Here is a 1,153,433-nt window from a genome sequence, read left to right as displayed (position 1 = left end):
TCTAAGTTACAATTTATGCATGTATTTTTATGTCTAATTTTTGTGTTTTACTTTTGAAGGGCAATAGATAATACAAATAATAGGATGGTGTAAATCATTTGGAAGGTCAAATTCCAACTCTAAGGTCCCTTCCAACTCTGTTATTCTGTTATTCAGTTGCAGAAATAAAGTTGATAGGTTAATGTTAAACAAACTCTTGTTAAATGCTAATTATTTTTAACTTAGAGCAATGTTCAGTATTGTACAAAGAGTCTGATTGTAAGGTCAATAAATCTCATGTTCCTAAAAATGATGCGGTGAAAATCAAATCAAATCAAGCTACTTCATTTGTGTGACCTCATAAGTTATCTTTTGAGAATATACATCAATGCCATTAATACAGTACATTGATAGTATATGGCTTACTTTCAAAATTAGACGTATTTGATGAAACAAGAACAAGCACAAATGTATCACAATTACAGCTTTGAGAACACAGATCTTTTGAGCATTTGCAATATTCAGATTCATATTGTATTATGAGATGGTGCCACTCATAATACAGGTTTTCTCAAACTATTTGATGAACATAAAAGCAAATGTGAATCTATTCACAAAGACAATTTACTATATTATTTCCTAATAATAATGACATTATATCCTTTGCAATTTGCCAAGATGCAAATTCCCAGATACAATTAGTAAAATGATATGTTAGTAAAATGGAATTTCTGAAATAACATTACACATAAGGCAGCAAGTTGTCAATGACACTTAAAAAATGGTTAACAAGATCTTTTAGTTCTTCTTCACACAAATAAGGTCCCAGACTTATTTCTTGGTACTCTCAAGTTGAAAAAAAGATAGGACCTGATATGAAAACCTTTTGCTGTGATACTCTAGAGCTGCTGCCAGCCAGAGGAAACAGTATTGACTAGATATATTAGAAGAGAAGATCAACCTACGCATATTTATTTATTTGTATTTGGATATTTGTTTCTACTGTATATAGAGACGAAATGCTGGGTATACTTCTTACTATGCACCCCTCTCCAAGGAACACAATATCTCATGCTCCTGTTAAATGGATTAATCTTTTGACAGGTATACAGTAGCTTGCTGGCTTATTTCCTACATGGAATCTACTTGTGTTTTAGAGTTTTACAATTCAGTTTTACTAAATGCATGCTTTTCAAAATGACAGGAGACTTTCAATGTGTATAACATATATGTGTGACTTATCTTCACAAGCCTCTGTATACCCCACATGTTGTTCTTTTGCTTCTATACTTTGCTTCTGTTGTCTTATTTTTCTGGGGAATTAAAACTGAACAGGCTGAATAGAAACAGAATGAGAGTAGAAAACAGAGCTTTGTCTTCCTTCTTTAATGCCATGTATTACATGGGAAGCTGACTTCCCATCTAATACATGGGATTTAATTTACTGACTCAGATGAATTTACAGTTGGGTCGATATTTGGAACAGAAGAACAACATTATTTCTTTCTAGCAGCTTATCGCTATATAAATACACTCTTAAGACTTTAATTTGCAAGCTGCTAGGGCTTGCTTACCTGGTGGAGTTGCAGGATCCTGTAGTCTTCTCAATTCAGCCCCAATCCTGCACAATCATAACTCTAGACAAGTGTTTCTTACTCTTGCCCCCTTAAAGTTGACTTCAACTTGCTGGATAATTTGATTCAACAGGAAGTTCTCCAGTTGGACAGACATGGGGTGTGTGGGCTCTTAAGAGTCTCACATGAACCCTGTCTGACAAACCATCCCCGAATATCCTTTTGGATCAGAGCCCTCACTGGAGGCAGGGGTGAAGAAGGGCAGCATCTTACCAGACCCTGAGGGAAGCAACAGATCCCTCATAGGTCAGAGATTTGCCTATGAATCGGCGTCGGAGTGAAAGCCTTCAACATGGTTCACAGGATGTTGGCTTTTTGTCAAAGCAAATGGAACAGGAGTGGAGTGGAAGAGATGAAAGTAAGGCTAAGAAAATTTATCTAACCCAGAGCTTTAAATTAAATCTGGAAAATGGAAAGAAATCTTCAGAACATAAATAATATTGATGGTCAGATTGGGACTTGCTTTCTCCAAAAGAAAAGGAAGAAAGGAAGGTGGAGGGTTGTAACACCAGCCACCCCAGAAGCTCTGTTTGAAACACTTTTGGATGCTTTCTGACAGAAGGATAGAAAGCAGAGAAGTGACAAACCCACGCAATTATAAACTCTAAGTTTGGCTTCTTACTGATAATGGATAACCTTGACTGTGCGGGAAGTTTTAATTAATAAACTGCCATAATCAGAATCTGGAAACAAGCTTGCTACAAGTGATTTATTTTGAGCAGTTATTAAAGGAAAGAATAAACATTGGTCTCAAGACCTGGGAAATATGAAGATTTTCTTTTCTTCTCCTTTCTCTTCTTTTGCCCTCTCTTCTGCAAAAGATTAAGATGGCGTCAGCTTCTCTTCTGGTTTCAAAGTAGTTGGATTAACTAAATTTAAGATGGACCAGAATTTTGAAATAAGATTTGTATAACTAACTGCAATCTTGGAACCGGATATTAAGGAAGAACAAAAGACTAAGATGGCTCCCATTGCTTTTCCCCATAGCAGTTGAAGTAGATAAACTTAAGGTGGATTAGAACTCTGAAACAAGAATTGTATAATTAACTATAACTCTGGAACTGGACATCATGGAAAACTGGGAATTAGAAGAACTACGTGAAATTATAAAAAATATGCATAAATCATGAAGATAAAGTCTAAATAGAATTCTGAACTCAGGGAAGCAGAGATCTAAAGAATAATTTAAAGAAAAAGAAGGGGGCAAGACATCAAGGGGGAGAAACAGAGAGAAATAAAAAGCAGACAAAAAACTTCATCAGTTTTAGTAGTGGTATAGAGAAAACTGTAAAAAGAGGATGTATCTCAACAAAAGGGAATAAAAAGCAGATAAAAGTGGCTTTGGGAGTTGATAGTGGCATAAGGAAAATTGAACTAGGAGACTATGCCCCAACAAAGAGAAATATAAAAAAGTCTTGTGAGAAAAATTGATGGGAGTGGAGGTGTTAAAATAAAGAAAAGGGAGAAAACAGGAACAGAGAAGTGGGACAAAAGACTTACTATGAAAAAAAATCAGATATCTAGATATGGGAAAATATAAAGCAAGATAAGGGTTTTATTCCTAAATATGACAATAAAATTGAGTTGCTAACTGGTTGAACATAATAATGGAAAGATAACTAACAAAGGCCAAAATATATGGGATATGGATAATTATGAAACTGATATGGGAAGGTTGTAAAGCAGAGGTTTGTGTTTCACTTTTATACATGATAATTAAACTGAGTGGCGAATTGACTGAAAATGATAACAGAAGTAAAACTAAACATGGGTTAAAATATATGAAACATGGATATATATAGAATTTTTAAGATAATGAATAAAGTGAAATGTTTACTGCTTGTCATTTTACACAATAGATTAATGTAATGTAATGTAATGTAATGAATATTGAACAGTGAAGTTTGTCATTTATAGACAATTTAAGGGTAATCTAATCTAAGATATGGAAAAATGGAAAGGGAACATAGAATATATCTACAATGGGAAATTACTGAGATTTAAAGACAGAATCACAAACTGGGGGTGTGTAAGGATGTATAATTATATAAAGATAATGATGAGAATAGCTGGGAATTGTAACCAGGTCTACATCTCAACCAAAATTAGGCGGGTTTTTTTAAAAGTACAATGACTATATATGTATACTTTTTTGTTCTGTTTTTTTAAGAAAGGAGGAGAATAAATGTTAAAATTAAATATGTATAGAAAAGGATCTATAAATACCATCAACTTGGAGCTTGCTCAGAAGCTGAAATACACCAAGAAAATGAAATGAAGAGTGGGAAGAAAAGGAGAGAGGTAAGGGATGAAGAGAAGAATAGGAGAGATGGCAAGGAGGAGGGAAGAGGAGAAGAGAAATGAGGAGTGGAAAGGGAGGAGAGGAGAAGGAGAAAGGAAGGGGAAGTAGAGTAGGGAAGGATGACAGAGGGAAGAAAGGAGGTAGGGCGGAGGAGAAGAGAGGGAGAAGAAGTGATGGATCAGGACAAATATGGTGTATGGAGAGCAGAAGAGCTAATAATTGTGTTTTGGGAGTTGATGGTAAGATGAATTGATGCAAAAATTTAATAATACAAATGATGCTGACTATGTAATAGTATACATGTGATTATATGTTATGAAAATGAAAAAATTAAAATTTTTACTAAAAAAATCCCTTGCCGGACAATTCTAGGAATTGAAATCCACACATCCTAAAGCTTTCAAGATAAGCAAGGGGTAAAATGCAACCGGTTTGGACCGGTTCGCCTGAACCAGTAGTAAAAATGCTACCAGTTCACCCAAACCGGTAGTTTAAAAAATGCTACAGGTTTGGGCAAACTGGTATTTTCAATAATCAGCTATGATGCATGATTTATATTAGCTAGAATCATCAGACTTCCTGCTTGGTAGCTAATCTAAATAGCTGGCACAGCAGATTCCATCCCCCCACTGTTCTACTTACCTTTGCAGGCTTGCTTGGTAGCAAGCTCCGCCCACCCACACAGACATCATCACATCTCTGTGCATGCACCCGTGCTCACATTTGCAAACCGGTATCGAAGGTAAGTTGATTTCACCCCTGCTTTCAAGATTGAGAAACACTGCTCTAGATGCTTATCTAATTATGTCTTCAATAAATGCAGATTTATCCCTTTTATTTGATTGCTTTAAAAGAAAATTAGTTCTGCTTGCTTAGAAGAAGAGTAAAGAACAAGAAGATTATTTTTCCTTAAATTCTTTTACTTGTTAGTCCTTAACTCAGTTATTCAGAAAGAGGTTATTGCAATAAGAGACAAGCTTTCTTCTTACTCCTGAAGCTGAAAATTTAAATGGTGATCATCCTGACAGGTGTGCAAAGATTGGTGGTCCCTTCTGACCTCCAATGATAGAGAAGAAAGCTAAGGTACTATGGTTGCCATGTGCAACTACATCATTCTGTCTGTATTTTGCTGAGGTCAGCAGTACTTTAATGCCTTTTGTTATTGTTTTCTCCCATAGAAATCCTTGAATTGTGAACCCTGGGCAGATACAATGGCTACACACAGCCTTGAGGCTGAAAATGCACGAAAGCAGCTGTGACTTTCAATTGCTTACTATATGTTGAAAGATTAAATTATAAGCATTTCACTATTACCTATTGGCCAGTACTGGGTCCAAAGTCATCTCCTGACAATCTTTGTTCTGCTCCCAAATCTTTTTTCTATTCCCTTTCTTGATATGACAATTTATTTTCTTGCCACCACGTGAAATTTAAGCCTAACTGGCAATGTAGGTGTTTAGCTGGGAGGATGAAGTTAGGGGGCCTCTCCTGCTCTCATTGGCTCTATGCTTCGAGATTTACACCAGCCACTCGCTGTTTTGAAACCTGCCTTCCCCTCTGCTACATTATGAACATAGCAACAGAGCATAGAATTCATTGACCTAACACTCTCAAACATAGTTACAGGTGGAGTTATTTGAACCATCTGTCAGTGAAATGATACAACCAGGATAGACTGGAGCTTTGGTGTGATTCCTGGTGTAGTCTTAAGCCTGCCTCCTTAGGTATGGTAAGATGATTCCTGTTTAAATACCTGTCAATTTTCTGGAAATGGCAAGTGAGACACTTGTTGCCATGGTGACCATTAAGAGTTCTGAATCAGATGTGAGGTTGCCATGGAAACTGCAACCCAGCTCCTAGGAGGTGGTGTGGACTTCTTTCTCTGTTTTCCCTGTATATGCAGAGAAAGGCCCTAAAGCCCCATCCTGTTTTATGCTAGCCACTGATTGCTACTGCAGTGACTAAGCTTTCAGGTTCTTTCATTATTAAGAGACTGTGGAAGTTTTTGTTACCCTAAAGGAACATTTTTTTACTTAATAGTATATACATTGTGTCTTAAATTTAAGCATCTCCTAATCACGTTTTACTAACATTTCTTTTTAATTGATAATGAAAAATAAATAGAATAACACTTCATTTTTTGCACAAAATAATGTTTGTTCCTTTTTATTCCGTGTGTGAACATTCCTGTATTTCAAAGACTTATTTAATCCAATCTTCTGCTCAGTAAAGGACCAGCTAACATCTTGCACACAGATGGCCATTTGACTTCTGGTTAGGCACTATCTGTGAAGCAGTGGTGGGATTCAGCCAGTTCGCACCTATTCGGGAGAACCGGTTTGTAACTTTCTAAGTAGTTCAGACAACCGATTGTTGGAAGAAATCTCTTTTTGTTTTTCCCCACTTTACAGGGCTAATCCTGTAAGAAAGGCAGGAAGGAAACATTCTGGTGTTGTTTCTAGCCTAATCCTTATTGCCCTGCTTACAGAAACTGCCTTTCCAGTTAACCCTTATTACATTGTAACAGCTAAGGCGAAACGCCCATCGACCTGAGTGACCTTGAGTTGGCCAAGCCCACCCAGTCACAGGACAAGCCTACCTATCCAGATAGTCATTAGGGCAGAGAACCGGTTGTTAAATTATTTGAATCCCACCACTTCTGTGAAGGAACATCTACCACTTCACAAGACAAACTATTGCACTGAATGACAGTGTTACTGTCAGGAAATTCTTTCTGATATCTATCCCAAATATACCTCCCTAAAGTTTCAATCCATTGGTTCTACTCTCTGGGGTGACAGAACAAGTTATCTTCCTCCTATATAGAGGGGTGGGCTTCAAAAATTTTAGCAACAGGTTCTCTGCCTGGTTGCTGGGTAGGTGTGGCTATGGTGGCCACGCCTAGTCGGCCTTCTGCACCATGACGGGGTGGGACAGTTTCCCCCTGCCTGAGCCTCCTCACGGGCCCTGTATTTACCTGGCATCTCAAGTCCCTGCATGGGGACTGTGTGGGTGGGGCTAGACAGGAGTGGGATTTGTAGGTTCTCCGAACTGGGCAAATTCTTAGCTAGAGATTGTCCTAAAACCATACAAACCTACAGCAGCCCACCCCTGCCTACATATGACAATCCTGAAGAGTTGGTAACATGCTTGCTCTCAGTCTTCTCTTCTGCAGGTTAAACATATTCAACCCCTTCACTGTTCCTCCCTGGGCCTGGTTGCCTATTTCTTCACCATCTTACTCCACTGTGGCACAGTCATATTTATCTCTTGTTCTAGACATAATACTATACATGGACTTTGGCTGGTCATACCCTGTTTCTCTGAAAATAAGACCTCTCTGGACCTCTCTGGATAATAAGCCCAATTGGGTGTTTGAGCACATGCGCATGTGCGAGAATCGGAATGGCGGCCAGGGCTCCTTCGTCGCAGAAGACCTGACGGAAAAAGCTTTGGGAGCCCGTGGAACCAGCCTCTTACTGCCTCTGCCAGGGTCCTCCGGGATGACAGGAATTCGGAGGACTTGTACGGGCCACGAGCTGAGGGAAACCGACGCCTTCTGCTGATCTGGGGCTTCAGACTCCCCGACGCGGCTGGGCGTCCTTGCCGGCGGGCGCAGCGGCCGCAGCGGCCGCATGGTCATGGTGGAAGCGGAGGCGACGGAGGGCATTTCGCGGCGGCTCCGGCGGCTTCGGCAGCGGCTGGGCACCCTTGGCGGCGAGTGCAGCGGTCTTATGGTGGCACTGGGAGCGGAGACGAGTGAGGGCGTTTCGCGGCGGCTTCAGCAACGGTGGGGTTTTTTGGCCCCTTCTTTACAAGCTCTGAAGCCTGGCGAACAGCTTGGCGGACAGCTCGGAGAGCTTGGGGAATTTATGGTGACTCTGACTGGGTTGATTATTTATCACCGTTGTTTGGAGTTGGGAAATTCAAACGGGGGCTTTGTCCGGCCTAGGCGAAGCGGGCGGCTGACTGGGTGTGCCGTGGCTGGAGCCTCTTCCGGATGCCTCCCCCCCCTCCATATTTAACTCAGCTTCACAGCGACACCATTGCCTTCAACAACATTGCTCCCCTTACCAATGCTGTCCCTTTTACCAACGCTGCTACTGGTACTATTACTACTCTTTCCAGCAACATAGCCCCCTGTTCCAGCATTGTTTCCTTTACCAACGCTGCCTTATTCTTCAACGCTGCTCTTTCTATCAACGCTGCCTTTTTTACCAACATTGGTTCCCTGCCGCCTCGGACTTTGCTTACCAGATTTCCCTCACCCATAGACCTAGGCCCTATGATCCTGTTTGTCTTAGCCCTGACTATTACCATCATTACTACTGGTTTCTATCCCCAGAAGGAAACTTTGGTCTGGGCTGTGGATGGACAGCTGATGGCAACAAACTGAACTCGCACTTTAAAATTTTTAATCAATTGCGCAACTATTTTAGCTCTCATTCCTTCTTTTCTTTCATCTTTTTCTTCTTTCTTTGTACGGGCTATGCATGAGGTACGTATGAGATGAATGAATGTCCCACTTTTATGATTATATTGTTGTAAATTTTGTGTTTTTTAACTATTACGTGGGGACTGTTTGGGGGAGTGTATGAGTATGTGTGATTCGGAGGACCTGCCGGGAGTTGCGGGGGCTACGGGGGTGGTTGAGGGGACCAGAGACACGGGAGAGGGTCGGGGTATTGCGGTCGTAACAGGGAGGGGCAGATACGGCGGGGACTTCAGGGCAGGCCATTACCGGGGAAGGAGGGTTCGCTACATTACAGAGATCCCTCCTTCCGGCCCTGGGAGTCCCACTCCAAGACCAGATGGCATAAGTAGTCAGGACCCTGGTCTCAGGCTGTTGTCGCTAAATGCCAGGTCTGTTGTTCATAAAGCTCCTCTCGTCCGGGACTTAATTTCAGACGAGAGGGCAGACCTGGCATGTATTACTGAAACCTGGCTGGGCCCAGAGGGAGGAGTCCCCCTTGTAGAGCTGTGCCCAGAAGGATTTCAGGTGCTGCATCAGCCGAGAGCCCAGGGAAGGGGTGGGGGTGTGGCCGCCGTTATCCGGGAGTCGTTAGTTCCTCGTAGGGTCCCTGCTCCGGAGATTGTCGGGTGTGAGTCTTTGCTGTTAAAGTTGGACCTCAAGGGTCAAGTGGGTTTGCTGCTAACGTACCTGCCTCCCAACAGCGTTGCAGCAGCCCTCCCCTCGCTCCTCGAGTCGGTAGCCGAGCTGGCAGTTGAGTTCCCTAGGTTGATGGTCCTGGGGGACTTTAATTTGCCGTCGCTCGGTGAAAACTCTGATGGGGCGCAGGAGTTCATGGCTTCCATGACAGCCATGGGCTTGACCCAAGTAATTTGAGGCCCAACCCACTCAGCGGGACACATGCTTGACCTTGTATTTCTCTCGGAGCAGTGGATTTATGATCTTGGTCTGAGGGGGAGCGACATCATACCCCTGTCGTGGTCAGACCATTGCCTACTGAGGCTCGACTTCCGGAGGCCAAACCCCCACTGTAGGGAGGAGGAACCGACCAGGTGGTTCCGCCCCAGGCGTCTTATGGAGCCGTCAAGGTTCCAGACAGAGCTTGGGGTTATTCCTGACACTTTCGCCCACAGTCCGGTGGAGACTCTGGCTGCTGCGTGGCACTCGGCAGCGTCGGAGGCCCTCGACCGGATTGCGCCACTGCGGCTCCTCCGAGGCAGCGGATCCCGGAGACCTCCTTGGTTCACCGAGGAGCTCCGGGAGATGAAGCGCCGGAGGAGATGCCTAGAGCACCGTTGGAGGTCCGATAAGTCCGAATCGAACCGAGCAATGGTAACCACCTGCACCAGGGAATATACTAGAGCACTTAGGGCAGCAAAAAGATCGCACATAGCCACCCTGGTTGCATCCGCTGAGTCCCGTCCAGCCGCCCTGTTCAGGATAACCCGCTCCCTATTGAACAAAAGGGAGGCGGGGGAACCCCTGCAGGGCAGAGCTGAAGAATATGCCCAATTCTTAGCGGACAAAATTGCTCGGTTTCAGTCGGACTTGGACTCCACACCTGCAGTTCCAGCCGAGGCACAGGGGGACCAAGTAGAACAGCTCTGGGTTGAGTTTCAGGACGTTACCCCCGGGGATGTGGACAAGGCCATGAGAGCTGTAAGTTCCTCCACCTGTGTTCTGGATCCGTGTCCCTCATGGCTGGTTACTAACTGCAGTGAGGTGACACGAGGCTGGATCCAGGCGGTTGTAACCGCCTCCCTTCGGGAGGGGAACTTCCCCGCCGCACTGAAAGCGGCGGTGGTGAGACCCCTCCTGAAGAAACCATCCTTGGATCCAGCTGTTCTTAACAGCTATCGCCCGGTCTCCAACCTTCCCTTCTTGGGGAAGGTTGTTGAGAAGGTGGTGGCCTTCCAGCTCCAACGGTCCTTGGAGGAAGCAAACTATCTAGACCCCTTCCAGTCAGGCTTCAGACCCGGTTACAGCACAGAAACCGCTTTGGTCGCATTGATGGATGATCTTTGGAGAGCCAGAGATGAAGGACATTCCTCCATCCTGGTCCTCCTTGACCTCTCAGCGGCTTTCGATACCATCGACCATGGTATCCTTCTGCGACGACTGCGGGAGGTGGGAGTGGGAGGCACCGTGCTACGGTGGTTCTCCTCCTACCTCTCGGACAGGTCGCAGTCGGTGTTAGTGGGAGGGCAGAGATCGTCCCCTAGGCCCCTAAATTATGGGGTGCCGCAGGGCTCGGTCTTATCCCCCCTACTATTTAACATCTACATGAAACCGCTGGGAGAGATCATCCGCAGGCACGGGATTAGATACCATCAATATGCGGACGATACTCAATTGTATCTGTCCGCCCCGTGCCAAATCAATGAAGCGGTTGACGTGATGAGCCGGGGCCTTGAGGCCGTCACGGACTGGATGAGGGTTAACAAGCTTGTGCTCAACCCAGAAAAGACCGAGTGGCTGTTGTGTTTTCCTCCCAAAGATTTGGCCAATATTCCAACACTCAGGCTGGGGGGTCAAATTTTACACCCCTCAGAGAGGGTCCGCAACTTGGGAGTCCTCCTGGATCCACAGCTGTCATTCGACCACCACTTAACGGCTGTGACCAGGGGGGCATTCGCCCAGGTACGCCTGGTGCGCCAGTTGCGACCCTACCTGAATCGGGAGGCTCTCACAACAGTCACTCGGGCCCTTGTGACCTCTAGGCTGGAATACTGCAATGTGCTCTACATGGGGCTGCCCTTGAGGAGCATCCGGCGACTTCAGCTAGTGCAGAACGCAGCCGCGCGAGTGATTGCGGGTGCACCTCGATTCACCCGCATAACACCTATCCTCCGCGAGCTGCGCTGGCTACCTGTCGATCTCCGGATGCGCTTCAAGGTGCTATTAATCACCCATAAAGCCCTACATGGCAGTGGATCTGGATACTTGAGAGACCGCCTTCTGCCAATTACCTCCCTGCGACCTATAAGATCCCATAGACTAGGCCTCCTCCGCATTCCATCGGCCAGCCAGTGTCGGCTGGCAACTACAAGGAGGAGGGCCTTCTCAGCAGTAGCCCCGACCCTTTGGAACGAGCTCCCCGTGGAGATTCGTACCCTCTCCACCGTCCAAGCCTTCCGCATAGCCTTGAAGAACTGGCTCGCCCGTCAGGCCTGGGGATAAGGATCGTTACCCCGCCCGAATGATGAATGTATGTTGTTTATTATTTTATTATATGTTGTTATCGTAATGTTGTATTCCCCCCTTCCTGGTTTTCTGTGAGCCGCCCTGAGTCCCCTCAGGGAAAAGGGCGGCCTACAAATGCTAATAAACCTAAACCTAAACCTAAAACCTAAATAAACCCTCCGCTGAAAATAAGCCCTCCTTGAAAATATTGCAACACAGCAGCAGCCATGAGGTGATGACCCTCACTGCCTCCTGCACCTCAAAAATTAACAAGACCTCCCCGAAAATAAGGCCAAGTGCCTATTTCGAGGGTCAAACATGGTAGTCATATTTAAGTACGATCAAGTCTATGATTTCCTAGAATATATACACTGGATGAATAAAGCAACCAAACAAATGTGCTATTTTGTACTTTTAACAGACAATAAATTAATTATGTTTAAATTTGTATAACCCATTGTTTTACAGTTTCACAAAGAATGCATTGCTTTCACTGGATAAACAATAGAGCTTTATGGAGTTTTTAAAAGATAGTTGCATGAAAGCAGCTATGATTGAATCAGATCAGTCATCTTCAAATAATTTTGGAAAGGTTCAAAGATGATTTAGAGCCTCAGTTGACTTTCTCATTTTGCAGTCTTGAACATTTTTACAGTCCCTCCCCCCCATTATATGGTCAAACCTTGAGTGATATGATAAATTCTTTAAGTTGTTGACCAATTAAATGTATAAGGATGGATGAGGAGGCAGTATTTTATTATTATTATTATTATTATTATTATTATTATTATTATTATTATTATTATTATTATTGTTGTTGTTATACAATTGTATCACAGCGGCCAGTTGTTTCGCCGGATTTGGCATTGGTTACTAGTCGGGCCCCACCTAGGGGCCTAGGACGTCGTAACGTATTTTCGTAATATACGTGCAGATCCAAGCAGTGCGGCTTTTTGCATTTGACTGATGGTGATTTTGTCAATTTTTAACTGTTTTAAATGTAATTCCAGTAATTTTGGAATAGCACCCAGTGTGCCAATTACCACTGGAATTACCACTGCTGGTTTGTGCCATAGTCGTTGAATTTCGATTTTTAAGTCCTGGTATCTTGCGATTTTTTCATGTTCCTTCTCGGCAACCCTGCTATCACCTGGTATTGCGATGTCTATGATTGTGACCTTATTTTTCTCAACCAGTGTGATGTCTGGTGTATTATGCGCCAGTATTTTGTCGGTTTGTATATGGAAATCCCACAAGACCTTGACCATCTGATTTTCAGTGACTTTCTCAGGCTGATGTTCCCACCAGTTTTTTGCTGTTTTGATATTATAATTTTTGCACAAATTCCAATGGATCATTTGTGCTACTGAATTGTGCCGCAATTTATAATCAGTCTGCGTGATTTTTTTACAGCAGCTGAGTATGTGATCAACAGTTTCATCAGCTTCTTTGCAAAGTCTGCATTTGGCATCATCAGAGGATTTTTCTATTTTGGCCTTAATGGCATTTGTACGGATAGCTTGTTCTTGCGCAGCCAGGATTAGTGACTCTGTTTCTTTCTTTAATGTTCCTGTTGTTAACCATAACCAAGTTTGTTCACTGTCCACTTTATCTTTTATTTTTTCCAGAAATTGGCCATGCAGTGCTTTGTTCTGCCAACTCTCCATTCTTGATTTTATCACATCTTTTCTGTATTCTTGTTTCTTCTGTTGGGCCTTCAGTAGATTTTTGTTCTTTACTTCGATTAATAGATGTTCTTGATTTTCTTTTAAATAATCAGCCAGTCCATGTTTTTCTTCTTCAACTGTTTGCTTCACTTGTAATAATCCTCTGCCACCTGATTTTCGGGGCAGATATAGTCTATCAGTATCACCACGTGGATGTAAACTGTAGTGCATTGTCATTAGTTTCCTGGTTTTTCGGTCCAAAAGGTCCAAATCAGCTTGTGTCCAGTTAACTATACCAGCTGTGTATCTTATAACTGGTATTGCCCAGGTATTTATGGCCTTGATTGTATTTCCACCATTCAATTTAGATTTTAAAATTTTCCTAACTCTGTTGGTGTACTCTCGTCTGACAATAGTTTTTACTTCTCCATGCTTGATGTTATCCAACTGCAGAATGCCTAAGTATTTGTAGGCTTCATTTTCTTTGCATTTAATTAATTGGCCATTGGGCATTTCAATTCCCAATGCCCAATTGCCCCTTTTTATGGATACAGTGGCGCATTTTTCCATGCCAAACTGCATTGAAATATCGGTGCTGAATACTCGGACTGTGTTTGTCAATGATTGGATTTCTATTTCTTACTTTCCATAGAGTTTCAAATCATCCATATATAGTAAATGCGAAATTTTTTCAGCTTCTTTGGCTGTTTGGTAGTCTAATTTCATTTTTTTAAAGATTACTGATAGTGGGATCATTGCGATGATGAAGAGAAGAGGTGAAAGTGAATCATCCTGGAAAATTCCTCGCTTGATATTAACCATTCCATAGATCTCATTCCCTACCGCCAACTCAGTTCTCCATTGTTTCATCGCCTTTTCAGTAAAGGATGTAATATTTTTGCTAATGCCAGTTGTTTCTAAGCATTTTATGATCCAACTATGTGGCAGTGAGTCAAATGCCTTTTTGTAATCAATCCAGACCATATTCAAGTTCGTTTTTCTGTTCTTACAATTTTCTAATATCATTTTATCAATTAGAATTGATAAAATGATCTTTTGTGCCCCTGCTCCTTCTTTTGTTGTCCTTCTTTAAACTGATCTTTTGTGCCCCTGCTCCTTCTTTTGTTGCCTTTTTGCTCTACTGGCAAGATGTTGTTTGTTTCCAAATAATCCATCATGTTATCTGCAATAATGCCTGTGAGTAATTTGAAGGTTGTTGGCAAGCATGTTATTGGTCTGTAGTTTTCAGGTGTTGTTCCTTTAGTTGCATCTTTCTGAATCAAGTATGTTTTTCCAGTTGTCAACCATTCATCAATTTGGCCCTTTTGTAAAATTTCATTCAGTTGCCTGGCCAATATTGCATGTAAACTGGTCAGATATTTGAGCCAGAAACCATGTAATTGGTCCTTTCCAGGTGATGTCCAATTCTTTACCTTTTTAACTCAATTTTTGACCATCTCAGTTGTTATTTCTAATACTTGCATTTGTTTGTTGCCAATGCTTTTCTCAAAGTCATGTATCCACTTTGCTTCCTTGTTGTAGTCCTTTGCATTTTCCCACAATTCTTTCCAGAATTCAACTGTGGCCTGTTTTGCTGGTTTTTCACTTTTGGTGTCAACATTCACATTAAGACTTTGATAAAAACGCCGTTGGTCTGATTGAAATTGCTGATTTTGTTTATATTGGATGATTCGTGCCTCATATCTTTCAATTTTTCTAGCTGTTGCTGTTATCTGCTGTTTTACAATCTCTACAGCTTCATTGATGTTTCTTGTATCCAATTATTATTATTATTATTATTATTATTATTATTATTATTATTCTCTTGATGTAATATGTTTAGGCTGGGTCATTTCTAGATAATTGTGATTTTTCTGTTGCTGATATTTTATCTGGTGATCTTTCTCTTGTATGATCTTCTAGCTATCTTATATCCATACCTTTTTTCATTACTCTTAACTCTCATTCTATTTGTCTGACCTTTAATATAATCCTGTAAGTCTCTGATGCCTGATGAGTGTGGAGTAGAAATGACTGGAAACCTATCAGCAGTTCTTCACTGCTTTCAATTCAACTCCTTCCTTCTCCCATTAAAATAAAGTAAAATAAAATAAGGCAAAATCCTTTGGGTTTTTTTTTTAATACTACATGTCTGCTTCAGTATTGACTTCTGAGTGATTTTCCCCCAAGTAGATTTGAGTTTGGATACATGCCATTAGACTGCAGATATATAATTAATTTCTTTATATTATAGTGTATTATATCTGTACTTATATAGTTTTTAGATTTTTAAGAAGTAATTTTAGATGTTTTAGTAGCATCTAATTTACAGGAGTAACCTTGTCAGTGAGTTATACCAACAAGTTTGCCAGTCTCCAATCAGTCAATCAATGATGGCTTTTCAATCCTTAGTACTGTAAGAGCTTATTTTAAAAACTGTGTTATAAAGTTTTAATTGAATTGGAGTAAGTCACCTTTTGTATTTTATACACAAAACTTTTGTATAAGCTATGACAGACAGTTTAGAGTAGGGGTGTCAAACTCACATCATCATGGCGGCATCACATGATATATCAGGACTTTTTTTCCCTTTGCAAAACTGGGTGTGGGTGTGGCCAGTGCGTGATATATCCGGCCCATAGGCCGGAGTTTTGACAGCCCTAGTTTAGAGCTACAACTTGGCTTTCCTAATTTCTGCTAATGCCTTACAAAATCACAGAAGAAATAATGAAAGAAATTATTGTGGTAAAACTTCTGCTGCTATGTGCACCTTGACAGTATACAATCTATTATCAGATTTTGGAGAAGGAGGAGGAAGAGGCAAAGAGGGAGGAGGAGGAAAAAGCATTTTGATGCTTCCCCATTTTAGCTTATGGTTTGATATTTAAATCAAATTCCAAATTGATTTGAATTGCATCTTGTCACGTTTGAAACTCAGATTTCATAGCTGAATTTAATTTTGTGTCTTTGGTCTCAAAGCCAAATTGAATTTGGCAGATTCTCATGATCCTAATGCACAATATAAGTACAATATTGTTTTTGGTATTATTTTTGGCAAAAGTAGAACTATTCATTACGTTTGAATTGTGTATATTTGCTCATAAGCTAGAGTTTCAAAAACTTCAAATATTCTGAAAGTATGTGATCTCTTTATATGAGGGGAAAAGTGCAGGCATGTGTATTAGCTTTATTCTTTTTGTTAGTGAAAGGCTTTTGGCAACTTAATGATGAAGTGATAATAATTTAGAAAAATGAATGCACATACTGGTGATCTTCAAGTAAATTTGCAATCTCTCTCTCTCTCTCTCTCTCTCTCTCTCTCTCTCTCTCTCTCTCTCTCTCTCTCTCTCTCTCTCTCTCTTTCTCTCTCTTTCTCTCTCTCTCCCTCTCTCCTCCCCTCCACTTGCCTTCTCCCAATTGATTTAATGATTATTTTTTAAAGAAATTCCTGGGTAACTTGTCAAAGTTGGGGCTGTTCTAGGATTTCAAATATTTGGTAATGAAGTGATGTCATCTAAAAAGGCAGGGACAAAATCTTTTAGCACATAAGCTGTTTTGGGGGGAGGGTAGTTGGGGGGCATTGAAATTATGATGATGGGAAAAACTCATCCTTCTCTGTCCAATTTCTATTCTTTATTTTTGGGGAAAGAGGAACATCCTGCTGCCAAAATTTGCCCACCATGTTGCTAAAAGTTGGCAGTACAGCCTTTCCATATCTTTTTAAAAATATGCTTGTCCTATCCAACAAAGGAAGTTTATAGCAATAGCAGTAACACTTAGACTTATATACCACTTCACAGTGCTTTACAGCCCTCACTAAGCGGTTTACAGAGTCATCATATTGCCCCCATTTTACCCACCTCAGAAGGATGGAAGGCTGAGTCAACTTTGAGCCTGGTGGGATTTGAACTGCCAAATTGCAGTCAGCCAGCACTCAGCAGAAGTAGCCTGCAGTACTACACTCTAACCACTGCACCACTGAAGCTCTATAGCAGGTTTTTTTTACAAGTAAACTTTTCATACACTGGAGATTCCATTATTGATGCTAGAATAAAATTTTCCATTATACTTTCCGTGACAGCAATTAAAATATTGTGCTATTCTTCAGTGTATATGATCTTAGGAAATTGTTAGAAATTCTTTAGAGAACATAGAGATCAGTGTGTTCTATTTTTTCTTGAATATTTAGATAGGTGGTTTTATCTTTGAAGATTTACTTAGAAATTAATTTATTAAGGTTTATTTCAATAACTGAGAAAAGATGCCCATAACTTTAAACTTTTTTTTGCTGTTATGCTGGGATGTTGCTACAGAAAGTCATTTAGCTTTATGATCCATTCCAGCAGCCTGGAAAACACAGTCCCCACTGTGAGAGAGGAGGCAGTTTAACATCACTCTCAATGAACATTTCACCTCTGTTGCCATCCACTTGCCATAATACTGGTTCTGCCAATATTCAGTATTATCCATATTTAGGAGCAAAAACTGACCAGACTAAAAATTTTTTTTAGTATAACTTAAAGCATTTAAAAACCACCAGCAGATGGCCTGCCTAATTTGCTATGATATTCAGAACCTAAATTTAAAGGAATAATTGTGGCTCTAATGACTAAAATATAGAACAAATTATTCATCTGAACAGTTGGATATTTTTATTATGAAATGTCTTCATGATTCCAAATAATGTGTCATATCAGTTGAAGGTGGTGTGTTCTCCAACATTAATATGGACATACTGAATGAAACTAACACAATCTGTAAATATTTGTGTACCTGTACAATTCAAATGAAAATATATAATAAAATTACCAATACAATTCCTGTATTTTTTTTCTCTCGTGGCATAAGATATTATAGTTTTGATGTCACTGAATATTTTGGGTTTATTTTTTTTTACTGCTGTCTTTCTTATTCATATACCAACTTTAGCTAGAGTTCAAGACACATGTTTCTTTTTGCTTTTTGTTGGTGTTGTTTGTGTGTCAAGATTGACATGTCTACAACATTAGTGTTTATCTTGATTTAATATCTCATCAAATCCCTGACTTTCCTGTAGTCATCCTATTGTGCTATTAAATGAAACATGTCTTGCACCTGATGTAAGATTTAAACTTCTGCCTTCTGAAGCCTTGGGCTGAAACAAATGAGGAAAATAGGCAGTGGCTCATGAAATATGTACAATAAATTAAACAATAGTCTTTCTTTTGAAATAGTTAGAGGGTACCACAAAATTAATTGCATGCCAAAGAAATGAGATTCAGGTCTCTTAAATTGCAGCTTTATTTCTGTTTTCATAGATTCTTTCTATCTGCTTACATAACTGGATATGGGGAAATTTATTAGAATAGAATGCCACATCTTAATAGAAAAAATAAATGATTTCTCTTCTTAATTGATTTGAAATTCTTTTCTTCAAATAAATTGGGGAAAACTGTTTCTGAAAGGCTGTGAAGGGGCAGCTATTTCAGTGTTAGTTGCCTATTGACTTTTTTTTAGCTAAATCTAGTAGAATTCCTTAGCAATTATATTGCAGAAGAAAAACGCAAATAAAAACCAAAAACTCTTTTCAGTATAAATACACAAAGTAAGTGTCATTTCTTGGAATGCTGGTTAACTGATAGATACTCCCTGTTTTTAGATTTATAGATTTTTATCATTGTTTGGGATACAAAAGTTGAAATCAGACTAAAAAATAATCAAGCAGAAATTACATACATTCTTCATTTGATTGCCTTTAGACATTATCTAGTTCTATGCATTTAAATTGAACATATTTTTCCCCAAAAGTGATTATATTTCTTATTCAAGTTAACATTTAAGATGGTTGAAGGCTTCAATGAATTTTACAGGATGAACTTTATATCACTAAAAAGTTCCTGACTAATGGAACTATGAAAAAGTTTGCATCCCTGGCATGTACGTTTAAAGTTTATTAGTGGCTTGCTTTTATATGTATATGTATCAGTGGGTTCTGATCAGTTCTGGAGAACCGGTAGCGGAAATTTTGAATAGTTTGTAGAACCGGTAAATGCCATTTCTGACTGGTCCTGCCCACATCTATTTTATGCCTCCTGAGTCTCAGCTGATCAGGAGGAAATGGGGATTTTGCTGTATCCTTCCCTTGGAGTGGGGTGGGAATGGAGATTTTACAGTATCCTTCCCTTGCCATGCTCACCAAGCCATGCCTATCAAGCCATGCCATGCCCACCAAATCACATCCACAGAACCAGTAACAATTTTTGAATCCCACCACTAATATATATGTTCCCCCCCCTCTCTGTGTGTGTATGTTTGTGTGTGTGCGTGTCTCAGCCCTAGAAAAGAGGAAATGGTAAACCAGTTCTAAAATCTTGCCAACAAAACATTGGCTGTTGCCATGAGGTAAAAGTAGCTTAAACTTTTAGGCAACCCTAAATAAAAAACCCACCACATCTACTATGTACCCTAAATGGTGTGATGACACATCTTGGAAACTTGGACATTTGGTCTTGTACCAGGGGTGAAATTCAGCAGGTTCTTACAGGTTCTGGTGAACTGGGAGTGGAAATTTTGAGTAGTTTGGAGAACCGACAAATACCACCTCTGACTGGCCCCAGAGTGGGTAGGGAATGGAGATTTTACAGTATCCTTCTCTTGACATGCCCACCAAGCCACACCCACAGAACCGGTAGTAAAAAAAATTGCATTTCACCATGCGTTTTACTAAAGCATATTTTTATTGAGAATGTTTCTAGGGTGCATTCAGGACTCCCCTTCCTCAACAGGGGTTAGATGAGTGAGGGCATGCTGTTATATTTATACTAATTGTTACAAGTAGCCAGACAGATAAAGACACCACTCTCAATGGTGAGAGTGATTTTCAATATAGGAATCCACAAAGATTGCGAAGTAACTTTTTGTAAATGTCTATGGAGATTCTCAGTCATCCAGGTCATGACTGTCCCAAAGATGCTTTTTCAAGAGGCAACTGGACTTCTGGTTTTTCTTTGAGACATTTTACTTCTCATCCAAGAAGCTACTTCAGCTGATGAAGAAGGATGGATGAAAAGCAAAACATCTTCAAAGAAAAATCAGAAAGTCTAGTTGCCCCTTGAAAAAGCACTTCTGGGATAATATTTTTTTAAGTGCATCACATTTAGAATTATAAGGCTTACTGAGTTGCACATTATCTCAATGTAGTAACCCTTTTTATAGAACAGGGATGTCAAACTGGTGGCCCACAGGCCAGCTGCATCACATGCAGGCCACACAGACACTCCTGCTTCACAAATGGGAGAAACATCACGGAACATCACGTGATGGCAACACGACGCAGCGAGTTTGACACCCATGCTATGGAAGTATATCTTAAATATGTAAAGGGGGAAAAGACCGCATAACACTCTGTCATTATTGTGCAGGATCTCTACTGTATATATTTTGCTACTTGACTTTAGGTGTGTTTTAAGGCATTTCTTGTTATTCAATCTATCAATCACCTCTGGCTGTTCCTGACAAAAGGATATCAGTTTACTAGGATTGGTTGTGATACCTCCAGCACTGAGGTTTTATAAACTCATGTTTCTGTTATAAGGGTTAGCATGCAGCTGCCTTTCTTCAGTCAGCTTCTTTTCAATTGCCTTCAGGGTTTCCAAGCAATAGGAGCTTCTCCAAAGACACTTTCTTTTGCATTATGTGTCCAAAATATTTAAACTTTAGCTTCATTGTCTTGCTTTTGAATAAACAGGCTGATTTTTCTTTATTTTGTACTTAAGGATTTGCCCTTCTTGGAGTTCAAGAGACACTAAACAATTTTATTCAGCTTTTTAAAATAGCATTTTGTATGTGGTAGCTTTCACAGTCATATATTACAATTGGGAAAACCATGACTTTGACAATACACACTTCTGATACCTCTGCAATATAATATTTTGTCAGAATCTTCCTTCCAAGGAGCAGGGGTTGTTGTTTTTTTGGTTAAAGTAACTAACCTTGTGAATTTCCAAGTCCAGGAAGTTAAATCTGATACTACTATAACTTCTCCACTTATTTGGAATTGGAGTCTTTTGCTTTTTAAAAACATAAAATGCTTTTATTAGTGTACTACTACTACTACTACTACTACTACTACTACTACTACTACTACTACTACTACTTCTTCTTCTTCTTCTTCTTCTTCTACTACTACTACTACTACTACTACTACTATTACTACTACTACTACTACTACTACTACTACTATAATACCTCAATGATGGTAGCATAAAAGTATACATATATTCTAGTGAAAAAAAACCTGAAATATAAGGGGAAAAAAGGAAATAGGATATTTAAAATATATAATATATAATATTAATATTAAAGTAACTCATCTCCTAAAGTTATTATTAAACATATATTTAATCATTATTAAATGATTCAACAAACATATTGCATTGTCTTCTAATAGGCTATAAAGACATTTTGATAAATGATAAACATATTTTGAATCCATTTGGTAACAGCACAAGTGTAAATTTCTTTCTAGGTAAAATAAATGTCTTTAGGTTTGTAAATAGATTTTTTTAAATTGAAAAACGTAACAGAATAAGAACTAAAACAAACTGAAATAGACAAGAGAAAATGAAAAAGGCTGAAATCACAAAAAAAGCTAAAAGTGCAATAAGAGAAAAAAGTAGAAGAAAGTAGAAGAAAAAGATGTAGAGAAAGATATAAAAGTATAATGCTTATCTATTATTTCTTCATTGAGACCGTAATGGATAATTGGTGGAATATATTACAGTCCATAATCATCTAACTAATGTTACTGTTATATTTGGTCTGTAACTTGCACATTTAATAGGATTTTTCTCTGGCCTTAATAATATCATAGTGTGGGTCTCATAAAATGAAGGAGAATATCTAAGATAAAATGATGCATGATTAGCTTCTGATAATAAAGATGCCAATGAATCTAGAAAAATTCTATGCCATTAATTTGGAAAATTGGGGGACCAGATTCCCCCCAGTGTCATAGATTTAATTATTTCTTTAGTGACAATAATTGTGCTAATTTAATTTTATGTTCTTTAGAAATGTCTTTCAATTCAGTGTCTCCCAGGAAATGTCCACTTGTAGCAAAATATTGTGTGTGGGTATCTTAATTTCTTGATTTTGTTGTTTTAACCAATGAGCTAATAAACTTCCAGTTTCCATTATTTCTGACTGATATATTTCAAAGATTATTCAGATTATGTTCAGAATGTAATTGCTCCTATTTAACCTGAGTTGCCATAAATGCTTTATGAGATTCATTGGGTTTCTGGAATAGAACAAAAGTAATTTTTAAACAAACATTTCATTTTTGTTACAAAAAGTAACTTTGTAGGGCTTATATCTAGATATATTTTTACAGAGATGAAAGTTATTGTGCACTCAGGAATACATGCCCTTAATGTGCTTCATAGCAGTACAATATCTTTGTTTTGAATTTAATAAATGGCAAATATTCATCAATTTATTTGTGGGGCAATATTTGTATTTGAGAATGTGAAATGGCATTGAAATGCCAAAATATAATTATATATTGATAATTAAAAGAATATAATTTGGAGGAAATAGGAGTATTATTTGTGGGGATAGCAATAGCAATAGCAATATAGCAGTAGACTTATATACCGCTTCATAGGCCTTTCAGGCCTCTCTAAGCGGTTTACAGAGAGTCAGCATATTGCCTCCAACAATCTGGGTCCTCATTTTACCCACCTCGGAAGGATGGAAGGCTGAGTCAACCCTGAGCCGGTGAGATTTGAACCGCTGACCTGCTGATCTAGCAGTAGCCTGCAGTGCTGCATTTAACCACTGCGCCACCTTGGCTCTTGGGGATGCATGGTAATCAAAGCAATATTAAAATTAAGTACTTTCATAATCAAAATAATCACATTTTTGGAAATGGATGGCCTAGAATGAATGAATGACACACACAGATACACACACATATACATTCACATGTACACACACACACACATACAGCTTATATAATATAGCATTTATGTTCCACGTTAATTTTAGAGTTGCTATTGAACAAAATGGACCACATATTTATGCTGGTATATGATTATAATACAGTTTTGATTTGATTTGTAGCACATATTTTGGGGATGACATCTGGTTTAATTTCTCCATCTTGTTACAAATTTGTAACCAAATGGTCATAACACTTTTCAAGATAATTAATTTATCATTCCTCCTTTCCTTCCACACTCTTAAGTCTTCGCTGATTCTAAATCCTTCTGAATCTGAGTTTTAACATCTAAGCTTTTCATGAATCACTCGCATTTTGTAAGCCCATCAATCCATTCTCATTGATTGAATTTGACTATTATCTCAAAGACTGTCATTTCTTCTTGCTCAGATACTGAAACCAATAAATTTGGATTTTATATTAGTCTATCTAGTCTAGCAGGGAATGCAATAATAGATCCTCACATTTATCAAGATTTCAGTAGATTCCAAAGAATTAACTGTTATTTCTGGGTTAACAGTTTCCCTTTCATTGAGAGTCCAGCTCTAAACAAAAGGTGGAGAACTGCCAGAAATGAAGCATGACACCTAGAGCACTTGTGGGGGAAGATGAAAAGTGATTTTGACCAAACATGGATATGTGATAAGGGAGGTGAAGCATTCTTATTTTTCCTTGTCAATCAATAGCCTTGTATAGGCTACAAACTTCCTTCTAGAGGCAGGTCAATATTATGACCTTCTTCCTGGCAACTTTAATCAATTTCTACAGCATTTTTCTGAGAAAGTGGCTCTGATTTGCTAAAATTTTGATTCATCTCATATTGAGATTTGAATAGTGACTAGGGAACCATTTTGTTATGTTACCTGAAACTAATTTTAGTTCATGAACTCTGAAGAACTGGATAGGGTATTCTTTAGACAATCCAATTTCACCCATAGCTAGGATTCTTGGTTCTTGGTTCACATCTGGATCCAGAAAATTATCAGTGCTTTTATATGGGAAAGAAACTTCCCATAGTCAGTCAGTCAATCATCAACATCTATCTATCTATCTATCTATCTATCTATCTATCTATCTATCTATCTATCTATCTATCTATCTATCTATCTATCTATCTATCTATCATCTATCTATATCTAATATCTATCTGTCTGTCTGTCTGTCTGTCTGTCTATCTATCTATCTATCTATCTATCTATCTATCTATCTATCTATCTATCTATCTATCTATCTATCTATCCTCTATCTATCTATCCTCTATCATCTATCTATCTATCTATCTATCTATCTATCTATCTATCTATCTATCTATCTATCTATCTATCTATCTATCTATCTATCTATCTATCTATCTATCTATCATCTATCTATCCTCTATCTATTTATCCTCTATCTATCCTCTATCTATCTATCTATCTATCTATCTATCTATCTATCTATCTATCTATCTATCTATCTATCTATCATCTATCTAGTAATTAAAACTGTAAAAAAATATAAAAAGAAAGACAGGAAGTGTAAAGAAGTAGAAAGCTGTTCTGACCTAGGCTCCCTGAGAAAGCATAAATCACAATCTTAGTCTCAAAAACCTTCTTTTATTTAAACAGCGGTGAATTATGGTCATTCACAACCCATAATGATTCACAAACAGTCTGTAAAGAGTCCTACAGATGTCTGATCGAGTTGCCGCAGTCTTTCAGGATAATGTTTATAAGCACCCGCCTTTATCTCCCTCAAAATGCTGCCAGAGACCTAATTGCCAATTACTTTTGCAAGGCCAAATGTAGCACAGAGTAAAATAGGACTTCTTAGAGCTTAAACTGACTAGATGAACTAATTGCTTCCTGCAAAGACTCACATCCATTTGCTCCTCTTTTATGTCTTATGGGAGGGGCCAATCATCTCCAAGCCTCACTCCCAAGTCACCATTTTTGTCTTAACTGTTCTTGCCTTTTGGCAGCTCTCCCCCTGTGCACACTGGGAACAGGCTCACATTGTTCTTCCGCCTCGCTGATGTCAAACTTCGAAGGCTCCGGGCGCAGCACATAACTACCAGATGGCACTGGCCCCCTCTCTGCTTCCAATGCAGAGCCCTTGTCTGAGCCTTGTCCCAGACTTCAAGACTGGCACATGTTTCTCCCCAACCTTCTCACTGTCTGACTCTGCTGCCAGCTCCACAGGCCACCAGCGGACCACAACAAAAGTAAGACTGTAAATTAGAAAAAATAATAATTAAAGAAACTAGAATCAGAAAAAACACGTGACTTTTATTTTAGATATTTATAAATATTCTAATTATTCTTCCTCTCTTGTGGTATTAGAAAGATCCCTTCAGGCCCTTATTTAAACTTTTTACAATCACAACATCCATAAATTATCACATCACTTTTCCCCATTTCAGGAAAAAAGAAGAAGTCCATAAAATGTTTCCAGTCTTTCATAAAAATGTGTACTGTTTTGTTGTTGACCAACCAGGTCACTTTTGCCGTTTCCATCAGTTCTGACAACTTCACAACCCATTCCGCCATTGTGAAAATGTCAGTATTCTTCCATCACTACAGTAATAGATATTATAATATTGCTAAAGTTACCTTATACTGTATAAAATCCTTCTTCCATAAGTGGAACTGTACATTATCTTTTAGGAAGTTGTAGTTTGTCCCCTTCCAGAAACTATACCAGGATTCAGTACACTAAGTTGAATATTTGCTGGTCTCCTATCTTTCATTTTTTGGAGAAGGTTATTGAAACAGCGATAGCAGATCTATAGTAACTAGCACTAAAGAAGAAATGCTGTATTGACTCTGTTTAGTCATGATTACAGCCTAGCACGGTCTTGAGATATGATTTATGTCCAAAGTTTGATAGTTATATGTTTGACTCTCTGTGTAATAAAGTACAAGGCATCTTTTCTCTTGTGACTATCTATCGTCACACTTATTATTGCTAAACTTGCAATAAAATAAATCGTAAAATTGTGTAACAGTTAATCAATTCAGCAAATATCAAAAAGTATTTTGTATTCTGGAAGAAAGACAAACAATCTATACCATATAAAAATCAAATTGTACATTAAACATATTGTGTTAGGGTAATAGCAGTAGACTTAGCAGTAGACTTATATACCGCTTCATAGGGCTTTCAGCCCACTCTAAGCGGTTTACAGAGAGTCAGCATATTGCCCCCAACAATCTGGGTCCTCATTTTACCCACCTCGGAAGGATGGAAGGCTGAGTCAACCCTGAGCCGGTGAGATTTGAACCGCTGAACTGCTGATCTAGCAGTAGCCTGCAGTGCTGCATTTAACCACTGCGCCACCTCGGGTAATCTGGTTCATGAAAATTTGCCACATTATATCTTGACTAGAAACTTAAAGACCCTGAATCTGATCTCTGTTTTAAATCAAACTTCCTATCTCTCTGTACAGTTTTAATCAGGTTCAGAGGTGCTTCCAGTATGCTCTATTTGTTAGGGATATATCACACTAGAAGAATTCGACTTTCACTGATAAAAGTATAAAAAGAAGCAACTGACATCCCTGGAGAATTAATGTGATTGATGTGACTTGTGCTGAACAGGAGAAGATTGTTGGTGTGGTAGTATTTCATTCTACTAGATTTTACAAAAGAAAAGAGCCGTCACCCTTGAAATATGGAACAGTAATTTATGTTACCTAATTTGCTTTAGAATAGATGTTACATTTTCAGGATGTCAGTAACTGACTGATACACCTTATGAAATTAATATTTCTGAATTTTACATTTTGGTCCAAAGCACAGCAGATCTAACCTGTTTATGAACAACTCTCATATGTACTCTCAGACTTTATTGCTTAGCCCTGCAGAAGAGTATGAATGTTTTCATAATATACATTGCTTGTCACCGAAGAGTTTTTCTGGGAAAAGCTTTCTTTCCCTTAGAGTTACAAAGACTGCAGTCCTTAGAGTCAGCTATTGCAATAAATTGCAATATATTTTTTCTTAAAAGTTACACTGAGATTGGATTCAACACAAAGTGCCAAGCTTTAGTTAATTTGGCATTATTGTCATGTATACAGGTAGATCAGTATCATAATGTTATTGGAAATTCTGATATGTAAAATTTCTGATCCCACTTCAGAAATAGCGCATAAGAAAGCCTGTTCACAATTGGGAATCTCTGTAATGCATAATATGTAGCTCAATACAATGTAGGAAAACATCTATGGGAAAACATCTATGCCTCATTCCATACGGAACTAAGTATTATAATGGATGTGACTATTGTCTTTCCATTCTCCCTATAAATCATAATTTATTAAGTCCAACCTTTAAACTTCATACCATTGCTTCTCACAAATAGATCATATTAATGAGGAACTTTTTCACTAGATATTAAATATTGACAACTAAGCTTTAAAACTGATGATAGCTATGAAATTGCTATAAGTCCTTTTCTGAGCCCATTTATGCCTTGTCTTGGGGAGGGGGAGAGCACATATTGCTTCCCTCAATATTGGTGGCAAATTTCAGAGACTGAAAAGAAAGTCAGGGCTTTAAAACAGCAAATGAAATGTGACTTTTGATGTTCTCTTCTTTAAAAAAAAAGATGGTGAGGGATATTTTGTGACCTAGCCTGATTGCATACCAGTTTTCTTTAATAGCTCACTGTCACAACTTTTGAACCTTTTGTAAACAAGTCAGAAAAAAAACTAATTATTTATGTTTTATGACAGTGAGGTCATTATTACTGCTCAGGCTGAACTTCTGACATTCCTTCCAGATTCACCACCCTATTTTTTAAAAAATAACAGATTAACAGAATTGGAAGTGACCTTGTAGTTCATCTATTCCAACCCTCTGCCCAAGCAGGAGACCTTGCACCATTTCTCACAATGGCAGTCCAGACTTTTCTTGAAGGCCTCCAGTGATTAAGGTCCCACAACTTTTGAATGCAAACTGTTCCATTGGTTGATTGCTCTCACTGTCAGAAAATTTCTCTTTATTGCCAGATTGAATCCCTCTTTGTTCAATTTCCATCCATTACTCCTTGTCTGGCCTTCAGGTGCTTTGGAAAATAGCTTGAGCCCTTCCTCTCTGTGGCAATCCCTCAAATATTTGAACAATATCTCCCCTGGTCCTTCTTTTCACTGGACTAGCCATGCCCAGTTCCTGCAACTATTCATCGTATGTTTTAGCCTCCAGTCCCCTAATCATCTTGGTTGCTCTTTTCTGAACTCTTTCTAGAGTTTCAACATCTTTTTATAATGTTGTGACCAAAATTGGAAGCAGTATTCTAGTGTGGTCTTACTAATACTTTATAGAGTGGTCTTAGTACGTCACTTGATCTTGATTGTATCCCTCTTTTAATGCAACATAGGAATTTTTCAAAGATATGTGGTGCTTATGGTGAGGCTTCAAAAACTTGTTTCTAAACAAATATTTATATACTGTAACTGTTTGCAAACTGTACATCTATCAATTAACTTGATTTCCTCAGTATTTTTTTTTACTATTCTGAAATCTCTTACTGCAAATTGGGAATTTTAAATTCTCTATTTCTACCTCCAGTCCCAGAAAACTTTTAGTTCAGTACTTGTTCTATTGTTTAGCCAGCAATTTCATTTCAAGACAGGAGAAGATATATATTCTGTTCTGATAATATATGAAAAATAAAATGAACGATAAAATATCTCTATGCAAAGGCTGCTATAATCTGGTATCTTGCCATCTGCTAGAGGTACTATCTGGAAATTCTGGAAACTGTAGCCCGGAGCATATTCACTTAGGGAAGCAAGCTTAGTCAATCAATTAGCAGGAACCTGGAATTGCAAGACTTCAATAGCTCCAAAACAATTAAACAAATGAAAATTTTGTTAGAATCCCTCAGCATTAACACAAAATTAGTTATACCACTCATACCAGTTTACAGAAGCTTGTGCACTCATTTACTGATGTCTTTGAAAGAAGCATAATTATGAATCTGCACCTAACCAATTTCGTTGATGTACAATGACAATAAAGGCTATACTATACTATACTATACTATACTATACTATACTATACTATACTATACTATACTATACTATACTATACTATACTATACTATACTAATACTAATACTAATACTAATACTAATACGAATACGAATACGAATACGAATACGAATACGAATACGAATACGAATACGAATACGAATACTATCCCCATGCAGGAACGTTAGGGATTTTCTGTGTACTTGTTTCATCCTAGCTACCTTTCCAGACTCACCTTTTGAGCAGATTCTGCTGTTCAGATTGTAGCAGCAGTGATAAATAGCTAGTGCACTCATGGTTTTTCAATAGGTTTCACAATTTAAGTCAGCTTCAATATAATTGTAGACAGACCAAATCATTAATCACAAAGATCTAACAGCTATAATTGCTCAGCAAATTAGTTTCAGTTTCATCTTTATTTTTGGACAAAGGCTAGTAAAAAAAAAAGATATCATTATAAAAATATCAGAAACATCACAATTTTAAAAAAATCAATGTATTTTGATTTACAGCTTTTCTATGAGTGTATACTATTATGATATTTTTTATGCAAATCATTAGCCCAAAGTCATCCAGCTGGCTTTGTGTCTAAGTTTGGATTAAAATTTACAATGTAGTCTGATGCCTTTAATTATTATATCAAACTGGCTTTTAGTATTATTAAAAAGCTAAACAAATCATAAATTAAGTCTAGTCTTCTGTCTGAGTCACAGAGAAGCAAGCAGTAGCTATATTCTTCTTTTAGCCAAGAGTCAAAGTTCTGGCAAAAAAAATATATCTAACAAATCTAACAAGGCATTCAACTATCACTGTGGTAAGTATCAGTGGATAGTCAGAAATTCAAAAAGCCGGTGATGTACTGTGTTCATGTAAGAAGTGAATGTTAGTGAAGTTGTTCCAGAATGGAAGTGCACACTGAGAGGGATTTCTTTCTTTCCATCTTTCTCCCTCTCTATGAGATAGCAAAGAAAAAGACATTTCTTAGAAGAAGTTCCTGCATAGGGGAATCTTTTGTAAAAAGGAACTGAGGAATTTGGTTTCCCCTGTCTTTAAAAGACATTCAAGATTAATGGGCTCCAGCTACTGTTAGCAAGTCTAACTCCAGTACAGGTAGTCCTTGACTTACGGATGCAATTGAGCCCAAAATGTATGTTGCTTAAGTGATAAATTTGTTCAGTGAGTTTTGCCCCATTGTACGATTTTTCTTGCCACATTTGTTAAGTGAATCACTGCAGCTGTTAAATTAGTAACACTGTTGTTAAGCGAATTTGGCTTTCCCATTGACTTTGCTTGCCAGACATTTGCAAAAGGGTATCACATGACCCAGGGACACTGGGGACTTCATCAATATGAACCAGTTGTCAAGCATCTGGAGGTAAATCACATGAAAATAGGGATGCTGCAACAGTGAAAAATGGTCCTAAGTCACTTTTTAAAGTGCCATTGCAACTTCAAAGGTCATTAAATGAACTGTTGTTTAAGTGGAGGACTACATTTACTGTTATATCAGCTTAAACACCTGATTTTCCTGAACCAATTGTTTTCACTGTTAGAAATCTTGGGGTTGTTTGGGACCAGTCTCACGGAAATGTGAGTGTGCATAAAATTACTAGGAGAAGGCAATGCCCAGAATGGATATGGGGAACAAGTGAAATGGATTTGGCTGTGAAAAAATGTTCACTCTTTTCATTCATATGACTTTTCAAGCAAATTCCATTCATTATTTACAGAAGTTTGAATAGCTGTTTGCTTTTCCAGTGTTGGGAGGATTTTCTACAAAATATTAGTACAACACAGAATTAAAAGGAAAACAAGTCGAGATAATAGTAGCTCAAATACTAGGAGAAGATTAAGCCAGTAATTAAATTGAAACATTTTAAGTCGAAAGAAACAATTGAGACAACACTATACTTGCATTTTGCAAAATGATAAATGAGGCAAGTGCCAAAGGGGTAGGTCTTGTTACTACTATGTAAAATAAATGGAAACTACTGAGAAGAAAGCTATGATTTACTGAGTTAGAATAAGAGAAAAGTGTTTTCTTGGTTGCTAGCATCTTCTTGTCAGAGAATGTCAAAACCTTTAGCAATGATTACAATGACTATAATGGAGATATTTTAATATTCACTTTTTGTAATGCTTACAGAATTATTTATCTTCATAAATCTTGGAATATGTCACAGTCTCTCCCAATCTGCCTATCATCCAGAGATGTGGACTGAAATTTCTAGATTCGAGTTAGCATTAGCTATTCCTAAAACCTTTAAAGACCACACACTGAAATATACCCAATTTTAGAAGGTGTTCTTGAAACCATCAGTTTAAAAATAGATAACTTACCAGAGACACAGGAAACCATTTTTTATTTACAGCTAGAAATATATGAACCTGGTTATAAGTACCTGAAGTTATCTAAAAGTATCCACAAAATTGTAATGTTAGCAGTACAGAAAAAATAAATGTTAAGTAGAGGGGATTATTTGTGCTAACTCTATTTAATTTTATTTTCAAATGGATTGAATCACTTGTAGTTTCTGTGCTGGCAACTCTCTTTTTGAGGATTGGTTCTTAAATTACTTATATATAAATCATTGATGAAGAGTTTTATACATTTCCGGTTAGCTGGAATGTTTACAGCTGTCTTATTATAAATGTGGTTATGTTTATACAAGGAAATATTAAGCCACTAAGAAATTAAGCATTTTGACTGATGGAATCAGGTAAGAATTTGGTAGCAGAAATCTGTATCAAAGCATTATGTCATTTATCTGATATTATAATTAAGAATACCATGCACAAATCAATTATTTTTACCATACATCCTCAATTTGCTGTCCTCCAATTCCCCAAAATTCCCAGTGAGCAAAACCAGATGGAATTATGGAACTGATGTCCAATTCATCTGGAAGGTACTGAATTGGAGAAAACTTTTTATATCATGTTTTCTTTATTTCTGTCACTAGCTTTACTGCAAACCTTTTTTTTAAAAAGAGGACATTAATTCTGCCAGTAATTTTCTATATTAAATGATAATTTATTTCCAGCACAGGCAGATTACAAAGCAGCTATTATATGTTTATTAGGTGCAAACAAAGAAAAATCTCTAGGTTGAATAGATAATTTTACAAAAAAAAAAAAAAAAAAAAAAAAAAAAAAACAGAACTAAAAGAAGGTAGAAACATCTTTGAATGGCATCCATTTTATGACACACAAAAAGCTATTTAATTTCTTTCCTATGGTGCCCCTGGGGGAAACCAGTATTAGACTGCTTCATAAACACCTAATTTCATCTGTCCAGACAGGTTGTGAATGATATTGTTCTTCTACGGCAATGATGAATGAAAATCATTAATAAAAGTAAGTCCCTGGGAAGGAAGATTTTTTCAAATCTAAACTTAAGCACTTATACAGAGTGTGACACCAAGGAAATTCTTTAACACTAGTCATTTAAAAATAGCTTGATGAATTTGAAGTCATGTTTCACCTTGCACAAAGAGTAGTATTTATACAATGCCATGAAAGGCAGACAAAAAAAGGGGGAAAAGGTACCAAAAAGTTAATTTGCATATATCACTTTCTTAAATCAAACAAACAAGCTAATAAGCAAACAATGACTGAACCTCCACCCCCATCACGTCATAGTCAAATTATATGATAAGCTAGGATCCCAAAATAAAATGAGAAAGATTCAAAATAATATTTATATTCTTAGTCATTCAAATAATGAAGCTGGGCACCCAAGGTAAATCATTTAGGATGTGAGTCAATTCATCTTCTTATCTTATGCTCTTTTTTTTTGAATATTTATATTTGACGGGTTTTTTCCCCATTTATTTTTGTCAGGTGTGTTGCATGTTGAAAAAGTAAATAAATGATTAAATAATGATGAGCCTCTTTTCTTCAACTGCTGTTTTTAAACGTCCAGCATAATATGTCCATGTACTTTCTTTACTTTAGACATGTTGAGATTTCAGTCCTAGAATTCCGGCCTTACTCATTTTTATTTTATTTTATTCATTTTGTTTATATATAACTCAAGATAGCAAGCATGCCTAGTACTCCTTCCTCTTCCTATTTTCTCCACAACACCAATCCAGTGAGGTGGGCAAGTCTAAGAGGCAGAGTCTAGCCCAGGGGTGTCAAACTCACAGCCTGTGGGTCGGATGCGTCACGCACTGGCCACACCCATTCATGTTTTACCGAAGGGGAAAAAGTCATAATACATCACATTATGACAACATGACACCATGAGTTTAACACCCCTGGTGTAGCCCAAAGTCACCCAGCTGGTTTTCATACCTAAGACAGGACTAGAAATCACAGTCTCCTTGTTTCTAATCTGATATATAGTTGGTTAAATATGTATTAGCTGTACTAAAATATTTCTAATACAAGAACAGATATAGTTGCATTATGTCTTATCAATTTTTTTGTATCTAATGTTATAATCCTTATACCATCCCCACCATTTTCTACTTGCTACTTTAATTGAAAACGGTATGGTCTGAACCTTAGTCCTCCTATATACAAGCTTATAACCTACCACCAAACTTTGAGATCTTTTTGGTTATAGTGCAAGGTTCTTTATGGGGCAATTATATCCATACAGCTAAGAAACAAAAATAATGTCCATTTAATGAGAAACATAGGTCATAAATAAACATAAGACAATAGTTTGTGCAGGTTTATTCAAAGGTAACACCTTCTCCATTGAGACTAATTCCCAGGTAAATGAATATAGGATAGCAACTATAGAAGCAGAATGCAGTACTGTTATCATTACTTATAATTACAGATATATGTGTTTGATTAAATATGATTTGTATTTAATGTTAAATAGCTATCAAATAGATATTGGGAATAAATTAGTGGGGCTTAACATGTATTTAAGTGCACTGGGTAGTAACTGAAGCTTGGGGGTGGGTTTCGGGTCATTGTTTCTGCCAGCACACACATACACACAAAGTATCATGCAGTCAGCTTTCACAAAATTGATCCTAGACTGATTTAATATCAAGGCTCATGGGGCCAGTTTCATAAATTAAATACTAAATGAACTTAAACATTTTTCTACAACCTAATTGCTACCTTGCCCTACATTTGCTGCTTTGTACATCATAAAATTAGATTTGAGAGTCCTACTGTTTTGCTGATTGGGGCCATTTCAAAGATAAATGGAAATGCACTTTCATATGTGATGCTGAAGCAACATTGCCATGGAAACTAAGTTTCCTAGGAATCCCTGGCCAATTAAAACCTATATACATTTTGTGTATGGATATAATAGCAGCCTTATACATTTGGGCTTTAAGTCTTCCATCAATCTGGTCTCATGTCCAAGTCTCTTTGATTTTACTGTCCTTGCTTCTAATTCTAACTATAATTGCTTCTTCTCATAACACTAGCAGGTTGTATTGATTATTAACCTTTGCACAACTTATTGATCATAGCGAAAAGTATTAGAATAGATGTCTCAGCCTACTTCCAAATCTTATACTGTATTGTCAAGGCCTGGCATAAGCAGGAGGATAAAGGCCTGCAAGGGGGAAAAAAGCTTAGCTTAACTTTTAGGTACTTAGTACATTTATTAAAAATGGTAATTCAACAAAACCCCAACCTCTAACCAGAGCCCCTAACAAATAAGCAATACCACCCTGAAAAATTTATAATCTAATGATATATTCTTAATTTACATATTTCTCAAATATCTCAAGGATTAAGATCTAAATTATGTCAAGGATTGAAATCTAAAGTATTTTGATCCAATATTGGAACATTGTTCAGTTGTCTACAATAATTGTCAAAATATTATTGAAATCTGAAAAGTGAAGAAAAAGGCAAACTTTCACCACTAGAGGGTACAACATAAATGATAATTTCCCTAGGAAATCGTTTAAGCTATCTAATTGTAACATGTTGCTTCAAACAGTTTCAAACATAACATAAAAACTAAAATTACTCAGTGTTAGGTTCCCATATACTTCCTAAAAGATGTGAATAAATATTCATAGACTAGGTGTACTGCATGTCATGTAGTTAGGTGATTTACCAGTTTTAATATTGTTGATGTAAGTGGAATTATAAAGCCAATAGAAGTGTATGTATATGTGTTGAAGTACCTGCTAAAAGATTAATAAAGTAAAATGGCAGAATTGTCTTGTGATATCCTAATTAAATAAAGAACAATTCTTTTGGAATGTTACAAGTCACAGAATTAAAATTACTTTGATTAAGTATTAAGAAATGATGAGAACCAAACTATTGAAGTTACCACCAACAAGAAATAGCAGTAGCAATAACACTTATATATATTGCTTCATACTGCTTTACAGCACTTTCTCTGCAGTTTACAGAGTCATCATATTGCCCTCAACAATCTGGGTCCTCATTTTATCAGGATGAAGCCTGAGTCAATTTGAGCCGGTCAGGATCAAACTGCTAGCAGTTGACAGACTTAGCCTGCAATACTGTATTATAACCACTGTGCCACCCAGGGGTGGGTTGCTGCCAGTTTTACTACCAATTTGCAACCTGCATGCAACATGCACATGCTCCAGATGTGCACTGTGCGCACATGCAATGTTCAATTTAAATTGCATGTGCAGAACAATTTGTAGAACAATTTACAGTGAACCGCACACATGCAGTCACTACAAACCAAAATGGCGGTGGCCCAGCGGTGGTGACGGAACCCGTTTAGGGATGTGACAGGCCTGGGTCACTGCCAATTCTGCGACCCAGACCTGAATTCCACTACCAATTCAGCCAAACTGGGCTGAACTGGAACAACCACCTCTGGTGCCACCATAGCTCAAGAAAAGAAAGAAATTAACTAGTATGGTGGAAGATTTTTCTGAATGTCTCAAAGAGAAAAGAAACTCTTTCTCAATTTCTACTGCGAAAAATGTCATGTACATAAAACTGTTTCATTACTGCAGAGAAAGTGTCATGAAATGAGTTGTCATCTGATATTTTCCTCTGGAATCAAACTGAAACATGGGCATCTAGAAAATCAGCAGGCCACTGAGAAGATGCCTGTAGGTTGAAACCAGAACCCCTTGGACTGCTCATAATTAAATATGTGCAGGGTTATTATATTCCACCCTTGAGGATGTGACCAACATTTTTCTTATGAAATAAATTTCCAAATCAAATTATTTTTCATTAAATTAAATAGTAACTGGTAGGAAAAACGAATATATCCACCTAATATTTGCTTCTCCTAACTAGAACGAATCCTGAAAAAATACAGTTATTAAAATATTTAAATAATGCACATGCATTAAACATAAAAATTTAGATTACATTTTGCATTTTAACCTTAAGAGTTTTCGTGGCTTATATTATGATTCCCTTATTTTACTTCCTCTATAGCAAACAAGTTGGCCCAATGTTACTCATTCTGTGTGGAGACTTACACCTGGATTTTTCAATGCCCTGGCTGAACACTAATGTAGATATCTTTATAACTCAATATATTGTTTCCAAGCTCATGGAGACTTGAAAAAGAAACAAAAAAACAGAAATTTCCCATTGGTCAACTGTCACTATCAAGAAACACAATCATTCAATACAGTTGTCTTCCAGGGTACTCCTGCACACTTGTATATAACGACTGAGTGCCAGCATTCAAAAGCATACTTGAACTTTTGTGATCCTAGAACATCAAACGTATTGAAGAGGTTAGCTATTTTGATTCTTGTTCAACTGTCATTTTTAAAACTAATCCATCCACCCACCTTCGCTGCTGCTTTGGAGGGTTAGAATAGAAGTTAAAATAGAATAGAGCTGGAAGGGACCTTGGGGACTTCTTAGTTCAACCCCCTACTCAAGCAGGAGACTCTATACTATTTCATACAAGTGGTGCCCGGTCTCTTTTAAAAACCTACAGTGATGAAACAACAAACAGATGTTTGTGAACATTGTCCACTAGCAGTAATCTGTGGAAATGCTCAGTCTGTGTGTCATGCTCCATGAACAGAAAAAAAATGTGCTTTTCATTGTAGAAACTCTCAGGTTGTAATCCTACAGCAGAGATTGATTTTTTTCCTTTTAGATAGTATTTTGGAAAAGTCTGTTCTGGCAAATATATGAAATTGAGATAAGAAAAAATAAAATAACTAATTCGGCTTATATGTTCAATCTTGGATAATGCAAAATACAAAAGTTTAATTAGTTTACATTCACAAATAATATGATTTATTTATGTGATCAAATATAATTAGTGGGTTTCAGACTAATACCTGGATATACCTGGTGAACATATTATACTTTTGTACTACGCCAGGCACAGTGTTTAGAAAATGAAATTGGAATAGGTAAATGTCATTATGTTTTTGAAATCACCACAGTTTCATCTTACTATAGTACAGAAATCAGAATGTTTTCTCACACATACTGTCTATCAAAGAGAGAAGATAGCTTACAGCAAGTTGCTCATGTACGCATGTGTTATTTTGTCCAATCCTTGGCTGAATTCCAGCAGTAGTAATTCTCTTGGTGATTATCATCAATAATTTTCTAGCAGTTCAAATTTCATTCAGTAACATCTGTTAGCTGCCGTTTGGTATCCTCAGGTGACACAAATGGACCGGCAAATTGTATACTGAGCCAGTTTTTTATTTTAACCAAGCAAAATGTTATTCTACTCCAACTGCAGTATTTCAATGGCAGCTTGAGCTATGATTTGGTCCTGGTATAGTTTTCATTAAGGTGCCTGGTATTTGGAGAACTGGGAAATTCAGGGAATTGTGGCAGTCTCACTCTAAGATAGGTGACCTAAGAATCCTGGCAATGTTAATGAGTGCTCAAGAGGACTGCAGTCCATTGAAAAATTAAGTGCAATCAAGCAATTCTGAACTATGATACCAACTCATAAATCTTTGTTATAAGAGTCCTGTTCAATAGATATTCTTCAACTTCTTGCTCTTTCTTCAGTGCTTCATGATTTTTTGAACTCAACTGCTCCTATGGACTTTAAAATCTATAATAAATGTCTTCCTTTACCTATTTTGATTGGACATGATGTCTCAGTGGTTAAAGATGTTGAGCTTGTCAGCTGGAAAACTGACAGCTCTTGTTCAAGACCTGAGCTCTGGGTGACAGGGTGAGCTCCTGTTATTTGCCCAGCTCCTGCTCACCTAGCAGTTTGAAAGCATGCAAATGTGAGTAGATAAATACATACCACATGACAATGGAAGTGTCTTTGGACAATGCTGGCTTTCTCAGGTAGGAAATGAAAGAAGCACTGTCCCATAGAGTCAGACATGACTGGAAAGGGAAAACCTTTATCATTTTTTTCAAAGCTTTGGATCACATTGCAGTGACTGAAAATATGCATAATAACTAATTTATTTTCAAAGGTATGTAATTCATGTAGGAACATTATTATTACTGTAAGCATGCAATAATTCACACCCAGAAATCCAGACATTTGACAGAAAGTCTGTATTAAGATTGCATGTTTATACAGAGGCTTTCTGGGGATATTCCCTGTAGACAACAAAAATATAAATCTTCCATTCCTCCAGTCAGAGCTGAAGAAGCTTCTTGTATGAGAAGCGAAACGTCTTCAGAGAAAAACAAAGTCCACTTGAAAAAACACCTTTGGGAGTGTTTAGAAAATAGTAATAGTAATAGAAATAGAAATAATCAAGGGATGCGGTGGCTCAGTGGCTAAGATGCTGAGCTTGTCGATCAGAAAGGTCAGCAGTTCAGCGGTTCGAATCCCTAGCGCCGTGTAATGGAGTGAGTTCCAGCTACTTGTCCCAGCTTCTGCCAACCTAGCAGTTTGAAAGCATGTAAAAGTGCAAGTAGAAAAATAAGAACCACCTTTGGTGGGAAGGTAACAGTGTTCTGTGCACCTTTAGCATTTAGTCATGCCAGCCACATGACCATGGAGACGTCTTCGGACAGCACTGGCTCTTCAGCCTTGAAACGTATATGAGCACTGCCCCCTAGAGTCAGGAACGACTAGCACATATGTGTGAGAGGAACCTTTACCTTTACCTTACTAGCAATAGAGTACAGGATAAGATAATAGCAATAGAAACCACTCACGAATGTATGTTTGGATGTTTCACTTTAGTGCTTGTTTTTTCCCCAAAATATAGCATTGTATAGGAAGATAGGATTATGAATGTTTGCTTAGAGTCAGTTCAAAATTATGAAAAATCCACCAGAAGGCACTTATGAAGTGGCTCTGAAGTTCTGATAGTTGCCCTCCATGGTCACATGATCACATTTTTCGTACTTGGACACCAGCCCACATTTTTGGCCATTTGCAGTGTCCTGTGGTCATATGATCACTATCTATGATCCTTTTCTGGAAAGGGTATTTATTCCCATTTCTGAAAAAAGCCTATAGTGAACAATGTATTTGCTTAACAATTGTGGCATTAGCTTAATGATTGCAGCATTTGCTTTATGACTGTGGTGTTGGCTTAATGGGTGTTGAAAAAATTGATGTAAAATTGGGTACAGTTATGTGATGACTTGTTTTATGACCATCAAGGCTTATGATTGTAGTTGCAAGACTCAATTATCTGTGGCATATCATACATGGGCAAGCAATATATTAACATTTCACCTAGATTATCTGTACAAAACTATCTGTATAAAAAACTGTCTATTCAGTGACTATTATTTTGTGGATAGAGTTTAAAAAGATGCCATGACAATTAGTAATGAAGTCTTTAATGACATGACAGTTTTAGTTCCAATTTTAACACTTGCTGGAAGAGACTGTGACTAGATAAAGCACAAAACCAGCATCTATAGAGGTTGTAAGATATTTATCCAAATAATAGCACTTGTGTTCTTGAAACCAAACACTACTGAATCTGGATGCTGCCTAAGAATACTACAAGGAAGATGGGAAATGATAAATGGAAAATATAATGCTACAAAATATTGTTCTTTTATAACTGAAAAGAATGATCCAATTTATTTCATTCTTTGCTAACCAAATATTGTCCATAATAAAATAGAGAAATTCACTGAATGAAGTGAATTATTTCCCCTATTTATCTCTACTACAGGCTCTTTTCTAAGACACTTTTAGATGCATGCGTGCTATTAGCCATCATGTTTCATCATAACCTCTTGCAGGCATATATTGTGAAGAATAGGGAGGAGGGATGAAACTGGAGCCAACTACATTCGTGTATATCCTAAAGTGCCAGTGGCCATCTCTTTTTCAGAAGATGGATGTTTCTGCTTTTGAGTAGCTCTCCAGAGAGCTAATGGCTGACATGGCATTATTACCAGCTTGCAATGAGCTCCATTTTTTTTAATGGTAATTTGTTACACTGGTTTGCCACACACCCGCTGCTTCCTTGTTAATCCAATAATCTATATGAGAAAAGCAATTTGACATTCCTTCTTCCCATCTGCCACCCATCACCTAATCTATATCTTAACTAACAGTGATTTATTAATGGCATCTGCATTAAGTACATCTTTGTTTGGCTGGCATCCCTTCTTTTTCTTTTAGACACGCTTCTTTGGCTACGTTTAAAAAGCAGAATCAGCAAGGAGATTAAAAACAACAACCAAGGATGAGATCAGATGCACTGCTGTGATTCATTCAGATAATTTTCAGGCAGGCATTCACGCACACAGGCAAGCAGGGGAATATACATCTTTCTCCAGCATGGAAGCCATTCCCCCAAAGCAATGTGTCTTTCTAGCTCACTGCCTAGCTCATTACTTCTAGCCTAGATAGTTTAATTAATGTTATGGCCATACTTATCAAATTTTAAAGATGGCTTTTATCCAAGTGTCTGTGAGCAAGACCTCACCGTAATAGTTTGGTGATGTCTGGTAATGTAAACAATGTAGCGCAATTTCAACACCTACCGAGTGATAACAACCAAGTGGAAGCGTAATCATACACATACTCTGATGCCCTCCATCTATGTTTTGGATTACAATTCCAATAACTCTTTGACACCATGCCCAGTGAAGCTGGAAGGGCACTGGAGTCAAGAGAGATTAATTTGTGTTTATTTGGAGTGGGTTATGAGCTGCTCCTCAGGCTTCAATGTTCTACTTTTAGCCTTAACTTCAAACTTCTATTTCCTGCATTACATATTAAAAATGTTTGCACCAATGTAACAACCTTTCTCAATCATAAAATGCTCTAACATATAACATTGTGCTTCCTGTGTACATTCATTTCAAAAGATTCAGAAATTTAAACCAGTTAATCCTGTGGGTTTAATAATTTTTTCTTTGTTTTCTTAAAGGGGTAGTGGGAAACACTTTCTCCAAACCAGAAATCTTGTAAATTGTGATTGTATTGTTGCTAGCCCAAACCTGATATTTAGAAACATATTAATTCGGAAGACTAGAAATTTTTATGCCACCATGTTTACTAGCCATTGACAGTATAATTCTTTATGCATTTGTTTAAACCCTCTCTTGTTTAAACCAGCACTGAACTCTAAGCTTAAATGTAATGTAAGCATCCTTGTCTTTGTGCTAAATTTACTTACAATTATTTTACTTGAGTGATTTCTCATTAGAGTGTAAAAAGAGGAAAAAAAGTTATTCCATTGGTTCAAAAAAAATTACTTGATCAAAAGCAGTATTTGTTTTTTTCCTGGGGTTTTTTTCCTTAGCTTTTTAAGAGATGAATGAAATTCTAGTAAGCACTATCTTAATATCACCTATATAGATTTTACATGGGTTTTCCTTTTTTCATTTATCACATCCACTAAGTTGGTAAATGTAATGTATAGCAAAATGAAAATATTTTTGGTTAAATATTTGGTTTTTTGGTTAAATATCTAGTGTACAAGCAGTGCATATCCTATTCTTGTTCTAGCCTAATTTCAAATATCTTCAATATGACATTCTGCAAACAGAATCAATCCACCTATGGACCAAGAGAGTGTGATGTTTGTTTTCCAGAAATATTATGTACCTTACAGAACAGTTTCCATCCAAAAATTGGTATTAACATTACTGTTCTTCTGAAACATTTGAAAACATAATTGTTCAGGAAAGTATATAATGATGAATAGATGTTCTTTATGCTAAGGTTACTATGCATTATGAGAGGATTATTTGTGTTAATAATATATCAGGGAATATTTATTCCATTAGTTTTTACTGTTTGACTGCAGATGTTTTACAGTATGACTGCACTTTGTGGAGATTATTAACTATGAAAAATAATCTTTTAAAAATGTATTGAATATATAGGGAAGAATTTTTCCTACCAAAAATTCCACTTGAAATATAATCTCAGAAACAGCATTTCAAGGGGCAACAATTTGGTTCCTCGTTGTAGGGGGTAAAAGTTGGTGATGAATGGCTTGACTAATGGGGAGAACTATTGCTCAAAGATTTGGCATATTTCTCATACTTTTGACATATTTTGAAAAAGGCAGATTTTCTTTAAGGGTTATGAAGGAATTTGAAATTTAACAGACAGAGTAACTTGTGAACAAAATTGCCAAAGAATAAGTAGAATGATGTTACCATTTGTTCTTTTCTTATATATTGTTGAGTCTCTCCAAGAAGCTTTATAGTAGCGATGATGTTGAGGGAAAGATGGTCAGTTGTCAAGGCCTGCTGCTCAATTGCCATATGGTTAGTTGTAGCCACTGGGGGTCTGGGTGTTAAATCCCTGGTGGAAGACAATTTCCAACTGCGGAATACACCACAGCGGAGAGATTGATGGGATCATGAGGTTGGCGAACAAGGGGTGATGCAGCCAGTGGGGAACCAGCAGTAACAGTTCCGCCTCCTGTTCCAACATCTTGCAGACCACCCATTGGATGAGTGGGAGGGGCGAGAATGTGTATAAGAGGCCCCTGGGTCACTGGCATCTGAGGGCATCTATCCCTTCTGTGTTTGGAACTGTGAACCTAGAATAGTACCTGGGGATTTGATGGTTGGCTGATGTTGCAAACAGGTCAAGGACTGGCAGTCCAAATCAGCGGATGAGTAGATGGAAGAGGTCTGGATGGACACTCCACTCCGCCTGGTCTATTATGGAGTGGCTGAACCAGTCTGCTTGGACATTGGAGACGCCCAATATATGTTTCGCCCTGAATTTCGCGTCTGTATTTTCTTATATATCTATTTACCAGTCTTGCACAGTAGTTCAGATAGAAAACACACAAATGTAATTTTCACCTGTCCCCCTTTCTAGCCAAGGAAGTTCTCTTCTGAAATATCTGCCACACCCACTTTACTGCTGTGGACTAAGCTGTCTTTTATCTGACAATTCCCCTGCCTGTGACTTTCATGTTCTTTCCCAAAGTCATTTCTGAATATACACCAGTGTTTGTGTACACATTAGTTCACTTCCAGTCAGTAATTTAAAGTATGCCTAAATTTCTTTTTAATAATAAAAGAAAAAAAAACCACCAAACAAAAAAAAACTATCAGTGCATTAAAAATATGAAAAGGGTTCTCAAAGGTTTTATTGATCCTACCTTTATTAAAAACAGGTTTGATAAAATATATTTACAGCAAGTTTCTGTTATTGTTTGAAAATGAATGTAAATATTTACACATTTTAATTATTATTTTTTTCACTTCCTATCAAAGGTACAAAATGAAACTACAAATTACATGTTATTTTCTCAGCTTTCATGAAAAAAGGCTAAGGAGAAAATATCCCATAAAAGTCCAATGAGAAGTGAAAGTTCTCAACAGCTACATTTTATACATTGATACCAGTGGTGGAATTCACTTACCTTTCCTACCGGTTAGCAAATGAAAGTGTGCGCCCATACTCGCTTCATTTGCACACACTGTGTCTACGCATGCACATCACCTTCTGCGCATGCACAGTGTTCACACATTACATTGGGGCAGGTAAGTGGACCCTCTTGCTACCGGTTCGCCCAAACCAGAGAGAACCAGCTGCATATCACCTCTGACTTGATACTTGAAAAGGAAAGGAAATTATAACCAAGACAAGAAAGGAAAAACAGGAAGACAGAAATAGAGGAGAATACTGTGCTTTTATGAAATACTTTTTCATTAGAAGTCTTAGTTTACTGCGTAATGCATAAAAATTAATACTGAGACTAATATTGCATAGGTCTATTACAAAGCATCAAAATTGCTCCTCTATTAGATAAAAAAAGAAATTAATAAATAAGAAAGGAAAGAATAAAAAGAAAGTAAAATTACTCCTCTCTCTGGACCCACGTTAAGTAATGTGACACTAAAATCTTAATATGGAATTCCGTATCTTCAATTCAGCCTGAGGTCCTTCCCATACTTCCCCCATTTTGCCATTAATGCTGAAAGGTTTTTTTAAATATAATCTGCAAACATCTGACTGTTCAGATGGGAACAAGGAGAGAGAAAAAAACAAATGTCTTATCCCAAGCTGACACTGGTCTTATATAAACCAAAAAGCTTCACTGCCATTTTGCACTTAATGATTTCTTCCAATGCATAGCCTTACACCAAATTGTGCTTACTTGTTTAATTGCCTGAACAAAGCAAAACAACAGAAAACATCAGCATTTTCTATGTTGCAGGAAAGCTAAAATACCATGCAGCTACTTTCCTTGAATAGGACCAAGGAGACAAATTGGAAAAACAAAAATTATTGTAAAGAAAGAAAATAGCTTACTGGTAAGTTCTAGAAAGCAGCAGCTTCTTATCAGAGTCTATGGATCTATCCCCCCTGTGTTAATATCGTATATGTAAATATTAGAATTTGTGGCAAATTCAGTCTTAACCCACGCAATTAATTTTTCTCTCATAGTTCTTGTATTCACAAGACATACCAACTAGACAGGGATTTGCTCACTGATTGGTATTTAGGCAATAATTAGACACATATAAATGTCAATATTATTATTAAAGTGGTTCTGGTATTATTACAGATGCTGAGACTTTGGGCCTTCAGTCCCTCTCTCTGTAATTGTTGGATTTTGACTGATTTAATTTATGAGCCAAGGTGGCGCAGTGGTTAAATGCAGCACTGCAGGCTACTGCTAGATCAGCAGTTCAGTGGTTCAAATCTCACCAGCTCAAGGTTGACTCAGCCTTCCATCCTTCCGAGGTGGGTAAAATGAGGACCCAGATTGTTGGGGGCAATATGCTGACTCTCTGTAAACCGCTTAGAGAGGGCTGAAAGCCCTATGAAGCGGTATATAAGTCTACTGCTATTGCTGCTATTGGTTGGTTCTATTGTATTTCATGAAGAACAAAGATAAAAATATTTTAAACAATACAATTATGTGTATACACCCATACATGTAAGGGTTTCTCATGCATATATAAATATATCTGAAACTTTTATGATAAGATAACTATATTTGATTGTTATTGTCCAGCATAATATATGTTTATATATTTTACATACATATTTTAAAGAAGCATTATTCTGCTTGCATATCTAATAACATGATAATTTAATCAGTTTTTTTCTATATAACTGAGAAGGGGATCAATTAGTCCAAATTATTATTTTTGCTATATATATTTTAATCTAAAATACATCGACTTTTGGTACTGAGGTTAAGGCATTTCCCTTGTTTAGACAAAATGGGTGTTTCCAACTGTTTATTCCATTCAGTCTTTCAAATTTGCCAATTAAATTGATTTATTGATAAATATTTATAAAGACTGATTGTGGACTATTTAGCCTCATAGGATTTAATGATCCTCTGTAATAAGTGAGGTGTCTTTGAGGCTGAAAATGCTGCTCCAAATTGAAATGTCAATAAATGTTGTAATTGTAAATACCGCCAGGAGGTGGCAACTGACAAATGGTATTTCTGTTTTAATACACAAAATGATAAAAACTCATTATTATCCACTGGTCGATCTAATATAAACACCCACATTGTTTTTGTATTGATTTGATAATATATTTTGATTTTTGAACATTCCAGGTACGAGTAACTGAAGGTGTTTAACAATAATTTAGGTATGGAAGGCATCCAACATTTGGTACTGATCAAAGGGTATGCATAATGATCCATCTTCAATTGAAAATTATTTTCAAAGGTATAAACAGAACTGAGAAACTACATAGAAATGGACAAAACAATGTATTGTGTTTAGAAAATGGGTATATTCATTTTTATTTTATTTTATATCACTTAAAACTGGATGGGTAAACCACATAAAAATGTTGGAAAATAAATAAACTAGTAACCAAGCAATTACTATTAATTGATGTTGTTACATAGAAGCATATGTAATTAATCAACTCCTAATATTTGAAAATATTTTAAAAGTGCAGGTTTACAACAATCTCCCTCCACTAAAAACACCATCAGATTGCAGAAAGTACATTTTCAAATCTAAAAAGAAAATAACTAATGTCTTTAACCCCTTGAAATTACTTCCATTAGACAGGTAAGCTAGTATATTCTAGAACAGGGACAACAAACTCATGGCCCCTGGGCTGGATGCATCACGCACTGGCCACGCCCACCCCAGCCTAGCAAAGAATAAAAAAAGTCACAATACATCACATGACGGCAAGGTGATGGCGTGAGTTTCACATTCCTGCTTTAGATGTTTTAGATTACAACGTCCACATTGTATGGCTTTTGGAACTGAAGACATCTTAAAAGGCATTTGTTGTATGGGCTAGGGATACATCGAGTACCCTAGGTACTTTTCCAGTAATTGTACTATATAAGAATTGTGACAGATGGTCTCATCTGCAGGTCATGAGGTTGACAAAGTCTGGATTAAGAACATAAAAACAGTTCACAGTACAATTATTATTGACATAGCTGCAGTAGTACTCTGGGATCATAGCTGCTCTGTGCAATACTGCTGCTGGGTGTAACCACATTATGAAAGATTGATGACAACTATTAGGATAGAGCCATGTTAAAACCCATTTTGCAATTACGTGAATTGTAAAATAAGCATATCTTATATCTGTCTTTTGCTTATTAATTAATCAGAATTTATACCCCTAATCTAACTTTAGGTTTTCACTAAAGACATTGAACCAGACCTGATGATGATTTCATATCATGCTTGAGTAACATTATTTTAAAAATATGTTTAGATTGTACTGACTTTTTATCACATTTTCATTTTAGTTCAAATACAAAGTCTATCTAGTTCTGATGATGTGCAGAAAGTGAGCTAAATAAAGGAACAGATGATGAATGCAAAATTCCAATTAATATTGAATAGAAAGTTGAATCAATAAAGAAGAATGAATAAGTAAATATAGTTATGCATACAAACCAATTAGAGCAAATAAGAGCAAATCTTTCCCCTAAGGGCTTCATAAAAGCCTAATTTATTAACAGCCTAATAATTTATTATCATTTTTATTAAACGTATATGCCACCCATCTTGCTATTCAAGGCGACTCTGAGCAGTATTATTATTATTTAAAGACATCCTTACTATAGAGGAAAGTCCATGGAAGTACCAGTTCTGGCTTGTATCTTTCTTTATGGGCATATTAGAATACACCAAGCTTTTTAGTACATTTGGAATTTGATAATTCTATGAACATCTATCGATTGCCTCAACATGACGATTACCCTTCAAAAGACAGTATATTTCAGTTTTGTCTATAAATGAACTTTCTACTGGCATAATGAAAACTGATCAATACTAGTACATTTGGTCAAAGTTTAATGATAAGTTAACAAAATTGGGTTGCATTTCTGTTGTGCTTTCTTTTTTCTTCTTTCTTTTTCTTTTTTCATTTTCTTCTTTTAAAAATTCCTTTTCTCCGCTCTCCCTAACTCTCTGAAATTCTGTCACCACAATGAGGACAGCTAAAAAGTATTTTTCCTATTTTGTTAATTCTTCCACCTATTTGACTTTCTCAGATGCGTCAAAATTATTTACTAAAAGGAACCCTTTTCATTAAAGAACTGCCAGCTTGAAAGAGCTATGATAAAGGTCTTACACAACAAAGTGTAGGAATTCAGAATAAAAAGTCAAAGAATCTAGGGCAGAACAGCACTCAAGAAACCAATTTCTCTACTGTGGTATATTTTTAAAATTATAATAATACCAGTAAATTTCCATTAAGTGATAAAGGTTTTTCCCATGATTTATGATTTGTATATAGTCTCAAGGCCAAGCATGGTACATTCAGAAATAGAACTTTGAGCCAATATATGATTTCAAAGTCAACTATTAATGCAATTACATACATCTCTGAAAGAGACATGCTATTTAACTATATATATTTAAATGATAATGGCTAAGACAGTATATAAAACTGCAACAATACTAAAATATTTCAAACTGAATATTAATGTATGTAATACTATGGTATACTAGAGAACTTTAGTTGGGGCATGGAAACAGATGACAGAAGATCTAAAAACTTAATGGACATTGTCTTAATTATCCAGATGGCTCCAATACCTGTACATTGTGGTGAATAGGTATAATATATTGTATACAATAACATAAATTAAATTAAATTACCACTGAACTATGTTAATAATGGTTAGGTGTCACCCACATCATGGTGTGATTTTATCTGATATATTTCAGCCTTGGATTTGTTTGCTTATTAAATCCAAGGGACACATTTGGATCTCCTACTTGCTATTCAAAAATTAATAATCAACTGCTGAATGGCACTGTGATTGGCTCTTGAGAAAATACATTGACCTGGATGCAAGGGTTATAGATCACCATGGCATGGGTAATATTATTTTCTGTCTCTTGGGAAGGCATTTATATTGTTTTCATATAACACCTGAATCTGTTTGCTGTTGAGATTGTAAGGCTATATTATCTGTCATTGTGGTTTTGGCTGCTTTGTCCCATGTTGTCTTACCTTTGTTCTCCCTTTCTTTTACATTTTCCATTGTTTCATGGATTGACCCCACCTTTTCAGAGCTTTTAAGATTAGAAGGGGGTGAAATTATAGATGAAACTTTTCTCTTAGTCCTCAGAAGAATACAGTTTGTTGAGGTATTTATTAGATGTATTACTATCAATTGTAATAAATCAGATTACCACTTCATGGAAAAGTTGTTAAAAACCTCTGTTGTCCCCTCAATACTTCTCTATTTTTTTGAAAACAAGAATCCTGTGAACTCCTCAAATAATTTGCCTCATTTGTTAATAAGGATGTGGTTGGAAGAGATTGACTTTGCCTTGGTAAGGAGCTTTGTTGCTACAGGCTGAATTCTTATTGTACATGATTGTACTGCAAGTATGTTATTGTCTGGGTATGTTTTCATAATCTCAGAGTTTAGCTATTTCTCAGCAATAGCTATTTTTTCCTTCAGCAATATTTTGAATACAGGAAATTCTTGTAATCTGTGATGTTGGTAATATGTCTCTAAGAGCAAAAAGGGCCAAAAGACCATGTACAACCAGGCCTGTCAAACTGGCAGCCCGTGGACTGGATGCATCACGCACAGGCCACACCCATCCCAGATCCACAAAGGCCAAAAATGTCATGATACATCACAGAATGTCACGTGACGTGATCGAGTTTGATACCGGTGATCTACACAATAGGCTGTTCTTCTTTCCATTTTTTTAATGTCACTGATTTGGTCACCAGAGTTTATTGGGGTTGTAGAAAAAATAATTCTTGACTGGTTTTCAGATTCCATGAACAAGCGCTCACTTCCAGTTACTGGGTGTGGCCCTTTGTGTTTGTCGCCATTACTAGTAATGAACAATTTTTAGTACCTTGGCCTTTCCCTCATCATCACCAGTGTGTAAACAACTTTCAGTAAATGCTCACTTCTGTGAGCTCTATAATGAGGGAGCTATTACTTTAAAAGCATAGTTTGAAATTGAAAATTCTCTTTATAATATTTTATAATATTAGGAACACTGTCTAGTTTAAATATCAAATTTCACACCCTTTCAGTTTCTTTATGTTCAATTGTAATCTTCAAACAGATTGTTCAAACCAACACATTTTGGAAGAGCCTTCAGGTATGCCAATAAACTACCGTAACTAGGTTTATTTCCAGGGCTTTCAGATAATTTACAAGGCTTTCTGTTTCTTTTACTCTATCCTCCCTCAGAGCAATGGAAGACAATGTTTCAGAAGAAATCGCTTTAGAGATTATGCTCAAAAAGAGAATAAATAAATTAAAACTTAAGACTTAAAAGCTCACTTAAACTCTGGCTGTCTCATCCTCCACATTCCCTGGAAGACTTGGCCTTCCTGGTTTTTATTAAACACATGCCACAGGGACAATATTCTGCTTCAAAAGGAATTTGCCTATATTTCCCTTCGAGAACAACTCCAGGGAGGGGAATGCTTGAGCAAGTGCCATTAACTTCAAAGGTGTTTTTTTAAAAAGACGTTTTTGTTGATTACTGAAAAAAGCACTTTGAAATTGCTTGAAGTAGCTCATGACTATTTAAGTGTTTCTGACTAAGTGCCTATAAACAAGACCATTGCTATATCATTCATAGGATTAATGATGAGAAAAAGTAATGATGATAAAATTAGCAATATTTAGTTAAAATCCAACACATTTGTTAAATAGTGAGCTGGATTTCCATGCTTTTTTCGGTAAATGCAAGATGATGTTCGTCTTAAATTTTGCACTAATATTATAATGCAAATATAAAGAAGATTTAGAGACAAAAGCATTTTTACGTTTGGCTAATCTATAGCAGCATTTTGAAATTGGATTATATTATAGGAATTCAGATTTGGATAAGTGTGAAGAACATTTGAACTATTTAAGATAGTCTTTGTGTGTAATAAACAAATCCATAAATAAAATTTAAAAATGACAAAGGCTGAATCCCATAAGTTGTTGATCTTGTGCCCATTCTTCAAAATATATTTATTTCTATTATTGAACACAGTTCAATGGTGAAAAGCATGAAATGTTTAGTTATCTGTATCTCACCATAACTGGAACTCCAGCGGTGCAGCCTACTTGATATTAAGAACTGTAAACCTTCAACATTGGATGTGAAGGGGGCCAATATCTTTCAGAGGGTTAATTCCTTCCTTGATGCAGCAGGGAAATACTTTTTTGCATTGATGCTCTGATCACCCTTTTAATAACTTACATCTGCCATAGTGCCTTTCAAGCAGAGGTTTTCTGGCATTTAATGCTTTTTTTTTGTCTGGGAAAGATTTTCTATGCCCTTAATGGTTTCCCTTCTGTGATGTGATTATATAAATGACAGCTAGCTTCCTCTGGTTTCTTATTCTGACTGGCTACACTTGTTTAGATGTCTGGAGGGACATTCCAGTGAAAATTAGCAATGTTCTTTGTTTCACCAAACTATAAATGAATGATATAATTTTGGAGCTGTTGTTCAGTAAAAGTTCAATGGTTCTTTCTCAAGTGGGATGTTTTCATACAGAGTGAATATACAGCAGTAGAATAATAGGGATAACTGTTTTTGGCAGTTGCTGGGCGAACTCTCCAAGTGAATTTGCAAGTATTGGGACAACTGCTCCAGGCACTGATTTGTTTCTTACATTATATGTTTTAAAATAAAATGCATGACCTCCTGTCACTGTGAGGTATAACTGATATTTTATGTGGTTCATCTGTGTCTCATTCTATTTAATACTCCTTTCCTGGTTTGTATCCTGATAGTATAGTTGGAACAGCCTGACCGGAATATTACTGCTCTGTGATGTTGCCTGTGTTGCTAAGGTTACTTCGTCAATGTAAGTGAACTTTCTTTTGTTTGGATGGATTGGTTGATCTTTCATTTAGATGTTGAAAAGAGCCGGCATATATTCTTGTGATAAGCTGTTCCTTTTACACCACCATCTGCATTTACTTAAAAGCTCAGTATAGAAATGATAATTTGCAGAGTGTGTCTGATAATTTGTATTATATGGAAATCCTGCTTAAGTTTATATACCTACCTGTTCAGACCCCCGCTTCTCCGTCCAGAAATGAATGCCGAAACCAACGTAAATGAGAATGTTTTTTCATCAGTCCAGACTCTCGTTGGCTGCAAGCCACATAAACAAAGAGATAAGCACTCTGGCAGCAAGTCCTACAAAACTTGGCAGCAATCCAGCCTGCCAAGTTTGTTTCTTGTTAGTCCTTAACGTTGACTTCTGCAGAAGGGTGTGTCACAAGCAGTCTCTTTTATAATCAGGAGAGGATCTTAATGAGCATCAGCTGAACGTAATCACCTCCTGTAATTACGCAGTTGCTCTTGACGCCGAGTAGCCCTTCGATGGCGTGCATCCCGGAACAACTCACAGGTGTTTTCTGGATCACTCACTTTTGTCTCCTCCCCACTGATCCAAGGCTAAGGCGCCACCTGGTGGTCAACCAGTCTCTCCGCACCCTGCTTGGAGTCAGAACCCTGTCCTGGGTCCTCCATCTCCTCCAAGGCCGAGTTTAGTTTAGTTTAGTTTTAATTTTATTGACATTTATAGGCCGCCCTTTTCCCTGAGGGGACTCAGGGCGGCTTACAATCAATGGGAAGGGAGTGTAAGACAAAACACAAGAAAGAAAAAAATGTGAATAAAAAAAATAAACCGATAAAACACAACATTCATTCAGCATTCGGGTGGGGCGAGGTTTGGATCTTATCCCCAGGCCTGACGGGATAGCCAGATCTTGAGGGCTGTGTGGAAGGTCTGGACGGTGGTGAGGGTATGAATCTCCATGGGGAGATTGTTCCAAAGCATCGGAGCTGCAACTGAGAAGGCTCTCCTCCGCGTAGTCGCCAGTCGGCACTGACTGGCGGATGGAATTCGGAGGAGGCCTACTCTATGCGATCTGATGGGACGGAGGGAGGCAATTGGCAGAAGGCGGTCTCTCAGATAGTCAGATCCACTACCATGGAGGGCTTTGTGAATGGTGAGTAGCACCTTGAAGCGCACCCGGAGATCAACAGGTAGCCAGCGCAGCTCACGGAGGATCGGTGTTATGTGGGCGAACCGTGGTGCGCCCACGATCACTCGTGCGGCCGCATTCTGGACTAGCTGAAGTCACCGGATGCTCTTCAAGGGCAGCCCTATGTAGAGCACATTGCAGTATTCCAGCCTAGAGATCACAAGGGCTCGAGTGACTGTTGTGAGGGCCTCCCAATTCAGGTAGGGCCGCAACTGGCGTACCAGGCGAACCTGGGCAAATGCCCCCCTGGTCACAGCTGACAAATGGTGGTCAAAAGTCAGCTGTGGGTCCAGGAGGACTCCCAAGTTGTGGACCCTGTCTGAGGGGTATAAATTTTGACCCCCCAGCCTGAGTGATGGAATATTGGCCAAATTGTTGGGAGGGAAGCACAACAGCCACTCGGTCTTGTCCGGGTTGAGTACCAGTTTGTTAGCTCTCATCCAGTCCTTAACGGCCTCAAGACCCCGGTTCATCACGTCCACCGCTTCATTGAGTTGGCACGGGGCGGACAGATACAACTGTGTATCATCCGCATATTGATGGTATTTTATCCCGTGCCTCCGAATGATCTCACCCAGCGGTTTCATGTATATGTTGAATAGTAGGGGGATAAGACCGAACCCTGCGGCACCCCATAAGTTAGGGGCCTCGGGGACGATCTCTGCCCCCCACCAACACCGACTGTCCGAGAGGTAGGAGGAGAACCACTGCAAGACAGTGCCTCCCACTCCCACCTCCCGCAGTCGTCGCAGAAGGATACCATGGTCGATGGTATCGAAAGCCGCTGAGAGGTCGAGGAGAACTAGGATGGACGCATGGCCTCCATCTCTGGCTCTCCAGAGATCATCGGTCAATGCGACCAAAGCGGTTTCTGTGCTGTAACCGAGCCTGAAGCCGGACTGGAAGGGGTCAAGATAGCTAGCTTCCTCCAAGGTACGCTGAAGCTGGAAGGCCATAAAACCCCACGCTGTCGTAGTAGGCGGCAGCTCCAACGGCTCCTGCCGGGCCACAACACCTACCATTGCAACATGTAATGGTGAACTCTGTCAAATGAGGCCAAGAAGTTGATAGACACTCTTGCCTATATTTTCATGAGCCTCAGTGCTTCTTTAAATGTATTGAATAAGATTCAGAATTTGGCCTTTTATCAGTTGATTAAAGAGTTCCAGAAACCATTTCTTGATGCCTGTTCCAAAATGATTTATCTGCTCTGTTAGAATGTTACTGAGGCCAACGGCATTGAAAGCATTAGATCAGACTGGGGAATTCCGGAAGGTGAAGTCCAAACAAAGCCTCTGAGATTGAGGAACACTACTACAGCTTTTAGATGTTGTTTCCCATATGAAAATCAGATGGACATAAATGTTGCTTAAAATTGTTGGATTTCTGTTCTTTCTTCGGTTTTGGCCAGAGTGATGGATTTCATTTAGCACATCATGATTTGCCGGTTTCTTTTTCTTTCCTACCAATGCATCAATTGCTTTCTATTCTGTGAAAGAATGAAAGAAATAATAGTCCATAACACATTTACAATTCCTCCATCATTTGGGCAGTATGGCTATAGAAGGCAGAAAGTCGAGATGGCAGAATATACACTGACAATTCGAATGAAATTTAATGGATGCAATTAAAAAAAAACCAGAATGAATTCCTTGCTGTTATTGCTGGAGAGAAAAACAATATTTTTGATATGAAAGTTTAGTTAGATTTTGCAGGTTAGGGACAAGCTATAATTTGTATTTGTATTTGTATTTGAAGTTTATTTATATGCCGCCCTTTTCCCTGGGGGGACTTAGGGCGGCTTACAACTCAAGAGAGAGGGGGGAAACAGACTTTTAACATATAAAACAATACATCATTAAAACACAACATTCATACCATTCGGGCGGGTTACAGTCTTTAGCCCCAGGCCTGACGGGATAGCCAGATTTTGAGGGCTGTGCGGAATAAATGACTTTACCCTTTCCCATCCTTCAAAAAGGTAGATAGCCCAATAATTTTGCTGAATTTCATTTGTGTCATAGCATCCCCTTGCTTCACTGCTAATTACTAACAACAATATTTACCAACACTACCACTATTATAATTTCATTTCAGCCAGATGTGTAGACTGGATTAGGCATTTTTGTACACCTACTGAGTCCTCTAGGGCCAGAAATAGCCAGCTAGTGTTTGATGGTGTTAAAGGTATGATGTAAACTGTTCCAACAAAAGCTGCCTTTGCAATTGATTGATAATGATTTTGTCATGGTGATTGTGATGCTCCAGATGTTTTAGAATTGTACCTAAAGCACCTGTCACTTTGCTTTATACTATCTTTGCTTTCTTTTGCCATAGTGGTTTTTACTTCTATTTGTTTTTGTATTTGTGATTTTTTCTCCAATTCTTTCTGTTATCTCCAGGTGGTGTCATGTCCATTATCCAGAGTTTTTTGTATTGACAAATCTTAAGCCTGGTGTGTTATGCAGCAGGCTCCTGTCCATTTAAATTCTAAAGTCCAAAGCACTTTAGCTTTTTTATTTTCTATTATTTTGTCAATTTTGCGATCCAACCAATTATTGCAAATGCAGATATTTCAGTGCACTATTATTGCTACTTTGGTATGCTATTGTTTGTAGTCAGTCAATGTGATCTATTCACTCTTTCTTCAAGTTATTATTGTTTACTTGTGTTATTCTCTTGATGTTCCTACTGATTCATTTTATTTTTCTATAATTTGGAGGTTTGCCATTTAGGGTTAGAGTTTTTGATAGACCACAGTTGATTTTTATCCTGCCATACTATTGGGTCTTCCTCGGGTCACTATTTAACTTTATAATCATGTCCCAATATTTCTTACTGTTGTGGCTCATGTCAGTTCTTTCCTGGCAAGTCCTGCCATATCTCATATTGCTCCTTAACTAGTATTGCAAAAAGCTTTTCCTTTAGAAATGGTATTTTCAGACTAGCTGCCATTGTATATTTCAACATGTTTATAACATAAAGTGGATTAAAAAGTTCAAGATGGATATAACTTGTTCCACAGTTTCTTTGCATATGTATTCTGATAGTATATAGTAGGAAGTTCACAAAATTGTTGTAGTTTTCTTGATTAATTTTATATCATTTCTGTGTCAAGATGTGCTGTGAAACCCTGTCAATTAGCTATGTTGAAACTGAGCAGACATACTTCCTTTTGCTGTAATTATCAGGTGAGCTTGAACACCATTAGGGCAATGCTGGGAGTGTAAGATTGAATCTAATACCATGTTGCTGCTTGCAATGCAATATTATTAACAACTCTAATTAAGGCCACAGTAGAAGGTTAAGAATGAATTTATTCTTAAATTTATAACCTCTATAATCTTGAAAATTCCTATTAGATTAAGTTGATGAAATTAATGAAATTGTTTTAGCAGGACTAATAGTAAATAGTACTAGACTCCTGATTCACAGGAGGCCCCATGAGGTGTTGTCATATGACATCTTGTGAAATTTCATATGAGAATTCACTGTATATTGGAAAATAAATCTGCCAACATCTTGTTTGAAAGGTTTGATAATCTCACAAGATTTCGGTTTCTTTATATATATTTTAAAAGACCTTACACTAAGAATCCTGAAGTCTTTGTTCAATCCACATTCCTTCTTACTTTATTAATATAGATTTTAGTTTGTATTAATATTTATTTTTGTTTTTAAATCTTTTTATAAAATTAGACAATATTCCTATGTAAGAATGAAGTTGCGAGATTGCAGTGACAACTTTGTTAAGATTTCCCAGTATTTTCAGTCAAATGTAGCTTTTGATTGTTTGTCAATCTCCACTCATTGTTCTTCCATACAACTAATAGGTTGCCTGTTAAGCATTTTGTTTTTGCAATGAAATGATTTGACTAAGAATTACGATTTGTCTAATCTATGTGTTTCAATGGACAATTTTGACCGTGAGCTTTTCCCTCTTCTTGCTTTAATTGAAAACCTATATGGACGTAGTTGATCATAGAAGAACGTATGATTATGCTCTTACAGCCTATTATATATGTTGCCCACCCATTTTTGAACCCTGTCTGTGTGAGTATTGTACGTGGGAAAAGACCCAAAATACAACAAGACCAGCATACCTACATACATACACACACACACACACACACACACACACTGTACATATATACCATGAGATAAAAACCCAATTATCAAATCCTCACAACACAGAGAAAAGTCTGGTTCACAATTCAAAAAAGTTTATTTACAGAAAAATAAAAAGTCTTTGCAAAGGTGGCCTCCAGGTCTCCTCTCAAGTGGATTGAGTACAAGGAGAGCAAAGAATAGCATTCAAACAATACCTTTTATACATTCTACTCCTCAGAAACTCCCACCTCCTGGCCATTCATTTACATTGTTTCTTTCATCATTCCATATTCTAAAGGATCAACTTGACATTTACTTGAGAGGCCCCTATCGCTAATTTGGTTTTTCTGGTGCCTTTCGTCTGAGCAGATGGCTTCCTATCTAACTTGTATGTAGCTTCCTGTAAACACTTTGGAATAACAAAGGTTTGTTTTGTTCTGTTTACTGAACACATTTTGTAGTTAGCAAAAACATTATAATGTATTACACATTTTAGGCAAAAATATAATGGCTTATATATTTAACATTGTAAAAGAATACAAAAGCAACCTTTTAACATTTTATAAAAACCCTAACCCTAACCCTTCAATACGCTGTTTCCCTGAAAATAAGACCTCCCGGGATAATAAGCCCAACTGGGCTTTTGAGCGCATGTGCTAAAATAAGCCCTGCCCCCCAAAATAAGTCCTCCCTGAAAATATTGCAACATAGCAGCAGCCATATATATATGTTATATTTGTGCTGATAAATAAATAAAGGGAGACTAGTATAGATCTATTTCAAGCTATTTAGCTCTCATCAGCTAGCCATACCCTTACTGGGAATCGAGCCTGTGCTGTATTGCCTCTTAGGCAGATGTGTTAACCACTGAGCTACAGAGCTCGTCTCTAAAGTCAAATAAAGACTTTAAATATATACCTTTCACTCTGGCTTGGCTGATAAGGAGTCGAGTGGTTAACACATCTGCCTAAGAGGCAATACAGCACAGGCTCGATTCCCAGTAAGGGTATGGCTAGCTGATGAGAGCTAAATAGCTTGAAATAGATCTATACTAGTCTCCCTTTATTTATTTATCAGCACAAATATAACAAATGTAACAAAAAGGCAACAGTAAAAAATATTGGGTTTCTGTCTGGATGGTCTCTTGTGATGAGCCATAAGACAGAGAATGGAAGTAGTGATCTTCCTCCCATATTTGGGCATACCAGGGGTTGTGACTTTATACATACATATATACATATATACATATATACATATATACATATATACATATATACATATATACATATATACATATATACATATATACATATATACATATATACATATATACATATATACATATATACATATATACATATATACATATATACATATATACATATATACATATATACATATATACATATATACATATATACATATATACATATATACATATATACATATATACATACATATATATACACACACACACACACACTCACACACACACACACACACACAAATTACATTGTTAACTATGCAAGAAAAGCTTGCCTGCCATTTTTTCCTCTTCATATATATTTTATTATCATAAAGTATTAATCTTTCCACATTTCATGCTGAATCTATACTTGTGGGTTTCTCTTGCATTTTGTAGAGATGCAGAACCTTTTTATTGTTTTTTTTAAGCATTGTATCATATATTTGCCATACTCAGTTTGTGCTATACATCTCCTCATTAATATCTTAAACAGAAGAGACTCTGTGTATGAAGAACATTGACTTTGATTTTAAAAGTCTTCTATATTCCTCATTATACTTGTCACTCAAAATTCATATCATTAGGGGTTTATTTTCTCCAGACTTAATATAGATTATGCAATAGTAATATGGGAAGCGCTGCTGAAGTAAGCTACAAGTTTACATTGATAATTGGTATCAGAAACTCCATCACTAAGCATTACACTCATAAAGGCATAATGTCAATTGACCCCACCAACCTATGATGGCAGTGCCCACAGTTCCAGTTGCCATCTTAGGCCAATCCCATGGATCATTAGATACAACTTCATGTGATCACCATTTGCAATCTCCTGTTGGCTTCCTGTTGACTTATCTGGTCAGACTCAAGAAGTGAAATTTGCAAACAGTAATCACATTTTCAATGTCATACTTTCAAGCGGGTTGCCAAGCAGCCAAATTATGATCATGTGATCACAGGACTGCTGTGACAGTTGCAACTAAGAAGACTGGTAATATGTCTTACCATTTAGTGCTATTGTAATTTCAAATGTCCACTGAATGAGTGGCTGTTGAACAAGAACCACTTATACAGAAAGAGTTGCCATATATCCATATATGTAGAAAACATGCCAGGTATCCATACGGTATCATTAAGTCAGTGAATGTCCTATTTATTATGTGAGTACTGAAGTTAACAACAGCTTGCTGGATTTAAATTTCTACACCAGGACAAACAGTAGGCAAAGTTTTTAAGTGAAACTCCTATCAATCCCATCATTTTGGATCAGAATGGTAATCCATGGAGTAATCTGTCCAAGCCATATGCATTAAGTAGGCAGAAACAAAATCCAAAGTGGGTGTGACCATCACTATTCTCATTTACACTTTCTCATTCTTCACCACTGTCCGTTTGACACACACACACACACACACACACACACACACTCTTCATCTATCACCTTGATTATCTTGGGTAAGGCTCTGAACTATTCTTGCAAGTACTAAGTCACATTAAATTAGGCAGAAATTTTGGCAAGGGCTATATGTGTTCCAAGGATCATTTGTTATCCACCTTCTAGGTAGTCCAGACTAAGAAACCAAAACCAAGACCACTAATGTTATTTTTATTGCAAGGTTACAATAACGTTGCAAGTCTGAAAGAACTTTCTCACTCTGCTGATTTTACATTCCAGCGAATTAGAGAATCAGCTCTGAGAAGCTTTCTACATCCTTATTGTTGCTTGGAACTCAGATTTCTCTTGTCATATTGTTGTGGCCGTATCTCATGTCTCTTATAATTATAATCATGATCTCACAGCCCACCAATTACATATGTTGCCCACCCATTTTTTGAACTGCATATATATTTGAATTATATTATTAAAAACGCACATACTTGTATAGACAAACATTTACAAATGATGATTTGGGTTTCCTCGAAACTTCATACAAGGATGTGTGACTAGATATATAACACATATTGGGCATAGAAAGTCTTGCCATGCCTGCATGCATAAATTAGTATACATTTGAAGACAAATAAAAAGAGGAAGTATGCTCATGCTAAACAATGTATCTATCTGCAACTATAAGGAATCTACCCAGGAACGAACAATTTTTCTTAACAGCGCAACAAGTGTTCAAAAGCAGAAGCCATCTAGAGAAGTGTTTCATAAAACTGTAGAACATTACTCTTTCCAAATATTTTGAAAGTGTAAATATCCTCAAAGGTATTGATGCCCATTCCACCTTTTCTTTCAAAAAGCTTTAATCTTTATGGAAAATGGATTTAGTACTCATTACAACTAAGACCAAATATCAAAATAGATTGAATACTATGCTGGCTTTTAAAGAGATTTTCAGTCCAGATATTAATGAACTATGCCATCAAGTGCAAGCTGCTATACTCCATTAAGAATGATAATAAATGAATTAAAATAAAAGAAACAACAATATAATATTATGTATTCCTTTTATTGCATTTAAAAAAAAATAATCATTAGCTGTGAATCATTAAAAATAAGTTCTATGATCTTTACAAATTTAAGAAACACGAATTGTGCACCTAATTAGAGTTCTGCAAAGATGTATCCTAGCAACCAGGTGGAGCCAAGGAACCCTCCTGGGCTACTAATGTGAAATGTGTTCTTCATCTAATGCTTTACAATGTGTTTTTCTGTCCTGATCTACACTTTCAAAGGACGTCTTAAAATCATTTCTGTTTTGAACATCAATTGAGCTTCTTTACCTCAAACTCAAGTGCAGTTTATAGAGTTAATGTCTGGTTTTAAAATTCCAGTTCAAAGAAACAGTCAATGTTGCCCTGCTCCTGTCAGACCTGGAAGCCATCTTTTTACCTTTTGGATTTCAGGCCTGCCACATTTTTTACTGTGAGAAAATGGGAGGGGGATTATACAGAGTATAGGTGATATGTAGTTATAATAACATTCTTTCTCAGAAAGTCAAGGTCAACTGGCCCTGCAGCTGTGATGGGATGACTGGCTTGGAAGATACCTGATTGGATCATGTGATAGACATGTGGGTGCTGGGTGGGGTCTTGAACTTTCACTTGGGTGGGGAATACCTGGAAACTTTCAGATTCGGGTTTTTCCAGATGTGTCAATATGACATCCTTAATAAAATGGAACTTTGAGGAAACAAGCCTTGGAGTCTTCTTTCATTGGCGGTGTTACTTGGAACCCTGACAGATCATACATTCACTTGAATGAATGAAGAGTTCAAAATGTGGACAAAATAGGAGGAAGGGTAGAAAATAATGCTACTACTAATGAGATCCCCATTGTATTCAAGTTCTAAGCATTGAAAGTTGCATCTAATTCTAGCCAATGCAAGGACATCTGGCTTTCAAGTCCCCCAGCTGAATGCAGAAAGCCTACATGGCAGATCTGTGTGCCTAGCCCTATTCTTTTCTCACTTCACTGATTTATTCATCAGGATCACTATGTCCCTTCATTGCTGCAAACTCTGAGTGGTGTATAATCATTGCAAAAACAATTAAAAACACCATGGAATTATAAACCTATAAGAAAAAAACCCCAACAAAACCCCAATATAGCAATAGCACTTACACATACAGCTTCATAGAGCTTTACATCCTTCTCTAAGCAGTTTACAGAGTCAGCATATTTTCCCCAACAATCTGGGTTCTTATTTTACCCACCTTGGAAGGATGGAAGGCTGAATCAGCCTGGTGAAATCTGAACTGTTGAACTGCAGCTAGCAGTCAGCTGAAGTAGCCTGCAGTACTGCACTCTAATCACTGCGCCACTTTGGCTCTCACCTCAGGGCAAGGCAGGTCTTAGCAATCTCAAATGGTCTGTCAAAAAGCCCTTAGGATTATTGTGCAGAGACAGAAGAAGGGAACTTACTAAATTTGAGGGGGGAAATGAAAAAAAAGGCACAGCTAAGGGAGCCAGATTCAAATTTCTTGTGTCATTTCTCATCTCAGAGCTTCTGAATATTCTGCTCTATATTATTCTTTGTTTATTGGGCTGAAATTTTCATGATAGTTTTTAATAAACATATTTTAATTTAACATTTTGGCTGCTTTTCATGATATAGCTGATCAGTCCTATAGTGTCTGAAGAAAGTGCATGGTTTGCACACTTGTAGGTTGACCATCATGGTGGTGTTAAATACCTAAACAATGTACAGAAGAGGATGTATAAACAATTGTGGATAGAATGCAACATTTAAAACATGGTGATTGATAAGCACTAGTCAAATAGAAATATATAATTCTGCTTCATGACCATGTGAATTCCCACTCTCAGGGGTCAACTGTCCTTCCAACAGTTCTTTAATTTCTATCCCTCTGGCCATTTGCAGAATGACCTCTGTCTCATCTCATTCCTTTGTCTGTAGCCTTGAAAGGAAAATTAAGTCAACTGAAAATACTAATAACAAAGGTACTGACGTGTACATAGGAAGTCTGTCAAAGAAGTAGCTGCAAGGTGTTTGAACCTGTTAAGACTGTCCCTGGAGTATGTCAGAATGGGGCAATTTTGAGCTTTGGCGCCACAGTGTCAATTGGGAGTTGCATGGTTTAATTAGGAGACACCTTTAACATCTCACTGGAGACTTGTTGGGATGGGGAGTACTGAGTTCTTCTTAAGGCGAATATTGAAATAAATGCAATAATTTTAGACTGCTTGTTTAGAACTTATAATGAGATGCATTCTATGGATACATAACTATATTAAAACAAAGATTTAATGAAGGGTAAGAAGAAAATATTTATCTGAGAAGGAACTGAAGGAGAATATAAACTGCCCTTATTGTAATCCCAGCTATTGAGTATAATGCAACACCAATGCCAGATCTCAGAATAAAATCATTCAGAAATGATTAATATATTCAGTGCAAGATTAGGATTCAAACTGCCAAAAATTGTAATTGCTTTTAGACTTTTTCAACTCTTCTCTTTTTTTAGAGCCAAAAAGGAAAACCTGTTTAACAGCTGCCTTGTTAAGTGGCCATCCATATGACAGCGCTGGAAATTATGACTGGTTCTTGCCTTTACAATTGTTACAGCAACCTGCAGTTATCTAATTGCTATTTGTGCATTGTGCACATTTATTCAATCTGGCTTCAACAAGCAGAGTCAATTGAGAAAGCAGCAGTAAAGTCACAAGTCACATTCATGTGATGTCTCACTTAATAACTGTGGGTGATTTGCTTAACAACCATGGCAGAAGTGAAGTCTGTCATGTGATGCCTTAATGACAACACTGGAAGTGAGTTTATAAGTCCATTGTGGTCTTACGATGTCTCGCTTAATGATAGTGTCTGGTCCCAATTATGATTGCTAAGTGAGAACTACCTGTATTTCTCTACTGGGTGTTATCAGAAAGGATGTATATCAAGCTGCTACCTTTCCTACTATTATTATATTATGCAGAAATGATATTTTTTACATTTTTATACAGTAGTATATGACAATACACTACTATTATATCCAGTAATTCATGGCTTATTGTGCTATTTATTTACAGCAGAAATGGACTATCTTTAAATGGATTTTACTTTATAAATTAAGTTAAACCTATTTTAGGATTTATAAAAAATGACAAAAAACCATATTATGAATTTCTGACTACTATAGTTTTCTCAGTGACTTCTCTATATTTTAAATGTTTGAATGGAAAGTGTTGCTCATCTGACTGTTTTAAGTAGTAAACCATATTATGGTTTCTTTTTTATGTTTGTGGCTCAGGACAATTCTCTTTATCATCTCCTCTTAAAATATATAGAAATATGGAATTTATTCTCTAGTTAAGTGCTTTAACAGTTCCTAGACTGTAATTCAGCTATTTAATGAGCAGAATGTTTCCCTTAATTCTACATTATTGTTTTGAACACGCATATAGGATTCCAGGACTGTAAATGAATATTGGAAGTTAGTCCATAAAATTAAGCTGGCTTCATTCTGCACTATATGCTGGGCTTGCTTGTATAAATTGATGAGGAAATCTTTGCACAAGGAGCTCTGTAATATGTCTGCTCTTTTTCTAACTGAGTATAAGAGGAAAGATTACCAAACTTTTTATTATATGTGGTGGTGCTGTAAAATATTCAAAAGTCCTGGAAACAAATACACATAATTATTCAGATTCTTAAATAAAACTTTATATATGTTATTGAATATCTACAAAAGATATAAGAAAATAAAAATAAAAGGGAAGAAGTAAGGCAAGAAAAGTGCAAGGAATAAAGAAAAGAAAACAAAATAGAAAAAGAGTATCTCCCAATTAGAGTATCTAAATACATTTGCTCTAAAATTCAATAGTACATAGCATTTCTATAATTACAAACAGTTCTAATTGTCAAATTCCAAAATTAAATTTTCATTGCTTTTAGTTTTAAGCAAAAACTCCAAAAGTGGTTTCCATATAGAAACAAAGTTAGTTGATGTCTTATCTTTGATCAAAATAATTAGTTTTGCCATTCAGTCAATTCATTAACTTTACCATCCATTCATTCAATTTTGGGAATTGGTAATCTTTCCATATCTTGCAGAAAAAAAATCAAGCTGCTATTATAGTATATAAAAACAAAGTTCAGAATTAGCCCCCCTCTTCTTTTCCTTTCTCATAAGAGCATGTGCATTTATTTTAGATGATTTAATTAGTAGTGATATTATCAGTATCATCAGTATCAGTGAGTAATACTAATGTTTATAACTTTACAAAGATTAACAATATTTCCCAAGATGATATATAATAATTTCAGCTTTATATATTAAATAAAATATTTACAATAATCAATGAAATAATGAATTTTTAATGTTATGACAATTGTAAATATTGTTTATTTACTCATATTTGATTTCTAGTCAATTATGTCCTTTATTATTATCTTCATTTCTGAATAGTGGATACTCCATCACTGGAACCTTAACTCTCTCCTCCCCTCTCCTCTCCCCTCCCATCCAGTCCTTCCCCTCCCCTCTCCTTTCCTTTCCTTTTCATAAGCCTCCTGGCAACTTACAAATAACTCCTAAAGTAAAGACCACATCAATATTGCAGGAGTTTCCAATACTAAAAGCTGATAAAGTTTATTGCACTTACAAAATAAATAGAAGGAAATGCTTTGGGTTTCCTATTTATAGACCTCCAGAGAGGTCTCAGATATGATTTATGGCTTCAATTTTTACAGTTTCATTCTCACAGTCATACACGCTTGTGGACATACAAACAAACTCTTCTGTATCTTGCCATTCCTTTCTCCTTATTCACAGTGCTGATGGGATTTATTATACAAACATCATTTAAATACATTTCCTGGATTTATTCCCATCATCCTCCAAAATATGAAATGACTTCAACACTCAGTGAAGTCATCAGATATGCAGACCGCTCAAGCAGAAGGTTGCAAATCCTCAGTAATTTTTAATACAAAGACAAAGATTTGTTAACATTTTCCTCATCAGTCAACTCTGAATTTCATTGCTGTTGAATCTCTTGATTGAATGAATATTAGTCATTTGGATCTGAAATAATGCAAAGATTCTGTAACATATTTTCACTTTGTTACTCATTCTTATCGGAATGTATCACAACCATACATATGTAAAGGAATATTTTTGTTTTCAGTAGGAGAATTAGTAGAGTAAAATAATAGATAAATAGTATTGCATAAACAAACAACTACATAATATTCTTGGTTTCCTACTTTAGAAAGCAAGGAGCATCTGCCTGACAGGACTTCAGTTTTTCTTGTCAGGAGCTATGATCTTAGGTTAGTTTTATGACTTTCTAGTGGGAAGAAACACAGAATTGCAGTTAAATATTTGAAGTCCAAGATAAATGCTATCACACAAAATGAGAACAAATTCAGAGGTTGTGGTTAAGTGGGAAGTGGCCCTTCCCTTCCCCTCATTAACAAGGAAGTAACACTAGTCAATATAAACAATACAGGAAAGACAATGCTATTACTCCAAGAATTATATGGGAAGAGTAATATTTAAAAAATGGTTAAAATGTTTATCATTGTTTTTAGAGCTCCTCAGTCTTCTATATTACCCACCTATGTTCTGTGAAAAGACATTAAGACTCTAAAAAGAGTGTAGAGAAGGACAGCAAAGATAGTTAGGGGACTGAAGGTTAAAACACGCAAGAATAGTTGCATGAATTGATATGTCTATTTTAACGAAAAGAAGGACTGGGATGACATGATAACAGTGTTCCAATATTTAAGGAGCTCCCACAATGAAAAAGAGGGCAACCTAATCTCCAACGCACCTGAAGACAGGACAATGAATGGAAGCAATGAATGGAAACTAATAAATAAATGGATGGAAACTAATCAAGGAAACAAGCAACCTAGAACTAAAGAGACATCTCCTGACAGAACAATTGATAAGTGGAATGACTTGCCTCCAGAAGTTGTAGGTGCTCTAACACTGGAGATTTTTAGAAGAGATTGGACAACCATTTGTCTGAAATGGTATAGGGTTTCCTGCTTCAGCAGGGGTTGGAATAGATGGCCTCCAAGGTCCCTTCCAACTCTATCATTTTGTTATTCTGAAAAGTTGTCTATAGTTACTTCAAGGGAAGTTATTGAACTTTTCATTCAAATGACTGGTTGTGATTCTTTTCCATTTTAAAACTCACCCTTCCCCACATGAAATAACATTTCATACAAATTGTTTCTGTTTAAGAATGGAATTCTTTGTTGGCTGAATCAATAAACTTGCTATGATCTTAGCTGTAATAATGTTTGTTTATAATAAACAGACCTCAACTGATTGAAACCTAATTCACTAGTAAATTTGTCTATGTACTAAGACATACTTGAATGAAAATATTTTGGCTTGTTAGCAGAAAGATAATAGGGAAGGAGTTAATGAACTTCCTTAAGCAAAACTTGGAAGTAGCCCAGAGAAAAACCCTCTTAATTTCCCACCCAAAATGTATTTCTGATGCTGTAAGAACAAAGACAAAGATTTTTTTGCAAAACTTTAAACCCCAGGATTCTATCTCACAGCACTGGGAATAAGGTTTATGGTAAAAATGTGTGTGCATGTGTGTGTGAGAGAGAGATAGAGGTCATCTTGAGCTCCTTGGAGGAAAAATATAATAAAACAAATGCTAACATGTCTGAGATAAACAGTATGTGCTTGTACTGATAATTTAGGAGTACATGCCAGTGTAATTTTCATTATTGCTTATAATTATGTTTCTGCATAATGTTGCTTACCCAGAAAGAGAAAAACATAATGGGTATGCATGCCGGTATGATGTAATGTCTATACTATCCCATTTATCATGAAAAAAGGAACCAATTGCTCAAAAGTAATCTCAGCATTACCACAAGCAAGAAAATTAAAGATGATTAGAGAACAAAGATGTTATAGTAGAAAAGGCCTTGAACTATGGGTATCTCCCTTTCTCAGTCTTGGAAGCGTTGTCAAGCTGTGTGGATACAGAGCTGATAATGATGTGCTTGAGGGACTGAATGCAGAGAACCACAAAGATGACCTTGGAGAAGATTGTGATAGCTGTCAGCAAACATGGGTTCAGCCCAGGAAAACAAGATAGCCATCCTCCGGCTTCCTTTGGAATAAGACAGAAGGAAGAGATTACAGTAAGGCTTTCAATATTCTGTTATTGTAGCCTAGAACAGGGGTGTCAAACTCGATTTCATTGAGGGCCACATCAGGGTTGTGTTTGACCTTGGGGACTGGGGTGTTCATGGCCAGCTCAACGTCACTCATGTCAGGGGCGCCGATGGTGGCCTGAGTGCTCTGCCAGAAGAAACGGGCTCCCAAGCTCCGTTTCAGCTGTGATGGCCTCCTGCAACCCTCTGCTGGTGAGAACAGAGCTCTGTTTTCATTGGCAGAGTCACTGCAGGCTGGTCCTTCGCTGTTTCCAGGGCAGCCCCATTGGGCCAGATCTTGCCTGAAGGAAGTTAGCATCCACCTCTCTACTAAAAAATGAAATATCCTAGGAAATATTAAAAAGAGAATATTATATTTCCCGGGATGAGAAAAGGAGAAACATGTTTTAAAGACAAAGCAGCTTTCTGCAACTCCCTGTGTCCCCCCTCTTCAGCTCCAGGGTGATGGGATTAAGGCAAGGCCCTCAGGACATGACAGGATTAGCACTCTACCCATCTAGCAACAGAACTCACCACATTGTAGCTGGGGAGATTGCCTCACCCAGCAAGGTTCAGCTAAGCCTGGGACACAGACAGCCTACAAAGTTAGCTAAAATCCCTGCCCCTTGGGAGTCTGAAAGCCAATGGGATATATTTCTTGTACAGGAATAGGAAACTCTAAGGTGGGGCCCAAGAGAGGATGTAAAACCCAGGGACTCTTAGCATCTCTCCCTTTTCTTTCCTCAAGATCTTCAAGGCATGTGATCCCTCTTTTTCCCCCAGGACCTCAAAACATGTGGTCCAGTCCATCATCAATTAACCTTCTTTCCAAGCAACTTTGATGAATCCAGTGCCTTTTCCCCCACTTGGAATTGAACCCAGAAGGATATTTCTTCCAACAACCCAGATCTGTCCCCCTGGGTTTTGAGTTTGACATCCCTGACCTAGAATAGTAGAATTGTAGAACTGGAAGGGAACTTGGAGGTCTTCTAGTTTAACTCCCTGCCCAAAGCAGGATTCCTTATTCACGCTGGACAAACAGTTGTCCAATTTTTTTCTTGAAAATCTCCAGCGATAAGAGGCTGGACTATTTTTTTCTATGCATTAAGGCAGATTCAAAGAAGGAATTAAGCAGCTAAGCAGAAGCCCATCAACTTCTTGCCATCTTCACCCATTAATGGACCAATCATTTCCTTGACTTTTTCTGTGCCTTATGTATTGAAAGAATATCATTTTGTTATTTTTTCCATTTATTGCAAGTCTTAGTTCATTCTGAGCTTTAGCTTTTCTGATTCTGTCCTTGCAGATTTCGACTGTTTGCCGATATTCTTTTCTGGTGATGTCCCTATATTAGTAAAGCAGAATTCTTGTATTTTGAGTAGAAGCCAATTCCTGACCTGGCCTGTCTCAAAGGGTCGACAGTAAATGGGTGTGTCTCAAAGGGTCGATAACTGTTCCCCAACTGTCTAAAACATTCTTACTTCCCTTCCTAAATCTCACATATATTCACACTAGGGATGAGTTCCGGCTGGCTTTGAAGAGCCGAGGTGGCGCAGTGGTTAAATGCAGCACTGCAGGTTACTTCAGCTGATTGCAGTTCGGCTGTTCAAATCTCACCGGCTCAGGGTTGACTCAGCTTTCCATCCTTCCGAGGTGGGTAAAATGAGGACCGGATTGTTGGGGGCAATATGCTGACTCTGTAAACCACTTAGAGAGGGCTGAAAGCCCTATGAAGCGGTATATAAGTCTAACTGCTATTGCTATTGCTATTTACTACCAGTTCTTTGTGCATGTGCTTTGCACATGCATGCTGGATGTGCAGTTCAATTAAAATTGTTCTGCGCATGCACAGAACTTAAAAACTAAAAACAAGATGATGGCACTGATGGCACTGACCGGGTAATTGGTTTGGGGGCGTGGCAGGCCTGGGTCGCTGCCGGTTCCAGTGATCCAGGCCGCCATATTCACTACCCATTCCGCTGAACCGGGCCAAACTGGTAGGAACCCACCTCTGATTTACACCAACATGACAAGTCAAAGTGCAGTTTCATATTATTTCAACATTGGTTTATTATTATAGTGACAAGTACTAAAAAGACCAATTTATACTTTTATTGATCTATCCAAAATTCCAAGACAGTTGTGTGGGACACAAGGTTTTCACTGAAAGAATGGATAAGTAAACATATAGCACGACTCCAAAGCATTACAGAAATATGCAAAGCAGAACCAAAAGAACCCCTTCACTAAGGAACTGAAGCAACAAGGGTAATTACAAAAAGAAAAAAAATCAAGATGCTTTGCATTAAGGGTAAGCCCTTTGCCCCTTAAACATAGAGCAAAAAAATTAAAATTAACTATGTGACTAATGGTTCTCTCTGTATAAAGAGAAGGAAAATTGCTATAGGAACAGGAATTGCAGTGGCCAAGATCATTTAAAATAGTGAATACAGTGTTTAGCATCCTTCATATATCTATAATTTAATAAGGTTTCAATTAGCATATGACCTCAGTAACTAATTTTAAATCTACATTGCAGCTTTCTTGAACCCACTGCCCTGTAAATATACTGTACTTTTGGAGCTGAAATATGATGAGAATAATTTCACTTGATGCTACAAAACATTACAGAGGCCAGCTTCAGTTTTCCACTCTACATGTTTGGAATGTTTATTCAACTTGTATGCCGCCCTATTCCCGAGGGACTCAGGGCGGCTAATAATCCTATCAGACCCCAACTATTTCTACATCTTAACATAGTGCCCCATTTTGCTTATTTCTTGCTGAATTAACAAAGGCAGACTTAGTCCAAGGAAATGGACTAGGAAAATACTGTACTTCTTAATCTTGGCAACGCGCATGAAGCGCACAGTGCATATGTGACGCTCCGCTGAGCAGCTGCAATGTCACAGAGACTCACAGAGGCATCACAAGAGGTAAGGATGCATGCGTGCACTGCACAGATTCATGTGGTGGACGCTGGGCCCCATTGCAACCGGAACCCACCACTGGTTCAAGTGCTTGTAAATAGTCTTTATTTATTTAAGGAATTTATGAACTGCCCTCAAATGCAGACAGATACTCTTCTCCAATGGTCACTTGTAAACATTATTCAAGGGTGGTCCCATTTAGAGAAGATTACAATAGTCTAATCTGAAGGACACAAGGGCATGAGTGATTATGAGCAGACCTCCCCAGTCCAGGAATGGGTACAACTGATATAAATTTTTTTTAAAAAGTGTGCCAAGGCTCTCATACTCATGGCTGCCATTGGCTCTCTATTTTGCAGCAGCTGCAAATCCATGAGGACCCCCAGACTGGGCACTGGGCCACCAGGCCAAATTGCACAGTGCAACCCTATCCTGAACCAAAGACAGAATGTCCTCCGATCCAGGAGGACCACTCGGTCTTGCTTGGCTTGAGCTGAAGCCTGTTGCACGCCTCCACAGTCTCCATGCACTGAGATAGAACCTCCGTAGCATCACTCAGGCAACCTGCAGTGAAAATATAATGCTGAGTATCATCAGCATACTGATGATCCACACTGCAAATCATCAGATGACCTCACCCAATGGCTTCATTTAGATGTTATACATATTTTCAAAACCATTAAAGCTACTTCACAGCACACTGCCTATAAATTCTGAAATTTTGAAGAACTGTTATGAATACAAAAGATAATTTGCAATTCTGAGGATGAAGAGCACATATTACTGGAACAGCAATGATTGTGTTCTAGTTTACAAATGAAGAGGAACAGAGAATCCTTTTACAAGCATTTTGAAAAATGAGGTAGGAAATTCTAGGCATATGTCTTGGGACCATATAGGAAAAAAACGTATTAATTTGATTGTGTGATGAAAGAATTTTTATTGTTAATATGTATTGTGCATTTTAAAGGTGCCAAAGAGCTCAAATACAGGTAAGGAGCTTGAGCGGGCGGGTGGGCCCTTGGGAACAGTACCCGGTGCTCCGGGCAGGCACCGGTACACCCGTACCGGGGCGTACCACCTGAAACTCACGACTGACATGAACAATAGAAAAATTGGGTCTACAAAGTTTGCATTAGTCAGTAGCATTGTTCTCCAAGATACAACAACTTCGCAAATTATCATAATCATATCCAGAAATCATAAATATACAAATCATTATTGGGTCAAGGAGCTGATAGGAAAAAAATAATCATCTTTTTCTTGATTAGCAAATTTGAGAGGTTTCCCAACAGATACTTAATAGCAATTTTAATTACAGTGAACATGCCTTCTCTTAAGAAATTCTTTACTTTTATTTGAGAGGTTTCCCAACAGATTAATAGCAATTTTAATTACAGTGAACATGCCTTCTCTTAAGACATTCCTTACTTTTATTTAAAATACAATATAAACTACTTCTCTGCTAAAGATGATATCAGGATGATGTATATAAAAAGTATACATGCATTTAAATATGACTTTATAATAGAACCAGAAATTATAATGATAGCAAAGGTAAAATGGTATAAATTCAATTGTTAAATGTCTGAATTCTCCTCAAAATAGTCAAACATAAACTTTGCAATTTTTTCACTTATAATAATGAAGATGGAAAAAGTTTCAAAATCAGGATATTAACACAAAGGAGACCCACTTTCATAGAGGCAAGGTGCACCTCCCAACCCCTTAGCTGAGTGGGATGACAATGATAATATTTTACAAAATTTGGATGCTTCTTACATCTCAATGATTTTAGATGGCTCACAAATAGGGGTGGGCTACTACGGGTTCGGAGAACCTATAGCTAATGTTATGGCTGGTTCAGAGTACCTCCAAATCCCTCCCTTGGCTGGACCTATCCACCATGCCCCTTCTACCACCTGGCCCCTTCCAGAAGTCTCCATGTGGTCCATTTTGGATGCGAGGTAAGTGCAGGGCCCACATGGGAAGGGGGAAAAATGGGTCTCTGGAAAGTTCCAGAAGGCTGGAAAATGGGCCCATTTCTGGCATTCTAAAACGTTTGGGACGTCCTCTGGAGGCTGGGGGAGGCAATTTTCGTCCTCCCAGAGGCTCAAGGAAAGCTTTCAGATCTTGGGGAAGGTAAAATTTTCCCCCACTGTGGTGCAGGAGACCCACCATGGCCATGCCCACCCAGCAACTGGGCCATGCCCACCCAGCAACCAGGCAGAACCTTGCTGACAACAATCAATTTAAAAACCAAATTATAATAAAATAAATAAATAATAAAGATAAAAAATGGTAAGTGCATTGAAGTGGGGGTTCTTATTCTTCCTCACTAGAGGCCCTTTTAAACAATGGGAGAGGTGCAGATCGAGATACTGGGATAAACTAATTTCAAAGGGCAGAAACTATTGTTATTGAAAAATGATCTTCTTGAGTCACTTCCATTTTGGTTGTCGTCTTGGCATCCTATTTCTTTCTGAGGCCCTTAACTCTCTCAAAGACTTGGTTCTGAGATTTTGGAAATGTTTCCTTTTTCAAATATGAACCTGCCAGTCTACCTTATACGCAGCCATTTCCTTCCCAAACTTCTGGTAGGCCCTTTTTCCGCCCTTCCCAAGCCTCCGTGCTTGCCCTGCACTTATCCAAAATAGGCTGTGTGGGGACTCCTGGGAGGGGTGGGGTGGGTGGAGCCAGCCAGAACTGGGATTTGGGGTTTCTCTGAACTGCACAGAATCTTAGCTAGAGGTTTTCCTGAACCTCTACGAACCCCCAGCACGAACCCGATTGGAACTCAGAAAAGCTTTAGGAACTATTAAAATTATGCATGCCTTTAGACTGTTTTGCTGTTTTATTCCATGATTTTTCTACATAACATATAACTTATGAATGCAAAAAGATGCCCATTTTAGACCTTGATTTCAACGAGAGAAAACTACTTACTCAATGACCAGGAGCAGAGATGATGGACGTGGAAATTGAACCCCATATGTTCTGTCAGTTTTAGATCTGGTGATGTCCCACACAGAACTAACATGGACAGTTTGCCCAAGAGGTGGCTCACTCTTTAGGTCTGAAAAAAGATTGGCTGTTATTCATTTAACCCAAGTTTCTAGAGAGCCGAGGTGGCGCAGTGGTTAAATGCAGCACTGCAGGCTACTTCAGCTGACTGCAGTTCTGCAGTTCGGCTGTTCAAATCTCACCGGCTCAGGGTTGACTCAGCCTTCCATCCTTCCGAGGTGGGTAAAATGAGGACCCGGATTGTTGTTGGGGGCAATATGCTGACTCTGTAAACCGCTTAGAGAGGGCTGAAAGCCCTATGAAGCGGTATATAAGTCTAAACTGCTATTGCTATTGCTATTGCTTGCTAAATGCAGCAGTGTTTTGGAAAGCATAGAGAAAACTCCACATCAGGAAGAACTCATGTTTTTTCTGCTGGTTGTATACAATGATTTTTTCCTGAAAGGATTTTGGCATTCGCTGTGAAGCAGCCAGCTGCTTGTTTTATGGTTTCCATAGTGATTAGAACATGATATAAAGGTAATAGGGGCAGTGGTTTAAGGAAAGGGAGTGAAAGGCAGTATGGATTCTCCATAAGCAAATAAATGAAGCTGGGTGAGAAAAGAAGGAGGGAAAGTGGCTGACAGTCATAGTCTCACATTATTTAAGTCCCATAAATCCAAATATAACATCTAAAAAAGATGTCACTGTTGAATGTCTTTCTTCTTTAATTGCACAAAATACAGCTTTTTATGTGCTTTCAAACCGGTGATATTATTCCTAAAGGATCCATTTTGTCCTGCCTTCCTATTTAATAAATATCTCTGTAGTCTGGCTGAAAGTTAGTTAATCAACTTAGTTAGTTATTCAACCTACTTCATACATGAATAGAAAGATTTGATTTAATGGCATTTTACAGATCCTCCTCAATTTATCACCATAATTTCTGTCACTAAGCAAGGCAGTTATTAAGACAGTTGTGCCTGTTTTTATGACCTCTTTTGCCATGGTTGTTAAGTGAATCAGGGCTTCTCCCATTAACTTTGCATATTACATATTCTGACTGGGAGATGGTCATTACATTAACTCAGTATACTGCAGTTATTGTAAATATAGGCTGCTTGCCAAGCACCTGAATTTTCCCACATGCTGAGAGACCACATCCTAACCACTGCAACCCTCTCAACTTACAGTGATTCAATTTGTGTGAGAGAAGAATTCACAAGCCATACAGCTGCTTTTTTATGGAGTGCCAGGCCAGCTCCATCCAGAATACAAGCTGTAAAATGCAAAGGGCAAAGGCGGGGAATCACATCAGAACATGCATTTTTTAAAATTCAAATTGAAGTTTAATCACTATGACTATAATCTTAATTATGAGGAGTAGATGATGACATTTGTTTCTTTTTGGAGACAAACCAGAAGAGGATATCAAGAGACTAAGCCTCTTTTCAGACAGCTATTCAATGTATGGTAAAGATCCTGACCTTTGTGCATTTCGCTGATTACCTGGACATAAACTGTGTGTACAAGGCCTGGATGTGCATATTATCTTGCAAGCAATCTGGAATACTGTGCAGACTGCATGAAAAAAAATGTAAATCCATAGTCACTGAATAAGAGTTAAGCTGGAGCAGAATTATGTTCTTAAGCATCTCCCTTTTTAGCTTCCCTTCTCTTTCAGTTTTAATTGTTTTTGCTTGTTTACCTCTGCCCAGTTTATTGATTGGAAAAATAGCAAGATTCTTCTTGTGACTTTTGCAAAAGGTTTGAGTATTAAAAAAAAGATTTCTATTAGTAATATAATATCATTAATTAGTATAATGCTTAGCTCTGCTTTCATGAACTAAACCTATATAAGTTTTCCCCACATGGATTGTTGTATGCATCTGAAGTCATATTGGAACTAATAACACTTGCACTAAAGAACTGAACACATTTGATATTTGGTATTATGACTTCTGCTTTCACATTCTAATGTATCTTATTCCAAATAAACACACACTGACTTCCTTGTGAGTGCATTGAGTTTATTTGATTGTCTAGTTGTCATGAATAGAATAATTACTGTTATTAATTTAATCATAATTATAATAACAATGCCCAGAGCCCCTTTTTGAGGGAGACGGATAAAGATGAAATATAAATAAATAATTGAATGCGCGCATGCGCACGCGCGCACACACACACACGCACTCACACAGAAAAGAAATGCCTTGTTATGCTTACTCTTACAAACTTTTTCACTATTCACATTCAACACCAACATATGTTTCACAAAAAGCTTTTCATATCTGTGGCAGCTTAAAATGCTTCATTGATAAAATGCAATTATAAACTTGCCTACAGACTGAAAGCATGAAAGAGTATCAAAATGAAGAAAGAGTATTCTCTTATAAAGGAACAAAGGCAGGGAATTTGCTCTACATGCAAAATCGGATAGTTAACCATCCCCCAAATCAACAAAATAAAGGAAGACATCATTCCACCATAACAGTTTGGAGGAAGTAAAAAAAAAGAGATGAAAAAACAAAACAAAAGCAAAAATGCAGCATATTATAGGATTCTCCACAATGCCAGACAAATAAGAATGAAGCATACAAAACCTGTCTGATTTATGTGAGGAGGAAAAAAAACAAGTCCAAACCCAGATATGGAAACTTATGGGGTAAGAAACTGGAGTACCCTGGAAAAGGGTAGAAATAGTTAACTGGGGAAACATAATATTGGAACACCTTATTTCTATACCAAATTTGGAATGCCTTGGTTTTCTGATAGAAGATGGAAGAATTCCATAAAAAGGCTCAGCTGTAAAATAAATCACTTCTCTTCTCACATAAATAAACTACATTAAAAAAATATTTGATTTATATCCTGCCTTTCAAACAGGATTTCAAAGAAACATATAAAGTAGTGCTTCCTCCAATATCTTTTCCCATAACAACTGTGGGGAAAGCCTCATATACCTCCTATGATATATACAGTATATATGGCTAAGATAGTGAGCAGCTCAAGTCACCCAGTGAATTTCTATCAGAATTTACATGTGGATTAATCTTCTTAATCGCTACATTACATATACTTCTATTCTTCCATATAGTTCTTGGAAGCCTAAGAGCAGAATTCAAAGATGATAAATTGATCACATAATAGCACTGTAGTAGTTATGTGTATTCTGAACATGAAACATTAAGATTAATTTTGAAATGAATAAGAGCATATTAAGAATTAAGAATTCTGCAGAATTAACAGAGTAAATCTTGAATCATATTTTGACTATTGAGAAATCAGTGACTGACTTATCAAAAATAAAACAAATGGTTACATTATTATACAAATGAAGGCAAATATGTCCCAGGATAATGCTGTAGGCTGTAATTCCACTGGGACAAGAGGTTTAGTCTTCTGAGTTTTTGGACTCATGCTGGAATCCATACTTACAGAACTTCACACTCTCTACAATGTGTGCACCAGTATGCATAGTATTTATGTGGTGCCTGGTATTATTATTATATTTATATTATTAAATCTATATGATAATAGTGATCCATGCACCATCTCTCCCAGTTATGTCTTTTCTCTGATCTTTCTTCTGATCAGGATTTAAATTAGGCTTTTGCCTGGCAAATCCTACCTTAAGCAATAAAGGAAAGAAACAACCTAGAACTAAGGAGAAATTTCCTGACAGTTAGAACAATTAATCACTACCTCCAGAAATGTGAATGATTGGACAACAATTTGTCCAAAATGGTATAAGGTAGTGACGGTGAACCTTTTCGTCACTGAGTGCTGAAAAGGGAGCACTTTGTGGGCATATTCATGCTTTGCAATTCACACGTGCTCATCTGGGCTGCAACCAGGAAGCACAGCTGGCCAGGGGGCATGCACGCGCTGGGAAATTTACTTCCGGTGTCCAACATGTACATGCACACCAACTGGGAAATCTTCTGGTTAGTGCTGCACATGCGCACATGCCGATCAGCTCGCCGGCACTCATGTTTATGCCAGCCAGAAAATGGAAGACCAGCTGTTCCAGTTTCCGGCATTGTCACACTCACGAAGGCCAGCTGATCGTTATATGTGCATGTGCACCTGAAACACAGAAGAGGAACAGGCAATGCCACACGTGCCAGATGACATGGCTCTGTGTGCCACTTCGGGCACGCATGCCATAGGTTCATCATCATGGGTATAGGCTTTCTGTCTCAACATGGGGTTGGACTAGAAGAACTCCAAGATCCCTGCCAACACTGTTATCCTGTTTTCCACTGAAATATTACATTGGAATTCAGGGTTGTATTAAACCAAGTTATTTACAGTATATTTTTTTAAAAAATAATCATTTTAGTAGTAGGATAGATTAAAATGCATATCTATTGTGGTATTTGGCAGGAAAGTCTACCTAGAAGATGCCTATAAAATCTTGACATTTTAGTTATGATTTTTCTGGAATGTTGCTTTATTTCTAGGCATTATCCTACAATACTCAAACAATCCAGTCCCATTAAGTTCTTAATTTTCTGTGTTTTGTATGAATGATAAAGTATGTGCTGAAGAATTTCAATGCAGATTATGTCCAGGAAAAGGACAGAGCACTGTGGATTTAAGTTCTCCATAGTCAAATACTATGACTTTATTATCTCTTTTCAACTTGGAAAGTAGAATTTGTCTCAACCTTGGAGAAATTTATCAGGATGAGAAAAATCAAATGAAGGTTACTTGAAAAGGAAGAGGATGTGATAGATTTTGATAGGGCTTTAGCTGACTTTTAGACCATTAGGAATAATTTTTAGTCAGCATTATTCACCCCAAGAGAAGGGCTTTTTAAAAAGATAGATATTTTTTCTATGTTATCTTCTTCGATTTTGCACATTGGGTCAGACCTCCATACCAGAACTAACCACCCTTATTTCTGATATCCTTCTTTACTCGTATTTTCAGAGTGTGGCAATTGAGAGGCTGATTCACCTTTCACATTTTGTCATGTAATCCTTGTGGGTTTACAATTCCTTTCACATCTGTTTTCTTTGTTTCTTTATTTTCTTTAAAAAAAAACCTATTTCTAGGATAACAAGATACCATTACTTGATTTATAAGCTCAGAAGCTGAAGCTGAAATCTTCAACTGATTCTCCTAATATTCAAACCATGGATTCTAACATTGAATTTTACCTGAACTCACTTCTAAACTGAAAATCAATGAGCAATTAAATATCCCATAAATTTACCTTTAAATTCAAACTGCTTGGATTTCTTTGGTTAAACATTGAGAAAGAAAGAATTATAGAGGTCTGAATAAAGTGGAACTTGAACCTTGGAGAGCTACAACTGACAGAAGCACCAGATGGTGCACAGCCTTTGCTGCTGGGATATTTCAAGAAAACACGGTCTGCTTCTTTCAAGTTGTTTCAAAGAATGCCAGATATTTTCTGTTGACTGCATATTTGCATAAAAGATGCTTGCTTTCCAAAACTGGCCAAGAAAATACAGCTTTTTCATTCTCTGCTCATACAGAAAAAAATATTCATTTGCTTAGCTGTATATGACACTTGCTTTAAACATAGACATTTTCCATACATAAATTTTTGCATGTGTTAAAATAAGGAGACAGAAAAAAGTCTTAATTTTTACAAACTATAAAACGGGAATGCAGGAGCATTATTTACCATTTTTCCATTTAGAATAAATAAAACATTTTTTTATTACCTGTATTACCTGTATTAGTATGAGCTAGACATGAGTCACACTTTTATACTTTTTTATTATTAAGGTATATTTATGTACCATTTGCTCTTCTATAAGATACTAGGTCAGTACAATAAGCGTTTCAGGCAGGCGAGTCTTGACAAAGCAATCTCCTTAAAAGCTGTGAGACCAGAACAATTCATCCTATTTATACTTTTGAACTGGAGAAGGCTGTGGTGCCAAGATTAGAAAAATCTGCCAATGGAAGCAGGTATTTGGGCTGGGAAAGGTTATGCGCTACCCTTCCTGTCAAACCTTGCCATTTGATTTTCACAGTAATACAGTTACTGAAAATGACTGATGTGTCTGCAAGTGTGGGGGTGGGGTGAAAAATCTTGTGGGTTCTGAGCAGATAGTTAGATCACCAACAGCAATAGTAAGTGACAGCACATGCCTTCAATCATAGCTGCCATCTATGCACCACTTTCACTTGGCACCCAGCCTGCCTTTAATGGAATGTGACCCACATCTGGGAATGAGATCATCTGTAATCCATTTAGCGGAACTGTATGAGCAAGACTCTGAGGCCAGCGCGATGTTCCCACAATTACCTTTCCCAATATTATGATTAGGAGAACAAAACCTGCTGCATCTCTTTCTACATTTGTAAAGTTATTTTGCAACAAAACACAGCATTTCTGAATAATTTCTATATCAGAAATTATATTTTCCCAGAAGCAAAACAAACACACCAAGAAGCTATTTTATATTTTGGCCCATCCTTTTTCAGATTGGGGTTTCCAAAGATTTAGCCACTGAAAAATAATAGACAAAGGGAAGGAGCTTGTTTGCATAACAATCTAAATAAGAATTAATAAGTATATGCTAAAGTCTCATAATACTACTCTATAATTAAGATTTTAAGATTACTATTTTTTTCAAACTGTAAGTGACTACTATCCTGGATATTTAAGTCTGATACTATATACCAATAACAATAACACTTAGACTTCCAGTATATACTGTTTCACAGTGCTTTAGAGCTCTCTCTAATCGATTTCCAGAGTCAGCATATTGCCCTCAACAATCATTTTACCCACCTCAGAAGGCTGGAAGGCTGAGTCAACGTTGAATCTGGTGAGATTCGATCTGCCAAACTGCTGGCAGTCAGTGATCAACAGAAGTAGCTTGCAGTACTGCACTCTAACCACTGCACCACCGTGGCTCTTATATAGCTGAGTTGTTGAAAGTTGGAAGATCCAGTTTGAAGGGACTCGAGATAGTACCTGATTGAGGATTGAAAAAAATCCAAGTTATGATAGTTATTTTGGAATCAACTCCAATTAAATAGTGTGTCAGTCCTTCAAGGACACCTGACTAGGAAACCAAAATCATGTATTAATAGTACTTTTATTAGGTTACAGTGACAACAACTTGGAAATCTTTCTTTCATCTTTGTGAGAACTAGGGAGGGTCTTGTAACCCCACATTCCAATTTCTTTTATCTGACTGTTGACTTGGTTGTGCCATCCTGTTCCTCTAGGTGATTCCTTTTTTCTATTGCATTGTGTCATAAAATGAAATAAAAATGGCCCCACTTATGTACTTGCTGACTGAGGTTTTTTGCACAGCATGTTTTGTTGACATAAAATTTTGGATTTGTTTACGAGCTCTAGTAAAAGAGAGTTCACTACTTCATATGGCAGCCTGTCCCACTGGCTGACATCTTACACAGTCAGGAAGTTCCCCTTGATGTCTAGCATACTTCTTTGTAGCTGTAATCCACTGGGTATAGTTTTCTGCCTTGAGCAATACAGAATACACACTACTCTCTCTTTTTAATGTGATAATATTTCAATATTTTAAGATTATTATGTTATCTCTCTGGTGTTATCCATACTCAGGTTCTTTAACTGTTCCTCTTGTGACTTCCTTAACATACTTTAAATTATTAGTACTTAGTAAAGGTAAAGGTTCCCCTCACACATATGCGCTAGTCGAAGCTGGGACAAGTAACGGGACCTCACTCCATTACGCTGCGCTAGGGATTCAAACTACTGAACTGCCAACCTTTCTGATCAACAAGCTCAGTGTCTTAATCACTGAGCCACCATGTCCTTCCATACTTGGTAGTTTTCCTCTAAATATGGCACAATTTATCCCTGTTCTTTTTAAACTGACCGAATGCAGTATTTCATGACATATCTGACCAGAGCATAGTAAAATAATTGCTTCACATGATCTGGAATCTTTTTAATTGATTTGTGATTATGCCTTCATTATCTTGTTTTATAAGGCTTACCTCCTTCACCATTCCCTCTCAGGATTTCAAAACATAGGAATAGACTACACTTCCCTCAAAGTCTACTCATTTGAAATCCAACATGTAAATCTGACTTTTTTCAGGTCTTCTCCTCAGGATACTACTAATTCAAGGATATTAAAAGGTGAAAGATTTATACGATCTGAAGAGAAACCAGAGTAGGATATTGTATTCAATGTCTTTTTTTCAAGGTGACAGTTCATTCTGCAACCTGTTCCTTCCTATTGATGAAAATTAGGTCCATGTTTCTTGTTCTTTCTTCCACCTTCTAGAACAGGGATGTCAAACTGGTGTCCTGTGGGCCAGATTAATCACATGCAGGCCACACCCATCTCCGTGAAGGGGGAAAACACTGCAAAACGTCATGTGATGGCAATGTGATGCTGTAAGTTTTTATACCTGTGTTCTAGAAAATGAAAAGCACACAATAATACATGTCCAATAAAGGATGCCTGAAATTTGGCAGTTAGATTTCAATCTGTATAATAGAAATCTTACATTTTCACTACATTGTGCCTCTTTAAAATACTGGTTATCTGATATAAAAGAATCATCTTAATCTTCTGCCTTTCTAGGTTGTCTATAAAAAACTCCCCCTATAGTAACGTTTGTGTTTCTTTCCCTTTTTAATTTTACCCAAAACTTTGCAAAGGATTTCCACATTCTGGTAGAATTTATGTGCAAGTATGTATGTATGTATGTATGTATGTATGTATGTATGTATGTATGTATGTATGTATGTATATGTGTGTGTGTGTGTGTGTGTGTATTCTTCATATGCAGTATCATACCTTCATTCTTTTTTTTGTTTACTCTGTTCATTCTGAAGAAATTGTAGTTTGCAGTTGTTGTGTATCCTCAAGAATCACACAGTGCTTATCACATTTTCCAGAGTTGTGATCTTTAATTCTCCATATCTGCTTTCCATACTCTTTGCATTGATGTAAAATCACCTCAGGTTTTGAGTAGCATCACATACAAGCTTGTCTATTGCATTTCTTGCAAAATTATAAGTCTCTAAGGTGCCTGTCTCTCCCTTTATGGTCTTCTTTCTTGAGTCTATTCACATATTCACTTTTAGCCTTTTACCACTTGTGTTCTCATTTAATAACCTTCTGATAAAGCAGGTGAAGCCAAACATGTGTTTTCAGTTTTCAGTTTTTTCGATGGATGTTGTTGCTCTTCTAGAAAATAAGTAACGAAATCTGGGAGTGAGAATCTCTTTTCTAGTGCAAATTAATTTTATATAATTGATTTCCTCTAAACATGAATTAAATGGTTAGTAGCTAGTATCAGTTTATTGTGGAAACCTTGGCTTGGACTGTGCCAGCTGCATGGATTTTGTTACTCCAGATGGAATAATAACAATTAATATTTGGAACAGTCCACTCTTTGTGACGTATAAGCATTGGGCACATTAAATTTACACTGGCAGCATCTTAGGCTTTGCAATATTTGCACATCTATCTTGAAAAATAGAACAAATTAGTGAATTATGAGTGCTTCCATATGGATGATTCCTGATGCTAATAATCATTGTGCTTTGATTATGGTTTTTTTTTTTTTAAAGAGAGTTTGTGAGAAGAAAAAAAGACAAAGGCAGCAGTGGGAGTACACATGAAATTTGCAAATGAAAAAAGATGTCCAGGTTTTCCTTTATATTTGTTAATAGGGAATGATGATTGCATGATAAAAGCTTTTTATGAAAGTGCCTCAGGTTTCAGAAAACATGAAGAAATAGCTCTAGTCTTTATAAACTTGTCTGTCTCTGTCATTAATGGGTCCATTTAAGTTATCTAGGGATGTAGAAAATATAATTACAGTAGTAAGCAGTTCTCTTGAATCATAACTTGTACCTCCTGACAAGATTACCAGAAAAAAAGAATTTTTCCTGTAGAAGAAAACCGACAAGGATCAAGCCAGAAATGAGCTGCTAGAAACGATTATGGACATTATAATGATCATTATTGGCTGAAATCTGCTTACTTCAGTCTAAGATGTTTAAGATGTTCAAAACACATACATATATACACTCAGCATTTTGGAAAAATTTCCCCAAACTCTGAATTGCAGGACAATTATTTCACGGTACTTAATATTTCTTTCTACAGACCTTCCATTGACTAACTAAATCTTAAAGGCAAGTAAGACATGTGATACATCTACATATATTTAGCCAATTGTTTTTCAAATCTAAGAAAAAAATGTTGAGGCACCTTCTGAAGTAAAACAAGTCAGAAAGTTAAAATTGACAAAATATCTGTACTCCATTTTCTAAATTATATTTAAATTTTGGAATGCCATTTTCCCATGAGGGATTTGTTTTCAATTCTGTCTCTGAACCTAAAACAGGAGGTCATAAATCAAGATCAAGAAGGTTCAGAAAGACAGAAAGACCCTGAGGATGTTTGCTGAACACAGAATTCCAGCTCCAAAACAGAAATGGTACTGTAGATGAAAACAAATGATTGTAGCCATGGCATTTTACTGATTGAATTATTGAAATTTTTATAATCTTGACTGCACGGCTCAGCCTAGGGGCAGCTGTATAAATCTGATAAGTAATGGTTTTAATATTTATCTATAAAGTTACCTAATTGTAATTGCTAGACACATGCCTACAGAAGTGTCTTTGGACTTGATTAATCATGAGAAATGTTTACCTTTCTATTTGAAGTTTTTTTTTTACATATTACTTGACTGTTATTAGTATGTGTATGTATTTTGTAGATGACCTCCACTGGATGGGTTCTGACCATCATGGTTATAATTTATAGATCAGGCCAGTCACAGAACTTCTTTGATTTTATAACCTTGTGTCAGTCACTAAACCAACATTATTTTTTCTGAAAATAAAAATGCCATTTTTAAGCAAAACCTTCATAAAATACATGATTGTGGGATGCTGCAAATCATATGATTGTGGAAAGCTGCAAATAGTTGCAATTCATGACCAGTTGTGTAGCACCCGAAGTACAGTCATGTTCATTCATCTTAAAAGGATTTCTATATTTTTATTGGAAAATAAAAAAAAAACCTGATTCAATTAATAAGGTTTTCTCATTGTGAAACTGTTATGCAAAAAACACCGGAGGCCAATCTCCTTAGTGATACCAATGGAAGAGGTGCAGGAATACAAACTAAATTCCTACTGCAAAAGTCTTACAATGAATCAGGTGTAACTTTATGAAAATATGATCAAGTTTGACAAATTATGGCAATCTAGACAGTTAAGAATAATGATGGAGCAGATGTATATTAAATCCTTCTGCTTGGAACTGTTCAGAGGCAGGCAATGAATGCAATCAGATGAACAGCTAAGGTTAAATACTTATTTTTCATGATTGCTGCCAGTGACCACATTACAGATTCTCATGGCTCATTCTTATTTATTCCTTCATTTGCTAATTGCTATCAGCCTCCCTTTTGTGTCCTCCTTCTGATACTGGATATGATTCTCAACAGAACCAATCACTGTGATGGAAAATAACAGTATTTATGTTTGATGTCGTCTAATTGCATACTTGGAGAGAATAGAAACAAATAAGGTTCAATGATTAGGAGGAGAAGAGAAATAGAAGAGGATGGCTAGATATATGCATGGATGAAAAGACAGACGGTGTAGTCAGGTTCTAAGGAAGACTCTCTTGTATTGGTATTATTTTGAATAACTTAGGGGAGAAAATCTAATAACAAGTGACATTAAGATATAAATATTCTTGAACTTTAGAATTCAGACCTTAGAGCTCAACATCTTTAAACTCTTTCACTTTTCAAAATTTCAATCTGTTCAAGTCAATACTGCAGATATTTTGGGGAATTAAATAAGTAGATTTATATTACATTCTTGGATTTTTTTGGGAGGAGGGGTTGTTTTGCACAGAGGTAATTACACAAAGCAAAAGGGTTACAGGATTGACCTTTGTTCATAAGCAGGCTCACAATAGTAGTTATAGCCATGTTTTATAAATAGCAAATGTTCTCATATTAAAAATATACCCCTGCCTTAGGTATTCCAATGAATTTTGAAAGAATATCATACAGATAGTCGAGGTGGCACAATGGTTAGAATGCAGTACTGGAGGCTACTTCAGCTGACTGCTAGCTGCAGTTTAGCAGTTCAAATCTCACTGGTTGAAGGTTGACCTAGCCTTCCATCTTTCCAAGGTGGGTAAAATGAGAGCCAAGATTGTTGGGGGCAATATGCTGACTCTGTAAACCATTTAGAGAGGGCTGTTAAAGCACTATGAAGTGGTATATAAGTCTAAGTGCTATTGCTATTGCTATATTATATTATTTGTAGGCTCTTTAGGCTTGGAATTAGCCTACTCATGCACTATGTAGCCAACAAGTTAAATAACAGAGGGGTGAATAGAAAGAGATTTATTCTTTTTTTGTAATAAATTCTACTACTTTTTCATAGTAGAATAATTCCACAGCCACAAATATCTGACCAAATTAGAACTGGCTAAGCTGCTAATGATGTCATACACTTTAGCTGACTTGCTCATTCTGCTGTTCCTAATGCTGAAACAGTATATCAATTGCTAATTGTACTTTTCTAGAACAGCAATAGCACTTAGTCTTATATACCACTTCACAGTGCTTTACAACCCTCTCTAAGTGGTTTACAGCATCAGCATATTAACCCCCTCCCCAACAATCAAGTTCTTCATTTTACCAACCTTGGAAGGATGGGAGGCTGAGTCAACCTTGAGCCAGTGAGAATCGAACTGCTGAACTGTTGGCGGTTGGGAGTCAGCAGAATTAGCCTGCAATACTGCATTCTAACCACTATGCCACCACGGCTCAGTTTCTGATTCTATTCCCTCCAATTTATGCCCCGTGAATAGTTAACAAAAAGATACATATTCATTTGCATTGAATGCCAAAATTAAAATTATCTTTACCTCAGCAATATCAAATTAGCCAAAAATTTGAATTTAAAATTATAGTCATTTACACATCTTTCATTCAGGAATTTGAATCTGTTCTTTGCCATTTTTTATGGGGGAAGAACATTAAAACACATTCAAGAACTCAGTTACAACTTATGGTTTGTTAAAGTATCTTGTGAGTTCCCTTACACAATTGGAAGAGAACTTGGAGGTATGCTATTTTTCATTTTTTATTTATTGTAATTTGTCAAACAAAAACAAAAACAGAAATAATTATAAAAATATAATCACAGGGATGATAGACACATTAGTGCACTTATGTACTCTACGGACTTCTTAAGTATGAAGTGAAGTCCACCGAAGTGAATTTGTGACTAAACTGTGAAAATTTATAGCTGAGACAACTTTATCAGGCAGATCATTTCAGACTTTGATAACGCTATTACAAAAATAGTTTTTTTACAGTGAAGTTTAGAATGATTCTACTCCAATCCCCGGTTCAAGCAGGAGAGTCTATACCACTGGTGATGAACCTTTTTTGGCTCGTGTGCCATAAGGGGGGAGAGCGCAGGGGGGTCGTGTAAGGGCATGCCACATCCATAATGCAACGCACAACACCCCCCCCCCAGTGCACATGCACGCATGAGAAGTGCTTCTCCCATTTTAGCATACTTTTTTCACCCTCCCCGGGCTTTATAATCACTTCCAGTTGCTCTTAGGGTCGGTTTAAGCCCTCCGGAGGTTTCAGGAAAGCCTCCTGAGGTCCCTGAAGCCCCCGGAGGACTAAAAAGGACCCTACGAGCAAACCGATAGGGTCCTTTTTAGTCTTCCGGAGGCTTCAAGCAAGCCTCCTGGAGGTCCCTGAAGCCTCCATAGGGCTTAAAATGACCCTACGAGCAAGCCGGAAGTCCATTCCTGAACTTCCGGTTTGCCCATAGGGTCTTTTTTTAGCATTTCAGAAGCTTCAGGGAAGGTCCTATAGAGACTGGGGAGGGCGAAAAATGGCTTTAAAAAAGGCTGAATTCGGTCAGCGCGCACGTGTGTGCTGGCCAGCTGACAGGCAACACCTTGCGTGCCCTGACAAATGGCTCCACATGCCACCTGTGGCATGAGTGCCATAGGTTCGCCATCCCAGGTCTATACCATTCTGGACAAATGGCTGTCCAATCTCCTCTTAAAACCACCTGCAACTTCTAAAGGCAAGCTGTTCTACTGATTAATTGTTCTTACTGACAGGAAATTTATTCTTAGTTATAGGAGTGATGGACTTTCCCTTCTATGGATTAATGTTAATCACTTGAAAGCCAGAAGTAGTAAGGAAAATTGTGATCTTGTCATGTATAGTTCTTATTCAATAACATTAGACATAAATAATTTAAGGTCAGGCAGAATTTCTTCACTTCAAACACATTTATATCCAAGAGTCATATAGAAGTGTACAAGATTACAACTTGTCATTATATATTATTGTATCTGTTCTATAAACTTGATTTCCTCCACTTAAAAATATCTAAAAATTATACCTTGTCATTCCTTTGTCTACTCCCCTTTTCTAAAGCTTTTAGTGAGTCGTTTTTTCATTTGACAAAATGCAGAGTAAGGGAAATAGTTACAAAGAGTTAATGTCAACATACTTTTTTATCACTAAGAATGTTCATGGATAAGAATTAAATTGTTTTGTTCAAGTTATGAGGAAACTTCACCAATAAACCAGAATCAAGACAGGTTCAAAATCTAAAGTCTGAGATTCAAGTATGTTAAGGACTTGTTCAATATGATAAACTTTCTAGTATCATCAGAGTTCTTATATGATAAAGTTTATTTTGCTATCTAAGCTTTAGCAAAAAAAAAAAAAAGGTGGGTCTTTTGGCTTGTAGAATTCTATTTTATGAATTGTCTTTTCAGATGGAATTCATCAAGCTGCCAAACTATACTTTTAGCTATTTGACCAAAGCTGAAACATTCTTTTGGAAGGTTTTGAAAAAGAAATGTGATTATGGGTGGCTTCTTATAATTGTTTTCCTGCACCTTGTGAGTTTTTGTGTTAATTTTGGAAAGCTTTAATTTTTAAAAATAATTTAAATTATTAATTTATTTAATTGAAACTTTTAAATTAATGTTTTCTCATAGCCCTTACAGAAATTCTAGATTGGAAAATTGGAATAAGAATGGAATGGAATTCTTTATTGGCCAAGTGTGATTGGGCACACAAGGAATTTGTCGTTAGTGCATATGCTCTCAGAAAAAAATTTCATCAAGCATCATAAGATACACTTACTGATAGTCATAGGTTATTAAATAAGCAATCAAATCATACTAAGACACAAGTAAAACAATATAAATCACAGAGATACAAGCAACAAGGTTATAGTCATAAGTGGGAAGAGATAAGTAATAGGAAGGATGAGAAGAATAATAGTAATACACTGTTAGTAAATAGTTTGACATTGTTGTGGGAATTAGTTGTTTAGCAGAGTGATGGTATTTGGGGAAAAACTGTCCTTGTGTCTAGTTGTTCTGGTGTGCGGTGCTCTTTAGTTAAGTAATATCTGGAGTTTCCATGTGAATGCCTATCCAAACATAGATTATACCTGCCTAAGTTTATCATGAGCTGAAAGAGGTTATTTAAGTTACAGAAAACTATTTTCTTCCCAGTGCATATCTATTGATGATTGTTAAATTAGAATGTGAATTAATATTATGGATATAATATTATATTATATCAGCAGAAACTTATCTTAGATAAATGAAAGGCTATTATAATATGAACATTAGATTGGCGGAGCATCACGCAGGTGCCGTACGCTCCATGCGCATGCGCAAATGCTCCAATCGGCTCAAATAGCGGTAAGGAGAATGGGCAGGCGGGTGGGCCCTCCAGAACGGTACCTGGTGCTCCCAGCAGGCACAGGTATGTCGTATCCCACGACTGTTTCATATCCTTTATTGGACATAAATAAAATGGAATAGTTCTATTAGGTAGTTCAACAAAACTAATAAGCTTTTGTATTTATAATTGTTTTTCTGGGAGAACATTGCCTTAAAAGAATTAGTCACATTCAGTACTTCCCTTTTGCTCTTTTCAGCTTTAGACAGTGATTACTATAGCTTGAGGAAAATAGCAGGTTAGCTGCATGTTATGATTTCCCAACATCCTGATGTGTCAGTAAAGAATCTGACAATAGTAATAATTCAACCATTATTTATTTTAAAAGTGGATCATTTAAAAAAAGAAATATGGGATATTGAAACTTTGTTTGAAGAACTTTATTCTTTATTGTATACCTTACCAGAATTATTTAATTTATTTATTTATTTATGGAAATTTATATTGCCGCCTATTCGCTTCTGCTGACTCAAGGTGGCTTACGAGAATATAAGAATCTCATATATAAAACAATAAAACTAATAAAATAGAATAAACATATAATAAATTAATAAAATAATATTATTACGTTCTCAGCTGAAGGAGATTCACTGAGGCGATTTGTGCAGGAACAGAACATGTTTATTGTTAACAGCACCTACTGACAGAACAGAACAAGCAACTCCGATTTGACAGCTATTTATAGTGTAGCTGTCAAACTGGCAACCAATTAGAATGATGCTAGGTCTTGCTGGCAACGCCTGCGCATCTTAGCCAATCCTGGCAACCGCTGGTGTTGATTTACACCCCACAGTTGCCATGGTCCGGACACAACAAATATAATAAAATAATCCCCATCCAGTGACAACACATCAACGAACCATTTAATGGGCTCCATCCCACTGTGCGTTCCCCAGGCCCGCTGGCAGAACTAGGTCTTCAGTGCCCTCTGGAAAAATGTTAGAATGGAGGCATTTCTAATCTCTGAGGGAATGATGTTTCAGAGAGAGGGAACCATCACAGAGAAGGTCCTTCTTCTGGGTCCCATCATCTCCTTGAGAATGGGACCCACAACATTCCTTGCCCCTCTGCTCTGGTGGGTCAGGTAGATGTGACCAGCAAGAAACAGTTCCTCAGCACTGTAAAAATATTCAGAATGAGATAAGTGATTACATAAAGGTATATTGTTATTAAACAGATAATCAAGAATGCAAGGGAATTAGGTTTGTTGAAAAAAAAATTAATCGTAATTGAATATATGCTGTACAATGAAAATGAGGTATCAAGTTATATTAGACGGAAAATCTGTGATTGTATATGTAATTGAAAATATGGATGCAAAAACGCTTGTAACCAAAAAACATGCTGTATGTAATGGATGATAATTTTTAATGTTGTTTTTATGTTTAAAAATAAAAAAACAATTGCAAAAAAACCAGTCTCTCAGATAACTTGGTTCCAAGCCATGAATTCTTTCTTCTTTCAAGCTAGAATTTGATTTCTGGTGAGATGGATGTCTCCTTCAGGATAAATGTGGTGCTTTTGATTGGACATTTGGTCTGAGAGTATGCATTGAGATAGATTATGTTTAGCTTGCTTTATTTGGAGGCTTTTGATAGAGATAGTTTGATTTGTTTAATTCCATTGCTTCTTTTGATGTTAGTTTACAATGGGTATGAGATTGTTGGGCACAATTTGCTGACATTGTAAACCACTGGGTGAGTGCACATACAATGAGCAAGCAAGGATACTTCATCATAAAGTTTAGAAGATATTAAAAAATGAATTAATATATGCCAGGTATAAAATGAAAGGTCAAACTAAATCTCTCTTTAGTGAGGTTTCCAAGGTATAAGAATGATAGTCTTATATTTATCTTGCATATGTTTTGGATTTTGAGCAACATCTGATTAATGAGCATGAATTCTCATTAATAAATGTTAATCACTCTTCCAATTTAATGTTCATTTATTTGTTTAATAAATATGATATCCTAAGCTAAAATAATGCTTATAATTCAGCCTATTTCTGGATGTGTTATTCTATATCTTTACCACTCAATTTTTTTTCTTGTGCAGGTCTGGGGATCAAGGCAATAAGAAGAACATGATTTTTAACCTAAGGAAAAACTGTTCTGGAAGACAACAATTTAAATATTTTTCTCCATTTTTGTACAGGCAAAGGTAATTCTCCCTTGTGTTAAGTTTGACTCATTGTGATTTCATGATGAAACCCACATAATTTACTTTATTGCTATGGAAATCATATGAGATCTTCCCACCCCACCCCCCATTTTCATACCTAACTTCTATTCCTAATATTTTCTGATGAACTCATATCCACGTATGAAAGTTTGTTTGTTACATCTGCCAAATTGATTAGTATATTATTTTTCTGTTTGACCATGTTTAGTCTTACTTATATCTTCATTTGTTTTTCTTTTATTACTACAGAGTCATGTAGAGTCACTAAGGAGTTAGGTGGCCTCTAAATTTGCATTAAAAAGAAGTAATGCTGTTTATCTTTCATAAATCATTGACAAACTTGCTGCCACTTCTGTGTTTCTGCAATGATACGGTCTCAATTTTTTTCTACATTTCTTGATATTATTCATGAAGACCTCCTTCAGAATATTAAAATATAGTTTCTTTGAGTTGGTAACTTCATAGACACTTCCATGTTTTTTCTCCCTTTGGTCATCATTCATTAATGCTTTCTTTTTAAATTCCCAGTGCAGCCTAATAGTCATCCATCAAAGTAATAACCTAATCCTGCATAGCTTTATGAGATAAACTTTTTTTTTACTAAATAGTTTCATCTAACTGGTCCCTGGAGGATTATATACCTAGAATGCAATGTCATGAAAAAGTCCAAAGAAATTTGAGACATACTCTAAGAAAGAAAGAAAAGAGAGAAGGAAAGAAGAAAAAATGAAAGAAATAAAAAAGAGAAAGAAATGAGCACAAATAATTATTAGCCACTTCTCAAGAAAGCAAAACATATTGGCCCTGAATGGTTCAAATACAGGTAAGGAGGGCAGGTGGGCCTTCTGGAGCGCCATACTAGAATGGTACCTGGTGCTTCCAGCAGCCACTGGTACACCTGTACTGGGGCATACTGGTCGTATTCCACCTCTGGTTCTAACTGTCAGAAAGTTTCTCCTTATTTCTAGGTTGAAACTCTCTTTGGTCAGTTTCCATCCATTATTCCTTGCCTGGCCTTCAGGTGTTTTGGAAAATAGCTTGATCCCCTCCTCTATATTTCAGCCCCTCAAATATTAGAAAACTGCTATCATGTCTCCCCTGGTCCTTCTCTTCACTAGATTAGCCATGCCCAGTTCCTGTAACCGTTCTTCATATGTTTTAGTCTCCAGTCACCTAATCATCTGGTTGCTCTTCTCTGCACTTTTTCTAGAGTCTCAACATCTTTTTTATAATGTGGTGACCAAAATTGGATGCGGTATTTAAAATATATTGTATTTTATACAATATTTTAACATTTATTAGACAACATGTTTTCATTTCTAGAGAGATGGTTCACATCAAGTTAGGTTCTACCCCAAACTCAGTCTTTTACACTCAGCTTTGACATTGGATGGAAATACTAATTGGAATTTATATGGATATCTCAGTGTTCATTCTGTAGGAGTATCCCAGTGGTGGGTTCCGGACCCCTTTGCAACTGGTATGGTGCAATGGAGCTGGGCATCCACCACATACACGCACGCAACACGTGCTCAGCATGCACACAGTGCGCACATGCGTAATTACCACCCATGACGCTCCACAATGCTCCAGCTGCTCGGTGGAGCATCGCACAGGCAGCGTACGCTCCGTGTACATGTGCAGAAGTCCCGATTGGCTCAAATACTAGTAAGGAGAACGGGCAGACAGGTGGGCCCTGCAGAGCACCATTCCAGAATGGTATCTGGTGCTTCCAGCAGTACGCCTGTACTGGGGCATACCAGTCGTATCCCACCACTTGAGTATTCCTACACTTTAGCAAAAATTGATGTTTGTCTTCAGCAATAGCTTATTGACCTTTTGCTACATGATGCTTTCTAGCTGAGACTTGATAAAGCACATCCTAATTACAAGGTGACTATTGTCAGCTTCTTGAAGTAGGTCAGATCAGGAAACAAGAGTTGTTAGGAATCTTGTAATGTAATTTAATGCAGTTAGCATACTGTAACAGAAGCTGGAAAACTGTCAAAGCTTCTCTGTAATTTAGAGATGGAGTCATTTTGAGTTTCTTTCTCACACTTCGTTACTTTCCCAAGCCTCAAATATCTTTTCTATAATAGCTCAGCATTCCTCTGTGAGTCAAACCCACATTCTTTCACACCTATCATCCCTCCTCCCCAAAATAATTGATGGTGGCAAGGGGAAAAGGGTTTTTGTATTAGAAAGTAGAAGATGAAAAGGTAGAGAAAATTAAAAAATTCTTTCCTTGGGTTTTGCCAGGTTTATTGTATGTGTGTGAAATGAAATAAAAACAGGAGAGATAGATCCACTTCCAAAACTGGAGTGAAAAAGTTTCAAAACTTATAAAGGCAAGTCCTCTCGACTAAACCCCAACATTTGCAATTGTAAAACTCCACCAGGAGAGAATTACATGAGGGTTCCAATGCTTATTATCTGTTCTATGTCTAATAGGAAAATGTTGTTATACATCTAAAACAACTCTGTCAGACTGATAATTTTCATATAATGAGTTATAAGATTTGAATTATTTTTATTTACTGATATGGTATCATCCAAAACAAATCAATGTCCACATAACTTCTCTTTTCCTATCAATAAACATGATAACTGTGGAATGGTTGTGGGATAGTGTAATATCCACAATGAATATCCTTCAGAAAACTCCTTGGCTTTGCTCACACCTGCCATAAGGTAAAAGATTCAGGACTAAAATTTAGAAAGTTGGAAATTCACAGCAGCAATCATCATAGGTTATTGTAACCAAAGAGAAACATAATATTTCTGGATAATAGCTATTCATTAATTGAATTAACTTCAACTGGGGGATGAAAGGTTATCCTCAACTGGCAAAGATATATAGACACGCAGATGGGGTATGTAAACAATGGAGCCAGAAGGCCTTGAACTTCAGAATTGCAGCTCATGATATTTTTGAGTAGAATACAAATGCATTTCTGTAAGAACAATGCAAAATCTGTCATTTTGCTGACTTGTATTACTTGACTTTTGAACCCATAAGATAAGGGTCCTTGAGAAAATCCATTATGACTTTAGTTCTATCTTACTATCAGTTTTGAAGACTGGTTACTAAGCGAGGCCATTAAGGTCCAATAAGCTTCTAAATGTCAATTCAGAAGGAAAGGCCAGTTGCCTCCTGTTTTGCATGAGGAATCTGAAAAACAATTGTCAAAGTAAAGGCATAAGAACAGATGGAGATTTAGTTATAATGAGTGGGTGTATCTCCTTCTCTCCTGAGACCAAAAGTTTCAAGGCTGCCTGGTGAAGACATTTAAAGCAGTTCTACCTTCTCCTTAATTGGGGAGTGTTTCTCATAAAATGAACAAGAAACACAAGAAACCTAGTTGCATGTGGGTGTGTGGTGACAAATGAATTGAGTTAGGAAGACTCAGTGCAGGGAAACTGTGAAAACCTCCAATTGAAAGACAGGCATCTGAGCTGGAATACCAAGATGACATAAGGAACAGCAAGCCTTGAAACAGGCAACAACAAGCAAGCCCACTCAGCCAAATTCAAAAGGCAGGAAGTATTGCTGAGCTGGCATCTTCTGACAAGCAACCAAAGCAAATCTACTGCAGGAAACATTCCAAGGTAGAATCCCATAAACCAGGAAGAGAGGACAGCAAGTGCTTGGAAATGCGGGGGGGGGGGGGGGGGGATATAATATGAACAGGTCTATACCCATATCAAGACTGAAAAAGAATGAAGAAGGTGTTAAATGGGCTGTGTTTGGCTACAAGACCTAAACATTAAAAATAAGAAAGATTAGGAAATTTTCCAGAAAAGAAAATGTACAGATAAGAATATTGAGATAGGAGAGTTCATAATTAAATAAGATGCAATAATTGTACAAAATTTATAGGAATAGGAAGAGCCTAGATTGAGATAAATAATAAGTAGTAAGTAACTATAAACATGGAGTTAGTTTTAAGATCAAAAGGATGGTAGCAAACATTTTATTTTGTATAATAATGCTAATCCAAGTAGAGCAAAAATTAAGTGGGTTTTGGGTAGATTTCCAAATCTCTATGTCTGTATTTGTACCAGCTTGAGAAAATCTTACCATCCCTGAAAATTCTTAATGTTTATTTATTTAATTATTTAAAAGAGACACATTATCTTTGGATCCCATCCCACAAACCAGAAAAGCACATCAGAATGATTAAATGTTTTTTTTCAATTGATCATAAAATAAATAATATTTCTATCTCTAAAGTAGTATGTCCCAGACAATTAAAAACCTTCTTAAAAAAACAGCTGTTTTCCCAAGCTGTTGGAAATGGATTATCTTTTAGAAAAGTAGTTGCCTGGATGGATTACATTTTAATGTTTAAATATGCTGGGATTCTTTCTTCAAAGCATAGCCCTTTTAAACCACAGTGTACTAATCACTATGACAAACATATTTATCTAATAAGTTTAAACCTTATCTCCCATATAGCATACTTTCTTCCCTCCTCTGTCCAATTAATGTAAAGAAAATGGATATAATTCTGTTTTCAGGAGCTTTCACATATAAAATAAAGAATATTGTTAAATACTAATGTCATAGATCACAGCATTTTGGACTGTGTGTAAATGACCTCATTATTTTGAATACTCCTGTACATTAATATTTTCCTGCACAGCAACCAAAGTGACAAACCAAACCTCTTTCTTCTAATACATTAGTTTTCATTTCCCTTTTCTTTAAACCAAAGTTCTACTTATAGGTCATAGAAAATCACTCCAAGTTTGGGGGGGGGGAATCAACCTTTTGACATTTTATGAGCGCAGATCTATTCTTACTGGAAATAACATATGCCACCATTATAATAATTCCATCCTTATAACAAGTTAGTTATAGACCCAATACTTGGTGGCCTTCCTTCCTTCCTTCCTTCCTTCCTTCCTTCCTTCCTTCCTTCCTTCCTTCCTTCCTCCCTTCCTCCCTTCCCCTCCCCTCCCCTCCCTTCCCTTCCCTTCCCTTCCACAAGTACTTATCTTTTTGCTAGAATTTGATCCTTATTTGTATGAACCATTTCAAAGGTTTTTAGTCAAACAGTTTTTTTTGTGGTCAAATGTATGCACATACACTCTGTAGAAAATGCACACACAAACATAAACAGTCCCAAAATGGCTTTTCTTATGAGAAGGGAACCTCAATGTTTGCTTCTGATCATGGTGATGATGATGATGTTAAGACTCTCTAATCTATACAATAGCTGAAATCTTAAAAATATCAACTAAATAAAACAGTAAAACAGTAAATAAAACAAAAGAAGGCAAGGAAAACATAAATCCCACTGTTCAATGTATTCTCATCTTTTTCCAAAGTACAATCCAATTTATATCATCCCAACACTGTAGACAGAAATGGTGGGCACTATCCTACCATTTCTGGAGACTCTTAGTTGGAAATATCTCTCTGTGTCTCCATGCTAATGTATATTTATTCCTGCACAAATGCATATTTCTCCATTTTCATTTCCTCCCCTTTTGAGCGCATGAAACTTTTGTTTTCACAGTGTTTGCTTTCGTGCTTCAGCAGAGAACTGTAGGAAGAGAGTGACGTGAGCAGACAGAATAACCCAGGAATAAAACAGTGGTTGTTGAGAATCTGTAATTTCCGCTCCCTTCCTAGGCAGTTTTTAAAGCCCTTTTCAAAGGTTTCTTGAATGCTTCAAAATAGAATGTCATTGAGATTTTGCATCTCTTGTTTCCTTGGCAACAGGTTGGTGATGCTTCACCTAGAAATATGCTGTGTTTCCGTGGAGATGATGGCGTGGGTATGCTCTGATAATCACAATGAGCATATAGCTTTGCCAATCCCCTCGTCTCTCTGCATGTATTAAAAGGGAGAGAAGAATGATATATTTTTATTTTTATCCAGATAAGTGTTAATTTGATTTATTTTCATCATACTTACCCACAAAGACACTACCAAAAAATAATGCTAAGACTTAGCATATCTGTAGCACTAGTACCAAAATGTCAGTTTATCTCACATAGTCAGGAAGCCTTACAACAAAGCTGTAAGTAGAGAAATATCACTTTTCGCCTATCAGAAATGGACGCTGTGAGCCCAAAGAAAGCCACAAATCAATTCCTCCCAAAGATGAGACTTGAGTTCAGATTTCCAGTTTTTGACCACTTACTAAATGCCCTGAATTTTCAAGAGAATGATATTCACTCAAAAAAACTACTTTTTCTTTGCAATCAAAGCTTTTCTCTATCTTCACAGAGATTTCTGGTACATTGACTTCTTGGTTGTTCCCCTGCAATTTTTTTTTTAAATGTGGTCCTGTTACTAGCTCAACTGTTAAACAATCAGTGTCTGACATTGCATGAACACAAGTACTGAAACATTTGAAACCGTGGTGGGATTCACTTACTTTCCCTACTGGTTCGCAAATATGAGCACGTGTGCCACGTCTGTACATGTGCACCGCCGGGGTGGGTGGGCGGAGCCTCCTGCAGCTGCTGCTACCGGTTCGCCTCAAACTGGAGAGAACCAGCTGAATACCACCTCTGATTTGAGAACTGGAGTCACAGATTTGGGTAAAAAGAATATATACTGCCTTTTAAAACCGCATGTGTTAAGTACATTCATCCTGGGTAATGAATTCCATAATTCAACTGTGGTTGTGTGAAGAAGTATTTCCTTTGTCTGTTTGATCACTTGCTTTGATCACCATCATTTAGCTTTATTGGATATAATCCTGGGGGATTTGTATGATAAAATGAGAAAAAAAACTTTTCTCTGTACAGTCTCTTTATAGCAGGTATAATGGATATAAAATGTTCATATTACAAATATTTAATGCTATTACAGAGCATGACTGAGTTGCTGTTTATTACAGGAAAAAAAGAATCCTGGATTCAAATGATGCCCTTTTTATACATCATATTAGATCATGATTTTTAAACTATGTCATTGAATAAGCCACAATTTATTTCACAACAGTCAAAAGTCCAACAATGTTGTATATAGATTAAACTGAGGAGGGTATTAGGACGGTTTATTGCTTAAGGTGTTAGGCTAGGATCGAAGGGATCAATTGAATTCCATCAGCTATGAATGTTTACTTTGTGCCTTTTGACTACTTTCTCTCAACCCCAAATACTTAATAAAATTGATGCTGAGAGAACAATTGCTGAACAGGCCATTATGTACACTGCTTTGAAATAGGAAAAAAGGGGAAAATAAAACCAGTAGAGTAGTCTGAAAGAGTTCTACTTTTTAAGTTTTTTATTCCACACCATAAGCCTTTTTAAAATTTGAAAGCCCCAATAACGGAATATTATCTATTAACTTCTCTACACATGTTATTCTCACTCCATGTCAAATCTTTTATAATGTCTCTGTGATCAAATCAATTGCAAGACACTCTTTGAAGGACATAATAATAAGCAACCAAACAATGTAACAGATTCCTACATTGATCAATCGTTGTATTGTACAATCGTGCAACAGACTACTCCTTGTAGTCTGTGTTTTTTGAATTGTCTATGAATTACGTTCTTCCAACAGTTTTATATCCATTGGAATAATAATCCCTTAATTTAGAGTCTGTATGAAACCAAAAATACTGAATAAATTCTTGGGCTTCAATTTTAATTAATCAATTTTACCAACCTGAAAAGTAGTAATTAATAATTTCAGATACTGAACCATGTTTTTTGATGGTCAGCCCTGGAGTTTTTGTTTGTTTTCTTTGCAAGCCACGTCCTTAGCAGATTGAACGGTTCATCTTGAAAACTCTGCTACCATAAAAGTGTCTCTTCTCTAACACATATCACTTAAGGTTTTTAGAAACATAATTTATGTGGCTGAAATGCAGTGAATCTTTCTTCCTAAGAAAACAAGGTACCAGATTTACGAAAGGTCTCTATAAATGAAGACTGAAGAACAATTCACTAATCTGAATTTCTTCAAAATATTTGCAACATTTGTAAAGAACTATAATAGGTAGAACAAACCTTCTCATAATCACTATAGGATTTACTTCTTCCAATGTTCTTTCTTCTGACATTGTCTCATACCAGAAAATTCAGTAGAGCCCTCTAGAAAGCTTTTAAAGATATTTTTTAAATATAAATTTGCATTTGCCTAATAAGCACAAAGCTGAAGCTGATATCCAGCATTAAATTCTGTTCCATACAAATGGCTAATTAAAGGATTAACAGGAGGAGAAACCTGCAGCAGGTTTGGTTTACTTAAAAATATTAATAACTTTACCAGGTACTGCTCTAGGGATTAGCTTTCTCAAGCATATGCAACATTTGATTCACACTAAAAAAAATTCAAAACTAAAAGCACAGATGAAAAAAAAACTTTAAAACATGAAAATACTTATGCAAAATAGTCACATTTTACTTCCAAACTCCACTGTAATTCACACTATCACATCTGTAACTTTTCACAGATTCTCAGTGCTTTCCTTAGAAGAGAGGTAAATGTTTAAAGACTTTCAGTGAGAGAATGCACAATTTTAGGCATATGTTCTTTTAGTATCTGATTGCAGATAAAAACTGGAAGTAAGAAAGCTAACTGAATTCAGATTAAGATGGGAAGGAAACAATGGCAGTTGTTGTCAAATAGAACTTTGTTCAGCCCAGCACTTTTTGGCTGACCTAAAATGGTTCACCTCATAAGCTATATATGAGACAACTAAGAAATGCTAAGATTTAAGCAATATTGGGAAGTTGAAAACACACTGCAAGAAAACAATGACAAACCATTTTGAGGTGATCTAAATGATGATGCCAGCAGGCTCAAATGCAACTCCAAGCAGACTTTGTCTTTCAATCTTGTTTAACAAGATACAATTTAGAAGACACCTAAACTGTGTCTATATATTGCATTTGGAAGTTAAAAAAAATGTAAACAACTGCTCCTGGAAGCTGGTAATAACTGAAGTTGTGGCAAGTTGAACTGTTATCTCTTTTTTCACCTTGTTTTGTGATTCTGAAGAAAATCTCAAGTGGAATCCATATCTTTAGAGGGAGAGGAATGGTTGTGAACTGAGAAGGACAGTAAGAGAGAAGGAAGATTTAATGTGCCCTGGAGACCTGGTGAAGCAGGCCTATCAAACTGGTGGCCCACAGGCTGGATATGTCATGTGCAGGCCATGCCCATCCTAGCTCTGCAAAAAACATTGCGATATGGTACAATCCGGCCCGTGTCCTGATCGAGTTTGAAACCCATGTGGTGAAGAGTGATAATTGTCAGTGACAGTCAGTGATGTCATTGGCAATGTAGGAGATGAGGAGGCTGAGCCCTAAGAAGGGGTCAATACATCCATTAGGCTTGGGTCTCTACATACCCACAAGAGATCTAAATCCAGCCCATTTTGATTTCCTTTGACTCTTATCTACGCCAATTTGCTTTGACTATTGGTAGTTCAGACTGTTAGTATGCAAGAAACCTGTATTCATTTCAAATGTTTTGACTCCTGATTTCCTGCCCTTGATAGGAATTATGCTACAGGGCGTATAACTATCTTTAATCCATCTGAATTCTAGGGAGAAAACCAGACACTAAGCTCTGAGGTAAAGTTTGTACTGGTATCAATAGAAATAGTACTTATTATAAATAGTACCTTCAGAAGACTGATCCCTCCCCCACCCCACCCCGGACTGCTACAGATGCAAAGGGTTAAATTTACCTTTCATTTAAAATCTGTGCAGGCTGAATTCAAATATACATTTAAGATCACAGTAAATTCAATCCTTATGCTTACTTTTTTAGGATGCTCTGGTCTATGATGATAGTTTGAAGGGCTTTTCAACATTTCCTAAACTACTCCTTCTGTTATACATTAAGTGGACCTGGTAAAAGTATGACATAGATTTTGCTGTAAAATGAATGCTGAAGTAAATTCAGATAAAACATCTAAGGAAGTCTAATAAAGCTAAGACAGTGTAAATAGCATTTCAATTGAATCTTTTTCTTACAATAACAGGCATAAAAATGACAAACGTTTAAAATGTGAATAAAAAAACACACAGACTGGTTAACTTTATACAAACATATATCCAATAATCATATGGTTCATATGAGCCAGGATAAAATTTAGGCCATTATGCACTGTTTATGAGCTTTTATAGCAAGAAGACAGATCCTTAGTTACGCTTCTGTAATATTTTTTTTATTTGCCAAAAGCAGTATTAGATAGGATCTGCCAGTGTATTTTGCTGTTATAGAGACTATAAATCTTATAAGCACATCTCTGTGAAAGTCATTTCAAAAATATATGGCTGAGTGATTTTCCTTTACATTGTTCATATAAACAGGTATTTGTTTACATACCTACAAATGGCCCTCCATGAATGCACATAGCAGTGTGTTACATTTGATGATCATAACAGTTTCCTATATTATGGATTAATCTTATAGTTCAAGTTGTTCATGCATCCTTCAACTAAATTAGAAGACCCAGTGAAACCACAGAATGCAGCTTGGTTGCTGTGGTTAAAAATGATTTGTTTGCTGGTGTCACTTATCCATATTTCAAGAAGCTATTCAGCTCTAAAATGCCTTTGATGAAATAGGGATGTTGCCAATAGGCAAACAGACTTCAGGCTACTGTTTAGAAAATGTAGTCATGTTCTTATGAATACATTGTAAAAAGCCACTTCTACCATGGTGTGAGAGATAGTCATGATAGACTTTTCTATTTCTAAGTGAATAGTAGTGCACTAGGCAGACATGGGGCAGTCCTAAATGCATATGGAAAAGCTACCTTTTACTACTGTCCTGGACTGAGATTGAGTTCTAGATCTATCCATAATAAGCAACTTCTGCCTGAAACATTTGTAAAGGTAAAGGATCCACTTGCACTTATGTGCTAGACGTTCCCGACTCTAGGGGGCGGTGCACATCTCAGTTTCAAAGCTGTCTGAAGACATCTCCGTGGTCATGTGGCTGGCATGTCTAAACGCCAAAGGCGTACAGAACAATGTTACCTTCCCACCAAAAGTGGTCCCTATTTTTCTACTTGCATTTTACATGCTTTCGAACTGTTAGGTTGGCAGAAGCTGAGACAAATTACAGGGGCTCACTCTGTTACGTGATGCTCGGGATTTGAACTGCTGAACTGCTGACCTTTCGATCAACAAGCTCCGCGTCTTAGCTACTGAGCCACCGCGTCCCTGTAACACTTGTACTACTGACAATAAATCTGGCAACATTTCTGAGAGAAAATTTAGTTCAATTTAAAGGCACCTATCTGAGATTATTTCATATGAAGTTGTTTACATAATTATCGATTTAGCAGTTGCATTGTTCAAAGGTGATTTTCCTAAGGTTGACAATATAAAACTATAGGGATATTTGAAGCATTGAACATGATCTGGACTTGTCCATACAAACCATGCGCTGAATTTAACTGAAACTTTTCCTCTTTTGTATTTAGTTGTTAAAAATCTATACCTTGTTACATTAGTGCCGCCAAGTTCTTTAGATGGCCAGTACACAAATAAGAAAGTTCATTAATATTAACAACCTAAATAAATCTGTTGTATAGTGAATGCAGTGGTGAGATTCAAATAATTTAACAACCGGTTTTCTGCCCTAATGACCAGCTGGGTAGGCGGGGCTCAGTGGTCATATGACTGGGGGAGTGTGGTCAAATCAATATCATTCACATTGATGGCACTTCACCTTAGCTGTTACAATGTAAAAGGGGTTAATTGGAGAGGCAGTTTCTGTAAGCAGGGCAATAAATATTAGGTTAGAAACAACACTAGAATGCTTCCTTCCTGCCTTCCTTACAGGATTAGCCTTGTAAAGTGGAAAAAAACAAAACAAAAAGAGATTTCTTCCAACAACCAGTTCTCCGAACTGCTTAGAAAGTTTACAACCGGTTCTCCTGAATAGATGCGAACTGGCTAAATCCCACCACTGAGTGAATGCCTTTTCAATGAAGGTGAATGATCACAATTTACACACTGGTCCAGTACACATTGACAGGTAGGACTTTTCTGACTTCCTAGTGTAGAGATGAAAAAGAAAAACTGGCTCAAAGTCACCTAGTCAGCTTTCATGTCTTAAAGAAAGAAGATTAGAACCTGGGCCTTCACACTTTTAGCCAAGAATTGGATGTTACATTAACATTGCTAAAAATAACAGTAGTACCAAAACAAAGTGAGTTATCAAAGCAACACGGATATACATATGTGTGTGTATGCACGCATATGCACACGATTAAAATTCTAGAAAACTTCCCATAACACTTTTATTAACCCTTTATAAAAGTCTCATAACTGTGTAACTTAATTCGTGTGAAGGCTCCCCAGAATCTACTTACAATTCACTATCTGAGTAAAGAATTGATAATAAAAATCTCATAATACTGAGTGGGAATTATAATTTTTCAGTTGGGTCTTTTTGGTCAGAATCAATCAAAACATCAAAATCTATGTGTTTTATTCTTTCTGAGGCATTGTTTTCCCCTTAACCTTTCTTCTTAAGCCAATGTCTTGAAACAGTTTCATCCTTTCTCTGGGATTTGTTGCCTGCCTCCAAAACTGTTAGGTTGCAGAGAAGGGAGGGAGATTCTAAGTTAAATAAACAATTAAATCTTGTTTAGAGGAGTTGTTGATTTGTACTTATTTTTGACATATTGTCATATTATTGTCTTGAGGGACAATTGTTTGAAATATTGATCAGTGTTTCATTATAATTTAAATATATTTTTCTGCATTGGAAATTATCCTCATCCTCTTCATTTATTTGATAATAAAACCATTAAACAAATAATTTGTCAAATAAATAATCTAGAGCCACAAAACTGTTTTCAATCAAGGCAAAGTTATTAAAAAATATCTCAGATGAATGTATCTTAAATTAAGCCTGAGCTTTGATCTATAATGCATGAATAAAACACAGGTATCCAGCATATGTTTAAGGGTTACAAACATTCATTCCATCACCAACCAAGCCAATTCCCGAAAGATATATTTTAAATCTAATATTTATTAACTATGCCTTGCGTTAGAGAATTCCAGTGATTCGGTAACTATCATTTCAAATAAAGGTTGTGCATATAATACCCAAAATATGTTTTTAAATTATTCTGCTGGTTCTCTTACAATTTCTTCTATCCCTTGTTTCTCATTAAAAAAATAACAACCTGTGCAAAAAGGCCTCATTGATATTTCTGAACATGAAGTAAGGCAGAGTAGAGAGGCTAAGCAAAAGGACAGAAAAACAAGTTTCTACTAAATCGAAGACTGTAAAGAGATTAGGGAAATTTAGCTTAGGACTTCCTGAAGAAGCAATGCCTATAGGACAGGGGTGTCAAACTGGATTTCTTCGAGGACCAGATCAACATTGTAGTTCTCCTCCATGGGTCAGATGGGGGGGGAGAGATAGGACAGACGCTTCCTGCAGCACCCTGCCAGTCAGAATGGGTCATGAGGGACCACATGTGGCCCCTGTGTCCTATTTTCAGCCTGGACAGCCTCTGATGCTTCCTGCAGCACTTTGTCAGCCAGAATGGGGTGCAGGGGAAGGGGTGTGTGCAGCCCCCATGTCCCATTTTGGCTTCCAGAAGCACCATGGATCAGTTCTGTTCTATTTCCAGGCTAGCCCTGTGGGCCAGATTTAAGCACCACACAGGCCAGATCCGGCCCACAGGCCTTGGCTTGACACCCCTGTTATAGGAAAAAATAAAGGATTGATTTACTTTTGCTATATCCTTTACCTAGGCTGAGTCTCCTAAAAATATTGTGTCAAATTAAATCAAATGTACTGAAATACAAGAAAATCCCTGTTGATTATGTTAACATATGGTTAGATTCATAGTAAGCAAGTAGGGCATAACACATAGATGATAGATAGATAGATAGGTCTGTCTGTCTGTCTGTGATGCCCTTCTTGCTTAGTATGGATGGAGATGTCTCTGTCTCTATCTCTATCTCTATCTCTATCTCTATCTCTATCTCTATCTCTATCTCTATCTCTATCTATTTATCTATCTATCTATCTATCTATCTATCTATCTATCTATCTATCTATCTATCTATCTATCTATCTCTATCTCTATCTCTATCTCTATCTATCTCTCTCTCTCTCTCTCTCTCTCTCTCTCTCTCTCTCTCTCTCTCTCTCATCTATCTATCTATCTATCTATCTATCTATATCTATATCTATATCTATATCTATATCTATATCTATATCTATATCTATATCTATATCTATATCTATATCTATATCTATATCTATATCTATATCTATATCTATATCTATATCTATATCTATATCTATATCTATCTATCTATCTATCTATCTATCTATCTATCTATCTATCTATCTATCTATCTATCTATATATATATATATATATATACACATACATACATATCCAAAGTTGCTTATAGATATAAATGATAGAGATGACAGAGATAGATAGAGATATATGATAGCTCAGTGGTAAAAATGCTGAGCTTGCTGATTGGAAGGTTGGCAGCCCAGGTTTGAGATCCAAGTGCCACACAATTAGGTGAGCTCCGATTACCTGCCCCAGCTCCTGCCTATCTAGCAGTTTGAAAATATGAAAATGTGAATAGATAAATAGATTTCACTTCAGTGTGAAGGGATATTTATTTATATCTATTTCTACCATCTACTGTATGTCTATATAAAATAAAATAAAACCTATATTTTGGGCTGAGAGCTGTCTTTGATCTTTGGATAGAATACTGGGGCCTGCAAAAATCAAGCAGAGCCAAAGCTAAGTTTAATGTTATTTGATTTAAATTTTTATTAAAATTGCATTAGATTAAAAAGTGATATATATTTCACACTTGCATCTATTGTAATTCCTTGCATTACAATAGAAATTCAAAGGTTGGAGCCAAGGTTTTCAGGGACTTGGATCATATAGTATGTTGTCATGTTTCAATCATATTCAGTTCAATCATTTTGTGATCTGATAGACATCATGTATTCATAAAGTTTGTTGGTATAAAACCATATTTGTATTGTTATATGCTCATGCTTTTGTCACCACTGATAGTATGCTGCTATCTTTTCTGTTAGGCTCTTTTTATTGTCTTTAATATTTCCAAGCATTGATTTTTTCCTGTCAATAATCTTGTTTTTGCATCCATGCATTCCAAGTATTTAAGTTGTAGTCTTAATACTGCTTTAAGTAAGCAGTCTGGCTTTAGTTTATCTAATATTTATTTTTTCTTCTTATGGTCTAAATTATTCTCAACAATTTTCCCCAGTGCAACAATGCAAGGGCATCAATTTTATTTAGCTATTTCTGATTGTCCAACATTTCATAGGCACTGAATGGGATAAATAAATAGTTTTGCTGTTAGTTGACTTCTTTACAATATAATATTTATCTGAGTTTATCATAATTTAGCTGTACTAAATCTTGGAAGGTTTAGAAATCAGAAACAGCTAAATTGAGCTAATATAAAGCTGAGTAAAGAAGTAAAATGCAGAAAGACCTACATTTTAAACAGTCAATTGGTGACCTTGTGCTTTTTGAAACAATCAAATTCTCCTACATTTTGAAATTCTATGTATCTTGGAGATATATTATTCATTTAACAGCTATGCAGAAAAAAACATACTTCAAAATGAGGAAAGGAACCTGTTGCCCTCAGAAATTGTAGATTATAGCTTCAACAATGCTTTGTCATCAGCCATGTTGGCTTGGGTTAATGAGAATTGATCCAAATATCTGGACAGCACCACATATCTCATATGACATATTCTTTGAATAACACAGTACAGAAATATCAAACTAGATACTACAAAATGAGATTTTCCCACTTTATCCTCCTCTTATGCTCTAACTCATTTGCATGAGTTTTTCCAGAAATCCAAGAACTTTTGAATGGGATAAAGTTGAAGAGTATTTTTCTATTACACTGACTGTTATTTACTTTGTTACAGTACATAAAGTTAAATCTAGTTTAAGGGAGAAATTATGTAGTTTCAAAGCAATAATATTTGTCACCTATAAACTGATTCTCATTTCTTGGTAAGATACTCATCATTGATAAAGACAAAACTTTGAATGATTCTCCATGAACAGAAATTAAAGACCAGGTTTACTTCACCTAATAGTGTATATTTTTAAACTGCATGGTAATTTAAATTATTTTATTTCCATCAACTATATAACTGTTAGAGTCATAGTAACAATTAGACATCAAAAAATTGTTATTCCATCACATGTCTTACATTCTACTCTTGAGACAAACAAAAGCAATATTTACAATCAGCTTCGCAATACATGTGAAAAATCAGTTAACCCTGAGGGGAATGGGACTAAAATTTATTTGATTATTATTAATAATAGGGGGAAACACTCCTATGTGTGATGAACACTGGGAGAAAAAACTCTAGCTTCTTGTATTTATGCTGATGTGGGTCTGAAGTTTCTGTAACCAACCAGAAAAAAGATATTTAGATTATAGTAGATAAATGAATATAAATATCGACTCCATTAACCAGATATATACAACCGGAGGTATTGTGGGATCTTTAGCTTTGAAGAATATTTTTATACTATCTCTATGGGAGAGTAGATCTGTCTTTGTAACTCAGGACACAATTAAGACCCTGATTCATATTCATTGTTTCTTTTATTGAGATATTTATGACCTCATATCTCAGGGCCTGAATTCCTTTGGAAGATTTGATGTTTTATATTTCCTTTTTATTAGCATATGTAGACTCAGTTGTTAGAGGAGCTAATTTTTGTTTTGCTTGTCAAGGCTGCCAAATAAGATTTTGCAGTTTGGGTTAGTGATGAATTATCTTAATTTAGGCCCTGGGATTTTTCTGGGTTTTCCAACTTAATTTTTCTCCTTTTTGTACCCAATGTTTTGTTTGCTTTGTTCTTTTGGATTTGTTATGAAGGTTTTGGGCTTTGATTCCATAAGAAGGAAGAAGACAGAACAGTGACTACCAAGATTTCTGTGTCATATAGTGAACATGCAATTTTTGGAAATTAATGATGTTCACATGTAAATGTTAATGATTCTATCTTTGAATGTTGAAACATCCCAGAGCTATTTTAGTGAATGTTTAAAGGTGGTAACTGAAATATAGCATAGTTCTTCTGAATGTTCATTACAATGTTTAGTTTAGTTTTAGTTTTATTAAACTTTATGCCGCCCTATTCCCCGAGGGGACTCAGGACGGCTAACAAACCAAATATGGAAAGGGGGGAGTACAATGTCTGGATTTGGCAACATTCATATGTAAATGTTAACACGTTACATGCTGGTATATGACTAAGGGCTATAGCTATTGCTATATTTCATTAACCAATGAGCATCTTAGCATCCTGAGCTCTACTAAAGATTCTTGTTGCTTAATCAGTTCATCTTATAATTAGAACTAGATCTGTATCAGAATTCGAGTTTGTGATTAAGCACACACATTACTGAAATGCTGTAATAAACATTGTTTATTACATTTGTAATAAACACTTTATTCTTTACCAACTTTCATTTTAACATTAAGAAAAATAACTAAATAAATATTTTTTTTAAAAATATGGAAAGCTTGTTTTCTATGGCTTATAATACTATAAGCAGTCATTTTGCATTGAATATTTTCAATCTTCTTTCGTTTTTTTCATCTGCAAAATCCCTAAATAACTTAACCTGACAGATATTAGAGAAGGGAATTGGTTCTGCCCATTGTGAACATTCACTTCACCCACTGCATTTCAGCGCCATCCCAGGGTAAAATGTTACCAGTTCAGACCGGTTTGAGTGAACTGGTAGTAAAAATGCTACCGGTTCAGGCAAACCAGTTTTTCCGATGATCAGCTGTGGGGCACAATTTGTATCAGCTTGAATTGTTGGCTTTCCTGCTTTATAGCTAATCTAAATCACATGGCACAGCGGATTCTTCCTCCTCGCTGTTCTACTTGCAGGTGCACTCAATATCAGGGTCATCCTGTCCTGAGAATGCATGGAAGGGGCACGTGCGAGCGCTCACATTGCTACCGAACGGGTAGCAAAGGTAAGTTGATTTCACCCTGTGCCATCCATTAATGGGCCTTAAAACACATTGAGTCCCAAAATTAATTCTGTAGAAATGATTGTCTCTGCAAAATAAATTTTTTACCCTGTTCCAATCAGAATCATTAAAATGAGCAACCAAATTGCTACTGTTTGAAAAATAATACAATCAAAATCTTAGTAATACTTATTGGAATTAACTTATTGGAAGAGTACCAATAGATAGAAATACTATACAAAAGAGAAAGCAACATCCCAAATAACTTAAAAGATACTGTGTTTCTCAACAATTTCTAATACTGGAAGAAATTAAATCAGCACTTGGCATTACCAAGTTTGAAGGCTGCAGAATTGATGGAATACCTTGAGAAATATAGTAAGAAATAGAAGAAGAATCAGTGACAGTTCTTATTAAGCTATGTGTAGAGATGACAAGGCTGAGCCCGAGGGAGGTGTCCAATGCATAATCAGTCATGAGTCCCTGTGTGCCCACAAAGATCTAAGTCCAGCCCACCCTGAATGCCTTTCTTAATTCCCATTAATTTCACTTGGCTGTTAGTAGCTCAGGTTCTTGTAGACAGATTAAGCGTGCAATAGATCATTATACTAATTTGAACTGCCTGAATCTTCTGATGTCCCCATGACTTCACACAATTCCAGCAAATCTAGAGAAAAACCAGCCAACAGACTAGAAGAAGCCAATCTACATTCTAGTACAAAAAACATGGGGACTTAACAATGTGTGTAAACTATCATCCTTATTTCACATACTAGCAAAATAATATTTAGGATCATGCAATGCAGATTTGTAGAAGTAGTGCTGTACATAGAAAAACATATGCCAGGTGTTCAACCTAGATTTAGAAAAAGGATGAAACATGATGTAATGTTTTCTGATTTATGCTGGATAATTGAGAAAGTCAAAGTATACCAAAAATAAATCAATATGTACTTTATTGGTTATATGCCTTTGATTGTATATATTAAGTTGTGGAAACTACTTAGAAAAATGGAAATCCAAAATATTTCTTTGTTCTTATAAAAAAGAATATTTCTTTGTCCTGGTAAATCAGGAAGCTATTTGCCATATTCTGTAGGGACAGAATATGGCAAACAGACTCTCTCTTGTTGCCAAAAAAGTGCAACAAGGCTGAAAACGCTTTCCTAATTTATTCAACCTATATGCTGAATATACTAAATTTTAAGGCTATGTTTCTGTTTCTGTTTCTGTTTATTAGGATTTATAGGCCGCCCTTTTCCCTGAGGGGACTCAGGGCGGCTTACAATCATTAGGAAGGGGGTGCAATTCAAAAATAAACAGTATGTGAACAAAGTAAAATAATAAAAACACAACTTGCATTCAACACTCAACACTCGGGTGGGGCAAATTAGAAGCTTATCCCCAGGCCTGTTGGGATAGCCAGGTCTTGAGGGCTGTGCGGAAGGCCTGGACGGTGGTGAGGGTGCGTATCTCGACGGGGAGGTCGTTCCACAGGGTCGGAGCTGCAACAGAAAAGGCTCTCCTCCGTGTAGTCGCCAGTCGGCATTGACTGGCGGATGGGATTCGGAGGAGGCCCAGTCTGTGCGATCTTATCGGTTGGAGGGAGGTAATCTGCAGAAGGCGGTCTCTCAAGTACTCAGATCCACTACCATGACGGGCTTTAAAGGTGGTCAACAACACCCTAAAGCGCACCCGGAGATCAACAGGTAGCCAGTGCAGCTCGCGGAGGATGGGTGTTATGTGGGCGAACCGCGGTGCGCCCACTATCACTCGCGCGGCTGCATTCTGAACTAACTGCAGTCGCCGGATGCACCTCAAGAGCAGCCCCATGTAGAGCACATTGCAGTATTCCAGCCTAGAGATCACAAGGGCTCGAGTGACTGTTGCGAGAGCCTCCCGGTTCAGGTAGGGTCGTAACTGGCGGACCAGGCGAACCTGGGCAAATGCCCCCCTGGTCACAGCCGACAAATGATGGTCGAGAGTCAGCTGTGGGTCCAGGAGGACTCCTAAGTTACGAACCCTATCTGAGGGGTATAAAATTTGACCCCCCAGCCTGATAGATGGAACATTGGCCAAATTGTTGGGAGGGAAACACAACAGCCACTCGGTCTTGTCCGGGTTGAGTACCAGTTTGTTAGCACTCATCCATTTCTTAACGGCCTCAAGACCCCGGTTCATCACGTCCACCGCTTCATTGAGTTGGCACGGGGCGGACAGATACAGTTGCGTATGGTAAGATTAAGGGATGCGGTGGCTAGCTAGATGGTAAGATTAAGGGATGCGGTGGCTCAGTGGCTAAGATGCTGAGCATGTCGATCAGAAAGGTTGGCAGTTCAGAGGTTTGAATCCCTAGCACTGTGCAACGGAGTGAAATCCCATTACTTATCCCAGCTTTTGCTAATCTCACAGTTTGAAAGCATGTAAAACTTCAGGTAGAAAAATAGGAACCACCTTGGTGGGAAGGTAACAGCCTTCTGTGCGCCTTTGGCATTTAGTCATGCCGGCCACATGACCACAGAGATGTCTTCGGACAGCGCTCGCTCTTTGGCTTTGAAATGGAGATGAGCACTGCTCCCCAGAGTACATATGTGCGAGTGGGACCCTTTACCTTTATCTTTAGATGGTAAGAAGATGGGCTTCAAAACCTGAGAAAGAAACATCAACAACATGTACTATAATAATGACACTGTTCCAATTGCCAAAAATGTAAAGGATCTGCAAATTCTACTAATAAATCTCAAGTAGCATACTGAAAAACGTGAGACTAAAATTAAATATAAAAAGTACCAAAGTAATAATAACATATACAACAATCAATCTCAGAATTGCTCATGAAGATATTTAAGTGGTGTGTGTGTGTGTGTGTGTGTGTGTGTGTGTGTGTGTGTGTGTGTATGTATGTATAGGAACCAGCACAGGTTCGAATCCCATTAAAGGGATGGCTAGCTGATGAGAGCTAAATAGCTTGAAATAGATCTATACTAGTCTCCCTTTATTTATTTATCAGCACAAATACAACACAAATGTAACAAAGGCAACAGTAAAAATATTGGGTTTCTGTCGTGATGGTCTCTTGTGACGAGCCGATGGACAGAGAATGGAAGCAGTTAGCTTCCTCCCATAATTGGGGCATACCAGGGGTTGTGACACTAAATATATACCTACCTCACTGGCTCAAGCTGATAAGGAGGAGGACCTGTGGCTTAGTGATTAACATATGTATGTCTGTCTGTCTGTCTGTCTGTCTGTCTGTCTGTCTGTCTGTCTTTGATTCTACAAACCCCCAACCAATCAGAACACACCTCCACCCAATCAGAACACACCTCTACCCAATCAGAACACAGCCAAGCTCCCACCCAATCAGCTCAAACCCCCACTGGCAGTTAAAAGGAAGAAACAGCCGATATCTCACATTGCTCCTGGAAGCACGAAGCCTGAAGATGACAAATGAGACTTCGTCGAAACTTCGCCAAGACACCTCCAATTTTACGCGGGAGAAAACCCGAATAACCAAAGACCTACATACTAACACCCACGAAAACCTCAGAAAACACACACACACACACACACACACACACACACACACACATGTTTGTTATATTTGTGCTGATAAATAAATAAAGGGAGACTAGTATAGATCTATTTCAAGCTATTTATCTCTCATCAGCTAGCCATACCCTTATTGAGAATCGAGCCTGTGCTGTATTGCCTCTCAGGCAGATGTGTTAACCACTGAGCTACAGAGCTCGACTACTGATCAGCGAGGCCAGGGTGAAAGGTATATATTTAAAGTCACAACCCCTGGTATGCCCAAATATTTATTTATCAGCACAAATATAACAAATGTAACAAAAAGTCAACAGTAAAAAAATATTGGGTTTCTGTCTGGATGGTCTCTTGTGACGAGCCGAATGACAGAGAATGGAAGTAGTGACCTTCCTCCCATATTTGGGCATACCAGGGGTTGTGACTTTAAATATAAATATAAATATAAATATAAATATAAATATAAATAAATAATATAAATATAAATATAAATATAAATATAAATATAAATATAAATATAAATATAAATATAAATATAAATATAAATATAAATATAAATATAAATATAAATATAAATATAAATATAAATATAAATATAAATATAAATATAAATATAAATATAAATATAAATATAAATATAAATATAAATATAAATATAAATATAAATAATATAAATATAAATATAAATATAAATATAAATATAAATATAAATATAAATATAAATAATATAAATAATATAAATAATATAAATAATATAAATAATATAAATATAAATATAAATATAAATAATATAAATATAAATATAAATATAAATATAAATATAAATATAAATATATATGTGTGTGTGTGTGTGTGTGTGTGTGTACACACACACATACATACATATACATACACACACATATACACACACACACACACACACACACACACACACACACACACACACACACATCTTACATACATTAAACTTTGAGGAGATTGTCCAGAGTTCAAAATTACAGTGCCATGAGGATACTGATATGAGTGATGTATTCATTCTATTTCAAGTTCAATCCAAGGAAAAATATTTTACTTCTAAATAAGTGTTTGATATTGATAATGAAATAGATGAGAACAATTAATGCACTTGATTAGTCAGAATGTTCTTACAGTTAAAAGTTCACAATTTGTGTATGTTCCTGGATTCATTTCAGAACTTGGATGATGATTATATGGCAACGTCAAAAGCATTTACAGAGCTAAGATGGTGACTATTCCTGAAAATGTCAGATCTGGACACTATGATTCATGACTTACTTAATCTCCTTCAGAATGCTATGGCACACTGTATGCGAACAGTATTTCTACTGTAACAATTATAGGAAGAATATGAATCTCTGAGCAAGGTGATACACTTCTTTCTGGATCTTTTCTGCATAAAAAATAAAATGCTGATTCAGATTCATAGATTGCTAGAGTATTTTCTGGATAGATTTGACAATCTTTGAAACAACTACTACGATCTTACTACTATTATGTTATATTTTATATTATATAGTCTGATAGGGACTAATGGCTAATCAATAGATTATCATCATTATTACTGGGGTTTGTCACCTAATCAGTCAGATGTTTAGACTGGGCTTGGCAGTTTTATCCAGCTATCCAGTCCTTCCCAAGGACATGGGATAAGCAGATGGTTGCACCATAGTTGCTACTTTTCTACTTTGCCAGTTATTTGTAGTCTGTCTGTACAACCTTCTTGCAGCAGATAATAAGGTGTTCCACCATTTCTTCAGCTTCTTTGCAGAAGCAGCACTTACTGTGCCTTGCTGCCTTCTGAATGACTTCTATTATTTCTAAGCATTCAATTATCCAATCATATGGTAGGAAATCAAGTAAACTTTAAATGCTTTTTGGTTCAACTCTTGTAAAGCTAAAGATGTATAGAACGTTGAACAAAATTCACTTCCAATTCAGTGAAAAAATTCACACATAAAGCAATAAAAGATAGGACATGTCTCCTAGCATGAAGTAAGCCAAGATTTCTGGTAAGAATGTTGATCTGATACTAAAAAGGAAGGTAAATCAAGGCCAACTTCATTTCCACAGAAAGAACTTTCCTCAACTCGAATTCCATGACATTTTTCAAGACGGAAACCAACAATTTCGTAAAAAGGATGCACAATTAAAACAGTGAATTGTTTAGAACTAAGAATAGACTGAATGGCACTAGAGCATTTCTTCTTTGTTACATAATGCCATGGGACAAAGCTATTATAGGATGGAAGAGATATATGCTTATTATCAAAATTAAGGGAGAAAATTTTGCCAACATACAAAATAATGCTTTGGATGAAAAGAAATTATGAAGCTGAAGAGATCTTTTAATTAATAGTCATAAATGTTAAAGCATGTTACATTCAATAATTTATTTAGTTAGTTTTTAATTATTTTTGCTGGATTTATATGTCATCCAATTACTTGGAGAAAATAGGATAAAATAGTTCATATCCTCCCATGAAATGCAGCAGTGGTCAATTTTTGTGGTGGCCAAGATCTGAACTACTTTTTTTAAAAAAATGAAGACAATAGGTGGAATGGCTAAAGACAAAGTAGATGTCATCTTATTATCTATTTGTAGAGCTGGTTTTATTGTGTTCTTTGACTTTTTCTTTCCTTTTCTGTGATTTATTTTTGATAGCTTATGTTCACCCACTTCATGGGTTTATTACTTCAAAACAGGGGTATCAGTGACTTTCCACCCATTGCTAAACTGGGTATGGGCCAATGGTGGGATTCAAAATATTTTATTACTGGTTCTGTGGGTGTGACGTGGTGGGCATGGCATGGCTTGGTGGGTATGGCTTGATGGGCATGGCAGGGGAAGGATACTGTAAAATGTTCATTCCCACCCCACTCCAAGATAAGGTTACTGCAAAATGCTCATTTCCATCCATTGTTTCTAATCCTGCTCTCTGGTGCTTCAGAAAATAAATTGACCCCTCCTCTTTGTTGCAGCCTCTCAATTACTGGAATATTGCTATCATGGGTGGTCCAGTGGTGGGATTCATTTTTTTTACTAATGGTTCTGTGGGCATGGTTTGGTGGGTGTGGCATGGCTTGATGGGTGTAGCAGGGAAGGATACTGTAAAATCTCCATTCACTCCCCACTCCAGGGGAAGGTTACTGCAAAATTCTCATTTCTACCCAGTCAGCTGGGACTCAGGAGGCAGAGAATAGATGGGGGTGGGGCCAGTCAGATGTGGAATTCACCGGTTCTCTGAACTACCCAAAATTTCCGCTACCAGTTCTTCAGAAGTGGTCAGGAGCAGCTGAATACATCTAATGCATCTAGTCCCGGGGCCATGAGTTTGAGAGCCCTGCTTCAAAAGGTAAGGAAATGAAACTGTCAGACGTGCCACCAAGAAAGAAAACTCCCAACTCCATTGTTTATAGAATTAAAATAGTTTTACTGGTTATGCAACGAAAGTAAAGCAAGATCTGAAACAGAAAGGCACGAACAAGTACCAAATGATAACCCAGTCCCCTCCCTCCAATGACCCCACCCCAGTGTCCAATCTGCAACTCACTTAGTTGTCATGTGCATTGCATCTCCAAAAGGCATCATCATGTTGGTATGCAGGACAGTTGACCTTGTCCAGGTCCAAATACTGGCCACCAGCATGCGCAGAAGATGGTGAGAAGAAAACTCCCCTTTCCATATCACCTCCTGTACCATTTATTCCCATCCCAAATACCATGCCCCCACCCTCCCCATTTCTATGGCAGCCGATAACAAGTAAGAGAAGCAGAGGCTGACAGAAACCTTCAGAGATGGAAGAATTTCCAGGGCTTTCAAGAGGAAACTTGGGAAGCACATGAAGCCATCATATTTCCACTACTGATCAAGCCCAATTTCTGAAGGAGCCATATGACACTATGATGGCTGGCCATTTTCCAAAATAAATTACATATCTGGGTCTGGGATTGAAAATAGTAAGGTAACCAGAATAGAGCTAAACATGTTTTCTAATTAATTTAATTTTAATTGAATTCAATAGACTACATGTTTTTAGCAGAGGTGGGTTGCTCCCTGTTTGGCTCTGATCAGGTGAACCAGTAGTGGTGGTGGCAGGAGGCTCCGCTCACCCAGACGCTTCTGTGCATGTGCAAAAGCATCGCGCACATGCGAACTGGTAGTAAAAAAAATGGAAACCCACCACTGGTTTTTAGGCTTCAACTGTGTCATAAACTTGCAAGTGTGTTGATTATTTTGTACAGTGTTCTTCAACAGGAATCCTACATTATGGAACTTTAACTCTTATTCCCAGCCAGGATAATGAGGGTAGAAATACAGCTCTAGAATTCATTTGGCTAAGAAAGACTGCTTTCATCTGAATGATCTTTGTTTTGGCTGATGTATTATTGGCAAGGGAGAATTGCAGTGGGGACAGGGGAGCAATTGATTTTATTTAAACTTTCATTTCACTAACTTCAAAATGGCTCTGATCCACAGATTTCCTGGCTTACATAAATTTTCACATTTCTAGAATTAGTCATCATGCATCAGTTTCTCAGAAAACCCATGAAACTGAATATTCTAATTATGTTTGTAAAAGTAAGAGAAAACACAGGCATGGAAAGCATTTATTTTGGTAGCAAATCCTTATATCAAAATCTTAACAAATACATTTGATTTTTTAAAAAAATAATAATTTTGATAGCTAATAAATAACATTTTGAGAATAAGTTATACTGTTTGCAGATACAAGATAGAGATGGTATTGCCTAGCTTGACCATAGAAGATATGAAAAGGACTTCAGGATCTTATACAATCACAGGTTGAACTGAGAGACAGTTGCAAAAAATAATCTATAATATCACTTACAGTTTTGGACATATCATTGAATGGGCTAATTGAACATATACCATCATAGAATAGAATAACAGAGTTGGAAGGGACCTTGGAGACCTTCTAGTCCAATCTCCTGCCTAGGTATGAAACCCTACACCACTTCAGGCAAATGATTATCTAACGTCTTCTTAAAAATGTCCAGTGTTGGAGCAATCACAACTTCTGGAGGCAAGTTGTTCCACTGATTAATTGTTCTAACTGTCAGAAAATTGCTGCTCAGTTCGAAGTTGCTTCTCTCCTTGATTAGTTTTCACCCATTGTTTCTTGTTCTTGTTCTTGGAACACTGCTATCTTGTCTCCCCTAGTCCTTCTTTTCATTAAACTAGACATACCCAGTTCCTGTAACTGTTCTTCATACGTTTTAACCTCCAGCCCCTAATCATCTTTGTTGCTCTTCTCTGTAGTCTTTCTCGAGTCTCCACATCTTTTTTATACCATATCAGAGTAAATTCTTGATAACCACATACTGGTAGATAAACATGATTTGTCGTCATGTGTCCTTCAGGTCTTCCAATGGCTAAACCATTGCTTACCTATATTTGGGTCTACCCACCTCACTGCTGGTCATCTTTTTCTTTCTTTCTACCTTTCTCAGCATTATAGACTTCTCAAGAAATCTGGGTCTTTACAGAATGTATCTGAAATATGATAAATTGACCTTGGTCATTTGAACCTTGAGGGAGAATTGTAGAATTATTTATTCCATCATCCATTTGTTAATTTTCTTAGCATGGTGCTCCCAGGAGTTTTCTCCACCAGTGCATTTTAGGGGTGTCTATAGAGTATTATAAAAGAAATAATATGGTATACATAAAAATGATGAAAGTTCCATCTGTTATTTAAGTGTATCTTGTGTAAATTGGAAGAACTTTGAATCATCTTGAATTCTGGTAAAGTCCAAGAGCATCAATAATATTTCTATCCTGCTTTTCAAGATCCAAATTTGGCTTCCATAGAGTGTCACAGGGAAAACTATTCTCTGCACAATTCTGCCTTATAGATATCCAGATATCTTTACCAACACCTTCATTGCTACCTTATGAGTGTTATCTGAAATATATTTTTTACCATTGGGTCCTTTATGATTGACAGTTGATTCTAAAAGGCCAATAATTATCACTTCATTAGCTTTATTTTCAAAATAGGGTAATGAAATTTTGGCCACGAAAATCACATATGCAATGACAAGTTGACAATAGAAAACTCTAGTGGATATGATAGTACTCTCTAAAAAATGGTCATAAATCACTTTTTCAGTGCTGTTGTAACTTTTAATGGTCACTAAATGAACTGTTGTAAGTCAAGAACTACTTGTAATTTAGAAAGACCATTTTGAATTAACTTTTTAAAAAATTATATTACCAAGTGTATACATTAAGGAAAAGTTAATGATATTAATTCTATAATTGTACGTTTTCATAATAGGAAGTTTTACCCTTTTACATTAGGAAAAATTGAATAAAATATATATTCTTTCCCCATTATTTTTAATTTTTAGCAGGAAACAAATAGCAATACCAATAGCAATAGCAATAGCAGTTAGACTTATATACCGCTTCATAGGGCTTTCAGCCCTCTCTGAGCGGTTTACAGAGTCAGCATATTGCCCCCAACAACAATCCGGGTCCTCATTTTACCCACCTCGGAAGGATGGAAGGCTGAGTCAACCCTGAGCCGGTGAGATTTGAACCGCCGAACTGCAGAACTGCAGTCAGCTGAAGTAGCCTGCAGTGCTGCATTTAACCACTGCGCCACCTTGGCTCTTATGATAGATGGCTAATGACTGAATACATTTATTAGTGCTACAGATGAGATATGAGTTAATCCATACTTCTTAATAACCCCAAAGCAAGGACGAATGAATATAGGTAGTCCTCAACTTAGAAGAATTCATTTAGTGACCTTACAAAGTTACACGTTTTGCAACATTTTGATCAGCAAAATCAATAGGTAAGCCAGATTTACATAGCAATCACGTTACTAATTTATCAACTGCAGTGATTCACTTAACAACTGTGTCAAGAAAGGTCGTAAAATGGAGCAAAACTCACTTAACAACAGAAACATTGCACTCAATTGTTGTCTTAAGTCAAGGACTACCTGTAGAGACTTATTCTCTTTAAGGTAGATTTTAGTACAACATTCAGAGATTACATAACATAATGGTAAAAGCAATACACACAGTAAATGGGACTACTTCCTTGGACAGAAGTTGAACTGGAGAACTCGATACAGAATTGAGATATCTTAAGCATGTCTGCTTGGAGTACTGTGATTCTTAATTTCTTTAATAGACCATGTGGCTGGACTGGATAAACCAAATCCTGCTCCATATTTGTCTGATTTTATGCATCTGATACCATGCACTTGTCACTCTGTCAAGTGGGGATTGTTCTCAGTGTACGAAGGATTATGTACAACTTCATAGTTTGTATACAAGTTGAATTTTTTAAAAATCTTATTGAAAGACTTCCTAGTGTGTGCCTATAGATTTGTGTACTTAAAGAATGACATCACATGGATTCCCCCCCCCCCTAATGCTGCATAATGGATGAGCTTAGAAAATGTACCTAGAGAAGTAGCAAATGAGGAGCACATATGCTTGAGGGCTATTGGGACATTTCTGGTTTTGTCAACTATATTCTGTCCATGCACAGCCAACATGCATATGCTTGTAACATGTAATGCAAATACTTCTTTGAGAGGGACATTTATAAACACACACACACCCCACACAAATCTCTGCTGGTGTCTAGAGCCCTGGTTTGTTCTTCTTCTACGTGTGTGATGTGTTAATAGTTATTTATTGTTCTCTTTAAAGAAGCACAAAGAAATGCAGCTGCCTTCCGACCACCATACCTTGCCACACCCCTCCGAGCAATCTGCAATGGACTTCCCTCCCTCTCCCCCTTTTCCTCGCAATCTCTGAAGAGTGGGAAAGTCGCTGGGTAATTGGGTCCAGATTGGATATGTTTAAACATTCATGAGGCTGGCAAAGGACTGAAAGGGGTGGTTGCCTTGATAGTGGGGGTGGGAGGTGGGGGGTGGGGAGAAGTCTAGTCACCGAGAGCTGCCAGCGAACAATTCTGGGAAAGGGAAAGGGAGAGAGCGAGCGAGCAGGCACGGGCAAACAGCATGTGTGATGAGCAATAGCGGTGAACCTTACAGATACTGCTAACTGCCCTGGTGTCTGCCTGCGTGCGTGTGTGTTTGAGAGTGTGTGTGTGTGTCTGTGTTTGTGCGTCCGTGAGTGTGTATGTGTGTGTGTGTGTAAGAAGGAAGGAGGGGGGAGAGAGAAAGAGAGAGGGGAGGGAGTGGAGAGGGGTGGGGGAGAGATAAGAGAGAGTGAAAGAGAGAGGAGGAAAAAGGAGAGAGGAGGAAGGAACCACAAGGAAGAAGGGGACAATACAATCATGCTGTGCTGTATGAGAAGAACAAAACAGGTAGAGCTGAAGATTTTTTAAAATATATATATCTATATATCTTTTGGGGGAATTCCTAGGCTGTTGGCTAAAATGTTTCTGTATGTGTTGAATGTGTGTCTGTGTGTATACACAGACAGACACACAGACAGACATTTGGAGGGAGAGGCAACTGTTTCTAAGAGGCTTTTTCCTTTGCAATTCTTTAAGCATCTTTGCACCGAAGGCTGAGATCACACACCCCTTCCATGAAAGCAATGGTGTGTGTGTGTGTGTATGCGTGTATGTTTTGCCTGTGGAGTCAGAAGGTGGATGGTGGGAAGGCTGTGTAATGATCAGAATTGGGGAGAAGCAAGGGGGAAACCCCCTCCCCCTAAAAGCAGCACCTGAGAGAGGGGGAAGTGGGGGAAGAAGATGGAATTTCTTAGAATGGTCTGTTTCGGATTTGGAAGATCTGGATTGCAAGGAGGAGAGAGTTGATTTTGGCTTGAACTGAAGGAAGGAGGCTAGCAATTCCAATTCTGTCCATTCTTTTTGAAGATATGATATAAATATTTCCAAAAACATATAAGAAAGGTTTTGTATGTTAGTGTTAGCTGTGGTAGATCCTAAAGGGCGTGCTGTATAGAGATTTTGAATCATGGGTGTTTCCCCATCTTCCATTGTAAGATAATGTAAATGAGAAGAGAGTTACCATTTGTTATCTTTTATTTTCTTTTTCTCCTAAATATGATAACATTTTACTAAGCTGAAAGTAAACTGCTAGGAGAAATTTGATGTGGGTAAGGAGAAATGGCTAAGAAGAATTCGCTCTTCTTCACAAATTTTCATACCAGAAGCACTTGAACAACTGTGCACAATCTGGTAAAGAGATAGAGGACCACGCCTCTGTTAGGTCTTAGCTCTGATGGGATAGGAAAGATGGAATGGAATTAACTTGGTGGAAACCTAATTTTGATGATATTGGTCCCGTGTAATTTATTTTAATAGCAGGAGAGGTGGATTGTGAAGAAATTGGGAAGGCATCTTGCACCTGACCATTAAACAAGGATGAGCCAGAATTAAAAAAGGCATAAATACCCTCAGTCCTTCTGTTCTTCTGTCAGAATACTTATTATGCCAAACTCTCTCTCCTTAGAATCATCAATGTACTCAGAATCCTGCTTTATGAGGAATAGTATGGATTTATGCCATTCCCCATGGATTTATTGAAATCATAAGGGATTTTTGGCCTTTTGATATCTGTATCTGTAAAAAGGTTTTAGAACATGCTTCTTATAGACAAAATGCACTTTTTCAGTGAAAGAAAATTTACTCATTCAGAAACTGATATTGCCTAATGCAGTATTATAACAATAAAGAAAAATGATACAATTCTATAATTTTTTTTGTTGAAATAATTACTGTAGATATATATTTAATTAAAAAAAATGTAAAAGCAGAATATTGTTGGAAAGGCAGTCTGGTAAACCACAAGGGTGGGGCTGGTGAAAGGAACTTCCCTTTGCAATAGTGTTGTTATTCTCCATACATGTTTGGGACTTCTGTTCATATTGCACTTAGTAAAACCTGAAATAATATGGAAATGAGACATGGATTAGCAGAAGATTATGGGGCGAAAAAAAGGGAGGAGGAGGTAGAAGGCAGACAGAAAGACAAATTAAACACAGTGAATGGTGAAGCTTAGTAACTGTTCGAATAAGGTAGAATCCCTTCAAGGTTTGGAAATGTTAGGCTGTAAAGCTATGTCAATTATCTTCTCAAAAGGGAGCTACAAAAGATATGGGAAAAATCTATTTCTTGCCTTAGAAATCCTATTTTTTTCCCATGATTTTTTTCTAATGAATATATGAATCTGTGGCAAAGAAGCTGCTAAATCATAAAAATACAAGCACAATCAAAAGGCAAACTTCCTCATACATTCTTTATGTGACACATTTTCATAAATGTAGGAACACAGTCGGAAATTATATAGATCTAAACATACTTATCAATGTATAAATCAATGTATTTTTGGCAGACACAAAGAGACACACCCAGGCATGTATATTCTGGTTCACATATTTATAACTGCACATAGAAGTGCAACTTCAACTTTGACACACCCACATACACATGTATCCCCAGTCCTACCCTTTGAGCCATACTGCATTTTGCATACGCATAAGCCAATTACATTTATAAAAAAAAAACTGGAAAAAGTTTTAAATCATTGCATAAAATTCCCATCTGAAAAAGAGCAGATCCTTATCCCTATTTGACCCTTGTCTCCCTTTTCTCTAAAGCCATTCAGAAAAGGAAAGCTAAATAACAGTGATGCCATCAAATTGCTATGATGGGAAGTGGGTGTTTCTAAATCATAGGGAGGTCTCCTTGCTACCTAGGGAATCCCTCCTGGATTTGGATGCAAAATACGAGTAACAGAAATTGTATGTTAATTGTATTAACATGTCTACATTGGTCCATACCCATGTGTTTGTAAGATACATTGAATCCTATAAAGGTAAATTTAAGATATAAATAAATTTAATTCTATAATATTATTGGGTTTTAGTATACATCTCATTTGTCCCAACCAATGTCTGTTAGTTGTAGTGAAATGACAAAATCTGCTGACCTTACAGTGGCACTAGCCTGATTTTTAACATATCCCTAATGGTTTTCAAAACACATTCTTGCAATGTTGACAGGTACTGCAGATGGCAAATAGGATTGTGGAGTTGGACAATTGTAATCATGCATCCCTGAAGCTGATATGACTTTCTGGGTCTGGAGATAGGAATTGACTAGACATGCTTCTCCATGAAACAGTATCTCCTGTATGCATGTATGTATAGAGGAGATAAGTAGGTGGGATGCTCAATAGTGAACAAAATGAGGGATTAAAATGGAATATCAGTTGTATTTTCACTTGTAGTTGAAATTATTCTTATCTTAATATATTCCTGGTTTCAATACATTAATGCTTAAGAGAAAGAGAGGTCTGAACTATGCCACACCCATGAAACTGAAAGAAGGGGAGGGGGTAGAAGAAAGAAGTAGGAGAAAGCCTGCATTTCTTTCCTTTTCCACATGAGCAGCAAGGATAAGCAGGACTCATTTGTCTGTCTGTCTGATTGTATCTATCTATCTATCTATCTATCTATCTATCTATCTATCTATCTATCTATCATCTATCTATCTATCTATCTATCTATCTATCTATCTATCTATCTATCTATCATCTATCTATCATCACAATCCTCATCCTCATCATCTGCATCATCATGTAATGTAACTGGAAAGGAAACTAGAGGATATTATCACAGCTAGTGCTCTGCCTATTTACACTAGAAATGCCAGAAATAATAATAATAATAATAATAATAATAATAATAATAATAATAATAATAATAATAATAAGAAAATGGGAAGAAAAAAGCAGAGTCAACTCTGAGAGGAGGTTATATTATACTAGCCTATTGCTCCCATTTGAAAACAACTGAATTCTGCCTCAATGCTACAAAGATTGCAAACTCATGGGAGGTGTTGCTTTTATACCATTCAATGCTGAAGCGAGAGGAGGGAATGAAGAGGTGAAACAGTTTTCTCCTTAGGGATAGAGTGTGTTGAAAAGAGGAAGCAGACACCTGATTATTATAACAAGTGTGTTATAATAATAAGCCAGTAGAACCCAGCCAATTTCATTCATCATAAATTGAAATCAAACTCAGCTAGTGATGCTAGGTAATTTTTCACAACTTCTTAATTTCAGCATGCAAGTTTTTCATGGTTTTTATGATTTGGCAGATTATGTGTTCCTTCCCCCCCCCTGATGTCTTTAAAGACTTCTAATAAATCAAATGGAAACACTAACTCTTGATTCTCCCTTTTCTCTCTCTCTCCCTATGAAATTTTCTGAACTCCTTAGTTATTATAGAAATTGATTTTTCATAAATCACTTACTGTAAGCCATCTCTCACTGCATGTATGAAGATCCCAGGAGGCTTTATTGAATGTAGTTCTTCCATAATGTAAAAAGCAACAAAGATGATTAGTGGAATATGCCATTATTTTCTTGCAAGCACAACTTTTCTATCAGTATTCATTCTATAATAGCACTCATCATAGGTTTAGGGTTTCTGATAAAATATTGGAAATAATCTATAGTCATAGGTGTGGGGAGAGAGCATGCATGCAATATATCATGCTCGAAACTGAACAAATATTTGTGCATGCAGAAGAAAGTAATTCTTCAGATCGAGATACATATATTCGTTATTGTTGGTCATTGGGAAAATTCCCCAAGTCATTTATTTATAATAAAATAAAAGCATGTATCAAGCCCATAGAGAAAATATTGCTTAGCCAACAGCTGTCCTCTCTGCAAGGATGACATGATGTGATTTTCCTAAAGGCAGAATTCTCAGATTATGAGTTGAGTATACATTACTTTGGCTGCAGATACACTATATCCTTTTCAAAACAGTTCTGTAGTATGAGAGTACATATCATCTTGTTTTGCTGTGATTAGTGTATGAAACATTCCTTGCTGCAGGGAACAGGAGTAGGCTGTTCATAAACTGACAGACAGGTTTTGTGTCTCATACAGATGCTCTGCCTGCATGTTGATGTAGTGGATGGCTGCAAGGCTCTGCATCTCCTGTTCATGAAATTCTATGCATATAGAAATAATTGCTTGCATAAATATAAGCTGCAGGTTCCACACTGCAAGCCTGGCAAATCTCTTCCTGCTGTTAAAATAAGCTGCAGGTTCCACACTGCAAGCCTGGCAAATCTCTAAAACCAAATACGTTTTGGTCAATAATTTGCAGGCATGCAGTATTGCAAGGCTTTAAAAAAAAAACCCACTAACAAACCCACATTAATTAGCAATTTTTTCAGTTGCATGTTTTTCCTCTTTCTAAGGAGTCATCTGAGAGTTTGGAGCATCCTATTTTGAACGGGTTAAAGGAAAATCAATAGGATGTTCAGTTTTTCAAAGAAGGATATTGCATTGGCCATCAGCTGCCTTCTGTTTCATTCTTGGAAGTGGCTGTTTTCAGGAATGCAAAATAAATTTTCTTCATCATTAGCAATGAGAGAGAATAAATATAGTGGGGCCATTGATCAGCATTTTAAAATGAAAAAAAAATACACCAGTCCTTTGGAGCTTATGAAATTATGTATGTCATGTGATTTCAGTGTTATGGGTGGGACAGAGAATTACCAAGGACTGCTATCATACTGGGTTTGGCAGTGTATAGGAAAGCATCATATCATTCAGTTTATGTGAGCAGCATTTTTATTTCTTAAGTATGTAGCCAAAGGTTCAAATCCTGCATTCAGAGTGTTTAATAACCAAAGCCAACCATTTTGGCTTACAAATAGAAAATCTCATGACTACTTCTAATCCCTACTTCTGGCAGAACAAATGTTTATTAATACATATCAATGCATATTGATAACTAAATACCTAATCAAAATTGATGCTTAAGGCAACTATTTTACTCACCTATTGGGGGATAATCTTGATGGGACATATGGCACTAGTGTGGCAAGTGCCATATATGCAATCTACTATATGCAATCTGCAAGGCAGCCCATAAAAAGTAACTGTTGCATATCTTAACTATTTTATAGTACTGTATATAATACAAGTATGTTGAAAAAGTATAGAGTTTTTAAAAATATTTTAAATGTACTTTTTAAAACCATCATGTTTCTGTACAAATTTAAGTGGTTTTCTTGTTTAAAAAATGAAAAAAAAACCTACACGTGTTCTTTGAATATATGTGCCACCATGGCTTTTAATGCAAAACAATCATATGCCTGAGCTGTTAGCCTTGCTTATGCGATTAAGGGGCTTCCACACCAGTTAGCCATATGCATTATAAGCAGTATAAGAGAAAATGCTTCTATGCAGCTGTCCATACAGTATTCTTGTGCATGAAAAGGGAGTGAAGAAAATAAAAATAAAAGCTAAAAAGGCTCTCCAACACCAGGCACATTTGAATGGTCTGGATACATCAACATCATGGAGAAAAACAATCCAAGCTATGGAGGTCAGTACATGGGAGCCATAAGAAGTATAGATTCATATGCAAGTCAAAATTTGAACTGGTCATAAGATATAAAATGGACATGTTTTTGCTCAGCTGAGTTCAAAAAAGAGTTCTTTGAAAACAATTTGTCACCCCCCCTTCTCTTTCCCTCCCTCCCTTCTTCCCCCTCCCTCTCCTTCTCTCATTGCAAATGGAAAATAAGATTCCTTTGGATCTTTTTCTTCTTACTCTTTCCTCAGAAAAAATATTTCTCTCATTAATTTTGGACTAAGGTGCCCAAACCTGGCAACTTTAAGACTTGGGGATTTCAACTTGAAGTTGAAGTCCCCAAGTCTTAAAGTTGCCAAGTTTGCAGACCTCTGGACTAAAGAAAAAACAATCCCTAAAGTAGTGAAATTGTAATGTAAAGAAATGAATCGATTACTACTTTACTAAAGTATCTTCCCTGGGTTTTCCCTCCTATATTGTGCATATTATTGAAATGTGTGGGATCTTTCCTGAAGTGTATTCTCAAGGGTGATGATCTTCATATGAATGATGCAACTGGGGATAATTTGGGTAGATCCTCCCTTCTGCTTTAGTACTTGGTAGATGGGAGGGGTCCATGTGCTTGCATCATTCACAGATAATTCTCAGCCAAACAGAAGTGCATCCCCTTTTAATTACTGGGATGACTTCAAAATGTCTAACTGACTTTCAGAATTCCTTGCTAGTTAGAGATGCAGCTATGGATTTTGTGAAGATATTCAGTACATGCTTGTTGTTCCTGAATGACATCTGAATACATTAATGGACTCCCCATTTGTATACTCTATTTTAATGCTGGTAAAGAGAGATTTCTGATCTACAGCCAGCATGTGAAAATAGCAAAATGCTTATTCCTGCACTACATTCACCTGTTGGATTTCCACTGAGTTTATTTTTTTTGTTCATGTAATTCTTTCTTTATGTGATTCTGAAATGGATGGAAATCTGAGTTATAAATGTACTTAACATTGCATAACTATTCACAGTTCTCAAATGCTGGGTCACATAGTCTTTATGAAAGAAAAAAAGCCCACAAAATGTTTTTCTTCAATATGTACAAAACATTAGTTACCAGCTGTAACTCAAGTCAATCAAGAGGCATTCTTGCTTGATGCAGTGAAAATGAAGGAGCAAAAGCTAATGAGTGTGTGTATGTGTTGTGTGGGTGTTTGGTGTGTGTGGGTGAGAGGTGGGTGGGGAAAATGTTATAAAAAAGGAAAAAGCAGAGGCGAGCTTGTGAAAAAGAGCTGGGCCTTCCAGTTTTTACATGTCTGAGTCATTCAGGACAGAGAATAAATAAAACATACTTAGCAAAGTTTATTTTTCTTAGAAAATAATGGTTCTTTATATTAAACTGTGTTAATTTATTGCATCAGCAGCAAAGACAACAAAGATTCCCCTGGCATAAAATATTAACAGACATACTGTGGCATCATCTTGTCTTTAATATTTTTATATGGTTGATTAATTGATTGGTTCCATGAATCTTCTGTCATCTTGGATAAAGATTATGAGATGAATTCAAACTTAAAAGATAGTGTTGTGATTTGAAGATTATTGTCTATGAGAACTGAGAATCAGCTGTATTCTGATTTGGTTTTGCAATTATATGGACTCTTATGCCAAGTCACATCCCACTTTCAACATCCCATTGATCCATCCATATGGATGTGAAGATGGATGTCTAGGACGTAGTGAAGGCAAGGGTTTGCATTATTATAGGCAGTATCTATTTTATCTTGTGGAAATTATGGATGATAAAGAGTTCTTAGTTTATAGGACAATTTTTACATTATTAGGTCTTTTTTTTTAGATTTCTATTACACAGACAACTCATCCACATCCACAATAATGCATCTTTCCATGATGAAACCATACTGATTTGCTTATGTGGAAAAAATTCATTAGGGAAAATATGGATGTATTGCAGTTAGTGCAATAAATGTGCTATTCTTTTTCAGAAAATTAGTAGTATTGTGTCCTCCTACTCTTCATTTGGTTTTGACTTTTGGATTTTTGTCTATTCAGCTTCCTCTTTAAAATGTGAGCTTAGTTTTAAGTTACTAGTGTCATCTTCAAATTTTTCAAATCCTTCTCAGTGTTCCTATGTTCATACTAGTTTCTTCCTTCCTTTGGTCCATTTTCAGACTGCTGAAACAACTAATTTGTATTCATTGCACTAAACCAATGCAAAAGATGCATTTGCATATATTTCTGTCTACAGATTTAGAGGTACATCATCCCATCTGCTGAGGTCAGAAAGCATGTTCCAAACAGGTGTAATCTGTAGTCTCTAAGAGGTGAAGTTGGGTGTGAATTGAATTTACTACTGAATTCAATATTGATTCAATATAACATAATGTTATCAACCATCACCCGCTGTTAATCCTCAACATTTGACAGAAAGTTGCAGTCTCAGAAAATGGTAGCGTAATTTGAATACTGTGGCTATCCCTTGACCTAGTCCCCATAAAGTTATTTTATTTGTTGATGGGAAAAATGTCCTGTGAAAATGAGTTTTGCAGTTAATTATATGTGTGAAGAAATCATTCTTTTCGTCTTTCTTGCATGTAATAAGACTGATCTGTAATTTTTAAAGGTTATTCTGTTTTATTTACTCTTATTACACTGATCATGTTTTCTACAAAAAGAAGAAAAAAACTGGTTAGGTTTTCCTTAGTCATCCTTTTTTTCACTAAGCCTGTTCTGTCTTGTGTTTCCCCAAAAAGATTTTCTTTTTAAAAATACCATTGTCAGGGCATTTTTTTTCTAGATAAGATAACCATAATTGCACTGCTGCTCTAAATTAGGAATTTAAAGTTGTTTTCCTAATAATTTCCTTTATGTTTTTCCTTCTGCTATCTAATTAGTAGCACTGTAGCTGAACTAATCACATCAGAACATCCAGATTCAGGGAAGGCTTTTAAGCCTTTCTTGTAATGTCTAGGCATGACCCATGATTGAATCAATACTTTCTCTTCATAGGGATTTATGGAAGCAGCAGTAACTGGCTTGGAGGGGCACCGACATAGCTAAAGCCATTATCCTTACAGTGCAGCCAAGAAAGAGAGTTTATTATTGCAAGGACATTGTAGGTTTGGTCCTCATAATAATAAATGCCATCCTCTGGTACTGCTGTTTGAAAAAGCTAGCTAAGAAATGCAACTTAATGCTAAACATGAACACAAAAAAGAGTGTTTGTTTTGAGGAAAACAGAAATATACTTTTAACCCAGTGGAACTCCCCCATCCCCACCCCAAACCTGGGAGAGAGGTTGAGAGAGGTTTTTCATTGGACTGGAAGGGGCGTGGTTTTGCATGCTGCCTGCAGATGGGGCGTCACTTGTTTGCGGGGCCCTGTTTCTGGCATGCTGCAGACTGGAGCTGGTCCATGGACCGGAGGTTGGGGACCCCTATTTTAACCTTTTTCTGTTTCATTATCGAGCTCGAGAGGGGCAAAGTGAGGCCACTGGCAAGGGAATGCATTTAAGAATGTGATGAAATGCAGCATTTGCAACTTCATAAAATTTTATAGTTGACTTTAAGAAATAACAATTTATATTAGTAGTTCTTAATCTGGTGAAATTGTAGTTGATGTCCATGTCAGGATACTGCCCATTGCACAGATAGGGGTTTGCATGAGCTATACTTTTGGTGTTTCAACTATTGTGCAACTGACCTATGTCTGCTTTCCTTAAAAAAAGTGTGTGTGTGTGTGTGTGTGTGTGTGTGTGTGTGTGTAGAATAATCAATAGCCTGCAACTCATCCATTCTGCACATATTTAGAAATAAATATTTAAATGACTATGAACAGCAGTTGATTATGGATGGTTCGAAAAGCTGTTCAGCATTTCTCCTTCATGACTTCATAACTCCCCTAAGGCTAAGTGGGATCTAATTATGTACAAATATGGTAGCCAAGCAAGTTTTCAATTTTCAGTGCCCTGTTTAGTTGCCTTATACTAGTGTTGGCGAATCTCTTCGGCACCAAGTGCTGAAATGGAAGCACTCATGTGTGGGGGAACTCGAGTGCCATAGGTTTTCCATCACTGCCTTATACTGTAGTGCTGTGATATTTGAGCAAGAAGAAACAGGAAAAAAGCATGCCTGAAATTTTCTGTGTATGAGCAACCTCATTACATATGTACAGATTGAATCTGTAGCAGAGGTCTATCTGGTACCTAGTCTTCATTTCTGTCTCCACAGTGGCCAATTACTAGGAAATATGATACTTGAGGCTATAGATTAAGGAAGATTGTTTTATATTACCTGACTTCCTAAGTTAATCTTTAGCCAGTTTCATTGAATATAATATAAAATATCTTGAAAGCTAGGTTATATGTTATACGCAGAGCACAACTGTTGATGAATGGCAATTAGATGGCTAAATGTATACGAAAAAATAGCAATCTATTTCTTCAGATGTTGGGTAGGAAATGGGAAACATATAAAATAAATCATATATAGTTTAGAACAAAATACGAAATGTTTTAATACAAATGCAGTTCACATATATAGCACATTGTGAATAATGTTCAAAGAAACCATTATGTTAAACTAAAGATCAACAGATCAACAGCCAATATTTTTAGTGTCTGTTCAATTGTATAAATTACTGGATTTATGCATGTGTGTTGGCGTCTGCTGTGAGATTGAAGTCCTGTTGATTTTTTTTTATGTGAGTCTCTCTTTTCCTAGAGTTCCATCTTGCCTAACTAGGAGAGTTGGTTTCCAGAATTTCACTTCTAAGACAAGTTCTGAAGAAAACTGGCTCCACTTGAATTCCTCTGCTTCAGCTGCACACAAAGATGATTACAGTTGGACCAAAGTAGGGGTGAAATCCAGCAGGTTCTGATAGGTTCTGGAAAACTGGTAGTGGAAATTTTGAGTAGTTCGGAGAACCGGCAAATGCCACCTCCAGTTGGCCCCAGAGTGGGGTGGGAATGGAGATTTTGCAGTATCCTTCCCCTGCAATGCCCACCAAGCCACGGCCACCAAGCCACACCATGCCCACAGAACCAGTAGTAAAAAAAATTTGAATTTCACCACTGGACCAAACCCTATCTCAGATAGGGTCTCTTTCATGAAGTCTATTTGGGTTTCCCCTAGTTATTTCTTATTTATTACTATTTATATGTGGCTCTAATCCAAATAAGGGTCTAAGTCAGTGATGGCTAACCTTTTTATCATCGCCTACTGAAAGCAATGATGCAATGCATGTGTGACCCCCACTACATGCCCTGCTCCTCTTGCATGCATACCCGACCCCCCAGCCCTCCATTTTGGGCTTAGTAGACCTTCCTGCAGTCTCCTGGAAGCAAAAATGGGCTGCGTGTGTGTGTGTGTCCGTCCCCTGCAGGGTGTGTGCACCCTGCAACAAAAATGAGCTCCACACATGTGCCCATCACCCATGCATGCACGGCAGAAAATCAGTTGTCTGGTGGGAGGTGAGTGCGCATGCACGATGCAGCTGAGCTGGGGCAATGGCTTGCATGCCCGCAGAGAAAATTCTGCGTGCCACAGTTTCGCCATCCTGGGTCTAAGTGATTTACAAAACAAGAAGAACATGGGAATCAAAATAGTGGTAAATCAGAAATCAAAATAAAACAATACTCCTGTGGAAAACTAATGGTTAGTATCGTGATAATAATAATGTGTACAGTAAAAGGAATTTTCTTTAGATTCAAAGAAAGACAGCTCCTTCTACTAGATAATGGAATAGCAGTAAGTAGTAGCAGGAAACCATTTTTATTGTATATTTATTCATTTGAAGCAATCAAAGACTGAGTGTAAATTCCACCTGTCCTCAGAACTTCAGAACCAGTTGAGATGCCTTCTGCTAGTGAACAGATGGTCCAATCATACTTCAGCCAAGAAAAGGCCTTGTGTTAGCAAGATGTAAGCATCTGCAAAAGGTTTATTTTAGAGGCTTAATAATAGCATTAGGAATACAATACTATATTTGAGTGGGCGTGGTATTAAGCTGCTCAAAATACAAGAAATGTAAATGTATGGATAAACTATAAAAACAATATGTAATAAAATATTTCATTTAATTTTGAAACTATTGAGAAATAGTCTATTTATTGGATGAATTTAGGAAATCATTTTAAATAAATATGAGTATGTAACCAACAATTCATTGAGAGTCAGGTGGCATGTAAGTTTTAAAAAATTATCTTACTTGAAAAATATTCACGGCTGATCATTTTTTTTCAACTGAAGAGAACCTAATATTCTCCTATGAACATTATGATGATTATTAACATTTCCAATTATCATTTTTTTCAATTAGCATTCTCTAATAGTATTATGAGCAGATTAATACTGCCTATAAGCAGTAATATTCAGAGACATCTCTTATTCAGAGACATGGATTTCTTCATATTGCTTCTTCATAAATCTTTTTACTGTGTTGTTTTCCTTTGAAGAAATATTCTGATCAGTTCACTCCAAACTAAGCAGATTTACATGATGCAAACCAGATTATATTTGTTTCCCTTCCCTGCAGTTTGTTACTCTGTGTTATGCTTATTGGTCTCCTTTACTGGATTGTGTCTAGGATTTCTGAGTACTCTTTCCTGTTTCATTCTTTCTCCATTACCATATGCAAGTACATATACTTATATTGTACATATACAATACCTAGCAGTCTGTGATGTTGTCTCCTTTTTCTTTATTATTTCATTTGAAATTCTTTGGATAAGATTTATAAGTCTTGTTCCATTTATTCATGCCTTTCTGACATACAGATCTTTCTTGCCTAGGAGGGGTTTTTTTTTGTTTTATGTTGGTATATCATGGTTTAGAAATCCATTTTCTTCTCCAGGATACCATTGCCAAATGTTCACTTACAAACTTGCTTTACTTTTTGTCCATAAGTAGATAAGTAGTGGATAAGTTGGAAAGGGGGGTAATATTTTTACCCCGTCCTGAAATTTGAAATTTTGGTGCGGATAGCAAGCTTTGACTAAGATTCTCAACTCCAGGAAGGTCAACAAAAATTCTACCAAGGAATAAAAAAGGAACCCAGCACCTGGAACTTAGCACACTTGTCACAATAACGTATTTGACTTGCACATAACTGCTTTTGTCTCCCACTATCACCACATTTTTATTCCTTGGTAGAGTTTTTGTTGACCCTGCTGGAGTTGAGAACCTTATATTGGAGGGTTAGGATGATACAACTATTTTAGGTGGTTGAAGCTTGCTTTCCACACTAAAATTTCAAATCTCACCATTCCAATGGCGATGGACTTCCCAGTTTATCCTCTCTTGCCTGATTACACGTTTCCAAAAACTCATTATTGCTGCTGGAATGTCATCTTCCTGTTTGTCTCCCGTGTTTCTGGCAACTCTCTTTTCCATGTCTTCCTTGGATGTCTAATTCTGCTGAATTTCGAATGGTATCTGTATGATATCTACATGGTACTTCACCAAGTGTTCAAGAAAAAAGGTCTCCAATCTTTTGCCTTTTCCTGCAAGGGAATAGTAAGATAGGATTAGTTTGCCCTTCTGGTGAGAATGCAATTATAGCACAGGATCATGTAGCTAAGACTATAGACAAGGAAAAACAACTGGGCAATACAAATGTTTAATAACAACAGCAGCAACTGGGGAAGGAGCAAGAGAATGGAAGAAATGTAGGTATAGTATGATCATGTATGACAGGCTACTTCATCTTCATTCAGCCTCAGAGAGTCTAGACTCATGTTTCAATTCTTGATGAGGTTAGAGCAGTTGAAGATGCTAGAATAATTCCATAAAAAATTAGTAATGACAGATGCAACATCATTACAGAAGGTTTAAAGACACATAGAGGGAATTTCTTCTGAAAATGGTGGCTACTCCATTCGTTGTTCTCTTGTGCAAGTGTGCCCCAGGTGGCATGTGGAGCCCTCACTGCAAGCATGTGAGCTGCCACTTCAGTTCAGCTCCACTGCACATGTGCACACACCTCCTGCCGGCCAGCTGATTTTTGTGTCTCTGACACACAAGCGGGGGGGCATGATGCATGTGGGAGATGTGCATGCATGCTTGGGGGGCAGGGGATATGTGGGAGATGTGCATGCATGTCTGTGGGGGGGTTGCACGTGCAGGGTGTGGGGAGAAGCGTGGGCGGGCAGCATCCCCCTGCCATTTTTGGTCCCAGGAAGCTGCAGGGAAGCTAGGTCCAAAACAGGATGGAGGAGCGGGAGGGGGTCCTGCATGCATGCACAGGGGGATGGGACACACCGGGGGATTGTGTATACATTGCATTATGGGATGAGCATGCACACTTTCGGCACGTGTTGACAAAAAGATATCGGTGGTATAGACCTCAAAAACCTTAACTCTGTGCCCAGAGCCATGGAAAAGGACAGCTTTAGTTTAGGAGTGAAGGTTATCTTAGAAATTCAGTGGCTAAATGAAAAACAAGAGTTTAGCTTTCCACAAAGAAATTTAGAGGAAATCTCCAGAGATGAAGAGCAGAAATGGATTTAAATGAGGTACTTGTCACTGTGCTATATTGTGCATATATATTTTAAATATATGGAACAATTTTCTTAGTTTTATTGTTGCTAAATCAATTTGCAGCCGGGAATTATCTCTTTCTTCTGTCCACTGTGGATCTAATCTGTATGGATTTCTCATACTTTTAAGCAAAATAAAAGCAAAGAGATTTGCAGACCAATCATACAATATTGTATGCATTTTGATTCTCAGATACTAAAGAAGCTATCACATTATTGGATGTTAATGTGTTTCCCTATAATGAAAAAAACTGTGTTTACTATAATACATACATTTATACATAATATATTTACTATAATAAATACAAATTATGGACAGGGATAGTGCTATCCCATTTCTTCATATTATATAATATTATATTAACATGTTTAATACCCAATTGGGCTAGTTTTTATTAGAATGTGAAAGTTGTTATGGATTCATTCAGCTTTTAGAATTTCCTGTTCTATTTCTATTCATGTGGTAATTTCTTTTTGATCTGATTTTCATTGCTTTCTGCTCACTTTTTGTAGTTTGCTCTCTACACACATGTTTATTCTGACCAAGTTAGCAACATGCCTAATTATCCTCATTATAAGCATCCTGTGTTTCATTAGCTCCTTCTGCTACAGTGACTGTTCATTCATTTCTGGGGGAAAATGTGGCTTCAGTGATCAAAGTCAGACTTCTAATGACAGATGAAAAGGAGGAGGTATAATCAAAGCAGAAAGGATATACATTCGATGAGCAAAATATGATTTAACATGAGGATATGTGGCTTCATCAGAATCCCTGTGCAGTAAAGGCCATTCCACCTGAAACGCAGAGAGCTTGCAATATAAACATTTCCAGAAGGCAAAAAATTGGGGAGGTAGTGTATGATTAGAAAACAAAAAAGCATCCAGCAATTCACTAGGACAGAACATAACAAAAGCTCACCAGGATTAAATTAAACAAAGATCATTCTAGTGAAGGAAATGCTCAATATATTGATACATGACACAAAATTAGATTACTGATCTCCTAGGAGGTGGGCTAGAGAAGTGTGCTGAAAGAAACAGAATGGAAGTGTAAAGAGTTTTGTTTCATCAGGGAGATTAAAAAAAAGAAGTAGAATAGCAATAGTACTTAGACTTATATAATTCTTCATGGTAATTTACAGCACACTCTGGTTTACAATGTCAGCATATTGCCCCCAACAATCTGGGTCCTCATTTTACTGACTTCAAAAGAATGGAAGGCTGAGCCAACCTTGAACCCTGTCAGGATTGAACTCTAGGATGTGAGCACCAGTAGCCTGCAATACTGTATTCTAACCACACCAGGCACTGTGCCACCAGGCCTTCTAAATATAAATATAGGTTATAAGGATACCTACTTTAGTAAGTAAGGATGCAGTGGCTCAGTGACTAAGACACTGAGCTTGTCGATCAGAAAGGTCGCCAGTTCGCTGTTCGAATCCTTAGCGCTGCGTAACAGAGTGAGCTCCCGTTACTTGTCCCAGCTTCTGCCAACCTAGCAATTTGAAAGCATGTAAAAAATGCAAGTAGAAAAATAGGGACCACCTTTGGTGGGAAGGTAACAGCCTTCGGCATTTAGTCATGCCAGCCACATGATCACGGAGATGTCTTCAGACAGCGCTGGCTCTTCAATTTTGAAACGGACATGAGCACCACCCCCTAAAGTTAGGAACAATTAGCACATATGTGGGAGGGGAAGCTTTACCTTTACCTTACTTTGGTAATATACTTGTGAAAAAGATCTTAGCATATTAGCTAAGTCAGCAATGTAATGTGGCTGAAAAAAAGTGAATATAGTGTAAGGCCTACATCAACTGAAAATATTGCAAATCATAGAAAGTAATACTTTATATTTAATAAATTTATAAAGGCTTAGAAATTAAGGCAGCATGTAATTAAATGTAATGCAATACTTAAAAACAAGACCAAATAATATCACAAAGTGCTAAATATAACAGAGAAAGCAAACAATAACCAAGATAGATGATTCTCTGAATGGTTAAAATGCCAATAGCTCCCTGAGCTTGGAGAAGAAATTGAGTGTTTAAAGATCATTTAAAGATTTGTAGAGACAGAACATGGAAGTCATTACAAAGGAAAGAAAATACAGACAACATACTTCTAAGTCCTATCAAATAACTTTCATTAGGAGAAAAGATACAAAGCATGTTTGGTCTTTCAAATCTTATGGGACAAATAGAAATGGTAGGCTAGGGGAGGCTCCAGATAGCGAGACTATATGCCATCAAGGCTTTTAGAAATGATAACTAGGACGTTGAATTGCTTACTGGAAGCTTACTGGTAACCAATGCAGCAGATGAAGTTGACTGTTATATGAGCATACTGAAATGCAACCTGTAACTGTATGTAGCTTATGACTAATCTTTAAGAGCAGCTCCATGTAATGCTCATTGCAACCAGATGGTTTGGTTGAACACAATCCCAAGAACTTTTCTGTTCACCCTAGTCTAGGAAGGATTCACAGAAAAGCAATGAAGATTGTCAGAGGACCAGAAACTAAACCTTATAAAGAGAATTTGATGGAACTTGGTATGTTTATTCTTAAGAGAATGCTGGGGGAGAAAGCACTCTGCAAACACTCTGCAAAGATGTGTTCTGCTTTTTCCAGAGAGCAGGACAATTAAATCTAAAATAATGGCATTTATTTACACAGAAGTACACTCCAGTTGAATGTTAGGAACACTTTCTAACAACAAAAGCACTTAATCACAGGAGTCAATTGTCCAGAAGATTTCCACTTCAAGTGGAGACTAAATAGTATCAATTTGGAGCTCTATAATTTGGATTCCTATACTAGAAAGATTATAGAAAAGATTATTCCACATTTATACATCTACTGCAGAGGTATCAAACTATATTTCATTGAGAACCACATCAAGGTTATGTTTGACCTTGGCGGCCAGGGTGGGCATGGCCAGATTGACGTCACTCGCGTCAGGGCCACCTGAGCTCTGTTTTTGGCCATGATGTCCTATTTCAATCCTCTGCCAGTGAAATCAGAGCTAGGGAGGGCTGCATGTGGGTCAGCCCTTGCTGTTACCAGGTCCGCCCCACAGACCAGATCTAAGCACCCTGTGGGCTGGATCCAGACACTGGACACTGAAAAAGTATGAAGCAGGCAAAATGTACTTCACTATTTCATTTCCAGCAATTGGTTAACTTCCTCTCAATTAAGGATTCTACAGAACAGAGAGAATCTAGAACTGCATACAGTTCCTTACTCCGATCCTAAAGTTTTGGTTCCATTCCTAGACCCTTCAAATTTCCAAAGAAGTTTGATTTTTTAAATGTAACAGAATGGAAAAATTATTTACCGCATTTGATGTAATGTTATTTTATTAATATGAAATAAACCCTTTTGTTCAGGACTTTGTCCTATCGAATGATCTTTTGAAAAGCAGTCCTAAAAGGCAAAAAAATTCTGTTCTAGGTTGATATGGATGACAATTATTCATTTATATACCATTCATGAATTTATCTACTCCTCTCTTAAAACCATCCCTACATTCTTCTTAGGTCTTTAATCAAAAGACACAAGGACTCGGTAGGACACAGGTGTCAAACTCATGGCATCATATTGCCGTAACGTGACATTTTCATGACATTTTTTCCTTTGCAGAACTGGGGTGGGCGGGGCCTAAGTGTGACGCATGTAGCCTCCAGCCGCCAGTTTGACACCTCTGTAGGACATAGAACAAACAAAGTCTAAAATTGTGTTAATTGATACAGCCAATTAAGCTTGCGGGAATTGGTTTCAGCCCCAAGCAGTCTGGGTTTGTTTGGGGTAACTTATTTCCTCCAGGTAATCTGTTTCCCCTGTGTCATATTAACTGCTTTCTTTGCAAGGCCCTTGATTAAAAAAAAAAACCTCACCTCGCTAGCTGTTCTATCTTGAAGACTGTTTCCATTTCAGCCCTATATCAGGCAAGAATTAAAGGAGAAAACAAGGTATTGTTTTAACAATAATTTATTAAATATGTATGCCACCTGATTCTTGGCAACCCTAAATGATTTTCTTCTTTACTTTAGATGGATTCAGGTGTGTTTATGTACTGAACTGTGTATACTTGCTAGCTGTAAGCACTATGATTCAAACATTTGAATGTTGAACTTTAACAGAATTTCTGATAGAATAAAAATCTTTTTGTTTCTTTTAATGTGTATTATGTAACATATTCACTAATTCCCTTGCAAAATGGGGAATTTTATTACATTTTGCAAGGCTCTCAAAGAGAAGGACCTGACCGCCAGTGCTACTTCGGGAACTCGGCATGTGGAGTCCAGCAGTCTGAGGAGAAGGAGACTCGGGCGTGGCCCTTTTCCCTCCATGAGGGGCTACCCCCCATCCGCACACAAACAAACACACATACAGACATACCATTAAAAAAAAATAGCAATAGCACTTAGATTTATATACTGCTTCGTAATGCTTTACAGCCCTCTCTAAGCGGTTTACAGAGTCAGCATATTGCCCCCAACAATCTGGGTCCTCATTTTACCCACCTTGGATGGATGTAAGGCTGAGTCAACCTGAGCCTGGTGAGATTCGATCTGCCAAACTGCTGGCAACCAGTGATCAGCAGAAGTAGCCTGCAGGACTGCACTCTAACCACCGTGTCACCATGGTTCTTAATCGTTAATCATGTCTAATATATCTTATTTCACTACCATTGCCAAGCCATAAATTGAGTTTGTTTCACCAAAACACAATCACAATTTATTTCCAGTTTAGCTGATATCACTTCAAGTCCTTTTAGTATACCTATGTTATTAGCTTTATCTTTTCTTCCTCCAATGTGCATTGCTTCACACTAAGTGTCAAATTGGATCTGATAATAGTTAAGCAAAATAAGTCTCATCTATGCACAGAGATCACTTACTGTATGCTGGGGTTGCCAGTGAACCAAAGTGGTAACTGAAGAAGTTTTGAAGCAGTAGAGATTTCTAGAAGGCATAAGCCAGATTAGCAGGTCAAGGACAGGCACTTCTATCATATCACTACCGTTGCCAAATTTATACAATCTTTGTAAATGCCCGTTTTGAGGAACCTGAGCAGCCTCATGGTGTTAAGTATTTTTTTAAATAGACTGAAAGTTTAAAATAACAGCTTCAGTAAGACATTTAAAGGAACACATCTACTGGCATCTTTGTCAGTATTACTTACAAGGCAAAGTAATTATATAAAAGCAGATTTTGCCAAAATCCTGATGAGGGGGAAAAAAGATATACATTAATTTCATTCAGTGTGATCTAGTGACATCTTGAGGATTCACTCAAAATATATATATCTACATCTCTATATCTACTGTATATCTATATCTGTCGTCCATCCATCCACCCACCCACCCACCCATCTATCTATTTATATCTATCTAGTTATCTAGCTAAATAGATATCTATCTATCTATCATCTATCTGGATGGATGGTAGATAGATGGACGGACGGACGGACAGACAGAAAGATAGACTAAAACTTTTTCCTGTCTATTAGTTTCTAGCTGGGATTTTAACTCCACGACTTAATTCCAGATGTGATATTCTAAGTTTGTTTTGGTGAGGCAAGATAGCCTTGGAGCTTTGGTAAAAGAAAAAGCAGATGTGAACAAAATTGGTTCATCCTTTAGATTAGTCACAGGTTCCAAGACTGTGTCTTTGGCCTGTCTTATATGATCATATACTATAGTTTGCCCACTGTCCCCCCAATTTATCTTTTTAACAATAGCTTAAATCTCATAAAAAAAATAAAATTCTGCAAGCTCTCATATGAGAGCTCATAAGATTTAGTGAATTTATAGGATGTTGGCTTTTATATAAAAAAATACTCATTTTATTGATTTTATTAAGAGAGTTGTCTAAGCTATTTTAATGTAGAATTGATGCCATAGCTTCTTTGAGTGCTGAGTTATAATATGATACATGAATCATATGTGATGTGCAAATATAGTCATGATTATTCCTGGTGGCTTAAGAAACTCATGATGCAGCTTTTAGAATACAGTATTGTAGGAAAACTGTGCCCATAGCCTAAAGTTCGATTCTAACAGAAAACACAGTTGGAAGGGACCTTGGAAGTCTTCAACCCCTCACTTAAGCAGAAAACCCTATACCATTTCAGACAAATGGTTGTCCAAGCTCTTCTTAAAAATCTCCAGTGTTGGAGCATCCACAACTTCTGAAGGCAAGTCCACTGATTAATTGTAACTTTCAGGAAATTTCTTCTTAGTTCTAGGTTGTGTGTGTGTGTGTGTGTCAAGGATTAAGGGTCAAGGGTTGAATCCCAATGGACTCAAGGTTGACTCAGACTTCCATCCTTCCAAAGTCAGTAAAATGAGGAGCCAGATTGGGCAATATGCTGACATTATAAACCGCTCAGAGAGTCCTGTAAAACATTATGAAGTAGTATATAAGTCTAAGTGCTATTGCTATTCTTTGTCTACTACTGTCTATGCCCCCCCTTTTTTTCTTTCTGCATCCATTTCCTGCAGTTCAGCTTGGTATGCATATAGTTTCAAGTTTAATCCACACACCAATCTTGTGAAATGGACAAGGTAGGCCAGAATCAAAACCATTTAACAAAAATTATGAATAATTATAATCTTACATTAGGAAGTTCTGTTCCCTGGGAACTGTAGTGGTCACAGGGAGTACTAGGAAGGGCATGTCATGGCAAAATCACCTACAAGAGGCTGCCTTTATTGAACAAGTTTCTATCTCCCATCAACCACTGAGTCCTACACCCTCCCTGACTGTTTAGTAATAGGTTGGTATTATCCTGGTTGGAGAAAGAAACATTGCCCGAAGCAGCCATGCATTAATACATCAACTTACAAATCAATATTCTCTCTGACAAGGCTAATTCCATGGAGGCACGCTACCACCAGCTGTGCTTGGAGGGGAAACATGGCTAGCCAAGGGAGATTTTAATGAAGAAGTGTCTGGAACCCATAGCAATCCCTGGGACCAATGTGGCTGATATCTGGGAACCACTGTAAAAGCACACAATGAATCATGCTAACAAAAGCAGCAACCATTTTGTTTTTCTGGTTTGGGCAAATTTGTATTCAGTTTCCTATTTGAACTCTTTTAGCATTACAATTGTTGTATAGCTAAAGAAAGAGCCCGGTCTACTTGCGTTACTTGTTACAAAGTTAATAGTGAATTAAAGTGGTTACAGTGTTACCGTTCTGAAGTTACAATAACAATCTTCTCTCTTCTTCACACAGTCTATTTCACTGTTCATTTTTCTTCTTCCTTTTGCCCATTTTCTTTCCCTTTCTGCTATGAGACTCACCCAACTTTTCTGCTCTTTATCATTATTGATCTTTCATCATTCTTATTCTCTTTCACATTAAAAAACTTCTTGTTGACCGCCTACTTCTGAGCAAATAAGCAGACAACCAGGTCTCTGATCCCCCCCCCCACAACCAACTTTCTGAGTTTAAGAATAACAGTAATGAAATCTCACTTCAGTGTGAATAATTTTTTGAAATTACATGCATAACCAACATATTTTCCTTAAACAAAGAAAAATAATCATCTAACGTCCTTTTCTTTAACTGCTTGAGATATTTGTCTGATTTTAAGAAACCTGTAGAAAAATTTGGAAAGTTAATCGTTCTTATTTCCAGTGACATGAAATATTAAAAATACAAATAAAAAAGGGCTGGGGAAGATTCTTTGCTGAACTCAGCATATTCTATTTATTAGGCCTAGTGAAAACATCAGCACTATCAGTGTATACTGAGATTCAAGGTTAAATCATATGGATAGAGGCTAGTGTGACAGCATCATTTTCATATACCTGCGAGCTGCAAGTTTGTATTATTTGGTTTTTCTTTGGCTTCCTTTTGTTTGGGGCTATTTGATTTGAAACATAGATGTGCATATTCCATTCAACTGGACATCAGAATCTTTCATTATTAAGTTAGTTATCTTTGTGTCTTGCTGTAAAGCTGCTGTCATATTTTGTTTGTTCAGACTTACACATGGAGGCCAGAAGGCATCCAAAGCCTGTTCAGTATTCGAAACAATCAGATGGAGCAATATCTTCCCTTCATGGCAGATGAACCAATTAGCTGCAATGTAATCCCAAGAGTTATTTCAGCCTTTTGGGTTTTCTTACATACTTCAATAAACAATGGCAATCCTGTTGTTACTACAAATTTAATCAACATAAGGTCCATTCAATTACTGCCTTCTCATGGTTTGATTGAGGTTGAGATAACTGAATCAAATCCAATTCTTCAACCAGCATGAAACAGTGGGCAGCTTTGCATGAAATAGTAACTAGAGAGAAGCATCTATACTATCCACTTGTTTTATTTTCACTTTTTCCATATCATCTGAACTTAACATTGTCAACTTTATTCCACTAACCAGGATTTGAAAGCAATATTTGAAGTTGAGCACTTAATATCTGCCCAGTCTTGCTTAGGTAAGTTTAGTAAGTTTGTAAGTTTAATTTTATTTATAGGCCGCCCAATCCCGAAGGACTCCGGGCGGCTTACAGAAGGGAAAAGAAAGAAAATAAGAGAAAGCGAAAATAAAATAAGACAAGTTAAAATGACACAGATACACTCATTTCAGTCGGGGCTGGACCTCAACAATGAGGTCAACAGCCCTGGGCCTGCCGGAAAAGCCAGGTCTTGACAGCTTTTCTGAAGGTCATGAGAGTGGGTGAGGTCCGGATTTCTGGGGGTAGTTCGTTCCAAAGGGTCGGGGCAGCCACAGAGAAGGCTCTCCTCTGGGGAGCCACCAGCCGACATTGTCTGGCTGACGGCATCTGAAGGAGGCCAACCCTGAGAGATCTTACCGGCCGCTGGGAGGAGTGTGGCAGTAGGCGGTCCTAAGCCACGTAGGGCTTTAAAGGTAATAACCAACACCTTGAATTGCATCCGGAGACCAATGGGTAGCCAGTGCAGCTCGCGGAGGATAGGTGTAACATGGGTGTACCTAGGTACACCCAATATCACTCGCGCGGCTGCATTCTAGCAATAGCAATAGCAGTTAGACTTATATACCGCTTCATAGGGCTTTCAGCCCTCTCTAAGCGGTTTAAAGAGTCAGCATATTGCCCCCACAGTCTGGGTCCTCATTTTACCCACCTCGGAAGGATGGAAGGCTGAGTCAACCTTGAGCCGGTGAGATTTGAACCGCTGAACTGCAGCTAACAGTCAGCTGAAGTGGCTGCAGTACTGCACTCTAACCACTGTGCCACCTCGGCTCTTTAACTAGTTCAAGGACTAGGTTCTGGACTAGTTGCAGTCTCCGAACACTTTTCAAGGGTAGCCCCATGTAGAGCGTGTTGCAGTAATCCAGCCTTGAGGTGACTAGGGCATGAGTGACAGTTTGGAGTGCCTCCCAATCCAAGTAGGGCTGCAATTGGTGCACCAGGCGAACCTGGGCAAAGGCTCCCCTGGTCACAGCCGACAGATGATGTTCCAGTGTCAGCTGTGAATCCAGGAGGACCCCCAAATTGTGTGTCCTCTCTGAGGGGTGTAAGTTTTCACCCCCCAGGGTCAAGGATGGACTATGTGGGCTGTCCTTCGGGGGGAACATCCATAGCCAATCAGTCTTGTCGGGATTGAGCATGAGTTTGTTTACCCCCATCTAGATCCTAACAGCCTCCAGGCACCGGCACATCACGTCTGCTGCTACACTGAGCTGGCATGGGGCAGAGAGATATAATTGTGTATCATCAGCATACTGATGATACTTAACCCCGTACTGTCGAATGATCTCACCCAGCAGCTTCATGTAGATGTTAAATAGGAGGGGGGACAAGACCGAACCCTGTGGCACCCCACATTTAAGGGGCCTAGGGGTCGACCTCTGTCACCCGACCAACACCGACTGCGACCTGTCAGAGAGGTAAGAGGAGAACCACCGTAAAATGGTGCCTCCCACCCCCACCTCCTCTAACCATCGCAGAAGGATACCATGGTTGATGGTATAGAAAGCCGCTGAGAGGTCAAGAAGCACCAAGATAGAGGAATGTCCTCTATCCCTGGCCTGCCAGAGATCATCGGTCAGTGCGACCAAAGAGGTTTCTGTTCTGTATCCCGGCCTGAAGCCAGACTGAAAGGAGTCTAGATAAGGTGAAACATATGTGTAGAAATTTGAGAAACAAGTAAATATCAAATTATTGGGGGTGGGAAGAGAATTCTTCACTGTTCACTTGACATGGTAGATTTACCATATTTTCCCCAAAATAAGACAGTGTCTTATTTTCTTTTGACCCATGAAATAAGCGCTTGGCCTTATTTTCAGGGAAATCTTATTATTTTTGAGGTGCAGGAGGCAGCGAACATGGTCACCTCCTGGCTGCTGCTGTGATGCAATATTTTTGGGGACGGCTTATTTTCAAGGAGGGCTTATTTTAGTATTCGCTTAAAAGCCTGATTGAGCTTATTATCCAGGGGCGTCTTATTTTTGGCGAAACAGGGTAGTTGTGGTTTTTTTTCATGCATAGCAACCTTAACATTGTGCTAGTGCAGAACGCAGCCGCGCGAGTGATCGCGGGTGCACCCCGATTCACCCGCATTACACCTATCCTCCGCGAGCTGCGCTGGCTACCTGTCGATCTCCGGATGCGCTTCAAGGTGCTATTGATCACCCATAAAGCCCTACATGGCAGTGGATCTGGATACTTGAGAGACCGCCTTCTGCCAATTACCTCCCTACGACCTATAAGATCTCATAGATTAGGCCTCCTCTGCACTCCATCGGCCAGCCAGTGTCGGCTGGCAACCACAAGGAGGAGGGCCTTCTCAGCAGTGGCCCCGACCCTTTGGAACGAGCTCCCCGTAGAGATTCGTACCCTCTCCACCGTCCAGGCCTTCCGCACAGCCTTGAAGAACTGGCTCACCCGTCAGGCCTGGGGATAAGGACCATTACCCCGCCCGAATGTTGTATGCATGTTGCTTATTATTTTATTATGTGTTGTCGTCTTAGTGCTGTATTCCCCCCTCCCTGGTTTTCTGTGAGCCGCCCTGAGTCCCCTCAGGGAAAAGGGCGGCCTACAAATAAAATCAATTACAATTACAATTACAACATATGTGAACTTCAATTCCCAGAATTGAATTCAGTATTGGAATTTGAAGTCCACAAATACCAAAGTTACCAAATTTGAAAACACTGATTTAAATGATATAGAAAAAGTAGAAAAGAGAACTCTCTTTGTTTTATATACTTGTACATTAAATCAACCAATAATATAATTCTGAGTTTAGGACTAACGATAACGAAATCTCATTTCAGTGTGAATGATTTTTTGAAATTATATGCATAACAAACATATTTTCTTTAAATACAGAAAAATAATGACACGATGTAATGTGACAGTGTAGGTTAGTTTGATTCAAATAATAATTCTGCTCTTTGCTCCCTCTCGCCCACCCAGTCTTAAAATAGTCTTATTTGTTGTCTATACACAAAAATGAAAAAATAAATATTGGGGAAGTTCTACAGGTTATATAGACCTTGGATAATCTTGGGTTTTATTAAACACCTGTTCTCTTCTACATATATCCTTGCACTTTTAGAATTGATTTATTATGCTATTACAAAAGCTGTTTTATTTCCATAAATTTTTATTTGTGTTTTACAAATCATTTGATCCATTTACCTTTTTATACTACCATTTTTGTGTGGTTAGTGAAAAACAGAATATAAAATTCAAATAAAATAAATTATTTTCTCCTTAAGATATCAGATTGAAAAACTGATGTGTTAATGGCTCAGAGGCGACAAAATTTTATCTGAATTTATGTTTGTCTAACAAGCCTTATCATCACATTCTTATATGACCCTGGGCTGGGAATAGTTAATACAGAGAACATGTTTGTCTGAGCTCTTGATTATTAAGATTTATTAAGAATAAAGGTAAAATAAAAACACAAGGATTCTAGTCAATAGTTTACTTTCAAATGAGAAACCTATGTTTAGGCAACAAGATTGTTTTGCTTGTGTGGTGTTTCAGTGTAATAGAAATAAAATTGTCTCTTGTTTGTAAAGATGGGACAGTGTATCTCTTGATTGTTTTGACATGGTTTATAAATCTGAGAAGTAGTTTTCCACAGACATATTGAATCAGAATCATTATATAGGTGGCGGGATCCACAGAAATAAATTCAAATAATATATCTTATATGAATCAAATAGCACCGTGATGGTGAAACTATGGCATGTGTGCCAGAGGCGGCACACAGAGCCCTCTCTGTGGGCACGTGCACCATCGCCAGCTGCTCTTCCGGGTTCCATCATGCGCATGCACACAGCACAGCCGATTGAAGCCCATGCGTTCACCGGAACCTGGAAGAGAGCAGCTGGCAAGTGCGCATGCGTGCCAGACCAGCTGTTCTCTTCTGGGTTGTAGTGGTCCAGCAAGCAGGTGTACTCCAGGTTTGGCACTTGATGCTGAAAAGCTTAGACATCATTCATATCAATCATAATGCAGTTGAACAGAAAATGAGAGTTTATATTATATGTTAATATTAGCTGAAAGATCAGATGAGACACTTGAGGTCCAAAGCATTTGGAAGAAAAGGGTTTGCTTTAAATATCAAGAACATGGAAGGCCCACTTTCCATACTTCACATTTTTTCCCCAGTTAGTTATTGTACTTTAGGATCAGTAAAATTCGTGGTTCTTTTTTATTTTTCAAGTAGAAACATCATCTTGGCATGTAAAATTCTGTTAGCATACTGTGACATGGTGGAGATGGAAGCTGCTGTCATTTTCTACCCTCGTGCCTCACACTGTTTAGCTAGGTTAAGTGAAAGTGTTCTTGGTGCTAAATTACTTCAACACCTCAAAAGGTGTGATTTTTTTCCTGCCTCATGTGTCCATATTCTTATACAATTGGCAGAATATTTTTCTCTTGGATTTCTCAGTTTTTCATTTGCAGTTATCTGCAAACATATACGTAGTTTCATCTATTCCCTGCTTTCTCATTCCAGGGCAGTTTCTTTGATTGCATATACTATATAGGTAGGTAGGTAGGTAGGTAGGTAGGTAGGTAGGTAGGTAGGTATGAATAGTGATATTGGTTCTATACTGGAGGATGTTTCTTTTTCAGTATATCAGTAATAATCTATTCTGCTAAGTTTAAGTGTAGCAATCAATATAAGGACCATTTCGTTTTCACCTTATTTTCCCAATGATTACATATGAAACAACGTTTTATGAAGTTTGACTGTTTTTCAATATCCTGACAAATAGGGCTATGTTGCCCCCCCCCCAGAAAAGCTATATCAAGCTTCAGTAAAGAAATAAAGAGAGGAGATAGATTTAAAAAGAGCACATGCAAGTTATTTGTATTTATTATTTTCTAATACCTTTCTTATTTTTTCCAAGAGTGAAAACAAGCTATTCTCTTTCAACAGGGTTATGAAAAACGGTTTTCAACTGGGGCACCGATGCTGACATATGCAGTTATAATGTATGACTTTATTTTATTCCTATTTTAGGAGATGATAGTGCTGATAACCTTTCTTTTCCTTCAGTGATACCTCTTTTGTTGTGATATTGCTGCCTTCCTAACTGAACCTGAAGGAGTGCTGCTGTTCTCCAGTAATTTATATGCTCTTTGATGAATGAAAACATTGGAAGTAGACTCATAATTGCTGTTCATTTCCATATATAGATCCAGACAATAACACATAGTAAATTATGTAAATTATGATACTATTGACATATTAGTAAATATGTCAATAGAGTCCCTGAGGTCTTTCCTGAACTGGGAAATTATAATCATAAATATACTTCATGAGCCAGAACAAGAAAAACTTAGCAGAAACTTAGAAAAGGAAAGGAAAGAAAAATCATATTAATTGGAGAATGGAATTAACAATGGGCAAGTAGAATAACTGATATTGGCAGAGGTGATAAATAGGGAAGTTAACAAAAACTGCCTTTTCTTCCCAATATGGGAGTATAAAGTACTTTAGACCATATACGTGATGTGGTTTTGTCTGAAAGAAATTATCAACAGCAACTTTCTTGCTTAGGGCTGCCAATAAAGCAAAGCCTCAAAATGAACAAAGACTTGCAATAAATGTCAAAGATAATAATAATAAAAAAGTTTCTTTCAACATATAAATAATAAGAAAAAAATCAAGGAAACAGTCCACTAAAAAGCTGAAATTGCACAAGATCTGCTGCTTATTAGGGGGTTGGACCAGAAGACCTCCAAGGTCCCTTCAAGCTCTATTCTGATTGATTGAAATAACAGATAATAGAGAGAAAGAGAGCTGCTTAACTCATTCTTTGCATCAATCTTCACACAAAATGAAACTATAGCCCAACCTACCAAAATCATAACTGTAAAAGACAGACTAGAAATAAAAATTAAAATAAGAAAAAAATGATAAGAGAACACCTGTCTAACCTTGATGAATATCAATCACCAGGTCCTGATGGATTACACCCCAGAGTTCTGAAGGAGCTAGCAGATGTTATCTCAGAACCATTGTACCATATCTTTAAAAAAAAAATCTTAGAGCACCAGGGAAAAGAGCTGATGTTTTTCCCATATTCAAAAAAGCGGAAAAAAAGACCCAGGGAACTACAGATCAATTAGCCTAACATGGGAAAATATTAGAAAAAATAATTAAAAAAAATAAATCCGTGATCATGTAGAAATAAAGTTAGAACTAGTAACCAGCAGGGGTTTGTTAAAAACAGATCATGCCAAACTGATTTATTTCATTATTTGACAAAGTGACTAAATTAGTACACCAGCAAAATGCTGTGAACATAGTATAGTTAGACTTCAGTTAAACATTCAACAAAGTAGACCACACAACCTACTTTTTGGTAAACTAGAAAAATGTGGGATAGACAGCTTCACCACCAGATAGATTTGTAATTGGCTGAAAAACTATACTCAACGTGTAGTCCTTAATTAGTACTATGCCTACATGGAAGAAAGTAAGCAGTGGGTACCACAAGGTACCATCTTAGGCCCAGTAGTTTTCACTATCTTCATAAATGACTTAGATGAGGGAACAGAAGGGGAATTCCTCAAATTTGCAGATAACACTAAGCTGGCAGGAATAGCCAATAACCCAGAAGACAAGGCAACTGTGTACAAGTACAGATAAGGCAAAATCTGCCTCAAAAACAGTGAGAGGGACCTTGGAGTCTTAGTGAACGATCGCTTAAACATGAGGTTGAAGTGTTTGGCAGCAGCCAAAAAAGCTAATGCAATCTTTGGTTGCATGAACAGAGGCATAGAATCAAAATCATGTGAAGTATTAGTACCATTTTATAAAGCCATAGTAAGACCACACCTGGAATACTGTATCCAGTTTTGGTCATCATATTACAGAAAAGTTGTTGAGACTTTGGAAAAAGTGAAAAGAAGAACAACTAAGGTGATTAAGGACCCGGACAAAAACATGTCAAGAACGCTTGCAGGAATTGGGTATGGCCAGTCTAGAGAAAAAAAGGACTAAGGATGACATGATAGCAGTATTCTAGTATTAGAGAGGCTGCCACAAAAAGGAGGGGGTGTGTTTCAACTTATTTTACAAAGCACCAGAAGACAAGAAACAATGGATGGAAACTAATCAAGCAACCTGGAATTAACAATGTTGGCAATTAACCAATGGAATAGCTTGCCTCAGAATTTGTAGGTATTTTATCACTGGAGGTTTTTAAGAAAAGACTGGACAGCCATATACTTTAAAGGGTCTCCTGCTTGAGTGGGAGATTGGACTAGAATATTACCACGTGTTTCCCCCCCCCCCCAAGGTCCTTGAATATATCAAAATCTCAAACGGTCATGAAAGAAGATATTGTTTTTTTAAATCCAAATGAATAATTCTTTAATGGAAACATACGATATTTCTGTATTGTTTATGATATTTGTATGGAATATACAGATCATTAATACAAGGGATGAAACACCTGTCAGATGTTGCAACTGTCACAATACAGCAACCATAGCTAATAAAGGATGCTGAGAAGTGTATTTCAGAACTATCTAGAGAGTCACTTTTCTCACCCTACACTTATATTACATATTTTGTTTATCATTTCAGGGTAGAGAATTGATCCACAACTTTGTTCACAACTGCGCTGAATTCTTTACTTGCTTGTATATCCTGAGTTTAGTGGCAGAAATTATGAAGAACAAGGTAGCAAAGACAGCGTTTCTAGTGAAACCCTTTTGAGTGAAAAAGTCAGTCATGAATAAATAAAAACATTTTTTGTATTGAAACATTGTTGTCTGTAATCATCATTCACCAGGCCACTGCTTCCATTACGCTTTGTAGGCAAGGAAGTAGAAATAATTTTATTTTACTAGTTTGAAGCTAGAAAGGAATCATGATGAAGGGAGCAGTGGCTCATCTCATTCATTCAAACTTCTGAGGGAGGGATTAGAAAGGAATATGATCAGTTTCTAAAAGCAGATTAATTTCGTTTTACCTCATGGCAGTTGAACCACATGTTTTGATGTTTTTGATATTGTACATCATCTATGGGGAGGTTCTGGGTAAGGTAAGGTTGTCTTAGCACTTGAAGTACAGGTTTTGCAGTATGAAAATTGCATCTTTTGTCCATTCTTCGCCATGGAATCCATGGGGTGGTGTAGCCAAGTTGCCTTCTCTTATACAAGTTTACCTTTATAGGGTTGAGTTTATGGAGGAAAATTAGAGAGATTGTGGATAGGATCCACAGGATAGGATCCTATGGTTAAACAACTATATATAGATATAAATAACAAAATCAGCTAATTGCTTTTAGTGACTTTGGTTTTCGTGCATTCAAATCAGATTCCTGGTGACTTCCTGGACAAGAGTCTGCAATTTTCTTGCCAAGATTTTGTTAGTGGATTGCCATTGTCTGCATCTTAGGGCTCAGAGAGAGTGACTGGTCCAAGTCATCCAATTTTTGGTTTTGTGGCTGGCAGAAGAGAACAGAACAGTCCAGTCTCCTGGTTTTTAGTCTGATACCTTAACTACTGTACAGATCTGAATCTTTTATTAGATTTAAATCCAGTGAAGGGCTATGAAAATAAACATAAACCTTGTGAAAAAGGAGATTTGGTATAGTAGAACTTTCTGGGCAGACAGATGACTCCAGTGTCTTAGACAACCTATAATCAGTTTGGGTAGGATTGGCAAACATTATCATAATGTATTACATGTGGGATTACACTTGAAAATGAATAAAAGGTTTTAAGTAATATACAGTCCAGCTGCTCCAGTAGATTTACATAGAGAGGACAATGTTATACACGTCCTTAAATAGTGTATGAGTTGCTGAAATATTTACCGTCATATTCCATTCATGAAACTACAGCAGGGTTTTGTACTTTGATACATTAAAAATATTAGAATAGCATTTAAGTTCTGCTGTGCACTTGTACACTTGTCTTCTTTTGCCATTATCCCTATAGTAGCATTTTAATAGTAGGCATGAAGAACATGTGTTGAATTATGATAAGTAGGAGTTCCAGATCTTTTTCTAGCATCCTTTTTTTACTTATGTATACCTCAACAAAAGGCATCCAAAAGAACTTCTAGGAGTCAGAACACAGCTTAACTCACATTTAAATTCTGTTCAAGAAATGCCTAAATGAAACGAATGCTTGAAGATGACTGCTATTTCTGAGCTTAATTTGTTGTTTTTATGAGAAAAAAATGAGGATAATTTGGACAATACTTTGCCTTGGGCTTCTGGAAGAAAAACAGAATTCAAAATCTAAGCAATAAATCATGTCATCATTATAGGTTGTCAATTTTGTTCATACTTCAAAGAAACAATCTGTTAATGTAGGAATATTAAACAAATACATTTCAGGGTAATAACAGATGACAGGAAGGAATACATTGTGTTCTTCACCTTTAGTCTTGGATTATCCTACAAAGAAGCAATAACATCAAATTAAAAGTTTGACAGAACAATAGAAGATAAAATACAGAATAAAATCTCATCTGATATTTTGAAAGCCTGTACAAATAAAAAAGCTCTTAAAACTGTTGCAGAAAAAGAATCATTGTGGTCAAGACCAGTTCTTTGGAAAGGAAATTAAAAAGACATAGTGCTACCACCAAAGAGCTTCTGTCTTTTGTCATCATCACCTCATCTAAGAAAGACTGAGAATGATCAGCAAGTACAAAATGTTTACCCAAATAACTCGGTACTAAGCAGCTTAGACCTTTAAGTCAGAGCTGGCAGTTTGAATCATATCTAGAAATGAACCAGAAGTCTACATAGTTTCTGAGAAAAAGTTATAATTAATAATTTGATAAATATGGCCAGGCTACTCTATAAAGGAAAATATGCAATTAAGAGATCATCTTAACTACTGTAAATATATTTGCTAAGTTGAACATAACAACACAAAACATCAACATCTTGGGAAAGACTTGATAGGCGGATAAAAATACCAAATACCAAATTCAGTCTGAACATCTGGCTGACTGTGAATAATAATAATCCACCTCCAAACTTCAATTTAAAATGAAAAAATAACAAGTATGTGAAAGATAACCAAATGGTGATGGCAAGTGGTAGACTACCTTCATGACTTCAAGAGCGCCAATCATTTGGTTTTAATAATAGGGGAAGAAAGGCCTTAAGTGCAACATTCATATATGTAAGTAACAGGTATATTTTTTATTAACATTGTTTCTGTTCTGGTCTATTAGTTTTATATGTTTCAATAAGTTTGGTATTTGACCATTATTAGCTGAAAGGTGCTAGAACCAATGATGAATTTCGGAGGGTTGGTTGCTCATTTTAATTATGAAAAAATCTACAAGTTTTTTTAATGAACTGCTTAGAGATTTTTAGAATGGAAGAGTTTTAATAAATTATAAATAAATGTAAATAAACCTTGATCCTATATACTTCAAAGTGCATTTTAATAATATATTCTATTTTTGTGACTTTTTCCACCAAATCATTCCATGCATTTAAACTGTGTGCCAATTTTAATTCTTGCAAATATGTAATGGAGAGAAAACGTATTGGCTTAGATCTAATTTCACAAACTAATATATTCAAATCCACTTCAAACAACTGTTGGTTAAAATCATGGCTATATTCTTTCTAATCTAACTGACTTAGTTTTATTTGCTTCACTCTTTTCTTCTAGATCTGATCCTTTGTTCACAGCATTCTGTAAGATGAATCTAATTCAGATCTAATACGACTTGTCATGATTACATTATTTTTTCCCACAGACAAAAAATATGACCAAGTTAATATGTAGCACTTGCATGAAGCTGGTTAATTTCATGGGATGTTTAGATTTTCCATCTGGAAGTTGGACTCCTCACTCAATGGGATTATCTCAGCAAAAAAGCTAGGAAAAATATTCTGCTTGGGAGATTAATAATAATCATGGGCTTTTATCATTTTTATTAAGGTTACATATTTCACTCTGACGTTTATACATTTATACATTACACGTTTGCTGTGTTCTAACATTGGGGCAATAGCTATTTGAAGAAAATCATATCTAAAATTTACAAGCTTTGCATTAATGGTTAAGCATTTCCTGGTTTTCCCTCTAAGGTCACAGGAACTAACAACATTTTTCTTGCAAGCTATGTATACATTGAGTTATATAGGTATATTTATGTGAGCAGTTGCTCTCTATTTTGAATAAAATTAAGTTTTCCACTAAAGATATACTCTTCCTGTTCTGTTTTATTTGTTTATTTTGGCAAATAGTTGTTCCAGCTAAGTATGTAAGAAAATGTAATTCAAATAGTGTGTTTTGTATATTTGCAACTATTAAAGAGGGATCCGGTAGGTCAGTGGCTGTGACCCTAATCAGAAAGGTCAGCAGTTCGAATCCCTAGTGCCGCATAACGGAGTGAGCTCCCATTACTTGTCCCAGCTTCTTCCAACCTAGCAGTTTGAAAGCATGTAAAATGCAATTAGAAAAATAGAAACCACCTTTGGTGGGAAGGTAACAATCTTCCGTGTGCCGTTTAGTCATGCCGGCCACATGACCACGGAGACGTCTTTGGATAGTGCTGGCTCTTCTGCTTTGAAAGGGAGATAAGCACTGCCCTCTATAGTCATGAACGACTAGCACAAATATCGAGAGGAACCTTTACCTTTTAAATATTAAAGGAATTGGAGGATTATGGAATCACTTCCTTTTTCTCTGTTTTAAAGATTTTGTAATTAATAAAAAAGATTGGATAGTTCATTTTTTTAGTTCATTTATTAAGATTTATAGGCCGCCCTTTTCCCTGAGGGGACTCAGGGCGGCTTACAATCACAAGGGAAGGGGGTGCAGTATCAAAAGACAAAACAAAATGTGAACAAAGAAAAGAAATAAAACACAACTTTCGTTCAGCAATCAACACTCGGGCGGGTAACTTGAAAACCTATCCCCAGGCCTGCTGGGAGAGCCAGATCTTGAGGGCTGCGCGGAAGGTCTGGATGGTGGTGAGGGTACGAATCTCAACGGGGAGATCGTTCCATAGGGTCGGAGCTGCAACAGAAAAGGCTCTCCTCCGTGTAGGATACACTTTTAAAACAATGTTGAAAACTATATTGGCTACAATAGACCCCTTCTATCCTTGAAACCTATTCCAGAATTTTTCCTTAAGAAAATATTTAAATTGGAAAAAAAAGTGAAGTAGTAGCTTAATGGTTTTTGGTTGAAGATTCCTAGCACTACTAAAAGAGGCAGTGACCAAGACACTTCCTCATTGTTTCCAACAAAACTATAGAGAAATAGCACATGAAATTACATGTTAGGTTTGACTTGAAGAAATCTTTACCATTTTTTAAACATTCAAATTGATGTTAGATTCTTGTATGTTTGAATGGGTTTAAAATTTATGAAAATGTTTTCTTGTATCTTGAGATACTGTTCCAAAGAGACTCCCATTGCTGTTCAGGTTGATCAGAGTTGTTCTACATTGCTAATATGCAAAAAGAAAAGAAAAAAATCTTATGGGATATGTTTATGTAAGGTATGATGCACAAGACTGCATCTCAAGTGTGGACATTGCACATATAAATAAGTTCCTCTATCATCATTTCTATTAGTTTGTGCTAGACATGGAATAAAAAAAAAGAACCACAAGCCTGTAGCTGCTTAATAAGGTGAAAAAGTTACTGTAATATTGTACATCATACCTTCACAATTGGGTTCCCTGTACAATACTTTTATAGAATGCTGAAACAGAAATACTACTTAAATTGGTTGTTGTGAGACTGTTAGTAATTTGAATTCTACAGCATAATAGCAATCCAGATTAAATGGTAATATGTATCAATATTGTTTCCTTATAAAACATGGGGCGGATGAGATATTTATACTTCAATTATTTGGGCATTAGCAATTTAACATTTGTACATTTGTGAACTTTGTATTTTTCAAGAAAAAAGAATACTAGCTCATTCTTTTATGCTACTGTGTCCTTTGCAATATGTTATGTAAATATAACAACTATCATTTTATTATTATTCCACTATTGCTTGGTGGAGACATTTTGAATTAATTGTTAATTAATTATTTTCCCTTTCTTTCATTTCCCCTTCATTTCAAAGGTTGAAAAAAATGATGACATTGACCAAAAGATTGAACAAGATGGCATCAAACCAGAAGATAAAGCTCATAAGGCAGCCATCAAAATTCAGGCTAGCTTCCGTGGACACATAACAAGGAAAAAGCTCAAGGGAGAGAAGAAGGGAGATGCCCCGACTACTGATGTTGAAGGTGGAGAGAAGAAGGAAGTCCTTGCCAATGGTCTGGCAGATGGCAAACCTACTATTACAGAAATTGCTCCAACTGAGAATGCCCTACCTGGAGATGAAAGCAAAGGGGAAAACACCCCAGCAGATGAAAAGCAGGCAGATGGCATTGCTAACAGTGGCTCAGAGCAACCTGTTCCAAAGGCCACTACTCCTGCTACCCCATTGGAGGAAAAGCCTGATCCTGCTGCCACTGAAAGTGCCACTAAAGCTTCCACTGATAATTCACCATCCTTGAAGGCTGATGAAGCCCAAGTCAAGGAGGAACCCAAACAAGCCGATGTGCCTGCTACTGCCACCACTGCCGTCTCCCCTAGTGCTGCAGAAGATGCTACTGCCAAGGCAACAGCGCAACCCCAAACAGACACGGCAGTGAGTAGCCAAAATGAAGCGAAAACAGGTATGCTATAACAGCATGTGAGTAAGCTATTTTACAATACAGATGAGTAGTGAGCAAATGAAGAATTAACCCATAATTTGACTGCTGATGAGATTAATGTGGAATAAAATAGACAGTCATATATCAAAGTGGAATCTGAATGGTAAACTCCACGGTAAGGGTATAAAATAAAAAATCCTTGTGTTAACATCAAGGTTAAGGGTAGGTGTGTATTAATCAGTAAAAATACCTGAACAGCCTGATTTGAAATAGCTGTTAATCTGGGGTAGAAATAACATTTATACAAAAGAGTTAAATTAATATTTCAAGTATCCAGAGATAACTGTGGAGTAGACTCTTGCCTTTTTAGTAGGAAATATAATGCCAAGATAGATTTATAGTACATGCACTGTCTCTATGACTGATACATTTGATCTGTGTAAATAATACTAGCTATTGAATTTAGGGGAACACACATTCTAAAGGTTGATAACCATTGAAAGTCTAAAGTAGGATAAGTAGCCAAACTGGATGATTTTTTTGGCTTAATTCCAAATGATTTCAGTGGAGATGGGCCAAATATGATTTTGAATCACTTTCTTTCAAATTGGTCTTTACATCTCATGAGAAATCAGTGTCTCCTCTGGCTGACTATACAAGGGCATAGTGTTTGAATGAATAATAAACTTTGCAGTTCTAGTTGCCAAAAGCAATTTACTATGAGCAGAAATTGGAATAAAAGGATGGCAGGAAAGTTGCATAAGGAATTTGGAATCAGTAAATTTGCAAACCTGTTTTCTTGGAATACATATCATTTAGTTCAGTGACAGTGTGACAGAATAAATGGACGCTGGATTACAGCCCATTAGGAAACATGCTGCAGAATGTTTCCACAACCCTGTATTTGTGATTTTATTGTTCTGTCCTGTAGCTTGACTTGGCAACTTGGTGGTTTTAGGCTTCTGGATGACTATTGCCTGGCTTCAACAACAGAACCCACACAAAATAGAACAAAGTTTATAGGAAAATTAAATTATTATGCATGGGATGATACACATTATAAACACTATTGAGATAAATGCAGAGATTTTGAAGGTTAATTTCTTAATGATTTCTTGTTTAGATTATTTCCACAAGTTTGTCAAAACTTTAAGCCATTATTCAGGAATAATTTATTAAGTTTCATATGATACATTCTGTTTCTTTATTATACTGTTTAATATAGAACACATGGATTGTTAGGATCAAAATGTAGTAATAGGACAGATGTACTGTATATCTGTATTATTTGCAATTTTGTATAGTAGGGGGACTAAATATTAAATAAATGAGGCAACTGAAGAGAATCAAGTGATACTGGGTTCACAGGAAAGAAATGAGAAGAATTAATAATTTGGTTGCCAGAAATAATGCATCAATGCAAGTGTAATGAATCAATCATTACATTCTTTAAAAAAAATCAGATGATAATGAGCTATAATTAGAATGAAAAGAAATATACTGTATGCCAGCGAAACATGGACACTGACCTCACAATCAGTACAAAAGCTAGGAGTGGCACAAAGACCTATGAAAACATACATGCTTGAAGGCATCACAAGACAAGCTAGAAATACCTGCATGTGGATTAGAGAACAAACAAAAATATCGATGTCATCAAAAGAGTGAAAAAAATGGAAATGGGCTGGTCACACAGTAAAAAGAACTGATGGCAAGTATTCTAAGGCAGTCTTATAAAATGGATCTCACTTGATTAAAAACAATCCAAAAAAGAGGCCTAAAACAAGATAGAGCGAGTATTGTGGGCCCAACTGGGAAAGGAAAGTTCAAGACTGTATTGGTTGGAAACATGCAGAAGAGACCTTCATCCTGTAGTGGATAAACAATGGCTAAATGATGATGCTGTTTTATAGTGAAAACAAATATATACATATCTTTCTACCCATGAGCTGATTACCTGTTGTAATCTCTATGGATACATGAACTATTGCCCTCTCCTCCCATTTCCACTCCTTTCTAAGGCATTTTTCCTAACAACAGCAAAAAAAAATTTTTTTAAGACATTATTTTCCTTAATTTCCACTAAGTGGCAGCATGTAGTCTCAGATTACAGATTAGAGGCAAAACTATACACCAGATTTTAAAACAGTGACAAACCTCCTGTCAATTTTGTCAACATTTCTTCATTCAACAGCAGGTTCAAACTTCGTATGAATGTTACTAGTTTCTTTTCTGTTTCTTACATATTATTTTTTATCCTTTACAGCCTTTGAAGTCCAATCACTTAGTAATTTGTTTAGTAATTTGATTTCAGATGTAAACAGAAAGGCAGAGTTCATTTGTTGCAGTTTTAAAACTGCAAAGCAAAAAGTTTATTTAAATAATTTATATGGTCACCTATTTCACAACAACGACTCTGAGTGACATGCAGGGCTTAAAACAACAACTATACTTGGGTATATATCACATAAATTCTAAGACTTAAAAAAACCTCAGTTAGAAAACATCAGCATTTCAACATCAGTTCACCCAATCACATTGGACAATGCTAGGGGAAACAGGCTGTTCCGACCCCCTCCTCTGTCCAGTAACAGAAGCCGAGACATGCTTAATGAGAATGTCCTTTAATAACAAGACCAGACTCTCAGTGGCTGAAAGCCAAGTAAACAAACAGATAAGGACCTTGGCAGCAAGCCCAACAAACCTTGGCAGCAATCCAGCATGCCAAGTTAGTTTCTCTTTAGTCAAAGCGTTGACTTCTGCAAGAAGGGCGTGGCACAAGCAGTCTTTTTTATAGTCTGGAGAGGAGCCTAATGATCATCAGCTGAGTGTAATTACCTCCTGTAATTATGTAATTGTTCTTGACGCCGAGTAGCTCTTCGAGGGCGTGCATCCCGGAACAACTCACTATTGGTTTCTGGATCACTCTCCCTTGTCTCCTCCCCACTGATCCAAGGCTCAGGCACCACCTGGTGGCCAACCAGTCTCTCTGCGACCTGCTCGGAGTCACAACCCTGTCCAGGGTCCTCCACATCCTCCAGGGCTGACTTATAGGGCCCTTCGCTGTCGGAGTCTGGTGGCAGCTCCAACGGCTCCTGCTGGGCCACAACACAGGCAGTTCATCAGTGCCATGAAAAAGGCTGAGAACTGGAGCCATCCAGATTTCAAAATGGGTGCTATTTCATGGGAGAGATGGTGCCACAGAGAAGACTTGACCTTTGGATCCAACAAAATGGTACTGTTTGACAGAAGGGACTCAGGGTATGTACTTCTTACTACATCTGGAGGCTAAGCAGAAACAGTGGAGGAGAGGTGGTCCTGCAAGTATTTCCCACTGGTTCTTGAAGGTTAGCTTTATTGAGACAGCCACTGGAACTCTGCTTGCTGTGGTCCCCAACAGAGTATCCGTGTCCCATTGTTCCATAGATAGTCAGGCTCTTTTTTCCATACTTCTGAATTTTGTAGAACTCTATAGAACTCATCTTTTTTTGCACTGTTGGCTCATTATTAATTTTTTGTTTGATGGACATTATTTCTTCCCTTGCAGGGGGATAAAATTTTACAATAGCTAGTAGACAATACATAAACAGTATAGGATTCATACCAAAATGCTATATCTACGCTTCCAGTGGGTGAATACACAGTTCCCACAATCTCAAAATTATTTCCACCAAGGACAAAGCTAGAACTTTTCTCTAAATGGGAATTGACATGTAATGGTTTCCCATCAGAGAAATTGTGCTTTTAGTTGATATTTCTGATTTGGTATCAAAGAATGTTGCTTCCCTTTCATCTCCCACATATTTCTGGTGCATTAAAGGATTGGTGCAGGAGCAAGGAAGGGAGAATTAGAGGCATCATAACTAGGAATGGCATCTTGTTAATCTTGAAAATGCATCTGAATATTCAAAGAGAAACACTTAAGAGAACTTGTTTTTGAAATGCTGATGACATATTTTGAAAGAGAAATTTCAGTTTTACTTGGTCTCTTCACAATTCCTTGTTTATTTATTTTCTACAATGTGAGTTCTTCTCCTTTATCTCAATGGTTTGAGGGCATGTTATAAAATTTATCCTACATTGCTGTAAAAGAAATAAAAGTGCAAACATTTGAAGTGGAAAAAATGGAGCAAGAGTTTTTGTGGAAATTCATGGATATTCCTCAAAAGGTTCTGACTCTTACTGTAAAAATGGTATACAATATTGTCTCAAGTCACTGAGCAAAAAAAGCTGTCAGTGTAATTGGTAGTGGAAAGCTGCCAATAAATAAATGAATTCAATGGCTACAAGCCAGTAACATTGGCTAGCCACTGAGACTTGGCTATTACTAATACAAAAAGTAAATGCAGCTCAACCTTTTTTTTCTTACAGTATTTCTGCAGTTACCTCAGTTTTCTAATCCAAGACTATGATCTCATCAGTGACATTGACAACATATGAGCTCCCTCCTTTTCTTTGTCCTTTGTCTGAGAAACATATTTCATGAAAGGGGATAGATTGAAGGACATGTCAATTCAATCAGATGTCAGCAAAATGGCAAAATTACTTAGTTTGGTTTCTCCCCCTTCTCTTATTATCTATGTCCCATCTTTTAAGGATTATTTCTTCCGGGATTCTTAAATATTTTTACATTAATCAGTCTAATGGTTTTTTCAGACAGTGGCCACAGAATATGAATATTCAGGTTTTGTTGGAAAAAACGTTATAAGAAAAATGTGTATCTTAGAATGAAAAGTCATTAGGAAAGACTTGAAGCAAGATGGAATTGTGGTACATATTCTCAGAACAAAACCCTCTGGGATACTTCCTTGAGTATGTTTAGCATAGTTGAAGAAAATACTGCATAGGATCTATTGAAAGAAAATAATATATTACATTCTATTAGGGTTGGGCAATGAGTAGCCTTTGGCTTGATTAGATTATTTTCATAAATTTTCTAGAAACAAGTTTTCCTTCACCTTTTCTAGGAAAAAAGGTCATATAGAGAAAGAGGTGTATAGAAAGAGAAGGGAACATCAACAGAAGGGGGAAAATGAACCCAAGAAAGAAAAAGCTAGAAGGATGGCCCCTGCCCACTTTTAGCTCAGCCCTAAACTGTACAAGGCCCTTAGTTCCAGCAGATATTCTCAAAGAAGCATAGCTTTTGAAGGGAAGGGGTGACTTGCAATTACTTATTATAACTTTTGTTTCATAAAAAGCTTTGATATTTTTTAAAGTAAGAGGACAGGTACTTATCTTTTAAAAAAACGTAAAGCATTTAACTTGAGTGGGAAACTTCCTACACATTCATAATAAAATAATCCAATGAACATATATTTTATTCTGCATTCCAGTAATCCATGAATCACATTGATTTTCATACCAGTTTCACAGAGAAACCAATTTTCACAAATTCTTTCCAAACACATATTGGAAAATAAGGGACAAAAACATTTAAGTATTTCTTGCACATATAGAATGGTTTCCAGGCAGTATTTTTGCTGTGTAAAAATGTACACAAAAATCTACACCCTACAAATTTAGATAACATGACCTTTATATCTATGACAAACCTTCATTTTAGAGCTGCTATCACACTGGACAAATTTAGTACTCTTTTCCATTTCACTCCGTTTAATCCAGAAATCTTTATAGAGATTACTCTTAAGTGAGCAAACACCACTTTCCTTGTGGCAGTACTACAAGGATTAAAAATAATATGCAATCTGTCTGTGATAATTTTCTTTTTCACAAGGTGTGGGTTGCACGTGGATCTATAATAAAATCCCTGCATGAATTTTTTGTATGTTAATTTTTATTCAGTTTGTTTTGCGTGACTCTACTTGTATTATTCTTCTCTTGTCCCTATTAAGAAATACATGCTAGTTTTAGTATTGTGAATGTTTTAACTAGCAGTATCTGTCTCTTACGAATGCGGTGGCTCAGTGGCTAAGATGCTGAGCTTGCGATCAGAAAGGTTGGCAGTTCAGCGGTTCAAATCCCTAGTTCCATGTAATGGGGTGGGTTCCCGTTACTTGTCCCAGCTTCTGCCAACCTAGCAGTTTGAAAGCATGTAAAAATGCAAGTAGAAAAATAGGAACCACCTTTGGTGGAAAAATAACAGCATTTGGTGTGCCTTCTGCATTTAGTCATGCCAGCCACATGACCATGAAGACGTCTTCAGACAGCGCTGGCTCTTCGGCATTGAAACGGAGATGAGCACCGCTCCCTAAATTCAGGAACATCTAGCACATATGTACAAGGGGAACTTTACCTTTACCTTTTTATCTGTCTCTTAAAATGGTATTACTATATTTAATATCAAATGTTATAAAGATTCAGTACACATTACAGGATAATGTGGTAGTTAAGATGTTGGACTAGGATCAGAGAAATGCAGAGATTAAACCCTCTTCAGCCTTGTATGACAGTATATCAATCACTAATTCTCAGTCCAGTCTACTTTGCAGGAGAAATATTGGAGGAGGACATACTATGCCTTGTTCTCTGGAACAAAACTATGATATTTACAAATAAACGAATGCATATTTATAATGCTTAATATATAGGTTTCATTAGTGCATAATTCCACCTCTCCATTATGATTTTCTCCTATACAATCCATTGTACTGCTTGTTAAGGAGAAACAGTAGTTATGCAAATGAAATAAATGAAAACTCTTTTCTGCCTCAAATGAGGATGAAGGGATCAGTCAATGGAACCAACTTCTTAGTTTTCATGAGATCCATATCCTGCCCCTTTTAGATGTATGTTGAGGCTTGGTTTGTGACGCTATGTCCACCATCTTCAGATTTGGCCTCTTGCTGACATCCATGGATGTTTACTTCCATCAGTTGACACCAATAAAATGTGATGTTTATTATGGAATTGCTGCCTAATGCCCATTATGTTCTCTTTTAAGCATAAGGGTTGAGTTATCTTTTTTGTCAACATTTTAATGGACATTAAATACTGGAGGAATCCTCTATTCAGACACTGGATTCGAAGTTTCCTTAGTGTTTTATTTTATATTTATTTGCTGTTATTTAGTTTTAATTATGTAGTTTTTTGAATAGTATTTTATTAGAGATAATATTTTATATTGAGCTTTACATGAGAGTCTGAATGAATAATATTACTATGAATAGAGTACTATCTGTGGCAGGTTATCAGTGGGATTCTAATAATCTCATATGAGATTAATGAGACACCTTAATAAGTGTACTTATGGATGTTAATTAAATGAAAGAAATTCATTTAATTCATCTTATTAAAATGGCTTGATCACAATTTGCACAAAAGTTCTATTATCAAGGGACTTCTTCATAGCTACTTAAAAGCCAGCTCACGCCTGCTGCAAGTGACCAAACAAGATGGAGCACAAAGATGAATTAAATTAAACAAAACAAAACACAGTGAATAATTCTTGCTTCCACATTGCTTTCTGAGAACTAGACAGATAGTGATTGTTTTTTTTTAAATTTCATCCTGGGAGGTGGGTGTCATCATTTAAATTGCAACCCAATGAAGATCCACTTTTAAACATGCTTATCTCTTGAGCAAAAGAGCTATAGAATTAAGGAACTCTTTTCAACATCCTAAACATCGGCTAGAGTCAGTAAAATGAGATACGGTAACTTCAAAAAAAGCAAAGGATCTCTTGTCACTATTCAGGACCTTTGATCTAAAGGAATCTGTGTTGTTTCAGGTGTAGAAACTGCATGTATGATATGCAAGCCTTTTTCATATAGCTTCCAAATCTATGGACTCTGGAATGTGGCCAACAAAGCAGAGTAGAAGTTGTTGTTGTGATCACAAATTGTGATCACAAATTGTGCTCTACATGGGGCTGCCCTTGAAGAGCACCCGGAGACTTCAGCTAGTACAGAACGCGGCCGCGCGAGTGATAGTGGGCGCACCTCGGTTTGCCCACATAACACGTATCCTCCGCGAGCTGCGCTGGCTGCCTGTAGATCTCCGGGTGCAATTCAAGGTCTTACTTACCACCCATAAAGCGCTCCATGGTAGTGGATCTGACTATCTGAGAGACCGCCTCCTGCCAATAACCTCCCTGCGTCCCATCAGATCGCATAGAGCGGGCCTCCTCTGTATTCCATCCGCCAGTCAGTGCCGACTGGCGACCACCCGGAGGAGAGCCTTCTCTGTTGCTGCTCCGACGCTATGGAACAATCTCCCCGTGGAGATCCGTACCCTGACCACAGTCCAGGCCTTCCGCACAGCCCTCAAGATCTGGCTAGCCCGTCAGGCCTGGGGATAAATTTTCTTGCCCCTCCCGAATGCTGAGTGAATGTTGTGTTTTAGTACTTTTTGTTATCTCACATTTTTTTTCCTGTATTTTGTCTTTCACTCCCCTTCCCTTACTATTGTAAGCCGCCCTGAGTCCCCTCAGGGAAAAGGGCGGCCTATAAATGTTAAATAAAATCAAAAAAATCAAAAAAAAATTAAAAAAATCACTGAGTATTCTTGCATTTTCACAAAATGTGAGGAAATGTTTTATAGTTTTAATGATTAAAATTGCAAATCAGAAAAAACAATGTTCATTATGACAATTTCTTGGATTTCACACCATTTAAAAAATAATCATCATCCATATAATTCCTATGAACAATTGTTAAATACCACAGGCAATATAATATTTTTGTAGAGTTTATTTTGGGACCAACAAATGGAGCAGTTGCCCTATGGTCCTCCATCCAAACTATAATTTAGTTTTCTAATGTTGAAAGTCGACCCTTTGCTTCTTCTCTAAGGCGTGGCAGTCATGTAAATCTTTGTACATGTAAGATCTTATGCAAGAGGTTATGACTTATGTAACTCCCATATTGTTCAGATTTGAGAGTTTAGGAAAATGAATACACACTGAAATGGATCCAGCCAAATCCCTCATAAATTGGCCCTTTGTTGTCACATTCCTCTCTTTTTAAAATCTCATGAAAATATGGAAACTATTCAACAATGGGATAAATCACTAAATACATGTAGTAGTTAGTAGTGCTATTGCATACATCTTAGCAACACAAATTGTAGATGCTGGCAGGGGCTGATAGCCAATTAGATTTTCTCTTTTGAAAGTCAGCTATTCACAGAATTGAACAATGCAAATCATTATCCCTTCCTACTCCAACTGCGAAATCAATAATTCCAATTACTTAGCAACAAAAATAATGGCTATCCATTCTTCTACATTTCACCTCAGACTTTTGCTGTGAAAAGTTTATTTTTTTTAAAAAAGGAGCCTAAGAATTCTGAGAGGTTATAATACTGCAATCAGCTTCATCTCCATTTTCTTCTGACACAATCAGTTTTAATGTAATGGCCTTTAATTTATGAAAACTCCTGCTATAGAAAGCCTATCAATTCCTTGGGTAGAACAGATTGTTTCCTTTTTTTATTTAACAAGTGCAATATGTCTGGAAGATTTTTTTTTGCCATTTGATTGGTCAGCAACAGAAAACCTTGAGAGAAAATCAAGCTGCTACAGCACAACACACAATATTGATACTGGTTTTCATTATTTGTTTCTGACGCCTTGTGTTTCTCTAGTTGTCATTTTAGGTTAGGTTAATTCCTAATTAAAATAATCTATAGTTTACAAACAGCCATCATCTTGAGAAAGAGGTAAAGAAATAAAGAAAGAGAATGGCATGTGAAAATGTAATACTTTAATTTGCCATCCAAGAAGAAAAAAAAGGTATAATGTTTTAAACTTAAAACACAAAATTTGACCAACACATTTACTGACTCCTACTAAGGAGCAATATGGAAGTTTTTCAGTTCTATAAAACTTTTTCTCAGACAATAAATTAAAAGGAAAGTAGAAGTGGATAACAGAACATAGATTCAGCATGAAACAAATTCTGTTTGTTTCAGACATAATGGTAAACTGATAAATAATCTGATGCCACTATGTTTAGAGGCTCTGTTTATATTAGTTTCTTAAATGAAAAACGATAACCATTTGCACAGACCTATTTTGTAATCAATTGCATATCTATTTTTCAATTTACAGTTTAAAATGAGATGTAGGGCTCATTCTCATTTCTCCAACCATGGCATAAGCCTATTTAGGTAGCATTAATTTTATGACCCATACTTATAATTTTTTAAAATATAATTTGACATAATTCTTGTCATGGACCAATTTAGCATGATTCATCAATGATGTGGTTGCAAATGTTGACCAAGGTGGGATCTGCCAACTCCTATTGCTACATTAGGAAGCTGCAGGCATGCCCTCTCTGTTCTAATTGTTAAGAATTACTCTCCAGGGCCATTTTGGTGTGTGTTACAGAAGAACCTACATCTGTCTTCTGCAGAGGCATCTGCCCATGTTATGCTTGACTGGTGCTTTTTGGAATGCTTGTTAGGTCTTACATGGGCTCCTTATAAGCAGGGGTTTAGCACTCTTTAAGACCTATATTTTAAACATGAATTGAACACTATTTTGTGGAAAGATAGAAAAGGAAAGAAGGAAGGAAAAGAAGGAAAGAATGGAAAGAATAAAAAGAAAGAGAAGAAAGAAAGAAGGCTCTACCAGATTACAGCTGTCTTTGCTATGAACTTCAAACAAGGCTTGGTTACCCAAGCTTTGTGTTTTTTTTAAATTTATTTATTTTATTTGGTTTGTCAAGCATGTATGAGAAAACAAGTATAAGTATGAATATAACATAAACATATAAATCTAAGCAAGTATACACATAAACATAAGAAATGAGTACAGTAGGACAGGGACGGTAGACAGGCAGGTGTGCTTATGCACGTCCCCTTTGCATTACTGATTCTGGTCCTGGTTTTTTTTATTGGGGTGGGGGTGGGGAGGTGGCATTGCTGTTGAGGTTTATGGAAAGAGGTTTGTATCACTGTATTTTATACTATTTTTATTACTTTAACAGGGCAATGTGATTGGTTTTTTTTTGCCTACTCCATTCTAGTTCCATGGCTATCTATGTGTTACGTCTTAGTGTTTCCAGCCAAAGGGATAGAGCTGGATTCCCTGCTATTCCAATGCAGCACTAGTAGAAGATGAAACTTGCTCATGATCATTTCCTACCTACCCATTCACCTGTGCCTCTTCTGCCCTTTTGACCTGTCAGCCAAACTATTTGGGATCAAATAGTACTTTTCACCTGGTGAAAAATTAGACTGGTGAAATAGTTCCACTGACAAATCATGGAATTACGAACAGGAAATTTTCCCGTGAATGTGATCCGAACTGAACAATTTGACAGATTAAATATGTTAAATATGCCATTCCAAACAACTGACTGCATTTATCCAATTCTACTTCTTTCCATGCTCCAGATACTGGTTAGTAAAAAGGCTACACTTAGTGGAAAAGTAATGAAGCCGGGACAATTAAAGAGGTTTTGTTCTGCATTAAAATAGTGAGGGCAGCATTGATCACCAGCTTTGTTACTATGGCAACTGGTCACTAAAGTTTATATTGGTAAACTTTTCTTTTAGGTACTGATAATAAACCCATGGAATAGACCTGGAATAGGTAGTGAATTCTAAAAAAAATTCACCTGCTGAGAATCTTCTTGTCTTGTGAGAAACTCTACAAAACAAAATTTGACAAGTATGTTAATAAATAAAAAATAATCATCTATTTCAAAATGCAATAATTTATTTCTCTATTGTTAAATTTCCTGTTGCTCCTCCTATCTCCCTGGTTCAGAACTAATTAAATGTGCCTGTTAGCATGACTCAAAAGTAATTACTATGATATTTTCACACCTGGGCTTCAATGACTCAGCACAAGAGCTCAATATTCCCCTTCTGGGCTTTTGGGGGATAGTAATTATTAGATTTGGCAGAATGGGTGTCTATGCAATCATTAAAGGTTTTGCCTTTGTGTCTGGGCAAATGACAAAACAAAGGAAAGGACGTCAAAGGAAGAGTGAGACCTTGGGATGAATTGCTGCCCTGCTACATCATCCTACATAGAGTTTAATTAATATCTTAGTTGAGTCTTGGATATTTTCTTTTAATGTTAGTGCACTCTGTGCACCAGCAACAATAAAACAGTCCCTCCAAATACATGAAAATATTTCTCATTTGTAACTATCCAGTCCCTTACTAAGATTTTCTTAATTCTGTAGGATGAGTAATAGGATTATACCATGGGAAATACTTTTAGAACATTTGTAAGATCTATTGTTAAATTAATCTAACCTTTTGTCATTACTTTTAAAATTCATTACTCAATGGCAATTGCAGCAGCCACAGATTTTCTAATCCTTTAATTCTCATGCCTGACACCATCATTGCTGATTAAATCCATGTTACAGTAATGGGATTCATGGGGAGAATTGGGATTGTCAACTAGTCATCTTAAATATGTATGTATCAGAAGCTGTCCTTTGTCCATTTGTTGGAAACTCAATGTTACAACGTAGAAATATAGAAATATTTATGATTTATCTCCAAAAGCTTGGATGATAGCTTCAATTTATTTATTTATCATATTTAAGAACCACCTATCTCTCTCAGAGAGGGACTCTGGGCAGTGTACAATGAAATATTCAAAGCATAAAAACATATATGAAATTTAAAGGAGGCAAAGAACGTTAAAATTATTTTAAAAATATGGAGAGGCTTTCAGAATGCGAACCAGCCCCAGGGCTACCTGTTCCTCTATGCACCCTGGAAGGCCAGAAAAGTGGGGCCCTATCTCACTTCTGAGGGGGGGAGTGTTTCACAGGATGGGGGGCAATGGCAGAGAAGGCTCTCTATATGAATCTCACCACTTGGAATTTTTGGGAGGTCTGTAACATACCTTTCTTACCTGATCAGGTGGGATGGGATGATGTAACAGGATAAGGATGGCTCCGTAGGTAGCCTGGTCCCATGCTATTTAGATCTTTCTAAGTCATAATTAAAACCTGACTTCGTCCTTAAAGTAAACTGGCACTCAATACAGCTTGCGAAGCAGAGATATTACATGGGTGTTTCTTTGGGCACCCAATATAGCTCACATGGCCACATTCTGCACCAGCTGATGCTTCTAGATACTTTTCAAGAGTGGCCTCATGTAGAACATATTGCAAAGTCCAAATGGGAGGTACATTCACACAGTCATGAGTAACTGAGTGGAAAATTTCCCAATTTAGGAAAGGGTGCAACTTTACACAATAGGAAGTTGAGTGAATCCCACTAGCCACAATTGCTATCTGCACTACCAACAGCCTCTCTGCCTTATCAGGATTCAGTTGAAGTGTGTTGTTCCCACAGCCTCCAGGGTGGAACTAGGTATCATCAGCAAACTGGTGATACTCATTCCATGGTGATGGATAATCTCACCCAATGTTTTCATGAAGATGTTAAAAGGGACTGCAATGAGCCCTGCAGCATGCCACAAACAATGGTTGTGAGCTGGACCTTTTCCTCCCTATCAATTGGAACTGGATTTGGAGGAAGGAATGTGAACTATGAACTATGCCACCCATCTCAAACACCCTAAATCAGCCCCAAAAATGCAATGTTGATGCTATCAAAAGCTAATGAGAGATCAAGAAGAGTAAAGATGGATGCACTACCTCTATCCCTGTTTCATCAGAGATCATGAGTGTGACCGATATCTCATATTTGTTTCCGTCCCATATCTGAATCTGAAACCTGACTGAAACAGGTCCAGATAATCCATTTCCTTAAGGATTCTCTGAAGTTGAATCTTCTGTATCCTTAGATAGTTCCTATTGGCCTCCATTTTTTTTTTAAAAAGTCATTTATTTAGAAGTTTTAAAAACAGACTGGTCTCAATTAGTATGGATAATTAATCCAATGAAATGGTCACATTATTTGAACTATTCAAAGTGATACTTCTATGGAAAACAGGGAAATTGATTCCAGCTCTATGAAAATACACATTTATGAAAACAGAAATTTTTAAATGTTTATTAATGAAATATAACACTAGAGGGTATAAGGAATATATAGTAAGTTGAAAACATTTATTCTTTTAAAATATTTTAACGGTGTAGAGTGAACTGTTTTTTCTTTAAATCTTCATATATATGCTGGTAGATTCAGGTGCTTTATCTCCTAATTGCAGAATTTGCATGCTGTTATCAAGATTATGATCAGCATCCATATTTTTTTTTGTCTCACAACTTTTACATCGCAAAAGACATCTTCAAAATCCTTCAGAGAAAACGCCTTCAATGAGCACATTGCTATTTTCCATTGATGGAATCTTCTCCATTGTGTGACATAAAAATTATAGTGTCATCAAAACCCAAATGACAACTGTACGTACATGAGTCTTAATTGTACCTGTTCTACATTTGCATTTGCTGAATTTTGGTATATATTAAATATGACCTGGTATCAATTTATAATTCACATGAAATTGAATATTGCATTATTCAAACTTGCATTAATCATGAACTAGCTGTAATAAGAATCTCAAGTTGAATGTTGCAGGGTTCTGCTTTTACATGAGAATTAGTTATTTTTATATTTTAAATAAAGTCAGAATACAATAATAGAATCAGAAAGGACTTTGGAGGTCTTCCAGTCTGTTCCTGTTCGATTAGGTGATCCTATAACACTTAGACAGATGCCTGTCCAGTCTTTTCCTAAAAGACTCCAGTGATGAAGCACCGACAACTTGTAAATGCAAGCAGTTCCACTGGTTAATTGTTCTCACTGTCTGGAAATTTCTCCAAAGTTCTAGGTTGTTTCTCTTCTTGATTAGTTTCCATCCATTGTTTTTTGTCCTGCCTTCAGGGGCTTTGGAAAATAGGTTCAACTTCTCTTCTTTGTGGAAGTCTATTAGAATATGCTATTATGTCACTCCTAGTCCTTCTTTTCATTAGACCAGACATACCCAATTCCCGCAAACAATCCTAACATGTTTTAGTCTCCAGCTTCCTAATCATCTTTGTTGTTCTTCTCTGCACACTTTCCAGAGTCTCAACCAGGAGTGGGTTCCTGCCAGTTCTAACCTCTTCTATAGAAGAGGTTCCACAAATCTACAGTGCCGTTTAGAACTGGTTCCAGCTCCCTCCTCCCGCCTGTCCGCACATCATCAAGATGAAGAGCAAGAGGAGGAATTCTGGGAGTTGAAGTCCACAAGTCTTAAAGCTGTCAAGTTTGAACACCCCTGGTGTTTTTTTTCTAAAGGGTTAGGGGTGCAAGGTCTTGTAACTTGACAGCTTAAGACTTGCATGCTTCAAATGCCAGAGTTTCTGAGCCAACATTTTGATTGCTAAGCAAGAGCATTGTTAAGTGAGTTTCACCACATTTTACAAGTTGGCCACGCCTACCTGGTCACATGGCAGGCAAGCCACTCCCACAAAGCAGGCCACACCTACAGAAGAGATTCTAAAAAATGTTGAAACCCACCACTGCTCTCAACATCTTTTTTCAATTGTGATCAAAACTGGGTCTAGTATTCCAACTGTGGTCTTATCAATGTATTATAAAGTTGTACTAACACTTCAGGTAATCTGCATTCTAACCCTGTGCTAATGTAGTCTAGGATTACAGTGGTGCTTTTTATTTGCGTCTGCAGCATACTGCTTGTTCATATTTAAGTGATTCTCTACTAGAACTCCAGGATCCTTCTTACAGTTGCTACTATTGAGGCATGTTTCACCTAAGCTCTACCTGTACATTTGGGTTTTTTTTTTGCCTAAGTGTAAAACCTTACTTTGAATTTAATTTAATTTTGTTAGATAGGGCCCAGTGTCCTCATGTCTGTCAAGATCCATCTCGATCTGGAGCCTATCTTTGGGGCAGTGATGGCAAACCTTTTTGGCACCGAGTGCCCAAACAGGAATGTGTGTCCATGCTTGCAACCCAGAAACTGCGCCACCTAGTCTTTGGGTTTCCAGCACATGCATGCGCACCAGCAATCTGGTCTTCAGGTTTCCAGGGCACCAGCATGCATGAAGCTCAGCATGGGTGCTGGAAAGCAGTAGAGCAGTTGGCGATGGTGCACATGTGCCCACAGAGAGGGCTCTGAGTGCTATCTCTGGCATGTGTGCTATAGGTTTGTCATCACGGCTCTGGGGTGTTGACTATTGCTGCCAGCTTTGTATCCTTTGTTGGTGCTTGTAAGGCTATGTGAACCTTACATTGGTTCAAAACTTACTATGGCTTCTGAGAATAGCCATTGGCATTTATCAGATTTTTACCTTGCCTGCTTGCTATTTAATATATAAACTGTTGGGAGATTCACAATTCTAATACTCCCATTTCACTGAAATTTAAGGATGGTTTTCAAGTTATAAATCATTATATTGATAATGAACGGATAGTATTGATAATGTATCACCTGCTTTGAAGAATTAAAAGAATTAAATATATATATATATATATATTCTCAAGAGGCTATTTCTGACAGTAGATAAATATAGTACAGTGAACAACCTTCCTCTTTTAAGAAAAGTTATTGAGAAGACAATAGGTTCAGCGTGCCTTGAATAAAGCAGACTATCAGGACCTTTTCAGTCAGGTTTCAGCTTGGAATGGACATGATGGCTTTGTCACAGGTCTCCTGGATTTCTCAGCAACTTTGGTACTAACCTTCTGGATTGTGTCTAGGGTTGGGTAATGGAGAGAGGAACTGTTTTGTGGTCATTGTCCTCATTTCTCTGTGACCAACTCCATGGGATGAATGGGCTCAGATTGAACTCTAGGTCTCTGCAACATGGGATGTTTTAGGTGTTGGATCTCTTGCCCCTCCTCTTTGATATCCACATGAGTGCTGGCAGATGTACTGCACTGAATGCAGTATCATCAGTATATCTAAGTTTTCACCCTGAATTAGCAGTGATGCTGTCCTGGAATTAGTCCATTGCCCATAAACAGGTTTGTAAGGGTTTGGATGGAGAAGAACTGGCTTTGACTCATACCTAGCAAGATGGAGTGAGTTTTTGGCCCTCCGAGGTCTGCTGGTGTGTCATCAACAGAACTGGTGTGCAACAACTCCTGGACTCATGGTTCCTTCTTGGGCAGATGGCAAATGCAGCTTGGAGAGCCTTTGCACAGATTCATCTTGTGCACCATTGTGCCCATTTAGGGACCACAGGTGCTTTCTCACAGTCAATCATGCCCTAGTTACGATCAGGTTATAATGGATTCATGTTATTATGAATAAATGTATTAGATTACATAGGGTAAAAGCAACTTAAAAGCAATTTTAAAAGATTTAAATTGTTGGATTCGACTGGAAGCCAAAGTAACAGCATGATCAGCATAAAACTATCTGAATTCCTACAGAGCCACAGAGGTATTGGTGCAATTACTGGTTTTTTTTAAAGATATCCTAAAATGACAATATTAATTGAAACAACAATAATAGGCTAAAAAGCAATAGGAGTGAAGTTTTCCCTGGATTTATCTCTAAATTTACGTGCCAAATTTTGATAGTAACCAACAAAAATGGCTTTCAAAGGATGTCTGTTGTATTTATTTATATGTAAACATCCTGATTCTACCAGAATTATATTTTATGATATTTGTTTTCCTAATAAATACTGAACACAAAAGCTTTGTGAGAAAATATATATACAGTAATTGGTGAAACTATAATGTGGTATCTTGGTTTTTTTTCACTATGTTTATTAAATATACAGGGTGCAGCAATTGCCAGTTGTGTAGGACATTACAACATTTTGGAAAAAAAATGCTCTAGAAATGTTCACATTATTATCGCTTTTTAAAGACAACTTGTGGAATGTATGTATACATTGCATTCTTCATTTGAAATACTATTTTTAAAATATATATATATATATTTAATATATCAAAGTTTCTCCTGCTGAATACAGACTCCCCAAATGTATTGTACAATATTTTGCAGACTGCATATCATTGTTGGCTCTAAAAGTTGTATCCTAAATCATCATCTTGTACTGTCTGAATGGCCAGATATCAGTGATGGGAAATAAATGATGCAACTGTGACATCACTGCACAGCGAGCTGTTCTGCCTTTGCTTTTCCTCATTGGCTTTGATGATTGCTGGGGTCGGACAACTTGCAGTGCAGTGATGTCATGCCACACGTTTCACCTTAATTAAGTCTCAAGCCGGAGAGCGAAGGAAGAAACACAGATTGTTGCTTTTGGTGAGAACAACGTACATCTACCTATGACTTCCATTTTGTCATGCTAAAAGCAACAAGAAACAATGTAAGTTCTTTCAGTCTGAAATCCTTATGCCTTTTTCTTCTTTATTTGTATTTCGTTTAAATGACATCTTACTTTATTTTGTGCATTACTGTGTTTAAGATTATCATGGTGAGAAACAGCATTAAGCTGCATCTTTATCTGTCTTTTTCATAGTTCTTACTGCAGTATTTCACAGTAGAGGTAGCATTTCTCAGGTATGTGGTTTGAAGCAGATTTATGTATTTATCACTTGGTGTATTCTTTTCATAAGAGTAATGATAGATCTACAAATATACTGGAAAAAAGATCTCAAGAAATCTGATTAAAACTGTAATCTTATTTCCCTTTACAGAAAGCCAGCTGTATTGAATTTTGTAAATTACCGTCTAAGTAGACTCATAGAAACTTGTTCTGTAACAATTCTTCTTCAAGCAGTGACCACTCATGCACTCCTTTAGCTAGTAATATTTACAGGAATGGGTGGCATTTATTTGGTTTAAGCTGATGGAAGAAATCTTCTAATAATTAAATAAGGATATGGGAGAAACAAATCTGCTATTATTATCTCTCTCTCTCTCACACACACACATTACATATCCTGAGATATCGGGTTCGTGAAATCTGAGATGGAATTATTATTATTTTTAGATCAGAAGCAAAAGTCTATATACAAGTATACTTATGCTTTTGATCTAAAACAATATTTCTCTGCTGGGTTTCCCCAACCTGGGATCCCACAGTTATAATGGAAGCCTGAGAATTCCAAATCAATTGGGTCAAACCAAAAAGCTCAGCACATCTGGAAAGTGTTATCGTCAATTTGTAGGAGGAGTTTGACAAATACAATTTTCTCCATTCAATTACTCTAGTAACCAAAAGTGCATTTCTACTCTATATTGTTGTATCATTTACCAACAAAGGAAACTTTTAACAGAGAAGTTAAATGACTATTTATTGTTATGTAAAAGTTATTTATAGAGTGAATGTTTTGTTGTTGAAATTGTAACTTTCACTGTGGTAGTTCAATTTTTTTTTTTTAAAAAAAATGAATTCGGTGACTTCAACAATCACCAAATTAAAATCAGGTGACATTTACATTTTAAAATACATGAAATCAGCAAGAAGTTTAAAAATTACTTTAGTTAGGCAATTATTTGTCTAGGACTATGTAATTGCTCTGAGACTCCACAATCCTATTTGTTGAAAATTCATGGTACTTTTCTGTCGCTCTGAAACAAAAACATTTAAAATAGACTTAGAGCACTTAAAAAAGATATTCCCAAAATATGAATGTTACATAATTGTCTCATCTCTTGAAAATTTCTAGACTTCCATAATATAAATGTGGCTGACTCTAGTCTACTAATACATTACCCCTACAATCTTGAAGGTTAAACCTCATATGTATTGTGTCTTATTAGATTTGATCTTGTTTTGCACGTCTAGCCAATTAGATTTTCCAAATAATCATGATAAATATCATAAATATACCACAGCGCAGTGCATAATGTGAACTTAATCAATATTTTTCATCTACTTTTGATGAGAATATGTTCTACTACTGCTACATAGGTGAGCTATCAGACTTAAAAGAACACTTTGAATTACTACCAAGTGCTAGTTTAGTTGCTCCTAAAATTATTTAAGGAAATGTAGAGCTTTAATGTCAGGATCACTGTGAGATGACATCTGCTGTCAGATGAACAACATATTTCTCTTTTGAAGAGTGACATTTGCTGTTAAGTTACTCCCACACAGGATTAACTGGTGAAAGAAAGCATATTACTGCTTTCATTTTAACCCGTGTTTACAGCAAAAAGCAAATGATTTGGAAATGAACTGGGTTTTTTTCATGAACATGAAAGTATATGTTTTTGTTTAGAAAACTTGTTGAAGGCAGAACTCATTGTAAAAATGAATATATATATATATATATATATGCTTGATCAGCGTATAATAAATCTGCCCTTATCCACGATGTGGATGAAGGTGCCAGCCTGGCATGCTGAGACCTAGGTGGCCCAATGGGGATGGCATATCTCAGAAATATGCCCACCTGTTTCACATTTGGCACCAGGGACCTCAGGGAAGGGAGTTAAATTGTCATTCATGAATAATCAAGAGCGCTTGGAGATTCTGCTCCACAGACAATTGGATGTGAGTCTCTTGCTTAAATTAGACCTTCAGAAACAGTTGGGCTATTGCTGGCTTACCATCCTTCCTGGTAACTAGCATCCTCCCTGCTTGAGCTGCAGTATTCCTTTGCCATTTTGGTAGTTGAGGGTAATGATCCTGGAAGACTTTAACCTACTAGTGATGTTAAAGGCAGGACAACTCAGGAGGTCGAGGCTTCTATCAATCTGTCCCAAATGATAGATGGCTGAGACATTCCAGAAGTTTCACAATTAATCTTTTTGTCTTGAGACAGTTGCAGTGGGCTCTAATGTTGGAGGACATCACCATCAGTCTATGGACATAGATGGATCACTTTTGGGTTGTTCTCTGAGTCATTGGGACCACCTACTTTCACAAGGAGAGAGGCCTTTTTTGAGTGGCCCAGGCCATGTATGGACCATGTTGGCTTCCAGAAAAAGAAGACACTCTGGCAAAGGCTTTAGCTGCAGCCTTTAACATGCATGTGATAGAGACCCTGGACTGGATTGCTTCCATGAGCATCTCTCTGCACTAATCTTGGGTGCTTCTTGGTTAATTGAGGTCCAGAAAGTGAAATGTCATAAGTGACACCTAGACCATCTAAGAGGAATCCAACTGAAATTCATTAGACCAGTGTTTACCATGGTACTGTTCAAGAAATTAAGTGGTATGTCCCAGTGTATATAATAGGGTGGTATTTCCTGATATAGTAACTGCCGGACATACAATTTGTGCAAAATGCTACTGCCAATTTGTTGGCAGGGACTGATCCAGTGTCTCCAACTTTTGATTCATCTGTATTGGCTACCTGTTTATTTATTTTCACTTTAGAGTACTACCTATTTTTTAAAATCTCTATCTGGAAATCTTCTGTTCATGTTTTTACTGTATGAGTAATTCAGTATACCATGAAATTCTGTTTATTGTGTTGAGCCACCACTATGAGCAAGTCCTTTTCAAGAATAATTGCAGCTTATATTATATCCTTCTTGGAGACTCTCTAGTCTGAACACCCAAAGTTTTCAGACATTAAACAGAAACCTGATTTATAAAAAGTCTAAGAACTAATGATTTTAAAAATAGTTATTGCTACTTTGATGCTACAACGTACACCTTTCCCTTCTTTTTAATTGCTGTTTTTAATTTAATGTTTATTTCATAAATGTATTTTATCCCTACTTACCTGTGTTGAATAGAATCAGCAGTTAGGCATACATTGATTTACAAGCTTAAAAAAGGTTTACTTTGAAATCAATTCCATTAGGTTTATGTAGTTTTCCCCCATATAGTTTGGGTGTAAATGTTGCTGTGATCATTGACACATTTGATACTATGCTCTTAACACAGTCAAAATTGTTTCCAAGTAGGCCATTTGTCAGCAAGGCTGCTAGGAAGCTCAGAAATAATCCATTGATTATATCTTTAGGTTTGAGCATCAGAAGGTTGTTATAACAATTGCACTGAAATCCTAAGCTGGCATCATTACCTTTGTCCTCTTTACTACAGACAGTAGCAACATGCTATCTTGAGATCATTAAAGAACTCATACTCAGTCTGGTAAAAATATTAAGAAATATAGAAGGGAAAATATTTTTATCACCTATCCCAGCATGTTATCTTTCCTTGATAGAGATCAATATAATTTTGGACTTGTGATGAAATCTATTTCTTCCAGTTTCTAGCAATAGCTTGTAGTTGGACTTCTAAATTCCAATAAATGGTTTGTCTACAAACACACAGATGACTATATAGCATATAATTATGGAAGACTATCATTGGAACCATTATTTGGAAGTCCCAGAAGTTTTTTTTTTTTACTGTCACGTAAATATCACATAAACGTTACCTGACAAATGTTGTTGAAATAAGCTTTTGTTAATAGTGTTAAATGTTATTTATTTATTATGCATTAATTGCCTTATATGTATGTTTGTTTGTTTTTATTTATATACCACCTGAATTCTTTTTACAAATAACTCAAGGCAGTGAACATATCCATCAAACCTTCCCCCTCCTATTTTTCCTGCAGCAATAACCTTGTGAGGGGAGTTGGGCTGAGGGAGAATTATTGGCCCAAGGGCATCCAGTTGGCCTTCATGGCTAAGGCAGAATTCACAGTTGCACACTTTTCTAGCCTGGTGCTTTAACCACTAGACCAGGGGTGTCAAGCTCATGGTGTCATGTTGTCGTCACATGACGTAGCTCAATGTTTTCTCCCTTTGTGGAGCTGGGATGGGCATAGCCTGCACATGAGGCATCCGGCCCATGGGCCGCCAGTTTGACACTCCTGCACTAGACCAAACTGGCTTAATTTACATACAGCTAATATACAACATTTCTATAAATATTTGATAAATTCAGCATTGAAAACAGCAAAAGAAATTCACTAGAAACCAATATGGTAGTGGTTCCCAAACTTGGCAACTTTAAGAATTGTGGACTTCAACTCCCAGAATTCTCCAGCCAGCAGAGCTGGCTTGAGAATTCTGGGAGTTGAAGTCCACAAGTCTTAAAGTTGCCAAGTTTGGGAACCACTGTAATATGGGATAACCAAAGTAATTATTATATTTTAAAGTAACCTTTACCTCCATTAAATTTTTAAGATGTAAACTGGCAATAGTACAAAAGGTTGAAAAGTCTGCAAGGGTCTATTGCTTTAAAAAAATGGGCAGAGGCAGAACTATTTAAAAAGGGTTTTCATTAACTTTTCATTGAAAAGCTGGGCAGGAAAACTTCCTCCAACCTAATTTTGGACATCATTCACAACTATATAGAAGTCCTATTCATTCTGTATCAAGATTTGCTAATATTGACAAATTGAAATTTGATTCAAGTGTGTGGAAAGAGGACAGTGCTATATTGGATTAAAAATAATCTCCATGTCTCCAAGTTAGCTCAAATACTTACAGTTTTCAAACACAATCTAGAATTTAAAAATAATCATGTCAAATGGCTAGAAAATAAAATAAAAAATCCGTATAAAGCAAGCACATGTGGTAGAAATAGTTTTTCAAGGTCTCGTACAAGCTGCATTATTTTGCCATCTGCCAGATGTCAGCCCACAGCTGGAAACATATCTAGACTTATATAGTCATGCTGTGAAAAATAGTTCACAGCTGTGGTTTTGATAAAATCAGAACCAGACTTGGTAGGAATCTCCCGCAGGTGCTTCTAGTAGAACAACACATCATTAGGAGTCCATAACCCATTATATCTCTATGCATCTATTTTGAATCAGAAGCCATCTTGGCATAATTTTAATCTTCTTTGGGATTTTCCTGTCTCCTCCAAGAGGACATTATACAGATCATTCTTTCAAACATTGAAGAGTGGCTGAGCTTGTCGATCAGAAAGGTTGGCAGTTCGAATCCCTAGCCCCGCGCAATAGAGTGAGCCCCCATTACTTGTCCCACCTTCTGCCAATCTAGCAGTTCGAAAGGACGTAAAAATGCAAGTAGAAAAATACGGACCACCTTTGGTGGGAAAGTAACAATGGTCTGTGCACCTTTTGTGTTTAGTCATGCCGGCCATATGACCACAGAGATGTTTTTGGACAGCGCTCTTTGGCTTTAAAATGGAGATGAGCACCACTCCCTAGAGTTGGGAACGATTAGCACATATGTGCTAGGGGAACCTTTACCTTTACCTGATGTTCTGATTAGTATCTGCATGTGTTCGAAGAGTAAAACTTGCTGTTTTGACATTTGTTCTCCTACAGAAGACATCTGATTAAAATGTGTTGGGACTTCCAGAAAACAATCTTCCTACTATTTTCAAATCTTCTGGCTCCCTCCCCCCTTTTTAAAAAACAATAATTTTGATATTTGATTAATATCCGCTAGAGTTTTGTTTTGAATATTTTTAAAAGTAAAACTTTGAAGATGAAGGAAACGTTTTGGGATACCAGTAATCCTTGACTTACCACCACAAATGAAACCAAAATTTCCATTGCTAAAAAAGGCAATGGCTAACCGAGTCATGATTTTATGACCTTTTGCCAGAGTTGTAAAGCAAATCAATGCAATCATTAAGTGAATCATGCAGTCCTTAAGTGATTCCCCATGGACCTTGCTTTCTGGAAACTGTCTGGGAAGATCACAAATGGCAGTCACATGAGCCTTTGGCACTGCAATTGTCCTAAATATGTCCTGGTTGCCGAGTGCCTGACTATTCATCACATGACTAGGGATGCCGTAAAAGTTGTAAATGGGCAGCCATTTGTAAGTCGTGTGTGTCGTTTTAACTCTAAACAGTCATTAAAGAAATGACTGTAAGGCAAAGACTAGCTATCATATATATATATATATATATATATATATATATATATATATATATATATATATATATATATATATATATATATATATATATATATATATATATATATATATATATATATATATATATATATATATATCTTTTGATATATCTAGAATATGTAACATTTCAAAGCTCTGTCTGTCTATAACCATAATCTATCTGACTATAACTAACTAATTTGGACCATTTACAAAAAATGATGTAATGTAGAATAATACCCAAAAAGTAATATTTTTTTTCAGATTGAGATTGTGACATTTTAAAATCATTCTTTCTGGTTACCTGTTTCAGTGAATATTTAAATACCTATTATTTATGCCTATCTCCTGGGGAGTTATTATTTGTACATATGTACTTGGAGTGCATGTTCAATTGCATTTTCTTCAGTGCGGTTATATAAATGTGTTATATCCATCATCCACAATTAGATTTACTGATCAATGACTCCAGTATGGGGCAAGCCCTACCACTAAGCAAAGTGTTATGACTGGCTCAGCAGCAAAGGCAATATAGGAGAATATAATTATGGTCGCTGCTGACAGTTCGGCACTTTCACACCATTGGCATCTCCACGCCCCCCACCCCCCAATGCTCACAAAGCTCAGTCTGACCTTCAATTGTCTTCACTTTTGGTGACCTTGGAATACAGATAACACTATTACCTAATCCCTTCTAACTTTCCAATTGTCCTAGAGAAAAGTACAAGAATGTCATCCAGTCAGTATCGATTCCTAGAGGTGCCCCCCTCCAGTCACAAAGTAACACCAGTGACTTTGTGTGTGCTTTGCTACCTTTCATCAAATGCATTTAACTTGCGTCCTTTCCCGACAATAAGCTGCAACACTTAAATAATAATAGCATGCCAGAAAATTTGTAAGGAGACACTTTTCGCATGTTATTGAAGCTAGGTTGTGGAGAGTGGAAATAAAGGATATGCTTCATAAAGAGGAAACTAAGCCTCTTTGTGTTTGGGAAGAAGAAGACAGAAATGGCTGTTTTAGCCTAGAAGTAAAAGTTTAAGTGAAGAAACTGGATTTCCTAACAAGTTAATTAAACCTACAGTAATCAAAATAAAAATGCCAGGTGTGCAGCAATGTCAGTAAACTAAACCAAATTAAAAAATAAACCAAATTAGCTCAAAAATAGTAGATTAAGATTAGTCAACCTGAAAGCAATCCAGAAGTGATGTAAAACACGAATGTGTTGAAAATTCTGTTTCATAGCCACTGTTGAAATAAGTTTAAGTAACTAGTGTTGTTTATTATACATGAAATTGGAGGTGTGTTCCTTTTACTCTTCATCTCAGTTAGAAAATGTTCTCAGAAGTCTTGCTCAAGAAGGAAAGATAAAGGACCATCCCACAAAGGCAGTCTCTTTTGTGTCTGGGTTGCCACAGAAAGTCAATTTTGTATTTCTTCATTAATCATCTTTCTCCATGCTGCTTAGTGAATTGATTGAAATTTCTGATCAATAGCATTAAGAAGTGGTTAGGCTGAGAAGAAGGATGGGCTGGCATACTTCATAAAGATGGTTACTTCTACAGTGTACAATTGAAGTGAAATTTGGTATAATCTGAGGCTTTGAGAGGAATGGACAAAGTCATGCAAGATAATTTTGGAGGCTATTTCCTACCTCTAACTAGATCAGAAGTGGTATTCAGCTGGTTTCGACTGGTTCTGGTGAACTGGTAGCTCCGATGATCAGTTAGCCCCACCCTCCCACCCCTGTTGTGTCCTGTCCTTTATTTCCTGCTTTCTAGCTCATCTCAGTCACACGGCACAGCTGATTTCCCTCCCCCAGCTGTTTTACTTACCATTGCTGACTTGAGAGGTAAGCAACAGCTGAGCTTCTAAATGCTCCATTTTCAGTGCTGTGCACGGATGCAAAGCGTGTGTGCATGTGAAGTGCGCGCTCACTGAACCAGTTGTTAAACTGGCAGCATCCCACCACTGAATTAGGTGCAATGTATTATAAATAGTAAATACTTTCACTGTAGTGAAAGTAATATCCATTTTCCTTTCTGTGCTTGTAAACAGTGTAACTGGTTGGCTATTGGCTACTGTGACTAAATTCTGGGCTAAATAGGCCAATAGCTTAATCTAACAAATATTCTTATTTGTTCTTTTATATCCCGATTCTTAATGTATGAGAATAACAAATTGTGTTTTGGTGTCTTACCTGAACTACTGCTCTTGTTATGCTGCTGTGCATCTCACTCCACCCCATTGCATTTGCATGCTTTCACCTACCTGCTGGGTGAACTAAAATACGAGTCTTGATGAAATTTGCTTTCAAGATGACAGCACCACAGTCGCTGAGAGAGGGGTGTTATTTTTCTTCACAATTGAGGAACAAATGGAAAGAGGGAGAGACTGGCGTTCATCAGGGAGAGACTTCCCCCTGAATAGCACTAAATGCACCTGACAGTCTGCCATTTCCACCTCCCTTGAGTGTTTCTTTCAGTACAATTAAGGTGTCTGCTGATGGAAGAAGCTTGATGGTACTGGTGAATGAGCACTCAGCGTAGGGAGGGGGCAGGAAGCATTCAGAAATGAGCAGTGAAGCATTTCCCCAATATTTTGCTCAGCTGTCAGGCTCTGTACTGCAAGTGGCTTTGGAAGCAGATGGGTGAAACTACCATTCCCACATTCCCAGAAACTGAATATTATTGTAACAGGGATGAGGCTCTGTATTTATAAATAACATCTTTCTCCCTTCCCCTGTCCCTGTCTCTGTCCCCCTCCCTCTCTCACACCCACACCCCACCCCTTTGAGTGATGTCTCTGGAGAGGCATTACTGCTTCTGCTCATCAGCCAAAGTTGGAGGATTTCCATGGCAACAAGGCAGCTGGTGTCTAGACATAGGCAAAATGCCTGGCAATGTTGCTCTCATTGTGCTTTCCCGACCCTTTACATACAGCACATGTCTGCATTGCCACCTCTTTCCTTTCTATTTACTACACATATACATGTATGGAGATTCCATTCCACAGGTTTCAAAAGAGGAAAGTGGGAAGGGAAAGAATCTGAAACAAACCAACTGTTCACATTAGGGAAGCAGGGAGATGGGTGCTTGGATGAGTTTGTAAAAGAGTGTGTAAATGGGTTAGAAAATGACAGGCATCTATTAGGATAGCGCAAAAAAGGTACACTTTCTCTCATTTGTATTCTAAGAAATGTGATAACAACTCTGTGTGCAAGATAACTGAATTCCATTTTCTGTCTTTGAAAATAATGGAATAATGCTATAGTGAAATATTTTTTAAGGTAAAGTTTCCGACTGATGGTCTTTCTTTTATCTTTAAACTTTGAAAGAAAAATGTTAACACAATGATTGGCTGATAATTTGCCTTTCATATCATTATGAAAAACCACACTGATTGGGGTGTGGATTTTGTTTTGTTTATCAAATCTTTTTGAAAAGCTTTGTTTTGCAAATATCTAGCAATTAGGGAAGACTCAATGGTCTTCATCACAAATTGAAGGTCACCATTATGTATGTTTTATACATAAGCTGTGATGTTAAAAGAATAATGTGTCAGCTTTTTACAAGTGGGAACTTTTCCCAATACCTGGAAAAGAGGAGAGGGAATATTTTTTCACTTTAATTTAGAAGGTAGGATAAGTTAGCAATTTCTACCAATGGGAGAATGGTCCCAGCATCTTCTGCAATGCTAAGTTGCAAACACCAGATAAAATGGTACAAGCTATAAATAAATAAAATTAGTTTTCCAATTATTTATGTACAGGTTTTTGAATGAACACAAAAAATATTTTCCAACAATTTTGTCAGCTCTACAAATTCACTATGGTTTCAAATTTGTGGTATAATCCATCGAATTTGTTCTACTTCCATAGTGGCATGGAAGTTTATATTCTTTGCCCAAGATTATCGTAATAGCATTAATCTAAAATTCTTCTCATGAATTCACACAATATTATCTTTTCTTATCAATATATGATCATTCTTAAAGTGCCATGACTCCATACAAATATGTGAGAATAATTTGTTGCATTGCTTTTAGAGAAGGGTTGGGCAATAAGGCCCCTTTTATCACTTGTGGACTTCAACTCCCAGAATTCCTGAACCAGCCATAAAATCATAAAGGGCCATCATTCCCCACCTCTGTCTTAGAGTTTTAAAACCTTTTCCATTATGTGGGACAAATAAAGATAGTGAGAAGACACTACAGTGTTTTTCCAGAATTTGTACATGAAAAAATGGTAAAATAATACATTTATGGAAAATATATAATTAGATTATATAAAAATAAGATTAGATAAAATAGGCATTAAAATATAATAAATAAGTTAAGAATATCTGAATGAATATCTCACCCTCATATTTTTTATCTCCCCTTCCAACTTCAGAATTTTTGCAAAAGAGGTAATATTTAAGATGGTATTGTACTTTAAAAATGAGGTGGAGGGATACAACCTTTTTCCAGGTCATTTTTAGAATGCCCTGCCTCCCTATGGAATGTGCAACCTAGGAGGCTTCATTTGTCCATAAATTAACTGTTATAATTAGTGCCAATCAGGTTGATTTTTCCCTTAGTACTTCAGTTTGATGTAAAAAGAATTTGATTTTGAAATTTCTTTCAAAGTATAATATATTTATGAAGGGTGTGTGTGTCAGAGGTGGGTTGATCCCAGTTTGGCCCAGATCGGGTGAACCAGTTGTAATGCTGGCGGGAGGCTCCACCCAACCGCCCGGACGCTTCTGCCCATGCACAGAAGCATTGTGCGCACATGGAGTGTGGCTGAGCCGGTAGTAAAAAAATAGGAAACCCACCACTCTGTGTGTGTGTGTGTGTGTGCATGCGCACGTGCGTGCGCATACACACACATACACACACATAGTAGTACCAAGAACAAAATGTTCACTTAGTTACAAGCTGACTGAAGTTGAAGAAAAGTAGATGAATATTATGTCTTTTATTGAACAATTATCAGCAGTCTATAGCCTCTGTGGCTTTCTATAATTCATATGAATCTCATGGAAAGATTATGGGGAAACTCTTCCTATTACAGGATATGTTTTCCCCAATCAGAATGTGCAGTAAGCCAGGAGGTCTTTAGATTGGTGGAAAACATCTCTAGCACAGCATCTAATTCTTCTTTCCAATCAAAAAATGAAATAAGCACAAAAACCCAAGCACTCCAAAATAACTTCTTTCTTAGGGACCCTCCCCCCTGAAAATGTGCACAGCAGGTTTTGCTATGGAATTGCTTAAACGATCTTTGCAAGAAATAATTGGGCTAAATTGGGATGTTTTGCAAGAGCATGTATTGTATCCTGTCTGAGGAAGAAATATACATTTAAATGAATAAATAATAGGTCTGCTTTCTTTTCCAATAGGAGTAATAGGCCTGTCTTTCTCGGGCAAAACTTTTGTTTAACTACTCATAGCGAAAAGCAACACATCTTTGCAAGACACTTGCATGGTAAAATGCTGAGCAACAGATTTTCTTAGAAACCAAGTGCAGATTCTAAGTGCAGATAGAGAAAGTGAGTGTAAGACAATTGTCTACTTACTTAATAATCTGAACAAAAGTCAGGAGAGAGAAATGCCAATCAAGAAGTTGATGCTGAATGTTAAAGAAATTGTTATAGTTGTTTCCGAATGAATGAGGTCAGCTGTAAATGTGAAAACAATTTACAAACAAAGCTTCCTATTATACAGAGTCCATAGAGCTACAAATGATTTTTTAATTTTTTTTTATGTACTGCCATTATGTTCAATCATTCTAAAGTCACCACAAATGTAAAGCCAAGGCCAAAAGCCATCAGCCTTCAAAAAGAAAGAATGGGAATGTAACAAAGGCAGTGTGTCGTTGTCTATTCCAATTTAATTAATCCAAGAAAGACAAAAAGAACTGGGCAGATCCCAGGAGACTGTCTTTTACCGGAAATCCATTTAACCTAATTTCAGCAGTGTAAGGCAGTAGAAGCACTTGGAGCGGAGCCTATAAACCATTAACATATAATGTGGTTGGAGTCAATTGAGAAAGCTGCCCTTTCTGGAAACAAAATTGCCCATCTTGGTTTTCAAACAACCACATTTATATTCATAGCTGTGATTCATTCAGTAATAAATGCTTATCCACAATAACCTTGCCTTTCAAAAGAACCACGTAGTGCGGAAGTAGTAGTCATTCTCAAGAAACTGTGCTAGTTTATACCTACTCAAGGTCTGTTCTATACAGCGACCCACATATGTTGAAGAGAGCATATCAGCATTTAGAACTCAATTTTAAATTTTATATATTTGAAAGCATGACAGCTGTATGGAGCTTTACTTATGGTATGCTTAATACAGTTTTGATAGTATTCTAAGTATAGAAGTCTCGGCAATTAGAAATAAATACTTCACTTAAATATAGATTGCTGAGATGTTTAGAGGAAAAACTAGTAAAACAGGTAAAGAACAGAAACAAAATTTCTTGTAATTTACGGTATTTACAGACAACTTTGTATATTAAAATCGTATATTAAACAATGCAGAACAAAATGTTTTGGGGATGTCTACGTTCGAACTGAATTTCAAATAGTTTTTATAGGCTATTATCATATTTATTATTTCCAAAGTGAAATTTAGGGAGGCTAAGTTTAGCAAAAATATAAAAATTCAAAAACTTGAGTATATGCTTCAAATGGATTTCATATAGATTTTAAGATAATTTATAGCAATAGCAATAGCAGTTAGACTTATATACTGCTTCATAGGGCTTTCAGCTCTCTCTAAGCGGTTTACACAGTCAGCATATTGCCCCCAACAATCCGGGTCCTCATTTTACCCACCTTGGAAGGATGGAAGGCTGAGTCAACGTTGAGCCGGTGAGATTTGAACAGCCGAACTGCAGAACTGCAGTCAGCTGAAGTAGCCTGCAGTGCTGCACTCTAACCACTGCGCCACCTCGGCTCTCTAGCTGAGCTGGAACAAATTAAGTCCCTTAGTTCAAAGATTTCTTCCCAATTCAAATTCATTGAACTGATAAGATTATTCTAAATCAGAATACATTTTCCAGGTTATTCTTCACCTTGTTTTTCTTATATTTTTCTCTAGAAAATTATATGCTAATTGAAGAATTTATTTGAAAAGGCTAGCCTTAAGGTTCCCTTAAATTTTAATAGCTGCAATGTAATTAATTTAGTATAAAAATCACCCTGGTTTCACGGTCTTTTGAAAAACACATAAGCATAAAAGAGAACAATTAAATTTGATTTATAAGAGACATTTCATTAATCCATCTAGCCCAACATTCCAACATTGACTGGAAGCATCTGTGCAGGAATCCAGATATCTGAGAATATTACTTTTTTAAAAATATTTTTTTTATTTTCAAACAAACACAAACACACAAAACATATAACATAAAAACCTCTTCAACTGCGTACAGTGTGTCGATTGGTTACAAGGTCTTTCTGCATCCTTTCCATAGTCATCACAAGCTTTATCAAAAATCACATATTGTCAATCAAATATCTTTGTATACATTATTATACTTCATTTGTTTGATTATCACTATTGTTTCTCCATTTTAAACAAGGTATTCTAAATATGTATCCATTTATATTATAATGATTCATTATATTATCTTCAATATATCCATTAATAAAGATTTTTTATATCCTATTCTATTCTATTATTTTAGCATTGATATCATTCTCTAATAATGTTCAATTCCATGTTTTTTCCATTATTAGTATCATCAATCTAATATACATGTATACAAATTGTTATAATTGTTAAGAATCCATTAAGCATAGCTATTATTACATCCTTTTTATATGAGGCATGTTAAATTTGAAGTAAATTTATATTATGGCATTTTATTACATCATCCTGAAATCATCCAATGATATTACATCTTTATATTCTATTCTATATAGAATTATTTATCTTTTATAAAAAGACTTTTCATCATCTCCATATCCTCACTTACAGTATTGTATAAAATTTCATATTATCAATTTAGTATATATAAATGCTTTATTATCATTATTGATCATTTATTTGACTATAGCTATTATTACTTTGTCTTATACATAGTACTCAAAATTTAACTACATTTAACAAGTTTTATTGTGACATTTCATTTCATCATCCTGTATCTTTCCAGAAATAGTGTAGTCCAATATCTCTTGCCATTTGTAAAGTCTATATTCGGTTTTCTTGGTAAGTCTTATGTGAACTTCTCTTGACAACTTATTGTTCATTGCATATCTTATAAGGATTTGAAACCCTCTATCTGCTCCTTTCATCAGCTTGACTTTTGTTATCATTGGCGCTTCTGCCGAAATTACTCTCATTGTTTCTGCCAAATTTTATCCCCTTCATCTATTTTTTGACATCTATCTCTCCTTTCTATATTTCACACTTGTCATTTCCCTCCACTCTCAATTTGCTGTCAGTGTCAACAATTTTCTTATCACTTTCGTATGTCTCTCTGGTTTTTTTTAACTCTTTCCTCAAATTTCAACATTGTTTTAAAAGTATTCTCAACTCTTCCCTCCGTACTTTCTGTATTTTGATCTATAATTTCAAGTTTCTTGTCAATTCTCTCTGTGGGTATTAAAACTTTTTGAACTTCTAACATAATTCTTTGCAATGTTAGTTCCTTTTCTTCTTCATATTGTGCCATTTTTCCAGGTTATAAACACTGCCACTAAAACATTCAAGGCTTTTGCTAGGTTTCAAATAACTTCAGTGACGTTTTTCAGGTCAAAGCTTTCTCTTTCCTTCAAAGGAACACTGTATAAACAAAATGTTTTCCACTGACCCTTTCAGTAAACAAAGCCAATAGCTTTGTAATATCAGATGCTGCCAAGTCTCTAGCCTCTAGAGGGCAGTGTTACATCTTTTCCCTCTGTTTTTGCCTCTCTCTCTAAGCTCTGAACTCTGAAAGAGGAGAAAAAATTGTTTAAAGATTATGATCCGGACAAGACTTGTGAGGAAAGAGACTTTTAATCCACGAATACAAAAAATGGGAAAAGTATAGAGGAAGAAGGAAAATAAAAGACCAGTCTAGTTTAAAAGTAAGAGGCATTTATAAAAAGTCCATCCATAGAAAACAAACAAAATTAAAGTGGAAAAGATAACATGATAAGTTTTAAACCAGGGTTAATTCACCGCTTGCTTTCTTCTGTCTTCAATTTTATTTTAACTCTATGTCTTTGGGTTTTCTCTTCTCTAATAATAAAGACTTTCTCACCATTTCGACACACTGTCTCTCCTGTTATGTTTCCATTTCAGGGGTCTGTCCCAACCTTCTGTAGCCATTTTGGCTGCTTCTCTTGTAGCTGGCAAAAAGAGCTTTCTCCTGAATCAATCAGGGACTTTGCAATGTCCCTGAGATCAGCAGGACATGCTCTTCTCTATCACCATTCCTTCAGAATGGTTTAGATCCAAAAAGGACCGTCCAGCACCAGAGATATCAACAGCAATCCTGGAGCCCCAAGATTGCATGTCGTGTTGTTGCGATGTCAAGACCCGCCTTTGGAGTTTTACTTATCCTTAATCCTTGTTCTTATCCATCATATTGATAACTGTTGGAAAGAAATGCAAGATAATTTCCCTGGAGGCAATAATTTACAGACCTGTGGCTCTTTGCATGGGAAAAAAAGAGTAGGAAGAGTGCCAATCAAGGTAAAATGGAATTTACCTACCAATGGTGAAAATTCGAGAGCTCAGGTAACTTTTCAGATTCCACATAACACAGGGTTCAACAGCTTGCATTGGTTGCAAAGTTGCATTCTTTTACAGGCGATCTCAGGACTGCATTTGAAAGTTATGTACTACAAAGATTGTTTGAAAATGATACTAAGCTTTCTGAGTGAAAGAACTGATACTGCGATTGTGACCAAGGTTTCATACTCCCACTTTGTCCTTCAAACCCTTTCTCCACTCACCCAATATACAAAAAAAAAGACCTGCAATTTGTCTTCAGCTCAGTTTAGTGATCACAAAAGCAATGCTGTTAAGACTATGTACAACCCTGGGAAATTGTTTAGTTTGTACTCTGCAAAACTATTTCCAATATTTTTAAATAACGAAACTATAAAATTCTGTCCATACACTTCCTTGACAATTTTATTTATCTATACTTCTTAGATGCTGTAGAAGAAACCAAACCATCTGAAAGTGCCCTGCAGGAAGAAGTGAAAGAAGATGAGAGCAAGGCGGACCAAGAAAATGCCTGAACATTAAGAAATGACTTCCTCTTGCCCTTCCCCCCCTCCTTTTTCCTGTATCTTCCCTCCCTTCCTGGTTTCAATCTTCTCCCTCTTTACCTGTAAATCTGTCTGTCCCCCTTGTCCCTTTCTGCCCCCTTCCACCTCTATTCTCTCTGTGTGGCAAACATTTAAAGAAAAAAAAAGCAGGAAAAATCCCAGTCAAACAGTGTGGCTTAAACATTTTGTTTCTTGGTGTTGTTATGGCGAGTTTTTTGGTAATGATGATTCAATCATTTTGGGAAAATTCTTGCACTGTATCAGAATTGTTTGATCTGCGCGTGTGTGTGTGTGTGTTTGTCTGCCCACCACGAGTGCGCTCTTTCTCTCTCTCTCTCTCTCTCTCGCCTCCCCTTTTCTCTATTCCAAGTGTGTGTGCAATGTTATGTTCCTCTGAGGAGTCCAAACCTATTGAGTGAGTTAAGAGAGGGGAAAAAAAAGAACAAACATTTTTTTCTTTTCTCCCCATTTCAATGTGATGATGGAATGAACTATAGGAGACACAACAAACAAAGCAAAAAAAAAAGAGAGAAAAGGGAAAAACACAGAATGAGAATACAAGCCCAGTTTGTTTAATAAAATAAAATAAAGCAAATGTGCCAATTAGCGTAACTTGTGACTCCCGGCTCCTTTTTCAAATTGACAAATGATAATAAAGGAGAAGAAATATAATGATGTCACTGTGATGCATTTCTGTACCACCCCTTCCTCTCCCCCCCCCCATGCATTCTAATATATTTGATGAATAAAATGCTTTACAGAGGTTTTTAATACAATAGCTGGAGCCAATTATCCTATTGTTGTTAGTTGCAAAATCATGTCCGACCCATCACAACCTTATGAACAACGTTTCTCCAGGCCTTCCTGTCCTCTACTCTGGAGTCCATTTAAACTCACACTGACTGCTTCAGTGACTCTATCCAGCCACCTCATTCTCTGTTGTCCCCTTCTTCTTTTGCCCTCTTCTTTCCCAGCATTAGCCTCTTCTCCAGTGAGTCTTTCCTTCTCATTAGGTGGCCAAAGTATTGGAGTTTCATCTTCATGTTCTGACATTTTAAAGCACAGTCAGGGTTGATCTCCTCTAGGACTCACCAATTTGATCATCTTGCAGTCCAAGGGACTCACAGGAATCTTCTCCAGCACCATAGTTCAAAGGCCTCAATTCTTTAGTGCTCAGCCTTTCTTATGGACCAACTTTCACTGGTATAGGGTAGTTTTTGTAAAAGTGGGCACATAGGAAAGGCTACAAGAGTTCTCAATTAGATACATACATATTTTTGTTTGTAGTAGGATAAGTATTGTGCATTACTGCAGGAAGAATATATTTGTGTTTTGAGATACAGAACTATTTATGTAAAATGTGTCACGACAGGAGGAAGCTATTACTTAATTTAAAAGAAGTTTATGCCAATGTTACCAATCTCTCATTTCTAGTGTTTAATTGTGTTAATTTGATTTGTTCATCAAATCTTATATGAAGACATAGATAGCATATTTCAGTGTATGTTACCATAGGATAGAGTCTTATTTCTTTCTATGCTACGTAAAAAGATTGGCAGACTAATTCCTTACTGATTCCAAGAAAACAACATAGACATGTCCATGAAGTTATTGAAGAGCTAAACTGGACTTGAAAGAGACTTTACATTTTTTAAGCTATGTATATTTAAGATCACACCGCACTTGGATGATGATTTATGTATAGCCTAAATTTTGCTCCCTATTTTCAGATAAGGATTGGGAGAAAGACTCTTTAAGAGTACAGGTGTGTAGGGCATAGCAGGATATCCCTATAGAAGAATACTTGTGGTAATTATATGTATTCCTGAACTATTACCTTTTCTGCTTGTTAACTCAAAGATACTTCATATATTTTACAATGACCTTATTTTGAATTCATAGCCCTGATACCTAGGTTACTCCTTAGTGGGTCTCCACTCTACTACGAACTTCTGCATTATAGATTGTTAGGGACTCAATTTCAATGCATTGGATAAATTACTCAAGTTGATTAGTGGGTCAAACTATGGTAGTCCTCTAGATACTATTATATTCCAGATCCCATATGTTCCACTCCTTATAGCCAATGGTCAAGGGAGATAGGAATCGTAGTTTGGTATCAGGAGGAGCCACAGATCACTTGCTCCTGTTCTGAAGGGAGGATAAGGAAACCAAGAGGCAGTTCGTGATTATATTTCTACAGGTGTATAAGCTAGCATTGATGAATGTTACCTACTTTGGGTCTGCAAGAAAACAAGGGAGCTCTGAGAGCACCAAGGATCTCTCGTTCCATAGGTATCTCCTAATTCCATTTCACTTAATTATGGTTGTTGGGCATGTATATACCTGCAGCTATTGGGGCGGCTATGTTGAAATCTTTTGTGCAATTGCAATTCAAGGCTGGCAGTTCAAGCCCTTCCTCTGGAATTAACAACTTCTGTTCACCTATTAACTGATTGCATGTATACTTCTATCTCTTCAAATCCAATTTCAAGAAGAAAACAATTAGAACTAATTCAAGTAGTTTATGAGATCTAATGAACATACAAGCCGTAATAGTCAAATGTCACTCTTTTTTGGTTTATTTTTATTATGCTACATGGGATTTAACAAAATATCCAAATGACTACTAAATGATAATACAATTAGTTAAATTTAATGCTGATTGAGTTAACGATGCTCTACAAATGGGATCACTAATTCATGTAAGGGGATTTTGTAAGTATCAAGATATAGAAGGCTTCCATCTATGACCCCCAATTTCCTGCAATCAAAAATTTGGTTGACTCCCTTATACTATTTTAGTTTCAACAAATAAAAAGAGGTATACATTTATGCATGACTATGTGTTAAAAAGAGAAATACATTATTTTTACTTGATATATTTGCAGTAGTAGAAAAGGAAGAAGAAAAACAGATAAGCTCCATGGAAAGTTTTTAAAAATTGGGGAAAAAAACATCAGCAAAAAATTCTATAGGGCAGAATGCCGCCACCAGGAATTAAACACAAATCTAAAGGTAACTTTACATATATTCCTGAAGGTATACATTGCCCTCCACTGGAAAGATGTTGGGTTACAACAATGAGAAAAGGAAAGCTTTCATCTGGAACTGAAACATGAGCTGCTTTGAAACATGCAACGATTGATTAAACACATTGACCCCTACAGTTTAAAATCTTAGTTTTGTTAGCTGTTGAAAACATTTCCAGTGAATTAAAGACATTTAACACAATGGTAGAATATCTTCTATTAAAGCTTTGCTATCTTCATTGTAAATGTAGTGTCACCAACACTAATCAAAATCAAGCTCTGGGGAAATGTTCAAAAAATAAAAAAATAAACTCCTTCTAGTAAACTGTAAACTCTCAAATTGATATCCTTATTTGCAAATAGCTGCTATCTAGCTGAGGACTATCTCTTCTGACACATTTTTGTCAGAATTCATTATTGAACATGCAGCAGGACCAGCTTTTCTTATCTGATGAAACCTAACCACCTCAGGCATGTTTTTCTATCTGGTGTCTGCCATTCTTTTTATTAGCTGGAGAGCAAACAGTTTAATTGTATTGCCAGGAAAGCATTTTTAAGGTTTCTTCTGTTAAAGGGCTCTTTAAATGATCATAAATCCTCCAGGTAGTAGCCTTTTATTGGTCTGATTAATGTGACCAGATTGTTTCCAAGCCTTTTAATAGGTCTCATTCTCAATAATGCTGGAAACAATAGCCTCCGTGATCCAAAGTAATTGCATTATACGAACACCACATTTGATATGATAGGAGATAAACTGGTAAGCTCCATAACTGAAACATCAAAGAGGAGATGGTATCAGGAGAAAAAATTGTCTGGACTTTGGAAGGAAACACACTCATAAGGCCATGTTTGACAGTGCTTTTTAAATAGGACACTGTTTTAGTTGGGACTAAATGTGATCCTTTAGGCTTCTTCTTGTGGCTGTCTAGTAATGACTACTGAAAGCTGGCCACACATTACAATTCTGTTTATGACAGTCATAGGCCAGAGACCAGAACAAATAGAAACACTCACTAAATACCCAATTAAAAATTCTTAAATAAAATAATAAACAACAAATAAAATCTATAATAAAATCCAGTCTGTCAATTACACATGGTCCAACTATACTAAAATTACAATCCATGAAATCTGTGGCTGGTAGTCAGTTTAATACTAAAAGGGAAAGAGAATAAGCAGTGCAGAGTTTTCTACATTTATTGCATAAAATAGCTATGGTGGATTAGGTGTGTTTCTGATGAATCCCCAGTGCTTCTGTGCAGAATCTAGTCACCTGCATTATAGTTATGGACTGTTCATCCTTAAACAGCCACTGGAGATAAGCAGTGTTGGAATTGCCAGGATGTCTAGCAATTATTGAAAGAATGGGTTTTTTTAATCTCTCTGTAAAAGGAGCATTGAAGGTGTGTGTGACCAACACTCTCCATCTCTTCTGAGCCACAGAAACAGAGTCTTTCAGTCAAATGTATATTTTTATACTTGTGGTACAGGATGCCCGATGGAAGTGCATGGCACAGTGTGAGCAAAAACGCCTTCCAATGGTTTTCTGACTCCAACTGGCTAAGATAGCTGGCAGGAGTAACAACATGTCTAATGACCTGTTTCTGGTCTGGAGCCAGAAACAAAGGAGCTTTCCCTAAGTCCATTTGCCTTTCAATGTCCTCTACCCTTTGTCCCAAGGCTTATTTTGCTTGGTCGTAGTCCAACTTGAGTATTGAGGCCTGGGAGAAGCCTAGTTTGGCAAAGTTGGACTCAACAGCCTTGAACCCTGATGAGAAGAATTTGTCTTGGAGGATTAATGGAGCGAGGCCTTGCGGAAAGAAGTTAAGTTTTAGCCAGAGGCTTAAAGATGCCATACAGATTCTTGCTTCGATTTTTGTCAATCCTGTCTCCAAGCGCAGATATGAATTTGCGACACAATGCAGCATTTGGAGAATTGGTCTAATAATTTTGGATTGAACTTTTTCCAGTGGTGTGAAACACAAAGCTGATGGTCCAAGCAAGGTAAAGAAGCTGTGCTAGCAACTTGGCCAGAAGAAGTTTAATTGCAGCAGGAACATACTATTGTCCTTTTTGCGGAAAAAAATAAGTATGGCACTTGAATGTCATTTGAATTTGAAAATTTATGAAATATAAATTGAAATCTCAAAAACACGCATATCACCAAAGTAGTTAGTGCAAATTATAGATGTTATGTAAATTAATTGTATTTTTAATTACTTTAAAATTATTAAAAATAAAAATGTTGCCTTCTCTTCCAAATACAGTTATTGGACAAGATAAGGGGCTCTGTTAAATTAAAAATAGAATTACGCAATCATAGAAAATATTGTAAGGGTGAAAAAGATTCTTAAAGTCCAAAGTTTTCTCCAAAGTTTGGTAATCTATTACTACACCGTCCTGACAATAGGACCATCATTTTTTAAAAGTATTCCCGGTCAAGGAGAGTCAACCACTTCTCAAGGCATTCTGTCTATTGTTCAACATTTCCTAGTGTCCAATAGAATCTACCTGCTTATAATTTAGATCCTTATTTCTTTGCCCTAACTTATGGAACACCTCTTAACATTTCTGGCTTGTCTTTTGCATGACAGTCTTTCAGACAATCTCAAAAAGAACTATTATATTTTCTCCTGATCAAGATGATCCCCAGGACCTTGTTCATGCACTATACATCCAGCAGACAAAATTAATGTGGATATGCGGCACAGATGAAGTTTCCTAAGAGTGGTAGTAAGTGTAGTACTAAGTTATCTGTTACATTCTCAATTTTGTTAAGATACTGGATGTTTCAGTTCTGACGTAATTTTGAAGGTAAGTAAAATTCAGAGAGTGTTACTGTTTTCTGTATAAAAGAAAGCAAATATATCTCTTATTGTACTGATGAACATATTTTAAGTTTTATTACATAAACCAACAAAACTGGGAAATGGAGAAATCTGAAGACATTGAATACAGTGCACATAGCTCCATACATCTTATTCATTTATATACAAATTAAGATAAAATACAAGGAACTTATAGAACTGTAGTAAAACTTGCTTCCAATTTGAAAACATTTTATTGAGCATTCTGAAAGTAATCTAGCAGAAGAGACATGGAATATAACAACAAAATTTTATTCTAGATGTTGCACTTGGACAAGGTAAATTAATTTTGTAAGCATCGGAGACTTGAAAACTTTTCTGAATAAATATATTTGCACTTTTCAAATTTTGTTTGTTTTGTTTCACATCTTTCACTTGCAAACATTTTATATTATATATACTCACGTCAGTCAATGGCAAACTTCTTCTGAAATCTGTAGGGACCATTCCAGGCAATCACCAGGAGTCAACATTGACTTGAAGGCACTAACCCCAGTCCCCACAACAAAAACCCCCAGATAGTAGGCGTTAGATGCTAGATCCAAAACTATTTACAGCTTTGCTTTGTAAATTAACATCAGCATATTAGTTGTACATTCATCTCTAAGAAATGAATGTGCAACTAATGAAATATCACTATTATATTAAAGTTATTCTGTTTGGTTTTATGGCAGCATTTTTTTTTTTGTGGTTCTGGTTCTGGATTCTCTTCAAGTGCAGAAGTATGCAAAGCACATTGTAGTGAATCAGATAAGAAATTGCCAAAGTGAAAGTCACAATAGCCTGTGAAATCCTGTTAAAGAATTATTGTAGATAAATCTATATCTACATCAATAACTCTATGTGCTTCAAGTTTGCCAAAGTAGGATAAAGAAATATTCTTGCACAGCAAACTGGCTCAAAAACCTAATCCTGAACAGTTTGTTTATTTAGTACCCAGATCCTTCTATCTTGATGGCATTTCAGTCTTTCAGTCAGCATTTCACCTAAGTTGTTACTGTTTGCATACGTTGATCCTCCATGCTTTCTCTTATCTCTGATGACATCCTAAATATAAAATTATTGCACAAGCTTTATGATGGCTTCACAGAGATGCTAAACACCATAAAGGGCACAATGAATGTTTCTCGTTATCTGTATTTTGAAAGTAATATGATTGAAATGGGTTTGGACTGGGGGATACTACACAGGCTGATGTAGTATGATGTTTAATGTGCTGGACTGATGAGAGTCAGATTCACGTCTACCATTAGCAATGGAAATTCAGTGGATGACTTTGGACCAGTCTCTCTCCTTCAGTAAATGTAACTCACAGGTAAGTGGTTGTGGTGGCAGGGAGTGAGAGAGTGCTCCTTAAGCTCCTAAAAGGAAGTGGGACATAAATCTAGCACCTATTTCAGAAGTAATAGAAATAGCAATAGCAGTTAGACTTATATACCGCTTCATAGGGCTTTCACCCCTCTCTAAGCGGTTTACAGAGTCAGCATATTGCCCCCAACAACAATCCGGGTCCTCATTTTACCCACCTCGGAAGGATGGAAGGCTGAGTCAACCCTGAGCCGGTGAGATTTGAACAGCCGAACTGCAGAACTGCAGTCAGCTGAAGTAGCCTGCAGTGCTGCATTTAACCACTGTGCCACCTCGGCAGGGGTTAACAGGGTAGTTTCATCTAGTCTGTCAATAATACTGAACTTGGTAGCATTCAAAGAATCTGTAGGATATTTTTTTTACAGAGAAAATTGTGTAAATCACATTTATTTTAAAGAGACTCAGTCCCAACAGTTTTTTAAGACTGCAACCTAAAATATATCTCTGCTTAGGTAATTTGCATTGATATTCTTGTCCAATGAATCCTTCTCAATACAAAAATTATGTCTATAGGATAGCTGGATGGCTTCTGACTTGGATTTAGATTGGAAGGGAAATTGTATAAATTGTGATTAAATTAATTACTTTAGCACTGTAGCTCAGGATAGTGTCATTAAATTGTCACAATATATAATTATGGTAATCACAGGAACAAAATGTTCATTCTTCTCCCTCAAAATGGTAATTTATTTCTGGACCTAGAAAAATAAAATAGGTAAGTGTGTGCATCTGTGTGTGTGTGTGCTGAATTTTTTCAAATATATTATTTTTTTTAAAAAAAATCTAAGGATTATGACACAATCTTTTTCATTTGTTTGTGGTGATTATGTTCTGCAAAGCACTCAGGAGTTTGGTAGTTTAATAGTAACCATGATTTTAAAAAATTCTATCAGAATGAAAGCATAATAATGAACTACATTCAATTATCTTAAATCAAGTAAACTATGTGATACAACATTATCAACCTTTTCATTATCAACAACAACACTTTTAGCAATAAAGAATTATATAAATTTAATCAATGAATTGCCTGCTAATCTGTTTGGAATGATTTTGTTTTAAGTCAATAACTAAAGTTAAAATGACATTGACTACGTAGACAGAGATATTCAGAACATGATCTCCCCTGTTGTGCTTTGTACTTTTATGAAAAGGAATCCTCTGAATCAGAGGTGATAAATTCACTATTCTAGAATCACATTAGTCCTCAGTCATCAGCTAAATTGCAGAAGTTTTTTGAAGTGACTGCCTTGATGTCATTCAGTGAGTTTCCATGGCTGAGCAGAACATGGAACTTGATAAATGTTGATTACATCTAGTATCCAGATAATTATTCAAATTCAAATAATATCAAATGTTGATACTATCCTTCGACAGACATCACAGCCTGTTTCTTGAAATAATTATTTTGTATACTCTGGCAAAAAATAAATAAAAGTTAGATTATGAAATACATCAAACACATGCAGACAAAAACATAACTAAAAACAAGGTTTTTATTATATATGTCACAAGTAAGCATATGAGCATATATGTTTGATGTATATAAAAATGAAGCTTTGGCTGCTTAGATTAGAAACTCATTGACTTATCTATCCATACACAGTCGTTAAACATGGTCCATTTGTTATGTTTGAGTCTATGGATTTTGTTAATAAGGTAAAGCTAAAGGTTCCCCTCACACATATGTGCTAGTCGTTCCCAACTCTAGGGGGCAGTGCTCATCTCCATTTCAAAGCCAAAGAGCCAGCGCTGCCTGAAGACATTCTGTCTTCATGTGGCTGACATGGCTAAATGCTGAAAGCACACAGAACTCTATTACATTCCCACCAAAGTGGTCCCTATTTTTCTATTTGCATATTTACATGCTTTCAAACTGCTAGGTTGGCAGAAGCTGGGACAAGTAATGGGGGTTTATTCCATTATGCGGCGCTAGGAATTCGAACCTCCAAACTGCCAACCTTTCTGATCGACAAGCTCAGCATCTTAGCCACTGAGCCACCCTGTCCCTTAATAGAGAGGCGATTAATAAGGTTTCCTAACCTGTCATTTCATGCTATGCATGTTTGGAAGTTGTGTCCCTTTGGTTTGGACCTATTGAAAGAAGAACTCTCTGATTCTGAAACATATGAGTCTAGCAAGTTGTCCCTGTATTCTTGTTTTGAAGCCACTAACATTCTAATTCACTGATAGAAAAGAACTGGTATAAACCTGCTGGAAGATCTTTTGTGAGTGAGTGAATCTTTTGAGAAAGTTGGAGCAGTACAAAGGGCAGAAGTTCTGTAACGTCTATGTCTTTAGAAATGAGGTTTTGGAGCTGCTTAAAATGAAAATGCAGTTGGAACCGAATTTTAATGTCTTGCCAGGAAAAAGGGTAGAGAAAATTGGTCTGTGAACTACTCACCCAACCAATTAAGCCTATGATGATTAATCAGCCTACACTAGTTTCCCCTACAAAAGGTAACTCTCCCTTATTATATGACCTACATACCTGAAAGTTAGCTACCTATCTGAAGATAGATTAATTTGATTGACCAGGTTAAAAAGGAAATACTGGGCCCTGCATTTTCAGGAAACTTGAGTAGGCCTTCCATCACTGTAGCTAAATGGGGAATAAAAAAGATTCATACAGAGGAAGTGAATTTGCTATCTAAGCTTTTCAAAATTGCTTTTATTATTTTATTTTGATTTTCTAGGTACAGACAAAAAGAAGAAAAAATATAGAAATTCAGAAAACTGAAATCTAAAATAAAGCAAAATACATCATAACATGTTAAAAATACAATAACATTATAAAGCAGTTCACTTTTTGAACAATAGGCTGACCTTTTACCATATAAATCATAATGATCACTCTTTTCATATAACATCAATGCAACTCCAGTTGAAAATTAACACATTTCGTCAATCCGAACTTTTACATCTGGGGTTGTAGATTCTTTTCCAGCTACTTGTTACCATTGGTTTTGGTAAAGTCTAAGCTTGATATACTCAAGTTCTTTATAAATTTATAAATGTTTTTAAGTGTTTGGTACTTAATTTAACTTCTCTTTATTTAAAACCTTAGTTCTCTTTTCAATTGGGTGTGTGCATGTTTGTGTGTGCATTTTGGATATGTGTGTGTGTGTGTACCAAAATGGTATAACCAAAGACACTTGGTGTGAAATTGTATATGTTCCTTCTACTTTATTACATTTTCACAATTAAAAACCTGAAGGTGAACTTTTCTGAAGCCTCAATACACACATTTTAATGTTATGATTTGGCTGAAAATAATTCAGATGGCCAAATAGAATTTGACAAACATCTAATTGTATTTGAAATTTTAAGCCAATTTGCACACTCCTGTTTACAATTAATTTACTGTCTGTTTCTTCTGTGAATCTATAGTGAAGAGTGTTCCATATAAATGTGGATAACAGAGACAGGGGTGTTTTATGTAGAAGATGATCATAGGTGTGCCTACTTGTACAAAACTTTCAGATTCAAGGCTGCAATTTTTTTGCTGTACTGTAAAGTTTAATACTGATATGTTACTTTAGACACATTTACATCCTGAGAAAGAAAGATTTGTGATCATGGAGGTACTCAAAAATCATGACCATGAAGATACATGGAGAGAGCATGAGCTTCTCTTCTTTATGTTACTGGTTGCCTTCAAATATATCCTATTGATTTTTAACCACACATGTCTCAGAGATTATTTCCTCCAATATTACATTCATGAAATTAGTAAAAACCTGTATTTTTTGAATTGTATACACCTGATTCATAATGTTAATCAGGCTTCCACTATGCGTACCTATTCAAGAAGAGGAATATGTAGGATTAATTGGTCTGCATTATTAGCATATTCATAAAATTCATCTTAATCAGCAGGTATTCACTGCCACCCACATATTCCTTCTGTGCAGACTGTATGTCAGGGATGAGTCAGCACATTTAAACCCTGTTGCTATGCTGCTCAGCTCATCCAGCATTCAAACTTTTGTTATTTTGGCTAGGGGAGCAGTCTTGTAAAAGTAAAGGAAGATTTATAATGTAGGCAGAAAGCTTTGTTGAAGTATGATCATGAACTAAAGCTTCAAGCACTCTTGAATCAAATGTTTCAATGGAGCAATTAGGAATGTTTGTTTTATCATTGGACTGCCAAATTATGAATGGTATTGTGTGGAAAATATCACTTCATGTGTAGTATTGTGTATGTGGAGGGGGTACTTCATAATGCTTTCCTGTATGCTTTCCATTTTTTAAAAAAAAAATAAAAAAAAATTTGTACTTGGGTCTAACTAGTTTTAACTGTTCGTTTTAACTGGCAATTTATTGTACACTGCCTAGAATCATGTTTAGAAATGGGTAGCTATATAAATCTGATAAAGTAAGTACATAAATATTCAAATAAAATAAAATATGTGTACTGTCACATAATAACAGTAAGTACTATTCAATGAAAAGATGACAGATTTGGCCATTGAAATTCAACTGGAAAATTGCTGATTTTCACCAGCATGCTATTTTTCTATTTTATTTATCTTTTGTTATAACAATGAAGAATACAAAGATGTAGCTTCTGCAAGGCTTAACAGGCTATTTTACCCAGTTCCATGAAAGTCTAACAAACCACAGTGGCTTATGTAGCAAGATGTGAGATGGGGCCGCAGTGGCTCATGTGGTAAGATGCTGGGCCTGGGCACCACTGAGGTTGGCAGTTTGGCGGTTTGATTCCTGGGAGCAAATAAACCACGGAAGCAGTGGTGGGTTTCAAATTTTTTTAGATCCTTTTCTGTAGGTGTGGCCTGCTTTGTGGGAGTGGTTTGCCGGCCATGTGACTGGGTGGCAGAGGCTTGCCGGTCATGTGCCTGGGTGGGAGTGGCTTGCCGGCCATGTGACCAAGTGGGAGTGGCTTGGCAGTCATGTGACTGGATGGGCGTGACCAACTTATAAAATGTGGTGAAACTCACTTAACAACGCTCTTGCTTAGCAACCAAAATGTTGGCTCAGAAACTGTAGCATTTGAAGCACATAAGTCTTAAAGCTGTCAAGTTACAAGATCCTTGCACCCCTAACCCTTTAGAAAAAAAACCCCAGGGATGTTCAAACTTGACAACTTTAAGACTTGTGGACCTCAACTCCCAGAATTCCTCCTCAAGTCATGTTGGCTCAGGAACTCTGGCATTGAAGCACGCAAGTCTTAAAGCTGTCACGTTAAAAGACCCTTGCACCCCTAACCCTTTAGAAAAAAAAACCAGGGGTGCTCAAACTTGACAGCTTTAAGAGGTTGTTTGTACTTACCAATTTATCGTCTTTTTAAAAAGTGTGCAAATGGTCCTTAACACTGCCTCTGGGTATATATGTCAGGTGTCAACATCCAGTACAAACAAACTACTTTATCGTTCTACGCCAATTTCGTTGGACTCTCCACAGACGGGCAGTTTTTGCCTGGGAAAGACTAGATAAAACTGAAGAGGTTTCTTGTATGAGAAGCAAAATGTCTTCAAAGAAAAACCAGAAAGTCCAGTTGCCTCTTGAAAAAGCACATTTGGGACAACTAGGTTGGCAGAGGGTGGGAAAGTAATGGGAGCTCACTCCATTGCGTGGCACTAGGGATTCGAACTGCTGAACTGCTGACCTGTTTGGTCGACAAGCTCAGCATCTTAGCCACTGAGCCACTATGTTCCATCAATATAACATATACAGCCATTATCTTCCAAAGTCAAAGCTTCCTTGAATGGTGTGGTCTTCAGGACTTTATGAAAAACAAAGAAATCAGGAACAAACATATTTCTGAAAAGAGAATGTCAACATGTTGGGACCTTAACCCAGGCCTTCTCTTGATTTGATGACTAGAGTCAATTTTATCAAGGTGGTTCCTGATGTATCCCTGTGCTGCCAATATATGTTTTATAGGTAATCACCAACACTATGACTTTGGCCTATACATCTAGGGCAACCAGTACAGCAAATAAAAGTTGAGTTACTCAATTTCTTGGTCATTGCATTCTGTACCAGCTGTGGTTTCCAAGTCATCTTCAAAGGCAGCCTATGTAGAATACCTTGCAGTATTCCAGCTGAGTGATGATCAAGGTGTGAAATAATGCCAGTATTTCTGGTCCAGGTGGAGCTGTAACTTCACACAAACTGGTTAAGGACCACATCCTTTGTTTATAAAATGTCTATTTTGTATTTTGATTATTTGATTACTTTAAAAAAATCAACTCTAAAGCAGGAACTTTAGTACTCTTTTGAGCTAAATCACGTCAATAAAGTTTAGTTGCAGCAGGACTAACTCTCAAAATAATGATTTATGGGCATGTTCAGTGAAAAAAAATGCTGGTCTTATGATTTCATATGGTTCTTTATTAATTCTGCAAATACAGTATATTGAAGTCCATCTTCTTGAAATTCCCTATTAAATTAGCACTTTATTTTCCTAGCATACTGTCTATGATATATGGGCAGATGGGCAGATATCTTAAAAGATGTAAGAGATTAAAATCCAACAATTAAATCTAGGGAAAATGGAAGCAAATAGGAGGGAATTTTGCTAATGGTAGGAGACCAATTCTTCTGTTATGGTTAAGAATAAAAAGTTAAAGAAAGAAAGTATAAAAAGAAGCAAAATATAAAAACTGAAATGACAAAGAAGGACATAGGGAAAGGATATGAATAAGAAGGAGAAAATGTCCCTGCAGTTATTAATGCAGGAGTTTCAATTGACTTAAAACCAGATTTTCTCTAGTCCTTAAATCTATACTTGCATCAAATATTTTTATTCCATTTGCAGATAACCTATCCTTGATTTACAAAGCCCAGGATTACGGTTGTAAATTGTTACACTTGTAAGTCAAAGCATCACATAAAGGATCCATTTTTTGACATTTTCTGTTAAGCCAACACTGCAGTCATTAAGTGAATACTGTGATCATTAAGCAAATGTTGCAGTCATTAAATAAATCCATTTCCCCCCAATGGGCAGTAAATGGAAGTAAATGGAAACTGGCAAAAATTTTTTGCTACAAATCATGGTCATGTGACTGCAGAACACTGCAAACCGCTGTAAAGGTGAGTTAGTTGCCAAGCACCCAAAATATGACCATGTGACCACAGGATAGGTACAGCCATTGTAACTTTGAAAACTGATCATAAATAGCCCTGGGAAGGTCTGTCATAACTTTGAATGGCTTTTAAGTGACTGGTCATAAGTTGAGGACCTATATTTCTCTAGGTTTTTCTAACTATTCATATCAATTTCTTTCATAAAAGAAATTCAATTATTATACTGTTATACCACTTTTATACAATCATAATACAGGAATGACACATACCTCTTGACCCTAAGACTGGATGAGCTATAGGTTTGCTTCTTGTTGCTAGTATACAGAGTATAATGGGTATTAGGGCCAAATATGATAGTTCTGCAGAATGTGCAGGTTTGGGTCACAGTGTGTCCAGTGTAGCTTATTTTATGAAGATACCAGTCACATATAAACTCATTCATTTTAAATCCTGGCATTGTTTTATACCAGTATGGCAACTTGGTTTTTCTTGTGGTACAGAAGTCATAAGATCATCTTGACACATTATGGCTGTTCCATCACTTGGGGGTGGAGGGGGGAAGGAAAGATTTCTCAACAGGCTCAGAGCCATCTTCAAATGATTGCAATAGCTGAGATAGTTGGAGCAACTGAACCAAAACAATGCTGTTGATTCACTTTTACAAGTGAGAAGAGCAGGGGTGCTTCATGAAGTGCCTGCAAGTTCCCTCAAGGCAGGCCTTCAAAGATCCTCAAAAGCTTGTTCTGTTTTGTAACTTCATAATAATTAGTAGCAGGGGGTTGTTATTTCTTCTTTCAAACAGGAGTGAATTTAGAGATGGAACTTAAAGAGATCATGGACAATAATATATAGTCTCCCTCCTTCCACAACAGTCTGTTATTACATTTTGTGATGCTATCCAGGGTTGTAAACAGCACAAGGAATAAAAACTCAGCACCTCCTTTCCATGTTTATTTCATTTCTGTTTTTGTGGGGAGTTTGTTTGTTTGTGTGTGTGTGTGTTTGTGTGTGTGTGTGTGTTTTCCTTTTCAGGCTCCAGAAGAGCAGAGTGGAGCAGATGTAAATAGATCCAAAAACAGAATTTAAATGGACCAAGAAAACAAAAGAAAAAAATCTTTATCAAACTGTTCTTTCACAGAACTAGTTTTTGAAAAATTAACAGAAAAAAATAGAATGGCTATGTGCTTATTTTATTAAAGAGGAAGTCAGATTATGTCCATGGTGCTGGGGGAAAATATATAAAGATATAGATATATTTAGTTATATGTATATAACACTGTTAAAGAGGAGAATTCTAACCACCCTTCAGCACAGGAAGAAGCACTGGATAATATTCCCAAAAACCTGGGGATGATGGGGGTTGGGGGAAGGAATGGCTGTAGTTGAAGAAAAAGGAAGGTTCTCTCTCCCTAGCTTCTTCTGCATAATTCTTCCTTGTCAGCAGAACGTCAACACAAACCACAAACCTTTTAATTCTTATACACAATTGTTTTAAAGCATGTTAGGCTGCATGTGTCATCGGAAAGATGGAAAAAGGCAATATATTTGGAGTGTGGTCAACTTTAAAAAAAACATGCAACATTCTACATGATGCAGTTTATATGCCCCTTATTTTTTGAAAATGTCTCTCAAATGGAAAAGCATATGAAAGAACTTTAAAGAAAGAAAATATTTTTTTTTATTTTAGATGCCCGTTTAATGCATGGTAGGTATGTGATTTTCCTTGAATATTGTTATATTATGTATAGGTTTGAATCTAGGCTGAACTAGTTGCCATTATATCCACTGAAACAATGAGATTGATTCTTCATTTAGTATTTAATGTATCTGTATATTCATTTTTTTCCATAGCCATAAACTCATGAATTTCAGTTTTAGTAGGAATGAAGTCTAAATTGCCTGGATTGGCTCCAACAGAATCCATTGATGCAGTAGGAATTAAAAAAAAATACTCCTATATGTAAACCAATTAATTCTCACTTAAATAGCTTTAAGTAGGGATATTGAACAAAACAGCATTTTGCATTTTTGCAACAAATTGATGATGTCTTCAAACTGAACTTCTGCATATATTTTATTAAATTACATTTTTAAAAAATCTATCTCTTTCTCCAGAATTTGGGAAAGCACATCTAGTTCCTGGTATGCAATGAGAGGGCATCATACACATTGCAATAATATGATACAGAAAATTTCATAAGAGATTTGTTTAATTGCATTTCCAGGAGCTACCATTTAAATTCAAAATTGCATTGTGACAATAGCTGTCATGCCACCCAAATTCACAAATGGAGAGAGAAACCCACATTTTTAGTTCACTTGTGAAGAATCTCTTCATAATACTTGAAGTATATTACACCAACCAGCTGATGACATTAAGAAAATATATTCTATGTTGTCAGTTACTTCATTTTAAACTCTTAGTTGATAGGTAAGGAACTTTGCTTTTAGCTGGCTTAAGTTATTCTTAGATTTAATGTGTAATGTGAGATTTATCTTCTCTTCCAGCCCTGGGTAATATTTCTCAAAACTGGAGAAAGAGCAGAAGATTTTTTTTTTGAGATTCTGTTTTATTTGTTAAGATCAACATCCACAGCAATAACTAAGCATTTCAGGACAAAGGATTACTTTAAGACTTAATAAACTTGGCTTCTTAAGAGAATACAAAAAGGTAGACTTTTTGTAGTATGTATGCAATTTTTTCATTTGCAAGAAAGAATGAAAAATACTCAAAAGGGACTACATTCTGTAAACAACATAAATGTCTTTCTCTCTTACCATTTTGATCGTGTGTGTGTGTGTGTGTGTGTGTGTGTGTATGTATGTATGTATGTATGTATGTATGTATGTATGTATGTATGTATGTATATGTGAAATTTTATTCTCTGATGTACTTTTCAGATTGAATATTTTTAGGAAAAAATCTATAAAATCTCTTACATATTTTGTCTGAATCATGAATAAATTTCTCTCTCCAAAGTGAACCTGAAAGTATCTACTGTACTGAATAATTCAGCATGGACATCTGACTGTTCTTTGTTATAACCTCAAATGTTCTGAAAGTTGTTACTCATTGAAATGTATGCAGCGGTTTGCTTTACTATAGAAGGAGTAGCTTCCTCTCCATTCACATAGGCTCTTTCTCAAAAAGGTTGAAAGGAATAATGGTCTGCAATGTATGGAAGCTTTTTTATAGAGTAAACAAAAGTAAGGAAAGGACAGCTGAGTCTATCTCTGCCCTCTTTATTAAATGTACATTAATCAGTTGGGAAAAGAAAATAGATATGATCTCAAATTTTATGTATAGAATTTTGAAGTGACCCCAAACATGATCATCACTTCTATAAATACAATTAATTTGCTTGGATAGTTAGGCAGAAAATCTTAATACTTGTCCACTGACTAAATTCCCAGTAGTTGTTCTGCAAATCAGGGTTATACCCTTGGATTTAAAAATATCATTGTTCAATTGGAACAAATATGTCTTTATCTTGCTGGGGGAAGTTTTCTGATTTAAGATCTGAGAACCAAAATTTGTTACTGGAAAACAATCACTCCCTGTCAGAATGTCAATGTGTCTCAGATCTACCATCTTAGTACTTTACAGGCATGTTTGCCACACTGTAAGACATGCAAATTGATATACTCTGATGATGGTCGTAGTTCATGTAGTTCAAGATGATAGTCTCCCTACTGTCTGGATGCTCTGAGAAGAGAGACCTGTTTCTTCTCATGCCTTGAGCCACAAAGTATATATTCTTTATTTTTTTTAGGGTGGATGGGGATTGTTAGACATTTGCTAACAAGTAACATCTTTTTTGCATCTAAGTTACTTTTTTGTGTGTATGCAGACATAATTGGACACTTCATTTCACTTTCATATATTTACAAACTTTTAGAAGAAATACATTTTTTGTATTTTGCTTATATGACACTAAATGTTAAACTTCCATCAATCAAACACAATTACACCTACAGTCTCAAGGAACTGATATCCCCTTCTGAATCACCACCCAGACATGGTGAGAAGCTGTTGCTTTTTAGAGCAGTGCAGGGAAAAAGAGACAGGGGCAGCATAAAGAGGAAGAGTGCAAACAGAGGATATAAACATCTTCACACAAATGTGTCATTGAAGTATCATTGTACATTTACTCACTCTTTTTGACTCTCTCCAAACCCTCTTGACATCAACAATAAGCAAAAGAAGCCAATAAGATCTAAGAGTGTACAGAATCTTTCAGGAAGCACAAAGACCATCTGACCCTCTAATGAATAGCCCAAAACTGAATACTTATTATTCTTTCAAATCAAATACCATCCATGGATATCTTATTAATAGATTGCTAAAAACTTTACGAAACTGTAATTTGCATGCATTTTTTTCCCTGTAAAGTGCCTCAGTGTACATCCCCATTACACAGGGGGAAGCTTGGCCATTAAATAGAAATATTGACTAAAGTCTCATCATGAGTCAGCAACAAAATATCTAGGAATTTGATTTATATTCCTCTGCTTCATTCTGAAGTTTTTCCCTACTTCTTGTTTCAGTTCACCTTATTCTGCTTAAGGAAAACCCTGTTGCTATTTTGTTATTTTACAAGTATACTTTAAAAAGCATAAGTGTTTAGTCTTTTTTTTGCTAAAAAAGAAAGAAAGAAAATACAGCCAATAGTACAATGTTTATCAGGAAAACTAAATAATAATAATATAGTAAACCAGTGCATTCAGACCAACATTTTCAAATGGATGTACCACAGTAAAGCTAAGTGACAAATATGGCATTGACAAAAAACAAGGCAAGTAACAGAGACAATACAGGGAGACGATCTTAATGCCTTTCCAAATATTTAAATGCAAGACTATGCTCACATTCTCCAGTATTTGCCAAATGATTGGAACAGGAGCAACTACTCAGAACCGGAGCATAATTTACTATAGAAGCCATTGTCAGCCCCAGATCACATATGGGAACAAGTCTTAGTGTTGTTTGCAGTCAATACATCCACACATTTCTAGAGATACTTTAGTGGTTATGATATACCATCCATCTTTGATTGAACCATAAATGATTCAGTGATTCTTGCAGTTTACCTTTGCCTCTTATGATAATTAGCCAATCTGGAAGCAACAAATTTATCACAACAGATTTCTGTTCATTCAAATCTTCCTACCTATATTTCTTTCTTTTTTCCACAAATATTTTCCTTTCTTCTGGATTTGTCAACACTTTCCTTAAATAACTAATTTATCTGCCAGGATAAGTTAGCATTGTATTATTTAGTTTATTAAGAGCAGAGAGTGGGATCCCTGTCAAGCTTCTGCACTTATTTGCAGAATATGTAATTATCCTAATGAATATTACTGGATTTCTCACTTTTAAGCAACTATTATTTACCATAAAGGAAGACAGTTCTGAATTAAAGATGATGTCCCACCTCCAAGGAAATTTGAAAGAAAATTGATATGTCTGAATTTCTCTGCTAATGTGAGTTGTGACATTACAAATTATTTGGCTGGTGGAAGTGGAAATCTATTCTCCTTTCAAGCAAATACAGTGCCAGTTATGGACATACAATCTATGATTTTAATATGATACATTTACTTCAGCTGTATTCGCATCCTAGTAAGAGTATAGGTTCATAACCGTAGGAAGCAGAGCTGAAAGCCTATGTACACACCTAAGTTTTGAGTTGGAAAAATTCAACAACTGAATTTCACCTCTAGTTTAAAATTAATAAAATGGCCTCATAGAAATATATTTCACAATACAATTACAAAGTCTCATACCCTGAAAAATACTAATATTAATTGTGGCCTTATTACATAAAGGCTTCCTCAGAAGGCCACATCTATGGCATTTGAAGGAGCAAATCCTCTACCAGGAACAAATAAACTTAAAATGTAGCCAACAGTGTTAATAGAGGCCAGGCCTCAGTGCTGAATGCACTAATTCATTCATTCTCTCTCTCTCTCTCTCTCTCTCTCTCTCTCTCTCTCTCTCTCTCTCTCTCTCTCTCTCTCTCTCTCTCTCTCTCTCTCTCTCTCTCCCTCTCCCTCTCCCTCTCCCTCTCCCTCTCCCTCTCCCTCTCCCCCCCTCTCTCTCTCTCACACACACACACACACACACACTCTTTCCCCCAGCTCTCATTGGGAAAGCTCTCTCCATTATTATCATCACAGCCAAAAAGATAAAATAAAAAAGGATATAGAATTTGTAAGAAGAATTTTATTTCATGAAATGGAACTGTGTGAAAAATTGACAGCATCAATCTTAAAAAGATTGACAGCATCAATCTTAAAAGGTTCAAAGCCCTCTTTTTCCCTTACCCTGTGGAAACTTCTCTCCTTAGAAACCCAAATGGATGAAGGAAAACTCACATAATGTAAATAGAGATATGGGCTTTTAATCTTAATTTCAATGGCTTTTCCCTCATATACCTCCCTAAAACTTCATTACAATATAAATGCAGTCACCTTGCTGCTGAAAATCATCCACTGAAAGGTGGGAAGAAGTTATCAGAAAAGGGTAGCAGCACTTCCTCATTTACCTAATAAATTTCCCAATTTTCTCTTGTTTCTGGAAACATATGTCTATTTTACTCAAAATTATGGGTTTCAGCTTAAAAAAAAGTTCTGGAAGCAGAACATATTGGCAAATTTCTGAAGTAAGCTCATGTAGAAGTACATTTAATAATCACACATGTATAACATACTTCTGATTATATGGAAAAGAAGTTTCAGGAAAGAAGCTAATTGTAGAAGACATGCAGAAGTTGCTTAGCAATTCTCTTCTCTGTCCATCTTTTTCCACTGAAAATTACACCCCCTAGTCTTTCCCACTGTGGAGTTTATATGCATATTTAATTTAACAAAGAGGCTGTTGGGAAGAAATATTTCTTACCCTACCTTCAATTTATTTTCAGACTTGAAATTCCTTTCTTCCTGTTTATTAAAAAAATGCAAATGTTGGTATGTTTTTATATAAAAGAGAATAAACTGAAATGTATACCCTTTCACAATCAATCTGTCAGAACTCCTTAAGGTCTAGATTCCCACTTGCTACAGTTAATTATGTTTCTGAAAATACTTACTCTAGTTATGCTAGCATCCTGCAGAAGGCACAAAGGAACAAACTCTTAAGAGTTTGCAAATCACAGAAAAACAAATGCTTGCTGGCTGGGTTAGGCTTAGCCCAAATTCAGTGTCCTTTCTACTCGATCACTTTTTCTACATGTACATTCCATCACTCTTTGAGACTGCTAGCTGAAGAATTAGTGGTACTGCTGAATCAGCTAAACAATCGGGTAATGTGATAACAAAAATGCTATTCAAACATTGATGCTTTCTTGAAACTCAGCATATAGGTCCCTTAGATATTCTGGGACAAATATCAGAATTCTAGATTATAGCTAAGGAGAGATGGGAATGTTACTAACTATACTTCCTGAAGAATTGGGTTAATATCCATTTGAGAAAGGCTTTTCAAAGATATTCAAAATATTTGAAAAGTTGTTGATCATCAATGACCTTATTGAACAAGAAACCAAGATTATTGTAAGTGCCAAGAAAGCATCTTATTTGCTGTTTCAAGACTCTGTCTGTAGGAGAAGGTACGGAGAGGATTCTTTTATACATTTGTGTTTTATCAAACTACAAATGTTAGGCATAGCTACTGCAATGCTAGGCAGCTTCTAAGAAGGAATGCTTTTTTGTGTTTGTATGTTGTGTTTCCTCTTTTTATCCCTTTCACTTTTGCCCATATCTTTCCCCCTTCCCTTTCCTGCTTCCTGATTTTAGAGAATAGTAATTATCCAATAGTAAATTGTAAGCTCTGAGAAATAGCCCTGGGAAATCTGTCTGCTTCCTTGACTGCAAGAGTAATCTCCCAATTGCAGAACTCATCAAAAAGAAATAGTCAAAACAGAAGGAAGAGAGTTGCTGTGTTGTTCATCAAAGAACAACTGCTCTGCAATACTGGCATGGAATCAGGAGCTCTTTATACAGGAGTAGTGTTCATTAAAAGAAAAGAAGAACCTATGTGTATAAATGCACTTTTCTTCCATATCAAGGTACTTTTCTTCCATATCAAGAATGGGAAGGTACTTTTCTTCCATATCAAGAATGGGAAGAATGTATAAAAAGGGCTTCCTTCATAGCTTCCTTTTTTCTGCAACTGAGCAATAAGATCAATAGTTGCTCCTCTCACAGAATGCAAAGTGGAGCAGTTGGGTTCCTAGAAGTCTTTTTCTTCCTATCCAACTTCACCTAGTGGCAGGAAAACTCAGCTTCTGTCCTTAATCTATGATGGTGTGGAGGTCAGAGTTTGGATTTCATTGTTTCAGAGATACTTTATTTTACATGCAAAAGGTGGCTCACATTGGAGTAGGGAGCTTCTCTTCTTACTAGAACTGAAAATGAGGGAAAATAGTTTTATATTCTTCTGGCTGCAATTTAAAAAAAAAAAGGGGGGGGGCTACAATTAAAAAAAACAGACAAATTATTCTTCACTTTTCAAGCCTTGCTATGCAAGTCTTCCGATACCCTGGAAGACAAATTCTGCAATTGTTTTTCTCCAACATGCACCAATATTATCAATGCAAATATTGCACTTATGGCAGATATGCCTTCAGTCTGAGGTTGATATGTCCCACTCTGAACTGACTCCAAAAGAAATAGGGTGCACAAGTGAAGCAGCTGTAGCTAAAAACCCATGGAGGTTCAGAGCCCGCAACCAGATAGTCACCCCCCCCCCACTTGTCAGATCAACTGGATCACAGCTGATCAGCCATCTCCTATAATTATCTGCAAAGAAGATTCTGCACTGTAATGCCACCAAAACCTTTTGGAACCTTTCATGCCAGGACCTCTTAGACTTCCTTCAACCTGCCACAGCAGCAAGCTTGGAATGAGAAGGAGACTATATTGTGAAAATACGTTCACGAGAAACATTAGGGTGTCTTCTCACTGCATGTAGCTAAGCCCTAGAAAAGAACCAACAGTTGCCCAAAGGAAAATCTAATCGTTTTTAATGAGCAAGTTGGGACTGCATAGCTAATTGCACTTGTGAAGCTAGCCAAATTGATACTTAGCATTAAGCCTGATACATTAATTCTGGATTTGATATTATAAATTATGATTATACTCATTTATCTTTAGATATTTGGTATGTAATTAATTTCCTCACAGAACTAGGTTAAGGGTTAAGGTTTAAGTTGCTGCCTCTTTGATTTCTTAAAAAAAAACTTTAAAATTTGGGGCAAGACTATTATATAACTTTAATTAATTCAGCTTGCTCTTTCTGTAACGCAGATGACAGGTAAGTGATTTGTTTAAATCCATATGTACCCAATTTTCAGTAATAAACCAATGTGAGGTAATAAGTGAGGCAAACCAGTTTAAGCCTGGCTTGAAAGACAATTCTAACTCACATCAGGAATTAACAGATTCCCCATCCTTTACAGACTTGGCTTGACAAAGAAAGTAATCCTTAAAGTTAACCACAATATAAAAAGGCTGTTCCTATAAAATAGGTAAATAGCATATAAATAGATTCTTATTCAACTAGCAATCATTTTCTTTTTTAATTAACCTTATCATAATTTAGGAGATGGCTTTTAAAATCTTTCTGGCTTCTTAAAGGATGTAAAATCAAAATGTTGGCACGTTAATTTTTTTATTGTTGTTGCAAAATTACATTTACTTTAGCATAGTTATAAGCATTCTTCGTTGTTGTGTGATGGTTATGTATGTTGGTGTAGAGTATAATTCACCATCCTGAGGTTGGGACAGGTTTTCCCACTACCTTATTAAAGGAAGAAAATAACTTTCTTATGAAAATTGACCAGGCACAGGGACCAGTGTAAGGGAGAGAAAAACATCACAACACCAATTCAAAAACTGAATTTGAATGTTCCATTCCCATCACACTTTATAGTAGGATTAAAACTAGGCTCTGCTAGCTTTTGTTTTCCTACATAAATTCTAAAAAAAAAAAAGTACACATACTTAAAGTTGCACATACACAGCAGTAGGGTGTTTAAAGAGATTACTCCAGAAACTTTGTATTTTAAAATTCTGCATTAGGGAATTTAGCTCTCAAGGAAAGAAACACAGTGATTCACATTTCTAAAAAAGGTTTCTGACTCATTACATAAATTTGGGCAATCCATATAAGGCCTCTCTATATTATGACATGTTGCAAATATGCATACAAAATTTCCTATGATTTTTTTTAATCTGTAGAAAAAAGATTGCTGGCCCAGAATATTAATTTACAAAGATGGATTTTAAGAAGGCAAGAATTTTAGAGATTCACACATCCCTAATTAGAATAATTGTAGCCACAGGTTAATCCATTAGAACAGTTGCAAGATAAACATCTTTATGACAAAAGATTATTATTTTTTCCAGTCAGAGATTTGCCTTTTTCTTTTGTGCATTCTTTGACAGGTGTTCTCAAAAACTATCCCTCAACAAGAGGGACTGCCTGATATGACCCTGTCCAAGCATAGAAAAGATGGCCTCTAATGCAAGTAAAGGATAGTAAATGACTACAGAATCAGCTTCAAGGATTTACAATAAACAACCATAATATATACAATTTATGGACTGGAAAAAATGGGACTATATATATAGTCCTATTTTGTCCAGTCTATAAATTATATATATTATGGTTGTATATTATATATACAATATATATATATATATATAATATGTCCTTGAAGTACAATTAGATATAACCTATAAGTGATAGACATACTTTGTTGCTCTTCTCCAACCAATGATTGCAATTTAATTATCTTTTCTCATTGTCCCATGACAGAACGTCTGGCCTTATATATGTTGTTCTACTATTATGTAACATATATGCTAACATGTGCTGTCTACCCTGTCCATATTTCTCTAGCTTCCTGGGAGTTCTAGATCCCATTAAATATTTATTTTGATCAATTCTTTAAGTCCGCATCTAGTTGATGCAGGGCATAACCACTTTTGCTGATCTTGCAACTCCATCTCTCTCCAGTGAATGGAATGGGGATTTAGACAATGGATTCTTATAGCTACAATTGTTCCTGTGTGATCCTCATTCAGTCAAGACTGAACAAGCTCAAGGGTAATTAAATCTGCAGACTCCTTGAGGCTCGGAATCTTTGGCCCTATCTATGGCTAGGTAGACAAAGGAAAATTGAAGAGTAATGAGGATAACATACAGATTATACTTGATTGCTATTCAGATTTAATAGGAGAAACCCAAGGATGTGCTCTAAATTTTAGATTCTAAAACTGGGATTGCAGGAAGAAATCAAATCAAATTTTTGTGAAAACCATTGTGTATCTCCTTATCACCCAGAATTCACATCCAAGCGAAACAGTCATCCTCATGTGCAATGCAAGCCATTATCTACAGGATGAGTTTATGTACACAGGGACTGTTTTCTTTGCATGCTTGAGAGAGAGAGAGAGAGAGAGAGAGAGAGAGAGAGAGAGAGAGAGAGAGAGAGAGAGAGAGAGAGAGAGAGAGAGAGAGAGAGAGAGAGAGAGAGAGAGAGAGAGAGAGAGAGATGCATACATACACACACAGCAACATGCACTCATACATACATGACAGAGAGACAGGGAGAGGGAGAGAGAGAGAGAGAAAGAGAAAAGAAGACAGGGAGACTGGCAAGAACAAGAGGGCAGATGAGTAACATTTCTAAATTTTATCATCCTCAAAGCATCAAGGGCTAAGATACCCAAAATATATTGGACAGCCTAAGGGAGAGACAGTGAGGTAAGGGCTGTGCGGAGTTTCTTCATGGGACACCAGTATGCTAGAGAACTCTGTATCATTCTTTACAGGTATCTGAAAAAGCTAAATATCAGTTTAAGAAATTACCAAGCCAATTAAAAGAGTATGGCTATTAACATCAAAGCAAAGGCCATTTCTTTCCTTGAAGGAGAGAGGGAGGGAGGGAAGGAGGGAAATAAGGAAAGAGGGAGGAGAAAATGATATGAGAGAATGGAGATAATAAAGTGAAATTTCATTGTTTTTTTTTACAGCATCTCAGCATCCTTAGCAGAATTCAGCCTTCATTGTGTGATAATCTGTCTCCCATATTCCAGGATGGTCAGTGGCTTGACAGTTGTTAGAATAAATGTGGCTGATTCTTCTTTCACTGAAATTTCTTCCCTTTGTTTCAGCACACACAAAAGTTGTGAAAGAAGTTGTCCTTTCCCTCCCCCCACTCTCTCTTGCTCTGTCTCCTGTATGACATTTTTTTTCTTTTGCTTTGTGTGTTGTTCTTGATGTTTCTGGGTTTTTATTTCAGCTGTTATTAACATTTACTGAGTAGGCAGAACACGGACACTGCCAACAGCCACAGTGGTACGGCCAAACACATAGATCCATTGCCTGCAATTCCTGTACCAGGTCCTATGAGATGAGAAAAAGGAGACAAAAAAAAGAACAAAAATTACATATGATGTAATATATATGAAATGGATTATATGGGAATAACATTCTCATTACTATCTTTCCCCTCAATCTGAGGAAATATATTGGTTTTCAGACTGATGGTCTTTGGATAGGATTCTGCGCTGGGTAGGGATATTATGTACTGGACTGTTGCATTTAATAAAAAAACAGAAATTAAGTATATATATTTGTGCATTTTTTCCCCTTACCATCACACTAAAAATTAGGCAACCTTTGAAGGAATCCATAGGCAGCAAAAGTTCCTTTCAAAGTTTTACCAAATCAAAATGCAGTTAAGCTGAAGGGTTCCTGAGCATCTCTTGTACTTTTCTTTAAAAAGAAAAGATTGAAAAATATCAACTAAAAGGCAATTCTAGTCTGAAAGATGGTTTAATTCTTTGAAAAGCAACAACCAAGCAAACAGATGAATGGGAATCCTGCATCTTGTATTATGGTCTATTAAAAGAATGGGTGTTGATTATTGTCCCTGTGCACAATTCACAATGTTGCTTTTGCTCTCAGTGGAATTCAGAAACTCAAATTAGATTCAGACCACGTAGAATTGGAAGAATCATCTATTTCCCCTAAATGGCTTATTCCTATCTTGACAATTTTAATGAGTCAGTTCTTCAAAGTAGATCAGGTCACGAAACAGACACCACAAGGATTCCAAAACTGTTACGTTGTTGTCCTAGAGTATGTTTACAGAATCTTGAAAGTCTGTCCGGGTCTTTCTTCAATCCTGTCTTGTACTAAACCAAATCAAGGTAGAATAAGGTGATCGTTTTTTCTCGTTTTTCCTGTAGTCTCTTCCATGTCCCTCCTTAAAACAGCTTACTTTTTTTCCTTTGATGTCTCTTTCATACCTTCCCAAGGTCAGCAATAAATCCCTTTACATGATGTGAGCAAGAGGTCTCTATGAATTTTCTTTTTATCTGCTGTCCCAATTTTAGCTGTCCCAATTTTCATCACGTGGTGGCCCTTGAATGCAAAGGATCATTAGAATTCTACACATTCACAACCATCTGCTTACAGCCAGACATCCCCCCTTCAGAGACCAATTCATCACATCACTCTAATCAATAAAACATGGAACCAATCAGCAAATGGCTTCAATCCCAGAGGAGACTGCGTAATTATTTATTTGGTAATCGGGAAAGGGAATGATTTTCAGTATAACATTTATGGTCTTGTAGCATGATGCCCATGGAGTGGAGCAACAGGAGTTCCAGAAAAGCTTTGATTTTCACAGGGATGCGCAATGAAAGGCATTCAATGCTGCAGCAACAAATAATACAGAATCATAACAGGATTATTAAATGCTAACATGATGCACATCCTTTCATTTAGACATGTGCACAGCGCTCCTGCCTAGAAAGATCTCTTAAATTGCATTTGACAGAGTAACACTCTATAGATCATAATGAAATTCCATGGTAAATTCTACATTTTGCATTGCATACATGATGTGAAATCAATTGTTCCATCCTGAATCAGAATTATTCTTAAAATTACATACTAAGAAAGTGAGATGGAAATATGTAGGTGTGTATATCCTATGCTCAGGAAATGGCTAATAATAAAAGAAAAATCAATTATTTGAGTGAGGGAATAGAAGACTGGAAAGTTAAGTGTTGGTGACACTTGGGAGAAGGGCGGCATATAAATCTAATAAACCAAACCAAATCAAACCAAACCAATTTGATGGGTGCTTCATTGGCTATTACTATCCTCATATATGTTGGATCAAAACCCCACTTACCCAACATCTCTGCAAATTTGTCTTAGAAACAGAAACCTTTATAAACTATCTAGATAATAGATAAAACAATATTACATGTAAGTCAACATTAATAATTCAAGTTTAAATTTTCTATGGCAAATACTTGGGACAAGATACTTGAGAAATATTTGTGGATCCTTTAAAAACATTTAATGGTACCATATATAAGGTGTAGTGATACATTAATATCAACAAAATGCCAGCCAGGTGGCAAAAACTAGTTCATCTTCACTGTTCTAAAAACGCTGAATAGGATCAGAAGTAGCTGTATGGATGATATCGGTAGATATTAGTGCTGTAGGTGAAGAAATTCCAAAAAATATCCGAAGAATATAATGGCAAGTCGCTTCAGTCCTCTTGTCAAGAAACCTGTATGGATCTGTCTATGAGCATATCAATACTGCATCCTTAACCTGTCTTGTGTTTCTGCCACCATAACTTTAAATTAGATTAAGAAAAAATCCTATCTGAAATACATTTGCAGTTTAATAAAGAATTCAATTTGGACAATAGCCCAACATAATATTGACTTGACAATTCCTTCCTGTTATTCACTCCCAAGAAAGTAGCTGTGAGCAAGTCTTAAGACAAAAACTTTTATTAAATATAATTGAAATTGAAATTATATATAAAGAAGTTAAAGCATTAATATATACAGTGATGGGATTCAGCCAATTCGCACCTATTCAGAGAACCGGTTGTTGGAAGAAATCTCATCCACTTTACAGGGCTAATCCTGTAAGAAAGGCAGGAAAGAAACATTCTGGTGTTGTTACTAGCCTATTCTTTATTAGACTTACAGAAATTACGTCTCCAGTTAACCCTTATTACATTGTAACAGCTAAGGCAAAGAGCCCATCAATATCAGTGACATTGAGTTGGCCACGGCCACCCAGTCACATGACCACTGAGCCCCACCTGCCCAGCTGATCATTAAGGCAGAGAACCGGTTGTTAAATTATTTTAATTCCACCACTGAATACACACACACACACACACATACCTCGTAACATTTAAAATGAAAACTAAACTCTTTCTTGTATTTTCTCAGGTTTTCTTTAAGGTAGTCTGCTATAGTTTCTGTTACAGGTGCTTCTCAGTGGCATAGTGGTTATAATATTTGTGTGACATGCAGAATGTTTCTAGTTCAAACCTTAACAGAGACTTTCAAACACACACACGTATATCACTTTTTCCCTTGAACTATTCTACTTTTTCACTTTTTAAAAAAATCACCAGTACACAATTTTATCTTTTTTCTAATCCCAGATGAATCATTTCATCCTTAGCTTCCAAATAGCTCAGTTGCAGTGAAGCCATTGTAACTCAAGTGCCTGGAAAATTAAAGAATGTCAGTGGGGCTTTTTAAAGCAGTTTAAGAGGAAGGAGGGAGACAAATTAAAGGTAGAATAATGATACTAACGCAAATAGTTATTGCAAGGTTTTGAACTCTGATGTTCTTCATGTTAAATAAGTGTTATAATTACTATGATCCTGAGAAAATAGAACAATCTGCAGCAGACTTTGAGAAAAAATGGGGTCAGATGGCAGCATCCTGTCTCTGTGTAAATTCAAGGATTTTTTAAAGAGTAAATTAAAACACAGTGGACAAAACAGATGGCAACACTTGAACTAACAGAAGTCAGAAAATATATTTCAGCTGGAGCATGACAAAGTGAACAGAAATTGCATATATGATGAACTGGAAATGAGTAGAAGACAATGTCCATTCCTCTGTCTCATATTCATGATGGGATGATCAAGAATCAAGTTCCCTTAAAAGGAGACTTCACCATTATAATAATAAGAGTTGTCCAAAAATGACAAGTTTTTTTTTCCTGGCTTTGTATATGTCACCATCTTTCTACCAATGCAACCCATCCCCCATCGTTAAAATTCTGTTTTGCATTCATAATCTTGAATGTAAATTTAAAAGAAGGGAACTAATAGAAATACTAGAAGCAACCATATGAAATATAGTTTCCATTTGTAATGGGCAGACCCCTTTTAGAGCAGACTGAGTAAACCTTCTCAATCCTATCAATCATCAGAACTTGGAGCTACAATACATTTGAATAAATAATTTGCTGGAATTTATTGTTCAGTCAGACTTTAGTAATAAAGAGAACTCTCAATATACAAATGTGTTAGTTCAGCTTTGGTCTACTATCTAGCATATCTCAAATATGCTTACATCCAGATTCCAAGCAAATCTGGAAAACATCAGGTTGGGATAAGGTGTGCCATATGCCAGCATGATTCAGAGAAAGAAAATTTGGATTTCAGACAAATATAAGTAGCAAGTATAAGTTATTCTATATCATAATGCATTGCTGAAAGAGAGATATTCAATTTGATATAGTGGTTAAGGCAACAGGCTGGAAATGGGGAGATGGTGAGTTTTATTGTCACCTTATTCATAAAGGCATCTAGGTGACCTTGGACAAATTACTCCAGTGGTGGAATTCAAACTTTTTTACTACCAGTTCTGTGGGCGTGGATTGGTGGATTGGTGAGCATGAGTTGGTGGGTGTGGCAGGGGAAGAATAGTGCAAAATTCTCATTCCCTCCCCACTCCTGGGAGAAGGATACTGCAAAGTCCCCATTACTTCCGCATTCCAGGGTAAGGATACTATACAATCTCCACTGTATAGGGAAAGGATACTGTAAAATCTCCATTTCCCACCGACTCTTGGGCAAGGATACTGTAAAATTCCCATTCTCTCCCCAGCCCACTAACTTGCTTTTCATCTCTGTTCTCCTGTGCAGGACAACCCAGCTGATCAGCAGGGATTCAGGAGATAGAGAATAGATGGGGGCAGAGCCAGCCAGAGGTGATATTTGCCGGTTCTCTAAACTACTCAACTACTACCTGTTGGCTAGAACTGGCTAAATACCACCTCTGAATTACTCTGTCTTAGTCCTAGGAAGTGCAAGACTGATTGGCATGCATGATTACTTGCTTATTAAGGAGAGGAAGGAAAAGTTCAAGAAAACTTGGAACAAAATAAAACTTTTATATTGAAAGAGAAATCGCATAGTTATGACTGCATTTTACCTCAGAAACACATCTTAAAGGAGGACTGGCAGTGTATCCTTCTTTAAAATTTGGAAGTGCAGGTCAACTCAAATTGTCATGATATATTAGCTAGAAAATTTACTTTTACAATTGATTAATACATTAACCAAAATGAAAGCAGGAGAAAAGTTATTAAAATAACTACTTGTTTCAGAGAATTTGCTTATTGTAATAAATGTCATCCTTTGAATTATGAGTGTGTTTAATATTGTTTCCCCTATTATTAATTGTAGACAATTTTTTTTGATATCATAAATTTCAAAATTCCTGAGACTGTTAGATTATAAAATATTTCTTTAGCTTTTCATTACAATCTTTGATTTACACCACTAAATGAATACACCTATGTGATAGTCTTTGGTGCCCTCTGCTGCAAGATAGCTCCTATTGCAGGGAGTCTAAAATGTATAGAGAAAAATAAAATCCATTGAATAACTTTATAAAATGTCTGTTAAATTGATCCTTCTTACATGCTCATTTCAGGACTGCGAAAATATTAGCTTGTGTCATGCTGGTTTGCTTAGTGTTCCTTTAAATCACACTAACCCATTCTAAACCTAAAGCAGACTTAACTTTCCTACTTCCTTCTATTTCTTTGCATGTTCTGTCATATTTTACTTCAGTCTTGCAACAACCCAATTGCAATTATGGATTGAACCAGGGGTGAAATGCTACTGGTTTGGACCAGTTCGCCTGATCTGATAGTAAAAAAAATGAAACTGGTTCGGGCAAATAGTTTTTTCTGACAATCAACTATGATGCAAGATTTATATTAACTAGAAAGCAGAATTTCCTGCTTTCTAGCTAATCTAAATCACGTGGCACAGTGGATTCTCCTTCCCCCCATTCGCTCACCTTTGCAGGCGCTCGGTAGCAAACTCCGCCCACCCACCTGGACTCACATTGCTATCGAACTGGTAGCAAAAGTAAGTGGATTTCACCCCTGGATTAAACTGTATTTTATTTAATTCTTTTCAATGGTCCATTTGCAATTTCATTTAAAGGGACAATTTGCGATGGGAGTAAAAAGAACAGGCTGGTAGAAAGGGCTGAAAGTTGCAATCGGAACTCTTCTTTTCTAGAAAACTTTAGTGGAAAATGCAGATTTTCAATAGACTAGGAAATAGCCCTTAAATTTTAGAGCTATAAAACATGTGGTCTGATACCTAGATAAATAAAAGTAATCACTGAACAAAAAACTGCTAGTTACATAGGAGAGTTAATTGCACAAATATAATACTGATGAATATACTTATTTAAATGTGACTGTGGAATCCCTAACTCAACTACAATATTAAAATGCTGTAAGGAAGTCTTTGCCTCTGTGTGTGTGTTTAAAGCAGAGATTAAGAAGAATTGCTGCATTTTTTCCAGTATTCCTTCTTTCTCCAATATGGAGCACTACTGTATTGGTGCTTTAGGTGCCCTTTAGATGAAGACTGTGTAGAAAACTTTGAAAAACACAGCTTCAAATGAAAAGTAACTCTCAAAGATGCTTTTTGATGCAGCTGCTTCTTAGATGCAGCTGCTCCTAAGACAAAAGTGAATGTCTATGATGCATCAGAACTTACACTGTTAGATCCTCTTTTTCACTAACCCATACATTTCTACTGGATGTCTTGTTGATAAGTTGTTGAAAGATGCCAGGGACATTGTCTGTTGAGAGGCTTCCAGCAAATAAAAAAGTCTGAAGACTTTTTATTGTAGGATCCTACACTCTGGATGATTTTGATGGACACTAAGAGATGGCTCAAAATGTGAGCAGAACTTCCCAGCTTACAACCTGCACCCCATGCATCTTCCAAGATGGGTGTTTTGGCAAGAGCTGTAAGAAATTTCACTTATTGGATTTGGTGGCATATGATCCCACTCCCTAGATTCAAAACTGCCATTTTTGACATACTGCACAGACTCCTGACCAACTAGATACATTTTATTATTCTGTTAATCTTTGGACTACCAGAATTTTGGATAGGCTTCAATGGCATTGCTATATTCTTTGCATTGGCTCCCTGGTTTGGGTACAGCTACTTGTTTAGATTAGGAAGGTTGTTTCATGGGGACAGCACTTGACAATGAACACCTTGCAAAGGAGAATTCTACATTTCAGCCTTTTTTTAAAAAATCTTTAGGCATTTTTTCTTGGGCAAAACAGAGCAAGTGACTGCTTACATGTTCTTTCAATATGATTAACTGAGTAGAATTATATTATCCATGTGAATACCTGGATTTGTTTAAATGTATCTTGCAGGATTCTTCATTTGCCTTTATTCGTAAATGTATCTTCCCTGAAGATAGACTGGATTAACTGAACCCTTTTTATTTCTTATTGGAAAATTATTTTTTTCTAACTTCAATAGACAAACTAAGGCAAGGAAGGATTTAGATGCGCATACTAAGTTCATTGTTATCCAGAAGAATTTTTTTTTTGTTGTTGTTGTTAATTACGAAGTCGTGTCCGACCCATCGCAACCCCATGAACAATGTTCCTTCAGGTCTTCCTGTTCTCTACCATCCTCTGGAGTCCATTTAAGCTCACACCTACTGCTTTGGTGACTCAATCCAGCCACCTCATTCTCTGTCGTCCCTTTCTTCTTTTGCCCTCAATCTTTCCCATTAGGCTCTTCCCCAGCAAGTCTTTATTTAGGAATATTTAACGTATTCACCATTTCTCCCCCAAATACTTACAGAGCAGGTATTCCAGAAATGATTAGAGAAGATTTAATTTAGCATAGATTAAATTTTCTTTTTTTACGGAATATAATGGGAATATACCCCATTCAAACTGCACATAGATAGAAACATCATACTTAAATGAGCACTGCATTTTGTTTCTGCCACCTAGTGGCACAGATACTCAAGATATTTTATGTTTGGAAAAAAGTATATTCTTTTGCCACTAGGTGGCATATTAGTACATAGAAATGTATTTAGAGCACTAATCTTTTCACAGCTTCCGCTTATTTGATCTGTATGCCTAAGAATCATCAACCCTTGCAATAATTTAAATTAAAAACATCACAAAATAAAAGGTAAATGCACAATATGTTTAAGTACTAGATATTTGTTTTTGAATGAAAGGGTTTTGTGAGCAAATACTTCATTTTTTTTAAAAAAAAATTGAGACTCAGATTTCAGTTCGATCTGATGGAATGTATGTACTGATGATTTGTAACATCGTGAATTTATCTAGGCTTCATTAATTTAACTTCATAAATTTATCTAGGCTTCAGATGTCATGAACCAGACAGAGGGAAGATTGTAACCTGTTCCTCGTGTTTTCAAAATCAGTTTTCCTTCTCTCCTGTTTATGAACAAATTCCAAAAAACTGATCTATGTTCATTAAAGAAAAAAGAATGAAAATATAATGAACTGACAACATTTTCATTTTGTCTCACCCAGCCAATTTCAATAGGAACAGCTTCTCTGCAAGAGAAAGACTATGTTATGACTATTATAGAATCTGTCAATAAAAAAATCAGTGTGTAAATACAATTCTCAAAATCCTTTGCCTATGTGGATGAATCTCTCCATTTTTCTTTCTTCTCTATTTAGTATTTTGAAATTGATTCTGTCCTATTTATGGAAAAATGCATACATATTGATTTTTTAAAGAAAAGCAAACATTCCCACTTATTCTTACTATGATGATGTCCGTCCAATGTATTCAAATAGTACCTTGACATCTGGTTGTCAAAACCTGCGCGTGAATTGGATTAAAGTGAGGAAGAGGTGTGCAGAGTCATCCTCACTCTCTCTTCCCAGATTCTATCTTGCTCCAATAGCAAGACAAAAGTCAAGACAATTGGAGATGGGTTGGGCGCAGTGTTTGACCAGGGTGTCTTTTGCATCTTGCTGTGCTCTTAGCTTACTACATCGCTTGCAGAGACTTCCTTCATGACCCTTGTCCTATTCTAGTAGGCTTCATCCACTCAATCCACTGGAATCTGTCTTCACATGCTTGGGATATACAAGTCCCTATCTCACCAAAGGTCAATGACCCAATGACTACTCTCAACCTGATTTGGCCAGCCTGTCGAAGCTGTTACCTGGAGTGCGACTTCTGTACATGCTACAGCTCCTAGGAGCCATAGGTGAGAGCTGAGTGACAGGTGGGGACCAAAGGTGGACGAGCTGACCCAAAAAGCTGCCCTAAAAGGACATGACATGCCCCTACACCAGAGGGGCTACCCTTCCCTGAATACTCCATACACTTACTATACAGGAATGGTGAAAAGGGAATAATAAAGGAAGTTACAGCACGCACAAAAGCAGTTCACTTATGACACTTTCTTTCCACGTGGTGACAGACATGACTCCATTACAGAAGAAGAAGAGATGGAAAAACTACCATGGGGAAAAAATCATACACAAGGCCTATAATCTGGAACTGATGAGACTGTATGGCTAGATGAGACACAAAACTGGAGATTCTCATTTTGGTGATAGCTTTACCAGGCACATATTCATAAGGCACAGGGATATTACCTGGTCAGTTTGATGTGCTTTCCCCAAATCCAGTTCTTCTTTTTTTTTCTAACATACATCTCATGTATTGTAAAGCCACATTAAATTGAATGGTCGTGGTAAATCATACAGTTAAAGATCCTGGAAGATTTTAGGAATGGGCAGGTGAGTGGGAAGATTTTCAAAGCCGTAGGAAAGTGCTGGTAAAATATGGATATCCCCAAAGTACTTGTTCCTCAGTTTAAATAAAACCATTGAGAAAGAATTATGGGAAATTACTCACATTTTTGTAGCTTAGATGATTTTTTCCCTGCATTTTTGGTAGCAAATTTCTTTCAACTTGGTGAAAGAAACTGAAAAGAAAATTATCTGAAAAGAAAAATGATTTTATTCTGCCAGTGTTGCCACTCGCGGTGGGAAGCTGCATGGCGCATCCCAGCACGTGGCATCCTGCCACAATCGGCGGCACTGGCATGATGTGCAAGGTGGCCTCCTGCCATGAGTCGCAATACCAGCACAATGAGGCACATGCCTCTTGCCATGAGCAGCAGCACTGGCATGACGCACCACGTGACGTCCTTCTGCAAGTGGCAGCAGAAGAAATTGGGCAGCAGGGAGACAGGTGTCGGTGATTGGGAGGCCTGGCTGGAACAGTCCTAAGGTAAGCAGCTGCAGTGCCTATGGGGCAGCAGGACAAGGAATATAGTATGATATTTAAAATGCTGGACTTGAATCTGATCCTGGCTCAGTTTGAACCAGACTCTTTTTCTGGTTCCAGACTTGTGTGAAAAATTAGAGAACACAGCGTTATATGCGCCTTCTTAAGCTCTATAGCAAAGACAAACTGTCAATTTAATATGTCTATAATTATGTCTATAACTATCCTCACTCTGAGAGGATGGTGTTAAGTTACATTTGTCCTCAAACAAATTAGATATGTCTTTTATCAATTTTCCAGAACCTTATACAGTGGGATCTCAGGTCATGACCGTAATCTGTTTTAGGACTTCGGTCGGCACCCGATTTGATCGTGACTGGAAGCAAGACTGACTGCGCATGCATGCACACACACAAAAAAAGGCACGGAAGGGGAAATCTCTCTGGCATGGAAAATCGCTGTGGCTGTGTTTGATCACTACCTGGGGATGTGTTCGTGAACAGAGTGAAACATTTAGGGGATTTTTGGGTCAGCACCTGATTTGCTCGTGGTGAGAATCGTTCATAGGTACAGAGTTCCCACTGTACGATCTTTTCCCCTTCCCTTCCTTTCCCTTTCCTTCTATTCCTTTCCTTTCCTTTCCCTTCCCTTCCCTTCCCTTCCCCTCCCTTAGGTGCTCTTTTCTTCATGAAAACTGATTTGTGTTTGTTATTACCTGCAATGACCCAGGAAAAGGAAGGAGGATGGAACTGAAAGGAGGATGGAACTGATATGAATGAATATCTTCCCAATTAGTAAGAGAAAATTTATCACTCTTGCTGCCCATTGCTGGCACGGGAAATAAAATACATGGGTGATTTGGATATAGGCACTCACACTGCACATGGCAATTGTAAATCTTGATATTTTCTGGGAACTGAGATATCTGGGGGGGGGGGTTAAATTATCCTACCTGAAAAAATACACAAATGAAAGGATGTATTTAGTTTCCTACTGTCTCACTTAGAGAAACTAGATTTTGACATAGGCAGCACCTCAACCAAAAGTAATTTTTAGTTGGTTGATTCTCTTTTTTACACTTTCCTACGATGAAATCTTTATTTTCAGGAAGGCTTAAAATGGAGGAACACTATTAAATCCATTTCCAAGGTCACACTTTGAAAGTTTTAATTTCTTTTTTTCCAAAGCTCTGTGTTCAGTTCCAAGGCTTGAGGGATTTGCAGCTGGTACTTAGGGATTTTCCCCCTATCTTTTTGCTATACGTTGGAAAGGAACCTAATTCTGTTGCTTGAGGTGGCAGATTTATATCGTGCCATTTGGACTTCGTTTTCTGGATAACAGAACAATAATTTTTCCATAAACAATAATTTTCTCAAAAACATGCCAGCTCTCTTAAACTGGACTAGCTTCTGCAGCAACAAGAAATGACAATGTTCAGGTAAGAGACATCATGCCACATTGTAAATGCTGAAAGGTGCTGCAAAATAGTTTTACACATCTACTGCAGCAAATATATAATTTTAAAGCCCTAGCAATAATCATGGGTATTCTTTTTAAAAAACTTTGATACACAGATGGGGAAGAGCAGGACACCTCAGCATAAATGTTTGCAATGAATTCTGAAGTGGTTGAATGCTAGACTGTATTATGCATTTTGGAAAGTAATCACTTTCCCCAAAATAATCACACATCCAACATATTTTAGTGTTTCACTAAGTCTTAGGAACATTCAGATGTAGAGACCGCTAGAGCAGTGTTTTTCAACCTTTTTTGTGCAAAGGCACACTTTTTTCATGAAAAAAATCACGAGGCACACCACCATTAGAAAATGTTAAAAAATTTTAACTCTGTGCCTATATTGACTATAGGCGGGTGTTTTTCCCACGGCACACCTTACACTATGTCACGGCACACTAGTGTGCCACGGCACAGTGGTTGAAAAACACTGCGCTAGAGTACCAGACTTTGGGCCAGCCATTATTATTCATTCCCAATTGTTTTCAAAATAAAAGAAACCCAATCTGTACTTGCCTATAAAAGGAAAATGATATAAATATTAAATAAAACACAAACATCCCAGCAATTAACCTCTGTTATGATGATCAGAATCAAACTAGAACCTGATCATTTTTACTTGCTGCTCCAAGAATATATGGCACTAAGTAGTAATAAGCATCTGTCTGACCATGCAATGAACCAATAATAATAGCTATAGCACTTAGACTTATATACCACTTCACGGTTCTTTACCATTCTGTCTAAGTAGTTTACAGAGTCAGCATATTGTCTCCAACAATTTGGGTCCTCATTTTACCCACCTCGGAAGGATGGAAGGCTGAGTCAATCTTGAGCAGAGAGTAGAGTTAGCCTGCAATACTGCATTCTAACCACTGTGCCATGATGGCTCTTGATAAGATAAAATAATAATAAGATAAAAATGTGGATAAATGTTATAAAATGTCAAATCCAGTTTAAATATCTGGCTGACTGTGCAATGAACCACAACAATAATAACTCCAGGAAGGCACTATCTTGATGCAGTTGTGGGTCTTGTGTGATCTAAGGAAGACAACAGCTATGCCAGAGGTTCAACTGTACTGAATAGATCGCACCAAAGGAGCCAAATGAAGAATGTCTCTCCCATAAAAATATGGTAATATCTATCTATCTATCTATCTATCTATCTATCTATCTATCTATCTATCTATCTATCTATCTATCTATCTACAGTTGCAAGAAAAAGTATGTGAACCCCTTGGGATTACATAGAGTTTTGCATGAATTGGTCATAAAATGTGCTCTGAACTTCATCTAAGTCACAACAATAGACAAACACAGTCTGCTGAAAATAATACTACACAAACATTAGATGTTGCCATGGTTTAATTGCACATAACATGTAAACATTCACAGTGCAGGGAGGAGAAAGTATGTGAGCCCCTAGCCTAATGACGTCTCCAAGAGCTAATTGGAGCCAGGAGTGAGCCAACCTTGACTCCAATCAGTGTGATGATATTGGATGTGTTGCTGACAGCTGTTCTGCCCTTTAAAAACACACACCTGTTGTGGGTTTACTGGTTTCAAGAAGCACTGTCTGATGTGAACCATGCCTCGCAGAAAAGAGCTCTCAGAAGACCTACGATCAAGAATTGTTGACTTGCATGAAGCTGGAAAGGGTTACAAAAGTATCTCCAAAGGCCTTGATGTTCATGTGTCCACGGTAAGACAGACTATCTACAAATGGAGAAAGTTTAGCACTCTTGCTACTCTCCCTGGGTGTGGTCGTCCTGTAAAAATGACTGCAAGAGCACAGTGCAGAATGCTTCATGAGATAAAGAAGAATCCTAGAGTGTCAGCTAAAGACCTATAGAAATCTCTGGCACATGCTAACATTTTTGTTGACACATCTACAATAAGGAAAACATTAAACAAGAATGGAGTACATGGGAGGACACCACGGAGGAAGCCATTGCTGTCCAAAAAAAAAAATTGCAGCATGTTTGAAGTTTGCAAAAGAGCATCTGGATGTTCCACAGCACTACTGGCAAAATATACTGTGGACAGATGAAACGAAAATTGAGTTGTTTGGGAAAAACACACAATACTATGTGTGGAGAAAAAAAGGCACAGCACACCAACATCAAAACCTCATCCCCACTGTAAAACATGGCGGAGGGAGGATCATGGTTTGGGGCTGCTTTGCTGCCTCAGGGCCTGGACGGATTGTTGTCATTGATGGGAAAATGAATTCCAGAGTTTATCAAGACATTTTGCAGGAAAACATACAACCATCTGTCTGCCAACTGAAGCTCCGCAGGGGATGGGTGATGCAACAGGACAATGACCCAAAGCATACAAGTAACATAAAAATGGCTTCAACAGCACAGAATACGCCCTCTGGAGTGGCCCAGTCAGAGTCCTGATCTCAACCCGATTGAAATGCTGTGGCATGACCTTAAGAGAACGATTTACACCAGACATCTCAAGAATATTGCTACACTGAAACAGTTTTGTGAAGAGGAGTGGTCCAAAATTACTCCAGATCATTGTGCAGGTGTGATCTGCAACTACAAGAAACATTTGGTTGAGGTTATTGCTGCCAAAGGAGGGTCAACCAGTTATTAAGACCAAGGGTTCACATACTTTTTCCTCCCTGCACTGTGAATGTTTACATGTTATGTGCAATTAAACCATGTCAACATCTAATGTTTGTGTAGTATTATTTTCAGCAGACTGTGTTTTTCTATTGTTGTGACTTAGATGAAGTTCAGAGCACAATTTATGACCAATTCATGCAAAACTCCACATAATCCCAAGGGGTTCACATACTTTTTTTTGCAACTGTATCTATCTATCTATCTATCTATCTATCTATCTATCTATCTATCTATCTATCTATCTATCTATCTATCTATCTATCTATCTATCTATCTATCTATCTATCTATCTATCTATCTATCTATCTATCTATCATCTCCAAGATATTGCAATGGAGTTTGGGTTGGACAAGAGTGCCATAGTCACCATTAAATAAGGAAAAATAGTGAAAAGTGAAGGAACCAAAATGGTCTAAATCAAAAGTCTGGATGAAGAGGATCATTACAAATACCTGGGCATCTTTTAAGCTGACACTATGAAGCACACTGAAATCAAGAAAAAAGATTAGGAATGAATATAACAAGAGAGTGAAGATCTTAAACTACATAATTGGAATAGTGAACTGGACTCAAGGAGAACTAAAGACCCTGGATAGGAAGGCCAGAAAAATAACGATAATGAATCATGCCCTTCATCCTGGCAGCGACATTGACAGGCTCTATTTACCAAGGAAAATAGGTGGGAGTGGAATGTTGCAAGTACATCAGATGGTTGAAGAAGAAAAGAAGTGCATTGGGAGAATATGTGAAGGACAGTAAAGAAGATGCACTGAAGCTAGTATATCATGAAGGCTGAGTACTATAGAGACCAAACTGGCCTACAAGAGAGATCAAATGAAGAACAGAAAAGAGACATGGCAAGGCAAATTATTACATGGCTACTACATTAAAAAAAATGCCAGGCAAAGCAGATCATAACAAAACCTGGCAATATATAACAACAGGAAACATGAAGAAAGAGACAAATTTCTAAAAAAAATATAGAAATAATTGAGAACTGAGAAGACATCAACTGGCAGCTAATGTTGCCTCTGCAAAGAAACCTAAGAAACAGTGGACCACTTAGTAAGTTATTGCAAGAAGATTGAACAGACTGACAAGCAATGTCACGACAAAGTAACAGCTATGGTGCAATTGAAGAACTGTAAGAAATATCATTTGTTCGCAAGCAAAAACTGGTGTAACCATAAAACAAAGAAAATAATAGAAAATGAAGAAGCTGAAGTGTTCTGGGATTAATTCAAACAGACAGGCAACTGCTATGTAAGCTCCCCAGACTTAACAATTGTCAATGTGAAAGACAAAAAAATCTGGAGAGTAGATATTTCAATACTCAGAGATAGCAGAATATAAGAACTCTATTCTGGAGGAATATCACAAAATATATGCAAATAGAAGTAGAATGATTATGGCAAAAAGAAGGCAAAAATAGTGCAGGCATCTTGGGTGCAATTCCAAAACATCTGAAGTACCACCTGAACAGAGCACTGAGAAAATCATAACCAGTCCATTGCAAAAGGCAATTTTACTTGGAAAACCTTACATTCTGTGACAACACCTCTGATATTATTAAACAGAACATTTGCCTAACCTGGGTACTTGGGAAGAATCAATAGGTGGATAAAAATGCCAAATCCAGCTTAAATATCTGCCCGCCTGTGCAACCAACCATAATAATAACAATTTCATGAGGAAAGAGGATAAGGATTCTGCGGGCAAAAAGCATACCAAAGATTAGGAATAATACCCAAGAAGCTCTATCGTGCTCATCCATCCATCAAGTGGATGAGTGCTGGGGAAAAGCATCTCTGAAAAACCTGAAAGTGTTCCTTAAATCCTTCAAATCAATCTATACAAATGTAACATTTTTAGGATCTAACACCCATTGTTTCACTGAAAGAAATATTTGAAGACAACAATGGGACTTTCTGAGGATTTCCAAGTGGAACTGGTAGATTCAAAACCCTTTGGATGCTCACTGATCTCAAAAAAACTAGCAGCATGTTCGATAGGGAATCATTTGGAGGGTGGTTTTTTCATGAATAGTGGCAAAACACACTTAAACCTCACTTTAGATCTATTTCTATATGTGCAATAATCTAATATGAAGCTGGGACATATAGACATGCAGCTTGAAGTATGTCTCCTAACACATAAACCTCTGACCAGGGCTTAAAAATTACATATTTTCCTAACAAGAAAGAAGAGAGCAAGGATCAGAGGTGGATTTCAAATCCCTGTGCTACTGGTTTGCTCATGCTTGCATGCATGCTTGTGATGCTTCTGTGCATGTGCAGAAGTGCCTGGGCAGTTGGGCGGAGCCTCCTGCCACCACCACTACCAGTTCGGCTAATCCGGACCGAGCAACCCACCTCTAGCAAGGATTCAGATTCATAATTTTAATTCCATACTGCAATTATTTTGTATTGGATTCTTTTTTCTTTTAAAAATACTTTATACTATTATATTTTAATCCATTTAAGAATGCATATTTTGTTGTATATAGTTATTTCACAAAGGCAGCAATTGCCACAGAATAGCTGTCTGTTTCATATATCCAATATCATAACAATATGTTCCAATATCTCAAGGGCTGCCACAAACAAGAGGGAGTCAAGCTGTTTTCCAAAGCCCCTGGGGGCAGGAGAAGAAGCAATGGGTGGAAACTAATCAAAGAGAGAAGCAACTTAGAACTAAGGAGAAATTTTCTGGCAGCTAGAACAATTAATCAGTGGAACAACTTGCCTCCAGAGGTTGTGAATGCTCCAACACTGGAAGTTTTTATGAAGAGATTAGATAACCATTTGTCTGGTGTAGGGTTTCCTACCTAAGCAGGAGGTTGGACTAGAAAATCTCTAAGGTCCCTTCCAACTCTGTTATTCTATTTCTATTTCATAGTGGAATTATTCTGATAACATATACAAGAACATTATCTACTTGTACATGGTTTCCTGCTCAGAGTAGGAGTAAGAATCAATGCCCTAAATGGCCCTCTCCAATTCTCCGATTCTTATGATAAATAACTGAAAACACCAGTGATCTATTATTCTTGGTTTCTCCAATCTGCCACCCATCTACCTAAATGCATTGATGTGCTATTTCCTTGAATTCCAGACCAGCATGTTGGCTTTGAATTCTGAGAATAGAAGATCCATCACATCTGGAAGTCACCAAGTTGGGGAAAGTTACATTGAGGTTTAGTATATCTCTCAAAGAGTACAATAGATTTCTACAGATTGATTATTTGACGATGTCTCCCTCTCCCTCATCTTTTTGAGATTACTCCTATATATACCTGTTACAATGTTTTTGCTACCTAGATGGTTGTTAGTGGCATTCTTTAAATTTATTGAGAAGAATTTTGTTCTGGGCACAGCTTTTCTCTTTTATTAAAAGCCCATTAGAACTTTAAGAAGTGTTTCTTCTATAAATGCAAATTACACTGTTGTTTTTATCCTGATAGGAAAGGCATTTATAAGTAGCGTTGAGACTACATTATAAATTTCTCCAAGGGCAAACCAGTGGCCTGTATCACTTTAGAAAATATAATGTCAAGACATAAGACAAGCTTATGTCACAATAAATGTGTTTGTCCAAAAGATGCCACAAATTCTTGGTTGCTTTTTTCCCCCTGAAGTGTCACCCTATAAAAAGGAAAGTCATATTGAACCCTTCCTCTTTATTCCAGCTCCAATCACATTTATCACTGGTATTCATCTTTAACTGTAGCTTCACTTGCTGCTATAGTTTCATAAATAACCAAAATAATCTTCATTCTTATACTTCTTATGATATGTAACTTTTGAACCAATGACAAATTTATGATTCCAATTAGGTTTATGGCACTTGTTGCCAATACTGTTGCTATAATTGAATAGCACAGTTATTCTTAGCTATACAATATCTTATCATACAATGGTGCTTAACAATTTGTGAACTCTTTTGAATGTTCAATACATTTGCATAAATATGACATAAAACACAATCTGTTCTTCACACATGTCCTAAAACTGAATATAGAAAAAAACATGTTGGGTTCGCTTCAGCCAATATGAAATCACACAATATCCTTCTCTGCTTATCATTCTTTGAATCTGCAGGTGGCATTATACATTATAAGTGACATGGGGTGCCAGAAACATAGTGTCCATGTCACATTTTTGTCCTTCTTAATAATGCATAGTACAACTTACCTTGAATGTTGTTACAACTATCCATCATTAGCTATCAGTTCTAGAAACCAAGAAATTCTAGCATGCAGGCATACAATAATAGGCTGAACCATTGATCACGTAGTGCAAAGGAGAAACCTTGTGCTGAACAATAATTCTGGCAGAAACCTTGTATTTCTTATGTAATAGATATTCAGCACTCCTCTTAGGATTAGGGATATCAGAACTGAGTTTTAAAATTCCAGATAATTGTTAGTCAAAGGATAAAAAAAAAGTATCTCAAATTCTTGTCTGCATCTGGTGGTAAGCCAGATTTTTTGCAGCCTGATCTGGCAGCTGTTCTTATGGTTTAGCTTCAAAAGTGTGGAAATGCTTTTAATAAATAGAGAAAGACGGATAACAGTTGAACGTTTCCCCCACTTTTCATTGCAATTACCTTGGATCTCATTCTCTGCTTTTGTAGAACACCAATTTGCTGAGAATGGGCAATTTTCTATTGCTGTTTTTGTTGTTGTTAGCACACTCAGGCAATGGTATTAATCATGCAAACCCAGCCCTGTGTAATGTGATTTATCATTGATAAAACAGGTGCTGAATGTCAAGTATTTCACTAGCATGCTTAGCCAGAGCCTGAGTTCTGAAGATAAATCCAGTACTCTCAAAATGGCATTAATATCTTGAATTGGTGAATGGCCTACGAGACAGCAAAATGTGGAGCCATTTTTTAAAAGGAAAATTCCTTGACTTTCTTTGATGTGTGGAAATTGCATCTAGTAAAGTTAGTATCTTTTGGCTGCTATTGTCTTGGATATATTTTGTGGAGTTTTTTTTAAAAAAAATAACAATTGGAATGAATAATTACTGTCTTTTTCTTTACACTCCCATTTTTCTGTCTTTAAATTTCAGGTTAAAATATTCGGAACTGGAATTAGAAAACAAAAACAATTGACTAAGAAATAGACTTTCAGTCTCTGTGGTCATACTGTACCAGCAAATTCATTAATTTAGGTTGCTCATTAGGGGAAAACTAATATGATACATTTATTGGTCTCCTGAGGTAGGGAGGTAACTAGTGAATCCAGAGAGTTTTGTCAGATACATTGGGTATATATCAAAGGTCACATTTTTGTATTGTATGAAATTGAATTGGGTTCCCAAAAACGTACACAATTTGTCTACAAGACTTTTTATCGCTTTTCTCCAACATATATTTGTTTTCTTTTGATATAGGAGTGAGTGCCTATGTGGTGCCACAACTTACAACTGCAATGTCTTATGACCAAAATTCTGGGTTCAGCTATGGTGAAAAGTTGAGGACTACTTGTAAACTACAGTTCTGTTCAGATTTCTGCAATTTCAGTGTTTTTTAGACTTGAGCATATCAATCCTTTATATTCTCTAAACAGCATGGGTAGTGATAACATTTTAAAAATGTATTTTTAAAAAAATATAAAGCCAATAGATGGTGTCCCTTTCAATAATAGTAAAACATGTCAGAACATGAAAAATAACCTAACCCCCCCCCCCAAAAAAAAAGAAATCTTGAGCACTAGGAATTCTAGTTGAGAATGAAAAACTACTATAAAGGAAATCAGTTGTACTTCTCTGACAATTTAGATTCAAATTGTTGACTATAGTCCATCCCACCTTCAGAATAAAAGTATTAGTATAAGCTACAACAACTATATCTAAAAAGTAACTAGCTACAACTAGCTATTGTCAATGCAGGGTCATTCTCCAATCAGTAATTGCTTCACAAAATAGTTACTGTTATTCTTCCTACCCCTACGTATTTAGATGCACTCATTTCATTTATGTATCTCATTCAAGAACATAAAAGCAGTGGGTGATTATCTTTTTTTTTCCAGTTTAATGCCACAATTCTCCTGATTCTGCCCTTAGAGAAAATAAAAGGAGCAATATTTTGGTAGATATACAAAACTGAAAGATAGTTAACTTTGAAGTTGAAGATGCAAAGCAGTATCAACGAAATACTTTGGGAAGCTTTGAATTTGTCTATAGAGTGGGTAAATTGTGGGGTGAACATGGAACGTTCAGGCAAGCCGTAAGATTTTATTCATTGTACATCTAATAAGGAAAACAGTATTTGATGCACTCTATGTTTACAGTGGAGTTATCTAATGGATATTAAAGCCACTACAGTACAGTGTTTATTGCAATGGATTTGAACCACAGAGATCTTTCTTTATATCATCCTGGAATGGGGCTATGAGTAGTGATCGGAGCACCTCAGTATGCCTACATAAAACCTGTACTTTAAGACTTGTACTGGTTGCCTATTGTCTTACAGGTGCAATTCAAAGCATTGATAACTATCTATAAAGCCTTTATAACTGCAGGCCTGGTTATTTTCAAAACAGGTTTTCTCCAATTGTCTTTTCCCATTCTATAAATCAGATGAGGCAGCATACTTGGGGACCTCTCAATGAAGAAGTGCCATTTTAGGGGTTTGGGATACTTGTTTTCTCTTTTGATGAAAGAGAAAAACCTCTAAGGCAGGGGTGAAATTCAGCAGGTTCTGGAGAACCGGTTGCAGAAAGTTTTAGTAGTTCAGAGAACCGGCAAATACCACTTCTGGGTGGCCCCAGAGTTGGGTGGGAATGGAAATTTTGCAATATCCTTCCCCCAGGAGTGGGGTGAATATGGAGATTTTGCAGTATCCTCCCCCTGCCACGTCCATCAAGCCACGCCCACAGAACCAGTAGTAAAAAATTTGACTTTCACCACTGCCTAAGGTTAAGGTAGTCCTGACTCTGCTGTCTTTGAAGGGCTGAAGGATCTGGCTCTTCCAATAGGCAGTGGCTGGGCTGATTTTTAACCCACTGGATTACACAACTTTCTCATTTCTTTTAATATAACCCAGGAAGTTTTTTTGTTGTGATATTGCGTTTTTACCCTCTTCATAAACAACTTTAACTATTATAATGGTTAGGTCATCTTAAAGATTCAATAAATATATTCCTTCAGGATTTCATTTTAAAAATTGAAGTGGGAGTTATGGAAATTCTGAAGAGAAACACCTTTTCAAAAACCTCTTATTAGATTGTAAATCAGCTTTCCATAAGCAAGGCTGGGAGCCAGAGAATTTTGCTGGTATGTTTAATAGCATTTACAGTCACTACAGACTATGATGGCTTCTAAAATAATAATTATCTTTTAGCGATAATTACATATTTTAGGAATTTAATATTTTTCCTGAGGTCACCCCCAAGGGTAAATTGCAGAGATAGGGCATACAGTGAAGCACAAATATCTATGCTAACTGCCCATGGCAGAGCAACTGCTGAGAACATTTAGAGGAAAAATAAGGCCTATGTATTGAAATTATAGATTTGTTGAATTAAGATCATAATAGTAATTCTGGATACACTGGAGACATGTTGAGATGTAGCTAATGCAATTTAAAATAAAGGGAAATTGAACATTAACTCAGATGTGGAATATTAAAAATATAATACAGAACAGCAAAAATGAAAACAAAACACTACTCTCAAAAAAAGGCTTAAACTCTTAAGCATAAGGGATGAAACATATACCCCGACTGATTCATATTCTATAGAAGGCTAGGACAAAAATCTCGATATAATTTAATATGAATAAGACATATTTATATTTATAACTAGGGCATGAGTTCTTGGGGAAAAAATCTGATCATGTCCTGTGGAGAAGTCACAGGATATAATACAATTCTGAACATATTTATTCAGAAGAAGGTTCTAACGTACCCTAAAATATTTTATTTTTATTACTATGTTTAGCACTGCAATTTAATTAGACACACTCAAGTTTTATTTAAAGAGAAGTTTAAGTATAACTCAGTTTTCTTGAAATGCCATTATTAAAATTTTAGCGTTCTCTATTTCTTAAAATCACCAGAATTGGTAATTTGCAATAATGCTCTGAATTTTAAGGCAAGTTTTAGGGATTTATCTTCTCTGACCCATTAATATAGAAAACCAATCTGGCTAATATATAATGGGCAGTGATCCCTCACTGATGCTAGTTAAATTTAGGAATGCTGCTATAGTTTAAATCACTCTGCTTCTTCTCTCTATTTTCATCTTTCAATGTGTTCTGAAAACATAATTTCAACAAGGTAACATAAAAGGTTAAATTCAATAGAAGGATCTTATTGTTTTTGTCTCTTTAGTCTCTGAATACTTTTACTGCATAATGGGTTTCAAATCTGGAACCCATTTGGATGCGTTTATACAGAAAATTAGATGTAAACAAATATCCAAGTAACAATACACATATTTTTTCTTTAAGGTATGTTGGTGTTGAATAAGACAAATAATACAATCTATAAATTTAAGTAAAAAGTTTTTTTTCATCCATAAAGCCAAAGTGTAAATAATACAGAAAAATTAAAACTAAACCAAAACAGATTTTAGTTTTAAAAACTGCTTCTGTATATTTACCCTTTTGCTTTATATGGTAATCACATTTAATTGATTTATTTTTCCAATGGTTGTTTCCCAATGGCATATACTATTTTTCTTGTTATTTGTATATAATTGCAATAGGTTTAATTTAATTGCTTCTTACTTTGCCTGTGTATATCTTTTAATTGTATTTTAGTTTCACTTTTTTTTCTTGCTCACTTTTAACCAATAGCTTTATTAACATTCTAGCCATTTGAAAGACCTCCCCTTGAAAATCAGTGGAACAATTGTGAGACAAATATTGAAAAAATAGACCCAATGTCTGATCCTGAGTGAACATGAACTACAAAAGCTTAATCTGAAAATAAAACAAAAGTCCAAAATATTGCTGGTACAATACCATGCACATTTATTTAATATTATATGGTATTCAGTATAGCTTATTTCTGGGCAATATGCCAATGTCACTTGTAAAATTCATATAAGACCATTTCATGACTGTACCTCTAAGACCCATTTCTTTCATGCTATCTAGTCTTCACTAGTAACCAGAACAGCAGAGTTAGAAAATTATGCAGAACTGTGAGAAAATAATGTCTGTTGGTCCTGAATATCATTGATAGAATCCAAATATTCAATTCAAAAATACTATGTTTAAGAACTAGTTTGTTAAAATTCTGTTTTTTACAGTAGTACTTTAAGCTAGGAATTGTTTCTCCCTATTTTTTGGGTGGTGGAAAGTAAGTTATTGTGAACTAAATGAGAATACAAAGGTTTTTTTAGGTAGAAGCTACATTTTATGCTTATTTATTTATTTATAATATAACGAAAGCCACATTTTCATATTATGTAGAGGGTAAGTTTAGCAATCTTCCTGTGGCATCACTGCTTTCCTTAATGATAAACTTTAATATGGGTTAATAATTCAAAGTTAATATTCTATCACCCATAGCGTTCTGAGCTGATATTTGTTTATCAGTTGCCATACAATAGAGAGCTGTGTGCTATACTATATGACTTGTAGAGAAAAGCTAATGAAGAAACTTGAATAAGTTGAATTATTTAAGATGATCTACATTTAAATTACTCATGGCTTTAGAACTGGTTTAGTTTTTTAGCTACAGAGTGAATAAATAGGGATTGAAACAACTGGAGATGCAGTCAGGATGAATTGTTATATTCTGAAATTTTAAGCAATATTTGACTACTTAATCTTACTTACTACTTGTTCAATTGATGGAGAATGACCCAGCTCAAAAGCTAAGTGACATAAAACATATACTGACCTGTAAAAATATTGGGGAGTGTGGGTAATATTTTCTCTAAGAGATGAGAAAACAACAAAGCAAAACAATAAGGAATATGCACTTTCCAAATGCAACAAGCAGCAGTTATAAATCTGAAGACTTTCCGGACTTAAATTGCTTTGACTCAAATGAAGATTTCTTCTACCTCAAAGAACTAAATGTGTGACACCAAACATTGGAATAAGGCTCATTTGAAGATAACACAAAACACAATACAATACAGTAAGCAAAGAGAGTTAAGATAGCATGACCTCATTAATTAAATCATTGTACAAACATCCTAATTTTGTCATTCTAGTGGAATTGATACCACTAATGTATATTGTGACATTGCTGAAAGGTAATCACTAAAGAAATCACTCAGTACATATGGGCCAGTGTTGAAGAAATTATGAAAACTTTTTCCATTGCGAAAATTGATTTTCATGATATATCTGTTTTCCTCATTATATTGTTGTTTGTCTATCATCAGAAGTCTTTCACATAAAAGATTTTTTCAGATGTATGTAATCAACAATATTTTGAATTTCATTAAAAATGTTATAGCACTATCTAACTAGCTTCTGCACATTTGACCAAGTTACCATTCTGTGAGTTTCCAAATGAGGCCTTTATTGATCAATTACTTTGTTTCAAGAATTGCTATGAATGACTTTTTTTAATTCTCCCATGTTTTACCAACATTTCTTCATCTTTCTTCTTAATAAGCACTTTTTATGAAGGACAAAAGGATGGAACTGTTGTATAATATTTTTTTTCTCGTGAAGTTATGAAACATCTGCCTGAGAGGAGCCTTTGTTTCTTTTTACATGAAGAAAGAATTTTATAAAAGCATCACTGTAGAGTTAGTTACATGAATAACTCTTGGGAAGACAGCATATTCATGCACAATTAAGTCAGCTTGATTTTTTTCTTCATAATTCTGAATCACATAGAAGCCAGGGTTTCTACTTTAAAAAAAAACCTAGAAAATTAATACTAGTATAGAGTAAAAAAACCTCACCTATAATTCAGAGCAATGACAAGGTAGTATGTATTCCAAAAGTGATTAATTATACGTGCCCGTGGACATTTTGCTGAATGTAGGCAATCTTGCTTCATTCAACATATTACTGGACCAGAATACAATTTGACTTTAACTTTGGTCTCCCTGTTTTAGCTTTTTACAATCTGTTGCTCTCCACATGCATTGGGCTACAAAATTTTAGATATGTTATTTGGTACTTCTGGAATGTTCCCTTTATGTATATATGGAGGCACCAAACAGAAGGTTGCCATGTACTTTGACATGCTTCTGTTTCATATGTAAGTTTAGTGCCAACAAATCTCCTCCAGATATTTATGGTGCCTTTTGTGCAATGCTATCAGCCTCCTGTGGACTCAAATATAGTATTACTAATGTCTTAAAGCTTGTGAAACATGGTTCTCCAAGATAGGTGGGTAGATAGTATAATGGCAGTGTCCTGGAGACCTATGACTATCCAATTCCCGGACACTTGGGCCATTGTAATGATGAGTTCTGAGTGCTATGAAGGGGTATGTATAACAAAGAGTCTTCTGGAGAGATTTTGTTCCTGCTTAAGCATCCTGCTACCCACGTTAGCTACTGATAAAACTATCAACAGGTATTGGTCTCTGGATACGCTTCAAGGTGCTAGTCATCACTTATAAAGCCCTACATGGTATTGGACCTGGGTACTTGAGAGACCGCCTTCTGCCAATCACCTCCCATAGACCCATTAGATCCCACAGATTAGGCCTCCTCCGAATTCCATCTGCCGGCCAATGCTGGCTGTCGACCACCCGGAGAAGGGCCTTCTCTGTGGCTGCTCTGGCCCTCTGGAACGATCTCCCCATGGAGATTCGGACCCTCGCCACCCTTCAGGCTTTCCGTAAAGCCATTAAGACCTGGCTGTTCCAGCAGGCCTGGGGCTGTTGAGTTCCACCCCCACTCGAATTGGTTGTGCTTGTTGTGACTTTTTAAATTGTTTTGTATTGCTGTTTGTTTCTGTTTTTACTCTTTTTGTATTTGTGCCCCTTCCCTCCTGGTTTGTCAGCCGCCCTGAGTCCCTTTGGGAATAGGGCGGCATACAAGTCGAATAAACCACTAAACCACTAAACCAACCACCACTACAATATTTGTCCTAGTGATTAAATGTATTTTCCAGGATGAGAATCAGTAACCCTCTAATTGTTAATCACTGGGAACAGCTAGGAAGAAAGACACAATCATTATGTTTTATCACAGGAGTTTCCAATATGCATACTTTGCCCCTGTAGAAAATGTAACACTGTACAAAACCTAATTATGTCCTGATCCATCATGATAGTTTTTATATTCCATTGTGAAGTACGTGTGGATTAAGAGAAAGTGTGGGGTGGGGCAGTGGAAAGGTTAAACGGATATTTGGAAAGTTATGAGATTAATTCATTTTAAGGAAAAGTTTTGACTCAGTAAATTCCTTTCTATACCTTACCAGTCATACTATATACTTGTACGAAATATGTAGGATATAACTGTAGCTAGAATTTGTAAACTCCAGGAAGGAGAATTGCTTGTAAAGTTATGCCACAACTTCCCACAGGATTTTTAAAGTGGGCAACCAGTTACTTATAAGCTTGCTCAGAACCCAATGGCAATTCAATACCCTGTATTATTACAACTGGACTTGCTGGAAAGTCCATAAACAAATCAAGAAACAAAAGGTCAAGTACATACCTGGGAATAATGACAGATTTCCCTACGCTAACTGCCTTGATGCGAGTGTTTTACCACTCAGCAGGTGCAAGAAGATATTGCCTTTTTGCCTGGAAAATACACAGCTAGATTGAAAGTTAGTGTTTATGGAGCAATGGGGGCTTATTGTTAAGGGAAAATAGTCAGCTGCAGTGATAAGATTTTCTTGTTATTTAGTGTGTTTAAATAACCTAAGTCTATTTGCTTTTTTCTCACACAGTTGGCAAGTCACTTCTTCACAAGTGGTTATTCTAAAGCATTCTGGCCTCATTACTGCTTCGCTTTGTGAAAAACTACATTTCCTTTCTGCTGCCTGCTGTGGGACACCTCTCTTATTCCACTCTAGCACTGCCCTAATGATTCTAACTTATTTTGTTACTCTGTGTGACACTTATACCTTGGAGTAAAATGCTTGAGGCAAGCATGACATGAAAAATCAGAGAAGTTACAGATTGATTTTGGTTATTAAAAGAAACTAAAATGCCTGTTTTAAGAGCATGTTTTTTTGCCTAATGTGTTATATGAAAGTGTCGGTTGAATATGTCTAGAAAAAATAAATTGAAAACAGCTCAGAAATGTGTGCAATAGCGTCAAGTGACAGTCTCGTGAATGAATGGATGCTTATTTTGTGAGGAAAGAACAGAAGAGTGAAGATGAAAAATAGAGACAACAACTATGGCGAAGAACAAAGAGATGATGAATAAACTGGCTCATGGAATCTCTCCTGACAAAGAAAGAGACTGCAAGGCAATAGTCTCCAGTTAGTTTTGAACCCTGGGTGTAATAGAATATGTGGATAACCATGGGTGATAAAAGGAAGAGATACTATCTAGGAAACAGTCAGACAAGAGAGGGAGGTTTCCCATGTGGCTTAATCGTTAGAGAAAGAAACTTAGGAAGGCCTACTCTAATTGATGATGCAGTTAAAGTGGCAGTGAGAAGTTTGTACCTTCAGACTTAATTTAGTTTTACAATAAAATAGAATTCACTCATCTAATTGTTTCCTGTATGATTTACCTGAGAGAGTTGATATTGAGGAGGATGAAGTAGCCATCATACTCAAACCATAGTTGAGGCCTTAAAAAGACACTACATTTGCATACTTTTATTTTATAATCACATTTAGAAATTGTTTATTAACTATTAGAATCTTTGGATAAAGATGTCTGAAAACACATCTACAAAAGATCTAAAAAATAAGAATGTTGAAGTGGTTTGGTCATGCATTGAGCAAAAATTCAAAAAACAAATGTAAGAAGGAAGAATGAATGGGCTGAGAGGAGGAAGAAGACGACCAAGAAAATAATGGATTGATGAAATTGACAAGTTCCTCAAAATGTGAGCTGACAACCTAAAAAGCAAAAAGATAATATATGAAGTGATAAAAGGATATGATGGAAGTATGGGTGATTTGCAAAGCCCTAAGTAGGTTATTTTACTTCACTATCTCCAATCAATTACTATTTTAAGTGAGTAGATTTCTTACAATAGATCTAAAGGGAGAGGGATGGTGAACAGAGTTAGTGTAAATTAGAATTACTTTAATGTTTCCAATTTCTTTTCCTTAAAACTTCTTATGCTTCTTCTGAACTTTGCAAAATATTGCTTACTAGAAGATTGAATAACGCTGACAGGTATGAACTGTATGTGATAGGGTACATATATATGTATGTCCTATTTCTGACTTAATACTGGAAATGTTAGATTTAGTTCTGAAAAGATGCTTTGGAACCTATGACAATCTAAACATAGCAACAAGTATAATTTTTAAATTAGTCATATCTTTTCATGGGATTGTACAGGAATTTAAGGATACCACTCCTTCATATCTTCTGAAACAATAACTCAGGCTCCTGTATAGTTAAACTTAGTAAACGGCTCCCCAATTGGTAACAGCTGCTTTGTGTAATGTATTTTCCCCTTCTGGCTGCAAAGTAAGCACCAGGATTTATTCTGAAGTCTAATGTTTCTACAAAGCTGGAGGGTGATAAATTGTGCTCCTTTTAGCACATATGTATATGCATAGGAACACAACATTTTCATTTTTTCAAAATGCTGAGACAGTAGTTAAGTCTGCTCAGTTTGCACAATTCAGATGGCCAGTTTCTTGGGATCTCTTTTTTTAATTTCTCTATTTTATTGTAAAAATAACTACAGTTCCCCTATCGTACAGGAAACTTTAGGAAGTCATACTAACGTCTTAAGGCTATATGTATGTTAAGGTGATGTTGAATGAATGAGTGTACATAGGGGTACAGGAATATATCCACTTATTCTCCTTTTTCTCTCACAATAGAATATAGTCTTGTTGCAGACATTATATTGAAAACACATAGGAATTAGGTTCTAGGACTGATCTCAATCTGGATTTATTTGTTCTTCAGATGGTTTTAAGAACAAAAATTTAAATGGAGGCAGAAACCTGAAGTATACTTTATCTTTGTTAGGATTTATCTCTGCTATTGTCTGCATAGGTAAGATGGTTTAAATTATTTTAAAATTACATAAGAATGTTCTGCTATTCATGGGCACTTTTAGACCTTCATGACACCAAATAAATGAGCTATTCCCATATTGTACATTGTCTTGTATATAATATACCAATAGACACCTGCAGAGATGTAGAATTTGAGACATTATATCAGAGCAAAATCTAGATAGCATGGGGAACTCTGAATTTGTTACTTTTGTAGTTTACTAACTTTGATTCGATATTATCAAATAGTGACACCAACCCAAGTTCGGATATTGACTGGCATTCATAGCACTTTCTCAGACATCTAGGCTGATCTATAGCCAAACCAGAGAAAGTATTCTTCAATTTTTTTCTCAATAAAAAATTAGACCAAACCCCTTTTATAACTATGAATTTAAAACATTGGCTGGAAGAATATGATAGTAATTTCTAAACAGAGAATAGGCTAGAAAATAAAGCATAACACTTTTGTTCTTGCTGGTATGTATGTTACTGATAGAAGTCTGGCCAAATGCTTCTTCCAATCTGTTACTACAACTATTTATATTCAGGAGCCTGTTGAGGCAGTGAGAATCTGCCTGCTAGAAAGCCTTCTTGGTAAAATGGAGCAATTAGAAGTCACAAAAATATATATAAATCCCATCAACAGGACTGGGCAGATTTTCAAAAAGTGTTTTATTTCTGGAAACTCATTGAAATGGGTAGGGAAAAAACTTTTATTGCTTCTCACTATGCCTTGATAAGAGCAACTGTCTGTTATATGCAGCAACTACTATTAGTGAAGTAAGTGCTTGACCCCATCCTGACACTTCGCCAAAGCAGAATGACATATAAGAGATGTCCTTGTAGGAGGAAAGCTATGTTAGTTTGTGGTAGCCAAAAATCAGAAGGAGTATGAAAGTATCTTTGCAGACTAGCAAACCTAATTAAAGGGCATAAGTCTTTCAGAACAAGATTAGTTTTTAAAAAGTACTACCAGATTCTTTAGTCTATAAAATGTGAAGTATCTGATTGAAGAAGAAAGTAGGCGATCCACAAATCTCTACGAATTCATATTATTTTTGGAAGACCACCTAAAAAGGGAATTGTTGAACAATATATAATATTTTGCTTTCATTGATTTACAGTGCGGACTCAAGCCTATTTATCTGAAAATAAGTCCTACTGAATTAATCAGGTTATCTTTTCAGAAGGCATAGGAAGAGTTTCATTAGTCCTTTAATGTCTACCAGGGCTAAGACAGGTACAATGAAAAAGCAAGATTGAAAGAAAATCAGCCTTTGCCCATAAATAGATCTTCCTGTTCTTTGTCGGCTGCACATTTCCTACTGCAAAGAATGGCTAGGTTTTATTGAAAGAAAAACAAATATCCTATAACAAGGATCTTAGAACAAGGACATTCCTTCTGCAAAACAGAAAGTCCAGTAGATCTCTCATTTTCTTTCCTTTCGACAAAAACAAATTCTTGCAAACTGATACATATTCTGTTTTCCTCTTTTACTGCTTGTTTTAGTGAGTAAAAGGATAACTTGTAAAGAAAAGGAAAGAGGATATAAGTGAAGGAATAACTTTGGAAGCTGTTGAGCATCCAGACTAAAAAAGCTAGAACCTCATTGTTTATATCTGTAGATCCATACTTTAGGTGTGGTTTTTTCCCCCTTTTGTTGATTCAACATTGCTTCAATATGTACAGGATACACATAGTCAAAGTAATGTCCCAGTATTTACAATGGCTGTTTATTTTATTGTTTTGTTTTCCTTCCATCAACTTCCTCCTGTGATACATTTGAGAAAAAGTCAAACAAATCTGCAGCAACTTTCAAGAATGATCTGAACAGCAGTTGCTTTTGGTTTATTTCTTTGACCTCATGAGTAATAATTGAAACATTTGTGGATGTAAGGAAACATGAGTGATTGGGTCTCTGCTCCTATGCACTGTGCTTCCAAATCTGCAAATTTAAGGCACATTTACCAATGAACCTCATAAGACCATCTTTGCCTTATTGTTCCATTTACCTAGCTCTTTATAAAAGTATCAACATTGCGCATCTGTTCTTAGCCATATTATTGGTTTATATTTTTCAAAAGCTACAAGTTCTGAAGTCAGAGATAAAAGGTGATGACTCATTCAAATGGTTTGTGCTAACTGGATAAAGACCTTGAAAACTGCTGAAAAAAATCCAAAGAAGTATAATCCATTACTCCAAGGTAAAACACAGAATGAAATAATATATTTTAGTCTGACTTGAAGCTTAAATTAGTTGGTCTATTACAATGGTCAAGAAAATGTTGGACCCTGTTCAACAATGAATCATTGTTTAAAGTATTGTCTGTCATCAGAATTAGATCTTTTTTAACAATGCGTCCTTGAATGTGAGGGCTAATAAGTTAATGGGTATTTTTATTGAAGTATCTCTATCCTCCCAGCTGCTAACTATCCTTCAGCTGCCTAATGATATACCGTAGTTGTCTTTCTTGATTATGTTTCCAAGAAAAGACTATTAAAAGACCTTGCTGATTTAAGAAATAACTTGATTTTTTATATTCTATTTTTATCAAAGATTAAGAAAAGATAAATTGGAACTTAGAAAATGCATTCATGCATATGTGCGTAAATAGATACATTTGCACCTGTTTCTCGGCTTGATTATTTTCTTAACAAAAAAGTTGAAAAATGTAAACCTATACCAAAAGGCAGCATTTGCTTTATTTTCATTTTTTTTGGTCACACTGTTTCAAAATGCCTACAATTAAGGCTACAGAATTACCTTCATTTGTTTTACAATGCAAACAGAAATTTGTATTAATAATTTATATTTGGGAATGATGGAAAGTTAGTCTCAGGACCATGGCAAACATTATATATATCTAGCTGTGGTTGGGATTCTCTCTCTCTCTGTCTCTGTCTCTCTCTGTCTCTCTCTCTGTCTCTCTGTCTCTGTCTCTGTCTCTCTCTCGACTATATTCATCTTTTCTCACAGCTCATGAAAACAACCTTTAAACCCAAGCAATGTTTCTTTATTAGATTTTGATCTATGACTTCAACTTCTTTTGAATTGTCTTGAAAGATAATTCTTTCTTTTCTGTCCTTATTTCAACTTGCATTTCTTTCTACATGTTGTCAAATTACATTTCATCAATAATTCAAATAATAGTTGTACCGTGTTACCTGCTTTATAATATCAATATTATATATTTTGATGATGGCTTTCAATCACACTAATTTTAGTTTAAGGCTGGGATATAATTATGAATAATATGGCTTAATAGTATTATTTCCAAATGGAACTGGATTTGTTGTCTTGGAAACTAAGTTAATTTATACTGAAAATCTAAGCAATGCTACTTGGAAGTAAGCCCCTGACTTTAAAGAAGGAGATCTTCCTATTTATTTTTCTTTGGATATGAGGATGGAGTAGAAGGATGTTTTCTCTTTCTCTTCTCTTCTCTTTTGCTTAATTCATTTTAGGACCCAAGATTGCCCTATCTACAGAGCATCTTTTTCACTACAACAGTGAAATTTACTCAGATATTTTCTTTTCACTTCCATACTTACTGTAAAGAAATAGGCTAGCATTTGTGATTCCCAGTTTGTTGGTAGCGACACAGGTATAGTTGCCATAATGTTCTTCAGTGACATTGGTCACTGTCAGGAAGGACTGGCTCCCTATGCTCCTGATCTCCAGACCATTGGCACTATTTATCCTGAGAATCAAGAAAAGTCAATGGTAAATACAGTAACACTTTGTATTCTTTGTATAGGGTAAGTATGAAGATTTAAAAGTTCAATGCAGACTGCAAACAGATATGGAATGAGATGGTTACTTTGATACAGACAGGGGATTATATGAGAATGGAAGGGAGAAAACTATGAAAGTTACAGATTTTTTTTAATCTACAAGTTCATTCTTGTTTTTTTAATCATCTTTTTCATTAATTCATAAATAATGTGGTAAGATTTGTCTTTTACATTGCTCTACTCCTCTTCTTTTTCAATTCCTCCTCCCATAATTCACTATTTTTCTAGCTGTCATAATAGCTATGCGAGTATTTTTCAACAAACACAACAAAGAATCTTGTGGCATTTAAAAAATTAACCATTTTATTGTATCAGAACGTAGACACAATCCAGATAGACCTTTCTCATCTTAAACTTCCAAAACTACACTGCAAACCTTTATTTAGAAACCTAGCACTCCCTTCAAATATGTGTGGAGCTTGTATTCAAAGCACAACTGATTATTATACAGATACCATACCTGTGTTTGTTGCTAACTTGTGGTCATACGGCTAGTGGGTGGAATGTTGAAAGAAAAAAAGAAGATGAGTGATGGAATTTTTGGAAAGTGAGCATTGAGTATAAAGAGAACATTTTTAAGCTAGACATCAGAGACAACAGAAAGAAGATAAATAGCATAATTACCTAGTGTCATCTCTGTACCATTCAAAATCAGGCGTGGGCACAGCAGAGGCTGCACACTTAAGTGAAACCGGCCGCCCTGTAGCAGATACATTGCTCTTGGATTCCGTGATAGTTGGCGGGTCTGCAGGAGAGAAAGACTGGCTCATATCACTCATGCTATCAATGTGTGCCTAGTTGGAGCCATTCAAATATGCATATCTTCAGGCTTAGTTATGAACCACTAAATGGTTCCTAGACTAGAAGCCTATATACACATTTTGTGAATGAAATCCACAAAATCTTGTGGGATGCACTGCATTTCTTTTAAAAAATATTATGGGTTGTAATAATAGTAAAGAATAAAAAGAATAAAAAGATGAGTGTACGGGAGAAAAAGCAAATCCCATAGTGATTTGTCTAATATGAAATGTTGCTTTTATAGTGGTAGCATATAGATTTTGGTTGTCAGTCATTTTATGCAATAAAGGAAAGAGTCTTTTATCATATTATCCCAGCATTGCTCTTTGTGAATGCCACTTCTAAAACCACCCACATTTGGATCCTTTTAACTAGAAATGTATAAACTGAGTCTGTGATCATAAATGTGTATGCTTATTCACTGAGCTATGGCCCTTTCTTACTGCAAACTTGAAGGACCAACTTCTCTAATGGCCTCTACATAAATTAGATCTCATAATTTGCCTCTTGCTACTACATATTTTAAAGGAAAAAACAACAACTAGAATGAATAAATCAAGGGTAAAGATATCAATCCTAAAATGAAAGAATAAAAGATTATGCACAACTGATGAAGCAAACTATGCCTTCTGTGATTGCACATATTTGAACCCAGTTTAAGCCTTCCTCTGCATACATACTATGATCCCATTCTGATTTTCACACATAGCTCCACATTAATTTTGAATTTATTCTTTCAACATTTCTGAAATTACCCCATGGCCTATACTGGTGAATAATAGGATGGACTTGGGTAGAATTGGCCAGAGTAATTTTAGGCAGTGAATGAACATTTCAATTAAATCAAAGGTAGCTCCTCAGGAAGAACTAATTTCCAACATTTTTTTCCACAGGTTATTAGTATCCACAACTTCATCATCCACATAGAAAATCACTAAGTGCTAGATTTGCAATTGAAGTGCTATGGTAACGTTGCACATTTTTATTTCTAGCTACTGTTAAATAAAATGTGCAATGACAGCTCAAATAAATAAAGGCCTTTAGTGTGAGCTTAAATGTGTGTATTTGAGTCTATTTTTAATGCAGATTTCTCTTTTTCCAGTGTTGCATAAGCTTCAGTTAAATAATAAAGACAACATTTACAACTGGGATATTTTTGGCCTCATTATCATCCCTAAAACCTGAATATAAGCAACCATGCTCTATAGAATTTATTGAAATCAGACTAGTAGGCAGTTGAACAAGGTTTATAAAACCTTGTGAAAGCAAAAGAGTCAGTACTCAGATATTAGATATGATTTGATGACTTTTATCCTTCTACTTTCAATGTATCTTTTTAAATTGAGTAATTCTTGCATTTTAGAGCAACCTAGCCCTAATTTGTATGTTCTTACTTATGTTACTCACATTGCCAATACTCTCAATCTTCTTATACTAAATAAATTAGTTTGCAGTTGTACTTCTTTCAATGCAATAAATGTTTTCGTAATTGTGATGTTCATTACAGTAGCAATAATGCTTGTACTGAAGTTTTTATTTGAGTTCTATGTATGTATGTATGTATGTATGTATGAGCTATCAGAAGACAGCAATTTCAACATTTTATATTAAATTACCGAGATACTTTCTGTACCTTGTCTTTCCTCTATAATAAATAGAAGTCATATGTTTGTTAAGAAAAAAAATCAGCTAACATAATAAACAATCCAAAAGAAGTTATTGGAGGAAGGCTACAATATTTTATACTGCAATTCCATCTAGGTATACATACGGTAGATGTTTCAGCCTTTAGTGGATTTTATTCAATTTTTTTGTGGGAATATAAATAATTTCTATTTGAAATCCAGTGCAAATGAAATCAAGGTAAACTTTTTCTTTTTATGACTGTTATGATTAGGAGTTTGTTATATGATTCAGAATACCAATCATAATAAAATAACCCCGAGAATATACTGCTTCTTTGATTTCTTTTTTGTCACCATTTATTTATTAAAACATTTTAAATAATAACAAAAAGGTGAAAAGAAAAAAAGCAAGGGATAAAAGGATATACAATAACATTAAGTAAGCAGAGAGTTTAGTGTAATAAAAATTAAATTGCAATATTGTATTAATGTATGAATGGATTGTATCAAACTGAGAACATTATGTCATTGAAAATAAAAATAAAAATATTTACAAAACCCTGAAAAATATTATCACCACTATTTATTTTTATTCTGGGAAGAAATTAACATATTCATAATCAAAAGAAGGAAAAAAGAAAACATTATTAGAAAACTACCTGCTTTCAAAGTACTAGTCTCCTTGTAGCTGACTTATAGTTACAGTCAACATGTTTATGAGTATTTAATATTGTTTCTGATAACCATCCTTGTACTCTTGTGGGTTTTAATTTTTTAATAAGTATGTTTAAAATGATAGCACTGGTATTAAAAAAGTGCAATTTCTCAGGCAGAAAATATCTATTACATGCATAATCACATACATAAATCCTAATGAATCAAAATAATGTTCAAAGTGACAATCTGACTGAAAGTAAATAAGACCAATGCTAGTCTACATCATAATATCTACAGTGCACTTTCCTTCTTCACATACTTTTCTTTCTCATGCCATAAACTCAAGTGACAATGATCATATAAAGCCCCCTCCCTCGCCTGGAAACCAGTTTGTTTTTTTAGGAGCAGAGGATGTACGGAAGGACAGAGCAACATTTTTCATCTTGTCAACAGAAGTTAACAGTTTGAATCAAATAGGAAGCAACTAAATCCAACAAATAAGAACTTTTCTTCAGAAAACTTCTGTTTCTGTAGAAATAGCTAAGATGTCTATCCAGGATTTTTATTTCAATTTTTAGTTTGTGCTAAATCCTGTATTCTTTATTTTTCTGTCCTAGTTAGGGAATTGGGCATAATTTTAGCCTTTCTTCATCTTTAAGGTTGTTTTCAAAAGCAGTAAGTTTTTCTTTAGAATCTCTTGTGATGTATAATAATACAGTGAAACCTCTCCAATATTTTGTCAGAGATTCTGGCAGGAAGACCACTGTTTGTAACAGAACAGTCCTCCCGTGGGATTTATCTGAAATTTATTTTTTCCACATCCACTATTTTCATTTTGATATTTAATGTTTAAAGGGGGCTTTACATGTTTATCTTCTTTTAATTAAGCTTTTGCTTATTTCCTCTGTGATTGGTTTGATCTCTCAAATGCACGGAAAGAAAAGGTTGAATCCTTTGTTCACTATGTTTATATTCCATACAGTCAGCAAGTAGCATTACAGATATAGTTTCTACTTTTGTACTTTGATCTTTTAATTACCCAAAGTGAACCCTATCTCACAAATACCAGGAGTGAGGGATGTCAATTAAAGGTGCTTTCTGGAAGATAACTGATGGCAACAAAAACTACAAGCTACCACTCCAAAGCAAAAGAGGACTAGAAGATGCAAAGGTTTCTGGAAAAAGAGCTTACACATCACCAGAGGACCACAACGATCTGCTACAATCTAGTATGATGCACTTCAAATGTGCATCAATTGCCATAATCCACATGAGAAAGCTTTTTACATGTTAATTGCTGGCTCTGTTATTTGAAGTTAGCTACTTCAGGAAGGCACCAGGTTGGAATAATCTGGAACAAACAACATCATGATTCCTAGTCAGATTTGATCTTTTTATGTTTAGTTCCTACAAACACATTGGTCTTGTTTGTTTTCCTAAAAAAAACTATGAATTCTGCTAAGCCTAGTAGGACTATATTGGCCAGAGCATGTCTTGAATTCTTTACAGGTAGTTCCCGACTTACAACTTGCTTAGCAACTGGAGTTACAAAAAAAAAAAAAGGAAACAAAAAGAAAAGCAACCTTACAATCCAGATTCAAAGTTCTGATGATCACCTCCAGATCATATGATCAGATTTTGGGCACCTGGCAACCGGCACACATTATGGCTGTTTGCAGTGTTCCACAGCCACGTGACTATGATTTATGACTTTTTTCTTGCCAGAAACTGGCATTTATTTCTAAAACCCCATCTATTGGGTTCACTTAACAATACAATAGTGTTTGCTTAATAACCATGATGTTTTGCATAACCACTGTAAAAAAGCTGTAAAATCAGGCAAGGTCATCTGATGATCCACTCAACAACCAGCATGAGTTACAACTGTAATTCTAGGGTCAATTATTACTGCAAGTTGAAAACTCCTGTGCCTAGTTTTAGATATCAGACTTAGAAAGATTCAAACTGGAACAAATCCAAAGAATGTCATGAGAGTGATCATGGAACTGTAAATTAAATCTTAGAAAAAGATATCACTTGGAAAAAGATTACACTGATCTGGTTTACAATAGTGTTCTTCAAATATCTGAAAGGATTCAGACTAAAGGCCTTATATCCTTGGTCATTACAGAATACTGGACACAGGATAATGGCATAAATACACATGTCAGTTGAATGTTATGAAAAACTTTCTAACAGTAAAACTATTTGACAATTGAATAAATTACTTAGGATGGCAGTGAGGTGCCCTTTACCAGCTGCCTTCAAGCACAGGCTGGTGATAGATTTTTTTTTTGCTTGGAATGCTTTAATTTGTACTTCTGCACTAAATGGAGGGTTGAATTTGGTGATTTAATACTTTTGAAGTCTCTGATTGTGTGACTTCAGCACAAATTACATATGATGAAGTTAAGGATCAAAAGTAGCTTACAGAGCTACTGATACCATGCTTTTCTAATATACAATATATACAATTAAGAGATCTAACCCTAACTGAATCTAAGAAGCAGCGTGTATGAAAATAATTTCCACAGATGCTAGTCTGTCTAATTATCTATGATCACCACCTGCTGTCTCTTCCTCATTCAGCAGGGTCCCTGATCCTGTAGATTTTTTACAAGGTGCTTTTGGTTGCTGAAGAAAGCACTGAATGGGAAGGTCATCTTCTAGCAGCCCAATCCCCTGATTCAGGCAGATCTCTGGATGTAACACAAAGTGCTTAACAATTTACATCTGCTGTAGCCTTATAAAAAGAATAATATATTCTAATCAAACAGATGCATGCATGCATATGCACATTATAGTTGACTATGACTCAGCTGTGTCACTTTTACATCTAGACTCTGAGTAGTTAGTTAGAAAAAGAGCCTTGGGTTGTTGTATTGCTCTATATCTCATTTAAGAACTATAATTAATACGTTCTTTTTATGCTTTAACCTCCACACTTAGTATTTGGCCAGTTCTACATCAGCATCTGAGAACATCTATGTTTTTACAACACTATCAAGTTTTTTCACTTCTTCTATAACTGAATGCAATTAACTTCAAGGTCAGAAACAAAACAAAGAACCTTCTGCAACATAGATACAGTTGCAAGAAAAAGTATGTTATGTGCAATTAAACCATGTCAACATCTAATGTTTGTGTAGTATTATTTTCAGCAGACTGTGTTTTTCTATTGTTGTGACTTAGATGAAGTTCAGAGCACATTTTATGACCAATTCATGCAAAACTCCACGTAATCCCAAGGGGTTCACATATTTTTTCTTGCAACTGTATATGGTTGAGGGTTTACAGTAGATGGTTTCCAGTGGTGTGAATTTCCATCTCAGTCCCCATGCCAGTTCCTCAGTTTTGCTTCCTCTCTACCAAAGTCAAGGAAGCATTGTGCAAATTGCAGCATCGCACTAAGGTTTTTGGCTAATCAGGAGTGGGTTTGTTTTGTAACAGTTCATTTTTTGATGGGATGGGATGAGGTATATTTGTCAGAACTGATATATGCACTTTTTTCTTGATTTTCTGTAGGTATGCAGATTGGACAAGAAACATTGAACAAAGGTATTTAGAAATTTCACAAGTTAGCCAGGAATTTAAGCTAAGTGTGTAATTTAGGTTTGAGTCTTCTGTTCTTTTATTATAATACGGATCAGGGTTAACATGACATGAATATGACCCACTACTCCTTTTTTCTCCCATGTCCTCAGAGTGTAGCTGAGGTTAGTTATCCTTATCTTTTTCCATGTTCAAAATAAGATTTACTTTTTATCCCCAAAATATATATTCAAGCTAATTCACCAATGAAGACTTGGCGGACATGGTCAGATTTCTAAATTTCTAAATTAGGGATTTAAAGTAATTGCTGAACATATTTATCTAAGCCACATTCAAGCAAAGAAAAAGCTGTCTATTTTGGATAGCTAAAGAGGTTACAGTATGAGTTCCATATTTATATTTTCCTAATCTAGTATTTACTAAATAGTTTATACCAGCAGTGGGTTCCTAACCGGTTTACTACCGGTTTGCTGTGCATGCGTGGCAATGGAATGAAAATTGGTCAGAAAAAAAGGAAAACAGCAGAGGAGTGGCAATTAAAACTGCTGGCTCAGATCAGCTGGGCTTCAGGAGCTTGAATAAAGGTAAGTATAACCCAGGGGTGGGCCCAAAAACAAAGAACTGGTTCATTCTTTGTTTGAAAGCAGCAATACTGGTTCGGGAGAGCCAGACCGAACCAGTAGGAACCCACCTCTGGTTTATACCTTATTTATGATAAACATTTATAAGCAGATTCCTTGAGAAATGCTATCTTTTCTCACTTTTCTCACTCTTAAATATCGTCAAGATACCATACTTTTCGGAGTAGAAGACACACTCTTTTCCCTCAAAAAAAGAGGGTGAAAATATGGGTGAGTCTTATACACTGAATACAGCATTTTTTGCCTCTAGAAATCCTGCCCCCTTCACCAAAATGGCCATGCATAGCCTTTAGGAGGCTTCCAGAGTGCTTCCTGGGGGCTGGGGAGGGCAGAAATGAGTAAAAAACAGGCTGTTTTTTGCTTGTTTTGTCCCCCCCCCATCCCCAGGAGCACTCTAAAAGCCTCCTAAAGGCTGTGCATGCCTCCTTTTTTGACAAAAAATGGGTCCATTTTCATGAAAAATGGCTCATTTTGGGGAGGTCTGCAGAGTGCAAAACCTTTTTTTAAAAAATTGCCTCTTCAAAATCTTGGTGCGTCTTATACTCCAGTGCATCTTATAGTCTGAAAAATACAGTGCATATTTTGGGGTAGATTTAACATATACAGTGATGCTCCCAGTTTGGGCTTTTCTTTAATAACTCTTTTCTCATTTTGAAAAGTTTGCTGAAGAGTTAGCACAGAATTTATAACTGTGAGTGCTCTTTATTTTATGGTTTTTGTTTGCTCTGTGTTTAATTCATCTGGTATCCATTGAGTTACAGGAGGAAATGCGAATTGCTTTCTCTTAAATTCTCTTGCTGATCTTTTTTTTTTTTTTTTTGCATTTTCCCCCCTTCATTGGCAAAACACTTTTCCTTTTAATAGAGATTTTCCATAGTTGTTTCATTAATACTCCCCATTGGACTTTGCAGTGTTGTTTCCTATGTCATAAGAGTTTTTCATTGATTGTCATCACTATAATGCACAAAGTTCAACTTTCCTTTTTCTTTAAAATACATCTGATTTGGTGGAAATAAAAATACTCACAATTCACAGTGACTCGGACTTGCTTCACATCAGCTGTGGAAACCTCATTTGCGGCTTTGCACTCGTATTTGCCTGACTGCTCTCGTGTTATTCCCAGGATCTCCAGGAACTCTTCTTCGCCTTCAAATTCTCTGCCTGTGAAAAGAGACAAAAGCTGAACTTAATAGTCTTCAGTGTATTAGGAGAGCTATAAAAGGAGATAGATGAAAGCCAATCCAAAATGCAGAAATAAATCACGCTGCTTTGTAATTGTTTATTTCTGTAGCCTTTTTGATGTCTTGAACTTAATTAATAGGTATTATAATTTAAGGAAAAAAATTCTCAGATAAAATCACTCAAACTTATCATTGGTTCTAATATCCTATTCTGTGCATTGAGATTTTCTTTCAGAGAACTTTGGCCTTTCTACATGCTTACAAATACCCACCAGATTTTAAATACTAATAAGCAACAAGATGATGATTCTGTATTACAGATAGAGAAACCAAATTATGCAGCATATCCCAATGCCAACTTGGCCCTGACCTCATAGCTAATGTAACAATGTTATTATTGCAGGATGTAATAATGTCACCAAGAGAATTAGTGGAAGATATACTTGCTTATCATCCTATATGCTTATAGCATTAGTGGTCTGCAATGCCTCTAATATTGCAGTAGAAATTGTGTTAATTTCTACTAAAGCTTGCTTGAGATTCTGACCTAAAGTTTTGGCTAAAATTGGTCTTATGGAATGATTTCTGGCCTCCTTAATTCTTGAGGGCCATTCTATATTCTCCTAGAAGTTAGTGATTGATGAAAACTTCAAATGCCATGGGCCTCTCTGCCCATTATTTAATTTCATCAGATTTTAAAAGAACCAATTTGGAACTATAACAATATATTTTTGACCTTAGGAAAAAAAATGGATAATTTTTCTCTCCTTATTATAAAGGTTGCTCAGAAGAACTTCATTCATGCTAAGTGTCTTACATATAAATTGTCCATCCTCAACATAAAAGCCATTTTTCTAGCTGGACAAAATGCTCTATATGCCATAGTGCTAGAAGAGAAATACAAGAGAGACAATATGTTCTTAAAATACAGGTGAAACTCGAAAAATTAGAATATCATGCAAAAGTTCATTTATTTCAGTAATGCAACTTAAAAGGTGAAACTAATATATGAGATAGACTCATTACATGCAAAGCAAGATAGTTCAAGCCATGATTTGTCATAATTGTGATGATTATGGCTTACAGCTCATGGAAACCCCAAATCCACAATCTCAGAAAATTAGAATATTACATGCAATCAATAAAACAAGGATTGTATATAGAACAATATCGGACCTCTGAAAAGTATAAGCATGCATATGTACTCAGAACTTGGTTTGGGCCCCTTTTACAGCAATTACTGCCTCAATGCGGCGTGACATGGAAGCTATCAGCCTGTGACACTGCTGAGGTGTTATGGAAGACCAGATGCTTCAATAGCGGCCTTCAGCTCTTCTGCATTGTTCGGTCTCATGTCTCTCATCTTTCTCTTGGCAATGCCCCATAGATTCTCTATGGGGTTCAGGTCAGGTGAGTTTTCTGGCCAATCAAGCACAGTAATCCCAGGTTTTGGTGCTTTTAGCAGTGTGGGCAGGTGCCAAGTCCTGTTGGAAAATGAAGTCAGCATTCCCATAAAGCTCGTCTGAGGAAGGAAGCGCTCCAAAATCTCCTGGTAGATGGCTGCGTTGACCCTGGACTTAATGAAGCCCAGTGGACCAACACCAGCAGATGATATGGCGCCCCAAATCAACACAGACTGTGGAAACTTCACACTGGACTTCAAGCATCTTGCAGTGTGTGCCTCTCCATTCTTCCTCCATACTCTGGGTCCTTTTCCTGACAATCCTCTCTAGGCTGCAGTCATCCCTGCTGCTTGTGCACCTTTTCCTTCCACACTTTTCCCTTCCACTTTCTATTAATGTGCTTTGATACAGCACTTTGGGAACATCCAACTTCTTTTGCAATTACCTTTTGAGGCTTTCCCTCCTTATGGAGGATGTTAATGATGGTTTTCTGCACAACTGTCAGGTCAGCAGTCTTTCCCATGATTGTGATTCCTACTGAACCAGACTGAGAGACCATTTAAAGGCTCAGTTCAGTTTATTGGTCTTTAAAGGCTCAGGAACCCTTTGCAGGTGTTATGGATTAATTAGCTGATTAGAGTGGGACACCTTGAGCCTAGAATATTGCACCTTTTCACAATATTCTAATTTTCTGAGATTGCGGATTTGGAGTTTTCATGAGCTGTAAGCCATAATCATCACAATTATGACAAATCACAGCTTGGACTATCTTGCTTTGCATGTAATGAGTCTATCTCATATATTAGTTTCACCTTTTAAGTTGTATTACTGAAATAAATGAACTTTTGCACGATATTCTAATTTTTCGAGTTTCACCTGTATAATGTCTCTCCATTTCTATAGTGGCAACTGAATTAATTTCCCATGTCCTACCTGTCAGATACAAAAGATCACACATGAAGGTCCAATTTAATTGATATATTGCTAATCATGCTTATGCACAAGAATGTTCACAAGTAGTGGTTAACACCTGTTTGGGATTAGATAAAATCAAATGGAATTTAAGGTAGATTGGATTTAGTTGTTTATGACTACATTTGGATTCTAGGCTGATCCCACTTCTAACTATGCACCTAGATTCTGCAATTTCTCCAATCTATCCAACCCTAAATCCTTGATTTATTAATGTCCCTCTTAGTTAATCATTTATGCAGTTCTGATACATAAAATACAATATTTCTACCTGAAAATTGTTAAACTGAAAAGTTAGGAAGAGCTGCTACAGTTTCATGTAATAGTTGATGTAATGGTTTTGGAATAGCTTTTTAAATAATCACCCTCATTGTTTGTTTGGAGCATTGGTCTCTGATCACACATACATTTATTAATGATGTTTGTTTTAAAAGTATGTATATTACACACTAGTGTTTGGGGCATCAACTTTACAGACACTTGAGAAATTTGATAGCTGAATTCTTATAGGAAATAATCTAAACCATTCTCTCAGAATATTAAGCAGATATGAACTTGTCTCTCCATGGAATTTTATCCTTCTCTGAATATTATGATGAGTTCTTGGTAATTTCATGTGCATTTAAATTACCTAATGAGCTCAGGAGTTCAAAAGGAGGACAAAAATAATCACTGAAGTTTGGAATAAGCTTGTGAAACAAATTCAGAGGGATATCTAGCTTAATATGTAACATGAGATAGATAGAGGACTATATATTATCTAAAACCACTTTCCTATTGTCAGTGGACAGTCATTGTAATCCCCTCTGGAAATGATACATTTGACATAAGATTGCTTTTATTTAATTATTCTGTTCTAAATAATAAAGGAATACACATGGTAAGTGGTGCAGTTATTTCAGGCTTTAGCGTATTCCTTATTTTCACATCTACTTTTGTGAAACAAAATACTCAGGTATTAGAGAAGTATTAAATATGCAGCTTATTTGATGTTATGAGAAAACTCAAATTGATCAATATAGACTACATGTTTGATATATTTGGTCATCTTTAAACAATCATGCCCCACAATCTCTGGAGGATACAATATGAGTAACATAGAATAACAGAATAACAGAATAATAGAGTTGGAAGGGACCTTGGAGGTTTTCTAGTTTAATCCTATTGGACTATTCCAACTAAGGTAAAGGTAAAGGTTCCTCTCACACATATGTGCTAGTCATTCCAACCAGTGGTGCTCATCTCTGTTTCAAAGCCGAAGAGCCAGTACTGTCCGAAGATGTTTCTGTGGTCATGTGGCCTGCATGACTAAATGCCGAAGGCGCACGGAACACTGTTACCTTGCCACCAAAGGTGGCCCCTATTTTTCTACTTGCATTTTTTACATGATTTCAAACTGCTAGATTGGCAGAAGCTGGGACAAGTAATGGGAGCTCACTCTGTTACGCGGTGCTAGGGATTCGAACCACCGAACTGCCGACCTTTCTGATCAACAAACTCAGCATCTTAGCCACTGAGCCACTGTGTCCCCTTCTATTCCAACTAGGAATGGATAAAACAAGAATACCTTCAACATCTCTATTTCATATACTTTTACAGCACTAGAAATGTTATCTTATGGGACCCTGTAAGCATGCTTTCTCTCTTTCCATTATGATTTCTGTGACAGCTTCTTCTTGAGGTCTATAACATTGCAATCCTCTTCCAGAAATTCCAGGGTTGTGGAGATTTGTGAACCCACTAGAATGCTAGGATTGTTCTAATTGTTGTATTCTCTGTACGACTATTATCTACTTCTATTTCATTTCTCTTCTAAAAGTAGTTTTTGTTAATGATTATTTATTCAGCAATTGTTCAAAGTTATGACAGTGCTGAATGAGGAATCTCATGGCTGCTCCTCAAGTTTTGGCCATTATTGCATCCCTGCAGTGAGTGCAATTTAGTTGCTTGGCAACCAGCTCACCATTACAACAGTCACAGAGTCCTGTGGTCATGTGATCACCATTTGTAACCTTCACGGCTGGCTTTCAACAAGTAAAATTAATAGGTAGCTGGCAGGAGGTCGCAAATGACAATCACATGACATAGCGCTTAAAAACCACATGGCACTTGCTTAACCACCCCCACTACTGTGTTTCCCCAAAAATAAGACATGGTTTTATTTTATTTTGACCCCCCCCCCAAAAAAGTGCTTGGCCTTATTTTTGGGGAGGTCTTATTATTTTTGAGGTGCAGGAGGCGGTGAGCATGGTCACCTTGGCACTGCTGCTGTGTTGCAATATTTTCAGTGGCGGGCTTATTTTCAGGCAAAGAGAGTTCAACTGCCAGAACTACCATTGTAAGTTAGTGTGGTCACATGACATTGGGCATTATGACCACGTGACAGTCCGAATTACCATCATTAACTGAGGTCAACCTGTAGTATGGTTTTAACTTTTCCTAGATACTGCCTTGAGCCATTTGAGCACCAGGCAGCCTTACATATTCACTTAAAAGTAAAGGTCTCCCTGCGGGTTTTACTCTACTAGTTGTGATTGATTTAGAGGGCGGGCTTATCACCATAGTCTCAGAGCCAGGTTTGTCTGGAGATGTTCTGCAATCATGTAGCCAGCATGACATCACACCCCAGCACAGACTTTACGGCAAAGCATGGAATGCTGTTGCCTTCCTGAATATTTACAAAGGTTAAAAGTCTATATCTAGGCAGCTTGAGATCCGAGTGCCATGAGACAGGTGTGCTCCTGTTATTTGTCCTAACTCCTGCCAACCTAGAAGTTTGAAAGCATGTAAATACAAATTCACAGATATTTGTAATGTAATCCCAACGATGTCTGTTATTTAATGATTTTCCATTAAATGTAATGTTTCATTCTTAGAAGTTTTCAGGTTCAATACCTGCACTCTTATAATAAGACCAAAGAAATTTAGCTCAAATCCTGGACAGCTACTGCAAGTCACTGTTGATAGCCCTAGGCAAACCCTGAATACAAGTATCCTTATCCATAGCCAAGAGTTCCAAAGCAGGATGCACATTTATTTTAAAAATCACTCTGGTGATAAAAAATAATATTATCATAATTATCATTTCCATCACAATCCTATTGAGCATTTTAGTTTGCATCTCTTTCAGAAATGCAATGCTACTTGCCAATCCAGTTCCGAAAACTGACAATGTGAATCTTGCTAGTCCAATTTAAATGTCTAAGTGTTTTAAGGCTAGCTTTGAGTAAAATGAATAGTAAGAGGAAGAGAGTCTATTGGGAAGCATTAAATTGTCAGACTCAAACAATAAAAAATGAACAACAGGAGACTGGTTAGTTGCTATCCATTTTATTACAATAAATGAATCTAGAGGACGGTGGACATTTGGGGTGATTTTAGGAAAAAATCCTCTGGATTTTTTAAATAATTAAAGGGGGATTATAACCTGTTTATAGACATTTTTTAACTGTGATACCTTGAGATAGTTCCCTCTGGGTGGGTTTCAAATGATCTTTGTAGATCAGCTTAATATATTCCAAGTGATTAGGCTTTCTATGCCACTTTTCTAAGGCAAATACATTTGACCTTTACCAAACTGACCTTTTCTCAGCGACATCATATAAATCTTGGTTATATACCACTTTCTTAATGTTCTTTACCTTGGGGAATAATATGCCCTTCAGAGAATCCTTGGTTGTTAGTTATCACAGTCTCCCTTAGGTGATACTATGCCAGGCTATAGCCCTACCACATCTCTATTCTCATTAATTTCATGAGGCATCAGATTAATTCTAAAAAGCTTTTGACTAATAATCAATTCAGGCAACCTGCCATGCAGTCCTTTACTAAATTACTCCACAGTTACTGCAGTCACTGGCAAGTTCTTCATCTTCCAACATAATGTAGGAAATATTATTTTCCCAATCATTGTAAGATCATCTAATCTTCCATGGAGTTCTGTGATGGTGATGCTGAAATTTGACTTAAGCCTGCCCTTTACAAAAACTCAGAATCTAATGTGGGCCGAATATTTTGATCCTGCTGTGTTTTGATGTTAGTGTATAACTCCTTTTTTCTTGTAATCTAGGGTGGGGGGGGGGGAATTAAAGGTTCCACTGCATAGATACAAGGACAACACGTTCAGATTTTGAATTAATTTTCATATATTATGGCTTTTTTAATCTGCACCTTCTAAAATGAATAGCAGTAGAAGCATACAGGATAAGAACGTTTTTAAACAAGCATGCAACTCAAGTCTAAAAGTCTCTATACTGAATGACATATTCAACTTTAGAGAATGATTTGCTGATTTGTATGTCTCAGTTGCATACTTTGTATACTGAGTTTTCCACAGATTTACTATCCATTCTGTCTTTTCCCCAAAATCATATGTTGGGAAATATTACTTCTGAATGTTAATTACAATGTTTAGTGAAAGAATTTAAGACTTGTCCCATTAAAATTACCATTAACATCTTTGTAAATAAAAATATTTGCTATTATACAAAGCACAGATCACTTTTTTTGCATGAACTTTTTTACATGAACACTGGGAATTATTTCCGCAACATCTGACAATATACCGTAGCTTAATATTTTGTATTAATAAATGCAGTTAGAAAATCACTGTCCAACACAGTCTAAAGATGTAAGTTGTTAATGTAGAGTGGCAGGCATTCTTTCCTTTTCAATAATGAATCACCCAATAGATGGTCTACTGGATAGGTCTTTCTATAATGTTTGGCAGAACATTTTAATACATTTTTGAAAGCATTATATTGTTTCTATTACTAATTATGACATAGTACAGAAATCAAAGATATGAAGAAACAGCTCCAGCAGGATCTGTGAAATGAACATCAGCCTCAGAATATACACAACCAAGAATCACAGAACATTGATTAGGCAACACCTCAGTAGCTAAAATAGTCAGATGATGAGGTAAGGCCTTCTAGCCTCTGTATTGGTGAGTAGAGAGGAGAACTGAGCTGAACCTTCTATGAGGCGCCTTGCCAAGTAAGGGAATAAATATCTTAATTAGAGACAGCTGGCTGCAGCACTGTTTAACAGGCAGCTCTGACCCATGACATTGATCGGAAGCAACTGTCAGATCACTGGTGCTTATATAGATTCTGTTTCTGAAATTCTGTCCTGGATCTTGGAACTCTGGAATGGATTTGGATTATTCTACTCCATGTTTCTGTTAAAGAAAAACCCATTCAGGCAAACTTCTTTCAGAGACACTCTGTTTAGACTTATATTTTTGGTTAGGTCTTATTCCTTGTCCTTGAATACACGGCTAAGTCTCACAGCAACTGTATGAGTGAGTATTTAAGTGGAACCAGAAGGAGGAGAGGGGAGAATAACTAGCAAAGACCTCTCTATACAAATGTTTTTCAACACTGCAGATTGTGTTGCTGAAACATCTGTGTGAATTGTGGTTGCAATTATGTTTACTCACATAGCTATCAACTGCGGGTTTTCATAACTATGACTCTCTGGGAGATTATTCATAGTTTTATCATCAAAAAAATCTCCTAAATCTAAATTAAAGAAAGTATTTTTGCCAGAGAAGCAATGAAGGGATACTAAGAGATCTGTAGGCAGAAGCATCCATTTTATATTCATTTCAGTTTTATTCCTTTGTGTATAAAATTATACACTGTTTCTGTTTGTCAGACTCCACTGACCTTGATCTCTCCCATATACAAACACAATATCTATTAAGAAAACTAAGTGTCAGGATTTTTCCTCTCTCATGCGAAATATTCTCAAAATATTCTATTCTATCTTTCATTTAAAAATACATCACTGAAAGATAATGCTGTCCTTCAACATTCGCTAATTTGGATTTTATTTTAATGATGAAAAACAGGAAGTTTAAAAGCAAACCAACCATAACAATCTCCTTTCGCATAGATGTTTTCACAAAATATTCTGCCTATAATTGCAAACACATTATACCTGTGTGGATTTTTTTACTCACTTTTGTTCCCCACACTTGTGGATAAATATCTACATCTACCTCACTATCTATATTATAAACTTTCTTCTTGTTGTTTTCCTGTATTCAAACTAATATAAAAATAAAAATTATTTGTGTTATGTTGATTTTCTTCAAATCCATTTTGTATGTGTTAAATAAAAAATAGAAATTGCTATACAGCTGTACTGGATAGTTTGTATTTAAAATTAGGTGTAAATATTATCAATTAGGTAAAAATATCACCAATCAAAAGATGCTACTTGAAGTTTCCTGTCTAATTTTAGTGTATTTTGGAAAGGGAATGTATACTTGAGAAATTAAAGATATAACAGCATTGGTGCTTTCATTTTATTACCCTTTGTTCAAATTTTAAATTGCTTTTTATATAACACTAAAATATAATATCTTAAATTTAGCTAGACACGAGATGGATCTTACTCATTTACATTAGTTATTTGTTCAAGGTAAAATTTCCTGTAGAAGCTTTCTAGAAGTTTCGGTCTTCCTGGTAGCTTGGCAAATTTGGATTTCATATGTCCGCATTTAAGATGTTGTTAAAATGGTGGTAGACATCCTGGACCATTTGGCAAAAATAATTGCAGAAGAATATCTTATTGGATCGAGGCCCACCACAGTGTGCAAAGAATTTGAGGGTCCCAATCTGAGCTTGAAAAGAGGTGATTTATTTCAGGAACAAGTAATCCACTCTTGAAAGGCAGCTACAAATGGGGTAAAATCATATATTTTTATAGAAAGGGTGATCTTTTGTGGAAGCATGATGTTTGAGTGTTTATATGTCATGTTTATTCTGGTGAGTGTGTAATTCTGCTGCACAACAAGTTTAATTTAATTAACTCTATTTGTGTTTATAGAGCTTCTCTGGATTAAGTCTGTGTAATTTATTTGGGGGTTTCAAGGAAGTTTGAATAAAAGACTGCTGTTTTGATTGATTACTTTAGTTTCAGCTCGGCTATCAATTGTCTAGTAGAGGCACGATTTCAGTGGTCTTCTGCAACAGTGTTTATTTATAACATTTTTTTCTAGTCTCAGTCAATTGTGGAATCTGTTAATAGTTAAGGGAAGTTGGAGACAATATAAGGAATAAAATATATTTTGAAATAAAACTTTCCACAACAGCATATTCAATGTGTGGAAAAATGGGGACATCCAAATCATTAAGTTTAGGATAATAATTCTTATACATTCTTAAATTCTATATTACAGTGGAATATAAAAATATAATGTTTCAGTTGAGCTGAACTCATCTCTCGGTGACCACCAAACATGCATGTAGGTTTCTTGGCAGTAATACAAAAATGTATTGATATCTATAAGGTGTAATTTAAAAAGATCAATATGGTAGCCACAAAGGTACTATTGAAGCTCTAACAATGACACATTTGATAATAACATACTCCATAACGTATCATCATAAGAATTGTTAGTTGTTCTTCCCTTTGTACTGTTTTTACTTGTCTGTTAACATGTATTATTTTTTCTGTTCAGTACTGTTCAATCAGAGCTATTTTCTTTCTTTATATTAAATCAAAGTAGTTAATGTAAATGTGTATGGAAAAACTCTAAGAGGAATTTGAGGCCATTAAAATAGAAGAAAAGTAATCTTAACGAAAGATGAGAGTGGTAAGAACTTTTTAAAAACCCTAAATTAAATAAGAATCCTATAACAACAAACATCAATGTTGTAGGCAAACTTAACTTTTCCTATACATACACACTTTTATTTCTGATATTAAAAAAAAATGTTTTCTATGCTTCTTCATGTAACCCATGGGATTTGGGGCTTTTTAAACAAGCAGATTATAACAGCATCAGCTGTCCTGGGAATAAATGTTTTAAATTTGCATATAAACCCCAAGAGGAAGAAAAAAAGCTTGGATGCTTATCTCAGAGCTTACTTGTATGCTTTTTCTGGCTCATTTCCTTACTTCTTAGGCCAGTTTGTCTCATCATGCTGATTCCTTGGAGGCCAGTAAAGTCAGTCTTAGTCAGCACTTAGACGTAGGCAAGGTGAGTAAACAGGAATCACTAGACATCTTGGAATGTCAATGTGGTTAGGATCTTGTAATAAAATCTGGAAAAGCCTCGCAAAGCCCCCTCTCTCTACTTAAACTTAAATGTAATGCAATTGAGGCAAAATTGAGTCCCCACCTTCATGGTTATTAATTTCACTAAACTCAGATATCTTTTCTCTAATTCTTTTCCTCTCCACTTCAGCTGAGTCAAACCCACCCCCAGCCTATGTGTATGCTTAATACCTCAAAATCCTAATCTGACAATGTCAGGATCTAGGACAGGGGTGTTAAACTCCGGAAGCAGCGAAGGACCGGCCTGCGGTGCCTCTGCCAGGGAAAATGAAGCTTGGAAGTGCTGTGTGCGGCCCTCCTGAGTTCCATTTTGGCTGACAGAGGATTGCAGGAGGCCATTTAAGCCAAAAATGGAGCTTGCAAGGGCCACGGGAGGCACTCCCAAGCTCAGTTTTTGCTGGCAGAGGTTTGCAGGAGACTATCACAGCTGAAAATGGAGCTCGGGAGCCCATTTCCGCTGACAGACTGCTCAGGCCACCACAGGTGCCCCCAACATGAGTGAAGCTGGCCATGCGCCCTGGCCATGCCCCATCCGCCCCCCCCCCAAAGATCAAACACAACTCTGATGTAGCCCTCAATAAAATCGAGTTTGACATCCCTGACCTAGTATATTTGGGCTGCATAAATAGAGATAAGGAGAGCAGCAAGGAGAGGAAGCTATGAGCAAGCAACCAGGCAGGCATGATTGAACAGAAGTGGGGTGGAATCAGCAAAGTGACATCAGAAATAAAACAATTCTTGCAATTTGCTAATAAAAACTTATAACAGAATAACAGAGTTGGAAGGGACCTTGGAGGTCTTCTACTCCAATCCCCTGCTCAGGTAGGAAACCCTATACCATTTCATACAAGTTTTAAAGAAGATATTGAACAATCATTAGGAAATTTCTCCTTATTTCTAGGCTGCTTCTTTCCTTGATCAGGAATTTTAACATTTTGAAGTTTTTCTTTCTGATAATCTGAAACATCACAGCATGGGTTGTTTTTTTTACCAGTTATTTAAATATAAAGCCTATTTCACAAAAGGCTAAATAATGTATTTGTAGTTCCAAAATGGAAATTCAAATTGTCCAATGAGTAATTGGATGATTTGGTCTCTTCCAGGTCATTTCCTGTAATGTTAAACACAGGGCTAAATTAAAGGGCAAATCTGTCTGTAACTGCTGAAAGATATAGTCCAGCAAGAGGACAGAAAACCTCTCATCAAAAGTCTGTGACATTTTCCCAACTGCCCACTATTTGACACATTACTCTTCACTGTCATCCTTCTCAAATACCTGTTAGTAATCCAATTTGCTTGTTTTGTTCATTCATTCATCCTTTCTCTTGTTTGGACTCAGCTATGGTTATCAGACAAGAAGAAAGCTTTTGGACTTGCTGTCTAAATACTAACAAGAAAACACTTAGAAAAATGATGTAACCAAGACACATACATATTATCCTGTCACAACAGTTAAGCCATCTTGAGTCTATCCACTCTATAAATGGAAAAAAGGTGGATGAATGATTACTTGTATCTTTCTTCCCCACCTAACACCCTGCAGATAAAATTGAGGCTGGGCTCAGTAAAAAAATTGGAAGTTACAGCACTAACATATCCAGAGATAGCCAAATTAAGGATGCCTTAAATATTTTGGTATTGGGTTAGAGATTTACACACACACACACACACACACACACACACACACACACACACACGCACACACACACACACGCACACATTACGTATTATTCTTAGAGACTGCTCAGACAAATTCCTGCAGGAACTTTCTTTGACAAGATTTTTCAGAAGTGGTTTGTGTTGTTTCCTTTCTAAGGCTGAGAGAGAGAGAGTGTCTGGCCAAGATTTCCCAGCTGGCGAAAAATGGTATAAGTGGATGGAGGAAAGAAACAACCTGTAGTAGTTCCAAGAGGTTTTGCATGCGTACATGTCTCTGTGTGTCTGTATATTTAACACTGTGTGTGTGAGAGAGAAGGTACAAATTTTGTCACATAAAACTTTTTTTATGCAATGATTCATAGTTAAAAATTAACATACATGAATCATTAAACCTAAAATCTCAGATTAAATTTCAGTTTATGTTCACTTGAAATAAAAGCCTGCTCAGGAAAAGAATAGGCTTTTTCTATTTTATAAAGAAATCAAAATAATAGAGTAACTGTATCTAATAACATCTACAAAAAAGAAAAAAAAACTAGGTGCACAAATACACACCTCTCCATGCCACTTCTGACTGAAAAATATATATTCTAGAATATTAGCAGAATAATGCAAATGCAGTTCTTTGTGCATTTACCATTCAATTCTACAGAATTTGAAAGTGTTCTAATTAACATTTAAGTTTTAAATTAATTCAAAGAATAGTACAATAGGAATTACAGTTATATTTTCCTCTGATTTATGGGAAAGCCTTAGTAAAGGAGAAACTAACATATGATTCAATGAAAGCTTCAAATGCTTTTACCAAAGCCAAAGCTTTGGATCTAATAAAAGGCACAGAGATTTGAGTTTGGGTCACAAGATCCATAATTACTTTTTGTAAGAAAAGGCTGGGAAGTTGAGGAGTAGTTTTCTTTTGCAAACACTAAAAAGAAGAGGAAATAATTTGGTTTGCTACTGACTGAATTCAATTGAAACATATAATGGAGTTAAGAATTGCTTGGAGGACAAGGTTATATTGCTTGTTTAGCAAGTTTTTGAAAGGCAATTAAAGCAGAACCTGGCCCCTTATTCTGCAATGATTTGGGAAACAAAATATTCACTCTTACTAAATTCACCTGCCCTATGAAAGGTAATAAGGTAGAGGGCTGAGGATGTGGAAATAATGCGTATGTTTCTTGACAATTAGATTTTTGTTTGCAGATTTGAACTAAATTATTTCACTTCAAATGCCGTAAACTAATTCAAACCAAAGTCATTTCAATTCAGACTTTTGTTCATAGATGAGTTAATTTCACATAATGAATTCATACGAGAGAAAAAAAACTGAAAGCACAAAAGAACTACAATATTTACTATTATTTGTGAATTGCCCAATAACTGCGATTTTCTGGGTAAAGTACAAAATTATTAATATAAAACAAGATATTTTAATTCTGTAACACAGTACAATATCAAAAAATTATATACAGATGAAAATTAAGAACCCATTTTAAACAGGACAGAATGCTCCAAAGGATAAGTAAGAGCCAGTTTTGTTAAATGATTAAGGCAACAGGCTAAACTCTCTAGTTCTTAGTTCCACTTTAGGCATAAATAACCAGCTGGGGACTTTGGGCTTTCAATGTTTCTCAGGACATGGTTGTCCCAAAAATGCTTTTTCAAGAGGCAACTGGGCTTTCTGGTTTTTCTTTGAAGATGTTTCATTTCTAATTCAACCTCAAGGATTTCTTGTCGGGAAAATGGGAGAAAAAAGGAGTATTAGATATGTTTGCCACCTTGAGGTAATTATAAAAGTAATAAAGGCAAGGCTAAATGTTTATAGAGATTCTCAGTCATCCAGGACATGGTTGTCCCAAAGATGTTTTTTTCAAGAGGCAACTGGGCTTTCTGGTTTTTCTTTGAAGACGTTTCACTTCTCATCCAAGAAGCTTCTTAGAGCTGAATAAGTTTCTTGGATGAGAAGCGAAACATCTTCAAAGAAAAAGCAGAAAGTCCAGTTGCCTCTTGAAAAAGCATCTTTGGGACAATATAGGCAATGGTTAAAAAAATCACATTAATGGTGAATTTGGGCATTTTTACCCAGGGGAATTCGTGTCAGGAGGAATTAGGGCTGATGATTCAGGCAGAACATCCCTACATATGTGCTTCACAAAGCAATGCAACTTCTTGCTTTTAAAACATAAAGTGATACTGCTCCATTGCTTATTTCATAGTACTTCTGGGGCTTCATTTGGCACTTCTAGTAGTTGGAAGAAGCGTCTGCACATATGGTACACATACACAGTAGCATCTTCTGGTGTTTCCAATTAGTTACTAGAAACACTGCTAATAATGTTGCTTCTGTGGGGCAAAGTGTCGAATAACATTAATGCCAGATACAAATGAAGTCTGGCTAACATTTCTGTTTTGCTAAAAGAAAGCCAAACATTTGTTGGGTATAGAGGTGGATTACTTTGCATTTGTTATATTTTTTTTTTAAAAAAATCAGGGTCTTTTTTCTTCTATTTATTTAGCATGTCAGTCTTACTCCCAGTGGTAAAGAGTTCTTTATGAAGAAAGCTCAGTATGTCTTGAAAGCCTATACAGTATTAATATCACTAGTATGCCCACAAAGGTTATGTACCAGCCTAGCCTGCTGTAAGTGGCACACTATTTTTATTGCAAAGAGAAATAAAAACAGCTCTGTTACTTTGTACACATGATGAAATAGTTGAGTACAATCCTCTTCAGATTCTTGAATGGAGCTTTTTTTTTTTTTTTTAAATCACCTCTATTAAAAACGTGATAAATTGGAAAACTGCCCTGCAAGAGCAAGCAATAAAGCAGAAGTACATTTAGTGTTTTGCACATCTCTAGACAGCACAGACCTTTACACTGTCTATACTACAGAAATAAAATAACCATACTATAAGAGAATATAAAGTAGACAAGGATGTTTCAAAATAATAAGGTTCAGTATAAACTAGCATCAAATAAGTACCTCAGATGTTATGGAGTATTCATAAGCAACAAGGTGTAGCTAACAAGATTTTGTCTCTTGTGACCACGCTTCATATTTAAGCTTGTAGGGGCATACACAAAAAGCACCTAAATAAGCATAACTGCTAAATTCTGAATATCCAAGCTGGATAAAATAGAATCCAAGCTGCATTAGAAAACATATCTTGGACAACTGCTTGTCCTGTAAAATCTGATGAGCCTAAGTAGACTTAACAGTGAGACAGAAGTACTATACTGAATGTATTTGACCTTTTTCCATTCGTACTTATAGGAGTGGGCTCAGAGACAGGTCAGAGTAGCCTGTTTCTGGTTTGAACTAAATCCCCAAAAGGACATATTTGGGGATTAACACCTTCCTGCTCTCACAATATAACTTGTACCTTTTGCAAAGAATGAGAGAGACAAAGGAAATGTATACGTTGTTGCATTACAGCATCCAGTCATTATCCTAGCTAAGAATGCAAGATGAAAGAGAAGAATGAAGGACATGAAAAAGACAGGTGAAATGCTGCAAAGGAAAATTAACATTAAAATATAAGGCTGACACCCCCCCCCCAAAAAAAGTGAACTGAAAGTTGACACAGCAAGTTGGAAGGGTGATTAGTAGAAATAAATGGAACAAAAGAGAGAAAAAGAGATAAAAAGTCACAGTGCCCCCATAAAAGTCCAAGGAGAGATAAAACAGAGAAAATAAATCAAGTTAAGTAATTCTAAAGACCCACAGAAAATATATTATGTGCTAGAGAGACTCATGTGCCTCTTGTGAGCAAATAAGCACTTTATTCTGCCATGTACTAGTTATCAGTGGCGTTGAATGTACAAAATATCAGCATTCTAAAATAACTGCTTAACTACTTTAACTTCAGCCAGTATTCTTCTAATTATAGGAGCTGGGATTTCGTAGGGGCTTTGTCAACATATATCTATGAGAATTCCAGGATTTGTTACAATATCTAGAAGAGAGGGTTTAATTAATGTCTTTTTTGCCAAGTCCTTATGAGTAAACCCTTGCAAGTCTCTATTTTTCCACTGGGAAAAGAAGATGAAAACAACGTGGCTGATATAACTCATTGCTGAGAAGAGGAAGGAAGCAAAATCCAGAATGCAATAATTGCAGTAAGTACAAAAGCCATTATTTTATTACGTTCTAAATATTTTATTCTATTCTAATCTTAGAAGCCAAGAATAAAATAAATGTTTAATTTACAAGGAAAGGATAGCATTTTTTTTCAGGGTTGAAATTAAAAATGCAAAACTTGTTGAGCTGTGGAAGAGACATTCTTTAGAAAATTGAATGGAAACTGAATGGAAGGAGACTTAGACAGAAGATTAAATAAGAACCAGTTGGATGCACCAGAGGTGGTATTCAGCCAGTTCTCACAGGTTCTGGAGAACTGGTAGCAGAAATTTTGAGTAGTTCGTAGTACCGGCAAATACCACCTCTGGATGGTCCCGCCCCCAATCTATTTGCTACCTCCTGAGTCCCAGCTGATCGACAGGGGTCTTCTTTTGTTGCTCTGCACAGGAGCATGGAGCTGGAAAGCAGGTTGGTGGGGTGGGAAGGGAATGGGGATTTTGCAGTATCCTTCCCCTGGAGTGGGTAGAAATGAAGATTTTGCAGTAACCTTCCCCCAGGAGTGGGGAGGGAATGGAGATTTTGCAGTAGCCTTCTCCTGTCATGCCCACCAAGCCATGTCCACCAAGCCATACTCAACACACTACACCCACAGAACCTGTAGTAAAAAAAAAAAAGAATCCCACCACTGGGATGTATCTTTCTTGAGAAGAACTTCAGAGAATGATTCTGAAGCCTCTAAAGCAGGAGATTCTTCTACTATGTGAATAAGAAACAAGACAAAAGAAAAGCAGATAATAATTCTACTACTACTCCAGCCTGTGGGAAGGGAGGTATTTTGTCTGTCAAATGCCAGAAGGGTGGGTACAAATGCTGCAAGTAGAGAAGGAGGCCAGTGGGCCAAAGCTTAATAGGAAATCAACAGCAATTTGTCTCCACCATTATTTATGTTTCAAGCACATGACAGGCTGTCAGTGGAAGACAAAGCTGCAAAATTTACTACCTTCTAGCTCTCAGCCACAGCCATGCATTTGACCAGTGACTTAGTTTAAAGTCTGTGGGCCTCCCCAGGCCTGCTTCTCAAAGACAAACAGCAAACATGCAGGTCAGGTAGGATGACATGGAAGGTTTTTTTCAAAATACATTTAAACAGGTACTCCTCTCAATGTGAGTTTCTGAGGGTGGTCCATTAAAAGCTGCCTGACCTTTGATTTCTTTCCATATCTTTGTTTGCAGTTGCCTGTTGGATGAACTGAACACAAACAAGAGCCATGTAGGAGTCGGAAACTCTGTTTGTAAAAACAGATTAACGTCAAGGATAAAAATAACAAAAAAAATTTTTTTTCACAGAAGAAGGAAAGAAATAGTTGTGATTTTATCCATACTTGTGAATGGGAAAAATACACAACATTTGCAAGCTGATATTTACACTTTTATACTGAACCCAGGCACTGAAAGAATAAGTTAAAAATCCCTGTAAAGTGTGTTTATTTACTTTTTCATCACATTATCCTGTATCCTTTTCATTTGCTGTAAGCAAGTAAGACTTCTAAAGGGTCAGAAGGAGAAAGATATGCCTTCAGTCTCATTACAGTTTTGAAAAGATACGTGTCCAATCTCTTTGGTAAAGATAACTATGTTTGTACAATACAAAAATCCATAGTAGCACATATAACATAAAACAAGTATTGTACAGTGTAATTGATTGTACAGAGTTTATACTTAATATATCAGGCAATTTTACAGCCTAATGTAACTTTGCCATACCCAGCTATTTAAATAAAATTATGATGTAGGTATGTACATATTCAAGTGGATGCAATGCGTGGAATGACACTTGAAAGCAAACAAAAAATACCCCAACATCAAGAAAACTAAGTACTTAGAGACAATTACCACCTCTGGAACGCTTCAAATTAATGGAGAAAGACTAAAGAAGATGGATATTTTTCGGTATCTGGTATCCCATCTCCAAGGCAATGGCGACATCAATGGTGAGATGCAAGCAAAGGTGAATGTAGCTTGGATGCATTGGTAAGAACTCACTGGTGTGTTATGTGACAGATGAATGCAACCCATTTTAAATCTAAGATTCACAAGAAGACCATCCACCCTGTTGTATGGCACTGAATGCTAGGCAGCAGTAATAGGGACCAAAAGATTTCTCCATGCCATGGAAATATGAATGCTCCATTATTGGGCATCTTCCTTCTTGACCACATCACAAATGACACCATTCAACAACATTTTGGGGTGGCACCAAGTATAGAGAAGATGAGAAGGCCAGCTCCACTGATATGGATATGTCAAGAAAGCAGCATCTTCTACCATTGCAAGACTTCCTATCAACTAGAAGTCAATGGCTGGCGACTTTGTGGGCACCCAAAACATAGATGGCCATCAACAAAGATATGCAAACTATAGGCCTGCACCCTGGAGATGTAGCTGACCATGCAAACTGGCATTCAATGATCCAAAAAGCGGACCCTGCACCTGTGGGAATACGAAGAAGAAAGACTGCTAATTGTGTCTCTCCATACAATTCTATTCTCGAAAATATTTTTCTTCTGTGTTCATATATTGCCTTTTGGTCTTCAGTTCTTTTCTCCTCTTTTTTTAAAGACAACTTCATCTAACCACAACTTTCTCATTTTTTCCATCTTCTCAACTTCCTCTCGACCCATTTATTTTTATATTTGTTTTGTGATTCAATTTTTTGAATATTTTTTTCTATAGAACCACTATAGATGATTATGATCTTTTGAGACATAGACACTTAACAGCATCTGAATGTCTTTTTCCAATGTGTCTTCTTTGTGGCTACCTACCAAGTTTTAGTCATAAGCATATTTCTTGATTGCTGATTCTTTTCCTGTCAATCCTAAAAGGTAGAAGTTATGTATCATTTCAAAATCTTCATTGCCATCTCCATGACTGTTTGCTTGATCTGATGTCATTAGCTTGTACTTTTGTATTTTTTTTCTTATTTTTTCATAGTCCTCATTGACTTTTATTATTAGAATTTGCATATAATTATCATTCCCAGTTATGACAGTAACTTCTAATACTAGAACTTAGGAAATATCTTCTAAGGTACCTGTTGCATAATTTTAGAGAGTACATCCCATCACGTCATAAATATCATTAATACTCCAAAAGATCGTCAGCTCTTCCACAGTGGCAGGTTGAATACCATATGAATTGAGGGTCCCATCACCTGATATTGGATAGTTATATTCTTTATGAGGTCTATCCACGTGCTTTTCTTGATAAAATATAGGAGCAGTTTACTATTGTTTTGTCCTAATTAGTATAAAATTATATCTTTATCATTATAATGAAAATGATCACATGCTTCTAGCACCTTCCTGTATTTCTGCTTGCCAATACATGTACTTTCTGGCTTTAATTGGGTGACCCTCTTGGATATATACTATTGCATTGAATATTTGCTCATCCTTGTTAGGAATATCCCCACTGCCATGATCAGGACTTGACAGATTGTACAACATATTATTCAGCAACAAATTTATGTTCCATAAATGTCTATTGAGATTTTCAGTCATCCAGATCATGGTTGTACCAAGGTGCTTTTTCAAGAGACAGCTGGACATTTTGGTTTTTCTTTGAAGACACTTTGCTGCTCATCCAAGAAGCTTCTTCATCTCTGACTGGATGGTGGGGAATGGAAGGATTCTCCTTGCAGAGAGCTAGCTATTTGCATTCTTTTACAGAGTCATTGAGGCCAGCTGGGAGTTTATCTATGTAATTGTGGTCACCTGAGCAGTGCAAATGGGTGTGGAGCCTTCTTGGAACTGTTGAAAGGACTGTGTTTTAGACTGGAGATATTGTATCCTTCTCCCTCTGTTGAGAGAGGGCTGTTCAATTTTGACATAGATGGCCTCTTGGACCCCTCTTTCAAACCAGCTATCCTTTCTGTCCAAAATGTGGACTTTGATGTCTTCAAAAGAGTGGTCTTTGGCTTTTAAATACATATGGACTGATGGGTTTGTTCTCTTATGTTTGCCATGCATTTATGAAGTTTTATTTCCCCAATGTACAGATCTGCATTGTAAAGCATATTCTACATTTCTTTCCCTATTTCAAGCCTATTCAAGCTGCCATACACTTCTCCAAATTAACAAATGTACAGTAAAACTATTTCTTAGATTCATTCCTCACTCTTCTTGTATTTCTCCTAAGTTATCCTAGCTAGGATACTGGGTCACATGGATAATTGTTCATGCAACCCACATTCATTGTTTTCAACAGTCAAGGGAACACATTTCCATTGGATTTTTTTGCAAATTGATGTCATTGTCAGGTCTGCCATGGTCAGTTTGGAGCCTCACTGGCATCCTCTCATCAACTGTTAGGGAGGAGGGGAAGGAGATGAACAACATGTATGGGGTATAGATGGGAAAAAGGGACGGGGAGATGACAGTTTGATGGAAATCAGTGATGCAAGAAAATCAGCCTGTACCAATCTTCAATGCCATGAAGCTCAGAATGGAATGTGGATTGATCCAAACATCTGAGTGATTCTCAAAACATCTATGCAGCTCACCATTGGTCAAAGACCAACTGGTCATGGGGAGAGGACCAGGATGATGGATAAAATTTTGTAATCTTTTGCACGGGATGGGATCTTAGTTTTAACCTCTTTTGCTGCAATCAGTAATCCTTAGTAAAATCACTGCAGCTAAATGGGGGCCAAGGGTCTTTCTTTCCTAGCTGGGGCAGGTCTGACAGTCATATACTAAACTTAACTATCTATTGCTAGGGAGGAAGGTCTCATAGGTTTCTTTGAGCTGTATTATTCTGTATGGAAGGCAGAATAATGGTTACAAAAGATTCCTCTGAGTTGACAATAAATGCTGCCATGAAGTAGCAGAAGCCAGAATTCTAAAAGTGTTCTTTGCAATTGATTTAAAAGTTCAAGATGGGTTTTGCTAAGTATTTCCCCCCATGGTCAAGTGGAACATAGTCAAGATTATTATTCACAGTTGTACCTAAAGTACAAGACTGACTAACACATCCTTCCCTCATCACTTATTTTCTTATTTCTTGACTTGCTCTTAAAACTGCTGGCCTTGTGCTTCCGAGTCCAAAATCTAAATAGGATGCTTGGGTTGATTAAAAACAACTTTCTGGCTTAAAGGTTATGCCAATATCCTGGTGGGATTTTTATACCATAAATCTCAGTAGTCCACAGTTTTCAGGAGAGGTGGGACAAGAGGCATTTATATGCATTATAAATGGTAAATTTGCCAACAGATTGTATCTTTTTTCTACTAAATAGCATTTTCTTAGGCAATTTTTAGTAAATGCAGCTTTACCCATGCTGTGAATCAAAGAACATGGGAAGAAGACAAAGAAAAATCTAAGAAAAAAAGAGAGACTTAGAAAACAAAATGAAGAATGAAATGGGATAAGATGAATTATATTAAGGAGTTTGAATGGGGTCAGGAAAGAAACAAAGAAATTAAGAAAGGGAATCTAGAAAATGGGCTGTATGTCTTTTTTCTGTTTATGTTAATACAAATAAGAACTGGGAGAACATGAAAACTTTTCTTTTGTGATACTATGCTAAACTTGTAATTTCAAAGTTTCAGATGGTTTAATCTTGGACATTTCTACATACAATATAATTCTCCAAGTGATTCATAGTTACAAAGAAATATTATCCTTGACTTTCATGGTTATTATTAATGTTAGCATTATATCAAAAGATATTCTATAAACAAAACATCAGAAGGAACTAAATCTATCCTTGAAAATAAAATACAGGAGTATTAGACTTGTACTCATAATGATGTTACATTCTATGTTGTTTTGGTTCATATTCAAAATGTATAGTTATATGGCTTTCATTAATCCATGCTTAAAACATATGTTTCTTAGAAGTACTTTTGTACCCTTTTTAACATTTGAGCTGGAATATAAGTAACCCACTATGTTCTTATGACTTCTATAGGAAATGTCATGTGCTCATCATTTGTTATTATTCTTCAGCTCATTCCAGTACAACTGGCTTGGTCCATTGGAAGTCTTTAAGAAGATGTTTGATAGCCATTTGTCTGAAATGGTGTAGGGTTTCCTGCCTAGGCAGGGGGTTAGACTAGAAGACCTCCAAGGTCCCTTCCAACTCTGCTATTGTATTGCATTATTTTTGTATGAATAATGTGGCTAACATTGTTAATTCTTTGCCACTAAGATTACAAACTACGGTAGAATGTAACCTTCTGAAACTTTGCTTCTATTGATTTTGTGTCATATTCACCTATTCCCATAGTGTTCAGGCAATTGACCAGCAAAACTCCTATCTCTTTTTTAAAACATTTGTTTAAATATTCCATGGTCAACAGCATAAATTGCGTCCCATTTTTCTTACTCTTTGTCTACATGTATCTGCAATCATGATATAATTTATGTTAAGTTTATATGTATATTGAGTTAATGCTGGACAGAAAGCTATTTGATAGCACAGTATAAAAGTCCATCAACATCCCAAAATGCCAGTTCACTTTTCATGAACATTTCTGAAGGTTTTATGGCTATTTGACAAGGTTTTTTGGTAGTTTGTCATATGCGTTTGATGTCTCCCTTACCTAACTTTGACAGTATCTCGATTCCACTACTTAAGAGTGACATCAGAGCAGACTAAGAAAGAAATATTACATTGTGGATATAAAAACTCTACATACCCCTGTTAAAATACCAGATTTTTGAAATGCAAAATAATCAGATCAAAATAAATCACTTCAGATTCTTCCCCACCTTTAATCATATAAGCTGTACAATTCAATTAAAAAATAAACTGAAATATTTTAGGGGAACCAATATGCACACTCTTTAACTAATAGTTTGTTGAAACACTTTTGACTTTATGACATTCAGTTTATTTACGGCATTCAGTCTTTTGGATAGGTTTATTAACATGGTATATCTTTATGGAAATCTTTGTCCACTCTTCCTTACAAAACTCTTCCACATCTTTCATATTGTGATGACATCTCCTGCGCAAGTTCTGAATGCAAGCCATTCCACTGGTTAATAGTCTTTACTAAGGAAATTTCTCCTCAGTTGTACGTTGTTCTGCCCTCAGGTATAGGTTTACCCCCTTCTTACTGTGGCAGCCTCTTAAATATCAATTCATTCCATGTATTCTAAGTGTGGTCTTTACTAAGGCAGTATAAAGTGGTTCTAACACTTCGTGTGATCATGATTCTATCTCTCTGTTAATGCAGTTTAGGATTGCATTGACTTTTTTGATGGCTGCAGCATCCTGCTGGATCATTTTTAAGTGACTGTCCATTGGAGTCCAAAGATCCCTTTCATGGTTACTGCTATTCTGTCAGGTTTCACCTAATCTGTACCTGTACATTTGGTTTTTCTTACCTAAGTGTAAGATCTTACTTTTCTCTCCACTGAATTTTATTTTGTTAGATAAGATCCAGTGTTCAAGTTTGTTGAGATCCATCTGGATTTTGAGCCTATATTCTGGGATATTGGCTATTCCTACATCTTAGGCTGTCTGGTAATTTGATAAATTCTCCTTCTATTCCCTCATCTAAATTGTTTATGAAGATATTGAAGACTACCAAGCCTAAAATATAGCTCAAAAACTTGTCAATTTAACAGGGATATGTGGACTTTTTATAGCCATTGGGATATAAGAGATATTAGGATTACTTTTATTGTAACAGCTATAGTAACAGAATCTTCAAAGTCTGAATGTTTTCCCCTACCTTGCTTCATGTAAACTAAAGAAGGACCTATATGAGATGTTTACTCAGATTAATTTCTTGGAATGGGCTCAACTTGCACTTGACTAATGGTTGCCTTGGTAGCAGCTCTTTTTTATATCCTTCAAGGCTATTCCTTACTTCCTCTACATCTAATTGATTTAAAGGCAGCATCTTGTTTTATCTTGCTTTACTTTGATGCCTCCAACTGTAATTTGGAAGGAGGCATTTTTTTGCTAACCACATTGCTTCAATTATCTTCTTCCCATATTTATTTCTCACAAAAGTCTATCAAAGTTCTGTTGAAGCAGCAGCCTGATTCTGAGGACATAGACAAACCTTCAAGTGGCCTCAATGATTCTCTAAAGACTGCAAATGACCATCTGTCTGCAAGGAATATAAAACCTTCCATTCCCCACCATCCAGTCAAAGCTGAAGAAGCTTATTGGATGAGAAGCAAAATGTCTTTGAAGAAAAATAATTTGCCTCTTGAAAAAGTATTTTTGGGACAACGATGACCTGGATGATTGGAAATCTCCATAGACATTCAGCATGGATTAAGTTAAATTACACTGAGTCTCTAATAGTCCCACTTCACACTTGAGCCTTGAAGAAACACTTTTATTCAGACATGAATCAATGTATCTCTTCCAGATTTCATGCAGCCTTAATTTATGTCTATGTGCATTTGTGCTATGATGGCAGAGCAGTGGTTGATCATTCATGGAAGGAAACAATTGCATTTCATTGAGAAAAGGGGATGAAGACTACATTTCAGATTTTGTGCATATTATAAATACAAGGCCAGGTTTTAGTTTTTTAGACATAATTCCCTCCCTCTCTGTAGGCCAAATTGCAGTAGTCTTTGCAATATGGCTATATCTTGTAAACCCATATACATAAATGAAACACACAAACTCACCAAGAATACTTTCAGTGACATGAGTTGTGGCAGACTTTCTTTCCCACTCCATCTACAAATGTGGCCCCATGCAAAATACCAGATTACTGTTGTTTTATTTTTCTTTGTGACTGAATAGATATGACAATCATTTTGTCGTTTTAAGACCTGCAACACCACAGGACCGGGAAGTGATTGACATTCCTAGTTCTCAGCATTTAGGTCAGCAAAACTAAAGATGATCACATACCTTTAAGCTATTTCTGAACATAAGAAAGTAAAAATCATGGTGTAGAAATGCCCACTCTATTAATTATAGTGCTTATTGCATTGATGTTACTAATATTGTTAGAGTCTGCCTTCCCTTTACTCTCTCCCTCCCCTTTTTCCTCTCTCTCTTCCGCCTCCCTACTCTGTATGTGTGGGTGTGTATGTGTATTTTGAAAGATGACTTTATTGTCCATCTATTTGTCAATTAGCTGAATAAAAAATGCAGAGAAAAGGCATTTTAGTACCTTCCACTCCTCTAACATAATATGATAAACAACATGAAGGTTAACTCTATTTAGTGGTTGTTCATGTCCAAGTATTTATTTTTGCTGCTCATATACACATTTTTAATGACTCTGCAACTGAGTCTTTGGCACTGGCTAGATTATACATATATATGTGTGTTTTACTGATTCCATTGCAATTTCTGGAATCTTGCAACAATGCCTCTTCTCACAGTTTTGCAAATTTGAGACATAAAACAGATGGGTTTCTATGTGGATGTCAAAAGTAGTTTATTTTTCCAAAATACAGGCAGTCTAACTCTTAACATGTGCAGCAGATGGGAGAGTAATTATAGAAATCCTGTGTGCAGCAGAATAATGTCTGGAATTATAAAGTCAGGTTTGGAGACTGCTGTCTATGCATTTTAATTACTAGCCTTTGGCCCCTGTAGTCTGGAGTTAGTTAACAATTCCCACTTCTACATCTTCCTATGAACTCTGGGGTCACTGGGTTATTTCTTCTCACTTACTGACTGGCCTTGCTATACTATGTGTCAATTTGACAGAGTAGGATTTATAGTTTAGCCTTCATCCACTAGAACAGATTAGTGAATGAATATGCTGAAACTGCAAGCAGTCCAGAGAGAAACAGATAGAAAGCTCTTTCGTTGATGCTATTGGTCTTGAGTCTTTTGACACTTGGCTTCATTACTTCATTTTCAACCACAACTTCTATTCAGTAGGAGACTAGAAACAGGAACTACGAAGAAGGCATGGGGATTCTGGTAGGGCTGAATAAAAATGATAGGGTGATAAGACATACATTTGTTGAAGGCTAGGAGGCTAAGTGTTATCTGGATTTTCTATAAAATAATGAAATTGCAAGCTGTTGAACAATTTAGTAAGGCATATCTTTGTTTTATACAGGAGTATTCTGGATCATCTTTCATCTCATTTTCACTTCCTTTGAAAATTAGATATTCCTTACATGGAGAACATTGACTATCTGTACTGGCAATCTTGTTTTCTGGAGGTAACGGTCAAAGATTGTTACCGAGGGGCTCAAATATTTTGACTCTGTTTGGGCTGTTCTGCTTTGTGTTTAACTGGTTTCAGAAAAATAAACAGAACAGGAGACCGAGATACTTCTAAAGCTGGACATTAAAGAGGCTTATTCCACTGGAATAATGCTCAAAGAATTACTGAGGGGGCAAAACTTACCGGTAAATATTTATATTCAGTTCCTCTACTGATTAAACAAAGAGAGTTGTTTGAATACTTCATTGATTTAAATTTAGCAGAACAGTAAATCTGTGTATGCCAATACTTACTGTGTACTAAGGTGTTTGTATTATTTATGAATTAAATTTTAATTCAATTAAGCAGCCAGGAACACTCTTAAGGTTTCTTTTAATTTTTTTTAGAATGAAATCTTTGATATATTTGTCAGTTATCATTTTGTCCTTGCCTTACCTTCTCCATAACTACCAACCTACTTACCTACCTTTCCAAATATAGAGACAGTAGCAGTAAAAATGATCTCATGTTAAAATTATAAAATCAGCTATATATGTAGGATTAGAATTCTTTTTCCCCCTGAATAACATTTATTATATTCAAGAAGTCATTATTTATTACCTGCAACAAGAATTCCGTTTTTCAAGGAGATTTTTCTATTACTAGCCTTTTTTCTTTAAGAAAACGTTTTTTAAAACTTAAATTCTTCTTTCAACTGACTCCTAGGTGTACTACATTTCTTCTCTCCAGTTGTTAATTAAAATAGTGCATTTTAAAGAATGGCTTGATTAGCACATTATTATCAACACAGTTGTCATTAAGCATTGAGTGCTCACTTTTTTGATCTGCTATTTTGTGTATATTGATGGTGAAGAAACATCAGATATATTTTGCTTTAGTTTCCCAATGATCTAATGCACCATGCATCAAGAGATGACATGGGGGGAGGGGGAGAAAGAGAGAGACACAAACAGAGAGAGCCTTACTCCAATTGGCATCACGCTGACAGCGCTACTGTTAGAAAAAACACAATTTCAGAGACTTGTCAGGGAGTGCCATCCCTCTTCACTACATTCCAGAAACAAATGGATCTGTTAAAAAAAACCCACCAAAATGTGTTCACAGAAGATAAATTATTTATCTTGGATTTATGGTTTCAGTGTCAGCCTAACTCTCAAATACATCAGCATATTTTATACACTGACAGAATGTTTCAAGTTGAAAAGCTTCTTCCTACTCCACCCCCATTTCTTTCATAAACATTTACATTAACAGGATACATGGACGTGAATGGAATAGCAATATAATTTAATCCTAAAAGTAATGAAAAGCATTCTATACATGTAGCATTTCCCCCAGCAAAAAAACTCCTTTGTTGTACAAGTGAGACCTATTTTCTTAGATCATCTTCTACTCATAAAAGCATAGCAAACAATAATACAATTATCATTTTTCTGGATCAGGCTCAAATGTCTAATATCTGATTCTCAGGGATACGCTGTTTCAGTAATTTGAAAAACCTGCTGTTTTAAAAAAATGTGGACTGGGGAGAGTGTTGGAAAATGAAGATGAAGCTATTGTAGTTACCAGCACTCAATCCAACCTGGTGGTGGACCATGCCATGGCGGCCGAGAGCAAATGGCGCTTCAGTGCAATTTCCTATCAACAAATCACTAATGATGTCTTTAGTGGTTTAAATTACAGATTAGCAATAGCACTTAGACTTATACCACTTCACAGTGCTTTTACAGCCCTCTCGAAGTGGTTTACAGACTCAGCAGAATTTTCCCCAACAATCTTGGGCCACCAACAATCTAGTTCCTTTAAATTACAGATTAAAAGCTTTTTCTTTGGCGAAAGAAGTAACTGACTATCAACATGTTTGCATACAAAGCATGTGCGCCCTATTAACAATGTACTTCCTGCTATAGTATCAGACTGATAGAAAGGCTGCATTTAGGGTAAATCTTAAACTGGGATATGCTTCTTAAAAAATCCAAAATCTTATATGAAATGAGGAAAAGAGTTTCTCACTTGAGGCACAAATGATTAGACTCAAATACTCCATCCCTGCTCTCTGGAGAAATCTCTACTGGTTTTCTATGGTGGGAGGAAAAAGAAGAGAAAAGAGAACTAGCAGTAGTCACAATTAGATGAGATGAGCGCAATAGTCACAATTAGATGAGATGGGTGACACACAAATCTAATAAATGAAAGAAATAAATACATTACAGTGGTAATGAATGCACTGTTGGAAGACCTGAAAAACCAGGTTAAGGACCAATCACGGAGAATATCTACATGATTGCTAAGAGATGGCACAGACCTGACAGCACATAATCCTAAAACTTAATTTCTTCATTATTTCATTTTTCCCCCTTAAGCTTTGGACTATTATAATTTCCCGTCCTTTATCCATTGTGCCTTTTTGGCATGACTGAAAGAACAGAAAATAATATGGTAATTAAAAACTTTGCCATTTTGATATAACCCTTCTTAACTGTTAACACTCCTGTTAACATTCCTCTGTTCTACCCATGGCTAATGCCTATTAGATTAAAAACCAATCCTTCTTATACAGCATGCCCACATGCTGTACAAGATCAATTTCTAGTGTTGCATAAGAAACATAGGTAATCTTTTGAAACATATGTTACTTTGGCTAAATGTGTTTGACATGTTCTGCTTTGTTGATTTGTAAGAAGCTGTACAGGATAATGCATGCATAGATGAAATTAATATCTAGACAAATATGAGCCTTGAATGGCCAAATAATTATTTCAGATGTTTTATTCAAGCTTATAGGTTACTTCAATTGTGAACTAATATGCAACCATTTATATTCTCAGTTACAATAAGAATTCAGAAACAAACACAATACAAAGTAGTAATAGGCTTGGCATATCATTTCATAACAACTAGTGAATAGTGCATACTGTTATCCATGCATTTATTTATTGACCATATTTTTACCCTGGCTCAATCCAGAGACCTTGAGTCTTACATAAAGTATAATGCAACACAAAAGATCAATACAGTTATAAAACAATAAACCCTACCCAAATAAAAACTACAAGCAATAAAAGAATTTTTTAAAAAATTCTCCCTTGCAGAACAATCAAGTCACCTTGTTACCATTCAGGAAGAATGGTGTTCCCAAAAAAGTGAAACAGCCTCGCTGACATCTATAAAAAGAAACCACTTTTCCAGATCTCACTGAAAGGGCAGAAGGCACTGAAAGAAGTTCTAAAGATACTAATGTCATCAACCATGTCATGTTTTAAAAAGAACAATTACACTTTTAATTGTACTAGAAGCCACTGACTTTAGTGGAGTTCTCATATCATGGTGTTACTTGACATATCTTTAACTACAAATAGTTTTGAATTTACAAATGTAATTGAGTCTGGAATTACAGTCATAATTTCTTGAAGTTGTTAAGCAGGTCATTATATAACCGGGTCATTTTTTAGTTATGCAAAGACCATGGTTGTAAAATGAACACCACGGCATTAAGCAAATCCATTTTATCCAATGGCCGGGTTTTTGACAGAAATCAGAAGTAAACTCTAGAAAGCAACAAAAAATGTTTTAAAAGTGGTCACATGGCTGCAAACAACTGTGAAGATGAGTCAATTGCCAAGCATCCAAAATGTGAGCATGTGACTCTGTGTGTGGTGTGTGTGTGTGTGTTTGTTTGTTTGTGTGTGTGTATCCATTGTAACTTTGGAATTGGGTTATAAGTAACTTTTTTGGGGGGGATGTCCTTTGTAACTTTGAATGATTGCTGATCATAAGTCAAGGACTATCTGTACAGGTGTTGCCACATTCTGTAGAACACATTACAGAAGCCCAATTGAGAGATGACCAAGGAATGAGTGACTGTAAGAAATGAGTCCTGATCCAGTTGTGATCATAACTAGTATACTAGAAGAAGCTGTACAAATGCCCTCATGCCCACAGCTACTACTTGCTGGTTGACTGTGACTCCAGGAGGACCATCAGGTTATTGTACACAAACTAATCTAGCTTTGGGAACAGGGACCACATTCTGAATCAAAAATGGAATATTATAGGCTTCTGAACTGATATTCACTCTTTTGCTAGGATCTGGATCTAATCTTCCCTATCCAGGCTCAAATAGCCTTTAGGCAGTAGGCAGCATATTGGTCCAGAATTGAGATCTACTGTTGATTATCATCAACGTATTATGACTGCAGCTCTAACTCAGTAGTTTTCAGAAACTCATCAATAACTATTTTACTCTGCACAACTAGTCAACAGAATGAGGATCAGTGTGGATGGAGTATAATACTATAGCCCTTGGCAAAGTCACTGGATTTTTTTTTTTGCTTCATGTATCTATCATCAACCTATGACTCCATTGCAAAGAGCAGCACTTTTGATTTTGAGTTTAGTCAATCTTTTCATCTTGGCAACAACATTTGTCTGTTATACGGTTGTAGCAAATGGTCAAGCACAAGGAATGTAAAAAAAGTGCATACATATCTCATTTTTACTGGTATGTGGACTTTTGTCATGTTCTAGTGATAAATGAAGGTTATTTCTGTGGGATGAGTGCAATCTGAAATATAGTTTACCTCCTACATACTGTCTGAAATCAAAAGGATTTAAAGCCTTCTTAAAAGCTGACTCTCTAGAGCAGGGATGAGGAATGATCAAACAGTTGCAATCTCAAGGCTTCTGTCCACAGGAAGAAAACCAAGAGTGCAAAGAGAAGCAAGTATGTGTTTATGTTATACACAAGGACCCAGTATATGAATGAGCTTAGTATTGTACTGTTACCATTAACCTTGACCTCAATGCACTGCTAACATCAGGAACAGGTACCTCATCCCAGTTCCGGGGATCCATCCTTTAAATCAGTCTTTCCCAAGTTGGCATTTTATAGAACTAAAATTCCCATTATTCATAACCATTATGAGTGGAATTCATTAATTGTAATTCAACATGTCTGATAAGATTCAGGCTAAAAAAGTATTTTAATATGAAAAAGAAGACCTAAAGTAAAAAATATACCCAATATAATATCAAAATGTATTGTAATATGCACAGCCTATGTTCATATATAGCTTTCACATATGCTTAGGAAGGTTGCGCAAGTTGGTGTTGGACACTTATATGTACATGCCACACGTAAGCCCAAATGTGATCAATTGCACTGTTCTATGCCCTCATATCCACCAATTACATTATTGCAATAGCGTATACATGGGAATGCTGTTTAAAATGGTGCAAAATGCATCCCAGGTATTCAGGGTATCAGTGGGCATGCACATATTACACCTGCACTGTGGGCCTTGAACTGCCTTCGGCGTGTAATTGAAATTGCTAGTTTTAACTTATAAAGCTCTTTGTGGCTTAGCTGTGGTGGTACAGTAGTTGACTGCCAGGAGTTTGATTCTCACTAGCTGAAGTTTAACTCAGCCTTCCATCATTCCAAGGTTGGTAAAATGAGAAGCCAGATTGTTGGGGGCAATATGCCGACTCTGAAGACTGACTAAAGAGTGCTGACTATGAAGTGGTATGTAAATCTAAGCGCCATTGCTGTTGCTATTAGCACCAGTTATCTGCAGGACCACTCCTTCCAACTAAAGTAAACACTTCTCCTGACTCAAGTAAAATCATGCCACCTGTGTGTCCTTCATTTCTGAGTTATGAGGAGGGCTAAAGCCAGGAAAAGTTTTTAGCAAGGGGCTCAATCCTTTGGAATGGCTTTCTGCTGATGGTTGGCTTGTCTTTAAGAATGCTTTGAAGGGGCTTTGAAGTTTTAATGTCATGTTTTGTTTTGGTTTTGTTTTAATTGCATTTATATCGTTATGGCAGTTGCTTATACTGTGAATCAAATTTATATCCCATTGCCATCAAAAAGAACTTGGTGGTAGACAGATTATAAATTTGATTAATATATAACATAAATGAAAAAAAATTGCTGCAGAAATGTTATAGTTTCTGTGAAATTCCATGGCAATAAATGTTTTCCCGACCCAGCTAATTTCTCTGCTGTAATGACCAATAACAGCAGAAATTATATACACACAAAGCCTAAGCAGAGAACATTAAATCCAGCTCTTTTCACCCATCCCACTAACTCACTGATGTTGATGGGGAAATCTGGAAGAAACAATAATAATGTTTCCTTGAATATATTATGTGTTGCTTCATATATGGTCTCATGAAATTCTTTAAGAATTATAGATTTAAAAGAAGCTTCTAGACTTCCTGTTTCATGCAGAAGCTAAAGTAAAAACGTCTGCACTAGAAGGATAAACATTCCCACAGTTCATTATATTTTCTTCCCTTTTAGTTCTACATCAGAATGGAGAAGAGACTGTCCCCAATATTAAATATTCAGTTAAGAGTGGTCTCCAGATAGAGATCAAAGGTAAATTTATGATCAGACACTACTTCAAATACTTTACACAGTTCTAGGCAGCTCAGTTTAAGAATAGTTTATTAGAGTAGGTTCAGAAAAAGATTACAAAGATAATTAGGGGACTGGAAAGAATAGTTTTTCAAGATTTAAGGGGCTGAGCATATCGATAGCTTTGTGGGAAAATGACTGATGGAGTATAATATGATAATTTTCTTCAACTGCTTTACATGATGAAGATCAAAACTTAATCTGTATTGTTCTAGAAAGAAATAATGGATTCTGAACAATGTTAGGAAAAAATATTTAATTGTAAGACTAGTTCATCAATGAAACTAATTATTGAAAGAAAATTATGGGTTTCCTCTTTTGAAAGTTTCAAGCATCTGCTTTGGATTCATGCACTAAACTGGGATTATAGTCAGTGTGTTAAATGGTTGCTGCTGTTTATACGGTAGTTGCCTATAGTGGCATCAGAACAGGGTAGATTAATGGGTCGCCAAGGGAATACAACCAATGAAACTGTGTACAGGTGCATCAATAATAGAGTAGAAAAAGGAAGTGGAAAAAATGAGCGGGAGAAGTGGTATGAGATAATTTTATCATATTTTACCTATATCTTAAATTATTGTATTCTATTCCAATTTCATTTTAGACTATTTTATTCCAATTTCATTTTAAATCGTATTTTATCCAATTCCATTTTAAATTGCTTTTTATCAAATTTTAGTAATGATTTGTTTCTGGAATTTTGCACTTTGACATAGCTCAAGGGCTAATAAATAAATAAAGATGAAGAGTTCATGAATAATCAGCAAGGACCTCTTGGAGAGACAAATATCAGATTCATTATACAAACTTCAACACTACCATTAATGTGTCTTATGCACAAATAAATGCAGCTTTCCTCACCTGAATGTTGTGTGGAAATAATAAACATAATAATAAACATGATAATAAAAATGATAATAAACATAAAGTGGAAAAAGTTATTGAAAATGAGAAGGTGAAGATCTTGTGGGACTTTTGAATACAGACAGACAACATGCCAGATATTAGGGTTGTAGAGGGCTGAAGCATACAGTTTATTGATATCACTGTACCTGGAGATGCCAAAGTCAAAGAAAATGAACTAGAAAAAAATCACAAAATATCGTGACCTGGCCATCGAAACTACACAACTATGGATGAAATGGGTAACAGCAATACACATTGTCATTGGAATACTTGGTACCATGTCCAAGAATTTTATAAGATACATCAACAAATTGCAGCTTCCTGCAATAACATCAGCAGAACTACAAAAAGCTGCACTGCTCAGAACGTAGTCTATTTTAAGAAGGTACTTGGTTGATACCTAAGATGCTGGCAGCAACTTGTATCAACTATTAGCACCAGTCACTGGTATTTGTGATGCATTTTTGAATGTTCAGTTGGCTGAGTTTCATGTTTAATGAATAAAGGATATAATAATAATAATGTAGTTGTGAATGTGACCAAAATGTTATCCGCTATTATTATTCATGCTTATTGGGATAGAAATGAGTGAGTTAGAGAACAGTAGAAGTAAGGGAATCAGGAACTTAAGTAAATTATAGATGGAACATTTTAGCTTTCTGTCCTACTGCAATTTTTTTTTTCAAAGTCTTTGATGCTAGCTGCAGAACCTGCACTCAATTTTGGTACCAAGCCTCATTTCCTTCCTAGCTGGTTTCCCAAATATTAGAGCACTGAGGTTCATCTCTCTATGTATCTCTCTCTGTGTGGGACACACACAACATTATAATAAGAAAATACAATGTTACAGACACGGTGGTGATTTGGTTGACATCTTCACCATTTATATATTTCAACCTAACAATATTTGTTTCAATGAGCTCTATACAGCATTTACAAGAGATATAAACCAGCATTATACATTACATATAAACCAGCATTTCATATTCAGTGCAAACTTGTGACCTTTATCTTTATCTTTGTTGATAGAATTCCTAAAAGGTCACTATACCTCTTGTTTGGGGATGAGATGCAGTTGTGAATGTGACCAAAATTATTAGGAAAAAGTGGGAAAGTATCATTGTATGAATTTAACTCCACCTGTAATAATCAGAAGGGTGTCCAGTAGTTAAAGCATCTTAATGGAAAATATTCTAGAATAGGTCAGCCTATTCTAGAATACTTTAATTTACTTTAAATTAAATTATAAAGATATTTTATACTGTGTTATCAGGTTTTAGCTGCTAAAATGGTTGCCAAATTGCACAGGCAATAGACATTTTATTCTGGTACACACTTTGGGGAGAAGGATTGTGCATATAAGCAAGTATTTTTTTTTCCTTCTCCGCATCTCAATACCTGAACATCCATATATCATAGGCACACAGAATTCTTTTATATGAGATGGCATTCACATATAAAGACCTATCCTTGTGCAGTCATAAAATCACATTCTAGACACAGCACCAGAATTTCTATACAGGAATCTCACTGGGCTCACTTTTCAGTGATCAATTATTGTTGGTTGGATATTCCTTTCTGAGTCACTGCAGCATCCAATCATGACTTGAAAATGAAAATGGAGTCTCACAAAGCCAACAGCACAGACTGACACTGAGCTAATATTTATCACCCACTTTAATGGGATGGATGTGGGTAGAAGGAACAAAAGAACTTTTCTGGGAAAGAATAAGATAGGGAAAACTTCATAAGGTTTTCATGGCTTGTCATTCAATACTATGGATTTTTATCTCTTGTATTTTACAGTTGAAAAAATTGTAAAAAAATCTCTTTGATATGTCCATCTCTGATATCTGCATCTTCCACTAATATGCAGCAAATTCCCATTGGCATTTTGTCTCAGATCAACAGAATAGGAAAAAAGAGTGCACCTTGTACCTGAACTCAGGGCCGCCAAGAGGATTATTAATGCTGGAACAAGTCTAGTAAGGGTTTCTTCATCTACACATGGACACATAAATCAATAATGTCCTAATTGCACATTTACAATGTACAGCATTTTTTAGTTCCAGATTTTTGAGATGACATTTCATAACCATTCATAAACTGAAATTGAAATATAAAATATATTCATAAATGAAATGAAACTAAAATTGCAAACTAAAATAAATAAGTAATGAAATTAAAATTCAATAAATTACACAAATAATTGTTCACTGAGTTTCAGATTAATAAAGGTTATGCCAAACAAGGCTGCAAGGTGGTTTTGCTGTACCCACAAAGTATGAAGTATATATCTAATATTGTTTTTCTTTTTAAAATTGTTAGAAACATTTCCCCTTCATGGGCCTCCTTTGAGCTCTATGGGCCCCGGAACAATGTACCGGCTGCATCCCCCCCACCCCCCTCAGGCTTGCCTAAACTTGTGGGAGACTTGGTTTTTCAAGATGAAGAAAACTTCACGTATGAAATGGAAAGAGGAATTAGACTTGGTGGTCCCAAAGTCTGAGCTAACAGAATAATTTGTAGTACAAAAGATTTATGCTAATGTGTTAAAAAAATTAAATGACATGCTTGCATTAATGAAGCATTCCTTTGAAATACAGGGTCACTCGTAGATCTTATTCTCATAGCTCTAGGCTTCAGCAAAATTATTTTATGACATGTTTTCTGTGCAATGAATTCTTCCCAGCATGCCTTTTGTGCGATATCCACCAATCATATTTAAATAAAAAGCAGTTTGTATTATTTATGTCATTCTCTTTGCCACTGGCTGTGACAAACATCAAAAGTTCTTCATGTTTTTGTTACTACTTTTGAGTCAAATAAAAGGAGGCAACAAAATGAAATCAGTCACACATGAGTGAAAAATTGTATTAAATTAAATAAAAATAGTATTAAAATTGTCATTATTATTTTTGTTAGGATGGTACTGACTCTGACTGTGTGCTATTCTTTTTTATTATACTTACATTTTAAATTATCTGTTTCTGCATATATCTGATATACATAGTTGGTGCATACCATATTTTTTGGTTGTAAAGTCGTAATAAAGGTTAAAATTAGACAGTGAGAAAGTAAAAAAGAAATCATACCCAGAAAGAATTAACATACCGAAGGCTCATGTAAAAAGTACCTCCTATATAAATATATCATAACTTTATATGACTCAATCTACTTTGTATTCTGAAATTATTATTCCTGAATACCAAGATAATTGTACATTAATATAGGCTCCTGTCAATTCCTTCTTTTCAGCATCTGATGGGAAAGTATTGTTGAAATACAATATTTTAACATCGAAAGAAGACTGGGAATGTTTTATTCACGTTGGAGTATTAACTTTTCTTTTTTCTAATCTACACATTTAAATCTATTTAGTGCAATATAAAAACTAAATTAGAAAACAAAAATTTACTATGATGGTCAAAATCACCCACAATGAATAAAACTGACCAGCTGAAAAATCTGCATGAGGAGGCATAGAAAATATTCCCTAGGCTTATATTTTAGCCCTCAGGTGATTTAACATCTCATTTCTGATTCTAGTCAGAAAACTCCAGGCATTATTGGGTCTAAAGCCCCTGGAAGTACTGCAGTAGACATTCACAGCCATGCCCATAAGTACACTCACCACTAAAGCTTTAGTGCTTAGCCATTTCAACTGCTTACCTGGACACCCGCTCAATATCGCCATACAGGGATTCTTTTACCAAATAATGTTAGTTTCTTTTGATGCCTCAGCAGAAAAAAAAATTGAGCTGAACTGTGAATTCCTTTTTCACCACTTCAACTAAACAAGAAAGACTTTCAATTATTTACCTTTGAAAAAAGAGGGGCTCTTTCCTAAGCATTTAGGTATTGTTCACATATAGAGCTCTCACAGTATGCCTCCTACTTTTTTATTTAATAGCTCATTTTGGATGGCCAGTCATGATGAAAATCAAGCACGTAATGGAATGGATAGATATGGAGCACCTCAGAAAAGTTATAAATAATAGATGTGCCAATTTACAGCGTCCAGGTTGGATATTAGTTATGCATATTATATAACCTTCATTTCAAAACTCCAGAGGAAAGCAACTTTAGTGCTTTACAGACTATTTACTATACTCTACTTAACCTGTCAGATAACTACGAAAATAGCTGAGAGATAACTAGTTCTCCTCACCTTTATTTAACCATCAGAAAGAAAATAATTTATCTCTTGATTGAACATGGGTGATGTCAAGCAAATTTTTAAAAAATCACTACAAAAGCAATTAGCCAGAGGACAAAAAAGAGATTATAAAATAAATAAATAAATGATCAAAATCTCTCCAGAAGATTAAATAACCCAGAGATCTATATACAAATCAGTGGTGGGATTCAAAATTTACTATCAGTTCTGTGTGCATGGCTTGATGGGGCATGGCATGACTTGGTGGGCATGACTTGGTAGGTGTGGCAGGGGAAGGATACTTCTGTAAAATCTCTATTCCAAGGGAAGGATACTGTAAAATCTCCACCCGCCCCCCAACTCCAGAGGAAGGATACTGCAAAATTCCCATTTCCTCCCGATCAGCTGGGACTCGGGAAGCAGAGAATAGATGGGGGTGGGGCTAGTCAGAGGTGGTATTTACCAGTTCTCGGAACTTAAAATTTCTGGTACTGGTTCTCCAGAACTGGTCAGGACCTGCGGAATACCACCTCTGATACAAATGCCTTGCTATTATTTTTAAAAAGCATCATAAGAATATGGTACCTGTTCTGGCCCCCACTTAGCCCATTCCAAAACTACAGCCACACGAAGCTTGCAAAAGAATGTCTTTATCAGTCCTGGCTCAAGCTGGCTGCGAGCCCAAAATAAACATAGATAAAGTCTCTGGTAAAAAGTTACGCAGCAAATGCCAAAACAAAACTCTTACAGCAAACCAGGTTTTCAGAAAGCAAATCACCTATCCAAGTGCCTCTTTGAATCATAAACACCAACTCGAACAGGAATGGAACTGAACTCACGAACAAACGAAAGACGTTGACTTCTGCAACCAGGGCATGGTACCATCAGTCCTTTTATCAGTAGGAGAAGACTCTAACAAGCAACAGCTGTGTGTTATCACCTCCTATGAGTCCTCAATTGTTCCTTACATCCGTCGGCTCTTCTCCTACGTGCATCCCGAAATAACTCACAGGAGGGTTCTTGCTCAGCCTCTCTTGTCTCCTCCCCACTGATCCAAGGCTCAGTCATTACCTGGGGACCAACTAGTCTCTCTGAACCCTGCTCGGAGTCAGACCCCTATCCAGAGCCCTCCTCCTCTTCCAAGCATGACTCATAGGGCCCCTCGCTGTCAGAGTCTGATAACAGCTCCAAAGGCTCCAGCCGAGCCACAACAAGTACCTATCTGGGTTTTTGTGAAATTTACAGATAGAAATCCAATCAAACCAATGTTTCATCAGTAAGGAAATCCTTCTAATTCCTTGATGGAAATTTACTCCAAAGTGCTTATGCATTTTACTAAATGTTCTGTTCTTCACTCAGACCAGTGGCAGTTGTTCTTACATTTTGCTTTAATAGAAAAATGAGATAGAAGCTTATCCGTATGTTTTAAGACTGCCATAGAAAATACCCTTGTTTTTGTATATTGGATGTTCTTACAAGGATTATCTATCCAATTGACTTAGAAGTATCTAGGTATCAAGGTAACTGCTACTACCTGTGATGATGTAAAAGGACAAGCACACATCACAGTGCAAATTCCATTTTTTTGTATACATACATACATACATACATACATACATACATACATACATACATACATACCAAACTGAGTATAGACAAAAATCCAACTCTTGAAATGCTTCCTGTATTCTGCCTGCAGGCTGCATAATTGTGGACCTTTCATTTCATTCAGTCCCTGTGGCCAGCCATGGAAATTTAGAAAGCCAGGGAAAGCAAAAATAAATGAGGGCTCTGAGCATAAATAATTCCTTGCCAATGGGCATCTATAGAATTTCTATAAATTATGGACATGGGTGTTTTCAGATAGCTTTAGGTATTGCTATCCTGCACCCTTTTCTTACAGCATTGATGCTGCCTCTTTTAATAGACCTATTAGCACATGTATTTTAAACTGGAGGTAGCAGCTAAGGGACCAAAAGTCTCTTTTGAAAAGAGAGTCTTACGTGTTGAAAAGAAAGACAGGTGATGTGGAGCTAAGGTGAATCAGACTTGTTCAGGCATTCTGAAGCTTAGCAGGTGGTCTTTGAAACCTATTTTCAGAAATGTAGGCCATCACCTTCCAGTTAAGCAGCCATCAGAATTCCAAGTTGGGTTGTAGTCTGTCATACAGAGGTATGCAACCTCAAACTTACACATAAAAATGATTAAAACATAATGTGTATATGAGAATGAAACTGAAAGTATGACCTCTTTGCCTTTAGCTACATTATTGCAATCAAATAAATAAATAAATAGAACACAACTTTAAAATCTTAAAGCTTCTACAAGGATCTTGTTGTATGTATCATAGAATTGAAAAGTTGTACCTTTTCAACTTGCTGGGACACAGGAATTTAGTGAAACAATTCAGCCTTCCCCATCTGGTGACTTCCAGATGTATTAGAATTGCATTTTTGAAAGCTGTATTGGGAGGACAATTAGTTGGAAAGCTAATAAAAATTTTGATCAGCATTTATGTGAATTAACTGAAATGGGCGAACATTCCCCAATGACAATTAAATCATTAAAAATGCTTTAATTTTGATCCTACTCTAGAGATACATTTGTCTTAATAGTCTTGAGCATAGGCTCAATAAAATTATGGACATAATAAGTTGTGATTCCAGAAACAAGGAGGAAAAAAAATTGGTTGCATTCCCAAACATGTTTTATCAGGAATTCCTAAAAATATAGCTACTACCTTTAAAAAAATGTTTATAAGCAATTATTGTTTTGATTGATTGGGATTGGGATCCTTGTAATTTTACTGTATAATAAAGAGTTAGTTCTTGAAATGTCCTCTAATACATTTTAGTACTGTTAAAGCATTTGACAACAAAGGAAATAAATGGAAGCTGGACATTTGTTTAGCATGTGAAGGGAAAATTTTAAATATAAGATTTTTTTTAACCTAATAGATTTTATAAGCCATTAGAACAAATGCAGTAGTATGGCAGACTTACCACCCTCAGGCTGTGAAGGTGTGTTGCTCTAGCAAGTAATTTATAGTGAAAGTTGGATTATTTCAGCCATATCACAGACAACTTAATAAGGTGAGGATATTTTTCTTTGGACATGTCCCCCTATTTGATTGCCTGTGCATCTTTACAAGGATAATTGACTGAGATACCACATGAAGAACAGTTATATTTTTATATGTGGTTATTATATAGCTGAGTGGTGTGGTGACCTAGTGTGAAGATGCTCACTTCCCACTTGGAAGGTTGAGAGTTCAATCTTAGGTAGTGTCAGATGTTCCTTTCCTAGGGTGCAAAGAAAAATATCTGCTGAGAGCTCTTCATGGTGTCAGGAAGGGCATCCGGCCAGTAAATGTTCCATCCAGTTGCCCCAATTCTATCCCAAATGAAGGGATTATAAGGTAAAAAAGGGAGTTAGTATATAGCTTTAGTAATGGTACTTTCCAGGATCCATCTCTCCATCCTTTAGATTCCTGGCTTATCACTGTAGTCTTCAGATCCATAGCAAGCATACAATATAGTCTGTTTAGATACAGTAGCAATCACAGATGACTAAACAAAGAACCAGAAAGAAGGCAGGAAAAAAGAAAAAGAAAACCCCAAAAGGTGACCTCAATATAACAATAGCATCATATGAGTTTTTGGGAAAGGAGGACTGTATAATATAGAAAGTAAATATAATGCCTAATCCACACCAGAAACATTTTCTTGTTTAGTTTCCACTTAGTTTAGCAGTTAAATACTTTCCTCACCTCCTTTCCCTTGTAAAAGCTGATGAGTGATGAAAAGGAGGTGGGACAGGAAGTGGGGAATGAAGAAACTTGGGATAGAAAGTAAACATTTCACATTGCAAATGCTCTTTGTATCAAGCCCCCTTCCCCCAGGGAGGCAACATAACAATCAGCACAATATGATGAAAGATCTGTTTTGTTTTTGTATGTAACTGGATGCTACAAGGTAGTAATGGACAATAATAATAATAAAACAGCAGAAGAATTTCATGCTAATACTGGGAGTTCTCATCAGATTGAAAGCTGACAAGTATATCTTGGCTATGAGAAGCTAGTCTGAGAAATATGAGGTGTTTCTGAATGTACTGTTAATACATTAAATTTGCTGTGCTGAGATGATTGAAGTATGCAATAATCAATGGGGTGCTGAAGAAATCAACTTTGGGCCAATATTACTCAATAGTTTTATTAATGCAATTGTTTTGCTTTGTTGGTTACCTTTCTATCATACATTAAATGACCTCTTCTGTTTCTAAAATCTCATTGATAAGTTGTAGACCATAACTATTAAACAATAAAATGTTCCTTCTCTGATAATTTGGGCATATTTTCTTAAGTTTGGAGAAAGGGATCTGGACTATAAGGAATATGATTTGGCCAGATATTAAGAGGAGAGTAAGAAAGGCCTTTCTCATAACCCTCCTTACATTAAGAACTTATGGTCCAAGTTATACATTCTATAAAGCAAGTAATTTTGTCCCTGTTTCCTCCCATCAGATTTCATTGTTAAGATTTCCAGACTTTACAAAGATTTGTTCAAAAGTTGTAGAATCAAGGGAAAGGGAAAAAAATATCCTTCAGCTATACCTTTAATGTAAGGCACGGGGACTTTGTAGCCTAATGTGATATTGCAAAAGGGTCAAAGATCATTTGCTATAACTGAGTCCAGCTCTATGGAGCTGGGGTCACTGTACTGAGTTTGTGGCTGTAATGGATGTGTGATTGCTTGGCTGCAAGTATAATTCACAGTTTGATATATCTCCTTTTTGAAATCACAAAAGAAAGCTCTTTAGTTAACTCCATGTTTTATTTTCTATATAACTACACAAGCAAGAGCGATAAATTAACTTAACTGTTCATTTTGAAAGCAATACAGGAGTTTATGAGATGGAGAATAAATAATTGATATGTCCAGATATTGTAAGTCATCATTACCATGAGTTTCACATTTCTCTGGATGCCATGCACTTCACCTTTCTTAGCTGTGGCCATATATCTCAGCAGATGAAGAGAGAAAGCCAACTGAAATGTAACAGAAATCATGTTTTCTTGAAATGTGAATGAGTCTACTGACATTCAGATTTATGTTCTCTAGAGAAGGAATTTGGGAGCTTTTTTTTCTCTTCCTAGCATTTTGCTGCAAAGGCAGGATCTGCTTTTTTTCAGATCAACTCAGTGTTGATCAATTCATTACAACAGGAATTGCCTGATCAGCTTGTCGCCTGGGCCTGACATTGTGGGCTAACAAAAATGTGACTGACCCAAAGTTACCTACCTGGCTTTCATGTCGAAAGAGGGCACCAAAACTTACAGTCTTCTGGTTTCTGCCTGGTACTATAGTCACCAGGCCAAAAATCCTCCCCAAACCCCTGAATTTGATTTAGTTAAATATGGTTACCTCAAAATGGACAGAATGAAATTGTAATCCTGGGTTGTTCAATAATGCCACAATTCAGGGATGGGTTCTGGCAGTCACTACTTGCTCGTGGACGCACCACACGATTGATGTGCAGTGCAATAAAAAATGTTCTGCGCATGTGCAGAAGCAAACAACAAGATGGTGTCGCCTATGGTGCCACCCAGAGAACTAGTTCAGGGGTGTGGCAAGCCTGGGTCACTGCCAGTTGCAGCGACCCAGACCGCCAAACCACTACCAGTTCAATTGAACAAATCTGAACCGGTAGGAACCCACCATTGTCACAATTGTTTTGTTAAATATGTGTGCATTATTTTCAAAAGCAGTTGTAGCTATCAAATCATAGGATTAGAAGAGACAAATTAGGACATAGAACACAATCCCAAGATCAATGCAGGATTCCAAGAATGTGCCCCAGATGTGTGTTCAGCCTCTGCTAGTACACAATGAAGGTAACCCCATCAATCTGGTAGGAAAATGGTTTTCCTGTTAAACTATTTTTACTGTTAAGAATGTTTTGCTAACATTCAACAGGAATCTGATTTCCTGTAACTTAATTTAATGTCCTGTACTGTTCGTTAGTTTGTTTACATGGCTTATGGCTGCCTAACTCACATTCTGTGAATCTGAGCAGTTACAAGAAAACAAAAAATAAACAAAAAATGGATAAACAGTTCAAATAAAATAAAAGCATACCTTCGAAAGGAACCAGGAACTCACAAGTATTACCACCCACCTTTAAATGGAGATTTCTATTATTCCCAGGCCAGATAAAAGCCAGTGTTTTAAAGCCTTTCTAAAGGCCAGCAAAGTCAGAGATCAAATGAATGTCACAGGAAGATTGTTCTAAGAAGCAGGCAACAAAAAAGAGACACCCCCTTGGTCCTTTGAGGGGGCACTGAAGTATCCCACTCTGAATTTGTAGCACAAACAGATTTCAGTTTGAGGGTGTTAAAAATATTGTCTCAGGATGTAAGCTGTTCCAGGTAAAAGTGCATTTTGTAATTGCTTATTATTATTATTTGTTATAGCTTCCCACTTTGGTAGCCTTATGATGGCTCATAAAAAAACAATAAAAATAAAATACAATGCAACAACACAGACAGCTCAGAATAAAACAACCACCATAATAACAAAGAATCACAACAGGGGCTCCACAACATATTAACCCTTTACTTAAGAACAAAGAACCAATGTTAGGATTTCATGGCTTCTCAACCATGAGAACTGATGCTTTCCAAATCCTTGGGGGAATACCATTCCATAAAGCATGGGCATGACAAAGGAGGTGCAAATTCAATCAATCAATCAGAATAGAGCTGGAAGAGACCTTGGAGGTCTTCTAGTCCAACCCCCTGCTCAAGCATCAGGGCTGTCAAACTCACATTGTCATGGCGGCATCGTGTGACATATCAGGATTTTTTCCCCCTTTGCTAAACTGGGCACAGGCGTGGCCAGCACGTGACACATCTGACCTGAAGGACAGGAGTTTGACAGCCCTGCCCTATACCATTTCAGACTGTCCAGTCTCTTCTTAAAAACTTTCAATGATGAAGTATTTACAACTTCTGACAGCAATAAACAGCACTTTCCTATAACTTTCAGTTATGCAGAAATATGGATCACTCTGAATCATTCTTAGCAATTTATGTTCATTCTATTATAGAATAAGAATTAGAGAACCAATATTTTCTGCATCTATTATAAATATAGAAAACAACTTTGATTTAAATTATGCAACTTAAAATGGATGGTCTACAAAGTTTGAGCCAATTTTGAGCCAATTTAAAATTTCTCCAACATAGAAGGTGCAAATCTTCATCTATTAAAGAAAACAGATTATAAAAGGATGACTGCTAATTAATCCATTGCTTTTTCATTAGCTTCTCCTGGGTTGGTAGCTGAGGGACCCAGTGGGGAGCCAATAAACAGATAGAAGAAAGCCAACAGGGCTGCATTTGACCTGCAACATGCAGTATCTCAGAACAAATCAAACATTCTCACAATCACCACCTATAGTCTGTCTCTGTGCCATGCTAGCCTGTTAGTGCCTTCACTCTTTTTCTTCTTGTTTTTTCCTTCATTCAGAATTTGCTTGACTTTATCTCTTCTTCCAACCTTTTAAAGTATCTTTCTTTCCATCTTCCAATAGTTGCCCCCTTTTATTCCATCATCCTTTAGTATTGATCAGTTTTTCTATTACTTGCATTGATCCATCCCTCATTTTTCTATTGTAATTGCTAATTATTCATATTTGCCTTTTTTTCTTGAATATTGAATTCACATGCCCATCTAGGCCATCTACTGATCCAATCCTGTCCTCCACACCAGTATTGCACTAATGAGCTAGCTGAGCACTTTGGAAATTTGTGAATAGGTGAGTTGCTTTGCATCTTCCCGGTGTGATCTCTCACTCGCTTCCTATCAATAGATATGGTGCCTTTAGACTATTATATTAACATAACTAAAAAAGCAATAATCTCACAAAAGGGGGAAAACATTAGGAACATAAGAACTCTGCACTAATGATTACTGGAAACTTACTCATAGCTGGCAGCAAAGAAACAGATTTATCATTGGCTCCCAGGAGCTTCAATGTTTTAGATGAAGATTTTTCCAATGTTCCTTGCTCCTGGACTTAACAGGAACATAAAAATCAAGCCAATATCTTACAGAAGATCTTTGGGGCTATTATATTCAGCACCTTTGTGAAATTGAAATTCTTCAGCACTCATTACAAGCTCTCATCACTCCCCACGGCTGCACTTCTCTAACTGATAGCTTTCTTTTTTCTTTTCGCAAAACCAGTTTGCTGTTTCTCAGTTTCTGAGAAAGACATGGAAACCAGAAATTCTACTGAGAAACTATGCTGGATAAGGCTGATGGTGATATGCATTTGATCTTTAATTTGCCATATTCTGCATTGGCCCTATGCCTATTGATGCTAGAAATGAAGGTAATACATCGATTCCTTATTGCTGTTTGCTGCTGCAGCTAACTAAGCACAATATATCTGGTAATAATATACCAAGAAATGTATGTTTAAGCATTTCGTAGGGAAATTATTCACTCTCTTTTATGGACTAAATCTTGCAATCTAATAAAGAAGAAACTGAAACCATTCCCGATTGCAACATTTAGGGTTTCTTCTTTGGCAGAATATATTGAACACTTCAGTTAACTGACTGGCTTGAATTTATGCTCAATTTTTATTCACACACATTTCCACATGGGTGTGAATAAAGGTTGAAAATAAATTCAAATCAATTATCCCCCCTGAGTGTCTCTGTGCATGTATGAAAGAGGCCTCTGTTTCATTCTTCTAAGTTACAGAGAGACCTTTATTTCACATCTGGGATACACATATTACAAAATTCTTGTGTCAATCTATGTAATGTTTCTTTCAAAGGTAGATTTTTTAAAATCACCAGGCATTATTCAATATTACCAACTATAATTGCTTCCCCCCCAAAAAAAAAAATTCCAATAGGAGATTATTTGCTCTGCATCTTTCTGAGAATGCATAAACCAGAAATTAACTACAACAAGCTTTTTTAACCTTGGCAACTTTTAGATTGGTGGACTTCAACTCCCAAAATTCCCAAGCCAGCATGGGAAGTAAAACCATCTCAAAGTTACCAAGACTGAGAAATACTACTCTAATGTATCCACACTAAAAAATAATTTCTGACAGTTTCCAGATTTAAAAAATGGCATTTGAATATATTTCAAAATATATATTGTGGGGGGAAAAGTACAGCTCTTTCCACTTCAGTTCATTTCACAAATTTCCATTTATCTACTTTATTCTAGATAAATGAAATCACCCTTCTTCAAAACATATTCGATTTCTGTTTTGCAGTTCCTTCCTTTCATATTAATGTTCCATCCTGATGATGACCTAAATTTCCAGTGGTGTTCAGGAGTTAATAGTTCAGCATGGCTAGACAATTTTTTTTAAAGTGCCTTTAAAAATGTTCTTGAATTCTCCTGTTAAAATATTTCTGAAATATCATGACAAGCTTTATTTATCTTATTAAGTACACTACATTAACTTTGTGAATATGCTAATACATAAAAACTGCTTTCTTGACAAATTTTCAGAGTAAGAATTTAACTGCACTCATGAACCTTTTTAAAAAAATAGAAGTACTCTAGATCTAAAGTAGTGATAACTAGAAATACTGTAAAAAGTAAGCATGTTTGCATATGACAGGAAAGATCATTTGGGAAAAGAAGGAAGGGCATCTTTATCCCAAATCTTATCCAGAAATAGTAATTACACTGCTGAACCACAGCAGATTGTACAATGGTAAACAGGCCTTGTATACAGATACAAGGGTATCATTACTAAGAAAGAGCAGATTCCAGATGTAACTTCTATGTATTTCTGGTCACAAAATTAAATTGTGTCTCACCATGTTCATACCAACCATACATGTTTAAGACTATACTTTACCTTGTGTCATAAATGTTTTCTCTTTCAATGCTAGGTAGAATGATTCCATGTTCAGATTGACTGCTTATGTTAGGTACTTCTAAAAAGACCCACTTGCATTTCCCCCTACTATTTAAATTGGATGAAAGCATTTGGCGGTTTTTAAGGAGGTGAGTGCATGTCCTTTCTATTATATATAACCCCTTGTCCAGCTTGTAACTAAATAAGTAAAATAGCACCACATTCCTCTCAAGGTAAATTATCAAAATTCTCTTCTCTTTTGAAATGATTCTTTAATGACTTTCCAAGATATTTTTGTCTGGGCATTCATATGTGAAACAGAATTTTTATCCTATATAGTAGTCAGCAGAAATCTACAGAGATTAATGGTGCTTTTTCTTCACTGAAGTTACTAAAATTCTGGCTGAATCACCATCTGTTTTCTATCTTTTAAGATCTAACTAGCACACTGAATTATTGATATGCATAGCTACAAGTGGATGCATACCTTTGTTTTCTGTATGTCACTGCAATTTTTTCAAAGGTGCCCACACATTCTGATATATAAGCATTCATTGTGGTTCACCAATCAGCAGAAGCACATCTGCAGTATCTGAAGAAGTGAAGTATCAGTGAAATCCACTGAATTTGTATCTTTATAATATTTCTAAATCCATTTAAGAATATATATGCATATGGCCTGGGCAGTAAAAGGAAAGCGAGGCAATTAGAATCAGCAGAGATTAGAAATGTGTCTTCAAGGAGTTAAAGATTTTAGGCTTCCATTTAGCAATCCAGGCCAGAGGCATTTTAAGAGAAAACTGCATAATAACATTATTAAGGACAAGGGAAAAGGAATAAGCAATATAACCTTAACAGGAAAGGGAGAAATGAGAGGAAAAGGAAGAAGGCAAATAATTTGATGAATAAATTATTAGATCATTCATTTTTTATATCAAAGTGTGGAATGCTCCAACTTGCTGTTTCCTTTTGGTTTCACATGCTAAGTTATGTGGTTCCCCTGTGAGCTCCCTACTACTTGCAGTTCTGCCAGGCCTTGATTGCATGCAGGAGTTTGCTGGCTGGACAAAGGAGAAGGCATGTGGACAACTCTCCATAACATTAGTCAAGAAAGGCCATATTCAGATGCACTTTACCAAGACTCTACTTCTCCTTTCCTCTCCACCCCCCTCTCACACACACTTTAAATAAATTTAAATAAAAAATTAAGAGTGGGGTCCTATTTGTGTTTATTTAAAAAAGGAGCCCCAATGTAATCAAAGCAAATGTGCATCAACCTGCTAGCAGAGTTACTGAGAATGGGGTGAAGGATATATTTTTACTGCAACATTCCTATAAATAGATGAATGAATCAAGAGTATTAGTAATCCTGCTACTTTGTGAGATTTGTTCTGATCCTGTGAGCTGTGCAATTTTCCAGGGCCTTAGAAACTTGGGGACTTTACTTTAAGATAAATGAAGCAAAAACAAAATAAAAATCAGAATGCCAACTTTCTGTTGGGAACTGATGAGAGACTTTCTCTATGTTCCAGGATCCTCAAAAGGAAATGGATGCATTTTTCTGCTGAAGGAATCTCTATGGAAATAACATCAAGAGTGTGGAGAAGATAACTAAAAAACATCAAGCATGCTGAAGTCAAGAAGGATAGTGAATACTTTATGAGAGTGAAGAAGTCTCTCACTAAGTCCAAACTCAGTAGTGAAAAATATCATCAGGGCAATGAACCTGGACAATTTCAGTAATTTTATTACCTGAAATAGTAGCTGGGACTTTAATTGAACTAGAAGACCTGATAGGAAGAGCAGAAAAATGACAATGAATCATGGCCTTCATCCATGCGGTGACATTGACAGACTCTAATAATATGATCCTGGAAGAGAGAGAAACAACCAAAAATACCACAAACCAACAAAAAGTAACAAAGGCTCATGTCACAAGCCTATCAAGTTTTATAATGCTGCATTCCAGCAATAGTCACCAAGTGGTCTTTAATGCCCATGTAGAGCATATTGTGGTCATCCAGTCAAGTGATGATGCCTGTGAGTGTCTGAAGGATCTCCTGCTCCATGAAAGGGCATAATTGTGAGCCTATGTAAAAGCCCTCCAGGTCACAGCTGCCACTTGCTCCTTGAGCAGAAATTTGAGTCCAAGAAAACCCCAGATTATGTACTAGTCTTAACAGGTAAAGTACAACCCCATCCAGGACCAAATATGAAAAATCTTTATACCGAGAGGCCCCAAATAACTGTCAGGATTTAACTCAAGTCTGTTCCTCACCATCCAAACCTAAACAGGTAGTGGATTAGGATTTGATACTATCATCTGGGTGGTTACTGACACAACTATAAAGTTGGAAATACTAGGATGTTTCACTGCCATTATTATTACAATATAGTCCTATACAGGGGCATGTTACTTGCTTAGGTACAATGGCTGCAGTCAGATTGCTTATGTAAAATGGATGCTGCTGGGGTCAGGATGCTTCAGAAAATTGTCTCCTCTCTCTTGCTGCCTGCCTTATGGAGTAGCTTCCCCATGGAGATACAGATAGCTCAATCTGGTCTGGAAAGCTATGATGACATATCTAGGGAGATTCTCAGTCATCCAGGTCATGGTTGTCCCAAATGTACTTTTTCAAGAGGCAACTGGACTTTCTGGTTTTTCTTTGAAGGCATTTCAGAGCTGAAGAAGCTTCCAGGATGAAAAGCTAAACTTCTTCAAAGAAAAACCAGAAAGTCCAGTTATCTCTTTAAAAAGCACCTTTGGGACTGTGATCACATGGCTTTTGCCCAAGTACTGGGGCCGGGATGTTGATACAGTGATATGTATGTAAGTAAGTAAGTAAGTATGTATGTATGTATGTATGTATGTATGTATGTATGCATGCATGTATGTATGTATATATTACATAGCCACCCATCTTCTAGCCAACTCTAAGCAGCAATGGGTAGTCGGTGGATAAATGATATTTTTATGAGGGTCTTAATGTTGTTTATTATTTTAAATTTTTTATTGTGTTGTGCCTTTATTTTGTTTGCCATCCAATTAATATTTAACAGATAGACAGCTACATGCTTGCTGAATAATAAATAAATGTCATCCCTAATATGGGTCTCACTCATGTTTATGTGGACACACTTTTTGTCTTTCTTGAATGATGCTGTAGGTATCTCTTTTCATCTTATGGGTGTTGTGAACTAAGTTACGACCAGCCAACATCAATCAAGCTGCCCGGGTTTTTTTATTGATTCATGTGCGGAGGCGTTCTGGCGGGAGAATGGCAAGTTTCCAATTGGTTAATGGGTTGACAACTACCATATAAATAGCTGTCAACCCAAGGGTTACTGTTCTGTTCTGTTAATGTTCTGACCGATTAAAGGTTGTTGATTGCAGAATCGCCTCATCCATATCTCATTATCACAGAGAATTTAATACGGGGGAACTCCTCAGAAAACTAAATTGATTAGTTGCTTGAATATAGGCTACATAGAAGCAATATAATCCAATGTAAGCTTCTGTTATAAAACCTGCTCATGTTGCACCCATCACCAGATCCTTGGGAAAGTCTCAATTTTTCTCTGAAACTCAATCTATGGGTCAACATTATATTCTTACCATCCCACAGGTAGGGGTGGCACCCACAAGCTAGAAGACAGTGAAAAAGTTATCTGTCCATGGAAAGAACATATTATCCACTACAAATTATGCTACATTATGATCCAGAGACAAAAACCAGATCAAATGTGCAATCTCAAGATGCATTGTCCCTCAATGACTTGGGACATGGTTGCCATAGAGGCTACAAACCTCTATAAGATTCAACATTTCCTGGTAGCAAATAGAAACCCCTGAGAAATAACATGCTTGGGATCTCCATTGACAGGCAAACAACAGAATATAATATCTAAAACCAAACATTGCAGCAGAAAGGACAATATATCAGCCACAATCTTAACTGAACCCTATAGCCCAACATCATCCAAATGGTCTCATGCCTGATTATCTGTCAGTATTTCTAAAAGATCTCAACAATGTACAGATGACAATGACTACTCCACACCATCTTTCCCCTGGGATCTCAGTTGTTGTAGAACTCAAAAGATATGTGAACCCAGTTCATGCCCCCCCCCCTTCCAGGCCAACCAGGCCACTGTTAATGCATGCCAGGTCAGCATCCTTATCCACAACAAGATTGTGAATGAGGCCAGATTTATTACTGATCTGGCATTCCAAAGAGCAGTCAGAACCCAAGGCTACTGAAGATATGCTGATGTGACACAAAGAAAACGCTGAGTACCCAATGTCAGGATCATACTCAAGCAGTATTCCTGGCATACCCATGTTTGGCTTGGCTTCAGATTCCAGCCATCTATCTTTGCTCTTCACAGCTTGATGTTTCTGCCAGTCTTCACTTCTCCTTCCAATTCCTTCTATCTCCATCTCCCATCTTTCAGGCCAAGGTAGTCATACCCACACCCACTCAATTCATGCATTTGTTCATTAATACATACAAACTGCCAAAGCCATTTTAGCCCTCAGAGGATTCAACCTCTACCAATTGCTTCTGTCTTAGCCTTAGAATAGGAAGAGGCATTACATGGTTCCATGTAAGCGCCACAATGCTGCACACCCTGCTCAATACATTGTTATTCTCCTGTTTATGAATTTCTTGGTGATGAAAAGAGGCACCTAATGCTACTGACTTGATATGGAACTTGACATAAGAAATGTTTTGGTGCGCCAAAGGGATGACGAGGTGTATGCTTGGCCAAGGTTCACTTAGTATATTCATAAAAGTCTAACTCCATTCCAGGACAGCAAAAAATCCATAGGACAGTGCTACTTTAAATACTTTTAGTTGTAATCCAGTCTTTAGGGCTAGCCATGGAGATGTGTGACAAGTTGAAATGCTAACAGCAATGCTGCTATGCTCAATTCAAGTGGAGGAGAAAGAGATGAGATCAATCTGGTGCAAAATAATGTGCATCATGAGTAAAACCATCATCCATTCCAAGTTGTACTATTCCAGGTTGTGGTATCTCTAGATCTGTTCCCTTAACACCAGAAGGATTACAGAAGCGGCACTCCGTGCATCAGAACTAAGGACACCATACTGTGCTATTTCACACATACTGTTTATATTTTAAGCTGTTAATAACATATTGAAGGGCAATGCTATTTTCCCAACATAACTTTAAAGCAAAAAAAAAAAATCACATTGGCATTTAGATAGTACAAGATTCAATTATTGCAGAATAAATTAACATTGCACACAATCTTTTTTTAATGCAGGGGGAATAATGAGGCTCTCAGAGTGATCTTTAAGTAAAGAATATGGATGTTTCAAGGATACTTCCCCCTGATATTGGGCAATATGACCTCTTTGAGTCAATTTAAACCATTTCAGAACTTCTGGCTCCTATTATCTGTATTTGCCATTATTTATCTTCTTACATAGTAGCTCCTTGGAAACCATTTCCCATTTTTTAAAATTCTTCGTTGATTAGATAGGTACTTGTTTTTTCCCCTTGAGGTAGTAATTGTATTCATTTTTTTCTGCTGAGGAAAACAACTCTGTAAATTCTGAATGACATCCAATATAAAGTCTATGTATGGATGTGTGGCTTCAAAGGATTGGCCAGCTGTCATTAAATGAAACCATGGCAGAAATTCTCCTTCTCCTTCTTCTCAAGCCCTTTCCTTGTCTGAATGGGAGTTTTCCTAATAATTCTCCATACTCCAGTCATGATGAGGAACTAGATTACATTTGTAAAGAGTTTGTTCCTTATTTAAGATAGCTAAAGGACTGCAGTTTTATGAGGCAATTTTCATTATGATCGATATGAAAAAGTTACCTGGGAAAACAGCAATGTACCATGTTTTCTGGCTAGTTAATTTTGTGGCAAGAATGTATTCAATTATAGTGAATTTAAAAGGAAAGCAGCACCAATTTACATAAAATATAAAGATAATATGGCTATAGATTTTACCCAAGTTTTCAAGCAGATTATTTTTCAGATTCAGATTATTATCCAAAGTCTTTAAAAAAAGAGAATATAAAACGGTACAGCCACCACATTTTTGTTAGATATAGCAAGATGTTTAACAACACCAGTGCATTATTGCAATGGTGGACAACCTAAATAATTCAGTTTAACAAGTTATCATCTTGTGGCCTTGTTATTTGCTCCTTACTTGATAGGAAAACTGAATAACTATTCAGTTTACTGAATAACTATTTCTTTAAAAAACTATTTGCAGATACACATACTTTTCCACATCCATATTTATTTATATCCATACTCACACCCCGGTCCACCCCATTTCTTAATTTGTAATGAATTTCAAAACCTCTATTTTCTTGTGCTAAATTCTTTTGGCTTTTTGGGGGACCTGCAAGTTTTGTGCTAAAATAATGTATTACATTGCAAAGACATTACATTATCTGTAAAGCCAATCTTGACTATTAATTTCACTCCCAAATGTAATCATAAAATCATTGTGTGCAAGATAAAGATTTTTTAAAATTATGCTCTTTACTCCTGGAGTGACTCAGAAATGTTCCAATTTCCATATTTAACAAAATAAGAAATAAATCAGATTTATTCCGAAAATTTGTAGACTTATTTTCTATAAAAAAATCTTTTTAGGTGCTTACACTGAATTCATTTCATTTGTCTTATTGTTAATTTCTGATTTGAAGAGAAGCTTGACAGCTACTTAATACTCTCATTCATTATCTTTAAAAAAAAACCTTAACTCTCCATCATGACCTTTTCCATCTGATCCATTAGCAATATGAGATAACAGTTTTTCTAGGTTTGTTCTTATGGAACATCAGAGTTCCAGAGATGTACAAGTTCCTGTCTATACAGGTATAAATAAATAAATAAATAAATAAATAAATAAATAAATAAATAAATAAATAAATAAATAAATAAATAAATAAATAAATAAATAAATAAATAAATAAATAAATAAATAAATAAATAACGGTTTCTCCTACTTTACTTAAGATCCCACAAGGTATTCTCCAGATTTGAGTCGAGGTGGAACAGTGGTTAGAGTGCAGTACTGCAGGCTATTTCAGCTGACTGCTAGCTGCAGTTCAGCAGTTTAAATCTCACTGGCTCAAGGTTGACTCAGCCTTCCATCCTTCCGAGGTGGGTAAAATGAGAACCCAGATTGTTGGGGGAAATATGCTGACTCTGTAAACCGCTTAGAGAGGGCTGTAAAAAGCATTATGAAGCTATATATAAGTCTAAGTGTTATTGCTACTTTGTTGCTTTGCATCTGGATTCAGGATTGGTTCAAATACGATGCACCTTTCTTGTCAAATCTTTACAAAGGTGATATCTCAGTAGCAACTTTTGTTGAAGCTTGTAAATTCAGAAATTTTAGGAGGCTGTACAATGTACTCCAATACTGCAGCTGTTTCATTTTCCTTTTGAATATGAATGCAAATATCCATGTTTATACTAACATCAACACAGTCCCAAGTAGATAACCAACGTAATGATAATTATACAGTTGTCACTAATAGTTTTTTAAATAAACTCTTCATACGCCACTGATTTAGCAAAAGCAAACTTATTTGCTATCTTTGTGGCTTTTAACATGTGAATCAACAATTAAGATTTCCCCCCAGAAAAGATATCTAGACAGTAAGTTGGGCAGTTTCTATTCAAACTTATGTTGTGTAATTCCTTTTTAATATTGCAATTGGATGACACCATGATGCCAGGAGCTACTTAGCTGCTGAAAGGGGTAATACAGAAAACGGAACTATACTATTTTACGATGATAATTAGTTTGAAATTCTTCATATATACAGCATTCATATATCAGATAATAAATATATTAGGAGAGAACAAAGGGAGACAGGCTCACTGGTGAAAATGGTTAGTAAGTGTTAACAAAAAGAGAAATTTGTTAGGTTGATTTATAAGCTTTTTTTTTAATTAGGAAAAAATATGAACAGTCTCCCAACTATTAATGTACCAGACACAGAGGAGAACAAAAGAAATAGGAAAAAATATAAATCAAGCAACGTTGCATTGGAATTTATAACTGCTGATTGTTTATCAAACTGTACAGGCAAAATATGGACAGTTCATAGCAAATTTCAAATAGAAACTAATTGAGAACTGAAATGGATAAGTGCTCTAAAGCAAATGAAGAATCCTGCCTGAATTTCATTTCTAAAAAAGTTAAACCCTTAGGAATTTACATTAAAAATAATAAAAGGCCTGTTTTAAAAAAATGTTCACAATTTGGAAAGATTTTTTTAAAAAGATGGAGAATATTAAAATGGGTTGGTTAAAACAAAATTGGAACATTGCACCAAGGTTTAATTTTCTGTTGATTCCAAAAGCTCAAGGATTAACTTTAAGAAATTTCCTGCCTGCCTACCTACTTACATTTTAGAGGCTACAGAAGATGTAACTGAAAGAAGATTCTGGAGAAATTATGGAAAAGGAAAACATGTGAAAAGAGCTGCCCAACTGTATTGCTAAAGAGCCAGGTAACTGTGTCACCTTGTTCAATGTTTTCTGAATGAGCAGCAGTACCTCTCCAAATGTGAAACGAATGGGTTTTCCATGTTCATATGACCACATATGAATCTTAACAGAAATTTGTCTGTTTGTCAAACACATTTGCTAACCTTGAGATACATAACTTCCCTTTGCTAATAGGATACTTGTAACAGGCTGACAAGGACAATTGTAATAAAGCTGTATGACAGGAACCAGGTCTTCTCTGTCTTGTGAAGACAAAAACAAAAGGGCCTCTGAGACCACTGAAATTGCAATGTACTATCAATCCACTCTGTCATCCATTCACAAATTAATAAGTATAGTCTGCAAAGATATTTCTCCAATTAACTGTATAGACAGCATATGGATATTATTATTAGAAGTAATATTCTGGGGTGTAAAAAACTGTACAGTTACCATATCATAGCAAAGAGATGCAAAGGGTTCTTACTCTTTGATATTAGCTAATGACAAATTTTGCAGACTTTTTATTATATTATAGCCCCATGTGGGTGAACCTATGGCAAGAGTGACTGAAGTGGTACACAGAGCCATGATGCTTGGCACGCGAGCTGTCGCCCCAGCTCAGCTCCACCACACATGTGCGCGCACGTCCCAGTGACCAGCGGATTTGGGGATCTCTGCCATGTATGTGTAGAAGATGCACATGCATATGTGGGGATGAGGGGGTCATGCATACGCATGCGCAGGGGGAGCATGGCATTCACTGTGTGGCCCATTTTTGGTTCCAGGAGGCTGCAGGGAGGCCTACTAGGCACAAAATGGGATGCGGGGGAGCACACAAGCATTGCATTATGGGCGCAGGCAGGCGCACATGCTTTCAGCATGCTTTAACAAAAAGGTGAGCCACCACTGTTATAGCCCCTCAGTATTTCCATGTGATGTTCCTTTTTCTCCCTATGTCTAATTTTTCTCCATAGCATTTGTTTCTTGGAAAATGATTTTTTTGTGTGGAAAGCAAAACCTAGTCTTATAATGTTAGATTCAGATCTGAGTTTTTTTAGTCAAGCTAGGGTGTGATTTCATGATACACTGAACAAGAAATGCTCTAACAGATAGAATAGAATAATAGAGTTGGAAGGGACTTTGGAGGTCTTCAAGTCCAAACCTCTGCTTAGGTAGGAAACCCTATACCATTTCAGACAAATGGTTGTCCAATCTCTTCTTCAAAACTTCCAGTGTTGGAGCATTCACAACTTCTGGAGGCAAGTTTTCCCACTGATTAATTGTTCTGTCATCCATTGATTCTTGTCCTGCCTCAGGTGCTTTGGGAGAATAGTTTGATTCCCTCTTCTTTGTGGCAACCCCTGAGTTATTGGAACACTGATATCATGTCACCCCTAATCCTTCTTTTCATTAAACTAGACATACCCAGTTCCTGCAACTGTTCTTTATATGTTTTAGTCTCCATACCCATAATCATCTTTGTTGCTCTTCTCTGCACTCTTTCTAGAGTCTCAAATATCTTTTTTTTAAGGTGGTGACCAAAACTGAATGCAGTATTCCAAGTATGGCCTTATCAAAGCATTATAAAGTTTATACAGCCTAGAACTGTGTTGGCTGTTTTGGCAGCTTCAGCACACTGCTGGCTCATATTTAAATGATTTTCCACTAAGTCTGCAAGATCCTCACATAGTTACTACTATTGAGGAAGCTACCAGATATACTGTACTTGTGCATTTTTTTTTGCCTAAATGTAGAACCTTATTCTTTTCACCATTTAATTTCATTTTTCATTAAGTATTTTCTGGAATGTTGGCTATTCCTGCCAGCTTGGTGTCATCTGTAAATTTGATGAGTTCCCCATCTATCTCCTTGTCCAAATCATTGATGAAGATGTTGAAGAGTACTGGGCCTAAAACAGAGCCCTGGATACCTCACTGCATACTTTCTCTGTGTAATTGTAGTTCAATTGAGGACTACATGCTAAATCCAGTTGGTCAGCCAGTTATGAATCCATCTGGTGGTGATGCTGTCTAACCCAGATTTATCAAGTAGTAGATTATTTAGGAAACTGTATCTTAAACTAGAATGTGTAAACTCAGTCAAACTCAGCATGCTTAGTATATAATATAGATCCGTGTATTGTATGAATCTTCTTCCCTAGAAAACTGAGTAAGCCATGATTATTTTAAAGATCAATATCCACACAGCCAGAGCCATTACAAAGATAAGAAGGAAGAAGAAAAAAATCCAGTATCAACATTTGGGAGAATTTTAAATATAACATTTTTAATCAAGTAAAATTTCCCTCCTACTGCATCCCCTGCTATATACGTAGCACAGATACACATACAGAGAGAAACATAAGATATACAAGGATCAGATGTAATATAAACTTTTGTTCTTAGAACTTAAAATTCACATTCTGGATAATCAAAGAATTGTAGAATCAAAGACCAAGTATTTGCTTCTGTTTGATTGTCTGCAATTAATCAACACTACTGTGAAAATTAGTTAATAAAATAGACTGAAAACACAGAATGGAAAGATGGAAGATATTAGGAAAAAGGTTTCACTAACAAGATTTATCTTTTCCCTCTTTCACGCTTTCTCATATGCTGTTTCCCTCTTCCAGCTGTTGCTCTTCAGAGAAAAGTAAAGTAAATTGCTTTTTACGTGTCTAACTTCTAAAGCGTCTATATCAAGTCTCAGTAAGTATGCAGGTGATTATTTGGCATTGTCCAGAACCATTCTGCTGTCGACTGTCAAAGAAAGTAGGATTTATAAAATTCATGCAGTTAGACAAAGGCAAGAAGCCTTCTATTTCAGCTTTTAATAACAATCTTATTCTGAACAACAACAAACATGGAAATCTTCATAGCAGATATAATAATTATTGCAAATCTCAGATCTACATACAAACCATTTTTAACTTTCAGCTATTCACAAAACTTAATATGATGTCTAAATAAGCTGCTTCTGCATTTAAATAAAATTCAAGCAAACTTATTTCAATGAGACACCCTTCGTTTCGGCTAGTTCCTTCTTGATTTAAATTCATATGGCACTATAGGTCACACAGACTGATCCACTTCCTACCACTGTAAAGATTTACTTTTTTAGAATGATTCAGAAGGATGGATGATGTTGGCATCCCCTAAAGTTTTGATATCGTAGACCAGTGACTTCTCAGCCTTAGCCTAAAACTGGCCTTGGACTAGTGAAGACATGTTAGAACAATTATCATAAGCATTAGGATTTAAGTTATTTAAGTCTTAAATGTAATACAAGAGTTTTCCCCACAGTGGGCATTTGTATCAGAGGTGGTATTCAGCAGGTTCTGACCAGTTCTGGAGAACTGGTAGCGGAAATTTTGAGTAGTTCGGAGAACTGGTAAATACCATCTCTGACTGGCCCGCCCTCATCTATTCTCTGCCTCCTGAGTCCCAGCTGATTGGGAGGAAATGGGGATTTTGCAGTATCCTTCTGTGGAGTGGCGAGGGAATGGAGGTTTTACAGTATCCTTCCCCTGGAATGAGGAGGAAACGGAGATTTTACAGTGTCCTTTCCCCTCAAGCCCACCAAGCCACGCCACAGAACCCATAGTAAAATTTTTTGAATCCCACCACTAATTTGTATCATATCTTTCAACAAAACTCAGCTTCTGCTCACTTGTTTAACTGACAATGAAGAAGAGATAGAATAACATTCTTCAAACACTATTAGAATGCTACATATGACATGGTCTCCATTCCCTTAGCTTTCAGATACTGGTGTTACATTATATCATGCATCCAAGAACAGGATTTCACATGACTTCCACATGGCACTCTTATTTTCTAAGAATTAGTACAGTATTTGTTTATAGCAATCAAAGATTATAAGGAATTAATTAATTATACCATATTATTATATTCTTTTTTTAAATAATCCCACATCAAATAATTAGAAACCCGGATACATTTCTGCTTATCTCTGACTCCTGATCATTTAGCAACAAGTGAAAAAATACTGGTTTGGATATAAATCTTTGATGGGAAGATCATTGCTCTTTACATACATTGCAGTGTCAGAATCGTTCATATTTTTCTGTTCTTTTCTTTCTGCTCTTTAGTTAGTAACTCTTTAACCCATAAGAAGAACTAGCCTTAACATTTAGTTGCCATGGTTGCATTAATTCTAACAGAGAATATGATATTGTGATTTTCAAGATTTTTTGCTCTGTGACTTTGGTTTTCAAGGTAAACCTCTTTTTTTCTTTCTTTTTCTTCATTTTATAAAGATTCATCTTTGGGCTATATTATATTTAACCCTGTTTCCAGACAACGAAACTATTAAATTTGAATTAAATTCAAAATAGTTGTTTCTTTGTTTAATTCCAAAATCAACCATTCTTAGGTGTAATTTAATCTGCCTAGCAACTTTAGCTTTATATGAAATTCTCAAAAGAATAACATTTTTGCACTGTGTATTTCTGGTTACATTATCAATTTCTTAGTGTCCTGAATATTTAGGTTATGGCTCGATTTCTTTGTTTTTGTTTTCATTATATTCTATTTAACATGCTGAATAACACAAGACCCATAATACATATCTTACTTCCTTAGAGTTACAGTCTCTTGATTACTATATTTAGCTGGGTATCAATATCCTTCAGGTATGCTTATTATATTAGGGTGTTCTTTAAAATAGTAAGTTTATCTAATATTAGTATGGAAAAACTGTCTGTTTAAACATTACAAACTTTCCAGTTTTTTCACCCTTCCTTCCAGATTTAATGCATAACAAAAAAACAACAACCCACTAGTGGTTTAAAACTGGCAGGTCTCTTCCTTATAGTTTGGGTTAAAACTACAGCATTCCAAACAGCATGCCCATTAGTAATATGGCAAGTGAATTTGTACAATGCTAACATGATTGACTTACCTGTTCCCTGATTATCTATCATAGCAGACATGGTCACTCACAAAATACCCATTTTGTTGATACTGCCAATCATGCTGATAAGAATGTTTGTAAATATAATTTTTTGCTTTGCAGCATGTTGTGTTTCCATATATTTATTTAAAAAGCATAACTTAAAATATTTAGTGGGAGAGAGAATGTGTCTTGGAACAAATTAGGTTAAGAAATTATTTTTGTAGTACAGAAACAAATGTTATCAGAAAATTACTTTTAACTTTTAGATATAATCTAGTTTCAATCACTTGCTTAGCATGATTAGTTAAGCTATATATATAGGACTGGAGGGGGATATATCCACAGATTTGACTGATATTGTTTACTCCTCTGTTATTGACTAAACCATCACAATTTTCATTTAATATTTCTTAACATTCGATGAAAATTGGTGGTTATTGAGCATACATTTTGCATGCAATTACGAGGGTGGTGGATATAATGATAAATGATTATTAAAATAAACTTCCACAGCAATTTGTAAGAGCTAACTGTCTGTATAGGGAAAAGCAAGGACTAGTTGCTTTAAGTGACAAAGGTAACAATAATGTTTTGTGGGGGAAAAGGTTGTGTTTGCAAGAGCAGAACATAAGTGTGGCATTTAAAATATCATGCCACGCATTAAAACTATTTACTGACTTGCCTGACCATGGAAGCAATGCCCTTTATAAAAAAAATGAAAGCCATCTCACCAATACCTGCCTGCATTAATGTCTACAAGACAAAAATTAATCACAGCGAATAGAGAACATCTATGTCTATGGATAGACTGAAAGCCTTCTGTAGAAACCTACTACCATTATTATTATGTTGTTCTTTTGGGTTAGTTTTTGACTCCTGGCAACTGCCTGGATAAATCCCTGAAGGTTTGGGATTTTTTGCAAGATTTCAGAAGTGGTTTGCCATTGCCGTCTTCCTAGGACTGAGAGAGAGTGACTAGAGAAGGTTCATCCAAGTGGCCTTGTGCCTAAGGAAAGACTAGAAGGTACTGTCTCCCAGTTTCTTGCTCAATGAGTAACCACTACACCAAAAAGGCTCTTATAGTTCTACTGCCAATTATTATTTCCCAGACTCTTTTCCTCACCCCAGTCAACAACATAAATGAAGGAAAAATTCTGTAGAAATTTGAACAATTTCTTACAAACTCTATTGTAACATTTTACAAACTTACAAAAATCAAGGCTATAATTCTATGTACTGTTGCTTAGTAGTAAATATACTTAAAGTTTACTTCTGAGTAAATATATCTAGGTTCAGGTTACATGATATACTAGATCCTATATCTTTGTATTTTTGTAAAGGTAAAGGTAAAGGTTCCCCTTGCACATATGTGCTAGTTGTTCCTGACTCTAGAAGGCGGTGCTCATCTCCGTTCCAAAGCCAAAGAGCTAGTGCTGTCTGAAGATGTCTCTATGGTCATGTGGCCTGCATGACTAAACACTGAAGGTGCACAGAGCACTGTTACCTTTCCACCAAAGGTGGTCCCTATTTTTCTACTTGTATTTTTACATGCTTTCGACTTGCTAGGTTAGCAGAAGCTGGGACAAGTAACGGAAGCTAATTCTATTACACGGTGCTAGGGATTTGAACCACCAAACTGCTTACCTTTCTGATCAACTGCATCCCTTAGCAACAGATTTATTATGATTGGAATTTAATTAATAATTTAAAATTTAAAATCTAAAAAGATTTTAGAAAAATATTTTTAAAAAAGAGAAGTATCTATAGAGAAATGTCTTGGTATTTTAAAATATTAAGCATGAAAATAAATGACATGAGTAATGCTGAGGAGGAATAGAAATAAAGGGAGTGATTCACCAAGTGAATGGATGGCTTTATTCCTTGGACATATTCTTCAGTTGAAATCCTGTAGAGATTTGACTGATGATACACAAGACAATAAAGCCCTCCCTTAAACATTTGAATCGTCAAATTATCAGCAAGGATGAATAACTTTAGTTTGGGAATTCCATGAAGCTACTGAAGGGCTGTTTTCTCACTTTGTTCCTTTCTTTTTATAACAGTACTATGACACTATTTTGCTATTTAAAGTGGTGATAAAAATAATGTAGGGCAAAACTAGTCAAAATAATTTCATTTCTATGACAGAATGTCTGTAACTGCTAAATTTCTTCATATTAGAATCTGCAAATGAAAAAAGCTAAAAAATAATGAAAACAAAGAAAAAAGAAGAAAAAAGAGAAAACATGATTGTTTCTCACGTATATTTTAAAGTGAAGTAATTAAACATAATTAAATATAAAGACTGTTTTTATTTCAGTATTGTTCTCTTGTTCTGCCTGGTGGTGACAAATCACTCAGTTATATTCTCTTCAAAAGAGAAAATTCATTAAATTCTTGAGTTAGGAGTTTCAACTAAAATATAAACCCAACTAAATCATGTCTATCAAACAATATCATGGTTTCTCTGCATATTAATTATTGAAAGACATATTCTGTCTGTTGGCAATATAGATTGTGTACTTGTTATTTTTCTAGAGATACGTTTTCCTTAAATAAAAATGACAGAGATTTTCAAGTTATATTGCAATTTATCTTGGAAGTGAATAACATTCAAAATGATTGTCGTTATTTCATCAAACTTGTAATTTTGTATACACTAGGAACTAATTCTATATAAGCCAAATATAAAAAGTACAAAAATAAACTTAAATTGGAAAAATGATGTAGGCAAGCCTTGTTGAATTTGCTTCAGAAAGGTTTTTGGGAATATTTTCCAAAGTATGCTTAGAAGTATAAATAAAAACATCAGTTCTCAGTTCTCAAGAACATTTGGAATTGTTATTAATTTGTACTAATTAAAATAAAAAGAGTGCTACAGCTACGGTTACATTTTCTGACAAACCCAGTTCCTGTAGTTATAAGATCAAGGCTGTACAATAGAGTATAGGAATGTGTAGAAAGCATGGTACTCATAGATACTAGTTTGAAACCTTGTGTCCTTAGGTGTGCTAGCTTTGATCCTTGGTATCTCAGATCTCTCTTGCTTATGGATGTTTACAAAAGATTTCTCATGTTCAATGTTATTGTAATTTCTATCCAAATGAGTAATTTGAAGGGTTCCCCATGCATAAGCAGAGCTTTATTATGATTCCACTAATTAAAAGGTGTTATTTTTCAATAGGGTAAAATATGCAGTTAGCACTTCCTTAAGAAAGGTGCACAGTAACTGCGCAATCTGAGGAAAAATGAATATTTTGCTGGAATCACGAAGCGACTACAGAAGCTTGTGAAAAGGTATCTTTTTAAGAAGATTGTGGGAGGAGGGCAGGTTCACGCCCGCGGAACTAGCTTTTCTGCTTCAATGATGCACTTCTCTGAAAATAAAACTTTGGCAGTACTTAGATGTCGCATGACACAGAAACACAGGAACACACAACCTTATAGTGCTACCTTCATGTTCCAAAGGCTTTTAACTAAAGTGATTCCATTGACTTTTCTCTTTGGAAATGGCAGGAGTGGCCCACATCTCCTTTGATTTAGTATGTTTCAGCAGGTTATTTTCAACTCCTAGCAACCACATTTGCCATTAGTTTGTTCATTTCCAGTGTAACTGAATCTAACCTCCTTGCTGCTGGTCATCCTCTTGTCTTTCCTCCAACTTTCCCAGCATTAGAACTTTCTCCAGGGAGCTAGGTTTACACACAATACATTTGAAGTAGGATAATTTGAGTGGGGTCATTTGAGCTTGCCATTACTCTGCCTTGATTTGTTTAAGGATCCATCTGTTTGTTTTCTTGCCTGTCCATGGGGTTTGCAAGAATCATATCCAACACCAACATTCAAAGGCATCAATACTTTTCCCATTCTGTTTTGCTTACATTGAATGTCACAGGGAATACCATGGCTTTCACCATTTTAATCTTGGTAAGGAGAGACATGGCATTTGAGTATCTTTTTCAAACATCTCCTGTTACTGCAAATTAATTTTAAAAAGAAAAAAAATCAGCATTATACTATGAGATCATAAAATGTTCTCAAAAATTGTTTCCTACTCTGAAAATAAAAAAACCAAAATAAAAAACCCAGAAGTTTCTTTTGAAAAATTGCAAGAGAAATTTAAGCAAAGTATTTAGTCTAAGTTTTCCCTTTCAGCTTTGCATATCTCTAATTTAAATCTGTGTATATTAATCAGCCTCCACTGAAATAAAGTTTAATGTAAATGAAAGTTAAGCAAGGTTCCCAGAATTTGTTTTAATGCTAAAGAACACTCTTTATGTACTTGCTATTGATAAGAAAATGCTTTAGAGGACATATACTGTTTCTGGAATGCCAGTAATAGACTGCAAAATTGTTCTGTGTGCTTGAAAGAACCCCTGTTTCTGACAGATGGCAAGATTTCAGATATATATAAATTTAAGCATTTATCACTTTAGTAATTAAGCATGACTAAGTATATGGGCACTTTGGTGTAAAAGCAATGTCAATTGAAAATCGAGGGTAATTGGATTCTGACTTCTAAAATTTCTGTAGCAATTACCATTGCTAAGGAAGTATGCCTGCTAAGTATAGCATTGAGCGTTGTAGGGAAGAAGTAGCCAGATGCACGATTGGCCTTAAGGCAAAGTGAATGACTAGCCAGATGCAAGAATAGCACCAATCTAGATTGGCTGATGATTGGGTTGAATTTATTAGGCTTTCTTTGAAATCTCAGAAGACTCATCTATAACCCTTGCATGTATCTCTGTTTAAGATCTGTATCTGTATCTCTGTATAACAGATATATGTCTGTATGCCTACAGATGGACTGCAAGACATATGTTTTACGGAAACATTATAGTGTGCTAAATCTGTAATAATGGCAGGATAGAAAAATCTATTATATGGTTAGAAGATTATACCCTGCTGTGAAATAAGCAGTTGCAAACAGACTGGAGCATTCTGAATAGCAGATATAAAAAAAGGTTCAGCAGTAATTTACTGTTTCCTTTAGTTGCTCTTTGTCCAAATAAGAACAATTTGACCTTTCCAGATTTATAATAATTTATATATTATGATAACTTTCTCCAGTGACTTTGAAGCCAAGTTTGTTACTTTTAATTTGGGTTCTTATATCAAGTGGCTAGGATTTCACTGCATGTTAATTATATATTGTTTGTGATCATAAGAAACCAAAACCATGAACCGAAGAAGATTCTGTTGTTAGAAACTCTTATCATTGTCACTTTTTTAAAAACTACCCCCTGAATCGTTTATATCTATAGTTATTAAAACCATTTAAGGACAATATAAAAATTAATACAATGTAATATAGGGAAAAACAATGAAATCATGGAGAAATCAAAAAGTGCAAGAGAAGAAAAAAGTTAAAGAAAAGTAGAAAGCACACACACACACACACACACACACACACACAAACAAACAAACACACATAAACCAGTAAGTTAAAATTACTTTTAATCCCTCTTTGTAAAATTACATCATAATACTTTTTTTTAGAATGGAGTAGAATAACAAAGTTGGATGGGACCTTGGAGGTCTTCTAGTTCCTGCTTAGGCAGGAAACCCTATATCATTTAAGACAAATGGTTTTCCAACATCTTCTTAAAAATGTCCAGTGTTGGAGCATTCCCAACTTCTGGAGGCAAATTGCTCCACTGATTAATTGTTCTAACTGTCAGGAATTTTTTTCTTAATTCTAAGTTCTTCTCTCCTTAATTAGTTTCCACCCATTGTTTCTTGCCCTACCTCTTTCTATAATATATCCTATATAATCATGAAAAATATTAGTCACAAGTTCATTTTTTATCCTTTTTATATAAAAAGTCCATAAGAAGTTTCTAGTCACCCATAAATGTTGATAATATCTTCTTTTTTTTGTAATCAAAGAAGTTACTTTTTCCATCTCAGATCTGACAATTTTTCCAACCAGTTTTTCATTGTGGCTCTTTCTAATTGTGTATACAATAATTTCACCACAGTAATCATGTGTTTAACTACTTTTCCATGGTTTTTTTCTGTTTATCCATTTGTGTTATAAGGAAGCATTCTGGCTTCCATTGTATAGTAATCCTTAAAATCTTCAGCATCAAAGAATGCATTCGAGGAGGAGGGGCTGAAGCCGTGATGAGACGACGTGCAATCTCAAAACTCTGAGATTGCAGTCGACACTTTTATTGCTGGGGGGTTCCAATGGACCTAAATCATCCCAAAGAGATGGTGAACAGGAAGATTACATCTTGTTGATCTCAGGGCTATCGCAAAATCTCCACAAAAAGCAAGGGAAAGTCTTCTGCTGGTAATAAAAATTACAGTCTGTCAAGACTGACAAAGTCAGGGCGGCCTCAGAAAGGAACGGAACGAAAGTGTTTCTAGCTGGTGAGAAACTTTTATTCTTTTTTTTAAAAAACGGACTGCCTATAAAATCTAAAAACTAATTTAAATGAAAGAATAGAAGAACTTAGCAGCGAATTTGATTTTTGTAATGGTTCTGGACAGTGGTTATCTTACTTTTTAAATGCTATTTACTTGGATTGATTCTAAGCAAAATCTTTTCAAATGGATGGATTATACTTCTAACATTCCTTTGTGACTCTCTGTAAGCTACAGATGGATTGTTTTGACTTCGACATTCTAAGATTTTATTGCTTGGCTCTTTGACTTAAGATATGATAAGATTTACAGCTGTCCCTTTGAAGTTTGTTTTCGCTTGCAGAGAGTTTGCGAATGAGTGTTTCAATCTTGCTGAGCTTTTAAGAAAAAACACAACTGCATATGAACATGACGTCTCTCCAAGGAGTACTCTTAGCGCTGCAGAGGGTGTTGGATACAAAGGAAAGAATTGAGAGGAAATTGGAATATTTGGTGCATTTGGCAACGAAATGTGATGAAAAAACTGAGGATGTTCTTCAAACACAAAATAAGAAGATTGAAATTCAGAACATTGAAATGGAAGACCAATATAAAGAGATTGACCCTGTTGATATTTGTGGCAATTGGTTTATTTCTGAGGGAGGAAAGAGTAGAATATTGGAAGAGGAATTAAATGGAGAGAAAATTTATTTCAAAGGACAGGACATAGAAGAAGAAGAAAGCATTAAAGAATTTATGGACTATGAAATACTATTTGCAAAATATTTGATAACACTGCTGATAATTAAAGACAAGCTGAAAAAGGAAACAGAAGGAGGGCGTCAATATTACATGAGAGATACTACAAACAAAGAGTTGCTAAGAGGAGTCCATACAGACTTGTTTAAGAGGATGTTTGGAGGACTGGATCCACAAATGGCAGAAGACATAAGATTGTTTTGCTATTAGAGAGATACAGGTTGATAGATGGAAGAGTATAATTTAAAACTAGCTAAACTTAGTTAAAGAAAAAATGATAATGATAGTAATGTATACAATGTTGAGCTGTTATGATAAGTAATAATTGGATATGAATATTGAATGTTACCCATGAAGTGAAGGTTAGAAATATTTTTGGACAATATATAAAGGTTATTAATAATAATAACAATAAAAAAGAACAAAATTAGACACAGCTAAGTTTTAACTAATGGGGGAAAATGTTATGATATAGGATATAGTTAAATAAAGAAAGGATAATGATAATAAATTATATACATGGAGGATTAGAAAATTTTGGTACTAAATATTATGGATGTTTAGCTAGAACAGGATATGAGGATTTAATGTTAATGGATGATTTTATAAATAAGTAAATGAAATGCCAGTATGTGGTTATGTATTAAATCTTGGTATATTATATGATGAAGGACATTTAAATATAGTCAAATAAAACTGGAGGTACGATGATGGTAATATAAAAATATTTGAGTTAAGATATTAGAATTAATATGAATTATATTTGATGACGGTGGAAGAGATGCACAAAAGGCCTTTTGTAACCAATTGATACACTTTCTACAGTGTGTAAAGAAGGAGGATTTGTATGTTTGTTTTGAAAATAAAAATATATATAAAAAAGAATGCATTTGAATCAATTTTTAAAAAATTTCCACATATCTACCCAGTGTGACAAAATGCCCCTTATTTTTGTTAACATTTCATTTGAAATGCCTTTACGTATTCAAGATAATTTCTATTCTGACATGATGTATCAGACCAGAAAATTTTTTAAAAATATATTTTTTTCACTTTTGAAAATCACTTTTTATGTGCTTTACAACTGCTCTCATTCCTGTCTGACTACATGAAACTATTTCAGATGTTGGGGTAAAGGACCTACATATTTTTAGTGCTCTTTATATATGTAAATTGTAATAATAAAGGATCTTGTTACTTTTATTAACTCTGCTTCAGTGGTGGGTTTCAAAAATTGTTGGAACCTACTCTGTGGGTGTGGCCTCCTTTGTGGGAGTGGCTTGTCACCCATGTGACTGGATGGGAGTGGCTTGCTGCCCATGTGACCGGATAGGAGTGTCTTGCCACCCATGTGACCAGATATGAAATTATGAATTAGTACTTAGGTCGGTCCAAGTAGCTATTCAGAAGTTAGTGGTTAGAAGCAATCATAAAGCAAGATATGGAATTAAAAACAGAAATATTTTGTTGGCTATTTGAAAGGAAATATAATATAGATTTAATTTTACACATGTTAGCAGCTGCTGGAATTGTGTTTGCCCAACAGTGGAAAAACAGAGATATGTAAATGAATAAATATTACAATGTGCAGGAATAAATAAATTGACAATTAAAATCAAGAAGGCTTTGAATACTTTTTCACGTGGGATTGGTTTTAGCAATTGCCAACTAACGGAAACAGAAATTAGAAATCCAAAAGTATGAAAGAAAACTCCAATTATGGAAGGAAAGGTCCCTAAAATGTGTAAGGAAATATTACTAGATCATTATTAATGCGTAGATAACTGCGGGACATTACACACCCACCAATGGTGGGTTTCAAAAAAATTTGGAACCTCTTCTGTAGGTGTGGCCTGCTTTCTGGGTCCACTGGTGGAATTTCTTCAAACTGTTTCAGTGGATTTGACGAACCGGTTCTACCGAATAGGTGCAAACTGGTAGAAACCCACCTCTGCTCTGCTTCCAATGTTTTGAAGATTTATAGATGGGAGCAGACTTACCAAACTTTTACTCCACCCCAAAAAAAGGAAGTGTATTCTAAGCAAAGTCCTTTCCTGGTCTTAGCCAAAAAAAAAAGAAAGAAAAAAAAGAAAAAAGAAAACTAAGTCTGCATGCTCTTGGGAAGACAAATGTTATATGACTCATTGTAATGTAAATAGAATAATGTTCATGTATACACAGACTTTTTAAAAGACCACTGAAGGTTTCCATGTAAAAAAAAAACTTCCCAGTAGTCCAAGGGAAGTTGTGGCTCAGTGGCTAAAATGCTGACCTTGTTGATCAGAAACTTTGGCAATTCGAATCCTGAACGCTGCGTAACAGAGTGAGTTCCCGTTACTTGTTCCAGCTTCTGCCAACCTAGCAGTTTGAAAGCAGGTAAAAAATACAAGTACAAAAATAGGAACCACCTTTAGTGGGAAGGTAACAGTGTTCCATGCACCTTTGGCGTTTAGTCATGCCAGCCACATGATCACAGAGACCTCTTTAGGCAACGCTAGCTCTTCAGCTTTGAAACGGAGATCAGTACTACCTGGTAGAGTCAGGAACAACTAGCACATATGTGCAAGTGGGACCTTTATCTTTAGTACAAGATGTGAGTGACTGTGTGTGTGTGTGTGTAAAGAAGTAGAATCAACTACAACACAGGTGTGAAACTTGTGGCATCATGTTGCCATCACATGATGTTTCGTGATGGTTTTTCCCTTCACGGAGCTGGGATGGGCATGATCTGCATGTTGAAGCATCTGGTCCGGGGGCTGTCAGTTTGACATTCCTGATCTACAACATACAGTATAAGAAATGCAACAGCCACTACAACAGGCAGAAGATTAGCAGAACACAACCATGAATGCCAAGTAGCAATCAAAAGACATGATGAAAACTTTATGTCACAACAGAGGGACAGATTAACCATATTTTCAATTGGGAAATTGTGAACATGCTAACCCAAGGGAATCCAAAAATGCTGGGAAGCTTTGTTTGGCATTCAGACAACTTAGCCATCAATGGACACCTAGAGATAAACCACATTTATACACCAATTCAAAGGAGACAATAAAAAGTTAAAAAGGAAACGAAAAGACCAGAACATCTCTTTAGATTCAACATTGAGATAAACAGCAATTAATGTCAGGCAAAGAAACAAGCCGAAAACAATACTCTAATCAAGGATCTACCAAGCACAAAGCACACCTCAACTGGCAGGGCAAGCTGTAGTATATAAAAAGGAGTAAACTCCACACTCACTGGCATTGATGATGTTGCCTAGTAAGGCAATGAAACATCTACAAGCAAACAACCAGGTTTAGACAACATCAAGGATTCCACACTTGAACACTGAAACACATATATTTTTTTCTAATATATCTTTAAGATGTTTCTAAGTTTATTACTCAATTAAAATTCAATAGCTGATGGCTAGATGAGTTTTTACTTGCACACACTCATTCATATTCAGACCTGAATAATTAATTCCACTGCTATCTCCCAACCAAAGAATATAGGCTGGAGACTCCTGCTGACATGAAATATGTTAGCATCCACCCTTGATAGGAATGCACCATCAAGAACACATTATATCAATACTTGAGATTGCATGCAGCTAGTTTCCTGTTGCTTCTAAGTTCAAAGGATTGGCTCTTCCAAAGAAGTTAGGAAATCAATAATGACATGAATATTGAATCAAGACACACAAATGACTGTTGCTTTGTAATTTATAGCTTCAGTTAGCTTAATCTTTAGAGTCATAGTACTGTACAAAGGTAAACCAATAAATTCTGAACATATTATGGATAAAGAATAAGATGCCATGAAAAAAAAATTACTTGTCCAAGATGTAGTAAACTATGATATTGACCATGATATTGAATATATAACTCTTGCTTATTTGTATTACTTTCACTAACCGTATACTTTCGCTATCCTTGTCTGTGTTTAATTTTGTGTTGCAATGCCTTCTCTGCTTACCAAGCTTTGAAATTATATAGTAATTTCTTTGCAAGATCAATAGTATTGGGGAAGTTTCTTTTCTTTTTAAAATACGTTCTTTTTTTTTAATGGAATGCCAAAATGTACTGGCTAAAATACTACAAAATACAGAATATAGCATAATAAAAAAATCCAGGAAAGACACATATACACTTGGATGTTTGCATTTACACAAACACACAATTGTATGTATGCTTGTCTTTATTGAGCAATATTTGGAATCTAATATAATTGGAATTAAATTATGAAAAAGATACCCCATTTCTTAAATTAACAAAATGCTTTCTAAATCACAGGGTGTGTTTTTCAATATTTGGAACATCATCGCATTGGATATCAGATAGCCCCCCCCCCCCCCTTTAGTCTTTCAAAAGCCTTAAAGTCAACAGCTAGAGAATCTGGCTGTGAAGTAGAACCTATCTAGTAGTCACAGTTGTGTTGATTGTTCTTTTATACCTGGGCTGTGGATTATGTTATATGGTTTTATATTTTAATATTGTATTTTGAGTTGTTGTATTGCAGTGGTTCCCAAACTTGGCAACTTTAAGGCTTGTGGACTTCAACTCCCAGAATTCTCCAGCTAGCTCTTCTGGCTGGAGAACTCTGGGAGTTGAAGTCCACAAGTCTTAAAGTTGCCAAGTTTGGGAAACACTGTTGTATTGTATTTTAATTATTCACACATTTGAAATGGGTGGTTAGGGCTATATAAATGAGTGATTATTGCTATATAATTTGAAATAATAAATAAACAAGGAAACAAATAATAATGTAGACTTTCTTTTCTTCCTTTATATACTTTTGGAGAATGAAGGAGTTAAACATAATTTCAGCTATGCTCCTCTCTGGTTTTAATCATCTCTAGCATTAATCATTTGTCCTATACTTCTAATTCATCATTTATTTATAATGTCAGAAAGGACCACTTCTTCAGATATGCAATAGGAGAAGAAATTCTTTTAAGTGGGAAAAGTATTTTTTTTAAAATCATTATTCATCATTAGAAATAACATATGTCTTACCAGTTGCTCTGAATTTTAAATGGTATGGAAAAAATGAATATACCAATAGTTAGTGCCATTAGTTACTGATGACACTTGTTACATGGACAAAATATACAAAGTGCCTACTGAGTGTATTTTTTCTTGGTGTATTATTATTTTTCCAGCTGTTTTTGATGTAATAGTTGGATTTGCTGCTTTCCTCATTCTCACATTGCGATTTACCCAGTCATGATCTATGAAAAGGTTCAGTATTTTTCTCTCTTTCCCCAGCTTCTTACTTTGGGAAAGGAACTTTTTTTTTTTATTCAAACCACAAAAATTTTTTTTTAAAAAAATTACAAATCTTTAAAACTGAGATACTAATGTGATATACAGTAAGACATTTCAAATAAAATACTGTATGTGTACTTTCCATAATCATAATATGATTATTCTAAAATTTATGAGGTCTTTCTCTCTTGCATATTTTATGCAACTTTTAGAACACGTTGAACTGATTTCAATTCTCTGAAGCAATTAGGGATTTTAAGATACTTTTGGCTGTGCATGGATTCTTAGGCAAGGTTTATTTAAATGCCCAAATGTTTACATCTCTGCGTAATAGTAAAACCAGATACAGTAGAGTTCCATCTTTCACAAGGAAGAGAACTGGGCCTAGATAACAATGATTGGAGAGAAGAAGAATTGGCTGACCAAGGATCATACTTACTGTATGTGAGGTGGGAGGTGGGGGGATTAAAAGCTGCTAAATGGTGGGGCAAATCCTATTGTTAGGAATGGGAAAAGCACTAGTGTGCAGTAGTTAGAATGCAGTATTGCAAGCTAACTCTGCCCACAGCCAGGAGTTTGATCCTCACCGACTCAAGGTAGAGACTCAGCTCTCCATCCTTCTGAGGTCGATAAAATGATTTTTTGAGATAATATCAGTGTGGGATTCAGCTAGTTTGCACCACTTCGGGAGAACTGGTTGTTAACTTTATGAACAGTTTGGTGAACTGGTTTTTGGAAGAAATCATTAGGGCAGAGAACCCTCATCCTGTTTTTAGGGTAAGCTGATGTTTTTGTATTGGCTGCTGCATGCTTTCTTCAAGGCAGTCTTCCTACGTTTTATCTACATCATTTTAAGACTTACATTGCAGCAGTGGTGGATTTCAAATTTTTTAAGAACCTCTTCTATAGGTGTGGCCTGCTTTGTGGGAGTGGCTTGCCAGCCATGTGACTGGGTGGGAGTGGCTTGCCAACCATGTGACTGAGTGGGAATGGCTTGGCAGTCATGTGACTGGCTGGGCGTGGCCAACTTGTAAAATGTGAAACTCACTTAACAATGTTCTTGCTTAGCAACCAAAATGTTGGCTCAGAAACTCTAGCATTTGAAGCATGCAAGTCTTAAAGCTGTCAAGTTACAAGTTGCATCCCTAACCCTTTAGAAAAGAAAACCCCCAGGGGTGTTAAAAAGTGACAGCTTTAAGACTTTAAGGTTTAGATAGGACTTTTAGAGGCGGGCGGGGCAATTGGTGAGCCAGCCCATCAGTGAGCAGCGGGCAGGGCAAGCGTGGTACGGACGTGCGAAGGGAGGGAGCTGGAACCGGTTTTAACGGCACGGTAGATTTGTGGAACCTCTTCTATAGAAGAGGTTAGAACTGGCAGGAACCCACGCCTGCATTGCAGTTGTTAGCCATTTGCCATCCAACAGGAAGAAAACTGTTTTATCAATGGATTGCTCCAAAGCCCCCCCCTCAAAAGAAAACATGGAGGCTGCATTTGGGATGTGGTATATGTCTTTCAGTTTGTTTTTCAAAGATAGTTTGTTTGTTAATTATGCCATGCTATATAGTCTGTCCAATCATCTTCTCTATCTATCACTATTCGAAGGTAATAGATAGCATATAACATACAAAATAAACAGTAACTAAAAACATTAATATTGTAGACTACATTTTAAAAAAACTCAAAGATAAAAAAATACTTATCAGTGCTCTCCACATAAAGATGATTTAAGCAAATTTAACCATATACAAAATTCCAAAGGTCCAACACTATAATATTGGTGGGACGTTTTACACATTTACTAAATGACAATACAGGGAAACCTAGAGGGTAGAGAGACTATTACACAGGGACAGGACAACTACAAAAGCTTCTAGGGCATTTCATATCTCTTGGAGGGAGAAAATCAAAAGTTAAGAGTTAGCTGCACTACATGTTGTTTCAGAATACTGAGATACTTTCCATTTTTATAGATAAATCTGGTATATGAAAGTTAAAGAGTACAGAATAGAGGCCAGGACTCATTATTCATACATCATGACAAAGGCCACCCTGATTTCAGGTTCTAAGAATAATCTTCCTTTTCAGAAAGCCCTCTGAGAAGAAAAGAGCAAAGCTAGGTGTTAAAAGTCACAATAAACATTCTCCATCTAATCATACATCCCTGATGCAACGCTATTCTGATTTGTGCTCATTATAAAAACCTGGGATTCTAAAGAACAAATGTCTATGTGAAAATATATCTGCACCTGACTTTTTAATGTTTCTAAAAACCTTTCTGTTAAAAATGGCATGCTGCAGAGCAAAGTTTTATCCACTAGCAAATGTATTATTTAGAAAATAAATGGATATATCTTTGGGAAGAGTCAATGGGAGAGAGCATAATCTGATTAATTGGTGCTTTATTACTGGCTATGCCTCCAGAGGCAGAGAGGTTTTCAATTCTCATCAGTCACTCTATGATAATTATCATTCTAAATGTGCCCAGCAATCATACAAAATTGGGGCATGATGTACTTTATCATCAGTGTCACTTGATCAAACCCTATTTGGGCACTACACTTAGAAAACTGAGGTAAGATCAGCTACCAAGATGGTAAAAGTTCTAAAAACCAAATCCTATGCAGAATAGAACTATAAAAAAGCAGGCTGAGAACAGAATATGACAACAGTCTTCAAACATTCTGTTCCACAGACAAGGGAATGGACTTATTTCACCCACAAGAGAGTGGGGGCAGAGTTAAGCGGGTTTTTTTTTTAACAATAAAACTGCTAGCCAGAAACTTTATGAATTTTTCTTTGTTAGATTCTTCAAACAGAAACTGGATCATATTCTGTCAAAGATGTTTCCAGGGCAGGGGTGAAATTCAGCAGGTTCTGAAAGGTTCTGGAGCTGGTAGTGGAAATTTTGGGTAGTTTGGAGAATCAGCAAATACCATCTCTGGCTGGCCCTAGAGTGGGGTGGGAATGGAGATTTTGCAATATCCTTCCCCTGGAATGGGGAGGGAATGGAGATTTTGCAGTATCCTTCCCTTACCACGCCCACAGAACCAGTAGTAAAAAAAATTTGAATTTCACAACTGTTCCAGGGTATCCTGCACTGAACACTGTGTTGGATTGGTTGACCCTGATGATATCTTACAACTTCATGAATCTATATTTTGTCTTATCATTTTTGGGCTATGTCATTCTCACTTTATATATTTTTGATCATATAAATAACCATTTCTCATTTCTTGAACAGGATGCCCTGAATGCATTGAAGAGCTGGCTGTTTTCCCAAGTCCTGTTAGGGTAGATAGTTCCCCTTGTTGGATTTGTTTTTGGCATTGTAGACATTTTTGTATTGAATGGCTGGAGTTAAAACAACAACATGAATTGAAGGCTCAACACAATCCCAGGATTAGCAATTGCCAGTTTCTGAAACTCTCTTATGGATTTGTTGCCTATTGACCCAACATATCTGTCAAAGCTACGTGTGCCAGGTTTTATGTAATCTCCTGACACCTCAACCATAGATCAATTTTTAAGCTTGATTTGGCAGAAGACTCCCAGACCTAGCTTGACTAGATTAGGATCTTTACTGTATATAAGAACAAAGCCCCTGGCATCTTTATCCTGTTACGGGCAATCAAGTGTTTTGTATGCAGTTTCATTCTCAGTGGTTGACACTTGAAGTGTTTCCTTCCCTCCTTTCTACTTACAATGACAGATACATGTTATTCCTTTTGGTGTCTTGATAATGGAGAAGTGTGCTATATTTACATTACAGCCGTATATGGACAACAGCCAATTGTTCCTGCCTTACTAGCTACAATCTTTAAACCACTCCTCTTTTTTGTCTTCTTTCCTTTCAGGGGAAGCGCCCAGGGTTGGTGCTTCTTCTGATCAGTTTGTTTCCTTGCATCTCTACATCTTTTTCATCTGAAACTCTCTCCCTATCATCTCTAGGCGGGGAATTTCAATGACTGCTCATAAGTGGTGCCATTGTTTTCTTCTTTCTTTGAGTCAGAACTGGAAGAAACTTATTCTGTAGCCAGTGAGATGGCTTACATTTGTAAGAATATTGCAAATATTAAAGGTTAAAGGAAGCCTAATCTGTTACCTCATAAGAATATTCCAATTAATCAGCATTTCACAAAAGACATTCTGCTTCAAATTTTTGCTTCGTTTCTGTTGGGTGTGTGCAAGGTAGCATTCCAGGTTTAGGAGGAAATACTAGAAAGTAAAGTACATTTCCTGTGTTGTCTGGAAACTGTGGGCAAATGGATACAGGATTGATCTGTATTACTGCAGGGAATGGTCCAATAAACTTGACATCAGGTTCTTAACAAACACATGGAGAGAAATAGCTGATAGCACGCCAGTATGATAGCCAGTGGTGATGTGGAAATGAGTTTCCTGTGATGATAGTCAATAGAGTGCTTGAAAGTGTTTTCAGCATAAATCAGTTGATTCATAAGAAGGCAGGACATTTCTGAAAAAAGCAGGAGATATCTAGAACAGAAGAAATTGGGGATTGTTTGGTAGAAAAAGTGAGAAGCCTGAAATTATGAGAATTGTGTGAACTGCATTTTAAGCATTAACTAAATCCTTATAAGTAAATGTAACCCATAGGTAGAAAGATTTGCTGAAGTTTTTATTCTTTATGATGATATTACTGTTATATTACATTTGTCCTCTCTATCCAGGCATAGCTGAAAGACAGAAGACAGGTGATGCTTTATTTACAGAAGATGATACAGATCTTTAAACATGTTTTGTGAACTATGGGTTTTGTCAGAAATCAGAAGATTGGGCAAGATCAGTGACGGGTTCCTACTGGTTCAGCCAAACTGGCAGCGACTCAGGCCTGCCACACCCCTGAACCAGTTCCCCAGTTGGTGCCATTGGCGGTGCCATCTTGTTTTTCAGTTCTGCACATGTGCAGAACAATTTTAAATGCACTGTTCATGCGTGTGCAGTGCACATCAAGCTTGCACACAAGCGAACTGGCAGTAGTGCCGGCTGGAACCACCCCTGGACAAGATATAGTTCCAAACCAGTTGGATAGACAAATAAACTGGAGGTAGAAAGGCATTCACAAGAGGAAACAATCAATTACCATTAGAATGGTATTCAGGCCTTTGACATATAGTAGTTATAAAGTCCAATGAAACTATATCCTAAAGCCTCTGTCTGTAGGGAAGAGGATATAACAGCCTACATTTTTCCCATTGTTTGCATAGCAAGAGATGTATTATAATGAAACAATTCTTGGCATCTGGTCCATCCAGAGGTAAAGTGATATCATCCTACTCCCAATGAATTTGAAGTTGTAAGTCCCTTTCCCAGGACTTTGGGAACACTAAATAAAAAATGCATTAAAATCTTAGTTTAACTGTGCTTGGTTGTAGAAATTCTTGCATTCTGTTATGGTTGTGAACATGACAATTAGCTACTAATGAACTCAACTCTATAAAGAGGATTTCTTTCTTTATCTTTTCCTTTATATTAGAATTATTGCTTTTAATTTTTTTAAAAAAATATAATTTTAATATAAAATATATACTATAAAATAGACTCAACTCCCAGTGGTAATTTGATAGGCTGAGATGACAGAATCAACGATGCTGCTTGCAGCAAAGAATTAACTAAGTTGCCTATTACTGCTGGTTCGATGCATATTTCTGCTTGTGTGGACTTAACTTAATTTTTGGTTGTTCTAATCTCTCAGTTCTGAAGAGATGATGTCACCTCATTTCTTGACATGAAAAATGTGCAACAATTAGGAAATTTGTTTGCAGAATGCCTTGCTTCCTACTAATGCAACACCTTTGGGTGCTAAAAGCAATTTTAGTAGGGCATTCATATGTGAAATACCCAGGTTCTCCACAATATACAAATAGGAAAGAAATTTTTGATGGGTGATTGAGACTGGGCTCTACCTTAACAAATGCTACATCACTGTTTGCCAACTAGAATGTCTTTTTCCTGTTTGCCATTTGTCTTCTATTAATAATGGAAGATCCAATAATTATTTTTCTCTTTTAAATACAACCAGATACATCTTCATTCCAAATCTCACACATTTTCTATAAACTCATCTCTAATTCTTCAGTTCTCCTAATTAATCAGCAGAGTTCCAGTGAAAATGAATGAAAATAACTAACAATGTAATATATAATTCTCCTTTCCATTTAGTCTCACCCTCCCATCTCTCCCCTTACAATATTGGAAAGAAGCTATTAAACATATACATCACCAGAAATTATAAACCCTTATTTACATGCCAAAAATAGTGACATAGATTACGAACTAATCCATTAAACTATTAAACATTTTCAAAGGAACAATTGTTAAATCCAGATAATAATTAAACTTCACCAAGTATAGCATCACATCTTTAATCATAGTCAAAGAACCCTTCTTCATCTTTCTCCCAGGCATCCCACTGACAAAACTCTCACTCTATTCTACTGACTTTGATTCTTTTTTAAAAGTCCTTATTATCTTTGTCCAAGTTCATTTGAAATTTCAATCATTTTACATTTCTTACTCTATATTACTGTATAGTTCAATTTATAGAAGCAGTATTTCTGCGAGTCCCTTGGACTACAAGGCGATCAAACTGGTCAGTCCTAGACTGCTCTTCAGAAGACCAGATCCTGAAGATGAAACTCAAATACTTGGGCCATCTAATGAGAAGGAAGGACTCACTGGAGAAGAGCTTAATGCTGGGAAAGATTGAGGGCAAAAGAAGAAGGGGATGACAGAGAATGAGGTGGCTGGATGGAGTCACCGAAACAGTTGGTGTGAGTTTAAATGGACTCCAGAGGATGGTAGAGGAAAGGAAGGCCTGGAGGAACATTGTCCATGGGGTTGCTATGGGTCGGACATGACTTCACAACTAACAACAACAAGAAGAAGCAGTCTACACCTCTCTTTTGATACATTGTTTGCATATCCTCTTGGATTTTTGAATAAACATATAGATCCATTTGCAAATCCAGTATTTACATCTTTCTTTTAAGTTGTACTTATAAAGTCCACCATTTTGGTCTCTTCAAAAAAGTTCATTCATCTTTAGTAGCAAATTTTTATTCCAGTAATGACTTTAAAAAATTGAGCCCTTTACAAACCCACCGCTACAAAATTTTCTTTAAAGAAAAAGAAAGTGGACAGCATGTGCTTTAGTAATCAACCTTCAAAGTTTTGTTTTATATTTCAAATGTAAACAAGGAATTTTTCCCAAACCAGAAAACCTTTCTAATTAATTTTAAAGTCTTCAAATCAGTTTCATAAAGCCTTAGTATTTAACATGTATTTAAAAGTTTCCAAAAATAGAACTCTCAAGTCACCTCTTTGTTAGATGTTAAAAATTTGCAAAAATAAAATCTTGCAAAGCTGAAAAGGCATAATTTTCTTTCCTTTTGAATGGATTGAAGAGAAACTCATCTAGTGACTGGTAGGCTTGTGAATCTAGGGTTTTCAATCTTAAAGAGGCAATTAAAAAAAGTAAATCTCCAAAGTGATTAAAAAGATGAAGTTTGGTCAAACTTTGAGTTCATGAAATGTTGCATTTACCTTTGCATTGACTCCCAGCTGATTGCAAGTTGCTGCAAAACATATGGTTCTGCTATCTACTCATTTTTTTAAAAACCCACCTATTTTGGGGAAAATAAAGACAATCTCCAGATTTCTATTTGTTCCAGAGAGAATTTCACATCCATCTGCCTTTTTGGCCATAATTCTCCTAAAATCTGTACAGTGGAGAAAAATATATGGGCATTAATTTGACTTGTGTCATCAGAAGTTCAACATTGCACCAAACCTGATGCAAATCTGAGCTATATATGTGGTGAAATACGTGGAACCCTTGATGTTTCATTTGTAGTTTTTATAGATTCCCAATATTCCTATTTTTATTGCATATATATTAATGTTATTCAGTTTCATTCCCCTCCCCTTGACAGTGCTTGAGCCAAGAAATGTGCTTGTTTGAAGACTATATTTTGATTTCTAACTCTTTGTTTACTCTTTGCTTTGTTTACTCAGAATATATGTCTCTTTCCCACAGTTTCCTTAATTACAGAAAGATTGTACACATGTATTTACTTTCTTTTTACAGTGCTCTGCTGATATGTGTTCACATTTGTTTCACAAATTGAAAAATAAGGCTATCGGTTGCGGGTTATAAAGAACCCATTCTATTCTCCCCTCCCTAATTTCATTTTTGAAAGCTGCTCCTGGTTAATGTTTGCTCAATTGCAGTATTAATGTTTTATCTTAAAACAATATTGGAAAACCTACATGAATAAATTTATTAAGATGTCAATATTTGCTTCTCTAAATACAAGTTTGCCTATGTATGATTTTTGTATATTCCCAAATACATATGTGTTTGCAAATGGAGGCAGTAGGATGCATGTTTTAAGTATTTTCAATCATTTTCAATAAATCAACTTTCACCGATGTAACTAGCCTTATTGGCTTTATGGAGTCATCATGATTGATAAACTTATCTTGCCACATCATTGGATGATGCATGTAATTGGTTTTATAATACTGAATGATTAGCAGTTTGCATCAAATAACTACTGACTTGCTGTCATCTACATGCAATGAATTTGTATTGGCTGTTTGCTCAAGATTACAAAGGTCATGCAGTGGATTTTTGTATTTAGTCAATATTGTCCTATGTGTTTCTATTGACATGTTCTGGGAAAGATTTATCTCATTGAAAACCAAATCCTTGTATTAGGATGCCAGTCATGAGCAAGCTCACAATGACTGCAAATGTTCATTTCTTTGGCATTTATATAATCATTCCCAATCTTCTCCCTGCCCTCAAGGTCTTATTAAGAAAATGCAAGACAATATTGAAAGAAGTATCATTAGAATTGGATAAATAGTCTAAAGTTTGGAGTTCTGAGCAAACTTAATTCCTTTTTAAACATCTTTCATATTAATTCCTTGGATCTTTCTTAGCGGATACATACATACATACATACATACACACACACACACACACACACACACACACAAACAAACAAACAAAAATGGCTTTCTATCTGGATGGCTCCTAGGGTGAGTTGACAGACAGAAAATGGAATCAATATGCTCCCTCCCATATTTGGGCAAACCAGGGGTTCTCTCTCTCTCTCTCTCTCTCTCTCTCTCTCTCTCTCTCTCCCTCTCTCTCTCTCTTACACACACACACACACACACACACACGTTGTATATGCAGGTCTTGGTGTATTGGGTCTTTTCCTGTGTAAGGTTGAGAGTATTACATGGGAAAAGACCTGAATACGCCAAGATCGGCATACCTGTACCCATGAAAATCTAGGAAAACACACATATATATGGGGCCAAAAAAGAGGAAGTAAAGTAATCTTGCAGAGTTGTTAGAGACTAATTTGCATAACACTTAAAATAACACACTGTGGAATGATGCGTAATTCCCAAATGAGAAAGGGATGTAATTTGAAATGTTTAAAATAGAAAACGTTTTGTTGAAAACTAGGTTACCAGACTGTTGTTCTTTGTTTACTTCTCCAGATTTAGCTGCTTTCCTAAAGATTTTAAGTTGTATATTCTTCTGGCATAGGATATATATTCATTTTGTTTCAAAGTAGTTGCAGATCAGGTTCAGCTTTTTTGTACTGCAGTTTAGGAAGGAACAAACTGTAGCAATAAATGTAATCATTTCATTTCTTCTCTCACACACTTTTTCAAATGGGTAAAAATACAAAGCTGGAAAATCCAGATGATCTCATAATTGGTTATTGATGAGTGCCCAGGGCAATGCTGACTGTTTCTGCTGATAAAAACTTTCTTAGAGCAAGTAATGTCAGCACTGATTTACTTTTCTAACACACTGAAGCATTGTTCCAAGCAAAACCAGGGAAAGCAAAGGTAATTACCCGGAAACAAAACAAAATAGAAACCAGAACAAGAAAGATATTAAAATATTTGGTTAAAAAGAGTGTTAAGCTGCATATTAAGATGAACTGAAATATCTGCTTCCTTTTCGGCTTTTTTGTTTTTTAGACCATATGCCAGGATCAAAAAAGTAATAAGATTTCAGTATAAGTTCAACATTTTTTTTGTAGAAGAATAAAATCAAAACTGCCCAATAATACAAAATGTACAATGCAGATGATGGTGGATTCTGCAGCAGCAGACAGCTAAGAGCTATCAAGAACTCAATGTTTTAAAGCCTCATTCTTTATGCAGTTCTGAATAGTTTAATGAAATGTGAATGGCCTCGGAGTTTCTCCTTTTTCCTTCAACATTCTGGTTTTGCATTTATTTATAACACCCCGAAGACTATTCTATATATAATCAATCCTCATTTTTTCAGTTTCCATATTAGTGAATTTGCCTACTCATTAGAATCAATACTTGCAGCACTTTTATAACCATTTAAAAATATAAAATTACAGGTAGTCTTCAACTTACAGCATTTTATTTAGTGACCCTTCAACATTACACCAGCACCAAAAAAAGTAACCTATGATCGTTTTTCAGAGTTACAACCTTTGGAGCAAATTCATGATCATATGATCAATATTCAGATGCTTGGCAACTGGTTCATACTTATGACCGTTGCAGCATCATGTGATCACTTTTTGCAACCTTCTGTCAAGAAAAGTCAAATGGGGAAACCAGATTCACTTAACAACCAGGTTACTAACTTATCAACTACAGTGATTCACTTAACAACTGTGGCAAGAAATGTCAAAAATGGGGCAAAACTCACTTAACAAATCCTCACTTAACAACATATATTTGGGGTTCAGTTGTGGTTGTAAGTCAAGGACTACCTGCATAATGTTTATCCCAAAATTATTAGGACACTGAACACATCACTGCTCTTTCTGGGGACAGAAACAATATGCTTGATATTGTTTGGGGAATATTATTATAGAGAAAAGCACTTAGTTTAATAACATAATTAGAACTTAATCTTATATGAGGAACTGCTAGTCCTCAGGTTTTTTTTTTTTAAGAGATGACCTTGTTTGGGGAGGAAGAAAATGTTGGGTGGGAGAAAATAAAGGAGAAGAAAGAAGAGAAGAAGATTCCTGATATTGAAATCAACCAGAAATATTGTCCAAAAAGATTGAAGAAGACATATTGACTAGGAGAATAATTGTATGACAGATCAGGATTAGTGTCTTATGCTTCTATTACAAGAAAACACCTTCTAAGGTGTAAAATTAAATAATTTAGGAAGAGAAATGTTATAACAGAAAATATGTTAAATTGTAACATTAACATAATGATAGATGTATATAAAGAATTTGGTGGTAAGATATAACTACTATGACACAAAAAATTGTACTCTGACGTCATACTGATTAATGAATGATGAAATGTTTGTTTCAAAAGGAAAAAAAATAAAAAAAAACTGTTACAAAAATACCTTTTTTTAAAATAGGCTAATGGATTCCCTTTTGGGGATTGCAGTGTTAGTTGCAAACATCTTTCTGGATATTTTTGTATGCAAGATGTCATTTCATCCAATTCTATCTGTGTGGGGTGGATGAGATGAGATTCTTTCTCTCTCTGAGAAAATTACTTTCTTTAATATTTTCTTTTATTTTCTCTACTTCTCTGATTACAGAGATTATACTTTTGGGGAGAATCTTTCAGGGCATGGCTGATAGTTCTTTTTCTGAGAGGGGGTCTTTAACATTTATCATGCCTTTTTTCTTGGGGGTTTTGTTATGCAAACATTTTTGACATATTCTTCAGAACATGGATCCTGAAACTGAAAACAAATTTCTGATTTCTGGATGTGCTTGGAAGGACTTATTAGTAGCCAATCGCTCCCTTTTAGAACCACCATGAATCTCTGCCCTCCAATGCCTTGCCAGCCAAGGGGCTCCCAGCAACTGTGTGGAATGTTTGGAAGGAAGCAGCTTCACCATTCCAGCCTTCTGTGTGCACACAAAGTACAGAGGGTTTGCCCCCCTCAACCTTGCCAGTTTCCACATCAGGAAGCCAAGTTGAAAAGGGACTGCATCCAGTGGAAAGACAGAGTGAGGATATGTGGTTATTTGTCCTGTGCTCTGGATTGGCCAGGGAGAACTATCCATCAGCAAATTGCCTGGGAGGAGGGTGCATTGGAGGAATGATGGTGGACCATTGTCACGTGAGAAATGCTGGTAGAAGATCATCCAATGATAAATGCCCAAATGGATTGGCTGCAATGGGGGCCCCTGTAGTGGAATGAGCACAGATGTGCCCGTTGTTAATTGTCGTAGACCCATATGAAAGTCAGCATGGAGTAGTAGTTAAAATATCAGGATAAAAACCAGGGGACCATGAATTCTAGTTCTGCCTTGGGCACAAAGCCATCTGGGTGACCATGAGCCAGTCACTTTCTCTTAACTCTAGAGCAAATTATTTCTGAAAATCGTTGCCAAGAAAAATACAAGGTCTTATCTATATATACGTTTTCTGTCTTTGACTCACATAGCTAGCTGGTAAGTCATTATCTCCTTTCACTGTCTCAGACCATTATTTGCAGTTCAGGTTATTGTGGTTATTATCTATTCCAGGGGAAAAAAACCACTTCATAAAATGAGGCTTTAAAAAGGCAGTGGTGCTACATGCAAAAGACAAATGGGGAAAAGAACATTTACATTTCACTGCAGCCGGAGCAGGATAAAAATATTGAGAGCCAAGTTAAAAATGTATAACATGAAGAAGACCCAATTAAATTCCTTAGAGGAACAGTTTAAAAGATTCTCACTATCCTAGATGTTGTAGATCAATCCTAACTCTAAAAGCATATGTTTCTCCTTAGTTTCCTAATGTTTTTGAAAAACTGAGTTCAATTAAAGTGCATACAGAGAATTCTATTATGTTTAGTGGAGTTTTGAATGTGGAAGGCAATGAAATGACAACTTGTAATATGAATTCAAAAAGAACAATACATGTGGAGTGGTAAATTAAAAATATGACACAGCCTACATTTAAAAGTTTCTGATGATGCCAGAAGCTACAATTTGATTTACAGTGCCTCTAGCATTGATTTACAAGGCAAATATATATTTCAGAAGTTACAATTAGAAGTTATAGGTTCTAGGAAAAAAATATGTGCAATTGCTAAAAGAAGGGTAAAATGCTATTACTTTAAAGAAGGGTATGTGTTAATGTGTATGTGTATTCTGATTCTGCTGTTATACTTGAATTAATGGCAATATTCTTGTCAGAATAAGACCCATGGTGGCGAATGCACATCAGATATATGTATTTACTTCGTCTCAGTAAATCACCAATGCTGTACAGTTTTCTGATCCTTGAGTGTCTGAATAACGCAATTATGCTTTTGAAACATCCAAGCATATCTTCCTTTCTGAAATAGAAAGCAATCTAAAGATGAAAATATGCTTTCACTCAAGCTATATTTTTTATAATTATGCATCTTCAGGGTTTCATAACGACCAACTTAATCACTTTTGCTGTTTAGAGGGCCATAACAGCCAATCATGATAATGACTTTGGTATTTGGTAGGAACCATTTAATGCCCAAGAGCTCTTGTTCTCAGCAACTTGATGCTACTTAAGTTTGATAGGCAGCCTCTCATTAGCACAAACTACAAAACCTCTGGCACAAAGCTCATTCCTTTAAAACAAACTCTATTCATTGATGTGAAATACCTTCAAGGAAATTGATTACCCGACCTTATACATGTCATCAGCAGAATCTGACAGCCATTAAAATACTTGTATCTCAATTTCTGTAATAGTGTTGAATCATCCTTTACTTCTTTTATAGTTAATCTAAGAAATATTTCTTATAACTTCATTCTTTTCTTTTAATTATACACCAGTCTTCTAATGTCAATATTCTTAATTGATCATTCTTTCCAAGAAGCTGGGCTTCTGGAGACATATGGTAAATTGAAGATGCCTCTGCAAAAATAAACCCAAAGAACTGCAGCAAAGACCAAGGAATGGTGAATAGTCTGATTCTTTGAAACCTGTCTAGAAAAAGCTAGAACAGTAGATTGGCCACCGGTGCTCTAGATCAGTGGTCTCCAACCTTGGCAACTTTAAGACCTGTGGACTTCAACTCCCAGAGTTCCTCAGCCAGCTTTCCAAAAGTCTTAAAGTTGCCAAGGTTGGAGACCACTGCTCTAGATGGCTGGTTCTCATGAGGAAGCTGCAGGACAGCAGTCTTTCAGCAGCTCGAGGGCCAGCGGACGACAGAATCAGCTATGTTGCTGCAACTTAGTGAAGACCTTTAAAGCAGGGCAGTCAAAATTGTGGCCTGCAGGCCGGATGCATCACACACTGGCCACATCCACACTAGGTGTAGTGAAGGGGGGAAAAGGAGTGATATGCTACGTGACGCCGCCGTGACAACACAAGTTTGATACTCCTGCTTTAAAAGACAATACATTTACAAACATCACTTTCTAATTACTTTTGGAAATTCACAATTTTTCAACTTCTGAAGGAGAAAGTTGTCACCTACACAAGACACAAATTTCCTGATGTATCTGTCTCCTGTCTTTTCTTGGGATGATGTAGAAACTGATAAAGCAAATATGACTTAATTCCCCTAGTCATATCCTAAAACTGAAGGAAATTGTCTCCTTTTTCTTTGCTTCCCAAATAAGTTAATTTATATTCAGAAAAAAAAACTCCTTAACTGATAATTAAACCCCCTTTGAAGCTTTCTAATCTTCCTCCACTTTCCTTAATTACAGTTACCCTATTGAACTAGATACTTTTTCAAGTTGTTTAACTTTCCTGGTTCTTTTTTTATGTCTGTTTTTTTTTTTTTGACTAAGTGTTACATATTAGAAAAGGACCAGATTAGATTTTATTTTGTTGTTCTGTTGTCGAAATAAGACTTTCTTTATATTAAGGAATGTTAAGATATATGAAGGTCAAGGTCCATTTCTCTGTGATTGCTATATTGGGCACTTGTATATCTTTGAAAATTAAAATGCAGAATTGATTTTTTTTTAAATAGCGCTTTTCTATTGTGGTTATTGCTCCATGAAGAATTCCAGACTTTGATGTAATTATCTATATCCATAGTGCAATTTTATTTTGTCAGTTTCATTAATGATCATAACTACTAGAAATAAATGAATAACTACTAGAAATGTCTAGATCTTAAAGGAATAAAGGACTATGGAAGTAATTATCCCTAATTTGTAAAATATGCAGCTGGTATATACTTAATTATGCTGTAATTGAAGCTATTGTGTAATGAAATATTTTTTTGATTGGCATCTTTAACCTGTGAGAAAGAATACTTTTAAATACAGAAGAAAATAGTGCTGGGCCAGACTGACATCTAGTCTGTAATAAGATGAATATAAAGCTCACCCTGAAAAGGATGCATACATATATCTAAAACTTATTAAATGTTTTTATCATGTAATACAGCTTCCTGAAACCCTTCTTTATTATCTAAACTTCTGTCTTGCTTCCCCTTTGCTCATGTCTGGAAAGAAACCTCAGGACAATGAATTGATGTGTTAAATGTCCAGAAAAATAAATATTTTAAAAAAACACACCCTAGAAATCTTGCTTGCAAGATCTGTTTGCTTTTCTCAAGCACGCTCACACAGATCTGATCAATAGTAGAATAATTAAAATCATTTGTGATCAATTGATTAGCTTTTCCAAGATCCCAATTATCTGCATGAACAGCAGTTTCCTAAGAACTTTGTGGCTTAACTTTCATTTTACTGTCTTTATACCTTTAGCATAGCATTTACAGAGATGCAAATATGTCGTGACTTTAGAATATAGATAGAAGTTCATAATCATAATTTACAGTGTATAATTATATTCAGGCTCTGTGCTGACCCCTTTGGCTGACTAAGAAAATGTTAGTATTTTTCAACCTCAGAAATCTGCAGAGTGGCTATTTCTAGTGTAATATAAAAGATAATGGTAATCTAGTACTCGGTTTACCTGTAAAAGGACAGAGATCCAGCAGGGCTTTTGAATTTCTTAGACTAGGGGTGTCAAATTCGCGGTGTCATGGCCATGTCACGTGACGTATTGGGACTTTCCCCCCTTTGCTAAACCATGGTATGGTTGTGGCCAGTGTGTGGCACATCTGGCCTGCGGGCCATAAGTTTGACAGTTCTGTCTTAGAAGAAAGCCCAAGCCATCACAGCAAAAATCTATATAGTCTACCTTTCCATTACATACATCTTGTCAACCATGTATAATCAACAGTCTTTTTTCTGTTTTATGTAAGCCAGGGGTGTCAAACTCAAGGCCCGTGGGCCAAATCCAGCCCGCAATCTGGTCGGATCTGGCCTGTGGGGCCGTCCTGGTCTACCCAATGAGAAGAGGAAAGAGTGGGCCAGTGTGGCTTCAGCCCAATCTACCCAAAGTGAAGAGGAAAGATTGGGCAATGTAGCTTCAGCCTGCTCTACCCAGTGCGAAGAGGAAAGATCAGGCCAGCGTAGCTTCGGCCTGGTCTACCCAACGAGAAGAGGAAAGATGCCAGCAGTTTGGGGAGTGCCGTCAAGCTGGCCACATCCACCCAGTTGCCACACCCACCCAGTTAGTCACACCCATGCGGCCCTCCAATTTCAACTGCAGCCCTCAATGAAATGATGTATGGCATTCCACTTGTGATTCTGTAGGTAATATATAACCATCAAAATAAGAATGTTCAGTTAATATACAGCTATTGGCAGTTCTTTTCTTCCATTAATTAGTCAATATATTTGAGATTAAAGTGAAAGTTACCAATACATTACTGAAAAACATTACTTGTTTTTTTAATTCTGAATCTCCCTGCAGAATTTTCACTTGGATATATGATCCTTGATTCTAATGTGAGATGTATAGAAAAACCTTTCTTTTCCAGATTACTTAGACATGAATGATTTTATAGGTTTACTTCCGTGTTCCTCTCATAACCTGCATTATTTATAAGATAAATAACTGCAAATGAGGTAGGAATTTTGACTTGCTGTTGGATTGCTAAATCAAAAATAGAATAATATGCATCTCTTTTTAAATCTAATTTTTGAAAAGCCAACAGAATCTTAACTTTCTTGGTAGTAACTCTGAAACATTACTATTAACAAATAATGAAGAACCACTAGACAGGTTGAAAAGCAAATATAATGAGTGATGATATCTCTTAATTTAAGTGCAGCCACAGAAAAATCTTCTTCCTATCTCCTACCTGAATATTGATAGTAGGCAGGGAAAACCACTTTGATATATCTAAGGAATGGATTGTAGCTGAATGCAAAGGATTATGCTGAAATAGGATATTTTCCCTCTGTTTGAGAAAGTAATTAACAATCATCATTAGATCCTGTGTAGAGCTCATTGGGCAGCATGCGATTTCCAGTCGCTTTGATCATTCACACCATCTTTGGCTTCATTCCAAGAGATAATTAACAATGAATCTTATGAAATGGAAGAGGACATAGTAAATTACTACATCCAAAATATATAGATGACCTTTAACATCTGCTCCCAACCACAAATACCCACTAATTAAGGATGGCTTTGGTAATGAATCCAGAAAACAAATGCGTGGAAACAGAGAAGAGAAAGTTTCATCTATCCTTATTTACTCCAAAATAAAAGATAAACATGTGAATAGGAATGATAATAATAAGAATTTAGACAGACAAGAACCTACAACAGTGGTTCCCAAACTTGGCAACTTTAAGACTTGTGGACTTCAATTCCCAGAATTTTCCAGCTAGCTCTTCTGGCTGGAGAACTCTGGGAGTTGAAGTCCACAAGTCTTAAAGTTGCCAAGTTTGGGAACCACTGACCTACTATATAATAGACTTAACAATTGTCAATAAGACAAAAAGACTGGCATCAAGAGAGGAGTGAAACAACTGGAGAAAATCACAAAATACAAAGACCTGCAAATATAGGTAGTGTATGACAGGTCACTTAATGGCTGTCTGAAGTTATGACAATTACTCCCCACCCCGCGAAGCTATAGATGAACCTGTTTCAAACCTATGGCAGCTGAAGCCTCCCAACAGTCATTCTCTCTTACAACCAACCACAGGGATGCTACAGAGACCTCCTGCCTCATCTTGATGGGCTCCACAGCAATTTGTCCTGCTCCCCATGTGTTCTGTGGACTGAACTTTTTATTTAGCTGCTCACAGTAAACAAACTGCAGAAAGACTTTTTTTGAAAGCTTCTCTAGCATTGGAGTGCAATGCTGTGGCCTAATCCAGCTTTTCTTTTTTTACTGGCCTGGTCAGGTATCCCATGTTTGCTTAATGATCTTCATGTTTGTTTAATTGTGGTGCCAGGGAGAACAGAGGATGAAATCATTGAATCAAACTGTCTCACTTAACAGTTGTCATCACATTTAACTGTAATGGGGAAGCTCCATTATGATCATGGATGGAAGTCAACCTATAGAAGTAGAATGAATGTGGCAAAAGATAGTATGAATAGTAATAGACACAATCCCAGAACACCATCAGCACTGACAAAATCACCATCAGTCAATTGCAAAAGGCAGCCTTACTAGGAACAGCTTACAACCTTTAACAATACCTTTAAATAACATCTTCCTATCCCAGGTACTTGGGAAGGACTCAATAGCTGAATAAAAATGCCAAATTCAGTCTAAACATCTGGCTGACTGTGCAACCAACCATAATAATATGTGAAGCTAGGATTTAAGAAAAACAATTGGGGAAAAATTACGAAATACTGAATCATACTTCAAAGTTTTTGTTTCTTAGTAGTTGAATTATTAATTTTTCACCAATCTTAATGCCTACAACTGTATATTACCCACACATATTTTAAACTTGTATTCTGTGTAACTTTCAATGACCTTGGCTGGCTAAAGCAAACAGCTACATTTGATCTCTGTACCTGAGATTACAAATTTGACTCTGTATGACATTTGTTTATGTTACCGGCTTTAAGAAATTAGCCCTGGAATTGATGATTGGTATGTGCAGGATCCACAGTCATATCTGTCTTGAGAATTATTTGTTTTAAAAATACATCTATAATATAAGGGTGACCCACATGCACTTAGGGCTCTGAAACATTGTTGTTAGAAGGAACATCACATTAAATCAGCATTGAAGTATTTTTGATCAAGGTCTCAGGAACAGAAATGAAACAGTAGTTCATCTCTCTTGGCTCCTACAAGCTGCCCTATGTGACAAATAAAGTTCTATTTCTCATTAGTTTTATATAACACACTGTAGCTTCTTGAAATGAGGGCATATTTAAGACCACAGTTAAGAGAGGGATTGGAAAGTGTGTGAGTCATAAATCAGAGCACTGCTTTAGTTCTCCAATAGAAGAAAATTAATCTTTCTGTCTTTCTCCCTCTCTGTCTGCACCTCAGAGACTTCAGAGTCCAGCTCAATTATTTTTGAATACAGCATGTGCTTTAAAAAAAAAATCTTACATCAACTTTTTTTTAAAAGAAACACTGAAACTAGTAACCCAATGCAAAATCATTAATGATTCAGGGTGCTGGGTTTGGGGGTAATGGGAGAAAATGGTGAAGAAAGATGTGCTTTTCAATTTTAGGGCTGCCTATGAATCTTTCCAGGTTACTTCTATAAAGTCTCCATGATGGCTTTCCTTGTAGCTTGCGAAGGACAAAGGGGATATAAAAATCTGATAAAGAAGAACTAATCAGAAACTTTCCTATCTTACTATAACTCAAGATCAGTTTCCCAATCCCTGCTGCTTTATCAATTTGAACAGTAGAAGGTAGATGTTAAATATTAGTTAGGACAATACAGTTCTGCCATTGAATATTATGGAAAGCTATTGAAATATCTGGTAGCTGCTGAATTCAAAGGAGGCGTTTTCTTTTCTTAATTTGCCTCGTTTATATAGCAAGTAGGGGATGTGGTGGCTCAGTGGCTAAGACGCTGAGCTTGTGGATCATAAAGGTTGGCAGTTTGGCAGTCTGAAGCCCTAGCACCACATAATGGAGTGAACTCCCATTACTTGTCCCAGCTTCTGCCAACCTAGCAGTTCGAAAGCATGTAAAAATTCAAGTAGAAAAATAGGGACCACCTTGGTGGGAAGGTAACAGCATTCTGTGCACCTTCGGTGTTTAATCATGCCGGCCACATGACTACGGAGATGTCTTCGGACAGCACTCGTTCTTCAGCTTAGAAACAGAGATGAGCACTGCCCCCTAGAGTTTGGAACGACTATCACATATGTGCAAGGGAAACCTTTACCTTTATCTTTTATATAGTAAATATTTTAAAAAGGATTTATGCTTTATCAAACTTAGCTCTAAGACAAGAACCTTGTTTCAGGATTTCTTATCCTACGTATAAAAAAAATCACAGTTGAAGAAATTATCTAATATATAGAATCATCTTTATGCCCAGTTCCATAATCTGAGGCATCATGAATTTAGGCAAACCCTGAAAAACATTATGAGCATTTTATTATTTTTTAAATTATGTATTGTTGTATGTCTTACTGTTTGTGTTGCCCTCCCCATGGATTGTAAGCCACCCTGAGTCCCCCCAGGGAAAAGGGCAACCTATAAATAAACTTTCCTAATTACTTGTATTTCTTCAACTGGTCATTTGCAGTATTTGTTTTCTACCTTATTAAAACTTGTGATTTAGCACTTTGGGGTAATTGCTTCATTTAACATCATTTTGACTATCATTATTACTAAATGCTCAGAAAGGGTTAATGACGGAGGCGAGGCAGTGGTTTAAATCAACCGTTTATTAGCAACTGAACAGCAACTTCAGAACCAAAGCAGAATGACATTCCCTGCTTGACAACTATTTATATGCATGCTGTCAAGTGGGGCAGCCAATCAACGATGCCTAACTTCCCACACAGGCCAGCGTCACTCCCACTTGGCCGGAGTGTGCGTGGCCACGTTCTCGGAGCACAGATATAACATTCCTTTCCGCCAGCTTGGCACATGCATAATCCTGCCAGTATGCAGGCCGCCTGCGCACCCTTCTTATTCCCATGGCAACTGCTGGACGCTGATTCTCCTGAGGAACTATTGGAGACTGCACCGACCCCTAGTTTGGCAAAACCAATGCAGAACTGCTCCGACAGGTAAGTCTAGCACTGGAATAGTGGGAAGACTGGGAGGAGGATGTGACAAGGCTGTTGGGACAACCGGAACACCAGGGATTCAACGGGGTCAACTGGTGGTGGATCAGTTTGCAACTGTGTTGAGGCCTGCCACCCTCACAGCTGATCAATGTGATGGTGCCAAATGCACTCATCACTCAAGCCAACCCTGTAAGGGCAGGGGCCGGTTAGTTGCAAAATATGTCCCGGTAACCATTTTGGCTCACCCCCGTAGTTGCACACAAATATTAGGTTGCCCACTTGAAATGACTGGGTGCGGCCAGTGATGTCCAGTGATTTATCCATGCAGTAACTTGGGTGAAGCCGGTCAAGGTTGGTTCGGAGGCGACGACCCATTAACAACTCTGTGGGGCTATGGTTAGTCAGTGGGCAGGTACAGTGTGCTGTACTGAAAGGTACTTATTCATCCGGGCTTGCCAATCTCCTGGGGCTAACCTCGCTAGGGATTCCTTTACAGATCGTACCATCCACTCCACCATACCATTACTCGTGGGGTGGTAAGGAGTCACAGGGCATGTTGTATGCCATGTGGACGTTGAAGTAGATTTTGCTGCCTGACATTGTGTTGGCTTGACAACTAGCATCAGGTGAACGGAAAATTGCAAAACAATCTTCAGCAGTTTGATGTGCTTTGGCACTTGGTGCACAATAGGCTGGATGATCATGGGCTTGGTTGCAGAAAGGGGAAGATGAAAATCACACTTTTGCCAGATGTCCTTTCTTTCCGCAATTCCAGCACACAGCATTTTTAAAAAGGCACCAAGCATGGGGATGGTTTCCCCCACAGCCTGCGCAATAGTTCTAGGTGACTCCTTCCTTGGCCACCCTGCTCTACCCCCGGTGGCTTTAAGGTGGCTGACACCAGCGTCATCAGGATCAGACAAGGGGTCTTCAACCACCTCTTCCTGATGTACTTGCACAGTCTTAGGAGGTGCCATTGCTGTTTGGAACCTCTGAATCTCAGCAGAGGATTCGTTTGACATTTCAGAAATCCAAATCTCATCTAATGCTGACTGGAGGCTGATGTCCTGACGGGCTAGCAACCGGTGCCAGAATCTCACATCGTTCACTCCACACACAAGTTGCTCTTACAAGTAGTCATCTAGATTAGGGAAGTCACAATGCAATGCGGCAGAGCGAATCGCGACCATGTAGTGATTTATGGACTCGTCTTCCTTCTGCAGTCTTTGCCTGAAAGCACAGCACCTCACAATGTGTGATGGTGCTGCGAAATGTTTGGAGTGGCCCGGGCTTTAGCTGCCCCACAGCTGATTCAATCCCTGTCTGGTAAGTACTACTGCAGAGGTTACAGAAGGACAGGGATTGAACTGGCTGTGGGGCAGCTAAAGCTGGGCCATTCCAAACATTTTGCACCCACAGACACTCAGGAACTGAGCCATCTTTGTACTGCTCGGTAAATCAGTGAGGCTGTTTGCTTCAAGGAAGCACTCAAACCGTTCTATGTACGCCTCCCAGGACTCCGATGCTGGTGAGAAAACCGTGAAGTTATTTAAAGTTGCCATTCCAATGTGGAAGTGTCTGAGGAGATTGCTTCAGAAGTAGTTTAGCCAGCGAGGAGAGGAAAAGACAAAATTCAGCTTACTGTGTTCCAAACTTTCTATTCATCAGTCAATCACATCCTCATCACCAATATTAAATGCCCAGAAAAGGTTAATGGCTGAGGCAAGGCAGCAGTTTAAACCAGCTGTTTATTAGCAACTGAACAGCAATTTCAGAACCAAAGCAGAATGACAGTTCCCCTCTTGACAGCTATTTATATGCATGCTGTCAAGGGGGGGGGGCAGCCAATCAACGAACGCCTAACTTCCTGCGCAGGCCAGCACCACTCCCACTTGGCTGGAGCGTGTGTGGCCACGTTCTCAGAGCACGGACATAACAATTATAATTAAATGAATGAATTGTAACTAAATTCTTCACTTCTAGCAGTTTGTTCTCACAGTATTTTAATCAGTTTGCTACAAATATTTTTCCTACATTTTTACAAAAATATTCATGGGTAAAGTGTAGTAGCATTGCACTCATTCAGTGATGGCAGTCAAGAATGTCCAATCTTTCATGATATGATAATTACCTTTTGTTATATTACATTATATAATAATTATTATATTAATATAATATAATCTTCTTCATATACTATTTATCTACTCCCATACTTCAATCCCAAAACAAGACTATGAGTTCCACTCAATGAGCTATTTTATCAGCAATGCAAGGGTCACTTCTAAAAGTGAATGTTGCTTTGAAAAATCATTAGATAATATCTTATCTTAGAGAAATCTGCATTAGTCATACATTTGATTTCTCCATCCATAAATTTGTAGATAATTCTGATGTGTCATTTGCACACAGCTGTCAAATTGATAAAGAGGAACAATGCTTTCCCCCACCTCAAATTGAAAAAGTTTGGTAATTTTGTCTCCCTCAGTTTTGCAGACAAACAATACTATGCTTTGCATAATCACACTCTGCAAACCTTGAATTAGATTTACAGCACAATTTCTTTTCTCAACAAAAATGAACTTAGCTTCTTTTTGTTTTCACAGGTGAATCATGGCTAGTCAAAAATGAAATGTAGCCTGAACTGTACAAGAATACATAAGCTGATTTTGCCATATTATAGCAGAGTTAGTTGGTCTTCTGTGTAACTAAAAAATGGGTATTTAAGAATGCTGAAGAAAATGTTAAGAAGAGCTTTTCTATATTATTCTAGAACATATTGGTCTCTTGCTGTACTTTACTATATACAACATACCAAAAAATCAAATATAAAAATTTCACAGCTGATTTCTTTAATACTGTGTGCTAAAATATAATTTTATCTTGAGGTTTAAAGTCATGCCAGTTTGGAGTGACATCACATCTTTATTAAGTTTTATTCTACCTTCCTCTAATGTTAAACAGCTTTATTCAAACAGAACGGAACACAGAACTAGTAGGCAGTAGATCAGCACCTCGCCCTGCTTGACAGCTATTTATACGGTGCTGTCAAAGAGGGCGGCCAATAGGTGCCCGTCTGACAACCCGCGCTTAGCCAGCCGTGCCTTAGCCAATCAGGTGCGGTTTGGCTGTTGCTGGCTGTCAGTCGTACATGTGAGGACAAAACACTTACCACCTAGAACCCACCACTGCTATGTAGGGTCTTCAACAGCAATTCTATTATCTCAGTGTGATTCAAGTTGAAAAAGAGTTAGATGATTTAAAATCTTTCATAAGATATCATTGTTTAACACCTGAGATTTATAACTCAATGATCATTGCCACTACTTCTAATCCTTGGATTTATTCTAACAATTGCAATGGAAATATTATTCCTTATTGAGGAGTTCCATTTTCCAATGATGTTGACCAAAAGCACTATGCTGTATTTATACAGGAGAAAAGGGTTTCGTGTCCATATTCCTGTATCATTGGCCCAAGGGAAGAACAATGCTTAGTTGGATGCTGTAAAGATCTATACAAAGGCATATGCAAGTAATCTCCAGGTTGACAGCAACACTGTCTAGGCTATTAAAACTAAAAATCCAATAAAGGTTATTTATAGTCCTGTAAACTGAACTGTTAACCATACACATAAAAGGGTATAACTCCAGTGAATGATGCAGATTTTATTGTGTTTCATATAATAACTGGGTCTAAATAACAACTACAGAAGTCTTCTATTGCAAACCTGTAAAACACATCTGGCCCTTTAGAATGAGGTAATTCTTTCAAGTTTCTTATTTACTTACACCCACAACCATACACCCACACTCACACTCAGATATTTGTTAAGCCTACTTTTACCAAACTGTGAGTTAGGTACCTACAAAATTCTTGGAGAACATTTTGTGAAACAGTTTCTGAGATGCTGCATCCTATCAAAGCAACCATTCACTACACTGTCTGAAGATATAAAAATATTGCATCTACCGTTAGACTTTTGGTTTGGAAGATCAAATTCTCTCCACTTAGTTTCCCAGAAACATGCAGGAGTGAGCCTCCAGGTCTAGCCTCATATTTTCTTTTGCACAGTATATCCTTTTTATTTCCAATATTTTAAGAGCATAAAAATGGGTTAATACATTCTAACCAATGACCCAGTTGTCATCATGGCTGGGTTCTTACATTAGAGTATTCCTGGTTTGTTTAGCAATTGTTTGAGAAGTTGCATCCTTTCTACTAAATAATACATCAGAGTTTAAGTACTACAGCAGCTGAATTCATACAACATAGTAAGCCAAAATAAATTATTGTCTGGGTATTAACACACCAGGCTAGAAACCAGGAGAGTGTGAGTTCTACTCCCACTTTAGACTAGGGTGACCAGATGACCCGATTTCAGCGGGACAGTCCCGATTTTTAACAATTTTTCCCGCGTCCCTCCGCCTTTTAAAAAAGTCCCGATTTTTTTTCTGGCTTCATGTTGAAAGCCCAATGGATTTGCTTAAGAAATCCTAACCGGGGCAAGACAAAAGACACCCTGTCTAACCTCTCTCTCTGTCTCAGTACTTTCACTGAAGATATTAAAACGTTAAAGCAACAAAACAGACCTCTCCCCTCCCACCACGCCGATCGCGTTTACCTCATTTTATAAGAAAAAAAAATGATCCTAGTACCATAGAGCTGCAGGAAATAGCTAGAGGGGTTGCCAGTGTTAATTCCTGCATTTTCCGGAGGGGAGGGCCACGGAGGTTGGAGGACTGCTCAAAATGGTGGGAAAAGAAACTTTCTGGTAAGTATGCTGGGTTTTTTTCTTTTATTGTTTAATGCATTTTAAAATAATGTAGGTTTTTAAAAATGTGTAGCTACTGTTTTTTTATTCAAAACAATATGTGATGTGCCATGGAAAAATCATTTTAAAAAACCCTGAAAGAACAAAAGGTTTTTTTAGGGTATTTTCCTGACCAAAACTATAATTGTTTCTGCATGACACCCTTAATCAGAAATAGCCAACTACACTTCATTCTAAATAGTTTTATTTCCTTTATTGTATGTGATTACTCAAGTACAAAAACTGAGTTAATTGGATAAACCCAGCTCCACAATTTACTAAATATACAGTTACAGGAATTTCATGTATAGTATGCTGTCTCTTAGGGTTTATTGAACATAGGAGAATAATATGAGAGGGATTTGATGTAAAATAAGCTCTTTTAATGAATTCAAAATCAACACAGCAGACAAGACATGGGAGTGAACATAATACACACTTTAACAATATTTTTTTTTCTTTTAGTCATCAAATATTGCAGCAAGTGTGTCAGTAATAATAGCAAGACAGGCATAGGATTTTCCAGCCAGGTTAATTTTACTTTTTTATGGTTTTGATGTTGTATTTAATTTTATCTGTATTAGAAACTTATGAAGGCTGTGCAACATTTTGAGGTGATATAGAGTATGTAAAGGCATGAATACAGTAGAACCTCTGGTCACAACCATAATTTGTTCCATAACTTTGGTCGCAAACTGATTTGGTCATGAATCAAACCTAATTTTGGAAATTTGGTGCTTACAAAAAAAAATGGTGCAGAAGGGGAAATCAGCAGCGGGGAGAATGTGAATATTTTGGTCAGAAGCATTCGTGACCAGAGGTTCTACTGTATAACATCTTCACTTAAGACTTAAGATTCACTTAAGATATAACATCTTCACTTAAGATTCACTTAAGAACTGTGGCAAGAAAGGTGGTATAGTGACCAAAGTTACAATGGCATTGAAAAAAGTGACTGATGACCATTTTTCACACTTAGCGACCATTTTCACACTTAGTGACCATTGCAGCATCCTCATGGTCACGCAATCAAAATTTTGATGTTTGGCAACAGATTCGTATTTATGATGGTTTCAGTGTCCTGAGGTCATATAATCACCTTTTGACAAAGTCAAATGGGGAAACCAGATTCACTTATGTTACTAATTTATCAGCTGCATTTATTCACTTAAGAACTGTGGCAAGAAAGGTGATATAGTGACCAAAGTTACAATGGCATTGAAAAAAGTGACTGATGACCATTTTTCACATTTAGCGACCATTTTCACACTTAGCAACCGTTGCAGCATCCTCATGGTCATGTGATCAAAATTCGGATGTTTGGCAACAGTTACAATTTATATTTGTAAATTGTAGTTATGTTGAAATAAAAAAAACCATTACAATACTATTTTTGCGTCGTATGAAAATTTTTGTTGCTCCGTATAAAAATTTTAATCCCCCCCCCCCCCCGGTTAAAGGTGTCCCTCTTTACCAATCTGAAAATCTGGTCACCTTACTTTAGACATGAAAGTCCACCATTCTCTTTCAACTTAGTTAAGGTTACCGTAAATAGGGGAGGAAGGAGCATTAGATATGTTTACTGCTTTGAGACGTTTATACAAAAAGAATACACTACAAATGGGGCTAAAATATCTACCACAACCCCCTTGTGTCAGTGGGAACATCATCATCCTTGATCATTGTGATCATCATCTTGATCATCTTATTCATTCTGCTAAGAAGTGAATAAAAATGAACCATGTGCTTAAATATCTGGTAGAACATTCAGAAAGTCTGTCAACTCTTTGCTTGGGCTCAAACTGAGCTGAAGTAATAAGGCTGAAAGTCAGGGCCATAAGAGCATAAAGTATATTGGTAGCAAAATATTATCAACATACTCTGAGAATTTAAAGAGAAAAACATAGAATTACTTTTTTACTATTGAACTAAGTGCTTTTTTTTTTAACATAAGAGCTTTCTTTCAGCCATTGTTGAAAGACCTTTGATTGTTTTCCCCCTAATGTTTTAGTGGATAGATTATAACATGTACCTGGGACCCATATCTCCTGCACCTTGTTAAAGCTTAGTTGCAGTCCAGCTTTATAGAGTGCTGGTTCTATGATTAATGGCTTTATCTGGATTTAGTAAACATTAAAGTCATGGTTAGATTTGCTTAGCAATATGTCTTGTCCAATACAAAAGATAGCCACTGTAACTTTACATCTATTATTCCAGGATATAAAGCAGGGGTAGGTTGCTGCTGGTTTCACTACCAGTTCGCAATGCGCATGTGCAATGTCCAATGTAAATTGTTCTTCGCGCATGCGCAGAACAATTTACAGTGAACTGTGGATGTGCAGTCACTAAAATCCAAAATGGCGGCAGCCCAGCGGCAGCAAGGGAAGCAGTTGGGGGCATAGCAGGCCTGGGTCGCTGCCAGTTCTGCAACCCAAGCCTGAATTCCACTACCGGTTCAGCTAAACCGGACCGAACTGGAAGCAATCCACCTCTGGTATAAAGGCAACCACTAAAAGTTAATATTGTTTATTTCTATTACTGCTCATCCCCAAATCCACCTATTCACTATACAACAGTGGCAGAATAGTTATGGAGAATGAATTAGGGGCTCATGTCCTTTCTAATAAATTGCATCGCTTTTTTTCATTTCTAGCATACATCCAAAAATTAAAGATGATTTGACTGATATTTGCCTTCTGAATTATTAAAGGGTTTATTTACTCATACCTCATCTAAAATCTCTCTTCCTCAGGCTCTTGTGTCATGGTTGACAGTGATAATTTCACTATCAGGAAAGAAAACAAACTTGCTGCAAGTAAGGTAGATATTTGGGAAATAGTGGTTCAAAAGCTCGAAATATCAAACTTTATTTTTCCTGTAGAGTCCTTTGTGTTCTCTGAGCTTGGTACTTTGCTTGTAGCTGGCTAGTTCAACCCTGAGCTCCATTTATTTTTTTCTATTCAAAGTTTTTTCCCTGTCTATCATGGAAAAGAACATAAGGGAGAAAAACACAGTTTGCTTTTGTGTAGAAATATGCTTTTACCTCCTTCTATCTTCATTTCAGCTAAATAGGAATATAAAAGCATCCTTTAATATCAATATTTATATATAGCCCTGAGAGTTTCCCAATTGTCATGCAATTAAGTTCCCTAAGTTTTTTAAAAAATTGAGTATATGAAATGCTGAATGAAAAAATAAGATATTAATATCTTCCTTCCTTCCTTCCTCCCTCCCTCCCTCCCTCCCTCCCTCCCCTTCTACTGTAATCAATTTTTCCCCTCAGGTACCAAGTAGGTTTTTTTTAAGGATAGAAACTTGTTCATTCTTTGCCTCTAAACTTTCCCAGCCTACGCCAAACTCCTTGACACAATGTTTTGGAAAGAAGGAAGAAGACAACGTGGAGAATGAAAACAAGAAATAGTCAAAAGGAATGGCAAAAGCTGTTCTTCTGAGAAAATATTAAATGAGTGAATTATTTTGAAACAATTCTAGGCCTGAAAACTCAGAAGTTTAATCCTCAAAGAACATGCAGAACAGAGAAGGACTAGAACCAATCAGAACCTAGAAAAGATAATCACTAGAATGCATCCTAGAGGAAATAAAAGATGCTGAATATTGCCAGCAAAAAGGGAAAAAAATGACATCTATTTTGTTTCTTTAAACAAGAAACACACTTTCAACATCTTCCATTCCACTGTCCCTTCCACAGGTGAGAAGGTGACTGGTCATCATCAGTTCTTTCTTTGTATCTGTCTTTGCTATTTTAATTATTCCAATAAAAGAACACTTAGGGGACTACGGTTATAAAAAGGTGATTATGATCTATATATGCAACTACAGACTGTTGTGGCCTGCCAGTGGCCAGCAGAGCTAGCAGCAGAGTCAGACAGTGAAGAGGTTGGGGAGGAGCATGGGCCAGTCAGAGGCAAAGATGGGGCCAAGGCTGTCTGGCAGTGATCAGGTGCCTATGGAGCTAGACAGCAGTGAGGCAGAGAAACAGCTGGATCCTGTTCCCAGTTTGCGCATGCACAGAGCTGCCAGAAGAAGAGAACAACTCAGAAATCAGGGTTGACTTGGGAGTAAAGTCACAGGGGGAGGTGATTGGCCCCTCCCATAGGAAATAAAAGAGGAATGAAAGGGGAGTGGGTTTTTGCAGGAATCAATTCATTCCTTCAGTTGTTAGATTAGTTTCAGGAGTGTGAACATCTGTCCATGAATCTCAGAAATTCTGTGCCCAGTCTTTCCTTGCATAGTGTCTCATTTGGAAAATATTCACATGGCAGCTTTACAAGACAGATAAGGTCTGTAGTCATAATTACTCCTTTGAAAGACTGTTTGCCAAGCCTTGCTGAATGTGAATGAGAGGAATTCACATTCATTTAATAAAGGGGTTTTGTCAGGACCAGGACTCTGCTTCGTGCTTTTTGGGGAAGCCTAAAACATAGACAATTGTAAAAAAAGAAGAAGTGGTTTTTGAGTGCTAATGGTGTTCCATGTAATGTGTGCATAAGGACTGGTAAAAGAAAGCAGAACCACAAACTACTCCTAAGGGTTTGTGGGGTGGATATGCTGATAAGCTGAAGACATTTGGAATCCTCTACTGAGTGGACCACAATAAACTGGAATCAGGCAAGAGTTTTTGCATCATGTTAGAGGATTCAAAAATCAACTATCTTGCATACTCTGGCTCTGCACTGAAAAAGACCAAAAACAGGAATAGCCTTCTCGTCTGTCCTTCAGTTCCCAAAGTGACAATTGACTGTCACCTGAATTACAGGAACACAATGTAGTAGAAAAGTATAAATGGACGACCATTAGTGATCACTACTGAACAATTCTGCTGCTTTGAGTGAATTACCTGTGCTTACTCTCTCTAATACGAATCACACTAATCTGAAGAGACATCCTTAGCAGCTCCTCCTAATTAGGACACACATCTCTTTGCTTACCCCACTGAGAAAGCAGCATGACTCACTGAATATTTCTTGGCATTTTATGCTAGAATTGAGAACTGTACGAAAGGAGCTAAAGAACTGCAACTTGGAATCACTTCTGTATAATAATTGCTAACCATGTCTCAAACCATTTATATGGTTGTCTACCTCAAACAACTGACTCTGGGCAATGAGCAATCACAAAATAAATTTAAACCAATTAAAAACTAACTACGCTATATACAGCAGCCAAGAAAAAATATAATCCATAGATGTTTAACCAGGAAACAGAGCTATTAATCCATTCAGGTCTCCCTGTTTTAGCATATAAACTGATGTTCAAGCCTTCACAAAATGCCAACATCTCAATCTCTGGAGGGAGAATGATTCAGAGGGCAAAGAGTTGCAGTGCAGAAAGCTTGCAGCCTAATTCCCATGAGACAACATTACAGGTAGTTCTCAATTTACAACCATTCATTTAGTGACTACTACAATGATATGGCATTGAAAAAAGTGCCATGACTTTTTTCACACTTACCACTATTGCAGCAATGCCACGGTCACATGATCAAAACTTAGTTGCTTGGAAACAGGCATGTATTTATGACCATTGTAGGGTCCTGGGGTCATGTGATCACCCTTCACAATCTTCTGACAAGTAAATTCAATGGGAAGCCAGTTTTATTTAGCTAACATGTTACTAACTTAACAACTGCAGTGATTCACTTAACTGCATGGGGCAAAGGTCATAGCAACTGTCTTGCTTAGCAATGGAAATCTTGGGCTCACTTAATACAGTAAGTCGAAGACTACCTGTAGTTTGGTTGATAGGACCTGGAGCATGCTTATCCTGCCAGACTAAATTGGATGGGTAGAAACAACTGGAAAAAGACACTTTCTCAGGTAAGCTGGTCCCAAGCCACAAGGAGCTTTAAAGGTGACAACCAGTATCTTGAATAGCATTTGGAAACAGACTGACAGCCAATGCAGCTCATGAAGCAATGGTGTTACATGCATCAAGTACCAGCCTCCATATAATACCTGTACCTCTGCATTCTTTCTAGCTGAAGCTTTCAAATGTTTTCATGAGGAGCCTCATGAAGATCATTTTGCAGTAATCCAGAAGGGAGGTCCTAAGGACATGGGTGACAGTGAGTAGAGCCTCCCTGTCCAGGAATGAATCAACTGGCATATTAAAAGGCTGCTTTAGTAATGTCTGCCACCTGCTCTTTCAATAGGAACTGTGAATCCAAAAGAACTCCCCATATCACACCAGGGCTAGATCCCACCCATCCAGAACCAAAGGTAAAAAAAACCATGACACCAGAAGTCAAGTACTTAAAGACATGCCATAATTGGGTTGAGCCAAAGCAATTGATTGGGACAAGACATGTACAGCATCATTCAGGCAGCCTGGGATAAACATATAAATGTAGGTATCATCAGCCTATTGATGATACCTAACCCTAGACCATTGGACCATCTCTCCTAGTGGCCTCATGTAGATGTTAAAAAAGTGGGGAGCAAAGATCTAGCCATGTGGCACCTCACAAAGGCAGGGAGCTACAGGCTGGATCTCTTTCCCCTCCCATCACTACCAACTGGAGTAGGAGGAAGGAGGAGAACCAGCACAAAACAGGGCTGCCCATTCCTATCTTCCAAAGCCAGTCAGAAAGGATACTATGATTGATCAAAGGTCACTGAGAGAACAAGCAGTGCAATGATGGGTGTACCGCTTCCCTGTCAGAGGTCATCTGAGCCAATGCCATTTCAGTTCCATATACTGGTTTAAAAGCTTGGGAAACTCTATTGCCAAATCAGCCACATAGTCAAGGTTCAAGGTTCAAGGTTCAAGGTTTATTACACTTGTATGCCGCCCTATTCCCGGAGGGACTCAGGGTGGCTAATAAACCAAAAGGGAAGGGAATAATACAGAAAAAAGCAAAAGGCAAACAAACAAAATACGGAAACAATTTAAAAACAGTCAACAGCCACACAGTTCGAGTGGGGATGGGAACTCATCAGCCCCAGGCCTGTCAGAACAGCCAGGTCGTGATGGCTTTGCGGAAAGCCTGAAGGGTGGTGAGGGTCCGGATCTCCACGGGGAGATCGTTCCAGAGGGCCGGAGCAGCCACAGAGAAGGCCCTCCTCCAGGTGGTCGACAATCGGCATTGGCCGGCGGATGGAATTCGGAGGAGGCCTAATCTGTGGGATCTAATAGGTCTTTGGGAGGTAATTGGCAGAAGGCAGTCTCTCAAGTACCCAGGTCCAATACCATGTAGGGCTTTATAAGTGACGACTAGCACCTTGAAGCGTATCCGGAGACCGATAGGCAGCCAGTGCAGCTCGCGGAGGATAGGTGTAACATGGGTGTACCGAGGTGCACCCACAATTGCTCGTGCGGCTGCATTCTGGACAAGCTGAAGTCTCCGAATGGTCTTCAAGGGCTGCCCCATGTAGAGCGCATTGCAGTAGTCCAGTCTTGAGGTCACAAGGGCGTGAGTGACTGTTGCGAGAGCCTCCCAGTTCAGGTAGAGATGCAATTGGTGCACCAGGCGAACCTGGGCAAATGCCCCCCTGGTCACAGCCGACAAATGATGTTCTAAAGTCAGCTGTGGGTCCAGGAGGACTCCCAAATTGCGAACCCTGTCTGAGGGGCATATAATTTCACCCCCCAGCCTGAGAGATGGAATACATGGCCAATTAAAGAAGTCAAGAAACTCAGGCACGGAAATTGCTACACAGCAGGGAAGCTGTACGATAACAACAAGCAATCAGTTGGAAAACTGATCCCCTTGATTATATAACTCTAAACTAATTTTCCGTTGGCGATATAGATTCCAGTACAAACTGATTGTTGACTGAAACAATATGACTGTATGAATCACAAATCAGGCATTTACTAGAATGTTAATTTGCTCTTCAGGATAATCTTTGGCAGTCCATGCCAAGTCCACTGGGATTTTTATGGGGCCAAAACCACAACTGAAGACACATAAGACTGCATGCTTTGTTTTGCAGCATCCCAGCTTCATTCTTATTTAAAATCTTTAAAAAACAAGAAAAAACAAAACAAGGAAATAAAAAGGTGGGACAAGAAACCTGATGAACACCAACCTACTTTGCCCAGGATTTATTGGTCCTCTGAGAACCACATTGCCTGTTCCAATTTCTTTTACAACCAATTTCATTGTATTTAAGTACAATGACAATAAATATTATACTTATTGAAGAGTAGTTATTATCATAGGCACAAAAATAATGATTTGTGTTGTATTCTAATTAATATGTTGATTAAAGAATGAAATACCATATAGTGTGGGTTTGTACCTTTATTTCTATATACTACATATGAAGTACTTCTTGATCTCACTAGCATTTCAATGCATTGTAACCTACTGTATTGTAGGTACACATAAAGGAAAACCAGGTTAATGAAAGAAAAACAATGTACTTACAACATCTACTCTAATATACTTCTATGCTTCCAATAAAATATCAGCGAAAACATCTTAAAATAAGAGAGAAACCCTAGAAAATAATGAGCAAATGAAAATCTATTATGAAAGAAGATCAAATGCCTGATAAGATATGACTTCTCAGCACGACTATGTTTTGCAAATGATAGGAGATAGACAAGAAGAGCACATATCCAAGCATATCTCCCTGGATGGCTGGCACATTTACATCTATACTGACAACAACAGAAGGAAATAGCTAGGCAATCGTCTCTTCAAAATTCAGTGGAGGAAACATTCTGTCTTACTGGCTCTGTTCAATGTTATTCTTTTGGCCTAGATTCTTCTTTGTACCAATTTTTTTTTGGCAGCATTGCTATTCCTTACTTATTTTGTAGCTTTTTAAAAAAACTGGGAATGAGCTGAAGCCACAAAACATTTTTCTGGATTTGTTTCCTCATTCTGTGGCAGTTCTTGCACTCATGAATAGATGGTCACAGTACAAGATGAGAACCAGTGACAACATAGAAATTTGGTAAAGGTAAAGGTTCCCCTCGAACATATGTGCTAGTCATTCCTGACTCTAGGGAACGGTGCTCATCTCCGTTTCAAAGCCGAAGACGTCTCCGTGATCATATGGCCTGCATGACTAAACGCTGAAGGCGCATGGAACACTGTTACCTTCCCACCAAAGTGGTGTCTTTTTTTCTACTTGCATTTTTACATGCTTTTGAACTGCTAGGTTGGCAGAAGCTGGGACAAGTAATGGGAGCTCACTCCATTATGTGGCACTAGGGATTCAAACCATCGAACTGCCAACATTTCTGATTGACAAGCAAGTATTTTAGCCACTGAGCCACTGCATCCTTTCAGAAATTCCGTAGATTATTTCAAATACAGACTTAAAAACTGTTTTAGAATTTATTTTTAGGGGTGGTATTACCACCCTATTTCCTTGTCCCCAGATGTAGGGTTGGAGAAAGCTAAGGCACATTTTTCCATATCTTATCAAAGGAAATACCTTTTTTCTGGAAACTGTACTGACTTCACCCTAGATTTTAGTCAGAAATTTGACTGATGATTTGATAAGCTTCAATCTGCTTTAGGATGGTATAATTTAAATTGACCAGAATGAAAGTAATCTTCATATCTTCCATTCCTATAATCCTTCTTTCCTACAGTTCTCATTTTTTTTCTATGCATAATTTCATAAATGTCATGCTCTGGAAATTTCTGTCTTACAAGACTAAGTTCTTTTAACACTTTTTCCCTGGTGTTATCTTATTTTGAAAAGGATGATCTCTCAGCTGAAATGTATGGGCTAGGCTTGATTCTCTTTTCCTCATTAATCTGAGTAAATCCATAATTCATATATAATGTAAGCGAAATTTCAGTGTGGAAGCATTTCAGTGGTCTAGGTTTTGAATTTGTACACAATTCATAACAGAATACTACAAAATGATCATTATTTTACAAATCAGCACAAATGCTGGAAAATTATAAAACAAGCAACTTGATGTCCCCTATCTTTCTGGCTTGGCAGCCCAGTGTGGGGAGGAGAAATGGGTTAATTCCTTGTGAGTGGTAAGCAGATACCTGCTGCTTGCTCAAGGGAGCTTCACACATGCACTTTCCCGCTGCTCACATTGCCCCGTTCCAAATAGGCCACGCCCTGGTAGTGGGCCATGGTCCGGGGGTTGGGTATCCCTGTTCTAGATGTTTGGGATTTCAATTCAATTAGCATAGCCAATAATCATGTCTTAGAGAACATCTTGAGAATCTTACATTATCTACCAATGGAGCGAAGATTACCATCAAAGTAAACTAACTTGTTTCTCTGCTCAAAAGAGGTACATGTATATAAAATTGCAGTCTTATTCACATAAAAGTGTTGTATTCTCCTAACATTACTTTTTCTACCGAGAAACAGAAGTGATAAGATATATTATTCACTGTTATGCATGGTGATAGGTTTCCCAAAAAGCTGTATTATTAGGGAACACCATGTGCTTGACTATATGCATTATTTAAAATACAATCCCTGTCTCTGTTTCCATCCATCATCCCTCCATTCCTCCATTCCTCCATTCTTCCATCCCTCTCTCCTTCCCTCCCTCCCTCCATCTTTCTATCTATCATGCTCTTTTTAATACTTTAGGAAAACTGTTTCATTAATGCAGATACATTTCTAATGCAGAAAAGTGAAAAGAGCTTTTGGGCTCTTGTGATAGAAAGCCATCTGTTTGTTTCCTTTTGTCCCTTCATCATAGCTGAAGATCAGGGAAGCACTGAATAAGCTTTTTACATTTATCATGAATGGTAATGGAAGTTTTTGTTGTGTTCAATTTTCATAACAAATGTGCATATGATCTGTTGTTATAGACTGCTTTGAGTATATTATGGTAGGATAATTATCATTATTATCATCAGAGAATAGAAAGCAAGATAGGCAAGTAGAGTTCTCAGAGCATGCGTCCAGTGAACTGTTTCTCTTTCCAAAAACAGTTTGTTTTTTAATCAGGGCCATTTATTTTTTTACAATATTTTATGGCCTCTCAGGGCCCATATTGATTATGAGTGATCATGTATCACCAATATTATGCTTGATAAAACAATCCATAAAGATATTTTTGCTCCTTGTTGGGGCAAAGATTGGAGCACTGAAGGAAAAATGTCCATTTCAAGAACAACTTCAACAACAAAAACTAGACACAAAAGTCAAATCCCAAACTTCAGGGTGAAATCTGCAATTGCCTGGACGCCACTGAAAAAGAATAAGCAATCTAAACTTATTTCTTTTAAGCATGTGGGACAACTAATGACAATTCCCTTTCCAAGACAATCAAGCCTTGAAGTATTAAAACAGCAACTAAACTGGCATTGACCTGGCTGAATTTGCACCCAGTTTGTCCTAACATTTTCTCTTTTATAAAATGCACATAAAAAGGCAGAAAGAAACAAGACACCAACTTGGAGCTGCCGGCTACAAGTGGGGAATCAGAGAGACAAAGAGGCCTAGATAGTAGCCTGCGTGCCTAACGGCGTGCAAATCATATTTCTATAAACCAAAATAGCAATAATATATTCTGGATTATTGCACTTGAGATTGTGATTTTATTTTATTTCAAAATGACCGGCTTAGTTCAATGTAATAGCTGTTTTGCACCTGTATTTCACAGTACTCCTTTCAAATTTGGATACTGTCCCCTTTGTAAACAAATTACTAGTTTACATAGACAGATTACCTATCTAGAATCTCTAATCTGTGCTCTTCAAGCAGAAATTAGGTCCCCAATTTGGCCATTCCACACTATGGAGATGCCACGTGATCAGCCCCCTCTACTGCAAAGATATTGCAGGAGAAGAGCAATCTGGACAACCGTGGGATCTGGCAGGGTGAAAGCTGTGAACCATAAACACAAAGCTTTTGCTGTGACCCAGCATAATAGATATAACGCCGTTGCTGACCTTAATGGGCACTAAAGAGACAGGTCAAGGTAGTTGTTTAGGTTTAGGTTTACTTGATTTATATGCCACCCTTCTCCCAAGGACTCAGGGCGGCATACAACATTAAAAGAAACACATAATACAAAAGTTAAAAAATAAATAAATAGAATATCCCAAACCCAATTAAAATTGACAATGACATTTTTTAAAAAACAAAAACAAATTAAAATTAACAGTCATCAATAATTTATTTTGTTTTGTTCAGGCCAGGCTGGCTTGCTGGAAAGGCCAACTTTTTAGGGCGCGTCGGAAGGACCGGAGGTCGGGGATTATATGAAGCTCTGGGGGCAGCTTATTCCAGAGGAAAGGCGCTCCCACATTATCACAGTTGTGATAATGATGAGTCAATAAGCAGGGGACCATGGTCCAAAATAAAGAACTTTCTTTGGAAAGGCAAAATGGGGACCCTGGTATCACACATTAGTCACACAAGAAGATCAAGGTATGTAAAAAGAGAAGTCACCTTCTGGTTGGTGATTCAATCATAAGGGATGTAAATTTAGGAAAGGATATGGAGGTTTTAAAAGAGGTCAGGTGTCTGTCAGGTGCTACTGCCAGCAGAGACAAGAGGCGTATCCTTAAGATAGTCAAGAATGCAAGGACTGTGATGTTGATGCTATTATACATCTTGGCAAAATGATCTGTCCCAAAAAGATGTACTTTCTGTGAAGAATGGTTTCCAGAGCTTGGAGTATGAACTTATTGGGTAGGTTGTAGGCTTATCGTTTCAGAGGTTTTACCAGTATATAAGGAACAAAAAGGAAGGGCCAGTGTATAGCAGAGTTTAATGTGTGGCAAAAGGAGTGGTGTAAAAGGGAAGGCTTTGGTTTTATTAATCATGATGCCTGGAGCTGGTCCAATGAAAAACTGTACAAAAGAGATGGTTTGCACCCATCCAAGAAAGTTACTTGGCATTAAATTCACAGATTTTCTGGATAAACATTTTAACTGATCAGTGGGGACAGAGAATTAATTGATACAGAACATTTCTGTCCTCAACAATCTAAAACTCATAGGGTTGTCAGTGCATGTAACATAGATGTCTGTGCGGGTAAGATTATCACTCGTGCTGTCAAGCAAAACAAAGCATTAAAAGAGCCGAGGTGGCGCAGTGGTTAAATGCAGCACTGCAAGCTACTTCAGCTGACTGCAGTTCTGTAGTTCGGCTGTTCAAATCTCACCGGCTCAGGGTTGACTCAGCCTTCCATCCTTCCGAGGTGGGTAAAATGAGGACCCGGATTGTTGTTGGGGGCAATATGCTGATTCTGTAAACCGCTTAGAGAGGGCTGAAAGCCCTATGAAGCGGTATATAAGTCTAACTGCTATTGCTATTGCTATTGCATTTTATAGTAAGTGCCATACCATGTGCATGAATCATACAAGTGGCAAGGAAATAGGGGCAGTCAGGCATAACACAGGTTATGTAGAGAGTAAACACAGGATCAATCAAAATGGACTCAAATGTCTATACACCAATGCACAGAGTATGAGGAATAAACAGAGTGAATTAGAAATTCAAGTAAATGAGGGCAGATACTATATTGTTGCTATTACAGAAACTTGATGGGATGAAACCCACAAATGGAACATACAGCTAGAAGGATTTAAATTATTTAAAAGAAATAGACCAAATAAAAGAGGAGGTAGAGTTGCACTATATATAAGAAATAACTACATCTCTACAGATATAGAGCACAACAATGATGAGAACTATCTTGAATGCATTTTGGTCAACATTAAAGGTTGAGGGGGGGGATGACATTGCCATAGGCCTATACTACAGGCCGCCCAACCAAGCAGAAGAAGTAGATGAACTTTTTGCTAGTCAGCTAACTAAGGTGTGTAGGAAGCACATCACAATAGTAATGGGAGATTTTAACTACCCTGACATCAACTGGGAAACAAACTCTGCACCACGTGGAAGGTCCAACAGGTTCCTAACGAACCTAGCAGTCAACTTTTTTTCCCAAAAAGTAGAGAAAGGAACAAGGGGATCGGCCATTAATTCTCACTAACAGGGAGAAATGATAGAAGGTGTTGAAGCCATAGGAACCCTGGGGGCAAGTAACCATGCAATATTGGAATTCAACATTAGCAAACACAAGTAGTAGAACAAAGTCAAACTACAGTCTTGGATTTTAAGAAAGCTAATTTCAATTAACTTAGAGAGAGCTTGGGAAGAATTCCATAGATGACAATCCTCAAGGGGAAAACAACTCAAGAAGCTTGGAAAATTTTGAAAAATTAGATTACAAAAGCTCGGTCTAGCACAATACCAATGAAGAAGAAAAATAACAGCTCCCAAAAGAAACCAGCATGTCTGAAAAAGAACTCTCTGACAAATTGAAAGACAAAAAAGTTAAGTATAAAAAGTGGAAAGAGGGGGACATAACTAAGGAAGAATATCAGCAAATAGCCCGAGCCTGTAAAGATGAAGTGAGGAAAGCTAAGGCTGACAATGAAGAAAGGCTTGCCACAAAAGTACAAAATAATAAAAAAGGTTTCTTCCAACATGTTAAAAACAAGAAAAAGGTTAAGGAAACAATTGCTCCATTGCTGGGAGAAAGTGGCAAGAAGGTGACAAGCAACAGGGAGAAAGCAGAATTATTTAACTCATTTTTTGCATCTGTCTTTACACAAAGGAATAAAACAGTCCAACTTATCAAAAACAGCACCACAAAAAGCACATTAGGAACACAAATTGAAATAGAGAAGAAAATGGTAAGTGAGCACATGTCTAGTCTAGACGAGTTCAAATCACCAGGACCGGATGGATTACACCTCAGGGTTCTGAAGGAACTGGCAGATGAGTTCTCAGAACCACTGAACTATATCTTTCAGAGATCTTGGAGCACCGGGGAACTGGAAAAGAGCTGATGTAGTTCCCATCTTCAAAAAAGAAAAAAAATAGAGCCAGGAAACTATAGACCTATCAGCCTGACCTCAATACCAGGAAAGATTCTGGAAAACATAATCAAGCAACGAATTAGCGAACACCTAGAAATAAACAAAGTAATAGTCAAAAGCCAAAATGGGTTTGTCAAAAACAGATCATGCCAGACTAATCTTATTGCATTCTTTGACAAAATGACAAAATTAGTGGACCAGAGGAATGTCATTGATATAATTTACTTGGACTTCAGTAAGGCATTTGATAAGGTAGACCATAACCATTCTAAAAGCAGACAGAATGTAGGTTGAATGTAGGTTGAAAGCAGAAGAATGTAGATAAAGCAGAAGAATGTAGGTTGGACAGCTTCACCACCAAGATGGATTCATAATTGGCTGACCAACCGCACTCAACATGTAGTCCTCAATGGAACTGCATCTACATGGAGAGACATATGCAGTGGAGTACCCCAAGGCTCTGTTTTAGACCCAGAACTCTTCAACATCTTCATCAATGATTTGGACAAGGGGATAGATGGGGAACTCATCAAATTTGCAGATGACATCAAGGTGGCAGGAATAGCCAACACTCCAGAAGACAGGCTTAACAAACTTGAACATTGGGCACTATCTAATAAATGAAATTCAATGGTGAAAAGAGTAAGGTTCTACATTTAAGCAAGAAAAAACAAAATGCACAGGTACAGTATAAGTGGTACCTTCCTCAATAGTAGTAACTGTGAGAGGGATCTTGGAGTCCTAGTGGACAACCTAGTGGACAACCAAATATGAGCCAGCAGCGGGCAGCGGCTGCCAAAAAAGCCAACACAGTTCTAGGCTACATAAATAGAGTGAGAGAATCAAGATCACGTGAAGTGTTAATACCACTTTATAATGCCTTGGTAAGGCCACACTTGGAATATTGCACTCAGTTTTGGTCTCCACGATGTAGAAAAGATGTGGAAACTCTAGAAAGAGTGCAGAGAAGACCAACAAAGATGATTAGGGGACTGGAGACTAAAACATACGAAGAACGGTTGCAGGAACTGGGTATGTCTAGTTTAAGAGAAAGAAAGACTAGGGGAGACATGATAGCAGTGTTCCAATATCTCAGGGGTTGCCACAAAGAAGAAGAGGGAGTCAAACTATTCCACCTGAGGGTATAACAAAAAGCAATGGGTGGAAACTAATCAAGGAGAGAAGCAACTTAGAACTGAGGAGAAATTTCCTGACCGTTAGAACAATTATAACAGCTTGCCTCCAGAAGTTGTGAATGCCCCAACACTGGAAGTCTTTAAGAAGATGTTGGATAGCCATTTGTCTGGAATGGTATAGGGTTTTCTGCCTAGGCAGGGGATTGGACTAGAAGACCTCCAAGGTCCCTTCCAACTCTGCTATTGTATTGTTTTCTTTCTGAAAATCTAGAATAAATCATTTAAAGAGACAAAAGCTGTAGGTAAGAAAAATTATTATCGCCATGCTAAAACCATTGTTGTGGTTTTCAAAAGCTTATGTCAAAAATATTATCAGAAAACGAGGCCTTTCCTTTTTCTGCCACTAATGTTGGTTTCTTTATTGCTATAATGTTTTTGTAATGAAAAAGATACTTTTATTATCTTTTATTAGGCAGATGCTAATATACCAATCCAGACACAGAGAATACTTGCTTTGGCCAGATGTACAAATGTCTTTATAAAATTATAAATCCAACTGTTTTTTTTAAAATCATGTTTCTGAAATATTTATAATATACAGTGAGACAATAAAAAGCCATTTGAAGTTTTTAAATGTTTTTTAAAAGTCATGTTTTGAAATATTTACAAAGGGCATGTAAGAGATAAGAGCCATTTAAAACATACAGGTACAAACCATGGGTCCCTTACCTGTTGGAGTGAGGTGCCTCCAGGTGATGACAGGCTCAGGACGTCCATTTGCCATACACACTAAGGTCACATTACTTCCTTCATTCACAGTGACATCTGAAGATATGTTGGAGATCTTTGGTGGAACTGCAGGAACAAAAATGATTAGTCAGAGCTGGCCTTAAGTTGATCTAAAGTGTCATAAAATGTATTAAAGATACAATTCTGAATCCTACTGCTCTGAATAAACAGGAACAGAGTTTACAAATGACATAAAAACATAATTCATGCCTCACTGAATGAACCATAATTGTTTGCTTGTTTGTTTGTTTTTACAGCAATTAAATTAAAATTAGTTAAATCATATTATGCCTTAGGCATGTTGAATGAATCACACCATGTTGTCCTACATCTGGGTCGCTTGCAGAGCTCCTTATAAGTTTTACTTAATTTGCTGGCTTTTTATACATCAGCTCAAAATAATTTATACTAACTGTGCTTAATCTACCTAAAGGTAGAGCTGGCTTTAAGTTTTGTTGAACACAAGGTCTAAGGTTCACACATTGCAATAAGTCATAATTTATCATTTGCAAAATACAATGCATTTTAAGTCAACACCAAATCATGTAATGAATGGAGTATGTGGACCTGATACATGAGGCTGAGAATTTTAATGTCCAATTTAACTTTCTTTCCACAAATGAAATTAAAATACCTGCAAGACTGAATACAATAACAGTACCCATATTTAAGAGATTTAACCAGATCCCTCTTGCTATTTTCATTATGGTTGCACTAGCTTCAGGAATTTGCTGTGAAGTATCTGTCACAGTGTATGCCCATGTTTTACTTTTTGTTTTCACTTCAAGAGTCCTTATGGTTCTCTAAATAATAGTGGAATACTGAATCAAATGAAAACTGATGCAATATGATATATTTCTACAGCCGATTATAATATTATATTTGGCTGTAGAAATATAGCTGAGTAAAGAAAATGTATACAATGTCATGGCTTTTGTTGTTGTCAGAATTATGAGTCAACTTTTAGAGCTCTGAGTAGGAACTAAGAGGCAATGATGAATTCTAATCAGTATACAGTCCAAAATAATGTTATGGAATCATCTTAAATAGTAATTTTTAAGATGAGCATATACAAGAAAGAAGCAGATCAACCTAATGCTCTCTAGATATTTTGGATCATAACCACCATACTCCTTGACACTGCCAATGCTGCAGATGGTTCTGGTAACTTTAATTCATAATATGTGGAGGACCTGGGACTACTTATACTTGTCTCTTGCACTTGAAAAATTCTTGGGTAGTGACTTTGTCTGCTGTTTTCTGACACAAACATCCAAAGAGTTTTCTTTGGATGGACAAAAACTGAGACAAACACCAGGCAAAAATGGTGACTGGTAAAAGCAAGAATTACAAAAAAATAAATAAATCAGTAAGTATGGTGAGATGGATTTATTATATTTTTATACAACTTCATACAATTGTAATTCCAAAAGATCTTTAAGTTCTTTCCCTTGCCTGAAATATACTTGGAATCTATCTGAGCATTAAAATGGGGCTGAGTTTATGTGGTGAAAAAAGTTTTGCATGTCATCTATAAAATCCAGTGGTTATTTCCCATTAAAACTGTTGTTCTTGTAGAAGTACTGTATCAAAAAGTAAAAGTATTAATATATTAATAAAGCAAGATTGTCTTAATATGACATGTCCTAAGTTCATTACTTCCATGTATACCATTTTAAAGATCATGTTTACTGTTTAACTGAGAAACCTCTGCCTCACACTGTGGATTTAGATCTGCATTTGCATTAAGCTCAGAAATAGAAACATCCTTATATCCCATTCATTTCAGAGAAGAAAAAACCAAACTCCTTCACTGTGTAATTCAAGAGCTGGGAACAGCAAGGAAAGGCTATCACAGAACACAGGAATTAGGATTAAGTGAATGACAGAATTATTCAACATTATTATTTCAGTTTTGAATGTGTGTATTAGTTTCTGCGCCACTACGGCCCCTCCGGGTCAGCGGATCCCGGAGACCCCCTTGGTTCACCGAGGAGCTCCGGGAGAAGAAGCGCCGGAGGAGACGCCTAGAGCACTTGTGGAGGTCCGATAAGTCCGAGTCGAACCGAGCACTATTAACAACCTGCACCAAGGATTACATCAGGGCACTTAGGGCAGCAAAAAGATCCCATATTGCCACCTTGGTTGCGTCCGCTGAGTCCCGCCCAGCCGCCCTGTTTAGGATAACCCGTTCCCTCCTAAATAGGAGGGATACGGGGGAACCCTTACAGGGTAGAGCTGAGGATTATGCCCAATTCTTAGCGGACAAAGTTGCTCGGTTTCGGTCGGACTTGGACTCCACCGCAGCAGATCCAGCCGGGACACAAGAGGATCACTTGGCAAACCATCTCTGGGTTGAGTTTCAGGATGTTGCCTCTGGGGATGTGGACAAGGCCATTCGAGCTGTGAGTGCCTCCACCTGCATTCTGGACCCGTGTCTCTCCTGGCTGGTTGCCAATAGCAGTGAGGTGACACGTGGCTGGATCCAGGCGGTCGTAACCGCCTCCCTTCGGGAGGGGCACTTCCCCGCCGCACTAAAAACGGCGGTGGTGAGACCCCTCCTGAAGAAACCATCCTTGGATCCAGCCATTTTAAATAACTACCGTCCTGTCTCCAACCTTCCCTTTGTTGGGAAGGTTGTTGAGAAGGTGGTGGCCTTCCAGCTTCAACGGGCCTTGGATGAAGCTAGCTACCTTGACCCCTTCCAGTCCGGCTTCAGACCCGGTTACAGCACAGAAACCACTTTGGTCGCATTGACCGATGATCTCTGGAGGGCCAGAGATGGAGGCCATGCGTCCATCCTGGTTCTCCTTGACCTCTCGGCGGCTTTCGATACCATCGACCATGGTATCCTTCTGCGACGACTGCGGGAGGTGGGGGTGGGAGGCACTGTTTTGCAGTGGTTCTCCTCCTACCTCTCGGACAGGTCGCAGTCGGTGTTGGTGGGGGGGCAGAGATCGTCCCTGAGGCCCCTAAAATATGGGGTGCCGCAGGGTTCGGTCTTATCCCCCCTACTATTTAACATATACATGAAACCGCTGGGCGAGATCATTCGGAGGCATGGGATAAAATACCATCAATATGCGGACGATACGCAATTGTATCTGTCCGCCCCGTGCCAACTCAATGAAGCGGTGGATGTGATGAACCAGGGTCTGGAGGCCGTTAGGAACTGGATGAGCGCTAACAAACTGGTACTCAACCCGGACAAGACCGAGTGGCTGTTGTGTTTCCCTCCCAACAATTTGGCTAATGTTCCATCTATCAGGCTGGGGGGTCAAATTTTATACCCCTCAGATAGGGTTCGTAACTTAGGAGTCCTCCTGGATCCACAGCTGACTCTCGATCATCACCTGTCGGCTGTGACCAGGGGGGCATTTGCCCAGGTTCGCCTGGTCCGCCAGTTACGACCCTACCTGAATCGGGAGGCTCTCACAACAGTCACTCGAGCCCTTGTGATCTCTAGGCTGGAATACTGCAATGTGCTCTACATGGGGCTGCCCCTGAAGTGCATCCGGCGACTGCAGTTAGTCCAGAATGCAGCCGCGTGAGTGATAGTGGGCGCACCGCGATTCGCCCACGTTACGCCCATCCTCCGCGAGCTGCACTGGCTACCTGTCGATCTCCGGGTGCGCTTCAGGGTACTGATGACCACCTTTAAAGCACTCCATGGTAGTGGATCTGGGTACTTGAGAGACCGCCTTCTGCCGATTACCTCCCTCTGACCGATTAGATCGCACAGACTGGGCCTCCTCCGAATTCCATCCGCCAGTCAATGTCGACTGGCGACTACACGGAGGAGAGCCTTTTCTGTTGCAGCTCCGACCCTGTGGAACGATCTCCCCATCGAGATACACCACCGTCCAGGCCTTCCGCGCAGCCCTCAAGACCTGGCTCTCCCAACAGGCCTGGGGATAAGTCCTTAATTTGCCCCACCCGAGTGTTGAATGTAGAATGCATGTTGTGTTTTTACTACTTATCTTGTTTTTATATCGTTTATTGTGTATTGTACCCCCTCCCTAATGGTTGTAAGCTGCCCTGAGTCCCCTCAGGGAAAAGGGCGGCCTATAAATTTTAATAAAATACCTAAAAAAAAAAATTGTAACCTTCAAAGCGTCAAATAAAATAGAGACATAACCATATGTTCCTATTGTAAAGATTAATAGTGAAATTTCCTTGTCTTAATAAGAGTGTACTATTTTACTGAATGTAGTCTTCCGAAATTGAATTAAAAGCAATGGATTAAAAGCAAGATCTATGATTTCAAAATCATCAAACCACAATATAGTTTATTTAAATGTATCAGTCTATATAAATGCATCTCCATCGTTCACTCTAAATTTAGTTAAAGATCAAGAACTGTAAACAGAAGAGACCAAGAGGCTCATCATGTCATATTTTGACAGGGCATAAAAAGGCATACACTTCCCACAATGCTAAAAATGTTCTATTGCTGATTAAGCCATAATAATTATTTCCATATTTGCATATAAATATCAATCAGTAAATTAAAATATGATGCAATCCTGCTTTATAATTTTATCCTCTTTCTCAGAGATGCCTTCCTTCTTGTTGATGTTTCAAGGACCCATCAACATAGCATGTTGTGATTCTGATGGTTCTTTCTTATCTACTATATGTTATATTAATTTAGCCTTGAATTTGCCCCTCCCTTTAATTTTGCCCTTCCCACCTTGATTTTGAGAGAACATTTGTTATTTTGAATAAGTAACTAGTTTTTCTCATTTAAATAAAAATTCTACAAGATATACAGTAGGTATGAATTACTCCTGAAAGCCAACATTTCTAATGTAGATATGGAATGGAAACAAAACAAATAATACAAAAAAAAAGAGAAAAATAAGGGAAGGGTGCTAGTAATATAGGTAGCAGAAAGCTGATTATGAAAAATCAGAAAATAAGAACAGTCCCTGAAAAATCAGATAAATTTAAATGTATGCAGTATCTCCAAAATTAAACCTCTTTGTTACTTGGAATTCAGTACATATGAAACAATGAACAATTACCTCTGAATAAAGGTGAATGTATCTGGACTGTAAACTGGAAGGGATCTTGATCTACTCATACCTGGAATCCCTTTACTAAGTAGTGAACTATCCAAAAGACATGGGCATTTATTTATTTATTTCCTTCCTTCCTTGATTCCTTCCTTGATTCCTTCCTTGATTCCTTCCTTGATTCCTTCCTTGATTCCTTCCTTGATTCCTTCCTTCCTTCCTTCCTTCCTTCCTTCCTTCCTTCCTTCCTTCCTTCCTTCCTTCCTTCCTTCCTTCCTTCCTTCCTTCCTTCCTTTCTCTTAGAGCCTTCCAGAACTGGTGGGACTAAACTTTTTGGAAGGAAATTTGGGATCAAGGAAAGACATTGTGAAAATGGGCATTTAGTATCTTTTTAAAAAAGGCTGCAAGGATTGAAACATACACCTACTCTGATTTCCAGTGCTTTTCTATCTCTTAAAATGAAGAAAAAAGTTGCAACATTTGCCCTCTAGCACTAGAGGGTGCTGAAATACTGAAAAAAAAATCATTTCACCCTCTGCTGATGAAGGCAAAAAATGCATCTATTTTTAAGGTTGGAATAAATTGCTGTTATCACCCACCTCCCTCACACAGACATGAATAAAAAATTTAAAACTTAAGTTAAAGATTAATAATAACACTAAACAAAATGCCACATAAAATCTGATGTGGCCCTTAAGCTGATGACAACACAACTCTAAGGGTAAAAATGTTGTGAAGGACAAAGGCTTAGGAACTTCTTCCACATTTCCAGTCTATGAACAACCATAATCAAGCAGTTTGGCATCCACCAATTCTTTCCCCCTTAATGCAGCAGCCATGCTTTAAGTAGTCTTCAGGATTTGTTAGGGAATTGTTTTGTATCTTTGTCCACTAAGTCACTGACTTTCACTATTTTCTCTCCAAGGCTTCACATTATAAGGGAATTTACTGTGGGTTGAACTGCTCTTAAGGGAGTGGATATTTTATTGAACTGCCAGTATCCATTTCATTTTACAGTAAATGTTTTGCAGGACAGGAACGTTGGGGTGGACAAGGCTTTTGATCCTTGCTAATTCTATGTCTCCACAAAATACTATCTTGCATATAAGTCAGAAATAACCATCCATAATACACACAACTGCATGGTTTGTGTTTCAATGAGATCTCAATATTTATATCAGTGTTAAGACACTGTACCATAACATTCCCTCAATACCGAATTATAATAATTTGACAAAATGCAGTGTGATAAAAACTGAAGAAAACAATTCGTATAAGGTGAAATGAATTAATGGACTTTCTGTTTTTTCCCCATTCTCCAACACAATACCATCTATTCATTTATCCATGCCAGAAGCTCAGACATTTTGCTCATGGGAGACAGGTAAGAATATGAATTGTTTGTAGCTAAATAACTGAGTTACTGACACATGTTAAATAAAAGATGGCTATATAAGTTTTAAAAATAGGGCTTTGCATAACCTTCCAACAACACTATGTGTCATCTATAGTCCAGGTAATATTCCATGGTTTGGTTTTTTGGACACAAACTATTCACACTGATGTAAAAAAATAAAACAGAGAAAAAAAGGCATGGAAGACCCTAGGATTGGCATACAATACAGAAGTGAGTTTGAATGAAGAAATGATCTTTAAACACATACAGGCCATACAGGTCTTTTCTCAGCAAGGGCACTAATATCATTTCCTGACTTAATATATGTAAAATATTCTCAACTATTCATGATTAGGTCAATTGGAGCCAAATGTTGGTGCCTCCAATCATGTCTTTCTTTTTTCATATGTACTTATACATCTAGTGCCCATGCAAAACCACCATTCTATTGCTCTTCTGCTTTGATAACTTTATTTAAACATAGTGTACATCTTGCAAAGAGAAAAAAAAGGAAGGCAAGGAGACAGGAATGTGATAGAGAGCTGGAGATGTATGGTATTCTTCTTAATGTTTCTTAAATGAATGCTTTCAGGGCAACCACGAGGAGCAGAATGTTTTCAGTTTACTTTACAACTGCCTGCTGATCACTGATCACTGATACATCTCATTGATGCATCTAGCGATAGCAGGAGTGTCTAAATGAACTAATGCAGGGGTATAAAACTCACTGCATTACGTTGCCCTCACATGATTTTTTGCAAGGTTTTTCCCATTTGCAGAGCTGGGGTGAGCGTAACCTATGCATGACACATCCAGCCCACGGGCCACCTGTTTGACACCCCTGAACTAGCGCATACTAAAACACAGTAAGAAGAACCTTCCAGAATTACTCGGGGCAAAAAGTTTCAATTGATTAACATCAATGTTAGTGTCATTATGAGTCACTAAAAAGATTCCTTTAAATGCAAAGGAAAGAAAACAGCCCCCTCTTGTCCTACCTCACTCACTCACCCACCCACCCACGGTCTGCTGTCCTACTGTACCTAAAGCACACATTGAGGTTTTGGTAATCTGACATTCCTTTGACATTCTAAGGATGTCACGTAATGAATGAAGGAAATGAGTTAGCTAATGCGCAATATTCAACTTTGGGAGATAAGGACATCATTAAACTTCCATCTAGAAAAAAAAAGGTATGGACATAAAAGCCTCCACAGAAGCTCCCCAATTAAGCTTTAAGAATTGTAATTTCCTCTTCTCCGGCTCCTAATTAACAACATTTTTCATCAAATACAAAAAAATTAAATTACCTCTTGGTGAAAATGAAAAGAAGGGAGAGGCAGCTTTGCTGCCCATCACATGCACAGACACCTTAAGCTTTTTGGAGCTGACATTTGTTTGCTACAATTAGTGATCTTTTCTGAGGGCAACTAATTGGCAGCAAATTGGACTCATTAGTAACTGTTGAGTTAAAGTGAAATAAAAAAGGAAAGGGAATTTATAGAGGGACCTGAACTGGTAAATAGGATTATATGGCTAATTTCCTCCTCCCACTCTATACCCCCAGGGCTAATCACACCTATATGAAGAAAAATATTGCCACTTTTATCCAACTGGGTAACTACCTAAAGAATATTTTTGGGGCAATGCATGCTAATACCCAACCATCATTTTGAAGCTGCAACAACCTACACAAGCCTCTTCATTAGTAGTAATAGCTGCTTGATTTTTGTTCTGTTTTCTATGTTTGTTTTGCTGAACATAAATTTACAGCAATGCATGAATAGCAGTTATCCCAGATCAATTCAGTTCCTTATCAAAAGTAAGTTTAGAAAGAAATTTTAACTTTCTTTTCTAGAAAAGAAAGTTTCAGTAGGGATGAAATAAGCCAGAAAAATCATTGAGTTTGTTCTACCTTTAAACCAGAAAGTTATGACATTGATTGACTACATGTATACATGTATACATATGTTTGTGTGTATGTCTATAAAAGCAAGAAAACATGTAATAACAAAGGCATGCAAAACCAGAATTGAGAAGACAGCACATACAGCAAGTGCTACATCTTTAAAAGAAGCTGAAGAAACTTGCAGGAGTTAGCTTCTGCAAGAAGATAGCATAGACTGACCACAAACAATAGCATGAAAAGTAGCAACAATGGAAAACTGGTATAGCTGCAAGAAATACCATTTGACCACAAGCAAGAACTGGTTGGACCATAAAATTGACAAACAGAAAATGAAGATGCTAAAGTGCTCTGGGACCTTAACTTCAAATAGTCAGACACCTGACTTATTTAACAATTGTTGATAAGAAAGATGACAACATTTGAATAGTGGATATTGCAGCACTTGGAGACATCAGAAGATAAGAGAAAAAACTGGAGAAAATCACAAAATACAAAGACCTAAAAATAGAAGTAAAACAACCGAGGCAAAATAAATCAAAGATATTAGCAACAACAACAACAATAATAATAAGCACTACAATAACAAGCACTACAAACTAATGCCATGAAAGCGAAGATACAAAAATCCACTGACAACCCAAACTGTCGACTTTGCAATAACAAAGTCGAAACTGTTTCACATTTAATATGTGAATGCAGCAAAATTGCACAAACTGATTACAAAGCTAGACATGACTGAGTTGCTAAATTAATCCACTGGTCATTATATAAAAAATATGATTTACCTGTACCAGAAAGTCATGGGAACATAAAGTTGAAAAAGTTATCAAAAATGAGAAGGTGAAGATCTTGTGGGACTTTTGAATACAAACAGATCGTCATTTGGAGCACAACATGCCAGATATCATGGTTGTAGAGGGCCGAATTGTACAGTTTATTGATATTGTTGTTCCTGAAGATGCCAGAGTTGAAGAAAAAGAACTAGAAAAAAATAATGAAATATCGCGACCTGGCCATTGAAACTACACGGCCATGGATGAAGCATGTAACAGTGAAGCATGTAACTCCAATTGTCATTGGAGTACTTGGCACCATGTCCAAGAATTTTACAAGTTACACCCAGAAATTGTAGCTTCCTGCAATAACACCAGCGTAACTACAAAAAACTGTGCTACTCGAAACATCTTATATTTTAAGAAGGTACTTAGTTGATACCTAGGATGCTGACAGCAAACCATATCAACCATTAGCACCAGTCACTGGAATTTGTAATGCATTTTTTAAATGTTCAGTTGGCTGAGTTTCATGTTTAATGAATAAAGTATATAACAACAACAATAACAACAATCATAATAATATAAGAAAAAAGAAACAGAAGGCTTTATTTTGGCAGCTCAAGAACAAGCCTTAGCCACAAACTACATGAAGGCAAAAATTCAACATGTTACCAACAACAGCAAATGTCGCCTCTGTAATGGGAAAGATGAGACAGTCAACCACTTGATCAGTGGGTGCAGCAAAATTTCACAAACTGACTACCTACAATGCCATGACCACATTGCTAAGATCATTCACTGGAAATTGTGCCAAAAGTTTGGATTTGAGTACAGCAAAAACTATTGGGACCATCAGGTTGAGAAGATTTTAGAGAATGAAAAAGTCAAAATCTTGTGGGCACTTCATAATTCAGACTGACTGGCATTTGGCCCACAACACACCTGACATAACAATAGTTGAAAAGAAAAAAAGTATGGTTCATTGACATTGCAATACCTGGGGATGCACAAATTGAAGATAAACAGCAAGAAAAAATCACAAAGTACCAGGACTTGCAAATTGAAGTTGAGCAACTGTGGAAAAAGAAATTGTGTGTTGTCCTGATTTAATTGGAACCCTTGGAGCAATACTTAAAGGGCTACCTCGCTATTTGGAAATTTTAAATTTATCAGACTTGAACATTCTGATTCTACAAATAACCACCCTACTTGGAACAGCTTATATCCTCTGATGTTACCTTAACAGTTTCTAGGTCCTTGGTTAGGACTCGTGCTGTTGAGCTACCAAACAGCCCCAAAGGCTGTGAATCGCACCAAAAATTAACATAATAAATAATAATAATAGGTATTTGGGTACAATCCTATCAGTCAATTGCAATATGCAGCTTTATTATTACAGCTTACATCCTGTAATGATACCTTTAAGACCATCAAATGTCAACATCTACCTATCTTAGATCTTTGTAAAGTATTTGATGTTGAAAAAATGCCAAATGCAGCCTAAAATATCTGGCCAACTGTGTAACCAACAATAATAATAATTACAAATGGCAGCTTTACTTAGAACAGCTTACATCCTGTGAGAATACCTTTGATATTATTAAGCAACATCTGCCTATCCCAGGTGCTGGATTGTTGGAATAGAAATATACAAAAATACAAAATCTAATCTAAACATTTGGTGACTGTATGACCAACAATAAAAATAACAGAAACCATAGTAGATGGCCACGATGGGACCAGCAATGCCAAATCTTCCTTAACTACATCATGATTTAGAAAATGGTGGCCATAAGTTAGACTTTCTTAAAAAAAGTTAAAGAAGTTTATAAACCATGTTTTAGCAAAATATTCAGAATAGTTGGCATTTTGCATTTAAAAAGACAGGATACAGTATGGGAAAGCAACAGAGGCAGAAAGAAAATAAGCAATAATCTGGTACTTTAGCTATCTGTCTGTTTAAAAGATTTATATATCATACAATCTACTAACAGTTCTTGAAAATGCATAAGATTTAGCAGAACAATATTAAATGTGATAAATAAAAAACAAACTAAACCAGAAGCATTCAGAAACCTAGTTAAACAATTAGTTTAACCCTTAAACTAAAAGTTGGGAGCTGGCTTTAAGAATACTAGAAGTTTACTCTTTAATATGCAGACCATGGAGAAAGAAAAAAAAAGATCTTGATGTCAAATGCTATTTGTGACAAAGCCCATAAAAGATACCCCACTGATGACCTAACAGTGTGTTGTTGGCTGTGTAGCAGAAGTAGCTTGGATTTAAGCACTGCACAGTTTGTACTATTATAACAGCACAGTTGGTTTGTATAGTGAAAAGCTGGAAGTCCTGATCCTCTAATATTAATATTAAAAAACAGGTTTTACATCAGTTTCCAAGAAATTAAAGAGAAATTTTGTTCAATTCCATATGAAATATGTACCAGAGGCCCAAAGAAGAATTTTTAAAAAGCTATGGCTTATAACATCTACATAGAATAAATAAATTAAATTTAACACATCACATAACTGTTTTGCTATTCCTTACAGAGAAACTGAATTCAAAAGCAAATTTCTTTGTTTCTTGACCTCCTGCAGCTTCTGGGGTCCTTTAACAGAGTTGTGGGATGATGGTACACCCCTAGCTCAGACACTGCAATTTATATCTCAAGGTCCCTGAAGTTCTGCTTTTGTCTTGAAAGGATTCAAATCCCTTAAATACAATAATGAAGAAGAGTATGGGAAAATCTGTCTTTTGCATTTGTGTTAGAAAAAGTATCTTTCCCTCTGAATGTTGATTGTAACACAGATGGACTCTGGCATTTAGACTGCCAGAAAGACTGGCAGAAGTATTATGAATACTGACTTACTATTCACAACAAAAACAATGAGAGATACTCAATGTAAGTTCAAAAAGTAACTGATAATATGTAAACCTGTTGAGGAAAGCATGGGATTTTCTGGAGAAACCATTCACCACACATATTGCCACATTCTGAATCAGTTGCAGTTTATAGACTGCCTTCAAGTTCTGCCCCATTAACAATAATTGAAATAAGATTACCACTTTATGAACCATAAAGACATGGTCTTTCTCCTCCAAGTAGGTGAAGATTTATCACAATTGATTTATCAGGCGAAACTGTGAAAGTTCTTCCATGCTACTGAAGTTATGTGGATTCATGGGGACTCCTCAGCTGCAATCCTATTGCTAAAAAATGGACAACAAACCTAAGCCAAGGTGCAAAGGAACTGCATATGCATGTAGTAGATCAAACTTTATCAATTTCTTCAAGAAAAAAGCAATAAAATGATTTAGGCAGATATTAGCAATAATATTATACAGTAAAATTCAGATGGGTAATATTGCCTAAGCTGACACCATAACCACCAAAAGAATTGGAAACAATGTATCATATGTCAATTGATACTAAATTAGGATCTGTCAAGAGATAACCATATTTTGATTATATCAGATTGGTTTTTTTGGGAAATTTTCCATAATAACTGAAGCCAACTGCACCTCTTCCTGCAGTTGCTTCCAATATGGGACACTGTATTTTTATTCTAATGTAACAAATGACAAGGTAGGATTGCTATCAGTGAGATGACATACTAACAGATGGAATTATCTCTCCCTCCATCCCTGTCTCCCCCACCTCTCTCTTCCTGATAATAACACAGTACTGAATATGAACAGTAAACTCAATTTTAGCCTTTATCAATTCATGGATAGACTTTATGTTTCACTGTGCCTACTGTTGCAATTAATAAAAAGGCCATTGATGAAATCTGAGAAAATGATACAGCTACATATGTTGCAAATGTCATATATATTTCAGATGCATAAAGCATCTGAGTTGCAGCATTTTAAAACATTAGTGAAGTAATGTTCAACCTAAGTGAAGTCATTAGAGCTTTGACTGTAGGTGAGCCTCACTTCCACTTGGAGCTGTCCAGAGTCCTGTTTATGTCTTTTATCCAACTGTGCTAGATCTTATATTCCGGCCCAGCTATGCTCACTGAAAGCAACAGCATGAATTAATCTATCTATCTATCTATCTATCTATCTATCTATCTATCTATCTATCTATCTATCTATCTATCTATCTATCTATCTATCTATAATCAAAGCAGATTATTGGTTTAGATATATCTATCTATATATTATCTCAGGCGGCTCTCCCGCCTGAGCCGCTCTGGCCAGGGGAAGCCGAGATTTTATTTTATTTTATTTTATTTTATTTTATTTTATTTTATTTTATTTATTTTATTTTATTTTATTTTATTTTATTTTATTTTATTTTATTTTATTTTATTTTATTTTATTTTATTATATATATATATATATATATATATATATATATATATATATATATATATATATATATATATATATATATATATATATATATATATATATATATATATATATATATATTGTATATTGTATATTGTATATTGTATAATGTATAATGTATAATGTATAATGTATAATGTATAATGTATAATGTATAATGTATAATGTATAATGTATAATGTATAATGTATAATGTATATATATACTAAACCAATAATCTGCTTTGATTTTATTGGATATATTTTATCCATATCATTCTTGTAATCTATTCTTTTTAAATCCATATTCAAATCAGCTTCAGTATCAGTCTCATTAATGACAGTCTTAGAAGTTGAGAAATCCAAGCAAAAGTTTTCTTGTAGATGCTATGTGAATTTTTCTGGTGAAAAAGAACAAGAGTGGAAGGACAAATTTAAAAATTTAAAAAGAAAAGTAAAAGCTGGTGTTCAGGCATAAGGACTAAAGTATTATTTAGGTTTTATATATAGGAAATAGCAATATTCTGCTGGTATTCCTTTGGAATCTCCTGCAGCCATTTCTCTTTGTTGTAGGACAGAAGTATGTGTTTCACAGAACATGCCCTGTGCCTCATAAATTTGTCTTCTGTCCTTAGGTAGAGTAACTATGCAGGACATTTCTTTGTGCTTTCCTTTAGGCAGCAAAATAGCTTACTGCCACAAGTTCAGATAAACTTTCAGCACACAAAAAAAAAACCCGAGAAAAGAATCTCTCTCTCTCACACACACACTCATTTTCCCTCCCTCCCTCTTTACTTTCCCCCCTTCCCACACACATACACCCCTATCATATCCATCATTCATGTTTCACCTGATTACACCCTGATAATATTTAATACCAGATAATAAATTAAATGTCAAAGTTTTGAATATTTTAGTAAACAAACTAAACAAATGACCCCAAAAAGAATTGAAAGCATATATAAAGTGTAAAGGACAACCCATAACTCAAATGTATGACAACTTCTTTACAATAAGCAGCTCTGAAATATCCAGTCCCTGAAAAGCAGGAATTGTAATTTTGCAAGACTTACTTTAAATAATGTGTATTTAAGTCCAAATTTCATAAGTACTCCCTGAAACAAAATAACTAAAATGACAACTATTAAAAATCCAGTTAGATTAATGTTGACAAGGACACAGTTTCTAATCCCATTCTGCTTATAATAAAATCCACATTATGTAACTTGCTCCTATTTGCATAGGCAGTTCAGTTCCTTATACCATGAAGATACACAGAATACTTTTAAGTCATGTACCTATGAAATTATTCTATATTCTTTATTTGGAACTTCTTATTCAAACCATAAATGTGATCCAGTGTTACAGTTGATTTCTCATGACTATAGAAATGGAACAAATTAGAAATAAGCACTGTAATGAAGACTTTTTTTTCATAAAATTCATTAAACATGAAAGTCAATAGAAAATAAATAGCTTTTGGAATACAAATAGTATAATATAAACATAGCACTTTTGCCAATTGATAACATTGTAGTGGATCTTGAAAAATGAAATATGTGTTGGAGAATCTAAAAATAATATTGAGTGAATAATAAAAAAAACTTTAAAAGCATGGGATCCAGTTGCTTGCAAGAAAAAAACTGTTATAGTATTAAATGTTCTAAAAAAATCTAAAATTTAAAGATTCCCTTTAGAAGAAAAACAATTTAGAATGTCTTATTTATGTATTTATTTTAAAATCTTTACTATAGTGTTATTCTAATATGCTAAGAAGAGTTAAATGTGATTTAAACTCTAATTAGAAGTTGACAATATGATACAATGCCCTAGTAATTCTAGAAAATAATTTTCTGGACTTCATAGCTAAAACATATGTTAATATTTTATACCAGCTTATTAATCTTTTTTCAAAACATTTCCTCTTTTTCTTTCTTTTTTTTTAAGCATCTTTATTAGTAAATAGTATTTTTTTTCAAACCAGGTTATATAGACTATGTACACGTTGCTTACAAAGTGTTTCTATAAAAATATTTTCAAAGAAAAACAGTATACATGTGGAGTCACACTGCATTGAGAACTAACACATCGTGTCTAGCCTAATGTACACCCCTCCCTCCCTCCACCCTCCCACCCAAGCCCCTCCTCCTCCCCCCCCCAAATTCCCAGAACCCGTACACGGTATGGATTTTTAACAACCACAGTCTAAAATCTATTGGGAAAAAAAGAAATAAAGAAATTAATAACATCTCTACATTGATCTTAGCTTCTTCTTGCTGAGCTAACTTTAAACAATTTAAATCATTTCTGATCTTAAGCATAGGCTAACTGGAATTTCTTGGTCCTGTAATTTATTTTGTATATAGTCAATCCATTTTTTCCAGTCTCATTTATATCTCTCATTTGAGTGATCTTTAAAATATGCAGATATTTTAGCCATCTTGGCCAAGTTTGTAACTTTCAATGTCCATTCTTGAACTGTAGGCAAGTCTTCCTTCTTCCAGTATTGCGCCACCAACAGTCTTGCTGCCGTTATTAGGTGCAGAATCAAGTTAGTCTCTACCACTGTAAGTCAATACTTATACCTAGTAAAAATAACTGAGGAGTAAACTTTATCCTTCTTTTAAAGATATTTTGCATAATCCACCATATTTTTTCCAAAATGCCTTAACCTTTTGGCAGGTCCACGATATATGAAAATATGTAGCATCGAGAGAGTCACATCTCCAATATTTAGGCTGTAAATTCGGATACATAGAAGCCAGCTTTTTAGGATCTAAATGCCATCTATAGAACATCTTATAAAAATTTTCTCTCAGGTTTTGAGCTTGTGTAAATTTCACATTTCTTACCCAGATTCTTTCCCATGTATCCAGCATTATTGGTTCTTCAATGTTTTAAGCCCATTTTATCATACAATCTTTAACTAATTCTGTTTCCGAATCCATCTGTATTAATACATTATATATACTTTTTATATGCATTAAGCTTTGATCTCTTATTTGTTTAAACAGATTATCCTCAACTTGGATAAAACCAATTTTTTGATCTATTTTCCATCTAGCCTGTAATTGCCCATACTGGAACCATGTTTGAATTACCTTCTCCTCTTTTAATACCTCTAAAGATTTTAGTTGTAGTACCCCCCTTTCCAAGATAAGAAGCTGTCTGTAGGTAATTCTATCCTGTCTTTGTGCTATATTCATATTTTCAATTGCGTGTCTAGGAATTGCCCACATGGGTATCTTGTCATTTAATTTATATTGGTATTTTTTCCAGACCCGCAGTAAAGCATTTCTTAAAATGACTTTTAAAATTCTTGTCCAATTTTTTGTTGAATAACAGGTAAGCATGCCAACCATATACCAGATCGTGTCCCTCAATATTCAATATTCTATCATTAGTTAAATGAGTCTAATCACTAATTACAGATAGCGCCACTGCATCATAATATAGTTTTAGGTTAGGTAGTTTCAAGCCTCCTCTCTCGCGTACATCTTGCATTATTTTCATCTTTACCCTTGGCTTCTTTCCTGTCCATACAAATTTGTTGATACCCTTCTGCCATTCTAAAAGATTCACATCTTTTTTAAGTATAGGTAACATTTGGAAGAGAAATAAAATTTTTGGTAAGATGTTCATTTTCACTGCTGCTATCCTACCCAACAAAGATAAGTGCAATTTCTCCCATTTTCCATCTATGTCTGTATACTATGCCAAAGTGGTTCATAATTATGCTTATATAGTTTCCCATTTGAAGTTAAGATATTAACACCAAGATATTTGACTTTTTTAACTACCTCACATCCTAGCACCCCTCCTAGTTCTTCCTTTTGTTTAGCATTCATATTTATAGCTAATATTTTTGTTTTTCCTAAATTTATTTTAAAACCAGACACTTGACCATATTGATTAATCGTATTCATTAAAACCATACTGGATTCCTGCGGTTGTTCCAATATTATGACCAAATCATCCGCAAAAGCGTGCACTCTGTATTCTTGCTGCCTAATCTTGATCCCCTTTAGACCATCCAAGCCCCGTATTTTATTCAACAATACTTCCAAAGTTAAAATAAACAATAATGGGGACAAAGGACAGCCCTGTCTTGTACCTTTTCCAATTGGAAAAGAGTCTGTTAAACTTCCATTGACTATGATTTGTGCTGTTTGCTGTTGGTATATTGCTTTAATTGACTGTAAAAAATTATTTCCTATCTGCATTTTTTGCAATATCTTCATCAGAAATTGCCAGTTAACTCGATCAAAGGCCTTCTCAGCATCCAAAAATATGAACGCAGCAGGGATTTGGTTGTTCTTTCCCAAATATTCTAATGCATTAATAATTCATCTGACATTACTTTTCATCTGTCTCCCCTGTATAAAACCTGTTTGGTCAGTGTGTATCTATTGTTGAATAACCAGCATTAACCTATTTATTAGTATTTTAGTAAAAATTTTATAATCTACATTAAGTAATGAGATGGGTCTATAATTTTTTGGTTGGGTAGTATCTTGATCTTCTTTGGGTATCAAAGATATAAATGCTGTCTTCCAAGATGGAGGCACTTTACCTTCCGTTTGAATCTTATTAAATAATTCTCTAAGAGGTTCTACCATTTCTAACTGTAAATTTTTATAGTAAACCACTGTCAAACCGTCTGTACCTGGTGCTTTCCCTAACTTTAATTGCTTGATTACCTGCAAAATTTTCCCCGAGGTTATTGGTTGATTCAATTTTTGCCTGTGCTCTTCTCTAACTGAGGGTATTTTCTCTTTATCTAAATATTTGTCTATATCTAAACCATTAATTTTATCCCCTTTATACAATTCTGTAAAAAATTCCCGAAATGCCTTTTGAATCTCTTCCTGTTGAAACGTTTCCTGTTTTTCAAGGCCAATTTATTAAGAATGACACTGTATGTATTTAGAATATTTCATGACTTGAAGTTTTAGTTGAATCTGAAGTTTCTTGAACATTCATATCACGGAGCTGTGGTGGCGCAGTAGTTAGAATGCAGTATTGCAGGCTATTTCTTCTGACTGCTGGCTGCTAGCAGTTTGGCGGTTTGATTCTCACTGGCTTAAGTCTTCCATCCTTCCGAGGTCAGGTAAAATGAGGACCCAGAATGTTGGGGGCAATAAACTGACTCTGTAAACTGCTTAGAGAACCATTATGAAGTGGTTTGTAAGTCTAAATCTATTGCTATTGCTATAACTGGAAAAAAGGTTTTAAAATTTCAAAATATAGATTGGAACCTATAAAAGGATTTATTATGCGTGGACAACAGCTAGGATTGTTGTAATCCAGTGAAAAGGCTCTAATGTACTTAAAATCCTGCATGGAGGACATGCTTAAATTTTCTGCATAAAAATTTACTTTTCCCCGAAGTCATGGAAATCAATATGATTCTCAGTAGTCAAGGTTTAATTTGATGTTTAAGACTTGAGGTTGTTATAAAATGTATTATAAAACGTATTACCTTTTTTTCTTCCTCTTTTATTTTTCTCTAGACTTTAATTATTTTTCTGGGTTATCTTTTTTGTGCTATCATTATAAGTGCACTTGTTAATTGCTTTCTTTGTTATATTAAAAGGACATAAATATATATGTGCGTGTATAGTACATGCATGAGTACACACACACACACACCTGTATGCACATGCTCAGATGCACACACAAAGGCACACAGACATATTCTCAAAAAGAGCGGGGGTAAATGAACAAGGAAAGTTGATATTCAGATATGTAAGCAGTCACATTTCAATAAACATATAATTTCATAATCCTGAAAATTTATCTCTTTGAAAATATAATACCTTGCTTTGGAGACTAAGAACTGTATTCATTCATAATTATTCATTAATTTATTTGAATTTTATACTTTTTAAAGGACAAAATATAAACTCTTTTAAGTTACTCAGATGTTACTCATTGGGTGATTTGAACAAACCTGAACTGATTTTCTAAGAACAATATCCTATCACTGAAATGAAACTTTGAGATGACATTAGTGAATTGTTTTCTATTGTATAGACTATTACCAAAGATGAGATAGAAGATGGAAGTCTGTACATACACAATACCCACCGATCTCACAATATTTTGAGATAGAAATGTTCCAGTTTTACATAGGAAAAGCAAAAGAGCAAGTCACAAACACATGTCAAGGATCTTCCTGTTTATAGGGATCCGTTTGTCTTTCAATGCAGTTGAATGCAGTTATAGTAAGCTTTATTATGAACCTGAATATAAAGAAACATGACTATTAAATTTGCAAATTTTAATTTGCCTGAAGGCACAAGACAGGAATCAAACTTTCAGATGCACATGGGTAGCTCCCAATGACTTACGTGTCATAGTACCTGAAGATTTTAGGAGACAGTTTAAAAAAGGAAATGCCATCTGTTAGAAGGTAGAAATGTGATTAGGAAGATAAGAAAATTGCATAGATTACTGAGCCAAATAGACCAAAACCAATCCATCAAACATGTGGCTAAAGCTTTGCAAAAGTACAAAAGTCAACTCTGCTAACAATGACTCCCTGTACAGATAATCCACAAGCTATAGATTTTTAATTGTTTTTTTCTCTTGGTCAACATACAAAATTATAGTCCTTGAGATGATCAAATCTTGATTTAATATATACAGGTACTGTGTAATATTGCTTAATACGGTTTATCAAAATTAAATCACGCTGTGAGTTATGGCATTTAATAATGGCATGAATTAGTTTTATCATATCCAGCTAAAATACTTTAGAGAATTTAAGTAGGGTGAAATGTGTAGTTCCATTTATTTTTCATTTTGTTTAATTTTCAAAATTAAACATTTTTTTTAAAGAGTATGTTTTACATTTAAATAAAAAGCAAGTAAAAATAAAAAAGGAACAAAATGAACACACGAACTTTAATTAAACAAGTTAGCAGTAGACACATTTTCAATGATTGTATCAAGTTTAAGAAAACAACCTTTGATTTTCAGTCCCAATGCGCATAAAACTTTTAAAGTCAGGGCAAAGCATTGAGAGTTGTAATATTAAATAAAATCATAGCTCAAATAAGTTATGAACTGTACCATAAGCCCACAAGAGTCTGATAGGATTGAGTGGTATACAGATTTCATAAATGACTAACAATAAAAACACCATAAATAGAATCACTGCAAATGAATTATTTGTTGATCATTTTCTAAGAAGATTCAAGAAATAAAACATAAAATGAGGCAGCAGAACAACAAGATATAATAAGAAAGGAAAAGCCAAATATTTCAAAAAAAGAAAACAAGAAGAAAGGAATGAAGGAAAGAAAGAAAGAGAGAGAGAAAGAAAAAGAGAAAGAAAGAACCATATTAATAGGTAGTGCTGGCAGGAAAGGAAATATTGTGCAGAGAATTAGACTGTATGACACACTGAGGATTTTTAACCTTATGAATGGTCATTGAAACACATATACATACTTCAGGTTAATGGTATCGAAGGTAATAGAGTATCTCATCCTACTTTATGTTCTAATCCCCTAAAGTCACAGTGTAAATCAAATGTTCTGGGAAAGTTTGAGGCAGACAGATTCATATCCAGTCCCAGGAAAAAAATGGAGCCAATAGCTATGCACTGTAGAGGCTCTCTTTCTCCCTCTGGTGAGAAGCATGACTGACAACTGTGTTTGTCAGTGAAGACAGCTTGTCTTGAATTTGAGATAGCTAGCCATCACTTGGGGAGATTATTAGAAGGAGAGAATGAAATACTGAACTGGGAATACAGAGACCATCATCAAACAAGCTAGGTTAAGTGGAAAAAATGTGGTCCTGGTCTTAGAAAAGAGCATTACAGTATAAAAATGTTAGGAAAACAACTAACAAGGTTTTTTTTTACTATTAAAAATATCATTTCATTCAAATTCATTACTGTGGAAACAGCATTTCGATAGCTTTCATGAGGTCTCCCAAAATAGAATTGAAATTATTATAGCTATTCAAGTGTGTCTCAGGGGACATGGAGAAATACCCCTGAGCATTGATATTCCAATTTTATCCCTGAAGACCCCTCAGAGACTATTCATTTTCTAACCTATGGTGTCATTCAAGGATGAAAAGTAAAAATAAGTTGGAATGGACGACATATAGACTGCTTGGGAACAGATTTACATCTTTGGACTCAACATTTCTCAAGTCATTGATCTACAACTAAATATTTTGAAACTGTTCTATGCAAGTATAAGGAAAAGGTTTCTGTCGCACATATGTGCTAGTTGTTTCTGACTCTGGGGGGGCAGTGCTCATCTCCATTTCAAAACTGAAAAGCCAGCGCTGTCCAAAGACGTCTCTGTGGTCATGTGGCCGGCATGACTAAACGCCGAAGGTGCATGGAATGCTGTTACCTTCCCATCAAAGGTGGTTCCTACTTTTTCTACTTGCATTTTTATATGCTTTCGAACTGCTAGGTTGCAGAAGCTGGGACAAGTAACGGGTGTTTACTCCATTATGCGGTGGTAGGGATTCGAACTGTCAAACTGGCAACCTTTCTGATCAACAAGCTCAGCATCTTAGCCACTGAGCCACCACATCCCTGATGCAAGTATAAGCCTGTCATAATTTTGAATAAGAAAGACCTTCCATTTTCTGGCCAGTGTGTCTTCACAAGTAGTACTTTGTTAGCATATATAGTAACTTGGTGTCCTATTTATATTCTTACAGACTTATCATTGTTACGTGCTCTTTTTTCCACATACTCTCATAAAGACTCTACATGTCTTATTTAAAGGCAGCATTATCTCTTAATGAGCACTGCCAGCAAAATCTCTCTTTGCACTTTTTACTTACCCTTATCACCTGCACAAATATATATCCGTGACTCAACAGTCACTGAAGAAAATTAATGGCTAAATAAAACACTGTGTAAAAATAAGTCCCATCCAGACCACTTCTAAGAAGTTTTGAAATAACATACATAACAGTAGTAAAAGTAATGTATATTCAATCAATGGCCAGCAAAATTTAAATTTTGAAATAAAATATGTTTGCTTAGCTTTTTCTAAGAAGTGAATAATAGCTACCAATGGTCCATAGTAGTGGAAAATTTTGGAATTAAAGTTTTAATTTAGATTAAAGGGGCAAGCTGTATACTTAGAATTGGTTCCCAATGTGAAACAATACTTGCCTTGCAAGGCACACTACCTTTTGTCATTTAGCACACAAGAGAGGATAGAAGTTAGCCTCTCTTACATACTAAATAAACGTTTATCCTCATTTTAGAAGTTTATCATCATTTTTCTGAGATTTGGGAATCTCATTAGCAATAGCAATAGCTCTTAGAGTTGTATACTGCTTCACAACACTTTCTAAGTGGTTTGCAGAGTCAGCATAACGATCCCAACAATCTGGGTCCCCATTTTACCCACCCCGGAAGGATGTAAGGCTGAGTCAACCTTGAGCCTTTTGAAATTCGATCTGCCAAACTGCTGGCAGCCGGTGATCAGCAGAAATAGCCTGCAGTACTGCACTCTAACCACTGTGCCACTGTGGCTTTTAGAGTTTATTTGATTTCAGAGCCCACAGAAAACTTATGCGAATCCTTATCTTCCTAATGCCATGTTCCAATATTGGAAAAGCTGGGGGGGGGGAGGTAAGGATGCATAAATCTATCGATGTGAATATTGGAAAATCAAAAGTGTTTTTCCAGATATTAAACAGAATAATTTTGGTCTACCATAATAATGTATCATAAAGTTTATTTTACAATTATTACAATTAAAAAAACTCCTATGAAATATGTAGGAAGCAAAGCTAATAAGAGCATTGAAACTGCCACTAAAAAGGATTTCAAATTAATTTCAGACAATAAATAAATAATTGTATAAAATATCTGTTATCTACTGAAGTATTATCAAGAACAAGAAAATTACTAGGTAGCAGCTATTGCCACTGGAAAGGAAAGAAGAATTGTCATGCAGAAAGATTTTTAAACCACTGAAATGCAAAAAAAACCCAAAAATCCTGCTTGTTAAAAATTCTATGAATAAGGTTAGTTGGGCTATCATGAAATGAAGGTGATTTAGTAAATATAATTATTGATATAGAGTAGTTAAAGAATTATTTCCAGAAGGAAAAAAGCTCAAGTCTCCACAAATCATCAGCTAATGGATTAAATGCATCAAAGGGTGAGAAGGAAATTAGCTGATCAATTCATTCAACAACTGCTAATTATATCTGACAAGTTAGAGAGAAATGAGAAGGAAGTGAAGGACTGAGGAAAAGCAATAGAAACCTGTGTGTGGGCTGAATAAGTACAGACTCTGATTCAGTTTGTTGTGACTGTTTCAAAGCTACGGACAGTTAAGTGATTATCTGAGGTTCTATGTATAAGGTCAAATGTAAGGTTGTTATTGTACACCAACTGAAATCAAATCTATATTACAGTCAAAGACTAAAATAAGGAGCATGGCATACAAAAATATAAGAATCATAAAGATACATCAAAATAAAACAAATAATATAAAAAGCTAATATATATGTGTATATTTTAAAAATCCAAAAGGAATAAAAAAATCTAACAGGAGAGGTAAGGGTATGTAGGTAAAGAAGAATCACAAATGAAATCTATCACAATACAAATTACTCTAAAATAAGAAGCTAGGTGCTAATTAAAATTGGTTTATGGCAAAGGTCAACTTCTGATAGGTTTAAGTGTTGCTATACAGTACCTGGCAGCATTCTATGTCCTAGCAGGGCTGATATCTGAAAGCAGCAGGGAGTGTAAATGGTACATAGAATATTTCTTCTTTGATTGCCCAGTGTACTGTCTCCATGGCCTTTTTCTATAGCATGGATATGCATAATTGTCTCCTAGTCTGCATAAAAACACATCCTAATTAAATTATGAAAGTTAAATTAAAAACCAACTATGTAATTTCATGTGATTCATATCTAAAGAGTGTTAAGCAAAGAAGCTATAATTGCAGGTGTACACAATCATGGAATAATCTTGCGGCTATTTTCTTTTGGGAAATTTTGCTGGCTATGGAAAGTAAGTAAGTAAGTTAAGTAAGTAAGTAAGTAAGTAGGTAAGGTGGTCAAGTGGTTAAGACACTGGGCTTGTTGGCCAGAAGAGTTGGCTGTTCAAAACCAAGCACCATATGATGGAGTTAGCTTTCATTCCTTGGCCCAACTCCTGCCAATCAGCCAGCAATTATAAAACATGTAAATGCAAGTAGATAAATAGGTACCACTTTGGTGGGAAGATAACAGCATTCCATGCACCTCCAGCATATAGTCATGCCAGCCACATGACCACAGAAGCTCTTTGGACAACGCTGACTCTTCGGCTGTGCCATCCATCTTTCTATTCTGAACATTCCATTCAAAATAAATAATTTGTACATAAATATTATATTCCTTACGTAGAAAGAGTAATAATTTTTTTCTTCTGTTGCAGTGGCATTATACTTGTGCCTTTGGGTCAGTATTGATACTTGGCAACTCCATGGACAAATCCATGCAGTTTTCTTTGGTAACATTTTTCAGAATTAGTTTGCCTTCTTCCTAGAGTTGAGGGAGAGTCACCCACCATCTTCGTGCATAAAACATGACTAGAAATCACAGGGTCCTGATTTCTACTCCAGTCCTTTTAACCACTATACAGAATTAATTTTCTTTCCTTGCATTAGACACGTTATGCATGACTATTATCCCATTCTTGTATGCAATAAAAAAACTGCTTGCAAGAACTTTCAAGCAACATAACATGCATTAATTATCTTATATAGGGATGAACCAAGGAAGCAGAAAGTGTCCTGAAAGCAGAAAATCAAGAAGAAAAATGAAGTAATTACATTGAAACAGAAATTAAGAGTAAGGGGTTTGTTTGTGTTTATGAATAGCAGAATTGCTGGTCAGAATTGCTAGAAACGGACATGCCATTCAGTTTGGCTTCTACATACAAACTTTTTAGATTAAAGTATTTCCATTCTGTTTGTTTAATACTTATGAAAAACTAAAGGAAGTGAGATGTTCATCCATCTTTGCTGTCAAGTTAAATATGCAAAACCCAATGAAGGTCAGGATTCTGTTCTGTATCATTTTGGGGTGGAGGACATGGAATAATGGCCTTAAATTACAAGAAGACAGATTATAGTTGAATGCTAAGAAAATCATTCTTAACAGCAGGATTGGAACCAATTACCAATTGAGGTGCTGAGCTCCCCTTCACTGAATGTGTCCAATCAGAGGCTACAAGGTCATATATCTTGGATACTGTAATTTGGATTTCTGCACTTCATCATTTTAGATACATCTATCCCAAGCCTAGACATCTCTTTGTTCTATCCGCCATATAGATGTTAAAAAGAAGAATGATTTTAAAAAAGATGAAATTCCTATTTCTGCACTAACAGCATGATTCAACAGACATCTTTTTTTCCAATTTTGCTTCTCCCACACTTTAATATTTAAAAAAATCTGCAAGGTCTATAGTTCATAAAGATGTGTGCACATTTTGACAATTGTTTTTAAAAGATAACAAGAGTCTAATGATAATTATGCCAGAATTCCAAAATATATGATTCTTTTATCTTATATAAACACATGTACTGAGCAGATTTAACTATAAGATAGGCTAATCATTTGGAACTGGTCAGATCTTCAATCAAAGATTTATAAATATAAAACATAAATGTAAGCATTCTTGTTAATTGTATCAACAACATTAATCAGAGGAGCAAATTATGGCTCAAAAGGCAGGTGTATTTCCCAGCCATCTCCATCAAAATTCTAGCTTTTAAACTTTTAAAGATGATGATAGCTAATTTACTCTTCTGATATCAATATTGATTATATCTCTTATTTTGGTGTGGGTTCATTTAAATCATAAAGCTGTAATCATTGCTTTACAGTAGCCTCTATCAAACCTGGAAAGCCTTTCAGTTATGATCCACTTCAGAATCCCTTAGATAGTATGACCATAGTTAATAATTTTGGAAGCTGATCTCCTCACCTTTGGAGAGAATCCTGCAGAAGGAAAACCACTGGTGTTCTTCAAAGTGAATCATGATTTCAGGATTTCAAAGCATCACAGCTGAATTACTTTCTTCTCTTTCTACTTACACCACCGTTGACATAACACCACACTAGTTTTAACTAATTCTTTATGGAAAATTATCAGAAGGTTAAAAACTATGTGACAATGGTCATTTAGATAACTAGAGTAAAGAATACTCTGCCTTATGTTCTGATTTGTACTATCTGCAGGATGTGATGTGGTAAAGTTGAGTTTATACAGTGCAATGTAAATTTAGCTTTACTATAATTTTACTTTAATTCTGAAACAGCTGTTTCTGGTTGAATGGGGCCCTTCAAACCAAAAGATTGAAATGTTTTTAAAAAATGTTGCTAAGATTATAAGTACAGGAATTGTAATAACTTTCTACATGTAACTTTAATAGATTTATTTATTATTTATGTATTTAATCATTCATATGACAGCCCATTTATAGCAGTGACTCTGGGCAGCCTGCAAATAATTTTTATATGTGTGTGCATATACATATACATATACATACACATACACTTACACATACACATACACATACACATACACATACACATACACATACACACACACATACACACACACACACACAATGAAATATTACACAAAAAAATATTGCAGCCTCCTAACTTGTCTTTTCTTAGACACCAAAATATTTCTAGAGATCTACACTGATGTTACTTGATATTGTGGCATTGACACACATGTTCAGACACACACAGAGACATACATACTTATTGAGCATGTCAGTACTAATATGTCAACCAAGTTGACTTGGAGTAGTTTTTACTGCTAAAAGTTAACAACCTGATTCTCAAAATCCATAGTGCTGAATGATGTCCACCATGTATTCTTTCTAAACTGAATTTCAAAAATTATAATCAAAAGGAAAACACTTTGTTATATAAAATACTGCTTTATATGAACTCCTGCCTGGAAAATTTAATTCAGGCCAGCACCAGGATGTCAGCACTCCCATGGATTAAAAAGTAATGATAGGACTACAGTAAAGGAGTTTTTGTTATATTATTTCTAAATGATTTAAGCTTTGACTTTCCTTTATAATACATAAGGCTTTTAAATTACAGGGTGGAATGTAAGATTTCTATCACCAGTCATATTCACTCTAAGAATATATGTCTAACTAGCTGTTTTGTGTGTTTTTTAACCTTAATTTAAAAAAAGGTTTTAAAAACATTATATTATATGCTATATATGTAATTCTTATATAAGAAATTATATATTAAATGTATAAAATGTATTAATAAATCTGTAATACCTAAGGGACAATTTGATATAACAAATGGAAAATTGAGGCTAGGTTTGACTAAGCCCATTTGAAAGATTTTGATTAAAAGAATAAAGTATATGAACTTATTCTTTCAAACAGACATTATTACTTGTGATGGCATCATAAAATTACATGATTATGTAAATTACATCAATGATGACTGATGCATAACTCATGACATTTGTGTGGTGTAATGATGCATATAAATGTCATGACATGCATTGTTGCTATCCAAAATGTGGTTTGTTTGATTCTTGATTAGCATATTGTAAAATCCTAGCCACACCCTTAGTAGATTGTGCTGATAAATAAATAAAGGGAGACTAGTATAGATTTATTTCAAGCTATTTAGCTATTTATATCTCTATCTCTCTCATCTCTCTCTCTCTCTCTCTCTCTCTCTCTCTCTCTCTCTCTCTCTCTCTCTCTATATATATATATATATATATATATATATATATATATATATATATATGTGTGTGTGTGTGTGTGTGTGTGTGTGTGTGTGTGTGTGTGTGTGTGTGTGTGTGTGTGTGGTATTTGTGTTGATAAATAAATAAATAAAGGGAGACTAGTATAGGCAGACGTCTTAGCCATTAAGCCACAGGCTCTCCTCTTTATCAGCTGAAGCCAGGGAAGAAGGTATATATTTAGTGTTACAACCCCTGGTATGCCCCAATTATGGGAGGAAGCTAACTGCTTCCATTATCTGTCAATCGGCTCGTCACAAGAGTCCATCACAACATAAACCCAATATTTTTTACTGTTGCCTTTGTTATATTTGTGTGGTATTTGTGCTGATAAATAAATAAAGGGAGACTAGTATAGATCTATTTCAAGCTATTTAGCTCTCATCAGCTAGCCATACCCTTACTGGGATTTGAACCTGTGCTGTATTGCATCTTAGGCAAACGTCTTAGCCATCAAGCCACAGGTCTCCTCCTTATCAGCTGAAGCCAGGGAGGAAGGTATATATGGCTAAATAGCTTGAAATAGATCTATACTAGTCTCCCTTTATTTATTTATCAGCACAAATAAAAAAAACACAAATATAACAAAGGCAACAGTAAAAATATTGGGTTTCTGTCGTGATGGACTCTTGTGACGAGCCGATTGACAGATGTTGGAAGCAGTTAGCTTCCTCCCATAATTGGGGCTTACCAGGGGTTGTGACACACACACACACACACACACACATGCATAAATTAAGTATGAAATAGTTGCTGAAATTAAAGGCATGGGATTAAAAAAAAAAGAAACTTAGCTAAAATTCCTTGATACTAAAATAATTCATTACACTTCTCCAAACCAAATCACTAAACTTCAAGTAATATATTGAACCAGGAAATTAACAAGTCATTTTTCAGCCTAATGTTTTATGCCAAACCAGCTACTGTCTCTTTCGAGCAGACCCATGCAACAGTATCTAATTCCCATTTTCAATTGCACATGAGCCTGAGAATAATAGCCTTCCTAATAACAGAACCTCAGATATGCCACTGTCAGTTCATTATGTTACTTAGCCACTTAAAGGAAGGCAGCCCATGATCGGAATGTTGAAAATGCTCTAGCACATTTCATTTGGTCCTTATTGAGCTTGTGATTTAACTAAGATCTAAAATGAAGACTTCTAATCCCATCTCATAAGTAAAGTGCCAATCTTCCCCAATTCTTCAGGGTGTGGAAAGAGTCTACTACATAGCAAAAACTCTAGTGTTGGATCCTCAGCAAAAGTAGATAATTTATCTTTAACATTGGAATTCTTATTTCAGATTTCATGGATTGATAGTGGAGTCATATAGAATGAGTAATACATCCTAAACCAATGCTTTGTATATTCTGAGAGTTTGTTTTGAAGTTGGAATAAAATCTGTAATTTCAATTTCAGTCCACATAATCATGCAGTATTATGCCAAGTATTCCAGTGATAAGCGTATGTACCAATCTTTCTTGGAAGTATTTTACAACACAATCCTATGTAAATTTACTTAGAGAAAGCATCATGTAATTTAATGATAGTGTAGTAGATTTTGGAAATGCATCAAGTTTTTTTTTAAAAAAATTAAAATATAAAATAAATGGCAGAAAAAGTAAGGTAATAAAATAAAAGCTAATACAAACTAGCAAAAAGTAATAAAGAAAAAAATAATAAGAAAAGTTTTTTAAAAAGCAAAAAATACAAGTAAAAAAGATAAAGAAAATATGAAAAGAAAGAAAAAATATAAAAAGTGGGTTTGGGTAGTCTTTATAGTAGTTATAAGTACAAATATATTTTGACTCTCTAAATTTTACAGTATATTCTTCTTCTTTCTGTAATCTGTTGTGTCTAATCATCAAAATAATGCCACAAGCTTATTTCCCACCCCACCCCCAATTTTATGTGAAAAGTCCTTAGAGACTTCAGTCAGCAATAAATACCTTTTCTCCAGTCAAAGAAGTTAATTTATTTATTTCAACAAAATATGTCAACTTTATAACTATACCAGTGGTGAGTTGCAGGTGGTATGCCCCGGTATGTGTGTACCGGAACCAGCCCGGAGCACCGGATACCGTTCTGGTACGGTGCTCTGGAGGGCCCGCCCACCCAAGCTCCTTACCTGTGTTTTAAAGCTTCTGCACTGTTGCGCACGGGCATGATGTGTACAGCGCCTGCACGACGCTCCACGGAGCAGCTGGAGAGTCACGGAGCGTTGCAGAGGTGCTAAGATGCATGCGTGTGCTGTCCACATATATGAGGACGCTGCCAGCCCCAGTATGGTCGGACCGGGATTTGAAACCCACCACTGAACTATACCATCATAGATAATGTTGAATAATTCCATCACTATGCATATCAATGATTAATGCAATTGAGGGTGATAAATTTTACAAACAATGAAACATTTTATTGTCCTGATTTTATTAATGTATATTTAATTGAGCAACTAGATTCTTTTTGTGCTAGATTCTTTTCTTATGCTTTTTTAAACCTTAGTTATTACCTTTCAAAGCAATCACAAATGTCTGATATCATTCTTTTTGTAGTAAGAATTATTGTTCTTTTGTTGTAAAGATAAAATACTGAGGGGAAAATATTATAAGTACTATAATTTAATTTCCATATTAGTCAATTTCTGATAAGGTATCACATAGCAACAAACCCTTCTCTTTTTGCTACCATCAACTAGTTGTCCAATTCTTTGCAGATTCAATTTTTGCTCCTGAGGTTTGGGGCAATAGGCTTCCATAGATGTTACTAATTTTATCTAACATTTTTATGTATCAGTTCTGAAAATATACCTTGTTCACATTGTGTACTCCTTACGCTCTTCCTTTTTCCCCCCTCTTCAACTATGCCCAATTTTTACAGACTGCCTGGACAAGTCCTTGCACATTGGCCACATTCCAAGTTTCCTTGGCAAAGTTTTTCAGAAGTAATTTGCCATTGCCTTCTTCGTAGGGCTGAGAGAAAGTACCTGGCCTAAGATTACCCTGCAGGGTACCTCTGTGCCAGGGGTGGGTTCCAGCAGTCACTACTGCCAGTTTGCTGATGAGCATGCCATGCACACATTTGATGCATGCTGTATGCACCATGCGCAGAGCAATAAAATTGCTTTACTCATGCGCAGAAGCAAAACACAATATAGTGATGCCAATGGTGCCACCAGGAGAACCGATTTGGGGGTGTGGCAGCCCTGGGTCACTTCTGGTTCCAGCGACCCAGGCCACCAAACTACTACCGGTTTGGACGAACCAATCCGAACCAGTAGGAACCCACCACTGCTTTGTGCCTAAGGCAGTAACACACCTTAAGGTCTCCTATTTTCTAGCTTCATTATTTAACCACTACATCAAACTGGTTCTCAGGCACTACCACAAGGCTCCTTATTTAAGCATTTTGTTATGTTACTAACATTTTAAAGTTTCATGTATAATTCCTAACACTTTACTTACTTCACAATGAGCTTTCCCCATCCTACTGTTGTCTAATTTCAGTGTGGGAGTCAGTCTGTAGAGAGTCAGTCTGTAGGTCCTCGTCTGATTGAAAATGGAGTGAATTTATAACACTGGATGTCCTTATTGAAAAATAACAATAATGCTCCAAATATCAATAACAGTGGTTTGTTCATGTGATATTATTTAAATTATGTTTATATTCCTTTGTGAAAGAAATTCTTTCACATTAATCTGGATACCTCCAGTTGTGTAGCCTCAACAAAGTTCTTGCCATCATAGTTAGAACAAGCCTGCAGAGGATTTACCTTTTCTTTTTGCACCTGGCTTTATTCTTCTTGGTTTATACATGAGTATAAGAAATGGAAGGGATGGATCTTTAAATCACATGACACTGAATCCCGTTGAATTTTTCATCAATGTCAAAGGCACAGGAAATGCAACAAACCATTTAGTGCCAGACATAAAATCTCAAAGAGAATGGATAGCACCTGACAAGTGACATTGCTTTCAGACTCTTCTCCAACTTCAGTAATGAGTCTCAGCTGCCTTCAGAGTTCTATGCCAGAGGTTGAAAAACCTGTGGATTTCAGGTTGCCAAGAGATGTTGAATCCACAATATTGAACTTATTAAAGTAAGAGCAGTAAATTGGCTACAGTGGGATTGGCAGGTATGCTTTTTTACCTGAAGGCAAGCTAGCAATTTGTTTTGAGTGACCAAGTCTATTCTCAGAAAAAAGTTCACTTTTCAAATCCTTCTTTTTTGCTCTCAGCATTCATCCCTAGTATGCTACACCATCTCCTCATAGGTAGGTTGTGCTCTGGGTTACAACTGCCTCATGCTCTGCACTTCATATGTTCCTTTTTTTCACTGTGAAAAGCAAACAAAGCAAATGCCTGGTTTCTTGTAAACAACATGATGCCACAAGATAACGAAAAATGAGAGGCGAGTCAAGAGGGAAGCGGAGCATCATTCTTTATGACTGATTTCATTCCACCTGAATGTACAAAATGAGGATGGAGACTGTCCCTTTTCAACCATGCCTGCAAGCTTTTTTATGAGTGTTCAGGGAGTAGATGCCTTCAGAGATGTTTTTTCTCGAGAAAGAAGCCTGCCATGGGGTTTGCAAACTCCCAGAAGCCCATCAAATTGATGACATTTGTTTCAGAAAGCTGTATAAATAGTACAGACTTCTACAACATTTCAAAGATCTGGACCCAGTAGAAGCTGAGAACCTCAGGCAACTAACCAATTTAAATGCTGGTATCTATAATCCAAAGGAGGAAATCAGCACATTCCTGTCAAATCACCAATATTACTAATGCAACTATATGTTGGCATATAACAATATAACAAAGAAAAAGTGGCAATGCTGAAGTGCACAACTGACAGATGTTTGAAACATCTGCATCTACTATAAAAGCAACGAAGAGATCCATATAAGCAAATCAATATTTTCTTTTCAACACAGAGACGTATTTCTATTGTCAGTAAAATGAAGCTTTGGCACAATCTTTCTGACATTTTTATGAGATAATATCCAATTCATTAAAACATTGTTTGTTTCAAAAACATTTTTGAGTCTATTATGTTTCCCTGGATGTTTGCAAAAGAAGCAACTACTAGGTTCTTAATCTATTTTGTTGATTCCGCCTTCAAAATATAAATCTATCTTTAATTTTAGAATTCACACTCACACAACAAAATCTAGAAAGAAGGATTGCCCTTTTCTAATGCAATGAATGGAAGAGGGCCTTAAAAAAAACTATAATGCAGATGTCCTTAGCACTCTACTTTAATCCTGATAAAATGGCATCCATTTCAATCCTGTATGCTAAACATTTTACTGGTTATACCAATGATATTGACTCTCATCTTTTTCTAATCACAACTGTCCATATCCACTAATGTATAGAATATATTGCAGAATTGATATAGAAAAAGTTTAATCTCTAATAGCATGATAAATTAAATGCAAAACAGTTCATAATTCACAACAGGACATCACTGTCTATTAATGCTGGAAGGTATGTCGTCTTCTGAATGATTAAAAAAAAATCAACCCTAGACTAGACAAGAGCTCCTATTTACATAATCAATAAAATAAGAGTTTGAGATATAATTCAGAAGAAAAATGTATTCAAACTCTATCTGAATCAAATGTACAGTGCAGCACTTAGTTGTTGATGGAGCTTAAATGCACTTAACCTTTTTTCGAATTTTATACTTTATATGCAAAATTATCTGTACCAGCTTCCAAGCAGAAGAATAGCTTGGAAGAAATGCCTATATATTAGAAACACATTCGTGATCGACTTGGTTTGGGGTGAAAAACTCCTCCAAGCATCCATAAAGAAACAAAATTACACCGTAGGGTATGAAAATTATTTCCCACCAGGTTGTCCATTGGGATTAATTTCCAATCTTAGAAATCATTGATTTCATCTTCCACTATTGTTCCATAGAATAATATTTCTGGAGAGTAGAATGACAAAATCAGTTGGCCCAAAATGCTCAATATAGGTGTTGAAAATTGATGCCATCTTTTTCCGTCATTTAAAATAGAAAATACTAAAAAAAAAAACAGTAATGTATACCAGCAGCCCTCAATCTTTTGGGCACCAAGGACTGGTTCTGTGGAGAAAGGATTTTCTGCAGACCGGAAAGGGTATGGTTTTATGTGCTGCCTGCATCCGCGGATGAGGCTTTGCTTGTTTGTGCAGACTATCAAATATGGTTAATATTACTGGATTTTTTGGAGTGCAAGACACACCTTTTTCCCGCAAAAAAGAGGCTGAAAATCTAGGTGCATCTTATATACTGAATACGGAATTTTTTGGCTCCCAAAATTCCACCCCCTTCACTAAAATGGCCATGCATAGCCTTTAGGAGGCTTCCAGGGTGCTCCTGGGGACTGGGGATGGCCGAAATGAGCAAAAAAAGGGCCATTTTTTGACCAATTCCCCCCCCAGACCCAGGAGCAGACTATAAGCCTCCTAAAGGCTATGCATGCCCTTTTTTTGACAAAAAAACGGACCCATTTAGGCAAAAAATGGACCACTTTTTGCTCATTTTTGCCCCTCCCCCCCAGGAGCACTCTTCAAGCCTCCTAAAGGCTATTCATGCCCTTTAAAAAAAAAAAGACTTTTAAAGCAAAAAAATGGCCATTTTAGGGAGGTCTCCAGAGTGCAAAAACTTTTTTTTTTAATTTGCCTCTTCAAAATCTTGGTGCCTTTTGATGCGTCTTATACTCTGAAAAATATGGTATTTATAGAGGAATTGCCAAGAACATCCAGGAAGCAAAAGCTTTAGAAAATATTGGTCACGTGCAATGCAGCCTCCAAGCCTCCAAAAACTACTATGCTTTGCCTGGAAGCCATCTTTTGCATTGGGCCTTCAGGCCTGCCACATTTAGTCTGTGGAAAAATGGGAGTGGGATGATATGGAGTGGGGGGATATATAGTCTAAATAACATTCCTTGTCAGAGAGTCAAGAATGTAAAGATGTTCAAGGGATTATATGTCATTGGTCCCTTAGATAACAATACTGTACATTCTGCAAGGTCAGAGGGAGGTGTTGGAATGCATGTTCTTGCATTTTATGCAACAACTACTGTCAATCGGTAGATGGCAGCATTTATAAATATGTATCTATGTTATATACTCTGCTTTTTTGTTCTGAGTAAAGTTTCCAGTTTCCCATGGCAGTTAAGCAGAAGTCCCAATGTGGACTGTATTGTCTACACTATGTTCTGTAGAACTAGATAAATAGAATTTTTAACAGAAGGGAAGGAAGGATATTAAATGTATTTTTACATTATGCTTTTTGAAGACCACATGTATTCCATATATAATAAAATAATAAATATACTAACATTTTCATTAATTAATTTATATTATATTAGATTCAGTCCTAAAAAGACATAAAAATGGTCCTTGAGAAAAGAGAACAATTGGTACTGTAGTCCTCCTCTTGATTATTCTTCAGGTTCTCAAGTCCTTGACCTGGATGAGTAGCACTGAGTGAAATGCTTGCATTCTTCTGCAGGAAATATGACTGAGAAAGTCTGATATTCTCTCAGACATGTTACAAATCAGTGGTGGGAATCAACATTTTTTACTACCGATTCTAGGGGTGTGGCTTGGTGGGCATGGCATGGTTTGGTGGGTGTGGCAGGGGAAGGATACTGTAAAATCTCCCAACTCCAGGGGAAGGTTACTGTAAAATCACCATTCCCTCCCGATCAGCTGGGACTCGGGAGGCAGAGAATAGATGGGGCGGGGGCAGTCAGAGGTGGGATTTACTGGTTCTCCGAACTATTCTAAATGTCTGCTACTGGTTCTCCAGAACTGGTTAGAACCTGCTGAATACCACCTCTGTTACAAAACATTCAATTCCCATCTGTATTTTTCTATGACCATTTTTTTTAGTTTAGTCATCTTGACTCAGTCCAAAATCCTGCAGATAGAACTCTTGTGAACTTCTGTTTCTGAACAGTAACTAATGACCTGAAGTAGGTTTCAGATATCTGGCACAACTTGGCTAACCCTAAAGCTTTGAGTATGACAGTTAAATGAAAACCAGGTGAAACGACTGGTTCAAATGAAAGGTAGTGCTTTTAGTATCATGCCTTCCAGTTTGTCTTCAGTCTGAGTGGTTTATTTTCTCTCCCTTGATAAAGGACATTTATTGCTATTATACTTGTCTTTTTGCCCTCAGCCACTGCCATTCTGATCTCCCAATTCACTTTCCAATTAAATTTTCTGCTCCTGAGAAATAGCTCAGTGGGGACCTTCTTATTCTATTCCAGCCTATGTTTGATTGGTCAAAATAGCCTCTAGAAATTTCTAGCTGACTTATATATAGAGAACTATATACTGGAAACTATTTTTAAAATACCAGCTCTCTAGGTTACAGATTTTCAACTACATTCCCAAAATAGCAGTTTGAATCTTAAGATTTTACATTACTAGCAAGATTAAAAATAATTTTCAAAAGCTGAAATAATAACATATATAAATGGTGAATACCATGGGGAGTTTATAAAGTTAAATATAATTATATATATATAATTGTATTTCAATTTCTCTCACACTATAGTAGTAAGTTGATTTTTGAGGCTGTATATTGAAATTCCTACAACTGATTGTTTTAAACTATTATTTATAAAATTTGTTTTTTTACCAAATAGGCAAGGAAGCCAATGCTGCCTCAGTGCCATTGCTCCTATTGCTGCCAACAGATATGTATTATCCAACTATCCTGCCTCTCTTACCAATATCACCACCCAGGGCATCTAGTACCAGGGCATCTAGTACATACACCTGTATATTTGATCAATTTGACAAGCCTTCCTATCTCATGAGTTGTCCTAGTAAAACTTTTACTGTCGATATAGCTCCGCAGAAGTGATAGATGTGTGTGACACTCTGCTAGTTCATTGCAAACAGCTTAAGAATGTGTCTGAGATGTGCGCCCCAGGTGGTAAACCAGGTTAGTGCAGAAACTTATCAACCAACCACACAATTCAATCTATGAAGAATCAGCTCCTCTGTAGCCCTCTGCAATATACAAACATACTCTAGAATGTACGAATGCATCTGATCACAATGTAGCCTATAATGAACAACAACCATCTCATCACCATCTTGTTCTTAACTCCAGTTAACGTTTTTATTTTAAGTGGCAATGAAGCTCATTACTTAAAGTTCCAAAACATTGAAAATGTTTAATATAGAGGTAAAGATGGTAAGCATTAGAAACATAAGAGTGAAGGTAAATGTAAATGTTCCTGTCACACATGTGTGCCAATCATTCCCGACTGTGGGGGGACGGTGCTCATCTCCATTTCAAACCCGAAGAGCCAGCACTGTCCAAAGACGTCTCCGTGGTCATATGGATGGCATGATTAAATGCCGAAGGCACACGGAATGCTATTACTTTCCCACCAAAGGTGGTCCCTATTTTTCTACTTGAATTTTTACATGCTTTTGAACCACTAGGTTGGCAGAAGCTGGGACAAGTAAGGGCAGCTCCAGAGATTGGTTCATACCAGTTCGCACCTATTCGGTAGAACTGGTTTGTCAAATCTACCGAACCGGTTAGAAGAGGTTCCACCAGTGGACCTGGAAAGCAGGCCACATTTACAGAAGAGGTTCCAAAATATTTTGAAACCCACCACTGGTCCTTGGATATGATTATTCTACACTATCATCTCATATTTCTAAAACTCAGTGCCTCTGTGAAAGGTAAGGATGACTACTGCGTTTGTGGTGCAATCAGAACATTGCGTTGTTGAAGTTGTTTTAACGCAAACCAAAGATGCCTTTTGAAAAACAAGTTTACATCATATTCTTATGCATGCCAGTGCTGTGTGTGAGGTAATTTAAGGTGGTTCTGTCAAGTGTCGTCGGCATCTTCATATCTGGTCACATGGGTGGCAAGCCACTCTCATCTGGTCACATGGGCAGCAAGCCACTCCCACAAAGGAGGCCACACCTACAGAGTAGGTTCAAACAATTTTTGAAACCCAGCACTGGGCAGCTCACTCCATTATGTGGCGCCAAGGATTCGAACTGCCCAACGGCCGACCTTTCTGATCAACAAGCTCAGTGTCTTAGCCACTGAGCCACCATGCTCCCTCTGTATAAGATACTTATACTGTATAATATAAGAGTTACTTAAAAATAAAATAAGTGCCTATCTACATCACAAACTCACAGAACCCACCATTTAATCCCTAATCAGAAATTTTTGGGCTAAGTCAAAAGTAAAGACTTTATGATAACAAGATCTTCCTGCTTGAGTTTCCCAGCAACTGTATACTGCTGCTAATATATTAAGAAGCATGTACACTTAACTTATAAGAAAAGATTGTTTGTAAGGAAAGACATTTGAATATTTTTGCCAAATAAAAAGCTGAAGTGCTTTTACAAATTACAAATATAATAGTTTAAAACTCCATACCTCCTCAAATGGATAGTATATATTCATAATATATATATATATATATATATATATATATATATATATATATATATATATATATATATATATATATATATATATATATATATATATATATATATATATATATATATATATATATATATATAAAATTAAAATTGTGGCTACCCACGTCAATATGTGTGTAGTCTGAAAAGGAGTTGCATTTCTTTCCTCTAATTATATAAACTCTGTTGTAGTTATTTTGTTTCAATGACTAAATAAAACTGCAAACACATGTATACATTCCATGTTTGTTAGTAATATCCATTTCTAATATCTATTTCTTTACTGCCAAGATTGGAGAGAACAAATGGCAGAATCATTGCATCTATGAATAAAGAAAAATATCAGCTGCTAAGTTATGAATATGAAATACAATTGGGCAGATAATTTAAAGATCAAGAGTCTGAAGAACAATGTGAAGTTTCATTTACAGATCATAACACAACTAAATAAAAATTAATGTATGTAATGTTCCAAGCTGCTTGGTGCTAAAGTTTCTAAAATTACCATAGAAATTGAGTAGATCTACCATACCAAGGCTGCAAAAATCCTTATGACCATTAGATGGCAGTTAAGATATGCCAAATTAATTCTTCACTGACATGTAATGATTATTTGGATATTTTCACTCTAGATGCGGTAGTCTAAATTACCCAGCTCAAGCTCTATTTTCATGAGAAATTTAATTATATTGTGTTGCTCTATGACTTGCGGCTAAACAACCTTCCTTCATGAAAGTAGAACAAACAAAAAAATACAAGCCCAAAAATGCAATATTTGTTTAATGCAAGAATTGTGAGGACCATCTTCATAATTTCTTATATATCAAAATAAATAATGAAACATTATTTAAATGCATCAATGGTAAAAATTGATTAGGGAAGATGAAATGAGAGCTATAGAACTTCAAGGAGATAAAGAAATTGAATACAAGCTACAGTAATTATTTAAGATGGCCTTCGCTAGAGAAGATTGATATTCCCAGTGCTTGGCTATGAACTGAAACAGGTGTTAAATTCTGTACTGTACTACAGAGACTTTAAGTATTAGATATCTGGATTAGAAAGCCTCCAAGGTCCCTTCCAGCTCTATTCTGATTCTGAAGTAACTTCAGGAATAATGAACCAATTGTTTTTTCTTCCATATATATATAGGGAGGAGAAAACAATTGGTTTTACACACACACACACACACACACACACACACACACACACACACACACACACACACACTGTGGGGTAAGGCACCCCAAACACCCCTCGGGAGGAGTTCTGGTAAAATGTAGCCTGTTGTTCCTTTAAATGACTTCTACTGTACTGACATAAAATGGCTTCTACTGTACAGTGCAGTGGAGTTGCCATGCTAAGGGCTTCACAATACTTCACAAGGAGGCACCTTCTGGTAAGGGGAAAATCAAACATTAGAAATTATGTTTGGTCTGTATATGTTTCCCCTATAAATAAATATCTGGGCAATGCCGGGTTATTGGCTAGTGACAAATAAGTGACAGTGAGTTAGCTTTCTTTGTATTTGATCAACTGCTGATTTTAGTTCTTCCAATCTGAAAAGGAATAATTTTGTTTCCAGGTTTCTCAGAAACATTGCAGAAATATTCTGATGGATAATAACAAAATAAATTTTGCCTTTGATGAAAAACACAATTTGGCTTATATATGCTGCCATTTTTCTCCTGGCATATATATTGCAATAAGCTTTGGCCCTCATTTTTTCATCTGCATGGACTGCATAAGTTATATAGGTGTTACCAAAAGCTATATTTGGCTCATACTGACTAATTTTTTAGCATTGTTTGAAGGATTTTGAAATAATGCATTCTAGTTCTATAATTGTTGCTAAGAAATGTGCCCTCTTTCTCACAACCTCACTTGTGATTCCTTTATTTACAATTCACTACTCTTCAGTATATTTTTGTGTATATGTACATACTGTTAAAATGGCTTGAATCTTACCCTTGGATTTTAGTTCCTAATATATTTTTTTTGATCTGGCCATGTATTCTTTCTGATACGCTTTTGTCCTCCTTTAAAATGCATAACTACTGGGGCTGAACACAATTTTGAGTGCTGGGCTCACACTGCTATGTATTGAAGCAATATAAATTCTGCTTGATATCCTTTTTATATACACACAGTGTTTATATTACCCCTGTTTGCCACATCATTAAACTTTGAGTTCCTGTGGAGGATGCTATCTACAATAATCCCTGGTCCTTTTCCAATTCAGTGCTTCAGGCACAAATCCAACTATCCTATAGACCATGATCTAATGAGTTAAATTTCTGTATCAGTAAACATTTTACAATTAATAAATTCAATTTCTGGATTTGAAGTAAGCTCATACTTCAAAATTACATAAATATTTGCACTTTTGATAATTTATGCATGGATTTATGAAATTGTTTTTAAAGAAACATTAAGATGTTGATGTTGGAGAGTCAATTTAAGTACAGTATTTATCTAAGGACAATTAATGCTGTGGAAGTGAAAAAGACAACCGGGGTGTAGATTTTTGTTGCTTCAGTAGTCCCAGTAGATTGCAAATGTCTTGCTGGAATCAATCTTAGGATCAGACCAAGTGACTAGTTCACATGGGAGATAAGATAGCTAGCAGCTGTCTCCATATGTAGGAAGGAGATAGGGAAGGGAAAAGGATCCATAGTTACTGCTGTTACTAGGAAGTTGTCTTTAACAATGCATTTCTTCCAGCGATTGGAAGACTTTATATATGTTTAAAAGTATAAGGGGCCCCTACCAATTGTTTGGTTTAGGTTTTATGCTGTCGGTGTGGATATCAGGTTTAGGATCATGATTTCTCAAATTATATATGCATGTAAAATTGGGGATTTGGATACAACAGATGACTTGGTAAGAATATTCCAGTTGTGATGGTTTGAGAAACTTATGCAAGGAGACATCAAGTTTGTCCTTAACAGAGAAAGATAACCAGCAAAATTTGTGCTGGTCTCCAATTCAGGTCTAGTTTACTCATATCTAAATCTAGTTGGTCAGAAATCTGACTTACTTGTCTGGCATTTATTATCAAAATATGGATTAGCAAAGATGATTTTGACCCCATCCTCTCTGAGTTCTGCTTTCTCTGTTTAGGTCCTTTACAGTGGTGGGATTCAAATTATTTTACTAATGGTTCTGTGGGCGTGACTTGGAGGGTGTGGTATTGCTTGGAGTGCATAACATGGCTGGATGGGCATGGCAGGGGAAGGATACTGTAAAATCTCCATTCCCTCCCTACTCTAGGGGAAGGTTACTTCAAAATCTCCATTTCTTCCCAATCAGCTGGGACTTGGAAGGCAGAGAATAGATGGGGGTGGGGCCAGTCAGAGGTGGTATTTACCGGTTGTCCAAACTACTCAAAATTTCCGCTACTGTTTCTCCAGAACTGGTCAGTACCTGCTGAATACCACCTCTGCTCCTATGTTTATTATCTGTTCTAGCTCTAATAGGAAAATATTGTTATATATATAATACAACTCTGTTAGACTGATAATTTTTATATAATGAATTATAAGATTTGAATTATTTTTCTTTACAGATATGGTATCATCCCAAACAAATCAATGTCTATATAACTTCTCTTTTCCTATCAATAAACATGATATATCTCATTGCCAGTCTCATTGCCAGGGATGGAATCGATCTTTAAAGAACCTTTGATCATAGTTTCTACTCTTAACTATAGATTTTGCTTCTGACATAGCTGAATATAAATATCTATAGATTAGGTTACATTTGAGAAATGTGAGAACATACCATCCTCTTGACTGTCTAGTGGAATCTCTTCTCACATTGCTTGACTGGTTCTGGAATCTCCCTGGTTCCTGGTCCTGGGTGCCTCCAAGTTTAATGATCTGGGACCAGTGGATATACTTGAGAGTTCATGGCTATCCTACATGGTTCTCTTTTTTTTATAATCTTATTTAACTTATCCAAATGTAAAATACAAGTCAAAAATGAAAATAGCATGAAAATGGGGACAGAAAGGGGAAAAGAAAGAAGTGTAGGAGGAGAGGGGGAAAGGGGGGGAAGCACTGATTCTTTTTAGCATCATACAATAACAATCTTATTGAAGCTTCAGCTTTTTACTTTTACAAACTTAGTATGTATTAGCTATTTCTACAATAATAAACTTGTCTAATCGGCAAAACCAAAAGTCATTTTTTTCCAACTCAAGCAAAAATTCCAAAATGGTTTTCCTACTAGAAGCAAAGTTGAATGCACTCTTTTCTTTGATTAAAACAGTTAATTTAGCTATTTCTGATAGTTGCAGTTTTCCCAGCCATTCATTCACTGTGGGAATTAAAGTATCTTTTCCATTTTTATATATAATGCATGATGCTGTCAACATATATAACAGTAAAATTCCAGATTTTTTTCCAAGTTCTTTTTCCATTAATCCTAAAACCCTTCATGGTATTATTTAGCTTCTGCTGCATGTACATAGTCATGCTATTTCAACAATATAAAAATAAAAACTGCAGTGTACAAAAAAGAAAAATATATTATGCAACAATTAGAAACTATTAGAATATTTAAGTAAAAATATACTATTTTAAAATGTTAAAAAATGTACTCTTAAAAAGAAATAAATATATTTTTCAGTTTTTCAGAAGATCCTTTGAAACCATGTCATTACTATTGCTCCAAAGGAGTATTAGAAAGAGGGCGTAGTTTTAGAATGAAAAAGTTAGCACTTAGCACTAGCAATACTTCTTAGACTTATATACTGTTTCACAGTGCTTTACAGTCCTCTCTATGCAGTTTACAGAGTCACCATATTGCCCCCAACAATCTGGGCCCTCATTTTACCAAGCTCAGAATAATGGAAGTCTGAGTCAGCTTTGAGCAGGTGAGAATTGAATTGCTGCCAGTTGCTAGAATTAGCCTGCAATACTGCATTATAACCACTGCGCCACCACGGCTCTCTAGATACTCTCCCTCAGAACCACTGCTCTAATCAAATTCATATCTTCCCACAATTGCACTTAGAAAACTGTTGTCCACCCCAACATGCCATAAACGTTAGATCCTCCATAAAAAAGAAAATGTTCACCGCAACTGTTGGAGTTGTTGCCATCTGGTAGAGAGATCATGATGCATTAAAATCAAGAGCAGGATAGTTTGAAACAGGAATTCACAGGAGGCAGCAGGCTCAAACTGGGCCTGTGCAATTTCACCTTTGTAAGGAAGAAATGCACTCCCTCAAACCTTCTGCAGCCTGTTATGAAAGTGTTTCTGAACAGCAACTCAACTCTAAATGATCCAGACACTGCAGCTAATTTTCTCTCAGACATCTGTTAACACACATTAGTTTATGTCATTAAATAGGAAAACACAGTTTATAGGGAAAGGGCAGAGATCAAAGGCCCTGTGTTTAGAGATACCGAAAGAGACAGGAAGACTAACAAGAGACAGGAGATGTTTCTGCACAAGTGTTGTTACTCAGCAATGAAAAAGAATGGGCTTGGACAGAGTTAAATGCTCATGAGTAGCAGTTGACTACTATTGCACTAATGTACTCCTGAAGTCATTCCAAACGAAATATAGCATATGTGATATTGGGATTCTCAGAAACTAACCATAAAATCATTAGTTACAAACCAATCTCAAATGATACTATATGTCAAAGCAGACTATTTGTCTAGGTAGATCAATATAATCTAACCTCTATATTAGTAGCTCTCCTTTCACATTTCCACTCACATTGCCTGTTACTTCTATTCTTTCTTTACAAGATATGTTAAGAAATAAATTGAATACCTAATAACACATGCATAATATGAGTTCCACCTTCAGTCAATGTCTCTTCCACATCTAAAACTAAATTAAGCTCCACTTCTTATTTTCATTCCTTCCTTTGATTTTTCTCTAAATCAATTTAATAGAAGCAGAAACTATGTTGATTCTATTAAGGTTATTGATCTCAACCAAGAAAAGCCCAGCTATTCAACTCCTATTTTGGTTCACTTTTCTTCAAACAAAAAATATTGGAATTTGTGGAGAGCATCCCATAGAGGCATGATTGAAAGGCAAAGGTCTGGCAATCACAAAAGTTTCTTGGAGCCTTATCTAATTATTCCCAGGAGCAGTAAAATCTTTTACTGAGTAACGTATGGAATTGTTTTGAGTTTTCTCATTTAAACAGGAAAAGCCGAATATCATAAATTATACATGTATTTCAACTATATGTTTACTGTTCAGATAACAGCCTGAAAACTTGTTTAGGACTATAATTTAGTTTATGAGTTCTGACCAGAAGTGGGTTGCTACCAGTTTGCACCTATTTGGTAGAACCGGTTCGTCAAATCTACCGAACCGGTTAGAAGAGGTTCCACCAGCAGACCCGGAAAGCAGGCCACACCTACAGAAGAGGTTCCAAACTTTTTTGAAACCTACCACTGGTCCTTGGAAAGATGTAAGGATGACTACTGTGTTTGTGGTGCAATCAGAACATTGTGTGTGTTGAAGTTGTTTTAATGCAAACCAAAGATGCTTTTTAAAAAACAAGTTTACATCATATTCTTATGCATGCCAGTGCTGTGTGTGAGGTAATTTAAGGTGGTTCTGACAAGTGTCGTCGGCATCTTCATATCAGGTCACATGGGCAGCAAGCCACCCCCACAAAGGAGGCCACACCCACAGAGTAGGTTCAAACAATTTTTGAAACCCACCACTGGTTCTGACCTAAGAGGTTATTAAAGTTCAATGCTCATCTTAGGAATTATTTCACCTAAACATATTAGAAAGCCAATGTTTTTCAGCTTCAATGAGAATGCTATTTCAGGAGTAGATGATTTTCTACTGGCCTGCATGTTAAAAATCTTCAGAGACACAGATTGGGAAGATTCTTAATGTTGGCCAGAAAATCTGAGCCCTAAAATGATCAAGTCAAATGGTCCTAGTTCTATGTAGTCATAATTGTGGAAAACCTGGAAATACATTAATATTCTTTTTATTGATTTCCAGATGGAACTCCATTTTCCATTGCTCCTAAAATAGACTGTATTCCCAAACCTAGATTCACGATCAATGGAACTGAGAGCCAAAGTAATTTCAGTTCTTTTCTTTCCTTTCATTTATAGAAATAAAATATGATGAAAATTGCTACTTTCTCCAACAAAAACCTCTTTATTTCTATATTTAATATGTAGATTCTGTTTTACTTAAGCTTCTATTCTTATTCATTTCTTCATCTTATCTTTCCCATCTCCCTTGAAAATCATAGTCCCAACAGAATTCATTATAAATAAGCTTTGCTTGCTTATATTGCAAATTTTTATTTGTTTGTTCGTGAGCTTGCCAATTCTTTTGAGGAAAAGAAGGAATGCTACTTTATTTATAATACTTCATTGAAAGAGCTGAATGGCAGAAGGGTAATCTCCATTTTACTCTTGTCCATCAACTTTAGTTGATGAATTTCATAAATATCTATTTCTTAAGCCTCTATACCAGAGATCCCCAATTTTTTGGCCACTAGGGACTGGTTCTGTGGAGAGATGTTTTTCTGTGGACTGGAAGGGGCATGGTTTTGTGTGCTACCTGCACCCTCTGGATAGGGCTTTGCTTGTTTGTATGGCCTGGTTTCTGGCATGTCGCAGACCAGTTTCAGTTCACGAACTCAGGGTTAGGGAGCATAGCTCTAAAGGACAGCAGGTTATGAGCTATGAATAAATGAAGGGAACACTATAGCAGCAATAGGAGAAATAAATGTCACAATTATTATGTTTATACATTCTCCTTATAAGCATATTAGTTGAAGAGAGATAGCAGACAAACTAAGATTTTCTAGTAGAACCTAAAAGGTAAGATCTAGGGAACCAATGATCTTCACCCTTTAAAGTCAAAAACCACTATGGAATTTGGTCTGTATACTTTGTCTGCTGATACACCCATTAGAGATTTTGATGAGGCTCCTTATTTGAAGTAGCCTGAAGAAAACCTACATTTCAAGTTGCACCTAATTTGGGGTCTGAATAAGCACACCTCTGTAGGATACTACAGGGTACTTCTGTGCAATCCATCTCAATAATTGTGAGTGTCTTACAGTAAGATTAGCCCATTCATTCTAGAAATGGTGAGAATAAATGAGCTAATCTCACTTTAAGACAGAAAGGTCAGTACTGCTGTTCTCATTTCAAACATGGGAAACAGAAACAGTAAATTCCCTTATAGCAAAATAGGATTTGAGCCTCCACATTTCTTATCACTAGCTATCTTTACTTCTCTGTTTGTCTTGCTGAGGCATTTGCTTGTGAAGATGTCTTTTATAATATATGGCTGGAAAGGGATCTTAATCAATCAAGAGATCTTAGAGCTGTTTTTGTGAGTCTGCAGCAAGAACTATACAAATCAACAAATACCAGAGGCCATTAAATTATATTTGGAGGCTGTACATTACATGATATCAATATTTGACTCTTTTAAGACAAGTGTAGTGTTGTAAATTGTGGATACATTTTATGTCAACTTTATAAGTAATGAAAAGGCCCATCATTATTGGAAAGTTTAAAATTACTGATGTCAGAGCCATTAAATACACACAATTTGATTCCATTCTCTTATTTCATATAATGCAGTGGAGAATCACTGTATATGTTATCTTTGACATTTGAGGCTCTCCTGATCACCATTATGTGGTCAGAAGAATGTTATGAACGTATCCTGGCACAGTTCTGTTGTGAATTTGCACTATATATAATTAAAGAGGCATTCCATAACTTAAAATATTAACAATAATGTGGAATAACAATAGCAATAGTATTTAGTCTTATATATGGCTTCATAGTGCTTTACAGCCTTCTCTAAGTGCTCTACAGAGTCAGAATATTGCCCCTAACAATCTGGACCTTCATTTTACTGACTTGGATGGAAGGCGAGTCAACCTTGAGCCGGTGAGAATCAAACAGCTGACAGTCGGCAGAATTAGCCTGCAATGCTGCATTCTAACCACTGTGCCACCACAGCTCAAGTGATTTATCAATAATAAGCAGTTGATTATGGGAAAATATCACAAAACATGTAAAGCTAATCTCAAAGCAATAAAATGATGAGGAATAATAACCTATGATATTATTTTATAATTTAGTGAAACACTTCAGGTGGCAAAGTAAAATAAAGTTCTGGAGGTTTCATGTCATATCAAAGAAGGAGAAAGATTCACAAGATGCAGCATTTACAAATAAGTCTTACAGGGAAGCACTACTTGCACAGGTACCACTTTCTTCTGGAGTGAAGAAATAAATATTTTTGGATTGAAGAGAAAACTCTGTCTGAGGGGCATGTACAGGATTATAGACCTAAGAAGAAGAAATTTCAGAGTGATTAAGAAAACATGAGCTCAATCTTGACCAAGACGAGGATGTGAGGAAAAAAAAATCACAATTGTATTATTATTATTTGTGAACCACCTAGAATTGTTGGGAATAGGCTGACATACAAATTTAATACATTTATTATTGTAATAATTGTGAGAATAATAAATATTACCATCAATTAATTTTATCTTGCATAACAATGATAGAATTCTAGTTGGTGTATATTTCCTCATTGGCTTATCTCAAAGGTCCAACTTTGGGAAATGAGATGCCATACCTTTCTTTAGAAACTTATACACATTCAGCACTTGTGCAAGTTCTAGTTCTTGAAGGTCTGTGTTAGATAGATATTCCAACACTAGGAATGGAAGGAAAATGAATAATTACTTTGTCACTATCTTGTTGCTTAGTTTGCTCATTATGTAACTTTGCTTCTTGAAGCCATGGTTCTATTACAAGAAATAAAATATAGAGAGAAATAGGTGAATGGAATTTGAACCCAAGAAAAAATAAAGATGTACAGAGGAAGATAAAAACAAAGGAAGCAATTAGACCAATCTGGATACCAAGCGAAAAGAGATAAGAAATGTCATGCAGCAGGTAACAGAGAAGCAATCCATCAGCATCAGACAAGGTCCAGGATGACAGCTACTAAGGGTAACAACTGTTAGAAAGCTGGTCACCTAACAGACAACAACAAGGAAAGCAATGATGTACACAAGTGGCAAAAGATACAAGTCTCTGTCAGAGGACACCTGATTTATTCATACAATTGTCACTTATAGTGTACATCTGCAAAATGCAAAGAGTGTGAGGTCCAAATCCTATAAAAATGATTATTAAATGTACTGGATAACTTTAGCCTAAAGAAGAGAAGTAAAAGTGGTAAGATGACACCAGTCTTCCAATACTGGAAGGAGGAATTTTATAACCATGGGAGCTGTTAAGCAGAAGAACAACTTATTTCTTGAACTATAGGTACTTCTTCACTGAAAGTTTTCAAACAAAGTTTGAATAGTTATTTTTCTAGGATTCTCTGAGTATATCTGTCCTGAAGAAGAGATTAAAGTAGAAGACTTCTAAAGTCCTTCCAACTCTGATTTCATAAATTCTGAATAGCCCAGTATCCACTCACATGGAAATACATGCAGAAATAATGCTACAGATAAAGTATTTCAGTGATCCTTGTATGCAACTTTGGTTCTATTTCATCTGTAAAAAATAAAGACTGTGTTTCTGCTGCATTGTTCCCAAAGACCTTCGTGGAAGAAGAAAAATTACTTTGTGCTTCAGAAGAGAAGAAACCAGTGAATGTAAATAGGAAGAACAGTGATTGTGTAAAATGTCAGTAGAAATGAAGGGACAATTTCTTATTGTATAGCAAAAATTGGGTACTGTAATAAAAGTTATGAAAAAAATTCAGCTAGTTGTCAATTGTGAAGAACTGAAACAAAGAATGTATCTGTTCATGGGCATTGAGAGAAATCTGTATTAGCAGGATAAAATTTTCATTAAGATAGCTCTGAAACATTTAATTTATATTAAATATGCAAAAAAACCTTCTGCCTTTTCACTAGATAGAAAGGCATAATAGCTCAGTTACCCAAGCACAATATTCCTCTATATATTTTCATAGCTAACAAGTTGGTTGTATGGTATGATCTGTCCTGGAACCTATTTCACATCTCATTGAGTAGCTGACTAAGATCTGATTTATATTTGTTTCCTTGTTTTCTCTCCCTCAATATTCTGGGATGATTGTTTTTAAAGGCAGGCACCTGTTCATAAAAGAAAGCTAAAGATGATGAACAGCTATTTGTTATTCCAACACAGGCCACCATCTATGAACAATGCTGGGAAATCCTGGTATTAGGAATCAAAGAAACAGCTGCATCAAACTAATCCAGGGGTTGTTGCTGCCCCCAGGAGGAGATTTGGGCACAGTGGTTACAATGCAGTATTGCAGGCTAATTCTGCCCACAGTCTGGAATTTGATCCTGATGGGACTCAAGGTTGATTCAATCTTCCATCCTTTCGAGGTCGGTAAAATGAGTACCCTTTTTGTTGGGAGCAATATATTCACATTATAAATAACTCAGAGTAAGCTGTAAAGCACTATGGAGTGGTATATAAGTCTAAGTACTATTGTTATTTGTGTGGCCCACAGCCATTTTACATCTTCAAGGACATTCTTGTGCTGGAAAAATGTGGCAGTAAAAATACAAATTTTGTGCAATACACTTTTACACAGTTTTAATTAAATGAAGCACAGAAATTAAGTTCTAATTCTCATCACACCCTTGCAAGTACCAGGGGAATTGTAAAATCCAATATTTAAAGTATATAGATATTTTTTTAAATTTGATTTTATGTTTATTGATTGTTTATTGATTTATTAATTTTAAGTTTATATATTTTATCCTAATCTACAAATCAGAATGTATGTGTAGTGTTTAGGCAACCTCCCACAGTTGACTTTACTTCCAATCTGTTTAAAAGCTTATGTTCTGTTTCTGCCTCGCAATACTAGCAATGACCTTTTAGCTGATTAATTTGTTCTTGATCAAGACAGAACAGTTCTTATGATCTTTTGGCTTGTTAATTGGGGAGTAAAATTATGGTTCATTCACATAATCATGGGTATTGTGTGAAGATAGAAATAATCATTGATCTGTGATTGTGTATTTGCTAATAGCATTGACAGAAATGAGCATGATTACTGTTAAGAAAAAAGAAGAATATGGACAGAAAAATCAACATTGGAAAGGTTACTGGAAAAGAGGGACTATTTGTAGAATGCAGCATAATCAATGCAAGTTGTGCCAGATAAAATTGGCAAACTATTCCATATTCTCCTCCCCTTTAACTAGCCAGGACAAATAGCTATAATACTAGGCAATGGAGATTAGTGGCCCCGTCTCCCCCCATATTTGTGTTCCCTGATATCATTATTTCACTGACCTTCATGGAATTTAACTGCCCATTATTACAAATAATTCACCGGCATAAGTAATGGCCCCTTGCAGAATCAGAATCAGCTTTTGAGTCCATCGATGGCGCCATTTTGTTTTTTTCTCGCAGAACAATTTTTATTGTACTATGTATGCATGTGCAGTGCACACATGAGCGAACCAGCAGTAGTGCCTGCCAGAACCCACTCCTGGTCTATAACTGCCACAGATGGCTGAAGTGTTGTGTCCTTACGTTTGAACCATCTTATTTATGACATATCAACACACAGAACTAGTAACATCACCTGATTGTGATAAAGCTTAATTTTCTAATACACAAGATATGTTTGAAAAAACTGGTTGCGATCTATTTCAAGAGGATATTTAAGATTCCTGCTCATTTGTGAAATCATCCATGATTGATTGAGCATCCAAGTTCAAAAGTGTCAATACTCTTTGCATCCGGGCTTCTTCGAAGTCCAAATTTCACTTGCATACAGTGCTACAGGGAATAACCCTGCTTGCATGAGTCTGATCTTTGTTGATGTAGACACATCAAGGCATCTGAATATCTTTTCCAAGGCCTTCATGGCTGTTCTACCAAGTCTAGCCTGTGGCATATTTCTTAACTGATTGTTCTTTTACTGCTGATGGTTGATTTTAAAAGGCAAAAGCTACCCACCAGTTCAATATCGTCACTGTCATTTTGGAAGATGATTATCCCAGCTGTTATCATTAGCTTGGTCTCCCTTGAATTTAATTTTAGTCCCATTACTGTGGTACTTGACTATTATTATTTGAGCTTGCAGTTCCTTTGCATTTTCAGCTATCAGAATAGTGTCACCAGCATAGGATAATTTATTGATATTTATTCCTACAGTTTTAAAACTATGTCCATCTTTTTCCAATTCAGTTTCTCTTAATAAATAAATAGTAATAATTAACAAATAAGAGAGAAGTATACAAACTAGTCACACTTCTTTTCTATTCCCAGTCTGTTTGACTATGCAATCCTGAATTGTATATTTGTTTATGAGGAAAAGGAGATGATTTTTATAAGCATAGTCCACAGCTTTACGTGATTGACCCAAATGAAGGCCTTTTTAAATTGGTGGAGCACAGACTTCTTTTTCTATTCATTGGCTTTTTCAATTATCCAGTATGCATCAGATATAATGTCTTGTGTTTCTAGAGCTATTTTGAACTTCTAGCATTTCTTTTTCTGTGAAAGGCTCTAATCTGGGTTGAATAATCCTAAAAATCAGTTTGCTAGCATATAAAATTTAAGATATTATACAATAGTTTTTATATTCTACAAAATCTCTCTCTTTTCTTTCTCCCTCCCCGCAGATCAAGCAGATTGATCTCTTCCAATATGTTGGTGATTGTGTCATTTTCCATATTTGTGGGTATAGCTTGATTACCACCTTAACCAATTTTTCTACTGTTGCTTTCTATATTTCAACTGGTATTTCATCAGTCCCTGTTGACTTCTGGCTTACTAATAACCTGAGTGATGATCAACATTATCTTCTAATACTGGAGGTATTTTTTTGTAAGTAGGGAATTTTTTTAAAGTTTTTGTGGATGTTGACGTTATACAATATTTTAGTATTACTTTTTCTATCTGATCTTTCAATTCCAGAGTTTGTTCAGATATCTAGTTTTATTTTATTTTTTCTGGTTTTTTTTCATTTTGAGAAGTCTCTTTTCATATTCACCATTAATAACTTATTTAAATTTATTCCATAATTCCTCTGGTTCTCTATAATTTAAATTCAGATCTTCAAAATGATTCCTGATGTTCTTCTTGAAAATGATAATTATATGTTCAAGATTATATTATGGAAATTGGTTGACTTTCTTCTCCTTCTTCTCTTCTCTTGGAATTTGCACATGAGCAGCTCATGCTCTGTTTCACAGTGAGAACCTAGCTCTGTCTTTGATACTATTATTAAGCTTCTCCATCATCCTTTATCAATAATATTATCTCCATGTATTCTATCTGGTGATATTCATGTATTCAAACATGGCCTTGGCTATTTGAGGATAGTTGTTATTTATGAATAATTGGGATAGCAAAAAATGATGTTGGCTTCCTGGTTCATTTACTTTCCTAAGCCATACAGTTGTACTACAGAGTCTCCTTCCATATTTCCAACATTGGCATTCAGTCTCCAATCACAAACAGTACATCTTGCTTGTATGTTCTGTCAATTTCAAATAGAACTTTTTCATAAAGCTCATCAAACCCTCTTCTTCCGCACGAGTGCTTTGATAAATCAACCATGAGCCTACATTTATACAGATGACTATATGACTGCTGTGATTATTGTCATTTGAACATGTAAACTGACTCAACTAGAAGAAACCATGTTTAGAGATGACACAGGTCAATTTGATCTGCGGTGGCTCATTTATAATGGACTGCAGCTACCAAAAATTGTGAATACATGTGTGAACCAGCTCAGTGTTTTATTATGTTCCAAATCAGTCTTTATATGATTAAGCATCAACATCTTCTGAAAGTTCAGCAAAACAGAGCTAGGCAGAACTTATAAATCCTTATGAGTTGGTTTGGTGACCATTAGTGTAGAAGTAAAGCACTCTGTTCCTGAATTTAATGTGACAATGAATAGCTGATCCTAAAAAATGAGTGGAAATCATATTTTGACATTTTGTAAGAATCATATTGGATATTGGCTTGAAAAACAAGTGAACATTATAGTAGCTTTCCTTAACCAGGTGCTTTCCAGCTGTGTTGGACTACAGATATTGTAATACTTGGTTAAAAATATAAGAGCTTAACACATTCAGAAAGCATCAGCGTGAGGAAGGCTGTATTAAAGCAATGCTGTTCAAGTTTTGATTAGAGATGATGGCTTTGACACTAAAAGCCTACAAATATTACTTTCTCTCACTTACAGAAGTGTAAATGGATATATATCTGTTCAAGTGAGAAGACTGCATGAGATTGAAGTAAGGAGGTGAGATTCTCAAGAGATATTTCATACTTGGAATCAGTTGGGGACACAACCTGTGGTGTCATTTATTCATCAACCATAAACAGCCCCAAATCAATCAGCAATAGAATGATTAGGTCTTGGAACCTGTGTGTGTGTGTATGTGTGTGTGTGTGTACACTGGATTTCAATATTTTTTGCAACTATGCAGCTTTCTCTAAACAAGAGATTGTGTATAGCTGAGAATTTAACTGGGGAATCCTTATGCTTTATATTATTAATTATTTGTTTGCTGATATTCCCTTATCCAACTAGATAACATATTGAGACTGAATGTGAGTCCCTGTTTATATATAGTAATTTACCCTGCTAGTCCCACAACTCGCAGGGGAGGGGGTACATGCATAGGTAGGTGGGGAGATTGAGTGGGCATAATTTTGGCATGCCATAAGAAAAAGGTTCATCATCACTGTTCCAGAATTTCCAACCAGTTCAAAGTAACCATGTCCCAGAAGTCTATTTATTTTTATCTTGTTAATACTACTAAATTATCCTTCAAGTCCATTCATTTTTATTCTGGATTGTCCTTTGCCAAGCTGAGAAAAGGAAAGAAGGAGATATTGATATATAATGGTGGAGATTTTTAAAGTGATATTGAAGTACCTGGAATAATTTAAATATTTTAAGTCAGCCTGGCCTTTCTTTCTACCTGCCTGCAAGATTGTTCTCATACGGCAATGATATAGAGTTGTAGTACTTGTAGATTTTCTTATTTTATATAAGACATTCCTTTCCAAACAATTCTTTCCTGGTCAATGCCTTGGGCCAAAATACGTACGTACGTACGTACATACGTACATACATACATACATACATAGATACATACATACATACATACATACATACATACATATATTATTTGTATCCAACTTGATTTTTTTAGAATATACTTATGTGAATAAACAATTTATGTTTTTTATTCTGAAATATTTTGAAAGTGGTTAATTATCAGCTAGCAGGACAGTAAACTTAGTACCAAAGGTACCGAAGAACTGAAGATGAGTAAGAAGGAAAGACAAGACAATCAATATTTTACTGTCAAAGCTGGTCTTTCTTTGTTTAATTTTTTATTTGTCTCTGCAATATGGAAGAAGTTACAATAGTCTCACACACATTACAGTGAAAGGAAATATAAAAATTGTATAGTATATAGAAAACCACAGAAAAAACACCAACTATCTAACCTCTTGTGTTTTGTTTTCTATATATGTGTATTCTTCAGACTGAGTCAAACAAGAATAAATTTGGGGATATCAGGAAAAATATTTCATACCACAGGTGCACAAACTTATTTGATCAAAAAAAGTTTTTGAAGAACAATCCCACCATTATATCACAAAATCACAGAATTGGAAGGGACTCTTTCTCTTTTTTTCCTCTTTCTCCCAGATTGAAAAAAGAAATATATCACTCTGTACTGTCTAAGAGGTGTGTTGTGCCCTAAGGTTTTGTGAGCTGTTTATGAAAGACGGAATCTAGAATTGTCTCTCTGTGTGTGTGTATGCGTAATTACTCTTACGTTGGCTACAGAAGACAGAGATATAAAATCATAACATATCTCATTTTGTGTTTGAACAGTTGAATGAAATAGAACTAAGATGCAGGAAGGTGTAGTGATTAACCAATGGGATTGGAAATTAAAGATATAGGTTCAAGTCTATATATATTTATAGAGCAGATGGCTAAATTCAGACCAATATCTACATTCTTGACTATCCTTTGCAAGTTTATTATTATTAGGATAAAATTAAAGAGGCCTCCACTGAAGGACCAGACAAAAATACTAAGAAATAGAAATATATACATACATAAATACCAGGGGTGGGTTTCAAAACTTTTTACTACCTATTTTGTTGGCGTGGCTTATTTTGTGGGAATGGCCTGGCAGTCATGTAACTGGGTGTGTGTGGCCAACTTGATGTCACTCACCAGGAGATGTCATGGATTGGGTAAAATGTGGTGAAGCTCATTTAACAATGCTCTTGCTTAGCAACCAAAATTTTGGGCTCAATTGTAGTCATAGGTCAAGAACTATCTCTGCCTTCCTCTGCATGGCAGTCTTGTCCTAGTAAACTCCTTCTCCTTTCTGGCAATTTTTCCCTCTGTTAGATGCACCAAAATAATCCAGACAATGTAAGGTTTCCTGCCGCAGGAGGGGATTGGACTAGATGACCTCTGGGTAGACTTCTAGCCCTAAATTGTTTCCCTCTGTGGGAAGCAACCCCCCAAGATAACTGCCGAAGGTCACTTTGCAAACCTGAGCAGCTTTTCAATTTAAAGCAGGACTCCAAAGTTTGCTGCTTTAAGACTTGTGGACTTCAACTCCCAGAATTCCACAGGCAGGCATGCTCAGTTCTGATTTAAAGCAACAGCATTTGTTTTTCTCCTTTGCTGAATCTCCCAGCAGAAAAGTGAGTTATCTTCCTTCCTTCCTTCTTTCTTTCTCTTTCTTTCTTCCTTCTCTCCCCCTCTCCCCTCCTCTTACTTTTTTGCCTGAACTGGCAGGGAAAAAAACCTTTTTTTAAAAAAACTTCTGATGAAGTTTCTGATGAAGCTTCTGACAGGAGAACAGGTTCGGGGGCATGGCCAAGCCACCATTTTTACTACTGATCCTCTTCTGGCATACAGGACTGTATAGGGAGGAACCCACCTCCCTCCCTCCCCCCCCCCCTCTCTCTCTCTCTCTCTCTCTCTCACACACACACACACACACACACACACACACACACACACACACACTTTCTCTCTCTCTCATACACACACTAAGGAAGAAGATAATTCTGAGGCTTGCTGAAGTAACAAGAATTATAGCTTTGAAGCTTTCCCCCCTTGTTCTGAAGCTCTCCTTAATCACAGTTGCCAAGATCAGCCATATACCTTCCAAACATTTAAGACAAGAAACTCATGAAGGCATTATCTGAGATAACAGCAAATCTTCAAATAATTGTAATACACTTTAAGAGAAAAATGAAAAATGCTAACCTCCCAAATTCTGTCAAGAAAAACAAAACATGCTGGTCTTGAATCATCACCCAGTCTAAAGCAACAAACAGTTCTCTCATCATTCCTCCTGCCAATGTTAATATGAATTCTAGCCACCAAAAGATGCCCACCCATTTGGATGATAAATATCCATGTGAAAAACACACTGGAGTATATTAGAATGGTCTGGTTGGTAGATAACCTAGCTGTCTTCCTGAAAAGAAACTGCAAGCAGAAAAAATGAGATTGCACTTGTCGCAAAACTTATTTTCAGTTTTAGAAAGACAAAAAATGTTCTCGGCTAAATGGAAGGGTTGCAGAGCACCTACAGAAACCAAGAACCTTATGGAAATATTCATGAATATAGATGGAAAAGGTGTGTTGGGAGGATGTAAAGTTAAAGGTGACCTATTGTGCTTAAAACAGTCCAATCTTACCGGGATGTAATTATTTTCATGTTGAAGTTTCAAGAATTTGCAACATGATCATTCCAACTGATGTATTCACGCAGATAACAAATTTTAGGTTCTATGGCTAGAATGGTACCCTGATAAAGAGATACAACCACAACTGGGATCAGAATTTCCATTGCTACGTAAGGTGCTTGGTGAATGATGTCTAATTTTACGACCTTTTTTGCCATTGTTGTTGAGCAATTGGTAAATGAATCACATGGCCCTTGAGTGAATCTGTCATCCTCCATTGACATTGTTGGTCAAAAGCTGGATGGAAAAGTCGCAAATGATGATCACATGACCCTAGGAGGCTGCAACTCTCATAAATATATGCTGGTTGCCAGGTCCCTTAATTCTGGTCACATGACCATGGGGGATGGTCCTATGATGGTTTCAAGTGTGAGGACTAGGGGTGGGTTTCAGCTTCTTCTACTGCCGGTTCACTCAGGGACGCGCTTTGGGCATGCATGTGCTTGATGCGCACCACGCACGCATGCACAGTAGGTAAAAAACCCAAGATGGCACCACCTAAAGCACCGCTGATAGAACCAGTTTGGGGGCATGGTCGGCTGAGTCACTACCTACTTGGCCAAACTAGTCCTAACTGGTAGGAACCCACCTCTGATGAGGACCTATAGTAAGTCACTTTTTTCCAGTGCCATTGTAACTTTGAATGGTCACTAAGCAAATAGCTGTAAGTTGAGCACTACCAATAACCAGACATAGTATGTAATTTGCTGATATATATGTTTTTCCCCTTACATGTCGCTGCCTCTAATAGTGTCACTACAGTGCATGGTTTTGGAATATTTCTCATGGAGCAACATAGCTGCTTCTGTGACTTTCTTTTTTGCAGTCCTGAAGTATCCTGCTGGATAGGCAGGAAGTCAAGGGCATGAGGTCTTCATAATTAAATGGCTGGTTAGCACAGAAGGAAAAAAATGTATCATCTTCTCTGCAGATGGTAATTTTATCTCTCCAATTAGTAAGGCCGTCACAAAAGGCATTATTCATATGTGTTCAAAGGGTACTTTGATCGTGAAAAGCTTCTATAGGCCAGAGCTGCTGCAGCTGAGGTATAACTGAAAGCCTGCTTGAACAAAAAACTTGTTTTAAATTTGTCTCCTTTTTAATGGCACTTCACTCTTAGCATATCTTATAGTGCCAATTACTATTTCTTTTTAATAGCATTGTGAATAAATCTGGCAAAGCAGAGGAATGGAGATTCAATGAAGTCAATAAGAATGCAGGAAATTGCACAGATTTTCAGTTTGACTAAGGGCTAGCATTCATTTGTTTATTGCATGTTAATGACAGCTATCACATGTTAGTATGACTGTGAGGAACTTCTGCTGCAAATTATAAATCAAGGATAGCATTCTCTTTAACAGTCCAAATTGTAGTAAATATGTCCAAGGGAAGATTTAAAGTTCTCAAGTTCATTTCCGGAACTGTTGTCTAAATCAGTGGTGCCCAAGATTTCCAGCTTTGCAGACCCGGGAGGCGGGGAAGGAAATGGTTCCATAGAAGTGGCAGGTGTGGGCATGCGAGAGAGTACCCACCGCTCATACAAATGGGCTTCGTGCATGTTTGCAAGTGCCTGCTGCGTGCACAAGTGGAGCTGTGTGCACATGCTTTCATGCTGACTGTGTGGTCTGGTGCTGTCAAAAGAGGGGGCCTTGGCATATAACCCCCCTCCCAGCCAGCCATTGTTGGTTGAACTGCAACCTGTGAATCAGGAACCCTCCGGGATGTGTCTTAACCCCAGGTCATGGATGAAAGGGATGCCAGTGGGCACCTGCCCTCCCTCAGCAGATGGCACCATGGCAGATAACTGGGCACCTGCCCTCCCTCAGCAGATGGCACCATGGCAGATAACTGGGCAGTGGCCAACCAAGGGATTGACCTCCCCACCGGTTTCAGTCTTCCCTGCAATGCCCCAACAGATTCTTACCCCACCTTCCTACAGAGAGGGGTTCTCGGCAATGGAAGAAGGGATTACCAAGGAGGAACCTGCAGGATGGATAGCAGAACAATGTGATGAGGTGGTTCCTACGAGAGGTAACTAGGCTCCTTTCCTTATGGAGGCCAATAAAATGCCACCATTGCTGTCAATTTGGCCACAGAGCGTCAGAGTGTTTGGCTCCAGCCCCAAGGCCACAAACGTGCACACCAACTGCCACAGCAGTAAAGAGAAGGCCCAGATGCCACCAGAAAAGAGTCATCTGGGCCAACAACTTCTGGAAGAGGATCCCCAACCTAAGGTGATGAAAAGTCCTACCAAGGGGGAGGCCTCAGAAGAAGAAAATGCCGAAGAACAAACGTGTGCACCAACCACCACAGCGGTAAAGAAAAGGCCCCAGATGGCACCACAGAAGAGTCATCTGGGCCAACAACCTCTGGAAGAGGATCCCCAACCTAAGGTGACGAAGAGTCCTACCAATGAGGAGGCCTCAGAGGAGGAAAATGCTGAAGATGACCCAATGGTGAGTGCAGCCATCTGTCCCTTCACCTTCCAAGTCAACTTCCAAGTACCTGAGACGGGGTGGAAGGGGAAGTTGAAGAAGTTGTGGACGCCTGTAGCACTTGATGCTTAATCAGCATGTCGATTGTAAAGCAACTAGGCATACACACAAGACCTCTATCCTGTCCCATTCGGGTTGAGCAGGTAGATGGAATGCTAATTGGAGAGCCCCCAGCCATGCTAATAACTGAATTGGTGAAGTTACAAGTGGGCCGCCACTATGAGCTTCTCAGATTCATTGTGGCTCCAGAGATGCTGGAGCTAGATAGGTGGAAATGTCAGCGTTCCAAATATCATGCAGAATTAAATCAGAGTCCAAGGCAGAGCTATCCTTAAAGTTCCATCACATGGTCCAATCTTCTTCAGCCATGCTGGCATTTCCACCCATCTAGTTCCAGTCAGATGTAGAGATGCAGAGAAAAAAGATGACCTTGGGCTTCTAGAAAAGAATGCCAACAACACATTCCACAATTCTACTCCTTTCTATTCCCCCCTCCCAACTACTACACTAATGAAACAGCATAGGAAAATAATAGTGTGTGGCAGGCCAAAAATCCTAAAAGGTATATAACTGCAGGCCTGACAACTGATTCAGCAGGATTCAATAACTTCTCTTTATATACAATATAACCCATTAAGTAAATATACAATACCAAAAGCAGGTTTTCCAACATAGTAATTCAGCAGAGGAAAGAAGTTTCATTTTCAGTTTAATTTCAGATATCAGGACACCATGCAGCTTAATACAGAACAAGTCATGCCCTGTCTCCTTGCTGTCTCATCCCTTGTTGTTCACATAGCAAATACTGTTTGTTTCCATACAGCCCTGAACTCTCTCACACACTGACAGGATGCTAGCCAGATGAATGCCATAGATACTGGTAGGCAGACGCAGAATACTTTTTTCTTATTTTCCTCCCTAAAAACTAAGATGCATCTTATAGTCCAAAAAATACAGTATGAAACTTTACTGACACTTTTGGTTATGAAATCTCAGAGTACTGGGAACATGTACACAGCATACTGTATGCTCTATGTGAGTTTAAAAAAGCTGATATAGAATTACAACTATATTCCCTGTTAACATTTCCGTGACCCGTCAAAAGCGCGGACGGCAAAAGCGCGATCGACAAAATCGCGCCTTTGACGTCATCACAGCGCGACGAAAAAGATCGAAAAATTCAAATAAAAATTAATAAAAATTAAATTAAAGCAAGCCGATTCACATAAAGGTAAGGGTTAGGGTTAGGGTTAGGGTTAGGGTTAGGTTAAGGGTTAGGGTTAGCTTTAGAGCGTTAGCGTTAGCGTTAGGGTTAGGATAAGGGTTAGCGTTAGGTTTTTCGTTACTTTAACGGTTAGGTTTAGGGTTAGGTTAAGAGTTAGGTTTAGGGTTAGGTTTAGGGTTAGGTTTGGGGGGCTTTGGGTAAGGTTTTCGCTTTATTTTTACAATTTTTCGATCTTTTTCGTCGCGCTGTGATGACGTCACAGCGCGCTTTTGTCGAGCGCGATTTTGTCCTACGCGCTTTTGTGGTGGAACCAACATTTCATTCAGATTCTGGAGATACTGCCCTTGAAGACACTCCATACATGCCAGTTTGAGGAAAATTTGGCAGCAAGATAGTGACCACACTTGAATGATGATTATATTATGCCTGTTTTATGTGATCTTCATTAACTTCCACTTCATTTCTGATTTAAGACCAATGTGATGGTATTTATCTAAACTCTAGAGCAGTTACAAATGCCCTACTAATATGCTTGTACCTATTCAGGGCCCTCTGAATGCCCTTCGGATAAAAGTTAATTTGCTCTTAACTTTTGGATATATTTAAGAAATCTATGAATGTAAATACAATATCTTTCATTGTTCAATCATCTCTTCATTGCAGGGATGTGCAGTCAGGGGTGGCAGAGCCTCACCACTGTCATCATGAAAAGAAAAAAAATGTATAAGGAAAAAGGCAAGAGCTGAGGTCAGGCTGAGCTAGTTGCTGCCAGAGTCACCGTGGATGACTCTGCTTAACTGTTTAAAAAAGCCTCTAAAAAGCGCCCTCTACAGGAGGAGGCAGGAGAATGACGTGCCTCATGTAGTCTGACTTTAGGGGTTTTATGATCACTTGAGCAGAGTTAAGCAAGGGTTAAAAGCCTAAAAATTCCTGACGTAGGTGCGGCACGTCATTCAATATAAATATCATTCTTCAATATAAATATCATTCTTTTTTCTTTTATAACCCATGTACATTCTCATCTGGAGGGAGAGAGGGAGGAAGGAGGGGGAGGGAGAAGAAAAAGAATGAAGGAAACTTTTTCGCAAAGGAGAAAAACAAATGCTGTCGCTTTAAATCGGAACTGGGCATGCCTGGCTGTGGAATTCTGGGAGTTGAAGTCCACAAGTCTAAAAAAATTTGAAACCCACCACTGTGTCAGTGCCTCACCAGCCATAAACCTCACCGCACATCACTGCTTCATTGATATCCAGTCACTCCGGCTTTCCATGGTTCAGGGAAATCTCAAGAGAAGATATTGTCCATTGGGCTTTTCCAAATTGTAGTTAGGGTGAAATTCAATTTTTTAAACTACAGGTTCTGTGGGTGTGGCTTGGTGGGCATGGCAGGGGAAAGATATTACAAAATCCCTATTTCCTCCACACTCTAGGGGAAGGATACTGCAAAATCCCAATTCCCTCCCCGCTCCTGGGAGAAGGATATTGCAAAATCTCCATTTCCACCCCACTCTGGGGCCAGTCATTGGTGGTATTTGCCAGTTCTCCAAACTACTCAAAATTTCCACTACCGGTTTTCCAGAACCTGTCAGAACCTCTGAATTTCACCCCTGGTTGCAGTGCTACTAAAGAGAGATCTCCCCGGCAGATATTAATTCCAAATTATTTTTTGGATAATTTTAGAAAAGAGTTATCAGTTACCTCATTTGTCTGCCACAAAAGCTAATTATACTGTTTATTTGTTAAAGTGCACCACTGTACAGTGGGCATTCATTTATCAAAATTTTGAAAAATGTTTTGAAGCAATGTCATCTGAAACTCTTACCCACTGTCTTGTCAAAGTCACTGAAAAGTGAAATTCTCAGAATCTAAAATGGCAATATTCTAATTAAAAAAGAAAAAAAGCATTATAAGATGAAAAGGAATGATACGAAGAGGTAAACTTGAATCCTAAGTAGTTAATAAATTCTCAGCTTTTTAATTAATTTAAAAATGATATGGTGTCATTTGCAGCGATGTAGTCATGTGACTGCCCTGACATCTATATTCTTTGTGATAAATCTCCACCTACTCTGTCAGCATTTCATATGATGTATAGTGTGAAATACAGTGTGAAATCAGCAATCAGTCATTCACTTCTTAGCAGGCATAAGAGAATATCCTGCCCATTTTGAATTATTTGTCCTGCAGATTAATGTTAGCGTTATCATTGGTTATTTTAGAAGGTACATATTAAGGACAGAAATTTGGTCAAGATATCATATATCTTTATTGCTTCAGATCAAAACCAGCAGATTAAAAACCAATTCTATGTTTACGCAAAAATAAATCCCAATCTGAACAAAAGAATTTAGTGAATATCCACAGAAATGTAGACTCTATTTTCACTCTCTAAACCGCATATGATTTAGAAGACCCCAAAGCTATTTTAGACCAGGACAGATTAACTGTTTAAGTAATCTAGTAACCTATTCTGTCTGGAAGTAGCTCTTTGGTGACTCAAGCATAAATTGTTGGTTTTTAAAATGTAACCAGTGGCTTAAAACTTCAGATTGACAATATCAGGAACTGAAGCCATAGGCTTTTGGCACACAAATCCAGTTCCTTCTCTATGCAGATTAAACCCTTAGCTAAATTTATATGACATGCTATATCTTGAATAATCTGAATATATGCTTTTCTGAACAAACCGAAAGAACATTATTCACACATATTGCTAAACTGCAAACCATTGTTTGATATCGCTATGTTTACACTGACTTAATCTGCCAGACAAAACCAAAGAAATAGAATTTAATATATTCAGATCTGAATGGCATGTCAAATCAAGACAGTTTGCTAAAAAAGATGCCAGCCTTAAACCATAAATCATCATTTACAAAAGACAATGCCTCCATTTATCAAAATGTGCTAACCATTGTTTAGCTTAATGTCATCTATAAGCCTTTATGTAAAGTTTAAAATATGCTTTTAAAGTTTAAAATCAATGTTTTAAAAAAACATTTTAAAATTAATGTAGTCATGGGCTTATGTGATTATGATTATATTTCATAATATTTTATTTCAGTTATTATTTGGAAATTACTATCATTTCTGCCAGTCACACCAATCAGTACAGTACAGTATTACAGTGTAAGAAAATATTTGCATTATTGTCACAAATGTATTGTCAACTAAATATTTCTGGGAAAACCATAGGGAAATATGTATGCATTAACTCTTTTCATTCATTTCCCTTGCAACAAATATTAAACAGCAACTTGCTTCTTCATACAGTGAAGGCAATATAGTTGTTAGTGTTCATAATCACTATGAAATTCTCAATTCTGTGATGACTTCTCATAAAGGCTTATTTGGGGAAGATAATTGTGCAAAGTACAAACTTTAATTTTTAGTGGCTCTTCATATCAGATGTCCTTCTCTTCAAAATTAGATTATCTAATTACACAGAAAGACAAGGTGAATAATACCCTGGTTTACTAATATACTGCCACAGAAGGGATGGAGGGATGAGAAACCAGCCATTCTTTCTCAATTTGGATTTCCTTAGCAGGAAAAATAGGGATGCAAATCAGGGCTGCATTATACATTTCTTGAACTCCCCAAGACACTAAAAATAAATTTCACAATAAACTTGTTCATTACAATAGTAGTTCTCCAAAATTCTATTCCCATTTTTAAACATGAGTTCTTACCTTGAACAATCAAATAAACTTGAGAAGTCTTGGGATGGTGCAGCGTTTGGACTGAGCATGTATATGACCCTTCGTCATAGATATCCACTTTCTGGATCCGAAGGCTGTATTCCAGAAGTGAAAGCTGCTGGAGATCTACTCGAGGGTCCAGAGACCACTTGTCCTGACCAGCAAAAATGATACCAGAACGATTTAACCAGGCCACCTTGGAGCTTTTGTCTTCTATAAAACACCTGCATGAGATGACAAAATGACACATTGATGTTTAAAAAATCCTTGCATTTGGAGTGTAAAACGAACGTGGAAGCGTCTCTTGTAGTCCCAACAGATCAATAATACATGTATTATAATAGCACATATCTAGAGGACATTTGAATTTTCAAGATTACTTTGTATCTCTTTCCAATCATCCATAATCAGTAAAATTCCAATGATTGCCATCAATTCATCTAGCCACAGAATTAGAATAAATGTTGCAGTATGTGCCAAATAAATAATATTAATCTAGGAATCTAGGAAACTATTTGTAATGATCAGTCCATAAACTAAGAAAATTTTTAAAAATCTTTTATAAGCAGTTATTGCCAAGCCCTTTGTTATCACGGGAAAGAACTAACAGTTTATGGTTTCCTAGAATTTTTTTTCCTTAAAATAAATGAGGAAGATCCTCTCCCACAATTATATTTTGGTCAGTGGTATATTAACCATTAAGCAGACTAAGTATGTGCTTAGGGCACCAGGCACAAGGGGGCACCACAAAGTTGAGAAAGAAAAAAAAACAATGAAGATTTGTACAGTATTTACTAAGGAGGGGGGCACCAAGATTTGTCCGTGCTTAGGGTAACAGTGAGCGTTAATCTGCCACTGATGTTGGTGATATACTGGTTACTTATTGAGAAGTAATTCAGCTGCTAGTCTTATAACATCTCTCTTTCTTAATAAATCTTGCTAAAGAGAATTTGAGCGACATGCTTGAAAAGGAAATTACTTTTAATTTTGATGAAGGCCAAGGCCTTGTAGTAAACCAACCAAACTGTTCTATCAATTTGCTGTCACAAGGGCTCCTATAGTTGTGTTGTTAATTATGGACAATCATTTAATTTAGGTTTACTGATTTATATTTATTTGTCCTAATGAATTAAATTCAACAGTTGTAAATTTTCTGTAATATAGTTATCTGAAAAATCTATTTTCCATAATCTGTGAATGATTCTATTCTAGCGCTTACTTCTTCAGGAAGAGGATTTGATGCTTTTTTAAAAAAAAACTTTATTCTCTATCCAGGCTGCAAGGAACTCTGGGACAGTTATGCAAAAATACAGTACAATTACCATTTAACTATGCCATGTTAATGTCAATACTAAGAGAATATTTATAGGCAGAAAGATGAACAAAAACCCTTTGCAAGCACCATAACTTTTTAAATCATTTTATGTGAAAGCATAAATAAGCTCTTATAAATTTGGGAGATACAGCTATATCTCATGGATAAAACTAAGGAATATGGAGTAATATGGCTTCACCAAATTTGGAAGGAATATATAATTGTTTAGTTGAGACAACATAAAAGAGACAGCTCCTTGGATGACACTGATGACCTTAAAAGGAACTTGAGTGATTTTGATTCCAAAGTGTTAAAATACATTTTGGCTACTGCCTACATGGAAAAACCTGTATAAAAACCATACAATGCAATTTAGAGTGCTCACAGGTTTAAATAAGTACAGATAATCTTGATTTACAACCATTCATTTAGTGAATGTTAATATAGCACTGAAAAAAGTGACTTATTACTGGTCCTTGCATTTATAACCCTTTCAGCAGTGTTGGGATTCAATTTTTTTTATTACCGATTCTATGGGCGTGGCTTGGTGGGTGTGGCATGGCTTGGTGGACATGGCAGGGGAAGGATACTGTAAAATCTCTATTCCCTCCTGATCAGCTGGGACTCAGGAGGCAGAGAATAGATGGGGATGGGGCCAGTCAGAGGAGGTACCAGTTTTCCAACTACTCAAAATTTCTGCTACTGGTTCTCCAGAACTGGTTAGAACCTGCTAAATACCACCTCTAACTTTCAGCATCTCAAAGTCATGTGATCTGCAATCTGCAATTTTCCCAACCAGTTTCTGATGTGTAAAATTTTAATGGGGGACATTGGATTCAGTTAACCATGTGATTCACTTAACAACCATGGCAAAAAAGATAATAAAATTAGGTGTAACTCACAACTGCCTTGCTTAGCCATGGAATTCTGGTCCCACTTTTGGTTATAAGTTGAGAACTACTTGTAAAATGATGTATTTTGATACATATTGGAAGTTTCTATTGTTCCTTAATTAGAAAACCGGCAAACAATGGCCTAATGGATAGTCCAGCCCAAATCAGCTGCTAGAGGATGTGAAGACATTTGGAATTCTGTCAAAATAATAATAATGTATTTTCAAGTTGTTTCTATTTTTTAGTATACATTTTAATTATTTGTTGTGAAGCAGACACTGGAAAATAAAATAACATGAAATAATGATAATTACAGTTTTCTGCCTTATCCATTAATACACTGTCATTGTGGCAGCTTCTTTAACTTTCTAACTTTAATTTAGCGCCAGCTGTGTATAGGCAGTGCACAGAAATAATCAGCATGCTTCCCAGAAGATTAACGATCAACACTACAAAATATGAAAAGCAAGGATCTTAGCACTGCATTGCATTGGTATGAAAACACTCCAGGCAATTTGGGCAAAGCATGTGATGTCCCAAATGGCCTATGAATAATGAGGGGCTTGATTGAAGTGATATTGGGCTTAGTCTGGTTTAAACAAAAATGAAATTATCACCACCAGAACCTAGAAGTGATATGCATATCATGTGCAAAAACTTGCTGAACTAAAGAAAGAAAAAGATTCTATCAACTCTGTCATATTTGTATGAATCTTTCATTCTTTGTTAATGAAGTTGGATACAGAGAACATATATTTGAGTCAACAGGAATCACATTAACGTTATTAGATTATATAACTTGAAAGCACCAGGCCTGGTAATTGAGGTTGTTTTTAGATGATTACTGCCACCCCCTCACAGAAGGAAGAACTAATAATGAAGCTAAAGCTTAGACATTTTGGATACATATTATGAAGGCAAGAGTCAATTTGAGAAGACCCTGATGCTTTGAAAATGAAGTAGTACAAAAACATAATCACAGCAGATAATGGTCAAATTATGTCACTAACGACACAACATAAGTTCATAATGTGGTTTCTTACAGACAAAATAAAGTCCTTCAGGTCATACAAAGTTGGAAAACACAATATTATTATTGTTATGGTTGTTGCCACTATTATTATTATTATTTAGTGTATGATAATAACATGACACAAGAGAGGTAAACATATACACACCAGGGGTGTCAAACTCAAGGCCCCCAGCCCCATCCAGCCGGCAGGGTGCTTAAATCTGGGCCGCAGGGCTGGCCTGGAAATAGGAAAGATCCATCTTGTGGTGACTCTGGCAGCTGAAACAGCCCCCTATGCCCCATTTTGCCAGCAATATGCTGTAGTATGCTGTCCAGGCTGAAAACGGGGCACAGGGATGGCCCATGCCACCCCCATGCCCCATTTTGACCGGCATGGTGCTGCAGGAGCCATCTGTCCAATCTCACTCCCTGGCCTGCAGAGAAGAACTACAATTCTGATCCGGCCCTCGAAGAAATTGTTTGACACCCCTGATATACACAGTCCACATAATTACATATAGAACTTATATGGGGGTAAGGCAGTGGCGTCATAACTGGATGTCTAATTCAGCTATCCAGATGATTGCCTCTGGCATTGCTTCATGCATCTTCTAGGGAACCAGAGGGAAATCTTGCATAATATATTTAATAGCACCATAATTACAATTAGGAGAATCTTTCCATCCCCACTGGTACTGGGAAGAGGCAGTTCTTTCAGTATCACATCTAATTCTGTTTAATTTCAAGGCAGACCAAACCAGGTGATTTGGTAGAGGGATCATTAATGGTCAGACCACAAAAAACTACCTTGGACCATTACTCTCTCCAGGCATTTTAAACTGGGTAAATGTTACATGAATACCTGTTTGCCATTCTGGCCTATAGGATTTCAATCTTGTGATGGGCTGTACATTGTCCTGATGAATAGAGGCAGCCTTATTATTCAGCATCCTTGACCATAGCCAAATGAGAGCTTTTGGTCTTCTAATTTGTGGTGGTATGATAAGTACTGGTAACACAGAAGTGGGATACAATGTGCCAGAGATGATACACATTGTCTGGAAGCATTAGGCATCGGTCATTTGTGTGTGGGCACTGTTAAGCCACATGCTGCCACAGTATTTAGCTGTGGAATACACCAAATACAAGGTTGTTGTTCATAGGGTGTTAACATTAGTGTCCTAGGACATTCTAACCAGACTGTTCAGATGATTGTTGCTGTTTTTCAATTTTGCAGCTGTTTTTTCCAGGTATTGTCAGAAGTTTAGTGATCTGTCCAGTGTTACCCCAGGTACTTTATTTATTACATTGTGATATATGGTTCCAAAAACTTTGCTGATGGCTGGTAATTATATATTAATTGCTGTAAGTTACATGATTCCTCACAGTCCCTCTGGCAATTGTATTTACTGTTAAATACTATTTTCCACAATATCCCATAACTGATTCTGACTATTTTTGTTTGACAAATTTTCAACCTATGTTTTGCTACTTTTACCAGCTTTCCACAACTAACAGTCCTGTCTACTGAGGAAGAAAATACCGATGCCATGCGGCCCTCGAATCACGTCTCTTCCCAACCATTCCAGAGGCAAAAGCCTCCCCTGACCCAAAGTTATAGAAACTTTTATAACCTGTGTAGACTGAAACTGACAAAGCACATCTCCCCAGGAAGCCAACTTCTACCAGCGAGTCAATAAGAAAGCAAAATCAAAGATAAGAAAACCCCTAATCACAATATTGCTCCCCAGTGCCAGATCCCAATGTTTGACTCTCATAAAATTCCACACCTAGAAAATATTTCACACCTAGAAAAGATCAATACATCCTGCAGTGTGAGACATCACTCTTCTCTTCATCGGACTTCGCAGAGCAAAAACAATTCAGTTAACACAGCTTCATGCCTCACAATCAAAATCCCACCATTACTACAAATATTGCTACTCTCAGTGTTCTGATTATGCATCTACCTTTCAACTGCTGACCCTCTGTCTTATGTCTGCTTTTCAAATAAAACTCTACTTGTAAGTATATTGTCTCTGAAGGTAGAGATGTTAGAGCCATTTAAAATATTCTCAATTGCCTTATCATTCATGAGTCGTGACTCAGTGGTGGGATTCAAATTTTTTTTACTACTAGTTCTGTGGCCATGGCTTGGTGGGATGTTGCATGGCATGGTGGGCGTGGCATTGTGGGTGTGCCAGGAGAATGATACTGTAAAATCTCCATTCACACTCCACTCGAGGGGAAGGTTATTGCAAAATCCCCATTCCCTCCTGATCAACTGGGACTCGAGAGGCAGAGAATAGATGGGGGCAGGACCAGTCAGAGGTGGTATTACCGGTTCTCTGAACTACTCGAAATTTCTGGTATCAGTTCTCTAGAACTGGTAAGAACCTGCCGAATATCACTTGTGTCATGACCAGTGGTGGGATATGACTGGTACGCTTCGGAACAGGCGTACCGGTGCCTGCTGGGAGCACCAGGTACCGTTCTGGTACGGTGCTCTGGAGGGCCAACTCGCCCACCCTCCTTACCTGTATTTGAGCACATGCATGGAGTGTACGGCACCTGCACAATACTCTGCTGAGCAGTTGGAGTGTCGCAGAGCATTGCGGGCAGTAAGTATGCATGTATGTTCTGCGTGTGTGCAGTGCATGTGCATGTGGTGGATGCCCGGCCCCTTTGCACCGTATCGGTTGCACCAGGATCCGGAACCCACCACTGGTCATGACCCACTATGAGATAGCCCACTGTGGTGACCTTCTGATAGAATTGTGCCTAAACTCCTAGCTAGTAGATGCAGTCCCAACATTTCTGAAGATATCATGTTGGAGAAGTCTAGTTTATGCTTTTAAAAGCATTAAGTATCATGATATTAAATATCATGAAACCTGGTGATAGAAAATCCATTTTGTGATATTCCAGTCCTGACCTTTGCTTGATAAATAATTATCTGTTCTTCAGGGCTCAATAGATGTTTCTGCAGAGCTTAGGACTAAGCCCTTATAGAGCTCATTCTGGATAAGACCAATATCACAGACTTAAAGCAGAGATCCTGCAAGAGTTTTAACTCCTATATCATGGATAAAATAAGTAGGTCATCTCTAAAGAAAGCTTGGTTTTAGTAGGGTTCTTTATGAGCTGTTCAAAGGCTAGTGGAAATATTTTTAAAAACCCAGATCTTCTAATCATATTTTTGCTTGCTGCACATGCTTCTTGCTTCCATTTCTACAGCTGAGGCTTTATCTTTTGGAACAGAGGAAAATTGGTCACTTTTCTGTCCTCTCTTCCCCATACCCCAAAGGCTGATTAAAGTAAAAAGATATTAAAGCCATGCCTATTACTTTTAATTTTTTTGTTTGCTACACCTGGGTAAAGATTTTCTAGTTTAAAAAATAGCTTTCAATATGTCTAACAATGGAATAAGAACATCTCACTTGCTCTGCATTTCTCATCTTGTATAACTAAATGAAAATGTCTAATCCCAAGGCTGTTGAGTCTCCACCTTTAGTCATCTCTGTTAACACCACTGAATTTTGAGAGAGAAAGAATAAAGATTGGAGCCTAAAGATGAGAAAATTCTTTGGCAGCAAATGATTTCTTGTGGGGAAAGTAAGACATTTACAGTGTTTCTTAGACTGAATGTAGGTATGATCCATCTGCTGAGATCACAGATCTCTGCTTTTCTAAACCATGTTCAAACTTTAATCTGTTTGTTTGGGAAAGAAGCTGGCATTTCCTTCCTTATGTTATTCACGGTGGTTCTGATGGGATAGTTTGTTTGAACTATTGTAAGGGAGCCTTGTATCCTATTTAAGAAAGTACAATTCTTTATTTCAATAACTGTTGAAGTATGTCCATCTATTTGAAAATACTTTGTTATCTGAAGAATTGTCATCATTTAGTTTTAGTCCTGTTCAAAGTGCAAAATATTGTCAGTTAAGTGGTAGAATTGGTAGAATTGTAGAATTTGTGTACTGAAGAAGATAAGATTCCCTAACCAGTCATTCCAACTATAGTGAACTATTTTAAGATGCACAATTTAGTACAAAGTTCACCTTTCAACCTTCCTTTGGTAGTGCATTTTTTCTGTTTAGGATTAAATTTAAATATCTGTTTTGAGGAATGATTGACGAGTACTAAGAATAATATGAGAAATAAATAACTTGTGGTACTCAAGGTAGTTTGATGTGCAGCTCTGTTTAATTTCAAACCTTTGGATAAGGTCAGATCTCCAATCCAAGGTATTTCTTATTTCCTTCCTTGTGATGTAAGGGGAAAAAGAATTGAAAAAAAGAGAGTAAGAGGATGGGGTAGGGCAGTGGTGGGTTGCAAATATTTGTACTTACCAGTTCGGGCACACTCCAGTGCATGCGCCTCCTGTGGGCGCTACTACTGGTTCGGCTGAGCCAGGCAGAACCAGGAGCAATCCAGCACTGTGATAGGGGACCTACTCTTTTCCATTACTTTCTTATTTCTTATCTCTACTGCCTACCCTATTGTTCAAACAGCAACTTTAGATATTCCAATATTGTCTATCTTCATGCAATATAATACTTTCCATGAAAAAAAATCATCTTCTTACAATTACACATACAGAGGACCAAAAAAGGAGAATATTTTAAAGTATTTTTTTAAAATGTTTTTGGACTCATGCATGATACTGTACATAGTACATTTTGGGTAGATTGTGCAGTAAGTAAAATAGAATTTCATTACCCAAATAGCAGAAAAACCAATTGCCTAACATGAAATGTCAAAAACATAAACTTTATATGTAACACTGGGCATTATAATCTAAATTCTAAATGAATAAAGATTTTTGTAAAGCTTATCAAACAAAAAATAAGGGTTAATTCAGAATATTAAGTGCCAATGTAGCTCAAGTCAAGTCAGCCAATATACAGCAACCATTGGATACTAAACTGCTATAAATGTTTTTTTTAATAATCAAAGAACATTGTGATAATCATTGCTGAACACTTTCATTATAGATGTCAAAGTTTTGATTGGCAACTTGGCTAAAAATAATTGGCCATTTCTGGTCAAAACTATGCATATTTATACTCAGATAACAAAGAAACTTATTTTTTAATGGAGTAACCAACTCTTATTGATGTGCTACACTTAGCATACTTTGTGCTAAACATAACTCTCATTCCTTCTTCATTTAGACAAATATATACGAAGTCAGATACCATCCAAATACATGAAGGAGGTATAATTCTTATAACTCTTATAACTTCTATAACTCTTATAAGATGGGATAGCTAAATATGCATATTTTCTCATTCAATAACCTGCCTATTTTCTAAAATGTGACAGCTGTTCTAAACAGTGTATTTTAAACAGGGAGAAAATGGTATTTACAAAAGTGTTTCTTTTGTCTTTGTATTTTCTGCATTGCACAAAATATTGGGGGACAGAACTGTGATCCCACATGCCCAAAGTTAGCTTGTTGCCCTTAGCTGTCATGTGAGATCCTGTTCTAGCTGATCAGATCTTGAACAATCAGTAGATAAGAATGAATGAAACAGAACTTTTCCAGCATTATTAGCTTCATGATCTGGTTTATAGTTTTGCCTTCTTTTCTCCTGAGAGTCAATTTGGTGTAATGCTTGAGGCATCAGGCTAGAAACCCAGATACAGTGAGTTCTGGTCCCACCTTAGGCATAAAACCAGCTCGGTAATCTTCAGCCAGTTACTTTCTCTCAGCTCTGGGCAATAGCAAATCATTTCTAAAAAGCTTTACAAGAAAACTGTAGAGTCTTATCCAGGCACACTCCAAGAGTCAGACAGGATTGAATGGAATTAAAAACAAAACATTTCTATTATAATCACTTCCGATGACATGGGATACATTTTCCTTCCTCTTCTCTTTTTCCTTAACTATTTCCCTCTTCTGTGATGCCTAAGAAATAGCCAAGTAAGGTGAAGAAGAAGTTAACAAACAAATGAAAATGAATTAGTAAGTATATATGAATACAAAAGAACAGAGTGATGAATTACATATTTTTTAAACTGGTTCTACTAAATTTAGTCAGGAGAATTTAAATATGTTTTTATATTCTTTTGACTTTTTTTAAAGATACTAGCATCTCTTTTGAAACCCCATTTTCTTTCAAATTATCATTTTTTGCACAATTTCAAAATTAAGTACATGAAAAAGTGGTGAAGTCCACTTCAGCTTAAAGAAAAGAACATGGTGAGTTTTCTCATCTGGTCAAATCTAGGTAAAATTGTAGGTGTAATTTATCATGATTCTCATACTGACAATTTCAATTTATACCAGATAATATACTATACCTGTAAAAGAGCAATAATAATGCTTTTTACAAAGTGGGAGGGGGTAGATTCTGTCTTAGCAGAAATAACAAAAAAAGGGAATGTAAAATGCATTTTGGAGTAGTTTGAAGAGATGGCAGTCAGTCAAGCTGCCTTATTCTGAGAGGAATGCAACCTGCTAACACCTCTACACAAAGCTTGTCTTCCCTTAAGGATCACAGAACTATGAGAGCTGATGAGCCGGCTGTAATCTTGCTATTTCACAAATATTTGCAGGATTCAGCTAACAACTTCCCTTGCCACCCATCCCAGCCCCTTGCCACTTTCACCGCCAGTAGCAAAATGACAAAAAGAGAAATAAAACAGGATCAAACACTGCTTGTTCAATGCAAAACAATGTTGACTCCCTGTGGAAAGCATAAACAAGCCTTGCAAATTCTCTAATGTATTGTAAAGTTTGATCCTGGAAAGCAAATTCTTCTGTTAGATGCAATACAGATTGGGGGCAAGGGTGCAAGAAAAGGTGACATGCCGCATCAGAACAAACCATACAAAGATGTTTTTATTCTATTCAGCTTTCTTCTTCCAATTGATCAAATGTAGCATACTGTCATTAAAAGGAAAGAATAACAAGAAGATAGAATTCACCTTTTAGCTTCTTTTTATCAAATCCTGTGGAGATCCAGGAAACTATAATAAAAATACTATAAAGCTTGCTCTGGCTGGAGTTAGTTTGAAAGAGTCATTGGAAATGCTTAGATTAAAAAAAAAATAAAGACAAAAAGTAAGAAGGAAAGGAACTGTCAGAAACCCTGTGAGGACCATTGACAGACTTCCAAGGAATAAAAACCCCAATAATTTGGATTATATTTACAAAATGCATAAAGTTCACCTTCTTAGTTGAATATATAGTTCTTGCCTGTTGACCACAACTGAAATTGGCAACTCCATTGTTAAGCAAGGTAACATAGAACAGCTACTTGCAATTTTTCTGCCAATTTTTCCATTGACTTTGTAGGAAGTTAGGTGTGAAGTGCACAAACAATGATGGTCATAAACACCTTCTTGTTGTGAAGCACCAGAATCTTGATTGTGTAACTAAAGGGACACTGCATTGCTGGTAAGGGCAATAAATGGCCATAAAGTTACTTTTTCATCACAGCTGTACCTTTGCAGTTATTAAGCAAGGACTACCTGTATAATATATTCACATACTTTTCTGTTTGGGACACAGAGGAAACACTTATGTATAATTTTTATCAGTCATGTCCTGTTATCTGCCTTGAAAACTCTATAGGCAGAAAGTTGCAGTAGCAACAAACATCACCACCATCTTTGTTGTTAAGAATCAAGTTGGTACAATAGAGACCAAAAGTTCCCAAGCTAGTGAAAACCTTTATATCACCCAAATCTAGCAGTTTTCTATCATATTGAAAAGGGATAGCTAAATGCTTCCAAAAACTTTATAAAAGCTTTACTTCAAGAAGAGTAAAAGAGAAGATTGTACTTTCCTAAAACTAAAATTAAAAAAAAAAACTGTTGGTAAAATGTTGGTAAAAATCAGGAAATTTTCATAAGTGATATCATAAGGATTTGCTGTGCTTGATCTACAGGTGTTGTGAAGGTGATATAGATGATTATGTTTCATTTTTTTTGAAAGTTGGAATTCTTTTTTTGCAGATGTGGGGATAATATTTTCTCCTATCTTTCATCTACCGATTCCTGTTGGCAAAGCTTCTGTATTAAAATTCAAGAGATTTCTTTTCAGCCTACACGGCTCAGGGACTTTTTACATTAATACAAAAAGTGTAAGTTTTCACTTTTTAAAGTCATAACTTGAACTAACAAAAAAGTTTATTCAAGTTGTAAGTTTAGCCATTTTACATATTTTTTTTCCTGCATCTTTGTTACATTTTCTCCACATTCAAACAATTGCATTCTGTTCCAATGATTCAGTCATTAAACAAAATATTGCCTAAGTGAACATGTAACTGAGAAACAAAGTTGCATTATGAAGATAGCTGGTTGCTTCTGCCTTATTCAGATTAAATCTTCTGATGGCGTGTCCTGTTCTTGATCTATTTTGCACCGCCTTTTCCCCCTTGCTGTGTAGATAGATTACTTAAACAAACTCTCTGTTTCTGAGGTGTATTGTTTTTTTTTTTTTTACATTGCAATGCTTCTGTAAAAAATACTAAGTTCAATTTAACTGGTTCAGTTCTGTGACCTTAATTAGTTTATTAGATACTCTGGCTGTCTTACCCTGCAGTGACCTAGAATAGATATTCTTATTGCTAAATAAATAGTGTTGGCGTTGGATAATATTGAAAAATATATTTGCATGTTTGTATGTGCATACCAGAGGTGGGCTGCTACAGGTTCCCCCGGGTTTGCGAGAACCCTTAGCTAACCTTATGGCTGGTTTGGAGAACCTCCAAATCCCACCCCTGGCTGGCCATTCCTCTCTCTCCCCTCCCCTCCCCTCCCCTCCCCCCGACCCTCTACTTCCAGTAGTCTCCATGCGGCCCATTTTGGATGCCAGATAAGGCTCGGGGAGGGAAAAAATTGGTCTCCTGGAGGGCCTCCAGAGCCTGGGGAGGCAGTTTTCGCCCTCCCAGTTGCTTGAGGAAAGCCTCTGCAGGCTGGGGAAGGTGAAAATGCCCCCTTCTACTGTGGTGCAGAAGGCCAAATAGACCACTTTGACCATAGCCACACCTACCCAGCAACATGGCAGAGAATCTGTTGCTGAAATCTTTGAGGTCCACACCTGGGGCATACATATATGTGTTTATACTATAATTCCACAGATTTTTTTTAAAAAAATGTTTATTGCAGCCCAGTGTTCTGCACTTAAATATAAGGCCATATCAAAATATTACTTACTGCTACTTATACTCTTGCTAAAGACCCACAGAAAAGATTCAGTTAAGTAGTAAGTAGTTGCTCATATTGTACATAGGAATACAGTTTTTCTGAATAAAGCCTAGATTCCTTTCAATGTTTAGGACAGATTCCTCAGCTTGACCTTCCAGCAAGATGACTGGCTGAATAACTGCAGAATAGGACTATGTTCCTCTGCAAAGAAATCCCAAATCTGAAAAGCAGTTTCAATAAAGTTGGACAGTAAGCTGTTTCTGCTTTCCTTTGAGATCCTTATCTGAATTCTGCAGAAATGGAAAAAAGTTTTCAGGTATCAAAGGGCTCAGCTTTGAGATACCTTGCTTAGAGGAAGCTATTTTACAAAATTTAACTCTTCCAAAGGGCTTCTAAACAGTGTAATTAGGTTGGTATTCAGAGAAAGTCTTTAGCTATGGAAACAAGTGTCTGTGATTTTCCTTCAGAAGTTTAAGGAGAGCAAATAATCATCCTCCAACACAGCCAAATACCACAAAGGCCAGGAAAATAATAGGCACTGACTTGCCTCATTCTTGCATAAAAAACAGATAAGATGTATAGAAGTAGAATTTGAAGAGAAAGCAAGAGAGAAATGGTTAACAAAAAAGGCAACTATTTCATGCTCCATCATTCTTCGGTGAGTGTTGATAATGAGATTTTAAAGGGGGGGGAGAAGTTTAGTTGGGACAAAATGGGAAAAGATACCTTATTTTTATTCACAGCTGATACATCTAAATGTCTATATTTAAATCACATCTCATGAAACACCACTATAGGGTTCAGGGTAGATTAAAAAGTAAATAGGTCTTCTGGAACTCACCATTCTTCCTATTTTATTTTGTAAGAAAGATTTGTTCCTGTTTTTCCAGTGGATTTAATCAATGAATTATCAGTCACAGCAATGACTGTCATATATAGGCTTGATAAGGGAACTTCCGGAAGACCTATTTGCTTTTTAATCTGCCTTGTTCTGTTTCAGGAGATGTGATTTAAATATAGACATTTAGAGGTATCAGCTGTGAATAAAAATAAGGTATCTTTTCCCATTCAAAAATAGTTAAAAAGTCTTTCACTTTTTATTTCTTTTAAAGCTGTTCTGAATTTCTAAACATGTGGAAATGATGGTTATATATGGTACATTATTGAAGCTACCTTTGTTCTCAGCAAGGATAGGAAGAGGTTTTGTGGAAACTCCTGCATGTCTAATAATTATCAAGCTTGCTGAGACAATTTGATACATTCCGTGGTGTGTCAGATTAACAGCATCCAGAATCCTTAAATCCAAATAAAATGCAAGATGATAACCAGGGATATGAAGAAAAAAAAATAATAGAATACAGAAATGTGAGGGAGGCAAGAGAGACCAAGGCACTGTTACTAAGAATTAGCTAATGGCAAAAATACATAATGCCAGGAAAATTCTGAAAGAAATTAGAATAAAAGGGAGAAATGAGACAGGGCAGAGACATGAATTTATGAGAAAGTGTCAGAGACGGGAAAAAAGACAAGATGGAAGATATAAAGACAGTTGTGAAGCTTTCTGTCTTGCCTTTCCCACAGTTGGATACTATTCTATAAACATAAAAATGATCAATGAAGGAAGACATCAAAAAAAACCAAGGCATAAAATCAAATATGAATTCACCAGAGATGCCATAAAGCAGTCCTATTACATTAACTGGCCTGTTTCTTAGGTAAAAAGAGGGACACTTCATCTTTTGAGTGCTGCAGGACTCATGATAGTGGAAAATGTGGAAGAAATAACTCAGATGACATGGGCCTGAATGCACAATCACTTGCCTTAACACTGTACATGTGGCATAAAAATAATAAACCCCCTCCAAAAGTCTAGCAGCTACAATTCTTTGAGGAGTTTAACCCCCTCCTTTCCTTTCTCCTGCATTTTTCTGTCAAGAACAGCTTCTGAAATACTCATTACCATATCTAAAGCCAAGTTCTGAAATACCAACTGCAATTGATGCTCTGAGAGAGAAAAGGTGGCAGATTCCCTTTTCAGCTGTTCTACTGTTAGTCATTGGAACAGTAATTATTGCCACAAAAATATCCACCAAACCTCTATGCAATTCAGGCTGCCATGCTTCCAGAACTGGAAATGATTTAAAAAAACAAAACAAGCTAACAAAGGGATAAAGGGAGGAAGGAAAAGAGGAAAGAGGAAGGAACCATGACTTCAAAAAAGAAAAGTTTAAGATTATTACAGATGTTTAGGTTTGACAAACAAAAAATTGAGAAGAATATTTTTAACACAGAAAAAGCATGAGGAAGGGTAAAGAAGTATCACATACAATTGATACCTTAAACAAATATTGATGAGGGTCTTTAAGGATTGTTATTTGTTGGATTCACTGCTTTAAATTCAAAACCAATATGAGCACCTTTAATTACTATATCTGATGTAAGATGAAAAGTGTTACTACTTTCCTAAATCATAGTTGTAGAATTCTTGGATATAGTCCTAATGACTTTGAACTACATGACTTTGAAACTACATGACTTTGAAACTAGAACTCTCAAGATACACAGTAAGTATAGTTTCTATTTCATAAATGATTCATATAATTTCAATGATATCATACATATCATCATAGAAAGATTTAATCAATTGATCTGCCTGGAGAGATAGAGAGAGAGAGAAGAGAGAGAGAAGAGAGAGAGAGAGAGAAGAGTGAGAGGAGAGAGAGAGAGAGAGGAGGGAGGAGAGAGAGGGGGAGAGGGAGAGAGGGGAGAGAGAGAGAGAGAGAGGGAGAGGGAGAGGGAGAGGGGGAGAGAGAGAGAGAGAGAGAGAGAGAGAGAGCTTTATCTATATCACACAGCACCATCAAACTCCCAGGTCTCAGTTATTGAACTCAAGAAGATCCACATGTGTGAGAAGAGATTTTTTAAATATACATACATACTCATACCTCATACTCCTAGGACCACTTATGTCCCACATTCCCTCTAGTTCTTCCTTCAGGCCCTACTATTTTCCCAGCTTCTCCAGCTTCTTCACCAGATGTTGCTGTCACTTGGCACTGCTACATCTATTATCACCATTGTGTTCACTCACTTTCTTGTATCTCCTTCTTCCAAGTGATTCTTATTATCATTTTTAGCCTTTGTTCTTATCTCATTTGAACTACTTCCAAATTACATTAACTTTTAAAAATACTGTATTTGTGGTTAAACCACTTCCTCATGTTTTTTTCCCCACACATTTAATGGACTGCCAAGTGAGTTTGGATTATGCAAGTTAAAATTCAACACATTTGGAATTAAGCAGGTCAATAAATGCTGCAGTAGAACCATTGCACATATTATGTGTTGGACTACTATATATTTAATATGTTTGATTTTCTTTGGAGAAACTGTCCAGTAACTTGGCAAAATTCCTTGAATACATTGAAATTGTTGATTTGTGTTTGCTACCATTTGTAATTTTTTTAAAAATTACAATCATTTTAAAAATGTCATTCCATTCATGTTTATCTATACATAAATTATACATATACTGACTGTTATAAGAGAGCTAAGCTCTTTCTTATTAGTATTTGCTCATTAACATTTCAAAGACATTAGCTAGTAAAAATATATAATAGCTAGCATATAACCTGAAAAAAGAAACTTTCTTCTCTATCAAATGTTTGAGTTTTCAGGATACCAAGGATATGTCACTTTGTCCACTGTCAGCTGTGCAAAGGTATTATTTGAAAAGAACTTGAAGCAAGCAAGAAAGAGGAAGAAAGAATGCCAGGAATGAGGCCTCAAGGCAGCTTTGATCGGAATTCACCTTCATCCTTGCACTTATAATGAGTTTTTCCAAAGGAAGATGCAGTTATAAATAAATAAGCAGAGGTCGTGGAGTGGGGAAGAAGAAGAAGAAGAAGAAATGGCAGGATTTATTCGATGGAAGATGTTTCTTTTCTCCTTTATCTTTTTCCTTGTTGACATAAAGATAGAAGCTGATTGATAACAGATGGTGTGAGCATGGAAAAGCAACAAGACAAGAGGATTCTTCAACAGCTGACATGGATAGATTGTATTCCTGATTGGAGGTCCCACTTTTATCTTTAAAAAATAATCCACATTTGTGTTATGCCCTTATTGTATCATACAGCTTTCCTAACTTGATGCCTTTTAGATATGTCAGACTTCAACTCCCATAATCATCCAAAATCTAGTCATGCTAGTAGAAGATAAGAGAAATTGAAGGCATTAGGTTGGAAACAGCTGATAAGGTAGCCTCCTGGAAACTTTCTGCTTAAAAATCTATGAATGAGTTTAAAGAAGGCTTACAGATGTAGATGAGAAGATTTGTGAAATGCCTTCTCCATCTATAGATTTTAACGTATACCAGCAAGAAGGTTGTCTATGGAAATTTTCAATCGTCCAGGTCATGGTTGTCCCAAATTGTTTTTAAAAGACAACTGGAACACCCCCCCCCCACTTTGATAGCATTTCTCTTCTCATTCAAGAAGTTTCTTCAGTTCTGCCTTCATTCCATTACCAGAGTAGATGTTTTCTAATCTGCTAAGGAAATGATTACTAGCTACAACCAAGCTCAGAGAGCACAAAGGACTCCACAGTTCAACCCTGAGTTACAAATATTCTTTAGATTGATATAATGTTTCTCATACAGCCATTACCCCTTTGACAGTGATTTAGCACCACAGGACTTAAAAGTCCTTTTAATTATTTGTTTTATTTAACTGACGCAATTAAAATAAATTAATTTGATAACACATTAGTTATCAAATATCTGTAACACCATGAAAGCTATCACTTTATTCCTTAATCCCTATTGTTTTGGTGATGGAGGCCTACTTGATGAACTACTGTTATTACTTTACTCCAAGTAAGAACAAGTTTAGGTGTGAAACCTGCAAAGGGAGTGAAAAGGAATTATACAAAATTGATGCTGTTGATAAGTATTGATAAAAACATTTTTTGGCCTTGATAAGAACTGACAGGCAATGCCAAGTCAATACCACCTGTTAGTCAAGATACAGATACCCAATGTATTCATCTACAAATGTGCATCAGACAGAATTGTGAAATGATGAAAAAAACAGATGGTTTTCAGCAAAGTACATCATGTCATGAGATAGTCTCTTCTTAACAACAAACACCATAGCTATTTCTGTATCATAATATATACACATTTGCCAAAGCAATGAGAAACGTGATCAGTTAGTAACTGTTTATAACATATTGCTTTTATCTATTCAGTTTTCTTTATCATGGAAATTATATGATTATATCTTATTGAAGCGTTACCATCTTAGTGTATCTAGGTGTGTGTATTTTATTTCCCACAATTTCTTATAGATTCTGTATAAAGACTGCTAGAAAATCTTGAAACCTGAATGCCCCCAACAATAGGAACAAGGCAGATTCTCTGATTCAATACAAAGCTGTTGCCATTTTTATTTAGAAGACACCAGAATAAGTATATATAGAGGCATTTAAAGTGTCAAATTTCTCTATTTTTTCAAGATACAAAAGACAGTACCTCATATTACCTCACATAATCTGTACAATAATACTGTGCAGTTGTGATATCTACTAATCTAAACAGGTAAACCAATGCTGGTATTTTTAATCTTGGAGTCTTCTTATGTAATTTGAGCAAACACTTTGTGTTGCTTTCTAGAGGAATTGAACTATCTTGAGTTATAATTGTTTGCATTTTAGATCCATGCATTAGGAGTTCCCCATTTCATTTGTTCTTGCAGATATAAGCTCTTAATTGTAATTTCAATTAGGATGTTTCAAATAAAATGGAAGATAATGTGTCCATAGTTTTCCATGTTTCGAATTGATGAGACTAAGGTGAAGTTATTTCCAGGTTCAAACTTGGCCTTTTCTTGATTGATGAATCTAATAAAGAGTTTATTGTGATATAAATAGCCTTAAAATGTCCTGGTGAGACAATATCAAAACTTGATGGCCTCATGCATGCAAGGTTCTTATTTCAAACAGCACTAAAGCTTAATGAGTTATGCTTCAGAAGAGTTTTCTGTTGAGTCTGAGAATTGATTTGGGAAATTACACAATGGCAGAATAAAACAGATAAGCTACCAGTGGAAAAAAACGCTTCACCAACTTTGCATGATTCTACTTTTGATCTTCTAGTCAGCATGAAGTTTAAGTACTATATATAAGAACTGACAAGAACCAACAAAAACCTAAGAAACCAGTTCAGATATAATTTGGATGAAAAGTTTGACAACCAATTTATAGCCTTTGTGGCCTTTTTTGTATAGCTCTGGGTTGATTTGAAAATAATTCCTACAGACACTGGAATTGTAAAAATAATTACTAAAAATGGATCAGCTATATTTCAGAAAGATGGTCAATTTCAGCTCAGACTATAGTACGGAATTTGTCAGAGCTGCCACTTTGCTGCTAAATGATACCAGGCTGTTCAAAAGGAAAAGTCCTTCCTTAATTTTTTGTTGCCTAAAAACCAAACCCAGAGAACAAGCTGTAGCCAGAGGAGAAAAGGTAGCCATCTGTTCCCAAAATGTATGTATATAGGAATGGCCATTAAAATGCTATTCTTGCTTCGCAAGGAAAGGATCAGTAAGTCAGAAACTGCTGAGCAACAGAGAAGACATTAAGAGGCATCTAAGCAAGAAGGAGAATGGGTAAACATGGAAAGGCCAAAATGAGAACTAAGGAAACAACTAACATAGCTGTCAATTATTGATAGGGATGTGGATGGCTCAATGGCTAAGACGCCGAGCTTGTTGATCAGAAAGGTTAGCAGTTTGTGGTTTGAATCCCTAGCGCCACATAACACAGTGAACGTCCGTTACTTTTCCCAGCTTCTGTCAATGTAGCAGTTCAAAAGTATTTAAAAATGCAAGTAGAAAAATAGGAACCACCTTTGGTGGGAAGGAAACAGAATTCCATGCACCTTCGTCATTTAGTCATGCCAGCCACATGACCACGGAGATTTCTTCGGACAGCGCTGGCTCTTCAGCTTTGAAATGGAGATGAGCACCGCCCCCTAAAGTTGGGAACGACTAGCACAAATGTTCAAGGGGAACCTTTACCTTTTATTTGAAAGTCAAACTACCCTATATGTTTAAATGCATGCAAGCATGCATGTATAGAATTTCTATGCCGCAAACCAACTCAACTTCATTTCAAGCTTTGGTGTGGACTTAACTCATTTCTAGTTTCTTTATATTAAAGCATCAGTGTCAAAAAGCATCAATTAAGACACAGGACAATCATGCACGAGATCAGAATGTACAATGCTATATGTTTGATAAAACAACACATTGCACAGCTATGTCTTCAATGGACACTAAAAATTTTAAAGGCATGGTACTAACTACACCAGAATGGAATGGAAATCTCCATAACTTAGATGTCTGCCTTGAGGGTAATCTCTCAGGTTGCTAGAACAAATTGCTGACAAACATGGCACCATCAGGGGCATTGTTAGTTATTTTAGTAGATAATCAGATACATAAGCTTGTAGGTAGTCCTTTAGGAATCCAGATTCTAAGCCCTTAGAACTTTATATTATAGAATTTGACTGCCAAATTGACAGCTACTGCAGCTCATTCAAAAGATGGAATGTTTATATGGGGGGGGGGACAGAAGGCTCAATATAAGATTCTTCAAGATGCAATGGAAAGAGGAAGACTAAGGCTTTTGATAGTCCTTGAATTAATGACCATTCATTCAGTGACTGTTTGAATTTACAAAGTCATTGAAGGAATGGTGGTCACAATTAATCTTCCACTCTCCTAGTATCCCCAGTGCCACATGATCACAATGTGGATGCTTGGTAACCAGCTTCCACTTACAACCTGTTGCAGCACTCTGCTATCAAGTTATTGTCATTTGCAACCTTTCCTGCTGACAATCCCAGAAAACCAATGGCGAAACCAGTAGGGTAGGTCACAAATCTTGGTGTAAGTCTCCCTGATCCCTGCATCCTCCCTGAGTCCCTTGTGCTTGTGACCTACCACTCACTTACACATACCTCCTGCATGCTCCCTAAATCTTACTCCCTCACTCTCTTATGCACCTCCTCGCACTCTTATGTGTACTCCACAACTTTTGCTATGCCTCCCTTGTGCCAGGGGTGGGATTCTAGTGGTTTAACACCCGGTTCGCTGAGCACGTGTGCACAATTTTGAGAAAACCTACCTACTGCATTACTGCTGGGGAGGAAAACAGCTGACCTGCGGCAATCCACTCTGCCATGAAACAGCTGAGAAGATAAAGGTCAGTAAAGCGCAAGGGTGGGTTATCGTCAGAGCAAATTGGTTCTCTCCAGCTGATTTTCAGAGCTACTGGTTTGCCCAAATGTCTGAACTGGTAGAATCCCACCTCTGCCTTGTATGCTCGTACACCCTTACAATCAACTACAATTTCTTTGCATCCTTGCACATCCTACACATCCTCATGTACCCTACTAAGTTTAGATGTGGTATTCTGCCAGTTTGCACCAGTTCGGGTGAACTAGTAGTGGCGGTGGAATAAGGCTCCACCCACCCACCCTGATGTCATGGACTTCTGCGTATGTGTGCTCCCGCTACCAAATTGGTAGCAAAGATAAGAGGATTTCATGCCTGATTAAGTGTCATCAGGCCCCATGCATCCTCATGCACTCTTCCCAAACCACATTATGCCTTGCTTTCATTCTTGCAAGTCATGCACCCCCATGAATCTTCCCCAAACCTCTGTTTTGTCCGTCTCATGCCTTCTACCACATGGTGGCAGCCACTTATCTGCATACTGGCCGGTTTGCAAACCTACCCAAGATTTGCAAGTTCTTGCTAATTTCCCCATGGACTTGGTTGTGGAAAGCCATTGGGAAGTTGCCTTGTCTAACAACTATGGGATCCAGTTAACCATGGCAGACATGACTGTAGGGATTGTCATTATTAAATTCCCTGGTTCAGGTTTCTATTACACACTCATACACAGTTGCTATGTAGATTAGCACTTTAGTGAATTTTAAAAGATAACGGTAGACAAAGAGAAGAAGGTAAATCAAAACAGACTTTGAAAAAGGAAGTTTCCCTGGGTGGTTTTGCTTTCAACAGGAGACTGCAAAAGAATAATCAAAATCCCAAACTAAGTTTAGAGAGCTAAATGTAAGGCTTGGATAGCATGATTACTTACGGAAGGACAAAGTTAATGTAGATTTTAAAAATCATTAATATTAGGAATGTTATATCCCAAATATGGAATAGATACAAACTTAGTCTATGCCCCAAATAGCTACATTGGCCTCATTTCAAGAAGCATTTTATAGAAAAGAAACAGCAGATAAGGCAAATGGTTAATTTCTTAAGATTTGTTAGTCAGGAATATGGAAAGCGTCAAAGTAATGAACCCAATCAATCCAGCAACTCTGAGTCTATTGGCTTTCTCAAAGAGCTGTTTTATTGAGTATATCATTTTGGCATTTTTGAAAAACCAGCTATAGTTATTTCAGTACAGTTAAAGAACTGCTTTCAGTACAGTTAAAGAATAGACAGTCCACTCCCTCCTTGTCACAGGTCACATTATCCAATTAGGTGTTCTGGCATCTCCTTGGTAACTTCTTCTAGTCTCTGGCCAGTACCTCTGGCCAATGGCCAATGACCTTGGTTCCCATAAGATAGTAAGTTATTGATGTCTACTCTGACATTCCAGAGGTCCCTCCTTCTCTGTGTTAAGCTGAGAAACAGAGAAAATGGCTGCAACAGTCCCGATCCATTTCTAAGTTGACAGAAAGCTTAATATGAAATCAAGAGAAACATCAAGTGCAGAAGCATTTGATTTTCAATAGTTCTCATGCACAATTAAGAGAAAGATTTAATATAGATAAAAAATACTAGGAATAAAAAAATAACATAATTTTAAAGTAAATTGTGAATGAATGCATAATGTGATTACTAAAACACAGAAACTTTAGTGGAAATTTGAAACAAAAGAAGAGCATATTAAAGAATGTATGATGAAACGAGGCAAGAATTTTGGTTCAATATTCAAATGAATCAATGTGATTAAAAGGTCTGAAATTCACATTATCTTGCAATTTAAAAGAAAACGTTGTAAAAATGATGTACCACTGTATGGTGTGTGACAACATAGAAATTGTTGAAGATATATAAAGGTACTTCTATTCACTTTGGAAAGGTATATTTTATTATGTATGGGGGCTTGTGGAAAATAGCAATAGCAATAGCAGTTATATAGTGCTTCACAGCTTTCTCTAAGCAGTTTACGGAATCAGCATATTACCCCCAATAATCTGGGTCCTCATTTTATGGAAGTGTGGAAGGCTGAGACAACCTTGAGATGGTAAGAATTGGGCTGCGATATTGCATTTTAACTACTGTACCACAGTGGCTCATTTCACCATGGAAAAGCAAAAAGCTACTGGATACAAATACATAGGGTGATGCAGCGAGTTCTAAAAATTAATTATCAGATGAAGCTGGCATTTTTCCTATTAGGATTTATGGACAGACAACTAGAAAAGGCTCATGGATCATTGATTTTATATATGGCACATGTACTGAGACTATTATATGCACAAAACAGATAACTACAGAAACCCCAACAATGGAGTAATGGATTGTGAAGATGGCTGCATTTGAAGAAATGGCTAAATAGACTTATTTGGTTAAGTACTTTTTGGAAACCCTTTATGGACTTTTGCTGGATAAAATGAGCTAATTATTTTGGAATTTATTGATTAAAAAGGTCTGCATATGGGGAAAAAAGGAACATGATATATAATATGGGAAGATGGTATTCAAAGACGGTAACTGTAATCTTTGTAACTGATACAAAGAAGATTCCTTATATTACTTTTGTTCTTCCTTTCTGTTATCCTTCACTTTTACTTTTAACTTTTACAGTTTCTTTTTCTTTTAGGCTTTAAACCTTTATGAAATGTTTTTAATAAACATTATCTAAAAAAAAGCCAGGTGGGGTATGATAGTGATATGTCCCTCCCCTCAATAACCAGTCTGAGGCATAGTGCTTTAGTTCCAGGTCAATCTACAGCACATTGCAATTATCCAGTCTTAGAATTATCAGCAAATATCACTTCAGAATGGCAAAATATAATCCTCACAAGAAATTGGACATGGTGCACTTTGCAAAGAGGTAAGTGTTGTGTCATGGTTTGTTTGTGAAGCTCAGAGAAGTGTTAAATGTCCACCACTGAACCTACAGAGCTAGACCTCACATAATGATCAAGTGTGAAACCTGGACATGATCCAAGGAATGTATCAGTGGTGGGTTTCAAAAATTGTTCGAACCTACTCTGTGGGTGTGGCTCCTTTGTAGGAGTGGCTTGCCGCCCATGTGACTGGATATGAAGATGCCGACGACACCTGCCAGAACCACCTTAAATTATCTCACACACAGCACTGGCATGCATAAGAATATGATGTAAACTTGTTTTTTAAAAGGCATCTTTGGTTTGCGTTAAAACAACTTCAATACATGGAATGTTCTGATTGCATCACAAACACAGTAGTCATCCTTACCTTTCAAAGAGGCACTGAGTTTTATAAATATGAGCATGATAGTGTAGAATAATCATATCCAAGGACCAGTGGTGGGTTTAAAATTTTTTGGGAAACTCTTCTGTAGGTGTGGCCTGCTTTCCGGGTCCACTGGTGGAACCTCTTCTAACCAGTTCGGTAGATTTGATGAACCGGTTCTACTGAATAGGTGCGAACTGGTAGGAACCCACCTCTGGAATGTATGTACAAGAGCAGTAGTAGTATGTGGACCTGTGTGAGGTGGCTGTTCTTTACCAAAGCAGTGCTTTGTCCCATCAAGTTGATATGATTATTGTCCATCAGTTTAGCCTCATTTAATTGCACAGAAAACTCTTCAAACCACTGAAGTGCTAGACAAGTGGTGATAGTAATGCAAATCAATGCCGTGCAGCCACTTCACATTGCTTTTAGTGCTATAGTAATAGGAATTCTTTTGTGAACAGGCTTCATAAGAGTGCTTCACATAAACTTTCAACAAAATGAAGTACCCCCCTAAAGCCTTGCACAGCCCTGTTAGTTATCTAGGAAACTCAATTGACTAAGTAGTTAAAATCATTAAAATGACAAAATGTAATCCTCTTCATCCTCTATTTAAAGCCGGCAAGATCAATCATTTCCTTAGTGTTACAACTAATAATATCACTATTCTTGCATGTCTTGTCTTTCTCACTCCTGTAATATGTGTGTGTGTGTGTGTATGTGTGTGCGTGTGTATGTGTGTGTGTGTGTGTGTATTCAGGGTTTTTTCTAGAAGAAATAAGTAAACATTAATTTAAAAGCCAGGACCAGGTTAATTCAATGTTCTATTAAAGGGGAGGGGGAAGAATAGTTTAATTAAAGTAAAACTTGGGACAAAGCCCAAAGAGCTGCAACAGTACCGCAGTACCCGACTGCTTTGAAACTAATCGAATTTGGTACTTGATGCGTTTTGATGCAATTTTGTTCTGGTACTCCTTGTTTGTTTGGTATTTAATTTGCAAGCTAGAATTTGTTGGTTGCCTCGTGACTCGCTATCCTTTCCAGGATACAAAGGGTCATACATTAGTCACATGGTTTGTTTGACAGTAATCACTTTTAGTAATCGTCACATCTCATGGAAAAAATTAACGATAAGTACTGAAGTACCACTGTATTTATTTCAGTATTATTAGTCACAATGGCCACCAGATTCCAATGCAAATGTGATATAACAGATGACTAGCTTTCAAAGACATACTGCCTTTTATTCTATATAAACTGCAATTATGATAACTTAAAATCCCCAACAGCTTTATATTCCACTTTTTGTTCTTTAATGTCAGCCTTTTTAGGTGTCATCACTGAATTCTGCAATAGAAAATTAAGTTTAACCAAATTTTCATGAATATCTAAAGATTTACTTTTACTGAACAAGCAATTATCATTCACTTAATGAAATATTTTTTTAATATGTCTTTCAAAGAATAAACAAGGAGAATTAGGAGAATCTCTTTTTAAAATGTCATTTCATAAAAGAGAATTTTATAAAAATGCTTATAGCCAGATTTAGTCACGATGCAACTAAAAGAATGTGGACAACCCATAGTGTGGACTACTGTGTAGTTTTGGGCCCTTTATGCTTCAATTAAACCCTATTGAGATTATGATGAATGAATAAAATCCTTCAATGTGGCTAAAATGGTATCCTGTCCTTGAAAATTTGCCGCACAATTTCTTTTTCCATTGGATAAATTACTCACCCATTTATCTGCCACAGATTTGGTGGAGTGTTTCAAAAGGCATTTGTGCTCAGCTTTATTCTAGTATTATGGGAGATATGTGAAGAATGATTCTCTATCTACATCCTTTATGCCAAATGTACTTTTATACAGTCTATGATTTTCTTCCTTTTTTATTGAATGCCCAAATGTAGTATTTACCACAAAATAATTTCTCTAAATTCATGGCCAGTTTAGCTCTCTTTCTGCTAAAGATACAATATTTTTCTTGGAATACACTGGGCCAAGCTAAACAGTATTCCAAGCATTGTTGTGGCATTGCTATACATGAAAATATCATATTTAGGTTTATTTGTTCACTTTATCCAATATAGAATTTCCCTTTTCTCCTTACTGTAACTATACACTGTTTAAGATAGCTGATTAGTGTAAAGCAGAATCCAAACACCTCTTTCCAAGTCAATCACTGTCAACGTAGACCTTTCATAATGTTTCAGAAGCAGGATACTTTGGGCCCCCAATGTGCTTGCTTATTGGCCATTTTAATGTCCATCCTTCTAGTTCTTTTCTGCACCCTTTTCTCTAGTATATTGCTACAAATCTATTGCTATAAGCCAATGTAGTCGCTATATTACTCATCCCTACACTATGAACAAATTGAAAACAACTGGAAAAGGAGAAGGACCAATGTAGGTCTTGACAGTCCCTAATTTTAGTATCTTTCCTTTACAAGAACTGCTCATTTATTCATCTTTTGTACTTTGTAATTTAATTAGTAAAAGGGTCACTCTTACTATCCCATTAGTGTGATGTTTGTTCTGGAGGTTAAGACTTTGTCAAAAGCCTTCTTAAAATCCAATTAAACTGTGTCTACTAGGTCACCCTTATCTACATGTTTGTTGACATTCTGAGAACTCTCAGAGGTTACTGAAACAAGATTTCTTTTTGAGAAGGCCATGTTACTAAAGAAAGGAGGGATACATGCATGGCTAAGAAAAGAGACAGATGGTGAATTTTCTATGGTAGAGGAAGAATAATAATGGCAGAATCAAGGTTAATATGACCTAACCTATGTTTGTTTATTTTCATTTAAAATGCAAGTTTATTACTTTAAGATATACTGCCTGCCAATGAAGTTATCTTCTATTCCTTCTCCAACGTTTATAGAACATTTACAAAGACATTTACTTTGTGATTTCTTGATGCAGTGTGATTTCAGAGATAATCTTCTTTCAAGTGAGCTGAAGAAACTTACCATTAAAATGTCCTATAAATATGTAAATCATATTGATTTTACATAAATGTCTTTGAGCTTCAAAAGGTCCCAATGGATCTTTAAGAGCATCCAATTGCTTAGAATTCACAGTCTAAATAATTCTTATGATAATCCTGCAATGTACAACGGTATTATTATAGCTACAAATGAATGAGAACATCACATTCTGAACACTTTTAAGACATTCACAAAACTAGAACATTTAGTTCTACCAGAAACAGGTGATAAAATGAGAAAGATTGTGATGAATTGATAACTAATTCAAATTTGTTCTAATAAAGTGCTATGTTAATGTTTATATAATAAAGAACACATTGGTCTATTTTTTAATCCATGTCCCTCGAATATGTTATTCGGCATGTTTTTTTCATTCCATTTTGATATTTGTACCTTTTATTTTTTCTACAAAAAAAGATTAAATGATCTTGGAAGTAAAGTTTTTAATATAAGTACATGTTTATTACTGTCCATGGTTGTGTGCATTCCTTTTAAGTTCAAACAGTTAATGCAGATCCAAGTTTCTAGAAATGTCAATACTTAAGGCATTTAGATTTAAGTCCTCATCCATTTTTAGTTGCAAAAGCTTTGTAATAGGCCCCACTTCCACTTACTCAGTGCATCCTGAATCCTATCTCTCTTTTACCCTAAGGGACACTTCATTGCAGGAAAAGTAAGTACAGTACTGTATTAAATCAAGAGATACTTCCTCCCCCATAGGCATGAAAAAAGCTGTTCTAAAAAGCTGCCATTTATGGTGTCACTAAATTGCCTCTCCAAATCATGCCCAGGTGTGCAATTGAAAGCTCAGTCATCTTGTTTTCTTTATTTTTTGCCTGTAACGCTTTCTGAATGCCTGAGTCATTATTTTCTCAATGAATTCAATGACATTAAAAATTCTTGTTGTTGTTGTTATTATTATTGTTATCTATTCACAACAAAGTGAAGTCATTGCTGTCAGTTCTTTAGCTGTTGTTGGTCTTCATATGCATCAAATTCTGCACAACAGTGCAAGATGTCATAATGTATCAGCATAGTATATGTGTATGTCAGTGGTGGGATTCAAATTTTTTTACTACTGGTTCTACAGGCATGGCTTGGTGGGCATGGCTTGGTAGGTGTGGCAGGGGAAGGAAACTATAAAATCTCCATTCCCTCTGCACTCCAGGGGAAGGTTACTGCAAAACCCCATTTCCTCCCAATCAGCTGTGATTCGGGAGGCAGAGATAGATAGATGAAGGTGGAGCCATTCAGAAGTGGTAGTTACCGGTTCTCTGAACTACTCAAAATTTCCACTACTGGTTCTCCAGAACTGGTCAGAACCTGCTGAATGCTACTTCTGGTGTATATTCAAACAGTGTGGTATTTTGCAATTAACAGATGGAAATTTTATCAATGGGCAGAATTTTTGTCTGTCAATAACCATTAGGACCATTATGGTCAATTTAAATTTTCACATCTTGATACCTTGTGATCTTCTCCAATTTTTTGTCTTTTATTTTACTATCCCTTGGTACTGCCACATTAATCACTTTCATTATTGGTACATGACAATTTTTATAGATGTTTTCAGTGAATTATTTTGGTATTATTATGGTTAGTTGCACAGTTAGCTAGATGTTTTGACTGGATTTGGTATTTTATTATTATTGTTGTTGTTGTTGTCGTTGTCATCATCATCATCATCAGTGTTGAATTGTCAGATTTACCTGGTTCCATAATCTTGGTAGCTTGCTAAGATCCACATTGCTTTGCAATCTGCTACCCATGGTGGAGGAATACTATATGTCCATGCTATATATCACTACATGGGTACAACTTGCTGTGGAATCTCTCATGGTTTTGGAATAAACTTTAAATAATCTCATAATTCATATAATTAACCTAGATTAGAACAATCCATCTGATCACAAAGCTTTACTTATATATGTATTGCAATTTAAATATAAAAATGACAAAATGATGAAAACATCCCAACTAAGCTCCATTGGCCTGTTTTGCCAGGATTGTGAATGCAGATATGAAAAAATAAAGAAAATAAGCAGACTCCCACCCAGTCACATGACTACCAAGCCACTCTCACAAAACAGTCCACACCTACAGAATAGGTTCTAAATTTTTTTGAAACCCATCACTGTACCATGTACAATGACAATAAACTAAACTAAACTAAACTAAACAAAGAAATAGTTTTACAAAATCCTGTGAGCATAATCAGGAGAGAGAAAATAAATGTTGCAAAAAATATTATTTCTTCAATATTGATAGATATTTAGAATGATGCTTCTTTATTTTACTTTAAAATATTTTAGTCAATTTCAAGTATTTCAACAGTTTGTAAGTTATAAGCTCTGTATGAGAAGGAGAACTTTAATTCTAACTCCATGAACTCCAGGAAGACAGGTTCAATTTTCCTGATTTTCAATTTTTCCATATATTTTTTTCTTAAATTCTCATGGGTAGCATTAGGATATCAGAACTTTAGGTCAAGTAATTTATTTATTTAAATAATTTCAGTATGACAGGGTGGTTGGTTTACCTAGTGAAAACACCTTTTACTTTACAAAAAATACTTACATAAAATACTTTTTTGTCATTTCCAGGAACAGAAATATCTTTTCCTGATCAACAGAACCTATGACATATGTGAAAGGCATATTGAATCAGGATCAATATAATATTTAATGTCTTCATCTTTCAAACTATGTGACACTAGGAGAGGCTAAAATTTAAATGTTATAGTACCCAACTTAACCCTAGAACAGTCTAAGAGTTAGGAATTAGGTGTAATGTTAAGATATTGAAATGCTATACAGATAGTCCTCAACTTATGACCACAATTGATCCCAAAACGTATGTTGTTAAGTGAGAAATTTGTTAAGTGAGTTTTGCTCCATTTTATGACTTTTCTTGCCACCTTTGCTAAGGGAGTTGTTAAGTAAATCTGGTTTCCCTGTTGACTTTCCTTTTCAGAAGATTGCAAAAGATGATCACATGACCCTCGGGACACTGAAACCATCATAAATGTGAGTCAGTTGTCAACTATTCAAATTTAAATCATGTGACCGTGGGATGCTTCAACGGCCATCACTGTGAAAAATGGTCATAAGTCACCTTTTTCAGTGCCGTTGTAACTTTGAACTGCCATTAAGAGAACTGTTGTAAGTCGAGGACTACTTGTAATTAACTTCAGTTCACCTGTTCCAATGGGAAGCACTTTCTATTTTTTTTAAATTGCAGTTAGCATTAAAATTTTAAAATCTGAGATATGCTTCGTTAATTATTCTTAATGCTAGAATTTTTATCATTGTGCAAATGGATCCTAGCCTTTCTTTTTAACAACCTTTCCTCCTTCAGCTGATTGTAGCACTGAGTGTCCATTTGCATTTCCCCCCTGCATTTGCTGCCAGTTTTTGTGGATAAGGCAGCCTTGTAATATCAGGTTTTATGCTACCAATTAAATGCAGAAGGAGAAGATGTCCTTCTGACAGATGCTGGCCTCTTGTTTTCCTGCTTCAGCAATGGGTGGCGATTTCTGCATTGTGATGGACACCATTAACTAGAGAAGAGAAGGAACTATTTTGTGCAAACTTTGTTCTCCTTAAAATACAACAATGGAACAGCAGGTACATGTAGATTCCCCAGAGGCAGCTTTAATCAGTTCACTTTTCTTATGACTAATGGATATGGGGGAAAAAACACACCAATAAAAGTTATTTCTTTTAAATTTAAACTAACTGGCTAGTCACACGTATTTGAAAACTTAATTCAAGCTAAGAAATTTTAACTGGTTGCATTCACATAACATTCATGACCAAACCAATAAACTTTGCTTGATGTGATAGCCTGAGTCACATAAAGTGACTGGTTTCCCACAACAGGTTAAATTCAGCCCAATTTAAGCCTAATGCAATGTGTCCAAACCTAGCCAATATGATGGACAACTTTTTACTTTTGGGAACCAAAGTTTACAACACAAAATGAATGAGTCCAGCCCACTCTCCATATATTTGTTGTACCCAACCCAATTGTCATAAATAAAAAGAAAATTAATACACTTGCCATCCATTCCAGCTGCATTTAAAAGACAAAGACCACTCTTTTGAAGACAGTAAAGTCCACATTTTGGACAGAGTGGACTACTGGTTTGAAAGAGGGGTCAAGAAGCTATCTATGTCAAAATTGAACAGCCTTCTTTTAAAAGAGGGGAAGGGATACAACATCATCTATCTCCAGTCTATAACACAGTTCTTTCAACAGTTCCAAGAAGGCTCCACACCCATTTGCACTACTCAGATGATCCTAATGATGCAGATAAACCTCCAGGTGGCTTCAACAATTCTCTAAAGGAATGCAAAGAACCAGCTGTCTGCAAGGATTAGAAATCATTCCATTTCCCACCATCCAGTAAGAACTGAAGAAGGTTCTTGGATGAGAAGTGAAATGTCTTCAAACAAAAACCAGAAAGTTCAGTTGCCTCTTGAAAAGACACTGTTGGGACTTGGCATCATATCCAATCCTGAGCTCATCTCCAGTTCATCTTTTCAAGGATTTTCTTATGAGAAGGAAATAGCCTTAATGTACCAAGAACTGTTAAAGGAAACCTAGCCCAAATAATTATACAATTTTAGATTAGATGATTAAATTTAGATGATTAAAGATATAGTACTTTTAAATCCTATTGAACAGGAATTGTGTGTACTCTTCCTATAATGAAATGGCAGCTCAGATGTTCCTTTAACATCCATCTTGAGTGTTGAAGAACTTAATATGCTGGCAGGAAAAAGTATACTAGCATACTTGACAACTAAATTCCATTGTAATAATAATTTCAGTTCCCTAAGGAAGTGCATATGTTCTGTAATATGGTATATAGAAAATGAAAATTTTATTAAGAATAGTTGATCTATAAATAATAAATATATATAAATCTAAATATATTGTTTATACAAAAAAAATGCAAATGGATGTTATACAACAGGATAAATATAGTATAATTGCTTCACCTATTTCCTTTTTCCTAATTTAGATTTTCCCAATAGTTCTACAAAGGGCAGGATAAACTAGAGATTCAGCAACTGCCCATCTTCTGTTTTCCATGTGTTATTGACCAACAGCCCTTCCAGAAACTAGAGAAAACAATAAAAATACTGCAATGATGTTCCTTATTACTGTGGCTTTCTCTTTTGTTTAAATCAATAGTTTATGACATGTAGAAGGGGAAACTGTAAATTTAATTTTGTCCCCTGTAGTGTGATTCATATCTTATTTGCTGGGAACATAATGAATACATTTGCCCTCCAGACCCCCTGCCCAGTAGAGCAACTGAAGAATAAAGAAAGGGAAAGTAGCAATGTGCAATTAAGGAGTTGGAATAATCCTGGATAAATCAACTGTTCAGTTAAATATAGCACACTATTATTGTATTCCTGTGTTTTTACAGATAGGACAAAAATAAAGGGACAACTTCCCTATGGGATTAATAAAGGAGGTTACTGCGCCTTTTTTGTCTATAGATATAAGGCCTGCAGAAAGTATCTAGAAAGAACTAGAATTTCATTACTAACATGTTCCCATGAAGATAATCACAGTATACAGGCCTGAAATTTCCAGAGTAAGTCATCTCACCAGCATGTATAAAAATCTGGAAATGGGAAACAGAACACAAAACTGGAGAAAGTCACATCTGCTGCTTGTATTTCCAGTAACAATTGTCTCCATAATGAGTCAGATCAAAAACTACAACTTGACACCTACATTTGGCACAACATCGCCTCTTCAGAGCCAAGGGCTTACACTCACAAGCCTTCTGTTCTGACATGATAAAGCCATGCCAATATCTCCTCAAACTACCATTTTGGTAGTGGTGTGATGTGAAACCTCCCCTCTGCTCAAATCACAGTTTGATTGCAAATGGTGAAGTTGTAAAATATTAATACTCTTTCAGTGCAGATGCTGCTGCATTTTATTTTACTTAGAATTGCTCAAATAAAGAGTTTAATTTGAATTTCTATTTGGAACAGAACTATATTCATTCATGATTTAACTAAATATTGTGTATTGAGAAATCTATATATTCATCCCTTCATATTTTTTTTTAGCATCAGCAACTTCACCAGATTTGGTTTAGATTTGTTTTTGTCATTTTTTTTTGTCCTCTTTGTTCTGCTTTCCTTCTTTCTGGGTCAATTTAACCTTTTCAGAGGCACTGTGAGCTTAGGACCATATCCCATAATAATGTAGTGGTGCTGCAGAGATAAGCTCACAGGAGATTCTTGAGGCTGAACTATCTGTTTTGTGTTGAGGTATGATTATTTTTAGGGTCAATTTTCCTGGTTGAAAAAAGGCAATTGTAATTCAGGAGGGATATCTGCAAGGGGATAGGGGAAGAGGGTGCTTCTTAATTTGGTCTATTCAGGTTATTTCCCCATGGACTTGAAGAATGGAATTGATTGAAGTCAATATAAATAAACTCTAAAGAGTTCCATGAGTTTCCCACTCCTTTAAACCACATATAAAATGTAACTGAAGAATTGCATACCGTATCATTGGTATTCACACAGAAGCATCTGTTCTGTGCTATACTGTGGTGCTGAAATTTGTAATAGTCAGTAGAAGACCCCTTGAGCTTTTATATGCTGTTGCAGCAGTATTATAATTAAAACATTAAGAAAAAAAACCTTTGAAAATTATAGTGTGATTTAAAAATAATGGAACCCAGCTAGGATGGGGCGTGCTGTAGTCCTTTCTGTCCAACGCCAAGAGTAAAAGAATGTAGAAATAAAAAAGGCAAATAAAATTTTTATTTGCTGTTCTCCCCCACTCCTGCAAAAAAAAGGATATCTACAAATGGTTGTTCTTAATTTTTTGAGAACTGGTATTCCCATAAGTGTCGATAAATATCTCTCTCTTTGTTTCCCCTTCTTCTAACTTTATAAAAGAAAGAAAAAGAAAGTTTCCTTGCATTAGACATCTGAGAAGATCCATCTCCAGATAGATATTTTGAAGTAGGTACAATGGAATATTTCCCTGTGAGAGTAAATTGATTCTAATAGCATCTTTACATGTCAGATATGCCTCACTGCACTGGCCAGGAAGAGAGGAGAGCAGGAGAGGAAAAAAGATAATGAACAGAACAAAACTAAAGGAAAGAATGCAAATACAATAGCCGTTTTTCTCTTCTCAAGAAAGATGATAACCGTAACTGATTGTGTGAGACAGATCTGACAATGCCCTCATCCCATAGTATTCTTTCAAACACACCTGGTTTCAAAGTATTGAAGTCTGGAGACAGTCAACAATTACATACTTCTTCAAAGAGGTTGGGAGGGTCACTCAGGTTTTAATCTCTACTCCTTCATGCTGTTGCTGGATGACATTGGAACTGTTGCTTTCTCGTTTAATCTAGTTCACCGTCACTGAAATACACACACACACACAGAGGCACGCACAAATGGACACATGTGCATATATTCTCAATTCAAATGCATACATGAGTGCATGTACATGTGTGCACCAACATAGAGACACAGACACACATCCCTCAGTAATAATTACCAAGGAAAAATACTCAGATTTTATACCTAGATGTGTTCTTATCAGCTATCATCACATGGCAAAAGGTAGTATCAAATATTATCTGTTCATATTTATCATTTTTCCATCAACAATCTATACATAAGTGCACCCCAAAAAGCTCAGAGCTCATTGAAAACATGATTAATCTAGTACTGAGTTGCATTCCTACAGATAATTTAAAATGCTTTTATGATCCTCTTTTTTTAATTACGGTAAAGATGCCCATTTCCTTCAGTCTTTCTTCCTTGGGCTTATATTTTGCTCTTGTCCTTCTTTACACATTTGTTTCAGTTTCTCTGAAGTTTAGTGCTGGACATGGTACATCAGATGTGATCTTATCTATCCAGAATAAAATTTAATCATAACTTCCTCTGCTCCGAAAGCTATATTTTTATTGATCAGCTTAAAATTGTATATATTTTTCTAGAAGTGGTTAAACTGTTGACACATATTTTACTTCTAGTCAACCATAATTTCAAGACTCTTCATATGGATTTTATTTCTCATTCATATGTGAACTATTTTCATTTATGCAAATCAAGATGATTATGAACATTGATCTTCTAAACAATTAACCCTGCAAGCTTTAATCATTTGTAGATTTGATAATTACTCCTTTTGCTTCTTAATTCATGGTTAATTTTGAATTAAATTATTTTATATTTTACTCTAATTTGAAGATAGCTGAATAGTCTTCCACTTCAGAGAAGATCCATAGAAAGTTTCTGAGTATGTGTGATATGTGATATTGACATGTGATATTAAATAGCTATTATTTTTGTACTATATTTTAAACCTGTAGAAATGATAGTCACACTAGAATATTGTGCTAGTAATATAGCTGGTAAAATGGGCATCATTTTTAACATTTACAATTTTCTAATCCTGAGTTTAGTCAGGAATCGTTGGTGTATGTACAGTATATATCTGTACATACATACATACATTCATTCATACATACATTCATACATAGATATACATGCATACATGTATGTATGTGTAAATATATATATATATATATGTGTGTATTTGTATGTATATATGTATGTGTGTGTGTGTGTGTGTGTGTGTGTGTGTATACATATAATGTATCCATGTACACTAGTGGTGGGTTCCTATGGTTCGGGCTCGTTCAACTGAACTGGTAGTGGTATGGTGGCCTGGGTCGCTGGAACTGGCAACGACCCAGGCTGCTACACCCCTGAACTGGTTCCCCGGTCTCTTCTGCCATGGCTGGCATATTTCTATGCATGCGCAGAACAGTTTTCAGTCAACTGCGCATGCACAGCAATGTATGGAATGCATGCAAAATTCCCTCTCAGCGAACAGGTAGTAAACCAGTTAAGAACCCACCACTGATATACACACACAGAGAGAGACATAATAGCAGACTGTGATATATGTTCCCCTCATATCCCTTCCAGATATTGCATAAGTATAATTCCCATTAATCTCAGGAGAATTGACATTACAGTTAGTATGGAGGATCAGACTGCTGATGCCTGTCCTATGGACATTCCTGTCCTTTTGCTGAAAGCTTATTAAATGTTAAGATGGAATTCCAATACAGCACTGAGGTGACAGTTCAGTATGCTTTTAGATTGTAGATTTGCTCTCCATATCATTAATTTAAACTGCTTCCTTCTCTACTGGGAACTATGTAGCTATGTGAAGACAGCTAAAATATGCTTAGCACATTAACTAGAGTCCATTCCTAGGACTCTATAGGGTAAGCCTGACAATGAATTTGTCATAATTTTAATTCATTTATCACTGAGAGCAGTCATAAAACTGATCAGAGAAATAACACCTATATGCCAGCAAACAGTCAAGTAAAATTAACTTCAACCTACTTCAAAGAGGAGAATTAACAATTAACAGTTTGAGAATATTAGGAAATAGAGTTGGTGAACAAAGTAGTTTGTTCTGACGAGCTGCACACACTTTTATATGTTTTTGACAGAAAGGAGATTGCAATCCTTTAAACTTGTCTCCAAGCTCAGTTACTAAAAGTGGATATGGGTCTCAGAAAGGGGATACTGGAAGCAGATCCTGGCAGGGAAAGATATGATGGTAGGCACTGGGCTTGTTCTTTCAGTAGACAGAGGATTAACAATTTGGTGCTACAGATTGCAAGTTATAAGATCATATTAGTTCATGATTTGGGCATGATCTGCTATGTGGATCTGGAATGGTCTCCTGGTCTTAGTTGTCCAAAAATGAGGAATGCTTATTTCCATTGGGGTTATGAGCCTTTTACTAGGGAAAGAAGGGACCGATGGAAACTATCCTATGGGGAACTTGGATTTTACTAGGGGCATTATTCCACAGATGATTGGAGGCAAATGTGTTAAACTGGACTGTAAGAAAAACTAAAGAAATTGAGATCTACGATACCTCAATAATTTATACCTCAATCCTTAGTTTATATCAAATGCATGTCAGATTCTGGAAGGTTCACCTTATTTATTGAAGGCTTCCAGGAAATGAAGCATCAGAATAGAAGTATAGAAATCAAAGAACAAACACAAATGGAAATAAATATGGCCTCATATTCAGGCTAACACTGGGATGGTAATAAAATGATGCATCAGTATTTGTCTTTACTGGATCAACAAAATGTTATCCAACCCTGTTATTTAAGGTAAGTTGCACTCTACTGAGAAAGGATGAATTGGTCTTCTCATTTTTTTTATTCCTTCAAAATTGCTTGTATTTATTTAAGCCAAATGAATTAACCAAGTCAATGACCTATGAGGTTATCAGTGATTCTTTCAATTATGTGGATTTAGGAGGAAATTTAAAAAAAACATAGGATTTTTACAACATCAGTTCACCTATCTGTGATCTGGATCCTGGGCCTATCTTGGTAAGACTAACATTTTTATTCATGTGGTATCTTTTTCCAATGTCCGAAAAGAATAACAAATTAGATTGGACAAAGCAAGTTGAAATTAAATACCCAACATGATGGAGCACTTTTCATTTGAAACCACTTGGTGATTGATAATCCTCTCCACTGGTTCTGATAGGAGTTGCATTGCTCTCAAAGGAGAAGTTTGTGATTTCACATTGCTATGGCATTTTTGGGATCTAGCTAAGGTCAGGAGGAGGGTGTATGACTAGGGGAAGGGTGTCTTTAATCAGCTGTGTTCCTATATCAGTGTTTGCTGTTTTGGAAGTGTGATGCCTGATGTTTTAGTAATTCATAATCCCATTACCTTGAGTCTTCCTGGGGTGACTCCTGGAGAACTGGCAACTCAAGTTAGAGTTATTTCAGCAGTGTGAGTCCTACATATATCATGAAGCAGATGTTTTCATGTGGAGATCTGCCCTCTGGAATAAGTTTCCTGCTGAAATACAGATGTTCCTGATACTAGTTGAAAACCAGAGAATAATGAAAAGGTGGCTTTTCTGACTAGTTTTTGGAACTTAAAGTTCTTTTGCCACATTAAAATATAAAATCCTGTTGTACTTCTTTTGATTTTTATTTTATTTGTGTACTTAAATTGGATTCAGAAATAGTTTTTTTAAAAATATTGTTATCCTACCTTTATTTTTTTAATAAATAACTTAATGTTGCAAATGTAGTAATACTTTCCTCCTCCTATTTTCCCTACAGCAATAACCCTGTGAGGTGAATTGGACCGAGATAGAATGTCCCAAAGTCACACAGCCTGCTTTCATATTTAGGTGGGCTATAGGTCTCTGCTTTCTGCTTTCTAGCCTGGTGTCTTAACCACTTGAGCAACTGGCTTTTTATATAAGACATTATGAATAACATACATTTTCTTAACTAGCTACATTTTTTAAATATTTTTTTTATTTTTTATTTTCAAAACAAATACAACACAAAGAATCTTCCTTCTTTACATACTGTAGAAAGTGTATCAGTTGGTTACAAAAGGCTTTCTTGCATCTCTTCCACAGTCATCAACCATAGTTCATATTAACTCAAGTATTTTAACTCAGATATTTATACATGTTACCATCATCATACCTCCATTTTCATTTGACTATAATTGTTTAAACGTCCTTCATCATAAAATATACCAAGATTTAATGCATAGTCACATACTGGCATTTCATTTACTATTTCTAAAATCCTCCAATAACACTGAATCCTTATGTCCTATTCTAGTTAAACATCCATAATATTTAGTAACAAATTTTTCTAATCCTTCTTTCCAAATCGCTGTTTACAATTTACACCCAGTAAATATTATGTTATCATTATCCCTCCTTTATTTAACATTTCCCCCCTAATAATCAAGACTTAACTAAATCTAATTTAATTCTTTTTTTATTAACCTGTATATATAATCAGAAAGATTTCTAATCTTTCTTTCATGGATACCATTAAATATTCATATCCAATTATTACTTATCATAACACTACACATGTATACATCATTATCATCATCAATTATTTATTTGACTATATCTATTGTCACTAAATTTCACTAAGTTTAACTAGTTTTAAATTATACACTTCCATCTATCAACCTGTATCTTTCCAGTAGCAAAACAGTCTCATGTCTTCTGTCATTTGTGGTATCAATCCTCTAATCGTCTCCTTAATCAAATTTGTATGGACTCCTCTTAGCAACTCTTTGCTTATAAAATCTCTCATGTAATTCCGATGCCTTTCTTCTGTTTCCTTAATCAACTTATCTTTACTTGTCAGTAGTGTTATCAATGATGTTACTAATAAAATTTCTCTCTTTAAATCCATAAATTCTTTTGTTTTTTCCTCTTCTGTGTCTTGCCATCTGGGGTAGAGTTCCTTTCCATTTGATTCCTCTTTCAGTATTCCACTCTTACCTTTTCCACCAATCACCATAAATATCAGGAGATTTAATTTCTTTATGGTCATTTTCCTCTTCGGTTTTTAGGATTCTAACCTCCACTTTTTCCACTTGATAAACAACTCCAACTTCTTCATCACATTTTACTGTTAGATGCTCTAAGTCTTTCAACTTCTTCTCCGTCCTCTCAAATGTGTTTGATAATTTCTGAATTTCTAAGAATATCTTTTGCAGGCTTAAAGTTTCTTTCTGCTGTTGAAGTTGTGCCATTATCTCCAGCTAACTAACATTGCTGTTCTGGCTTGGAAAGTTTTTACAAGATTAAGCATAAATTCACAATAAAGTTTTATTTTCACTTTTCTCTGGTTAAAGATATACTTCAAAGGGACATCTGTATGCTTTTCTTCTTATCACTCTCTATAAACAAGCAGTGAGACCTTGGAGTGTCAAGCCAAAATAATCAGTAAGAAAAGTAAAAAAGTTTCGTTTCCAATATACAAACGTCCAGCCTCTGAGTAGCATGATATTGTTACAATTTTCTTTGTTTCTTTTTGTATCTTTTTTATATTCCAAATTTAAAAAAGGTCCGATTCTTGAATGAGTTAGAAAAAACACCCACAGTAATGAAAGAGGAGAATTTTAGTCCATAGGTTACAAAGAATAATAAAAGAAAAAAAAAATAGAAAAAGAAAACTTAATCCATTCATTTTAAAAGGCTTGCATAAATTCCATTCATGAGCATATCATTTAAAAAGTAAGATAACCCACTGTCCAAAACCATTCAAAGCTTAATTCCACGGCTTATATCTTCTGTTCTCCAATTTAAATTAATTTTAATTTTTTTATAGGCAGTCTCTTTTAAAACAGTAAAAATTCCTCACCAGCTGGAAACACTTTCTCTTTCCATATCGATCTGTTTTGGAGCCATCCTGACTTAATCAGCCTTGGCTGGATTTTTTGTTGCCAGCTTGAAGAACTTCTCGTGCATTGATCAGGGACTTTGTGATGTCCCTGAGATCAGCAAGACATATTCTTCCTGTTCACCATCTCTGTGGGACAGTTTAGGTCCGATTGGACCACCCAGCAGCAAAAGTATCTGCTGCGGTCTCGGAGCATCGAGACCGCACGTCCGTATCATCGTGACGTTGGCCTTCCTCCCCAACTAGCTACATTTTTGTACAAAACACATGTGGCTCTTTATTTACAACACACAAATCCAGTATGACAATTCAGCTGCTCACAGAGTAATAATTTCTTGTGATAATTGTTTGAGTTGAACCAATAACAAAATACATTGTTATTATTCAGAACTACAGGTTTCAGAAACAAAACAAAACAGAGAACCTAACGAAGTAAGGATATATTGAGAAACTCAACAATGTGCTTTTAATCAAATAAAGTGGAACACATTTTGCAGTGAAGAGGACTGTGAGACAGAAAATTAGTTAAGAACAATTGGCATAATTTAATTGAATAAAAGAGGACAGAAAACATGGTTCATCAGGGCTTGCAATGCCATTGATACATTTGGGAAAGGTAAAGAGTTTCAATACTGTTGGAAGATAAAAATCCTAGTGACGTTTCTTCCCTTTTAGCCAGAATAAGCAGTAGGATTAAACACACCTCTCTGGCACCAGCAAACCACCACAAAACAGAATCCCCTCAGAGATATCTTTTATCACAGCATTATACTACAACCAGAAATCCTCATAAAGAATCCACATCTAGGAGAAAATCTACACATCTAAGATATTCATTTGGGAAGGGGACAATTTTCTTCTCTAGACTTCAGATGTCCATAGGATAGGAACATCTTTAATTTTTATATCAAAGTACCTCACATCAAAGTCCATCACTTTACACTCAAAGTCCAATGTTACTATAAATAACTTTCCAAACTCTGTAACCTAGTTTTGATTGCTACATTCCATATCATGCGGTCACATAAACTACCCTCTTCTTCAAGCAGCTGCCCTGTGTATTTACCTGGTTTGGAATTGAATCAAGAAAATTCTTCTAACAATTCATAAGTCCCATCTGATTTGATTGGATAGCTATTCCCTTACCTATCAAAACCCTTTGATATATAACACTATGATGAGCTACAACTTCCAGTATTGAGGATAGAAAGTAAGGGTCATGAATTCATACTGGCATTCAACTAGTTTGGTTTGTAACCTAATATATTTGTGTTGCTGAATACCTTGTAGATGTTGCAATAATTTTTTGAGAACACTAAATTTCATGACACCTAACCTTGAATCCTAAACTTTTCAACTAACAAAAAAAGCATCATATGTGTCTCCCAATTAGCATCTATTTCTGTTTCTTTATATGAGCCTTCGGCCTAAAGCTTGATGTTAAATTTATAGAGTGGAACTGCCCATTGTGAGCAGAATTGCTTATAAAGTTCTCCAATAACAACAAGGACTTTGGCATCTCATAAAAAAATTCACTTCAAATTAGAGATGAGCTGTTAAAGCCCCTCGTTTTCTTGTGGTTCAGATAGATTTCTAAGCCAAGGAGGAAATCTATTTATGCTATACCAGTCCCCAGAGATCCATATCAATATCTCCACTTCTCCAAATATCCTTCTTTTTCTTTTTCTGACAAGTGATGGTTAAACAACAACAATGGTGTCCAGGAAAAGAAAAACAGAGATGTATGCATCTTCCCCTTATCTCTCTTATTTCATTTGCCTGGTTCACTAATCATCAATATAAAAAGAAACAGAAATGTGGAATCCTGATCATCTATTCCATTTTAATTTTTCTAACAATAATTGGTATTCAAGTTAAAGGATGGAAAAATCATTCCTGATAGTGGGACACATTTAGAGAACCAATTTGAAGGGTCTAATAATACACTTTCAAACCTTCCCATATTGTAGCCGAAGAGATTTAGAGCAAGATATCAATACTGCTCTCCAGTGAGTTCACAGTGACAAGATAAAAGGCCCCAGTTTGATGGCATAAAAACAAGCTATATTTGAAAACAAGACGAACATATTCAGCTGGAAGATTAAAAGAAACATCACATGCTAACAAAGATATATTCTGGATAGATAATGTACTTTTGCAACAATGTCATTTAAGTCTGTGGTGTTGTTTTTATTCGTTGGTATCAATAACAGCAAATTTAACTTAATACACTATGCATGGAGCCACTCGATTAGTTGTTAATCTATATAAATTTGTCAACTGGCAACAGAATTGTACATATCAGGTCCAGCTGCATTACAACATTTGCATTTAAGAATAAAACCTGATCAAAAGATGTGGGGGGAGGGGAGGAAGACATTTCTATATATTTTAGATGCTGTAAATCATACAATCAACTGTATAATGTTCTTTCAGGTGGTCCTCAAGTTACGACCACAATTCCTCCCAAAATTTGTGGTGCTAAATGGAAGATTTATTAAGTGAGTTTTGCCCCACATTACAACCTTTCTTGCCACAGTTGTTAAGTGAATCACTGAAGTTGTTAAGTTAGTGACACATTAAATGAATCTGACTTGCTTGTCAGAAGGTTGCAAAAGCTGATCACAGAACTCCAGGACATTGCAACCATCATAAATACGAACCAGTTGCCAAGCATCTGAATTTTGATCACGTGACCATGGGGATTCTGCATTGGTCGTAAGTGTGAGAAATGGGCATAAACCACTTTTTTCAGTGCCATTGTAACTTTCAATAGTTGCTAAATGAATTGCTGTAAGTCGAGGACTATCTGTATTTCAACTAATCTTAAAAAAAAAATTCAACCGGCATTAGTAGCAGGAAAGAACACAAGGATTATAGAAGCAGCACTATAAAATTGGGAGTGATTGGAAAAAATGTCTACACTCTTAAAATACTATCATTCATCGTGAAAATTATTAAGAGAGCAAAATAGGACATGTTCTCTATAGCAAGGTACTCACTCCGTCTGCCTGTCTGTCTGTCTCTATTTTCATCTGTCTGTCTGTCTAGCTATCTAGCTATTTATCAACTTTATTTGCCCTCCATCTCGCATTTCAAGGTGATTCTGAGTGGCAGAGCAGAGCAAAACAAAACACACAAACATCCAACCTATATAAATATAAAACCAGATTAAAATTACAAAAATTAAAACACACTCAAAAAGAAGAATTTGGAGAAGTGTGGATGCCTTTCCTGTCGGTACACAAACCACCTCCACCCAACAGTTGCTCCTTATGAGCCCTATGCCCCCAGCACAGCCAGGTATTAAGGCTTTTCCTGAAGAGTAAAAGAGAGTGGACAGATCGTATGTCTTGTAGCAAGATTTATTTTATTTATTTATTCATTTACAAAATGTATAGGTATACCATATTCTAAAGGGCAGAAGCTGCGATCCAAAAGGCTCATCTCCTGGATCCCACCAGCCAAAATTCCTTGTCACAGTAGTACCCTTATGCCAGCATGAGTTGGGAAGGCCAATCCCATTGAGAAAAGATGTTTCCACAGATATACTGGATCCATGCCATAAAGAGCTTTAAAAGTAATAACCAATACCTTGAATTGCACTCAGCAATAAATCAACAATCAGTCCAAAAGTGTTCATGCTGTTGCCTCAAAGGTGCTTTTTCCAAAAGACAAATGGACTTTCTTGGATATTTTTTCATTAAAAATATTTCACTTCTCAACCAAGAAGCTTCTTCAGTTCTAACTGTTCTAACTGTTAGAATTGAAGAAGGTTCTTTGTTGAGAAGTGAAACATTTTAAAAAGGAAAAAAAAACCAAGAAAGTCCAGTTGCCTTTTGGAAAAAGTGTCTTTGGGACAAACGTGACCTGGATGATTGAGAATCTACAAAGACCTTTGTCCATACCATTGTGTTCTGGACTAATTGTGGCTTTCAAATACAATTCAAGGATAGTCCCATGTAAAGTGTGTTACAATAATCCAAGTGGGAGATGGGCCGGGTGTGAGACTCCCAAGTCGTGCATCAGGTTGACTGGGGTAATGCTAAAGACACTAAAGATAATAAGCCTGGAGAGAAATGGGAAATAAAACCAGCATATCTAATATTTTAAAAGTAAAGTAGGATCCATTACCATAATTTACACTGCCATTTATGTTGGTGTAAAAGGTCTGTCTATTGTCTTAGGAACTGAGATAATGTATGCATGAAGAAAAGGGAAAAAAATAAGGCACACTGTTCTACATTGCATATCAATCATAAATTAACACTCAAATTCCAAGGGCAAAATGTCTCAAGGAAATATGTCTGCAGTCTCACCAAGATATGTGTGGATTTTGTAAGTTGAACTCATCTACTGGCTTTAAAAATCTGCCATGACTTAGAAAACCGATACAAACATATAGTTTGAAAGGTCTTCGGAGACAACAATTAAGCTTTCAAGCAGAAAAAAATGCTGTACCTTATGTTACCATAAGTCATCATGCAGCCTTCTAAAAATATACTGTAGTTGCCAGGGCTTCAATAAGCCATTTGCTTCTTCTTCTTCTTCTTTTTTTTTTTTGGAGAAAAAGCCCTGCTTGTCCTTCTTTTGGAGGCATGTCCATATCTATTTGTGCCTGGCTAAGACATTTTTCTTCTCCTAGGTATCTTTATAGTCAGTTTCTAAACAAAAATATTTTAAGTTCTATGTTATACTGAGATGGTAGCTTATATATATAAGCTAATTTTTATATATATATATATATATATATATATATATATATATATATATATATATATATATATATATATATATATATATATATAATCTGTGTGTGTGTGTGTGTGTGTGTGTGTGTGTTACAACCCCTGGTATGCCCAAATATGGCTTAGTGGTTAACACAACTGCTTAATATGTAATACAGCACAGGTTCAAATCTCAGTAAGGGTATGGCTAGCTGATGAGAGCTAAATAGCTTGAAATAGATCTAAACTAGTCTCCCTTTATTTATTTATTTATTTATTTATTTATTTATCAGCACAAATGCAACACACACACACACACACACACATGTATGTGTGTATGTGTGTATGTGTATGTGTATATGTATGTATGTGTATATATTCTTCCTGGACTCCTTAATAATGCATTTTATGGTTTTTATTCTACATTTTTAATATTTTAAGTAACTATCTGTTTAGAAATTCCAGATATTAGGGGCATTAAAATTATATAGAATGGATGGAACATGGATGAATAGATACTGTAGATTGCTGTAGGGAAAATAAAGTAGGTAGGCAAGCAAACAATTATAGCAATAGCAGTAGACTTATATACCGCTTCATAGGGCTTTCAGCCCTAGAAATGCACAAAGGATCAAATGTTAGCAGAGGCTAAACTAGTTACAAAGGTTTGGATCTAAAAGAATCTCATGGATTTTTCTCCATCCTGGACTTTGGGGTGTTATTTTCTAAAATACCAATATGCACAACCCACATTTCTAGCCAAAACAGGACTACTTATTGAGATCAGGTTAAAAAAAATGGCATTAGGAAAAAATACTTTTACCATTATAAAGGAATAACTGAAATAATGAAGATGTTACACAGTATGTTTGTGAATGGCATAAGGCATAAGACAAGTCTTCTGTTGGATGCAGAAACTAATGGGGTGACCAGTCACTCCTTCTTATCCCTCAAAGCCTCAGATTCTGTGATAAACTGGCTGATAAACTGAATCTCTCATTACCTTATGTTTAGATAGCTTCACTATTTGAACTGCAATAAACAAAATGCAAAACAAGTATACACTGTAAAAATCAGGATAAATCCTATGAACCATACAACACACACACACACACACACACACACACACACACACACACACACACACACACAAACAAAAAGAGGATGACTTTAAAGACACTTACATTAACCCTATAGATCAATATAAGCCATAAATATCATGAAGTCCTGAATTCTATCATGGATCCCATACCAGATACAATTATTTATATTTCCCCCAACCACACAACTATCTCCCATGACTGCCTAAAAGTTATTAGTACATCAAGTCATGATGTATAGTGCAAAGGTCAGCTTTGTCTGTCATAATTGGTTTGAATGGACTAACTGGGCATCACAATAAGGCTGACAGCTTGAATTTAAATTGGTGATGATAAAAGAAGAAAAATGTTTTTACCCTTCAGATACAACAGTGTGCTCTTTCATAATAAGACATTTGACAGAAATATTAGAGAGAGTTTCCTATGCCCCTCTCTCCTTCATCATCCTTTGGCTGTCTCACAGTCCTTGGGATTTTATTAAACCACTTTTTAATCTCTTTACTATTGTGTGTAAAATCTCTGTGTTCTGATGCCTCCACAGAATGAGCAACCTACCCAGATTTTTTTTACTAGTTCATAATAAAGCTTCTCTAGAATCAGTACTGTGTCATTGTTCCTGCAGCATGACCTCTGCAAATGACTTGCTGCTCTCACATTTCTCAAGGTGGTTGCTTTTCTAAATAAAACATTTGAAAGAAATAAAGTGAATATTAATACTTCTTCTCTCTTTCTTATAAAGATGTGCATAGGCCACATATACTACAAGATACCATGGTGAGCCTTGATGCTAAGCTTTTTGCGAAAACAAGAAATACCAGGAGAGTGATCCAGAATTGGTATCATGTTTAGGGTACTATAATAGGACCAGGGCGGTCCAAATTTAAATCCATATTTTACCAAGGAAACTCACTAAGTGATTTCAAGTCAATCAAATGCTCCTAGATCAGAATTTCCAAGTGTTGTTACTGATCCTCAAGGTTGATGGGACTATTGAAAGAGTTGATTTTATTACTAGTAGTGGTAATGTTCTTTAATATTATTTTCAAATATCTAATTTATGTTTGGAATCAGTGAAATATTTGTAGCTTCATGAAAGGGATGATGAAGTGAAAAGTTTTGGGATCCTTCTCCTAACCTAACTTAACCTAACCTAACCTAATATAATTAGGTTAGTGTTGTATAAGTAAAATTGAATAAGCAATATCACATAACATGACTTGTAGTTTTAAGAGAAAATGCATGTCCTACTTCTAGGTCTATACAGAAAAAGTGATTACAGGGAAGTTGACTCTTATTTCAGTACTGGTGAACAACAGCTTTCTCCATTACAGCTGAAAGCAAGCTATGTGACATACCCAATTCTATCTTCTTATATCTTTCTCATAATATCCATCCCTTTCCGTCATTTTTGCCACTTACAGCAGATTTCATTCATTTATTGTCCTGCTTAACTGATCTTGTTTAACTGTTTTAAAATGAGGCAAAGCTAGAGGTAAGTAGGTTGGCTAGATTATCCTCTATTAGAGCTTCATATATCAGCTGGTGTCCTGGGCAACTTAAAATATTGGCCAATTTAATATTAATTCAATACATAATCCAACAATTACTTGGTTGCACCTCAACCACTGAATAAAAAAAAATGTCACAAAGAACAAGCTGTTATTAAGAATGAAGTGAGCCTGTTGCATTTATAACAGCAAAACTAGTCAATTTTCCAATATGTGGGACATGAAAAAATCATATTGAGAAATAATGCCTACTGGCTAAGAGATATGTAATTCTTCTGTATTTTTTTCAAGAGACTCATCTTAGTTGCTCATGGATCATGAATATTTTGTATGATTATTATAGGCATCATATTATGTGCCAAAATTATAGGTCTCAATTATATGTGCTTGAACTTTACTCCATCTATGAAGAAAGGGACAACCAATCACAAGATTTCTACAAAGAAAATTGCTATTTCATGACACTTATAAATAAATGAATTCCATTCAGGCAAAGATACTATAATGCTTTTTTTAAAAAAGATTGGGTGTGCTGTCAGAATCCTGTTTCTGTTAGATGACACAAATGTATATGTGGAAATGAAAAAGACATTATTAAAAAAAAAAGACTGGCCATTCAGAGACCAAGAATGAATCAAAATGGTGAATATAGAAGAATATCTTCTTAGGAAAAAGTCTGTTTGTTTCAAATTAACATTAAGCAAATGTATTTTAATATTTCTAGGTCATCCAGTTCCAAATAACCAAACAAGAAGAGTAGACAAGGTTAAAAAATAAGCAATTTAATAATAAAAGCCAGGCACACATTAAACCAAGACCACTCTTACATATTCTTTTCTAGTTTTAAGGAGCCCATCTATCCCTCATAAACCAAAATGTGGGGGAACAGCCAGATTTTTAAACCTGGATTGGATGAATAGGGAAACAAATGAATCCACAGTGGAATGATGATTTAAGTGGGCGGGGAGAGTGGCAGAGGATAAAGGAAGAAATATCTGAAAACATAACTAATTTGATTGTTTACTGAAAGTGTTAAGGGTTTTGAACATAGGAAGCTGTGAACATGGAACAGACCACAATTGGGCATTGTCAAAGTGGACCATGGGGGAAAAAAACTGACACAAAATAAAAGGAAACAAGGGAAAAAAGAATGAAAGTAAAATGATTGCTGATAGAGAAAATATGAGTCCTATACAAAAAAGAATTAGCAGATACATTAATGTTCCAAAAAATAAATGGAAAGTGGATGTGAAGAAAGTACTAAAGAATTAGGTGAAATCAGAATGATTAAATGAATAAAACCTATTGGTTCCGTATGAAAAGATATTACAAGATAGAATAATTTTCTAAAAGACTGAAACGAAGGTAGATGTAAGCAAAGAGCTAAAGAATTAGGTTATACAGAATAATGGAATTGTGAGGAGTTAACACTAAGGGAAACTATGAATAAAAGGTATTTGATGGAATAATGAAATAGTAGTAGATAAAAAATATGCATTTATTGTTGCAAAAATTAAGATAAAATATGATAGTCTATAATATATATCAAGAGAAAAGGAATATTAAAAATGTGATCATAAATAGCAACAGATCATAGTTAAAAGAGTCAGATGAAATGCTGAGTGATTTTGATGGAAATTTAAATAATGTTTTTGAAGTATTTGAACAACATTAAATAAATAGAATGAATGGAAGTCTTAGAATTCAGTCTAAATCTTTAGATTCAGGAACTGAGATCCTGATGAGGCTGAGCAAAAGGAACTTGCTAAAAGATACAAAAGAAACAAAAATGTGGACTGAATCAGCTAATCTAAAGCCTAATCTAGTCAAGGTCTGAGGCCTGAACATGTCCTAAAATATATCAGGTTGCCTGCAACCTTTTAAGAGCAGCAGTCACCAACTGGTGGTCCATGGACTAAACCAGGAGTCCTCAGACTACAGTCCCTTGGCCAAATATGTGCAATGCATGTTTGTGTTGCTTCAGAGAGTCTCTCCCTTCGCGGTCTTTTTGTGCAGGTCAGAGTGGAGGGGAGAAATTTTGACTTGGCGTCTGCTTCAGCCTCCTGGTGCGGGGCTTAGGTGAAGGATGGAGGGAAGAGCCGCTAGTGGCAAAGAGCCAGAGGCCTTTTTCCAGTGGGACTGTATCATGGCCTGGAACTGGCTGGCTATCTCAGCCGACTGAGCCTCAAGGTGCCAGTACTTGGCCTTGTAGTCCTGCAGGTCCTTCCTCTTCTTGGAAAGCCTATGCTCCTAGTCCTTAGTGAGGTACTTCTGCTGATACTCCTTTTCTGTCATAATTTGAACTGAGCCAGCTGTTTTGCCAACTCTTTTTCATAACGGCTGCTTAGCTCCTACAACTGCTTCCTTCCCTGGGTGGGCAGGCAAGGAGTGGCTGGAAGGAGAGGGGTGAGTAGAGGCTGGTGAGGCATCCCTTGACGGGAGTGACCTCAAGATGGCCATGCCCACCCAGTCACATGATCATCAGCCATTCCCACCCAGCATATTATTGGTCAGTGGAATTTAAAATTTTGAATTGGTCCCTGAGGTCCAAAAGGTTGGTGACCCATCTTAGAGCATTTCCAAATTAGCGTTTTGTCTATCTGGATTATCTGAAAAGAAAGCTTTTGTGGTTTTATTCTGTAAGCAGAATATTTGCAGTTTGCCACAGGTTTATGTTTTATATTTAAGATTTTACAACTATAATAAATACCTTTATATCAGAAACTGACTTTCAGTGAGTGGGTAAATGGCAGCACATAACAGGAATTCAAAATAAGAGTAATGAAATTATATGTGAGAAAATGATGAGAAGAGTAGCTTAGAGATTTCCCTGGGAAATATGGAGGTTATATTGAAGGACAGAATTGAAACAGATGTGATAAAAATAATGTCTAAGAAAAAAAAATCATAAACCTCTTGAAAAGGCTAAAAATGCGGGTTCTGTGGCAGCTGCTATAACTGGATAAATGGTGATATATATGTGGCTTGCTTCTTGAATGGCTGTGCAACTGGTTGATATGTGTGAAGACTGATCTTTTTTAATGTATGATAAAATAAATAGGCTTGAATTATAGAAAGTTGCGGATGAATATGGAGATTAAGTTTGGTTGCTGAATTAATAGAATTATATGATGGAAGATAACCATATGTGAGAGAAGATGAAGTTCTTAGCAAATGTTTCAAAGTCTAGTCCCATTTTAGACATGAAACCTGGCTAGTTGACTTTGGATTGCCTCTGTCTGTCATCCTAAACCACTTCACAGAGTTATTGTATGGGGAAAACATGAGTAAGAAGGTGCACTATATATGTTTGTCACATTGAGTTACTTATAACAAAAATAAAGGTGGGATAAAAATGGTAAATATTGAGTAGGTATAAAGATAGGAAAGTATCCCCCCCCCCTTGTTTGTTGAACATCACTTTGGATAAATGAATATAAAATGCTTATGGTAGCATTAGAGGAAAAATAGAGTGTTGTTTGCAAGTTATACATATTTTTGTATATTCAATTTTCCATATAAAACATAAGGTAGATTACAAAAATTTAAATCAAATAGTAATAAACAGCATATTTAAAATAAGTCAATGAAATCAAAATCAAATCAGTATCATTATTGTAACATCAAAATGAAATAATTCTTTTTTAGTTTAGGCTATTAAAAAATAGCCTGCTTCATCTGAGATCCATAGTTTAACTGATTGTCAATCTCTTTTCGGGGTCTAAAACTTTGTGGTATTAACACATAAAATGATAAGGGATAAGACCACAGGGTATATATTAAATAAGGGCACTTAGGTTGAAGGTTATCTGGGTAGGATGCTCTTAAATACTGTTATTACAAAGGATGTAATGGTTTTCCTCTTGATATAATCTGATGAAATTTACACGACAAATTTGACTTTTCTGAAGGGATTATGTCTGCCAGCGTTCATATAAATAGTTTCAGAGAGATCAGATTCTCTAATTTATAGGCTTGTCCAATTTTCTTATTATATGAAAATGACAGCATTCATAAGAAAATTGTAACATTTTCAAAGAATGTGATCTCCTATTTTCTTCCCCTTCCAACTCATAGCTGATGCATTACAAAGAAATAATAATTTTTTAAAAATGTTTAACAATCCTAAAAGATCAGAAATGTGTTCAGCGATTAGGACAATATAACAAATGAAGAGTAGTTTAATTTTTTTCCTATAATTTATACACTTCTAAAGAGAGGGAAGGAAGAAAGAGATATATCAGAAAAAATGAAGAAATGCATCAAAAATAGATAGACTTACATATGCTAATTTATATACACAGATTTAAATGCATCACACTACTAGCATATGTGTTTCATACGTCCCTTTGATATATAAAGATTATTGAATCACATGAATGTTATCCAAAGTAAGACAAAGTTAGTGTTGGTGGAGGAAAACTTTTGTTCATGAAAGATCTGGTAGTTTCACATCAGTTTTGAAATATATTTTTAATTCAAATTGATACCCAACTCTAACCCAATTCTATTTTTTTTTACTTTTATGCCATGAAATATGCATTGCAAACTATTTGAATAGTTTTATATCTTAGAAAATGCAAAAGTTTTTTTTCCCAATCAAGTCCATGTAATGAATAATAGATTAATTTTTAAAGTCAAACAACAATATATTTACACCAATTAAAATACAGCTTAAGCTTATTTACATGTGACATAATTATAGACCAAGCATCTATAGATATATTTTATAGTGATGTATAGGGTACTGTCAGTTGTTTACTAATTTCAAAGTTACTAATCTCTTGTTTGACTTTGAAACAGAGTTGAAGATTTCAAGAGTTTCACCTTGAAGGAAAAGAAAAGAAAGTAAAAGAAAAGAAAAGAAAGGAAAGGAAAGGAAAGGGGAAAAAGGAAAGAAGCAACAAAGTTTTCAACTATGACATGTTCAGTTCAAAACCAGTATCAAGATGGAGAGGGCAGGCTGAATATGTTGACAAATAAAAATGGCAACACCAGCTCCAAGAATTGGCTCCTTAGAAATCATAATAAGCTATTATGGATTTTGGGAAATAATTGTTTCCAGTAATAAATTTTGCCTATTTCCATAAAAAATAGTGGGATTACATGGCCCAAATCCCATGTTTTTCTTGGCAAGTTTGGAAATGAGTCACTATTGCCTGCTTCCTAGTGCTCAGAGAGAGTAACTGGTTCACTCAGCTGGCTTTCTCCCTCAGACAGATAAGAACTCATGCTTTCCCATTTTCTAGCCTGATGTCTTAACTATTATTCAAAACTGGATTTCAATTAAAGCTCTATTTTAATCTTTAACCTATTTTCCTTAATTGTGTGTCCCTTTTCACTGTGATTGTTTTCCTTAGAACATAAAAATAAGTATTTTCTGATTTTGTTCCTTCTGAGATATTATAGTAGGGTTGCAGAATTTCTGGGAGTTATAAAGAAAATTTCAAAATAAATACATTCTGAAAAAAAATTCTATTTTTTTAAAGTTCTAATTTAATTGCATTAGAATGCATCATATGGACTATATTCTCAATGTCTTCCAGCTAATGCCTTGGGAGACAATGAAGATGTGCTAATATTTCACTAGCCATGCCACTAGCTTCTTTGGAGAAAACTTGAAATAAAACTTGTCATCAGATATCATGTTTTTATATATGATTTGTGTTCAATGGAGTGGAATTCACACTATCAGTCCCTAAATATCAAGTAGATAATAGCTAATACAATTATTTGGATAATTATCAACAATTACTGTCTTTCTAATAATTTTGGGAAAATATCTGTTAGATCAGGGTGTTAAACTTGTGGCCATGAGTCTGATGCGTAAAACACTGGCCACACCAATGCCCAGTTTAGTGAAGAGAGAAAAAGTCCCAATACATCACATGACACCACCATGACTACATGAGCTTGACACTCCGAGTTAGATCTTCTAAATGCTAAAACTTTCTATGTCTATTTTGTGCCTTGGCTCATATGATGAGCCAATCCTGTTTTGCAACCTAATGATCCTTTCATATATAAATATATTGTTTTTAATTCTACATTGTGTAGATTATCCAATTAGTCTATAGACAAACATGTATATAAAAGTATGCATCACTTTCAATATTTTTATATATCTATATACAAGTGTGCTTGTGTGGTGTGTGTATTTCTGTGACAGAGAGACAGAAAGATACTGAGACCTAATTTACATGAATGCATTGACATGAACATATAATAGCTACCGTAGTTTCGTGAGTCTATTTCTCAAATAATTGAAGGTGCCAAATATTCATAGATATCACAAATCCTATTCATTCATTGCAATATCCCAATGAAATATAACTCAATGTCCATCAACAATTATTGTACAGTATTGAAGAAAGAGTGCTACCACAATAACCAATGGAAATGCATAGATCTTGTTTAAACATTTTAAAACTGACATGCTGATTTTTGCTTTTCCACATCTGACTGATAATTCTGCTTACTTACAGTCTTCTGGATCACAGCACAGAGAAAGGTAAACATGTATAATTCCCTGTGGAACTTATGCACCTAGTTAAGTATTTAAGTCCTTTAGATGTCAGTGAGAATTAGCTGTATTAGCTTTATCCAGTTTCCACTTATTATATCTACTTTGCATTCACTAGTTGAAATGATGACAATAACAAAAAAATCAAGAGGATAGATATGATCCAAAGGGATTATGGAGTAAATACATTCATAGACAGATAACTGGGAAGCCTATTATCCAAAGTCAGAAAAGTCCATTAAACTGCCATGAATTAAACTATTTTGTTCAATTTCTATAGCTGCATTTCTTTAAACCCTATTCCTATTACTGAAGCAGACAGGAAGTACCCACTGGTCATTCAGAGGCTGAGATCCTAAGTGGATGAAATGAGTCAGTTCTATTAATATCTATCTGGGGATCTGGGTCACTTTAATCAACAGAAATTGTAGAAAAAGACAGCAAAGAAACTAACCAAGCTTATTATCAAGAAGATCTTCACAATTATTAAAAACATGCAATTTTCTGGTTACTTGTCCATGCAGAAAGCATTCCACTGAAAACACAGAGTTTTAGCCCCTGATAATTCCATTCAATTAATAATCAGTATAAGAAAGGAATTGCAGCTGATAAGAATTCTGTAAAAAGTATATTACTGTTTTTAAAGCATGCGCGTCAAACTGCCTTACAAAGACACCTTGACTATGTGTCAGAATGGTCAAACAAGGGCATATAAAACCTTTGCTAGACCTATTCTTGAATACGGCTCATCTGTCTGGAACCTGCACTGCATATCAGACATTAATACAATTGAGCAAGTCCAGAGATATTTCATGAGAAGTATCCTCCATTCCTCTGCTCATAGTAGAATACCTTATACTACCAGGCTTGAAATTTTGGACTTAGACAACTTAGAATTACGCTGCCTTTGGTTTGACCTGAGCGTAGTACACAAAATTATCTGCTACAATGTTCTATTTGTCAATGACTATTTCAGCTTCAACTGCAACAATACACAAGCACACAATAGATACAAACCTAAGGTAAACCGTTCCAAACTCGATTGCAGAAAATATGACTTCAGCAACAGGGTGGTCAATGCCTGGAATGCATACCTGACTCTGTGATTTCATCCCAAAATTCCCATAACTTTAACCTTAAACTGTCTACTGTTGAGCTCACCCCATTCCTAAGAGGTCTGTAAGGGGTGTGTGTAAGCGCACCAATGTGCCTACTGTCCCTATCCTAGGGTCCTCACTTATTCATATCCAATTTCCTGTATTCATAATCTATTATATCTTTATCTTATATATGCTTGACAAAATAAATAAAATAAATAAATATATTATTTATTAAACTATTGTTACTGTCTTTACCTACTTTGCACATAGTAAAATATACATAAACTTATCTGGATCTTTCAAGTAAAAGTTACCATGTCCTTTAGAAACTAAAGTGAGAACAAAAAAAAAAGGACACCCAAATATAATGGATAGTTCTAGCTGCTGTTCTAGATCTAGGAAAAAGCATTAAACTGGGAAAGGTGGAAAGATAAAAAAATAACCAGAAGCAAAGTGAATGAACTCATTTACAATTGCAGCGAGGGCACCATTAGAAGATTCAAAGACCAAGAGAAGGACAGGTCATCAAAAAGTGGAAAGAGGGGGACATAACTAAGCCAGAATATCAGCAAATAGCCCGAGCCTGTAAAGATGAAGTGAGGAAAGATAAGGCTCACAATGAAGAAAGGCTTGCCACAAAAGTACAAAATAACAAAAAAAGCTTCTTCCAACATGTTAAAAAAAAGAAAAAAGTTAAGGAAACAATTGGTCCATTGCAGAGAAAGTGTCACGAAGGTGACAAGCAACAAAAAGAAAGCAGAACTAATTAACTCATTTTTTGCATCTGTCTTTACATAAAGGGATAAAAAGTCCTACCTATCAAAAACAGCACCACAAAAACCAGATTAGGAAAATAAGTTGAAATAGGGAAGAAAATGCTAAGTGAACACCTGTCTACCCTAGATGAGTTCAAATCACCAGGACTGGATGGATTACACCCCAGAGTTCTGAAGGAACTGGCAGACGAGATCTCAGAACCACTGAACTATATCTTTCAGAGATCCTGGAGCACTGGGGAACTGCAAGAGGACTGGAAAAGAGCTGATGTGGTTCCCATCTTCAAAAAAGGAAAAAAATTGATCCAAGAAACTATAGACCTATCAGCCTGACCTCAATACCAGGAAAAATTCTGTAAAAGATAATCAAGCAACGAATTAGCAAACACCTAGAAGTAAACAAAGTAATAGCCAAAAGCCAACATGAGTTTGTCAAAAAACAGATCATGCCAGACTAATCTTATTGCATTCTTTGACAAGTGACAAAATTAGTGGACCAGAGGAATGCCATCAATATAGTTTACTTGGACTTCAGTAAGGTATTTGACAAGGTAGACTATAACCTAATAGTAGATGAAGTAGAAGAATGTGGTATCAACAGCAACATGGTATCAACAGTAGAGACCTTCTGGTTTCTATAATCTTCCAAGACTGAAATAGGCACCTAACATTAGAACTGTCATTAAAAGTCAGAACAAAGAATATTCCTCCTGTGCCAACTCAGAAAGCTTAGACTGCCCAAGGAGCTGCTGATACAGTTCTACTCAGGAATTATCAAGTCTCTCATTTGTACTTCTATAACGGGTTTGTTGCAGCAATCACACAGGACAAGTACAGTCTCCAAGTTAAGACTGCAGAGAAACAATTGCAACCAGCCTGCATTCCATTATGGATCTGTATACTGCACGAGCCAGAAAGATAGCTGAGAAACTATCTACATAGGGCATTGCATGCCAAAACAACTAGCAATCACTCTGTTAAACACATAATTCCCATAGCACTGTCTTATGCATAAGGATATATAATAATGTAATGTAAGGATATATAATAATGTAGCAAACTGTACTATTATCCTTCTCACTTTTCCTATTGACTATTTCTATTGATATCTTATGACTATCATTTATTGGTTGTATCTTACGACTTATAATTTATCACTTTGCTGTTTGTATGTATTCTGAGCTTATGCACTGGAGACAAATGTCCAATCACACTTGGCAATAAAGAATATTCTGTTCTGTTCTGTTTCATTCCTTCCATTCCATTCCAATTCTATTCCCTTCTATTCCATTCCATTTCATTCCACTCCACTCTACTCCACTCCACTCACCAGACTCTTTGAATTGCTCTAAATATAAAACAAAATTACTTTTCTCTTAGTTTTAGTAGTGCCAAATAATCTAGCTGTCTTTTCAGCTCTCTGTCCATAACTTCTGTATTATTTTCCAGAACTTCCACTTTGTCATGAACTTGCTTTACATCTCCAGACATTGGTTATACAGAGCTTTCTGTTCTCTTAACTGTTTCATTCATGTCCTCTTTAATCATTAAAAATCTTTGATCCATTCTTTTCCCCTCAAAACCTGTCAAGTTAATATCAAGTGATTCAACTAATTCATTGTTCTATTCCTCATACTCTATAGTAAATGTGATGTAATTCCTGTGTCTGCAAGTTACTCCTCTCCCACTATTTTGGCCATTTTTCTGTTGGTTGCCATTGTAATAATATAATCTAAAAGTGAAAGTTTATCAGTGCAAAGAAACTGTAAATGGCAAGCTACTCCCCTCCCTTTTTTCTGCTTTTTGTTCTTGTACCCTTAATACTTTCACTCCATAGTTAGAATCAGCATCATAGTCTGGTTCATGACCTTTTATGTTTGTTTTGTAAAATCCACCAATTGTCTGCACACTTTAAAGGTAACTAAAATGCATTCCCATGTTCAGTTCATTTGTCTGTTTTAATTTTAATTTATTCAAAAGTACTTTCACTATCAAAACAATAATCTTCTTTATCAATTTCAAAGTTTCTTATATCTGCTCCATGTTGAGCTTTTTTGCCCAAAGTTTTTAAATCTTTAAAACTCCCCCCCTCCTTTAGTCCAGAAATAATGTTGATTCACCAAGTGGAATCTGCTTATCTTGCTGCTCAGAAAATTCTCTTTAGCTGTAAATTAATTACATTCAGAAGTATGTAAGGAAGTGAGGCTTAAGCAATAGCACTTACACTTATATATCACTTCACAGTACTTTAGAGCACTCACTAAGAAGTTTACAGAGTCAGCATCAGAGGTGGTATTCAGGAAGTTCTAACCAGTTCTAGAGAACTGGTAGCAGAAATGTTGAGTAGTTTGGAGAACTGGTAAATACCACCTCTGACTGGCCCTGCTCCCAAATATTTTCTGCCTCCCGAGTCTCAGATGATTGGGAGGGAATGGAGATTTTACAGTATCCTTTCCCTGGAGTGGGGTGAGAATGGAGATTTTACAGTATCCTTCTCCTGCCATGCCCACCAAGCCACGCCCACAAGCCATGCCCACAGAACCGGTAGTAAAAAAAATTGAATCGCACCACTAGTCAACATATTGCCCTCAACAATCTGGGTCTTTATTTTACCGATCTTGAGAATGGAAGGCTAAGTCAACCTTGAGCAGGTCAGAATCAAAGTAAGCAGACTTAGCCTGCAATACATTGCACCATCACTTATAACCTTGTGTTCTCAAAGGCTACATCATGATTGTGAGCTTGATTTATATACCTCAACTCTCAGCCCCTCAACTCATTAGTTAACTGCAAAGACCTCAGTTCTTGAGATCTACTCATGAATTGTCCAGAGTGTAAATGGGTAACCTCCAGTGGTGAAATTCAATTTTTTTAACCGGTTCTGTGGTCGTGGCTTGATGGATGTGGCAGGGGAAGGATATTGTATTTATCCATTTCCTCCTCATTACTGGGGGAAAGATATTGCAAAGTCTCCATTCTCACCCCACTCTGGGGTCAGCCAGAAGTGGCATTTGCTGGTTCTCCAAACTACTCAAAATTTCCGCTACCAATTCTCCGAACTACTCAAAATTTCTGCTATCAGTTCTCCAGAACCTGTCAGAACCTGCTGGATTTCACCCATGGTAATCTCTGTCAGAGTGATAACAATAACAATACTTCTGGGTAGTAAATTCTATGTCACATAGCCTTAGGTAGATATAGTTATTCATAAACATATGATCACCTGATTCTAATAAAAGAAAGTAATAAAACAATTCTAATAAAACAAAGTAATTATTTCTTAAAAGATGGATCTCTGGTAATCCTTCCTTCCTTCCTCCCTCCCTTCCCTTCATTATTTCTTTCAATACTTACTAGATCTCAAGATAATAAGTAAGCATCCTGTAAACATTTGACATACATTAATATCGTAACTTTCCTCTGCCTTTATTTAAATTGGTGTATCAGTGATTGTGTGGCTTCTGTAAATGCCATACACTAAATAAAATAAAATTTCATCTGCCTAACTTTATGAGATAGGCTAAATCACAATCCTTGCAGTGTAGTCAGCAATCTTCCAAAACTGATAAATCTGAAATAAAACTTGAGTTTTCACTTGTACAAAAGAACATAACAACATGAAGAACAGCTCTGCTGTATCACACTAAAAGTTTATGCTTCTCATAAAACTTGAAAGAGGAGCCCAGGAAATGGAATAGAAAAAAAGAAGAGGAATGAATCTCAAGTGCAAGTAAAACTGATTTTATTACAGCGCAACCCATTTTGGTAGAATATTTTTTTTCAAGGGCATTCTAAAAAGAGAAACAAAGCTAAAATAGAAACTAATGATTATGCAAAAGCTTACAATAGACCTGCTACAATATTTATAATGGATAGTTCTTTTTATGCATACCCTAAATCAGTTGTGTCCATAACATAAAGTTACACTTTTTAAATGCAAACAGTCAGAAGTATTTATAGGAAACAATATTCATTTATTTATTTGTATGTTTAGGTTAAAGTGTCAGAAATAATATGAACATACTTAAAATATATTACATGGACACTCTCTAAAATAAGTAAAAAATAAAAGCTATGAAACTCACATATAAACATTGTCCATTTTTATAAATATATATTGTAAGATATTCTTTGTAAACTTATACATAATAATTAGTGTCTTCTTTTTCATTATTTTTTGTTTATTTTAGACTGTCCTTGAGAAAGGAATTTACTCCTGAAACATATTGGGTTCTAATAAAGTCATTTTCACTGGCAGACGATTCCTCCTTTCTTTTGACTTATCATCAATCAATTAAGACATGAGAGCAAAGCTAGCTTCTTGTTTGTATTTGCTAGTGTACGTTTTCTGATCTTGACCAATAGCTACTGATGCCATTAACCTTCAGAAATTTGTTTCATCCTCTTTTAAAGCTATTTAATTTAGTCATCATTATGTGTAGCAAATTACATAGCTTAGCTATGCACTACATTGGTGGTAGGTAATTATTTGAGGCTTAGGGGCCACCTTTTCTTTGGATAGGAAGATGAAGGCTACAGTAGGAAACCAGGCAAAAGATGATGATACACCTACTGTATGATTAGGTCTTCCTAGGGAAGTATATTGTAACTTTCACATTTATAACATTTAGAAAAACAATAGATACATACATCTCTTTAGAGGTAGTATTCTGCCAGTTTGGACCAGTTTGCCTGAACTGGTAGCGGAAGTTGCAGGTGGGCCTGCCCCGCCCACCTGCCCTGGATTGATTTTGTCCTATTTAGGGATATGTTTTTGGCAAAACACATGGGCGGAAGGCCGGGCGCATGCATGGACGCGCATGCACACATTTGCGAATCAGTAGGGAAGGTAAGTGAAAATCACCCCTGCATCTCTTGCATTATTTTTACTACATTTTAGTTTTACTGATGTTAATAATGTTAACGTGATTTTGAATCTTGTAAACCACCTAAGTGCTTATATGAGACATGTGTAATGTAGGTTTTTTTTTTAAAAAAAAGAACAAATATATGGTCTCTTATATTTCAAACAGTTTCAAATTTCCCAATGGTTGAATCTGAGTAACAAGTGAACATGGAACGAACATGAAAGCAAAGAGAATGCAGAGTACTGGAAAAGTTTTCCCAGCCTTTCAATATAGCCCTCTACAATTGTTAAACACATTGTGATTGAAAACATGATTTGTTTAATTAACAATATGTTAAATAAGTATCAATATATATTATCACAAATGCATGCACACATACAGAGGAAATATTGCAAAGGAACATTGAAAAAGAAAGGAGGCTTTCTAAATGTTTTCAATGAACTGAAGATAATTCAGAGAAGCCCAGGCAAGCTGACTTTCTATATCTATATAGCCATTTTTTGTGTTCCTGACATTAGTGTGAATCCATTGAGTGCCAGAAAAAGGCAGCAGAGCCCAGACATTTGAAGTCTGCTAGAAATGAGAAAAATGTCCCAGATGACTGCAAAGGGTCAGAGACTAATTCTTTTTGTGCTTTCTCTATTGATCAACTTAAAAAGAGTATTGCTCCCGTGGAGCTGCAGATATCAGTGAGTACTTGACTGTCCAACCATCTAACCATGTAACTGTAAATTGGACAGTCTAGAATCTTGATGGAGAAAATGACCCAATTCTGAAGCTCATGCACCCAGAGACAAAGTTTACTTTTGGAAAGCATGTACAGAATCAAATTTCTGCTTCTTACCACTCCCATGGATTCCCTATTTATTTATTTTTAAAGATGCTACTGAAAGTCGCAAATCGTCCAAACATTTCAGTTTAATTTCTTTAGAAGAGTTGTTTGTTCCTGCAGATTTCATTATATAGATATTTCCAAAGCTAATTAGTGGGAGCTTTGGATTAGGTCTAGTTAGAATTGGATTATTTTCTAAATTGCCAATTAGTTCCGAATAGAATCTTCTACTCTGTACATAAAGGTAAAGGTTTCCCTTGCACATATGTGATAGTCATTCCCAACTCCAGGGGACAATGCTAATCTCCATTTTAAACCAAAGAGTCAGTGCTGTCTGAAGACAGCTTCATGGTCATGTGGCTAAACAGCGAAGGTGCATGGAATGCTGTTATCTTCCCACCAAAGTGGTCCCTATTTTTCTACTTGCATTTTTATGTACTTTTGAACTGCTAGGTTGGCAGAAGCTGGGACAAGTAATGGGAGCTCACTCCATTACACGACGCTAGGGATTCGAACCGCCAAACTGTTGACCTTTCTGATCGACAAGCTCAGTCTTAGCCACTGAACTACTGTGTTCCTACTCTGTGCATACCTGACTTTTAATCATACAATATTTTCACTTTTGAGAAGCATGCATGCATGTCTGTTATCTGTTAAAAAGAATTGTATGTAATTTTAAACTTGAAGAGATATTTGACTTGTTTACGATTATGGACATCGTAATTTCTTCCTTCATTAAGAAAAAAGCATATATCTGTGCATGCTATATTTTTGAGAAATGTACCTTTATTCTGACTTTTTCACTTGCATGTATGAAAATTCACATGATATATTAAGGTATATAAGGCAATATACAAGGCAAGAGTGAGAATCAAATATCTCTAGGTTACTTCATTGGAATGGAAGAGGAAAGTTCTTGTTGAATTCTGTGTTTCTCCCCCCCCCTTTTTTTTTAAAGTTCTCCATCAAGTTGGCAAGTGCCATTCAAGTCACATATATAGTTTTTTTTTCCTGAAAATGCAAGTTCATTAAATGTGCTGTCGGAATGTCCAAAATGTCTCTTAGGAAACAGGGAAGACAGCAACTAAGAGAGGGCTTTAGGGATTCAAACTATTGCTCAGTTAGCAGTTTTTTTTAAAGGAACAGCCGCCAGTCAAAAATAGAGCTTGTCAAGTCATGTCAGTAATGAATCAATATAGAACAGTTACCAAATCAAACCAAAGTATGTATTGATTTTTTGGATGACATTGTATGAATCAAGAAATAGTTCAAGAAAGGTAATTTCTTGAAAGGTTCAAAATAACAGAATAACAAAGTCAGACGGGACCTTGGAGGTCTTCTAGTCCAAATCGCTGTTCAAGATGAAGACCCTAGACCACTGCCATTCTCTTTTCAAAAACCTCCAGGAATGGAACACCCACAAATTCTGAACACAAGCTGTTCCGATAGTTATTTGTTCTGATGGTCAGGAAATTTCTACTTAGTTCTGTTCTCTCCTTCATTAGTTTTGATCCATTGCTTCTTGTTCTGCCTTCTGGTGTTTTGGAGAATAGGTTGACCCTCTCTCCTTTGTGGCAACCTGACAAATACTGGAATATCTAGTCCTTCTCTTCACTAGATATACCCAATTCTTGCAACTGTTCTTCATGTGTTTTAACCTCCAGTCCCCTGATCATCTTTGTTGTTTTCCTCTGTACTCTTTCCATACTCTCAACATCTTTTTATATTGTGGAGACCAAAACTGGATGCAATATTCCAAATATGATCTTACCAAGGCATTATAACAAGGTACTAATACTTAAATATGATCTTGATTCTATTCTTCTGTTAATGCAGTGTAGGATTGCATTTGCATTTTTGGTGACTTCAACACACTGCTAGCTAATATTTAACTGGTGCCTACTAGGACCACTTAAATAGGTCCTTCTCACAGTGGCTGCTATTGAGTCAGGTTCTGCTTCTATTCCCTCATCTAAATTGTTTTTGAAGATATTAAAGAGTACTGGACCTAGGACAGAATCTTGGGGTACCCTACTGCTTACTTCTCTTTTTGTGAATGTAATTCCATTAATTACTTGTGGTTTGTCAGCCAGTTACAAATCCATCTGGTGGTGATGCTATCTATTTACATTTTTCTAGCTTGCTGAGAAATAGGTTGTGGTCTACTTTGTTAAGTGCCTTACTAAAATTCAAATATAGTATGTCCACAGTATTTTGCTGGTCCGTTTTGGCAAAAAATGAAATAAGATGTTTGGCATGATCTGTTTTTGCCAAATACACATTGCCTTCTGTTTTTCACTTTGCTTGCTTCTAGGTGTTCACAGATCTGTTGCTTGATTAACTTTTCCAAGATCTTCCCAGGAATTGATGTTAGGTTGATTGATCTATAGTTTCCTTGATCTATTTTTTTACTTTTTTTGAAAATGGGAACCATGTCAGCTCTTTTTCAGTTCTCTGGTAGTTCCCTGGTATTCCAGGATCTTTGAAAGATAAGGCTCAATGGTTCCAAGATCACGTCTGCCAGCTCTATCTGGTTTTGGTGATTTGAACTTGTCTAAGATGGAAAGGTATTGTCTTACTATTTTCTTGTCTATTTTAATTTGTACTCCTAGTCTGTCTTTTATGGTTCTCTTTTGGTAGGTTGGGTTATTTATTTTTTTTCTTTTGAGTGAATACAGATGCAAAGAATGATTAGAGCAATTCTATTTTCTCCCTGATTCAAAAAAACCCAACTAATCAAGAAAATACTACATCTATATTTTTCCATTTGCCTAACTTTGTGTGAAAGGTAGGACTCCATTTTCTATACTTTGCTATTGTAAATGGAAAGCAAAATATTAAAGAGCAAGAACAAAAAAACTTGAAAGATCAGAAGGGCTTATGCTGGCAATACAGTTTGCAATATTGATTTCCTTGTGGCTTTTAATTTAATAGGATGAGCAAGAGAAATATCTCTCCTGGTGGCAAAGAAATATGAAAATAAGTGTTTTTGCCATTGGCTTTCAACTGAAAATAGTCTGAATGCTTGATACCTTACTTTCTATTTCTCTGCTTGCTTTCTGTATATGTTATGTTTTTGTATCATATTTACCTTAGCTATTAAAGTACTTCATTTTCTGGGTAGGCAAAAAATAATGAATGACAAACTAACCAAAGCACATAATCCACAAAGCACATTAAGTCACGAAACAAACAAATCAGTGTTAAACCTAACCAAACGTTGAATAAAGTGAACAATGGTGGTTAGAGTCATGACTAAAAATCTTTTGTGTTGAATGAATGCACAACTGAATCATTTCTAATAGCTCTGTGCCATCTCTACTTCTCACTCCTGATCTGAAGTAGCACATCTTGTGTTTTTTTTTAGATAATCCTGTTCCTTGACATATAATACTTATACCAACAGCACATTTATGTTGCATTTTGAGCTATCACCTGTGTAGTACCAACTGGGCTAGAGGCTTTGAAACTGTAAGAAGTCACTGTCATCTTAACCCATAATGCATTGACCCCAATAGTCACTGAATTAATAGATTATTTATGCTACCAGATACAGATTTTACCCCATGGACTGCAACACATGTTCTTCTTTTTGGAAAGTAAACTTACTTGTGCATAGACAGTAATTAACATGAGAGAAAATAAAAGTATAGGTTAAATTACAATTTTTGGCGTTTTCCATATTCAGTAAGCAAGATTTTGGTGTTTTTTTTTACTTGTGACAAGATTCAGTCTCCCACTACATTAAGTTAGGTGAATATGGTGTAGAAATAGATTTGTTGTCTCATCTGATCTTTCTATAGAGAAGACTTCCCCATGAAATGTGAAAATCATTGTACTGTTGTAATTTTGCAACTTTGTTCCAATCTTTCTTGAGCTCAACCATTGGTATTCCTGGCACAAGACAATGTATTCCGAAAATGTAGAAAAAAGAAAATGTATTTGGTCACCATATTATTTAAAAAAAACATTGAGAAAGAGTGCAGAAAAGAGCAACAAAGATGATTAGAGGTCTGAAGGCTAAAACATATGAAGAAAGGTTGCAGTAATTGGGTTTGTCCAGCCTAATGAAAAGAAGGACTAGGATTGACATGATAGTAGTGGTCCAATATTTGAGGGCTCCTACAGAGAAGAAGGGCTCAGCCTATTTTTCAAAGCACCAGAAGGTGAGAAAAGAAACAATGGATGGGAACTAATCAAGGAAAGAAGCAATCTGGAACTAAAGAGAAATTTCCTGACAGTGAGAACAATTAACCAGTAGAATGCCTTCCAAAGCTATGGGTGGTCCATTACTGAAGGCATTTAAGAAGAGACTGGAGAGCACTTATCTGGAATGATATAGGGTCTCCTACTAGAGCAGGGGAGTGGACTAGAAGACCCCCAAGGTCCTTTTCAGCTCTGTTATTCTTTTTATGCATAATATCTCATTATATAACTGATGCAAAGTACTTAAGTGCATCATTTGCATCATGATGTCATGAAATATATATTGACATTTGACTTCAGGATTATTGTTGTGAAGATTAAGTGAAAAGTGATCTCCAGGTAAGCCACCTTGGGTTCTTATCCTAAAGATAGTGTAGCAGTGTAACAAATTATAATAGTCCTAGTTCATGTCATCCCAGTAAATTCTATCATGTTCTTTATATTTCTGATAAGCTACTAGCAACCTACAGATGCACCCTAGAAGTAACGTAACAGCAGTGGCAGAATCATCAAACTGACCTTCTTCCTCTTGCATAATGTTATCACAGACATTTTTTTCATCTTTTTGCCGGCCATGTTGTATTGCAACTGATGTTTTGACATTGGATGTATTAGTTGTTTCTCAGCCACTCCTACTGAGGCACAAGCCACAGGTGCTTTAATAGCCTATTTGTGAACGAAGGGTAACAGGATCACTCCTTTCAGGTAACTTGTGCTAGGGAGTAAAACATGGAGTAGAAAAATCTTATGTAGATTTTGTTCCTGTTCTTACTGGAAAGATCAATTCACAAAAGCAAGTGTGTTTATTCTTGGACTTTGAGATGAATGGACCAGTGTGAAGACCCCCAAGGCTGATTTTGGTCAGGAAAAAAAAAGAACAACAAAAATTGTCCCTTTTAAAATAAGTCATCAGTTAAGACCCACCCACCCCCAAACTGTCTTATATCACTTCAGATGATTCATTCATCTGGGTCAGTACTGTGAACACTGCCATGGGGTAGAGATGCAAATGCAGGGTGTGGATGTGCCAGGTATCTTGAAGTATCCCTAAATATCAGCAGGCTCCCAAATTGTTTAACTGATTCCCTTCCACGAGACTGCCAAATCTCACATGATTTTGCAGACATTTTATGAGCATGCATTAATTGTCTGAGATTTGACATCAAACTTCAATAACTGAGTGAAACCATATTGGAGGAACTTGCAAGATATGGGGTTACTTTAAAACTAAAATGGGAGCTCCTGAAATGATCCTTTCTGCATTAAAAAAAGGCAACACTTAGCAGGTTCAGTGAATTTATTTTCCAATTGTTTCCAGCAATCTGAGAAATTGCATGTGGAATTAAAAAAAAAAACCCAAAACATTTGTTGCATAATAAGTTAGGGACCCTATATTGTGTGTTGGATTTATAAGTCATGAATTTTCAAACATGAAATAAAATAACCAGAAATGAAGATAGCCAAAAGCAGCTTATGAAACAGCATGTGGCTTTGGAAAAAGATGCAGCTGCTTTAATGATTCAAAGAGATGTATTACTGCACACGGCCAAGCATCTTTTTATGAAGGATCCGGAATGCCGTTTTATGTATAATGTGGATAAAAGTGAACAGGAAGATGAGACTTGTCTATTACGTACAATGATGGCTCCTGTTTTCCTTCTCTGACTTGCATTTGCTTTTAAGTTAATATGCATTCAAAGTCTTGTGTGTAAAAATTCCATATTTCTTCTGCTTTGTCAAGCTCTTCAAAGGAAACATTATCGGCTTAATTGCTTAATTCCAATTTGCATAATATGCCAGTCTGACAGCTTCCAAAACTAGGATAAAAAAAAAGATTAACAAGTTTCAGGTGCAAATTGCCAGGCTTTTGCATTTGGGGCAGCAAAAATGGCTTCTTCTTTCTTCCCTATCGTATCTTCAAAATAATTTACATTTTTCTTTTCTTTTCAAGAGAATGAGGTCCAGAATGAGTTAAGTATATGGTGTTGTGAGAGCCCTCTAGTGATGCCTTTTATTATAATCAATCCAAAAGCATACATCTATTGGTTTTCACAGTTGCATCAAACCAGTGATATGAATATGTCTATATGAGAGTCATCCAGAATAAAAGCAGAAAAAATAGAATAAAAGGTAGAAGAAAATGTACAATATTTGAAGTTCTGGGCCACAAATCAGAAAGAATCATCTATAGTCTAGACCAGGGCTGTCAAACTCCCAGCCCACGGACCGCATGTGTCATGTGCTGGCCATGCTCCTGCCCAATTTAGCAAAGGAGGAGAAAGACCCTATATGACACATGACACTGCCGTGATGACATGAGTTCGAAACATTACAGTGATACTGTAATGTTTGTTCTACTACCTCTAAGTAGTAGATTCCCCATTTGCTCCTCTTTTGTTTCTTATGGGAGGGGCCAATCACCTCCAAGGTGTGGCCTTACTCCCAAGTCGACCCTCCTTTCTTAGTTGTTCTTGTTTCTTGCAGTTCTGTGCATGCACATACTGGGAATAGGCTCCAGCTGTTCCTCTGCCTCACTGCTGCCTAGCTCCCTCTCTGCCTCTGATCTGAACTTTCCTCATCCCCCAGGACTGGCTCATGTTCCTCCCCAACTTCCTCACTGTCCGACTCTGCTGCTAGTTGTGCTGGCTGCCGGCAGGCCACAACAGCTTGCAATATTCTATTAATATAACCTTACAATAAAGTTAGAGTTAATACTTCTAGTTATACTTCTTGTATGGCCTCCTTGCAAAAGGTAAGAATGCTTGGGAATAAGCCTCCACTATCGATCCTCTTTGTTTGATCTGTGGAGTTGGGAGCAAAGCTGCTTCCAATGCAAGGTAGACCTCCAAAAATGACCACGTTCTTCAAACATTAACAACTTTGTAACTTCCATTCCTGAAGAACCCCAGGAAAATACTGGAAAAGAACTAAATGGAAAACAAAATAATACATTTCATAGTTAGGCAATAAGGATGTGGAAAGAAAATGTGACTTGACTGGTACTATAAGGTAACTAATTGGGATCTTAACTAAATAGAATAAAATAAAGGAAGGAATTTCACTTCTGCTTGACATTGTTGAAGAATAGTGATCTTCCCAAAGGCTATTTCCAGTGTGATACTGCTGGGGAAAATTGAATTGGGTAATTTGATTAAAAAGAGTTCAAAGATGCAAAATATCCATCGTAGCAATCACAGATGGCAAAATGCAGCAAGCTATAAGTGAGAACTAAATCAGTACATATTATTTTTTAATTTTTTGTCACTGGCCCACAAAATTTAAACACACGCGCGCACACACAGAATTATTAACAAATTTAAAATAAGTACTAAAAAGCAATAGACATTTTAAGGTATTCGCCATTTTGAACATATTTGAACTAAATCAAAAATAATTTTTTCAGATATATGAATACAAACAGATCAAACTATAATAATATAAATATTAGATTTGTAGCAAAGGTTGTCGAGAGTGTGGTAGCATGTCAGCTTCTCCAGTACCTGGATGAAGCTGCCTACTTGGATCCGTTTCAGTCGGGTTTCAGGCCCGGGTACAGCATGGAGACGGCATTGGTCCCGTTGGTTGATGATCTCTGAAGGACCCGGGACAGGGACTGCTCTTCTGTCCTGGTCCTATTAGACCTCTCAGCTGCTTTCAATACCATCGACCATGGTATCCTACTGCAACAACGTGGGGGGAGGGGGTTGGGAGTGGGGGCACCATATTACAGTGGTTCCCCTCCTATTCTTGGATTGGTCGCAGTTTGTGTTGACTGGAGGACAGGGATCGACCCCGAGGCGTGTCACTTGTGGGGTGCCTCAGGGGTCAATTCTCTCACCCCTCCTGTTCAACATATATATGAAACCGCTGGGCGAGATCATCCGTGGGTTTGGGGTACGGTATCATCAATATGCTGATGATACCCAACTTTTCATCTCTACCCCAAACCACCCAAACGATGCCCTCGATGTGATGTCCCGATGCCTGGAGGCTGTGCGGATCTGGATGGGGTGGAACAGGCTCAAGCTCAATCCCTCCAAGACTGAGTGGCTGTGGTTTCTGACATCACGATTTGTGCATCTTGTTCCATCTTTGATGATAGGGGGAGAAATTTTAGCCCCCTCAGAGAGGGCCCATAATCTGGGAGTCCTCCTGGCTACGCGGTTTAGTTTCGAAGAACACCTGATGGCCATGACCAGGGGGGGGGGGCTTTTACCAGGTTCACCTGGTATGTCAGTTGCGCCCCTTCCTGGATCGGGATGCTCTGTGCACAGTCACTTATGCCCTCATCCTTTCTTGCTTGGACTACTGCAACACTCTCTACATGGGGCTGCCCTTGAAGAGCACCCTGAGGCTTCAGCTGGTCCAGAATGCGATCACGCGGGTTATCATGGGGGTACCTAGGTGCTCCCATGTTATACCCCTTTTAGGCGGACTGCACTGGTTGCTGATTGTTTTCCTGGTGCGATTCAAGGTACTAATTATGACATTAAAAGCGCTCCATGGCTTAGGCCCAGGGTACCTGTGAGACCACCTACTGCCACCAGAAGCCTCCCACCGTCCAGTGCGATCCCACAGAGTTGGCTTCCTCAGGGTGTTGTCAGCCAGACAGTGTCGACTAGCGACTCCCAGGGGGAGAGCCTTCTCTGTGGGAGCGCCTTCCCTCTGGAATGAGCTGCCTCCGGAACTTCGTATAATCTCCGACCTCTGGTCCTTCCGACGCACCCTAAAAAGTTGGCTTTTCCAGCAAGCCAGCCTGGTCTGAACAGAATAAAATAAATGATTAATTTAATTGTTAATTTTAATCTAATTTTTTAAATTTTATTGTTAATATTAATTGGGTTTGTTTTTGGATACTTTATTTAATTTCCTTTTTAACTTATGTAATATGTGTTTTTTAAATGTTGTACACCGCCCTGAGTCCTTTGGGAGAAGGGCGGCATATAAATCCAATAAACAAACAAACAAACAGATTATGATGGCTGAGAATCTTCTGTATTAGTAAAGGAAGATGAAAGAACAAAAAGTTACTAAAAATGGAATAAGGAAAAAAAGAGAAAGAAATATGACCAGGAACATAGCTAGACAGTCAGAAAACAGAAGCAGAAAGTTTTTAAGAGTTTACAGTCAATAAAAGATTAGACTATTTTATTCGGCCAAGAGTGATTAGATACACAAGGAATTTGTTTCCAGTACAGATCTTCTCCATGTACATACAAAGCAACAGAATCATCATCATAATACCAATAAGAGGAGAAATAAGGAAGATAAGAAGGATAAATGCTAACAATATAACCATACTACATGGCTATATATTCATAGACGTTAGACAACAATGTGAGAATTAGGTATTTAGCAGATTGATGGTGTCCCTGTGTCTAGTTGTTATGGCATGCAATACCCTGTAGCACCATCATGAGGGGAGGAGTTGAAATGGAGTATGTCCAGGGTGTGAGGGGTCTGCAGATATCTTCTCAGCTCTCCGCATAACCCACATAATATACAGGTCTTCTTTGGAAGACAGGCTGGCTGTAATTATTTTTTCAGCAGTCTTAACTGTTTGAGTCTATACCTGTTAATCCTGATAAAAAGAAAGGAAAGTGGGGAGAAGGAAGGAAGGAAATCTGCTGGGAACAAGAGAATCATAATCAGGACTAATTAAGAGACAAAAGAAGAAAAGAAGATCTGCCTGGTTTCTGTCACTGCACAAAGATTTTAAGTGGGGTGTAACTAGTTTTCTCATCAGGCCCATTTTATTGTTTTCACTTGGCCATGTTATATGTTATATAAATATATATGGGAGGACACATATTACCTTTCCTCTATATGCTTTTCTCACAAAGCAAACTGACCAATAATGCAGCATTAGCCAGCCTGCCATCTGTTTCCTCAATGTTAATCAAAAATGGTGTGAGTTAGCAAGATTCCACTATCCCAGCAGTGCTCTTAGAATCATCACTTTAGGTGGAATTGGAAAAGTAAACACAAAGTAAATTGAAATAAGTTTGGAGTTCAAGCCAAGTATTTGCTTTACTCTTCATATTGTTGCTTCTTATTTCATGGGGAAAAGACCCATTTGTCTTCTGCATTGTATTTTAAAATGCAGGTCCTCAACTTATAACAGTTCATTTAGTAGCAATAGCAGTAATAGCAGTTAGACTTATATACCGCTTCATAGGGCTTTCAGCCCTCTCTAAGCGGTTTACATAGTCAGCATATTGCCCCCAACAACAATCCGGGTCCTCATTTTACCCACCTCAGAAGGATGGAAGGCTGAGTCAACCCTGAGCCGGTGAGATTTGAACATCCGAACTGCAGAACTGCAGTCAGCTGAAGTAGCCTGCAGTGCTGCATTTAACCACTGCACCATCTCGGCTCTTAGTGACCATTCAAAGTTACAGTGGCACTGAAAAAAGTGACTTATGACCATTTTTCACACTTATGACCATTGCATGGACCATGGTCTCCATGGGCACATGGTCAAAATTCAGATGCATGACAATTGGTTTGTATTTATGACACTGATTGTGTCCCGGGGTCAAGTGATCACCTTTTGCAACCTTCTGACAAACAAAGTCAAATGGGAAAGCCAGATTCACTTAACAACCATGTTACTAACTTAAAAAAAATGCAATGATTCACTTAACAACTGTGGCAAAAGTCATAATATGGGGCAAACTCACTTAACAAATGGTTCACTTAGCAACATCAATTTTGGGCTCAATTGTGGTAGTAACTCAATTGTCATTTACTGTAATTTACTGCTTACATTACCTTGATCTTCTCCTTACAGTGATCAAGGCAGAGTCTGTTTATATATAGAGAGATTACCCCAATTTGGGACACTTTGGGTGACACACAGAAAGAAATGAAAAATAGAATTTAAAACCATTGTTAAAAACTATATCTACACATAATAAATAACAGATGCTTCCAATCCACCTGGTACCTGTTGAAATGTAAGGTTCTAATGGTTTTCCTGAATGAAACAAATGTAGAAACTAAAGTAACTCAGTCCTAAGCATATTCTACAGTATGTGAACTAACACTGAGAAGGCCTGTCTCCTAATCCAGACCTTTGACTTCAAATAATGTGGAACTCTCACCAGAACTTCCTTAATGTTAGACTAGAAATATATACTTATACTTAGCAAAGTGGTCCTGGAAGAAACTGGTGCTACCCCATATAGGATTTGGTACCTGTGGACATAATTGGCACTTTGAATTGGGACAAGAAGTCTGTTGGAAGCCAAACAAGATGAGTATTATTTACAATGACATATCTCCCTGTGTTTTGTACCAGCTGAACATTTCAATTCATCTTTGAGTCAGCCCAATATAGAACACATTGCAATAGTAATGTCACAATGTATAGAGTACAGGTATTGTTAACAAAAGCATCACTGTTCATATTCAGCCTTCACAGGTATTCCAGCCAAAGTTGAGCATAGCTCAAACACAACCTCCATCTGCTGATGAAGCAGAAAAGATGACTCCAGGAAGACCAGACTCAAAGCAGCTGGGTCAAGAGCTACATTTAGAGGTGATATTAACAGAGAGTTCTGATGCATGCAGACATACAATTCTGGCTTATCAGGGCTTAATCTGGGTTTATTTTTCCTGATTCAAATTCTAACAGATCCAAAATAACTTCAAGATAGCCATGGCATCTTCATCTGTGTCTGAGATGATATATCACTGAGTGTCATCAACATTCTTATGTATATCCACAGTGTGTTTATAATATCATTTTGAGTCTGCTTTTCTTCCTTTCTTTCAAAGCATACTCAGTAAAATTCCTAATTTTGAACTGATGCAGAATTAAAACCTAAAAACCAGTAAGCAATGTCACAACACTCCAAATGAGGGTACAATTAATTTTCAGCTCCAACTCACCACTGAGCTACTGACAGCTTAAGCCAAGGAATATTACATTCAGAGCCACTCTCTGATGATGATAGCAAGATGACTGAGTATACTGGGAAACAAGCCAACACTTTTCAAATTAATCTTTATCAAATATAACATTAAGAAAACTTATAAAAATATGACTAAAATCTTATTCAGTTCAGTGATCTGACATATCAGCTTATCACCATTTCCAGTGTTTATACTGCATTACAGTACCATTTTGTGCAGTCTATGCCAAATCTAAATCAGGTTCTGCTTGGGTGGCAGTATCTCTGAGAGCTGAAATGGATTGTATCTCCTATGACCACCAGGTTTTTAATCTGAAATGAAACATGCTTCACACCAAGGCAACAGAGAAGGAAGGGGTCAAGAAACGGGTCTTCCTGCATCACTTCTTCTTACTCGGCTTACTTACTTGGCTAAATCTTTAAGGGAGGAATAAAAAACATTTGGAGACTAAAAGCTATTAATGGGAAGAACGAAAGAGCTATTAGGTAAAAATTAGGAGGAGGGAAGATTGTAATGGATGGGATGTTCTCATTTTCAATTTGGAATATAACTGGAATTATATTTGATTGGAAGACAAACGACCTTGGTTCATTAGAGTGGAGTTAAATTAAGCTTATTGATAAGCCAATCGAAGAGAAGGTCTTCCATGTCTTTTATTCGCATACCTGCGTAGAGGTTGAACAGAAACTGTTCACCTAGAAGAGGTGAACAGAATATCATTATGCAACAATATCACTTAATGACACAATAGTTGCTGATGCAAAGATTTATTTCTGCGGTGTTGCATTCAGAATAAGCATAGCATTAAAAATGACTCTTTCAAAAATCTGCTGCCATCGGCATCTGTACACTTTGCTTATAATGGGAGAACCTCCTTTCGTCTCGTATATCATCCTATTTGTTCCCTAGCACATAATCTTGCAGCAGTCTAATAGACTGCCTTTTGCTGGTAATCACAGATTTCTTACAGAGGGGAACTAAAAGGATTGGCAAAAGGAAGGAGAGTATAGGACAGCCCAGTTGCAAAGCTTTAATTTAGCCTTATCTTCCTCGTGAACTGCACCTGAAATGATAGCCTCCTTCCTTGAATCCTCTCCCCTCCCTTTCCTGAGGAAAAGCTGCTGATTATGCTTTACACGGCTTCTCATCATGTATGGAGCTGTAATAATTTGCAGTGAAAAACACCTTATCCCCAGTTTGAGCCTTCTGGAATCCTTGCCCACCTCATTTTGCCATCTCTCACCCAGCCTCCCTCCTGCTTTCATTTTCAGTGGGGTGTAATCAGTTTTCAGCTCTTTAACCTTATTCTGAGTGCTCTGTGTTTTTTTTTATTAACAATTTGCTATTCCACCCTAAAGCACTCAAAGGGAAAGAAACAGACACATTTTAATTAAATTTTGTTCCATATTCTCCCCTTTTCATTTGCATATGTACTTCCCTGGAAAGAGAGAGAGAGAGGGAGAGGGAGAGGGAGGGAGGGGGGAGAGAGGGGGGGAGAGTGGGAGAGGGAGAGAAAGATGTGGAACAAAATGTAAAAAGTGACAGAGATATAAATGAGTACCTGGGGTAAGCAGTTGAGTACTCTGGGCCCATTAGAAATATGCACTGAGCCAAAGGGTCACTGCTAATTTCCATCTTTTAGGTGTATTTAATTAACATAATTTTCATATCCTTTCTCTCCCCTAGAAGACTGATGAATGCAAGACAACTACTGATGGCCATATTTTATTCATTCAAAACAACTTTGATTCTAAAAATGTTATCCACCATCAAAGATTTCATGCTACCCTTGATACAAATGACATGCATAAAGATAAAATGTATGTATATGTGTGCATGGTTACACACACACACACACACACAAAGGAATGTGTGTGTGTGTGTGTGTATGTTTGTATGTTGCTGTATGTGTGTGTGTATACACACACACATATTCACAAAGAATGGGGAGATGTAATTAATTTGAGTCCTTTTTTATTCAGTTGTTTCAAAACCTTTCATATTTTTGTAAATTTACCATGTTTTTCATCTAAGAAGAAATGCCATTGTGTGCTTTCAGCAAAAATGCACAAGGATGCATAAAATTTAATGGAAAAAACAAAGCAAAATGTGCAAATCATTTCTACTTTCTTTATTATATATCTGCAACAAGACATTTTTTAAAAAGATAAATGTGAAGCTATACATTCCCTTGTCATGAAAACAGCACATTTTCATGGTTCAGTGGCATAGATTTATTTGTTTTTGTTAATATTTTTAGTATGAAAACCTATAGCTTTAGGATTTTAGAATTCAGTACATGTTAACACATTTCGGAGATAGAGTCTAAACTATGGTTTAACACAATATATAAATAAGACTATGGTAGCTATTAGGCATTTATACATTAACTGTTCCTATATAAACAAGCCATTTTCTGAAATCATTGCATCTGAAACTAATTACTATGAATGTTGACTGCCAGACCAAATGATATGAGAAATCATAGATAACTAAAAGAAGAAGCAAACATTCTAAATTGCACTCAGTAATTCAGAAAGGAGGAGGAGAGGGAGATAAAAAGTAACTGTGACTTCTTGATTGCGTGTACCCCTTAAATCAGGTCTATAGCTGACTAAATAGCAATTTTCATTTAAAAATGAACCAGTTAAGAAAAATGTTTCAGAACTATATGCCACACAACCAACACTCACTAATATTTTAATGTTCTTATTCTGAATAGGCAATTCACTGATTAATTAAAATCATGATTAAAAATAAAATATTGCAAATAATAAAGGTAATTCCCGGGTTATGAGTGTTCCCTTAGCGAACGTCCGAAGTTGCGTGATAAGTACTCCCTAACATTTGTGAACAAGTCCTGAAACTATGAATCTTGCAGCACCCCAGCAGTTGTTCACTCTTACGATCAACCGCAGAGGTTCTGCAACATGCGTCTTGAATGTTGTCAGCCAAAATGGAGCTTCTGACGGGTGCAGCCACCCCACTGATACTCTGTCCAGGCCTCCAGAGGCTTCGCCTGGCACATTGCAGGCCAAAATAGAGCTTCATACTCCCCAGAATTGCTTTTACTCCCATCCAACCTTCCATGCCGGTTCAGGTCAGGTATACGTGTGTTTGTGTGTGTGTGTGTGTGTGTGTGTGTGTGTATGTGTATAGATAGATAGATAGATAGATAGATAGATAGATAGATAGATAGATAGATAGATAGATAGATAGATAGATAGATAACATACAGACAAACACTTCTGCTGCAAAAATGCTAATTCAATTCTAGGGTTGCATCAACAAAGCAATATAGTAGTTTTAAGATCATGTGAAATGATAGTACCACTTTATACTGTACAGGTGAGACCGCACTTGGAACACTATATCCAATTCTGGTCACCACAATACAAAAAAGATGTTTATACTCTAGAAAAAGTACAGAGCAGAGTAAGATGATAAAGGGTCTGTAGCAAAATCGAACAATGGACAATTGAGGGAACTATGAATATCTAAAGGGCTAGGGGTGATAAGATAGCGGTCTTCCAGTATTCGGGGTGATATCACAGAGAAGAAGGGGTTGACCTATCCTTCAAAGCACCTGAGGGCAGAAGTAATGTATGGAAGATCATTAGAGGTCCAATATAAAACTAAGGAGAAATTTCCTGATTATGAGAACCCTTAATCAGTGGAACAACTTACCTCCAAGAACTTGTGGATGCTCCATCACTGGAGATTTTCAAGAAGGGACTGGACACACACACACACACAAACACACGTATACCTGACCTGATTTTTTAAAGAAGCAGACCATTGGAAGGAGGACTAACTGGATGGGGAGAGAGAGGAAACACTAACTATTTAACTCTCTTGGCATCTGTGACTAAAATTATAGTGAAAAGCAGAAATAAAATAATGCTTAGGCCTACATATATATGCACTTACTTTTTTCCAATATCAGAAAGCCTGTTTTTCAATCACAGTATTTTTTTCCAACAAAACTTTTCTGTCAAGAATGTATGCTAGCTACAATATAGAATCAATAAATGCATTTTTTTAAATTGTATCATAGAAACATCTCATGAATCAAGGAATCTATTAAGTACAGTGATCATAGATTTGAAGTGGCTGACCTGAAGTCAACTGCTAGAAAAAGGAAATAAATACAATAACAATAAATCTAGGCCAGGGCTGTCAAACTCATGGCCCGTAGGCAATATGGGTCATGTGATGGCCACGCGCACTCCTGGTTTAGCAAAGGGGGGAAAAAACTCATGATGCATCATGTGACAACACCATGACGACATGAGTTAGACACCCCTGATCTAGGCTAACAAGTCTGTTGATGCAGAAGAGAGAGAAATAAGGAAGCAATTTACAAAGTCACCATGCACAAAAGTTTTAATGAAAAGTTAAATGTGAAAACAGTCCAAAAAACTTCTCAAGGTACTAAAATGGCTGGCAAATATCTGATTTTAAAAGCAAGCCTGTCAGACGGAGAACATGACGGCAAAAATGGGATATGTCCTCTTTTTCCCACATGTCTGTTAACTCTACTTAGGTGTCAGTGATGTGCAGTGAGCTTTATGGCTGGTGAGGCAAGTGGGCAAAAGCCACCATATGTCTACCACCCTATGTCTGCCAGCACTGGGGCTTCGGCGGGGCTTTCGGAAAGCCTCGCCAAAGCCCTGGCGTGGCTTTCCAAAAGCCCCACTGAAGCCCCACCGCTGTGTCCGCCATACAAGCAGGATGCATCCCGCTCTATGGCGCACACAGCGGCAGGGCTTTAAAGCCCCGGCGCTGTGTCTGCCATACAGGCGGGACGCATCCTGCTCTATAGCGAACACAGTGCTGTGGCTTCGGCGGGGATTATCGAAAGGGCAGCACTCCGAACGCAGCATAAGGCGTGGCCAGGGCAGAGGGAAAAGCGGCGGCAGCGGAGGAAGCGGCGGCAGTGGCCGATGAAGTTTCTGCAATGCAAAGTGTCCCGCCGTCGCCGAGGCCGACATTCACGATGACGCCGATCACGCGGCAGCATGAATGTCACCCTCGGCGGTGGTGGGGCACTTTGCATCACGGGAGCTACCAAGCGCCTTTGCTGCAGACCCGGGTCTGCAGCAAAGGCGCTTGGCGGCTCCCAATCAGGTCCTGATGCAAAGTGCCCCGCTGCCACCAAAGCCGCCGCCCGCCCGCTGCCCCGGCCTGCAGCCAGCCCAGCAGTTAAGTCTGTGGGCTTTACTTCTCAGTAGCCCCATATTCGCTTATCATGTTTGTTGGCCATAAATTCCCAAGTGGCTTCCATATGCAGATTGCTTTAATTTCCCATGTTGGGGATGATAATAACAATAATGTCTTAATGCAGACTTAATCATTCTTAAGGGAGAGTTTTTGAAATAAGAGACCTCTAAGTCTTCTGATGGTTCTGCTCTTGGCGGCTCCCGCGATGCAAAGTGGAGAGTTGAACTTGCTCAGAGCATGAACTTTTCCAACACAGGCACGTTTTACAAGCAAGGCTCCTGCTGCTAGATTGCGCAGTCGCTCAGCTGCAAGGAAGGCATGATTCGCTGCTCCCAGATCAGGAGGCGGGAGAATCACGTTCCTCCTTTGCATACGAAATTTTTCGCTTTTTAACCCTTGCTTAACTGTTAAAAGGCAAAAAATTCCTTATGCACAGGAGGCCCATAGTTCTCTCGCCTCCTCCTATAGTTAACACTAAGCAGACTCCAAGTCACTGTGACTTGGAATCTGGCAGCAACTACCTTAGCTTTAATTATTTTTAAAAAATTATTTAAAATTCTTTCCTTTTCCTCATGACTGGTGAGACCACGCCTCCCCTGCCTCTAGTGACTGCATGTCCCTGTTAGGTGTAACTTTGCTTTCAGATGTCTCTGGACTTGTGCAATCTTCCATTGTTCTTAATCTTGGAATCCTTCTCTTTCTTGGTGCAATATACAGTCCTTTACTGTAAAAATGAAAAGTTTTGCAGCCTGTCATAGTTACTTTCTGCCTCAATGCCTACAAACACCACTTGGCTTTCATGCTTTGTTGCCTTTACTGTACTGGTAATTAATGCTGTTAGTTTTATAATTAAAAAAAAATCTAAGAGTTTATATTTTTTTTCCCCTTTATACATAGGGTGAGAACACTGCAAGTAAAAATTAATTAAAATAAGATGAATTGCCTTTAGTTGCACAGAATGGAAAGGAGGCCAAAAAATGAGGTGGATTAGGGGAGAGAAATCAGATGCTATGTAATGAAACAAAACAATATGGTTTGGAGAGATACTTCTTTTGCTTCTTTTGGAGTGGGTTTTGGAGTCTAATTTTTTTTGAGGGGGCAGAGAAAGGGAGAAGTAGTGGGGCAGGAATTAAAATTTGCTATTTTCTGATTAGGCTGAGCAAAAAATAAAATGTTTCTGGAATGCCATTTCATCTTGTTTTCCTTTCTTTAATGATGAAAACTAATTGGCTTTGACATGAGACATTTTATTATTAACTGGATCTGATATTTGGGCATTTTTCTTCTCCTGAAGCTGTGGGGGAAGTAGAATATGGCTTAAAATAAAGCAGGATTTTTAAAGCATTTATACATTACAGAGGATCAGAAGGAGCCACTTCTTGGCTTTAACAAGTGTTTCAGATGACACTTATTACCACTTAAATATCCATACTTATTCAAACCATTCTGTACTTGAAACTGAGTTATGTAAAAAGGTTTGATGCTGGGGGAAAATGCATAGCAGTAAAAATAGGCAACCAATTCCAGAACAGCAAATGGTAAATACAAGTTAGAATTTAATCAGAACCCATTAAAATATCAAGATTTTTGCAACTAATGGTTGAAAAATCCAGCTGGAAACCAGAAGTGAGTTCTAGTCCTGGTTTAAGCACAAAGCTAACTGGGTAACTTCTTCAGCCCTAGGAAGAAGGGGACAATACCAAATCACTTCTGAAAAACCTTGCTAAGGAGGGACTTGCTGGCACTAGTCTAAGCAGTTGCCTGAAATAAAAAACAGACCTGAACATGCAAAAGAAAAAAATAAAAACAAAACTTTACACTATCCTATCTATTTAATGAATACACAAGAAATTACAGTGCTATGCAACGTGTCTCCATTGCTCTACTGACAGACCCTGAAGAATTTATTTCCTGTCAACTCTGAAGCAAATCGGGCTGAAGCCATCTTGTGTTGCCTCATAGTTGCCATGAAGCCTAAGGGAAGTACCATATTTTTCGGAGTATAAGATGCACCATTTTCCCTCAAAAAAGAGACTGAAAATCTGGGTGTGTCTTATACACTGAATACAGCATTTTTTGCCTCCCGAAACCCCGTCCCCTTCATCAAAATGGCCGTGCATAGCTTATAGGAGACTTTCAGAGAGCTCCTGGGGGCTGGGGAGGGCAGAAATGAGCAAAAAACAGCCCATATTTTGCTCAGTTTTGCTCCCCCAACTCCCAGGAGCACCCTCTAAGTTTCCTAAAGGCTTTCCATGGCCTTTTTTTTTGACAAGAAAGGGCCCGTTTTCACAAAAGAAATGGGCAATTTTTTGCTTGCCCACCACTCCATTAAGAACACTCTACAAGTTTCCTAAGAGCTATTCATGCCCTTTAAAAAAAAAAAACCTGTTTTCACGAAAAACGAGCCGTTTTTGGAGGTTTGCAGACTGCAAAAACTTTTTTTTTAATTTGCCTCTTCAAAATCTTGGTGAGTCTTATACTCCGGTGCCCCTTATACTACAAAAAATACAATAGCTAGGCCAGCTAACAGTCAAAATAAAAAGTTTTCCTATGGGAACTCAAGTCATTGTAACAGGTGGCTGGTGAAGGAGGAGAAAAGTTGGCCAGTTATATTCATTGGACAATGTGACTGATGATATGGAGGGGAGTTTTATTCTTTTAATTAAGTGAAAACCAAAGGAATTTTAGAGCTGGTTTTCACCAGCTGTGCCAATATGATGTATCTGATAAACATTCTTTGAGGACTGTATCTGCCTCGGAGTTCTGCTTTCAATGGGTGCATTATTTGAATACTGCCGACTGGCAGTACAACTAGCTATCAAGCTGCATGTTTCTAGAATACAATATTGATAAAGGTATTTGTTTATGTCCTCTACTTACAGCTCAGATTTTCCAATAATACTGGATTGATCCAAATGCTGACTCTTGTTTAAATTTTTACTTGTGTTTTGAAAAACAAGACCGAAAGTTTGTAGTAAATCTGAGGTAAATCCTATTCATCAAGAGTGAAATAAATGTCAATGCTATTTGGCTGCAAATAAAACTTACTACTAGGCAATATCAGAAATAAGTTTCATGTAAGTAAGAAGATGGTTAGGATTGATTTTTAAGAAATAAAGACTTCCAGTAGAAGCAGGAGAAATCTGAAGTGAACCTATCAAGCATTGACTGCAGTTAAGATTAGAATGTGATACCATTATCATTAATTATAGCAACAGTCATTTAAATGAAATAATTCCAGCAGGCGCTGTGGAAGGAATCCAGCCAGGGTCTGGGAGTTAATAAAACACTGTGAAAGAAGTAAATTTCTTTTATTTTTGAAGATTTAAAATGAGATTTTTTTCAGGCACAATGTTTCCTTTCATGTGCCAGTATCTGTTAAGTTCCTTTTACTGTCTACACACAAACACACATCAATGTTCTTTCTTAATGTTTTGTGCAGCTTTCCATTTTTATTGTTTTCCAATAAGTTTCATGTATTAGTGATGAAATAAATCATTCTTATTAAAGTGCACAGATTCAAAGAAAGAATAGTTAGTGGTGCTAGAGATCACACAATTCCAATTGCCACAAATGAAAGGGCCATTAAGAGACAGAAAATAGATGCTTGGGATTGGAAAAAAAATTCCTTTGTAAACATTGAGCCATAGTGGTTGTTCAACAGAACTTTAATGAATTAATATTAAATCTTGAAAGCATCTTGACCATAGATATGCAAGGCTTGCCGGAGAGCTATTTTTTTAAAAAAAAGGTGGGGGAGGGGGGTAAAAAGAGGAAAAAGTAAAACTACACAAGAAAGCAGTGGAAGGGGAAAAAAAGACAAGAGCTGAACATATTGTTCTTGACTGTCTAAATTCTATCTGCTATCAATATTGTATTTGAACACACATTTTGAGCCTGGCGTCACCTGCATTTTTATGTTGGTGCAACACTACTGAAATATATAGTACTCCTGATTTACAATAAAGTCAGGAAAAGAAGGAGCAGGTTTTGCCTGAGGCACATAGCTCATTCTACAATCTGACTTTGCACAGCAGAGTTGATCAAAGAGAAATGTCTGGAAAAAAGGATAAAAAGGGAATGATGTTCACCCAGTATCTGTGTAGGAAAGGGGGAAAGGACTCTGTAATGTGATGAGGCTACGCCGAATCATTCTTAGAGAGATTTCAATGCAACACTATCAGCAGCACTAAGAAATAAATTTAGGCAGTGTTTCCAAATGGGAAGACTTCTTAGGGATTTTGTCAGAATGTTCCATGGTAAAATTAAGAACCATGACCCATTGTCAGCAACAGGGGAAAAAGTGAGTCTGACTATTGGTTCAACTAGTTTACTATTAATTCAGAGCTGTATGACCCATGGTGGTGTAGTGGTTAGAGTGAGTACTTCAGGCTATTTCTGCTGCCCGGATGCCTGCATTTTGGCAGTTTGAATTTCATCAGGTTGAAAGTTGACTCAGCCTTCCATCCTTCCAAGGTCAGTAAAATGAGGACCCAGATTGTTGGGGGCAATATGTTGACCCTGTAAACCACTTAGAGAGGGCTGTAAAGCACTGTGAAGTGGTATATAAGTCTAAGTGATATTCCAATTATATAACCTGAAGCTTTCGTAGTTCCTCAAAGCCTTTTTTGTACTACCCAGAACTTGCTACCAAGTTACATCTTTCAATATTCTTAGAATGAATAAATTATTCAATGCATCCATGGAGAGCAATTATATTCATTATATGTAATGTTAATTAAATGCAAATCAATTGTAAGTTTTTGTTTTGGTCAGCTTTTTGGAGTTTAGCTCTTGAATGTTACCAAAGAGCCAGTATCTGAAGTTTTTCACCTGTGGACTCTGATTGGCAGCCACTTTCCAGGTTTTTTTTTTTTTAAAGATTACTGCCTTCCCTGTCATGTCAGAATGAGCCAGGGATATTTCACATGGAATGACTAATCAACCTTTAAGCATTTTCACATAAGCTTTCCCATGCACTCTACTCTCCCTTTCTCCACACAGCATTTTTTACACTGATTACTCCATGTACTTTTCCCTCTGGAGTAAAATTGTTACACTAGAGTTAGTCCTTAGTATTCATCTGGCTGAAAAGACTGCTTATCTCCCTCCACAGTTTGGTTTCCAATTGCATCAAACCCTCCAACCACCTGTGGGACTTACTGCAGTAACAGTGGAGAAGGAATTAGTGATTCAAACCAACCAGCGTTACAAACAACTATTGGGATCAGAAAAATCCAGCTGGTTCTTTTTTTGCTTCTTACACTGGCTTCAGTAATAAAGATTCTGCCGATGGATCATAGCTGGCAGTTTTGCTGCTGATGCATGAAGCAAAACAGTCTTCGGCTCATTCTCCTTAGCTGTGTCAGCTCCTGCAGGGCTAAGTGTACAAAACTGTGACTTGAAGCAGCATATACTTTGTCCAAATCCTGACTCAGTTTCTTTTGCTTGTCCTACCTGATAAAATGGCATAGCAAACTAATGATTCTTGCTATTTGCAATCAGCTCAAAGACATTCCCTTATGTCTGCCAGTTGCAGCTCTTAGTAGGTGGATAATGTTCAGTGATTACAAAAAAGTTTAACTCTTAAATGAATCTTTTTTTTAAAAAAAAGACTATGTTGGTTGTTTCTTCTTAAGTTATAGGCTTATAATAATGGCATAACAGCCAAGCCACAATATAAGGTTTACAAAATGCGATGCTAGGTTTTCTAAAACATGCTAAGCCAAACCCAATCAAACCATATAGCCTAAGGCAGGGGTGTCAAACTTGCAGCCTGCAGACCAGATTTGTCATGTGCTGGTGATGCCCACCCCTGGTTTAGCGAAGGGGGAAAAGTTGTGATATGTCACGTGACAACAACGTGATAACATGAGTTTGACACCTCTGGTTTATGGGAATGGATGCACTCAATGCGGTATGTACAATGTAGAGTTAAATATCAGCTAAGCAGCCATGTTACATCAGATTGATATGCAAAACATCAAAGACAGAGCTTGTTTCATCTGGTTCTGGATTCAACATGTAGCATCCAGAGTACTTTCTGAGTTGGAGGATGCAAAAGAGAAACAGGTGGGTGGGGGAGGAGAGTCCTATGTTTCATCAACATTGGCTACACCCTGGTTCAACTAAGAGCTCAGTCCACAAAGAAGACAAATGCTACTGGTGGAAGGCATTGGGCAAAGTAGGGCCTCACCTGATAGTTGAATTAGAGATGCCAGTTGAGAAAAGCACAAATATATAAAAAAGTAAATTACTCTAATGAATCTGAGTCTAGTCTTTCAACTTATGTTGACATTGTATATATACTTCAAAGGATTAAATGCTTTCTGTATTATTTAACCACTGGACATTTAATACGTATTAGTGAAAACAACAAAACAGTTGTTCCAAATAGTTCCCAATAACAACAAGAACTGTTTACTTTGGTTAGAGTTGTCAAAAACAGCATTTCTCTTTGAATAATGAATGGCATTACTTAGAAAACAAGGGCTTTTGCCTACATAACCCACTATTGTGAATATCAGATGCAGCTGCACAAGCATTGAACTTGAGCTGGTTCCAGTGATTCTAAAAGCAAGCCACAGGGTCCCTATGCTCAGAAGACCTCCAAAGAGAAAAACAGATCACAAGATGAATCCTGAACAAGAAAACGTGGTGAATTTTGAAATTCTTTCTTTCTGATCAGTTTCATTTAATGCTACAATGGTTTGAATCAATCCACTTAGTCCTTGCTATTTAAATATGAAGAAATGACACAATATATAAAGATGAGTATTATTTCTCTACAGTGGCAGACTGAATTATAGTTGGAAAATGTCCTCTTCTAGTTACCCTCAACCGATTGAATTATAAATGAATTTTAACCAGTTAATATGATACATTAGATAGGAACTATAAACAAGTTGAACAATTAAAGTGGGATAAAATGGTACTGACTTGGATAAAAAAAGATTCCTCTGTGAGCTAGCAGTTTTCCAGTTCTACTCTATTTTCATTCAGTTATATTTTTTCCAAGATCTATGTGGTTTTTACAGGTAAATAAGAACAGGTGTATATTAATATGCATGCGTCATGGAAGTAATTATCAGACACTGACTACATTGTTACTGAAAAAGCAGCTATTTTCCCTTTAAATATTCCCAGTCACTTCTCTAGAAAGAGACAGGTGTATATGTGTGACTCCTTTTTAAAGGAGAAAATGGCCACGGACTGAAAACAATATCACAAATATTTCTATGGAACATTAACAGTAGAGCTCATTTAATTCTCTTCTAATTTTGCATCTATTTAAAATGTTTTTTTTATTAAAAGGCAATTCTTCTTGTTTTGCATCTTGAGACTATTATCTAAATATAAGTGCAACATCTTCAGAACAGCTTTTGCAGGGGAACATTGGTAGAAAAGTGTGTCTGTGTTGGCTGCTTATAAGTGTTACATTGGATTCATCTTGGACTAAGATGGGTACTAGTCCAAGAATTAGGAGAGGTATTTTAATTAAGTCTTGTGGAATTATTCTGGGCAGCTAAGGCTGTTGCAATAGGTCTGATGATACTTCATATTTTTTAAAACCAGACTCAACACAATAGTGTATACAGAGAAGTCATTTTGATAATAAACTATGGTTTATTTTAATCTATTTGCTGATAAAGCACATAGTGGCTAAGCTTTAATGCTGGGAAATAATTGACTTACATATGTTGTGTCAGAAACCATGATTTCTAATATTGTCATCTCTACCTCTTGTTAGTGCAGGATGATAGTGGATAGTCCTGCTCTATTAACAAACCAGCAGTCAGCTGGAGTGGCCTGCAGTACTGCACTCTAACCATCAGTGGGTAGAGTGCAGTACTGCAGGCCACTCCAGCTGACTGCTAGATCAGCAGTTCAGCGGTTCAAATCTCACCGGCTCAGGGTTGACTCAGCCTTCCATCCTTCCGAGGTGGGTAAAATGAGGACCCAGATTGTTGTTGGGGGCAATATGCTGACTCTGTAAACCGCTTAGAGAGGGCTGAAAGCCCTATGAAGCAGTATATAAAAATCTGCTATTGCTATTGCTATTAATTGGGAAAGACTTCCATCTTTGTATACTCTAATATGGGAAAATACATTAATGCCTAATAATTCCCATATATTTTTGTTTTACTCAGAAATAAATGAATTGTTCTGGAAAGACAGTTCATTATGATGTTGTAAAGCATGCCAACATTCATATAATTCAGTTCAAGTTTCACAGTTTTAAAACATGGTTTATTAGAATAATCTTCTGCCAAACAGAATAGAACTTAAAACAATGCTAGATCATTCATAAAGTTATGAAGCATGCTTTTTTTTGGAAATCAGTGCAGGAATTTTAAGGTACATGATCACAGAAGCTGCTAGCTCAGAAAACGTCAACTTTCCAAAGTCCCAGTTAATGGTTTGCCAGAAAAAGGACTAAGTTTCTCATAAGCCCTATTTCCAATTTTCTGGGTTTTTCCCCCCTGATGGTACTAAATGATATATTAACATCTACCAGTTGGGCCAAAATGGGAGCGGAGGGTAGAGTTAAGGCTGTTTCTGTCTGTTACAAGGCTAAAAAACAGGATTAAATACAGACATTTCTATAGTACCTTCAGTTTTACAGTTTTAAAAAAGGAATTAATCATGGAACTATTTGTGCAAAGTGAAAAAAATATCAAAATAAAACACAATTAGAAAATAGCATATTATGAAAGGAAAAGAAGATGGAAGGAAATGGAAACAGAACGTGAATGGAAAATTGTGTTTTATCTCTTCCATTTTAAACACAGTTATTTCAGGCTAAGGTTGAATAAGACAACCTTTTTTAAAAAAACTGAGAACAATGCAGTAACTGATACATCAATGCAGATCTAGGGCTCTGTCCTTGGTCCTGTGCTAATCTACAGCTAGAGGAGGAAATGGAAGAGATGTTTATTAAACTGGCAGCAAAATGAATTTCAGTCAGAAAACAAATGTCATATACATTTTAAAATAAATAATAAAAACATCTAGCACCGTTCTGTATAAGCCAAATCTTCCTTTTTTGGATGTGTCAGCCCTTGTGCCATCACAAGCAAGTGATCCAACAACCCATAGCGTTCTGGGGCCTTTAGAGCTTGCTAAAACATTTTAAGCAAGCTTAAAGTCCCCACAAGCTTCTGATATTAGCAGAAAAAAAGTGGACAGGCAAACAAGAGACGGTGCTATTCTAAGTTTTTCTTTTGTCACTGTTATTGTTGCTGAGAGAGCAGCTAAAGAATGCATGCATCAGATCTCAGGGGTGAGGCAGAGAACTATAAGGAAGAGTAACATAAAGTAAAAGGTGAATTGCCCTCCCCTCAAAAGCCAGCCTGGAGGACAGGGAGAATCGAGGCCTCCACAGATGAGTGCTTTTAATTAGGAAAAGGGCTGAACGGCAAGGAGCTTATGCTAATAAGCCTATTTCAATCAGCTTATTTTGAAAAAAAGCAGCATTTTGTAACAGTCAAAACAGGTCTGGAAAATGGTAATTATCAGTAATGAGTTAACAGGGAGGGGGGATGCTTCCGTGTGCTGAAATTAAGGACTGTTCCTGTTTGACAGCAGCATATACAAGACAGAGCAGCTACTAGGCAAGGAAGAAAGCTTCAGCCAATATGCTGGCAATTCATTGCTAGCCATAGCCAATACGAGCTCACGTTTCCTACATATTATCAATGCTCCTTTGATTTTTCTATCTTTGTCTCCATCTCTCTGCCTCTGTCTGCTGTATCCAGGTCTCAAACAAGCTTGGCTTGTGGATAAATAAAATGAAGTTGTCAAGTATTGACCCTAGAGGAGACATTGTTGAACTCTGGTAGCTGACATCCTTGGTTACTGTTGTTGTTATTGAAAACATGATTATTCCACTCAGCAAAATGACTTTAAAATAATTAGATAATTTCTATCTTTAGGATTAAATTGAAATTAAGTGAAGCATAAGAGAAGAAATCTGTTTGTTTATTGGGACAGGCATGTATTCCCTACAGATGACTTCACTTTGTTTTGAGATTTTAGATTCACTTTGTTTTTACATCTTCTGAATACCACACAGGGGAGCCTCTGGTGACATTGACAAATAAGATAATTTTTTTATTTTTTATTTTTTAGGTTTGGGAGAATGTTCAAAGAACAATTATTTAATTATATAATTTAAATATCAGTGAGGCTTTCTATTATTTTTATTTATTTATTGACTAAGATAGCTTATAAAAATGGTGGTATTCTGAAGACAGGGGAAACATATTGAAGAGATGTGAACTAAGAGTTGTTTAACCTCTCTGACATCATCATTCTGCATAGATGCCATAATTGGTGCTCCATCTTTCTACCTTCATTGTGAGCCAGTTCCTAAAAAGGAAATAGGATTTCAAAGCATTGGCATGTGTTGACATAACTGAATGTAGCAAATGCCACTTTGCACAGTTCCTGATTTGCTGAAAAACAACAATACAACCCTGTGCCAAGTGTACAGTGCCATCTGTTCCTATAAGAGCTGCCATAATTTTTTTGTGCAATGTTCAATAATCTTTTTTTGCTAAATATCATTTAACAACAATATAAAAATGAAATATTTTTTAATGTGCTGCTTGAATATTGGTGTGAAGTAAGAAAGCAATAGAAAGTTCACCAGACCCTCTATGGAGTGAAGGGTGAGTATTTCAGTTTAGATATTAAAAATAATCTATTGCCATGCCTTATGGCATGTCTTTTGGTTTCAGAACTGTCCTAGTATTCCTGCCATGTATTCTTCTGGGAGTTGATTTTAATACCTATCCTACTCTTATCAGACCTATCACTGGAAGGCATGCTTGGACCAAAAAAAGTCTAGGTAACCTTGGCTTTCCACATGCAAAATCTATCAAAAGTAGCTTAATGAAGATATACAATGGAAAATTGCCTATGAACAGCAATTACACACACACACACACACACACACACACACACACACACACACAACTTTACAGTAATACGATGCTAGAGGATCTGGGTCCAAGTTTGAAAGCAGATTAACTTAATGGATAGGCCTGATAAAATGATTGGACCACTTCACATTTAGGCCTGATGAAGATTCTAAATCTTGGCTTTAGAGTAACCCTTCTAAAATTCAAGTACTGGTAATAATCCAACAAAATCTTGCTATCTGGATAAAGACCATATTATTGTTTTTCCCTTATATCCTGTTATTCTGATATTCTAGAGATTTTTTCAGGGCTTGACAGCAGATTTTCAAAAATTAAAAAAGGAGAGAATTTAGTCTTTTATCTGATAAGTTTTATCAGCAAAACTAAATTTATGGATTTATGAGCATGCTAGAAGTTGCTATTTGTACATACATGACATTAAAAATATAAGGATTTGTATAATCTAATGTAATCGGTCTGTATATTGCACATATATATAAGCATCTGAATGGTGGCATGTTTTTTTATTGTTATGCATTTTGAAGGAATGAAAATGGCCTGTTATTCACTCTTTAGCCAAATTTTAAATTTTGCCCTTTAAGGTAGCCAGTAAAAATGTCATATAATTCACCATTTCCCTGCCCCAGCAATCATAACTCTGAAAGCATATTATAATTCCAATATGGTTGAGATAGGGGTTGAAAAATACTTACAGTTATATTTTTTTTAAAAAAGAACAAATGTCTCATGCATATTTAATCATCAGCACAACAATCTCTGAAAATATAATTTAATATTGGGCTTTGCAGAAGAAAGGATAGAAGGAGTCTGTCACCTCAGATAGAACACAGGAAAAACTTGATAAAAGTAATCTTTGGGAAGGCAATGGATTTGAGAAAAGCCCCACATCTTAAAGAAATATAGAAAAGGTAATGAATAAGAAATAGCATGAGTCTTATTAGGGAAGAAATCTTGTTAGTCTTCCTCATCCTCTGCTGAAAATAGGCAGACATGCCAATCAAGAATCAGTATCACTTGGTATCTGCCAATCTTCATTATTTTACAGGAGCCCTGCTCCCTGTAAAGGCTGATGGTCCTTATTTATTGTCAGTAAAGGTTCTCTTTGCACATATGTGCTAGTCGTTCCTGACTCTAGGGGCGGTGCTCATCTCCGTTTAAAAGGCAAAAAGCCAGCACTGTCCGAAGACATCTCCATGGTCATGTGGTTGGCATGACTAAATGCCAAAGATACATGGAACACTGTTACCTTCCCACCAAAGGTAGTCCCTATTTTTCTACTTGCATTTTTTCATGCTTTCGAACTGCTAGGTTGGCAGAAGCTGGGACAAGTAATGGAAGCTCACTCCATTATGCGGATAAGGATTCAAACTGCTGAACTGCTGACTTTCTGATCAACAAACTCAGTATCTTAGCCACTGAGCCACTACTTAAGTTATAGTATTATCCGTTATAAAGCTCAAGTTATCCGTTAATTTTCTTTATACGGGTTTTTGTAGATTGGTGCCAGAAAATTAGGGCAAACAAAGGGTAGCAATCTAATGGTGAGGAAGAGGTATTCAATAAAAATTAAATATTTATTCTGTATGCCATTTCTTAGAAATTCAGTTTGGCTTGCAGTGGGGTCAATTTTTAATAATTAAAATAATCCTTTGAATGCAGAGGAATTTCTATGAAAGAAATTCTGCCTCCCCTCCTAGACATACAGGGACACTGCAGGTGATCACCTCAATGGAATTCTACTTGGACTTATAGTTTCAAACTAATTCCTGTCATGATTTTATTCTTCAACTATTTTCTGCTTTATTTCCCATTCTGTTTCCTGGGCACTTGTGTGAGCTGCAGACAAGGGGTTCACTCACTGCCTGAAAGGTACTCTGGCCTTTGTCTCTACAGGCAACAACTCATAACATCTGTCATAATAAATTTGGGCATGGAGAATAAACAGTCTCTATAGAGCTCTGCAGATGGGCTCTCACTTCATCTACAAACTGTCATTGTTTGAAGCAGTTGTGGAAATTCAGTCAGCATAGCCATCATTATCTATCTATTTCTCCCTTTTAGCCAGCATAAAATACTGCTTCTATATTTGTAAAGAAAAAAACACCATTCTAACTTAAATTCCACATTCTATTCTTATTTTTTTAAAGGGCCATAGCTGTAAACAGTTTAAACAGGATAATGTTCATTAAACCTTCACTTAAACTCAAGTTTTATTATTTGCTTAATGTGCAAAACAGACAACACAATTGTTATTCCCAGAGTTCTCACTAAATGACAAATGACCAAGCTCAAATTATTCTACTTTGGACACACTATGCAAAGATCTGGCTCTCTAGAGGAGGCTCTAATGCTGGGATAGGAAACGCTGGGAGGCTCTAATAAGGAAAAAGAAGACAACTAGCAGCAAGATGGATTGATTTACTTACAACAGCAATAATTTCAACCCTGAAAAATCAGATTAATATAGATTGTAATAGATAAAATCTATTTGTGTGGCCACTAAGAGTCAGCACCAACTCAATGGCACATAATCAATGATTATTAAATACCATAGTACAGCAATGAAATAATCGAGTCAGATATGTGTCTTTCAGAGCTCTTTGACTCTATTAATCCCTTAATTCAAAGAGGTGTAGATAACTCCAGATTAAAAAATGCCATGCTATGCCATAGTTTCCAATATAATTTCAACACAGTAAAATGTAACTCATCCAAAGCATACTCACTCACAAATTGTCTAAAATGGACAAAACTATTATAAATGAACCAATAAAGGTAAAGTTCCCCTCGCACATATATGCTAGTCATTCCCAACTCTAAGGGGCGGCTCATCTCTTCTTTCAAAGCCAAAGATCCAGCACTGTCCAAAGCCATCTCCATAGTCATGTGGCCGGCCTGACTAAATGCCGAAGACACACAGAACATTGTTACCTTTCCACCAAAAGTGGTCCCTATTTTTCTTCTTGCATTTTTACATGCTTTCGAACTGATAGGTTGGCAGAATCTGGGACAAGTAATGGGAGCTCACTCCATTGCGCGGTACTAGGAATTGGAATCACCGAAATGCCAATCTTTCTGATCGACAAACTCAGTGTCTTAACCACTGAGCCACCGCATCTTTAAATGAACCAATACCTATCCCTAAAATCCCAACCAAGGCCTGCTTACTTGGTTTATTTATTTATTTGATTTAACATAGAAGACTAATTTAACAATGGACTTGTTTATATTTGGGGAGCTGAGGTATCTGTTATCATAGGAACAAAGTCCTTTTTTAACCTAGCCTCTTCTCTAGTTTCTTTCATCTTCTTACCTAATGTGTGTGTGTGTGTGTGTGTGTGTGTGTGTGTATTTAAAGTCACAACCCCTGGTATGCCCAAACATGGGAGGAAGTCAACTGCTTCCATTCTCTGTCCATCGGCTCGTCACAAGAGACCATCCAGTTAGAAACCCAATATTTTTACTGTTGCCTTTGTTACATTTATTTATCAGCACAAATATTGATATATATACATACATACATACATACATACATACATAAAGTTACAACCCCTGGTATGCCCAAATATGGGAGGAAGTTCTATTTCAAGCTATTTAGCTCTCATCCAATCCCAGTAAGGGTATGGCTAGCTGATGAGAGCTAAATAGCTTGAAATAGATCTATACTAGTCTCCCTTTATTTATTTATCAGCACAAATACAACATTATGTGTGTGTGTGTGTGTGTGTGTGTGTGTGTAATACACACACACACACACACACACACACACACACACACACACACACATATATATATATATATATATATATATATATATATATATATATATATATATATATATATATATATATATATATATATATATATATTTTACACACACATATCAAGTATATTCCCATGATAAAGTTCAAAACTATCAGTTAAACACAACACCTTGAAAGCTGTCTGTAATTACAGTGAGCAAGGAAACAGCACTTTCAAAGTCACAATTCTAGAAACAATCATCAGGTCAAGGTAATAGCAAGTCCCCCCCCCCCATCCTTTCTTCTTCACAGGATAAAGATAAGTGATGGAGGTTTTTTTTATTATCACTTATGAAAGTGGTTAAGCTTCCCCCAGTCAATGCTTGTTCATTCAGTGATAGCACTGATGCTGTATAACAGGGGATTCTGTGTAAGTCAATACAAGATTACATCATGGTCTCAGTATGTACATTGACTAATGTGAAAGCTCTTGTTTCTGAATTACTACCACTCTCTAAGGAAAATATGACAATAGTGAGCAGCCTTAGAGATTCGTATGCACAACATTCATGTTTATCATCTCTTAAGACGGCCTTTGTATAATTTTCATTCTCGACAGTCAAGACTGCAATGGAAATTTCTAGTGCATCTTGGCAGGCTTGAAAAGTGATTAGTTAATGGAGGAAGCTATTTATCCATATACTAAAGGGTTGGGGACATTGAAGACATTCATCCTACCACACAAATCTTCAGACCTCATCAAATTTCAAGGGACAGGTACATAATAATTTATTTGCCCAGTGCCATGGCAAAGGATGGCCTTCGGCATCTCTTGAAAGGTAAAAGAAAGGTAATCACTATTTCTTCCCGCCAGTCTTTAATTGGGATGTTTTTCTCTCCTGGAAAAAACAGATTTTTTGAGACTTTTCCTCTTTTGGAGTGAGATATTCACTATTGAGAATTCAGCAACTTGAATTGATGAACTACTAATGCTTCAGAGCTAAAAGAAACTGCAGCTGAACACAAATGGGAGAGCATTCATGTGCTTAATAAATGTAGTCATGGATGGCTAACAGAGAATGGAATCAAGTATGCTACTGGTACACTTATCGTATGAGAGTAGATTGCAGTGGATGTTTATTGCAGTGTTTCCAACATAATTTGCAACATTAAATGTTCAACAAAACAGTTTCTATATATGATTCAGTTACTGGCACATTGTAGACATTTTACTGTTAGATGGATATAAAGCCACTCCATGAGAGAGAATGAGGGCCATTCTATAATATAAACAGGAACAACAAACCGTGGATTTTACATTGCTGCAGTCAAAATGTGTACAAAGAAAAGGAAGTAGAAAAGGAAATTAAATAATTACCAAATTGTGGATAGTTAATTACCAAATTGTGGATAACTGTAAGAATTACCTGCAATCAAAATATCTCAGATAATCAGTAAAATTACATTTTTTAAAAGAAATGAAAAGTATTTCAGGAAGAGAGTGCATTACTCCATAAAAGTCTTTATTGTAGGCATAATGAGAAAATTATGTTTAGGAATGGCTGCTTGCATCTTGCAATTAAAATATAGTTCAATAATATAATAATATTAAGCAAGTTCCATGATACTTTCTCTTCTGGTGAGGACAACAGTACTTGGAAGCATTCACTTTGATTCTGATTAATCACAGTTTAATCTAACAAACTGTGGCTAATCTGAATTATGGTTGTCTTGAGGCAAACCATGCTTTATGATTGTGTTCAACAGTTTATGGTTACAATTAGTATTATGCCTGAATCTCAAATTCTGACTAAAATCTGGTCAATAAAACATAGATAATAAAAAGGAAACTAAGTATAAAATTTGCAGTGGATTACCTGTTCATGATAAACAGGTCTGAACGTAGCCACTGTGAATTCTGTTCTTTTTATTTTAACTAGGTTGGAGTAATGAGCAATAAACATATGCAATAAATACTTAGGGGGGACATTAACAGTGATAAAATTGATAATCATAATGAGTCTTAAAGTTATCAGATGCTAAGTGTATTTGCTACTGTATATTATTTCAATTCTTAGAATTCCATAAAGGTGAGTAGGTTAATATCATTATTCAAAACTCATAGAAAGGGGCTAGGGCTAAAATATTTATTATAAAGATCCCTCTCTCTCCCCCTCCCTCCCCCTCTCTCTTTCTCTTCCCCCTCTCTCACTTCTCCCTCCCTCCCTTCCTCCATCATCTCTAGCCCTATTATTTCTAACCCTATCCATCCATCCATCCACCAATCCATCCATCCATTCATCCTATTTATATCCACCCATCTTACAAAATATGATCCCGGGCTGCATGAAATAAAACATATAAACGGTAATATAAAATCAATAAAAATTAACAATGTTAATACTATTATTATAAATCAAAGAGATAGCTAGCTATTAACAGATATTAATAATAATGGAGACATCTGAGCAAAATTATTTTATAAAACAGAAGCACTAAATCCTGAATGTTTTTCACATAAACTTTGGGTATGCAGAGAGTTAGAATTAAGGTTCCCGATGTGGCTTCTGTCTTTATTTGTGGCAAACTATTATCTAAAATAATAGAAGTTTCTATATCCCTTGCAGTACAAAGTTTATAGATTAAGGATTTAACCCATTATCTATTTTAGGCCTAAAAACAGAATTGCTAGATATAGATATAAAAAGCAATTTGCTTATAGAAGATTTCTGTTTCAGATTCAGTCTTATATAGAAAACCAAGAGTCTATGGATGACTAATGATTACAACAACAACAAAAAGTCTGTAACAACTAAACCTAGATCAGCTGTAATCAAAATGCTTGAAGACATTTTTTCTATCACAATCATTAGTTCAACATAAACTCCTAGATGCCAATATTTTTTTTTTGCACTGCACTACTTTAATATGTGTAGTTTGTACACATTTTTGTAACGTTCTGTTTTTGCAAATAAAATTGAATGAATGTAACTGAACAGTGTCGTTCAGGACGAATACAATATAAAACTAGAAATACCCTCTTTCATTAACTCACATGAGAGGCAAAATGCTGGAGTTCTTTTTGCTGAGCCTTGCACCGTGAGGAGGGGAAAAGATTTGCTTGTTATTTTTATATTTGCCATCAGACAGTGCCACGCTCCATCAAGCCTAGAGGCTTAAATGCCAAAGTTGGAAGGAGAAAAGAAATCCATCTAGTCTTCGAATATGTTTGATGTCTGCATAAGCATAAATGCTGGATATAGGTCTGCTGAAAAAAATGTGTTTGTTTTACCTATTTCCAAAGACCGAGAGCTGAGCTAAGACAACAATTGCTTTACAATTAGAAACAGAAAAATGTTGTGTGTGTGTGTGTGTCTGTGTCTGTGCATTGCATATGTATATATATTGCATGAGACATATAACCTTCTGAATCATAACAGTGTGCTGGGAATGGAATAAATAAATAAAGTGAACAAAGCAAAATTTATGTATTCATATGACTTGCCCACAAATTAATCAATATGGCTTGATGGCCTGATCCACACAATGTGCTAAGACAATTGTTCAGCTTCCATATTCATAAGCTACTTATTTTCTCCTAGTTGAGAATGTTACACAAAACCAGATATTTTAGTAAACTATGTCACTGATGGATGATTTTACTGTAGCAATATATAAAAATATCAAAATAATACATTTATTAATGTTATTCTCTACTTGCAGCACTAATATTAATACTGCAGTAACAACAGTAGAGTAAAAAGCCTCTGCTCAACTTACTGTCTACCATTACCAAGTCTTGCACAACGGCCAAATTATTTGCTTGGCAAACAAGCAAAATTACTGGTTCTGCTGCAAAAAAAACCCTTTGAAATGGTAGCAAAAAGAAGAGGTCTGGCCAAATGTAAATTCTCTCATTCACTGTTTCCCTTCAAAAAAGTATGCTTAGAATAGAAATACTTTCCAGATGGAGGGCCATATCGTTTACCCTAGCATGTCACTCAATCATCACATATAAAAATTCTGCCTGGAAAAATCTGTGCATATTAAGCTATTGTTAACAAAACAGTTATGGAAAATGACAAAAGTATTTGTGTTCAGTATTCCAACTAGGTAGCATTGGAAACAGATTTTTAAGTGTGCACTGAAACCCTTTGGTGTATAACTATAGATGTGATGTGCTTTGCTATAAACAGGGATATCAATACTACTGGTAATAAGTAGAATGATTGTGAGATAGGATTTTTATGTTTCTGTACAAACACATACATACATCAATTGGGGCTGAAAAGTGTAGATGTTCTTTCTTTCTTGATTCATACAAGTTAAATCAAATTTTGGTAACAAAACTCAATTGCTGCATTCACATAAAATGTAATGCCAAATGAATAAACTATATTATGCTTTAATGTGATAATTTTTACACAATACATGAAAACGACAAAATATTCAGGTGCATTTTAAGAAGGACAACCATGTTGTGTGAGTCCAACCAATAGAGTCAATAATATTTGACATGGGTTGTATTGTCCAAATCCTATCACTTAAGCAATGTTTTTGGGTCCTTGAAAAAAAGGACCCAGGAAATGTGTTTTCACTGTCATTGCACCTCACCCATGGAAATAATAGTTCTGCATCTAAATTGTCCCAACCCTACTCACCTTTTATAATCCAAAGACCCCCTCCCCCCAAGGACTCAGTCAAAAGATCTTGTGAACCCTTTTTAATGGTTTTGGGTTTTTGAATTGCTCCAGCATAATTTGCCTAATGTTTTATATTTTATTTTTCCTCATTTTATAGCATTATTGTTTTAATTTTACACCATCAAATGAGTCAAATTAGTTCAATCCTGAGTTAAACTGACAGAAATGTAACATATTAAAGCTAAGATGTGTACGGTGAACAGTTTTTTTTCTTTTTGGAGAAGCTGCTTGAATAGTTAAAAAGAATTCCATTACTTGATTTTCCAATGTCAGCCTCTTGTGAAACTGAAGAGATACATGTATTGTGATGCCATCATGTGAATATTAAGAGTTATAATGGATTTAACATTAAAATTTAGAATTCTCATCCCATCTCCTGTTAAATGCTGCAAAAACTATTATGGAAATCACAACCATCAGTTTAGGAAAATTTAGATTTGGGATTTCCTGTAGTGTTATATCCATATATTCTCTAATGTGCTCTGAAGTGTTATAATCCTATAGTTTCTTTTCTCTGTGAACACAAAAAATAAAAATGGACTTCCTGTCCTTCCTCACACACAAATAGTGATAATAAATAATCCGTGGAAACTGAGGTTTTAAGCAAAGTACTTTAAGAATCAAAATGGAATAAGCCTCTGTAAAAAATCAATGGAATTTATTCCCACATAATATGTTTAGAATAAGGGGTCAGAGTTACAAAGTATTCTCCTGGCCATTCTTTGTAGTCTTTTTCAACCACATTTAAAAGAGTACATTTACTCTTTTTCATGTTATAATGACTTCTAAAATGATTCCAGTAGTAGTTTCTGTAATAACTTACCCATGCACTTTTATCCGTGTGGCACATTGTCTCTTAAATCCCTTTCCTCATTACAGAATCATTGGCTCAAATAAGAATCTAATCCAACTATCTGACTAGAAAGCAGCAAGAAAGTAAATCTGAGTAAAAGTTCAACTTTTCATCAACTGGTGCTTTGAGAAGGATGACTTACCTTGATTGGTAAGCGAGATGACTGTTTTCTCCCCACTTCTCTTTTGCATAGGTTTATCCTATCAGTGATCCAAATCTCATTTATTTAGCAACTCTAATAGGATGTTAGAGGGAGGAAGGAGGCTATGTGGATAGGAGGTTGATTAATAAGTCATTTTTAATGTCTAAAAGCATTGAAATACAACACTAATACACATACCTAGCCACACTTAATTAATTAGATCAACTAGATAGAACATTCATTTTCTTGCACAGGGAATTCTACCAAAGGATCATTTCTGACACAGCTTTCTGATATGTATCTCTCTGATTAGATCCAGTTTCATCACATGATCCAATGCTACAAAAGATTAAGGCTACTAAAAATAGCCTGTGATCAATAGATAGAAGAAAATAAACTATATAAAAAGCAATTTTATTTATTTATTTATTTATTTATTTATTTATTTATTTATTTATTTATTTATTTATTTATTTATTTATTTATTTATTTATTTATTTATTTGCACAGCTAATTTACAGGACTTAACTGAGTATATCAGTGTAGTTGTAAAGAAGAGAAGGGAAGGGAAGAAGGTAGAGGAGACATTAGATATTGCTCAGTTGAGTTTCTTGGCTCACTGGCGAGAGAAGGAAAGTGAATGGAAATGTTTTTCATTGCATTTGCTGATTTGATACCAATAAAATTTATTCATTAATTTGGTGTGGTAAGAATTGAGTCCTAAAAGAAGGGAGTTAGTTTGGGAGACTTCTGTGATTTGCTAATGATAAAATTATTGGATGAATTCATGAGTAGGACAGGATAATGTTGATAGTTAATTGCTGGTAGATAGTCCAGTTTTGTTGCTGAAAGGGCAGTGTTTTATGAGATATAATGACTCAAAGCTTAAACGTGAAGGGAAAGAACAAAGGTAAGATTAGGGTTTTATGAAGACAGGAGAGGCAAGGTTAATAATTTGGTATTGGTTTTGTCTTACATTGCAACTGAGTCTTCCCTACAACTTTGATTCTTTCTTTTTCCCCCTTACATTTTCCAATATTGTATAATGTACTTTATAATTTACTTTGCTTTTCCTACGACTGATCACTTCTTACACATATTTCAGGTAGAAATGGCAAAAATTGAAGAAGAGTCCATCAAATTTTTTCTTTCTTTCTTTCTTTCTTTCTTTCTTTCTTTCTTTCTTTCTTTCTTTCTTTCTTTCTTTCTTTCTTTCTTTCTTTCTCTCTCTCTCTCTCTCTCTCTTTCTTTCTTTCTACAAATGTTAATATTTATTGATATGGTTTGAGAAGACAGGGTAGACATCTATAGAAATCAACTTACAACAAAATTTGGAACCAAATTTTCTATAGCTAAGCAAAGTGATTAAAAGTGAGTTGCATCAATATTGTGCATTTTTTTTGCTATGGTTTTAAGCAAATCACTGCAGTTGTTAAGTGAATCATGTGCTTTTTAAGTGAATTCAACTTCCCCCATTGACTGTACTTGTTGGAAGGCAGCTGGGGAGGTTGCAAATGCTGTAACTCAAGAACTACCTCTACTCTCATTCCTTTTCTGTTCATATACAGTAAATATTTTGTCCAGTTGTAAATTGTAAATTGCTACTGTTTTTTTCATCATCACAGTCCTTGCTTGAAACATTTTTTTTAATCCAAAGTTGTGTTTCTGTTTTTATTCTTATCCCAAGAGATAGGCACTCCAAGACACTAAATAGAAATATCAGAAAAAGTATTTTCAAAATGGAAATAATTTATTTAAAATTATCATGCAGGTTTAGAAAAAAAATGCCTACCTTCTTGTTCTTTATGGTAATTTCTCTGGAATATTTTATTCTTCTGCCAACAGATTGTAATAAAGATATAATGAACCTTATATATTTGCTATGGTGACTGAGACACTAACCCTTGGCAAGTTAGGGTGTTAATAACAAGAACATTAAGAGCTGTTTCATTATCCATTGTATTTTGTGCTTGGAAATCTATTCCAGAATACAATATATAGGAAAACATTTAACTGTATGAATGCACCAGGTCAATAATTGTGATTTTATTCAGCTCATTTCCTAGCACATATACTGGGAAGAATTGTCAGTGCAACAACTTCTATGTAAAACTTGCCTATAGAAAGAGAATCTGAAGTCTCACGTATGTGAAAGATTGCCAGTACATCTTGTACATTGTAAAAGAAAATCCATTCTGTCAAAAAAAAAATCAGACATAAAATACTTTTTAAAAAAGGAAATAGATTTCTAAATAAAAACAAGACATAAATCACAAAAGTTGTAATTCAGAAAAAGAACAATAATAATTAAAAAAGCAGAAAAAATAGAAACTGCCAGCCTTACTAATCAGATTCTTAAACTTGATAGTATAAACAATATTTTTTTTGCTGAGAGAACAAATTTATGGCATGACAAAATTGATTATAATCTACCACACTTGCAAATTTTGCTGTGGAAACACACAATTTATTCACAAGCATGCAGCTCAATAATTGTATCATTCAAATGTATTTTGTTCTAAGGAACAGGATACTGAGTACTAAAAGTGTTGCATGTATGACATCTAATTTTTCTCTGTTTCACCTACTCACATATGCAAAAAACAAAAAACCAAGCAGCTTTGTCTTCTCATGGGAGGCATTGGCATACAAATTTGGGCTTAAATGAGAATTCACTGTAGCTTTGCAATTCAGTTAAAAAAGAAAGAAACAAAACTCTGCTATAAGAACATTTCCAAACAACATGAAGAACTCAACCAACCAATCACCTTCCTATCCCTCAAAAATACCTGGACCAGCTGCTTTAGGTATTAATTTACCTTGCTGTGCAAATTGCTTTAACATGAAGTATGCTCCCTTATTTTTAATGGTCACAATCCAAAAATGGTTGCACTGGGCCATTTCCTGATTTACTCTGCTCACTCGGCACTCCCCTGTTTATCCAATCTAATGCAATAAAAGCATAATTAATTTCTAAACGCTTCTGTTGAGCAGTGCAATTTGTCAAGTTGTTAATAGAATTAAGCTTTTTATCAGCGATTAGCAAAAGAAGGTAAAAAAAAATTAATTAGAGAATTGTATGCCTCCCTGCTTCAAAGCCAGTTTTAGGATTAAATGCTTGATAAAGGTTCCTTGGCACATTATAAAATATTTAGCAAAATCCTCTCCCACCTCCACTCCAATAATTTTACAAAACTATTTCTGCATTAAAAAAAAGAACTTGAGTTAGTTAGAGCAGTTGAGCACATGTACAAACTGGCATTAAAATTGAACTCCGCTTTCTCTCCCAAACCATGATGACTGAAAGAGGAGCTTTCCCACAATTAAGTTTTACAGTATGAGGTGCTGTTGCTTTAGAGCGCACTTGTCTTCTAAGTAATATAATAATGATGTATTATCAAAAACAAAAAAAGAAAAGGCATAATGGCAGACTCTTTGAGGTTGGGGATAATTGTAAATCAACAGGCTATGAGCAAATTTCCTTCTTATTCTGTGCCCTTGTTTGAAATATTTTCAAAACAAAACAAAGTAAAACAAATGGTAGAATTTCAGTTTACATATCAGATTAAACTAATACTCAACATATTTACTCTATGGAGAAGAGCCTAATGCTGGGAAAGATTGAGGGCAAAAGAAGAAGGGGGTGACAGAGAATGAGGTTGCTGGATGGAGTCACCGAAGCAGTAGGCGTGAGTTTAAATGGACTCCAGAGGATGGTAGAGGAAAGGAAGGCCTGAAGGAATGTTGTCCATGGGATTGCGATGGGTCAGACATGACTTCACAACTAACAACAACAAAATATTTTTCAAATGGTTTGTCTTTTGAAACAACTATCAACTTAGTATCATAACAGAAGTGATTTAGGATTAAACTGAATAACTTGGCCAGATTAATATAAATCTAATTTTTAGCTGCCTTAAAAACTTTCACAGTCTTTACCATACAGCTGGACATTTTAAGACTTTTAAGGTGCTTAAAATTAAAATATTACAAGGCAACATAGTTTTTTTTTTTAATGTTAGGCAATTTAACATTTTTTTGCAAGAATGACAGTCAGTAACATAAATGTTATTTTAGCAATAACTGATCTCTTGCTTCATTTGTATTATCCCGATTATTGTATTATGATGGCACTTATGGCTACTTAGGAACTTCACTTTAAAAATCAAAAGAAAAAACTTTTGATTATATGGAATATAATGCACATTCCAAAACAACCAAATTAGACCAGTCTGTTTGTGGGAAAATCAATATCACGGTGTACTTCTATTCATCCAGTTATAACATCCATTTATGTTATTCATTCTCTGATTGTTGGAGAAATATTTCCAAAAATATGTCTCATTTTTCATGTATTGTTCATCCCATATATGATATGAGTAAAACAACATGTTTTAGTTCTATAGTGGTCTATGCACCACTTTTTTCTGGTAAGAAACTTAATTTTGTGCCCATAAACCCATGGGAAAAAGTGTCCTGTATTCATACACTGATACAAAAATAAAAAAGAAACAAACAGTAAAATAAGAAACTCCCTCATTTTTTACATTTCAAATTCCTAATTAATCCTAAAATGAGAGAGGTACAATGGCCTAGAGATGAACGCGATCTTCCCTCTTGGAAGATTGTGAGTTCAATCCTAGGCAGTGGTAGATGTTTTTTTCTATCAGGGAGCAAAGAGAAAATATCTGCTGCCAACCTGTGTAGGTATCAGGAGGTACACCCGGACAGAAAACATTCAGCTCCACTCAGACACCCCAAATCCACCTTGAAACAAGGGTTTAAAGTAGGGGTGTCAAACTCAAGACCCAGAGGCAGGATCTGGCCCATCGGATGCTTAGATCTGGCTTGCAGAGTTACCCTGGAAACAGTGAAGGACTTGCCCACAGCACCTCTGCCAGCAAAAACGTAGCTTGGGAGGCCACATGAGGCCTTCCCAAGCTCTATTTTCACTGGCAGAGGGTTGCAGGAGACTGTCACAGCCTAAAATAGAGCTTGGGAGCCTGTTTTCTCTGGCAGAGTGCTTGGGTCACCACAGGCATTCTCGATATGAGTGATATCAAGCTGGCCATGCCCACCCTGGCCATCATGTCCACTCCAGGCTCCTGAGGTCAAACAGAACCCTGATGTGGCCCTCAATGAAATCGAGTTTGACACCCTTAAGGATTGTAAAAAGAAAAAAAATAGAAAAAATAATCCTAATCCTGGTGCTATTTTAACAATCCTGGCTAATGTTTTTTTTCCTTGTCAATCTGCAGATGGCTATAACTAACTTCTGTCTCAAACTGACTGACTGTTTAACTAATCTAGATACATTTACTTTGTTTAAGTTTCTTTTCTAATAAGGCAACACAAGCGTTTTAATTATCCTTGTAGTTGGACTCTGAATTTCTTCCAATTGAGCCACTGTGAAACTGCCAGGAAGCAGTGGAGGGTGGGACCTGGGTTAATGAGGACTGGCTTAAGCTGTATGGGGAGTCTTTTAACAGAATAACAGAGTTGGAAGGGACCTTGGAGGTCTTCTAGTCCAAACCCATGCTCAGGCAGGAACCTATAGCAGGCACCCATGAACTAATGCATACATCTGCCATTAGACATTTTGACTGTTGGTCTGGAGACAAATTCAGACTGACACAAAGCCAGGCACCGAAAGGCAATCTGGCTGCAATATCTGGTATTTCAGTGATTGTCAGGTTTGATTTGGCTGATCTAGGCTAACATTATTTTTTTATCTGAATGTGGATACCAAATTATACAAAATTCTTTTAACACCTAAGGCAGGATATTCCACATAGGCCTGCTTCCTTAATTAACAGTAAAAATACAATAGATTAATTCATTAATTAATCATGGGTTGACCTTTTGTGATACATATAGCTATCTGAAGTAATTGCACCATTCTGACCAATTGTGGTCCGAGGCTAAGAATTTTAAAAATCTATGAAATATATTTCTGGATTTAATATGAAACATTAATGCAAATGCTATACTAAAATATGCCTTTCAATTTCCCAAGTTATTTTCATTTCTGGTTTTCTATGTCATTGGTTGTTTTCAAAGTTAGTATCTGTCTATCTGTCCATCTATCTTTGGTGTAAAGTGGAAGAACGAAAAAGAGTCACTGTTGTGTTACTGATACTTTCAACATTCTACTGGCTTCCTAGCTGCCCTCCACTTGTCCTGATACTTTATAACATTTTCATTAGGAACTAACAAATTAACTCAAGAGCTGGCAATTTACCTTAGAGTGAAAGTCAGGACACAAACATTCTCTAGTTGCTTCCTAACTAAGGTAACTGTAAAGCTCTATTTGACACCAATAGGGATTTTGTTTAATTCCTTGGAGAAAAAGCAGACTTGAAAGCCATACTTTTGCATGAAATTGAGAAAAGAAAAGCAAAATGTGATGTATTATGACCTCCAAAACTGAGTATGTGGGAGGGTGCCCACATATTGTATATACATAGAGATTATAGTAGATAGCAGTAATCAAGAATATGGAGAATTAAATATTTCACAAATAGAGTTGCTAGTACTGTCTGGGACATGGCATTTTATGAACAAAACTATTAATAATTACATTGTTTCCAATTACCCTGATGCTTTCACATGCAATTATCCAGTGATTATCATGCTTTGAAACTCTTGGCATTCAGAGTTCAATTAAGAGACTTTCCGCCCTAGTCTGGGTTTTGATCATTTTTTTTTCCTATGAAGGAAGTTTGATGTCAAAATGTGTTTATATACTACAAATCTCATAAGCCTGGGTAGCATTACTAATCAGAAATAATTAAGAGGATATCAACTTGTCTATCATAAATCACTGAGAATATGGGAGAATCAAGTTTCAAATATTTATTCCTCATTGTCCTTTTATGGACTGAACTTGCCCCGTGACTGCAAAATATGATGAAGGAAGAACAGCACATACTTACTGAGGTTTTTTTTGGGGGGGGAGGAATCATCAAATACAAATTTAATACATATATCCATGACAATCATAATAGTCTCTTCTAGAATTCTATACAAAGTTGGACAAGATATAGCAGCATTCGGATGTACAGTAGTTCCTAAGTCCTTATGGTAACCTTCTCAAGACAGAAAGTTATATGAAGACTGAAACTTCAGAGCTGATGAAGGACAGTATGAAGAATAAATAGGAAAGTTTCGTGTCTTTGACCAAGCTAGATATAGAATGGAATTGATATTTCTGGTTTTCTTTCTCTCTCTCCTACTTATGTAATTTCTTAGGCTGATCTCTAGAATCAGAGTTGATTGGCGTAACCATGCTATCTGCTATTGGTTTAGCTACTCTACCACAAAGGACTTACACAGACAAGGGTGACATAAGTATGATTACTGAATACTAACGATTGAAGAATTTTAGCCTAAAAATCCTGTACACAAGCCACATACAACATTTAGTTTTAACTAAGCAATTTTAACACCAAGCAATTTAGTGATGTTGATAATGATGATGATATCATCATTATATCATCATCATGTTCATCATTATCCACACTGCCATCAGCAGCTTAAGGTTCATGCTGCATTCCAAGCTAATAGTGAGATAATTGATGTTTCTATTCATAATTAATTTTAGTAACTAAAAAGTGACTTTATGCTGAAAAATGGCAAATATGCAAATAGCACACTATGCAAATAGCAACCCTAAACAACAAGCATTATTTGAAAATATCTAAAGGTTTTGACAGGGAGCATGAGCAAAATTGTACGACCAACAATAAACATTATGAGGAAGATAACAAAAAAATCAATTCAATCTAAAAATATGAAAAATTAACATCTCCATTAGTAGCAAGGTGAAAGGATTAGCCTGTGAAGGACTAACTTTTCTATTCCTGGAAAAATCACAAGGTAGAAAAGCTTGTGAAATGTGATTTTTAATCAACTTTGAATTTAAATAAGTGGTTTGAAATGTACATTTAATTATTTCAATTTATTTCTTAATTGTAGGTGCTGTTTGAAAAAAAAAACTCTACCAGGACTACTATCTGTATCTATAGACGATCTCTAAAAGCAACTATTTGGACATAGTCTGTTAGGATTCCCATTGGTCTAATTGATCAATAATTGAGAAGTTACCAAATGGAGATTTTGAACAGATTTAAAGAAAGTGGAGATTGAAGAATCTGTTATCAAATTGCATTTAATGTTATAACCTAATAAAAAAGTAGTTACCTATATTATACCTTTCTTGTATCTATAGTATCCACAGTACTTAAATGTTCAAATCCATAGGTGTGCAGCAAGGCTCACAGAATCACAATCTATGGCCCAAATGGAATGATCTGCAGATTGCAAAAAGACTAGGATTTGGTACTGCATTATTATCACTCCTTCGTCTGACTACCTACTGGGTAGATTACTGTCCCTTGAAGTTTTGGAAAAAAAATGTGCGCAGGTAAATTGAGGGGAAATGTTTCAATATGACTTCTTAAATGTTTTGAAGTTCTTAAGATATTCTGTTATAGTCTCAGCTGTTTGAGATGTATTTATATGCATAACTTTATATTGCAATGTAGAGCTTGCCTTTTCAAATTCTGCCCTGGAACTTACTGAAGATGTAAGTAGATCCTTAGTCTCTCTCTCTCTCTCTCCTTCTCTCTCATATATCAGCCAGCATTGCTTTTAGATTCTGCTTATTTATTATTTATTATAGACTTATACGGCCAACTATTTTATACACATTAATACTGGGAAATAATGAAATTTATAAAACAGCAAAACAAAATTATATCAGCATTCCAAAACAACAACAACAACAACAACAACCTGGCTTTAGAAAAGACCAAAGAACACATTATTGCTAATGAATGTTGGATAAAATTTAAAAAAACCCAAAATGATACCAAAAGAAGTCACTATGAGCTTCATTGATTGCAGAAAGTTCTTTAGCTGTTTCAACTATATTAAGTTGGATGCACCTACAGGAAGCAACCAACAACTTAATATAGTCAGGAAGCTGCAGTACATGGTGAAACAATCTGGCTCCAGTTTGGCAAAGGAGTGTGACAAGGCTGTATACCATTTACGTTCAACCTATATATATATAGCATATATATATGAATGTTTTTTAAAGCTGGAGGAGGCAGCAGCAATAATCTGGGCGAATAGCAAAAAATGCAAAGGATCTGTGAGGTCTGGTTAGTAAAGTCAAGGAGCATGGTGAAAAATGGGACTGAAACTAAATATAAGAGATCAAACTGGTGACATGTGCAGCTAGACTTAAATTAACAAGGTATCAAAGTAGTGGATAGCATCTCCCTTTTAGTATTAACCAAGAGCAAAGCAACAAGCCGTCAAGAAATATGCAGTAGACTGTAGTGTCAAACTGGCAGCCTGGATGTGTCACACACAGGCAACACCAATCCAGCTTCGTGAAGGGAAAAATGTCAACATACACCACATGATGTCAATATGATGTGGCGAGTTTGATACTCATGAAGTAGACCAACACTTGCAGAGTAGCCATAAAGGCCTTTGACAAGATGTTAAGATGATGTGATAGTTTTATAGTTACAGAGATAAGAATTGTGCAAACCATGAAATTTCTTATGAGAATTATGGAAACTAAAGTAATGTCCATTGAACCAGTAGAGTTGAAGAGTTAGACCTAGAGAACAGTTGAAGAAGATTGCTGAAAATAACATGGACAGCCAAGAAAGTAGATCAATGCATCTGTCTATGGAGATTCCCAGTCATCCAGGTCATGGTTGTCCCAAAGGCGCTTTTTCAAGAGGCAACTGGACTATCTGGTTTTTCTTAGAAGACGTTTTGCTTCTCATCCAAGAAGCTTCATCAGAACTGAAGAGTAGTGAAACATCTTCAAAGAAAAATTAGATATTCCAGTTGCCTCTTGAAAAAGCACCTTTGGGAAGACGAATGGATCACTGAATAAATCAATCTAGACTTATTGCAAAAGACATAAATGATCAAACTCAAATTAAACCTCCTTTGGCCATATTATGCTAATATGTATCTGTCTGGAGAAAAGTTTAAATGTTAGCAAAGATAGAGAGAAAAAGAAGGATGACCAACAGCAAGGTTGGATAGATTCAGTTATATCATAAGTGCACTGTTGAGAGATTTGAAAGACCATGTTAGCTGGTCACTTGATGGCATGTAATCAAAGTCAGCATGAAGTACCACTTTACCTGCTTTCTTCATCATCAACTCTTGATACAAGGAAAGGACAAACAAATAAGCATGTATGACAAGCAGCAAGATTCAGAAGGGTCTTTGCTATTGTAGAAATAAAGGGTCTTAAATTTAATAAGTACAAAACTGCCAAATACTAGAGGATCTTACTGTCTTGCTTTTTGTGTTAATTGCACTGGGCCTTAATAGAAATTCACATTGTCATGGCATTTGATCATTGCTTTTTTGTTTTGTTTATATTTTCAAAAGACAGCTCCACTTCATATATCTTCATCTTGAACTTTCGGCAATCCAGGCTTCATCTAGTGCTTATGTTCAATGGCATCCCAATAGACTCTCTTATCTTATCTATGGCTCTCTTTAATTAATCACAATTACCTTTTGAATTTCAGTATTACATTCTTTTGTACAATGAAGGGCTATTCAGTGTGATGCCTTCTTTTTTCTACTATTTTAGTAAGCTGCCAATCTAAGCAAAATTTAACCTCATCCTTGGCTTTCCAGGATTTCAAAATGTGTACAACTTTCAGGTCAAGGGAGAGTTCTATTACCCTTTGAGACTTTGCAAGGAGGATAAATATGAAATACTGTTACAAGCTGGGGGAGCGTCTACCTAACCCCCCAAAAAATGTTCTCTTTCCTTAGAGAGTTTGAATTTTACTTGCTGTTTTTCTCCAGGGTTACAATTACTTAGAATGTTAAAATAACTTCCATCTTACCTCCATTAACAACTCCCACCTCTCAGTTCAGCAACATGAGGAAAATTGTAGAGAAACACTACTTAATTATCACACCACGTAACTAATTAAAAGCAGAACACTATTGTGTAGTATGCTAAAGGGGCATTAGAGATCCAGCCTGGTTAGGCAAGAACACATAACCCCCCCCTCCTCTGCTCTCCACCTCACTGTAGGGGTTTCAAGTTGACAGGCAGCCATGATGAGATGGGGATTTATTATGCTGGGTTTTTTTTCCAGAACTTTTACAAGAGGCCAAAGAGGTCAAGAAACTTCATTGTTGCAAGGGGAGAAGAAAACACCTGGGCAGGAATCAAGAGGATAAATGTTTTATGGCAGAAAGTTACAAGCAGCAATAATTTTCTAATGGGCTACACAGACACTTAGCTGCTTTTCTTTCTTAAATAGCTGATGGGGAATATAAACCACTCCAGAGAAAGTAAACTATTCATTATTCAGTCAAGAATTCTTCAGCTCAGAACTGCTTGGGCATCATTTCTCTGACCTGGAAGCCATTCTGCCTAACTCCATAAGTGAATTGAATTGTCATTTAATTCAGGGCTGAGAAACAAAATTCTAATTCACATAATGCATGCTACCTGGGGCCTACTGGGAGTTTACTCCAACCTATCTAATATGCACTAGGCTGAAGGAGATTGATTTTGATAGCTTTCTAAACCAAGATTTCCCAATGTGTGTTTTGTGAAATATTGTTTTCCAAAAGCTGATTAGCAATTTAGTGTGGGGGAAAAATTTAGTTGCCTAGCAATTGAGCATTTTAGGTGGGTGAGAGGATTTTATTATGTTATCTTAAAAATATTTTTCAGCCTACAGCAAACGGCAATCTTCAGTCATTTTGATTTGTCTGTGGTGGAATAACCAATCATATATTAGCTTCCTAATTAATTATGCAATATATAGCCACCATATTAATATTTGTGATGTCCAGTGGGTTTCTGATCAATTTAATTGGAAAGTATTGCACATCAAATAGATTTCATGAAAACTAGATAGTCAACACTCAGCACTTTTTTGACATAGAGAAATAAAGTAGTTGATATTTGGCTGCCTGCTTGAAATTGCATAGGTCAATGCCCCACAATCTTGCAATAGTGAGAATACGTCTAGGGAATATACAATTGCTGCAAAATCATCAGCAAGTAATATAAAGATCTATGTTAAGTTTATATAAAATTAAAAACAACAGTGACCCAAGAAACAATGGGGATCTATGTTAAAAACCCTGGAAGAGACCTGCTGGAGTTCTACTAGGTAAGTAAGAATCCTTTTGTACACAGACAACACATAGTCAAGTATAATGCATTTATTTCCCAATAGACCAGAATTTTTTATTTCTAATTTGAAAACATGCTTGATATTTTTTTTAAAGCAACTGCAAATATTTAAAAAGTTACCTCTTTCTCTCTAGACACATATACACACCCAAACACCCCCATCCCTTCTTCTCATGGGCTAGTCTCAATTGGGAGGTTTTTTTCCATAGAAAATGTCCTTGCATTTAGGAATATTCAAAGGTCAAACCTCAAATAAATAAGAAACTGTTCGGATGAGAATGGCAATCATTTTGAACATTTAATATAATTTACATAATAAATTATCTATGAGACTTGACTTTGTCTGTGGGACTGACTCCTCTCTCCCCACCCTCTCTCTCTGTCTCTCTCTCTCCCCCCCCTCTCTCTGTCTCTCTTTCCGCTGTCAGAACTGGCTTGATACGACCTCTGATCTGGTTGCTTGTGCCTGACAACCATCACATATTGATCTATTCACTTATGAATGAATAAACTACAATAGTTAGATTCACAAAACAAGAAAAAGTCCATTACAGCGTAGGATGATATTAAAATTGCATGCTATCCTAATGGGCTACAGTAGTTGTATTCAGTGTTCACTTTCATTGTGAAAAAGACAAGTGAATAGTCTTTCTACATGTTGTTTTCAAGCTCTCCAGGCATGAGAGCCTGTCCAGAAGTCTATGAAGAAAACCTCTCTCTCTCTCTCTCTCTCTCCAAACATCTTGTAATAATGTGTCTGTCTGTCTGTGTGTGTGTGTGTGTTACACAGGTATAACATTTCTCATTTATGGTTCAAATTTTGAACTTCAGTGTGTGTGAGAGATTGTGTGTTTTGGAGAGACGTAAGAAGGGAATTGGATAAAGGTAGTCTTGACTTACAACAGTTTGTGTAGTGACCTTTCCAAGTTACAACAGCATTGAAAAAAGTGACTATGACCAGTTTTCACACTTATAATTGTTGTAGATCTCCAGGGTCAGGTGATCAAAATTTGGATGCTTGGCAACTGACGTGCAGTGCCCTGGGGTCATATGATTCTCTTTTGCAAACTTGCAAACTGAGCAAAGTAAATGGGGAAAGTAGATTCACTTAAAACTGTGTGTTACTATCTTAATTGTAGTGATTCATTTAACAACTGTGGCAAGAAAGGTAATAAAATGACACAAATTCACTTAAGAAATGTTTCACTTACCAACAAAAAGTTTGGGTTCAGTTGTGGTGGTAAGTCAAGGACTACCAGTACTTTAAGCCCTGCAGATGCCCTGATTTTTCCTGCTCCTAGATTGACATGCCACAGGTGCAATCCTCAAAATAATAAAAAAAACCTCATGCATCTACATTATAGTCACATCTGTGGAAATAATTTCTGCAGTCATGTTTCTGCCTTAAAGCAACTAAATTACAAGCCAATCCAGAGTATAAAATGTTATTAAAATTAAGGATAAGATATCATGATCATCAAGTAAAACATAGACACATCTCTATTATAAACTGGAGTGGTTTATTTATTTAATAATAAATGCATTTGAATTAACCATTTTATAGAACATCAAATTACTGATTATGAACATAAACAGTACATAAAATACATGAATGATTTAGGAATGATGGAAATTATATGTTCAGGAAGGCACCAATTTTATGCTTATAAATATTTAGAAAGTATATTTACTAGAACTGTACTAATAGTTATTTATAAACAATATAGCATGACTTCATGCATCCCATTGCCTTGAATTTGTGTTACATAATGAGAAAGAAAAGATCTGAGATGGCTCAGGAGTTCATGGGTCTATCGCAAGTATCTAAAGCAGGGGTGTCAAACTCAATTTCATTGAGGGCTGCCTCAGTGTTGTGTTTGACCTCAGGAGGCGGGGTGAGGGTGGCCAGCTATATGCCACTCATGTCAGGGGTGCCTGTGGTGGCCCGAGAGGTCTGTCAGCAAAAATGGGCTGTTTCCAGGGTGGCCTTGCTGGTCAGATCTAAGCATCCCATGGGCTGGATTCGGTGCCCGGGCCATGAGTTTGAAATTCCTGATCTAGAGCTTTAGGAAGTTCAAAATTGGAAGAGAGCAGTTTCAGATGAGCGCTGTTTTAATTCGAAGTTCTCTTGACCTTTTTTGAATCAGACTAGATTGGTTCTTGGTACAAGATTCAGCTAAATCCAGTGCACACCATTTTGGCACACTTTTCTTTTTTACTGTGCCTATGATTAAGGCCTATTGTACTATATTATAATGAAAGCTGAAAGAAAAACTCATCATATTTATTAATCAGCAATGCATTTTCTGTCCAAAACTTATAAATTTCTCGCTCCTATTCTTAAGAGAAACAGTTTTAAGTAAATGGGAGATGTTGGAATGCCATCCAAGCTACGTGCTTGAAAATGTCTTTGGTGAACACAGTACCAAAAATGAGTACAATGATTATATATATATGCTGGTCTCGTTGTATTTGGGTCTTTTCCCGTGTAAGATTGAAATTGTCTTGGTAACGGTTTCACTCGCCATCTTCAGGCTAGGTTTTGGTCTTAAGTGTGATCGGAGCTGCCATTTTTCTATCAATCTTGGTGGGGGTGTGTGGAGTGCTGGCTTTGTTTCAGTAAGTAGAATGATTGGTTGTGTGGTTGTATCATGATTGGTAGATTGATGCTGATTGGTGCTGGCTGTGTGTCTATTGTTGTTTCATGTTGTAATGGCCTGGGTGGTGGGTGGGACTCATTTGTTGACTAGGGCTGGTTTCCAGATGTCTGGTAGGTGGGAGGTATCATCACATTTATTCATGTTGTGGGGGTGTTTCTCTATTTTGATAGCTTGCATAATTATTATCTTGTTGAAGTGTTGTTTTGGAGATTAACCTGGTTCCTTCAAAATTAATCTCCAATTAATCTCCAAAACAGAACACTTTAACAAGAGAATACCCCAACCTGTCTATTTCTAAAGGTTTACATTTTATCTCTTATCGCTATGTGAATCAAAGGAAATGACAAACTGTGTCACTCCCACTGTCTGTACTCCTATATAGGGCACATCTTTCTGAATCAGACTGATGTTTGCTTAGCAGAACCCTCTGGGTGAGAACAATTTAGTTTAATTCAGTGAGGATTATCAGAATGACAAGCTACAGAAACATTGGCATGACAAGCTAACACAGAACAAAAACAAACTGGCACACTGATTTCTTCAAACATGGGTAAGACCAGGTCAGGATACATTTTTCCCTTCTGTTCACCCTGCAAAAAAATAGTTCCACCAGCAACTGTAAATATGGGACCGTTTTAAAAGAAAACCACATTACCCTTTGATAAAAAGTTCTACCTTGCTTGCTATCAAGGAATCACTCTTTGTAAAAGAATTTCCCCCGACAAGACACACTTTGGATGATTCCTTTTCATGCAGACAGTTGCCTACCTAGAGGTTAATGTGTTATATTTTTTGAATGTTCCTTTCCCATTTTGGGATCCCCAGGCCAAATGATTTTGCTTATCAGTTCTTACATTATGCTTCTGAATTCAGCCTATTAGTGTTTTTTTTTATTCCCTTCTTCACCCTCTCTGCTACATTAAGTTAAGTTGAGATGTATCTTTATTATTGCTTTCATCAGTACATCCCTTGGAGGTTGGGAGCCAAAATGGGATGTAGGAAATATCCTTTCAAAGTAAGCTACAATTTGGGGACTTGCGTGTATTATTACTATTAGAGATGAGTGTACACCTTGTAGCATGCTAAAATTAGGTACCTAATTTATTTTTGCATCCTGCTGTGGGCACAAATTTTGTCAGATATTATATGAGAAACGTGAGTTTCAAGCAAACCTCCAGGGTATAAGGAGGGGAGAAAAGGGTGCATTGCGTGAAAAAAGAAAGAAAGAAAGAAAGAAAGAAAGAAAACATCCTGGGAATGAGGATTTTTTATTTCTCAGTTTCAGGGTGGATGTAGCAACACAATGTGGTGCATACAGTTTAAAAATTATTCCTGCTCTATAAGTAGCAGGGTGGCACTGCTAGCATCCACCTGACATGGGTAGTTAGCTGTGAAATTAAGAAAGATAAATGAATATCCCAATCTTACTGCATAGATATTAATTAAACAGGAACTCACCCCAGAGGTGGAGGCATTTTTGTAATTAATATAACCATCTGGGTATGTACAGGTAATTTTACAAAGGATTCACAAATCCTTTGAGATACAAATGTAAAATGGTAAGGACAACAGGGCAGCAGTGATAGCTCCCCTATAATGGATTCCACTTGACCGTAAAAATAAATACTAGCTGTACTTGATTACAAAAAGGCTATAATATATTCAGCCGATCTGTGCAAGGTCATGTTCCTTATTTGAACGGACAGTACATAAAGAATGTGAACACTTCAGCCCCATTTATAGAGGGTGATTGCAATGCTATACTGACTATGGGTCACATGATGACAGATGATGTGAGATGAAGTAAAAAGGTTTGGGGTACCAAAATGCATATAGATTGTTGAAAGTGATCTTAACACATAGGCCATATATTATAAGTCATGATAATAAATATGAACAAAGATTTGGAGTGATTCACTTTATCCACTTTCATAAGTTGGAAAATAGAGGGAGGTTGCAGTTATATTGGTCTCATACAATGGCAAATACAGCAGATAAAATAATATCTTATCAGAACTAGTTTAGTAGATCTACAATTGAAGATTGGACATAAAACATGCTTGGAAACAGACTTTGACAGTTTTATTCCTCTAAAAACATAAAGTTGGCACAATTTTCTATGCCATACACTTGGAATTCCCAAGTAAGTAAAAAGACCAGGAGCCAAAGATTAGTGGGATGTTTTTGTTGTGGTTGTTATTTTATTTTTACTGCCGTTGTAAAATATGTATCAAATCCTCTGCTTGCTTGGATAATCATTTCTAGATTATGTTTTCTCCCATTATGTCCAGATGCTGCTCATATTGTGCCTGTATGTTTTCCCCTTCTGTGGCTCACAGCAGTTCTGGGAGAGAAGGTAATTTTGCTTCTCTGCATTTTTGGCCCTGATCCAAATAATTCCACTTAGTTCCTCCCCAGTTGCTGCTTTCTGCAATTATAGCTCTCCCATATAACATTGAGCTTCATTTGAAGAAAGACGTAAAGACTTACAGTAGGGAAAAGTCTGATGTGCTAACTTCAGTTTCCCAAATTCTGCAACTGGATTTCATCCATCTCTGAAGATGAATCCAATTCATTGGAACCATGTTTTATTTAAGGACTTAAACCATTAACTTCAGAATGGCTCTTATCACCATTTTTTTCTACTGAGCAATGGAGTAACAAATGGAAAAATCAGATCTTACTTAATCATGTAATAGCTAACAAAATTGTAATAGATGTGCAATTACTTGTATGTGTAATTTCACTTGTTTATTATTTATTTATTTTATTTTATTTGAAGGGGATGACAGAGAATGAGGTGGCTGGATGGAGTCACAGAAGCACTAGGCGCGAGCTTAAATGGACTCCAGGGGATGGTGGAGGACAGGAAGGCCTGGGGGAATGTTGTCCATGGGGTCGCGATAGGTCGGACATGACTTCGCAACTAGCAACAACAACGACCACCCAAATCTAGGCAGTTAATAATATGTAAATATGAGAACAATATACATTTAAAAATATACTTTATATTTTGGACAGATATATAATGCATTACAGATAGATATGTAGATAGATATAATAGTGACAATGTGGCAAATTCAGTAAACAATACAAACATATCAAAAACCCTTATGAGAGTTTAATCACCCTAACTGGGCCGGATGCATCATGTGCTCGCCATGCCGATGCCCGGTTTAGTGAAGGGGAAAAAAGTTGTGCCGTGGTGCCATGAGTTTAACACACCTGCCCTAGCCCAATACTTGGGAAAGGCATTTTTGGCCAAGCCTTTAAGTCTTTCTGAAATACAGTCAGGATAAGAGTCGCCTGAATCTTAGAGAGAACCTTTCCAAATTGGTATTGCTAGATCAAAGGAACCCAGAGGACACTGGTGTTCTTGTTGCCAATACTTCTTTGAGTTGCCATGTTTATGGAAGAGCTCTTTTTCAATATAGTTTGTCCCCAAAACATCAGATCTATTTTGCAGATTTTTCCAAAAGTTGCTGACTATTGGAACAACATCAGTTGCAGCAAGGATGGGCCCCAAGCCACCAGCAACATCCATGGCCTTCCAGCAGCTGACAAGGACTAATTAGGAAATGAAACATTAGTTAAGTCACTCTCAATTAGGGGCAGGATAACGTTTCCCTGGCAGCGTGGGGCACTTTAACTGCTGGTCCCATGATGACAGTGAACACATCAGACTTGCTGAAGGAGCTTTAATGTTTAACATATGTTGCAGAATTACAGAAAACCTTTCAGCTGTGACATTTTCTGTGTGTTCCCTGCTTTTTCTATCCCCTGCAGCAAACAGTGAGTGGTAAAAGCTACAGCACAAGAAAGATGCTCAAAGCCATTGCCAATGAAAAAAAGTCACATATTTAATGCAAATCTCTCTACCATTTATAAAAACCAAGGCAGGATAAACATGTTTTCTGGTTTTAAAATATCTAGAAAGCCTTGACTTAAAACCAATTTCAGATTCTTTTCCAATTATCAATGTTCAAAAAAATTACAAAGTCAAAAGGGATATTATCTTGAAATTACAAGAAATCCAAATGAGATTTAGGTAAGGCCCACCAGAATGTACCTTGCAAAAACTGTAAATAATAGGGAAATAATCATGAAATATTCTATTTAAAAAAAAGATTACAAAAGCTCTGAATATCCCACAGAAGAGATGGGAGGGGAAAAGTTTATTCCTTTAGGAAAATATAAATCTAAATAAAATATAAATAAATATAAATGTGGTAAAACAGTTTATTGAAAAAAATGTGGTCACATTGAAAAAAGTGAAATAAAAAGTTTCAGATTCCATTCTCCTTTGGGAAATACACCATTTCAAATCTCAGTCTAAATCCTTGGTATGATAGGCACAAATAATCAATATCAGATAAACTTGTATTTATGCCACTAGATAATGTGGTCTAAAGGTCTGAATACATAGACATATATATCAAAAATATTAGAAATAAAAATAGCATTCTGTTTAGGCATGTTTTCAGCTACTAGTAGGCAATGGAATATACGTACATGTCTTGGGATTTGTTTACTATTGTTTAGGAATATTAAAGTTAGGATTATTTTTTATTGCTGTCACAGATTTATTTGTATTATTTACATTCACACTTATTGGATAATATTGAGTTGTAAGTTGCTTAGATTCCTTCAAGGAAAGTAGCATGTGAGAACTTGTAGTAAACAAAAATACCAAACATTTAAATATAATGTATTCTTGCTCTTTGAGATTATGTCATATTTAGAATGGAAAGATACCTACAGCAATCATTTTGGAAGTATAGAATGCTCCAACCAGGTTACCATATTATTGCTTTTATTATGAGCCCAATGAAGTGTGTTTAGGCAAAATGTTTTCATTTTATATCTATACAGTGCCTTGCCCACCTGAGATATTTGCACAAGCAATAAACAGTAATGAACATACAGCACCAGAATTAAATAACGTTCTGTCTCCAAATATTTCTGCTACTTTAGTGCAGCAATCTAGTATCAGATGCAGGGGTGGGTTTCAACCGGTTCGCGGCGGTCCCCGCGATCCGGTTGGTCGCCGAACCCGGAAGTAAGTAACTTCCGGGAACGGCGAAGGCCCCCCCCCTGTGCCCGCACGCCCGCGCGCGCCCGCGCCCACTCCTTACCCGGTTTTGCCGAATTCTGCGCTTCCACGCATGCGCAGGACGCATACAGCGCCTGCGCGATCCTCCAGGAGCAGCTGGAGCATCGCACAGACGCTAGTACGCATGCGCGCGCTGCACGCATGCGCGAGGATGCTGCGCGCATGCGCGAGGATGCCGCCGGCCTCGTTCCAACCGAACCGGTTGGAACGGGGCGAGAAACCCACCCCTGATCAGATGGGAATTCCAGTGGCTGATAAAATATATAAAGTACATATTTATCATGATTTTGCAAACCATCCTTATTTTCTTAGAAGTAAGTCCCCTTAATCCAATTAACTTTAGATCTTTTTATTACAATGAATTTATTTTATCTTCAGATCATTTAAAAGATGAAACCAAAAATTAAGGAAACAAACAAACAAATCAGGCATGTTATCCCAAGCAATCAATACCGAGATAAGCAGGAAATAACTCCAGGGTAAACAATTACAGAAGAAACAAATCCCTAATCAAGAAATCACACCCCAAACAAGACTGGAAAAACATGCTACTAATATATAACCAACCAGCAAATTCTATTCTCCCACGTATTGTTATTACCTAGCTTGCTAAAGAAATGTCTGCATGAAAACACCAAGAATCCAACAGTTGAATTCTGAGCTAGTTATATTCATTATTACAGGTAGTTCTTGACATATGACCATAACTGAGCCCAAAATTTTTGTTGATAAGCAAAGTGAATTTTGTCCTATTTTAAGACCTTTCTTGCCAATCACTGGAGTTGTTATGTTATCAACACAGTTGTTAAGTGAATCTGTTTTCTCCATTGGCTTTGCTTGTCAGAAGCATGCGGAAGGTGATTACATGACCGGGGATGTTGCAATTGACATGCCAATTGCCATGGGAATCCAGTTGTGTGAAAAACTGTCATAAGTCACATTTTTCAGTGCTGTTGTCACTTCAAATTGTCACAGAACGAGTGGTTATAAGTCAAAGACTATTGGGTTTCTTGTATATCTTAGATTCAAAAGAAAAGTCAAAGGAGGTATAGATTCATTGCAAAGACATGGTGTTAGTAATGGATGATGTTGAGATGTCATGTCTTTATTTTGTTTGTTTATTATTTATTTATTTTTTTAGACAATTTATATGACTTCCCTCTCATTCTCAGTGACTCTGGATGCCTTATAAAAATAAAACCCCTTCTTACCTCCTATTTTCACTTGCCTTTTCTGAGAAGGTAAATGGAGCTTTAGATAGACATTGTCTTGCCATTGGGAGAAGGAAAGAACTGGAGAAAAGGTTAACATTCAGAAGGTAATAGAGAACTTAATTTATACTAATTCAAGTCTCTATGACAAATGAATTGCATCCTATAGTTTTGAAGGAACTGATGGAGCATATTGCAGAAGCACTCATAATAACTTTTTTAAATGTCTGGAGGCCTGGCAGAATACTGAAGAAAAATATGGAGGAAGGGGCCTGAGAAATTGAAAATCTTGTCAGTCTGGTGTCAGTACAAGACAAGGTATTCACAGATTTACAACCAGCATATTTGTGTGTGATTGGATAGATATACTACAATTAAAATCTAGCATGTGTTAAAAACAAATCATGCTGGGCTAATCTTATTTCCTTCTTTGGCAGAAATAGTATCTTAGATCAAGCAAATATCTTCCACATAGTTTATCAGACCACGACAAAACCTTTGATAGAGTCTTCCATAATAATCTTTATAATATTATGGACAAATTGGGGTAGATGAAATTGCTATTAGATAGATTAGCCAGCTGAATTCCATATCCAAAGCGCTAATAACTTAAGTACTGAGATAAGCATTGAGGAGGTACCATAGGTCTATGCTTTGGTCCACTGAAGTTTACTATTTTATCAGTAACTTGGACAAGGATATTGATGGGTAGCCTATCATGATGGAAGAAGGCAAACACGCAGGGTATAATTTATATGACAAGGACAAGTTTCGGAAAGACGTAGATAGACCTGAACTGTATATGTATATGTATATGTATATGTATATGTATATGTGTATGTGTATGTGTATGTGTATGTGTATGTGTATGTGTATGTGTATGTGTATATATATATGTATATGTATATGTATATGTATATGTATATGTATATGTATATGTATATGTATATGTATATGTATATGTATATGTATATGTATATGTATATGTATATGTATATGCATATGCATATGCATATGCATATGATGTATATGTATATGATGTATATGTATATGTATAATGTATATGTGTATGTGTATGTGTATGTGTATGTGTATGTGTATGTGTATGTGTATGTGTATATGTATATGTATATGTATATGTATATGTATATGTATATGTATATGTATATGTATATGTATATGTATATGTATATGTATATGTATATGTATATGTATATGTATACAATCATAGGTGGGTTCCTATCTGTTTGGACTGGTTTGGCTGAGTAGGTAGTAACTTAGCCTGCCACACCCATGAACCAGTTCCATTAGCGGTGCCTATGGTGCCACCATCCTCTTGTTGTTGTTGTTTTTACTACTGTGCATGCATCCCTAACACGCATCAAGCTAGCACACACCCGAAACACGTCCCTGAGCGAACCAGCAGTAGAAGAAGCCAGTACCCACCCCTGATGTATATGTATATAATATTTAAATTTATTTTTAAAAATATAGGCTTTTAATAGTTTCAGTAATTGCATTTAGAATTCCATAAAGTCAAAATGTTATTTTTGAACTCAGACTGTTGTCTACTACTTAATAAAACATATATTATAAAACAGATATTTAAATGCATTTACAACATTTTGGATGAGAACAATGCAGCTTAGTGTTGAAAGAGAATGGAATGCATATAAAAGTGGACATAAATGAAAGTAATCAACTAATCCGTAAATCCTTTATTTACTGTTTTAAGGATTAAAAGGATGTTCAGAAAGGAATTGCAAAAGGGACGGATTCCAAACATTTAAAAAGGACTAAAAGCAAAATCAGACTTGTATTTAATCTATTTTGTAATTTAAAAAATCATGTCACTATGAGCCAACCAAATATAAATAAATAAAAAGGGCTACCCAAAGGTTAACTATTTTTATTTCCCAAGATGACTAGATACTAATTCATCATCAGAGGCACTTTCAAATCTCAGGCATTTATTCAAACAAATAAATTGGTTTTAGTTGAAGCATGGCTAATGGGAACTGTAAATTAGCTTGCTCAAGAACAGCCTCAAAGTCTGCCAGATGGGGCATTGGGAAGGAAATAAACATGTGTGTCATCATGTACAGAAATCGCATCAGGAAATTGGCTGCACTTGCATAGTGATAAAGCACATCTACAATTGTCCCACAATGTTCTTTTAAAACGCTTTCCTGATCTAAGAACATGTTTGGGAAGTGGTATTATTTCCCAGTCCATGCATACTTGGTTAGTTATAATCAGGACTTCAAGGAACTCATAGAAAACACAGAGATCATGAAGTAAACCATCTAAATCAAATCCAGTAAAACATGAGATACTAGCACTGAGGCATTAGGAAATGTCCCTACATGCTGACGTAAAAAGTCAGTATGAAGAAAAATAGAATAGAAAATCTTAAGAGATGCTGGAAAAGAAAGTGCTTAAGGAAAATGTAGCAATGGTGATAATAACTTACTGTATTCGCATTGAGAGAAAACTGCAGAAAAAAGGTTAGTGACAATCGTCACTTCTCAAATTCAGGCCTTCAAGTGTGTAAAAATGAACTCTGGTCCCCCTATGTTTATCTCAAGAAATAGATATCACAGTTCAAATACAAAAAAAGAAATCACGTTCAGGAGAAATACACTTTCTTAAGACCTAGGGTTCTAGAATCTTTCAAAGATGTTGTTGTGGCCCACCGGTGGCCAGCAAAGCTGGCAGCAGAGTCCGACAGTGAGGAGGTTGGGGAGGAACATGGGCCAGTCCTGGGGGCTGAGGAAAGCTCAGACAAGGGCTCTGTGTTGGAGGCAGAGAGGGAGCTAGATAGCAGTGAGGCAGAGGAACAGCTGGAGCCTGATGTCAGTGTGCACATGTGCAGAGCTTCCAGAAGAGAAGAGCAACTAAGAAAGCAAGGTTAACTTAAGAGTAAAGCCATACCTTGCAAGTGATTGGCACTTCTCATAGGAAACAAAAGAGGAGCGAATGGGGAGTGGACTTTTGTAGGCAACCATTCATTCAAGAGTGGTAAGTTCTGTTTGTGACTATAAGAGAGACTGTGCCAAATTTTGCCTTGCCCTGCATTTGGAAACTAGTTCTTTGAAAACTCACCAAACAAGATAAGGTTCGTGTTGATAAACATTCCTCTGAAAGACTGTTTGCTGAGCCTTGCGGACTGCGAAGAAAGGAATTCACAGTCACATAAATAAAAGGTTTTGACCAAGACTGCTTCTTGCTTTTTAAGTAAGCCTGAGTCAGAACAAATGTGTTTTCTGCCAGGAAGCCAGTTGATTTGATCGTGACCCGTCAAAAGCGCGGACGACAAAAGCGTGATCGACAAAATCGCGCCTTTGACGTCATCACAGCGCAACGAAAAAGATCGAAAAATTCAAATAAAAATTAATAAAAATTAAATTAAAGCAAGCCGATTCACATAAAGGTAAGGGTTAGGTTTAGGGTTAGGGTTAGGGTTAGGTTAAGGTTTAGGGTTAGCTTTAGAGCATTAGCGTTAGCGTTAGGGTTAGGTTAAGGGTTAGCGTTAGGTTTTTCGTTACTTTAACGGTTAGGTTTAGGGTTAGGTTTAGGGTTAGGTTAAGAGTTAGGTTTAGGGTTAGGTTTAGGGTTAGGTTTGGGGGGCTTAGGGTAAGGTTTTCGCTTTATTTTTACATTTTTCGAACTTTTTCGTCGCGCTGTGATGACGTCACAGCGCGCTTTTGTCGAGCGCGATTTTGTCCTACGCGCTTTTGTGGTGGAACCAATTTGATACATAGCCTTCTATGCTGCTTCTAGCTTCTAGGCTGCGACACATTATTATCAAAATTACATCTTTGGTTCCATTCCCCTAATACTTAGGAAAACAGACAAAATTGATCTCTTTAGCCAGGTTAATATCAATATATTCCATTTTACTTGTTGTAAGATACCTGGTATTATGGCCCCTTCATCGCTCTGCCTTCATGTTTTGCACTTTTACCTATCTCTCTTCTGAAATTGGGCAGCCCCTCCACTGTACTAAGTACTGAATTTTACATTACATAGTCTAGAATCTAGGATCCATTTGACTTCATAATGTTTTTCACCTCTATTACTGGACCCTCCTTCTCAACTGGCCTTAATCTAGACCCCACCGCTGGCTTGAATAAGCTACCTGGACTTCTTAGATAAGAAAAAAAGATGGGATATTAATATACTATGCGAAACATGTGGTTCTATCCTTAGGAACAAATAGAAAGATGTACATATAATTTCAGGGACAGGACAATAATCTTTCCAAAATATTACTTTGAATATGTCCTTGAACTACATGCTTCTTGTGATTCTTGAGCAACTGTATTTTGGAAAATAGGGACTTGGTTTATATAAAGTAGGAGGTTATTTAAATTTCCATTTTCAACTACATCTTATTGCCAGGTCCTGGGCCATAATGTATAAGGAGTATCCCTAGGAAACATCAATACTGATATCTCACACAGCCTCATTTTATTTCTCATCCCCATGCTACAGTATTTGCTTATCAAGTAGACTAGATCTATGTAACTGGATCTATGATCTATGTAACTAGATCTATGTAATTCACCAATGATAGTAAAGCTGCTCACTCACTTGACCCTAAGTATAATGGATGCAGCATAAATATATTAATTTATGTATTTATTATTAAAGGTAGTACAGGCAAATCAAAATTATGGATTCTACAAAATGTACAATATCACCTTGACCTACTCAGGAATTCAGAATTGAATTCTGAATCAACATTCAAGCCTGCTTGTCTGAATATTCAGTCTAGAATGTATTCACCAAGGTGCTGAAAATTAAATTTAGTCCTGGCTGTGTTTAGAATCTAAAACTAGATTTTTCAGCAGCAACCTATTCCTTAGTTGTTAGGATTTCCTCTGTACCTTAGGCATTTTGTGATGGACTCATACAAAACTTTGTATCCTTATCTGCTTTCTATCTTCTCTGAGTAACCATTGATAAATTATATAAACAGGTACTCTGTCCTGGTTTGAATTTTACGAATTATTTAGCTACAATTACAGCTCTTGACAAAGATTCCATGGATGCATCTTTATTCCTTTGGTAGAAGGAAGCTATTGCTCTGCAGTCAGATTTGTTTTTTACTATAACTGATACTTTCCCTTTCTGTACTACCAAGAAGATAAATAGAAGCAGTTGATTGATCTTCACAATTCCATTTATCATTTTCATGCCATTATGTTTCTTCATATTTGCCTTTCTTGCAGAAAATATCTTTTTTATCTGTTTATGAAGAAGCCATTTAATGTCTCAGATGTCCTTGATTCTTTTTAAATATTACCTTTTCTTTTGAAGAACATGACTATGACTCTTGCATAGTGTAAAAAGCATGTTTTATATTTACATCACTTCTTTTTAAAATATTTTGGCATATTTTCCCATACATATACCATTAATAAACTATGGATTCAGCAGAAAACACATATACAAATTCAGAATCAAAAATAGCAAATGTAAACTCAGGTGGTATAAATAGAATAGGTACTGGGGAGCTCTGATGAACTAAAACCATACAAACTTTGAGCAGCTACAAAGCAAAGACCAAAATGCAATCATACAACTATTTTAGCAAAAGTACAGAAACAGTAACATTTAAAGGATATGTATATATATATATATATGAATCTTATATTAAAAGTGGAAAAAATTCTGAAATAATTTATCTTGTTCTGATTTTTTTTAACATCTGAAAAACTTGGCATTTTAACAGAGATGTGTAGATTTTCTATATCCACTCTGTGTGTGTATGTATGTGTGTATGTGTGTGTGTGTGTATGTATGTATGTATGTATGTATGTATGTATGTATGTATGTATGTATGTATAGTACCACTTATGGAAGCAGTGCTTCATCATTGGAATGTAATGGTGCCACTGAAGTTCTAATTAGTTCAGAATATTAGTTCATCTCATAATCTTTGATTGCAATTCAAATCATGCATAGTTTCCTTGAGAATATTTTCAGCTATATGGAATTTTACTGTAGTCCATAGGAATGTAATTAGAACAGGAAGAGTATTCTTATCTTCACATAAGATAGAAGTTTTTATAAAATGTTATAGGCTAAAATGCACGTGAACTAGGAAAGGGAATTTTCCAAAGTCCAGACTGCACATTTTCCTTAATCCTAATGCAGAGTTTAGTTCCTAAACTGGATGTTAACAGTGTTTCAAGAACATTCCAGAAACAACAAATTTATGCATCTCTAACTCAATTGTGTAACATTAGGCATTCTGACAAAGCTGAAAGCAGGTTTGCATTTTTTTAAAATAATGTATTTAAAAAGAAAATGTTGATTGGACATAATTGCTTTTTTAAAACTGGAGATCTTTATGAAACAATTAAATGAATAATATGTATGAAAACAAACAGTCTTATGCTTTGTTCCTTTAACAAAAAGTTTAGCAACTGATTTTGTCTTAAATACAGTATATGTAAGGGATTTAACCACGTACTTTCTTCAAAGAAAACAACTGTTCCAGCTTATTATAAAAACAAGATTTTAAGAAACTGCTATCATAATTCATATTTCTTCCATTTTCCTCAACTTGGATCTTTACAAAATATTCTTGTTATCACGCAAATAGATAAATATATTTTTATTCTAACTTTTAACCTAATTTTTTGAAGATGTTTAGTGACTAAGTCTGTCACCATAGGATATGAAATGGCAACTCCAAGAGGACAGAAAAATAAAACATATATTTCAACATTAAAAGTTAAGGTTTTCATTTAGAACTATGAAGACAGATAAGTATTCATTGAATTCCACCAAGCTGAACGTAGTTCACTCTTCACTACTGAACTGTGGTATACTGAAATGAGTGATCAATCTTCTAAATCATTTTAAAAAAAATACCCAACCTCTTGATTTTGCTGTGCTTCTCTGGATGAGAAAAAAATAACATCAACTACTTCAAGTGAATTTTTAAAATCTAATTTATTGCAGTGGAAACATTTCAATACATCCTATTCATCTGCTTTTAATGAGTTTAATATAGTTTTTGAGAAATAAACTTTTCCCCAGAACGTACACAAAGAAATATACATTTCCTAGACATGTAGTTTCTCTTGTCAGAGATAAGGTTTACTCAAATGTAAGATCTTCTAAAAATAAAAGCAGAATGTCAAATGAAAATCAAATCAAGTTGTGAAGGTACATTTTTTTTTAAAAAAGCAAAAAATATTTCATTTTGTGACTTTCAAGTGCATGCGTACTCTCAATATTTCATTTTTTTAAAGAACAGTTAACAAAAACTGATAACCAGCAATGTTTGATCTAAAGCAGGAGTGCTCACAAACATCCCAGTATTGAAAAGCGTGGTTCCATTTATCAAAGCATGCCTTTCTTTTTTAGAAAATGGAAAGATTTTTATCAGGCTGGGATATGCTTCATAATTTTTCATTTGGAAAAATGATTGTTTGAAAAAATAACTCCTTCCATTATAAAACTTTTGATGGAGCCATCATAGATGTGCAGCTGTAGGTAGCAATATACTTAAAAGAAAGCAATATATTGAAAAGTGAGCTAGGGAGTATAATCAATCTAGGGTCTGATTTATCAGATGAAAATACTAGACTTGTGCATTTATTTATGGTAGGCCTGTGAAGAATTTTGCTCATGATATCTTCCCCATCATCATAAACTGAAATACTATTTTCTAAAATCAGAATATGCGCTTCAGTTTACTCTGCATACAAATATCACTAAATAAAAGTTGTAACTTTAGAGATTATACTAAGAACTCTAGTTCTGTTTCCTGGTTTAGTCTTTGATATGACTGAAATCTTCACTGTTGCTTGAATTCTACATACAGCTTTCTAGCTTGGTATTATTTAGATATATACAACAACAACAACAACAACAACAAGAAAAAGGAAATCAAGTTGCTCTCATATGAAATTCCCTTTGATACAGCTGTCATTGGGGCAGCTGCTGACTCATATATTTCTTTCATTCTGACTTTCACAATATGAGGAGCTCATTTTTCTATTCTGTTCAGAATTGGCATCTAAATATCATGATACAAGTCCCAGGTATAGCAAATGCTGAATAGTGAATATTGAAAAACTGTTCAATGGAAGAAGGCAGTGGATGAAGCCTTCTGATAGTCATGGATTACTGGGCAATAATTTATCAAGGTCTTGTTTCAGCCAGATTTTTTACCCTGAAAAGGAGATTTAATCTGTTTGTGCAACCGAATATTTAAGGCTCTTGTAATGAGATGCCCTGGTAAAAAATAATAAACAGGTTTGAAACCTTACGTTTTACTCTAATTTTTTCTGCTGTTATTGCACAGAATGATAAAAAAAGTTTAGAGTGGTACATAGTCAAGAAGTCTCTACTTCTCTACAAAGTATAGTCAGAGAACTTTTCCCAACTATAAAATGAAGAGTCATTTGTAGTACTTATTTTGAAATAGTCAAAATCCAATTCAGAGCTGGACACATAGCAAAAGGGACTTTAATTTGTATGGTTTCATGCTACATTTCATTGTTCAATATATTTTCCTAACAAATATGTCCTTGGTTATATAATAAAATCACCTTATATTACTGAAAAACATGGTTGTTTTGGATGATTTCCCATAACATGCTAAGATTTTAATTGGTTTTAGTTTAATATAATTGTGGAATCCCAGCCGCTGGAGTTTATAGTTCATGGTTTATGGCTTAGCAGGACATTTAAACCAAGCAATTGTGATTCAGTTCCCAATCATGATTAAACATTGCTGAACCAAGTCATTGTTTTGGGGTTTAATTCATTAATATGTTACTTGAGATGTGTTTCAAAATATGTGTAAACTATGGATTCAGAGCAGCGTGTTCACAGAATATTGTTAATATTAAACAACTCAACTTGCTCCCAAGTGCTACATCAGAATTCAGAGACTAAATCCATTAGCCAACTTAAAAATGCTTGTTAATGCATCTGGGCAGTGTAACTAGACAGCTTTCTGAGGTTAAGCAGTATTGTGATGGCTGGTATTGGCATATAATATTGCCAAGGATACGGATAGATTGAAAAATATTGTGAAAATTCTGTATTGTTGCCAAAACAATAACAACAAAAACACTTTCAACTGTTTCCCCCCAAACTCATGACTGCACCCATATAAACACTAGGAACTGGATCCAACTAAAAGTAGATTCTACTTTATAAAGCAGTACAGTAGTACAAAGTAGACTCTATGTTACAAAGTAGTAAAGTAGAGTCAATTGATTTTAAGATTAACAAATACAAAAGGCCACATAAATCCTCCAAGGCTTGCTCCAAATAACACTCAAAGATCTGGGTAACTTCTTCTTTATCATCTTGAAAAGATCAGTGAATACACCATAGGCAAAGTCAGAGAAACTTAAAATGATTTAGGAATAAAGATCTGTAGAGGAAATAAATGTTGGGCCCAAGATGAGAATTGCTTAAGATGATTTTTAAAAAGGGCCCACAGAGTCCATAACTAACTTAATTATGAAATAGTTGATAAAGATCACCCAGAAACAGAATAAAGAGGTGCTTGTTTGTTTTTGTTTGTTCTTGTTTAACAACAAAGAAAAGGCCAGGTAGCTTATCCAAGTAGCTGCTTGAAGGTGTACAGTCACATAAGATACGTGAAGCAGTTAAATGCTGGAAATGTGTTATCCTCCTTTTCAAGAAAGGAATGAAATTATTTAATGATATCTGGAAATAAAATGTGGGTTTTTACTTTGAAGATCAAAAAAAAAATTCTAATTCCAAAAAGATGGAATTAGAAATAGCACGTATGTTTTTAAATTCATGTAGCAGCCAAATGGGATTAATATTCAAAATTCCAGCCTGCAGAAGAAGAACTAATCTTTTCCTTTAAGTAATTTGGGTATTTTTGTCAACCACAAATTGAACATAAACTATCAATGCAATGAAGCTGCTAAAAAGTAAATGTTATATATCTTGGGATATCTTGCTAAATCCATTATCCGAACATCATTTCCCATGAGTTTAGATCATGAGAAGTAATTCATGCAGTATATACTTCCTTACTAAGACCCAATTTGGGATATTATCTCTGGGTCTAAGCACCACAATTCAACAAGGATAGGGACAAACTGAAGCAAGTTCACAGAACAGCTATCAAGATGTTGAGAATCTGGAAATGAAGCCCTATCAGGAATAGTTAAAAGACCTGGGTAGGATTAGTTTACAGAAGAGATGAGAGAAAATATGATAGCAGTCTTCAAGTATTTGAAGGGTTGTCATACAGAAGAAAGATAGACTGGTTTTCTACTACCTGAGAAGCAGGACACGATTTATGCATTAAAACTACAAGGAATTAAGTTCAAGCTAGGCATCTTCCTGATTTCATGAATTGTCAGTGAAAAGAACAAGCTGTCATATGAAGAGGCTGAAATCTTTTGCTGAAAATATTAAAGGGAGAACTGGATAAGTTATCTGTTGTGGATGTTACAATGGTGTATTTGTTCATGAGGTAGTAGATAACTTCTGAAGTGCCTTTCAACTCCATGGTTCTACAATTTAATGAAACAAATCTTAAAAGTTGCTGGATACACAGAATATCTCCCTAGACAGATAATTCTCAATTTGGCAAATGAGGAAGGAGAACCTCTTCCCTGAATTTCCATGTGAGGATTTCTTAAATTATGAACTCATGAATTCTTTTTGCATTTTTTAAAATAAATGTTTATTAATTTATATACAGAGTTGTATACTGACCTTGAAATTTGTACAATTGTCAGTAACTATTAAATTAATAAGCCCATTCCACACACACACAAATCATTCAAGCAAAACTGTCCAATAAACTCACATCATTATTATATACAGAAAAGTTAAAATAACAGGTGCCAGTCCCTTAGCTTCTGTTGGTCTTAATATACATCAAGTTCTTCTCAAAAACCTAGGATGCCCAATATATTGACAATCCGAGCAGCGTGGCCTTTTATAATTGACAGATGAACATTTTGTCAAGGAGCATATTTTATAAGTGGTGTCCAATATTGTTTGTTATAACATCATTTCATATGATGATAACCACTGAGACTACAATAGCAAAATTTATGATATAAACTTTCAGTTTTGATTTTTAGATCTTTGATACATTGTGATCTTCTCCAAATCTTTGTCTTTTTTCTACTATCTCTTGGTATTACTGCATCAGTTAGCCACGCTTTCCTCTCTTCAACCACATATAATTCAGGTGTGTTATTCATTTATCTATTCACATTTGGAAATGCGTCAATTTTTAACTTGAGCATTTTCAACTACTTTTTTCAATGCTGTGTTTCTATTATTATTGTTGCTGTTGTTGTTGCTATTAACCCAATATTTCAAGAATATTCAAGAATATTTAACTAGTAATTAGTATTTAGGGGGAAGGGAAGAGAAGGGAAAGGAAAGGAAGTGTGACCTATGGAAAGTTCTTCCTTTAAGAGCTTTTCAATGTCTTACTTTTTTCATTGTTTCACTGTTTCATATCTTTAATGTTATTTGCTATCACTTTGAAGAATATGATCATATGTTCACAATAAAGATTCATATTAAAACTACTGCTACTATTAATGGTAATGTAACAAGGGAACCCATATATGCTATAAATTGCAGAAGCTAACAGATGGCCTTTAATACAAACAGGGAGGGAGTAAATAAAAAGTAGCCTTGTTAGCTGGGGATCTTCAGTATCAACTGTTGTAATAGAATGTCTGAATGGCTGATGTCTAGTCAGTGCAAATGTTTTAGAAATGTACAGGAACCAAACAGCTTTATATAGTAAGTTAAAGTAAGTTATAGTAAGTTAAAACCAGTATTTTTAATTTGACTAGAAAGCTACTGGCAGCAGGGCAGTAATCAAAGTACTAGTATGTTATGCTGCAAAACCTTCTCATCATGTTAGCAGTTGATTGATTGCCATCTCATAACAACTATATAGATTTTTCCCTGGGATGATCTCCTTAAACTGGTCCTTCAAGTCTTCCAACAATGCAACCATTGCTGCTGTCGCTGACTCCATCTATCTTTTTATTGGTTGCCTTTTCTCTTCCCTGTCACTTTTTACATCATTATAACTTGCTTAAGATAATGGAGTTTTACATAATACATTCAAAATATGATAATCTGAGTCTAGTCATTTGTGCTTCAAGTGGGAGGTGGTTAGTAGTTAGACCATAGCACTTGGACTCCAAGTGTCTTCAACTTGTGTGTGATGCTATATTGTAAAGAATTTTTAGTTCATATTGGCACAACAACGAGAGTCTTTTAACAAGTTTTCATGTGTTGCTTGTGGAAAACCACTGAGTCTGTAAAAAAAAAAATCCTAAATCACACATCTGCTCCACCAGGGAGAGTACAACACCTTTAAATGTAATGTCAGAATTGACCCATTTATATTATTATCTTGTTAGGATACATATTTTACTTCATTGTGTCAGCTCTTCAAGTGCCCAGGCAACAGCATAACTAACCTTGGGTGCCATATATAGTGAATAGAGGAAGGTTGCTCTATTCAATATTTCCTAAAGATGTTATACACCAACCTTAATTTCAAGGCTGGGAAAGAAAGATGATAATAATATTCAATGACTACTTGATGAACACCATACATATGGTTTGATAAGTGACTAAATGTGAGGTCCTATATGTGAAGATAAAAGATGTGGACAAGAAGGGTATATCCCATTGTATACCATTTTTACTATTTCATACCTCCTACTGTCAGCAGACTCTGAGCCTGAGTTCCTTAACTTTATTTTTGAACCCTCACAAGCCCTGGCAAAAAAAAAAGATTTTAGCCTTGGCTGTACAGTTGAAGGTGGGTCAAAAATTTATAGCTGTCATGAAAACCTTAGACAGTCATCATGACTCTGATTCTCAGTGGATACAGTACAATGTAACTGATCTTTGCTTTGGAACAAGTAGTATGTGATCTGAAGAGAGAGGATATTAACATCAATCTGTTGTTATGGTCAGATTATCTAGTCACCTTGACGCTAACAGCCAACATTAAGTTTCATAGGTAAAATAGATCTATTAATATGTTCTGCCTCAAGTGATTTATGGTTTTAATTGTTTCTAGCAGGTATTTGTGAAAGTTCCCAGATGTCTTGTGTGTCAGTCTGTTAAGATTCTACTTGAGTGGTGGATGATAGAGGTTAGAAAAATATTTAGCAGAATTACTCCTGAGTAGTATTTTTTCCAGTAGATTGAATTCAGGATGATAATTGATTTACAATAGAATTCTGGAAGATGAAGTATCTGAAGAGATGCCAAGAAAGATGCTGTTAAAAGATGAAGAGCAAACATGTTTGGATGTGGGTACAAGTTGGTTCTATGGTCTATTGTAGAAAGATGGAACTTCCACTATTGTAGGAAGCATGGCAAGCAGCCAATAATTGTGTTTTTTTTTCATTTGCACAATACTGCAGAATGCTGACTATTTAATGTCACTAACTCCCTTGTGGGTATTGCAGTATTGAAAGATTCTCTTTCCAAAGACTGAATTGTTTCCTAAGTATCTTGTGGATACAAGTTTTCATATTCAGAGTTGAATGTCAGATGGAAATGCTAAAGGTGGAATCTTTAATCTTCTTTTGACACATAAGAACATTGACAGACCTCTGGGTGAAGGGTGTACTCAGTCATCTGTAGCAACAGCTTAGTTATTGTTTGTAAATGGTGTAGAATGTACCCTTGAAGGAGGAACAATCATACCATTAGCTTGTAGGAGCAGTAATATCATGTTTCCTCCTTAAGAAATTCTCACCCAAACCAACCATTATCAAATCACAACTTTATTTGTTTACTTGTTTACAGAAGGTTATACAAAAGGTAATTAGGCAGCAATACAGAGGGTGCTTGATAAAATAAATTATCACTTCCTACTGGAGTTCAGCTAGTCATGGGATGGAAATTATATTCATTGTACTGATGGATGACATATGATGGGATCTGGATGGAGATATTGTTCCTTTCCTGGTCCAGTTAGATCTCTCAGTAGTATTCAGTACCATCAATCATGTAAATGGTATGCATAAATGATTTTGGGAGACGGTGAAAAATGCTAAGGAATGGCCAGATAAGAGACAGTATAGCCTGCAGCTGCATAGTTTATAGAACAAAGCTGACAACAAGAGAAATTTATTTTCATACTTGTAAGAGTCTGTTAATGTAGTTTTACAATAAATTAAATTAAATTAGTAGTTGATCTAGGTGATTGGAAGTGTCTTTTATGAAGTAGTTTCACTCCTTTCTGAATAGGTAGTTCCAATCTCACAATAAGTATTGATGGGGAAAAAGATTAACACCTTTAGCAATATGACATGGGTCAGGGTTCAAACCACTTTCCTATTATTGTTATCATTTTACAGTCACTGGACAATAGTGATTGTAAATGATAACATCAGTAGTTAATTATTACTGATATGCTGATAAATTCAGTTATTTATTGCTGCCACTAGCTAGGCAGAAGATGTAGTAGATGTTATGATGCAGTATCTGAAGACTATGAATAGCTGGGTGGAATAGAGTAGATCCAGACTGAATCATAACAAAATAAAATTTCTGTATTTAAAGAGATCCTCTGATTCCACAGAGATTCATTTATTATCCTTGACACAGTTGCAGTTCCCTTGAAGGAACATATGTGCAATCTCGGAGTTTTCCTGACTTCTATTGTGATAGTTAAGGCCAGGGAAGCAATTGCTCAGCTTTGACCACTCTGTTACTTGTGCTTTTTTCCTAGACAAGAAGTTCAGAAAACCAAAGTCATTCTCATCTACAATTTGCTTTGCTCTGAGCTGACTGAAGCTATAGCTAACACAGAATACAGTGGCCCACTTTTGACTTGGTTGCTGGTAGCATTCCAGGCCCAAATCAAAGTGCTCTTTGTCACTTATAAAGCTTTATATGATTTGGGGCCCTTGCCACTTTTAAGATCTCTGAATATATGGGTTAGATTCAGGATCCATGGGCTAGCAGTGAGATGGGGGGTAGAGATCTGTAGAAAGGTCTTCTCAGTAATAGTGTCCTCATTCTGGAATAATTAATACATTATATAAAATGAAAGATATACATATTATCTTTTCAGATTTGATTAATTGCACCAATAAACTATAAATACTCATATCAGATTATAAAATAATACTTGAAAATTGTTTATATTTGTTCCATTCAATGAGCTGGTTTGCACAACAAGCTTATTTGAAAACTATGGTTTATAAACCAGAATGTCTAAATTTATATAATATACCAATCCAAATAAATAACATTACAGTTTAAGTTAATGTGTAAACATGTGAATCTGCATGAAATATATGATGAATATAATCCTCATAATCCTAGTCAGTTTTAGTTCATGATAAATATGGGAAGTACATGCATATCCTTATATACATAAGCTTTTAAGTTATCATGTGCAGTGTGAAAGTATAGCACAACCTCCATAACTTAGTGTTTTACAAGAACATTAGGATCACAATATTAGAACTCCCAGCCAGCACTGCAGGTTCCTGTAGCATCTTAAATTATTATTTGACCATTTATTCATTCACTCACTCACTTACTCACTCCATTTCTATAGCCATTCATCTCAGGCAAATCTGCTCTCATGTTTAATATGTGCAAGACCAAGTTGACAAACAAATTAGAAATTGTAGTATGAATTGTTAGAATCTCTCATTGGTCTTTAAATATTATTTTGTAATTACCAATATGATTTCATAAATATCCACTATCCAAATTATTATTATTTTATCAGAATGGTCTTTTAATTCTTCCACCTACTTAAATAGTTCTTCAGTAAAAATCCTCCGTACATTCCCGCCCATGAATCAATACAATAAAAAGCAGTGACAGTTTTATTAAGCCCATTGCATACTGAACAGTACTTAAACTGAATCAGAGCACTGGACCATATAGTCTAGTGCTATCTTCCCTGGCAAATATCAGCTTGTCAAGGTCTCAAGTAAAAGTCTTTTTTAGCTGTTGCATGATATTTTTAATATTACCACTATTTTTTAGTAGGGGTTCCAATTCTAGAATTTGGAGCCTTTTTCATCTACATTGTTTAACACAGTCAATATATCTGAAGTTTTAAACCTCAGTAACTATTTTTGAGAATATAAATTACTGGGAACTGACATCTGATGAGTTCAAAAATCACAGGTGTTTTCAGAATATTGAAAGGGATGTGTCAATGTCTAACCTTCTGCTCAAAATGTGAAGGCAACGATTGACCTTCATAGACAGCACAAGGATGTGCAATTTCAGACATCAAACCAGAATGTACCAGTTCTGCACATGCATCTCACTTGCAGGTTGGACTTCAACTATTGTGTAAATCCAACTGTTTGGAAAAGTCTCGATACAGGCATGAATGTTACTGGCAAAAGTCTGTTTATTGTACAATAGCCTACCAACCAGCTCACTCATGTATGCATATCTTAATTCACTTTCTGCATTTTTAAGGTCATGTCATCATAATTCAATAACTCTTTTATTTTACAGAATATGCATACATCTGAATAGTGCCAAAGTGGAGACATTTTGATAATACAAAATCAAAGTGGATTAATGGGCATAGAAAGGAACTAATTAAATAGGGCCACATGGTGGTTTTTAACTTCAAGATAGGTTCATTTCTCTGGTCCCACATCCGTTGTCTTTGACAGGTAATAGTAAAATAATCATCTTTTTGCAGCTGACATGTTCTCCACTATAGTTGAGCCCTTAGCCCGGTGATCTATTGCATTCTCTTTATCTATCAAGCAGGCAAGCATGCATACTTTGAGCAGCTTCATCACATTTTTAACTATTTTAACTACTGCTATTTTCTCTGATGCAGTATAGCAATTGCAATTGCTTGATGCAGAATTTGAGATCAGATTAGAACAACTTATTTGGGCAAATAGAGAATTAGCAATAGCAATAGCAATAGCAGTAGACTTATATACCGCTTCATAGGCCTTTCAGGCCTCTCTAAGCGGTTTACAGAGAGTCAGCATATTGCCCCCAACAATCTGGGTCCTCATTTTACCCACCTCGGAAGGATGGAAGGCTGAGTCAACCCTGAGCCGGTGAGATTTGAACCGCTGACCTGCTGATCTAGCAGTAGCCTGCAGTGCTGCTTTTTAACCACTGCGCCACCTTGGCTCTAAGGTAAAAGTTCTCCTAGCACATATGGGCTAGTCATTCCTAACTCTAGGGATAGTGGTCATCTCCGTTTCAAAGCCAAAGAGCCAGCGCTGTCCAAAAACGTCTCTGTGGTCATATGGCTGGCATGACTAATGCCGAAGGTGCATGGACAGCTGTTACATTCCACCCAAAGGTGTTTCCCATTTTTCTACTTACATTTTTACATGCTTTTGAACTGCTAGGCTGGCAGAAGTTGGCATATTATAATAATAATCAGATGAGAAAAAAAAACCTTGTTTTGAAAAATGATCTGCCCTGCAGATTTGTGGTGGGGAACCCATAGTGATTAAAATCTTCACTCAGACATTAAAATTTCTGGGTGATATTAGACCAGACATAGTCTTAGAATTTTGTAGATAATGTAGTTTGCTCTTTGAGGCAAAGGACAATCTACTCTACTGAAGGTGTGATGGGATGAGATTGGAAATTCAAGATTTAATTTTTATATTTATTTAGCCTTCATTTTTTTTACCATTTACTACATGGTATTTCTGACAAGACTATCAATTTCCCATAGTCTTATGAAATAATTTCACAGAGGTTAGTCACCAGATAACGGCATCTATAAAATAGTTTCATAGGATTTTTGACCTCCTGCAAGAGTGACAATCCTGTCAGAGAAAGAAAAGATCAATATACATATGTCAAATGCTCCCCTTCAAAAAAAGGTCTGCCTGAATAATTGGAAGAGCTGATCTGAAATACAAAGCAGAAAAATATGAACAAGAGAGCCTATCAGTGCTTTGGGATCTCTGAATGTTTTTTTTTTCTCTTTCCTAAAAGCAAATTTGTATCTGGCTATCAATTTAGGTCTAAAAATGGTGTTTACTTTCTCTCACCTGTCCTTTTACATACACACATATACACACACATACGTGCATGCATGCATGAATACATGCATGCATATTTGTGTGTATGGATGCATAGCCACACATATCCATTCACAACAAATAATACAATTACATAATTGTGGATTTGGAAGGGAGCACAAGGATAATCTAACTCATCCCTCTAAAATGGGTGTCAAATTCACATTTTCATGGCAACATTACATGATGTATCGGGAATTTTTTCCCCTTTGTTAAACCAGGCAGGGGTGTGGCTAGCGCGTGACACATCTGGCCCATGGGCTGGGAGTTTGACAGCCCTGCTTTAAAACTATTTTGAGAGGTGGCTGTCCAGAATCCTCTTAAATCCCCTAAAACAGTGTTTCTCAATCTTGGCAATTTAAAATGGTATGGACTTCATCTTCCAGAATTCCAAAGAAGGCTTCTGCTAGGCAAGGAGAGATTAGAGATAGGAAAGAAATTAAGAAATACACCAACCATCTCTGTTCAGTAAAAAAAAGAAAAAGAAAAAAAAGGAAAGGAAAAGAGGTATTAAGGAGATTTCTTCATGGAATGAGTTGCCTAGGCTATATAATCCAAGATATAATCCTAAAAAAATAACATATTGATCTAGTAATTAAACCAAATATTGGTGTCATTTCTAATTAAAAATGCTGTTAAGTTGTTGACATGAATAGCTCTTCTGTTATAAAAGTTTCTTTCATAAAAATAGTACATTTATACATAATGCATACATTAATATTCTTCAAGGCTTTCATGTTAAAGCCCTTGGGATAATGATTAGTTCTCAAATTGTTCTCATGATGAATTGAGTTTGAAATCCCTGACTATAAAGTGTTCAGTCCAAGGGAAGATGATATGAATATTCAAGAAACATATGCTGAAATATATGAAGGAGATGAATTTCTTGGCAGCTACATGAGGATGCTACAATATGAGGATATAATAAGGCAAACCTTAAATAGAGCAAAAAGATTGGCAATGGTTATAGTAGTTGGAAGAGCAATATATGGTTTAAGGATGACCCTTATCTACCTGACTTACTTGTCAGAGCAGACTTTTCAATCTGTTTTATGGAGAACCCAGGTTTAACCTGTGATAAAATGCACCAACATCTTGTATATATGAAATTTCTTTCAAGAAATTGGTATTTATAGATATGACTAAGTAGCAAAGCCATTCTTGACAGAAATAGTTCATATTACTTTTCTTGATGTGTTATGTCTTAAATTCTATTGGGACCTAATTTTCTGTTGAAAGAAATGCAAGGAAGAAACCAGCATCTTATGGATGTTATAGTCACTTCTCAGGTGTACACTGATGTCTGACAGCACAGCAAAATGACCTGCTTCTTGCAGACTAAGTCAGAAAGGCTATACTTAGGTCCTTGTAAAGTTTCTCTAATGAGGCAATTCATTAGCTATATCCATCGGACCCTGTTCAGCTATATTTCGTTCCTTTTCTCCTTTCCTCAAGCTAGTCATTAATGCAGCAAGAATACTGTAGAGGAAAATAAAACAGTTAGTTTTATATATTGGTATATATTACTGAGCTTTGTATCGTTAATATAAGACTATTATTTAGACACCTAAATCCCCGATGTCGTTTAAACAAACCAGCAGGGCAGAGGAAGAGTTGTCTAATGTGCATGACAGTGGAATACTTGTGTCTCTTCTGATAGATGGCTCTCTCTGTGTCTCATACCCATGCATATGGACAGTCAGGCTGGAATGCTCCTTGTTCTATGGTATGTTAGCTATGTTATATATGTATGCTTTAGAAGTGCCATTTTTATGGCACTTTAGAGAGCCGAGGTGGCGCAGTGGTTAAATGCAGCACTGCAGGCTACTTCAGCTGACTGCAGTTCTGCAGTTCGGCTGTTCAAATCACACCGGCTCAGGGTTGACTCAGCCTTCCATCCTTCCAAGGTGGGTAAAATGAGGACCCAGATTGTTGTTGGGGGCAATATGCTGACTCTGTAAACCGCTTAGAAAGGGCTGAAAGCCCTATGAAGCAGTATATAAGTCTAACTGCTATTGCAATTTATATATTATTCAAGGTGCACATCTTTCTGAAAAGTAGTTATTTGATTGTTGTACCTTTTATATCTGAATATATACTGTACTGATGAACTGTAGTTTTATATATGAAGTAGTTTTATATATTTGGCTAGGTGACCATCTTTCCCATGGGAACAGAGGCTGCTCCTGCTGAGCACGGAAGGTGGAGTTTGAAGACACTAGGCAATGTGGATTGAGTGTTTATTGGAGAATGTGACTTTTGAGGGATGTTTCTAACTTACAATATTATGTGATGTAATTTCGGTTTGTGTCAGATCCAGAATTACAACAGATTTTGCCAATTTGATGTCTACTTACATAATAAATTTGTTTTCGAAGATGGACTTTGCACATTTCTTCCTTGAATGGGTTTCATCACTGGAAACCTGACATTATGGTTGAAAGCAATGTGACATAAATACACTATGGTTGCATGGCTTCTACAAAGTAGTATGAGAGCTTCATTGGTGTCAGTTTGGGGGCTCTAGATTTAGCAATAGCAATAGCAGTTAGACTTTCAGCCCTCTCTAAGCAGTTTACAGAGTCAGCATATTGTCCCCACAGTCTGGGTCCTCATTTCACCCACCTCAGAAGGACGGAAGGCTGAGTCAACCTTGAGCCGATGAGATTAGAACCGCTGAACTGCAGATAACAGTCAGCTGAAGTGGCCTACAGTACTGCACCCTAACTACTGCGCCACCTCGGCTCTTTATGAGCCAGTCTCTATTTGAGAGCCTGGCTCATAAAGAGATTTTGCATTCTTCCAGGGTCCACAATGCTAGAAACAAAATTTTGATTTCTTTAAAGTTGATTCACTGTCTCCAGGTTTTTCTTTGATTTAATACTTGTAAGACCAGTAAAATTTAGTTTATTTAGAAAGGCTTGTTCATTTGATAGATATATTTATATTGGAGCTTAGTGCTATAAAACATAATAAGAATGCCAGTTTTATAAACTCCTGGTTTATATGAGGTTATACTGCTGTATTTTGTAGAAACTAATTATCTCCCAAGTAATGTAGATAAGATTCTTGCCTAAATCTTTAAGGAACCATAAGCCTGTATATCTGATGACTAGGAGTTCACAATTCACAAAAAAAGTTTCAATTTGCAATTGTTATCTGAAATTTGAGACTTCATTATTGGCTTTTTAATAAAACTGATATCAGCATTTTAGCATGGCAATCTTAGTCCTCTCTTGTTAACTTTAGATAAGTAGTTTTTCAACCAAGGATATTTCCTAGGATATGCAAAAGCCAACTTTTTTGATATTAAATAATAGGGAGTGCATTCTGGAATCCTTGAGTGTTGCAAAAGTTACAGAAACAAGACCAGATGAGAAAGGACAATATGCAGCATATTTTGAGAGTGGCTGTCTTGTGTCATTTCTAATCAATGTCTTTCAATTTTGTTTTCTGACATATCACTGTACTAAATTTATCTATGAATTGTTTCTGCACCCTACATAAAAGCTTGACCCTGTCCCAATAAGCCTTTTTCACTTTGCCTAAAGTAATTGTGATTCATACAGTGATGTGTGTGTGTGTGTGTGTGTGTGTGTAAAGCCATTTTGCAAAGTTAGTGTTTCTCTCCCAAATTCAGGCAATGGGTTACTTCGGCTCCTCACACTTGGATGCCTAATTTTTAAAGGCAATACAAATTTTAGACCCAAGATATTTGTCCTCTTCTCATGTAAATTTCTTAATTCCCCTTAAAAGTTGAAATGCCATCTCTGCCTTATGTATTAATTAAATTTTTATGCTGACCATCTTACTCTAGAAAGTAGCATCATATGCTAAGATTATAAAGTAACTTAGGTAATAGCTCTGAATGGGAATTTTAATGTAAGTTCAGAGATATGTAGATAAGGATAAACCTTTTCTGTTTCCGTCCTGCTAAGTAAACAATTAAAATATTTTAATAATAAAAATAAATAATAGGTAAATACACTGAATATGAAAAGTCAGACAGCTGGGGAAGAGCTATTACGTTCTGTTACTGGTCATTATATTCAACCTTGGTGCCTCCCCATATACATAGATAAACGTCTAGAGTATTATAAACATCCACAAAGAACTAGGGAATTATGGAAGTTGGAACTTATGATCTGGAGAGTATCCAGGTGAGAAAGGATGCTCCAAGAATGTTTATCATGGCTGAAGAAACCTTCTTGAATGGGTCAGTATTAGGATCTATTTGATTGGCAAGTATTGGATATAGTCTTATTCAGCAACGGAGCCATTTAGCGTGAGCACCTTTTGTGACATGGCTCTTCTGTACTCGCACTTTAAGAAAACAATTATGATATATATTTTTATTTATAATTGTTGACAGCTGAGTTGACACCGCACCAGTGAATTAAAGCAGAATAGACATTTATTGATTCACTTAATTCTCATATATGCTGCTCTGTGTATCTAAAATGCTTTAAATAAAGAAGCAATTTTATTTCACTTTTTTGGTGGGGGTGATGGAATAGCGATGATACCACTTTTTAAAATCCTATTATGCTCTTTGTTTCATTTTTGCTTTTAGTTATATGACCAGAATCTATTCACTTACTAACTTTATCAAATTAAACACTATTTGAGCATTTGAAATACAGCTTTGAAGATTGTAAGTCAAATAAAGTTGTGTGACACAGTGCTCTAGGGAAGCATTGAACCAACACTCATGAAGGATGGAAAAAATTTACCTCACATATCAAAATGAACTAAGCTGAGGAGACTGCAGACTGATAAATTTTCTCTTATCGGCTACACTTGTGTGTGGAGGTAGAGAATTTTTAAAGTCTGCCCATTCTCTTCAGTGTCAAACCCAAGGGCAACATTTGAAATTCTCTGGTGACAGGGAAAGACAGAGACAGAGAACTATGGCCATGTATTATCAACCCAGAGGAAACGACTGCAATAGGAAAGACAAAAGATAAAAATGTTGGTGGAACTCCCTAAATAATTCAGAGAAGTGAATGTCTCAAAAAGTGCCTTGAATACAGTGTGATGCATTAATGTGTTAAATGGAACTCTGAGACAATCTCAGCTTGTTCTTTATGAAGATTGCATTTTCTCCACCATTCTTTCTTAATTTCCCAGTATCCAAAAAATGTTTTAATGTTTCAATGGTGTTTCTTGCACCCAGGTTTCTTGAACCTTGGCAGTTCTCAAAACAAAACAAAAAACCCACTAGCAGAAACAGCTTGATTCCTCCTATATGTACAATAATAATAGAAGTCTGCAGTTTCACCTTTTGAAAAAAATGCAGGTAGATATTATTTAATCTTCATCCAATCTAGTCTTACTGTAATATACCATTGATTTGGTATGGTCTTCAAACGCAGGATGGACAAAGGGGCAAGCAGGTACTTCCAGTAAACTGGTGAGAACTCAAGATCTGGTGAATGAATTGGCAACCCAGACTGCTTTGGGTGAAGGAGAGGATTGCTCATAGTGCTTCATACAGATGCTTCCCACAACAAGACTGTCTCCAGCTCTGGGAGTCAGGAAAGTCAGCCTTGCCCAAGCTGCAGTTTGGAGCCTTTAAAGAGATAGTTGGTTCAACCATTCCCTTTTTTAATCAGTTTAACAGGAAATGGAGTATAAATTGTTTTTTGAGATATTAAGGGCCTTCAGAATGACAAATTTTATTATACTGGATGATTTTCCTTCAATCCTCAAGACTGAAGAACTTACATATAAATTTAAGGACTTAAATAAAAACATTGCTATTTGGAAATAAGCATCAAAAGGATAATTTGAGTGTCAGTTTTGAAAAGATTTAAACAGACTAAGGGGCCAGGTTGACTGGAAATAAGATTTTGAAATAATTGTAAGAATTTTCTCTTTTAAAAAAACCTATTAAAATATATGAAGATTTTGAATTTAAGTATAAGAAATATTTCCCTGAGAAAATGTTGTGGATTAGAACTTTTTTTAAAGAGGAGACCTTGAAGGCTGGTTGCTAGAAGCAACCAGAAAGAACTAAAGAATATAAAGGAGAAGATTCACTAATACAGAATGAAGAAAAGTATTTTAATTCTGAAAAAAATTCAAGGATATTTGTCAACAATGTACTCAGAACTTTCTTTTCAGATTATTCCTTAATATAAAAATAGATTCAAAAAATGTAGAGAGAAGTGGATACCACTGAGTATCAGATTATTTTTGATGTAGATTTAAAATTATCAATATGCAGGAGTGTTATTGACACAGGTGCTATATAGGATATATCAGTGAAACTGGTTGATATTTTAATAGCTAAAATGGTGACAGAGAAAATGACTTGGATGTGTAGGTTTCAACTCTGAAGAGACACTTAGATAAGTTTGTTATTTTGGGCTTATAAAACAGAGGAATTATACCTATGAAGAAACTCCTGACAAAAGATAATGGAAAAAAAAATCAGCTTCCGGAGCATTATTTAAAAGGAATAAACATAATGACTTAAAAAAAAAGATTTATAAAGATGGTTTATTCAAGCAAGGTTAAAATGTGTATGACTTTTTTTTCTACCAATTTTTAATGGTTTTTTCATGACCATTTCTGAAATGAGATATAGAGAAGATAAGAAATTAATTTGTGGAATATTATTTGATGGGATTAAATTTCAATATGTGTTGCTTTTAGTAGCTCTTAATTGAATCTTTTTTTATTAACTTTGAATGATGAAGCTTTAAAGATGTGTTTATAGATATAAAACATGGGAAGATGTTTTTGTATTTATAGAGAAAATAAGTTACTATGAAAGTAAATATGAAATTGATATGTTTAAGTTTTATATGTGTATGTCTGTGTGGAGGAATGTATACAACATATGGATACACTGAATGGGTTTTTCTTATTAAGATTGAATGATGGGGATTTATTATTTGCTAATATATAAATATATATGAAATGAAGAGAATTTAGGTTGAAATGCTAAATCAAGTGATAAGTTAATGAAATTCTACCTGTCTTAGTAAAGGAACAAGCCATTTCTCTCTATATTTTTTTCCTTTTCTTTTACATATTTTTCCTTCTTCACTTTTTTCTCTACTTCTCCCTTTTTTGTGTTTTTCTTAATTTGTATGGTTTTTTATCTTTATATTTATAAACTTCAATAAAAATATTATTTAAAAGCACAAAGGTATGGGCAAACATTCTTGAAGCCAAGAGCAGGAAGGGACTAAGGAAGGCCATCCTGGATGGAAACCTATCAGCAGCATCATTGTGGATATCCAATGACTGCTGTGCTTCTTATCCTTCAGACTTGCCAACTTGTAGAGGAAGGATAAAATCTGGGCCATTATAGAAAACATTTGCTGTCCCTTAAGTGCTATCCCTAAACACCAACAGATATAAACTGTACTCAAAGCCAATCACTGATTCATCAGAATACACTACTATAGCACAAGTCATTGGTTCACATCACTTGATGTTGAAAACAGTCCAGGTAGGAATCTAAGGATCACCACTCATGTATTTCTCTAGTTAGTGTAGCACTTGAGTGACGCACAGCCACAAGATAAAGTGCATGTCCTTCTAATCACTGTATCATCCGAGCTGAAGTGAAAATTAGGTAATCTTATCTGTCTTTAACCTGCTTATCCAACCTTGATTGCATTCTCATGGCCCATCCTTCATACACACAAAGTCACCTATAACATTACTGGCCTTTTCAGGCATGGCATACTGACTTTGGAACTATACACTTCAGAGTATAATTAATATAATATACTTATATTAATAAATATTGAGGTGATAGTTTGGATAGAAACAGTTTCCAGTTCAGACACAAAAAATGGATGTTTGCATATTCATGCTATTGCCTGCACTAATGATGGTGAGTTTCCATATGCATGCCAGGTTTGAAATCTCTATGCTTCAATGGTGATTTTTTGGGGGGCTGAACTTTTGTTCTTTTGTCCTTGCCGTTGAACTTTTGTTTATCTTCTGCTGATTCAACTACATTTATGTTTATACACAAGCAAACAGGCATGCATGATTTCTCTTTTTTATCCTATTATTGGTTAGCTTTTTGGAATGCATTGTGATTGTGCTTCTTGGATAAAGAACTTGTGACAGCATTGTAAACTGATTTATCAATAAATTTATTCAAACAGAAGCAGGAACAGTTGGATCCAAATGGTTTTTGAAATTAGTTGAAAACATTAGTTTTTTGCAATTGAAAAGTACAATTTGTGCTTGCTTGGCTGGACTTGTTCATCTTTCCAGGACATGCAGCTAATTCATAATTGAAGGAATGTTGATGAGAGATTAGGTCTTTATGTCTTGATAATATTTTGAATGAATGCCTCAGAATTTATTTAAAGAATGGAAAACTTCCCTGTTCAGAATCCTGGTACTTTAATATGACACATGGTTGCAGTTTTAAAAGGTTGTCTATAAAGCTATTCACAAACACTAAAGCAAAGATAGAAGGAGTAGTAGAGTCAAAATAGCATCAAAGAATGCAAGGGGGTTCACCTATTCTCCAAAAAGCACCTGAAGGTTGGACAGGAAACTAATCACAGAGAGTATCAACCTGGAATTAAGGAGAAATTCCCTGACAGTGAGAACAATTAACCAGTGGAACTGCTTGCCTCCAGAAGTTGTTAGTGCCCCATCACTGGAGACTTTCAAGAAGAGACTGGACAGCCATTTATCCAGGATGTTATAAAGTCTCTCGCTTAAGCAAGGGGTTGGACTAGAAGACCTCCAATGTCCCTTCCAACTCTACATTTTATGTTCTAAGGGGAATTAGAACACAGCAACAGAAATAAGACTAGAGGAGAAAATGTACAGATGCTTGGTTCCTAAAACATCTTGGTACATTTGGCAGAGTTGTTGAGAGCTCTTCTATTTTATTGCGTTGCATTTTTCTTGTTAAATATTCACAAACTATCTTTCAAAGTTTCAGTCTTCCCTAAGTCTTCCCTTGGCAGTAAATTAAGAGATCTGCTGATGCTTCATGGCTTAGTTTGATTCCTTGACTGGACTTTCTTGGCCTGAAAGCAGGCCAAGAAGCAAAGGGGGGAAACTAATCAAGGAAAGAAGCAACCTAGAACTAAGGAGAAATTCCCAACAGTTAAACAATTTATCGGTGGAATGACTTGTCTCCAGAAGTTATGGGTACTCCAACACTGGAAATTTTAAAGAAGAGATTGGACAATGATTTGTCTAAAATGGTATAGGGTTTCCTGCCTGAGCAGGGGGTTGGACTAGAATACTTCTAACTCTGTTATACTGATAGATTAAAATATTTCTTGCAATTAAGATGCAGCCATACAAACATACATAAAAAGGAGGTGAATACATATCACCAGTGCAAAGATGAAGCAATACTTTCTTTAGTTTTGGGGTGTTTCTTCTCATATCTTCTGAATAAACAAATACATAGAGCAGTGCCTAGTGACTTTGAAACTTAACTGCTGTTTATTGTTTATGTAATGGCTATCTCAGTCTTGGGAGCTACTGGTTCCTACGTTACTGTCCTCAATGCTTATACCGAACAGATGGAAAAATATTAAAATCAAAACTAGTTATACAGTCCTTCGAGTTGGTGCAAAGTATAACCTCAAAACTACTTTGCAAAATCCCTTTCAGTAAATGAAATAAAGGGACCATGTTAGTTTACCTGCACTACTAATTTCCATCTCAGTATTTTGCTTAGAACTGGAGGAAAATGTCTAGAATTCTAGGTTTATTAGGTCCAAGTTTTTCTACTTAAAAAGACTTTCTTTAGAGTTTTATTTGATTTTTCCTTAGTTTGTTTTATATTGGTTTATAAATGCTGTTTTAATGTTTTAATATTGTAAGCCACCTAGGAATATGATGAGTAGATAGTACAAAAAATACAGTAATAAAAGTAATAAATATGTTGCTAAATTTGAACTATAAATTATCCATACTCATAATAATCCCAATTCTTGTGTTCTTCCCACAGTATTTCTTTTTCCTCCTCCCTATTAGGAGGCAATGTGTCATGCTATCTATTCTCTGCAGACTTCTGTATTGTAAATCTGCTAGGAGTGTGTGTGTGTGTTCCTTTTATCAGCAAAAGAATTGGAGGGTGGAATGAGAAATGGTAGAAAGAGCACAACATTTATTTTAACCCTTCTGATAAGAAAGAAAAGCATCAGTGCATCTGAAAGTTTCTGCTTTTCTTTCTTTTGGATCAACTCAGCCAAGAACATCTTAAGGTCAGGTGGTAAATCTTGCAAAGCACCATTATATATTCAAAGCTGCTCTACTTTTTATTCCTATCCATACACATTCACAGAGAGGAAGAAGTTTTGAAATCATCAAATTTCAATCCTACTCTTTTGACAAGAGATAAGGGGAATTTTTATATGCACAAAATTGCTGCAGAAATGAAAATTATTAGGCAGACTTTTATTGCTATCAGTAATATATACGTTTCATTTACAGTGAAAGGGCACAGCAATGACCCCTTGTATATTGGCATTGTATGACCTCTCTTTCTATTCCTATAGATTTATAAGTAGAGGCTGTAAACATATTTTGATACTTCCATCTACCGAATGGCTTCAACATTTGAAGTTGGCTGATTTTGTGATAACATATTCCAGGCAGACGATCCTAGTAGAATATAGCCTGAATCCCTGGGAGGGAGGAGCTGCATTAAAGAGACAAAGAGACAAAGGACCATGGAAAGTTTGGTCAGAGGAAGAGGGTAAAAATTGATTCTCCCTAGCAGTTTCCATTGTAGATCTATAGTGATGCAAATGGTTGCTTTAGTTTGGCTAGATGTCTATAGGTGAGGAACAATTTAAAAAAACTACTCATAAGTAACTCCATAAATCCTGGTTACTAGGGGACTTCACATAGAAATGAAAAATAGTTTTTTTCATAGAAACAAACATGGCTTTGAATCCATAAATTATAGTGTTAAATTGTCTCACAATCAAAGATGTTATTACAATTTTAGCTATTATCCCGCTGTTCAACTACTCTCCTTATTATTCCACTACTGGGCAACTATGCTGTAATTTTTTATTTCAGCATCTGAACACATTTTCAGTTTTTGCATTGATGACTGATATGAAATGTTATTATGCAAAAGAGTTAATTCTGCATGTTTTTCTTTGAAATGAATTGGCATGATTTTCTAAAGACTTAGCATACCCAAATAATATATTTACTTATTTATGTAATATATTGGACAGTCAGAAACTATCTAGCATATATTTGTACTTTCAAAAGTTTTATACTTTCACATCTGCTAAAAAAGAGTGAGAGGTTAACATTTCTTTTTTTAAAAAAAGATTCACAATTGTATGAATGTTAGAATACTGTTCTGGTTTATATTTTATGCCTGCTGATTGATCATGATAAGTTTTTTTCTTTTAAAAAATATTAAGATGCTGAAAAGATCAGTTACGTGCAACCATTTCACAAATGTTCAACCCCACCCCCCTTTTCGCTGTTTTTTCCAAAATATCTGCATGTTTGGAATTTATCAAGGAGCTGCATTTGGCAATGATATATTCACTATGACTATGCAACAGATTTAGTTATATCTGCCTATTTCAATTCAGTCTTTTTCTATTTGTAGGGGGAAAGGCCATTTATATTATTTTATCTACTGTTGTTTATGGATTTCTTGATGGGATTGTGTGCATTCTAAATCATACACAAAGGGGAACACAACTGCAAATATAAAATCACAGACTTGGAATAACAGAAGTTCACTAATATAAGCATGTACATATATAACTTGCTTGAGTTATAAGCCTCATAAACCATCTGTTTCACCGTGAGACAAGTCAACCCAGGAATCCTGTTGAACCAACCTATTTTTACATTCTGTCCTTGACTCAGAGAGAGAGGCAGCAGGACAAGAAGGACGTCAATAGTTCTCTGTCAATAAACCAAACAAGAATCTCAGCTGCTCTCAACTAACACAGTTTAATTTTTAATCCAGCAAAGCAGCAACAAGGACATGGGCGGCAGCAATCCGACAGCAGAGCAAATTGGTCAGGACAGAGTGGATTGATCTATCTGAAGAAATGAAGATGCAGCAGAAACTCCATTTAACAAATGAAAATGGCTTTTGGCCTTTCTTTCGGTCAAGAAAGACGGGTTCACATCAATGGCAAGGACTGCATTTTAGCTGCTGTTTGTGAAATGAAGTATGGTACCAATTAATAAAGTATACTATTCATAAAAAAAGTTCTGAAGTGCCTACAGGCTCAATATAGGAAACAATAGTATATAAAAAGGTTATATTTTATCTACAATGACTGTTTGTTTTTATAAGCTATCTTTCTTGTCTCCCGGTTTTCTCTGGAAAAGATTCCTGCTTCTCCCTTTCAGAACCTCTTCTGACTTTACTCATGACATTGGAAAACAATAATGTTGATTCCTGAACTCTTTTGGGTGTATCTTATACATTTAACCTATCAGGTACTTTTTTCATAAAAGAAATCATCTGTTTTTGCAAGGCCACCCAGATGATTTAACATATTTCTTTGCACCGGATGGCAACCTTGTTTTCTGTCCTGACATTGACAGTTTATTCACAGCTTTGGGTAGTGAGCATGACCCACTAGAATGGTGTCTCTTTATTGATTCATCAGTGTTAAGCCTAGCAAGGGCAATGTGCATTCTTCAGTATTTGTTGGCTATACTTCACATATGAAAGAAACATATGAAAACATGAAACTGTTGTTGGGGCACATCCAACTGGAATATTTATGGTGATCTAAAAGAAGTAGCTCTGGTGCTTGGAATGCAGCTCTAATATGCCATGTACTGTTGTTACATATGCAAACAGGACAGTTGTGCAAGAGAGTCTCATTGCCTTAAAAAGAAATGAACACTCCAAAAGAATTTGGTTCCAGGACAAAAGATGTTTCTTCATGGTGTTCGAAGAGGACCTTGAGGACCCAGATTGTTGGGGGCAATATGCTGACTCTCTGTAAAAAGCTTAGAGAGGCCTGAAAGGCCTATGAAGCGGTATATAAGTCTACTGCTATTGCTATTGCTATCTAACAGGTTGTGGGCTGTCCATGATATGTCTGCAGGTAGCTGGTAAGGCCTATATGGACACGAAATGTTCTGCCACATGTCAGGCAGAAATGTGTGGGCACTATTGTTGCAGCATTTGCAACTCTGGCTTTGTGGAGTGCTTGCTTCTCTTGTGCTCTAGTTGTTCTTCCATTCTCAGATGTCTGGCAGCCTTGGTGGATCAGTGTGCGCCATGTTGATCGATCTTGTACCAGGATTTCCCAGGAGGTGGTGTCAATATCTAGGGACTTAAAGGAGGCTTTCAATCTGTCTTTATATTGCTTCTTTTGTCCCCTTTCCTTGAGACAGATCACCATAGAGGAACTGTTTGGGGATGCAATGGTCTGGCATCCTTGCAACATGACCTGCTCAGCATGTCTGGCCTTTCATCAGCAGGGTGTGAACTGATGGCAGATCTACTCTAGAAAGGACTTCTGTTTCTGGCACCTGGTCCTACCACTGACTCCTCAGAATTCTATGGAGGCAGGTCATGTGGAAGTGGTTCAATTGCCTAGCATGCCTCCTTTATTCAGGACAAAAGAACATGACAGATGAACCACTTGTTGACCCAACATTTTTTTTTCTTCTGCTTCACATAAACCTTGGGTCTGATGAAAAAAATTATGAAAATGATGATGAAGAAAGGTGAAGGTTTTTGTTATTTGAGACAGATGTTTTCAAGAATAACCGATGCCAAGATTAAGGAAGGCATTTGTGATCAGATACCTCATCAATGACAAGTGGTTCCAAGATCTGTTAGTGCAGGTAGAGAAAATGGACTGGAAAGAATTCAAAGATGGCATTGAGAATTTTCTTCGCAATTACAAAGCATCAAACTATATTTAGCTGGTTGACAAACTTCTTACAGAATACAAGACCATGAACTGCAGCATGTCGCTGAAGATTCACTTTCTGAATTCATATTTGGACTTCTTTCCCCAAAGTCTAGGTGCAGTCAGTGATGAACATGGTGAAAGTTTTCATCAGAAAATTGCCACAATGTAGAAATGGTATTAGGGCAACTGGAATCCTTCAATGATGGCTGACTGTTGTTGGACACTGAAGTGAGATGCATCGGACACTGAGTAGAAATGACTTTGTACTGCCATTACTAGGAGACAGAGACATAACACTACATAAGAAATTAGGATCTGTGGACATAAGTTTGTATACCATTGATTCTTCTAGCTTATTTTTTCCTTAGCATCAGAAATGGCTAAATAAATCACAAAATGTACCATTTTAGTATAATTAGTATATTATCTGACTTATTTTCAGTACAACACAATTGGAAGTTACAGTTTGTTCTTGAGTTTTAACTCTGGTCTTATTCTGTCTAGAATAATAAATAATCAAGGTGAAGATGTGTGTTATTCATTCAAAACAAAATAAGATATTACAAGGCATTATACAGACTTACGTTTTCAACTAAAATTATTCAACATGCCATCAATAAAGTATTATTTGCACATCCTAGTCAATTATAATTAAATATCTCTTGCTTCAGCTAATGTTCTTATTTACAACCTACTATAGTCACCTAACTGATACACATAAGAAGGTGTTCCTGAACTAAACCCCCAAACCAAACTATTTCTATATCCAATCTGGTAATATTTATACATAAAACAGCAATATCAGCTACAACATCACAGAACTTAGATCAGTTCATCTTCAAATATGAGGTATGTTCTTGTTGCTAAAAATGACCTTCTACTCTCTGCACAGTACAAAAAGGTCAAACTTGACACAAAAAAATAAATGGACATAAATCTGACATCAGACATGGTGACATTCAGCAATCAGCATGAGAACATTTCATTCTCCCTACATTTCAGTTTCCCTGGAAACTCTGGTGTACACTCAAAAGTTGCTATTCTTTTCACCAGAACATTAAAAAGAGGGATTCAGCATGAAATATCTGAATTGGAACTAATTGCCACATTTCATTCTACTAGTTTGGGCATGAAAAAGAACAATGGTTTCCTGTCCCACTGCAAGTATTAATTAACTTAGTAATGCTAGAATGATTGTGTTATCACCGATTATTCCTCCTGTTGTTTATGGTCACTGTGCATGTTTTAATGCATTTAGGAAGTAACCACATTTGCACAGACTACACTTTTTGCATTTCATTGTCACTGGGCTTTTTAATTTTTAGTATGGCTTCTTAAGTTGCCTTTATAGACAACAGAATGAATGCTTAACAAGTGTCATAATTCAAGGTCTTTTCACTACCTAGTAAAATACAAGATAAATAAGCATGGGGCTATTTTGATCAGCTTTGGAGTCTATGAGTCTTATTCAAGATTTTAGTACCCCTGAAACTGCAATAGTTTAGGGCAGGGGTGGCAAACTCATGGCCCGTGGGCCACATACATCACACATTGGCCATTCCCACCCCCATTTTAGTGAAGGGGAAAACAGTCATCACAGGATGACAACATGATGCCGTGAGTTTGACACCTCTAGTTTAGGGATACCATAAAATCTTTGTTATAGAACTTCATTACCTCATCTCCACTGTAAAAAATTGGCAGAAATTAATTTATCACCTTACAGATGGAAACAAATTAGTAGCCAATGCAACAAAGAACAAGGATTGCCAACTGAATTTGAATTCACCATGTTCAGCAATTAGGCCATACAACTTCACCCATTAGACTATGCAATATCATCTTCTTGTTTAAAAGAAATTACAGGTGTTAAATTAGTAACATGACAATCCCCACATTGTTCTGTCACTGCAAGAGAATCACTGAAAATTGTTAGATAAAATTTGAATTCCAAAATGATGAAAGAAAGCCTAATTCGGATGTTAATTACTGTATTTTTCAGAGTATAAGAAGCACTGGAATATAAGATGCCCCAACGTTTTGAAGAGGCAATTTTTTTTAAAAAAGCAGGTAGGTAGATACAGGGATAGGAAGGGTGAGAAAGAGAGAGAAATACAGTAGGTAGGTGGGGAGAGAGAGAGTAGGTAGGTAGGTAGATAGGTTGGTAGGTAGGTAGGTATGTAGATAGATGGATAGAGATTGTTAGATCCACGGAAAGAACCAGGCGGGAGGCATCTGAGGTAACCGTAAGTAACACAATGTTTATTGCAGGCAAGAACGAACAACAGTAGTAGACCGGCACCCTTCCTCTGTCTGACAGCTTTTTATATAGAGCTATCAGACAGGAGGACCAATAGCCTCGCGTATGACAGCCCGGCAACTTGCAGGTCGTGCCTGATTGGCTAAGGCGTGCCTGGCTGTTGCCGAGCTGTCATTCGTAAGTCCGAGGACTTACTCGGGCTTCAACAGAGATAGAGATAAATACAGTAGGTAGGTAGGAAGAGAGAGAGTGTGTAGATAGGCAGATAGAGGGATAGAGAGAGACAAATAGAAAGAGATAGAGAGAGAAATACAGTAGATAGGGAGAGAGAGAGTAGGTAGGTTGGTAGTTAGAGGGATAACGAGAGAGAAAGAGAGAGAGAGAGAGAAATACAGTAGATAGGTAGGGAGAGAGAGAGTAGTTAGGTAGGTAGGTAGGTAGGTAGGTAGGTAGGTAGGTAGGTAGGTAGATAAAGGGAGAGAGAGAGAGAGAGAGAGTAGGTAGGGAGAGAGTGTGTGTAGGTAGATAAGTAGATATAGGAAGATATATGTGTGTGTGTGTGTGTGTGTGTGTGTTTCTGCTGGCAAAGTACTTGACCAAAGTAATTCTTATCAATCAGTTAAAGAGCTTTCCAAAAGAAAAAAAAAGTTTTTGCACTGTGCAAACTTCCCCAAAATAGCCCATTTTTCATAAAACGGGCCCATTTGTTTTCAAAAAAAGGCATGAATAGCCTTGGGGGGGGGGGCTCCTGAGGGGTGGAAGGAACAAAAACAAGCAAAAATGGCCCATTTTTTATGAAAACGAGCCCGTTTTTGTCAAAAAAACTGCATTCATGGGTACTGCTGGGGGCGGGGGGGGGCAGAAAATCTGCTGTTTTTTTATCATTTCTGCCCTCCCCAGCCCCCAGGAGCTCTCTGAAAGCCTCCATAAAGATATGCACGGCTATTTTGGTGAAGGAGACGGGGCTTTGGGTGGTAAAAAATGCTGTATTCAGTGTATAAGATGCTTCCAGAATTTCAGCCTCTTTTTTGAGCAAAAAAGGTGCGTCTTATACTCCGCAAAATACGGTATTTGCTCAGTCACTTTTCTTAGGTGTTACTACAGTCATAACCACTTTGTTAAACAATGGAATTTTTAGAGTATTACTTGAATGTTTTAGAAAACCTGCTCACTGTTTAATGTACAATTTTAAATTAATCTTGACTTTCATACATTTTAGAAATGAATCCAGTTATACTGTGCCATTAAATAACATATGAAGAACAAATTCGTCACTATTTCTACCATAATCCTCCAATTTGAATAAAGTGAACAATTTACTGAATCAAAGGCAGACTTTTATAATTTTTTTTTAAAAAAGCAAAGGCTTAGAGAAATATAGCAAAAGCCCGTTCAAATACACATTTTCCTGAAGAAATGATATTTGCAAGTTGGGGAGAAAAAGGAACTGCATTTTGAAAAAAATAATTCACTTATATATTCCTTTTGCATGTATATCTTTCCAATGTAATGGGAATATATGTAAAAGACTCTAACATTAATTCTGAACTTCAGAGCCCTAGGATAAATGCAACAGTAGCTTTGGAATATTATTCTGTCAAAATATATTTTCCTTAAAAAGTACAAATTAATAAGTGATTTTAAATTTAGATATACATACAAAATTATGTGTATGTACATGTAGAAAGGTAAAGGTTCCCCTCGCACATATGTGCTAGTCATTCCCGACTCTAGGGGGTGGTGTTCATCTCTGTTTCAAAGCCAAAGAGCCAGTGCTATCCAAAAACATCTTCGTGGTCATGTGGCCGGCATCACTAAAGGCACACAGAACACTGTTACCTTCCCATTAAAGGTGGTTCCTTTTTTCTACTTGCATTTTTACATGCTTTCGTATTGCTAAGTTGGCAGAAGCTGGTATAAGTTACAGGAACTCACTCTGTTAGCAGTAGGGATTCGAGCCGGCGAACTGCCAACCTTTCTGATCGACAAGTTCAGTATCTTAGTCACCGAGCTGCTGCGTTCCATACATATACAAAAACTTATATCTATCTATCTATCTATCTATCTATCTATCTATCTATCTATCTATCTATCTATCTATCTATCTATCTATCTATATCTATATCTATATCTATATCTATATCTATATCTATATCTATATCTATATCTATATATCTATATATCTATATATCTATATATCTATATATCTTTATCTATCTATCTATATATCTATATATCTATATATCTATCTATCTATCTAATCTATATCTATCTATCTATCTATCTATCTATCTATCTATCTATCTATCTATCTATCTATCTAGAGTGTGTGTGTGTGTGTGTGTGTGTGTGTGCTTCCTTAATAAAAAATGAATGACAGTTTTTGTATGAATAACTGCATCACAACATTTGGAAAGTATGACACTTAAAATACTACTTCAGATTCTACCATAACATTAATCCTGGAAGGGTAGGGAAGATGTGGGGAAGGCATTGTACAGTAAAATTTTAATGATTCATCTTCTGGAACATCTCTTATTAGTAATGCAGGACATTTCAGCTCTTGAGAGCATTATATTATTACTTTGCCTTGAATAAAGGGAGCTGTTTAACTATTTTCATTAACTACAGTTTATTTGGGGATGATACAGATAATTAAGCACTAAAAGCATGGGTATCTTGACACAGTGCATTAAAGATATGAAGAATTTCTAATAAAAACAGGATCTCCATTGGGATCTGAACTCACTTCCTTTCTTTGCAGTCTAAGCAAAGTATTCTGTTCACTAAGCTAATACTTTCTGTTTTGTTCTTCACTGTTGAAATTTATAACTATGGTATTGGCTGCACACATTGGTTCTCCCTGTTGTTATTCTCTAAAAGCCAAAGAAATATACTGTTTCTGGACTGCACTATGAGAAATAAATAATTTCTATAAAAATAATGTACGTGTTATAATGTTCCCAAACCTGTTCCCTCATTTGTGCCAAGTTCTACAGAAATACTTAATTTTATTACTCACAATCATTTCTTCTCTCTCTTTTTGCCTCCATAAATAAATATGGGGAAAAAGTGATGTGGCCAGGAGTGGCAGATATTCTTTCATTTTTCAGATACCTCTTTCTTCATGGGCTGTGCTGAAATACTCTGATACTATATATGATTAAATAGAGCAGATCTGAAAAAGTACACTCCAAATAATAACATCCCACTGTTCCATATGGTTAAGTGTGCTCAGCTATTGCTCAGCCATTCTCCATGAAACTAGCACTGAAGGGTAGACAGTAGCACATCTGTCAAACATGAAATAGTTCATTGCTATAGCTTCCAAATCATACAAGCTTTTAGAATTGTATATCCTCAGCATAAATTATATGTCTTTTCATATTATAATTTTATTTTGTTGATACAAGAGTCTGGCTTATATATTCTAAACTTTGTGACAGAAAGATTAAAAAAAAAACTAAATCCAGTTCTATGATGGTCTCCAAGAATATATAAGTGTAACAATCAAGTGTGATATTTACCCATTATATATTGTATTTTCTTTGCATTGTTTTATGCTGCATCCACTGACCTATTATAAATAGAAACACACTACAGTATGTAAAACAAAATAGAAACTGAAATGTCACCAAATTGTTAAATTTGTAATAGTTCAAACATCTATGGAATTTTTTTCCTAGTTCCATCCATTCATAATCAGAAAAGGACCATGAAACCCCCAAAAACTCTAGAGTCAGTAGTATACATGTTTGCTGAGAAATATAAGTCACACACTGATGTATAACTGAGATGTTCAACTGTATATTTTAAAATGCAGAAATCAATTGCATGAAAATCTATTGTTGTTCATATGATTAAATTAAGATTAAGATTTAATAAATTTGTATGCCGCCCAATCCCGAAGGATTCCGGGTGGCTTACATAAAACAAGTTAAAAATATTAAAAAGAATTTAAAATACAGAGACAAAGCAGTTAAAAGAACAAAACATGCACTCAATCTTAGTGGGGCTGGAGCTCAATCAAGGATCGGCAGCCTCAGGCCTGCCGGAACAGCCAGGTCTTAGTAGACTTCCGGGAGGCCGAGAGAGTGGGGAGGGTCCGGATCTCAGGGGGTAGATCATTCCATAGGGCCGGGGCAGCTACAGAGAAGGCTCTCCCCCGAGGAGCCGCCAGATGACATTGTGTAATCGATGGCACCCGGAGAAGGCCCATCCTGTGAGATCTTATCGGACGCTGGGAGGTATGTGGCAGGAGGCGGTCACGGAGATATCCAGGTCCTAGGCCATGTAGGGCTTTAAAGGTGATAACCAGCACCTTGAAGCGCGTTCAGAGACCAATAGGGAGCCAGTGCAGCTCATGGAGGATAGGTGTAACATGGGTGTATCTCGGTACACACAGTATTGCTCGCGCGGCTGCATTCTGGACCAATTGTAGTCTCCGAACACTTTTCAAGGGCAGCCCCATGTAGAGCGTGTTACAGTAGTCGAGTCTTGAGGTGACGAGGGCGTAAGTGACCATTTAGAGTGCCTCCCGATCGCTGTGACGTAGAAAACGCTCCTTCCCCAGTAATGGCTAGCCCTGTAGCTCCCGTCATACCTGCCCCCAGTTGTGACCGCGATGCTCTGGCTCATCCCCATCCCCGTAGACCCCCCCTCCCTCCCAAGGCCCCCATTCTTCTCGGCAGGCCATTCATACCAAACACTCTGGGATGAGAGACGAATCCGGGCCCCCATTCACTTCTGCTTCTGCACTCAGTGGAGTGGGCTCCAGGCCGCACTCTCAATCCCCTCATACGCACCGGCCAAGCATTCTCCACATACATACCCCACTATAGAGTTAAAAGAATACAACAATACAGTAAAAAGAATAAATTAAGCTAATTTAAAAGAACATGGGATCATTTAATTTTAAGCATAGACACACACTCCACATACGAAAAAAAGGGTTTTATATGTATGTATTTACAATGTTTACAAACTAGTATTAGTGCAAATATATATGCAAATATATATGTATTTTCAATGTTTACAAACTAGTATTAGTGCAAATTTAGGACATGCATTGTGTTTCAGAAAAATATGGAATGATCATAAGGGTAGTTCAAAATTTTGGGAAACTTCTGGATGTGTAGATTTCAACTTATAACTTTTGGGGTTGAAACCAGAACACTGAATAATAACAGAAAAATCATAAAAAAGCTGGAAACATTGCTGTGGAGTTAATATTATTTTCTTCTGTTCCTTTATTTTTTAATGAACTTTAATCACCAAAATAATCTTATCCACCAGTATATTTCCCTTGTCTCCATAAGACAAGATGTTTTACTTTAAAAAAAAAACAGCACTTAATTAATCAGGGGCACATAGAAAAACAGTAACTGGTTTTGACTTGGTGACCAAAATCCCACTTTTTCATCTGTGTGCAATGAGGCTGCACCTGGAGTTAACATTAAGACCTTGACATTCTAATTCTATTCTGTAATTCTTTTAAAATACTTTTCCTATTCACATGTATTAATTCTCCAAATACAAATAGAGAGGAGAGTGCTAAAATCTTTCATGCATGATAGTGTATGTATGGACCACCAACAGTACATAGGAAATATATAAATGATGAAGAGGAAAATCTTTAAATATCCTATTACAATAAAATAATCACTATAAATATACATAAAACTTACCTTTCCAATTAAATAGTCCTAATATTTAAATAAATAATGATCATTCTAATAGACTAGGGACTAAAAGCTATATTAACAAGAAAAATGACTCTTAATTCCCAAAAATAATCTTCTATTTGGGTTTCCATGCATATAAAGTATTATCAAAGTAATAGTGCACTAATATTTTGAAAGCAAACTTTTAGTTAGTTGATGTTATGCATATTTGAATATGCTATTGTGAGGTCTCAATAAAAGTTTTGAGTCGCCGATTTTTTTTTATGATCTGAAATTTTAATGATCAGTCATAGACAAGTGAACAATATAAAATTGAATAGAATTTAATTATTTTCAAAGAAAATTTTGACAAATAGTTTTAAACTTTGGAATATAAACATGATGGGATAATATCTATATTTTAGTTAGCTTATTGGTCAAGGAGAGTTAAATAAGACATAGTGGTTTGATTTATACATTGCCCTATCATTTAGGTATGAAATAGAATTAATATATTTATTTATTTCATTCATTAATCAAATCTACATAGCCACACATCTCACAACAAATGACTCTGGGCAAGATATATTAGTCAGTAAATAAATAAACAAATACACACACAGACAGAGACACACAGACACACACACACACACATATCTTAAAAAGCATAAAATAAAACAATAGCCTTAAAATGAATAATAGAATTAAAAATATATACAATTCCAAACAGAGAGAGAATGAGTCCATCCATCTCAATAGTGGACATGTGAACAAGTCTCCTGTTCTCTGAGACCCCTGATCTTAATGAACTTTTAGAATATGAAAAGGGATGGAGCTAACTTAACATCTGAAGGGAGAATGCTCCATTTGTCAAAGGCTGCAACAGAGAAGCCCCATGGCCTGGTACTTCCCAAATGTAGCTTATCAGTGTTTTATATTCTACAAAACTGGAAGATATAAACTTTAAAATGTATGTATTGTACATATGTATTAATGACTTAACAAAATTACAAAATCTCAGATATGTGCTTTAGCTTGTTCTGAATGTAATTATAATGCCACAAGTATTGATTCGTATCTTTATAATACATATAAATATGCAAATATTTTATTCATTTCTCTATAGAAATTTATAAAACTGAAGTTAAGCTTGAAAGTGGCATGTTTTTGTGACTACGCAGCCTATGGATAAAATTGTGGAATTCTGAAGATTTTAATATCCTCTGTAACCACACACTGAAAAGGTTAATTCGTTTTCTTTACATTTACTTCTTTTTCTGCTATTCAAATGTTAAGATACCTAAGGAGAGGTATCTACAACCCTCTTGATTTTTGACTTAAATTATAAATGGATAATTTAATTCAGAGCAACCCAACTAAAATTAAAAATCAACCTTATTCCTGGAAGTAAGTACATGTTAAGTAATGAGTCTGTCAAGTGAGTGGAGCTTACTCTGTGCTCCTTTTCCTACTACATCTTTCAAGATTTAAGTGAAAAATCTACAAAGCATTTGATAGGATTGGTTTTAAAATATAGCTTGACCCTAAATGGACAGTTCTTCCTAGCAGCAAAACCATACAAATCAAATGGAGGAAGCCCAAAAGAAGTTTTGTTAACGAAGAGTGCCTTTTTTGTTAATGTATTTGCACTTAATTAACTTGTAACTCAGAAGTTACAAATGTTGCACATAAGGAAAACAAATTTTTAAAGAGCTTTCACACTACTAAGATAAATCAATAAAATAAGCTACTGATGGCTCATAAGTGTAAAGAACTCTTCTGAGATTTACAGCCATAAGAATGCCAAATCAGATGTTTAGTGCAGCATGTTCTGGTCGGGAGAAGTTGTCATTGTTAGAGCCAGAGGTAGTATTCTACCGGTTTGGGCCAGTTTGTCCAAACTGGTAGCGGAAATCATGGGTGCCCCCACACCTGCCTGGATTCTTTTGCATCCCATTTAGGCTTATTTCACCAAAAGCTCATGCACAGAAGGTGGAGCACATCTGCACGCTCACATTTGCGAACTGCTAGGGAAGCCAAGTGAATACCACTCCTGGTCAGAGCACATGGAAGCAACAGATATAATTATGCTATTAAAATGAATAGAAATACCATGACACTAATTTTTATACATGATCCTTTATTTAGAAGGAAGTCCCATTAGGTCAAATGGGTTTATTCCCAACTAAAATAGAAAATGCAAAACTGTTATCACTGAAAAGTATCCTACAAAGACAGACAACATCTTGTGTTGTGATCAAGAAATATTTTTTTGTTTGTGATTGAACTGACAAAGATACACTGTGTTTTTTATGTATGGCATAACACAATGTATAAAGCAAACCATTGTGGTTTATTTGTGGTGAAACAAACTTAGCTTAATGTGATGTATGATCTTAGTTCCTGTGTATGTTTTCACTGCAACTTCTTAAGTAAATAACTCCCACTCGAAAAGAGCCTCAAAAACATGGCTCTTTTTCCCATGCTTTGAGTTGGTATGTGCTCAGCCCCTTTAAATGGGGGATGTGATGAAAATTCTTTTTAATTGCCCACTTTGTAATTGTGTAGCCAACCAGAGTTCTGCAATTGGGTTTAGCTATTTAACAAATGAATGAATGAATCAATGAATGGTGTGGAATAATTTTGCAATTAGAGCAGGGGTGACAAAGTCTTGGTATCTAGTCATCACAGGACGTATCGTGACCATTTTCCCCTTCGCTAAACCAGGGGTGGGCGCATGATGCATCCAGCCCGCAGGCGAGTTTGACATCCCTGAATTAAAGCACACAGATAATAATAGATTGGTCCAGTCATTTAACTGAGCATGCCTGACTGTCTCTCTGTTCAACTATCATATTAACTTCTTTACACTGAATTCATACAGGTTTTTTATGCAGTAGATGACTGATCACAAAGGGTTTAAGACAGACTCCTAATCTAGAACACTAAAACCCTAGAATCAGGAGAAAAATAAAAAAATGGCATGATTTAATAATATAAATATTAAAGTAGATTTTACTCTTAAATCATTTTCATGTATTATTTTTATGATGCATTCAAAATTACATCCAGTATTTGAAAATGTCTGGAAATGAAGGGTGAAAATAAGGAAATATATATGAAAGGTTCCTAAACCATTTCGGGAATTTATTTCCTTATTTTCACCCTTCATTTCAAGACATTTTCAAACACTGGATGTATATATATATATATATATATATATATATATATATATATATATATATATATATATATATATATATATATATATATATGTGTGTGTGTGTGTGTGTGTGTGTGTGTGTGCGTGTGTGTGTGTGTGTGCGTGCGCGCGCGCATACATATATATGTATACCCACTCTCATGGTCTTCGGGAAAGCTGTAAAAATCTGGCTGTTCTGGCAGGCCTGGGGCTGTTGACCTCATTGTTGAGGTCCAGCCCCGATTAGAATGAATGCATGTGGTTTTGTGATTTTAAATTGTCTTTTTTTTCTTTTTTTTCTTTCTCTTTTTTTCTTCTTTTTTTGTAAGCCGCCCGGAGTCCTTCGGGATTGGGCAGCATATAAATTTTGATCATATAACCCCTGGTAAGCCCCAATTATGGGGGGAAGCTAACTGCTTCCATTATCTGTCTATCGGCTCGTCACAAGAGACCATCACGACAGAAACCCAATATTTTTACTGTTGCCTTTGTTACATTTGTGTTGTATTTGTGCTGATAAATAAATAAAGGGAGACTAGTATAGATCTATTTCAAGCTATTTATCTCTCATCAGCTAGCCAAGGGTATGGGTATGGCTAGCTGATGAGAGCTAAATAGCTTGAAATAGATCTATACTAGTCTCCCTTTATTTATTTATCAGCACAAATACAACATATATATATATATATATATATATATATATATATATATATATATATATATATATATATATATATATATATATATATATATATATATATATATATATATATATATATATATATATATATATATATATATATATATATATATATATAATCTCGGGATGGAACTAGGGTAACAATATCAATTATTGATAGTCATTGACTTAAAACAGTTCATGCAGTGACTGTTCAAAGTCACAATGGTACCGAAAAAAGTGACATGACTTTTTTTCACACTTAAAACCATTGCAGCATTGCCATAGTCTTATGATCAAAATTTAAATGCTTGGTAACTGATTCATATTAGAGCCTGGTGTGCAATGTCCCAGGATTCTGTGATCACCTTTTGTGACCTACTAACAAGCAAACTCAATGGGGAAGCCAGGTTCACTTAAGAACTGTGTTACCAACTTAACAACTGCAGTGATTCACTTAACAACTGTGGCAAGAAAGATCGTAAAATGGGGCAGAATTCACTTAACAACTGTCTCACCTAGCAACAGAAATGTTGGACTCAACTGTGGTTGTAGGTTGAAGACTACCTGTACACCAGTGACATGCGGTGAGGTTTATGGCAAGCGGGCAAAAGTGGGACACCTCTATGTCGGACACAGCGGCAGGGCTTTTGGACGCCCCGGCACTGTGTCCACCATAGAGGTGGGATGCCTCTATGTCGGACACAGCGGCAGGGCGGCTTTTGCCTCTAGTAAATGGATGACTCTGCTTAACAATGGATGACTCTGCTTAACTGTTTAAAAAAGCCTCTAAAAAAACTCCCTCTACAGGAAGAGGCAAGAGAACCAAGTGCCTCATCTACATAAGGAATATTTCAGCTTTTAACCCTTGCTTAACTCTGCTCGAGTTATCATAAAGATAGACTAAATGAGGCAGGTGGTTCTCCCGCCGCCTCCTTTTTTAGAGGCTTTTTTAAACAGTTAAGCACTAAGCAGAGTCATCCACTGTGACTCTGGCAGCAACTACCTCAGCCTTTTTTCTTTTACATTTTTTTTTCTTTTCATGATGATAGTGGTGAGGCCCTGCCTCTCCTGCCTCCCCTGACTGCACATCACTGCTGTACACTGATTAAGGAAGCACAGTCTAAGAACTATATAGTATATGTGTTTTCTCATGTTAAACTTAGCTCAAAAACTAAATTACATGTCAACATATAGTATAGATCCTGGAATTTACTTGTTCATTATACAATTCAAGAAGCCAGCCAATCTGCTCCTTTTACACAAGTTGCTTTATCCCCAAATAATTCTACATGTTTTCCCCTTCTATGAAGTGACAGGACTGAGGTGATAAACACAGAGTAAATCAAGCTCTAGATACACTTTACTTCTCCACTCAAATCAACCCCCTCTGCTTTTATTCAACAAAAGTAGCTACTTCATATTCTGTTAAAAATATTCATTTGCAATGTACAGTGTTGTCTCAAAGGAGAATGAACATGGAGAGAAAGTATAAATAATCTTTTTATTTTCTGCATACTGGACAGCAAAATAACTCACAGATGGCTCACTAAACACATTTCTGACTGCATAAGAAATCTGACACTTTCAAATTCAATTCTAATGTAATATTTTAAACAGAAGTAAATCCCATTGATCCCAATCAGTTATTTGTGCTAGATTTGGATTGTTTATATTACATTGATAGTATTGGCTTAATGCCTGTGTTAGCCTCCTTACTCCTGGCTTTTCTCAGAAGAGTTAAACACGTCCCAGAAAACCCAACCAGCAGGGATTCTGTGAATTTTGGGAATTGTAGTCAAATACATTTTGAAAAAGTATAAGGAAGAGACAGCTGACAAATATTAATTGTATTATGAATGAAGGTGAGGATAGAACTGGGTCATGTCATAGTTTGAAGAGCAAATAAAAATAAGTCAAATAATAAATAAATAAATAAAACTGCACTTTAAAACTGCACCAGTCTCTACTGACTGGTAGCATTTTTAGAAGTCTTTTAACTATTCTAAATAAATAAAAAATTGTGGTATTTGACTATGGACTGTGAAACATCTGTTTTACAAGAGTTAGGATTCTTCCATTAAAGAATCATGCAAAAATGCCACCAGGACAATGCTGTTTCATTCATCAGTTATTTTATAAATGTAAGTGCTATGATTAGGAGGAATTATTCTTCCATTTTTTTGTGCCCTTGAGTCAGTGTTGATGCCTGGTAATTGTTTGGACTACTTTTTGTGGGTTTTCTTGGCAAGATTTTGGAAATGGTTTGCCATTGCGTTCTTCCTAGGCTGACAAAGTGATTGGTGCAGGATTTACTGATGGCTTCATGTCAAGGGTGGTAATAAAATGCTTTGACATTATCTATACTATTTACAATTACAACTCTCCCAATTTCTATCTTAATGTCTTAACCACTACACCAGGCTGACTCTTATACACCCAACTCTAGAATGGACCATTATTTTCTCACATAATATTTAATATATTTACAGTAGCAAAAACTATGTTTTCAATTTATATCAGTCTTCATAGGCTTCTTATAAACACTGGTGTCCTATTTCATGGTACTTACAAAGAGAAGATAAGCAATTTGAATCTGGAATGAACCTAACCTAATATATAAAAGCAAAGTGGGTATGTAGATTCAGCTGGTACTGTAGATTATCCATTTTGTTGTAAAGTGTGATCAATTTTATAATATCTGCCCATTTCCTGTTTTTTTTACCAATGTTTAGTTTGTACTAGAATATTTACATATACTAGAAGCAATCATTAAATACATTTAATATAATCATCTCAATTACTCCATATAGTTCAGCAGTCCCCAATCTTTATGGCTTGGTAGCCGAGTGAGGGTGGGTGGGAGGGGAACTGCGATTGGGAGTTGGGGAACCTGATCTAGTTAACCCTACACTTCAATGATTAATATAGTAGAAAAAATTAATCTACATTTCAAAGTATACAAGAATTAAAAATTGCAACAACTGATTATTCTTTCTGAAGTAGTTGTAATAGTTCTTTATTATATTCTAAGGGAAAACAGCCAGTTGGGCCACTACATTGCTTATTGATACATTGAGTATTTATTTAAATCCTTAGTAGCCTCACTTTCAGGAACACATTTTACTGTGTGGAGTTTTCTTTCAACTTACATGTCTTCAGTCTCAATGTAAACAAGTTTTGACATCCAATAACTCATTTCTTTTCTTTCTGTCACACTGTTCTCTCCTCTAAACTGGTCCATGAGTAGTAAAATGCTTTGGCATTATCTATACCATTAACAATTTTACACTCAATTAGACACCTTATTAAGGACCTCTTTTTTCCTCCAAAGGTTATCAAAGGATGTTCTTAGCATGCTGACTTTACCAAGGACTCTCATTGCCAAGGACTTGCAATCTATTTATTGTCCTTCTTTCCACCTTTTCAGCTTCACATGTTGTGCCAGAAGTCAAGGAATTCTGCAGGGTCAGCAGAATTTCATTGTCTAACAATTTCTTTATACTCAGTTACTGTATCATAGCTGATAAAGTCGATCTGCTCCAATATATAAAACATTTATCATTTTATACATATTGTCACTGAAGAAAAGATTGACTGCTACTAATTTATGTTGACCCTTTATAGGTAACTTTGATCTGATATCATTACATCTTTTTAAAAAATTTACAACTCAATATTTATTTTGTTTTCACAGATAAACCAAAAAGATGGCAAAAACAACTAATTGTTCTTTTTTGGACTCAGCACAATTGGGCTTGGTTAATATTCATATGGGGGACTCGAGAAAATTCCAGGGATGGGAAATTGATAATTGAAAGCAACAACAACAAAATCCCTTCCTTCCTTCCTTCCTTCCTTCCTTCCTTCCTTCCTTCCTTCCTTCCTTCCTTCCTTCCTTCCTTCCTTCCTTTCTTTTATAACTGATTTTTCACTGGCAGAGCTACAATATATGGATATTATATGGACATTAAATAGCTGAGTTTGATTCAAAAGAGACTAATTTTATTTTGATGTAGTGGTTAGTAGTTACAAGAGTTTTGTTAGGTAGAGGATATTGGCAAAAAATAAAGTATAAATTTAGGCAAAAAGATGTACTACCTGGTGCATGTGTGTGTGTAAATATAAATAAAAGCGACAGACTATCTGGAGCTTTTTAATCAGGTTTTAGACAGGGTTATTATACTGACAGTAATTATCACACTTATAGTGACCTTAAGTGGGAGCAAGATAAGGATAACACATTCATCTCAGCCCTTAAGATTTATGTGGCTTTTAATATCATCAGTAATGGTAGAGATAGGGCTTAAACCTCTGGTTTGAGAAGATCCCAGTGCTCTGTTTCCTCTTCATTCCTAATTAATATTTGCATTATACCATTGAGACGTAATCCATTGGCATGAGTTTAAGTATCATCAATATGGTGATGAAACACAGCTATATATCTCTACCTTCAGGCCAACCAAGTGATACTATCAAGGTCATTTTCCAGCATCTTGAGGTTATGGGGATCAGATGGGGACCCGAAGTATCAGCTCAAGCTGCACAAGACCAAGAGCCTGTAGATTTTAAGATATTTCAAATATGGAGATTGCTCACCCTTACTTTTAGATGAGGTTTTACTTCTCCAATGGAATTGATGCACAGTTGGGGATCCTCTTGAACTCATCAGTCCTGTTTGAAGATCAGCAGCAGCTATGGTCAAGATGGTCTTTTATAGCTCTTTAAGTTCATCTGTGTTGATTCCTTGATTGAAAAGCCTTACTTACGATTACTCATACCTTGATCACTTCTCACTTGGACTATTGCAAAATGCTGTACATGGGGCTACCCTTGAAAACTGCCTGGAAGTATAACTGATCCAGAAGACAGCAGCACAGATAGTTATAAGAATATCGTGGTATGCTCATGTAATACTATGTCTACCAGTCATTCATAAACCTTTAAAACTTGGTCCTTCCTCTGAGCCCTGGTTTAGGATGTTAGGTGAGCTAATGCAATAAATAGGTTATTTGAAGGAATTGTAGTTTTGACCTTTGTATTGTTTTATAAAATTTTCATAAAGTCCGGTTGTAATTCTTTTAAGTTTATTGTTTACCCTGTTTTGCTTATAACTGTTAGCCACCCCAGGAACATTTTGTGAGCTAGTAACCATAAAATATTCTTCTCCCATGACTGTTTCCTTGAAATTGTTATACGTAGATATACTGTCCCTAGTCCGGAAGTAAAATTAAGAATTTATCTAATCCGCCTTTAAATCCATTCAAGTTAGTAGTAAACATCATGGTTTTTGATGATAAAATCTTTAGGTAAGTTCTGTTATTGTTTTATACAAGTAGTCCTTGACTTACGACCACAATTGAGCTCAAAATTTCCAAGGCAGTTATCATTCAACAACTTTTTTGCCACAGTTGTTAAATGAATCACTGCAGTTGTTAAATGAATCATGTGGTTATTGGAACCTGGTTTCCCCTATTGACTTTGCTTGTCAGAATCCAGTTGGGAAGATTATAAATGGTGGTCACATGCTTGGTCAGTTGCGACCATGGAGAAATGCAATGGTCATAAGTATAAAAGCCTGACATAAGTTACTTTTTTCAGTGTCGTAACTTTGAATATTCATTAAAATGAATGGGTTGTAAATCAAGGACTGCCTGTATAGATAATAAAATAGAGAACTGCTGTAGCAGAATTTATATTCATTTTAATCAGGAATTCCAATAATATGACTTGACACTGTACCTTTATTAGAAATTCCTTTTTATCAAAACATCAAGCAATACAACGATTGTATGCTTTCATTGCACATCGACAATCTAGCTCAGATTGCACTTGGGTTCCTAATTGATCTGTAGTTTGCAGAGACACTTCAATGTTATTCCAAAAAAATATTTTTTTTTGCAAATTATTATTTAAAATGAGTCCTTCTGGAATATTATACTATCAAAATATAATAAACAGCAAATAAATAAACAAATTCATGCCATAAATGAAAGCTGAATTGGATCAAAACTAATTTGATTAGCCCAGCAATGAAGGATGCTTTGAAATTACAGATCACTCTTTTGAAAGACAGCATCCATTTTCTTTTAAATAACAAAAGCTATTATAATGTAACTCAAATCATTTTAAATTGAGACAACCTACTGAAGTGGGAAGAAGGGTATTTTATGCTCTTTAGTTGAATTGAATTAAATTGAATTTGACTCTCCTGATGGTTGCATGTGGGAAGAAATGGAGCGACAAATGTTTTTTATGGCAATTTAATATTTTATAGTGTGAGAAAAAGAGAGTCCTCCTTGCATAATCTGACACAGTGTTCTAGCAATAAGGATATCTCCAAAGTGGTGCAGATACTTGAATCAAAGAAAACAAACAGGTTGTAGTCAAATATGAACTGATTACAGATTCTGGAATGGAGGCCTTTGAACTATGGTGCTGGAAAGGACTCTTGCAAGTCCTTGGACTGCAAGGTGATCAAGCCGGTCAGTCCTAAACGAGATCAACCCTGACTGCTCTTTAGAAGACCAGATTGTAAAGATGAAACTCAAACACTTTGGCCACCTAATGAGAAGGAAGGACTCACTGGAGAAGAGCCTAATGCTGGAAAAAATTGAGGGTAAAAGAAGAAAGGGATGACAGAGAATGAGGTGGCTGGATGGAGTTACCAAAGCAGTAGGCATGAACTTGAATGGACTCCGGGGGATGGTAGAAGACAGAAAGGCCTGGAAGAACATTGTCCATGTGGTCGCGATGGGTCAACTAATGACAATAACTGATTCTGGTATTTCTTCAGAATATCAGGTATGTTTTGCTGTCACTAACTGAATAATGAAATATCTTAATTTCTCTTCAAATGTTATTATTCATTGCCTTGTTAGCAAGAGACATGATTTAAGCTGGAGAACATCATATCCAAAGTCACTATCACAAGATGAATAATGAATAGTTATTCAACATCTTCTTAAAAACCTCCAATGTTGTAGCATTCATAACTTCTGGAGGCAAGTTGTTCCACTGATTAATTGTTCTAACTATCAGGAAATTTCTTCTCAGTTCGAAGTTGCTTCTCTCCTTGATTAGTTTCTACATATTGCTTCTTGTCCTACCCTCAGGTGCTTTGGAGAATAGTTTGATTACTATTTCTTTGTGGCAGCCTCTAATATATTGGAACACTGCTATCATGTCTCCCCTAATCCTTCTTTTCATTAAACTAGACATGCTCTGTTCCTGCAACCGTTTTTCATATGTTTTAGCCTCCAGTCTCCTAATCATCTTTGTTGCTCTTCTCTGCACGCTTTCTAGAATATCAACATCTCTTTTACCTCATGGTGACAAAAAGCTGAAAGACTTGGGGAAGAAAGCAAGACTTAACATTAGAGTGCTCGTACCATTCTGAAATCATGATTCTCATCTTGCCATCTTTTTAAAAAGTTTTAAGAACTGTTCTGTTTTGCCAAACATTTGAGTATCAGTAGCGTTCAAAGACTTCCCATTGGGTGTGTTATTTTTCAATGCAAATTTTGTTCTGAAGTCAAGTCTATTTTGTCTTTACCTTGTGATGTTATTTTACTATTTACTATCCTTGTGATACAGAATGTATACAATGTGTCTAATAAACTTGGTATTCCCAGCACTAATTTTGCAGAGGTGCCACTGACAAATCACTAACTATCTGCTGCTTTCAATTAGCAATTGAAGAATCTAGGACTTGTCTACCTGACACTGTTATCTGGGAACCTGATGGATTAACCTTGGGTTGGATCTATCCAGATCAATACCTTCCTTAACAGAGCTGGAAACATGGTGATCCATCTTACAGATGAATTCTAAACGCATGAGCATAGCCACTTATCAGCTTATCATTAAATAACCCTTAGGGCTTTTTTTATGACCTGGAAATTCAGCTCTTACTATATATATATCTTCTGTATGTATGCTTGTGTGTTTATTATTGTAACTTGGATTTTTATATTTTTATTTCTTTCTTTATTGCTTGTACATTACATTATTTTAAATTTAAATAAACAAATACTGCATAGTATTAACAAGATAATACTAAATACGTAAATATTCTGGATTCAATTAAAAATCACATTAGATGGATTCTCTCTTGAGCCTTTTTTTCCCTTTAACATGGAATATGATTTACTTGATGTATCACCTGTTTAGTCTTATAGATGTGACAATTTTAATAAACAAAATTTGATTTGTTGGCCTGTAAATCTGCAAGAGTCTGATGTGTCACTGGCTGTTTCAATTCTTACTTATCTTGCTGCCCCTAACCTGTACCTTATTCCTGGACATGTTCAAGCTGCAACACCTAAAATTCCAAATTAGGTTATAGCATTTAGCAGAAGCAGATCTGTAGTTGAATCCAAATGGCAATAGATGCCACTATATGACATGGTGTGGTATATTATGATATAGTTCAAAACAAGCATTCCAAATTTATTGCAAAGAAAACTCTAAACTTGCAATGGTTATTGATCAATGAATACCAAGAGTACCACTGGGAAGAGATTTAAAATAAGGAAATAGTATAATGAAAAGGTGAATTCCCTAAGTCACAAGCTCAAATCATTTCAAAATATAACATTATTTCTATTTTAATATTAAACATGGTACCAGAAAATCCTTGAGCCAGCATTTTTATAGGGATAAACATTTTACACACCAAATTTTAAAGCATAAACACAGAATTGTTTTTTCTAAACAGTTTAAGATCCATCTTTAATATCATTTCTGGGGAGAGGGCAGTTTCAAAGTTTGTCTCCAAGAAATGATTTAATATAGGTCTTATATATCATTGAACAATCAGTGCCCCATTGGGTCATTATTTCAGAGATATTTCCTTACTTAAAGAGAATGACTATGGATGGGCAAAAAAGCAGTGGGAGTAGGAACAACTTCTGACTTCCTACCAGTTTCCCCGTTGAGTTTCCTTGCATTGGAAATTTCCCTTAAATAACCATTGAATATCCAGAAAATTCCTCACAGTGTCCCTGAAGATGTTCCTGTGACAAAAACAGAATGTACTGATCTACAGCCTTCTTTTCTTTGGTGGTGCCTGCCTTAGGAGAACTGAGAATGGCTCCATCCCTGTTGATCTCTAGAGGTCCCTCAAAATCTAGTTATGCCATTAAACCTGTGGTCCCAAGGGATTTGGGCCAAGGTGGCACAGTAGTTAGAGTGCAGCACTGTAGGCTGACAACTTCAGTTTGGCAGTTCAAATCTCATCGGCTCAAGATTGATTCAGCCTCCCATCTTCTGAGGTGGGTAAAATGAGGAACCAGATTGTTGGGGGCAATATGTTGACTCTGTAAACCGCTTAGAAAGGGCTGTAAAAGCACTATGAAGTGGTATATAAATCTAAGTGCTATTGCTATTTAATGGGATTGTTGGTAATGTCTGATGCAGTCACTTAGCCTTTAATTGCCATTTTAATTTTTCCTGAATAATTTTATATGTTGTCTGTTTTATTCCTTTATTGTAGGCTGCCCAGAGTAACTTTTTCATGTGATGGATGACTCTATAAATTTGACTGATAAACAAAACAAAACAAATCAAATAAATAAATATAGTATTTACTTGTCAGGATTCTGTCTCTTCCTTCCCTCACAAAAACTAACTTCAAAACTGTGTAATCTTTTTGAAAATCAAAATGGATTGTATGCACCTGGAAGCATTTGCTTGAGAAAAAACAATCCAGATGGCAACAGAATAAAGGCGTTCTATTCAATTTTGAAACTAAACATATGCAAACAGGTATCTAATGGGGAAAAAGAGAGAATAGTGATTTACTTGAGGTCTAACTATGGGGACAATGCCAATAAGGAAAACATAATTTCTAATCCAAATACATATGTAATTTAAAAAATCATCCTGAGCGAGGACAGTGAATTTTCCTTTTACATTCCACTATTAATGCCCAAAGAATGAGATAGTTTGATATTCATGCATCAGCAGACTGTATAGAAAATAGGTCCGGAAGAAAGTAACATTCCATTGCTGGATACAAAAACCATATTTATGTAGCTTCAGCTTAATAGAAGCTATGTGGCATATTTTCTTTAAGTGTGAACAAGAGACATGTCACTGAGGAGTGCTGAGGGATTCGATTTTATAAAACATGACAGCCTTTTCTCCATCACTCTCACAGTTAATCACAGTTGTTTTAATATATTGCACACGGGAGATTTTCGTCTGTTCATTGGGACAGAAAAGTCCCAAAGAAAAATAGCTGTCTTACACAGGTCAGAAAAGAATATATGTATCTACGCATATGTACATAGGCACTGTATGACAATATTTCTATAAACTGGATCACTTTTGTACTGTCAAGATATATAAAAATATTTAATTGCTTCTGGATAACGTTGTTTAGCTCTGCTAATAACTGCAAATAAACTTTTAATTATTTTAAAATACCTTAAATGAGATAAGGGAGGGAAGGAGGTAGAAAAATGGAGGGAGAAAGGGAGACACAGTTTGGCACCAAGATTCTCCTTCCTTAAATCTGCACAAAGGATGTATGGGTAATTAACACAAATGTTTTTTCTTCTTCTTCTGTTATCAAGGATGAGATAGAATCAATAACCTAAATGGCCTCTGCTAACAATGATTTTTTTTTTAAAAAAAATGGCAATCCAAAAAGATATCACCTCTAAGCCAACCCTGCTCTCCATCTGTCAGTTATATAGTTTTTCTGCCTATGGTCATAGGGATAAAGCCAAATTATACAAATCACAATTCAACTATTCCTATCCTATTCCTATCACAAGCAGAATCATTCTAAGTAAGTATGCAGCATCACTAACAAAATAAGCAGTCATTTGTTAATGTATTTTTCAAAAGGAGGAAAATTTATAACAAATTGCTTTGATTTGATTTATGCATTAGAAAAGTGTTGGGTTGAGAAACAACACAAATATTAGCATGAGAAAAATGATTATTCCTAGTCTATGCAACGGTACTACTGATGAAAGTTTATTGCAGTTTGTTTGATGTCACTTCTTGCTGCAAGGAATGTTAGGACTAAATCTCTTTAAAATATATACAGAAAACTGATTTTTATCTGATTTTATATGACATTTAAACTACACCCATTTAATTTAGAATGGATTCCATTGAATTTAAAGAAGATTAGTAAATTACTTCAGAGGAGGCATAGACATATATTTGTGATGGGAAGATACAGCCTGCCTTAACTTTACTATAAAAATTCAACATATATTTTTCTATTATGGACAGAGTTTCCATTCCTACTCAATGAAGAACATGACTTCCTACCATTTTTTCCATAGTTTGTAATCCAGTCCCAAAGTACTCTAGATGCAGCCAGTTCAAAAATGAGACCCATTTGCATTCAATTGATACCCTTTGTCAGAAGACTGTTATAAAGATGTGTGAGAGAATATGCAGATTCGCTTAACAGTCACTGTGAAAATGTCATAAAATCAGGTCTGATCATATTATAGCTCACTTAGCAACTGTAAAGGTAGCAACTGAAATTAGGTCCTAAGTGTGATTCTAAATTGAGGACTCCTTGTATTGCTGGTTTCGTGAACAGACTATACCTACTGCAATTCTTATGATCTTATTACATGTCTCATCAGATTTCTTGTCTGTTATGAACCACCTGCTGAAATATTTACACTATGTCCTTGAAGATGCATGATAAAACTTGAAGATCAAGAATAGCATATATTCAATTAATATCACATAAAATATACCAAAGTAAACCCAACAAAATCCTTAAGCTTTATCTGAAGCAGTTTTTAATGTGTAAGGAGAACTCCAGAGAGGAAGAGCATTATGCCTGCTCAAATCTATGACAGAGCCGAGGTGGTGCAGTGGTTAAATGTAGCACTGCAGGCTACTTCAGCTGACTGCAGTTCTGCAGTTCGGCTGTTCAAATCTCACCGGCTCAAGGTTGACTCAGCTTTCCATCCTTCCGAGGTGGGTAAAATGAGGACCCAGATTGTTGGGGGCAATATGCTGACTCTGTAAACCGCTTAGAGAGGGCTGAAAGCCCTACGAAGCGGTATATAAGTCTAACTGCTATTGCTATTGCTATAGATAGTTCTCAACTTATTTAAGCCCAGAATTATGGTCATGCCAGTTATTAACTGGCCATCATGTGACACCCCAATGTTACACATTTAATTATAGAATAACAGAGTTGGAAGGGGCCTTAGAGGTCTTCTAGTCCGACTTCCTGTTTAGGAAGGAAACCCTATACCACTTCAGACAAATGGTTACCTACTATCTTCTTTAAAACTCCCAGGATTGCAGCAGTTACAACTTCTGGAGGCAAGTAGTTCCACTGGTTAATTGTTCTAACTGTCAGGAAATGTATCCTTAGTTCTAAGTTGCTTCTCCCCTTGATTAGTTTCCCTCCATTGCTTCTTGTTTTACATTCAGGTGTTTTGAGCATAGTTTGACTCCCTCTTCTTTGTGGCAGCCCCCGAGATAACAGAACACTGTTATCATGTCATCCCTAGTCCTTCTTTTCATAAGACTAGACATATCCAGGCCCAGCAACCATTCTTTATATGTTTTATCCTGAAATCCCCTAATCATCTTTGTTGCTCTTCTCTGCACTCTTTCTAGAGTCTCAACTCTTTTTTACATTGTGGTGACAAAAATTGGATGCAATATTCCAAGCATGGCATTACCAAGGCATTATAAAGTGATATTAACACTTCATGTGATCTTGATTCTATCCCTCTGTTATGCAGCCTAGAACTGTGTTGGCTTTTATGGCAGCTGAAGTACACAGCTGGCTCATATGTAAGTGATTCTCCACTAGGACTCTCAAGATCCCTCTCACAGTCACCACTATTGAGCAAGATACCACTTATACTGTACCCATGCATTCTGTTTTTGTTGCTAAATGTAGAGCCTTACTTTTTTCACCATTGAATTTCGCAGAGGGCCTTATGCAAATCCCTGATAGTTGAGTGAAGCCATTTTTGTCAGAAACCGGAAGTAAACACTGCTTTATGACAAAAAAAAGTCATAACTTGTGGTTATGTGACTATGGGATCCTGCAAAGAGCAATACATATGAGTGGTTCCTGTGTGTCAAAAATATGAACATGTGAACACAGGAAGGGCAATGGCCATCAGAATTTTGAATTCAAGTCATAAGTAATCTTCATTGTAATTTCAGTCACAAAATGACCAGCTGTAGCTCAAGGATTGCCTTTTATTAGGTTTCAATTAGTAGAGATATACAATTGTATTTCATCCCTAAATCAAAACCATAAAATCTATATATTGTAAAGTCTTTAGTTGAAAAATCTAAATGGATCTGTGATATACAGCACAGAGACTCCTCTTCTAAGGAAGACACAAAGGTTAAAGAAATGAAAAATAACACAGGAATTCCCTAGAACAAATGCTCTAAATTGTGTGTTTGCTATTTTCAGAGAGAAGCAAATGCAGCAGAATCTGGCAGTATCCTTGTCAAAGCTGTTACTCAGGCTCACATGTGCTTTTGGCAAACAGCTTGTTCTTGTAGAACTCTCAAGGACAATAATAAATAGAATGGAAGCAAAACCATCCCACACAGCTCTTTTTTGAGAGTGAACTGGTGTCCTTGAGAAATATCATCTTAGCACTGTTTGCTTTGAGTTTTTTTTTCTTTGCATCATTATAGGGCAGGTTAATTCATTCCCTGATTTGTTTACATAGCAGTTATCTTCATCCCATAATAAAGGAAAACTAAGAGACAATGGAAGAACAAAGTCCATGTGTGCATACATTCCTTTTACAAATCCATCATGCCTTTTAGTGAAACAAGATTAAAAGCAAACTACTGTAGGCTGTTGTGCTAGAAAATCATATTATAACCATATCACCAAGCTGTGTAGAGTAGTATTACATAATTGCAAATAATTGTAACAATAAAATAAATCTTCACCACCACTGTTACCCTATTGCTGTGGTGGCAAACCTATGCCAAGCATGCTGCAAGTGGCATGAAGAACCATCCCACCCAGGACATGCGGCCTCACTGGCTCCTCTTCTGCATTCCTGTGCATGCACCAGCCAGCTGGCCTTCACATGTGGAGAGTGCTGGAAACTGGCGGTTTGTGTAGGGGCACACATGCACACCAGAACACTGCTCTTCCAGGTTTCAACACTCCTGGGTTTCAGCACTCCCACATTCGTGAAAGCCAGCGAGGCCATGCATTCCAGGTCAGCATGTGGTGACAGAAAAGGTTAGCCATCACTGGGCTATTACAACCATACATTTTTATTTGAACAAAGATATACATCCATCTCTGAATTGTGCACCATATTCTAGTTTAAATAAGTAAAATTTAAACAGTAAAATTAATGTTAGCAGTAAAGAGAAAATATGAACAAGTAATTAATGGCAAACTGGACACTTCACTCCATTATTTTTTTTAAATTCAATTTCTGATAGAACTATCTGTTAAATTATGGTCCTTTTTATTTTAGCATATACAGTAAGTGAGGGTGAAAGGACCCACTTGCTTTTAATTTGTGAAAAGATTCACAACACATAGCAGCAAATATCTATTTTTCAAGAGCACTTTATCTTTTCCAAACATCTCTTTAAAAAATCAATTGCAATGCTACATTAATGATCCTAAACAATTCTGGGGAGTGTTGAGATAAAAACTATTTCTGTGGATTTGATGCTGTGGCACTAGTACAGAAAAGAATGGAAAAACCTGCCAGTTTTAAGAAGCAAAATGTTAACAGTTGAATACTTAAGAGGAGTTGTTTTATTTAAACCATATTAGTGAAAGATCTGTGAAATGTATAAATATTACAGACCTAAAGTTGTACATGGTACAAATTTCAATTTATTCCTTTAAAATTCTGTTAATAAATGTACACTAGAGATTCTTAAACTTTTACCTGAGTTGGATAGAAATGTCTAATTACTGTGGCTTAGAATTGCATCAGCTTTCATTTAGTATCCTGTAAGTTTCGAATATATTTATTGGTAAATAAGATAAAAAAATAAATGTCCAAAACAACATTGTCAGTTATATGAATTATTATTTTCTGCCACCGCATCATTCACTGTCATAAACCAATTCTTTTCTTTTCCCTAATTATGCTTCTTTGGCTGCTTCTCTCAAACAGCCTCCCTGTTACAAGCTGCTGACAGATGTCATATTTAACAGAACGGAGTTCTGCTGTCAGTTTTATTAGTCAGCAAGGGAGAAAAAGCTTCATGGATTTGGTGGAACTCCACATACCTAACTGTGAGCTAACATCAGTAGCCAGTTACTGAAGAAGCAGCAGTAATATTGACATTTCCCAGTTAATCCTGGTTCCCAAGTCATACATGAAGTACTGCTATTGCATTTGAAAACAAGGTTGTAAAACCCAGTAAAAATTCAGAATCTGTTCTAATATAAAAAATTAGAAACATAGAAAACTGATGGCAGAAAAAAAATCCATTGAACCTGCCCTTTGAGTTTGTTGGTTTTTGGGTTTCTTTTTAAGTTATGTATTTATTCATTACTTTTTAATTATTATTTTTATATTTTTTGGTTCTAACCTTCCACTACTCTTTCTGTGAAGTAATACTTTCTAACAAACTTTTCAAATTTCCTTTCTGTCAGTTTGAAGTTTATGCCCCATCATTCTTGTTTTTCTTGCTTAATATTCAAAATATCATCTTCTAGAACCTTATGTGTTCTCTTAATATATTTAAAGCTTTCAATCATGTCCCTTCTTCCCTTTTGTCCTCCAGGGTATTTATATTCAACTCTCCTGATATGTTTTTCCCATCATTTTTGTTAGCTGTCTCTGAACTCACTCAATCTTATCAATATCATTTTTAAGTGAGATCTCAAGTGTACACAGTATTCCAAAGGGAATCTAACTAAAGCCCTATATAGTCAGATATATTAGAAATAATGAGAGAACCACAATAAAATTATGTATAGGGCAGAGTTTTTAATCACGCTGCATTCCATCTTCTTTTTTTGATGAGCAGGTCTGGGTGACATCATTTTAGTCCTAATTTAGTTCAAAGTGGTCTGGTTTAGGATTTGGTTTCACATTAACAAGTTATACTTTCACAACAGGTATTTTCAAGAGGTCAATTTCAGCTCCCTGTAAGCATTTTATCTAGTTACATCGTAAAGAGATTTGTCTTTGCAAGCAAGCATAGATGAGTAAACACCTAAAGAGAAGCCATTTAGAAGAGTAACATTGAAGGTGTAGCTTCCTCTTTAGGACTAAAATAGATCTCTGATTAAGAAAAAAAAAGATTGGTGGATACTGGCAAAAAGTATTTTCATTATGAGTTGGGATAAAAGATCTGAGAACTGCTGTATGGCTCTGCATCTTTGTCACTTTGAATTATTAACTGAAGAAAGAGGAACTAAGCAAGGATTTTAGTTATTGCAATATTATTTTAAGATGATTTCATCCAGCATGCATTAATGTAAAAATTGGTACTTCATCTGCAATACCAAGAGTCTGTAATTTAAAACATAACAACAAAACAAACCGTACAATGTCAAATAAAGAAGGCATTGCTGCCTGAAGGAAGGATAGTTGTTCTTTTAAACTGTGCTGAGTCAGCAGAGAAAATAATTACAGTTGCTAATAATCATTTCATTGGTACCTTTCCTCTAGAGAAGGGCAATAAGGAGGCAGCTCTAAATTAAAAGAGGAGCGCTTTCCATGCTTTCATTTAGAGAAAACTTCAGTAGAGAAAAGACCAGGTTTTTATTAATGGTGTGCAATAGATAAAAAGACGAATCTGCATCAATAAACATTTTTGTTCAGGATCATGTTATATTATGAAGTGATGCCTAATTAAAAATAGTGAAGAATCTCTTGAATCAAATTCAGCTCCTGGTGACCATATGGGCATATTCATATGACTTTCCTGAGAACATAATTGGTTTTTCCCTGTCTCTTTCCCTCCCTCCCTTTCTTTTTTCTTTCTTTCGTTCTATTCTAGTCCATGGCTCCTTGGCCTATTCTCCATCCAAGTATTTAAGCAGGTATGATCCTATTTAACTATTTTCCCTTGGAATCAGCTATAGTGAACTAGGTGCTGTCTCCTGAAATCTGAAAATGGTAAACAAGTATCACACATATACATATACATCCTTCCAAATTGAAGAGACTAATCAATCTACAATCAATACCACTTTTGCATATCCTTTGGATTCTACATATTAAGAAGCTCAACTCCTTTTCCAAAAGAAACTTCAACAACAATTTTATAGTAACTCTCTTATGGGCTATTTATTCCTCCTGGGGGAAGGAGGGGGGGGTGTCTTCCAATTTCTGCCAATTGGAGAAGCTACTTTTCTGCTCCCCTGGTGGCCATCCAGTTTATTTTTTTCTTATCTTGCCAAAAAAATGGTTGTGGGAGGAAGAATAAAAATGAGAATCTTATAACATAATCTTATGTTTAGGATTTCCCTACTGGTTCTTTAGAGGAACTCCTGGCTGATTCAAGAAAGGGAAGATTAAAAGGACAGCCGCTGGGCTCCATATCATGATTTAAAATTTATGATTACAGTGCAGAGAGTTACGAAAGCAGCTACATGCAAAGCGACAGATACTAATTATATTTCTGCAGCCTAAATTCTATCTTAAAAAAAATAGAAATCACAACTATCAATAATTAATGGGAGAAAATTGGATTGGACCCTGGGGCTCAGCAGCTGTAGAAAGAGACACTGATTGGTTAAACTATTATTTGTGAGCCATGTGGAGATATCAATGGCTTTTTCTGTAGCCACTGAACCTCAAGAGCACACCCAATTTTTCACAGCATCTAGTTAGTCAGAGAGGAACAGCTTTATCCAGTGGTGGAATTCAAATAATTTAACAACTGGTTCTGTGCCCAGCTGGATAGGCAAGGCTCAGTGATCATGTGACTGGGTGGGCATGGCCAATTCAACATCACTCACATCGATGGGTGCTTCACCTTAGCTATTACAATGTAATAAGGATTAACTAGAGATGCAGTTTCTGTAAGCAGGACAATAAAGATTAGTCTAATAACAACACCAGAAGGTTTTTTTCCTGTCTTCCTTACAGGATTAGCCCTGTAAAGTGGGAAAAAACAAAATGATATTTCTTCCAACAACTGGTGATCTGAACTGTTTAGGAAGTTAGCAACTGGTTCTCCCAAAGAGGTGTGAACTGGCTGAATCCCACCACTGGCTTTATCCTAGAATTGCTAATAGTAGTAGGAAGCAGTAAAATAGAGCCAATTTGTATGAAGGGAAGCAAGATTAAATTCTCCTTCCTCCAAGCAGTGATTCTAGGTAAAGATTGTTCTTGCCCTCTTATAAGCATCAAGGAAATAGTGTTTTTGAATAGAACTGATGAGAGACGAGATTAATATTTTACACTTTTCTCCATAATCATTTGTCAATATGGAGCATGGTAAATGAAAATTGTGTATGTCTGTTATGTGTAAAATGGGTTTACACCAAATAAAATAAAATATTTTATTTACACTAAATAAAAAGTAGAAATGTATGAAAAGCAATACCACAAAGCAATCCTGAGAGATTTTTGAGTAAAATGTAATCATAAATTTCACATACCTATAACAGTTAAAATAACAGAGTCAGCTCAAATACAAATTCCCTGAAGTATGGGCATAAGGCCTACCTAGATTACCTGCCTTTTATTAGTCAAATAAATGATTAATCTATTGCATTACTGTTCAGGAACATGATGGCAGGAATATATTTTGGTTTCAGAATTCAGGAGAGTGTAACAGTTCAACTGAGCACTTACGACAGAGCTCAGAGAATAATTATTTCCATACATTATTATAACTATACAAATTAGCTTGTTTCTAAAATCTAGGTTCCCTATGAAAGTTGGAATCTTATTTTTGGGGGCGTATTGGGGTCAGAGGAATGTGTCCCAAGCTAAATTTTAACATCAGGAAAATAGCTCAGATATGGGTGGTCATTTTCAGGATCTGTTTGTACCAAAAACATTTCACCACAATTCTTCTGTATATATTATAATACAGATCTTATGTTCTTCTGTTTATTACACTTTTAATCCAAGATTAAAAATTATCTTGCTTCTTAATGGCAACTGTAACTAGAAATTAATAGCCTTGCTTCTTAATAGCTATTTGGACAAATAATAGCAACTGCTGTGAAACTCAGTGTTAGTTCTATTTTTCCCCTTTAAAATATATTAACATTTATTCAGACACATCCATAGTTTACTTAATATGGCTATGAAGCCTCAGCGTAGGAGATGACCAGGCTGAGCCCAAGAGACAGGTCAAACACATCATCAGTCTCAAGTTCCTTCATGTTCTCGAGATATCAAAAACCAGCCCACCTTGAGTTCTGTTGACTCTTACTTACCACCAATCTGCTTTGACCACGAGTAGTTCAGATTCTTGTAGAAGATTTAGCATGCAATAAATATATATTTGTTTGAACTGCCTATAATCCTGATTTCCTGTGCTTGACACTCAGAAGTAGTAAGAGCACATACCTTTTAAAATAATCTTATCAGTCATTTCAATCATTGATATCACTTCTATATTTTTATCCAGAAAAGATATGACTTCTAATTTTCTCTCTCCCCCACCAAATGCTTCTGATTAGTCCAAGTCCATATCTTGATTGACAGCCTACAAATATGTTGTTGTTGTCCATTCCCCAGAAGTGCTCCTGATTGGTGGAAAACCCCTGATTGACATTGAATGCACATGGTAACCTACTACCATCCTCCCCAGAAATGCTTCTGGTTGATGCAAAACCATGATTGACAGGAACAAAACATAGTGAACTAATACTACCTCTAGAAACAATTTTTATCAGGGGCTAGTAGGCACATCCCTTAGCTCAAAAGAGGGACATGTTTATACATGCCAGGAACTAATGAGATATAACCCCAAAGCATTCAGAAATACATTAAGCAAGCCATGCTTTGTTTTAATGCTAGAAATTTTGGGCTTGTAGTCTTCTTTCCTAGTCAGTTTACATGGAATTACCACTGCCTGCGTCTGCATATTACCATTTGTAAAAAAAAAACAAAAAAAAACCCCGAAGAAAAGCCTATATTGCAAAATACATTTAAGCATGCCATTTATAACAATTCTTCTGCAGCAGTAAAGGCAGGGAAAAAATGAACAGGGTTGAAAATTGCAAAAGGATCTCACAGAAGCTCACAGTAAATATGCAAATACATCTGTAACCAAAGAAGAACTTCTTACAAATAAAATAGTAAGTATTGTTAAGGTGTGGATGGGGGTTTAAACAGAACTTATAATATTTTTATAGCAATTCTGAACACGTGTGTCACTCAAAGCATGTCTGTTCTGACATTAAGGGCCAGAAGGCATAATCAAACTTGTTTGAGCTTTGATGCAGGGAATATATCTTCCACCTGTAGGCTTCCGCCAAGAGTGTATTCAGACTTGTCTGAGGGTTATTCTGCACTAGTGCTAGCGTCAACTGCAGGTGGCTAGGAAGTTCAACAGTTCAACTTCAACTCCAGCCTGTATTTGTGAATAACAGGGCAACCTCAGACTCCAAAAAAGAGATAAATAAAGAGGTTTATTTAACTCATTTAACTCATATTTAACAGAGACTGATGACTGTTTGTTTCATGAAAAATTGATTTCTGAATCAGCAAAGGCATTTTTATACGATCAAATTGTACAATTAGTTTCTGGGGCTGGTACTAGGCCACCATGTGCATTTATTGTTAATCAAAGTTTTTGCACCAATCGGGAGCATTTCTGGGGAAGGGACAATAGCACTGTATTGACCAGCTGTCAGTAAATACCTACCTATGGACTTGGACCAATCAAAAGGGGTTCCAGAGAAGGGAATAAGATGTCACAACTTTTCCAGGGGGAAATGTGGAAGTGATATCACTGATTAAAAGGACTGGTAATTCCATTTTAAAAGTATGTACTTTTGCTACTGGCATATACCTATAATCACCTTGTTTTGCTTTTTTTTTTAAAAAAAACAAAACTAAATTGTATTGGTTAGTTGGTAATATGTGTTAAATATTGTATGTTAAGAACTGATAGATAAAACAAATGTGAGAGCACAGGGAAGGCAATCCGTACATAACTTGCTATTTCTAAAAATGCTAATATTTGGTGATTTCAGCTGGTTAGTGCCATTGCTGCTGAATAATAAATTTTAAATACAGTCTAAAGAAAAAAAATCTTTAATGTGTAGGTGATGGCTCATTTACAAACCTTGGACTTCAGTCTCATTCTTTATTGGAGAAAGCAGATATGGGTCCTGTTATACACGCCTCAGCTACAGTGAAATGAAATTACTATAGTACACACTATGTGTGGTTGCCTTTGAAAAGTATTCAGAAGCTGCAGCTGGTGCAGAATGTGGTTGCCAAGAATTAATTATCTGGAGCACGTGACTCTGTTGCTATTTAATTTGAAGCAATTCTTGGTGCTTTTCAGAGCTAGAGCAAAATACCTGAAATAGTTTAGGATTGGGCTATAGTAAGGATGAACCACTGCATAATCCTATTTAACCAAAGAGGCCTTGCTTGGGAGCTTATGGTCAAGTTGTTTACTGTCTGAATGTGCAAGATACATCCCGCACCCCTTGTTTTTTAGCCTTGAGTATAGTAACAGGGTTTTAATATAAGGATAGACGGCTAGCACATTCAATATTTGTTGCTGCAAAATATTTTAGTTCATCTTACTGTTTTTTTGTTGTTGATCCATGCAGATTTTAGGCATGGCATATCAACACTATTGCAAAAATTGTTAAGCCTATTTATATTTATATTGTATGCCATTTTTAATAAATAAGTCAAGGTGGAAAACATACCCAACACACTTTCTGCTTATTTTTCCCACAACAACCCCAGATACATAGACAGAAAAACAATGAGAAAATCCTACCAAGTATAGAAAATGCACATATATGTATATGAACCCTGTAGAGAAAGAGGAAGCATGTAAACTCTCTTTTGTCCTTCTCACATTATGGATTTTCAGCTTAGAGCATTGTTTTTTTTTAATTTATGACTTTACATTTTATTGTTTATTAAAGGAATCATCATTTATGAATTTAATAAATATGTTATATACTATAGAAGCATCACACTTGAAGCAAGTTCATTTCCTAACCATGGTTGAAACCTACCTACACACACACACACACACACACACACACACACACACACACACACGTGTCCTAGGGTGGAGTTGAAAGGCAAAAGGGAAGCAGTATTTTCCCTCCCATATTTGGGTGTACCAGGTGCTTTGACATAACACACACACACACACACACACACACACACACACACACTTGGAATTAGTACAAACTATGCATTATGGCTTTGAAATATGCTTCAAACTCTAATCTAACTACTGAAAATTATTGTGTTTCTGAAAATTATTTGGGTTTGTCTCGGAGGGACCCTATGATTCTGATTACAATTTGACATTGTCACAGAAGAGAATCATAAAATGTTTCCATCAACATTCAGTGATATATGACAAGGGAACAAATTTGTTTTACATGAAAATTGGACTGTGCATGTATGTTGCTAAACTATACATTGGTTTCTTAGATTTTAACCAAGCATATTATATAAATCCACTTCCTTTTTATTGATCAAAACATAGCTACAAGACAGCTACTTTGATCTAGCTACTAAGATACCAGGCTGGAAAATGGAGAGACAGTAATTTCACGTCCTGCCTTAGGCAAGAAGCCAACTGGTTGATTTTAGGCCAGTCACTCTTCTCAGCCTAAGAAACAGGCAATGAGAAACCACTTCTGGAAATTCGTGCCATAAAAACTGCAAGGACTAATCCAAGCAGTCATCAGAAGTCAAAAAATCACTTGAAGGAAATAAATACATTAAACGAATAACTAAACTAAGTGTGGCTCAGTAAAATGTGTGAATACAACCAGAGAAAGAATGCAGAGCATGCTGGATAAAATAAAATGTACAAATGGGAATGAGACCTTAACTCTGTGATATAATTTAAAGCTTGGCATTTTGCTTTGCCTAAGTTTCCCCACCACAAATGTTAATCATTTAATGTCCAAATTACTACTTATCTGGGACAGAAAGGCAGCCATATTCCTAACCAAAAGTGGCTGTATTTCAAAAGTGAATAAAGTGATTTGGCATCTTGTTACAAGAGAATGCCACATAAATATCAGTTGTTATTAATATTTGGCTTTTAAGCAAACTAACTCTACATCTCTATTTTCATCTTGGGGTTTTCCAAAATGAATATATCAAGGCCGGGGACGCCATATAAACCCACATGATAAACATAGTCTTCTGCGGCACAGCTGGGCATTCAAGAATGATTTATTCCCAGATTTATCATCTCTATACTGACTCTCCAACAAAGCAACAGCTTTTAGGCTTCAAGGAATTCTGTCAAGGAGTTAAAAATGCAACCAACCCCACTGCTTTTGATTTAATGCAGACAGGGAAAGAAATAGCTTTCCAAGGCACAGCAATGACAACAGCACTGCATATTACTTCTTTCTCTCGGCATTCCATACTCCCCAAAAGCTGTGCTGGAAAATTAAATCAAACTAATAAAAGCAGCCCAATACAATATGATTAAAAAAATGAAGGTATCTTGCAGCACACCAATTAATTTAGGAAAGAATTTCAAGATGAGCATAGGCACATATATAATTTATAGAAATAGAGGCAAAATCCCTTGTTGCGTGTGGCAATTTAAAAATTATGCCCCAGAAATCTTGTCTTAATACAATAATGGAATGTAGATTTATGTGCTCAAGATAGGAACAAGCTAACAGAAAGTATTGTATACTGGAATTATTCAGGAAGTGGCAGAGAAAAAAAAGGCCTTGTAGTTGAGTTCTATCAATAGCTTGGCTTCTTTCCTAAATTCTTTTTTTTTTTTTTTTGGTAGACATGACTTACAGAAGCTCTCTGCCTGTCATAGCTTTGCCCTATACCTGAAATGAACCTCAAGTGTACAAGCACTGGGTTTTAACGTCTATCACAATTCTAGAGTGCTTAAAAAGATCTTTAGCATTTGTTTCCTCCAGTTTTACTTTTAACTTAAGCAGGTTAAATCTGAAGAAATAATTGTTCATATTAGAGCACAATTCTACAACTTTTACTATAGCAAAGTGGCTATGACATTCAAGGAGGCAAAACTGACATAACTCCCCTGTTAAACTTTCTAGAAAAAATATGCTAGTGTTTATCTTTATCAAATGAAAATAATAGAATACAAGGTTGAAAAGAACCTTGTATTCTATTGGAGGTAATCTAGTAGCATCATGTTACCCTGTGCAGGAATTCACTATTACAGCATTCCCATCCAGCCTTTATTTAAAACCCTCCAGCAAAATAAAGGCCACCATCACTTTCACTATAAGATTGCATTTGCTTTTTTTGCAGCTGTATCATGCTATGGGATCTTATTGAGTTTATGATGCATCAAAATGCCTAGATCATTTCTTTGTGTACTGCTACCTAATATGGCACTTGTTCAATACTAATACTTTTATCCATTCACTGTTCTCATTGACATCTTCAATCTCTCGTTGCATCAGGACGTGGTTCCATCTTTTTTTAAAGACTGCAATCAGTGGTGAAATCTAAATTTTTAACTACAGGTTCTGTTGGCGTGGCTTAGTGGGTGTGGCTTGGTGGGATCATGTGACTGGATAGGTGTGGCTATGTAGTCATGTAACTGGGGGATCAAAAGACAGAAACTCACTTTAACAATGTCCTGCTGGAGCAGGGTTGCACTAGATGACCTCCAGATCCCTTCAAGCCCTGGATTATCCTCTGAAACTGTGTCTAGTGCCAGGTTTGTAGTCCTTCCTTTCTTTTTCCCTTCCTCTCTCTCCCTCCCTCCCTCCATCCATCCATCCATCCTTCTTTCTTTCTTTCTTTCTTTCTTTCTTTCTTTCTTTCTTTCTTTCTTTCTTTCTTTCTTTCTTTCTTTCTTTCTTTCTTTCTTCTTTCTCAGCAAACCCCCACCACCACCACCACACGTTTCTGGCCTAGTAGGCTTCAGGGAAGTCTGCTGGGAACAAAAATAGACCCCCACATTTCCGGAGAACCTGTAGTAAAAAAAAATGCTTTAAAGTTTTTTTTAAAAAGTTCCAAAGATCATCTGTGTGACATGCGATCATCAGAACTTTTTTTAAAAAACTTTTTTTTAGTATTTTTTACTACCGCTTCAGGTGAACCAGCCTGAACCAGTAGCATTTCACCCCTGAATTTTTTTGTACCAGTGCCAAAAAAAAGACCCTATAATTGCATGTCTTAATGATTATCATCCAGTGGCACTCACTTCTATTATGATGAAATGTTTTGAGAGATTGGTAAAGAAATATATGGTTTCATGCCTTCCCTTTGACTCATTACAGCTTGCCTCTCAGAAGAACCACTCTATAGATGATGTACTTTCCTGTGTACTTCATCTTAGCTTGGCGCACCGGGAGGAGAAGAATACTTATGTGCAAATGCTGTTTGTATATTTTAATTCAGTGGTCAACACAATCATTGCTCAGCATTTTGTGACCAAACTGGAACTATTAGGTTTTAATACTCCTTTATGTAACTGGATACTTGATTTTTTTTATTGATAGGCCCCAGTTTGTGTGAGTTGAAAGAAAACTTTCCAACTCAATCTCCTAAAGTACAGGTTCCCCACAGGGCTGTGTCTTGAGCCCGCAATTATTCACCTTGATGATCCACAACTGCTGTACAAATCATACTGTGAAGTATGTGGGTGACATGGCAGTGGTGGGTCTTATCCAGGATGACAGTGAAGAAGCTTATAGAGAAGAGGTGAAGGCTCTGGTGCACTGGCGCAATAAAAGTAACGTGGTTTTAAATGTTAATAAAACAAAGGAAATTATTGTAGATTTTAGAAAGAGCTGGTACAGTCATACTCCACTCAATATCAAGGATACAGCTGTAGAGATGGTCAACAGTATTAAGTATCTGAGGGTGCAGATAACTAACAATCTGAGCTGGTGTCTCCACACATCATGCAAACCAGCATCTGCATTTCCTGCATCAGATGAGGAGACATATCTTTCTTCTTCTGTCCTGGCCACTTTTTACAGAGGCACAATTGAGAGTGTTTTAATAAACTGCATCACTGTTTGGTTTGGTGACAGCAGTACCTCAGATAGAAAGCCCTACAGCAGAGAGTGTTAAAGACAGTCAAGAAAACTATAGGAAGTTTGTTTCCTGTTATTCAGGATACTGCTTATAAGCACTATGTGCTTAGAGCTCAAAACATTGTGAGGGACCCCACACACCCACTTCACGGTCTGTTTCTGTTGCTCTCCCCTGGGAGGAAGTTTCAAAGTGTTTCTAGCAGGACTACCAGATTCTGTAACTGCTTTGTTCCCTATGCCATCCTTCTGGTAAACTCACAAAAAATCATTTTTCTTGCCATGTACATTTATACATCTGAACTAAATTGTGTTGTTTCCTTGTGTAATATAATATATATGGGTATATGCATAATTCTGTATGTATGTATTTATTTATTTACTTATTGTTTATGTAGTGTGTAAACAATAATATTGTTTATAATAATAATAATATATTGGAGTTAGTGACCCTTTGAGAACTGTATGCAACAAAATTTCATTTTAATGTATGCCAATTTATTCTCAATAAAGCTTCTTCCCCCCTCCTCCATTTTCAAATAGTAAGTCATTGTACTTCTAATCGTAGGGACAGATGTTCCCACTATCCCCCATTGCTGTTGGCTTGAAGATTTCTGTCCATGAGATTCTGTCTAATACTTTTAAAGGCAGACAATTTCAATACATTTTGAAATCTATTGAGAACATCTCCAGTTTATTTTTCTGAAGTATCTGAACTCTAAAAAAAAACCACGGTGACATCTTTGTACAGTTTTACTTTTTTACTCATTTATCCACTTTTTCCTTATTGGTTAGGATTAGATTGGAAGAGACAATATTTTTGTCTCCTCTTCTGTCTTTTGAAAAATACTACCGTCAACAAGAGCAATTCGGACATTCCATTCTTGGCATTAGTTCCACTTGGCCTATCAGTCCATACCATGCTCTACCAAACTCTCCGGTTAGTTTCCCTTTCTGATATTCCTGTATATAAACTCTTGACTGGAACTATGGGCTCAAATTCCTGGATCTCTATACATTTATCCCCATCCTTTAGAAATCATGCCAAATATCTCCCTTTGAGTGAGTTATGCTTCCAATCCTTCCATTCCATTCCTAATTTTGATTCACCATGTTTCAATTACGCTTCTAAAATCCCACATGCCTCTTCCATTAATATGTCTAGGTGTGCCTCTACCACATGTAATACCACCTAGCTCCATTTACATATTTGACATCACTCTGTTTTCAGGGTTTTCTTCTCTCTAACTTAAAGGATTCAGTTTAAAGTCCTAAAAGATCATGTTTGCAATGTATTCCAAACATGACCTTTCTCCTCTTCCTTAGTAAACTGGGTGCTGCTAGTTTTGCATTATGCAATCAACTCATGCATAATTTTTCATGGAAGAAAAGCAAGAGAAATATCTTGCAAGTCATTTCTTTCCTTTCTATGTTTCTCTGATAAAACAACAAATAATAAGAGATTTCTCCTCCGTATTCCATCGGCCAGCCAGTGCCGGCTGGCAACTACAAGGAGGAGGGCCTTCTCAGTAGTAGCCCCGACCCTTTGGAACGAGCTCCCCGTGGAGATTCGTACCCTCTCCACCGTCCAGGCCTTCCGCATAGCCCTTAAGAACTGGCTAGCCCGTCAGGCCTGGGGACAAGGATAGCCGCCCCTCCCGAATGATGAATGTATGTTGCTTATTACTTTTATTATATGTGTCTACGTCATTGTTTGTATTCCCCCTCCCTGATTTTATGTGAGCTGCCATGAGTCCCCTCAGGGAAAAGGGCGGCCTACAAATGTTAATAAAATCTATAAATCTATAAATCTATTTCCCTTTCTTCACCCCTGCCAAACTCCTGTTGCATTTCCTATTCACATGCTCAATGTTCTTGATTTCTGAGAAGGTGACTTCCTTCAAGTTCAAGTCTGCCATGAACAATGGAAAGTCACAGGATGACTTTGAGTAGTCCCTTTGTCTCAATCCAATTCACCTCACAAGATTATTGTAGGAGAGTGCTATAAAATTTTATATCAATCAAATAAGTAACAATTCATCACATTTGGTTTAGGAAGTTTTTCATTTCCCTATCCAAATATGGAATGAGTGTTTTCAGCCCTCCACAACTTCTTTCTATTTCAGAAATAAGCACAAACTAATTCAGTGACAAAATGAGAAGTAATAAAATAGGAATAATTAGCAATTTCCAAGTGCACAAGAGCAAAATCAATCAAGTAACCTAAAAGAATGAAAATTGAGGAAATAGACCAGATCCTATGCAGGCAAATGACGAATGGAATAACTGCAAGAGGTGGTCACCTCTACCTCCTGCCAAGTTTATGTTATCCCACACACATACCTGTGCCAATTTGCCCTGACAATAATTACCAGGACTTCCTTGACAGATCATTATGAGAACATTAGTAGAGTATTAGAGAGAATTACCCATTTTTCACACATTGATTACATGCCACTGTTGGCTCATTAGCTTATCAGCTTTTAATAGCCCCATTCTATCCAGTGCTCCATCCTTTAGCTACCTTCAAAACCCACTTAACTCAAAGCATGCTAAAAAACAGATTTCCCTAAATCAAAAATAGAAAGTGTTTAAACTCATTTGCCTTGCTCAAAAAGGACCTCATTAATCTATTGCCTGCAGGCAGTGCTATGTACGTGTACTACAAGTTCAGTTCCTTTGCCTGAGCACAAGCCATTTAACTACACACTGAGTTTTCTATATCTACCCATCTTACCAAAGTGTGCAACCATGATTAAATTATTGCAGAAGCCACTGATAGGAAAGGCAGGGATAGATGACATGAATCACTGCCTTCAATCTAATAAGGCAGAAGGAAATGGGGTGTACGTGGTGAGGGAGAGGTGGTAGGTTATTAAATGGTGATTGCAGTTTGATAGGTAATACTAGGAAGATAAAAATCCTGGTGTGATTATGTATTTTGCAGTGCATATTTCAGACTGTATTTAGAAAATCTGGGCCCCATAGGGAGTGAAACTGGAGCATTGGTTTCCAGTCCCAGACTGAAAAAAACGGCTTAATGAGAGATAAAAACATCCCCTAGCCATGATATACAGTAGTCCAATGCCACAGCATTGTTACTTACAAATAATCTAAATTTTATCTTGATTTTATGTATTGTGAAACTTAAAAGTCTGTTCAAAATATAATAAGCATGACAGAAAAGAAAAATAAGAAAGAGGGGAAAAATTGAAGAGCAACAGGTACTTTTCCACTTGATGCATGGAATTTGGCTGTTCTCTCAATAAGTTCTATTACAATATAACAAATCCTGATTGATATATGGGGCTTTGAGTTTCTTCAGGATTTTTCCTATTTCTGTTATCAAGTTCTTTGGAAACATAGGGCAGTTTCTGAGTTGACAGATGAGCCCAGAACAGTTGCATTGTATTATGGGGCTTAGGGTAGAAAATAATTCATTGTAACAATATTGATACTGAGAATGAAGCAAACTAGACTTAGAAACACTGTGTTTGTAACAATATAAAGTACTGTGATAGACCAATCTATCACTCTTTGAGGAGGGATAACAGACCACATCCAATTTCATCTAAGATAAGAAGTGCATCATTTTATTTTGGGTTTAACAAGATTTCTCTCCCTTATTGTAATTTCCAACTCATGAGAAGCAGAAACTTCTGCCTCTATTTTCATAGTTCTTTATTCAATTCATTTCCCCCCCAAATGGACTGGCTGAGATCAGTCAGACAATTATTTACATAATTGTATTAAAGGTTTTTTTTAAAAGATAAAAACTAATATAAATTAATATAAAATAGGAAAAAGAAGAGAAAGAAATCGAAGAGAAAAGCTAAAAGTGTAACTAGAAAGTTACTAGAAGTAACTTTCAAGTTTCTTTACAACAGTTACCAGGACAACTATAAATTTACCTCTTCCTCTATGGTTACTACATAACTGTCTTCTTTCTATAATCTAGTCTGACTAATCATCAAAATTATAAACGATAAATTCACTTTTTCTTGTCATGCAAAAAGAGATATTTCAGTCAATAATAAACATAGTTGTCTTTTCTCTGATCAAGGATTCAATTTAGCCAACTCAGTAGATTCCATCATCTTAACCAACCATTCCTCTATCATAGGTAATGCCAAGTCTTTCCATCTTCATGCATACATTAACCTTGATTCAGTTGTCATGTGTATAAAGAAAATGCCATGCTGTTTTCAATTGAATGTCCATCAATCCCAAAGGATTGAAACTCTTGTTTCAACTATATATATTAATCTTTAAAATCCTCTGAATTAATGTATGTGCTTGAATCCAAAATTTTCTAGCTTTTGTACATGTCTACCAAAGGTGATAAAATATCCCTTGTTGTTCATATTTCCCTGCCAGACAATTTCTCAGATTGTTCCCTGCTTAGTTGTTAAGGACCCTATTTTCCAGAAGTATTCCAATTTCATTTTCTCCTGTCATAGTCAAACTGATACCTTTCAGAAGGACACTCAATTGAATTTAAAATGTATATATTTCAAGCTCAAGAAGAAGATAGGAAAGCCCAGGTCAACAGGATTATTTCCACAATCAATCACTGTATTGTGGCTCTGGTTACAAGAACAAGGCTAAGCAACAAAGGGTGTCTGGTGAATGAGGATTTTCATCCCCCCTTTTTTCTTGTACATCAGCACCACCTGTCCCCCTTATGCAGACAAGGAATTTCATTTGGGTTGCATGTTTGATAAGGTAAAGCAATCCTCTTAACCCTATTATACAACCAATTGCGCCTTCTTAATCCAGCAAGGCCTTGCACAGCTCCTGTGATCGGGAGGTTCGTTCTTTTCTCTTTCTCATTTCAAAGATGTACATCAAAGTGGGATGAAATATAAGAAGTGAATTATTGAGGCATCACAGGCTGAGCTCTCAGCAGGGTTGGTGAGATTATAGGACAACCAAAGGTGCAGGTCCTGCAAAAGAAACAGGGTCGAAAAGCATATAGCCTTCGGCCACAATTGAAATGGATAAAATGAAACTAGGAGAGGGGAGATGAACAAGGGTGGGGATTCATTTCTTTCTAAGAGCCTTCTCTGTTCCTTGATGAAGCGATAAACATTGATATGTGAGAAGGAGCAGGAGGGGTTGACAGAGCTCCCTGTTAACCCACCGGAATGAATAGGGTTGGTGCAACGATTGTAAAAGCCTTATTAAGCGAATTGCTATAAAGGACAGTGTGAGTCACATTTTCAGATCCTTGTCAAATATAGAGCTTTAAAAACCGTGCATACAGTGATCACAATACAATAGATCTATTGTACACTCCACTCTTCCCAAGGGTGAAGTGAAGTCTTTGGGGGAAGGGCTTTCTTTCCGCAGAGAAGCAAAAAGAAAAAAAATGAAATAGTAATCATGGTATGTCATTTACTTGAAATATAAATGTACAAGAAGAGCATTGGTGAAAACAATATTTTGGAAATCTCTGATAGATAGCTAATCTATGATCTCATTTGCTAGCTAGAGAAAGGCAAATTATCTATAAAGAGCTTCCAGGATCCTGCCAATTACCCTGCTTCAAACCATAGTTCTTCTTAGTTTTATTCAAGATATGTTTGTTATCTTTGAACTACTAGTTTTAAAAGTATCAACTAGCCATCTTAAACAATAGGGAAATATATCTCACTGTGTTCAGTTGGTGCCTTTAAGATAGTTAGATAGTTTCTTCCAAATTCTTTTCTCCTATATAAGGTAAAGGTACCCTTCGCACATATGTGCTAGTCATTCCTGACTCTAGGGGGCGGTACTCATCTTCATATCAAAGCTGAAGAGCCAGCTGTCCGAAAACGTTCTCCATAGTCATGTGGCTGGCATCACTAAGCTCTGAAGGCGCACATAACACTGTTACCTTCCTACCAATTGGTCCCTATTATTCTACTTTCATTTTTACATGCTTTTGAACTGCAAGGTTGGCAGAAGCTGGGGCAAGTAATGGGAGCTCACTCCGTTATGCGGCACTAGGGATTCAAACCGTCGAACTGCCAACCTTTCTGATAGACTAGCTCAGTGTCTCATTCACTGAGCCACCACATCCCTTCTCCTATATACGTTGGGATTTTTTAAATTCACCACCAAATGTGTGAGCAAAAAAGTTTCAGTATATGTTTTTCCCAACTAAGGAATAGATAATTTTTGGACAGTTTCTCACATGTACAATCTAGTAAACACTGACAACACCATTATCAAAAAAAGACCGATATGAGAAGCACATGATAAGATTCTGCCACCCCCCCTTTGTGATTTAATGAAGAGAAACAGGGAAGCTGCGGATGACTAGATACAATGAAAACCAGGTCATTTAAGATTCCTGAGCCAACACATCACTAAGGAAGTACACTAAAAAACAACAACAGCCGAACTCCAAAACTCTTTGAACGTGTGTGAAAAGCAAATGAAGTTAAATAAGAAATTGGAGGGAAAAATGCACTAATTACAACTCCCAATATCCTCAAATAGCATAACTAGACAAGGACGGTTACAGCAATTCACTCTTGGTAGTATATTAATTGGAACAGGAATATGAACTTTGTTTCCGGGCCTGCCAGAAACGCCTTCTAACACCAATTATCCACTGTAAGTGAGTTTCATAAAGCACTATTGATTTGCCTCTATCTGGTAGTAAGGAAAGTGTCCCTGAACTTTTACATCACCCTTTTAAACTAAAAAAAGAAGAAAAAAAAAGATTTGTTTTTTGCCAAAGGAAAAGCCTGCTTCACGGAACAAAATGCACAGAAATAATGCATGAGGGCAATTTTCTTCCTCCAGCAGAACTCAGAGGAGAGGAGGCTTTTAATTTTTAGCTTTTATTCTCTCTATTCTAAAGCAAAGAGTCAAAGAGTCAGTTCTGGTAAATTTAGACAAATAATGTTCCTTGGACGGCTGTTCTTTTTCAAGCAGAGTGTATGATCTGAAGGTGAAGTGACCTTAAAAAAGGAAACTTAGCAAGGTAGTGAATCCGTATGAAGATGGTAGGCAAGTAGACTGCTGCATGGAATGTGAGCTTAGATAAATGGAATGGAGTCTAAAAAGGAGACAGACCAAATATTTTGGGGGAATCCAGAACAAAGCTGTGAGTTCTAATCATAATCATAAATCCACTGAATACATTAAGCCTGCTATGCAAGGCTTCAGCTTAGGAAATCTGCTTTTAAACTGGCAATTACTATAATCCACTATGTGAACAGATGGAAGAGGGAGGAAGATATAAGAGTGACAAATAAGCACTCACCAGTAGTCATTCCAAAAATTCTTAAACTTCCAACAGAGAAGAGTTGGATGTAAAGAAAAAAAAACATTTTTTTTTTGCATTTTTTAAAAAAGGACAACAAATCCAACAAGACTAAAAGGGGATGTTAATATTTTATAGAAGTAAACTCGAAGGTGTTATTTGGACTGCAGAACCAATCACACCACCACCATCACCCCTCAGTGCAGGAATTCAAATTAAAGCATCTGTAATTCTTGGCTGTTCATTTAATGAAGAGAAGTCTTCTATTTGGTTCCATTGCTGAACTGATTTTACCATAAGGAAGTCTTCTCCAACTATCAACTATTACAAAAATAGAGTTTTAAATACAGCTATGAGGGTAACAAGATGTGAACTCTGGATTTCCAGCCAATTAATAATGATACAACAGCTTTTGGACTGACTAAATATGGATTAATATACTAACAGGCACCACCTTATATTTTGATTTCTTTCTGATATTCAAAGTATATTAACACCAATCTTTGTTTCTAATGAGCCCATAGGCCATATCAGAACTAGCTAAAACACTCAAAATAAAACATATCACAACATAGCCATAGGTAAAAGTGAAGTACAAGGAACAAATTAAGTAAAAGGGATAATTAAGGAATGTAATATCATGTTTCTGAGTCACCCCTACAATTTACACCAATCACATCCACATATATAGATCTCAGTGGGATTGTTTTATTCAGATAAAGGGCCATGTAATTATCACCAATGAATGATGCACTGGGGTCTGCTTGAAAAACTAAAGAGAATACATATAATTAAGGTAGCTTTGTAGTAGTTTGGATTCAATTTCAAAAGCTTTTAGGAAGATCAAGATTGGTGAGGATCAGGTAAAGATGACTTGCATGTTTTTGAAAAAAATGAATGGTCTACACCCATTCATTGCCAAGCAGTTTATTAACATATTGCAAGAATGTAAAGAATGCTTAACATCTGGAAAAACTTAGCTTATAATGAAAGATCAAAAAAGGGAATAGCACTAGGCAAGTAAAAGCTAATTAAATGCTTACCAAAAACTTTCTAAAAGCTAATTGGTGTGGTAGTTGATGCAGTCCAACAATATTTAGTTGACAATAAAGTCATCCCATCTGAGCAGAAAAGAAACCTGCCAAACAGCAGATGACAAAATGACAAGGTGACATTGGAAAACGAAAAAGGAAAACCAACTGGAATGTAACATGGGTTGATTACAAGAAGGCATTCAACTGCCTGCCACATGATTGGATAATCAAGTGCTGACAAATAATAGGAGTTATTAAAGTAAACATCAGTTTTGTACAAAGACACAATGAAAGACACAGTTGCTTGTAAATGGTGATAGACTGGGACAGAATCTTTCAAGGATACTCATTATTTCTGTGTTTATCATTGCACTGATTTCTCTGTCAACAACATTAAATAACCCAAGTCATGGCTATCAAACATCAAAATCATCTGCCAGGCGGACCCCTTCTTTACAGCAACAATCGAAAACTGTATGGAAAAAACCCATCTGAAATAGAATTGCTGCTCCATGCTATCTGTACATGCAGCCAAAATATTGCAATGATATTTGGACTGGAGAAATGTACCATGCCTCCCATAAAATGGGGAGCTCTACTGAAAACTGAAGGAATTGGTTTCAAAATGCCCTATGGAAATAACATCAGGAGTGTGGGTGAAGACTATTACTACAAATACGTGAAAATCCTTCAAGCTGACAACATCATATGCACTGAAATCAAGAATGCTAAAGTGAATCTATCAAGAAAGTAAGGAAAATCAACCTCAATGGAAGAAATACCATCAAGGCAATCTACATGGGCAATTCCAATCATTGGAAAGATTCAATAGGTGTCCCTTGAAGGATTCAATAGTGCATAAAAATGCCAAGTGAGGCAGTGGTGGGTTGCAAATATTTTTACTACCGGTTCGGGCACGCGCCTACGTCTGGGTGGGTGAGGCCTCTCGCCATCGCTACTACCAGCTCAGCCAAACCAGACCAAACCAGGAGCAACCCACCACTAAAGTGAGGTCTAAACATCTGGCTGACTGCGCAATCAACCATAATAATGATAATAATAATATGGTGGCAAACTCTCAGCAACTCTGGCTGGTTTACAAAGAAAAAAAAACAGGCTTCAATTATCCTTGACAAAGACCTGGAACAAAAGTCAAATGTTCAAAATACTAGGGTGGGGTGAGTGTTTTGAGAGGGAACCTTACTGTACTGCAGTGTAGTGTAGAGGTAGCACTCTTTAAAACATCTTAATTAGCAGAGTATATAATTTCAAATGCATTTTAATAAAATGTTTTAGGAACCTTATCTGTATTGTGCATGATGAATCACCAAGATAATTATTTTGAGTAATTGGAAAAGTAGAATTATTCCAGATATTAAGGACTGGAGTCAGAAAACAAACTCTTGTTTTTCTCCTTCAAATTGGATTTTTTAATAACATATGCTTGATATATAAGTGATATAAATGCATTGTATAACATTGCTTCTTTTTTCCTATTGCATGATGTTATTAATTGATTTTGTTTTATTTTGGCATTTTGTGCATTTTTCTTTCACTTGCTATTTTTTTAAAAAAAAACTATAAATAAAGCAAAAAAAAAAAGGTGCCTAGTTATATCCAAAGCTGGAAATTGGAAATATGCTTATTCATTGCTGAATAAATAAGTAAATGCAAAAGCCATGTATACAACAGAATATTTGCTTGATATTAAAAGTCTTTCACCAAAAGAACTCTGTGTAAAAGGATTACCTGTCATATCCATACTTATTTTTACATTAATATAATAGAGTAGATATGCAGAATTACTAAATATATGTTACTAATATAAGTCCTAATTCTATGAAAAACTTTTTGGCCAGCTATTTTAGGTAAATATATTTCCAGTTAGTGCTTGTTACTCTGTCTGTCTAGTTCTGATGTGGGAGACTGATAGTGGTATACTACCAATTACCAGACTTATGTAATTGGAAGATAACTATATAGCATGTTGTTCTTTAGCCTTCATCCACTGTAATAATATAATCTATTCACAGAGCTATATTTTTATGTTCACTTCTTACTTTTCCTCATTCATAAATATTTTTAAATATTTTTTTAAATTTTAAATTTAAAACAAATACAACATCATTCTTTACATGCTATAGAAAGTGTATGGTTACAAAAAGGCTTTAATGCACCTCTTCCATGGCCAACAAACATAATTCATATTAAGTATTTTAACTCAAATATTCATACATGTCACCATCATCATATCTCCATTTTCATTTGACTATAATTGTTTAAGCATCCTTCATCATAAAATATACCAAAATGTAATACATAACCACATACTGGCCTTTCAATTACTATTTCTAAAATTCTCCACTAACAGTAAATCCTTATGTCCTATTCTAGCAAAACATCCATGATATTTAATAACAACGTTTTCTAATCCTTTCCAAATCACTATTTAAAGTTTACATCCAGTTTCCTTATGTTATCTGTCCTTTGAAGTGGAAATAGGAGATTCAGGGCTGGACACAAGAGCAAACAGTGGTTGTAATACTTTCTGCTTGTTACTCTGTCTGTCTAATTCTGATGTGTTCTAGTTCTATATATATGTTGTTGTTCTTATCCCTCTTTTATTTGACTATAACCTATATCATAACATTTCCCCCCTAATAATCAAAACTTTAATTGTATCTAACTTAGTTGTTGTTGTTGTTGTTGTTGTTGTTGTTGTTATCCTTTATGTATAGTCCAAAGGGATTACTAATTTTCCTCACATGGGTACCATTCAATATTCATATCCAATTATACTCATCATAACACTACACATTGTATACATTAGTAACATTATCAGTTATTTATTTAAGCTATATCTATTGTCAGTAAATTTCACTAAGTTTATCTAGTTTTAAATTATATTCTTCCATCTCTCAACCTAAATCTTTCCAAGAGCAAAACAGTCTCATATCTTCTGCCATTTGTGGTGCCAGTCCTCTAATCATCTTCTTGATCAGCTTTGTATAGACTCCTCTTAGTAATTCCTTGCTTATAAGATCGCTCATATAATCTTGATGCCCTCTTTCTGTTTCCTTATTCAGCTTATCTTTGATTGTCAGCAGTGTTATCAATACTTTTGCTAATAGAATTTCTCTCTTTAAATCCATAGATTCTTTGGTTTTTCTTCTTCTGTATCTTTCCCTCTGGTATAAATTTCCTCTCCATTTAACTCCTCTTTCAGTATTCCATTCATTCCATTTTCAGAGACAAACCAATCACCATTATTGTTGGGGGAAATATGCTGACTCTGTAAACCACTTAGAGAGGGCTGTAAAAGCATTATGTAACAGTATATAAATCGAAGGGATATTGCTATTGCTATTCTGCAGCCCTTTCTCTCTTTCTGAATCTACAGATCTTTAATATTTAAATCAAAGCAAGAGCATCAATTCTGTTTTTGAAAAATATGAGCTGTGAATTATTTGAAAATATAGGCTAATATGAGTTAGAAAGCAGTTCCAGACACTGGAGAAAGGACAAATATACCATTTGCCCCTATGTAAATGAACAAACCTATCCCTGATGCAGTGCCACTTTGTTGTTTCACCTAGCAACTTGCTAGTGAAGTAACTACAACAGTCTATATATCTGACCCTGTAATATAAATGTATTTAAATTACAGAAGCTTTCACATTAATTTTGAAAGGAAACATTTGCTTTGTAAGAATATTATGTTTCAGTTCCTGTCATTTTAAAACAAATGGTCCACAGACAATGAAGAACTGCAGACCTATATTTTTGAGTTTCAGATAGACTAATGGAGTCTTTGATACAAAAGGTGGTATGTTAGTATTTATAACAAAAGTATCATGTGCTACTACAGATAAAAGGCATAATTGTAAACCAAAAGTATGTGCATTAAAATATTTATGAATGGAGGAGGAGCCCATGTCACGACAATATGGATGTGCGGTCTCGATGCTCCGAGACCGCAGCCAATACTTTTGCTGCTGGGTGGTCCAGTCTGGGTCCTCATTTTACCTGACAAGGATAGAAGGTGGAATCAACCTTGAGCTGGTCAGAATAGAACTCCTGGCAGTGAAATGCAGAGTTAGCATGCAACACTGCATTCTAACCACTGAACCACCTTGGCTCAAAAATATGTTTATGTTTATTAGAATTTATAGGCCGCCCTTTTCCCTGAGGGAACTCAGGGCGGCTTACATAAAATAAGGAGGGGAGGATACAGACAATAGACACAAACAATACATAGAAGTAAAATAGTAAGCAACATTCATTCATCATTCGGGTGGGGACAAGTTATCTTTATCCCCAGGCCTGACGGGCTAGCCAGGTCTTAAGGGCTGTGCGGAAGGTCTGGACGGTGGTGAGGGTACAAATCTCCATGGGGAGATCATTCCAAAGGGTCGGAGCTACTACTGAAAAGGCTCTCCTCCGTGTAGTTGCCAGTCGGCACTGACTGGCAGATGGAACTCGGAGGAGGCCTAATCTATGTGATCTAATTGGTCGCAGGGAGGTAATTGGCAGGAGGCGGTCTCTCAAGTACGCAGATCCACTACCATGGAGGGCTTTATTGGTGACAAGTAGCACCTTGAAGCGCACCCGGAGATCAACAGGTAGCCAGCGCAGCTCGCGGAGGATAGGTGTTATGTGGGCGAACCGAGGTGCACCCACAATCACTCACACGGCCGCGTTCTGGACTAGCTGAAGTCGCCAGATGCTCTTCAAGGGCAGCCCCATGTAGAGCACATTGCAGTATTCCAGCCTAGAGGTCACAAGGGCCCGAGTGACTGTTGTGAGGGCCTCCTGGTTCAGGTAGGGTCGCAACTGGCGCACCAGGCGAACCTGGGCAAATGCCCCCCTGGTCACAGCCGTCAAATGATGGTCAAAAGTCAGCTGTGGATCCAGGAGGACTCCCAAGTTGCGAACCCTCTCTGAGGGGTATAAAATTTGACCCCCCCAGCCTGAGCGATGGAACACTGATCGAATTATTGGGAGGAAAACACAACAGCCACTCGGTCTTCTCCAGGTTGAGTACAAGCTTGTTAGCCCTCATCCAGTCCATAACGGCCTCAAAACCCCGGTTCATCACGTCCACCGCTTCATTGAGTTGGCACAGGGCGGACAGATACAACTGAGTATCGTCCGCGTATTGATGGTATCTTATCCCGTGCCTCCGAATGATCTCACCCAGTGGTTTCATGTAGATGTTAAATAGTAGGGGGAAATAACATTTCAATTTCTAAAGTAGAGTCACAGAGCCTTCTTAGATAATAATTTTTCATTCCATACAGACTGATGGTAGAGAAAGTTCTAGAAAAGATAGCATATTGTAAAATCTGCCTATGGATATATGCTTTTAACACCTGCTCCTTTATGCTACTTCTAATTGCTTGCAAGCATTGCTATTTCATTAAAACACTTTTTGCTTTTTGACTCAAGACAAAGTGAAAGTCCACGAGTACAAGATGTGCATTTTTCTCTAGGGCTGGTTATAGTTTTCTACTATTGTCTTACACATACTGGTATGTACAACATATGCACTTTAAGAAGTCTTCTGATACTTTATGCACCACTGACCTTAAAATCAAAGCTGAAAATGCCATGAGATTTAAGAAGTTGGTTCCAAACTTAGTTCCAAATTCTCTTGCCAGTGACAAATTAGCCATCAACAGGCACATAGAAACAAACAAGATCTACATACCATTCCAAAGAGACAATCAAAAAGCCAAAAAGGAAACAAAAAGATAAAACACATCTGCACCGGGAATCCACATCGAGATAAACTGAGATTAGCATCAAGATTGATATTAGACCAGCAATCAAATAATAAACAATATTCCAATCCAGGAATTACCAACTCAGATCAGCAAGTAAACAGTAAACGATAGCCTAACCAATGAACCACCAAGAATCCTCCCACCAGCACTGACAGGACAAATTGCCTGTAGGTAACAGAGAGCAAATCCTTCTCCCTCCTAGCACTGATAATTTTACCTAGTTGGTTAATGAAACATCTGCAAGAAAACAACTGAGCACTAATTTTGCTATTCTAACATTTGGTCCACAATACATTTACTGCCTTTTTTTCCTATAAATTTCTTAAAATGTGTATTCAGTTTTTATCATGTTAGAATAGCAAAATCTCTTCTTGAATTTCTTTGGAGAAGAATGAAAGTTGTGACATAATTTTTAAAAAATTCCTTAGCTTCAAATTTCATTTTCACCTGTGTTGAAAGTTTCATAAAGGGTGAAGTTGCAAGTATACCTATGTATCTAACAGCAACTTTTCAAATCAGTCAACTCATGATTAGGCCATATTGGTATATAACAGTGTTTCTCAATCTTGGCAACTTGAAGATGTCTGGACTTCAAGTCCCAGAATTCTGGGAGTTGAAGTCCAGACATCTTCAAGTTGCCAAGGTTGGGAAACAGTGGTATATAAGAATATTGGCTATCAATTCTTTTGAGTGGCTATTTTGTTATTTTTAATCTCATTTTTAAAATCATGTTTCTCATATCAATGTCTCTTCCACTACAGCAGTAACGGTTATGATTTTTTCCCCTCTTTTATACAATAATCTAAGTTTTCTCTTCTTAGCAGAAAAATCTATCTTTAACGCTTTGTGATTTGGTAACAAAATCCATTTGGTCTAATTTTTGCACAAGAAACTGTCACTCCGGTCTTTCTAACGAGGTATGAGAGTAAACTCTTACCCAACTAGTTTCACTTTTTATGTAAGTGCTTGGGGCACATTTATATTTCTTACAAAGATTTCTTAAAAATATGATCTAAGAAAAAATCATATATCTGAGATTAAGTGTTTGTAAGTACAGAAAATGTTCCAAGTTAAATCCCTTGCATTTCCCCAAAAGGAGAGATGCCAACAAAGTAATATGAACATAGGTTCAAGTAATATGAACATAGGTTCAGGGTTGAACAACTCACAAAGTTTTTCATAAGAATGGTTGGGAAAAGATTAACTTGAACCTGAAATGATATGACTATCAATCAGGGACTTTAGACACCAGATTCACAATCCTGAAAGCAAATATATATTACTAATAAAAAACTTAGATATTTTGATCATTCTTCTTCCCTGTGGTTTTAGTAGAACATTGTTAAAGATATGAAGACATAAAAATACTTTTTGATTTCTAAAAACAAAAGAAAAAAAGAAAACTTAGCTAATTCCACTTAGCTTTTCTATGTGATTGTGTGGAAAGTTTTACTTGTATTTTGATAATGATAATCACACAGATGCAGTGAAATCAGACATATCAAGGACATAAGAATATGTTCATTGCTTCCCAAAATCAAAAACAAGTCTCTTACAGACTAAAATATACTAAAATGATAACTAGAAACACAACAGGTAAAGCACAATAGCATATGTGCTAGCCTCGTTGGCGGTGCTCATCTCTGTTTCAAAGCCAAAGAGCCAGCATTGTCCAAAGACGTCTCCATGGTTATGTGGCTGGTATGACTAAATGGTGAAGGCACATGGAACGCTGTTACCTTCCCACCAAAGGTGGTCCCTATTTTTCTACTTGTATTTTTACATGCCTTCGAACTGCTAGATTGGCAGAAGCTAGAACAAGTAATGGGAACTCACTCCATTATGCGGCACTAGGGATTCGAACCGCCAAACTCCTGACCTTTCTGATTGGCAACCTCAGTGTCTTAGCCACTGAGCCACTGCGTCCTTACAATATGATATGGTAATTATTGTCCTAATTTTTGCTAATTATATAAAATAATATTTTTACTAATATAAGCTTCAAAACTATTTTTTAAGTAATAATGCCACTTTTTAAAATGCAGCATTCGTTCTTTAAAAAAAAATCTGGCCTTTACCTCAATAGAAATCAGATATGAAAACCACGTACAGCTGTATCACAATTAGTGCAAATTTGAATAATGCAATTTTCAATTTAATGGATGTTGTAAATTGATACCAGGTCACATTTAATGGAACCCCAAATTTAGTTAAAGTTAGGATAGCACATATGTTGTTGTTGTTGTTGTGGTTTTAAACATGCCTAATCTTTGTGTGTGCATAGGGAGAAAAGGAAAATTCTGTCAAAGCTAAATGTGAAGTGAATGAACTTACTCTTAAGGAATTTAAAAATATCTATGGAGTCCTTGGTGCTCTCTGAACTTGATTGTTTATTTGCAGATGTCCCATTATTGCACTAGGAAAATCTATCAGTGTTAGTGGGGGTGTGGTTTTCTCCATGGTAGTTGTTGGATTAGAGCATCGTTTTCTGCTTGATTATTTGTCAAGTGTTAAACCACGGTTTTCTGGATGTTGGTTGCTGGAGAGAATGTGTTCATTTTTTGTTTCTTTCATAGCTTTTCATTGTCACTTAGATGGTGTGTAAATGTGATTTATTTATATATACATTCTGATTTGTCTGAATGCAAAGCCTAATTCTAGCCCTATAATTTTTGTATTTAGCTTTGTCTACAATACTCAAACTTTCCCTTTTGAAATTCTGGTTGAGTTTGTCCCTGTATCATGAAAGTAAGGAGTTTTTAATTGTGCTTTTTGACTGCTAGATAGGGTTCACACTCCGCTAACTCTTCTCTCTGTCTGTCCTACATAGTGGCTGTTAACAGTCCTTACATTACATGTCATAGATGATTCCTGTACTTTCTTCACCTTGGGCTAATGGGTTTATTTAAGATGTTTTAAAGAACTGTAGTTGGTTTGTGTGCTACAATGGTGCCACATGGTATAATACCCTGTTGTTTGTTTCTAAAAAGTTTTTGCAGTTGTAAAACTTCACAGAAGTTGTAAGGCAAATATAGATAGATAGATAGATAGATAGATAGATAGATAGATAGATAGATAGATAGATAGATATAGAGAGATAGAGAGATAGAGAGATAGAGAGATAGAGAGATAGAGAGATAGAGAGATAGAGAGATAGAGAGATAGAGAGATAGAGAGATAGAGATATATACATATATACACATATACACATATATACACATATATATATACACACAGACACAGACACACAGACACACACACACACACACACACACACACACACACACACACACACACACACACACACACACACACACACACACACACACACACACACACACACACACACACACACACATATATATATATATATATATATATATATATATATATATATATATATATATATATATAGGGAGCACCTGTTCCGCCCCCAGCAGGCATGCCTCCTAGCCTCAACATGTCCAGGTTCTCTGTCCGGAAGACTCTCTTACATAGATTTCCAGCAGCCAGCCCACAACCATGGAGTGTACTCCTAGAATGGCCGCTGCTGGAAGACTCGGCAGCAGAGTTTTGGAGTTTGGAACCGGAGAAGATGTTGTGCTCGGAGCGCTGCAGCAGGGAGAGCTGGCCCTGGACATGTTGAGGCTAGCAGGCATGCCTGCTGGGAGCGGAACAGGCACTCGTGTAACCCCCTTCTCCAGCCGGGCAGAGCTTCATGCACAGACCTAGGGAGTATCCCTAATGTGTCAAGTCGCAGGAGCTGGGGAGCGGGCAGAGTGCCATGTGGCTTGGCGCCTTAGGGATTCCCCCATAGGTCAGTGAATGGTGCTCTGCCTGGCTGGAGAGGGGGTTTGTCGGGCAGTTGCTCATGAGCGTGGTCACCTCATGGCTGCTTCTCCTCTGAGGCTATGCCTGGCTCTTTGGGAGCCAGTTCGCAAGGAAGCAGATTCCTGGCAACTCCCCCCTCTGGCCAGACAGAACGCCACTCCCCAATCTAGCGGTATCCCGAAGGTGCCAAGCAATGTGAGCATCTTTCTCTCCCCCTCCCCGGTTCCTGCGGCTTGGTGCCTTCAGGATACCGCTATGTTGGTGAGCGGTGCTCTGCCTTGCCGGAGGGGTGGGGGTTATCCAGGGGGTTTATTTTGGGGGTGGGCGTATATTTTTGCCCACACGAAAAATGTGGCAAGGCTTTAGTTTCAGAACAGGTCATATTTTCGGGGAAACATGGTATATACACACACACACACATACACACACACATACACGCATGCATACAAATATACATACACACACACACACACACATGCTAACCTTAACAACATACCAACTATACATATTTCCTGAGATGTGGATAAAGCAATATGACATTTTGTAAAAAGAAAACAGTTCAGTCTATGCTGTCAAATATTTGGAAAGACAATAAAGATGTCAGGGTAAGCTATGACTTTTATCAGTAAATTTAAATTGAACAATTTTGTACTTGCTGTTCACATGAACAGCCCCTTCTGATTTTGGCTCCTTTCCCTGACATCTACTTAGTAACAACTTTTGCCACCCTTCTCCATGTTCATTATGAGACTCTCATTACAGTGATTTATTTGATAGTGTATCTTCTATATTTTATTGCCGATTTACTGTGCCTTCCATACTGATTAGCACATTCAAATGCATAGGGCCTTATATAAATAGTTTAATAGGTGCCCCAATGAATTTAAGGAAGAGAAGATACCATTCAATGGGCAAATGAAAAAAAAAGTTAATATATCAAGAATATTTGTGAGTTAGTTTATAGGTTATCCTTTAAAAAGCCACCAGTTTATCTCAGTAAAATAAAAGTGGTTCTTTTCTATTGCATTTCAGCACCTTGTGCAGGCATTTCCAATTTAGTTACATGAACTTCACACTTCATTTTCTCACTTTCTTTTTCCTCTCTTCGTTCATTTAGATTTCTTTTTAACATGAGTCTCCCCCACCCCTTTCCTATTTAACCTTCTAATCCTCTCTGTTATCCCCCCCCCATCCCTACTCCAACCATAATGAGGCCACATGAGTTTTTTCTTATGCCACAATGTCTGATGCAAAAGAAATAGGGAGAAAAAAATAGTCACCCAAATTATTTTCATAAAGATTACAGTCAGCCAGAACCCCAACCACTCCTTTCTTCAAGCTCCTCTTTGGATTAAAAAGAGAAAAAAAGGGGGGAAAAACTTCACAATGCTCTTCTCTCAAAAACAACAAAGCCTTCTAATCCTCAACTCAGGTGGGATTGAAAGGAGGTTGTACAGTGTGATTAAAAAGTAACAGAAGAAAATATTTTGAAAAAAAAAATAGTTCTAGCAGCCCAAAGGCTTTACAATGTTGTTTTTGCTTTCACATAATGGAGCCAAACAACTGAAGGCTGAAATGATTTGTATACAACTACAGGTGCACACAAAGGGAGAATCACTTGGTGGCTGTCCCAGGTCTTCTCCCAGGTGCCTATGCATCTATCACATTGGAATGGGGCGGGCAGCATTAATTCATGATTACCATTTGCAGGAAGGAAAACGAAATTGCAAACAAAGAACAATAAATGATTGCCTGCATGCAGGAGGGAAGCCAAGAGATCTCAAGTGAATAGCAAAAAGACAAGCAGCAAAATGCTACTGACAAAACAGAAGTATTGATTGTTGCCAAAAAAAAAAAAAAGGCAGAAACAGGGATGTCAGCAAAAGTGGTTAAAAAGTGAAGATGTTGGCTGCAAAAGTGAAACCACAGTTATGGGTTTGTTTGTTTTATGTGTGGCCTCCATCTGGACTTTTTGAGCCTATGGCATCCCTGGGCAGAAAGGAAGATTGTGTCAAATTATCAGTTCTTGTAGTTAAAGGCAATTAAGATTAAAAATACATCTGTAAAATAAAGGGAACAAAGTGACTTCCTCTTCTCTCTTGCTTCTTTCATTTCCTTTCATTCCATCCATCTATCCATCTATCCACTTATTTTAATATCTCTCAATTCCATCTCCATTTGGGAGGCTCATAAAAATAATAATGGATATTAAAAACAAAATATATTAAATTACACAGAAATAATTACAAAGCAATTGCAAAATGAAATTCAGACAAAATCAGAAAAGAATATCACAAGCAGGAGAGAGCCACCCATCCTACCCAAAGGCTTCAGAGAATAGCCAGGTTGTCAGCATTGCAAATAGCATCCAAAAGTAAATCAAAGTCCAAGGCAAAGTTCCAATTTATTAAGAGAGCCATGTTGGCACATCTGGGAAAACCTGAATCTGAAAGCATCCTGGTTTTCCCCACCTAGTTGAAAGTTCAAGATCTTGCCCCCACACCCATAAGTCCAGTTCTGTCAGATGCAGAAGTGCAGAGACAAAGGATGACCATGGCTTTCTAGAAATAATTTTGTTGTGGCTACATAGTATGTAACTCCTTACAATCCCCCATGCCATTTTCCCACAATAGAAAATGCATAGTAGAATAATAGAAAGTGTGGCAGACCAAAGATCCAAAAGAAAAGATGGCTGCAGGCCTGACAAAGGTTTTTAAAGCCTTCTAGGTTCTTAAGGGTGCAACCATAAAGATTTTATAGAAAACCTCATTCCAGAAGGCAAGCATTGCTACAGACAAGGGCATAGATGCTGGATTCCAAAAGATAATGCTGTTCAAGAGGACCCAAAGTGTGGTCACTCAGAAGTGTGGTCATACCTGCCAAAAGAACTGGGACACATAGTCAGTCAAATAAGTATTTGAGGTCTTCTGCCATATGGGACTACAGGTAATAACCAGCACCTTACATCACATTATTTATTTTATTTTATTTTATTTTATTTATTTACATTTGTATGCCGCCCACTCCCTTGGGACTCTGAGCGGCTTACAGAACAAGACAAAAGAAACATATATAAAAAATTAAAATTAGAAACACAGTGGCAACCAATGCAGTTCACAAAACAGGTATCACCTAACCAGGCCCAGGCAAGCCAATTACTGCTTGCCCCTTTGCAATCTAGACCATTTGAAGCTTCCAAGTGGTCTTCAAGGACAGTTCTTCATAAAATGTATTGCAATAATCAAACCATGGCATAAAGGACTGTCTGGAAGCTGGTTGATCTAGGAAAAGGTGGTAGTACTATGACCAGTGAAGCTGTGCAAAAGCCCTCTTAGCCACAGATGCCAACTGCTTGTTGAGCAAATGCTAAGAGTCCAGGAAAGCTTCCCAGTTATGCATCACTCCTGACTGAAGGAGTGTAATATCATCTAGGAATAAAAATGGGAACTCAGCATAATTCAGATAGTCATCAAAATTACAGCCATTCCGCTTGGTAGGAATCAGCCTGAATCAATTTTTCCCAGATAAGCCTTCAAGGCACTAAGGACAGAACTTTGACAGTCTCGCCTGCCTGAGATCAAAGGTATAATCAAGTAACATGCTGATATCTGACTTGCTAGCTGACCTCATCCAGTGGTCCCATGTAGATGTTAAACAGAAAGGGAGAGGTTCACTGCAGCACCAACCAAAGGTGTGACACTCCCCCACAACACTGATGGAACCACCTACTTAGATAATGGATTGTTGCTATTCTTATCGTTATTTTGAATAGGATTAGTGGAACATCTTTATATATAGATAACCCTGAAATTGTAAAATAGTTAAAGAAAAAGGAATGCTTATGAGTGACAGCTGCTTTAGCAGTATCACATAATTGTGTGGACCCTACACAAATTATCAATATCACAACTAGGTGCTAGTTTTAGACTATACACCTTATAAACGTGTCTTGACTCTAAGTTACCTGGGCGGACTTCTCCTATGAATGGTAAATGTCCATCTAGTTTCCTTTTCTTTTTAATTTTTCAATGGCAAGTTTTTGCCATATTACATCACAAAATCCTGGCCACTTCCAAACTATTGATAGATTTGAGGGCTATAAAGATCTGGCTCCCACTTGGAATATTTAGACATGAGATTCTATAGTTCAAGAAATGATTGTGTGATATTTTGTACTTGAGAGCTGGTTTTAATTCTTTATGCGTTAACTATTGTTGATAGTTTGAAATGTATTTTAATTACAATTTGATACAGTTAATTTCAATATTTTAACCTTAACCTCTTTCTAATAAATATTACAAATCTTATCTCCAACAGAGTTATTCTTTGGCTGTTTCCTACCAAGTTCTTTACAAGAGGTGCTCGACACTCCTCTTGTTATTCTGACATATTTTAATCCCTGCTTAATAACTTTTAATAACTTGAATAATCTCTAAAAATCCTTGTCCCAAAGCCTGCCTTTTTCTCCTCCAAAGTGTCCTACCCTACCTCTTAATCACCTCCCTCCAAAATCCATGCAGAATCAGAAACTAATAAGCATGTTTGAGTTCCACAGGAAATCCAGTAACAGTGGATACTGGTGAAGTAAAATTTCTTTCACACTAAGAGAAAGATATCTGACCAGCAAGAGGCAGATGGCAAACACTTTCAAGGCTGAGAAATGCGTTGTCTTGTGTCTGTTGATTCAAAAATGCAGGAAAAAAACTATTCCAAGATTCAAACTTTGGCTCTGGATCTGGCATATTTTAAAGGGCAGATTTCTTGTGTGTGGCTATGTGGAGATATTCTTGAACGTGAGTTTTCTTAGTCAGATTTATCTGTCTGTTGGGTAGTGGTGGTAGTAAGTTTTAATCTGTTTTGAATACAGATTGGTGAATCTAACACACATACCCAACATGAAGTTTTCACAGTTCTCACCAGGTTAGCAGCCCTGTCATTTCTATTTTTATTGGCTTGCAGTTAATAAATCAGGCAGATGAAGGCTAGGAGTTTATGTATCTCTGTGGCAGGCTTCTTCTGATTTTAATTTGTTTTCATCGGTATTGATTTTATTGTTATTTTATATTTTATTGTAAAGCAGTGGCGGGATTCAATTTTTTTTTACTACCGGTTCTGTGGGCTTGGCTTGGCAGGCGTGGCTTGGTCGGTGTGGCAGGGGAAGGTTACTGCAAAATCCCAATTTCCTCCCGATCAGCTGGGACTCAGGAAGCAATGAATAGATGGGGTGGGGCCAATCAGAGGTGGATTTACTGCTTCTCCGAACTACTCAAAATTTCCACTGCCGGTTCTCCAGAACTGATCAGAACCTGCTGAATACCACCTCTGTTGTAAAGTGATTTGTCGTGCTTATATAAAGAGCAAATCAAGGTATCAGTTGCCTTATCATCAACAATCTCCTTTACCTCATTATCTTTTGATGAATGAATGCTTTGTGACTAACCATATCCACAACGACACCATTTTGAGAAGAGACAAGTTTTCTATGACTGCCATCTTACATGACTACAATCCAGTGATTTGTAATCTAATTCTTCAGTTATTAAAAGCTACTTGAATCAAATATTGATGTTATATCTCTCTAATAAAACCAGTGCATTGGAAGGGATTGACTTCTGTAGCCGGTTTCTAAATTAGAAGGCCAACTCTTATTAATAGGAAGCAAGGTGATTAAAGGAGAAAACAGCTTCAGCAAATGTTTCCTGTCTTCATGCCACAAAATACATTTATAAAGGGATGGGGTGTTTTTTTTAAAAAAAAAATAACTTTTATATTTAAATAAAAGTTGATTGAGCTATTAAATTATTTCTTCTAGGCTTTGCTCTTTAAATTTAAGACAAAATTAATTTAAACTACAAGAATTCCTTTATGCAATGACATAAATGTTTACAGCTAACCCAGAGTATACTGGATCCAATTTAAATGTGATGACTCCCCAGAATGCTTCCCCGGATACCTCTCTAGATTCTTGGGGGACGATGAACCAGTTCCTGGCATGTCAAGAGATGAGTTGATTGATAGCTCCGAGCAGCCGTCTGTGACAGAGTTGGTTGAAACCAGCTGAAGAACAGTCCTGAAGTTCCATGTGGGCAAAGCATGAATCTGCAGCTGATCAGTGATAAGGAAGAGGAACTGCCTTCTATTCTTGATCCAAGAACACATAGGGCAGAGAAAAGGCAGGAGCAGAGAAGATTAGCCCGATTACTCATGAGGAGAAAGCCTCATCCTTCTTGAAGGGGTATGTCATTAGCTGGCTATTTACCACAGCAGACATATGGAGGTGATGCTGGGAACAACATGTTTGTTTCTTAGCTGTGTGTTTTCTGTTCATTGTGATTCCTGTCTAGCTTTGGATTGACGTCGTGCCTTGACTTGGATTGTGCCTTGGAAAGTGAACTTTTCTTGCCTTGCGAACTCTCTTGTATTGTGGATTTAAGTTTGCCTGGTGGATTGATTTGGCCAATGCTCTGTGGACTAGCATTGGTCTGATATTGACTGGATTTAATTGGGATAGTGCTGAGTTTTTGGTGAAGGAAATTACTGGGGAATATTTATAAACTCACAAAACCACAGATTAGTGTGTATGTGAGGTAGCGAGACTTCCCACTGAGTCAGTCAATAAGGCAGAGGTTTTTTTCTTCCAAGTACGAGTCCTAAAGCTCATGAAAACAAACAAACTCCAGTCTCTGTGACTGACTCAGATTGGATCCTGCAAAATTATCCTGAGATATGTATATTTGCCTTCATTCCCCAGAGTATATATAGATTCTAAAATAGTTTTTATTTCATTAAAACCTAATAGTAAAAATAATCAGAATTGTCTAATTAGTTTATCTTTTATCAGAGTATACTTACAGAACCTTTCTGATCCAAAACCACATATAAAAGAAAACACTTAAAATAGCCCTGTGAAATGTTATGCAAGCGACTTCAACAAACAAAAAAAGAACAAAAATACCTGTAAAATGGCTGACTACTAATATTTGAGAAAGAACCTCACAATTATGCAATCCAAAGTCATTTGTTAAACCTGAATTGTAATTAAAGGAATTCATGTTGAGGCTTAACCTACTTTGGAAGACAAAAGTCTACACTAAAGCAATCTACTACATATTAATTATAATCATTAGAAGTACAGCTGTGTATTTTTCCTCTTCTTAATATTATTGAAGTGATGAGTTAGTGGGAAGTTTAGGTGTACTATGCTTTTATGAATTAAGATTGAAGTCCTGCAATAAATTATTAATAAAAGCAATCAGAAATGTCAGAAATTACTGGAATATAGTTGACACAATTTGGCAAGACATTTCAGTCTGGTTATCTCCAAATATTTAGCACCCAACTAGCTCGGTGCAGTCTGGGTATAGAAAATGATATATGTTTCAAATATTACATTGCTTCTCATTTGGACAATTTGTGTAAATTAATTTTCATAATAATAATTTTGCAATTAAAACATCTCTCCCTTAAATCCTTAAATTAAAACCTCCCTTCATGCTTCTGTAAGGCTAAGAAGTAAATCAACCAGTAAGAAAACTGAAGCTTTAATCACATCTAATTAAGGACCAGTAGCAAGCGAGTTCTAGTTCTCCTGTAGAAATGAAAAGCAACTGAATGACTTTCAGCCAGTCACTTCCTTTCATTCCTAGATTGGAAGCTCAAAACACAGCTATCTACTCACTCACATTAGATCAGCATGGCATATTACAGTCCATAAACTTCACTCAAGTGGCCTTCATCCTGCAGTAAATTGATTCAGGCAGATCATCTTCATCCTCATCTCTCCCTCAGGTTGCTACTTTCAAGGTAAGCATAAAAGGATGACTGGCTGCTGGCATAATGGATAGTCAGATGACCTGGAATCCTGTAGTTTCAGAGTTATATTGTGTTTTATGTGCAAATGTATCAAATAAACTGGGTTTAGGGTGCTGTCAGTTGGGGTGCCAAACTTTTTTTTTTTTATTGTCTGATGGAACATCAGAAGCTTGCAATAATTACTAAAACATACCCAAGGGATATATATCAAGCTGTATCTAGGGGAACAATCTCCAAGTTGCTGGCCTTTTTTTCTATCCTCTAATGACCAATATTAACCTAGAGTATGATGCTGCTGGTAGGTTAGAGAAGCAGTCAAGCCATTTGAGTTAATAATTAATTACCTCACATTTTAAATTGCAAGCCATTAACCGCTTACCCTTTAAAATGGCAATAAATTGTGTGAAGATGTCTAATTAGGGATCCTGTAAAAAATTCTGGAGTGCTGAGAATACAGATATAAAGAAAGGAAGAAAAAGAAAAGCTGAAAGACAAACAATTTGATTGCACAACTAGGTTCTGCATTACTTCGTGAGAACTAGCCTGTGAAGAATAGTATCTGTTAAAAGATCAATCCTTTCAACATTAATGTTTTCAAGTGCTCCTCTATGAGTGACCTGCATCTTCAATTAACACTTGAAAAGAGAGATGGCATAGAGAAGCTAGCTCTTCCTATTTACTTTTGCAAGCTGTGAGATAACAGACTTTCAGCTCTAACCCAATCAGATAATTATTTGCCTCTTTTGTCATAGCAGGCACCAGATGCCTGCTAGACACTTAATCCTCATTAATAGCTAGCCTTTCTTTGTGGATGCCTAAACTGAGCAATCTAGGGATGAAGGGATAAGGAGAGGTTGCTGGTTTATAAAACTTACCCAATGAAAGCAATCCTTTTTTAAATTGTGTGCCAAACACTTCATTACCATTTGGGCTCATCTGACTGTTTGGAGTTGTATCTTTCTGATGCTATAAGTATTTTCAGGGGTGAGTTTTTGATACACCTTTTTCAATATTTATTACCATCCCAGCATCTCCCTTATTCTTTGGTATCCATCCTGCAAATTCTAAATTACCATAAGTGTTGATGCACAAATCAATGGCAACAGCTACCATATATTTTAAACACTCTGAAGTAGGTTAAGAAATAAATGTTTAAGACAAGTCTGTCCAGATCTGATTTACAATGACCCACGGAATGTATTTACGCACAGATTTCCCTTGTCTCAGAGCATAATGAAAATAAGTACTTTCAGAAAAAGCTTAGAAATCTAGAGAAGACAAGCTGTGTGTCTCTATAGCCAACCACATTCCAAACAAAAAGAAAGAAAGAAAATTAATCTTGTCTTTGGCACCCCACACCTTTTTTAAAGATTTCTTTATGGGTGTGGGAATAGAAATGAGATCAATGTAGCATTGGATTATTGTATTTAAAAGCAGAATTAACTCTCTGGAGCATAGAAATGAAATGCTATGGGGAAAAAAAGACATAAATATATGGATGAAGTTGAACATGAGTAAGATCCCCTAAGTTTAATATTTTACCAAAAATAAACTTCTTGGAAATGAAAGCCATACTCAAGATTTGACAGAAGAGAAGATAGAACAGGATATACCAAAACAAAAACCTCTGAGCTAAACTTTATTTAATATACAGCATGAAAGCCTATTACTTAAATAAATAATACTTTCTATTGTGAAATATTAACCGTAGTCCTTTGGAATAACAAATTAGTCCAAACTCCCTATGGAAAAGTCTGTACTTAACATTTTAATTCTTTTAAAACAATATCATAATATTAAAAGGAAAATAAAAATACAATCAAGACAGTAAGAGCCAACCTGGTCTTGTAGTTAATGCACTAGGCTAGAAACTAAAGTATCATGACTAATAGTCCTGCTTTAGGCACAACACCAACTGTGTAGTTTTGCAGTCACTCTTTCTCAACCCTAAGAAGGTGGCAGTGGCAAACCTCTTCCAAGCTTCTTGTCATGATAATGAGAGTCCAGACTGACTCGACCAAGCAGTTATCATGTGGTTAAAACATCAGACAAGTCAACACTGAACATACAAGAAAAAACAAAAGGCAGTAGAAAAATTATTTTCATATGATTGCCAAGAAAATTAATAAATATGTCCATAAAGTCTTAAAGAGTTGAGCTTGTCTCAAGGATATTCTTACATTACCCAAAGCAACATTTTGGGATTGGCTAAAATAAAATCTGATTTCAAGGTGAAATTAGATAACTAAGTAATGATTTACAAATACTTTTAAAGTTTGAATTCTCACTCCCATATTCTAATGGAAAAGAAACATTTGGTAAATGTTAGATATGGACTGACTGAAATCTGAAACTGTACCTATATGCAAATTGGAAGTAACTGTACAAAGTCTTATTGCAAAAATACCTTGTTTCCCTAAATATCTGGATTGTAGCCATTATAGCATATGGTTTAGCTAATAGTCTCTGCCATCTTTGTCTTCTCTTCATTCAAAATAACTTTGGCTATCCAAACCAGTCCCTGACAGATGATTCTCACATCAGGTCTCACATCTGATACAAATTGTAGTTTAAGTGGGGGAAAATGTCTAATTGTTGTTCAAGAATAGTGCAGTGCATGCTGAATGCATCTGAATGAATCAAAAGAATAAAAAGGAATGTTTCTCCCTTCTTCTACTCTCTAAAATACATTATTGTTATATAAAGATGAATTTTTTTAAAAAAAAAAGCATTGAACCAGTTTGCCTGGATTTTTAAGACATGTTGAAAACATTGTGGAATACTTGTTATGAATTTAAAACCGTAGTTCCAAACTTTAAGATAATTCCTGCTGTTTAATGATTCTCTTGGTTCCTTTCAACTACTGTTCTATCTTATTGTTTTAAACTAGTCATTCATATGGATTTATAGCACTTTTAACATATTTTAACTTTAAATATATTGGGCCAGTCTACAGGTTACAATCTATAAATCAGTGGGAAACACAGTGCAAATAATATTAAATAATATAATACAGCTCTCTCCTTTACCATTCCTAGATTGTCAGTATTAGGAAAGATACACCCACAAGTATAACTGTAAAAAAATGTTACACTCTAAATCCTTTTGTTGAGACTTCCAGGAAGAAGGAAGCCATGTACATTTCCAGCTTATTGCATTCCATATTCCATTTTTCTCGGTTATTATTTGCTTCATAACATTCAGTGAACAGTGAAGATGAAGTTGTCATTGACCTGTTGTCATGGTCCATTTCTTATTCCTTTCTTTCACAAGCAAGGTTTTAGCTTTGTTGAAGCTTGTACTTGTCTGGATTGTAGGAAGAGTCATTTGATATGTGGTCTCATTCAAACCAGTTCTTGAATGTATCTCGCAATACTCTAGAGCAGGGGTGTCAAACTCAAGGCTCAGGGACTGGATATGGGCCATGGGGTGTTTAGATCTGGGCTACAGGGCCACCCTGGAAACAACAAAGCACTGGCCCATGATGCCTCTGCCAGCAAAAACAGAGCTCAGGAGGGCCACATGCAGCCCTCCCGAGCTTTATTTTTGCTGGCAGAGGGTTGCAGGAGGCTGTTGTAGCCAAAAATAGAGCTTGGGAGCCTGTTTTCTCTGGCATTTCTCACTCATGCCCTCATCCTTTCTCGCCTGGACTACTGTAACACTCTCTACATGGGGCTGCCCTTGAAGAGCACCCGGAGGCTTCAACTCATCCAGAATGCAGCTGCGCGGGTTATCATGGGGGTACCTAGGTGCTCCCATGTTACATCCCTTTTAGGTGGCCTGCACTGGTTGCTGGTTGTCTTCCGAGTGTGATTCAAGGTACTAATTATGACCTTTAAAGTGCTCCATGGCTTAGGCCCAGGGTACCTGCAAGACCACCTACTGTCACCAGTAGCCTCCCACCGTCCAGTGCGATCCCACAAAGTTGGCCTCCTCAGGGTGCCGTCAGCCAGACAGTGTCAGCTAGCGACCCCCAGGGGGAGAGCCTTCTCTGTGGGAGCGCCTTCCCTCTAGAATGAGCTGCCCCTGGAGCTTCGCATAATCCCCAAACTCTGGTCCTTCTGACGCGCCCTAAAAAGTTGGCTTTTCCAGCAAGCCGGCCTGGTCTGAATAGAATAAAATATGGGATTAATTTGGTTGTTAATTTTAATTTAATTTTTAAATTTTTATTGTAAATATCAATTGGGGGTTTTTCTGGATACTTTATTTAATGTCCCTTTTAATTTTTGTAATATGTGTTTTCTTTTATGTTGTACGCCACGCTGAGCCCTTGGAAGAAGGGTGGCATATAAATCCAATAAACCTAACCTAACCTAACCTAACCTAACTTTGACACAGTGTAAAAGCCATAACATGATTTGGATTATGGATATGTACTATATCTGAGAACAGTCTATATAGCTTATCATTTAAGTACTAGCTGGGCTCTACAGGCAGTCTATAGTTCATCTGTTTCCCTCTAGTGTACAACCTTCTAAGTTTCATCATCATTCTTTTTTAAAAAAAGAAGTCAAAACAAAAGCATTTTCCCAAGGAAATTGCTCTTGCAATTAATTCTACAATCTTATTTACAATCCATCTGGACTGTTAATTTGCTTGCAACTTTCCAGAATAAAAGTTCTAATCACCTTTTTGCTGTTTATTACAAAACAATTTTTAAAGTCTTTAAACTTCTTTTACTAAGTATTGAAGGAAACTCATCTAGTACTATAAAATTAGTGGATCCAAATGTTCCTAACAGCTGATAGTCAGAAACAATAACAAAAAGTCATTAGAAAAGAAAATATATGAACCCATTGTTCCTTTCAACGCACCAACTGTGGTGTTAGCACGGTTATTATATCTTCCACTCCAGACTTCTAAATATTTTATAGATTACTCTCTAGTGGTTTGCTCAAGAGGAATAACTGTATGGAGCATCTAAGGCAGTGGTGGGTTTATTTTATTTACTACCGGTTCTCTTGTGCGTGTTCACATGCTTGTGCAACAGGCGGGTGGGTGGAGACTCCAATCACCGCCACTACTGGTTCATCCAATCTGGGGCGAACCAGCAGAAACCCACCTCTGACCTAAGGGAGATCTCAAGTCTTCTTCTTGTCCTGAAAGGAATTAGAAATAGCTGGTCTACTCGCTGGCTCACTATTTCTTCACAATCAACTTTTCACAATTTCCCCCCAGAAATTCATTAATATTATTAGCCATAACAGAATTAACATACATGCAGACCTTTGATTGATGCATACAACAAAAATAAATCATACAAGGAGATAAAATTTGAACATATTTCCATTTTACTTTAAGTATTACTTTTAAATATTTGGATAGCATGTAGAGGTGAAACTCGAAAAATTAGAATATCGTGCAAAAGTTCATTTATTTCAGTAATGCAACTTAAAAGGTGAAACTAATATATGAGATAGACTCATTACATGCAAAGCAAGATAATTCAAGCCGTGATTTGTCATAATTGTGATAATTATGGCTTACATCTCATGAAAACCCCAAATCCACAATCTCAGAAAATTAGAATATTACATGCAATCAATAAAACAAAGATTGTACATAGAACAATATCGGACCTCTGAAAAGTATAAGCATGCATATGTACTCAGTACTTGGTTTGGGCCCCTTTTGCAGCAATTACTGCCTCAATGCGGCATGGCATGGAAGCTATCAGCCTGTGGCACTACTGAGGTTTTATGGAAGACCAGGATGCTTCAATAGCGGCCTTCAGCTCTTCTGCATTGTTCGGTCTCATGTCTCTCATCTTTCTCTTGGCAATGCCCCATAGATTCTCTATGGGGTTCAGGTCAGGCGAGTTTGCTGGCCAATCAAGCACAGTAACCCCACGGTCATTGAACCAGGTTTTGGTACATTTGGCAGTGTGGACAGGTTCCTAGTCCTGCTGGAAAATGAAGTCAGCATCCCCATAAAGCTCATCTGCGGAAGGAAGCATGAAGTGCTCCAAAATCTCCTGGTAGACGGCTGTGTTGGCCCTGGACTTAATGAAGCACAATGGACCAACACCAGCAGATGACATGGCTCCCCAAATCAACACACACTGTGGAAACTTCACACTGGACTTCAAGCATCTTGCAGTGTGTGCCTCTCCATTCTTCCTTCATATTCTGGGTCCTTGGTTTCCAAATGAGATGCAAAAGTTGCTCTCATCAGAAAAGAGGACTTTGGACCAGTGAGCAACAGACCAGGTCTGTTTTTCTTTCGCCCAGGAAAGACGCTTCTAATGTTGTTTGTTGTTCAGGAGCGGCTTGACAAGAGGAATACGACATTTGAAGCCCATGTGTGGTGGCTCTTGATGCACTGACTCCAGCCTCAGTCCACTCCTTGTGAAAGTCCCCAACACTTTTTAATGGGCTTTTCCTGACAATCATCTCCAGGCTGTGTCATCCCTGATGCTTGTGCACCTTTTTCTTCCACACTTTTCCCCTTACACATAATTTTCTATTAATGTGCTTTGATACAGCACTTTGGGAACATCCAACTTCTTTTGCAATTACCTTTTGAGGCTTTCCCTCCTTATGGAGGGTGTCAATGATGGTTTTCTGCACAACTGTCAGGTCAGCAGACTTTCCCATGATTGTGATTCCTACTGAACCAGACTGAGAGACCATTTAAAGCCTCAGGAGCCCTTTGCAGGTGTTATGGCTTAATTACCTGATTAAAGTGGGACACTTTGAGCCTAGAATATTGCACCTTTTTACAATATTCTGATTTTCTGAGATTGTGGATTTGGGGTTTTCATGAGCTGTAAGCCATAATCATCACAATTATGGCAAATCACGGCTTGAACTATCTTACTTTGCATGTAATGAGTCTATCTCATATATTAGTTTCACCTTTTAAGTTGCATTACTGAAATAAATGAACTTTTGCACGATATTCTAATTTTTCAAGTTTCACCTGTACCTTGTACTGTCATACTATGACATGGAATTGTTGTATTGATGGAACCATGGAATTTTGTATTGATACAAAGATTACATGGCAACTCCGGTAGAACTTTCCATGATTGAAATAAATAAAATAACTTATATCCTGAACTAGTCATATAGCAAAGATGTTCAGATGATAATTACAGCAGAGAGTTCAACCACTCAGGGATTATTTCTATCACAGAGCTCTCATTTCTTTCAATGTACTCTATGTTTCAATCCCACAGGAATAAATCAAGGCCATCATGAAAACAAACATTCAATTCCATGCAAGAGCATTTGTCTCTTTGAGGAATGAATTCTTCTCTGAGATTTTAACCTATGTAGCTGAACCATTGCAGGCACTTGTATTTTTGATGTGTATTTATTTTCTTTATGGTAAATTCTTAGCTTTTTCATTTCATTTTGAGTTATAGTTATTTTCTCTAAGATATACAGTATTTTATGGCTATACTAAGATTGATGTTTTCAGAGAGAGGCTAGTAATATATAAGTATATATAAGATACTGCTGTGCACTATACACTCAGATACTTTGAGCAGGTCCCAAGTGCTTCCTGAATAACTGTGCCAAAAATACAACCAAGTATTTTAAATTAACTAATAACTAAGATTGTCCTATCCTACCTGCTCATATGAATATAAGATGTGTACTGTCAAAAGGGAATGTTTGAAAATTGTTTTCTATATTCCCAGTATTAACTTTGAACTGTGAGATATATACCTTATTTTTTTTATAAGAAAACCTTACCTCCAACAGAAAACCAACTGAGCAAATTGAAAATGTTATATCTCTCATGCTGTTGTTATTGACAAATCAGTAAAAGAAAGCAACAAGAAAACTGATTAAAAACTTAATGAAAAAACATTTTCAAAATAGCGAGGTGAGTGAAAAAGGATTTGCCTGGAATATAAAATGTAACTGTGTCAGGTGATGGCATATTGATGGAGCACCACTGTTTTATAAAAGTTCCCTTTCAGGTCAACACAAAGTTTACTATTCATGCAAAGGACATTTGGAAAAGTGTATTTACAGAAGATTTTAAAATGCTGCATAGCCAAATTGTTATGAAAGTTGGTAGTTCTTTGTGCACTTAACTTCAGAGTTATTTCTTATGCCAAGCCACCTCAAATGTTGTTCTGATGAAGAAGCAGATAAATCAGATTCAGAAATAAATTATTTTTATTAAAATATATATTAAGGAGGAATGTATTACATCCATGTCTAGTATAAAGCTAGGATGCATCTTAACATTGTCTGCATATTTCTCCTCTACAGTTTCAAATGACCTATTAAAAATAGAAAATGATGTAATAATGTCTCAGATTGACAATTTAAATAATGGTAGCCCTGCAATGAGCTAAACTATATATTCTGATTGGCGTTAGTACAGGCTAAGAGAGCACACACAAATTCAAGCCTACTTAAAATATTTTTTTATTCTCTTATAAATCAAAGTTATCCTTATAAAATTGAAAATCTGGTCTTCATGTTTTTTACCATCTGAGAGGTTATTTGACATGAGCACCATCATGTGATAGGCAATCTCCATGCTTTAAGCAACCTCTACGAAAATATTTTGAAGAAAAATAAGTGTTTAGAGAAGTTTATGCAGTGAACAATTATTAGCCATTATGATTAATTTCACAGATACTGTTTTCCCCACATACAGAATCGTAGACTTCAAGTAGGTATCCAAGATATTTGACTTGTAAACATTCCTATAATGTCCAAAACAATTCTTGGAAATAAAATGAAGGTGGAATAGTTTGACAGCATACCAGTCCATTTTAAATGGTATGACCAGTTACCAGGAATCCCCAAACCCCAGTCTGTGGACTGGCACCAGACCATAGCATGCCAGAAAACTGGGATGCGCAAACAAGCAAAACCATAACCCCTCTGATTGACAGAAAAACATCTCTCCACGGAACCAGTCCCTGGTGTTCAAAAGTTTTGGGGCACTGACCTATACAATTTAGTTTATTTTTTTATTTGAATAAATTTGGCTGAATGGAGCCTGAAGGCACAAAGGAGAAATGTCTGCAGGGCACCATGCTCCCTTCTCTACTAAACTGCATCTCAAAAATGTGCCCATTATGTACTGCCAGGGGCCACATTATCCACTGAAGCAAAATTGAATATACTGATAACTTGTCTAATAGAAGTACAATGCTGACAGTGTTCCTGTCACTGAAATGTTATGTGTAATACAGTGGCAAAATGCCATTGGGCACAATTTTCAACTCACTTGCTGAGTAGTAAATTCAACTGAACTCAATTCAAGGATTGGGCTGTAATTTGTGTACGTAATATATTCGTTACTATTTGCAGAGTTACAGAAAAGGTTATGTCAGAGATGTTGTGCCACTTGATATAAAACCAGTAGCAATATTGGAGTCAACATGGCTGTATTTAGAATTAAATTCTAACTTTTGTAATCTCTGAAGGAGATTAATTGAAAGCAGTTAATAAAATAAGAGTTGCAAATTATGTGAAAGAAGTACAATATTTAAACATTTGCTTCATTTAAGACCAATTCATGAAGCATCTTTTGTAGTGAAGAATTAGAAATAAAATGTCAGTACAAAGGAGCAGCCCTCAAAATAGGCAAGAAATGGCTTCGTGCTTTTCGTGACAAACTACACTGTGAGTAGCCATTCAGGACCATAAGAGCTCTGATAATAGGTTTATTGGGGAAGAGTTAATGAAGCTGTTGTTGTAGAATGTTCACAATCACAATGTATTAGATACAAACCTTATTATAATGAAATCAAAATTTAAATTATTTTCCCTCCTTTCTCCCCCTCAAGCACTTCTTTTGAGCAGAAGGGACAGTTCCACTTGCCTCTTGTTTTGATAAAGGATTAGTCCCGTTTCTAACCTTGTGAGAACTGGCTTTCATAAGTGAGATCAGAAAAGATGGGGAAATTGGAAGCAGAGTGAAAAGGGAGGTATAAGGCAATGAGGAGTGAATTACTGTGGGGAGAAACAGAAAAGAACAGACCACTTCAATTGCACATATGGTTTCTTTTCATTTCTGTTTTTGCTTATAAAGCACGTGCAAATCCCCTGCATATTCCTCTGGAGGCCCCTTCCTGTCAAACTCAAACCTGGAACTCATATGTTTGGAATGAAGCAGGCAATTCCTCCCTGGGTTCACACAGAGGAACAAATATGCTGGAAACAGGAAATCTATACAGGTAATATATTGAGTGCATGTGTATTTGCACTCTGTGTTTGTAGGCATACTTGGTCAAATAAGAGAAGCTGGCTTTCCATTCTCTTTTTCTTTCTACGCTGGGATCTACAAACCTTGATGAGTTTGAGACAGATCTCAGACTCATTTCTCTTGACCCTCAAACATTCTTTGTTCAGAAAAACAAATTAACACACTTGTCTATGGATATGCCAGTAGCATCAGTTAGATGAAGAGCACCCTGACAGAAATAACTGTTAGTTCCTTGTTCACATTATACTCACAAAATGAAACTTCACCTTGTCCTCTTACAGCGACTGTATCGCCTGTCTGGAAGGACTGCTACCAGGAGTACCATTAATTAAAAGTAAAAGTGCTCTCATATCAATCTCAATTTCTGATAACTTATTGAACACATTTTTATCCTTTTCTTGGTGATATTATAGAAATAGCTTTGCATTGCCTTCTTCCAAAAATGTGTTTGATTTCCAATCTAGTGGGTAGCTTTAGGATTTTCTAATGGTCAAGCCAGGCTCATCTTGTTTGAAATTAGCCAGCAACTGGTAAAATAGCTGAGGGAACAGGAATGATTGTGTGGGTATACTTCTTTATGGTTGAAAAAGAGATCAAAGCAAAGAAAACTTCCCTCTTCAGAAATAATCATTCCAAAGTTTGAAGAATTAGGAGAGATGGAATGTGGACCAAGCATATAATACCATATAAGTATTTTTTTCTTTTCCTGTGCTTATTTTTACCAAGAAACAAACCATAATATAACTGTCCTATGTATATTTAATAATGTTTACTTTCTGTGATTGAAGATCAGAATTCAATACAACTTGTGGAAGACCTTAGGAATTGTACCTTGAGCTGGTGGGAAGATAGCCATATTCATAATTTTATAACTACTGGCTACTTTATAATTACTAAATGCAGGACTTTAGGCTATAAAAATGACCAGGACACCAGGGCACAATCCAAAATTGATCTGAAAATGTTAACAGTGCTCATGCTTTCCAAACTTAATTCATTAATTTAATGCTCTGGTGCTTCTTTTCAAATAGGTTTGTCAACCTTTAATTTGTACAAGCCTGCTGTGATTTCCATTTAATATAAGTCCTATCTTTATGTATTACTCTTTAGGACATGTCACATTTATAATAGTGGTTGTTGTTGGCTTTTAAAAAAAATGTCTTTGATACTGTCAGCCTGGACTCATTATATACATGATGTCTAAGCAGCATCAACTAGTTCAAACATTAAAACAGGTTTTCATCTTCCATTATTCTATAGAAAGAGAATGTTAACAAACTGAAATAAAGTACAGGATACAGGATGCTGGACGATTTATGATTAAGCAACAGTTTCTTTACTATCACTGACTCCTCAAAGAATCTCAGCAACATGAAAATGCTTTGCATCTTGGCTGGACTGCCCAATATGCAATGGGTCACCCCATTTCAAAAAGGAAAGTTATAAATCAGTTTGAGGTCACATCTGACAAGAAATTGACTTTGGCTCAGACCACACACTTCAGAGCTGACTAAAATTCAGCTTGATTCCCTCTCTCTGCCAAGATGAAGTTTCTTTCTGTGCTTAAAAAAAGAATCACTGCAATAAGCCTAATGGGAATTGACTTGCCAGAGTGAAAGGCCAACAGGAAAACAGAAATCAGAGAAGTGACATCAAGACAAGATCTATCTAGATACAAATACAGATTGGAAATTACTTTAATTATGTATGCCAAATGATACTACACAAATGACTCCAGGTTTAGTATTAGATTCCGCTGTTCACCCAAAGTCATTAAACAGGTTTTGTAAATTTATATACCAGTACTATACTGTAAGTAACCCTTGGCCTTAGAGCTGAACATGGACCTCCTATGTTAGTTTGTCATTCAGAAATTTGGTACAACAGTCTTTATTTCATGCCTACCTAGGGATAATAGGAGGATCAGAAAGTAGAAAAGGAGATATGCCAGAAAGAAAGCTTGAATTCTATCTATCTTACGACTACTGTGATGACCCAGGACTGGGCATAGAAGCAACACAGCTGTAACAAAGGCTTAACTTCCCTTTATTGCCCCAACTTTCCCCCAAAAGTCCCACCGTTTCCTCCAAGTCCAGGAACAAACTCTACCCAGACAAACACACCTCCAATAGTTCCTGCTTGCTCTTAGTCCAGAGGAGCAGCACAGTTCTGAGAGAAGCTACAGTTCAGGGAATTTGGTTCCAAGGAATCCTCATCACAGGAAGAGTTCACTGGAACTGCAGCACAACCCAGAGCAGAACTGGGTTGCTGAGAAATCGCACATAGCCAAGCCAGGCAAGTAATGCAAGCAGGACAAGGCAAACAGGGCAAGGCAAGCGAAGTATCCAGATGTCAGTAACAGCACATGAAACTGAAAAAAGCAACACTTGTTCCCAACAAGTGCCCCTCCCAAAATGTCTCTTTAAATGTCATTCTCCAGTTGAGCCTTGTGAAGAGAGGGGGGCCCTCTCCTGAGTCATCTAGTTGCCCTGCACTGACTCCACCTTCTCTCCATTCTCTGTGATGGGGGGAAGGGGGAGATAATTGCTCATCACTAGACCTCCATTGCTATTCTGCTCCGCTGCCTGCTCTCTTTGCTTGGTCCACCTGCACCCTCTCTCCTTCACTGATGACCTTTCATCTTGCTTTTCCAGTTGCTCCTCAGTAAGCCCTAGCTCCCTCTTGTCCTCCTCCTTGGACCCCAGCTCCAATGGGGTCATGATAACTATCACTAGAATACAGTAGAGAAGACCAGAGATTTTGGCATTAAAACAAAGGTTACCCAGCCTTGCTGTATATGTTCAATATCTTCTTCATATAGTAGTAGGCCACACCTCTTAGCACACCCAATGCTATTTTTCAAGCTTATAATGATTCTTCCTTTTATTTGCACATCTAGCTTCCAATACATTCTTAAATAGTTGAAATGTCTCAGTTCTCATAGCTGTCACTGTCAGCATTGTTTAAGAATTAAAATACTAACTTTAGGATCCAGGGGGCTAGAGCTGAAGAATATAGTTTTATTTATTTAGTCATATAGTTTCAGAAAATGTAAGTTGATTTGCTTACAGTTTGGCACATTCTGCTGATTTGGAAGGTTGGGTCCTGTCAGTGTATGTGAGATTAGCAATATAAATAAATATATTGGAAGCAATGTGGCATCTACTGAATCCCAAAGCAATGCCTGTTCACCATTCAAATGCAATAGCTAAAAACATTCTCATGTTAAGATCTTATAAAGATCTCACTTTATACAGATAGGTACTCTTGTGACATTTTTAGCCTGTTATAGATACTCTGGGTGAAACATTCAAGGTACAAGTCACACAGGTTTATCATCAGACTCAATTTTTTGAAACTACCTGTCTAACAGATTATTCAACACTAATAGTCCTAAATGGAGGAGAAACTGAGAAGTATTCATCTAGGTGCTATTTTGTCTAATGCAGGAACAGCAGATCAGCCTATGGAAAAGGAGAATACGGGAGGAAATGCTATTTAAAAACACTACACAGTGAGATTTTATATGGCCCACAATTCAATAATGGCAAGGCTATCTATATCAATGCCATATTATTATACATAATAGGCATCTAGTTTGGAAAAATATAGAAGGATGGTATTTCCTTAAACTGGATTTTATTGTTGTCATAAGGCAAGGCAAAAACAAGAAGTTAAATAGTATCTTTAGAGAGAAATATGTAATCAAAGGATAAATAGGAATGAATGGGAATGGGGAATTCTCTCATTTGGATTGTCTTGCACAAGCTCTTATTTATTCCAGTAACATTAACATAACTCAGATTCTAGGCATGTTTACCTTGATACTTTCATATTAAGGACAGCATGAATTTAACATTTTTTCCCAGAAAAAGCTTCTGACACTGCCAAAATTCATTTATTTTGGTATTCTTCATTGAAGGTGACTTGGAGTACCTATAGCCTCTTCTGTAATGTTTGTTGAATATAGTACTATTGTGTACCATATGCCAAACCCCAATTTCTAGAATAATAAACTGATGTGCTAATCTTTCATGAACGGTTCCCATCATTATAATGCATAAACCCAGGTTGGCACTACACACCGATCCAAAATAACTACATTTGAGATTCTTGCAGAGTTATTTCAGTTCCAGTTGTGATTACAGGAGATGTTGCTTTGGTGTCATTATATTAATTAACTTGGTAAGCAATTTTCTTCAGCTTATTTCTTTTTAAAGGATGCTTTTATTACAGCTCCACACAGGCTCAAACCAAAATACCCCAGGGATTGACTTAATGTGACTGATTTGTTTCTGCAGTCTGAAACTTCTTAGATTCAGCAAGTTCCTTCTGTCAAAAGTATATGTATGTCCTGGCAATCACCACAAGAAGAGTAAACTGGCTGAATCATCCACCCCCAATAACAGTAGTGAAAGCAATTTGGAGAAATGCTTGTTACTCTTTTTCCAAACTTTTGGAGGAGAATCTATAGAAAGTATATTTGTTTTTTCCAATATCTATAGGTAAAAATCAATCTGGCTGAGGTATGATTAAAGGGAGATGTATGTTTTGCAGGATTGTATCCAGATATCAGCAATATTTCTTTTTATTAAAGTGTGAAATGAAAAATTGTGTTTTTAAGGTCAGTGTCATGGCCCCATTGGAGCCTGGCTCAGAGGAGGAGCTGGAACTGGTACCACCTGACAGAGATGACACGTCTCCCTTGACATGTTGGGAGAGGCCAGACTGAGAATGATACTATGCCAAGCCCAGGGGTGGGTTCCGGCAGTAACTACTGCCGGTTCACTCATAAGTGTGCCTCGTGGATGCGCTTGATATGTAGTACAATAAAAAATGTTCTGCACAGAAGCAAAAAACAAGATGGCAGAGGCTAAGGTGCTGCCTGGAGAACCAGTTTGGGAGCATGGCAGGCCTGGGTCACTACCAGTTCCTAACCCAAACCACTACCAGTTCGGCTGAACCAATCCAAACCAGGAGGAACCCACCACTAGCCAGACTCCTCCGGCATTGGGCAGAGCTTGTTGACTAGACTGAGAGCTGCCTGCCTGCACATATAGGAGGATAAGCTTCTGACAGGCAGTGATGCTGATAGGCAGCAGATCTCCTCTGATGAGGAAAAGCTGTCTCCTCCACTCACTTCAAGGGCAAGGAAAACGGAGCATAGGCAAGCCCATAGAAGAACAGAAAGACTATTCAGGAGCAGGTTGTCCCACACTTCCTCACAAGGAACACCTGGAGTGGAGTATCTTAAGGAGAAGCCATGGGGATTTAGTCTTTGCCAAAAACAATTGTTTGCTTTGGATTACACTCCTCTGACTTCGACTCAACCCTGTTGCTGTTTGCCTTGCCTTGCTTCGCCTTTTGTCTTGGATCTTTCCCTTGTCCTGTGGACTGATTTTGGCCTTTGCTTTGCTGCGCCCTTGGAATTGCTTCTTGCCTTGGAACTTTTCTTTGCCTTGAGGACTGCCATTGCCTTGTGCCTGGATTTTGCCTTGTAAACAGGACTTGCAACCCTAGAACTTGCCCTGGGAGCGTGCTCCTACTCTGTGAACTTTATTTGTACTTTATTTCCATCCTTCCAAGTTGGGTAAAATGAGGACCCAAACTGTTGGAGGTAGTATGCTGACTCTGTAAACCACTTAGAAAGGGATGTAAAGTACTGTAAAATGGTATATAAGTCTAAATCCTAGTGCTAGTGTTACTATAAGAGCTGTTCCTTAAGCATGAATGCTTTCCTACCAGTTCGGACTGGTTTGGCTGAACTGGTAGTAACTTGGTGGCCTGGGTCACTGGAACCAGCAGTGATCCAGGCCTGCCACACCCACAAACTAGTTCTTCCAGTGGTGCTGTAGGTGCCGCCATTTTGTTTTTTGCTTCTGCGCATGCATAGAACAATTTTAGTGGTACTGCGCATACACACACCCCTGAGTGAACTGGCAGTAGCGGCTGCTGGACCCACCCCTGAGGTGGAACTTTACCAGTTGTTGGAGGGCCATTTGCTGACTATTTATTGAAAGAAATAAAGGAATCTCCAGAGATTTGCCTTGCCTTGACCAACTGGGTCAAAACAGTTAGTGAGTAAGGTACCATAGCGGAAAAGGACTTTATAAAAGCTGTGGTGGTACAATGGTTAGAATGCAGTATTGCAGATTAATTCTGCTGACTGCTGATTACCAGCAGTTTGGCAACTCAAATCCCACCAGCTCAAGGTTGACTCAACCTTCCATCCTTCTGACGTCAATGAAACGAGGACCCGGATTGTTGGGGAAAATATGCTGACTCAGGAAACCACGTAGAGAGGGCTGTAAAGCACTGTGAAGTGGTATATAAGTCTAAATGCTATTGCTATATTAAAAACCCATCCCACACTTCTGTCAGTCTTGTCAAACCTTTAGAATGGTAAAGTAGGCAACATGCACCATGTCCTTTAATATTCTGATAAATCTTCTTTTAGTACTTTGATAAGACCTTCCACTGTACCACCACTAAAAATAAAATGTTGGTTCAGCAAAAAATGTCATTGTCTCTTTCAACCTGGAGAACAAAACAGAAACAATTCTCTCATGTAAATGCACAAAACGATATCCCACCGGCCACTTTGGTTTTAAAAAAAGGATGCTTTAAGAATGTAATGGAGAATATTTAATTTAGAGGAATGTTAGAAATAAGAGGAAAAGTTGTTTCACTCAACATCTCCTTCAGCAACTTCCTTTATCTGAAATTCTGAATAAAAAAGAAACAAGTTCCTTAAATTTTCACTGTTCCAGTTTTTAATCTTTAGATTAGGCATTGTATCTTTGACCAAGGCTTTATTATGAAGAATCTATATTATTTGTACTATGAAATCTCACATAAACTAAGGAAACGACACTTATTTTACAGTCACATACATCTATGAATCAGCAATTATTATATTCCTTATTTCTATATACTGGTCTATTTGGATTAAAGAACACAGATCAGTCTATTTTTATTGTATGCCACACATGGAATCAGGCACTCATATAACTAGTCCAAACTATTTTTTGCAATACATAGCATTAAAATTGTATTGATATGCATTCTCTAGTTAGAGGGCTTGTTGAATCAGATGCAGTGGTTCTAACCTGTATTTTCTTATTTATAAAATCACCCAGTTTGTCTCAAGAAGCTGACTCCAGGCAAGATTCTTACAGTCTAAATTTTCATGCATCTTGCTATCTTTGGAAATCAATATGAAGCTACATTTTTTTTTAACTTTTCAAATTTTATACTTTTTTCTGGAACAATAGGTCTTTGAAAATGATTTTGAATTGAAAAAAAAAGAATACTTCCATTTCACCCCTTCTCCCTACTCAAATGATTGTGTGGATAGTAAATAGTGGACACATCCAAATTATCTGATAACTTTGACAAGAGTAGTTTCACAGAAGTGGAAATAGCTACAAGAAATGGAGCCTGACCCAGTACATTGGAATAGGAAACAAAAAAATTGAAGCCAAACATTGGGAAACTGGTGAATTAATGCACATTACATACAAATAAAAGGATTTGGGGGAATAGGAAATTTAAAAAGGGCTAAGGCAATAAAACCTCTCCTCTACTGACTTCAAATATTCAAACATTACTTTTAAATTACAGAGAGTGGGAAAGATTTGCTAAATCATGGGTCCTCAAAATACAGCCCATAGTTTGGGCCGCATATAACCTCCGAAAGCCATTAATCCAGCCTGCACGGTAACACAAGGCTGCCCCACCCACATTGGCTAAGCACAGGACTTACCTTCCGAGTCCTGTGGGCTGGAACTGAAAGCTAAGGCCAACAACTTTGGCCTGCAGAGATGTTCTGAAGGTGCACAGACATCTCAGGAGGCAGAAACAGCCTGTTTTTGGCCAAAAACCAAACCGATTTTGCCTGTTTTTTGTCTGCAGAATGCTTCTGGGGGGGGGGAGGAAATGAAAAATGGGGTGCACAGACCACCCAGTAGGCCATAAAACAGGCTCGTTTTTCACCTCCCTCACCTCCAGAAGATAGATAAAGAGATATACACACAGAGAGACTGGAGGTGGGGGGGAGAGAGAGAGATTTCTCAAGCTCCTTGGGACTGAGAAGAATTGCTGCAAAACTGAGTTTCCTGAAGTGGACCACTAGACTCCTGAACAATTGAAAAAATGATCAAGTAAAAAGAAAAGGCAACCAAAAGAGCAACATGCAAACAAAAGCAAATAAAACATCACCAGGAGCAAAATAAATTAAAGTTTAATTTGTGCGCATTGTTCAATGGACTGTTAAATTGGTCATGCCCATCTAGTCACATGACCTGGCCACACCCACCCAGTCACATGACCACCTAGTCATGTCCACCCAGCTGGTCCACCCCCCCCCCAACAGTCTGAGGGACTGTGAATTGGCCTCCTGTTTAAAAAGCTTGATGACTCCTGTACTAAATCATTCTGTATGATTAGTAGGTCAATCTTGAAGAGTTTACTTGCTGATCTTGGTTATCTTCCTAGCCAGTGAATTTTATATATAAAAGTAAAAAAGCAAGGTAGTATTTTTAATGTTTAATTTTAGCTAGTATGTTTACTTTCTGCAGTCCTCTTGTGTGCTTCTGACATTTTTAAAAGTTCCATATTCAATAGAGAAAATCAGTTTTTTTAACCAGAAAGTGTTGAGGCAGCCTAGTTTGACTTATGATTTGTCCAAATCTTTTTTATATATCTCTAAAAATATATACTCTTTCATACATTTTATATCTTTTTTGGGGGGGGCGGGAATGGCTATCCAACTCATGTAATAGTCTGGTCAATGTAAAGATTGCTTGAATAGTCATTTTTAAGTGAACCAAACTCTTTTACAGACCTAATTTAAGTAAAAAGATCTGTAAAAAGCATTCAGAAAATTGCTTCATAAAGCATATTGGCACAAGCACAGCACTTTTTCTGAAAATGTAAAAGCAGTCATGTATTTCAGAAGGATCATACAGCTGCTTTGAAAGGCTGCGTATATGTCTACATAAAAACAGTCCTCCTTTAGGAAGATGGACAGTTTAGAAACATGAGATATAAATAAATAAAACTGATTCTCTTCAGTAGCAATCCCACGACAGAAGTGTTTTCCATGCACTCACATGTATGCACCAGAAGTAGGTTGCTCTGGTTTGGCCCAGATCAGGCGAACCGGTAGTAGCAGCGGTGGGAGGCTCCGCCCACTACCCAGACATTTCTGCACATACACACGTGCAAGTGCATGCAGGAGCACACCCAAACCAGTGGTAAAAAAATTGGCAACCCACCACTGATATGCACTAATGACAGCCATTAAAGTAGCTGTGCAAGTTTTGCAAAAGAGTGGCTTTAATATTCAGCAGATATACTTTGTTCACCCCTGGCTTTGCAAAATACCTCTCTCAAAATGGGTATGTATGTGTTTTTTAAAATATTTTTTTTAAAAAAACAATTATGCTGCCTCTGTGAAAGTTGATGTACAAAATATTAGACAGGCATCAATTTATAACACAACACACCAAAGCATAGTGCCTTTTTTAGTGCTAAAAAAATTAAGGAAAAATGGCAAAATGATGGCCAGAACAAATATTTGCATGCAAAAGAGCTAGATTTCAATTTCTGGCATCTCTAATGAAGATGTTCTTTATTGAAAAATGTGGCCAGCTAATGTCAGTCTAAATGGATGGTACTGAACTAAATAGATCAATGGTTTCACTTGTCTTGCTAAAATCCTAAAGCTGCTAGCAAATTAGCTTCCTACAGGACAGAATTATAAATCCCATGCTGTAAGATTCTTAACTAGGCAGATGGCCTCAAGCAAGAACTAGATGTTCATTTGATTATACATATGCTTGATCCATATGGATTTCCTTTCCCCATTAATAAAGATTTAACTGTGGAGTTGGGAAATCTCACATGGACTCTAGGATATTATCTCAGCTTTTGTGAAAATAACTAAAAAGGAGCTTTTGCCCGCCATATTTTTTGTTCCTTATTTACAAAGAACACAAACTTTATATTGGGCCTCTGCATGCATAAACTTTTTTGAATTCTTTACATAGTGTACCTTACTCCTTGCTTACAGTACATTTTTCCAGATTGCGTATTTCTCTTTAGGAAGTACGAAACTTTCTTTAAAATGAGAATGTATAATAGGGGAAGGGGTGAACAGCTATTATAAACCTGCATGAAAAAAGGATTTTCCAATTATTGTCATCTTTTATAGAGCTACATCATGACTTAGCAACTTACTGCACACTTTTCTATGTTAAATAAACTCCATAAAATAATATATGACATAATTCAAACTATAGTTCATTTTTATATCTACCACAAATGTGCTGCATTACAGTTTTCATATTTTTAATAATTCTTCTTAACCATGCTAATTGAAAACTCTAAGACCCCTCCAATTTATCTGGAGAACACCAGGTAAGAAAAAAAATGCTCTTCAATTCCAAACAAAATAAATACAATATTCAACCACATATATTTTAAAAAGGATGGACAGTATTTCTTGGTTGATGACATATATGAAGCTAATTTCAATGTTAAATATTAATTTTTTAAATATAATATATTTCTTTGAAATGAGAGGTAATAATGGACAATGGGTACAGCCACCATATTATTATCGATGTCCTTAATAGACACAGCAAATGGAATTGTCTCCTAGAGTCAGAGTAACTTGATTTGGTGAAAATACCCGCATTGTTCTTTCTAATCAGAGCTATCTTTAAATACTGGTTGCAAGATTAATAGATCCAAACCAGGGAAGAGGGGGATTGAATAAATAGTAGCATGTTGTTGTTGTTGCTATTGCTGTTGTTGTTATTGTTAGTCGCAAAGTCATGTCTGACCTGTCGTGACCCCATGGACAACATTCCTCCAGGCCTTCCTGTCCTCTACCGTCCTCTGGAGTCCATTTACTGCTTAGGTGACTCCATCCAGCCACCTCACTCTCTGTCATCTTATTCTTCTTTTGCCCTCAATCATTCGCAGCATTAGGCTCTTCTGCAGTGAGTTCTTCCTTCTCATTAGGTGGCCAAAGTATTTGAATTTCATCTTCAGGATCTGGCCTTCTAAAGAGCAGTCAGGGTTGATCTCCTCTAGGACTGACCAGTTTAATCGCCTTGCAGTCCAAGGGACTCGCAATAGCAGCCTTATAAAACTATAGCCAGAAATAGAAAAACTCAAACAGCATCCTTTTCCCCACCTACCTCTCAACCCAATGCAACGCTGACATTTACCCAAAAAGTATATTACTAGGTTTGTGTTGATCTCTATGGCTGACTGCAATATCCCCTATATACATATATAGTAATGAATAATCCTTTAGTAGATTGTGTTTCTTTCTTCCAACTGAATAATTAGCAGTTCTCCCTTTCCTCAAACCGATTCAATAGTTGGATCTATTCAGTGCAGTTGTTAGAAGAAGTGCTTTTCCTACCATCTTTAACAATGTTATGCCATTAGATATTCAACATGCTAGTTCATTTTAACTGGTATTTAATAATATAGACACAATGAAAGAAAGAAAAAAACTAAACAGAATTTATATACTGTGAAGAATTATTGTAACCCTTATTGAAATCAGATCAACAATTAGCAAAAGTAGCCAATATAAGAATCATTAATTAACAACAATAACAAATGTTTGCATTTCTAATATTGAGGGTCACACAATTATTTATTGCGTTATTATTTCATAGTGCCCCTTTGCTTATTTTTATTAAACTATAAATATATATAGTACAATATAATAATCTCAGTGAAAGCTTTTCTGTCAAGAATTAAAAAAAACATACAAAAAAGGAGTATGCAATATTTAGTCTTTTAAAAAGAGAGAAAAGTACAACCTTGGACAGTATATTACAGTCTTCTATTTTGTGATTAGCCAAGTGTGGTATTTTTTTAAAAAAAAATCAGGAGTCTTATGAAATCTACTGATGCTGGTGGAAACGCACTGATTGCTTACAACCAGCCAGAAGAGTGTTCAGAAACATAATCAAGAAGAGGGTGATAAGGGGGTCCCCAGAGCTGAAACTCTATCAGAGAACAGAAACAAACAAGGGATTTCAAATTATTAACCTTTCTGTTTCTGGAGGCTCATACAGATTTCTTGAGGCATTGTTCCTATTAAAATCATGCTACCAGAACACTATCTGAATGAAGTGTTTGGAAGGTGGGGTTTTTTTGGTCACAGTCACATAAAATAATTGCATGTGTACTGTAGACCATGCTATTATTGGACCAACTTCTTCATTTATTTTCCTTAGTTCAGGGACACTGCAGTAACTACAAAACTATTATTCATTGCAATAATGAGAGAAGTGTATATGCAATAAAAAACATACTTGAGACACTGACAGTTATTGACAGAAAGTATTTACATTTGTGTATATGCATTTGTGTATGGTACCAGCCAGCTGCAGAGACACAGTCAAATTGTTTACTCATCTATTGATAGTTTCAAATGTGATTTCCATGAACATTAGTCTAAGTTAAACTCAGTTGCTCAATTATTCAGTGCAAAAAAGAAAAAAACTTAAGCTAAGCTATACAAAAGAAGCACAGCTGCAGATGAAGTGATTTCATTTTCGTATTGGAGCAAATATTCATGGAACAGATTTTGGAGTGGAATTCATCTCATTCTTATAATAAGCAGCTCACAAATAATTCAAGAGTAATGTTGAACAGAATTATTCCATAGCATACATTTATAGTGCATATGCAATATATAGATAAAAGATAAACACACGTGTGGTAGTTGTTTCCGGCTCTATATGTAACATATAATAAACTTTTATTTATTAAAGCAAAATATCTGTTCTTACAACTAGACATGGATTGATGATAAATATGGACTTTAGTATCAGCATAATTAGGTAAGTATGGAATTGACCTAAGCACTTGGGAGCTTACACCAGTTCCTCAGTTCCGGCTACTATAGTTAAATGAATCACCATACTTTAGGTACATATAACAGTATGTGACTGTAACATGTGACAACTGATGGCTTCCCCATTGATTTTCCTGATAGGAAGCCAGCTGTGAAGGTAACAAATAGTGATCATGTGACCACAGCACCCTGCAACTATCATAAATGTATGCCAGTTGCCAATTGCTCAAATCACAATCATATGATTGCAGCAACACTGCAATGGACACAACTTTGAGCATAGCCATAGGTCTCCTTTTCACTGTCACTATAACCTTTATACAGTAACTGAATGAATAGTTGGTAAACAAGAATTCTATTTATCTATCATCCCTCCATTATCTATCATCCTACCTACCTACCTACCTACCTACCTACCTACCTACCTACGTATCTATCTATCTATCTATCTATCTATCTATCTATCTATCTATCTATCTATCTATCATCTACCTATCATCTACCGTAATTATCTACCATAGCTATCTACCATGTCTGTCTGTATGTTCTGTATGTCTGTATGTCCGTCCGTCCATCCATCCATCCATCCATCCATCCATCCATCCATCCATCCATCCATCTATCTATCTATCTATCTATCTATCTATCTATCTATCTATCTATCTATCTCTAATCTACCTATCATGTACCGTAACTATCTATCATATCTATCTACCATGTCTGTCTGTCTGTCTGTCTGTCTGTCTATCTATCTATCTATCTATCTATCTATCTATCTATCTATCTATCTATCTATCTATCTATCTATCTATCTATCATCTATGGGATATTAAAGTTATTACCATTTTTTTTAAATGAATCCCTATTTTGTATTAATGAATATTTTTTAATAAAATTAAATGTAGCAAAACTTTAAGAATTAATTTTCAAATTAATATATCTATATATAACAAAACTGTAGTGGAATTAATTTGTAACTTTCATATAAGCACAAAAAAGTGTTGGGTGGATATTTTTCCTGAAGCTATTATGAACCAGATTTCTCCACTTGCTCATCATCCAAGCCTCTGTTGACACATTTTGTACTTGATACTAGTAACTGTCAGGGTCAATATGCTACAAAGTGGCAAACAAAATTTGTTCACCCTGTTGTAATATATGACTGAATCAGAGCAGGGTATGTGGGTTTAGTCTTACTACATTACAACAGGCTGAAGAGGTTGTGTTTGTCACTTTGTATCACATTGACATTTTGAGTATGGATGCAGAAAAATACAGATGAAAATCTTCCCTTTGAAGTTCTTTTGTCACTAATTCTTTGCTTTACTTATCTAACAGATTGATAAGGACAAACAGATTTATATGTTATAGAGTGTGTAACCTCCAGGTCTTTCTGTTCATTCACTCACTAAAGGTGAGAATAGGTTCTGATGATATACTCTGGCATCCAGGTTGTACACAAAATTGCTCAACCAAGACAGATATATGAGGTCTATAACAGAGGGTCGTGGTGGCTCCATAGTTAAGATACTGAGCTCGTTGATCAGAAAGGTCGGCAGCTCGGCAGTTCTAATGGCTAGTTGTCCCTAGCAGTTCGAAAGCATGTAAAAATGCAAGTAGAAAAATAGGAACCACCTTGGTGGAAAGGTAACAGCCTTCCATGCGCCTTCAGTGTTTAGTCATGCCGGCCCCATGACCACGGACATGTCTTCGGACAGCACTGGCTCTTCGCATTTGAAACGGAGATGAGCACTGCCCCCTAGAGTCGGGAATGACTAGCACAGATGTGCGAAGGAAACTTTACCTTTATAACAGAGGGATTGCAAGCACATACAAGATTGCTCTTTCGTAAATAGGAAAATTGCAAAAAAAAAAAAAAAATTCTTGGAAAAGTGATTGAGGTTTGGCGCCAAAACATTGCAAATAGTTTTATATCAAAGTTAAATAAAAATAAATGAATCATAAACTATTTCATCAGAGCTTACTATTAAATAAGATTAATCTAATAAAATTAGTAAGTTAGATACAAAATTGTTGCATAATAATAGATGATAAATTAATAAGAATAGTAAGAATAGCAAAATTTGTTGGCTGCATAGAACAAAATCATATGTTTCTTCATTAAGTAGGTATGTAATGCAGTACCATGGAGTTCTGTCCTGGGTCCAGACTCTTCAACAACTTCATAAATGACTTAGATGAGGGAAGAGAAGGGGTAATCACAACACTTGTGGATGATACAAAGCCAGGGTAGGGGGAAACGACAGGATCAAGATTAAAAAAGAGTATGATATATTTTAACATTGAGTCCTAACAGCCTCTATTCATTAAAGTATTTATTAATACGAACTGTGCAGTGCTTCACTTAAATAGTAACCAGATATGCCAGTATAAGATAGGTGGTACTTGAATTAGAAATAATACTTTAAAGAAATCTGAGGGCCTTAGTAGGCGATTTTGACCAAAAATGTGTCAAAACATCCAATTCATTTGGGTTGCATCAGTAAAGGTATAGTGTCATGGTCAAGGAATTGATAGTATTGTTTGATAGTATTGATACTATGATGGACTTGTCAAACCATACCTGTAATACTATTGCATTGGTTACATAATGCAAAAAGGATTCTGAGAAATTGAAAAGAGAACAGAGAATAGTGGCAAAGATGGTAAGGAATTTGGCAGCTAAATTCTATGAGGAGAGTTTAAAGGAACTTGTGCTTACTTAAAGAAGAAAAGGTTAAGGGGAGATAATACTAATCTTCCAATACATGAATGATATTACAGGAAAGAGGATATGCATGTATACCCTACACCATCCAAGAATGAGAAAGAACCAATAGATTTTACTCCTGAAATTGTGCTGCATCAATGAAAGTTTTCTAAAAGATTAGAGAGTCATTTATCTGGTATAGCAAAATGACTCCCTCATTGACTAAAAAGTTGGATTAAAGAACTTTAAAATCAGTGGTGGGATTCAAATATTTTTTAGTACTGGTTCTGTGGGCATGGTTTGATGGGTATGATGTGGCTTGGTGGCCATGACAGGGAAAGGATATTGTAAAATCTCCATTTTACAATACTCCAAACTATCCATCCTACTCCTTGGGATGGATACTGTAAATCTCCATTCCCACCCCACTCCAGGGGAAGGTTACTGCAAAATCCCCATTTCTTCTCAGGAAGTCTTCAGCTGGGACTCGGAAGGCAGATAATAGATGGGGCGGGGCAGGTCAGAGGTGCTATTTACTGGTTCTCCGGAACTACTCAAAATTTCTGCTACAGGTTCTCCAGAACTGATCAGAACCTGCTGAATCCCACCTCTGTTTAAGATCATTTTCAACCTTGTGATTCTATGAATGTGGGACTTCATTTTATCTTCTCCTTTTTTAAAAAAAAAAAGGGGGAGAAAATATGTATTAAGAAGTTGCTTTAATCAGAAGCTATGTAATAATATTAGCTAAACTTAGAATGCAGATAATGTATGATGTGAGGTGTAGGGCTAAGAACTCATTGACTTCAAGTAAATAAATATGCTTGTTTCCCAATGCTGCCTAATTCTATATCTAACATAATCCTTCAAAGTGTGGAGCACAATAAGCAATTGGTTTTTCCTACTTTACTATGGTGGCTGTACTTATCAAACTGTGCTAAAACAGATTGTATGGTATTATACTTGGAATATTGGAATAAATAGGACATAGGCATAAAATTACAACATTTTAGCTGTTTCTGCTATTACTTTGTAATCTCAGTTTTCTATCGTGGGCAAAATACAAACTATGCAGGCTTATAAAACATGATATGTTAATTTATTTTCACATACTAAAAGTGTTATTCTTTCACTTCTCTTCTTATTTCAGAAGATGTTAAAGTCATGCATATGCACACAAAGGTACAGCAATCCTTGCTTTTAAGATATTCTAAAATAAGTTACCACTTCTACATTCTACAAGATGCTATCCTTTGGGGTACTCAGTTTTCTTACCTTCCTGCCAGCCTTGTTTCTTCCCTTAAACTTGCAGCAGAAAAGGTAAAAATACTACAAGGATTCAGTTGAAACCCAAAAGACACAAGCTGTTTACACTGCTTCCTTTTTCTTCATAAGTACAGCTGAAACTGTGACTGAATAATTAGCTAAGTGCCCATCAGCTTAATAGGAGAGAGGAAAATTTTTACTTACTATTCAAAGCCATAGATACTTCCTGCCAATGGATTTTAACATGGATTTTGTTTTGCTAGTTTAGTAGAGTGTTTATGGATATCAGGTACCATAGAGCTATCTCCTTTGCGCTGTTCTTATGCTTAGATTGACAGGGGAAAATACACAGGAAGCAGGCCATGTAAAAATAGAGTCTGTCCGGTCTTCTTATATTCATCTGCTATAGTTAAACTTAATCAGAACTATTACAACTCCCAGGTCTTTAACCTTCTCTGTATTCAGCAAGGAAAAGGCTACTATCAACTGAGTGTGAATAAAACTGTGATAGAGCAGTGGTTAGAATGCAGTATTGCAGGCTAACACACTGTTCACTGATAGGAGTTTGATTCTGACTGGCTCAAGTTTGACTCAGCCTTCTATCCTTCTGAGGTTAGTAAAATGGGGACACAGATTGTTGGAGCAATATACTGACTCTGTGAACCACTTAGAGAGGGCTGTAAAACACTATGAAGTAGTATATATGTCTAAATGTTATTGCTATTGATAATATGGGCACTTCTGTCAAAGCCTCTGAGAGGAGTTTATCAAAGGCACATATTTCCCCATCTGAAGCTTGAGGTGTGTAGATAAGATGTTCAAAGTTTCCCTAACATACAGTATACTCGCCAGCATCATATAGCAAACTGAATTCCCAAAACATTGGAAAGATTGAATAATGTACTATTATATAATGGTTCATAGATCTGGGTTGAATGAGAATTGCAATGCAATGTTAATAATATTAATTGGAGGTTTCTGTCCCTGGACCTACCTGTGAAGTATGAAAGATGCAGTTAGCAAGGTTATATTAATTTTGTTAAATTTATTTATTTATGGCCCCTTGGAATCTGTGTCGATTCCTGTAAACTGACTGAACCAGTTCCCACAGTTTTCTTCACAATTTTTTGGAAATGGCTTACCACTGTCTTTTTTATAGGATTGAGACAGACTGACTGGCCCAAGGTCACCGAGCTGGGCTAAGGCAGGACTAGAATTGACAGTCTCCTATTTTCTAATCTGGTATTTTAATCACTAGATAGGAAACGTAAGACATTTTGCAATAAATTGAAGGAGGTGCTCAAACTCAAGGGAACATCTATGAACCAAGAAAATACAACTAATACAGTTTTTCTCTACTATTATCTTCAATGTAAGTTATAAATTAGGGTATGATATCACTATATGTATATCAATCACTAATTTTGCTGTTGTTTTCTTAGGTAAGTGTCACCTTTGATTTGTTAACCCACCTACCTTAAGTCCCTGAAAATATATTTCTGAACTGACATATGCATTATTATGTGCATATATTCCAAACTCCAGACAGATTCCCTGAGAAAGTCTGGGGTTATAAAATATATTTTACAAGATTTTCTCCTGCCAAGCACTGGGTGCATATATCTGCCTGCTAGGTCTGTATATCTAAAGTTTTGGTATTGTGTTTGGAGTATATATGGAACCAATAAAAAATATAACATACTTTAGAGAATTATTTTCTTTTATCATTCCTTACATTATAAACTTTTTTTAACATTCTTGCATGAGAGTAAACGTTTTATGCTTCACTTCTAAAGGCTGTACCTGTTTTGCTATATCAAAAGGAATATGTAAGTATGTTATGATTTCTTTAGATGTTCATCCATTTGATTGGTTCTGCCAATTAACAGAGGTATGATTTTCCCTTCAGTGGCATTGCCTATGGAATAGCCTTAAATAGTTGCTGACTTATAAGGGGTATAAAACAACATTTCTAATTTAGAACAGAGTTTCTAATCACAAATTAAAATTGGAAGGCTTTTCTTGAAGGTCACTTGCGTTGTCTCATTTTAACCTTTTTGCCTGTTGTTCATTTGAAACCCCTCAAAAGTATTAGAATATATTTGGAAAACAGGTAGTGTTATAAGAGAGTAATGACTAGATTAATATATAGCAATAGCAATAGCAATAGCAGTAGACTTATATACCGCTTCATAGGCCTTTCAGGCCTCTCTAAGCGGTTTACAGAGAGTCAGCATATTGCCCCCAACAATCTGGGTCCTCATTTTACCCACCTCAGAAGGATGGAAGGCTGAGTCAACCCTGAGCCGGTGAGATTTGAACCGCTGAACTGCTGATCTAGCAGTAGCCTGCAGTGCTGCATTTAACCACTGCGCCACCTTGGCTCTTGCCTATATCCACAAATCCTACCCATTAAATAGAAAGATACCTGTTACAACTAATCTGGTTAATTATTTACAATTCTATTGATAATAAAACAGTGACAACCCCCTTCTTTTAAACATCCATATTTTGTGGATTGTTTTTAAATGCTATTTAACAGCTTTAAATAATGCATGCATGCAGATATAATTGTCCATATGCATTTCCTGCACACTAAACACTGATTTATTGAATAAATATTTGAAGTGTAGAAATTATATCTATATCCATATAAGAAATAAATGTATGAATGTAACAGTACTCAGCTGAGAACCATTTTTGCTGCTGCTATCATTTCATGTAACAGATGAAAGAATGTTAAGCGTATTAGTGGTATTTGTAAAATTAATAATAGACTATAATAGAAAAGTAATTTATAGATTCCCTACATTTATCTGAATATTACAAGTTTATGAATTTTTAAGGTTATTGTATATAACTATTTTACTTGAAGATATTTTAGATATATATTTGATTCCAGAAATATATGGAGGCCAACAAACACTTCATTTGTGTTTATTACTGAAAGATCTTGATAAGTCAATTTATGGTAGTGGTTAAGGCATCAGTTTATAAACCTGTTCCCCAAGGCACAAAGCCAGCTGATGATCTTGGGCTAATCATTCTCTCTCAGACTCAGCAAGCAGGCAATGGCAGACTATTTCTGAAAAACCTGCCAAGAAAACTGCAGGGACTCATCCAGGCAGTCACCAGGAGTCAACAATTGTTTTGAAGGGATGTTTGCAACTTTCTAAAATGTCTTTGGATTGAAGTTGCTAAATTGTCTTTTTTTTCTCAAAATGTTATTTATTTTTTAATTAGAATTTGCCTAGCCATTCTTTCACCTAGCCAGTTCTTCTCATGATTCCTTCCCTGCCTCCAAAATGCTAACCTTATGGACTTCAAGGTGGGGAAATGGTGAAAATGGAGAACTAACATGTCTCCAATGATTGGAGGCAGAGTTCAGTGACTGGCTGTCAGCCCAGATCTGCAGAATTTCTACGGATAAAAGAGAAGCTAAGGAATCACTCACATGCACTCCAAACCCACAGTATCTGAAGGGAACCTGTGGATGAATAGCAGATCAAGTACCAGGAGAGGAAGAACGGTCAAGCTCTCAATCCAATGCAGAACCTGAATATAGGACAATGGGTTGACTCAAACTCTGCTTTCCAAAGCCACTAGGATATCAATACTTTGACAGCCATAGAGATCTTCTAATTAGCAGAACAAGTTCACTTGGTGAGTGCCATTTTGACCCAAGAAAAATAAAGAAATAAATAATCAAAATGTTTTAAAATTAATTGAAGGCAAGAAGGTTGCTAAGAGTTTGAACTATAAAATCATGGAAGATTGGACTGTGAATATGACAGAATTAGAAAAAATGACAAAATTGACTTTTTTATTAGGGATAAACAACAGGACTTCCCTAAAAGCCACACCTTTTACAAGCTTTTTATTAAAAATGGATAAAAATGATGATGAATTTTGGATTTCTATTGAATATGAGAGGTGAATGATGGGAAGAAGTGACAACAATGTTTTTAACTGCTGTTAAAAACAAAATCTGTACAAAATATTGGAATTCATTTCTTTAAATATTTCTTTTCTTGCTTTCTGTATTTTCTCTTTTTCATATTTTTTTCTGAATTTTCCTATTTTTTTTACCTGTTTAAAACAATTCCAATGAGTTATGACAAAAAGTTAACCTTTAACCTAACAGCAAAAAGCAAAAAAACCACCTACCAATAAAAATACCTATAGACTTGAATCTCACTGATATAATACATTCCATTAAATTGTTCAATTATTAGGATTATTGTGACTAATACATATTATTGTTATCATGTTAAAATATTTTAATAATTACCGCTATTGTTGTTTATAAAATATGGTAATCCATCTAGAGTCTATTAATTTGGCAGAATAGGAATATTGTAATGAGTTATTTGGAAAACATTAAACAGTTGATAATCCTGTGCTACCTAAATTAGAAAGTTAATAGTGAAGGAATAAAAAAGAGTCCATCCGTTCATCAATCCAATTCCTCTCTCCGCTATTTTCTTGGTAAATAGCAATGGCAGATTGTTAACAAGATTTTCCCAGTTCTATCGGTGGCAGTTACAAAAGGAAATTGAAACAATTCCTTTACAACTAGACTATTATAACAACAAGTTATTATAGTTGTTCTTCTGTTGAAAGACAGATGACAGTCTTGTTTTATTTTTATTAGAAAAAGAATTCAGAATTCAAAACTAAACTTTAATGATTCCCTTTGCCTAAACTTTAAATTCAAATAGATTTTCCTCAAGATAGAAATAACTATTTGTATTCTTGAAGTGTTGTATATTAACTTGCTTCTTATTATTTTCATTACATAGTACTTATTTTCCAATAAATAAATACTTTCCATGGAGTAATCAAAAGTAGTTAATTGTAACCCACTATCTGCTACTAGATAAATGGATTTTCCATCACCTGTCTAGAGCTAATTGTAGGAGGAATTGGTACTTAGCACAATTTGTCTTCAGTTAGGATGTGGTAACTATAGCTGTTATGGTAGACATGAATAAAGACTGAGATAAAGGTGATCTATTTGTTTTTGGGAACACATAAAGGCAGAAAGCTACAGCAAGTAAGATTATACTGGACACCAGTAGGAAATAAAAAGATGCCAAGTAAGAGAAGGCCTAAGAGCAATAAATAAGAAAACAGATAAAACAAAGCCATTCCTTCCATTCTGGCAAAGATGAGACAGCAAAAAGCTTAGTCTTGCATGAATGTGATGTTCTACTTGACATGGGACAGAATCTTTCTGTCTCTAAATAAACCTACATACATAGTTCCCTTCAATGGTATATCTTTCAGCTATTGCTGACACAGATCTGATAATTCTCCCCTTAGACATTGAAAGACTATTGCCCAGTAAGTTCTGGAATAGAGTCACTTTACAACATACTGTTGTGTGTTACTGATTTAAAAAGTGGCTTTTATTTGTTGCTATAATAAGTATCAATAATATTGTGAATGGCAGCAAAAGTGGATAGCATACCGGGCTAGGAATAAAAAACTCAGTTCTGGTTATACCATGGACATTGGAGTCATTTGGGCCCAGATCTTGGCTAAGACATTAAAAAAAAACTACCTACAAATTTGCACTTGCTAGAGCGGGAGTGTCATCACGGTGGTGTCACATATCTTGATTTTTTCCCCTCTTTGCTAAACCAGGCATGGGCGTGGCCAGCACCTGAGGCATCCGGCCCATGGGCCTCGAATTTGAAAGCCCTGGGCTAGAAGAGTAGATTTCATCTATGGTGGTTTGTTTTGGTCTAAGAATGAATATTTATAATTATAAATAAAGAGTTTCAAATATATTGGTCAAATCTTCTAATTGTAGTCTTTCTCAGCTAAAAATATATATTTACAGCTTTTTTAACTATAATAACTTGCATTTAATTTTATTTAAAGCAATATTTTCCACAGACCACATAGTATCTTAGCAGGAAGAGGAATATTAAAATTTAGCCATTTTTGCACATGAATTAATATAGGCATTATATTTTGAAGATTGTTTCTTAGAAAATAAAATAAAATGTCACATCTCCCCTTCATGTATGTTTTTTTTAAAAATATAAGTCCAAGTATATCTTATCTTATGGAGACAAATATGTTATATCTGTACAACATTTTACAACTATACAATGTTGGATGAGGTATATCACTCCATGTGGAAAGACAATGCGAAAATCACACCATTGAATATACTTATTATATATTTATAATGACAACAGTTTTACTAATCAGTAACTTTAGAATCTTTTTCGAGAGGGAAGCCTAAAATTAAGCACTTTTAATAAATTATGTGCATTGGACTTGAGGCAGGAGGGGGAGAATGGGTAGATACCCCAATGCTTTCTAAGGGTATGAGACCCCAGCTTCTACAGTATAAATAAGGTGACCAGATGACCCAATTTCAGCATGACAATCACGCTTTATAACAATTTTTCCCGTGTCCCTCCGCGTTTTAAAAAAGTCCCGATTTTTTTCTGGCTTCATGTTGAAAGCCCAGTGGAATTGCTTAAGAAATCCTAACCGGGGCAAGAAGTCCTAACCAGGGCAAGACAAAAGACACCCTGTCTAACTAACCTCTCTCTCTGTCTCAGTACTTTCATTGAAGATATTAAAACTTTAAAGCAAGAAAACAGACCCCCTCCCCCGCCCTTACTCACTTTTATAAGAAAAAATGAACCATTACCATAGAGCTGCAGGAAACACCCGGCTAGAGAGGGAAGCAACTGTTACTTCCTGGATTTTCCGGAGGGGAGGGGCACGGAATTTGGAGGGCTGCTCATGTGGGGAAAAAAATGGTGCTCTTCTTTTTTCTTTGAAAACTGTTTCTCTGGGACTATTTAACCATTTTAATTTGCTCAGTTCTTTGTATTAACATCTACATCATTCTGGATTGACTTGGAGTGTCTGCCTACTGGTAAGTGGGTTTTTTTCTTTTATTTTTTAATGTATTTTAAAATAATATTTTATTTATTGTGCATAGGATTTATTTAAATAGTTTTATTCTGAGTGGATTTAAGTTAAGAACGCCCTGTTATTAAGCTTTCCTCAATTAATCTCTGAGTAGATTCCCACCAACTTCAAGATCCCAAGGGCACATCGTGGAAGCTACACCTTTGCTTAGTTTATAGATGATGCCTTTCCTTAAATATGAAAATAAATACATTTATTGTTCAAATATGTACATCTCAATAGAAATGACTCTCAGGGGTGACAACAATCCACTAAAATAATAATATAAAACAGTAATTACAAAAACAGGAGCAACTGTTATGAAAATCATTATTAAAAAATAAAGAATAAAAATTGAGTTATTAAGTATATTAATTGCAGCAGCCACAATACAATACCTCGGTCCTTCTTTTCATTAAACTAGACATACCCAATTCCAAGGAATTAAAAGATGCTTGCTCCTGGGGAGGAAAGCTATGGCAAATCTAGACAGCATCCTAAAAAGCAAGGTGACCAGATATTCAGTAAAGAGGGACACCTTTGACTGGGGATGGGGGCTTGATTAAAAATTTTATACGGAGCAACAAAAATTTTCATACAACGCAAAAATAGTATTGTAATATTTTTTTATTTCAATATAACTACAATTTACAAATATAAATTGTAACTGTTGCCAAACATCAAAATTTTGCTCGTGTGACCATGAGGATGCTGCAATGGTCGCTAAGTGTGGAAATGGTTGCTAAGTGTGAAAAATGGTCATCAGTCACTTTTTTCAATGCCATTGTAACTTTGGTCACTAAGCCCATTATATCACCTTTCTTGCCACAGTTCTTAAGTGAATAACTGCAGCTGATAAATTAGTAACATAAGTGAATCTGGTTTCCCCATTTGACTTTGTCAAAAGGTGATTATATGACCCCAGGATACTGAAATCATCATAAACACGAATCTGTTGCCAAACATCAAAATTTTGATCGTGTGACCATGAGAATGCTGCAATGGTCGCTAAGTGTGAAAATGGTCGCTAAGTGTGAAAATGGTAATCAGCCACTTTTTTCAATGCCATTGTAACTTTGGTCACTAAGCCCATTATATCACCTTTCTTGCCACAGTTCTTAAGTGAATAACTGCAGCTGATAAATTAGTAACATAAGTGAATCTGGTTTCCCCATTTGACTTTGTCAAAAGGTGATTATATGACCCCAGGATACTGAAATCATCATAAACACGAATCTGTTGCCAAACATCAAAATTTTGATCGTGTGACCATGAGAATGCTGCAATGGTCGCTAAGTGTGAAAATGGTCGCTAAGTGTGAAAATGGTAATCAGCCACTTTTTTCAATGCCATTGTAACTTTGGTCACTAAGCCCATTATATCACCTTTTCTGCCACAGTTCTTAAGTGAATAACTGCAGCTGGTATTTTGTATTTTGGATAGAATCTTGTTTTAAATTTGTCTAAGACAATTTTAAAAAAGGATTCTATCCAAAATAAATTGAAGTGAAACCATTTTTAAAAATTCTATGCACAATACTTTGAAATATATTGTGCACAGAATTTTTAAAAATAGTTTTACTTCAATTTATTCTGTGTGGATTCTTTTTTTAAATTGTCTTAGACTATTTTTAAAAAGATTCTATACAAAATACAAAATACCAGCTGCAGTTATTCACTTAAGAACTGTGGCAAGAAAGGTGGTATAGTGACCAAAGTTACAATGGCATTGAAAAAAGTGACTGATGACCATTTTCACACTTAGCGACCATTTTCACACTTAGCGACTGTTGCAGCATCCTCATGGTCACGTGATCAAAATTTTGATGTTTGGCAACAGTTACAATTTATATTTGTAAATTGTAGTTATGCTGAAATAAAAAAAATATTACAATACTATTTTTGCGTTGTATAAAAATGTTTGTTGCTCCGTATAAAAATTTTAATCAAGCCCTCCCCCCCCCCCGGTCAAAGGTGTCCCTCTTTACCAATCTGAAAATCTGGTCACCTTAAGTATAAATCAATGTTGTATGCTTAATTGGGTGCGTTGATTCATTTTGATTTCTTACTTTGATTTCTTACTTCTTCATAAGTATTACAAATCTTACTGGAACAGTGTGGCAAGATCCTGTACAAGGAAGTCAACCATAGGTGTAAGATAACACAAGGATAAAATTGCATAAAACTGTTTGTACTATTTGAAATATATTGGAACTTCTCTTTTTTTGTAATTTCCTATTAACTTCTTATTTTGTATTTTTCCAGAATATACTTCTCTGTTTTAATAAGGGGCTTGACTTAGTATATGAAAACGCCTTATAGTAACGCCTTCAAATAATCAAGTTTGAATCAGGGTATAAAAATCAATGTCCTGGGTGGAGCCCAGTTAGTTCAGATTTTGGTGTGTGAACATGTTGAACTCGATGCATCAATAAACCTGTCTCTCTTGCACCTTCGTGGTCTCACATCTCGTTGGTATTGAGCTTTGTGGCGAAAGCCTCACTCAGCTGCAACAGACTCACATTTCACCATTCATCATAAGAAACAGCACTTGAGTTTTATTTCATTTACTTCAATTATATTTGCATAAACTCACATAATTTATACTGTATATTCATAAAATTCAATATAACAACAATTTGTAGAAAGAGCCTTCACAGACCCGGTATGGAAAACTCTGAAGTGAAACACAAACTTCAGTTCATATATTAGAAATTAATGAGATTCACAATGTACTCTGGGAAAAGCATTGACATTCACATTGTTTTATAATCTACAGAATAATGCTTATAAAATGATATACTATTGGTACATGATCAAATAAGAATGTCTAAAATGTATAAATGCATTTCAAATTTATGTTGGAAATATAGATAATATCCAGGATGATTGTATTCTGCTTAGTGGACTTGTAAAAAGCCAGAAAATTTTAGGTTCAAGTACATGTACTGAAAGAAAGACTTTTAAAGGCTAAGATTCGCCTTAAAACCAGTACTCTTTTATGGGGAAATTAATGGATAGGGAACTTTAAAAAAGTCATAGCAAATTGTTTTTGTATATGATTATTGCGCGCAAGACAATGTTATGTGCAAAAATTGAAAGAATTGTACTAGTTTGTGTATAATAGGAAATCACAATTTCCATGTCAATGAGATTGACTTCATGTGCTCCTCTTTAACTCAGCTTCCCATAGACATAAGTCAGTTAGACTTTTTTCTTCTTTCTTTAACTATCAAAAAACAATTCCCACTGTATTAAACTTTTTTCTTTAATATGAAAAAGATGATAATTTTGGCTTATTGAAAACTATAATGTTCTTTATTTTCTGATGTAATGTAAAATTGAACTTAGAACTGCAACCTAGAACTACAAGATTTTATATCCCCCAGTAAATTTCCTGTTATGCCAGCTGGTCTTCACATGTTCTACATTGGACAAGTTTTCTTGCTCTTTTCAGATAGGAATATATATATATAGGAGCCAAGGCCATCTGGTAGTTATATGCTATCTCTGGAGTCTGACATCAGTGAGGCAGAACAACAGTGTGAGCCGGTTCCCAGTGTGCTCAGAGCTACCAAAAGGCAAGAACAATTAAGAAAAAAGGGGTGACTGGGGCGTAAAGCTTGGAAATGATTGGCTCCTCCCATAAGACATAAAAGAGGAGCAAATGGACATAAGCCTTTGCAGGAAGCAATTAGTTCATCTGGTCAATTCAAGCTCTGAGAAGTTCTGTTTGACTCTATGCTAAATTTGTACTTGCAAAACTAATTGGCAATTAAGTCTCTGACAGCGTTTCAAGGGAGATAAAGGTGGGTGCTTATCAACATTACCCTGAAAGGGTGGCAACTTGAGCAAATATTTGTCGGACTCTTCATAGGCTGTGAATCATTACGGGCTGTGAATGACCATAATTCACAGCTGTATAAATAAAAAAGGATTTTAGGACTAATGTTGTGATTTATGCTTTCTTTGGAAGCCTAGGTCAGAACATCATCTGACTTTGCATTAGTGCATTTTCCTCCATTCACTGCAATCCTAGTCCCCCTCTATATAGCTTTCTGTTCCTCAAAGACTAATGGTTACCCTCCACTGATGTTGTAGCATCTATTCTTCTTATAGACACATTCAAGAGGAACAAGATAGAAATGTATAGAGGTAGTCCTTGACTTACAACCATTCATTTGGCAAACCATTTAAAGTTACAATAGCACTGAGGAAAGTGACTTATCACCAGTCCTCACACTTATGACCATTGCAGTTACATGATCAAAATTCCGGCACAGCAACCAACCGGCATTTATGATATTTGCAGCATCTTGGAGTGATGTGATTGCCATTTGCAACCTTCCCAGTCAGATTTCACAAGCAAAGTCACTGAGAAAAGTCATATTTCTTAATGACCTCATTTAACAATGGCAGTGATTTGCTTAACAACAGTAGCCAAAAAAGGTTGTAAAATCTTACTTAACAACCATCTTGTTTAGTAACAGAAATTCAGATTCCAATTGTAGTCGTAAGTAAGGACTACCTATATTTCAAGTCTGTCTATTTATTTATCTATTTATCTATTTATCTATTTATCTATTTATCTATTTATCTATTTATCTATTTATCTATTTATCTATTTATCTATTTATCTATTTATCTATTTATCTATTTATCTATTTATCTATTTATCTATTTATCTATTTATCTATTTATCTATTTATCTATTTATCTATTTATCTATTTATCTATTTATCTATTTATCTATTTATCTATTTATCTATTTATGAGCCAAGGTGGCGCAGTGGTTAAAAGCAGCACTGCAGGCTACTGCTAGATCAGCAGGTCAGCGGTTCAAATCTCACCGGCTCAGGGTTGACTCAGCCTTCCATCCTTCCGAGGTGGGTAAAATGAGGACCCAGATTGTTGGGGGCAATATGCTGACTCTCTGTAAACCGCTTAGAGAGGCCTGAAAGGCCTATGAAGCGGTATATAAGTCTACTGCTATTGCTATCTATTTATCTATTTATCTATTTATCTATTTATCTATTTATCTATTATCTATCTATCTATCTATCTATCTATCTATCTATCTATCTATCTATCTATCTATCTATCTATATTGCTGCCTATTCTCCATAGCAACAAAAGATGGCTTACAGAATATAAAACCACATTTAAAACAATAAAATTGATAGATAGAATCAAATAAATTAATACAGTATAATATAATAAAATCATCCCCAACCCCCTGCCAGATGACAGCAAATCAAACAAGCCATTTAGTGGGCTCCATCCTGCTCTGGCTTCCCCAGGCCTGCTGGCAGAACCAGGTCTTCAGCGCCTTCCAGAAAAGTATTACAGTGGGGGCCATTCTAATTCTGGAGGAATGATGTTCCAGAGAGAGAGAGCCACCATGGAGAAGGCCCTTCATCTGGGTCCCACAAGTTGTATCTCCCTCAGGGATGGGACCCACAGCATTCCCTGCCTCCCTGTTCTGATGGGTTGGGTAGATATGACCAGCAAGAGATGATCCCTAAGATAACCTGGTCCCAAACCATGAAGGGCTTTAAAGGTGACAACCAGCACCTTAAATTGCACCCAGAAGCAAATTGGAGGCCAATGCAGCTCCCGCAGGAGAGATGATACATGGACACACCAGGGTTTGCGCAAAACCATGTGGGCTACTGCATTTTCCACCAGCTGGAGCTTCTGGATGCTCTTCAAGGGCAGCCCCATGTAGAGCATGTTGCAATAGTCAAGAGGCGAAGTGACTAGGACATGAGTGACTATGAGTAGGGATTGTTGGTCCAGGAATGGGACTATGAATGAAATATGCAAAGCTTTTATACAAAAGTCAATAATTATTCTTTAATTCTACTAAGTTACAGGAATACAGGTTCAAATAAATAGGACAATTGCAGAGCTATAAAGTTGGATTTTAAATGTAAAGCAGGGAATATTTAGGTATCATTTTTAAACTTTTGTGGAATTCACTTAGAACAAGTAGGGGGAAAATAATGGAGAATCACAAGTTGTTCACCATAATTTCTTTGAATTAACCCCTCTATCTGAAACTTTCTTAAAGGCAGAATTTTAGTTAAGGATACTTTGATGGGGCCCATAAGTTCATATCCAAAAAAGTGTTTGCAAAAAAGAGGTGTGTCATGTTGAAGGTTTTTGATTGTATCAACTGAATATATAGATTTTTTTATTGTACTAATCATATTGTAAGCTATTGTGACAAGATATCAATTTCAAAAGCAGTCAAATGTGCGTTTAATAAGTACTACTCCCTATCTTCATTTCATCAAGGTTTAGTTAGTTTACACAATGTCATGTGGTCTAATAATTAGTCTCTATCATTTTCAATAAACCTATGTACAAAGCAGTGGTGGGTTCTGGATCCCGTTGCAACCGGTACGGTGCAACGGCGCCTGGTGCCCACCACATGAACGTGCGCAGCTTGCACACACATGCATGTAGCGCACTCATAATCCTTACCTGCTGTGATGCTCCGCGATGCCTCCGCGACGCTCTAGCTGCTTGGTGGAGCGTCGCACAGGCACTGTATGCTCCATGCGCCAAAGAGTTCAAATACCAGTAAGGAACACAGGCAGGTGGGTGGGCTCTCCGGAGCACCATACTGGAATGGTACCTGGTGCTCCCAGCATGCCCCGGTAGGCCTGTACCGGGGCGTACCAGTTGTAACCCACCACTGGTACAAGGTATCTATATGCATTTTATACAAATAAGAATGCAAGCACATTGTGGTATGGTCAGAAACTATCATCCTAGATCTTTTATTCCCAAATGAATATCTGGAGAGTCTAGAAAAGAATAAATGATGCCAGTCTTCATCACCTGTGCAGAAAACCATAAAATTTGTACAGCCAGTGCTTGTCAGAATTTGTGGGCTACAGCAATAACTAAACATATCCTTAATGCAATTGCTTCAAGTAACAACATTTATGTGCAACATTCATACAATTCCAAGCCAAGATAGATAAAATCTGAACTGGAATGTGCAAAATTTATAAAGCACACAACCCTTTTTATAATCATAATGGTGAAACTCTGACTTCTATAGCTAGCTCTTTGGCTTTCTTAGTTAAATAATTATGCATGGAAGTTGACATACTGTTGCCTGAGATAAATTGATGAAAGGAAGGAATTGTGCTTGCTTTTTTTCATAGTGTGTCTCTCTCTGCTGGATGCCAATATATATTACAGCTCTTTCTTTCTCTTTCTTTCTTTCTTTCTTTCTTTCTTTCTTTCTTTCTTTTTTTCTCTCTCTCTCTCCCTCCCTCCCTCCCTCTCCCTCTCTCTCTCTCTCTCCTGTCTCTCTCTCTCTCTCCCTCTCCGACCCCAGAATTAAATGCTTACTAAAACTAACTGCCCACACATATTTGGGAAACTCTAAAAAAAGGAATAAAATCTGTACATGTTTGTTCTTCATCACTATCCTGCAAGCTGTATACATCTTTGCAGCAAATGCATTCTGGGCACCTTGTATCTGTAGATAAACTTCAGAGCTGCAAGGTTAAGTGGGAAATAGAAATCCAATGACCCCTAGCTGGGTAAGTGAGCTTAACGACTTAGCTAGTGCCATATGTACACAGTGAAGCTGAACATACTCCCTTCTGTGCTACTTAGGAAAAGGGAAGATCTACACTATGCATTTTAAAATGAAAGACTAGAAAAACAGGGGGGGAAAACCCTACCTGAAAGGGTTAATTACTAAATCTCAACAGGGAAGGGCCATGAGAGAGGGAGGGGGAGGGGAAGAGATCTCTAAAGTCACAGATAACACTCTGGTTTGGTGTTTCAGAAGCTTTCTATCACAGAACGCACGTCAGATGAATTGCTTGCTAAATCCTATTACTCCATGTGGAAAATCTTACATGCAAGTTAACAAGGCTGAAGAGCTGAGGAATGGTGCTGCTGACAGTATATTCCAACATCAGAACACTCTTAGCTCATGAAATGAATAGGAGACTACTGCTTTGCATTCTAAACCCCCTCTCACTAATATCAAAATACAAGGAATACACACTATTTCCCTGCATGTAATAAAAATGCACTTCTAGCGGCAAAGCAGAGAGGTGGGTGAAAAAAATGCTGAGCTTCAAAGGCAGGGTCTGTCAGCTATCAAGTTTTATTCTACAGAAATGGAGTAAAAACTTTGTGTTGTCACTATGTTTGCTGAAGAACTATTCCCTGGATCTTTGACAGCTGTGCAATAGCTGTTCTTTGCATAAATTACTCTCTTCTAAATCACATCCAGTAATTTTACTGCCACAATATGCAGAATGCAGATCCTGGTGCACGCATAGCTTCTGTAACACGGAAGTTTAAATACAGTAGAGCATATTGCAGTGTAAGGATTTGTTTATTTATATGAATGAGAGGGTGTTTTAATTCAAGATTTAAAGTGACTAGGATTTATATAATCTCAATTTAAACAGGCAGCACAAACACCGAGATGCAGCTTCCCATCACCAGCCAGTCAAGTCACACACATATGCACTGAACTTACTGTAGCTCTCCTTCTAGGCTTAACAAGGAAAACCCACAGAGCAAGCCACACAGGCAACTCAGAATCACCTGACAAGAAACCATGCACATTCCAAATTGCAACATTGCACTTAAGCTGTCCAAAGATTTTTTTTATAAAACATCATAAATGAATTATGTTGTTAAATGGGTTTTAATCCATTTGTACAAGAGCCAGAACAACTAGCAAATAATTCTCTTAAGTAGTGCTTAAATTTTAGAGGAGTGTGATAATGGAGAGGGAAGAAAACAGGTTACTTCCATAATGATTCTTTTCTCTGACCTCTCGCATTATGTACACTGACTTGAGTTGTACAAAACAAAAAAAAAATCAGGATATAATTCAAATAAATAAATGATGTGGTGGATGCTTGGGGCTTTCTTATGCCATTTAAATGTTGGCTGGAAGGGAAAGACAACTTGCACATTTCCTTTCTGGCTACTTATTTTCTCCTTCGTTTGTCTAGGTAACAAACCAACACAGAGGTGCATGGAAGACCAGCCACAGAAACGATCCAATAAAAACAGCTCCATCCAAAGCACATTGAGATATATTTTATATAACCATTCAGGAGCTATAGAAGACAAGTTTTGGAAGACTGGCCGTAAATCCTATGTATCCCACAACAAACATCATATATTAGCAGAAATTTCTTATTTCTTAAAAAAAAAAAACAGCAACAGCCACATGGTTAATATACATTGGGAAATATTTTCAATCTTCTGACAAATGTAGGATTGGGGTAAGGGGAGGATGAATTGGGTACAATGACCCGAGAAACAGGATGGAGAAATTTTACTTGGGGAAACAAGCGGGCATGATTAGTCAAAATCAATCTCACACGAACACCTTAGTCACATCCACACGACCAGGAGCACACCCTCGTCCTCCCACCCCTCCACTCGCAGCCCGGGTCAGGACTCTCAAGCGGGAGACAAGAAGACGGTAAGAAAAGTTGGCCGATCGCCCCCTACCTGAGGATAGCTGTGTCTCCCTGCCTCACCGTGATGTTGTCAGTGCCTCGGTTATAATCCACGCTGCGGACCGGCAGCCCTGTAGGGAGAAGGCAAAGCAGTCTCAGTAGGACCAACGGGAATTGTCTCCGATCGGGCTGAGCCCTTCCCACCATGGCTGGAGTTGCAAAGGATGGACTTTTCTCTCTCTCTCGCTCCGCGCTCTTTCTCTCAATCACTCTCGGTGCTTGGAGGATGGTGGACTTAAACCCAGGAAAAGAGAACAGGGAGAGAGAGGGCAGCAGGCGAGAGAGGTACAGTAATATCCGGCCAGCGATCGAAAAACGCACAACTCTGTCTGTCCAGTTGATCAGTTATCTCGGCTTCTTGGTTGGGAGGGGGGTGTTCCTCCTTCCCGACCTGGTCCTGGCTTCTTTTTAGGCTTCTCCTCCCCCAACCCCTCTCCCTTTCGATGCCTTGGGGTTGGAAAGAGATAATGTCTTGTTGTTTCTTGCGCGCGCTCTTTTGGCTTGTTTTAAGTCCCCCACAGGCAAGCCGGACAGGGATGGAGACGAAGAAAAGAGGCAAGGAGGCGGTTACACACACACATTAAAAACAAAACCCAGAGGAGGGTAGGGATCCCGACGGGAGGGGAGCGAAGGGGGGGAGGAGAGACGAAAGCAAACAAATTAAGGCGTCCAAAAGAGCTCCGAAAGGGCAGGCGAGCCCCCTAAGGCGAGAAGCTGCGACTTCGCCTGCCTGCCTGCCTCCCCCCCTCCTCCTGCTCCTTCAGCGAGTGGATGCTTTTGCTAGAGCGAGCGGCACAGCAGTCTCTGCGCTCAGCTCTCTCCCTAACCCACTTTCCCAGGCGGAGCGAAGGGAGGAGGGAGCGGCGAGCGGCTCAGCGGTGGAGGGAGAGCCGGGGGAGGGAGAGGAAGAGGGTCTCCTCGTTGCCTGACTTAGTGGAAACTCGCTTTCCACGCGCTCGTCCCCCCTCCCCACTCCAGAAAGCCACTCGGCCAGCTGCGCCGCGCATCCTTTCTCCCCTGGAGCCGCTGCCTGGTCAGCCTGTCCCGGCCAAACCGCCGATGCTCTTTTAGGTTGTCACGACAACAGCTTCACTGGAGGCATGCCCCCACTTTTTTAGAAAGAGAGCTGGTAGGCCGTTAGGAAATAAAAAAAAAAAAGGAAAGAAACGGGATGGGTGGCAGAAGGAAGGGTTGAGGGACTGAAAGGAAGAAAAACAAAAGGCTGTGGGAATTAGGGAGGGAGGGGAAAAGGAGAGTATATAAAAAGAGTGAGGTGACATTGGGTAAGTGAGAATGAAGAAGCAAACAGTCAAATTTCATTCGGTGTTAGTAGCCATACTGTTATTAGATTTTTACTTCTTTAATTCTGAAAGCTGTTTCCTTGCTCAGCAGAACTGAACTTCTGGGAGGCATTGGCTGAATGTAGGAGTAGCTACAACTTGGCAAGCATCATGAGGTTAAGTGTGGTTTCCAGTGGCAGGCTTGCCAAGCTGGCTGCTTCTACGTGTGATGAACAGAGTCCAGTCAAGTGCTCGCAATGAGAGAAAGAGCTGCTACAGGACGAAATGGCTGGGTGTGTGCATTATATTCATATAAGTTGCGTTTAGATGTTCATTCTAAGAGAGGAGAGGAGGACACAAGCATGCTGGCCTGATCCCAGCTATCTGTAACTTGCCAGACCATATTATGTGGAGTCCTATATTTGTGACTCTTAGCAGCATTTAAATTGGGGGCTTACAAAGGATTTAGAAATCAACATTAGGTCAAAAGGACACAGTGAGGTCAGCACCCTAGATATAAAGGTATAACCCCCATTTCTCCAATTTATTTCCATGCTTATTAACAAAGTTTTTGGCATATGAGTTTTTGGCTCCAATTTGCTAATCAACACAAGTAGTTTATTTTTGTGCACAAATCAGCTTATATTATCCATTACCTGTAAGGGGGAATTATTTCATAAGACTTTTTTTTCATAAGTTTTTAAAAAAAATCTAAGTAACAGCTGAATTCAAAACTTAAACTTTCCATTTTCACCTCTTTTTTTAAAAAAAATCTTACATTACGTCCAGAACAGGATTACTGTCTATTGGCCCTAAATTTATGCAGACTTCACCAACAGTGCTCTGATATTTATTAGTTAAGAAAAGGCTGTTATATAACTGAGGCAAACAATTTCTGGCTTTAGGATTACCCACAGTCCTCAGCCTAATTTATATGGCTATCACCCTCATTTCAAAAGCCTACTATGGTCAGTATAGGCCACTGACAAAGGTGATTGATTCTTTCCTTGACTGTCTGCTGACTAAAAAGAGTGAGACTAAGGAGAAGATAAAAGAGGAAGGCAGTGAAAGAAAGAATATTGTGCTCCCAATTGAGTGCTTACTCTACTCACCATGGACAATGTGTCTCTAACAATTTTTTCTCTGTATGAATGTGGCTCTGGCCTGAAATACATTGACCAATTAATAAAAATGATTCTGAAATACATGCATTCATACAGGCTCTTTTCCCTACTGCAATAACTAATTTTAATGAATAAAATGTGATCTACAAAATAAAACGAATGTTGCAGAAAGTGAAAAAGAAAAAGGAAAATTTAGAGCTCTTTCTTTTCCATCCAAATCAGTAGAGCAGTCTTTTTTTTTTCTTTGATGAAAAATGGAACATTCTTCTGGATAATTGGCATTTCAAACTCATATATTGCTCTTTTATCCCATATTTTTCTTCTCCAGATAAAACATTCTCTACCAGAACCTCAGACCAACCATTCCTCCCCCATCTCTCTTATGGGCCCTTGATGTATGAGGGTCTAATTGGAGCAGAGACAATGGTGGTATTGAGTTGCCTGGAATGTGAATGCTGCATCTGTCCTCCCCAAATGCCAGGATTGGCAGCTGAGCTCCAGTTCATTTCAGCAGCTTCACCAACTTGACCCATGAAGCATTAAGAGAGTAGCTAATGTACCATTTGGCTCAATGCACAAGAAAAGAACTTCATAGAGAGTCACATTCATGAAATGGGCATCTATATATATTTGATAAACAAACAAACAAACAAACAAACAAGAATGTTAACTACCTTGGATGGTGGTTTAACTAGTGCTGTCATCTTCTTTTCCCATTGCTCATATATATGAGAAATATATGCTTAGTGTTCATGTTGACAATGCTAGCATCTGATTGCTTTTGAAGGACAAAAGGAGAAATTCGAAAAGTATTTTTTTGTAGGCAAGGGCCTAAAGGAACTGTTGTTTCTTCACTCCTGCTACCATATTATGAAGATACTCACTAATTTGTTAATTACTTTTACTTTTGCAATGGGCAACTCTGCACTGACATTCACTGTATCATTTTTCCCCAGCATTGTGATGTGTTGCTATCATTCAACAGTGCTCAAGAATGGGATCATTGAAGAATCACCAAGTATTCTGTGAACACTGGAAAATTATAAATGGGAAACAATAGGAGATTGTTTCTGTGTGCTATAAAATAAGACTGTGAGTGTGAAAATAAGATCTTCATATACAAGGCTGTTTTTATGCTAAATCCAGATTGTAGGAGACACAAACAGGGCAAGCAGTAGTATTTATTTAGCTTTAGTCCCACACAGTGGTTGCTGGTGCTGAATGATGATGCACACTCACATCTAGATCAATAAGCACACTTAGACTACTGTGGTCCAGAAGATCATTGCCATATTCATGCATATGCTTTAGCTGGGTAGACTGTATCCTATTCTTGTATGAAGATATCCTTCATTAAACTGCTTGTTTTTTAAAAAAATAAGAACCTGGAGCTAGTGCTTTCATTTTTTTTATAAGTATGCAAGTTTTGTAATTATACAAGTACCAAAATGTAGATTTATTTATATTTTTTAATGCCACAGGTTAAATAATTGTCCAGGGCAGATGGCAACACCTAATCTACCACAGCTAAACCGGATTAATATTTGGCTGGGGCCAGGAAATCCCACAGTTGTAGACTAGACTGAGAAGTTCAAAAAAACTCAAAAAGATATTTCTTGCTGGCAAGAAAATTACATGAATTACGTAAACCTACGGAATCACAGAGAGTCAACCCTTGTTGAAGGAATCTTTACATGCAGTTTTAAAATTACATCACCCTGTGAAGCTTCATTTGTGTTCTCAGTTAAGAGTGGAGTCAGAGAACGAGGGAGGGAAACTTCTTATTTTTGGTTCTGAATTTTAAAATGAAATGTCCATCAAAATCTAAACTAGAATGTATTAGTGGTAATTCCTCACTAACATAATTTAAAGGGTTTTTTTAAAAAATAGAATACATAGAACAAAACTTATTTGACCATATTGTTTTACTGTTAGACATGTTGCTCAAAAACTCCACTAACTATTTCTGGTGCTATCAATTCTACCAGGTCTACCTACCAGTTCTACCTACAATCTTTTAAATATAATAAATATAATAAAACATCAACTCTTCAATAATCATATTTTTATTCATGTACAATGATTTCATATTATCCAGTCAAAAGATTAGTGTACAGTTGCAAATTAACATACATGCATCTTACACTAACGATACCTCATCTACTCTTTCTATCTGGAACTTAGGGAAAATGAAATCTAGAAAGATCTGGAAAATATCAAAATTGGAGAGGCTGATCTAATGCTAGAAATTGGAACTTATGGTTATTAGCTTAATTATTTTAATCTCAATATCAAGACTCCATTGCACTGATATGCTTTTGAATAATGAAGCTTTTTCTCCCTTGTCCAAAATGACCTTGACAAGGACAATATTGTGCAATAACTCAAAACTGTAACAAAGCTTGTGATACATTAAGTGTAATCTAAAGCTTCCAATTCTACCAGGCAGTAGTGCATACTTAATTCTATGTAATCATATGAGTTGTTCATTTGTAGTTAATAAGAGTTATTATATGTTAATTAAATATCAGTGCATAAAGAAAACATATTTATCGGAGATTTACAATCATACTATGCGAGTTGCATCTGCCACATAACTGCTAAATCTATCTAAATATATCCTTATCTCAGAATATTTACTTAGGAGACAGTTACTACCCCGTTAAATCTAAATTTAATGTCTAGTTAAATATATTTAGGATTCACTTCATAGAAAATGGCATCAATATGTTTTATATGGAAAATAATAGAAGTCTTCCCTAGATGAAATAAGGCAATAAAAGCATTTCTGATGGTTGCAGTAACTACTAAATGCCAGATGGAAATACAAATGGCAAGAAAATTTGTCTCCCCTCAAGAGAAGCCAGATGACTAAAACTACCTTGCTGTTTTGATCACAAAATGGTCTTCAACTTCCCTGCTCCAAATTACAGAAATGGAGAAATGGAGTGAAGATTGGAAAAAAGAAGTCTCATTTAAACAACAACTCTAGGATCACTTAAGAACAAGGTCTTGCACACTAACATCAACATCACACACACACACACACACACACACACACACACACACACACACACACACACACACAAGGAACTATTTTACAGGATCTACTGCTACCAATAAATGAATTAGAGTTATACCCAAATGACAGTAAATATTAGGAAATGTCTTCCATTGTCTTAAATTCTGTTGCTTTCTCTGCATTTCTCCTATTATTTTTTTTTGGCCTATTTGTTCTATTTCAGTGCCCTGACACTTTATATTGCCAAATTCCTGACCTGGTTGTTGATTCTGCAATTGCTAATCTTTACTGCTGTGATTATCTATTCTACCCATTGCATTGGCAAGGCAAGACTGGTCATCAGATATTGTTATCATTCACATCTAAGTTTCTTGGCCTCAACTGCTCAAGGCTTTTGATCATCCTTCTTTTTATCATCGGTTACCTTTCACTGACAGAATATAAAGCTCTTTACCCTTACACATCATTGGAGAGTTCTCTTTCCTACAAATGATTTGGTCCTTTCTCATATTTCAAGTCTTGCTTAAAGCATAATATTACTGCAAACCTATTTTTAAAACCTCTTGTTCCTACGATTTTCATTTATTATAGCATAAAACAAGATAAGAGTTTCTGATTATTTTTATGGCAATAATACTACCCTTAAAGCATGTGAATTTTAATATGCAATTCCAGCTAGATAAGGATTCTGAAAAATATAATTTTTCATTTCACACATAGACAAAGATCGCTTGTGTTGTTGTAAAAATATGAAAATTGGCTAATAGGACCTGTGTTATCAAACTACAAATAAAATAAAATTTGAAAAGCAAGTGAGTTTCTATTAAATCATGGGTTGTTTCATTCAGCAACAGTATCTTTCTACCAGTACCGATAATGTTACCTATTTTGAGTAACTAAACTTCTGCAAGAAAATAGTTAGGTTTAGAGCGCACTAAGGACCTTTCATTTATTGGTAGTATCTTCCCATCTAGACCACAGCAACATTTCACAATTGATTTTTCTCACTCAAGGACCTTATAGTGATGGCATATTCCACTGACAAAATCCCTAAGTTTTCCACTATTTCTGTCTTTTTTCATACCTTAAACATATTTTGAGGAAACATAGCATGTATAATATTTCGGTTCCACCACAAATCCGCGAAGCCCTTATCCGCGGAGACATAAGCAACTAATTCGCGCCATTTGAAACGCTAAGGAAAAACGCGACCCTACCGCGATGACATAATTGCGGAGGGCAAATCCACGCATTCCCAAGCACTCAGCATCCTAAACCTAACCCTAAACCTAACCCTAAACCTAACCCTAAACCTAACCCTAACCCTAAAACAAACCCTAACCCTAAAACAAACCCTAAAACAAACCCTAAAACAAACCCCTAAACCTAATCCTAACCTTTACCTTAATTTAAATCCGCTTTCTGCTGCCGCGCTGTTTTAAGGCGCCCTTCTGTCGCCGCGCTGTTGTCGCGGCGGTGATGACGCGCGGTGATGATGTCGCGGCTTTAGCGACGCAATTTTATCACCGCTATTTTGACGAGCGCAGTTTTGTCGTGCCACATAATATTTCACTTGAAAGTTCAGAATTCAGCTTGGAAACATTGAGTTTTGTTTATATTTTTCTAAGCCTACCCTGTTTTGAATTCCATGAAAACATACAACATGAAGTAATATTCCAATGAGACTTTGATTTTTTCTGCCAGATCATCCAATAATGATTTAACCTTTACAGTTAAACTCCAGTCAATATAAAGATGATTTGATTTTGATTTGATTTTATTGACATTTGTAGGCCGCCCTTTTCCCTGAGGGGACTCAGGGCGGCTCACATAAAATCAGGGAAGGGGAAATGCAAACAGTAACATAGACACATATAATAAAAAAACAATAAGCAACATACATTCATCATTCGGGAGGGGCACTATCCTTGTCCCCAGGCCTGACGGGCTAGCCAGTTCTTCAAGGCTGTGCGGAAGGCCTGGACGGTGGTGAGGGTGCGAATCTCCACGGGGAGTTCGTTCCAAAGGGTCGGGGCTACTACTGAGAAGGCCCTCCTCCTTGTAGTTGCCAGCCGACACTGGCTGGCCGATGGAATACGGAGGAGGCCTAATCTGTGTGATCTAATTGGTCGCAGGGAGGTGATTGGCAGAAGGCGGTCTCTCAAGCATCCAGATCCACTACCATGCAGGGCTTTATGGGTGACTAATAGCACCTTGAAGCGCATCCGGAAATCGACAGGTAGCCAGCGCAGCTCGCGGAGGACAGGTGTTATGTGGGTGAACCGCGGTGCACCCACAATCACTCGCGCGGCCGCGTTCTGTACCAGCTGAAGACGCCGGATGCTCTTCAAGGGCAGCCCCATGTAGAGCACATTGCAGTATTCCAGCCTAGAGGTCACAAGGGCCCGAGTGACTGTTGTGAGTGCTTCCCGATTCAGGTAGGGTCGCAACTGGCGCACCAGGCGAACCTGGGCGAATGCCCCCCTAGCCACATGATCTATTAGAGGGGTGTCAATTCAATTTTATTGAGGGCAGCATCAAGGTTGTGTTTGACCTCAGGAGGACTAGGGTGGGCATGGCCAGCTTGACATCACTTGTGTCAGGGGCGCCTGTGGCCCGAGCACTCTGTCAGCGAAAACGGGCTACAGAGCTCCATTTTTGACAGCAACAGCTTCCTGCAATCCTCTACCAGTGAAAACGGTGCTCAGAGGGCCACATTTGGCCCTCACAAGCTCCACTTTTGACCATGACAGCCTTCTTCAGCCCTCTGCCAGTGAAAATGAAGCCCCTGAGCTCCATTTTTGTTGGTAGAGGCACCGCAGGCCAGACCTTTACTGTTTCCAGGGTGGCCCGTGGACCAGATCTAAGCACCACACAGGCCAGATCCAGCCCATGAATTTGACAGCCCTGATCTATCAAGGAAAAGCAAAATGATATTTTTGATCTTGAAAATTGCACAGTAATATTTTGGATATTATAACATCTTATGGTAAAGGTAGTGTCTGAAAAGTGAGATACATCTGCATGTTTTTAAACAAGCCATTTTAGTAGATCTTTGGGAAATTTTAAAATTTTGCCAAAAGAATTTGAAGTAAATGTTTATTCTGACACTAAGTTCTTTCAGAAAATACTTTTGTGACTTTGAACATATTATCTAGAAAATTAAAGTCCAATATATCTAGAGGACATCGGGGTAGAGAAAGGTGTTTTAGATGTAGATAATTACAGATTGATTATCCATGACCTGCATTTATTTTTATCTGATATACAATTTCAACATTTTAAGTATTCTTTTTGTTGTTTTTACCACAAATCTTCCAACAAACTAGTTTTAAAATATTGGCAAACTGTATTTACCAGAGATATTCAAAACTGCTAAGGCTAACTCTTTCTAACAGGTGCTAATAGTTTCCCAAATACTTTTTTGATATTGATTATTACCGATAGTAATGTATGAAGAAGTTGCAATATCTTAACTGGATGCATGATCATTTATCACAGTAAAACGTGTATTTCTAATTAAAAATTGAACAAATCTGTACTTCCCTGTATCCTTTATATTACTTACACAGCATTTTGTAAGTTGTTTCATGAGCCAAGAAAATTATTTTTGACATTTTAAAATGGAATCAGTAGAAAGAGAATTGTCAAAATTGCCATCAGAATGAAGTCCAGTAAATGAATTTGTAACATTGAAAAGGTCCTTCAAAATGATAATCTTCTTCCATTTCAGATGTTGAAAAAGTTTAACAGATATAAATTTAACGAATAAGATAAACAGATCTTCAGAAAAAAAGTAACAAGGTCCAGGGTTCCATTTTCATAGAAGAAAATGGGAAAGCATGAAAACAAAAAATTGACATTTAAAAAATAGTAATAGAGAAAAGGAAACGTGTGTCCTTTCTCAATTTTCACTATTTTTACACTTTCCTTTGTCACTGCTGATTTTAGCCTCTTAAAATTGTTTTGTGCTATCAGTTCCACCTATCATGCATAGGGAGTATTTTGAAGTGTTAAAAATGGTCTTTATTTTAAAAATCACACACGCCAATTCAAATTGCTTTAGAGCAAATACCCAAACAGAAAACCACAAGCTAGAAAAAGTTTGAAGGAATGGGCATAAACAAAATGTTAAATCTATTTTGCAAGAAAAGCAGAAGAGGAAGAAAAGGAGGAAGAACCAAGATAATAAGCTGTGTGTTGTTGATGCTGCTGATACTATTTTCTCAAGAACCGCCAACTGACTGCTGATGGTTTCTTGTGTGCTGCTGATTGCCCATCATGCCTGATTGCAGCATTGCACTTACTAGACTAATGTACCTGAAAGGATATATAAGGAACCCATTTTCCAGAGAACAAGCACACTGACAGAACATACAGGGAGCTCAAAAAAGAATTTGGTGGGAAATCAAGGAAGAGGATTCTTCATTGCTTCTTTTATTTTCTTTCTTAAGGATGCAGATCCTACAACCAGAGCAAGCCAATGGAGAAGATATGGATGAAAATATGAAAATGGAGTCAAGGGATGAGTCTCTAAACAACTTGGACAGCAAGGGAATATTGTCACTATCTGAAGGTACAATGTTTGCATTTTTAACATAAACAAATTATACATATTGCAAGTACAAACTCTAAAAGAAAAGTGGTTTGAGAAGAAAGATTCTACCCAGCAAACCATTAGGAAATATGAGAATTTCCTGAGCATGGGTAGTTGAGCTCTTCATAAAGGAGCAGAGAACAGGAAAAATTTCCTTTAGTGGAGATGTAGAAGTAGGTCACAAAAAAAGGATGGATAACGCTGGTGTTCAGTAAACATTATATCAGCCTCTTCTTTTAGGGGATAGCCCACAGCCACCTGAGAAAGATACTTGGGCTTTATGAAGAAACTAAAGAAAAAAGTGGAAATGATAAGTGATTCCTGCTGTAAAGAACCCAGTGAGGAAACTGCAGGTGGACAAGTATTTTTCCCCAATCTTTTTAATTGAAGATCATGATAAAAGAAGAAAAAAGAAATTCTGGAAATGAACAAGGGTTGGGATTCTATGACAAAAGCATATGTCCATGAAGAACTCTTGAGAAAAAACAGATTGCACCTTGAGAAGACTAGGAAGAATCTATTTGCCAGAATCAAATAGGCAACTAAGGACTGGACTGTAAAAACTGAATGTAAAGGGGAAAGTAGTGCCAGGGTAGGCTTGCAGATTTTCACAGGAAGCTAATACAAGGAAGCTAACAGAAAACTTTGTAGATGGTACCATTTTAAACATCAAATATTTCCACACAACTGAACAGAAGGAGATTAATAAATGGGGACAACTAAATCTCTTAATTCTGGAAGACTAATCACACTAGAAGACCAGAACTTATCTGACAGATACACATTAAACAAAGTGGAGTACTGTACCATTTGTAAACGATAATTGTATGTAGTTGTGCAGAAGTTCAGGATGATGGGGAAATGGTAGTTTATTATGATCATTAAAAGTATCTTCCAGAAATAATTGAAAGCTGAAATTACTGTAGAGCTTTGGAAGAAGTCAATGCCTACTTCAGATCTAACAGCAGAGAATAGAGCCTTTTCTCTGTTTAGTATTTATTTATGAAGCAAATTTATATTAAGTAATATGATTTGAAGAAAACCTTAAATGAAGTGTAATTTGATGTTAATTAACATAACAGAGTTATGAGTATATATCCTTGACTGGAAGATGACCAAGACTTCTGTGTTACTTGGAACAAATCAGCACAACTATTTGCTTTGGATTGTTTAACAATAGCAGAATCTGGGGAAGGATGGCTGACATTGCGATGGCACGATGTGCGATCCTGGTGCTCTGAGATCGCAGTCAAATTTCTGCCACTAGATGGTCCATTTGGACCTAAACCGTCCTGCAGAGATGCTGATTGAGAAAGGCATCTCCTGCTGATCTCAGGGACACCGCAAAGTTCCTGAAAGATCCAGGAATAGCGCTTTTTTTCTGGTGACAGAAACACAGCTAATGAAGCTGTTGAAGTTGGGACAGCTCCAGAACAGGAAGAAAGAAGAAAGCAGAAAGAGAAAGTGTGTTGAATTGGTGAGGAAATTTTATTATTAGGGGAAGGAAAAAAAGAAAAAAAATTAAGTTAAGTTAAGATTGAAGACAGAAGACTGTAGGTGGCGAGACTGATCTGCATTGAACTTAGTGTGTTATCCAGTTTCTATTTTTTTTCACGGATGGAACTTTTGCAGGGCTCCCTATTTTTTAAACTGAATGGATTATTTTTTTCTTATTTTTTTCACTTTTGCTTATAACTATGGATTAAAATTCTCCTTTTTTATAATGCTTGATTTGATTGTTTTTGATTTCCATTTAAGGGTTGTTTTCTTTCTTAAGCTTGGAATATAAAGAAGATAATAAGAAGGATTGTAAAGAGGGTTGTAACAACACGAGGAAAAGTAGTTACACTACCACTTAGAGGCTGGAGGCTGGATACATTGTTTTTTCTTCTTTATCTTTGATCACTTGAGATTCAAGGTTCTTTCAGTTTGTTTACTGACAGTGATAGTAGGAAGAGCACAAGTTGTTTATACAGGTGCCTTTTGGAAGTTCTATCACTAGCTATTAGAGGGAAGGCAGCATTTTGATTTGAAAGATAATAAATGAACCTGTTTGAACCCTATAGTGGTAATGTCTGCAAAATTGAAAGAATGGCTCAGCAGGAAAAAGAAACTGTAACATTGCAAATGCTTATGTTTGAAATTCAAAATCTATTAGTTGTGACAGAGAGAATTGAAACGAGATTGGAGAATATGGAATACAAAACAGAAAAATCTGATGGAGAAATTAAGGATGTTTACCAAATGAAGAAAATGGAGGACAGAATTCAAAAGATGGAAGAAAAAAAAATGACCAAAGAGATAAGAAAACTATGGATACTGACAACAAAGTGAGCATGGTTGGTAATGGCAATAATGGAATGTGGAAAGGAGAGATAGATGAATTGGAACTCTACCCCAGTCTTCAAAGCACAGAAGAAGAAAAGACAGAAAAATTGACGGAGATAAGGAGAGAAATCTTGACAGAAGCACTAGTGATAACCAAAGATAAGCTGATGGAAAGAACAGATGTTGGGTTTCAAGCTTTTATGAGTTATGAAAGAAATAATATGTTGCCAAGAGAAGTTTATACAAGATTTATTAAGAAAGTAACTAGAATTGTTAATGCTACAAATGGCAAGAGATATAAGACCATACTATTACCAGAAAGATACAGGTTGATGCAATGAAAATATATAATAAAAAATTAAGCTAAATTTAGTTTACTAGTGGTATGTATAAAATGAAGCGACAATAGCTATAGTTAAATAATGATTAATAATGATAACAATACATATAGATATATTAGTTTGATACTATGAAATTTTATATAAACAACACATGGAGATTATGAGAGGAGGTTTAAAAGTTTCATCTAGAATATGTTATAAAGATGTATTGTGATTGGATGATCTTAGGATGTTTTAATGGAATGTTATCATATAATCCTATTCTAGATTTTGAATATTATCTATAAAAGGATGTAAAAACAATTATAGTCAAATTAAGGTTCCGATAGAATAATTGTGATATACATGAATATAGGTGAATTTAAATTATGTGATTTGATATGAAAAGCAGGTGGTGCCTATGGAAGAGATGCATGGAAATACTGTAACCAACTGACACACTTTCTACAATTTGTAATGGAGGCTGGGTTTTTTTAATTTTAATTTTTATGTTTGTTTGGCCTTGTTCAAAAACAAATAAAAATTGTTTAAAAAAACAATAGCAGAATCCTTATATCCTCCTTTTCAGCTCCTACATGTTGCTATAATAAAGAAAACTTGGAATAATCAGAAAATGGTTTTGGGGGAATGGCTTTGAGTTGTATTCTTTTACAGAGTTCAGAAATAAATTTCTGAGGTCAGAATTCATTTACTTGCGTGTGATTCTTTTACTCTACGTTTCAGTTGGTGGACACCATGGCTTCTGTAAAATGAATAAAAAATTCAATTCATTTCACAACTGCTATATATCTCATAGGATGGAGGGTATATATCTTAGCTAATTGCCTTTTCCTCCTCATTGTATTGTACTGCATTACTTGTCTTATTTTCTTTATTAGAATCTTGGATTATTTATTTTATTTGGAATGTATTATGAATGTTTGATTTGATGTTGGAAATAATCTTAATAGATAAATAATACAATGTTATTTGCTTTTTTAAAATAAATATTTAAATAAGCAAATAAGATTCTGAAGATGTACTGGATTTCATTGCCTCAAATTAGACAGTAACTATTGTTTGTGGATGGGTATTTGCTTACTTTGAGTCTCTTCCCCTCATTATTCCAAATACTTGAATCACATTCATTCTTATTTTATATTTTGGACTCTGTCAAGAAATCAATGTTGAATTGAAAATATTGGGAACAACAGATTCAAAGGTAACTTATTTGGTTCATAACTCATTTTGTAAGCTTTTATTTACTTAATAGCTTTTAGGAGCAGTTTGGTGAACTTTGCAGAGTTTCTTAGTGGATAAGGGTACAGAACAGTGTGGGCTGCAACAATAACTTTCCTGTAACAAGGAGGAAGAATAACAGTGTTGACATCTGTTCCAGTTACTGAGAGTTCTATTTTATCATTCCTGATTTGAATTATTTATATACTTCCTTTTCTCTAGGACCTCAAGGAAGCCTACACAGAGTCCCACTTCAAATTTTATCCTGTTATATAACTCTGACAGTAATTGATTCAAAGTCACACAATGAATTCCCATGGAAGAAGATGGATTTGAATCTGGGTCTCCCTAGTCCTGATCATCACCATGACCATTATATTGCCATGGCCTTTAACATTATATGGTATGTATGTATGTATGTATGTATGTATGTATGTATGTATGTATGTATGTAGATATATAGATACACACACACACATAAACAAACAAACATACATACAAACATACACACACATACACACATACATAAATATAGACTAATTGTATTGTTTCTTCCTCAAATGTCAGTGAAATGTTGGACTTATTTTCCCCTTAGTGTTAAATAGATGTTGTTTATTTGCAAAAACATTTTTCACCATAACTATTCAGTGCCATGGCTTAATTTTACAATTTAAAGTAAAAATATATAAAGTACCTTTTTACTTTTAGATTTACTTTTAGATTTTTAGTTTCAAATAATTTATCCAAGAAATTGATTTTTTAATGGCTGGACATTAATGATGTTGTCCAATTGAATTCATGTAATGCTATATTGTTGTCTAAAATATTTAATGGGAAAATTTTTTAGTACTGAAAATGGATACAAATATTTAATCCAACCTTTTATTCCTCTATCAGTTCCATCAATATATTTTCTTCTAATATTATAAAACTATCATTTGTCCAAAAAGAGTGAATCCCATCCTATTTCTCTCACCACCAATTCATCCGTACTGTTTTCCTCAATTTAATAACAATTTTTGTTTACAAACAAGGAATGATGTGGAAACTATTAACTCCATAAAGGTAATATTTACATTCATAAGAGGGAACAAAATAGTTTGGATAAGAGATAACAACTAGTCAGAGAAAAACAGATGTCCAGCTTGTATTCTGTACTGAGATTAAGCTGTATTTCAGAAGAACTTCTTAAGAATGTCACAACTTTCAAACATCAGAAAAAGTTTCACTGATTTATTACATTATAAATGTAAACAAAAAGCTGTATTCCTTTTATTATTCAGTGAACACCTCTGACAGCAGAACTCAAGGTAGGCTAGCTATCTGCATCTAATAATAGAGCTTTTCACACAATGTCTGTATGTGTGGGTAGCTGAAATGTGTGAATCCCCTTATTTATACAGATTTGGCAGACTGTGAGGACCTTTTCTATAGCTAGGATGCCTGTTTTCTGTAGGATTTCAAATAGCATATACTTTTATATGCATTTATATATCCAGTGTCTTCTTTGTCAGCTTAATCTTGTTTAAAATCAGATAGAAATATTCAGAAAATGAAGATGATTATTGATTTTTCAATAGTTATGACTGATTTCCATTATTTTAGATTCTTTTTAATTGGTAATGACATCTGGACAGAAAATGCAATGCCTGCATTTACATAAGTACATTCTTATGCAGTTAGCAGTTGAATACTGAATATATTTCATTTTCTTTGGACTGAACAATCCTGCAAAGGTATTATTGTTAGTGAAGATAGGAGAGCAAATATCAGCATATATGAATAAATTCAACACAGATGCAATTCATCCTTTTCATTAAAGTATTTCCTTTATATAATAGTAATGGTTTTTAGAGAATTCAAAACTTATCCAGTAAAAGTCAGAGCTGATAATTTCATTGTTCAGATCAGCTGAAAGCTATCAATAGTCTATATACAATCTGCAAACGAGTTTCATTAAACATAGTGGAAGTAACTTCATACAAATTCAATTTTGAAACAACTTGTTCAGAATTGTTCCATTTGAAACTTGACTTCTGTACCATTTGTACATTCAAATATGATCTATCCAGATTACCCTTTTATTTTCTTATCAAGAATGCTTTTAATCAAGATGATTTCCCCCTAATTATGATTCATAAACCTGCAATGATTAAGAATGGTAGGCCATAGCTACTTATTTCAAAATAATTAAGTGGCCTAACAATACTATCTGCATTTAAAATACTTTCTTTTAAAAAGGAAGGGAGAAGAATGAGTTTACCAATCTGTGATGAGAAAAGTTATGCAATTAATTGCCTTATCTAACCCTTTCTCTTCATAAAAATCATGAAAAAAAAGAAAAAAAATTGTAAGTGTCGTCAAATGTATCATCCAAGTTTATACATAAATGGGATTTAGGAACAGGAGTTTTTCTACTATGGCATCAAAATAATGGAATGATTTTCCTACAGAAGCTGGATGCCTTACAATGAGAGGTGGATTTCTGTCAGTTTGCCCGGATCGGGCGAACTGGTAGTGGCAGCGGCGGGAGCGTCCGCACACCTGCCCAGATGCTTCTGCACATGCGCCCACGAGTGAATCGGTAATAAAATAAATTGAAACCCACCACTGCTTACAATGGTCAGTTCTCCAGCAACTTCTAACAAAAGAGTAGAAGGAACTATTGAGTTTAATAAATTTATTAATTATTTCATCATATTGTTTTGTACTGTGTTGATTATTTTTAATATCTGCATTATTAGCACCTCTGAAAATAAAGTAGAAGAAAAGGTAAATAAACAATGTGAACATAGTAGATATATGAAATACAGCAGTGTTAAAAGTAAGAAGTGATTACGGAGAAGAATAATATGAAATATTTATTTTAAAAAGCCATCCTATTATGGTTAAAGGGTACTGTGCAGAGCAATGACCCATATTAACCATCTGATTCCAAATGACAACTTGTGCACAATAATTTCATCCCATAAATGATGTGATAATGAACTTGTATGCCACTATTTGACACAAGTATGTACGACATAGCATTTACACGATGGTATTATCACTTAGCAATAGCAATAGCAGTTAGACTTATATATCACTTCATAGGCTTTCAGCCCTCTCAAAGCGGTTTACAGAGTCAGCATATTGCCCCCACAGTCTGGGTCCTCATTTCACCCACCTCGGAAGGATGGAAGGCTGAGTCAACCTTGAGCCGGTGGGATTTGAACCACCGAACTGCAGATAGCAGTCAGCTGAAGTGGCCTGCAGTACTGCACTCTAACCACTGCGCCACCTCGGCTCACTTCATTTCAGAATTGCCTTCTTTGGCCCACTTTGTAGATATCCACATTTTTGTCATGGAAAGTGGAAGGTATTTGCCATAACATATGAATAGTAAACTGTCCTTGTATGTTCAATTTTTTTTCAAAAAAATTGCTAATTCTCTATAGCATTTCCTCTTGATTGGTTTTGCCCTTAGAGCTTCATTACCTTCATAACTGCAATCTTTCCAATAAAGATATCTATCTCCATGCATTCTGAAAGTCATCCATCTCTCCATATCACTCTACAAACACAAGGCAGGTTTATAAGAAGATATCATAGGGAATGAAGAAAATGAGGACCAACTCCATTTCATGGAAATGTCTATTTCTTTGTCCATGCGGATGATTGATGATAAAATATTTGACAGGCAAAAACTTGAATACCACAATTGATTCTAAGATGACAGACTGAAATACCAAAGTAGAGAATTTTGAAAAAACACAAGCATAAGCAAATCCCAATTTTCTTTTTTTATGTTTATTTTACTTATTTTTTATTCACACAAGGAACCAAACATATTACAAACACACACACACACACACACACACAAACAGAAAGTAAGTAAAATAACATTGTAAGAAAATGTAATAATGAAACATATGACATACATGTATAGCATTTTAAAATACTACATGTCTATGTCATATGTTTCATTATTACATTTTTTTTACAATGTCACTAGTTTCTTTTTACAAAATAATGTTTTCTGCTCCTAAATACCTGTCTCTCTCTTACACTTTCCAACCCATTGGATCGCTGGAAGTAAAATATATAAAATAATGCTCTCTCCACCAATTTCTATCAGTCAATCCCCAGAGCATATCTTTGAGAATAGAACAAAATGGGACCAAGGTTGATTTGTTGGGAAAAGCTGGAAAACAAAAGTTACAGATCAAAAACTGACTGGGAACTGAAGAAAAAAATATTCCAGAAAAAACCCAAAAATTGGAAAAGCAGTTTAGCACTGGAAGAGAATAGCACATATAGCTACCTAAACTCACCTGCCTTCTTCCCCTAATCTCATGATCCAGAATATAAATCCTAATTAAAACCCCGCCCACTCCAGAGTGCATGGGTAAAAATTAAGCTAGGGTGGGTTTGGGTATGTGTGGAGCTGCCCTACTGCCTACCTTCAGTTAGTTGCAGCCAGGCCTTGTACACTTAGGCCCATTTCTTCTGCAGCCAGCAAGGGTTTCCTGAAGGCATCTGTAGCTGATAACAGAGCTCCGGATCTGCTACAGAGGCTGTTGTATATGTTGTGAGGGAAAGACGCAGGAGCCATGGAATCAGAGAGTAAGATGTTTATTGCGAGATGACAGCGATTCAGCAACTGTTACAACTGTATTTATACCCTCAGGTCACCCTCAGGTCACCAACTGTCATTAGAACCTCCAATCACAGGCTGTGCTTTGACCCGACCAATTAGAGCGCAGAACAGGCTGTTGCTGGGCTATAACAGAGGCCTTTCCTGAAGAAATGGCCCAAAGTGTGTGAGGCCTGCCTGCAACTATCTGAAGCTGAAGAAGTTCCTGAAGGCCTCTGACAGCGAAAAGTAGGCTGGGGCGACATACGCAAGTGAGCTGAGTCAGTGGATGACATTCTCCAACACACACACACACACACAGACCTGGTGTATTTTTTGATGGAAAAAATATAAGACAGGGTCTTAATTTTAGGGAAACATGGTATGAAATTTTTCCTATGATTGCCAGTGCATATGTACAAATACACATACACATTGTAAAGTGGTCATACAACAATATATGAATTATGTAGATGAAACAACAGATGTCTTGAAAGATGGGAAGAGAGGGATAGGAGAGAGGGTAAAGGGGGAAGATGAGGAGGATAAGGATAAGGAGGAGTGGAATGTAGAGAGAGGAGAAGGAGAAAGGAAGGGGAAGTAGAATAGGAAAGGATGATGGAGGGAAGATAGAAAGTTGGAGAGAGGTAGAAGAAAGGGGTATGGAGAGCAGAAGAGCTATAATGGGTTTTTATTTTTCTGGGCATTGTTGACAAGAGGAACTGATGTAATTATTATTTAATACTATATGATACTGGCTATGTATAGTATACATGTGAGTGTATGTTATGAAAATGGAAATAAAAATATTTTTTTTAAAAAAAGAAACAACAGATGTCTTCTATGCTATCTGCAGCTGCAGTTGAAAATTATTCCAGTTGACATGTTCTTTTTATGCTTTTTTTAAAAAAAAACCCATTAAATTATTGTTTTCTATCATAACTGCAGATCTGAGCATGGGTATAAATATATGGGTCTAAAATGAGTCTTGGTTGATCCCATGGAGCTGTTCTTATGTTGTGAGATTAACTTACAGAAAATAAAGCTCCATAGTAAAACCATTCCTGAAATGTATAAATAATGCAGACATTATTATGCCTACAAATCTGAAACTATTTTTCCTGATAAATATGTTCTGGACAGAATTTTTTTTACGGAAGAAGCATGTGACCCATCATTTGCTATGTAAATTAGTACAATCCAAGGACAATCCCCCTCCCAAATTATTCTATATGACAGTCCTAATGCTTTAGTGTTTTACCTACTCTTATCACCATGGCAGGTCATGACCAAAACAGATTCTTGCACTGATACAATTTATATTATATGAACAAAGATGTTGAGTATCAGTATCTTAAAAGAAAAAAAACCCTCAAGTGACATTAAAGACAGCATGTACATAAAATTTCCCTGATCGAAATTTGCATAGCTGAAGCTTTGAATGGAGAGTGAATCTATTATCTGGAACCCAAATGTCAAGTTTCCTGAGGAAATGGACATTCAGTTACAGCGGTAACACTTCATTCACACTGTCGCTATTTTTTTAATGTTCTTTCTTCAAATCTTGTAAGTAGTCAGTGGATGAACTAATATCATGTGATGAAGGGAGAGTAACAGCTAAAATTCCAAATCCTGAAGAGGGGTCACATTTTTTAAAAATTCTTCAAAGGTCACTCATTTGAATTTAGGAATGCAGGTTTTTATTAAACATCTAGCAACATGCAACTACTAATTTTTGAATCTGAAGTGGACTGTTTTGCCACTGAATAGAACCAACAAATGCCCAGGTACAATATTATCTTTCTACTACATTCAGCTTTGGTCTTTGAGAAATGGTCTTTGAATGATCTAGTGTTAGGATTTTCACACAATATGAAATCAAATTAATTATAATGAACTCAAATATTGGACACTCCTGTTTAGAAAACAATATTTGATGGGAAAAAGTAAGCTTCCCACAAAGGGTAAAAAAACCTTTCTTTGAAAACTGAGCTCAGTGGTCTTTTTTCTGTTTAAAGCTATAATCTTTGCTGTTTATTTTCTTTCCCCGAGTCAAGTTATAATGTTTATTAAGAGAGAATTTCCCTTCATGGTTTGTATTTCCCTGTTTATTTCTCTACAAATTACCTTTGGCATGTGCTTTTATTATTGTAGTTTCACAAGATTTTATTGCTAAGGCTAAAGAGCAATATGAAAGGGCTGTCTTAAAATATTGTTACAATGGGTCAGGGGCACATTGAGGTATCTGTTTCCTTCCCTGTTCATTGAAATATATTGGATCTCCATGGGACAAACGTGGAAAACTATCAGAGTGTTAGAGTTATAATATTCAATAGTACTAAGGATTTAACAGGCCCAAAATGATAGATTGTAGTCATTTACCGTATTTGTTTTAATGCATCTAGTTTCTGTTTCCTTTTGTCTCTCTGTTTGTGTACAGATCTGTCTTATCTGTTTTCTGTTATCTGTTTCAACCCCCGCTTCTCTCTCTTGTCTCATGACTGAGTTAGCAATTGTTTTATCTACTATGTATTTTATTTTATTACATTGGATGGGCTTTATTTAATTCTTATCTATTTTTATTTTTAGTCACCCAATGTCGTATATGTGATATGGGCTATGATATTAATTAATTAATTAAAAATTTCAGTAAAAATCTCCATGTGTTTTCAAGTACATTTCTTCATTTATGTGATTTTTGTTTGTAGTTCTGCTTATCTATATAGTGTATATAGGGTGACCAGATGACCCAATTTCAGCGGGACAGTCCCGATTTTTAACAATTTTTCCCGCGTCCCTCCGCCTTTTAAAAAAGTCCCGATTTTTTTTCTGGCTTCATGTTGAAAGCCCAATGGATTTGCTTAAGAAATCTTAACTGGGACAAGACAAAAGACACCCTGTCTAACCTCTCTCTCTGTCTCAGTACTTTCACTGAAGATATTAAAACGTTAAAGCAACAAAACGGACCTCTCCCCTCCCCCCACGCCAATCGCATTTACCTCATTTTATAAGAAAAAAAATGATCCTAGTACCATAGAGCTGCAGGAAATGGCTAGAGTGTTACTTCCTGGATTTTCCGGAGGGGAGGGGCACGGAGGTTGGAGGGCTGCTCAAAATGGTGGGAAAAGAAACTTTCTGGTAAGTGTGCTGGGTTTTTTTCTTTTATTTTTTAATGCATTTTAAAATAATGTAGGTTTTTAAAAATGTGCAGCTACTGTTTTTTTATTCAAAACAATATGTGATGTGCCATGGAAAAATCATTTAAAAAAACCCTGAAAGAACAAAAGGGTTTTTTTAGGGTATTTTCCTGACCAAAACTATAATTGTTTCTGCATGACACCCTTAATCAGAAATAGCCAACTACACTTCATTCTAAATAGTTTTATTTCCTTTATTGTATGTGATTATTCAAGTCCAAAAACTGAGTTAATTGGATAAACCCAGATCCACAATTTACTAAATAGACAGTTACAGGAATTTCATGTATAGTATGCTGTCTCTTAGGGTTTATTGAACATAGGAGAATAATATGAGAGGGATTTGATGTAAAATAAGCTCTTTTAATAAATTCAAAATCAACGCAGCAGACAAGACATGGGAGTGAACATAATACACACTTTAACAATATATATTTTTCTTTTAGTCATCAAATATTGCAGTAAGTGTGTCAGTAATAATAGCAAGACAGGCATAGGATTTTCCAGCCAGGTTAATTTTACTTTTTTATGGTTTTGATGTTGTATTTAATTTTATCTGTATTAGAAACTTATGAAGGCTGTGCAACATTTTGAGGTGATATAGAGTATGTAAAGGCATGAATACAGTAGAACCTCTGGTCACAACCATAATTCGTTCCATAACTTTGGTCGCAAACTGATTTGGTCATGAATAAAACCTAATTTTGGAAATTTGGTGCTTACAAAAAAAAATGGTGCAGAAGGGGAAATCAGCAGCAGGGAGAATGTGAATATTTTGGTCAGAAGCGTTCGTGACCAGAGGTTCTACTGTATAACATCTTCACTTAAGACTTAAGATTCACTTAAGATATAACATCTTCACTTAAGATTCACTTAAGAACTGTGGCAAGAAAGGTGGTATAGTGACCAAAGTTACAATGGCATTGAAAAAAATGACTGATGACCATTTTTCACACTTAGCGACCATTTTCACACTTAGCGACCGTTGCAGCATCCTCATGGTCATGTGATCAAAATTCGGATGTTTGGCAACAGTTACAATTTATATTTGTAAATTGTAGTTATGTTGAAATAAAAAAACATTACAATACTATTTTTGCGTCGTATGAAAATTTTTGTTGCTCTGTATAAAATTTTTAATCAACACCCCTTTTAATCAAAGGTGCCCCTCTTTACCAATCTGAAAATCTGGTCACCTTAAGTGTATACAAATAATTTTCCCTGTTATGCATTCTTTTCATATTAATTGTTTCAATGCAAAAACTACATGTTGTGTATATCAAAATGGTCATATTTATTCTAATAAAAAGATTTATTGAAATGCTAAAACTAGAATGCATGTATCATAATTAAATGACTGAAAAAATCTATATTTCTACAAAGTGTTTAGTGAATGCTCTCCTAGGTCAATAATATGTTTTATTTCAGTTCAACTTATTCAGGGGTAAAAAGTAGCATCCATATGACAAATGACTGCCAATGCCAGATTGAAGAAGTTTTTTATAATGTATAAATTGCATGATGGTGTTGTACAGGGTGACACTGTTACTGACTATGAGTTATTACTGACCTTCAGTTGGTTCTGTCTATATGTGATATACCAAAACAGGCAGAAACCCTTGCATGTTTTTTTTAACATAACAATTTGCTGAAACACTGTCACCTAGTGGTTGCTTGAAACATGATTAAATCCAAGAAAAAGAGAGTCCCCATATATATTATAAAAAGGTCAAATATTTCGTTCTTTTAAATGGTCATAAAATAGGTTACATCATTTTTCTTTACATTACTCATCTATCATAAACTAAGTTGAAAACAAGTCAAACAAAAACAATTTAGTTACAACTAAACTATAGCTTTTGACACATCTCTCTATATTATGTATTTACATTGGATTTTAGACCCCAAAATCTCCAGCCAGGAGAGAATCCCAGTGAAATAGGAAGACTAAGGCAGAGATAATTGATAGATGAAGCAGTATTATATTATTATGGTAGTACTACTACTAAATAATGGAATGTAGGAGTTTGATAATTACCAGAGCACTGATTCAAATGGAAGACTTTGATGTTTCATAGTCTTAAATTTTGATTCAAACTTATGATTTGAGATCAGAGGCAACAAGACTTTTCAAGTGATAAGAGAAGGAATAATGAGTCAATTTAAATTGAAGAGTTAAGATTCAAGCCATCCTTTCTCCGGTATATAGCTGTTCTTATCAACCAAAACAACAGAGAGTGTAGGGACATTTTAAAAGTAAATTGGGAATTGCTCATATTTTGATAAACTAAAATTTGATACTGCTGGCTAAAATATAAAAATATTTTAAACTCATATAGTTCCCAATAAATCTTATAAAGAAATCCTGTTTCAAACCCATTCTGCAAACCCATAAAGGTTTGTGAAAATTCTACAGACATACATAGTTAGGCAGTTTTACTGAACTGCAGCAAAATGTAATAGTCTTTATCAGCCTTGTATCTTCAAGATATGTTGATCTGCAGAGTAATTGTTTGAGAAAAGCTTTTTTTTTATTTTCAGGTTTTTACAAGATTAAAAATAGGCTTTACAAGCTCTGTTAGAATAATAAGTAAAGTTAAGAAGATCATGTGCTGCACAAAATGGAAATGTATTGGATATTAATTGACTGGCAATTGATAAAGACATATTTACTGTGATTTAACAGCTCTGGAAGAATATAAAAATATTGCACATATATTTAACACTAATAAATATACTTGCACTCTTCTAGCAGTTTAACTTAATATTCAATCTGCCAGTTCTATTAATTAGAAACACATACACACACAAAACTCATTTGATTGCAAAAGTTATTGCATATTAATTAAACATTTATTCATTACCAAAGACAAATAGGCCAACTTTAAATGACCACTTCCATCAATAGCATTTTTATGTGTAGCAGTTAATAGACTGCTTTGAATTCTAACAAAACACAGACCAACTACTTTTTAATTGCCAAAAAGAATAGACGTTGCTAGTTTCATATTCTATTTAAAAATATTCACAGTTTAGGATCACGATGAGCCACTTTCTTTTAGTTATAATTGATGCTCCATTAATGATTATATTTTAACAACGATGGAAGAATTTTGTAAGTCTTTCAAAGAGGAAGAGGCCACAGAAGAGAAGCAAAATGCCCTCTCTTCACACTCATTTAGAAATGTGTTTTTCTACTTCTTTGTTAAATCTGAGTCCTATGTTTGATGGTTTTCCAATCTCTTCCATTTTATCTTGGCAAAATGCTTCTTCCCTTTCTGATAATGTATCAAGGGCATGGTATATTTTTCAGTCCAAAAGACACACTCCCCCCCCCCAAATGTGGGTGGAAATGTCTATGTGTCTTATGGAGAAAATATTGCATCACAGACTGGAAGTGTATTCACTCAGGGCAGTGGTGGAATTCAATTTTTTTTACTACCAGTTCTGTGGGCGTGGTTTGGTGCGTGTGGCATGGTTTGGTGCGTGTGGCATGGTTTGGTAGGCGTGGCTTGGTGGACACAGCAGGAAAGGATACTGTAAAATCTCCATTCCCTCCCCACTCCAGGGGAAGGTTAGTGTAAAATCCCCATTTCATTCCAATCAGCTGGGACTTGAGAGGCAGAGAATAGATGGCCACAGGACCAGTCAGAGGTGATATCTACGGATTCACCAAACTAGTCAAAATTTCTGCTACCAGTTTTCCAGAACTGGTCAGAACCTGCTGAATACCACCTCTGCCTCAGAGGTCTCCAACAGTGGACTGGTGCCGATCCTTTGATGAATAGCAGTTATGCTGCGGCAGAGGGATTCTTTTACACTCATTTTACCCACATTATATGGAATGTATGTATGTATGTATGTATGTATGTATGTATGTATGTATGTATGTATGTATGTTTTTACATATATATTTTGCATATATATTACATATATATTTGTATATATACAATATGAAGCTGTGAAAAGGACCTCTTAGCAACAACTGCCACTTGCTCCTTGAGCTGGAATTGTGAATCTAGAAGGATCCTCAGATTTCACACTGGGTCTATCTGGGATAGTACCATCATACCAAAGTACCATACCAGTACAAAATATGGTAAAGTGCCAGATCCAGATGATCCATACACCCAGAAGTACTATAATTATGTACGAAAAAGTAATTTCTTTTGTATGCTCTAAATCTCCTTCCATTTAGCTTTATGAATACTGGCTTTAGTATTTTGAAACAGAGTGAAAAAGTTAGCACTGTCTACTTTCTGTTTGTCATGCATGATTCTGTACATCTTGATTATGTACTGCTATATTTACTTTCTTCACAAAGTAAATAATCTCAAATATTCCATGTTTCTCATAAAGAGAAACTAAGTCTCTTGATCATTTTATTTTCCTTCTTCTGCACTTTTAAAGCTGTATTATACAATTTTTTTCAAATATAGCAACCAGAATTGCAATACGGTATTCTTGATATGAAGTTACCATAGATTTATATAATAGCATTACAGCATTATTTTCTCAAAAGTTCCTAGAATGTAATCAGCTTTTTTTCACAGCTGACATTCACTGAGTAGACATCCTTGTAATATCCACCTTGAACCTAAGATATTTTTTATAGTAAGTTATAGTCCACTCAAATGGATTCATCAATATGTGCGAATTTAAGTTTTAGATTTTATGTGTATAACTCTATTTTTATATAAAATGAACTGCATTCGCCATTCATCCTAAGTTAAAGATGGACTTCTTGAACACATAATGACCAACTTTTGAATAAAGATGAAAATTCACATTGCAGTTTCTTTATTAACATATAAGGGGGATGCAAAGAGAGAAAATCTGGGATAGAGTAGTAAATAAATAAATTACAATGGGAAGTTCTGTAACATTAGTAAATTTGTCACGCCATCTTTACTCAAATACCCAAATTTGGGTATTTCCCTTGTTATATTTGCCCATCTCAACAACTCTTTCCTTACATACCACCAGTTTGCAAATAATCTGGTTCTGCATAATGATTTTCTGCCTTCATATATTTCAAGCCTCATCTCCTCTGTATATCAGTGCTAGAGTAGAAGTGATGATAAGCAGGCAGATGCTGTTGAAACTGGCAACTATATATCAAATTCTGCCTCTCTAGTCCATAAAATCTACAACAGGTAAGCAATCATAGCCTGTGGGTCATATGCAATTCCCAGTATTCCATGATCATAACTTCAGTAATGAAAAAAGTCAATTTCAGTGGTATGGTCTTTGACATTTTGTTCAAAAATAAAGCTGAAAATCAGAATGAGAGGTTTCCAAGAAATAGCCATTCCCTTTTTTTCAGCCTTAAAATTGTCCGAAGTCACTGCAGAACAGCCTGACATCACACTGCTGAACTTTGGCCCTTTTATACTGAATGTTGGTGATAAACTTTTGCATTAGTTGTGAAGGAGATGTATGGGGGCCTTTAAAGTGTAGAAATATAAGTTCTTGCTTGAATTCCCACTCTTAAAAAAGCCTGCACTCAAAAAAAGGATGCCACAGTGATTTCCATTTTATTCTGTGATTTGACAACCCTTCCAATTTTATTATCTGCACCCTCTAGCTGGTGAGGACCATTGTGGCCACTATTCTAAGTTTTTCATGATCTAAAATAAGTTATCTATGTTGAGGGGGGAGGTTAGTGGGTTTCCAGTATTCCCCCATCATCAATAACCATTAAAGTTATAGGCAGAGAAATTGGGTGGAAAATTGCTTCAAATTTCTCTATGAGAAGAAAAAAAATGCAGATTTTTCAAGGGCAGACATTCCTCATTGCAGTACTTGAGGCTGATATTGAAAAAGTCCAGAGGAGGAATTTCTCATGATGCCTTTCCTTGGCATTTAATGAGGGTTGCAGTCTATTGGACAGGAGATTGCAGAATAAAAGATATTCATCTTTCATCCACATCCTAGATAAGTATTTTTTTTTATTATGAAAATCTCTCTAAAATTCTTTTCTTTTGAAATAAAGTTATTTAACAAATTCTCATCATGTGAGAACTGCTGAAAATCAAGAATGTTTCTACATCTCAGTAGTAATACTAGGTCTATCTAAAGAAAGAGCAGCTGATTATGTGGTTACAGACTCATGTCTCCTCACAATTGGCTGGATTTTAATATACAAATCTTTTTAAAAATTCCTTTACTTTGATAATATTTTTCATATCAATATTTAAAGTCTGTCAAGCTTCTAATATTACTAGGAAGACTGCTTCTAATATTGTTAATATTAAACAATACACAAAAATATCAAAATTTATTGTATATATAAGTGTACAGTTTTAATACAAATGCTGTACTGTTTGACTATCGTAGGAAGTACTTCAGTGGCACAACATCAAAGTTCATAGTAGGAACTTAGATGATCCCATAGGATAGATCCAGGTGGACCTTTACATGTGGCTGGATCCCAAAGAATATGTCTGTTGACAAAATGATGTTGCAATGGTCTAGGGCTCTAGGAGGCATAAAATGATGGGAATCCAGGTGTGTATATAGACAGCCCACCTTTGGAAGCTAAGTGTTGCTTACAACTTCTATGAAAGGTGAACATTACAAATACAATCTGTGGCTGCTTCTTTTTGTCAAGAGCAATTGGTTTCCATTGCTTTTCCATGAACTTTTCCCAATTGGTAGGACAGTAGCAAAGCATAAAGTCATAATGAGAGCTCATAAACTTCAGTTCATTCATAGGACTGATATTGAGCCTTTGTTGTATTATATGGATTTTGGATGAAGTAATCTATATATTGTAAGATTCAAGTTAAACTTTGAAAGACCAAGTTTAGAAAATAAATAAAGAAACTGGAAAATGTAGTTGTTGGGGTAAATAAAAGGGAAAGAAAGAAAGAGCACCAAGAAAAAAATAGCTTAATCTAAAATAATTGTTGACATCAAAAACACCTTTTGTAATGGAAAATATTATGTAATCCTGTATTTAGAATGAATCTTCTTCTTCTTCTTCTTCTTCTTCTTCTTCTTCTTCTTCTTCTTCTTCTTCTTCTTCTTCTTCTTCTTCTTCTTTTCTCTCTCTCTCTCTCTCTCTCTCTCTCTCTCTCTCTCTCTCTCTCTCTCTCTCTCTCTCTCTCTCTCTCTCTCACACACACACACACACACACACACACAATGAAATCCTAAATCACCTTTGCAGATCAAGAATATATAGCAATAGTAATTATACTATTATACTATTATACTATTCAGAATTGCCTGAATGATTTTATTTTATTTTATTAAACTTGTATGCCGCCCTATTCCCCGAGGGGACTCTGAGGGGAGTGAAACCAACATGAACATTTTAACTTAAAAGGCTTTGACTATTTTCACAATAGATACCAGGAAGATGCACACATACACATAAACATATATAAATGAAGAAAATATTTAAAAGTAGAATTATAAATCTATAGAAGTAGATTTTTTATTCAATGTACGTGGAGGTCATATGCAATCTTTAAAAACTTCCCTTTGCTTGTGCAGATTCACTATCTGCCAACAGCCATTTTCATCACCAAATAAAAGCATCATCTTCCTGGATGGTTGTTTTATTAAACTCTTACATAAGTAAGACAAAAATGCTTTAAATGGCTATAGTATTTAGAAACAAATATTTAGCAATAATAGGTAATTATTAAGTACAACGACAAATCACTTTTAAATCCTTAATTACAAGCAGCTTACAAATGCTTGCATGTATTCCTCAAAGCACCTCAACATTTTGCCATTAAGGATGATTTTTAATAAGACCAAAGGGGAAAATTATTAAAAGGTACAAGAGAGAGGGAGGGAGGGAGGGAGAGAGAAAGAGAGAAAGAGAAAGGAAGAGAGAAGCGCGCACACACACACACACACACACACACACACACACACACAAAATATACTGTATGAGCAAGTTTAGTAACTTCCTCAGTAATGTCTAGAGACCAGAATTTTATAAGGGATTTCTAAAATACCACAGTAATGGTAGAACTTTGGTCCTGGGTCATGATATATTCTTGCAAATAATAGGTTTGATTCCCACCCCTCCCCAAGAGCAATGCAGTGTTATGAGTGGAACAAGCTTAATGTGAGCTGTAAATCAAGCTGCAGAAATTCAACATTCAAAACATATCTTAGGGGCTTCTTCTTCCCAGTATAATCCTTTACGGTTTACATTAGCTGTAATGGGCTTGTGCAAGAACAGGTATAAATCATAGAAATATAGGAAGCTGCTTTATAGCTATTAAAACCATTGGTTCATCATTTGGCAATAGCTTTCTAGAATTTCAGAGAGGAATATTTCTCATCCTAACCTTGGGACTCCAGAGATTGAACTGAAGATCTTTTGCATATAAAATGTGCACTTTACCATTTGAACAAGTGTACCCGAGATTTGCAATTGTATGAGATGTTTGCTTAATGTAAGATGCATTTTTATATCATTTTCATTTTTTAAGTGCATGACACATTGTTCGTCTTCATTTTGATCAATATAATTAATTAATGTTGTGCTTGATGTTTTGTTTATTTCTCTATGCATGAAATCTGCCTTTATGTGCCTGTCTTCGTGTTCAAAGAATCTTTGCAGATGCAAGAAAGTCAAAATGAAGAGTTAGATCTGCAGAAGTAAAATGGCAGTAAATGCCAAAGCCTTAATGTTTTAATGGGTTTTTCTTTAGTTCTGATTCACAACTTGTATTTTAATTATGACCTTATGACCTTGAAATGACCTTTATCTTGCAGATCAAAATTTGTCTTTGATTCCTTACTTCTTAGATGGTACCTTATAACTTTGGGGACCAAAGAAGGACAAGCAGAATCACAGATTCTCATACAGAAGTTTTGATCAGCAGTATGAAACTGACTTGTTCAATAATAAAACAGCAACAATATGGGTGTTTTGCATTCTTTTTTAAAAAAGGACAAATTTCTGTGGCTTCTGGGAACTGATGCACATGGGCACACATGACAATTACAAATGGCATTACTAATGAATTCCCTTTCTGCATGCCATCCTGAATTTACAGAAAAATAATATCTAAACGTGTGGAAAAATATTTGAATCAGTTATTTTTATGTGTCTAATCTAAATAAGAAAGATACCTTATTTGACATGTAAAAATGTTGCATAATCAAATGAATGTTCTTAAGTTATGAATTAGTTAATCAATTTATTATTATAGATCTATGGTTATTAGGGTTATAATCTGTTTCTAGAGTATTGAGTAGGTAGAAATGCTTAGCAAGCTAGAAGTTTTTGTGAATAATTCTAGTATTGGCTATCTTAAGGGTGTCTCATAAGGTAAAAGCGCTCTTCCAGAGCTTTAAGTATTTGTTTCAATATTTAATTTCAACAGATCTAAAATGAATGTAGTTTGTGTGCAGAATTTTTAAGTGTTCAAATGTTCAGAACTATACTATTCATATTGACTGAAGGCATATTATTGCCCTAGGCAAGGAACAAGATACACTTTCCATCTCTGAGTGCTGCATATAGAAGCTAAGCACACCAGCAACTGAATTTTATTTCAACTCCAGCAAGTAGAACCATGTCCTCAACTACTCCTAAGCAGGTTATATAACAGTATCCAGCTCTGATTTTCAATGTATCACTTCTGACTAAGGTGGCTGCTCACTTTTTTTAAATGAGAGGCTGGCCCCGATGACACACCATACTGTGGTTTCACATTGGGTTCTGTTTAGTGATCCTAACAGAAGACAATATATGTAGCTCACGGTTGAAATGTGGCGCTCCTTGGTAATCTCTGAGCCTGATAGTTTGCTTGCAGCCATTTCATTACCCAACTAGATAACATGTTCACTACACCAAACACGTTACCTGGTCAGGAAACAAAATGTCTGCAAGCATCCAAGCTCAGACAGCACCAAGGACAGCAATGAATTGATTAGTGATAAAAGCTTCATTTCAACATGTCTGATAACTAGTCATATATTCTAGTCATTACAATATTTACCTCCAATTACCTCCAATAGACCAATCAGATCCCACAGATTAGGCCTCCTCCGAATTCCATCCACTGGCCAATGCCGACTGGCAACCACCCGGAGGAGGGACTTCTCTGTGGCTGCTCCGGCCCTTTGGAACGAGCTCCCCGTGGAGATTCGGACCCTCACCACCCTCCAGGCCTTCCGCATAGCCCTTAAAACCTGGCTGTTCCGACAGGCCTGGGGCTAATGAGTTTTTGTCCCCCCTCGAATGATATGGTTGTTGAGTGTTTTAAATTGTGGTATTGTTTTATTCGTGTTCTTTTTTTCTTATTTGTACCCCCCCCTGACTTGGTTGTGAGCCGCCCTGAGTCCCTCCGGGGAATAGGGCGGCATAGAAATATAATAAACTCAACTCAACTCAAATATTGATTCTGAGTTTAAAAAGTCTTCTTTGATTAAATCTATTGGTCATGATAATGAAATGATAGTACCTAAACATCAGGTAGCTCTGTGAGTATATTTACAAAGAGATAACTTTCACTTTCACAATGAATGTAAGGGCAGGCATTTGAAGGAAATGTCTAGTACCTGTCGGTCTCCGGGTGCGCTTCAGGGTACTGATGACCACCTTTAAAGCACTCCATGGTAGTGGATCTGGGTACTTGAGAGACCGCCTTCTGCCGATTACCTCCCTTCGACCAATTAGATCGCACAGACTGGGCCTCCTCCGAATCCCATCTGCCAGTCAATGCCGACTGGTGACCACACGGAGGAGAGCCTTTTCTGTTGCAGCTCCGACCCTGTGGAACGATCTCCCCATTGAGATCCGTACCCTCACCACCATCCAGACCTTCCGCGCAGCCCTCAAGATCTGGCTCTCCCAGCAGGCCTGGGGATAGGTTCCCAATTCACCCGCCCGAGTGTTTGATTGCTGAACGAAAGTTGTGTTTTATTACTTTTCTTTGTTCACATTTTGTTTTGTTTTTTGATACTGCACCCCCCTCCCTTGTGATTGTAAGCCACCCTGAGTCCCCTCAGGGAAAAGGGCGGCCTATAAATTTTAATAAATGACTAAATGACTAAATGACTAGTAGTGCAATGATATTGTTGCCGATTCAGAACTAAGCCCCAACTGCAGCTTAAAGAACAACTGTGGACTGAGGGCAATGTAATTTTTGGAGAGTGGCCTAAAAAGCATCCAAGATCAAGAAGTCAAAGAATAGATTCTTGATTAGGGCAGAAACAATCAGCGCTTGGATACACAGCTATTTCATAAGATCTTTGATAAGCCTGACAGTGCAGAGGAAGAGAAGTCCTTTTCCAGACCTTTGGGAAGAATTCAACATTTTTTTCTGATCTGCTTAAAATGCTATCACCAAAGATGTTTGTTGGATGCTGCAAAGAAAGATGCAGATTGGGAAAATATATTGTTATCTCTAGAAGACTTGCACATGTTCAACATTTAAGGATGCACTTAAGGATGTTTAAGCATTTAAGGATGCACTTAAGGATGTTTTCCTGTTTAAAGCCATTCCCTCTGTCACAAAAGGTCAGCTTCACCATTTTTTTGAAGATATCAACTAAAAAAAAGAAAAAAAAATCTTCACATTTTTTCTTTCTTTTTGGTCATAATCAATCCTTCTAGTCTGGTAAACTCCGTTTCAAGAAGACTATGAATTTATTTGCATTTAGGTCTCTAGCCCATCTGGATTGTTCCTCTTATAAAAGATTGAATACTATTGATATAATTCTGTTTTTCAACATTCGTATCTAGGAACTGTTGGGCAATGGATTACCAGACACCCTTTCTTAGAAACTGTTTTTCCCTGTTTTCTGTGTCATGTGGGCCAAATAGAGACCACAAGCAGTTTTTACTGAACATGTTTTGGTCCTTAAAACAGCAAACTCATTCTGGAGATACTTTCCTAATCTAATAGTTAATATACAAGGATTAAACTTTATTTTCTTCATTCTTGTTTATCAGAATTTTATGCCTAGGCAGACTGTCGTCATACTTTAATCTACTCAATGTACCTAGGCATATTCAATCCATTGCCTCTTTTAAGGTATTGATGGAGTTACAATTGCAAAATAATATTGCTCATCTTGTAAATGAACAAGAGATTCCTGTCGTTTTTTAAAAACGTGTATTCCATTTTCTTGCCCCATTGATACTTGCCTGTGATAGTTCACATGTTATTACTGTGTATTGTGACTGGTCCTAGCATTCATTGACCTGGATAGTTATATAGAATGTTTATATGATGGATAGTTTTGACATTAGTCCTTAAATTCCTTTAGTGATGTCTTCTTTATATTATTAATTGCATAATTCCATCAGAAAGAGGATGCAATTACAGTCCAATTCCTCCTCCATCCCAAAGGTTCCCTTGAATTTACTTAACATCTATGCTGTAAACGCTATGGTGCTTCTCTATGTTGCCAACCAAGATTTAATACTAAATGAAGTTACAAAATAATGACTTAATAGTGAATAGCAGCAATTTCTATATTGGAATTAAAGATTAAAACATAATCTTAATTAAATCTTGGAAAAGTTCAGCAGAGCTGGAATTATAAAAATGGAAAAAAAAGATATATTGATTATTTAAGAAATTGAAATTACATTTAATAAATATGTGAGTGAGCCATTGAGGGATGGGAAGATCAGAGAGAAAGCACTAAATGGCGATTAAAAGAAGATAAATATTTATTAAATGCTTACTGTGATTTATTAAGTTCTGATGGGCTAAACAAATGTAATTTGAGATCTGGATCATCTCTCATTTTGTACAGCCTTCATTATATCTGAACTCTTAACTTGAAATGGGTATCATATGTTGCCTTCAGTTCTTAATCTCTTTGAAATATCCGTTTGAGGCTGTGAAAACATTGAAAGTCGATGAAACCTCCTGTGCAACTGAAAAGAAAACCTATGCTTCTCGTATACCATTGGGGAGGGAATATCATGACCAGCAGTAGCACAGAAGCACCCAACATTTTGTAATGATCTGTCTATAAATCTTGTGCATATAACTTCTGAGCTCATTTAGAGCATTAATCTGCCTCCCCTTTTCCCTAGGGTAGCCAGTGCTTTGTTTTTACAGCTCCTCCCCACTCCCTTTTCTTTGAAGATAGGCTATCATCCACAAAGTAAGCAGAAAAAAATGCTTTTCCCATCAGGTAATCATTTTCCTTTAAAACAAATGTGTTTTTTTCAGATTCCTAATGGCAGTTTTTGTTAATGTCATCATAGTGACGTCATTAAAAAGTAATCAGAATTAGATTCCTAGCGAGGACTTGTGTGAAACATAGGAAGCTATATATAACAAACATTTTATTAGATTGCATCAGAAATCTTCCTTTCCCTTACTTGCTTCCCAATTCTAACAGGATTAGAACAAGTGGTGCAATTCAGCCAGTTCCATCAGGTTTGGGCGAACTGGTAGTGGTGGAAGCGGGAGGTTCCCCCCCACCCACCTGGATGTCATCACATCCCATTTTTGATGCTCTGCGCATGCACAGAAGGTCCTGCACATGCGCAGAGGTGGTGCGTGTGCTCACATTTGCAAACCGGTAGCGAAGGTAAGCTGATTTCACTGACCAATAGCACCACGGTCGTCACCCTCCGATGTGTCAACTGTTTCTTTTCCCCCCTTGCTGCTTCTTTTCTAGACAGCTCTTCAGAACTCAAACCATCATGCCGATTTGATGAAAATGTATAACATATCAGCAATAGGTTTAGAATTGCTTCAACCATCTTTGTTCTTCAGCAACCTAAGCTTTTTTGGGGAGGGAGGAAAATTGGTTTTTCAACTGCTGTGGTGTTCTTATTTATTTACTTATTTATTTTACTTCACAGTATAGTTTTTGACCCCAATATTTTGTGTTGGTGTCTTGTTCAAGTACTAACCTGTTCTGATCTTACACACAGTAGTGTTTTGTTTTTGTTTTTTTTAATATCAGCCAAGTTCAGTTAGGTCCTGCCATCTGCTGTGGCTATTGATTACTACAGTCTTCAAATTTCAGATTGTAATTTGCTCCCTGTTTTCCAAACTCATGCACATCCTTGAAAATCTGTCTCACTTTGGAATATGCACTATAGAAGGAGACTTTTATCTCATAATTATTGGTAATGGTTTTGGATATATTGCTGTAGCAACAACGTTTCATGAACATTTAATTGACATTTTGCTTAAAGGAAGTAGAGGTAAGAGTAATGCGTTTTTAAGTTTCACTGAAATAGAAAAAAGTATATAACCAAACATTATAGAGCTGAAAATATTTTAAAGCAACAACCATGGCTTATACACATTTATTTCCTATGTCAACTTAAGTGTGAAAAAACTTGAACGTGCAGTAATTTTGAGCTATTTGTTTCAAATAAATAACTTTATATTCAGATTACTATCTATGTACGGAAAGTAATTTTCAATTTTATAAAGAAGAGTTTATGCTGCATAACTTTAAATTTTACAATGAAAGCAGTTTTTTCTGCAATGGCCTCCATGAATACTTGGTCCTTCCATATTGATGTGTGTGTGTGTGTGTGTGTGTGTGTGTGTGTGTGTGTGTGTGTGTGTGTGTGTGTGTGTGTAAAGGCTATTAAGAGAGAATTGTTTGAATGACATTTGGCAGTTATTGCTTTTTATATTTTTTGTGACTGGGCTGCAACATTCACCATGCTGCTATGTGGCTTCTCTCTCCCCCTCTCTCCCTCTCTCTCTCCCTCTCTCCCTCTCTCCCTCCCTCCCTCCCCCCCCCTCTCTCTCTCTCTCATGATATTTTAATTGCACTATTATAAGCTGCTTGGATCTGTTTCAGATTTTTAGGTCTCTGACTCAATCCTGTCAAGACCATAAGGATTTAATTGTTTGTTTATTTGTTTGTTTGTTTAATTTATTGGCTGCCCACGTTGTCATAGGGTAATTCTGGGAGGGTTATAAAATATAAAAAGTTAAAAACAAACCTTAAAACCAAAGACACATAGGGAGGGTGGGGGAAGATGGTGGTGGGGGAATAGGATCTGCTATTACTCAATCAACCACCTCCATTACAGTGTTTCCCCACTGGTTTTGCCAACTGGCAAAGCTGTAACTTTAGGCCCTTATGAAAAGATGGGAGGCTTGGAGCCAACCTTACATTGGGGGGGGGGGGACAGAATGTTCTAGAAGGCAGGATCAAAAGCAGAGAAGACCCCACCAGCAGGAATAATCAGGCTGATGGAACCTGCAGCATACCTTCTCTGCTGGCACAAGTGGTACAGGCCAATCTCACTGGGATGAGTAACCCTTGAGTAATCTGGTCCCATGAAATGAAGGGTTTAAAGGTGATCAACAACACCTTGAATTGCATCGAGAAGCAGCCTGGTAACCAATGCCATTCACAGAGCAGTGGTGTTATAGGGGACATTGTTGCCCCCTCCCAAACTTCCACACTGCTGCATTTTGCCTCAGCTGTAGCTTCTGAATACTTTTCAGGGTTGTGGGTATCTGGGCCATCTAGATCTGTCCCATCTTTGATCTTGGATGAAGTGGCACTCCCTCATTCAAGAGGAATGCACAATTTGGGGATATTCCTGGAATTGCAGCTCATGAGTGAGTGGCAACTTTGGTCAGGAACACTTTTGCACAGCTTCATTTGCACCATTTTATTTATTGTGCCAATTGCACCTTTTCCTAGATCAGCCAGTTACTCGTGCTTTGTTCTCCTCCTGACTTGAGCTCTGCAATATGATGCCTTGAAGGCTACACAGAATCTTCACCTTTTTAAGAATGCAGCAGCGTGAGCAGTGATGTGCATATCTTGCTAGGCCCATATAAGACCACTGTTTTGTAAGATGAATTAGTTGTTAGTTTGTTTCTGGGTATGATTCAAAATGCTGGTCATCTATAAAATTCCTAATTCAGGGTTGGCTTGTGGCTCATAATAATCTCTCCTGCCAATCTGATCAGACAGAGTTGGCATGCTTCAGATCCCTTCAATTAAACAATGTCATCTATTGGTACCTAGTTGTGTACCTTCTCTTAATGATGCCTGTATTCTGGATTGGAGTTCTCCCTGGGATTTTAATAATCCCTGAAATATTTATATTTCAAATGACCCTGCTGAGCTGTCTCTTTGCCCAGATTTTGATGAGAGTTATCCCTTGTATTTCAGAATTCAGGACACATTTTGCATTGTATTTCAGAAATCATCCACATTTTGTATTAAAACATTGATGTAAAGTTTGAATGGTTTGACTGTGTATGGAAGTCACCCATACAAACTGCTAAACACATGGGATTGGAGGATTGTAGGGATCAATTGACTGAATACTTGAGTGACAAATTCTGCTACATAAATCATCTTTATCAGATATCTAATGAAGCTATGAATTTCTTTCTCCCAATTTTCTCCCATGTCAAAGTTAAACTTATTTGAAACTATCTGATGCTAGCAGATGAAAAGATTTTCAACATTCACTTTTGGTCTGCACACAAACATAGCAATTTCAACTTAATGGGTTTCATCACTGGAAAGATGAAAGGAGAGATTTCAGATGAAGAGACTCACTAAACTGCAACCTTTATTTAATCATCAGTATGTTTGTACTTACATACATGCATATGTGCACTCTTCCTAGATGACAAAGATTTATAATATGTGCATGCATATACACTAAAGATCAGAATCAAACAGCACAAAGTGAGGAAAGAAGAAAGCAACAGATTAATGTTACCAAAAATATCTAGGATCTCTGCACTGGAAATCAGTAGAATTCCCATTGGAAAAATCATCATCAGATCTTCAGTCTGATTTGAGGCCTCTTAAGCCTAGTTTTGAGGGCTGTAATAGCTATAGAAAATGTTTTTGAATTTTGCCCTTAAATTCTAGAAGTCCTGAGTAGAAGGATCCTGTCTTTATCTATGTGGTATAGTTAGGAGCAGTCTCTTATATTCTCTGGTAACGCTATGCTGCTAACTAGGGCATTCAAAACCTTTGGCAGACCTATCCTTGAATACTGCTCACTTGCCTGGAACCCACACTGCATTTTGTACATTAATACATTACAGCAGGCCCAGAGGTATTTTACAAGAAGAGTGGTCAACTCTTCTGCTTGTAATAAAATTCCTTATACCACCAGGCTTGAAATTTTAGGCCTGGATAACCTTGAATTACGCTGTCCATGCTCCAATTTAAGCTTAGTACACAAGATTATCTGCCATATCATCCTACCTGCTAATGACTACTTTTACTTCAACCTCAATAACACATTATGTGATGGATAATAATGGAAAAAGAATGGAAGCAAGAATGAAGTTTAATTGACAACGAATATTCATTTAACTGATTTCTTTCTCTTAATGTTTATTGTAAATTTATCAGGGATTCAAATTTTCTGGAATGTCATATTTCTCATGTAAACATGTTTGTGTTCATAAATGTATTCATAGTGAGAATTGAATAGTATCTGAATATAGTAAGCAACAGTCTGTTTTGTATGCATATTTTAATGAACCACCCTAAATAATGCAGTGACAATTTTCTTGGCCGATCCTTTAAAACTCTTTCCTTGGTTTACCTTCTTCATGCATGCAGAGAGAAGCAATATGTAGCTGGGGCTCCATTGTAACCCATCTATAATGTCTTCACTGATGAAACATAAATGCTTCATTGACCTATATTCCACCATTCACAGAAACTATTCTGAATTAGGGTTAGTGCATTATGTGAATAAATCATGCATGATTATCAGGAACACTTTTACCAATGATGAAATGTTATTGTTGTAGTGTCAAATACTCAGTCTTTATCAGTCTCCCTCATGACAGGTTTCATTATTCAAGCAAGTCTTGGGATATCTTCAAGGGGAAGATTTTTTGAGCAAGGTCAGATGGACCAAATTCATTTTGTTTTCTTTGCCTAGTCATGCCTTCTTTTGTTTGTTTGTTTTTAAAAGAAAAAAAGTTTTGAAAAAACACATAAATTCTTTCCGAATCTGATCTGATACTATCTCATTTTCTCTCTTTTAAAAAAGGGAGAATGAGTGTAAACAGAATTGACTAGCACAATTGAAGAGCAGAATGAAATTGTTAGCATATTTAGGAGATGTGGAAAGCATATAAAAATGTGTTTAATCGCTGAAATGTGACTTTTTTCTTCAATGGAAGAAGTCTAAAATTTATTACTGTGAAATGCTGTGAGAGAACTATATAAACAAGAAGTCAATATTGGAAAAAACTTGAAGAGGAGTTCATTCAGGAGCCTTATGAAACAATGGAAGAACTTAGGAAAAAATAGGAGAGCGTACATTTCTGTAAATCAGAAATACATTTCAAAGCGCAATACAAGCCTTATGACAGTCTTTTTAGAGTGATCCTTCTGAGATCTGTTGAGCAGTGACAGCGTCAATTTTTATTTAAGGAAAAATAACTTCAGTAGATTTCTTTAACTAGAAAAGTTGGAATGCATCTTCTAGGGTACTCAAAGCAACTGGATGGACAGTGAATCTACAGAGATGTTTTCTCAATATTCAGGTACTTCTTAATTTTGTCTATGTATATTCTCAATCATCCAGGTCATAATTGTCCCAAAGGTGCTTTTCCAGAAATCATTTTTTATTTTCTTTAAATTTTAATCTAAACATGCTACATATGTCTTTGATTCATTAGCCTTTTAGTTGAGAAATAGAGAATATATGTATCTATATAGGTATTTATGCATGTATGAATGTTTTATGTGAATAATTTGATGGATATTTACAACAAGCATCCTAATTTCTATTATACTCTGTATCAATGGACAGCATTGTAATAATCATGAATCATGCTTTTCTTCCTTTATATTTTGTAATATTTTAATTTAAAAAGTTTAGGAATTTCAGTCAAATGGAGTCAGCTTCATACTGTAATCTTCTAAGTGCCGTCATTTTCATTAAGAGCAACCTAATTTCTCTGATGTTTTAAACTTCAGCTTTCAGAGCATGACTGATATGTAATCATCATTTGCAGTCAACAAATATCTGGAGGGGAACTTGGTTTCTGCTTCCATCCTAGGGATATGGAAAACCTCAGTGACCTCTTTGCTTGCAGGGCTAGTGCTGCCCAATAGTTGCCATGTTCCTGTAGATCTGCCAGCCAAGACTATAGAGCCATAATGGCGAACCTATGGCCCGCGTGCCACAGGTGGCACATGGAGCCATTTGTCAGGGCATGCAAGGTGTTGCCCTGTCAGCTCCAGTGTGCATGTGCATGCTGGCCAGCTGACTTTGGCCTTCTTTTGAGGCCATTTTTTGCCTTCCAGTTGCTTTCCTGAAGGTCCAGGAGTGTGAAAAACCAGCCCTATGGGCAAACTGGAACTTTGGGAACAGAGTTCCAGTTTGCCTGTGGGGCCAGTTTTTCACACTCCGGGGGAAGGGCTTCTGGGTAGAGGCTGTTTTCGTCCTCCTCAGGCTCCTAGAAAGCCTCTGGAGCCTTGGGAAGGCAAAAAAAAGTGCCAAAAGCGTGGGGAGCACTGGTCGTGTGCACATGTGTGCAGAGGTGGGGAAGCATGCACATGTATGGCACACCCATGCACACACACTCTGCACACACCCCGCTTTTGGCATGCGAGCCAAAAAGGTTCGTCATCACTGCCATAGAGGATTGACAGGATCTGATTCTTTATAGAAAAAAACATGCCAATTCCTGGCATAATATAATTTCTAAATTTAGAGAAAAAATATTTTTCTTAACTCTTCAACAATGGACAGACTCAACCATAGTTAACCTGTGAAATTGTGAGCCGCCTAGACAAAGTTGAATCCAAAAATACAAGGGAATTCCTAGAAGCTTGACATTCAGACAAATCAGTTATCAATAGAGACAAACCTATAGAGACAAACCACATTTACACGTCATTCAAAAAACACAAATGAAAGAGCTAGGAAGGAAACAAAAACACATCATCTCAGCAGGCTATAATCAGATAAACAGGGATTAGCACCAGACAAACAAATAATGAGAAAATAATACCCTAATTATGAAATCAACCAGGAGAAAATAATACTGCCTCCAATACTTGCAGGAAACAGGGACAAAACCCCACACTCACTATTACTGATGATATTACTAGTTGGCTAATGAAACATGTGCAAGCACACATCATCAGATTATGTAGATAACATAATATGGAGAAAACAGTAAATAAATAAAGAGAAGTACAGCAGCATTTTTGACTGTAGATCATACTAGAATGTGGAGCTAAAGCTACCAGTGTGCCAAAATTCAGTACCTGAACATTCTTATGAAAATGCTTATATGAATGGGAATTTTTTATAAGAATTACTTGGAGGGGCGTCAGGAAACAAAAAAAAAAAAAAAACTGCCCAGAATGATTCAGACTAAGCAAAGTGGGGGATGGGACAAGTTTGAGTATTGTCCAAATGTCTGCTCAACTTTACAATGAATGTAATACAAGGAAGAGACTGCAACTGGAAGCAAAACTGAAGCTTGAAACACCAGTATTTTGGAATATGCAAATGACCTCATCTTGTTAGTTAAAAGTAAAGACAAGTTCAAGCATTTATTGGGAAAATAAAAATAGAAAGTACAAAATCCTAATTAATGTTATATATTCAAAATAAAGGTAATGAAAACCTGAGTGCTTAATGAACTTATGCAGTAGCTGATTGTGAAGACATTGATAGATAATTTTGCTTCTTGGGTTCAAAAATAGATAAAGTGTGCTGGGGAACTAAAATTCCTAGTGTGGAAAGCAATAACAAGACATGAAGAAAAATGGCTTTTTAATAACACAAATATTAGAATAGTTAAAACAATTACCTTTCCAGTGGTAATATGAAAACTGCTCATTGAGAAAGAATGAAATAAATGCTTCAAATTATAGTTGTTAAAGGAAAAGCAACAATCTAAAACTAAACTGAGTGAATTATCCCTTGATAATGAATACAATAGATGAATAAGATCAAAGACATTACTGGAGCTTTCTTGAAAGAGCTAAGAATTATGCTGATGACATGTTAGGGTGACAAACAAATTTATCCATATATTTACTAGGAGTCAAGTTGATAGAACTAAACTTTGCTTCTGCTCCAAGAGATTTTAACAGTTATTATTTTATGAACCTTCATCCACTTGCAAATGTTGAAAGTTGAGGTTTTAACATTGGAAAATCAGGTGAAGTTTAATTTCAGAAGGACAAAATGATATTAACATTTATAACTCTAAGTCTCAATTATAGTGAGCAAAAAGAAAAAAAAATGGAAAGAATCTGAGTAGGTGGGCCAAACTTATATCTGAATACAATTTAATCACACACCTATAACACTGTGTATTATTTCTTTAAAGCCTCTTAGAGTTTTGCTTGAGAATTTATGCTTGAGAATATCCATGTTTTATGAGAACAAAAATATTTTGGGAAGAATTCAGTGTTAAAGTAGATCAACCCCTCCCCCAAATAAGGGAAGCAGCAGACCAAGTCAGCAAACTGTTTATTGTAGCAGGAAAAGTAAGTGAAAGAATTCAACTCAGATAAATTTCTGTCGTGGTGTTTGCAATAGTTATAATTGTGTGATACTCATCAATCAATAAATAAGGACAATAAATGTGGTAAAAGATGAAATAACCTTTTATTATTAATACTGAAGGTGCAAGATTTCTCAATTCACTTTTTTCTCTTCCCCACTCTTTCTAATTGCTGATATTACACTTTGTTTTTCTTTTCAATTGTGTCCATTTTTTGGAGATTGCCCGCACAGATTCTTATTTCCTCATATAAAAATATTCCTGCTGGATCAAGAATAAGGCCATTTATGTGATCCTTCTGTATTTACTCAAAAATTGACTTGTTGTTTTAGGGAAGCTCACAAGATTGACTTTGAGGGTGAGTGCTATCTTCCACTGGCACTTTTCAATAAGTGATATATAATTCCAGACATCATAAACTACAATCAATGTTACTAGTATTGAATTATCTGATTTTTCCTGAATATGTCCTGTCTTCTTTTAAAACCATTCAAATTAACTGCCATTATCACAACTGCTAGCTGTGAATTCCAATTTTATTATGTTCCTCAGTTCCGATATAATACGTTGATCCTGTGGCAGTTGGGCATCTGATATGATATGACTTTGATTTCTAGATTTGATCATACCACACGCAGTAGGAATTATTCCATATCATTGAACAACAAGTGCTTGAGAATAGAAAATGTGTTGAAAGAATCTATTAAAGGAAAATGAGGTTAACGGCCCTAATGCTTTAAAGGCATGCACAATGATTCTCGTAAGAATACAACTCAGTTCTCAAACAAGGGATGGCATGGCACTCTTGACATGACTGAATGACAATGAAGGCACCTGGACATATCCATTTAACTCCTGACTAATGACTTAATTTCCGATTAAACTAGGTGTTTTCTGAAAGATTTAATAATCGACTATTACATGGGGTTGATCAGTATGCTTTGCATTGCAAATGCCATTATGGTTCTGCTTGGATCTTTGACAAAAAAATATTGACACTAAGATGATCCAGATCAGTCTCTTTAAACTTGAACCTTACTGTCTCCATGAGTGAGCAATAAGACTTGCTCTCTCATGCTGATTGAGAGAATGGAAACAGTAATTCATCATATGCCCACAGCATCAGATTGGGAAATGGTCTTTATTAGCTGTTTTAGGGAACAAAGATAAGATTATATAACAATGACATCATTGTTTGCAAAACTAATTATATATTTCACCTCCATCTTGAATTTAGATTACATTTGACCAGGAAAAACTGAGTGCTATATCAAATTGCACAAATATGTACATTTTCAAGACATTGAAGCCATATATTGCAGATTATTTAAACAACCTACAAAAGAGTAAATAAGACAGTAACCTTTCCAAATGCTTGCATAGAATAGAATTCTTTCTGTGACAATACAAGTATGTATGTGAGAAAGATCAGAGAAAACTTTATATTGGGAGAACAATTCTAACTGGTTTAGATTCTAACAATTCTAACTGGCAATTTTATCATTTTCAGTGATATGCAGCTGAATGTCTGTGTATGTTTCATGCAAAACATGCAAAAAGGTGCTAAAACCAGTTAGAATTGTTGTCCCAATATAAAGCTTTCTCTGATCTTTCTCACATACATACATGTATGCACACAACCTTAAAAAGAATCAGTCCTAGAAGCCACAACTTACATCATGAAATGGTATAGTTTGAATAACAGTTTGAGTTCTAGGATACCCTGTACATAAAGCATTCATTCACTAGATCATTCCAAGTAGATGAAATAGAAGTGGGTAGAAATGGTAATGAGACAGAATTACTGCAATTTTCATGTGTATAACTAGGTCAGTGATGGCAACCTAGGTGTCAAAAGCACGTGTGTTTGTCTATCGCAAGCGCTCACATGCACAACCCCATAATTTAATGCCTCCATGCTGTGCCCCCTGCACATGTGTCCATGAATCCCCCCTGCTGCCCTGAGCATGCACACACAGCTTTCTTGAAGCCTGGGGAGGGCAAAAATGGCCTCCCCTGTCCCCCCCAGAGGCCCTCTGGAGACCGGAAACAGCTCATTTTCCTATTTCCTGTGGGCCCAGTAGGTCCAGTTTTCACCCTCTAAGAGCCTGGAGAGGACGAAAAGCAGCCCAATGCCCAAACTGGAAGTCCTTTCTCAAACTTCTGGTTTGTGCGTTGGGTGATTTTTCACCCTCCAGAGACTTAAAATGGCCAAAAATCAGCTGGCAGGGCAATGCCTCATGTGTCCTCAGAAATGGCTCCGCGTGCCACCTGTGGCATGCGTGCCATAGGTTTGCCATCACGGAACTAGGTAGTAGATAAGTCCTTTATGGAATTATGGACTATATATAATTTTCAAAATGAACCCTTTAACATTAACAGGACATACAGTAGCTTGGAAATAACTTTTTGCTTCACATTTTGTTAGTTTGTTAGATTTATGTCCTGTCTTTTATCAAGAGCTCAAGGCAGTCTGTATAGCATTCTTGCCATCTTGAAGTTTTTTAAGTGGGGTATTCCCAAGTAACTGTTACCTTTGGGATAATATTGATAAAGGTCAATTTGACCCCAAGTGTATGTCAGATTGCTACCTATACCTTCCCGATTGGGAACTATGGGCTCATTATGTTAGCCTGTAAAATAATCTCTACATCTTGCACATAAAGTCTAAACATTCTTGAATCTGAATCTGGTTTTGATTGTACTTGTAAGTAAAATGTACCAAAACTGACCACCACTATTCCTATAATTAACAGGGGATGATGTAGGTGGCACAAATATGATTAAAGTTGCCGATCTGGTATCTTATTAAAAAGCATTATATGCAAGCCTTCATTGAACAAAATCATTATTATGAGGTGGCAGACACTAATATCTATGTCATATTTATATGTAAGATCAGTAACTGATAAATGGATAAATTGGTAAATGTGAAGGAAGGATAAAAAATTCAGAAGAAGAGAGTTGATTAATATATGTTGAAAAATGTGTGTTGAGAGGTTTTTTTTCATTTGAATTATATAAATCTAAGGGACAAAGGAAATAATTTGGATAAAATTTCTTTTTTAGTGCAAAACATGAACAAATAGTTTAGTGTATAGTTAAATATATCACTTTCACTTTTTTCCCTATTGCTGTATTTCTTTGGGCTTCTTTCAGTGCTTCTGGGCATTATGCCAGCGTAGCACCCGGGTACCTGTCTGGCTGATTGCTGCAGCTTTGAATTCTTTCCCAGAGGATAGAAACAGCCATTTCTTATGTGACAAAGCTGTCGGAGATTTGATTTTCTTGACCTTTCTTTTCTCCTGCAACAAGCTAAGTTTCACTTCTCCCTGTTCCATTCAGTATTATTTGCCACTAGACTTAACAACTAGAGGCTTTAATATCCCCCCTCCACACACAGACCCTTATATTTCTGTGGCTTTTGCAGTTGCCTATCTTCCACTACTGGCTTGGACTGATGTAGAAAGCTGGATTTCTCCTCTTTTTGCACATTTTGTAGGCTACTGCCTCTACAGTGTGCATTTTCAAGATCTCAGCTAGAGGGTTGAAAACTCTTTGTGTTTCCCCTGGTCACTACAATTCACTATAACAAGTTATGGTGGCTAGGCTGGTTTGGTAGCTGTTATAGCTTTATAATTGACTTCTAGAATTCCTTCATTTACTTAGAATTTACTGCAGGAAATGGTACTGCTTAAGACTAAGCTATTGGCAAGCAAACTGGTCTCTGCCCTTCTTTACTTGGCACAGCTTCCCTGCTACTGAAGGGACTATAGTTCTTAGAGTTTTCAGCATTATTTTATCAATTCCCTTCAGCATTAGCCAGAATAAACTGTTGAATACTTTTGCTATCTTGCCCTTAGTTTGCTGATCCTTCTCTTCGGCTAGGTCCCTTCCAATAGTCTGCTGTGATATATCTTAATGGGTCAGCTGTTGGCATAATCTCAATTGTGGTTCATTTGTCTGATCCTTCCAGGATCAGAAACTTCTAAGCCTTGCTACTCTTGCATTTTGAAGTTTCTTCCAAAGCTCTGAATTTCTTGGAGTTCTCCTTGACAAGATTTTCTGCACTATTTAGTCTTCATTGTACTTCACTACTAACTCCAGCTATAACTTCTGCCATTATGCTACACTACTTTATTTCTTTAGTCAGTCTTCTTAAAACCACTGTCCCTTCACACATGCCCTTTTAAAGTAATCTTAAGTGCAAAATAAGAAAAAAACATGTTGAGAGTCCAAATGATTTCAATCAACCAGCCGCCTTCTTACAAACATGATTGATTTGACTGCTTATGATGAGAGATTGTGACAATAATAGAAGAATGCAAGGCCATGAAACACTCTGAATATAGATCAGATTATTATTTGGTAATATCAAGAATGGAAGTTGGGAAAGATGGACATGGAACAAATAAATAATTATTTTTATTTTTAATAATAAACAGCCAAAGTAGAATGGCTACAGGAAAAGTAAAAGCCCTGTTTGAAATTGGTGTTAGGAATCAATTGGTGAAACACAAAGACAATAGCTACATCTTGTAATTATGATCTGCATGCTCTACACACAGATATTCTCAGACCCACCATTTCTGTACAATCTCTGTCTAGTTTCCAATCTCCCCTTTTAGGAAAGGTATCTAGTTTGCTGTATAGAATTGGCCAGGTACTAATTGCCTTACTGGTATCTTCTGCACTGAGTTTAGACTTTAAGATCTTCACTCTCATGATGTATTCACTTCTAACCTTCCTGACTTCAGTGTGCTTGATGTTGTCAGTTTGAAGAATGCCCAGGTATTTGTAGTGATTGCTTTCATCCAGACTCTTGATGTTATATCCATAGGGCATATTGATTCTTTTAGTTTTCACTATTATTCCCCTGTTGAGGGTGAGGGTAGCACATTTCTCCAGTCCAAAATCCATTGCAATATCTTGGCTGTATATACAGACAGTGTTGAGCAGTGATTGTATTTCAGATAGTGATTTTCCATATAGCTTTATCATTCATGTGAAGGAAGTGGGGTAACTTGGCAAGTATTTTTGATATGTATAACTGTGGCCTGATTTGGTCAGTAATGTTGATAAAGAATCAGTGCTATAACAATATTGATGATCCTGAGTTTCTTTGAAATATTCTTCTCTTAATAATATTATTATTATTATAATAATGGTTGCTCCTGCAGTCAGACATATATTTAGACTGAAAAATTTGCACTTTTATCCACCTACCCCAAGGATCTGAAATAGGGAGAAGTTGTCTGATAGTATTAAAGGAATCATCACAGGATGTAATCTGTTCCAAGTAAAGCTGCCTTTTGAAATTGATAATGTTTTTTTAAATTATTTCTATTAATGTAAAAAGACAAGATAAGATACAAAGTACAAAAAATACAAATAAAAATAAAAAACCATAAGAAAAAAAGCAATAAGAACAAAGAATAACAAAATGTACAAACAAGACAGGAAATTAATTAATATTGGTTAAAATAAAAAATAAAATTGGAATAAAAATTAGGGGTATGCAACAGATGTTAAATAAAAACTAAACATACATCGTCCTCCTTGGCTGAATATTGATCAATATAGTTTGCAGAACATTTGTTATTTTATAGAAAATGTATCATAAAAGAAAATTTGTTGCAGTTATAGCAAATTGTACCTGAATATGAAAATGAACATTAGTTACTGACTGCAACAACAATGGTATATCATAGAAGTAAAGCATACTTAAAATAAATGGAATATTTAGTAAATGGTTCAACAGGAAGTACAGAGCAAGACATGGATTTGTAATGTCTTTTAGCTGTTTAATACTTCTATGGAGAAATGTATAAGGAATGTTTGTGGTGACATTAATGATGGGCTGATGAGAGATTCAATAAATCTATACTTTTACATGCAGATGTTGCTATATTGTGATTGGTAGGAGAAGGGATTGAATGATTGCAACTTATCCATAAGTGATGCAAAACTAGAGCAAGAAGATAGATGCATTTACCGTGCTTTAATGTTCACTAAACATTGGAGAAACGGATGAAGAGGTTACATGGCAATGAAATACTGGTATAAACGTAATGGGTAAGGCATAGGATTTCATTATTATTGAAACAAGCTAAAATAGCTGCATTTATGCTTCCTTCTGTTCATATATCAGAAAGTGAAAATGGTCTTTTTCAGGAGAAACCAAATGAAGGCTGAATTCTGTGAATTCAAGAAGTGTGTATTCAAGAAGTGTGTATAGTCAAATGAGGGCAGAGTCAGAAAAATATGGATGGTGAATATAGAAGTGAGTAACTAGTGCAATATCATGGTAGTTCAAACCCTTCTACAAACAAATCTATCAGTTTGATATGTTTTTCTCAGAGGATCTTCTCAGGATCATACTGTGGGTGAGAAAAAAGACTTAACTTCCCTTGAATAATAATGTTTTGCACAAACTAAAATTTCTGAACATCATTCAAAGACAGTATATTACTAATTCAACTGCATGCATGAGCAAATATTTTTTTTCCAAAGGGGAGGAAGAATTTGAATGGTAGCAAAGAAATATAAGAAGAATAAAAGGAAGCAAATGGTATGGAAAAATTAACAGTGCTTCCAAAACAACCTTTGCATCCTAGTTTAATAAGCAAAGAAGCTCCTTCAAAAATACCAGCTATTCTAAAATACATAGCCGCAGTTTAAATACAACAGATGCAAATAGTTTGATACTAATAGAATTAAAGTGAGAATATGTATCTTATAGAATTATCTGATTTAATTCCTCCATTTCAAAAGTAGGGATATTCTGCAGGTTGGGATTACTTCATTTCCTACTATTATGAAATTCTAGCTAGAAAAACTTCCAGGGCTATCCATATCTGGTATGCAAAACTCTGGATAAACAATAGCTGGCATAGTTTTCTGTCATCTTTGCTACTATATAATGATCATCTGGAGCTTTGGAATCCAGATATAGAAATTCTAGTTACAGCTAACAGCACAGGAATAAGGTTTAACCTTTCCATAAATAAAATCTCAAAAACACAATACCAAGACCAACAGGACAAGATTAGAATATTATCCATACAGGCAGGCATAGGTTAGATAACCAAAAGGAGAAATAAAAAGAGGAAAAAAATAACACATTCTAGATTCATTGCTAATTTTTCAGTCCTCTATAACATGCTCCTCCTTGGTTTGATTGGCAAAGGTAAAGAGATCTCCTACTTTTGCCCTTGGCTTTGCTGCTGTTACAGTCTTTAATCTTATTTAGTGGTGGTGGTACTACTGTTTTGGGATGGTGCATCATTGTTAAGGTTTGGAAAGCTTGGTTCATATGTGTGTAAGAGAAGCAGGGATCTGGCTTGAGTTAGCTTCCTTCCTAAACTTGGCAGCTCATCTGGATGTGTAAGTTCACCTTCAGGTGGTGTCCAATTGTCCCTGCCAATAACAGAGTCATTCTAAAGGTGAAAACAAGTCTCATTACTTTAAAATTGTTTGTGATACTAAAGTTTGTTACATTACTTTTCCAAGATGGATCCCTGGATATTATATTGACTCTTGAGAATTCAGCTTAGAAGCTTCACAGCATAGAACTATGTATAATACATCTTCCTGATTTTGGATAAAATCTTCCAGAATCTTTAGTCAGCAAAAATAGTGCTGGAAATTTGTTGCTTAAACACTTCTTTTAAACACATGTAGAAATAAAATGTGTTGTTTAATCACATCCTAAATGCTTCATATAGAAATAGATGTTGATTTCGAATTCCAATTATTGGTTCGTGTTAAGTATTATATACATGACAGAATAATATGAAGAATTTGTTGCATACAAATCTCCATATGTAACCTATCCTATGTGTGGAATAAGCCACAGCAATAAAAGAGATGTTACCCATGTTAAATGGATCTTAATGTGAATTAAAGAAATCTGTTCAATTCATAAACTGAGACACCTTCTGCGGAAGCCATGACTCTAGCAAGGATTCTGCACAGTTCTCGAAAGAGGGCGTGGCTTTGCCCAATCCATAAATAAAGCAATGTTGTACAGCATATTGTCAGTGATAAATGTATAATAATTTTTCCATAATTTACAAAATGCTTATGAGCTTTGCCATGATTCAGAAAAATAAATAACATTCTATCTTGTATATTTTCTTTAAACCAGCAATTCCCAACACACGTCTTCTAATACCGTGATGGTGAACCTATGGCACAGGTGCGAAAGGTGGCACACAGAACTGTCTCTGTGGACACATGCACACCAACCAGCTGCTCTCTTCTGGTATGCAAAGACCAGATGCTGGCACACATGCACGTACCAGAACCCAGAAGAAAGCAGCTGGCCGGTGCCCATGTGTGCCAGCCTGTTGCTTTCTTCCGGGTTCTGAATCTCCGGTGGCACTTGCTCATGCTCCAGTTTTGGCACTTGGTTCCGAAATGGTTACCCATCACTGTTCTAATATGTCACTCACATATAACCAGCCACCATGATCAAATATTGATTTGAAGTATTTGGAAATTTAGCATTCACTCTTTTTGAACATGCAAAGTTTTTAACTTGGCAATATAAGCTTTCAGTGCAAGTAATAACATTTTGTTAAATTTGTCTAACTGATTAGTACTTGGAGCCAATTTCTCCAGGAAATAATATGGCTGTAAGCAACATTAGGAAGACAATGTTAGACTACATCAGACCTTGTTTAATGACTGGTTGCTCTCTCTAGATCTACTTCTGTTTGAATATATTTTTTTATTATTTTTACATTTAAAACAATGCAGTACGCAAAGTCAAAGTGACCATACATTCACATTATATACAGCTAGTCTCAACCATTAACAATTAGCCTACTTAATACATTGTCTATCCTTCTGTCCAATCACAATATATACTGTTATATATTATGATTTGTGTTCTGTCATATTCAAAAGGGCTAGCAACTGCTCTGTGCTCCCTGATTGGTTGGGACACAGAAGACGCTGTTGCTAGCGTACTCTGATTGGCTATTGCTGCCTATAAATACTCTGGTGACCGTTGGAACCGTTTGAATCGCTTGTCACCTGTGTTATAATAAAGTACACCTACTGGCTTATCCATGGCTCCTGTGTTCCCTCCCACATCAGTATGTAACAAATGGCGACGAAGGTGGGATCAGCAATTCCCACAGGGCCTGGATCAAGAAAAAAGCCAGTCGCAGCCACCTCTGTTACGCAGAGGTCCAGAGGCTACCCGAGGCTACTGTCCAGCAGCAGCAGCTGTGGCCACCGCGGCATCTATGCCAACTTGCACTGGTGCCAAGGACGAGCAGTGGACAGCGGAAACCGAGGCCAGCATGCGCCCAGCCAAACCAGTTCCTAGCCAACTGTCTGGGCCCGAGGTCATTGGGTGGTCTGGCCACTCCGCCTGCTTGCAAAGCCAGTCTGCCTCCCTACACATGAGATCAGCCTGCCAATCTCCAGGAGAGCTGCCTCTACTAGCCGTTGCCGAAGCCGAGAGCCGAACTCCGCCTCACCACCGGCCTCCGTTCTTCAAAACCACACTGCCGGCTCGCCCTCTACGCCCTCGCCCTCACCTACTGCCTCCGCTCCATTTCGTGGCTTCAAGAGTGACACACCGGTCGAATTGAAGTCATTTAAGCCTCTGCCGGCTTGCAGAACTGCCTTTACAAGTTGTCAAAGCCTTCCGAGCCAAGCCGCAGCTCAAATACACATTCGGCTACATTGTAACAGCCTTCTACCTTCCTGAAACCGTCTTGCTACTTTGTTTCTTACTGCTGGTCTAGCCGGTTTTCATCGATACAGTGTTACGAAACATGCTGAAAATGAATTAAAACAAAAGGAATGTGAGGGGAAATTATTAAAACAAAAATAAATGCGCAGGAATGTGAGGGAAAATTATTAAAACAAAAGGAATGTGAGGGGAAATTATTAAAACAAAAACTAAATTAATTGAAAAAGGAGTTGAAACTACTATGCTTCTGGGCGTGTTCTTTTACTGTATTTACTTCCCCTCCAACTGAGCTGGGGGGAAGGAGTGTTATATATTATGATTTGTGTTCTGTCATATTCAAAAAGGGCTAGCAACTGCTCTGTGCTCCCTGATTGGTTGGGACACAGAAGAAGCTGTTGCTAGCGTACTCTGATTGGCTATTGCTGCCTATAAATACTCTGGTGACCGTTGGAACCGTTTGAATCGCTTGTCACCTGTGTTATAATAAAGTACACCTACTGGCTTATCCATGGCTCCTGTGTTCCCTCCCACATTAGTATGTAACAAATGGCGACGAAGGTGGGATCAGCAATTCCCACAGGGCCTGGATCAAGAAAAAAGCCAGTCGCAGCCACCTCTGTTACGCAGAGGTCCAGAGGCTACCCGAGGCTACTGTCCAGCAGCAGCAGCTGTGGCCACCGCGGCGTCTATGCCAACTTGCACTGGTGCCAAGGACGAGCAGTGGACAGCGGAAACCGAGGCCAGCATGCGCCCAGCCAAACCAGTTCCTAGCCAACTGTCTGGGCCCGAGGTCATTGGGTGGTCTGGCCACTCCGCCTGCTTGCAAAGCCAGTCTGCCTCCCTACACATGAGATCAGCCTGCCAATCTCCAGGAGAGCTGCCTCTACTAGCCGTTGCCGAAGCCGAGAGCCGAACTCCGCCTCACCACTGGCCTCCGTTCTTCAAAACCGCACTGCCGGCTCGCCCTCTACGCCCTCGCCCTCACCTACTGCCTCCGCTCCATTTCGTGGCTTCAAGAGTGACACACCGGTCGAATTGAAGTCATTTAAGCCTCTGCCGGCTTGCAGAACTGCCTTTACAAGTTGTCAAAGCCTTCCGAGCCAAGCCGCAGCTCAAATACACATTCGGCTACATTGTAACAGCCTTCTACCTTCCTGAAACCGTCTTGCTACTTTGTTTCTTACTGCTGGTCTAGCCGGTTTTCATCGATACAGTGTTACGAAACATGCTGAAAATGAATTAAAACAAAAGGAATGTGAGGGGAAATTATTAAAACAAAAATAAATGCGCAGGAATGTGAGGGAAAATTATTAAAACAAAAGGAATGTGAGGGGAAATTATTAAAACAAAAACTAAATTAATTGAAAAAGGAGTTGAAACTACTATGCTTCTGGGCGTGTTCTTTTACTGTATTTACTTCCCCTCCAACTGAGCTGGGGGGAAGGAGTGTTCTATATTATGATTTGTGTTCTGTCATATTCAAAAGGGCTAGCAACTGCTCTGTGCTCCCTGATTGGTTGGGACACAGAAGAAGCTGTTGCTAGCGTACTCTGATTGGCTATTGCTGCCTATAAATACTCTGGTGACCGTTGGAACCGTTTGAATTGCTTGTCATCTCTCTTCTGTAACTAATAAAGTACACCTACTGGCTTATCCATGGCTCCTGTGTTCCCTCCCACATCAGTATGTAACATATACAGTTTGTTCCAGTCTTGTCACCTTGTCTTATACCAATCATAAAATCTGTTCCAGACTTCAAAACATTCTGATTCCCCTTTATTTTTAAGTTCAAGAGTGAGCCTATCTGTTTCTGCACAGATAAACACTTTTCTGATTATATCTAGCTCTGATGGTGTATTTTCTTTTTTCCAATATTGTGCGTAAATTATGCGCACCTCAGTTAATACATGTATAATTAGATAAAGTGTATCTTTCTTAAACCGCTCCAGTATTACACCTAGGAAAAAAAATTCTAGTTTAAACAAGACTTGGTCTCCCACCATTTGTTTTAACCATGATTGAATCATTTTCCAATATTTTTTTCCTCATTGCATATCCACCACATATGAGAAAAAGTGCCGGGTGTTTTTTACACTTCCAACAATTTGGGGACTAGATCTACTTCTGATAGCCATACACACACTTGTGGCCATAATTGCATTTTGGATTCCTCGCAACTGGTTGTATTTATTGCTGTTTGCAGTATTGTATAGTCACATAACTTTGATTATCTATCTATCTATCTATCTATCTATCTATCTATCTATCTATCTATCTATCTATCTAACATCTATCTATCTATCTATCTATCTATCTATCTATCTATCTATCTATCTATCTATCTATCTATCTATCATCTTTGATTTCCAGTGTTTACTGCGTTTCTGGAAAAAAAAACGATTCATGAAAATGAGTTATATAAAGTGAGAGATATTGATTGGCAATTGCTATTAGAAAGAACAGGAAGTTCCTGTTCATATTGTATTATATAAATGTGGTGTACGTCTAAGTTTTGTTTGTGTGTATTTTACATGTTTGTAAATAATTTTTTTTAAAATGAGTTTTCTTAACCACTGAGCTGTTTAGTTAATGACCTCTGCCTTTAGTTAAAATTGCCGCTAAATGTTCATAAGATCAAGTATGGACACAGGATGACTCACTTAATAATTGCCATGACTTATGATTGTAATTTCTGGGACAATTAAGTTCTAAGTTGAAGACAACCTATATTTCTGTGTTATTAGCAAGAAACATGTCTATAAAGTCATCCAGAGTTGACCTTGGCTTGAAGGATATTTTAATTTTTCTTTACTTGGTGTCTTAAAAATGAAAGAATTTAACAAATTTAATAATATTTCCAAGTAAAGTGCTCTGGATACATTTTGTAGAGCATTGACAACTGCTTCTATATTTGCAAAAAAGTGCCCATATACATTTTATTTCATATACATTATTGCTATTTTTTATCTTCTACAGTGATATATTTTGTTCCTTTCATTCTGAAAACTTTCTAGCATAGCGTCAGCAAGGGGGAGGGCAATCACAATGTGCTTTGAGGACGCCATGAGATCTATTTTGATCTAGCACCTGCAAGGGATTCTGTCATATCAAAGGCCTCTCTGATATGGATATATCGTGGTTTTTTTTAAAAGAAGCCCTGTGTCGTTCTTCTGCTTGTTTTTTGTGTCTGTTATCGTTCCTGAACATTTTTTTAAAAAATCCAAAGAAATATTTGACAGCCTGATAGGATAGATGAGGATTACACTGTCGTTTTGCATGAACAAAAACATCAAGGGAATCTCTAGTTTTAGTTAATCTCAAGAAGTCTAACACATGTACAGCAGCAGTAGATTCTTCAGAAAGAAGCTACTTCTCTGCACTCTGGACTGTGTCACCTGATGTTGCTTTGTCATTTTGTAATTCTAGAGAGCCCACAAGAAGGAGAAAAAGTCATTCTAAAAAGGCTGTAATATTGCTCATAATGCCTAGCATTAAAATATCAGGATTTTTTTTAAAAAAAGTAAACTTAGAAAATAAATTCTGGTCACCTAGATCCTTTTGAAAAGTATATGTACAGTATTCTGCCATTTTTCTTCTTTGAAGAAAGGTCACTTTTTTCTCCCAGATTTGTTTGTTGCTAATATTTTGCTGTCATAAATTCTTCAGTGGAAAAACTTCCATATCTGGAGAAGATTCACTGGGAGGACTAGCTTGATAATAAGAAATGTTCAGCAAAGGAATAGCCTGCTTAGAAGAATGGTAGATTCTCCTTTGCTGCAAGCTTTCAGATGGGGATAGGAAGATCACCTGCTAGGACTGGTTAATTGGAGTTGGCATTAAGCAAAAGATTGGACTAATAAATAGCTCAGAATGGCTCTGATTCTATACTCTCAGTGAATGGTCTATCCCTTTTCTCTGAACATATAAATATGCATATCTCCATAGAAGATGGTGACTGCAGCCAAGAAATAGAAGATGGTGACTGCAGCCAAGAAATTAAAAAAAAAAAACACTTGCTCCTGGGGAGGAAAGCTGTGGCAAATTTAGAGAGCATACTAAAAAGCAGAGACATCACGCTGCCAACAAATGTGTGTATAATCAAGGCTATGGTTTTTCCAGTTGTGATGTATGGGTGTGAAAGTTGGGCCATAAGAAAGGCTGAGCACTGAAGAATTGAGGCGTTTGAACTATGGTGCTGGAGAAGACTCCTGCGAGTCCCTTCGACTGCAAGGTGATCAAACTGGTCAATCCTACAGGAGATCAAACCTGACTGCTCTCTAGAAGGCCAGATCCTGAAGATGAAACTCAAATACTTTGGCCACCTAATGAGAAGGAAGGACTCACTGGACAAGAGCGAGGGTAAAAGAAGAAAGGGATTTCAGAGAATGATGTGGCTGGATGGAGTCACTGAAGCAGTAGGTGTGAGCTTAAATGGACTGCAGATAATGGTAGAGGACAGAAAGGCTTGGAGGAACATTGTCCATGGGGTCGTGATGGGTTGGACATGACTTCACAACTAACAACAACAACAACAACAACAACAACAATAGTTTACCTTCTTTTGAAGAAGCCATTTCCAGATGTGAATGTGTTAGACAACTTTTGCCCTGTCTCCAATCTAGTTTTAGGAAGATTGTGGAGAAGGTGGTTGCATTGTAGCTTCAGTTGGGTTTCAATTCTGGGTAAGTTCATTTGATAGCATTGGGTGAGGTATCATATGAGAGGAAGTTGGTCAGCACTTGTGAGTTGTTGTGATTTTTATTATTTTGGATGCTGTTCATGACAGCCATTGAGAAATATACCATATGTATTATATGTATACCTTGAGGTAAATTGTTATATATTATTGTTTGATCTTTATTTGGAGTGAGATAGTTGGTCATATGGATTGAGGAAATACATACATGAATAGATATGTGCTTACACATTTGAGTTCTTTAATGTTCTGGGAACATAATGTGGGAATAAGCGCAAATATGTCCTGAAATTATTACATTGGATCGCAAATAGACCAAATATTTCTAATTTATAATTGCATATAAGGAATGCATAAAAATCACAAAGACAAATGTGAAAGAAAAATGACTTTTTTCATAAGGGGAAAGAATGAAATGTTCTGGGGGAAAAAACAAGAACCTGGGGCAATTGCTATAGAACCAATCCGTGCTTGGATCTTTGAATAATACATGTTTTATAAATCTAAGCATCTCTTCCTCACCACATCTCAAAACCAGGAGAAAAAGTAATAGCTGCTGTCCACACTTATCACCAATAATAAATTACAGGGCTCTTGTGCATGGCAGCGATTAATGCAAAATGCAACACAAAACACAAAACTAAATAAATAGATAGTTTGACTTTCCTGTGGGTTATCACTTTCTTTCTTCCAGTCTCACTCTAGATTTCTCCTTCATTTCAGAAGAAAAAAGAATAAAAAATGAATTGTACATCGTATCTCCAATTGAAAAATAAATGTGTGAGCACATTTTACCCACACAGTTGGCCTCTTTAAATGTACTTTTGTACAGCCTTAGGTGAGCTGCTCACATGAAGGAAGTGACATATAAATCAAAGAAAAAAGTATTGAACCAGACTAAAGGTTAAAATTCTGTTTTCATGCTGGCTATCCTATGGGGGCCAGCCAGATATCCATGGGAAGCATCCAAGCACGATGTGACTGTATGCTGTAGAAATTGGTATTCAGAGGCTATCTGGCTTCTGGTACTAGCAAAAATACTTAAACGAGATTGATAGTCTTAGCATTCATTCTCCATTGTTTTTTAACAGTTATCCAAATTTGTAACATCCTGTGATAGTAAAATTCATAGATTAGGCACTCTGTGAAGAAATACTGCTATCTGTCTCGATTTTCCCACAATTCAATGAAATAATAAAGGAAACTATTTTGAGATAAGGAGAATTTCCTCCCCAAGTAATCTGTTATCAAGGATTATTTAGGTACAGTGTGTGTCTATCTTTGTCTGTCTGTTTGTCTCTCGTCTCTCTTTTTCCCCTCTTTCTGTTTGTTTCTCTCTCTGTGTGTGTGTGTGTGTGTGTGTGTGTGTATCGAAAAGGTCAAGTTGGAAGCTATTATCATGTGACTGAAGCACCTATGAATGTGAAAGGTACAGTGTGTTTCTCTGTTTGTCTATCGTCTCTGTCTCTCTTTCTCTCTCTCTGTCTCTCTCTCTCTCTGAGTCTCTGTCTGTCTGTCTCTCTCTTTGTGCATGTGTGTGTGCGTATCAAAAAGTCAATTTGGAAGCTGTCACCATGTGATTGAAGCACCTATGAATGTGAAAGGAGCTTCAGTTGTGCAATTGGAGATACCATCTTTAATATTTTTGAACCCTTCTCTCAATGGCCTTAGTTCTCTTTATACATATACTCTATATACATTTTATGTCCATTTATAGCCCTTTATTTTTTCAGGCCTACTAATATCCTTCTTAATATATGATTATTAGAAATTATACACAGTATTTTACCAGGGCTTTATTATATATTTGTGTAAACATTTTAAGAAACTGTATTTGTAGTTCTTGAAAGATCTTCTGTATGGAATTTGCTTTTTTCATCAAAACTACATGCCAGTGAGAACTCCACTATATTTAGGGACCTTAGAGAAAAGTAAATAACCTATCAGTTCGTGATCTCTTCATCAAACACGAATGTCACCATTTAAAATGCCATTGCTTGTTTCCAGTCATTTTTGCTTGCACTGCATGGAATGCAAACCAAATGAAGACAGTTGTTTTCTTCTGTCATGGATTCAGTCTATTGTTTAGTACAGATATATCAAATAAAACTTTGACAGCTTCATGTTGGGGAATGCTGATACATAGTATTTTGCCCACTCCCTATTTTCGAAAGATTTGGTTCCTGATAAGTCTTATATAGAAACAAAGCAATAATGATTCTTCTTTGGAAAGCAATGGCAACTGAAAGCAACTGAGAACTTTTCAAGAGTCCAGCTTCCTAGCATACCCTCTTAAAAGCAGTCAAAAAGAGATAGCTGGCAGGCTGGGCAGGAGTTTCTTTTGCAAACTTTTAACAGTACCTAGAACCTTTTTGGAAATATTTTGTTTATAAATTGCATTTTAGTCTTCTCAGTATTATAAATTCTTTGGGTGGACTCACATCATGAGAAGAATAAAAACCAGATAGAATGATCAGGAACAATTCTTAGACGAACACAGCATAAAATGTATAAAAAGAGTTACTCAGTTCTTCCAAAATCTAAATTGCCTGCAAAAAGCGAAATTTCTTTGCCTGGTTCTGAATCATTAGCAATCTACTTTAGGAAGGGCAATATATAGGGGAGCAACATCCCTCTCTCTCTTCTAAATTTCAAGGCCCTTTAGAAATAATCTCTAATGGATCCATGTATATATGTGAGGGGGTGGTTCTTTAGATGTTCTGTCAGTCAAGTTATTTAAAATTCAAAGATATTATTTTGAATTTGACTAGAGCAACTACAGTATAACTGCTGAAATTTTGACATTGCCTCTTCATTACAACTAGATTCTGTTTTCAAGACTTGAATTCATTAAACATTCTGGACAATTTGAAAGTGGTATAAATAGTTGGAATTTTAATTCCTTAGGAATGAAAGTACCAAGATACTTCCAGCAAAGAAGAATATTGTGGCGCTCAAGCTGGCATCTGAAAAGGGTCATTATCATTATTTCTTATCTTAAGCACTGCAAGTTTTTCAGATCATTTTATACATATATTCATAATGCATGAAAACATTTATTATCATTATTATTTACCTTCCTTTTTTGCTCAATAAATAGTGCTATGAACCAAATGTTTGAACAAAGGTAGCTCTCTTGCAGACGTAATATAATTAAGTATAAAAGAACACTAAAATTGATTTCAGTAAAAATGGACTAGTCTTTGATTTCAATATTGCCATTCTTTAATAAACCACAATTTTCAAATTATGATTTAATATTATTAAACATGTGCCCAATTCTCTCTAGGCAATGTCTTAATAATACAACCATAATTAGTTTTAAATAGCTATTTTGTTTTCCTCTTTCAGGATGAAAAATAAAAAGTAAATTTCCTAAATGTCTGTGAAGATTTTGAGTGATCCAGGACATGGTTGTCTCAAAGGTCCTTTTTTGAAAAGACAGCTGGATGTTTTGGTTTTTCTTTGAAGACGCTTCTCATTCAAGAAGTTTCTTCAGTTCTGAAGTGAGCTTCTTGGATGAGAAGCAAAATGTCTTCAAAGAAAAAAACAGAAAGTCCAGTTACCTCTTGAAAAAAGCACCCTTGGGATAAACTTTCGAAAACTAACCATCCACTTAATTTTCTATTAGGATAGTTAAATAAAAGTATCATAACTAAAAATGCAATAGGGATTCTGTTGTAATTATATTAGTTCAATCTTGACTCCAGAATTCCACCCATTAAAAAACATTGATCAGATAGTTAAACATGACACTGTGGCAGAACAAATGTCACAACTATTTTCCAGCCCTTCAGAACTTAAACAGTTGAAGATAAGGACACCACTTTATTTAGAAGAAAGAATATAAAATAAGTAATTATCAGGCTGGGATTATTCCTCATAAATTGCCAATCAACATGAGGTTGGACAACATAAGGACTTTCCTGCTGCTATGGCACACTGTAGTATACAGGCCAGTCAGAAGGGCCTGAGTCACTTTTAGCCCAGCTCTGATAAAAACTAAAATAAATCTGTGTACAATTTGAATATTTCAAGGAAAAGTAAACAGCTTTGAGTTGTATTTGAGGATCAGATAAAATGTTCCCTTTTTTATTTTGTTCGGATTATGTACAAGGATCAGAGGATATTATAAATATACCCAATCTATTAAGTAAATATTCAAATGTATTACTCCAGAATTAAAGGAACTGGCTGTTTGTCCCATTAATATCCTCATGTCTTTTAATATATTTAACAAGAAGAACTTTGAAACACACTCTAAATGGCTTTGCAGATAATGAGACTTGAAATGTGGCACATTTTGCCAAAATATGGTACACTCTTGCATCATATTAAGCCAAAAGCAAATCAGCTTAGTATGGTGTGTGCAATCCAAACAATTTTAAATTATTGCTAGAACCATGTAACCATGAAATGCTATCATTTTCAACTACATCTGATTTATTTCACTGTTCAGTAGTTTATTTAGGGATAGTTCATTGTCCCTGCCAAAATCCTCCTTCTGTTGTTTTGTCCCTCATATTATAAGAGAGAACAGAATGTTCTAGATGTCCCATTTCTATTGTGAAATATATAGAGACTTCCATTGTAATTTCTGTGTGTTGAGGGCTCACTATTATAGCAGCAATTCTACTACATTTGCAAAGACTCTTTATGTGTTTGAAGCCAAGAAAGTTTAAAGAAACCCAAGTTCTAAACTATATATATAAAAGAATATGAGTCTACAGACTCAATTGTTTCAATATACGGAGTGTGGTAAGAGCATGAATGAAATATTTTTATACAGTAGCAATTCTGTTAACACTTTAACTTGAAAAGAAGTTAAACAATATGGGAAAGACGCAACACTGTTCCCCCTCAACCTTCATGGGGCTTGAGCCCTAAAGATTAAAAAATGAGTTCCATCAATTTGTACAAATTGTTCTGCTTTCATTAGCTGTGGAAAGTGGTGAGCCAAGTGCATGTGTAACTTCTTTATCAGTTTCTTTAACAGTTTCCAGCTTCTTTAACAGTTCCTTTGGGAGCAGCAGATCTTTTCTGCCATAAATATATATTACGTTAGTGTTAATTGTTCTAGATCATGTTGTGAAATTGATGAGAATTCTTTTTTTTAAATTCACAATCCAGAGAAATAACACTTTATTAACAAAGTAGAGGGAATGCACAGAGACTCTTGGTTACGTCTATTTCTTTGACTCTGTTTAAAATCATATTTGCAAACAGAAAATTTTACCAACAAGTTCCTCTTGGCTCTTCAAAAATAAATAATGAAATAAACAAACACCACAGACAAGTAATTGTTTAATTTATAGTTAATCTCCAGCTATGCAGGAAAAGGCCAATTAACTGAAACCGTTTCATGATTAATCTTTTGTCTTTTCATCAATTGTTCCTTTAAAGTATAATTTAAAATCATAACTTTCCACCTTCCTCATAGCCTTGGAGCTTATTAAATTATAACATCTGTGAAGTGCTTTGAACATGGAAATCACTATACAAATTCTAACTGTGACATGAATTTTAAGAAGGCACTAATATCAGCAACTACAGTCATTCTCTTTCTTTGCCTTTCTTTTTTCTTATTCTTTTTAAACTTCTACTTCCAATTATGGAAAGAAGGGTGAAGAAAGAGAGAAAAATCCCTATAATAAAATGTTTGCCTTTGTGAATTCTGGATATTAACATTAAAAGAACAAACAAACAAACAAACAAACAAGAATACCTTGAATTTAAAATTAAAAATGTATCCAACATGCCAGAAGATATACAATCCAGTTCAAAGATGCAAACTAAAGTTTTCAGAATATCATAGCCCAGAGATGGTCCAGAGTCAATGTAGAACAATACAGAACAAGACTTAATAATCTGTTCTCAGATTTCTAAATGTACAACAACAATGGGGAACATTCATGTCAAATCCCAGAATATTTTTGTACAAAAGGAAGAAGTTTTATAAGGTGTAATAATGCCTTATTCTGAAAACAATGAACTTGCAGGTCAAGATTTAATGCAAGGAGAATCTTTTTTTTTTTTGTTAGACTGAGAAACTGAGTATTTTGGAAGATGGCAATGACAAACCACTTTCTTTATGCTGTCAAGAAATCTGCATAGTTAGGTTTACCTGCAGTTGACACTGACTCAAGAAAGTCTTGACCATTTTCTTCTTACTGCTGGTGATGAAATATGGTCAATTTGGCAAATTTTAGAATTTTTTATTTTTTAATTAGAAACAAGTTTAAGAAATTAAGAAACAAGCTTCAAATTTGATTGCCTTATTATTGAAAAACAGCATTTTTTGATCTAAGCTATTTCATATTTTTTTGAGGTTCATCTTTTGATGTTCCTTATTTTAATAGCAATGATTGAACAGTACGTGGACAGAGAAACTTCCTAAATTTACTGCTAAAGTTCCTAAGGAAAACTTCTTTCTATCATGGTTACCAACAAGGGAAAAAGTTTCAACAAAACTGGTTGGATTGTTTTTTTCTACTGCTGATACCCATACAGAGTTGGGAAACAGTGTCTAATTCTTCCAGCTGCTACTCACTGTACTAAAGAAATTACGGAAACAACTGATGTAGCATGCTGTATATGAACTATAACATATTGTTGGGGTTCAAACAGTGGTGGGTTCCTACCACTTTGGACTGCTCCAGCCGAAACGGTAGTGGTTTGGGGGCCTGGGTTGCTGGAACCCACAGAGACCCAGGTCTGCCATGCCCCCGAACTGGTTCTCGCAGCAGCGCCATAAGCGCTGCCATCTTGCTTTTTTTCTTCTGCACATAGTTATTGTACTGTGCATGTGTGTGCAGCACGCATCAAGCATGTGTGTGACACAGCCATGCATGAACAGGCAGTAGTGACGAGCTGGAACCCACCCATGGGTTCAAAAATGTATAAATGACACAATCTTGGAAGGAGGGCAATTTAATCCTAATCTGAAAATAGTCTATTTGCTTATTATATGATAAAACTATTACTGATACCCATTGAAATGTTAGAAGAACTCTTCCAAATTTACAAACATTGTCTCTCAAGTAGAACTCAAACTCCCTACTTCCTTTACCCTATAAACTTCCAGTAGAAACCATCATTAGAGAGAAAGAAAAGCTAGTTATTTTGTTCTTCATTAGAACCTTTTAAGGTAGATTTTTCTGCTTAAAGGATGTATCCCAAAATATGAGTATAAGTTAAAAATATTTATCTTCCAGTGTTCTTCCCTCTGAGGAAATTTAAATATAGATGTAGATGCTAATCCAAACTTCTCCAGTGTATTACACCAGATGCAGACTATATCATAAAAGATTTCTCATGCAAGCTGCTCCTAATATTTATGGGAAATTGTAATTTTCTTTTATGCAAAATATTAAAATCCAAAATCCAAAAAAGGATGCCAGGTTATTAGATTTGGTTAAAAGTAATCACTTTCTGATATATATTTTTTGCACACAATTTGGGAATAAGAAAGAATAAGTCACTTCACATCAGCTTATCTCAGCTGATAAACAGAATCAATCAGGTGGCAAAATCCAGGGTCACAGTATACCTTGTATTCTTATAAGGATCTTGGAGACTACATTCTTAATATAACATAGACACATAGAGATGAAACAGCATTTTCCCCCTGAAATGGATTGAGTGACTAATGTTTTTGCTTCCAGGATGCTTTTCTTTTTAAAAGTTTTTAAGTGTTATGTAGTATTAGATAAATCTGAAAATTAATATACTGCCAAAAATTTAAAAGGATGAATCAAAAAGTATCTAATATCAAAACAACAAAGCCAATGACATTAATGTCACTGCAGAGTGCTGCATGTCCATGCTACATCCATACAGGTCTCTAAGGACACTCAATTCAATATAAGACTTTCTACTGGAAAGGCTTGTCCCTGTGGCAACAATATCAGGGTTCCAAGTAACAGCCCATAGGAAATCATGACTCCAAGGTAGGGTTCCTCAAAGAATAAATTTATTAGGCATGTCGTTTTGGAACAGCTGGTGAAAACCCAAAGCTGAAGTCCCCAGGTTCTCCTCACCCATTTCAAAATCAAACTCTGAAGATGAAGACATAAAGTAAGGCTTCTGCTAAAGGTTTTAAGGGACAAGGAGCTCAAAGTTATCTAATATGTTTGAGTTATGTGTATATAATCTCGGATCAATCAACTTAAGATTCTTTTCAGTGTGTTTTTATATTTTTATTTGAGAAAAGGTGAAAGAGAAATGTTCTTCACTTGGTTGCCAGTAAGGAAAAAAAAAAAGTAAAGATGAATAAAAAGTAAAGGTAAATTATAAATGTTAGAGTTAAAATCCACATATTAGCCCAAACCATTCAGAAGTGTACATGGATGTAAGGTCTCCGAACTCACTTCAAGGTGCTGGTTATCACCTTTAAAGCCCTACATGGCTTAGGACCCGGATATCTACGAGACCGTCTTCTGCCACATACCTCCCAGCGTCCGAAAAGATCACACAGGAAGGGCCTTCTCCAGGTGGCGTTGACTAGACAATGTTGTCTGGCAGCTCCTCAGGGAAGGGCCTTCTTTGTAACTGCCCCGGCCCTATGGAATGATCTACCCCCCGAGATCCGGACCCTCTCCACTCTCTCGGCCTTCTGAAAGTCTACTAAGACCTGGCTATTCCGGCAGGCCTGGGGCTATTGACCTCATGAATGAGGTCCAGCCCCACTAAGATTGAGTGCATGATGTGTTTTTTAACCTGCTTTCCCTCTCTATTTTAATTTTTAGTATTCTTTTTAGAGTTGTTTTTATGTAAGAAGGCAGAAGTCCTTCGGGATTGGGTGGCATATAAATTCATTAAACTTTGAAACTTTGAAACTTTGAGTATCACGGTTATTCAGGTAGCTCAAGTTAAAGGGAAAATAATAGGTGGACTTTATTATCCAAAACTATATTTGTGATGTTAAATCCATATATGCTTCTGATTGGTTTGAGCTAATATGTGGATTTTACCTCTAAAAATTATAATTTATTTTTACTTTTTATTCATCTTTACTTTTCTTTTTTCCTTACTGGCAATCCAGTGCAGAACATTTCTCTTTCGCCTTTTCTCAAATAAAAAGCCATAGAATTTATCAAAGTGATTTGCTTTTCTCTGATGCCAGCCTATTCAGTTTTTCTGCTTCATGTACTATGATCAATAGCTCAATAGAACATAGTGTGGGCAGAGAGAGGCAAAGCAGCAGAGAGGGTAAATGTGTGCAATTTAAGCTATTGCTAAGGAAGAATATAAAACTACTGAACAGAATCAAAGGTTTTGTTTGCTCTGTAATCAGGGAGAGCTGCCAGCAAAGAGAAGACGATAAGGGTCCTAGTACCAATAATACAAATATGCCACAATGACGTATATTTTGCATCACATCCTTACAATCATAATGTGAAATTCAAGGAGTGAAAGATAAGAGTGCAATTAAGGCTTCAGAAATGCAGACGTATTTTAAGAAATTCCTATTGAATAAAAATGACTTACTGGTATGTGTAAATATGCAAATATGAAGAGTTAGATTAGAGCATCATATGCTAAACAATAACCAATATTAAACATTTGTATAGCATTTGTAGGCCTTCAAACCACTTTGTTATATGGTGCAACTTTAATATTTACAGTAAATATGTCATATATGTCAGTATTATTTCCTAAATTGTGATTTCAAACTCAAAAAAGAAAACATGGTAAATGCCATCTAGGAGCTTGTAAAATTAAATGTAAATGACTTTTTGACTCAGAATGTGTAGTTACAAAACAAAATTAGAGTTCAGCAGCTAAATGCCAGAGGGACTAGTGGGCCTATATAAATATTTGAGTTTAAAGTTTACTCCTCCACCCTCCTCTATTCCTAAGGAATGCTAGTAAAGAGTAATAAGATTTAAAGTTCACTTCACATATGGAGAAGAGACAGTAGGGTGCTAAACATTTTCTTATCAGAAGAGTCGGCATGAAAGGGAGATAAAAACACTTCAAGCCCAAAGAAATATTTTCATCATAGCTGATTTGGAACAAAATATATTTGCATATATGAATCTGTCAACAAGGCATATTGCTCTATTAATTATAGTGTCATTTTGATTGCTTTCTCAATATACCAATCAGTTTAACTTTTGCAGAGCCTACTGTGTTCTAAATGTTCAGTGCAGTATGATTAGTTTAGAAGACATGATCTATTAGCTATAAAAAGGACAAGATAATTTTTTGTTGAGTGAATCATACTCCAGCTTGAATGTCCTTTGCTAGCCTCTAGACTTACTCCTCTCTTCTCAGTTTTGGATTGTGATTTTAACTATTGTAGATGTGGATATGGTCTATTACTTCTATTACTTGTTGCTATCTTTCTTTCATGATGTCTACCACATTAGATGACAATAACTGCATGAAAGTCTGTTTTTACAAGGTCAGAAGGAAATCAGACTATCCTATTGTCAAAACAAGAGATAGATAGCATTTTTTCTTTGCACCCCAAAGATTGCGACTTTAAGTTTGTTACAAATTACACTGGTAGGAAAAAGAGGCAGGAATATGAACACTGATTTCAGTATAAATAGGGTTGACATTTGACACATTAATCACTGGAATTTTTCATGTTGACTACATTAGTTTATCTGCAATAAAACTTGCTTTGGTAGTTTTATTCTTGAATGCTGGTTGATTTGTTTTGGGCTCTAACTGATTTGGATGGAAGATTACTAAGAAAACCCATGATTGTAATTAAACTAGAAGGGAGGGGAAAAAAACAAAATCCAAAAGGGTAATAGCAAAGGATTTTACATTGTTACCAATGTACAATGGAAAATTACATTGACATATTCACAAATTTATCAAGAATGGAGTTTGATCCATTCTTGATAAATGCCAAGAATGCCTGTGAGGTGCGGTAAGTTATATAACAGTGATGGCATCTGGCTGACCTTAGAAGGTTTTGGAAACTAAGCACCTCAGTATCATTAGAACTTGCAGTTAAGATCAACAGACTAAGCAGAGCTGTAGAATGAACTGATGAATTACAAAATGTCATACTATTGAAAGAAAACAAATGGTTGTGTCTCCAGTCATCTGGAATGAAGAAGTCAAGTTCAACTCAAGAACTCTTAACTTATTGGTGGAAGTGTTTGTTAGCAACTTTGTAGAACCTGCTTAGTATTGAATGCTTACTTTGGAACATTTGTGGAAGTTATCCTGGTTCTCTATGGAATAAGAGTTAGTAAATATATACAAAATATGTGTTCTCCTATTTCCTTAGAGACTAATCTGTTCCAAGTAAAACAAATTTAGATTTAGATTATACTGGTCTAGTGGTAAAGCATCAGGCTAGAATCGGTGACATTGTGATTTCTATTCCTGCCTTAGGCATGAAAGCCATCTGGGTGACTTTGTTATTACGAGGAAAGTAGCAGGAGGAAGGAGTGTTAGATTAGGTTATTTATAGAATAAAACAAACAAAAATATAAAACCAAGTTGGGAAGTGCATCATATTGTATTCTAGATTGTTATGTGTGAATTGTTATATGTAATAGAGAGAAGTTAGGGTTGCTGCTTGCTCTCTTCAAAATAGCTTCAGTCATGCAGACAAGCTCCCCCCACCTCCTTCCCTCCAGCATTCATCCATTCTCTCAGAACTGCACTTATAGGCATTCAAGCTGGTGTTCCAGCTGCCTGGCTGATTGAGTCCCACCCTGGTGTTTTCAAGGACATGCTAACATCCAAAGGTAGTCTCACCCCACCCAGTCTTTTGAGCATATAAAAGCAAATGCTAAATCAGAGTGGGAAGAGGGGAATGTGTAGCAGGAATGGTGAACACAAGTGAAGCATAAGTGATGTCTAGAATTAGCAGCTATTACAAACAAGCAAGAGGATTGTCATTCAAGTGCCAGGACAACAACTTATGGTGAGCAGCATATTCTGATGGGAGCCCTGCCTGGCACCTGGAACTTTGCCAAAAGATCAATAGCAATTTAGAAAATGAACAGACACAAACAGTAACCTCATCCTAACTAGTGCAAGAACATTTGGAAAAAGTAAAAAAAAAAAGTGCTACTTTTAAACTTTGAGACTTTCTTTTGAACTGAGTTCAAAATTATGGAATTAGAATAACAGAGCTGGAAGGAATCTTGGAGGTTTTCTAGTCTAATCCCTTGCTTAGGCAAGAAACTATACCATTTAAGACAAAAGATTATCCAATTTCTTTTTAAAAAAAACTTCCAATGTTGGAGCATTTACAACTTCTGGAAGCAAGTTGTTCCACTGGTTAATTGTTCTAACTGTCAGGAAATCCTTAGTTCTAAATTGCTTTTCTTTTTGACTAGTTTTCACCCATTGCTTCTTGTTCTGCCCTCAGGTGCCTTGGAGAATAGCTTGACTCCCTCTTCTTTATGGCAGCAACTGAGGTATTGGAACACTGATATGATGTCATCCCCAGGTCCTTCTTCTCATTAAAGAGATATTTATGTGGCAACATCATTTTTCTAGAAAGGGTTAGGGTTAGAAATTTTATTCTCCTTCCTTATACCTTAGGATCCCTAATGTAGGGACATGAAATGGTATTAATCTTCTGTTATAGGATTTCTAATAGCACATTTACAAGTATAGGTCATATGAAGAGATTTAATGACTTGATAACAGGACAGAGGAGTTGGGTCTTGGTGATAATATGGTAGGGCTAAGAGAGGGGAGGACTAGACAAGTAGAAAACTAGATAAAAATGGCAGCCATAAGAAACCTTACAGATGGCTATTTATTTATTGGCCTATAACAGGGTAGTTCTGGGCAGCTTACAATCATAAAATATTTAGATACATATACATAAAAGATTTGTGTGTGTGTGTGTGTGTATCTCTCTGTTAATTATACACACATGCACACTTACAAATCTGATATATATATATATATATATATATATATATATATATATATATATATATATATATATATATATATGTGTGTGTGTGTGTGTGTGTGTGTGTGTGTGTGTGTGTGTGTGTGTGTGTGTGTGTGTGTGTGTGTATCTCTATTAATTATACACACATGCACACTTACAAATCTGTTATGTGTGTGTGTGTGTGTGTGTGTGTGTGTTGTATTTGTGCTGATAAATAAATAAAGGAAGACTAGTATAGTTCTATTTCAAGCTATTTAGCTCTCATCAGCTAGACATACCCTTACTGGGATTAGAACCTGTGCTGTATTACATTTTAGGCAGATGTGTTAACCACTAAGCCACAAGGTAATGAAACATTGTTACACAAATGTAACAAAGGCAACAATAAAAATATTGGGTTTCTGTCTGGATGGTCTCTTGTGATGAGCCGATGGACAGAGAATGGAAGCAGCAAGCTTCCTCCCATATTTGGGCATACCAGATGTTGTAACACTTAATACATACATACATACATACATACATACATACATACATACATACATACATGGACTATACCACGAAGGCCTTTAAAAATGATTACTAGCACCTTGAATTGCACCCGGAAACAGATTATCACCCATCACAAACAATGCAGTAGTAGTGTCATATGGACCATTTTTGGGGTCTCATGAACTACCCATGCCTACACGCTACACCAGGTGTAGATTCCAAATGCTCTTCAAGGGTAGTCCCATGTAGAGTGCATGATAATAGTCAAACCATGCTATGATTAGGGCCTGAATGACTGAACCCAGGGACTCCTATTTCAGGAAAGGCTGCAACTCGCACACAACCCGAAGTTGTGCAAAGGCTCTCCTACCACCTGCTCTTTGAGGAGGAGTCATGAGTCTAGGAGAATCTCTAAGCTGCAGACCAGATCTGTCTGGGGTAGTGTCACCCTATCCCTAGTCAAAGGTGGAAAAGTCCCAGATATCCTGGCCCCATTCATTCTCTTCTTACAGGGACAATAGAGTCTGTTGTCTCCCATTCAGGCCCCACAGCCTCCAGGCACCATGAGGGGTCATCCATACCATCACTTGGGTCATCAGGAATGGAAATATAGCATTGGGTATTGCCAGTGTACTGTAGATACCTCAACCCATGGTGACAGATGATTTCACCCCAAGGTTTATGTATATGTTAAAAAGGATTGGAGAGAGTACCAAGTCCTGTGGCTAATGGCTGGCCCTTTCACTCCCTATTAGCACTGATTGGGATTGGCCTTGGACAAAGAAATTGAATCAGTGCAAAACTCTGCCAGCCAGCTCTGCCCCCCCCCAGTCAACCCCAAAAGATATCATGGTCAATGGTATTGAAAACTGCTGAGAATCAAAGAGAGTGAGGATAATTGCATAATAATATCCTGCTGTTGCCAAAGATCATCAACAAGCATGACCAATATTGTTTCTGTCCCATAACCATCCTGACTAAATGGGATCCAGATAATCCACCTTATCCAGGACTCTCTGAAGCTACCATTTGTTTATATCATGTTATATTTCTCTTTTTTTTATCTACATTACTCAATATTTAGGGGAAGTTCATAAATATTGGTGAATAGAAAAACAAAATAAAGTCACTGAAAGAACCACCCTTCAGCTAGGATGTTAGATGTTTGTCATGCTTGCTATAGTCCCACAGTTATCTGGATTCCATTCCAGATAACTGTGGGACTATAACAAGCATGACAAACATCTTATGGATTGCATTTCATAAGATCAAAGCTGTAACTGTTGAAACTCATCACATCAATTAAAAAAACAATTCAGGCAATACCAATGGATGGATTCTAGGCTATAGGAGTTACAAGCTCAAATGCCAGTTTGATTATGTTTGATAGAAGAGAGCCATGCTCATACCTCAAAAACACCAGCAAATTTTGCTATATATTTCCACAGATGCAGATTTTCCAATCTGAATGTATCACCTGCATTTTCTGCATTTTTATCTTGCCTGAAATTATTTGTGCCCTCCCCCTCCCCAGGATACATATAACTTCTGCAAGATCAATTAAACTGTCCCCAAGGGGATTTTGTTGCTGGAAGGTAAATGATATTGTCTGTATATCAGCAGAAGACAATTCATCTATTGCCCGTGGCAGCACTCTTTACAGTAAGTCACAATCATCATATTTGGAGAGGAAACAGATGGAACACTGAAAGCTGAAGTTTATATTTGGCCTGATATACCTTCTCTTTCCCTAGTTATTTTGCAATGAATTAGAATGAATCTGACAAATTGTTCTACTGTTGGCTAATTAATTTTGTCTCTTTTGTCACATTCCTTTTGTATGTTTTTTTTAAAAAAATTGATACACTGGGCAGTACCCAGAGTTCTGCATTCTAGAATTAGAATGGTCAAACTAAGTTTGTTAACTAACATTAATACATTGTGTCCCATGCTTCCTGGAGAACCAGAAATCTGACACAATGTAGATTAATATAATATGTTTTACAAGTACTGTCACAAAAATATGCAAAGTAGCCACAGAGTTCATAATAAAACACGTAGAAACACATAATGAAGACACATAATGAAGACACATAATGAAGAACACATTTCATTTGGGGACTGATTTATTTTTAATATTGGTTTTAAAAACTGTTTGGTCTGGCATCTGGTGGGAAAGATTTTTTTTAATTTTGTTTGAATTGGTTGTTGTGAAGTGTCAAGCTCAGTAAATAAATAATTTAGAAATAATTTGGTACCTCTCCAGTTAGCTTCCAAAGTTGATTAATATGTTTTTAAAAACTATTTATGTAACCACAAGCAAGAATTGATATTTCAAGATTTATGTCAAAGAATTGGTATTTGTAAAAGATCTATCCAACTTCTCCATATTTGTAAGGTGTGCAGAGTTATTATGATTGGTACTCCAACTGCATAACATAATACTTTATAAACCTTTTAATTTTTTTCCCCCAAAAAGACAAAATATATTTTGGTGGTTTTCATAGGCATGTTGTCTTGCTGTTAATTTTAGTTCCATTATTTTGTGTTTTAGTCTTATATTCTTTTTAATTTCTCGCAAGCTATCTTGGAAATAATTTGATTAAAATGGGGTGATATAAATCTTTAAAACAAAGAGTAATAAATCTATTCCATATAATTGTTATTGGGGATCATAATTCATTACCTACTTCATCAACCTTTGTTTCACACCAAACACTCATTGAGAGTATTAAGAATATATTCTTCTTTTATTTTTTTGTCCTCAGTATAATTTACTTTGAGTTCTTTGTACAATAACTGTCCTTTACATATATGTATAATCTTTACATATTTATGAAGGTTTAGATAGAAAGCCGTAAGGAGAGACAGAGAGAAAAGAATGCCTGAGAATGCAAAGGCTGATACAAATTGACATTTTGCTTTTCTATGAATAAAGTTCAATTCTAAATGTGTTGTCTGTCAGGTGATGATGAATTTCCCAAATATTTTGGGAAGGCATGCTTTAACCGTATGCATGTTAATACATATTTATAAGCAGCAGTTCGTGCAGCTTTGAAAAAAGTTCCAAATTAATGGGGAAGAAAGATTCAGTGGAAAGTAACAAACAAACAAGTAACAAACTTGTTAGGGCATCCCTTCTACAAAATCATAGAATCATACAATTAGAAGGGAGCCTAGAGGTCTTCTAGTCAACCCCCTGCCCATCCTTAGATCATTGTAGACAATGATTATCAAACTTTTGTTTGATAATCTCCCATGACAGAGTATCTACAACTCCAGGAAGGCTATTTCAGTACTTAATAGCCTTCACAGTCTGATAATTCAATTTTATTTTAGGTTTAATTCTCTCTTTATAAAGCTTCTACTTTTTTATTCTTTCCTACCCTTGGGCACCGCAGAGATGTCCCTTCATAGGATATAGTTTCCAGGTTTCTCATCAGTTTTGTAGCTCCTCTCTGCAGTCTCCTTCCTGAACTTTTAGAACATGATGAAATCATGGGGCAAAATATAGAAAATAGCAATAGCAATAGCAGTTAGACTTATATACCACTTCATAGGGCTTTCAGCCCTCTCTAAGCGGTTTACAGAGTCAGCATATTGCCCCCAACAACAATCCGGGTCCTCATTTTACCCACCTTGGAAGGATGGAAGGCTGAGTCAACCCTGAGCCGGTGAGATTTGAACAGCCGAACTGCAGAACTGCAGTCAACTGAAGTAGCCTGCAGTGCTGCATTTAACCACTGCGCCACCTTGGCTCTCTAAAAGATAAAAAGTTCCTTATGCTAACTCAGATAATCGTTTCATGTAGCCCATGATTTGCTGTAGGTCTCCACAATTGCATATGAAATGCTGGGAACTGACGCAGGATCTTCTGTATACTATGTGCTCTATTCCATATCTATTTACTCCCGATTCTCTAGAAATAGTGTCTCACATAGATTTTGCAAACAAGGTGAACAGAAGGATCACCTGTCCTCCCCGTTTCTTAATTTTAAAACATGGCAGACTAGAATAATTCCTGGCTTTTACCAATTCTGCCCTTCACAGAATGAAGCTGAAGTTAAGAATTATTGGCCTACCATGTACTCTCTAGACACCAAAGGTGTACAATACAAATTTCAGCAAATTTGTAAAAAAAAAAAAAAAATAGCAATAGCAATAGCACTAAGACTTATATACTGCTTCATAGTGCTTTACTGCCTTCTCTAAGTAGTTTTACAAAGTCAGCAAAATAATACAAGGAGTTAAAACTAGTTGCTGAACTTAAAAATAAAGTCAAATAGATTTACTAATATTAAAGCTACTCAGCTCTGATAGCTTCAGAGAAATCTAAGAAGCAGCTGCAATTTCCATGGGATGTCTGAAAGATAGCAGTTGATTGGTTGTTGTTTGAAGGACCGTTATAACAACAAAAGAAACAGAAAAGAAGTATGATGAAATAAAGATGTCATTTGAAAGGGTTAGACATTATTCTTCAGGTTTAAAAATGATGCAGTCAGTGAAAACGAGCACGGAGCTTTACAGTTACATAGTCTGCCATGTTTGGAAGATGGAAAACACATGTCTCTATGCATGTCTCTTTTCTTCAATTTGCCCCCTTATGAATGGAGTTACAGAATTCAGGGGGACATTTAGCCAGACTATAATGCGTAGTGATACATGGAGTTTCCTAAGCAATTTTATTGCATTGATCGAAGGTACTATCAGAAAGCTACAGACATTTTCCTCAAAAGAAATCCATATAATTGATGCAAATTCCATTTTAGTCAAATGTTAGTGTTGTTGAGTGCCTTCAGTTTGCATACTCTTTATTCTCATCATTAATATTCTCTGTCAGTGTGTCTCTGCTTTGGCTCAGCACATGCTTACTACTTGATTTTCTTGCAAAATTAACCAACATTGCTGACAATGGCAGCTCCATCTTGAATTTAGCTAATTCAAGTGAACAACATAACTTTCAATATTGCTTTTTATTCATTTTTGTTTATTTTTTGTTAACGGTTATGCATAAAAAATGCTCTTAACATAGAGTAAGCAAAGTAGTCTCTTTTATCCATTTGTTAATCCTTAAGCCATCTGCTTTATTCAGGCTTTCTTTCTGTGGATATTTTTTTCCCATTTACAAATAAAATGGAAGGAATTGCCTCAGCAGCAGAAGGCAATAGAAGCATTCAAAGAACATGCACACCCATTTACCTAAATGTCTCTCTAACCAGACATTAAAAATAGGCTCACTTTGATCACCTGAAACTAATGCATCTGTATATTTTCTTTTTTTTAATTTTGCTTTTACATGATATAATACTGAGCTGAAAAACCCCATTACTATATTGAATATTCTATAAACTCTTACCCAGCCCTGTCCAAATTTGAATGTGCTAGATATATTCAACATCCTATTCCCCTAGGGAAACACTAAGATTATTGTGGGCTGGGGATTATTGGATTTGCAATTTAACACATGCTCACGATGCAATTCAGGAATGGTTATTGTTTTGTACTTTTTAAAGCTTTCAATACCAAGGATAGCAGTTAGTCACCCTTAAACAGGAATTCTGTGTATGAATAAGGTTTGCCTACATTATTTTATTGCAGCAACGTTGTTTTGCCCACCCAATGACTTAGCAGTCTTTAATATATGATGGAGAAGGCATTGCTTCTTTTGAAATTGGGAGCTTCTGAATTACCAATGGAAGGACAAAGGCATTTTTCATCTAGACAAGTCTGATAAATGTAAATGTGAGGAGCTCATGCGGGCTGAAATATCTGTGTGAAAACTTATTTAGGGGACTGAACAAAGACCAAATGTGTATACATTTTTCCCTAAGAGAAGACACTGGAATGTAATTTACATAAGAAAACATGGTTTCCTTTTTTTCAATGTATGATGACGTAGTCTTAGATACATAAGCCAGTTTGGTGTAGTAGTTACAGACTCCAGGCCTTGTACATGAAGCCAGCTGGGTGGCTTTAGGCCAGTAACTTTCTCTTAGCCCCAGGAAAAAGGAAATGGCAAATAAGTTATGAAAAATGCCTAGAAAAGTGCATGAACATATCCAAGCAGTCATCAGGAATCAAGACTTGAATACAAACAAGTAAACAAACACAAAAAATCATTGAAATATGCCAGAGGTCCAGAGTAAATGTAATTTTGAAGGAATATTTCTCAATATAATGCAATGCATGGGCTTTTATTATGCAGAATTATATTTATGCTATTATCTGGATTGGGAAATAGCTAGCTGACAATCCTTTTGTTGTTGCTTCTTAGAATATCAGAGAATGTGGAAAAAAAACATTTGCTTTATTCATTTCTTTCTCTTTTCTTTTCCTCTTACTTTTCTCCTTTTTGTCTATCTAGTGAAACAGATTTTGCACAGATGCCAGGAGAATGATTAATTGATTTTTCTGTCAGAGCTGGAGAGTATTGGATAGATGTATGAATGTGTATATATAATGTGTTGGAGAAAACTTGGACTTCTGCAACCTATCTTAAGAAACCTATCTTAACAAACATGCCTTAAAGTGAAGTAAGATGCAAGAAAAAAATGTAATTCTAGAAAAAAGTAAAATCTGTCTTAACCTTTGGGGGCCTTCAGGGTTATATATACTAAATTACAAAATGAACCAAAGCCTTAAAAGAGGCATCCTCATCAAGTGAACCAGTTTATTCCTCTATAGATACCTTGTCACAGCATTCACTCACACAACCTAAGTGCAAGATTATTTCTCTCCTGGAGAAAAGGTGAAGTGGCTAGAGGCAAAAGTGTCAAATCGCAGCTTATCAGGGAAGAAGAGAAACTCTTGAATCAGCCAGATAACCCATTTGAAGAATAATAGCATAAAGATACCTCCAAAAAGATAAAAGAAAGCTTGTGGATAAAGTGATTAGAAGAATGTGATACAAAGGTTTGTGCATGTCAATATGGACTCTTATCAGTGGTGGGTTTCAAAAATTGTTCGAACCTACTCTGTGGGTGTGGCCTCCTTTGTGGGAGTGGCTTGCCACCCATGTGACCGGATATGAAGATGCTGATGACACTTATTAGAACCACTTTAAATTACTTCACACACAGCACTGGCATGCATAAGAATATGATGTAAACTTGTTCTTTAAAAGGCATCTTTGGTTTGCGTTAAAACAACTTCAACACAAGCAATGTTCTGATTGCACCACAAACACCATCCTTACCTTTCACAAAGGCACTGAGTTTTTTAAATATGAGCATGATAGTGTAGAATAATCATATCCAAGGACCAGTGGTGGGTTTCAAAAATTTTTGGAACATCTTCTGTAGGTGTGGCCTGCTTTCCGGGTCCACTGGTGGAACCTCTTCTAACCAGTTCGGTAGATTTGATGAACTAGTTCTACCGAATAGGTGAGAATTGGTAGGAACCCACCTCTGACTCTTATTCTCTGGAATAACAGAATTAATTCTAGGGCCTCTGTCTTGATTATGGTAATGTTTCCCTGTACAAATTGAGTTTCCAGAAGTCAGACAGAAGAAGAGGGCACAACATACTTTGCCCTAAATAAGACTAAATAATAGGATTGACAATAGGTGATAACCAGAGGTGGGTTCCTACCAGTTTGCACCTATTCGGTAGAACCAGTTCATTAAATCTACCGAACTGGTTAGAAGAGGTTCCACCAGTGGACCCGGAAAGAAGGCCACACCTACAGAAGAGGTTCCAAAATTTTTTGAAACCCACCACTGGTGGTAACCCACTGAAGACGATAAATGTGGGCAAATAGTCTGTCAAAATCTGCCTTTCTGAGTAGATGGAATATGATTATTTTTAAACCTATTGAGAATTATCCATTTCTGTGATCCTCCTGAAAACAAATATTGCAACCTCAAGATACGGCTAGGGAATTCTGATCTGGAGGATGATGATTCTGGAGATATAGTTTTCTTCACTCCTTTCATTGAAGGTTAAAGTCCACAAAGAATGAAATGAATTGTAGAAATGAACAATTCACCATGCAGAAAGTTCTAGATTATAGGTTAGTTTCTCTAGTAATGGATCACATTTTCCAATATGTTAAACTCTTAGCAAGATATGAATTAAATCTAATAACAACTGGTAAATATTTTTGAAAGGTGTCTTGTGAACTTGATCTGAAGGATTTTGAATTACACTGAGGCAAAAGAAGAGAGTGATGAAATGTATTCTAACTATAACTAGGAAGCTTGTGCAGGATAGGAAAGCATATCATAATGAGCATGCAAATACAGGAAAGAATACATAAAGGATTCCAGTGTCTCTACATTTACATGGACTGTGAAGGCCCACACAGAAAGCAAGAAATAATTTAATACAGGAAGTTGGGCATTATTGAAATCTAGCAGCATGAGAGCCATAAATGGAATGCAAGGTGAGAAGATATAAATTATTCAAAAGACTCAATCTTGACAGGAAGAGTGGACAAGTAACTTTTTATGAGAAATAAGCATATTTATGTTTTGATATACATGCTTTTGAACACATGAAAGACAAGTTGTGATTGCTAGGTTAGGAATACAAGGGAAGGGAAACAATTTGAGTCAGTGTACTAGAGACTACCAAGACAGACAGGGAATCTGGATAATACTTTCTTGGACCAGATTACAAACATTTCAGGGAGGAATCGTAGTAATAATAGAAGGCTAGAGCTAACCAATATCCCTCAGTGGTTTTACTAATTGTTTTGGTTTCCAGAATATTGATGTGATGTTAAAAAAAAAGGAAGAACAGGCTGAAGAAATTAACACAGTACACATTTTGGCAGAATGTAACCATATCACCTTGGGTTTCAAGAATATGATGGATTGAAACAGATGACATGCAGAGGACATTGCTGTTCCATTCCTACTTTGGTTAAGTGTTGTCTACAAAGGATAGCTGTGTTGAAATAATTTTAAGCACAAGGGTGACACAGAGAAGGGACTAAAAGACTATAATGAAGATGGAAGCCTGTCACAGAAGTTCAGAAAGCTGTAGCTCTGGCAATGCAGCAAAATGTTCTTTAGGACAATTCAGTATCTGCGGTTAACTATTTGTGTATCTAGATAAAGGTGCAGATGATACAAAAAAGGTACTGTATCATTTTTGTGCAGCCTTTATTCTGAAATATTGATGGCAGTGTGGCATGGAGCAATTGAGGTAGTAGTGGTGATTAAGGGGAAGAAGATGGTAGTGTGGGCACAGTCATATATTGTAGATGAACTTCTGAAATCCACTGTTTGCATTCTAGTTGTGCAGTGTGATATAACTTTTCACATTGGTTTTAAATATTCAAAACTTGGGTTATAGACTTTGTTACCACTGTTAAGACATACTTAAAGTTAGATTTAATTGGTTGAGATACAACAAATCAGGGCGATTGTTTGTAGGATGTAAGCTAGTTCATGCCCTCTTCAATGCCTAGGATTGTGAAATGATAAAACATCATAGATGTTTAAGTCAAATGTTGAATTATACAATTTGTAATATATATTTCTCAAGTATTTCCATGGAGCATTTTCTAGGGCTATAGGTTTGAAAATGGGAAGATAAATATATAAAGTGTAACAATGGATCAAGTTCTCAGAAATCCATAATCTTCATGCAGCTTCTTTGGTTTCAATTTACTTCAAAAGCTAATTTGTACTATCCACTTTAAATTTGCATTTTTACTGGCTCTGATTGAATATTGGTTTAGGTGAAATTCCCATATTTTTCAAATATAGGGAAAGGAGAATCTATGCAGAAGAAGATAGCATAATCTATGAAAAATAGGAATTGATAAAATATGTTTTTGTCTCAAGTAAAAATATTTCTTCACTTCTCCTTCTCCTTTTGCCCTACAGGTCCTCTGACCCTATTATGGCTCTGGGCAGGATATGGTGCAATTTAAAACAATCCAATGCAAACAATAAAAGCAAATGTACAAAAAAGAAACAACACATGAATTCTAATGAGCCAATCATCCCACCAGAGTCCATTAAAGCTCCAGGTATTACATAGAACAAAGTTTAAATAAGGTCAGAACAAACAATTGCGCTTGGAAGTTAAAACTTTTTGTAAAGCAGAAAATAAGGATTTGCAAACATTATCTATCCTTTAATTCTGTTGCTCTGAATGCATATCTTCTGCTTATGTTATCAGGAAACCTTAGAAATATAATAAATAAATAATGAAATAAGTATTGTTTCTTATTCTTTGAAAGTCTGATAAAACTTTAGTTTCTCAACTTTCATCCTCATTCTCCTACAGTATGGAACTAAATAGTAAAAGGAAATGCCCAAGCAGACTGTTATGACTTTTATGTCTGGTCTTTAAACATGGAAGACAAGTGATGTAGGCCTGATGAATCAGGCTGAAGGGAAATTAACTAATCCTCACCATCCCAGGGAGAAAGAGACATATGGCACATTGTACAGAGGCATACATGAATATATAAATATAAATATGTTGCCTCCTTAGAGAACCATCTGATATAGACAGTTAACAAATTTCATGCAGCCATACTACACATGTACCATGTGCATACCACATATATGCATAAGGATGAAAGAAAAACTGTAAAGTCAATATTAAACAGTATCCAGTTTGTGGCAAATAATTTAGAGGGCAGATTTAAATAAAATCAGGCTACTGATTGTTCATATCATTAGTGAACATTAATAAAATCAGAATAAGTGGCTTTTAAGAACACAATAGTCTTGATAGGAGTTAGAACTGGCAACAAGAAAAACCATATGTTTGAGAATATCTGATTCTCACATTTATTCAGAATTGATCCTCATAAAAGAGGGGTCAGAATAATCAGAATGAGTCATATATTAATCTGGTCACATTTGCTAACTTGTCTTCATTGCAACTAGTATCTGTTTTGTTCTTTCTGCCAATAGTAAACTATTTCTCGTTCATGTTTCAACACAAATATCAACACACTTTTATGCAAAGGAGATAGTACAACTCTTTGAGGTTTGCTGATAGCTATGTTTTTGACAAGTATATGATATCCCATCACAAGTAGTGTAGTTGCAAATATAACCCAAGTGCTTGTGAAGCAGTATAAAATCAATGAATCAATCAATTAATCGCCTGACCATGAGATTTAATTGTCTCATCTCTTGTGGCTGGATGATAGCCACAGATTCTTTGTAAACGACTGTAAAAAGCATTGTATTGCATTTTCAGATGTAACCCATAGTCTCTTTGGCAGAAATAAACCACCTGTGGTCATTTATGTGCAAATATAACATGTGCCGAGGGGCCTTTTGGAAGAAAAGCTTTCGACCTGTGTTCATGACTAAGGAGCTGTAACAGAAGCAAATAAACATGTTCATGTCCTCCATGCTCACTTCTTTCCAGCTGAGCTTTTGTTGCCCTACACTTTGCTTCACCAAGTTAAAGCAATGGAAGTGGCATTTTGCATTAAGAAAATGGCTGGTGAGGAAGAGAAAGAGCCATAAAGTGCACTTAATGCAACTCACTATGGTATTGGAGGTTACAGCCAGAGCTGAAGTGAATGAGGCTCATTTCCTCATCAGCAGTGAATTCCCTAGACAAGAGCCATTAAAAAGTCAACAAGGTCTAGCTTTCCCTCTCTTGTTCCCATAGGAATTACACAATATAGCTATTGCATTAAGTACATTGCCTTTCATTGTGAACTGGCTGATTAATATAAGAACAGCACTTAGATGACAAGGAAAACTGGAGCAAGAGAATTTTAAGACTGTTTGATGAGTTGTTATCTTATTCCATTGTACACTATAGTAACCGAAGGCCCTGTTTTATAGATAATTGGGCCTAAAACTTTTTTGCATTAAAAAAACCCTAACAATTTATTAAGTTTATGAAAACTTTATTTGCTGGTCATTTGTAGCATAATCAGCAATATTTTTGTTGTGTAGAAAAAATAAAACTACACATGGATTTGGATCTAACAATAACCTCAATACTAATAATTGCATCATTGATTGGCAATTATTAATGTATGAGATACTGGTCTTTTACATAAGCTACCCTGAACATAAGACTAATCATTGTCTCCTAAATCTGAAATGAGACCCATATCCCCTTCCTGGCTCTTTCTTTCTCAGATTGTTAATTCATTCTCCCAAGCCCCTTTCTCTTAGACAAATAATATTCAGAAAAATGGTTTTCTATCACTTTTCATTCAATTTGATATAGACAACTTGCTTTTGATATTTCTCTAGCTTTTAGTGAAAGTTGATAGAGTCTAATTTTCTTATCTTTATTTTTGTTGTTAATGGTCTATGACCAAAGATTATGTGTGGATTTCTTTCACATTTGGAAATATATAAAACAGATAGGAACAATCTGATATATACTACCCTGTTTCCCTGAAAATAAGACCTCCTCAGATAATAAGCCCAATCAGGCACATACGCTAAGGTAAGCCCTCCCCTGAAAATAAGCCTGTCTGAAAATATTTCAACACAGCAGCAGCCAAGATCTCAGGGGTTGCCACAAAGAAGAGGGAGTCAAACTATACTCCAAAGCACCTGAGGATAGAATAAAAAGCAATGGGGGGAAACTAATCAAGAAAAGAAGCAACTTAGAACTGAGGAGAAATTTCCTGACAGTTAGAGCAATTAATCACTGGAACTCCAGAAGTTGTGAACGCTCCAACACTGGAAGTTTTAAAGATGTTGGATAACCATTTGTCAAAAAATGGTATAGGGTTTCCTGCCCAAGCAGGGGGTTGGACTAGAAGACCTCCAAGATCCCTTCCAACTCTGTTATTCTATTCTATTCAAATAAGTGACCACGCTCGTCAACCTCCTGCACCTCAAAAATAATAAGACCTCCCTGAAAATAAGGCCAAGTACTTATTTCAGCGGGATCTTATTTTCAGGAAAACATGACATCTTCCGTCACTCCTAGCATAAAAGTAAGCTAAGCATGCATTGATATTGAAATAAATTCTTAAGCATTTTGAGAAGAGGGTAAACAAGGTAATTTTTCTTTTAGAAAAAGGGTTTTGAGAAACAGTAAAACAATTTCATCAAGGAACTATTTTTATTTAGAAACCCTGGGTGCTTTATGTACAAAAAAGGGAAAAGCAGAGTTGTCCACTTCCTTCTCTAGCATCTGGGCGACTACATTTTTCTCATCCTTTATTTCTGCCATGTCAACAAACAATAGCATGCAGTTAAAAGTGACATATTTAAAGATCACCAGGGATTCTGTTCAGCTCACCAACTGAGAAGGAAAGAGAGACTTCCATTGTCCACCAGATCTTGACCAAGATAGCTTATAAAGTAGCTAAAAAAAGAATTACAAGCTTTCCAATTTGATCCCCATATCTTGTATTAATTATTTTCACCAATATTTTATTGATAATGTACAATTCTCAAAGAATACAGGAGTTATCATATATCTTGTTGTTGTTCCATTAGAAAGCAATTGCCTGATGTATAACATCTATTCAAAGCTCACTTAATGAGTTTTTTTTTCATTTAATCAAGTATCTTTACTGAAAAATCAATCATATATCCCATATACTAGTCAGCATTTTTTATTTCTTTCTCCATACCCCAAATGTTATGATACCTAGAATAAAACAAGACCAAAAGGGAGCCCAGGAATTTAAATAAAGCTTAAAATCTAAAATAGGAAAAGGGCAAGAAGCACCTAATATTCCGGTTAATATCTTAGTTTAGTTGTATTTTAAATCTGTTATAAGGTTTCTTTGTATGTTTTATATGTATTCTAGAATGGTTCTTAGGGGGCTACACTATCTCTAAGTATATCATATTCAGCTTTCTTTTAAGGGTTAAAAGTTTTTGCTCAACTAACTTGTAAGAGCCATGGTGGTGCAGTGGTTAGAAAGAGTACTACAGGCTAACTCACTTCTCACTTCAGGAGTTTGATTCTGAACGGCTCAAGGTTAGCCTTCCATCTTCCGAGATTGGTAAAAATGAGGACCCAGATATTGGGGGCAATATGCTGACTCTGTATACCAATTAGAGAGAGCTGTAAAGCACTATGAAGTGGTGTATAAGTCTAAGTGCTTTGCTATTGTGTCATCTTGGGAGGAGAGCAAGTTTACTATGACATTGCACTCTGTGACCTACTTGATGCCTTCGAAACTGAGACACAAGTAGGAAAAATCAAGGTTTGCATTATTACATCATCATACACATTTGATTGTTTTCTTATTTGTTGTTATCAGATATCAGTTGGTATCTGCATACCCATGCTGTATGCCTATGTGCACATCTGATTTGCTTTAAAAATCTAGGAAAATATATCGGCAAATTGTTTTCTTACTTATGCAAAGAACCAAGCTACTAACTTCAATTAAATTCTTATCTTTGCCATATATAGCCAAGGACAATCACGGAAGTATAAAGCTTGAATTCAAAAGTATCAAAAGTAGATGTTTGAAAAACTGTTTTCTTTCAATATACACCAGTTTAGCCAAAGGGATTCAACCATATGTTATGACCTTCATTTGCAATCATATACACTCAGGCAGCCTGTATGAAAATGAGCTGCAGATGAAGAATACTTAATGAATGCCTTGAAGAGAGCTTTAATTTGTGGATAATTCACAAATCCAAAGAAAAGATGTGAAATGGATGATTTACTAAGTCATGAATAGAAAGAATAATTAATTTCTGGATTGGATGGTTTTCTGCCTAGCTGCGGCTGAAGCAAGAAGCTTTTGCTTGGCAAGGACAAACTTTTCTCTTGCAAGGAAAGGTCAGTTATACTCATGCTAAAAAGGGATCTTATTGCTTGTGGATATCTCTGCCTATTTGACAAGGAGATACTTTCTAAATCAGCAAGCCCTCTACACTTCTTATTTGTAGTATTGTGACCATTAACTTGGTCAAAATTACCTGCAGTTTGTAAAGCTTCATAAGCACTACAATCAGGCCAGATTGTCAATTTTTCAATTATGTTTGCATCAGAGAAGCAGCTTTGACAGGTTTCATCCCAATAAGTTATATTTCTTTTCAACTAGAGTAAATAATGAGAAGAAGCAACTTGTAAGAGCCAAAGTGTCACAGTGGTTAGAGTGCAGTACTGCAGGCTACTTCAGCTGACTACTAGCTGCAGTTCAGCAGTTCAAATCTCACTGGCTTAAGGTTGACTAAGCCTTCCATCCTTCCGAGGTGGATAAAATGAAGACCCAGATTGTTGGGGGCAATAGGCTGACTCTGTAAACCGCTTAGAGAGGGCTGTAAAAGCACTATGAAACAGTATATAAGTCAAAGTGCTATTGCTATTGCTATATGAAATATGCAACTCCATGACCTGGGAACCAGCTAGCTCAAAGCCAGTATAAAAGCATTTCATAATAAGAGGTAGATATTGATTGAATGATCACAGATTCAGATATGACAAATAGGATGAGAAGAAATGGAATATCCCTTTATTCTTTCTCTGTAAAGATGGTTGTCCTTGAAAATAAGAATTTCTTTTCACAAAATTCAGGGTGGGAATAGTCACATATTTATGGTATTGTTTCATTTTTGTTCTTAGTTTTATTTGCTTTTTTGTTTTTTAAAGTTAATGTTATTCAGCTCCAAAATGTGTTAGGAATGTATAACTGCAATGCTCTAGGAGCTAAAATATTTTTAATTATCTTTTTTTAAAGAAGAATGGAACTGCAAGATGTTCATATTACACCTTCCCTAAAAGGGATGCTTCCCTTAAGGTATACATCTTACATTTCCCACATTAATATCTTGTATTTAGCATTTTAATAAAAAACAATCATCGTCTATGAATCTTATGAAAGTATTAAGATGAGACACATAGGGAAAATATAATCTAAAAAATCCTACATGGAGGTTAAGTTTTGTCAGCATGAATTTGGCCTGATAGGGGTATGTAGCAATATGGTAAAAAAATATCCCCTGAAATACCTTTTCTTTGCCCATTGTTAGTAGAGACATTTCTATGTTGACATCCTTTTCATGCCAACAAAAATATTACTTTATTTAAGGCTCCATTTAAATATTTTACCTTAGTATGTTATTACATTTTAGAATATTATTATACTTTACATCAATTGTAATTTATGACATTATGGTTTGAAATTGTTTTAAGACCTTATGAAAGCACAAGGAGAGCTGGAGAAAAGTGTGCCTATAAATAAATCCTCTACTTAAGGCTCCTGCCCAGCTCACAGTATGTCAGAGACCTACATTCTTTCTGTTTTTAACACTTCATGATTTCTTTATCCAGGTATAGTGAAACTAGGTCATAACAATGAGGGCATACATTATCTAGATACCAAATTAATAAACTATTTTTCAAGAAACATAATATAATCTGCAATTTAACACGGGGATACATTTTAAATAGACGTTTCAAAGTGATGGCAAAGATTTTTTTTTTTTAAAAAAACCTATTCATAGGTTTGTCTTTGGGACTAAAACATTGTTTTGTCTTCTTCTTAAAAAAATAAAAATTAAAAAGGGGGCAGTAGAATTTAGCTAAGCTGTTATCTGAGAGACCACATTTCATTATTCATGGCAATGCTCATGCATATTACATCAGATTACAAACTGAGAAGTGTATGGAAGCAAAATTATGCTGTAGCCTATTTAGTAATGCTGGACTGTTGGGAAAAGGCATTTTACAAATCTGTCTCAAAGGATCTCCCACTTCTGAATCCCTTTTATTTGAGATCCCAACCAATGTCTGTCAATGTCATGGCCTCAGTGAACATGTACCGGAGGTAGGAATGAAGCAAGGAATACTCCAAAGTAAGGGAACAAAGTGAAGAATGAATTACAACAAAAGCAATGCCTTTAGTTGCTGAAAAAGAAAAAAAACAGGGGGGGGGAAATATCTTCAATAATCCTGAATGCAGAATGGATCTTTCTTACATACTGCCTTGTTTTCCTGAAAATAAGACCTCTCTGGATAATAAGCCCAATTGGGCTTTTGAGCGCATGCAGTAAAATAAGTTCTTTCCTGAAAATAAGTCTTCCCAAAAAATATTTAAATGCATGCACAGCGAGTCCCCACGATTTCTTCTGGTTGCTTGCTATGCAAACAACATGAGGTGAGGAGACAAAACTGGCGGGGGGGGAGGGAGGGGAAACATGTCCCATGCACCCCACACACCTAATGGCCACTCCCACAACCCTAGCCACCATGCCCCTTCTGTCATGCTAATGGCCACTGCAAAAAGAGCATCAGGCCCAGCAACGCGCCTCGTGCCCCACTCCTTACCTATCACCGCTTCCTGCATCTCAAAAATAATACCTCCCCAAAAATAAGGCCAAACATTTATTTTGGGGTCAATAAAAAAAGACCCTGTCTTATTTTTGTGGAAGCACGGTAATCAAATTGGTCAAAGAATGTTGAGTGGTTTTATTCCAGGAAAAAAAAGATAGCTAAAGAAGACCAAAGTAGAGGCTTATAAAATAAGAATGATGTGAACAGACAGTGATAATTACCAACAAACTGAAGTGCTATCCTGAGACCATCCTCTGAACAAAAATTGTGAGTAGATTTGGAACAGGTTTCTTTTTCTTCCTACACCAATTTATATAAATTGGGCCATAATTAGATGTAATGCACACAGTTAAGGATTTTCTTTTTGTTAAGATTTTTTTTAATGAAATCAAATTCATGATTAAGTTGAGGTGAAAAATATGACCTAGAGCTATTTGGCTACAAAAGTAATATCGAAACTTCCATATTTAGTGACTTTTTATAGAACTCATAAGCAGAAATTCTATCCAAACTGGTGCCTTCTTCTGTCATTTTATAGGGTTCATATAAATGAGCGAGCTGCAACCACTGATTACCCAAATCCCTTTAGCATCTTGTGAGAAGACACTGGTTCATACAATCAGCAACAACAATCAAAATTAAACTAGTCCACAATATACTTAATTTTACTATTTAACAATTCTCCGCTAAGAATCAGCCTCTTGATTGGTATTTCATTCTAATGATGTCAAATGTTAAAAAAAAAAAAAACCACACTCCTTTCAATTGTTCAAATATTTTCTCTTCTACATTTTCTATCTACGAGGAGTTTGTTAATGGAGATTCTTCCTTTACATGCTTGGTAGGGAGGGGCAATGTATATCAATGTGTGATTCCATGATTCCAAATGAGTTTTGGGATAATATGAATATAGTGGAGGAAGAAAAATTATTCCTCCTCTTTAATATGTCACAGAGGCCGCATTTCATACAATGGTCTTATAGCAAATAAAGGAACTGGAAAATGGACTAGGGAAGGAACAAACCCTAAATTAGCTGAACTGCAGGAAATTGTTTATGGATATTTACTGGCAAGCAATGTACAAATTACATGTTTAGATTTCCTGCATATCCTTGGCAACTACTATTAACCTCATTTTGAACTATTGCAAATTTCAGGCCATTTTCAAAGGATATTGCACAGAAAGCACATGTATACAAGTTAAAACATTCACAAGTAGTGTGTGAACATGTATAAAAAGATCTTCTATTCATTCTTCCCAATCTGGAGAACCACCTCTCAAACAGATAAGTCACATTCTTTAGCATTGTGGGTCTTATGAGAATTCAGAGCAGTTTGTGTTATATTTTATTTATTGCCCTGTACACTGCAGTAAATGATTTAAGGATTTTTTCCCCTGCACACAACACTACGAGTAATATTATTTAAAAGATAATTGCAGATTAATTAATAAGTAAAGGCAGTCTTAGCTGTTAGAAATTATTTTATACTGTTTCTATTTAAGCTACTGAAATGGGGGAATAACATTTATCAAGATACCACTGAACAAGGGTGACATTAATATACTTTGCTTATTTCAATTTATTTAATTTTATGCAATTATCTACTCTACACCGTCACTTTTTGCCATTAGGTCAGGGCTACTCTTAGGTTAATTTTATGTTGAACATTATGAATTACAGAGTGTGCAGTTGCTTCTCCAGCAATTGGAAATTAATGTATTGTTTTAATCTATTGAAACCTGAAGAGAATACTTCTTCCCATTTCTACTCTTTTACTTCAGATAAGAATGTATGACCTATTCCAGACAGTAGGCCAAACTTCTTCCCTGAATAGAATGTCATAGTCTGCACTCTAAAACATAGATGGTACCAAGACCAAAGAAAAGTATGATTTAAAAGTTAATCTAATTCAGTGAAATGTAGTTAGCATTAGTTTTCACATTTATCATTTTTAGCTATTTCTTCTTCTTGTTGTGCCATATACGTCATCAGACTTTGGCGATCATGTTGGTGATCCTATTTTTATCAATAACCACATGAAAAAATGCTGTTGAGTTTTGTCCAAACCGGTTCCTTACATTTTGAAACCATGATGTTCTTCTTCTGCCTGGATCTCATTTGCTTTCAATCTTTCCTTGGAGGACTAAGTGAAGTATGCTATATTTTAGCTAATTGTCAATTTAAAAACCACAATTTGGCACAGCATCTGAAGGAGATTTGGATGCCATACTGAATGACGGTGTCAGTCCTTTGAGATAGTCCAGATAAGAACCACCAAACATGAACTATCTCTTTATTGTAAGGTTACAGTAAAGGAATCATAAATGTATTCCTGTGCCCCCTTTGCCTTTATGGTCCAAGACATTAGAGAGACATTGCCATGGTCTCCATTCTTCTGTCTCTCATCTGACCATTGCTAGTTTGTGGCTCATCCTACTTTTTCTCCTGTCTCTCAAGGATATTCTTACAGACCATTATGGAGTGCCTAAGAAAAAAAAGGCCAAAGATAGGTGTACATAAAAGTTATATGTACCGTATATTTTAGAGTATAAGACATACCTTTTTCCATTAAAAAGGAGGCTGAACTGCTGGGTGTGTCTTATACACTGAATACAGCATTTTTTGCCTCCTGAAACCTGCCCCTTTCACCAAAATGGCCATGCAGAATGGCCTCTAAAAGGTTTTCAGAGAGCTCCTGGGGAAGGCAGAAATGAGTGAAAAATGGGCTGGTTTTTGCTCATTTTTGCGTCTCCCTCCCCCAGCCACAGGAGCACTCTGTAAGCCTCCTATAGGCAACACATGCAATTTTTTTGACAAAAAAATGGGCCCATGTTTGGGAAAAATGGGCCATTTTTGCTTGTTTGGGGGGACACCCCCTAGGAGCACTCTGCAAGCCCCCCTAAAGACTATTAATGCCTTTTTTGGAAAAAAATGGGCCGCTTTTGGGAGGTTTTCAGAGGGCAAAAACGTTTTTTTTTTAAAAAAAATTGCCTCTTCAAAACCTTGGTGCGTCTTATACTCCGGTGCATCTTATACTCTGAAAAATACAGCAATTGATTTGAAATATCTGATAGATAGTGAAAGAATTTGAAATAATTCCTATAATAGCAATAGAAATGTACAGGAAATACATTTTACCATAGGACACCCAGTGTGTGTCAGTTCAGAGGCTAATTATTGGTAATAGTTCCCCAGCTCTAATAATTTCTTCTTGTGATTTACTTTTTTATTGTCCTCCAATGGTACTTTTAGCACTTTCCTTGTAAATAGTTTGCATGGCAATCTTCAAAACAAAACAAAAACTATCTCAAGACTGATGGCTTGAAGGGAAGAAAGAAAATTTCATTTTATGCTGATCTCTTCTAAAATCTTAAACTGAGATGGGAACTAATGAATTGTGAAATTATATTATCAGACTGAGATGCATTTTGCCATCAGTTGCATATCCCAGGATATTCACCTTTGGAATCGTCAACAATATGGAAACAGAGATGACCTTGCTATCACCACCACCCCCGCCGCCCCTGCTTTTAGAGGTTTCTGTACAACTTCAAGTAAATCAGTTCCATTTGTGCTCTAGTTTCATAATAATTCATTAGGAAATGTAAGTTACCTCTGCTCTAACCTCTATGTCACCAAATCCCAAAAGGACACGAGGAAACAGGAAATAAAAGCATTGTTTTATTTTTCTTGACACTAGGATATGAATCTGTGGGAGGAGTCCAGGAAGGCTATATAGAACTTGTTTGGCTCTCCGAACTTCTTTCCCTCTCTCTTTCTTAGGAAAAATGAAGAAAAGGCTGCTTTGACAATAATTGTTTGCTACATTTCTGATAAGCTGGGAAGTTCTGCTATTCACCAGGCATCTCCTACTCTGCTGTTTTCCAATGAGAGGCCCCCACCTCATGCCTGACTGACTCCTCTCTTGATTTATAGTAATTAGGTGCCTCACAGTCAGGCCAGAAGTAAATCTCAGCTTGCTCATTTTCCCAGAGAAGACAGGTACAGTTTGTATGGCATTATCATGGCTGACATTTGTTTACTTACAGGTGTCACATTGGGATCCCAGATGGTAAAGCAGCACCATTTGCTTGTGGCACCTTTCCCCATTTTTCCTATCATCTACAAGTTTAAGTTGCAGCAAAAATGACCTGAATGGGAGAGTTTGCTTTGGTATACCTTCAAATGACTTTTTAAAAACATAATCACAAGCCTATCACCATAGGAGTAGAACTAATGCCTCATCTCTCTCTTGAAATCTTTAATATAACAGAAGGAGGGGGAGCATGTGAGGGATTATGTTTTAGTTCAAATTTGTGATTTGAGTGATGTCTCAAACTTGCATTTCAAAACTATTAGGGAGTACTAGCAGGATTAAGGTAAAGGTAAAGGTTTCCCCCCACATGTGTGCTAGTAGTTTACAGTTCTAGGGGCAGTGCTCATCTCTGTTTCAAAGCCAAAGAGCAAGTGCTGTCTGAAGATGTCTCCGTGGTCATGTGGCCAGCATAACTAAATGCCGAAGGCACTCAGAATGCTGTTACCTTTCCACTAAAGGTAATTCTTATTTTTCTACTTGCATTTTTATGTGCTTTCAAATTGCTAGGTTGGCAGAAGCTGAGACAAGTAATGGGAACTCACTCCGTTATGTGGTGCTAGGGATTTAAACCGGCAGACGGCCAACCTTTCTAAATGACAAGATCAGTGTCTTAGCCACTGAGCCACCACATCCCTTATGTTATCATGACATACAGAATTACAATGATGGTAAGACACAGAAAAAGAAGTTTCATATCTAGCCATGCCACCTCATTTACTTATTGTCACAAGATTTATATTTGATTTAATCAGGTAGAAAGGTCAATCTGGCTCTATATTTGGAGCTTGTTTGAGCTCTTTGCTGTGTAGCCAAACCAACACAAAAATATAACATACTATTAACGAAAGTCAAGGCTGCAGAAATTGAAACCTGAAAAAGTGAATGAAGTTGAAAGTAATTTTAGCCTTGCTACCCAAAAAAAGTTCTGATAGGCAAAGAGTGTAATGAAGCATTAAAGTGATTGGCTACTCATGCCCATCACAATCTCAATCTCTAAAGAAGGAATTGAAGTTGCTGCATTGTATATCATCTTTTATAACCGCAGAAACTGTGAAAAAGCTATCAAATCTGTGGAGTGTTTTGAGAGTATACAAACTACTTTGAAGCAACTTAATTGTATTGCTTTGGACTGGTCGCCACTTCAACTGTGAATCTGCTTCATGTGGTACTTGTGCACAAGCTCCATTAAATCAATATTCCTTCAAAGCCTTGCCCATTTCCATTCCTCATTACATCAAATGATCGGAGCAAATGTTGTAATTTTAATCAGCCCACAGAGATTTTGAATTGTGGTTGAATGGTGCCAATAGCTGTTTCCTCAGGCTTATAAAACCACTGGAAGGACCATTGCATCTTTCCTCTCTTCTGAGAACATGAACGAACAAATGTGAGTTTGAAAGTGGGTGTGAAATGTCAACCAATTTTATGATGTATCTCAAAATCTAACCCCTTTGCATTATAAACAGGTATGGATATTTTCTTTTCTATTCTTGGCAAATAACCCAAGGAAACAAAGAACCTGATTAAGAGCAATTTCTTTATGTAGCAACTGCTACGGACAGAAAAATATCTGACTTTTACTAGCATTGAAAACTGTCGTAGCTGTTGAAAAATATACTGGCGTTTCACATTTGCAAGGAGATAAGGAAGGTCACTGAAGCCAGTGCCCCCTAGTACCGTGATGGTGAATCTATGGCACACATGCCGGAAGTGGCACAAATAGCCATCTCTCCGAGCATGCAAGCCATCGCCTGTTGCTCTTCCAGGTTCTGGCACAGCAGCCAGCTGGCCTTCACGCACCTGAGAGCGCTGGAAACTGGAAGAGCAGTTGCCCGGTGTGCATGCACATGCCGGGTAGATGATATTTCGGTTTCTGGTGCATGTATATACATCGGCCACCTAGTCTTCCAGTTTCTGGCATGTATGCACATGCGAAGACCAGCTAGCTGGTGCCCATGTGCAAGCCGAAAACTGGAAGATCATCTTCCTGGCACGCATGCACACCAGGCGGCTGCTCTTCTGGTTTCCAGCAGGCATGCACGTGCTTGTATGTGTGTTCCCATTTTGGCACTCGGTGCCAAAAAGGTTTGCCAACACTGCCCTACTGCCTAGGATGGTTACTGTCACAATTAAGAAGCAAAGCAGCCCTGTACAGTAGTCCTGTAAAATAGATCTTCAAGGAGTTTGCTTTGCTCTTTTGTAACATAAATAATACCATTTTATTTAATAACTGATTGCTATGTGCAAAACAACCGTTCTTTACCTTGAGGAGGCATTTTCTACCAGAGAGACCACTTGGTTGCTTCACAGAGGCACAGAGGTGACACAAACATGCTGAACAAGCATTTCAATTTGTTCCAAGGCCTTGTCTAGAAATTGTAAAGTTGGAAGAGGTTTTGGCATAATGCATTCTGCATTTATAGCAGCTTTTCTTCTAAAGTGAAGGGCAAGATAGAACATTGATTTGCTGAGGAAATTTGACGGAGAGCATTATACAATCTTGATCAAAGCAAAACACCATTCAAAACTTTCCACAGATCTAATAATTAATTTCCACATTTGCTTCTCCCTCCCCTCCTCCAAATCTGTTCTCCTTTTATAATAAGACTTTTAATTACACAGTTAGGGTTAGGGACTGACTTACTGCTAATTTCTGTAAGCCATCGTGGGAGTTTTAAATAAACAATAGAACAAAAATGCCTAAAACAATTAAAATATACCATATGCAAAAAATGGCTTTGAAGATGCTGCTTTTCACCATTCTGTGAGAGTTGTTTAGTAAAACCTACAACCTCATCTTGCTTAAAATACTTATCATTTTCAATTATAAGGAGTGTTTATTCACCCTAAAATTTTGCCAGAAAAGTTTTATTTATAACAAAGTAAATATTTGAAGACGTAAGGAGACTAAATAACTAACATTACATACAATAAATTATATTTCTGCAGACAGTACAGGGACTAGAGTTTCTCATTCAATGGATTGAATTATATAGCATTTTAGCTCATTATCCTTTTCCAATTTTGCCTTTTAGGAAAGGTTCAAGATACTGCTTAGATAGTGAAACATTTCTATCTGCTTTTTGTCAGGGGAAAACCGCTGAAAGGAAAATGCTGGATTTTTTTTTCAAAATTTCAAAAGCTGATATTTTCCATAATGACCTATGATGGCTCTTGGTGAACAGCAGAAGTAGGGACTTAATCTTACAGTATTCTTAATCACTGTAATAGAGCTAAAAGCTGCAGTCAGAAATGAAGCAAGGACACAGTGTAATGCTTTTTTCAACACTTTATACCTAATATCCCTTTAAAGTGCCATTGCTTTTTTGTTTTTTACTATTGGAAGTGTAACTTCATTGCTGTTGAGTGTTTAGCAGCTCACAATCTACTGGCCAAGAGAGAGGATTTACTCTGTGGAAGGAGAGTTGGTTATTCTAATGTATCTGCTGAAGTAAATGGTAGGCTCATGAAATCTTATTATTTTTAGTAAAATGTGTTAGTCTATAAAGGATTTATTCTATGTCTTTTCTTTGTTATCAGTCTGCATGACTATGGGATTGGTATTGCAGATCACTCCTTTCTTTCTTTATTCTCAGGCATGCATGGAGCATACATGGAGTCACCGAAGCAGTAGGTGTGAGCTTAAATGGACTCCAGAGGATAGTAGAGCACAGTAAGGCCTGGAAGAACATTGTCCATGGGGTCGCAATAGGTCAGACACGACTGCACAACTAACAACAACAATGTAGTGGCTATCCTAAATCTTTTCCCATGATCCATCTCTGAACTGTGCTCCCCTTTCCTTGGAATGTGTTCTCTCCTTTCTGGGGAACCTGCTGCATTACTGGACTCTATCACAAAAATGCAGAAAGAATTTCCAAAATCAGCTCAACATTGTCTTGGAAATATCCTTGATGGTGGCTAGCCAAGCCAAAACTACCCATTGGTTCCAGCTAACGACTTTATATTAACTGAAAGAAGGATCAGAAAAAGAATCAAGTACTGAAATCTCCAGTGAAAATGCTGCTGATATATGCAGATTAATTTTCACAAGCCTTTTTTTTTATTACTTACAGTGTATATTTTAGGACACTGTCTAGTTGAGGAGGTCATGCAATTGTAAGATATAATGCAGTAGAGAAAGAAATGAGAGCAAAAAGAATAAAAGCAATTGTGTTTCTTTTCTTCTCATATCCTATGGGAACAGTTTTATGCCAATAAAGTAAGCAAATATTCCTAATGTATTTTAAAAACCTCTCCGATGAACACATTTCTAGTTAATGCTGCACTATGATAGTTAAATTTGAATGCATAGCCTGGTTCCAGCTCCCTATAAATAAATCTTTTCCTCCATTTCTTATAAGCATTTCTATTGATTTCAAAGCCAATATATTATTCACAAACTGTTAAGACAAAACATGGCAGGATCAGAGCCCTGTATTGTAACAATATGCTTTTTCCCACCTCTTTGATATATTTGACTAAGCTTTCAGATACACAAACATGCTGCTATTGCCACTTGATAATTGTGATCTGATTTACTTTGCCACAGGAGTAGTTTCTATGTATCATACACAGAGGATCTCTGCAATCTATGAGGAATATTTGGCTTCCGAACTTGTACTAGCTTTGAAGTAGAAGTCTCACTTAATTCTGACAATGAAATCCTTTAAGAGAACATTACAGATTTGATCCGAGATCTATTATATATAAATCTGTGTTTGCTTCTGTTTGTGTTGTTGAGAAAATGCTTTATATTTTCTATAGTAAATGCAGCTTCTTGCTTTCTCTTGTGTGACAGATGTTATTGCAGAATAACAGTTATAATGCAGTTTGCCAGTTTGCTTCTAAATCAAGGCACTGGCTATCACTTCTAAAGTCATTTATGCATGGATCCTGGTTACATTCTAGGCCTTCTATGGTGTTACAATTCTATTATATTTTAGAATAATTGCATGTTATTGGTTTTTATATGACTAGGATGGGATGCGGTGGCTCAGTGGCTAAGAGGCTGAGCTTGTCAATCAGAAAGGTTGGCAGTTCAGCGGTTCAAATCCCTACTGCCACGTAACGGAGTGAGCGCCTGTTACTTGTCCTAGCTTCTGCCAACCTAGCAGTTCAAAAACATGTAAAAATGCAAGTAGAAAAATAGGGACCATTTTGATGGGAAGATAACAGTGTTCCGTGCACCTTCAGTGTTTAGCCATGCTGGCCACATGATCATGGAAAGGTGTTCAGACAATGCTGGCTCTTTGGCTTTGAAACGGAAATGGGTACCACCCCCTAGAGTCAGGAATGACTAGCACGTATGTGTGTGGTGAACCTTTACCTTTTCCTATGACTAGATACCTGTTCAAACCTTCATGGGAAGTGGATTATAAATGATTGTAATAAATAAATGAAACATATTGCAAGACACATAATATTTAAAAACAGAAATTGGAGAAGATGAAAAGCAAGCAAACAATGAAGCAACATTTTTTTCTGTAATTGATAGATGGAACCCAGTTGATTTCAGTTCTAATAAATCCATTTCTGGAAAGAAAGGCTGAAGCCATTTCCCTTTAGCTGCTCTTTTGTGAGCTGACACAGTATCAGATTGGATCTTGGATCTTTTGACTTATTATTATGGAAAATGAGATATAAAACCTTGCTATGACTTAGGGTCTCATGTTTGAGTCAGGTTCAAAATGTCTTTCTGTTTTCCAATCTCAAAGTCAGCCCTTGGAATTAAAAAAATATCATCACCTGGGTAGTTTGTTATATTGATAACTTATGTCTAATGTCTTTTCAAATATTTAACCACATGTTTGAGGCAGGTTCAAAATGTCTTTCTGTTTTCCAATCTCAAAGTCAGCCCTTGGAATTAAAAAATATCATCACCTCTGTAGTTTGTTATATTGATAACTTATGTCTAATTGTCTTTTCAAATATTTAACCACAATATATTTTACTGTCCCCTAGGCCATTGCAAAGTCAGTTTAGTCTAGTGGTTAAGACATCAGGCTAGAAATGAGGGAACTGTAAGTTCTAATTTCACTTAAGGTATGAAATTGGTGAGTGACCAAGGCCCTCTCTCTCATCCCTAGGAACCAGGCAATGACAAACCACGTCTGAAATCTTGTCATGATTCATCCAGGCAATCATCAGGAATCACACTGACCCAAAGATACCAAAAAAGCTACCATGCTTATTATTGATTCTAACATTGAATAAAACATATTTTTCTCTTCCTTATTCCTTTATGAAATATATTAGAAACAGTGACTTAGACTGAGACTTAGATAATTCCATTTAAATCAGTGAGATTTAATTTAATTATGGATAAACCCCAAATTAATTTAAGAGATTGAAGTTCAGCTAACTACATCAACATGTTTCTCAAACTCTGGCAAAAAATAGAAAAGATACACAAATAGTGCTGTGCTCAGTGTGCATCTGATTACCAGGAAAAATTGAAAAAGCTATAAAAACTTTGAGATACAGTCACTAAGATACAGACATCAAGATACAGAGGATTTTTTAAGAGCTACTTTCAGGGCATTAATTGATTACACATATAACCAACCTGATGAAAGAGCAAAAATACATTATGCATAATCAAATATATTCCCCAAGGTATATTTTATTCCCCAGTAGTAGCTGCTTTTATGCAACCTTTGCTATGACTCAATTCATACATATATATAACCCTAATAATTCTTAGTGTACTTGAACCTCTGAAGCAATTTTCCTATGTATTATTGACATATGATATTAATAAAGGATGGATATTTGCTATTTCTCATAACAATATTCTCCTGCCATTACAATGCTAATGACAAAGACCCATAATGTGATGCATACAATAAGACTTCAGGGACTAGCTAGAGAGAAGAGTTTTTGAGAAAATGTAAGAGCTGTAAAAGTGGGACACATATTAGAACTCAAATTCTAAAATGAGAGAGATTGGGGTTGCCATTTCACTACAGGTGTAAGCACTGAGCTAACTTTCCCTGGAGTTAAAAAATGGAAAGAACAATTGATCTACAGTATGAGTATTTGGATTGTATAGAAATTACTAGATATTCTATGTGCTATAAGCAGAATTTGCAGTTTTGTGTGAGTATGAGAATTTAAAGGAATTTTTGGATTTTTTTAAAAAGAAAACTAACTGGAAAAGTGGCTGCAATCACTGGTAATTTAGCTCAATTTAGGGAAACTTATTATATTAGAAGAGCCATGGAGAGTTTGAGTGAATTGTGAATATAGGATCTATTTTATTTGTGGGGCGAAGAAAAAATGCATCATTTTAATTTCCAGCAATACACCAAACATGATGGGAGATACCCAAGCTAGGTGGCAAAGTAAAAGTCCAACATTATCCAACAGCAATAGAGTCACTTACAGTATTGTGCTTTCCCATTTTTCTGTAATTACTTGCTGTTACTTGAGAAGAAAATAAGCTTAGTCCAATACATTCTATACAAAATGCATAATTTACACCTTTAAAAAAGATTCTGTCTGTTCTGGTTAGTCTTTTCTTTAATTATCTTTATAAAAGCAAGTCTGAATTCCTGAAAGGTTTATTTTCTATCTGACTGATTGCTTTTATCCCAAAGATATGGGAGACAAACAGAATAATTTATAATCCTTAATTTTTTTAACTTGCACATCTGGGAAAGATTCTGCATGTCTGTTGTTTACTGTATTCATTATTTATTTTAATCATAGGATGCAAGCCACATTTTCTGCTATATGGAAAATATCTGGATATTGGTCAAAATAGTGATTTTGCAGGATTTGGTAGTGTTATGTATTTGGGATATTTCTTTTCCAAGACACAGACAACAGGGCATATACAAATACAAGGCATTTATAAATAGCCTGGGGGAAAAAACCCTATAATATTATAGTATTCAGCATAGTAATTTTGAATCTTGGGATAAAATGCTCTATGAAAAGGATTTGTAATAAATAGATGCAGCATTTATATGTATGAATAAATAATCACAAACTACATAGTTAGTATTACTATGCACATGCAGGTAAAAGTTTCTGCATGTGATGTTCAAAACTTCTTTAAGATTAGAATTCATCATCTAAAGTAAAACTCAAAGTTAGAAGACACATTGGTGAAGTAATGTGTTTGCTAATGTTTGTGAAGTGATCTGAAGTACAGAACATAAAGAATCTCTGATTTATGCTAAGTCAAATCTTACTTATTCCCTTTATGTGTTGTTCAAGAATTTAGGAGAGAGAGGAATAAATTAAATAATGGGAGCAACAGTAAGAAAGATTTATAGGTTCATGTTTATAAAGTCCTTTTAGAATCCTTTATAACAACCCTGCAAAGAACAATATCATTGCCCTTCCCCCCCCAATACTTCAAAGGTATCTGAGAGAAAGAAAAGTGGCATATCATTTTAAGGTCTAAAAGTACCTAAAATATTTTGTCTGATCTGAAAATTGAACCATAGGCTTTCCAGCTCTTACTAGCTTCTTCATCAAACAGAAGAAGATAGAAATATTATCCATATGATGCTTTTACTGTTCTCTCTAAGTGTTTGCAGGATATTTGGAAGAGGATGGAAAAAGCTTTATCCCCAGCTGCCATTTAGGGCAGGATACCAGTGATCTTGAGAAAAATCCCATTGGGAAAAGGTTTGGATATGGTGCATGTTATATTCATCAATATCGTGAATAGGAATGATAGTTAGGCTTCACAAACCTGTATTTATAGTCCAAATTACTAAACTAGCAATTGACAAAGGCATTAGGAACAGCAAAATTGCCCTCCATTGAGCTTAAAGATGATCCATTCAACCTAATGATTGTAATGGTAATGTTCAGGTATGATTGGTGTCTAGAAAACATTTAAGATCTACTATTATTGCTATTTCTTAATTCAGTTGAAATAACAGAATGCAGCTCTACCTGTCCCTGAAATTTGTACTATTCATTTCTTTTAAATAAAAAAAATACTTAAGACACTGAAATGTTTGATACATTAATGGCTTTATTCATTAATGTCCTAGAAATGTCAACCCAAAGTAAGTATTTGAAAGCATTTTTCTCTCCTGAATAGAGGGAACAAGGCATAGATGTGAGAGAGCAAAAGAATAAATGAGAGGTAATGAAAATGAATATTTTATTACAATAATCTTTAGTAAATGTAGGAGGTTTTTTCCCCTTGAAAGCATTACTATCAAGATATATTGCAATTATTTGTTTATTTGTTCTGTCAAGTTCAAATGAAAACTTTGCCATAATACTTAAATGGGGCTGCCGTGACATTTTAACCAATAACTTTACTGATATATTTTTTTCCTTATAACTATTTTGTATTATTTGATTGCTAAACACAAAACTGAAATCTGACAGTATCATTCTAAATTGTTCATATGCTTCTATATGTTATAGCCAAACCAATAACCAAAATATTTAACAAAAAAGATAACCCTGATTAAAAACTCCAAGCATGTAAAATCAAATTTTTAAATTCAAATGATAACCTCAACTTTTACCTCTCATTTATTTGATTACAAACAATATTTTGTTGTAGAAAAGGATTATATAATATCAACATCTGTGGTCATGCAGTGTCTTACCTACAATGAAAAAGAAATAGTATACTTTCACTGAACCCTGGCGTAGCCATTTGTACTCAAATCCTAATTGTCTGTTTGCTAATGTCTCATTCTAATCTAGGGCAGTGATGGTTAACCTTTTTGGTGCCAAGTGCCCAAAACATGGGCTTGCATGCACACCCAAATGCATGCCCCAATCCCCAAAATGCAATGTGAGATCCCCCTGCACATGCCCTCCCATCCCTGTGCATACACACACCTTCCATGCATTTGTCCCACTCCCATGTTTCCCGTTTGGGCTTCCAAGTTGGTGCAGGAAACTTTTCAGGCCCAAAATGGGGTTCGGGAGGCCTCTCACAGTGCCCCCGTGCCATGTTTTGGCTTCCACATTGGTGTGGGTGTTAGAAATGGAGGAGAAAAGTAGGGCACACTGGGGGGAAACCTCAGGAGATTGGGGAAGGCATGGACAGAAGAAATGGAGTAGTAAGTAGGACATGCTGGGGGGAATCTGCAAAGATCAGGGAAGGCCCCTCCCCCTGCAACATGCATGGCAGAGACCTGAAGATCAGCTGGCTGGTGAGAGGCACATGCACATGTGTAGTGGAGCTGGCCTGGGGCAACAGCTGGTGTGCCTGCAGAGACGGTTCTGCATGCCACCTGTGGCACGCGTGCCACAGGTTCACCATCACAGATCTAGGACTTCATAAGTAGGAATCTGCCTGAATTGTAGATCCATAGATCTTTACCCTGATATATAGGCTTAGGTAGCTTTAATACCAGGAAAGAATCTCTTCTTATACACACTGTCCTAGATTCCATCACAAAATTATAGGGTGACAATAAGAGGGTTTTGAGAGCATAAGGTTAAGACACCAGGCTAGAATCAGGAAATGGAGTTCTGGTTTTGCTTTAGACACAAAGCCAGCTTGGTCTCTTTGTCACTGTCCAGTCATTGTCTCTCATGTACAGAATTCAAAAGAACTAATATGACAGCAGGGGTGGGTTTCTCGCCCCGATCCAACCGGTTCGGTTGGAACGGGGCCGGCGGCGTCCTCGCACACGTGTGCAGCATGCATGCGCACGTGCGTGGCACACACATGCGTACTAGCGTCTGTGCTATGCTCCAGCTGCTCCTGGAGGATTGCGCAGGCGCTGTATGCGTCCTGCGCATGAGTGGAAGCACAGAACTCGTCAAAACCAGGTAAGGAGCGCACGCGGGCACACGGGCGCACGGGCACACGGGCACACGGGTGGGCCCTTCGTCATTCCTGGAAGTTACTTACTTCCGGGTTCGCCGACCAACCGGTTCGCAGGGACCGCTGCGAACCGGTTGAAACCCACCCCTGTCTGACAGTATGCTGTTGCATCCATGATGGCGAATCTATGGCAGCGTGGCACAGGTGGCATACGGAGCCATATCTGCCAGCACATGAGTCATCAGCTGCAGTGCGCATGTGCATGCCAGCCAGATGATTTTTGGCTTTCCAGAGGGCCAGGGGAGGCCGTTTTCGCCCTCCCCAGGCTTCAGGAAAGCCTCCGGAGCCTGGGGAGGGAAAAAAAGAGTCCGAAGGGCCAACTGGAAGTTTGGAAACAATCAATTTCCGAACTTCCAGTTTTTCACCCTCTCCAGGCTCCGGAGGCTTTCTTGATGCTTGGGGAGGACAAAAACTGCCCCCGCACACATGGGGGGGGAATGCGTGTAGGTGCAGGGGGTTGTATGCACAGATGTTGTGCACACATGTACAGGTGGGCAGGGCTCATTGCATTGTGGGTGTTAGACATGCACATGTGTGCTATTGCGCGCACACAAACAATTTTGGCATGAGTTTACATGCCCTAGATTTTATTATCACTTGAAATTATGGTGGACCACCTGGGATAGCAATCAGGAACTAATACACCTCATATTCATTGTGCTCACTGCGTATTATATCTCCTTATAGGAGACTTTCATAGTTGGATATTCACACTGACAGGAAAAGGATAAAATTAAAGCTGCATACCCTGTTCAAGTCTACCTCCAATTTCAGACAGGTAGCTCTAACATGTTCCCCAGAGAGTTTCCTACTGAGCCTTAGGTTACTATCCATGCATTGTTGTATGGATCCCATATTGTTGATAAAACAAATCATCATATTATTGTAGGGAAAATAAATAAATAAATAAATATTCAGGTAGAAAAAAAGTATGTATGATAAGTGTCTTTTGGCATATTCAGTTGCCACTTCAGTGGTCAGCAAAGCAAGAATCACTTTACATGTGAGGGAAGACTCCCAATGCCAACTAGGAACAAGCCACACATTGCTTTAAAAAGTGACGTCTTATAAAAAATATAATTTATTGAATTCAATTAAACTTGGTATTAAATCATGCCATTCATGTATATGAAAGAATAGATTTTTCAGATACTAAGGTGTAGCTGCATTACGGAAATTGATTAGTACATGTCTTAGGGGCCGCTTGAAAGTATTTGAAATAAACCAATTATTGGGAGGGGCTTTTTCTGCAGGTAAGAAATAGACCACCACTTGGCAACAGGCAGTGCAAAAGCCATAGTTATTATCCTGTATGTGCACGCATGTCTTTATATTTTAATGCATGGAAATCATTCATTAAATTTGTAGCAGGTAAAAGAAAGGGTATGAATAGCAATAGAGTATGCATGGAAAAAGAATTTAACCCTAAAATTTCTTCTTACAGTCCTCTAAAGCTAATATTCACATTGTAACAAATAATAGCCATTCCCAAACAAATACCATTTGAAAATAGTTTCTATAAGATAAGAAGAGAGGAAAAGATTAAATAATCATAGTTCAACGCAACATGTTTCTAAAACATGCATGCTAGATTCAAAGATTCAAGTACACTCATATTATATCATATAATAATATATTATAGTTTTGCTATGATATTGGATCTGTCTTGAAGGTTGCAGATATTATCCATGATACAGTCTAAGGCAATGGCATCAATGGGAAAAGATTAACTATAGTTATATCCAAATGTAACAAAAATTGTAAAAATAATTTCTTAATTCAAAAAGGCAAAAGTTGCTGATTTGTGATATTTTTCTCTACTCTGTATTTAAAGCAGTTTCTCAATTGATTATATATGGTATATTTTTTAAATTACAAGCTGGCTATTACATTTTGCTAAATAATAATAACAAAACATCATATAAAGTAAAATACAAATAAATATTAATTAATATTTATTAATTAACAAATATATATTTGATTAACTAATCAAATAATTAATATGTATTAATTAACAAATAAATATTGATCCTTAAGTGGCTGGAATGAAACCATAAAAAGATCTTAAACGGATAACTTTAGAAATTCAAAATAAGTTTCAAATTTAAACTTCAATTAAAAATAACAACAGAAAAAAACAGGTACATGTGTCAATGAAGTCTCCTCTTTCAATAAGCCAGTTTAGGACAGGTGAATTCTCTTTGCCAAATCGAAGTTAAACCACCTGCTTTAAAATTGCACTGAAACTAAGTGAATGAGTTTTAGCATGGAATCAGCCATCCAACTACTGCATAGAATTTGATTCAGATTTGTTCACTGAGCAGAGCAACTGATTTGGGTTCTATGCATGATACTTTAAATGTATCTTTCTTCTCTTCTGCTTCTGCATCATCCTGCTCTCAACAGCATAAGAACCAGATGTGAGAATATGACACTGTGGAATGGTGATTGTACTTCAGTTGTCAGATGCTTCCAAATGCTGACCATAATATGTAAGATATTGTCAAATGCTGACAGTGTTGTGTTCTGGCTGTCAGATAGTATCAAATTATGGTGAACCAATATGTCATTGTGGATTATCAAATATGCCTACTCCCATAGAATTTTTACAGAACATTTGCTATCAAAATTAAAAATTGTCTGGAGAACTGTGGATGCAAATTCATTTCAAATTTGACTCAGGTCTGAACAATTTAGTTTTTTCTGAAGCCCTGCACTTTTGATATCCCATATATACTTACTTGCTACTAAACCCCATTAGGATGATTGGTACCTGCTTCTGAATAGACATATAAAGTATTTCACAGTCAGTTACTTATTTTATATTCTCTCTTTTTTTTTTTTACTATTTGAAGAGGTAGTGTGAATTGGATTTAGGCTGATTCTGTACTAAATCAGACAGGAAAATATCTAAGCTGAAGGAAGAATTATTCAGTTCTGAATTTTTTTGGCAATTTGAAAGGATTTAAACATCAATACATTTGTACAAAAGCTAATAAATCTTCCCCAGTCATTCACATTTTTAAAAAATCCTTCAGGATTGGAGAAGAGAATGGAGAAAAGTGACTATTGTAACAGACAATACTTACTAACACTCCAGTTTTATTAAGTTCTCTATTCATATTCTTTAAGTAAAATAATATATCACACATTACCCAATCACTTTGCTATTTAGCATGCTTTGTCAGTTCTTTCTTCCAGGTATAGGTAGAGTTTGTGGGATTGGTTGCTTGCTTAGAAAATGGGGAGATTTGTGTCCTTTTGTCTCATACTAATTCAAGATTTACAAGGAAAGGTTCCAAGTAATGTACCCAGTGAAAGCAGAACTCCAAGGCAGGTAGATTCCTCTAAGAACATATTTATCGAATATATCATATTGGCACAGCCAGTGAAAACCAACTCTGAAGGTTCCAGTGGTTTTCACCTAATTAAAAGAATAATACTTTCTCCCTCCCCACTGTCATTAGTCACATTGTCCAATAAATATGGCTTGCAGGCTTGTCTCCTCCTTCACCAGCCACCTGTTACAATGACCTTGGTTCCCACAGGAATTTTTTTATTTTATTTTAAGATGGGCTATCTACTTCCCCCTCTCCTTTTTCCCCTCAGGCTTCATGACAACTGTAAAACAGGACAAGATAGCTTCAGCCAGGTTCTCTTTAGAATTGACAAAAGGGAGAACTTTATATAATTATATGTTGTTGCAATGATTAGAATGAAGTATTGCAGGTTAACTCTGCCCACAGCCTAGAGTTCGATCCTGATGGGCTTCGACTCAGCCTCCATACTTCTGAGGTTGGTATAATGAGGACCCAGATTGTTGGGGCCAGTATGCTGATTGTGTAAACTGCTTAGAGTGAAGGACTAGGGAAAGCTGTAAAGGACTAGGGAAAGTATATAAGTCTAAGTGCTATTGCTATTAGCACCATCAAAAATAAAATCTGTCTATCCCAGGTCCTTGAGAAGCAATTGATAAGTAGATAAAAATGACAAATCCAGGCTAAACATCTGGTTGTCTGGGTGACCTACTATAATAGCAAAGAAATTGTGGTACATTCAGGAGGAACTGATATTTGCAAAGTCTCTAAGATCAACAGAAAATCTTCCCCTCCATTCAGTTTTGGACATTAATACATGGACCAATTGCAAATCCTGTACATATCTAGCATGGACTTTTAATATGTATAATTGCTTGGTATTATTGGTAATCTGAAATTCTGTCTACCCAAGTATCAAATCTACCACAATTCAGATGATTTCAGACTGTTGTCTACAAAATGTTGTATCACAGCAGCCACAAATTTTGCCTTGAGTCCAGAGATGTTCCATCCCTTTTGCTATCTATTAACTCGTATGGCACAAGATAGAAAGGTAGAAGACAGCCAGAAAAAATTATCTGTTTTGTATGCTTGGAATACTAGAAGAAAATTCACATGAAAGCCCTTGAATGCATAGAAGATTAAACCTTCACTGTTTAAAAGGGGTTTAGATGTTCACTATAAATTCTCTTTGATAAAAGAATAAAGTGATTCTGTCCTGGCAATAAAAAATATCTAAAGGATTTCACAACTGAAGATGTTGCACAACAGTTCAGAATCATGATGACATAGTAGCCAAATCCTTTCAGATCTCTATATGTTTCCTAGACTCCTTAGATTACTAAAATAATATTGGTTATTTCCATATATTGCTCCCCTAATTGACATTTATTTTGTTCTTGTAGTACAAATTAAATTGTTATCTGTATTTACAGAAATCAAAGTTTTTGTCAAAACCTCTTATAATGAAGACAATTATAAGTATGTGCTTTATCCTGTTTTATTAATAGATATAATGAATGTCACTAAGATAAATAAACTAAATTAATTCTGTTTACATAGTTTAAAATTAAAAATAATAGCAACTTGTTGTTAGGTTGAATATCTGAATAACAATGATCCTTTAATTTGTTTATATGTTGTTGAGGTTTTTTTTGCCAACTATTATATAGGTATCAGGATTTTGAAAGGCTCAAAACAATAAAATCCTCTGTAATGCTAATTTTCAATGTCATCCATGTTCTTCATGATTGTTGTTCAATTTTGTTTGTTTTAATTCTCTGCAGAAGAGATAAGAGTAACTATGCAAAAGACACAAAAGAGATTGAGATTCTCTAATAATTTATGGTTGCGGATCTCTGGGACTTGAGAAATTGCCTTTTAAAAAGGATTTTAATGTTGCACACCAACCAGAGTTAATGTGTGCGAGTTGGGCAACCATATAAATGTGTTAACAAACAAACAAACAAATAGAAATTTTCTGGCACTATCAATCCACAGATACAGTATGTCTTATTTTCACACCTTTCATTCTTTTAACAAATTGAAAAAAATGAAGGGATGGCAGTGGGAAGGGTTATGATTGAAGATGATTTGGTTTGAATTTTCTATGAAGTTTCATAATTGAGGTATTACTTATACTGATGGGCAATGACTCCCTAGTGTATCAAGTGAAATCTTTACCACATATTGTCCTTTTAACTGACATTGACAGAACATTTTGAACCTATACATGCAAAATCAGTACTCTGTTATTGAACTATTATATCAGCTAAACAAAAAATATGGCACCCGGCAAAAAACATTACATTAGCAGATGGGAACAGAACAAAGTTGTAACTTCATCCCTCTATTTTGAACTTAAAACCTAAGAACCTTTCATTCAATTTCAGTATCATTTTTCTGTTCACAGGGTTACAGAGAAAACTGACTATAATTTTCCATCCTTCTTGAACATATCAAACATTGGGCCTCTGATACAAAGATCAGGGTCTCTTGCAAATAGCCATTTTGCAAGAGCTTTCTGAGCTATTTGTGAGTTGAGATCATGTATAGCCCTTGATATTCTGAGAACATTGTGGTTAATTCATGGTATAACAACCTTTTGTTAACATTGCAGCACTTATGACAGCTGCCAAGTTAAAAGTAACCATTAGATGTTTACCTGAGTTTTGAGCATGACCCTGAGCATCTTCCACTTCTATTTTAAAACAGTGATTATTCAGGAGACATGTAAGCCATTCCTCATCTATTCTTCAAGAATTTAAACAAACAGATCTGTATCACAATACAAGCTATTAAAAGAGGAAGAAAAAAGTAAGAAAGCTGGATGCTTCTCTAAACAAACCCTGGTGTACAGTGAAGCAGCTCATGAGATTAAATTGGCAATTGGAATACATTATAATGAAAGAAATGGGAAATCCTTTCTCACCACCAACTGTCGGCACTAGGCAGAACTGGAAGATTAGGGAGCCACACTGTACAATGAAAATGAACAACTGTCAGATAAATTGCTGTCTCACTGATGCTGAGAGAAGCACAGACTAGGAATTATGTGCAAGTACTGATTTGGTTACAGCACCCAAAGCTGTACTGAAAGGTGATAGCTGAAAAACTGTCACTGGTTCCTGGCCAGTGATTTCACTCAGCAAACCTGATCCCTTGTCAGCATTGATTACCATACTGAACTTCGTTATTTTCACCTTTACATTTAGAGTCTTTCTTGAAGACTGAACAATGAGATGCAAGGAGGAGAGATTGCCTTCACATAAACTCAAACATTGTGTATGTTTTTCTATTTCCAACAGACAATCCCCCCCACCCTTCCAAATCAATCAATGCTGCTGTAGCTTTAAGAGCACAAAACACCACCTTTTAAATTCCTTCCTTTGTAAAAAATTGGGGGGGGGGAACAACAAAACCCTAGGAAAAAAGTTGAAAGAGAAGACATTATTTACAGAGACAGTTTTTAAAAAGATTAAATAATTTAAAAAAATAGCTAGAGGATAAGCAGGGTTTTTGTTTATTTGCTTGTTTGTTTGAAAATAAAGATCAAAGAGAGACTGTTTAATCTTTCTGCGTCATTAAGAAAAGACAGTACATGAAGTGATAATTACCAGGACTGGCTTAACAAAGAGAAAACAAAGCCAAAATAAATTGTATTGCAAAATTTGCAGAATTCAGATATTTTTATTGATCATAGTCAAATAATTTTAGAAAGCAAGAGAAAAAAAGGAAAGTTAGCATCATTTAATTTCTCTTTACCTACCATTATGGGCAGGGTTGTACTTTGCCATGGACCAAACACTCCAATTCATACATTTTATTACGCATACAAAATACAGAATAACACAGTTGGAAGGAACTTGATGTTACAATCTGGAAGACATTCTGTGTATTATTTGCTACTTTTCCCTGTCTTGGCTTCCAGTGGTATCTCTCTCATTCTCTTTGCTAAAAATGCCATAAATATATAAACCCATTGAAAAATAATATATTTTATTTTTAATTTCAAGAGTAAGAGTCTAGAAGGACTGATTTATGGGGAAAGACTCAATACACACTAGATTCATAATTTAGTTAAATGGATATGGTAACTCACTTTAAGCATCTTTTTATATTTTTGAAGTATATAAAAGCTTGGGCTTTTTAAATTAATAATTTGTTTTTATTTGCATACTATACTATGAAAAATCTTAAACTCACTTTCTATATGACCAGGACAATAGCACTGCACAGCTGCAGAAATCTTAACAAGTTATCCAGTGAAGAAATAACAACAGATCTTCTCAAATGACTCATAAGTCTACCATGATTTTATGGTCCTGAACGAGCCAATAACAAAGCATGGGAGGAAGAGAAGGGTACAACTACCAACTACAGGACTGGGACTTTAAATTCCAAACAAGTTTTTGATGATGACAGTTGCAGAAGCTGCAGTAACACTTGTGGGGCCTCATTGATCAGTAGTAGAGAAAAAGAAAGACAGGAAATAATAACAGTTGATCATGGGCACAATGCACTGACCCAGTATGATATAAAAGCAGCAGTAAGAATAGTTTAAATGAAAAAGAGATGAAAGTCAAAGCAAAAGGGAGTTTCTGCATACTCTGTAAAAGAACAGAAGTACTTGAAAAATCCAATTAAGATGAATTCTTTTACAGGCTGTCTATAGCTTCAAGAGTGTCATGTGGAGCAGAATTTAAGTTATTTAAGTTATTTAAGTTATTCACTATTTTTCATATTTCCCAAATAACATATGTTTAGAATATCCCAAATGTGTGAATTCTGACTGAAACGATAAGGTGTCAATAAACAAAATTTGCCTCGTGGTTCACATTGAACAGAGAATATGAGCCCCGTATTTTTGTTCCTCATAAGGTTACTGAGGAATATATAAATCTGAAAAGGTTATTATATGTTTTTTGATTTATAGAAAGTCTCTGAATTATTTCATGTATTGCATGAACATGGCTGGATAGTCTGTGTGATTAAAAAATAATATGTGATAGAAAGTAAAGTATGTGTGAAAATAAATAGAATAGAGTACTTCAGATGAAAAGAGAATAAGATAAGGATGTGGTATGACATTTAAAGTTTTTTAAAATGTATTTTGGATGAATATATAAGTAACACTTATGACATTACTTTCATCCCATTTTGTGGGATAATTGCCCATTGCCTAAGAACCAGAATGATTTGCAACAAATATTAGACAGATTGTATAATTCAACAAAGAGCATGGATCTGAATTAATGTATTGCACAACTGAAGTAGTTGGGCTTGACAAAGAAAATGGAGTGAACAAGAACAAGTAACACATAAATGATAAACAACAACAACAAACAACCCTGGAGTAAGGAGATCAATTTGTGCCTGATGAAATGTTTACTGTAGATAGGGAAATGGAAAAATTGTAAAATGTGCAAATGCTGGTAGAAAGGTAATGATATAGTTTGTGGTTTATTGCAGGTAATGAATGCTTGTCAACAGAAATGAAAATGTGTGTGAGAAGTATGCTTCTGCTCATCTTGTTATGCAGAAGAGAATTAGTTATGTCAGAAAAAACATAAAAGTCATAAAAAATATAAAAGTAAGCAGAAGCATACAAGGATCATGAACGTGGATGATGAATGATTGTGGATTGAATATAAAAGTGAATAATTGTAAAACACAAGAATTGTTTGGTCAAAAAGATAATGAATAAGATCCAACATAGAAGTTATATTAAAGAAGCATAGCTATACAAGATAAATGAGGAAACCAAGAGTATTGGGGTTGGTTAGAATTAAGAAGACTCACAAAATGTGGGTTAAAAAGATGAATATGGTAGAAGCAAGGATTGCTTGCAAGGATGAGAAAGATGTGCAGAATGTATGGTGTTTATTGAAACAAGATGTATCTATATTTCATTTTGCTTGTATTATAGCTTTAATTTATTTGGTTTACTACTTCATACTTGTGTTATTTGCATAATATTATTTAATTGTTTGATAGGGATGGAGATATTTCTCTTTATGTTAATAAATATGCGGTTTGGAGAGAAAGATTGTATCTTGTACCTTTGAACCTATTTAAATCCAATTTCCCACTATATAATATTTTTGGGTCCAAACACCTCCAAATACATATGCAGGTAATGCAAAATATCTTTATGTCTGATAAAGATGTGGATTAATAATAGATTAATGATATTATCCTATATTTGGCAGTTCAAATTAACGCTACACTGAGTCCAATGAACTTTATCATTAGTTTTTAATATTCATAGATAACCTAAGAGTATGCATCAATAGAAATCTATCTATCTATCTATCTATCTATCTATCTATCTATCTATCTATCTATCTATCTATCTATCTATCTATCTATCTATATGTCTATCATCTATGTCTCTATGTCTATATCTATCTATCTATCTATCTATCTATCTATCTATCTATCTATCCATCCATCCATCCATCCATCCATCCATCCATCCATCTATCCTATCTATCATCTATCTATCATCTATCTATCATCTATTTGATTGGAAACAGTATTATACTATCTTCTAAAGTTCAAGGAAATATAATACAAATATAAACTTTTATCTAGACAAGGACATTTTGTATTTATTTATTTGATTTGTTTTGCAATAATAAAACACACACACCTATTCCTACAATACAGGCTTTAACATCACTAAAATTTAGAGATTTAGAGTATCCATCTACGTTTGATACTAAACAAGGATAAAGGACGATGAATATTCTGTTTCATTTCAGACTGAAGCAGCAATTATGCTAAGGGTTGTGTAGCGAGCAAATAAAGGTTTATGTATTCTTGAGCAGATGACTAAAATGTGGATGTAATCAACACTTTAATGCAGTATGCTTGCCATCTTACTGCTCCTAAAGGGATAATATTGGCATTTTCTAAAGGCAGACTTAAAGTTTATATCCCATATTTTAAAGAAGAAGAATATGATTTAGTAAGAAATGAGAAGCATAGAAAAGGGATCTGTTAAAATGTATGGCAGTTTTATGTCAGTTATTTTTTTTAGAAATGCCCTCCCTGCCAGAGATCTACAGATCTCAGAGGTTCATTGGGGAGAAAGAATGCCCAATCAGTCATTTTTGCTTTGCACTGTAACGCTATCCAAACATTGTATAAACTGATTTTTATAGGAGTGAAGAACTATGACTTATTATGAAGTTATTATTGCTCAGCTGCAATCCAACTGAGACTCAAGAAAATGCCAAAGTTTCCTTCTGTGGAAAAAACATTGATGCCATTGATAAGACTATCTTGTGAGGAATCTCAAGAGTAAATCATGTTTTTATTTTGTGTTCCTAACTTATTTTTAATTTGTTCATTTATTTAATAAATATTTTTGCTCACAGTAGCCAAATAGACCTTACATAGCACAATAATCATAAAAATAGTCATCAGAATTAAACATCAACATTTAAATCTATAACTAAACAACCTATAATTCTATCATCATCATCATCATCATCATCATCATCATCATCATCATCATCATCACATATATAGCATAATCTCATCTCAGGTACTTCACATCATAAATGCATTCACAAGTAGTATCTATAACACCCGATTTTTAAAAGTTACATTATATCTTCCAGACAAAAGTCATGTTTTCTATCACTTTTCCCAGGTGATTGGATAGAAATAGACTCCTCAGCTGTGACTTCATATATTAAATAAGACAGGGGAGGGAGTCATGCCTGCATCACTCCATTTAGAAGTATCAGAAGGCTTGACCACTTCTTTGTCATTCCCGGCATGCTAAATGGAATTTAGCAAGCAACCAAATCAATCCTGTCTAGGGCTTCAGCTGCTCTCTGATTCTAAGTCAGAACCCTGGGATATCTCACAGCTGTGCAGCAGAACCCTGGGATATCTCCCCCAGATCCCTTTGGTACTCAAATGGATCCATCAATTACCAAAGGCAGACTATTAAAATAGATCCACCCTATCTGTGGAGAAGGAAGAATCTCAAGGCCACCTAAGCCTAATCTGACTTTACAGAGAGTATATTGACAGGATACATTGCCACTGCTCCATTAATAAGATCATATCTGGAATGTAACCACTGTTGAATTGGCTCATGGATGACTTGGGATAGGCCCATGATACTCATGAGGCTATGAAATCCTCAGCTTTATTTGAAGCCAAACCCTAGGGTTGGCAGATTGAAGTCCTCCAGGACCATAAACCTAGGGAATCCCCTTGCCAACCCTGACATGGTCTTCAGCAGCTCAGGCAAGAAGGTTGCAATGTAAGGAAGGTTGGTACAGTAGCAATAATTCCAAACAATTCCACAAGGACAGTTTCAGAAACATGCTCTCACACCCAGAAACCTAGGGAACATGGTCCCTGTGTGCTCAAAGAGATTCTTGAATAATAAATGTCAAAGCTCTCCTGTGGTCTCTGTTGATGTTAAACTCTAAACCTGGCTAGGGACATCTCCAAGAGGGGAATAGTCTTCTCTGGAGTTAGCCAGGTCTAGGTAATGCAAGCCAGGTCAGCATGCTTCTTCCTAATAAGATTGCAAATAAGACAGGCTTTATTAATAACTAACATGGCATTCAACTGCAGCAAGTGAAGACTTAGGCCTCTGAAGGACTAGTGTCTAGGGCATGAACTCAGAGGGCTTAAGTCTTAAGCATTGGGGTATCGTCCTTGCAATGCCCTGCCCTATCGCTCCAATCTAAGCACCCCATACCTACTCAATGAATTGCTCTGCTCAGGAACTATCTATTCTAGATTCCTCACACCTCAAACTCCTTATAGTGTCCCATATAACGTCTCTGCAGACTGCTGAAACTGTTTCATCAGCAGCTCCTGATAAACAGTTGAATCTATCAGACACATGGGAAGAGCAATCCTAGGTTTTACCTCATTGAAGGGATTGATTCCAGCAATTAACTTCATAGTCTTCAGAAAGTAATTCAGAAAGTTTTTTTTTCAACAAGATATTGGAGGATGTATATATTGTAAGTTATAAAAGACTTCCATAGCACATGCTGTTTTGGATAGTATGTTCTTTATTCGATAGTTCCTGCCTTCCCCAGAATACAATATATGTGCTATCATTTTTGGGTATAGACTTTAAGGGGCATCCACTAAATAATTGAATTGGGGCTAACATATTCCAAAAGTGTGGATTTATATTTTAACTCTCCATTTTCAAATATTCAACTCAGTACAGTTTATATTGCTAATATAAATAGTATAAATAGAAAGGACAGATGAGTCTCATAAATTCTGTATTTTCACAGCATGGATGTCTACGTCAAAATATTCCCTAGCTGATCAAACTTGTAATCTAGACTTTAGCACACAATAAACTATGCACGTTAGGTGAAATGCTTACAAAAAGAGAAGTAAGATCAGTATCATTAATGCTTTACAGCGTTAGCAAGTGTGTTAAGTCGTGCATCTCAGAACTTTGCTTTATTTTACTTATTGTCAGCCCCGCTGATTAAAAGAGAAAATATTTATCTTAAAGCAATTGTTGAAGCTTTATGTGGTTGAAATTTACAAACTATTTGTTCTTGTTCTACAACATTTGACCATAAAATAAGGTTGCAGAGAATTAAAAAGAATATTCTTTTTCTCATCTTCTGTTCAATAAGTCAAAAATAAGGTATCCTAGCAGAGCATCTATGATTTTTCTTAGAAGACTACTCCATTAATTTACTTCAACTCTTATTTAACACTGGAAACAGCCCTGATCTGAATACTTTGAAAATTTGCACATACCTTTGCACCATCATCAACAATGTCTCCAAGATGCAGATTTTCCTTCGGTATCAGATGGGTTAGCTAGCAGGGATAATTGCATGGTGATTGAAATTCCACTGCACATTGGAGATGGAGATATCACATTAACAAGTCTGGACAGCTCCCAATGGACTATAAAATTCATTTGTGACTGAGATAACTCAGAAGCCAAGTGGTGCCGTAGTAAAAGTTGGGACACATTAATTTAAGTTTGTAGAATCCCACAATATCCAGCAGAATTGCACAAACTACTCAATGTTCTTTGGGCTGACTCATGAAGCTCCCCCTAGGCATTTGGCATTTATTACCTAGTTCAAAAACAACTCAGTATAGAATCCAAGTCTTGCAATAAATAGTTTCCCGGTTCTCTCCATTTATGTAGAATTAGCTTATTTCAGCAAGCTTAATATTACTTGTGCTTGTAATTATTTTAGGCTATTTCTACAACTGTTTTATTCATTATTCATTAAGTAGGGTCAGAGTTTTTTATAGGAAAGCATTCAGAAAATCAAATAGTTCTAAATTTAATTTAGAAGTTAAAAATTGCAAAAAATAATGGCAAGACTTGCGTTATAGGAGTTTTCGGATAACTAATTGAAGATGAACAAGTAGGATTGATAACATTATCAGATGCAGTAACAGAAACATAGTATATGGATCATAGCTGAAAACAGCGAAGAAGCCAAAACAGTTCAGAAGAAAGGTATCCGAAACATAGTTTGTGAAGCAAGATTAATTTAAGGCATGATAAATATCTAATATATAAATATCTAAAATACTGTCATATGCAAAAGCATTTTGAATTGTTCTTTGTTTAAAATGAGATAAAGACAATGATTTGTGGGCTGAAAGTTATATAAATAAAAGGTATGTATCGGAGAAAAACTTTAACTTTACATATAGACTGCTAGAATTTAAATTGTATCTAATTAAAATCTTAAGGTCATTTTTAGATTCTGTGAAGATGTTAACTCGACGAGTAGCATTTGTGAAAAAGACAACACATTAGGGATTATTAGAAAAAGTACAGCAAATAAAAGAGCCTACTTGTGATGCTCTTACATCTATAATATCTCTGCATCCAGCACTCAATGTATAATTCTGCTCACTGTTTGTAAAAAAAAACCCAAAAAACAAAGAGCTACCCAAAAAGCTACTAAAATGGCAATCCAATCAATGTACTCAATAAACTCTATAAGAAAAGGATATAATAGTTGGGATTTTTAAAACTTAGGACAAATAGTAACTGTGATGGGCCATGACTGATATGTATAAAATGCTTAGTAAAAGTAGATGGGAAACTTTCTCAAAATGTTGGAACCCTGAATCATCCAATAAAGATGAAGGGAGGTAAGGAAGGAAGGAAGGAAGGAAGGAAAGAAAGAAAGAAAGAAAGAAAGAAAGAAAGAAGAAAAAAAGAAAAAAAGAGAGGCAAAAGAAGGAAAGAAAGACAAAGAATAAGAAAGGTTATTGATGGTTTTAAATGGATACATTCCCAATGGACACATTTTCAGGGGTTATTAATATTATGGGTAACAGCATGCTTCCAAACACCAGTTGCAGGAAACAGGAGACATTTATATCCCCCATCTTCTGTTGTGAGCATTCCAGAGGCATCCAGTAGACCACTGTAGAGAAGAAAAAAACCTAGGCTAAAATGGTCCTTGTTTTGACCAGGAAGCTTTGTGTATGCAATTATAAATAATGGAGAGTAAGACTGAATATTAGGAAGAAATTTATAATGGTAAGAGTAGTTAATCAGTGGCGTACTGATGGAAGACTACCTATGAGAATGATTTGCCAAGATGTTACTGAAAATGCACTGAATGACTTGGAAGATCTTTTCCAACTTACAGAGTTTATGATTCTATATACTCTTCTGGTGCTCAACTTCACAGCATTTTATTCTTGTAAATAAAATGACTTAAGGGGATTTGTTGTAAATGTCGGGATAATCAATCAAAGTTTTTAGTGCGCAGCCATCAACAAGAATATTGGGCAGCTATCCTGAGTGATTCATGCAAAATATGTTGTTGTGAAAGATACCATTCTCCCACAAATTCCAGCTCCTGATTCACTGTTCCAAGTGTCCAAAAACACAGATGTCTCAGAAACAAATTGAGGATATGGGAACAGTTATATTAGATACTATATTCTATGCCATTATAATTTCCCTTCTTCTTAAAGAACACATACATTCTCATTATATTTAGAAGCATACGTGTTATATACCAAAAAAATATGGTAGCATCATTCTGGAGGTAGTTAATTGATTAAGATAAGATCTCATCCACTCCCCATGTGCATCCCTTTTCCTTCCTTCTTCACAATTTTAAACCAATTTTGGTATTAATATATTCTTTTCATATTTATATTGTTTTTATTATTATAGTCTGCCTAGAGTCGCTTCTAGGCAAGATGGGCAGCACATATATTTAATAAACAAACAAACAAATGATGAATAGATTTTATATTCAACTTTTAATCATTATATATGCTGTTTTGAGCTAAATGGAAAAAATGATCCCTGCAAAAAAGAAAAAAAAAAGGAGAAACAAACCATACCAGACCTCGATAGCTCTACTTCTTGACAGAGTTAAGAAGGTAGAAGGCCTGGTGGATATGGACATCATTATGTTACTTGTTTTTCCAGACTTTAGAATTATCCATGGAAAAAAAAGGACAGAAACTCTGTTCTTAATTCTGAAATGTATTAAATAAGATTTTATATAGTTGTACTTGTTGATGTAGTCATTTTAATGATCTTATTAACCATCCACTCACTTGATATTCTAGATAAGTAATAGGTCATTACTGCCCTCAATGATATCTTCAGAGCCTTTCTAGAACAATAGATTTTTCACAGTTCAGTGCAATTTAAGGGCAGATTATAGGCAATTTTGCACTTATTCAACTTTTATTGATGTCATAAATTTATTTGACCTTCACCCATACCTTTCCTATTGAGATTATTTCCCAAACAACTAACTGCTCAGAAGTATTTTGTCTTGAAACAGATCCCCAGGCACTTTCACACCAAGAAAATAGTTTAGTGTTCAAAGCTACAAATAGTATTTAAAAGAGCCCTTGTGTTAATGCAAAAACACTTCATCATAAATATCTGCAGCTCTCTGTCTTGAAACAGCAAAATCTTACATTGAGGAAAGAAAAAAAATTATGTGTATCAAGGGTGAGTTTGGTTTTGTTATTTTGGGGAACTAAGCAAAATAGTATATTTTTAAAACACCACAGTAGCACATAAGGTTTGTCTCTTCATATATATATATAAAAGTGGCAATCTTCATAATGCATCTGGAATTGGAGATAAAAAGAAACCTACGAATAAGTCATTCATAAGTTCAGAAGATAACATTCTACATGAAGTGCTTGCAGTACAAGCTGGGAAGTGAGTTATTTTCAGGGTACCAGTCTGTGAAGGTGCACCGGATTTGAAATATTGCATACATTTGCTACTGCAAACTTGCTTCAATTTGTAAATGCCATTCTGAGAACAGGACGTAAAGGTAATGGAGAGTATTATGGTGCATTTCAATAAATCTTACTCATTTCATGGCATTTTCTCAAATGAATTCAGTCATATCTACATAATTCTGCTATATAAAAAAAAATCAATCGGTACAAGTCCCACAAAAATATTTAAGTCTGTATGTAAATCTGCATTTCTAAATATTGTGTGCTAAAATGTATATTCTCTGAAAAGATTCATTTAAAAAGACACACTGATGTTTTATATGCCTAAATAAATAACCAACCTATTTATTGTTTTTTTAAGTCTCATTGTTCTGAAATTCTAAAACATTTGGGAAATTCAAAAGACAACATTGCCATTCCACCCATTATTCAAAGTGATTCAAATCTGGACACTGTACTAAAATTCACAAAGATCAAATTCTTCATGCATCTTTATTCATAAGGAGGTTTCATATAAAACAAAGAAAAGAATTCAAGTGGAAGGAAATATGAAAGTACACTATTTGTTTATTTTATTTTTATACCATGACAATCACACAGTTTTGGCAATTTATAGCAGGGGTGAGTTCCAGCCAGTTCTACCCTCTTCTATAGAAGAGGTTCCACAAATCTACAGTGCTGTTTAGAACCGGTTCCAGCTCCCTTCCCCCCGCCCGTCTGCACATCATCAAGATGAAGAGTGAAAGGAGGAATTCTGAGAGTTGAAGTCCACAAGTCTTAAAGCTGTCAAGTTTGAACACCCCTCAGCCTTTTTTTCTAAAGGGTTAGGGGTGCAAGGGTCTTGTAACTTGACAGATTTAAGATGTGCACACTTCAATGCCAGAGTTCCTGAGCCAACATGACTGGAGGAGGAATTCTGGGAGTTGAAGTCCACAAGTCTGAAAGCTGTCAAGTTTGAACATCCATGGGCATCTTTTCTAAAGGGTTAGGGTGTAAGGGTCTTGTAACTTGACAGCTTTAAGACTTGCATGCTTCAAATGCCAGAGTTTCTGAGCCAACATTTTGGTTGCTAAGCAAGAGCATTGTTAAGTGAGTTTCACCACATTTTACAAGTTGGCCACGTCCACCAAGTCACATGGCTGACAAGCCACTCCCACAAAGCAGGCCATACCTATAGAAGAGGTTCTAAAAAAATTTGAAACCCATCACTGGTTTATAGCATGCATAAAATAATTATTAAAAAAGTAATCATAATCATCTTAAGACCAATTCATATGACACAATTGTAACTAATCAGAAAACCCCCATTTTATCCTGTTTTCTTATCTCTATTTGTAAACTGTTCCATAATGTAGCGGCCATAGCATAGAAATCTCTCCTGGCTCCCTCTGATCACATGGCAGTGAAAGCTACCAGCAACTTTTCAAAGTTGTTTCTGACGTTGTTGATTCTGATTAAAGGAGCTATTCCAAAACCACCTTGTTGCCAAAGCCATATGGAAACGGATTGGTTAAAGCTAGCAAATTTGTATTAGTATTTATTAATTTGTCAAATATATACAAGATAGCAGGTATAAACATAAACATGGATATAAATGAAAGAAATGAATACAAATAGATGGGAATAGTAGGACAGGGATGTTAGGCATGCTGATGCGCTTATGCATGCTCCCTTTACGGATGTCTTAGGTCTGGTAGCAAAGGGAATTCTATTGTGAGCAGAAGAGTGGAATACTTTTCTCACGAAGTACCTCTGGACTCGCTCAATCGTATTAATGTCCAATGTACAGTGTGGATTCCAGGCAGATGAGCTGCATTCGAGAATTGGTCTGGCAAAGGTTTCGTATGCCCTAGTTAGTTATTTTAATCAAATATTTTATTTTAATCATTTTAATTAGTTCTTTAGATCAAATAGATTAAATTGATACATTCATTCATTTAGGATGAGCATATTGCTGCACTTCCTAGATACTTCTGGGTAGTAACAGCTGGAAGAAATATATTTAAAAAACTAATATAAATCAAAATAAAATACAAACAAAAGTGAGCATAACATAAAAACCAAGGAACTTCAAAATCTGCAATACCCAAAACATACATCAAGCTCCATTAATACCCCATCCCTATGAAGAACCCTTCACAGCCTTCACAGACTTCTGGAAGGCCAATCAGGTTTTGTACTGGGAAACCTATTAGCAATCAAAGCAGAGCCTGCAGCACAGACATAATGTATTTATAGCTTTTGATGCCACTTAAGATGTATGCTGCTGCATTTTCTACTAATTGAAGTTTTCAAGTGCCCTTTAAAGGAAGCTGAATGTAAGTTGCATTGCACTAGTTCAGCTGGATGGCAATGAAAGTATCAACTCCCAAGTAAGGCTATAATCCATGCACCATCAAGAGTGACCATAGGACCTTCTGGTAATAAACTCTTATCTGCCCCTCTAGCCATGAATCCAGAAAAATCTCCAAGTTATGGACATAGCCTTTCAGGGACAGGACATTCCTTTGAGATTAACTATTAGAACTCATCGAACTTCTCACTGAAAAGGCCTGCTAAATCACCATCTTTTCCCTTAAGCAACTGAGTAGAATCATTGGCCACATTATCCTCAATATGCAGGCTTAGTAGTTGGTGCAGGAAGTTACAATAGTGAATAATATCAAAGGTAGTCAAAAGAGGAACAATTTCCAAACTTTAGCAAACAATCCCTTCTACAATGAGATGTTAACCACATATAATGTAAAATTGAATACACACACGTACTGATTCTTCACAAGAACTAGGAAGGTCATGGAATGAGCCCAGAAGTAGCAGGAGACATATTAATGATATTTTAGAAGAACTCAAGGAGATGAAAATTGTTTAGAGATATTCATATATTTTAATAATTTCAAATGAGGCATTATCAAGAATGATAGCCTTTGCTTATTGGTAGCAGAAGAATGTTGTTCTTGAATTTTAATGAATCAGTGGATTTGGGAAAATACCATGAAACTGAATTCAGAAATTTCAGTAAGCTGTCTGTTTTCAGAACCAAAGGCAAGATGGTATGGAGGGAGAACATGAATAATGATGCTGGGGTAGGAGCAATAAGCAGTGTCCATTATAATCATATGCAAGTTTCACAATAAAAAAATGATGCTTTGAGAGCAATACACGGAGCCCTGCCATAAAATGGTTGTTTGAATTCTATAAACCAGAAACAGTCTGTGGTCTTTCTGGAAGTAAACCTGGCTCTTACTCACAGTAAGTCTGGGATACCTCAAAATCCTTCTAGGTCGGTTTTTATCCAGGTTTTACTTCCAAAAACTATCAAACTATCCTTAAAATGGCATGACCTGGAGATTTGGTGTAACGCAGAGGAGAGGAGTTATCCATAATATTTGATTTTTAAATGGATCAATTTGGTGAATCTTCAAAAGACAACTGGAGAAGGGATATTACAATGAAGAACTATGCATAACCCTTGGCCATGTCATCATTAATATATGCAAGAAGAGTACACTTTACCTATGAGACTATCTCCAAAATTCTCTTTTGAAATAATCCTTGAAGTAAATTATCTTTAATCAAATTGAATGAGAACTGATAGGGGAGCAAAAAAAATCAAAGAGTGTTTCTCTGTTCTCTAGTAATTGAAATTATTTCTGTCACTTGCAGTGGGAGAAAATATAAATGGAACAATCATGAATCAGGCAAGAGACAGATGCAAAAATCTTTCCACTGTTACTTCTGTCCTGGAAGTTTATTGTCACCAGTCTTTGAAGCATGCCAGGATATTCTGAATAGTAGGGTGATCTGAATCTTTTAACTAATTCTTTGTGCTTTTTACAAATATGTGCTCATTACATTTCCTTATTTTTATTCCATTTTTAAAAATAAAAATACCATTGCAGACTGAGATAATATGCATTTTTAGTTTGCTATATCAAACTGAAGAGAGGAAATATTACCCATCTTTTCTAAAGATTTCACTTCTTCCCAGGGCTCTATAATAACATACTTGCTTAAATATTAATGTGTAGCTTCAAGGATTAGGGTTTCATGACTTAGGTGAAAATTCTGCCATTTGGCTCTTTCAAAGGTGTTTGGGAAAAACAAAGTGGTATTGAATTGTATTCTTCATCCTGGTCCAAATGTCAAGAAATAAAATAAGCAGGGAGATAGGCTGTTGCATAACGTTTGGGTACGTATAATTGATCATATATTTATCTTGTCAACTGGAGACACCTGTTATATGATGAGATGGAATTTCAGAAGGCCAGACAGGATTTGCCCCAGTAAAACAAGCAAAGCATTCTTGGCAGCATTCCCCTAAAGGCAGGAGAAGGAAGGTAAAGGGGATTAACACTAATTTTGCAACACATTCTTATTACATTCTGAGTCCTTTTGTCAAGACAGTAAAAAAGGAAAAGTAAGAGATTGGTTTTAAAAGATAAACTAGCAAGAGACGAAAGTAATGGAAAGAAAACTTATGAATGGAAATACAAAGAAACAACTATTCTCAAGGGAACACAGAAAATGTAATAGCCAATTTTCTAATGGAGTTGCTACCATCTGTAGGAAGTAGAAAAAAATGACAGGACAGGACCACGATGCCTTTTGGGAATTATCAATATTGAAATATAGTTATACTAAAATCATGCTCAAAAATAAAGATGTGAGTATAAAGGACATTTATTTTAATGTTAACCAAATATTACAATTTCAATTCATATTAGTAGCCTAGTATTCTAAGAAATTTTATATGAATGAAACTATATTCATTGTATTTAATGAAGCACATATTTATAACAGCAACACATTGGGGGGGGGGGGAAATAATTCAGCATCCAAAATCAGTAGCCAAAACATCTTTTCTAAATTCATCTTAAGCTTTTCTTCTACATCTATGCCTTATACATGAAAACTTATGAAGATTCTGGAGACTTCCAACCCACAGTTTACAAAAAATAATAATTCTAGCTGATTAGCACACTGATAAAAATTGCAAGCCTGCAAAATGTCTTTCTCAGCAACTTTATGTAGATGATAGATAGCATGGAAGATAAAATGTAACCATCAGAACTTTCCCCTCATTGACCTAGTGATATGGCAATTTCCAAACAGCTGATCAGAAGTCTATTAATACCATTTTATATTAAAAGCCAGAGAAATATAAGAGGAACTTCCAAAGAGTAATATCCAGTTCTGATCTCTCTCTGTGTATTCTTACATGGCTAATGGTAGTAGTAGATGCCCACCTCATCTCAGCATTGGAGAAATTAATACTGTCTCCATGCCAAATACATCTCTACACTCAGACAGGAAAACCAGACATAATCTATTTTACTGTTTTAATGTAATAGTAGACATCAGCCAATAGCTATTAAAATCAAGTTAGATCCAGTGTATGGTTCTTAAGCAAGAGGCTCACTACCACTTCCTTTTAGGTGATAGAAATTTTACCTCAATATAGAAGATTTGATAATCTGAGTGCTTATTGGCACACTGGAAGAATACAAACCTTATAATCCCTGATCAGGAGGGATGTAATATGCCAATAGTAGCAGGCAGAATCAGTTAAATGAACCAGTTTCATCATTAATTTAACTAGGTTAACCTAAGCAGCCTCCCCGAGCTCCACTTTTGCTGGCAGAGAGTTGCAGGAGGCTGTTCCAGCCGAAAATGGAGATTGGAAGCCCGTTTTCACTGTCAGAGCACTCGGGCTCCCACAGACACCCCTGATATGAATGGTGTCAAGCTGGCCTTGCCTCTCCTGCCCACCTTCCCCCCGAGTTCAAACACAACCCTGATGTGACCCTCAATAAAATCAAGTTTGACACCCCTGTAATAAATACGATATTTAAACAACTTTATATTTAAACAAATGGTTTTAGGACTGTGCATGCTTATAAAATGAGCTCCAGGACTTAGAATTCTCTGCTACTCGTAATTACCAGCAGAAACCTTTTTTTCATACTCATTAAACTAGCTGCATTTTCACTGTAAATGTTAAAATGGCTGCAATTCTTTTCTGGCTGTTGCTGAAGCCTCAAAAGCAATATGGCGGTTTTAATGAGTAGTAAAAAAAGAGTGTTGCCAGGAGAAGCTCTGAAAGATTCATTCCAAATAATATTTGAAACATGCAATGGATGCTTATATGAAATAATAATATATGTGCACACGAAAACATTGTTTCTACTATTGTTTTATGACACTACAATAAACTTTCTATTTGAAGTATGGCATATTTTTAGAAATTTCAAGCATTTGTTTTTGCTTGAAATCTATATCATATCACATGAAAAGAATGAGCCCTAAAAATGCTACTGGTTCGCCTGAATCGGGAGTTAAAAAAATGCTACCGGTTCAGACAAACAGGTAGTTTTGATGATCAGCTGTGCAACATCATGCTTTCTAGTGAATCTAAATAATGCGGCACAGCTGTTCACCCCCCTCATTGTTCTATTTACCTTTGCAGACTCAGAAAAGCCTTCTTAATCCTCCTTTTTCAGCACTGTGCTGAAATGAACTAGTTGCAAAGTGAATGAGTAGCAGACTTCAGGAGCATTTCACCCCTGATCTGCACTACATCTCATCAAATGTCAAAAGTAACATGAAAGGGAGTCTGGATTTTTGAGCAGTTTGCCAAGCAAATAAACATTTTTTTTTTTTTGACAGAACTTTTTTTATTTTTCTTTAAAAAAAAAAAAACCACAAATATGTCATCATTTGTCAATCATTAAAACATTGAAGTACATTTTTTTTTGTGTACCCCTCCCTCCCTCCACCCCCCCACCCCCCTCCTCCTTCCCCCCCCCGACTTCCCAGAACCCGTACACGGTATAGAATTTTAACTAACACAGTCTAAAATCTATTGAGAAAAAAGAAATAAAGAAATTAATGACATTCTAGATTGACCTTAGCTTCTTCTTACTGAACTAACTTTAAACAATTTAAATCATTTCTGATCTTAAGCATAGGCTAACTGGAATTTCTTAGTCCCGTATTTATTTTGTATATAATCAATCCATTTTTTCCAGTCTCGTTTATATCTCTCATTTGAATGATCTTTGAGATATGCCGATATTTTAGCCATTTCAGCTAAGTTTGTTACTTTCAATGTCCATTCTTGAATTGTAGGCAAGTCTTCCTTCTTCCAATATTGCGCCACCAACAGTCTTGCTGCAGTTATCAGGTGCAGAGTCAAATTGGTCTCTACCACTGTAAAGTCAGTACATATACCTAGTAAAAATAACTGAGGACTAAACTTTATCCTTCTTTTAAAAACATTTTGCATGACCCACCATATTTTTATCCAAAATGCTTTAACCTTTTGGCAGGTCCACCATATATGATAATATGTAGCATCGAGAGAACCACATCTCCAACATTTAGGCTGTACATTCGGATACATAGAAGCCAACTTTTTAGGATCTAAATGCCATCTATAGAACATTTTGTAAAAATTTTCTCTCAGATTTTGAGCTTGTGTAAATTTCACATTTCTTACCCAGATTCTTTCCCATGTATCCAACATTATTGGTTCCTCAATATTTTGAGCCCATTTTATCATACAATCTTTAACTAATTCTGTTTCCGAATCCATCTGTATCAATACATTATATATCCTCTTTATATGCATTAAGCTTTGATCTCTTATTTGTTTAAACAAATTATCCTCAACTTGAATAAAACCAATTTTTTGATCTATTTTCCACCTAGCCTGTAATTGCCCATACTGGAACCATGTTTGAACTACCTTCTCCTCTTTTAATACCTCTAAAGATTTTAATTGTAATACCCCCCTTTCCGAGGTAAGAAGCTGTCTGTAGGTAATTCTGTCCTGTTTTTGTGCTATATTCATATTTTCAATTGCGTGTCTAGGAATTGCCCACATGGGTATCTTGTCATTTAATTTATATTGATATTTCTTCCAGACCCGCAATAAAGCATTTCTTAAAATATGACTTTTAAAGTTCTTATCCAATTTTTTGTTGAATAACAGGTAAGCATGCCAACCAAATACCAGATCGTGTCCCTCAATGTTCAATATTCTATCATTGGTTAAGTGAATCCAGTCACTAATTACAGATAATACCACTGCATCATAATATATTTTTAAATTAGGTAGTTTCAGTCCTCCTCTCTCACGTACATCTTGCATTATTTTCATCTTTACCCTCGGCTTCTTTCCTGCCCACACAAATTTGTTGCTACCCTTCTGCCATTCTAAAAGGTTCGCATCTTTTTTAAGTATAGGTAACATTTGGAAGAGAAATAAAAATTTTGGTAAAATGTTCATTTTCACTGCCGCTATCCTACCCAGCAAAGATAAGTGCAATTTCTCCCATTTTTTCATCTCTGTCTGTATGCTATGCCAAAGTGGTTCATAATTATGCTTATATAATTTCCCATTTGAAGTTAAAATGTTAACTCCAAGATATTTAACTTTTTTAACTACCTCACATCCTAGCATCACTCCTAATTCTTCCTTTTGTTTAATATTCATATTTATAGCTAATATTTTGGTTTTTCCTAAGTTTATTTTAAAGCCCGACACTTGACCATATTGATTAATCATATTCATTAAAACCATACTAGATTCCTGCGGTTGTTCCAATATTATGACCAAATCATCCGCAAAAGCGCGGACTCTATATTCTTGCTGTCTAATCTTGATCCCTTTTAAACCATCCAAGCCCCGTATTTTATTCAACAATACTTCCAAAGTTATAATAAACAATAATGGGGACAAAGGACAGCCCTGTCTTGTACCTTTTCCAATTTGAAAAGAGTCTGTTAGACTTCCATTGACTATAATTTGTGCTGTTTGCTGTTGGTATATTGCTTTAATTGACTGTAGAAAGTTATCTCCTATCTGCATTTTTTGCAGTATCTTCAACAGAAATTGCCAGTTAACTCGATCAAAGGCCTTCTCAGCATCCAAAAATATAAACGCAGCAGGGATCTGGTTGTTCTTTCCCAAATATTCTAATGCATTAATAATTAATCTAACATTACTTTTCATCTGTCTCCCTTGTATAAAACCTGTTTGGTCCGTGTGTATCAATTGTTGAATGACCAACATTAACCTATTTGCTAATATTTTAGTAAAAATTTTATAATCTACATTCAGTAATGAAATAGGTCTATAATTTTTGGGTTGAGTAGTATCTTGTTCTTCTTTGGGTATCAAAGATATAAACGCTGTCTTCCAAGATGGAGGGACTTTACCTTCCGTTTGAATCATATTAAATAATTCTCTAAGAGGTTCTACCATTTCTAACTGTAAGTTTTTATAGTAAACCGCTGTCAAGCCATCTGTACCTGGTGCTTTCCCTAACTTTAATTGCTTAATTACCTGCAGGATTTCCCCCGAGGTTATTGGTTGATTCAATTTTTGCCTGTGTTCTTCTCTAACTGAAGGTATTTTCTCTTTGTCTAAATATTTGTCTATGTCTAAACCATTAATTTTATCCCCTTTATACAGTTCTGTAAAAAATTCCCAGAAAGCCTTTTGAATCTCTTCCTGTTGAAACACCTCCTTCCCTCTGTAAAACAGTTTAGATATATTTCGAGTTTTCCTTTTTTTCCTAATCTGATAAGCTAACCATCTGCCAGGTTTGTTTGCATTACAAAAAGTATTGTGTTTTGCATATAATAGATTAGTAGCCACCTGGTCAGAGATCAACATGTCAAATTGAGATTTTAATATGTTAATAGCTTCCTTAACCTTTGTATCGTCTGGGTTCATTGTTAACTCCAGCTCTTTTCTCTTAATTTCCTCTTCCAGTTCTGTTCGTTTTAACCCTTGCTTATTTCTATGTGTTTTATTTATATTCATCAAAACTCCTCTCATATACGCTTTGCTTGCGTCCCATACAAATTCCATAGATGTACCCTTATTCATATTCAAAACAAAATATTCAGATAATAATTTTTTACAATCATTAATATACTTTTCATATCTAAATAAGTTTTCATTCAATCTCCAAGACCTTCTTGCCTGCACTACCCTTCCCAACTCCATCCAAACTGGATTATGGTCAGAAAGGGCCCTAACTGCAATCTTTGTTTTCTTGACCCTAGAAAGCAAATCGTTAGTGGTTAGGATAAAATCAATCCTTGAAAGGGATTGATGCCTGTCCGAGAAGAAAGTGAAGTCATATTCCTCTGCATTTCTTTCTCGCCAAATATCTCTCAATTCAAAATCATCCATAATGTCAAAGAAAGATTTGGGTAACTTTGCTCGCATCTTGGTATTTAGGCGGGAAATCTTCTTATCTCTCTTAGTGTCTATCACTCCATTCCAGTCACCCAATAGTATACAGGAACTATAGTCCCACTGTACTAATTTAGCATGAAGATTTCTATAGAATCTATCTTGCTGTTGATTGGGAGCATAAATTCCCAAAAGTAATGTCTTTTTCCCTTCTAAGATTAAGTCTAAAGCAATATATCTTCCGAAGGGATCTGCTTCTATTAATTCAGCTTTCATATCTTTTCTTAAGTATACAACTATACCATTCTTCTTTTCCATAGCAGAAGCTGCAAAATGTTGACCAAGTTTTGAGTTGATCAAATATTTTTGATCAGTTGACTTGATATGAGTTTCTTGCAAACAAATTACATCGTTCTTAAACTGTTTGAGATAATGAAATATTTTCTTCCTCTTCTGTGGAGAGTTCAGTCCATTGACATTCCATGTTAAAATCTTAGTTGTCATTTTTGGTTGGTTGAAGCATTTTTAGAGCTTCCTGCACGGCCTGTTTAACCTTAGGTCTAGCTCCTCCCATTGCTTCCAGATTTGTTGTTGTAGATCCTTGATCGATGGCCGATGATTGTTGATGCTGTTGCTTTTTAGCTTGTTTCTCCATACGTCTAGTAGTCATGCGGCTAGGTCTTGGTTCCATAGCACCTTGCACTTCTAGAGAAGAAAGATGCTCCATCTTGTCTGATGGTTGTGTAGTTTGCTGTCTATCCTGTCTTTCTTGTGGTCTTTCTCTGGGTCCAGATGGTGCAGGGTGTCCGGCCTTCAATATATTATAATAAAAATCTCGGGCTTTCCATACAGAGTTGAGGCGGTACCTTTGCTTATCAAATGTAAATATGATGCCAAATGGTGCATCCCATCTATACTGTATCTGACGATTTCTGAGTTCTTCAACCAAAAAAGCGTAGTCTCTCCTGGCTCTTAACATTGGAGGTGGTATCTCTTTCAAAACAACCAGGTCTTGACCGCCAATTTGAAGCTTAGTGTTATAAGATGCTTGCAGTACCATATTTCTAAAGTCTCTTGTAGTAAAATATATAACGATGTCTCGAGGAAGCTGCTTCTGCTTTGCCAGCCAGGAGTTGACGCGGTAAGCTTTGTCAATTTGCCAGCCTTGATTGGTCCCTGGTCTTCCCATCAGGCGGTCAAAAGCTTCCGATAGGATCTGTTTCAGGTTCTCCTGTTTCTCCTCACGCAGCCCCCTTACTCTTAATGCGAACTCCATTTGTCGGTACTGTATCATAATAATTTCTTTTTCAGCATTTTCCACTTTTTGTTCCACCACCTCTGTTTTCAATGTCAAGTTAGCATTGGCATCATTAAGAACCTCTAAAGTATCTTCCACTCCAGAAATATGTTCTGTTAATACAGTTACAAGACTCAGCATGTCGTCTCTAATTTTATCAACCTTAGCCTCAAATTTCTCATACAACTCCTGTTTAAGTCCTTTTATTTCACTTTTAATTTCATTTTTAATTTCTTCTTTCATTTCTTTTATTTCCTCTTTTCTCTCCTCTCTATTATCTCTAAATTTATCTTCCATTTTAATTGTCTGTGCATTAAGAGCCTCGCTTAGATTACTCAGAAAAAATTCTTTCGTTAACACATCCCCAGCAGGGGGCGTAGGAGGCGGAGGCTGCAGCTTTGTGCCAGGCACTGAGGATGTGCCCCTGGAAGTAGAGGGTGACGACTTCAAGTTAATATTTGGTTTTGAGGCCATTTCAAAATTTATCTGCCTGCAGTTAATAAAACTCTATTGCCTAAATAAGCAGCTTTAAAAAAAGAGGCTTTTATTTTGAAGTTTAAGGCTTGGCAAAACTTTCAGTGAGTAAACATTGTAACAAGACCATTCAGCAGATTCATCACCATTTAACTTCCAAATAAGCAAGGTTAATAAAGGAGTAAAATTCTTCTATTGTGAAACCAAAACAAATGATAAGCAATCTCTCTTGTTTTGAATTCTTTTGAGGATTTGCTTTGTCTAGCAAAAAGTGTTCGTTATTACCGGAGAAACCAGGCTGCTCGGCGCCATTTTAGAAGCCTCTGAGTAAATAATTTTTCGGAGGAGAAAAAGAAAAGAAGCTAAAATGTTGATAAGCAATTAATGTCCACAGTGAACGGATCCAGCTCGTGATAAGAATAAATTAAACAAAACTTTGATCAGAGTGGGAGAGACCTACTTTGTCCTGCACAAGGCAGTTTGAAGTTCCCAGCACGGACGGCCGTTCTGCCTTGGGCTAGCCCCCCTTTCCTTGCAAGCACAAAAGCTGCAAAAATCGAAGAGCATTTGCCAGCAAAACAGTTTCTTCTTTCCTTCTTGCCTGAAGGATAAGAAAACCTGATAAGACGTCAGATGGAAGATCCTCTAAACAGGTACGTAGCCAGGAATTCGGAGGCAGCTGATTTTTTGCTGCTTCCACCAGTAGGCTCCTCCCAGGACAAGCAAATAAACATTTTAAGTGCTATAATAAAAGCATGGCAATGAGCCACCCATCATATATTTTAATTTTGGTAACACCAAAAGTTTGGTTTAGTACACTTTGCATTAGCAAGTCAATAATTTCATCCCCAAACCACAGTCCATTTCATTATTTTCACAGTCATGTCATATTAACAAATAAATTGACATTTTTAAATGATAGCTGAAATAATATTAATATTATCTGAATGCCAGATTTTTTCTATTTTTAAAAGGTTCATTTAAAGTCATTGTCTTGTGATACAGACAGCAATACGAATATGATAACTAAATAAAAAATAAATACATTTAGTCTATTCTTCTTTGCTTCCCACAGTAAGAAAAAAAATAGTTCAGACACAGCAAAAGCTTTTGGTTGTAAGGTTTTTGAGGGCATTTATTATTTACATCTCATAGGGTTTTAATTAGAGCTGAGAGACTCATCCATTCTAAATAATTTATTTGATTAATTTTGCTGCTGCTTCTTGTTAGAAATTCTCCACCATGAGTCTGTGAAATTTATTTGTCATTCGAAACTGTTTGCACAATCGTCTCTGTAAATAATTCTTAGGTTGAGCTTGTTCATTGCCTCATATATAAGTTTATGGGAAGTGTGTATGAGCCATCTTGATTGCTTCTCCTTGTAAGTGAAGTGCTTATCCAAAGTAATTGTAGATGTGGAAGGGGAATTAAATGAGACATCTTTTAATAGCAGAATATCATTCTTATAGCAGATATTATCTGGTGCTTATAAAATGTGCTGATTGTAAGAATGAGTGTTCACAAGTGATATTGTTCACAAAAGATATAAATCTTGAATAAAGCATAAAAATATTAACACATTCTCTATTGATAGTTTCCCAGGTTTTCTCATCAAGTTAAATATTTTGCTTAGCTTTAAATAGCCTGCTTTGTTCTGTTCAAATAGAATCAGATTATTTAAAAAGTGTTTATCTGTATATTAGGAAAGTATGTACATCACAAAAGTATGTACATTTTTGTCTGGAAGTCATATTAGTACATCCTAGAAGAGTCATGCATATTTCTATTTATTTTGGTTGGACAATTTAATTGGACAATTGCTACAAGATGTCAAAAGATGGGCAGTTTCAGGATTGCAAAAAAGAATTAATGTCCCTGGGAAGATTTATGGGCATGTACTTTTTAGGTTTTCTCACTCTCCCTCCTTCCTATTTTTCTCTCTTTAGTATTCTCTTATTTGCTGTATTAAAATTTTACATCCAGTTCTGCTTTTCTTATTCTTAAAACCAATTCTGGGTTCATACAGGGACCCCAACATTCCTCTGAAAAAAGAAATCTGCCAAATTATAATTGTTGCTATGATAAATTGAGAAAATGATCCAAAAGATATAACAAATAAGATTATTATATATATTTAATTTAAGTTTATATAGTTATACTTAAAGTATATATACTTAATTATATACTTAAATGTTCTGACCCCCCTCTTCATACACCAAAGCACGCTGAGACAAAGATACTTCAAGGATTTATTAACACACAGACTGACCTTGGCAGCAATGCAGCCTGATAGCTTCTCCAGCTCTAGTAAATACGTTGAACCTGCAATGAGCTTGTGGAAAGCCATTCCTTTTATAGTCTTGAGAGGAGCCTAATTACCACAAGCTGAGTTCAATTATCTCCTGTTACTGCATAACTGTTCTTTATGCCTATTAGCCCTCTGTTGCTGGGCATCCAGGACCAACTCCCTTGCAACTCTCCACTGATCCAATGCATGATGTCAGGATCACACTCCCTTGTCTCCTCCCCACTGCTTCAAGGCTTGACTTCGGGAGCATGTTCCCTTTGGCTCTCACTGCTGCTCCAGGCCTCAGGCGCCTCCTGATGGCCAACCAGCCTCTGCGCCCTGCTCGGAGTCATAACCCTGTCCAGAGCAATAGCAATAGCAATAGCAGTAGACTTATATACCGCTTCATAGGGCTTTCAGCCCTCTCTAAGCGGTTTACAGAGAGTCAGCATATTGCCCCCAACAATCTGGGTCCTCATTTTACCCACCTCGGAAGGATGGAAGGCTGAGTCAACCCTGAGCCCGTGAGATTTGAACCGCTGAACTGCTGATCTAGCAGTAGCCTGCAGTGCTGCATTTAACCACTGCGCCACCTCGGCGTCCTCCACATCTTCCAGAGCCGACTCATAGGGCCCCTTGCTGTCGGAGTCTGGTGGCAGCTCCAACGGCTCCTGCTGGGGCACAACACTTAAGTATATATACTTAATATATATTAAGTATATATACTTAATTTAATTTAATTACATTCTATTCTATTCTCCAATCTGGATCAGTCACCAGGACCAGAGGTTTAATCTTCTGAGCTTTCAGACATGTGCTGGAACCCATCCTTCAGTTTTTGGAGCCCATCCTCGGAGAACTTCTTTCTCGCCAGAATAATGCACATTCTGGTCAGAGAGAAGTTTCCTGTGGATGGGCTCCAGCATGAGTCCAAAAGCGCTGAAGATTTATGGAGATTCTTAGTCATCTAAGTCATTGTTGTCCCAAAAGTGCTTCAGTTCAGAACAGAGACAAAAACAAAGTCCAGTTGCCTTTTTAAAAAGCACCTTTAGGAAAGCTCTGAAGACTCCAGACCCAGTGACTGACCCAGATTGGATCTTGCAACAATGCCCTGGGACACCTATATTGGCCTTCATTGGTCTATTGCAAAAGTTTTGGACTTTCATTTTCCATTCCTAGATACATCTTGGGCATACACTCAAAAGCCAAGTACAACCTGAATGAAATGTGCAATTCTGATTCAAAATGTAAGGATAGTTGAAGGATTATGTTTAATAACTGTATTTAAACAGATTAGGGATCAATTTATGGTGATTTAATTGGTGGGTTTGACAATTCTCCAAATGCTTTGTTGTTCTATCATTTGGGGGTGTGAATACATGGAAATAAAGCTTACTATTATTTTTAATTTTATTTTGCATAAAATTCCACATCAGTTTGCAATTTTTAAAATGTAAATTTGAAAATTCATAAGCTTTAATGTCATTGTCTCATTCAATTTCACATATATTTGTTTGTATGTGCATTTTAAAATATATTTCAAAAACCCTCAAATATTTGCTATATCTTTTTTGCTCAACTTCATCCTAATACATACAATTGTATGTACTTTTTCTAGATTATGTATTTTTTGTGCTCATTTTTATTTGAAATTTGGCAAGGTACATATAATGTTTAATACCGTCCACTATAAATTATATTTAAGATTTGTAGACTTGGATGAATGTATTTATTTATTAAAGTTGTATGCAATCCATCTCACTGTTGAGTGACTCTGTCAGCTTACAATGCTATAAATAACAGAATAAAACAGTTAAAATTTTAAAACATTAAAACATTGGGCATTGCAATTTAGAACATCAAAGTTAGGGAAAAGTTCATGCTTCTGTTACATAGAATGTCAAAATATTCAGTTTGGCAATTAAACAAACATAAAATAATATGTTTATCTGGCTATATGTATCCAGTTATGCATATATCACAAAAATGATCCCTAGCAAGCCAAGAAGTTTGTAAACTTTCTGAACAATGCATGTAATAGCAATAGCAGTTAGACTTATATACCGCTTCATAGGGCTTTCAGCCCTCTCTAAGCGGTTTACAGAGTCAGCATATTGCCCCCACAGTCTGGGTCCTCATTTTACCCACCTCGGAAGGATGGAAGGCTGAGTCAACCCTGAGCCGGTGAGATTTGAACCGCCGAACTGCAGCTAACAGTCAGCTGAAGTGGCTGCAGTACTGCACTCTAACCACTGCGCCACCTTGGCTCTATGTGGGATAAAGGAAAACTTGTACTGGTTCTGCTGTTATCTCAAAAAGCACAATACAACAGAAGTGAGTGATGAATGTAAGCAATTGATGAAAAGAGATGATTGTTACATGGAAGATCTAAAGTTAGAATATTCAGAATCATAGAGACGCCATGTAAATAATTTACTTTCCCTTGTGTGGGGCGGGAATATTTAGCAAATAATACTAAAAACTGCAAGAGTCTAATCATATATTTCTTATAGAATCTTCTTCACTTCATGGAATGGTTGGCTCCCATCTTGTTCTTCCAAAAGGCCTTAAAAATGTCAACAGGCATGTGGACCACAATGTGTGAGAGAGCCAATCAAATGACTGATTTGATTGCGTTGTTGCTACCAGGTAGGATAGGAGATGTTATTAGTTTTTATTATATGATGGATTTTTAAATGTTGTAATATTGTATTACAGCAGGGGTGAAATTCAACAGGTTCTGACAGGTTCCAGAGAACCAGTAGCGGAAATTTTGAGTAGTTCGTAGAACTGGCAAATACCACTTCTGACTGGCTCCAGAGTGGGGTGGGAATGGAGATTTTGCAGTATCCTTCCCCTGCCATGCCCACCAAGCCATGCCAGGCCCTCCAAGCCACGTCTACACAACCGGTAGTAAAAAAAAATGCATTTCACCACTGTATTACAGTATTATAATATTGTATGCCCAGAGTCATCTGTATGTGAATTGGATAGTTATATACATTGGGTTAATAAATAAACTAATAAATATTTTCCCCGTTCCATTATGTTAGTTAATTCCCATTTCATTCTGTTTATGGCAAATAGATAACCTGTGCAATGCTTGTAATATTGGTGTGAAATATTATGAATGCCAAGCCCCATAAGCATCTAGCAGCCAAATTATTCTATAATTTAAGCTTTTAGATACCTACAAAAGCACACTGTTCTGAGGGTATAATAGTCCAATATAGTCCAATATGACTATGGACAACTGTCAAGGTATGTAAGCTTACTTTATTGATTCACCTTGAACTGTTTATTTATATTATTTCAATTTGAAGAATGCTATTTTAATATTATTGATCCTGTAAACATTCTTAGATTAAGAGGTTTTTTTTTTAAGTGAGATTAAATGGCGAGATCTGGAGTTAATGTTGCAAATAAATGCAGTGAACCAAAAGAAAATTTGTTAAATCAAAAGTTTTTTACTGAGTTCTGACCTCTAATTAATCATATGCTACCAAGTTCTTGAGATGTATGATTAATATCCTATAAACTGAATGTCTGCACAAGCTCCCCCCATCAATTGCACATTTGGAAGCTCATACATTCTAGCATCCTGGAGGCTTATGAAAAGCAAATGTAATTATTAAAATCCTTTGGGTATATGTCTTAGCTGATATTAACTATGAATAGTTTGTTTGTATGCACATGCAATATTAATGGACTCTAAGAAATCACAGAGAGATAAGCTTTAATGCTTATTGTATTTAGGCGTGACAGACATTGTTACTTTTCCAAATCTTTGTCCTACCTAAATAAAGACTGGTTTTTATCTGATTTCTGAGGCATTCCCTTGGAAAATATTATTTTAAAGTTATTCCTTTACAATCCTTATGCTCCTCCTAACACCACTGAATGTCATTTATTAGCTTCCAATACAATATTTTATCAAGAAATATAACTTCTTGGTCACCAGAGCTAGAACAATATTAAGTATTTTCAACGTATACCTATCTTTATGTGGCAGGCAGATTTTTAGTATTATGTCTTGAGGTAAAAATATATTTTGTAGTGGAATTAGGAAGAATAAAATAATTCATATAGACAATTTAAAATCTTCAAAACTGTAAGTTGTTGTTACTTCACAAAAAGTATGTGGTAATGCTAATTTTGCTTTCCCCCCATCTGATTGTTTCAAAATCAGGTTCTTTTCTTATAGGTTAAGGAGAAATTTAAAGTCTTGATAATTTTTTAAAAAGCGAATTACACCTTACCTCACACCATGACATTTTCATCAAAACTTGTTCATTAAAGTTATCCTAACATAAATTCTCAAATAATGTTTTAATAACATGCAAAATTGTATTGTATTTCAGATTTGGAACAAACAGACACACTCTAAATGTTCTCCATGAGAACATTGAGAGAAGGCCATGTTCTGACCAGAACACATAAATGTTTTACAGTGTTCTGGTCATAAAAAATAATGCTCCCTACATTGCATCCACAATATGGCAAATTATTTTATAAATCTCACTATGCTGAATATTTTTTAACCAACTCTTCCATTACACTTGCATATCACAATGCTTTAGGACCTTTACAGAATATGGCTTACATTCTAACTGCAAGTTTAAAGTATCTTCTTTGCATAATCACCTGTAACAGAATGGGACTCCCATCTAAATAAACACATTCACATTTGCATTGTTAAAGAGTTTGATGCACATTATCATTTGTTTTCGGAGTATAAAGTGCCTTAAAATCAATTCCCAAGGACAAAATAAAGTCTCAAGTCTATCACCTTATTTCTAACATACATTTTCAAGGATCCCACATGGAAGCACAATTAGCTAGAAGCAAAGGCATAGCCTCCATTTCTTGTTTATTCAAAGTATCTGTTGTCTGTTATTCTTAGATTTTAATATTCCTAGTAGTAAAAGCAGTCTGGCAGTAGCACAAATTCCAAGGGAGAGAGAATCTTCTCTTTCATTGCATATATTCAATCAGAAATTAGAAATATATGCGTCAGGAATGCTGTAATAGCAATTACATTTACATTTTCAAAATTTTGCTTATTGTCACCTCTTGTCCACTTTGAATGGAAGTTCTGTCAAACATCTTCTCAAGCTTATTTAATGAATAAATCCCATTCATTTAAATATTTTCAGTCATGTAAATGTTGAAAATATTATTTGTTAACCATTTCTCCAGTTACACGGTCTACGCCTGCAGCCGTAACATTTAAGAAGCATCGTTATATTCTTTCACATTATACTATGCCATATTTTCAAAAGTTAGTTAAGAGAAAAATCAATTATTTTATTAAAAATCCTAAATGTGTTAACAGCTACAGTATTAGCATATATTAGCATCAAGTAGCTTTATAAAATTCACAAAAGTACTAAGCTTCAATAAAGTTTAATTATTAACTGAAACAGTCTTGTGTAGATGTATTATTAATCCTTTGGCTTGCAAGAGCATTTTGATATTTTTATGTAAGAAAAAAAATCTGCTAGATGAAACAATATTATTTCAAAGGCATAATTGCATAATTGTGGTCAGTAATCACTTGGTCATTCCCACAGCAGAACAATCTTCTTGAAAAAAAGATTTATTGCCTTGACAATGGAATGCAAATTTTAATATTTCAGAAAAATTGAGGCCTATTAATCCTGGCAAGTCTAACTCTGAAACACAAAATGGGTGGAAAAAACCCTCCTTTGATCTAATTTTCTCTTTGAAAGGGAACAGAAAGATGAGGATGGGTGAGGTCTTAACTCTGTTGTTTGAAATGTCTTATAGAATCAATCTGGCTTTTATGGAAAATAACAAGTGCAAAATTTACCAGAAGATGCAGTAAATGAAGTATTTTATAACATTCTCCAATTATTTAAAATCTTAAACAAAAATAGAATGATACTGAAACTACTACCCACAAAGTCTTTATTCAAAAGAAACTAAATTTATTTATAGTATATTTATAACTATAACTAACTATAACTATAACTATAACTATAACTATAACTATAACTATAACTATAACTATAACTATAACTATAACTATAACTATAACTATAACTATAACCTATAACCTATAACCTATAACCTATAACCTATAAACTATAAACTATAAACTATAAACTATAAACTATAAACTATAAACTATAACTATGTGTATGTGTGTGTGTGTGTGTGTGTGTGTGTGTATATATATATATATATATATATATATATATATATATATATATATATATATATATATATATATATATATATATATATATATATATATATATATATACATAGTTATTTATATACATATAATTTTATAAAGAATAAAAGATTTTTCTTTTGATAAAGTTAACATGGACTGAATATATAAATGTCTAATATATGTGAATATGTAAATTTATAAACTTCTCCAATTTTTGGTCATCATGGCAGATATTTGCATTATTTCATTGTGCCTATTTTCATTCATATGGAATTTATGTATGTCTTCTATTAATAGGCACACTTGTAATTAATTTGTCGAAAGTATTCCTTTGAATACTTTGTCTTTTTCATTAAGGGCAATTCTACACGCAGCCTAAGCTGCTCATCAGTTAGTCCACCCCCAGCTCAAGAATGACACAGAATAATCGAGCCAGTTATCTATTTGCTTCCATGATACGGACAAAATTTTGTACTAAACTTATACTCTTCTAAACATAGCAGATATTCCCTGGGCCCCGGGTCAGCAACCTGTGGCTCTGGAGCTGCATGTGGCTCTTTCATCTCTCTGCTGCAGCTCCTTGTTGCCTTTTGGCTCCATAATTGATAGGGCTTTCGGTTAGGACAGATAGAGGAAAAAGGCTGCTGCACTAGGAGGAGACACTATGGTGGAGGGACCGAACTTCCAGTCAAGTCCAGAATTGAAAGGAGGGCTTCCGGTTAGGATCTTTGTGGCTCTTTGAGTGTTCAAGGTTACCGACCCCTGCCCTAGGAAATTCTACAGGCTATCCTAAATTTCTTTTTCAGATCCAGACTGTTTTGTCTTGTCTTACACCTCCTTTGAATGTGCTTCCTCCTTTTTGAGAAACTACATCTTCACTGTAGTTCATCATACCATCTCCCATACTACTCCTATCTGTTTCTTAAGCCAGATTCAAACATTCCAAACTCTACTACTGAGAGTTGGCAACAAGATCAAGTTGGTGTGCAGATTATGCATTGAAATACTGGATTCATTATTTCCCTACTTCTTACCCTTTCCCACATTCTCTTTTTGACTCTATTATTTTTTCATTATCGTATTAATATAATTCCAATGCTGCAATAAACTAAGCAGCAGAGTGCAGGAAGGTTTTTTTTTTTTTTCATTCTACCTTACTCTTCTAGGCTCTAGAAATTTTATCAGTTTAATGGGTGGGGATAAGAAAGCAAGAAAGAGTAAGATTCACCATTTTGGACATAAACCAAAAGGCAGCCCACTGGAAGATTTAAAGGTCAAATGAACATGAGTATTCAATTTCTAATGCTCCAGTTCCCTTAAGTCTCCTGCAGGTTCGATAAGCGAACAAATGTATCATTGATACACTGATATATTTGATCAACCTCTGATGCTATTGTGAGAACAAATAGGACTGCTGACATAATTTTTCAGAGACTGAGGATGTCTCCTGATACTACTTCTTTGTTGCAAAAGATAAATGGAGCATCTTGAACTCACTGTAACCTTACTGTAGGCTTTGGGACAACATAGCTCTAAAAGTAATTGCAGTGAGTGACAATATTGGAAAGGATAACAAAAGACCACCTCTCCTAAAGAAATTATGTGTTATGTGTTTTATTTTTATATGAGAAACTAAATAACCAGATTTTATAATAGTTTTATCAGTTGAGTAAGAGTCAAATGAAAGTGTGATAATAGGGAAAAATTATCTAAATAGCATAGTAGTTTGAGCACTGCTTTTGATATGGGAGATGAGAATTCGAATCCCAGCTGGTATCTACCTTACCAGTATGGATTCTTGGGAAAAAAATTGTAATGCTTTAGCTACTATCAGGTCCAACACAGACAGTGAAATATATGAAGTTCTTTATTTGCTTTATTTGGACAGAATCTTTCCAAACTAAACTATAACTTTCCTACATATAAGATATATCCTGTTTCTGTGGTGTAGCTACCTGGAACCTTTTTTTTTTTTTCACTTTTTCCATCCAGTTCAGGACTGCACAGTCTTTTAACCTAGGCCTTTCTTTGAGAAAGCTGTGTTGCCAAAATTATCCCCCTCTGATCCTGCAGATGCACATTGCATCACATCTAATTGTGTCAAATGTGAGAGTGACACAAACTAGGAGAATCATGCCAGCTCAGATGTTATCTAGATTAACAAGGTTCATATCAGATGTTTAGGAACCAAGACAATCAGACAATAAGTGAGCCACTGGAACAAATCATACATGGACAAGATAATGGAACCTGGAATTGATTGAATGCTAGTACAACAGTAGACCTAACAAAAGACCATATATGAAATGTATGACTGAGCCATAAATGAACGAAAGACCTATATCCACACTGATTGAGAAACAGCAAGTTACTCAATGCCTCAACATAATGAGGATGAAGCTGCTCTCACAGCTTGAGATAGACCAACTATACATTACAACACAGACTCAAGAAGACCTGGAAGAACAACTGGAAGTGCAGCCAATACCTGAAGCTGGAACAGACCTGTTACCCTTCCATTATAAGACATAGCAGCTGAGATGAAGCATAAAATTATGGAAAAACTAGGTACAGTAGTCCATGTACATCTACATGGAGGGAGGTATCTAAATGGAGGGAGGTATGCAGAGGAGTATCCCAAGATTCTGTTTTAGGCCCAGTATTCTTCAACATCTTCATCAATGATCTGGATGAGGGGATAAATGGGGAACTCATCAAATTTGCAAATGACACCAAGATGGCAGGAATAGCAAACACTCCAGAAGACAGGCTTAAGATAAAGAAGGATCTTGACAAACTTGAACATTGGGCACTATCTAACAAAATGAAATTCAATGGTGAAAAAAGTTCTACATTTAGGCAAGAAAAACAAAATGCACAGGTACAGTATAGGTGGTACCTTGCTCAATAGTAGTAACTGTGAGAGGGATCTTGGAATCCTAGTGGACAACCATTTAAATATGAGCCAGCAGTGTGCAGCAGCTGCCAAAAAAGTCAACACATTGGCATTACCTTGAAGAATATTCAGAAGCTGCAACTGATGCAGAGTATAGTAGTGGTTGCAGTTCTTGGTGCCTCTAGAATCGCCCATGTAACACCACTGATCCACAAGCTGCACTGGCTGAAGTTTTGTTTCTGGTGCAATTCAATGTGTTGATTATCATCTTCAAAGCCATGCAGGACAGTTCCAGGTTATATGAGAAACCATATTACCTCAATGGACTGGCCAGCCCCACCTGTGCCAGCAGAACAAGCATACTATAGTACCCCAGTCAAGGAGTTTCAGCTGGTGATGCCCAGGAGAACCTTTTCTGCCATCTGCTCTTTGGAAAATCTCCCCCTCCTCCCTGATGTGAGATCTGCTCCTACCCTTCTGATCTTTTGTAAGGACCTTAGTACATGGCTCTTCCAGTTGGCTTGGGTCCCCAACCACACTGGAAGTGGTTGATAAATTAAGAGAAAATACAACATCTCCCTCCCCAAGCATCCTGCTCCTCCCTCTCCTCCCTCCCATGTTTAAGCTGTAATTTGCTCTTGATTATAATTCTATGTTATTTTCTTTAGAAATATTTATATTTTATGGTTTCATAGATTTGAATGTTGTAAGACCCAGAATTGTCTCAAGGGGAGATGGGTAGCAAATACATCTAATGAATAAATAATAAATAAATCAGTGTAATTACAAGAAGGTGTGAAAATTAATTATAAGAGTTGACTACTGAAAAAATACAGGAATTTGAATCAATTTGAAGTCCTAGAAATTGTTACACAAAGGTTCGCTGCGCTGATTACCAAGCTAAGGAAATATATTAGCAAAGCAGAGGCCAAGAAGATAAAGGCTCTGTTCTCCAAAGAACTATCTAAGAGCTACTTTCAACTGTAGTGGAGTAACTACACAGTAACTACACAGTAAAACACAGTAACACCAGGACAATCAACAGCAGAAACTGAACAGTATTAGAAAAATATATCCCAAAAAGAGAAGATACATTTACACCAGTTCAAACTGATTGCAGGGCCTGAGGACAAACCAAATGAATCTCTCAGAAAAAGGAACCAGGCATTATCATAGTAGTGGACATCCAACAGCAGGTTAGGAACATGGAGAGCTGGATAGCATCTGGTCCATATATGATCCTCACTGCTGACTAAAAAAACTAACAGCAGTGCATAAAAGTGTAGCAGCATAAATGAGTCAGCTGCTTGTGGTAGCCTCCTGTTAGTAATATAATCTAACGGTTGGGTTGGCAATATATAAATCATGTAACAATGGTATACCTGTTTCTTTAAATCATACTGTAAAATGTGACTGGTTGCTGTTTTTCTCAATCGGCCATAAGAGGGAGCCAGAATGACTGTTAGCTCTCTGTTCGTTAGATGCTGATCTGATCTGATCTGATCTGATCTGAGTGTTTTGGAAGCTGGCTGTTAGAAAGTGCGGTGAGCTATTGTACGTTTTGCAACTGCTAGCAAACTTTGAGTACTGAACTGATTATATGATACTGGACTATGTTATTAGGATTATCCCTTAACTGAAAGACGTTGATGACTGACTGTCTTATTCGTGTATGACTTGGACTGTTTGATGGACTCTGATACCTCTATTTCCAAAAAGTAAAAGCCTATTTAAACTGCAGTGTCTCTGTATGCTGGTTTGTGTGTTCTCAAACACAACTCTCACAACGCTTCTCTGAACGTACTTGCTCTCCCAACGGGGAGATTACCTAACACCTCCCATTGAGTTTGGCTAATACAAAGAAGGACAGTACTAATAAAAGATAATTAGAAGGTAACATCAACATCCAACCATCAGGGTAACCTTCCTCCCTATCAGAGCTACCAAGCTATAGCATCATATGGTCAGTACATGAGCACAACTCAGAAGGGCATTGAGAACAATACCAGATGTTCAAACACACATTGTTCATAGAACAGTTATCAAGTTACTCAAGGTCTAGACAGACCAATCTGAATACAGCCTGGATTGACTACAGAAAAGTCTATAAGTCAATTCCATGAATCTGTGAATACTCAAGAATTCAATGACAACAGTGGAAGTCAACTCAAAATAGTGGCCATCAATATTCCAAAATGATATGATTCATGTAACAACTGAAGTGATTCACTTAACCAAGGTGGCGCAGTGGTTAAATGCAGCACTGCAGGCTACTGCTAGATCAACAAGTCAGCGGTTCAAATCTCACCGGCTCAGGGTTGACTCAGCCTTCCATCCTTCCGAGGTGGGTAAAATGAGGACCCAGATTGTTGGGGGCAATATGCTGACTCTCTGTAAACCGCTTAGAGAGGCCTGAAAGGCCTATGAAGCGGTATATAAGTCTACTGCTATTGCTATATTGCTATTGCTATTAACAAGCATGACAAAAGTCATAAATTGATCACAACTCATTTAACAACCACCTTGCTTACAACTGGAAATTCTTGTCCTGACTGTGGATAGAAGTTAAGGACTACCTGTATTACGTACAACTGTTTAAGTAGTATTCTGAGCATTAAAGTCATGAAGTCTAGCTAATACTTAGCAAATATGTTTTAGAAGACACCTTAAAGCATACTGGACTAATAACCAGTCCAGATAATTTCAGAAAGACCCAAGTTTTGTCCCTTTCACATCACTATAAAGGGGAAAATATATCACTGCCATTTGTAGAATGTTCATTATTGACATAAATCTACACTTTAGATGCAAATTTAAGGTTTTCTTTTTCTTTTTCAAATCAGTCTTAAGCCTGGTAACCATTGGCACAGTCCAATACCGCTTTTTAGGCAACATTTTTAGATGTGAGTCATTGCCTTCTTCCTAGCATTGAGTAAGAATGAGGCTAGGTGGGCCAATATTACCTCCTAGCCTCATTCCTAAGGTAGGATGAGAATTCAGGGCCTCCCAATTCTTAGTGTGGAGCCTTTATTTATTATACTAAACTAGGTCCCAATTAAAAAGTCAATTAGGCCTGTCAAACTGGCAGCCCATGGGCCAGATGTGTCATGAGCAGGCCATGCTGAACCCAGCTCTGCAAAGGCAAAAAATGTCACAATACATTTCATGTGATGCAATTGAGTTTGACACTGTGGTCTAAGTTAAACAGAAATACAATTCCTCTATCAAGAGATTGAGCATGTCAGAGATATGGTAATGCAAATGAATGACTCTTTTAGGAAGAGATATGCAACCTGAAGAATGATGAGATGAATGTGTGTACCAACAGACAACATTTCTATCATATCACCTTAAACATTTTGGAAAATCCATCTCTACAGAGAGAAGTCATTTGTCATAGGAGATTATCAGACTTGCAATGATGCAAGCAGCTGATGTTCACTTTTTCCATTTTGAAAAATAAGAAGATACTTGATGAAAAGCAGGCAAGTAAAAAAAATACAAGTGAAAATGGACTTTTTTGCAATCTCTGCTGCATATTTAACAGGTGGATAAGTTTTTGAAAATGCACTATAAGTCACTAAGGACTTTTAAAAGAAGACTTTTTGTGAATATCTTCATCACAAATTGGGGATTGTTTTGATGTCTATGCTCTCACCACCACATTCCAATAATCCCTTTCCATCATCCTGTTGTAAATGTCATGGTTAATTTCCAATACATTTTGGTTTTCCAATAGATAGAAGGGCTAGGATGGAAAGATTTGAGCTGAGTCAGACAAGGTCAGTATTTGTCTCCCCATTCTCCCATTCTCACAATTGCTTTTCATGTCATAGTCATGAATGACTTTGACAGAGAAAAATAAAATCTACATTAATGGTTGTTTAAACAATGGAAACTTTATAAAAGGCAGAATGTCTGTGCTGGTTATTAGAAATATTTACTTATGTAAACATTACAATCTATTCAAAGTATCTGTGTCTTGTGTTGAATCTAAAAGAAACACTGTCCACTACATCACGCCTAGCTGGGTCTGATAAAGTACCAATAGTCTATTGTCATGTGCTATTGCATTTCCAAACAACAGGATTGTTTCAAACTTGAGCTCACACCTCAACTTGAGATCCATTCAGATTTTGTCTGCAAATGTTAAGGCAACTATTTTGCTTTTTAATCTGTCCAAACTTTTCAATATTTCAAATGTTTGACTGAAATCATTGTGTCTGGTAGGTATAGGATACAGCAACTCAAATATTTTGTTTTTGTTTTTGATAGGGAAGTGGTGCGTCAGTTTTGACTTTTGGCAATTGTCTGGATAAGTCCCTGCACTTTGTTTGACTTTGTCCAGATTTTGGAAATAGCTTACCATTGCCCCATCCTATAGTTGAGCCTTAACTACTACACCAGATCGATTCATTAGCCCAAGTACACCAAGTTAAATTGTAGTTTATTTTGCTTTGCCCAGTAGGATTTAGGATCTCAAATATCAAGGTTGATAGGACAGGTTTTTATTTTTGTTTTTGTGCCTTTGAGTTTTTATTCCTGGTAACAGCCTGCACAAGTCCTTGGGGTTTTCTTGGCAAAGGTTATTTGGAAGTGGTTTGCTGCTGCCTGCTTTCCAATGCTAAGAGAATGGGTCTGGTTCAAATTTATTCAGCTGGCTTCATGCCTAAGCCAGTACTAGAACTCATAGTCTCTTAGTTTTTAGCCTGTGCCTTAACCATTAAAGAATTATGTATCATCCCACTGTAGTTTCACAGCAAACAATGTTCAAAATGAGCCAAGCCTTAGTATGATGCATGAACTATCTTTATCAAGTTACTATTGAGTCTTTATAAATAATAGTAGGCATCTGTATAAAAGCATATTCATATGTGTATGTATATATGATGACTATAGCTAGCAATGAATAATGGGCAATGAAAACTTATGTGAAAATCAGCATGTGCCAGTTTGAATTCATGGTTTCTTTAAGCAAAGGTAATTGGCGGCATGCTGTGCTTTCAAGATTTATGGGACAAAGGAAATGATTTGCAATCATATCTCTCCAAGCAATTTTGCAATAGTGTCTTTGTGTTTGAGGCCTGAGGTTAGAAAGAAAGAATAGTGCCTCACGATTTGGAGGATGATTTACACGGGTGCTCACTTAATTCTTTCATAGCTGCTGGCCAAGACCTCTTCTGCCTATAGGCAGCAAAGGCAGATGTCCAAGCTGTTTTCAAAAGAGAAAAATAGTTTTTGCCAAATATATCTGGCTAACAATGAAATGTTATCCAAGTTCCTCCCTTCTTGGTGTTTGCACAGTAACCTACATTAATATCAACAGCAGAAGGGACAATGTAATTCATTAAACGTTCCTTTTAAAACAATGTTTTATTTGTAGAAGTTTTTTTTAACATTAAAAGCACTTTATAGTCTTTTGTTTTCATTCCAGGAACAGTAACAACAAAACAACACAAACACAAGCTAAAAAGATAGCATTATTTAATTGCATTTTACGAATAAGGAGCTGGAACTACATACTGATGTCAACCACTAATTATGGATAAGTTTGGAACCCAGGTTTTGCCTGTCTAATATTTAGCATACCTACTACTTTTCAGGATAGAAATTCAGCACTAGAAAAGTCATGTACCATTCTTACTCCTTCCCAATAACTAAAACCAGTATCAAAAATGTATTTGAAGAGCTAACCAGAAGTTTTAAGTCTTGAAAAAATGTAAAAACATGGCTTGTCTACATTATACAGGGAAATGATAATGGTTTTAGTGGATATCTAGGTAAGCATGAGTTTGACTGTTTGAGCTATGTGATAATGGGTCTGCTTGCTTCATTTGTGCTTCATTGCAAGGTCTTAAGCAGATGGCCCCCTACCCTATTTCCTCCCAAAATAAGACCTCCCCGGATAATAAGCTCAATCAGACTTTTAAGCACATGCACTAAAATAAGCCCTCCCGTCCCAAAATAATTCCCCTCCTAAAATATTGCAACACAGCAGCAGCCTGAGGTGACCACACTCGACGCCTCCTGAACCTCAAATATAATAAGACCTCCCCGAAAATAAGACCCTATCTTATTTTTGGGGAAACACGATTTCAAACATAGTATAATACAGGGGTGTCAAACTCACATCATCACAGCGTCATCACATGGCGTATTGTGACTTTTTTCCTCTTCACTAAACCAGGTGTGGGTGTTGCCAGCACATGATGCATCCAGGTTGCAGGCTGCGAGTTTGACACACCTGGTCTAATACATTTCCTACACTGACAATTCTATGAAAACTGATTTTGTGTAACACTGTATCATATAAAATCTCAAGTTTTGTTAATGACTAAATAAAGCCAGGGAATAACTGATAAAACTTGACTGACTCAAACATTTGCAAAAAATTTTTCCATGCTGTACGTTTTCATAGATAAACACAAAGGGAAGCTAAATATGCATATTATTTTTTAAAGGAGAGAAATTATTGCTGGTAAGGTCATATTATTGGATGCTTATATCTGTTCCATGACCTCCTTATGATATGAACATAATGCCTGGACATTGACAAGTGGCTGAACTGGAGTATAAAATGTGATGAAACATACATACATTAAAGAAGAATTGGCCAATAACGAATGAAGCATGTAGAATAAATATTTAATATTTTAGAACAGAATCGTCAGAGATTGTGGAAAACTGTATGATCTCCATGCCATTATAGAAAATTTGCCATGTAATTGACAGTGTGCTGCAGTAAAGGAATAGTAATCAGATAATTACTAACTGTTGAAAGGATTTGTTCAAGGGCTTAACACAGGTGCTCAAGGCTATTCTCTAAGGCATTCCTAGGCCACATGGAAGATACAATGTAAAATTACTACCAACATACCTGTTACATAATCATTGGTGAAGTGGTACTTGCATACCTGCCATGAGCTGTACTCATATTATGAACTGGAGTGCTGTAAATAAATCCAAATCTAGAAATATGGCTGTGTTTCCCAATGGAACATCAATTACTATGCTTATGTACTCTACACCAGCCTACATATTATTGCCTTACTCCAGTACATTTGATAACAGAGTCCACATGGGCAGACATTTAAAAGAGAGAACTTTTAATCCATTTAAAAGAAATAGGCAGTGCTTAAATTATTTACGAAGGGTTGCTAAATTCAAAAACAGGATAGAGAGCAGTAGTGCTACAGCATGTAGGGCAGGGGTGTCAAACTCACAGCCTGCGGCCCGGATGCGTCACGTGCTGACCATCCCCACCTCCATTTTAGCAAAGGGGGGAAAGTCAAGATACACCATGTGACAACAACATGACAATGTGAGTTTGACACCCCTGACATAGGTAAGGCAAAAGACTAAAGAGCCATCACAGCATTTCAATTCTTCTTCAGCCTTTGACAAAAAGATTTCCTCAGCAACTTTTAAATTCAAGAAAGCATGGATGCTGAGATAGAACTTCAGAAGTCTTTGTTTCCCTAAGTTTTTATTTAGAAAACTATATAAATCAAATGAGTAAATAAATCAACATGCTTTCAACTTGTATTTTGATTGTCTCTTTGTGTTCTCTGTTTCATTCAATGGTGCCTTTTTATTGTGTTTATTGTGAAACAAATATGGACATTTATCAAAAGGCTCACTTCATTCTCAGTGTTTTTTAGGGCAAAGGCCCATAAAACAGGTGCTGCATTCTGATTAAAAGAGACTGTGATTTTCACATGTGTGAACACATTCCTCATCATTTAAGTAATCAAGTATAAAGGAAGACGTAGTAATCTAATGTTATTTCATATGTAGATGTAGTTTAGTGTTGCTCTTTGTTTATCTATAATCTGCTTATGTCTGTTTATATGCAACCAGCACTGTCTAACTTTGCTCTATTTTATTTTAATTTGTTCAGTTGCTACATGCTTTTGCTAGGTGTTTCTCAACCTTGGTGACTTTACTTCCTGTGGACTTCAACTCCTAGAATCCCCCAGCCAGCTGGCTGGGGAATTACGGGAATTGAAGTCCACAGGACTTAAAGTCACCAAGGTTGAGAAACACTGTGCTAGGACAATAGAAAGTAATGTTTTTCACCTATCTGAAGTCTATGCAAATCTTTCACCAGTATGCAGTTCTGAATTAGAGAAAAGTCTACATTAACATTATCAAATCTAATTTGACCTTTATAATTCAATTCAGATCTGATCTCTGTTTGACTTTGTCTCTGTCAAAATCCAAATCAAATGTTTAGATCTGGAAGTCTTACTGATGTTCAGCAGAGATTAGTCTGCTCTTCCTCCACCACAGCAAAACAAATGCTCACCTTCTTCTGATACAGGTTGATGTCATTGTCCATAAGGCTACTTTTTTTTTTGCAACACACAACACATGTGTGTGTTGCTTCAAGGACATCAGTGGCATCAAATGTTCAGCATGCAAGAAAGAGGCAGAGAATAAGGAATTAGAACAGTGATAGGATCACTATTTCTTAAGTGCTCTGGAGATCAAGACACATCCAGATTAAAAAAAAGTATCTTTTACGTCTGGTGATAAATTTATCAAGAATTTATTTGGCAATAAAGAAGATAAAAGAAATAAAGGGCAATGCAACTTAAGTTTTGGATTTTAAAGCACTGTAGGCAAATATTTCTGTCTATCCTAATACTATATTCTACTTATCATACCTTTGAAGGAAATAACACATACAAGTACAAATTCAGTGCTATGTGTGCTGCAGCATAACCCAAATATATATAAAAGAGTCAAATTATAAATTGGATCTATAGAGTCTAGTTTGCATTCCATCCTTGAGGTTGGAATAAAAATATTTTCATCTGATCTGCCACAGTCCCTGAAAACTAAAGCTAAAATAAGGAAACTACTCAATAACATTGGAAGTGGAGAATGCCATCTTTAAAACCTTCCCTGCATATTTGCTCAAATTATCCTGAAACCAAATTTAATAATAATAATAATAATAATAATAATAATAATAATAATAATAATAATAATAATGAAACCACAATAAAGGTAGCACTGAGTAGTCTTACTGAATAGACCAAACTGTCAAGAAGACATGGACATTGATAGGTAGATAAAAGCCATAGAAAAAGCAAAATAACGTCTCCTTTACATTCAGCTCATTATAAAGCACAGCCATGCCACTCATGTTGCCATTACCTGTAACAGCTGTGTGAGTTAAAATGAAATTTTAGTTTCAGAAGGTGTCAGTTTTCTTTTCCAATGTAGTTTTAAAACTGTACTGTTGTGATCGTTCCCCTATTACTATTGCATGCTTCAAAACTGAGATTACGTCTTTACTGTCAGGCCATATATGCTCAAGTCCATTTGCTGATTGCAAATGGGAAACATTTTTGGAGCATATAAATATTGGGCACAGCTGGTGAGTTAAGTGTTTCTGAATAACATCAGATGGAAATGAGCAGCTGCCACATATTCAGAAAGGCACACAACAAAATGAGAAGGAAGTCTCTAGCTGAGAATTACCATGTTTCTTCCAGAAAGTAGCTGGTTGAATTCCTTACATCTTCATATATAGTGCATTGGCTAGAAATTGTAAACTACTAAAATTAAAAAAAACAACAGTATTTCAACAGCTATAAATTACTGTTGAGAAAATGCAGGAACTACAATAGATAGTGTTTTAATGCTGAATGTGCCTTCTCTAGCAAGATCAAGATTTAGCTAATCAACTTTTATGAGCAGTGTTTGAATCCTTTTAACTTGTGCAAACTGGTGTGCACTCCTTCATGTGCTCCTCTTCTAGTTGTTTGTAATATTGGTGGTTGGAGAAGACTTTTGTGCGTTCCTTGCACAGCAAGAGTACTGGAACATATAAAACCACACACATCATTGGAAAGCAAAATCACAAAATTCCACCTTACAGATTTTGTCATGCCATCACTGGACAAGGCTGTTATGCTCAGAATGGTCAGTGTGAAAAAGAAATGAGGCCAGCAAAAAACACAGTGATTAGACAGCATCAAAGCTCTGACACCAGTCAGAGCTTAAAACAATGGGAAAAAGCTATGCAAGATAGGAAAAGGTGGAGAGAGCTGGGCCCCAGACTAGTGAGAATTGGATATGACTGAATGGATAGCATCATCATTATCTTATTCAACTTGGCTGTTTCCCAGATCAAATGGAGCAGCTTTGAACAAATTCTGTAACTCTGCAAGGTATTTTGGGATTCCTTGCATGTGAATAAGACTAATCACCATTAAATAAATTGGGGAACAATGTTGAATATTATATTTTGGCTCCAAATGGTATTGGATACAAACCAAATGCAATAAATGTAGAGATTTGTAAAGTATGTAAAATTTTTCATTGTTGATAATCTAGTATGGTTTTTTTTGTTATTGTTGTTGCAAAGACTACAGTTTTTATAAAAACTGAAAAGCAAGCAAGAGTAATTAGTGAAACCCTCTGCCATGAAATGTAAAAAAAAAACTTTAAACATGCTGTGCCAATTTTTATAAAATGGGGCAGTTGGTCCCCAAAGTAAAGGCAATGTGCCTACATATGCCATCTGTTTTTGTCCCAGAAGAGTCATAGGCATTTTTAAGCTGATGGGTTGTTTTTTACTCAACAGGATTTAGCAGGCCTTCAGAATTAATTCCATTCTGTTTTAAAAAAATAAAATCAGACTAATTTGTGGATTTTCAATGGGCAGTCAGTGAGAGACACAAAACTTCAATGTTTAAGTTTTGCTTTGGGATTGAATCCCAAATCAAAATGGACTTGTCTTAATTGACTTGGCTTGACTTGATTTAAATTAGGCTATTTTCCAAATATATTTTAACCTCAATTTTAGAATTACTTTGTTGTCAACAGTATAGAACTATTGATCCGACAATGCATGAAGGCAACCAAAACATCATTCAGTTATCATGTTTATAATAAATTCCATAATTTAAAGGACCGCTCAGTCTGTAGATATAATATAAAATTATTAGATAACTACAGCTAAACAAACATCTAATTTTTAAAATATTTTAAATAAAGTAATGTCCATGAAATCTTGGGATTGATTGTACATATATAAACTCAAAAATTTAAGTCCTGATGGTTCCCACATCAACATTAATTCACCAACATTGCACTAATCTAATAAGGTAGAGTAACTACATACCTATGAATATACAATGCCTCTTCAGCAAATCTGACCCATCACATTACATTAATATTGATTTATTCATTTAATAATAGATGCTTATTAAACCAGTGCTTTAATATTAGGGAATAACTCTATCCCTCTTCTTTCACTCTCCCAGCATATTTTATTAATACTTGCTACTTTACAGAGTAGAGATTATTTCTCTTTCAGAGAAAAACTGACAATGTTCTCCGGTGAAATTTAGTCACTAGTTTAAGAACATCTCAGAAATAGCAGATAACAAAGTTTTTAATTAAAGAACTGAAATGAAGGTAGATGACAGATGAAAAAAGGAGGAGAAAAAGACTATAATATCTGCAAAGGGAAGCCTTCTTGGTAAATAATGAATGTTCTTTTTTCTGCTCTCTTCTCTGGAACCATTGCTATAGTCTAAACAAATGTAAATCAGGACAAATCTCTTTGTTACAGTATATACATACAAATGCACACACAGAAATTCAAAAGATGTTAAATCCCAGCAACATTAATATTGCACACATCTAATAAGGTGTATGCATGAAAATCAGCCAGTCTTACCCAATCTGGTGCTCTCTAGAAGTTTTGAACAAGAATATCTGGTCAGCCTAGACAACAGATATCCTGTATTGCATTTAGGATATTTTCATTTTTTATTTAACTTTTAATATTGAAGAGATATCTTGGTGTGGTGGAGGATATTTATTAAGAGTTGGATGGGGGGGGGAGTATAAAAAAATACAGCAAAGGAAAAGTTTATCTCACAACTTTTAATATAATATTGTTTTAATATAGTATTGTAATATCACAAAATCAAATACTTTTCAAGTATTTCATCCTTTATGTAACTACAGTAATATTACAGAAATTGTACTGATGACAATTATGATTTATGTAGAATTTAATTTAGGGAATACCAGAATCTATAATACAGTATTATATTATACTTTTTATTTGTTTACTTTTTTGTAGTTTAAATAGTATGTTTTAAATGTATACAATTACTAGACATTTGTTAAGTAAGTGATAAAGCAGAATATATACTTTAGGGTTCTTTTAAAAATCATATTGTATTATTTCATGTAATATAATAAAACTATCATCAAAACTTTGGAAGTCACAAAATTGGGCAAGTATGATCCACTTCCATGGACTGCTACAGAGTATTATATTAAGCTTGCTCTAATATTAGGCTAAAAGGGATGTCAGTTATTAGTGCACATGGAGTGATGAAAATCTATTTCATAAATATCCCCCTTGTCCTAAATCTGAAGCACCAAACAATTATGCCACTGGAATAGTTCTTGGTTGGCTTCTGTACATGAAACTGTATATACAGTATGTGCATGTGGGCAAGTTTGTGTGTGATGAGGGAAGTAGCACATGCCATGGGCCATCAGTCTTCATGAGAAATTATGAGTAGGATAATTCAATGAGTAGGATTTAATGGGACAATGATTTGATAGGAAGTCTAATAGACATTTTCAAAACAAGTGACAGGTGTAGAATGCGCTACTTCCTCAAAAGAGACAGTAGAGCACTCTTCAAGACAAGCTTCTTCCCCTTTTCATTGTAAGTCTATGAGAAAAAGAACCAGAACCTTGCTATCTTAATTTGCCTACATCCAGATTTCTCATCTGCATGTCAAACACTTGCCAGTATTCTTGTCCTGTTCACTTTAATAGTAGAACTCTGAGAGAACAGTTAACAATTTCCAGATCAGATTACTACAAGAAGTCTGACATTAATTCAGATGAGTCATTAGGAAGGTAGCCCTGCTTCAATATATGACACCCAAAACTTGCTGACTGTTTCTCTTAGTACATGGTTGATTGCTGAAGAGTTTGCCTTGCTTCAAACGTATCTACACCAGAACCAGCTGAACCAGCTGAATACCTAGAGCAGTGTTTTTCAACCTTGGCAACTTGAAGATGTCTGGACTTCAACTCCCAGAATTCCCCAGCCAGCATTCGCTGGCTGGGGAATTCTGGGACTTGAAGTCCAGACATCTTCAAGTTGCCAAGGTTGAAAAACACTGACCTAGAGGAACCAATTTACTCTAGCAATCACTCGGTGGGTGCAGAGTTAGATCAAATCCAATTCTCATTGCATGCCCACCAACTACTTGACAGTATTATTTAATCTCTGACTTCCCTACCTGATATAAATAAGTGCAGGGGAAAAATCAACTTTAATTTGGTGTATTGCTCTTCCCTTCCTGAGGTTGACTAAATTTCCTACAAAACATTCCTTGATGGAATTACACTTGGATTTTTCACAGATGGAGCTACACAATTCTAATGATGGACAACAATTTAGAAATGTGGATGTTCTGTTCCCAGCATGACAAAATGCAGTAGATAGTTTGAAATCAACAGTTTCCTGGCATTCTTCAGTTACCTGTGAAGAGAGTAGCCAGATCATTGCTTCACAGAAAAATCATTATTGAGCAACTGAAAAGGAGTCTGCCTTAATGATATGAAAGAAAAATTGGACTCTTAAAAAGAAAGTAATCTAGGTCTGAGTTATATCTAATATTAATAATGTGGATTTCACTTCACTAAGCCGTGAAGCTGTAAGTAGCAAATGCCAAGAATTTGGCAGAGGACTAGAATGAATTGGCTTTAGTTGACCAGTTTTTTTTTTTTAATTTATTCTTTTAGTGCTTTTAAAATGGTGCCAAAAAAGCACAAAGATAAAAATACATGCATTTTGAAAAAGAAAAAAAATAGAAAGGTTTTTTTTTAAATATAAAACAACCAAAAAAATGAAGTATATCATTTTATATGTAAACAGTTACAATATAATCCTACAGTTTTCTAATGCAATTATTATTCAAGTACATATGTACTAATACTATACATCATAACTTCAATATCATAACTATATGTTTTTGATGAATTTAAAGTGAGCCTATCCAGTGAGTTATTGTTACCATCATGTACCAAGAGCGGGGGGAGCAGAAGGGATTATGTGCGTGTGTGTGACCACACCCATAATTCTATGCACCCTTAACCCCCACTTTTGTCACATTATGGCATGGGGGACTCATTTTTTGCCCTCCCCAGGCTCCAGACTCTTTCTAGGAGCCTTGGGAGGGCAAAAATGGTCTTCCCCATCCGCCCAGAGGTTCTCCGAAGGCTGGAAACGGTCTGTTTTACGACTTTTGGTGGGCCCGGTAGGTCCGTTTTTTGCCCTCCCCAGGCTCCAGAGACTTTCTAGGAGTGGGGAGGGTGAAAATGGCCTCCCCCCCTCAGAGGCCCCCTGGAGGCTGGAAATTGTCTGTTTTCTGACTTCCAGTTTGTGTGTTGGGCCATTTTTCGCACTTCAGAAGCATCAGGGAAGCCTCCTGAAGTCTCTGGAGGGCAAAAAATGGCTCAACACACAAATCGGAAGTTTGGGAATGGACTTCTGTGTTGCCCGTAGAGCCATTTTTCTCTTCCCTCCCCCCCCCAGGCTTCAGGGAAGTTCAGGGAAGCCTCCGGAGGGTGAAAAATGGCCAAAAATCAAGGTCAAAATCAGCTGGCACTGGAGGGGATAGGGCAACGCCTCGCATACCCTAATAAATGGCTCCATGTGCCACCTGTGGCATGCATGCCAAAGGTTCGCAATCACAGAGATAGTATGATAGTCTTAATATAAGTGGCTAACAGCTATGATTTACACAATGTATGTCCCACCTTCTCAAAAAACCTGCTTCCTTTTCTCTACATTGACAACACTGATAAAAGAAATCAAGAAACCAACTATCTGACGTTGCCTCTACATAAGGTTCACATCTGAAAACAAAGTAGTCATTGTATAATTATTGAGTTGTCACTTTAATTCTTTTCCTAATAAAACTTATTAGTGGAGCTCAGTAGACTCCCCACTCCATCACCACGGTCAGCCAGAAAAAGCAACTAAGATATACAATTGATTTCTGCTTATATTGTGGAGTTTTCTGACATTTAGCAAAATAAAATTTTACTGTCATAACAGCTATTGCTTATAGATATGGTTTGTCCATTCAACAACATCTTAGACCTGCCAATATAAATGGAAATAAAAGATACCATAAGGAAACTGCCATTCTCTGTGATCAAGAATTACAGTAGCTCCCATAATTGCCAAAATCTTAGATTTTAGACTCATATCTTCCTTTCCACCCCCAATCATTCTCCTCCTTTACCTTACATCCAATAGGATTTTCACTGATATTTTTTGGGGGGAAACATGTTGCCATTCACTACTTACATGACTTGCCACAACTTTGGTTCATGGAGATCAGATTCCTGCTAAATGCCAAAATCCTACATTTTCACAAGAATTACCTTATTTAAGAAATCTCTTTATTTACAGAAAGGATTTATCATTCTGCATTTACAGCCAGTAAGTGTTGTAAAGAAAAAGGAATATTGTCTGAAAGTGACACATGATTTTAGTGTTCTGAATTCTGTAACCATAAAAGATCTCCCTACCAGTCTATAAACTTTTATCGTGGCTATAAAAGGCATATATTTTTACTTACTTGAATTTAAGAAGCATTTATAATCTGATTCTATGAAATAGGCACATAGGTTTTAAAATTCTTATGGAAAGTTGGAGTACATAATAATGCTTTCCTATTTGGCAAACATATCTTTCATATTTATAAGATTCATGAATGAGAGTCTAGATCAGGTGTCTCCAAACTTGGCAACTTTAAGACTTGTGAACTTCAACTCCCAGAATGGCTGGTTGAGGAATTATGGGGGTTGAAGTTACAACTCTTAAAGTTGCCGAGTTTGGACAGTCATGGTCTAGATCAGGCCTGTCAAACTCATGGCCCACAGGCTGGATGTGTCACATGCTGGCCACGCCCATGCCTGATTTAGTGAAGGGGAAAAAGTTGAGAAATGTCATGTGACAATGCCGTGATGATGTGAGTTTGACACCCCTGGTGTAGATGATGATTTGGACTATTACATACCATAACTCATGTGTTATTATTTATATGAAGAAGTTAATGAATCATGCTGAATCAGTTATCTGTAGGTGCTTTCTGGATATGATGTCTTAAATGAACTCTGACAAACATCTACAGACTGCACAGAAAATCAGTGTAAATTAGCTATATATGTTTTCTCTCTCTTAATTTTGATGTTACTTCTCTGGTTCAGAGAACGGAAAGTCAGCTGCACAAGCATGACTACCATATTTTTTGGAGTATAAGATGCACTGGAGTATAAGATGCACCAAGGTTTTGAAGAAGGAAATTTTTTAAAAAGTAGGTAGGTAGATAGAGGTATAGAGAGGGAGAGAAAGAGAGAGAAATACAGTAGGTAGGTAGAGAGAGAGAGAGAGAGAGTAGTTACGTAGGTAGGGAGGGAGAGAGAGAGTGTGTGTAGGTAAGTAGGTAGGTAGAGGGATAGAGAGAGAGAAATAGAAAGAGAGAGAGAGGGAAATACAGTAGATAGGTAGGGAGAGAGAGATTAGGTAGGTACATAGGTAGATAGAGGGGGAAAAGAGAAAAATACAGTAGATAGGTAAGTAGAAAGAGAGTAGGTAGGTAGGTAGGTAGGTAGGTAGGTAGGTAGGTAGGTAGATAGGTAGATGTTTCCAGGTGTATTTATCCATGGGCTGAAGAAGGAAATCACTGACAATCTGCAGCACCTAACACTTTGTTTCTGCTGGCACAGCACTTGATCAATGTAATTCTCATCAATCAGTTAAAGAGCTTTCCAAAAAAAGGGGGGGGGAGTTTTTGCACTCTGCAACTCTCCCCAAAATGGCCCATTTTTCATGAAAACTGGCCTTTTTTTTTTTTTTTCAAAAAAGGCATGAATAGCTTTGGGGGGGTCTTGCAGAGTGCTCCTGGGGGGAGAGGGAAAAATGAGCAAAAAATGGCCCTTTTTTTTGCAAAAACTGGCCTGTTTTTTGTCAAAAAAATTTGCATGCATAGCCTTATGGAGGTTTATAGAGTGCTGCTGGGGCACTCTAAAATGGGGGCCCATTGTTTGCTCATTTCTGCCCTCCCAAGCCCCCAGGAGCTCTCTGAAAGCCTCCATAAGGGTATGCATGGCCATTTGGGTGAAGAGGCGGGGCTTGGGAAGGCAAAAATGCTGTATTCAGTTTATAAGATGCACCCAGATTTTCAGCCTCTTTTTTGAGGGGAAAAGGTGCATCTTATACTCCAAAAAATACGGTATTTTGTGTAGCATGAGCTGACTTTTGCCATGATTTTGAAACCATTTCTAATCCTGATGGCACCAAGGGGGAAGAAGTGAATTCAGAATCTTTGAATAGTGGATCCAACAGAGAAACCTGTTTTTTTCAACCTCTGAACACTTAATTTTAGTGACCTTCCCTGCAGGAAGTACTACCAACATTGCTGTGCATTATTCTTACTGGGGTCTTTAAAATGGACATTTGCATTCATGAAAACTGAAAAGGCACTTTACATTCTGTTCTAACGTCACTTAGCTGTCAGCACAATAATAACCAATGATGTTAACAAAAGAGAATATTTTCAAAATTACTCTATTCAAAAATAACATTTTTTCATTATTTATCCCCCTCTCCAAATGTAAACATTATGTTTATTTGCTCCTGTGTCCTTGCAAACTAGCTCCATTGTACCAACTGTAAAGCTTATTTCTTACATTAATTTGCAAAGAATTGAGCAAAATAATGGGCTGACCTGCAATCTGGTCCATCAAAGAATCCTCAGCTGGTCACATGATAGCTCTCATTAGCAATTTAACTCTGCTGCCTATGATAAGATGCAACTCTGTTCTCATACATTTATCATCGAGCAATTAAAGCTGCAGAGATACCATTTTTCCTCTGCCAACCTTCCCCCCCGCTTTTTTCTGAACTTGAATAAAAATGATTTATAATTTTTCCCCAGACTTACATATTTGGGGAGAAGTCAATGGAGCTATGAGAACAGGAAGAAAGAATGGAGGCAGCTTCTTGAGGTCTTATTATTTTGCTGAATTCCTAATTCACTGATAATCAAGCCAAAAGTTGCTAAGGGATAGAAAGATATAGAGAAATGATGGCAAACCTTTTCAGCACAGAGTGACAAAAAGGGAGAGTGTATGCGTATAGGCAGTCACCGAGTGCCGAAAAGGGAGCACTTCACGCACTCATCAGGGCTGTGATCAGGAAGAAGTGGCATGCATGTGCAGGAAAATGAACTTTGGTTTCTGGCATGCACATATGTCCCAGCCAGCAAGCCTTTCGGTTACTGCCACACATTTGCACATGCCGATTAGTTGGCTGGCACGTATGCTCACACTGGAAAACTGTTTCTGGCACTGCCACGTGTAGAAAGGCCAGCTGATCTTTGCATATGTATGCGCACCAGAAACCCGGGAGAGGAATAGGAGACACTGTGCATTCCAGGCAATATGGCTCCATGTGCCACTTTGGGCACACATGCCAAAGGTTCACCATCACGGCTGTAGAGCTTAGTCTTTGAAGTGGACAGTAATTTCTTCTTGGATTTTCATTGTTTCAGGAATGGATGACATAAGTTGCTGAAGACATATACTTTTGAAGGGGTATAGTATACTTCTATATCTTATTGAATCTTCTACCTATCAAATCATAACATGTACCCCTAAGTCTTATTAACTGGTTTTGACAACTGAGACAGAAAATTCCAGTGAGAGCATGTACTAAGTAGCACAAAGACAATACAATACACATGTTTTGTCAATTTCTCTTGATCGGGTACCCTGATGTACCCATTGGCAGTAATATATTTAGATTTCATAAAAGAGTAACCTGGAAATAATGGAATAGAGAAAGTTCTGCATGTTTAAGCACTGGATTCCTCTGAGGGCATGCTCATAACTATATACTGTGGAACAGATTAGCTCAACTTGACTTCTTCCAGATGCATCAGACTACAACTCATGACATCCCTAGATACCAATCACAGTGATCCTAACATCTAGACCAAAGACATCTAAAGCTGACATCTAAAAACATCTGTTTGGAAAGACATCTTTAGCCTTTTCTCAATCAAGAATATCAACCTTTCTACGCTATTCCTACATAACTCAGATGCACTATACCATAGTATATAGAATGATCAGTATGGCATGGCGACAAAAGCAGAATATGGCCATGCTTTATAAATCAATAGAAAAAGGTAATTAGTGTAAAGGACAGCACACAACTGGAAGGTCTTCTTCAAATTTCACTCCGTATCCTGAATCGTATGTATGTATGTATATGTGCGTGTGTACATATACATATACATATACATATACATATACATATACATATACATATACATATACATATACATATACATATACATATACATATACATATACATATACATATACATATACATATACATATACATATACATATACATATACATATACATATACATATACATATACATATACATATACATATACATATACATATACATATACATATACATATACATATACATATACATATACATCATATACATATACACCAGAAAAGAAATAAAGATAAAATATTAGGGTTTTATATCTAGTTTGAAAGTAATTTGTTTTTGAAAAACCAACTTTTAAAAATAACACTCATGCACACATTATTAGCCAGGTAGCTACAAGTAATACCAATTAAGACAACCGAGCAATGCACATTCCCAATTTTGAAAGTAATGACATTCTTCATACTGGCACTAGGTTTGAAAATGGCAGATGTGCTTTTCCATCTCCTAAAATATACTTCTCATGCAAGGAGAGTACAACCCTCCAATGTGTCTTCCAGACAGTGACACCCTGGGAATGTTTTATGGATGAGACGTCATCAGCTGTTGGCACTGGGAGTATAAAGCACAAGCAGCCAGTGATGGATGGCTCCTCAAAAGCTGCACGGTGTCCTCTGTGTCTTTCTGCCATCTCTCATTAACATGCATCATCCCAATAGCATCCTATTATGTCTGATTCTTGGACTCTCCTTATTTTCAGGCCTTGCATAGTACACTAACAGCTGGCCATCTGGAATCCACCATGGTACAGTTCACTTTATATCTTCATTCATTTAAAGTCTTATGGACAAATTTGCTTGAAATTGCTTTAATTTGCCATTTGTGAAAGAGAAAACAAGAAAGTGGCTCTATTATTTCCAGAAAGCTAAGTGGATATGCCTATAGAATAGTCAGGATTTAAACCTGAATAAAAAAAAAATCCTTTATTTTAATTTAGTTGTTAAAATGCTGCTGTAGGAGTAAGGACTCATAATAAGTTTATCTGCAGTGTTAATTCCCAAGTTTAGAAAGACTGGTTTCTTTTTTTTCATCTTCAACTATGGTAGGAGAATTTGTTTTTAGAATTCCAGGAGACTTAGCCATTTCCTTTATTGTTTCTTGTGGTGGAAGATCACTGAATACTACACATAACTGTCTGTCTGTCTGTCTGTCTGTCTGTCTGTCTGTGTATGTATGTATGTATGTATGTATGTATGTATGTAATTATTAATACTGACCATAATACTAATGTTTCTACCTTAGGATTGTTTCTAAATCATAGGCATCTGTAGCAGTGGTGGAATTCAAATAATTTAACAACCGGTTCTCTACCCTAATGGTTTCTTCCAACAACCAGTTCATCAAACTGCTCAGAAAATTAACAACCGGTTCTCCCGAAGTGGTGCGAACTGGCTAAATCCCACCACTGATCTGTAATTTATCACAACAATTTCCAAATTCTGAGATGTATGTCATGATACTATTATGTAAATGACACCCTTCCATGAACGTGAGATAGGTTTGTGCTGTGACTTACAATCCATATTTTATCCTTTGCTGCCCTTTGTCCCCTCCTGTGAATGCCCATTGCTAAAACATCTGGCCTGATTTAGATCTGGGGATGTTCTGCTTCTTGGTGGCACCTGTTTTTTTTCTTTTATCCCCTGATTAAGAGTGCTGAAGCATTAAAAAACTTTGTTGTATCATTTGCATTTGTCCCAATAAAAGTCTTATTTATTTATTTTAAGGCTTCTATGGCTGCCCGTCTTAAAACCATGACTCTGGACAGCTCTCAAGAACAATAAAAAGCAAAATACAATTAACACAAAAGCAAAAACAAAGTCTGGGACTGGAGCCATCCTTCTCCAATGCATCCAACACAATAATCCCCAGGCTCCAACCTCATCCTGCCAGTGCCTGGAAGAAGAATTGGTTCTTTGTGACCCTGAAGGAAGGCCAAGAAGGTGGGGGCCTGATAGATCCCAGAAGAAGGATGTTCCATAGCGCATTGGGAAAATAATGCTTTCTATGTCTAATAATGTTAACATAGTTTACTCCTGGATTTGCACCTCTACACACACACATACTCTCACACATATATACATGCACACATATTTATTTTTAATTGTCTTCCCATTTAACTTGTGCCCTTAATTATCACTGCAATTATTTTCAAGGACACAGAGACCAACTCAGTGTGTACATGGGAAAAGGAAAGAGGATAGACAGAAGTAATAACATAATAGCAAACAAGTTGTTCTTTAATAAAATATTTCATATTCTAGTAACATTTTTTCTAGAAATCATATACATTTAGTTGTGTAATAATAAATACATACACACAGAGTGAGACATACACACAGACATACATACTATATATACAGCTTTGCTGCCATAGCTTAGTTGTTTACAAATCAGAGGGAAATACATTGCCTCATAATCACCTGCAGGACAAGAGAGTGGGCCCAAATGATTAAATGGGTATGATCATGCAAATTGTACCTTATGTATTTTTGTGTGAAACCTTACAGGACAAATATGAAAGAAATAGAGTTTGCAATATGACATCACAATAAGCATTTTATCAATTGGATGTCATCAGGTTAGAAACAAATATCTGCTTTTGTTTCCTCTTTACTCATATTCTTCTCAAAATTGTGTTAGACCCACAACTTAGGAGCAGCTGTGAAAATGTCAGCAGTTAAACTACACTGTTAATGATATTAAGCAAAGGTGACAAAAAGCCCAACTTTAATGATGTCACTAGAATAAGTCTATCTTAGATTACAGTTTTGCCCTGCACCTGATTTAGGCACATTTTCTTTTCCCAAATTCTTTTTTTTACCTCAAATTATAAACTCACAACTTTTATCTCCTTCCTTCTTCCCTTAAAGGCTTCAGAAGCATATATTTCTATAACATCTAAGAACATAATTTACAGGGGATATTTGCATTTCCTATAAATCTAAGATCAAACTGTTACAAAATACATGAAACGGGAGGGGAAGTGTAAATATCTACGAAACTTCAATTCTCTTGTTTGTGCTAGTATTCGCCATGGTAGAAGTTTCAGAATTAGATTTTAAGGGGGGGGAGCTATTTTACAACAATATTTAATAAACAAACATTCTTCCCAGTTTTGCATGCAAATTTAATAAATAAATAAATGACTGGATAAATAAATGATAGATTAGAATAGGTACTGCTACACTGTAAAAGCTTGCTTTGATAAGTTCTCAAACAGGGTCAACAGAAGTTACCAATCACTATCCACCATTTATATAATAGCTTATTAGTATGAATGCAGAATGCTTCATTCATTCGTGCCTTATTATAGCATCTCCAGAGAGCCACAGATGAATCTGTCTCTTTTGTTACTGTTCTTGAGAATCCTGGCATTTACATACTTTCTCCTTTTTATCTCTTCTAAATCCTTGCTAAAGTGTCCTTTTCATAATCTTTATACTCCCAGTGCCAACAGCTGATGACGTCTCATCCCCTTTTTCTAAGCCTGTATTTCCATAAAGGTCAGTGCTGATTTTGAAGGATCTGTTATACCTACCTAGCAATTATTTCTTCTGAAAGTGACAAAAGGAGAAATGTGACATGACAGAACTTGACTCTGATCTCCAAGGCCCTCTGAGCAGAAACTAATGTGATATATGAAATACGTACTTTTTTTAAAAAGACCAAATAAAACAGATGACCAATAAAAGACTTACATTAAAAAAAACTTTTCTGATGCAAGTATATTGATTTCATTATTAATTTAACAGAATAAATTACTCGAAGAGCATATGTTTTGTTTGGAGGAAATAATTTGCAACAACCTTGGGAAAAGCTTTTTGTTTCTTTTCAAAGCCATTCTGCCAGAGTCAAAGCAATTTGAATAGCGAGCTTACAGTAGAAATTAATTAGTTTGTATCTGCCATTACACACCAATTGCCTAGAACAGATATAAATATCAGTGTCAAATATTATCTTCTGGGATGCCACCATGCAAAAATCCATACAACTGGTCCTTCTGTGAATGGAAGTGAGTCAGCTACATCAGTGATGCAAATGCAAAGTTTTTTGGCCAATTAAGATAACTTTCATCAAGAAACAGAGGTGGTATTCAGTAGGTTCTGACCAATTCTGGAGAACCGATAGTGGAAATTTTGAGTAATTCAGAGAACCGGTAAATACCACCTCTGACTGGCCCTGCCCCGATCTATTCTCTGCCTCCTGAGTCCCAGCTGATCAAGGGGAAATGAGGATTTTGCAGTATCCTTCCCTGGAGTGGGGTGGAAATGGAGATTTTACAGTATTCTTCCCCTGCCACTCCCACCAAGCTATGCCCACCACAAAATCAGTAGGAAAAAATGCTGAATCCCACCACTGTCCAGAAAACACACAGTATTTTTATATATCTAAATAACACACACACACACACACACACACACACACACACACACACACGTGTGTGTGTTTGGTGTGTTTGTGTGTGTGTGTGTGTGTGTGTGTGTATAATCACCTATTCACCTAATAGGGAATAAATTATGCTACAAATTTCTAATATACAAAGGCTAAATAAAAAGTAATGCCTCTAATATATGAATCCACCATAGATGACAGTAATAATATGCTACAATGATGTGTTCTTTAGCATTATTTCTTAAGTTAATGGGAAGTTGATATAAAGAAAAGACTCTATTGCTATTGTCCATGAAATGGAAGTCCACAGTGATACTCATACTTTCAATACACTTGAAGTATAACATGCCATGATTGAATTTCTGACTACCAGAGCAGTCAGTCCAAATGAGATTGTTTATGATAATGACTGTGTTGATATGAGTACTGTGCATCACTGAGCTGAAAAATGTAATGATGGTGAACTTGGAAGGACTCATTTGTGTGATCAAGAACAACCTGTGACATTAAATGAAAAGTTTTATGGAAGAAAGGTTGATGAACTGATTAAGGACATTCAGCAGATTAGATCTGAAGGAAATTGCTGTCAAGTATTTGAAACATGAGGGTTACTTAATTGATGTTCTTCAATATACAAGTTTGCACATGATGGCTTTTTCACTTACTAATGGTATAGATGAAAATTTCAACAATTCCTATTTTCCTGCAATTGTTATCATATGAAAATGAAGGTTTGGCTAACTTCATCACAGCATCATGAAAATCAATGACACGTGCGTTCATCTTTATGACTCAGAAACAAAGCAATGGTCAACCCATTTTCTTTGGCAAGAAAACTCAAGGTTTTGGGGGATACAGGTATTGCTTTTACAGACTATTTTGAATCTGGCATCAGAATTCAGGGTGTTATGTTGCAACTCTCAAAATTTTGAAACAATTCTTAGGCAAAATTCAGAAACACAAGAAAGAAATTTTATGAAAACATAACAAAGTAGATCTCACATCTTACAAGTACTCAAGAGACAATTTTTGAACCTTCATTTTGCTAACTAATTTCATCCCCATTCAGTTCAGAATTGGTACCATAACACTTCCACCTACCCTAAAGTTGAAGGAATACCTTCATACACATCTGTTTGACTTGCAAAGGAAGATAAGGAAAGGAATGTCAGGATCTGGTTGAAAAGAAAATGTCCTTTCATTCAATTTTAGTAAGTTTCTCCATCATTGGCAGTATGTAGCAACAAACAGTGATTACAAGGAGAAGTGAACAGAGGTAACAAAAGAGCTTGGAAAGGATCACTTTTCATTCAACCCTCATACATATATTTCAGAATCAGCATTGTGGGTAATCATATGTTTTTCTCTAAATCAAAGAAGATGACCTCATAGGAAGACATAGGAAGAAAGTTTTCAGGCTCTTCCTGTAGCTTCCTTAGAATGCATTTGATGTATTGCAGGAAACTCTGATTTTAATGTTTTAGAGTCCCTTGATGAAAAATCTTTGATTATCAGAGATGTAGCTTTGTCAAGAAGAATATTGCAATGATTCAGCTCCATTTTCTCATTCATTTAATCATTTCACTCTTGGTTATAAGCAAAAGATGGAAAAATACTGTATAATGAATGATTCATTAGATTAATTTCTTGAATTTATTCTCCTTTCCAAATCATTGGGGTCTGAATGCAACAAATCCCAGGCAGGCTGTTGAGAAAGTCTGTATTTCATATTAGATTTATAGTGAAGCATATTTTTCTCCTCTTCCCTTATTTGCCTATCTTTCTGATAATACTGAGACAAAGGAATACATTTTTAATCAGTGCCTTGTTTTGGAATAATATACTTGTAATTACTTGTCCCAGGTTTTACTGGCTATCAAGACCACTGGTTAGTCCACTATGAGTTTTGTCAATCCATTGTACTTAATTTTTAGGAATCATTTCACAATTGTAATACTTAGAATACAGAATCTATTCAGTTATATATAATAAAAAGTATTATATTTAAATTACTAATCTAAATAATTATTTCAAATTATTTTAAGAATATTTTTCTTTCTCTCCATAAATCAATCAAATGCACCTCATTTTCACAATATTGTTCCATATCAAATTACTTGTCAATCATTCAGCACCTAATTCCTTCTATAAATGAATCTGTCTTCTCTGTCATTTTATGCAACCTATTTTACCTGTTTGTTTTGCTATATTTATACCCTAGTGTTTATCCACAAACTTCAATATAATATATTTAGATACCCTCCCCCAATTTCCCATAAACTGCAATCATCCAGGAGTACTCCATGTTGAATGTGGACTTGGATTTAGGCCTTCTTAGTCATACAACTTATTGTAAGCACCATACAGGTTGTATAGAGTAGCACAAGAGTAGCATGGTGTAGACAAAGAAGACAAAATAAGAGCCTACTTCTTTTATTCACATTTCACTCATTTCAAGAGGAGATGAACAATAGAAGTGGAGATTTAGTCATTTAGGTCTGCCAACAAGGCTCTCATCTACATTGTAACTGAGTAGATCCACCTTCCTTATGATCATCCTTTTCTTCTCTTTGCTTTTGCCTTTCCCACCCTTCTCCATAGAACAAGGTCTTTGCATAATATGTAGGATAATTTTAGCCTGGTCACTTTTTACTTGAATTAGAACACCAGATTGATTTATTTGATGATCAGTTGGTTGTTTTCTTAGATGTCTATGTATACAGTAAGTTACTTCTATGAATATTGATTTACTGTATTTTATTATTATCTGGTATTATGACTGGTACTAAAGCAGTTGTAGTTGTTACAAACTAATGAAGCATGAAAGTAACGTATTTAGTTTTGTATCAGGAATCTTACAGTAAGTTGTATTTCAGATAAACCTAATGGGAGACAATTGTTTTGATGTACCTTTTACAAAATAAAAGAAGAAACACTTTGATAAAGACTCATCCATTCTAACATTATAAGATGGTGGGCAACATAACTCAGTAAAACTAACCCAGCATTTTATTTTTAAAACAAAACAAAAATCAATTGCTTTTCATATGTTGACTAAGCTTTTGTGTCAGTCAACTTTTCTTCTGCAGGATTCTATGGCTTTTTTGTATAGATGATGGATATAGGATCTGACCTTAGGCTGCATATGGTTCCTGTAGCTTCCTATGATCATTTTTGCTGAAAACTATTCATGTAATGAGGGATGTGGTAGCTCGGTGGCTAAGATGCTGAGCTTGTCGATCAGAAGGTCGGCAGTTCAGCAGTTCGAATCCCTAGTGACGCATAATGGAGTGAGCTCCCGTTACTTGTCCCAGCTTCTGCCAACCTAGTAGTTCAAAAACATGCAAAAAATGCAAGTAGAAAAATAGGGAACACCTTGGTGGGAAGGTAACAGTGTTCCGTGCATTTTCGGCATTTAGTCATGCTGGCTACATAACCACGGAGACGTCTTTGGACAACGCTGCAGTTTTGAAATGGAGATGAGCACCGCCCCCTAGAGTTGGGAATGACTAGCACATATGTGCGAAGGGAACCTTTACCTTTATTCATGTACTTTCTCCATTTTGATATGGTAAATTCATGAAAAATGTAGTGTAAGCTTATAATAATAAAAAGCTAAAACATTTCAAAACTTTCCTTCTCATATAAAGAAAAACAGAAAAGGCTAATTCCATTCACTTTCTCGGTTCATGATAAATCTCAATATCTCTAAAAATATTAAACATGAATTCTCCCAATCCCCTAAGGTTTGCCCAACCATGCCACCTATAAATATGTGTTGGAATTCTTGTTTTGAATAGTTGTGGTTATCATCACCATCATCATCATTCTTGGATGATATTCTGATGCTGCTACAATATCTGAGAAAGGGTGTGTCTCACAGGCCTTCCGCCATACCAGCTCCAAGGAAGGCACAGTAATATCATTAATCTGCTTTAGAAAGGTTCTATGAAGATTCCATCTCTATTCTGTAAGTGTAACATGCTGAATACCTTAAAGAACTATTTTCATTGCACTATTTTTTAGTTGCACCTCCCCCTGTTTTGTTATGTGATGTAACGTCAAAATGACATTGCAGAATTAAAGACACATATTTCCTATTCCTCAACTCCAAATTGACATTTTTCAAGAAGGGGAAAAAGTAGAATACATTTTAAATGCTCAGCTGGAGTAAAATTTAAAAGATTGTCAAAAGTTGATTTTACCAATAGAAATAAATTTTCCAACATTGATCGTACTTCTCAAGAATTTTGTCATTGCTTACAGTTAAGAATCCAAATCCTCTTCAGACTGAAAACTGAGCTGTTAAGCAGGAAAAGAAAAAGAAAAAAAACTTACTCCTTTTAGTTCCAATTATGATGTCTGCACTCCCTCTGCTGGGTTGTATATTTATGTACAGGACAATTCAGCTAAAGTTTAATCATGAATCCTTTATAAGAAATATGGATTCTGGAATGCAGAAAGTTTTGTTTTCAGCAGCAACTGAGTAGGCATGAATGCCCATTAGTGTAAATTAACGGTCCAGGTTCCTTGCCCACCAATAAAACAGACAAGAATTAAGTAAAATTAATTAATGACTATCATAAAATTTCCAAGATTGGAAATGACAAACATGCAAAACAAAACATAACAGTAAGATGTATCAACAGAAATCTTCCATTGATTTTGAAAGTCTTTTATGGACTATGGCTTCCCCCATCCTTTGCCTATGATATTTCTATTGTTTTCATATGTGTAATAAGCAAATCAGAGGTGGGATTCTACCAGTTTGGACCATTTTGGACGAACTCGTAGCTCCGATGATAAGCTGGATGCAAACCGGTTCGTCCTGATGATCAGATGGGCCCATCCGACCACCCGCACTATTTCCCTACCTTTATCTTCTCAGCTGATTTGTGCGGCAGACCAGATTGCCATGCGAATCAGATGTGTTACTCCTCTGAAGAAACCCAGAAGTGAAGTTTTCTTCAAACTGTGCACGCATGCGCAGCACACAATCAATGAACTGGTTGTTAAACTGAGAGGATACCATCACAGAAGCAAATATTCAATAGTTTTTTTTCTCCCCAGTTTCCATTTTCAAAGGATGAGTTTCTTTGTTTAGAGCAGTGTTTCCCAATCTTGGTTGTTTTAAGTTGGCTGTTGAATGCTCCAGGTTGAAGTCCAAACCTCTTAAAAGTGCCAAGGTTAAGAAAAATTGGTTTAGAGTACAGGTGTCAAACTTGTGATGTCACGTTGCCGTTGCTCTGTATAATAGTTCTCCCTCCAGTCCGATTGCTCTGTGCTTGCTCATGATTGGTTACCTGTTTGACAGCCGGTATATATAAAGAGCTGTCAAACAGGGTCTTAACTGTTGTCGTTAGTTGACACGCATGCGTTGTGAACTGCTGCCTTGGCAACCTGTTAGCATTAAAGTGGTCAGCATTTTAAAACCTGGATTGCCTCAGTTTATCCACCCAGCATTCTCCCTAGCTAGAACAGTCATCAAGTGATGTTTTGTGACATTTTCCCCATTTGTGGAATTGGAGTTGGCATAGCCTGTGCATGACACATTTGGCCTGCAGGCCGCCAGTTTGTCACCCCTGGTTTAGAGAATTTGCATGGCTGTCCTTGCATATTTAATCCTGGCAGTTAAGATAACTTTCCTGTTCAGTCTTCTAAAATAAGACAGTGGGACAGATTAGTGGAGCAGGAAGTAGGGACAATTGATCCATTCTATTGCTAGTTTCTTCTCTCTGCTATCTATTGTGCAGCCCAGCAAAAATAAATACAATAAATAGGACAACTTCCTCACACATCTCAAAAGCCTACCCCCAAAATACAATTCACTATAGAAGCAAACAACCAACTTCCCTTCCTGGGTGTCCTAATCTACAAAAAACCCAATGGACACACCATTTACCGGAAAAAAACACACCAACCACTACTTAAACGCACAATCCCATCACCACCCTGCACAGATCAACTCTGTAGCAAGACCCTCATCTCCAGAACCAAATGCCTACCTGACAAAGACCACCTGAAAACTGAATTACACACTCTCACAAATGTATTAATCTCCAATGGATTCCAAAGAAAAACAATTACCAACCTAATCCAAAGGAAAACTCCCCCTCCCCTAAAAAAAAACCAGACACAGAACAGGACAACGGCATTGCCCTCCTACCTTACATCAAAGGCACCACAGATAAAATCAGCAAAATTCTCCACGAACAAAATATCAAGACAGCCTTCAACACTGACCAAAAAATAGCCAACATCTTAAGAAACTCCAAATAAAAAATCCAGCTAGAAAACCAAGGAGTCTATGAAATACCAGGCAAAATCTGTCCTGCAACATACATAGGACAAACGAACAGGAGAATAAATGCATGCATCACAGAACACAAGAACACAGTAAGAAAAAAAGAAAAAAAACTTCCTCCCTTTTCCAGCACCTTAAAGCTACATGAAATTAATTTTGAAGGAACCAAATTAATGTCCAAAACTGAACACTTCAACAAGAGAATAATTATGGAAGCTATCGAAACAGAGAATCACCCCCACAACATGAATAAATGTGATGATACCTCCTGCCTACCAGACATCTGGAAACCAGCCCTAGTAAACAAATGAACCCCACCCCCACTGAGGCCAATACAACACAAAACAACGGACACACAGCCAGCACCAATCAGCACCAATCTACCAGTCATGATACATCCACCCAGCCAATCAATCCACTTACTGAAACAAAGCCAGCACTCTACACCCCCCCCACCAAGATTTATAGAAAGATGGCAGCTCTGACCACACTTTAATCTGAAAACATCAGCCTGAAGATGGCGAGTGAGACCTCGCAGAAACATCGCCAAGACAATCTCAATCTTACACGGTAAAAGACCCGAATACAACAAGACCAGCATATACATAAATACACACACACACACACACACACACACACACACACACACACACAATCTGCAGTATATATAAGGATGAAAGCCTTGGAAATCAGAAGGATATACAATGACTGAATGGAGACTTTCAATGTTAAGCAAGAAAACACAGGGCAATATATATGTCAATGAAGAATGTCAACAAATAGATGAAACTAATAAGGAAGATGAAAAGTGTGTTTAAGAAAATTAGTTCATAGTAAAAATGCAATTAAATTAAAAACATTCAAGAATAATCTTGGAAGAAAACCTGTAATGGCAAAGGAAGTAAAAAGAAAATGAAAAGGCTATGCTATATGAAAACCCTTTAAAAATGGAATTAGAAAATAATAATAATATTTGTAGAGAGATAATTTATTTACGAAGTGACTCCACTAGAAAGTAAAGAGAGGCAACAGAACATCTGTTAAATAGGAAACAAATAAAATGAAATATCAGATGAAATATCCATTGATTTAAAGCTACAGGAGAAGATACAGTTTAAATGCTAGCAGATGTAAATCAAAAAGTATAAAAGAAGATTATGCAACCTACAGAGTGGAAAGATTGGTAAAATTCTCTCTTTCCATATGTATGTGCTTATGTATGGTGAGTTTGTGTGTACAGGGCGGGGCATAACCTTTTCCTAGGGGGTCACAGCAACACTTGTAATAACAACACAAATAATTCATACACCATTCGAAAGCCCATCAAAAACTGAGTTTATTGACACAATTTAATAGTCAGTATGACCACCATTAGCCCTTCGAACAGCATTCAAACGAGGTGGATAAGAACACAACAAATCTTCAAACAGTTCCGTTCGATTTTCCAGATTTTTCAACACAGTTTCCAAATTCATTCTCAAAGTTTCAACCGAATATCGATTTTGACCTTGCTCCTGAATCATCAGAGCTTCCACTTCATCCTTAATTATAGCCCCAATGTTCTCTGCCGGATTGAGATCTGGTGAATTTCCCGGCCAGACGTCATTGCCCCAAAATTCAACATTGTTTTCCTTTAACAATTGCTGAGTCGCATTTGCACGCATGCAAGGAGCTTTGTCATGAAGAAAGACAGCCTCACCAACCACCAAGACATTGTCTGGATCACTGAGAAATGGAATGACATTCTCCAATAAAATTTTCTCACGGAAATAACTGCCATCCCAGGATTCCCCTTTATCCTTCAAAACCCAATGCAGTTTCTTGGCTATGAAAATGACGAAAATCCCGATGCAAGTCGAAAGGCAATGCATTTTATTCTGTCAATGATCCTTTGTTCTTCCGAATCGAATTTTCCAGCCATTCTTAAAGCAAATTTAACATTTAATAGCTCATTCAATTCAGTTTTTTATGGGCTTTAAAATGAGGTGTCGCGGAAGTTGTAAAGTGCTGTCGATCTTGCTGTGACCCCCTAGGAAAAGGTTATGCCCCGCCCTGTACATTTATGCCTGTGTGTATGTATATGTATATATAGGGAGACAATGTGCAAATTATTGAATCATTGCATTCAAACTTTCCTTACATTTATCTTGTTTGAGATCACACAATAAAGAATTAAACAATGAAAACAATGAGACTTGAAATGAGTGAACTCACAATGATCAATAATAGAAAGAGTAAGAGAATTTAAGAATTAGAACCACAAATTCTACCAAAAAAGGACAATAAGGACTGGCAAAATGTTACTTATTGCCTTAATGCACCTGCTAATAGCTACTGTGTTACCCTATTTAAAGCAATGCACTTCCTGCTGGAAGGGGCATAGACCTGGGTTGTAGGGTAATCTACAGGGCTGTCTGTAAAGGAATAATGCTATTTGGCAGATAAAGTTATTCAGATTCACTTGGAATTGGATTGTCCTAAAATTTTGCCCAGGGCACAGACTTCTGAAGTTATGTGGATTGAATTTGATTCTGTGACTCCTGAAGAAGTGAACAAAATCCTCTACTCTGCAGTTCAACACCCTCTCTTTATGATTTCATTTTATTATAGTCATTAAGAGCCGTGGTGGTGCAGGAGTTAGAATGTAGTACTGCAGGCTACTTCTGCTGACTGCCGGCTGCCAACAATTTGGCAGTTTGAATCTCACCGTTTCAAGGTTGACTCAGCCTTCCATCCTTCTGAGGTTAGTAAAATAAGGACCCACATTGTTGGGGACAACATGTTGACTCTATATGTATACATATATACATATATACGTATATACGTACATACATCTATATGTATATACATCTATACATCTATACATCTATACATCTATACATCTATACATCTATACATCTATACATCTATACATCTATACATCTATACATCTATACATCTATACATACATACATACACACACACATACACACGCACACACACACACACACAGACACACACACTAACTCTGGCTTAGATATGTTGATGACAATTTCGTGATTTGGCCACGCGGGAAAGAAAAACTGGACAACTTCCTCACACATCTCAACAGCCTACACCCCAAAATACAATTCACTATGTAAATAGAAGCAAACAACCAGCTTCCCTTTCTGTATGTCCTAATCTACACAAAACCCAATGGCTCCCTAGGACACACCATCTACCGGAAAAAAACACACACCAACCGCTACTTAAACGCACAATCCCATCACCACCCTGCACAGATCAACTCTGTAGCCAAGACCCTCATCTCCAGAACCAAATGCCTACCTGCCAAAGACCACCTGAAAACTGAATTACACATCACAAACGTATTAATCTCCAACAGATTCCAAAGAAAAAACAATTACCAACCTAATACAAAGGGAGACTCCCCCCCCCAAAACTGAGACACAGAACAGGAAAACGGCATTGCCTTCTTCCCTTACATCAAAGCACCACAGATAAAATGAGCAAAATTCTCCACAAACACAATATCAAGACAGCCTTCAACACTGACCAAAAAATAGCCAACATCTTAAGAAACCCCAAAGACAAAATCCAGCTAGAAAACCAAGGAGTCAACGAAATACCAGGCAAAATCTGCCCTGCAACATACATAGGACAAGAGAATAAGAGAATAAATGCACGCATCTCAGAACACAAGAACGCAGTAAGAAAAAAAAGAAAACAAATTCATCCCTTTTCCAGCACCTTAAAGCTACAGGACATGAAATTAATTTTGAAGGAACCAGGTTAATCTCCAATACTTAACACTTCAACAAGAGAATAAATATGGAAGCTATCGAAATAGAGAAAACCCCCACAACATGAATAAACGTGATGATAGCTCCCACCTACCAGACATCTGGAAACCAGCCCTGTTAAACAAACGAGCCCCACCCACCACCCAGGCCGTTACAACACAAAACAACAATGAACACACAGCCAGCACCAATCAGCATCAATCTACCAGTCATGATACAGCCACACATCCAATCAATCCACTTAGTGAAACAACGCCAGCACTCCACACTCCCCCACCAAGATTTATAGAAAGATGGCACACTCCGATCGCCGAAATGTTGCCAAGACAAACTCAATCTTACATGGTAAAAGACCCAAATACAGCAAGACCGGCATATATATATATATGTATATGTATATGTATATGTATATGTATATGTATATGTATATGTATATGTATATGTATATGTATATGTATATGTATATGTATATGTATCTGTATCTCTATCTCTATCTCTATCTCTATCTCTATCTCTATCTCTATCTCTATCTCTATCTCTATCTCTATCTCTATCTCTATCTCTATCTCTATCTCTATCTCTATCTCTATATCTATATCTATATCTATATCTATCTCTATCTATCTATCTCTATATCTATCTCTATCTCATCTATATCTATCTATCTCTATCTCTATCTCTATCTCTATCTCTATCTCTATCTCTATCTCTATCTCTATCTCTATCTCTATCTCTATCTCTATCTCTATCTCTATCTCTATCTATCTATCTATCTATCTATCTATCTATCTATCTATCTATCTATATATATATATATATATATATATATATATATGCTGAATACCTGTAAATCAACACTCACAGTTGGAAAATTAATTATTAGTTACAATGGGCCTCTCTTCTCTGCTTCTTTGCTCAGACTTGCTCACAGAAGCCTTTCTTTTACCGATTCTCTGAACTACTCAAAACTTCCACTACTGGTCTCCCCTATCCTTCAATACAACAATCAATACTAAAATAACCCGTATTTTCACCCATATAACCCGCGGGTTATATGCATTTTTACATACACAGCACGCCCCCCGCGGGGTATATAGGTGGGCGGGGTATACAGAAAATATTTTACACAGGTTAACTAAAGGGAGAGCTTGGGAGTTCGAGGAATTGGGAGGCAGCTTTACCTCGGCTCCCCGTTCTCCATCGGGGGCACGTGCAACCAGACTGGAAAGGGCTGGGGAGACTTGGCTCGGCGGCTCGGGCTGGGGAAGGGTTGGAGGAACGGAGGAGAAGGAAACTGCTGAGATCGGGGGAAGGAACGGAGGAGGAAGCCTGGGCAAGCTGGGGAAGGGGGAAGGAACGGAGGAGAAGGAAACTGCTGAGATCGGGGGAAGGAACGGAGGAGGAAGCCTGGGCGAGCTGGGGAAGGGTTGGAGGAAGGGGAATATCTTCCCGATTCCCCGATCTCCTCGCCCGTAGAACTGAAACGAGAGCTGCCCAAATATCTCCCGGCCCTTCAGGGCTGCCGTAGCGTGGAAGAATATACTCCTTCACTTCAGAGCGGGGCTAGGACAAACGGCAGGAAGGGAAATCGTCTTTCGAAGAGAAACGCCGTTTCCAAATAAATGCAGCTTTCCCCGCCTTTCCAGATCTCTGCCTTGATTTGAAACGAACCTTTAAGCTCCATAAACCTCAGAAACGTTTCCTACAATGAAGGAGCCGGATTCTCCATTCCTGCTGTTTGTTCTTTGCCAGGGAATTCAACGCTTTGCCTGCAAGGATCGTGGGAGAAAAGGGGGATTTTACGGGGAGAGAAAACCACCCTGGGACTCCCAAGTCCTAAGAATCCAAACTCCGAGATCAGCTCCGTTCTTCTGGAGGGGAGTGGAAGGAAATATTTTTCCCCAAAGAAGAAAAAATCCATATCCCCAGATATTTGTAAGAGGATTTGAGCTGATTTTTTTGTAAAAGGTTTCGGTGTTATTTAGGAAGGGTGGGTGGATGGACGGATAGATGGACAGTATATCAAAGCAAGCGGCTCTGGTTCAAGAAGGGCTCTGGTTCATCTCAATGGGCGGAAAGTAAGAGGGAGGGACCCTTCCTCCCTCCCTTCCATCTACTTTATTGAACTCCGTGGGAGAAAAAGCTCTCCTAGCCCCGCTCTGAAGTGAAGGAGTATATTCTTCCATGCTACGGCAGCCCTGAAGGGCTGGGAGATATTTGGGCAGCTCTCGTTTCAGTTCTACGGGTGAGGAGATGGGGGAATCGGGAAGATATTCCCCTTCCTCCAACCCTTCCCCAGCTCGCCCAGGCTTCCTCCTCCGTTCCTTCCCCCGATCTCAGCAGTTTCCTTCTCCTCCGTTCCTTCCCCCTTCCCCAGCTCGCCCCGGCTTCCTCCTCCGTTCCTTCCCCCGATCTCAGCAGTTTCCTTCTCCTCCGTTCCTTCCCCCTTCCCCAGCTTGCCCAGGCTTCCTCCTCCGTTCCTTCCCCCGATCTCAGCAGTTTCCTTCTCCTCCGTTCCTTCCCCCTTCCCCAGCTTGCCCAGGCTTCCTCCTCTGTTCCTTCCCCCGATCTCAGCAGTTTCCTTCTCCTCCGTTCCTTCCCCCTTCCCCAGCTTGCCCAGGCTTCCTCCTCCGTTCCTTCCCCCGATCTCAGCAATTTCCTTCTCCTCCGTTCCTCCAACCCTTCCCCAGCTCGCCCCGGCTTCCTCCTCCGTTCCTTCCCCCGATCTCAGCAGTTTCCTTCTCCTCCATTCCTTCCCCCTTCCCCAGCTCGCCCAGGCTTCCTCCTCCGTTCCTTCCCCCGATCTCAGCAGTTTCCTTCTCCTCCGTTCCTTCCCCCTTCCCCAGCTCGCCCAGGCTTCCTCCTCCGTTCCTTCCCCCGATCTCAGCAGTTTCCTTCTCCTCCATTCCTTCCCCCTTCTCCAGCTTGCCCAGGCTTCCTCCTCCGTTCCTTCCCCCGATCTCAGCAGTTTCCTTCTCCTCCGTTCCTTCCCCCTTCCCCAGCTCGCCCCGGCTTCCTCCTCCGTTCCTTCCCCCGATCTCAGCAGTTTCCTTCTTCTCCGTTCCTTCCCCCTTCTCCAGCTTGCCCAGGCTTCCTCCTCCGTTCCTTCCCCCGATCTCAGCAGTTTCCTTCTCCTCCGTTCCTTCCCCCTTCCCCAGCTCGCCCCGGCTTCCTCCTCCGTTCCTTCCCCCAATCTCAGCAGTTTCCCTTCTCCCTTACTCATCGCGGGTTATATAAGTGGGCGGGGTATACAGAAAATATTTTACACGAGCTTGAAAACCTGCCGGTTATTTGCGTGGACGGGTTATATGGGTGAAAATACGGTAACATTTACAATATAATACAATGCTCTTGGTTATCAGGAAAAATAAATAAATCTGTTCACTTTACTCTTCAGCATTTCAACTGCTTTCCAGACCATCATTGCAGGTAGTCTTTGCTTAATTACTATAGTCTGGCAACTTGGTTGCTAATGTTGTGGCACTAAATGGCAAATCATGTGACTGTGACTTTTAATTCACTTTTTTTTCCTCTACTCCCCTGCCATTTGGAATGCTAATCCTGCTGCTGAAATAATTAGGAAGAAGAAATGTAATGTTTATATTTACATTCATATCAAAAGAAGATTACAAATAGGCACACAATGGGGAATATACATTGAAAAGAATGTGCTGGTCCTGGCTGTTTGCCCAGTTTACTTGCAGCTCTGAACTCTAAGCTGCTTAGAAGACAAAAAAGTTGAAGGTGTAAAAGTGATTAAAGTCTTGTCAGTAATAGGCAGTAGAAAGCTAGCTAATTAGGGTCACAAAACTGAGCTTGTTAATTTGTGGTTAGAACTTTTTGGGGAAACTGCATTGTCCGAACTGTAGCTCAGGCAGGAAGAGATCGCTATCTATCTGATAGGTGAGGGAGTAAAATACTCCCCCCCCCCATAGTAATTGCAATGTGTTTCTTGGGAGTAACACTTAGTAAATTGGTAAAAAGAGCTAATTGTGTATGTAGTCATGGCTTTCATTCCTAACATAACCTACAAAAATGGTAAAGTTTGCTTATGTATGGGATTAGTATTTGTATTGTCTATGTTTGATGAAATAATAAACAGAAGTTTATTATTCAGAAGTTAATCGTAAAATTTGGATGAAGCCAATGTAACAATGCATCAGCTTCAGCTTCTAGTTGAGTACTGTTAGAAATGTGTTGGAAAACTGGAAATGAAGGAAGTGAAGGTTTAAGCTGCATCATGTGGCAAGCAGGGTTGATAAAAATAATGAAAAACTACAAGGAACTTTATTTTTGCGTGCTACTGTGTAGGAGGCAACAGTGTTCAATACATTCTAATTTGTAGAGGAATCTGATAAGCTGAAGCTGCAAATACTGTTTGAGAAATGTGAAACTTATGTGCACCAAAACAAACAACAAAAAATTATATGTATGTCTTTCACAAGGTAGCATCAAACAAAGGGAAAGCATTGAGTTATGTTAACCAAGTTAAAACTCTTAGTTCAATCTTGCAAGTCTGCAAAATTACCTGACTTATTTAATTAAAGATGGCATAGTAAATGGAATAAGATGTGAAAAGACAGCAAGACCGTTAAGGATATATGATTTAATATTGGAGCACACCACTGATATTTGTCAAGCTGCAAAATATGCTGTAACTCAGTTAAAAGACCTTGGGAGTGCTGATATAAAGAAATTGAAATTTTGAAGAGTAAAGATAAAGGCTTAACTTTATAGAAAACTTAAATCTTGGTTATCATTTGTAACTCTAATAACCAAAGATTATAAGAATCTACTGTGGTGTTATAGAATTTTTCATCTTAAAGGATTCTGCCTGGCTATTGGAAATAATGAGGAAAAAACAGAAAGCTGAATCATTTTGCAAAAGTATGTATATCTAAGGAAAAAGGTTACAGATTAAAATATTACATATAGAACACGAAGAAGCTTTCATAACTTTTTATTAGACTGATTAAAATGGAGGGTATAGAATATATAAACGGACTGTTGAGTTAGTTAATGTTAGTATTGCCAAAAAGTATAAAATAGTATTGCCAAAAAGGCATTAAGAGTTATTAACCTAATTTTACGAAGCTTCTTCTCCGGTAACATTGTACTGCAAACTATGGCATATAAAACCTTAGCCAGCTCTATTCTTGAATACAGCTCATCTGTCTGGAATCCACACTGTATATTAGACATTAATACAATTGAGGGAGTCTAGAGGTATTTCATGAGAAGAGTACTCCACTCCTCTGCTCACAATAGAATATCTTATGCCACCAGGCTTGAAATTTTGGGCTTGCACAACCTAGAATTATGCTGCCTATGGTCTGACCTAAGCATAGTGCACAAAATTGTCTCCTACAACATGCTACCTGTCAATGACTACTTCAGCTTCAACTGCAATAATACACAGGTGAACAATCAATACAAACTCAAGGTAAATCACTCCAAACTCGATTGCAGAAAATATGACTTCAGCAACAGAGTGGTCAATGCCTGGAATGCACTACCTGTCTCTGTTGTTACATCCTCAAAACCCCATAACTTTAACCTTAAACTATCTAGCGTTCCTAAGAGGTCTGTAAGAGGGCATGCATAAGCTCACCAGTGTGCCTACCATCCCTGTCCTACTGTCCCCAGTTATTCGCACCCATTTCCTGTGTTCATGTCCATATTTATACTTATACCAGTTGTCTTGTACATGTTTGATGAACTAAATAAATAAATAAATAAATAAATAAATAAATAAATAAATAAATAAATAAAATAAAATAAAATAAAAATAAGATATAGGCAAATGTCATGTCTTATAGACCATATAAAACCTTATAGGTAGGATTGTTACATGAGTCAATGTAAGAGTAATAATCTATTTGGTTTATAGGAAGGTTATACGAAAATGAAAATTGTATTATAGGCATAAGGATATGTATTTAGCATTAAAATTCTAAGAAATAGATTTGAAGCAAAAGACTTTTAGCTGATTTAAATATTATACAGTCACCATATGTATTAAATATGGTGTATCTCATCAATTAATTTAAATATGTATTTTTAGCATTGGTTGATTATGAGGATGTTATTCCATTAAATTGATTTCACAGGCATCATCAGTAATGTGTTCTCCAAGGAAAATTCCTATAGTCTTGACAGTAGGAGTGAAGCAAAAATCAATAGAATGGAAAAGATGGGAGTTGTAGTAAACATAGATAAGCTTCCTGAATGGGTAAACTCTAACAGCCTAGTGGAGAAACCAGGAAGGAAGCAAATAATATGTTAGGATCCTAGAAGTTCAAATTACATTATTTTGAGAGAATACTTTTGTATACCAATAGCATTAAAAATTTAGCGGAAGTCTGAATTGCTCATTTTATATACCAGTAATAGACTTTGGAAAGTTCAATTAGAGAACAGGATTCAGAATGGTATATTTTTAATATACTTTTGAACTTTTGAAGGTATTAAATAATTGCCAGTTCAGATATATATCAAAAATAATAGATCCTGAAAGGTTTTGAAGGAATATGATGTTTTATTTACAATATACTGATATGGAGTAAGAATAAACAGGAACAGGATAAGAGCAAAAACAATTGGATGTTATAAATAAGACATTTGTAATTAAATAAACAGAAGTAGAATTTTGGATTAACTAAGGTATTTAGGATATGCTGACTTCTAATGGTATGATACTTGACCCCAAGAATGAAGCTATTGTTAACATAGCAAGCCCCAAGAACAAACTAGAGCGATGGTGATTTTTAGATATGACTAATTTTGGAATGGTACGCAGTGGCTCAGTGGCTAAGATGCTGAGCTTGTCGATCAGAAGGTCAGCAGTTCAGTGGTTCAAATCCCTAGCGCCACATAACAGGGTGAGCTCCTGTTACTTGTCCCAGCTTCTGCCAACCTAGCAATTTGAAAACACGTAAACATGCAAGTAGAAGAATAGGGACCACTTTTGTGGGAAGGTAACAGCACTCCGTGCACCTTCAGCGTTTAGTCATATTGGCCACATGATCATGAAGACGTCTTCGGACAGTGCTGGCTTTTTGGTTTTGAAACAGAGATGAGCGCCACCTCCTGGACCCAGAAGTGACTAGCATGCATGTGCAGGGGAACCTTTACCTTTACATAATTTTGGAACGTATTTTCCAAGTAAGACAATTGGTGTTACACACTGTGTAATTTCAGTAAGTGCCAGCACATGAATTTACTAAATGGAAAGGATTCTTAGCAACTGCACAATTTTAAATGATATGATATGATAAAATCAGTGGTGGTGCCAATTGTACTTACATAGGTATTTTGTTTTAAAGTAATATTTCTATGTTGGGTAGTTAGTGATGGGTTGATGTTGAAAAGCATGAGGTTGCCACATCTGGTTTAATTTACTGGGTTTGTATTTATATTTTCTATATAATTCAGCTTAGTCTAGTTTAATGAAAAGAAGGACTAGGGGTGACTTGATAGCACTGTTCTGATATCTCAGGGCCTGCCACAAAGAAGAGGGAGTCAAACTATTCACCAAAGCATCTGAGGGTAGGACAAGAAGCAATGGGTGGAAACTAATCAAGGAAAGAAGAACTTAAAACTAAGGAGAAATTTCCTGTTAGTTAGAACAATTAATCAGTGGAACAACTTCCCTCCATAAGTTGTGAATGCTCCAACACTGGAAGATTTTAAGAAGATATTGGATAATCATTTGACAATTAATCATAATATTCCTAGCGTAGAAAAGGAAAGCAGAAGCATAAAATATTATTCACAGAGCAAACCACAGGTTTGACAGATGTACTTAATCCCACTCTTGTTATGTGTGGAGAATAAGAGGATGTATATAGAAGGGTGTAATATCATGAGATCTTGTAAAATTTAAATGGTCTCTCTGAAAATTCTATGAAATTCTAAGAATTTTGAAATTTGGTTCAGAATGTTGACATTTTTTAAATATATATATTATATCTGGAAAGGGTTATAGTAAACTAACCAGTACATTGAAAGTTGTGAAGTCTTATATGTTTGGTGTAGCATAGTTTATAAAGAGCCAAGGTGGCGCAGTGGTTAAATGCAGCACTGCAGGCTACTGCTAGATCAGCAGGTCAGCGGTTCAAATCTCACCGGCTCAGGGTTGACTCAGCCTTCCATCCTTCCGAGGTGGGTAAAATGAGGACCCAGATTGTTGGGGGCAATATACTGACTCTCTGTAAACCGCTTAGAGAGGCCTGAAAGGCCTATGAAGCGGTATATAAGTCTACTGCTATTGCTATTGCTATTGCTATAAGAGTAAGAACACCCAGGAACAATGAACAAACCATTTTTCCAGATGAGACTTGAAGCTGTTACTGTCAATTTTAGTACTACCTTATGTGATAACTTACAATGGAGCACATACAATATAATCCCATGATAAAACAGTTGTCTGCATTGTCTTGTTAAGTGGTGAAAATTATCCAACCAATCTCCCGCTTCACTAACTTTCTGATCAGGTGATGAAGTGCAGCAATATATTTTTTCTTCATCATGTACAAGGGAAATGCAGATGGCTAGTGATCTGTAGCCTGCCATACATAGTAATGCAGTCGATGGCTGTCTGAATTGATCTACTGCTGTCCTTGAAATGCCTTTCTGCTTCACAACTGCACAGGAGGAGGTTGTTTACCAGTACAAAAAAGCACTATCAGAAAGCAAGCACCTGCATCAATTTACCTGCTGAAACTAGGTTAAGAAGGGAAATGGAGAATGTTGACAGAGAGGCCCAATGGACAGATGTTGACAGTAACCTACAGGCAATTGCATAAGTTTATTGGTGTTTGTGGTCCTTGATTACGAGCCAAAATAATTCTGATATAATCCATACAATGAGGTTTATGACAGACGCTAAACAAAGGAGACTGTTTAAAATTTACATGCCTGCATAATTAGGTAAATTCCAGAAATTTTCATAACCTTTTCTTCTATGAAATGTTGTAGAAAAGCTTTGACACTGTTATGCCTCTTCTGAAGTTGAAGCAAATTCAAAAGAAAAATAATCATGGGCAAGTTTTGCTAGAAGTCATTATTGATTTGGAACGATGCCAACTTTGCCTATTTGACGCAACCAGCAGAAGAAGGCCATTTTGAACCTTAAGAGGAAGTTACAAGGCAAATGATTGATTGTACCCTAATGCCTTTGGATATTTTGTTTGTACGGATCTTATTTCCCACTTTCTTGTTCTGAACGTTTCCTTATCCTTTAAAGACTCACAGCAGTTGTTTATTTGACCAGCAGGTGGCATTGGAATCACATTTTTATAGTCCCTTCTTTTAAAAAGAAAGACAAAAAGGATAATGTGACCATGATCACACACAACTTAAGCGGCAGAAGTGAAAGCCTAGAAAGAAAATACTTCCAGCATTATGGGACCAGAACTGGATAAGCAATTCTGAAGAAAACAGATTCTAAGCCTTATCCTTTGCAATTTCTGTCACTCCTGGACATCATTCATGCCAAAGCAGAATGTTTTCTCTAGGCCGTCTCCTCTAGCTTCTACCTCAGAGGTCTGAAACCAGATTTATACTTATTAGTGATATGCCCAGAGTACATGAATATAATTGTATTCCTTGCCACCAAATGATTATATCCTGATTATGCACCATTAGGGTTTATTAACTGCTGTTCTTCTTCTGACTGTTTCCAGAAGAACATCTGTCATGCATTGAGAATTATCGCCAGAAGTCTAAGAAGGGAGCACAGGAACCCAATAGGTAGTGTAGTTTAATTGATGGAACTCAGGGTAGCCAATCCTGCCAGATGTAATCAGCCAGGAAGATAATATGGGGGAGAAGCAGAGCCTGAAGTAAGCAGATCTCTTGCCATGTAGGGCTTTAGAAATAAAGAACAGCATCACAAATCAAAGCAAATAGAAAACCTGTGCGGTTTGAAAAGCAAAAGTGTTATGTGGGCATGCCAAGGTATGCTCATTATTACTCTCACTGATGCATTCTGAAGAGGGTGGCCTTCAAGGTCAATTCCATTTGAAATATGTTGCAGTCATAATATTATGAGCTCCTTATATTTTATTGCTTCAGTTACTATTTTGGATAAGGAGTAAAGAGTAGTTTCCAACATTTTGTGCTCATTTCCTCAAACAGTGGCTCTTCTGAGAAAAATTTAGTGTTGGCCAAAGTATTTTGAAAGTTTAAGGGGGAGAAAGTAGCATGCCACCACAATTCAGCTTTTCCTTTGCCTGAAGTTGCAAGCTTCTTCAACCCTACAAGTATAGCACAAAGCTGAGTAGAAGCTCTCCTATTTCACCTTATCTAACCCTCACATTGATATGAATTGATAAGAGTTACTACAGTCCAGCTATGACCTATAGGTAGATAAAGAAACATATGTTGCAGCTTTATGTACAAAAAAATGTACTAGTTAATAACCTGGTGTTGCATGGGTATTTATTTATAGGGGGAAAATGTCTGGACCAAACATAATTTCTAATGTTGGATTTTCCCCCTTACCAGAGGGAACTCCCTTGTGGAGTACTGTGAAGCCATTACCATGGCAACTCCACTGCACTGTACAGTAGAAGCCATTTTATGGCAGTACAGTAGGAGCCCTTTTAAGGCACAACAGGCTGTATCTTAACAGAACATACACACCGAAGGGTGTTAAAGGTGTTAAATACTACCACAGTATTTTTTTTCCAGAGAGTAAGTCATCTGTGTACCAAGCTTGGTTGAAATTGCTCCCAGTGTTCCAGAGTTATGCTGAAACATTCACACACACACACACACACAAACGCACAGCGATAGATAGATAGATAGATAGATAGATAGATAGATAGATAGATGGATGGATGGATGGGTGGGTGGGTGGGTGGGTGGGTGGGTGGGTGGGTGGGTGGGTGGGTGGGTGGATACTGGGCTTTGTTCTACTTCTCCATCCATCCAGTCAGTTGTATTCCTTCCAAACAAAGTAGGCTTCTCCAGAGGACATTGGCATTTTATTCCATGAGATCAAAAGCCTAATTAAGGACTATCAAAAGATCCCATAATGTCTGCAAATAGTTTTACCTTATGGCTATAGGCCAGGGGTGTCAAACTCAAGGACCAGGGTCCAGAAACAGCAAAGGACCAGCCCATAGTGGTTCTTTCAGCAAAAATGGAGCTCCGTTTTTGCTGGCAGAGGGTTGCAAGAGGTCGTCACAGTCAAAAATGGAGCTCGGGAGCCCGTTTTTGCTGCATAGGCACCCCTGATATGAGTGATGTTGAGTGGCCATGCCCACTCTGGCCATGCCCACCCCAGCCCACTGATGGCAAACACAACCCTGATGTGCCCCTCAATGAAATTGAGTTTGACACCCCTGGTATAGACTGTTACTGAAGACAACATAAATGGGGGAGAAAGTCTGATCAATTAGAATCCATATGCAACTTAAACTAGCAGTTTGTGTGTAAATAATGATTAAATGGTAATTGAGAATCTACTACAGCCTTTTAGCATCACTTTTACAAGTGCGGTTCATATCTCTTTCACCATTATTGCTGCTGTAATTGTTTGGCAGACAAAGACATCTCTTATGTAAAACAATGACCTGGTGTGAAGCTCATGTAGTAATAGAGGATTTTGAAATTGCCATGCAAACACAGCAATATTCTCATTTTCTCTTTGATTTGTATATGGGTTGGAGTCATAAACATCTGTTCTTTACTATTAAATCTCCTCCAGACAGTTGTTACTTGTTCATATCCATCATGCTAGGAGATTAGAACATTTGTCATTTGTGCAGAGTTTGGCCGAGTAACAGAGTTGGCTAATAATGACTTAGAGTTACCTTCCTCAACCTAATGCTTTCCAGATGGATTAGATTTGTAGAGTTGGCCAAAACCTCTTAGAATGGCAATTCGGCATATTCTAAAACATACTAGCAGTGTAAAACCTCTTTTTAAAACTCACAGTTGATACGATTGCTTTTATCTTTTTACTAATGACCTCAAAGTGCCATTGATAGGCAGACGCCATCAAGATAGATGCAATTAAGCTCTCAACCTTTTTGTTCTTGAAAGCTTTCTAATCTCATTGCACTACCTTCAAGAAACCTTGCAATTCACACGCTGAGATATTCACATCTGACACAATTAAATGATTATGGTGAGATCTCTGTGTGCTCTTGCTTGCCTGCTGTTCCTTCTGCATGACATGATGTTGGCCTCGTAGAGCACAATTCACCAGATGAAATAATTTTACTGTATTTTAAATCCAAATATAAAAGCACAATTCTTTGCTTTTCCCCATATCCATTATAGTGTGGGAACCCACTTACCCCTCTCTAGAATAAAAATATTCTACAGGATATTAAAGAGGCAGGATAGAATATATCCCCTGAAGGGGAGAAAAAGACACAAAGCAACCCCAGGGTTCCTGCCATAGGAAAACAACCTCTTATAAGCTTGAAGAGGTTGGTCTTTAGGAGATTTTCTATCCATTCAGAAAGACTGGGCCAATCTATTCATAAGCGAAGAGCATCCAGAAACCCTAAATAAGCAACACAATAGGCAGAGTCAAAACTGACAAGATTAGCTCAGATAAACAAAACACCTAGCATTTGCATTTCTCCCTTTGGCCTATAGAGCCAGCCATGACCCTTACATGACCCCCATGGGAATATGACAACAGTCATTAAAATATGAAAGGACATATTCTTAGATAGAAACAGGCATTTCAATCACAAAGCCCAAAGAATATATAAAAGCCCACCTACTTTCAACTCCCATTTTGTCAGCCACCTCAGAAACTTTCCTGTGTCACTTAAGTTTCTGGCTACCAAATGAACAGACTTACTTTCCTGCAGCCAATTAATTTCTAACATCTTTCTTCTGGATTGGAACTGGACCCAATTTTTCTTCCAATAATTGCCAGATAATTATGAATCCTGAGGCTCTTGTTCTTCCCATTATCTTGCTTCAGGCTATTCTGTCTTTTATTTGACCATTTCCTTTGAGGTCTATTTGCCCAAAGTGTTTCCCACATACCATTATGCAGGATGAACGCATCAAAGTGAAAAGTTATCAATAATATTAGAAACAATTTCAATTCTAGGCTTTGTAAAATTGAACTCTGGTCAAACTTTTATCCTGTGTGGTTTATTAAGCCCCTATCCACACCAATAACCCAAATGGAATTAAGTTACATCCAGATTATTGAAATGAGAACATGAAGAATTCACAATAAATACAATAGGAATAAGATAGTTCATTATTTGAATGCCAACTAATTTAAAGAAATCAATGAGGGATGTATGTGTATTGGTGTGTGTGTGTGTGTGTGTGTGTGTGTGTGTGTGTGTGTGTGTGTGTGTGTGTTAACCATTAGGCAAAAAAAGGGAAAAAAAGATTCAAGTTTAGTTTTTATGGTATGAATAACAGCATTCTCCCAACTGGAAATCATCTAAAACAGATGGGATTGCAATATCCAAACTGATTGATATGACATGGGAATGGGAATTCTGGGAATTGTTATCTGGCATATTTGACGTTGGAGAGAGCTGATATCTGCCATCTAACCATGAATCATTCGTGGTATATTCATGAATCTATACTATATTTATAACCATATATCTATATATAACTATCAGTATCTCTATATCTAACATGTGTATCTGATTTCCATTTGTTTCTTGATGACCAGGAAGTAGTATGCCTTTATCTACCAGTTTCCTAGCAGTATTTGGCTAGTCAACATTGAAATCAAACATATACTTCTTTTTTAAAAAAAAAAATGTTTTAAACTAGCAATTTTTACCGTCTTTTATTCAGCGGCTATGGAATTAAAGCAAAAAATACACTCTCCAGATAGCAAAATATTGTTATTTCTGTGATTCCATAGAGAGCTGACCTCTCATTAGTGAAGAAAAAGTCGCATCACAGAGTTAAGCAGTACCAATTGTGTTTCCAGTTTGTCTGAAAATACAATTTGGACAAGAAATGTCTCTTGTTTATGTTTGTGTGTTGGGGGTGTGGAATAAAGGGGTGTGTAGAGATTTATTATTATGGTGATTAAAGAAAATATAAAACATGAGGAAAATTAATATAATTTCCAAAAACCAAGCCTTTCATTACACTTTGCTGACAGCCTGGGAATAGGTCTTCTCCAAAAACAGACCCCTCAAATGTCACAAAGTTATGATTATAGAGTACCTTATTTTGAACATCAGGCTCTTGCAGAGAGCCCAAGCAAAGGGCAAGACCTAAAGATGGAAAGAAGAAGGCAGATAAAACCTACAGAGGAAAACAATACTAGAAGTGTATAAAAATTTTTAGATCCTGGAATAGATATATGGCTATGTTTCTTAAAGTGTGGTTCTATGTCAGCCTATTAAAAATATATGTATTTCAAAATATTATTTAAAATAATACAATCTTAAAATCTCATCGAAGAAGTGTGCATGGATATAGTGGTAGCAGCAACGAATAAGTCATTTTTAATTTTAAAATATCAATAAATACAACCCATACAACCAAAAGCTCTTTTGGGGTCGTCCATAATTTTTAAATGTGAGAAGACATTTTACACTGCTTTACAGTGTGTTGGAAAATGAAGAAGGGAGGAAAAATAGATTTCTCACTGATATTCTTTACAACAGTTTAACGTGTTGCCATATTGGAAAAAAAATCCATATTTCAGAAATTAAATTCAAAGGTAAGTGCATTTTTATAAGCTACCAATGTTCACAATCTAATGTCAAACAAGGAAAAAGAAGCAAAACATTCCCCTGCAAGGATTTTCCATTCTTGTTACATTAAGTGTGAGAGTGTATAATATGTTTATTTAGCTTAGAATGTGATATATTTCTCTTAGCAGTCTACAATAAAAAGCAAGTGTTTTGGGCAAGTGACAGGGACATATAGCAGATTTAAGAACATCATTATGACATAGCTTGAACAAATAACTGAGGCTGCTAGATATAAATCGCCCAAATAAATTGAACAATGTTAAATTAAACAAAAAACAGTGATTCTCAATTAAAGAAATTCTTCATTGCAGTTACTGAAATCTGCCTTGATATCGCTTACAGAGTTATCTGCATTGCCGAATAAGGGACATAATTTGCAATTAAGTCACTATTGATAATCATCTGCATGAAATGCTCCAAAGTTGTTTAGTTCTGCTGTCTGAAAACTTGTTATTTACTTTTGTGGATAAGGATTTGTAAAATAAAAATTGCCAGTTTTACTAGGCGAGAAGATAGAAAGAGCTCTGAAACACAGTGGCAGTTTTAGAGCATTCGTATTTCCTCCATCTGCACCTATCCTGCAACCTGGCAATTATAGCTGTAAAATTAATCCAGAGATTTTAACACCTCTTTTAATCCTGTTGATATAATATAATTTTGAACAAAAAATGATAATTCTTTCAAGATGCTCATAAAGTCAATATTGATTCAGGTCTAAAGTCATTCCCTGAAAGTAAGATTCTCTGAATCTAACTGAGATTTATACTTTAATCAAATACATATACATTCTTTTAAATCTCCCAGATCTGCCACCTGGGGTGGAGACACTGTCTTGTGACTGGATAGGTGAAAAGGGAGCCCCATAGCAGTCACACTGTACTTTGCTTTGTTATTTTCAGCTTTTTGCTTTGTTATTTTCAGCTTTTTGCTTTTGTTTAACCAATTACCGAAGCTCCACATTCACAAATCAGGAAAAGCCAGAGTTGGTTTAACAATACAATAGGATAGGCATGTTGGAAACAGGATTTGGTGAATGTCTACATGTAAGCCACTAAGTCAGGGGTGTTAAACTGGCGGCCCGCAGGCCAAATGCATCACCCACAGGCCACACCCACACACCACCAGCAATGCAAAGGGGGAAACCATCACAAAGCATCACATGACGGCAATGTGGCTGCGGAAAGTTTGACACCAGTGCACTAGGTGATAAAGGCAGCATCAAAACCAGAGACAGCCGCAGTAAGAAACAGCCAAAATCACGGAAAAACACATATGAAGTTCCCCTGGGAAATGACAAATATAAAATGAAGCAGAAAGGCTTTTTGGAAGACAGTCTTTTCATAGCCAGAAAGGAACTATCTAAGACTATCTAAAGAACAGAATCAAAAGACAAGAAAGAAATAACAATAGTTTAAAATTAAGATCAAGAGAAATATAGAAGAGTAATTAGAAGAAAATAGTGATAAGAAATATAGAATGCTTATAGAATGAGAAATTAGGCAATATAAAGTCACAGGCAGATAAATAAGAAATATATAAATGTATACAAAGGGAAGCAGATGTCTAGAAACAAGGCATACATCTAAAATCTCTGAATTTAATAGGCACAGTAGATATAGCAAGAAAAACAAATACAAAAACCACAATTTAAGTGAAATAATTTACTCCTGGAATAAGGAAGACAAATATTTATCTGCATCTATGGTCAATTTTTTCCCCAGACACCTATGCATATTTAGTATGCATAGGAAAAGAACAATTGAGTCATTGGTTTGTTCAATGAAGACTACAAAGGTATCAAGCCACTTTAAAAAAATACTTTATTTATGTATTTTTTTATTTCATCAAGCATGAATTAGATAACCGATATAAGTATAAATATGATTATGAATACATGAAATGAGTACGAATACAAGGGAATATTAGGACAGGGACAATAGGCACACTGGTGTACTTATGCACACCCCTTAAAGACTTATTAGGAATGGGGTGAGATAGACAGTAGACAGTGTAAGGTTAAAGTTTTGGGGATTTGGGGAAGAAACCACAGTGTCAGGTAGCACATTTCAGGCACTGACAACTCTGTTACTGAAATCTTATTTTTTGTAATCAAGTTTGGAGCGGTTTACCATAAGTTTGTATCTCTTGTGTACTCATGTGTTGTTGTGGTTGAAGCTGAAGTAATCATTGACAGGTAGGACATTGTAGTGGGTAACTTTATGTACTATACTTAGGTTGGATCAAAGACAACAAAGTTCTAAGTTCCGTACTTTTGAATATTTACAAGAAAATGCTGGGAGAGTTGATTGATTAGTTTGGAAAGGCTTCATCAGTAAGCTGATGATACTCAATTGTATATTGCCACTCTCAGTCAAGGAGGAGATTCTATAGAAGACTCTACACAGTGTTTTGAGGCACTTAAGGGCTGGATTGATCAAAACAAACTCAAATCCCCGGGTGAAATTGCTATTTGTAGTTGATGAATTTGGCTCAACTCCTCATCCCTAAGATATGGTTGGATAGGGTGACACACCCCCAAAATACTATGTTCATGGCATGATGATCCTTCTGGACTTATCACTTTTGTACAACCAACAAGTGGAACTTTTACCCAGCTTTGGCCAATCGCCAGTTGCAGGCCCTTTTGGATTAATATTCTTGAAACAATGACTGATGCCTCATCACTTTACAGTTAAGCTACTGAAGTATTATTTACATGGGGCTGGTCTTGAAGACGATTTGAAGGCTGATAGTTCCTTTAAGTTCAATGGGTAGATTATTAACAGGACTAAGCAGGTTCACCAATGAAATGTATCCTGTGGTTGCTACACGTGCTTCAGTAGATTTCTGGGTTCTATTAAAAGCTGTTTCTAATCTTTAGAGCCTCAGATGGATTGCCATTTGTGTGCTTGAAGGATAACCCTATGAAAGTATGCAATATCAACTTTAGTTTGGAATGGACAGGGAACTTGGTTGTCCTTATAATTCTTTTTTATTGTTATTTCATTACATTTTTTGATTCTGTAAATTACTTTGACTTGTTAAAGTTAGAGAAATATAAAAATGTGATACATATAGATGAAAGATAATCTGATACTATACAAGGGGTGAAATCCAGTAGGTTTTGATAGGTTTTGGAGAACCAGTAGCAGAAATTTTGAGTAGGTCGGAGAACCAGTAGCGGAAATTTTGAGCATTTCGGAGAACCGGCAAATGCCACCTCTGGCTGGCCCCAGAGTGGGGTGGGAAGGGATATTTTGCAGTATCATTCCCCTGGAATGGGGTAGGGAAGGAGATTTTGCAGTATGCTTCCCCTGCCACACCCACCAAGCCACACCACACGCACCAAGTCACACTTTTACTTTCGTGGAAATAGAGGTATCGGAGTCCATCAAACAGTCCAAGTCATACATGGATAAGTCAGTCAGTCATCAACGTCTTTCAGTTAAGGGATAATCCAAATAACATAGTCCAGTATCATATAATCAGTTCAGTATTCAAAGTTTGCTAACAGTTGCAAAACTTACAATAGCTCACATCACTTTCTAATAGCCAGCTTCCAAAAACACGCAGATCAGATCAGCCCAGCATCTAACGAACAGAGAGCTAACAGTCACTCTGGCTCACTCTTATGGCCGATTGAGAAATACAGCAGCCAATCACATTTTACAGTATGCTTAAAGAAACAGGTACAGCATTGCTACATTATATATATATATATATATATATATATATATATATATATATATATATATATATATATATATATATATATATATATATATATATATATATATATATATATATATATATATATATATATATATATATATATATATATATATTATATTTATGCTGATAAATAAATAAAGGGAGACTAGTATAGATCTATTTCAAGCTATTTAGCTCTCATCAGCTAGCCACACCCTTGTTTGGGAATCGAACCTGTGCTCTATTGCCTCTGACTTATATATATATATATATATATATATATATATATATATATATATATATATATATATATATATATATATATATATATATATATATATATATATATATATATATATATATTCCAATCGTTAGACTATATTCCTAACAATATCATCACATCAATTTTGAAATCCTTTGTTTTAAAAAAACTGCTTGAAAACTTTGTTTCTATATGGTATTTCATATAATATATGTAATATTATAAGCATTTCCTCCTAATATATTTAACTTAATTTAATTTAACCTAATATATTTAACTTAGGCAGGGCTTGACTCCAAACTGACTCTGGGCAGCTCAATATATAGAAATCCACCAAACATAAAACAGAACAGAACATAAGATTTTTAGAATAATGAATAAAAGGATATATAGTAGTATTCTGATAACAGTAGTCCAAACTTATTCTTTTTAATCAAAAAATGCCATTTCAAGTTTTTTTCCTCTCTTCCTTAACAGTTACCTGATATTCTAAACTTAGAGGTCCCTTAATGGAATCTTGGTAGGTAGATAGCAGTCTACAGATCTGTGAAAAATATCTCAGTGAGAGCATGGTGAAGCACTCTTTACTCCTGCTTTGCAAACTGTACCAACTCTTCACATCTTAAAGTGACTTGAAGCAGGTGGTTTATTTTACATTTTCCTGCTTCAATTACTCCTTTGAGTAAGCGCTGGTCAAGCTCTGGTCAAACAAGCACTGGTCAAGGCTGTGAAACGATGTACACTTCCTTGCAGAGGCAAATCACATTGCTTCTTTATGTCAGAAAAGAAGACTGTATCATCTCCATGGGCCAGGCATGCCAGGCAAAGCAAAACTGCTTTATTCTGGTCTAATAAATAAAATTAAAGTGGAGAATGAAGAAAAGAAAGGTTTTGAGATTTTGAGATTTTATTAATATTTGTAGGCCGCCCTTTTCCCTGAGGGGACTCAGGGCGGCTCACATAAAATCAGGGAGGGGGAATACAAACATTGACATAGAGACATATAATAAAATAGCAAGCAACATACATTCATCATTCGGGAGGGGCGCCTATCCTTGTCCCCAGGCCTGATGGGCTAGCCAGTTCTTAAGGGCTGTGCGGAAGGCCTGGACGGTGGAGAGGGTACGAATCTCCACGGGGAGCTCGTTCCAAAGGGTCGGGGCTACTACTGAGAAGGCCCTCCTCCTTGTAGTTGCCAGCCGGCACTGGCTCGCCGATGGAATACGGAGGAGGCCTAATCTATGAGATCTTATTGGTCGCAGGGAGGTAATTGGCAGAAGGCGGTCTCTCAAGTATCCAGATCCACTACCATGCAGGGCTTTATGGGTGACTAATAACACCTTGAAGCGCATCCGGAGATCGACAGGTAGCCAGCGCAGCTCGCGGAGGATAGGTGTTATGTGGGTGAACCGAGGTGCACCCACGATCACTCGCGCGGCCGCGTTCTGTACTAGCTGAAGTCGCCGGATGCTCTTCAAGGGCAGCCCCATGTAGAGCACATTGCAGTATTCCAGCCTAGAGGTCACAAGGGCCCGAGTGACTGTTGTGAGAGCCTCCCGATTCAGGTAGGGTCGCAACTGGCGCACCAGGCGAACCTGGGCGAATGCCCCCCTGGTCACAGCCGTCAAGTGGTGGTCAAACGATAGCTGTGGATCCAGGAGGACTCCCAAGTTGCGAACCCTCTCTGAGGGGTATAGAATTTGACCCCCCAGCCTGAGTGATGGAATATTGATCGAATCTTTGGGAGGGAAGCACAACAGCCACTCGGTCTTTTCTGGGTTGAGCACAAGCTTGTTAACCCTCATCCAGTCCATAACGGCCTCAAGGCCTCGGTTCATCACGTCTGCCGCTTCATTGAGTTGGCACGGGGCGGACAGATACAGCTGGGTATCGTCCGCATATTGATGGTATCTAATCCCGTGCCTACGGATGATCTCTCCCAGCGGTTTCATGTAGATGTTGAATAGTAGGGGGGATAAGACCGAGCCCTGACGCACCCCATATGTTAGGGGCCTAGGGGACGATCTCTGCCCCCCCACTAACACCGACTGCGACCTGTCCGAGAGGTAGGAGGAGAACCACCGCAACACGGTGCCTCCCACTCCCACCTCCCGCAGTCGTCGCAGAAGGATACCATGGTCGATGGTATCGAAAGCCGCTGAGAGGTCAAGGAGGACCAGGATGGAGGAATGTCCTCCATCTCTGGCTCTCCAGAGATCATCGGTCAATGCGACCAAAGCGGTTTCTGTGCTGTAACCGGGTCTGAAGCCTGACTGGAAGGGGTCGAGATAGTTTGCTTCCTCCAAGGACCGTTGGAGCTGGAAGGCCACCACCTTCTCAACAACCTTCCCAAGGAAGGGAAGGTTGGAGACTGGGCGATAGTTATTAAGAACAGCTGGATCCAGAGATGGTTTCTTTAGGAGGGGTCTCACCACCGCCGCTTTCAGTGCGGCGGGGAAGTTCCCCTCCCGAAGAGAGGCGGTAACTTCCGCCTGGATCCAGCCTCGTGTCACCTCACTGCTGTTAGTAACCAGCCATGAGGGACACGGGTCCAGTACACAGGTGGAGGCACTTACAGCCCTCATGGCCTTGTCCACATCCCCGGGGGTAACATCCTGAAACTCAACCCAGAGATGTTCTACTTGATCCTCCTGTGCCTCGGCTGGAACTGCGGGGATGGAGTCCAAGTCCGACCGAAACCGAGCAATTTTGTCCGCTAGGTGAAGATAGGTAAGAACATTAATGTGTATCCACCCTCCTCATTTTTAACCCCATCACATATTCCTCCTCTGTCAATATTTTCATATGGTTGAAGGAAGTGAATATTTATATCTCTTGCAATGATTAAAAAAAACCCAACCCTATAATTATTTATAGTTGTATCAAACATCAGTGATAGCTGTATACTGGATTTGGATATATTCCAAACTTTATGTGATTTTATGTAAGCATGAATCATATGGCTTTTGTGAAGGAAGAAAGGGAATAAATTGTTAGAGATCAGTATTTCTCTCAGAATTGGAGAACTGTAGGATATATTTGGTTCAATGAATATAAAGGGAAACAACCACAGATTTTGATGGCAGTCAATTTGCAAGATTCACCACATGCATTTCATTGTCCCAATGTGACAATATTGAATAGAATCTGCACTGACATCTTCTTTCACTGGTTGAAAATATGACAAAAGTATGTCAAGTATATATATTTGGAAAAAAAAATCTTTCCAAAAGCTGTGTGCATAAAGAAGAGCTTACATTGGATTTTGAAAAGCTTTACCAAGGGAGAATAATATTGGGAACAGACCAGTTTTCATTTGAAAATAAATTCATTCTCTCTCTCTCTCTCTCTCTCTCTCTCTCTCTCTCTCTCTCTCTCTCTCTCTCTCTCTCTCTCTCTCTCTCTCTCTCTCTCTCTCTCTCTCTCTCTCTCTCTCTCTCTCTCTCTCTCTCATCTATCTATCTATCTATCTATCTATCTCTCTCTCTCTATATATATATATATAACACTCATCATCTTCAGGCTGGTGCCCTTGTCTTCATGCTTGTGCGAGCAAAGCGTGATCAGAGCTGCCGTTTTTCTGTAAATATAGGTGGGGTGTGTGGAATGTTCGCTTTGTTGCTTTGAACGGATTGTTTGGCTGTGTTGTCACATCTTGATTGGTTGATGGAATTGATGTTTGGTGAGGGTGATTGGTGATGGTGTCCTGTGTTGAAGAGCCAAGGTGGCGCAGTGGTTAAATGCAGCACTGCAGGCTACTGCTAGATCAGCAGGTCAGCGGTTCAAATCTCACCGGCTCAGGGTTGACTCAGCCTTCCATCCTTCCGAGGTGGGTAAAATGAGGACCCAGATTGTTGGGGGCAATATGCTGACTCTCTGTAAACCGCTTAGAGAGGCCTGAAAGGCCTATGAAGCGGTATATAAGTCTACTGCTATTGCTATTGCTATTGTTGTTCTGGGTCCTGTGTTGGTTTTTGTGGCTGGGACTAGTTTATTGATTAGGGCTAGTTTCCAGATGTATGGTAGGCGGGAGGTATCATCATGTTTATTCATGTTGTGGGGGTGTTTCTCTATTTCCATAATTATTCTCTAGTTGAAGTGTTCAGTTTTGGATAGTAATTTGGTTCCTTCAAAATCAATTTCATGTCCTGTTGCTTTAAACTTCCTCTCTTTTCCAGCACCTTAAAGCCATATGGATCTGCTTAATTCAGAAAGAAGAGCCATGTTGGTTCATCATTGCTCATTCCTGTGGATCAATTAGTTAAGCAAGACAGAGGAGTAGCTGCCAGTTTACGAATTTACTGTTATTTTATCAACGGACAAACCTTTCACGTGTTTTATCTGAAGGTCAAACAGCAGGTTAAAATATTGCACTATATATATAAGGGAAAATTATCTATACCAAACTCTAATTAAAAGCTAAAATTGTACTGATGTTAGTAAAGCTGTAGCAAGTCTAGTTCCCTCCATTTGTTTTATTTCCCTTCCTATTGATCTCTGATTATTTGTTTTAATATATTTAGACTCCACTCACTTTAACAATGTCTAGGCAATAACTTTTACATTCAAATTAGATTCTTAATCTCTATCTGCTAATTTATTTCTTTTTCTCCAATATAGGCCAGAATAAAGTTTTCCCATGCTTTTCTGGTTAGTTCATTGTTTCTTGAAGCTCCCCTGGATGAAAACTGATTAGGGACTGGAAGCTGAAAAATATAAAGAATCGTTGCTGGGATTAAGTATGTCTAGTTTAATGAAAAGAATGACCAGGGTTGACATGATAGCAGTGTTCCAATATCTCAGGAGCCGCCACAAAGAAGAGGGAGTCAAACTATTCTCCAAAGCACCTGTTGGTAAAACAAAAAGCAATGGGTGGAAACTAATCAGGGAGAAAAGCAACTTAGAACTAAGGAGAAATTTCCTGCCAGTTAGAACAATTAATCTGTAGAACAACTTGCCTCCAGAAGTTGTGAATGCTCCAACACTGGAAGTTTTAAAGAAGATATTGGATAACCATTTGTCTGAATTGTGTAGGGTTTCCTGCCTAAGCAGAGGGTTGGACTAGAAGACCTCCAAGATCCTTTCCAACTCTGTTATTCTGTTTTTTTCTGTTTTCACAACAATTGTGGCAAGAAAGATCATAAAGTGGAGCAAAACTCAATTAACAAGTGTCTCACTTAGCAACATATATTTGTGGTTGTAAGTTGAGTACTACCTGTAATTTAAATGGTTGAGAAATATTGACTACTTGAATAAAATAATTGACAAGACAAACGTTAAAAAAAGCCTTCAGAAAAAAGCCTTCAAATTGCCAGAGAGAAGGATGATTAGGATACATGACAGTATAAAAAAAATGTAATACTTAAAATAATATTGGTTTGATTTTCTTGTAATCTTCTAGGTTCAAGATAATTATACAGCCAATATATACTCATCACTGTACAACTCATTCTGTAAACTACCCTTACCTCTTATTATTGATGCTTAATAAGGAAAGTATTCAAGAAAGAAAAATGGAGGAATGGATGGGATTAGATAAAAGTTGACAATGGGATATAAAACCTTCTGTTCTGCATGTTAACTTGCTGAGAAATGAGCCAACCTTGAAAGAGAGCAAACCCTAATTGAAATTCATTATATTTAAATTAAATGTAAAGTTCAGAATTGGCTTAGGTAACTATATACAGGATGCAGAACAAGCAGACGACTGGCATTGCATCACAGGCATTCATCATTCATGGGCAAAGTGTTGTTGTTTTTTTGCTTTGACACAGACAAAAAAGAATGCTGTTACAAAATCCTAGATCCTAAATGATTTGAGGGAAATTTAGATCCTATTCCTAAAAAGCATCCAGCTACAGAATGATCCACAGAATCTATCCATGTCCCTACTATGATTGTGATGTTAAAACAAAACAGAAAACCCTGGTTTCAATAGGATTAGGAAGAAATTGACATATTGTTGCTGCTTTTTTTTCTGTTCTAAGATCATGAGCTCATTTTAAGGCCTTTTTAAAGCACCTGTATTTTACGTTCCCTTAAAAATATCCTTAAACTGATTTACGATACAGTTAAAACAGTAGATTTAACAACTGATAAAAATGCAAGGCATTTACCAAATTAGATAGGGAACAATAACATCAAGACTAAAAGCAAACAATTAAAAATCAAAAGTAAAGTATAATGCAGTAATATTCTTGGGACCCATGACAACAGAGATATTCTCAGTAATGCAAGTTTTTCACATGAAATTAATCTTGCATCAGAACACAATCTCTTAGAAACTGTTGAAACAGCTGAAACGTTAGAAACCAAACTAGCATATGCTGTAACAAGCTGAAATTGTATGATCCCTATACCTCACATGTGTTTTGGATGAGTGCTTCATTTCAGGTAGATTCACACAGATACCTGACAATGAATCTTTGTGTATAGGAAAGCTGTTAGTTGATTATAGCAGCACAGACAGTTTTTGCTGTCTGATTTGCTGCAATACTGCCATCGTTATTCATCCTTCCCAGCAGCTCCAGCTTTTGGGAAAGTAAGGAGGAGAAGTGACAGTGATTTCCTTATTCCTTTCTTTTGCATCTCACATAAATCTAGCAATATAAGTATGGGTAGGCACACAAATTGTGGTAGGACTAAAATTGGCTTTCTGATTAGTTGAATAGCTGCCAGATTACAGGAGTCTCTTCTACATTGATTCAAATGCTAAGGTCTTAACCATAAAATAAGGTAAAGGAGTTTCTGCAGATTTTAGTCATTGCTGACTATAAGAGCCTATGTTCTGCTCTGTTTCATGGACCATTAACCCAGCACTATCTGAAGACATTTTTGCAGTCATGTAGCCAGCATGTAGACAACAGGAGTCTTGTTAGCTTCCCACTGAAGTGGTATCTATTTATGTACTTGCATTTGTATGCTTTTGAACTGTTAGGTTGGAAGGAGCTAGGGCACGGATGGGAGCTTGCCCCATTGTGCGATGTTTGGGTCTTGAACCTGGGTTGTTGGCTTTCCAGCTGACAAGCCCAGTGTCTTAACTACTGAGCCACCGTGCCTCCCCAGTCTTAATCATTAATCAGAGTATTATTAAGAAAATATGAAAATCAGCATCCTAAATAAATATATTTTAATGTACCCAATTTTATATTTTGTAAATTGATATTTAATCATATATTGACACTTGGTTAAACTTGACATCTATGCAGTACTTTCTGATATGTGTATTATCATTTTACCAAATTTTATAGAAAAGTATTTAAAATATTTCACCACCAAACAATTTTATTTATGAAGACATGTCAACCTAAATTAAAAACAAAAAAGTTATTTAGAAAATATTTTTAAAGTAAATTAATCATGCAAATATTAGATCATGAAATCTTGGATTGTCTATGCTTTAAAGAAAGAATAAACAATAAAATCAAAAAGTTGTGACCTTCTTTGATGGAAATGGAAAATAATCCCTCCAGTAAGAAATTCACATATTCTGCCTCTGGTCTACCAGGATATGTGACAATCTGCAGCTGTATTGAACATTTTAAAGTGCAAAATGAAATTTATAATAAATAAGCTCATAGACTAATGTTTCTATTTTATTTAATCTACATGAACACTTTGCTTAGTTCTTGGAATGCTATGGTATTTTCCCTCAGATAGCTTGGAGGAATGGATTTAATATTGCTATTGAAAAATCCATATCTCCCATATCTATTGTAAATGATTAAAGGTTAAAAAGATGTTTTGCTAATCTCCCGTTTAACCAGGTGAAAGGATATTATATTCTCTGACAATCAATACAGAGTACTCAAATCAGCATTTGATTTTTCTAGATCCAAGATGATCATGCTAGGATGGAAATCTTATACTATGGGATCATGTCATTCCCTTCCCTTCCGTTCCCTTCAATTAAAACCTATTTTGTAAACACATGTTTAAACCAGAAAGTCTAATACAAAATAAATTTATTTACTCTGTTTTATATTGCCACACACTACTAAAATGCAAGATCTGTTTCAGTAAGTTATTTATCACAACACAATTCAAAACATAACATATTAGCAATCAATATTTATTAATACTAATTATATATTATGCTATTACCACTATCTATCTATCTATCTATCTATCTATCTATCTATCTATCTATCTATCTATCTATCTATCTATCTATCTATCTATCTATCCATCCATCCATCCATCCATCCATCCATCCATCCATCCATCCATCCACCCACCCACCCACCCACCCACCCACCCACCTACTTACCTACCTACTACCTACCTACCTACCTACCTACCTACCTACCTACCTACCTACCTACTTATAAATTTATAAAGGTTTATAGCCTCCAATCTTACATCAGGGTAACTCTGGCAGCTGACAATCATAAAAAATACAACCAAATACAGTAGCCCAAGTAAAAGATGGGAAGGATGGGAGCAGGAGGGGGAAATGGTGGGATCTGGTGTTAATCAATCTACCATTTTCACTGCCAGGTCTTTAAACTCTTATGATGGTCAAGAGGGTTGGAACCAACATTCCAGGGGGCAAGAGGGCAGGTGTAATGGCAGTAAATGCCTTTCTCCTTGACCTCACCATCTGAAATACTTGGGCCAACAGAGTGTGCAGCATGCTCCTCTGTTAGCATGGGTGCAGCAGGCCAATCCCAGGAGGATGAGATGGTCCCTCAAGTAGACTGGAACAGAATAGCACAAATTTCTTACCTTTCCATGAATTTCCTATGGATACTTGGACCAAACCCTTTACATCTTTATGTGGGTAGATAAATAGAATCAACTTAAAGCGGATAGTCTTGCAAGCACCCAATTATCGGGCCAGAGAGGACTTTACAAAGCAAAATGTAAAGTCTGAATTGGCAATCAGTGCAGAGTCTGCAACACTAATATTAACCTGTTTATAGCAGCTCTCAGCTGCCAACAAATGGGCTGCTAGACATTACAAGTACTGCAATTTCTAAGTGGCCTTCAAAGACAGATGTACAGAATATTGCAGGAAATCGTAACTCTTACTTCAAATAAAAGTATTCCAGATCTCAAATTCAGCAATATTTTAAAGTAGTAAAGCTCCTCTGAACAATTTTGAATGACTTGTGGTCATTTGCATATATACAAATCTGTGAACCCTGGATACGTCTTTTGTCTTTAAAATGGTAAAGGTGACACTTTAGTATTTACTTCAACTCCTGTCAATACCAGCAGGCCTAGATCTACAACATCATAATCTACGCTACCTTTTTAAAATAAGGGTATAATTTGTTAAAAATAGGGTTCCCATATTGGCTCATTCATTGCCTACTGACTAAAAGCAGGAATCAGTTAGAATGTGTTGTTTATTTGTTTCTAGTACATTACACCTAAATTGCATTCCTGCTGTTCAACAGCTGTGCTTTAAAGTTATTTTCCTCCTCCTATTCTCACCTGGTATGACTGAGTTGTAGAGGACCTTTGCTTTAGAAAGCATGATTTAAGCTGGGAATGCATCTTTGTAAATTCCAGGGGAAATAGAAAATAGATTTAAATTCAAGACTCCTGGACCACAGTGTATGGCTCAGACTTTTGGAGTTTTTGCAAGGTTCTGTAGGACGTTATCACCCAGTCCTCTCCCAGAAAAATGAAATATCCTAGGAAATATTGAAAAGGCAGAATATTTATCTGGATGTGAAAAGGAAGAAACATGTTTCAAAAAGACAAAGTAACTCTCCCTGCAGCTTCCTGCTCCCACCCACTTTGTCCATGAGCCATTAAAGCCTGAGCTAGTCCTTTTAATTAATAAAGAGTTCTCCCCTTCAGCTCCAGGGGGATGGGATTAAGGCATGATAATATTGGCCCTTTACCCAACTCCCCACATGGCATCTGAGAACTCAACCAAATCTGGATTCAAAACTCAGCCTAGAGAGTTTCCTCTGCATGTTCCCATGGGAGTCTGACAAACAATCAGAATACAGTTCTTGCACAGGAGCAGGAAGCAGATAGGTGGGGCCGAACAGATTATAAAAAGCCCTCCCTCAACCCTTCTTCTTCTTCACCAACACCGTTTTCCCCAGGACCTCAAGCCATGCAGTCCTGTCCACCATTAAACCATCTTTCTAAGCAGCTCCCTGTTTCCAGTGTCTTTTTCCCCACTTGAAACTGAAGCCAGAAGGACATTTCTTCCAACAGTTCCAAGTCTAATAATGCAATCATTTAGCTTTAAAAAAAAGTAGAAATCAGAATGTGTTTATCACATTCTGGTGATAACCACCTAATGGTTCTCTAACACAGTTACATATGTCATGTGACCATCCATTCTTTTTACAAATAAGGTTCAGTGTGAATAAATCTTATTCCACTTTATTGTGCACAGTCATGGCTATAAGGAAAACCATGGCAAACAAACTCTCAAATCAAATGCCCACAAAGACAGGAAATATATGCTGGAAAGCAAATTTCATCTGAGGTGAAGGAAGAAAAGAATATTTTCTGGGATTGATCTGGGCTAGGGTGTAATCAGATTTACAGATTAGACTCCATTTTTATAATTGGAAGCTTACTCCAGACATACACTTCATCCTCTTCTATGACCTAGATCAAGCCAGTTATATAGCACAAAAAAGACAAAAGATATTATGGATTTGTTTAATATTTGTCTTTTATAATTGTCATATAGAAGTGAAAATTTAAAAATAATCAGTATGATTTGGCTAGGAAGTATTGACTGTTAATGAATGTCCTCATTATCATTATCTGGTTCCCTTCATTAAGATGCTTTATTTTTAGACTATAATTGTACTTTTCCCAAAAGAGAATGATGCCCAACAATCTTTCCAACAAAGGATTGTCGTCTGTAAATAGAACAAAGTAAAATTACACTTTGATCTTCTCATAAGAAGTCTTATAAAATTCATTTTATAAGAAAAGAAGCTGAAAGAGAATTCAAGATTAACATTTTACTTGATCTCTCATCCTTTAGTAGATCATGAATAGATCATACTAGCAGAGTGATATTTCTGCAATATGTTCAAAAAGTTATATGCACTGGGTCACATATATTATGATCCTCTCTTTGTAAAATAGCTATGACCAACATTTTGAAGAAGGAGAAGATTATGTATCTTGGTTTTTGTTATGTTGAAGCCAGTGATAAAAAGAAAGGAAGAAGCTTCAAAGCCTTAACAGAAGCCTAGGCGAGAAAATTACCAGTGTCAGATAATTGAGAATCTATTCCATTCCACAGTAATGCAAACATTTATACAACACCATTTAGACTTTTATTGAAGTGTTTATCCCCCAGGTCTTCATGTATATACACTATAAGACTTAGTTAAGCCTGATCACACATAAAACAAACCATGGTAGAAGATGGATATAAAATATTCAGTTCATGTTTATTTTATTTTATTTTTTTAAAAAATGAGAGCAGAAAGAAAGAACCCAGAAATCAAAACTATCATGTCATGCTAAAAATTAGAAATAAATATTTGGCATTTTTGTTTCCATAGCCACAAGTACCACATTTTATTCTCATTACATTTTACCCCAAAAATAGATGGGATAGAAGATAATATTTATTTATTTATTTGTTTCTTTGTTTGTTTGCTTCGTCAAGCATGTATTATATAATATATATAAGTATAAACATGATTTTGAATACATGAAATGGATACGAATAAAATGGAACATTAGGACAAGGATGGTAGACACGTTGATGCGCTTATGCACGCCCATTACAGACCTCTTAGGAATGGGGGGAGGTCGACAGTAGACAGTCAAAGGTTAAAGTTTTAAAATACACATGAAGGAATGTAGATGGGGAGGGAATGGGGTAGTCTTTAAAAGTGGATTTTCAGAAAAAAAATATTTAGTCTTGAGAAAAACGAAAGCACGAGAAAGGCACTCAAAATAAAAGAAGAACTATTCCTGACACCCCTGCTATGTTTGTTTGTTTCTTACTTACTTCCAAGGGCTGACATCAGTCTTGAAAATCTCTGATTTATGTCAGCCCTTTGAAGTCGGAAAGGTTAAGAAACCGGTAAGGTAGGGTTCCATAAATGCTCTTTATTGGTCTAGGGTAAATAAAAACTCTTAAATCTCAAAAGCCTATTCTCTCGAACCCATTTTATACTAAAATATCAAGGCAGAGCCATTTCTTCACAGTAAACATGATTCTAGGAAAGAAAATCAGATGATTATCTGGGACTTCTGCTACCTATGAATGCAAATAGTTATAGACAAGGGGAAAGTACTTCAATGGTCTTTTTTTTTTTTTTTATTAAATGTTTTTTTAGTTTTAGTTTAAAGCTGATACAACATCTTTCTTAATATGTCAATCAATTATAGATAATACAGAAAAAAAACAAAGACAACAATCAGAGAAACAAAACAAAACACAGGTATCTATTATGAAAAAATAGGAAGTATATCAACTGGTTACAACATGTTCTGGTGCTTCTCTTCGATTGACTCCCATTAATTCAAGTATCTTAACTCGAATATTTGCCATATCAACATCATTATACCTCCGGTTTTAATTATTGTAATTATTTAAACATCCTTCATCCTTAGTTATGCTAAGGAATTAGTCCATAACACATGCTGGCAGTTCATCTACTTATTTGTAAAATCCTCTATTATCATCAAATCCTCATATTCTATTTTAACTAGACATCCATAATATTCAATTATATCATATATCCTAACATTTTCCCAATATTGATTAACATTTAATTATATGGATTTTATTTAATTTTTTAATAGTGCTAATTATTATAATTAATACTCTTTATGTATACCCTAAAGGTATTTTCTCATATCCAATTGTTAGTTATCATATCGACTCCACATTATATACATTACTATTAATATCAATTATTATTCAGCAATATCTGTTACACAAAAAAAAACAATTAGATTTAGCTAATTTTCAGTTATATTCATCAATCTATCAACCAATTCCAAATTATATATATTGCTATCTATATCAATCATTATTCAGCTATATCTATTACAAATTGAAGTGATCCAATCTAGATTCTATTTTAGCTAAACATCCATAATATTCAATTATATCATATATCATAACATTTTCCCAGTATTAATTAACATTAGATTGTATGGATTCTATTTAGTTTTTTAATAGTGCTAATTATTATAGTTAATACTCTTTATGTGTAATCTAAAAGTATTTTCTCATATCCCATTGTTAATTATCATGTCAACTCCACATTATATACATTGCTATCAATATCAATTATTATTCAACAATATTTGTTACACAGAAAAGCAATTAGGTTTAACTAGTTTTCAATTGTATTCAACAATCTATCAGCCAGTTCCAGATTATATATATTGCTATCCATATCAGTCATTATTCAGCTATATCTATTACAAATTAAAGTAATTCGATCTAGCTAATTTTAGTTTTTATTGTCCATCTGTCAGCCTGTGTCCCTCCAGCCACAAGGTTTTCTCCGTCCAGTAGCCATTCATTGAATAAGTTTACCAAATGTTTCCATAAGCAAGTCCAAACAAAAGTATTTCGGCACCTTTGGATTCTGAATATCAGTGATGAAGTAATAAAGTTGTTCTTGGTTTATAAAGCTTCCCAATTTAACTTTAATTCTCAAGGGTGGATTCTCCATTCCTTCTGCACACTGTCCCTTTAAATGAGCCGTCTTTATGGCTTCCCCCTTCTTCTCTTCCTCTGAGATAGACCAGACACCATTTCTCACATTTTCCATTTGTGTTTCAGGAACATTTAAGCATTCAACGTTCTCAGTTTTAGCTTCATATTTTAGAATAAATTGATCCATTTTTCTTTCCAATCTTTGGTAAGAATGAAAAAGTTCTCTACACGCAGAGAAAAGAGTCTGAAATGAAGTCTTGGAAATATCTTGGGACGCCATGATGTGTCGTAGTTAAAATAAAGGCTCTCTTTTTTTTTTCCCCAGAGGCTTCAAAGCACTTTTTAACTTTTTTTTTTTTTAATTCTCTTACCAGCTGTCAATCTTATCTAGTTGTAAACAGAGCTGGATAGTAAAGTAATAAAAATGTCGAATCGTAGCGGGCTAGTTAGTAGGAAATAAGTTTTACGATCCACTTAGGAAGATTCAGAGGGGGGAGAATATCGCGGAGTTTCTTGAAGCATTTAAGAGGTAGAGTAACCACCAGTCATAAAACCATTAGAAAAGCTAATTCGCCGCTGATCTTCTGTTGTTTGGTTTTCAGTTAGCTTAATTTTTAACAGGAACAATCTCTCTTGGATAATAAAATCAGCTTACCAGATGATATCACTTCTTCCATTCTTAGGGGCGACCTGCAGTTTCAGTTAGCACACAGCTAATCCAAAAAGGAATTGGCACGGGGAGTTAATACCCTCCCCCAGAGATTTGCGATTATCTCTGGGGTCCTGGGTCCCTCCCCACCTCCACTGTCGTCTCCGGGACAGCTGGGGTTCAAAGAACCCGTCCAAAAAATCCTTTGGTATAGAGGAATTTCAGGAGTAGCCTAAAACTCCATCTTCTCACTGCTAAGCCCCGCCTTCTTCAATGGTCTTTTGATGGCTCTTTATAATGTAAGACTGGAAGACAGAGAATGTGAAAAAAAAGCCTCTTTTAAAAATGATCTGTTGATTTCACTGGTTTCCTACTAGGACTACAATTAAACAAATCACAGGTGCGCCAAATGTTTATTTATTTGGATTGTATACATATAGAGACCTATACACAAATACATGCATAAGTGAATTCATAGATTAAATCTGTAAAGAAGCTCAAAGACAGGTAAATGATTGTCAAACTAAGGCATTAATTTAAGTGTTGGCTCTTCCTAACACATCAACATTCATTTAGATCTTCTTCTGTAGAAAGGTCACCTTTTAGTGTATAAGTTCTCTATTGTTATATCAATTCCTGCATGCATTTGGGGGTAAACCCTATTACTATCCAGCCGTTCCCAATATTAGCATTAATACTGGGAAACATCAGAAGACAAAGTTTCACAATACAAGGAATAGCTGAGAACAGCTCAATTTGCCTGAACCCCAAGTTGCATTTAGTAGATGTTGATTTACTAGAGAAATAAAAAGATTCATTCTGACTCAGAATATTTGTCTCCATCAGTGAAAAAAAAATGCAGTAAAAATTAAGTGTGAAAAATGAGGACAGCGAGGAAGATGTAACATCCTGCACTGACTCTCTGATGAAATTCACTGCCCCACATGATGTGCAACTAATCACAGCGGGCTGACATTTGGCTTGCACTTTCAGTATTAATAACATTTTTCTTCTGACTCATCATTAAGCCAGAGCAGATTTATTGGCCAACCACACAGACTTCCCCATGATGCCAATATCACTGAATACATCACCTATTGGCCAGCTGTTTGCTGTGACATTTACCAGCATGATCATTTGGAAAGGATAAGTTATAACATTAAATACTAAAATCCTCCTGATTCAAACACAACTCATTTCCGCGCACACACCTTGGTCTAGTTACATGTAAGCTTTTGTGTGATGTAGACATCTATTTTTGTCAGCAAATTCATTACTTCAATTCTTCCCCTGTTGTGTTTAGACACATTTTCTTTTCTTGCCCGGTGAGTGATTTTCTAGATTTCTTTCAGGTCTACGCTCTTCTCTAACATTTCATTGTTTTGTGATGATATTCTCAAAAATCAATTTCATCAATTAAGCCTTCACTTTGACTTTCAACACAGTACTATATGAAGTAGAAATCTGGGCACATTAAAAACATTTATTAATGGAAGAAGTCCACAATAAAGAGTTTTTGATCCATGCATCAGAACTCTAAACCCATACCATTTATTGGAAGTGGCTTCGCTCAGGAGTTTAATGCTGTATATATAGAGAAGCCAAACAATCTACCAGATCCTAGCACAGCTTTTTGTCCATTGTCCATTAAGTAGCAGAAAGCTTTTGTTCAGCCTTGGGATTTTGTTATTTTTTTTTTTTTTATGATAAATATTTTATTTCATTTTCATTTTCATTTTCATTTTGTACAATCACTTATATACTGTGCAAAGAAAAAAGGAAAAAAAAAAAACCCCAACATAACACTTCATTCCCCCATACACCCTCTCTTCTCCCCCTCCAACTTTCCTTTCACCCCTCCAACATTCCCCTCTTCTACTTCCCTTCCCCCTCAGACATCTCCCCCTCCCTCCATTTACCCTCCTTACATTCCCTCTCACTCCCTCTTTACTTCTCCCTTCTCTTTCCCTCTTCTCCCCACTTTGGTGTATCCATACAATTCAATTTGTTTTTTACAATAAAAGTAGAAAAAGAAAAAAAGAAAAAGAAAAAAAAAAAAAAAAACGGCAGTACACAAGTGAATTCTTATTGTTCTAAGGATTGAAACTGTAATTCCACCCTCCCCCCTCCCCCCTATAATCCCCCCTCCCTAACCCCCTTACGGCTTCGCAGGTCCCATGCCCGGCATAATTCTTTAACAAGCATTTAAGTATAATAAGGCCAACTAACTTTAAAATTTAAAAAAAGTAAGATAAAAGTAGCCAAAAAGAAAAAGGAAAAATAGTAGAAAATAAGAAATAATAAAAAAAAAACACCCACACTCACACACAAAAAGGAGAAAGAAACAAAAAGGGTCATAAGCCCACTACGTTACCACAGCTTCCCATTATCTATAAATCTTAATCAATGTGACTCATTCCAAATTTCGATTATTTTACTACTTGCAGGGTTTCAAACTATATTAGAGCCAGGTAAGTTGATCAGTTAGAATTCCCCAACTAAAAATCTCCTTGCTTTGTCTATCTATTCAAACCTTTAATTTATCTCCTTTTTTATCCAAGTATCCAAACCTTTCTATAACACCATTAACTCAAATACTTCTTTCATTTTTCATTTCCAACACCTCCCTTTCTATCCTTACCCACCTCCACATATAAATTTTTAACCTTCCACCCTGCCTTTATCCATATCCACATATATATTTTATCCATATTCGTTGCTCCTCCCATATTTACTCCACTTTCCTGAAGATTCTCCGACCAAACTTTCTTAACCTTATATTGATATAGCAACTCAAACAAACATCAGCTTACGTTCTAGCCCCATGTAATCTAATTAAACTTTCGCTGCCCTTCCCTCTCCCACGCACCTCCCAACTCCGTTTGTCCCAAACCACAACTCAAAAAGATCACAATTTCCGCTCTCTTCACCTAAAAGAATAGTTCATGCACAATTAAAGTTAGAGTTCAAACAAAATTTCTGTACAATATATGTCCCCAATCAGCACCGCTTCTTTCAGTCTCCATGTCTCATCATCGATATGCCACTTTTCCATTTTATCCCAGACGGAAATCATAAAGCTTTAAAAACATCGCTAGTCTTTATTCTTTAGTCTTCTGCCCTTCCGGAAGAGAAAAGCAACACGCTCCACCTTGTAGCCACGTGTCTCGCTGTTTGTCTTCTCCTTCTCCCTGTCTCTCCCCAGATCCGGATGAATCAGGAAGTCCCGCCTTCAGGGTCTCGTAGTAAAATTTTCGGGCTTCACAGACAGAGTTAATGCGGTGTTTTTGGTCGCCAAATGTAACTGTAATACCAGCTGGGACTTCCCATCTATATGAAATCTGAGAGTTTCTGAGTTCTTCGGTTAAGAAAGCATACTGTCTCCTTGTTCTTAACATTTGAAATGGTATCTCCTTAAAAACAATCAAGTCGTCCCCGTCAATTCTCAACCTCTTTCCGTAGAGCCTCTGTGTTATCTCATTTCTAGATTCCCTTGTAGTAAAGTATATTATTATGTCCCTCGGAAGCTGTCGCTGTTTTGCTACCCAGGAATTCTGGCGGTAAATTCTTTGAATCTGCCAATCAAAGTTAAGTCCCGGACCTCCCACCAAGCGGCTGAAAGCCTCAAAGAATGTCTGTTTCAAATTCTCCTGTTGGTTTTCACGCAGCCCTCTAACACGTATAGCAAAGGCAGACTTGTTATAATTTAATTTGACAAGTTCTTTTTGTGCAGATTCAATTTCCTGTTCTAACGTTTGAATTTTTGATATCAGATTAAGGTTACTTTCTTCCAAAAGTTCCAATCCGTCCTCCGTTTCAGCAATATAATCTGTCATGACTGTCATTACTCCGATCATATCCTGCTTTGCCTGAGCAATTTTAGCATCAAATTCATCAGACAAATCCGAAATCAGTTGATTAATCTCCTGTCTGAAATCATTAAGCGTTTTAAGAAGGAATTCTTGTGTTAGCAAATCTCCCGTGGAGGGTGTAGGAGACAAGGGTAGCGGCTTCATGGCATTTTTTGGAGATATATTATTAAGAAGGCGCTTCTGTTTAAGTTTGGGAGCCATTCCAGAATAAAAATAAGAGACAAGCAATCCAGCGAGCCAAAAATCAAAGTCTGTGCTCCCCTCAGATAATCTTTTAGCAATTAGTACGGAGAAGCCTTCAGGAGGGTAGGGTCAGCTAGCTGCGTCAGATCAAACACAAAAGCTACGAGATCGCCATCTTGTGACGCAGTTAAAAAAAGAAGAAAGGGAGCCTTTTGCGAGATTGAAGCTGGTATTTTAAATAGTAATAGAGAAAGTTCCTCGGGAATGTTCCCCGCCCGAATTGGCTTTTAAATAGCTTAGTTTTGTCCTGGGGGGGAGGCAATCTGCCTAGGCTGCAAAAAAAAAGCAGCGCGGAAAACTGGCCGGAGTAAAGGCTCAGCTAATGTTGAACCTCTTCTCCATTCACAGCAAAAAAAAGCTATGAATTACAAAGAGATCCTAACGACTGACCTTCTCCCTGCCCCTTTCTGCCAGAAAGGGGAGATATCTATAGATCTTATAAGATATACGAACCAGAGTCCTGGCAGGAGCTTTACTTAGCTCCCGACGGCGGCAGCTCCTCCCCTCGAAGCCCGGATTTTGTTATTGATACTAGGAGAAATCCACTTGGGAAAACTTTTGCATATATCACCTTTTTAAAGAAAAATATGGGATATTCAAAACCTCTTTTTCTTTTGAATATTATGGTTTTTCTATAAGAGTGTTAGTATGGGGGCCAAGTGTCTTTCAAAATTATTATACTTACATACATACATACATACATACATACATACGTGTGTGTGTGTGTGTGTGTGTGTCTGTGTGTCTGTGTGTCTGTGTGTGTGTGTGTGTGTCTGTGTGTGTCTGTGTGTGTCTGTGTGTGTCTGTATGTGTCTCTGTATGTGTGTCTGTGTGTGTCTGTGTGTGTGTCTCTCTGTGTGTCTGTGTCTGTGTGTGTCTGTGTGTGTCTGTGTGTCTGTTTCTGTGTCTGTGTGTCTGTGTGTGTTGTATTTGTGCTGCTAAATAAATAAAGGGAGACTAGTATAGATCTATAGATCTAACCCTAACCCTAACCCTGTGCTGTATCTGTATCTGTATCTGTATCTGTATCTGTATCTGTATCTGTATCTGTATCTGTATCTCTACCTCTACCTCTACCTCTACCTCTACCTCTACCTCTACCTCTACCTCTACCTCTACCTCTACCTCTACCTCTACCTACCTACCTACCTACCTACCTACCTACCTACCTACCTACCTACCTATACACACACACACACACATACACACACACACACACACACACACCCCAGTTTTAGAACATCTTCTGTAGGTGTGGCCTACTTGGTGGGAGTAGCTTGCCGGCCATGTGATCCGGTGGGAGTGGCTTGCCAGGCATGTGACTGGGTGGGTGTGGCCAACTTGTAAAATGTGGTGAAACTCACTTAACAACGCTCTTGCTTAGCAACCAAAATGTTGGCTCAAAAACTCTAGCATTTGAAGCACGCAACTCTTAAAGCTGTCAAGTTACAAACCCTTGCACCCCTAATCTTTTAGGAAAAAAACCTCAGGGGTGTTCAAACCTGGCAGCTTTAAGACTTGTGGACTGCAACTCCAGAATTCCTTCTCTCGCTCTTCATCTTGATGATGTGCAGATGGGTGGGGGGGAGGCAGCTGGAACCGGTTCTAAACGGCACTGTAGATTTGTGGAATCTCTTCTATAGAAGAGGTTAGAACTGGCAGGAATCCACCCCTGATACATACATACATATATACACATACATACATATACACACACATACAGACACACAAACACACAATTGCCACAATAAGCAAATAAAATGCTTTTTGTGACTCATACAGTTGGCTCCTTTATACCTTTTCTTGTTCATAAAATTCTCAATGGGTATTGTAATCCTTTGTGTACATTAGCTGGCTTCACTCACATTCCTCTTGAACTATCCTGCACTGTTGCTATCAATATATGAAAAGAGTTCAATGCATTTAAATTGTGATACTTTTTCCCTTGTCCCTTTTCTCTATGTGAATGCTGATGCAGCTTACAACCTATAAAATTGTTATTTACCTTTTTTCCTGTAATGTTACTACTCCCATTCAATATATTTTTCTTTATGCCTTTATGATAATTCACTTATCTGGAATGGCTGTTCCAATTATGATTATTACCCAATTCAAGAAATTAGTTATAGCAATGGAAGCCAGCAGAAGCACAATTTCATATTAGCCTTGTTTGCCAAAAAAGAAAATTTCACAATATAGAGATCTCTGAGCATTAGTTTAAACAGCATGCCAAGTACTGTGTCCAGTTCTAAACAGCTCTGTTTAAGGTTTGGAACAAATTAGAGTAATTTGAGAGAAGGTCAATGAGAATAATCAAGGGCCTGGAAATAAATAAACAGTTAGATGAGTAAATTACAGTAGTTTACCCTGGGATGGGGGTTGATAATAAAAGTACATAAGTTGGCATTTATCTAAGAATTATCATACAAAAAGTGGCCATTGTATTTTATTCCCAAGTATTACTTGTGAAACAGTAATGTTAAGTTATTCTAAATACTAATTCGGAGTGATAGGGAGAATGTCCTAATAGTAAGACAGTTCAGCAATGAAGATCTATAACCATGATGAAGATCTAGAAAGACGTAGAACTTTCTTTTAATGGGTACTATAGGAAGTTAAAACCCATCCCTCTCCCAGAAAAATGAAATATCCTAGGAAATATTGAAAAGGCAGAATATTATGTTTCCCTGGATGTGAAAAAGGAGAAATGTTTTAAAGAGAAACTTCCTGCAGCTTCCTGCCTCCCCCCTTTTTGTCAATGGGCCATTAAGATGCCAAGCCAGTCTATTCACATAACAAAGACCTCTCCCCTTCAGCTCGAGGGTAATGGAATCAAGGCATGCTAGTATAAGCCCTTTATCCAACTGACCACATGGCAGCTGAGAATTCAACTAAACCTGGACTCAGCCTAAAGAGTTGCCCCTGCATGGCCCCATGTGAGTCTGACAACCAATCAGAATACAGTTCTTGCACAGGAGCAGGAGGCAGATAGGTGGGGCTGAACAGATTATAAAAAGCCCTGCAAGCCCCTCCCTCGGCCCTTTTTTCTTCTTCACCCAACACCTGGAAGCATGTGATCACCTTTTCCCCCAGGACCTCAAGCCATGTGGTCCTGTCCACCATTAAATCATCTTTCTAAGCAGCCTCCATGCCTCCAGTGTCTTTTTCCGCACTTGGAAAAATCCAGAAGGACATTTCTTCCAACAGTATCTTGAAACAGAAGCCAGCTAGCTTTTAGAGATATTTTAATATGGGTTATTTGCTAGGTTGGTTATCACATTTCATGACCCATACAGTCCTTCTAAAGCAGTGGTTCTTTATGGCTGTGAGGTCCTAAGAATATTTGGAGATGTACAGTTATATGGACACACAAAAAAGGGGTGAGGATCAAAAATAAATAGCTATCCACATCAAAGTCCATAGGGAAAGAATTGACATAGTGTTTGATGAGTTCAGTCAATGGTAGCTCATAACATGACATTTCTCCAATATGGTATTTTTAAATCTGAAGCTTTTTCAGCATCTGCTTTATTATCCAGGCCAGATCCCCTCAAATGAAGATGTAGAACAGTAGGGAAATTTTGCGAATAAAGACAACAGGAAGCAAATGAGCTGTGTCTTCTTGATGGTGATTGAAGAGAGTGGGAAAACAGGTTGCCTTATGTGTAAGCTTTCTAAAGCTTTTGAATTAATCATTTTGATACGTCTAAGGTTCTGTGATTTGTGAGACAGGATCTAGAGATCAAATGTTTGTATTTGGTTCATTTTTAAGTGACCATCAAATGTTATAGTTTTCATTTATGATTTTCTTTTAATACACATAGAGATTAATACACAGGGACACACACACATATACAATTAACCAAGTTGAATAAATGGAAGGAAAAATATATCTTGGAGAACCAAACTGTTAGCCAGCACACGCAATCCTCATCTACCCATTAATAAAACTTTTGGAAATTAAAAGGTAAAATTGCTCAATTGAACATAGACTGGGAATATTTTACAAATAAATAGGGCCCTTTTAAAATGACTTGTTTCAAATTTTAATTAATAAGAGAAACCTGGTTATAAAAAATAACAGCCCTAATGTTCCTGGGATTTTTTTAAAAAGATTGTTCATTTAATAAGACTGGTAAGCTCACAATAAAGAAAATTAATACTGATAATGAGATCAAGTCTGTTATGTTATACATTCCTCAGAAAGGCATTTCCAAAAGCCCATGAGAACAGTTGAGCACAAGACTTCTTAATTAACACCACAAAACACTTTAAAGGTTTCTAATCATCACAGAGAAGCCTTTCAAGACAGTTCATTTCTGAGAATGGTCCATTTAAGAGGATTCTTCTGTTGATTGCCAGGAAGTTTTAAGTCAGAATCATTTTGCAGAACTAAACATTATATTGGTGGTCAGCAAAGTAATAGGGTTTCTTGGAGAATCAGACCATGATTCTTATACATTTTGTGCACAGAGGATACAGTAAGATGCCATCCTGAAAAAGATTTTATTAATCTTGCTAAGCATCCATGGCAACCAATTTTAGATTTCAACAAATGACATTTCTTAGGGGGATAAAAAGCAGATCACCTATCTACAAATATTTAAAACATGTTCTTGCATCATATAGCAAAGTTGTCATCATTTGCTTAAAACATCTCAGGAACAGGAACAAGCCACTCACTGAAAAGACATGTGAGATTCTTTTGTTCTGTATCTGAATAGCCAACAGTAGAAAAAATATTTAAATATTCTGACAATGAAAGTGGTAAAGTCTGGTTGCTTGAGACCATTTGGAATCTATTTGAGATCTATTTGGAAATCTTGTGCAAGTTTTCTAAGAGTTTAGGACAGATGAATACTTATATAGGCAAACGGAAGAATTAGATTGTCAAGATGTTGTGACATTATCAAAGGAACAATATAGCATGAAAACTTACCACGTGTTTTTTCGTACCATGAGTCCATCAGAAGAATATTTAACATGAAAAGATGTGTATTCTGAGGCACCTCTTCCCCCAAATGTTGCATAAATAAACTAGACACTTACCTAGAAAAAAGAACAAAATAGAAAAGAATGTCAGTGTTACTCTTTCCAAGGAATGAAACAGTTTTAAGAATGTGGCTTCGTGTCGTCTTTCAATAATAGGCTTCTTTGGATCTCTTCTTAAAAAAGGAAGTGAGCCTATGGTAAAGATGTAACTAAAAGCAGTACATACGACAGGATATTTTTTTCTTATTTTATTTTAATTGATCTTTTAAATTAATGCTAAAGCAAACCATTAATGACATTTTGTAGAAGGAGGGGCAGAATTTGGGTGATGTTAAAAGAAGAATCAGTTGAGAATCCCTAAGTAGCCACAAGTGAACCAAGTCCAACCTTCCTTGAATCCCATTTACCTCATGTAATTCAAAGAAAATGCTAATGTTAGTTGAGGATTCCTATGCATAAGCAGGATTTGTAATATATATCAGTTTAATCAGACCTTCACTTCTGGACCTTAAGTTTCACAGCTGACAAATTACTTGAATTTATAATTTCTCCCCTTCTGTCACATCCAAATTTACAGTTTGGCAGAAAATTTTGGGAGCTCTTGAGGTTGCATCTGAGACCTTGGAAAAGTATAAATGACTCTTTTGGAAACAGATGTAATGTATAATTAATATAATTTACTTAAGTAAAGACTTTATACATTTTAACCCTATAGCAATATGAGGTCAAGGAAGGACAGAAATAGAGAGATGAAAAGTACAATTTTTCAGATTTATAAGCCCCTTCAGTCACAACCAATTTTCAATGACATTTAATAAGTAAAACAATATATTGATAATAATAGTTGCTGTTATTACTTTTTGAGTAAGCATTCTACAATATAGACAATAATAAACTTCAGATGCGACATATTATAACAGTCTGAAAAAGTAATACAAGCAACCAAGAGACAAAGGACAAATTGGTTAATAAATTACAGCTCAATCAAGATGCAAAATGTTTGGGAAGAATGAATTCAAATTATTCAATGCACTCCACTATAATGAACTTGTAAATAAATTCAGGTTGGAATACCTATCACAATATCCAGGATTCTGAACTTTACTTCTAATCATGGTTCCTTTGTTTCTTACTGTGAAACCAAGCAAAAGCTTCCAAAGACTTTCTAGTACAGTAGGGTCTTAATAACCTTTTTCAGTTTCAGAAAATCTTGGAGCTGCTTTTGTCCTGGAGAGAATGCTCTTCCTCCAGATTATTTCACAGGAATTCCTAAAATTCTAGTAAGCACCCTGAATTCTGTTTATTTCATTAACATCCTGAAAAATGGATTACAGCAGAAATTAATACATGCATGTTATGAATTGTTTGTGTCATAGGATCACTTGCCCTTAAGTTAAAACTTATAAAGAGATCCAAATCTGTAGTTAGCATTTCCTCAATTTATTAATAATATAACAATTTATATAGAAGGGAAAATATAATAGCCACATTTCTTATTTATATGAAGATGTAATCTGGGCATGTGTAACTTGACACTTAAAATCAAGTCAAGTAGGTTTTATTGTCATTTCAACAATATACAGTACAGTACATAGTGAGACGAAACAATGTTTCCCCAGGACCAACGTGCTACAAAGATAAAATAGATAAAAAGAAAAAGAGCAGAACACAGAACTACATATAGCTCTAAATCTAAGAATTTAGAGAGTGTTGAGGAGTCTGATGGCTTGTACACTCTGTTTGTGCGGGCCCGAATGCTTCTGTACCTTTTTCCAGATGGCAGGAAAGTAAAGAGCGAGTATGAGGGGAGGGGGGTCAGCCACAATTTTTCTGGTTTTACGAATGCAGCGTGTAGTGTATATGTCCACGACAGAGGGAAGAACAATCCCAATGATCTTCTCTGCTGTCCTCACTATTCGCTGTAGGGTCTTGCGATCAGAAATGGTGCAATTCCCAACCAGGTGGCGATGCAGCTGCTCAGGGTTCTCTCGATGGTCCCTCTGTAGAAGATTGTGAGGATGTGTGGTGGAAGCTGTGCCTTCCTCAGTTTCCTAAGAAAGTAAAGACGCTGCTGGGCCTTCCTTGTTATGGAACCAGTGTTGAGGGACCAGTTGAGATTCTCCACCAGGTGAACATCAAGGAATTTGGTGCCCTCTACGATCTCCATGGAGAAGCCATTGATCTTCAGCATGGAGCGGTCATGTTGTGTCCTCCTGAAGTCAACAACCATCTCTTTTGTTTTGTCTACATTCAGAGACAGGTTGTTGGCTTTACACCAGTTCGTTAACTTTTCCACCTCCTCTCTGTATGCTGTCTCATCGTTCTTGCTGATAAGACCCACCACGGTCGTGCCACCAGCGAATTTTATGATGTGATTCGAACTGTGCATTGCTACACAGTCATGCGTCAGCAAGGTGAACAGCAGGGGACTGAGAACACATCCCTGAAGGGCTCCTGTGCTCAGTATGATGGTGTTAGAAGTGCTGTTCACAATCCAGACTGTCTGAGGTCTTCCAGTCAAAAAGTCCAGGATCCAGTTACAGAGGGAGGTGTTCAGGTCCAACAGGGTCAGCTTCCCCATCAGATGTTGGGAAAAGATAGTGTTCAATGCTGAACTAAAGTCTATGAACAACATTTGTACATATGAGTCTTTGTTTTCTAGGTGAGTGAGGGCTAGATGGAGTGTAGTGAAGATGGCATCATCGGTGGAGAGATTCGAGCGGTATGCAAACTGTGAATCCAATGTTACAGGCAGCAGGGTCTTTATATGCCTCATGACGAGCCTCTCGAAGCACTTCATGATGATGGGAGTAAGTGCAATGGGACGGTAGTCATTGAGGCAGAACACTGATGGTTTATTTGGCATGGGGATGATGCTCGTTGTCTCGAAGCACTTTGGGACAACAGTGGTACTCAGAGAGATGTTGAAGATGTCGGTGAAAAATTTGCCAGTTGGTCTGCACATCCTCTGAGTACTCTGCCAGGAATATTGTCTGGTCCCATAGCTTTTCGTGGGTTGACTCTGCTTAGAGCTTTCCTCACGTCAGTAGTGGGGAGAAAAAGAATCTGATCATTGGAAGGAGGTGTGGTCTTCCTCACTGTCACTTCGTTCTGTGCTTTGAAATGGGCATAGAAGCTGTTTAACACATCTGGAAGTGAACCATCACTTTCACAGGTAGGTGGTGATGTTCTGTAATTAGTGATGACTTGGATGCCCTGCCACATATGCCATGTGTCGCCGCTGTTCGTGAAGTGTTGGTGGATGCTCTGGGCATGTGCACACTTTGCTTCTCTGATGGCCCAGATTGGCTCTCGCTGTTCTTAGGGCTGCTTTATCACCTGCCCTGAATGCAGAATCTCAGGATTTCAGCAGAGCACACACCTCTCCAGTTAGCCATGGCTTCTGGTTGGGGTGTGAGATAATTTTCATGGAGACTGTGACATCATCAATGCACTTGCTGATATAGCAGGTCACTGACGATGAGTACTCCTCCAAGTCAATGTTGGCTGCAGACTCCCTGAACATGTCCCATTCAATGCATTCCGTCTGTATGATGGAATTAGCATAACAGAGATGTGGTCTGAGTGGCCAAGGTGGCGGAGGGGCTTCGCCTGATATGCACCCGGGATGTTTGTATAAACAACATCCAGCATGCTTTCCCCTCTGGTGGCAAAGTCCACATTTTGATGAAATTTAGGGAGCACAGTCCTGAGATTTGCATGATTGAAATCTCCGGCAACAGTAAACAATCCATCAGGGTGTGTGTTCTGCAGTTCGTTGATGGTCCAGTGAAGTATACAGAGCACCTCCTTAGCATTAGCGCTAGGTGGAATATACACACTGAGTATAATAGCAGTGGTGAATTCCCTGGGTAAATAAAAAGGTCTATATCTCACAACCATAAACTCCACAAGTGGTGGTGTGGAAACGAGGACAGCGTTTTTACACAATTCTGTGTTGATGTATACACATAGTCCACTGCCACGAGTCTTACTGCACAGAGCTGCCTTTCTGTCGGCATGAAACACAGTTAATCTGTCCAGCTGAATAGCAGCATCCAGAACTCTATCAGTCAGCCATGTCTCCATGAAAACAAAGATGCAGCAGTGTCTGTACTCACACCGTGTAGCTTGCTGGAGTCTGATGTAATATAATTTATTGTCCAGGGAGCAGACATTTGCTAGCAGGATGGATGGTAGAGCAGGTCAGCTAGGGTTTGCCTTTAGCCTAGCATTAAACCCTGCTTACTTTCCGCTCTTCCGCTTTCTCTTGCACCATTTCCGATGCCCCCTCCTCCATCCCATGGCTTCTGGCGATGCCAGGGTCTGAGGGCCTGGATCTCAGGCAAGCTGGGGTTGTGCAACTTCTCTGGCAAGTCATCATTAATGGTGTTGGAGTTGTTTCTGTATTTCCATAGTGTCTGCCGAAGGTACACAAAAACGCAAGTTGCTTTGACATCCATATGTTTCGTGGGACAGGATACAATATAAAAAATAGCACCACTTTGCATCCAGAGTGGCTGCTGCGAGCTACTGCTGTGCCGCCTACACTTTCCGCTTAAAATGTGGAAAGATTAAAAATAATGCCTGAAATTTTCATAAAATGCCTGCATAATATGTATGTGTTTGTATGTTTATTTCACTAAATCAATGTTCCTCAATGTGACAGTTCCTAGGTGTGCTAGATCATATCAAAATTCTCACAACACACCTGGACACTGGAAGGGATAATTCAACTTTAACAAGCCACTAATGTAAAGGACAACTCCACCAAAATTAAAAATCACAGTCCATGAACCTCAAAACACTGAAATATTGAAAGTAATGTAAGAATTCAAGTTAATAATATATTATTTGAGCATGTAGCAAATCTGAAAATCAGGCCCTCATAAGTTTAGGTAAGACACAAGACATTCAATCCACTTGACCAGTAAGTTGGAGTCTTGATAATGTCCTCAAGGATAATATCTTCAAAGAATCTGTGTTACAACTTTTAATAACTGAACAGAATTCAAGCCACAAAGATGAAATTCTGGACTTGCCTGTTTTCATTTTTTTCCTCTTTTTCTCCTGTTTTGTCTATTATTAGCGTAGGAAATTCTCTTCTAATGCCTCCAAACCCCCAATGTGTTCATAGCAAAGTGCTTATTTTATGTACCAGCTAATTTGTGAATGTTAGTGAGAACTCTATGGGAAAAAAAATCAGCAAAATAAAACTAAGAAGAGCCTGCAAATGAATTCTCTCTATGCAACATGTGTGTACAGTCCCATTAGCAACTGCACAGCAGGCAATCGATTAGGGAGGGAAAAATGGCTTTTTTATGGTAATGGATTTTGAGGCTCCTGGTGATAATTTATTTACTAGGGATTTTGCAGAGCTGACTACGGCACCAACTAAAACCTTCAGGTTTTTTTTTAATGGGCTCCAAAGAAGAAGGGAAAAGCTTGTTTATTTTGTAGAAATATTGTTATTAAATTATTTGATATCTATTGATAAAATGTGCTTGAAACTTACTGCTGTAATTTTTATTACAAATTATACCACTATTGACAAATGGCAATTTAGTCCAGCAATTAACTTTAACAATATGAATTATTTTGCTGTCTTTTAAAAAGGGGGAAATAATACCAAAAAGAACAAAAAAGCTGTACTATATTTAGTAGGGTAGACATTATTCAATACAATAATATGGATGACACCTAACTTAACTTTGTTTTAGGGAGCACACCTGAAATTCACACAACAATTTCATGTGCTTAAAAAAACCCAACCTCTCAGAGATAACAATGTTGCTGTCTGTTATTAACTAATGGCCAGAAAGCTAGTTCAGAAGTTGAATGTGTACTTTGTGTGAAAGGTTCCAAGTTCGATTTTGGTACCTCTAGTAAAAGTAACAAAAATTCAAATTTGTTATTTGAAGACCAGAAGCAATCTAGAATAGTAGAGTAACCAAACAGGCTGGAAACATTTTGTCCCCTGAAGATGAAGCATCTGCTTTCCTATATTTTGCTTGTATGTTTGTATATTTAGGTTTATTATTGTTATAAGATAATGGAGAGCATTTTGTTTGTACTATCTTATATTCCGCTAATGGTTTGCAGTTTTTATGACTATCCACAGTGCCATTATTATGGCTCATCTTTTAAAAGTTGTCTTATTTGATAGAACTTTATTTGCACCTGCACCAGTTTAATGCATATGCCCTGATAAAATGAGAATCTGCTCTTTAAGGAGAAGCTGGGCTGCCTCCAGCAAGAGATATAGAAACAAAAAAACAAGAATGTGAAAAGTGGTTTATGTCATTAACAGAAGTGTGGATGAAATGGAGGTACTGCCATCCAGAATGGATTTTCCATGCCAGCATGGCTGTCTGCCAGGAAGCAAATTAGCAGGGTATAAATCTGCCATGGGCTAGAGATAAGCATGCTCAAGCTTTATAGCAGGTAGCTAGAGTAAAACAGCCTTCGTTTCTGCAGCCAGACTGTTCTTGTGGTCAAGCAGGCATTTACAGCGGTGAGCTGTAAATCAGACAGTAGACCCAGAGGATAAGCAAGAGACAAGGTCAGAAAAAATTCAAGACTAAAACATAGTAATACAGGTCCTTCACAGCCAAGAGCTTAGATTTTGAGAAGTTTTGCTCAAGTTATTTTCTTTTATTGGAAGTTGTTCTCATCATCAGTATCTAAGCTGAGAACTTGAAAGAAATTACAGCAGCCACCTTGAGCTTCCACTGGTGCATGATTGAGATTCCCGAAATATTAGCTGCAGAATCTGCTTTCTTGTTCACACTCTAGAGCATTCGTTAACTTCATCTCTCTGCTTGTGGATCTTCATAAGTGCCATCACTTTGGATTAAGTGGCTTCTAAGTCTGAGTTACTGTCAGTGAGTGCTAGCAAGGATCTGATGAACTTGCTGGGTAGCTCCAGTATTGCTGGAAAGCCCACAGATAAGTCTGATGTCTTTTTATGTTTCTGTCTCCAGTTCTTCCCTATCCCTGTCAACTGAAAGCATATCTGTTAACATAATCACCAGAGTAAAAGAAAAGAACCAAGACAAAAAAAAAACCAAAGCTATATAAGAAAGAAGGAACTACCTTGACAGATTCCAGAAACCGACAGAAATATATGGATGAACGGGCTCAGAAAAGGTAGACAAACAAGTAGAGACTACAGCTGGGCAGTATCTCAATGCCCTCAGTAATGCCCTCAGTGGTGAAGGAAACACCAGCTATTTTTCATTAACTTTGAGTATTAACAACTAGGATGTATTAATTCAAGTTTTGGTTAAGCTATAACAGGCTGGATGTGGGCACAAGGCTTGCTACTGGAAGTCAAACAGAGGCACAAGATTGAATAAGGAGGCCAAACTAAGGCTTTAGGTCTTAGGAGTTGCCTAAAAGATAGTAGCAATAGCAAGAAAGACTCTGATGGAGAAATCAAAAGGTGGATAAAATCAATTTGGCTGACAACTGGATGAGGGCAGCAGCTCTTAGATTCCATAAGCCAGGGATAAATTTTTGAATTCCATTGCATAGACTCTAGAGCAGTGGTGTCAAACTCAAGGCCCAGGGGCTGGATCTGGCCCATAGTGACATTCTGTAAATAGCAAAGATGTGGCCCCTGGTGCCTCTGCCATAGAAAATGGAGCTTGGGAGGGCCGCGTGCGGCTCTCCTGAGCTCCGTTTTTGCTGGCAGAGGGTTGCAGAAGGCCGTCACAGCTGAAAATGGAGCTTGGGAGCCTGTTTTCGCTTGCAGAGTACTTGGGCCACCACAGACACCCCTGACATGAGTGATGTTGAGCTGGTCGTACCCACCATGCTCAAGCCCACTTCGGTCCCCAGAGATCAAACATATCCCAAATGCGGCTCTCAATGAAATTGAGTTTGATACCCCTGCTCTAGAGGAATACCAACAAAAACCAGAAGGTTGACCATGATGTGGAAAGCTTATAAACTGTGACCATAGGATCTAGGAAAAAATGCAGAAAGGACTAACCTAGAAAAAAGGGGAAGACTTTGAACAAATTATATCTTTATCATTGCATTCCAGCCATACGAGTCATCCTATTTGGTGCCTGTAATACCTACTAAATTGTTTGTCTTTCTGGAAAAAAGAATCTAAGTTCATTTTGCTTATTTTCTTTCTAGTGAATAATGAAAATATATGAGCCAATGGTAAAGCACCATTACATCATTCCTTTCTGTCAGTGTTTTTGTCTCCAACCATCACAGGATTCAGGTTAAAGCCCTCCTAATCAAGCTTGCCAAGTTTCAATGAAACACATTTTTATAAGTCCTTTTGAGGTGCAACTCATCTTGTGCCAGGAGTACATAATCCAGAAAGCTCGGCCTTAGTTCCCACAAGTTAACTATCTCCTGTCAACACTATTTGCATAGCTGCTCAATAAGTTGCTGTATTCTGACTTTTCCCCCTGTAATCTGCATGGAGTAAAAGCAGGGAAATAATGTGAACCCAGATTTCCAAGAGGTTTTTTTTTTAGCATACTTCTAAGATACTATAATTGTCTATAGATGTTCTTTGTGGTATGTTTTCTTTCCATATAGATGATCTGAAAGGCTGTTCTGGCATAGTAATGAAAATTACATCTGAAATTATTGAGGAACAAGTTAAGGAAAGTGATGGGAGAGTTCCCTCCCTTTGTATTCCTCCTACCATGTATCACCTGCTGGTAGTAAAATGAGCAGGCAGGTGCTTGTTTTAGCAAATGTTAAACTATTATGCATATTGGAGAAATGGAACCATTCCATGCCTATTACCCTCCAGTCAAAACTATTTCTGAACATGATACAAATATTCTTCAAACAGTGTTCAGAAATAGTCAAGTCAAAAGTTCACAGACAAAGAAAAAGTACATGCATGGGATGAAGCAGGAAAAAGTGACAGATAATGGCATCTGAGCCTATAATATGCAGCTGGCAGAATCTGGTTTTTTTTTTTTTTCAGTTTGAATTTATTTTCAGTGTTCATCGGATAAGCATTTTCTCAAGAGAGCACTAGATCTTTTTTTTAGTGCTCTTTCGAAAAACACTAAGTCCATATTTATAAGGATCCTGTGTAATTACAATGTATTAATTATTTAGCTTTATGGGCTGTCAAAACTGAAGACTCTAGATGGCATGCAGAATAAAAAAAACAGCATTAAAAATGATATAAATCTGCCATTAGGTATTATAGTGCATGGAGGAGAAAGCTGCACCTATGTGTTCTCTATCCTCTAGTGGTCAGGATTACAAATTACCCTGATCTCTGGCATGCTTGAAGAGTTTTTTTTAAAGGGCTTTTCTAAAATATGGAAAGGTGGAGGCCAGATGGAACTCCAGGGAATTGTGTTCCAGAAGGTAGGGAACAGCAACCAAGGGTCATGGCTCCAAGATCCCCTGAGATGACACCACTTAATCAGTTGGACTTGAAATATGCCCATCTGCCCATCTGTCTGATTGCACAGCACAGGCCGAAACATTAGAGATAAGTGGTCCCATAAATTACCAGGTCCTGCACAATGTTAGACTTTATAAATAACAAATGGCACCTTGAACCAAAGCCAACAATCAACAACCAGAAGCCAAATGGTAACCTGAGGAACAAAAAAACACCCTGTGTGCAAAAAGGTGCTTGATCTTGCTATGTTTTATCCTGCATTTTATATTTGCTTAAATTTATTTTCAGAATTTCTCTACAGGCAAGGTTATTGAGTGACACACAACTTTACTTTGATAATGACCTACATTTACAAGTTAATTAAAAGCACCAAAGTGATCCCTAAAATGAAGCAGTGTTTGATTTATTTTTTATTCATTTCACTTCAGGAACATTTCTCCTAGGGGGTCCAGCAATAGTCAGCCAGCATATTGGGAACCCACCTGCCTTGGTACTGCTTCTCCAAGTTTGAAATGTCCTAGTGAAATTGTTCACCATGCTGTACCAAGATTGTTAGGGAAAAATGCAAGTGAGAGTTTAAGAAATGAGTTTTCAATAATAGATTCCATATCATTGGTATGACTTCAGGAGATCACTAATTTGTGTTGGTTTCTTGTTTCATGATTTCCCAAGAAAGTTTTTATAGACACTTTTGAATGATTGCTAGGAGCTGTTTCAATTGCACTGAACTTTTCATCAAGTCTGTTTATCTTTTATTAATTTTGTTATCTGAAATCCAAAAACTGATCCTTCATCTTAGCATCAGGAATCCTGGGAAATCAATTCTTCAGTACAAGTAGTCCATAACAATTAGGATTGGAACGTCCATCTCTAACTGATGAGATTGTTAAGTAAGTTGATCCGATTTTTGCTGTAGTCATTAAGTGAATCACTATGGTTGTTAAGCAGATTGTACAGTTTTAACTGAATCCAGCTTCCCTCATTGACTTTGCTTGTTAAAATCCCAGTGAGAAGGTTGCAAACAATGATCATGGGACCCTGGGACTCTGAAACTATTGTAAATACATGGCAATTGCCAAGCACTCAAGTTTTAAGCATATGACCATAGGGATGTTGCAACTGTCATTAAGTGCAAGGAACAATTACAATTCACTTTTTTCATCATCCCCATAACTTTGGACATGAAATGAATAGTTGAAGTCATAGACTATTTGTATATGAATCCAATTGCTGGTTTATTTATCATTAAAAAAAACTTTTTCATAAGTGTAGGTTTGATAGGAGGAAAGAAAACTTTTCAAGGTGAGCAAATTGACACTTTTTGGACAGTCCTAGACACTCCTGGAACAAGTGAGGTCCATTTTAACTCTTCCTTTGGAATGGTTTTGGGGTGTTTTTTTTTTTTTTTGCTTTTCCATTCACACAGATAAAACAGGACATGATGCAGTCAGAGACTAGGTCAAAATCAGAAAGAAAAATAAAGTGTGAGACAGAAAATAAAAACCACAATAAAACGCAATAAGTATAAAATTGGTATGAACAAGATGTGACATATTTTACAAAGTATAAAACAAGCCATATTAAAGGAAATATAATCAAATCAGTGGTGGATTCCTACCAGTTGGGACCGGTTCAGTTGAACCGGTAGTACTTTTGCAGCCTGGGTTGCTGGAATCAGCAATGAGTCATTGACTCAAGTCTGCCATGCCACCGAACCTGTTCTCCAGGCCGCCATTTTGTTTTTTGTTTCTGCACATGCGCAGAACAATTTTTATTGCACTGTGCATACATGCACAGCATACATCAAGCACACATGTGCGAACTAGCAGTATTGCCTGCCAGAACCCACCCCTGGATCAAATGATTTAATACTGGCAACTGTAAAGACAATGGATCTGGATGGCCTGCAGAGGTATTTTTGCATTAGGAACAATATAAAAGAAGGTGGATCAGTGTATCAATGACTTCTTCATAAAAGAGCAAAGTCTTGTTCAAATGGAATTTTCTGTGGGTTTCCCTTCAGAACAGCTGTTGTGGAGTGATTAAATCTTAAATTTGGGAACTGTTATTTGGCTTAGATATCTAATTGAATTGAAAAAGAGTGAAGGACTGCCCACAAGAGCAGATCTTGCATACTGCAGTTTGGTCTGATGACCACAGTCAAAGGGTTTTTAGTTCTAGCTCTTTGGTTTCTCATGCAATGTCCTGTCCCAGTGACACAAAGCCATAAATTAAAGTATAGATGTTAAGTCCATGGAAAAATGACCATCATACAAAACAACCAAAGCAGATTTATTTTCTGTATCCTGTTTGAAACCTGTGCAGAAATCTAGTGACTATCAGATCTTTGCAGATATTCCATTTATAATGATAATTCCATTTGAATTATAATTCATACTGGATCTTTCTCAAAAGTGGTTTACATTTTCATATGACTCATGTTATCAGCATGGGCTAAGGGTACAGAAGATAACTTATTTCCTTATATAAAAGGAAGTTTTTCCAGTTAATCTTCAAGGATTGCTCCATTTTCATTTTATTTGTGGCCAAATCTTCTATAACTGAGCAACAAAACACTAGTCTCCATTCTTGGGGAAATGAATTAGTTGATCTAGTTTGGTCTTTTAGGTCCATCAAATGATATCTTATTAAAATTTTAACATATGTTATATGGCAAATATGAGATGCTCCATTCTTACCTTGGTCAACCTCTGTGCAATCAAATTATAGTTCAAAGTGTTTTTGACAAGTGGGATGAAGTTTCATTTCTGAGATTTAAATTTAACTCACCACACACATATAGCAGAAAGTCTCTGAATGATTTAAACAGTTTTGTGGCCTGATAACACTCTCTAGATAAATACAACAACATTAACATCAATCTAAATTTAATTTGAATGCAGAAAATATATATTTAAACTATTCTGTGAGCTGTGGTACCAGACGGACAAGATTCTACTTTCCAGGCAAATCCTGGGTAGTGATAATTCAACCTGCAGTATGCTAGTGCTATTTGTCATGCCTTCTATCTTTTTTTGAGCTTATTTATGTTGAAGGACAATAAAGTTACCTGTAATGTTATCAAAATTTGTTACAATATAGTAGTTAAAAATATAGTATTGTAATATTAGTAACAGAATTGAATAATAAAGATGGGATCATAAAAATAGCCTAACAAAAATGTTATTTTGTTTTTGAATTCTGCATGAAAAGTCTGTTTAGAACCACTATTACAACTCATGTGATTAAATTGCTCTGATCAGTGTAATCAATACAGCTTGGAGAATAGACATTTGACACAGATTATTGAAGTGGACCTATATCTCCTTGCACTGCCATTTTCTGGCTATTGCTTCCAAGCTATTGCTTCCAAGTGGCTCTTAATACACACATAGTGTAATCCAGATGTAATGAGCACTCTGCATCAAATCAGATGGCTTTGGAAAATACAGAATATTTTGCCTCTCTTATGGTTCAAGTCAAAATGGCCATGAAGACAGTTCACAGTGGTTGGAGGAGAGAAATGGTGCCCACAACACCTGAATCAGGCAAAGGAGCTCCTTCTGCAGATCTCATGCATATCCCATGTCAGCAATCATACTGTCAATAAAGTAAAGCATGCTAGATTATATTGTGACAAAAGTTGTACAGTTGGATACAATTTCAATATTTCCCAGTTTATAATACTAGGATACATCAAAGATGATTACATGTTTTAAGCTGTAATGATAATTTTCTCCATTGTATTTCTTTATGAAAAGGACATTTGAGATGTTTTTAAATTTTAATTTGTGAATGAATAAATTAGTTTTCAGTTTTCTTCCAAATGTTTCTTCTGTAATATCTATGAGAGTATTGGCATTTTAGAGTAGCAGAGTTTGTTCTCAGTTCAAAACACTAGATTGAAATCAATTCAATAAAGATCTGACATACTATAAGGTTAGAAATGTGAAGCTTAGCAATATTCCTGTTCATTAGAAAACTAAGCAGAAGAAAACAAAAGAGGAACAAAAGTAGTTTAGGGAACAGCAGAAATAATACTTCCGATAATTTAAATAGAAAACCAAACCTTGTAATTACATGGTGAAGCTATGCAAGTAATTTGGGGGGTTATTTGTCTGCTATCAATCTGACAGCTGTTGATAGTATCTTTAATTCTCCAACTTCATTTTTCCTTAGTTCTTTTAACTTTAAAATAATTTTTGGTTCAGCCAAAAAGGAGATTTTTAAAAAATAATTAGAGGGCTTAGACATGAAATTGAGAGAGAGATGTATTCCAATAAGTGAAGAACTATATACATATTGTGATGAACTACAAAACCACTCTATGCATTCTTATGGCTAGCTAAAGCTCATTAAACCTGATATTTTTTTAATAAAATAAGTTAGCCAGAAAAGAACCTAGCACCCTAGAACCTAGAACCTAGTAGAGTTCCTTTTTTACTCCTTCTAAAACATATTATCTACTTGATAATGAACAGATTATCAACTGGAGGACATGAAGTGACCTTTCCATGATTCTAGTGATAGATTTGGCAAAAGTGACAAGCTACATTCCTCCATCTTAAGAAAGAATACCATTAGTTTGTATCCTGGGCTTGCAATATGTACCATAGCCATTCACCTTTGCCACAATTATTTATTTATTCAATTTTTATAGCCATGCATCTCAGCCAAGTGACTCTGGGCAGCTTGCAATTCTAGAACTATAAAACAGTGAACACAATTAAACAGGAATCAAAAACAGGGGGGAAAAATCTAAAAAGGAATACATAAAAGTGGAGATCAACACCACATTCTGAAGAAGTGTATCTCAAACAAACCATTTAGCAAGTCTGAACTTTGTTTGCCTTTTCCATTGTGCAGAAATCAAAGTGAAGAGATAGATAGATAGATAGATAGATGATAGATAGATAGATAGATAGATAGATAGATAGATAGATAGATAGATAGATAGATAGATAGATAGATAGATAGAACTGTATATCATTATATTGTATATCATTACTTCTGAGCCAATAGACTAAGGGTGTAAACTCAGACAGCCACCGAGGCATCACATGACATTTCAGGACTTTTTCCTTCTTTGCTAATCCGGGTGTGTGCCTGGCCAGCATGTGACACCTACGACCTGTGGGCCGGGAGTTTGACAGCCATAGTGTATATACCCACTGTTTTACTTTAAGGATCATTCCTATTTGAAGAATTGGATATCATAACATAGAACACCATTGCTCTCTTTTCTATTGGGGCAGATCATCACAGGAAAACAGTCTCACTCTGCAAGTGCCTCTTATCTTCCCATAAAACTCACTGGTAGAATATACTTGGTCATCCAGAACTCCCAGTTTCCATAAGACATTTCTTAATTTTTTGGGGATGGTGCTAATGCATTTGCAAAGGCAGTAGTAAATTAATGCCTTGCTTAAGAATAAGGCACATGCTTTAACTATGAACATTAATTCCTGAATTTTGGGGGAGACCTTCTGTCTGTCCATATCTACTTTGATTTGCTGATTCCTTTTGATTCCCCCCACTCCACCAAAAAAAGTGAACTTTGACAGTGTGGATGCAATTGAAATACAATCAAGATTATGACTTTTTAAGAGAGAGAAAATCATAATCAACATAGATATATGAACTTCCAAAATACTGTGTTTTCATGCATATGTCCTTCTAATGAAAAAAATGAAGAAAGAGCAAAACCAAGAGTGAGAGCACAAGTAGCAGAATGATTTTTTGAATGGAATTATTCCACAGAGTGTTAAGAAAGTTTTGAACAAGCCACCAAATTAGAATTTTCAGCATTTTGGAAGCCTGAAGAGAAAGGAAGAAAATATAATAAATGTGATTTATTTACAAGGGAATGTAAGCAGCTAAACAGAGTGTTCTTGCCGTGTTTGGGGAATTCCAAGAATAAATGAGTGTGTCTCACTCTTTTTTTTAAAGCCAGTCATACTTCACAAAGAGCCTCCTTCGAGACAGTTGCATCACTTGATATAAAGATGGTGGTGTCACTTGATGTATCAGGACTCCCCCCCCCCTTTCATTAAAGTGGGCATGAGCATGACCAGCAAGGGACACATCCAACTCGTGGGCCGGGAGTTTGACAGCCCTGAACCAAAAATACTTTTGGTTTTTAAAATATATTCAATAGGATTGAAGATGAGATTTGGATTTAGTAGCAGTTTTAAAGTTGTAGAAGACTGAAATATTTCTTTAAGCAGGATAAGTTATTTGCCATAGATTGAATGTTGAACCTGTATTCAGTTAGGCATATGGTCTACCATCTGGTTTTTTTAACAGTCAGATTTATCAGAGGTAATGAGGAGTAATTGGTAATTAGCTCCTGAAAGTGGTATTGAAAACAGAATCCTTCCATCCTTGACATAATTTGCATATTTGTTGATGGATTTGTACTGCACATTTCAAACTTAAATAGTTTTTGGGTAGATATTTATTGCAACCATATTCCAGAATGGTGACCATAGTTATTGGTTGGAAAGATCTACACACACATACATACACACACACACAATTAACAGTAATAATATTCTAATTGGATGTCATCAGAAATACATCCCCATTGTAAGTTAATATAATTAATACATTTGTATTAAAATGTAATATTCAATAGGTCTTTTACCTTTAATACTTTAAAAGTTGGTTGATGCTTACATTGGAATTATTAAACTACAGTCTGTTTTTTTCTGTGTGGATAATAATAATAATAATAATAATAATAATAATAATAATAATACTCAGCTGCTGTAAAAAAATCACGCAGACTGATTATAAATTGTGGCACAATTCAGTAGCACAAATGATCCATTGGAATTTGTGCAAAAATTATAATATTAAAACAGAAACAAACTGGTGGGAACATCAGCCTGAAAAAGTCATCAAAAATCAGATGGTCAAGATCTTGTGCGATTTCCGTATACAAACGGACAAAATACTGGCGCATAATACACCAGACATCACACTGGTTGAGAAAAATAAGGTCACAATCATAGACATCGCAATACCAGGTGATAGCAGGGTCGCCGAGAAGGAACATGAAAAAATCGCAAAATACCAGGACTTAAAAATCGAAATTCAACGACTATGGCACAAACCAGCAGTGGTAATTCCAGTGGTAATTGGCACACTGGGTGCTATTCCAAAAGCACTGGAATTACATTTGAAACAGTTAAAAATTGACAAAATCACCATCAGTCAAATGCAAAAAGCCGCACTGCTTGGATCTGCACGCATATTACAAAAATACGTTACGACGTCCTTGGCCCCTGGGTGGGGCCCGACTAGTAACCAATGCCAAATCTGGCGAAACAACTGGCCACTGTGATACAATTGTATAATAATAATAATATGCCATTTATGGATTACATATTATTATTATTCAAGAACTTAGTATCTCCCCTTAAAAGGACCTAATCTATTTAAATTTCCTATGAATGAAATCATTATTTTTGGAGTGGCAAATGAATTACTAATCATTTAATTACATTACTGCAGAGTCACTAATATCAAAATGCCTTGGCATCTAAATGAGCCTAATACAAACTTAATTTAATGTATGACTTTAACTGCAATAATTATTTACCTAAAACCAGAAGATATTGAAGATATCACATTACTTTTCATAGTGCCACATGATAGAAGTGTGCCATTGGAAATTAATTTACAATATAGCACTTCTTATTTAGTAATGAGATATTATTTTGTGATTCTTTATAACCCGAGAGACTCCAAAAGATATTACAAATCATATGACAGTACATGAAACCAACTATTTGAAACCAACTATTTTGAATCTGAAAATAGTATGATGCTGGGCTGGGTCCTGTTTGATTTAAATATGCAGATTATCATTTGAAAAACAAACAAAACATTTCCTAGAAGTGTATCTTAAAATCACTGGATTTGAAACTAATTATTTTGAAAACCTATTGATTCATTAGTGTAGTTAAGAATACATTTAACAATGAAATTATGGAATTATGTGCATATCTGCAGAGAAGAAGTATCAACCAGTTCAATACTGTGGTTTGCATTTTGCACAGTATACATACATAAGTAGAAACTGACCAGTAAAGACTATCTAGAGCTAGATCCCAGGTACAAAACATCAAGAGAAGTTGATTAAGACAATTACCTGTTGTAATAGAAAACTTGTGTCTAAGTTGTTTGTCTTGTACACTCCTGAATAAAAAAGGAAGGTATTTTCTCTTTAGAAAGCAAGGGACAGAGACAACGAAAGAAACAAGGAAGAATATATTCTATGCTTTTCTTTTCTACACTTCATGTCCACAGTAATTATTTGCCATAACATACAAAGGATCAACGGTTTTGAAGCTACATCACAAAAAAAGTAAATTCAAAATTACCTAGATATTCCTCTGAGATAAGTGAATATAACACTGTAGCTTGTAGTCTAACAAAAGAAATAGTATTCAAAAGGAATTAATCTTTTTACTGTTTTGTTTCAAGATTGTTTTGTACCATGAAATGCCCAGAGTTAATTTGGAGTTGGGCAGCACCTAAATTGAATAAATAAGCAAATAAATAATATTGGTCTGATTATATGCAAAGTTTGTTTTATATTGAGAGACCGGAGAGGTAATATTACATTTGTACATTCATACAACATTCCTTGCTGGGATTGATCAATCTGACATGTACGTTCCTTTCACAAAAGTACTGGATTGAAATCAATCCTATGGGATTCAATTCACCTAGTCCAAACTTCTCTGTATAGAATAAATTATCTGGAAAATAAGTTTTTTTCTATATCGATGGACTGTCTATTTTGAAAAACTTATGAACTACAAATTCATAAAAACCTAAGGCAAGTAAAACCTACTGCAATTCTTAGAATGACCAACAGTGGATTACATTTTTTAAAAAATTTCTTGGTTTTCAATTTATTAATTTTTTAAAAAATCACTAGACATCTTAAAATGTTTAAAATAATTTATAACTTTAAAAGGAACATGACTGCCTGACACAACATTTATCTATCTATCTATCTATCTATCTATCTATCTATCTATCTATCTATCTATCTATCTATCTATCTATCTATCTATCTATCTATCATGTAGTATCATCTCCCTTATAGTGGATAGTGGGGGAATATCTTGCAAGGCTATGCAGAACAATAACCTAACTCATTGTCTGACTTTGTGCTATGTTGCCTGCTGCTTAGGTAGTAACATATAATTCAGGGGTGTCAAATTGGCAGCCTGAGGGCCAGATGTGTCACATAAAGGCCATACCCACCCTAGGTCTGCAAATGGGAAAAACATCATGAAACATCACATAACAACAATGTGACACCATGAGTTTGACCCCCATGATATAGTTGATATACAGTCGAAGAACTGATTATTACTCAACCAAAATTTGTCCCTGGTATTACTTTGTTAGACCAACCGTTAGAAATAGTTGGCAGCTATAGGCCACACTTGACATTGCTTTCATTCATTTGTTCATTCATTCATTCAGTTAGTTGGGCCACCCTTTTCAGACAATGTGATCCTGTATGGCTAATCTCAGAATCACCACTAATTCATCAATACACAATATCAATATAATGGGGGGGAAAAGTTAATGGATCTATGTCCAATGTCATTCAAACTAATAACCTCCTAAAAAGGGACTCATCTAGCCCGAGGAGGGGAAAATATTTTTACAACCTTCAAAGACCATCCTAATCTCATGGGGTAGACTATTCAACAGGGCAGGGCAGGCTCTGTAACAAGATAAGCATGTTCCCCAGGTCTAATCAAATGGTATGCTTTAATAGAAGGAACAGAAAGCAAGCCATCCTTGACAGATCTTGTAATATAGGCAGAGATAATCAGAGACAGATGCTTCCACAAATACTTCAGATGTTTTTTTTCTTTATTTTAGGAGAAAAGTGTGTGTGAATCATAGTTTAAAATGATTCTGGTCTATATTAGGATTTCAATTATCATTTTCAAATGTTTCCCAACTCAAAATTTTGATTGCCCTATCAGTTTTCAGCAGGTGGCCAAAGAAGTTCTGGAAATTTTAAAGAAAGGACTCAGGGTTGCATGTGGGACTGGCCAACAAATTTATGAGCCCTGATATATAAGGACAATTAATTGTGATGCACTGTATGTCATAGTTCACAAAAACTACAGCACAAAAGCAAAAGATACTATCTTATAGGTAAAACTTGTTTTTTTTAAAAAAAAACTATACCTACACACTATGTTGAACCCAGAAAAAATGCTGATATTTTATTCTACAGAAGGAACTGTCATACTATAGATTACTTAGAAGAGTGTATAAAAAAGACAAGTATAAAAAAATGTTTGTCATTTGTCATATGCTGCTGTAACCTGACCATGTTCTCTATTTGTGCGTTTAATTATTTACTCCTATGTGAATTGTTTCTGTATATTGGATTTTCATGCATCGATTTCTGACTTTTCAGTCCATTTCTCCAATTTCTCAAATGTAGACTCTAGGCTGAACTTATCCTCCAATGTATTGGAGTTTGTTCTGAGTGATACTCATGAATTTGATTAGCATGTTCTCCACTCCATCGTCCAAGCTGTTAATGAAAATATTGAACAATGTTGTTTGATGCAAAGAAAGCCCATGTGAGTCTACAAATCAGCTCTAGGTAACTTACATAAAAGTCTTAATAATAACTATTACACTCATATGGTTTGCTTAAATAGTTAGAAAATGTAAGATGTCTGTGATTTGATGGAATCTGAAAATGCCTTAGTTAAATTTCATTTAATAAAGCCAGATCTTGAACCACAGAAGAAGATATAGTTTATTTCTAAATTATATTTCCTGATTCTTTCTCCAGCTTGGCATTCTTCAAATGATTTAGAATTCATGGCAAACATGGCCATGCTAATTCTAGGATTGGCAACCCTTGTTCTGGAGAATGCCTGTTACACATAGCTGAAATCCCTAAAACATTGCTTGTTTTCTGTAAAAGTTTTGAATAATCCTCAAGACTTAACACAGTGGAAACAATATCTCAGCTGATACAAGCTAGACATTTAATCCTTTGTGGCATTTGAAGTTTATAAAACTGTAGAGCAACAATAAACTTTGAAATCATTTAAAACATAGCACCATATAACATAGTGCCGAGTGGACAAGAACTGTTGAAAATCCATTCAAACCTTAGGAGGATCACCTGAACTAAACAGCACTACAAATTTACCCCAGCCCTTTATAAATCTTTTTCCCTTGTCCCAGGCCCAGTGTTTACCAGTGATTTTGATCAATTATCATCACATACAGTATATATGACTGGTTCCTGGAGGATTTTTCAATACTATTACCAGTTTGGTGATATGTATATATACTCATATGTATTCTCTCTGTATACAGTAGGTATAGTCACTTACAGTCAAGGCTATGGTTTTCCAATTTGCAATGTATGGCTATGAAAGTTGGATCACAAGAAAGGCTGAATGCCAAAGAATTGAGAACTTTGAACTGTGTTGCTGGAGAAGACTCCTGAGACTCCCTTGGACTGCAAGGTGATCAAACCAGTCAGTCCTAGAGGAGATCAACCCTGACTGCTTTTTAGAAGACCAGATCCTGAAGATGAAACTCAAATACTTTGGCCACTTAATGAGAAGGAAGGACTCACCTTAGAAGACCCTAATGGGAAAGATTGAGGGCAAAAGAAGAAAGGGACAACAGAGAATGATGTGGCTGGAGGTCACTGAAGCAATAGGTGTGAGCTTAAATGGACTCCAGAGGATAGTAGAGGACAGAAAGTCCTGGAGGAATGTTGTCCATGGGGTCGCGATGGGTCGGACATGATTTTGCAACTAACAACAACAGTCACTTGGGTCCTACAATAATCTTTCTAACCTTTGTCTTCCTGATATTGTACTACCATTGCTTTAATGCCACTATAAACAAAGCAAAAGTTCTGTTTTTCCTCCTTTACACTGGAGATAGATTTTATATCTATGAGTCAAGAATTGAGTTAATCTGGTGATTATGTGGCCGCATTAGTGTTATGCTCTCTGCAACAGCATGAAAATGGTTCACATATGTCTGGAACATACTGTAATGAGAAAAAAACAACAAAGCAAATATTTGGGTAGCACAACACAAACAGCTTTTTGTATTTGCTTCCTAATGGCATAAACAAGTAGCTAAGTCACAAGATTTGCATGGTAATGTTGTGACATACATTTCATTTATTTAATAAACTTGAATACTGCTTTCACACAAATGAAAACAGCTGGAGCTTTGACCAGACCTGAACAGAACTGTTCTCCTCCTATCCTTCACCGCCCCTTTTTCACCCCCAGGGTTTTGCCCCCAGTCATCCACCTCTACCATTTTGCTCTGTGCTGTTAGGGCCCTAGCTGTTGGTCTTGGGTAATGGGACCCAGCCTCTTCTGTCCCAATCTCTTCCTCATGGGCCTTTGGGAGAAATACTGTTGACCCCAGCCTTCTGGGCTCAAGAGACAGTTAGCCACCAGCCAATCAGAGGAAGGGAAGGGAGAAAGAGGGGAGAGGGAGGGAGAAAGTGTTTTGTGTCAGGTTTCCAGTTGCCTTGGGTCCTACCTAGAAAATCTTTTGCATTTTCATTCCACCCACCCTGAAATGTTTAGGAATAGCTAGAAAATCCTTTGTGTTCCTTCCACCCCAAAATGGTTGGGGAATAGCTAATAAATCTTTTGCATTCCTCTACCCCAAAATGTTTGGGAACAGCTAGAAAATGCTTTGCATTCCCTCCACCCCAAAATGTTTGGGAAGATTTCTTTGTGCTGAGAGGGCATTTTTCCTCTCTTTTATCTTTGCACAGGCTTAAATGTGTATTAAGAGTTCACCATTATTCTGTGGTAAGGCTCCCCAATACGTTTCAACCATAGGTATACTTCACATTTTGAAAACATGTTTAGGCTCCCTGAAATTGGTATTCTATTACATTGAGATAGTGATTGTGTTAAAGTATCAAATTTAAATAATAATATCCTGGTTATGTCCCCATGGAATTGATGGAATGTTCTTTATATTAGTTCTACGTACCATTTCCATCTTTGGGGAGCAAGTGAATTTGCGAGTTTGTATGTGGAAAGGGGACCACTAGACACCACAGATAGCAAAACAGGAGTTTTGAAAAGCTACAAGCAAACTCTAACAGTTACGCTTTTTGTAAGGTTTGACAATATGCTTAAACCAAAAATGAATCAAAATGAAAACTTAAATGAAGGCTTGAAAAACAAAGAAAACAGACTGTATTCTTTGATCAAAATTAAAGTTCTCGTTAAGAAATTCCAAACCTATGCACAAGAGGCATGGGAAGAAAGTTCTACAAACATAATCTTCAATGATACTGTGTCTTTTCTTATACCCACAAAAGTCTTTGTATCCTAATTATTCTAAATTACTCTAGTCATGTAATCTAACTACATTGTAAAACTCAGTCATATATCCTAACTTAGATTTACATCCTTCCTGGCAGTGTTTATGTCTTGTTTTGTTATCTTTTCCCTTCTGTTTGCTTAATTGCTCATTTACCCCCCCTCCACTATTAACAGCACAAAAGGTGTGATAATTGCTCTGGTATTTGAGATATAGCATAGTTACATGCTGATTCCTGGAGGAGACAGGGATGGCATATGAAGGATTTAGATCCTATCACAGGAAGAATGCAATTGATTGTAGGCATATGTTTTATAGATGCTTAATAATTAAATGCTTAATAGGAAAATACTTTTAACAGCAGCATAACAACACACACACACACACACACACACACCTCTATATATACTACAATAGAACAAATATCTATAAAATAACAAGTTTCTACTTTAAAGCAATAATACTTATTACTTTTTATTTATTATTATTCCCTTAAAATTCTATATCTATTGATGGAATAATTTTCTTAGTTTAGCTTTGTTTGGAAGGGAAAAGGGTTTATCTCTGTTGTAAAGAAATGAACTTGGGAAATCTGACTAGTTCCTGTGCCTAATAATTGCTTTAACAAGATGGTAATTATTCAGTATTTTGTTACTCTTTCTGATTAGCTCCCTGGGACTATCGGTTCTTGAAATGAGTCAGACAAGCCTACTGTTTTTGAAAGGGTGCAAACTGCTATGACTTACATAAATTAAGAAGAGAAATGGTATAATAATAGATATGTTAAATATGGTGGTAAGCAAATGAATGATGGAATGTTTGTATTAAAAGAAAAATATTTTTATAAACACACACACACACACACTCACACACACAAATATTATAACCTCAAATTTTAAAATAAACAAATTGCAAAAAAGTGTTCCAAAAACTCAGGGGGGGGGGACTGGTTTAGGATTTCCTTAACGAGGACACCAAAGTAAGAGCTGTTACTGGCATTGGAGAACAAAGCGACAGCCTGGATGGTTACTTTGCATAATGATGACTCACTCCCTGCTGAGGGATTACAATGTGTTTATAGCTGCCCTGAGAAAGCACTTTGATGACCCCCTACCAGAGCAAAAGGCGAGAACCAAGATGAAGTCTCTTACTCAGGGAAGAAATCCAATGGCTGAGTACATCCAAGAGTTTTGTGAGTTGTCTGTGCATATACGGAGTGGTTCAAGGAACCTCTAATGGACAGTGTGATGGATGGTCTGAACGAAGACATATATTAGAGCTGTGTGAACAGAGGGCCCCCACGCAACCTGCAATGCTGGTATGAGATGGCAGCAGATGTGGAAATTGACCTAATCAGGAATAGATACTGAGGAGTCAAGAATCCCCCAACCTCCCCCCAAAGGAGCTCCAAGGGGAGGAAAGGGATGGTCTGCAAACAAGCCCCGGTCTACTGCTTGTTTCCGATGCGGGAAGGAGGGGCACTGAGCAGCAAGCTGCTACACAAAACTGCTGCTGATGAGAAGAAACCAGACCGCCTGCAAGGAAAATGCAAAGAAACTGCCTAAAAAGGGGTGGAAGTTGCTGAGGATTTCCCTCCCACCCAGGAGGGAGAAGAGTTCTCCTTTCTTTTGGGAGAAAGTGAAACTGACTCCGATGATGACTATTTGGTAAGTCCCCGATCGGGCCCCATGACCATTACGGTAGAACTTAAAGTGCCCTCTACTGGAGCCCAAGAAAAAAAAATGCTTGCCCCTCTTAGACTCTGGATGCACCCGTTGCATAATTAGCCCAGAAGTGGTGGAAATAATGGGTTTAAGACTGAGGACTTTGAAAGTGCCCATTGCCTTTTTCCAATTAGACGGCTCAGTGGCTGGGGGTGCCCCTGCCCATTTTGTAACTGAAGCAATAGATATGTGGATGGGGGATCACCAAGAAACCTTGAGTTTCATCATGGCACCTGGGATGGATCGGCCCCTCATACTAGAATTACCATGGCTGGAAATGGAACTCTTACATGAACTGGAGGAAAGGGTGGCTGAGTATTCATTCTGCTAAACTGTCTGAGAGGAAAGGGAGGATGTCCCACATAGCCAATGCAGAAATGAACCTGGCTGCTGCATTGCAGGAAAAGATTGAAGGAGAAGAGAAAATCCCCAAGGAATATTGGGACCGCAGGGAGGTTTTTAGTGAAAGGGCCTCCGATAAACTACCCACCCCACCGCACCACTGATTGCAGCATTGAAATCCTCCCAGAGGAAAAACTCCCTGAGCCCCAGATTTATTTGATGACCCCACGTGAGGTGGAGGAATTATGAAAGTTCATTGACAAAAATTTAAAAAGGGGGTTCATACAACTGGCTAGACCAAGGGTGGTCACACCTGTATTGTTCAGAAAATAGAAAGATGGCTCCTTTCGCTTATGCATTAATTACAGAAATCTCAGAAATCTACAGAAATGTCATTTGCGTGGAAAAGGTATACCACCTGACCCTCATGAAGGACTTGTTAGCCAAGTTGGGCAAAGGAATTTTTTTCACTAAACTGGACCTCAGGGAAGCCTACTACAGGGTCAGAATCAAAGAGGGAGATGACTGGGAAACTGCTTTCAACTGCCCTTTGGGTTGTTTCCAGTTTAGAGTATTCCCATTTGGACTGCAGGGGGCGCCAGCAGTTTTCATGCAATTAATAAATGAAGTTTTGCATGAGCACCTCTACAAGGGTGTGTTAGTTTACCTTGATGACATCCTTATCTACACAAAAACATGCAAGGAACATGTGATTTTAGTGTGCTCAGTCCTCAAAAAACTCCGGGCTGCTGAACTTTATGCCAAATTGTCTAGTGTGAATTTCATCAGAAAAGGATTGATTATTTGGGATACCGTATCTCTCACAAAGGTATAGAGATGGACCCAGCAAAAGTCTGGGCTGACACTGAGTAGACACCTCTTCGCACCTTTTTTTGGAGTTCCAAATTTCTATCACCAATTTATCCCTCCTTCATGAGCATTGCACTACCAATTACAAATCTCCTAAAATCAAAGGAAGAGGTTAAACTTAGGCCAGGCAACCTCTGAATTGGATTAGGGAATGTCAAGCAGCTTTCGAGAAATTGAAGTGATTGTTCACTGCTGAGCCTGTTTTAAAACACCCTGGCATGGATGCACCATTTGTAGTTCAAGCTAATGCCAGTGACGTGGCAGTGGGGGCAGTATTGCTCCAAACAAATGCAGAAGGCAAATTGCAACCTTGCATTTACACCTCATGTAAGCTTACAGAAATAGAAAGAAGGTGGGCCATTTGGGAAAAGGAAGATTTTGCTGTTAAATGGGCCTTGATGACCTGGCAACATATTCTGGAGGGGGAGAAGCACCCTTTTCTAGTATGGACTGATCATAAAAACCTGGAAGCATTGAAGACCCCATGTAAGCTGTCACCCTGCTGCGCTGGGAACAGCATTTCAACTGGTTCAACTTTACTCTAAAATACATCCCAGGAGGGAAGAACTTTATGGCTGATGCTTTGTCCAGGTTTCCCCAATACAACAGCGCCAGAGCAACTGTCATCCCGGCTAAAAACCTGGCTGCCCCAATGGTTACTAGGAGCCAGGGCCCAGTGGACTTAGATGTGACCACAGACCTAATGGACCTAATGGACAAACTCAAGTCTGATGACTGGTTCACAAAACATTCTGATGAATGCACCATGAAAGATTGAATGGCTTGAGTGGGAGCTAAACTGTATGTTCCTGCCAGCCTAAAGACTGTTGTTCTTCAACAGGCCCATGACTCGAGAATGGCTGGTCATTTTGGATTTTTAAAAACTTTGCATTTGATTAAGAGGCAATTTTGGTGGCCTTCCCTGAAAAAAGACATTGAGTCCTACATAGCCAGTTGTCCTGTCTGTGCCGCTGCAAAAAGACCACAAGGGAAGCCCCAAGGTCTCCTTCAAAGTGGTGCCCGTCCTGGGGCCCCGTGGAAGGAAATATTGATGGATTTTATTGTCGAGTTACTGGAAAGCCTTGGAAATACTGTCATTTGGGTAATCACCAATCTGTTCTCCAAACAGATCCATTTTGTGCCTTGTTCTAAGATCCAATCAGCGAAGTCATTAGCTAAATTGTTTATTTTACATGTATTTAGACTACATGGAGTACCAGAACAGATTATTGTTGGACAGGGAGGTCCAATTCACCTCCCACTTTTGGAAAGAGTTCCTGAAATTGATTAGTTCCACCCAGGGACTAAGCTCCGCCCACTGTCTGCAGACTAATAGGGCTTGTGAATGGGCTAACTCAGTTCTGGAGCAGTACCTTTGGTGTTTTATCAATTATCAATAGGATAATTGGGCTGAACTTTTGCCAAATGCAGAGGTGGCATATAATAATTCAGTACATAGCAGTACCAGAATGACCCCTTTTAAAGTTGTGTTTGGCCAGGATTTTTTACCGATCCCTGAATTGCCTCAAGAGAAACCTCAAATTTTATCCTTGTTAGAGTGGAGTAATCAGCTTCAAAAATTTTGGCCAATGACTTGCAAAGCCTTAGATTCGGCTCACTATGTTCACAAAAAGCAGCTGGATAAAAAAGGGCTAAGCCTAAAGAGTACCAAGTTGGGGATAGGGTGTTTTTGTCCACTAAATTTCTGCAAACCATCCAAAAGTTGAAGAAACTGGGTCCAAAATATGTGGGTCCGTTTCCCATTGTGAAAATCATTAATCCAGTATCAGTAAGATTGGAGTTGCCAAAAACCCTTCGGAGAATTTATTCTGTTTTTCATGTGAACTTACTGAAACCAGAGCACACTTCTTCCATTCGTCCCCCTCAACCCTCACCCCCCTCTTCCTCTTCTTATTCAGGTAGAGCAACATTTTGAGGTTAAAGAAATCTTAGATTCCAGAAAACATAGAGGACACATCCAATATTTGGTGTCCTGGAAACATTTCCCCCCTTTCCAGGCTGAATGGGTGGACAAATCCCACATCAGGGCTCCTAAACTCTTATAGAAATTCTACACCAAATATCCTGATAAGCCTTAATTTTAGTAATGCTGATGGTTGTTATTGTTGTTGTCTTTTGTTTCATATTTCCCCATGTCCTTTTCTGATGGAGAGCTGGATGTCACCCTTTGCTTTGCTTACTTACTATCGACTGCCATAGAAATGGGGTGGGTGGGGACATGGTATTTGGGTGGGAATAAATGGTACAGGAGTGATATGAAAAAGGCAGTTTTCTTCTCACCATCTTCTGCACATGCTGGTGGATGGTGTTTGGAGTTGGTCAAGGCCAACTGTCCTGCATACCAACATGATGATGCCTTTAGGAGATGCAATCCACATGACACCTAAGGGAGTTGCAGATTGGACACTGAAGAGGGGTAATTGGACGGAGGAGGCTGGGTTATCATTTGAAATGTATCTGTTCACACTTTTCTGACTTAGATCTTGCTTTACTTTCGCTGCCATCTTTTCATAACCAGTAAAAGTGTTTTAATTCCATGAACAATGAAGTTAGAAGGTTTTTTTCTTGGTTATTGAGGGAACTACGCCTGACAATAACTGTTAGAGTTTGCTTGTAGCTTTTCAAAACTCCTGTTTTGCTGTCTGTGAGATGTCCTGGTGGTCCCCTTTCTACATACCCAGAGCACAGCTGTTAGAATTTCTTTGTAGTTTTTCAAAACTCCTGTTCTGCTATCTGTGTGATGTCTAGTGGTCCCCTTTCTACATACAAACTGGCAAATTCACTTGCTCCCCAAAGATGGAAATGGTAAGTAGAACTAATATAAAGAACATTCCATCAATTCCATGGGGACATAACAGGATATTAATATTTAAATTTGATACTTTAACACAATCACTATCTCAATGTAATAGAATACCAATTTCAGGGAGCCTGAATGTGTTTTCAAAATGTGAAGTATACGTATGGCTGAAACGTATTGGGGAGCCTTACCACAGAACAATGGTGAACTCTTAATACACATTTAAGCCTGTGCAAAGATAAAAGAGAGGGAAAAGGCCCTCTCAGCACAAAGAAATCTTCCCAAACATTTTGGGGTAGAAGGAATGCAAAAGATTTTCTAGCTATTCCCAAACATTTTGGGGTGGAGGGAAAGCAAAGGATTTATTAACTATTCCCCAACATTATGGGATGGGGGAATGCAAAGGATTTATTAACTATTCCCCAACATTTTCAGGTGGACGGAATGCAAAGCATTTTCTAGCTATTCCCAAACATTTTGGGGTGGAGGGAATGCACCTTTTCTAGGGGGGACCCGAGGCAACTGGAAACCCAATACAAAACACTTTCTCCCTCCCTCTCTTTCTTTCTCTCTTTCTCTCTGCCCTTCCTCCGATTGGCTGGCGGCTAACTGTCTCTTGAGCCCAAAAGGACGGGGTGAACAGTATTTCTCCCAAGGGCCCATGAGGAAGGGCCTGGGACAGAAGAGGCTGAGTCCCATTACCCAGGACCAACAGCTAGGTCCCTAACAGCAGAGGTGAAATAGTAGAGGTGGATGACTGGGGGAAAAAATCCTGGGGCCTAAAAGGGGGCGGCAAAGGGTAGAAGGAGAACAGTCCTAGACACGACCAGATGTGCTATAGATGCTATCTTGACTTTTTTTTATCATAATCTGCCTTAATCCTAAAGGCAAATCTAGATGGTTTATATATTAAGAATTAAAATATACCCACATGCATATTCAAACAACTCAAGACAACTAAAAGGCATAACATAGTAAGAGTAAAAATAAACAATTTCCCCCTTTCCCATTTCCCTTTGTGGATACTTATGAAACAATTAAAGTTAACTTCTTTCAGAATTATTTTTCATTTCCTATTTTAGTTTTTAAAGAAACATAATTTACTTGCTATTAATAATACTAACACATTATAAAGGGGGCAGTTTGAATTATCAGTATTTTTAAGCCTATCCTTGTAAAATCCTGAACTATACTAACTATCAAGATTAATATATTTTCTTGCAAGTTACTAGAATCATTTTTTGAGAGTGCTACTATCATGAAATTTGTATTTATATAAATGTATATTTTGAGTAAAGGGATGCAGTGGCTCAGTAGCTAAGACACTAAGCTTGTTGATCAGAAAGATCAGCAATTTGGTAGTTCTAATTCCTAGCACCCGTAATGTGAGCTTCTGTTACTTGTCAAGCTTCTGCCAATTTAGCAGTACAAAAGCATGTAAAAATACAAGTAGAAAAAATAGGAACCACCTTTTGTGGGAAGGTAACAGTGTTCCATGTGCCTTCAGCGTTTAGTCATGCTGGACACATGACCACGGAGACGTGTTTAGATAAGTCTGGCTCTTCGGCTTTGAAACAGAGATGACCACTGCCCCCATAGAGTCGGGAGTGACTAGTACATATGTGCGAGGGGAACCTTAACCTTATATTTTGAGTCATATAATATTTAGTATGTAATAACATTTTGTTATGGATTATATAATAATTTTATGCTTAAAAATGGAATAGTAGTATTTTTCTGATTAATTTAAACATGTTATCATTATATCCATGATATATGTCTACTTTGATAATTTAGCATCACTAAATCAGCACAAATCAAGGACATAAAGAATTTAAATTTAACACTACGTCAAAAGTTACCTAGGAATTCTCAAAAGTTCTCTTGGTCACTGAAAAATATATTTCTAAGAATGTAACCTCTAACAATGAACCATTTCCATTCATTTTTTTTTTTTTTGAAATTCCAACCAGCCTATTTCTTGCCCTCTTATTTTATTTCCACTGTTCCATTCATATTACCTAATATAATAACCTTTTTTACTGGACATTCCCCAGTATGTTGTACATTGTTTCCTCAATGGATCCTTACTTCTTTCAATAGCTTCAATCACTGGAGCATAACATGCTCATGCCACCATCCTATGAGCTTCTATTTTTGTATTCACTTGCAATAATTTAGATAAAACCTATTCTTATGTTATCCTCTTATTTATAAGTAAATATGTATGTTTCGTCTAAACGTGTGTTAATTAATTTTATTCTAAGACTAGGGTATCTACTTTCAAACCTATAATTTCTTTTCTCTTAATTCCATAGACACTAAACATATCTATTTTTCTTTCATTCGTTTTATCTATTAATTCATGCTATTCTCTTATAGTCCAAGCCTCAATAGTCATTATTAAATGGGCCATAGGCATTAACCTTTGCCACCATGTGACTGATTTGATTGCTCAAAAACCTTTACAGATGTAATAGTTAACTTATTGTTTTTAAAAATTAAATTGCATGTATGGCTGTAATTGAATTTAACCATAATACTCAATTGCTTGCTAATGATAATTTCAATATTAATCATTGTTGGTATATTTGAATTAGTATAGTACGGCATGTTATAAGATCAATGTTATGCCAATCTACTCATGCTATTTTATGAAACAGATGTCTCTGAACTCTAGAGTGTGCCCTCAACCCACTTACAATCCATGCAGTCTATTACTAGACTGAGGATACTGTTACACTTAGGACATAACATTCTCTTTCTGTCTAGAGAACTATTGGGGGAAAATACAAAGGGTTTTTCTTTATGGCATAGCATTGATTGTGACCACATTGCAAGCTTGAAGCTTCTCACAGAAGAAACCGAAAAAGTCAATATGTACATGGCTTTATTTAGGCTGAAATACAAGGACCAAAATTCCTTAATTAGTTTTTCTTTCCAACCAACATGCAAAAGGGGAAAAAAAGAGTTTTGAAGAGATACCTTGCAGCCTAGTTAAAATCCTTACAATGGGAATAAATTCATAGAACAGAGTAGACCTTTTTTCCAAGTAAGTACCAGATTGTATTTCAAGTGACTATGTGAATGTTGCTCTTATTTTAAACATGTAACCTTAGTGCTGCGCATGAAAACCTAAACAATTGAGGCTTTCCCCAAAAATAGCCCAACTATCTTTTCTTGGGAGTTTAAATGCACAGCCACACATTCTCTCTATCTGTTCTTGATTTTAGAGATGTGCTGCACTCCTCCAATATAAATTTATTTCCACTCTTGCCTCTTCTCATTATTATTTATTATTTCTAAACCCAGTCTGCTGTACATGTTCCAGATGAGTAGGCAAGCTTGTGAATTCCCAGGGAGCAAGGTGGCAGACACATTGTAGCAATTTATATTCTGAATGTTAAAACTGAGAATTATACATTGACTTAACTTATTTATTGCACTTACCTTAGTAGAATAAAGTGTGTTTACATGTTCTGAGGTTACTGTGGATATTTCTGTATTGATTTGATGCAACAAACCTCGCTTATCGCAGGAGTGTTCCTTTTCCTGTGCTAATCACATACTGATATTTTTTAATATGTTCATTTTTTTTCAACAGGAAAGAGCACTGTAGCATTTTTCACGTTTTCCCATTTATCTGAAGCAATATTTCCTTAATTCTTCTTTATTCCATTTCATTATTCAATGTCCATTGACATCAATGGTTTATACTTAACTTGTATTCATTTTTAAGATTGACAATCTTCCTGGTGGATGTGACGTAAGGAAAACTTCTAATGTGGGGTTTATATTGGTTAAGGAGGATGTCAATCCTACAAGGTGAACCAGACTATGAAATCAGTATCATACGTATTAGGATACTTTTAGTGTAACACTTATTGTAACAGAATCTTGCAATTCTGAATGTCCATTCCCCTCCTTTAATTAATCTTCATGTAAACTATGGAGGGGCTTGTCTGATATGTTTTATCAAATTGATTTCTTGGAATGGCCTCAATTTCTGCTTATTTGATCATTGCCTTAGGAAAAGGTAAATGTTCCCCTCATACATGTGTGCTAGTCATTCCCAACTCTAGGGGGCAGTGCCCATCTCCTTTTCAAAGCTGAAGAGCTAGCGCTGTCTGAAGACTTTGTGGTCATTTGGCTGGCATGACTAAATGCCGAATGCGCATAGAACGCTGTTACCTTCCCACCAAAGGGGGTTACTATTTTTCTACCTGCATTTTACATTCTTTCAAACTGCTAGATTGGCAGAAGCTGAGACAAGTAATGGGAGATCACTCCATTATGCAGCATTAGGGATTCAAACCGCTGAACTGCCAACCTTTCTGATCAACAAGCTTAGCATCTTAGCCATTGAGCCACCATGACCATTGCCTCAGTAACCACTTTTCTTCCTATCCTTCAAGACTAGTCACTATGCCCTCTACAGAGAGGGATTGTTCTGACCTAGGCTTCCTGAGACAGTAAAAATCACACATTTAGTCCCAAAACCATTTTTTTTATTTAAACGGCTGTCAATTATGTTCATTCACAGCCCTTAATGATTCACAAATAGTTTGTGTAGAGTCCAACAAAAGTCTGCCACAGTCTTTCAGAGTAAGGCTGAAAAGCACCACCTTTATCTCCCTTGAAACGCTGCCAAAGACCTAATTGCCAATTCGTTTTGCAAGGCCAAACGGAGCTTTCAAATGGGGGTCAAATGGAGCTTCAGAGTTTAAACCAACCAGAATGAACAAAGTTGCTTCCTGCAAAGGCTTACATCTGTTTGTTCCTCCTTTATGTCCCATGGGAGGGGCAAATTGTTTAGTCCTCGGACTTACGAATGACAGCCCTCGCTTGCTTGTGAATGCCCTGTTAATAAACAGTTGTATTTAACTTACCTCAGACGCCTCCTGCCTCATCCTTCTAGAGGATTTAAACCAATCATCTCCAAACCTTACTTCTGAGTTACCCTTTTTGTCTTAACTATTCTTGCCTTCTGGAAGCTCTGTGTATGTATGCACTGGGAACAGGCTCCCCCTGTTCCTCTGCTTCGCTGATGTCAGACTCTGGAGGTTCCTGATGCTCCAGAGGCAGCACATAACCACCAGATGGCCCTGGCCCTCTCTCTGCCTCTGATGCAGAGCCCTAGTCCGAGCCTTCCCCAGACTCCAGAACTGCCCCATGATCCTCCCCAATCTCCTCACTGTCCGACTATGCTGCCAGCTCCGCAGGCTGCTGGTGGACCACAACAAGCATTTCATTGAGTTTAATTTAATTATTTTTCAAACAAACAGTCCAATTCAGTTATCCACCAAGAATGATGTTCAAATGTGTGAGGAAAAAGAATGCACAACCACCATGAAAACTAAACCATACATAAAATTTAAAAGTTGCTACTGCATCATATCTAGAAAGTCCAGCTTCGTGAACAGTGTACTTATACAATGTGCTGCATATCATGTAAAAATTTATTTTATGAACCAGTAATTCAGAGCAGAACACTACAGCACATTTATAGATTTTGGGAAAAGTTTAATAAACTTTAGAGTCTCAAATAATAGGAGGGACTGCTTTGGGAAGAATTGGATTGCTTTTTCAATATTTTTTGTTGTTTTAATGAATAAAACAGATTAGGTCAATTTTAAAATGGGCTTTCTGAAGAGAATTAAATAGTTGTTCTGTGTTTAGCACCAAAAGTAATTTTCTAGATATTGATCTCCTTCACATGGATTCTTTTGGGGGATTATTGCCCTTCTCTATTTGTTTGCTCGCTGCTCAATCATCTTTACTCAATGGGATTCCTCAAGTATTGAAGTTTGGATTTTGTTATAGATAAGAAGATTGAATCGTAGAATTGGTCTCAAATGACAGGTCAGCCATAAACCTGCATGCACCATTCTTTCTAGTCTCAGTTCCTTAGCTAGGAAATGGAATGTAACCACTGTTAAAATTAATGCAAGAAATGCTAGTTAACTCTGTGTACCTTTGAATATTATTATGTACAATATGTGCATGCCTGATTAATTGATATATTAATGTGCCATCAAATAATTATACATTCTTAGTGTTCACATCCAGTAGATAGATTTTTCCCCCCAGGACTCTATCACCAACCTGATTCTTCAGAGATTCCAATGTCAATACAATTGTGTCCATCCAACTTGTGTTTGGGTCATTCTCTTATTTTCTTACCTTTCTACCTTTTCCAGCAATACAGACTTATAGGCCCAACATATGCTAATTTGACACTAATCAGGTCTTTGAGCCCTAAGTAAGCTCTTTGGATTTGTTTGTTTGAAATCTAATGTTTTCTTAGCTTTCCGTGATATTATCAGTAGTGTTCTACAATACCAAAATTCAAAAAGTGTCAGTACTCCTCCTCCTCCTTCTCCTTCCATAGAGAGGCATAGGGAAAACCGTTGCCTGCATAATTCTTGTTGTACAAACACATCCTAGCATTAATTATCTTTGCTATTTTACCAAGTACTAGTCTGGGCCTTATTTCTTGACTGTGGGTTACTTTATTACTTGATAGCTGATCCTAACTTTACATCATTTCAATATCACCATTACTAACATTAGAAACGGTTGTTGGGTGCACCTCGGTTCGCCCACATAACACCTATCCTCCACGAGCTGCGCTGGCTACCTGTTGATCTCCGGGTGCGCTTCAAGGTGCTACTTACCACCTACAAAGCCCTTCATGGTAGTGGATCTAGGTACTTGAGAGACCGCCTCCTGCCAATTACCTCCTCACAACCCATTAGATCACATAGATTGGGCCTCCTCCGAGTTCCATCTGCCAGTCAGTGTCGACTGGCAACTACGCGGAGGAGAGCCTTTTCAGTAGCAGCTCCGACCCTTTGGAACGATCTCCCCGTGGAGATTCATGCCCTCTCCACCCTCCAGACCTTCCGCACAGCCCTCAAGACCTGGCTATCCCGTCAGGCCTGGTGTTAAAGAGTATAATCCATCCCCGCCTGAATGTTGAATGAATGTTGCTTTACTCTTTTAATTATGTGTTGTCCTATATGTCATTGTATGTTTCCCCTTCCTATATAAATTGTAAGCCGCCCTGAGTCCCCTCAGGGAAAAGGGCGGCCTATAAATAAACTTAACCTAACCTAACCTAACCTAACCTGTACCTGTTCTTAGAGTTTGCAGCGTTTCTAGTTGCTATATTGTCTATATTATTTTACTTTGTACCTATTCACTTTGGAACTATTATATTGAACTAATGGAAGAAAATAACATTGCTTCTAGTAGGCCAAATCAGTGTTCTACCCACTACTGAAGACAAGATACTTGGTGGGGGGGGGGGAGCCTCTGGTGAAGTTTATTTTTTGAACTTATTAAAAATAATCATTCTTTTGCTTCATCCATTATTGAATGGTTGTTCTTATTAAAGTTGGAGTTTTTCAAGGAGCACCACCCCACTTCCCCATTTGAGGAGATAACTGAAGATGTCAATTTCTTTGGCACAAGATTTTAAAATGAACTCACAAAATTTAATTGTTCAATTTAGCAGCTAATGTTGAACTACTTAGCATTTATTTGGGGCTCCTCGATAATGAAATATATTTTTTCCAAGTTACACTTTATCATTTCAGCCAATCACATCCTTATCTTATATGATTGGCTTTTTCTGAGTCAGTTTAATTTCCTGCAACTGTGTTTTCAATACAGATATTTATGTGACTCCATAGCTATTTCCCCCCCTAATAGCTACTGTTGCCAATTGGCCATTGTAATATTACTTCTGCACAGAACATATGAGTTCTTACTGAGATTCACTAAATGGCTAAATCCTCTTTCCTTTTACTCCTTGGCTTGGAACTTTACTTTGAAGCAAAGGCAGTATTTCCAATGGTTTGGTAAAATACCTTTCTTCCATGGGTAATTTAGAACTTTTATATCATTGTGTCTATGTTCTGTTTCATCTGCTAAAAAATAAATGTTGGAGCCTCTCAATATGAATAAGAAAAATATATAGTTCAACAATGGAGACAGTTGCAAATGAAATTTAACACCCATTTCACTGGAACTTGTTTAAGTCTTTTTAAAGTCAACATTTGGATATTGATATATCACAGTTTTTTACATTACATAAAAAGGACTTCATGTATATAAAGATCATGAAATATAAGACATATTGATAACACGGTATTCAACACTTGAACACAAAAAAGAAATTGTACTTCAGATTCAGATTACTGACAAATGGCTTTCTAGCCCTGTTTCAGTAACCCATAACCTGTTATTTAGACTTATCTGGTAAAGCTTGCATAGAAATCTCTCTGAAGTTTAAAAATCATAGAGTGGTTAGATAAAAATGCTATTTTATTTCACAATGTGCGGGATTATAAATATTAAAAAGTACAAGTCTCTCTTTTTCAGTCCATAATAATGTTAAACTGAAGTGTACATTGCAACGAACACTTCAATGCAATGTTATTTTTATAGAAATAATTATATTTACATCAGTAATATAACCTGACAATCAATGTTGCTGGATTTGAAGGTAATGAACAATAAAAGGTATAGGTGTGCCTTCTTTAAATCAAACAAAGAGGTGAGTTTAAAAATGATACAGCTATACATCCTAAAAGTAGATAAGGCCTAATAATGTATTCAGAAGTAGAATTCTACCAGTTTGGCCCAGTTTGGGTTCCGGTAGCTCCAAGAACAGCTGAGAGCGGTGCTATACTCACCTATATTTCCTAGTTTTTTAGCCCAGCTCATAGGCATGGCAGAGTGGATTGCCGTGACTCAGCTGTTTTCCTGTGAAATGTGCATGTGCGCCTAGCACACGTCAAGCACATTAAAAAAGCGCACACTCAGTGAACTTGTTGCTGAACTGGTAGGATTGCACCCCTGAATATATTTATTAGACTTTGAATTATTTCAACCTAGGTGCCAGTTATTCTTTAATTACTAAGGCTGCCAATTACATCTTAAAAGGATCTGAAAACTTAGCATTAAACTGAACCAAATATGGTAAGAAATTTTATTTTGGTACAGATTAGAATTATTGACAGGCATAGGTTTATTGAAAACCATTGTCACTTCCAATTAAAAGTGGAGCTGAAACAGATTTTCTTTTTCTGTAACTTACAGCATTGGCAACAGCTAATAAACCCCCTATACAGATATATCCATTAGCATGTAAAAGATCTCTGTTTTGACCAAAGCATTTTCAGAAGTAGAGGCTACATCTGTGCAGATTTCAAAGGAAGTTTTGAAAGAGATTTCTAAAGGGAAAGGAGAGGAAGAAGACAAAGTAGGAAAATCAGTCTATTTACATCCCTGATCACAAAGAATTAGAATCTATAAGCAGAATCAATTATTGATTTAGGAATAAAACAGAAGTGCATTTGGATTCTAAGACTATTCAGAACAGAAGTCCTCAGGTTTCAGATCTATATTTAAGTTTCCACAGGTGATTTGCAGTATTTTTATATCATTGCCAAGTTATACTTGTTGGTACAAAGAATGTTCTCATTGCTCTTATTTTGACATAACAATGATTGGATGACTCCAGAAGACACAGATAAATGATAAAAAAGTATGTTAGTGTTCTAAGAAATAAAATTGAGATCATATTTTTTACTTATTATACTGTGCAGTCATATATAGTAAATCTCTATTACAATAGCTGTTGTGTTTTAACAAGTTGCTTCAGTCACTGTGGTTTGATATTGGGGTACACAACTAAAGCTAGGATTTCATCTGTTTATGAATTATATTTAAATGCAAAGGGCATTTGGGCTACTCATTTTTCTCACTCCCAGCATCAGCTCCACGAGGTAGATCAGCTCCGCAAGAAAGGTAAAATTACTTTATTATGACTGGTTATAATAACAGAATCAAAGTAGTCTGATTGGGCTGAACATTTCCCCTGTTCTTGTATTCCAGGTAACCAGGAAGGCATCTGCCTGAATAACTTCCAAATGTTATTTCACTTCTCTAGACCAGATGGGTTCCTACCGGTTCAGACTGGTTTGGCCGAATAGGTAGTAACTCATCTGGACACGCGCCCAAACCGGTTCTATGCTTGATTTCCTATTCTGCACATGAGCAGAATAATCTCCATTGGAAAAATGTACTCCCCCCCCCTTTTCTAATGTTGTGCACATGCACAGACCTTTTAAATGTGCATATGCACCTGCGTGGAGCCAGTAGTAATGCCAGCAGGAACCCAGTAATTTTTTGTGCGCCGAACCAGTAGGAATGCCGGCAGGAACCCACCCCTGCTCTAGACCTAAAATGTGTATTTTTGCCTAGATTCTTGCAAATTTTCATCGAAGTCATCTACAACCAGACACAGGATTTATATTGTGAAGAACATTATTTTTCAATCTGTCATTATAGGTTTCTCTTTGCAATCCTGCCAGTCACACCACTGTTGTTCAGTGCATATATTTATGCAGCAATGTTGAAAATTGAAAAAAAAGGTTCATACACTTTTTTAAGCACCACTGTAGATGCTATCTAATTTTATATCCTGAAATTAGTATATTGTCCTCAGCTGTACTGGAGAACATTGTTCTATCAACAAATGAAGTAAATTTTAGCTGCCAATTTGGTCAGTTTCAATACATATCATGGGAACATGATACTGACTCCTGTATTTTCCTACAGGATCAACAATTTTTGTGTGTGTGATATTAATAGGTTTTTCAAACAGCCTATTTAATCTTCATGGCTTAAGAATTTAGACAATTTTATACAAACATGATGTATTCCCACATTTCTGAATATAATTACATAGGGTTATAAATTATAATATACAGTATATGATCCTCAAATGGTATTCTGAGAAAGGTCTTCTGCTAAACATTACAAGTCAGTGTTACAAAGTAAATGATGAAAAATAACTGACCTACAGTATATCTCTGCATTGAATTAATTCAATAAGCACAGCTATTCCTAGTACAGACATAACTTTTGTACCTGCCTTCCAATAAAAGAGTAAGGAGGCTTTTAAAGAAAAAAAAAGAACCCAACAAGGACAACTTTAACTAATCAACTCAGATTTTGAATTGTTTTTTTTAATAGTCAACCAGATGGTATTAATGCTTAAAGAAATCACCGGTTTTACAAAATCATAATAAAACTTAACCAACTCTCATGTCATTATGTTTATTTATTTATTATTTATTTGTCAAATTTCTTCAATACCCATCATCCTTGCATGACTTGGTGATTTACAGATAAAACAGTAGAATCATATAAGAATGATAGTTAAAAAGACAAGTTAAAAACCCAATTAAATCAGAGTTAAAAACAATGACTGCAGAGTTAAAAGGCAAATGTAGTGCTTCAACCCATGGTTATCTCTTGGGTTGAATGGCACTCTTAGACCCTCAAGCCAGTCACAGCACTTGTTCTTAACACCTTTCCAGAAGGCTAAGAGAGTGGGGGCTTGCCCTACCTCTGGGGAAAAGCAGCTTCCACAGGGAGGAGGTGAGAACAGAGAAGGTTCTTTTTATTGTCCCCATTATTCAAAATTCCTTAACTGAAGGGATCCATAACATGCCTTCTCTACTTGCCCAAATGAGAAAGCTTAAAGAAATTAGACAAGATGGATTCTCAGATAACCTGGTACTATACTATTTAATAGCAGACTGTTCTTGCTTCATATGCAAAGCTACCATTGGAGAATGATTCAAACAGTAGAAAGTACAGAACACATTACAATACAACTATAGGGCAAACAAAAGCATGTTTGGAAATAAATTCCTAGGGATATCATTAGAGATTAAGACTTCTAACTGTTATCAATTCTTATTTGCTTATTATTATATTCATTAGATGCTGATAACTAACAGGGTTACATTGATCCTTTGCATCAAATGACTGAATGTAACGGGGCAGGCATTTATGCAGAAGTGTCCTGTGTGAATCAGACCAAAGTCAAATTATCCAGCTTGATGGTTCATGTAATAGCAAGTCAGGTGTATATGAAGAAAGTAGTTTTCTCCTGTGGCTACTCTGAGCAACATTGCCTTAGGATCTGGCCTTTCCATATATCCATTGTAACTGCATTTCATTAAGGCATAAATGTCAATAGCAAACTAAGTTCGCTGACATCTATTCTTAACTGAAAAAGTTTATTATGTTGACATAGTGGTTTAAAGTTTAAACTATGTACAGCACACTTTATATATGTAAAAGCATCTGTATACAATCAATTTTAATTTAGGGAATGGCTATGTTTATTCAGGTCAGATACACTTAGGGAAACATTAGGAGAAATAAGCAAAAAGCAAAAATTATGTGTGAATATGCATGTAGCTTTTAAGATTGAATATAAAATAATATATGTTGGCACAAGAAGCACTTAGAAGCTACATGACAAAACTCTGATTTATTGATAGTTTTTATCTAATTGTAACAGAAAAGATTTATATTGATCCTCGATTCTCTAACTGAAAATATTAGTTATTGTTTTATAGAAGTGTATTTCCCATTTTAACATCATGTAGGTTAATTGCTATACCATATATTATAGCATTAAATTCCAAATTTATGTTGCTTTGAACAAAGAATACACCTCTTTATCTCCTGCTTCTATTACTTATGAAATTATCTAGTATGTCTTGCTTAGCTATTTTTCCTTAAAAATAGTGAAAATGTTTTATCCTTATTTGAATGTGCTTAAGCCTGTGATCCTCTTGACTGATCTTGGTCGAACTTTAATGCATTTTTCTCCCTCTGTATGGAAAAGAATAAGATTGATAATAAAAGGAAAGCCAGCAGAGAAGCACTTAAGTGTGCAGCAATTCTCAAATTCATTTTTCAATACATTGGAACATTGAAATGTATTTGAAACATGTCATAAAGGTCTACGGAAACAAAAATTAGGTCAAAATGGTAGTGAGACTTTTTAACAGTGCCTAATGATATATTTTAGGGAAAGATCAAGCAAAAAATTATTTAAGTAATTTCACAATATGTTAGAATGGATTAATAAAAGTAATTCATTTTTAAAGAAAGCCTTCTTCTTGTTCCAGAAAGGAGAACAAGTGGCTTTTTTACTCTGAGGATGCTCATTCACTGGTCTTTTTTCTTCATTTGGTCTCCTGCCTCAATGATCTGAAATCTTTATAGGTTGAAAAAGTGGTCAGGGTAGCCCAGTAATGGATTTTTACAAAGAAATGGAGTTTCATATAGTGTGAACATGAGGAAATAAAAATGATTTACTCTATGCTCAATTTCACCTTGCAACTAATGAGCAGACAAGAAACTTACAAACAAGAAACCTTGATTGCGCGTAAATGGAAGAGTTGTGCAGGCAATGTCTCCAAGATCTATAAAGCAAGATACTAATGTGCACAAGCTCACGATGTGCACATAATGGTCTGTTCTTATTCTACATTGCTAATGCATTAGTGGCTATAGGTTGCTGTGGAAAGTGGGGAAAACATGCAGAGAAGTATAATTCAGGTATCAACAAAAACAACTGAAGAACCTTTAGAAGGAAGTAATTAGGAAGGAGAGTTAAAACATAGACTTGTGAGCTTTGTTTCAGCCTGGGATTAGCAACAAATTTTGTTTTAAGAGACATGGTCATAGAAAACATATAGAAAGAACATGGTATACACATATTTCAATCTCATGTGCTTGAACATTAATATTCCCAGGTCAAAGAACAGTAATCTACTTTTAATCTTGATTGGTACAAGTTGTGGTCTTATTTTCCAAATTCTTCTTCCTTTTTTTCCCCTTATTTCTTTCAAGACTATCTAGATCAGGGATGTCAAACTGGTGTCCCATGGACCGGATGCATCATGCACAGGCCACTTTCACCCTAGCTCCGCAAAGGGATACAACATCACAATATGTCACATGACGGCAACATGACACTGCGAGTTTGACACCCATGGTCTAGATGGTAAGATTTATTCTTATCATCCAGGGAATTTATCTAGGTGAAAACATTTAACCTTTTATTTTTACTACTGCAAATTCTGCTGCACTGGCTGACATATAAATAAAATGAACCTCGAACCTCGAACCTCGACATACGTTATCTGTCTTCTAATAGAGTTCTGTTAAAAAGAAGACTTGAAAACAAGCTGGAACAATTTTGCTATAAATTCATACTGAAGTTAGAAGGAAATGATTCTTTTGCCTATATCAGACTTGCTGGTTATGTGATTTCTTAAGGAATATTTTAAACAAAATGTTTCTTGCTTTTACTGTGTTCTCTTAGCCAGCCCTGCACAAAAAGAGCCCTTTGAAATTCACATCCATTTTCAAATATTACTTTAGCAAGAAATCCCTTTAAATCTGATGATCAAAAGTTACATTCCATTTTTGCATAAAACATTTGAGAATGGAATTACTAAAAAGAGTTGAATATCATTGAACATGTGTTCAGAGCATTATTGCTGTAATTTATGCTTGCTGAAAGCATTCCAGTAATATCCCAGTCCTTTCTGCAATATGTTTATCATATTCCTGTAAACTTTTTCTGCCTTTGCAGTCTTCTTTTACTAAAAGGCTTAGAAATTGACTAGGCAGGAGTGGTAGTAACTGCTTTGAATCTTTGCATAAATATATATTTATATCACAGAAACAGTATTTATCTAATTATATATTTCTAAGGCCAAAGTGGAAGATACAAATTCTAGATTTCTCATAAGCCTTTTCTTTAAAATGCCCAGATTCATTGTCAAACCTGGTCACCCGATTGTTGAAAATATGACATATTTCCAGCTGCTTTAGTGGGAAATACATAAAACTGTGTTGTACAATAACATATTTTATTATGGCTACTAAGACAATCAAGCTGTCTTGTCAATATTAAACTAAAATTAACTAACTTTGCAGATAATTTTTACTCTTCAATATGTCTGGTGTATGCTCAAACCTAGGTCATTTATGATCCTAAATAAATTTATGATCCTAAGTAAATTTATGCTAAAATATTGTATATGTTATACATGCTCTCTCATGATATTCATCCTTCTGAAAATAAAATATTGGTTACATCAATGAATGGCCTTTGATGCATAAACTGTATGATTCCATAAACTACAACATTCTCAAGGATACTAATGATTCTCCCCATTCAAAGTGGTATTCAAAGTAGGTCAAACTGTTAAGCCAGTAGACAGCTGTGCTGACATTCACACTTTTCAAAGTCTAAAATACTTTGCCTTGCAAATGTTCTCTTTTTGAATGTAGAGATGCCTAGATTCCTATGTAAAAGGAATAATTTCAGGAAAGCACATAGACTATGTAAGTCTATATGCTTTCCTGAAATTATTCTTTTTCAAAGATTACATATATGTCTACACTCACCTTTAATGTTTGTTAACTTATTGTTCTGACCTAGGCTTCTCCAGCAGCATGAAGCCAAGTGCGATAAATGCTTTTTATTTAATTTACAATGAATTCCTCTCAGCAAAGTCTTTCCTCCCCCACAGTCTTTCAAGATAGTTCACAGTTACTGACCTTTATCAGGCTTGCAGAGTGGCCAGGCCGATATTTTCAGATGCTGCAATACTTGGAAAGAATTCAGGAATGAACTAATTATCTCCTGCAAACACCCCTTCCCTTTCATTCCTCTTTTATTCCCTATAAAGGGAATTCACCATCCACCTGTGGCATTACTTCCAAGTTGATCTTTGTTCCTTAGCTATTCCCTTCATCTGGCAACTCTGCACATGTGCATACTGGGAACAGGCTCCAACTGTTTATCTGCCTCACTGATGTCTCACTCCAAAAACAGCTGATAACTGTCAGATGGCCCTGGGCCCATCTCTGCGTCCGACACAAAGCACTCATGAGAGCCTTCCCCAGATGCCAGAACTGGCCCATGGTCCTCCCCAACCTCCTCACTGTCCGAATCTTCTGCCAGCTCTGCTGGCCACTGGTGAGCCACAGCACCTATATAAGAGCATTCTCTGGTGTTCTTTGCTCTTAACAGCAGAAAACCAATGTACCTTGATCACATTAATAAAACAATTAATAGAGTTTTTTTCATTTTTGATGTATGTGGCGCAGTGGTTAAATGCAGCACTGCAGGCTACTTCAGCTGACTGCAGTTCTGCAGTTTGGCTGTTCAAATCTCACCGGCTCAGGGTTGACTCAGCCTTCCATCCTTCTGAGGTGGATAAAATGAGGACCCAGATTGTTGTTGGGGGCAATATGCTGACTCTGTAAACTGCTTAGAAAGGGCTGAAAGCCCTATGAAACGGTATATAAGTCTAACTGCTATTGCTATTGCTATTGCTATTTTAAATGGTGTTTTCCACTACAAACAATGAAAATAAGATAAAATACCTTCTTCCAATCTAGAAACAACATGAAAACAAATCCATGGATGCCATCCCATAAAAGGTACTCCTGCTTGGCCATGTGTTGGTTATTTTTTATAAGTTCTTGAATATAGAATAAGACCTAGAACATCTGAATTTTTTCATTTCTGGGTTATGGAACATAGACATATGTATATTTGTTTATATATTTTACAGTTTCTATAGCCCACTTATCTTAAAAGACCTGAAAAGTTTACATGAACAATAGAAGCACAGATTATTTACACAGAAAAAAAAAATCAAAATTATAAAAAACAATGAGGGAAGGACCTTTTGGGACTCTGGGTGTAAATAATGACAAGTATGGAAACTATTACAGAGGAGGTCTGGGGTCTTGTTCATGTTCCTTCATTTGAAACAGAGAATAGACTTTAAAGCAGATTTCTTACAGATTAGACATAAATATTTGAGCCCAGTGGAAAAAACCTCAAGGAGTGTAAGTGGAACAAGAAATGGAGATAATTTCTGATCTGCTTGTGATCCACTGTTTGATTTCCTCCAGTTATCATACAATTTTACGAAATAAGCTATAGACGACATAAACTTCTATAGAGGTGTATCATCTCAATGGCCATTTTGCTAGCATAAAATTATATACATATGCAAAAATTGCAGCAACATATATCCCCCCCTGCTCCTTATTTTTCTGCTTCTCAACCACTCAAGAAAAAGTTGCATCTTAAATTTTTTTTTGTGTTTGTTTTCTGAGAAGTGCTTAAAAAGTTTTGGTATCATGGTGCCTAACAGCTGTATTGGATTGTAACTTCCATACTACCTGCTTAGCTTAAGAGTTTCAGTCTACACATTTGGAGAATATTTGGTTGGAGAGTCTTACTTAAGCTCCCTTGTATTTCTTTGCATAAGTTTGGTTCAGTGAACACAGTTTGGTTTCAATTTCTCTGCTTTCAAAGCAGAATACATTGGCAGGAAGCTTTGCAAATGCAAACCCCACAGAGAAAATTGAGAAACCTAATGAACTCTTTGCTCCCCAATGCTTAAAAAATATTAACAACAGTAGAAAAAGTAGTCAATGTAGAGTTTCACAGATGAAAATATCTGAAAAAAATGGCTTTTTGTTTAATAATGAGTAGTTATCTAAGAAAAGGTTTGAAAACTAGTTAGAGTCTTGACTGAATAATGAGGGTTTCCTAAGTTTTTTGGGAGGAGGGGGATTGACTAGGATGTGTGTGTGCGTGCATGTGTGCGCACGCGCACACATGCAATTTATTCTCTCTGTAACTGCAAAGGAGAAAAATGTATTGACTGTATTACAGTTGTATTTCTTGCCAAAGAACATGTTTTGGTGTTTTCCCTATCTTTGATATTATGCTACCAACGTCTCTGCAATGAAACTAATAACAAAGAATAAAACATAAATAAGTACCAAGCCAGAATGAATATAAGAAATGGGCTTTTAGGGAAGCAATATAAGTCTAGCACCCTGGTGATATTCTTTTCAAATGCTTCTGTGTGTGAAGTGTCTCCTTTTGGGAATGACATTGGACAGATGCTCACTGGAATCTCTCCGCCTCTCCTGAGCATCTTTCCTCATCGTGGTTGATATTTTTAAGCCCTAGGGAGTAACGACCTTATTAGGTTTCTCAGCATTCCTCTGTTAGGTTTGCATTTGAGTGTTTCATTGGGCCATGCTGCTTATCAGCATGTGTTCAGAGAATCCCAGCATTGCACAACCATGACTTCTGTGGTTGGAATGTTCCGTGGAAAAGAATTGATAAAACCTGTCATTATCAGACACCAGGAGGGCTCTATTAGACCCTTCATGCAGATGGTTTCAAGAAATTAGATGTTCTGTGGGATGCTGGAATTAATGACAATGGTATGTTGATGTCTGAGTTGTTCTAATGTAACAAATGCAACCCTTTTATTGTTATCCGATTATACCCAACATGGAATGTGGAAGGTTGCACCCAATGTGGAAGGTCACACCCAATCATATCTGTCATATGGAGTGTCACTGATGTCAGTTTTGGATCATCATTGTTTTGATGTACTTGTAAAACATATCTTACTTTACTTGTAAAGAGTATCTTGGTTCAGAATCATCATTTACTATAAGCCTTAAACTATACATGTAGTCTAAATATGGATTTACAGGTGAAATCCATTGATATCTGTAGAATTTATAGCTGGGTAAATCAAATCATAGTTGATGAAAATGACATTCATGCTGCTAAATATTTTTTAAAAATATTCACTATGTACTAGTATTGGTTTTCAAAGATATGCAACCTAGAATTATAACATATCCTATTCCACAATTACCAGTTACAAAGGCATTTCTGATGTCAAAGTTTACAGGGAATTCATAAATTTAAAAAAAGGCCTTTGAAAAATGTCTCTAATTATATTTGTCCCTGTCAATTTCCATTTAACAAAAACTATATAGAACTTTTCCCCCCCTTTTCAAAGAAAATAACTTACCTTAGTTAGAAGATGGTCAAAGAGTTTATGGTCATATCCTGTTTTTCATGACCGTGTCACCTGTTCAGTGGACTAGAACTTCACTAGCTCCCTATCTTTTTCTTAAAACAAAGGGAAGTCATCAGGAGAATTTGTTTTCATGGGGCTTTTTCAGATCCAAAATTAGAAGAAGCCAAGGAAGCTGCACTGTGATGGAATAAGTTTCATAAAAAGAAGCAAAACCAGCATCCTCAGACTCCTCTAAACAATAACAGAAATCTTAAAAGCACCATAAAAATAATTCAGAAGTACTTTGAATCATTTGCAGTAGTAAAAAAAGAATATCTTTTGGGTAATTGAGAAACAGATTTCATCACAGTATTAGTTGAAGAATACATTCTGGATAGTTAACTATTATAGCATAATTGCATTCTATCCAAAGTAATTTCCTATTGCAAAATAGTCAAGATGAAATTGTCCTAGAAAAATGTTGAAGCTGAGCAAAATGTCCTTCTATTAAGAGTGATAGCATGCTGTATCCTCTGGACTCAGCAATTTCACCTTCAGGATAATCCTCTCTATATATATCACCATGGCATTTTTCTATTGATTATAGCCATGTCACCTCTTATGGCTGAGATCAACTATGTGGTTATTTACAGGAAGTTAGAGGATCCATTTTTCTTTTCACAAAATTAAAGCATGTCAGAAATATAGTGCAAGTAGCTTTTCAACAAACAAGTAGAATACATACCAAAAACATCTTTTCAGTCCAAATATGAAACAGAAAACAATTTCTGTTGTTTCTCTGTACAATTTCTACACAGAAATTATAACTTTTAGTTTACTTTCAGGCTAACACATCAAAATGGTGACTATGTGCAAAGACTCTCTTAAAGACAGCAATTCTGTTTGAAAACAAAACATGGGGTCAGATACGATAATAAATCATCTCAAATGCATAAGGTTTTCTATTGTTTAAGGGCATTTCAAACATTATTGGTACAGTTAGATTTGCAGATTTTTTTGCATTGAAATATTAGATGGCAAACACTGGCAGGCTGATTGGTGGCTGAGAGTGATGTGCACCCAAAGATATGCGTATCTCCAGCCATCTGCAAATAACAAAGCACATTGTAACAGTATAATACAAACTCCTCCCCTTGTTCACTTATTTTATTTAGCTACCACCTGACTCTAGACTAATTCGAGATAGGTCATAATATAGATACACAATGGGGGGGGGGAGTAAACTAAATAGAAAGCAGGAAAAAAAGCAGAAATTCAACCAACAAATTGAACATTAACTACAACATACATTTAACAAGGAAGTCTAGCCACTCTAATGCAGAAACTGGGAAAAAATTGATACCAATACAAAAATAACAGGATTTGCATGATGAAGTATTAAAATATTCTCCTGTGCCCTTCACTTTGGTACCCATGTCATAAGAAAACGTTGAAATAATATCTTCAATATATATTGCTCAGTCTTGTTTAATATAGTATTATCCTCCCATCCAAAGGGCATTGCAACAGGTTGACCACATGGTAAGAAGTTTAGGGCAGCAAATACATATATTGAAAGAAAGAAAGAAAGAAAGAAAGAAAGAAAGAAAGAAGGAAGGAAGGAAGGAAGGAAGGAAGGAAGGAAGGAAGGAAGGAAGGGGAGAAGGAAAGGGGGAAGGAAGCCTACACAGAGTGTGCTCATAACTATGAAGTGGGGAGTTGATGACTTGGACCACAAATCACTCTGAATTTTTATTGGTTGTGTAAATATATTGGCAATGTTTATATGTTATGCTACATCCTATTAGGTAAGGGAGTTGATAACCAAACAAGCATTAAGTTTTGGGAAACCTTTTAAATACATTTTTCTTGGGCAAAAAGTTTCTGCTACTCTTACTCACTTTTATAGCATATGAAAAAGTATTTTGGAACCATTTTTTGAACTGATCTTTCTAGAGCAGTGTTTCTCAACCTTGGCAACTTGAAGATGTCCGGACTTCAACTCCCAGAATTCCCCAGCCAGCATTCGCTGGCTGGGGAATTCTGGAAGTTGAAGTCTGGATATCTTCAAGTTGCTAAGGTTGAGAAACACTGTTCTAGAGGCTATAATGTCTAGTGGAGGAAATGACCTTCTGTTGGGATAAAAGTGAAGTATAGGGAACCAAGGAAGATTGCTAGACCAATGATGGAAAAATAAAAACAGAATATTTACTGAAACTCCTTTTGGGCTATTAAGGAGCATTATACTCCACTCACAATTTCTTTTTTGACCAACATTCTATTTTCTTCTGAAATAGCTAGACCCCAAATTATATTTTATGAAATGGAATGTACATAGTATGAAAAAATGCTGTAGTTTTTCTTTTCTTTTCAGCGGGGTGAATTCAGTCTATGAGGGGCCCAAGGTCACCTCAGGGTATTATGGCTGAGCCAGAATTGAGAGATATGCTCTGCAAGACTTTGGGCTCCTCCACAGCTCCTCCATAGCTGTTGTGCTATCAATCTTTTTGCCCAGGTACTTAGCAAACAATTCTGAAAAATGTCATTTGAAATGATCCATGCAACATTTTCTCATCTACAGTGATTAGGAAATAGTTCCCAATTATTCCTGTGGAGGAGGAATATGCCTGCCAAATACCATTTTAATAGAGAGCTAATGTGGATTCTTCAGTCATTATTCTTTCCTTTACATTTCACTGTAGAAATAATGCTGATAATAATTTCCTATAAAGGGACAATATGATTTCACACCCAGACCCATATTATTTTCCTGTAATCCAGACACATAATACATAGTTATCTCTCTCACTTTGGTGCTGAAAATATCAATACATTAGTGACTTTAAGGTGCTTACAAGATGCTATGAAAGCTGCCTAAATTCTATGCAGATTTTGCTTTAGGTAATCATTTATTTACACTTAGCCCTACTGGAAGTACTAAAAGTAGCCTAATCAAAATTGTCACTAAGGGCCAATTTCTTTTCCTTCTTTGTTTTTTTTTAATATCAACTTGTAAGCATTATACTAGTGCTTAAAATCAAATACTCCAGCTCTTACTATGCAAGATTATAACTTTTTCTTAGGAATACATTTCATTATAGAAATGTAGATTCATAAGGCAGACTAGGCTTTGGTGTTGACTATTCTCCATAAGACATCTCTAGAGTACAGTGACGTGGGGTGAGTTTTATGGCTGGTGAGGCAGCTTTTTAGACTTGTGGACTTCAACTCCCAGAATTCCACAGCCAGGCATGCTCAGTTCCAATTTAAATTGACAGCATTTTCCCCCCTTGCAAAATAAGTTTTCCCATTCTTTTTCTTCTCCCCCCCTCCTTCCTCCCTCTCTCCCTTCCTCTCAAACAGACACATGCACACAGAGAACTTGGATCCCTCTCTCACTTACTCTCAAACAAACACAAACACAGAAGTTGGATTGGGTATATTTTCCAAAGGCTTGAAAGCAGCTCCTCTGCCATACCCCCCCTTGCCCTGCTGCCTTCCGATCGGAGCCTTTGATTGCAGGTGAATCACGTTGCCTTTTCAGTGAAGCTGGGCTTATATACTTTTATCCAGCTGTGTGTGTGTGTGTGTGTGTGTGTGTGTGTGTTTGAAAAGGCAACATGGGTTCTGCATGCAATCAAACTTTTTGAATTCCTCCCCCCTCCCCACACATGCACCTTTTCCAGCTGTTTCAGAGAGGATTTCAACTCTGCCCTCATGAAAGGCCAGAGCTCTGAGTCAGACTGAGCAAGTTGCTCCCAGAGAACTCTAAAAAGCCCTCTACAGGAGGCGAGAGAACACATGCCTCATTTTCATAAGGAATTCTTTGCTTTTTAACCCTTGGTTAACTCTTAAAAGGTGAAAAATTCCTAAAATTGCAAAAGAGGCCCCTAGTTCTCTGGCCTCCTCCTATAGTTAACACTAAGCACTGTTCCAAGTCACTGTGACTTAGAATCTTGTAGCAACTACCTTGGCTTTAATTATTTTTTAAAAAAATTCTTTAAAATTCTTTCCTTTTCCTCATGACTGGTGAGGCCACGCCTCCCTTGCCTCTAGTGACTGCACGTCCCTGCTAGAGTATATAAGTAGGTCTGCAGCATTAGCTTCTTTCAAAAGGGGCAAATAATGATAGAAGAAAGTTGTTTTTAAGAGCATTCAAAATTACTCAGTGTACATTTACATCTAAATATTTGTGTTACATGAATGTAAGTGTACTTCAAAAATGTATTTATTTTAGGAACCTGAGACACATGGGTGTGCACCCATATTCTATTCCTTCCTATTCTCCCCACAACACTCCAGTGAGATAGTTTGGGCTGAGAGAGAATGACTGGCTAAAAGTTACTTACCCTGTTTTCATGATAACTAGAACTCATGGTTTCCCAGTTTCTAGCCTGACACCTTAACCAGTAGACGAAACTGGATCACAACTTTTAATTTGAGCATTGATATTATAATGTAGTGGGCATGATGGCTCAGCAGTTAGAAAGTCCAGGTTCGAGACCCAAGTATTGTGCAATGGAATGAGTCCCATTATTTGTCCCAGCTTCTGCTGATTTAGCAGTTTGAAAGCATACCAATGCAAGGAGATAAATAGGTACCAGTTTGGTGGGAAGCATTCCATGTGCGTCAGCTTTTAGTCATGCTGGTCACATGACCACGAAAATGTCTTTGGATAACACTGTCTCCTTCGGCTAAGAAATGGAGATCAACACCGCCAGCTAAAATTGTGGCAAGGAATTATAAATCAGCACCGGAATTACTGAGTTAGCTAGACCAGTTTATGACTCCGTTTTAGGATGAGTTTTTCAAGGATTTTGTTTTTGTTTTTGAAGAAGGTACTTAATTATCACCTGGCATCTGCCAATTCATACCAGAAAATATTCCCCATATTATTTTAAACAAATTGATTATTTTTATTATTGTTGTTCAATTGAAAGAGGAAAAATCATAAGACTTAAGTTGACCAAGTCATGTTGGGTGAAATTTTGCAGATGATCTGGGTCCAGGAGACATCACAGGTCTTTTTCTCATACCTATTCTTCCCTAAAAATGTTCTCCAGAAAATTCCCTATAATGGGTAATCTAATTTAGGAGAGTGGGAACATGTACCTCACAGGTGGACTGCACTTACGTTTACAATGGGTTCACTGGTTGTGAGTGCACGTGCCCCTTTTGGACTGAAATCGAGGTTCAAGCATGTCGCTAATCAACTCAGCCAGCACTAGTGATTACAGTAGGGGTGGCGCAGAACTCAGCTGGGCAGTGTGGATTGGGGGAAAGAGACAGAAAGTTATATATGGAAAGCATAGCACAAGGGTGGGTGGGTGGGGGCCCAGCCCAATGGTGGCTTGCGGATCCCGTTGCAACTAATACGGTGCAATGGGGCGTGGTGTCCCCCATATGCATGTTTGCAGCATGCATGCACATGCATACATTGCACACATGCATCCTTACTTCCTGCGACATCTCTGCGACACCTCTGCGATGCTCCAACTGCTCAGTGGAGTGTTGCACAGGTGCCATACGCTCCGTGCATGTGCACGGAAGTGCCGAAGAGCTCAAATACAGGTAAGGAGCTTGAGTGGGAGGCTGTACTGTACCAGAACAGTACCCAGTGCTCCCGGCAGGCACCGGTATGCCTGTACCAGGGAGTACCACCTGCAACCCACCACTGGCCCAGCCATAGATCACAGCTAAGGGTTTGCACGAATATGCGCGACAATGCAGCAGCCCACCTCTGATGTACCTTCATCTTAAAACAACTGCAGGTTATAAAATATAAAATATGAAGAGGGGGGCTGGTTCAGATGAATGCTTTTCATGTAACATTTAAACCTGCTTGATATAAAAAAGTTTAACCTTTTTTTTCTTCTCTGAAGAATACGGTGCTATAAGTCTTGCGATTCTTGTTTTTTCTCTGAGTACAAAATTGAACATTGTTTTGTTTGTGCCAACTGACAATTCCCATTGGATTCCTTGCCTTTTTGAGTTTGAGTTTGAGTTTGAGTTTCTCAAATATGTTTTAAACTGAGATCATGAATGAAAATAGTTGTTTTGCCAAACAACCATTAACAAAAATGTATTTTCAACAAAGTCTCAAGTCCCATATATATGCCAGAGGCAATGTTTTAGAAAATAAAATGGTGGGTTTTATTTACTAAGTTCCAGCCCAGTGTTTTGATTGAAATTGTGCTTAAAGAGATGAGAAGAAAATAAATAAATATGGGTTGGCAGAAAGTAAAGTAGAATGGAGTAGAATGACTTAAAGACATTAATGTGATCTGTTTGTCTTCCAGTAAAGGCATATTTTGAGAATCCTGTCCATTCAAGCAGCCAGGCTTTTTTTTAAATGCTCATCAGATGTCCTCAACATTCCAAACATGGCCTGAGAGGGTTGGAAATCTCATATATATCTCATGAAAGGTTGAAGTGAACATGGTAGCAGACTTAAGAACTAGATCTTGTCATTATGTTAATTCATTATGATAAATAAGCCTTCAAAAACATTTTTTTTTGTGTTAACAGTATATGTCATTTTACAGAGAAAACTGATTCTATCCCCGTTATTGCCATATCACAATTCCAACTCTTATGTTTCCAAGACAGTTGTATGCCTATAACACCTGCTGAGAATTACACCTAGGTAAGTGTCAGAGTTATATGGCAGAGAAGAAGTCCTGTCAGCTGCCACCTGCCCCAGCTGCTATGTTATTGTAATTCTAACTTTGATGTGTGTGTTTGTGTGTCTTTGAAACAGTGTAGAATCTGGCAATTGCCTGGACTGTCTCCTGAAGTTTCCTTGACAAGAATATAGAAATATTTTTGACTGCCTTCTTCCTATGGCTTAGAGAGAGCAACTAACCAAATATCACACAGCCAGATTCATGCCTAAAATGGGACTAGATCTTGTGGTCTCCCAGTTTCCTAGTTTGCTGGTTTAACCACCCACATCAATCTTCATCTCTCTAGCAATGACACAAGAAAGAAAATATTACATTCAGAGGGAATATTTATGCTATGTATGTCTATTTTATTTTTAATTAATCATAATGCATATGAAATCAACTTTAGTTTTTAATCTTGGCTTTCTCTATATTCTGGGCTGCCACTTTGCTGTAGCCAAAGGCTGGACAAGGAAAATAGTTGTATGTAGCATTGATATGACATGTGCACATGCACATAAACACAATTGGCACAGTGGTCAATATTCTTTCCACTTTTTCAAACAACAACAACAACAACAACAACAACAACAACAACAACAACAGAACAAAGCACTGAGTTTAACTTCTCAAATTGGAAAAAAATATCAGAAAAAGGTCCTGATGCTTAACATAATATTTTCTTTTTTATTTATAAATTTTTATTTTAAACACATAAACACATCTACAGAAACAGACACATGACTTAAAACAACATAGGAACAAGACGTTCTATCGTATATCATACAGCAGTTCCGTATCGGTTTCTTTGCAGTTAGTGTTTTCCCTTCTATACGTTTCTATCTTGCATTCATGATCTCCTTATTCATTATCCATTTTTATGTACAATTCTGTATTTATTTATACTTAGCTATTTATAACCAAATATTGTTTACCTATATTGTGCTTTATATTCTTACTGTCATTTATTCTCTTACATACAATTATAGGTATACATTCACATAGTTATTCTTTTTCTTTGCCATTCTTATACTATTGTTATTCCATTTAAAAGGTTATACGATATAGTTTGGATTGCTTTGTTTACCATCCCTAGCACCTGTTGTAACACCACCTTATTTTCTCTTTCTTTTCTTTTCTCCCTCCCTTCCTTCTCTACTTCCTTCCTTCCTCCTCTCCTTCCCCTTCTTTCTTCCCTTACCTCTCCCTACTCCTACCCTCTCTCTTCTCCTTCCTCCCTCTCTCCTTCTCTTTCTCTCCCTTCCTCCCTCCTCTCCTTCTCTTTCTCTCCCTTCCACCCACCTCTCCTTACCTTTTTCTTCTTCCCTTACCTCTCCTCTACTCTTCCTCTTCCTTTCCTACTATCTCTCCTTCTCTTTCTCTCCCTTCCACCCTCCACTCCTTTCCCTTCCTTCTTCCCTCCCTTTTCTACTTCCTTCCTCCTCTCCTTTCCTTCCTTCTTCCCTCCCTTTCTTTTTCTATTGTTATAGGTGTCTCTTTCAAATCCCAGTTTATGTTTTCTTGGGGATGGTATTTCCACAAACCCATATGGTGTCCTATAATTTCCCTTTTTCTCTTTCATTCTACAGTCTATATGCCAGCTATCATCCTGATTTGATTTCACCAATCTTAACCCTCTTGTTTTACTCATAACTATTATTTTTGAGTGTTGTTATATTCTTTCATTGCTTTTTGTTTCTTTCCTCCATCCATCTATACCATTTACCCCATATCTGGTAGAATTCTGATTCTTCCTTTCCCTGCATTTCTTTCATTAATTTATCCATTTTGGCACAGTCCATAATCTTTCTTATTATTTCATCTTCATTTGGGGTTAGTTTGTTTTTCCATTTCTGGGCAAAAGAACATAGTATTTTCTATATGGATTACAAAAGATCCAGCAATCAGCATCTAATTAACCTATGATACTTGCTTCTGGAAGAGAATGTAGAAGAAAGCATAAGGTTTATATTACAGTTAATCTACACAGGATAAATCTATGTAGTATTATTATAATAATGTAAGAATTACATTTCAAGGCTATCATGTTTGCTAGCTAGATTGAAAATAAATTGCAGCTTACATATGTTTTTCAGTTTTCATTTTAGTATATATTGATAACATTAAATCGATTAATTCACATTTCTCTTGAAGGACTTTTTTTCTTGTTTTGGTCACCGGTATTAAGACCTATACTTATAGTTAAAGAGATGCACATAGATATCTTTTAATGCCCAAAACAGATTAGGGCATTGTATGAATGCTTGGTTTTGAAACTACAGTTTATTTTCCACTTGAATCAAATAGATTTTTAAAGCAAATTCTTGTTGTTTTTAGAATGTTGTACACCTTGTCATTGACGTTTTGAGCATAAACTTGCTATTGTGTCTGAGAAATGTGTAAACAGAGGTAAAAGACTTGGAGATTGGGAGAAATTACAGTTGCAAGGGTTTAAAGGCATTTTAGATTCCAAAGTAAATACAACAAAAATAAAATAAAATATATAACCTTAAAGGCCACATAGAGAAAACCAGTATTTTTACTGGTTGAAAAAATGCTGCTGAGTTTTATCCAAACCAGCCTTTAGATTTTGAAGCATGATGTTCTTCTTCTGCCTGGATCTCATTTGCCTTCAATCTTTCCTTGGAATATTGAGCGAAGTATGCCATACTTTTCTGGGTGTTGCATCATATGTCCAAAATATTCTAACTTTATTTTTTTATGGTTTTGATTATTACCCTTGGCTTTCCCAGGTGGCTTATCACCTCCTTATTTCTGATTTTGTCAACCCAACTTATAGGTAACAGCCACCTGTAAATCCACCTTTCAAATGCTTCTTGTCTCTTCAAGTGGCTTTCTGTCAGAGACCAACTCTCCACTCCGTAAAGCAGGATAGAAAAGAGGTAGCATCTGACAAGCCTGATTTTCAATCTTGGGCTTAAATTGTGACTGCAGAAGACCTTTTTCATTTTGAAGAATGCTGTTCAAGCTTTCTCTATCCTTGTTTTAACTTCAGTGGTCATGTTCCAGCTTTCATGTAAATTAGAACTGAAGTACGTAATCCTTTCAACCTTTTTTAGTCGTATTCCTTCTGAAGGAATACGTGGCAAATTAATGGATTGTTTGCTGACAACCATGATCTTGATTCTTCAGGTGTTAAGCTTCAAAGCCGTATTTTTCAGATATGTCTTTGTTACTGAGGAACTGAAGGTCTTCATGCTTACTGGCAAGCAGAACTGTGTCATCAGCATATCTTAAATTGTTGATCCAAACATTGTTTACTTTGAGGCTAGCATCAATGTTTTCTAGTGCTTCATTGAAAATTGATTCAGAGTAAATACTAAATGACAGCGGAGACTATTATGCCTTCCCAATATCAAGACATCTTTCCATTTAACATAGTCTTTTAAAATAGTTTTATGGATCTTCTCTGCAGTTTGATGATCTTCCTCTCATCTAGTGATATACAAAATAAGATGTGCTAATTTTAATTCTTATCAAAACAATCTGGGGTGCCCTGGGGTAAAAAGAGCTTTTTTAAAATTAGTATGTGTATTTAACCCAGAGTTAACTCCTAGTGACTGCCTGTACTAGTCTCTGCAATTTTCTTGGCAAGGTTTCAGAAGTGGTTTGTCATTGCCTCATTCCTAGGGCTGTAAGATAATTATTGGCCCAAAGTAACTGGCTTTGTGTCTAATGTGGGATTAGAACTCCCTTTCTCTCTTTTTTTTTTTTTTTTGCTGGTACATTAACCAATGCCTGAAACTGGCTTCCGACTTGTTTTGTTTTGTTTGTTTTGTTTTGTTTTCATTCTAGCAACTTCCTGGATTATTCCCTGCAGTTTTCCTGGAAAAATTTCAAAGGTCGTTTTATGGACAATATCACCCAGCTGGCCTTGTGCCTAAGGTGGGACTAAAATTCACACTCCTTCAGTTCTAGCCTGATGTCTTAACCACTGCTACCGGTACGATATTACTAACTATGTTATCATGTAACAATGCACATAAAAAGTAGAACGTTTTCATATTCTCTTGATTGATTCAGAACAATAGTTTAAACTATTTTTTGAAATGACAACTTCCTTTCTTTAACACTTTCTGTAAATCTCTTACTATATTTTGTGTTCCAGACTGTTGGCTTGTTCTTGGAGTCTCAATGTTTTGGCTCATATTCTTGAACATTCTTTGTCACATGCTGGACTCCCAACATCTGCCTTCTGCTTCTTTTTATTATTATGTAATAAAAACAGAGGAGTTATTTCCTTCTCCAGGCAACCATACTGTTTTATAACCCTCTTCCTTGTGGTTTCATAAAGATGCCCTGAATGTTTAACGTAGACTGCTATAATAATGTAAAGAACATGAAGGGAAAAACGCATCATCTGCAAAACTAATTAATAACAAATAAGCTTGCTTCAAGGTAGGGGAATAAACTACCAAAAAGAGAGAGGGCAAGAGAAATTCATTTAATGGCTAGCTGTAGGCTTCAATCTTTGCCACTAGATGGAAGCACGAGACTGTGCTAATAATTCCATGGAAGGCACAAAAGAGATAGAAAAAAGAGAATGTACACACTTGTGTTCACTAAACTGATAGCTTTGGCCAAAGACAAACTGCTGAGGTTTGTGGCTGTCACTGTCCATAAAAGAATATTTAGAAGATATGGGGAGATGGGAAAAGCAGCCACATTGAAGCCAACCTTTACAGTAGAACTGCAAAAGGGAGATGCTTACAAAATCTAATGACAGAACCAATAATGAAAGCCCTTTACTTTCAACTTATGAACTTGAATTTATCCTTTGTGAGCCCCTTTTCAGAGAGCTCTCAAAACTCTTATTCAGATAAAAAAGAACCTGGCCTTAAAAAAAAATGCTTTCCCAGTATTAATTGGTAATACACAATTTCTCAAAACACTACTCATAAACCAAGTCAGAACTAAATTCTCCCATGTGACCCTTTGGCGCAACAAAATGAAATGTCAAGCATTGTTCCCAATACATTTGAAAATGATGTTTTTATGGCTCAATGAATTGTACAAGTGGCTGCGAAATCCCTCTGTTATTTATAATGACATTCCATTCTTTTTGTTTTCCCTGTAGTTTCCAGTAAAGGGAAAAGACACATGGGTGGTGTGAACCATTATATTGGAGGTCACTAAATCTATAGGTCACATACAAAAAAAAAAAAAATTCCCCTCGTTTTATTAGATCTCCAAATTACCAAATTAAAATGATTTACCCTAAACTCAGGAAATTTAATGGTATGTCAGAATGACCTTGGTAGTCAGAGGCAGAGATGCTGCCTAAGGAATGATCAGGGTAAGAGAGGGTATTGGCAGCTGCATAATGGGCAGAGAACGAAACTCAAAAATTAACCTTCTTAACCTATCAGTCTACAAAAGAGATGGTGGGTGATTTGTACTTTAAAACTTGCGACACTCTGTTGATGTAGCCTTGCAATAGAGTAGAATTAGCTCATCTGGTCATGTTTCCTGTCTGATCTGCCTAGGAAGGCTGACATCAGTCTTGCATAGATATTTTCTAGACTTAGATATTCATGGTAACATTTTGACAGGCGGGCAAGACTAAAGTGAACTGTCAAGGAAGAAAAAGAGGCACTTGTTTATCTTGACTTTTGATCTAAATTGAGAAATTGGGAAGATTGTATCCCCGAGTAGTCTCGAAATTGTGCTAACAAATTTCAGCAGCACACCACCAAGAAGCCGCATGAAGGGGATTATAGGCAATTAATTAGGGCTAACACTTAAAATCTCACTAAGCCTCTCAAACCCCAGTCTTCTCAACAGTTTCCCATATTCAATGACATTGTTGTCCCACCTACAAGTGTCCTAGCTCATCAATATAAATTGAAAACAAGTCTCAAATAATAAGCGTGCATCCAATTTAGAATGTGTGTGAGAGGTCAGAGGTTTAAATAGCAAGGGTCATATGGCTTAAGAGCATGAAAGAAACAAGGATTGTTTATTAAGGGTGGATAAATACATAGAAGCTTAGTAAATGGTAGTGCATAAATTAGATTTTAGCCAAATGTCCTTTTCTTTTCATGAATTTAATTGATATGCAGAAAATACACTTGCAATGCTTTGCATAGTGATTTCTCTCCCTGTGAAGCAATGCAGTAGCTCTTCTGGAATTCATTCTGTTGCACAGGAAGGAAAGAAGCTGACAAGAACAAGGAATATAGTACACCAGATTTGGCATACTCAGGATTTATGTTTGTTTTTAATAGCCATTTATTGGAAGTTAAAGGCCTTAAAAATATGAAGGCACTGTTGGAGGGAAAAGAAAGAAACCAATTGCATAATAAAGAGAAAACACAAAAACATTAACACAATCTTTAATGTTAAAATAGCAATAAGCACCAGCTTCTCATTTTGAAAGACAGAATTAAAGAACTGTGCCAGTACACTTTTCCAAAATTCTGTTTTAATTGGGCCCAATTTTGGAAGGAAGAATATTTCACATTTGGAGTGATCCATATACATTTTTTGACAGCTAGGCCCTTGAAATAAGCTAAGTAATATTATGTAGATGCTAATATCTGGGGACTGTCTTTCAGATAACAAGGTCAGTTGTTATTTAAAATTTGAAGAGAGAGGTGGGCTACATGGCATTCTCTAGATATTTGATTTACATTCGCACAAGACATCTGTTGCCCATCTTGTTTTCAAACTTTAAAAGAATAAAAAAGAATGAATTTTATGTGCAGATCTTTTTGTGTCAAAATGCTATTCGTATACATTCCCACAGATGACTTTTCATATCCTATGAGAGCTGGTTCCACTGTGAGAAAGTTCCTTCTTCTGACTAACCTTAAACCAGAGGTGGTATTCAGTCAGTTCTGACAGGTTCTGGAGAACTGATAGCGGAAATTTTGAGTAGTTCGGAGAACCGGCAAATAGGCTGGCCCCACCCCTCTGCCTCCCAGCTGATCTTCTTTTGTTGCCCTGAACAGGAGAACACAGCTGGAAAGCAGGTTAATAGGGTGGGAAGAGAATGGGAATTTTGCAGTATTCTTCCCTAGCCATGCCCACAAAGCCATGCCCACAGAACTGGTAATAATTTTTTTTTTAATCCCACCACTGCCTTAAACCCTTGATTTTGGTTCTGTTCTCTGACACAATAAAGAATAAGTCAATTTCTTCTTCTGTGTGACAATGATTCAGATATTTGAGGACTTAGTTATATTTTGAATAAGCTAAACATATCCAGATCCTTTAAGCTTTCTTCCTAAGGTTTGGTTTCCATACATTTTATAAATGTGAAAGGCCTCTTCTGAACTTGCTGGAATCTAATTATTTGTTGATTTATTTAAGCAATTTATATGGTCACCCATTTCTCTAAACTGGAAATCTACAAGGTTAAAGCAACAATTTTATAACAGAGACACAACCCAACACAAATCCTCCTCTTCCTCCTCTTCCTTCTCCTCCTCCAGATCTCACCTAACTATCCAGCCCAAACATGTAGTCAGCTCTTAAATATTTATAGTATAAAAAGTTAACAGTTTGGGCTACCTGGAACCCCCATGGGGAGGGTGCTCCTTAGAACACTATCTGTTTAACCAGATCTTTTTACTGTCTTTTTTTGAATTGCAATGCTGAGAACTATATTCATTCTCAAAGGGGTTTGACCAGGCCAGGATATTAATAATTACTCCCCATGAACTGTTCAAGACAGTATTTGCACTTTTAGCTGCTGTATCATGTTTATATTGATGCTTAACTTTTGGTTGACAGGGATCTATGACTTGAAATCAGGTCTCCCATCCTATACTTAAGCCTTACATTCTTTTTCCTACTCAGATGTGAGTAGGACAGCAATGAAGTGCTGCACTTCTGCTTTTTAAAGATCATCCTATTTATTTCACCTCACTGCTTAAGTCTGTCTTGATCTTTAATCTTCTACTTGTCATTGAAACTAAATAGCCACCCCTATTACTTTTTGTGACCCTAATTTTATGGCAGCTTCAAACTTTGTAAGATTTCTCTCAGGCAAGTCACTGATAAATGTACAACCAAAATGAACCCCTTGCAGAGCCTGTGGCACTTTCTATTCAATACTTCCCTTTATGTTAAAGTGGACCCATTAATGATCACACATTGGGTAAACAGTCATTGAAAAGAGCTGTGAATCTAACTGTAATATCATATAATCCATATTTTACCATCTTATTAAAGAGATTATCATGAGGGACACTGTAAAATGCTTTGATTTGGTCCATTTCCGTCTGCTACAATTCACAGAACCTGAAACGTCTCAGTGTTTTTCAAGAGTGTTTGTGCAATGCACACTATCATGTCAGGACCAACTAAAGTTCCAAAGAGACCTGTAGCAGTTCCAAGCTTTGAATGTGATGTTTCAGAACAGTTGTGCTTTTTTTTCTAAATCAGATTTATTAATAAAACCTAACACAGAATTTCTGTTATACAAAAAGTAAATTCTGCATATTACTACATATAGGAGTAATAAATGCATGCTTTAGTTTGAAAACATGTTTATAAACTGTAAATAGAACTTTTTTCTTGATTTTTTTCTGGATGAAGTTATCCTTATCTCATTTGCAAGCTATATAGATATGTCACTTTCCTCCCATTTTTAAAAAAAATGTTATCAATAAACATTTTTTCAAGAGACCTGGTAAGATACTTGGATACCCCTTAGAGGTATTCAAGTTATTATTGGCAGCCCCCCCTTTTTTTGTAGTGGGTGTCCTTGCACCAGTCTAAGTCTATTAATTTCTGACAAGTTACAATCAACCAACTCTACTTGTCTTATTTATCCTCCTTTTGCTATAACCTTGATCCTGAATATGAAGAAATATAGACTGCTATTATTTAATATTTGGTGGTAAAGCCAATTATTTGACATCTTCAGATATCTTTCTGGAAGACAGCAGTATGTCTCCTGTAATAGTATGTGGGAATGACCTTGAGAGATGGGGTGAAGAGACAGAATCAAGGAAATGGTTAGATCAGCCGTGGTGGCGCAGTGGTTAGAAAGCAGTTCAATTTGCACCAGTTCAAGGTTGATCATTCATTCTGAGGATGGTAAAATGAGGACCCAGATTGCTGGGGAAATAATCTTACTCTGTAAACCACTTAGAGATGGTTCTAAAGCACTGTGAATCGGTATATAAGTCTAAGTGCTATTGCTAGTGCTAAAAGGCAACTTAGTCTGAAGCAGGAATGGGAATGGTGCAAGTGGTTCAGAAGGGACCTCCCCATGGGCTCTAAAGTGTAATGTGGTGGATGGAGAAATGAGTTGACAATCTCTCAAATTGGAAAAGCAACAAGATGAGCTAAATTTACTTTGTTGTAAGGCTATAGTAACAGAATATTGCAAATATTGCAAGTCTGAGAATACAAATCTCCCACTGTCTCTTTTTACCACTTGAATTAGTAGCTTTGATCCTTTCTAAATCTCTTTCTCTGCCTATTACTCCATTGCAGACTCTTTCCTTTTTTATCTGATCATTCCCTAGGTAACATCTCTTCCTCCTGTCTTCCAAGGTCATTCTCACCTTCCATTTCAAACTTTCAAGATTCTATTAATATAGTCTTACAATAAAGTAGAATGAGTACAGCTGGCTATGTTTCCATATGTTCTACCTCCCGATGTCTCCCTCTGAGTCTAATAAAGTCAAGACTTTTATCTTTAAAAGGGTAATGCTGCTGGTAGCTATTACATTCAGCAAAATTATTGTCATTATTAATTGATAGACACCCCCCCCCCCAATATTGGTTAGTTATTTTCTCTATTGCTTAATTGTCTGTCTCTTTCACACACACACACACACACACACACACACGCACACACACACGCACACGCACACACACACACACACACACACACACACACACACACCAGTCACACATTTCTGATCTTAGATGACTGGTGCAATTTCATAACTGTTCTGCCATTTTAAAAAGGTGATAAAAATCCAATTAGTCTGCTGAGCATTACATATAATTTTTATGCTACAAATTTCTATATTAAGTTGGCAGGCTGGATGTCAGAGGTAATATCCTAGTGGGAGAACAATGTGGTTTCGGAGGACACAGATTGACTTGCTATCATGACTTATGTGTTCACAATTTAGCTGAAAATATACATTTTCTCCAGGGGAAAAATTATATGCTTCCTTCAACACTATGACTTTTTGACTTAAATCTCAGAAATACGTTATGGGAGAAATTGAACTCGTCCACTGATCTGTCTCTACTACCTCTAATTATAGAATTTGTAAGAATACGCTGCAGTTCTTTATGGTCTTTAAGGATGTCTTATTCACCCCTGCCCCAATTCCAATTCAAAGAGGGATAAAACAGGGTTGTATATTAACTTCTAGTCTTTTAAATACCTATATGTGTTGCTTGCAGTCAGACCTACTGTAGGTATTGCATACAAAATTATATGTAGTAATATTTTATCTGTAAATGACTTTTTCAGTTTAATAATGTGCGAACACCCACTTTAAACTCAATGTAAATCGTTCAAAACTTGACTATAAAAAACATGATTTCTGTTATAAGAGTTGTCAAAGTCTGGAATGCCCTATGTGATTCAGTTGTCTCAGCTACAAATTTTCACAGTTTCAGTCACAAATTGATTTCTGTGGACCTAACTTCATACTTAAGTGGTCCGTAGAGGGGGCGTGCATAAGTACATTAATGTGCCTATCTTCCCTGTCATTGTATTTTTATTCTCTTATTCTTGTTCTCTCTCTCTATTTTTTTTTTTACAAATTCCAATAAATAAATAAATATCTAATAGTACAAACTCTGTGAGGCTAGATTTTTTTAAAAAAATCTCATTCGCTAACTAATTATTTTGGTTTTTCTTTGTGCAGATGATGTAGCCATTTTCCCGACGCCTTTAGTGGGTCTAAGAAGGCAATTTTTTTGCAGAGGAAGCAGTCTTGTTATACATCACGATAAAAACAAAAGTATTGTGTATTCGGGAAGACCTGTTATCCATCAATATTCATGAACAATAGTTGGTATTAGTCAGCTCAAGCCCTTTAAATTTCTTAAGAGGCCTCTGTTCATGCATCTACATTTTAGAAAAATAAATTTGTCTATATCTTCAAAAGTTCAAAGTCTTGTAAATGCCCTCTTGTTATTGTGAACCTGAATTGCAAAGTTCTAGAGGACATTGTACTTTTTCTTTTTGAGCTACCTGATATATGGGGTGCCAGGATTATATAATCTTCTATGAAACTGTTCAGTCCAAATTTATAAGGATAAATTTGTGTTTCTAAACTTCTACTCATGCTAACAACGGGCTGATTTCTATCAAAGCAAACATTTGGTTTTGTCTGGATAGAAAAACTAGAAATTCTAGTTCAATTTAATATATTTTGAGATACTTTTGACCTCTCTGATCCTTTATTACAAGCTTTTATGCCCTTTGCTAAAGGGAATCAAGTTGCATTTAATAGTGTCTGATATCTCTACTCAATATCTATTAAACCATCTGAAAATATAATGCTACTTCAAATACAGCTACAATTTTCTCCTTCTTTTCTACTATTCTTTGGCCTCCACCTCCTCCTCTCTTTCTCTCTGTCTCTCTCTGCAAGAATTTTTGTGTCAGAGCTTAAAATGCATGATCCATGTTCTTCCAGGAAAGTTTTACTGAAAATCAAATTAAGTCTATTCAATTATTCTAGAAGTACTCCTAATTTAATGGCTTATGGGCTGAAGCTCAAGTCATTTTATTTCAGCCCAATCTTTATTGAGTACTGAATCATGCTACCAAATATTTTATGACCTTGTGTTTTAATTCTTTTTCATGCAAAAATCAGTCAAAATAGAAAATTCTGCCTGCCTCTCGAGAAATTAAATAATCTAAGAAACAAAGGGATGATAAACTACATCATAATTATTCAGAAATTAGACAGAATTATAATGCTATAGTCCAATTTGGCCTACTGAGGTTGGGAATATATGTCTGTTTGCTACATAACTTTATCATTTTTAGCATAACTTTTCTCACCTATATGTTGTATTACAGTAGAATGCAGGTTCTCATACTGTCATGAAAATACATATAAACATATAGATTTCTACATAACATTTTCTCTAAGAGAAAATGCAACTGACTTTCACATATTTTGATTGAAAATTTTCTGATGTATATATTTTATGCATCATTATCCTAAGGTATTTCCATCTGGATGCATTTTTATCATATAGGTGTATCACAATTCTCTAAAAGTCTGAAACTTGAATTATAACTGCCTACCAGTTTGTGCATTGGTTTAGGAAGGGTGAATGTGAACAGTTGCAATTAAAATCTGGAAAAAAATGGATTTCTCTTTCTCGCCCATTCTCAACTTTACCACAAAATCAGCAATCAAAAGTAGGAACTACAAACAAGAATGTTAATTTTAATAGCTGAATATATAGAATATCATATTTCCATACTAAACTCCTATATGCTTATATCATTAGACCACCCATATACAATTATGCTTCACATAATTTATTACTCTATGAGTCAAAGCTTACTAGGATTTCTCAGAGCTGTAGGACCAACAAAAGTGGAAAACTTCATTAGCAATAAGCAAGGTTGTATAATAGCTAAGATGTTGAATTTGGCCTAAAGAGATCTAGGATCAAATAATTCAACTCCGTATTCATATTTTCAGCACTGTTTTCAGCAAAAATTGATAATATTTGATTGACAACAGAAAGGAAATGGTATTGTGTGAGCATTTGCATTTATTGTTATTTCCTATTTTTTTAAAGAAAATTATTTTTGTCTTAGGTAAATATAGTAGCATATTGCCAATGGGAAGGAAGAGGTCTCGTATTTAAGAAGTTACTTACAAAAACCAGCTGAATCTATGAAATCTATGAAAAAGACAACAATTGAAACAGGTATTTTCTAGTATACAATTTACATAACATATAAATCCATCTGCAGTGCTTTTGCTCTGTTATTGTTCTTGAAATTATATTAACCAGATCACAAAAGTTCTATTTACTTTAACTTGTAGTGAACATTGATATTGATCCTAGCGTGGAACTACTTTTCAACATTTAGTTTACTGGCCAGAAATGGTAGTTATTTTTCTTCAGCTCCTAAAGTTGGCTTCAGAACTATGTTGAACTGTTGCTTAAATTCTATTATAAAAGAATTCTGAAGAATAATAAAAGTAAATGTCTAAAGGTTTACTCCCAGAGGAACACATGAATTTCTATTGCCAGCTCCGGCAAGAGAAAGACAATTTTTTTTTGTGATATTTATGAAAGCTAGAGCATGAAGGTGAACAGTTCATATGGAGAATTTGAACCTGACTGTTCCCGGAGTGTATCCTTGGATCATGGCACTTTTATTACTGCAAGTAATAAAAAGAGGCATCTTAAACTTTCAGTTTTCCCATTTGCATTGCCACTTCTAATTATTTTTCACTTTCTACACTTTTTAGTTCAAATCTTCTGTTACTTAAACTACATTATGCTTTTTAGTTCATCCATTTAAATAGACCAAGGATATCATATTTGATGTCATTGAGGGCCCCTTTAGGGTTGTGCTTGACCTCGGGGATGGGGGGCAGGGTAGGTGTGGCTAGCTTGATATCACTCATGTCAAGAGCACCTGTGGAAGGGATGAGTTCCAGCAGTCACTACTGCTGGTTTGCTCATGCTTGGGCATACGCAGAAGCAAATGAGAAACCACTATGATTTCGCCGAACCCGATTGAACCAGTAGGAACCAACCACTGGCCTGTGATAGCCTGAGCATTTTGCCAGTGAAAATGGGCTCCAGAGCTCTGTTTTTGGCTGCGACAGCCTCCTGCAATTCTCTGCAAGTGAAAATGGAGCTTGGGAGGTCTGCCAGCGGCCCTCCCGAGCTCCATTTTTGCTAGCAGAGGCATCATGGGCCAGTCCTTTACTGTTTCCAGGATGGCCCCACAGGCCAGATCGTGCCCCAGGCCTTGTGTTTGACCCCGCTCTAATAGACTTTTGTTGGATATTCCTGCATTTAATGATTTGTACAGTGTATGATTACCTTAGATGCAGATGTTGCTCACTTATAGGTTACATAATCTCATAAAAGTTACTCATTACTAAGGACATGCAGTAGTGAAATGAGACCCATGAAAAGAACATGGTATATGTATTCAAAAGTTCAAGCATTTTATCTCTAAATAAATATTCTTAATATCAATGTCTTGATCAAATCATGCAGTTTGTTATATAACCACGAAGCCTCACTAAATAAGTTTTCCTCATCCCTTATTATGCCCAAAAATGAACCTGCCTAGAATTTAACTCTTGGTCACCTCATCCACAAGAGGGCTTGGTAGAGTAATAGAAAAGGTTTGCTGTTATATCATTTTACAATACAATACAATACAATACAATAGCAGAGTTGGAAGGGACCTTGGCAGTCTTCTAGTCCAACCCCCTGCCTAGGCAGGAAACCTTATACCGTTTCAGACAAATGGCTATCCAACATCTTCTTAAAGACTTCCAGTGTTGGGGCATTCACAACTTCTGGAGGCAAGCTGCTCCACTGATTAATTGTTCTAACTGTCAGGAAATTTCTCCTCAGTTCTAAGTTGCTTCTCTCTTTGATTAGTTTCCACACATTGCTTCTTATTCTACACTCAGGTAACCTGGAGAATTGACTCCCTCTTCTTTGTGGCAACCCCTGAGATATTGAAAAACTGCTATCATGTCTCCCCTAGTTCTTCTTTTCATTAAACTAGACATACCCAGTTCCTGCAACTGTTCCTCATATGTTTTAGTCTCCAGTCCCCTAATCATCTTTGTTGCTCTTCTCTGCACTCTTTCGAGTCTCCACATCTTTTCTACATCATGGTGATCAAAACTGAATGCAGTATTCCAAATGTGACCTTACCAAGGCATTATAAAGTGGTATTAACACTTCACGTGATCTTGATTCTTTCCCTCTGTTTATGCAATCTAGAACTGTGATGGCTTTTTTGGCAGCTGCTGCACACTTCTTAAATTGTTGTCCACTAGGACTCTAAGATCCCTCTCACAGTTTCTACTATTGAGGAAGGTACCACCGCTCTGGAGGATGTGGAGGACCCTGGACAGGGTTCCAACTCTGAGCAGGGCACAGAGAGACTGGTTGGCCACCAGGTGGCGCCTGAGCCTTGGACCAGTGGGGAGGAGACAAGGGAGAGTGATCCAGAAGCCAACAGTGAGTTGTTCCTGGATGCACACCATCGAAGAGCTACTAGGCATCAGGAACAATTACACAATTACAGGAGGTAATTGCACTCAGCTGGTGGTCATTAGGCTCCTCTCCAGACTATAAAAAAGACTGTTTGTGCACACGGCCTCTTGCAGAAGTCAACGCATTGACTAAAGAGAACTGTTGTAACTAACTTGGCAAGTTGCTGCCAAGGTCCTTATCTGTTTGTTTGCTTGGCTTTTAGCCACTGAGATTTTGGTCTTGCTATTAAAGTACATTCTAGTTAAGCTCGTCTCGGCTTTCATTACTGGACGGAGGAGGGGGTCAGAACATATATATATATATATATATATATATATATATATATATATATATATATATATGTATATGTATATGTATATGTATATGTATATGTATATGTATATGTATATGTATATGTATATGTATATGTATATGTATATGTATATGTATATGTATATGTATATGTATATGTATATGTATATGTATATGTATATGTATATGTATATGTATATGTATATGTATATGTATATGTATATGTATATGTATATGTATATGTATTTGTATATGTATATGTATATGTATATGTATATGTATATGTATATGTATATGTATATGTATATGTATATGTATATGATGTATATGTATATCTATATGCTGTGTGTGTGTGTGTGTGTGTGTGTGTGTGAGAGAGAGAGAGAGAGAGAGAGAGAGAGAGAGAGTATGTTTGCATGCATGCACACATGAATGCATATATATGTGTGTGTGTTTACACACACACATACACACTCAAAAGTGATTAGGAACACAGTTCTCATCACATTTAACTACTTTACTCATGAAAATACCCTTATCTTCACAGACTACTAACAGAATGAGATTAATAAATTGTATTTTTCTTATACAGATAACAATGTAAAATTACAACTGTTAGTTATTTAGCAGGTTTTGTGCCTAATTAACATGAAGCCTGGACTATTAAGTGGCAATTGTTTGCAATAATTATAAAGACCAAGAACAGTTTAGCCTCTTCATTTTTTAAATGACTTTATGGTCTCACCCAGTTTTTGTTTGCAGGCAAAGGCTATTTCTTGAAGATCTTCCAGTGCACCCTTCTTACTTCTTTGTCATGCTGATATTTGTAGTCGGTCTGTGCAATCTTCTTGCAGCAGCAGCTAACTAGTGGCCTTCAGCATCTTTGCAGAGCCGCCTCTGCAATTTCGATTTCTATTTGTTGCTGTCTTATCAATTCTGGCTTTGTATGTATTTGCTCTTAAGGCTAGGTTTTGGGAATCCAGAATTAACCTCTCTGTCTCTTTCTTCAATTTTTCTGCTTTTAGTCATTGTGGGGTCTTTTCTGGGCTGCTTTTTTTTAAGTACTGGTTTTGTAATACTTTTCTTTCCATGTTTCTTTTCTGTTCTCCATTTGTTTTTGTTTTTTTCTTATAGTCCAGCCTGGTCTCTTGGGTACTCAGGAAGCCTTCATGGTATATTAGCTTTAATGCATCTTCTTCACTGTCCTTCAGACATTCTTCCAATGCCATTATTTTTTTTCTCCAACTGATTGGTATACTTGCAATATTCTATGCCGTCCTATTTTCCCTTGGTAAGAAGAATCGGCCAACATTGCTGTATGTACGAAAGGCATGATTCACTACCATTATTTTTCTTGTCTTCCTATCCAGGGCTTTTTGTTCTAAAAACTGGTCCTTTTAATTTAGTCTTATTTTTTTTTCTTCCTATGTTGCTTTTCAGTTTTTGAAATTGATTGTTCTGGATCACCTGGCATTGACTTACATTTGCCAGGCATTAGATTTGAGTCTTTCTACCAACTGTATTTCATTTGTGATCAACATTTCTTTGAGAAAAATCTACACATAGGATTGTTTGAATTCACAATCAGCCCAGGAATTATGCCTCTGTACCATCTCACTATCTCACTTTATTAAGATATTTATATTCATAAGCATGCTCAAAGAAAGAAGTGTTGGTGTAAGTAGGAGTTAAATTAATAAAGGAAGTTATTAATGTAGAGTGTTTTTCTAGGGAAAAAGAGAAATGGGAAAAAAAGACAATAATGTCCTAAGGGATCCTACTGTTTTCCATAATGTTTAAACACATATATAAAATGAGTTCTCATTCCAAATCTAAAATAAACTCTTAATACCAGAAACTTTCTATAATGGCCTTTCCCCTTCCATCTCAAGTGAAGGGCTATTTAATCATTACACTGACAAAGAGAAAAGTCATTCTTCTAGTACAAGCTCTTCCTCAGCTCCCCAAACATTTGTGCTCCTAATACTGCTCTTGAAACAAGCATAGTTTCCCTTTGTGTTTCCTCATGCTTAAGTGGAACAAGTGCCTTTGCACTCACTGGTTAATTGAAATTACCTACTACATAAATGCATCTCTTTTTTCTTGTCCCTTGATTCTGAGTAGAGGAGTGAAAATCTGTTTGAGTTTCCCAAAGCTGACCCTTTAATTGAGTGAACAAGGATTTTGTGGGGGCTTTTTTTTAAATAAGCAATTTTGTACTTGCAAGTTTTTAATTTCCCACAAGGCAAAACATTTCCAACTATATACAAATTCTGGCTCCAGAAATTAAGAACAAAAACCTCTATACCTTGTAAACAATTCCATGGTGGTTGCTTCTGTGCTGCAAGATAATCTTGGTTTGGGTAATGTTAATTCTACCTGTTAAATCCATTATTAAAGTGATAGGAGATTGCAAACCACTGAATTATATCTTTTAGAGATCCTGGAGCACCGGTGAACTACCAGAGGACAGGAAAAGAGGTGATGTGGTTCCCATCTTCAAAAAGAAAAAAAAAAACAGATCGAGGAAACTACAGACCTATCAGCCTGACCTCAATACCAGGAAAGATTCTGGAAAAGACAATCAAACAATGAATTAGCAAACACCTAGAAGCAAACCAAGTAATAGCCAAAAGCCAACATGGGTTTCTCAAAAATAGATCATGCCAAACTAATCTTATTGCATTCTTTGATAATGTGACAAAATTAGTGGACCAGAGGAATGCCGTTGATATAGTTTACTTGGACTTCAGTAAGGCATTTGATAAGGTAGACCATAACCTACTACTAGATAAGGTAGAAGAATGTGGGTTAGACAGCACCACCACCAGATGGATTCGTAACTGACTGACCAACCACACTCAATGTGTAGTCCTCAATGGAATGGCATCTACATGGATGGAAGTATGCAGTGGAATACCCAAGGCTCTGTTTTTGTCCCAGTACTCTTCAACATATTCATCAATGATTTGGATGAGGGAATAAATGGGGAACTCATCAAATTTGCAGATGACACCAAGCTGGCAGGAATAGCCAACACACCAGAAGATAGGCTCAAGTTACAAAAGGATCTTGACAAACTTAAACATTGGGCAGTATCTAATAAAATGAAATTCAATGGTGAAAAGAGTAAAGTTCTACATTTAGGCAAACAAAAACGAAATGCACAGGTACAGTATAGGTGGTACCTTGCTCAACAGTTGTAACTGTGAAAGGGATCTTGGACTCCTAGTGGACAACCATTTAAATATGAGCCAGCAGTGTGCAGCTGCTGCCAAAAAAGCCAACACAGTTTTAGGCTGCATAAACAGAGGGATAGAATTAAGATCACGTGAAGTGTTAATACCACTTTATAATGCCTTGGTAAGGCCACACTTGGAATACTGCATTCAGTTTTGGTCACCACGATATAGAAAAGATGTGGAGACTCTAGAAAGAGTGCAGAGAACAGCAACAAAGATTATTAGGAGAGTGGAGACTAAAATATATGAAGAACGGTTGCAGGAACTGGGTATGTCTAGTTTAATAGAAAGAAGGACTAGGGGAGACATGATAGCAGTGTTCCAATATCTCAGGGGTTGCCACAAAGAAGAGGGAGTCAAACTATTTCCAAGGTACCTGAGGGTAGAACAAGAAGCAATGGGTGGAAACACATCAAGGAGAGAAGCAACTTAGAATTGAGGAGAAATTTCCTGACAGTTAGAATAATTAATCTGTGGAACAGCTTGCTTCCAGAAGTTGTGAATGCCCCAACACTGGAAGTCTTTAACAAGATGTTGGATAGCCATTTGTCTGGAATGGTATAGGGTTTCCTGCCCAGGCAGAGGGTTGTACTAGAAGACCTCCAAGGTCCCTTCCAACTCTGCTATTGTATTGTATTGTAAATCAGATCTTTATTAAAAGAACCAATTTTAAATCTGTGCATTTATATTAAACATCTATTTTGCACCCATCTTCCTTGTACAGCAATACTTAAAATAATAAAAACAAGTCAATTATATATATATATATATATATATATATATATATATATATATATATATATATATATATATATATATATATATATATATATATATATATATATATATATATATATATATATATATATATATATGTGGCTTGCTTTTATTATTTTTAAATCTTGTTGGACAAAAATATGGGTGCAAAATAAATAACTTCTATATAAATGCACAGATCTAGAATTGGTAGAAGAGCTTTGTAGTTTCCTATCACTTTAATGCTAGAAATTCTTCTAGAAATTCTTTTTATATATATATTTATTTTTGAATAAACACAAAACACAACAAACACCACAAAAATATCTTCCATTACAAATTATAGAGTGTCAATTTGTTACAAAGAGCTTTTGTGCATCCCTTCCACAGTTATCACCTACAATTCATACCAAGTTATATGTTTTAAATCATATATATATATATATATATATATATATATATATATATATATATATATATATATATATATATATATATATATATATATATATATATATATATATATATATATATATATATATATATATATATATATATATATATATATATGACTATAATTGTTTTTATGTCCCTTTATATAAAATATTCCAAAATTTAAAGCAAACCACATGATGGCATTCCGTTATCTATTCTCAATATCACCAGCAACATCACATCTTGATGACACTTTCTAAATAAAAATATTAATTATGTTTAATAACAAAGTTTCTAGACATCCTTTCTTAATCCCTGTTTACAATTTATATACAATTTCCCTTTTATTATGTCAATACAAATATTACATTATTATCATTATCAATCATTTATTTAACAATATCTGTCATAATTTCATTTTTATTTTTTATTTTTTGGCCTTAGTTTAACTAAATTTGACTTACTATTTTTAAAATATACATATTTTAAACAGAGTTTCTAAATTTCCTTTCATGATCACCATTTAAAATTTATACAAAATTTTCTCTTATCAAATCAATACATATGTTTACATTGTTATCATTATCAATTATTTATCTAATTATATCCATTATCACTTCATTTTTAACATAATTCTCTAATTTTATCTAAATTTGACTAATATTTTGTTATTAGTTTTCATATCTCAACCTGTGTCTTTCCAGTAATAGTGCAGTCTTATGTCTTTTGCCATTTGTGGAATTAGTCTTCTGGTTATTTCCTGAATCAAATTTGTGGGGACTTCACTTCGCAACTTGTTGCTTTTTGCATATCTTGTAAAATCTCGAGATCCTCCATCTGCTTCTTTAAACAGCTTATCTTTGATTATCAGTAGTGCTTTTTTCAAAGTTTCTCTCCTTGGATCCATCAATTCTTCTCTTTTTTCTTTTTCTACACCTTGAAATCTGGGGTAGAGCTCCTTTCCATCTATTTTCCCTTTCCATGTTCCACTCTTTTCATCTCCAACCTCAGTTCACTGTCAGTACCCACAATTTCCTTGCCTCTTGGTTCATTTTTCCCTTGGGTTTTTAGGTCTCTAAATCCACTTTTTCCATTTGCTGGATATCTTCAATTTTTCCATCAAATTTTACTGCATTACAATCTATATTTTCCAATTTCTTTTCAATTCTCTCAGTTGTTTCTAATAATTTTTGAATTTCAAACATAATCTGTTGTAATGTTATGGTTTCTTTTTGTTGCGCCATACTTCCAACTAGTAAACACTGCCACTCTAGTTTCAAAATAAGATTTTGCTATCACTTCACTCCAGCTGCCAAAGAAACATCCAAAGAGCACCTGTGTAAACAACCTGTGCTCTTCTCCTTATCTCTTCTGTAAACAAGCTGAAGCCTTTGAAGTGCAAAGTCAAAATGATCAAAGAGAAAAAAGAGAAATATTCCCTCAGACTCCAACCTCCAAGTGGCAGTGTAACTTCTTTTTTCTCTGATGTTACTACCCTCTTTATATTCCTTTTATATCTTCTTTATATTCCAGGCTTAAAAAAAACAAAATTCTTAAATGGAGCAAAATACAGAGAAAAAACCCTCCAAACCAATATTATAAAAATAAAGAAAAAGATTTAATCCATAGGTAAAAAAAGAAATAGAAGAAAAACTAATACTTTCACTTTAAAAAGTAGGAAATACTTGCAAAACGTCCGTCCATAAAAAAAGAAGGATAACACACTGTCCAATATAGCTTAATTTCACTGCTTATTTTTCTTTTCTTTGCAAATTTAATTTAGCTTTTATTTTTTGGGGGGCAGTCTCTTTTATAACAATAAAATTTTCTCACCAGATGGACACACTTCTCTTTCTGCTTTCCTCCCATTGCAGAGCTGTCCCAACTTCAGCAGCTTTTGGCTGTGCTTCTGTCGCCGGCAAGAAGAAATCCTCTTGGATCAATCAGGGACTTGATGTCCCTGAGATCAGCAAGATGTACTCTTCCCTGTCACCGTCTCTTTGGGATGGTTTTGGTTCAAAAGGACCATCCGGTGGCAAAAGTATCAACTGCAATCTTGGAGCTCCGAGATCACACATCGTACCATTGCGACATCAGCTCCTGTCCTCAAAATTCTTCTAGAAATTCTTTATTTTCATCCAGTTTTTTATTTACATTTTTCACGTTAATGAATGGTATTAATTTACAGTAAATCCTAATGTAATAGAAGACAAAACTGATAAATATGTCTACTTTTGCTTCTTTGTGTTGATAGCTATGTGTTTTGAAAATGTACAAGGAATCATGGTTATATAAACAAGTTACACAATTAAGTTGAAATAATTAAATTTTATCTAGAATATGTACAGGGAAGTATGGAATCTCTTTGAATTCCAGCACTTGATGCTTTTCCATGAAAGATCTTCATATGAACAACTGGGGCAAGCAGAGCTGTAGATCAAAAGCTTTAAATGTGCTTTTAAACTGTTCCCTTATATTGAGGATGAAAAGTAGAAGAAACCTTTCATCAGTTAAAGGTATAAACTAATTAGTTTCAAAATAGGAGCTGAAAGTTTATGAAGGATGTTATTTTCAATTTTATACTTCAAATAAGGCATTATAGAGGTAATTTCATCCTTCAACTACAGTACTGAGGGATAAATGCTGGCTATCTATAGGTAGCAACCAACCTCTAAGCAATTAGCATAGATTAGGATAGTCTATTTTCATGTACTTGCCAAAGTGTTAATTTAGCATGTGTTTGTTTATAATTCTATTCTTCCCTATTTCTACCATGACAATTTATAGAAGAATATATGTTTTATATTGTCCGTCTTATATATGTATTTTTTAAAAAAAATGTATGTTTGTAGTTTATTAATATAAAAATATTGAAAGAATGTGAAATTTGGCAAGTAACTGGTTTTCTGTCTGCACATTCATATCAATATTTGGAATTCAACTCATTTTGAAATTTGGATAAGCAGAATTTTCTAGACAGTTCTAAACCAAATGGATCAAAGCAGGAGTGGGATACAACCGGTATGCCCCGGTACAGGCATACCGGTGCCTGCTAGCAGCACCAGGTAGCGTTCCGGTACGGTGCTCCAGAGGGACCACCTTACCTGTATTTGAGCCGATCAGGGCTTTCATGCACGGAGCGTACGGCACCTGTGCGACACTCCGCTGAGTAGCTGGAGCATCGCGGGTGGTAAGTGTGCATGTGGGTGTGCTGCATGCATGCACGTGGTGGATGCTTGGCCTCGTTGCAGCGTACTGCAACGGGATCCGGAACCCACCACAGGATGAAAGTTTGTGAATAGTTAGATAGAATAGTTAGAGAAAGCAAAAAAGAAATACACTGCAAACAGATTCAAACTTAAGAAAAGCCAGACAACTACTAATGTTATTTGCACTTCTTTTCATGAACTATGCAAATTACCACATTATATTGATCAGCCTTTGAATCACTTTTCAACAGCAATGAAACTGAATAATCCTTCAGTTATATGAAATATCTCTTTTCTTTCCCATTCCAAGTTCTGCTATGCTGCCTCATCATATCTTGTGTTCAAGGAAGATAAGTAAACAATATATGAAATGTATGTCAAGAATATATATTCCAAGAAGGGTCATTCAAGGTTATAGAATCATAGGGCTGGAAGGGATTTCAGAGGTCTTCTAATTTAATTGCCTGCTCAAGGACGAAGTCTTTTACAGGGCCATGGTGGTACAATGGTTAGAATGCACTACTGCAGGTGAATTCTGCTCACTGTTGACTACTGTTCAGCAGTTTGATTCTTCCCAGCTCAAGGTTAACTCAGACTTCCATCCAGAGGTGGGTTCCGGCTTCTGCTACTGCTGTTTCGCTCAGGGACATGCTGCGTGTGTGCGCTTCATGTATGTGCATGCTTGAGGAACGCCACACACACATATACAGTACTAAAATGCTTCTGCATTTGCGCAGAAGCAAAAAAACAAGATGGCGGCACCTTCGAGAGCACCAGTTTGAGGGGGTGGCAGGCTGAGTTACTACCTACTCAGCTGAACTTGTCCAACCAGTAGGGACCGGCCTCTGCTTCCATCCCTCCATGGTCGGTAAAATGAGGACCCAGTTTAGGGGCAATATGCTGACTCTGTAAACCACTTAGAGAGGCTGTAAGAACAGTGAAGCAGTATGTAAGTCTAAGTGCTATTGATATTGCTATAATATCTCAGTCAAACGCTTGTCCAGTTTATTTTTCAAAACTGCCAATGACTGAGCACCCAAAACGAGAGGAGGCAATCTATTCTATTGATTAATCGCTCTCCTTAAATTTTCTCCTTATTTCTAGGTTATATCTGTCTTTGAGCTTCCATCCATTATTTCTTGTCCTGCCTTCTGGTGCCCTAGAAAAAAAGTCATGCTAGTACCCCAATTAAAGCAAGTAATCACCTAAACATTGGACAGCAGCAATATAAGAAAATGCTAAGGTGGATGCTCACTTCAGTGACAATGCCTAAGTTATTAATTCATACTGTTGTTCTGATCTAGGCTTCTCAAAAGCACAAAGCCGACTCCTCATCCCGATAAAACCCCTTTTATTTAGTTTAAAGTGAATTCCTCTTCAGCAAAGTCCCAGCAACTGTCTTTCAAGAGATTTCACAACTACAGACCTTTATCAGGCTTGGAGAGCTGCCAGGCCAATATCTTCCAAATGCCACTCGGTAGCAGACAATACTTGGAAAGAAGTCAAGAACAGATCTTCATCCTAATGAATTGAACTAATTGTCTCCTGCACACTCACTCCCCTTTTGCTCCTCTTTATTCCCTATGGGAGGGTCCATACACCATCCACCTGTGGCTTTATTCCTGAGTTGACCCTTGTTCCTTAGCTGTTCCCTTCTCCTGACAACTCTGTGCATGCACACACTGGGAACAGGCTCCAGTTGTTCTTCTGCCCCACTGATGTCCAACTCTGAAGGTAGCTGAAAACTATCAGCTGGCCCCATCTCTGCCTCTCACACAGAGCACTCGTCAAAGCCTTCCCTAGAGTCTAGGACTTCCTCCCCAACTTTCTCACTGTCTGAGTCTGCTACTAGCTCCACCTGCGGGCCACAAAAAGTATAGAGAAGGACATTTGGTACAACCAGAACTCTTCCAAGTGTTGGTCGCCCCATCAATTGAGGGTACTTCCCTCCCACTAATTGGCCAAGTGTTCCATCTCTCAGGCTGGGGGGTCAAATACTATGCCCTTCAGATAGGGTCCGCAACTTGGGAGTCCTCCTGGATCCACAACTGACCTTTGAACACCATTTGTCAGCTGTGACCAGGGGGGCATTTGCCCAGGTTCGCCTGGTGCATCAGTTGCGTCTCTACCTGAACCGGGAGGCTCTCACAACAGTCACTCGTGCCCTTGTGACCTCTAGGCTGGAATACTGCAATGTGCTCTACATGGGGCTGCCCTTGAAGAGTATTCGGCGACTTCAGCTGGTCCAGAATGCAGCCGCGCGAGCAATCGTGGGTGCACCTCGTTTCACCCACGTAACACCTATCCTCCACGAGCTGCACTGGCTCCCTGTTGATCTCCGGGTGCGCTTCAAGGTGCTACTTGTCACCTACAAAGCCCTGCATGGTATTGGATCTGGGTACTTGAGAGACCGCCTACTGCCAATTACCTTCACTAGACCAATAAGATCCCATAGATTAGGCCTCCTCCGAATTCCATCAGCCAGCCAATGTCGGCTGGCAACTACCCAGAGGAGAGCCTTCTCGGTGGCTGCTCTGACCCTCTGGAATGAACTCCCCATGGAGATTCGTACCCTCACCACCCTCCAGACCTTCCGCGTAGCCCTTAAGTCCTGGCTGTCCCGACAGGCCTGGGGCTAAAGATTTCAACCCCACTCGAATAGTATGACTGTTGTGCTCTTTTAATGATGTATTGTTTTTGTGTTTGTAACTTGTTTGTCCTCCCTCCCCCTGAATTGTGAGCCGCCCTGAGTCCCCTCAGGGAAAAGGGCGGCATACAAATAAAGTATCTAAATCTAAATCTAAAATCAAACTGAGCAAAACCACCCAAAAAAACTCATGGATAGGAATTATAAAATGATTAGATATAATGCCAGAGACCATGGATCCCTCAGGTCAGATGACAATAAACATGTTACAGAAGAAAAGCTAAGCATCTTTTGGACTACTAACATGACCAAATTAAAGCCTTTTGAGCCATCTTGTTGCTGATGCTGCTATACAGGAGAAGACAGAATCACAGTGGGAACATGAAACAAAGAGCATGATCACAGGAAAGCTTAGTACAGTAAAGATGAAATGAAACAACTGAAAATTGACAATTTGGGCATTAGGAAACTAAAATGGATTGAAATTGGGTTCTTTCAGGCAGAAGATCACTCTGTTTACTATTCAGGACATTAAAAAAGGAATGGCATTGCTTTTATGTTTAGGAAGGGTAAATAGTACTTGGCCACAATGCAACTGATGTCCAAATAATATGAATCAGACTTTAAGATGACAATTACCCATATTTATGTTCCAATTACTGTTACAGGAGAAGGGAAGCTTGGTAGGTTTTAAGGTCAAATTCAATTGGAACTTGACAGAACATACATGTAATATGTCCTGCTTGTAATTGGAAATAGGGATGCCAAAGTTGGAATCATTGTTTATTTATTTACTTGAAAAATTTATATTGCCTCCTACTCACTCACAGTGACTCAAGACAGCTTACAGGAAATAAAAACAGAACATAAAAGAAATAAAAATAATTAAATAATGATCTACCTTCACCCCAACTCCACATTTAATGGGCTCCATCCCCGTCTGAGTTCCCTAGGCCCAGTAGCAGGACCATGTCTTCATAGCCTTTCAAAGGAGTGTTAGAATGGGGATCAGTCCCAGTGGGATGATGCTCCAGAGGAGGAAGCCACAAAAAAAAAGCCTTTTTTTCTGTTTTGCATCAGATGTATCTCCTTAGGGGACGGGACCTGCAACATTCCTTGCCTCCTCACTCTAGTGTGTTGGGTGGATGTGACCATCAAGACACAATCCCTCAGATAACCAGGTCCCAAGCCATGAAGGGTTTTAAAAATGATGACCAGCACCTTGAATTACAGCCAGAAGCAAATTGGCAACCAATGCAGCTCCTGCAGGAGAGGTGACACATGTGCTCACTGAGGTCTGAACAAAACCATGTGAGTTGCTGTGTTTTGCAGCAACTGGTGCTTCTGGATGCTTTTCAAGGGAAGCTCCGTGCAGAGAGTATTGCAATAATCAAGATGGGCGTTGACTAGGGCATGAATGACTGTGAGTAGGGATTGTTGGCCCAGGAAAGGGTGTAACTGGTGCACAACACACAATTTATTTCATGACTGCCACCTGCTCTTCAAGCAGGAGTTGTGAGTCCAGAAGAACCTCAGATTATGCACTGGGTCTGTTTGGGTCAGTGCCAACCACCCAAGAGGCTGCCAAGAGGTCAACTAGAGATTCTGAGATGTTAACTAGAACAAAGATAGATGCAATGCCGCCATCCTGCGCCTGCCACAGATCCTCAAAAAGAACAGCCAATCATCTTTCTGTCCCATATCCAGACCTGAATCCTGACTGGTAGGTGTCTAAATAATCCATTTTATCGGGAAACTTCTAGAGCTGCCATGCACATACCTTCTCAACAACCTTTCCCCAAAAGGTTGTAAATAATCCAATAGGGTAGTGTCCAGTAATGGCTTCTTCAGAAAAGGGCAGACCACAGCCACCATAAAGTGCTGGGGCATTACCCCCTCCTGTAAGGAAACATTAATCACCACCAGAGTCCATCTACTTGTCACCAGGAAGGACATGGGTCTTAAACACAGGTGCTTGAGCACATACACCCTAGGATCCTTTCCACTTCCTCATTAAATAGGAAAATATAATTGGATTGAATGGCTGAAACTTACAAAAACTTCTAGTGCTAGACAATGAAGTTAGAAGAGGACATCATCATTATGAAGCCATGTCATGAGGACTATGCTAAAAATGGATAAACTAGAACATTGCATTACTGCACATGTCAGGAAATCACAGTCCAAACAGTATATGGAAAAAAAAACCAGTATACCTTCTAGTTAACAAAACAATGAGACATGACTGCATATTCTCTGCTTGTTTATTCACTTCTTATGCTATCTACATAGAAGGGAACCTAGACTGATAGAAGATGAGAGCAATTTTAAAACTGGAGGAAGAAAATACTGTATTTTTCGAAGTATAAGACACATCTTTTTCCCTCAAAAAAGAGGGTGAAAATCTGGGTGTGTCTTATACACTGAATATAGCATTTTTGGCCTCCCCAAACCCCAGTCCCTTTGCAAAAATGGCTGTGCATAGCCTTTGGGAGGCTTCCAGAGTGCTCCTGGGGATTGGGGAGGGCAAAAATGAGTGAAAATGGGTCGTTCTATGCTCATTTCTGCCCCTCCAGCCCCCAGGAGCACTCTACAAGCCTTAGGCTATGCATGCCCTTATTTTGACAAAAAAGGGGGCTTCTTTTCACAAAAAATGGAGGTCTGCAGAGTGCAAAAACTTTTTTTTAAAATTGCCTCTTGAAAATCTTGATGGGTCTTATACTCTGAAAAATACGGTATTCTGTGTTATGCTGATGACAATACCCAGATAGTGCAATATGTAAGGTTTAGAAACAAAACAGGTAAGGAGCACAGTGACTGCAATTAAAATTATGGAGCAAATTAAAATCAACAAGCTCAACAGACAGCCTTAGACTTGACAATGAAAATACTGAAGTGATAGATAGCTTCCTCTATCTATCAACTACCAACTGTAAGGAACGAAGCATCCATAGACCAAGGAGAGGGACTTGATACCATGAAGATTTGGGGAAAAAAAGGTATTCAGATGTCAAGTGTTTATCATACTCTGATCAACCAATGGTATACCCTGTTATATGCCATGAAAGTAACAATTGAACTTTGAAAAAGCAAAATGCTTTTAAATTTGATTATAGGGGGAAAAGAACTAAAATATAGTTTAGTTTAGTTAGTTTAGTTAGTTAAATATCTAACAAACATACAGGTTATTACACAAATGAATCCAGAGTTTTCACAATGAGGTTTAAATTATAACACAGGGATATTTTGCAAAGTTATGGGCATAATAGATAACTTTCTAATGCTATTGAAGATGTAAAAAAAGATGATACTAGTAGCAAGGTGTATGATGGACTCAGTTCCATTATCAGCAATAGATGCATTGTTGGAAGATATGAAGGACAAGATTAGAGACAGATCTAACAGATTGCAAACAGTCAACGCCAACCTGGCAGTGTATTCTACAACTAAGTGTCAGGGGTGGGTTCCGGCAGGCACTACTGTTGGTTCACTCATGTGCTTGCGACGCGCGTGCATGATTTATGGGTGTACAGAATTGAAAAACAAAATGGCGGCACCTACAGCGCCTCTCAGAGAACCAGTTTCTCTGGTTCTCCAGTTGGGGGCATGGCAGGCCTGGGCCACTGCTGGTTGCAGGCCTGGGTCACTGCTGGTTCCAGTGACCCAGGCCGCCAAACCACTGCTATGTGTTTAGGTCTAGATCTAGTCTAAGTATAAATATTGATCTGCCTTTCTACATTTTTTTCAGTCAAATTTCTTATTCTATGGCAACTGGTTTTTATTAAGTAGGGAAAATAACAATAGACCAGGAAGAAATAGGTGGTTTTTTGAAATGGAATTGAATATGATTTTTTCATCCTTTTTTCCCTGCTCATATGAATAATGTGGAAGCAGACAGATATGTCCCTAAATACAATTTTGACGGAAATTTCAGGATTCATTCTTTGGGCAGGAAAGGAAATGTTAGGAAAAAATGAATAGTTTAAATCTGAAAGCTCTTATTGTATGCTTGCATGCATACGTGGGTCTATGTGCGTACATGCATAAATATTCACACATTTTCTCTGTCCATAATTTTAAACCAAAGAAAAATGAATAAGGATAGAGACTTCTTGATTATTGCTTTGAGAGTTAATTGGAAAACATTCATGGACATTATACAGAACAGGATTGAATTTGAAATGTAATTTATTTATCAGCCTTTTTACAAGCAATCAAATGGAAATCATTTTGTATTGTAATCTTTTGTTTTATTCCATCCATGGCTATTATTTTCACAAACTGGCATCTCTAAATACGATTAACACATATTCCATTCATTTTAAACATCGCAGGCCTTTATTACAATCTGTTTAACCGTATGAGTGCTTGAATTAAAATAAAGTTTCTCCCTCCTCTCAAATGTGAATAATTGGAAGAATATATACCTTCGAAACCCACCTCACTAAAATACATATAAAAGAATACTATTAGTCAGGTGCTTCCAAAAACAGCCATATGTGTATAGTATGAACAAGATCCAAAGTATTAACTTTTCATATTTGAATACAAAATTGTTTTAACATTAGTTCCTTCCTTCCATCCTTCCTTCCTTCCATCCATTCATCCATCAGTCATATGTGTATAGTATGAACAAGATCCAAAGCATTAACTTTTCATATTTGAATACAAAATTGTTTTACATTCCTTCCTTCCTTCCTTCCTTCCTTCCTTCCTTCCTTCCTTCCTTCCTTCCTTCCTTCCTTCCTGCCTGCCTGCCTGCCTGCCTGCCTGCCTGCCTGCCCGCCCGCCCGCCCGCCCGCCCGCCCGCCCGCCCGCCCGCCCGCCCGCCCGCCCGCCCGCCTGCCTCCTGCCTCCTGCCTGCCTTTTCAAAGTAAAAAATTCAAGAAAGTCCAGTTGCTTTTAAAAAGTGTGTTTGGGATAACCATGATCCGGATGATTGAGAATCTCCATAGACATTGATACATGGACCCTTTATTATAATAATCCAATGACAAAAAGTAATTTACATAAATAATTGATAAAGAATTTAGTTAAGGATTAATTTGTGCTATTTTATTTGTTTTATTTTATAAAACTGATTGATAAATGAAGCTTATTTATCCCTGTTTTCCAGTTAGAAAATTAGTTGTTGGAATCCCGTAAATTCTTTTAAAAAGACACACAGCTTGGATTTTTTCTATGAACCTGCCAAAGACTTCAGTGAATTTCACTGACTTTCATCATTCCCAGCAGGGTGTCTGCTGGTATATGGGATTCCCAGGAACAGAAGGAGTGTCAGCACTTTCTTGTTTGTTTTCAAAAAAATGTTAACTGCACTATACCACTGTGGTTTATTTCCTTCTCCAAACATTATGAAATGTGTATCTGCAGATGTGTATATTTCTGCCTATTGAAATAATGGTGACAACCCACTGCAGTTTTAATATTTGTATCTATGACATAAAATTTACAATTTTCAATATCATTGTGACTTGAATATTTAGTATCAACTTTTCTTGATAAATACTTTTAGGGATATTATTTCTTTTTCCTAAATAAGTCACCATGTGCGAACAGGTGCCAATATAAATTTCTTAAAATAAAATAAATAAAATAAATACTATTTATCCCAGAGGTGTTAAATTCATGTCCATCATGGCAACATCACGTGACATATCTGGACTCCCCCCCCCCTTTACTAAACTGGGCCTGGGCATGGCCAGCGCGTGACAAATCTGGCCCATGGGCTGTGAGTTTAATCCTTTTAATAAGAAATTTAATAAAAAATCAAGAAACAAATTAATATTTCCCCTTTTTCAATATACAGTGTGCTTACTGCTGAGTAACAGAGTTTCTTCTCTCTGTGTGTATATCTTTACTTCTTTGCTAGCTTTTCTTCAGCAACCTTATATTTTCCTTGGATATAATACAAAACTTCCCCAACATATAAGGTATGTCCTTTGTCTATCATTTGTTTGATTATTTAACTAGGCTTTCTCAGCCTAAGATTAATGTATTTAAAATCTTCACTATTGTATCTCATTTGATCAGAATAACTTGGCAACATACTTCCTGCTTTTAATAAGCTTATGTCTGCTTCTAATAACACATTGGTGCTACATCCTCATTTATATAAGTTAATACATTCATTGCAAAGCCATTTAATATTTGATGTGTCCTTCAGATCTGACCTTTTTTTTTTCTTTTCCCCTTTACAATATAAAAATGTACAATATTTGCTTGCATCTTGGGTTCATAGACACTGAAGTTTATTCATCAGCAAATGTTCCCAAGAAATAACCAGTATCTTCTCCAGTAAAGTATTGAGACTTATGCTATGAGTATACTTTCCTGGATTGCTTCTCCTGCCCCCCCCCCCAAGCTAGCTGAAACAATGACAGATGTACTATGCATTCAGAAACTATTCAGAACACCTTCACTTTTGTCAATTTTGTCATCCTGCAACCCAGGGGTGGGTTTCGGCAGGAACTACTGCCGGATTGCTTGTGGGTGCACTACATGCATGTGCTTTGTGTGCGTGCACATGCTTGATGCACACTGCGTGCACTTGATGCACATTGTGTGCACTTGATGCATGCCACCCATGCATGCACAGTGCAATAAAAAATGTTCTGCACAAGCGCAGAAGTGAAAAACAGGATGGTGGTGCTGGCTAAAGGGTGTGGCAGACCTGGGTTCCAATGACCCAGACCACCAAACCACTACCAGTTTGGCTGAACCGGTCCAAACCAGTAGGAACCCATCACTGCTGCAACCTGATTCTACAGTTGTTTAAATTCATTTTTTCCTCATTAATCTACACTTAGTATCCCATAATGACAAAGTGAAAATCTGCCTGAGCTTGAGACGATTTGTAAATTTATTAAAAAGAAGAAACTAAAATATCACATTGGCATAAGTATTCAGACTCAGTACTTTTTTGAAGCAGCCCTGGCAGCAATTACAGGCAGAAGTCTTTTTGGGAATGACACAACAAGCTTTGCACACTTGGATTGAGGGATTTTCTTTCATTCTTCCTTGCAAATCCTCTCTAGCTCAGTCAGGTTGTGTGGCAACCGTTGGTGGACAGCCATTTTCAGGTCTTTCCAGAGATGTTCAATAGGTTCAAGTCAGGGCTCTGGCTGGGCCCCTCTAGGACATTCACAGAGTGTTTCCTAAGCCACTCAGCCACTCCTGTGTTGTCTTGACTGTATGCTTAGGTTCACTGTTATGTTGGAAAGTGAACCTTCAGCCCAATCTGAGATCCGAGTATAATGGAACAGGTTTCATTGAGGATATTCCTGTACTTTGCTCCATTCAGCTTTCCCTCAACCCTGACCTGTCTCCAAGTCCTGCTACTGAAAAGCACCCCCACAGCATGCTGCTGCTGCCACCACCATTTGTCACTATTGGGATGATATTAGGTGACAAATAATGCCTGGTTTCCTCCAGTCATAACATTTAGAATTGAGGCCAAACAGCTCATTCTTGGCTTCATCAGACCAGAGAATCTTGTTTTTTACAGTCTGAGAGTCCTTCAGGTGCTTTTGTTTTTTACAAACTTCAAGTGGGTTTTCGTATAAGTTGCACTGAGGAGAGGCTTCCATCTAGCCACTCTGCCATAAAGCCCAGATTGGTGGAGGGTTACCGTGATGGAACTCTGTAACTCTGTCCCATCTCTACACTGACTTCCTGGAGCTCAAGGAAAAAATTCATTGGGCACCAGAAGGAGAGTTTGTTAATAACTTATGCCTATCACTTGCCTTGCCTTTTCTTTTGAGTATGATCACTGATTCTAATCCTCTACTCTGATTGTAAACGCTCATTTTGATTATTGGGCAAAATATTTCCTAAGTCAATTTTAAAATACTGATGATGAGATGCTCTTCAGTAGATTTGACTCTACCCTATGCATAAATGTATATAATCTTACAACTTCTCCATAAGTTGTCTTCATGCCACTTGGAGGACTGAGTTCACAGGGGTTTTTTGGGGGGCGGGGGGGATATCTATAACAAATTATTTGAATAGTGGAACATAGGAACTTTTTTGTTTTATGATATTGGAGTTGTGGAAATTGGCTTTTTTGCTTATTTTCTTCATCATACTTCCCAAACCTAGGCATGTGCAAGCCTTCCTTATATGTATTTTATCAGTAAACAAATCTTATGATACTTGCAAATTCTGGCTGGTTCACAGTCCCAATAAAATCCTCCATATTTGTTTTTTCTTGTTAATTCAATATTTATCAGTAAACCTGATTTTAGTTCAGCTAGTTGGTTTCCATATTGCTTTTAAATACTGACTTGAATTTGTCTACTGAAATTATTAGCCTGCACTGAATTACCATTTCCCCCAGCATCAAATGAACCATATACATCCCCTCTCCCAACTGGCACATACAATCTGTTTAGTGCGATGTAGAACTCTGCCAAGTTTGTGAAAAGCTCCTGATTCCCAAAATCACAGCCAGAAAACACTTTTAATAGAAGTTCAAAGGATTTGCTTTCACAGCAGGGATTTCTCCTCGTAAATAAAAAAAGGGAAAGTTTTAGATTGGGGAAAAAGTATTTTTTTAGTAATTTAAATTACTAAATGTAATAATTTACTTTTTGATTTTAAGTAGACTCAGTAGGAGCAATGGGAGTTTGATGCTCTCTGTCGAAATTCAGAGATATAATATTGATGAGGATCTATCTATCTATTATCTATCTGTCTGTCTGTCTGTCTATCATTTATGTCTGTCTGTCTGTCTGTCTGTCCGTCCGTCCGTCCGTCCGTCCATCCATCCATCCATCCATCCATCCATCCATCCATCCATCCATCCATCCATCCATCTATCTATCATCAACAGTTTCTAGTGTTAAGCTGAAAGAAGTCTTGATTGGCTCATTATATTCTTTCTATTTTTCAGTGTTGAAGCTTAGCAAAAGTTGATATGATCAAATATTATTTTCAAGTTCATTTTTTAAAAGTTATGGGGATGAAATGGCACAAAACCTCTGTGTGAAAATGCTACCATTAATAAAGGTATTTTCCTTGACTTGCAAATCTGAGATTTCCTAAGTACCTGTTGCTGATCCTTTACACAGGAACAGCGGCAGGCAATTTCAGGGGAAGGGAGGGATATTGTATTAAAACAGGGACAATGAGAACAGGGAGAACTATTACATGGTTATAGAATTTTCGAATATTAGAACTCATGTCATTATGGGTATAAGAACAAAATCTGAAGCTAATCCCAGACAAGAAAAAATATCTGAAACACTTTCTTATTCATTTTAGCTCTGCAATACTGTACCTACAAACCTATCTATATAATCATGAGCATCTGAATTTATTGACTTCACATATAAATTAGCTGAACAAAACAGTAAGGCTGATCAAAGAACAGCATATAACAATTGCCTTCTAGCTAGGTAGCATGTCTGCCTACATGTTGAGATATATTCAGATAATATATAAGATACTGAATACCCCTCCTTGAATTCAGGAAGCTTAGACTTAGTTTTCTGGCTCAACCCAGTGGTTAGGTAACAAACATCAAAGGTGTTAATTAGCTCTGAACCGTGAATGACTCTTGCCTTCCTTTTCCTTTTCCAAGAATATTTATAAATATCAATTAAGCAGACACAAATAGAAGCAAAAAAAAATCTTAGTAGTATGAAATGCTTAAAAACCAAACACAGAATTTTCTCTTGAAGATAAGAATACCAGCTTTTACTGAGGCTTAGAATAATTACCTTCAGGCAAATGTTCAGTAACCATAGATAGAAAAATTTGGATGATAATGAATGCTTGTTGAATTGATTCCTCAAAGATTAGATTTCAGATAAAGATGGAAGGGAAAAGGTATATGAAAGCAGGTATTTGTCCAAAATAGAGACAGGATGCACGAGAAAAGAAACTGTTGGAAATCATTGGAATCAATGATTTTATGGGATATAGGTTTTCTAATAAAAAAAGAATTTGGCAGCTGTAAGTCGAATATTTGGGACCTGAAATCTGAGAAATAAGAATAGGGAGGAGTTTGCAAAATCTGGAACAAACAGATTTTGGGCAGAACAGAGAATAAAGAACTGGAATGGAAAAGAACAGGAGAGAATATATTAGAACATCTCACATATAAAAGCACTGTTTTTGAAACCAACAATTGACCTACCAATCTGAACTCTAAGGTTCTTTTTCAAGGTTCATGATGGAATTTACATCATGATGTTATTAAAATCAGGCCTGGACTATTTCATATTTTTTTGCAGGAGTGGGGGAATCAAAATTATGCATAACTGAAGGAAATAACTTACATTGGTGATATACTAGGTCTAGATATATATTAATGTGTCAGTTTTCCTTTTTTTAAAAAAATTATTAAATAGGTACAAAAATATAAGTGTTATGCTATGTCATCTAAGAGTTGTCCTTCATTTTAATGAATATTTTAGTACATATTCATATGAGCATGCAGATACATAATTAACTATTAATTATATGCACAAATGTATAGTTAAGATAAACATAACTTTGAGCTGGAGGTGGAAATATTTTTTATTAGTTTTATTTTATTTATAAAATTTATTTACCACCCATCTTGTATCCAATGGCTGGGCACCTCACAACATACAAACATCGAAAAACATTAAAATCATCCACTGTAAAAAAAAATCACAGATAAAATAATGGAGACAAGATGACAAACATGGAAGCCAGACACACTCCTAAGGAGGGGAGGTGGCATAGAATTTTAATTAGTCAACCTCCAGTATGAAGCTGTCCCATGGGTTCACAAGCCATCTGGCAGTGATAAATCTTAAGACTCTTTCAAAATGTCAGGAGGATAGGAACCAATCTCATCTCAGTGGGTAATGTGTTCCAGAGGGCAGGAACTACAGCGGAGAAGATTCTTCTCCTAGACCCCACAACCAAAATTCTTTGGCTGATGGCATCCACAGTATGCTCTCTCTATAATGCATTTGGCGGCAGGATCTCACCCAATGGCTTCATGTTAAAGAGGAGTGGAGAGAGCCCTGTGTTTATGTCTGCATGTCACTCCAATGTCTAATGTCACCTGTTCCCAGCAGTGACGTGCAGTGAGGTTTACGGTTGGTGAGGCAAGAGCACAGCGGCAGCGAGAAGAAGCATCCCCGCTGCTGTCCCCGACAGAGGCATCTCGCGTTTATGTCTGCCATAGACGCGAGACGCCTCTGTTGGATACAGTGGCAGGGACGGAGGAGGTGGGGGACGAGGCAGCGGAGCACGGTGGCAGCAAGAAGCAGCGTCCCTGCCATTGTCCCCGACAGAGGCGTCTCGTGTTTATATCCACCATAGACGTGAGATGCCTCTGTCAGACACAGCGGCAGGGACAGAGGAGGCGGGGTGCGAAGTGGTGGAGCATGGCAGCAGCAAGAAGCAGCATCCCCACCGCTGTCCCCGACAGAGGCGTCTCATGTTTATGTCCGCCATAGATGCGAGACGCCTCTGTCGGACACAGCAGTGGGGATAGAGGAGATGGGGGGGCGAAGCGGCAGCTGGTGAAGAAAGGGGAGAGGAGGAGGAGTAAAGGGAGAGGGGAGCAGGATGGGGCTCCCGGTGGGGGGGGGGAGAAAGGGAAGGGGGGCACAGCAGGCAAAGGAAAGAAAGCACCAGCCTACCAGCAGAGGCGGATAAAAGACCCGCCTCTGCTGGCGGGCTGCCCCTCTCTTCTCAAACAAGGCTGCCCCACTCTTCTCAAACAAGCTGCCCTCCCTGCCTCTCCCCCTTCCCTGTCTTCTCAAACAAACTCTCTCTCAAATTGAGAGAGAGTTTGTTTGAGTGAAGTGAAGAAACAAACATGTGTGTGTGTGTGTGTGCGCGTGCACACACAAACACACTTTACTTACAATAAAAAATTGCTTACAAATTACAATAATTTCGAATTCCTCCCCCCTCCCTCCGTCCGACCCACATACCTTTTCCAGTTGTGTCACAGAGGATTTCAACTCTCCTCTTGTCTGTCATGATGAAAATGTAAAAAATGTAAAAAGAAAAAGGCAAAAGCTGCTGCTGCCAGAGCCTCCAATGAATGACTCTGCTTAACTGTTTAAAAAAAGCCTCTAAAAAAGTGCCCTCTGCAGGAGGAGGCGAGAGAACCACGTGCCTCCTTTGCATAAGGAATTTTTCGCCTTTTAACCCTTGCTTAACTCTGCTCAAGTAATCATAAAGATAGTCTAAAGGAGGCACGTGGTTCTCTCGCCTCCTCCTGCAGTTAAACACTAAGCAGAGTCATCCACTGTGACTCTGGCAGCAACTACCTCAGCCTTTTTCCTTTAATTTTTTTTCTTTTCATGATGAAGTGGTGAGGCCCTGCCTCCCCTGCCTCCCCTGACTGCACATCCCTGGTTCCCAGTGAACTTGAATGTTTGATTTTAAGAATATTAACAAAAGTTGAGATCATATGACCAGAACAGTAACAAGTCAGGAAGCCAATTTTTTTGAGGAAAAAAGTTGGGCCAGGATGGATATTTTTTTTTTACTTAGAGAAGGGACACCTTTCAGAGGGAGTGTTAAAATTAAACATTCAGCTAAATGCATATAAGCATTGGCTGCCTGTCTGCCTGTCTCTGTCTGTCTGTCTCTTTCTCTCTCAGGTCTATTATGCAGAAGGAAGTTTTTCTCAAAGGCTTGAAGTTGCAATAAAGGACTTTTGACTAAACTGTTTGTAAGAAATCTCTGAATATTAAGAAATATTTGATATTATAACAGATTGAAACAGCTTTCTTTGAGTAGAAAACACAATATAAAAATAGTTTTATATTGTCAGTGATACTATTGTTGTAGTGCAAAATTTTCATTGAACAGGAGATTAGCATGTAAGATTTTCTTCCTAAGCAAATAATTATATAGCTTTCATGGCTCAAAATTCAGTTATATTTTACATTCTTCTTTTGCTATTATTTTTCTCTATTTGGAAAAAGAGTCCAGCAGAATGTAATGAAGAATTTAAAATATTAATAACCTCAGAGATATTTAAACATACTACTACACGAGAATAAAATTTCCCACACACTGCATTTTAATAGATTATTAAAATTATAAGTTTAAAAAGCACAAAGCTGTTTTAAATACAAATCAGTAGACAACTAATCACTTTTTTAAAAAAAAACATAAATATTTTCTCAATACATGAAAACAGTTTCTATGGCAAAATTTTCAAAATGAATATTAGTTCATTCTGTAAAATTGTGGGTAAATATTCCTTGTTTTAGGTGTGGAATTTCATAGTGACCAGGCATTCATGAAAAGACAGCAGGGGTGATGTTTCATGACACAGTTCATAGTTTCAAACATTTTGTGGGGTGAATTGGCCGAGGTGGCGCAGTGGTTAAATGCAGCACTGCAGGCTACTTCAGCTGACTGCAGTTCTGCAGTTTGGCTGTTCAAATCTCACCGGCTCAGGGTTGACTCAGCCTTCCATCCTTCCGAGGTGGGTAAAATGAGGACCCGGATTGTTGTTGTGGGCAATATGCTGACTCTGTAAACCGCTTAGAGAGGGCTGAAAGCCCTATGAAGCGGTATATAAGTCTAACTGCTATTGCTATTGAATTTAGGTAATGAAAACATCCTAGAGAGGAAGTTTAGTGGCATTATCATGAACCATGCTGCCTTTTGTTCCCAGCAATCTCAGAAGACAGCAGGACTATACAATGCAGACAGGATGGAGAATGCAGCTTTTTCTCACAGATGGATTTTTCCTCTTAAAACCTTTCTCAACATGAATTTAGTTTTTATGACTTAGTTCATTATAACTAAGCAAAATCATTAGAGCATCCTCCGCTCCAAAAAAATTATGAGATTAGCCAAGGAAGGTAAAAAAAGAGATACAAAAATAAGTTGCCTAGTAATTAAGCAATCTTGATTATTTTCCTGCTGTCAGTTCATTATTGGGTCAAAATGATTTTCTCTTTGAAATCCATTTGTAAATTAATTTGGCTCTTGTCAAACTGCCTGTTTACCCATCTGGTTTATGTAATACCCATTGGTGGCAATTAACATGACAGGAAGTATTGCAGGAACATTTGTCTTCCAAACTTCATTTTATTGCTATATGTTCCCCTCCCTCCAATAACAAACTCCACATCAAAATAACATTTCAGTTCTAAAATCCACTGTGTTGAATGTGTTAGAACCACACATTACTCAGAATATAAAGTGTGGGGTACATGCAAAATGATGCACTTCGCAGTGTATTGACAGCAGAGATGGTATTCAGCAGGTTCTGACCAGTTCTGGAGAACTGGTAGCAGAAATTTTGAGTAGTTTGGAGAACTGGTAAATACCACCTCTGACTGGCCCCGCCCCCATCTATTCTCTGTTGCCAAGTCCCAGGTGATCGGGAGGGAATGGGGATTTTGCAGTAATCTTCCCATGGAGTGGTGAGGGAATGGAGATTTTACAATATTCTTCCCCTGCCACGCCCACCAAGCCACACCACCACCCATCAAGCCACGCCCACAGAACTGGAAATAAAAAAAAATGAATCATATCACTGATTGACAATGTAGTGAAACACAGCATCTTTCTCAGTTCTTCATACAAGGTTATTGTAAAGATAAAGTAGAAAATGGGAGTGGCAGATGATGAGTACCACTGTAAGCAGTATTAAATCCTTTAGTAGGAATTCAGTGTAAAAATAGCTGGGCAGTATTAAGCGTCAATGTTTAGTGACCATGATCCAGACAATAGATTTCTTAATGTTTCACTGGCAACTGTGGTTGGCATCTGCAGAGGAAACATGGTCTTCTATGCCAGAATAATAATATACAGTATACATCCCATAAATAAATAAATAAATACAAAAACAAACACTTTGAGAACTGTGACTTTTGAAATAATAGATAAATTATGAAGAGTCCAACAGATTTCGTAGGTGAATCCTCTTTGTTATCTGAGGCCTATAGAGGTAGATGAAAAGCTATGCAACAGTACCCAGAATTGTATCCAACAATTGTGGTATTGTTGAATTTCAATTTCAGTACTTTATCCCTTTCTCATAGCACCTGCTCATTAAATTTTATACTAGCTGTTACCTTCTTTATAAAAAGTGCTACCTTTGATTAATTATTAAATCCCTACTGCTGTGGCTTTTCCGTTCTTTAGTAACCCATTCTTGGGTAACTGGCTGTATTGCAAAATTTGATGAGTCCAATTATGAAATTTCTTGTCTTGTCACCTAATTTGCTTTGATAGTAATGGAATTCTGTTGTTGGATATCACCAGTAATTTGCCATATTATCTCCTTCACCATAATGCCTTTATTTTACAAGTAATTTGAGAAACATTTTTAAGGACTATGCTCCTTTTACTCAATGTTGAATTGTGTTGATTTTTAGTGGAGAGAGGGGGAGAGAGAGAGAGGGAAGGAAGGAAGGAGGGAGGGAGGTACATTATGTGTATATTTTATGAATGTATAAGTGAGACTGTAGAATTTAGGAATATGATTAGTCCTAATTCATGAATCCCATCTGCACTATTAAGGTTTAAGAATAAATGGAAAACTTCAAATAACAATTACTTTCCTAAAAGTACTTGGATGTTTTGAAGAAAACAAGAAGAGTAGAGTTACATATTGTTTTTTAAAAAAGAATTTTTGACATTTTCTTTCTTCATTCTGTCAATCTTTCCTTCAAAAACAGTAGAATCTATTTCACAATAGTATTCAAAACATTTTCTGCAAATGGCTTTCATTTTCTTCCATTAATCTATCCCTGATACCATGGCATTATCAATTGATGATAGAGTGAAATTTCTTTGGGAAAAAAGAAATCCATGTGATGCCAGACAGTCATCCCTTATGAGCAGATCCCAGGAAATGCTATTTTACAGTTGGTTTATAAATTGAGGGGCTGGGGGTTGAGGATTTCATCAAGGTCACACTTGTAACACAATCCTTTAAGAACACAAATATCCACCAAACCTAATTTATTAATTCCTTTTTGTATTTTATTTTCACTGTACTGCGAAAATTAAGATCCTTTGGATTGGTTACTCATCGGGTGAGTTGCCTTTTCCTTAGAGAAAGAAAATTTAAATCTGATTTTGAAAGTTTGAAAACATTATTTTATTGATCATAAAATAAAATGGTAAAATACAGTTTATGGAAGTTAACAATAGTTTAAGGGTCCAGATAGATTTGGAATTATAGCTTTGAACTATTAGAAAAAATATTTTTTATGGGAAATGTGAATATTTGATATTTTTTTTAAAAAAATGATAAGGAAAAGTTGGAGGTTGGATACTAGAGTAGCAGCCTCCAAGTTTTTGGGCACCAGCAATTGATTCTGTGGGGAGAGGTTTTTCCATGGATCAGAGAGGATGTAGTTTTGCATGCTACCTGCACCCCATGGATGGGCTTTCACTTGTTTGTGTGGATCGATTTCTGACATGCTGTGGATCTGTGCTGATCCAAGGACTGGGGATTGGAGACCCCTGCACTAGAGCGATATAGATGATAATAAAGTTGTGGGAAAATGGGACAGCCTTGAAGGCCCAATGTAAAAGATGGCTTCCAAGTCTGACAGTTTGGTTTACAAAGAAAAAAATGAGGCATAAATCTTAAATAGAAGTTTTTGAATATTGGTCTGTAAAAATACTCAATAAGATCATCAGAGGACCACAACAACAGACCAAAAGTTAATACTAAGTTATTTAAGTGAAGAAGAGTTAAAAAATCTTGAAAAGTCATAAAATAGTGATTTTGAAATACATATAATAGCCTAGATACATGATAGATAGATAGATAGATAGATAGATAGATAGATAGATAGATAGATAGATATAGATATAGATAGATAGAAAGATAGACAGACAGACAGACAGACAGACAGACAGACAGACAGACAGAGAGAGATATTTCAAATGATGCCTACTTCAGCTGCAAGGATATATCTGACATAACATTGGAGAAGTCATATTTTGCTGACAACATCAAACTAGGAAGCCAAATTTGGATAATAGCCATAATGGAGAAATTAAGAGCATCTATTCAGATTACCGTATGATTCCTTTATATACCAGCTAGGCATATTTGGACATTATGGTTTCTAAGGGAAAATACTGTTTACTGTTTACTGTTTACTGTTTATTAGGATTCGTATGCCACCCACTCTCGAGAGACTCAGGGCGGCTTACGATAAACAGGGATAGGTGTAACGTGGGTGTACCTAGGTACCCCCACAATCGCTCACGCGGCTGCATTCTGGACTAACTGAAGTCTTCGAACACTCTTCAAGGGCAGCCCCATGTAGAGAGCGTTACAGTAATCCAGTCTTGAGGTGACGAGGGCGTGAGTGACCATCCGAAGGGCCTCCCGGTCCAGATAGGGTCGCAACTGGTACACCAGGCGAACCTGGGCAAAGGCCCCCCTGGTCACAGCCGACAAATGATGTTCTAACGTCAGCTGCGGATCCAGGAGGACTCCCAAATTGCGACTCTGGCATATATACACAAATTTATTACTATTTATCTGACTCTATTACTATATTTGTTTCTGTTTCTTCCTTTTTGTGTGCACAAATATCACTGGGCCTAAAGGTTTGAATGAATGGCTGAAATATATATTGTTTATATTGATTTATCATTCATAAGTTTATTTTTACCCTCACTGAAATTTACATGTGTAATGTATTTTCTTGGGTTTTTTTTACATTTATGCTGTTTTAAAATATTGTTAGCTGTCCAGTCATGATTTTGAGATGGGTGGCCATAGAAATTGGATGAATGAATTATTTAATTATTATTGTTTAATTAAAAATGTTCCAAACAAAGCTTCTAGGCAAGGCATTCTCAATTACTAATCTAGAAAAGGTATAAAATTATAAACAGATTTATTTTTGATTGCACCAATGAAGGCCTTTGTAGATGGCTTGTCATATTTTGCTGACAACATCAAACTAGGAAGCCAAATTTGGATAATAGCCATAATGGAGAAATTAAGAGCATCTATTCAGATGCCAAGGAGAAGTAGCTAAGACCATATAAAGTAATTTTATGCAAGGAATCTATGATTAAATGGAATAAGAAAGAACGTTGCTTATGACTCATGATACTACTATCCCTATCTTCTACATATCATTTTGTTACTATACATATCTACTTCATTTCTTTGTCCATCATCAGTATTCACTCTTTGTGTCACAGCTTCTTCTTCCCAGCCTTATCCCTTAATTGTATTAGGAAGACAAGGAAGGTTATTGTACACTGTGTTTTCTGTTTTCATTATTAATTCTGCAAAGGACACAGCCAGATATTTGAAGGAGAGCTTTAGATCAAACGTGATATATATTGAGGAATGGAGCTGAAATACTTAATTGGCTGCAATATCACAAAACACAACTAAGGACTAATTAACAGGGGATATTTAATAAATAACCCAAGGTGGAATGTTAGTAGTCCGAGCAAATAATGAATATCACCCCTCTTCCTTTCTATATTTAAATATGTCCATGTACATATTTACATGCCAACATTGTTTCTTCCTTTTGACTTATAGCCTTCTTATTGAGATTACAGTCCTGTTAAACCCACAGTGAGTTTCTCCATCCTCTGTCACCTTAAATTACCCATCCTTATGTCAATAAAGGTATCATAATATACTTTGACACAAATGCTTAGTCCTAGACTTAGAAAAATCTTCTTTAGCAGTGTGGGTATGTCTGGGAGTTTGGTGTAGTGGTTAAGGTACCAAACTAGAAACCAGGAGGCTGTGAATTCTAGTACCATCTTGGGGATGGATAGTGGCTGGTGACTTTGGGCCAGTTGCCCACACTCTCAGCACAGGGTTGTCGTGGGGAAAATAGGAGATTGAACAAGTATTAGGTATATTCATCACCTTGAGTTATTTATAAAACTAATAAAGGTGTGATAAAAATATCAGAAAAATATAAAATGGAACTGAATGTCTGTATGTGTAATTCTGTTCCATTTCTAAAGTGCATATATAACTAAGTAAAATGTATTATAAGTGTAGTGTGTTTGTGTGGGTGGAGAGAGGGGGAGAGGGAGGGGGAGGGAGGAAGGAAGGAAGAGAGAGAGAGAGAGACGGAGGGAGGGAGAGAGAGAGAGAGAGAGAGAGGGAGAGGGAGAGGGAGAGGGAGAGGGAGAGGGAGAGGGAGAGGGAGAGGGAGAGGGAGAGAATGAATGAATTTTCTCCCAAAGGATTTTGGCTTCTTTTTTGCTTTGACATTTCTTCTTCACTTCTAATCTCTTTATTTGCTACCAGCATTCATTTTGTAATACTTTCATACTTCCCCTTTTTCTCCCTGCTTCTCCCCATCTGGTCAAATGAGCCTTTTGTGTTTTTTTAGCTTTGCTTGCTCCTTGTCAAATCTAAGCCTTTAATACATGTTTATCCTTTTGACTAAAGATATTAGTAAATTGTATCTTAAAATCTGAATCATGTAAATATATGATAAGTTTGGACACAGCAGTGGGGATGGAGGAGGTGGGGGGCGAGGCGGCAGCCAGCGAAGAAAGGGGAGAGGAGGAGGAGGAGGAAAGGGAGAGGGGAGCAGGATGGGGCTCCCGGTGGGGGGGAGAGGAGAAAGGGAAGGGGGGCACAGCAGGCAAAAGAAAGAAAGTGCCAGCCCGCCAGCAGAAGCAGGTAATAAGTTTGGACAGACTTTGCAAACATTGCCATTGAGGCAACAATTTCAAACACTCTTAATGTTTAATGTAACATAACAATGTGAAACAGGAGCAGGGAAGACTCAAGACTCACATCAGGTCAAAACTGATTAGAATGGTAAAAACTACAGTACAGAGGTAGGGGACGTCCTGATGCCAAGCAAACTTGCGAAAAGGGAAGTCAAACTTAATTTGTCAGAACTATTTCCTACAAGACAATAGGTTGCATATGTACAACTTATTCCAAGAAATTGCATTACTATAAGACTAATATTCATAAAACTTTTGCATCACTTTACATTGTGTGCAGATAACATTCAAAAGATTTTTTTTCTTTCTCTTTTTCTTTCAAGATAAGAACTGCTCAACAGTGAAAACAAATGCCTAGAGAAGTGATAAGTTCTCTTTTACTGGTTATGTTCAAGCTGAGGCTAAGCAACTATTTGTTGGAGATATTATTTGGATTCATACTGTATAGGCATTGAACTAGATGGCTTAAATTAGGGATGTCAAAGTAGATTTCATTGAGGGCCGCATCAGGGTTGTGTTTGACCTCAGGGGGCTGGGGTTGGCATGGCCAGGGAGTGGGTGCCCAGCTCAACTTCATTTGTGTTAGGGGCACTTGTGGTGGCCTGAGCACTGTGCCTGTGAAAACGAGCTCTCAAGCTCTATTTTCACCTGCCGCAGCCTCCTGCAACCCTCTTGCCAGTGAAAATGGAGCTCAGGAGGGCCGCACATGGCCTTCTCAAGCTTCATTTTCACTGGCAGAAGCACTGTGGGGCAGTCCTTTGCTATTTCCAGGCCAGCCCCATGGGCCAGAACTAAGTATCCCATGGGCCAGATCAGTCCCTGGATCTTGACTTTGACAGCCCTGGCTTAAATGATATGTACAAACTTTGTGATTCTGTTCTGGAAGCTATATTCACCATGCTTCCATAAATTCTAGGGAAAAAAATGGAAAGAATTCTTTTGCTACATGTGTCGTTAAGAATTACATTAAGTATACTAACATTTAATTTATTTATACAACCTGAAAAGTCCCCCCCCCCATCACAGATAAGTCTTCCTCCTCCTTCTCTGTCTCACTTTCAGAGTCCTTTAGATAAAAATTATGCAGAATCTGTTTTAGTAGTGAATTTCACCTTAGTTGCTTTTTTGTTGATATTTTTTTTTATTTTTTCATTTTCACAACATATACTATTACATAGCCAGCATCATTTTATATTATTAAATGTTTACATCAATTCATCTTACCAATCAGTCCCAAAACACAATTATTAGCTCTTTTGCTCTCCATACACCATATTTGTCTTTATCCATCACTTTCTTCTCCCTCTCTCTCCTATCCCTCCCTAGCTTCTTTTTCCTTCTGTCATCCTTCCCTACTCTACTTCCTGTTCCACTCTTCTTCTCTTCCCCCCTTTCCACTCCTCATTTCACTACTCCTCTTCCCCACTCCTTCCCCTCTTTCCTATTCCTCTCTTCTTCCCTTGCCTCTGTCCTTTTCTTCCCACTCTTCATCTCATTTATTTGGTATATTTTCACTTCTGAGCAAGTTCCATTTTATGTTGATGGTATTTATATTCCTTTTAGATATAGATATTTAATTTTTAACATCTTTCTTTAAAAAAAGCAAAATAGAACACAAAAGTAGACATATAGTCATTGTACTTTTAAACCTCCCTCCCCGCCTAATTTTGGTCGAGATGTAAACCTGGTTACAATTCCCATCTATTCTCATCATTATCTTTATATAGTTATACATCCTTACATGCCCCCAATTTGTGTTTCTTTCTTAAATCTCAGTAATTTCCCCTTGTAGATATATTCCAGGTTCCCTCTCTATTTTCCATATCTTAGATTAAATTATCCTTAAATTGTATATAAATGACAAACCACCTTAGTTTCTTTTTGATTAGCACTGTTGCCTCTGCTATTATATATTCTGTTTCCATTCTGCAGCATCTCTGTTTGCTTCTGTTTCCTGACTCAAAAAAAAAGCCTCTTTAAAAGGGTTCACCTCTAAAGATTTAATTCATTTACTTAGAAGTGGTAGACTAGGATGGCTATAGATCTTTGGAGAGTGAAACAGGACACTAAGCCATATTCCTTTGGTGCTAAGTTAAAATTAAAGTACATACTTAGAATTTCAGTGGAACTGCTTTGGCTCTGGGAAAACAAAAACAAAACACTAAAAATCATGTTGCTGCTAATAAAGTGAAAGCTTATGGAGAAAATTACAGAAATAATCTGTGGCCCAGTATTACCATATTATAGGTATAATATGCACAGGCATATGATGTTCAATATCAAAGTGGGATTGGTATATCCCCACTCCCCACTTTGGGCATTTATTTTCCTAAAGCAAAGTTTTCCTGAATTTCTTACCAAAAACAAAATGGGGTCAGTACAGCTTATCCAGCTAGAGATAGCAATCAGTCAAGTGCAGTGACTGATTCTTACTGCCATAAAATCAATGGATTTGGAAATTCTACTCTCCTGCGCATGATAGTACATGCCAATCTATATAGAATAAAATAACAAACAAAATAAAGCTATATTCCTTTATTATTTTAAAGTATATTTAAAGATATTATTGCTTATGTTTTTTGTTCTTTATGAATACAGAAACAATGGTTTCTGCAGTATGGAGAGTTTGGATACCCAAGAAAGTTTTTAAATTCCTGTATTGATTTGGTGTTCATCTGAGTTATTTCAAATCTGTCACAATAGTTCCTTCAACAAGTGTAAAATGGAAGTATTCAAGAACCAACCTATAGTAAAGAAACCATTGATATTCTAAAGCAGGGATGTCAAAATCATGGCTCACAGACTGGATATGTCATGCACTGGTCATACCCACTCCAAGTTTAGTGAAGGGGAAAAAGTCATGATACATCACATGATGACATGATGCTGTGAGTTTGACACCCCTTTTTCTAAAAGGTCTGCAAGACTTAGCTTTGTTATCAGGGTAGGGTTCCTAGGGAATCAGATGCTTGCTTAAGGTAAAGGTAAAGATTCCCCTGCTAGTTGTTCCCGACTCTAGAGGTTGGTGCTCATCTCCATTTCAAAGCCAAAGACCTAGCACTGTCCGAAGACGTTTCCATGGCCATGTGGCTGGCACGGAATGCTGTTAGACTTGCTTAGATAGTTGCAATATTCAGAACCATTCTTATGCTCTTTTTGGTTATGGTTTGTACTTTGGGGTTTTATGAAATTTATATGGTTTAAGGTTTAAGGTTTATTAAAATTTGTATGCTGCCCACTCCCATCGGGACTCTGAATGAATAAATACCAATATATTTATATAAATAAAATGGATTTTTATACTTAATACATTCATTATCTTATCTGATTGCTGGGTGCTGCCAGACTTGCTTTTGTTGAGATGGGTAGCTATATAAATTTGATAGATAGATGATACATAGATGATAGATGCAGTACAGTGTAACTGCCTTATATTCTTTTCAGCAACACTCACAAACTATCAATTGGCAGATGATAGGGCAATCCAAATTCCATCCTTCTCCATATCCATTATTGTACATTATACATGTAAAAACTACAGATGCCCCTATTTTGGAATTAGTGCTGTCAGTAAAAAAAAGTGAGATAACCACAGATTTTAATAGTAAGTCTATCTGCAAATTGAATAAAGCTGTTTTCTATTGATTTATCTGCTACTAGAGATAAGTGAAGTTGTATTAGGTGAACTAAAGTTGAAATTCATAATAATTTTTTTCTTCTGCCAAAATAAAACTTAGGTAAGGATTTTTAAAATGCAACAGGGAAGAATCAAGAATACATTTCTGTGAGTGTTGGTAGGTATGTGAACTTCTATGTGAAATTCAAACAGCATATTTCCTTTGGATTTTTTGCCCCCAAAATACAATATTATTCACTGTTTATAATCTGCTCACTGTTCACAATTTCTACCCAGAAACTGATGAGTGAGCTTTGCAAAACCAAACACTACATTTAGTTATCAGTAAGGAGATATCCTCATGCCAAATACAGAAAGCTACTAAATAAGGAGGGCCTACTACTTGTGTCAAACTTTTCTGATTCACTCTTTTTTTCAGAGTCAGAGTTTTTATGGTGATAGGACTAGTATCCAGTGGAAATCTTATTTAAAGACATTTCCCCAGTGTTAATATATTGGCTTAAACTTTAGAACTTAGAGGAGCCACCCACAAGAGAAAATATTTCAGCTGCTATCCAACATGCTTCATAACTTTATGGGTTTTGCTTTATTTTCAAAGACAAACAGTCCATCATGTCCAGGAGTCTGCTACTTCTTCTTCATTTTTATTTTTTTGCAGTATTCTGCAAAAGACATAGTTGCAAATCAAGAGAATCAGTGCCTGGGGAATCATCATTGCTCTTTGTGGACTCTTCTAAGATTGCTAGTTCTTTCAAAACACTTATGAAAGTGCCAACATTTTAAAAAGTCATTGAAAATCATAGCTTCTATAATACAATCCCATTAAACATACAAGGGAAAGCTAACTTGAAAGATCAGGAAAAATAGGACACTTCCTATAGTAAATCATGTTGGTGCTGATATGACTAGATAAATTTGGGTAAAGAGAAATGTAAGGGAAAATTTCATCAACAGGAGAATTCTAGCAATTGGAAGGGATTTGGGAAGGCAATAAGAACTCCTTTCAAAATCCAAAAGGTGCTTTTTCCAGAGGCAGCTGGACTTTCTGTTTTTTGTTTGAAGGTGTTTCACTTCTCATCCAAGAGGTTTCTTCAGGTTTCTTCAAGGAAGCCAAGGTGGCGCAGTGGTTAAATGCAGCACTGCAGGCTACTTCAGCTGTCTGCAGTTCTGCTGTTCAGCTGTTCAAATCTCACCGGCTCAGGGTTGACTCAGCCTTCCATCCTTCTGAGGTGGGTAAAATGAGGACCCAGATTGTTGTTGGGGACAATATGCTGACTCTGTAAACCGCTTAGAGAGGGCTGAAAGCCCTATGAAGCGGTATATAAGTCTAACTGCTATTGCTATTGCTATTCAGCTATTAGCCCTTTCAAAGATTAATGAAAAAACTTCCAGGTTCAAATCATGATCATCATTATGTTCATTGTCATCATCTTCTCAAGGAAAGTAAATATGATGTTGGCAATGTTCACACACACACCCCCCCCCCCGATTTTAAAAATATGTTTTAAATATACTGTACTAAAACAGTGACCTGAGAGTTCATGGGCTTGGGAATATCCTTAGAATTACATGACTGAAGCAACATAAAAACATACAAAAACAAAATTGATATCAATTGCATTGTACAATTGTGCTTCTCAAAGCTGTAGGATTAGCCTGTGGGTTTTTTATGCCTCTGTGCTCCTTAGAAAAAATAAATATAGCTGTCTTGGTGATAACTTCTTGTCAGACATAATTCCTGGGTCTTTGAATAGAAGCTTGAAATAGGTGTTGGTTCTGAATTTTCCTCTCTGCCAATGAGTCCTCACATGATTAGATATGTCATTCTTGGCTTACTGTACTTCTTCAGCCTTTTCCATATGTATGGTAGGATTAGCAATATCCTTCCCTTTTCAAATTGGGAGATTTATCTGAAAAGTATTACTTTCATATGGAGAACAGATGGAATGTAGTGAGCAGATGGTTTGTTGTGGACCATGCCAATGCAATCCTATGGCATGCAATTTCTTCTTCTGAACAAGAACAATTTGATGATGGAAAGGGTCCAAAGAAGGGAATTGTTTTGACCTGATTAGCCTATCATTGTGGCACACCAGGCTATAAATTGTTCTTGGCTGTAAACAGCAATGAATTTTACTGAAGCACCTGATACATTTCATAGCAAAGGTGATGGGGTGGGGGTTCTGCCAACTGTGCCATTTCGTTTACAGCAATCAGCCAAGGTTATCACCAGAAACAGACTGATCAAGATGTATGTACCGTGGCTTGCCAATCAATATGTATGGAGACAGGATGTCTTTAGATTGCTTATGAGAGCAGTCTGTATATACTGAAGGCTGTAATAGCTGGCTGCCTATCTGTTAAAGATATTTGGTAATCATAAGACTACAATATCCCGCTTCACAAATAACAGCTCAGAACAATTTTTTTTTCTGGCTTGACTTTGTGCCTCGAAATGCTATATTTTAAGGCAGAGGAGGAATAAATGACAGTTGGGAATACAGGTACAAGATAAAACAAAGAGGTGAATGTTTTCAAACCAAGAAAACAAGATTAGGCTGATGCCTTAAGGAAAGAAACATGTACACGCAAACAGCCTCACACTACAAAGAGAGTCATAGATAGAGATAGAGGATAGATAGATAGATGTTAGAAAGAGAGAGAGAGACAGACACATTCATTGTGCTGCAGTGCTTAAAGATAATCAAAATGATAAATTGAAATGTAGTACTATAGCTGCAATAATATTTGACCTTATTTTTAAACTTTATGTTTTTGGTTATATTCTGAGTGTTAGTTTTAATGCTAAATGGCATAAATTAAAGTAACTAAAGAGCCACTGCCTGCCTCATGAAGCAGGTCATTCAGTCCTGAGAACAAAGTGTTCTTTGTCTCTCCTTGACTTTGAGAGTATAAAACCTATTGACAATTTTGTTGTAATGTTTATTATTCCCAGATTCCCTTTTCAATATGCCCTTTTTACATCGGTCATCCAGAAGTTGCTGAGGTGCAATTATTGCCATTCCTGCACATTGACAAGGCTGAATAGGACTATAGGAAGTTGTAATTCAAAACACCATAGTCACAGAATAAATATATATTATCTAGATGCAATAATTTCTACCTTTACGGTTTTAATTATTGAATTTTATCTCAGGGCTCATGGGCTGAAATTAAGTGGAATTTTCCTCAGACTAAAGACTGATATTGTGTAAATACAATAATAATTCAAAGTAGGATAATTTCTACTTCCTTTTTGGTTATCATATTTTGCATTTTCTTTGAAATGGCTTAACCTGGAAAATTGGTACCTCTATTGTAAAAGTCAGAATGGAACAAAAAAATAATTCAGGTTACATATTAATGTAAAACAGCATATCAAGTGAAACACAGATGTTGATTTTTGCACTTTTCTGAAGTCTGTGATGTAGTTCATAAATAAACTCTATAAAAATGTAAATATCAGGTAAATATATATAGCAATAAAATTTGCTGACATAAATACTTGCCTTTCTCTGTACATATACACATGCAAGCATTCATGTACACCTGAACAATATCCGCAAATTATAGTTCTCCCTTCTATTTCAATCTTTTAAAAACTTAGGCAAAGGGAAAAAAAATGGATGAAACTAGAAGTTTAATAGGAGTTTGGATGTGTGTGTCTTCACACACACAAACACACACAAACACACATCATTGTTGAATCCTGATGATTGATTCCCTGCAGTTTTTTGGGGGGCAAAATTTTCAGAAACAGTTTGTGATTGCCTTCTTGCTAAGACTGAATAATTAGTCCAAATTTATCCAGCTGGCTTTGTATCTAAGGTAGAAATAGAACTTACAGTCCTAGTTTCTGATATGCTGCCTTAACTTCTACACCAAACTGGCTCTCTTAATAGGAATACATGGGCACATATCTAAAATGGCGCCCTGATGCAAAAACAGATAAATTTAATTTTTAAGGGAATGTCTAAATTAATTATGATTTATAAGCATGGTAGAACACTTATCTCAGATACATTGACTAAGACAGAAATGTGAATAATATAAACAGACTTTAGATTTAGTTTTGATTGCACTGTCATGTGCCAATTAAGATGTTAAAAGCAGTGTCAGAAGTAACGGGTCCTTAGGGAGATGGATTCATTTTAGGTACAATTTCCATTACTGAGTATTTTAAGGTCAATCTTGTCATTATGACATTGTAAAAGAAAAACTATTACCATAGCAACAGTCAACAAATTGGCCTTGGAGCACTATCACTTCACCATCAAGGTCAATGAGGAATAAATTGGCTTCTCAAAATATGAGAAGACTGACCTTCAAATAAAAATTTCAAGGCCTACGTAATAGCCAAACAAAAAGGAACAACTATGAAAGGTGCAAATATGACAATAAGTTTTAGTAGTCATTCTGTAGGGACTTTCCCTCTGAAAAGGAAAAAAAAATTAAGCATCTTTTATGACTGCTCTTGGATTTTGTCTCTCTCTTTTCAATATATGAAACCACCTCTCTCGTTTTTCCTATTATTGCCAAGATCACTTGTAGAATTCCAGAGTCACAATGTTAAAACTTACTGTTTTCATTTTGTGGAAAACATTGTAGTGATAATATTTTTACTTTGAACAAAGCAAATACTAGGCTAAATCCCTAGCACCTCTGAACAATGGGCGATTCTTGATTAATTGGTATATTTTTGATTCACTGCCAACTTCTGAAATAGTTCTGAATACACTGAACCCACCTTGTCGTTCCTTAAAGAAATACTTATTTCTTTCCATTAATTATTATTTTTTTATACTTGAAAAATATATCATAATATTGCTGCTGGGTGGAATTGCTTTTAAAATTATTTCAAAAGCGAAGAGAATGCCCCAGAAATTCTAATGGATGGAATGTTATTTTCAGATCTACTTAGATATTAGGTGTATAAACTCAGTATAAACATTATCTCTGCATGTACATCTATCAGGAATATCTCTGGCTATATCTGCTTCAGTTAAAACCCAAGAGGAGGCATAATAAGAACACTTCTCCTATTAGTAGTTTTCAGTAGCATCATTATGGTAAATCCTATGATTGACAAAATGTGGAATTCCCTGCAGGATACAATCAGATACATTATCCACATAATTTTTCTTCTCAAATGCTTTATAGGAATTTTGGCTAATTGTTCCTTCTTTAATCTTCAAGAATTAGCAAGGTCCACAATGGGAGTAGGTGGTGGAAGAACAGTCTTTGTCTTATCAACACTACTGATACTTCCATTAGGCTATATATACAATTGTACTTTGAAGTGATCTGATGAAATAATAAAATGTCACAGCATGGCATAATTCTTCTCATTAGACAGACCTCCTTTATACATTTTTCTTATTAGAAATTCATCCTGCATGATTTCACTGATTCCATTCCTAAATCCCAATAGATGTTTAGCTGCATCTCATTCACTTCTCTATGCATATTTGCGATAGTCATTAATGTATTCTTGTTGTCCGATTCTTCTATCTTTGGAAGACAGTGCATTTCCTGGTATGTCTTTCCTTTTCGGACATCCAGATAAACATACGGACAGCAAGAGGAACAATGGTAAAGAACTAAAAAGCAAGAAAATGCTGATTTGGATCTCTCTTAATGATTATAAAATGGAAAGAGATAAAGTTGGCTATGCTTCTGAATCTTTTTTAATGTGATTTATGGAAACTGCTTCATTCTTGAGTAGAAACCTGAATAAATACTAAATTATGCAATATGAAACATATGCAGTATGTAGCTTAGGAGAAGGAACCTGTTACTACTCTACATGTACAATATATTGGGATGATTGGCATACATAAAGTATATTTTCTGGTGTTCAACATGTTCAGAATGGGATGTACATAAGAAAAGATAAAATAACTTTTACTGTTATTTTTAATAGAGAAAAATTTAGAGACAGCTTCTCTCTAAAATTTGCTAAAATTTCAGCAGGAAGGAAATATAAAATTGTAACATAAAACTAAGTTATTTATAATTCAATGAAACTACAGAATCAGAGGTTTTTCTTCTCTTATGTAAAATGCGTCATTTTCTTAAGCAGATATATTAGCCATAGTTATATCTATATAACTATGCATAAATGTGCACACACAATTTTTGCAATGATTAAGAGTATCATAAGGGAAAAGTCCTATAAGGGAAAAGAAATGCCAGATGTATACTTTAGAAAAGTATGTTGACACTTTTGAACTGTTGGCAAGGACTCCTGAGAATACCATACACAGCCAAAAAAAACAAACAAATCAAAGATGAAGGGAAAAATGACCAGCTTCAAATTATCGTACTTTGGACACATTATATGAAGATCTAGCTCTCTGGAGAAGGCTGTAATATTGGAAAAGGTGGAAAGAAAAGGAAAAAACCCTACAAACATTCAACAACAAAGTGGATGGACTTAACTACAGTGAAAATGAGTGTACTATTGGGAGATTCAAAGTTCAGGTTGGGGATGGATTGTCAAGGGAATAAAAAATCTATAAGGTTGCTAAAAGTCAAGATCAATCTGATAGCACACAATCCATCAAAAAGTGCACACACCTCAACATCACATTCTTTTGGTTTTCACTAATAGCTTAATACAGGCAGCAGAAAACATGGTTATGTATAAATTTGTATACGGCTTAAAGAGAGTATAGGAATCTTGAAATAACAACAACATAATTGGTTCTGTTCAAAAATTAATGTCCAGGAGACATTGGTGTAATTTACAAGTTTTGTTCATGTTTATAATCTAATTAAAATTTCATCTTGCTTGATAAACATTAACAGTAATATAGCTACATGGCTGGAATCATAATGAAAAATTGATAAAAAAGATGCCATTTTGTTAGGTTTGTTTTACCAGGTACTTTTATTCTGAATAGAGTCCCATGATTCACCCAGTCATGATAAAGGATACTTAGCAGCAATTTCTCTTTGTCAACATTGTTAATGTTTGGCCCTGGGGTATGTTACAGTAGTTTCCTATCAGATAATTATTCCCTAAATTATTCAGCCAGCTACTAGGTATAGAATGACAATGTTTTCATACCTTAATATAATTTTCCATTTATAATCCTCTCTTTATCTCACAGGATCCGAAACTATTTTCCAGGTCTGTACAAGATAAACATTTACAGCTAAAAACAAGTTTTCCCTTTTGGCAGCTGCTGGAATCTATGGAGTACAGTAGACATTCTTTGACTTTATGTTTTAAGGACCCAGGCAGCAAAACAAATTTACTTTCTAGTATATGTGAAACTTCCTGAAAATGAAGTTTGCTCAGTTACAGGTCTCTTATGTATAAATTTAGTCCTGGGTCTCTAAAGTAAGGTGGATAAAACTCTAATGTAATAACTGGAATGGCACCACTAGATAGTGTTGAAAATACTTGGTTAGATATTTAGAATAGAATAACAGAGTTGGAAGGTATCTTTGAGGTCTTCTAGTCCGACTCCCTGCTTAGGCAGGAAACCCTACACCACTTCAGACAAATAGTTATTCAATCTCTTTTTTAAAATGTCCAGTGTTGGAGCATTCACAACTTCTGGAGGCAAGTTGTTTCACTGATTAATTTTTCTAAATATCAGGAAATTTTTCCTTAGTTTTAAATTGCTTCTCTCCTAGTTTCCACCCATTGCTTCTTGTTCTACCCTCAGTTGCTTTGGAGAATAGTTTGATGTCCTCTTCTTTGTGGCAGATGTATTAGTGATCTACTCAGTAGCGTTTATTCAAAACTCTATGAAATGTATATGCTCAAAGATTATAGAGGAGATCCCAAGAATTGATTCAAATTATACAAAATATCTCTAAATTAGAGTTTAGTCTTGATCTAGTCCAGAATTACATTTCTCATACCAATTACTCAAATACTTCTCGGGACATTCATTGTTTATGTTTGGATATGTTTGATTCCACACAATGGACACCAACAAAAGTTTAGTGTCATATTGTCTTACACATGAAATCTGTGGAAAGGATAGGCAGTGTCAGTTTATTAAAATATTCTGCAATTGTTGAACAGCATATTAATTTTTATTTTTAGCATGCATTCCTGCTGGGGCAGCCCAAAGCTAAATGAAAATGTAATCAAACATCCCGTTTCTCATATTGTATGACTAGTCAGATAGAATTATGAATATAAATATTTTGTTCTCAAAGTACTGCTCAGGTGTAAAAGCATAGAATGAATGATGTGAAATATTCACCTCTGTCAGTTACAGACAACAATTGAGTCACAAACTGATCAGACTTTTCATAAATATGGTTAGCCTGTTTTTCTATTCATTTGTTTCTTCTCTTAGTTGGCACTAACAACTTGATATTTTATTTACCACAATTAGGTAGATTAGATAAACTGAGATCTGGATCTAAGATTCTGATCTAGCTTCAATTCTTATTTTTAAATCTCATGATTTGTCAATACAGTGCAGGATGAACAAAGCCTTAGGCTAGTTGAGTGTCTTATGATTTCATCCTAAATAATCCTCACCATATAATTATGCTTTCCATTGGCAGTGAGATGAATACCTTCCCATGTATATCCTCCATCTGAGTGTGGTCCTCCAATTCCATGCTGCATTTCACAGAGTCTTCGAAAACAATACAGATATGCCAACAAGATGGATGTATGGCAACACAAGGGCATTTCTCTTATGAGCTCCCATTTCCTTTCACTGCAAATGCCATTCCTGACATTAAAAAAGGGCAATGCAAAGTAAGTAGTAGAGCAGAGACTTTAACTTTTGCCATCGGAAAAGGTCACCTATCTTCTCATTCTCCCCTTGTGTATTTTCTTCTTATTCCACAGAGCAATGAACACACACTTATTTGCTCTCAGAAATATGTAAGCACCTCCATGCCTTTTGAAGTTAAAAATTGCTACCCCAGCAATGTGATGGTTATGTGAAAACTGAACTTAGCTGCCCATTGCAGAAACTGGGGGATAATTCAATCTAATCTCATTGGTTTGTGAAGACTGTGATGGAGAGAGCATCAGGTAGAGAAGACAAAAGGAAATGAAAATAATGGCTAAGTAAGTAACATAGTCTTCCAAGAAATGATGCTTCAGTGCTTCCTTTGTTCTATTTCAATTCTTAACACTCCATCATTCCTTTATTCTCAATCCTTCTTCAGAGCTTTGGAACAAAGAGAACTCCTGCACAGATTCACAAAAAAAAAAAAATCACTAATTTTCCTCTTGCAGCCTCCTGCTGCTCTGAAATCATTCAAGTCAGTAACTTAGTGGCCTACATTAATCCCCTGTTCTTTCTGTCTGAATTACCATGATGAAGAACAGAAGGAGTGTTTCCTTCATAACCGTAGACATGAATTGATGCCGATGCATTCACTTTGCACAAGTGCCCATGAGATGTTTCAGTAAAATAACATTTCTTCCAACCTCTACTCATTCAATGGAAAATGAGCCTCATTGTTGGTGTTTTCCATTCTGAAGCTTGAAGGACTTAGACTAAATAATTATGGAGATGCATTTGCTCTAAAGAATTTCACTCAGGCATAGAAAAAGAGAAATATGCACCATTAGCCTCTGAAATTACAGACTATGATAAAGCCTCAAGATTTGTCAAACTTTTCATGAATATTTGTAGCCTGGTCCTCATTGCTCTTCCTAAAATTATTCCATATTTTTTGCTGAATTCTTCTTAAAATATGAAACAAAGAACTGGATTAAGTTCTTGAGTTGAAATCTTGGCATTGAGCAATAAAATAGAAGTACTATTTTCATGGTTTGGAGTCTATTGTTCTTTTGATGCAATTAAAACTCCATTTGCCTTTCTCACACCTATTTATGCTACAAGTTATATTCAATTTTGTAGTGAATTTCCATTACAAATTTGACAAGTATCATTACCAACAGAGTCTTTCCTGCCCTAGTCTGGTGCATAAGATTGTTTGGTTCCAAAATGAAGATTTCTGGACATTTCTCTTTTTAGCTAACCCACCAATTTGTGTCATCTGCAAACCCTTAAAAATATTATTTCTACCTTTTCATCCAAATTATTAATGAGAATTCTGAGGAGTAAAAATCAAGAGTTGATTCTTGTAGTACCCACTTAATACCACTGTCCAATTTGATGAGGAATCATTGAAGACTACTTTTTAAGTATTATTTTAAAGAAGAAGCTATAAGGTTAGACTGGCAAAGGTTAACTCTTGAGAAATCAATGTTGGATTTTGATAATTACTACAAGGACTTCACTATGATGCTGATTGGTATCCATTAACATAATCATTTTCCATCTCTTTAAGTAAAAATAACAATGCCTTCAATCTATGGTACTTCACCAGTTCTCCTGGAATTTTAAATTCATAGTGCGTTGGCCAGAACATCATAGGTTGTTTTGGCAATTATTCTGGAAATTTAAAGTCATTAAACTAAAGAGATATTTCATTGTTATCCTACTCCTTATTCTTGTTCTTCACATTTTCCTGTTAGAATACATACCATTTTGTTGGTGAACACCGAGTTAAAATAGAAAATCAATGGCTCTGCTTCTTACTTATTATTTCTTTGCCATTCTTACTAAGCAACTTGGATGTGATCCTTTCCCTTCCCTTTTCTCATTCTTAGCATTATAGTTTAATTATAGGGTTTGAATTTCAATTTCCTGACGCTGTCTCTACAATTCCAGGGTTTCCTATGCTCTTATTTCTTTTTTGCTTTCAGATATTTATTAAACTTCTTATTAGCTACATTTGCATTCTTTTCTGCCTTTTATTTTCCATTTATTAAATCTCTAAACAAAGATAGCTGATTCTCTCACCTTAATTCCATCACAAATAAGACTAGAGACTACAGTCATATTCCAGAATAAGATTGAATTAAAAATAAAATAAAATACTTACTTTTCTCCTTTCATGCTTGTATCAACTGTCAGTAAAAGTTCTGGAAAATATGTAAAGATAGCAAATCTACCTAGGGCTTTGCTTACTGGAAATGTTCACTGATATGATTTTATTTCCTTGTTTAAGATTTATAACTACCTTCTGTAAGAAATGGAAGTAATGAAGATGAAATGCAGGTCTTTTTCAGTGGTAGCATGTCTACTGTGGAATTTAAATATTCTCTCCAGAGCTCAGCATTGTGCATATTAAATATATGTATAGATAGTTCTTTGTTGCCTTAGAATTTATGTTTTGTTGTTGTTTTCATTTTGCATTCTTTTCTTTTTAATGAAATGTTTATATGAACTCCTATCTTGACACTTGGTTTTAGCTTCCCAGAGCATAAAAATACATTATAGAGTCTAGAAATTAATCAAGCAGTAAATATAGGAGGATCTTATTTACTAGCCTACCAAACAATCATACTGTTCAGAATAGTATTAAGAAGACAAATACAGTTTGTTTTGGATATACAATATTCTTTTCTATATTTTAATCTGCAGAACCCATTGGGGTTGTATATTGTATAAGGTTATGCCTTATAAAATAGGAAAGGGAGACTTGGTCTTTTAGATTGCCGCCTTAGACCCAGGCTATACAGCCAACACCTCCTGCAGTTAACGCTCTTTAGGGACTGATAGAGATTACTATGAGTTGTCAAATCATTACATCCAGATCTTGCATTTGACCATATATAAAAAAATTCCTTGAAATATTTCTTCTATGTGTAGGAAGTTAGCACTCCCCCTCCTAGAAAAATGAAATATTCTAGGAAATATTAAAAAGGCAGAATATTATATTTCCCTGTATGAGAAAAGGAGAAACATGTTTTAAAAGACAAAACAGCTTCTGGCAGCTCCTTCAGCTCCAGGGTGATGGGATTAAGACATGTCCCTCAAGACATGATAAGATTAGCCCTCTACCCATCTCAATGCATGGCACCAGGGAAGATTACAGCAAGTCTCAACCAAGATCTAGACAGCCTACAAAGTTAGCTAAGACCCCCACCCTTTGGGAGTCTGACCACCAATGTACGTTTCGTACCCAGTTCTAAGGTGGAGCCCAACAGAAGGTCTCTTTCTCTCATCCATGTGCTTTTTTCCCAGGACCTCAGGCAATGTGGTCCTGTCCACCATTAAAACCATATTTCCAAACAGCCACCATTGTATCCTGTGTATTTTTCCCTACTTGGAACTGAACCCAGATGGACATTTCTTCCAACAATTGGTAACTCATAATCTTAAAAGCTCAAAATAATTAATTTCCTTTTAGTAAATAGTTTTACTGTGTTCCTCAAGGACATTAATGGGAGTGAAGAAGGAGAGGGAGGGAGAGAGTGTGGGAGAGGGAGATAGAGAGAGGGGGAGCATGGCATAAAGACCAACTTCCAATAGACTCATAATTGGTTTCATTGCTTCTCTCTTGAGTTATAAAGTACAGTAAGCACAATAAAGGAGAAGGAATAAAATTGCCTCTAGATAGTTAACTTCCAAATGTGTAAACAGTGACAGCTAGCACAGATTTGCCTTCCTGTGTGCATAAGCACAGACAGAAAGCAATTAACCCTGTGTAGGTTCATTTTGCTGCACAATTAAACCTTTATCCATCTCAAGAACCATGCAAACTACTCTATCTCTTCATTACCTTGATACATTATGTCTTATTGTTACTCAGAAATCACAACTTTTATGGACAATGCAGATACTGGGATCCATTCCTTTACTACAGAGAAGTAACAAACAGTTATTTGTTACCCAGGAGAACAGCTTGTTATTATTCTACAAGAGAACCAGAAATCAGTAGGAAAAGTGAAAAAAATGACAGAAATAAAAGGTTGCTCATATACAGTTTGATATATTGTGTAATAATTTGTGTGAATATATAATTATAAAAGTTCTGTGATCCCTGTATGGGCATATTGGGCATATTGGGCATATTGGGCATATTGTGTGGCATATTGAAGCCTTTGCCCATGAATAGTATAAATAGATGAGTACCTCACCAGCTGAGATGTAAATATATATTTGGAATTAACTCCAAAATGTCCATTGCCCGATAATAACTGTAATGATAATTTAGTTTTTTCACAGTTAAACATTTCACACTTCTTCCTATGGAAATAAAAGTTCCCCATTTTTAAAAAAAATATATGAAAAATACATTTTAGGAGATTATAAATGCTAATAAATTTAATATAGATTGACAATTCCTGGGCTACTCTTTATTTAATTAGATTCATAGCTAGCATAACATTTGTGTGTGTGTTGCACATGTGCACATATACATATAAATATAGATTTATTGCTGCAAGGATCAGGAATCAAAAGAAATAGTTGGAAATAAATGTAGAAAGAAAAGAAGGCATAATCTACCTTTGCAGATTATGTAGATTGTAGAAAAGTTGCCATTTACAAAAAAGTTGTTGGGTATGATACCAACTTCGCCTTCATACTGCGCCCACCTAAAGCACTCTACTTTATTCATTAAACAACCCTCTTTTTCCCTCCTGACTTCATTAGTCACATTACCTTTACTTGGTTTCAAAATTTCAAAGCTGTTGGCTCCATTCTTTTACCCATAGGAACTCCTATCACCCGTAAATAAAGGTGAAGGATAAAGTAATCTTATGTTGAATGTCATTCCTAGAATTGAGAAGTAATCCTAGTCATCATGTTCCAAGCGAAAAAAAATATCCATGGCTGTGAAATATCCATGTCCAAGGGCTTAGATGCAGTTTGGGGAAATTATAAGGAAAATTAAATGAACAAAGCTTATAACATGGCACAGGTTTGTCATTTTGATGTCACTGTCAGTTAGGAATGGGCAGTTAGGTGTTTTCTGCTTCTGATAAGACCAAGGGGACTGAAAACAGTTCATGATACTAGGTGTATTTTTGTTCTACAGCTAAGCAGTAAGGATAGTACAGAGATAAAAGAGTAATTGCTTGAAACTCTCATTATTAAATGTCTAGATTCATCTCTCCTCCAAAGGCAGAGCACTTTTAAAGCACAATCCTTGCTTTGCCCTATCAGGGCCACTTTCTACATTTTGTACTTTTCTGTCCCCAATATTCTGTCCCCGGATTGCTTCTGACTTCTGATTTCCTGTTAGCAGCTCTGGATTCATCTTGTATTCTCTATGTGTCTGACTTCCAACTTTGTTGCTAATGAAAATCAGACTTTTCAAAATATTCCTGTAATGCTTTGTTCTTTATATTTTAATTTTAATGTGTCAGTTTACATACCTTGCAATCCTTTAATCTTTAACTATCTTCAACATCTTTTCTTGGAAAAAATGGGTATTTATGTTTAAATAAATGAACATTTATTACCCAAGCTCAGCAAAAACAAAACAAAACAAAATAACAACAACCTCGAAGCTTCTGTTTAGATTATATGGTGGATAGCTCTTAAAACCTAAGTCGAGCTACTCTTTCTAGTACCATACTTGTGCCATTTCTGCAGCTATATTTTCATATCATGCTTCCTAATTTTACCTTGTAGGTTTTTGCTGATTACCCTCATTTGCTGCAACCCCAACTTGACTTATTGTTTATTTTTCCTTTTTAAAGTGGGTTTCTAGTTTAAAGGACGGGCTACTTTTATTTGCCTACTTATTTTGGTATCCATAAAAGTTAACACATTAAAATCACTCTTGGAAGAGTAATTTTGTTTTCTCCCATGAAAGAAATGTACAGTGTCCTGAGCCAATTGGATTTTCTGCAGAGGATGTTTTATGTGTTGGTTATCTGTTTTTGGTGTATATTTCTGTTTTTGTATTTTCATCTGCATAGGAAATGCTAGACATTTGTATTATCCACACATCTTCTGCCAGGGTAGCAGTTTTTAGTCTTGCCTGGAAAATACATGATGCAGTTTCTCAAACCTTTCAATTCTTCCCAACCCCGCTTCTCATATGTCACTCCTATGATAATGATCAATATAGCAGTTATATGCTGGAAAGTAATAACGTAACCACTATTTTTTAAGATGCTACGACTGCAGTGGAAATCAAAGACTGCCATGAATACAAATAATTTAATATGTGCGAAGGCTACATTTTGGGTAATCTTTGGTGAATGAGTGATCTCTGCATTGCCCTGCAGGGAAATATGCAGACAGTGCTGCTTTTACTGAACTTTGGATAGATTACTTCTGCTTATTTTAAGGACCAGGACTGATTATTCTCAATAATAATACCATAATCTGTAGAAGTAGTGTTCTTTTAAATGAGGAATGATTATCATCTATTATTTGAACACTGTAGGACAAAAAATATTGCCTGTCATGTTGATTTAACAATCTGAGGTACAAAACATCTCTGTTATGCAAACTCCCTCAGAGAGTGGAATTAATTTTATTCAGATAATTTATCACAGAAATGTATAACTTTTCATGAGATGGACAACTATATGAATTTGATTAGTAAACGAACAAACAATCATAAAATGGCATATTAATTCTAATCCCAATCCCTCCTAAAAAGTAAACTATATTCCAAGGATAAAAAATAGGTTTAGCCATTAGCCAATATAACATTTTCTAGCCAAGATATAGGAAAGGTAAAGGATGATCAACTCCAGGCTTTCTTAAATGAACCTGATTTTCTAAATCTGGTTCAATTACTATCTGTACTAGGCATTTATCCCCTTTCAGATGCAATTGAAAATTCAGTTTTTGCCCTAAAAAGATATAAATAACTTAAGATCAGGTTACCTAACAATATGTTCCTACCTGAGTCTTAAGATTGTCTAATGAGATCCTCTTCCAAGTTGTCCCCTCTACATGGGGACATCCTCGGGGACATTTTTCCATTTTGAGAAAGACTTGGCTGGCCATCAGGTTATCTGGTAATTGCAATTTGGCAGCATAGGAAAACTTTTTAAAATTTTCCCAGGGTTTGAATTTGAATTGGATTTGAACATGTTTTTTTATTCTTAGTTTTTGAATGGCCTACTATGTTGCTGCATATTATATAAGGTGTATTATTTTGCATTGTTAAAATGTTATCATGTATCTTCTTTATTGTAGTTTGACCAGGCAATTTTAGTGATTGGGTGATCCTTGGACCTGTACAATTCTTTGTACAGTTTGTATAGCTTCCTTTGGTTGCTGATAGTTGAATTGCCTTCTGTTGTGGATTCTGGGATGCTTGTTTTTGGTTGTTATTTTTTATACCAATTAATATACCTTCTATTCATATAGTAGAATGTTAAATATTGGACTTGGACTGAGGATACAAAGTTCACGTTTCCACAGAGCCCATTGAATAACTTTGAAGTCATTATCTCTCAGCCCAGGGATGTTGTAGGGAACAAAACAGAGGCTCACATCTAAAACATCTTATTTCCAATGTATCTGTACCCTTAGTTGGTTTATAACTTTCTATTTAATCATCCTTTTAAGTTTAACTCACTGGGTGCCATAAAATGTTGTTGATCCAAGATTCCTAACAGCTGAAAAGCAGTTAACAACCAATTTTATAAAGTAATTAGAAAACAAAGTGTGAAAAATCACATACAGAAAACAAGACAATGAATTTATAGCAGCTGTATTGTGTTTCCCATTGCTGATAAATAAAATAAAATTGGTTGGAATGGTTTGTTTTTCGTGATTGAAGAAAAGAAAGGTCAATTCCTCTGTAAACCAGTATAATGTAGTCATTACAATACATTCAGTTAAATGAAAGGCATATTAATAAGAATATTTATTTATTTACTTAATTACTTAAAATGATGCTCTAATCCATGAAGCCTAAATGGTTATATATAATGTCGGTATGTTGATCATTATCGGGCTATTTAGTGCACAAGAATTGTTTACTAAGCTTTATAGTTATCTTTTTGCATTTTGTATCTGTTGGCATTATTTCTTAATCTTGCATTCTTTTAAATGCCAAACATTTTTGACATCCAGACCTATCCTTCTGTCATGGTTAAAGTTAAGAAAATAAAAGAAATCTCTCTTGGATTTATGAAAGTTGCCATAGTTTCTTGCCAGCTCTCTGACTATCTATGAATCCATGCAGATTCATAGATGCAGACCTAAACAAAACAAATTTGACTGAAACAGCTGGTAATACTCTTAAGTAAGTCTCAAAGGATAGCTTTGAGGAGAAGTTATCAAAGAAGCCTCAAAGGAATGGAGGGACTCCAGGTGCACTTTAGAGACCGAGTTTTCAATATCATTGTAGAAGACTTCAAGAAAGGAAAACTGATAAATGTAGAAACTGAAGCAACTTTTGGAAGCTAAAATGCCCAACTTCGACAGGTTTACTAGCTATTGAAGTTGAAATGTTGGTTTCTATACAAGGAAAGAATAATTAGCAATCTTAACATTGATTGGACAATATTTATACATTTTAAAATTAGAAATACTAAACATCTGAGAAAGAATGCTAAGAGGAATTGGATTGATAGAAGACAGGAACGTGCAGTCCGGGGAGGCAGGGGAGGCAGAGCCTCACCACTGTCATCATGAAAAGACAAAAAATGTAAAAGGAAAAAAGGCAAGAGCTGAGGTCAGGCTGAGCTAGTTGCTGCCAGAGTCACTGGGGATGATTCTGCTTAACTGTTTAAAAAAGCATCTAAAAAGTGGTCTCTACAGGAGGAGGCAGGAAAACAACATGCCTCATCTAGTCTGGCGTTTTCTGATCATTCGAGCGGAGTTAAGCAAGGGTTAAAAGCCGAAAAATTCCTGACGTAGATGAGGCACGTCGTTCTCCCTTTTCAATTTACATTTTTTTTCTTTTCATGATGGCAGGCAAGAGCAGAGTTGAAATCCTCTCTGAAACAGGTACTTGTGGATCAGAGGGAGGGGGAGGTACATGTGGGTCAGAGGGAGGGGGAGGAATTCAAACTTCATCCTCCTGGTGCAGGGCCTCCTCCCTCCCCAAGTGTAGTTTGATTGCAGGCAGAGCCACATTGTCTTTTCAAACCTGTAATCAGTGAAGCTGGGCTGGATCCTTCCGGGGTTGGGGGAAAGACATGTGTGAGCTCCAGTATGGCTCTTTGACTGGCTTCTGGCCTCTTCCTGTGGTCTCCCTTACTCCTTCCAATCCAACTTTGTGAGTGTGTGTGTGTCTCTCTGTGTGTGTGTGTGTGTGTGTGTGTGTGTGCTTGAGAGAGGGAGTTTGTTTGAATGAGAGAGGGAAGGAGGTAGGGGAGATAGTCCAATACAACTTCTCTCTGTGTGTATGTGTGTGTGTTTGAGAGGGGGGAAGGAAGGAGAGAGGGAGGAAGGAGGGGAAGAGAGAAGAAAAAGAAAAAAGAATGAAGGAAACTTATTTAGCAAAGGATAAAAACAAATGCTGTCGCTTTAAATCGGAACTGAGCATGCCTGGCTGTGGAATTCTGGGAGTTGAAGTCCACAAGTCTAAAAAAATTGCTGCCTCACCAACCATAAACCTCACCGTACATCACTGGACAGTGATGGTGAATCTTTTTGGCACCGAGTACCAAAAATGTTGCACAGAAACAGCACCGCGGTTCGCCCACATAACACCCATCCTCCGCGAGCTGCACTGGCTACCTGTCAATTTCCAGGTGCGCTTCAGGGTATTACTCACCATCTTTAAAGCCCTCCATGGTAGTGGATCTGGGTACTTGAGAGACCGCCTCCTGCCGATTACCTCCCTCCGACCAATTAGATCACACAGATTGGGCCTCCTCCGAATCCCATCCGCCAGTCAATGCCGACTGGCGACTACGCAGAGGAGAGCCTTTTCAGTAGCAGCTCCGACCCTGTGGAACGACCTCCCCGTTGAGATTCGCACCCTCACCACCGTCCAGACCTTCCGCACAGCCCTCAAGACCTGGCTATCCCGTCAGGCCTGGGGATAAGTTTCTAATTCACCCCGCCCGAGTGTTGAATGCTGAATGAAAGTTGTGTTTTTTACTGTTTATTTTAGTCACATACTGTTTTTGTTTTATATTGCACTTCCCCTTTCCCTACGAATGTAAGCCGCCCTGAGTCCCCTCAGGGAAAAGGGCGGCCTATAAATCCCAATAAATACAAATACAAATACATGTGCGTTTGTCAGTGCCGCACTCTGAAAAAGCCGAATGTTTAGGTTCTAGCATACATGTGTGCCTGACAATCAGCTGGCCAGCATGCATATAAAGGCCAGTTTTCGGCACTGCCATGTGCATGAAGGGACTGCATTCTGGAAAAGCCGAACTTCCATGTTCTGGTGTGCATGCACACCCAATAATCACCTGGCCAGCACGCATGCTTTCAGCATGCATCAATTTTTGGCACTGCCATGCGCCAAAGGACAGCTGATCATCGCACATGCATGCATGCTGGAAACCAGGAAGACAAGCAGGTTAGGCCGTGTGTACAAGGCGACATTGCTTCATGTGCCACTTTGGAAATGTGTGCCATATGTTTGCCATCACGGATATAGGATATTAGCATCATTCACTATGGAGTAGTCTTAGTGGGGTTGAAGATCCAATATTTTATTTATTTATCAAATTTATATGCCACATATATAACAGTGTGAAACAACACTGACATAGTTTTCAAAATTCTGAAACCAGAAACAATGCATAAGAATAGAAATAAATGGGTATAGTTTAGATCATAATAGGAGAGATTTACATGTTAAATTTTGTTCAGAAAAAAATTCTCATTTGTGTTTTCAAAACATTGCTTTTCTGGAGGGGATACAGATTGGTTGCTTCGGTATGCAAAGAAGTTCAGAGCAGTGAATTGGGCTTTAAAGCTTGAGGTTGCAGAAATGAAACTTCTTTTGGTACATTCTATGAATAGGTTGGCTAAAGTTGGAGAAAAGGAGGGTTTGAATCTGAAATCCTGATTTACTCTGCCACTTGAAATCAATATCTTCAAGCCTTAAAACAGGACTTGGTAGAAGCCCTCCAACTGGATTATTTAGTTTTTGTATTTTCTTGATAGCAAACGTCTTGATCTTGATGTGGAGAATATTTCTGAATTAGTTATTAAAAATTGTGATAGCAATAAGCATAGATTATGGGAAAAAGTAAGGTAAATTTTGGGATCATTGAAAAAAAGAAGTAATATTTTATTTAAAATAATTAAAGATTATTGAACCATTTAATCCCATATAATTTTCTGGCCAAATGTTTTTCAGATCAAAAGAAAGAAAAGAATACGCTTTACCTCTGCATTGTGATCCCTCATCTCAACAATACAGAGCACATAAAGAGGCAAGATACACAAAAAGAAGCTACTTGGCATTTCTCTATAGTCCATTGTGAAACGTGACAATAAAGCCAAAAACCTTCACAAACCTTAAATGTAAGCACATTTAAGTAGCCATTTTTATTTTCTGGCATGTAAAAAATGTTCAACATGCTTAGTCATTTGCTCAGCTTTCATATCAAACTCATGAGAAAATTGCCTCACTTGGTAGAGTTATAGTTGAAGCCTGGACATGTTTCCCATTACATTATGGAGTGTACTTTGATTCTTTTTGCTCTCCTTTATTTTGAATTGTTCCTGTTTCAATTGTACTGAGAAAGAGTAACTGGCAAAACTTCATTCACCCATCTGGCTTCTATGCCTGATGGAAGATTAGAACTCAGTTTTTTTTCCTAGCTTGGCTGGAAAAACTGGTTGGATAATGTATAGAATTCAAACCAGAAATATTTCTATTAGGTATTATAACAGAAGGCTATAGCAAAGCCAATATACCCAATACTTCACATCCTGACACCAGCTAGAATAGCACAGTAATGGAAAAGTGAAAATACTCCTTCAGAAAAGGAGATAATAAGGAAGATGTTAACTTGGGCAGAAATGGATAGACTAAGTAACGTTAGAATTAAAAAATAAAGGTGATACAGAATATTATGACACATCAAACAGATTTTATCAATGGTTGGAAATATGAGGTGGGAGTCGGAACAGGAAGAACTTAGTCTGAGTAGACCTGAAATGAGATATTTTATATGTATTAGAATGAATCTATTGGTCAAAAATATTTTTTTTAGTTCTGTGTTATTAGTATATATGTTATTTGGCTTTCACTTTGGTTTCTATGGCAGATGAAATGCCAGGGCGGTCACACTGTGTTTGATATACATATGCAAATAATAAAAATATATATATTTTTTAAAAAAATGAAGATTAGAACTCATGGTCTCTCAGTTTCCTGTCTAACACTTCAACCATGACAACAAATGTGTCTTCATTTTAAAAGAATTTATCCCGATCCTTTTATTTCAATTGGAAATAGAGGACATATGGTTGCAGCAAAGAGAAAAGATGTTTGTGACGCGTGTGATTGAAACAAATACTGTGTTACTCCTATAATGCAGTTGGAGATAGTCTAGTGTGACAATTCAAAATACTTACAACGTCAGAAGGATAACGATATTCTCTGAAGTTTTTAAAGGTTTTTAAAGATTTGAAAATCCATATGCAACCGCATTTGATATGGTTAGCTTGCCTATCACTAAATCTGTTCTACTCAAAAATCAACTTTCAGCAACACTGATATATAGCTACTGTAAGTATTGTTATTAGCTACATAATTGAACAATAACGTTTAACAGCTATTTTATTTTCTTATGCAAAATTCCAACTGTGAGGTGAAATTACTAAGACAATCCATTAATACTCAATGAAAATAATCAAGGTTCAACACCTGTCTAATAAAATCAATTTTACATTAAATTTTGCTACCTGTTGCAAAAATCTAGGTCTTTAGAAGTGTTTTATTTAGTTTATATATTTAACAGTTACAATGTTAAACTTATTGTCTTGTTCAGTCAAATGACTTTAAATTTGCTTGGCAAGCAAAAAACAAACAAAGTATCAGGTGACTTCTGTGGTGCTTTCCTAATTAATTAAATACCTTTCTTCAATGATAAAATGCATTTTTTTTTACTGCCGGTTCTGTGCGTGTGGCTTGGTGGGCATTTCAGGGGAAAGATACTATAAAATTCCCATTCCCTTCCCCCCACCCCGAGGGAAGGATATTGCAAAATCTCCATTCCTACCCCACTCTGGGGACAGCCAGGGGTGGTATTTGCAGGTTCTGTGAAAATTTGCAGGTTCTGTGAAAATTTCCGCTACTCCAGAACCTGTCAGTACCTGATGAATTTCACCCCTGCCTTTCTGAAAAGATTCCTACTTTCAGAGGTCCATGTAGGAGAGGAATTTTATAATTACTGCTCCCAGGTTTTGAAATGTCCTCCATGGGAACTGTGGTCAGCCCTCAGTCCCTTGATATTTAGATGGAAATTGGATAAGTATGGAAATTTTGAAATGCTACAATTATTTAAAGCTTGTTTATATTCTGTTTTTTGTATTTCAAGTTCTCTTAAATGCCTTGAGTACTCACAAGAACAGAAAGTGGTGGTATTAAATAAATATTGAGAAAAAACTCCAACAGAGTTTCTGTTACTTCACTGTTTTTTTTTTAAATGTCTTTATTTCACTTCATTTCTAAGTGGCTTAATTATCTCAGTTCTCAGCAGAAATGAGTTGGAAATACAATTACAGAAAACCTTTATGAAACCATAAAAACAATACATAAACAAATAAATACAACAATAATGCTAAGAATAGGTAAAAGCAAAGAGAAGGTACTCTGAAATGCTGAGAAATGAATTCTCAGCTAATGAACCTGCAGCTTTGTGGAGAAGTTTGAAGAACATACTGGCCACAGCAGATCTCCTTCCCTGACTGAAAAGAACCATTAACTGCAGACAACCTGAATGTGTTCTACTGCACTTTTTAGTGAAACATCACTTTTATCTACTGCTATGTATCCCACCTCAGATATACCAATAGTACACAATTCTCCTATATTTATCTCAATCCTTCCAGTCCGTTCACCTCTGATAATCCTTCAAGTTTCTGAAGTTTTCCTATGGTACAATGCTCATTGGCCTTATTTGACATGAGTCTGCATCTGCATCAGAAATGGGTTCCTACCAGTTCAGACCAGTTTGGCTGAGTAAGTAGTAACTTGTCCACCCACCCCTCTAAACCAGATCTATCGGGGGTGATGTAGGCGCTGCCATCTTGTTTTCTACTTCTGTGCATGCACAGAAGCAATATTTCACTACTGTGCATGTGTGCATACCACACATCAAGTGTGCATATGTCCAAAGTGCGTCCCTGAGCAAACCAATAGTAAAAAAATCCAGAACCCACCACTGGTCTGCATACAGAGGAGAGGATAAACAATTGGTCCTGTTATGCAGCTGTAACAATCTGGAGCTGAATACACTTAAAAGTATGGATGAGAATGGATTTTAGGAGGAGCCCTTTCAGTTTACCACTTCTTACCATATTGGCACAACAGGAGCAGCAGTAGAGTCCTTCACATTTTTCAGCAGTAGAGTCCTTCACATTTTGGGGTTCTATATTCTCCCAGGATTTGAAATGGACACTTAACATTAAAAAGGCTCAACAAAAAGTGTTCTTCCTGCATTAACTCAGGAACTTAAGACTGCCCCAGAAATTATTGATACATTTTTTAGATGAATTATTGAGTCTGTCCTATGTACTTCTATACTTCTTCTGCCTGGCTTGGTACAGCAACCGAACAGAACAGGTACATACTCCAGTGGATAGTTAAGACTGCAAAAAGAATAACTGCAACCAGCCTTCCTTACATAGAACACCTGAATATTGAACGGGTCAGAAGGAGGGCTGAGAAGATACTTACAGACCTCTCAGATGCTGGACACAATATATTTCAACTTCTACCCTCAGGATGGCACTACAGAGCATTGCAGACTGAAACAATTAGGGACAGGGACAGCTTTTTGCCTTGGGCCATCACTCTGCTGAACACTTAATTCTCGCAGTGCTGTCTAATGTCTATGTGTATGTACCCATGTAGTATGGCTGTAGTATTATCATTATCCTTATTCTCTTCTTTCCTACCTCCTCTTGTTGGTATTATTAATATTAATATTACTATCATGATTCTGTTGCTTTTCATGTATACTTGGAGCTTCTGCACTGGAGACAAATTGTGTTGGCCAATCACACTTGGCCAAATAAAATATCCTATCCTATCCTATCCTATCCTGCCCTGCCCTGCCCTGCCCTGTCCTGTCCTGTCCTGTCCTGTCCTGTCCTGTCCTGTCCTGTCCTATCATATCCTGATGAAACTAGCATTTATTTATCTGGTTAATTATTATTTATAAAAAAAGTTCTTAATTTTGTATGAGAAGACAATAATGTAGGAGTAAAAGCCCACTGCTATTAAAGGGAAGGAGGGCATAAGGAAGGAAGGAAAGAAGGAAGGAAGGAAGGAAGGAAGGAAGGAAGGAAGGAAGGAAGGAAGGAAGGAAGGAAGGAAGGAAGGAATATTCCTCTTAAGCCTATGAATAGTCCAGTAATGAAACTAACTTCCAAAAGAAGTTGTTTACATTCTTTCGTTGAATGTGCTTAAGAAATGATTGTTTAGCTATCTGTTTCAAGTACTTTTACACTGATTATTGCACTGAGTATGCCATTGGATTCATCTTAAATGTGCTGTTTTAAATCAATAATTCTGCTAAAAAACACTATATGTCAATTTGAATGAAAGCAGAAAAGTACTATATTTGCATACCATTTTTTCTTCCAAAAATTGAGTGGGCAAAGAATGGTCCTCTATCTGATGTTCTCTTGCACCTATAGTACCTGTCCTCATCTCAAATATTTCATTCGAAAAATACCATACCACCCCAAATTCCCAGATGATCTTTGGGGGCAAGAAGCATGGTAGTGGCCAGTTACTGCCACCCAAGAAGAACTTTGAGTGTGTGTGTTTCATCTTGCTACTATAGGAAGAATGGTTGGGAAAATAGTACCAACAGAGCAGCATTATCATTCCTGTTTTTAAATTGTGCTTCTACATATAATGCAAAGTAAATCATTTACAATCAAGCTCCAATGGACTCTGCAAGACTTACTTGCAATTGGAAAAAAAATGTTATACATGCAAGATCTTCTATTTTGGAATTCATTTCTTTTTCAGATGGCAATTTCCACATTAATGCTAGAACAAGAGGTTGTTGCTTGTGATTGAACAACTAAAAAAGTTCTTTTCAAATTAAAATGATGTAGGATATTTTAAACGGTATTTTGCTGAGAAATACACATCAGTTGTGGCAGTGACAACTTAAGAGCTTCCCTTTTAGCCCTACTAAATTCCCATTAGCAAGTTTACTCCTATATGTTAAAATAAGTCTTTGAACAGTTTACCTAAGTTTGGTTTAAGAACAAATACATCTTTGCAAAAAAATGCTTTAAATTTGCACTTATTTTTTGGAGAAGCTGGATGCTTCAGAAATGTGAAATAAAAATGAATAAATACTTCTTCAGCCATTAATATTCTGCTTTTGCTGGATGTAAAAACTAGGCAAAAAGGACCATTTTTTTCAGAGTATAAGATACACCGGAGTATAAAACGCACCAAGGTTTTGAAGAGAGAATTTTTTTAAAAAGTAGGTAGGTAGATAGAGGGATAGAGAGGGAGAGAGAAAGAAATACAGTAGGTAGGTTGGGAGAGAGAGAGTAGGTAGGTAGGTAGGTAGGTAGGTAGGTAGGTAGGTAGGTAGGTAGGCAGAGGGATAGAGAGAGAGAGAGAAATACAGTAGGGAGGGAGGGAGATAGAGTAGGTAGGGTAAGTAGGTAGATAGAGGGAGAGAGAGAGAGAGAGAGAGAAATACAGTAGGGAGGGAGGGAGAGAGAGAGTAGATAGGTAGATGTTTCCAGGTGTAATTATCCATGTGCTGGAGAAGGAAATCACTGACAACCTAGAGCATCTAAGACTTGTTTCTGCTGGCATAGCACTTAATCAATGTAATTCTCATCAATCACTCTAACTAAAGAGCTTTCCGAAGGGGGGGAGTTTTTGCACTCTGCAAACCTCCCCAAAACGGCCCATTTTTCACAAAAATGGGCCTGGTTTTTTTTCAAATAAAAGGCACGAATAGCCTTGGGGGGGGGCTTGCAAAGTGCTCCTAGGGGGGGTGCGCCCCCAGAGCAAAAAATGGCCCATTGTTCACGAAATGGGCCCGTATTTTGTCAAAAAAAATTGCATGCATAGCCTTATGGAGGCTTATAGTGCTGCTGGAGGCTTGGCAAAAAACAGCCCATTTTTTGCTTATTTCTGCCCTCACCAGCCCCCAGGGGTTCTCCAAAAGCCTCATAAGACTACGCACGGCCATTTCGGTGCAGGGGGTGGGGCTTCGGGAGGCAAAAGATGCTGTATTCGATGTATAAGATGCACCCAGATTTTCAGCCTCCTTTTTGAGCAAAAAAGGTGTGTCTTATACTCCAAAAATACGGGTAAGTGCAAAAATATCCAGTCATGTCTATTAAATGGAACTATGTAATATAACAAAAAACAAACTTTCTAAAAAATATATAAAAACATACTTTCATTTCAAAAAACAAACTTATCTCAGGTTTCAATGGAGAGCTGGATGGAGATTTTTCTCCCCTCTGGCTCTGTATGTGTGTACGCAGGCAACTGTTTTTATTCTCAAAGTCAAAGAAGGTAGATGCTGTTATTTGCCTTGAAATGAAGCTACCTGCCTTCACCTCTAAAATCATAGTTACTTTAACTATTGTAGGAATTCCTCTACACGGCAAGTTTTTCCTGCTGTGGGCCAAAAAATAGGAAAGTAATTGCACTGTACCTATGCTGTGCCTTTCTCTTTGTTACTTCCCACCTTCTTCCCAGGCTCAAATAATTAGACCAACCTAAGAAAACATCAATATTTTATTTTTAATGAGCTGGGCAGACCCAATTATCCCAGTAGGTAATTCATAAGTAGAATTTCAAAGCATAGCTAAAACTTTGATGGATAGAGAACCAGAGTTGTAATGGGGGATTTCTGACAAATGGAGTAATGTGTTTTGCCAAGAAAACTATATTTACAGGTAAAAGAACTGTATCACTGATCTCACAGATGAATGATGGCATATTGTTATCAATGTTGAATGGTATACCAATATATCATTATGGGATGCAAAATAAACACTATCTTATTTAGGACAGATGACAACCACATGTTGTAAGATAAAATAATTAATGATGGATAACAAGACACCATTTAAAATTGGCTAAGCATTTTGAAAGTTTTTGGAGAACATTTGGAAAATAATCAGATTTTTCTGGCTCATAAGGCTGGAAAAAATGTGCTTTTGTGATAACTGTGCAACTAGCAACACATTTCAAGGAGAACTGCAGGGAACAATCTTTAAAAGCTTGATGCTCCTTAGTTGCATAAGAGTTTTTCTTGAACATCTTTAGGAAATATTCAACATCAGAAGTACACACCATTTTATAGTTACCCAATTCTATTTAGATCAGTATATTATTCTGGGAGGCAATATAACCTACGTTACAATGTTCATTTTCTTCAGAAATCCCTTACTCCAGTGCCCCTCTCTTCTTCCAAAAGGTCTAGAAAAAAGGATGCTGATTGGTAGACACAAGTGAGGAAAATAGCAGACCAGTCTTTTGCAGGGATAGACGGAATGACTGGTTATTAGGATGAAACCAGCTAGCATGTAGTGAAATAAATAGTTTGAGAGATCACTAAAATTCAACAATGTCTTTAAACGTCTAAGGGAAACCAATAATTAAGTCCATGTTATTTTCATTTGTTTGATTATTTGCGAAAATCTATTAAGTTGTACAAGGGATGCAGTGGTTTAGTGGCTAAGATGCTGAGCTTGTCAATCAGAAAGATTGGCAGTTCGGTGGTTCGAATCCCTAGTGCCGCATAATGGAGTGAGCTCCTGTTACTTGTCCCAGCTTCTGCCAACCTAGTAGTTCAAAAGCATGTAAAAAATGAAAGTAGAAAAATAGGAATCACCTTTGGTGGGAAGCTAACAACATTATGTGCGTTTTTAGCATTTAATCATGCTGGCCACATGACTATGGAGACGTTTTTGGACAGTGATGGCTCTTCAGCTTTGAAACGGAGATGAGCACTGCCCCCTAGAGTCGGGAATAACTAGCACATATGTGCGAGGGGAACCTTTATTTTATTATTTTATTAATGCTGTGAAATAATGGATCCTACTTACCTGTGTTTTAATGCTTTCACCTGCAGGTTGGGCTTCTTTGGAAAAATGGAAGTGATGTACTTTTGCAAGAGCTTATATTTCTTTATGTTGACTTTTCACCTTCATCCAGAAGGACAATAATACCTATTGTGATTGTACTCAAAGCCTTTTTTTTGCTCATAATCAATTACATTATGTATTTTCTTTAATTCTCTTTTTTTAATTATTCCAGGACCTAAGAATAAGTTTCTTATATGGAACTTATATAATATTATTTTGATACTTATGTATATTTTTTCATGTTACCATATTCAGTTGTTCAAAAATCTCCTGCCTTTGACATCTTTCATCACTTTTACTTCTTGCAGAAAGCAAGAGAAATATGCTGGTTCTCTTCTACTTCTTTTAAAAACTTTTGGCGTGATACTTTTTCTCCCTTCTCCCAGAATAAAAACAAGTTTGTCTTGAATTAAAGCATATATCCCTCTCCCATTGATCTCTTCTTCTTGGCACTATTTTCTCTATTCTTATCTGTGGTACGTTTTTGCCTTCAGAAGGCTAAGAGGAGAAACATGAATTGTATATAGCTGATACGATACAGAAGAATTTTTATGTGATTCAAAGTAAAAAAGAAAATATTTCAGAAAACTTTTCTGTTTGCAGTATGCTTGCATTGATTTATTTTCAAACTGTAGAAGAGGTGAGGGTGAATTCTTGTCTTTCATTGTACATATTTCTCTATTTTCCATGCTTTGGTCAAATCCCAATGGAAAATATAATGAGAGAACACCTTCCATTAGGCCTGTTCACCTCTTAGGAAGAACTATTGATTCAGCTCTTGAGAAACTGTTGATGATTTCTCCTTCTCCAGTACTTTTGTCTGAAATTGACAATACTGAAAAGCCATTTGTGCCTGGATCTACTAAAAGCACAATGTATACAGATAACCCAGTGATCTCAGGGAAATCATTATTTCTGCATCAGAATATAATATGACTAGGTAACATCTGGCACTGAAGATGTTACCTAGACTGGTAATGAAATGCTTGCAAGTACAGTTTGAAGATGCTATCTGGTAACAATGCAAACCTGAAATACATATATTCTCATCTATTGATCTGTGATCATTTTGTAACACAGGTAATTGGTAATTGGACGTAGTCAAGGAGGTTTGAGTATGCTACTATAACATTTAACAGACAGATTAGAAGACAAAATCACATGCCTCACTTACTTAGGCTGTGTCATGTAGGGGAATTCCCTGGAAAAAGCAATTATGTTTGGAAGAGTTAGGAGTAAAAAGAAACCAGGCTGTTAAAGAACATGGTGGCTGGACGCTACCAAAGCTGACACCAGACAGTGCATAGAAAACTTAAAAGAAATAGTGCAAGATCAGAAGATCTGGAGAGATCTGGCCCATAGAGTCAAACATGACTGAACAGATGATATCATCATCATTATAGAGTCTGTCATCTGCACCTCTATAACTGTCTGGTTTGGCTCTGCAACTAAATAAGACAGGCACCGATTTCAACAGATAATTAGAACTGCAGAAAAAACAATTGCTACTAACCTGCCTTCTATCGAGGACCTGTATACAGCACAAGACAAAAAGACAGCTGTGAAAATATCTACAGACCCCTCACATCCTGGACATAAATAGTTTCAACTTTTACCCTCAAAATGATAGACCGCCTTCTGCCAATTACCTCCCACAGACCCGTTAGATCGCACAGGGTCGGCCTCCTCCGGGTTCCGTCTACCAGCCAATGCCATCTGGCTACTACCCGGGGGAGGGCCTTCTCTGTTGCAGCTCCGGACCTCTGAAATGAACTCCCCGTGGAGATTCGGACCCTCACCCCTCTCCAGGCCTTCCGGAAAGCCTTCAAAACCTGGCTGTGCCGGCAGGCCTGGGGTTGATGAGTTCCCCTCCCCTCTCGACTTGTATGGCTGTATGACTCTTGTGTATTTTAATTATATTTATTGTGTTTGTATCCCCTTTCCCCTTTTGAGTTGTTCGCTGCCCTGAGTCCCTCCCGGAGAAGGGCGGCATACAAATAAATTAAATCTGAATCTGAATCTGAATCTGATACTATAGGGCACTGCACACCAGAACAATTAGACACAAGGACAGCTTTTTCCCGAATGCCATCACTCTGCTAAACAACTAATTCCCACAAAACTGTACAATTATTTACTAATACTGTATTACTATTATTCTTCTCATGCTTCATAGTACCTATATCTTCCCACTTATGACTACAACTATGTTGCTTGTATCTTTACAATTTATATTGTTTTATTTGCTTCCTAGTACAATTTGATTTCTTATTAGCAACCTATGACTATCACTAAGTGTTGTATGTTACGATTCTTGATGAATGTATTTTATTCTGATTTATGTATTTCTTTATGTACACTGAGAGCATATCCACCAAAGACAAATTCCTGATGTGTCCAACCATTATCTCCTGCTTGAGCAGGGGGTTGGACTAGATGACTTGCAAGGTCCCTTCCAACTCTGTTAATATGTTAATATTATTGCAATCAAAATCTTTAATGACAATTATTTTAAAAAGAATTTGAAATCTTGTGTTTCAAAATATGCCATTACACCAACAATTTTGAGGATGTAAATGCAACATAGGTTTTAAAAAGCACATAAAAAGGGGAGTTCATTACTGTTTTTATTTGCATTACCTTTTTAATGTTCCTCAATCTGTATCAGTTTTCCATGTTTGTAAGTAGGCAAACCAAAGTTTTTTGGCTGAGTTTATATGACTAAGCTCACAAAACAAACTTTTTTTTAAAAAAAAGTTATAGCGTAATGTTAGAACCCACACTTGGGTTTTGAAATATTTCCTTCTAATTTCTCCAAAACATTTGACATGTTATTTTGACTAGTTTTTGAACACCCTATCCCAATGTAGAAAGAATGGTTGAGCTTTCAGTATAGTGTGAACATAAGGATTAATGTGTTCCTTTATGTCTAGCTGATGGACAGAAATATGTTATGTTAGGAACAACAAACCCCAAAATTTATTTTAAAATATTTGATAATGTAAAGTAAATGTAACAAATGATTATCCCTAAATGATATGAATTCTGTACAATTAGTCTCATGATTCTAGTTTAATTGGATGGAAAATATGAGTGAAGGAAATTTATTTACTCTGTGATTTCCTCATTTTATTTGCTAGTGTTTTCATGAGCATTTATCTGTCCATCTCTGTCTGCACTTTGTCTCATGAAACTTTTAAGCTTGTACCCTAAAATGTACCTGTAATGCTTCCATTGGTACAATTCAGAATAATAAAATTTTAGAATATGACACTAATTAGGATGATGTATAAATAGATCTGTACCTTGTGCTTTGTTAATTCTGACACAGATCTATTTATTATTTAATGCAGTGCAGGGAAGCAAAATATCCATTAGACAGGCACTTCTCTCATTCCCGTGATGTTTAAAAATTACTGATGTATAGACAGAATGAAAGAGTATCAGAATGAATTCTGAAAATTAATGTAGGAAGTTTTTTTAAAGGTTTTTTTTTTTTTTTTTGCTTTTACATGTTGTATTTGTTCAATGAGTTAGCTTTAGCTTTTGGTGACTACAAGAATATATTTCCTGCAGTTACCCAAAGTAACCTTAGAATTTTATGTTTCATGCTTTCTTGGATTTTAAGCCAATACGTTAATGAAACACCCAAAATGATTATTTCTTCACTTTTATAAATCAGCTTACATATGAGATGCTTCTTCAAACTTTTTATTCATCCATCCCAAAATGAATGCTTACATTTTTAAATAAACAGCCAAATGGGACTCTTACTATTCTGCTGTTGAATCAAAAATGTCTTCTCCCCTTCCACAATATGCTATTTAACTGAAATTCAAATCAGAGTGAAAGTTGTATGTTATGTTAGTATCTGAACTTCTTTAATATTATATATTTTAATCAGATAATGGGATCCTACCATCCTGATCCTCAATTCCATGTTTCTTCTATTCTAACTGTTGATAATCATCTCTATATCCTATATGTCTACTAAGAGCTGTCAGTACGTGAGATACTGCACAAATGTAGACATGCAACTGGGTAAAACTATCATGAGGGATTGGCAGATATGGTAATATTAAGTCAGGATTCTTTAAAGCATGTGTTGAAAAAGACATAAAACTCTGTTAATAAAAATGAATAGGTTTACAAAGGTCACAAAAATCATATTGTTTTATAGTTACAGCATATGTGATACAGACCCCTATACTGCCCTATTCTTCTACCTCTCATAAAAGCCCAAATTATGTATTACACTTTTTTTAAAAAAAATCCCCTCTGTTCACCATGTTCATTGCAATGACCTTCCTTTTTGTTGTCAGGAATAAAATGAGCTTTACAAATGTTTGTCAAAAGCAAGAAATTTTAATAACTTCATAAACACTTTTAACTCTTCCTTTTTTTAAATCAGAAGAATCAGATATTTCAGTTCTGAATAAAAGTCAAATACAGACTTTAATACAAAACTATGTCTACTGATTGGACTCTAAAATATGGTTCCTAATCTTCCAAACACTCTTTGCCTGGCCTAATTAAAGCCCTCTGGCTGACATAGTAATGGCTCTATAATAATATCTTCAGTACCTCAACCTGGTTTATTCATGCAATCTATATTATAATAACAGTCAACAGGTCACCAGTTAATAAAAATAGAATTAACATCTCTTGTGACTAAGAAATGGAGATATTCATCTCTCTGGGTTAGTGGCAAGCCAATATAATTTTCATGGCTGTTAGTGTAATTAATTGCACTTGCATAAAGATCTCTTATGGGAGTAGTGCAAGGATGGAGTAACACTGGCAAACAAGAACTTGCTGATGATATGTTATGACCCAAAATGTTTTCTCTCTAACAGCTCAACTGAACAATTGTACATAAAGTCTAATGGCCAAAGTGTAAGAGCTGATCTTCATGAAATCCAGTAAGATCTTGTTTTCAATTGACAAAGTTTATTAGAAATGGCTAATAAATAAATGATAATTTGAACTTAATTTTCAATTTAAAGATTAAAAAAATACATCATAACTGGATATAGGAAATTGAAAAAATAGCATTAAAAAAAAAACTAGAAAGCAAAACTCAAAAACAATAGTAGTTGTTACTAGTTCAAATAAATTTCCTGCAGGATGAAGGTGTGTTTGTCAAAGTCACTAAGATGGTTTTTTTTTTCCCCTAGAAGAAGGACTGAATATTAGGCCTTACCACTCCAGGTTACATTGGCTTTCTCACTTTTAATATATATTCTCTGAGCCTTTCAGAGAGCCGAGGTGGCGCAGTGGTTAAATGCAGCACTGCAGGCTACTTCAGCTGACTGCAATTTTGCAGTTCGGCTGTTCAAATCTCACCGGCTCAAGGTTGACTGAGCCTTCCATCCTTCCAAGGTGGGTAAAATGAGGACCCGGATTTTGGGGGGGCAATATGCTGACTATGTAAACTGCTTAGAGAGGGCTGAAAGCCCTATGAAGCAGTATATAAGTCTAACTGCTATTGCTATTGCTATTTCATTGGACTTGAAACTTGCAAGTTAGGTATTGTATCTATCAACTGTTATACAAGCCTAGGCTTCAAGTGAGATTGAACTGCTTATCTAGAGACAAATATCCTGTTGACTCTATCAGTAGTTCTTAAATGTGATACTGTTTTTCTAATTTCTGGAACTGATTTCTAGACCTTTCTTATAATCTTGGCTTTTATCCAGCAAATACACATGAATGTTTGACAGATACTTTAAATTAAGGGTGTAAAATAAATTCACCAAATTTTAGTGGGAATATAGTAATGTGAGTTGCCAAAATTGACTTTTAAATAGAATAATCCATTAATGGTTGTTACTATACATTCAAAAAATGAACTAAATAATTTTTTTTTGAAACACATACATTATTGTCAGGCATGTAGAGTTCATGCTAGCACTTTATTGTATTCTGCCTTTAATACAGGATATTACTCAGACAGTAATAGAAAATGAAGAAGATAAGTGTTGTGTATCTTTAGACTTCAAACTGATGGGACCTGCCTTAACAATTTTTGATAAGACAAAAAGGTTTAAATAGTGAGAAAAATTATAAAACAGGCATTATTTTTCGAAGCTTTTCTGTTCTGGAACAGCTTGTACCCTTAAGGCAGCAATGATACTCCACCCTCATCACCTTCCAGAAGCTTATAAAAATGGGATTTAGCTTTTTATATTTATTAGTTCCAGATGGGAATATTGTTGTTGTCTTTTCTGTTTTAATCTATTTTTGTATTGGTGTTCTTAAGGCTCCTTGGTTACTCTGCCTAAAGTAACAGAGACTAAAGCAGTTTACAAATTTCTGAAATAAGCAACATATTGGAAATAAGCAACACATGGGAGCTGATCCATCTACAGTTCTCCATTTCAGTTTTCTATTTTTGACTACAATCCTTTAAGAATTTATTGATGGGTAATGTAACATATGCACAAAGAAATGTTAAGACAATTATATGATCACTTTTCTTTTCATGCTGGGATAATCAGTTTGTATGTACTCACATAGACATTTGCATTTGACATTGATTAAATCAATAAAAAAGAATGTTTTTGCAGAAAGGAATATTTATGCAATTGTTCTTTGATTTAATATATGTTCATATATAGTGATGCATATCAATGTTAAAGAATACTAAATAAATATGCGTATGTATGTATGTATGTATGTATGTATGTATGTATGTATGTATGTATTATTTATTTATCAGCACAAATGCAACACACACACATATATGTGTGCGTGTATGTGTGTGCATGTGTCTGTGTGTGTAAACACACACACACACACATGAAAAATATAGCAAATTATAGTATCTAGCATTCTGAACAAACTTTGGAGAAAAGAAAGATATCAAAATGAGATAATTCTAATTCCAGACCAAAACAAAAATCATAAGAGAACATGATAAGCTTTAAAATCTGTAAAGAATTTCATATTGGGAAAATATTATATCTCTTCAATACATTAATTCTTCAAAGGAAATGTGACAAGCTTAAACCTACAGTTTATATTTTAAACATGCTCTTGTGATCTGTTGCTTATCAGAGGACTTTGAATGTTTTCTTATAATTTTCATCTGGAAACTTGTTAGGACATTTTTATTTTTTTGGTCAAACAGAATAACAGATAATTATTCATCGAGGATAAACATTCAAAAGATGTGGATGAACCTGCTACACTTTAGTATAAAGATTTGATTGAACATGCTTGCAAAGCTGCCTACTTTCTGGATTCCTTCCTGGTTTGATTCCTATCCATTGAAAAAGGAAAGGAAAGGATATAAGCATGAAAGTAACAGTCTTTTTCAGATAAACTCTCTAACAGTTGATTATTTGCTATTGATTCAGTGTTGACAAATAGATTTCTCCACGACAGTTTGTTCCTAAGTTGGTCTTTCAAGTCTTCCAACATTGTACCTATTGCTAAATGAATCCATCTACCTTGTTACTAATCATCATCTTCTTCTTTTTTTTCCTTCCACCTTTCCCTTCATTAGAACTAGTCTTCACATAATATGTCTGAAATAGGATCATTTGAGTCTATTCATTTTTGTCTCTAGGAAAAATTCTGGGTTGTCTTGCTTGCTTGCTTCTTGCTTGCTTGTAACAGATAATATCTTTAAAAATCAAATTAGCATGTTTTGCAGAATATATTTGTGAATAGCGGTAGAATTTTACTCACATCATCCGGTATCTTCAGGTTGATACAGATATGATTTTTGAAGAAAGGAGTATGTGCTAATATATGACACTTGTCTCTGAATTCTTTGGAGAAGAATCAAGATATTTTGTAAATGTCAGCCCATTGTGTAATGTCAACTACAGCTTCAGAATGTGCAAAATCCTAATCCTTATCCATGATGGAAAATGATAGAGTGACTAAGATTAATTTATCTGCTCTGCTATAAATTTAGAGAAATGCTTGAAGCTGTCTTCATTCAATCAACAGCTTATAGGCAGACTTCCCACCTGGGGAACTACCCATTAAGGAAGAAATAGACCCAATGAAGAACAGGGCCTCCACCTACAATCCCTGCAGCTAGTCCAAAAGTTTGATGCTTTGAAGGTCACTGAAAACTGCAGAACAACCAGCACAGGAACATTATCCCCCATATTGATACAGATGATCAACCAAGGGCAAGTTATCCAAATGGTCTCAACTCTGCATAGGAATTAGGTAACAGTTATTTACATTTGATTCTCAAAGTCCATGACAAAGGGCAGGTGATTTTATCTTCCACATCCAGAGCATAAAACTGTTTGGACATAAGTAACAAGTCTAATATACAACCACCCACGTGAGCAGGAACTGAGGTACCATAACCTGTGATAAGCACATGGTTACCATAGAGCAGTGGTGGGATTCAGCCAGTTCACAACTAATCAGGAGAACCGGTTGTTAACTTTCTAAGCAGTTCGGAGAACTGGTTGTTGGAAGAAAACTTATTTTGTTGTTTTCCACTTTACAAGGCTATTCGTGTAAGGAAGGCAGGAAGGAAACATTCTGGTGTTGTTTCTAGCCTAATCTATATTGCACTGCTTATAGAAACTGCCTATCTGGTTAACCCTTATTACATTGTAACAGCTAAGGCAAAGCTCTCATCAACTGAATGATGTTGAGTTGGCCACGCCTAAACGATTACATGATGATCGAGCCACGCCTACTCAGCTGATCATTAGGGCAGAGAACCAGTTGTTAAATTATTTGAACCCCACTACTGCCATAGAGGCAATGAAATATTGACCTTTTATACCCCAGCCTCACCTACATGGAGATTGAAGTGCACCAGTGCTAATATACAATGGGTCTCCATCACCAAGCTCATAAGAAGGAACTCAGGAAACATTCCAAAGGGTAACAGAGTGGCCAATGCATCAGAAGGACCCCTATTATATAATAAAATACTGATGACTATCACAAACTCTCAGTAATACCCAGTGAGAAAATATAAATATAAAACCAAAGTATTGTACAGTTAAATTAGCAATTAAAGGAAGAAACCCATTTTGATTTCTTGGTCGAGCTTGAATTCACTGATATCACTTTTATTCTAAGTTTATACTTGAGGTTGATTGTTGTGTGTGTTTTGATCATCATTTCAAGAGGTTCTGATTAGACTATTACCCAGCTCTCGAACATTTGAAAATTGGCAAAAATCTCTTGAGGACTTTAGTTTTCTTTTTTTATACATATATTTAGCAGCATGTTGAACTTTAATTTCCAACATCTCTCATGAGTCCAGGGGCACTAACAGTTGTAGTTCTACAACTGATGGTGGATTAATTACAGTTTCCTTAATTTTGCAATCAATCTCAGACTGATGAAGAATCTATTAGAAGCATAAAGCAAATGATTGAAATGGAATGCAGAATATCTTAAACTGCTTCTGGATGACTTCTCCAAGATCATCTCCATGGCTCCCAACAAGTATGTTAGATTGGAGACGCAAGTAAATAAGAAAGAAGGGGAGTTGGTCATAATGCTAAAGGTACATCATTCATGGATTCTGCATTTGTAAAACATTTGTAAAATATGGGAGCTGATTATGAAGACAACCAGAAACAGGATCAAGTTCAGGTTCTAAAAGCATACCCAAATAATACTCTTCACCAGCTTGTATATATTGCCATTTCTTTCATATTCCATATGAAACTTAGTGGAAAGAGCAGGTGTCATGGATGTAGTGTCCTCATAGTTATATGGTTGACCAGAATTTCAAAATAATGATTGAATATTGACACTCAGCTCAGTTGATGCTAGGCTTGTTTTTTGACCTGGCTTTGACATGTTTGGGCTTTTCAGGCCTAGACGAGTGCACTGAAGGACAGGACATGCTTGTTGCACTGGCCACACCAACTATGATGGCTGCACTTTCCATGCTTGTGGACCTAATGGAAGTTACAGAGGTGGCCCTTCTGTGTACTGAGAAGAGGTGAGGGGGTATCAACGGCTGTACTGTAGGGACAATTGGAGGGCTTTGTTTGGCTGCCAGGCTGGCGTTTTTCTAGCCAGCTAAAGTAAAAGACTTGGCATTTTTTCTGGCTGGTTGGCAACATTGGGGGACTTCTGCTGCATGTCAGTGATGTTGTCTGCCCATTGTAATGTTGAAAGAACCTTATGGCTGCTGGAAGCTGAACCCTGGCAGCTCTCCCTCTGAGAGACAAATTAAAACACTAGAAGACTGGAGGTGCTAGTGGTACCGGAGAGTGGAGAGAATAACAGTAGAGTGGGCAGCCAGTAGAGGAAGACAATGATGCAATGATTATTGCTCTTCAAGGTATTCATCGGCTAGGTGACCTATGTCTGTGAATTGTGAGTTTCTTGAATCTTTTCTTTGATTGGTCAAAATTGAAAGGGAGCCCCTGATCAATTGATAATAGAAGCAGGAATAATTGCCTAAGAATGAGAGTATGCTTGTGAATTTGTGTGACTGTGTTTGTGGGTTGATTGGGAACGGTGGTCACGCAATATCCTGATATTAATTGTTATTAATATCTGATTTTTCCCCCTTAGCACTTACGTTTTTAATTTTAAAAAAAATAGTGTGCATGTGCATGTGTAAAACTGATTTATGGTCTTGTGATACATCTTCATGAGTTGGTTGGCTATGTACATTTGATGATTAAAACAATAAACTTTAGGTGTCATTACTCCTGCTTACAACTCCAGTGACACTCTGATCTCTACTTTTGATTTGATAGACTGCCAATTCAGGAACAGTCAGAAAAATGCTAGGCAGGAAATATCCCTGTGGAACAAATACATTATCAAACAACATCACAAACACAGTCAAAATAGACTAAAGGCAATAATGAAATTCTGCTCATTAATTCCTAACACCAATGACAAATAAGAGATTCTAGCCTGTGAGTTTATAACTGCATTACCCACTGACTATCTGCAATATATCTTTATATTCAAAGAACTAACTAGATTAAAGGAATGCAATCTACATAGCTGATAAATAACACAGCCAGACTCCACTTTCAAAGACAATCAGGCAGTGGCTTTACAATAAATTAAGAAAAATGGCAAGTACACAAAAAATATATTGAACATGAGGAAACCACTTAACATTTTAGGTTGCAGAGGTGTTGCAAAAGAGAAAATCCGTAGAGGAAAAAAAAGGTTGGGAAGTAAACTGTACTATGTATTTTAATAATTGCTACCTCTGAAGCTAACATCCACTCAAAGCTGATTATAACCAAATTGTGGGAGCACTTTTAGCAATGACTAGAAGCATGAAATTAGGCACAGCAAGGGTTGTTAAAATGTGCCTAACAAATTTAAATAATACAAATGACTAAAAGAAGGCTACCTTATTATAGCCATTGAATGTTATTTGTCCCATCTAGGCTAGAGGTAGGTCTTAGGCCACATATGGAAACAGGGGAGCTGCATTTATTTATTCACATATGCTTACTCTTACATATACACACCCAATTCTATATACATATAGATCCTCTATTCATATGACATATTTTATTCAGGGGAATAATAATTTAATCCTGTTTCTTTAGAAATCAAGATTTTGCTATCAGCACTGCTAATACCAAAGGAGAAAGAACAATCACTCTACCATTATTTCAGCTTCCTCCCGCCAGGTTTGAACTGCCAACTATCTTATTGTTGAGATTTTTAGGAGTAATCACAGAATCTTCCCTGAAAACCTGTTAATAATTTCAGAGATATTCAGATCACAGCTCCTTTTGTATTTGCCCTGAAATGCTCTCTGATTCCCAGAACGGCTTCAAATATTCTCAGAATTTGAGCAGCACTACTAAGAACCATATTTCATGCGCCGCAAAAGAGAGGGCAACACAGAGAAGGCAAGGAAGATAATTATAGATGCCCATGGTGAACAATTTGAGATCCAGTTTGGGGTAGTAGTTAAGGCATAGAATGCAAATTTTGTGAGTTGTAGTCCCATCTTATTCTCTAAGCTAGCTTGATGATCTTAGATCAGTCGCTCTTTCTCAGCTCTAGGAAGATGGCAATGGCCAACCACTTCTGAAACCTTGCCAAGAAAACTCCACTGACTACTTCAGGCACTCACCAGGAGTCAATACTGGCTGGAAAGCATGCACAACAAAGGCAAATTGTTAAGCAATCTTTCCCTCTTCCCTTGTGATTTTGGACAGGCTCCAGTTTGTCAGAAACTGACAAGGTGCCCATAATTTTCTACTTTTGGATTGGATAGAATTGGATTGGAATGGAATAGAATAACAGAGTTGGACGGGACCTTGGAGGTCTTCTAGTCCAACCCCTGCTTAGGCAGGAAACCCTAAACCACTTCAGACAAATGGTTATCCAACCTCTTCTTAAAAAACTTCCAGTGTTCTAGCATTTCCAACTTCTGGAGGCAACTTGTTTTAAATAGGTATGCCAGAAGTGGAACATGTAAATTTCTTCATGCAAAATATATATTTACTGCTGAACTGCAGTTTTTCTTCTAAATACAGTACTCTAAATTATATGCATATTCATATTTTGAATACTCATAACCCAAAGATTTTTTAATCTGTCAATTGTTACACCAAACCATCCATTTTTATTTCCATTTATGCCTGAAGTCCATTAAGTTTGTTAATGATGTACATGTTGCATTGCACCTTGAAGAGTTTAAATGCCTCAAGCAATAATGTTTTCATGGTGTCCCATGATAAGCATTATTGCCTAATATAGCTCATTGACAAGATCAGGCTATTTTTTCTCAGAGTTAGTCAATACAATATATGCAGTGACTGCAGAACATTTTAATTATGTATCTGGATGCATACTGTATATCAGATCAAGTATGGTGTAGAGATGAAGGTGCTAAATTAGGAGTAGGGTGATTTGGATTCTAGTGCTTTCATAGGCATGGAAACCAGTTGGGTGATTTTTGTGCCAAGTGCTGTATCTAAGGCTTAGAGTGGAAAGTAAAAACCAACAACAACCTATCCATCAACCATCACTGGATCAACATGATAATTATGGTCCCTTTTGTGGGTAATTATTAACCACCTGTGAAAAGCAATTCATGCTGCAGTATTTAGATGACAAACAGACAGACATATAGATAGATGAACAACCTATGAGAGGACTAAAATCCAAATCTTATTACTTTGAGTCCAGCACCTTCATCTCTACATCACACTTGATCTCATATATGCATCCAGATACATAACTAAAATGTTCTCTAATTATACATTTGAGGGAGGAGAGAGAGAGCGACCAAGCAAATGAGCAAGATTCCTGGAGAATTTCATTTCCAAATATACAATTAGGAATAAAACTCTACCATTATTAAATGTATGACACATTCTTATTCTTGCACAGTGTCATTAGGCAGCCTAATTTAAATTCTGGATGATAAACTTTAGAAATTATATTTCTCCACATTCTGCCCCAAAATATCAACTTTATTATATATGTTACAAGCTTAAAGTGTAGCAGTATTTCCCCAAATCTAGGAATTATTTTGTTTGATGAAGAATATGCTTTATGAAGAGAGAAAACTGAATAGAAGATAACAATCCATTTTTTTCCCCAATGAAAAAGAATTCTTCAATCCGAACAAAACTTCAGAATGACCATTTCAAAGCTTTCACATTGATAGTGATGATTGGAACAAATAAAAGAATGCAAGCTGTGACTTCAAACAATGTTGTCAAAGCCGAAGCAGAATTTTAATGGTGTGTTATATAACTAATGACACTATTACCAATTGAACATAATGATACCATTAATACAATTCCATATTATGGCACATTTTTGAGTCCTGGAAGCCCCAGTGGATCTTCCTAAATTGTCTGCTTTCCTTTTCACCTTGGCATCATACTCCAAAAAAATGAATTAGATGGATACCTGCCTAATTTTCACAATGCTTCTCAACATTTCTATTTTAGCACTGTAGAATTATGAAGCAACATTTCATCTAGGCCTGAAACCAATCATTGTGTGTTTTTATGCTGATATTTATTTTTTGCTTGAGGAAAAAAGGGCCATTGACAACTATATAAAACCGTTCTCTCAATATGGCTGAAAAAAGGCTGAAAAAAGAAACTGTATTCCCATTTCTACTGCTCTTGGGTTCTCTTTCTTGTGGTACTTCTAATCCAGCTATGGAAACCATTTTCTCTTTATATGATACTGCTTAGAGTGAAAATAGCACAGAAATACAATTTCCTTTTTCTATATAGTATGAAATTAGATATAATTATTTGAAGTAAAAACATTTAAATGGTTTAAATAGCATCAGATAATTGCCACAAATATGGAATAAACTGTTCTTTACTCTTTCATACGAGGAAATATTCACATCTTGGCTTTTTGAAGACCCTGTAGATAACAAGAATTCAGAAATTCACTGAACATTTCTAATGTATTCATGATCCTGCCTTCTCTGGGGTCAAGTATCTTTATTAAATATAATGCTCACACTATAAAAAATAATGTACTACACAATGATCAAACATCTTTTCATTTGGTATTATTTGTTTTGATAGACTGTCTATGTATGTCCAGGTATTTATAAAGCACTTGTTATTGTAGCTGTTCAAGGTTATGTATTTTTATATGTTTTTTCTCTATTTATGCTACTTCATGCTTCACACATTTCCATAATAGCAAATATATAATTTTTCATGGTTAGGATTTTCTAAATTATATTATGCACATTAACTTGAGTATCAGCATATCTATTTATCTTTACTCATATAAACACAGAGATATATGGCTTCATTATATTTTTTCTTTCTTATTTTTAATCATCATTGAATATATACATACATTGCTTCCCAGGTGACCAATGTACTATTGACACATAGTCAAACTTTAGTTTATTATGGTTTGGGCAGTTCACCCTATCAATATCAGAATTTAGTATTCTTTTTTTACAATAGAATTATTAGAAGCCAATTTGATCTTTAAAGCTAAGTTTATTTATTTATTTATTTATTTATTTATTTATTCATTCATTCATTCATTCATTCATTCATTCATTCATTCATTCATTCATTCATTTATTTATTTATTTATTTATTTATTTATTTATTTATTTGACTTATATACCGCTTCATAGGGCTTTCAGCCCTCTCTAAGCGGTTTATAGATTTTTTAGCAAATTGAGTCAGCAACTTGCCCCCACAGTCTGGGTCCTCATTTCACCCATCTCGGAAGGATGGAAGGCTGAGTTGACCTTGAGCCGGTGAGATTTGAACCGCTGAACTGCAGATCACAGTCAGCTGAAGTGGCCTGCAGTACTGCACCCTAACCACTGCGCCACCTTGGCTCAACTCAAGTTCTACAAGACTATAGTCACATAACAGGATTAATTTAGTTAACGAATTAATCTATTTTTTGGTTCACATAATACATTGAGACATAAACTAACAAGCAGAAAAGAAAGTTAACACTGTTCCAATTAGCCTGCAGCCACTAGATCTACATTATATAACATTACTTTTTGCTTGTAATAGGTGAATATTAAGACTAATAGAAAGCTTGTTCTTTCTATAATTCAAATGAAGTGAGCAGTTCTTAAATTGTGATCCAAAGTCTCTAGATTTGATAATGAGGCATAGCAATCTTATTTTAAAAAATCAGTGTATATATATATATAGAAGGGAAAAAAGACAATTTTGTAATGAATCTTTGGATGGAAATAGTCCATGTTCCTACATCTTCCATTTTTATTAGATTGGCTTAAGCCTTGTCTTCTTCTCATCCTTATTTCCTATTTAAACATTTACTTGATTTGGGGTTATGAAAAATGTCAACTGATCAATCATCATTTTTTTCTTACAGTGTTTATCGACCAGCTTGCTATTTTACCATAGGCCTGGAAAAAATATAGCTCTCCAGATGTTGCTGAACTTCAACTCCTATCAGTCATAGTCAGTACTGATAATGATGAGAGATGATGGAAGTTTCAGTTCACCACATTCTGGGTTTAATAGGATGCCATGCTATTGTTTATCATAATTCTTTAATTTACATGTTGACTACTTCAGTTTGCTGTTTCACTGGTACCAGGTTAGAACAGTTTTTCCCCACATTCTTTTGCATAACATCTGTGAGGGCTAAAGGAAGTTAAAACCCAATCCTCTCGTAGAATAATGAAATATCCTGGGAAACATTGAAAAGGGAGAATATTATATTTCCCTGGATAAGAAATGGAGAAACATGTTTTTAGGCAGGAAACAGATTCACCCTTAATAGCCCCCATCTTTGTCAATGGGTCATTAAAGGCCTGAGCCAATCTATTCTACATAACAAAGATCTACCTCCTTCAGGCAGACCCATCTGCAACTGAAACTTGCCACATGGCATCTGGGAACTCAACCAAGCTTGGGACTCAAAAGACAGACAGCATGCCAAGTTAGCTAAGACCCCTGTCCCCTGGGAATATGACAACCAATCTGGATGCATTTCTTGCACAGGAACCGGAAGCTGTGGGGTGGGAACAAACACAGGATATAAAAAAACTCAGGGACTCTCAGCAAGACTTTTTCCCTTCTTTTTCTTCACTCAACATCTTCGAAGCATATGACACCCTTTTTGCCTAGGACCTCAAATCATGTGGTCCTGTCCACCATTAAAACCATCTTTCCAAACAGCCTCCATGCTTCCATTGTCTTTTTCACCACTTGGAACTGGACCCAGATGAACATTTCTTCCAACAAGGCAATATCCTTGAAGGAAGCCCATGGTTTGTTTGTTTTTAATTTTATAAAATATAATTCGATGGAAAAGTGTGCCTGCATTTATTGTAGTTTTCTGTATTATCCAACTGTGATACTTCTTTAGCTACTCTTCTTCTTAATAGAAGTGAGATTTCATATGTATTTACGAATGTGTATTAGCATGTATGTATGCATGTACTGTATGTATTCTGTTGTATGACACTTTTCCCTCAACAAATCTTCATATATCCTTCCCACATAATTCCTGTCTCCTTCAATAATTTTTTAATGTAAAGTTGTTACAATAAAGCACACAAGCATTGCTACCCTACTTTATTCCTGTTGAAAATCAGGACAATATATCTAAACATCTAAGATGGTTGGAGTTGAAAGACTGAGAAATAAAGAAAGGCAGTATTGGCTACAAAATATTACTTTGCATAGTTAAATGTTAAATGAGCACTTTGTTCTTGTTGCTAGGCAATAGATTGGTCTAGGGATAGAGAGAGAAGTGGCTATTGAATACTAGGATATTATGCTGCAATTATCCTCAGAAAGGAAAGTTTTTCAATTGGCAAACAGTTTTACCTTATGCTTCAAAGAGCTCCCCACATGTGTGGGGTCAGGAGTAAGCAGTCAACCATCAAAACACAAATATAAATATTAATAAAAAATAATAACATAGAAAATTATTTAAAAGGAAAAACTCAACATTACCCACACTTCTGAAAGGTTTCTGTGCTGATATGTTCCTAGGATGTCTGAACCTGGTTTCATAATATAAATGAGCACGGTTTCAAAAGCATGACTGTCAAAGGCACAGGGCAAGCTAAAGTTCCAGTCTTCAGAAGCCAGTTAAGGCACTACTACCACCTTAACCGTGGCTTCTGCACTTAACAAAACACAAGTGGTATCATTTACATAGATGACTGAACCACTGATAGGTTATATGGGTTTTGCCACTGACTTCAGTGTTAGGATAAGCTTTAGCTATAGGCATTTTCAGGAGATATAAGAAGGGGAGCATGAAAAAAATATGTGGTATTGCAAATTAAAATTCTTATATATTTGCAAATGACAGAAATATAGAACTTCCATCATGATATTACAACACATACTTTGTTACATTTTATCATGTGTTTAGGAACGGATTACATTATAACAGCCACGATGGCACAGTGGTTGGAATGCAGTACTGCAGGCTACTTCTGCTGACTACCGGCTACCTGCAATTTGGCTATTTGAATCTCACCAGGCTCAAGGTTGACTCAGCTTTCCATCTTCCAAGGTGTGTAAAATGAGGCGGCAGATTGTTGGCGGCAATATGCTGATCCTATAAAGCTTTAAGAGCACCGTGAAGCGGCATATAAGTCTAAGTGCTATTGCTATATCTTTAGTAACATTTAAGTTGCTTGTTTCTAAAATAACAAATTTGGGAAACAATTTTATCAGAGTGAAATATTGGCACAATAGAAACGATCAATCCATGCCTTGTGTGTTATTATATAATTTACTTTCTTTTACATTGGCTTACAGACCATAGGTAAATACAATCAGTTTTCAATAGTGCTATACCACAGCACAGAAATCTAAACCTCTTCCCCATACAATATTTTATTTAATAAGGTTGTTCCATGAGTCTATATGTAAAGATGTAACCAAAACAGATGCAGTTCCTACGGTTGATTGAATTTCACATATAGTTTGGTCCTTAACATAATTGGAGTCTTTTTTATTCATTCTATATACCATTTTATGTATTTCTGAGGAAGGCATAGTCAAAATCTCCCAAAAGCTGCTACTTTTTCTCCAACAATTCCATAAACTATGGCAACCACTGATCTGCAAAGGGAACTTTCCAACAATGTTTCCCCATCTAATAGTTACACTAGTATTTTTTGTTTCATTCTGCCACTGTCAAGACTACTATATGCTTAAAAAAAATCCACTGCTATTTCCCCTAAATTACCAGATGTCCTCCACCCTCTTTACTGTAATAGAGAATTGAGCTGTTATGGCCTTTTTACCGCAAACCGGTAAGAAAACAAATGTATATACAGATGTGTGACCTATCATTATTACATCAATGCAATCCATTGTTACCATTTCAAAGGCTTGAATGTTCTTTCTCCGTTAAGAAAAACAGGAGATTCCTTTTGAGCATCAAGTATTGTATAGAAGTACTGTTGCCACTTACCTAGGAGAAAAGAGACAAAAGAAAACAAGAATGTATTAGAGAACAAAGGATGTCAAAGGGAACACATTGTGCTTTTTATTGTATAATTTCCTTTCCTTTATCTTGCAGTATCTGCCCCATTCTCCCTTCTGAATACTTGTACACTCATATGAGATATTAAGCCTTGATTGTTTTGTAATTCATAAATTTGCTACTGCTTGTAATTATTGCTAAATGAGAAAAAAACATACTGCGTCACATTATTTGATATTTCACACTTTGAGAATGCGTGTTATTATATAATTTCCTTTCTTTCAGACTGAAGCATTTGCCCCAATCTCTCTTCAAAATGTGTCCATAGTCACAAAATATATCGATTGTTTCCTAATTCATAGACTTGCTACTGCTTGTGATTATTGCAAAAAGAACTGAAATATATTGCCCTGCACCAATGGATATTTCACACTTTGAGATAGATTTTAGATCCAGTTTTCCAGTAATTTTCTTGGATGTTCAGACAGTAGTAGCAGTCAGAAATATATTTTCTAGTTTAGATTAAAATGTAGGTTATATATCTTCCTAGAGAATTCTTATGTCTAGGCATTGGTGAAAAACTTTGCTATAGTATAAGCCCATCTAACCTCTTTAGAATATTTCAATTTTCAGTCCCCTGAGTCTGTCAGCAAAATGCCTCACCTGCTGGCATTTTGTGACCCTTATATACCTTCTTTCGTCTGTGGCATTTCCTAAAATAATATATAAATCCATTTTTTTCTTTGAAATTCTCTGTGTTGTTACTGGTATTATTACTTCAGGAACCTCTTCTATGATTCCAAAGCCAAATCTGATTTTCATTGGAGGGTTTCCTAACCCATTTTCTATGCCCATCGGTAAATTCCATTAATATTCATGAAACCAGAATGGCTCAACTTTCTATTTCCCCACATCAATATTAAGTGACTTTCTCATAGATGGTTCAGTTTCTAATATCTGGATGTGCAGACAACTGGTCTTCAATTCCCTACTCTCCCCATTGCTTCAGAAGAGCTTCTCTAATGCTGGTTTATCATCATGCATGCAGCAAACCTGAAAGGCTTCCATAAGCCTATTGATTAAATGCCATCATAACTACAAGCACTCTATGAGTTTCTGGATGAGACTTGCTGGTATATATTGCTCAGAAGGCATCAAAAACTCTACATATCATGCTGCATCAAAGGACTTCAATTTATATTTTCTGAATTGCCACATTTCTCTTGCTATACCATTTCAGAAAGTTTTTTTCTTGCAAAACCTTAAAATGTATATAATTATTTTTATACAAATATATGGGTTGTGGGAGAGAAAATTATTTTTGTGGAAGGGAAGGGAATTATTTCGTTTGATAGTTTATAGCCCAGGGATATCTAATTCGATTTCATTGAGGGCTGCATAAGGGTTGTGTTTGACCTCAGAGGAACCGAGTGGGCCTGGCCATAGTGGGTGTGGCCAGCTCGACATGAATCATTTCGGAGGTACCTTTGGTGGCCTGAACACTGTGCCTGAGAAAACAGTCTCTGGAGCTCCGTTTTAGGCTGTGACAGCCTCCTGCAAACCTCTGCCAGTCAAAACGGAGCTCGGGAAGACCAGATGGGCCAGTCCTTTGCTGTTTCCAGGACAGCCCCATGGGCCAGATCTAAAGACCTTGTGGGCCAGATCTGGCCCCTTGGCCTTGTGTTTGACAACCCTATTATAGCCAGATTACTTGGAAGGTTGGGATTGTACAAATGACTCCAGAAATGATCAGGTATTGGAGAACTTGGAAGCAACAAGAAAAAAAATATAAATTAGTTGGTGTTTCAGTTCTACTCATGTTCTTTACTACTATGATTAGATTAGATTAAATTAGGAAAAAAATGTACATTTTCATTATGTGCTGAAAAGTTTTGTGAAACAAGTGACTAGTTGTTTTGGAAAGCTTCACAGATTCTTCCCTTAATCTATAACCCTAAGCAATCAATACAGGTAGCGTTCAGTTTACAACTCTTCACTTAATGACTGTTTGAAGTTAAAACAGCATTGGAAAAAGTCAAAGACTACCTGCATTTCAAAGAACAGAGGGAGACAGGTGCATTTACAGACTTCTCTACTGCAGACATGGTCCCTTAAAGCAAATGTCAAAAGGAGGACTCATGAATAGCTGCTATGGCTGTTGAGAGGTAGCCAATAAATAATAAAATACCACAACAGAATTGGAAAGGACCTTGGACTCTTCCAAACCACTGCTCAAGCAGGAAACTCTATATCATTTCTGACAAATGGTTGTCCAATCTCTTCTTAAAAACTTCTAGTTTTGGAGCAGGGGTAGGCTGCTGGGAATTTACAGGGGGCCTGGGGAAACCTCTAGCTAAGATTCTGTACAGTTCAGAGAACCCCCAAATCCCACTCCTGGCTGACCCTGCCCACCCCGCACCGCCCCTCCCAGGAGTCCCTACACAGCTCGTTTTGGTTGCAGGTAAGTGCAGAGTGCGTGTGGAGGCTCAGGAAGGGTGAAAAAGGCCTACCAGAAGTTTGGGAAGGAGCCTCCAGAGCCCGGGGAGGCCATTTTCGCCCTCCCAGAGGCTCGAAAACCTCCAGAGCCTGGGGAGGGTAAAAACACTCCCCGCCATGGTGCATGAGGCAACTGGGCCACGCCCACCATGGCCACACCCATCCAGCAACCAGGCAGAGAACCCATTGCTAAAAATTTTGAAGCCCACCCCTGTGTTGGAGCATCCTCCGAGTTCTGGAAGCAAGTGGTTCCATAAGTGTAAGGAAATTTCTCATTAACAATTGCACAATCATTTTTGGAAGAAAATATACAAATATTCAGACCATACTAGAATTGCAGATTATATAGAGCTGCCTTTGAAGAGCAATTCTTGAAAGCCTTTCTTTGGGAAAGGACTATAATGATAGTCACTTATGTGCTTTGCAGAGAGGTTCCACAGGTTTAGTTCCTCACATTTCTCAATAAAACAATCAGGGCACAATTATACATTCCTGGTCCTGATTTAGCCAGTCAGAATAAGACTGCAGAATTAATTGTATAATATGTATACAATTGTATGATTAATAATGTAAAATGTCTCCCTAAAAATATTGATAAAGAAATGATTGAAGCTACTATGATGGGGCCAAGGCAAATTAATACCTTAGCTCTCTAGCCTAAAAGTGTGAGGAAAAGAATATGTATCATTTACAGCACTGAGATATACAAATCAATATCTAGAGAAGAGTTCTCAGTGCCCCTATTTAGAAAAATCTTGCAGCTCCTCTTTTCAGATGCTTAATATCCTCACAATAATCTAAAATGGTCTGAAGGTTTTTTGTCAAAATAATTTCAATAGCAGAATATAGTCAAGTAAAGTGAACCTAGGGTTTTCCCAAGTTATACAGACTTTCAAATTCTGACCAGATCTGAAATGAAAAGCAGTTTCATTTCTTCCCTTCAGAATTGAAGCAATATATAGCAAACTGTATTAGAGTTGTTCCTTTAATAAACCATGCCTTTCTGTAGAAATAATATTAAATACAGTGATTTCTGCTTTGCTGTACTGTATTTTTTAATAGATACTTTCTATTAAAATACCTGAAAGAAAGGAAAAGGCCAAGATTGCTGATGCTAAGGAATTGAATTAAAATAAATATTCTTGGCATGAAAGTCCTGAAAAAAAGATCTTTATCCACTACATAAAGTAATTGATTGTTAACCCTTTTGATGCAAAGCTGTTTCTGGGAGATTTAGAGGTTGAATATGCTGGCCACGAGTGTAGACCCTGGCAACATTAGGACAACATTTTTTTAAAAGAGCAAGATTACTTAATCATCTTTCACCTATCCCACTGATGTACATCAAATTACTCTTGCTATATGTATCTGCCAATCTTAGTTTAAAGCCAATGTAACTATTTGTAGCTAAATCAAGCCGTTTTGCTTTGGTCAAATAAAACAGATTGATCAATATCTTACTTATTTTTGCTTTCTTTTGTCCTTCTAACTAACACATATAACATTCCAGGCTTCTATGAAAGAAATAGGTAAAACAGAGGGGATGATAGAGGAGACCAAGTTTAGAACCTGAGGAAATCCAACAATTAGAAGTGTGATCCTCAAAAATTTAGAAAGAAACAGACACTTATTCATACCTAAAAGTATAGATCAATGTTTTTCAAACTTGGCAAATGTAAAATATATGGCCTTCAGCTTTCAGGATTCTCCAGCCAATATGCTAATATTGTAAATTTATATATTACTGATATAAATATATTGTTAAATATAGGACATAACAGTATAGCAGAGTTTAAAGGTACCTTGGAGGTTTTCTATTCCTGCTCAAGCAGGGAGATCCTATACCATTTCAACAAATGATAGTCCTACCTCTTCTTAAAAACCACTTTCTAATCACTTCTGGAAATAAGTCACTCCACTGATTAATTGTTCTGTCATAAAATTTATCCTTAGTTCTAGATTTGTTCTCTCCTTGATTAACTTCCATACATTGCTTCTTGTTCTGCCTGCAGGTGCTTTGGAAAATTCTTCTTTGTGGCAGGACATTAGATACTGGAGCACTGCTATCATTCACCCTTAGTACTTCTTTTCACTAGACTAGACATACCAATTCTCAAATTAAGATATGATATATTCTACATGAATAGCCTCAATGTTTCCATTTCCCTTTCCCACTGGAACATACAATGAATTCCTATATTCATATTTTAATCCAGGTGCTGTTGATGATATGACATAAATAGGTAATAAATATTTTTTATTAATTAATCTAGTTTGAAAATGTTATAAAGTCATGAAATGAGAATTAAATGGCCAGAATGAGATTAATAGCCTTTATGGTGGTTTTTTTGTTGCTTGGGACATATTTGTATTCAGTGAAGATTGGATGCCATAATGACTAGGTGGAGAATACCAGTGTCTAAAAAGATTTTAGAGCTTTAGGAAACACAGTGATCCACAATTCATTGTTTTCCTACACACTTTTACTTAATTGAAGGAGAGGCAGTGTTGTCTGATTTTGAATAAGTTTGGAAGACACAAGATCAATCCTCAGCCAGGAAAGCTCATTCAGTGATTTTGGATCAATCACTTTTTCTCTGTTTAAACTATCTCAGAGGTGTAGGGTTAATACTGTAGGAAATATTAGGAGAAGGGACTTCTATATGTGCCACTTTGAACTCCCAGAAAAAAAAGTCTGATATAACAAATATTATTGTCATCGTACTCTGACCTCTATTATTAAATACAATATTTATTTGTAGTGTGCAAAATTCCCCAATCGAATTAGTACGATGACAGAATAACAAATTGACTGGCTTCTTTATTTTGCTAAATATTCACTACAACATACATTTCTCCTATTGACTTATGGGCACTTTCACTATTGCGCCAGCCTGTTGCTTTTCATATTTTGAGTGGTATTAGTGTTAAACTGAGTTTTTCATAAATCAGAAAACCATCTGTTGTTAAAAAAAAGAATGCAGTAGAATAATGAATTCAGTCATTAATTATGCTTGTGTGAAGAAGGAAAGATAGAAGTTCTTATTTTTGCCTTTATTGAGCTTACTGCCAATCAATATCATAGTATGATCTTGAGTTCTAGCACAGTCTGGAGAATGTATGAGAGACAACAAGGAAAACTATGGGGAGTACATTTTATTTACTTACTTCACATTATTCATAATTATATTTAGGTAATAAGAATTATACAAGATTAACATTTGTAAAACCATAGAATTATAAAATAGAAAAATGTATTCCTCAGATTTAGTCAAAATGCCTTATCTCCTAATCAGAATCCTTTTGATTGACTGCTGGTTTACCTAAACAAAGAGAAAATAAATTTGTTTGCTCTGCAAATGCATTTCTGGTCACTGCCAGTATGAAAATTTATGGAATAATGAATCATGGAATAACCAATGTAGGTCAGATTTTTGTTTCTTTGTTTAAGTTTCAACATACTCTTCTTATCTAATTCTTTAATTTTTTTTCAGAATTAAATGAAAAGAAAATATAAAATCAGATTGCATTATACTTGAGAGACTGCCTCCTGCCAATCACCTCCTCGCGACCAATTAGATCACACAGATTAGGCCTCCTCCGAATTCCATCTGCCAGTCAGTGTCGACTGGCGACTACGCGGAGGAGAGCCTTCTCGGTAGTAGCTCCGACCCTTTGGAACAATCTCCCCGTGGAGATCCGTACCCTCACCACCCTCCAGACCTTCCGCACAGCCCTTAAGACCTGGCTATCCCGTCAGGCCTGGGGTTAGATTGTAATCCGTCCCCTCCCAAATGATGAATGTTGTGTTCTATTTTTAATTATGTATTGTTTTATGTCTCACTGTTTGTATTCCCCTCCCCATGAATTGTAAGCCGCCCTGAGTCCCCCCAGGGAAAAGGGCGGCCTATAAATAAACTTTCCAATTCCAATTCCAATTATTATTGGGAAGGATTTAAAGTTGAACTTGGCAAAGGTATGAAAGATGTGATGACATGGTGGTTAAAATGCAGTATTGCAGACTAACTCTGCCCCCTGCCAGGAATTCAATCCTGGCCAGCTCAAGATTGAGTCAGCCTTCTCCCCTTTTGAGGTTAGTAAAAAGAAGAGATAGATTGTTGGGGTGGGGGACATACAACATGCTGACATTATGAACTACTCAGAATGTGCTGTAAAGCATTGTGGAGCAGTATATAAATCTAAGTTCTATTACTATTGCTATTAGAAACCCATTAAGAGAGGTGGAATAGAGTAGACATTAAGGAACACACACACACACACACACACACCTCTAGATGGATGGAAGTAAGAAAAACAGTTTCAACTTGATTTTGCTAATGTGGATTAGAAATGAATTTGGACATATTTGAAAATTCTATTATTCTATCTTACAACAACAAAGAACATTCCTAGTATCCAGTCATATTTGTTTCTTGAATTGATCTACCCCAAAGGGCTGACAATAAAAGTATAAAAGTAGATAATGAACTTAGGGAAATAGCAAGAGAATCAAAATATCCTGATAAAATTATTGGCCAACAGACATAATATCAAATATAGATCACTGGTATTAGATTCTGAAATCTACTTCTGAAACTTTTTCAGAAGCATTATAAACCATTGACTCCTTGTACCAGCCAGTCACTTTCCACAGAATATCCTAATGAATAGCATGGGTAATCACTGAGAGACATGCTCTCTGCTCATCCCAAAATAATTTATCCTACTTAGGACAAAAGATGAAATTTCCACAAATATTCCTGATATTTCAGGAATCAGGCATATAGGGCAACAGAACCTGAATCAATAACAATCAATCGTTTTCCAAATGAGATCAATTGTAAGCAATATATAAAACAGCAATAAATGAAAATGAAAATGGATTCAAACAGATGTCAGGTATCAGGAACAGGTTCGTAAACAACATAAGGTCAAGAGATCATGCAGAATAATCCAAAATTGGCCTCTAGCAGGTTAATATTGCTAACATCAGTAATGATTGTGAACATTTGACCCAGTGATTGCATTCAAACATGTTTCACTTGCTTTGAATTACCTTTTCAAATTGAATAATCTACTTGTTTAAATTGGGCACATCCAATTTGATTTTATTTAACCACTTTGGATCACTTTCATATATTTTACACTCATTTTAATTGTCCTTATTGATTTGAATTGAATTGGTCTACATGAAAAAAACTGGATTTGAATCCATATGATTTGTGTTGTCTCCACAATCTTACTGCTATATGAACTGAGCCAATATTTTGAATTAGATCAAAGCTGATTCATACATCCAGAGAAATAATCCATTCTCATGAGGTGAACCATACTTCTATATTTCATGTAGTGGCCTGCTTCTTAAAAAGAACTATGTCCAAAGGCCTAAATCCATACTTACTTATGCTTTCTAAGTTTGTGCATTGTTTCATACTCTCTCTTTTTTTTTATTCTAGCAAGTGGCCCCAGGCCAAAAAAATATATATTTTCAGAGAGCTCTGAATTTCTGAGGTTCAGGTTCAGAATGCTAAGAAGCCACATCCTTCTTAAAATTCTGAGGCTGCAGACTTGTTATCACCTTCCAATGAGCATTCTTTCACACTGGCATGACATATGATCAAAATGTCAAATAGGGAATTGGTTGGAAATTATGAAATACTTTGAGATTCAGAGAAAGTTTCTTTCTTTCTGTTTGATAGTAATTTTAAAACCCCTTCTGTTTGCAAAAAAAACCATCTAGGGTTATGTTAGGCTCTGGGAGATCTGGTCCAAAGAAATCCCAACATATTGGTTCAGTGTATCCAGTGAACCTGTTTGCTCTCCAGTCTGTATCCCTAGAAATATTAGGCAAACTGCATAAGAAAACCTTTTGGAAATGCAAAAATTTTCAAGGTTACGGTAAGAGTTAGGCCTGCAAGATTTCTGACTCCAAAACAAACATGAGCTCCTTTTTATGTGCAGTGGCTTTTCATTCTGACTGCTTTGCAATCCTAGACAAATTGCATGTGAATCCCCATTGGAAATGGAAAAGTTTTCTAAGTTTAGGGTTAGACTTCCTGAGGTCAGAAATAAACATCATGGCTCAATTTAGAAACCTTTTTTATGTTCAGTAGACCTGTTTGCTTTTCATTCTTTTTGCACAGAAATTCTGGGCACATTACATGGGAAAACCCTATTGAAAATAAAAATATCATCTAGGGTTAGGTTTGGGGTTAGCTCCAATGAACTCTGACCCAAAAACCAACACCACAATTTAATTTAGAGAGCCTCTTTATGGCCAGTGGAGTTGTTTGCTCTCAATTATGTCTCCCTAAAAATCTTAGGCAAATTGCATGGGAAAAGTCATCTAGGGTTAGGGTTAGGTCATCATGGCCCAATAAAGCAACATCAATTTTGAGAGCCTTTTTACGCTTAGTGGAACAGTTTGCTTTCCATCCAGTTAAGGTTAGGGTAACAATAAACCATATCTTCTAATTTAGAATACATTTTAAAAAAATGCCAAGGAGCAACAGTTTATCTAAGACCAAGCTATAAGGTTACTGGAAATTAGTGTTTTAACTGTGTTTCCCTAATACATTCTATTACCTGCACTGATCCAGTCTTTATGGGATAAGTTTTAATTTTTAAAGCCATAATAGTCTGGAGTCACTTGGATCATTTTTTTCAGAAGACCTGTTCCATGTTACTTCCCAAGTGAAGTTGACATAACAAAGAAAGTCTTTCAGAGGATGACATTCAGCAAATGAGTATAGATTTCCTGGTGATGTTCACTGGCCACTTTCTCAATGATATTTGTTGATGCCATGATAAAACATTTATATTCATGAACATCCTTTTTGTTTTCAGTGTAGCTAGAAAAGGCAATTTGAAATATTACTCTTAATAGTTATATTTCATGCTATTCTATAATTTGCATGGCCAACTGTTGTTACTTTTCTTCCACTAGAAGCAAATATTAAATGTTCATATTACTCCCTTTTTTATTTCAGTTACTTCATTTTAATTTTGCCCCCTTTTTACGAGCTGTCCAGAGAACATATGTTCATGGGCAGGCAAATAAATTAAGAAAATATATTCTAAATAATAATATTAAATAATAGGGTAAAAATAGTTGCTTTACCTGGCATCTAAACATGATGGAAATATTGCTTTTGAGCAGTTTTATCAACTGGTACACTATTTAGGCAGAGTTTTCATGACCACCAAAGAGGTCCTAATCTCGTTGGTCACCAAAACTACCTCCACAATTTATAGCATCCAAACAGAACCTCTATTGGCATATATCTCAGTCTTTACAATAAGAGTGTATAAATCTTGGAGGTCGAATTGGCAGAATTTAAAATATTTCTGGATGAACTGGTAACATTCCCTTTTAATAGCCTAGGAAAGTAAGGATCGAGAGAATCAACTCTAGAAGAGGGACATTCTTCTTCTTGAATATGTTTTGGGGCAAGGAAAGCATGAGGATAGCTTAGATCTGTGCATATCTACTGCCTCTGAGACTGTTGCTGGCACTATTCCCAAATTTATTTGAGAAAATGAAAAGTATTATCTAGAGAAGGGTATTGCATACTAATAATTATTTGTAGGCTACAATAGATTCCCCAAGTTGAAAAAGAAAGGAGGGGAAGACGGTAGCATTTCCTCTATCTCTTAGGAGACACAGTACCCCACACTGACTACAATAATGAGCTCCAGAGGGACCTTTGCTCCTGCTTTGATTATCATGTTCCTGTGACTACATGTTGAAATCTTTTTCATATATTGTTTGATTTATCCTTTGTCTGCCCATTGAGTGGGCTGACAGCTGTTACAAGGCCATCACAACACTTCAGAACAAGCCAGCTAGAAAACAGAAGCAAAAAAGCAAAAGTCCAAACATTTCCACCTGAAGAATGCAATATTACCAAAGAAACCTACTTATCCAGGACTGGAAAAGAGTACAGCACTTGTGCAAAGGATTTAAAATTTGAAACAAATTTGCACACAAGTAGAAAGAAGCGAATGATCAAGATAATTGGAAGAAATTATCTGAAGAAAACACCTTTTTCTTTTATTCTCTTTCCTCCCTTCCTCACACATTGTGACAGATGAAGCCTAGAGTTTTAAAAGCAGTGTGAAATGCAATGGCCATTAACAGTGTCTTCGGAAATTATGATTAAATATTTAAAACATATTATAGGATTTAAATGACTAGGCTCTGAGGCATGCTTGACTGGATAGTGCAAATGCAAAATGAGATCCCATCAAAGATCTATCAAATAAATGAACAGTAGGGTAGAAGGAAACCAAAACAGAGACTACAAGCAACTTATCCAAGGTCACTGTTATTAATTGATATTGAATCATATAAAACTTTTGAAGCAATTTAAACATTGATTTGATAAGCAAGCTTTTTTGTAGATAAGAATCAGAGATTGAGAAGCATCAACCCTCCTATGCCCTTGTATAGTTGGTGATAGATAAAGAAGATTCCTTTAATCTTTGCTTTCAGAAAAACAGTATTAAAAAAGCTACATCATTCTGTGACCTGGGTTTTTATCGGCAAGCACCTGCCACAGGATCTGATAAGAAATTGAATATTACCTGAGACTAAGCTCTATTGAACAGTCTACTAGGCAGCAGTGCCCGCCAATGGAAGTGGATGTAATGTAATAAAAATAATTTATGGTAATACATTGCAGTTTCAGACATAGATGTCCACCAGGGGGCACAAGCAAAGTTGTGAAACATGCAGCATGAGATTTTGATCCAAAGTCTATCCTTTATGTAATTCTTTGCAGTGTTGATGTGCAAGAATAAAGAGGTGGGGCTTACATCTTGATATAATGATGAACACATTTTCATTTTGGTCTCATTATGACTAGCAACAATTACCTATTTTGGGAAATTGAATCCTGAGTTCTTTGAATAGAATTTTACCACCCAAATCATTTCCCCTCTATTCCTCCATAAACCATCTTTCATTTCTCTGAAGATCTGCTGGGGCACACACCAGAATAATATAGCAAGCTCTGGGAAAAGAGAATCAGCTAGAAATACCATTTCTTCTCTTTGTAGAATCTTTTGCTGGAGAAAACATGTGTATTTTGAAAAGAAATGGCTCTTCTTCAAATTGACACTGTCTATTTACAGAAAGCTACCATTGGATTTAGCTTACATTATTTTTCCAAAATGAATTGGAATGGACAGTTTCCCTGAATTGGTTCCATACAGCTCTCCAGGTTAGGATGGTTGCATTCTGATCCATAAGGATTTTTATTAGAGTTCATATATTCATAATAAGAATTTGCATACATTAGTAACATATAAATTTATTTAAGCTGTTATAACAAAATGTTATTTGGAATTTTCCTTATTATAGCTGCTTTAAACATAAAATTCCTTCACAGATTTTAAACTTAATTTTCCTTATTTGAGCTTTGTAATAAGTATCTATATGCAGAGACCTCCACACATGTTGGGTCCTTCTCAAGTAAACACTTTTTGTGCTTCAAATATTCCTTTTCTTTATACTTATTTTTCAAATATATGTAAATAAACATTGTTGAGCCAAGGTGGCGCAGTGGTTAAATGCAGCACTGCAGGCTACTGCTAGATCAGCAGGTCAGCGGTTCAAATCTCACCGGCTCAGGGTTGACTCAGCCTTCCATCCTTCCGAGGTGGGTAAAATGAGGACCCAGATTGTTGGGGGCAATATGCTGACTCTCTGTAAACCGCTTAGAGAGGCCTGAAAGGCCTATGAAGCGGTATATAAGTCTACTGCTATATTGCTATTGCTAACACTGGTAATAAACAGTGCTGTACATAGATTTTTGAGCAGGAAAAATAGAAAGATAGGTTCTGATAGAATTCATGCGTTGCTAAATGCAAGCTGCATCAAAAATGGTTCGATGAATTGTTCGAATTCATGCCATACAAATCCATATTTCTTTCTTTTAACATTTCTATAGGAAATGTCTATTATATTGTTGGTTGCAGAGAAACAGTACCACATTGCCTTCTGTTCGAAAAAGTAGCTTTCCTTGGAAATATTTGAGGTTTCAATATATCTTGGATTTTAAAGAATGTGGTTTTTTTTTTTACATTAGGAAAGGTGATTGCATGTGTTCATACATAATGCAGGCCCTGAAATTATCCATTCATAAACCCAACCTCTTTCAGTTATATTGCTCCAAGTGGCTAAACGTCCAAATACAGTTCTTGCATTTCCCAATTTATCTTTCTCTCAAATTCTGTTAGGTAGCAACAACCTCATCAGTCTTTTTTTAAATGAGATTATAGAAAAAGAAAATAATAATGTAAGACTTGTTATCATTCAGCAACTGTAAAGTCTAATCTCATGGTGATAAAAAAGTGTGTAATATTCCATAGATCTGCAATGTATAGTGTTTTGTTTTGTTTCAGCTGCCCCTTAATTTCCCAGGAAATTATGTCCAGTTCAACTGACTTTCAGGAGTTCTTATGGAAATTGATGGCTAAAAGGCTATGTAATGACTTTAGTATTTGTCAGGTTATAAATAATAATAGGTATTTAAATTCAAATTTCAATTGCCTCGTTCTTGGCATTCTTTCAGACTGTGACATACACAAAATGCCAGATCTTCTGGAGTGTGAAGGTCCTCTCCTCTGATAAGATTGCTGGCTCCCACTTCTGGTGCAGTCATTTGGGAATTAGTGGAGTAATGACACATCTTTCTAACTGCCTTCCCCTATTTCCATAAGCATATCTCAGGACATCACTGACCTTGATGTCAGAAGATATTGTGAAAAAGGTTGTTACACATCAAGGAAACATATATAGTTCTGGTTGCTGTGTATAAGTGTGCATATGTGTATTAGATCATAATGTTATTCTATTCCATAAATGCCACATGCTGACAACTCAAATAAATCTGCAAGATCAGAGGTGATATATAGCCGGTTCTTACTGGTTCAGGTCAACCAGTAGTGGTGGCTTCTGTAGGCTCCGCCCACCTGCCCCAACATGATACATGACCTTCTGCGCATGTGCTGAGATGGCACAGTGGTTAAATGCAGCACTGTAGGCTACTTCAGCTGACTGCAGTTCGGCTGTTCAAATCTCACCGGCTCAGGGTTGACTCAGCCTTCCATCCTTCTGAGGTGGGTAAAATGAGAACCTGGATTGTGGGGGCGATATGCTGACTCTGTAAACCGCTTAGAGAGGGCTGAAAGCCCTATGAAGCGGTATATAAGTCTAACTGCTATTGCTATTGCTAGTGTGCAACCGCAAAAGTTGGCATGCACGAGCATGCTCACATTTGGGAACTGTCAGCGAAGGTAAATAAATCCCACCACCATGCAAGATCCTTGAAACCTTTTTACATGGATAACACTTAACTGCATGATCCAAATAGAGATAGTTGTTGATTTATGATCACTCATTCAATCACTGTTTGAAGTTATGAAAAGTTGAAGCTATGAAGCTGAAAAAAGTGACTTGCAATAAATCCTTGCACTTACAATCATCACAGTGTCTCCTCCAAGATCAAAATCCGGGTGCTTGGCAACCACCATATATTTACAATGGTTGCAGGATTTGAGTATCAACTTATTATCATTTACAGCCTTCCCAGGTGGCTTCTGGCAAGTCAAATAAAAGAAGCAGGATTCAGGAATCAGAAGTTCTGATCCCAATCGTGGTCATAAACTGAGGATTACTTGTATCAGTGGTTTCTATCTTACTTTTTGCAGTGACAACCAGCACCTTATAAACATTATATGCTTATTAGATTTAATATTTTCAAACTGCTAGAGAAAAAGGGAGAGAGGGAGGGGGGGGGAAATAAAGAGGCCAAGGGATTTTCCTAAGTATAATTCTATGAGAATTGCATTGATGTTAATGAATGCAATGCACATTACATCATTGCATTGGGATTATATGTTCACAAACTAAATTAATAGATCAATTATGAAATGATCGATACAGATATAAGCTATATGATCAAATTTTAGTCCTTCAGCCTTGCCATAAACTTTATATCTCTACTCTCTTTGGTATAGAAATAGAACAAAACATTGTTCTCATATCTGCATAACATTGGGTTCTCTCAAAAATATGAAGATGGTAATGTGTACAGTTATATGCTAAGCACACGAAAAGGTTCTATGCAAAACCTGAATAACAAACCCCGTCCAAGTTATTTCCTTTCACGCTAGCAACAAGCACCTCCAATGTAGCTTACTTGCTACATTACATGGGTAGAAGAACATGAATAATAAAAGAATGCTAAATGCTATAGATAGGGCTAGGCCTTGAGTGACAAGAGAAAGAGAGTAAATAAAATAAGGAAGAATAATAAGTTCTGTAGAAATGAATTTTGTAAAATGCTATTGCTTTACTATTTTAAGGCATGGTTGTTGTATACCATTATTATTTAAAATAATAATTTGTATGTTTCATTAGTCTTCATTCTTGGCAATTACCTGGATATCTCCATGTAGTTTTCCTAGTACTGTTTTTGGAAGTGATTTGACATTGCATTCATTCTAAGGCTGAGAGAAAAATGTTTCCGCCAAAATTACTTAGGGTTTGTTTTGTCTAAGACAGGATTAGAACTCAAAGGTTTCTGGTTGGGTACGTTTTATTTTTTACCGCACTGGCTCATATAACATTACAATACATAACACAGAAAATATTCAAATTATTAGATTCAAATGACTGAACAGGAATAATACATTCTGCAACAGTCAATAAATTTAAACTAGTCTTCCAATAAAAACTGTCCAAATTTGAAAAATATAGTATAAAATGCAGCATTAGGATTTCTAAATTTGCTTTGTTTGTATAAATGTGTAGAGCTAAGCAAGCAACAACTTGTTTTTCTGTGATCTTCAGCCCAATTTTGCTGATCCAACAGATTTTAGTCATATTTAAATAATTAAACCAAATTTATTACAGCTTTGCAGATGAATTAAGCCTCTAAATCTTTTAAGGTTCATCCTACTTTCTAATAACTCTTTTTATTAGCATGATATAAAACAGTTATTAGCATGATAAAACAGTCTAATGAATTAAGAGAATGAAGAATAAAATTTATAATGTCAAAACTTTTTTTAATGAAAAATATCATTATAATCAGCTGGAGCTTTTCCAGTGCAAACTATGAAAAAAATTAAATCATATTTCACAGCACTAATACTACTTGTGTTTTTAGTTGATACATTTTGAAAGACTAGTATGAAATGCTAACAACTTTATTATAAAATATGAATATATTTTAAAAGTTTATCTTTGTTCTAGAGGCAAAACACATCATCAGCTAATATACTGTATGCACACCATATTTTGTTGATCTCATTTAGAGATAATTGTAATGCATACTGATATACAGTTACATATTTATATATCTTAATTACAGTCACTGACCAAAATATACAATTGACAGTGGGTGGAACAAATTAAAACTGGGGTTCCCAAAGAATGGAAGACTTGTTTAGATAGCTTCATTGTTGAACTGGCCATTCTTATCCTTCCTGAACAAATGGTTTGTATCTTTTGGTTTTTATGATAATTAATAATATTAGTTTTTATATTTCTTATTTTTACATTTGATGGTTTTTAAAATATTGCTTACACCCTAGCCTTCCTCACAATAGTATGGTGCTTATATATGAGTTATCAAGAAGCATTATTACTTTGAAGGCAACAAAATATTTTTTCCAGGGTTGCAGGTCACAAATTATTTGGAAACTGGAGGATCATTTGAGAAGCAAATCATCTATCAAATAATCCCCTTCCATTTTTTTTATTAGCCTGTTATGATAAAACATTCAATGTATTTAAGAATCTAGGATTGTTGTTGTTGTTTTTTTAATTTGTTGATAACCCCATAAAATCCAGTTGCTAAATTCACAACATTTAAGAGAATATAAAAATGAGATTCAGTCCTTAAGAGAACATACAGTAACTTGTATTTTTTAAAATAAAACTATGCTGAATTTTAATGCACAGAATTTTAACTTACAACCAATAGGTTCAGATGGATTCAAAATTAATGTTTGCCCCTAGTCTATAAGGGGTTTGACTTATCACTCACTGCCAAAGCACCAGAATGAGAGGTTTTTCCTTGTCACCCTACATTTCAAGGAATGTATAATCCAGGGGTGAAATTCAACAAGTTCTGGCCAGTTCTGGAGAACCGGTAGTGGAAATTTTGAGTAGTTTGGAGAACTAGCAAATACCACCACTGGCTGGCCCCAGAGTGAGGTAGGAATGGGGATTGTGCAATATCCTTCCCCCAGGAGTGGGGTGGGAATGGAGATTTTGCAGTATCCTTCTCCTACCATGCCAACCAAGCCATGCCCACAGAACTGGTAGTAAAAATAATAATAATTCCTGCTTAAATTAATATAAATAAAATTAGAACGTAGAGTAAGTTAGTAAGTTAAATACTACTTCTGCAGTAGTAGTATATTACTGTATTCTTGTATATTACATTGTATATTTACCAGAACAGTGCAGCAACATTCAAAGAATGATAACATTCACTGGCTTTCATTGGTTTCTAGGAATCTAAACAGCTTCCTTCCTTTACTGAATCTTCCTTTAACTTTTCTCAGTATGAGACTTGAAACCTCTTCCAAATGTCAAATTGAATACAGTATGAGGTTTTGAAGTGCTTGTAGATCCAATTCTACCTAGCACAAAGGAGTGAAAAATCTTACATGGATCTAGAACAGGGGTGTCAAACCTATAGGCTGGATGCATCATGTACTGGCCATGCCTATACCCGGTTTAGCGAATAGAAAAAAAGTTGCGATACATCATGTGATGCCATTGTGACAATGCGAGTTTGACATCCCTGATCTAGACCAAGTGTCCAAAATTTTGGTTTGCCTGGGCCCCATTGAGTAAAGATGAATTTTCTTGTGCTGCACATAAAATATGTAATATAGTAAAAGTCACATAATAATATTAAAAGTTTATGATCTTGTGGTCACCTATTACTAGCTATCTAAGGCTGCATGTAACCTGCAAACCACAGGTTGGACCAGCCTGATCTAGACTATAGTTGGGCACAAGCAGCTTCTTTAAACTCTTCACCAAATTGTACACCACATAAGAAATTGTTTTAAAGTTCTATGAATATTTTCCAGGAAAGGAAATGCCTTATTTAGCTTTAGTGCTATTTGTGGTTATAACCATGGTGTGATTGATGCATGTTCATCTGATTTACCAGGGCAATCACGACTTATCTTTAAACAAAAGACCAAAATCATTTAAGAGAGATTAGTCATAAATTAATTATTAAGGAATCTTAGACTGTATTCTGCCTTGCCAGTTTAGAATGCATTTGTGTTTTATGGCTAATGGAATAAGATAAACACAAAACTGAGGACAGACTGCTCCTGGAGATTTGTAGAGATTTAAAATGATTTTTAAAAAAATCCAGCACTGTGCATGCAAAAGTCATTACAATGTTCATTTCTTCATTTTCTTTCCCTCCTCCCAAGTTTTGTCAAGGCACAAGCTTCATAATGAAATATAGAATATATGAAACAGCATACTGGTTTATGATTAAAAATTACACATGTAATGTCAATATTTTTTTTCTCTGTGCTACTTTACTAGCTTGAAAAGTACATCCCCCTGGGAAGGAAAAAGAAAAGATGGAAGATAGAGAGGTCAATTGGAAAACTGACTAGAAGAAAAGCTTTTTCCTAAAGTAACATAATAATTTACAACTAAAATGCAGAGGTAGGCAAATCTATTTCTAGCTGATGGTGATCAATACCTTCAACCAAGAGTTGTGAATCCATTAATTCAAAGCTGAATTACTTAAGAAATCCCTGCCCCAAAATCCACTGAGAAATTTGAAAGAAGAAAATATTGTAGTGATATGTGTGCATGTAGAATGAGAGACAAACTAAAGACATGGCAGGCACAGATAACAAAGTATGTGAAGGAACCAGCAAAAGGCAGCTGTAGACCATAAATGTAGCTGCTTAAAGAAAGTACAAGGCATCTCCTTCCTTAATGAATATTTATCACAGGCTGCTGCCTATTATCGTTCAAAGAATTTTTATACAGTTCCCATGTCTTTCATCTGTTTTACGTTATGGCTTATCTAACCATGGAAATTACACGCATCAGGTAAATGTTGATTTACATACAAATTGCCTCTAGTAAACTCTCCTTTAAATAAATAAAAAAGTTAAAAATATTTTCTTATTAATTTGCACTTTGCAGAGGGAGATAGAAAAACCCTACACGACAACTGCCAATAATTTAATTCATTTGAGAATATCGAACAATATGTGTGGATTTACCTCTGTAGCTTCCTCTCCCTTTTATTTTCAGTAATTTGATGTTTACCCAAAGTAGGTACAAGTGAAGGTTAGGAATGGAAGCAAAAAAAAAAAAAAAGCAACACTTTTCCCCAGAGTTATGAAGGAACTGACAGACGAGATCTCAGAACCACTGAACTATATCTTTCAGAGATCCTGGAACACCAGGGAACTACCAGAGCACTGGAAAAGAGCTGATGTGGTTCCCATCTTCAAAAAGGGGGAAAAAAACAGATCCAGGAAACTACAGACCTATCAGCCTGACGTCAATACCAGGAAATATTCTGGAAAAGATAATCAACGAATTAGCGAACACCCAGAAGCAAACAAAGTAATAGACAAAAGCCAATATGGGTTTGTCAAAAATAGATCATGCCAGAATAATCTTATTGCAGTCTTTGATAATGTGACAATATTAGTGGACCAGAGGAATCCCGTCGATATAGTTTACTTCAGTAAGGCATTTGATAAGGTAGACCATAACCTACTACTAGATAAAGTAGAAGAATATGGGTTAGACAGCATCACCACCAGATGGATTTGTAACTTGCTGACCAACCGCATTCATCGTGTAGTCCTCAATGGAACTGCATCTTCATGGAGGGAAGTATGCAGTGGAGTACCCCAAGGCTCTGTTTTGGACCAGTACTCTTCAACATCTTCATCAATGATTTGGATGAAGGAATAAATGGGGAACTCATCAAATTTGCAGATGACAATAAGCTGCCAGGAATATCCAACACTCCAGAAGATAGGCTAAAGATACAGAAGGATCTTGACAAACTTGAACATTGGGCACTATCTAATAAAATGAAATTCAGTGGTGAAAAGAGTAAGGTTCTACATTTAGGCAAGAAAAACGAAATGCACAGGTACAGTATAGGTGGTACCTTGCTCAATACTAGTAACTGTGAGAGGGATCTTGGAGTCCTAGTGGACAGCCATTTAAATATGAGCCAGCAGTGTGCAGCAGCTGCCAAAAAAGCCAACGCAGTTCTAGGCTGCATAAACATAGGGATAGAATCAAGATCACGTGAAGTGTTAATACCACTTTATAATGCCTTGGTAAGGCCACACTTGGAATACTGCATTCATTTTTGGTCACCACGATGTAGAAAAGATGTGGAGACTCTAAAAAAAGGGCAGAGAAGAGCAACAAAGATTATTAGGAGACTGGAGACTAAAACATATGAAAAACGGTTGCAGGAACTGGGTATGTCTAGTTTAATAGAAAGAAGGACTAGGGGAGACATGATAGCAGTGTTCCAATATCTCAGGGGTTGCCACAAAGAAGAGGGAGTCAAACTATTTTCCAAGGCACCTGAGGGTAGGACAAGAAGCAGTGGGTGGAAACTAATCAAGGAGAGAAGCAACTTAGAACTGAAGAGAAATTTCCTGACAGTTAGAACAATTAATCAGTGGAACAGCTTGCCTCCAGAAGTTGTGAATGCCCCAACACTGGAAATATTTAAGAAGATGTTGAATAGCCATTTCTCTGAAATGCTATAGGGTTTCCTGCCTAGGCAGTGGGTGGGACTAGAAGACCTCCAATGTCCCTTCCAACTCTGCTATTGTATTGTATCTTAGTGTATTGTGATATTATTTTTCCTATTCTGTCATCCTCTGTTTTAAATGCATAAAAAGTTAATCAAAGTTTTTCACGCTACTTGGCACTCTGAAAATATCATATGTGTATCTATGTGTATATGGATTGTAGGTAAAGGAGTATTTCTATCTATGAGAAGGTATCCAGAATTTCAACAAAAAAGGAAAATATTCAGCTAGGAACTCTACCTGAAGATAGCAAATGCAAAGAAATGCCCAAATGCAGAGAAATTGACATGAAAGCTGTTCCTGACGTTTTATGTTACTGAAGATGCAACTTAAAAAAAAAGACAGAGGATTAATATGATGGTGTCATGCTACAGACAGTGCTTAAGATGTCTAAATTATAATTTTGAACAATAATATAGAAATACATCACTCCCATTAGTTGGGAAAGTTATTAGAGAAGGGGAAAATGTAGGGAAAAGGTGGAAATATGCCTAATAATATATAGTTAAAATCATAAGATGAGATAAAATAGGTGCACTTAATGATGTAAAAGTATGTAACAGCATTATGAGGATAGCGGTAAATTTGAATCCATCTTGCAGTGTGTCCAAAAAAGAGGTTGTTACGAGCGGGAGGGAAACAAATGGAATTTGTATAAAGGTATACCTCTAAAAGAAAAATATGGAAAATATTTTTTTCTTTGTATTTTGAGAATACAGTTATTAATGCCATTGATACTAAATGGGGTTTGCTAAAAGGTTACCATGTAAAATAGAGAATGGAAGGGCGATAAAGAGAGGAAAAGAGAGAAAAAGGAGACAGGAGACGGAAAGAGTAGGAGAGAGGGAAGGTGTGGAAAGAGAGGAGAGGGAGAGAGGAAGTAGAGAAGAGAGAAAGGGAAGAAAGAAGGTAGGGAGGAGAAGAGAAGGAGGGGAGGACAGCTGAAGATGAAATAGACTATAATATGGTGTATGGAAAGGAGAAGAGCAAAAAAATTGAAGTGGCTTAATGGCAAATGGAATTGATATATTATTGAATACTCAAAAAAATGCTTGTTAAGATGTACTGGTAGGTTTAGGTTTAGGTTTATTGGTTTTGTATGCTGCCCACTCCTGAAGGACTCCGGGCGGCTCACAATAAACAGGGGAGGAATAAATAAGACAATACAAACAATATTAAAAAACCACAACAGTCACAATTGAAACGGGGGTGGGTACTTCAACAACCCCCAGCCTGCTGGAACAGCTAGGACTTAGTAACTTTACGGAAGGCCAGGAGGGTAGTAAGGGTCCGGATCTCCACTGGGAGCTCCAGAGGGCTGGAGCAGCAACAGAGAAGGCTCTCCCCTGGGGGGTCGCCAGCCGGCATTGGCTGGCAGATGGAACCCGGAGAAGGCCAAGCCCCTGCGATCGAATTGGTCTTTGGGAGGTACACTTTGGATTATATTATATGTATCATAAAATATAAAAAAACCTTTCACTGGAAAAAAAAAAGAAATACATCACTCCAAAGAATAATTTGCTTTGAAACTAGCATTCTCTTGAAAAAAAAAATAACATAATTTGAGGTCCTGGTCTTCCTAACTCACAAGAGTGGAGCTATCACAGTCCTTCTACTTCACTGAACCAAATGGTTCCTGTACATGCACTGTAAATGGAAATCATTTTCCTTAAGATGAAGCTCTGTTTGATATGATATACAATGGAGCATATCACCTCATTCATGTTTCATACTCTAATAAGTTGATAGGGAACAGAAAAGTGGTGAGTTCCTACTGGTTTGAACCAGTTTGGCCAAACCAATAGTGGTATGGCGGCCTGGGTCGCTGGAACCAGCAGTGACCCAGGCCTGCCATGTCCCCGAACCAGTTCTCCGGGCAGTGATGTAGGTGCCGCCATCTTGTTTTTACTTCTGCAAATGCGCAGAGCAATTTTTATTGCACTGTGCATGCACACACAGCGCACATCAAGTGTGTGTGCATGTGTGGCATGCCCATGAGTGAATCGGTAGTAGTGATTGCCGGAACTCACCCTGGAGCATAAGGTCTTGATTCTTATATGTAATGTCCTGGCTATAATATAGTGCATAGTCTGGTTCTTTATCTAAAAAGCGATGCTTAGACTCAAGCTTTGCTAATTGATGTCTTTTAGTTTTGTTTCTTTTAGTTTGAAGAAATGATCAACGCTACCAAACTTAATTTAAATTTTCCCATAGGGCTGTGTAACAAATTTAGGTTTCTTTAACCTAGGCCAGTATTTCCCAACCTATTTGTTTATGGGAATAAATTAACTCTCACTGAAAATTCTAAGGAATCTATATATATAAAAGCCAAATCCACTCACTCATCACGAAATCTCCAGAACTGTAAAGCCTACAAAGTTGAAATTTGACACATATGTTCCTCTTAGCTTCTAGGTGCTCGCTAAGAAAGCATTTTTTAAAATGACTATAAGATCATTAGTATTTCTTATACAGTATTTATATATACAGATAGATTAACATGCTCTGATACTAAGGAGTTACATGATCTACTTCCCCTCCCCACCTGAAAAGAACTCTGCTCCAACTACCGCTTGGCCATGGGCATGGTCACCACATGACTTATCTATCATGTGGGCTGCCAGTTTAAACATTCTACTCCCCTCATCACCTGAAAAACCCTCTGATGGTAAGGAGTTAGACTTGGCGAGAGAAGGGATAAGATAGGAGAAGCCTCTGTGGGGCAAGCCTGAGGGAGAGAAGGGGAGAGGAGATGAGAGGAGGCCGATCACATAGATTCATAGTGGAGCATGGGTATCCAGCTAGTACTAAATAAGCTATGGGTCAAAATGCAGTGGCTTGAATACATTGTAATCTCTAGATGCTGACTAAAGCACTGAAGTTGAATGACCATCATGTTATACTGTCACCAAATTTCAGGATCTTTATGTTCTTCTCCCAGCTCTTGAGAGTTTATAGGCAAAGATGCCAAATGCTCATGAAATTTCAAGCCAAAATCTTGTAAGTTTGGGTGTTCTTATCTCATTTTGGCTATATAGATAGTAGACACAGCTGGATCATATTATGATAAAAGACATCTGGAAGGCCTTCAAAGTCATCCCAATTCCAGACAAAATGAGAAGAGGGAAAGTGCAGTGGTACGAAAATGTGGTCAGAGCTGATGTAGAATCCATCACAAGACAGGCACTTGCTCGGAGCCCAGGTGGTCAGTGGCATTAAGGATAATTTTTAAAAAAGGAATGGATGGATTGCTTGCATGAAGGCATGCGAGCTATAGGCATATGCCCCCGATTCTGCAAACTGGATGAAATGGTGAGTGAAATGCAAAACCACAGATCCTGTGATAGGACAGGAATAATGCAAAAAAGAAGAGATTTGGGGGAAAAGCCTTCTCCCTTCCCAAGGAAAAAAGATAAATATATTTTGCCTCAGGTTTTTTTATTATTATTATCCTGTCTTCATTTCATTCCCTGTCCAATGAAAATTTCTACACATTTTTTATCTACATTGCTTTAAATAGAGTAATTTTGTACTTAATTTCTCTAATATACACTTTTTGCATAAGATTTTCTTTATTATAAAACATTTTTATGTATACTTTCCCCAATATATACATTTCTGAGTGCATTCAAATTATGTTTGTCTGCATGAACATTAATTCCCTTTCTCCTTTAGCTACAAATTCAGTAAGTATGGAATTGGATAAATTTGTTTAAAAAGGCAAACTGAAAAGCTAAACTAATTTCCATGACATCCTAAATTGCAACTATATGTGTTTATTTCTATAAAAGGTTCCTTTCACTTCATTTATTTCTCTCAATTTAAAGTCTAAAGTTGCTTTTCTTTATGAGAAACAGGACAAGATGTTTTTAGCTCATTCATTTGTTTCTCATTATCTTTGTCTTCCACTTGGTACCTCAGTTATCTTGAATAACAAAGCCACATTACAACAGCACATATTCACTTTAGAAGCAATAATTGTTACCGCTGTTGTGACATTCCTTGATTAATCCCATGGTGCTATCCATGCTTTTTGCCTAAAGTAGAAAGCCGTGGTTAAAAAAAGTACATCTCTAGCTCATGTTGATTTGATGTTTAATCAGTTAATCACTGAAGACAAGCTCATATTTTTGCACCAGATCCCACACATTGCTGTGTCTTACACTGAAATATTGCTGATCATTTCTGGCATTCGTTTAAAAGCCTATTCTAATGCTCTGCTGATAGTTGGCACCTGGACACCACACCTCTTCTGCTAACATCTGTTCTAAGACAGTTGGAAATTTTGAAAGTTGGGAAATCAATTTGGGGGGGAAATGTCTCTTCTTCTTCTTTCTATATTACTGTAAAAGAGGAGGATGAGGGACTCTTTGTACAATTTTTTTCCTGCATCTTTTGTTCTGCTGTTTTTCATTAATATTTTAATAAATTTACAGAATTATTGTGAGGGAAATTTTTTTCCATAGTTTTTTTTCTAAATTCCCAAATTGTTTTTCCTGTGCAAGTCACAGAAGGGCTGAGTCATATTTGATAAGCTTGAGAAACTGAAACAAGTTAAAATCAAAATTAATTACACGCACAGCTGTCTTTTCCAACTTCTAATACTTTTTGTTTGCAAACTAGCATTTATCAGCATAGCCAATGTTGATTTCAAACTAATCCCCATTTTCCTATGAAATGGCACATGCACAACATTGTCATCATGTAAATGTTGCCAACATATACTTATACCTAAAAGGTATATAAGTTTTAGGATTTGTGTGAAGTTGTTCTTACACAATTGACATTATTTGCTTTCCTGTAGATGTGTAGCTTAGCAATTTCTAAGTGGCTATCAAACAATGGCAAAAGCAGTCATTTTTCAAGTTGTTCTGCTGATGACATAAGGGCAATCGCAGTAGCAAAACCAGCACCTGTGGTATATACAGAAAGAACAGACTGGATAGTTAGTCACTGTGGCAGAATATTGGTGAAGGCTCAAAAATTGGAGGCTGGGGAAGGAAATGGTGATGGATAACCACATCCTACAATACATTGTACATCCTCCGTATCCTAGAACAGATGTATAACAACTGCAGCCCAAGGGCTTCATTATCTGCTATCAATCTTTTCACATCTTACTAAGTTTCCCCCTCCTCTCTCGCTCTCTCTTTGTATTTTTGGCTGAATATTTGGAGATGGAGTGTTTAATAGGTACATGAAGTTTGCCAGAAGATTTAGGCAGCTGTAATTTCCGAAAACACAAATCCTATGAGGGTTCCTTGATGCTCTGTGAGCTTGTTTTTCATTTCTCAAACTAATCAGTGTAAGTCAGATGATGTTACGGATGAGAGAGAGAGGGAGGGAGGAAGAGAAGAGAGAGAGAAGAGAGAGAAGGGGAGGGAGAGACAGAAAGAAAGAGAGAGAGAGAGAGAGAGATTGTATATTTGGACAAAATTACATTTTGGTACTGCAATAAAAATGTCTACATGAGACCATCCAAGGTCGAAATGCAGCATGTGGCAAATTGGTAAGAAAACATTTCACTGCAGCAAAGTAAACAGGGCAATTCTAGAACGCCTTCTACAACTAATCAGTTTGCATATGGCAGTTTTTAAAATATATATATATTTCCACAAATGACAGGGTACTTCAAGAAACTTACACTCACCATTGGATTGAGCAGGAAAAGATGGCAAACACACTATTTACGTATTGTAAACATGTATAAGAATGAATGGAAGAATGAATGGAAATTTCAATGCCCTTCAGATACTTAGCATATATTGAAGAAACGTAATTAAAGTACGTATGGTGATTTTATGAAGAAAAGAATGTTATCTTACTAGTGAAAGTAGAACTTCTACTATAGTATGAAAAAAAAGGAGAAGAGTTCAAGCTGAGCAGCTCATTGTTGTCTTTGTCCAACCTACTTTGCAGGACTACTATGTGGGGGGAAAAGTGCAAGAGGAAGTCCTAGGTAGGGTTGTTTTATTTATTTATTATCCATCTTCTCAATTTTAATGCAGTGTATTTTTTCAGCACTACACTGTTTGTATAATACTTTTTAAAAAACATGCTGTTGTTTAGTATAATGACTATAGATAAGAGCAAAGGTGAAATGCTATGGGTTCAAACCAGTTCACCCAAACCAGTAGTAAAGATGCCAGCTGTTCACCCAAACTGGTAGTTTAAAAAATGCTACCGGTTTGGATGAACAGTTTTTTTTCCGACGATCAGCTGTGCTGCACAATTTATATTAGCTAGAAAGCAGGATTTCCTGCATTCCAGCTAATATAAATCACATGGCACAGCAGATTCCTACCTTGCTGTTTGCTTACCTTTCCAGGCACACTCGGTAGCAGCTTTATAAAAAATGAAACTCAAGCTCCACCCACCCACCGGATATCATTTAAATGCTCTGAGCATGTGCGGAAGGTCTTTCACACTCACATTGCTACCAAACTGGTAGCAAAGGTAACTGGATTTCACCGCTGGATAAGAGTTTTTTAAGAGTCTGGGCAAATGTAAGATAAAACTCTAGCAAATAAATTAATGAAATAAACAAGTTCCCTTGAAATAAGTTTCCCAGTAGTTTTTATTTAATAAAACTGCATAAAATTAAAACCAAATAAAAAGAAAAACAATGCTTAATTATCTAATCAATAAAACTACACAACCACTACTATTACAATTAAATTCTATTGTATTTCTATTTCCTAAATTATAAGCAAAACCAAAGATCGCTACACACTGAGATTCTGTAAAACAAATAAACAAAAAGGAGACAAAGTAAACAATTAAAAAAACAGAAAAATCTTTCAAGAGACTATTTCAATAATTAGTGGAACAATTGCAATTAAAACAATATCAAGTTCAGATAACTGCACAGTTGTTAATTTCTGTTTTATTTTTAACCTGTTAATAGCTTATCATTGTCAAAAACAAAGATGAAGAAATGCACATAAAATTGTGCATCTATCTATAAAAATACATCTATGTGAAATTCCACTTTCTTGCATATAATTAAATTCACAATCTTCTTTCCACATCATACATAAGTGAATAACAATGTATTATGCTTTCAGTGGCTCATGATAATGGTATGTTTTTCATAAGTGTTTCATAAGTGATTCTTCAGCTATGCATTTAAGAACTTTTCATGGCACTTACACAAATAATTCAACTGTGAATAGTAGGGAGAAAATTAACGTTTCTACACCCACAGACCTTGTAGTAAGACAAGTACAGTATCAAATGATGTGTACCTGGTATTAATCAAGCTTCATCCAGATCAAACCTTAAGCAGAACGATGAAGCACTTGATAAGAGCTTTATTGCAGATGAGAAAAGCTGTTAATATTATGAAAAGCAATTACTGCAAAATTTCAGGCCGTTTATAAAGGAAACCTAAGGTTCAATCTTCATATTTTTAATGCCCATGCAGTGTAAGAAACTGAAAATCCTGAATGTCTTGTCTTGAATCCTAAATTCCACACAATGCCTCTGGTCACATGGATTATAATATTAATAAGAAGCAAAAATGAAGCAGTATATACTATCCAGTAAAAACATTTTATAAATTTTGTCATGTTGGCAATTTAGGTAGAATTGAGTCACATGTTTATCTTCATGCAGATATAATTACATATATTTTCATTTACAGCTCGTTGCGAACTTAATGAAATTTGGGCAAATAGTGATCAAATCTAGTTATTATTTATTTATTAAAAAGATTTAAATACCTGCCCAAGTAGTATACTGTGACATCAGTATTACGTGGCCTGTAAAAACAATGCAAGTCCATTGTTGAAAAGATATATTATTATATAGTTACCATATACTATATAGAAATAGGGCATTGGATACGAAAATCTAAACTTCCTCTCCCCAACAGATGTCCTAAGTAGGAAATGCCATTATTTCCACCCAACAAGAACATTTCTGATCACTCATGTCATTGTTCGTTATCACATAAATTAGATACCTATTGCTAAATTTCAATTTTCAGCACTCTGTTAGGTCATTCTAAGAAAAGAGGCATCAGATTGAAGGAGTTTCAGGCACATATTACATTTTTACACGATGGAGCATTTTTTTGAATCAAATTCAAAGTACTACACAGTTTTATGTATACACACTCAGAACTTTGCACATTTCATTTCCTTGGAGTACAATACATATGCCTTTTAGTTGATGGGAATCCTCAGCATCCAAGGAAAGAAATGAGACAATAAGGGGGAGTCTCAAGGTTTACTGTAATCAGAGGCCAAGGCTTCACAGCTGGAACACTGCTTCTAACCAACAATTTTGTTTCTAATGAATATTTATCTGATATTTTAAATATGAAGGCAAAGAAGAAAAATAATGTTAAGCTTTTAAACAATTGGATGCATTATGCAGATCATTCAAGGTGACTTATGTACACATTCCTCTATTTGCTTCTCTTATCAGAATCCTACCAACTTAATATTCAGGCATTTAAGATTATGTCTCTTACTAGTACCAAGAAAACAATTGAACAAGTGACAAAATCTCAAAGGGAGATATTTCTGATCGTGCAAGATGTTGGCATCTATTAAAAAGTGAAAAATGAGAATAATCAAGTGCCCCCACACACTATGGAGCATTTCTTGGAATCAAATTCAAAGTACTACACAGCCTTATGTATACACATTCATCTATCCTTTCTACCCCAAACAAACCATTATTGTAGTTTTGGAAAAGGCTGCTTTATTTAGAAAGCTACCGTAAATCTTTAAGAAAGGTGTACAATATGAACTAGAGGGGAGCAATGCTTTGGATTCAAAGGCAAAAGATGCATCAGAATATGCATGGATATGAATAGAGGATCTGCATGCAAGAATCTCCACACATCCGGTAAAGTATCATCTGACCTTTAAATTAAAAATCCCGAGTAGCCATGATAATATCCACAGTACATGGGTAGAGATCTGTTCATTTGAAGGAAGGATGGAAAATATCTAACACAATGTGGGTGGTGTCATGACATAATGTAGTATAAATGCAGAGAGACATAGGGAGAAGTGATTATCTGTCTGTTTTTCTGTCTGTCTGTTTATCATGTATCATCTATCTGTCTCTTTCAGAACTTAATAGAAGTTGGACCAAATGAACATTCTAATCAATTGTTTTTCAATATGGCATTTGGTTTTTGTTTTTGTTTTTGGAAATATTTTTAGTTGTTTTGTTATCAGCCTTAGGCAAAGATTGGGAAATAAATGTCCCCTACTAAGATCTAAATCCACTTTGACAGGATGATTGGTTAGATTTGGGCAATCCCAAAGATGTATCCTTGACAAGTTTACTTGCCAATATGTCTTACTGAATTCAGGGCAGATTAACTTCAATGTAATTTCAGAGTCCCTCCTTTCCCAAGAGCAAGATCTTCTAAGAGTAATAATAGTTGGGTTTTTCAATGCTTTTGAAAAGAAACTCCTAAGGAGGTGTTAGGTAGGGTGAACGGATGAGACAGGACTCAGGCTTCAGTGATAACAAACAGCTCTATTCGATAACTATGTACAGATCAAGCACTGGCCTGCCTGACAACTAGCCCTTTTATAGGGAGCTGTCAGACAGCTCAGCAAATCGGCTTTGAGCATTTTTCCACCAGAATGGAGGACCTTGGTGGAGTCTATTGCTCCCGTCTCAATATGTAACACGAGGCTTATGGAATTTTTCAAATAATACTTTTCTTTACCAATATATGGGATGAGCATAATGAGGCAAAGAATGTGTCCTAAGTTGCAGTACAGGCACAACTCCAAACCAAATTTTTACAGTTATCAATTTCCCTAAAAGACACTGTTCCTGCCACTGGTCAACTATTCTTGCTATGTGCATCCCCCTAACTGTTCTCATTGTTGGTTCAGAGACAATTTGTTTTCTATCTTATGCATGAGAATGAAATAGAAGCATTTGGACATCAGGTGTTGATGAAGTTCCTCCAGTTCTAATTAGCATCAACACTGTTGGAAAGTTTGTTGCAGTTATAGATCAAAAACATCTGGAAGCTGACATATTCCCATTCATCTTTAAAAGGCATTCATATTCTAGAGATGATTCTGTATAGTTCCCAATCATTAACTCTTTTCAAAGCATGCTTTATTATCCTAAACGATCAACAAGCAGTTGGCTGACAAACACTTCATTTAATATTTTATTTATGCAGTACTATTTTAAACAAATTTACAACCCAGATCCCTTCAATTCTTTAACAGTTATGCCCTAGTAAATATGCCTAGAATTATCAACCAGATATTCTAGCATTGTATGTAATATAATGTGCAGAACTCATATATTTCAAACTCCATCATGTCCATTTCCAGTTATTAGAATAAGAGTACTTTCTTATAAAAACTAATCAGTTCAAAGCATTATCTTCAAAACAATGACTAAATCTGGGCAAAAGCAATGAAATCAGCAGATGTATATTCATGGAGTACTTACTAAAATCATAGAGTTAAACTACCCTAGTTTATCTTAACTGAAGCTGAGATACTTATGATCTGCATGATTAATCAGAACTGATTAAGAGAATGGCTTGATTAATTGAGTTTATCTCAAACAGGGCCTTTGTAAAACTCAGGATCTAAAAATCCAAAAGTATTTTTTTCCCCACAGTAGTTTCTATGGTCTTCTTCCCTTCTCCTGTAACACATGGAAAAAGCATGGATGTATATGCAAATTTATCCCAAAGAATAGCTATGTCACAAATTTGTATTTATAGAGTTCTGGTAAGAAGTCTGGCTCCTTATATTACTGTTAGAAGATGTAGCATCCTAAAATCTGAACAAAGCAAATATATATCTCATGAAGAGGACAAGGCAGATTACACTGAATGATAGGACAGGATCAAAGTATGCATCTTATTATTAAGACAAACCTTTCATTTGGTGAGCATCCTAAACTTTTCTTTGATCATTTCAGGTCAGAGAATCAACCATCCTAAATATACCCAGGTCCTGAGCCATACAGGATTTTTAAGTAATGACTAATACCATGAATTATATGCCAACCATACCAAAAGTCAGTCCCCTTTTCATGATATAGGTGTATTACTGTATTATCCATTAATAAAAAAGGAGCTATATTCTGCACTACCTGAAGACAGACCATTACAGAATAAACAGCAGAATTCTATTGGCAAGATCTGACAAAAACATCTTCTAAATGATTATACTCTTGTTTTCTACTCCAATACAAACCTCAGGTGACATACCACAAAAGCTGAGCAAAAGCCTTCTTGGCCAGAGCCTTTACTAGTTCAATCAAGGTGGGATTGAGAATCAAGTAACACTTCCAAAATGTGTACCTGCTGTTTGGGGGACCAGGATCCTAATTAGAATCAGTTGTTTCTGAATCAACATGCTAGTTATTTAAGTTGAGTCTTAGATTCTTTTTGCCTATCCAATTTTAACTGACTCCCAGTATTAGGGCAACCTTACGGTTGTATTATTGTTTGGCCCAAAATGGAGATCCAGTTTAATGCACAAATAGGAATAATATGGTAAAGATGGGCCAGATGGGGGATAATATAATTTCTTCAATTATATTTGCTCAGTGATTAAACAGAATATTGTATTTATTCCAAAATTGATGTTGCTATTTATGCTTTTCTTTCCTTGTAATTTTGGCACATCTTTATAATAACATGCATTACAGGTAGTCCCTGTTTAGGACTATCTTATTTAGTGATCATTTGCACTTATGACAGTCATGAAGAAGTAACTTTATGACCAGTTCTCACATTTATGACCATCACAAGTCTATAAAGCAAAGGAAACCTGAAGAAAGATTCTCTCAATTTCCATTTCACTTAGCACCTATTTTGTTTAACCCAATTACTAGTCACAATTGTGATTGCAAAATGAGGACTTCCTGTATAGATGTAGAATTATTGTTATTATTATGAATCTGAATCACTTCATTGCAAAATGAAATATTTTCAGTGCTGATAACTCCATTAGCTACCATGCTAATTTTCAATTTTCCAATTTAGGCCTGCTTAAAGTGACTCAGATAGCTTTTATATTTGAAGAATATAAACTAGAACCTGGCTTTCTATATTGTGTATAAACACATGCATACAAAGTTGATGTGATTGTACATCACTGCATTATTTTTTATCCTGTTTTTGTGATGTGCATATGCTACCTACCTTAGGGCAGTACTTCATCAGAACATACAGTATGTTTAAATGGATACATATTGAAATCCATATAAAGCCAGAACTAGCAATTTATGGCAGCAATACTAGACAATATATCTGACCTAATTGAATACATTAAGATGGAAATGCCCAGAATCAGGGACCTCATCGGCTTTACCACCTACTTTCAGTTTAATGGACAAATATCCCAACAAATCAGAAGAACACCTATAGAATCTCTACTTTCATGACTCATAGCAGAGACCATAATACAACATCTAAAAACCATACCAGTTGCACATACACAAACCAAAGAATGGATCTGGTATTTTCATCTATTTTCATCTTTGTTGTTGTTGTTGTTGTTGTTGTAGTAGTAGTAGTAGTAGTAGTAGTAGTAGTAGTAGTAGTAGTAATAATAATAATAATAATAATAATAATAAAGAACAGCTCAAGAAGACACATGAAACTATTAACAACTTTTTTAAAGTTTACAAGGCAAAAAGGAAACAAAAACATACTATCTTTCCTAGTTATCCTCATCTGCAGAGACAAGGATAGCAAATTAGAAGAACAACTCTATTGTAAAAGCATCCACACTAACCAAATGCTTCACTACCAAAGTAGAAATCTGACTTATCACAATTATTTAAATGAGCACAAACACTCTGCAGCAAAACTGAACATCAGGAAAAAGAAACAGATTACATATATAACATCTTCCAACAAAGTGGAGAGCCACACAATTTTATCAAAAAATGTCTGACCACTCAACCCATTATATCACAACCAAGACAAGCTGTGAAAAGGATAATATTGCCATAAATATCTCAGAAACAACCAACAGACTATAAATAATCATGTGGCATCACTGTAGCACACAAAGCAATTAAACATTCCAAAACAAAAGACCCAGCAACTCTGGAAGAAAAAACAGGAGTCATTTACAACACACAGTATAAGGACAGTAACAACCATTAGGTAAGGCAAACAGGCAGAACACTAGCAGACTTCAACCATGAGCATCAGCAAGCAGTCAAAAGACATTATGAAAACTCCATAAATGCATAACACAAGATTGTCAAAATCAAGGACCTGGCGGGGCTGGCCTGGAAATATCATGAAAATGGTTAATGCAGTGTTTTCAACAATTGAATCAGGAACCATCTTAGAAACGAACCAGTTAATGTACAGCGCAGCTGTAATAGTCACTAATGAACTAGGCATTAAAATCAAAGTACCTAGTCACACAACAGAAAAAGCATCAAAGCCAAAGTAGAAAATCCGATTAGAACAAAAAGTCAAAAAATTAAGGGCAGATGCTAGTAACTTAAAGAACATGCATGAGCAACGGCTTAAAAACAACAAAATCATAGATCGGCTAATCAGAAGATATAGATTGGATACAAGAAACATCAATGAAGCTGTAGAGATTGTAAAACAGCAGATAACAGCAACAGCTAGAAAAATTGAAAGATATGAGGCATGAATCATCCAATATAAACAAAATCAGCAATTTCGATCAGACCAACGGCGTTTTTATCAAAGTCTTAATGTGAATGGTGACACCAAAAGTGAAAAACCAGAAAAACAGGCCACAGTTGAATTCTGGAAAGAATTGTGGGAAAATGCAAAGGACTACAATAAGGAAGCAAAGTGGATACATGACTTTGAGAAAAGCATTGGCAACAAACAAATGCAAGTATTAGAAATAACAACTGAGATGGTCAAAAATCAAGTAAAAAAGGTAAAGAATTGGACATCACCTGGAAAGGACCAATTACACGCTTTCTGGCTCAAATATCTGACCAGTTTACATGCAATATTGGCCAGGCAACTGAATGAAATTTTACAAAAAGGCCAAATTGATGAATGGTTAACAACTGGAAAAACATACTTGATTCAGAAAGATAAAACTAAAGGAACAACACCTGAAAACTACAGACCAATAACAAGCTTGCCAACAACCTTCAAATTACTCACAGGCATTATTGCAGATAACATAATGGATTATTTGGAAACAAACAACATCTTGCCAGTAGAGCAAAAAGGCAACAAAAGAAGGAGCAGGGGCACAAAAGATCAGCTTCTAATTGATAAAATGATATTAGAAAATTGTAAGAACAGAAAAAAGAACTTGAATATGGTCTGGATTGATTACAAAAAGGCATTTGACTCACTGCCACATAGTTGGATCATAAAATGCTTAGAAACAACTGGCATTAGCAAAAATATTACATCCTTTACTGAAAAGGCGATGAAACAATGGAGAACTGAGTTGGCAGTAGGGAATGAGATCTACGGAATGGTTAATATCAAGCGAGGAATTTTCCAGGGTGATTCACTTTCACCTCTTCTCTTCATCATCGCAATGATCCCACTATCAGTAATCTTAAAAAAAATGAAATTAGGCTACCAAACAGCCAAAGAAGCTGAAAAAATTTCACATTTACTATATATGGATGATTTGAAACTCTATGGAAAGTCAGAAATAGAAATCCAATAATTGACAAACACAGTCCGAGTATTCAGCACAGATATTTCATGCAGTTTGGCATGGAAAAATGCACCACTGTATTCATAAAAAGGGGCAAAATCACTGCATATGAGGGAATTGAAATGCCCAATGGCCAACTAATTAAATGCAATGAAAATGAAGCCTACAAATACTTAGGCATTCTGCAGTTGGATAACATCAAGCATGGAGAAGTAAAAACTATTGTCAGGCGAGAGTACACCAACAGAGTTAGGAAAATTTTGAAATCTAAATTGAATGGTGGAAATACAATCAAGGCCATAAATACCTGCGCAATACCAGTTATAAGATACACAGCTGGTATAGTTAACTGGACACAAGCTGATTTGGACAGTTTGGACCGAAAAACCAGGAAACTAATGACAATGCACTACAGTTTACATCCACGTGGTGATACTGATAGATTATACCTGCCCCAAAAATCAGGTGGCAGAGGATTATTACAAGTAAAGCAAATAGTTGAAGAAGAAAAACATGCACTGGCTGATTATTTAAAAGAAAGTCAAGAACATCTATTAATCGAAGTAAAGAACAAAAATCTACTGAAGGCCCAACAGACGAAACAAGAATACAGAAAAGATGTGATAAAAACAAGAATGGAGAGTTGGCAGAACAAAGCACTGCATGACCAATTTCTGGAAAAAATAAAAGATAAAGTGGACAATGAACAAACTTGGTTATGGTTAACAACAGGTACATTAAAGAAAGAAACAGAGTCACTAATCCTGGCTGCGCAAGAACAAGCTATTCGCACAAATGCCATTAAGGCCAAAATCGAAAAATCCTCTGATGATGCCAAATGCAGACTTTGCAAAGAAGCTGATGAAACTGTTGATCACATCCTCAGCTGTTGTAAAAAAATTGTGCAGACTGATTATAAATTGCGGCACAATTCAGTAGCAGAAATGATCCATTGGAATTTGTGCAAAAATTATAACATTAAAACAGCAACAAACTGGTGGAAACATCAGCCTGAAAAAGTCACCAAAAATCAGATGGTCAAGATCTTGTGGGATTTCCGTATACAAACAGACAAAATACTGGCGCATAATACACCAGACATCACACTGGTTGAGAAAAATAAGGTCACAATCATAGACATCGCAATACCAGGTGATAGCAGGGTCGCTGAGAAGGAACATGAAAAAATTGCAAAATACCAGGACTTAAAAATCGAAATTCAACGACTATGGCACAAACCAGCAGTGGTAATTCCAGTGGTAATTGGCACATTGGGTGCTATTCCAAAAGCACTGGAATTACATTTAAAACAGTTAAAAATTGGCAAAATCACCATCAGTCAAATGCAAAAAGCCGCACTGCCTGGATCTGCACGCATATTACAAAAATACGTTACAACATCCTACTAGTCGGGTGGGGCCCGACTAGTAACCAATGCCAAATCCGGCGAAACAACTGGCCGCTGTGATACAATTGTATAATAATAATAATAATAATAATAATAATAATAATAATAATAATAATAATAATAATAATAATAAGAACAGCTAAAGAAGACACATGAAACTATTAACAACTTTTTTAAAGTTTACAAGGCAAAAAGGAAACAAAAACATACTATCTTTCCTAGTTATCCTCATCTGCAGAGACAAGGATAGCAAATTAGAAGAACAACTCTATTGTAAAAGCATCCACACTAACCAAGTGCTTCACTACCAAAGTAGAAATCTGACTTATCACAATTATTTAAATGAGCACAAACACTCTGCAGCAAAACTGAACATCAGGAAAAAGAAACAGATTACATATATAACATCTTCCAACAAAGTGGAGAGCCACACAATTTTATCAAAAAATGTCTGACCACTCAACCCATTATATCACAACCAAGACAAGCTGTGAAAAGGATAATATTGCCATAAATATCTCAGAAACAACCAACAGACTATAAATAATCATGTGGCATCACTGTAGCACACAAAGCAATTAAACATTCCAAAACAAAAGACCCAGCAACTCTGGAAGAAAAAACAGGAGTCATTTACAACACACAGTATAAGGACTGTAACAACCATTAGGTAAGGCAAACAGGCAGAACACTAGCAGACTTCAACCATGAGCATCAGCAAGCAGTCAAAAGACATTATGAAAACTCCATGCATAACACAAGATTGTCAAAATCAAGGACCTGGCGGGGCTGGCCTGGAAATATTAAAGGACTGGCCTGTGGCACCTCTCCCAGCCAAAATGGGCCCTGGGGACGCCACGTGCCCCCCAGGGCCTGTTTTCGGCCTCCACAGATTCTTGCAGCACTCTTCTAAGCAAAAAAGGAGGAGAACTATAATACTGATCTGGTCCTCAAAGAAATCCAGTTTGACACCCCTGACATAACACATGGAGGACAGTCTTAACCTTTTCAGTTAGGAAACTGTGAACAGTTTCAAAAACAGTCCAAAAACATTAGGTAAACAGAGATTAATACCAAGATTAATATTAGTCCATCAACCAAGCTGTAAACAACCTCCAAATTAAGGAACTACCCATTCAGACAAATTATGAAAAACATATTTTATATATTTATTACCTTGCAAAACCTAGAAGAGTGGAGTTGACCCAGCGCAATGACCTTTTATTGCTCTGCAACAAATCTGCAGATTTGCTCTGCTATGGTATGTCCTGTCCTTGAAGAGCAAAGAACCCTCAAACATGGCAGGTAGTTCAAGAGATTGTCAAATGTTAGTCCATCCTTCAAAAACATCTCAAACCAACTAAACCAGGGATGTCAAATGCAAGTTGTCATGGTGGCATCACATGATGCATCACGACTTTTCCCCCCTTCGCTAGAACTGTGCATAGGTGTGGCCAGCACATGTGTTAAGGTTCCAAGTAACTCCCCCAACAAAAGAAGACTCCAAGGCTTGAGTTTCCTCAAAGTTCTATTTTATTAGAGATGTCATATTGGCCCATCGGGGAAAACCTGAATCTGAAAGCTTCCAGGTTTTCCCCATCCAAGTGAAAGTTGGAGTCACTGCCCACCACCCACATGTCCAACACATAGTCTAATGTGGAGATGCCTCTCAGTCACGCCACTCTATGTGCAGGGCAAGGTGTCCTTGACTCTCTGAGAAAAGAATGTTACTGTATATCTCTGATACTCCATATAATCTCCCCTCCCATTTTCCCACAGCAGAAAATGTGGCAGGCCTGAAGGCCCAATGTAAAAGATGGCTTCCAGGTCTGACAGCATGGTGCACCTGGCCTGCAGGCTGGGAGTTTGACAGCCCTGAACTAAACCATCAAAGTTCACCTTCAAAATCTTTAATTACAGCAGGTTAGTTCTATACAGAAGGTGTCACATAAATGTTTATATTCCATTATGATTGCATTTTCAATACTATATATTCAAAGAGAAGCTTGTGATCAACAAGTGAATTATTTGGCAAACAAAACAAATAAACCTGAAGATATTTATAGTGGCTTATAAAAAAAAATACTCTGAGCAGAAAGTCCTTCACAAATTTGATTGTATCAGCAAAAATCCTCTAAACCCTTTCTTGTCAAGAAAGGAATTGTTTTTGCCCCCTCATAACTTTTATTCATGGTATATGTAACACCTTTGAAAAAAAATGATGAAGAAGCAAAGGAAATGAGTACTCATATAGAAACCACATATTCAGATGAAATAGCAACAGCTCAGAGACATAAATCATCTTTTTAAGATGGAAAAATAGCAATAGCAATAGCAGTACTTATATACCGCTTCATAGGCCTTTCAGGCCTCTCTAAGCGGTTTACAGAGAGTCAGCATATTGCCCCCAACAATCTGGGTCCTCATTTTACCCACCTCGGAAGGATGGAAGGCTGAGTCAACCCTGAGCCGGTGAGATTTGAACCGCTGACCTGCTGATCTAGCAGTAGCCTGCAGTGCTGCATTTAACCACTGCGCCACCTTGGCTCTTTCACCGGCCAGCTGGTGAAAAATACTGCATTCTAAATGGAAGAGACACATTCGTATTACGAATCTAATTATAATAGAGGAACTTCAAACTTCACTGGAAATGCACATGGAAGCTGTGAATTTCTTTGGATTTCTGTTTGTTCTGTTTCTGTTCAAATTGGACCAGACCTGAATCAAAAATATCTGGAATTTTCTTGGAAAAACCTATCCTTTTGTACTCAGAAAACCCTAAAACATTTCATTTTCTTCTTATAAAATGTGGATGAATAGTATGATTCTAAGACTGCATGCAATTTTTTGAACACTATATATATACATAATTTTTTGACACTTTTCAATTGATACCGAAGCTTTTCCATATTTGCAGAACACCAGCCATTTCAAATTGTGAAGGAGCTTTTTTAAAATTATTCCTGATTAATGTCATCACTGATTTTCTCTTTGTAAACTGTGTTTTTTTTTGTTTTTTTGTTTTTTGTGAGAGAGAAATGTCATTTGAAAATCTTGCATTTATATTTGCTGCCAAGATTTAAGTTTTTAATAACCTAAATAAAGCAAAATACAGCAATACGTTTTTGGGGATTTACCCAATCAGTCAACATTAAACAAGCTTTCCACTCCTCTGAAGAGAAATCTCCCTAAGGCAGCCATATAGAGACAGAAACAGAAGAAAATAATGTAAATCAATCTAAAATAGTTTGAATCTGAAAGAATGTATTTTTTTCCTATTGTCTAGAGATATTTAATTGATAGTAGACAGAATCCTATACTTAGCAAATAAATAATTAGTTTATCTTTGAAGTGTGGTTTAAAAGTATACAACTTTTAAAGACAAAATATATAAGCTTTTTTCCTTTCCCCTTCAATTTTCATTGGTGAAATGTAGTTGAAGAAAGTAGCACAGTGATGGTGAACCTTTTTGGCACCGAGTGCCCAAATTGGAACATGCATGCATGCACATGCATGTGTACATGCTAGAGTGCTGGAAACTCGAAGACCAGCTGGCCGGTGAAAGTTTGCCTAATTTTGCATTCAGTATAACACAACTTAGTACATTCAAAACATTGAACGGATCAATAATAGCAATTGTACATAAAAGATCAGTGTTTACAAGGTATTTTATAAGATGAATTGTTATGAGGCAGGCCCATAAATCCTTATAGAATGTAGAATATAGTAGGACATGAACAGTAGTTTTAATAGGCCCTTGTCTCTAGGGTCACAGTCTCTATTCTTATGGACTTTTTATAATATCGGCCATCCAAAACTGCTATTGCAGCATGTTAAAGTTAGCGCCCTTCAGAATTTGGGGACAGTTATATGATGTAAATATCTCACTGCTTTGAAAAGACGAGGTTGATTGCCCAAAAATATTCTGAGGAAGAACAGATTAATTTTGCTGGACTTCCAAGTTTGATATGTTATCTCAATGCAGTAAGTGCACACTCATACTTCATTAAGAGATCTTTCCTGGAGAAGCCAATTTCAAAATATGAGTTGAAAAATAACACTTAAGGTTCCCAGAAACTGTTCCTCACCACGAAGGAGGTCCTTCATCTCTTGAAGTTCCTTGATAAGTGGTGATCTACAAGATACACATGTACAGAGTCTGTGCAGGTGCAATTCAGTGCTCCCATCACTTTCTCATTCCAAGCAAAAACAAAGGTACTGCTTAAATATTTCCCAAAGCTTCAAGAAAACCCCCAAATACCCACTGAAACCTCATTGGATCCATCAGGCACCTAACAGATGTATTCTCCCTGCCGTGAGAAACTGAGTCTGGAAATAGACTGGAAACCATGTAGTGGATCAAACACATTTATCAGTTGGTAATCCAGTGTTTTAAATTTTAGACTAGATTGGCCAGGGGTGTCAAACTCAAGGGCCAGGGGCTGGATCTGGGCCACAGGGTGCTTAGATCTGGCCTTTGAGGCTGCCCTGGAAACAGCAAAGAACTGGCCCAGGTGCCTCTGCCTTTCACTTCCAGAGGGTTGCCGGAGACCGTCGCAGCTGAAAACAGAGTTCAGGACCCTGTATATGCTGGCAGAGTGCTTGTGCCACCACAGGGACCACAAAAGTGATGTCAAGTTGCCCATGCCTACCCTGGCCTTCTGAGGTGAGACGCAACCCTGATGCAGCCTTCAATGAAATTGAGTTTGACACCCTTGATCTAGGGTTTCTTAGTCTTAAAAAAAAAGACACTTTCACTCTATAGCCCAACCTATATATTCCTTTCGATACAGAAATTTGTCTTATCTGCCTCTGAACATTTTGTTACTGGAATTGTTCATCTTCTATGTATTTGGAAAGAAGGAAAGAGAAGATAACTAATCTCTAAACATACAGCCTGTTACTTCAGGTGTTGTGAATTCATTAAAATATATATAGCACTTGATAATGTAATGCAATGTTGCATCAACTCTTGTGGGAAGCACCAGAAAAAGTATATGTTTGAACAGAAAGTGACTTGCTCTCTGCAGTTAATATGCCCTCAGAGCATGTAATCTGAGAAGCTTGCATTGAGTGCTTTGGTTGCAGTAGGAACTAAGAATGCCTTCATCCTCCTTAGTATTATTGTTCTGCAAAAAAAAATAATTGTCATATCTAGTACTACCGTATATGAGGAAAGAAAGTGAGCTCCCTTTAAATGAAAATTATTTTCATCAGTTACCAGTATGTACTACCAATTACTTAAGTTACAGGGATGGCATCTTCATTTGCTGATAGTATTTGGAATTCTGTCACCTCAGAACTCAGGAAGTATGTTCTGTCCCTTATTTCCTTTTGATTTCTGCTTTGGCATCCAAACTGCAGAACAAATTCAATCTTGTTTTAGAGAGGTTCCCCCTCTCCCCCATAATAATCAGCTCCCACAGGAGGTTTTCTAAGTGTGCATGAGCTATTCCAACACGTTAACCAGAACAAGTGTTTCTTAATTTTCAAGTATTGAGCTAGTTATTAGCAGTATTTTATATTATGGAAATTATGTAACAGGATGCCCCAGGGGAGATTGAAAATACATTTTTTTCCAGTGAGTTGGGAAATGAATATTCAATGTGAACTTTGAATTTTTAATATTTGCCAGATTTTCAGTTTCAAAAGCAACTTCCATTCTTCATTCACAGCTGTGTCTTTGAAGTGTATAAGGTGGAATTTCAGTCTCAGGCTCTATTATTCAGCGAACATTTTTTATTAACATTTTATAGTGCCTTTCTTCAAGGCAATTTCACCTCAAAGTGACTTGCACCCAGACAGAATACATACAGACAATAAAACAGTATTATCCCAATCACATATTAGACAAGTCAGATTGATTAGAAATGAGTTAAACCCACACTATGCCTTCCTTTCAAACTGAAAAGACAGAAGGAATGCAATGCAATAAGGCTTCAGGGAGAAAAAATGGATTTTTCCCCTGCGCTTTCATGGTGGACACACCTGTGCTAGCTTCTTTCTTTGTTTAAATTATGAATGGAATTCATGAGTGAGTGAATGAAGGCTGGAGGGAAAAAGCTGGAAGAAAAAACCATGAGAAGAGTTCAGCTGTTAAAGGCCAAGGCATATCCCTACAACACAAAGTTTCTAGGTGAGAAAGCAATACAGTACATGTAGCATACAGAGTCAGTCCCTAAGATCTCTTGCTAAAGGGGGCAGATACAAGCAATTTGAATGATCTTTGTCTTAAATGTTATAGAGTTGCTGTTGATCATCAGGAACACATTTAGACAAGATTGTCATGGTTTCATTTAGGCAAGATTGTCATGTTTTCAGGAAATTCTTAAAATTCCTTTGGCAGGAGAGGTTTTTTTTTTTCCTCAGTGGAAAAGATACTGTTTTAGAATGGAATCTGAAATCATGGCCGTATTTCAGTTATTAAGAAGTCAGTACATGTGAATGTTCTCCAAAGAGACTCACCAAACTAGTCATCCTTCTCATGGCAAGTATTTATTATATTAGTTTGGGGTCTTCCTATTGCTCAAGGAAGAATGCAAGTAGTTGACCTCTCTACGTTTTTTTGATCCACATTATTATCATTGTGAAGAATGTGGGCTTAGAAAGACTAGTGCTGAGAACTGCTGTGATTTCTATGGTTAGGTGTCTTTTTGCTTGCAAACCAACATCTTTGATATTATACTAGTATTGCTTTTATGTAAACAAATAGGATATGGTTGCTTTTTTTACAATGGGAGGGGGGAGCACCTTTTTAGAACCAAGCACTATCATGATTTTTGAATAGTGCTCTGTGGAGTTGTGCTCTAAAAAAGACTTAATCTTGTTTAAAACTTTAAAAAAAAACTTCTTCAAAAACTTAATTGGGTAGAACTGAAATTGAAATCTAATTAAAATTTAATTTTATGAGACAGCCATTTTCTTTCAAAGCCCATTTCTCTTGAACTTTCTGTATGTGAATATTGTTTCTCAAGTTTTCCTCAGAAAAATTATCTGTATGAACTAGAGCTCCAGTGAGAAAAATGTATGCAAATTACATTTGGCCTAATAGGCATATTTAATGCCCTGTAATCTACAAGTCCAGATCCTGCTACCCTTCTAGTCTTCTGCTGTCTTCTTTAATTTCCAGTACCATTTGAATTCTCATATCTTTCACTGACTGCCTCTTCAGTGCCTCTCTCTCCTTCCTTTCCTATACATTTTTTCATTACCCTATTCTGCATATTCCCTTATCCCACACAGCTCTGGCTCTTATTCTTATAGGCAAAAATCATTCTCGTTCACAAGCTTTTAAGTGTTTTTGAAACAAAATTAAAGACCTTCCTAACTTTTGCCACTAGAAATGTAACCTCTGGTCTAAATTCATCTCCCTGATAATGATGTGTCTTCCATCTCTTCTGTAAAAGAGCATGAACATTGTCTGTAATCACTGCTTCTGATCTTTGATTTTCTAGTGGTTTGCTTGCCTTCTCTGCCCAAATCTTGCTAAAGCTGCAGATTCCCTGCATATTTATTTCTCTGCATTTTCTTTTCAGTTCTATCTACATAGAGGTTATGTTTATATAACTCCTTAAATATGTAACAAACATTCTTATGTTGAGGTAGACAAACAGGCTATTTTACAGGCCTTCTCAATCAAGATTTGAGCATGGTAGAGCAACTTGTATGCATTCTAAAATTGTCAGGTTGACACAATAGCTCAGGAAACTACACAGTTCCCCATATAAATGTTGTTATTATTGTTTTTATTTGTTGATGGTTTAATTCATTATTTAGTTATTCCTGTTTGGAATTCGATAAATTTGATGAAAAATAAGTGCAGTGATGTGGAAAATCCATTTTGCATTTTGGAACTGCTATTTTTTTGAGGAAATAGCACTAAAATGTATTCAAAGCATTATGAGTCAGCCACATCTATATGAAAAACAAAGTAATTAAGATCTTTGGCACTATTCCTAATTCCAGACAGCATGTATCCTGACTCATCTTCCATCTCCGTAGGCAGGTTACCCTCTTAAGAATGCCATTTTATTATTGTCTCTACCTGAAGGACATTCATTGTTCAAAGAAAGATGACAGCTAAGAGCTAATGGTTTTAATTCAGCTTTATCTCAACACGACTATGAAAAACAGCCTATTAAACAGCTTTATGGTGCTCGGCATAACACTACTATGTTTGATAATTGGAAATTCTGAACTTTATTCCTTCTGATTTGTGTTATCTTTGTTCTGTTTCCAATTTCTTGGTAAATAACAAAAGGGCAAGGAAGGGGCAATTGAATTGGCAGCATGTTCTGTGTAAAAAATCTCAACATAGCTGACTACCCCGTTCTTTGTCAAATATCTCTGCTGTTTAGTGGGAGAGCATCACCTCATTTTGACCTGTACACTTTCTTTCAGCCTTATTTCAAGTATGGCTGCCTTGCCAAAACATATACATTCCAATCTACAGTAGATTCTGCAGATATTCCCACAAACCAAAAGTCAGACATTTCTCAGCAAAGTGACTTCACTTGAAGCCCTTTGGAAGTAAAAGTTTGACAATCTTGTATCATGGGACTCTTCTTGAGAAAGATGGTCTAGTTATTTGTTTAGATGGCCTTGTCTTGGTTTATGTGCCAACCTGATTGTATCTGAACACGCAGCAAGCCTGTAAGGGAAAATAATGTTTATCTAACTCCCCCTCCCTCTTTTTTTTAACAAGGGAAGTAGAATTTGAGATGTCATTCTGAATTGGAAAAGCATAACAGAACAAAACAGAATAGTATTGCAAGATTAAACTTGCTTCTTTCTCTTCTTAGTCTGGGGCAATATTGTCATTCATAGTGTGTCCTATTCACCTTTGCTATTCCATTTTTCTGAATAAGTAATCTTATTTTCTATCCAATCCTCTTAACATTCTAATGCTCGTATATCCCAATCAATTTTTCTTTCCCTTCAAATGTATTGAAAACATTTTTTTCTGGGACATCTTTGAGATTAGAGGAATTATGTGAGGGAAGGATATACAGGATAGGACTTGCTACTGCTCATTTTCCTTATGCCATCCTTCAAAAGGGATAGTTTCCCACAGTGATATGAGTCTAAGTAATTGAACTTTACTAAGTTTATTCTTTTAAAAGCCAAAGACATTAACTGTCACAACTTTTATCATCTGTTGCATCCTGAATTATAGAGTTGGCAAAAATTAATTCAACACTAGGCTCAATGCAAGGAATCACTGCAACAGCCCTGTCCCATGACTGCTTAAACATCTCCAGCAAAGAACATCCTGCCATTTTCCCTGTCTTTTTTAGATATTTTATTTAGAAATTGCACCTTGACTTCATTATTGTTTTGTCAGTTGCTGGCTTTGGGGACACTGATGGAGTTTCTGCAGTGGCACGTCTACATTTTCAAGCAATCGGAACTTTATTCTGCCATAACAAAGTACACTTGCATTTCTTCATGGTTCAGTTCTTTCTATTCTCCTTTGTCTTCATATAAACTATGCATAAGCTAACATTATTTCCATGCAAGTATTGATTAAATCTTTCAGAAAGCAAAAGCAATCTTTCTGATAATAGAAGAGTATTTGTAGCTCAGGGCTGAAGCATGGGATCCTTGATGCTGCCTGAGCTTGTTGTTTATCTGCAGATGTTTTAATATCCAACCAGATAACATTATCAGTTTTAGAAGAGAATGGGGTTTGCCCCGTTTATACAGAAATAGCTTAACCTGTCAGAATTTAATGGGAGTGCTCCTGATGGTTCTTTGACTAGATTGTTGTTTACTATTTGATCAGTTCTTTAATACTTACTATTTGAATACTCAGTTCTAAATCTCAGAGTCTTGAAAGTAATATACAACCCTTGCCTTCTTCCAAATGTTCTTTCATTAGTTGGGATGAGGTCATTTCAATAGGATTGTTCCTGTCCTAATTGCTACAGGGTTTCCAGCAAAGCTTTTCACCAAAATATGCCTCTCACCTTAGTTTGTGGTCTTGGCAATTAAATGAAAGTCCTCTGGCCTGCTTGTAATAGCTGCCAATCTCCACATATCACATCTATTGTTCTACCTGTAGGCTATTTGTTTTCATCTTTCCTGCCACACACTCCTCTTCCTACTCTGCTGACTCTTTGCTTTCATATGTGTGATGCTTCCTCGGGACATCACATCAGCACATCCTTGAAAACACCTAGATGTGGCTCAATTAGCAGGCAGCTGGAATACCAGCTTGTCTCTGAGTGCAGTTCTGAGGGAATGGATGAATGTCAGATGGAAATGGAGACAGGGGAGAGGAATATCTCCATGGCTGCAACTGCTTTTGAAAAGAGCAGACAGCAATCCCAACTTCACTCTTTCACAACATGAGGATTTCAATCTGAATGAGTGAAAAACATTACAAAGTAGAAACAACAAAGTTTATTGGTAGTCCTGATTTAGGTGAGGCAGACATTGCTATTGAATTTGGAGCCCATCTTTATTTATTTTTTGCTCCATCTGGTTTTTTTTTGTCCCCAGAGTTTCTCTGCATCAGTTGGTTCCCTTTCTTCTCTCTCCTCTAATTTCAAAGGGGGCTTCCTCACTTTGCAATGGAGACTTCTTCATCTTACCTTCTCTGGATGTTTCCTGAGTTTTCGGGTTGCTAACATTTTTTGAATCTTTTTTTTCCCTGTCAGCAACCATTGTCATTAAACCTATCAATCAGTGAGATTGTCCTAGCTGTCCCATGTCCATATTCAATAGCTATCAATTCCACCTCTCACCTTCCAGTAAGGTAATTGTGCCTGAGCACTGAATATGGCTTCCATATAAAGTCAGTCACAAGTGGTTGACTATCTTCATGAAGGAAAAACAGGAGAAGCCTTTCTTATTCCTTCCAGTATCATGAGGAAATGTAGCTGAATACTATCTATTAAATATTCAGCAAAAATACATCTGAAAATAATAACATGTCTAAAAAGGCAGATTCATAATTTTTAGTCAATGAGGCTATCACATAGAAACAAAACTTAGTTATTGTAATGATCTTTTTACATACTTTTTTCCCCTATCTGGCCATATTTAAGGGTTTATAAGAATATAATTAAGGCCCACCCATCACTGGGTCAGAGGTGGTATTCAGCAGGTTCTGACCAGTTCTGGAGAACTGCCAGTGGAAATTTTGAGTAGTTCAGAGAACCAGTAAATACCATCTCTGACTTGTCCCTTCCCCATCTATTCTCTGCCTCCCAAATCCAGCTGATTGGGAGGGAATGGGGATTTTGCAGTAACCTTCTCCTGGAGTGGGGAGGGAATAGAGATTTACAGTATCCTTCCCCAGTCACACCCACCAAGCCATGTCAATGTCACACCCACCAAGCCACACTTACAGAACTGGCAGTAAAAATATTTGAATTCCACCAGTGGTCCATATCTGAACCTTCAACCCAAGAGTCCCCAAGTCTGGGTAACCAGACTATTCATTTTCTTTCAAACACACACATATACTATTCATTCCCACTTCCCCCACTCTCTTCTTAAATATAAACTTAAACTCTTATTTACCTTCATTTCATGTCCCAATTAATGATCACTCTCCCAATTTTTTTTTCAAAATAGAACTCCTTTACATATATCTCTTTTTAATTTTTAGAAGAGTTTGGAACTCTGCGGAAGAAAGGACTACCATGCCTGGAATTTTCATTTTGCCAATGAAACTTAGTAGAGAATATCTAATAAATCAAGAGTCTCTAGAACTGGGTCTTGGCAAATGGTTGTATTGCCCATGGAACTTTAACCATTATTGTTCAAACGCAATATGGTTAATACTGTTGATTGATTCTTGTAATAGAAATTAAAGATTAAAAGAGAAATCAGCTGTATAGTATGGCTGACAACAGAAATGTTCAATTTTTAGAATATTATAGGAAGAAAACTTTGGCCACTTGATGTGGCAGTTCTTGGCCGTTTAATCATACTAATCACGTAGGCTACACAGCTGTAGAAAAAGAGAAATTAACTCCCAATTAATCTTGGTTTTAATTACAAACATATTTCAATATCAGTGCATCAGAGGCAGTCTTGTCATAAGTATGAAAATTATGAGCAGTGAGGTTCCTACTATGGACCTAATAATTATGTATTTCAGTAGCTTTTTCTTGATGGAAAGCAAAGTAAAATGGTTTCAATTTACACAAAATAACACAGGGCTGTATTCAATTAATGTCCTTCCATTGGCAAAGTGCTCTTTGATCTCACTAAAGACAACAATTTTTTGATAATGCCTTCATTCAGCTACAGCATTCTCTGTCCCTCCAAATCTGCCTCAGAGATTGTCAAACACAGAGAATATTATACTGGCTGCAATGCACAAATTGTCTTTCTTTTGTTCCATTGACTAAAACTTTTCTATGAGAATCTGTAGGCAGTGAAAGATCCAGCAACTGGATACAACATATACAAATCTAAATTTTCCTTCAAGTTAAGTTTGAAATTAGGTCATCTATGCTTTTTTTTTTTTTTAGCAACAATATGAAAGTTGTTGGACATTGAATTTCCCAGCTTTGAATTTCCTGGTGTACTAACCCGATCAACATCATCATCAGTAGAGTTGAAAGGGATTTTGAAGGTCCTCTAGTCCAACTTCCAGCTCAAGTAGGAGACCCTATACCTGTGATGGAGAACCTATGGCATGCATGCCACAGATAGCATACAGAGACCGCACTGAGGGAATACCAGCCATTGCCCCAGCCAGCTCCAATTCACATGCATGTCTTTCACCTGCCAGCTGGTCTTTGTGTCTCTGCCACAGATGAGTGGGGTGGGGCTCATGTGAAGGACTTGCATGTACATGGATGGGGGGTGGGCGCATATGCAGGGGCTGCTCGCATTTAGTTTTGGCGGTTTGTGTGCATGCATGCTCCACCACCCCCTGCCCAGTTTGGGGCATGGAAGGCCTCCTGCATCAACCAGGAAGCCAAAAATGGGTGAGGGAGTGGGGCACAAGCACGGGAGACATGTGTACATGTGTGGGGGATGTGCATGCATGCACATGGGGTGTGGAGCATGTGCGGGGTGGTATGGTGCATGCATGGGGGGTGCTCACATTGCATTTTGGGATTGCACATGCACTTTGGGCAGTCGGCACCAAAATGGTTATCTATCACTGCCCTATACTATTTCAGACAAATGAATGTGCAGTCTCTGACCAGTTCTACCTCTTTTATAGAAGAGGTTCCACAAATCTACAGTGCCGTTTAGAACCGGTTCCAGCTCCCTCCCCCCACCCATCCGCACATCATCAAGATGAAGAGTGAGAGGAGGAATTCTGGGAGTTGAAGTCCACAAGTCTTAAAGCTGTCAATACCCCTGGGGTGTTCTTTTCTAAAACTCTCTAGGGGTGCAAGGGTCTTGTAACTTGACAGCTTTAAGACTTGCGTGCTTCAAATACCAGAGTTTCTGAGCCAACATTTTGGTTGCTAAGCAAGAATGTTGTTAAGTGAGTTTCATCACATTTTACAAGTTGACCACACCCACCCAGTCACATGGCTGGCAAGCCACTCCCAACAGGTCACATGGCCGGCAAGCCACTCCCAACCGGTCACATGGCCAGAAAGCCACTCCCACAAAGAGGCCACACCTACAGAAGAGGTTTTAAAAATTTTTGAAACCCACCACTGGTGCAGGGGATGTGTTTGGACTTTTGACTTACTGAGGGATAGTTCGGAAAGCTCAGAGATATGCCTGTACATTTACTCTAATAAATTGTAGCTTTGAGAAATGCCTGTCTTTGAGTTTTCACTGGAGTTTGGGTTTTCCGGAATGGTGATAGGAACACACACAATCCCTGAAGGTACTGTTTGTTTGTTCTGACTGTCAGGAAATTTCTCCTTAGTTCTAGGTTGCCTCTCTCCTTGGTTTGTTTCAATCCACTGTTTCTTGTATTGCCTTCTGGTGCTCTGGATAATAAATTGGCCCCTCTTCTTTCTGGCAAAAGGATCCTGCTTAACTTTTTGAGATCAGCAAAAACATGGGCTCCAACAACATTATCAGTAGCATTCCAAGATATCTATAAAAAGGATGGGGTAGATGTGATGTCAGGTTCTTTAAATAACATGAAAGATGACAAAACATAGGTCTTCTCTTTCTCAAAACTATCACAAACCTTTCCTTTGATTGTGGGTTTGGAACTATGTATGACCTCACTATTCTGACACAAATTTGCACATGAAAATAATATATTAAGTTTTAAAATAAATACTAACCTCCATGAAACATATTGTGACACTGGGGAAAGTGGTGGAAACAAATAATATATTTGGACCGTTTTTCCCCAGAGTTTTATTTCATTAAAATTAATATATGCTATATTGTAGTCATAAAGTAATTTTAAAAACATATACATGGAAGAATCCATTGAGGGAAGAAGAATTCACCATGGGAATAAAAATTGACTGTGTTGCTGTCATACTTACATACATAACCATTCAGGGTTTTAACAATGCTATAGTAAATAGTAATAGTAAAGAATAAGCAAGTAAAACTAAGAATAAAGATATGGGAGAAAAGAAAAACAGAAACAAATCTATATCAGTATAGATTTAAATCAGTACATCTATGTCTATATTTTTCTTTCTCTAAAAATCACATTTGCTTCCACCATATAAATATACCAATTAATTGGAGAGATTTTTTTTCTTTTTTAAAGTTTTCATTTTTCTATTTTTGAAGACTTCAACAATCTTACATAGGCACAGCAGCATGGTTCTTATGTTCCCTTTAACACATTACTCCCACCCACCCCAATCTCTCTTATGTGATTTGATTCTCATTAATTCTCCTTATATGACCAAAGCACTTGACTCTAATTATTTCATGCTGTTTTCTCACTTTGGCATTCAGTCTGAATTCATACATTATCCACTGATATATTTTTTTACTATATATTTTCTAGTTTTACCACACAGACTGCTTAAGTAACCAATTCTTATTGCATTCAACTAATTTTTACGCTTTTCCTGAAATTCACAGCTGCCACTTTCTTTTATTTATATAACGTTTTTTAATTTTTTAAATATATATATATATATATATATATATATATATAAAAACAAAAACTAATATTGACGGTCTGAGGGAATAGACAAAGCCAAAGGTGCAGAAAAAAGATAAAATACAAGTAGTCCTTGACTGATGATCACAATTGAGTCCAAAATTTATGTTGCTAAATGAAAAAATGAAAAAATTGTTCAGTGAATTAAATAACCCATTTTATGACTTTGAACAGTCACTAAACGAACTGTTCTAAGTCAAGAACAACCTGTATAAAGGAGGGTCTTCCAAATGTCTTTCACAGCAGTTGTAAGTGCATAAAATGATCATTACAATAATTAAGTCATGGTTTTACTTGATAGTCTCAGTGCCCAAAAATGTTACTTAATGGCCTCATTAATTAAAATTATGAATCTATTGAAGAACTAAGACTGGTGAGAGAAAACCCTCTTAGAAATGTTGACATTTTCAGACAAATTTTAAACCTAAGGATACTCATTTAAGGATAGTTTGGGATGCAAGTAAAGCATTTATTAGAGCCTATATCATATAAAAAATCAAGACAAAATATAGGTTATTTTAGATGACATTAAAAAAGAAAAGAAGGATTAAATAAATCCTCAGAGAAGATAAACATCTCTCATCAGTTTAAATTTTTATAGCAAACGTTACCAATTTTAACTGTAAGAGAAATTGTAATAAAAATGAATTGTGTGATGCAAAAAATGAATTTGCAAATAAACCACGGAAATGGCTGGTGGAAAAAATAAGAAAAGAAAAAGAAAAAAGTGATATTGATATAATAAGATGGAACTATTATATTAATGAACATAGTGGCCATACAAAAAATGTTTCATCAATATTATTCCAAAGCAGTATTAAAAAAACTGTTATTTCTTGGGAGAAAGCAGATGACTATTAAAGATGACAGAAACTACCAAAGATGAATGAATCTATTGCACAACAATAAGAGAAGTTGCTGAAGCTATAGGAAAAAAAATTAAACCAGGAAAGGGATCTGAACCAGATGAATATCTTAAGTGTCATGAGAATGATTTATACAACCTTTGCAAGATAGTAACTCTATTTTATATAGAGGAAAGATGCAGGAGACTTGGATAGATGCAAATGTAGTATTAATGTTTAAAGAAAGACAAGATTTTAGTTCAATAAGACCAATATGATTACTGAATAAAAGCCAGTATAGTATGATGGTTAAGGTATCAGGCTAGAAATAGGGAGGTTATGAGTTCTATTCCCACTACAGGCAATAAGCCAACTGAGTGGCCTTGGCTTAGTGACTTTCTCTCAGTTCTAGGAAAGAGGTCATTGCAAACCAGTATAAAAAGCCTTGCCAAGAAAACTTGTTCAGCCAATATCTGATCATTGGACATCATTTAACAGAAGAAGAAAAAAGTATTTACTGAATAATTATTAAAAGTTGTTCACAACAATTCCAGCTTAGAAAAAAGAAGCAGTAATTTATTCATGAGGACTGATAAGGGTTTTATCTAAAGGACAGTCAGAGGACAATGCTAGAACTTCACTGGATATTTTTAAATATTTTGAACAATCTAAAACAAGTGACATTAATGGTTTTAGATGCAGAGAAAGCTTTAGACAATTTGAATTGGACTTTTCTATTTAAGATTTTGAAAGATATGAACTTCAGGGATAAATGTATAAAGTTGATAAATTTATTTTATATTTCACAGAAAGCATAAAGGTAAATGTTCCCCTTGTACATATGTGCTAGTTGTTCCCAACTCTAGGGGGCAGTGATCATTTCCATTTCAAAGCCTAAGAACCAGCGCAGTCCGAAGACGTCTCTTTGTCATATGGCTGGCATGACTAAATGCTGAAGGTGCATGGAACACTGTTACCTTCCCACCAAAGTGGTCCCTATTTTTCTACCTGCATTTTAACTTGCTTTCAAACTGCTAGGTTGGCAGAAGCTGGGACAATAACGGGAGCTCACTGCATTATGGAGAGCTAGGGATTCAAACCGCCAAACTGCCAACCTTTCTGATTGACAAGTTCAGCATCTAGCCACTGAGCCACCACGTCCCTTTGGAAAGCATAAATAATCATAAATAATTATATATAATTATAATAAATAATAATAAATAAATAATAAGTAACAGAAGGTATAAATAATCATTAATGCAGGTTTAATTAAATCATGTGAAGAATGGGAACATAAGGTTGCCCACTTTTCCCTTCTGTTTATCATACTTTTTTATATGCTAAATAGAGAGATATAACACAGATGAGAGAATTATGTGCATAAAGATTAATAAGAAACGTATAAATTAGGAATCTTTGCAAATGACAATGTTGGTTTTAGAAGACCCTTTAAAGTGAATTAAACTATTAATGGAAACATTAAAAGAATTAGGTACACTAGCAGGTTTTAAGCTTGACAAACAGAAGATAAAAAGTAACAAAATATGAAGATACAATATCAAATAGAACTGTTGAATAAAACAGACTTCGAGGTTGAGAAGAAGGTAAAATTCTTGGTATTAATATGATATATATGAATTGTATGCTATTTTAAGGTAATTAAGGTAAGACATTTTGCTTCTCATCTAAGAAACGTCTTCGCTTCTCATACAAGCTTCTTGGATGAGAAATAAAAGGTCTTCAGGAAAAAACAAAGAAAAGTCATTTTCTTTTTAAAAAAACATCTTTGGGTTAATGTACAAGGATGGAAAGATTTAACTTTCCCCAAAGTGTTATCCAAAGACACTTCTATGGTCACGTGGCCAGCAAATTATACACCAAGGTGCATGGAATGCTGATACCTTCCCACTGAAGTGGTACCAATTAACCTACTCACATTTCCATGCTTTTGAACTGCTAGGTTTGCAGGAGCTGTGGAAAGTAAATGGAGCTCACTCCATTGCATTGTGCTCAGGTCTTGAAAGCAGGTTGTCAGCTTTCTACCTGACAGTATCTTTAACTGCTGAGCCATTGTGCCCTGTAATAATGGAAGATTTTGTATAAATGTAAATACATATCTAGCACATATTGTATAGAGTTATATAATATAGAGTTACAGTATATAATTATCAATATGGTCTCGTTAAACACTACTGTTCTGTAATATATTTTACTAATTTACTTCAATACATAATCCATAGGGCATTTATGGTTCCCAAACTGTTTTTTTAAATTACTCTTAAAATTCACTTGATAATTGTGCCAAAATTTGGTGACAAATTTATTTTGTATTTCTGGCTTTTTAAGAGCTATTTTTGTTATTTTAAGCATTCAGATAGTTAAAACGTTACAGCAATCATCTCATACCCTTAGAAAGTCCTACCCAATAAGGTCAGTCAGGTTACTGGACTGACACTGAAAAACAACAAAGCAATAAATAAATAAATAGAAAAATACACTACTTTCTAGCAAAGATTTGCCCAGCCATCCTTTACATTTACATGAAAGCAGTGATGTATTCTACAAAGATAAATTGCTTAGCCTTTATTGTCTCCATAGAGAAAACCCTTCATCTAGAAATCATGTATAATACAAAGCTTTGTAATAATATATGCAATAAAGAATGGAAAATGAGTGGTTTGAGGAAGACTTTTGTTTGTATATTAGCTATAAAGTGTGGTTCTTCAAAAACCTAAAAGTTGTCTTTGACCTTGATTACATTTCCTAGAATTTTTTAATGATTTAAGTAATCAACAATCTCTGCCCAGAACTTTCAACCTTGCAGTGACATAAGCTCTTAACTGCAATTTTATCTTCTTAAAGTTAGACATTTATTTATTTCACCATGATTTATTAAGTATGGATTATACTACACTGAATACCACATGGGATATAAATGTTAGATTGAAATAATAAAGGTGGCATAAACTGAAAATATATATTTAATCTGCACCTGCTCCAGGAAAAGAAAACCTGACAAAATAGCCTGACAGCCTTGAGAAGGCACAATGTGTATCCTGCACTACATCATAAATAAGCACAGAGAAAAGAAGACCATTACTTTATTCTCTTCATTTTGCATTCTTTCAGATGCAAAACTCTCATTCTTCTCCTCAGATGTATTTGTGTTTGCAATGCAAATGTCATAAATAACTTATATGAAGTAAAATGATATCCAAGCAGTCTGTGTTCTTTTACATAGAACAACTCTCACAAGCATCATGTTGAAGTGTTATTTTGTATGTGTGTGCCTTCAAATCATTGTTTATTCATGGAAACTTCCTTGATGATCTCCTACAGCTTTCTTGACAAGATTTCAGAAATGGTTTGTCATTGCCTTTTTCCTAGAGAATGAGAGGTCAAAGGTTACCCAACTGGGTTAGTGCTTAAGGTAAGGCTAGAATTTATAGTTTCCTTGTTTCCTACCTGATGCCTTAACTGCTACACCAAACTGCCTCTCTAAATGTTCTTTAGAATTACAGAAAACATACAGAATGTAATGAATCAGTGAACACCTAGAAGCAAACACAATAATAACCAAAAGCCAACATGGGTTTATCAAAAACAGATCGTGCTAGACTAATCTTATTGCATTCTTTGACAAAGTGACAAAATTAATGGACCAGAGGAATGCTGTCAATATACTTTTCTTGGACTTCAGTAAGACATTTGACAAAGTAGACATAACCTACTACTAGATAAAATAGAAAAAAATGTGGGTTAGAGAGCATAACCACCAGATGGATTCATAAGTGGCTGACCAACTGCATTCAACATGTAGTCGTCAATGGAACTGCATCTACATGGACAGAGGTTTGCAGTGGGTTAGCCCAAGACTCTGTTTTAGGCCCAGTACTCTTCCACATCTTCATCAATGATTTGGATGGGGGGAAAATATAGGAAACTCATCAAATTTTCAGATGAACCAAGCTAGCAGGAATATCCAACATTCTGGAAGATAAGCTTAAAATACAGAAGGATCTTGATAGATTTGAACATTGGGCACTATCTAACAAAATGAAATTCAATGGTGAAAAAAGTAAGGTTCTATATTTAGGCAAGAAAAACAAAATGCACAAGTACAATATATGTGGTACCTTGCTCAATAGTAGTAACTGCGACAGGGATCTTGAACAACCATTTAAATATGAGCCAGCAGTGTGTAGCCGCCACCAAAAAAGCCAACACAGTTCTAGGCTGCATAATGAGAGGCATAGAATCAGGATCACGTGAAGTGTTAATACCACTTTATATTGCCTTGGTAAGGCCACACTTACTACATCCAATTTTGCTTGCCACAATGGAAAAAAAATGTGGAGACTCTAGAAAGAGTGCAGAGAAGAGCAACAAAGATGATTAGGGGACTGGAGGCTAAAACATATGAAGAATGATTGCAGGAACTGGGTATGTCTAGTTTAATGAAAAGAAGGACCAGGAGTGATATGATAGCAGTGTTCCAATATTTCAGGGGCTGCCTCAAAGAAGAGGGAGTCAAGGTATTGTCCAAAGCAACTAAGGGTAGGACAAGAATGGGTGGGAACTAATTAAGGAGAGAAGCAACTTAGAACTAAGGAAAAAAATAGTGACCGAACAAATAATCTGTGGAACAATTTGCCTCCAGAAGTTGTACATGCTCCAACACTGGAAGTTTTTAAGAAGATGTTGGATAACCATTTATCTGAAATGGTGTAGGGTTTCCTGCCTAAGCATGGGGTTGGATTAGAAGACCTCCAAGGTCCCTTCCAACTCAGTTATTCTGTTAAGGAATAAATAATTACAGACCAAAGCAAATTTTAAAGTTGAATAGGCAATCCAGAAAGATGTTTTTATCCTTTCAGGCCAGATGTTAATTAAAATTAACAAATAAAAATGAAGGAAGAACACACAAAAAAGGCTATCCAGTCTTCTAAATATTTCAAATACAAATGTGATTACCCTGGCAGAAGTAAAAATATAACACTCAGCACCATGGGTGGTTGTAAGAACAATCAACATACAGCAACATTTTTCATTTAAGACAATAAATCTGACTAATTAAAATAAATTTTACTTTATGGGAGTGTAAAACTTAAATCACAGAGTGAAGTCTTATAAAATCTTCAGATCTGCTAAAGAAAACAACTATTTGGAATACTTATTAAATACAATGCTAGAGGTTTTTGTTTTTTAAGATAGAATTCCAGCAAATACCATGGCAATGAAGCTATCAACAATGTCTATATTATTCAAAAGGAGAAGAAAAATGTTTATTCTGTTCAAAATATTTTAATCTAAGGCTCATTGACATCATTCCAAAACTTACAATATTTCTGGAGATAAAAGATTTAAAACCTGTGTTAATTTTTTATGACATGTTTGTTGCTTCATTATGGCTTTCTGTCACCCAAGTGAAATCATGTTACATTAAATATGCAAATGTAAGCAATTTCATTGCCTTTCCCTAGGCAGCTTTGATGTTATTTTATCATCCATATACATTATTTTAGTAGAATACCGTTAAATACTTTTAAAGATTTTGACATTGACTTATGAATGAAAATATGTTCAAGGGTCGACATACTAAAAAGGAAACTATCATTCCTTCTAAGCCAAAATATTATTTTTCCATAATATAATAGTATAAGATATGTTTTGTTTCACAGGGCATTATGACTTTTTTTTTCCATTTTAAAATTCCCCGGGGAATGTTATTATCTTGTTTGCACTCTAAAAATATTCTAAATTCCAAAATGAGTTCAAATAATTTAAATACATAAATAATGTACTTTATCTTACAATGTAGACCTCCTTAAGAATATTTTTGTGAAGGAAATTATCTTATCATTTATGTGAAAGACAACAATAATCACTGCCACAGTTTTACTTGTAGGTTTTCTGACAGTAATGTGGAAATTCTTTTTCAAAATCACCTTGTTTTATTGGAAATATTTTGTCCTACACCTTTCATGATAAAAATTTAAATTTGCATATTTTCTTTGAATAAGCATGACATTCTATGCTGTTTCTTATATTGCTAGTCAAATCTCATTAAAAATGGACAAAATTAAACAGAATAATTATGTAGGTAATACAATGTGACTAAGGACTGATAATATCATAGAAAATTATCAAATTTTGAAAACTACTGTCTTGTATTAGGAAGTGAAGTCAAATCTCACTTCCTTGAAGTTCTCCTCCTAAAAGAATTATGTCTAACAGCTTTCTGAAAAGCATATAGGTAATTCTCTCTGATTGTTTCATCTATGTGGGCAACCTTTTGCTGCCAATTAACTCTTAGAAGTGGGAGAAGTGATGATGGGAAGAGATTGAGAACATGCAATGTACATGAGTTTTGCATTTAAAAAAATGTTTTAAAATGTGTTAAGTGTATTTTAGATTTGTGTATTTCAAAATGGGGGGAAATTGTGCCATCCGTTTTCACTGACAGGCCTTTGGGGTTACTTACTAGATGCATTAATTATAACCAGAAGGTTACAATAAGGTGAATTGTATTATTTTTGCTACTGTGAACATGGAAAATGCGTAGGTTTTGCAAGGACCATTTGAAACATTTTGAAATAGTGATTGGAAAGAACTGTGATCTCGCAAATCATTCCAATTTCATACAACTTTCTGATCTGTTAAAATACCTGATCCATTGCATGTATTTGAAAAATAAAATAAAATGCTGAATGAAAAAAAATAGTGCTAAATAAAAACATGTTTTAACAAAAGTATTTTCATAATTTTCCATTCAACTCTGCCCTCACTCTAAATCTTTTAGTATCTCAATAGAAAAGTTTCAATAGGGCACAGGTCAAAGTAAATATACCCTGATTAAGTCTTTAAACAATTTAAATCAGTTAAATTGACACCTTGAATTAAGATTTTGCTGAAAACTGAACAAGTCTAAAATAATATCCTATTACTATTGTTCAGAAGAAAAAATCAGATTGATCAATTAAACTGTTTCTTTGTTTCAAATTAGCCTCCTTTCTCAACCATAAATTTATTTTTGCCTCTTCTAAAAATGTATATTATAGATTTAGATTTGAGCTTCCGATGAAATAGGCTTGCATAAAATTATCATTTTTTCTTTCACCTGAAAAAGAATGGATGCCGGTCTTAAAATATTGATGTATTATATCGGAAGCATAGAATCCAGAACACAAATAATTTTTCCACTCTTTTCTGTTCTGATTAGGCCCAACTTGGAATACTCCATCTAATCCTAGTCACAATAGTTCAAAAATGATGTCTAGTAATTAATTCAGGGGAATGCTATCAAGATGATTAATAGTTTAGAAACCAATCTCAATGTGAAAAAGTTAAATGAAATTGCCATTTAGCCTATAGAAAACAAAGAGAAAAAAGAATGGGAGATATGCTAGAACTTTTCAAACATCTGAAAGGCTGCGACATGCCACAAAAGAAAAAATAGCCTTATTTTTTTTTTATTTTTTTTTTAAGAGAGAGAGACTAGAACCCATGAAATAAAATTACATGGAAGTTGGTTGAAACTAGATATTAGAAAAAACTTCCTGATGATATGGCTCTCATCTGTGGAACAGACTGTTACAGCGATGAGTTCTTCATTGAAAGCTTTCAAACATTCAGAGATGCTATACAGGACAGATGAATCCTGTTCTGAACAAGGGTTTCAACTAGATCAGGAATGTCAAACTTGCAGCATCACATTGTTGTCACTTGACAAATCATGACTTTTTCTTGCTTCGCTAAACTGGGAGTGGGTGTAGCCAGTGCGTGATACATCCGGGCTGCGGGCTGTGAGTTTGATACCTCTGAACTAGATGATCTGCAGTTTATCTTCTAATTCTATAATTCTGTGAGATGCAGTGTAAAGATTGACATTGCTTAAAACAATGGCATTATACATATAGATTTGTTGTAAATGCTGAATTTGGAGGCTGTTCTCAGTGTTGATCAGGCCAGAACATAATGTTTTCATTCTTGTGGAGGACAGACATTATTTTAAAAAAATATCTTATTATTTAGGGGTTTTATCTAGTGGTTATTTATAATAGTTTATAACCATTTATAATAGTGATTATTTATATAGTGATATAATGTTTATTTGGTGGTTTGGTGTAGAAGTTATAGTACATGCCTATAAATGAAGAGACTATGAGTTCTAGTCCCACTTCAAGCATGAAAGCTTTCTGGGTGACTTTTGGCTAGTCATTCTCCTTCCTCACCAAGTTGTTTTTATTTTTATTTTATTATTATTATTATTCCAACTTTTATTGTTTTATCCAAGAGTAATAATAGATAGATTTCTAATAGAAATAGAAAATTAGGAGACAAAAAAAGAAAGGGGAAAAGAATGAGAAATGGAAAAAAGTTGACTTCCAACTCTGTTTAGGATAGTAAAACATAACATTACAGCCCCAACTTTTTAGTTTTACAAATTAATATATGCTAGTCATTTCACTAATAACAATCTATCCAATCAGCAAAACCAAAGTCAAAGTTTTAATTTTTTATGGCAAGAACAAAATCCAGAAGTGATTTCCAAAATATAATTAATTATATTCTCCTCTTTGAATAAAGCAATCAGTTCAACTATTTCTGCTTTTTTTTTACTGTGGAAATAATATGTATTTCTGTTTGCATTTCATAATCTTTATAAATTATTACATTTATATTAACAAAATTCATTGTATTCTTTAACCATAACCATAATATTTTTCATCTATTTTAAAACACTAAACTATTCTTTAAAAACATTTCTAAGATCAAAAAATTCTAATATATCTTTTTGAACTTCTTTTTTAAAATTTCAATTTCAATTTGAGACCAATAAATGTCTCCAATTAATTCATTAAATTTAAGTAATTCAGTCCAAGTTACCCTTATGAAATAACATTTTTCTTAATGTACATCCTTTTTAAAACCCTAAACATTGCTTTAAACTGAAGAATCTTTACTTTAACTGTCTCTTAACATAGATATTTTCAAAAAACACTTTCAGTAATATTTTACAAGCTTTAAGAATTATTTATGTGTTATAAAGGAAGAAAAATGCATTTCCATACCCACTTTACATTGAAATCTTATTTCAATGACAAATACCAGAGGACTGATGAAAATCCATCCTAATGTGAATTAACTCATTACATCACTCCTTGCAGCTTATCTTCATGAAATAAAATCTTTTTCTTCTCTGAAATATTTTTAAAGTAGTTATAAACTTCTCTTTTTCTCAAGGATTTCTCAACTTTTTTAGTGTTCATGAAGAAATTGTCCCATACTTGTCTTTTTGACATATTTTTTTGAACTTTTCTTTCAATTGTATTGGGGAATTTATATTTAAACCAACATAATAAAGATTGGTGATAGGTGCATATTCAAAAATTGCAATTGACTCCTCTACATCATTAGCTACTTATGAAATTGTCTCAGTGGTTTGGTAATGTTTTACACATATTTGGATCTCTGAATTAGTTTGAGTAGTTTTTTTTAACACAGCTAGTCTATAACCTGTTGGATTTTATTAGAGGATTTTTCAAATGCATCTCTAATAGTTTGCTTCTTAACTTTCTCTTTAGTCAAAGAGTAGTTTTTTTTGTAAGTCATTGAAGAATGGTTGGCCAATCAGGAATAATAAAAATCAGAAAGTTTTAGTCACACACAGCAAAGCAGACCAAGCTACTAATGACTAAAAATAATAAACAAGAACCACAATTTTCTATTGTTATATTTCTTCATCATGTTTTTAAAGATACTCTGCACTTCTTTATTTTAGCTTGCCTGAGCAGCTGCCTTCTTTATTGTTTAACAATAAGAAAACCTCCAAAATAGTGCAGATCTTCAAAAAGGCTATGGCTAAAGAGAGCTTCCCTTAGTTCAATAAAGGTTAATAGTCCTTAAAAATGATTAAGAAATGAAAGGCACAACTTACTGTCCATTTGAAAAATATATTCCAAAATGTATCCAAACAACAAAGTGATGGAAGTCCTGCCCCCCACCCTTCTGTCAGTATGCATGTGCTGTGACACAAAGCTTCTAAAGCTACTTGCAGACTGTTGCTGTATGGCGCAACAGGGGTGTCAAACTCATACCGTCACATTGTCGTCACATGCTGTATCAAACTTTTTACTCCCTTCACTAAAATGGGGGTTGGGGTGGCCAGTGTATGATGCATACCTGGCCCTTGTGCTGCAGGTTTGATACACCTGAACTAGTTCCTTCTGTTGGTAAGTTAAAAAAGCAACAGCCAGGGAAAAATCTTTCAGGGACCTTTCCATGGATGTGTCATTCAGTTGGCTATTTTCACTGGAAACCTCTCCCTCACCAAGTTGTTGTGAAGAAAAATAGAGAAGGAAGACATATTAGTTACTGTATATTCACTTCCTTGAGTTATTTGTATTGATGGTTGCTCCAAAACAATGTTGTCCATAAGAAAAATTCTCCAAATAGTATCAAAAGAATTTGATAGAATCTGGGTTTATGAGTGAATATAGCAGTAGACTTATATACCGCTTCATAGGCCTTTCAGGCCTCTCTAAGTGGTTTACAGAGAGTCAGCATATTTCCCCCAACAATCTGGGTCCTCATTTTACCCACCTCGGAAGGATGGAAGGCTGAGTCAACCCTGAGCCGGTGAGATTTGAACCGCTGACCTGCTGATCTAGCAGTAGCCTGCAGTGCTGCATTTAACCACTGCGCCACCTTGGCTCAGTGGTTGAAGGAACAAGGATGGCCCAATTGTGAGACTAAATATTGAAATTGTATTCATTATATTGAATTTAATATACTGAATATGTATCAAAATTTAGTATATTGAAATTTTATTCTAATTATCTCCTAGAACCTAGATTTGACAACCTGAATTATGAACTAAAATTTGGTCTATTGATTTTTAAATCAAACCATGCTTCATCATTTTCTGAAATTGTTCATTTACTGCAATATATCTCATTTCTCTTATTTACATGACAATGTAGCCACTTGCAACACATTATTTCCTTCTTATTTTGAAATGTTTATAAATCCTTTTTTTCCTACATTTTATTCTGTCATCTGTGGAGAAAATGACACCAGTTTTGAGAAAAGAAGGAACAAAAAAGACAAAAAAAGATATATAAAAGGGGAAAATCATTACAAGATGACTATTTGGATTTCATTTGAAAATAACTAGTACTTTATTCTCCCTAGTCAATAAGTTGAGTATCTCAAGACAGAAATTCTGTGAACAAGAATTTAATGGAAAATGAAATAATTAATGTTAAATATATTTAAAATATTAAATGATGGCAACTGAGAAGCAGAGCAAAAGAAGGAAGGAACAAAATGTTTCCAGGAACAGCACCTGCTATAAGTTCTATCAGGGGAACCTAATATTTCTGTGTGTATGTCTGTCTTTGTGTGTGGGTGTCTGTGTGAAAAACATTCATCTGCATTGTAGCAACATAGAAAAATGAAAACATTTTGATTAAGTTAATGGCAAAGGGCACTCTCAAAGCTCTTGATATGCTGTTCATAATTGCTCAGTTACTTGCAAGGAAGGGGCTATCTGCAGGCATGCTCTCTTCTAAGGCATGGATATTGCTCTAATGAAAGAATCTGTATTCTTTCCTTGATCATAATGTACCCAATTTCTGTCTTTTGAAGCGCATCAGGATCCTCTTTTCAGAAAGAGATGACTTTCGAAAGGACTTAGACATAATTTATGCATTTTAAAAAATCTGTTCTCTATGCAGATTCCTTTCTAAAAATATTATTATGGAGTAGTAATATCAAGCTCTCTTAGAGTCACATGACCTCAGCCATGCCCACAAAATAGGCCACATCCACATAATAGGTAGTAAAAAATTGAAACCCACCCCTCGGCCAGGGCTGTCTGACAGTTATCAGCTGCCTTCGGAGTCGGATAACAGTTGGAGCCTGTTCCCAGTGTGTGCATGCACAGAGCTGCCAAGAGGAGGGAACAGCTAAGGAACAAGGGTTGACTCAGGAGTAAAGCCACAGGTGGGCGGTGAATGGCTCCTCCCATAGGAGAATAAAGTGGAGCAAAAGGGAAGTGGAGTTTGCGGGAGACAATTAGTTCAATTTATTAGGGTGAAGATCTGTTCCTGACTTCTTGCCAAGTATTGTCTGCTACAGAGTGGCATTTGGGAGATATTGTCCTGGCAGCTTTCCAAGCCTGGTAAAGGTCTATAGTTGTGAAATCTCTTGAAAGACTGTTGGCTGGGACTTTTCTGGAGAGGAGTTCACTTTAAACTAAATAAAAGGGATTTGTCAGGATGAGGAATCAGCTTTGTGCTTTTGTAAAGCCTAGGTCAGAATAGATACAATATTCACAACATTCTCATAAGTCACCCCCTATCACTTGTCACGATGCTGAGACACCATAGCAAGACAAGGAAGCTAGAATGTTAATGTTAGCAATTTAAAAATAAACAATTTATTGGCATAAATTACCTATGGCTACTACTCACTGAAAACCTTGTTGAATGTTCAAACCTGCTTATCCAAAAAGCAACTGGACTTCTTTAGGTTTTTTTTTCCTTGAAAAAGTTTCACTTCTCATCCAAGAAGCTTCTTCAGTTCTCAACTTGTTGGATTACAAGAAAAATTTTTTCAAGGGAATAAAACAAATCAGATGAATTTTAGAGAACACTCCCTTACATTTAATATCTGCCTCTTCCATTCTCACCTTTTCCTGGACCATCAGTCTATAGGGAGAGCTCTTTCATACAGTAATGGCTCATAATAACCTAGATGATACAAATTCATGTTTTCTGCATATATGATATATCCACAAGAATTACATTTTAGCTAAAAATGGCAACTTTGTGCCCAATTCTCATTAACTTCCTTTGAAATATAACTTGCCCTTCTATGTTGAGAGCCTCATCCTCACATTTTTTTTCCCATGCTCACTTTGCAAGTCTAGATGTGATCTCAAGAAATAGTTGAATTTGATGTTACTTGGTAAGATATATAAGTAAGATTTGTACAGAATTCTGATGCTGGATGAAAAGTTATAATTCTTTCATTACATCCTGAATAAACATGTGGCTGAATAGGAGAAAAAAAAAACTCACCAAGCTGTTATAAATGTGAACATATTGTCATCTCATTAGAGGCAATGAAGTTGATCAAGAGTAGGTTTCAGAAAAAGATAAATCTGCACAGCAACTAAGCTATCATCTGCTCAAGTATTATAAAGACAGAAGGGAAAATGGAGGAAGGAGGTGGATATTCATCCATTATTCATCTTTGACCACCAGTCTTCTGTAAAAAGGGACAAGCAGCAATCAAATCAGAGCGTGTGTGGCTTTCTAAAATTTGACTGAGCAGGTTATATCATCATTAACGTTTATGTCCTATTGAATTTTAAAAGGAGAAGAAAGTGGGTTAAAAAGTAACTAATGGAGACAAAATATGGTTATATTATACTCAAATATTGCTGGAGTGATGACACCCAATTAGAATGATTTAGGAAGGCTTCAATGATAATTTATTTATTTAATTCCCTGTTTAATCTCATTGGAGTGACCTTATCTACCCTTTTCTAAGGCACATATTTAGTACAGAGCCATTGGGCTCTGGGATGAAAAATAGATAAAAATTCAGACAAAATATGAAATGGGCTTTATATACCAAAGTTAATTAACCAGTATCAAAATGCACTTTTTCAGTATCATAATAATTTGCCTCACAGATAGAAGAAGGATAGATTAGCATTCTTCAATCTGAGAACAATTTAGAGGTTTAATGTTGGTAGTACTAGTAACCTGCCAAATAGAAAATAAAACAATCTGTGAGGATATATTTGCTATGTGTTGGGGAATAATTAAAGCTTAAGGCACAAATCAGGGTGTTGTTGTAAATATGCAAACCACATGCTCAGATTTCTAGGCAGGTGTTGGCTGATTTAATTTTGGAAGTGATCAATTTATTGATAAGATTTTCCTCGCTTTATGGGAATGATTGTACATGAAAACTTTTATGTTTCTATAAAGATATGTTTTTTAAATAAATGGAGCATGTTAAAATTGCCTTTTGGCCTTTGTTTAGAATAACTGTCTCTAATCTCTGGTATAGGGTAGATAAAATAATATATATTGCAAGAAATGTCTTTGCACTGTAAGATAAACAAGGACAAATAAAGTCACGATGAATAATTTGTTTACTCCTGGTTTTACCGAATATAGATCAGAGTTGGCAAATTTGCAGATACACTCATAACAAAGACTGATACATGGAGTTCTGTTTCTGATTTGTAACTAAATTTCTAATCTTCTTGATTGAAGCAAATGTAATTGTCATGTGTCCCCAAAAAAACAAAATGAGCTCTAAAGTTTTGAGAAAAAACTCTGAAAAACAAAACCATTAGCTTTATCCAGAATCTAGTAATGCTATTGGCAAAAAAAATATCACAATCTGTTAGGATTTTTTTTATAAGGTGAATGTTTTCCTTTATGTTTTCTTAGATATCTTTCAATAGGAGGAGGACGATGATACTTTTCAGAGTTGATGAAGAAGAAACAACTCTGCCATCTCAAAGACTCAATCAAAGGAGCACATAACTTTCTGCATATTTTATTCAGAGTGTATAAATGATGAATAAATCAGATTTAACTAGAGGTCTCCATCTTGTGAAATATTTCCAGTGTGGCTCCTTTTTTTTTTTTTTAGTTTAGCTCTCAACCTTGTTGAGATGGTTAGTTTAATGTACATAAATATTCCTGGAAACTTAATTCATCAGTTCAGGATAATTGATTTTCTTGATACATAGCAGAATATGGTAAAATACCAACATGGAAAGGCAATTTCTAAAAGCACTGAAAGTTCTAAAAACACTGAAAGGCTTACATCCAGTACTAATGCTAGGAAATAAATTTTAGCATCATATTCAAGGATGATAATTTGTCATATCTTTCCTAGATACTTTCCCAATAACACAATGCGCTATAGAGATTTCAAAAATTGAATTATCTATTTTGTAGCTTATATCTGGATTTTTTCACAATAATCTAGTAGTAAGAAAGTAGATTTATTTTATAAACTGATTGATTAGTGTTCAGATTCCAGAGTAATAGGGTTATTATTAATCTAACATTATATGATAAAATAAACTTGTTCCAATTATACACCACAACATTTTATATAAATTAATGGCTAAATAATATTAGTCATTTTCTAGCCATGCAATCTAATCAAATTCAGTAAAATCAATCAGCAAATTTGAATGTACAAATGTAATCTTATATCTTGGAATATATCAACTTCTTACAAATTTAATATCCACATATGTAAATGTATTCTGATTATGGCTAAAAGTGTGGAATACTGTGTGAACCTTACTCTGATTAAAATTGGATAGGGTTTATAGAGGACAGATGTAGAACAATTACTCTAGGAAAGATTGCCAAAGAATAACAAATGATAGGGGGAAATATTGTAATCTACTATGTTGCAGCAACTCACTTGAGTTCTCTTTCAAAAGATCTTTCTGAAACAGGGCCCAGAATCAGTTCCCAGGTGGTATAAGCTTGTATTCTCTGAGGCCCATTGGTTCCATATTAATTGATCCTAGCTGCTTTCCTTGTCTAATGTCTGTTTTCTCCTTTTTATTTATTGTTAAGGGCCTAATAGTATATACAAGGACTTTATGGACATAAGGATGATAAATAATCATAGCATCAGAATTGTTAATATTTATTTTAAGCTTGCTGGTGTGGGGAGCCGACCCCTTCCAGAAGAATGAAATATTTTAGGAAATATTAAAAAGGCAGAATAATATATTTCCCTAAAGGAGAAACATGTTTCTAAAGACAGAAACTCAGAACCTCAGCTCTCTGCTGCAAGTAGAAATTAAGGGGCTAATTTTTAGAAATGCAGATTAGGTAATCCATTCAAGGTGGGATATTCTGAACAAAGGTAGGATTAGCCTTCAGCCACAACAGGAATTGCACAAGTCCCTCAGAGGTGGGTTCCTACTGGTTGGGACCAGTTTGGCTGAACTGGTAGTAACTTGGCAGCCTAGGTTGCTGGAACCAGCAGCGACCCGGGCCTGCCACGCCCTCAAACCAGTTCTCTCGGTGATGCCATAGATGCTGCCATCTTGTTTTTGCCTTCTGCACATGCGCAGAGCAATTTTTGTTGCACTGCACATGCACATGAAGCATGTATCAAACATCCGTGTGCCGCATGTCCCTGAGCAAATTGGGAGTAGAGGCAGCTGGAACCCACCCCTCAAGCCCCTTCATTGCATCAGCACATTTCAACCAAACTTATCTCAGACAAACTCCTAGGATGGGAGTCTGACAGCAGCCAATGGAATACATATTCTTGCACAGGAACAGGAAATTCAAGGGCAAGGCCCAAAAGAGGGTATAAATAACTCTCACTCTCTACTCCATTTGGTCAGCTACCCAGAATCATAAATGCTTGGTGATTCTGCTTCACCATTAAACCATCTTTCCAATCATCCACTTGGAAATGAACCAGATGGATATTTCTTCCAACACTGGACTTACTAGGAGTGGTGTAAAGCTTTCTCATCAAAGCTTGCTCAGAGTTTCTTAAAGACCAATCTGCACCAATTTTATTATGCAAAACCATAAAAGAAATAACTTCATATATTATTATTAAAATTGTTGTTCAACAAAAGGTTTTTTTGTGTATGTGTGTTCTTCACAAGATTAAGGACACTTGCAGATGTGAACTTATATCTTCCACAGATTGATACTGTCCCCAATTACTCAATACTATTGCAGTGTATATGCAGTGCACTGAAGTGGATAAGGGCTTGGATTGGAAGCCAGCAAAGCAGATTCTAATCTAACATTAGCTTACTTAATGACTATTGGCCTGTCTCTCAGCTCAACTGTTAAGATTGTTCTTGTTGTTGTTGTTGTGAAATACAGGAAGAGGAAGTACTTAAACTCTTAAATGAAAAGGCAGAATTTAAATCTAATATGAATAGCCAAGGCAAACAGGATACATAAGGTAATACACCCCAAACACTGAATGCTTAAAAAGAATTAGAAACAGGGAATATGTAAAATGTTCTAGTATATTCTTATAATATCTTAAAATACTCTTATATCCTTCAGAGAAGCATGTTTTGAGAAAACAAATAAAAAGTAGTAGAGATTTTTTGGGGGGATGGGATTTGATAGAAATTTGAATTTACCTCATAGAATGAAAGCATGTCAATGAAAGATGTGTCTGTCTATGTCTGTGTACAAACACACATATAATTTCACTGAACGTTCTAAAAATATTTTTTTTTCAAATTTTGTAAATGTGACCATTAAAAAAACTAATTTGTAAATGTATAGAACTTTAGAAGATGTATATTTTGACAGAGCGGGAAAGATATGCATTGAGTTCAAATTTTGTAGGAATAATTGTTATTGCACATACATTGGGGCATACTTTTGAATAAATATAGGATTTATTCAAGCACAACAATATATTTTGAAATGTATATTAATTTTTGAATTGTTTCAGATCATACATAAATAGGGAAACAAAGCAATTGATATATGAGTGAAAATATGAAATAATAAATATAGGTTGATCCATTAATTAGAATTATCTGTGCTATGTAATCTGGATTTCCAGTTTTTAGTAAAGAGTGTCAAATATAATTTAGCCAAAGATTACTGAAATGATAGCAAAATTGTGGTATAGTTGAATAAATATAGGATTTATTTGTTCTAGTGCACTATATCTATATAGTGCACTAGAACTGAAAAGATCAGGTTCAAGTCTTTATGAAGGTTGGATGAGATTGTCCACTTAACATGTTTATGCTTAATCTGTTATGTTATTATCTTATTATTTCAGTCCCCTTCACATTGTTGTAAGATAAAACTGAAGGAATGAATACTAAGCATAAGCACCTTATGGAAAGTTTAATAAAAAAATAAAATAAAATGTTCACCCCCTCTTGCTTTAAAGAATAATAAATACAAACATTGCTGAAAATTACAGGATGGGAACTTAGATTTAGTACATGCTACTTATTTCCTTTTTTATTTTGTTACATGTTAAATTTCATATAACACAATAATACAATAGCAGAGTTGGAACAGACCTTGGAGGTCTTCTAGTCCAACCCCCTGCCTAGGCAGGAAACCCTATACCGTTTCAGACAAATGGTTATCCAACCTCTTCTTAAAGACTTCCAGTGTTGGGGCATTCACAACTTCTGGAGGCAAGTTGTTCCACTGATTAATTGTTCTAACTGTCAGAAAATTTCTCCTCAGTTCTAAGTTGCTTCTCTCCTTGATTAGTTTCCACCCATTGTTTCTTGTTCTACCCTCAGTTGCCTTGGAGAATAGTTTGAGTCCCTCTTCTTTGTGGAAGACCATGAGATACTGGAACATTGCTATCTTGTCTCCCCTAGTCCTTCTTTTCATTAAACCAGACATACCCAGTTCCTGCAACTGTTCTTCATATAAAAATGTTTAAAAATGTTGAACCTGTATTTCAATTTGTTTCTCTTTATTTTCATGAATTACTTTTAAAGAAAATATAACATTAGTATTCCTGACGTTTGCAATGTATATCCACATCTTATTCAGAAAGTGTCATTTAAATGCCACCTTCTAAATCTTGCTAGTTTTATTCATTTAATTGTTTCCTAGACCTTAATTAACTGACCTTTGCTGTAGGTTCCATGTATGCTTTCACAAATGTTAATCTAGAAGATGGTAATAAATATGCATAATTTACCTGTGTTATTTTATATTTTATATAATTCAATCAGTAAATTAAGCTTAATGCAATTCTAACATCTCATTGATTGTGAAGATGCTTCACTCCCATATACCTTAATATAATCAATATTAAACATACACAAATATCTTTAGCATTATTATAGTTCAGATTTGTATCATCGCGTAGAGAGAGGAAGAAATACAGTAGATAGGTAGGTAGAGAGAATAGGTAGGTAGGTAGGGATAGAGGGATAGAGAAAGAAGAATACAGCAAAAATGGGCCCATTTTTTTTTCAAAAAAAGGCATGAATCGCCGGGGGGGGGGCTTGCAGAGTGCTCCTGGGGGGTGAGCAAAAACACGGCCTGTTTTCCATGAAAATGGGCCCCTTTTTTGTAAACAATATTGCATGCATAGCCTTATGGAGGTTTATAGAATGCTGCTGGGAGCTTGGGGGGCAAAAAATGGGCTGTTTTTTGCTCATTTCTGCCCTTCCCAGGAGCTTGTCTGAAAGCCTCCATAAGGGTATGCATGGCCATTTTGGTGAAGAGGCGGGGCTTCGGGAGGCAAAAAATGCTGTATTCTGTGTATAAGATGCACCCAGATTTTCAGCCTGTTTTTTGAGGAAAAAAAGTGTGCCTTATACTTTGAAAAATACGGTAACTATTTTTCTACTTTCCAAATTAAACCATGTTTTCCTACTGCTGATTAATGTTTAAAACAGCTTGTCAAATCACAAAAATACAAATCATGATCTCTTATGATATTTATTTGGATCAGTATTTATAAAGGGAAAAAATACCCCCCCCCCAAAAAAAAATACCCATACTGAATACTACATACTACATACTAAACACACACTAAATAATAAATTAATAGTTGCTAATAATTAATTTAATTAATAATTAATAAATTAACACCTGTTAATAAATCAAAAGGTATATTTGTTTTCTAGAAAAAGTCATTCATTTTTCTTTTTCCACTTTAATAATTATATAGGGAAGCTGCTATACAATTATTCAGCTGACACTTAAAATACATCATTGTCAGCAAGCAAATGAAATCACAATTCAAAAGACTATGGACAGTAATACAATTGGATACTTAGAATTCTGGAATTTCCCATTTTTCCAAGCTATTATATAGCATTTTTTTCCAGCTGCTTTATTATCCTAAATGAATTTTGACAGCATAGTTTGCCTTTTGCAGAAGTTATATCCAATCCTACAGTTGTATATTCTGTAATTCCAGCAAGATTATAGTAGATTCCTGAACGCTAGTACATGCTTTCAAAAAATGATTTTAAAAGAAGAGCATTGATCTTTGCTGATCTTTCGTTTTGTAAAGCATATCAATGTGTTTTAAATGTGCAAAGAAAAAGAAAAACATAGTAAGTCCTAAAAAAAGATCATCTCTTTCAAACACCCATTTCTTCTTACTGTGTACAGAAGGGCAATAAAGAAAAGAAAAGGAAGGATATACAAACACAATACAATACAATCCTTCCTCTACATTGGAAAATGAGTCCTATCTAATTCTATACAGTTAGGGTTTCTTGATTTTTTTTTCTCCAATTTTATAAAGAAAAAAATACACTCCCGCCAAAAAAGTACCCATCTTGTCAAAGAGAGCATATAGATTTGTATTTCTCTTGCCAAGAAAGACTTCTAACACATCTAATAAAAGGTCAATGCCACACAATCAGCATGAGCGATCATAAAACTAGGGAGAGAGGATATAGAATAGTAAAACTGCTCATTTGTATAGTTTCATTTTCTTTTTTAAATTTAAGAGCCATGGTGCAGACTACTTCTGCTGACTGCCGGCTGACTGCAATGTGGCAGTTTGAATCTCACCAAACTCAAGGTTGACTCAGCCTCCCATCCCTCCAGGATGCAGATTGTTGGGGGCAATATGCTGACTCTGTAAAACTGCTTAGAGAAAGCTGCAAAGTACTGTCAAGCGATATATAAGTCTAAGTGCTATTGCTATTATCATCTCTTTTTTTCCATTCTAACCTGGCTGTCTAAAACATTGTGTTAATTATTGCAGTAGTGTAACTACTCACTTTTTTCTGAGAGAAGAGAAAGGAATTACATATTTTTGTTTCTACAGATGCCTTATTGAGATATCTCTTATGATTGGGGAGGGGGGAGAGGGGAAAGAGGAAGTTTAACTGCAAGACACAGATTATAATCTAGCAAATAAGATACCCCTATGCGCTCCAGAAGAGTTGTTAAAGTCAAGGTTTTTGTTATAATTTGTAAGTGCCGAAGGACCATTTTATATCCTATAAAATAAGGAAAACAAACATCTTTTAACTGACAGATTACTTTCAATTTACCCCCAGTTTTTCCAATATATGAATGACCATTTATAAACATTAGGTTTTTATTTGCTTGTAATGCACACATTCCAACATTTGCATGAAAATTTAATATTTTTACAGAAATGTTTTATGATAAAACTTGTATCTCTGAAAACAAAAGAATGTTTAATACAGATGTTTATTTATGCTTCTCCTACTACCTGAAGTTAATCACTGAAACAGGGGACTTCAATATACGATGAAATGATTAAAATATAAAGTTAAAAAGATTGGCATCTTTGCAATTCATTGCACGCTTTTAAGAGTTTATACACATAAAAGCTTCCAAAGATACAGCCATTCACGAATTTTGTAATGCTAGTTACTCTCAGTAGTTCTTACTCACCTCCCCCATCTCAAAAAAAACCCCACCACTTGCCAACAACGCAAATCAAATGAAGATTTTTTTTCTGACTTTCTGAAACAATTATCCTTCTCTGATAAAAAGAAAACAGTTTTTCTTGTTGCCTAGGAAACAGCACACACCGTTCCTATCAGAAACAAAGCACAGAAGTTACTCTAACTCAGCTATTCCTTTTTACAAATGCAACAGCCCCCAACTTTTCTGGTTAGGGAGAAAAAAATCCTCAACATCTTACATCTTTTCTGTGACTAGAGTAGTGGCACCTCTAATCTAAGGTGGACTCCTGAGTAAGGTTCCACAGCTTTTAAGTCAAAAGGAGAAAGGCTTTTGTATGCTCAGGTATAAGTGGATCATGCATCATATAGTTACGCACATAGATTGGGATAGAAGAAAGATGCTTAGATTGCTGTACTGTATAATTCATCTATTCTACTGTTCCTTTTACTGAAACAAAACTTTGGTGTGGCAGATTTATATCCAGATCTTGATTTGAATATCCTGATACAAAATTGTTAATCCATTTATTTACATTGGTCACAAAAATCAGCCTAGGAAATACTGCAAAATAAAATCACTCTCTGAGACAGTCCCATATTGCAATGAGTGTGCAAAGTGTTCTTAGATGTTTTGATGAAACATTTATCCACCCAATTCATTAATCAAATTCCCAAAAGTTGAAAAGAATAATTTATGAAAACAGCATTTTCAACAACCTGGCCAGGCAAACTCCAATGCTGCTGGAGTTAACATCAAATCAGACCTGAAATTTGTAATACTCTTTTGGTTTTCCTGGAGATGTCAACAAGATGCATCAGAGTGGGAAGTAAATAGTAATAGTAATAGTACTTAGACTTATATACCACTTTACAGGGCTTTATAGCCCTCTCTAAGAGGTTTACAGAGTCAGAATATTGCTCCCAACAATCTGGGTCCTCATTTTACCTACCTTGGAAGGATGGAAGACTGAGCCTGGTGTGTTTGAACTGTCAAATTGCAGACAGCTGGAAGTCAGCAGAAGTAGCTTGCAGTACTGCATTCTAACCACTGTGCCACTGTGGCTCAAGCAAGATTAAGGAAGGTTAACTCATTATTATTTTAAAATGACTAAACAAAGTCAAATCAGAAAAATGTCAATTCTGTTCCTTAGTGTGATTTTAAATATGTTCATATATGGAACTTAGTCGGCTGTTCTCTATAATGAGTGTGGGAAGGCTTGAACTGCATAGCCAAATTTTAATTCTTACTTTAAGCCTTTTTTTTCATAATTACTAAATCAGAACCACAGACCTGTTGCTTTTAAGTTTTTTCTTCAAAACACTCAGTAATCAGGCAACAGTTGTTGTTTTTTCTTCAGTTTCTGAAGAAACTGCTCTATTTAATGGCACGTGCAATACATAATTATTGTTTGCTCTTCATAAACATTTGTGTAAATGCTATTTAAATGCTGTGGAGATGAGAACAAACTTTAATTATTGTATGGATTGACTAGAGATGCTTCATTGATGAGATCAGGTTTAATTAGCAGGCTAAGTTAGAAGATATATTCATTTTTCTTTTTTTTAGTTTTGAGTTACTGGTAATAAAAAGAAAAATACTGAATCATTTGTATTGAGCAATTAGGGTAATTAAGCCCTAAATATCTAATTTAGTGGCTAAGCCCAGGACCCCAGTATATGAAGAGACCTGTTTCCTAACTACATTAGAAATTATGGATGTTGTATTTCTTTATCTGCTATATATTTTAATTTTTTGTATTTGTTGTGTGTCTGGTTGTTGTTTTTTAGTTTGATATTGTTTGTCATTCAGTCACTTGTTGAGCTGGATGGCTATATAAACTGGTTAAAGAAATAGATTTTTAAAAAGCCAAATCCTTTCAGTCAACTTTATGTTTCCTTGTAGAATTTAGTAGCTTTGCAAAAGAGTTCTAACACGGGTTGATCTGCATTTAAATTAGAGATCACATGGCCCATTCATTTTGGAATTTAACTTTACTTAATTCTACTATGACTCCAAATTATAATGAACTATCGTAACTTCACAACTTTAGATAACTTCTGTGTTCATGATGGGCCACAAACATTTGTTAGTGACATTTTTTAAAAAAGCACTTGAATATTTCTTTAAAAAAAACCAATGTATAGCACATTAAGAAAAAATAAAACTTATTTGCCCAAGATTATATTTTCCTCTCTCCCATTCCACTCATGCTTTTAAATCACTGCTGCTATTTCAGAGTCAGAAAGGTATAGAATTCCTGAGAGCTTTTCTGTGTAGCTGTGTTTTTAAACCATTTTGTCTACTTAAGCAGAGAGGAAAATGGCAATTGGAAAAATAAAAGCATGAATTCTGAAGCTTTTTAACTCAAATGGGATTTTTAGAAGCTGAGTAGTAAACATAGAAGACAAATGTAGAAGCAAAATGTTATTAAAAGACAAAAATGCAAACAAGCAGCTTTCTACAACTTACTAAATTTAGAAAAGTATTCTCTTCTTTAAAATCTCCTGAATCTTCTTAAACTAAAGACACTAGAGCTGAACATGTATTTATCTGAATGTATCAAGTGCTCCATTTATTCAAGCCCTATTGTGATAACAACTGCCCTGGAGATGTAAAGGGAAGGAAAGGGAAAAAATTACATCTATTCCTATTGGCCTATTTCTTACTGATGCGGTCCCATGAAAAAGCTTGAATTATCTTTCAGTGCAAGATATCCATTAGTAGGCAAACATCCATATTCAGATACATGCAAACATGAATGTTAACATCAATTTGTGATCAAACTCAAAGGAACACATACAATACTGAAACAATATTGCCCAGTTATGTAAAATTACTTTTATATATAATATATAGTATTAAATATGCTAATGGATTCATTATGTTACAGTACAACTATTTCCTAACATGTTCATTACCCTGTGTAAATGAAATTAAAATGAAAAAATAATTCATTTAAAATTTGATCCAGTCACAGCTCAATAATTCACATCTAAAAATGGGTTTCCTCCAAAATTGTGACAGTTTCCGTTTAAAAACGTTTAAATGGAAATCTTGCTTCTAGATTTTTTTCTCACTTGCTTTTTAGCTCTATTCTCTTTCTTTTGAATGACTGATAGTTAGCTTTCTTTTTGTGAAGTAGCAATGAGTGTTCTTCCATTTCTTTATTAGACATCTTTTACCACTTTGTATCATCCCTGGCTGAAAATCTCTTCTGAAAAGATTCATAGACAAAATTATGGTGTCTTAATTGAGAGTTTGACTGAAGAATAGGAAGGGAATGGAGGGAATGCTGGCTGTCAGACACATATTAATTTCTGCCACCTTAGAAAGATTTCTTCATCCTATTCATGTCAGGCGTGAACAATCAGAGCACTGTAGCACAGAACCTACTTTATTGCTCGATGCCTATTTTACAGTAATCTTCTCACACTGGCAGTATGCCACTGGGAAGATTACATAAGGTTCAACAATATTCAAGGAGGGCTGGATTTTGTGTCTACGTAATGATTTCAAACTGATCCTCTGTTAGAATATTCATGACTGAGACAGACATGATAACAAGGTCAGCCAATGAATAGGCCTAGCAATTAAGTCAGCCAATGGGAGCTTAAACAGATCTAAGTCTGTGCTGAGAATCAAAACTAAAACTATTCTGTCTGCTTTGAACTCTGAACTGAAAACTCCTCTCTGCTGTACTGCTGCCTGTGTTTGTAACTGCTGCTACATTGGAGAAAACCTATATTGGTATTGTACATTTATTCATCTCTTATTATGTATATAAAGAAGTTAATTAATCCAGCTGAATCAGTTTTCTGTGTGTGCTTTCTGGATTTTTCTGCAACAAACTCTAACATCCTCTGCTTGACGACTCCTCCTGACTGGAAGAGTTTTTCTCTCACAATTCATAGAATTTCATTTAAATATTCTTCTTTGAGGAAAAAGGAAAAAAATGAAAGCAATTTCCATTAAACTGAAGAATGTGGGATAATAGTCTGAATAGGTTCTCTTCATTTTTATCATTATCTTCAAGGACACATTGTATCTTAGCCCTATTAATAGTCTTAATTATTGAATAAATACATCCAGGCATTATGTCTCATCTCCCCTGTTAAGTATGTGGAAAAAGCTAAAAAACTTTGCCCCAAAGATTTGCTGGCCAAATTATTTTTCCCCCTCTGCAGCAGAATAAAATACTGTGAAGCTAAGAGGTTACATGATATAGTAGCTGAGAAGAGGGAAGTATGAATGTCAATAAATCAGAGTGCTGTATGATCACCATGGCAACTTGAGCTGAAAGAGTCTCTTACAACTTGTGGGTAGAGAAAATGTAAATAGTGAGCAGGTTGTTTTCCTGATTAACATTACATTTACAACTGTTGATAATTTCAAACCAGGAATGTTAAAAGGGTCCTTAAGAATCAATGAAAACTTCCTCGTTGTTTTTACTATTCATTCTTGGATGTAGATTCTAAACTCTCTGAAAGTCTGAGTATGATTCGAAGGCACAACTATTCAACCTAGATTCTACAAGAATGCAGCAACATGAACAACTCCAGTGTTCATACATTTTCTTTTCTGTTATTATGTTTTGTAGAAAACCATTTCATTATGTTACATATATTGTACATATGCAGATGTATATATATATATATATATATATATATATATATATATATATATATATATATATATATATATATATATATATATATATATATATATATATATATATATATATACACACAAACACACACACATACATACATACACAAACATACACACACACACACACACACATACATACATACATATATACATACATACATACATACATGTATTCCCCTTTCCTTTTACTCTTTTATAAGATCAAAGTTATTTGCAATCAAGAATAAGGCTGCAGGCACAAATAACTATGAAACAATTGACAGGTCTACCATACCAACCAAAAAGAGTCTCTAACAGATTTATTTTTCAGGTATGAAGTTAATTTTAACATTGATACCAGTGGTGAAATGCTACCGGTTCGGAATGATTCACTTGAACTGTTAGTAAAAATGCTACTGGTTCACCTAAACCAGTAGTTAAAAAAAAAACAGAAAATGTTTTTTTGATGATCAGCTGTGGTGTGAGATTTATATCCAAATAGTTTGGTACAATAAATTTCCCTTCCCCTTTCTGTTCACTTACTTTTGTAGGCACGCTCAGTAGCAGACTCCACCCACCCAGACGTCATTTTGATGCTCTGTGCGTGTGCACGGTCTGTGCACGCACACGCTCACGTTGCTACCAAACCAGTAGCAAAGATTAAGTGGATTTCACATCTGATTGATACATATTGTCAAAAAAGAGAGAAAAACCCACATTTAAAATCTGTTTTATTCCACTATGAACCCTCTTTTCAATTTTACTTCAAAAGCAATTTGCAAAAAACTGCTTAAGAAATTGTCTAAATTTTGTATGATTTTAAAAAAGTCATATTACATCTTCTCTCCATGATTCCTTTTGCAATTGTTGTAATATTAGTGACTGTACCCAATACATTTTGTGAACTAGAAAATGGGGTAGTTGACAACTTCAAGTTGAATTTACTTGCTTTGCAGTGCAGCTATATTGCTTTATATCTAAGCAAAAAACAAGCTGCCCGAACAATAGCAAATCTTTGTAACATCAAAATGCCCCTCAACCTTTATATGTAACATTATTGTTGTATCTAAAAGAGGTTTTAATAAGTAGCATACTGATTTACTCAAGGATAAAGATAATAAACTCATTCTGCCTATGTTTAGAAAATACAAAAAGTTGCTCTGTTGCAATAACATAACAATAATTATAGTGATATCTGTGTCCTTGGTTGTGTTTGAAATTTTTCTTCTCCAAACATGCTGCTCCCCTGCCTTAGCTCCCTCACCTGTACAAGAAGTGATCAATTTGCTTAAAATGTGATGTAATTTATATAAGACTACTACCTGACTCCAAGTTCTAGATTTTGCTTGCCAGGAATCCAATGATCACTGCATTCCTTTTCTGTCTCTTATTACAGGCAACTGTTATTTGGATTTATGGTGGCTGGTGAGGCTGACCGATGGCCCTTGACTTGTGTATGGCTCTTGGCTAATTAAACACCCTCCCCCCAATTCTTTGGTACCCCTGCTCCCAGGTGTTAGACTTGAGATGGTTTTAAACAGGATGATCTGGTATCTTGGAAGGCTTTTGTCTAGAGGCAAACTTTGAAGGTTGAAAGGGCAAAACAATTTTGCTGCAAGTTGTGTAGAACCAAAAGCTGAGTACTGACAAAGGTTTATGAGGTTTATTTATTTAACAAGCCTCTTGTTTTCTATAAATAAAGTTTTCTTCCTCAGATAATATCTTGAATCTGGTTCTTATTGATTTGTTATACCATAAATATACCACTGTATATTTTCTATTATGACTTCTAAGAAGCCTTTGTGTGGGTAATTATAACTAAAATTTCATGTGCTTATAGTTTTAATTTAAGCTCGATTTGTTAGTCTAGTTTCTAAGATTTCGTTTGCTTGTCACATATCCTTTCCTAGTGGTTTAAACCTAAAAGTAAAAAAGGAGAAAGATGACAATGCCATTTTGTTTGCATTATAATACTCTTTTATGATAGTTCTATTTTAAAGTTCTAATGGCTTTGTGTTCTTTGGAGATGCTTTGTATCCATATAAGAAAGTTCATACCAACATTTCTCTTCTCTTCTCTTCTCTTCTCTTCTCTTCTCTTCTCTTCTCTTCTCTTCCCTTCCCTTCCCTTCCCTTCCCTTCCCTTCCCTTCCCTTCCCTTTCCTTCCACTCCACTCCACTCCACTCCACTCCACTCCACTCCACTCCATATATATTTTCAGAATCATAAATATAAAAAAGTTTTCCAAGTTTCAAAGACTTTTCCCCTATGTAGGATAAACGTTATTACTTTTGAACATTTGTTTGATATACACCTTGCCTGAAATTGTGGTCAGGGCTTAGGTTTAAGATTTTGTTTTCTTTTTTTCTTTTTGGCTTCCCAACTTCTCACTTAAAGTGTTTTGGAAGGATTTCTAGGAGGTGAAGAATTTCATGATTTGTATTCAACGATAAAAATCCATTCCTCCACTCTTTCTATACTGTATATACTCACCTACTCTAACTTGCTACAGAAAGTCAAAGAGCCACATAAGAAATGTTGGCCATCTTCATATGGCCTGTGACACAGGCCAGTGGACAGCACATTTCTGGCTTAGTACTATAAATTAAAAAAACATATTGATCTTTAAAGTCTAATGATAACAAGTACAATAATGGTCATATAAGAATTCCAACAGTTCTAGGGAGTATACGGATCACTAAAATCCTATTTTATGAGTCAATAAAATAAAAATGTTAAATAGAATTGATTTGATTCAATAAATATATTTCTGCACATATGCAAAAAGTTTCTTCTAATTTGAAAGCATTTAATCTGTTTTGATACATGCAATCAATTATGCAATTTAATTTGAAGTTTCAGTTAGAAGGGATGATTTAACCATGCTGCTTTCAAACTGAATCTTTACACAAGTCTAAAAGATACTCTTGACTAGTTGTTGACATCCCATCTTTTTGTTATTTCATATTATCTTTCCTGTAGGAAAAAGACCAGTTTAAATTATAGTTTAAATTTTACTTTGAAAACCATCATTCTGTGGGGCAGGTTGGGTTGAGAAAATGATTGGCAATCATTTGGGTATCTCTACTCCTAGTTTAGCATCTTAAGTACTACACTACACTGTCTCTAGAATGGCTCAGTCATGTGCCAGCTCAGACAATGAGAAAGAGCTGGCTCTGGGGACATGTGACATGGATCAGGTGGATGTGTAAAGTTCAGTAGCTGGTTTGGAGAGTCAATTGTGCCATGAACTTTGGAAGAATCTAAGAATGAGTTACTGAGTGAATGGCTGGCTACATAGGGAGGAGGAGAGATGCAGCTGCAGCCAGAGAATGCAGATACCAGCCAGCCTTGCAGACTGGAGAAGAGGCTTAGCTGTGGCCATTGGTCAATAGTGAAGAGGGGGATTTGCTGGTCCCAACCAAGGTCAAACAGAGCCAAGTAGAGGGAGGCACAATAAGGTCAATGAGGCTACTCACAAGGAGACAGCCTCACCCCTCCTATTGAGGTGCACCAGTCTGCACCTATTTAGTTCAGCATTTGGAGCCTGAAGGTTGTCAGAGGGAAACATTCATAATCTGCCCATCTGTGAAAACTCTTGACTCATGCCTTAAACTCTTTGAGATCATCTTGCAGTTGTTGTGCAGTGAACCCATTGATGCCA

At 36.4% G+C, this 1,153,433-nt stretch overlaps 2 protein-coding genes and 1 long non-coding RNA gene across 4 annotated transcripts; 2 read left to right on the top strand and 1 right to left on the bottom strand.

The window, feature by feature from the left end:
• The first annotated feature begins 121,453 nt into the window (after window positions 1-121,453).
• GAP43 (growth associated protein 43) lies at window positions 121,454-193,927 on the top strand. Its single transcript, XM_014064220.2, has 3 exons — window positions 121,454-121,785; window positions 157,903-158,506; window positions 193,197-193,927. The coding sequence occupies exons 1-3, from the start codon at window positions 121,756-121,758 to the stop codon at window positions 193,283-193,285; spliced, it is 723 nt and encodes a 240-aa protein (XP_013919695.1). The 5' UTR covers window positions 121,454-121,755; the 3' UTR covers window positions 193,286-193,927.
• Window positions 193,928-217,294: 23,367 nt separating this feature from the next.
• On the bottom strand, window positions 217,295-703,218 carry LSAMP (limbic system associated membrane protein). 2 transcript variants are annotated; one of them, XM_087721321.1, is made up of 8 exons: window positions 702,393-703,218; window positions 442,656-442,888; window positions 377,681-377,806; window positions 261,440-261,574; window positions 253,762-253,882; window positions 252,895-253,043; window positions 244,105-244,140; window positions 217,295-220,053 (listed from the first exon to the last, which is right to left on the bottom strand). In XM_087721321.1, exons 1-8 carry the CDS (start codon window positions 702,545-702,547, stop codon window positions 219,956-219,958), a joined length of 1,053 nt encoding a protein of 350 aa, XP_087577447.1. In that variant the 5' UTR covers window positions 702,548-703,218; the 3' UTR covers window positions 217,295-219,955. The 2 variants fall into 2 exon arrangements, with proteins under 2 accessions (XP_087577447.1, XP_087577448.1); XM_087721322.1 differs by lacking the exon at window positions 244,105-244,140 and having other exon boundaries at window positions 702,393-703,213.
• On the top strand, window positions 702,552-705,447 carry LOC148044344 (uncharacterized). The gene is made up of 3 exons (XR_015697471.1): window positions 702,552-702,685; window positions 703,793-703,973; window positions 705,133-705,447. It is a non-coding gene; the product is annotated as an uncharacterized LOC148044344 (long non-coding RNA).
• Window positions 705,448-1,153,433: the final 447,986 nt, after the last annotated feature.

The sequence above is a fragment of the Thamnophis sirtalis genome, unplaced genomic scaffold, assembly GCF_051295495.1.
Source record: "Thamnophis sirtalis isolate CommonGarterSnake01/CBP01778 unplaced genomic scaffold, rThaSir2_p1.2 scaffold_8, whole genome shotgun sequence".
Lineage (NCBI taxonomy): Eukaryota > Metazoa > Chordata > Lepidosauria > Squamata > Natricidae > Thamnophis > Thamnophis sirtalis.
This window is presented reverse-complemented; position numbering and strand designations above follow the sequence as displayed.

Coding starts and splice junctions, on each gene's coding strand:
- GAP43 (XM_014064220.2), top strand. CDS start 121,756: ATGCTGTGCTGTATGAGAAGAACAAAACAG. Junction 121,786..157,902: donor GTATGAGAAGAACAAAACAG/GTAGAGCTGAAG, acceptor TTCATTTCAAAG/GTTGAAAAAAATGATGACAT. Junction 158,507..193,196: donor CCAAAATGAAGCGAAAACAG/GTATGCTATAAC, acceptor TATACTTCTTAG/ATGCTGTAGAAGAAACCAAA.
- LSAMP (XM_087721321.1), bottom strand. CDS start 702,547: ATGGTGGGAAGGGCTCAGCCCGATCGGAGACAATTCCCGTTGGTCCTA. Junction 442,889..702,392: donor GGAGACACAGCTATCCTCAG/GTAGGGGGCGAT, acceptor CATCTCATGCAG/GTGTTTTATAGAAGACAAAA. Junction 253,883..261,439: donor AGTCCGAGTCACTGTGAATT/GTGAGTATTTTT, acceptor TCTCTCCTGCAG/ACCCGCCAACTATCACGGAA.